This window comes from Ochotona curzoniae, unplaced genomic scaffold (assembly GCF_017591425.1).
Source record: "Ochotona curzoniae isolate NIBS_2020 unplaced genomic scaffold, NIBS_Ocur_1.0 contig_908, whole genome shotgun sequence".
Taxonomy (NCBI): domain Eukaryota; kingdom Metazoa; phylum Chordata; class Mammalia; order Lagomorpha; family Ochotonidae; genus Ochotona; species Ochotona curzoniae.
The window spans coordinates 17,796,748-18,945,852 of NW_024466607.1; the positions used below are offsets into that span (position 1 = coordinate 17,796,748).

Here is a 1,149,105-nt window from a genome sequence, read left to right on the forward strand (position 1 = left end):
CTTGGCTGACCACTTTTGGTGTGAAGGTATATGCAGTCACTTTCTCCCCTTAGCGTATTTTTGCTCCTGCTTAACACCTGTTGCCTGACGCATCCTTGAGTTCTGCACAGGACCAGCTGGCCTTGCCCAAGGAGCCCCTCTAAGGAACAAGTGTCAGACGTTTAGAAGACATTTGTGGAGACCCACTGCAGTCTCCCTAACCCCCCCCCACCCCATAGTTCAACGTCTATTCATAGTTCAAGGTTCTCCCATGAGTAAACGTTCCATGCCTTCGCGTGCATTTACCATGAGGCATGATCCCCCTGTGAGTGACCCATCAGCTGGACTCTTTCCTTCATCAGAGAATCGAGCCCCTCCTAACCTGGAGCAAGCCATTTCTTGCGTCCGTCACTGCTCCTCAGGAGCAGCCGGTTTTCCTTTTCGGTTCATCCCAGCGTGCCATCATGTTGAGGTCCTTCTTTCCTCCATGCGGACACAGCGATCTTTCCTCCGCCGTCTGACAGGTAGATTCTCTGCTCATTTGGTCCAGTTTCATTTTGTATTGGATGTGCTGATAATTCTCTATCCTTGTTTTTTATGGCGCTTTTTGTCCTTGGAAGATAAAATATGGCTTTAACTTGCCACTGCCATCACCATTTACTGTTGCTCCTCCTGTCAACATTTATTAAGTAACCCATCTGTTGCTCTTTGTTTTATGAAACCTACGTTTATGCCTGGCTTTCGGTTTTGGGTGATATCAGTTCTTTGAAACAGTTTCTCACATCTGGCACCCTCTGTTCCTCCTCACAGGTGGTCTTGTTTCAGAACATCACTCAATACACAACTAGTCTGGGTCTCCATGTGTGTCCTATAAGAACATAAAGGTGGGACCCAGCGCGATAGCATAGTGGCTAAAGTCTTTGCCTTGCACATGCCAGGATCCCATATGGTTGCTGGTTCTAACCCCGGCAGCCCTGTTTCCCATCCAGCTCCCTGCTTGTGGCCTGGGAAAGCAGTCAAGGACGGCCCAAAGCCTTGGGACCCTGCACCCATGTAGGAGACCCGGAAGAGGATCCTGGCTCCTGGCTTTGGATTGGCTCAGCTCTGGCCATTGTGGTTGCTTGGGGAGTGAACCATTGGACAGAAGATCTTCCTCTCTGTCTCTCCTCCTCTCTGTATATCTGCCTTTCCAATAGAAATAAATAAATATTAAGAAGAAGAAGAACATACAAGTGAGCCCAGCACTATAGCTTAGAGGCTAAAGTTCTCAGCTTGCCTTGCATGCGCCAGGATCTCATATGGGTTCCGGTTTGTATCCTGCCTGCTCCACTTCCCATCCAGCTCCCTGCTTGTGGCCTGGTAAGGCAGTGTAGGATGGCTCAAAGCCTTGAGTCCCTGCCACCCACGAGAGACTCGGATGAAGTTTCTGGCTCCTGGTTTGGACCTGGCCCAGCCTTGGGTAATGTGGCCATGTGGGTGAACCAGGGGATGGAAGATGCCCTGCACGGGTGCTACCTTTCAAATAAGTAAATCAATCTTAAAAATCAAACAAACAAAAACAGAAGTGTATTGTGATGGTCTGCCCATGTCTGTTGGGGACGTGTCCCCAGCCCCCTAGTAATTGCAAATAGCTGTTACACACTTCTCTCGAGGGTGGCAGGGACTCAAGTACTTGAACCATCGCCTGCTGTCTCCCAGGATCCTTAGCAGGGAGCTCGAGTAGAAGCAAAGCCACAGGGGTTTAAGCGGCATTTCTATGTGAGGTGTTGCAGCTTCACTCACGGAGCCACAGAAGCTGCCCCTGGCTCCTGACTTGAACTTCCTGCTAACATAAACCCTGGGAGACAGCAGTGACAGCTAAAGTAGCCGGGTTCCTGCCGTCACATTGGAGCCTGCATCGTTCAATTCAGTTCCCAGCTCCTGCTTTCCGTTTGGCCCAGCCCGGGCCACTGCAGGCATTTAGGGAGTGAACCAGCAGCTAGGAGCTCCCTGACCCTCTCGTCTTCAAATAAATAACTGTAAAACCACTGTGCTATATTACTGTTAATTATTAAAGAAAAATACTATATTTAAATGTTAGCAGTATTTCTAAATGGAAGAAATATAATTGGAAAAATGTTTCCATATTGCTGAAATGTAACAAACTTCACATATGCAAAATGTAATTTGACCCCCTATGATATGTGAAAACACTCTTGAAAGCATTACCACAATCTGGAAAAGAAAAAAATTATTTTTTTTGGAAAGTCAAATTTTACAGGGAAAAGGAGAGACAGAGGAAGATCTTCCATCTGCTAGTTCACTCCCCAAGTGGCCAAAACAGCCAGAGCTGGGCTGATCTGAAGCCAGGAGCTTCTTCTGGGTCTCCCACATGGGTACAGGGTCCCAAGGCTTTGTGCCAGTGCTTTCCCAGGCGACAAGCAGGGAGCTGGAAGGGAAGTGGAGCCCCAGCACTGAAACCAGTGCCCTAATGGGATCCCGGTGCAAGGCGAGGACTTTAGCCATTAGGCTACCACACCAGGCCCCCAAAAGATAAGTTTTCATAACATGCAAAAATTTACCTCTTTCAGTATATTCCTCTATGCCATTCCACCTCCAAGCAGCTACTGATATGCTGGGTGTTTTTTTTTAAATCAGTTTAAGTTAGTTTGCATTTTCTAAAATGCTTAGGAGTATTCCACTGTATAGATATAAATAATACATTTCTTTAAATGCTTGCTTATTCATGAGCATTTGAGCTGTTTCCCGTGTGGGGCTATGGAAACACATATGGCTTTCTCTCTTTTCTTTAAGAGGTGTATTTAATTTATTTAAAAGGTAGATGATGGGTCCAGCCCGAGAGTCTGTTAGCTAAAACTCCTTGCCTTGCATGCCTGGGATCCCATATGGGCGCCGGTTCGTATCCTGGCTGCCCCGCTTCCCATCCAGCTCCGTGCTTGTGGCCTGGGAAAGCAGTGGAAGATGGCCCAAAGTCTTGGGACCCTGCAGCCACGTGGGAGACCCGGAAGAAACTCTTGGCTCCTGGGTTCAGGATTGCTTGGGGAGTGAACCAGCAAACAGAAGATCTTTCTGTCTCTCCTTCTCTCTGTAAATCTGCCTTTCCAATAAATAAATTAATCTTTTTTTAAAAAAAAGAGGCAGAGTAATACATGTTTTCATTCCTCTTGGTTTATGTAATACATATTATGGATATATGATAAATTTTGTTAGAAGTCACAGTGCCAGCCTCCGATATGGCTGCCAGTTCAAGTTGTTGCATTGGTGATCCAACTCCTTGCTAATATGTCTGGGAAAGCAGTAGCAGATGGCTCGACTTCTTGGGCCCCTGCATCTACTTGGGAGACCCAGAGGAAGCTCCTGGCACCTGATCTCAGACAACCCCAGTTCTGGTCATTGCGGCCATTTGGGAGTAAATTGGTCAATGGAAGATCTATCTATCCCATTTCTCTGCTATAACTTTCAAATAACTATAAATACCTTTCAAATAACTATAAATAAATCTTTTTTTAAAATGTTGGCTTTTTTGCAGGGAGCCTGGCGCGATAGCCTTACCTTGTATGTGCAAGGATCCTGAATGGATCCTGGTTTGTGTCCCAGCAGCTCCACTTCCCTTCCAGCCCCCTGCCTGTGGCCTGGGAAAGCAGTCAAGGACAACTCAAAGCCTTGGGACCCTGCACCTGCGTGGGAGACCTAGAGGAAGTTCCTGACTCCTGGCTTCAGATCGGCGCAGCACTGGCCATTGCAGTCACTTGGGGAGTGAACCATCGGACGAAAGATCTTCCTCTCTGTCTCTCCTCTCTGTATATCCGCGTTTCCAATAAAAAATAATAAAAATGAATCTTTTAAAAAAAAAGTTTATTTATGATGCAAAGAGAAAGAGAGAGCACGCACACTCCCACCTGCTGGCTTGCTTCTCAAATGCCCATCAAGTCTGGGGCTGGGCCTGGACCAGGGCCAGGCAGGAACTGGATTCCACCCTGGGCCAGAGCCAGGCAGCAGCTGGGACTCCACCCAGGTCTTTCACGTGGCAGAAAAACTCAGGCATCTGCATCACCCCTGCAAGCTAGAGTCAGGGTGCAGGACAGGGGCTGAGCCAGGCACTCACCTGCGGATGTGCCTGTCTCACCACCAGGCTAAACAGCTGCTCTCCCTGCATTACACTTTGATGTAGAAGAATGCATGCACGCATTTCTCGTGTAACTTAAAACCAAAGAGCTAAGTTTAAAATAGTTTTCAAAAATGTTTATATATTTATGTATATATTTTTTAAAGTTTACTTTTATCAGAAAGACAGATTTACAGAAAAAAGGAGAGACAAAGATCACCTATCTGCTGGTTCACTCCCCAAGCCAGAGCCGAGCTGATCTGAAGCTAGGAGCCAGGAACTTTTTCTAGGTCTTCCATATGGCTGCAGGGTCCCAACACTTTGGACCATCCTCTACTGTTTTGCCAGGCCACAAACAGGGAGTTGGATGGGAAATGGAGCAGCTGGGACGTGAACCAGTGCCCATATGGGATCCTGGCGCTTGCCACTGAGCCATATTACCGGGCCTAAAAACATCTTTTTTTAAAAAACAAGTTTGTGAAAGCTTAAACAAGGAAGGAAGAAAAGAGAAAACATGAAGTGACTGGTAGAGAGACGGGGAGGCCTGCGTCTTTAACATGAATGCGTGGGTCCCTGCAGTCCCTGGACTGTGTAGAGGATCCTGCTCTCCCGGGGACGTGCTGTCAGGTGAGGACAGGGCTCAGGATGAGTGGTGTGGTGGGGCCCAGCTGCGTGGGCACCTCTGGACTCACAGTTCTTAGTACGCCAGCACTAATCCAGGCTGTGGGGAACAGTACAGCCGTGGTACAACTGGCCACCCCGCAGCCCTCGGCAGCTGTGTCCACCTGGACCAGCCTCCGCCGCACATCTCCCCTGTGAGCCACAGCTCAGCTTTGACCTGGGCTCCAGGGACACACCCTTTCCCTTCCATGCGCCCTGGGCAGAAGTGGGACAGCAGAGATCAGCTTTTGGGGTACAAGCCCCCCTGGTGTGTGGGCCATGATCCTGCCCAGGTTGGAGCCCTGGTCTGCCCTGGCCAGGGGGCACTTGGACGAAGGCAACTTCTCTGGGCTCCAGTTTACTCATCTGTGAGGACACGGATCCTCTGGGGGTACTGGTGGTGCCTCAGCCCCTGGGGAATGCCTGTTCAGGCCTGGATTACTGGGGCCGTTCAGGTCACTACCCCACTGCCCTGTTTCTTTTCTAGTGGCTTTTTTGTTTTAGAAAGATCCTGGGACACTTACACCAATGCAGGCAGCTGGCTTGGGCCTGAGTTCCAGCAAGGCAAGATTCACAGGGGTCTTTAGAGATCCTAGGGTACAGGGGGACTTATAGATGGCCTTGTAGCTCCCACTAAACTTGGTTAGCAGCCTGGCAGTGACCACACCGCTGCCGGCCAGCAACTCCATGGTCCCCCTACCCGCCCCACTCATCAGCACACCAGACCTTCAGAGGAAACACACAGAAGAGTTCTGCCCTCTAGTGGCCACTTGCAGCCAGGTCTCCCCTCAGGCATCAGCACACCAGACCTTCAGAGGAAACACACAGAAGAGTTCTGCCCTCTAGTGGCCACTTGCAGCCAGGTCTCCCCTCAGGCATCAGCACACCAGACCTTCAGAGGAAACACACAGGAGAGTTCTGCCCTCTAGTGGCCACTTGCAGCCAGGTCTCTCCTCAGGCATCCTGGACCATAGGGAGTCCTGCTTCCAGACATGAAGTCCTGTGAGTGGCCTGAGGCTGGTTTGTAGGGTCTCACCCCGCCAGAATGAGGCCTGACAAATGCCTGACATGAGGGCACTCATGGACAGTGATTGACACTGACACTACAGGAAAGTGCAGGGTGGAGAGGCCTGCCTCTGTGGTTGGTCCAGGACTGAGGTTGACAAGGAGGGCGTTCTGCCTCGGGGAGCTCTCATCTCTGCCCCCAGTGGAAGGAGGCAGGGGACATGGATTTCCTGGCACCCCACTGCTCCTTAGACTCAAGGGGAGCCTGGTGCGGCCCAGTCCCACTCCATGGGGGACTCGGCAGCTTCCACAGTGCTCAGAGCCCCAGGCCTCTGCCCCCCTCCCCAGACACACTTCCTATTTCCAATAAGCGCTAATTGGACGAGAGGGAGAACTTCCCTGGCAACGTGCAGGAGCTGTCAGGTGTGAGGCGGCCGGGGAGCCAGGGGCCAGGTGAGCCGGGCTCTAAGAGATGGGCCCCCAAGGTCCCTGACTCCCCGAGAGGGGATCAGATGAATGGGCCCCATCTGCTGGGCACCCCAGAGTGTCCCTCTAGAAGTTGAAAGGCCCAGGGCAGAAACTAGAGAGAGAGAATGACAAACATCCCCCCCAGCAGCCTGGGATTTAAGGACCCCACAACCTGGCCCTTTTTCATTATTTTTGCTCCCAGTACTTCCTAAGTCACACATTTATCTGTCTACCCATCCATCCACCTGTCCGTCCATCTAGCCACCATCTGTCCATTCACTTTTCACTCATTTATCTGTGCACTGGGCCCACAGAACCCCTGCAGTGATTGTCCTGTGGCACTGTAGATGGATGTGCCAAGCTTGTCTGGTCGGGAGCACAGAGACCAGCTGAGCAGCAAGGATTTTGTCCCAGGGTTCATGAGCATCGCGTGGTCAGGGTCAGAACAGGAAGAGGGGCAATTAGGGGTGGGAGAGGTTCCTGGTGTGTAACTTCTTCCCCATTGAGCACCTCTGCCCAGGTAGGCAGGGACCACTAGAAGCAGCCCTGCAGCTGTCCCCATTCTCAGAGGAGAGGAGAGTTCAGACAGGCAGCTTTGTCCGGCCCACTGTGCCTTGGGTTGGCACTATCCGGAGAGGCAGAGGGTTGATCTATTAACCCGAACTCAACAGACATCCCAGACCGCATCCACATCGTTGTTTACCTTAGACAGGGGGACAGCAGGAGAGGTGGGCTCCGAAGCTGAGCTCAGGGCCGAGGGTGGCCCCTAAGGATGAGGCAGCACTCAGCAAAGGGCTGGCTCTGGCACTCATCTCCCTGGGCCTTGCAGGGGGGCCTGGGCTGACCAGCCCCCTTCTCACTGTGCCCTGTGTCTCTGGCCTGAACTCTGAGCTGAGGCTGGGAAGGAGGCCCTCATCCCACATAGGTTCCCATTTTCGACTCCCCTCTCCCTTGGAGACCACCTGGACCTGGGCAATTTGGTGTTGCCATGACAACTACTTTTCCCCTCTCCTACTTATCCGACTGAATCAGAGTTGCAGATTAAATCCTGGTGAGTTATGTGCCTGGGGAGCATGCTGCCTTTTGAGATGTAGGCATCTCTCATCTCCCCTCTCCCTAGCTCACCCCTCATCTCTGAATGGCTGCAGCCTGGCAAGAGTGCCCCACCCCCTTTCCCATGGTCCTGGCCCAGTGGCGGGAAACATCCAGGACTGGGCTAGGCTGAAGCCAGGATCCTGGCACCACATTCGGATCTCCCCTATGGGTGGAAGGGGCCCCCTTTCCAGATCCATGAGCAGGGAACTGGACTGGAAATAGGGCACAGGCAGAGTTTGCACCAGTTACTCAGATACGGAACGCAGCATCCTGTGGAGCAGCAGCTTACTGTTGACCACAACATGCCATCCCTGTTTTTACTTTTACAAAAAGGCACAGCAGGTTAAGCCACCACATGTGATACCAGCACCCCATATTAGAGCACCAGTTTGCGTCCTGAATGTTCCATTTTCGATTTAGTTCCCCACTAATGGGAAAGCAGTGGAAGATGGTCCAAGTCTTGGGTCCTTGCTACCCACATCGAAGACCCAGATGGACTTCCAGGCTCCTGGCTCAGCCTGACCTAGATGCAGCAGAAAAGCAAGCCAGTGGATGGAAGATCGCTCTGCATCTGTGTCATTTTTCCTTTCATTAGGTGAACCAAGTCATTCTACCCTGCTCCCACCCAACGACAACTGATTGGGTCTGCTGGGTCTGGGGCTTACCTGACCCCATCACCTGGCTCACTGATGACCTTGACCTAGACATACAGTAGCTTATGAAAAGGACCCCTGTGGCTCCCTTACTCCAGCAGGAGTTTTACATTGGGAAGTCAAGAGGAGGGCTGCGGAGATCAGAGGCAGGCAGTGATGAGAAAGATGAGTTCATTAGCCCTGAGCCACACCTGCTGCACACCACCCTCAACACCTGCTGCACACCACCCTCAACACCTGCTGCACACCACCCTCAACTCCTGCTGCACACCACCCTCAACACCTGCTGGCTGACGGGGCCCCAGGGAGACGGAGAGCCACACATCCACCTCCCTCCCAACCCCGCACTCCAGGTTCAGCCAGGAGAAGACGGCCAGGAGCTGCACGGTGCCGGGGCCCAGCCAACCTCACGATAGGGCAGCCTCCCAGGCACCCCCTCCTCCTTCCAGCATCTTCTGCTGGGTACTCAGGGCCCTTGGCTCACTGGACATCCTGGGTACAACAGCCAGGGCCCTCCAACGTGTCCAGAGTCTCCAACATGTGAGGTGAAACATTTACAGAGCCCGACATGTATGCTGTCAAGAAGGGATGTTTAAGCAGCCGCAGGGCATCTGCCTACTCACACCCTCCTTGTATTTCAACAGTACCCGGTAATGGTTCTGACAAGCTGGATGGCGTGAAGTCACCAAAAGTGAGGGTTCCAGGGCCACACTTGCTCTGTCGCCAAGAAACTACTTACAAGAAAGGAAAGACTTTGTTCCCTACCTCTCGGAGCTCTAGCATCTTCTATTTGAGCCACATCTCCCCAGAAGAGCAAAGAGATCAGTTGACAAAGAGCCAATGGCATCTGAGGATGGGGCCATTGCAGCCAGTTCCTCTGCAGGATAATGAAGTGTTTAGAAGGTTTTCCTTCATTAGGTCTGTCAAGGTTGGTTGGACCACAGTCAAGAGCCTGTCTTCTCAGTTTCACTCCAGTATGCGCCACACACACACACACACACACACAGAGTTCTGGTGAAAACCGAATAGCCCCAGATGATGAAACTGATGATGTTGAAGAAACAGGGGACTGACCGATCCTGCACCTCAGTGAGCCTTCCTCCTTAAATTCTGAACACCATTTTTTGCCACCCTTGAAAGTTAATTAACAAATGAGATATTTACAACATTAGGGGTTAATGCATTCGGTTATAATAAACAATGTTAGTAAAACAAGTCATTTCTCATCTGTGTCTGACTGGCACAGAAATCTCCTTTTCAGAGTCAATACTTCAAGGCAAGCACTGGCAAGGCAGGTAGAAAGTCCTGGCAGGCAGGAAGCTTCCTAGGACACGGCAGGTGGCCCTCAGGTGGCCCTCAGCAGATCCCTGTCAACCACATGGGAGACCCGGACTGCAGTCCTGGTTCCTGGCTTCAGCCTGGCCTGGATCTGGCAGTTGTAAGTATTTAGAAAGTAGGCCAGGGGATGGGAACTTTGAGACAGCTCTGACAGTTAAAAATGGCGACAGTAAAGCTAGATCTTCTGAAACGTTTCTGGGACTTGCCCATAATCTTGGGTTCTTGGAGCACTCCAGGGATGTGAAAGTGCTTATCACAAGAAACCATCCCATTGCAAGATGAGATCCTGCTTTTCTTCTATAGTTCAAGCAGTAATCTGATCGCCCAAATTCGCTTCTGTACATGGAATTGGAAGGACCTGTTTGCCTGGTTTAGTTGTTTGCTACTAAACAGGATGTAGCTCTTACTGACTGGATTGTTTAGTGCGTATGATGCTTCAACTAACTGGGTTTCATGCCACTGCAGTTGTTGCGCTAGTTTGTATTGTGCCTGGTTGACTGAATGATTCACATCATGTGCCAGCGCTCTCCTAGTTGACTGGAAAATCGTTGTTTAAAACCTCCTGAACACAGCTAATCAGGGCTCTCCCCCTCTTCCATGTGCGATAGGGCAGAACAGTCCACTGCTTCCAAGAGTCCACCTCTGATTCATTTCTGGGATAGATTTGGTCAACTTGCAACATGCCTGTCTCTTTCTGCCTTTCATATAAAATAAAAACTTAGGTTTTGGTTATTTCCTGAACACTCACAGAAGACACACAGTGAACAAAAGTTTTAAGAGATTTATGTATTCATTTATTTGAAAGGCAGAGTGACAGAGAGGAAGGGAGAGATCCAAAGAGAGGTCTTCTATTTGCAGTTTCACTCCCCAAATGGAAACAATGGCCAGGGCTGGGTCAGGCCAAAATCAGGAGCCAGAACTCCAACATGACCTCACACAAGGATGATGGTGAGAACCCAAATGCTTGAGCTATCCTGGCTGCCTCCCAGGCAGGTCAGCAGCAAGCTGGGTTAGAAGCAGAGCAGTCCTGACTCCAACCAGTACTCAGAAATGAGCTGAGGACATCCAGGTAGAGCATGACTCGCTGTGCAGCGATGCTGGCTCCCAAAAGCAGTGTCCCCATTCAGTCACTCTAATTTGTTGTTTCGCTGCCCTCGAGAAGCTTCTAAGGAATGAACCCCTGATAGATTTAGGTCTCATCAAGTGTTTTTCCAAATTTGGTCTTTTGTAACAGACTCCATGTTTTGCTTCCAGAATTCTCCCTTGGCACCTACTGAGAACCTGGTGCATGTAGCATGTTGAGTCTGCGCACCCCAAGGCCCTCGAACCCCAGTTCCTGCTGGAGCCCCCCTCACTCGGGCCACTCTTCTGTCTCCGGCCTGGCATCCCCATATAGCAGTGTGGGAAGTCCCCTGCTCGGTTTCTTCCCTGGCTCCCACTCCAGGTCCACAAGACAGGGATCATGCTTGCCCTGGATGGCCCAAGTTTCTAGGTTGTGAGCCCACATGGGAGACCTAGAAGAAGCTCTTGGCTCCTGCCTCCTGATCAGCTCAGCTTCAGCCATCGTGGTCAGCTGGAGAGTGAACCAATGAATGTAAGATCTTTCTCTCCTTCTCTCTCTCTCCCTAAAATATTTATTTTTATTACAAAGTCATATATACAGAGAGGAAGATGTTTTGTCCAATGGTTCACTCCCCAAGTGGCCACAATGACTGGAGCTGAGCCAATCCGAAGCCAAGGAGCCTCTTCTAGGTCTCCCACGCAGGTACATGGTCCCAAAGCTTTGGGCCATTCTCGACTGCATTCCCAGGCCACAGGAAGGGAACTAGATGGGAAGAGGGGATGCTGGAATTAGAACCGGCGCCCATATGACATCCTGGCACATTCAAGATGAGGACTTTAGCTGCTACGCTATCGAGCCGGGTCCTCTCCTTCTCTCTTAAAGCTACCTTTCCAATAAAAATAAGTAAATCTTAGCAAAAAAAAAAACAGTCACAACAGAGGAACAGAGGGGTGGGTGGGTGGTTAAGATGCTGCTTAGGGGACTCAACATAATAGCCTAATGGCTAAAGTCCTCACCTTGCAAGCACTGGGATCCCATATGGGTACCGGGTCACATCCCAGCTCCACTTTCCTTCTAGCTACCTGCCTGTGGCCTGGGAAAGAAGTCAAGGATTACCCAAGGCCTTGGGACCCTGCACCCACGCAGGAGACCCAGAAGTTGTTCCTGGTTCCTAGCTTTGGATCATCTCACTCTAGTTGTTACAGTTACTTTGGGAGTGAAACAGCAGATGGAGGATCTCATTGTCTCTCCTTTTCTCTGTAAATCTGACTCCCCCTATCCCCCCCAAAAAAGATTATCGGGCCCAGCAATGAGAGCCTACTGGCTAAAGTCCTCACCTTACACACGCCAGAATCCTAGAATAAGGGTGCCAATTCTAATCTCAGTGGCCCCGCTTCCCATCCAGCATCTTGCTTGTGGCCTGGGAAAACAGTCAAGGATGGCCCAAAGCCTTAGGACCCTGCACCCACGTGGGAGACCTGGAAGAGGCTCCGGGTTCCTTGCTTTGGATTGACTCAGCTCCAGCCATTGCGGCTGCTTGGGGAGTGAATCAATGGATGAAAGATCTTCCTCTGTCTCTCCTCCTCTCTGTATATCTGACTTTCCAATGAAAAAATAATAAAAGAAATATTCTCTTAAAAAAATGAGTGTGGCACAGGTGTGACAGCCTTTGGGAACACTACTTTGGTAGGAAAAATGGCACTACAGGCAGTCACGCCTCACAGGAAAGAGGTGTGGCGAGGCTGAGCAAGGCCCCCAGGGACCCTCTCTGGACCCTCTCTGCCAGAAGTGGAATTTTACATGATAAAACCAAGTTTCTTTATAAAGCATAACAAGAGGGCAGATGGGGCCATATGGAAACAAGAGTACATGGAGATCCGAATCCAGTTCTGGGCACCTGCCTTTGACTTGAATGTTGAGGAGTGAATGAGTGGGGGTGGAAAATCTCTTTCTCTCTCTCTTCCTTTCAAACAGAATGAAAAAAATAAATTTAAAGAGGGAAAGGAAGGTTGGGGTTGGTTGTGAAATGGTAAGCAGCAGGGCAGAGCCGATGGCACCTGCAGGGCCACCAGGGGTCGCTGCTGCGTGAGCATCAGCAGCACCGCAAGGGACTCAAGTGATCAACACCCATGTGCGGTGGGAGAGCAGAAAGGCAGCAGTGTCGTTCTGCCCATCAGGAAAGGTTTCTCCCTGTCATAGGATGTGCCTTACAGAGTCGCCTCCATGGAGAAATGGCCTCCACATATTCCAAGTGGTACTTAACGGCAAAAGTGATTCCTCTCCACTCACATGCTTGAGTGGAGTGAGGCAGCCAGGCCCACAGCACCGGGAGCACCTTGAGGCAAAAGATGCAGCTCTAAGGGACCACGAGGGGCCTCGGCTAGGTCCAGCTGAGCTTTGAGCACGCATCCATGGGAAGAAAGCCGCAGGCTGCTGGTCTTCCTGTGCATGGACAGCAGGCCTGACCCTGCCCTCCAAAACCGTACCTGAGGCCATGTTTTGAGGAAAGCCTGTGAGTGCTCAGAGCATCCTGTGTTCAGCTGCTTCCTCTGCCCTCCACTTCCCTCCCCTGCCCGAGTTAAGGCAGAGCCTTCTCCCTTGAAACAGACAGAAACACCTTATAGGTGACTTCACCAACCTTGGTCAGCTGGTGGTCTTGGTCCTTGTTCCCTCAGTGCGGTTCCTGGCAAATGGGTTTAAATTTATGCATCTTTAAAACATTTATTTATTTTCATTTTATTTGAAAGTCAGTGAGGGAGGGAAGTGGGGAGGGAAGGTGAGATTTCCATCCACTGGTTTTCTCTTCAAATGCTCCCCACAGCCAGGCCTGGGCCAGGCTGAAGCCAGGAACCCAAAACTCAGCCAAGGGGTCGAGGTTCTTAAAGCACGACCTACCATCTCCCAGTGTGCGTACTGGCAGGAAGCTGGACTAGCAGCAGAGTCAGAACTTGAACCCAGGCATCCTGGGTGCCCAGGGTTGTATCGTAACCACTGCCAAATGCCTCCACTGGTTCACTCCCCAAGTAGCCACAAAGGCCAGAGCTGAGTTGAGCTGAGCTGAGCTGAAGCCAGGAGCCAGAAGTTTCTTCCTAGTCTCCCATCCGGCAGCAGGGTCACAAGGCTTTGGCCCATTCTTTACTACTTTCCCAGGTCACAAGCAGGGAGCTGGAAAGGAAGTGGAGCTGGAGGGGATATGAATCGGGACCCATATGGGAACCTGGGCATGCAAGGCAAGGACTTTAGCCACTAGGCTACTGCACCAGGCCTGGCGCAAGTGTTTTAATACACGACATGAGCTGTCATCACTGGATGTGAACACAGAAGATCTGGGGCCCCCAGGCCAGAGCACTGTTAGCTGTTGACACCCAAAGGCTAGTCTGTGCACAGCCTCAAAGGACACCAGGATCCAGCAGGGGTCCCCATCTCAGGGAAAAAAGAAAACACCGGCCCAGAGTGCTGCTGCCGAGCTCAGCAAGGCTGTGCTGCCCTTGTGTGGGAAACAGCGGCTCAGCAGACGCGGCCGGACTGGGAGTGCTGCTGAGTCTCGGTTTTCATTCCGAGGATGACAAGGGACATCTGCCTGGCTGCAGCTCCCTGAGTGCCCTGTGAGAAAGGGACAAAGCAGCTCCCTCGGAACGAGAGAGTTCTTCCATGTTCTGCTCTCAGGTGGGCAGAGCTGGAGTGTGGGGCCAGCATGCTCACAGCTCAACAATCCTAAGGGCCCACCCGAGACAAGGCATGGGCTGGCCTGGGCACATGTGGCCACGCCCAGTAATTCTCCCCCACTCCAGCAAGTGGTGATCTGAATAGTTCCCCATTAACCCTAACCCTAACTAGTTGACATTTCTCCTCTAAAAGGTCAGACTAGTGTTGTGGCAGTGCTGGTTAAGCTTCCTGCTGAGACTCTGGCAACTATAATGGAGACTGGTTCATGTCCTAGCTGCTCCACTTCCAATCCAGCTCCCTGCAGAAGTGCTTGGGAAAGCAGTGGAAGATGGCTCAAGCGTCTGATTCCCTGCATCCATGTGGAAGACTGGGAAGAAGGTCGCAGCTCCTGGCATTAGTGGAGCCTAGCCTTGGCCATTGTGACCATATGGAAAATGAGCCAGGCTGGAAGATAGGTCTCTCTGCCTTTCACATGAAAACAAGTAAGACTTGGAACTAGAGCACTGACTGGGGGCAGGGGGTGAGGAGCGAGGGGACCCAGCTCCAGCTGTGGGGACCCAGCTCCAGCTGTGGGGACCCAGCTCCAGCTGCAGCCACAGGTGGCTCCTGCTTCACAGAACAAGTGGAGCATGTCTGTGAGGGTTGCCACAGCCAGAGGGTTACTGACGCCCAATCCTGAAAGCAAGGCTTTGCAGCTTGCATTCCAGAAGGCTGTCATGGCCAAAGTAAATCCACAAGTGTACACCAAAGAGAAACGCTGGTGGAAACAACAGCATCTATTTTAAAGGACTCTGGGCTTCATGGGGACTCCTCACCCGTGTGTCCATCTGAAGCGACCACGTGGCTGCCGGCGGCTCGTGGATGTCTTGCTGAGGATCCGGGCAACTCTCACTCCCCTGCAGACCCACGCACTGCAGGACTGGTGACCACCAGACAGGTTCTGCCTGCAGACCCGCCCCGCAGCTGGCACTGCTGCCACAGGTGACCAGGCATCCTGGCAGTGGTGGTGGTGGGGTCAAGTCAATTTGTTAGCGAGTCTGGATGCTCCCAACTGAGTCCTAAGAAAGTGGATCAGCCTGGTCTCTGTGAGGAACGCTGTCCTGAGCGTCACAGCCAAGCAGAAGGCCCCCACAGCCACATGCGCCAGTCTGGCTGGCCAGCCCTGCTCGCAGCACAGGAACATCTGGGGAGAGAAGCCACTGTCACTGGCCAGGTTGTCCCAGCTCCTGGGTTAGACAGAAGGCGGGATAGCCACATGGTGCATCTTCCAGTGCTTTCTCCCTGGAGATTGGGAAGGGGACCTGAGGAGACACTCACCCAGGTGGTTCAGACAGAGCAGAGAGGAGACCCCTCTCTCTACGAGGGGGGTACAGCAATCAGTCCCCAGGAGGAAGTGGGGTGAGGGCTGCAGGGAATCTTACCTCTGACACACTAGTGATCCCCCCACTGAAGGCAAAGGCCCCAAGGAGGAGTGGCGACAGACGCAGGCCAGCCAGGGGCCGGTACGCGCTCCCGCGGTAGTAGCAGTGGATGAAGCCAAGGCTGTGTGTGATACGAATGCCCATGTTGAAGCAGTTAGCCAAGATGAAGCCCACGCTGCCACACCAACGGATCAGGAGGTAGGACAGAACCAGGAACGAGCAGGACAGGGCCAGCATGGTGAAATTGTACCTGGAGACAGGGAGGCAAGCAGAGCAGGGCAGTGGGCACCTCGTCCCACCATAACACCATGACATTTAAAAGAGAACATGGGGGCTGGTACAGTGGTATAGCACGCTAATCTCTTGCCTGTGCGACAGCATCCCATATGGGATACCTGTTCAAGTCACAACTGATTCATTTCCAATCCAGCTTCCTGCTAATGACCTGGGAAAGCAGTAGAGGATGGCCCAAGTCCTCAGCTCCTTGCACTCACGTGGGAGACCCAGAGGAAGCTCCTGGCTCCCAGCTTTGTACCAGTCCAGCTCTTGTCAGTGTGGCCATTTGGGAAGTTATAAACGATTCTAAACATTAATACAAGGGAAAGACTCCGTGCTCCCCGGACTCCAGGCTCTCCTGACCTCACACGCTACCTGGACAGCACAGAAGGTCACTCCTCTCTGTCCCACATCTGAGCAGAAGGGAGGAGAATGGGAAGCTCAAGCTGTTGACACGTGTGAGGGCGCACACGGTGTGGACCGTGTGTGACACTGGCGCTTGGTTAACAGTGGGTTAGGGTCACAGCAGCGGCCCATCAGACCCTTTTGCACAGGGGTGCTGCCTTGCCCTCTAAACCCTGTGGCTCAGGGCACTACTATATCTGTGTGACACGGAGATAAAGACTTCCTGCACTGCCAGCAGTGTGACAGGTGGCACACACAGTTATGGTCACACACAGAACGTGATTCATGCTGCCACTTCCTGCGCTCTACTGTCCCTTCAGAAGCCCCCACTCTCAGTGCAGCCTGTTCTACTGTACCACAACACCACACTTATTATGTTCTCATTTTTTAAAGTTTTTTTTATTTGAAAGTCATAAAGAATCTTTTATCTTTTGATTCACTCCCTAAGCACACACACACAACCAGTGCTGGAGCAGGCCGAAGCCAGTAGCCTGGAAACTACTGCAGGTCTCCCCCACAGGTGGCAGGGACCCAAGCAGTTGAGCCATCACCTGCTGCCTCCCAGGGGATGTGTTAGCAGGAAGCTGGAAGTGGAAGTGCAGCCTGGACAGGAATCAGGCCCTCCAATGTGGAATGCAGACATCCCAGGAGCAATTTAACTGCTGCACCAGATGCCCACACATTACCTAATATATTGTAAGGTATATTTTTAAATTATTCAATGCTAGAAGCACTTTTCTAATTAAAGCATTGCATTTTCAAGGTTAAATTTAAGCAGATCTTTCCACTCCTGAGGCCAAGGATGGACTCCAAGCAGTTCTACAGCTACAAACTTGACTAGCTGAGAGGAAAACCATGTCTAGACCACTGCTTATACTCTACAACCATGTGCTGAGACCCGCCAGAGGACTGAGAAATCAGTAGGTCACGACATGGCATTCCATCAAAGAAGCACCAGTGGGTCATGGGCCTTAGCAGGTGCCTCCTGTTCAGGGAAGCCTCACTCTGGGTGTGCCATCTCACTGTGCACCAGGTCACCAGAGCTGGTTGTAACTGTTACAGTGAAAGCCGGCCAAGGCCAGGTTCTCACCCACAGTTTTCGAATCAGAGCCATTTCTGTGTTGACAGATTGTTTGGCTCAAGTCTCTTAAAGTCCTAGATCTGCTTGTGAGAGGGAACCAGGACCAGGGACCCAAGAGAATATGGGCTGGATATGTGGTCCAGACGCTAGCCCTTAACCAGTGTGTGGCAAACAGAAGCTTCCACATAAGCCAGCGCAGAATGGGGCACAAAGAGGGGCTACTGCACACCCTGAGCTGCCCTTCACCATCCTGTCCCCAAGCCCAGGCCTCTGAAGGCCTGCAGGAACAATCAGGGTTACAGTGGCAGCATAAGGACTCCCCTGGGGCAACAGGATAACGAGGGCCAGTGCCCTAGGCGCCACACTCACACTCTCCCCTCTTTTCCCTGTCAGGCTTTCTCCTTCTCCTCAGCCTCTTCCTCTGCAGATGCCTGGAGAGATGACCTTGCTACCTTCTGGACTTCTGCTCTGTCCTGTGCCTGGCCCAGCAAACCTGAAGGACACAGCCCTTGTGGGCTGATACTTTTCCCTCTAGCAAGGGAAGCACAGAGCAGTTGCTGCCTCCCAGCCCTACCAGGCCAGGGATTGGGGAGGGGACTAATTTGTGTTGCTGTGACAGAGACCCAGGGCTGCACCACACCTGTGGTTTAAGTGCACCCTCTGAGAGAGCACCCTGCAGGTGCACACTCACAACCAGAAGAAGGAAGACCAATGAATCACCACCTCTAGGGTAAAGGACGTGGTGAGGGGTGCACCTTCTAGGGTACCCACCTGTCTACCTCCTCTTTGCTCATAGCTGCAAATGTGAAGCACTCGGTCACTCCATTGATGGCGAGCAGGAGAACGTAGACGCAATAGCAGCGCAGCAGAACAGGACCTGCAAGGAAACAACCCACAGAAACTCTCGAGCCCACGTGCAGGAGGCCCACATGCACGTTTGGCTTGGCTCTGTGCTCGGGAAATCCAAGACCTGGGTCATGAGACGTGGTGATGCTATTGGTGGGCAGACTGCAGGCTCTCAAGTCCATGTAACCAATTGTCTGGAAGGATTCCCAGTATTCCAGGACACTGGCTAACACAATCAGTCACAAATAAAAGGACAATTATGAATGAGTCTATGGCTTTATTATTGAACAACTGAAGACTTATCTGGCTTTCAGGCAAATGTGCTCACTTTTTAATCAGTATGAAGGGACTGCTGGCTTAAGCACAAACACATACTGGTACCCTGCATGTCAAGGGAATTTCAGTGAAACAGATCCTGAAACAAAACCAACAAACAAACCTAAACAACAACAAAGACCTTCAGGAGAAGCCTACTGCCCAGGACCAGCAGGAAACTATGGACACAACAGAGCCACAACTCTGCAGCAACTATCAGATCCTACAATGGCATTCTGTCCTAAAACGAAAGCATGCTGTTGTACAGCTAACAAGCGACTGTGGGAACATTTCCTAACGAGAGAATAGGAGCCTGGCAAATAAGACCATCCATCTCTCTGAAGGGGGCCATGGCTGAGATGGCTGAGTGAAATAAACACAGAGCCAACCAACATCTCAGCAATTCCAATCCTACACACGCAGCCAGCAGCAATGAAGCCCGTGCTCACAGAAGCACCTGTACAACGCTGCCATCTCCTCCACACACAGCAGCCAGACTGATGAGCAACAGAGGACACGATCAGCCCGTGGTGGGCAGCTCACAGTGACTGTTTCTCTCTACCCCTCTCCTCTCTTCCTTTCTTTCCCCCTCTTTCTTTCTTTTTAAAATTTCTTTATTTTTATCGGATGGGCAGATTTACAGAGAGAGGAAGAGAAAGATCTTCCATTTGCTAGTTCATTCCCTAAGTGGTCGTAGCAGCTGGAGCTGCACTAATCCGAGTCCAGGAGCCAGGAGTTTCTTCCAAGTTTCCCATGCGGGTGCAGGGTCCCAAGACTTTGGGCCATCCTCGACTGCTTTCCCAGGCCACAAGCAGGGAGTTGAATGGGAAGTGTAGCTGCTGAGACACGAACCGGTGTTCATCTGGGATCCTGGTGCATGCCAGGCAAGGATTTAGCCACTGAGCGCCAGGCCCTTGCACAGCGACTGCTTCTTAGCATGGAAAGAGAATAATACACAAAGGCAAAACCGCAGGCAGCACTCAGAGGCGCTACAGTGAGAGGGGCAGCCTGGCATGTTTCCACTGGTAGAGGCAGGCAGGTAGCACAGCAGGTCAAGTCATGGCTTGTGATACTGATATTCCACGCTGAAGCGCTGGCCCCTGTGGCAGGTACTGTTTCCAATCCACGCCCTGTTCTTGCACCTGGCAAGGAAGCTGTGATGTCCCGAGTTCTTGGGTCCCTGCCACTCGTGTGGTAGAGCTGGATGGGGCTCCTGGATGCTGGTTTCAGTCTGACTCAAGTCTGGCTGTTGTAGCCATTTGGGAAATGAAATCAGCAGTTGGAACATCTCTCTCTCCTTCTCTCCCTCCCCCCATCATTCTCTCTCTTTCTCTCTCTCATCTGACACATAGCCTTTCATAAAAATATGTAAGTTTTTAAAGTTAAAAACACAGGGTTAGAGTTGTGGGGGCAGATAAAGCCACCACCTGTGATCCTGGTATTTCATATGGGTGGCAGTGCAAGTCCTGGATGCTCTACTTTCAATCCAGCTTCCTGCTAATGTGCCTGGGAAAGTAGTGGAAGATGATCCAAGTCCTTGCAACCCCTATATCCGTATGGAAGACCAGAAGAAGCTCTGGACTCCTGGTTTCATTCTGGCCCAGTGCAGGCTGTGTGGCTATCTTGGGGACAAACCAGGAGATGAACAATCTCTCTCTCTCTCTTTTTCTCTCTCATGAGGAATTAAAATCATCTCTGTGGGTGCCAGTGATGTGGCACAGTGTGGTAAGCTGCCTCCTGTGATGCCAGCATTCCATACTGGAGTGCCAGTTTGAGTATTGGCTGCTCTACTTCTGATCCAGGTTCCTGCTAAGCCAGCTGGGAGGCAGCAAAGGAGGCCTGAAGTGCTTTGGCCCCTGACAACTGCACAGGAGACCAGAATGGAGTTTCTAGCTCCTGATTTCAGCCTGGCCCACACCTGGCTGTTGTAGCCATATGAGAAGTAAATCAACATATGGAAGATCTCTATCTTTCCCTGTTTCTCTGTCACTTTGCCTTACATATAAATAAAGCAAGACTCGGGCCCGACGCGATAGCACAGTGGTTAAGGTCCTCGCCTTGCATGCCCAGGATCCCATATGGGCGCCCGTTCTAATCCGAGCGGCTCCACTTCCCATCCAGGTCCCTGCCTGTGGCCTGGGAAAGCAGTCGAGGACGGCCCAAAGCCTTGGGACCCTGCACCCGCGCGGGAGGCCCGGAAGAGGCTCCTGGCTTCAGATCGGCATAGCATCAGCCGTTGTGCTCACTTGGGGAGTGAATCATCGGACGGAAGATCTTCCTCTCTGTCTCTCCTCTCTGTATATCCGCCTTTCTGATAAAAATAAAATAAATCTTTAAAATAAATAAATAAATAAATAAATAAATAAAGCAAGACTGAAAAACAAAAATGAAAACCTTCATCAAACACTGGAAATGAACTGCCAGCCTTCAGCCTGTCAGATGTTGAAGCAGGGGAAGCCTCCCAAGGCCTAGCAAGCACAGTCAGTCTCAGCAGCCTGGGCATCTGCTACAGCAAAGTGAGTCTCTTTTTCTCTTCTGAGAACCATGGGTCCCTGGATTAAACAGACCTCTCTCTTTGCTGAGGTCAGTTTCATTCACTGCCAATGGCTCTGGGCCATCCTCCAGGACTCTCACACACTCCACCAGGAAGGACACCCAGCAGCGACTGCTCCAAGTGGGACTAGGGAACCTGCTGCTGGGCGCCAAAGCCCCAGACCACACCCTGCTCATGCATCTGAACTCCAAGCAGGAGGAACAGCCCCAGCTACCACACAACCTTCCCAGCACTGACACAGATGTCAGGTGTGCACGCCCAAGTTCTGGAAGTTCATTACTCTCCCATTTCTGCTCAGATATTAGAACAAAGCCCGACAAAAGTCTCACACGCACCGGATCCTGAGCTGAGCATGCTGCCTCCGTAGATGTCCAGAGCCAGCTGAGAATAGGCAAAGCCAAAAACTGTGATGGTCAGGCCGGTCAGCAGAGCCAGCTTGAGCAGCGACTCCAAGACTGCAGCGGCCACAGCGATATCCTCCTGGGGTGGGGGAAGGAAGGAAGCTGGATGAATCACAGGCTGGGAAACTTTCACATCTGGCCTTCCTCCAGCCACTGCCCCATGCTTCCAGCTGCACTGGGGCATCAGCACTCTTCCAAACCCTGTGTTTGATTCAATAACAACTAATAATTGCAGGAAAGAAGATAATGCAGCTCCTTAGGAGGTGAGGGAGGGGGTTAGCTTTCAATCCATTTAGGATAAATTATTTTAAACATTACTTAGCAATTCTCATTTTGCCTCCTCAAATTTATTTTTTTTAAAGATTTATTTATTTTCATTAGAAAGGTAGATCTACAGACAGAGAGAAAAATCATCCATCTGGTTCATTCCCCAAATGGCTGCAACAGGTGGAGCTGAGCAGACCTGAAGCCAGGAGCCAGGAGCCTTATCTGGGTCTCCCATGAAGGTGCAGCATTCCAAGGCTTTGGGCCGTCCTCTGCTGCTTTCTCAGGCCACAAGCTGAGAGCTGGAGGGGAATTGGAACAGCCAGGACACAGACCAGTATCCATATAGGTTGCTGGCTCATAGAGGTGGAAGATTAGCCAGCTGAGCCATTGTGTTGGCCTTTATATTTATTCTTGTAAAAACAACAAAACATTTTTCCTTTTTAAAAGAAAATTGCAGAGAGCAAGAAAAAGTAGCCAGGCCAGGGTCAGGAGCCAGGAACTCAATCCAGGTCTCCCACAGAGGTAGCAGGCGCAATGTCTTGAGCCATCACCATCGCCTTTCAGATCAGCAGCAGGAAGCTGGAGACAGGAGCCAGAGTTGAGCACTGATCAACCACAAGGTCAGTCACCCTGCTGGAGCGCAGGGAATGTCATGTCTGCAGGAAGGTTAAACAACCGGTGTGGGGAGTGAAACCCAATGCCATTCTTCCTTCCCCATGCTCTAGGCTAGCCTTCCTTCGGGCTTAATGACCTTTTATTCTTGAGCATCGGAGGATGAGAAAAGCAACTTTATTCCCAGGCCGAGTGAAGAGGAGTTTGGCCTACTCATTGAGATGCTAGCTGGGTAGCTGGGACACCTGCATCCCATATCACAGTATCTGGGCTCCATTTCTAATCCTGGCTCCTGATTGTAGCTTCCTGCTAAACATGCATCCTAGGGGACACCAGTGATGGCTGAAGAAGTTGAGTCCCACAGGCCAACACAGAAGCATAACAGGTAAAGCCACCTCCTGTGATGAAGCATCCCATTTGGGAGCTGGTTTGAGCCCCAGCTGCTCCACTTTTGATCTAGCTCCCTGCTAAAAATGACCTGGGAAAGCAGCAGAGGATGACCCAGGTGTCGGGCCCCTGTATCCATGTGGGAGATTCAGAAACTCCTGGCTCCTACATTCAGATCAGCTCCAGCCACTGTAGCTATTTGGGGAATGAACCAGCAGATGGGAGATTTCTCTGCTCTCTATCTCTCTGTAATTCTGCCTTTCAAACAAATAAATAAGTAAAATATTTTGAAGAGTAAGGTCATAAAGACAAAGGGGTAAGATAAAAGAGGCAGCCACAGATGGGAGGAAGATGAAAGAAACGAGCTCTGGGTTCTACCATCATTGTGAATGTGATAGAAAAACGAACCTTAGCAGACTAAGAGTTGTCCGCCTTGAGAGGGAGAATTCTGATGAGGAATGGTGATACATGAACTAAGACTACCTGTTTCTGACGAGCAGCATCCTTTTCTCGCTCCAGCACCTTAGCAAAGAATATATAAAAACTCTCCTCTATTGGCTGGAAAATTAATCTGGCCACAAGGGAGCCAAGATTATTCACTATATCATAGACACCTGCAAAGCAAAAAGACAAACAACAATCATATATGTGCTTGTGCTTCTATTTAAATTTTTATGGCACCATCAAATTATTATCCAAATGTTTTATAAGTAAACTTTCCTGAAGTCTTTACTACAAATTCATGTATAGCTTTATGAAATAATAATAGAGAGATTCCACGCATTCTACCCAGTTTTGCTGAATAGTCAGATCTTACAACACTATGGTACAATATCATTACTGAGTTACTGATAACACAGTCAAGATACAAAATGCTCCTATTACCACCATTTTAAAGTTAAAATCATTAATGCAAATTTTTTTCTATTTATATTTCTGTTGAGATTACACTAAAAATAAATATAAAAAATAATGGAGAGATGCCTATGTAGCCCCCCCAACACACACACACACACACACACACACAGGCGACCCTAGTGACAGTGGTAGTAACTGCCCTTTTCTCCTCTCCATGGACTCCCCACCCCTCAGGGACTAGACTGCAGCAACAAGGCAGAGGGCAGGGGGTCTCAATGAAAACGTGCCATCCAGATCTCATTAGAGATGATGGGAAGAAGGGGAAGTCAGGCAGGGGATTGGACAGGGATGGGTGAGCTGGGATTTCTGCCTGGACTGTAACTCCAGCTCCTTCCTTGTCAAGCTGCACATGGCAACAGGAAGGAGGGGTCATCATGGTCACACAGAAGTTAAATTCCTGAAAATCTCAGAAGCCCTTATGCATACTACACTCCACCCAGACTCCACCGTGTTGGTAATTCAATTGGGGCACCAAGTCTGTCATGAAAGAGACTGACAATGTGGGAAGAGCCCTTCCTGTGCTCTGGAGCAAATGCAGGGAGCTTCTTGGGCCTCCTCCTCCGTTCCAGGCAACTCTGTCTCACTTGTGCTGGAGATCCCTCTATATGGAGGCCCCACTCAGGCATCAATGCAGGCTCACCTGCCTTTAAGTAAACCTGCTCCTGCTGTGAATTCTTACCTCTGTGTGGGCAACAACCCAGAATAAAGATTAAGAACATAGACCTGTAACAGGCCTGGGCAGCACCCTGTATATATTTTTAAAAGCACCCTGTAATTTGCATCAGGATCCATTTATTATTATAATATTCATTTACAAGTTTCTTAGTCATAAAACATTTTAAGCTACAGAAAAAAAGTAATAGGAACCATCTATTAATGGTATCCACTTATGACTAAAACATCTTACCCTGATCGCCAAAATTTAATACATTCAAAAATGTCATCACATATCTCTCACCTATAAACGGAAAAATAAAATAATTAGCATTTCCAATAAACAGTTAATCTCTCATTTCATCACCTATCAAATTTTCCCATTGGGCCCAACGTGATGGCTCAACGGCTAAATTCTCGCCATGTAACTTGCAGGATCCCATATGGGCACCAGTTCATGCCCCAGAGATGATCCACTTAGCATACAGCTCCCTGTTTGTAACCTGGAAAAGCAGCAGAGCATAGCCCAAAGCCTTGAGACCCTGCATCCGTGTAGGAGACCCAGAAGCAGCTCCTGGCTCCCGGCTTTGGATAAGCTCAGCTCCAGCCATTGTGGCTACTTGGGGAGTGAATCAGCGAATGGCAACGGATGGAAGAGCTTTCTGTCTCTCCTCTGTTAATCTGACTTTCCAATAAAAATAAATAAATAAGTCTTACAGTTGGACAAAACACAAAACAAACAAAAGAACACAAATTTTCCCTTTGACAAATACTCTCAAAGGAAAAAAAAACTAGATAGTCAGTTAAAGATGCGATTCCTATCCTACCAGTAATTTCAAATAATCTCAAAATGATAATGAGGGGTGGAGGGGAAAGGCTCAGCATGGTGGCACATCTGACTAACCCTCTGCCTGCTGGCTGGCATTCCATTTGGTCATAGGTACACGTGCTGGCTGCTTCACTTCCAATCAAGCTCTATGCTTACAGCCTGGGGAGGCAGTAGAGGACGGCTCAAGAACTTGGGACCCTGCACCCAAATGACAGACATGGAGGAGCTCTTGACTCCTAACTTGGGATCAGCTCAGCTCTGGTGGTTTGGCCATTTGGAGAGTAAACCAGTGGATGGAAGATCCTCTTTCTGTCTCTCCTTTTCTCTGTTAATCTGCTTTTTGTATATATATATATATATAAATAATTTAAAAATCAGCGTAAGAAATAGAGTAGTAGTACAGGGAGTTTACTAAAATACTGACAGTGAAAATGATTGTCCCACGTTTTAAGGAAGGTTAGATAATCTGAATATAAATAATCTGTGAGTTGAACTGTCCATCACCATAAGCACAGACTCAACAGGAAGCACTTCTTGAGGTGGAAAAGCGTTTCCTGAGGGTTTCTCTGTAAACCTGCCTTTCCAACAAAAATAAACAAATCTTTAAAAACAAAAATAAAATCTCTTTCTTGCAGACTCCATTTACTGAAAGCATAAAACTAAAGAAATGCTGCTTTCGCTCTCCTTATTTAAAAACAAACCATGGGGGCCCGGCGCGGTGGCGCAAGTGGTTAAAGGTCCTCGCCTTGCATGCCTGGGATCCCATATGGGCGCCGGTTCTAATCCCGGCAGCCCCGCTTCCCTTCCAGCTCCCTGCCTGTGGCCCGGGAAAGCAGTCGAGGACGGCCCAAAGCTTTGGGAACCTGCACCCGCGTGGGAGACCCGGAAGAGGCTCCTGGCTTCGGATCGGCATAGTATCGGCCCATTGTGCTCACTTGGGGAGTGAATCATCGGACGGAAGATCTTCCTCTCTGTCTCTCCTCTCTGTATATCCGCCTTTCCAATGAAAAAATAATAAAAATAAATCTTTAAAAAAAAAAAAAAAACATGGGCCCAGTACAGTGGCCTAGCAGCTAAAGTCCTCGCCTTGCACGCCCGGGATCCCATACGGGCGCCGGTTCTAATCCTGGCAGCTCCACTTCCCATCCAGCTCCCTGCTTGTGGTCTGGGAAAGCAATGGAGGACAGCCCAATGCTTTAGGACCCTGCACCTGTGTGGGAGACCCGGAAAGAAGTTCCGGGCTCCTGGCTTTGGATCGGCATAGCACCGGCTGTTGCAGTCAGTTGGGGAGTGAATCATCGGACGGAAGATCTTCATCTCTGTATATCTGACTTTGCAATAAAAAGAAAGAAATCTTAAAGAAAAAAAAATCAACAATACTAAGTAACAAAACCTCCATTTCTGGGTCCTTGTGTCCAGCCGTAGGCAGGTGGCAGGGATCCAGGTAATGGCAGTCCTGTGAGAACCCTGGCTTCTGTCGAGGTCTCCTGGCTGTCAGGGGAGTGTCTCACCTACCTTCCGTCAAGATCTGTTTCAAGAAGGACTGTTTGAAAAAGCTCCAAGTCAGTTTTGCCTCTTTCCAGTTCACAGAAGCCTGGAAGAGAAAACAAAACAAACACAAGATTCCAAGCATTTCCGGCCTGAGAACACAGTGCTGCAGGCCAGGCTAACTCGTTCTGATCCCTAAACCTCAGTGTGAATTTCCTCTCCCACCTAATTCCCCAGTTAATGCTAAGCACCAAGAAGCATCCAATAAAGAAATCTGGGGGAAAAATTGTCACTCAAAGTGGACACAGACCTGTATGGAGTTGTTCAATAGCTTGGGTGGAGACCTCTTCTCCTGGCCCACACTACACCCTGACCATACAGAGCTGACACCACAGCAGAGAGTACCAGCCATCACCACTAGAGGGCACTGTCAGCTTCAGGAAGATGTAACAGCACCTCACCCAGACTCCCTGCCACCGGGGCCCTTAGGAACCCAGGAGCCCAGGAGCACTTGCACTCTTTCCAAAGTGCAGCTGTCTGGAGTGAAGCCCTGGTAGGGAGGAAGCAGGCTGGGGAAGATACTGAGCTTGGTACATCATCCCCAGGGGGAGAATGGAATCACTGCTTGGGCACCGTGGACACTAGGCAAGCTCTTCCCGGAGGTTCTGCCCTCCCACAAGGCTTCCATTTCAATGGTATGTGGCTCAGAGGGGACGGCCACCCTGCTCACCATCTCTGGGCACAGAGCAGGAAGTCCAGGCAGAGATGGGGACTCCCAAAGGAAGCAGGTTCTGTGGAGGTTCACCACCTGGCTCAGAGCCATGTTCCGCACAGATCCATCACCCGGCATGGGCCACAGAGTTGCTGCTGTGCTGGCTGAACAGCCAGGAATCTCCAAGCCGCCGCCCCACCAGGCATCCCACAGCCTCACATGGAGCAGCTGCAGCTGGGACAGCAACAGGTGGCCCCAGGGAAGGTGTGTGGCCACTACATTTCAGTCTGAGTCACTCTTCCACTTCCCAGGTAGCCCCAGTCAGCTGCAGCCTAACCCCCCACACAGCGGAGCCGGGGCCACAGTCCTGTCCCCCGATCTTGTCACCTCCACCACCACACACAACACTGGCTTGTTCTCTCCCACATGCTCCAGCTGTGCCCGGTCTCCCATCCCTGCCCACCCTCCCACTGTCCTCACTGTGCCACCACTGCTCATGGAGCTATTCTGCTTTCAACTTTTTCTTCAGCCTACCTTCTCACACTAGGCCGGACTCAAAGGGAGATCCTTGACTTACTAGACCGTGAGCAGGACACTTAGCTCTGCCAAACCTTGGTTTTCCCATCTGTTAAATGGGATGAGAGGTCCTGCATCACAGCGCTGGTGGGAAGATATGGTCAGAGCAAACAAGGCACAGCCCTTCACCTCTAGCACTAATCCACAACCTTTCCAAGGACTTTCTGCCCCCATTAGTTAAGGCTGAACTCCGTGGCAGGGAGTCCGCCATCGCCTGCCAGGCTCACCTCCCATCTCAGCCTCCATTTACCTCCTGTTGGTTCTTCCTTCCCAACTGTAAAGCCAACACAACCCCCCAATCACGCCAGCTTTCCCAATCTCAACAGTCACTTTCTTCTTGCCCGCAGCTACCACCATGTGTATTTCACCTCTGCTCACCCATGTGTCCAGAACCAACTCAAAAGCAGCTTCCTCCACGAAGCCTGCCTTGATGCTCCTACACGTCAGTCATCTGTCCGTCCCCCATGCTTCTGCCTTGACAGCTGCCGACACACAGGCTGTGCTGCGAGCCAATTACCCACCCTGTGCCCCCATCACAGCGCAGGTGCTGGAGCAGGGGACTTCACTGAGAGCACCTGGCACCGTGCCGATTGTTTGATAAAGCTTAATACAAGCTTACAGCTTTAAACATCTCAATTTTACTTAAACATTACCAGACTTCTCAAATCACTTAGAAGTATATAAAAAAAAAAAAAGCCAGCCCATAAGGGCAGCCATTATTTGAGGAATCATTCATTTATCATAAGGCTTGATAAATGTATTTAAAGAACATGGAATTGTATAAGAACAGGAAGGGGAATTACATAATTTGGGTGGATGGATTCTGAATGTCCTTGTCAGACTGGTTTTGAACGAAGGAGCCCCAGGGCAGGAAGCTGCTTTGGGGCTCGATTTGGGCATGCTGCCAAGGCACACACTGCATTCAGATTTGCCTCACTTCCTCTCTCGCTTTTTAAATAATCAACTTGAATAATGAATTGTTCCACCTGAAACTTCCCAATCTTTGAATAAATCAATAACTACCAAGGGCCATAAGCCAATTTCTTCTGGAAGAAGGACAGAAATGAAGTTTAGAGGGAAATGGATCCACCATGAGCTGGGTGAGTTTGGTTTCCACATGTAACTCCTCTGAACCTCACAGTTCTCACCTAATAGCTACCAGGAGGACAGAGGGCAGGGACCCGCGGAGAGTGACAGGAGCAGGGCCTGGCCCAAGCATGCTCTCGCAGCGGAACGCAACAATCTCACTTGAGGGAAGGAGGCCCTGAGCCCTGTAAACAGCACTGGAGGCTTCAGCTCCATCCCTGTTGCCTCCCTATCCACCAGTCACCTTCCCTGTGTGTGTGAGGCCCACAGAGCCTCAGGCCTGGCAGCGGCAGTAGTAGGGACAGGGCTTCGGTCCCGGCAGTCAGAGCAAATCTCTGCAAAGCTCAGGCGTCTCTACATTCCAGGACTGAAGTCCCACATATTTTATCGCTCTCAAGCAGGCTCCAAAGAGAAATAAGGGTAAGTCCAGTGCATTCCTTAGCAAAACCAAGTGTACCACATCCTGCAAATGACAAGGAAGAGGGCATGAAAAGACACTCAGAAGGGAGCAGATGGCAAAGGCCCTGAGCTGAGGCAACATGTGCAACTCCAGCACCATGCATGCCAGCAGGGACCCCACAAGAGCCACGTGGGCAGACGCAGAGAACCAAGGAGAAAGCAAGTGCTTCCCCACTCCCCCATGTCAGCATCAAGAGCCCTCCTGGCTGCAGGGCAGAGTGGATTGTCTGGAATGCAGGCCGACAGCTAGATGGAGAAAACTATGGAGGGACCACTCCTGTTTCTTTAGACTCTCAGCTGCCTGTGCTAGAGATCAACAGTCAGCACACACAGCAGAAGGGAGAGCAGTGCAGCAGTCAGAGCCTGTGCTCTGCTGGCATCTGAGCTCACCCTCACCCACACCTGCAGACACAATGGCAGTGTTGGCCTCTCTGAGGTCGCTGCAAGCCCTGATGAAGGCAAGGAGAGCCTGGCACCCTGCGCAGGTGGCCAAAGCTCCAGGCAAGAAGAAGCCACCCTTACTCTAAACCAATTTGACTCTCAGGGACATGCTTGGCAGTGTCTGGGGGTGCTTCTGGGTGTCTGCTGGGCAATGGCTACCACGGGCATTTGGCAGGTAGGGATCAGGGATGTTGATCCTGCCCTCTCCTCCATGCACGGGACAGTCCCTGCAGCAACTGCCCAGTCCAACATGGGAATAGTGCCGACTTCCAGTGAGTATGGCGCATGGTAAAGAGTGCTATAAAAGCCAGACAGCCACCGTTACTGTCGTAACGACCTGCTGGTTCCAGTTCCTTTCTCTCAGCACGTGTTATTAAACATGAGACAAGTTGCATCACTTACTCTCGTTCTTGTAAGGCTGGGCAGCAGATCCGTTATTCTGGAGACAGGAAGAGCCTGCGGCTTGGAGGATCCCGGAGAACCCAGTAACTTTGTGAAATAAACCACATAGCAGAGCACCAGGACTGCAGTGTAGAAGAGCTGCAGAAAGGAAACAGGAGGGGGTTAAATTGAACCGCTTGATTCTATCCATGTAAATAAAATAAATGGGTCTATAAATGTGATCTCAAAGGTGAATTGAGGCATACAGCTGTCACAGTTAACCATGTTTTCTATTGGGCACAGTGTTCCAAACACATTCCTTCCCTGGAGGACATATGTTTTTCGGGACGGGCAGAAGAGATGGCAGCTAGCTCAGCAGGCACAGCAAAGTCAAGGTTGTCTTTGGCCAAAGGATGAGGCCTTCTCCACTGCACCCCTAACAGCACTCTCTGAAGGTCTAGGGGTCCCAACTCGCTGCCATCTAGGGCTGTACAGGTCCCACAAACCCCGGAAACCTGTGGCATTGTGATTACAAAGCAGAATTGAGCTCCTGGCTCGCTCCTCTCCCACCTAGGGCATGGGCAGGGCAAGGGCTACTACAGGAAGGAGGCCCACCCCTGCCTCCACCCATTGAGGACAAAAGAATGGCTCGTGGCCAGGAGCAGTGGAGAGCGTAATATTGGCAGGTGGGGGAGGAGTCTTCCAAAGAACCCCTTGCCACAAGCTCACATCCACTGTCTCTCCCTCCTGAGAACAGCAGCGCATGCTCGGGAGGGACTAGGACTTCCAACGACGCAGGCTGCTCCAGTGAAAGACACATGGCAAGCAAAGGGGAGCCTCTGTGAGCAGGTCAAGGCTCCCCTACCCCTCACTGCCAGCCGTGTCTGAGGACCAGACCCCCACCTACCAAACACCTTCTTTCATGCCTCAAGCATCACAACTACATGCATGACCCACCACTTTTTTATGTATGGAGGAGGGAAGAATGACATACAGAAAGTTCAAAGTTCTGTTTTAAAGTAGGCCATTTAGTGTAGCTATTAGTATAGTCACACTGTTAGGCAGCTATCACATCTATCTGATTCCTCATTATGTAGTTCCCGCCCACTCTCCCACTCTTGGGCAAACACTTATCCGTGCTCCCTCTGTGGACCTGCCTGTCTTGGACATCACATGTGGATGGAATGACGTGACTGTGGCCTTTCGTGTTTGATTTCTTGCACTTGATGTATTGTGTTCAAGGTTCACCCACTTGGTAGTACATGAACCAGCATTTCATTTTTATGGCTTAACAATACGCCATTGTAAGGATCTACCACAGTTTATTCATTCATCAATTCATGAACATTTGGGTTGTTTCTATCTGCTGAATACTGTGAATAGTGTTGCCATAGGGGTTGGTGTCACAATGCACCAGGCTGTCTGTGGCACTGACATTCGACACAGCTGTCATTTTGAATCCTGAGTGCTCCATTTCTGACCCAGCTCCCTGCTAATGTGCCTGGGAAAGCAGTAAAAGACGGCCCAAATGCTTGGGCCCCTGCACCCTTGTGGGAGACCTAGAAGATACTCTGAGCTTCAGAGTAGCCCGCTCCAGCTGTTACAGCCATCTGGGGAGTAAATCAGCAGATGGAACATCTCTCCCTGTCTCTCCTCTAACTCGGCCTTTAAAAACAAATGGAATCTTTAGGATACAATGCAGTATGTATTTCTACTTCCAGATCAAAGATGGATTCCCAATGAAACTGTTAACTCTATCTTGACAACAGGATGCAGGACTCTCCACCATTGTCTATGCCTGCAATGCTGAATTATATGACTGTTTATGAAGAACTTTACTATAGTAATAATACAGGGAACTCAGTGAGGGGAGGGGACATGGGGTGAAGGTAAGGGAAACCCCAAGGCCAATGGAACTATATCATAAAATAATAATAAATTTTTTTAAATATATGAAATCTTTGAAAAAGAGAAACACCTTTTTTAAAAAAAAAAAAGTTTTGCTATGAACATCTGTATACAAGTTTTGGGTGAACATGTTGTCAGTGCCCTACATATAACCAGGAGCTGGAAGACTGGGGGCTAGGGTATCCGTTTCATGCTTTGAAGAGGTGCTGTACCGTCTCCCACAGCTGCTGCACCATTTGACACTCCCACCTGCAAAGTAGGGGTGGGTTCCAGAAACAACAAGAAATTGCAAATTTGAAAGCAATGCGTCCACCCAATTTTCCCTAAACCTCAATCCTTCTCACTCAGATCCACCATGTAATCATTATAAAAAATAAAATTAAAAAAAAATTTTTTTAAAGTAGGGGGGTTCTAATTTCTCCACATACTCATCAACACTTGCTATATTCTAATTTATTTTCATACGACTGGTATAAAGAAGCATCGTGCTGTGGCTTAGATTTGCATTTTCCCAATGACTAATGATGCTATCTTTTCATGGGCTTACTTGCCCATTACTTTTTTTTTTTTCTTGTCTGTTTGTTTTGCAGTCAGAGAAGTTGTATTTGCAAAGTGACCAGCAGAACATGGCAAGAGGGAAGCGGAAAGCACCTCCCAGGAGCCAGCCGGGAGGTGGGGTGCCTCTTGAAAGGAGAGAGGGAGAGACACCTTGCCCATTAATTTGTTTATCTTGTTTGGAGATGTCCATTAAGACCTTTGCCCACTCTTTAACTGAGTGGTTTGTCTTTTTATTGATGACTTGTAAGAGTTCTCTATACACTCCGGAGAGGCCTTTTTAGCTGACACGCGATGCCATGTGACAAGGGGCCAGTTTAAGGAGGAGACCAGAAATGAGCTGGACAAACGAAAAGCCCAGTGTCCTGGGTGGGGCTCATCTGCTGTGATGAGGCGCTGCTGGCTCACACAGCTCTCACCCAGACACGCACAGGGAGGTCCTAGAGAGCAACTCGAGGACGTCTTAGAAGGAGGAAGTTAACGACTGGCCGTGCTGAACTATGACCTGTGACACGTCCCAGGTGACAGTTATGACAATCAGAAATCCAGGAAGGGTCAACCAACAGGACATCCCTGGGACCTGCCTATCCTGCGGGGGAGAGTGCATCAGAACAACAAATGATGAGAACTGTGGCTCCAGATTCAGATAGTTGCTCTGGAATACACAATTCTTTGCAAATTGTTTTTAGGAGGCAATCCTCAATCTTGTTCTATTATCTTTAAATCTAGCTCTGTATTCCACAAGAATATTTGTGATTTTTTACTCAGGACATGGGAATGAATTCCACATAAATCATTACTAAGATGCTTAATTTATGCTCCTCTACATTAATAAAAACTACAAACTAGAGTCAGGCATTTGGCACAGTGAATAAGTTGTCACTTGGGGGCCAGCATAACACATCAAGGCATCGTATGGGTGCTGGTCCAAGTCCCAGCTGCTCCACTTCTGATCCAGATCCTTGCTGATGCACCTGTGAAGGCAGCAGAGAACGGCCCAAATGCTCGGGTTCCTGCCATACACATGGGAGACACAGAAGTTTGTGGCTCCTGACTTGGCATGGCTCAGTCAGACTATGAGGCCACTTGGAGAGTACAAGAGCAGATGAAAGATTTCTCTCTCAATCTCTCAACCTCTGTCTGTCTTCCTTTCTTTCTTTGTAACACTTTCAAATAAATAAAATGGGCCCCTCCCAGTGTGGTGGTACATAAGGCTAATCCTCCGCCCTGTCGTACCAGCACCACACAGAGCACTGGTTTATGTCCTATGGCTCCACTTCTGACCCAGCTCTCTGCTTAGGGTCTGGGGAAGCAGTACAGGACGGACCAAGTCCTTGGAACCTTTTGCCAAACCCAAAGACACTCCTGGTTCCCAGCTTCAGGGCAGCCAAGTACTGGTTGTTGTGGCCATTTAGGCCATTTAATCAGTAGCTGAAAGATATATCTCTGTCTCTTCTTCTCCTTATATATCTCTGCCTTTCAAAATAAATAAATAGGGCCCGGCGCGGTGGCGCAAGTGGTTAAAGGTCCTCGCCTTGCACGCCCGGGATCCCATATGGGCGCCAGTTCTAATCCCGGCAGCCCTGCTTCCCTTCCAGCTCCCTGCCTGTGGCCTGGGAAAGCAGTCGAGGACGGCCCAAAGCTTTGGGAACCTGCACCCGCGTGGGAGACCCAGAAGAGGCTCCTGGCTTCAGATCGGCATAGTATCGACCTGTTGCGCTCACTTGGGGAGTGAATCATCGGACGGAAGATCTTCCTCTCTGTCTCTCCTCTCTGTACATCCGCCTTCCCAATAAAAAATAATAAAAATAAATATTTAAAATAAATAAATAAATAAATAAATCCAAAAAGGACTACGAGGAAAAAATTAAAAGCATGAGTTAAAAACAAAAGAGCTAGGTCCAGTGTGATAATCTAGTGGCTAAAGTCCTCGCCTTGCATGTGCCAGGATCCCATATGGGCGCCAATTCTAGTCCTATCTGTTCCACTTCCCATCTAGCTCCCTGCTTGTAGCCTGGGAAGACAATCGAGGACGGCCCAAAGCCTTGGGACCCTGCACCCATGTGGAAGACCCAGAAGAAGCTCCTGGCTCCTGGCTTCGAAATAGCTCAGCTTCAGCCACTGTGGCCACTTGGGGAGTAAACCAGTGGATGAAAGATCTTTCTCTGTGTATCTCCTTCTCTCTGTGTATTTGCCTTTCTGTTAAAAAAAAGGGGGGGGGCAATGCTATGGCATAGTAAGTTAAGCTTCCACCTGCGATATCAGCATCCCAATACGGGCACTGGTTGGAGCCCTGGCTGCTCCAGCGGATGGAAGATCTCTCTACTTTCTATGGAAATCTTTCAAATAAATTTTTAAATCATAAAACACACACACACACACACACACACACACTCCATCCATGTCCCTAGCGGGTGGCAGGAATCCAAATTCTGTCCTCCAGCTGTATTACTCCCCAGCAGCTACAGCTGAAGCTGTGTAGCTCAAACAAACCAGCGCTCTGATACAGCACTGGGCTGCCCACAGGGGGCTGGCATACCACGCCACAACACAACACTCAAAACAAGATTTCAAAAAGGGTGTCATCTGTGACAACGTTATCCCCATCTGAAGTGACTGAGTTTGTCAAGCCCAGCTCTGCCTGATTCCAGGTTCCTGTCAATGCACACTGGAGGCAGGAAGTGATGGCTCAAGTCCCTGCCACAGTGTGGCAGACCTAGATAGAGTTTCTGGCTCTTGACTTCAGCCTGTGAGGTCCTACTTGCTCAAGGCATTTGGGGGATGAACCATAGGATGTAAGAACAGGCTCTGTTTCCCTGCCTTTCAAACAAATAAATAAAAGTTTAAAACAAATACCAGGGAATTGGCTTTGTGGCAAAATGGACTGAGCCACCACAAATAACCCATTCCATACAGTTGCCAGTTGGAGTCCACTCCCAATCCACCTCCTTGCTTTTCACCTGGGAAAGAGTGGAGGGTGGCTCAGGTCCTTGGGCAGCTGTACCCATGTGGGAGACACCAATGGAAGGTGTCTCTCTCTCTGTCTCTCCTTCTCTGACTCTACCTTCCAAATAAATCTCTAAAAAATAGAATAAGTGGAATGAAGCCAAAATTGTTAAACACTGAAAATGTGCCTGCCATGACTTGATTCATATCCTATAAATTACGTGAGATTTCAATCTAACTTTGACACAGGCTTGGCAGAGGTTTCGTTCCCTTATTCTGCAAACAACTGATTAAAATCCAGAGGAAAAAAATATTATATAAGCAGTTCAATTCCTACCTCTCCCTCATCCAGTGTTTTTCTTCCCTACCCATGAGAGCGTCAGACTATCATGTCGGATGGGTTAGGTGATGGGCTGCCCTCAGAATGTGTAAGAGGAGTTCCTGATGTTTGATTGCGGGCAGAGGGCATGACCCCCTGCAGGTCCATGTGGACACCAGTGGCAAAAGTGTAGGGCAGGAGGGTCAGGGCAGCCAGAGGTGATGCAGTGGTAAGAACAGCCTTCCCCATGTGTGTGACTTGCGTGAACGTAAGCCACGCAAGGCCAGGAATTAAAAGACAACGCAGATGGAGAAAACGTAGGTTCAATAACCAAGGTCAAAGCCATGCTTCTTACCTGGGCCAGGGAGAAAATGTGCAGCCCCCAGTGTGGCAACCACAGCACGAGACAAGCTGTCAGGACGCTCTTGAGGATCACGGAGAGGCTCTCCGCCAGTACCTGCAAACGCACAGGGAAGGTGCACTTCACACACACCAGAACACAAAGCCACAACAAAATCCAGGGCAGTGCTTCTCCTGGCGGTGGGGCGGGGCACGTGCCTGAGCCCATATGCATGCGGTGCTAGACTCGTGGCTCACAGGAGGCTATTTCCAAGGGTTTTCACATATGCTCACTTGCACTTGTGTGTGTGTGCGTGTATGAAATCATTAGAAAAATCTGAAGTCCTTTACAGTTCCCTCAATGCTGATCTAAGCGCCTCAATTCCTTACCCACAGACCTGTTTTCTGCTGATGGTACGGCAGAGGTCAAAGGTGGCTTGGCCCATCTGGCAAATCCCAAGTGAATGAACTTAACTGATCACGCTCCCTACTTCCGAACAACTACTTAGATGCAAGTCTGGAAAAATCATCTTCTTTAAAAGCATTTTCTCAACACCACACTTGCCCTTTTCCTTTGCGATTTCCATTCACAGTAGCAGGGATGCTGACCTTGAGCTTAACAAACATATGTGCTTGGGCCAACACCCAGAAGGGCTCTCCCAGAAGCTCCACCACTGCCGAGAGAGCAAACAGCATCACTCCAGTTCCATAATGGGGGACGGCGTCAGGGTCGGGCACTTCAAGCAAACGCAGCCAGACCCAGCCCAGGAACAAGGACCAAAACACACCCAGAGGGACTCTGAAAGAGGGGAAAGAATGATGTTTAATACACTAAATTACAAAACAAAGTGATTATCAAAACACTGAACAAAAACAGTGAGCATGCGTCAACACCTTAGCTACATCCCCGTGACCCCAGTCACACTGCTCTGTGACCTTCTGTCATAAAGGATGAGGAAACAGAGGTGGACAGGCACAGGGTCAACTGGGCAAGGTCACAAAAAGCTTAGAGACAGAGCTGGACCCAGTCCTACTATCCAACTCCAAAGTCTGCGTTCAATTTTTAAGTATTACATTAATCTTTTATTTATTATTTGAAAGATATAGTTACAAAGGGAGGAGATAGAAAGAGACAGATATTGCGTCTGCTAGTTTAAATGGCCGCAACTTCCAGGGCCAGGCCAAGATGAAACTAAAAGCCTGGAGCTTCTCCTGGGTCTTCCATGTAGGTGTAGGAGCCGAAGCTCTTAGACTATCTCCTGCTGCTTTCCCAAGCACATTAGCAGGGAGCTAAATCAGAAGTGAAGCAGTTGGAACTCAAACCCGAGCCCATACGGGATGCCAGCATCGCAGGAGATGCCATGCCACAATGTCAGCTCCCGAAGTCCATGCTGTTATCTGCTGGTTTAGACTGACTTGATAAACAACATTCCCAGAAACAAAATGCCTGTTACCTGTGCTTGGGATCTGACTGGACGACTGCATATAGCCGGTTCCTGTACTCCAAATAACCGACAGTCCAGTACACATTATCATCTTGCACATGTACTGCCAGAGTACTTTTCATGGTTGAGCAGTGAACAGTCATTCCTCTAACAAGATGAAGGCCTACCAGCCCTCATGACAGTCATGCCCAAAAGGCACTCAGGAGTTAGTTACAAGAGGGCAGCATTGGGAAACAGCCTCAATCACTGGCCCTGCCTGCCTGCACCCAGCTGCTGAAAAGCCATTATACTGATGCATTTGGTCTTCAAGAATATTCTAAAAGGCTCTGAACTGAAATTGCTTCACAACATTGAAGAACAATGTAATGAATCCCCTAAGAAGCTTTCATGAGGATGGGCACTTGGCCAAGTGGTGAAGATGCCAACTGGGACACCCACAGCCCATCCTGGAACCCCTGGGTGTGCATCCTAGCTCTGCTCCCAATTCCAGTGGGAAGCAGCAGGTGATGGCCTAAGTAGTTGAGTCCCCGCCATCCTCAGGGGACAGCTGGAATGGGTTCTTGGTTTGCAGCTCTGACCTAGCTGAGAACTACTTATTGGGGGCATTTGGAAAATGAACCAGTGGAGGCGAGCGCTCGCGCTCTCTCTCTCTCTCTCTCTCTCTCTCTCTCTCTCTCTCTCTCTCACATGAACAAAAACATTCAGAAAATTTAAAAGCAACTAGGATCACATGGTTATTAAAGGCTCAGAAGATAACAGAGGGCAAAAAGATCAGGAATTCAGGCAGGGACACAGGCTGAGTAGGGCCCTGAGCGCTGACTGGGAACAGCAGAAAAACCTGCAAAGGGCCAGAGCTGGAAATCAGGCCTGGCACCTCCTTGCGGCTCCTGAATCTCAGACACACCTGGCCCTGGGAGGGCCACTATAAGGCTGACTCAGCACTAGGTGGCTGCTGCTGCTTTGTGATGACACTCACTGCACCTGCCTTCCGGAACCTCATCCCATGACAGAGGGTAACTCACGTTAGCCACAGGAGGTTGAGAGTCTGGCTCCAGTCCCGCTGCGCACTCCCACTCAGACATGCTCTGCGGAAGGCCTCTCTGGCCAGAAAGAGGATGGTTGAGTAAAGCAGTGTTAGCCTGTCAAGGAGAAGCAGATTGCTAGGGTCTCTAGTTTTTGGTGTTCCCCTGCTCCCCCAACCCCAACAGACACTTTCTGGAATTTTTCCAGCAATAAGAAGAAAAGGGCTTGCTCACAACACACTGGAGGTGAAGTGGAGGGTGGTAAGTTCCTCTAGGACCTCCATACCAGCATGATTCACGCAAATAAAAGAAGCAAGGATTCTTGAGTAAACGCCTGCAGGAAGGGACCTCTGGGGTAGAGACCACACAGCAGGTATGCACAGGCTGTGTGGCTAAGGGCAGAGGTGAAGTTCTGACCAAAACAGAGAAAAAAACAAGACAACACCAACCAGCAAGGGCACATCTCGGTCACTCTGAGAATAAAGACCTGACAGAGCCTGCAAGAGAAGAGCCAGGGCTGCACTGAGTAGAGGTTTTGGCCAGGCTAACAGCCATTACACAAACTGCTGTAGAACCAGATCGGCAAGGCTGGCCTGGGTCCCTCCTCAGGAGCTGCCCCTTAGGGTGCAGGAGCTTCAGGAAACCACAGCAAGGATGGCCCAGGGTGAAGTCTCCGAGGTCTGGGAGTTGTGCCTCTGCTCAACACTGTGAAGAAGAGACAGAACTATACCTTCAGTGGGGCACGGGCCACATCAAGGCTGTCAAAGCAGGGACCCGTCCACCTGGAGAGGCTGCCTGGGGAGGATCTGAGCACCTCAGAGGATTTGCATCCCAAGCTCCTTCTTGCTCTAGGATAGATATTAGGCAGAGCAGATAAGGTGCTGCTTGGAGGGCTTGGGTTGAAGTCCTGGCTTCACTTCCAATTCCAATTTGCTGCTAATGTGCACCTTGGGAGACAGCAGTGAGGCTCATGCAGTTGGGTCCCTGCCATGTGGGAGGGACTGAGTTTTTGCTTTCTGGTTTCAGCCCAACTCCGGCTGCTGCCGACATTCGGTGAGTGAACCAGTAGATGGGAGCTCTCTTTCCCTCCATCTCTGTTTAAGTCTTTAAAACAAATGGAAATAAATTTCTTACAAGTAACATTGCTCAAAGTGTGGCTCTGGCTTCAAAGTCACCATGGATCTTGTAAGACTGTAGGTTCCTGGGTCACTCCCTTGCTCTACCTTGTGCCACATTCTCCAAATAATTTCTTTGTCCATCACAGTCCTAGAACTGCCACCCAGCTCTGAGAACAAAGCCACGGGCATGCGCTAGGTAAGCAGCAGGCATGAAACGCTGTCTGGAACATACTGTCTTGTTTATCAGGATGTTAAGACACATCCCAAAGCAGAGCTATTCCAAGTCCTCACATCATTTCATACACTTTTGTGTCTTTTGTGAATATAAACTATGTGTGGGTGTCCCTTAGCAGCAAACAGGGAAGGAGAAGAAATCAATTGCGTCTCAAAGACAAAGCCGGGCAGCTATCCGTGGGCCTCCAGGAACAGATGACAGGGACTGAGCTCCCCGTCCCAGGCACTGCATCCCTGCGAGAACACCACTGAGGCGTGGAGGAAGGTGACAGCCCCGGCCCTGCAATCAAGCTGCACATCCTCACGACCGGCACAATTCCTGCTTTCTGCTGTCAGCACAGCAGGAATGCAGGCTGGAACCTGAGGCCGGGTGTGCAGGCAGCTACTCCCACTCTTCTCTCGCACTCTAAGAGCTGGCAGAGAAAAGTGCATCTGGAGGCTGCTGATGGAAAAAGTTCCATGGGTTGGTCAAAGGCACTGCCACCTGCTCATCCTCCCTCCCCTGCACACTCCTCCTCAGCTCACTGTCAAAACATTCCGCATCTGGGAGAGGTTCAGGCTTCTAAACTTCAGGGAGACACATGGTATCCAGACAGAAGACAACTGGGCTAAGCATGTGAGCTCTGGCTGGTGCCCAGGGGTGGGGTGAGGGGCAGCCTCCCTCACCTTACATTGACGATGCCAACAATTTCCTTGGATAGGAAACGAAGAATAAAGGCATTCAAGACAAAGGTGATCAGCCGGAACAACACCTATGGGAGGGAAAAACACACAGAAGTCAGTTGTATTGGGAACAATGAGGATGAGATGGCGGCACCTCCTAACACGACGTGACAGCACCCTGCAGCTTTGGCCAGACACTCTTTTCCAAGGTGCTCATGTGTTCTGCAGTGTCATCCCCCAGGGTCTCAGCACACCTGTGCAGCGGCCCAAGAACCTAGGAAGGTGCTCCGATGTCCCCCCGTTTTACCCAAGGACAGAGGGAAGCCCCCACAGATCGATTCAACATCTAGCAGTTTGGTGTGAAATACCTGAGGAACCAGCAAGCAAACTCTTGAATTCCAGCCTGCAGCCCAGACCCTCTGGCCTATTTGGAAAGGGTAACCACTTGGCGAGTGGGGGACTGGAAAGCCTCGCTGGCAGTCACGGTGCCATCTGATTATTCTTTTCTGCCTGATACTATCGAGACAACCTAAGAAAGATACTTCACCTTCCTGAACTCAGGTTTTCTTGATTAGGAAACAGGAAATATTCTAGGCAACCCTTTCCTCTCTCCAAAATGAAGTTGACATACTTTTCAAATAACAACCATAAGGCGAAATGGGAGGGTGGAGAGAGGGTCCAGCTACTGCTGTTTGAAAGGGACAATGTGAGTCTCCCAAACCTGTCAGTTCAAGAAAGCCACCAAACCAAAGAATTTCTCCCATGAGATGAAGAGACATAACACAGCTTCAATGAACGAGGGTTGCTGGACGGGGCTGCTGGGCAGAGTGCGACCCCACGCCCCATAGTGATTCTTGGCTATAGCCCAGCTGCAATGTACACTTCCTGTGGCAAATGCATTGAGGGCTACCAGCCGAGAGCTGCAAAGTACAACAATGGACTGCGGCAGTCTGAGAAGCGCTGGGGAAAGACAATGTCCAGAGAGCAAAGTGACACTATTCCACAAGTGGCCCAGAGCAGCAAGGTCTCCAAAGCCAAGGCAGAAGCGTGTCACCCTTTAAAAGAAAAAAGAAAAAAAAAAAAACAAGCACAAAGAAACAACAAAAAATTCATTCTTTTAATACATCTGCTGGCTTATTCCCCAAATGGCTACAATGGCCAGAGCTGGGCCAGGCTGAAGTCAGGAGCAAGAAGCTAGGAACTTCTCCTGGTTTCCCATATTGGTGCAGGGGCCCAAACATGTAGGCAATCTTGCTTTCCCAGGCTCATTAGCAAGCAGCCAGATTGGAAGTGCAGCAGCCAGGATCCAAAGCCCATTTTGGATTCCGGTGCTGCAGGTGGAGGCGTAACCTACAATGACACAGGACTAACTCCCTACCATGTCAATCTTTATGGGGTTAAAGGTGGTCTCTGGAGAAACTGATGAAAGCGCTATAGCTTTTCTCTAAAAACACACAGGTACACACATATACACACCAGATTTTGTTCACTGATGACCTGAAACCAACTCACACAGTCCTTACAGGAAAAAGCGCTCCCTTGAGTCTCAACTCATCCCTGACCTTTTAGACCAATCATTTTTATTTACTATTTTTTATTGAAAAAGCAGATCAGATTTACACAGAGAAGGGGAGACAGAGAAAGATCTTCCATCTGTTTATTCACTCCCCAAATGGCCACAACAGCCAGAGCTGAACTGATCTGAAGCCAGCAACCAGGAGCCTCTTCCGGGTCTCCCACACAGGTGTAGGGTACCAAGGCTCTGGGCCATCCTCAACTGCCTTCCCAGGCCGCAAGCAGGGAGCTGGATGGGACATAAACCAATACTCACATGGGATCCTGGTGCTTGCAAGGTAAGGATTTAGCCACTAAGCCATCACGCCAGGCCTTTAGACCCATCCTTTTCTTGTCATAAGCCTCTATTTCCTCCTTTGACAAATGAGGCTTTCTATCTCAAAGAATTAATCACAAGCATCCAATGAGATTGTAGAGGTTAAAGTATTTTGAAAAATACATACAGATGAAAGGCAAATTCAGAGTCAAGAAAACCCTCTAGACGGCCCAAAGCTTTGGGACCCTGCACCTGTGTGGAAGACCCGGAAGAGGCTCCTGGCTTCGGATTGGCATAGCATCGGCCGTTGCGCTCACTTGGGGAATGAATCATTGGATGGAAGATCTTCCTCTCTGTCTCTCCTCTCTCTCTGTATATCCGCCTTTCTAATAAAAATAAATCTTTAAAAAAAAAAAAAAGAAAACCCTCTAACTGTTGCAGAATAAAATGTTAACTGCAAAGTTACTGTAAGTAGTTACACTGTAATTTGTGAAACATTGAATCAAAACGCTCCAGAAACTGAAACATTACAGCTACTTTTTGAAAACCACATCCACGGCTATGGTGCAATAGCTGGGTCTGTAATTCATGTCAGCATCCTGTAGCAGCATGCTGGTTTGACTATCAGCTACTCTGCTTCTGATCTGGCTCCCTGCTGATGCTCTGGGAAAGCAGCAGGAGATGACCCAATCATGTGGGCCACGCCACGCAAGAGAGACCAGGGTGCAGGTGGGCCACGCCACGCAAGAGAGACCAGGGTGCAGGTGGGCCACGCCACGCAAGAGAGACCAGGGTGCAGGTGGGCCACGCCACGCAAGAGAGACCAGGGTGCAGGTGGGCCACGCCACACACACACCAGAGATGAGGGTGCAAGTGGGCCACGCCACACACAAGAGACCAGGGTGCAGGTGGGCCACGCCACACACAAGAGACCAGGGTGCAAGTGGGCCACGCCACACACACACCAGAGATGAGGGTGCAATTCCAGACCCCCTGGTTTTGGCCTGGCCCAGATCTAACTGTTACGGCCTAACTTATGAAGTGAACTGGGAATGGTAGACATCTCTCTCTCTGCCTTTCAAATAAACAAGAAAAATCTTAAACACACACACACACACACACACACACACACACAATTATGTTACCTTCAAAGTCACCACTGAGAAACCATGTCTCAGGCCTACATGGTTTAAATAAAGGTTTTAGCTAGTAATAGTCACATCACCCAGAAGCTGCTCCTCAAAGCAGCTCTTAGAGTAGCACTGTTTTAATTCTGTAAAGGATTTTACAAAAAACTTGTCATTATCTGGTTATTTGATCCTTCAACCACAAAATGTAGAGAAAGCAGAGCAGATTCAGTACAAAGCCAGTTGCCCAATGTCCTACAGCCAACAAATAACCCACCCGACTCACACACCAGCATGTTTTCTTCTACAACTCTTTTTTTTTACTGGGCTGATCAACATTGTGCATAGGGCCTGGTGCAGTAGCCTAGTGGTTAAAATACTTGCCTTGCATGCGCCAGGATCCCATATGGGTGCTGGTTCTAATCCCAGTGGCCCTGCTTCCCATCCAGCTCCCTGTTTGTGGCTTGGGAAAGCAGTCAAGGATGGCCCAAAGATTTGGGACCGTACACCCACATGGGAGACCCAGAAGAGGCTCCAGGTTTTTGGCTTTGGATTGGAATAGCTCCAGCCATTGTGGCTGCTTGCGGAGTAAATCAATGGATGAAAGCTCTTCCTCTCTGTATATCTAACTTTCCAATAAAAATAAAACAAATCAAGCCCAGCACGGTGGCCTAGTAACTAAAGTTCTTTCCTTGAGTGCGCTGGGATCCCATATGGGCGCCTGTTCTAATCCCAGCAGATCCACATCCCATCCTGCTCCCTGCTTGTGGCCTGGGAAAGCATTCAAGGACAGCCCTATGCCATGGGACTCTGCACCTGCGTGGGAGACCCGGAGGAGGTTCCTGACTCCTGGCTTCGAATTGGTGCAGCAGCTACGGCCATTGCAGTCACTTGGGGAGTGAATCATCAGATAGAGGATCTTCCTCTCCGTCTCTCCTCTTCTCTGTATATCTGACTTTGCAATAAAGAGAAATAAAATCTTTAAAAAAAAATAATAAAACAAATCGTTTTTTAAAAAATGTGCATACGGGCCCGGCGCGGTGGCGCAAGTGGTTAAGGGTCCTCGCCTTGCACGCCCGGGATCCCATATGGGCGCCGGTTCTAATCCCGGCAGCCCCGCTTCCCTTCCAGCTCCCTGCCTGTGGCCCGGGAAAGCAGTCGAAGACGGCCCAAAGCTTTGGGAACCTGCGCCCACGTGGGAGACCCGGAAGAAGCTCCTGGCTTTGGATTGGCATAGTATCGACCCGTTGAGCTCACTTGGGGAGTGAATCATTGGACGGAAGATCTTCCTCTCTGTCTCTCCTCTCTGTACATCCGCCTTTCCAATAAAAAAAAATAATAATAAAAATAAATCTTTAAAAAAAATGTGCATAAAGCACTGAACTCAAAAAGTTTTGAAATGAAAAAACAAACAAACAAACATGGGGAGGAGTGGTCATTGAGGTGCCGCAGGTTAAGGAGCACTTGCAATGCTGTTGTTCTATGATCAGAGCACCAGCTCCAGCCCCAGCCGCTCTACTTCCCATCCAGCTGCTCAGGAGCCTGGGAAAGCAGTAGTAGATGGCCTAAGTGCATGGCTCCCTGCCACTCATGTGGGAGATCCAGAGAAAGCCCCCATCGTCACAGGCATTTAGGGATGGAAGGAAGATCTTTCTGTCACTCTGCATTTTAAATAAAATCTTATAAAAGCCTGGGTAAACAAGGTTGGGTACAGAATGGCTCACACTCACTAAGCCGGAATCAGGCAGTCTTCTGTAGTAAGTGCTGGGAATGTGCCAGGCCCCGGACAGGAGTGGCCACATCTCATCTTCCTAATGACTGTGAGGTTGCATCAGGGTTCCCAAGGCAGATGACGAAACTGCCGTTCTGAGAAGTGGCTCTTTCTCCTCATCTACACGGGTCCCCAAGGCAAAGGGGAGGGAGAGGGTGGACTTGTGTGAAACAGGCCTGCACCCTATCTGACAGTAACAAACATCAAGGTCAGGAGGGTCAGAAAAGACACAGCCAACGTTGTGTGAAGCGTACACTAACAGCCAAGAACTCCGGCAAGCACATTTAACGGAATGGCTCCAGTCAGTCCTGGCCACAAGCCGATGAACTGCTATGACCACCACCATATATGCTCCAGGAAGAGTGGGGACGGCCTGCTGGTGCAGTCACTATGTGCAGTCACATAGGCAAGAATGTAAGTTCCCACCCAGGCATGCCTGGGCACACGTCCGTCCGTGTCCTCGACCGTGGGAAAGTGTCCCTCCAAACTCAACCGGAGTCGGAGTTCTGAAGTCCAGGGGTGGGACCCAGAGGAAATGAACCCTTTACCTTAAAAACACCAGATTTTCCAGCACGAAAATGTCACCCCTCTCTCACCCCCTGATCCCTTCCTGCTGCCCTGCGGGAAATAGGACGCCCAGTAGCAAAGCGGCTTGGCTGCAGGTCCCCAATTCCGGGCTTGGGCGCCTCCCACTTCCACCCCCATCTCCCACAAAGTCCCTCTCCACGGCGGGGTCAGCCCCAAGACGGGATCTCAAGGCGGCCCCGGGGTCTCCTCCCCGCGAACCTCGCCCGCCGTGAACGGTGGGCCGGCCGGGCAGCGTGTACCTGCAGGAGGAGACCGGAAGAGGCCAGCCGGGCCGCTTGGCCCAGCACCTCCTCACTGCCCATAGCCCCGGCGCCCCGGCTCAGGCACCGGGAAACACTTCCGACACCCAGCTTCGTCGCGAGAAGAGGGCGTCACGGAGCGACTCGCTTCCGGATTGGTGCGCTTGAGACCCGGGGGCGGGGCAGAACGTTTCGGCCCCGTAAATGGGACGTGTCAGTCAGTGCGCCTGCGCCGCACGGTGTTCTTTCTCACTTGTTGTGTTTCTCGGTATCCCAATGATCAATGAAACCAATGTTAACAGATGAATCTCCTCTGAGCTCACAGACCAAGAGACACTTAACTTCTCGGGACTTAATTTGCCAGAAACAGATAAACTCACCAGGGTCGTTCCCTAGGAGCCTTCCCTTTGGCTTTGGTTTTCAAAATCGTAGCTACAGCCTCTCTGAATCGGGCTTGGCACAAACTGGCCTCATTTCACAGACAGAACTGAAGGCCGAAAGTTAAACGCAGCGTTGTCACACATACCCATAGTTTTGTGGAATCTTCCCAAGGCACTGAAGGCCACTCCTGAGCAGATGTCCTCGCTGTGGAGGCTGCAGAATAAAATGACATGGCAGAGAAGGTCTTTGCTGGGTTTATTCTCCATTCTAGAGCCTGGAAACACTTCATTCCAGAAAATGAGGCAAGTGTTCCAAGGGATTGGGCAGAAGACACTGGATTTATTAGCCAAGAACGGCTGAAAAAAGAAAACAAATGAAAAAAGGATAACAAAGATTATTTCAAAGTTACTTTCCTTGTAAGATGGAGAAACGGAGGCAGAACAACAACAGAGAAATAACCAGTTGGCTGCCATCAGGTTACTTCATGTTATGCTTCTGTAAAAGGATTCGGATATTGGGAACTTGGGTATGATACTGATAGAATCTGGCCTGGGACATCTAGCCACTCTCTTTCTGTTGATAACAAGTAACCATTTAGTTTCCATTTGAGGACATGGAACATTCTCATGAGTGACTCATTGTGATTTTTAGTTTGGTCTGTTAGGACCCAGTGCCAGCCTCTCTGGGCTGAGGCATAGCTGGTAAAGCTGTGGTGCTGGCATCCCACACAGGAACTGGTTCATGTCCCTGCTGCTTCAGTTGTTGTCCAGCTCCCTGCCAATGGCTGGGATAAAGACAGGCCACCTGCTTGGGCTCCTGCCATCCATGTGAAACTCCTTGAAGAAGCCAACGGCTCCTGGTTTCAGCTTCGCTTAGCCCTGACTGTTTCAGCCACATAGGGAGTGAACCAAGAGATAGAAAATCAATGTCACTTTCTCCTTTTCAAATAAATAATACGTAAGTTTTTTTGAAAGGTTTTTTTTTTTACCTTTTGCCTCTCGTGAGGACAGGATGGGTCACCAGCAGTTCGGTGTCACCTGTGGAAATTCAGCCAGGGTTCCTGTTCTTGCCGAGTATGCTCAAACCAGCATGGTCTGATCTGGAAATACAACCTGACCACGTGCCGCCAGTATGCGAAGGATGTCGGCTCCATCAAGTAGGATTAAGTCATGTTCCTTAAATGGATGCTGCAAGAGATCAACGCTTTGGAAAATCACGATAGCTCTTTGTACATAAAGAGCTTCAATTTAAAAAGCTTTTTTCTTCAAACCTAGCCTGCTATAATGTTTAAGTACTATATGCCCTGCAGACTATGGGAAGCGTAGTCTTGTCATGCCTTCCAGGCCTTCCTGGAATCAGCCCAGTCCTACCCTCTTACCACCTTGCACACTTTGACCGACATTCCCTAGAACACTCCATATACCAGCCCTGGGGAGCCTTTGCTAGTCCTCAAGCAGACTTCTCATGGCCTTCACGCGGATGTATTTCGCTACAACAGCCTGAACACAGACCATGATAGTAAGTCCTAAAACTCCTTTTAGCCATTAGTGCAGTCTTCATTATAGTGAAACAATTAATGCCCGTGTCTATCCAATCAGCCTGCCTTACTTTGCTCCCCACAGTGCTGGCAGAGGACACTGCTACGGCTCCTCTAAACAGCTCCTGCTGCTGAGGGCTGACTGCAGGGCCCCAAGCCTTTCACCTACCACCACATCTTGCTGGGTGAAATGAGCTCTGGCTTAGTGTGGAGGCTCAGAAGCAGAGCTTTTGACTGTCAGGTGGACTTGGCCTTGAAGCCTCAGTCTGGCACTCAGTACCTGGGCCACCTAGGCATGTGTGTCTCTGGGTCGCTATAGGAATTTTCTGTGTCCTGTAAGGGCAGTCTGAAGGATGAGAGCAGAGGAGCTTAAAGAAAAGATGCTGACAAAAAAACAAAACAAAAAAAAAAAAACCTTGTTGAGAAGTAAGTTTACCACACAACAGGTGGTCTGAAAGAGCGAAGCCAGGTAAGGCAGTGGGGGCTCTTAGAGGGACAGAGAGGTGCTGCTCTGGAAGAGGGGAAGGGGTGTATACCCGAAATGGGGGGAGCACTGGAGGATCAAGCTATCAAGCTATTCAATGTAGGGTTGAGAAGCTTAAGGCCTTCACCTGAGCAGCCTGTCCACCACTCACCCAGATCATGGCTGGCAGGTGAGGTGAGTGCCTGCTGGCCTGGTCCTTGGCCATGCCACCCATTCTCCTCCACAGCTGTGCCTAGAGCAGAAGCAGTCCAGAGTGCCTCATGGACACACTTGTGAGCTGGGTAGACACTCCACCTGGATTGTGGGGTCTGGACACTGTCGGTATGGTGTAAAACAGTCTCTGATTTTGCTCTGGAACTGAAAGCCAGCAAGCAGGGGTTGAGTGGGTCCTTCTTGCCCTGAGCCACGCTGGGTGCTGTAGATGGCGAAGAAGGAGCTGTCAGGAAAATCCATTAGCGCTTCCTCTGACACCGACTCCTACTCCACATCTTGTGCTTGACTGGTGATTAACTCATTCATCTCCTCTGCAGCTGCAGGCCATGTCCCAGAGATGATGAAACGGAGGCATGTGGATTTAAGAGACTTGCTCCAGGGCCATGCAGTAACGGATTGGGCAAGTTACAACTTGAATTCAGGTCCTTTCTTGCTCCAACTGCTGAAACAGTAATGTTCCTGGTCCTCAAAAAACCTCTGATCGGGGCCTGCATTGTAGCACAGTATGTTAAGCCACTGCCTATAACACTGACATCTCATATAGGCACTGGTTAACATCCCAGCTATTCCACTTCCAATCTAGCTCCCAACTAATGCACCTGGGAAGCAACAGAAGATGACCCAAGTGCTCAGGCCCCTGCATTCACATGGGAGACCTGAATGGAGGTCCAAGCTCCTGACCAGTGTGGCTCAGCCCTGGACATTGCAACCATTTGGGAAGTGAGCCAGTGGAATCTGTTGCTGTCTTTACTGTTTAGTTTACATTTATTTATTTATTTGAAAGCCACAGTTACAGAGAAAGAGAGAGAGAGATCTCCCATCCATTAATTTTCCAGGCATATTAACAGCAAACTGGGTCAGAAATGGAGCAGCTGGAACACCAAGTGGTGCCAGCATCACAGGCGATAGTTTAACATGCTACTTCACAATACTGGCCCTTATCTCTACAAGAAACCTAAGAATCCCCAAATCTAAGTCACAGAGAACATGTGTGGCAGTGAGAGGGCAGCGATTGGGAAGGCCACTGTGGTTGAGTTGCCGTAGGCTCGGAGAGATCCCCTCTTCCTTGCTTTTTTTTTTTTTAAAGCAATACACAGAAAGAGAGGGACCTTCCACTTGCTGGTTTCCCAAAAGTCAGAAGGGCTGGGCCAGGCTAAAGCCAGGATCTTCTGAGTTTTTCACAGGGGTGGCAGAGGCCAAGTACATGGGCCATCTTGCACGTCTTCCCAGCTACCTTAGCAGAGGAGTGGATCAGAAGCACAGTAGCCAGGACATGAAGTGGCTCCCATACAGAATGTTGATATCACAAACAGCAGCTTAAAACGCTGGCCCACCTTCTTAAGTCTTGAGTCCATTAGAAATATCAGTTCAAACGAGGTGTTGTACACTCTGCAGGCTTCTCTCCAGGGATCTCAGCTCAGAGCTACCACCCTCTGGCTGGCTGGCTATTACCACTTTTCTTTGGCCTGCAAGCTAAGAAGGGGTTTTATACTGTGAAGTGGTTAAAAAATCAAAAGGATATTTTATGATAGGTGGAAATGATATGAAGTTCCAATGTCAGTACCCACAGTGTTTGCCATACCTACTTATTTATTTACATGTTGTCAATACCTACTTTCTTCTTTTTTTTTAAGTTTTTTTTTTTTTTTTTGTATGAAAGGCAGAGGTATATAGACAAAGAGGGACAAAGAGTTATATAGGGACAAAGAAAAAGAAGTCTTCCATCTACCATGACTGGGGCTGGGCCAACAGTCAGGAGCCAGGAACTCCATCCAGGGCTCCCACATAGGTAGTGGAGGCTCAGACACTTGGGCCATCCTCTGCTGCTTTCCCAGGAACATTAGCAGGAAGCTGGATTAGAAATAGAGCAGCTGGGACTGGAACCAGTGTCCATTTGGGTTGCCAGAATTGCACATAGTAGCTTAACTGGCTGCACCACAATGCCCACCCCAACAGCTACTTTATCACTACAAGAGAGAGTACTACTGTGGGGAAAGTTGACCCACAAAGCTGAAAATGTTACTAGCTGGCCTTTTGTAGGAACATTTTGCCAATCCCTGGTGACTACCACTGAGCCCAAGACTCTGTCATTTCAATAGTGGACGAATGAGTACATACATGTGCATTGGAATGAGTGAAAAATGAGGGACCAGGAAAAGAAGACAGATAAGAAGGGCTTTTTCCTGGGTTGGGGAGTTACCTAGTTTGGGGAGCCAGTGACCCTCTTGAGTGTATCAGGCTCTAATTGGTGCTCACGGAAGGACCTGTTTTCCCTTGACCTCCTTCTATGCCAAAGAAAGCTGATCTGAGCCACCTACTTCATTACAAAGCTGCAGGAAAGTGCCAGGGCAGGCATCAAGCCAGACAGACTTGCAGAGCAGCGGGGCAGGGTGCCAGGCAGCCCATTGGCTGGGAGGTGCCTAGGCACTGGACTTCAATCTGGCAGACTCGGAGAGCTGGGCATGGTCCCACACCCCAACCACTAGGCGGCGGGGCATCCTGCCAAAGACACATGCATGGGTGTTCCGGCAGCCTAGGGGCTTTCTAAGGAACCCCTCCACAGAGAAACAAGAAGGCGAGGCTGTGCCCTTCTCCAAGTCCCAGGGCATGGCAGAGGAGCTGACATTCTGCACTGGGGGTTTGACTGTAATAACCTCCACTGCAGAGGAGATAGACAACACCAGTATAGCCATTTTACGGATCAGGAAGCAGAGGCCTGGCCAGGGCAAGGGTCTTGCCTTAAGCATGGTAGTGCCAGCATTTGCACAATGGCTCTCGGTCCCTTACCAGGACCAAACCACAGTGTTGATTGTGCCAATTCCTGGGTCCCAACCTGTCAATGGTGTTTCTGATCAAGGAAGGCTGTGGAGGCCCAGGAATCTGGATTATCCAGCACCCTGTCAGGGCCAGCTCCAAGCAGGTGAAGCAGATCCTGAGGGCTGTCCCCAGACCTGCCCAGCCTTCAAGGTCCAGCAGGCAGCGAATTTGGAGTCAGGAAAGAGGTAAAGGACAACCCCAATCCTGAGATCTGCCCATGGGTTGGGGTGAACATCTTTAGGGCCAGTTTAGCCTGCCTCCTCGGCAATATAAGGTGGGGTAACAGCCTCAGCACACTCACAGCTGGCCTGCACCTGGCTCCCATGCCTGCGGCTTCCCACAAGCTTAGTGGGGGAAGGGACTGTCTCTGCGGCCTGGCTCTTGAGACCTAGAGCTACACACACAGAAAGGTCATGCTGTGGTGAAACCAAGCCACCCTGATTTTTCTTAAATCTGAAGAATACGGCTGAAGTCAGCCAAGGACCCCCAGCTTGAGCGTGTGCTCTATGCTGCCCAGCATGGAGAGTTTGGATGCACCTGCTCTGAAATGGGCCGGGTCCAAGCCAGGCATCACGGCATCCTTCCCTGGGTCATGACAGTCTATGAGTGGCAGCAGTCACAGCAATCCACACCAGCCTGCACCCATCTGACTTCTTGCACCGTGTGGCCACCATGCATGGACAATCAAGTCACACACAGTCATTCTCTTACTATGCGGTGGGAGCTGCTACAAGCTCTGCCGCCTCCAGGGCCAGCCCCTGCGGGTCTCTGAATCTGTTCCCTCATCTGTGATAAGAATGGGTTACATGGGCCCAGCGCTGTAGCTTAGTGGCTAAAGTCCTTGCCCTGCATTTGCCTGGATCCCATATGGACACCAGTTTGTGTCCCAGGAGTCCTGCTCCCCATCCAGCTCTCTGCTTTTGGCTTGGGAAAGCAATCAAGGATGGCCCAAAGCCTTGGGACCCTGCACCTACATGGGAGACCTGGAACAGGCTCTTGGCTCCTGATTTCGGACTGGCACAGCTCCGGCCATTGCAGCCACTTGGGGAGTGAATCATCGGATGGAAGATCTTCCTCTCTGTCTCTCCTCCTCTCTGTATATCTGACTTTCTAATAAAAATAAACAAATCTTTAAAAAAAAAAAAGAATGGGCTACAAAGAGTATTAAAGAAAGCTTTAAATGAGACAGTACACATCGCCAGACACAAGTGTGCCCCACCAATTGGAGCTGCCAGGGTCTTTGTCACCAGGTTTGCACCTGGTAAAAAATGGCTGATGTCATTCTCCCTGGGGCACCTCCCATGCCCACCACCACAGACATGCATTTAGCCTTCCTTCCTTTTTCTCCCTCCCTCCCTTCCTTCCTTCCTTCCTTCCCTGACTTCGTTCTTATTTCTGGCTAGACTCATTTACATATATGACTAATGCATAATTCTGTACCATAAAATCCATGCCTTTAAAGTTCAGTGTTGTGTATACTCCCAGAGCTGTGTGTGCAATATCACTAATTCTAGAACAATTTCATCATCCTCCATTCTCATCCATCAGTCATATCCCATTTCCCCTCCTCCCAGAGTTGAGCCAATCCAAAGCCAGGTGCTAGGAACTTCCTCCAGGTCTCCCACACGGGTGCAGGGTCCCAAGGCTTTGGGCCGTCCTCAACTGCTTTCCCCGGTCACAAGCAGGGAGCTAGATGGGGAGCATGGCCACTGGGGTATGAACCGATGCCCATATAGAATCCTTTAACTGCTAGGCTACCATGCTGGGCCCTCCTTCATCTTTGTTATTGCAGCCATTCTAGTGGGTATAGAGTGGTATCTCATTATGGTTTTGATCTGCATTTCCCTAATAATTAGTAATGTTGAACATTTTTTTCATATCTTTCAGAGACATGTCTATTTAAGCTCTTTCTAATTCTTTTGATTTTGGTCAGAATTATTTAAGTGACAACATTGGGGGACAGGAGGAGGGACACCAGCCTAGGATTCCACATAAATCCCAGATGCTCATCTTGTTTCACTCCCCAGGACTGGCAGACCAGATGGAACTCAAATTGCCAAGGTTCCACCTGTGCCAACCACACATGCCTCTGGGGCCTATCTGGGCTTTCAGTTTCCTTCTTTGTGGGATGGGAGAGTAATGGGCCAACCTCTCAAGGTGGTTATGAGATGAAATAAGAGGATGCATGCTAAGGGCTGTGCACAGACTGGGATAGAGCCAACGGTCACTACATAGAACACATTTTGGCTTAAAAAGAATTTTAGTGGCCAGCACCATGGCTCTGCAGGCTAATCTTCTACCTGCAGGTGCCAGCATCCCATATGGACACCAGTTCTAGTCCTGGCTTCTCCACTTTCCATCCCTGCTAATGTCCTGGGAAAACAGTGGAGAATGGCTCAAGTCCTTGGGACCCTGCACCCATGTGAGAAGCCTGAAAGGAAGTTCCAGGCTCCTGGCTTTGGATAGGAGCAGCTCTGGCCGTTGCGGGCACTTGGGGAGTGAATCATCGGATGGAAGATCTTCCTCTCTGTATATCTGACTTTGCAATAAAAATAAATAAATCTTTAAAAAAATAATTATTTGAAAACAGAGAGATAAGTGGAGAAAGAGAGTGCTTTCCCTGGGCCATCACCTGCTGCCTCCCAGGGTGCACAGCAGCAGGAAGCTGGAATTAATAGCTGGGTTGGAACTGAAGCTCAGACACTCTGCCATGGAATGTGGGTGTCCCATGCCGCCTGGACACCCACCTTCTCTTGTTCTATTGTGTCAGCAAAAAACTTGAGATGTGATTATCCTCCAAAAGCCCTGCGCTGTCAAAGACAGGTGTTGAGGACCCAGGGGGCAAATCTAAGTCAGATGGAAGATACAGAGGAGGAGGCCAAGGCTGCCTCTGCAGGGAGCAGCTGCCCTGAATTTATGGCTCCCCAGGGAGGATTTCACAAGCAGTGGCCGCTGCCAGATTCCCCAAGGCGACCCTCCTGTCTCTGTGGCTCTCAGGCCTACACCCCACTCATCTCAGCTCTGCCAGCCCATACCCCAGCAGCCAGCAGTCAGTTCACAGATCTGCAGTCCTCATGGCCAGGAGGAAATAGTTTCCAGATAGGGTGAAAATAGCGTATTTTCCAAACACGCTCTATCACGCCTGAGCAAAATAAATAGAACCAAAGGAGAAAGAAAACAGTGAGCAGCCATCAGACAAGGCGAGGCCTGGGCAAATCAGCAGGGACAGGTTACCTGCAGGCCAGGGCGAGGCCATGTGCCAGAAGACACATGGGGATGAGTGTGTGTGTGTGTGTGTGTCCAACTGAGTCGGTGGCTATATGGCTGCACAAGTGAGCCTGCACGCAGGACAGCAAATGGATGCATGGGGGTTTGCATCTGTATGAGGTGGGTAGGCATGACTGAGGCTCAGAGTGTGTATGCAGGTTGATCACATGAACAACGTGCAAATGAAAGTTTGTAAGCATGGTGTGAGTGTGAATGGCTGTGTATCAGTGTACAAATGCTCCTGTGAGTTAGCACAAACATGTGTGTGCCTATGTGAGCACAGACAAGCACACTGAGACACACACAAGCTCATGCCTATTCAGACCCACATTGAATGTGTATGTAGTTACACCTTCACGCACACACATACACTTGCTCATGTAGGTTTACACACACATTGGCTCACACACACTCCACTCACATATGCTTAGACTCACACACTGTGCATAATATGGTTCTGTGCATGCGTGCCCCTAGTCACATGCTAAGGCAGACAGCCCCGAGGGAAGGAGGAAATCTTGGGGCTTAGTCACCAGTGGCTCAGACAAGACAAGATATTTGAAAAAAAGTTGCCTGCTTATGTCATAGGGACTTCTTGCTCCCCACTGGCTGGTGGGGTTTTTTGGAACTGCAGCCCGGCAGGGGTCTCGCAGGGACTTTGAACCTTGAGACCTGATGGGGTCTTGAAGCTCATCTCCCCCAAGACCTTGTCATATAAACAGGGAGACAAAAGGCCTGAGTCATAGAGTAAGATATGGAACCGTGTTCTCTGCCCCACCCAGGCTGCCCCTGTGCCTGGTGCTTGTCACTCACTGGCCAAGATCAGGGGGCCTGGTAGGTGCTGGGCACCAAGCCAGGTTCTCAAACAGAGAGGAAACCCGTCACCAGAAGCATTCCCCCTCCCCATCTCCCAAAAGATGTAATTCAATAACAGAGTTGCTAACTCCAGGACCTAATAAGCACCGTGCGGTCAGGCAGGGTGATTGGATCCCAGGCCACCGGGGCTAGGGGGCCAGGGAGGGCCTCTGTGGGGTGATGACTGAGCCCCAGGTCAGATGCAGAGAGCCAGTGCCACACTGCAGCTGCTGGCCCAGGAACCCTGGAGGTGCAGGTGGATGGCTCAGCCACAGCCATACCCCATCCAATCCTGATGGAAAGTTGTCCTGCCCCTGGCCTGGGGCTACAGGAGTCCAAGCTGGGAAGCAAGTGAGCCTGAGGCTGTAGAGGCCCAGGAATCAGCACTGGAGTCCCTGCAGGCACCTTCAGCGCCTGCTCACAGCCGGAGGCGCCAGTCGTGGCCTCACCGAGACCACAGCAACTGTTACTGTTAAGTAACAGTGACCGCTGACATCCGTTAGGCACTGGCTTGTCTCAGGCCCATGCACTGCACATTTCTTCCCCTTAACATGCCCCAGGAAATGGGCATTGGTGTCACCCCCATTTCACAGATAAGAAATGTGAGGCCATGTTAAAGCCATTCCCACCCAGGCCTTTGTGAGCCCAAAGGTCCCCAAGCCTTAGAGCACCTGCTCCTCCCACCTGCCTGAGCCTCTCTGAGCTGGACTCTCCTGGCCACCTGGGCCCCTTGTGATCAGTGCCCCCCTTCTCTTGGAGCTCCTGCCCAGTCTGTCCCTGCTGAGCCCATGCCTCTATTTGCAAGGCCATCAGCAGCATCACTGTCCCCATGGCACCTGCTAAGCTGCAGGGCTACTGTGCAGTCATGTGTGTCTGCTGTCTTCGTGAGAATCCTTCAAGGTCATGCTCTGTAGCTCATCTTCCAGCTAAGAAGGGAAGGAAGTGGCTTGGTCACCCCACTGCAGGAGGGGACCAGGTAACCCGACCAGGAGCCTCCTCCGGAGAGTCCCAGGGTGCTGGCTTGGAGCTCAGCCTGCTTCATTTAAGCCTAACCCTCAGGAACTTCCTCATGCCACCAGCCTTGACATACTCCCAGTTCTGGTTCATGCCTCAGTGGTGCTCCAAGTGACAGAAAACCGCTGACCTTGGCAATCTCTCTCAAACACTGAGACCCTGACTGTGGAAATGGTGAATGCCAAGGATTTTCCATGTCTGCCAAATCCAGAGCTGGGAGAGAATCTGTGTTAAATAGCACAGCCTCATCTTAGTGTAGGGACACTGACAAGGAACTGGACCCTTTGCCTTGGTTTGCCTGTCCATAAAAGGGGTTCTCTAGGAACATCCCATATCAGAATTCCCAAGTTAGAATCGTGGCTCTACCTCTGATTCCAGCTTCCTGCTGTCATGTTCTTTGGGAGGCAGCAGATGAGGCATCAAGTCCTAGGTTCCCGTGCAAGACCTGGATCGAGGTCTGGGCTTCTGGTTTCAGATAGACCAAACCCTCATGGACATTTAAGCAATGAACCAGCAGATGGAAGATCTCTCTGGGTCTGTCTCTGTCTCTTTCAAATACATGAACATGAATAAATAAATAAAACCCCCTGAGGGCTGGTGCTGCTGTCTGGGTGATACAACAGTGATCTCAGCCCCCCCCGGGTTTCAAGGCAATCCTGGGTCCTTTGTTCTCTCGCTAAGCCCTGGGGATGGGGCGCAGCAGGCACCAGCTCTCATTCTGGGCCCTGGAGAGTCACTGGTGCAGTAGACTAACAGCAGGGGCCCAGGAAGCAGCTGGTGCTCCAGCAGCTGTGCCCTGAGAGCTGCAGGAAGAAAAGAGCATGTCCAGTGGGAGGAAGTTCTTGCTGCCAACAGCCGCTTGAGAGAACCAGTGAGAGAAAATCCACCAGGCTGCTGGCCTCCAGGGGCGGCCCCAGCAAACCACAGCCTCCCTCCTGCTGTCGCCTGGGGCTGGGAGGAGTTTCCTGCTGGTGCTGTTTTCTGGGCTGCTCTTCGGTTCCCTAAAGAACTCCTCCGCAGTTCCCTCTCTTAAACATGGATTCCCTCTGTTCAATTCTCAGCACTGGAAATACCTGCAATGGTTTATTTTTTCCCCTGTTGCAGCCCGAGGTGCAGAGGGATGAGGCTCATTCGGTTGCCTCAGTTCTCTCTCACTCTTTGCTATTCACCTCTCTCTCCCTCGCTATGTGCTGGGCTCTCTGCTAGCCTCTCTGGAGCGCCTTTGTAGAGATCTGGCCAAGAAGGCAGAGAACTTTCTGATTCAACTGTTACTAAAGTGTTGTTAACGGCTGGTTGGATCATCCACAAGTAGCTGGGTCCGTCTGCGGGTGGGGGAGGTCTGAGGCCACAGAGGAGACATAACCACAGCCGGAAACAATGCCTATGGTGCCCCTCTGCTTGTCTCCCTTCCCCTTTGCCCTGGTGTCCAGCCCAAGCCACACCGCACCACAAAGAAGCCTTCGAATAAGGTGGGGGTGGGGGACAGGGAGCCAACAAGCCCAGGAGGGGCACTTGCCCTTCCTGTGTCCTGGTGGCTTGCTCTGGAGGGTCCCTGGAGACCATTGCTATCCACAGTTCGTGGATCTGGAGCTCTTTGGGGAAGGATGTGATGTCCTATTGTGGTCCAAGCTCAGCTCTGGATCCCTGCTCCTCTGGTCTTGGAGGGGCTTGGAAGAAGTGGGCTCCTCGCCCATCCAAGTCCAGGCCGCAGCCCTCTCGAAGCCCCTGCGGCACCTGCTGCAAATCTCTTCCCACAGCCTGCTTCTCTCCCCCTGGGTTGCTGGCTCTGCCTTGGAATGGGAAGAGCCCAGAAGAAGAGCTCAAAGCTTGCCCAGCAACTTGGCCTGCCTGCCAGAGCCCTCCTCCTGGCCCAGTTAGGAGCTTGGCCGCTAATGCCCCAGGACTCCTCCCCCCAGGGGTGAGCTGCAGGGCACAAGATTTACCTGCCAGGAGCCTGGAGGTAAGAAAGTAAACACCATAAATCATCAGGAAGCCCTTGTAAATATTTTATGGCTGGGACGGTAAATAATGCAGCTCCCCGGCCACACCCAACCCAATTCAACTGCCCCACATTCAGTAGATCCGGGCCCTTGGTCTGGTTCTTTCTCCTGCCTAGTTCCTTAAACACACCCGTGGTCTAGTGCTAGGCACTTTCATCTGTAAGATCTTCACTGCCTATCCTCTGCTCAGGCCTGGAGTGTCTTTCCTGTACTTCTTCCATCAGGTGTCACCTCCTCCAGGAAGCCTTCTTTGATTGCCTGGTAGAAGGGGGAGGGGGAAGTGAGTTCAGGCTCCAGTGGTCCCCTGGGCTTCCCCATGCTGGGTCCTGCTCACCCTATGTGGTCATTTCCTAACCCTTACAATGGTGGGTATTGACTTGTCTGCTCCCCTCTATCAATTCCAAAAACAGAATCCTGTTCTTGGAGCTGGGGCAGAGCTTGGCAGACAGCAGGTGTTAGCTGTTAACATGCATTCCCCAGGCAAGTCCACCAGGCAAGGTTTCCTGCATGTATCATTTCCATCATTCCTATTTTACAGACAAGAAAACTGAGGCCTGAGGGGCAGTGTTGGCAATGACTTCAGCCTGTCCAGGCCCAGCACAGTAGCCTAGCGGCTAAGGTTCTCACCTTGCATGTGCCAGGATCCCCACCCATATGGCTGCAGGTTCTAGTCCTGGTGGCTCTGCTTCCCATCCAGTTCCCTACTTGTGGCCTGGGAAAACAGTCAAGGACAACCCAAAGGCTTGGGATCCTGCACCCATGTGGGAAATCCGGAAGAGGCTCCTGACTCCTGGCTTCAGATTGCCACAGCTCCGGCCATTACTGCCACTTAGGGAGTGAATTAGCAGATTAAAAATCTTCCTCTCTGTCTCTCCTCCTCTCTGTATATCTGACTTTCCAATACAAATTTTTTAAAAAATTAAAAATTGGGCCCGGCGCGGTGGCGCAAGTGGTTAAAGGTCCTCGCCTCGCACGCCCGGGATCCCATATGGGCGCCGGTTCTAATCCCGGCAGCCCCGCTTCCCTTCCAGCTCCCTGCCTGTGGCCTGGGAAAGCAGTCGAGGACAGCCCAAAGCTTTGGGAACCTGCACCCGCGTGGGAGACCCAGAAGAGGCTCCTGGCTTCGGATCGGCATAGTATCGGCCCGTTGCGCTCACTTGGGGAGTGAATCATCGGACGGAAGATCTTCCTCTCTGTCTCTCCTCTCTGTATATCCGCCTTTCCAATGAAAAAAAATAATAAAAATAAATCTTAAAAAAAAAAAAATTAAAAATTAAAAAAAAAAAATTTCACGCCTCAAGCGGCCTCAATGGCGAGAACGGTGCCAATCCAAAGCCAGGAGCCAAGGGCCTCTTCCAGGTCTTCCACATGGGTGCAGGATCCCAAGCCTTTGGGCTGTCCTTGACTGCTTTCCCAGGCCACAAGTAGGGAACTGGATGGGAAGTAAGGCTGCCAGGATTAGAACTGGCATCCATATGGGATCCCGGTGCATTTAATGTGAGGACTTTAGCCACTAGGCCACCATGCTGGACCCAATAAAAATAAATCTTAAAAACAAATGCTGAAAGAGTTACAGAAAGAGAGTAAGACAGATAAAGGAGCTCTTTCAACCTCTGATTGACTCCCCAAATGGCCGCAACGCCCAGCACTGGGCCATGTTGAAGCCAGGAACCGAGAGCTCCTTTTAGATCTCCTATGTTGGTGACAGAGGCCCGAGCACTTGGGCCATCTCTACTGCTTTTCCCAGGCATATTAGCAGAGAGCTAGATTGGAAGTAGAGCAGCCAGGGCACCAACTAGTACTTATATGGGATGCTGGCATAGCAAGCAGCTTCATTCTTTATGCCAGCCACAATTCCAATCCTAGCTAATGCTTTCTCAATAACCCCTTTTGGGAAGCTGCCTCTCCTACACGCCCCTTCCCCCTCTGCCCCCGACTAGCCCACCCTGCATTCCCAGATCTCTAACTCCTTGAGTGAGTGGCCCTCGGTGTTCAGGAAACCTTGCACCCCTCCGCTCAACCCCAATGCCCAGTGAGTGCCAATTCATACATTTGACTGACTAGATAAAGGAGGCTGGGCTGGGGGACTTGGGATTCCCAGCCTTGCAGAGCAGCCTCTAGATATGTGTCAGGGGAGAATCTTGGGCCCCTGCTGAAGTGTGATACCTCTGTCCAGCTGCCCTCCTTGTCCCCTCCATGTCCCCAGGAAGGCCAACACAGCCTCACAGGAACCTGAGCCCAGGTCGGGGGCAGGGAAGCGGACAGAGACAGACGATCCTGTCTGCCTGCGTCCTATCCTACGTCAGGTACCCAAAACAAGGACAAAGAAATGAGGGCACAGGCAGTGCACAGGATGGGGTGGTGCAGGGCACAGGACAAGGACATTTTTTGCATAGGGATCCAGGCCTGACCCTTGACCTCCATCCTAGCAGGAAGGGGGATACGGCAGAAGGGAGGTTTGTAAAGGATGGATATGTTAATCCCAGCCATCAGCTTCTAGGAGCTGTGTGGGAAAGGATTCTGAGCTGTGTTCTTACATAACTAGTACTGTCCCCTCTAAACACAGAGGTTGGCACCGCAGCCCACCTGGGCCGCTACCAACCCCTCCTTCCACCTGTTCTCAATAAAGATTTGGGGTCTGTTGCCTACTACTCACAAGCCAGTGTGATGTCACTTGGCATTACCATGTGCTATAGGGCTTAGAAATATGAACATGGGCTCCTGCCCCACCAGGATCCCATCAGCAAGGGTAGAAAGGCAGTTGGGCTGGGGATGGTACTGGAGGGAGAAGATGAGAGAATGACTCAAGTGAGAAGTCAGATGCCCATAAGAACTTCCTGGCACTGTGGACCGAGACCTTGAACCCAGGATAAGGGCAGTCACAGCCTGGTCCTCACTAATCACCAGGGACCACAAGTTTTCCAAGTCAAATTCCAGAGATAAATCTTGGCCAAGGCCCAGGCAGTGTGTCCTTGTGCTGCAGGGGGAGGAGCTTGTGCCGGCTATGGCCAAAACTCACGCATTCCCCGCTGGGGCCCAGGGTAGGGCAGAGGACAGAAGGGGGGTGCTGAGTGGAGACTCACGCAGGGCCCACAGTGGGAAAGAGGTGCCTTCTGGGCAGGCTCCTTGGCAGTTGGCACTGCCTGGTCCTTGTCCATCTCCCTCTCCTACCCCACCCCACAGGAGGCCACACTGCAGGTGTGTCTGGGGCTTCCTGGAGTTGGGGGAGAAAGTGCACATCCAGTCTCTCTCCAGTCAGCAGCCAGTGCCTCCATGCGCTTGTCTTGTTCCACCCACGCCAGCAACCAAGCCGATTCACTCTTGTTCCTGTGGCTTTAGGGACAAAGTCTGGCCAAGTGCTTGTGAATTCCAGCCTGGACTCTGGAGCAGACTGAACTTGGCCACTTTAAGACAACTGACTACTGATGTGTGTGTGTGATTTAGCCTCTCTGGGCCTCAGTTTCCCCTCCTCTAAAATGGAGTTAATGATGGTACTCCCTCTCCTCCCAGCGCTGTGAGAAACTTGCAATGCTACAGCCTAGGTGGGAAGGAGCACTTGACAGCTGGGTGACTGACTGCTCCCATTCTGCAGAGTTCCAGGGGGACCCCTGTGAAAACTTAAGAGCTATGGGGCCTGGGGACTTTGGATGCTGTGAACTCAGAGGCCTGGGGCAGAACCAGAAGGGCAGGGCTTGTCTCCGTGCAGTCCTGTGATCCTGGGACTGCTGCTGAGCTAGGTCAAGTTGCAGGCTGAGCTGGCCATTCTCGGCCACCAGAGTTACCTTTTAGCAGAGCCCTAGCCCCGGGTAGGGTTGGCCATTTTCAGGTTTTATTTTGATCCTCAGATGGTGCCTGGTGCCTGAGCAGCCTGACACCAGCCTTCTACTGCCAGACAGGAGCAAAACTGAGTCCTCTGGAGAGGAGAGCCTTCCAAACAGGCTGATCTCTGAATTCAGGGATCAGAGTTCAAGGCTGGGAGAGAAAGCTCTCCTTCTTCTCCTCCCCTCTGCCATCTGGGTCTTGGGCTGATGTAGAAAGAGGCTGGTACAACTTCCACTGGGGTGGTATGCAGAGAGGGGGCCTCCAGGGCAGCTCTGGAACCTGCATCATATTTGCCAGTACACACCTGACCCTACTCTTGCCTCTCCACTCAGCTACCCCATCCCAGGCCTTGCACACACAAGCAGGCACACATCTGTGCATTTTGCCACTGTTGCCCCTCAGCCACAGCCAGAGCTGGTGCCTTCCTCCCACTCCCACTCCCTGCCCAAAGCCCCTGTTCTGCTGCAGCAAGAAAGGTGGAGTCCCTAGGAGTCAGGCCCCAGGCAAGGTAGCATCCCTGGATGTATGGCTGGGTACTTAATAGTCACTCCCAGGCATCAGTACAGGCTGGACTGTGAAGGTACTTAACCATGGTGACTGCTCCCTGCGCTCTGGTGCATACCAGAGCAGGGCTGCCAGATGAGTGGATCCTGGACTGGATGCCAGGTCCTTCTAGTTTGACTGCTGACCTCCCCAGGCCTTGCTGAACAGAGACCCCCATGGCTGGGGAAGCCAGCAAACACGTTAGCCAATCTCTGGGCACAGACATGCCACCATGCAAAGCTGGTGTGTCCTGAACATCCACTGCCTGCTCCACTCTCACAGGCAGGGACCCAGTGTGTGGTGACTGTGAAGTGCGATCAGGAGAAGGATGGTACTCCAGAGTTGGCCCTGTAGCTAAGGAAGAGTGGACTTCAGACCCAGGGCTCCACTCTCACACTATAGGAACCCAGAGGCTGCTGGGCACAGAGTCTAGAATTGACAGCAGATGGCTCTTCAAGCCCTGTACACCCACAAGTCTACAGCTGCGTCTCGGCAGCCTTTCATTGAGGGCTGGGCTGCCTGAGCACACAGAGCGAAGGTCAGAGGCAGGGCCTGGCAGAGAAGTCTCCCTGGACTCTTACTCACGTGAGCCCTTTCTTGTGTGCAATGTCTGTGTTTCTGCAGTGGGCTGCAGTGAGCCACAGCCCCCTCCTGCGGAGAGACAAGCTAACAGGAAGAGGTGTGAGACTGTGGGTGTCCACTCTTGCATTGGGAACAGGCTTCACCTGGACTCTGGACCTTACCCTTTCAGTTTTGTGAGACCCAGGAAGCAAAATATGAAGACTGAGGTTCGTGTCCTCCTGAGTCACTCCGGCAGAAGATGCATAATGCTCTCTCTTTCTCCTGGTCCTCTGCCTCTGGACCTCTGTGCTTACTGTTCCTTCTGTTTCCTCTGCCCAAATTTCCCTTCTTCCCTTATCTTTCTTCCAGCTTCTATCTGGAAAACCCCTTTGCATTGGCATCACTTCCCGTTATGCTGAGCTCAGGCCCAGGTCTATGGGTGCCATCTATGGCCACCAAGAGTGTGGCCCTGAGGTCCCTGCCAGCAATAACTACTCGGGGGCTGGTGTCCCCATCCACAAGAATCAGCCTCACACGCAGGCTCGCCACCTTCCCGTGTTGGTCTGGAGCGCCTCCTCTGCCTTTGCACCTGCCAGCACTTCCTGGCCTGAGGCCCAGGGCACCCCTGTGATGGAGTCTCTCCTGTTACATCAGCCCCTGGCACAGGCCTGAGCACGCAGTGGGCACTCACCCAGTGATCGCAGGATACAAATGCAATGAATTCAGCTCTGGTCTTGGCTTCACTGGGGTCTGTGCTGGCAAGTCACTCTACTATCTCTTGGAACTTTAGTCCCCCTAGGTATACAGTTACACAGGGGAGAGTTAGAGTGGAGGTGAGGCATGCACAGGGTCTGGTGGAGGATGGGTGTGGATAGCTGGGAGAGTGTAGGAATCAGGTCCTGCTGCTTCTGCCTGCCCTACTCCCCTCTTGACCCCTGCACCAGAAACTTCCTTCAAGCACCACGAAGAGGAAGTCTTTTCATTGCTCACACCCAGGACATAGCACGAATTCTGGTCTATCCCGTAGATGAAGAGCATGAATACAACCAGTCCTTGCTCAAGACCATGCAGGTGGTTGTTGCAAGGAATGAAAGCCCAGGTTTGTCCACCTGCTCCTTCCTTAGACAGAGGATGCATGCAATGCAGTGGGGCGGGGTGGCAAAACAATGTCAAAGGCAGCTAGGACAGAGGGAAACTGGACTTTGGCCTGTATCAGAGGAGGGGACTCTAACAGCGGGGAGGTCAGGCACCTGTTTTCCTTTGCCTTCTCAGGGCCTGGGGACTGGCCTCCAGGGCCCCCTCTTCCTTTTTTGGATACCAGCAGGGTTCCCAGGCTGCAGGGCAGTCCAGCTCCTTGGGCCCTCTAAGCCTGGGCCACAGGAGTTGTTAGCAAGAGCACTACCCAGAACTGCCTGTCCTTACAGGTTGCAGGGCAGAGTGTGGGGCAAGTTCTGGAGTCCCCTGGGGCCACAGGGGCAGGTCTTCTCACAAGGAGCTCAGCCACTCTGCTGTGTGCCCTGGGGCCAGTTGCCTTCCCTCTCTGGCTTCAACTCTCTTATTAGTGGATGGGGCTATCCAGCAGCGGCCTGGGGAGGGGCTAGCCTGGTGCCTGGCTCAAGGAGCCCTTGGCAGGTGCCTGACTCTGTTTCAGGTTGGGATATTCCGGGACCTGAAGCTCTCCAAATAAAACCCCAGCTTTATGCTTCTACCTTGATAGGCGAGGCATGGTGTACCAAGCCAAGGGGCCCGCACGGACCAAGGCCTGGAGGTGAGAGACAGCAGGATACTCTCTAGCAGAAACCAAAACACGTTCTCTTCCTGAAGCCTCAACACTGGGAGGGGGAGGGGAGGCAGGGGCTATGTCCCACTGGGCCAGTGGTCTGTGTTCTGGGAGATCTGGGTCTGCTCCAGGGCCTGGGAGTGGGTGGTCCTTCACACTTTCTGGGAGTTACAGAGGCTGCGAGGAGGAAGAGCTGAGGGCGAGGTGGGAGGTAGCATCCTGTGCACAGGACATTGCAGATGGCACTGCCCCCACCCCCAGTAGCCAGGATGTTGGAAGTAGGGGACAATGGAGGAAACGGAAAGGTCAGAGAGGGAGACTGAGGCAACGAGGGGCTGAGGCTTGAGCAAGCTTCTCCAGTGACGTGTGGCCTAGCTGGGGTGGGAGATGGTTGCAGAGCCGGGGCAAGGGCAGAAAGCTGCCCAGTGCGGGTCCACGGGAACCAGCTGAGTGGCTAGCCCTCGTCCTCTTGCCCGTTGCAACCAGCCTCTGTCTGAGGGGAGATATTCATGTCTCCTTCCTTGTACCACGAGGCCACGCACCTTCACCTGGCATCCCCTACTATGGCTGGTTCTTGGCTATATTGCCCACCCCGTCAAGAGTCTGGTGCGGGGCGGGGGGGGTGGGGGGGGGCTTTTCTCTGGATTCAGAGGCTGGCTGAGTGTGGGTGATAAGGAAGGAAAGAGCTTGAAGAACAGGAAAGAAAGCTGAGTGTCTCAGTTGTCTGCTTCCTTCCAAACACCTCCCTCCCTCACACACACACACACACACACACACACAGGAGCACCAAGTCTGATCCACCAGGACCTCCCCTTCAGCCCCTGGAATCTGCACTCACACCCACTGTCCCCTCCCGCCAGGTCCCCTTTCAGCCTTCAAAGAAGTCCCCTGCAGCCTGAACACACAGGGTCACCCTCCCTCTCCAGTGGACACTCCTGCAGTACAGAGGAGTAAGGGTGAGAGAGGAGTTAGAGTGGGTAGTAGGCAGTTAGGGTATTCTGGGTCCCCGAGTAAAAGAGAATTTCCCCACCATGTCTTGGATTCATCAGAGTACGTCTCTTCCAAGGGACAGGGGTGCTATTAGCATATCAATTCCCCACCTGAAGTATGGCCACTACCTCTGGCCATTGTGGGAGGGCCTCAGGCTGATTTCTTTATCATTGAAAGGAGAGCAGGAAGAAGTAATACACATCTGCCTAAGGCCTGGAATGTCCTATGTGTGGCACCTCTGTGGCCTTTTGTCCCAAGGCCAGGTACCATGGAAACCAGGAATTTTCTTTGTTCATGGAGAAACATCTTTGAGGGAAACCTTTAAAAGGTGCATTCCCCACCATTGATACGGGTTCTTTTCTTCCTGCCACTATGGCAGAGCATTGGGGTCCTTTTCCTCCTGCCACTATGGCAGGGGGTGAGGGTCTTTTCTATCTCAAAACCCCCTCCCGTTGCTAGGACGGGAGTCTTCTCTTCTCAGCCTTTCTAATAAATCTTGCTTTAAAACTAAACTGTGTCCGCATGAAAATTCTTCTTTCCTGCGAGACAAGAATTTGAGGTTGCTGCCATACTCGGAGTCAAAAATCCTGCAACAAGGGCAGACATCAGCATGAACTTCCCAGGCATCCCGGCTGGGAACCTGACAGCAAGTTGAGAGTCTAGCTCATGTCCTTCATGAGGCTCCCAAGCAGGGTCCAGTTCTCCTCCACAGTTGGAGACCCCTGTGGTCCTGGACCTGGCACCACAAGTCCCAACCTCAGCCCCAGGGCCCACTCAGGGGAAGACAGACATAGTTAAATGTCAAAGCTGGGCCCGGCTTGGTGGTCTAGTGGCTAAAGTCCTTGCCTTGAATGCGCCGAAATCCCCTATGGGTGCCGGTTCTAATCCCAGCAGCTCCCCATCCAGTTCCCTGCTTTTGGCCTGGGAAAGCAGTTGAGGACGGCCCAAAGCCTTGGGACCCTGCACCCACATGGGAGACCTGGAGGAAGTTTCTGGCTTCAGATCAGCGCAGCACCGGCCATTGCAGCCACTTGGGGAGTGAATCATCGGATGGAAGATCTTCCTCTCTGTCTCTCCTCCTCTCTGTATATCTGACTTTGTAATAAAAATAAATAAATCTTAAAAAAAAAAAAATGTCAGAGCTAGCCCAAGTGTCACTTCCAGTTGGCTAGAAGGGAAGGGTAAAGAGCTCCAGTGAGCTTTAGCCCACCTAAAGGCTTCTCCAAGTTCTTGATCCAAATTCCATTCCTTATTCAGAAATTGCACCCAGCACTGCCCTGGCATAACTGCCCAGTCCCCTCAGGCCCTGAGGGTTTGGTTTGGGAACTGGCTGTGTTCCTGGCCCCATGGGCTCATCATTCCTCTAGCCCAGGCCTGCCCAGCCGCCTGGCTGCCTGCCTAGCAGCTGTGGCCACAGCCTGTGGCATGCGGGCGGCAGGTGGACAGTGCAGCGCAGCCCTCTGAGGAGACGCCCCTGCCTAGTGCGGGCTGCTGGGCACTGGGGGATGAGACTCATCTCTGCTGGGGAGCTCCTGGCCCTGGGGAGATATGACCAGAGCTTCCAGTGGTGGACACAGGGCTTTCCAGGTCTGACAGAGCAGCCCTGAGGGGTGCAGATCTGACAGATGAGGAAACCGAGGCTGACAGGATGCTGGTACAAGTGTATGTGAGGGGAGGAGTTCCCTAAGGAAAGCTGCCTCTGGCTGGGCAGGCAGGTGCCTTGCTTAAGTGTTGCTGGTCCAACTGGCCCAACCGCTTCCCCAGCATTGCCCACTGCCCCAGCTCACAGCTCTGCCCAGAACTGTTGGCAAACCCTGGGTGAAGTCTGGGTCAGGGGCCCAGGCTTCGTCTCTGCCCCGGTGCTGGGATTAGGGGGCTGGGCACGCCTCTGTGGACTACACAGACACCTCCATCAGGAGGCCCTCTCTGACGGTGCCTCAGAACAGTTTCCACCACGCGCTGACAGCGTGGGGTGGGGTGGGGGCCTAGCGGTTGTCTTGAATGGAAGTGGATTGCTTTCCACCGTCCTGTTCCAGCGTTCCGTGACTCTCCCTCCTCATCCGTGGCACCTCAGCCGTAGTCCTCACAGTCTTCTCAGAGACTTTCAAACAGGAGCCAAGCAGCACGACCCTCAGACCTTCACTACCAAAGACCTCGGGGTTGCCATCCAGGAAGTGGGCGTGCCAGGTCTTCCTGACTTTCGGACCCACTGGGAGAAGACGCCTCCGCGCGGCGGGGAAACGGGGAACCCGCCGGCCGCCAGGTGGCTGCGGGACCGGGAATAGAGCCTCGGCTTTTATAGCCGAGCTTGCGTCACGGGCCTGGACGGGCTCCGCCTCCGGCTCGCCCCGGCCTCCTGGGGGCCGAGCCCCGGGTGGCGTGGGTCCCAGGGCTGGGCTGGGCTGGGCCCGCAGGGGCGCGGCTGAGCGAACGGGTGTGGATGGGTGCAAGTGCACCACTCCTCCTCTCCCTCCCCTGCCTGAAAGGGCCGCCTTGAAATTCCAAGCATCTCCCGCATTTTGTTCTTCCACAGCCAAGGTAGGCTCGCTGAGCGGGCCTCTGAAGAGGGAAACCGAGGCAGCAGCTGCGAGGAGTTGAGAGCGGGCTAGTGAGACCCAGCTTCTCCATTCTCCGTGGGTGGGTGCCTGTGTCCAACTAGGGTGAAGCAGGGCGGATCAGTGCTGCGTGGGGGGGGGATGGGGCTCCCCAGGTCTCTGTGGGAGGGGGCAGCCATTTATACCAACACCGCCATATCCCATACCCCTCCACCCTCTTTTTGGAGCCCAGAGACATGGCCTCCTGAACTGGCAAGGGCTGGCCTTCCTTCCTCTTTCTGTCCCCAAGTCTAGCTCAAATCTCAATCAGCTTTGTGGAGGAAGGGACTTGGAGAAGACTGGTCCAGTAACACCAGTGGGGCTTGAATTTGGCTCTGGGACCTCAGGACCCTTGACCTCTTGCATCCTCCCTACCCACTCAGCAGGTGCCCACTGTCACCACAACCATTCCTAGGTGAGGGCATGGAGTCCAGATGTGGACCTGGCTCCTTCAGTCTCCTGGCCTGGCACTTCCCTGCTGCCCCTGAGCTGGCCCCTGTATCTCAGACTGAAATCCTTGTCAAGGACAGTCTTGGAGACCTGGGTATGTCCTACGACCCCTTCCCACCGCCCCCAACATGATCCTCTGGGGCGATGCTGTCCTCAATAGCTGTCCAGGTACATCACCCCCTGTGCTGACCTGTGCAATGTGTTCCTGAGCCACGAGCCCACTGTGACTTGGCCAGGCCAATGTTCTCTCGGATGACAGTCCTGGCAGCCAAAGCTTCAGCAATGAGGAGGACGGCAAGAGTGGCAGAAGCAGAACACAGGGCAGAAAATCCAAGACCAGGACCTTCTTGGCAGGGATTGAGGGCAGGACCCCATCCTACCTTCGGCTGGGTGGTCTCCAGGGACACAGAGTGGGGCAGGTCCTTTTCCAGGGTTGCTTGGCTGAGTCCTGGACTTCCCACCTGAGGGTCCGCTATGAGGTCCCGACCTTAGGACCAGACTTGCTCTTCTGTGACCCAACATTGGGCTGCGCACTACCCAGGGCCTGCCTGGACTCTTTCCATGGCTGTAAACCTGGGAAGAGGCGAAAAGGAAAGTGTCACTCCTGGGCAGCTGCCGCGAGCCCAGCCCTGCTTAGAGATTCATACTCGTGTCATAAGAGGCCATCGTGGGTTCTTTCAGGCCTTGGCCCAAGGACTATGCCTGGACTGCTGGCTAGCGTGGGCCGAGGCCTCTCCTGCTGGCCACTCCAGCTGAGGCTTCATGCGTCTCATCTCACTAACTCTTAGTCCCTGCTATCAGTCTGTCATCCAGGTGAGAGCTGTGGTCGCCTGCTCAGAGTCACACTGTTAGCATTGTGTCACAGCTGAGGTTGGCTCTCTGGGCCCTTCTGAAGTTGGTGCCAGCAGGTTATGGGGACCTAACCATATCCTGGCCCACCCAAGAGCAGCCCCGGGAAGCAAGGTAGCTCCAGCTAAGCTTAGCCTGGTCACCCAGAACTCCACACATCTGTCCTCCCTGGGAACCTGCCTCTAGAGGGACGTGCACTGGTATTGCTCCTCTGCCCTTGCCACAGCATGGCCAGCCCAGGTTTGACCTTCTTGCCCCTCTGTGAGTACCCTGCTCTTCCTCTTAGTGGCTTCAGAGGAAAAGACTGGCTGAGACCCTTGTATGCATGCAATGTGTGTGAACCTGAGAATCATAAAAACGCTTTCTGGAGTCTAATCTGAATCTTTCTTATTCCTGCAACTCTAGTTCTCTCTAAAGGGGTAATTCTTGACAGCAGGAAATGCTGGCTCCCACGAGGCATTGGCAATGACACTGACAACTTGTCAATGTCTGACAAGTTACAAAGGACACCACTCACTGGTACCTGGAGTGTTGCCAGACTTTCTCTGGTGCAGAGAACAACACCCACATCAAGGAGCCACCTGGCCCTGAGGTAAGAGAACCCCTAGCTAAGCGAGTGGACTGTGGAGCCAGCTGATTGCTGTCTGAGGCCGACCTCTGGCGTTTGCTGGCTGTGTACTGTCAGGCTGGCAGCCCCACCTCTCTCTGAGCCTCATTCTGAGCATCCCCCAAACTGGCACCTACAGCTGCCCCCACCCCTAGGAGTTTTGAGGCCTGCTCAGACTGACTGCCTGTGCCCAACACCCAGCCTGACCCATCAGTGGGAGTCATTATTCTTCATTTCCTTTTTCCCTGGAGAGCCACAGGGTGTGGGAACGTGGGTCTGGGCCGGTGCCTGGGCCTGGAGCTCCTGAGGGTCAGTCCTTGCCCCACAATCACTGGCACAGGGTAAGCCTATTGTTGATGTTGAGGGAGTGGCTCATGTTGGCCATTGTGGACCTGCAGGAGAATCTGGGAAAGAAATCTGATCCCAGGTGGGCAAAGGTTACTAGCTCACCTAGTGTACCTTTTCTTTGGGCCCAGCCCCAGGGAAGTCAGGGTAGGGGAGGTGAGGCAGGAGGGGTGGGATAGGACCAGGACACAGCACGGGACAGTGGACAGGAGCCCTCAGCTCAGAGGAGTACCAGAGATTGTTTGTGGACAAGCAGGGAACAACACAGCTAGAGGTATGAACTGGCTGTGCAATGGGACCAAGCATCTGACCTAGGGAGCAGCCTGCTCATGAGGGGAGCAGTGTGGCTAGATGGTCCAGCTTGGTGGGAAAAGCCCACCTCAGTGGGCTTGGGGGGCAGTCCATGGGGCTGGGCCTCTAGACATTGACCGTTTTCAAACTGGTTAGCAGGGTCTCCCTTCTCTGTGGTCGGAGGCGTCATGAGTGGGGTTTCAACAGAATTTTCTGTTCCATGTCTCTGCCGTGCTGTCTGTCTGGGAAATCTCACTGGGCAACTGGCTCCTCCTAACCCTGCAACCCACCAGGTCTGGCCTCTTCTATCCCACTCTCCTCCCCAGTCTTCAGCTTCCCCGTTTCTGGTCTCCCTGTTGTCGCTCCCTCTGCCCATCCAACCCCACAGGAGACCACTTGAGCTTGTCATCAGCACCTTTGCACTGTTCCTTGAGAAGACCCAAGTCCTTGGCATTGGCCCATCCTTTGCCTCCCCACAGAGACCAGGAACCTGGAACCCTCCTTCTTGCCTTCTGGGAAGTGACATTTCTGAGCCAGGGCCGCCAAGGACCCCAGTTGGCCTCGAAGCTTTGGGCTCAGAGGATACCTGTTGAGTGTATGAGCCAAGGAAAGAATGAGCTTTAACACACAACCCCAGCACCTCGTGTGAAAAGGAAGCTGTGGAAACTTTGGAAGAGTGGGAGACCCAAGTGGGGTGGGGTGGGGGAGCAGCTGCTAGGATCTCCTGACAGGCAGGGCAGGGCAGAGACTCACCCTGGAGTCCTCCCAGCTCCGTCTTTAGGGCTGGGCTGGGATGGCAGGCCTGGCGACATGTCCTTGTTGCAGCCAGCAGGAAGGGAAGGAGTCGAGCCAGGCCAGGCGGGCCAGCTGGCCAGTGGGGAGTCCCGAGTGTGGGCGTGTGGAACTGGGGAACCCCCCACCCCTGGCCGGCGCCTGCCTGCCTGCCTGCCTGTCCCGGGGCGTGGGGCGACCGCCCCGGGAGGGCCTCCGCGTCCTCACCCTGTGAAGGCTGTCGTGCGTGCTCACGGAGGGCTAGGGCACGCGGCCGCTGCGCAGCACAGCGAGGGCAACACTGCGGAGTGACCCGTGGGGCCCAGAAAGTTCTAAGGCTGGAGGCCCCCGGGTCTCCCGGGTGGGGCGTGGCCTCCGACGGGGTGGGGCCTCTGGGAGGGCGTGGACTTGGCGGGGCGGGGCCAGGCCGGCACCTGGGTGAGGTCGCCCCGCTCCGCCCCCTCGCACTTCCGTGTGCCTCGGCGCGGGTACGGGAGGCGGCGGCAGCTCCGATTCCCGGAGCGACCCTAGGCGTCGGTCCACGGAGCCCAGGCCCGGGGCCGCGCCTCGCCTGCCCGTGGTGGGTCCCGATCAGACCCCGTCCACGCGCGCCCGGGAGCCGCCACCCCTGGCCCCGCGCGACCCCCTGGCGCCTGCGGTGCTCCGGAGGTGAGTGAGAGTCGGGCCCGGCGCGGGATCCGGGCGGCTCCGGGGCGCACCGCCCCTCCCTGCCCTCCGCGCTTGGGGTTCCCGTTTCTCAAGCTCAGAAACTGAGCTGTGGCCGGCGGCGAAGGTCCCGCCGCGGACGGCGCCCGGCCTCCACCCTCAGGGCGTCGATCCAGTCCCCCCCGGTCAGCTCGGCCGCCCCCTCGATCCCGCCCCGCCGTCACCCATCCCCTCCTCGAGCGTTCCCGCCGCGGGGTCGAGGCCGGACCACCCGCCGGGCTTCCCCTCCCGCTCCTGGGGCCGGGGGGCCCGGCGCGACCCGCGCGGCGCCGCCTCCTGGCGCCGACACTTTTGCCTCAGTGTCTGTCTCCAGCGGGCTCCAGGCGGGGCGGCGTCCCTTCCCGCCACCCCATCCTTGTATCCGCCCCACCCCTTCGTCCCCTTGGAGCCCCGCTCTCCGGGTGGTCCCGGGCCTGGTGCGATCGGTCCCCCCTCCCCCTAACCCAGACGCCACTCCTTGGGGCCCCAGCCCGCTGGGGGAGGAGGTAGAGGGAGCGGTGGGGAGGTAAATGCGCGCCCGGCATTCAGCTGCCTCGCGGTGGCGAGAGGGGAGCCCTACGGAGCACCCCCCACCACTTGAACGCAGTCAGAAGGAACTGGGCCACTTGCCGCCCCTAGCCCGTGTGCCAGGACCCTGTCTCCTTAGCATGCGCCTGTGTCTGGGCGTGGGTGTGTGTTATGTATCTATCTCTTTGCGTGTTCTTTGTCACTGTGTGTGCATGGGTGTACCGTGGCTTGATGTGTCCCCTGCCTAGAGGGGTCCTGAGTTGCAATGCTCCATGCTCGCCTACTGGCCATGAGAGCCTTGGACAGGCTAGTGGTGGGAGTCCCTGGTGTCAGAGAGAGAGAGGTGTGTGTATATATGTTCACTTGTGGTTCTTCCGCTGTGCCCAGGCTGACCTGGTCACCCAGGGAGGGGACCAGTCCCTTGGGCTTCCACCTTCTTCCTGCCAGGGATGGAGCTGGGGTGTGGAGCACAGCCTGGCAGAGGGCCACAGTGGTTGTGGGCGTGATGTGGGGGTGTCTGGACCGTTGTACCTGGTGGCATTCTGGTGCAAGGCACACATGTGTGACAGGACTGCCGTGGGAGCGGATGGCTGGGAGGAGAGGTTGTGGGGGAGGCTTACGCTCTGGATGAAACTGGCAGCATGTGATCAGGGAGCCGCTGATTGCAGGGAACTGAGAGTGGCTGGGTGTGGGTACCAGCACCAGGGACTGAAGGGTGTGTGATGACGGTTTGGGAAGGGAAGGGATGTGAGCTTGGGGGAGGCCTGGAGAGTGTTGTATGTTTGTGTGTGTGTGTGTGTGTGTGCAGCCACACGTGCCAGCCTACCTCAGACAAGGTTTGGGGTTTGCTATGTTGTCCCCAAGAGCCCACAAAGGCCATGGCTCAGATCTTGCTCATAGTGTGCATTCAGAGCCAGAGGCCCAAGACAGGCCTCACCCCAGTTTAGATTCCTGTGCTGTGGAATGGCCAGAGTTGGAACAGCTACTGGTCCCATGCTGCATGCCCTCTCAGTCTTGGCCTGTGGGAGGTGTGTGGCGTTTGGTCTCCCCTGTGCTGGGAGCTGGGGCTCAGGAAAGCCCAGAAAGCGATTTCCTGCCTGCGCTGCCCCCTCTCATCTCCACTTGCAGGAGGGAGAATGGGTCAGCTGCTGGTCCCGTTCTATCCACACCTTGCCAGTCCCCAACCCAAGTCTGTACCAGTGGTGTAGGAGAGGGTGCTGGGAGGTGGTTTGGCGCTAGGCACTGACACCATTTAGCTGGCTCAGCTAATTAGAGTTTAAATTAAAATTAGAAGTAATTTAGGGCCCGGCATGATAGTGTAGTGGTTAAAGTTTTCACCTTGCACACGCTGGGATCCCATATGGTTGCTGGTTCTAATCCTGACAGCCCTGCTTGCCATCCAGCTCCCTGCCTGTGGCCTGGGAAAAGCAGTCGAGGACGGCCCAGGGCTTTGGGACCCTGCACCTACCTGGGAGACCCAGAGGAGCTCCTGGCTTCAGATTGGCTTGCTTCCGACCCTTGTGGTCACTTGGGAAGTGAACCATCAGACGGAAGATCTTCCTCTCTGTCTCTCCTCCTCTGTATATCCCCCTTTCCAATAAACACAAATAAATCTTAAAAAAAAAAAAAAAGCAATTTTAAAGCCCAGACAAAAAGGATAAAGCCTGAAGGCTCCTCTGCCCCAGGGGATGGTGATGGGGTCTCCCGCTGGGAAGGGGGGTTCCCTATGAAAAAGGGGGTCTTTGTGGAAGTCCAGCCTGGCCTGCAGACCCTCCCAGGAACCTTGCTACCTTTGCTATTTCTTCTTCCAAGATAGCATCTGGAGGCCTCAGGTATTTTTAGCTTTGTAATGGGCACAGTAACAGTGTGAGAACCACCCAAACCCATAGTTTATCTGAAAGGCAAAGAGAGAGAACAGGGAGATCTCCCATTTACTGTCTCCCAAGTGCCTGCAGCAGCCAGGGCTGTGCCAGTGTGGGTCACATAGAGCCCAGGAGCCCAGAACTCACTCATGGGTGGAACAGGGACCCCAGGACTTGAGTCCTCATCTGCTGCCTCCCAGGCCAAGCTTTTGCACGAAGCTGGATCAGAAGTAAAGGAGTGAGGACTCAAACCATGCACTCTGCTGTGGGAAGCCCATGGCCCCAGTGGTGACGTAATGCCTGTGCACATCCCTCCTCTGACGCTGTGAGTCCAACACAGGAGCTGGCATGCAGATCTGCTGGGGAGAAGGGTGCTAACAGTCTCCCCGGTTCAAAAGCAGGCTCAGAGGAATCGCCTCGGGCCACAATGTGGTAGTGCCTGATTGCGTGCCTCTTTGGACTCTGGAACCTGCAGGGCAACCTCCTTGAGACTGGAGGGCTAGGAACAACAGCCCTGGCTCTGCCTCTCTTAACCTCCTTGCCAACCTGGAACCATTCCCAGGGCAGGGATACAGCATCCCAGCCCCTAACCCAGAGTCATCATGTAGCTGACTGATGCCTGAGTAAAGTTCTGTCCTAGCACCCCATTTCACAGATGAGAAAAACAATCCAGCAAGCCCTGCGGTCTCAGAGCCAGGCCAGGCCAGGCCATGCTAGGACTGGCTGATGAGGAGAAGCTGTTTGATGGTGCTTGCTGATTCAGCCGTTTCCTCCTGTTCCTGCAGGTCTGAGGACATCTAGCCTGCCTCTCCTGGTGGTGGTATCTGTGTGGCAGTGGGAGCCAGGACTACCAGCCAGGTAGGACTGGGTCCTTTCCTACTGATGGGCAGGATACAGGGGTGGCCTCCCCTTCTACTGGGGGACTAGATAGGGGCAGGGACTGTGTGTGCAGTGTGTTTGATCTGGGTGTGAGGCCTGGGTGCCCTGCCTGGATGGGCCTTGCTGCCTGGTACCTGGGCTTGGCCTGGGGACACCTTTGGCCTCAGAGCTCAGAAGCCTGCCCCTACCCCAAGTAGTGTGGGGCAAGAAGTAGTGGCAGGTTCTGGGTGGGTTAGAGTGAAGCAATAGGGAGTCCAGGGCTCGGGGGCAGGATAGCTCTCTGCAGCCTCAAGCTCTGTTCCTCATTGCACAAAGAATCTAAGATGCACCCTGAGCTCCCCAGTGTGGACATTAGCTGGGAGTGGCAGCGGGGTTCTCTCCCATGCCCCACTTCCCCCTCTATGTCCCCAGCCTCCAGATTAAGGGGCCCTTAGGACATGCCCGGTTCCCTCAGAAAGCTGGAAGTCTGTCTCCCTTTGGGACCAGCCTGGTCTCTGCAACCCCTACTGCAAGGGAAATAACCCTGTGTGTTCCTCTCTGGGGCCAAGCTCTCCAGTGCCAAGGGCATTTGGAGTCTGGGGACTGACAGCAATGGGGCTGGGGTCCTCCCTCTCCCCGTCACTGTCCCCCCCACTCCCAGCTCTCCTGGGAATGGTGGAGAGTGGGAGTGAAGATCAGGAGCCTCTATTCTGGGGTGGGCATCAGGACGGAACATGGACAGGGACTTCACCATGTCTTCTGTTTATTCAGCTCCCTCTCAAACCTGCGTGCGGTGTAGGGGGACAAGTGCTGTGTGCCTCACTGTGTGGGGGTGGAAGCATACCTCATTCCCTAAGCAGTTGAGTTAGCCCCTTTGGCGCCGGCACACTTTCAGCTCTCCTACATTTAGCCCGCCTAGACCTGTGTGTGTTCACGCGGGGTGAAGGAAGCAGGCTTCACTGGCCACACTCCCCCAGATTGCAGGTGTCTGTACTCACGCTACATGGAGGGGGCATGCAGGTGCTCACTCGTAGGCAGCTACCCACGGGCATGCTCACGTGCACCCTGACGCTCACCCATGCACTCAAGTGCCCATACATTGCATGGCACCACTTTGAGCAGAACCCTGTATGGTCATGACCACAGTGGGCTCCAAGGAGACTGGTGGCAGCTGCCCTGCCCACCTGCTGTAGGCCCGCAGGCTGACCAGGGCTTGGCAAGGAGATGAGAGGCAGGGGTCATGAACGGGGGGGAGGGGCCCTATCAGCTGTGCCGTATGGGCAGCAATTCTGGCTGCTGCCACAGAGGAGGAAGTGGGCTATTAGTTCACAGGCTGGGGTACGCATCGGCTAGTGGGGGGAGGTCTTCTGTCCCTTACAGCACCGCTGGCTGGAAAGACTGGTTGTTGTGCTCTGGGGCCTGGGGAGCAGATGGGATTCTCTGGTTCTGGGACCATCTGTCCACTTGCCAAGGCCTGGGCCCCAGGGAGAGGCGTCCGTCCCAGGCGTTTCCGGAGGTTCACTTCCTTCACGCTGCCCAGGAAGTGGTTTCTGAGTGGGACTGACCAGCCCTCTCTCCCGGCCGGCCCCGCCCCTGCCTGGTCTGCCGAGGGCAGCAGCGTCTGGCCAGTGGCTTTGGCTGACCAGCAAGGCTTTGTTGGGGATTGTAGGAGAGGGACAGGCCAGAGCTCCGTGGCCCTCATAAACCTGGCTCTGAACTGGGTGGCCGTGGCCCCCTTGGGAGTGGTGGCGGCTCTAATGGCCCTTAGGGCTTTGGCAGCTCCGTGCCGCTGTAGGAACGAACACTGATGTTCAGTGCCTCAGTTTCTTAGTGTGACAAACGAGGTCATGATAAGCATCTGCCTTGATGAGGTGGTGCTAGAAGGAATGTCTCATACGTGCCAAGAGGCTGGCACTATGCCAAGCACAGTGTCATCCTGGAGCCAGGACAGCTGTGTGAGCATGGAGCACTCAGCACCCAGCTCAGGGCAGTTGTCCCAGAACTGGTGGTGAGCAGCACCCATGGTGCGCTGGCGTGGGCCTAGGGTCACAGCAGAGCCTGGCTGGACAGCCAGGTCCCTGATTGCTCATCCTCACTGGGCAGTGCCAGGGACTGGGGTGGGTTAACAGGGTTCCAAATTCTCTGAGGAAGATGTGCCAGCCTGGAGCAGCTGTGCCCACTCAGCAGCCCAGGTGGCTGCTGCTCTTCTCCTTCCTGCCCATTCAAAGGGAGAAAAACAGCCTGGGGATGAATGGATGTGGGAAAGGAGTTGTGGAGACTGCTGCCTGCTGCCCCTCTCTTGCCCCAGCCCCCTGCTGTGCCCTGGGTTTGGAGCATTGGCTGGGGCATGAGGGGGTGGATGGGAAGCCTTGCTGCCAGGCTGCCTACCCTTTGGACTACTGGAGTCAGTCTTTGGGCTGCAGGAGGGGGCAGGCATCCTTAACTGATAGAAAGGGGAGAGCACGGGAGCTAGAAACCAGCCTGACCCCATCCGTCTGCACATCTTTGACAGGTAGTATCTGGTGGCCAGGTCTACCTGTGCCAGGGCACTCGTGGAGGGTTGGGCTGAGCTTTGGGCTCGGCTGTTTGAGGTCAGGAGGCTGGGAGCCTGTGGCTCTTGAGGGGCAAGTGATGGTCGTGCAGTGGGCTGGGCCATGCAGGTGGGAGGGCTGTAGACCTGCCAGTGCTTGGAGTGTACCAGAGCATCCCGCAGACCCAGGAGCAGGTGTCAGGTACACTCCAGTTTGAATCTCCGCTTACTGTTTACTGTTTATGTATCCTTGAACCTGAGAGTGACTGCTCTGAGCCTCAGTTGCCTCATCTGTGAAATGGTCAGATCAGGGGACCTTCATGTGAGCCCTGAGGGATGGGAAGGAAGCACCATGTGGGGGCAGGGAGACAGAACAGCAAGTGCTGCAGATGGGAAGTGGGAAGGAACTTGGGCTTTCAGAGAACTGAAAGAGCTGGGGCAGGAGTGAGGGGAAGGCAGCTTCTGAGGAGGTCAGACAGGGCACGTAGCAGGGGCCTGGGTGATGGCGCCTGGTGTTTGCTTTATCATTGCCAGGGCCCTGGCTGGTGTCTGTGACATCAGGATGGGCAGAGGTGGAGAGGAGAGGCCCCAGGAGACCCAAGAGGTAGACAGTAATGGGATGTGGGCAGGAGTGACAGTAGTCGAGCATAGTCCTCTCTGGGGCACAGCACATGCAGGCCTCTGTGGGCTGCAGTGAGCAGCAGCTTGGAGGCTTCTAGAATCCTTCAGCAGGTGAGGTCAGGGAGCAGGTGGGGCCATGGAGTTCAAGAAGGAGGCCTGCCTCTCCTGAGCCCAAGGTGGCTGCTGCTGTCCCTCGAAGGTACTTGCCAAGGCTCCAGGAGGGCAGCCTTGTGGCGGCTGAGCCGCTGTTGTCACAACAGCCCCGGAAGTTTTGGATCATGTCCCTGGCCATGTTGGATAAACAGGCTCAGCAGAGCAGCCAGATCGGGTGTCTGAAGTGTGGGCCACGGTGCCCAGGAAGGGGAGCAGAAAGGTGTAGAGATCTCCATTGTCAAGCCAGAGGAGGCGGGGAGGGGACAGCGAAGGACATCCGCTTGGCCCTATGTGGAGGCCCTCAGAGCTGCCCAGCAGTGGGGGCCCCTGTTTGGGGGTATTGCAGGGGAGGGCCAGGCATGACGATCAGGGCCTCCTTGTGTTGTCACTGCCTTCAGGTGGTGCCCTGGGCTCAGCTAGGACATTCCCCACTTAGAGGACACCAGAGTGACTTGGCCAAGTGTGTCCATAAGCAGGGCTCCAAATATGAATGAGACCCATGCAGCGCCCCCGCCCCTCGCCGGCTCAAGCCCTGCCATGTCAGACCCTCTGTAGGAGGACACGGCACCTAAAATGGGCCCTGGAGCCCAGGTGGCCTTCCAGGATCTTCTTGCTGGCAGAGTTTGAGACAGTTGAACATCTCCTGCCATGCTGGGGTATGTACACTTGTCTGCCTGTGGTTGCTTCTGAAGCCACTGGGATTCAACCAGGGCTACCCCAGGGCAGCTCCACCCTCCCAGCCTGACACAGCCTGACCCAGCCCAATCACTTCCCAAACTGTGAAGGTGGATGACACCCTGTTAACCTGAGACTTGGGGGCGCAGCTTTCTGGTTGTAGGGACAGAAACACATGAAACTGTGTGCCCACCATGGACAATGCAGGAGCTGCAAGAGCCGTGGAGTGGGCTTGGGGGGCTATGGGAGGCTGCCAGAGGAGCTAGTCCCTCCTGCTAGTCCATGTCTCCTTTCCCCACCCCCACCTCTGCTGCACACCCTGGGTCTGCCCCCACTGACTGACTGGTTTCGGTTGGATCACTCGACCTCTCTGGTACTCTGCAGGGTGCAGCTGGACCACGTGCAGGTCATGTGTGCAATGTCCAGCTTGCCTGCCCCCACCTACTCAGGTCCCAGTCTTTCCCTCGTCCTTGCTGCACACAAGTCCTGGTCCTTGCCTTGCTTGGCTTCCTCTCAGGGTGTTACAGGCAGCTGGCTAGCAGGCAGAGGCCTGCCCATGATGTGCCTGACCGCCCACTCCCTTCTTTACACACTTTAGACTTTGCTCTGGCCCAGGGAGATTTTCTTGGCCTCTTTTTGTGAGGAGGCTTGCCTGGCTCCACCCAGCTGTCCTCCACCCCTCCTCCTCTCACCCTACCTTCTCATTATGCTCTGGAGGCTATGATACAAAAAGCTGGTTTAAGGGCTCTCTCGGTGCCAAACTCCAAGCAGGTGGAGTGGGAGAGCCTTACTGGCTGGTGTGTTTTTCTCTAGACCCGTGTGTGCAGTTTGGCCTGTGGCATCCTATGTGCACGTGGCTCCTGTGTGGTCGGGTGTGGTCTCCGTGGGATTGGATAACTTTCAACTGTGAGAACTGGTGAGCGGGGGTGTGGGTGTGTGTATGCAAACGGAGATATGTGTTTGTGTTTGTGTGTGTGTGTGTGTGTGCACGCACAGCTTCAATTGAACTCCTCCTGTGTCACTGTGTTTGGGCTGTTGGCATGCCCATGTGTGCACATGCATGTGGTTGTTCTTGGACAGGCCTGCATGCCTGCTTCCCAGCCTGGGATCCTCACAGGTGCTGGTTGCCATGAAGATCCTGGGAGGACCTGAAGCCCACCCAGTGGCTGAGCCTCAGGCTCCCACAGGGCCAGGACTGGCTGCTGAGGGACTCGGGGCTCTGGGCTGGGATGTCCCTGCCCATCCCTCAGGTTGAAGGCCCCCCACTCCTGCAATTGTCACATGTTGCTGGGACTGTCCCCAAGCAGGCTGGGGTGTCTCAGTTGCCATGGTGTTCACTGATTATGGGTGGGCCCACTGTGAACTGTTGCTGTGTGTGTTTTCCTGGGAGAAGAACCTCCCTTCTCCCTCCCTCTGCCAGCCATCAGCCTTCACTGGAATCCTAACTTGGTGGAACCTCTTTGCAAATGCGAAGGCAATAATCGTACTTGTATGAGTTAGACCCTGAGGGTCAGATGTGCAACAGGACAGATAAGGCTGGGCCACAGGCCAAGCTGCCCGCCAGCCAGCCCAGATGCCTCCGGCCAGGTAGCTGGCTGCCTGGAGAGTAGGCAAGCATCCCCCAGGGCTGGCCCTTTGAACTCCAGGAAGGATACTGAGAATCCAGGACCACATTGTGGTTAAGGACACAGTGCATGCAAAACCTTGGGGCTTGAAAGTGAGCCACAGATCAGTCAGAGGTGGAATGGGGACGGGAGGGAGAGAACAAGGCAGGGTCCGGCTGAGTGTCAGGCTCAGGTCTGCACTTTCTCCAAAGCCAGTGGGAACCAGGAGGAGTCCAGTTGAGGGAAGATCAGGGGGGATAATGAGAGCCAAGAAGGGATACTGGAAGAAACTGGGGAGGAGTCCCTGGGCATTAGTGGTCAGCGTAGAGTAAGGGCAGGGTCAAGGAGGAACAGGTGACAGGAGGGTCCTCTGCTTTCCTGGGCTTGTCCATGACCTTAACTGTAGGTCTAGTCCTTGTCGTTGGAGGCTGGGGCACAGCCCTGGGTTGGTGGGGGCTGGCCTTGAGTGGGGCCTGCTATCCCTGCCCCATCTGTACCTCCAAAGCTCTTTCTGGACTGGGACCCTTTTGCCACTCCAGTTCCCTTGACTGATTCCATCTGGGCAGACCACTGGGGACACCAGCCTCGCAGGGCCAGCCCAGCTGCCACCCACCCATCTCCCCCAGCCAAGGCCAGCCCTGCTTCCTCCTGCTGAGCATGTGCCTTCCTGTCTCTGTAGAGCCGCTTGTTTTCCGTTCCTTTGCTCATTACTAGCCCATTGGGCAGAGTCAGAAAGGTGAGCGATGGGCATGCCTGTTTATAAAGGCCCAGCCAGGAGACAGTTTGGCTTGTTGGGTTTTCTTTTGGCAACATTATTTATTTTAAGATTTATTTATTTTTATTGGAAAATCAGATATACAGAGAGGAGGAGAGACAGGAAGATTCTCTATCTGATGATTCACTCCCCAAGTGACTGCAATGGCTGGCGCTGTGCCTATCCGGAAGCCAGGATCCAGGAACTTCCTCCGGGTCTCCCACGTGGGTGCAGGGTCCCAAGTCTTTGGGCCATCCTTGACTGCTTTCCCAGGCCACAAGTAGGAAGCTGGGTGTGAAGTGGAGCTGCCAGGATTAGAACCGGTGCCCATGTGCAATTCCAGAGCGTCCAAGGCACGTTTAGCCACTAGTCCATCGTGCCAGGCCCAGCAACATTAAAGCACAAATCCTACATGGTGTCAACATACTAGAGAATGCATTACTGGGTATTACCCACCGTGGCGTAGCAAGTTAAGCCGCTTCTGGCAGCACGTGTATCCCAAGTCCCAGCTGTTCCACTTTCAATCCAGCTCCCTGTTAATGCTCCTGGAAAAGTAGCTGAGGATGCCAAGTCCTTGGGCTCCTGCTACTCACCTGGAAGTCTGGGATGGAGTTCCAGGCTCCTGTCTTTTGCCAGGACCAGCTGTGGCTTTTGCATGTGTTTTTTTGTTTTGCTTCTTTTCTCTCTGTCACTCTGCCTTTCAGATAAGTAAACAAATGAATCCATGCATACACACAATTTCTAGTAAAAAGAAAGGAAGGAAGAATATACATTCCTGTACCCCGTGGTAGGGGCCTCCCAGGCCACATGTCTCCCACCACGCCACAACGCGCGTGTGATGTGTGGAGCTCACGTTTGTGACGTCGGCCCCATATGCCTTGGAACTCTGGCCACAGAGTCATCCTGATCATCTTGGGAAGGCTAAGGACTGTCCAACAGCTTTGCAGTTGTCCCAGAGGTGGTGATCCACCCGCCCTGGCCTGGCCTGGCTGTTGCCATCCCTGGTTTCAGGGCCGAGGGCAGAGTGGGGAGCCAGGTCCATAGCGCTCATCCCTGGGCCTGCGAGCCAGCTCAACCCTGCCTTCTCCAGATCTTCAGGAAGGAAGATAGGAGTTTGGGGTTTCACTCTGCAGAAAGGTGGATGAGTGTGAGTCCTCAAGGTCAGGCCTGGGCCCAGCCAGGGTGAGGGGAAAGAGTGGATAGTGTCACGCAGGCTCCCTGTTTCCAGGTGACCTTACCCTCATTTTCTGCCTTCATGTGTGTGTCTGTGTGGGCTGCTCCTGGCTCGCTGATCCGTCTCCGTCTATTTGGAGGCGTCAAGCAGGCTAGGTGCAGCCTGCCATGTCCTGGCTGTGTGATCTTAAGCTGTTCACTTAACCTGCCTGGCCCTTGGGTTATTCATCAGTGAATCCTTCCTCCAGGACCTGTGTGGGCATCGAGCGAGCTCGGAAGAGAGAGGGCAGTCCTCCCCAGGAGAGAGGGAGCTGAGGCTCACCTCTGCACCCTTTGTGCTGTCTGCTTTCTGGGCGTCTCCAGAGGGCCAGGGAAGCAGGGAAGTGGAAGCTGAGAGCCCGCAGGCAGCTGGGAAGGGCCTGGCTGGTGTCAGCTGCCTCCAGAGAGCTGGTTCCCACGAAGCACCCCGTGGGGTCCGGCCCCTGCCACCCCAGGGCCCGGCAGAGCAGCTGTGAGTCTGAGGCTGAGACAGTGGCTCAACTTGGGAGCCCATGGGCCTGGGCCTATTTGCATGGAGGCTATAAATAGTGGGCACACCTTGGTCCCATGCTGCTGCCTCACCCCTGCTGTTGAAACTCTTCAAGGTAAGGGACCAGACCCTGACTCTGCTGTGCATGGAGCAGAGCAGTGGTCCAGAAAGGCTCATGAACTCTGTCACTCAGGGTCACACGGTGGTGGAAGCAGTTACTGACTTGTCATCTGTCTGCCCCCGGGAGTGGTCTAGGTCTGTGGGTGCAGTTGAAAACAGAGGCAGTGGGAGCAGCTGGCCAGGACCCATGACTTCAGTGTTAGCCCTAGGACACTGGACGGGGTGATATGACCAGGGTTACTGTCGGGTGGCATGTGGTAGCCCATGAAGGCCACGGATCTCCTGTCTTCATGGCACTGTGGCCTGGCTCTGCAGGTTTAAGGCTGGGGCCCGGGCCTGCTGTGGTTGTGGTTATGGTTTCCTTCCAGTGGCTTCTCACTGAGTAGCTGCTCTAAGTGTGGCCATGGAGGGCTGGGGGTGGGGTGGGGTGGGGGAGTTGTTGCTGGCAGGGCTGCATCCCGCCTTGCCAACCTGGGGATTCTCTCACCCAAGAGGCAGGCTCCACAGAAGCCCCACACCCTGCAGGCCCCTGGGGCTAGGACAGAGGGAGGCAGAGAAAGGAGGTGCACCAGAACTCCGACCTGAGCTTCCAAATATTCCTGGAGGCTTGGTTTGCCTCTATGAGAAGTGGGCTAGTAACCAGGGCTTCTTCTCAGGCTCCTGAGCAGGCTGCTCCCCATCTACAGGATGGGGAGACCAGAGTCGGTAGGCCTATGGCTATGTGCCCAAGCAGCCTGACCTCTGATCTTGCCACCTGGGCTGCCCTGGGCTCCACAGGACACTCACTTCTCTTTCACGCTCATCTCTCTTCTCACTGGGCACTCATGCCAGGTCCCCAGGGTACCAGTTGAGCTTCTAGGTTATCTGACCCAGAAGCACGAGACCTCGGGGCCAGTGTGTGCCAGCAGGGCCAGGCGAGGCAGTAGAGGGACCACGCGTCATCCTTACCTGACAACTGGGGCCCTCACCCAGACCCCAGTTGGAGGCCTGGCCCTGGCAGCCGCCCCTCAGTGCCCAGCACAGGCCTGCCACCCCTCAGGGCTCACAGGTGCACTCACTCATCCCTGCGTCTGCTCACTCTCACACATACCTGTCACACCAGCTGCATCCCACACACATAAACACACATTCCTCCCTATGCCAGCCCAAGCAGGAGCCCACGGCCAACACCCCCTCCCCGTTCACCAAGGGGTTATGGTAATGTGCAAGTAAGTGCCCTGGCTCCGGCACCCAGCACCTACCTGCTGGTTTCAGGATGAAAATTTTGGGCACTGGTCTCAGGCATGAGCTTATGTACCCTCTCTCTCTCACACCCACCCACTGGCAGCCAAGCCCAGGCAGGGGTCGTGACAGGGTCTGTAGTCCCCTCCTGGCTCCTCTTGGCTGCTCTGGCTGCTGGTCTCTGAGGGCCAGCTAGGTCCACTGAGCTGGGCAGGCTGAGGTCAGAGTTCCCCGTGAGCTCACCTGATCTGAGAGCTCCCAGCAGACCTGCCTGGCGCTCTTACTGCCTTGTGGAGGAGCCACCTCCAGGTCACTGTTAGGTGTGCACGCACACATGGGCAGTGTGTGGGTGCAAGTCAGCTTTGGCTATGGTGCTGGCTTGCGTTCAGGATGGACTGAGTCTGTGTGTGTGTGCCTATGTTCATGGGAGCTAGTGTCTGCAGGTGTCTGAGTGCACCGGATGTGTAGGCTTGTACACCTGAATGCTCTCCGCAGATGGCAACCCAAGAGGGCTCTCTGAGTCATGTCCCATCATGGTTTGGGGGACAACAAGGAGCCAGGGAGTGTGGGACCCAAGCAAAGCACACTGGGCCTTATGTTGGATCTTAAACTACAGTTTCACATTGGAAGAGTTGGTCTGGAAACAAATGACCTTCCTGGGAGGTGGGAAGCACTGGACTGGGTGGAGCTTGAATTCAGAAAGATTGGGTACGCTGGTGCAGGCAGAATCTGTCACTACCCCTTCTCCCACCCCTGGCCTTGCACAAAGTGGGTGCTAAGTCGGCGGATACCTGACCACCTGTTCTGATCTGACCTCGGAATTTCAATTTCCCCTTCTATGAAGTGGGTGTGCTCCTCCCAGCCTCACTTATCTGATCAGCAGCTGGTGTCATGTGGCTGCCCAGCTGAGTGTCTCAGCATCCCAGCTTCAGGGCCTCCAGGGCCCAGGTAGGGTTTGGAGAGGAGAGGAGAGGGTGCCCCTGGCCTGGGGTACACTGGCTTAGGGGGCAGCCTTCCAGGGCGTGTTGGCTGGCACGCAGCAGCAGGCCTGAGGTTGCATCCCCAGGCATTATCACCAGGGACATCAGACTTACATAAAGCTCCTTGATTTTCAGCTTGAGCCACAGGGACCAGTGCATTGTAGATTCCTTGGGGACCAATTCCAGTGGTGTGAGAGTCCTGGAGCTGTGGGCCCCTGAGGCACTCCCCGATTGTCCCCAGTGACCTGGGCTCATTCCTGTGCATGGGTGTGTGCATACAGGCCCTGCCATGGCGCCCTTCCTGCGTATCTCCTTCAATTCCTACGAGCTGGGCACCCTGGAGGGCGAAGGTGAGGAGAACCAGCCCTTCTGTGCTGTGAAGATGAAGGAGGCACTCAGTACAGGTAGGACAGGGGCCTGAGGAGGGCCTTGCCTTGTGCCCTGGGACCCCCGGGGGATCTTTTTCTCCCTTGTCCTCTCTGTGCCCCCCAACCCCAACTCGGGCCCAGGGGCCAGTGGCCACTTAGTCCCCTTTGGGCCTGAAACACTGGCAGGACCAAACCCTCTTTGGAGTGTGGGCCTCATGGAATGGCTTTGTGAATTGTTCCCCCAGCAATTTGCATGGCACACGTGTGCATCTGTACCAAGCCCTGGGATGGGCATTGAGGCCCTGCTCTCAGCTGGCTGACAGAGGAGCCCAACACTTCAATAGGCAGAAAAGCTCAGAGAAGGCATCATTTCAGCCTGGAGTCAGGGAGGACTTCCCAGAGGAAGCACACATTATTTCCTCTTGCTTCTGCCCTCATTTGGCAAATTCCTGCTCATCCCTCAGGTCTCGGCTGAGCTGCGCCCTCTTCCAGGAAGTCTGCCCTGACCATTAGGCTGAGGTAGATCACTGCACTGTGGGCAGGTAGTTCTAGAGCAGCTGTGATGTAGCGGTTACCTGGGGGATGAGTGTCTGTCAGAACCAGGGCTCCAGGTGCTGTGCACCTACGCTGAGTGAGGCTCTCCCTTCTGCTGCAGTCTGCACTGTCGGTGCTCCCCACTATGTCACTGTGTGGGAAAGGGGATGGTAACGTGGTTCCTGTGGCAAGAGCACAGGTCTCCAGGTGGACCTGGCAGTAGCTCTATGTCCCAGGGAGGGGAGAATAGCTGCAAGGGGGCCCCAGGGCAGACGAGGCAACAGATTCCACCTGAGCTGGAGGCTGGGGAGGTGCTGGGACAGGGATGGAGGGGCGGGGGCTCCAGCCTGTCGGTCCCTGGCAGAGCGCGGGAAGACACTAGTGCAGAAGAAGCCAACCATGTACCCAGAGTGGAAGTCGTCGTTTGACGCCCATATCTACGAGGGCCGCGTCATCCAGATCGTGCTCATGCGGGCGGCTGAAGAGCCCGTGTCTGAGGTGACGGTGGGCGTGTCGGTGCTGGCGGAACGCTGCAAGAAGAACAACGGCAAGGCTGAGTTCTGGGTGAGGGCTGTGGGCAACATGGGCGTGTGCGTGTGCGTATGTGTGTGTGTGCTCAGGCCTGGAGAGCGCCGCACAACTTCCCAGTCAGTGCAGCTCTGGCTGGAATCCGTGGAGGGTGAAGCTTCTGGAAGCCCCCTCCCTCAGAGTCATTGTCCCCTGAGTAAACAGCCACCAAAGCTGGTTGTAGAAGCTGACAGGGGCAACCGAGGACGACTCTATGCCCCAGTGCCAGACCACTTCCCTCCCAGAGCCGCCCATTGTCCCAGTTCTTTTTGGAATCTTAGCAAACATTCCGAGCCCAGGCAGGCCTCGGAGACAACCCGGTTATCTTGAAGGCTGAGGAGGTAGAGGGAAGAGGAAAGCTGATGGCCTGTCCCACTCACCTGCAACCGAGTGTGACTGCACGGCCTCAGGCAGCTGCGATGGGCGTTTGGCGGCCGCAGGACCCCAGAACCGGCAGAACCCGCTGGGATTACACTTGGGCCATGACAGCCAATGGTGTTTCCACTGGAAAAGGCCTGGTGACCTGCAGAGGCCCTAGGTCAGCTTCCAGCGGCGGGGGCAGGTGCCCGCCTGGGAGAGAGGCAGAGGGGGCCCTGGCTGTGTGCTCTGTGCGCCTCTTGTACACCTCGAGAAGTGGCCTGGGGGAGCTGAGAGGTTCCTTGTTTGGGCTCCACCCTGCAGACCATCTGGTCTCTGTGTGAGGAGCCCTGGGGCAGAGGGGAACTGTGGGTGCATTAAGGAGCAGGGGTCCACGTGGAGTCTCCCCACGTGTGCACGTGAACTTGGCTGCCTGCATTCTCGGATCCTTACTGGGGGCAGCAGGGGCAGGGGTGGGGGATTTCCCCTGTTGCTCAGCTCGTAGGCCATGTGTGAGCTGGACCCTTTCACTTCCCCTAAGGTAATAATACCCCCTGGGAGCAGGGTGGGGGTGGGGCTCAGGACTGGTGCCCCGCCCACACTGGGCAAGACAGACTGGGCAGCCAGGGTTCTGGGGCTCCCTCGGCCTCAGGGACCCACCATGGGGGCGGGTTCTGAGTCTACTTTGGCCCAGGCCCGCCCTCACTGACCTTCCTACTGTTCATCCCTGCTTCTGACAGCTGGACCTGCAGCCCCAGGCCAAGGTGTTGATGTCTGTGCAATATTTCCTGGAGGACGGGGGTGAGACCTGCTCCTTTGAGGTTGGGGCTGGGCACTGGAGGCTGGCTCACCTGCTGGGTTCAGAGACCAAAACCAGCTTTGGGGCTTTAGGGAAGCAGCCTCCCCGATCCCTGAGTGTATTCAGGGCCACCCTGGGGGGGACTGCAGGGCTGCTACCCCCGCCCTGGGATGTGCAGGTTCACCTCCCCCCCGCAACACTCCTTCCCCCAGACTGCAGACCATCTTTGCGTGGGGAGGACGAAGGCATGTTGTCGACCATCAACCGCCGTGGGGCCATCAAACAGGCCAAAATCCACTACATCAAGAACCATGAGTTCATCGCCACCTTCTTTAATCAGCCTACCTTCTGTTCTGTGTGCAAGGAGTTCGTCTGGTGAGGCCTGACTTTGCCCTCTGGGGCGGCACTGACCGGGATGCACCAGGGTCCCCTCTCCCCTTATACTCCCTGTCCGGGACTTGCCTTTCAGGGGTCTCAACAAGCAAGGCTACAAATGCAGGCGTAAGTGTCTCCACCTCCCTCTCTCAGCTCCAGCACCTGTGCACATGCAGTCAACATGTCCCCAGGTGTTGTTGGGCCAGCACCTCTGGGCAGGGGGTGTGTGTATGCACATGTCAGTGTAGGTGTGTACACAGATATGTGTGCATGTCTATATGTGAGTGTGTGCATATCAGTGTGTTTGCCTATGTCTGCATTTCTGTATGTGAATGCACAGGTCTGTGCAGGTGTGTGTGTGTGCAGATTGTGCAAGTCAGTCTGTGTAGACAGATCTATGGATGTCATGTGTTTGTAAACATCTGTGTATGCACATTTACATGTGAGTGTGGACGGGTCTGTGCATGTGTGTACACAGGTGCCTGTTTGACAAGTACCTGAATCTCTTGCCAGATGCGTGTTAGGCATATGACATGGGGCGTCCCACGAAGCGGTTAGACCTTTGCCAGCACTCTCGCTGGCTGGTGTGTGTGTGCAGCTGGGTGGTGTCTCACCACACACAGGTGGTTCTGCGGGCCGCTGCTTGAAGCCCAGCTCTGCCACATCCTCGCTGCAGGCCTTAGACAAGCTCACTCTGTCTTTCTGCGGTGCAATTTCCCTGTCCATAAACTAGGGCTGAAAGGGTTATTGTGAGGATCAAATGGGAATAAAATGTGGGTGCACAGTAAGCATTCAGTGTAAGGAATCCTGTCACGCATGGGTCGTCTGCATGGACAGGTGTCTCATGTTTGTGTGTCAGATGCTTGTCAGAGAGCTTATTAGCAGCTTGCTGTCCTGGAGTGCAAGAGATGGAATGGGGGCCCCTTTCTTTTTGTTTTCCTGACTGTGAAGCTTGCTCCACTGGGAGCTTCTGCCCACTGGGAGCTCGCAGCTTGGCCTGTCCTCCCTGGCCCGGCCTTCCCAGGCCCGTCCTGCGAGAGTTGGCGGGAGTAGAGAAAACTCAGGACTCTGGGCCCAAGGCCTCTGTCGGGTGAGGGTGTGGGCGGTTAGGGAGAACGGTGGCTTTGTGTAGAGGGCTGGCCTGGGCCAGTGGCGCCAGCTCACAGTCTCTGCCCCTCCTGGTACCTTCCCATCCCCCTCCCGTGCCCGGATCTCTGACTCTTAAAGAATGTAACGCTGCCATCCACAAGAAATGCATTGACAAGATCATCGGCCGGTGCACCGGCACAGCAGCCAACAGCCGGGATACCATAGTGAGCTGGGACCAGGGACTGAGCGGCCTGGCCGCCAGGGGCTCTCCCAGTGGGTGGGTGACGGGAGGTTCCTGGCTCTCCCACCTCTTCCCTGTGGGGCTCCACTTCTCTCGGTTTTCCTCCATCCTGTGTGTCCTTCTCTGGCTGGGGGTGCAGCTAGGGAGCAGGGGCTGGGCCGGCCGTGGCACGTGACCTCTGCCCGTGATGCTCCCTTCCTCCTCCTCCGAGTTCCAGAAAGAACGCTTCAACATCGACATGCCGCACCGATTCAAGGTTCACAACTACATGAGCCCCACCTTCTGCGACCACTGCGGCAGCCTGCTGTGGGGGATCGTGAAGCAGGGCATGAAGTGCGAAGGTGTGTGCCTGCCACCCTGGGCCACCTCTATTTGTGCAGACAACAGGGGTGGGGTTTCCTGTGTGCCCCTTGGTCTCCAGTGTAAATTGTGGGCAGGAGGCCGGAGGGGACGGGGAGGGGGATTAGAACCTGGAGAATCCCCGTGAGGAACAGGTCAATAGGAGGTGCCTAACTGGGGCCTCCTGGGCTCATCTAGATTGTTCCTGAATCTTCTGCTTTTCCTTGAAATCATGGAAGATTCAAAACACTGGTGATGGGTTCACATACACACACAGCACACTCTCCCTCCACATACCTCTAAGCCCTCCTGTCTCCTGCCCCCGTCACCTCCCTCCCACCCTTGCCCTTGCCACCCCTGCCCTTGCCCGAGCCCTTTCTCCCTCACCCCAGACTGCGGCATGAACGTGCACCACAAGTGCCAGGGGAAGGTGGCCAACCTCTGTGGCATCAACCAGAAGCTCTTGGCTGAGGCCTTGAACCAAGTCAGCCAGGTAGGCAGGTGCCATGGGACCCTGGACACAGGGCTAATCCAAGAATTTAGGAGCTGGGCTTATTTTCATAGGAAGTGTTACAGCAGCTGCTCTTGGTATAAGGGTGAACTAGGGGACCCCAGAGTTGAGTGTTGGGACAGTTTGAGCAAAAAAAAAAAAGGGGTGTGTGTATGTTTGGGAGTGCATATGCATTTGGGTAAGTAAATGTACCTGTGTGAGGTGTGCATGTATGGGGGGGTGAATATTGTACATGTGTGTATGAGTGTGTACACACGTGTGGAGTGTGTGCACATGTGTATGTTTGAATGCATACAGAGTGTATAGATGAGTATGAGCACATGTGTGATTGGATGCGGGTAGAGTTCAACATCTAAAATTGGCAGAGTAAATGAGAAATGACATTAACACAAATGCAAATTTACTGTAAGTGACTGGGAAAGTAGGCTTTGATAGCTAAAACTTGGATTTGTGATCAGACTACGAAGCCCTGCCAGTCTGCTAGAGGGAAGAGGTGGGGAGAGAGAACACTTGGCCTGGGGTCATGGGCTGTGCTCCTGTTGTCTCCCAGGGGTGCTGAGGGTGGGCTCAAGCTGGGGCTGTCCTTGCTGTCCCCCAGGAGTATTGAGGGTGGACTTACAGCTGGGGCTGCTGCTAGCACAGGAGTCCTGACTGTGGTGGCTGACCCAGTGCCTTGTCTCCCCTCTGCAGAAATCTACCCGGAGACAGGACTCAATGTCCACGGAGCCTGTGGGGATCTACCAGAGCTACGAGAAGAAAGGCGTCTCTGGGGATGATGCCCCAGGTGAAGCTGGGGCCCCTACCCCTGCTGATTCTTCTGTCCCCCACAAGAGCTCAGAACAGGGCCCATCCTCTCTCCCACTGCCCAGTGAGTCCTAGGAGGCACCACCAGTGGGGAGTGAGGCCCATGCCAGGGCTCCCTGCCCCCAAGGAAGGAGCTGGGTGGTGCAAGCTGAGATGTGAGTCTGAGATACCCTGTCTTGGCTAGACAACAGCGGGACTTATGGCAAGATCTGGGAAGACAGCCGCGCTTGCCACTTGGACAACTTCACCTTCCACAAGGTCCTGGGAAAGGGCAGCTTTGGGAAGGTAAGTGATGTGTCTGCGGCTCTGGGGTAGCTAAGGGACCCAGAGGCGGGCGCCTACTCCCCCACCCCACCCTCTGCCCTCACTGAGCTGCTTCCTGGCTGGGTGGCCGTGGCCTTTGCCCGGCCCGCCCTGCCCAGCGTTCCTGCCTGCACTAGGTGATGCTTGCGGAACTCAAGGGCAAAGGCAAGTTCTTTGCCGTCAAAGTCCTCAAGAAGGATGTGGTGTTGGTCGACGACGACGTGGAGTGCACCATGGTGGAGAAGCGGGTGCTGGCGCTCGCCTCTGAGAACCCCTTCCTCGCTCAGCTCTTCTGCACCTTCCAGACCAAGGTGCCCCGGCAGCCCTGTCTCTTCCAGCCCCACAGCCCAACCCCTCTCAGCCTGACCCTCTGCCCCTGCTCACTGGCCCCACCTGCCCACCCATTGCAGGAACACCTGTTCTTTGTGATGGAATTCCTCAACGGGGGAGATCTGATGTACCACATCCAGGATAAAGGGCGCTTCGAGCTGTACCGGGCCATGTACGCTGGGGCCCTGAGTGTGGGAGGAACCCTGGCCCAAGGGCCCTTGGCCACTCTGTCCCCACCCCTGGCCCTCCTTCCTGCTCCCTGAAGAAGCCAGTTCTGTGCTGAGCTGGGTTGGTATGGGGTCATCCAAGTGCCGTACTGTGCTATTCCCTGTGTGTGTGCCCCCAGCTGTGTACAAAGTGGCTTCCTTTGAGCGCTCCTTGGGTAGTTTTCTGCCTGGGCTTCCAGTCCTATGGTCCACAGAGCTGCTTGCAGTAATTCCTGCCCCACCCAAGGGGTGCGAGTGTGAGGCCCTGGGCAAAGACCCAACTGGCCCGCAGACCCTCCTGATGATGGTTGCCTTCCTGCAGGTTCTACGCAGCTGAGATCATCTGCGGACTGCAGTTCCTACACAAAAAAGGCATCATCTACAGGTGCAGACCCTGGGCTGGGGAGTGGCTCTTGCAACGGGGGAAGCAATGGCCCTGTCACAGTGTCTGAGATGTCCCGAGCAGGGTCCAGCCTAGCTGTGGATCTAGTGCTATTGGGGGATCTGTCTGTCCCTGAGTGTGTGCCTATCCCTCCCACGGCCTGCTAGGACTTCTCGGGGCCTCTCAGCTGAGGCTGGCCTAGCCCCAGGAACTGGGACTTGTTCCACTTGAGCCCACCAGTCCTTCGCTGAAGTGCCTTGGAAGTAAGGTCAGCTTCCACCAGAAGGGACCATTTCTGCAGGGTTACGTTTGGTAGATGATATGGGCCCAGGCTATGGTAGGATAAGATGCACCCACCAGCAAGATTAGGGCAAGAGGTGTAATCAAGTGAGTGCATAGCCACTCCTTGTGACCCAGAGTGGGTAAAGCATGTGTGTGCTGGACTCACCTGTGCCCAGGCTCCCCAGTAAGCCCAATAGAATGTATGTGCCCCACGTCCCCCCTATTCTGGTTCTCCTTCCCATGTGTATTAATCCACCTACTCAGGTACTGAATTCTGTGTGAATTAGTCTCTACCTTCCTGGAAATCAGACTGGTCTGGCACTGGATAGGGACCACGGCATCTTTGAGCCTCATTGTGGGTTTCCAGAAGGAGGATAGAGCGTGTTTGGCATTTAGCACATAGTAGGTGACTTGTAGGAAACATTATAAAGAGAGTGAGCAAGCGAGAGTTAAGAGTGCCCATATGTGGTTTCATCCAGTGGCTCACCCCCCAGAGGGCCTTTACAGCCAGGTCTGGGCCAGGCTGAAGCCAGAAGGCTGGAATTCCGTCTGGGTCTCCCATGTGAGTGCAGGGGCCAGATCTTGTGCCATCTTCCATGGCTTTCCCAAGCACATGAGCAGGAATGTGGGGGTGCCAGCATTGTAGGTGACATGGCTAAACTCGTTACCATACAGCACCAGTCCTGGAGCACCTGTTTTTAGCACCCTTTTGACCTTCCAAGCCCTCTTGTCTTTCTCATTCCCTTGTGTCCTAACAGAGAGTCCTAGACTCCCAGGGCCGAAGGCGCGCGCGTGGGTAGCAGGGTTAGGAGGGAAACTAGTCCCTGATGGAGCTCCTCCCCTTCTCCACTCCCCATAGAGACCTCAAGCTGGACAATGTGCTACTGGACCGAGAGGGCCACGTCAAGATCGCCGATTTTGGGATGTGCAAGGAGAACATGTTTGGGGAGAACCGGGCCAGCACCTTCTGCGGCACGCCTGACTACATTGCCCCCGAGGTGGGCAGACACCTTGCCCCTGCCTCTATGGGGTGGCCAGGGAAGGCTTCCCCAGGAAGCAGAGGCCTGGCTGGGCTCAGACTTGGGGAGGTAGGGGAAGAGGAGAGCTGCTGACCTACCACCCCTGCTCCAGATCCTACAGGGCCTAAAGTACACGTTCTCAGTAGACTGGTGGTCCTTTGGGGTCCTGCTCTATGAGATGCTCATTGGCCAGTCCCCTTTCCACGGGGATGATGAGGACGAGCTCTTCGAGTCTATCCGTGTGGATACTCCGCACTATCCCCGCTGGATCACCAAAGAGTCCAGAGACATCTTGGAGAAGGTAGGGTCCTGGGCCAGGCTGGGAACTGGAGCTGGCTGAACCTGAGCCAGGCTGGGGATGGGAGCTGCAAGAAAGTGAGAAGGCAGTGTCCTCCTGTCTAGGCCTGATGCCCTGGGGGCGTGGCCTTCCACCAGGTTCCCCTTCATCACCCTGGTGTGGTGACTAAGTGCCCAGGGTCAAGAGGTAGTCAGACTTGAGACTGAACCCTGCCCTGCCTTGGGAGTGGCTAAGGTCCTTTTTTAGTCATTAAAAAAAAAATCTATCAATTTGAAAGGAACAGTTGGAAACTTGGGGAGGAAACAGATACCTTGCACCTGCTAGTTCACTTCCCAAGTGGCCAGAACAGCTGAGAAGAGGCCAGACTGAAGCCCAGAGCGTGGAATTCCATGTAGATTTCCTGCTAGGGTGGCAGGGACCCCAAGGACTTGGCCTGTCATCTACTGCTACTTTCCCAGGCATATTAGCAAGGAGCTGGATTGGAAGTGAACCCACCAGTGCTCTCATAGGATGCCAGGCGGTGATTTATTTACCCCACTGCATTACGATGCTGGCCTCTCCCTAGCAGGTCACTTAACCTCCAGAAGCTGCCTCACAGAGTTGTTGGGAAGAAAACACATAGGGTATTCAGATCAATAGTTAATACTCAGTAAGTGACCTAGGCTGTACTAGTGGGGCCCACCACATCCCCACCCAGGGGTCATGGAGCAGCACAGACTAGGAAGGCTAACTCAGCTCCCGGCTTCCCTGGCGTGGGCTGCAGCGCTGGTCAGGGGCCACCTGGGCACCTGCTGGGGATTTGCCCAGGGTGCACTTCTGCCTGACCCCTGGATGCTAATCAGACACCTGCTGGGTTGCAGCTGTTTGAGAGGGACCCACTCAAGAGACTGGGAATGACAGGAAACATCAGAGCCCATCCCTTCTTCAAGACCATCAACTGGATCCTGCTGGAGAAGCGGAAGGTTGAGCCCCCCTTCAAGCCCAAAGTGGTAAGTGACCCCCCTACACACCCCATTCTGTCTTCTGGACTGGCACCAGTCTTCTCATGTCTGTCCCCGCTTTCCTTTCCCAGAAAGCCTCTTTCCCTGGTCTCCCCTAGAATGCCCAGTCACGACCTGTCTTCTGTTGGTCATTCAGCAAACACCAGAAACTGCATACAAATCTAGGCTTTTTCTTTCTTTTTTTTTTTTTTTAAAAAAGCATTTCTGTTCTTTTTTGAAAAGTAGAGTGACAGAGGGAGAGATCTTCCATCCACTGGTTCCCTCCACAAATGCTTGCAATAGCCAGGGCTAGCCCATGCTAAACTCAGGAGCCCAGAGCTCCATTTAAGTCCGCTGTGGGTAGCCATTTTCTGCTTTCCCTAGCATATTAGCCTGGAGCTGGAACAGAAGCAAAGCAAGTGGGACCCAAAACCATGGTTTCAATGAGGGCTGCTGGTGTCACACACATCCCTGGACCAGTGCGGTGTTTCAGCACACACCCTGCACACAGATTCCTCTTAGTGTAGATTCTCCAGTGATGGCGGGAGGTAGCGGGGACTGGACTGGGCATTAGAGCTAAGACCTCACTCTCTCCATCCTTCCTCACATCCATCTAGCCATCCAATATGCTTTCCTGTAAGTACTGGAAATGTGCATGAATGATCATCTGTGGTAGCTGACTTCATGAGGAGCGCTGTCACAGCTACACATGCCCAGTTGTACCAGGGCAGCCTGCAAGGCTCCCTCGGGGGACACAGGGAAGGACCGACAAGGGCCAAGGGGCAAGGCCTACAGAGGCCTGCTAGGAGGCATCAGGGTAGGCAGTGGTCCCCCAGGGCCCACAGTCTACAGAGGCCACTGAGGAAGCAGGTCAGGGCCACAGGGATCACAGCTGTTTCTCACCTCTTCTGCCGCTGGGACACACTGGGCCCACTGGGCTGCCCAGGTGTGTGTGTTTTGCTGCTAGAGAGCTTCTCCCCTTCTCTGGGTCTCAGACTTGGATATCTCCTAGGCTGGCCCTGCTGTGAGGCAGGCAGCAGTGGGGACAGCCCTGGACTTTTTGCTCCGTGCTGAGCACATAGGGCATGTGTGGTGACCCACAGCCCCTATAAGGACCCCAGCACCAGCAGCGGATATACCAGCAAGTCCCGGCTGCATGAGTCATTGGGTTTTCCAAAGAGGACAGAAACCTGAATCTTTATGTTGTTTTGCCAGTTTTAAAGTGTTAGCTGGGTGTTTGGGCTAGCAGTTCAAACACATTGGAGTGTGAGTCTCACCTGTGGGTCTGTGACTCTCGCTTGCTGCTAATGTAGATCCTATAAGGAAGCAAAGATGACCCAGGAAGCTGGGCCCCTGGCACAGTGAGCGAGCTGGACCACATCGCCTGTTGCCAGCATCAGCCCAGCCTGAGGCACCTGAGGACTGAGCCAGTGCATGCAAACTCTGTCGCTTTGTCTTTAAAGAATGATGTATTTATTTATTCATTCATTTGAAAGGCAGAGAGGGGGGTGGGGAGAGAAATCTTCCATCCATTGGCTCACGTCCCAAAGTAGCTAGAACTGAGGCTTCCCACATGGTTGGGCAGGGCCCTTGTGCTTGGGCCACCCTCCACTGCTTCCCCAGGCATATCAGCAAGGAGCTGGATGGGAAGTGGGGCAGCTGGGATTTGATCTGGAGCTCTGACAGTGGATTCTGGCATAGCAAGCGATGGCTTATCTTGCTACACCGTAAGTCTCTCAGATAAAAAAAAAAAGTGTTTGAAAATCTTGTCTCAGATTCCATTAAAGCCCAGTGCTGGCCAAACTAATGGCACTTGCTGAGCTTGACCCGAAGACCAGCAGCTGGGAGACTCAGCTCACAGTTGGACCTGGCATAGGCAGTCTGTTGACACAGTGGTGCGTGTATACCCCAAGGCAGCTGTCCCTGTGGAATGTCATGGCTGTCACCCTTCCTGTGATGTTTTCACACCTTTAAATACATGGAAACCAACCTCAGCATGTGGGCCAGCCTGGGCATAGAGGCCACTGCTGCCAGGCAGGCTCCAGAAATGCTCAGGTAATCTTGATGGGCCCCAGGTTCCCTCATCTCATTGGGCACACAATGCCCACCTCCACCTGCAGTGGGGCTTGCTCTGGCCCCTGGGACCCTTCTCAGGATGGGCAGGCCTGGCGAGCTGTAGGAGCCACTCACCCACCTGTGCCCACTGCCCACAGAAAAACCGGGGCGACTTCAGCAACTTTGACCAGGAGTTCCTGAACGAAAAGGCCCGCCTTTCCTTCAGTGACAAGACTCTCATTGACTCCATGGACCAGTCGCCATTTGCCGGCTTCTCCTTCGTGAACCCCAGATTGCAGCACCTCCTGGCATAGTGAGACTCTCAGACACACTTGTCCTCCCCACCTGAGGGACTGCTCCCTAGCCCCCAGCCCCACACAGGCTGACCGGACCTTCCCCTCCGTGCCTGTGTACCTGCCAGTTCCCCACCATGCTTACCCTGCCCCCTGAGGGCCCTGGCTCCTGGCTGGCGGGGCTGTCATGGTACTTCTGTGAACTTGTGTGAATTTGCTTTTCCTCTACACTCAGAGGGAAATTGTAAATCCTGTGTTTCATGACTTGAATGCAGTTATCTATTGAAAATATATGTTATATATATATACTTATATAGATGATAGGCTGTATATATTGCTCAGTGGAGAAAAGCGTGGGGGCTGCTAACGTGTTGATCTTTTGAAGTAGATATGTATGTGTGTGTATATATATATATATATGTGTGTGTGTGTGTGTGTGTGTGTATGTACACATGTGATCGCAAAAGACCAGGAAAGGAGCTGCCGCGGGACGGACCCCCGGGTTCTCCGTTCTGCCCATCTGAATAAACAATGCATGGTACTGACCTGGCTGTGGGGACGTGCATTTGTCCCAGGAAGCTGACGGTGGCTGCCCCTGCCCTGGGGGTCGGGAGGGAGCTGCAGGCCAGCCAGCCACAGACAGACAGACACAGCCCTGCCTGGGCCTTCATGCAAATGTGTCTGTATTTCTGGGTTTCCTGTAGCCCCAGGCGGCCCTGTTTGATAACAGGAAGAGCTGGGACCAGCCTCTGCTTGTTATTCTGAAGTGAGAGGGGGATTACAGAGAAGCCAAAGGCCTGGCCCCACCCCAGGGGCGTTGGGGTGGGGGTGGGCAGGACAGGGGACCACTCATCCTGTCTGGACTCAGGTGCTGGCCACGTCAGTCATTTAAAGATTTATTTCGTTTTTATTTGAAGGGCATATTTACAGAGAGAGGCGAGACAGCTTCCATCGGCTGATTCACTTTCTGAGATGGCCACAGTAGCCAGGGCCTGCCCAATCTGAAGCCTGGAGCTTTTTTCAGGCTTCCTTCATGGGTGCAGGGTCCCTAGCACTTGGGCTGTCCTCTGCTGCTTTCCCGGGTGAATAAACAGGGAACTGGATCAGAAGTAGAACATCTGGGATGCTAGTGTTGCAGCTGGAGGCTTAGCTTACTACGCCATGGCACCAGCCCCTTGACAATAATTCTCATTTGGCATGACCTCAGCCATAAAGTGGAGACAAGGCACAGAGGTAACCTGTGTGACTGCCACCTTGCTCCTTGCTCCTGCCCAGAGGAGGGTGAGTTCTGGTAACTGGTTCTCAGGAGCCCTTGCCTGCCTGAGGCAGGGAAGCTGGTGGGAGGGGAGAGAAGCAGAGACAGCCAACAGTGAGTACCCTGGACACGGGTGACAAGCCAGCACACCCTGCCCCAGGTGCAAGTAGAGAGCAGAGACTCCAAGACACAGCCTGAGCTTGAGCCAGCTCCACTCCCTTCACCTTCCAATACTTCTCCTCTGTCCTCCACCCCCACCCGGTTTTTCCTTCCACACCAGTCTGAGACAGAGGGACAGAGCCCACCCCCAACGCCTGTCAGCTAGCATCTGATTGGCAACCAGGCCTCCAACTTGCAGCAAGTTCATTTTTCTGGGCTGAGGTACAAATTTCCATTGCTGGAGAGGACGGAATGGGGTGGAGCCGGCGCTGGCCAGAAGAAGGGGCTGCAGGCATGGAGGCACCAGGCTCCCCCACCCCCAATCAGGAGAGGCCCCACGGTGCCTCCCCATCTCTGTCCTACTGTGTGAGTGGCCAACTGGGTGGGTCAGGGGGACACCCGGGAGCAGGGAAGCCCCCAGAGGTAATGCCCGCTCCTCAGGCCCTGGCTTGGGCTGACAGCTTGGCACGGGCTGCTCTGGTGACACAGGCTTCCAGATGAGCCTGGGGAGGCTGCATCCTTGGCCTGTGCCTGAGACCCCCACCCCCCACCCCACATGGCTATGGAGGAAACACTCTGCCTGGTGTTAGAGCTCAGAGGCAGAGCCTTGGCAGGGGCGCAGTTTCCCCAAGTTTGGAATGCAGCCAGGGGCGGGCACGGTGTTCAGCCGGAGTGGGGGAAGAGCAGGGGGAGAAGGTGGTGCTGTGGACAAGGAGTCTGCCATTGCTGCTTGGCTCTGCCCACCATACTCTGTGCTAAGCTCCTTTGTTAGGCCTCAGTGCCCCTGTCTGTTCAATGGGCCCATCCATCCCTGCTGCTCCTGGCCTGGGCCTTGTTTCTGAGCAGATGCTAGCACCCACTGGGCCCAGCTGAGCTCCAGGAAGAACGAGGGCCTGGAGCTGTGGGTTCCCTGTGTGGTATCCCCAAAGAGGCAGGCCACACAGTTCCAATGCCTTTCCCAGCCCATTAAGCATTGGCCAGGGCTGACCTGGTGGCCTCAGGAAATTCCTTGCATGGCAGGGCCCCAGCCACATGTTCACTGAAAGCCAGGAGCAGGCATGTTGCCTCCCCACTCTGCCCCACACCTACCAAGTGGATCCACAGGCAGCAGCCAGCTGGGCTGCCACTGCAGGGACCAGGAGGTACAATGCCCAGCTTGGGGCTGGGCAGAGGAAGCCAGCCACTGTTGCCAGAGGAGGGGCCTGAATTCTGAGCTGGAATGTTCTGGACTGCATAACCTCAGTGAGTGACGGAACCTCCTGGAGGCTTGGTTTCCTCTGTTGGAGAAATGGGGGTGATGGTGCTGCTGTTGCTGGTGACTTGGGATATCCCAGCGTACAGCACAGGCTCAGCACACAGCAGGTTCTTCCCCAGCAGCAGATACCGTAAGCCACACTCCCCACTCCTCTCTGAGGGGCGACACTTGCTCAGAACCTGGCCACTGCACACAGGACTCCCGAGGTCTGCTGGCTGGACTGGAGGTGGGCAGGTTGTCCCCCTGATCCAGGGATTCCCATAGGCAGAGCTTTCCAGGAGCCTTGCCCACAGACCTAAGAGGTGGCTCAGCATGCCCAGCACTGCCAGTTGGAGCTGCAAAACCTGGAAGTGTGGAAACTGCCTCAGAACCCAGAGGTCAGCAAAGACTGGGCTGATTCCACTCTGCCACCACCTGCTCACCTGGGGACACGCCCTTAGCCCTTGCCTAGGAACACACGCCAGGGCTGCACAGGTGAAAGATAACCAAGTTACTGTGTAGGTGGACACAGGGATGGGCAAATGGGCTGTCAAGTCCCTCTAGCCAGTAGCTCTGAAATTGAGAAAGCAACGTACCATGAAGACACAAAGCTACTACTACAAGTTCTGACAGACTGGTCTGGTCCTGGCTGAGACTACATGGAACTCAGTGCCCAGGCTACCCTGGCCCAGTGATCCAGTAATCACTGCCCGGGCTTGGGCATGGGCATCAGGATTTTGAAAGCATTTGCCCTAGGAGTTTTAACAAGAATGGCAAGACCTGGGGATCTGCGTTTTGTCAAGTACTTCCAGTGGATACAGGGAATGCTGTTGTGACAAGACCATGTCCTAAATGGCAAAGTCATCTGCCAGTTAGACCCAACCAGTGGGCAGGGAAGGTCCCCCAGCTCTGCCACACCAGACCACAAGTGGGAGATGAAGGTGCTGGCTGTGCTCCTGCGCCCTCTCGTGGCGTCTGACTTGCAAGCCCCATGGAGTGGGCAGAGAAGAGAGGTACCCTAACCCCCAGTCCAGCCAAGGGCAGAGGGTTTGATCCTGGGATGGTACTGAACTCCTCACCTATCTTGGCTTGCCAGTCCCTGGGGAAAATAAGCCAGCAAAGCCAAGCACAGAGGCTCCAAGTCACAGAGGACAGAGGGCAGGGTAGACAGTGGCCCTTGGCCCCAGCAGTGTTTTTTTTTTTTTTTTTTTTTTTTTTTAACGTGGGTTTCTGGGCTGCCCAGAAGCCAACTCCATCCTCTGCCATCATCCCAAGGTCACAGCCACATCTCCCCAACTTGTCCCTCATTTAGGAGTGGCACCAACTAGGAGGCCCCTGTCTTCACCAGCTGCTAACCACAGGAAGTAAAAGGGCAGCTATGGCAGCTGGGGTGAAGGGGGAGGGCAGAGGAGTTGACTGGGGCCTTCCTTCAGCTGGGGCCTCCTCCATCCTCTTCAAGCACCATGGGAGCCACGACTTGTGACTATGCCCAGCGGGCGGCAGCCGCCTGGTGCTGGGCTATTCCAGTTCCTGCTGGTCCTGCCCTGCCTCTCAGCACTTAATAGTTCCTTGGTGTGGGCCCAGCAGAGATGCACTTAGCTGAGCCTTCAGGGCCCTGGTGGTGGCAAAGACAGCCAGTTCTCAGAGCAGCAGGGGGTGGGGGTGCAGCATCAGCCAGACCCAGGTGGAAACAGTACTGTGAGATCGGGGTGCCCCTTCTGAGTGAGGCCAGTTGTCAGCAGCTGCTGGAGCCTCAGACTGGCAGGAAATTGAGATTTCAGCAGCATTCTCCCAGCCAGGCCTCGCCAGGGTCGGGGTAGAGGGCATGGAGAAGGTCCCCGTTTCCCTCTCTGTCCTTGCTGTGCAGTGCACTGGCTGGAGGCTTCTGCACACTGCCCACAGCTCAAGGAACGGAGACAGGGGTGCAGCTTGCCACTGATGCCATCTTGGGGTGATGGATAGGAGCAAGCAGGCTGTAACGGACTCCTCCGGCCCCAACTGCACAGCTTCCAGTTGCATGCTGGGAGATGGACAGGTGTTGCTCAGAGCATGAGCATCCCTGGCCCTCGGTGTGTATGGCTCCAGGAGCCCGTCTTGGTGATGCTCAGTGTCAAGGACCATATGGAACATGTTCTCTGTGTCACCTGCAGCAGATCCTCCGAGCAGCCTTGCTGGGCAGCAGACGCTACCCTTCCCAGTGTATCAATTAACTGGAAGTGTCCCCCAGGATTTCCTCCCCCTTCCTGTGCCGTCCTGCCCCTCATCCTGTGCCCAGCCTCCTGTGGTGGGCACAGGGTAGAGAGCAAGAAGGAACAAAGTGGCTGTCAGTGCTATGGCAGCCGCAGCAGCAGGTGACAGGCCCAGGGCCCTCAAGGATTGGGCTGGAACCCGGGTCTGGAATAAGACAACTGGTGCAGCCCTCCCACCAGAGAGAAGGGTTGGCCCAGTGCAATAACCTACTGGCTAAATCGTTGCCTTCCATCTGCCAGATTTCATATGGATGCTGGTTCGTGTCCTGGCTGCGCCACTTCCCATCCAGCTCCCTGCTTGTGGTATAGGAAAGCAGTCGAGGATGGCACAAAGCCTTGGGACCCTGCACCTGCATGGGTGACCCAAAAGAAGCTTCTAGCTCCTGGCTTCGGATCGGCTCAGGTTCAGCTGTTGCAACCACTTGGGGAATGAACCAGTGGACAGAAGATCTTCCTGTCTCTCTTTCTCTCAGTATATCTGCCTTTCCAATAAAAAAAATTAAAAACATTTTTAAAAATACACACACTTAGAAAGAAAAATGCCTGCTTCCATGCAGAAATGAATCTTGTTAACTTCATTGTTCTTAGAAGCTTCCTATTTTTTTTTAAGATTTATTTATTTTTATCGGAATGGCAGATATACAAAGAGGAGGAGAGAGATTAAGATATTCCATTTGATGGTTCACTCCCAAAACGGCCGGTGCTGCGCCGATCTGAAGCCAAGAGTTAGGAGCTTCTTCCAGGTTTCCCAAGTGGGTGCAGGGTCCCAAGGCTTTGGTCCTTCCTCAACTGCTTTCCCAGGTTACTAGCAGGGAGCTATACAGGAAGTGGGACTGCCGGGATTAGAACCGGCACCCATATGGGATCCTGGCGCATTCAAGGAGAGGATTTTTTAACCACTACACTATTGCGCCAGGCCCGGAAGCTTCCTTTGCAAACAACATATGTTTAAGAAAAAAAAAGTCTGTAAGATGTGGCTCCAGTCCACCTAGTGCAGCTCTGCCATCAAACGCTGCTATGTGTAACTGCCCATACCTATGCTGTGCGGGAGCAGGTGGGATGCCTGGAGTGGACAGTGTGGATGGCCAAACCTGGACCAAGACTCTTGTCCTTGCTCATCTGTAGCAGACCCCTTGCAGCACCTGCTTGAAATGGGTTTTCCTGAGGCCAAACCCCAGAGGGCTCTTAGAGCAGCCCCAAACCAGGAGGTGCTTCTGAAAGGAGGTTGGAGTCCTTCTTAACGTTCCCACGCCTTGATGCATGTTCAGCGCCCAACAATGCCATCCTCAGAGGATTGACGGCGTCCTGCGGGAAGCGGAGCACCATTTTCCAATTAGGGGTGTGGGGGAAGAGCAGAGATTGCAGCCATCTTGCGGGAGGCGGGACGGGGGGTTCCCACGGGCCGTGGGCTTTCGGCTGCCAGCCAGCTCCCCAGAGTGTGTCAGGTGGATGGGAACAGTGAGTAAGTCTCATGTGGTTTTAAATTACTTGAGAAGGGAAAAGAAATTTGAATGTCAAATGCACCAGCTCTTGGCACAGATGAAAATAAAAAAGCATGCAAAGGCAGTGATTACCACTGTGGGAAGATTCCACTGAAAGCTGCAGCAACAGAGAAAGCCCTAGGTGTCTGTCGAGCGGACCCTTCTCCTGCCCTGTCCGGCCTGCAGTCCACACTCACACCTCTCCTTGCCCAGCTACAGGATCTCAGACACAGGCCGCTGGGGGCGCTGCCGAGGGCTGGTGGTCTTGGGCTGGAGATGAGGAAAACTACAGAAGTGCATTTGGGGCTTCCACTCTAAGGTTGGGCTTGTGATGCATTCCCTGCCGAGCAGGTGGTGAGCATGGAGTGCAAGCCAGGGGCTCTGCAGCATGGTGGAAACCTGGTGCACACCAGGGACAGGCTATGGGCTTGTCAGGGAACCAGCGTGTCAGCACAGGTGGGAATGCTGTGCACCCAGGCTGGGCACGTCCTGTGCTGGGGTTGGCTGTTCCTGGAGGAGAGGGGACAGCTAATCCTGAGACCCGAGAACCGGGGAGGCCCTGCAGGCAGACTGGCAAAGCTTTTGCTTTCTTTTTTCTTTTCTTTCTTTATTAAGTGTTTAGCTCTCATTTTTTTTTAAGATTTTTTTTTATTGGAAAATCATATTTACAGAAAGAGAGATATAGAGAAAAAAAAATCTTCTGTCCACTGGTTCATTCCTCAAGTGGCTGCAATGGCCAAAGCTGAGTTAATCTGAAGCCAGGAGCCTCTTCCAGGTCTCCCACACAGGTGCAGGGTCCCAAGGCTTTGGGTCATCCTTGACTGCTCTCCCAGGCCACAAGCAGGGACCTGAGTGGAAAGTGGAGCAGCCACGACATGAACCAGCGAATGACTTTAGCCACTAGGCTACCATGCCAGGCCCAAAACTTTTGCTTTATATATATCATCTATTTGGAAGGCAGAAAGACAAAGTGCTGAACACAGAAAGGCCTTCCAAGGTCTAGTGCACTAGCTCAGCAGCTAAATCCTTGCCTTGCACGTACCGGGATCACTATAGGCACTGGTTTGTAAAAGTAGTAAAAAATAGCCCAAAGCCTAGGGACCTTGCACTTGTGTGGGAGACCTGGAGGAAGTTCCTGGCTCCTGGCTTCAGATCGGCTCAGCTCCAGTTCTTGCAGCCACTTGGGGAGTGGACCAGCAGATGGAAGATCTTTCTCTGTGTCTCTCCTCTTTGTAAACCTGCATTTCCAATTTAAAAAAATATATATTAGATTAGAACCAGTGCCCATATGGGATTCTAGTGTGTTCAAGGCGAGGATTTTAGCTGCTAGGCTATTGTGCTGGGTCCTAAAAAAAATCTTCTTTTTTAAGATTTATTTATTTTTATTGGAAAGGCAGATGTACAGAGAGGAGAGACAGAGAGGAAGATCTTCTGTCTGATGATTCACTTCCCAAGTGGCCACAACAGCCGGTGCTGTGCCGATCCGAAGCCAGGATCCAGGAACTTTCTTCTGGGTCTCCCACGCAGGTGAGGGTCCCAATGCTCTGGGCTGTCCTCAACTGCTTTCCCAGGCCACAAGCAGGGAGCTGGATGGGAAGTGAAGCTGCTGGGATTAGAACCAGCACCCCTATGGGATCCTGGCGCATTCAAGGCGAGGACCTTAATCATTATGCTATCACACCGGGCCCCTAAAAAATAAAATCTTTAAAAAAAAAGTCTTCAAATTGCTAGCTCACTCCTCCAACTGTCTGTAACGGCCGAGCCTGAGCCAGGCTGAAGCCAGGAGTCCAGAACTGCATCTGGGTTTCCTGTGTGGGTGACAGAGTTCCAAACAGTCATCCGCCTGCTGCTTCCCGGGGTGCCCGTGAACTGGGAGCTGAAGTCAGATGCGCAAGCAGACTTTGAACTCAGCCACTGAGATAGGGGAGGAGTGTCCCAAGCGATGACTTGCCTGCTGAGAGGTTACCGTGCCAGGCCTTCACGTGCATTCAATCCATGATGCAGATGAGGTAAGAAGGACGGATCAAGGTGAGGAGAAATGGTTCTATTGCCCTGGGCCCTTGGCAGTCATGAAGGCCCAATGATTTCACTGCGGGAGATTTTTAAAACTATTTATTTATTTGAAAGAGTTATAGAACCAAACGGAGAAAGATCTTCTACCTGCTGGTTCACCCTCCAAATGATCACCTCTGGCCTGGCCCAGTCCAAAACCAGCAAGCTAGAATTCCACCTGATTCTCCTACGGGGGTGGCAGCACTTGGGCCAGCCTGCAGACGCAGAGGAGAGAGTGAGAAGTCCTGCCCTGGCAGCAGCGGGTAGGAGGGGGCCTCTCACGTGGGGCGGGGGGCTGCAGAAAGGGGGTGCGGCTTGTAGTCTTCGTGTTGAGGGGAAGCATGCGCAGTGGCACGAGGCCTTTGGCTGTGAGCGGTCCCTCTCTTCCCCACCCCCACCCTCTCGCTGGAGTCTCCACCCCGGACTTGTCAGTGAGTAACACCTGCTCGTTTTCATCATCTTGCCAACTCACTGCCACCAGGTGACTTCCACCTTGTCAGACTCGCTCAAAAGCCCAGACTTTGGCTCTTTAGTTTCATGTCTGGGTTTTTCTTTTTGCGTAAAGCAGTCACCGGAAAGCAGGCCTCAGCTTCGGGCGAGGCCTGCACTGAGGCTTCTCACCAGGCCTGTCCTTGGCAGCATGGTGGTGGTGGCCCTACGCTACCCCCAGAGCAGCCTCCTCCCCAGCCCTCGCTTCCTGACTCTCACCTCACCAGCTGCCTCCACTGGTTCATTCCCCAGGTGGCCACTAGAGCTGGAGCTGAGCTGATCTGAAGCCAAGAGCTTCTTCTCGATCTCCCATGCAGGCGCAAGGTTCTAAGGTTTTGGGCTGTCATTGACTGCTTTCCCAGGCCACAGCAGGGAGCTGAAAGGGAAGTGGAGCAGCTGGTACACGAACCAGTGCCCATATGGGATCCCAGCACATGTAAGGCAAAGAGCCACTAGGCTACCACGCCAGGCCCTGTTCCACCTCTGATGCAGCACCGTTCCTGTGGCCTGGGAAAGCATCAGAGGAAGGCCCACAACCTCAGGCCCCTGCGCCCACCCATGTGGGAGACCCAGAAGAAGATCCAGGCTCCTGGCTTGGGATTGATTGGTCAAGCCCTGGCTGTTGCAGCCATTTGAGGGAGTGAACCAGCGGAGGGAAGATCTCGCATTCCCTTCCTCAAGTGTCCTTGCATGGACGCTGTGACATCTCTCGCCCCGTTAAGGGAGGAGCACAAGGAAGAAGCCAGCCTTGTGGTGTCTGTCCTGAGGCTCGAGGCAGGGCGGAGCACAGCTGAGTGGAGCACCTCTGTGGGGCTCCCAGCCGGAGCCCAAGGGCATCCTGAGGCCTTGGTCACCTGTGCTCTCAGTGCCTTCTGAAACTGGCAGGTAGACATTTGGCTAGAGGCAAAGACATCGTTGAGGCACCCCGTATTTCAGCGCCCGTGTTCAACTTCCAGCTCCTCCTCCCTTCCCCCTCCCCTCCCCCTCCTTTATTGAATTTGAAAGGCAGGGTTGCAGAGAGGGAGAATGTATCTTCCCTCCAGCACCCCAGATGCCTGGCTTGGAAAAGGACTGTGCCCTTTTCTGTCTCAAATTAAGCAAAACACCTCAGGCACTTAAGGAAAATCATTAAACTTCCTGGAGCTTGGCGGAGGCCGCAGGTGCTATTTTCAGTCTCTGTTCCAGAGGCTCAGGAATTTTTAAAAGTGTTGATGGTAGAACTGCTGGCTGGCTACCCAGGGGTCCCTTCCACGCATTACCTTGTACTTTGTCCTCTGTGCTTTTCTGTGAGATTGTGACCTTTGCTGTGGAAATGCGATCTTTAACAGTTGTTACAAGTGAAAAAGAATTCGGATGAGGCCTCGGGCTGGGACCTGCCAGAGGAGTCAGACTGAGAGCCCAGACTTGGAATGGTGGTTTGAAGGTGAGGGAGTCCCCTATAGCCCACTGCCCTAGGGGCTCCCGCCCTTCCCCTGCGCCGGCTGTGGAGGGAGTTCTCAGTTTTCTTTGGGAGGCTGGGCTCAGTGTCTGAATCCTCCTCACCTTGCACACCTCAGGATCCCATGTGAGTGCTGGTTTGTATTCTGGCTGCTATACTTTCCAGCTCCCTGCTTGTGACCTGGGAAAGCAGTGGAGGATGGCCCAAAGCCCTGGGACCCTGCACGCACGTGGGAGACCTGGAAGAAGCTCCTGACTCCTGGCTTTGGGTCGGCTCAGCTTTGGCCGTTGTGGCCATGTCCACATAGAGAGCCTGAGTTCTGCACTTGGCTTTCACTCCTAGCTGCAGCTTCCTGCTCATGCAGACCTCAGGAGGCAGCACTGATGCTCAAAGTCATTGGGTCCTGTCACTCACGTGGGAGACCTGGACTGGGTTCTTGGCTCCTGGTTTTAGTCTGGCTCAGATCTGGCCAGTGGATGGGACCTCTCTGTCTCTTTCTATCTCTCTAATTGCTTTCAAGTTCCAAATAAGTAATTTCTTTATAAAAAAAAAAATTATTTCTTTATTTTGAAAGAGTTAGGGAGAAAGAGAGAGGTCTTTCATCCACTTTTTTACTTCTCAGAGAACTGCCGTGACCAGGGCTGGGTCATGCCAGGAGCCAGGATCTTCTCCCAGGTCTCCTGTGTCGGTACAAGGACTCAAGTGCTTTTCCGTCTTCTGCTGCTTTCCTAGGCACATCAGCAGGGAGTTGGATCAGAAGTGAAGCAACCCGGATTTGAACTGGCATCCATATGAGACGCTGGTGATACAGGCTCTGCTTGTATACCACAATGGCAGCCCCTCAAATGAGTAACTTCAAATTTTGAGCCTGAGTGTCCGTACCATTTGTCATTTTATTCTTTGCTGAGTGGACAGCCCGTGGCACTGTGTAGCTCCCACTATTGAGCACTCCGCCACCATTCCTCTGCAGAAAGTTTTCATTTTGTCAGACTGAAACTCCGTGCACATCAGAGCTTCCCCCTCGCCGGCCCTCCCCCAGGCCTCAGCAGCCACTCTCCCCTGTCTCTGTGGATACTCTAGGCAGCCCATAGGAGTGCGTTCATGCAGTCTGTGTCCTTTCTTGGCCAGGTTGCTTCTTTCCACAGAGATGTCAAGTTTCTCCATGTTGGAGCATCTATCAGAATTTCCTGCCTTATACATGAAAAAAAAAAATCTATTCGAAAGGCAGAGTGACAGGGAGAGGGAGGGAAAGACAGAAATTTCTTATCTGCCTGTTCATTCCCCAGATAGCTACAACTGCCAGGGTTGGGCTGTGCCAAAGCCAGCAGTCCAGATTTCGATCTGGGATCTGGTAGCTTGATGGGGAGTGGAAGGGCCAGGACTCACGAGCTGCGCTCACAGGGGTTGCCAACATTCCCGGTGATGGCCTAACCTCCTACTTCACCATGCCGGCTCCTCCCTTATTTATTTATTTTTGCCCATAATCAAAACTTTATTGAAAAACCGATATCAAAATAGGGGATAACTTGTATACTTTATAAAATAAAACAAAATTGCATTATCTTAGTAGATTCATCAGAATCACTTATCATAAAGCTTTCTATGAGAAAACACACATCCAGGAATTTGCTTGGGTCACTCGTGTTCTTTTTTTCCAAAGGAACAGCCTTCTGTGGGCCAGGCCTTCCCTCTCATGGGCTGGACTGAACACCGTGGTGATCTTGTAGCAGCCTGGACACTTCACCTCCATAAAGAATTTGGACTCTGAACCAGCTGTTTCTTCCTTCTCCTCCAAGGAGGGGTATAGCAAATCTCCGGCCAGAGGCATGTCGGCGGCCCGCAAGCCTGGCATGCTGACTGGTTCCTACAGCTCCCCTCAGCAATCCCTTCTTTTTAAAAAATTTGTATTTGAAAGGCAGAGTTCGATCTATCTTCCATTCGCCGGTTCACTCCCCACATGGCCACAATGACCAGAGATTTGCTGGTCTCAAGCAAGAAGCTGGCTGCTTCTTCTGGGCCTCCCACATGGGCGCAGGGGCCCCAGGACTTAAGGCATCCTTTGCTCTTTCCCAGGCACATGATCAGGGAACTGGATCGGAGGTGGAATGGCCAGGACTTGAACCTGTGCCCATACAGGATACTGATGCCACAGGTGGTCTCTTCAGCCACTGCAGCACAGTGCAGGCCTCTTTAAAGGCAGGATCCCCCCGCCGTATGGACACAGCATACTTGTCAGTGCTGGACACTCGGCTGTGTCCAGGCTGAGTGCGGTGAGCAGCACTGCTGTGAACGAGGGTATGTAGGCTGTATCGGGATGAGTGAGCTGCTTGTTTTCCATGTAGTCCTACACGCGGAGCTGCTGGCTGCTGTGTTTAAACGTCTGCTGTGTTTGATGTCTGCTCCATGCCCAACGTCTGCTCTATGTTTAACGTCTGAGGAACCACATGCTGTTCCCACAGTAACCTCATCGTCTCACATCTGTGCATGCACACTTCCCAAATTTCCCCCACATCCTCATGCAGTTTTTTTTTTTTTTACTAGCCATTCTAACGGGTATGGGGTAATATCTTCTTGTGCTTTTTTCATGATTTATTTGTTTATTAGAGAGAAAGGGAGAAACAGAAATATCCCATCCATGAATACATTATCCTAATGACCACAATGACCAGAGCTGAGCCATTCTGAAGCCAGGAGCCAAAAGCCTCCTCTGGGTCTCTCATGTGGGTTCAGGATTCCGAGGCCTCTACTGCTTTCCCAGGCCATGAGCAGGGAGCTGGATGGGAAGTGGAGCATCTGGGAATTCACAGAATGGCCCCTTCTTGAGGTTTTTATTTGCATTTCACTAATATTAAGGAGGCTGAGCATAAAACCATGATGCTTTGTTAGGCCCACCCATCTGGCCTCCGGTCCAAGTCCTAGCTGTTCCCTATCTGATCCAGCTCCCTGCTAATGACCTGGGAGAGCAGTAGCAGAAGGCCCAATTACTTGGGACCCTGCAATCAAGATGGGAGGCCCAGAAGAAGCTTCTGGATTTGGCCTGACCCAGCCCTGGCCATTGTGACCACTCTCTCCCTCTTTTTAAAGATTTATTTATTTTTATTATAAAGGTGGATTTACAGGGAGGAGAGACAGAGAGAAAAATCTTCCATCTCGTGGTTCACTCCCCAAATGGCCACAATGGCCAGAGTTGAGCCAATCTGAAGGCGGGAACTGGGAGCTTCTTCCAGGTCTCCCATGCAGGTGCAGGGTTCCAAGGCTTTGGGCCATTCTGTACTGCTTTCCCAGGCCACAGCAGGGACCTGGGTGGGAAGTTGGAGCTGCCAGGTCACAAATGGGCACCCATATGGAATCCAGGCACTAACAAGGTGGAAGATTAGCTAATCGAGCCATCATGCCACGCCTATCTCCGTTCTTTCTTTCAAATACATTTTTTGTTTGTTTAATCTTTATAATTTGGAAGATCACTCATAGAAAATAATTCCAAGTTTTTTATCAATGTGCTTGCCAACAATTGCTCTTTTTCTAAGTATCCTAGTCTGTTGTTAAAAAAAATATATAAAAATAAATAAAAGATAACGGGGCAGGTATTTGTGGAGCAGTTAAGACCCCTCTTGGGTGCTTATAGCCCATGCCCGAGTGCCTGGGTGCAGGTCCTGACACTGCTTCTGACCCCAGCTCCCTGCCTCCAAGCATCCATGAGGCAGCAGGTGACCACAGAGACCTGGATGTAGTTTATTTCTCCTGGTTTCTGCCTAACCTAGCCCTGGCTCTTTGCAGGCATGGTGTCTGTGTGTGCGAAGCAGAGGAGGAAAGATCTCTGTCTTTCACATAAATGCACTTTTTTTAAAGTGGAGTTCAGTCTCAGAACTGGCACAGAAAGGCCGTGTGAGACCACAATCAGAAGTCAGCTCAGGGGACCCTCCTCAGAAATCCCATCAGCCAGCCTCCCCTGCGGCCCCTGTGGTCTCTTCCCAAGGAAAGCCGGCGCAAGTGCATCTTGGAGTCCAAGCCGGGTGGCTAGCACCCCCTGCTGGCTGCATGCCTGCATGCCTGTATGCAGGGCCCAGCTCCAAGGGACCTTGTCCCCCTGGTCCCTGGCTCTGGAGTGCCGGGGGTGGGGCAGGAGGTCTGGCCAGGTCCCTGCCAAGCAAAGGATCTTGTGGCTACCATATCTACTTCACGACCACACTGCCCAGATGCCACACCAATTCAGTCCAAACCCTTCCTTCCCAGGGCACCTGCCAGAGGGAGTAAAGAAGGCACTGGGAGCCTGAGTTCCCACCAGGCAGGGCTAGGAGGCAGGACAGCCTGCTGAAAGCGTTGTTTTTTCACCTCTGGCATGCACCTATGCATCTAGACCTTTGGTGGGTGCAGGAGGGAATACGGTTCCAGCTCTGCAGCCATGTCTCAGCCTTGATAAAGGGGACAGGTTTCTTCAGAGGAATGGGGGAATATTTGGAACTAATGATGATGAAGGTTGCATGACAATGTTACAAATACCACCGAGATGCCCTCTTTAGGCTGGTGCAGACCTGCTGAGCTGTCTAAGCCAGACCTGGCCCAGGATGCAGCATGCCTCTGGCTGCATCCTCCATGACCAAAGCCCAGAGGGAGCTGGCCAGCCGCTAGGGCTCCAGAGGGAAGGTCCTGGTGACTGGGCTTTCAGTGCATGCTGCACTGAGCTCATTCTGAACAGAAAAGGGGCTCCTGGGGGCCCCCACTTCAAGGTGTCCTTCCTGTTCCAGAAGTGGGTGCAGATGATGGGTCAGACGCCATCCCCTTTATCGTGTTTGGGCCAAATATTTGTCTGCCCAGGCTTCTGGCTCCTTTGCCAGCTGTGCAGACCTTAGAAAGGTCAGATAGGCCTGGGGAGGGGGGCAGCTGCCCCTTTTGTCCCTCTGCTTTGGAACAGCCAGTGTTTCCCATGTGCAGGGCCCATGGCTAACCAGGTAAGGCAAGCTCAGCCGGCCCTGCAGCCAACCTGCAGCAGGCCTGGGCCTGTGGCTCGAATGTTCCTTCACCTGCTTCTACAGAAGTCCCTGCATGTAGGCTGCTTTGCTGATGGGATGCGAGCTCCAGGCTGCTGTCACATCAGGTAAGGCCCTTCTGTACTGCTCCTCTTTGGGGGAAGCGGGGTGTAGAGGCTGCAAACACTGGAATCGGAGAACTGGGTTCCAGTTCCAGCTCTGACCCTGGCTCACTGGGCTGGGCCATGTGCAGAATGGGGACTGGACAGCAGGTTAAACTGCTGCCTGGGATACCCAGGTCCTGTGCTTAGGTGTGATTGGAGCTGCCTGCTCATGTGCCTGGCAGTCTAAGATGGCCTGTTTACCTGGGCCCCTGCCACCTGTGTGGGAGTTTCAGGAACCCGGCTGACCTAGCTCCAGCTGTTGCGAGCATTTGGGAGTGAACCAGTAGATGGAAAGTCTGTTTTCCTTTAAAGTGGAATCAATTCTACTGTGGTGAGGATTAAACATTTCCCACCTTCCCTTCCACCTCACTTCCCTCTGCTGCCCAACTCGCTAGCATCACAGTACCAGTGATGGCCACGAGGTGGCGGCTACCCAGGTTCACTCCTCGAGGTTGCTGCTTGCAGATCGTGGTGGATTGCTTTTTTTATTCAAGATTTATTTTTATCTACTTAAAAAGTAGAGTTACAGGGGGAGGAGGGAAGAGATAGAGGGGTCTTCTATTCACTGGTTCACTCCCTAAGTGACCACAACGGCCAGGCTGGTAACAGGTTCTTCTCCCGGATCTCCCATGTGGGCATAGGGGCTCAAGGATTTGGGCCATCCTCTGCTGCTTTCCCAGGCCACGAGCAGGGAGCCGGATTGGAAGTGGACCAGATTGGAAGTGGACCAGCTGACACGGGAACAGAAACCCAAATGGGACACAGTGCTGGTTCTTGGATTTCCTTTTTCTACTTTAACAATTTACTTTTTTTTTTTTAAAGATTTATTTTTATTATTTTTTTCATTGGAAAGGCGGATATACAGAGAGGAGAGACAGAGAGGAAGATCTTCCGTCCGATGATTCACTCCCCAAGTGAGCGCAACGGTAGATGCTATGCCGATCCAAAGCCAGGAGCCTCTTCCGGGTCTCCCACGCGGGTGCAGGTTCCCAAAGCTTTGGGCCGTCCTCGCCTGCTTTCCCAGGCCACAGGCAGGGAGCTGGAAGGGAAGCGGGGCTGCCGGGATTAGAACCGGCGCCCATATGGGATCCCGGGTGTGCAAGGCGAGGACCTTAACCACTGCGCCACCGCGCCGGGCCCTACGATTTACTTTTAATATTTTGGATCATATAAGAAAAGGCTTCAAAACTCCCAGCAAGACGCCCACCCCCTCTGCCACTGTAATTCCCAAGTGTGCCAGGCGGGTGGAGGGCTTGTGAACTCCCCTCCTCCTGGGCAGGGCTCTCAGGCCCCTCCAGCCTTCCAGGGCTCCCACAGCCCCAACCAGGGCTGGCAGGTGCAGGACAGATTTCGGCATCCTAAGATCTTCGGCTACCCGAGACCCACCTGCTCCCTCTGGAATTCTTGTGGAGCAATGCCCAATCTGACCCTGCAGTTAAGTGGGCAGCAGTTTGCTGGGTTTGACAGGCTTGTTCTGTCAGGTGGCCAGATCTCCAGATGGCCCTCTTCCTCCCCAAGGACTCCGAGGGGTTCCTGGTGGCCCCACTAGTGGCTAGGTGGCCTTCCAAGGGGGGTTGGGATTCTGGCTGAGCCCATGCAGCAGAGGGCAAACACACTGTGGTCACCTGGAGCTTGGGCGTCGCTCTGTTCCAGTGATGGCAGCGGCCTCTGGACCAGCTGTCAAATGCAGCAAGGCCTGGGACTCCACATTCTGAGAAGTGGCAGGGGACGGTGGTGGATGGCTGGAGGAGGCCCTCCTTTGCCCTGTCACCGCAGCTCCATGCGAACCACAGGTCTGCCCTTTGTATCTCTGCTGCTCCCAGGAGACTGACAGGTTGAGAGGGTATGGCAAGTGGCAGCCCCCAGCCCCCTCCCTCCCTTGGGCCTGGCTGGTTGAGTACGAGGTGGGGATGTGGGTCATTTGGGGCTGTGTTACGGGGTGGTTAAGGAAGATGCTGGGCCCAGGGGTGGAGACTCCCGAAGGGCAGTGGGTACCTAGTCCTGGTCCAGAATCAGCCCCAGCCTCACTCACACCCCACAGAACACCTCAGGGCCAACTCATTTTTTTCAAAACATATATTCCCACTGCTTTGGTACATCTTGGAGCACCTCCGTCAGAATGCCTCAGGAATGTGTAGGACCCCAACCCTGCCCTCTTCTAGGCCTTTGCCACAAGGCCCCGCACAGCTTGGGCGATGGCATCTTTGTCAATGCCAAACATCTTGAGCAGCTCGGCTGGCTTCCCACTCCTTGGCACCTGGGCAACAGCCAGGCGGGTGACAGTGATGCCAGGTTCGCCTACTACGGCAGCGGACACGGCCTCCCCTATGCCACCTGGGTGGAGGAAAGCAGACAGGAGTCAGATGAGCGTGGTCTCGGGGTGAGCAGAGGCTAAGCTGGCCACCACCTTTCTGTTGTGACCAGGACAGACACCACTCATCAAGCACAGCACTTGTGGCTATGTAGACACTCAGCATGGATTCTCCAGCTGGGTTCTTTAGAACAGCCCCAACCTTCTGCCATCTAAGCAGACAGGACAGGGCTCATCTTCCCGGGGCTTAGACACAGAAGGGAGATCTCGGATGCCCAAGCCCCTGTGTCCGCCTCTTCCTTACCTTCATAGTAGTGGTCCTCCACCGTAAGGATCCTGCCCTTGGTGGCACGGGCACTCTCCAGGATGAGCTTCTTGTCCAGTGGCTTGATGGTAAAAGGGTCCACTATGCGGATGGTGATTCTCTCTGTAGAGGACGGGACACGTTCTCAGAGATGTCCCCCCAGCCAAGAGCTCAGGCCTGGCCCCGACCCAGGCAGACTCAGCTGTGGCCACCAGAGAGCCTGCACTAACCCCTGCCCTCTGCCCACGGGGGAGCCGGTGTCCTCCAGCTCTCAGCACCCACTCACCCACCCACCTCCTCCAGTGACTTCCTCCTGGCCTGTGGGACCTCAAGCTAGCTGTGCGACTGGGGACTGTCCATTTTACAAAAGGGACCAGAGGACCCATGGATTTTGGTGTCTGAGGGTGGTTCAAGGACATGGAGGGTTGACTGTATTTTTACATACAGATGAGTAAACTGAGGCAGGGTGATAATAAATTAACCAGGGCCCAAGCTGAGCTGTGACTCTAGTTCCACTGGCAAGTGCCAGGTGGTGGCTCAAGTTCACATCACAGCCATTATGTCACATGGATCGTCTTGTTCTTGCACCCAGCCCGTGGCATCTCGGCCCCCTTCTCCTCACCTTTCTTGAGCACCTCGGCGGCGGCCAAGGCCTCGTGCAGGGTCACCCCAGCTCCGATCACGGTCACCTGGTCATCCTTGTTCCTCTGTACCACCTGGGGGTGCCACAGGGACCAGTGAGGTGGCTGGGAGTCTGAGAAGGGCAGGTCCAGGCCTGGGCCCGCAGAAGGGTCTCACTGGGGGTAGGAAAGGCACCGACCTTGGCCTGTCCGATCTGGAAGTCCTCGTTGTTATTGTAGATGATGGCATTCTCTGGGCGGCTGGTCCGGATGAAGCAGATGCCCTGCCAGGGGGAGGGACGGGCCGGAACCCAGAGATGACACGGGGCCAGCGCCTCTCTGGAGGAGCCGGCCCGCCTCCAGCCCAGGGCATCTAGTGGTCTCTGCCTCCTGGCTACTCCAGCAGGGAAGTGGACACGCTGTCCTCTGCAGCCTACACCTTGCTCCTCAAGGAAGCTGCCCACAGACACAGGGCAACTTCCCACAGGAGAAGCTTGCCATCTGCCAAGGTGCATTCCCCACCCCAGTGCACCTGTCGGGCAGGGCACCTGCTCTGACAGTGGGGCCATGGCAGTGTAGCTCCTGCTGGGGACCTTGGGACTAGGCTCATAGCTTTCCTGTCTCAAGTGGGGGCAAAGCAGACAGGTTTTACCCACCAGACTGGGAGAGGCAGCCAGAGCTCTCGGCAGAGAAGGAGTATGGTGGCAGCTAGTAATGCCTGCCATGGTACTGCAAGTATTCTACAAGCAAGGCCAGGAAATGGCCCTTGGTGGCATGGGGCCTGGGGGAGTGAGTGACCAGCTCTGTGCCTGCACCCCAGCCTCTCTCTGAACCCCCTGGATCAGAGCCAGCTGCCACCCAGAGGAAAAATAGCAGTGGGACCAACCTTCGTATTGGCTGCTAACTCCACCGCCTTCTCAGTAGCAACTGCATCGCTTGGGTAAAAGACGGTTGACATGGGGAGGGAACGGAACATGGCCAGGTCTTCCAGGGCCATCTGGGAGGGCCCGTCTTCCCCTAGGGTGTGGGAAAGTAGATGCTGAGTAGAACACCCCCTGGCATCCCAGCCTCACCTCCTGCAGGTGGGGGATCTTGACTGACTCACCGATGGACACGCCGCAGTGAGAGCCGCACAGGTTGATGTTGCTCTCAGAAATGGCTGCCATGCGGATCTGGTCGAAGGACCGCGTGAGGAAGGCAGCAAAGGTGCTGCAGAAGGGCACCGTCCTGTTGCGTGTGGCACAGCCCACTGCGACACTCACCTGGAGGCAGGCAGGGAGGGTAGAGTTAGCCAGCGCTGGGGCACAGCAGGTAAAGCTGTGGCCACTGGGATGCCGGGTTCTGGTCCTGGCTGCTCTGCTTCTAAATCCAGCTCCCCGCTAACACACCTGTGCTTGGGTACCCGCCACCCATGTGGGAAAACAGGATGGAGTTCCCGGCTCCGACCTGGCCCAGTCCTGGCTGTTACAGCCATTTGGGGGAGTGATCTAGCAGATGGGGGGCTCACGCACCTCTTCCCACCCATCCTCCCCCACAGCACAGTGAGGAGTCCTGTGCCCAGACGCATCCTCCGATGCTGTAGGTGCAGTCACCAGTCCCAAGCCAGCTGCCTTCCCTGCAGCTCTGGCACCTGCCAGCTGACATCCTTAGCCTCTGAGGACCTCCACAGCCTGCAGGTGTAGCCTGAATGTGCAGGAACATCAGGACATAGCAGTGCCCCTGCTTCACAATCTCAGCCACCAACAGGGCTGTGTCCCTGCACGTGCCAGGGTCCAGCATCACCTCACCTCCACGCTCCTCAGGATAAGCAGAAAGGGCCCAGGGCAAAACAGGGCTCAGCAGACCTGGGCTGCTAAATCCATCACCTCTCTGGACACAGGCAAGACCCCCAAAGCTGGCTACTCAAGGTCAAGGCTGGACCCACCTATTCTCGGAGTTCCCCTAGACTGACCTACAGCCAGCACCTGTCCAGTGGGACGGGAAGGCTTCAGCCCGTCCCCTGTCCCCCTCAGCTCTCAAGCCTGCAACTGTGGCTGGATCAGCACCCACCATGTTCTGCTCGGCAATGTAGCACTCGATGAAGCGGTCAGGATGCTCCTTTTTGAAGAGCTCTGAGAAGGTGGAATTCTTGGTATCACCATCCAGGGCGATGATGCGGTCACTGCCGTGGCCCAGCTTGGCCAGGGCCTGTCCATATGCCTTGCGGGTGGCTATCTGTGGGGAGGTGAGACATGGGGGTAGAACAGGGAAGACCAACACAATGTTAGCTCCCCCAAGGCAGCCAACCACTGGGAGTCCCTCAAGTCTCTGTCTTCGAGGTCAACTTGAGCTGCCAAGGGTGTCCCAACAACCCCAACTTCCCCAGGCCTAAGACAAGAGGCGGATGTGACTGTGGGCAAAGCCCCTTGGAGTCCCTGCCCACTCATCCTGATTCCTCCAACAGCAAGGCACAAAGCCAGCCCAGAGCCCTTACTTTGTCCCCAACTTTGTAGTTGGGTGGGGAGGGCATGCGGATGTTGCTGATGTCCACTGAGGGGGCGTCCTCCTGCGGGGGGGTCGCCAGGATCTTTTTCTTGCTCTGAATCTGGTTGTAGATTTCTTGGATGACCTGATCGGCCATGTTTTTGGGCAGTGGCTTTCCGTGCCAGGACTCCTTATCTTCTATCCCTGCAGGTGCCACAAGAGAGCCAGGGTGAGGTGGGACGCTGCAACAGGGCCAGGGAGCTGTGGCAGGCAGCCTGGGGACAGAAACAGCCAAGAGACTTCCCTTGGGGAGGGGAGAGGAGATCATCGGAGACATGCAAGGCCACTGCCAAGGTCAGGTTTCGCCCTTGGTGATCCCTGCCTGGTCTTACAGGAGCCCACAGTGGGTGGTAGGAAGGAAGGAACCCATTGTTGCCATGTCCCCCAGACTTGGCTGTCCCTGCAGCATGAACAAAGCCAAGGACAGGGCAGGCCTCCCTGGAGCTCAGCATCCCCCCCGGCCACCAGGAGCAGGAGGGGCTCAGAGGACACCTGAGCAGGGGATGGGGCGCTAGCATAACACATGGACCAAGTCTACCTAGGCAGGCAGTGGGCAGAGAAGCTGATCTAGGGACTGGAATTCAGCCCCACCTCCACCCAGGCCACTGAATTTTTTCTACCTCCACCTCTAGTCCCACTGTCCCATCTTTAACGTGGGCAAGGGCCTGCCCTCTGGAGTCTTCCCCTAGGTGCCAGGGAACATTTTGTAGGCCTGGTGCCTTCTTCCCAATGCTTGTAGGGCAGCACTCCAGGACAGGATGGTAGGGGTAGAATCTGGGCACCGTGGTGATTCCTCCCACAGGCACACCAGAGGCCAGATCAGAGGCCCCCAGAAGGCAGTCCTTCCTCTCTGGAGCCTGGGATCCATGTAGTCCCCACCGCTACCCATGGGCCTCGCACTCCACTTGCCTGTGATTCCGCGGCCCTTGAAGGTCTTGGCGATGATGGCCGTGGGCTGGTGCTTGGCCTGCCCGAAGGCCTTGCACAGCTCCTCCACGCTGTGTCCATCCACGATGATGGCATGCCAGCTGAGGGCAGAGAGGGGAGATGCAGACGGTGAGGGGCTGGCCAGGGCCAGTGCCCAAGTGTTTCCTCCCACAGCTGTGGCTTGAGCTGGCAAGCCCAGAACATTCCTGTTTTCAATTTGGGTCTTGTTTTGTTCTCACATTATTTTCCCTCCTTCTGTTTGCCTTCGAGCAATTTCTCCTTTTTCCAGAGTGAGTCAGCTCCCTTATTGCTTTTCATTCCTGATCTGCTCATTTCCTACTGGAGGCCGTCTCAGGCCCGGCGTGCCGGCGTGCCGGCGTGCCGGCTCCTGGCTCAGTACTGAGCATGCTCATGAAAACCTGTGCAAGCCACACGACCCCAGGGCCAGGAGCTACTCCTGCTCTTTTACTTACAGACAGGGCAACAGAGGTACTTCTGCAGCTATGAGCCACCCCCCTGGTACTTGGGGGAGCAGATACAAGCCCTATGTACCACATCCTTGCCCAGCAACCTTCTGCTTGTGGTCCCAGGCACATCCTCAACTACAAGGTCAGCCTTGTGGTAGGGAGGCCTGCAGAGCCTGGTGCCCCAGTCTGCCTTGCCTACAGCCTCCCTACCCCGGACCCCAAAGCCAATGCCAATGAGCCTGGAACCAGGGTTCCGTCAAAGCCCCAGCTGCACAGGCCAGGGATATGGAGGTGAGGGCTCCTCTGGCTGGCACCCACCCACTCACTCAGAAGAATCTGTCTGCTTGGTAGCACTGGACTTTCAAATCCATCTGGATACCCTCTGTCTCATTTTACTTCACAAGGAGGAGCCTGCTGTTCCTTCTCGCAGCCTGGCTGGCTGGATGAGATACTGGACGCTCTCCCTGGCTGCTGGGGTGAGCCCCAGCTCACTCATGTCCGAACACCACTCCCTCCCTGCTGGAGAACAAAGTGAGATAGCAGGCCCTTCGCAGCTGCACTTACGCAGCTCAAGAGATGTGCTTGGCTGCCCCTCACACCTCCAGCTCTGGCAGCTGCAAGCGTCCCCAGGGACTCTCAGTGCCCCTGTACATACCCAAAGGCCTCACAGCGCTTCTGGTAGACGTCCACCTGGTGCTGCAGTGGGGCAGGATCACTCTGGCCCAGGCGGTTGACATCAAGAATGGCGACGAGGTTGTCCAGCTTATAGAAGCTGGCGAAGGCCATGGCCTCCCACACGGAGCCTTCCGACAGCTCGCCATCTCCCAGCAGGCAATAGACGCGGTAGCTGCCAACAGAGGTGGGACATTGGGGGCTGCTCCCAGACCACGTGCTCTATGGGCAGGATCACATGTGGTCGTGCAGAGCAGGCACGGAAACAAGTTATTGGGCCAGAGGTTCCGCCCCCTGGCAAAGATGCTGCTTGGGACACCTCCATGCTATGTTAGAGGGCCACCTGCACAGCTTGGGAGGCAGCAAGTGATGGCTCAGTTAGGTCCCTGCATCCATGTGGGAGATCGGATGGAGCCCCTGGCTCCCTGGCCTTTATTTTGTCCCAGCCCTGACCGCCACAGCCAGGCAGGGAGTGGGGACCATCAGATGGAAGATCCATCTCTCTATCCCTCTCCCTTTCAAAGAGAAAAAGAAAATATTTAGTTGTTAAAACATAAAAAGCAAGAACGGCTCCCTCTCTGGGCCAGGATGAGGGTCCTGGCAGGGCTCGTGCTGAGTGCGCTGTGTGGAACCCGCTCCTCTAACTCAGCATACTCACTACCTTCCAAAATCTGTGGATCAAGACACAGGTTAGAGGGTCGAGGGTTTTGAGGACCATGATATAGGGCCCCATGGTGGCCTGGCCTGTCTGCTCCCTGCTATGCAGAGACACAAACAGCATGAGCTGGGGCAGGCCTTGGGGATCTACTTTTACCCTGCACAGCGTGCAGCTTTGTCCCCAGGGGATGAGGCTGGTGCCTGGTCAGACTCAGAGGTGGCGCAGCTGCCCTCCTGCTGCAGGCAAGGGCCTCCCACGGCTGCAGGATTAGCGGAGCAGGCCTGTGAGGCCTTCTTCTACCACTCTGGGTAGGCCCAGGCCGGACCAGCAGGGGGCCAGAGTCAGCATGACTCGGCACTTTTGCAGGCCTCCAGCAGGGGGCGGACTCCCGCACCCTCCACCTGGCCAGCTGGACAAGGCCAATTGGGGATCCCACGTTTCAACTATAGGAAGCAGGTAACTAACCAGCCCCCGAGAGGGGACTGAAGACTGAGACAATCAAAATAACTACCTTGAGGGGATGAGTCAAAGAAACTAATGGTGCCCATCCCCCCTAGACTTCTGGCTTGAGGCTAAGAGGGCAATCTCAGCACAGCTTCAGGTGGAGGCTGGACCAGGCTCGGGACAGGCCGGTGTCCTACGGTGCTGGGAGACACGGAAAGGGGGCCCAAGAAGGCTACACTAACCCTGTGCTGCACGCTGTCCGAGCTGTTGGATTTAGGGGCAGGCCCTACAAAATGCCCTTGGTGTGAACTAACCCGAGGGGAGGAGAGGAGCTTGAAGCAGAAGGTCAAGGTCGTTTGCATCCCTGCTATTTGGAAACCACCTCCGATGTCCAGCCACAGATGGCTGCTTTATAGCATACCCCAAGACAGAATGTGACACAACCCTGCAAACCAGCTCTGCGCACCCACGGCAGGAGAAAAGGGACATGGCAGGGTTTTTTTTGGTAAAAACAGAAGATCAAGTTACATATGTACCAGGACGGCACTACTTAACGTGTCTGTTTTTTTAATGATGATATGGAGGAAACACACAAACATATTAGATGCTAGCCACCTCGGCGTGTCTGGATGGGTCTGATAATCTTGACGCCTTGCCACCACCCCCACTCGAGGCAGTTTGAGGGCCCAAACCTCAGCCAACTTGGTCCCAAGCCACTGTGCTTCTGGGGAGAGAGCTAAACCCCTCTCCCTACACTAGGCTTGTTCCATTATGTTAGGGTCAGGCCGTGATCCTTGGCAGGGAATTATTTCAAGCAAGTGTAGAGAGCGATTTACTCACAGCTCTGACTCTGTGCCAAGTCCAACTGTCCCCAAGCACACAGCCCGTTCTGACCCCCTCCATCCTGGTGAATCACCTCTGGATGTAGTTTAGTCTGCCCCAAGGACTGCAAGTGACCCAGGCCTGGGGTGTCAGGAAGGGACCCCTGAGGTCTGTTGGAGGGAGACCCAGCTTGGGAACTGCTGCACACAGCAGGGGCTCCCCCAGAGCAGCCTCCAATACAGACCCCCAGTCTTCTGACAGTCCAGGCTGCGACCCTGCTCCTAAAGGGGGCGGGTGGGCTGACTGCTCCTTCCCGCCCCCCAAAGGGGCCTAGTAACTCCTGGGACTCCCCAGGGACCTTCACAGGGCAGCCTGGTCACTCTGAATATGGACTGCAAAATCCTCCCATTGACTAGGTCAAGCACCTTACCTAGTTTTCTTGTAAGAGGGGTGGTAACTGGACCTAAGCCACTGTGTCCCCAGCTCCCAGGGGACTTTATCAAACAGTAGAAGCCAGGGAGGGAGCACAGCCAGGGGGCCAGGAACCAGACTGCACTTGCCAACCTGTGCCCCAGACAGCAGGTGAGACCCCGGGTCACAGCACACAGCCACCCGGGAGCTCATACCTGCATGGGGTGGTGAACCCCCCTCTCCCCTGACCAGGCCACTCCCCAACCATTTCAGGTTCAACCTCCCCAGTATTTGCTCCTTATCCAACTGATAGCAGCTGGCACACAGGTTGCCAGAACCCATAACCCAACCCTTTCCCTCAGATAAAGACAAGTGGCTCAAGTCAGGGCCCCTGGTGCTGAACTGGGTCTGTGGGGTGGGGACGTAGGTCCAGGCCCTGGACTTGTAACTCACTCCATTCTGGACAGATTCCTCCTCTCTTCAATGGCTGGTCATGGCCCCAACCTCCACTGGTCCTTAGGACAATCCCCCTAATAACTACCACCATCACTCCCAGATACACATAGGCAAAGGAAAGTGCCCAGGTCAGAGGACCCTCCCAAAACTAAGCATGGGAGGGCAGGGAGTTGGGTAGGGTGGCCCTTACCTGGCTTTGTCGAAGTACTTGCCGGTGTAGGCCATGCCACACGCGGCCCCCAGGCCCTGGCCCAGGGAGCCAGTGGCCACGTCGGTGAAAGCCTGCTTCTGTTAGGACAGAGGGCCACGGTCACTCATAGGATGGTGAAATAGCAGTAAGGTCCCAACTGGGGCCACCCAGCCTTCTCAGCCATCCCTCCTCCCACCTAGGAGGGGGCTAAGTTCCTGTATGTGTAAGTGGACACCACCTCCCCAGGTGGCAGGGAGAACACACAATCCCCAAACACCCGCTGCCTTTGTCTTTAACACCCCTGTCCCCCTGAGGTCCTGCGAGGCCCAGGACCCCTGCTGGGCACACTCACCGGGACAGGATGCCCGTCCAGGTCAGAGCTGATCTTCCTCAAGTTCAGCAGCTCAGCCTCAGGCAGATAGCCGGCTTCCGCCCAGACGGCGTACAGGATGGGAGCTGCATGGCCCTGCGTAGGGACAGGGTCGGATACTTGGAGCTATTCCCACCACAGTGTGAGCCCCAGAGCCACACCAGCTGGAGGATCCATCCCAGGGAGGAAGCAAGCAAAGGCCACACCCCCCTTTCATTACTCCCCAGCCTCAAGTTTCCACAGCCAAGGCTGCCTGGGCACCGCAGACAGGCGCAGGGGGCACAGCTGGGTACAGCGTGGGCCAAAACCCCGGCAGGCAGCCGGCTGTCTTAATCCCTGGTCTCTGGCATGTGGTCTGTTTGGACAGACTTCTAAAGCACGGAGGGCTGCCGAGCCAGGCCCCGGGGACAGGTGGATTCCGGGGTTTTGTGGCTGGGATTCTGAGCTGCAGAAGCAGACCAGAGTCACCCCCCACCCCCACCCTGCAAAACCCAGCCGCAGGGAGGGAGCGAGGAGTGCTGGCACCATGCAGAAAGCCACAACGCTGTTACACCAGATGCAGCCTGCCTGCCAGCGCCCAAGCTGGACACTCGGCACTTCCATTGTCCCCTTCCTCATTCCTAGCATTCAGAGCCTTGCTTAAGTCCCTGGGCTCTGCAGAAGAGTGACTGGCTACTCCAGGCTCCCGTTCTTTAACAGCGGGGTCCAGCTGGGAGTAGGGCACTGAGGGACAGCCGGTACAGGCAAAGGGAGAAGTTCCTGGCCTCCTGACATGTGAGACAGGGTCAGGCGTGGACCGGTGGAGATGGAGTGGGGACAGGCGTCCTCTGAAAGCACTCGCTAATGATCCAGGGCCCGGGGAGGGGCAGAGGGAGTGGGGATGGACACCCAGCCACAGGCCACGGGCAGCCAGGGCTCTTACCTTGGAGAGCACGAAGCGGTCGTTGTGCGGGTTCCGAGGGTCTTGGGCCTTGTAGCGCATGGTGTGGAAGAAGAGCACAGCCATGATCTCTGCAGCGCTGCAGCATGATGTGGGGTGGCTGCGGCACGGAGAGAAGGCAAACACGGGTGTCACGGGCCTGCATGCCCGGCTCTGGGCCTGGGAGTGCATGAGCTGTGGAGGACCCCACAAGCCCAGCCCATCAGAAAAGCACTTGTTTTTGCTCAGGGGGATGGGGATGGCTGGGAATGGAAGGACATATAACTCAAGGAGACCACTGTGGATGGCTTAGGGACCAGGGCCTATCACACCTTCCCAGGGGCAGTACTGTGGCTGGGTGGAAGCTGGAAGGTGGCCAGGGACCCTGCCTTCCCAGCCCCCAGGGTGCTGGTCCTCTCTGAAGCTAGGGGCAAAAGAGCTGTGGTTCCTGGAGCTACCACAACCTCCCAGCAGCCCAGCAGCCTGCAAAACGGGGCTGCATGTTCTCCAATTGAATCTTCTGGCTGACCAGACTACTGGGTTTTGAAAGGTGGCATTCCCAGGGCAGGCTTCTATGCAGAATTCAGAAGGTAAAAAGCACACAGTTGGACCTTCTACAAAGTCTGCAATCAGGAAGAAACAAAAACCCTTCTGCCTGGACAGGCTAGAAGGGCTGGGGGTGACCAAAAGCAAGGTCCCGCCCTTCCATCCACAGAGCAGTGGGATCACGGGGTGCCCCCTTCCCACGTGAACAACTGAATGGCTACCAGGCAAAGGGTTCAACACCAGAAAGTGCAAGGATTGCATCATTAGAGAAGCCAGCCACATCAGGTCGCTTCAGAACCACTTGTGTCATCAGTCTCTAGTCCAGATGCAGGCGCGGTTCCTTGCAGGGTGGGACTGCAAGGCTCAGCTGGCCTGGAGACCCTGCGGTCCATGTGGTTGCAACACGACCCTAGGCTCAGGGCACACAGGGCCACCCAGCCTCCCCCGCGTGCAGCCCAGTCAGCTCAGCCCTCTGGCGCTGCTTGTCAAGGCTCTTTACACAACATGGCCAATGCCAAGCCCAAGGGTACATGCAGCATCTGGGCTCCACACCAGCCCCCTCCCACTGGGGTTAAGGGTGAGTCACTCCCAGCACAGACAGGTTAGTAGAGGAATCCAGCAAACTGTCCATGCTGGTTTAGTATCCACATTCCCCACACACTGTCCTCTGATACTTAACCATTTCTAGGAACTCCTGGCCAGGGGGAAAAGACACTACACCTGAAAAAGGGAGGAGGTGAGGACATGTCAACAGAGACCCTTTCCTGTGTGTGTGTATGGCGGGGGGGCCCTCCTGATCCTTCACCTGCTGAGACTTGGGCTCAGGAGTCTCCTGTTTAACCACAGCAGGCTGCTCCTCTGCCCCTCCCATGCCATAGGAGCCCCCCCTTTGCAGGCCAGAGTCGGGGAACATGTGGGTGACTACTGAGCCAGAGGATTGCTGGAGTCAACCCCACGACCCATCAGGGAGGGTCTCTGGGTGGGAAAGGGTGAAGCACACACAGCACTTTTGGCCAGTGGCTGACTTGAGCTCAGGCCCAGTGGGAGGAGCCTGGAGACAAGCACAAGGTGGGAAAGGAACTACAGCAGCTGATTTTTCCCTCCCCAGCCCAGACATTCTGCAGTCCCCAAGGTTGTAGCACTACCCTGAGCTGCACTCTTCAGTACACAGCTACAGCCTCAGAGGCTGAACTTTTCCTGTAACCCCAGCTCACCTGGGCGGGCACCTGCAGGAGGAGGCCCCACCCCAGGTGCTAGGTAAGACACACCTGTGGCTGCATGCAGCCGGGCTAGGGACGGGAGCCCTGGAAGAACTGACTGCAAGTCCTTCCCACACCTTTATGCCACACACACAAGCAGCTCTGCCTGTCCCCAAACCTTCCCCTTGGCTCGAAGAGACTATATACAAGCCCACTTGGTTCTGCTGGGGTGGCTAGGTAGCAGGGGCGCGCGTGCCCACTTGCTCACAGGCCAGGTGCAGGAGAGGACATTTCTGATGAAACTGGTGGGAGGCTAGCCTGAAAAGCAAAGCAGTATTTACATATCAGTTACCTAGTTGGGTGGGGCCAGCCCTCTCCCCTCCCAGGGCTATTATGGAAGTGATTTCAGACCCAGAAAGCCCTGCACCCAATCAGCAATATCCTAGAAATATTGTGGGAGAGGCGGAAGAGCAGAGGCCCACACCAACAGCCCTAAAACTCCAGCAGATGGGGCAGGGGCCGGCAGGTGTATCCGCTTCAGTTATTTCACTTTGCCAGTTTGCTCCTCTCAGTCTCCTGTTTTCTTACACAAAGAAGCCCAGCGTATCAGGGCCCATCCAATTGACCTCAGACATCCCAGTCTCCACCTTCTTCTGGGCGTTCCCCAGCCAGAAGGATCTCACCAATTCTGTTAGTGCTTACTCCACCTGCTCACAGCAAGATCCCTCACCCTTGGGCGGGGGAGCTCTTTCAAGAGATAATGAAGAAAAAGTCACATTCCTTGCAGAAACTAGTTCAAGTCCCACTGCTCCACTTCTGATCCAGCTCCCCACTACAGCCTGGGAAAACAGCAGGATGACCCAAATCCTTGAGCTCCTGGCTCCTGGCTCCTGGCCGTGGACCAGCCCAGCTCTAGCTCTTGTGGCCATCTGGGGAATCAACCAGCAACAGATAGATGGACGATATCTCTCTCTGTCCATGTAACTAACTTTTAAATAAATAGATTTTAAAAAGAGATCTTGGATATCAGCTTCCATCCACAAACGGTTCGCCCATCCCTGCAGACTTGACCTGAATCAAGCAGGGTTTCCAATGAGTGAACACACCTGGGAACTGTAATTGATCACAGCCTTACCGAGGCAACTCCCAAAGCTCAAAACTACAAAAAAAAGTGGGGCCAATGCATGCTATTGTGCAGTAGGCTAAGCTTCCACCTGCAGCGCTGGCATCCCACATAGGTGTTGATTTGTGTCCCTGCTGCAGCTCCATTTCTCATCCAGCTCCCTGCTACAGCCTGGGAAAGCAGCAGAGGATGGCCCAAGTAAGTGCTTGGGCCCCTGCACTCACGTGGGAAACCCAGATGGAATTGCTGGTTCCTGGTTTCAGCCTGGCCCAGCCCTGACTGTTGCAGTCTTTGAGGAGTGAACCGGAAAATGGAAGATCTGTCTTTTCCAAACTCCGTTATTCTAAATGGAACTTGGGGGCTAAATTCAGGTGGCAAAATATATTCTGAATAACCTGGAAAAAATAAATTTTAAAACAGGAATATTTCTAGGAAAAAGTAATTTACCAACTGATTATAACAACAAAACCAGAAAATTTGAGTAATATTTTAACCATGAGGCAACGCAAAAATAATGTGCTGAAGATGCACATTCCCAAAGACCCAGCAGCTGCACTCGTGGGTACCAAGTGGAACATTCATGAGCAAGCACCTAGGAAAGAAACAGGGCTGGCCCACTGCGTGGACAGCAGCAGGGTCTGGAGTCACCCCTGTGCCATGCAGGACAGCCTAGGCACCATGTGCACCTGTACCAGAAGACACGACAGAAGTGAGCCTACCTCAGGGTGACCTTGCCTCACAAAGCACCATGCTGAGGAACCCCACCGGGGAGCAGGGGGTCCACACCATATACAGATGTATGCAAGTGGGGATAATGGAAAAATAATGAAAAATTGAGGGGGCAGTTCTTTCTGGGAGAGGTGAGGAGAGACACCCAGGTGGAGCTCCTGGCTCCTGCCTGATCCAGGCGTGGCCACTGTGATCATCTGGGGAACAAACCGATTTTTTTCAAAATCCTACATTGTCTTCATTCTGGGGGTGGTTACCTACAGGGTCATTATTTTTTTCATTTGAAAGGCAGAGATTTGGCTCACTCTCCAAATGCCCACCCCAGCCAGGGCTGGGCTAAGCTAAAGCCATCTTGGGAATCAATCCAGATCTCCCACATGGATGGCAAGGATTCAAGGATGTGAGCTATCTTCTGCTGCCTTACAAGGTGTACATGAGCCAGAAGCTGGAAATGGAAGCTGAATCAGGATTGAAACCCAGGGACCCTCACCCAGGGAATGCAGGCGTGCCAAGACTGAGCCACCTAACGCCCGGAGCTGGCTGCTACCTGACAAAGACCCCTGGTGTCTGCCCGAACCTCAGGCTCCTCTCTGTAAAATAGAATGAGGCGTTGTGTACCTACAGTGTGTCGTGGTGTACAGGAGTTGGCACTGTGCTCAGGAAATGGGGCCTTGTGTTCCTGCCGGTAACTAGGTCTCACCAGGTTTTGTGCACAGGCCTGCAAGACCAGCCAGCAGCACAGTGAGGCCACGTGCAGCCCGGTGACCAGTCGGCTGCAACGCACCATCACACACCTTGGAAGAGCCAGATCTGACTCCTGCCACCCCTAAAAGCAACACATGTACATACGATTGGTAGTTCCAGGGAACTGGGGAGCTGGGGGAGAAGAGGGGAAAGCACTGGGTGCACATCGGGAAGATGAAATCTCTGCATTTGTTCAAGATGCACATGGCACCTCAGTAAGGTAGCGAAAGGTTTATTTTTCAAAGGAGGAAAAAAGTGCAAGTCAGGCTCAGTTCCCAGGTACCCGTCCTTCCCTCTCCCACTATACAGCCTTCAGCCTACAAGGGCCACTGACTCTGGGGCTAGATGCCCCCCAGTCCCACCAGGGGCCCTGTGCACCCCAACCACCCTTTATGCTGACATTGGGGCCAAGAATGAAGTCAAAGTCTGCCTAAGGGTTGGGCTCTGGGCAGGTCCTTGCCTCGAGGCATGCTCCAGGCATGCAGGGCAGATAACAATGGAAGGTTTTGTGGGCGCAGGCTGGCCTAAATCAGCTAAGTCCAGGGGTCAGAATTAGCCTGTGTCAGCCAGACCCTAACCCAGGGGCTGCACTGGGAATCCAGTGCTGGCCTCGGCCATGCCGAGTTCAGAGGTCACTCGGGCAGAGAACTGAGTCGGCTGCCCTCACATTGGGTTGAGCAACACTTTCCTAGCTGCTAATGCCACCATGCTGAGCCAACCCCACCACACTGGCTCTGGCCTGAGTCAGCCTAAGGAGGCCCTAGGGGAGAAAAAGACCTGGAGGGCCTTCTGAGCCCTCAGCCTAAACACTGGCTAATGCTGGGGTTGGGTGACAGGTCGCTGCCACTTCAGTGCATGTTGGACACCACAATGTGGTGCCAGTGACCGCAGAGGGTGGGGCCCAGCCACACTCCTGAAGGACCCGGTTTAAAAAAACATCACCTGTCCACAAACTTTTTTTTCAAGAGGTGAACGGGCAGAATCTGCTTAAAACAGGCAAAATGCCTTGATTCCTGGTGTCCTAACACATTCTTCCCTGCAGGGCTGGAGGTGGCCAGAGCCTTTGGAGGATGATGAGGGAGCAAGGATCGGGGACAGACCCTGTTGAAACTCAGACCACCACCTTCCTCTTGACAGCAGCCCTGACACAAGGCCTGGCCCAGGAACTGCAACGCAAGCCTGCCAGACATTGAAAACCGGGAAATCTCTGCCACCAGGCTGCCTGGTTTCACTTCTGAAAGCCTGGAACAGCAGGGCCCTGGCTATGCACTTTGCTCAGCACACAGTAGGAGATGACCCCAAGAGAAGCTGTGGTGGCTACTGCGGGCACAGCCACCGCCTCGACAAAGAGCCCTCTGTGAAGGCTCCGTTCCTCCACCTCGGGGCCCTCAGTGTAGACACAGAAGCCAGTGTCTGCACCTCCCAGAGCCAGGCGGGGCCCGCTGCACCCAGGGTGGCCTAAGCCACAGGCAGGAAGGCAGCACCTTCCCTACCCATGAAACCAACAACAGTCCAAGTCCTCCCTGGTACAGTATGAGGCAGCCTCAGTGTGTGACAGCGCCCAGGTCACCAAGTCCCTCAGCAAAGGCGAAATCCTGAGAGCACTGCTGTGGTAGCTGCCATAGCATCCCAGACTGGGATGGGGGCCTCGGGCGGAGTCTTCACCAGGGCTGGACTACGGGTGGTGGTGAGGGAGGAGGCGGGGCCCTGAGAGCACAAAGGCCCGCCTGGGGCTCAAACCTGCCTCGGTGGCTGTTAGCACACAGACTGCCTCTCCATTTCAAAATTCCTCTTGTGACATGGGTTGCACAGGCTCACTGCTACTTCCTTTTAAAATTGAACTTTCTCTAGTAGTCATCTCGATGCACACATATACAGAGTAATCACTGATGTTACAAACTCCCTCCCTTTTCTCCCTGCAAACTAATACTGGGAGCTCAGGAATGGCTACAATGTAGCTGTGGGCTTCACTCTCAAATGGTCGGATGTCAGGATGTCACAGAACTCCTCTTCGGGAGCTCCCTGCACTTTCTCCAAGTGCCTTTCCACAGGTGCACATCTCTCTGGTATCCCTGCACTCTCCAGCCTGTGCACCTGCTGGGCAAACCTGCTAACTCCAGCCCCAGTGACCAGCTTGTCCAAGGCCTATAGCACTCTGACCTCAGCTCTCACTCCAAAAACTGTGAATATTATGCAGCCCACCCCCACAGGCCTTTCTCAACAAAGAAAGATGTTGAGTCACTCAGTGACCTAGGAACTACCGGCAGGTCCTCTGCTGCCTTGCAAGGAGCCTGCATGGGTACCAGTAGTTAGCTGGGGAAGTGCTGACTCTCTTAGCTGGACCTGCAGATCCACTGGGTGCCAGGCTGGTGGGGAAGAGCAGGGGTACAAGGAGTAGGCAGGAGATACCCCGCACATCGGACAGGACCTGTATGAACCCACAGAGATAAAAGGTCCAAAGTGTGGGTGGAAGCAGGAAGGGCAACGGCTTCCAAGAGCTGTCCAAAAGGGTATCTTAAAGGCACAAGAGAGTGGGTGCGTGTCCACCTTGATGAACAAAAAGGATTCACTTCTTGGTTGTACGCTCCATAAAGCATTGGTCAGAAGCTGGAATCCTGTCTTTGTTCGGAACACACAAGCTGATGAGGAAGTCTGAGGAAATGGCCCCATACTGCCCGTTAGCCCGGCCTCCCACTAGCCCAAGGCTCCCAGCCCGCAGTCTCCATTTCACAAAGCATCTAAGTGACCATCCCTCCCCGGACCCCAAAAGGTATCTGCCTCAGACCAACTAAGAGTCAGAATGGGGGAGGGACAGTGCACCCAAGGTGGTGCGCCTAGACCTCCTCCTCCACTGGGTCCCCTCCTCCCTGTTCACCCAGGTTCCCAAGTCTTCTGTGCCTCCGGGCCCACTGTCTGGCTGAGCTTTGATCTTGGGGCCTCGCCTTCAACCCGGGTGCCAGGGTCCTGCCTCCACGTGCCGCCGCCCTTCCCCCATCCGCTTCCATGCGGCGCAGCAGCCCCTGCTCTTCCCACTTGGATCCCAATTCCAAGAGGGGTGAGGAGCTTGAGCAGTGACGCGGAGAGAGGAAACTTAAGGAGCAGACAGGCCTGGGTCTCGGAGCCCTCTGGCAAGGCCCTGGCTTCCAATCCAAAGGGCCGCGTGTGACCTTGGGCCACCGATTGCCTCCCCCAGCTGCAGCTTGTGCACAACATGGAGGGACCAATCGCCGGGACTGGGACTCACCCGCCCCAACGCAGCGGGGCAGCAGAGCCGACCGAGGCGCACGCTACACCAGGGCCAAGGCTGCTGAGCCTTGGAAGCCGGGGTAAGAGTGCGCGGCACCGGTAGCGGAAGGCCCGGGGCCACGGCGAAGAGCGCGCCCTCGGTTCTGACCGCGCCCCCGCCGGTGCCCGCGTGGTGGCCTCCGTGCTGCACGGCACGGAGCAACGCGCCGGCGCCCAGCCCGAGCCCCGCGCTCACCCCGAGCCCGCCGCGGTGGTGGCCTGGATGGAGCTGATGCGCAGGCGGTTGGCTGTGTCCTTCAGGGCCTGCAGCTTCTGCTGATCGGGTTTATGGTAGCCTTCCATGGCGAGGACGCGACGGCGCACGATAGCTGGAGAAGCGGCTCCCGAGGTGGCTGACTGCTGCCAAGGCCTCGCGCCCGCGCCGGCGCGCGTTAAGACTCCCGGGACCCGCCTACGGGGCGGAGCTCCGGATCACCCCAGGCCGCCAGCTGCACCCGCCCCGCCCCGCTCAACGGGGCCGGCTCCGGGGCTGCTGCTCTTGGAGCACAGGCCGAGGGGTGCACAGCTCCGAGCTCCGGGTTCTGGGCCCTAGGCTTGGCTGTTAACTGACAAATGGATGTCTATGTCTCTTGCTTCCCAACCCGGTCCTGGGCGGAACTGAGACCCGAGCCTTCACTGCTCCTCCCATACCGCAGCTGAAACTTGGCCAGAGCAATGGAGATCGCAGGCTGGCCTAGCAATTAAGCCGGCTGCGTGCCAGATGGGAGTGCCTGGGTTGGATTCTGGGTCCGGTGTCTTGGCTTCCGCTCCTGATAATGCAAACCCTGAGAGGTGGTGGTGATGACTGCGTGGGATATCCGGGTTGGCTTCCAGCTCCTGGAATGAGCCCTGGGAGACTTTGAGGGCGTTTTGGGGGGTAGTGTACAGTGAGTAGGAGCTTCTCTCGCGTTCTTTCTGCCTCTCAAATAAATAATAATAAAATCACAGTATTGGAAGTGCTGAGCTGTGCCTCTTATGGAATACCCCGGGGCCCTAGGGGACTGTCCAAGCGGCTGAGAATGCTAACGTAGCTGTGATGGTAAGACCAGCAGGTGTTTGGCTCCCAGATGTCCACTCAGACCCACATGTAACATAGCTCCCAGCTCCAGCTGGCCCTGCCCACAGAGGCTAGCCCTGTGACATCTGCTGGTTAGGAGTAGGGACTGCGGTTGGATTGGCCCCAAACTGTGCATGCCCTCCTCAGAGGGCTGGCAATGCTCTCTGACCTTGGGCTGCTCACTGGTAAAGGCCACCATTGCTTGAAATCAAAGTGCCACACCTTCCAACAGTATGTCCTGGGGGTATGCTTGTAATCAATTTTAAGCCTCTGTTTCCCCAACTGCCCCACCATGGCACTAGGGCTTTGGTAGTCATGGAGATAAAAACGTTCCCCACTGAGGGGTCTCATCTGGTACTCCGTGTTGGGTGGGTGGGGGCAGCTCATCCTGGGCTTCTTTCATCATGCTTCAGGAGCTGTGCATCATGTCTAAGGTCAGCTTTGGAACAGAATTCTAAGCAGGTTGCAGGCATTTCCCATTTCCCACCTCTCCCAGGTTCCAGGACATTTAGAAGATTTGGGTCTTCCCTGGCTTCCCACTGACTTCTCCCACCTGCTTCTGGCCTGCTGCACTCACCTCCCATCTCTCTTCCAGCCTGGCTCTCCCCATGGCTTAATTCCCAAAAGGTCTCACTCCACCCTTTGAATAAAGTTCAGGACCCGTCCCCCAACATGCACATACACACACACACACCTCTCCTGCCAGTTCCCTGTCCACATGCCCCATTACTGATTCATTCTAACCACACTGGCCTTCTTGCTTTCCTTAAGGAACAAACTCACTCCCACCAAGAGTTTTTTGTGCCTGCTGTTCCCTGAATCAGCCATGCCCTTCCTGCAGCTTCAGTGGCCATGGCGCCTGCCTCAGCCTCTGCAAGGTTCTCCTGTCCCCATTATCTCATGCCAGCAACAGGAGAGCCAAGATACCTCCTCTCCTCCCTGGTTCTCCCACTAGGAACAGTGTCACATACACAGTGGGATTCCTATAAATGCTTGTGCAATGAATGTTATGAATATGAAGGGCTGAGGCCGAGATCCCATGGCCGGCAGGTGCCAGAGCTGACCCAAGGAGAGAGGGCATGAGGGAGCCCCAGGGGAGGGAACCTGGCCACTCCAGCCCTCCACACTAGCCTTTCCAGGAGGTGAGACACAAAGGTGCTCTGTTGGCAGGTAGGAAGTGGTACAGGTGTCCTGCTACCAACATCAGGTGACAGCAAAAGCCACAGGGACTTTTAGAGAGCAGAACCATGTGCTGCAGCCCCAGCCATTTCCCAGGACCCATGCAGCAGCCAGACAAAGGGCACACTCAGTGGAGTTAGAGGAGTCAGTGTCAACCCCCTAGGAGTGTCTCCTCTCCCCACCCACCAAGAGGGATTGGAGGAAGAAATTGGGTGTAGGTGCAGAGAGGGCCAGCACACAGCCTCCTATTGTTAGTGGTGCATGACACAGGGGTGGCTTTTGGTCCCCAGGGCTATGGCTGCCTGGGGCAGAGTGGGTAGCTGCACAAGTGGGAGCTACACTTGGCAGGGAAGGGTGATAGAATTGCTCTATACCTGGAACTGGAGGGGGTCTTGTCCCCCAAGCTCTGGGGGCTGTGCTTGAATTGTGTGTGAGAAAGCCCAAGTCTGAGAAATAGCTCACTACACACACACACACACACACTGTTATACACCCATACTTCCACAACTCTCACACACCCTGGATCCCTCACATACTCACACCTGCTCACACACACGGAACCTCCTGCCACACACACACCCCTTCCTTGTGCTGTGCTAGACTGCATGGCACTGCTGACTTTAGTCAAGGCCTTTCCCCTTGGCTGAGGCTCAGGGCAGAGCCAAGGTCTGCTGCTTCTTGTGAGCCCTGGGGAAGTGGCCACATCCCCCGACACCACAGCCCAGGCCCTCCCAGCAAACCATTCCTTCTCCACCCTCACCCTGCTGTTGCATCTGGGAACTCTGTGCCTGGGAGAAGTCCCAAGGGAAGCTGCCGTGCAACCACATGTGCGATGGTACAGGCCAGGGGCGGGGGCTGGCCCAAGTGTGGGCATTTCACCACCTCACAATGAAGTCTGAATCTCTTGGACAGGGGCTTCTTCAAGGTATGTTGCTGTTGGGCAGAAATAGGAAGAACCCATAGGGAGGGACAACTTTTGAGGGGGTTCCCCAAAGACCAGCCATAAGTGGCTGGGTAGGCTGTAACAGCTGCTGGGAGCAGTCGTTGCACATGCAGATCCCCAGGCACCACATCTGGCCTGGTAAAGCCAAGGCTCTGGGTGGGACCTGGGTCTCTGACTGCTTGGGAGACCCCTGGGCGATTAGGTTGAGGAGGTTCTGCAAACTCTGCTGAGGAAAATACTAGGAAAACTGTTGGGGCTTTGGGTTCTGGAGCTGCAGGGTCCTGGGCTCCATGAGCTCATGGTGCAGAGATGCCCATGGTATCCTGTGAACACTGAGAGCAGGGTCTGGCACGATGGCTCAGTGGCTAAATCCTCATCTTGCATGCTCTAGGATCTTATATGGATTCTGACTTCTCATCCAGCATCCTGCTTGTGGCCTGAAAAAGCAGTTGAGGACTGCCCAAAGCCTTGGAACCCTGCCCCCAGATGGGAGAACTGGAAGAAGCTTCAGGCTTCTGACAGCTCAGCTCCAGCTGTTTTGGCCCCTTGGGGAGTGAACCAGAGGATGGAAAATTTTTCTCTTAGTATTTCCTTCTCTCTGTATATCTGCTTTTCCAATAGCAACAAATAAATCTTAAAAAAAAAAAAAGAATAAGAGTAGTGGACAGATAAGTAGAGGATGAGCCAAAACAAATAGATATGTGTGTGTGTGCACACACCCTGTGTGTGTGCATGTGTGTGTGCGCACACACATGCGTGTTTACCTTGGCCACCAGACAAGCTGCAAGGAGAGGCCTCACGTCTTGGGTGACTTGGGAGTGTGGAACTAAGCCTACTTCCCTTTCTGCTTTACTCCTTTTCTTCTGTGTTGGAATGAAATAGCATGGAACACAGTGGACTCTCATGATCAGAAGAAGAAAGAAAATTCCATCCTGCCAACAAGATGCTGAGGTGGGAGTGGGCCTTGCCCAGTCTGCTTTTCCTCTTCATTTCCCGTGATTATGTAAAGCTGTGCCTGGGTTTCATAAGCCCGCTGCGCCCTGGCTGTTTGTGGGTTAGGAGTGATGCCCCAGGCGGTGGGTGCTGCTGTCCTCACGCAATTCTGACAGAGCTGTCCAGATGTGCTTCTGCAAGCCTATCTGCACAGCAGGCAGCAATGAAGCATGAAGCCCTCACCCCCTCAGCAGCTGCTCTGAGTGACAGCACTGGGCATCGCTCTGACAGGGCGGCCTCTCCCCCTTCCACCCCATCTCCACACTGCTCTTGGGACATGCCTGGACCAGGCATTGTGAGTCCTAGGCCAGTAGAGGGCTGGCAGAGGAGTCAGCATGCACTCCATCTGGGTTCTCAGGACACTTTCTCTGACTCAGACCCGGAACTCTGGCCTGCAGCAGCTTAGGAAGAAGTCCAGGGGAGAGGCAAATGGCCCACCTGGTACCACCCAGTGCTTTGTAAGAAGACTTGCTTTGGACACTGGCAAAGACCTGTGGGTTGAGAAGTATTTTAACAATTAATATTCATGGCTTGCTTCTTTTTATTTATTCATTTGGGAGAAAGACTGGAAGTTCCCATTTGCTGGTTCATTCCAGCTGGGACCTGGAAACTTAATCCACATCCTTGCCCACCATGGGTAATATTGTGCCCAAATTTTGAGATCCCCAGAAATCACCAGGAATCTGAAGTTGATCCAAGTGCACAAGAATGGTTTATTCAAGCTTGGCATGACCGAACTTGGATTCTTGGTTGAGAGCAGGCAGCAGGCAGACCGACCAGCCAGCCGGCCAGGACCAACAACCCTTACTGGAGTATGGCCCCAAACAGCACATTCATAGGATTTTTACAATGGCAGCCCACAATAGCTTGGAAAGGGGAAATTCACAATAGCCTGCAAAGTGAGGGGAAATAGCACACATTCCCTACCTATCTTGGCTGGACAGCCCATGCCTCCAGCAACTAAGGTAAGCACCCACCCAACTACTTGGAGCCACCTGTGAGATAACCAAACATGGGTGGGCCTTGATTCATAAAAATTTGAATCACATAGGCTGTTTGGCCTGCAGGCTCACACAGTTTCTTCGAAGCAATGAGCCATGAACAAATGGTTAGGATTTTGATACTGAGGTTCACCTCTGCAAATGACTGCACTGGTCAGAGATGAGCCAGGCCAAAACCGGGAGCCAGGAACTCTAGCCAGGTCTTCCATATAAGTAGCCAGGACCTAGTACTTGGGCCATCTTCTGCTGCTTTCTCATGTGCATTACAAGGGAGCTGGGTTGCCAGGGGAACCAGCTGGAACTCCAGTCAGCACTCCAGTGTAGAATGTCAGCAATGCAGGTGGCTGTTTAACATGCTGTACCATGATACCAAGCCTGGTCCTTGCTCTTTTTTTTTTTTTTTTACTTTAAATTTCTGATTACAAAAGTAAAACACACTCATTTGTATAGCCTGAGAAAATTACAAAAGCTGTAAATTAAAATTATGTATAATTCCAGCTCAAGAGGACCCCTGTTTGATAAATGGTATTATTGTTACGAATAAGAACACCAAATGGGGACGGGAGAAATTGGGTATGGGGATTAAGATGCCACCTGGGTTGTCAGGGTGCCTGGCTTGTTGTCTCAGTTCCAATTCCAGCTTCCTGCTAATGCCCACCTAGGAAGCAGCAGGGATAACAAAGTGATGGCTCCCTGCACCCACATGGGAGACCAGGGTGGAGTTCTGGGGACTTACTCTTCAGGGTCCAGTTTCTTTTTCTCTTTAAAAAAAAAAAAAAAGCATTAAAGAAAGAAAAAGAAGGGCCCGGAGTGATGGCCTAGCAGCTAAAGTCCTCACCTTGAACCTGCCAGGATCCCATTTGGGCACCGGTTCCAATCTCAGCAGCTCCACCTCCACTTCCCATCCAGCTCCCTGCTTGTGGCCTGGGAAAGCAGTCAAGGATGGCCCAAAGCCTTGGGACTCTGCACCCACGTGGGAAATCTGGAGGAAGTTCCTGGATCCTGGCTTTGGATCGGCACAGCACTGGCCGTTGCGGCTCACTTGGGGAGTGAATCATCAGACAGAAGATCTTCCTTTCTGTCTCTCCTCCTCTCTGTATATCTGATTTTGCAATAAAAATTAAAATAAACCTTAAAAAAAAGAAAGAAAGAGAAGAGATAGAAACAGGAAGATAGGATCATTCATTAGCTAAATGCCTACAAAAACCAAAGTGGGGCCAGTCCCAAAGGAAAAGCCTGCAATTCAATGAAGGCGCCACGTGCTGCCTGCCCAGATGCACACAGCAGAGAGCTAGAATTGGGAGGAGGGTTGGGACTGAAACACAGGCACTCTGATAAGCATGTGGACATCCCAAGGGGCCTTCAACTGCTGTGTCAAATGCCCACCCCATCTGCATTTATTAAGCATCTCTTGGTAGTGGGAACTTGGACCACTTCCGGCTTGTTGCCACTGCATGTTAGCTAGCAGTTAAGATGAGGTTTGCAAAATCTCCCATCCTCCAGGACCAGAGTTCTAACGAGGAAGCCACTGGGTCAGAGGGTGAATGCCTTCCAGAGCCTGGATACCTATTTGGCAAAGAGTTTTCCAGAAAGTCTGGTTCTGCTGGCTCAGTCACTTGTGCCTCTGACTGGCAAGGTGCCATCATGGGCTGTGTCAGGAGAGCCAGAGCCGAGTGGATCTTGCGGGGTTGGGGAGTTCTTCTCCTCTCTGGGCATTGGCTTTTTTCACTTTTGTAAAATGAGGACATCATTGCAACCCACAGACTCAACTTCTCCCTCTGGGTCAGGCCCCATGCATGCATGCCCTGTGCCAGGGGCCTGTGAGACTTCTTTTTGTCTGGTAGGGAAAGAAAATCCAACTGAATTCAGAGGGCTGGAGGATTACTAGCCCTGGAAGATCCCAGGCTCTTCTGAGGAGTGCTACAGAAGTAAGCACCCATGGTGGATTCCCATGGCAACCAGCAAAGCCACAGGAGAAGCTGGTTCTGTCAGATACGTACAGATGTAGGGCCCGAGGCACTGGGTGAGAGCCCCAGGATGGGAGGCAGGGGTGAGGCCACCCTGGGGACAAGAGGGAAACACACAGAGGTTGCAGGCAGCTGGCTAACCCACCTGCGCGTGCCTTTCTTTCTTCTCTTCCTCATTGATTGCTCTTCTGCCCTCTTGAATCACTACTTGGGTGGACCTGTGGCACAGCAGTTAGACCGTGGCTTCGGAAGCCTACATCCCAAACTGGCATGCCTGGGGCTGAGTCCAGACTCCAGATTCCATTCCAGCTTTCTGCCAATGTACATGCACCGTCAAAACAAACAGTTGAAGTACTTGGGTTCCTGCCACCCTGTGGGAGACCCAGATTGGGCTTTGGGCTCCCAGTCTCAGTGTGGGACAGCTCTGGCTTTGGGGGCATTTGGGGAGTGAACCAGTAGATGTGAGATCTGTATCTACATTGCAAATAGAATAAACACATAAAGTAAAAAAAAAATTTTTAAAAATCACAGCTTTGGCACTAAGGTGATGGCATAGCAAGCTAATCCTTTGCCTGAGGCATCAGCATCCCATGTGGGCACCGGTTCATATCTCAGCTGCTCCACTTCTGGTCCAGCTCCCTGCTAATGGCCTGGGAAAGCAGAGGAGGTTGGCCTAAAGCCTGCTGCCACACGGAGACCCAGGAGAGGTTCCTGGCTCTCAGTTTTGGACCAGTCCAGCTCTGGCTGTTGTTGTCATTTGGGGAATGAACTAGTAGATGGAAGATCTATCTCTCTAACTCTGACTTCCAAGTAAAAATTTAATTTAAAAAATCACAGTTTTATTGAGATAATAAACATGCTATAACAGGGCCCAGTGGTGTGGCCTAGCGGCTAAAGTCCTCGCCTTGAACACATCGGGATCCCATATGGATGCCGGTTCTAATCCCAGCAGCTCCACTTCCCATCCAGCTCCCTGCTTGTGTCCTGGGAAAGCAGTCAAGGACGCCCCAAAGCTTTGGGACCCTGCACCCGCATGAGAGACCTGGAGGAAGTTCCTGGTTCCTGGCTTTGGATCAGCGTAGCACCGGCCATTGTGCTCACTTGGGGAGTGAATCATCGGATGGAAGATCTCTCTATCTCTCCTCCTAGGTATATATCTGACTTTCCAATAAAAATAATGAACCAAATCTTTTAAAAAAAATCGTGCTATAACAACTCAACCCTTAAAGTATAACTCAATTTTTTGGTATTGAGGAACAGAGGAAAAAAAGTATTTCCCCCCACTTTTTCTCTTACATCTGATAGAACACAGACTATGCCCAGGTCTCCTCGTCACCAAAATGTGTGGGCATCCATTCCCCAAGAAATCCTGCTGTGGAAGCAGCTGAGTATTTGGGGACACTCTCAGGTTCCCCAGGCTGAGGGCTCTGCCCTTAAGGGGTCTGGAGTGCCTCACAGACCTCAGGGTGCTATGCTGTCACTGGGGGTGGCCAGTTTGCCTGTCTTCTTTTTTTGTTGACAGATTAATTAATTCCAGCTCAGAGAGATGCATGTAAATCCCCAGAATCTGCAATCACTGGGAATTCTATCAGCACCACCTCCCCGCATGGGCATCAGAGCCAGGGAAGCCGGGACCAGGAGCCAATGTGGGCATCAGAGCCAGGCACTTAGCAGGAGGCTGGACCAGAAGCAGAGGCGGGACATGAATCAGGCAAGCTGATTTTGGATGTGTTCTGATGAGCAGCTTGACCTGAAATACCACAACGGCTGTTTCTCTAAGCAACATCTTGCACCAATTGACAGAAATATCTTCTCTATTTTTCAAGATCTATTTATTTATTTGAAAGGCACAGCTTTAAAGAGAGAGGTAAGGAGATAGAGAGAGACTGATCTTCTATGTACTGGTTCATTCCCCAAATGGCTACAACTGCTAGGATTGGGCTGGGATGAAGCCAGGAGGAGCCAGGAACTTCATCTGGGTCTCCCACATGGGTGCTGGGGTCCAAGCACATGGGCCATCCTCTCCTGCTTTCCCAGGACATTACCAGGGAGCTGGATTGTAAGTGAAGCCACTGGGACTTGAACTGGAGCCCCTGTGAAATTCTGGTGGCGCAGGCAGCAGCTTAATAAGCTGTGCTACAGCACTATCCTCTCCGTAAATATTTTGAATAATGTCATGTGCCTCCTGCCAGCCTTGTTTGGTGTTATTGCTGTGCATCCTGAACCTCTTGCCACATCCTTTTCTACCCAGGATGGATGTACAGAGGAAAGCCACTGCCAGCTCCCTACAGCTGGATGTTGGCTTCAGCTATGGCGTCGTAACAAGCCAGCCATGTGCTTCCACTCCAGCCGGCTCTGCGTTTCTGGAGGAGAGGGCTTTCTCTGGCTGCCCCTGCAGACAGGACCCTTCATGACATTGGCCAGCTCATCAACCCTCCAAGTCATCCCAGACAGCCGGGGGCTGGAGAGGCCCCAGCTCTGCTGAGAGGTGAGCACCTGCCAGGCTTAATTAACTGGTGCATCCAGGAAAGGTGCCTAGTCATTATAACTTGCAACTGGAGTAGCAGGGCCTGGCCCCACCTGGCACTGCCGCAGGCCAGGGTGCCTCCCTGGAGCAGAAAGCAGGGAGCCACCTCACAGCAGCCCAGGGGCACTGTGCCAGGTGGGGCTGGGTGAGGAAAGAGCAGCTAATCATTACGGGCATTTGTAGGGGGTTTGGATGGGCCTCACTTGGCCTAGCCTGCAGGACACAGGGCTGTGGGGTGGGACATAGTTTCACTTGCTTTCTGTTTTCTCATAGCTCCTGGGGTTCCCTGAGCAAGGCATGGGTGGGGCAGGTGGTTGTGTTATTCACTTGGAAAAGAAAGATTAAATTTTGCTTGGTTTTGTTCTGCAGGGGAGATTAAGTGGATTTTCTCCGGGGCTAGTTCTTGAATAAGAGAGTGAATGGCTCTTAGACTTGGACCTGATGGCTCAGAAGAGGGGGTCAAGAGGGACTACTTAACTGCTCTGGGCCTCCCAGGGCCAGCATGGGCAGGAAGCTGGCATGGGCAGCCAGAACCGGGCATGTGAGATCACTCACGGTCGCCCCCTTCAACACAAAGGCCTCTGGCTCCTTCTCTCCCCACTCCACCTTCTGAGCTAACAAGGGCACCCAGCCAGCCATCTTGCTCCAACTTAGCCTGGAGAAATTATTTACCCAGCGTGACCACGGATATAGGCAAGTATGGCTTTCCCCCTGTGGGACAGGGACACGGCTTTGCCACCATGGCCGTTGACCACTGTCCTACCACTGCCCCTCTGGTGCGGCACTGGATGTTTTGTGTGGCAAGATGATTCAGCCTCTGAGGTCATCACAGGCCAGCAGGGCCATGTGCTCATGGGGCACTAAGGTGGCAGATTAGGAAAGGCTGCTTTTGTTTATGTCCATCTACTTGAAAGGTGAAACATGGGTTGGGAGAGCAAGATTGGAGGGTGGAAAGGAGAAAGAGACCAAGAGATTGATTCCACCCATTGACCCGTTCCCCAAATGCCTGTAACAGTTGAGACCAGGCCAGGCAGGTGCCAGGAGCCCTGAACTCCATGCAGGTCTCCCTTGTGTGTGGCAATGATCCAAGAACTTGAGCCATCGTTTGCTGCCAAGATTCATAACACAAGTTGGACTGGAGGTGAAATAGCCGGGACTCAAACCAACTTTCTGACAAGAAATGTGAGCATCACAAGAAGCAGTGCCTACCCCAGAGGCCAGTTTTGAAATAATAAAATTCCACATGAGGGTAGGTGTGCCACCCAGCAATTTTAAGATGCTACACGCCTTATCAGAATTCCTGAGTTTGCTGCCCACACTGGCTTCTGATCCCAGCTCCCTGCCCATGTTATCCTAGGCGGTAACAGTGAAGCCGCGCACTGGTCAGTCTCTGCTCCCCACTTGGCAGATCTGGATTGAGTTCCTGGCTCCCAGCTGTGGCAAGACCCAGCCCTGGCTGCTCAGCTCTCCATCTCTGCCTCTCCGACACAGAACTGCACCATGGGAAGCCGGCACAGATGAGTGCAAACTGAAGCCATAAAAGCAATTCAAATCCAAAAAGCACTGAGCTGGAAAGCAGCTATGGCTGTGGAAGGGAGCCAGGCCTGGTTCACACCCATGCCCATCTCTTGGCCTGGGTGTCCCCTCTCGGCTTATGTCCTGGCAGAATTTTCCTACTTTTCTGATGGAGGGTTGAAGAGTGTGAGAGCTACTTGTGTGAGGGGGGAGCAAGAAGGGATTCAGCAGGGCAAACGGTGCCCTCAGCCTCAACCGCCTGGGCAGCTAGAGAAACGCTGTTGTCATTTGAAAAGGTTCTTCAAGACACCAACTTCCTCCTACGATGCCGGCATATTAGTGCCGATTTTTCTGAGTCCCAGCTGCTTTGCTTCTGTTCCAGCTCCCTGTTAACATGTCTGGGAAGACAGTGAAAGACCCGAAGGCCACTCCCTGGCACCATGGCAGGCATGGATAGAGTTCCAGGCTCTTGGATTTGATGTGGTTCAGCCAGTTGTGGCCAGTTGGGTGGGGGGTGGACAGGAGGTTGGAAGATTCCTATCATTTTTTTTTTTTTAAGATTCATTCATTTTTATTGGGAAGGCAGATTTACAGAGAGCAGAGACTGAGAAATAGTTTTTATTTGCTGGTTCACCCTTTAAAATGGCTGCAACGGCCCAAGCTGAGTTCATCCAAATTCAGGAGCCAGGAGTTTTTTGCAGGTATCCTGTGTGGGTGCAGCGTTCCAAGATTTTGGACTGTTTTCTTTCTTTCTTTTTTTTTTTTTCTGTTTTCAACTGCTTTCCGAGGCCACAAGCAGAGCTGGATGGGAAGTGGGGCAGCCGGGACATGAGCCCGTGCCCATATGGGATTCTGGCCTTTAGAGCTGGAGGATTAAGCCGATTGAGCCATGGTGCCAGGCCCTGTAGGTATTCTCATATTCTGCAGACCAGATCAAGGTGTAGTCCAACGTCTACCTCTACCGCTCTCTAGCTGGGTGAACCTGGGCTGTCTCAGGCAATTACTCAACAGCCCTTTCCCCATCTGTAAAATGGGGAAGCGACATGCATCTCCCAAGTGGTCACACAGGCATGCCTCATTCCACGGCACTCTGAGAGTGGCATGAGGAACCCCAGGACCCGGTAGAGTGCAGAATGTCCCGTGTGTGGTGTCAAGCACAGGGTGGGGCACAGCACAGCCCTCCGCGAGGCTCAGAGAGGGCTGTGTGGCAAATAGCCTGTGTGTGTTTCCCTCCACCTAGCCGCCCAGTCCTCTCTCTCTCATCCCCTGTGAGACATATCCTGGGGATGTGGGGGTGATTAAGGCTGCTGAACCACCAGCCATTGCAAGCCTATCCTTCACTTAGGAACTCCAAAGTCCTCCAGGAGCATTAATTAGTAACCACCTGGTACCAGGCTGGAGCCCAGTCAACTGTGTGCTGAGCAGGTAAGGCAGGGAGCAGCTGAAAGTTTATGTGTCTTGGGCCTGGGACAGCTCCTGTGCTTGAGGAGCAGCGAGATCTTCAATAAGGTGGGCACACATGTCAGCATAAAGAGTAAGGGTCTGGGCCCGGTGGCGTGGCTTAGCAGCTAAAGTCCTCGCCTTGAACGCATCGGGATCCCATATGGGTGCCGGTTCTAACCCCAGCAGCTTCACTTCCCACCCAGCTCCCTGTTTGTGGCCTACGAAAGCAGTCCAGGACACACCAAAGCTTTGGGACCCTGCACCCGCGTGAGAGACCTGGAGGAAGTTCCTGGCTGCTGGCTCTGGATAGGCACAGCACCGGCCGTTGTGCTCACTTGGGGAGTGAATCATTGGATAGAGGATCTTCCTCTCTATCTCTCCTACTCTGTATATATCTGACTTTGTAATAAAAATAAATAAATCTTAAAAAAAAAAAGAGAGAGAGTAAGGGTCCTGGGCGTGGCGCCGTGGCCTAATGGTTAAGGTCCTCGCCTTGAACGCGCCAGGGTCCCATATAGGCGCCAGTTCTAATCCAAGCGGCCCTGCTTCCCATCTAGTTCCCTGCTTGTGGCCTGGGAAAGCAGTCAAAGACACCCCAAAGCCTTGGGTCCCTGCACCTACGTGGAGACCTGGAAGAGGTTCCTGGTTTCAGGCTTCGGATCGGCACAGCACCGGCCGTTGTGGCCACTTAGCGAGTAAATCAATGAGTGGGAGATCTTTCTGTCTCTCCTCTCTGTATCTGACTTTGCCATAAAAATAAATAAATCTTAAAAAGTCTTTTGAGGAAGCATTTAAAAAATCTGTGAAAGTGCCCAAGCATTTACACATTTAAATTGAAACACTTCACTACTGTTACATTAATAATATTACACTATTAGGATTAAAAAAATTAAGGGCTAGAGTGCCCTTAAGTGCCATATGGGCACTTATTGTGTCCTGTTTGCTTTATTTTAAGTCCAGTTTCCAGCTTATGGGTTCGGAAGGTGGTGGAGGGCTTAAGTCCTTGGACCCCTGATCCATGTGGGAGATCTGGAAGAAGCTCCTGGCTCCTGGCTTTGGATCAGTTCAGCTTCAGCTATCGTAGCCATCTGAGTGAACCAGTGGATGAAGACCTCTGTCTCTCCACAAATCTACCTCTTTACAAATCTTCTATATTAAAAAATATTTTGGCCTGCCTGGTGCAGTAGCCTAGTGGTTAAAGTCCTTGCCTGGCACACCTGAGGTTCCATGTAGCCACTGGTTTGTGTCCTGGCTGCACCACTTCCCATTCAGATCCCTGCTTGTGGCTGAGGAAGACAGCTGAAGATGACCCAGGGAAAAAAAAAGAAAAAAAAAATGGCCCAGGGTCTTGGAATCCTGCACCTAAGTAGGAGACCTGGAAGCAGTTCCTGGTTCTGGATTGGTTCAGCTTCGGCTGTTGTGGCCACTTGGGGTGTAAATCAGAGGGGCAAGATCTTTCTCTGTATCTCCTTCTCTCTGTACATCTACCATTCTAATAAAAATAAAAATTTTAAAAGTTTTTATTAAAGATTTTATTTTTATCACATAGTCAGATATAGAGAGAGGAGGAGAGACAGAGAGGAAGATCTTCCATCTGATGATTCACTCCCCAAGTGAGTGCAACAGCCAGTGCTGAGCTGATCCGGAGCCAGGAACTTCCTCCAGGTCTGCTTTCCCAGGCCACAAGCAGGGAGCTGGATGGGAAGTGGAGCAGTTTGGACATGAACCAGTGCTCATAGGGGATCCTGGTGGATGCAAGGTGAGGACTCCAGCCACTAGGATATTGCACCAGAGTCCCACCTTTCTTTCCTTCTTTTAAAGGCAAAGTTACAGAGAGAGAGCTCTGAAAGAGAGCTGGGCTGTTTGGAAGCCAGGAATTTCAGCTGGCATGGTAAGAAGTCCCCCCTGCTTTAGGAAAACCACCATGAAATGACCAATGTGCTGTTTGCTTTCTGCTCCTGATTTCCTTAGCTCCCTTTTCTGTCTGTAAGGTCAACTTTATGTGTGGCTAACAGGTCACCCAGTCCATTCCATAGGAAGAAGTGTGTGGATTCCCCAATTGCAGACGAGGTCCCTTAAGATCTTCAAGCTAAGTTTGATTCTGTGCTCCTTCAGATGGACCTGGCAGTCACAGCTACAGTGGCTCTGGTGAGCCCTGATGGTGCAGGCTGGGAACAGGCAGCGCATGAATGTTCCTGGCTTCTGCTGGGCTCATTCCCTTGCCCCACCCCCTCTCGCCAGAGTGGGGTCTCTCCGGCAAAGTGCAGCAATTCATCCAGAAGCTCCCAACTCTAATTAAATAAAAACATGACTAAAATTTAGTAGGTGCTAAAACTTGGTTTTGAAATTTTATTAAAAAAATATATTTGCAAACATATAAAATTTAGGATGAAAAAATGCTCATTTTAAAACATGTAATAACTTAATCTTTGCAAACATACACAGATGGTATAAAACCCATACCATTAGAAATGCTAATGATGCAGTACTGTGCCCGCGGGACAGAAGCCGGGCTACAGTCCGGGACCTCACGGGCCCGCGCTCCAGGGAGCTCAATGTCGGGTGACAATGTAGATCGCGACAGCCACATGGCCAGAGCAGTGACACAGAATAAAAAACACAACGCACACTGTATAAACATGTTTCTTAAGGAATCGCACAGATGAAAGAGAAACAGGGTTTTGCATTTTCCCCACCTCAAGGTGAAAGATATTGCATCCTAGCATTTTCAATGAAGATGTCACATACAACTGAGAAACACCGCAGACGGGGCGTCCTCGGAGGCTGCTGAACAAAACAGGCCACGGAAAGCACTGGGCCATTCCAGGAGATGTTCTCCAGTACAGCTCATGTAATGAGCCCAGCGTAAGCTGCTTTACTTTGCTTTTATCTTAAACACTGGGCATGGCTGGTTCTATAAGGTACTCTGAACATAACTGAGGAAAATCAAAGCTGGAAGGAAAGAAACTTGTGCTCAGCGGGCAGTGTGTAGTGAGGATGTGGGACCGTGCGCCGTGTCCCCTCGCTGGCCCAGGACACACCCACGTGTGCCAGTGCCCCCGAGTTCCTCTCACAGTTCCAGCAGGATGGTGGAGTGTGTTTTTAAGCAGTTAGGCACCTTCAATTTCATGTTGCATTATTAGTAATTGGATGGCAGTTATGGCCTCTACTTACCAAAAAGAGAAAACTTCAAACTACATTCTTAGGGGGAGGGGAGTGATAAAGCTGCACGATTTAAGCAGTGGATTTAATGAGGGTGTGTAAATCCTATAAGAAAAAATGCAGGCCCGAAGAGGAGCAAATGTTTACATGCAAAACCTGGGCAGACACCACTAAACTTAAGCCAGTACGACCCCCTGACTTGGGTTCCGAGCAAGACTTCACTAGCTCCCAGTAGGAACTACCCTTAAGCTTTCAAGGCAAGCTGTGGTCAGTTCACAGGCAGACAGCAAAGATGTTTCTCTTGGCACCAGGAGTCACTTGAAAACTTAGGACTCAATCAACTTCTACACCTCAGCAACCCAGGGAGAGATGCGCGAGGAAGAGGCACTCTTAACAGGAACAAAGCTCTCTGGAGGCTGTCGCATCAGTTACAATGAAAAGAAGAGCAGCGCCACCCTCTGGCTGTACCTCGCACAGCTGTACTCCAAGCTCTGGGCTGGTGGATCCACCGTGGGTGGGGGCAGACCCAGGTGGACAGAGTGGTCTAGATGCAGGTCTCCCGGGGTTTTATCTGGCTGACCATTTCAACTGAGCCAAGGTTTCAGGAGACACTGTACAACCTAAGCTAGTATGAAGTGGTGGAGGGAATTTGAGGGGTGGGGGGTGGGCAAGGTGTGTGTGTGTGTGTCGGGGGAGTGGATAAGGCAACAGAATTGTGACTTTCAGGCCAAGGCCACCCAACTGCAAGTACCCAGGCTGGGACTGGCTCTCTAGGGACTAATGCTGGCCTGAACCTCCTGGCAATCACACTGTGAACTTTTAGTTTCCAAATCCTAAGTAAATACTTTGGATATACATAAATTTGGGAGCTAAAACAGGTTTACCTTTTACAAGTCTCCATGACTTGGGCACTTAAAAAAGTGTACTTTCACACTAAGGAAGCCTTATCATAGAATCTCTTCACTGTCTATCATATTCATTCTTAGGAGTACAGGGTGAAAATTAACAGCTCTGATTACAGACTTCTAACAGTATACATACTAGAAAGCATCACTTAAATGCAAGTGTTTATTGTAATAAGCATCCCTGGATGCGCCCACCAGGACTGCTCCTTGGGGTGCATCCAGTTCATCACAACTGTCACGGGCTCCGTGGATGCCATCTCCTGGGGTCAGCAACACACCGCATCTTTCCCCTACTACAGTTTCCTCCTTCCTGGGTGATGGACAAGCTACTTATTTTTGGTTGCAGAACCTACATACTATCTTTGAAGACAAATCATCTCTAGTGGAGTATGAGAATGTGGTAAGCTTCCCTGAATTCGGAACAATTCCCATGGAACTGGGCAGGCAGCAAGGGAGGACACTGGCCGGAGAAGCAGATATGCCGCCCAGGAAGCATGTTTATGTTAACAAAAGCCAATCCAACAAAACATTCTTTATGCTTAAAAAAAAAAAAAAAAAAAAACCAAACACCAAAAAAACCAAAAAACTATGCACAAACTAAAACAAGTAAGAAATTTCACAAGTAATTTTCTAAAATTTCAGATAGGAAAAAAATAATCTATGGATTTATGATTGGGTTACTATTAAAGCTTAATGACTGTTCCCGAGGAACTATCACATCTGTCAGCGTTATCCACAGCTAATCTTTTGTTAGCTGGTGGAGCTGATTGGGTTTTGACCCTATGATTAAATAGTGCTCAGAAAAGTAAGCAGTGCATCTTAACCGGTTAAATACTACAAAATGACCTGTATCATAGAAACGAAGACACTTTCATTTGAAGAATATCTTAAAATTACTATTGCTGAAATAAATCAAAATCTACATTAAAATATTACTAAACACCATTACATGCCATAAAAGAATAAATATAAATCATGGCAGAGCAATAGCAGCATAACAAAGCATCTTACATGTTTTCACACTGTGGGCTGGGAAAGCACTCTCAGCCGAGGGTCAAGTTCTCAGTCTCGCGCTTTCATCTCCATTTTCTGTAACAAAGTAAGGGCAGTGTGAATAACAGCTCCCTTTTCTGCATAGCTTCAAAACTATTCTTAGGACACGCCAGGAATGGAACCAGGATGGCTTTGTCGGATTGGTCCACTGGTCCTTTTGTCAAAAGTGTTAGGAAAATTATCAACAACGACTAGTTGTGTAGAGACAGAGAAGCAAAAACAAGGCTGTGCTTCACACAAACATTTCTGAAACCACTGGAGGGTTTTGCCTTACTGCAGGTGTCTGGTAGGAGTCAGAGGCACTGAGTGAAGCCCCTGCTCCACGGGTGTGGCGTGTCTGATCCCACACAGCCGCAGCCTGGCAGGCCCCGTTCAGAGGGCAGTGTGCTGTGGACGGGCTGCGGGGCAGGAGTCGGGACACTTAGACACCAGGCAGACATTTTTCTACTGTTAAGGCCCAAATGGGGCATTCATTCCTACGAAACAGACTCCACTTGAACAAGTATCTCCTAATCTGCCAGCTGAGACTCTGATCCTTAAAAATCAATGCTACTTTGCAGAGCTGACTGCTGCTCTGCTCAGAACTGGTGATCCGCCAACGGCGCCGGTTCCGGAGGAGAGAGACGGGGCTGGCCAAGCTCTGCTGCACGGCTGCTGATGGTGCCTCCTCACGTCCTCCAGGAAAGCAAGCCGCAATCAGACTCCTTACTTCACACAGTTGCTTACAGCTGATGAAAACAGTCACAGAACTTAATACAATGGTGGCTCTTTTTTTTTGTTTGTTTTTTTTTGCCAAAACAAAGGTCTGCTGGTGATGCTTCACAGTGAAGCCTCCATTATCACTGAGCACGTCCTTTGGAAAACATTCTGGAGAGATGAGTCTTTTTCTCATAGGCTCAATTTCAGGATTCTCAAAATTCCATGTTCTGTTGAGGACTTTCCAGGATGCAGCCTACTGGTTTGAGGTTGTCATTGCCTTCAGACTTATTCCGCTCTGGTCAAAGGGTGTGGTTGTCTTTGTTCTTGGTCAGAACCTGCAAGTAGACCTCATGAAGTGTACTGAGGAAGCTGGAATCATTCTGGAAGAGATGGTGAAGGTGAGAATGAGAATGTCACATGGAGCTCATCAGAACCTACTGCCTGGATACCAGTTTAAGAACAGAATTGCACAAAGAATTTGTTCAGCCAATTCCCAGATAATCCCCCCAACTGCAGGCACAGTCAATACTGAAGTTTACCTGGGTATCTCCTGTCAGGAGTCTGTGCTCGGGCAGAGGGAAACGTTACTCCCAGTTAGTTATTAAAGAATCTGTACCTTCCTTTATGAAAGAATAAAAGATAAAGAGTAAGTTGACACTTCCTGTACCTTGATCAGATGAATTAGTGTGTCCTGCAGCTGAGCCCTGCTGAGAATAATGGAAGGCTTCCTTGTGTTTTCTGCTGCTCCGACAGTGAGAGGAGAAGGGGAGCTGGCTTTCCTCTCAAGCTCTATGGACCTTGGAACCGTCTGCTGGAAAACACTTGGGGACAGCAGGACTGAAGATGCTGCCGTGGTTGTTGCAGTAACGAGTGGGGAGCCTGCAACCTGCAAGGGAAATGGTCATTTTACATCTAAGTACAGCAGCCAGGTTCAGAGGAGACACCTGCTAACAGGCAGGAGTAAGAGATGGGAGCAAGGGTAGAGTCAAGAGCGAACTCTTTTGGGTAAGGTAAACATTCAGAAGCACCTGAATATCTTGTTAGTGAAAGGATGCAAGAATGACCTTGAGTCATTCTGAGAAGCCAAGTCCCAGCACCACAGAAAGGGAGTATGAGTAACAATATAGCGAACACTTTAACAACAATACTTTAGCAAATAAGAAAATGTAAGTTTCTTCAGGGAGTGAAGGTGAGGAAATGCCTGGCAGAAGGCCTGAAGATAATGTGAGAAATGATCAGTTGATGACAATGTGAAATATTTTAATTGGGATAGTAGTCATCCAACTGATAACTACAAGGTGACAACACAAAATGTAAAAATCATAAAAATCTGTACTTTGTGTACATGTGTATGAATTTGAAAATAGAGTTAAGGGAAGCAGTTCCTTTTGTAATATTCAGTATTTGAGGGTACTTCAAAAAGTTTTTGTGTGGGGCCTGGTGTGATAGCCCGGTGGCAAAATCCTTGCCTTCTAAGTGCCAGGATCCCATACGGGTGCCAGCTGCTCCGCTTCCCATCCAGCTCCCTGCTTGTGGCATGGGAAAGCAGTTGAGGATGGCCCAAAGCCTTGGGACCCTGCACTTGCGGGGTGGGGAGACCCAGAAGAGGCTCCAGGCATTGTAGCCCCTTAGGGGAGTGAGCCAGCGAACAGAAGACCTCTGTATCTCCTTCTCTCCTGGCAAAACCTACCTTTCCAATAAAAATAAATCTAAAAAAACAGTTTGTGTGTGGGACCTGGCATGATGGCTTAATCACTAAGCCCTCACCTTGCAAGTGCCAAGATTCCATATAGTTGCCCATTTGTGTCCCGGCTCCTCAACTTCCAATCCAGCTCCCTGCTTGTGGCCTGGGAAAACTGTGGAGGATGGTGGAAAGCACTGGGACCCTTCACCCACACAGGAGACCTGGGAAAAGCGCCTGGCTTCAGTTTAGGCCGTTGCAGTCACTTTCACTTGGGGAGTGTCAAGTAAAGGGAAGATCATTTTGTCTCTCCATATATCTGATCTGATCTTTGCAATAAAAACAAATAAATCATAAAAAATGTATTACTTGGGCTGTCTACACCCACAACTGAGCGCCTGAATTCTCAGCTTCCTATTGTGTCTACCCTGGGAAGGGGCCGCTCAAGGATGTGGCTCTCTCCCAGCTCCACAGGAGGCCCAGAGTGAATTCCTGACTCTCAGTTCTGGCCTGGCCCGGTCCTGGCCATTGCAGGAATTTGGGGAATGAGCCAGTAGATGAGAGCTCTCTGCATGTATATTTACCATAGGGAAAAAAAAATAAACTAAAAACCAAAACTCCAAAATGTAAAACACAATTTGTCTTTTAGATGGGAATGTATGCTATGAAAAAAACAAGCTGTACAGACTTTAAAATTGCACCAAAATGAACTAATCCTTGAATCTCTTTTTTCTTGTTTTATATCTGAAAGACAAAATTCCTTAAAAATCAATCTGACCTCCACTTCCTAACAGAATATGTTAAAAACCAGTAACAACGCTCTCAATAACTCTCATATGTGATACAATCAATGGAGATTTTCTCTTTTTCCTATAAATTATGCCTTCATTCAAACAAAACTATTTCCTGATGACAGGTATACAGAGGGCACTCCTACTGGCTGGTTCACTAGATGGTCCCAAAGGCCAAACTTGGGCCAGGAACACAGCCATATGTTAGGGACTTCAGCCAGTCTCCCGTCAGTCACCTGAGCTGTCACTGGCCCCCAGAGCTGCACTGATAGGGAAGCTGGTGCTGGGAGCCACTTCGGGATCTCTCTAGGGACTTTGATGATGCGGGATGCAGTTATCTTAGCTACCAGGCTAACACCTGCTCCCGACCTTGGCACGGTTTTAAACATATAGCTTTTGGGAGCTGAACTACTTAGCTTATTAGCTGGTGTCAAACCAGACTGAGCGCTCAGATTGATCACTATGCAGCAGGAAGAACAAGCTACAGAAAAGACAGGTTAACGAGGCCCATTGGAGATGTCTCTAGTTTAAATTCTGAGGATGAAGGAACTGGAAAGCAGTGATGTCAAGGGTAGTAGACATGTAGCAGAGGCCAGGGAGGACACATGTGTGCAGCACGTGGAGGCTGTTATCAGGGCCATGGTACAGGAGAGGGCCAAGCAGGGTGGTGGCTCTGCCCTGTGACACCCCGGCTCCTCCAGGCTGACACCTTCTTGAGGGGAGAGTTCATCCCTGACTGGACCTGCCCTCTGTGCATGGTCAGGGGAGATACTGTACACAGAAGGCTGCACCAATGAACCCTGCTCTGCTTGGGAAGCAGCAGCCTGACTGAAACCCCAAAAAGTTTTCAGAGAGAAGGGGGCCTTACCGGGATGGCACTGGATAACACCTTCGCCTGGGCAAAGACTTCAGGATCCTGGTTTTGTTGCATAGACTGAAATGTTTTAAAAGAAAAGATGAACAGATATTGGCAAGTGTGAATGAAATGTCCTAATCACTGGTGAAAAATCTTGTTCAGCAGTAACCAATGGTTTAGCTATGAACAAAGCCCTGGATTTCCAAGGGAAAAAGAGGTGGACAGAAACAGTGATCATGCTACCAACGACTTGACAGTACAAGAGCTTCATGACAGCTCTCCCGCCCCGCGGCTGAAGGCGTGCAGGAGTCCCTAAGGAACACGTGGAAACCTGTATCACAGAGCTGGGAGCTGCGCAGGCATATTTTTGCTGCTGAGCCTGCAAAGATAAGAGATCTTGGCAACATGAAACTTGGTGATAAGGCTGTTTAAACTTGGACAGGTGACAAGGAACAGCTGTGACCAGAATCACCCATCCATATGCTCAACTCTTCATTGTTCACTGGACAGAGAGAACTGGTTGTAGAGTGAGGAAGACATGAGAACTCTATGAACCCTGCTCCGTAGGTTGGTTACTGCAGGGAAAAGGAAGCGTGTATCTAGGTAAGTATTCCCTGCCAAGGTAGGCTGAAGCAGGTGCTGTACTCAGGCTGCAGGGGCCAGTGATGAACTTCCGGATTTCCCACATTGGTGCAGGGGCCTAAGGACCTAGGCAATCGCCCACTGCTTTCCTAGGCAAGTAGCAGAGACCTGGGTTAAAAGTGTAGCAGCTATGACCTGACCTGGTGCTTATATGAGATGCTGGCATTTCAAGTGGCAGTTTGCCTGCTAATCTACAATGCCAGTTCCAGTCCCTTTGCTCCAAGTCCCTTAAAGACTTAAGGCTCTGGAAAAACAAAACAAAACAAAACACACACACACACAAAACTACAATCAACACCCTTAACAGTTTTTCTCAAGCTTTTTTTTCAGTTGATAGAGTCTCATTGTGGCTTTTTAAGATCACCAGGTGTCCTCCTCTCACTCTTAGGATTCTTTGAACACATTCTCCCCACTCTAGGGAAGACCTAGCTGCCACATCCCTCTAACAGAGGAAACTTCATACCTTCAGGTCTGGGATGTACTACAGAGGTGCACTTGAGAGTGTGGAGGGAGTTGGGAATGGGAGCTAAAAGTTCAGGATAATTTGGGGATCTGTGGCTATAAATTAAATAATTCCTGGAATTGTCAGGCAAAACCCAGACAGACAGAGGCTGGCACTGTGGTGCAGTGCACTTAGTCACCATTGAGGACTCCAGCATTTCACATCAAAGGGCTGGCTGGTGTCCTGGCTGCTCTGCTTCTGATTCGGCTCCCTGCAAACACGCCTGGGAAGGCAGCAGCAGATGACTCAAATGCTTGTGCCACTGCCCCCTACATGGGAGATCAGCATGGGGTTCCAGTCTCTTGGCTTTGACCTGGCTGTTGAGATCATCTATCATCTGAGAGAACCAATGGACAGAACAATTCTCTATCTCTCCCTCTATTGCTCTGCCTTTCAAACAAATAAATGGAAGCAAACAAAAATTAAGACAAAAACATTTACAATGGATACGCAGGCAACACAAACATGGTTATTCATCTGCTATCAGTGGCATAATTTTAGGAAATGAAACTGAACTGCAATATTACCTATCAATTATTTAGTTGTTCAACGGAGGACTTCTCCCTCCCTTTTCTCCTAGCCCTAATTTCCTTCAAAGGGATAATTCTATTAACTGTATCCTGCCTCACATCAGTTAAAGACCAGGGTCTTCACAGTTCGTTCCACCCAGATACCCACCCTGCCCACCCCAGCCCTTTGGCCAGTACCTGAAGGGGAGCAAGCACCATGTTGCTCAGGGAGGCTGAGGCTGCTGCTCTCGCTGCTGCTGTCTTCGAGGGGGGCTCTATGAAGCTTTCAGGTGTGGCCAGCTGGCCAGCTGCTGAGGACAGGCTGGGCGCCACTGCACCTTTCCCAAGTGGCTGTGTCTGTATTTGGTCATGCTGTGAGGTCAACCTGAGTTTCTGCAGAAGGTCAACGCTTGGGAGGGATGTGCCAGTTGGGTTCGGCACGCTCATTGGGGCCCTGAAAGGACTCTGGCTGGCAATCAGACAGGGGTGGCTCAGCTCGGGGACAGGCTGGTTCAATAGTGGAGACCTCTGTCTGGGTGTGGTTTTCACTGCCTGTATCATAGTGTTGTTCTGAGATAGGCTGGGGGGAATCTGGGCAGCAGGGGTGTCGGCAGGCAGAGTGGGGCTGAGAACGGGGCTCAACGGGATTGTGTAGTTGGGGGTATGCTTTTCACTGGAGTGTGAGATGGAGGCAGGGGTGATGAGCACCTGGGTAGGGACTTCAGGTTGGACTAAGCGGTGGGCAGCAGAATGGACACCCAGGTTTTCTGATGGAAGCCCCCCTCCTGATTGCTCGAAGGAGAACGGTAGGAAGGGGCTGGGTTCTTTCTGGGAGGTCTCTCCTGGCAGCTTCTCCACTTCTTCTGAATCCAGACCCATGACTGCTGGCTGTTCCTTTGGCAAAGAAGTTCCAAATAGCTCTTCCACTGTCAGATGTTTGTGGCCAGATGGAGCCGACTGAAAAACAAATCACACCACTCAGTACAGACATCTCAGGCATACCACTGTAAGCAATTTTTAAAAAATATTTATTTTATTTTTATTGGAAAGTCAGATATACAGAGAGGAGGAAAGACAGAGAGGAAGATCTTCTGTTCACTGATTCACTCTGAAAGTGGCTGCAATGGTTGGAGCTGCACCAATCTGAAGCCAGAACTTCCTTCAGGTCTCCCACACAGGCGCCAGGGTCCCAAGGCTTTGGGTCGTCCTTGACTGCTTTCCCAGGACACAAGCAGGGAGCTGGATGGGAAGTGGAGCTGTTGGGATTAGAACTAGTGCCTATGTGGGATTCCGGCATGGGCAAGGCGAGGATTTTAGCCACTTGGCTACCGTGTCAGTTCCTGTAACCAAAATTCTCTTCCAGCAACTGAAACAGCAGTAAGGAACAGGACAAATTGAAGAGAGATTATAGGTACTTTTGGCTTGTTCCCCACTCAGCTCCTCAAGTTGATGGAAGAAAATTTACATGCGTAATGAAACCCAAATTCTAGGCATCTGAGGACTTCAGAGGCCGACATCATGGGGTAGCAAGCTAAGCTTCCACCTGTAGCACTGGCATCTCATATGGGTGCTGGTTTGAGACCTGGCTGTTCCACTTCCAATTTAACTCCCTGGTAATGGCCTGGGAGAGCAGTGGAGGATGACTCAAATACTTCCGTCCCAGAACCCATACTGGAAACCCAGAAGAAGTTCCTGGCACTGTGGCCACTTATGGAGTGACCCAGTAGAGAGGAAGACCTCTCTCTCCTTGTCTTCAGCTCTGCCTTTTGAATAAATAAATAAATAAATAAATGTTGGGGGTGGAGGGGGTGGGGAGGAGAAAGCTACATGTTAAAAAAGAGCACTTTAAAAAGTTAATGGAAAAAGAAATTAAAAGATGATTTTGGGGCCCGGTCGCGTGGCCTAACAGCTAAAGTCCTCGCCTTGAACGCATCAGGATCCCATATGGGTGCCGGTTCTAATCCTGCAGCTCTACTTCCCATCCAGCTACCTGCTTGTGGCCTGGGAAAGCAGCTGAGGAGGGCCCAAAGACTTGGGACCCTGCACCCGCGTGGGAGACCTGGAAGAAGTTCCTGGATCCTGGCTTTGGATCGGCACAGCACCGGCTGCTATGGTCACTTGGGGAGTGAATCATTGGACGGAAGATCTTCCTCTCTGTTTTTCCTCCTCTCCACATATCTTTAAAAAAAAAAATGATTTTGGTGAAAAAAACCTTTGAAATCTGTATAGTCGCCGCCCCCCCATGCACTGCTATGAACTTCCTGAAGATCCCTAAATCCATGAATTTTTGATTGCTTTTGCACCAACATAAACATCTTCGTTCCATTCTCTGGGGATCTTTGAATGACCTTACTACACAGTGAATGCGGCTGACTGTCTCCTGTCAGTAACATATATACAGTGACTGAATACCAACTGAATGAATTGACCTTCCATTTACTAGCTTTTCTGAAGAGAGATTTATTTACTTTTTACTTGAAGGACAGTTACAAAGAGAGAAGGAGAGATATATTCCTCTGCTGATTCATTCCCCAAATGGCCACACTGGATGGAGCTGGGCCAGCCCAAAGCCAGGAACCAGGAGCTTTTCTGGGCCCCCCAAGTGGGGTCAGGTCTAAGGATTGGGCCATTTTCCACTGCTTTCCCAGACCATTAGCAGGGAGCTGGATCAGAAACGGAGCAGAAGAGACGTGAACTGCCTAACCTCGTATAACATGGCACCAGCCTCCTACTCACTGATCTCTATAATAAAATAGGTACTGCATCTGTGCCTGGGTCCAAATACCAGGTAACACAGTGGAGCAATTAACAGTTGAAAATTAAAAGGGGCCAGTCCTCCTTTCTTCCCCCCAATCACAGGACCCTTAAGAAAAAGCGAAGTATTTGAGACTGAAATTGCTAAATCTCCACACATCTTATTGAACCGGCTTATGACACTATCACACCCTCATGAAACATGCACTACTGCTTTCCACACAAGGCTCCTGCTCCCTCTGACAGCACAGCTGTGGTCACCTGTTTCTCAGGCCCAAATGGCCACAGGTGCCAGTTCCTGTGTTGGTCAGTGGAGTCAGGCAGCCAGAAGGAGCTCAAGTCCTGATGGCGCTTCTGCTTAGGAGACACATGTGAGCACTGAGAAACACAGGCAGCCTAGCTGAGGACATGTTTCCTGAAGCATGCGAGCTCCTTACAGACTGTTGGTACTGAAAAAATCAAGGCACTGAAACATGGCCATCAGGTATAGGCAGTGTGTAAGGCCCTAAAGGACACTGCCACTGAAGCACACGGTGACAGCACCAGCCAGTCACATGTCTATAGGAACACAAATCGATCTTTTCTTATAACAAATGCTTGTTTTCATTCTTTGGTAAGTAATGGCTAAGTTTACTGGAAACCAAGCATGTGCTGTGACTGTGGGGGAAGGTGGCAAGGGCACCCCTAGAGCAGAGCTGCGTTCCCAAAGGAGAGAAGGAGGCATCCAGAAGGGGGCTCAGGGTGAAGGGGGAGGTGAGCTGGCACAGAGAGCAGCAACTATGTGCTGCAAACCCTTCAGTAAGCCAGGGTCAGAGGGTTCACAGGAAGGGGGTGACAAAAAGACCATAACAGCTAGCCAGGATGCAGCGTGTCACACACACTGGGGGACCTGGACTTCAGCCGCAGGGCAGTGAGCACATGCTCAGGAGAGGCGGCATGAAGCTCTGCATTGCAGGGGATGCATTTTGGCAGCCACCTACATTACAGCATGGGGTGAGCTGGAGGAGAATTTGGACTAAGGCCCTAGAGGACTCCAGGTTGAGGGAAGGGAGAGAAAAGCAGAGGTCAGTTCAGTGCACATCTGAAGTCTCTGAGACATCTGGAACTGGAGGGACTGATTTGGAAGCTACTGGAATACAAAGTGGTAGGATATATTAAGAGAGCAAAAGGCATCAGGAGACTGCAGGGAGAAAGCTTCAGCACACACCAAGCATCAAGGGGCAGCAGCCAATACCATGTCTGACTGGCTGTGTAGCCTGTGGAGTTCCAGGTCCCTTGTGGAGCAGAGGGAGCTGGCAGAGGCTGACATACGTGCAGCCTCCCATCCCACAATGTCAGTATTCACATGACACAGGCAGCAAGCTCCTCCTGCAAGCTTGTACATTCTCACTCACCCTCATCCTGCCTTGCATCCTCCTGGACCTACATACACAGACAGCAGCACCACCTACACCTACAGATCCACCCAACAGGGCTCTCTCCCAGAGTCCTTCTAGAGGGCTGACGTTAGTTTGAGCAGAGTGGGAGCCCCTGCCAGCAGGCCTTCAGGGTAAGGGGTCGGGGTGAGGACCTCCTCTGTTAAGGAGGGATCATGTCAAACAACAGGGAAAGAGAAAGGAGGCTGGTTGTGAAGCTGCAGGGCACTCCTTCCAGCAGGGGCAACAGTAAGCCAGGGCCACGTACACTTGTGCTCTGCTTGCTGAGGGGTGCCAGGGACAGGTCAGAGAAGGCAGTGAATAAAAAGGCTGGTAGAGAAGCAGAGTCTCCTCCAGCTGCAAAATGTTCCACCAAGCCACTTTTACTTCACAAAACATTCAACAGAGGGAACTCTACTAAAATTCTAACATAGTGTTTGGAAGTGCAATGACAAGATGCCTTTGTGTAAGTGACAAAATTCTCAAATGGAGAATTCAGCCCCTTAATAATGCTGTGGAGTAAGAGTATAGGATTATCCTGTCACAACACTCCCTGGTTTTTGAGTATTTTTTCAGATTCAGAATCTTACTTCCAATATAAGATAGCACCAACATCTAATTATAAACTGTGGAAGGAAGGTATAAAAAATTCCTTCATATTTTTACCTTTGAAAAAAGTCACCCACCTCCCCCACCCAAAAAAAAGGAAATGCACAGCTTAGGGCCTGAAATCATATAACCTAGATTCAATTCTCAGCTTTCAATTGGGAAAGTTACATAATCTTTCTAGCTAGTTCCTCAACTGAAAATTGGGACAACTGCAGTTATCTGACAGAGTGGCTCTGAAAATCAAATTCTTAATATAATGTTTGGTGTCTAATACACATTCAATAACATGAAACTGGGTTATTATCATCATGTAAACACCATATGGTCTTTTAAAAAAGATTTATTTATTTTTATTGGAGATGCAGATTACATTTACAAAGAGGAGAGTCAAACTTAAGATCATCCATCCGCTGGTTCATTCACCATGCAGCGGCAACAGCCAAAGCCGACTGAACTGAAACCAGGAGCTAGGAGCTGCTTCCAGGTCTCCCATGTGGATCCAAGCGTTGGACCATCCTCAGTGCTTTCCCAGGCCACAGGCAGTGAGCTGGATGGGAAGTGGGCCAGCCAGGATACAAACTGGCACCCATATGGGATCCCAGTGCATGTAAGGCAAGGATTTTAGCCAGCCACAAGGGTACCATGCTAGGCCCCATGTTGGGATATTATAAAGACACCATTTTATTCATTCTTATGGAATATCCTATCTCCATAATGCAAAACAGCACCATCAAACGCTGGCACACCGAGGCTGTGTTAACAGAATCAGCCTAATGCAGGTTCATTAAGGCCCTAGCTATTTCAAACTTGTGGGGAATACTGCAAATCCACTCACAGAAGAGGCAATGAGTTCTCCCTTGGGACAGACTCTTGTCTGGGCCACATAATGGCCATCAGGTACACAGGTTTCATTTCCTATGCTGGACAGTGCTCTACTCACTTTGGATCTCTGGCATAAACGTCTGCTGACAGCACACAAATAATTCTTGATTTACCCATTAAAAAAAAAAAGCTGTATAAAATATACATAATACATTTACCATTTTAACTGTATTTAGCGTAAAATTCAGGGCTTGCACAATTGGCAAATCCTCCCATTCAAGTACTAGGATCTCACATGGGCACTGGTTCATGTGTTAGCAGCTCCACTTCCCTTCCAGCTCCCTGCTTGTGGTCTGGGAAAATAGCCAAGGATGGTCCAAAGCTTTGGACCCTGTGCCTGCGTGAGAAAGCTGGAAGAAGCTCCAACCACTGTGGCTACTTGGGGAGTGAAGCAGCAGATGGAAGATTTTTCTTTCTGAAAATCTGCATTTCAAAACAACTTAAAAAAAAACCACACTAAAATTCAGTGGCATTCAGTATGTATGTAACTTTAACTCTCACTATTATCTCTACAATTTTTTGAATTCATCCCTGTTAAAGAGTAACAGTACACTGTCCCCCATTAATCCCTGACAATTTCTCTATGTTGTTTCTATCAATTTCTTGACTTACCTATTCAAGATACTAGCCATCAGTCAATCACATAACCTGGTTTATTTCATTTGGCTTAATGTTTTCAAGGTTTAATCAACTAGGCTGTACCATGTGTGAGAATTTCCTTCTTTTATGACTGAATAATGTTCCATTACATATATATGGCATCTTGTTTACTTATCTCTTGATAGGCACCTGAATTGATTTTAGTTTTGTGGCTAGTGCAGTACTGCTATGAATATTGGTCTAAAAGCATTGTTTGAGTGTCTGTCTTCAATTCTTAAGTTCATGTAAAAATGGAAAATAAAGTAATTTGATGCAAAAGCATTCTGAAATTCAGTTTTTTTTTTCCCATTTTCCACAAGCTTTTATCTAAAAGCATAGAGACAGAGACAGCAACACAACCACTGCCAGTTCACTTCCCTCCCCAGAATCTTCCAACGGTGGGGGCTGGCCTGGGTCCAAAGCCAGAAGCCAAACATGCGAGCCGGTTTCCTCTGTAGGCGGCAGAACTTGGCCACTTATGCCATCACTGCTGCCTCTCAGGGTATACGTCAGCAGGAAGCTGGGACCTGAACACGGATACTCCCCTATGGGATGAGGGCATCCCAACTATGCTAGACCAAATGCCAACTTTCTAAAGACTCCTTTTACACCTAGGAGTGAACATATGCTTACAAACATATGGTAAGTTAAGCCTTTGCGTAACAGTTTCACAGTTTTTTTTTTTTTTGGTGGGAGAGAAGGCACTATGATATAGAACTGTGGAGTAGAGGCACTTTAACCACTAGCTAACTGCCCACCCCATGTTTGACTTTTTGTGAAACCACTAAAATTGCTTTTCCTGACAGTGGCCACATCATCTTACATTATAACCTACAGTCCAAGATGGTTTTGATGTTTCCAACATTCTCAACTTTGTTTTGCTGTTATTATACATGTGAGGTGTCTCTTTGTGGTGTGGACTTGCCTTTCCTTAATGAGTAATGTTGTTGAATGTTGCACGTTTATTGGCTATTTGCACATACTATTTAGAGAGGTATCTATCCAGGTCTTTTGCTCATTGTTAAATTGGGTTAATTCCTTTTTAATGTGTATTATTATTAGAACAAAATGGGTCAACATCACATCACAAATAAGTACTGGAAAACACTAGGGGCAAGGGTCAGTGTCATGGCACAGTGGATTAAACTAACACTGCACCACCAGCATCCCCTATCTGAGCGAAGGGAAAAGACACGGCTTGAGTAAGTAGGAGGTGCCTACAGGAGCAAAAGCATTGCCTCCCACCCAACTCCTGCATTTATCCCAGGAGTCTGAGTGAGCAGAACAAGCCCACCCTCCTCAGCTAACCATGCTTTCTGGTCTCTCCTTTAGAAACCTCTTTACACTTTTCTTCCATGAGGAAAAACTGGTCACATGCTGTAGCAGCTGAGCTTACGCACTCACAGATCTATCTCCCAACCCCCATACAGAAGGTGAACTTTTAATTCTTTCTTGATGTCTAAACGTGCTTGTAGTTTGGGTTTCTGGGTTCTGAGGATCTCACTGCCCATTCAGATCTAGCGCCAGTCAGGTAATTTCTCTGGGGAACGGACCATGCATGGTGCACAGAAAATTCTCCTCCAAGGTATCAGCTCTTACCCAGTTCCTCCCTCCTTTTGTCTCCTGGGATCCGTTTGCCCATGTCAGATTGACACACTATGAGGCAAGCATCACTGATTACAGGAAGCAAAACAAAAAGAAAAAAACAAGCTAGAGACAGTTCCAAAGGGATTCAGTAAGTGTGTTAAGAAACTGAAGTAGAATTTATTACTGAACAAGGCCTAGTGGCCTTATTTGTTGTTTGGCACTAGATGGCAGTCTCACTAAGCAAATGCACCATCTACAGATAGGCACCAATCACAGATTGCTACTGATTATGGCCAATCATGTGGCTTCTGACAATATTCAAATTTCAACACCTTACAGCATTTTGCTACTTCGGTCTTTAAAAATCGGCATTTATGGCCCGGCGCGGTGGCGCAAGTGGTTAAAGGTCCTCGCCTTGCACGCCCGGGATCCCATATGGGTGCAGGTTCTAATCCCGGCAGCCCCACTTCCCTTCCAGCTCCCTGCCTGTGGCCTGGGAAAGCAGTCGAGGACAGCCCAAAGCTTTGGGAAACTGCACCCGCGTGGGAGACCCGGAAGAGGCTCCTGGCTTCGGATCGGCATAGTATCGGCCCGTTGCGCTCACTTGGGGAGTGAATCATCGGACGGAAGACCTTCCTCTCTGTCTCTCCTCTCTGTATATCCGCCTTTCCAATGAAAAAATAATAAAAATAAATCTTTAAAAAAAAAAAAAAGTAAGAAAAATCGGCATTTAAAAAGGATGTGAAAAAAGAAATACTGACAATACTCTGTGGCTTAGGGACGCACCTCCCAGAGTGCCGGCTTGGAGTCTGCATCTGTGGGTCCATCACATCACTGAGTTTGCTGCTCAAAGGCAGAGCAGCTGTGGCTAGCCACACTCATCTTTCACCTTTCAAAGACAGTGCTTTAACATTTCCAATGTGCTTTTGAGTTACTTATTTTTATTGGAAGGGCAGAACTACAGAGAAAAAGAGAGAGAGAGGAAGATCCTCCATCTGCTGGTTCACTCCCTAAGTAGCAACAGCCAGAGCTGAGCCTAACCAAAGCCAGGAGCTTCTTCCGGGGTCTCTGATGTGGGTGCAGGGTCCCAAGGCTTTGGGCCATTCTCGACTGCTTTCCCAGGCCACAGGCAGAAAGCTGAAAGGGAAGTGGAACAGCCAGTACACAAACTGGTGCCCGTTTGGGATCTCAGCATATGCAAAGCGAGGATTTAGCCACTGAGCCACTGCCTGGGCCTGTGTTTTTTTCTCTTGGTCCATTTTTACCAGTGGGTCTCACTGAGTTAGACAGTGCAAGAATTTGCAACACCATGTTTACAAAAAGGAAGGGGAAGTGACTCATGATTCAGAACAGGTCATCAAAGCGGCCATGAACATTCCTGCCTGATAATCTGAACAGAATAAATTAATGAATTTTGTACACTTCTCTCTTTATTTACTTATTTGAAAGGCAGAGTGACAGGGAGAGGGAAAGACAGAGATATTTCACTTCCACCTGCTGGTTCACTCCGTGCATGAGCAAGGCTGAAGCCAGGAACTCCACCTAGGTCCCTTATTTGGGTCTCCCATATATAGGTGGCAGGGGCTCAAGGATTTGTACTATCAGTGCTGCCTCCTGAGGTGTGCACTAGCATGAAGATGGACTGGACATGGACTACCCAAGACTCAATCAGGCACACTGATAAGGAATGTGAGGGTCCTGACTGGCTTGACGGCTCAGTGGCTAAATCCTCACCTTGCATGTGCCAGGATCCCATATGGCTGCCAGTTCATGTCCTGGCTGCTCCACTTTTCATTCAGCTCCCTGCTTGAGACCTGGGAAAACAGTAGAGATGACTCAAAGCCTTGGGCCCCTGCACCTGTGTGGGAGACCTGGAGGAGGCTTTTCACTCCTGGTTTGGGATCAGCTCAGCTCTGGCTGTTGCATTTACTTGGGGGGTGAGCCGGTGGATGGAAGATCTTTCTGTCTCTTCTCTCTGTAGCTCTGCCTTTCAATTAAAAAAAAGTGGTGGTTTCAAGTGAAAACTATCTGCTGTGCAAAACGCAAAACACTCACCCTGCCAAAGAACACCATGACCTGACTTAGGTTTTATCAGAATTCCTCTGGCTGTTGGATTAACAGGTAAAGGAAGTGGCCTTCTGCAAGGGCAAAAGCTGAGAGACCATGCAGGAGGCTACTGTAAAATACAGATTGACAGTGATGTGGACCAGGAGGAATGGCCTGGGTAGTGACATCACAGTGTTGCACATGAGGTCTTTGACGGTAAATGACAAACACTGCAACAAAACCTTTAAAACAGTTTGCTGGTTACTTGGGACACAGCTGGGGTTGCTGCTGTACAAACCTTATCTTGTGACCCGGAGAGTGTCTCTTCCAGAGTCTCGGTGCTTCCCAGATTGGAGAGTTGAGGGCCTGGCGGCAATCCAGGGCTGGAGAAGTTGGAGTCACCCATCTGGTTCTTTAGGAATGTAAGATGAAAAGTACACCATGTGAAAAAAGTTTGCCATCTACTATTTGGTTTATAAGACAGCATCTAAGGTTATATGAAGAGTTACTTAAAAAAAAAAACTAAGAAATTCTCAAAATGTTTGCTTTGGACTGTCATGCAAGTAACTTACAGAATTTCTAGAAAGCTAGACACCTACTTTTAAACAACACTTTTAGTTACAACTGCTATTTTTATCACTGTTTTAAGGAGAAGCTAATGATATTATTTTATTAGATATTCTTATTTTATTTAAGTTAACATATGGTGAAGCTAACTGTTGTGGGGGTGTATAGCTCTCTTTGTGTGCCCACCACCACGATCAGTATACCACAATTCTATCAACCCAAAAGACTCCCTTGTGCTATCCCCGTGGTCACGTCCTTCCTCTCCTGCTGACAACCAGTGATCTGAACTGTCACTGTAGATCTGTTTTCAAAATATGTCATATCAATGACATTTTAAGTGGAAAGCTGACTTCTTCCATTTAGTATAATGCCCCCGAGATTCACCCATGCTATAACCTGACAATAACTCACTCCTTTTTAACTGCTGAGTAGCCTTCTACTATGTATCAGAGTCTCTTTATTCACCTAAAGAAGGACCTTTATAGGGCCAATGCAATGGCTCAACTGGCTAATGCTCTGCTTTCAAGCACAGGCATCCTCATATGGCGCTGGTCTGTGTCCCAGCTGTGCCACTTCCCATCCAGCTCTCTGCTAGTGGCCTGGGAAAGCAACCGAGAAGGTCTAAGTCACTGGGACCCTGCACCCATGTGGGGGACCTGGAGGAGGCTTCTGGCTCTTGGTTTTGAATCAGTTCAGTTTCAGCTGTTGCGATCATTTGGGGCGTGAGCCAGCAGATGGAAGATTTCTGTCTCTCCTCTCTATAAATCTGTCTTTTCAATAAAATAAATCTTGAAAGAAAGAAAAAAATGACACTTCTGTTTCAATTTTTTGGTGATGATGAATACATGGATGCAGAGGCTTAAGAATTTGGGCCATCCTCTACTGATTCCCAAGTGCATTAGCAGGTAACTGGATTAGAGGTGGAATAGCTGGGACTTGAATAAGTGTCCATATGGGATGCTGGCACTACACATTGTGGCATTACCTACTATACCACAATGTCAGCCTCTATCAACTCCATTTCAAGCAATTCATTTTGGGAAAAAAAATAATGTTACACATGAAGGTTCAGCTTCAAAGAATTCTCAATAAAACGGAAAGAATTAGAGAAATATCTAGGCTATCATTTACATAAAAAACAGACAGAAAAAATACGCAGTCATCAACATTACAGCTTCACAAATTTGACTGAATTAGCTGGAGAGACAGAGATTTGCCCTCAACCCCAGATTCACTCCTTCCAGGCTCACAATGGCTGGGGCTGAGCAAGGCTGCTACTGACAGCTGGGAACTCAATCCAGGTCGTCGTCATGGTGGCAGGGCTCAAGAACCTAAGCCATCTCCTGTTGTCTCCCAGTATCTGTATTAGCAGGAAGCTGGAATTGGGAGCAGATTGGGATACTCTAATTTGGAATGCAAATGGCTCCCAAGTAATGTCTTTATTATTTTTTTTAAGACTAATCATTATTTTTTAATTGGAATGGCAGATACACACAGAGAGGAGAGACATCTTTCTTTCTCTTTGTAAATCTTTCAAATAAAAACAATTATTCAAAACAAAAACAAACACAAACACAAACACAAAAACACCTTACTTCCTTCTTTGCTTTTGTGGCAATTTGCTTCTTAGTCTGAGAGGGAAGCCAGGTACTACCTGGAGTAACTGTCCAAGTGCCTGCAGCTGTGACACCAGATGTAACCTGGAGCCATCTGCAGCTCAGCATGATGGTGAAGGGCACTGGACATGGAAAGGCCTCTAAAACAGGAACAAAGAGGGCAGGGATTTGGCCTAGCAGTTAAGACAGCTGTATTCCACATGTGAGCATCTAGGTTCAGTGCCTGGCTACAGTTTGAATGCAACCTCCTTGCTAATGTCAGCCCAGGGAGACTGAGTGACACTCATGCCCTGGGTCCCTGCCGCCCCTGTGGATTGAGTTCCTGGATCCACAGCTTCCATCCTGTGCATCTGTGGTTATTGTGGGCACTCTCTCTCTCAAATAAATAAGGAAAAAAAAACCCCGAAAACCAAGCAAAACCAAACAAAAAACCCACAACAAACTAGAATGAGTTAACTATGCGGATAATTCAAATTTAACCAAGATTTATGAGAGATTTTGAGACACAAGTTAACCTTTAAATTTAGAAAATAATTCTTGAAATTTATGCTCATTCTGTTAAGAATTAATAAAATCTTTTCCCCACAGGGTTTGGTATTGTGGTGCAGCAGCCTAAGCTGCCACTTGTAACAGCTGATCCAGCTTTGCTTACGCAAATGAGAAGGCAGAAAAATGATGGCTCAAGTACTTGGGTCCCTGTCACCCACACAGGAGACCCAGGTAGAGTTGCAGGCCCCTTTCAAAGTTCCCGAATTTCAGATACTTGTATTGTTAAAAAGACAGTTACGTGAACCTTACCCCTAGTAGCTGAACAGATCTGGGAACAGTGTTGTGATTTTCCTTATTGTGGGAACCTCTCAGTTGTGAGTACTGCAAATCCCCAAGACAATGCAGGGGGATTTAGGTAACAGCGTTTCCTGAACTACCCTGACAAATACGAACATTCTTAAAGGCACACCTACTAATAACCCAGAAGCTAGTGTTACAGCAGGATGTTTTTGGGAAGCGTTCTTTTCTCACACTTTCTCTACCCCCCAGTGTGGAGCTGAGGATGAAACTGAAATGAAACGACTTAACCTAGTGTCAAATGAAGAATAATGTGATAAGTACAATTCTGCTGGAAAAAAAAACAAAACAAAATAACAGCAACAAAACAAACCAAAAATCCAGTATGGTAGCAGAAACCCCCTACCCCGTTAATGTTCTGGGAAAGCAGTGAAAGATGGCCCAGCTGACATTCACATAGGACATCCAGATGGAGCTCCAGGTTCCAGGCTTCAGGCTGGCCTGGCCCTGGCTGTTTCAGCCATCTGGGGAGTGAACCAGCAGATCAAAGATATCTCTTTCCCTATAACTCTTACTTTCAAATAAAACACCAAAATGCACAAGAGTCAGGAAACCAGCCTCCTGGTTGGGTAAAATTCCAAACAATGCATATAATACAGGTTGTGTACAGTTCTAATTACAAATCTTACATAAATGTACCTTTACTAAGGGGTACAAACTGTCAGGATACTTTTCAAGACCTACAGGAATATCCTAAGAGAGACTAAAGAGGAGCCACAAAGCCTCTCCAGAACTAACTGCTGGGCCAGTAACACATGTGTGTGTGTATATATACATACACACACATATATATATAGATTTATATATATATAAATCTTCCACAGACAGAGAAATCTTCCATCTGTTGGTTCACTCTCCAAATGCTGTGACAGCCAGAACTGGGTCAGTCCAAAACCAGGATCCAGAAGCTTCTTCTGGGTCTCCCATTTGTGTGCAAGAGCCCAGGGTCATGGGCCATTCTCCACTGTTTTCTCAACCCATTAGTAGGGAGCTGAATGGGAAGTGGAGCAGCTGAGACTAGAACTGGTGCCTGTATGGGATGTTAGCACTGCAGACAAAGGACTGGTTTGAAACAGCTCCATGCCAGGCCACTTGATTTCTGATCCAGCTTCTTATTTTGTGCCTGGGAAAGTGGCAGAAGGCTCCCGCACCCATGTGGGAGACCTGTACTGAGTTCCAGGTTTCTGGCTTCAGCATGGCCCAGACCTGGCTGTTGTGGTCATTCCGGGAAATAAACTAGAGGATGGAAAAATCTGTCTTTCCCTCTCCTTAGGTCTTCCCCAATAACTAAGTGTTAGAGAGGGAGGGAAGGAGGGAGGGAGGGGGAGAGAGAGAGAGAGAGAGAAAGGGAGGGAGAGAACTGCTATAGGTTAATTTCTACATTCCACATCAATTTTATGGTAGTAGAAGAACATTCTAAATTTTCCTGCCAAAAAAATACTCTGAGGTAAGCAAACCTTCTTCCTTACCTTTTAGGCTTAAAAAAATATTTTTTTGAACGAATTGTTTCTGCCGGTTGGAAGCAGCTTCCACAGCCCTTCTCCCTGTTCCGCCCTTTCCCAGTCAGAGTCTCACCCTCTCATACTCGTCCTTGGCTCTGCTCAGCATCTCCAGGATGTCGATGGGTCTGTGGTCACTGCAGCCATTGGCCTGGCTGGGACTTTGTTTATCCCGAGCAGCTTGTTGGGATCGCCGAGTCTCCTCTTCTACCACACTAGAGGAGGAGAGCTAGATTTCAGAAAAGCCCTATAGGTGCAATCTGACTTATGGTATCTCTTTTCCAAGGATTTGCTAATGGGGTCACAGGATGCCTATGTTCTTGCAACGTATCAACACAGACCTTTGGTGACCTCATTCCCAGAACATTATGATTCACTATTATTATGTCTTGTGCAAAACCAGTCAATCTAACTGGTAAAACACATTTAAAACTGGACAATGTCAAGGCCTCGGAATGGCAGCACTGTGGAATAACCCACAGCAGAAAGTCTGTACTGACCTTGGGGTAGCAAGGAGAGTCACCTCTAGAGATTGAGGTCTGAGTGAATCTTTGAAAGCTGATAACAGCATAATCACAGAAAAGGTTTCCATTTATCTTCTGTTCTAGCACGGCAATTAAAAAGTTTCTAAAAATTTTTTTTTTCTTTAAGGTTTGTTTAGGTTTCAGTCCCAACAGTAATGAACGGGCCTATCTGCCATGGGATTTTACAGGTACAGCTAAGTTTGGTAACTTAACCAACTGAGAAATTTCTGGACAATGGTGATAACAGGAAACAAAATCATTAGTAGTGAAGGGTTTATTTTCATGGAAGAATAACAGGAGGAGTTAGTTCCTGTTAGTTCATGGCTTTACAGCTGCCAGTTCAATAACTTGCACTTGTAGATTTCCCAAATTTTATCCGATCAGAGAATCTTCCTAAGGTAGAATTCCTGTTTGGGAAATGATGGTTTACAGTAATGTGTAGTTCCTTTATTTATATTGTCATAGCTCGTATTAAGATGGTCACATCTTATTAATATTAATAAAAAGATGTTTATTTAAAATAAACACAGAAGCAGGCTTCATGGTAGACTGAAAGAAAACTAGCCAAAAATCCACTTTCATAAAGGACTCTGTCACACAGCCATTTCCACCTATCTCTAGCCATACTGGTACTCAACTTTATCTAACCAAGGTGGGATTTGTGATTCTGGTTCAAAAGGAGAACACTGCTAATAATGACCACTGCTCACTTGGGAAACAGCTTAACTTAGAATGCTTACCTCCCCTACTTAGAGAAGCTGGAAGGAGTGGCAGGGCACTAACAGAAACGAGGCCTGAATGAGGCTGCCTCTAACCCAAAGTTTAAGAATAGCATCTCTGACTCTCTTTCTTCCTCTGAAATATCAGATGAAGCCCCCATGACTGTGAGGTCACGAATAAAGTGCACTCATGTGAGTTGTCCCCATTTTCTATAATCCACGTGGGTAAAAAGCCCAACACATTTTAAATCATTAAAACCAGTTTTTGACAGACTGAATTTCCTCTTTGTGACAGTCAGCATCTCTAATTTCCTGAGTTTTCAGCTTTGCCATGCACCACGCAGAATAAAATCTGGATAAATTTAGATAGAGCACAGGTCTAGAAGCTCACGTTCCTATATAGCTTCCCAACTTTTATAAATATCTTTTGGAATAAATCACTTTTTTTTTTAAACTTGGAAAATTTTCATTACAGAATGGCTGTCAAAAAGGTGATTGGAAGAACTCTGATAGAACAGGCACTGACAGACACATTCAGCTAGATGAACAGTATGCCAAAAGGACTTTTACCAGTATTTTTGGTGAGTAGAAGTGATTTTTTTGATTTACATAGCATCAGAGGCACATGTAAGGCAGATTTAGAGCAAAGAAAGATGGCTTTGTATCTCTGGTGACCAAAAGCCATCTACCACAGAGTCCATGGTAACACAAGGCCTTCTCCTCGGCCACTAGCAGGACAGACATTCAAAATCTCACCATCCATACCTCCACTGCACATTCTCTAGTCATTCTCCACACCTTCTCTGCTGCTTAAACAAACACTGAGGATTTAAGCAACGTTCCTCTTTTCTAAGAACCAAGAATGTTGTCTTACATCTCTGGCTTCCTGTTTCCACTTCCTCATCCTATTTGTAGTCCATCCTGCACCTTCAGCCAGGCCTTCAGTTTTCAGTTTCACTTATCACCTAGCATGCAGGGTACCACTCGGCCTGATGGGAATAATGGTAAACAGTGCCCTCTCGATAGGTGTTAACACTAAACCAGGCAGATGCTCTCACTCAAGCATCCTCACTCACAGAAGAAGTAGCTATACACGAACACATTCCAAAGTTTAGATGTTTAAGAAAAAAATTATTTTGCATTTCTGGGTATCTATGAATCAATAAATCTTAATTTTCTGAAGTAGCCACAGTAACCTGCTTGTGCCATCACTTTCAAAACAAAACAAAACAAAAAAGAGAGAAATAGTTTTGTTGAAAAAGTTTTATAATTTTTAGAGAAAAGATGTTCTAAAAATAAAGTAAGGCTCTAGGGAGCTAACACTTTTTCAAATATGACTGACATCGTTCCCTGTATGCTCACAGGGACCAATGTCCTCAGGGTGAACCCAGTAATAAACACGGGCTGCTGTGTGAGCTCCGCGCCAGGCAGACGATGGGCAGGAAGCTGACAGAGAAACATCCAAGAAGGACATGTTCGTTGTCCTGGATTATCACCACACTGTAGCTATGCCTGCTTTCTTTAAACACGCATAGTACCTGGAACTGAGGTTTGGGAGTTAATTACTCACTTACATCTTTGTAAGAATTAATATAAAATTAGAATGTTGCAACTGCAGAGGAAGCAGAAGCCAGCAGCAATGTTGCCCACCCTGCCCAGAGTGCTGTACCCCACAGTATCCTGGGCTCCCAGGGTACAGACTAGCCATTCAGTAATGTGGACACAAAGGGTGGTTTCTTCAACAAGCTAGTCTGAGAAAGCACCATGAGCTACTACCTGCAATGCTAACTCAATGAAAACTATTTTCCAAATTTCAAGATTCTGAACGAAGAATTCTGGAACACAATTCATTAGTGGAGTGGATGGAGCTGGTTAAAGTACGTGTCAAAAATGAGTACTGTTAAAGAAATTAGACATGGCCAGAAGTGGGAGTTCTGTCAGGCTATCTAATACAGACCTGCGTTACAATGAGATTTGCAGAGCTTAAACCAAAGCCATTGCAAATGGTAGTAACGTCTATGTGTGCATGTGTGCCAATGATACCCTCTGCAGCCAGGCAGCTGGGCAGCCTTAAACTACACGTTCAACAGAAAGTTCCCAGTTAAATGATGACTTGTCTGGAGGACTAGCTGCAACACAGCCCTCATAAATACTACAGAAGAAAATGTTAATGCCCCAGAAAAACACTAATTACATGAAAAGCAGGACATAAAATATTATCCAGTTTGTGGAAAAAACCATCACAAACGTCAGCCTAATGTACAGACAATATAGGGAAAGACTGGAAAGAAAGAGAAACTAAAATGCTAACACTGTGGGCAGTAGGATTATAGGTAGTTTTAGGTTTAAGCTTTTCTGTCTTTTTCAAATTGCTGGCATTAAAAAGGAACTTGAGGAAAATACATGAGTAGCATATTTGAATAACAAGAGAAGTGGGAAGGAGGGCCATTTGCCATCTCCTGGATACCCTCAGTTCAGTCTACAGAGTCAGAGAAATACTTACTCAGCCATGAGTTTTGCTATGCGGTGACAGTCATTCTTGTCATAAAACCAGATACTGTATATTGACACTTGAAAAACAAAGAAAAAAAAAGGTGAGAGAAAATGAGGATTCAACATTTGGGTATACATAATTAATATATAAATACTCTCAGCATGAAATGTTGCAGAATTTACCACCAGACTCACAAATAAAAACTTCCCCCTCAAAACACTGTTTAACAAAATCAGGATTCAGATGAAAACTGTAAGAAATACTTGGTTTTAGATGTTAATACAAGATTTCACAAAACCTTAATTAAGTTAAAGACGTATCATTATATATATACTACCAAGAAAGAAAAAAGGGGTTTGTACTGTGACACAGCAGGTCAGGCTCAACCTGTGATGTTGGCACTCCATATTCCAGTGTTTTGGGTCTTTGGTGCTCTGCCTCTGATGCAGCTCCCTGCAAACGTCCTGGGAAAGCAGGGGAAGATGGCTTAAGTTCTTGGGATGCCCTAGTTGTTGCTGCCATTTGGGGTGTGAACTAGCCAATGGAAGATCTTTTCTCTCTGTCTCTCCTTCTTCCTGTAAATCTTTCAACTATTAACGTTTTTGGTTTATTAAAGATTCGATGGCAAACCACAACTTACAAGTTCCTCTCTTAACAGAAATCAATTTGACTGAATTTTTCTGTTGTTATTGTGGACTGAATTAAAATATTCCTGAGGGTTGGTAGCTTGTCGTGGTGATTTAGACACTAGTTGGGATGTCTCATTCCATATCGGAACGCCTTCGTTCAAGCTGTGGCACCACTCTCAATTTAGCTTCAGGTTAACACAGATCCTGATAATCAACAGCACTGGCTCAAGTACTGAGTTTCTGCCATCAACATGGGAGACGTGGATTGAGCTTCCAGCTCAGGAGTTCTCAATTTCTCTCCCTTTTAAATAAAAATAAAAATAAAATAAAATAAAAACTTTTAAATTTTGATCTAATTTTTATCTAATTTTGGCTTCTAATGAGTGGAAATCATAGTTTTTTTCCCATTCTGTTTACCAAAGGGTTTCTCCGGCAGCGAAACCTCCAATCAACTGAAATCACCTTTAACCCTTGCGCCCCATGTCTGGCCAAGCATTCTGTAGTACATTAAGTCAGGCCCAGTTGATCTGCCTTTGAACATTCAGCCTGCTCTTAACAGTTTCCCTGTTTGGGATCCATTTTTATAGTGCCTCTTTGTTCACAGAATTTCAAAGTACTCGCAGTGCTTCAAACAGAATAAAACCCAATGAAAAGTAAGAATTTTTACCATGTTCTACTTAATCTAACACAACAAATTACCTTAGCTTTGATATCTCTGTGGAAGGAACACAGAAGCAGCCTTGTTACAGAGAAGATAATTAGGAGGCATTATCTACTGCAGGGTCCTGCTTAGGCTCTTAGTAGTTGAGGCCTGCACCAACATGGAGTCCATCACATCACTGCTTCAGAACGATTCCATATATGGCAATCACACGCAAGCACCTTTCTTTAAATATGCCTCTTCCAAACTTGTCCAAGGAAAACCCAACTATCAGAGTTCAAATCCAAAAGGTTTGTTTTCTCCTAATAAACTATACAGGAAATACGTGGCCACACAATTTTATAGTAAGGAGAACAAGTTCGTGATATGTAGTACACCAGGCTCATGGAAGAACAAAGTTTTCTCCTTAGCCCAGGCGATTAAATGTTTTCTCTGGGGATTCTAAATCAAACTCTTAGGAAAGAATTCATGTTGACAATCAAAGTAAGTCTAGCACAGCTGTCAATTCATTAGAACAAACCCTCAGTCATGTCTCTTCCTCCTCCTTTGTAGAAATACGTCATTTACAAGCAAGTTGCATACCTTCTACTTTTGTGCATTATCAAATAAACTGCCAAAAAAGAGCCAAGCACTTTCAAAGGCATGTTTGCTGAAGAAATAAAGATAAGGGAGCCATAATGATAGCTTAATGGGTAAAGGCTGGGAGTTACACTCGTTTCTGCCAGAAGCAGACCTGGAGAGGTTCAGACACGCATCCAAAAATCAGCTCTGCCTGCCAACATATCAGATGCTCAATGCATGCAGCTGGCAAGAGGGCCCAGGGCGCTGCCACTAAGAATGTCACTGTCACTCATGAGGAAAGGCAGACAAGTTCCCTAGATAGCCAAAACTGTGGACAACCTCGTCTCCAACTTAGAGCTGAATATTCTTCCCTCAAGAGAGAAACTCTAAGACCAGCATAAGTTGCTAGCAATTCACTTGCTGAAACATCCTGAAATAACTGTTCCTGATGATACCATGGAGGGTTTAAGCTGTTGGCAACACAGTACTATGCTGCTGCAAGAAACAACCTTGGAACTTAGTTTAATAAAAGGTTCTCTCAAAATGAACGCAGACCCATCACACGTGGCAACTGCTGACAAGTGTCCTCATTAAGTCATGCTGTGTGGATAAGCCCCTGGAAAGTGTGACAACCCTTCTGTGAACTGTGTCTCGATGCAGGTCGGAAGGCCCTTTTCTTATGAAAATATAAAAATAAACAAAACCCCAAAACAAAACAAAAAAACCGCTAATGACATAAATGAAGGGCATTTGGATTCCTTTAATGTTGAGAAATTTTAAAAAGCTAGAAGGCAGAGTTTTCTAGTTACCTGAAGAGCCGTATTAGAGAAATCAGCAACCTACTGTGATCTGATGCTAAACTTCTTCCACTTCCCTTGGTAAGTGGTAAGGGCCACATACAACATTCAGAGATCTTGGAGAATGTGTAAAATACCTTGAGCTCTCTAGAGATGCTGTGAAAAGTTAGAAAAACAGAGCTGGGAATCATTCTCCCACATATGCTATCGTTTTGACTCATTTATTATTTAGATCTGACCTACTTTCTGAAAGGACTGGAGGAGGCTGCAGATTTTCTAAGTAAGGGGCTGAGCAGAAACAGTTTGATGAAAAAAAATTATTAGGGAGAGCTGGTAATATACAATTTCTAGATTAGTGACAAAGATATACACCAGATACAAAAATAAACAAATGGACTTGGGGCCCGGTACAAGAACTCAGTGGCTAAATCCTCATCTTGCATGTGCCAGGAACCCAATATGGGCACTGGTTTGTGTCCTGGCTGCTCCACTTCCCATCCAGCTCCCTGCTTGTGGCCTGGGAAAGCAGTGGAGGACGGCCCAAAGCCTTGGGACCCTGCACCTGCAGTGTAGAACTAGAAGAAGCTCCTGAAAGTGGGCCAATGGACGGAAGATTTTTCTCTCTGTACCTTCTTCTCTGTAAATCTGCCTTTCCGATTAAAAAAAAAATGGACTTGGTTTATAACCAAGATTTGGAGTACTTAATACTTTCAAGCATATAAATACAGATTAAAGCCCACTCTGGTTGTACCAAAAAAGCAAATGATTCTGCCTTGAGATATCATTTCCTTTAAGACAGGAATATGATATCAGCATCAAAAGGTTTGGGAAGAGTGGGAAGAAGAGAGAGCCTCTGTGGTAGGGATTGCAAGGTGCAGAGCCAAAGAGCGGCTGACCTAGGAGTAGGCTGCACACCCACAGGGTGGTTGGTTTTGTGTTTGTTTGTTTGTTTTGTTTTAACTTACCAGAAATACTGTCTTCATAAACTCTTGTGATTTGGACACATGAAATGAGCACTGAACTTCTTTATAGAGCTTGGGAAAGTAAACTGATAGTATCACTATTGCATATCACTATTTTCTATAAAAGAATAACACGCCTCAAAATAAGTTTTGCCTTTGCTTAGGACTGACAGCCACCGGTGCCTCACATGCTCGCTGCTCCCTATTCCAGAGCTTCCAAGGTTTGTCCTATAAATTATGGGTATCCCAAAGGCTGGACACATCCCCCACAGCTCTCTGCTCGTCCTACATAAATATAACCAATTTTATATATCATAAGGGACAGATAGGCTGGGGAGATAGAGAGCATGTTCTTCAACCTCATGGAACTGAGTTCCTTTCTTCCCAGGCTTCCAAAAACCTACACTAAGGGCTTTGGGAAATAGGTTAGCTTACGGTTAAGAAAAAGGGAGCATGGAGAAAAGTGGGTGTTTGGCTGTGTAGTTAAGATGCTGCACCTTAAATAGTACCTGGGTTTGATACCTATCTGAGCTTCCTGCTAATGCAGACCCTGCTAGACAGTGTAGCTCAGATAACTAGCTGCCCATGCACGAGATCTGGATTGAGTTCCAGGCTTCCAACTTTGGCCTCCTTCCAGCTCCAGCTGCTGCAGGCATTTGGGAGCAAGCCAACAGATGGGGCCTGTCTCTCATCTCTGCCCTTCAAATAAATAAGTAAAATTCTGAGGAAGAAACTTTTTTCTCCTTTCACCAACTGCTACTCTCTCTTCATGGTTTTCTATGAATTTACTAAAGGATCGTCCAAATCACAGTTGTCAACACAAATAGCTACGAGGAACCTTAGGGTATGGTGGGATCCAGAGCTCGGGCTGACTAGTAGTACTTGTAGGAATGCCAGCGTGCCTCACAACAAAAAAGGGTAGGCAACTGCAGGCGTGTGTCTCTGTGTGTGTATAAAATATTCCATTTTTAAAATGCTGGCAGGAAATTTTTTTCTGTGTTTTCCTTTTACTAAAAAAAGAAAAGCTGAACATACCTGAAAGCGATGACTCAGTAGGCAGCACTCACCTGCCAGGCCACTCAAGGCTCCAAAGCCAAAGGCTCAGGCATAGGTTTAGTATCCCATCTACTCCACAGCGCCTTTGGTCTTCTCTGACCAATGACAATTCTGTATTTCAGTTTTTATAATCACACTGAACTTCGTCACTATGTAAGCAAGGTGGAAATCTATACACTACATGGTCAGTACACACTGCTGTCATTTAGGCATAAGTAACTGCACTTTTCCTTCCTGAGTTCTCAAAAGGAAAAACATTAAAACACTAAATAATTAATATGATAATCATGTAAGAGAGATGGCGTCTGTATGACTCACTTTAAAAAATCTTCGTAATTAAAAAGCACTACAATAGAGAAAAATGGCTTTTTATCTGACAACTCAACATTACAAGGATAGGGGGGCATTAGTTAATAAATCATAACAAAAAGAATCTGCTTGGAAAATTCTGCATTACTCTTGGACTCACCAAGTTCCCAACAAGGTACTTAGAAGAGGCTCTATGAGAATAGTGAGTACATGTTTTTCAAACCTCTGCCCCCCACACACGGTGTCACTGGGTCAGCCACAGGGTCTTTCGTCTCTGTCTTCATGGCATTTTCACCTTTCAGTCTCTAAGTGTGGCAATGGCAAGGCGCTCTGCTTATCTGGGTGGAGGAGGCCAGGCTATTGCAGCTGCCACAGATCCTTTCTCCTTCACTGATTACAGCAGCGCTGCTGCAGGTGGAGGAAGACTGCTGCCCTTCTCCGGGCTCAGGAAGAAGCATGGTGCTGAATCCACAGACCACAGCGAATGAGCCATGGGTCCTTTCTCACTGTTTATGAATTCCTCCTTCAGTTTGGAGACAGAACTCACATTTTGTGACTTGACAAATTATAAGCTTATCTTACAAGGCAATTTCTTGCGCTGTGCTTTATAAAGTCTGAAGATTTGTGCCAAATGCCAACAGCCACCTACCAGCTCCACTGCTGAGCCTTGCGCTGGAACTGAGAAAGGGCAAGCCGAGACCACAAAGGCACACACTACAGCACTTCTACTCAACTTTCCACGTGGCAGCTGCATTTTCAGCACTATGGAAATGAATCTCTCTACTTTTTCTAGTGATCTTATTTTAATTAAAAATGCTCTATGCCAAGAGACTGATGCCCGATATAAAGGAAAAGTTGTGAGTGAAGCAGAAATGAAGGGGGATTTCTCCCAGGCTTCAGGAGGTAAGTTCTTAAAAATTATTTAACTAGCAATAGTATCTTAATTTTCAACTGTACTTGTTAGGTAATTGCTGCTTTTCCTTAACAAAGTTTAAGAGCAACACACTAGACTAGCAGTTACATGGCATTAATGAAATGCTCTCTTCAGGAAACATCTGATTAGATTTACATACACAGCACTTTGAAAATGTTTCAAACACACCAAAAACTTGTTACTATTTAAAATGTCAAGATCTTACATACATACACTTTTTTTTAAACCTTTTTTGGGGGGAGCTCTTTGGAAAACTGAAAAGGCTTGTTTTTTTTTTTTCAAACTAACCAAAACTACTTTTGGGTTATAGAAAAACTTTCTAAAAATAGGAAAAATGGCACTTAGTGGGGAGATAACATAATACCGTAAGATATTGGGTCGAGGAAACACAAGAAGCTGTCCTTGTTAAAGGTGACTACCTTCCAGTTAAAGGATGCTAGGCTAACATGCCCATAAAGTAAAAATAACTGCTTTTCTGTTGGTTAAAACTGCCCCTGCACATTGGTTTAAGGACAGAATAAAATTAGGTCTGAGAAGACATCTAGACTAAACATTCCTTTAATGAAGACCTGAGTACTGTTACTGAAAATGACCACTAAAAAGCATGTAAATACTCTTGACAGTCCCTGGTAGATCAGATTTGCACTGTTATAAGCTTAACTGATAATTCTCAAGTTGCAGACCTTAAGTCATTAATTTTCACCACCAATCCACAGGGGTTTGTTTTAAGAATAAATACATCTAGCTCTGAGCTTAATGTAGCGATACATTTCATTAGGACTCTTGGTCTTTACCAGGAAGGTACATAATATAGTGCAAGCTCTGACACAGGAAGTTTTAACATGCTTAAATGACACAACAGAAGTGAAAGACACAAAAAGATTCAAAAGTGTACTACAGTTTCAACCTACACATAAAGCACCTGGCAAAGTGACGAATTACATATTCAATAAATATCAAAATTAAGGTGTGCACTGGAGTTAAGTGATAACACTAGTTAAAACAAAGTAAAGGCCAATACCGCAAGAGAAAAGCATTAAACGCTGGGACCATTGCCACAGAGCTGGGTGGTACCACAAATCTGTATCCTATCTCCACCAACCAGCTTATACTGGTTGTCCAGGATGGGCAATCTTTTCTCTGCCAAGGACCATTTGGGTATTGACAATAATATCGTTCATGGGCCATACAAAGTCATTAACTACCAATTTGCCTGCTACAGACTTAACTGAATTTTTGAATCCTGCCTGCGGTTGTCTTGGCCTGGCCAGATCAAATGATTCTGTGGGCCTTATACAATCTGCAGGTTCCATGTTCACCACTAAGGTAGACTGTCTAGCTGTGAGGAGAAAAACAAAAATCAAATAAAAACAAAACTGTTTGCTTTTACTTTTCTGTTGAGTCATATAATGAGTTTTAGATTTCTTAAAAATTGCTGAAAACTGACCTTAGTGAATATTCTTGGGATATTTTGTAATTAGGCGACATGTAAGGACAGCCATCCACAATCATGGCTCTAGGTTACCTACCACCTTCATTAGTAGAACCCTAGGCCCTGACTTTGAGACAAAGCAACTTCCAAATGAAACATTCCTTAGTGAGGTGCGGTGCTTCTAGCAGGTGTTTCTCACCTCCTGAACTGAACAATGGATAATAAGAACGTGATTTCTTTACTACGGAGGTGTGGCCTGTGGAGACAACAGCAGACCTGTGTCTCTTCAGAGGTTTGTTGGAGAACTGCCCTCATCCCATTATTGAACAGACTAGTACTTTCGGTGTGATGGGAGAGATGATTAAAGTATTAACCTAATTATGTTATTGTTTATGAGTTCATTCAGATCTATTTAAGTATTAAAATTGCTCCTACCTAAGTTTTAAATTTATAAGCAAAAAATTATGCATTGTAGTTTTTTGTTCCTAAAAGATCTCTTTCATCAGCTGCAATATCCAACTATAATATATATTTAATTTTTAATATTGCTTCCTGTGAATCTTACTCCTTTTATTATTGTTGTTGGATCAATCTCCTTACAAATGCTTCATGTTCTGTTGATCTGCTCCATTGTTCTATCGTATCTGCTACTTTCAGCAATGAAATTATACTTTTCCTACATTATTCAGATTTCCCTTTTGCTTAATTTCTGGTGCTGGGATGGCTTGCATGGGGTAATTTCTATAAAACTTGCAGTATGTACTTTTAAAATGTGGCTTCTCTAATTGCTGAAAGCATTGTTTAGATAACTTCGGTCAAGTTTGTTAACTGTATTGTTTATCCCAACTACATTAAACTGTATGCTTTACTTGTCAATTAATAAGGTAGTCTGTTAAAAATCTCCCACTATAATTGTGGATTCTTATAACATGCAATTTGTAATCCTGGCATATGCTATGCTATATACAGTGATTCAGATTGTTTTATCTTTTTGGAACTTTATGTGCTAATCTTTTTTTTTAATACAAAACAATGTTTTCCCTTATTGTCTACTGTATGTGAACATGACTTGACTTTAGTTGACAGCCTCCTGATAGATTTCATTCTATTCTTAACTTTTAACTTCTCCAGGATCTTGAGCTTTAAACCTTGCTTGAAGATTAGAAGTGAATTTCACATACTTACCCTACCAAGACTAGTCATTTCACTACTTCATATCATCGATGTTTACTTTTATTTCCTGTTCCGTGCTCACACACATATTCTTTCTTAAGGGTGCACTTATTCCTCCTATATTCAATTGTCTTCTTCCTGAACTATATTCTTTACAATTGCTATTAAATTTAAATTAATTGAAACCAAACAATCTAGCCTAATCAGAATGAAATACAATGGAAGCTCAGCTGTACTATGATCACTTCAAGTGCTCAAGAGCCATACATAGCTATTGGCTACTGCACTGGACAGTGCTGCCCTGGAAGAGCCTATAGCAACCATCTGCTGGAGACATCTCATTTCTGTTGAAACTTGAAAACTGTGTCCTCCAATTAATAAACTGTTGGTTAACTGCATTCTCCTCAGCACATGTTATGCCTGTCTTCCATACTAGGCAGCTGCAACCGAGGGATGGATGCAGTCAGTCCTATTGGGGCTCGTTTGTGAACACTCAGTTTCCAGCACCTTTTGGCTGCTTCTGCCTCTCTGCCTTGAAGTTTCACGGTCATGTGTCTGCATATACAATTACTTGAACTTTTTATGCTTGGGGCCTATTCTGTCTAGTTCTGAGATTTGTCTTATGAATTCTGGGAAGCTGTCAGAATCTCAATATTGCTTCTCTTAAAATACACATACATGCATGTATACACACACACATATGCTTTAGGTTGTTTATCTTAAAGGGAGAGAAACAGAAAGATTGATATTTATCTGCTTATTCACTCCACAAATGGCTGCAATGGCTAGAGTTGAGTAAGTCTGAAACTAGGAGCCAGGAGTTTCTTCTGGGTCTCCCATGTGGGTGCAGGGCCATCTTTTGTTGCTTTCCCAGAACAGCAACCGTGAACTGAGAGATGGAGTGGCTGGGATGGTCTTCACACACTTCTAGATTATCAGTTTTTGTGTTAGCTACTATTAACTGTTGAACCCAGGAAGACAGTTTATTTCAGTAATTACAATTTTACAAATAATCCTGTTATATGTTATGGCTTATTTTTCATTTACTGTGAATTACTTCCTTGTATATTTTGTCATTTTGGACCATGAGGCTTATATGTGATACTATTGGGCAATGCGAATTAATAATGTGTCTCACCATAAAAATTTTGCATTTGCTTCTGCCAAGTATCTTATTATTCACCAGTTGATGAGTAATTTCATATTAATTTCTCAGGCTGGGTAAGAAATTATACCATATAGATGATATAACTTACATCCCAAACGTGTAGGAGGGAAGGTCCATGGTTTCAGTGTTCAGGGACAATATTTTCCTTCTCAGATTGAAATTGATATGCTTGCTTGTTATCTTGGTAGGTTGGTGGCAATTATCTTTTCTAACTACCCGACATGCAGATCATCAGGGGACCTAACTGTGTGCTGGTATGTGTATCTCTGCTCTAACTCTCCTTGTGTGGAATGTTGTCTCCTGGTCCTCCCGTGCATTATAACAAATTCTTGTATGTAAGAGTGTTCCCACCTAAAGAACCTGGTAACAGCTGACAGCCAATGTCATTTCACATGTTTCCCATTTAGCTTTCAGATCTCATTTGGGTGCTGCCCCATGGAAATGTCCCCCCACTCTGTTTTTGGCTTTGTATTTAATATTTACTATTTTATAAAACATTTCTAACTGCTTATAGAAAGAAGAGTTTATGTCCAGATATTGCTAGACAGAGGTTGAATAATTTTCTTTGCTGGGTCTATTTCATAGAACTAGGAATTCATAGTTTCCAAGGAAAGTTTCATAATCTAGTTAGTAAAACAGGTTCCATTTACAATTAAGAACAGAAAGCCAGGAAATTAGTGCCAGTGTGACTTTATAAAGCAACATAATCATCTTTTAAAAATTTAATCATAGATAAGATGGGAGCCGTCACTAATGCTTCTTAAGGCATAAGCTACTGAATTGCTTTTATTAAGAATCTTTTTTTAAAAAATTTGTCCTTTGAAGGAGTTATCATTACAAATACACATACATATATGTTTAACTTAATCTAACTTACGCTATGTAGCAATATTCCCTATAATGCTTGAAAACAGTTATCTGTAAAGAGAGAAACCCTGGTTCATGCCTAAGGTTAGTCAGATCAGTGGCTTAAGTGATTTATCCAAGGTTACAGCCAATAAAATGGCAACAACTAGAATAGAATTCCTGAATAGAAGTCCCATGCCAAAAAGAGTGTTACCATGGCAAAGCCACCCCCAGGGATATATTCTGTAGCTTTCCTATCTAGAAACAGAAATTTCAAAAAAGAAATGACTAAACAGAAAGCATAAAAATATAACTCAAATTACTGTTCCATTCAGGTATAACAAAGGGTGGTTAGAACACAAGCTCACACTTGTGCACCTGTTTAATGGTAGCCACGAATACATAGGACTACATAAAAACAATGGGTCAAAGAAAACAGAAGTTCCTGCTTTGCACTAGCCACATTGCAGGCATGCAACAGTCACATGTGGTTGGTGGCACATGTGGACAGTGCTGGCACAGAACTTTCCAATCACAGCAATTCTACTAGATAGCAGATTAATGAAATAGGTATTTTATTGCTGTGGTAGAGTAGAACATTATTGGCTCTGAAGCCTGACAGACCTAGGTTTGTATTCTGCACCTATTATTTGTTACCTTGGTTACTCTTGAGCAAGTCCCTAAACCCGTGTTTCTTGTTTCCTCAAACTATAAGTTTGGATTTAGAAATAAAGTGCTGAGAACACCACCGCTGCTCAGTAACTCTAGAATGCACAATATTCCCACTCCTCACAGTTGCACAGTGGGGTCTGAAGGCTGCCAGAAAACCCTTACACAGAAGGAAGACACACTGCTTCCAAAAGATTAAAGACAAGAACCAAACCTAAGCCCTGGGTTAACATAAGCATTTTTTTATACCCTTACTGTTCACTAAAGAGTGGGGTGGGTGTATGGGGACTGTGTATAAGTAAAGACAAACTGAAAACAAATAAAAAGCAACCAGTTTAAAACTGGAAAAAGTTAAGTTCAATATTACGTTTATTCCAAAAATTTATTTGAATGAAAGAAGCAGGATATGAAGGTATAAGTTGAGTTTTAAGTAGGTCAGGTGTCTCGGTGTATGTCCCACAAGGGAATGACAGAAGAACAGCTATGGAATCAGGTATAATTACTTATACACATAATCAGATATTCACTAACTCTTTATTTAAAGAACAAGTCCCTAAACAACTCAACAGCTTGCTGACCTGACAAGACTATTTCCATTTTTAAGACTAGGCAGAGAGAACACAGAGGCCTTAACACACACTAACTCACTTCACACTGTCTTGTCACTTCTCCCTGAAGCAGGTATTTCTTTGAATACTTTCCCCAGTGGAATGGCCTGGTTATGTGAGTTTTCTGTTGAACAAAGAAACCCCTTGCTAAAGATCTAAAATGAAAAGCATGAGCTCTCCTTTTTTCCAACAATGTTCTAATTAATGTAATGAAGATTTCTAATGATTTGAGGTTATTTTACAATTTAGTCTTTGATATGATAGTGAGAGTAGTCATACAAAATATCAACATTTTACTACTGACCCAAGATTACATGAGATATCTGCTTGATTTTCACATATAACACATACTAATTATTGTGATTTAATATTTAATATAATAAAATACTAGTTTGTTTTCTTATAATTTGTCCTCATTTTTTCCACACATGGGAGTATTTCTAAATAACTGAAATTTTGATGAATTAGATTCTGATTAATTGTGGCTATGTTTTGTTAGGCTTTTATTTTTATAGGACCCTTAAATGATAATTAGACCCATGGATCTAAGATAGATTTCCCTATTATTTGAATAACCAAACCTTTGCTAATAATAATTAGGTAAAATTTTTTTAGGTAAGAAAAAACAGAGTTAAGTCACTTTCACTTAAACAACAAAAATTTTTGGATCTATGTTCTTTTGTAGAATTTCCCCTTCAATGCATATTCAGGACAAGAAAGCAGGTATCCAAATAACTCTGTTGCCATTCATTTAAATAAATCCATTTCAATTTACAGGTCCAGTATATTCAAACAGTTTAAAGTCTGGGAGACAACTCTACAGACAAACACTTTACTGAAAAGCTGAGAGATCCAATTTCACTTAGATACTTAAAAATAAGCTAGGGAAATAATTTGGGGTTTCCAACTCTAAAACAGGCTCTGCTATTTCTTACCCAGGGAATATTTTCTATTATTTTTCTCCCAGATTTTATTTATTTATTTGAAAGAGTAACAGAGAAGAAACAGAGAGAGCTTTCATCAACTGGTTCACATCCCTGATAGCTGATCTGGGGTGAGGCCAGGAACTTCTTTCTGGTCTTCTGCGTGGGGCAGGGGCTCAAGCACTTAGTCAATGCCAAGCAGACTGTCTTCAAAAACACATTATCTTCAATACTGATAACGAAATACTAGAACGAGTATGCTTTTCAGTACTGTTCTTTCTTGAAGGGGTCACTCTAGCTTTGCTGACTGTATTTAACCATTATCAGATCTGCAGGACACCCAAGAGGATCCTGGAGGCAGACAGAGTTACAACCTCAATTCCCTCAACTGTCTCGGAGTGTCAGCTGACTTGGTTCCTTGCCTACCCCACGTAGGTTATTGTACCATTAACATTACAGAACAGTTCTTGGCACAGCACTAGAAACCAGAGGGCACTCAACTGCAGAAGCAGACAGAAAAACACATTACTTCGTGGGAAGAATGCTCTGTCCCTCTGTTGCTTCCAAAATAAATCCTGTTGCTCATGGGCATTGGCAGTTAACAGTTCAGCGTCACAACAAAAAACAAAGGCACACATCAGAAACATAAAGCAATCAAACAGAATAGTTAACAAAGTTAACTTATCCACAAAACTGTGTTCAGTTTTACAGTTTAAATGGTTTGATTTTGTTCAACAGACTCACTTATAACCCTAAAACAAAACAGACCACATTTTGTATTGTGATTTGTAACTCCAAAACTAAAGTGCCGATAGAAATTAAGCTCACTTAACTGCAAACGTAAATATGTTAATACTTTAATAAAACACATATACTCACAGCTTGCATTTCTATACAAAAGAAATGGTTCATGGAGCTGAAATTCCAGATCTTTGTTCACTGGTTCAACTAGATTATGCATATTCAGTCGATTCACAATGGTGAAACCATGGTAAGGCGAAGCTGACCTTAGATTTAACAGAAGAAAAAAAGATCTGTAGTCACTATCTAATTTGCAGAAACGTTACCTATGACTTTCTTCTCATTTCAAAAAAAGAAGGAATTCCAATACATTACTCAGTATTATCAGTGCTTCACACTGTAAGCAAAGATTTATGCAGGCTCAAACCCTTCTGCCCAGAATTCAAGTGTTGGGACCTCACTCAGGCCAGCCCGGCCCTAAGTGACATGCTCTGCACACCCCTGACTTTCTATGCCCCGTTCCCAACCCTGCCACTCTCTCAGCAGGTGTGCTGTTACTGCAGAACCTGGGCTCAGACCACTGCCCCGGGGAACCAGGGAACACAGCGCTATCACACCCAGCAAGCTTCTGCTCAGATGCCTCATCAGTGAGGCCCACCTGCACTATGCTTTTAACTGCTCCAACTCAATACCCCAAGCTCTATCACCACTACTTCTTGTTGTCTTCCTCTCTACTAGAACTGCAAGCTTTATGCAAATGAAGTTTATCTTATTTCTCACAGATGTATTTGATAAATAATTGCTAAATGAAGTATCACGCATTTATGTTAATTATGGTACAGATTGATTACCTTCCTAATAATTTTCCTGCAACTACACAGGTCATCACATAGTTCTGAGTTAGATGGAAAATGTTTTGAATATTAGGCAAGAAGCATCCATGGTTACCCTATCAGGGGAATCCAATACATTGTCCTTTAGTCATTCCTTAGCCATATCTAACACCTCCCGTTTCCAGGCTGTTTCCCTGTGATGTACAGAGGCTGATAACACAACAGGACCCTGCTCCACAAATTAGTTAATGAGATTTTAATGCTGAAGTCCTGAGCTCCAAAGCACACAAATAAGGGACCTGGTCCTCAGCTCTGGGGTTTCAGAATCCAAATCCAAGCTTTTTTATTACAGAATCTCCTTGCAAAAAGATATTCTGACATTCTTGTATACCTGTCTGAGGTTCACAAAATGTTCTTGGATTTTCCCATTTCCTGGTTCTCCTCTGTCAGAACTAGTGCTATGCAAGTCTCCTCACACTGGATGGAGTCAAGCCACACCACTAGCTCCACACCTTCCCAATCAGTGGATCTGAAACGCCCCTCACAGTAAGCCAGTAAAGAACCCCCACTCTCCAAAACCACAGAGACCCCCTGCTCCAGTTAGTTAGGGTTTCTCAAGACTGATACTGCTAACACAATGTGAAGGGGGCTTAGGAGAAAGACCCATCCTTTTGGAATAAAAACAAGCCCAGGAAATAGAGTGCTATCAAAGTACATTTAAAAGAAAAAGATGAATGTGCTTAGAAGAGTATTAGGCAAATTATTTTAAATTATTATTGATGGAGAAAAGCATTCTTAAAACATATACTCATCTACCATATAAATAAATACAAGGAAGGAAGAGCCAAAGGTCAGTCACGGTGCCCTCTGATTGCTCCAGCTTTGGAAAGCCAGAGAAGGCAGCGCCCTGCCAGAGCCAACACAGGGACCAGGACAACCAGCTCTCCCCCCCATTACACACTCTCAGTTGCCCAACAAAGCAAAGTTACAGCTTGCAAACCAATCATATTTTAAGATAATTAATTCTAAGAAGTTGAAAATAAAAAATGTACAATTATGAATAATCATCCAGGCTTTCTAAAGCACTCTGAGACAAGCTAAAAATACATCTGACTGAAGATGCTATACATAATCCAGAACTTGTGGCAGGGCTGGAGTGGACCCAGTCACTAACGTTGTCCCTTAGTGGGGTGGTGGCCCGGCCTCTCACTCTCACCTCAGTGTCGTATGCACTTTGTGCATCACAGTTTATATTCCTTTCTCTTTAATATGAGGGCAGGAGGGGAGCATCTATTTTAGACTCACTCATTTGTAGAAAAATGTTTTGTGTTTGAAGAGGTTTTACCAGATTCTCTTTATTTTGATTCACAGTCTCCAAGAAGGGAAAGAACTTGGTTAGGACCTCACAGCTAAGGCCGTAGGAACAGAGAGAATGGCACCCCTTCCTAGGACATTGATCACCATATACTTAAAACATGTATTTTTAAAAAGGTCTTACCTTCGATACACAAATAAGGTCCCTTCTATATCAGTCTTCTCCTGTAACAGACAATAAATCAATTAGCATTCTCCCCATAATCCAATCCCAAAGAGTCCCTGTGGAGAAGAAATGCTTCAGATTTAAGAGCAACTTGTTTCATTTACTGTAAAATGACCCACTTCTGAATAGGTGACGTTAAGTCTCCCACTCACCACAAACTTCAGACACCACCTGGTCATATTTGCTTTCCATGCTACTGACACACAGATATACGCAGGGTTCCCTCCAGCTATGTGTCTCTATTGAGGCATTTTTCTTTTATAATTACTGAAAGAAAAGTATAGAACTGGTCTTCACTTTTTAGAGAGAATGCTTTGGGCAGATTTCTTAAAATTTCAAGTCAAAATCCTGTGGGCAGTAATTTCTTCACTTCTAAAGTTTACCAAAGTAAAAGTTAGGAAAAAAAGGGCAGGGGGGAGGAGAATTTCTTGTCACTAGAGTAATCTGACATTTTCTTTGGTAATATATTTTGTGGGGAAGAATTACAACCAACACAATTAGTCTAGTATTTTTTAGAACTATGTTAAAGATCCAGGGACTCTGAAATCACGCTATGCCTTAAATCACTATTATAGATCTCCCAATAATGTAAAATAATATAAAACAACTTTAAAGGGAAAAGGCTTTGATTAACAGTACCACTCAATCCTATCTTTCATTTGCTCTGACAGAATATGCTTAAAGTTTCCAAAAAGAACAATGTTGCAGTGTGTTGTTCACAAGATGTCTGGGTCTAAATATTGTAACACAATCAAGAAAATGTTAAAACTTTGTCAGCCATATCAAATCAAATTGCTTGGGATAATTTATACTTGCAAAAATACCAATTTCCTCCAGTAACGCCTTAAATATAATCATGAAAGTATTTCTTTCCTAAGAACTCAGAAACTTTTTGTTGCCTTTACAAAGTTTTTGGTGTAAGAAATTGACCAGTTATCTCACAGTAAAAGAAAATTTGTCCCCTCAATCCTAGAGGAGAAAATATTGATTATGCATTATGTGCCATGATTCAATAAATAAAAATAGCAGTTTCTTTTTCAATTCAGGTTATTATAATCTGTACTAGGGAATGGAAAAAAGTTTGTGGAAAATGAAAAGGTAAGTTTATTCTGGTGCAAAAATTCTGAAGTTCAAGTTTTTTTTTCCATAGCATGCATTTTCCATTAACTTTTTTGGAATCATGGAAATTCTTACCATTTGAACTAACTGTTCGTAAATGCCAAACAATTTTCACAAAATTACTGGTATAAAGAATCTATGCATCTTTATTGTAAAAGGCACAGGATGACAATCTTTCAGTTTCGTATCAAGGGTCCGTTCTTAAAGAAATGTCAACTCCAGGCAAGCTTTTACCAATCACTTTCTAGGGGATAAAGCGAGAGAGGAAAGAGAGAAACAGAAAGGAGCGACAACCAGGAAACCGTAACTTAACAACGAAAAAAGCGCTAGCAGGACTAACCAGACTTGCTGAACAGTCAGAAAGTAACTTTTCAGCTCCTCCTCTGGTGCCCAAAAAGTCACAAAGTATTAAGTTGCAAGAGGGTATTCAGAGTTGATACTATCATAGAAAGTCTCCAGGGGATCCAGCGAACAGAGCAGTCCTAACTGCCTCACAATCTTTCCCCAAACTCCGAAGACATCCCCTCTCTTCCAAGAAATGAAGCGAATTAGATTTCAAGCTTTAAATACAAATGACCTCCGCCAAGGGGGCTCGTGTGACTGCTGGGGTAGGGGTGGGAAGGGGACGGAGGAGGAGTGTTTATTTTTGCAGGTCATCCGTATTTCATCTATTTATCCATTTACCTATTAATCCTCTCCTCTGGAAACAAGCTTTCTGACCCCGCTGCTCTTTCAGCCCCCGGTGCATTGAAGAAGGCAGCTCGCCCACGTCCACAGACTCGACCCCAAGATCCTCGTCCGATTTTAGGAGGTGTTCCCTGGGACGTCTCAGGCCCCCTCCTCTAATCCCGGGCACTCCTCAGACCCCTGGACCCTTCGCCATTCCCCGACCTGGCCTCTAGCTTCGCTCCCCTCGCCCCCGTTCCCCCACACCAGGCAGCCCCTGTAAGAGGGGCAGCCAGGCGGGCGTCCTCCACGGTCACGCCTCACTCACCCACTGGTTAGCCTTGGGGCAGAAGGTGTACAGAGCGACCTGGCCCGTGAGGTCTGCGATGCTGGTGATGTAGGGGTCGTGTTGCTTTAGGGCCGCCAGACTCATCTCCTGCCCAGCTCTACTTAGAGACTCCATCTTGAATCCTGGAGCCTAGCCCCTTCGGTGGGGGCGGAGTCGCGGACCGGAAAGTGTTGCTGAGGAAGAGTTCCCCCAGCTGCGTCAGCCCTCTCCGCTTCCGCCAGTCTGAGGAGTCGGACGGCAGGTTGGCGAGGAGGTACAGCAGCCATTTGGCTCCGCCGCGCGCTCGCGGACCCGGGGTTCCGGCTCCGGCAGGCGGGGCGGCTTCCACAGGGGCTCGGCCGAGCTCGCGGCGCACACCCCGGGCTGCTCGTCTCCACAGGCCGCGGGAGCTGAGGGCTGCACGGCCCCGAGGGCCACAGAAAGCAAGCCCTGCTGTCCCCGCTGTGGAAAAGGCTGTGCGGGCGAGGGGCACCCATCCCCGCCACGACCCCATGGCCTTGGTGACACCTTGGTAGTTTCTGAAGAAAAAAAAAAAAAAGAACCCCGAAAACAGTTATAAGGAACTCTCTTGGGACTGGCTTTTCCTGTCAGTCTTTTTCCTCACCTGGATCCTGCGCAAATATTTGCAATCAGTCCTTGGAAGACTAGAAAGTAAAAAAGTAAAACTATAGGACTGGCTTTAGCCTCGCTTGTTAAAAAGCAAGTTTTTTAAAAAAATTATTTATTGATTGATTGATAGACACCCCAACAAAATTGAAATTTTTTGAAGGGAATTTTTTTCCCCCTCAGCAAGGTAACACTACGTATTTGTTTGTGATTTTACATCCCACCGTCTTTCCTTAGTAGGAAGAAAAATCTTTGGTTCTTTGTAGAACTGTGTTGATATCCTGTAGAAATACAGGTAAGAACCTAGCTTTCTCTGTGACTCTGGTCCTTTTCCTCCTTGTGGAAGAGGGACCCCTCAGGAGCTTCCAAGGTTAAGGTATTTTCTTGGTTCTGGGAGAGAGAGGATCTGCTCAGGAAACAGGGATAATGCTAGAGATGTTGCTTTTTGAAACCCAAAGGATAGAGCTGCTCACTCTGGCCAGGCTCTGCTCGCTCTGAGAAGGCTTCCTGCAGGAGGTGACGTTTGGGGGCTCCAGGGATGGGCAGGAGTTCTTCAGGGAAGAAAGGTAAGGGCTCTGGCTCATTTCACAGGGAGCACACCCTCTTTGGTGGGATGTTTCACCTGAGGCCTCGGGGGAGAATGCAGCTTTGGTTCCAAGTGTCACGCCCATCAGTCAGCCGGGGTCTGGTGTGTGGATCCAGGGACCCCTGCCCCCTCTGCCGACCCTGGGAGTCTTTTCTCCACACCAGGATTGTCCTGCCTCCTCCCTGTGACTGGAAGACAGGAGATTTATTTCCATCTGTCTGCCTTTCATTTATTACAAAAAAAGAAATCTGTACCCTATAGATATGTATTTTAAATAGCTACATATTCACTAGATACAAAATGCAAAAAGCATACCTGAAAATGAATTTAGAGTTATTAGTCGGCTGTTCCTTTTAACTGACCTTTTTTTTTTTTTATTATTATTGAACAAATCTAGACTCATGAAGCAAGTTTTCTTTGGGAAGGTGGGGGAAAGGTGTTTGTATTTAGAATAGAAAATTGCAGTGTGTGTTTGCATGCTCCAGACTTGTTAACATGGGCTCTTGTGCCCTACACAACTCTTTTTTTTTTTTTAAGATTTATTTTTATTTTTATGGAAAGGCGGATATACAGAGAGGAGAGACAGAGAGCAAGATCTTCTGTCTGATGATTCACTGCCCAGGCGGCCACAACGGCTGGAGCTGAGCCAATTCGAAGCCAAGAGCCTCTTCTAGGTCTCCCACACGGGTGTAGGGTCCCAAAGCTTTAGGCTGTCCTTGACTGCTTTCCCGGGCCACAGGCAGGGAGCTGGATGGGAAGGGGGGCTGCCAAGATTAGAACCGGCACCCATATGGGATCCCGGGCATGCAAGGTGAGGACCTTAACCACTGCGCCACTGCGCCACTGCACCACTGCACCACTGCGCCACTGCGCCACTGCGCCACTGCGCCGGGCCCCTATACAACTCTTAACTTACAGACAGTGTAAGTATTTTAGAATTGAAACTCATTTTTAAAGATAGGTTTGGCTTTTATTTGTGATTCTCTACTCAGGCAACATATTCCAACAAAATACAATGAATTCTGATGGGCCAAATGAAAGAGGTTGGCCTTGATAGGTAAAAACAGGGAACAGAACACAATTGGTGGTTTCAGAGTTTCATTCCTTATAGGGGTACAACAGAGGGATGCCCTTTTAAAACTTATTTTATTTATTTGAAAGACAGAAGTACAAAACGGAGGGAGAGAGAGATGTTGAGAGAGAGAGAGAAAGAAAGAGAACAATCTTCCATCTGTTGGAATACTCCAGAATGGCTACAATAGCTAGGAATGAGTCAGACCAAAGCCAGGAGCCGGGAGTGTCATCTGGGTCTTGCACAGGTATGCAGGAGTCAAGCAGCTGGGCCATCTTTGGCTGCTTTCCCAGGCACTAATGTGAATTGTAAGTGGAGAAGCTGGGACTTGAACTGGCATCCATATGGAATGCTGGCCACAGTTCCAGCCCCAGGGATTCCTTTCTTATGCTGACTTGGATAAATGAGACCTCTTCTGGTTGATTGCTGTCAGTCTCCTGTTTCTGGTAAACCAGCTGGGTTCAGAGATTGATTATATCACAAGTGACTCCATTCTGGCTTGGTCTGGTCTGCTAGGACCCAGAGCAGTAGGTTGCTTCCAAACCTCCTGCGAACTGTAACATGACCGCTGAGTCTTACCTCAGGCCTTCTGTGTTTGCTGTTCCCTTTTTTGTAACATGGTTTCCTCTGCTGGCCTTCAGATATCCTTAGGACTCAATTCCATACTTTCGTTGTAGCACCTGCAAGTTGCAATAATTTTCTTTTTCTTTTTAAGATTTATTTATTTATTTATTTATTATTTGAAAGAGGTTTACAGAGAGAAGGAGAGACATAGAAGGAAAGGTTTTCCATCCACAGATTCATTTCCCTAAATAGTCACAACAGCTGAAACTGTTGAAAGCCAGGAGGCAGGAACTTCCTCCAAGTCTCCCACATGGGTGCAGAGTTCCAAAGCTTTGGACCTTCCCCTGCTGCTTTCCCAGGCCATAAATAGGGAGCTGGAGAAGTGGAACAGCTGGGACATGAATGGGAACCGTATAGGATCCTGGCGCTTGAAGGTGGAGGGTTAGCTATTGTAGGCACAGCACTGGCCCCAGTGATTTAATTATCTTTGTCTGTCTTGTCAGTTCAGTTGTGAGCCGTATCTGTGTTCTTGACCATTGCATCCAGAACCTGGCACAGAGGTGAAGCTTGATAATGTATTTCTTGAATTAACAAAAATGTGATGGGACCAGTGTTGTGGAATGACAAGTAAAGCTGCTTCCTGCCATGCTGGCATACCATATAGGCACCAGTTCATGTTCCAACTGTTCTATTTCTGAATTAACTCTCTACTAATGGACTGGGAAAAGCATCAGAAGATGGTCCAAATGTTTGGGACCTTGCCATCTGTGGGAGACTCGGCTTCTGGCTTTGTTCTAGCCTACCTTGGCTGTTAAGGCCATCTGGGGAGTGAGCCAGTATGTGAAAGATCTCTCTAGCCCCAACTTTCAAATAAAAAGAAATAGATCTTTTTTATTTTAGCTTATTGCTTTTTAAAAAAGATTTATTTATTTTAATTGCAAAGTCAGATATACAGAGAGGAGGAGAGACAGAAAGGAAGATCTTCTCTCCGATAATTCACTCCCCAAATGACCACAATGGCTGGTGCTGCACCAATCCGAAGCCAGAAGCCAGGAGCCTCCTCTAGGTCTCCCACACGGGTGCACAGTCCCAAGGCCTTGGGCTGTCCTGGACTGCTTTCCCAGGCCACAAGCAGGGAACTGGATGGGAAGAGGAGCTGCTGGGATTAGGACCAGCGCCCACACAGGATCCTGGTGCATTTAAGATGAGGAGTTTAGCCACTAGGCCACCAGGCTGGGCCTAAATGCAATAGGTCTTTAGAAAAGAAACTTATTGTACTGTGTTTATCGCATAGATTTGGGAGAAGGGGTAGTGGTTTCAATCCTGCTTCTGAAAAAGTGTTTGTCGTAGGTAACAGACAAATAATAGTGCCTGATTTACTTGTATTAGTATATTTTTATTCTTAGGCTCTATGCCTCCTGAAGCAAATATTGTTTTTAAATATAGCTCAAAAATATATATGTTCTTTTTATATATCACAATATATAAAATATTTGTTTGAAAGGCAGAGTGATTAAGAATAAGAGATGTGGAGAGTCAGAGAGAAATCTTTCATCCACTGGTTCACTTTCTAAGTGCCTATAACTGCCAGGGCTGATCTAGGCCAAAGTCAGGAGCCAAGAATTGCATCTCAGTCTCCTGCATGCATAACAGGGCCCCAAGTACCTGGGCCATCTTTTGCTACCTGCCCAGGAGTATTAGTCGGGAGTTGGATCAGAAATGGAGCAGCCAGGACTCTAACTAGTATTCTGATATGGTTTGCTGGTGTCACAAGAGTGGTTTGACGTACTGTGCCACCATGCTGCCCCACCTTCCTGTTACTGAATGCAGTGTGGTGTTTCAAATAGCAGCAGCACAGCAGTGCCCTACATGTAGCAGTGCACTCACAGGGCACACTGCTTTCCATGGAACTCAAGTACTTCGTAGGTATCCGTAATTATAGTCCCTCCTGATGGGCACTGCTTGTGCTTCATGGTGACCAGTTTGTAAGTAGAGTCTAGAGGCCCGGGGCTTGCCTGTGGCAAAAGTAGTTAGCCTTCAGCTACCATCCTTTTGTTCTCGCACTGGGCAGATAACTTGGCTTCCTGTTCTAGGCTTTTTCGGATTGGGTGTAGTATTAGCACTTGAATCTGCTCCATGGAATGCCAGAAGAAGGCTGTGTGCCATCTATGGGCCCAGACTTTAAGCAGCAAGTTGCACTTGCAATGGTCCAGGCAGTGGTGAGGCTGTGAGCTGGGGTAGAACACAGGACAGAAAGAGCTTGGAGCCCAAGTTACCATGCAGAGAAGAGTGCCTGCCAAACAGCAGTATCCTTCCCAGCCTGTGACAGGAGTGAGAAGCAGACCCCATTGGTTTTGAGGGATTAAGTACTTTGTTAATCTTGGTGTAGCCCATCTCAGCTAATTACACTGCTTCCCATTGTCTAGAAAGTCAGCAATAAAACTTCAGTCTCCTGGAGCAGAATTAAAATTAGGCATATGATTTACCAGAACATTCTGCTTAGTGCTTTGACAATAAGTCAAGATTTTAAAAGAACTCCAGTCACAGCTCTGCATTTACAATCAGTCACAGGCACAAATTTGCAGAGTCACAGGGTGGCTGGAGACCAAAAATGTTCTTTGTCTATACCATTAGGCAATTGATTTTGTGATTGCATCATGAAGTCATCTGCTCAGCTCAAATGGGAGGTTGTCACTTAAAATGAACTTTTCCATGAGGCTTCCACAGATCCTTTCAGAGTTCCTATAGTTCTGCCCTGTTTTCCCATCATGCATATTAAAATTCAAGTATTGCCGAGGCCAGCACAAAGAAGAGTTTGGTGGGTGGCATCTGTCTGCTGTGTCTGCCCTGTACGCCAAGCTTCCACCTCGACTCGTTGGGGCCTGATGACACAACCGTGGGCTCTTCCTATGTGAGAATTCTTTCTGGCATCTTGCCTGTTGGTGATAGACTATTTTTAGTCTTATGTTATGGTTGTTCATTTACTAATAGTGACTTCCATGGCACAATTAATGTCATAATGACTTATGAATTTAATTTATTTAATAGTGAGGTTGTCCAGTAACTAACTGTGACTTAATGATAAGCTGTTAAGTTTCTGAATTCACACAGATATATCTATAGGAGTGAATTGTTTATCTTCACTCTAAACTGTCACTTTAAGGTAAAGCCACAGTGTTTCATACGTCAAGGGTCAACTTGATTTTTGAGTTTCAGTTGCATGTTTTCTTCTTCTCTTCTTCTTCTTTTTTAAAAGTTTATTTTTATTTGAGAAGCAGAATGACCTAGAGAGAGAGACAGAGACAAAAAAAATGTCCATTTTCTGGTTCATTCCTCAGGTGGTCACAAAGCCAGGCTGGGCCTGACTTATATCAGCAGCCTGGAGTTTCATCCTGGTCTCCTGTGCGGGTGGCAGAGGCCCAGTACTTGGGCCTTTCTTGCTGCTTTCCCAGGTACATTAGTAGGGTGCTGGAAGAGGAACAGCCAGGACTCCACCACCAGATCAGGCTCATGTGGGATGCTGGCAATGTAGACTGTGGCTTGCCCTAGTGGGTCATAACCCTGGCCCCTGACTTTCTTATTTACTAAGGATTTTGTTTATTTATTTATTTGGCTAGGTAACAGAGGGAGGAGAGGAGAGAGGAGGAGAACGAAGAGGAGGAGGAGGGGAGAGAGAGAATGAATCTTCCATCTGCTGGTTTATTTCCCAATATCCGCAGTGGCTAGAGCTGAGTGAATCTGGAACCAGGAGACTCTTCAGCGTCTCCTATCTGTTGCCCTAATCAGCTTACGTGCACACTAGTGGTTGTAATTGCTGGGTCAGTTCTGTCTCTAGCCTTGTCCTCTACTTAAACCAATGGGTGTTGCAGCCCATCCTGGTTCTACCCACCACACATTTGGCCGTGCAAACCAGTGGGAACTGCAGCATAGTTGGGGCGACCTGCAATAACCCCTACCGGGCTTGCCCCTGCCCTGATTCCCATGCTTGCCAGTACGTACAGCAGATTGGTCCAATCTGTTCCATGTCCCATTCAGCTCTCATGCATGTCAACGGGCATTGAAGCCTAGTTCAACCCAACCAGCCCCACTATCCAGCCCACACACATGCTGGTGGGTGCCACTCTCTGTCTAGCCATGTCTGTCCAGTCCTGGTTCTCATGCTCACCAATGGGAGTGTCAACCCACTCTTTCCTTACTGAGAGCCCATTCCCACTCATGGATCTTGCACTCTCCAGGTGGTTCTACAGTTTAACTTGACAGAATTTGCCCCCATGCTAGCCATGCCAGCTGATGCATGTATCAGTAGGAACAGCCAACCCAGCCTGGCTTTCTCCTGATCCAGTTCACATAAAGCCAACAAGTGTTGTACCCCTGCCAAGCCTAGTCTGCCCTCATCCCATCTCTCATGCTCTCCAGTGGGAGTAGTGGTATAGTAGGGGAGCCCTCCACAGAACCCTTACTGTGTTTACTCCCTACCCCCTGGGTCTCACATGTGCTGGTTGGGCACTGTGGCCTAGTCTGGCATGGCTTGCCTCACGTCGGCATTTGCCAGGGGTAGTGTAGCCTGGCCAGGTCCGGGCCACCAGTAATTCCAGCTCACACTGGTGGGGGCTACAGCCTAACCTAGTCCAGCCCAGGCAGCCCTTAGTCCTGGCCCTAATCTAAACTGGCTGGTACTGTGACCTAGACTGCCACACACACCATTCTGGCTCTTAGATTTGCTAGTGGGTGATATGAACTAGCTTAGCCTGGCTCTCCCCAGACCTGAGCTAAATGTATGTTGGTGGGTATAGTTACCTGGTCTGGTCTGGCCTGCTTCCTTTCTTGGTTCTTGCATTCAACTGCAGGGACTGTGTCCCAACAGAGGAGTTGACAAGCTGCTCCATCAGAACCTCTCCCAATGCCAGATCTTGTGCATACCTGTGGGTACATGGGCCAGCCCTACTTAGTCTACCTCCTATCTTACCAGGAACAATGGCCTTTCCTTACTGGCCCTTACCCTTTCTGGTTCTTACTGTTGAGTGCTACAGCCAAGCCAAGCCTTGTCCACATCCAGACACAGCTCACATATGGCTCAGCAGGGACAGCAACCTAGTCCAGTCCATCATACACCCATCTTGGTTCTCACAAGCTCCAGTGGGTTCTGGAGTCTAGCCCAGTCTTGTATACCCTTGACCCAGTCCACATCCATGCCAAAGGATACTGCAGCCATGTCCAGACGAAATCGCAGCCATCACTTTGGCTCTTGCACTCACCAGTGGGAATCACAACCCAGCCAAGGTGTCCCCTTAGCTTTCTAGCCAGGCTCGTTCCCAGTTGTAGATCTTGCGCATGCCAGTGGTTGCTCTGACTCAGCTTGGAATAGCTTCTCACCTGTCTTGGCCTTTGCCCTTGGATACTACAGCCTGGCCTGACCCAGCCAGCCCCTGGTCCCAACTCTCTCTGGTGGGTACTGAAACCTGGTCCTGATCAGTCTGCTTCCATCCCTGGCTTTTGCAAACTAGCAGGTGTGGTAGCCTAAGCTGGCATGACCTGCACTCCAGCCAGGTTTTTGCACTTGTCAGTGAGCTATGGTTTGCTTGGCCCTGCCCGGTCCACCCCCTTCTAAAACCAGCCCACATACTTGCCAATGGATAGAGCTACCTTGCCTAGCCTGCCCAACACCCAGGCCTGGACCACATGCTCGCCAGTGGGAGCTATGACCCAATGGGGGAGTTGCCAAATTTCCAAACTTGGCTCGCTCCCAGACCCAGATCTCACACATGCAGTAGCCAGGGTTCACAAGTCTGAAATGAGGATCCTGGAATGGAACCTGGGTCTCCCATGTGGGTTTTAGGGCCATCATCTGCTACCACCCACTGTGTGTGTTTGCTGGATCATTAAGTGGATCAGCAGGGACTTGAACAAGGCATCCGAAGCAGTGACTTAACCTCTTTGCCAAATACCTACCACTGTGTAGTGCCTAAGTTTGCATCTCAAACGTGTGGTTTACTAAGGGCAAAACTGAAATAGGTTCCATTGGAACTCTTTCTAATGTAAATCATTCGTGGTATGACTTATGGAGTAATAAACACAGTCTGGCGTCTGCACTACATTTCTGTTATTTTGGTAAGCTTACTTCCTTTATCCTGAGGGCTCAGGTATTAGAAAATACTGTTTTTCCCATTCATTTACGCTTCTAGCAATTAATGTTAAACAGGATGCATTAGAAATCTGAGTTACTGAAAGGCTATAATTTAATGGAGATGAACTGTCAGTGTGAAAAACCATTCACTCATTGGTATGTTGCCTGCAGCCTGAATCTAAGGAATATTACCTGTTCTGTCTTGGAGGAGATCTCAGTATGTATTATCTGAAGGGGAGGGCATAAATTATGCTTTGCCACCCAATCAACATTAACCTAAATGATAGTAGAGTCCCCAGCTTCTCTTGCACATTAAAATAGTTGCCCTTCCTGTGATAAAAGAGGCTGAACTAGGTCAGGAGTGGTCCTTTTTACTTTGTTTAAGAACAGGAGAAGGATTAAAAATGGATGAAGTACCGCCTAGAAACGATCTGTTACAGGCGGGTAATCAAATACGTGCGTGCCTGTGTCTTCCCAGACCGCTCCAGGCTGGTTCTCCTTCCCTCAGGGAGGGTCTTAGCGTGACCACTCTCTGCTGGCAAGGATGAGGATGGACGAGCCAAAAGGTTTCTCTACGCACCTCCAGAAGCTGAGGCTGTAAAAAGGTAATGTGGCCGAGTGAACCAAGTGGAGTCTCTGTTCTCCTGTTCTGTGTATTCATGATTTTGCTTCACTTTAAGCACTGAGAATTATGAGGAGTGAGATGAAAAGGATGTGGCATTAGCAATGCCATACAATGTCGATGTCTTTTTGGGGATAATTGTGCAAGAAACACAGGATGGGTATTTTTCTATGAACTTTTCCGGCACTAAAAGCTGCCAAAATTGTTTCTTCACTCAGCTCCACCTGATATCAAAAGGTTGTTTGTTGATGTTTCTTTAATCTTTCAGATCCTTCTCTGTCTTCTTTTCTGGAGAGGGTGTTTTAAAGCACATGTGCTTGGGTGATATTTAATGCTGGAACATACAGTGGGACTTTGGCAATTGATGCTATTTGGTTTTAAGGGTGTGGGGTGGAAATCAGGGCTGCTTATTTGTAAATGTTCCCAAATCGTGCATTCCACATGTATTAATTATTCTTCAAAGGATGTTTTTGTGTAGAGAAATTTTGTTTTCTCATTCAGTGACCCCCCTTTTCCTATCTTTTTCCATTGATGGCTTTTCATTCTTCAATAATGAAACAAGTGAGAATATACGGTCTCAAATTTTCCATTTCTTTGTTTTGAGCTAAGTTACCTTCTTGTCTAGTAAAGGTAACAGAAATAGGTTTACTCCATGAAATATGATCATATAGGTACCTTCTGTGTTCCTACATTTAAAGTCATCTACTGAAAACTGAGGCTTGGGAGGAAAGAAAGCCTATTCACAGTTTAAACTAGCAGAATGTGTGTGAACAAAATGCTTTAACTCTTTAGCCAGTGAAGCCCACAGGGTAAAGGACTGTCACCTACAGAACATAGCCAAGGTGTCTCTTAAAAGCCATATTACACTAAGGAAACAGATCCTTGTGTTTTTGAATCCCATTTGGTTTAAAATCATCACCAGATAGGTATGTATGGGACACAAAAAACTTCCTTAAAATTTACACCAAAAATAAGGAACAAATCTTTGAGGAGTCAGTACTTTTTCCTCCAAGAAACATTTAGGCAGTCCCGTGTGTGTGTGTGTGTGTGTGTGTGTGTGTGTGTGTGTGTGTGAAAGAGAGAGAGAGAGAGAGAAAGAGAGCCAGGTCTATTAGAAATTATTATGATTTTCTGGACAAGTTTTTTTGTAAATATAAATAAACAATAAAAGAGGTCAGAGTTACCACCACTAAGGAAGTAGGCAGTTCAGTTTTGTACAAAGTTTCTCCTTTCGTACTTAATCCAGGACAGAGGAAAGATGTTTATTCTTTCTTTCTTTATTTTTAAAGATTTATTCTATTTTTATTGAAAAGTCAGATATAGAGAGAGGAGGAGAGACAGAGAGGAAGATTTTCTCTCTGATGATTCACTCCTCAAATGACTGCAATGGCTGGAGCCAGCAGCCCAGATCCTCTTCCAGGTTTTCCACGCAGGTGCAGGGTCCCAAGGCTTTGGGCCATCCTCGACTGCTTTTCCAGGCCACAAGCAGGGAGCTGGATGGGAAGCAGGGCTGCCGGGATATGAACCAGTGCCCATATGGGATCCTGGCAAGTGCAAGGTGAAGACTTTAGCCACTAAGCTACTGTGCTAGGCCCTATTCTTTATTTTAAGGATTTATTTATTTTGAAAAGCAAAGAGGGAAGGAGATAGAGAGACTGAGAATCTTTTGTCTGCTGGTTCCTTCCCCAAATAGCAGCCAGGAACCTGGAACTCCATCCAGTTCTCTTGTGTGGATGGCAGGGACCCAGTTCCTTGAGCCATTCATGATTGCTTTCCCAGGCACATCGAGGGGGTGCTGGTTCAGAAGCAGAGCAACCGGGACTTGAGTTGGTGCTCTGATATGGGATATGAGTGTTGTGGGTGGCGGATTGACCTGCTCTACCATAACACCTGAATGGAAAGAGTGCTCCGATCCATGAAATGACAAGGCCTGCTTCCACAGAGATGGAGCCAGCCCTTCAAGTGTCTATCCTGTAGGCAGCCCTTAGGCTGTCAAAACCCATAAACAAGTGCTGATGTACCCAGGGGGCCTCAGTGGTGGGGGCGCATGTTTCACCTGAGCTACTCCCTTCCCTCAGCACCTACCACGGTAGAGGTTTCTATGTGGTATGGGAGATAGTTTTGTGAAGGTTTGTGCAAGGTCATGAAACTGTACAGAAAGGAGAAATAGGTAACCTGTCCTTAGATTTCTTGATAACATAGGAACTTCACTAACTCTGAGCTTTGTGGCTGGTGCCTGCCTTGCATCGAGTCTGGCTGCAGACCTGCCTGACTTCTTCCTGCTGGGCTGCTCACACTCATGGTACAGGATTGGCCTTCGGATTTGTGCCTGGCTTCCCCTCCTGGGCAGGTGGGATGCAGAATACAGGAAGCTCTGTCTGGGGGCTGGTGATCCATCCTGTGAACTGTCTGGGAGCCTTTCCTCTCCTCTCTGTTGTTTGTTTGCTTTTAAAGATTTGTCAGAACCCCAGTCGTAAAGAGAAATGCAGGTTCCATGGTGTGTCCACGGAGTGCATGTGTCAAAGCTGAGCCTCCTCAGAGGTTCAGACGGAACAGTGGACAGCATATCCAGGTGCATATGGAGGAAATGGTGGTCCATTGGAACCTGCAGAGGACACCTGGTACCACAACAGAAGATGGAGGACAGAACAAATGGATCAACCACCCCAGCCATGTGTAGGCAGTGAAAATCTGGGCAAACAGAGTCTTTAAGGTGAACTATGTCAGTCAGTGGATTCTGGAGAGATTTAATTGTTCTTGGAATGGCAAGATTGGCAGCAATTCAGAATTGTTGAACTATCAAAACCACTTGAGTAGTGCACTCGGAGCATGCCCCATGTCAGGTACCCTGGGATGGGGTGGGAGGCTGTGTGGGGCTTTTCCCTTTATGTTCCTCACCCCAGATAGAGAAAAAAAATGTGGAAACCATGGTCTTAATCACTTTCCTGTAGCTCTTATCCTTTGTGCCATAATCAACTATATAAATCTGTGCCCTAATCAACTATATAAATTATATATATTTATATAAACATATAATATATATAAAGGTTTGTTTGAAAGTCAGAATGAGAGAGAGTGGAAAGGCTGAGAGAGCAACAGTTCTTCTACCTGCTGGTTCACGCCTCAAATGGCCATAACAGCTGGGATTTATCCATACTGAAGCTAAGAGCCAGAGACTTCGATGTGGGTCTAACACCATGGATGGCAGTGGCCAAAGTACTAGGTTCATCATCCACTGTTTTCCAATGCACATTAGTAGGAAGCTGCATTGGAAACAGAGCAGCCAGGAATTGAACCTGTGCTTTGAAATGGGATGCCAGAGTTGTAGCTGATTAGCTTAACTCTTTGTGTCATGCTGCTCCCCCCCCCTTTTTTTCCCTATACCATTTCTCTGTTTATTTACTTTTTCCTAGACAATTAGGAATTAGGAAAGGAAGTGAACAGATGGAAAATTGGTAATATAAAGCAGAATTAATAAATATTTATTTATTTTATTGGAAAAGCACATTTACAGAGAGAAGGAGAGACAGATCTTCTGTCTACTGATTCATTCTCCAAGTGGCTGCAGTGGTCAGAGCTGAGCCAGTCCAAAGCCAGGAGGTGGCAGCTTCTTCTTGGTCTCCCACGTGGGTACAGGGTCCCAAGACTCTGGGCTATCCTCTACTCCTTTCTCAGGCCACAGCAGGAAGCTGTATGTAAAATGGAATATCTTGGGATATGAACTAGTGCCCATACGGGATCCTGGCACATGCAACGTGAAGACTTAGCCACCGAGCCATTGCCCTGTGTATAAAGCAGACCTTGGAGTCCAGTGCTAAATGTCCCAGGAAGGAGTGCTCAGAGCAGCTAAGAGAGAGCTCAAGGTTCCAACAGGCCCAGAAGAGAGGAGATGCTGAGGCCTGTTGTTCTTTATGCTTTTATTTTAGAGAAAATAATATGGAATCCTATGAGGTTTATGTTCTTGAGCAATTTTTCTTAGCACATTCTTAGAATATTTTTTCTCTCCATTTGTTATGATATGCTAAAGTAGCATCTCCCTGAAAGCTTGACACCCAATAACTGGGGCCAGAGTGATGGTGCAGGGGGTTAAGCTGCCAGCTATGTCACTAGTGTCCCATGTCAGGATGCCAGTTCAGTCCCAGCTATTCTATTTCTGATCTACATTCATGCGAATGCATCTTGGAGGTAGCAGACAATGGCCCAATTATTTGGGCCCCTGCCACCCAAGTGGGAGACTAGGCTTGAAATCCTGATTCCTGTCTTTGGCCTGGCTCAGACTTGGCTGTTGGAGCCATTTTGTGAGTAAATCAGTAGTTGGAAAAATCTCTTGTGTCTTCACAACCCACCCTCTGTGTGTTAGTGATTTTTTTTTTTTTAAGATTTATTTAGTTTTCTTGGAAAGTCAGATTTACAGAAAAGAAACACAGAAAGATTTTCATTTGCTGATTTACTTCCCAAGTGGCCACAATGGCTGGAGCTGAGCCAATCTGAAGCCAGGAGACTCTTCCAGGTCTTCCAGGTGGATGCAAGGTCCCAAGGCTTTGGGCCATCTTCGACAGCTTTCCCAGGTCAAAAGCAGGGAGCTGGATGGGAAATGGTGCCGCCAGGACTAGAACTGGCATCTAATTGGGATCCCAGTGCATGCAACGCAAGGATTTAGCCACTAGGCCATTGCACCGGGCTTGTCACTGTGTTTTTCAAGTCATTCAATTAATCAGTCTTCAACTTTGGTACTGCTATTAAGATAAAAAGACACCCAACATCAGAAAGTGACACAATCTTAGCTCCATCATGTAATGGCTGGCAACTTGGTGGGAGTCACTTAACTCACTATCTATTTTCTCCTCTGAAAAGTATGGGGCTAATGATACCTACTTCCCTGGCTCACAGATAGTGAGGCATTTGCCCACATGAAGGAAAGGCAGGTAAGTGACCATGGTGTGTTGCCTTACCTGTGTAAGCGCTCATTTGGCACCAAGGCTGTCTTCCCTCCTCATGGGCCGTAACTGCAGGATTTCTTTGCTGAGTAGAGGACGAGCAGCGTGGCGCTTGGCAGCTTGTGGAGAGTGCTGTAATTTTGCTGCCAGGCTTGTCTCTGAAATATTGACCAGGCTTCTTGGAACATCCAAACCTGGTCCTGCTGGTGGCCATCCAAAGATCCTTGTCTCTGGAAAATGGATGGCGGCACCTCAGTTCACACTTGCTGGTACCTTGCCACCCATGATCTTCGAAAACCCTAATGTACAGGTCAGCTGTCCAGAGAATGAAAGGACAGCAGAGTGTAGGGCTGGAAAGTGCTGAGTCCAGGCTAAGAAGTGAGGACATTTGTTAGCCAAGGACAAGTGCATATTGCTAGGTAATCAGAAGTTCCCCAGTGAACTAGTCCAGCATAGAATGCCAGCGATTTTTCTTATGTGTATTTTCCTGGGTGACCTGACAGCCTGTAATAGTGCGGTCATATGGGACCAACACCACTGGTGACACTTTTGTTCTCTCTCTCTCCTAGCAGACAGAGTCGGAAATGGCTGCCTGGACTCGATTAATTAAAACATTGACTGAGAAAGAGGCCCCTCTCAAGGGAGAGCCTGATTTTGGAGCTTGTTCTGAGCCTGGAAATCAGAGAACGGAGCTTGCATTATCACAGGTTCCCTAGCAAGCTGAATATGTCTCTTTAAAAGTTAAAGAGAATTTCCAAGTGAGTGAAGTACACACTTTTAAGTTTTGCTAGCGTATGCTCCAGGGTTCTGTTAAAATAGCAAGGGTGATAACAATGGTAGATTAAGTCAGCACCTGGGATGTCCTCATTTCAGCTGGGAGTACGTGGGTTCCACTCCTGCGTTCGGCCTGTCACTCCTGCTTCTGCCAAGGTGCACCGGGGGAGGCAGCGGTAGGGGCTCAAGTAATGAGACTCCTGCCATCAATGTGGGAGACCTGGGTGGAGTTCCCGGCCCCTGGCTGCCTGGGCGTTGTGGGCATTTGGGTAGAGAGTCAGTGTGTAAAAGAGATCTGTCTCTCTGCTTCTCCAATAAATAAAACACTTAAAAGAATAGTCATAGTTAATGACAAAATCTTTCTAGTTACGTCAGCAGATCCAAGCCAAGGATATATCTATATGTAACCCCCCATCCGAATCCCATCCTCCATGAAATCCTCTTTTCTGACCTCTGCAGCTAGCACTAAAAAAGAAGTATTTTCTTTCCTTCCTGTCCAGCGGGGTCACTACCTGGGAAGTCTCAGGGCCTCTGGTCTCAGCACTTGTGGAGAGAATGGTTGATTTTCATTCTTTGAGAGATGTGGATGGAGTAGGAAGAGGAAAGAGAAGATCTTAAAGGTGATAAAGTGACGGAATTGTTATTTCCCTGTTTTTCTTACCTTGTTGCTAAATGGTGAAAAAAAGGAACATGGAAAATATTTGAAAGTAGCTTTTAAATGCTGTCAGTGACTGGACTCTCCTGAAGAGTTGCCTTTGGAAACGACAGGTGGGGTAGTCACCTGGTGTAAAAGGAGATCAGGGCTGCTATGGTGTGATGCCTGCACCCTGTATGGATGCGGTTTCTGTCCTGGCAGTTGTGATTCGGGTCCAGCTCTCTGCGAACATGTCTGGGGAAGGAGTAGAAGATGGCTCAGATGCTTGAATCCCTACATCTGCCGAGGAGATCCATAGGAAGCTCCTGGCCTTGGCCTGGCCTGGCTTTGGCTGCTGGAGTCCTCTGGGGGAGTGAAACAACGGTTGGGAAGATTTCTGTAAGGGTGCCTTTCAAATAAATCATTTCTTTTTTGTTTTTATTCCACCCAAGGGGGTGCACCGTTCCTGGAGGTACAATATGCAGAGTAGATGGAATAAACTCCTATTCCAACTCCAGGCTGCAAAAACCCATTTCATATATTGTCTTCCAGTAGAGGACGTATCAGTTATTAAACTGATAAAAACAGAGAGTATACTTGATCTTAGCCAAAAGGCAGAGAAGGAAACTAAGGGCTATTTTACCCATTTGAAAGAAAAGCTGATACGATACTGTTACTTAATGATGGTGCTAAATGTAGACTCCAATTCCATGGACCTGAGACTTTATAAGAAAGTGGTATTGTTCAGAGCTGGCAGTGTGGTGCAGCCTGCAAATACAAACACCAGTGGAAGTATTGGCTATTCCCCTTCTGGTCCTGTTAACGTGTCTGAGAAGGCAGTGAACAGTGGCTACCAACAAGGGACACCAGGCAGGAGCTCTGGTCTCTTGGTTCTGGTGAGGCCCAGCAGCCCTGTCCTGACTGTTACAGCCATTTGGGGGCGTGAACCAGAAAATCTCTCTTTCTCTGTCTCTCCCTCTCTGAAACTATGCCTTCCTAATAAATACATTAATTAAAAAAGAACAAAGGTAATCATGTAAGATACCTAGACGTGAGAACCCAGGCCCCTTCATACCCACGCACCAAGTTTACACAAGCATGCCCATGAGTGGCCTGTGAGCTTAACCCAGTGTCATCAGCACCCTAGGCCACCTGACCAGCACCCTGCAGGGCTCCCCACCTCTGGGGCTTATGGACCTGGCACCTACCCACAGACGGGCCCAGGGATGGACTCCCTGTCCCCAGGGCTCTTGGACGTGGTCCCCACTGTGCAGTTGGGCCCAGAGACCCGGGCCAGGAACCAAGGCCTGAATTTTTATTTTATTTCATTTTCGGCCTCAGTAATGACTGAGCACCATGTTATCACTGAATAATCTAGGTCAATTCTTAATTTAAATATCTTTTTTTTTTGGTGAATAACATTTTTACTGGAAATCTTAATTCTGTTCTTTCTAAAAAGTTTGAAATTGACCCTATGCTAAGACATGCTGAAATAACCAGTCAGGCAGTGAAGATTTGGTGAGTGTTAAAAGTTGGAGCAAAGTCAGAATGCTCTATAGGGTGGGGGATAAGGTACAATGGAGTAAGCTGCTGCCTGGACCAGCTGCGTCCCTTATCTTGTTGGTTTGAGTTCAGCTCTCTGCTCGTGTGCTTGGGAAGACAGCAGAAGATGGTCCAAGTGTTTGTGTCCCTGACATCCAAATGAGAGGAGGAAGTGTTTGTTTATTGTAAAGGCAGATTGGCAGAGGGAGAAAGGGATGGAGAGAGAGAGATCTTGCATCTGCTGATTCAGTCCCCAGATGACCACAGTGGTCCACGCTGGGCTCGCCTGAAGCCAGAATCTAGGAGCTTTATCTGGCTCGCTCTGTTTGTGTCGATACATCTAGATACATCTAGAAACTGGAAACATCTAGTTTCAAGTGTTTGTGGCTTCCATCCTTTGTGGGAGGGAATGTCTACCTTTTAGAGAATGTGATGGAAGCTGCTCACCCATGTGTGTATGCACAAACACAAAATCCTACTTCTAATATCAGAGCATTCAATGAATTTCTAAAAAAAATAGATAAAAAGTAACTTATTTGTGCAGACATAATTCTCTGCCCCTATTGGAAGTCTTAGAACAAACATATAGCTATAAGATATATAATTTGATCATGTAGGATTTTAAATTCCAATCCAATGATTATGAAATTATTTCACAGAGACATTTTATTTAAAAAAAAAAAGACCCAAGCTATCGTGTCTTAGAGTACAGGATAATCCCAGTTAATTCACTTGAAAAACTCCCTCAGCACTCTCGCGCTGTGTGCAAGACCAGGGTGCTCTGCTTGGCTGCTGGGGGCTGTGGATGGGAAGTGTCGCCTGACCGCCACTGGGAGGCGCAGTGTTACAGCGAGTGACGGGAAAGCGGCGTCTGTGGTTACCCGGGTTACCTTCCACCTCCTAGGAGACAGCTCAGTTAATTTCCCTTTGGGTCAGTTTTGTTATCTGCAGAATAGAGATGTTCTTTCCTCAGCGTGTTCTGATAAGGCTAAAATGTAACCGACAGCAAAACGCTTTTTAAAGAGTGCACTCTGGCCATTAAAATAAATGCGTTGACAGATGCGGCCGAGATGTATGAGACTTCAAAAAGCGCTTGGAAAATCGGGTCTTTTCGTGCAGAGATTTCAGAATGTTTTTGCACAGAAATAAATTGTTTTTAACACATTTTTTTTAAAAAATGAATTTTAAAAAAATATCTTTGTATTAACCAAAAAGAGTAAAATGTGGGGGAACAGCCTATGTTTTTTTTTTTTTTTTTAATGAAAAACTAAAATTTTGGCGACAGGCTCGTTTTTCTGGTTTTTGTCTTGCGATATCAAGAGACAAGAATACAAACAGAGCTCCTGTGTGTGGGTTCACTCCTTCCGTCAGTGCCCATGGCAGCAGGGCCAGGTTGAAGCTGGGGGTCAAAGATGATTTGAGTTTCCCACACAGTGACGGTTTCCCAGTTGACTGAACAGTCACCACTGCCTGCTAGGGTCTGCATTCGCAGGAACTGCAGTGTGGAGCTGGAGCCAGGACTGAATGTCTTCACTACTGTCCAAATGCCCTCCTCGCCAGGGGGCAGTTAGCTCTCCATGCGTTTTCCAATACTTGGTCACTCAAGCTAGAGGCTTGGTCAGTTACTGGTTTGATTTGGGGAAGTGTGAGACTGGGGGGGGGCAATAAAATTTGTTTCTCTTTCTGAGATATTAGTAGTATCTTGTTGATGATCAATAGCCCGTGCATTAATTCCATAGTGCTTCCAAAGTGGTGCCATTCTAATGTTGCCATTTCCTTTTCATCTGTTGATGGGGAAACATTTCACTCTCCCAGTGACTGCAGTGGCTGAAGCTGGGCTGATCTGAAACCAGGAGACAGAAGCTTCCTGTTAGTCTCCCACATAGGTGCAGGTACCAAGGGCTTCAGCCATCCTTCCAGGCCATAAGCAGGAAGCTGGATCAGAAGTGGAGAAGCAGGTTCATGAACCAGTGCCCATATGGGACGCCACTCTGCAGGTGGAGGCTTAGTTCACTCTGCCCCGGCGCTAACCCCTATCATTTGCTATTTTTAAAAAAGATTTATTTATTTTTATTGGAAAGGCAGATTTACAGAGAGAAGGAGATGCAGAGAAAAAGATCTTGCATGTGCTGGTTCATTTCTCAAGTGACTGCAATGGCTGGAGCTGAGCTGATCTGAAGCCAGGAGCCAAGAGCTTCTTCCAGGACTCTCATGTGTATGCAGGTTCCCAAGGCTTCTGGGCCATCCTCCGTTGCTTTCTTAGACGATAGGCAGGTAGCTGGACGGGAAGTGGAGCAGTCGGAACATGAACGGGCGCCCATGTGAGATCCCAGGGCCTTCACCACTGAGCCGTCATGCCAGGCACAGCTCAGTGATTTTCTTCTTCCGTTTGCTCACAAAACTGTGTAGTCATAATTTTTTAAAAATATTTTGTTTGAAAGGCAGAGTGACAGAGAGAAAGAAATCTTCTGTTGGCTCTCTCCCCAGGTGGCTGCAACCATCGGGGCTGGGCCAGGCCGAAGCCAGGAGCCTTGTATTCCCCTGGGGTCTCCTACGTGAGTGCAGGATCTAAGCACTGGAGCATCTTGCACTGCCTTTTGGGCATGTTGTCAGGGAGCTGGGTCAGAGGTGGAGTAGCTGAGGGATTAGTGCTGTGGTCCAGCAGATAAGGCTGCCACCTGCGATACAGGCATTTCAAATCTGCCTGCTGCAGTTCCAATCTAGTTCCCTGCTAATGTTTTTGGAAAGTAGCTGACGATGGCTCAAGTGTTCAGGTCTCTGCCATCCAGATAGGAGACGTTGATGAAGCTCCTGGCTTTTGACTGGCTTAGCCTTGGCCATTGTAGCCATACGGGGAATGAATTACTGAATGGAAGATCTCTGTATCTGTCTCTCTCCATGTATAACTCCGACTTTAAAAACACATAAATAAATCTTTTAAAATTTGTTTATTTAAGATATGTTTATTTTATCAGAAATGCAGATTTATAGAGAGAAAGAGATACAGACAGAAAGATCTTCCATCTGCTGGTTCACTCCCCAAATGGCTGCAACAGCTGGAGCTGATCCGACCCAAAGCCAGGAGCCTGGAGCTTCTAGGTCTCCCCTGTTGGGAGTTCCAATGTCCCAAGGCCTTGGGCCATCTTCTGCTGCTTTCCCAGGCCACAAGCAGGGAGCTGGATGGGAAGTGGAGCAATTGGGACACGAACCGGTGCCTGTATGAGACCCCTATGCATGCAAGACGAGAATTTATTCCCTGAGCCATCACAATGGACTTTATTCACTCATTCATTCATTCATTCATTCAAAGAAGAGGAATAGCTAGTACAAGAGGACTCAACTAGTGCTCCGATTTAGGGTGGGATAACACTGCACCACAACGTGGGTCCCCCAAGAGCCATTTCTAATCTGAGAACATGTGCAGCACTTCGTAAATCAACCCCATATCCATCAGCAGTTACTCTCCATTTCTGTCCTCCCCACGCCCGCTACTGATGCTCATGCATGTACTGCCCAGCTCTGTGGACTGCTCCAGTATTCTACACAGGGAACCCTGTGTGTGAGTTCAGGGTACAAGCACTTGCTGTGACTGCCCTCCTCCTCTCTCTTGTGTTCTTCCTACTTTCCTGGGGACATTTTTCAGTCTTCTGAAAAGTTTGCATCGTATCTCCATGTCCTCTTCATTTTGGTGAGTTCCCAGACCTTGTCTCTGTTCTTCACCCTCTTGCCCCTAAAGCCCTCTCTAGTCTCCTGTGCGTGCACCATCAACTCCTGCATTTCTGTTCCTCACCAGGACTTCTCCTTTGAATGCAGAACTATCTGTGCATCGCAAAAACCATTATGTGCAAATGGAACTCCTGAGTCTCCACACCCTCCTGCTCTCCAGTTTGCTCCTGCCATATCCCTCCCCCGAGTTGCTCAGACTCAGAACTCAGTTTTTTCACTTCTCTATTTTCTTTACCCCCCACATTGCATCTGTTAGCAAATCCTTTTGGACCACTCCTTCAATAACCTGTCCAGAGTCCAGCTGCTGGTTTGTTTTCCCAGATATCCCCCTTGTCGAGGCCCCGTCATCTCCTGTTGGAAGAGTTGTAATTAACTCCTGCTTGCTGCCCCTGCTGCCACCTCTCTCCAATATGTCCTGAGCAGCTTGACAGGTCATCTGTCAGCCTAAATCAGACCACGTGTGTCTGCTGCCCAGTCGCTCAGTGCTTCTGCACGTTGTCCTGAGTGGTAGCCAGAGTCCTTCCAGTGTCCCTCACTTTATCACACCTGCTGCCTGCTACTCTCTACCTTAATGCCTCTGAGTCAGCCGCACTGGTTTCCTTGCTGTTATTCCTCATGCATACCCTGTGTCCTCCAGGCCTTTGCACTTGCTGTATTTTCTGCCTAGACAGTTCTTTCTCCAGAAAGTTCCCAGCCTCCTCTTTCAGTTCTGTGTTCTTATTACCTAACCAATCAGGCCCCTCTCAGCACCTTGTTTCCAAAAGAAGCAGGCACTCAGTCGCTTCCTCACATTCCCTGTGCTACTTTCTCTGCTGTAGCTTTTCCCACAGTGCCATCCAATATGCTTTCCTACATATGTATACTTGCAAATGTGTGCAACACATGTCTTCCTCGTGTGTCTTTGGGCATCTTCCCCACTCACTCAGGGCAGCTTCCTGAAATAGGAGCCTTATTTTGTCCTCTGCTGTATTCCCAGGGCCTAGAGTTGGGTGCATCTTAGGTTCAGTGTATGGCTTCTTACTGAGTCAATGAGCAAGATGTCTAACTACCCCAACAGAGGTGGCAGGAACAGAACTTTTTTTTTTTTTTTTAAAGATTTATTGTTATTGGAAAGGCAGATATACAGAGAGGAGGAGAGACAGGGAGATCTTCCCTCCACTGATTCACTCCCTAATCGGCTGTAATGGCTAGAGCTGTGCTGATCCGAAGCCAGGAGCCTGGAGCCTCTTCCAGGTCTCCCACATGGGTGCAGGGTCCCAAGGCTTTGGGGTATCCTTGACTGCTTTCCCAGGCCACAGGCAGGGAGCTGGATGGGAAGCAGGGCTGTTGGAATTAGAACTAGTGCCCATATGGGATCCTGGCAAGTGCAAGATGAGGACTTTAGCCACTAAGCTAATGCACCAGGCCCAGGAACTGAACTTTAAAGCATTGTTTTTGTTGTTTTCTGCTTGGTGTGATTTGGCAAGGTGTGCACACCTGTGAGATATGGTTTCGTCCTCACATATTTTGATCTCCCAACCATGTCTTTTTCAGCCTGGCTTAGAACCTTCTGTCCCTTGGGAAGATATGCTAAACAAGTTATGAAATGTGGTTTTGAGGGTTAGGAATTACTCTGAACAGCCAAATGTGCTAAAAGTGTTGTCACACAGATTAGCACACACCAATAGGCTGACATTGGCTGAAACGATCCTGCTTGCTACAAGTAGAAATGAAAAGGGACTTCAAAATGTAGTCCCAAGCAATCAAATTTACAGAATTGGAAGGACGGTTTTTTTATCCTCTTTTTCCTAGACCCCTCTTTGTGTTTCTTCTGTTCTCCCTCCATAGCTTGAAGTCTTCATTCAAGTCTTCATTCCTCTCTTCCTCCCTTTCTGTTCTTCTCCTTTCCTTCTTTCTTTTGTTCCCGAGATAGGATGCCAAGGGCCAGAGAAACAGGACAAATCTTCAGGGTTACACAATTAGTGGTAGAATTACAGCCGAAACTCAGGTTTCCCAATTCCTGTTATTTGACATTCGAGTGCTGCCCTCCCAGCATGCAAAGGAACAGGAACTGTCCAGTGAATTGTCCTGGAGAAGGCAACTGCTTAGCTTGAAAAGCTCGGTGCCACTGGACAAGAGTTTTGCCCAAGAGATGGGAAAATGAACATTTCTTAGCATTTGTGGCTTCTGGTTTGTCTCTTTAATCCTTTAGGTTTCTCCTTAGGTAGTTTATCCTGAGCTCAAACTGTCATTTGTTTATTTGCTTGTTTCTATTTTCTATGGATAAGAGGGGCAAAAAGGATCTCACAGAAAATTACGATGCTTAAAAGATGACTCAAAGTAATTTTAACATGTATTAAAATTAATAACAGATGACATTTGTTGAGTGCATTGTATGTGATAAATGCTACTTATACTTTGCATAAGTTATTACATTTAATCCTTGTAGTCTCGAAGGGAGGCACTGTTATCGCCGTGGTTCAGCGGCAAAAAAGGGAGGCTTGGAGACATTAGCTAACTGAGATTTTTTTCGGGGATAGATATAAATAAATAAGTAAATAAATCTTCAAAAATTATATGTATATATAATATTTTTAAAGATTTATTTATTTGGAAGAATGATGGAGGTGAGGCAAGAGTGAGAGAGTGAGTGAGAGAGAGGAGAGCGTGCCTTGCATCTATTGGTTCACCCTTAAAATGCCACAACAGCCAGGGCTGGGCCAGGCTGAAGCTGAGAGCCTGTACGTGTCTCCTATGTGGGTGGCAGAGGCTTGAGTAGTTGAGCTAACTTCCCAGGATGTATGTTAGCAGGAAGCTAGATTGGGAGCAGATTAGGTGGGAATTGAACCAGCACTCTGTTAGGAAGTGTGGATATCCTGTTGTGCTGTACCAGCTCCTTCATATATGATTCTTAAAAAAAGATGTATTTATCTTTATTGGAAAGTCAGATTTACGGAGAGAAGGAGAGACAGAGAGGAAGATCTTCCATCTAATGGTTCTCTCCCCAAATGGCTGCTGTGGCTGGAGCTGAGCCAATCTGAAGCCAGGAGCCAGGAGCTTCTTCTGGGTCTTCCACGCGGGTGCAGGGCCCCAAGGCTTTGGGCCGTCCTTGACTGCTTTCCCAGGCCAAAAGCAAGGAGCTGGATGGGAAATGGAGCAGCCAGGACACAAACTGGCACCCATTTGGGATCCTGGCTCATGTTAGGCTAGGACTTTAGCCGCTAGGCTATCATGCCAAGCCCATGTGTTTTTCTTAATATACACATTCCATGAACCTTTTGCAGAAGCTGTGTAGAAAATGCTAGGCTTATTTTATAAAACAGCCTTGTAATTCCTCAAAAATATTAAAGCCGCACTATAAACCAAGAATGTCATGTCCAGGTGTATCTTCAGTAGAATCAAAAACATTCACACAAGTACTCATGTCTGCCCACAGCAGCAGTATTATAATAATCAAAAGGAGGAGGAGCTGCTTTTGTGGTACAGTGGGTTAAGCCACTGCTTACGATATCAGCATCCCAAATTAGAGCCCTGGTTGGCGTAGCCCTGGTTGGAGTAGCATATAAGGTGATCTGCTTCAAATCCAGCCCTCTGCTTACAGGCCTGGGAAGGCAGCAGAAGACAGCTCAAACACTTGGATCCCTGCCACCAATGTGGGCGACTCAGATGGAAGGGAACCAGATGGGGTGAAGCAGCAGATGGAAGATCTCTCTCTTTCTTTCACTCTTTCAGTTAAAGAAATGAATTTTTTTGTTGTTGTTTTTAAAGGAGGAAATACTCAAGTGTCCATCAGCTGACGAATGGGTGAACGCACTGATATACATCCCTACAATGGGATATTATTCAGTCATGAAAAAATTCCGTAACATGTGTGAACCTTGAAAACAGGATGCTAAGTGAGAGAAGCCAGACAGAAAAAGATCGCATGATGTAGGACTCTATTTATAGGAACTATCCAGATCGGCAAATCGATGGGGAATTACACGATTGATCACCAGGAGGAGGTGAGCAGAGACGCTAGGGAAGGCTGTTAACAGGACAAGGGTTCTTTTTGGTGTGCTAGAAATATTATGCAATGAGTGGTGAAGGCTGTACAAACTCTATGAATATGCTACTGAATTATACATTTTAAAATGGTTGAAATGACGAATTTTTCTGTTATGTGAATTTTATATCAATCCAAAAGAACATTTTACAAGCTTTCAGTGATACATATATTTAAAATGTCTTGCTCAAATTAAGCTTCTGAGCTCTCTATTGCAAGTGAGGTTTGCTGCTTTTTCTCTTCTGTCGGGGTTCAGTTTTGAAGCGGCTCTGGGTCAGGCTCAGGATGTGTACTCCTTGCGTTGTATCTGATTGTTGCGTTGCAGCTCTTTTGCAACTAGTTTTGTAGTTTTACCTTCAGCAGGTAGGAAGCTTGGCCAGTACTAACCTTGGGTCTATATAATAGCCAAAAAGTCTGAGAAATTTAACTTAATAATCTAGCTGGAGGAATTAGACTTCTAGAGGCTAGGATTTGTGGTTACCTTGTTGGAGAGAGAGAAAGATAATTTGGAAGGCAGCCTATAGAGGTTTCTGCCGTGCTAAATATAAGCTAGCGTTGGGCCTGGATGCTGGTTATGATTGAGTTTGAACTGTGGAAATTCATGTAGTGATCTGCTTATAGGAATACACTGTTCTGTTTGCTATACTCTGAGATCAGGTTGGTAGTTCCATGCAACCTCCAGATCTTGGTATGATTAACTGAAGATCAGAGTTCTCTGATTTGACATGCATGGCAGATGACACTCAGCTATGATTGTCCCAGAAGCTTCTGTTTCCTTGGACAGAACCAGGTGCTCTCAGAGCTCTGCCATCAGGGTCCTGTCCATCTCACTGTCTTCTAACACTTGTCTCCAAGGGAAAAGTCATAGCTAAGCTGTGCCTCCTGTGAACCGGGGATGTTGGGATGTAAGCTGCCTGGATGAAGTGGTGCTCTGAGTCAAGAACACATGGTTGGGCAGATGTGTCTTGGTCCTTACTCTGTCACCTGTGTCAGACAACCAGAGGTTACCGTGTGCATCTTCTTTCTATACAGAGCCAGAAATGCCACTGTAGAGATACAGCACATTGATGCGGCTGGCTTTCTGACGGGCTTTGGCGCACAATACTGCATCTAGAGTAACTGAGGCCAGGAGTGGGTGTTTGGCACAGTGGCTGAGGTGCCACTCAGATAGCTCACATTCCATATTGTCCTGCCTAGTTCAGATCTTGGCTCTGCTTCCAATTCTGGCTTCGTGCTAATGTGCACCTGGAAGACAGCAGAAGATGGCTCAGGGACGTGGGTCCTTATCACTTATAGGGAAGACCTGGATTGAGTTCTGCCTCCTAGCTTCAGCCTGGTCCAGTCCTGGCTGTTTATGGGCATTTGGGGGAGTGAACTAGTGAACAGAAACTCCCTCTCTACCTCCGTCCTACTCTCCTTCTCTCAAATAAGATGAAAAATTAAAAAATAAGAATAATAAAATATTTGGTGTCAGGTATAGTTCAATGTTCGAAAGTTTTAGATACTCAGAAAATGACCCACTGCCTATAGTATGTGTTGTGTAAGACTACTAACAGCTCTTTGTCATCAAGCAACGGTGAGTCTTTTAACTAATGGGGAGATGACAACATGTAATTTCATGTCAGCTTAGATCAAGGCATGCTACCGAGACAGTTTGTGTCAAAATTGACAAAGACTTTTGATTCTTAGGGACTTTTGACCTGTTTCCTAGAGAACATGGGTCCATCTCAATTTTACCACTGAGCAAATGAGTCCATCTTTTCGACATGTATTTTGTGGACAGAGGTGCTGGTTGGGAAGGAAGGAATTTCACAATTAACCCAGGCTAAGGCTGTCAGTAAATGTAGGTGACCGAGTAGCAAGATGAAAGCGTTGAAGGGACGGTCACATCTGTGAAGCACACTGAGTTTTTGGATTCTACTTTCCCCTGCAGCACCTGCAAGGCTGCTGATGCTTGTTAGCGTTTTATTGATCACTGTAGCATGCTAGGGTCTTCCTGGAGCACTCAGCCATGACTAACTTTATAATGTGAAATTTCCAGAAACTAATATTTATTAAATTAAGATAATTATGGGGATGATAAATCTCACTTTGGCACATGTCTTGAAGAGATTAGAGTTGAATTCCCTAAATAAGAAGCAAAGAAAACCTTTCTTGGAAAACTGATTTGCTGTCATTGCAATTAACCATTCATGGAACATAAGTTCACTGTGGGAATGGCTCCTGAATGCTTCTATTCTGGAACACCTGTTGGGTTGAGGTTAGAGGAGAATAATGGACAGATTTCTTGTCACACTGGGAAGGCATGCCCTACAAGCCCAAGCCCAAATCTGGGTGTAAACTGATCAAAAGAAACAATAAAAAAGGGGCAGTTGTATATGGGACGAAGGTGATCTCCAAAGGGTGGATGTGGTTTATAAATGGATCCTACAGCTGGTGGTTGCGTTTTGTGCTGTAGTCATTTATGTGCACGTGTGATTATGTCACATTCTTAGAAATCTTATCTCCCTCTTGCTGCCATCACTGTCTTTTCACCATTACATTTCATTTTGGTTCATTCTTTTTGTGGTATTGTAGATGTTAGGGGAATAGAACCATGAAGACTTGGTCTGTACAGTTTACCATCTGTTGAGGCAGACAAGTAAGTTCAATAGTTGCATTCGGTGTAGTGGGCTAAGTCAACCCCTTTGTTGGAATAGTTGCATTAGGTGTAGTGGGCTAAGTCAAACCCCTTTGTTGGAATAGTTGCATTAGGTGTAGTGGGCCAAGTCAAACCCTTTGTTGGAATAGTTGTAGAGTGTGGTGGGGAGCACAGGAAGGGGCAGCTGAATTAGCCTTGTTAAAAAAGTGGGACTCAGGAAAGCGTCTTTATTAGAGATGCTGCTTTTGGCTTGGTTTTCTCTTGTTGCTTAACATTTCAAAAAATTTAAGTAAAATGCACAGATTGCAATATAGTTCAATGAATTTCTACAAATTTAAGCATCCATGTAAACACCACCTCCTCAAGATGCAAATTTTTCATTGCTATGGAAAGTCCCTTTGTGCTTCTTTCCAGTGAGTGCCTCACTCCCAGCCTCCACCAAAGAGGCAACCCAAATGAGCTGCCTTTGGACTCCAGGCCCATTGCTCTTGTTCTTGTAACACCAAATTTTGTACTCTCTATTGAAAATTTTTGCTTATTCAGAATTAACAACAGGTTAGTGGAGAATTCTGGAGTTCAAATACCCAACTCCTAGTCCAGATGGGGAAAATTTTTTTCTGCTTTGTTCTGAAGCATCCCTTAAACATCTCAGAATGGGCCGATTCTTATGCTTGGACGAATTAGTCTTCTTTCCACAAGGAGTGACTGATATAGTCAATGTATGGCTTTAAGAGGATCCCATATGGGTGCCCAGCGGCGTGGCCTAGCTGCTAAAAGTCCTCGCCTTGAACGCACCGGGATCCCATGTGGGCGCCAGTTCTAATCCCGGCAGCTCCACTTCCTACCTAGCTCCCTGCTTGTGGCCTGGGAAAGCAGTCCAGGACGGCCCAAGGCTTTGGGACCCTGCACCCGCGTGGGAGACCCCGGAAGAGCTCCTGGCTCCTGGCTTTGGATCGGCTCAACCATTGCAATCACTTGGGGAGTGAATCATCAGATGGAAGATATTTTTGTCTGTCTCTCCTCCTCTCTCTCTATATTTGACTTTGTAATAAAAATAAATAAATCCTTAAAAAAAAGAATTAGCGGGCCTGGCGCGGTGGCGCAAGTGGTTAAAGGTCCTCACCTTGCACACCCGGGATCCCATATGGGCGCCGGTTCTAATCCCGGCAGCCCCGCTTCCCTTCCAGCTCCCTGCCTGTGGCCTGGGAAAGCAGTCGAGGACAGCCCAAAGCTTTGGGAACCTGCACCCGCGTGGGAGACCCGGAAGAGGCTCCTGGCTTCGGATCGGCGTAGTGTCGGCCCGTTGCGCTCACTTGGGGAGTGAATCATCGGATGGAAGATCTTCCTCTCTGTCTCTCCTCTCTGTACATCCACCTTTCCAATAACAAAATAATAAAAATAAATCTTAAAAAAAAAAAGAATTAGCAATAGTTTCAAGATATGGTTCACATACCATGAAATTTACTTCTTGAAAAAATGTCATTTTCCTGTTTAAAAGATTTATTTCATTGATTTGAAAGGTAGAGTATAGAGAGGGAGGAACAGAGTGTTCTTGTACCCATTCGTTCAGTTTTCAAAGACTGCCGAGGCCAGGACTGGGCCAAGTCAAAGCAAGGCCATATGAGTGCAGGGGCCAAAGCAGTTGGGCCATTTTTTGATGTTTTCCCAAGCACATTAGCCAGGAGCTGGATCAGAAGTGGAGCAGCTGGGACTCAAACCAATATCCATATGAGATGTTGACATTACAGGTGGTGGCTTAACTGACTACACCATAACATTGCCTCTCATCTTGTGTGTGTTTTTAATGTGTTCTCAGATTGTACAGTCATCATAATGGAAGAAAAACTGTACTTATTAAACAGTTGCTTTCTATCTCTTCTGGATTTGCTAATCCTGGAAAGTGTACATAAATGGAGTCATATAATATAGGGTCTTTTGCAATTGGCTTCTTTACTTAACATGTGGTCTTCTCAGAAATATTCTTGTTGTAACATGTATGAGTACTTTATTTCTTTCTATTATTGAACCGTAACCCACAGTTTGCCTGTGATGTCTTTCACTGAGGACCTTTAACTTGTTTCCAGTCTTTAACTATTATGAATAAGCGATTCTGAACCTTTGTACATAAGTCAATTTATTATTTTGTTTCATTTTTTTACTTGTTGAGAGCCAAAGAGACAAAGAGATCTTGCTTCTGCTGATTCACTGCCTAAATGCTCACACAGCAAAGGCTGGGCCAAGGCAAAACCTGGAGCCTTGTACATCATCTGGATCTCCTAAGGGGATAGTATGGATCCCAGTACTTGCACCTGCTGCCTCCCAGGGTGCAATCAGCAGGAAGCCGCAGAGCTGGAACTCAAAATAAGGTTATTAAATATAGGATGCAGGTGTTCCAAGTAGTATCTTGACTGCTATGTCAATGGACAATTCCAATCTGTTATTTTGCATGGGAATGATTTCTCGTGTGAGGTTGTTGTAACAGGCTATCATGCTGGGTCCCATGGCTTGCAGTTTAAAAAAATATATATTTAATTTTGGTCCCAGAGCGATGGCTTAGCGGCTAACTCTTTGCCTTACAAATGCTGGGATCCCATGTGAGCACCAGTTCATGTCCTGGCTGCTCCACTTCCCATCTAGCTCCCTGCCTTGGCTCAGGAAAGCAAGTCGAGGACAGCCAAAAGCCTTGGGATGCTGCACCCACATAGGAGATCCAGAAGAAACTCCTGGCTTTAGATCAGTTTAGCTCCAGCCCATTGTGGCCACTTGGGGAACGAACCAGTGGATGGAAGACCTTTATCTCTCCTTCTCTCTGTAGATCTGCCTTTCCAATAAAAGCAAATAAATCTTTAAAATTTAACTGTTTTTATGCATTTGAAAGATAGAGGGACTTGAACAGATATCGATAGATGGAGAGAGAGAGAGAGAGAGAGAGAGAGAGAGAGAGATTTCTTCCCTTGGCGGGTGGCAGGAGCCTAAGCACTTGGGCCATCACTTGCTGCAATTAGAAGCAAAGGCAGACCAAACCCAGGCACTCGGATGCAGGATATGGACATCCCAAGCAGTGTTTTAGCCACTGAGCCAATGCCCACCCTGACAACTTGCTAATTAAAAAAAAAGATTTATTTTTACTTGAAAGGCAGATTTACAAAGAGGAGGAAAAACAGAGAGAGATCTTCCACTCACTGGTGCAGTCCCCAAATGGCTGAAGCAGGAGCTGAGCCGATCCAAAGCCCCAGAACTAGGAGTTTCCTGCAGGTCTCCCAGGTTCAGATGAGCACGGAGCTGGGTTAGAAGTGGAGCAGCTGGGGACATGAACTGACATTCATAGGAGGTGCTGCCACTGTAGACTGAGGATCAGCTGCCTAAGAGCCACCCCACAAGACCCTTAGCTTGATATTTTAGAGTTTAGATGGTTAAAGTGTTTTGAGGACAAAGTTCTGTTCTGTTCTGTTGGGAAGAAGTTGTTAAATTCACTTCTCCATATAATACAGTGATCTATCCTTTTATGCAAAAAACAGACAAGTGCCTAATTAAATAATGATGTTGACATCCAACAATTGATCAAATACTTCACTGAAGGCAGAATTTTCTGCTCCATGTTGGTGCTGGATGATGTCTGTGTTTGAAATGTCCTTTCATATTAATTCGTTATGTCATTGATCTCTTTCTTTGATTCCCACAAAAGACTCAGAAAATTTTTTCAGTAGTGAGGATTTCAAAAGCAGAAGCTGAAATGACACTGCAAAAGGAATTAAGTAAGACTCATTAGGTCTGTTGGAAAGAGTGTTGTTGGGTGCTGCTTCTTCTGACTGATTTGATTTTATTGTTTATTTGCTTTGGAAATGTGAAAGGGAGAAACATCAGTGTGAAAGAAACTTGTGGTTTTTAGGGCAAAGATGGTCTGCCTTCCTTTGAGATGCCTTAGTACAACACTGACCAGCTTATCTACCCTAATTTCTCTTCTTTTTTAAAAGGATTTTATTTATTTGAAGATTAGAATGACAGAGGTAGGTGGGGGATAGAGAAAGGAGAGAGGGAGAAAGAAGCAACCATCGCTTGGTTTGCTTCCTAAATGGTTACAGCAGAGCCTGGGTGAACCTGGTAGAAGTCAGGATCCTGGAGTTCCATTCAAGTTGCCCACATGGGTGGCAGGGATCAAGTACTGGACCATTACCTACTTATGTCCCATATACATTAGCAGAGAGTTGGATTGGAAGTGGAGCAGCCAGGACTTGAACCACTGCCCAAGTACAGGATGCAGGTTTTGTAGGTGGCAGCTTAACTTGTGGCCCGCCACACCAGCCCTGCCTATCTTACATTCTTCGAAGGAAACACTAAATTGAAGATTTGTGTATAAAATTACCTTGTTTTTCATACTTCAGTAAATGAACTTGAGTGAATAACCACTCTTTAAGCCTTAGAGTTTAATGCAGAATTTAAGGACATGTAGATAATGGAGGTAACCCAGAAAGAGGTACTGAATAAAATAACCCCCAGTTAATAGCAGTAACATATTAATATTGAGGATAAGAAAATCTGAATGAAATGTGGATTGCAGGAGCCTCTGCAGAGGACAAAGGGACAGAACCATAAACTATTTCTTGGAGTATTTTGAACTTCAGGAAGAAAGAATGTACCATGTGCAAATTGACCAGGTCATAGTCTAGAAACTTTCTTAGATTTTAAAGAAAAATCCAACTTTTAGGAATCAAGCTGGTGGAATAGGGTAAGGATATGTCCAAACATATGGAGAAACATTAGCCAGTGTGAAGCAGAGAGGGCACACTCCAGGAAGTAGGAGAGGACAGAAGGACAGCAGAGGGGCACCTGGAGACTGACAGACACAGGAAAGCAGCGGACACAATGGTGCAGTGTTACAGTGACCAATACCCCAGTGACATTCAGCAAGTGGTGATCTGAATTGCAGTGGCAGCTACAACTCCACCAGCAACAAGGTGGGAAGGGACATTCACAGGGAGCTCAGGAGGTGAATCCTTTCAAAGAACTGCTCATCCTGCTGGTCTGTTTGATTTGACCAGGAGCAGAGACAGAGTGGCAGGTCCCATTAAGGGCAGTGCAGAAACAGGGTGGATTTCACAGATCAGTCTGCCCCCTAGAGCTGAATTGGGCAACCATTTTGTCTAGAGACAAAGGCTATGGGGCAGGACTGCGCATGCATTGAGCTGGGATGAACTCATTTCTGGCTCAGTGAACTGCAACAACATGGGACCCTACAGGTTGCACCCAAGATAGGTCCTAGTAGTCCTAAGACCTGATGGCCAACAGATCAAGAACTCTGGTAGTGGCACATCAGGCTCCATTTTGTACAGTGTGGCAAAGGGTTTAACACTGCAGGGACAATAGTGCGCTGGGCTGGGAACGAACTCACTGAGCTCAGTGCATTGCATTGGTCCCACAGGAAAATAATACCAATTTTGGCATTCATATGGGTCAAAATAGGTTCATGCAGCCCTCAGACTTAACAGCCAACAGGTTCTGGAAAGATCAGCACCAACAACAGCCTAGCCTTATGGGACTCCTGGTGTCTCCCTAATCCTGGGAACTGCTCCAACCAGAAGGGGGAGAAGTTGTACAGACAATCACGCAGCCACAGCATGGAATCACAGGAAGAAGAGTGCTGAGCCAGGAGCTAGGGCTACAGAGACCATGGTGGTAGTCTAACATAAGAGCTTGTAGAACTAAGACTAGGTAAGGTTAAACAAGATTTTAATATATAAAGGTTAATGGTCTATTAACATAGATCTGACAAAGAAGACATGTTATAAAATGCAAAATGGAATATTATTTACCCATAAAATGGATGAAATCTTGTCATGGGCAACAATGTGGGTGAACTAGAGATTGTTAAGTTACTATTATGAGTTGAGGAAGAGTTGTCTTCCCAAAATTCATGTCTCTGTTTAAACTCCGGTGGGTTAATGTTGCGGCTGATGGACTAAGGAGGGAGACTTGATCTTATGGTGGCATGTAAGAAGTGGGTCTGGTGGGAGATCTTTCAGTCACTTGGGGGTGTGCCCTAGGTGGTGATTGTTATAAAGCTGATTGTTTGAGTTCAGGCTTGCTAGCTGCCCCCTTTCTGCTTCTTAGCTTCCATTTGATTGTTCCTCGGCACACACTATCACCAGTCTCCAGTCGCTGCCAAGCTGTGGAGCCTCCCAGGCTTGAACTATAACCTTCAAACTGCTAGCCGAAATAAACCTTTCCCATTCCAAGTTGCTGCTCTTGGGTATTTTAGTTAAAGTAACAAAAAGCAGATGAATACAGTTATGTAACTGAAGGAAGCCAGGCTCAGCAAGACAGCATAATCCTGCATGATATTGCTCGTATGTGGTCTTGTGGAAGCTGAAAGTAGAATGGCGGTTACCAGAGACTGGGGAAAGTAGGGAGAAAGGAGAGATAGGCAAAGGCTGAAAGTAACTACGCAGATACAGTTAGGATAACTATACATAATGACTGTATACTGCATGTTTTTCTAAAAAGATAATTCAAATAAATATAACACCAATCAAATAATATAATACCATATCATATTGTGTGTTATGATGTAATGATTTAAACTTACCTAATTTGGAAGTTGAGAGAGATACCGCATGACCTAACTATAGGTACTTTATGTAATCTGGACCCCTCCTTTTTTTTCTGGTGGCCTTTCACAGACTGTCCATCAAGGACAGTTCCTGTGTGCCCTTGAGGAACTTTCCCTTTTTAGTTTTCTCTTCCATGAGAAGGAGGAGTACTATGGATGGACACAGGAGACTTGCAGACCTCTCAGAGGAGCTCCTTGACTGTAAATTAGATTACTGCTCTGGAAGACACTGAGAAACCAGCACCCTGCAGATGCCTGTGGCTGCTGCTCCTTACCATTCTCCAAGTGAGTCTGTCCTTGGCATCACCCGGGCATGCCTACTGGGGACAGCCTGGGAAGAGCAGTGGCTACTGTTCCCTAGTTCTTCTTCTTTGACTTTGTGTTCTCCATAGATGCCCCCACCTCCACCACTACTTGCTGGGCCCTTCTGTAGAGCACGGGCAGCAGTCATCAGGTAGGGCTGCCATCCATGGCTTCTGTGGGGGCGGGATATACCTGCTGTCTGGGAGAAAGCAAGCAGGAAGACTTCTGTCATTTCTTTGAAATAGTTAGCTCTGCAGTCTTGGAATTGGGTGCAGTCATTTGAAATTCTGTTTGATTTTTACCTTGTGCATCTCTACTCCTACACAATCAGATCTCTGGGGCTTTCTGACTGTGTGCGGCAGATACCTTATTCCATCAAGATGGATTGTTTTTGATACTATCTTAATTTAACTTGTTTTCTGCTTTGTGAGACTCCTTAATGTCGCCTCTTACCTTTAAAGTTGAGTAACACATCAAAGCTGTCAATACAACTTTTATTAACAAACCAGACTGAGTTTAAGGTTTTATTTTGCATTTCATTTATTCCCTTCATATATGATAAAGTATATGCTAGGTCTCATTAAATTTTTTAAATATTCAGCAAAAAGTATGAAAAAAGGTATATGTATTTGAAAGGAAGAATGAGAGAGAGAGAGAGAGAGTTTGAAAGGAAGAATGAGAGAGAGAGAGAGAGAGAGAGAAAGACATCTTACATCTGCCAGTTCCTTCCCCAAATGCGTATGGCAGCTGGGTCTAGGCCAGGTCAAAGCCAGGAGCCTGGAATATCTCCACACCCTCTCCGCCACCACCATGAAGAACAGGAACTGAAGTACCTGGGAGGTTACCTGGTGCCTCCAAGGCGCAGATGGCAGGGCACCTGGGACTCAAACCAGGCACCTGGAAAAGGGATGCAGGCATTCCAAGTGGCAGTTTGACTCACTGTACCAAAACATCTACCCCCAGAATATGTCTGTGTGTGTGTGTGTATATATGTATATATATATGTGTGTGTGTATACATATATAATTCAATTAAATAAATTCAATCAAATTAAATTAAATAAATCTAAAAAGTAAGTAAATAAATTAATTACATTATATAGGGAATTTAAATGTCAACATTCTGAAAAACCAGAATTAAAAAAGCTGTTGGAAGGATTCTCAAAGCCCAGTTATGATGTTCTTCAATAGATGAAAGTTCAAATCATCTCTACTCTTTTCTTCCCTGTACTGGTTCTCTCCAGGTAGTCTCTCTGTTGTTGCTAGTGGCTTATTTTTAAAAAAGATTTATTTGTTTATTTCAAAGGCAGAGTTGGAGAAAGAGTGTAAGCATCCATCCATCCATTGGCTCACTCCCCAAATGGTCACAATGGCTGCAGCTAGGTCATGCTGAAGCCAGGAGCCAGGAGCCAGGAATCAGGAGCTTCCTGTAGGCCTTCCTAGATGAAGTAGGGTGGTCGAGGTACTTGGACCATTTTCTACTGCCTTCCTGGACAAATCCACAGGGAGGCAGACTGGAAGTGGAGCAAATGGGATTCAATCTAGTGCTCATATGGGATGTTGGCATTGCAGGTGGTAGCTCAATACACTATGCTATAATGCCAACCCCTACTATGTTTCTTATTACCATTGGTACCTATGAGACAGTTCAGGTTAGAGTCTTGTGGCTGACCATAGCTTGCATGATAACAAGCTGGGTGGTTATTTATGCCTCTTTCCCTTCCTAGTGAATGCAATTACAGGAACATGAATACATGTTCCTTGGGGGTTAAGCTGTCACATCCTAATATAAGAGTGCCTGGTACCAAGATCCAGCGATTCTGTTTCCAATCCAACTTTATGCTAATTAGCAACCTGGGAAGAGTAGATGATGGCTCAAGTACTTGGATCTCAGTCATCTACATGGTATATACTTGGATCTCTGCCATTTACATGGTATATCCAGATCTGGCTTCAGTTTGGCCCTACTCTAGCTGTTGCAGGCATTTGGAGAGTGAATCAATGGGTAGAAGTGCTGTCTCACTCTCTCTCTCTCTGTTGCTCTTTCAAATTAATGCAAGTAAGTAAATAGACATAAAAGGTGGTTATCAGAGGCTCCTGTCCTTGTCAGTGTTCATGTTGTGGGCATCAGCCATCCTCAGATCGCACTGCTCTGCCCCTGTCCTTCTTGGCTTTTTTTTTTTTTTGAGATTTTACATATTTTTACATAGAAAGAAAGAGAGAAAGAGAGATCTTTCATCTGCTGCTTCACTCCCCATATGTCCGCAATGGCTACCCGTGTGGGTGCAGGGTCCCAAGGCCTTGGGTCATCCTCTACTGCTTTCCCAGGCTGTAAACAGGGAGCTGGATTGGAAGTAAAGCAGTGGCCATCTTGGATGCCAGCACTTGCAGGCAGAGGATAAGCTTGTTGTGCCACTGCACTGGCCCTCACTTTTATCATTTTCCCACCCTGTCTTCTCATCAAGTTTCTGTTTACATCTTAGAAGAAATAAATTTTTTTTCTCCCCAGTTTTTTTTTTAAATCATGACTGAGTTTTCACTCTTGGCACCTAAATCAGTAACTTTTTTACAATATGTCTTAAAAATGTATTTGTTTGGAAAGGAGATTGAAGGAGGGGAGGGAGGAGGAGAACAAAAAGAAGGAAGGGGAGAAGGGGAAAAATGAGGAGAGAGAGAGAGAGACTAATTGAGTATCAGCAACAGACAGGATTTAGAACAAGTATCCAGGAAGTTAACTCAGGTTAACTGTCCCAAGGGAGTGGCAGGGACCTCTGCCTTGCAGTGTCCATCAGGGGAAGCTAGAATTGGAAGGCAGAGTGGAACTAGGCCTTAGGCACTCTGACGTGAGATGCACAGCATCTAATTGCTCTGCCAAACTCCTGCATCAATTTATTTTATGACATGCAAGTCCAAGGTTCTAGAGAGAATTGTACCATCACATGGCACCAGACAAAAATGATTATAGTCAGAAGTATTTTGGAATAGGGATGTTTATTTTTTTCTTTCTACCTATTAACATCTGGAAATTTGTTAAAATCATGTTAGAATTTTGCAACTAATGGAACCGATAGTGAATTTTTAAAAATTTTATTATTTTTTTTAAAGTTTATTTGAAAGGCAGAGTTACAAAGGTAAGAGACACAGAGGGGTCTTCCATTCACTCCAAATGACGGCAGTGGCCAGAGCCGTGCCAATCCAAAACCAGGAATTACTTCCTGATCGCCAGTGTGGATATAAGGGGCCCAAAGATTTGAGCCATTGCCTTCTGCTTTCCCAAACATGAGCAGGGAGCTAGATTGAACGTAGAGCGTCTGGAACACCAACTGGTGCCCTATGGGCTGCTAGCGCCTGCAGGAAAAGCTTTAGTCTACCATCCTGCTTTTTTCATTTCTAAAGCTAAATTCCATAGAAGGTCTTAGCAGTCTGAAAGACTGTATTGACATCATGCTTTTCAGTTGTGTTGAAATTATAGTTCACTAGAATTTTGATAAATTCAGATTTTCATGCATTAGATATTTAATTTTTCATGTAACCATATATTTAAGATTCTGCTAATTGTGAACCAAGAGGGAGTTCACGTACTTTTCCATGCTCTTCCCTTCTAAGACAACTAAACACCCTTTGAAGAATATTGAATAAACAATGATGAAAGGACTCTGAGAGTGAGAAAGTAGATGAGATTGGTAGGGAATCTGAGGACATTCAGAATGACAACATTAATTGCTTGGATCTTCTTTTTATCTCTCTTAAACCTTTGACCTGGGTGCCAGAGAGGCCTGAAATCTGGAATCCTCACAAGACGAAGACTTTTGAACCCAGGAAAGGCCTGTTCTCTCGCCACACAACCAGGAGCGTGGGGAGCCCAGCAGAGACCTAGTAGGAACTGCAATCCCTGCTTCACACCCCCACCCAGTAGGCAATCTAGTTTGTTGGCAACAGGGGCATCTGTGAAACTCTAGAAGCCCAAAGATTCTACCCCACACTAGGGCATCAACAGGCAGTCTTCTCTATCCACAGTGACAAGGTTGGAGAAACCCTGTGACTTTCTGCCCTCTCCTCAGTGGCATAAGAAGACCCATGCCTGGTGGATTTTGTTTTCTCCCCTACCCTAGCATGATCACTCAGCAACAGCAAGTGGCACACGGAAGCCCCTCCTGCCTCTGCAGATGGCAGCAGCAGGAACTGAGCAGGAACCCTGTTAGCATCACAAGGACCAGGCAGACCAGAATAGCAGTGCAAGGGCTCTCAGAATTCAACTGTCATTAGAAATAAATCACAAAGATTTAATAGATTGAAGTCTCCCCTGCCAACACAATAACTAAACTATCTAACGATAAAACATTATCATACCAAGAACCAGGAAACCCATAATTTGAATGAGAAAAGACAATTAAGTATGCCAATACAGAGATGAATCAGACAGTGGAATTCTTTGGCAAGATTTTGAAGTGACCGTCATAAAAAAATGCTTCAACAACCAAACACAAATTCTCTTCGGACAAAGGGGAAAAGCAGGAAATCTCACCAAAAAAAAAAAAAAAAAGCTATGAACAAGGAAAAAAAGGAAATTATAAAATTTAAAAATCCAATAATTGAAAGGAAAAACTTGCTGGATAGTAACAAGATGAATGTGGATAATTGAGGGTAGCATCAGTAAGCTTGAAGATGGATCAATAGCAATTATGCCATCTGAACAAAAGGAAGAAAATAGGCTGAAAAAACTTGAGCAGATCCTTAGAGAGCTAAGGGGCAATAACAAAAGAGTGAATATTTTCTTTTTCTGAGTTCTGTAGGGGTGTAGGAAGAGCGTTGAAAGAGCACTTGTAAGGATGTTTAAATGTGGCGAAAGACAAAACCTAAATATTCAAGAAGTCAGGGAATGCCAAATAGAGAACACACACACTCACACACACACACACACGCACACAAAATCTACACTAAGACACATTATTAGACTAGGCTAGGAACTAAGGAAATGAACAAGTTTATGGACAGCCCAAAGCCCCACTTCCTCTGCAGCCATGATGACAGCCCAAGGTGGCAGTGATGGAGATTAGACATGGAGGTGGCTCTGGATCTGAAAAGGATCCACTCCCTAGATTCTGTACTTGCAGGACCAGCGGGGGCAGCTTAGTGCTCTCCGTCAATGACAAGGCCAAGGTCACTTTTGGGCTGTGCCTGGTCACTGCTGAGCCTGTGGCCACTGGACCCTGGCAGCAGAGCACAGATTTGCCTACTGACTGAAGAAGAAGCATTTACTTAATGGAGGATGAAGATGAAGGTGCCATAGAAATAATTCTTGCCAGTCTTGCTTCTTGATATCAACATCATTAACCTCATCACATAGGTGTGCATTTGCTATCGCTGCCTCAACTGCCTCATGTTTCCCCACACTCCATCCTCTTCTTCACCCCGTCTTCTTCCTTTTCCTTCCTTGATTTTTTGTTTATTTTTATTGCAAAGTCAGATTTGTAGAGAGAAGGAGAGACAAAGTTCTTCTATCTGCTGGTTCATTCCCCAAATAGCCACAAGGGCTGGAACTGAGCCGATCAGAAGCCAGGAGTCAGAAGCTTCCTCTGGGTCTCCCATGCAATTGCAGGGTCCCAAGGCTTTGGACTGTCCTTGACTGCTTTCCCAGGCCACAAGCAGGGAACTTGAGGGGAAGTGGAGCAGCTGGGATATGAATTGGCACCATATGGGATCCCAGCACATGCAAGGTGAGGACTTGAGCCGTTAGGCTATTGCGCCGGGCCCTATATTACTTTTTAAAAAAAGACTTTTAAGATTTATTTTTATTTGAAAGGCAGAGTTACACAGAGCAAAGGCGAGACAGAGAGCTCTTCTACCCTTTAGTTTGATTCCCAACTGGCCACAATGGCTGGGGCTGAGCTGTCTGAAGCCAGGAACCAAGAGCTTCTTCCAGGTCTCACATGTGGGTTCAAGTGCCCAAGGACTTGAGCCATCCTCTGCTTCTTTTCCAGACCATAAGCAGGGAGCTGGATCAGAAGTGGAGTAATTTGGATTGCAACCAACATCCATATGGGATGACAACACTGCGTTTGGAGGCTTAGCCCATTATGCCACGCTGCTGGTCCCTGTTTAAACTGGATGGTCTTGAGTATGTTCTTTTAGCTTTCATTGATTGTGTTCTTCACCAACTTATCTTCATGCATGCATGATTTTCTTAATTTTCCACTGACCCTCAGTAAGCCTTTACAATTATTTATGATAAATAATAATTTTATTATATAAAATTATTTATGATATCCTGTAATTTCTTCCAATAGGGTATTTACAGTTCCTGGTTTTAATCCATCTATCACAGCTTTGATGAATATTGTTATATCAGGAATGTAGATGGTTTCTTGTACTACATTATGTCCAGATTAAGATAACCACTACCTCTGAGTATGTTTGTGGAACACTGGCAGATAACTTTAGTGTTTTGTTTTTGGAAGTGCACAGATTCTTTGCTGTGCTATACCACACGTGAATTTATCCTATGCTGGGTAGCATTGTCATGTAGTACCAGAGTTAATCTGTTCTTCCATGCCTTACATCCAGGTGTTTCTTAGTGCTTTTATGGATGTTGATTCTGTCACCTTTGTCCAGCAGAGAGCAGATTCATTGCGGTTGAGGACTTGCTTTGAATAGTGCCCGTTCTCCTTGATCAGCTTCTTCAAGTCTCCTGGGAGTGTGGCAGCAGCTTCTTGTGGGCTGCACCACAGCTCAGTCCCTGTCTTTAAATAATGAGCACAAGGTTTGAGAAAAAGAAAACGAGAACGTTTAATCTGTCCAACAGATGAGGAAGACAGTAGCAGATCATCAGCCTCAGGAACTGCTGTCTTGGCTGGTGAAGCTCGTCTTGGGCTTTCGAAGAGGCTGTAGCAGAGATTGTGCTGGAGACAGACGTGGGTCTGATAACAGAATGTCTTGAACATCAGCAGAGTTCCTTGCTTGATGGCTTGACTTTGTCATGGGGAAGGAATAGCAGCATGTTCTGTAAAAACTAAGCAGCTATAAAATGTCATTCCATTGGGATCTGAAAGAGGCCAAGGATTGAGCTAAGGCATTCCAGTGTTTCCTGAATCAGGATGAAACCCACCCATCCCATGGCCCGTACTCACTGTGCCCTTGATAAATCTTCTCCTTATGTTCTGTCACTATAAATCCAACCCCCCAGGGTACTTTGCAGCTTCAGCTGGCTCTCTTAAGGTCAGTTTCTGAAATTCGCAGCAAGCATTATTTATATGTTTGAACAGGCATTCTAGTTAGTCACAGGGTCAGTAGTCATCAGAATATGAAAAGGAGATATAAAATATATTTAGTCTTGTTACACTGGCAGACACATCCTCTCCAGCAGTTTTTGTGTTTTTCAATTCCATCCTGTCCTGAATCTATCTAACCAACCACCCCATTCCTTGCAATAAATGGCTTGATCTCACTGATCCCTGGGAATCCTTGCTAAAGTTTTGTATAGCCTTGTTGTGTTATATCTTTTCCATCTTAACCAAACACTTACCACATATTGGCTATGACTCTTATACTTGGAGATGCTACAACAAAAGCAATCCAAATTTATTTTTCTTTATTCATGATTTCAGGTAGATGATTTGTTCTTACCATGAATCTTAGCCATCTCAGCAGTTTTTCCCTTACCTTATTTAGTCAAGAAGGTTCATGTTTCCACTGAAGAGTAACATTTTGTAGCTTCTCTTTGTCATATCCATATCTCCAGCATCACTCCTCTTGCCCCATCATTGAGTTGAATAAGTGTTGCTTGAACACAAACATAGTGATGCTGCAACATCTCATCTGATGACCGAGACGGAGAAATAACCAATAAGTAGGTGGTGGATACGTGGGACAAAGGGATGACTCATATTCTGGGTGGGATAGAATAAGAAAGCATGAGATTTCATTACAACTCAGAATGATATACAATTTGAAATGTAAGAATTATTGATTTCTGCAATTTTTGCCTTTCATATCAGATCAGAGTTGGCAATGAGTAACTGAAATGGGTAAAACAAAACAAAACAAAAACCATTACAGGTGAGGAAGAATTACTATAGTTTCAGATTTTCAACTAGTATTATTTTCCTTCATCCTGAAGAATATCCCTTAATATTTCTCCTAAAGCAGATCTGTGGCATCAAATTCTCTGATTTTGTTTATTTGAAAATGTCTTCTTTAAATTCATGTGTTTTTTGGAGGAATGGTATTGTTAGATTTAGATGTATGGATTTTCAGGGTCATTTTCCTTCAGCTTACTAAAGATTTCATTCCGATTTCTTTTAGTTTCCGTTGTTTAAAATTAGAAGTGAGGCTGTCACTCTTTTCACTGTCATATGTACTGTTCTCAAGAGTTTCCCCTTTACGTTTACACAAACTTGTACCAATTGTGCACTTTTTTTTTTTAAAACTCCAGCTTGTGTTCAATGGTAGGTTGATTTTTTTCATTTAAATTTGGGAAAATTTTGGCCATTCCTTCTTTAAGGAATTTTTTGTTCTATTTTTATTCTCCCTCCAGGACCTCCTTTATGTATGTGAGACTGGTTGGTAATTGATAATTTTTGATTCTCAGTTCACTTTGCTTGAGTTTTAGCTTTTTTATTCTTTAAATTGGATTATTTCTGTTGATCTTTCTTTAGGTTTGTTAATTCTTTCATCTAAGCCATCCAGTGAAAATTTCACTTTTGTATCTTTTGTTTTTCAGTTTTTATACTTTCTGTGCGGATTGAAAAAAAAAAACTATTTCTAAGGAGGGAAGTGTTTTATGAGGCTCTGAGGGTGGTGGAGGAGAATTAGGTTGATGGGGTGAGCAAGCTGAGTGGTTGGTGGATGTGTCTCAGGAACCAGTAGCATTTGTAGCATGGCTGACCCCTTGACTGAAGAGGAGATTCCAGGATTCAAAGAAGCCTTTTCACTACTTGTCTAGGATGATGATGGAACTGTAGCAAGAAAGAATTTGGAAACTATATAATGCGATCTCTTGAGCGGAATCCCACAGAAGCATAGTCACAGGGCGTGGTTAACAAAATAGATGCTGATGATAATAGCACGATGGACTTCCCTGAATTTCTGACAATGATGACAAAAAAAAAATTGAAAGGTACAGAGCATGCTGAAGAAAATCAGAGAAGTGTTCCATGTGTTTGATATAGTTGGCAGTGTTTCTCACAGTACAGCAGAGCCTCACCATGTGATGACAACTCTGGGAGAGAAGCTAACAGATGCGGAGGTGGAAGAAGGGATCTGGGATATGGTCAGGTGAACTGCAAAGAGTTTGTACAAGTGATGACAGCAAAGTGAAGATATTGTGCAGAAGGTGTCCGATTTCATGTATAAAAATTACTTTCCTTTTCTTTGTAACTTATCAGTAAAAGGTTTCCTCTACTGTCAAAAATAAGCATGTGTAGTAATGAAGACTTCATCTCTCCATGTTTTCTGCCTTTAACTTCCTGTCATTAACGAAACCTTATTTTAGAAATTGATTCAGTAACATTTTCCATGTGACTTACTCCACATATATCTAAGTACATTTAATGGAGTTGGTCAAATGGGGGGCACCTGGGATATGTCCCCCCTTTTTAAAAATTATTTTTAAGTGGGTAAGACTACTATTTCCACATTTTTTTCATGTATCTAGGGTTAAGGGGGAGATACAGAGATAAGCCCACCCAGTCTCCCACCCATCCCAGGTCCCCGATGTTGGGCATGCTCCAAGGCTCTTGCTCAAGTGGTTTTGATATTCAACAGTTATGAATTGCTGCCAGTCTCGCCATTCCAAGCATGATGAGGTCGCTGAAGAATCCACTGATTGACATAATCCATCTTTTAGTCTCTGTTTGCCCAGTATTTTGCTGTCAACATATGGCTGAGGTAGTTGACTGACTTGTTCTGTCCTCTGTCTTTTCATGGTTAGCATTCTGAGTCCAGCATTTCGATTGGGGAGATCCCCAGAGAAACTTTGTCTGAGGTGTTCCCAGACCAGATTCTTGTGCATTCTTGAAGGTACAGGACCCTGTACAGTCCATCACCCCAATCAGCTGGTGGTTGCAATTGCTGGGTCGGTTCTATTTCCAGTGCTATCTTCCAGTGGAACCAATGAGTGTTGCAGTCCATCCTGATTCAGAAGTCCTGTATCAGAAATATTTTCTTTTATTGTTACTCCTTTTTAAACTTCGTTTAGCCTAAACTTAGTTTAGGTTTTACAGAAAACCTGCTTATGGGGCCAACTTTTTGCAAGTGTAGTAGTCTTGGACTGTGTCTTGGAAACTGTTGCTGTTTTATTATAGAAAGTTTGGATTCTGTTATCCTCATCAGAAGAGTGATATTTTTGTTCCAGCAGGCAGTTACATTACTGGATGGACCCTATGAATTTGTGCAGAATTTTACTTTTGCTTGTGGGATAGATCTGTGATGAGCACAAGTCTGTAGCCATCTCACGCCCGAGCCCTCTAAAATTGGCAGGATTCTCCAATGAAGTTTCATCTCCGTTTCAAGGCTATTGGGTGGCATTTTTCCTATTGTTGCTTTTGTATGTTTGCCATATGAAGTCTTTGTTTTTCAGGTGTGCTGCAGATATATCTTCTCAGCATATTACTTCATTCTCTTTATAATATCATGATGAATAAAACCTATTATTTTAATGTAGCAAACATTTTCATATTTTAAAAAATGTTGGGACTGTTCCTATCTTCTTTAGGGACTCTTTCCTTACCCTAAAGTCGTAAAAATAATTGATTCTAAAAATTCAAGTTTGCAGGCCCAGCGCCATAGCCTAGTGGCTAAAGTCCTTGCCTTGCATGCACTGGGATCCCATATGGGCACAGGTTCTGGTTCAGGTGGCAAACAACTATCAATATGAAAAGAAAATTAAGTTGGATTCCTACCTCATGCCAAGTGTGAAATCCAATTCCTGAGAGATTAAAGTCTTCACTGGGAAACACAAACTTAATTTTTAAAAAGATTTATTTTATTTTTTATTTCTATTGGAAAGTCAGATATACAGAGAGGAGGAGAGACAGATAAGATCTTCTGTCCACTGTTTCACTCCCCAAGTGGCCACAGCCAGAGCTGAGGCAATCTGAATCCAGGATCCAGGAGCCTCGTCCAGGTCTCCCACGTGGGCACAGGGCTCCAAGGCTTTGGCCATCCTCAACTGCTTTCCCAGGCCACAAGCAGGGAGTTGGATGGGAAGCGGGGCCACCCAGACTAGAAAAAGAAATTAAGCTTTTACCAGAAACAATTTGGGGTGACTATGATTTTTTTTTCCAGTTTACCTATGTAAAAGGTTATTTGGAGCCTAAAACTTGTTTTTCAATGTAAAATAGTGGAAGCAGATAACACTTGTTCAATTTTCTAGTAATTCCCCTTGTTTTCATCTATCTGACCTGTTAATTCTTGAGTTCCAAATGCTATGCAGTGTCCTCTTGTTGATTTTTTCTACTTCTAGGCAGTATCACAGTTCAAGATTGACTGTGAACTGCTCATCCTGGCCTCAACTGATTGACAAGTTACTTTGGTAGCTTGTAGGAGCATCCATATTTTTATTTTGTTCATTTATTATTATTATCAGGAAACAAAAAAATCAAAATCCATGAGATATAGTTTCTGCTGATCTTTGTTGGTGAGATATGTCTCCTGTAGGCAACAAATAGATGGGTTTTGTGTTTTTAATCCAGCCTAATAATCTATGACATTTGACTGATGGATTTAATCCATTTACATTCAGGGTTAATATAAATGGGTGGTAATTTGGTCCTGTTATTTTAACAATGGATTGTTCATTGATTTAGTGTTCTGTTGTTATTTTACTGGGATGTTGTTCACATTTGCCTTTGGTTTTGGTGGGCACTATTTCTGTTCTCTGTCAAGAATATGTTTAAGAATTCTTTGTAGGGCAGGTGTGGCAGAGACACATTTGAACTTTTTTTTTTTACTGTGGAAGAATTTTTATTTTTATTTTGTTTTTACTATTTATTTTATTTTGGTTATCTTTTTGTGTGGAGGAGATGTGTTCTTAACTTTAAAGGGAATGTCCTTGTGTGCTCCAGATCGTTGATCTTACAGATGTGGCAGGCCCTAAATGTGTGTTGGGTTTATTTCCCAGCCTCTGGAGTGCATGCTTGTTTTCCAAGTCCTTTATTACGTTAGCTATCTGTTGCTCATCTGCTCTGATGGACATAATGGTCATTTATGTAGAAAATTAGTAGGATGCTCTGTGGGTTTTTCAGCCACCTCAGATCTCTTCAGAGGAACAGTTAATACAGCTCTGGGACAAGGCTGTAAATGAATTCTCTCTTTTGTTGTTGTTGTTCTAAGACAGTGTGATCTGCTTCTAATCATCTTTTCTGGAAGAGACAGAAGAGTATATAGTTCCCAGATTCTACCACATAACTGAAGCCCTCTTAATCTGTTCTCCTGTAGGTAGCATATACTGAGCATAGCAAGTGCGACCGAGGTTGCTACTTGGTTGAATTTCAGTAGTCTACTCTCATTCTATGGAATCTATCTCATTTTAGTTTGTAAAAGCCAGTCTAGTGGATAAATGAAGACATGTCAGAGACCATTAACTCTCTGTCTTTTATATCAGAATGCATTAACTTTGATCATTCCCCCTAGATGCAGTTTTTTTTTTTCTAGTACCAGTAAGCCTTGATTTATTCATTGTTATTTTCCCAGGGAAAGGAAAAGAGGTGGGCAAGAGTCAGTATATGTGTTACAATGAGATTAGAAATTGGGAAAATACAGCAAAAATCACCCAGTACAGAAAAAGAAAATCAACCTTCAAATACACGGACCCAAGGAATGGGGTCACTCAAGCAGGAGGATTAGTCTACTGCAAGTTAGGAATGAGAAGACCTTGAAAGGATACAAGCTTTCCTACCTCCCTCCCTTCTCATAAATTCAAGATTTCACACAAAATTTCGATTTCTATCAGTAAACTTGGAGTTACATTTGTCCATCTCCCATCAATCTAATGGCCACTTTGACATAAGTTTCCTGCATCTGCACAGTAGTTCCTCAATGACTTGGAAATTCATGCATAGTTCCCTTCTCTTTCTACACAGAAGGTCCCCAGTAGTTTCTCTTCTTTAGGATACAAATTAAGTAGGCTTGATTCATCCAAAGACATCAGTGTCTTAAATTTTTGGCATGAGTCACACACAAATGACCTTGACTCAGGAGGTTGGGAACAAAGGATTTTCTTGAGGATCTTGGCGTGAATCCTTTAGGAGTGTAGAGATACCCCCAAGAATTATGTGTTGAAAGTGTAGGGCTTCCTTTTGTGAGTGGAGAAATGGAGAAGAGGGGAGAGTAGGCAACAGATTTTAAGGATACAAGATCCAAAATAGGGTAGGGGTGGGGGAAACACACATAAAAGTTTGGGATCCTTTGACATTTCAGATCCTTTGGCTTGGTGCAGGACCTTCTGTCAAACCCCCTTTGGCTACTTTTCTCTCAATAAAAAGAGAAATTTCAAATAATGCAACCCCAAAAGAACATGGAGAAAGACCAACACATTATATTTACACAAAATAGACCACCAACACATGGGCTCTGTGAATCCTACCAAGCTCAGTGTGGCAGCATGGCAGGGAGACAGGAACTTGGGATCAGCAGCACCCAATGTAGATGCAGTTCTGATTTGCATTTCCTGTGTTGGCTTACTTGGAACTAAAAACTTGCAGGAGGAACAGTTTCCCATGGTTTTGTGTTGGTCTTCCCACAATGATAGCTTTAACTCCATAGGCCAAGTTACTAATATGGCGGCTACACTGAATTGTCTTCCAGTCACATGTTTAGGGATCAGAAAATTGATTATTATGTGGGTTGCAGATACAGTTGATGTTCTGTCAGCATGAGCTGGACCAGATTTGTTTTTAATATTTTATTTATTTTTATTGGAAATTCAGTCACAGAGAGGAGAGACAGAAAGCAAGCTCCTTTGTCCTTCGGCTCACCCTCGCCCCCTCCAAGTGGCCCTAACAGCCATAGCTAAGTTGATCTGTAGCCAGGAGCCTTTCCAGTTCTCCCACGTGGGTGTAGAGTCCCAAAGTCCCTCTACTGCTTTCCCAGGTCACAGGCAGGGAGCTGGATGGGAAATAAAGCATCCAGGACACGAACCGACACCCACATGGGATCCTGAAACATGCAAGGCAAGGACCACAGTCACTAGGCTACCGCACTGGGCCCCAGAGTTCCAGTTTTATCTTAAGCCCATATGATCCATTGAGGTACCTTGGTGCTATTTTAGGTCTCTGGAAATTAATGTCAACTTGGACCCTGTGTGTACTTAGTCCCTTTTCTCAGTATGCAGTTGTATAAATAAATAATGGTAGATTGGAGGATGAATTTCAGTCAGAGTTAGCAAGTGCATGTACCCAGGTGTTACAAGATCCTTTCATGTCAGGGTATGCCTTTTGCTTCAGGAAGTCATTTGTGTATGAGAACTGGTTTAGGTTCAGCAACTGACTTATGGATCATGACATTTTATTTAGAACAGTGTCCTTTACCCATCCCCCCCATTACTCATTCCTGATTTTTTGTTTTGTTTTACAGTCTGTTGACTTCCTGCTGTCGTCTTTTATGAATCTCTCTGTGGCACAGGCTGGGTACTTCTTTACACCCCTCCAAACTTGTCACTCCCTATAGTAATTATAGCCACTTGTCCTCTGACAGTTAAGCATTGCCACTGGCCTTTTTTAGGTGGGGCAGGGTAAGATTCTGGTGGAGGGTTTTATTATCCTTGCCCTCATTACTCTATGAATTCAGTTCTGAAATGTCCTCTCTCTCATCAGCCCTGGTCTGCCAAGGACAGTCATCCTAGAACTTCTTAGTGATTCTTGCAAACTTTATTGCTTTGGTAAGTGCAGTATCTGCTGGTCTTTCTCAAGGAACACAGTTTTCTGGTGGATTTTCTGGCCTTCTAGGGTATATCCATTCTAGCATCCCACTTACACCCTTAAACTACTGAAGTTCCTTCTCCCATCATTTGCCAGGACAGTTCTTGTATTTCTACTTTACTTAGTGTGACCCGTTGCCTTTTCCATTCTTTTTACCTTGAATTCCATCTGGTATCTAGGGCCACACATCTCTGGGATCTTTGCCAGGCTATTAGATCATGAATCTCAAGAAAGTACTCCTACAGCAATCAACTTTCCATTCTGCAATCTGAGGTTGAGCCTCCTCAATCCAGACCTTGAGAAACTAGTCCTGCGTGTCCTCTCCTCACCTTTGGGGATGTGTGCTGTGGCGTCCTGCTGCTCCACTGAGGTGTGGTCATCTCCTTCCCCATCAGGCCACAGTCTGCTTTTCTCTCTTCCCTGTCAGCTCACTTAAACCTGAGAGGCATTTGGTCTTTAAGTTTACTGTTTTCTCTTCTGTAGCTGAATTATGCTGTGACTTAAGCCTTGTTGTTGGCCTAGGAAATAGGAGGAGGATGAAGTGAATCTGGGGGAAGGGACACATACTGTTTTCCTCGGGAAAAGCCTTTACATAATCTTTCAGCAGGGTCTAATGTGGGAGCGGGTGTCAGCCCCTCATTGTTAGAAGACAGCCTCTTGTGCATGCTTTGGAAGTTTGGGGGAAATACAGGGATTCAACTTTTTTGAGTTCCTCAACCCAGATATCTCCATCCCATGTGTAACTGTCCAGTTTTTTTTTTTTTCAAGCAGTTTTGTCTTTTCCTTGGTACAGCAAACATACCTCAGAAAGGAGATTCATCTTTGGAAGTCAGCTACTCTTAGTATTAAGTCCTGGGCCTAGCCCTTTTTCTGTCCTCCCATCACAGGTGATAAGAGCCTTCTTATATGTTGTGAAAGAAACCATCTGGCTTTCACACTCAGCTTTTAATTGATGATTAATTAGTCTGAGATTTCCATTATCCATTCCCACAGTTGTCAATTGTCTTCAGCATCATTTTGCCCATAGTTCTCCAATGCATGTTGTGTCACACCAGCCAATGTGTTTATTTCCACTGAGATGACATTCTAATTCACCACAGGTGAAGCTTTAAAGAATTTTCTGTTCTTTATGCTCCCTACCCCTGTGATGGAATCCTCATTGCTGGCAAGGTAATCCAATCTTGAACTCCTAGCTGAGTGTCTGCTTTCATGACTACTGGAACCAACTGAGTATTAATATGCAGGGGATTTATTAGAATTGCTATTGAGAAAAAAAAAAAACCCGTGGACTGTGTTGGGAGGTTGGTGCAGTAATTAAAGTGCCTGTGGGACACCTGCATACCATGTTGGAGTGCCTGGGTTTGAGTCTCAGTTCTGCTTCCAATTCCAATTCCAGCTTCCTGGGATAGGTGATGGCTGAAGTGATTGGGTTCCTGCCACTCAGTGGGGGAATCTGGATTGAGTTTCTTACTCCTGGCTTTGACTTGGGCCTGCCCTGATTGCTGTGGGCATTTGGAGAGTAAACTAGCAGGTGGGAAAACTGCCTCTCTGCCATAATAATAATAATGAGCCTGTGGGAGAGAAGAGGTTGACTTGTGGTGTAACGTTAATGGAGGTCTCTGCTGACTTCATAGTCCGAGATGGGATGATCTTTGGAGACTGTCCCAAAAGAGTTAAGCCTTTAGATACCTGTGCCAATTAGTCATATGAAATAATCTCTGTTATGGGGCTATGGCCTTGTAAAGCTACCTTGTAAGCCCGGTTGATTCCTGTGGGGACCAACAGTTGAGGGCTTTCTCTTTGCATCACTCCTGGTAGTTAAGGGCGATCCATTCCTGAATGGAGGTTAGGGTAGTGCAACAATATAGTCACTAGGTGTGATTTTTAAAAAACATCTTGAATATAACATCTTCTGACCTCACCTATCTTGGTTGATGATATAGATGTGATTATCTTATAGTAGACAATAAGAGTGAGCAATTGGCATGGCAGTTAAGTGACCACTTGGGACACCTGCATCTCCTATGCGGGTGCAGGCTTCGGCTTCCAGCTCTGTTTATAACCCAGATTCTTCCTAATGTGTATTCTGGAAAGCAACAGAATATGGGAATGGGCTTGCAGATTGAGGAGTGAATCAGTGATTGGGAAAGCTCTCTGTCTTTTTGGTTTTTGTCTCTCTACTTTTCAAATTAATCGATTAAAATTTTAAAAGGAGCAATGCGCGAACCTAAGGGCTAAAATTATCTAAGGGCTAAATTCTCTGAATTTTGGGTAAGCTAGTGAGAAAGTGAGAAAAGCAGGACTTGACATAGTGGTCTTGAGCTAATCACTTCATCTTGAACCTCTTTCCTTCTTTGTATAGTGAAATGACAACCCCTGCTAAGCTTACTTTTTGGTGTGTGTGTGTGTGTGTGTGTTTTAAAGCATTTCATTAATCATTAGACAATGTATTTGAAAGTAACATCTGTTTATAAAACTAAAGCCTAGCATTCTTTGCTGTGTATAGTAGATGCCTGTTAGCAAGTAACAGGTAGTGGAGGGATCCCCCCCTTTTCCAGGCAAGTTCCTGGCATGTAAAAAAATGGCATCTTGCTGAACATATATTCAAAGCGCTCATTCTTTGAAAGAGAAAGCGAGTGAGCAGTTTGAATTGATATTATTGATTCATAACTTAGGATACATGACTCATGGAGGAGCCTCCAGATGTGAGCAGGAGTAGGAATGAGACACATGAAACTTAAAAATTGGTTGCCCATCTCTGTCTCTCTCACCCATGCTTGCTTCCTTGGTCAGATGAGCTAGGATCAGTCGGTTACTGTTTGCCCTGGTTTTCTTGAAATCTTATGGCAACACAGGTTGCCCATCTTCTTAGTTATATCCCAAATCCCTGTGTTTTGTTCAAGCCTACTGAATTCCACAGAAATACAGAGTACCCCAGTGATCTTTAAGTCTCAGCACTCCTGGCAGTGTGTGCAAAGGAACTATGCAGGGTTTGACTGTTCATTGTCTATTCAATAGACATTGAGTGGATCAGGAAAACACAGTTTTGAAATTCTCCTCATTCATCATTTCTAGTGTTTTAGATGATAATCGGTTCACTCCACTCAATCACACCTCAACTCCTGCCAGGAGGAAATAATGACATCTATTTTGGGCAGAGTGGGTAATGATAAAAATTCTCTGCACCCTTAAAGCACCTTGTTCACAAAGCAATTCTCCTGTCTCAGAACTCAACTAAAATGTAGCCTGTGTTATTTTGAGTCAGATGAGAAGCAGACTCCAAGAGAGCCATGCAAGAAATTTCTTAGAGGAGCAAGCAAGTGAAAGAGAAGACCGTGGTGCAGTCTGATATCTATGAAATGAAGAGGGAAAAGAAGTAAGATTTTAATAAAAAAGAGTCTTGGGTGACAGCACAATCCCAAGAGTGTCCATTTGGCCACTGGGAAGTTCTCAAGTCAGTGCCATGTAGGGAGGGTGCTGTTTCTTGCTGGTATGAGCCTGCCTAGATACATCACAGTGCCTAATCATTGGCAGGGCCTGTCAGCGAGTTGTGTGTTTTATGGCAAATCTGAGCTGTCCATATCTTCCACTGTGCACCCTGGCAATGCACAAACCCAATTCTTTACATATGTTCGGGAGGCAGCTCATCTACATTTCCCAGCAACTTGTTTTTCTGAGAATGGTCTTAGAAAAGCTTAGTGGAATGTTCTGTGAGACCCATTGCTGCAGCTGGGTCAGGACCACAGCTGAGGTTTCTCCTTGACTTTTGCTTTTCCCCCCATCCTCACCCAGGTGAACAGGCATCAAGCCTAGTAGATAAGATGCCTGTGTCTTGCATCAGAGTGCTTGGGGTTTGTTTTTGCTTTTGGCTCCTGATTGCAGCTTCCCACCAATGCAGAATCTGGGAGTCAGTGGTGATGTCTCAAAGAGTTGGGTTGCTGCTGTCCACATAAGAGACCTAGATTGAATTCCTTGTTCCTGGCTTTGGCCTGGCTCAGCCCTACCTGTGGCAGGCATTTTGGGGGAGTGACCAGTGAATGAAAGCTTTCTTTGTCTCCCCTTGTCTCAAAGAAAAAAAAAATTCCATTGTGGATGACATCTTTGTCCTGGAATCCCAGGGGACTACATCGAGATTCTCCCACAGGGCTTGGCATAGATTCTACTATGCATCTTTCCCCTACTCATAGGCACAAAGACCTCCCCCACCCCCTTTGCCATAGAATTTTCTAGATTTCAGGTGGTAGGATGGCTCAGGTGTCTAGATATCCACACAATTTATTCTGTGCTCAAAAGTTCTCAAAAAGCTTGAGAATTTCATGTTCCCCACTAAATGACCACTTGAGTGAATGGCCCTAGATTGTTCAAAGAAGGAATAGGGAGTCATTAGGGTACACAGTCATTATGCTGTTGAGGATCTTAAGGACCTGACCACCTTACCTCTTTTAGGTAATGGGTTCCAAATCTCAAAATTGTCATGGGCCTGGGAACTGAGCAAGGAAAACTATTTCTTTTTAAATTTTGGCATAATCATCTTCAGCTTCCTTTGCCTCCATTTCTGCTTTGTTTCCCTCTTTTTGCTTGGAGATATTAAGTAGCACCCAAGATGGCTGTCCATCTATTTAGTCCCAGGAATGCCATGCTGTGTTCACCATCTCCAAGCTCTGCTAGTTGGCCCCTCCCTCCCTCCCCTGGCTCTCACTACTTCAAGCCCTCTTGTCTCCATGAATATAGATAGACAAGCCCAGCTGTGATGGCGTCTCCTGTCATGAGCTCTAGCCCGCAAAGCACACCTGCAACTCCTTTCTAAGGCCAGGTGTGTGGGAGTCCTCAGGCCCTGCTGCCTGCTGGAGAACTCTGCATCTTGCTGGAAAAAGCCTGTGTTAGGTGCCCCCTCCTGGGTCTACACATTGGTTGGGAGCAGCCATCGCAAAGCTGGCATGAATGTGGTGGCAGCTCCAGATGAACAGCAGCTGGTGTAGCAGTCAGCCATTCATGCTGCAGCAGGGGACACAAGAAGTGTGTTTTCATGGCTGTTATTCTAGGAGCAGTGAAGGTCCTTAGCTCATAGTATGCTAACAGGAAGGAAAAATTGTACCAAGGGCATTAGGCCTAGTTTCTGTTCATTTTCTAAATGATCCCTGAACAACTTTGCTTTCAAACACTTATTCTCCTACAAGTCCAAAATAAAAGTAATTCACAAACCATAAAAATTCACTTATTTAAAAGGCACGACTCAGTGGGTTTCAGTATACCCACGAAGTTGTGCAGCCATCACCATGATCTAATTTCAGAGCATTTTCAGATCGGGAAAGAAATCCTACACCCATTAACACTGACTCTTCACTTTTACCTCCTCATTCCTCTTTCCTATAATGAGTAGTTCCTCCTGCTCTCTATGGATTTGCCTATTCTGAATACTTAATGTAAATGGAATCATGCAGTCTGTGGGTTTTGTCTGTCTGGCTTCTCTGAGCAAAATATTTTCAAGGTACATCCATGTTATAGCACCTGTCAGTACTTTTTTCCTTTGCATGGCTGAATCATATTCCATTGCATGGGTAGACCACCTTTTGCTTATCAACAATCAAATTCATTGATATTTGAGTTTTTGTTATTTTCTGGGTATTAACAGTAGTCCCTCGTTTATCTTAGGGGAACATAGTCTAAGTCCTACAATCAATGCCTGAAATCCACAGGTATTGCCTAGCTTTTAAAAAAAAGTTTTTTTGTCCATAGATAGATACCTGTGATAAAGTTTACAAATCAGGTACAGTGAGATATCAGCACTAATAAAATATAATAATTAAAACAATGTGCACTAATACAATCATGCCATTGGTCTTTCTTTCACTGAAAAGAACAGATTATGCTGTATATCTTGGTAACCTCAGCACATGATTTGTTTTCTCTATGGCCTCTTTTTGCTCTGACTTGCTAGTGTCACTACTTTCTTTGGGACTATTCTTAGGTAAAGTAAATGTTACACAAATATAAGCACCGTGGTACTGAGTGCCCTTCAGTCTGATAACCAAGCTAACTTTGAAGCCAGATAGGTATACACGGACACACAGGACAAAGAAATGATTCGCATTTCCAGACTGTGCAGGGGAGGCACGAGGATTTGTCAGGGTACTCAGAATGGCATGCTGTCTAACATTTCTGGCTTATTTATTTTTGTAATTTTCCATTTAATATTTTTTGGGTCATGGTTGACCATGAGTATCTGAAAGTGCAGAAGGTAAAATCCTGGATCAGGAGGAATTGCCGTATGACCAGAGCTGCTCTGGACATTTGTGTACAGGCTTCTTCGTATGCTCGTGTGTATTTTCAGTGCTTTGAATGTATATGTGTAGATTGCTGGGTCATACGGTCGTTCTGTATTTAGCTGAGGAACTTCCAAGCTGTTTTCCAAAGCATGTATGCAACATTATTATTGGCATTTAGGAAGACACAGAAGTGGAGATGATCCTTCATTCCAAAGAATTCACAAACTACAGTGGATGGCAAGATGACATTATCATGTACATATTATAACTATACAAAGGCTAAGTTAAGAGTAGGTCTCACTTCTACTCTTCGAGAGGAAATGGTGGATGTACGTTACCTAGTTAGGGCTATACCCCTTGAAAGTTCTTCTTGTTTGTGTCCTTCCTTCCTTCCTTCCTCCCTCCGCATGGAATTTGGCACTGCAGGTGGCAGCTTAACACACATACACAGCACAGATTCTAAAATCTCAAGGTAGGAGGTGTGGCCACTGAAGATGAGGAGTTAAGAACAGCTCGAGATCCTGGAAGCCTGCCCTTTGGCAGGGGTGTTTTCTGCTCTCTTGTTTCCATCACACATTTTTTAAAAAGGACTCATTTATTTTTACTGGAAAGTCAGATATACAGAGAGGAGGAGAGACAGAGAGGAAGACCTTTGTCCACTGATTCACTTCCCAAGTGGCTGCATGGCTGGCATTCATCCTGGATTGTAACTAAGAAAGCAGGAGGAGAGGGCACGGAGGAGACCTTTTCTGTTTGTGCAAGAAGGAGCATGTTCTCTTTCTTCTTGATAATGGACTGGTTCCTTCCACTTGTTCAAATTCTCATCTTTTAGTATTAAAAAAAAAAAAAACCAAATTGCATGGTGAATCTGTCTTTATTTTCTCCATGACTAAACACTGCATTTTTCAGCACTTAACTAGTCATTGTTCTGAAAAAATTGGCTTCAGATCAGACCCTGTTTCCTAATGTGGCAGTGGCTTAGTTGGTAACACATTTTTTTTTTCCTCTCTGTGGACTCAAAACAGTAGCAGGCATGAAAAAAGGCACAAAAGATGGATGGGAAATAAAATTGTGCAATTGCCTTTTCCCAATGTGATCTGTCTGTTGAGTAACAGAAGAGCCAGGTCTTTGGAATCCTGATAACCAATAAGTTTTAATGAAACAGAAACTATATGGTCTCTGTGTGTTGAGGACCTAAGGTAAGGGGAGGTTGATACAATGGAATCTGGGAAAGCAAGTTGTAATTTTTTAAAATTTCTGGGAACAATGTCGCTACTACATCAGATCTAAATCCTTCTTCCTTCTTGGAAGAACTTGTTTCCCTCTTCTAAACTTCCCAGGCTCAGCCCACTTGCTAACCTGCAAGTGCAATGGCTTGGTTGATGGAAGTCCCCCAGAAGTCATTCCTCATCTGTAATATACTCCCTCAGCAACCCCTCCCTCAGATAGGTAATCAATACAAACAAATAAGTGATCCAAGGAAGGGCTTTAGCCTAGCGATAAAGATGCTGGCTAGGGTACACATTGGAGTGCCTGGGTTTAATAACTGGTTCCAGCTCCTGAGTCTCTCTCACTTTCTGCTCTTGTCGATCCTAGGAGGCATTGGACATAGCTCAAGTCATGGGGTTCCTGCCACCCATGTGATGAACTTGGGTTGTGTTCCTGACTCCCATCTTCAGCTCTGGTTATTGTAGGCATATAGGGAATATGCCAGCAGATGAAATATTTCTCTATTTTTCTGCTTCTCAGATAAATAAATAAAATTGAAAGAAAAAGATCTAATACTAGATAGGGTAAGCAGAATCCTTGACTACATGTGAGTTCTAAAGAGATCACTATTTAGGAATCAAGTGAAGCTACTTAGAGAATAATACAGTAACTAATCTTTTTTTTTTTAAAGATTTATTTATTTATTGGAAAGGCAGATATACAGAGAGGAGGAGAGACAGAGAGGAAGATCTTCTGTCCGATGATTCACTCCCCAAGTGAGCGCAATGGCCGATGCTATGCTGATCCAAAGCCAGGATCCAGGAACTTCTTCCGGGTCTCCCACACGGGTGCAGGGTCCCAAAGCTTTGGGCCATTCTCGACTGCCTTCCCAGGCCACAAGCAGGGAGTTGGGTGGGAAGTGGAGCTGCCGGGGTTAGAACCGGCGCCCATATGGGATCCCGGTGAGTTCAAGGCGAGGACTTGAGCCACTAGGCCACGGTGCCGGGCCCAATACAGTAAATAATCTTGGGGAAAATCTTTGTTCATTTTTTTCAGAAGGTCTGTAGTGTCGTCTTGGATGTTTATCTTTGAGGTGCATCAAGGTCTTCATCTCTGTCATGTTGTTTCTCCCAGGCAATAGCCAGCTATAGGGAAGGTACATCAGGTCAAAGCTACAGGCAGTGCGAATTCTTAAAAATAACTAGACTGCTCATGCTCCACCGTGTGTGTTCGTGCATGATCAGAACATTAAGACATTGTCATTCCCGTCCGCACTCCAGTGAGCATGCTTGGTTATTTGTATGATTCACTGGTCTTCCCAACTGTCCAAAATCAAGTTTCTGATTCTCAGTTTTGATTCAGAGTGTGATAAAGGGATTTCAGAATCATCTGATCAACTACCTCACTTTATATTTAGAGAAATCAAAGCTCAAAATGCATATGTGTAATATCCTATGATTGTAATACATTCATAGAATCAGAATTAGAATCTGAGCTTTTGAACTGACTCATTACAAATTCATTCCACCCAGTCTAGAACATCTCTCCTAGACCCTTCTAAGGCCAATGTTGGAATCTATCGTCTTCCCTGCTGGGGGACTGTCTGCACCAAAGAATAAGCTCTGGAGGCCCCCTGTTCTTGATTCTGTCTTGCACTGTGTCACCTGATCCATGGATGAAGCCAACACATGTTAGTGGGATGAAAGGTATGTTTTTTTTTTTAAGATTTATTATATATTTATTAGAAAGTCAGATATACAGAGAGGAAGAGAGACAGAGAGGAAGATCTTCCGTCTGTTGATTTACTCCCCAAGCAGCTGCAATGACTGGAGCTGAGCTGTTCTGAAGCCAGGAGTCTGGAGCCTCTTCCAGGTGCAGGGTCCCAAGGCTTTGGGCTGTCCTTGACTGCTTTGTCATGCCACAAGCAGGGAGCTGGATGGGAGGTGGGGCTGCTGGGACACAAACTGGTACCCATATGGGATCCCGGCCCGAGAGAGGCCACTGCACCGGCTCCTGAATGAAAGGTATTTTAAGCAGTAGTTTAAGTGTGTTTTTGCTTTTGCAGGAAACACATTTCTAGGAACTGTGTTTTGAAGTGAAGGTTAGTAAATAGTATGTGACATTTTTCTTGACTTATATTCAAAGAAGAAAGATGACACTCTTAGCTTTTGATAGAGGTAGTTTTTAGCTTATTATTATTACTATTATTTTACATTTTAAGCTTCTCCCCTACGAAGTGCGCTGAGCTCAGAGGCTTTGTAGAACAGTTCACAGTATATAAACTGATGTTATAATATAGTGAAGAATCTACTGTTTAAACTCACAGTGATTAACTTTTCATATGACGAAGGGCAGTTTACTGTGTTTCTTTCCTCAGTCCATTATACATCTATTTACCATTTCTGAATTTTGCATGTCGTATTTTCTGAAGGGGATGTCTACCTTATTCATGTCTGCATAATGGTAAAACAGGCACCAAAGTCATATTTAAAGTGGCTTGAGAATGAGGAAGAGGGAAGAAGTATAAGTGACTCCAGGAACAATTATTAGTGTAAAAGGTAAGCAAGTGAGAAGAGACCCAGTGGTAAACTGAGCTAGGTTGTCTGTAGCCTCAGTGCCAGAATAAGGAAGTGTTTTGGCTTTCTTCTCCTTTGGAGAATGTTTGGGAAGGAAGACATGTCTTTATTCATCTGCCCAGCACTGGTCTTCCTGGCCTAACTCCTTGTACCTGTTCCCCACATACATGGATAGCAAGCCACTCGCTATTCACAGAACACTCCCTGTCCTGTTGCCCTTGGGTTATCATCTACCCTGAAACCCTGTATTTACCATGAACTCCTTCTTCTTTCTCGAAATTTTTGTCAAGCATTTATTCACTTGTGTAGTAAATTATTTGAGCCTTACTATGTAACATGTGGTGAGTACATGACCTAAGAAACTAGTAATATGTAAACAAAATCTTCCCAAACAAAATTATGATTGAGGCTTGAAGAAATATACACATGATTGTTATTATTTACAGATATAATATTTACTATTATTGTTATTATTTAAATGTAAACATGGAACCAAGAGGGAATTTTCATGTAATGGGTCAAAGACCTGGCTAGATGACAGGCAAAGGGTAGGAGAGAATTGCATTGTGGTTCAAGTACTCAGCTTCGAAAATGGTTTCACCTACCATTTTCCTTCCTTCCTACCATCAACTAAGTTGGACACTTGTCCTGTGTCCTGTTATGGTCCCCCTGCCATATGCCACCTGTTAGTCTGAATCCTTTTTGCTATGAACTGACTGAATACAGACAGTAAGCTTTTTGAGCAGGAACTCTGACATGTTCACCTTATATTCCTGCAGATAATGCATGAGTTTTTGATGTGTGATAAAAGAAAGAATGAGCAAAAAAATACATGGACAGATGATATAATTGGTATCATTGGGAACGTTAACCTGGCAAGATGAATGTGGTGGTGGTGGGAGAAAGAGAGAAAGGAGTCAGGTGGCTTGTATGATAATTCAGGTTAAAAAAGGATGAGGCAGAACTAGTACAGATAGGAGTCATAAAAAAATGTCAGAGGAAATCTAGCTCCTAATTTTACAGATGCAGAGAAGTCTGAATGCTGAGTTTCTGAGCCAGTACGAACGGTGGCACCTTGAACGGAAACAGGGAAGTCAGTACAAAGAGCTGATTTGGGGTGGTTGTGATAAGGGAAAATAAGTGATTGCTGATGTATTTTTAGGATATCCCAGGATAGCAGAGCCATGTGTTTCTAACATTATTGGTTAGAGACAATTTTATGGTTCACGGTCCTGACTCCTGGAGATGTCTCAGAATGAACCTACTTAGCTTTGAATGACAACTCTGGCCTTTCTTCACCCCTATTGCTAATCCATGGGTTGTTTGAAAGACCATCCTTTCCCTGCTCTGTGTTGATCTCTGGGCTATTAGGGAAAATCAGCTGCCTTTTTTTGGTTTGTTTGTTTAACCCTTCAATTCAGGCAGAATCCTGTATTCCTAGGAAATTTATGTTCAGAGCTTAAATTAAGAGCTGCTTGACTTACAATGGGTTGTGGTCCAGCAAATACACTGTACGGTAAAAATATCATAATTCAGAGAAGCATTTAGCACTCCTGACCTACCAAACTTGTAGATGAACAATGCATGCTATCACAGAGTAGAAGTCTCTCCTGTCAGGAGACTTGGGGCTGCCTGGGAGCTACACTCACTGTGCAGCACTGTGCAGCACTGGGAGAGAGGGTCATCCTGCATTCTGCCTTCAAACAGAAAATACCCAAAGATTCAAAATCTAACTTTTGCTGAATGCTTATTGTGTTCGTACTATCGTTAGCAAAAAGTAACTATACATTGAGGAGCTAGCATGTGGGACAGCGGGTTAAGCCAGTGCTTGCAATGCTGGCAGCATCCCATGTTGGAAGGTAAGTTTGAGCCCTGGCTGCTCTAATTCAGATCTCTTCTAATGTGCCTGGGAAGGGAATAGAAGATGTCTCAAGCATTTGGGCCTTTGCCACTAATGTGGGAGACCTGTATGATATTCTAGGTTCCTGGCTTTGGCCTGGTCCAGCTTGGCTGTTGTGACCATTTGGAGAATGAACCAGCTGATGGAAGACCTCTCTCTCTCTTTGTTTCTCCCTCTCTCAGTCACTTTAGCCTTTTGAATATCTATATATCTACATGTAGATAGATATAGATATATAGATATTCAAATATATACAAATATATATTAAAAATATATATGTGTGTGTATTCTAATATATATACATTAGAAAAATTGTTAAGTTGAACCACTGTAAGTTGGGATTAAGCCTGTTCCCATGAGAGTTCCCTCGAAGGTCATGGCAGTGTCAACTATTTCAGGCCAGTCCTGCGACTAATATAACCTTCCCTCCATGCTCCCTGAGTCAGAGTGCACTGAGACTCAGCCTAAGTGCAATGCGTTGGTTACATGAAGCCACTGCCAGGCCAGCTGGTAAATAAAATATCTTGTCCTGTAGGGATCTCCTTACCATTAGCATTGAGACAAATAGCAACACTGAAGAATTGGTATTGGCAGTTTATTACAACTTCTGTCCTCATCATTTCTTACTTCACTTTCCGCACTTGGAGCCTCTTTCCAGTCTGATCCAGGCAGAGAGTGCCGCCTGACATCTGGATCACTCGAAAAGAGTGAGGTAATGGGAGCTCTAACATGAGAAGAAGCTCATGCACTTCCCTTCTTCGTGGCATTCCTATTTTAATAAAGGTCGGCTTTCCATAACATCTGACAATGCTGGCCAGCTCCACGGTCTAGTGGGATGGCGTCTGAATGCAGAAAGAGTCCTGGGACTGTTATTAGTAGAATTTTCTAAAAAAATATTTATTTTTATTGAAAAGGCAGATTTACAGAGAGAAGGAGAGACAGAAAGATCTTCCACCTGCTGGTTCACTCTCCAGTTGGCCACAATGGCTGCAGCTGAGCCAATCTGATGCCAGGAACCAGCAACCTTTTTCATGTCTCTTACATGGGTACAGGGCGCCAAGGCTTTGGGCTGTCCTTGACTGCTTTCCCAGGCCATAAGCAGAGAGCTGGATGGGAAGCAGGACAACTGGGATATGAACCGGCACCCATATGGGATTCTTGAGCATGCAAAGCAAGGATTTTAGCCACTAGGCTACCGTGCCGGGCCCTAAATACATTTTTAAACTCAGTTTCTCTCTCTGCTTCTTCTGGAATTCTTATATATCTTAAATTTGGCCTTTAATAGTGTCTCTTAATTCTTGAATATGTTTCTCAGTTTGATTCAGTTCCTCTTCCACCTTTTTGGTTGTTTCCCCCTTGTAACAGGAAATATCTTCCGATTCTGAGATTCCTTTTTCTGCCCATTCATTCTATTTTGTAGACTTTTCACTGAATTTTTAATTTGTTCCATCGTGTCCTTCATTTCTAATAATTCTGCTTGATTTTGTTTCAGTATTGCTATTGCCTGTGTGACATACTCCTTAAATTTTTGCATGTGCTGGTTGTTGATAAGAAACTTTTTAATAACTTTTTAAAATTCTGTATCCACCATTTTCTTGTTGTCTTCCTTGGTTAACTCTGAAGTTAGCAAAGGCTTTTGCTCCTTTGCAGGAAAGTCTTCAGGAAGATTCATTGAACCTCTGTCTCTTTTTTTGCTCTGGTCATTGTACTTCTGGTTAGCAGATTCTTCTCTTTGATGCAGGTTCCTAAGCTGTGTCACCAACAGGTCTACAGTTCGATTTTATTTATTGCATTTCATGCCTGTGGGCATTAGGCCTGAGGGACACACAGACCTATTTGGACTTGTAGGATGCATAAGTTTGTATAATTTTTCCTGTGGGATTACTGTAATGTACTGGGCTCAATGAGTTCGCTCCCAACTCAGTGCATGTGCAGCTCACTGTTGTTCCTCTAGTCTCACAGTCTTTGCCACATTGTACAAAATAGTACCTGGTATGCCACTAGTGGAGTTCTGGATTTGTTGGCTGTTCTGAAGGGTTATCCGGACCTATTTTGGGTGGAACCTGTAGGATGCTTTGTTAGTGTAATGTACTGAAGCAGAAATGAATTCACTCCCAGCTTAGTGCATGCACAGTCCTGTCCCACAGCCTTTGCCTCCCTACACAAAATGGCACTTGATGTGGCTCTGGTGAGGGTCTGGGCTGTGAATTCCACACTGTTCCTCCACCACCTGTTGGGGATATACGGCTCGGTCTCTGTTCCTGGTCAAATCAAACACAGCAGCTGGATGGGCAATTCTTTGCCTGGGTTCACCTCCTGAATTCCAGTGAACTCCTCTTTCCACCTGGCTGCTGGCGGAGCTCTGACCGCCAGTGGAGCTCCTATCACTGCTCACTGACGGCCACTGGGGTATCTGGTCACTACAACATCACACCATTGTCTTTCCAGTGTCCGTCAGTCTCTAGGTGCCCTCTGCCATCAGCCTGTCTTCTCTTATTTCTTGGAATGTGCCCTCGCTGCTTCACCCTGGCTAATGATTCTCCATCTGTTTAAATGTGCTCTTACCATATTCTGCCATCTTGATTCTTCTTATGTCATCCTTTTTATTTGAAATGCCCCTTTTAGTGTTCTGAAATGACATTCAGAGGTCAGTTATTCATACATATAATTAAAACCAATATGCTACCTGTGAGGGTTTGGATATTAATTTTTGTTGTATCCCCCCAAAAGTCTATACATTATGGCCTTGTTCCCAGGATGGCACTATTGGAAGCAGATGGAACTTTTAGTAGGTAGGAACTTGTGGGGAAGGTCCTTAAGTCATTGTGGGTATGTCTTCCAAAGGGAGTTCTCACGTAATCTCTCTTTTAAAAAAAGTAATAATAATAATAAAGATTTATTTGAGGGAAGGAGAGAGAAAGGGAGAGAAGCAATATAGATAGATAGTCAGAGAGATCTCATCCACTGGTTCACTCCCTTAATACCTGAAATAGCTTGACTAGATTTGAGGCTGAAAACCAAGAAATCAATCCAGATCTCCCAAGTGGATAGCAGGGAATCAACTGCTTGAGCCATCACCATTGGCTCGCATGGGGTAGGTCAGCAGGAAGCCGGGGTCAGGACTGAGTGCAGGTGTCACACTCAGACCTTCTGGCATGAGATGCATGTGTCTCCAGCAGTGTGTCAAATGTGTACTTGTTGTGTGACTTCTTAGTTTCCTACCAGAGAGTTATCACAAAAACCTGAGTTTGACTCACCAACTTTCTCTTGATTTTCTGACCTGTCACATGATCTTTCCTCTAACTCGATTGGCCATCTGCCCATACTATCCACTGCCTTCACTAGGGGCCCCACCAATGGGACATACCTGGTCTTAGGCTTTGAACTCCAAACTTTTTCTCTTTACAGTTATTTGCTTGAGGTACTTTATTTCAGTGAGGCAAACCTGGATAATATAGTGCCTTACCTGTAATACAGAAAGAAGTAAAAAGTATTTTGCATAAAGCAATATGTATTTCAATATGTAAATACGCAGATCTACTTATACCAGAAGGCTTGTTAAAATAGTCAAATGCTTACAGCTCTATGTAGAATCCTCATAAATGTGACAGCTACAAATGGCCAAACTATGAGTGTGTAATATTGACCTCCATTTGTCATTTTTATTGGCCATCAAGTACAACTAGTGGTGTTCCTGTCAGGGATGTGATTTTCCAGAATGGTGAACAATTTTTGGAAAAGTTCCAAATAAAATAAAGTATAATCTTCACTTCTTGGTTGCTTTCCTTTTTAAAAAAATCAGTATATTAACTGTGTAAAAGATTTTCATATGCTTATATATGAGGAGGTGTTTTGTTGTAGACTCAGTTTTTATTTTGTTTTGTTTTGTTTTTAACCCTATGTGTTTGAAAAGCCACAGGGGAAGTGAGCTCCTTCTGCCTATATGGGACTTTTCACCAACATAAGATGGTGAATAAACCTTCACTGCATAAATGCTTGGATCTCTCCAAATTATTGGAAGAATGAGAAAACATCCCCACCCCCCAAAGTTTCAGTTTTTAAAAAAAAATTATTTATTTATTGGAAAGTCAGATATACAGAGAGGAGGAGAGAGAGAGGAAGATCTTCCGTCCGATGATTCACTCCCCAAGTGAGCGCACTGGCTGGTGCTGTGCTGATCTGGAGCCAGGAGCCAGGAACTTCCTCTAGGTCCCCCACACGGGTGCAGGATCCCAAAGCATTGGGCTGTCCTCAATTGCTTTCCCAGGCCACAAGCAGGGAGCTGGGTGGTAAGTGGAGCTGCCTGGATTAGAACTGGTGCCCATATGGGATCCTGGTACATTCAAGGCGAGGACTTTTAGCAGCTAGGCCACACCACCAGGCCCGAGGCAATCCCCCATCTTCTTTTTTTTTTTTAAATTTGGAAAGTTAGAAATAAAGAGATCTCCCAACTCTGTCTGGGTTGCATACATGGTTGGTGCATATTGGCAGGAATCAGGAGTGGACTGAGACACTCTGAGGTAGCTCATGCCATATGTCTGTCCTTACTTCAACTTCTTAAGACTTTTTTTCTAGGTTTTCTTTCTATTTTCAGAAATATTTATGTGTGATTCTATCTTGGATCATCACACGAGACATGATTTATTACAGTGATTAGAATATGGAACAATTCCAGTTTTCAGTTTCACTTTTTCTTTCTGGGAGACACCCCTTCTGGAACCTTCTGTGATTCTCTTCTGTGCTGGATCCCTGTCTCTATGACTGCTGTGCAGCTGGGTTCCTAGGGCTTCTCTTTGCTACTACCCTGAGAAACTCTTTCAGTTCTCTCCTGTGAAGAATTCCCAGGTTCAGGTTCTTATGCTTTTTTTTTAACCTGTATAATATCACTGAAATGATTTTAAAACTCTTTTTATTAATATATGGAGAACTGATTTTATGTATTTCATAGATTCTGAGAAAATAACCATATTTCCCTATCTGCCTCTATCCCCCCTCTTTCCTTCTTTTTTTCTTTAATTTTTTGCAGTAACATACTTTCAGTTCACTTTATAAATGCAGGCTTAATGCCCACTAATAATTTGGAAGGTAAAGTTACAGAAGGAGGGAGAGAGACAGAGATCTCTCATCCACTGGTTTACTTCTAAAATGGACACAAAGGCTGGGCCTGGGCCAGGCTGACATCAGGAGCCTGGAACTCCTTTGGGTTTCCGACATGGGTACAAGACCCCAAGTATTTGGACCATCTTCTGCCACTTCCCAAGGTGTATTAGCAGGGTGCTGAATCAGAGCTGCAATAGCCTGGACTCTAATTGGTGTTAAATGATATGCTAGCATCACAGGCAGCAGCTCAACTGGCTGTAACTTGACACCAGCCCCTACCTTTTTCTCCTTCTTCTCCTCTTCACCTCCTCCCCCTCTCCTCCTTGTTCTTCTTCATCTCCTTCTCCTTTTTTTCCTTCTTTTTGTTTATTCACCTGTGTGGTGAAATACATTGTATAGTAACCTATGGAAAAGTACATAGGGGAAATAAATATTTAGGAACTGTGAAAGTTTAACAATTTTTTTTAAAGCTGTTTAGTTTTAACTTTTCTTTGGGTGCATAATTCTTGGTCAATAATAATTCTCATCACATCAGAATTCTGAAGGCTTCGGGTCTAGCTTCAACCTTGACTTGTGAGTCTGCTGTCATGCAGCTTGCAGTTCTTCATGGATAACCTCGGTGCTCTCCCTGGATGTTTTTAGGGTCTTTTATTTAGTGCTAGTTTTCTGAAAAAAAAAAAAAACTTGCTAAAGATTTATTTGAAAGAGTTACGGAGAGAAAGAACACATACACACACACACATCTTCCATCTGCAGTTTCAACCCTCAAGTGGCCCCAATGGCCAAGACTGGGCCAGGCTGAAACTAGGAGCCAGGAACTTCAACCAGATCTCACATGTGGGGATAGGAGTCCAATCACTTGAGCCATCCTCTGCTGCTTTTCTAGGCACATTAGCAGGGAGCTGAATCAGAAGTGGAGCAACTGGGACATGAATTGGTTCCCATATGGAATGCCAGCCTTGCAGACTTGCAGCTTAACCTGGTATACCACACAATCAGGCCTGCAAAAAAAAAAAAATTGTTTAAGGATTTATTTATGGGCCAGGTGTTGTGTTGTAACAAATTAAGCCACTGCCTGTGGTGCCAGTGTGAATGGCAGGTCCCGGGTGCTTGGACAGTCCTCCACTGTCCTCCCTGTCTAGCACACCAGCAGGCAGAAGAGCAGCCAGGACTCAACCTGGCACTCTGAAGTGGGATGCTGGCACTGGTAAGGGAGGACTTACCCTGTTGCACCACAGGGCCAGTCCCCGAATCTGAAACTGTGTGTCTGTTTGCCTGAATGAATTGTTTCTCAATCCCTGCAGTGGACACTTTGTGGAGCAGTGGATCATATCCTGTGGAAAAGTTACAAGTTGGGCAGTATTCCTTTGTTTTCTCTGTTTGTTATTTAGAAATGGATCTCCTGACTGGCTTTCTTTTCCTTTTCTTATAATTGTCTGTTTTTTGGTCCTTTTGGGGGCTTTGTTTCTACTTGTTAGATTTTCCTAGGTTGAAAATTTTCATACTTGTTAATTTTGAAGAGTTTTTGGTTGTTCTTGGTTTGTTGCTTTTAAACTTGTATGTAGTATCCTATTAATGTTTTGAAGATGGAATATCTTTATAGTTTCTCTGAGAATCATTATAATCCTTATTCTGTTCCTGGGTTGTATCTGTTTTATCTGAGGTATTTTTGGGGGTGTATGTGTGTGTTTACCATGTTTGATATGTTCCTCCTAATACTTTTCAAAACCTGACGGTCTTAGGCTATCTATTCATATCTAAGGATGAGATCTAAAGAGCTGTCTGGAAACCTCAAAACAGATTTAGAATCCTTGTTTTCTTCGCTGATACCTGTAGCATCTTATTCTAAAGTACCATCATCTCTTGTCTAGATACTGCAGCCATCTGCTAATAGGTCTCTCTGATGCCAAGGTTACCCTTTCTATTCTTAGCAAGATATAGTCTACATCTAGATAAAATTGTTGACTGATACTTATTAAAATATGTCATGGGGTATGTGTCTTAGTGGTTAGGATCCGTGTCCCATGTCAAAGTGTCTGTACTTGATGCCTGGCACTGGCTCCTAAATCCCAACTTCCTGACCATGCAGACATTGTGAGAAGGTGGCAATGACTTAGGACATTGATTTCCTGCCACCCATGTAGGACAACTGAAATAACTTTTGGCCACCTGACTTCAGCCCCTGGTCATTAATGGCATTCAAGGAGTGAACCAGTGGATGAAAGACCTCTGTATCTCTCTGCCTTTCAAATAATAATAATCATAAAAAAGTGTGTATGCACAGGTGTGTATTCTCACGCCTCCTCCAATAGCTTTCCATTTTATTCCACATAAAAACTAAAGTCCTTATAATGATGCTTTGGTTTCCCATGCAGTAACAAATTGTCACAAATTAGTGGCTTGAAACAACAGACATTTTACAGCTTTGAAGGTTCAAAAGTCCAGGCAAGATTCAGCTGTGTCCGCTGCTAAAGCTCTCACAAAGCAGCAGTTAAAGTCTTGGCCAGGATGAAGTTCTCATCAGGAGGCTGAACAAGGAAGCACCTGCTTTTTAACTGGTGTGACTGCTGGCAGCATCCAGTTCCTTGTGGTTGCAGGATTCATGGGAGCTTGCTGCTGTAAGCCAGCAAGGGGGGAGAGAAAGATTAGGGAGAGTGCTGGTGCTGGCAAGACAAAGCCGTATAATTTACAGTCATGGGTTCGACAGTCTATCATCTTTGCTGCACTATTTTTTGTTGTTATTGTTGTGAGAATCCAGTTGTCGTTTTACACTCAAGAGGAGAGCATTTCTTGCATTTCCTGATTCTCCTCAAATTCCTGAGGACGAATTAGCTTCTCTTTCACTGTAGCTTCAAATTTGACCTTTCTTTTTCTATTAGGTCGTTTATCTTCTCCCCATTCACATTTTGACTCTGTGTGCAGTTTCTGTTTCTTTTCTTGCCTTAATTGGAGAGAGTTTTTGAGAGTAAAGAAGACCTACTTGATACTGAAAATCCGAAGCAAAACTCGCTTTTAATATATTAAATTTATTTTTTTATTTTAAGGAATTTATTAATCTGTTAGAGTCTCTGGGTCACAGTAAATTTGGTAATTACTACAATATAGTTCTCATCAGTTCTTATGTCAGTGCGATATTAATATCAAGAGCACAATTTCCATGTGTAGCTCATAGATTCAATTCTAAGAATATTACAATACTTCCCTTCCTCTCTCTTTTTCTAGATCTCTTTTCCTTCTTTCTTTTTTTTTTAAAGATTTATTTTATTTTTATTGGAAAGGCGGATATACAGAGAGGAGATCTTCCGTCTGATGATTCACTCCCCAGGAGCCTCTTCCGGGTCTCTCATGTGGGTGCAGGGTCCCAAAGCTTTGGGCTGTCCTCAACTGCTATCCCGGGATTAGAACTGGTGCCCATATGGGATCCCAGGCGTGCAAGGCAAGGACTTTAACTACTGCGCCATCGTGCCGGGCCCCCTTCCTTCTTTCTTTTGCAACACTTTCATCATGTCTGACATCTCCTGGGAGTGCATGCTGGTGTCTAAAGCTAGTGTTGGCAAATGGCAAATCTTACCTGAGGAAGCTTTATTCTAACCTGTATTGGAGGTGAACATTCAGAAAAAGATTCCTGACAATTCAAGAGTTAAATGGAATGGGTTTTAGCATCTGCCTCCAATACTTTGGGTTATCCATTCCTTTTGGCTATTCTATGATGATGTCTCAAAGGGACAGTTAGAAACTTGGGTTAAAGTAATGTTTAATCATGTTTATCACATTTCTGACCATGTGATCAAAATGAGAGAGACTATAACAAAAAACCACATGATAGCCATGGGACTATTACACAAACATTAAAAGACAGTTTTGGAACCTTTGAAAAGGAAAAATGAAGTATCTATGTTCACAATAAATTCAATAATAAAAAATAATAAGCACATATGATAATTATTGAAAGAAAACTTTCATATGGAACAACTAAATCAGAGGTCTTTTAATTAATTTAAAATCTTTATATCAAACTCTTTTATATGAGGAACTGAAATTTAAAAAACAGAAAAGAAATACCTATATGTATCAGTTTTGCTACAGATACAATGTTTTTCAAACTTGATTTTAAACTTTTGGCAAAACAAATTGTTAAAGATTATATGCTACTGTAGTTTTAATGAACTGTGACTATTTAAAAATTTAGTGTATATGAATCAAGTTGAACGTCCTTCCACCTGATTATTATTTGTTACAACCCTTGCCTATACTCTTGTTGAACTACGATTTTTTTTTTTTACTTTTTGTTTTTTGAGATCTTTATTCAGTGGAGCATTAAATCACTGACTGTAAATTTAAAATATGGTGTCTTGGGCACAGCATGATAGCCTAGTGGCTTAAGTCCTCACCTTGCACCAGGATCCCATTATGGGCACTGGTTCTAATCCTGGCAGCCCTGTTTCTTACCCAGCTCCCTGCTTGTGGCCTGGGAAAACAGTTGAGGACAGCCCAAGGCTTTGGGACCCTGCACACACGTGGGAAACTGGGAAGAAGCTCCTGGCTCCTGGCTTCAGGTTGGCTCAGCTCCAGCCGTTGCTGCTGCTTGGGGAGTGAATCAGTGGACAGAAGATCCTTCTCTCTGTCTCTCCTTCTTTCTGTATATCTGACTGTCCAATAAAAATAAATCTTAAAAAAATATGGTATATCAAAGATAAAAAAATAATCAGAATTTAAGAAAACATTTTAAAAGTTTCTTAAAATACACATGATGCGTATTACCTTCAATGGAAAGCTCCAAATTATGCTAGTATAAGCTAGTATGAAAGAAGCCATTTGTTTCCTGTCCTAGGCCCCTATTTATCTTACAGGTACAAGTAACAGGAGTTAGACAGTTATTCCTCTTCAAGGAAACCCATTACCTCTCCCTCACATTGTCTGGTAAACTTAGACGCCTTTGCTTTCCAGCTTTCCAAAATAATCTTCGTATGTACTTTAAAAGGACAGCCTTTGCCGATAGTCTGCCAAGCTTTTAAAAAAAGAACTAATCCTGACCAAGTTTGGAAAAATGCAAAAGTGTTCGCTGCACATAGAGCAGCGGGTTCGTGTCACAGGAAAATCCTCAGCATGGAAGACACTTTTAGAATGTGCAGACGACAGTACTCTAGTATTAGTTGTTAATGCTGGAGAGTTTAATTTAGAGTGAAATTATCTGCTTAGCAAAGATATCAACATTTATACCTAAACACTTCACTATATAAAAATGGGTTTAGGAAATGTCATGGCTTAGGAAATAATCATCACAATTAACTTTGTAATTTTTTCTTCTTGAAAAGGCATTTGGGAGACAGGGAGGAAAGCAAAGAGGGGGAGGAGAAAAGAGAGCGGGGTATGGAGGGAGAGATACACTTCCATCTGTTGGTCTGTTCGAGAGAGACACTCTTTTCTGCTGGTCTACTCCCCAAAGCCCACAAAAACAGAGGTTGGGAAATAGTAGGGGAAAAAAGGATTGAAAACTCAATCCAGGTTCTCCATGTGGATGGCAGGGACCTAACCGCTTGATTACCTACTGCCTTCCTGGGTCTGCATTAACAGGAAGCTGGGATTAGGAGCCAGTTGGACTGGAAACCAGGTACTTCAGTATGGGACATAGCATCTAGTAGGTGACTTAACCATGAAGCCAAATGTCCACCCCACATTAAATTTTGTGCTTAGACTGCCTTTGTTTACATGATTCACAAAGTAGCTTTGTAAGTTCTAGGATAAGAATGAGTACCTGTTTTCCGTTCTCTTTTTGTTGTTTCTCTTCTTCCAGCCCCACTCATCTCCACTGGAAATAAGGTGTGTTTGCGTTTGCTCTTCCAGCTCTACAAGAAATCTTTAAATACAGGCTGACACTGACCGCACAGTTTAACATACTTCATCTGTCATACACACTGATTGAATATCTTATTGAGCAGGCCTTATGCTCAACACACAGATCTAAGGAGGTTAGGAATGGACAAAGGCTTTGAGGTGGTTGAGCAATCCTGTGTGTCATGTGGATGGAGAAGGAATGAAATCACCATGGGCAGCTGTCACAAGCAGTGGCGTCTGCTCTGGACATTTGGCTTTGGGAGGGAAGAAAAGGACTTTTCCTGGAGTTTATTATTACCAAAATGTATATATATACTTCAGGAGGCTGTGGGTATTGGAACCAAGCTTAGCAAGAAGACTTCTCTGCCCAAGAAAGTTGGAGGGAGTTAAAGCCTACAAATAGAGACAGGTGAACTTTCCCAGGTTTCTACAGAATGGGATGATTTGTTTGATAGAAACATTAGATTCAGATAGCCTAAAAATAAAAATGCTTATCAACCACAGATTGCAGGCTGGCATTCGGCCTAGTGGTTAGAATGTTCATGTCTCATATCAGTGCGTGGGTTCAATACCTACCTGTGACTTCTGGTTCCAGAATTCTGCTAAGGTGGACTGCCAGAGGCAGCAGCTGGTGGCTCAAGTAGTTGAGTCCTTGGCACTCCCCTGGGGACTTGGACTGTCACTCAGAACTTCCCAGCCTCTGGCTTTGGCCTGGCTCAGCCTTGCTTTTGTGGGCATTTGGGCAGTGAACCAGCAGAGGGGAATGTTCTCTCTTTTTCTGCTCAAATTAGATAAAGAAATTTTAAAACATAGGCTGAGATTCTCAACTTTTATATATTTGCCTTTGAGGATTTTTTGTTGAGGAAATTTTACTGATCAGAGTCAGTCAGTCATTTTAGCATTTCCATGTTCCATAACTTTCCATTCTCACACTTGTTTTTGGTGGGTTTGGCATTTCTTTGACGTTCTTGAGAGTTTGCAGAAGAGGTTGAAGTGGTTCTCACATGGCTTGAAGTGGGGAGTTCTGGGTGACAGTAGCATTTCTGAGGCTCCGTTGTGGAATCTTGTTCACTGGTTCTCAAATACAAAGCTAGTCATCTTAGAACCCCACTGTGATACTTTTGGTTGTGGAGATGAAGTCCGTTTTGACTTTGGCTGAGATTCTCACAAGGTAATTGAATCCCTGAAAGGCACTTTGCACTAAGCAAACAGAAGTTTGATACATGATGACTCCTTAACTGATAATTTTTTTGGGGGGGGGGGGAAGAGTGCTATCATGTTTTTAAACAATTATCCTATGTGTCAAGTAAAGCAGTGGTCTTTTGAATTACTTAAATGTATAGCTGCATGGGACCAAAAAGTTTGAGATAGAAGTGAAGAAACCCCACCCTCCCACATAATCCCCCCACCCCAACCTTATTAGAAAGAGAGAGAGAAAAAAGAGCACTGAAGTGCATTTCAAAACGCAGCCTAGTCCCATGTAGTAGCCATTGCCTTCCCTCACTCCTGGACCTTCCAGCCTCTGCACACGACCTATCCTTCCTTTGACACCAACAACATGGTGAGGCTGCAGTGGCTGCTTCATGCCAGATGCTATACCAGGTACTCAGTGAACAAAGCCTCGCCGGATATTACAAAGTAGAAGGGGAAACAGAGCCACGCATCACAAGAATAAACAGTTTATTGAGATTCTCCATTCATTTGAATATGAACTTGCAAAGCTTTATTTTCCCCCCAGTGACTGCTTTCAATCTTGCTCACCCAATTTCCCATCTCTTAGTGACTGTCTGGCAAATCCTTTAACTTTCCAGTCAATTTGAGTAGTTGAAAACACAGTCCAGGCAAGCTTAAAATTCAACCTGCCTTTAGATACAAGGCAAGCCATCCCACCCCCATTTATGTGCTGATCTTCTGTTCGCCCCATCTGGGGAGAGGTTCTTAAGGATTCTAGCTGTTCTCTTTTTTCTGGGAAAACCTATAAAAGGAACATTAGTGGGATTGTCACTGGCAGTGGCTGGCTTGCCTCAACTGCTTTTCACTACCAGAGTAAATGAATTATAGCTCAGAGATAAAAGTAGGAATAATAAAACAAGTTTTTTTGACATACATTCCAAGGAAATCACGGGCCAGTGAGAGAGCACATGGCACCCACCCTTCCTGATTTTGTACTATTATCATCTTGAAGGTGTAAGATGTGTGGGTGTGGGCTGGTGATGTGGCCGTGATCCTTGTGATTGGCATTTGTGAGTGACATCTGGGAGTTAGAAACATCAGGGCTGTCTCCACATGACGGTACTAGTCTTTCCTAGTTTAGCTGGACTCCTGTTTTATCAGGAAACTTTCACCACAAGTTAAATTGTACAGGGGGCAGTCTTGGGAGGGAGTCCTGCTGAGAGGGAGGGTCCTATGTCCCCTGCTGGGTCACTGGTGTCTGATTATTTGCAGCAGGTCTCAAGGTACAGCTGTGGCTCTATGCATGCTTTCTCTGTCTCTGCCTCTCTCTCACCTTTGGCCAGAGGATCGGTTGGCTGAATCCCTGCTCATTCCTGAGAGATCCAAGTTTGCTGGACTCACCCATTATTTTTTTTAAGATTTATTTATTTTTATGAAAGACAAGTTACAGATACACACACACACACACGCTTGTCTTCCATCTGCTGGTTCACTACCAAGACAGTTATAATAGCCAGGACTGAGCCAGACTGCAACCAGGAGCCTAGAACTTCATCTGTATAGCCCGGGGCCTAAGGACTTGGACCATCTTCCACTGCTTTTCCAGGTGCATTAACCAGGAGCTTGATCAGAAATAGAGTAGCCAGGGCTTGAACTGGTGTTCCTGTGGGACACGGGTGGAGACCTAATCTTCTAATCACAGTACTAGTGCTCTCATCCACACCTCTGGGTCACCTGCAGTCAGTTACATTCTTTCTTGTCTCCCTTGTGTAACTGCGTTCTCCTGGCTGTTGAACAAAACCCATAGACTGTCAGAGTGGTCCTTTGGAATGAGTGATCAGGGGGCAGAAGTATCTCAAAGTTTAAGGAACCTTGCGTACCGACTGAGAGAAGCATTATTCGTATATGAAAGGACACACTGAGGCAGAAGTAGTAAATAGAAGAAGCACACATTCTCCTGGTGAGTCACTGAATGTGGTAGTAACAGAGGAAACAACTGTTCACTCTTGGTCCCTACTTCTTGGGAACACAGCATAAAATGATGGTAACTGCTTTATGTGTTAACTGAGCATGGCAGCAGCCTGCAGTGGGGAACTTCATCCAGGTCTCTCCCACGGGTGGCAGGGGTTCAAGCACGTGAACCACTCTCTGCTGTTTTCCTAGGCATCTTAGCAGAGGCTGGAAGCCGAGCAGCCAGGACTTGAATTGGACCACCAATATGGAATGGCAGTGTGGCCAGCAGTGGCTTATCTGCCTCACCGCAGTGCTGGCCCAATGTATTTTTTCACTTCATTTTTTTCATGATCTTTTTGAAGACCCTTCCTTCATGAGAGGAAGACTTCATGCTATGCATGGGAAGAAAATGATATTCTAATCCAAAATGCTAGTGCTGTTTAAGTAGAGTGTATAGGGACACATTTACAGCAATTAACAGCTTGAACATTCAGTTTATAAGAAGGCCAGAGGGACAGTGATGGAGATGAGGTTTAGCTATTTTTGATACTTACATCTGGCTGGGCACCTAGGTCACAGAAGCATGATCAGAACTCAGCATCATTACAGAACATTTGTTGTGTTTTTCCAAATCTGCTTAATTTGTCAGACAGTATTTTTTTAGTGTTTTCTTTTTTATTTGAAAGGCAGGTTTTACAGAGAGAAAAGAAGAGACACAATGAGAGGTCTTCCATCTGCTGGTTGACTCCCCAAGTGGCCACAGTTGCCACAGTTGAGCTGATACAGAGCAAGGAGCCAAGAGCCTCTTCTGGGTCTCCCTTGTGGGTTACCAGGTCCCAAGGCTTTGGGCTATCCTCTGCTACTTTCCCAGTCCATGAACATGGATCTGGATGGAAAGTGGAACAGCCGGGACATGAACTGGCACCCACGTGGAATGCCAGTGCTAAGATCTGAGGATTAGCTTGCTATAATCATACCATTCTTCATGATTCATAGTGCTTTTTTTTTAAAGATTTATTTTATTTGTATTGGAAAGTCAGATATACATAGAGAAAGAGAGATAGAGAGGAAGATCTTCTGTCTGTTGATTCACTCCCCAAGTGGCTGCAATAAATAGAGCTAAGCCAATCCGAAGTGAGGAGCCAGGAGCCTTTTCCAGGTATCCCACATGGTTGCACGGTCCCAAAGGTTTGGGCTGTGCTCAACTACTTTCCCAGGCCACAAGCAGGGAGCTGGATGGGAAGCAGAGCTGCTGGGATTAGAACTGGCACCCAAATGGGATCTTGGCACGTGCAAGGCGAGGACTTTAGCAGCTAAGCTACCACGCCAAGCCCTAGTTCACTATTTTTAATGCACCTGTATATATATTTTCTTTATGTTGTGAGTATAAGTATGCATATTTAAAATATTTATTTATCTATATTTGTTTATTATTGGAAAGGCACATTTACAGAGAGAAAGATCTTCCATCCATTGATTTACTCCTCAAGTGGCTGTAATAGATGGAGCTTAGCTGATCCAAAACCAGGAGCCAGGAACCTACTCTTGGTCTCCCACATGGGTGCAGAGTCCCAAGGCTTTGGGCTGTTCTCTACTGCTTTCACAGGCCACAAACAGGGAGCTAGATGGGAAGTGGAGCAGCTGGGATATGAACTGGTGTCCGTTTGGGATCCCAGTTCATATAAGCCAAGGATTTAGCCACTGGACCATTGTGACAGGTCCAGGTTTATATATATATATTTTTTCCAACTTTCTGGCAAAGATATCTAGGGGTGTATTTTATTTTAGGGGCACCAAAAAATTTCTCTAGCTGGCATGTTCTCTGTTGGGTGAGTATGTTCTCTGTTAATGGCTCATAGTGAGAATTCCATTCATTAATGGTGTATTTTGGGCGGCCAGCCCCATGCACTGTAGACTAAGCTTCTACCTGCTGCACCAGAATGTCCTATGGGCACCAGTTTGTGTCCCTGTTGCTTCACTTTCAGTCCAGCTCCCTGCTTATGGCCTGAGAAAGAGGCAGAGGATGACTCAAGTCTGAGGCCCCTGCACCCACGTGGGAGACCTGGAAGAATCTCCTGACCTCTGACTTCTGATCAGCTCAGTTCTGGCTGTTGTGGCCATTTAGAGAGTAAATCAGTGGATGAGAGATTCTCTCTCCCTGTTTCTCCGTAACTCTTTAAAAAAAAAAGTTAAAAAAAAAAAAGAAAAAGGATGCCATACTTTTCTTCCGCTTAAGAAAAAAGTAAAAATACAAACTAGGAGAAAGATGAAACAAAGTCTTAAACACACGGTAAAGTGCAACAGCTCAGGCTAGAGTCTTTACTGAGAGAGGTGGGTACTGGCCAAAAGAAAAAATGATGGTGGTTTGGGCAAAGCAGGCTGGTGTGCTCAAGCTGAGCTTTTTGCCCAGGCTGTCCTCTGCCATCTGTGAGCCTGTGGGTTGTGGGGTTTAGTGGTGAGTATTCTTTTTGAGTTCCCAAATCATAATGCTCTCTGAATGATTTTGAGGTAAGTGGAATTATTGATTCCCCCTACCCCTAAAGGACTGTGCTTACTCTCTCTCTCTTGAAGGAACTGAACTTGTTCATCAAGTTTACATTTTCTCAAGTGTGTGAGAATTCTGTGTCCTTCTGGTATCCCTCCCTGTGTATTTCCATTCATTCTTTCAACTCTTTCTTACAGTCCATGTTTATCGAAATGAGTGTTGACTCGACATTTCATCAGTCAACAAACTAAAGCAAGATTTACCCTAGTGCTCATGAAAGCTGAATTAAGAGTTTTAAAGCAATTAAAATATTTTCAGAAATCTTGTGTTTAGGCTAAAGTCAACAGATATCTAAGCATCTGAATTCCCCCCCCTCATTCTACCTCCTAATAGCTATGTGAACTTGAGTGAGTTATTTTATTTTTTGTGAGGTGGGGAGTGTCCAGTTTCCTTATGGAACAAGAGAATGCTTTAATTACGGCTAATGCACCTGTGAGTGCTTGATAAACTTTAAGTAGTTGCATGACGGATGGTATTACTAATGTTGTGGTTTGAGTCTTGGTAAATATCACAACTCCTTTGGGAGTTTGGTCAAGTTTGTTCATGCTTTTGTTTGTTTGACTTTGCATCTGTTTTAGGCAGTTAAGGGCAACATTAGAATCATTGATGAACTAACTATTTTCTGGCCATATTATCCTCCTGAGAGCCAAATCCCAGGCTTCAAAGTCATTGCTGAGTCCACTCTCCTTGGCTTCTCCCTCCCAGAAACGGTGTGGATGTTTCTTCTGGCTTTTTTACTCCTCTCCCTTGAGACTTCTTAATTTAGAGAACTCATTTAATTTCCTATCTCCAGCTGGGAGTCATCTTCAGTTCTGTTTTTCCTCTAAGATCTGCAAACAGGCTGCTGCTGGCTCATTCCTGTTCTTTTCCAGTGGACTTCAAAAAGTCTGTGGTGAATGAGCATCATAAAAAAAAAGTGCATGGATTTCAAATGTATCTTTTCAAAAGATTTGTTTATTTTTATTACAAAGTCAGATTTACAGAGAGAAGAAAATATAGAAAGATCTTCCATCTACTGGTTTACTCCCCCAAATGGCTGCAAAGGCCAAAGCTGAGTTGATTCAAAGTCAGGAGCCATGAGCTTCTTTCAGGTCTCCCATGTAGGTGCAGGGTCCCAAGGTTTTGGGCTATCCTTGACTGCTCTCCCAGGCCACAAGCAGGGAGCTGGAAGGGAAGTGAAGCAGCTGGGACATGAATTGGTACCCATATAGGATCCTGATGCACGAAAGGAAAGGATTTAGTCATTAGGCTATGGCACCAGGCCCTGAAATGTGCCTTTACCTTAAAATAAGCTTACCTTCCCATTTTATTTTCCATGAACTTTTCAAAGTCTCTCCCGACAAGATCAGAATTGAACCTACTACTTGGCTTTCATTTTCTACTCTTTTTTCCCTCTGTTCTCTTTCTCTTATTTTTGTTTTCCCCCTGTTCCTCCTTTTCTCTGTTAGTCATTGTATAACCACCTCCACTTCCATAAAGAACTTCTTTGTTGGCAGGTAGAATCAATGGGCATTGGATACTGCAGTTCTTTGAAAGTGTGTTGTTTTCATCCTAATTCTTCTACTTCAGTTCAAGTATGTTTGAACATCTAGGAGTTACCTTTTCCCACTTGCTTGCATTTCAAACCCTGTCATTCTGTCTTGATCATGGAATTTGGCAACACACACAGAATTACAAAAATGTGTTTCTGACTGCTTCACAGAGATGAAGATGAAATGTAACATATGTTGTGACCTGCAAAGCACTATTTCTATGCCAGAGATGGTTTCCATTATGGTAGGGCTGGTTTTCTGGAGTTTGTTATTGACAGTGCTAGTGACAGGTGTTTGGGACTGGCTGGCTCAGGATACACGGGAAAAACAATGTGACGGTATTAAAGAGTGATAGAGTGGAACTGAGCTTCCCAAGGTTCAGAGCTGAGAGCCATGCTTGGGCAATAGGTCGCCTCTTTCAGCCCAAGGCAACAGGTCCATGCCCTCAGCAGAAGCTGCTTTTGTGCTCTGGTTTTGAGAGCTCACTGTCGTTTTCTCAATGCCAATAGCACTAGTTCTTCTTACTGCCCATCTTAATATATCAAGGTACTCTACTCTGTGTGTCTTCTGTATTTCCATGTTCTTTCTCTTTTATAAGATTGCAAGAATTCCAAGGTTTAGAGTCACCTATATAGGATGTTTCTTATCACATAGTGATGGCATGTGACAGTGGTTTAGACCAGGTAGGCAGTGGAAATATGTGTTATTTAGGCAAACTAGGCATGTTTGTGTCTGTTGTTGCTGTAAGTTAAAAAGAGATTCTTCTTCTCTATGTGTTTTGGAATTCTTTAAAAATTGCTGTTGTTAGCAAAAGAACAAATGAATATACATACTGAGTTAAATGGGATTCCCGGGCCCCACATCAGCATGCCTGGATTCAGTACCTTGGCTCCTGATGTCAGCTTCCTGTGAATGGAGACCCTGGAAGACAGCGGAGGTGGTTCAAGTAATTGGGTTCCTGTCATTCCTTTGGGAGACCTGGACTGAGTTTCTGGATCCAGGATCTTGCCCTAGATATCACAACTTTTTATGGGATAAGTTAAAGGATGGGAGCTCTCTCTTTCTTCACCTCTTTGCCTCTTAGTCATATGTATGGAGGATCCAGTCCTGATTCTGACATGGCCTGCCAGTTCATGGTAGTTTTATCAAGTTTTGGTTAACTCAGTTGTGAGTGTTCCAGCTATCAATTGTTACTTAACAAATCATTATAAAACAGTGACTTAAAATAGTAATAATCTTATACTACCTCTCAGCTTCTATGGATCAGAAAATGGGGCAGGATTTACTAGTTGTTTCTGTCATGGGGCACATGATGCAACTGAAAATAGGACCTTCTCCCCGCCCCACTCAAAGTCACATAGCATCGGTTCTTCCATGTTCCACTGGCTACCAGCTGTAGGCTTGCTCAAATTCAAGATGAAGGAACTTAGAACTTGCATTTTAATGAGAAGGGGATGCACACAACCACACATTTGAGAAGGAGAAAGAGACAGAGGAAGTAGGAGTTCTTATCCATTGTCTGCCCTACAAATGTCTAAATGGCTGCAACTGGGTCAGAGCCAAAGTTAATGTGCCTGAGAAGGCCACAGATAATGGTTCAAGTATTCTGGCACCCATGCAGGAAGCCTAAATGGAGTTTCAGGCACCTAGCTTTGGTCTGGCCCTGGCTGTTGCTGTCATTTGGGGAGTGATGCTCCAATGGATGGACGTTCTCTCTGTGTCTCTCTGTCTCTTTCTCTGTCAGCTTATTTTTCAAATAAATAAATACATCTTAAAAATAAAATGAATGTGAATGCATTTTGCCATGAGAGCCATGTCCTACAAGAAAAGCAGGAATAGGTGTTTGGTTTAGAGATTAGGACATCCATACCCCATATCAGAGTTCCTAGGTTTGATTCCTAACTTCATCTCCCAATTCCAGCATCCTGCCAGTGCAAACCCTGGGAGATGGTAGGTGATAGCTTAAATAGTTAGGGCCCTGCCACCCAAATGGGACCCCTGATTGAGTTTCCAGCTCTTGGTTCTGGCCTGGCACAGCTGCAGCATTTGGGCATATTTGGGGAATGAACCAGGGGATAGGATCTCCCTCTGTCTCTGCCTTCAAATAAATAAATTGAAAAAAAATTTTGTAAAGCAGCTATTCATTGCAGTGTGAGACTTCAAACTGCAGCTAATGATTTTGAAAATCATCCAACTCTTATGGCCTACCTCCATTTAATTGCCCATTTATCCTTCTAATACACTTTTTCATATGCTGAGTTTTCTTTTTCATTTTTTTTCTTTTAAGAATTATCCCCTCTATTTAAAACAGTCAGCATTTTTTTTTTTTTAACAATTTGCTATGCTGTGTATTTCATCTTGGAATTGTTTCCAATACTTGATATGTGAATTGCTAAAGATTTCCAGAGAGTTCCAAATTGTTTTGTGTTACACATTTTTGACAAATTTGATTTCATGAAAGTACATTATCATAACACTGACTTTGTATGTTGGCATTGCATATGTGTGTGTGCGTGTGTGAGAAAGTGTTGACAATTTTTCAGTAAATGTCCTTTCTGTATATCTGCATTTGTGAAGATAAAATTTATTGAACCCTTAGTTCTTTGGATGACTACATTTGTGGTGGAACAGAGTTTATTTTGTGGATCTTGTCACATGATTGCAGTTGTCTGTCCCGGTACTTCAGATAACCAAAGTTATAAAGCTGGGTACACATATACCAGCCATAGTGGTATATGCTTATTTGCTTCACTTTTAGATTTATTTCTTTATAAATACAATTTGCTCATAATTGTTATCCCAGTGTGACTCTTGTTAATACCTGTTATATACCATGTTTGTAAAAGATGTGTCTTTATGGCCTATTGTATTGCATTAAGTGCCTTATAAAGTGGTCTGTCATGTTTTTGCATGTTTCAGTCTGAAATTAATACTCTTTAAAATGTACATGAAAGTCTTTTAAATAATTGTTGAAAGCCTTTTTTAATTTGAAAGGCAGAGTGACAGAGAAAAAGGGAAAGAAAAACAGATAAATCTTCTGTGAGTTCACTTCCCATTGGGCTATGGCTGTGCCAGGCCAAAGCCAGGAGCCAGGAACTCCATGTGGGTCTCCCACGTGGGTGCAGGAGCCCAAGTCCTTGGACCATCTTCCACTGCCTTCGCAGGTACATTTGCAGGATGCAGGATTGGAAGTGGAGCAGCCAGGACCTGAACTGCTGCTTAGATATGGGATGCTGGCTGTACAGCCTTATGCCTGAGTCACAATGCTGGCTCCTTTTAAAGAACATTCCTACAGTTATTATTTCCATAATTATGTCTTTAAGAACTTGAACTTTTGGGAGTTTAAACTTTAGGGATTTTTAGATGTCCCGGGTTTTGACCTTCTAGAATTTCAAATTTCAGGATTGTGATCTTTGGCATTGTATTTTCTGGGAGAAGGCCCAAACCTTTGTGAAAACACCGGAACTTGTTTATTCATTCTTTCTGTTGATGGACATTTTGGTTGTATCTAAACGAGTATAAAGCCAATATGAATGTTTGTATATGAGGCTTTTTGTGGACAAAGATCTTTATTTCTATCGAGTAAACAAACATCTAGCACTGATCGCTGGGTCAAAAAAAATAGGTATATATATATTTTTATGAGAAACTGCCCAAACTTTTTCAAAGTGATTGCATCGTTCTATGCTTCTACTACTATTGTAAGGAAATCTTGGTCAGCCACATCCTTGTCAACTTTTGCTTTTTTTTTCTTAAAGATTTATTTATTTATTAGAAAGTCAGATATACAGAGAGGAGGAGAGACAGAGAGGTGATGATTCACTCCTTAATCCCTCTCAGTAATGCTTGTTAGTTCTCTATGCACAGGTCTTGTGCGTCTCATGAATAAATTATTATGTATCTCATGAGTTTTGATGCTATTTAAGTTAAATTTATTTTAAACTTTTTCTAAATGTCACTTGAATGTAAGAATGTAATTAAGCTGCGCATTTGTACCCTTTTACTTTATATATTAGCATATTAATTTTAGTAAGACTTAGTGGATTCCTTGAAATTTTCTGCATGTTGTGTGTAAACAGATAGCCTTTCTCCTTCCTTAGATTGCTTTTAGTCTTACCTTTCTTGTACTTGTTAGGTCCTCTAATGAAATATTGAAACAAGTGGTGAAAGCAGGTATCCTGGCTTTGCTCTTGCTTTTAGAGGGAAATCATCCAGTGTTTTACCATTAAGTATATCAGCTATTGACTTTTGTTTCTAAAAATGTTGATCTATTAATTTTTATTTCTTTGAGAAGCAAAGTGAAAGGAAGCAAGAAATGGCATGTGTGAGACAAAGCTTTGTAGGCTTTTCAAAGCTTCTCTATCTAGATGGGGAATGGGCTTTCTCTGTTGGTTTTCTGACAGGTTTAACAATGAGCAGATGTTACATTTTGTCCAATTCTTTCTCTGTATCACATTGTGAACTCACTCAGTCTGTTAACTTACTGGGTTATGTTGATTGGTTGTAAATGTGAAAGTCGTATTTTGGGTTAAGCATTTTTAGTGTTGATATATTATGCTTTTATATGTTTATGAATTCAGTTTTCTAAATCTGCATTAATAATATTTGTGAGTATGTTCATGAGGTTTGTTGGTGCACAATTTTCTTTTCTTGTAATATTTTCTGTTTCCATTATTGACATTATGTAGGCCTTATAATTACTTACAAAGTGTTCTCTACTTTTTAAGTTATTACAAAACTGACAGTAGTTCTTTTATAACTATTTGATTAGTTTCCCTAGTGAAATAGTCTTGACTTGCAGTTTTCTTTGTATGCAGGTTTTTGATAACACATTTAATTTTTCATGAATGCAGTGTATTAAATATTTCTGTTTGTCCTTGTATCAGTTTTAGTAACATTTCTTTTTGTAGAAATGTATTTCACTTGCTAATGTTTTTGCACAAAGGTATTTTATAATATTTGATTTTTGGCCTTTTAATATTCTGGACCTATCTCCTCTGTGATGATATTGGCAGGTGTGTGTGTGTGTGTGTGTGTGTGTGTGTGTGTTCACCTTAACGAGAAGTTTATTGATTTTATTGCACTTTTCAAAAACAAATGTTTGCATTTGTTATTTTTATATACTACTTTTCCATTTTGTTTATTCCTACTCTGTATTTATTACTCCCTTATTCCCACATATTTTAGGCTTAATTTTCTCTATCTCTGACTTTCTAAGGTAGAAACTTAGATAACTGATTTTAAACCTTCTCTCTTTTCTGATACAGGCAAATCATACAAAAAATAATATAAGAATTTCCCTCTAGGCACTGCTTTAGGAGCATCTAATAAAAAAAGATTACATTTTTTAAAATTTTTATTTTTCTTTTTTAATTTCTTCAAGTTCAGAACGTGTGTGTGCCATTTAACTTTTTAATATTTGGTATTTTTCTATCATTTTGTTATTTACATCTAATTTAATTATCCTATGGTCAGAAAACATGCTTTGTAAGATGTCAATCTTTTAAAAATTTGTGACTTATTTTATAGCCTAATACATAGTTTATATTGATGATCACTGCATGTGCTGCTAAAAACAACAGCTCCTCTGAGGTCGTTACGTTTCGTGTTCTGTAAACATCCATTACGTTAGAAGATTAATAGTGTTACTCAAATATACGATATTAGTTATGATTTTTAGCAATGTGATCATCTTGTCAATTTCTAAGAGGGGTATTAAAATCTCTATGATTATGGATTTGTTGATTTCTTCCTTTAACTCTTTCAGGTTTTGTTTCATGCATTTTCTAGCTATTTTTGGATACATGCTTGTAATTGCTATGTCTTTTTATGAAATGGTCCCTTTGTAATTATGAAAAATTTTTAAAGATTTATTTATTTATTTGTTATTGCAAAGTCAGATATACAGACAGGAGGAGACACAGAAAGGAAGATCTTCTATCTACTGATTCACTCCCCAGGTATCTGTAATGGCCATAGTTAAGCCAATCTGAAGCCAGGAGCCAGGAGCTTCTCTGGGTCTCCTGCATGGGTGCAGGGTCCCAAGGCTTTGGACCATCTTCAACTGCTTTTCCAGGCCACAAACAGGGAACTATTTGGGAAATGGGACCACTGGGACTAGAACCAGCACCTATATGAGATCCTGGCACGTGCAAGGAGAGGACTTTAGCCACTAGGCCACTGCGCTGGGTCCCATTATGAAATTTTTATTTGAAATGTTTGGAAAACTCCTTATCTTGAAGTCTCTCTCTCTCTCTCTTTTTAAAATTAAATATTTGTTTATTTGAAAGGCCAGACAACAAAAAATATGAGCATGAGAGACAGTAAGATCTGTCTGCTGGCTCACTGCCCAGATGCCAACAACAGCCATGTCTGGACCAGGCCAATGTCATAAGCAAGGAAATCTGTGTGGTTTCTCACATGGGTGGCAGAGGCTCACAAGTATTTGAGCCCAATTCTGCTGTCTTCCAGAGTTTGCATTAGCAAGTAGTTGGGTCTGAAGTGGAGACAGGTCTCCCTCCCAGGCAGCAGCTTAAGTGCCCCTACCCCAAACCCCCATTCCGCAACAATTGCCCCTTGAAGTCCATTCTGACTGATAATAACTCAGCATCCCAGGTTTCTTAGGATTAGTGTTTCTGTGATATTTCCTTTTCATATATATATATATACATATCTTTGTATTATGTGTTTCTTGTTCATGATGTATTTAGTCTAAAAATAACTGTCCCTTCAGATTATAGTATTTAGTGAATCTGCACTTAAAGTAATTATTGATATTATTGAATTTACATTTCTCATTTCACTTGTTTTCTACTTGTATGATAAAAATTTTGTGTTTGTTTATTGGGTCCTCTTTTCTTTCCCTTTATTCGGGGTTACTATAATTTTATTTTAACCCTTCTTAGTTTTATCTCTTGGCATATTTATAGTGGTTACTCTGGGAATTATACTATGTGTTTTAATATACTTCAATGCAGCTTAGAATATTGAGCTACTTCAAAATATGGGGACCATGCAAAGTTCCCATATTAAGGAATTTTAATGATCACTTTATTATTTTTTAATTTATTTTTAGCATTTTATGTCAATATGAATTTTGAACTCTACATTGTAGATTTATAATATTAGTTTTATGTGACCATTTTTAAATAAGGAAAGAAAAGAAAGACTATTCTATGCTTTATGTATATGTCTTTCATTTCTGGTATTCTTTACTCTCATAGATTCAATTTCTCCATCTAGTAGTTCAGTCTGAGGAATTAAATTTTGTATTTCTTTTAGTATGTTTGAAATTCCCTAAGTTTTCATGTATTTAACAATGACTGCATTGTAGCCAATGTGGGCCAGTGTAGTGGGCTGGCATAACACGATAAGTTGTTGCCTACAGTGTCGGCATCCCATATGAATTCCTGTTCAAATTCCAGCTACTCCAATTCCTACCTGTGCCCCTAGGAAATCAGTGGAGGATGGCAACATAGGATGGATCTTGGGCCCGTGTACTCCCAGGGGAGACCCAGATGAAGTTCCTGGCTCTTGGCTTCAGCCTGGTCCAAGCCTGTGGCCATTGTGGCCATCCATGGAATAAACCAGAAGATGGAAACTCATTCTCTCCCTTTCTCTCTCTCTCTCTCTCTCTCTCTCTCTCTCTCTCTCTCATGCCTTCCTCTCTGTCTCTGACACTCTGCCTTTCACAAAAAAACAAATCTCTTTAAAAAAATGACTTCCTTTTACCTTCCTCTTACAGTAATGAGAGATCTGAATTGAATGCTTTGTTTTTCCCACCATAAATACGTAATTCCATGATCTTTCAACCTCAGTGTTTTTCAAGCAGAAGTCATCGTCTGCTATTCATGTTGTTGCTCTTTAGTCTGTATGTAATGTGTTCCTTTCCCTTGGCAACTTTTGAAATTTTAATCTTCAGTTCTCAGTGGATTGTGCACAATATGTTTAGGTGTGTTTTTTCATTGCATCTTTTATTGCCTGCGTTTTTCTGAGCTTTTTGCATGCTTGTTTCCAGATTTGGGAAAATTTTAGCTGTTATTTTTTCACACATTATTTTTATTCCATTTTTCTCTGTTTGAGATCTTATGTTTGACTGCTTACTATTGAATTTCAATCCATTATTGCCTATTTTTCTTTAGTCTCTTTGATCTTGGTCTTAATAGATCACTATGCATCAATCTTCAGGTTCATGGAATTTTCCTTCCTTCATCTGTACTTTTTTTTCATTAAGCCCATAGACTGTACTGTTTTTACTTATGTTGCTATACTTTTTAATATTAGGATTTACATTTTTTCATAGTTTTGATTCATCTGCTGAGAGTTTTCATCCGGAATTTGTTGTGCAGAAATTTTTAAGTCATTGAATATATTTAAGGGAAAACTCTTGTCTACCAACTCCAACATCAGTATTATCTTTTTTTTTTTAAAGATTTAATTTTTATTATTTTTTTATTGGAAAGGCGGATATACAGAGAGGAAAAACAGAGAGGAAGATCTTCCGTCTGATGATTCACTCCCCAAGTGAGCGCAGCAGATGCTGTGCCGATCTGAAGCCTCTTCCGGGTCTCCCAAGTGGGTGCAGGGTCCCAAAGCTTTATGCTTTCCCGGGCCACAGACAGGGAGCTGGAAGGGAAGCGGGGCTGCCGGGATTAGAACCGACGCTCATATGGGATCCCAGCCGTGCAAGGCGAGGACCTTAACCACTTGCGCCACCGCACCAGGCCCAACATCAGTATTATCTTAAGACTGGCTTCTATTAATGCAGCCCTTCCTTTGACAACGCATCACATGTTTCTGCTCTTTGTGTCTAATAACTTGACTGTATGCAGGGTTTTGTGAATGATGAGTTGTAGGGACACAGGACTCAGTTATTTTTGTCTAAAAAGTGCTGAGTTTTGTCCTTTATATCAACATAAGCTGAACTAGAATAACAGACTTCCCTGAAGTGGACAGTGGCCAAAATCTCTACTGTGTTCTTTAGCTAGGATTTGCTGCCTGTATGGGGTTTCTTGAGATTTTCCTCATGAAATAATGGTAAAGTGTCAATGATTTGGGTAGATCTTATTCTCAGATATTTGGGATTATTCTCTTTATGGATACTGCCTTTATAGGATGTTCCTTGTAATTTTCCAATCTGTTTGCTAGACTACATTTTGTGCTGTAACACCCCAATATGGTAAGATGAAGTTTTTTCAATCTACACTGCACAGATAAGGGAGCCTGCTCAGGCAGTCACAAGTACCAACTTTCTTCGACTGTAGTTTCTGTCTTTCCAGGGTTAACTTCTTTATACAACCTATCTTGTTCTGGTCACTTACCAATGGTTTTTATAATTTTTTTTTATCATTAGAAAGGATGCTTTTCTAAGACACCAACCACACTACTATCAGACTGGGACTGTGCCACACTTTTTACAGTACCTGTTTTATTTGTTTGGGTGTATGCGTTTGGGAGGATTAGGTCAATTGATTTGCCTTCTGTAAGAATTTCTCTGGAAGCACTGAATGTTTCCTCTTCTCTACTAAGTTATTTACCTTGATTTGTGTATTATCTCGCTTCATGTATTGCAGTTTAGAGTGTCATTTATGGTTTTTTTTGCATATTATTATTAGGAAAATTTTGAGAAGCAAATGGGAGTAGAAATATCTTCACTCAGTCCTCTTGGAACAGGAAGGCAAGTCTTTTGAGTTATTCTTAAATGTCTGTTAGCTGTAAATTCGTGCTGCACCAGTATGGTGTCAATTTTGAATCCTCTCATCACCATGAATTTGTAGGAATTACATTAGCAAGATACACTTTGAAATTCAGATGCTTTAAATCTGCAGATCTCTATGAGAAAGACACTGATTCTGGCTGGTTATGGCTTCTTTTTTTCTGCCTTCTTTTTGGCATCCCCCGGGCCAGTTTTCTTACGTTATAGTATTCTCTGTGTCTTCTCAACAATGTACGATTCCTCTTGAAAGAATGACAAAGACCTTTCCACAGGCAAAGCTGAAAGCATGAGTACTTTCCCCAGTTTCAACCAAAGTAACATCTCCCTGCATTTCAGAGGAAAGTGGGGTGTGTGTGGCCTTGAGGTTGAGCAGGAAGATCTGTTAGTGCTCAAAGCTTTCTCCCGTCTCAGACCTTTCTGAGGAAAGAACTGTGAAGGAATCGTTTTATATATACAATGGTAGATACGACTTGCCTCTGGAAGATGCATCAAGTAATCTGGATTTCAGGCCACGTTGTGCATTATCTATCTTGGGATAACATTTGTAACGGTCCATTTCCCATCACCATAATGAAAGGCCTGAGGGGGCCACTTGACAAAGAAAAGAGGTTGATTGGCATTCACCATTCTGGAGGTGCAAGGTCTCTATGTTTCATCTGGTGATGACCTCCTTGCTGGCATGGCATTACCTGGCAGGAGACAGGGTGTGTGCATTTCTGCCTCTGTGTGTGTCTCATTCTGCTGAAAGACACAAGGAGTCAATCATGGGGCTCCACCCTAAAGACTGTATCACATCCTGAGGCCCCTCATCCAACAGAACAGGAGAGTTTCCATCTTCTCAGTACCTCATGTTGAGGATCACATTTCCACACATGTTGCCTCAGGGACATGCAGACATCTAAGCCATGGCAGTGTCTACAGCTTCTCCTTCTTCTCTATGGATCTGTGAGCTGCTCTGTGGCCAGCAGCCTAGAGTCATCTTCCTTTGCTTTGGAAGTGTTTGTATCTCTCTCTAAGGTCTCCAAAGATGAAAGTTGTGACACAGCTTCCATTTTTAATTGGCCTTTAGGGAGTGGGCATTTAATTTAACAGTTAAGATGCCCCCCTCCACCCCACCAATGCTATGTTTGGCTCAAGCTCCTGACTCAGGCAGATACCCAGAGTCAGTGGTAATTAATCAAGTAGTTAGGTAACTGTCGCCACCCCATTTGGAAGACCTGGATTGTGTTCCTGGTTCCCAGCTTTGGCCCTGGCCAAATACCTGTAGGTATTTAAGGAATGAACTGACAGATGGGAACCTCATCTGTCTGTCTTTATTTCTGTTTCTCTCTTTCTGCCTCTCTGTCTCTCACACAAAAAGAAATTAATTAGCTTGTAGGGCATAGTCTGTCCTTTATGCCCTGTCACAACAAAGGGATCTTTTTTCTACTGGGAATCATATTAAGAAGCAGGAATTGAAACTGTAGACTTGTCATGTTCAAAACAGCTTTTATCTACTGTTTCATCAGTGATCTTTGACAACCGATATCCAGTTCTGGCTTAAGCATTTACTAGTGGTACAACCTTGGCAAACTCACATCCCAGCATAATCAATCCCAGTTTATTCCTTTATATTCTGGAAGTGATAATATTTTCTCTGGCCTGTCTCTCTGAGGTTTACTGAGGCTTAAAGGGCAGTAACATGGAAATGAAAAAGTATTGTTAATAATATAAAACACATTATTAATATTATAAGACTTAGAAAAGCTTGTCCTGGAGGGGGATGGGTTCTGTGTTGCCTCCTGAGAGAGTAGAATTCTTGCCTTGGGCAGGAGAGGCTGGCACAGCACAGGCTGCAGGCTCTTCTGCCACTGCCATGTCACCCCTCCTATCATAACACTCAAGCTCCACAGGTAGAGACAGCAGTGACACCAAACAAGCCACCTCCTCTTGAGCTGCTGGGCCGCCTTGCTCTGTGATCTTGTCAGAGGGCTGACAATCAGCTCCCTGCTGCTTTCTCATCTTTTAAAATCCAATTAAATATCTCTGGACACAGCATGACAATCATCTGGGCTCCACACAGTGAAACAGCACCTGAGGTGGCATGAGAAAGCCAGCCGAGCAAAGAAAGACTCCTTTATCCTGGAAAGATAGTGCCCACAGATCCTTAAAGGATGACTCGCTGTGAGGTCTGGACCTATGGTTTCAGGAAGCAGTGGGCCAGCTCAGTTCTCCAGCTTCAAGGTCTCACAGGGCATAGAGCAAATCTACCCCGGCCCACATGTGCCCAGAAGCAAGCTGGTGGCTAAAGACTCAGCAATGGCTCAAGGTGTATATGAGAAATGGTTAGTTGGAATGCCAGATTCCAGCAGGGAGGGATCCTGTGAGGTTGGGACCAGACTATAGATGGGTGAAAAGATGAACTTATTCAATAGGCTCTTCCAAAGTCATACATGAGATGGTCGGGTTTGTTTTTTTGGGGAAGACAAGAGTACTCTGCTGTGCATTGGGTAGTCTGATTTGCAGGTTACAGTCTTCCCGTTTAGTGTTTCCTGGAGGCTTATCCAGCTCCATGAGTCACTCTGCGATCACACATGATGTGTATGATGGACTAGTGGCTCCCCTTACACACATAGGAAGCTAGTATGTCTGTAAGACCCCGAGCCTCAGAAATCTAGATTCTTGTCTTGAATTGGTACCCACCAATTGGGTATGTTCAGAACTATTTTTCTTCCCAGGGCATCTGCTTTCTTATCAGTAGAATAAGAGCACATGATTTTTGAAGCTCCTCTTCACATGAGCATTCTTTGGAACCATTCAGCTGTTGACAGGTGTACATTGTGCTGCAATTTACCCACATGTCCATGGGACCATTCTGTCGGACCAGCTTTCTGAGAATGTTATGAAGACCAAATAAGTGGCTTCCAGAAAGAAAACTCCAAGGCCTCTGACCTCATTTAGCCTTTACCAGGTAGACTGTCACTACATGGGGCATTTTATTGGAAAAGGAAAAATGTCTTTTCAGCAGTCAAAAGGTATGCCTATTTTCCATTTCTCAGTGCAGTTTTCTTTCTGCTGTCAGCTGAAGAGTTTATTATATCATGGGAGAAATTATTGCACTGGTTGTAGCTCTCAGAGAGTGTAGAACCATGGTGTGGTTAGGGAGGGCTACCCAGTAGATGATGCCCTGGACTGGATCCTGATGAAGGGGTGAGAGTTAAATATAGAAGGAAGAAGGTGGGACATTCCAAGAAACTAGGATGTGGAGCAGGCGGGATTCATGTGTTAGAGGTCCATAGCTGGGCTGGTGAGAGTGTGAAGCAGTGGGGCAGGAGGCAAGGACTTTAAACCCAGGCAGAATGTGAGGTTGTACTCAACACATTAGGACCTGGATATTAGAAATGTAGACTGGGAACCAAAATCTAGAGTGAGGCCAACCTCACTCTTCCAAGTTGGAACTTACATTACAAAAAAATTAACCAATGTGAAACATAGAGGGTCACACTACAGGAAATAGGAGAGGAAAGAACAACAGCAGAAGGCTATCTGGAGACGTGGGAAAGAAGCAGACACAACAGTGTGGTGCTGCAGTGACTAATATCCCGGAGTCATTCAGCGAGTGGCAATCCGAATCACACCTGCAGCCAGAACTCCACCAGCAATAAGGGGGATACAGAATTCAAAATGCTTGTTATAAAGCTTCTTATCAACAACAAGAAGCACGAAATGCAGGCCTTCAAGGAATCTAAGGAATATAGCACAATGGAAATGCATCAAATTAAAGCTGATATATCAGAAATGAAGAATACAGTAGAGCAAACTAAAAGTACAGTGGAGAGTCTCCAAAACAGAATGAAGGACGCAGAACAAAGAATCTCAGAATTGGAAAATATTTCCTGGTGAAGATATTCACCAGGGGGAAACAAACAAAACGCTGGAAACAGAGCTGGGTCAGGCCAAAAAAAGTATTTAAGAATTGAAAGACACTATTAAAAGGCTCAAAATAGGAATTATGAGAGTCCCAGAAGATGCAGAAAGAGAAGCTATAATTATAAATATATTTTATGAAATAATAAGGGAAAATTTCCCTATTTTGGAGAAAAAAATTGGGAAACAACATCCAGGAGGGGACCAGAACTCCCAACAGGGTTGACCAAAAGCGATCTTCACCATGACACATGATAATCAAGCTCTCTTCAATCAGACATAACGAAAAGATCCTTAAATATGCACATGAAAAAAAAAATCAGTTGACCTATAGAGGAATGCCAATTAAACTCACAGGAGACCTCTCACAGGAAACTCTACAGGCCAGAGGAGAATGGAGCAACATATTCCAGATTCTAAAAGCAGAAAATTGTTGGCCTAGGATAACATACCCAGCAAAATTTTCCTTTGTCTTTGAAAATGAGATAGAATTCTTTCACAATAAAGAAAAGCTAAAGGAATATGCCTCTTCCAAACCTGCCCTACCAAGGATACTTAAAGATGTTCTCTTGACAGAGAAAAGGAATAGGGCCACCGAAACCAAAGGCAAATGTGAAGAACATTCCAGTAAAATAACAACAGACCACTAAATCAATGAACAATCCATTGCTAAATGACAGGACCAAATTAACACCCATTTATATTAACCCTGAATGTGAATGGGTTAAATACATCAGAGAAATATCATAGATTAATAGACTGGATAAAAAAACAAAACCCATCTATTTGTTGCCTACAGGAGAAATATCTCACCGACAAAGATCAGCAGAAACTATTTCTCATTTATTTTGATCTCTTCAAAGCTCTTTCTCATTAAATTCTTTAATGACTTAGATCATACAGTAGCATCATTTTCTTCAAGAAGGTTCTTGATTTCCTTTTTCATTTTTTCATCAACACATTAGTCATTCAACAGCATGTTATTTAACTTTGTGGCGTTATAAATTTCTATTTTTTTCTTCCTGTTGTTGATTTTGTTTTGTGGCTTTTCATTTAGGGATGTGTAGTAATTGTGCAATGGAGACTGTCAATCCAGATGTCCAGATCAAAGATGGACTCCCATTGAAATTGTCAACTCTATCTTGACAATAGAATATTGGACTCTCTGCCATTGTCCATGCCCACAATGATGGACATATGACTGTGTGAAGAACTATATTATAGTAATAATAAAGGAGAACTCACTGAGGGAAGGAAAGGGACTTAGGGAGGGAGTAAGGGAAATCTCAGGGCCTATTGATCTGTCTCATATAATGATAATAATAAAAATATATACACACACACAAAAAGAAGAAAAATCTTCTGTCCACTGGCTCATTCCCCAAATGGCCGCAATGAGCTGATCTGAAGCTGGGAACCAGGAGCTTTTCCAAGGCTCTCATATGGTACAGGGGCTCAAAGGTTTGGGTCATCCTCCACTGTTTTCCTGGGCCACAACCATGGAGCTGAATCATGAAGTAGAACAGCTAGAACACAAACTGGAGGCCATCTGGGATGCCAGCCTGTTATACCAATGTATTGGTTCTTGAAACCTACAGTTTTAACAGGTTCCAGAGGTGAATTCTAACAGATGGAAGAATGCAGAGCCAGTGCTGTGATGCAGTGCATTAAGCTGTTGCCTGCAGTGCTTGCGTCCCACGTGGATACGGATTAGCACTCTGGTTGCCCCACTTCTGATTCAGCTCTCTGCTAATGGCTTGAGAAAGCAGTAGATGCCCTAAGTGTGTGAGTCCCTGCCTTCACATGGGAGATCTGACTGAAACGCATAGTTCCTTCCAGACTGGTCCAGCCCTGTGATCTCTTTCTCTCTTTCTGCCTCCCCTCTCTATAAAAAGAGTCTGTGAAGTGCTATAGTTGAGGACATTGGTTCTTGGTGACACTGAGGAGCAGGCCCGACAGAGCTCATGAATTAGAATTTTCTGCCATGGCGCTTGGGTGTTGGAGTTCTTAAGAAGGCCTAACCTGAAGCCAAGCTTGAATGTTCCTGTTTTCATGGTGGTCCAGCAAGGATGAAAATGTTGGCTCAAAGAATACCATGGTATTTAATTTAAAAAATTTAATAAAGATGAATCAGATAGCTTTATGAAGAATGTGAACAGGGAACCCAAAATTAATGGTGGTGACCCAAACATAAGAAAGGAAGAAGACAACGACCTTGCATTGTGTCATGATGGTTGAGAAGACGGTACAGCTAGAAGTTGCTGTGAGACACTGGTTTTGAGAGGATACCGAGAAGCTAGTTTGGTTTTAAGCATTACCTCTTACATTTGATGGTGACAATAATTGGCAAGCATGAAGGTCACCACATAGCACTAGAGTTTAGGTGAAAGGGAAGAAGTATGAGCTTGTAACTCATTATCACAGTGCTAGGAGCTGGAGTCACATAAATGGCACAAGATGATAAGTTTTATAGGATAAAGTTTGTGTTTTGCATACATTATGATCATGGACTTGGAGAGAATTTTAGAAAACTTCAGGCTGAACGTCTACGGCTGAACCCCATGTGGTGCTAGAGCAAGGAATGTCTTTTCTGCTTGGTCTCAGCAACACAGTACCTAGAGGCAGGGAAGGACAATGTCCTAGGCCACCTTGTAGAGCCTGTGGAGTTCATTACCAGGAGGACCTGGCCCGTGTGAAGTCATCCTGCCATCTCTGTGACTCATCCATACATTTGACTGTGATATTTTTGGAGCACAGTTACATGTAGCACAATCTCTTTTCCACGGTTGACAATGCTGCCCATCTGTAAAGCCATTAAGACCTTGTGTTCTGAAAGCAGGGAGGAGGTAAACAGTGGGAGAAGATTGGGAACCTGCCAGAACAATGGTCGCCTGGAGTGATACTGTGCCCCCAGGTCACAGAGCCCAGGTAGCCTTCTCTCAGTGGGAGTGTGTGAGTTGAGCACTAATGCACAGCTCATCTCCACAGCAGGTTTAAACCAGATTAAAATATGCTCTGAGATGAAAGAGGTAGGCTTGGAGTTGAAAATCCAAGATTTAAATCTAAGCTCTGCCACGTCTTAGCAATAGCTGTGCCCAAGTTTTTTTCAGTAAATGAGGAATTTTAGCTTCCTCGTGAGGCTGTAGTGAGTGTATGAATATTGCATGTAAGAATGCTTTGTGAACTACAAGGTGCAATTTAAATACAATACTTGTTTATAAAAGGAACACCAGAATGTCACACACATAAATAGATAAGGCAGAGGAGACCACATGGAATCAGAGGAGCCATTTTCAGCATGGTCTGGGAGGAGGTTTCTTCTCTCTTCTAGCATACCCCAAAGCCTTTCCAGGGTAATCATTCTTCCTCCACAGTCCTAGACTGCCCAGGCAGACCTTAAGGCTTTTCTGTACCTATAGTGTACTCCTGGCTACGCGTGCACACCTGGCCTTTGTCAAAGCTAGGAAGGAAGCACTGCTGTCCTCAGTGACATAAATGCCCTTGTGGAGTATTCTTACCAAAATGGCTGTTCACCTCCTGAGACAAGGTGAAAGTTCATATTCTCTCCTTTCCTTCCCTCTACCTGAGATAGAGAGGGCTTGTGACATTTCTGGAGATTCTGGTGTTTTCAAGGGGAGGATAAGGATTTAAGCCATAATACTAGAATTTTTGCTATAATGAACTGAGAAGAAAGTTTAGAGTTGAATTCTTTTTTATTTAAGATTTATTTTTATTATTTTTATTGGAAAGGCGGATATACAGAGAGGAGAGACAGACAGGAAGATGTTCCGTCCGAGATTCATTCCCCAAGTGAGCGCAATGGCCAATGCTATGCCAGGAGCCTCTTCCAGGTCTCCCACGCGGGTACAGGGTCCCAAAGCTTTGGGCCATCCTCAACTGCTTTTCCAGGCCACAGGCAGGGAGCTGGATGGGAAGCGGGGCTGCCGGGATTAGAACTGGCGCGCCGGGCCCTAGAGTTGAATTCTTGCAGCCATACTTGCTCTGTGTGAGAGAGAGAGAGAGGGAGAGAGAGTAAGTAATTCTCTGTTTTTGCTGATGTCATAAATCGTATGAACTACAATATAAGGACTACAGGATTCTGTGAGATGGACCCAACTCTATGATGTAGGGATTTTGTGAGAGTTAGCCACAGAAAAGAATAAGCTCTGGTTCTTATTAAGTGACGGTTACCATTGCAGCTCATGGGCATTAACCATTCTTTATGCCAGAAGGATTTGTTGAGTCCCATAGAAGGCTGTGTTGGAAAGAAACCTTTCAGCCAGTCATCCATGAGACACAGTGTCTTCAGACCTCAGCGTGTGTCAGCATCTCTTGGAGGGTTTCTTCAAACCCAGGGTGCTGGGCCCTACCACTTTCAGAGCCAGCAGGTACAGGAAGTGTTGGTGAATTTCACATCTGACAAGTTTAACACTGCTGCTGTGGTGACTACACTTGGAAAAGGAAAGGTCATCGCTTCGGATCCTCATGTACCTTGACCGTGTGAGGCGGCAGCAAGCTCTAAGCGGCTGCACTGCTCGTAAGGAGCAAAGCTGGGTTCTGTGCCGCTCCCTCTGGTTGCTCTTTTCCAATTCTGAATTGTACCCTTGCAGGGATCTAGGATACAGGTTATACACAGCCAAAATGAGAACCTCCCGTTTGGATTAATTATTCCTATTCTAATTTACGTTCAGTGGCTTAAATGAATTATTCTTACCTCTTCAAAGAATAATCCCATGTAAGAAGTGCAAACATAAATCAAAATTTTTAATAAGACTAAGAAAACCATGCAGTTTTTTCTTGTTCTTCGATCAGATGCCCTATTAAGTTAAAAAAAATGTGGCAAATTAATTTGTTATAAACATTTAGCACCACTAGAGAACCTCTATCTTCTACTTGTTCTTTTAGGAGTCTTTTGGTTGAATCACCTTCTCCGTGGTCACACTGCCTTCAGCTGTCTATCATGAGCTATGCTAATTGGGGAATTTTGGAGATTTACAAAGAAAGATTTGGAGGAGGTGGCAGAGGGAGGAGAAAAAGAAAGGTCATGGGCCAAGGATGGAGCTCAAGTAAGCAGAAAGGAAAAGGAAGCCAAAGAGAGTCCCTCCTGAAGGGCAGGAAGGTGGGACAGGCAGTGGGTGGAATGTGAACCAATGGGCGATGGCTCTGTCCATCTGTCTCTTTTTCTCACTCTGCCTCTCAAGTCAATTAACAAATAATAAAAATGTTTTTGAAAAGATGTTTATTTTTGTGCAATTTAAAATTTATTTATTTTTATTGGACTTATTTTGAAAGAGTGACCCAGAGAGAAAGCAGTGGGCCAGGCAGAAGCCAGGAGGTAGGAACTTCTAAATCTCTCATTGTGTGTGACAGGAACCCAAACACCTGTGCCATCCTCCTCTGCCCTTTTTAGGCCATCAGGAGAGAACTAGATGAAAAGTAGAGCAGGTAGGACCTGAACCAGGGTCTGTATAGGATAAAGGAGGTAGCTTTATCTGCTGTACCACTTACAAGCCTCAGAAGAACTGTGGAACTCTTGATATGGTTCCATTTCAGCCCCATGTATTCCTTGTATTTATTGAAATGGAACACTAATAAGCATTTTTTTCTGTTTTATAGATATGTTGACAATAATGCTTGTGTCTCCCTGCCATGGTGATTGTTTTACTCAATAGTGGTTGACTGAGATGTCTTCAGTGGATTATAAACCCGTCTTAAAAATAGCAATCTAAAAAAAAAAAAGAAACTGAGAAGTAGAACTTTCCATACTTATGAATGCAACACAGTGCCAATCCGGTTATTAGAACAAGACACAGTTCCTCCTTAGTGAGTTATCCCAGTTTCTGTAATGATTTTTCTGTAATGAAATGTTTTGGGATCCTGTAGTATTCCACTCCATTTGTGAAAGTTTCTCAAGTTGAAATCTTTAAAAAGTTTTATTTTTAAAAAAATGTGTATGTTCTCATAATCCTGAGAGTATAAAATCTGGCTTTTTTTGTTAACTCAAAATTTCAAACCCACAGTCCAACTGATAGCATCCACTTTTGGCCATATTATGATGCTGAAAGAAGTAACTGAATTTTCATATTGCATTTTTGCCAGACAGAAAAATAAATGTTTCTACATTGGCTAAGTAAGTACTCTCTGCTTTGTTAATCAAAGGGAATTATAGAAGTGTAGAGCAGATTTATGCTGCTTATTTCTAAGGGTATTAGTGTAAGATTGAGGAAATGAAGAGTTTTAATATTTTTATGACTTCTTATTTAATGCTCTACCAAAACATTGATTTAAAAGTTAAAAAGAAAAAAAAAAAAAGCTTATGTCAGCATGAAAGATTCGTGGCTTGACTTTCTTTTTTAGTACCCAGAAACATCAACCGGCCCATGTATACAATCGGTGCCAAGTCTGAGATGTCCTGGTGCCATTTAAACTTCAGTTTTGTTTTGTGAATTGAATATTTAAACAACCGCTCTGAAGCAACAAAAAGGAAACTATAATGTTTGAACTATAAAATTCCTGACATTTGTTGACTTTCTGGATCTCCCTAACAACTTCCTGTCCTTGTAAAGTTGCTCCTGTGGTTGATGGGGTGCAGGTTGGTGTTTTTCATTACCGTGTGTGACTATCCTAGCTTTCTTTCCAGGAGCTGGCTAATGCTTATCACCTGGGGGCAGGGTTGGGAGCTGCACAAGAGTGCCCAGCAAAGCCAACCCTGAGTGCACATGTGTGTGCTACCATGTGTGGGCATTCATGCTGGAAGTATGCCACCAGGCTGCACACAGGTGCATGTGTATAAATGTCTATTTCAGTATTACCTCTGTCCTACTCTATTTGCTTTGGAGGTTATCAGGATTTATGCTGAATCTTTTTCAAAAAAAATTATTTTATTCAAAAGGAAAAGTTGAAGAGAAAGATCTTTTATCTGCTGGTTCACTTCTCAACTGGCTGCAATGGCTGGAGCTGAGCTGAGCTGAAGCCAGGAGCCACGAGCTTCTTCTGGATCTTCCATGTGGGTTCAGGGGCCCCAGTACTTGGCCCATCCTCCACTGCTTCTCCCAGATTGTAGGCAGGGAGCTGGCTTGGATGTGGAATCAGTAGAACTCAGATTGGTGCTAATATAGGATGCCTGCACTTTATCCACAGGCTTAGCCTTTCGAAATTAAAACTAAGTAAAGCACAAAGATTTTATTTTGTTTTATTTTTTAAAAACAGCTCATGGTGTTTGATTGCTTTGGGACTGTATCTGCAGAATGAGGTTAACACAACAGAGTGACATTATAGGGGATTTTTATCTTTAATCAAGTAAGGGGTTAAGCTATAATGGCCAAACAAAGGAAGGCTAGATAGCTGCAGCACTATTTAAATTGTTCCTTCCTCCCTTGGTGAACCTCACAGAAAGTCTAGGATTTAAGTTGATATGTGCTAGAGGCTCTGCAATACTATTTTTAATCTTTGTAATAAGATAAGTGATAATATCCAGTTTTAAAGGTAAAGTATTGGAGACCCCAAGAGGGTAAACACCTTCCCTTAGTCACACAGCGACATAGCTAGTCGCTGGCAGGGCCAGAGTTGCAGCCCAGATCTGCCTGGCTATGAAGGATGGGCCCTCCAGGATACTGTATTAGCATATTATGAACCCTCACAACTAATGAGAAATTTTGGATTTGCTCATTTCCTTCAGACAGCAAGGATAATGGGGTGTTGACTGCACATATGAGATTCTGCCAGGATTTCCCAACTGCGGAAGTGGATATGATTGGGTGCATCAGAGGAGGGTTGGGTAAGATTTAAGGACTGGGTCAAGGGGATATGGGAATGAACCAGTTAAAGGTACTTGAACTACTTTGTCTGATGTGAAACATAAATCCTGCTCTTGAAGTGAACTGTTGTCTGATGCAGGATAAGGACCAGCTGGTCTCTACTTGCTATGAGGTCAAAGCAAGGAGAAAGGAGTTTATGCATAGCTGTGCAGGGTCTAAGTCAGTTCTAAGTGAGAAGCAGTGATGGGGCTGGGGAGGGAGGCCAGTTAACTCTCCTGAGAAAGGGATCTACTGGGAGCTGCTCCCTGCAGGGAAGTCTTCTTTTGCTCAGTCTTTAAATAAACACTGCCCCCTTGCAGTAACTACAGTTGAGAAATGGCAGCTTCTCCACTGACCCAGCAGAACTTTAGAGCCCTACGAATATCTCCACACTTTAATCTAGCCTGTCCACTGGGTTTAGAGCTGTTTTCATGAAGTGCGTTTGTGATACAATTTCTCTGCTTAGATAAGGCCCAGAGAAGCTGTTTTCAAAGTAGGGTCTACAGATTCCCAGTTGCAGCAAATAAAAATGCAGAAAACTTGCTTACGTGTGAACTTTGAAAGTTACAATTTAAAAAAAATGTATGCACATTCCATGCAATATGTGAGAATTCTGAATTTTATCTGGTAACCCTATCCACGGGGCCATAGATTGTTTTGTAGCAGCCCTCAGAGTTTTTTGCCTTTTCTGTTGTGTTGACATTTGCACTTATGGCATAAAACCAACTGCGTTTAGGACTGTTCATGTTTTTTACCAGTGACACCCAAGTGTGCTAGTGGCTATTGCATTATTGCCTACCAGCAGCTCACACTAAATCAGAACAAAACTATCCAGTGTTAAGAGTTAACTTGGTGAAGCAGTAAAAATTATGCATTTTTATTAAATATTTCTGGAGAGGTCTTTTTAATAATTTTAATGTTGGTGCAACAGCATAAAATGTTGTTGCTACGTGCCATGCCCATCTCTGTTGTGTGTTGCTTTGCATGGAAGCATCTTTTTTTTTCCTTGACCAGCTTTGGTTTTTCAGACCAAAGTCTTTAGCAAATATCTTCTTGAAAATGAATGTAGAGAACCAATTTCATCAAAGAAAAAAAAAACTAAGTATTTGTGCCAATGATAAAAATTTGATCTTTCAAGTGAAAATTAAGAATTCTGAAAAACTTCTGCTCCCGAGAGTTTGAGTTTGACAGCTTCCTGAGGCTCACAGACCTGCTGAGGAGATTGTGTTATCAAAGAATGTGCTTTTCTGCTATCGTACCAATGTGTTGACAGTTGTAAAGTCAGTGTGTCACTCAGTAAGCTGGTGTTTTCCTAATGGCCAGCGCATGATAAAAGATCCATTCAAACTGTAATACAGACATATTTTTTTGTTAATGTAATAGAGTATAAAAACATTTTACTGATATAGTTTCCAATTGCACATTTCAACTAACCATTGAGGATTGAATGTTTAAAGGTGTCAAAGTAAAGACTAACACAGTTACCTGAACAGTTTGCTAACACAGCTCTCTGTTTTCCAACGACACGCCTGTGAGCCTGGGCATTCTGCACACACCTCAGCTCAAACCTTCTTAGTACTACTGATGAAATGCAGAGGTCAACATGACAATCCAGCTTCTTTTAAGCTAGATCATAAAGAGATTTGTGAAAGTGTAGAAGGATGATGCCTTTTCATTTTGTTTTTTATTACAGCAGAGGCTCTTCAGGATCTACTGTAAGTGGTAGGAGTTTCAAAAGGAGACTTAAGAATAGGCCTGGGTGAGCTATGGATAGGTATTTGGCCATGAAAGCATTCCTTGGGATGCCTGCATCGCTTGTAAGAATGTCCTGGTTTAAGTACCAGCTCTGCTTTTGATCTCAGCTTCCCACTGATGCACATCCTGGGAGGCAGCGGCAGATGGCCAAGTTCCTGGATCCTTGCCAGGTGCGAGACATGGATAGAATTCCATGCCGCTGGCATCAGCCCAACTCAGCCATGACTGTGGCAGGCATTTGGGGCGTGACCCAGTGGCTGGAAGATTTGTCCCTGTTTCTGCCTTCCAAGTAAATAAAAATAAATGTAAACTTATAATTTAAAACAGGTTGGGTGAGCCAGACATTAGGAAATTTTCCACCATTCTGTTCGCTATCTTTGCAGCATCACTTGCCACAACTATCTCCTGAGAACCCTGGCATCCCAGTCTAGCCACCTGCCCCTGATTTCTGCAAAGTAGGGTATGTGGAATATATGCCATTCCACTCTTTGCAACACGTGTCCCCATCCCTTTACCCACCTGTTCTGGTGGTCAGTGACCCAGGGCTGCCCTGTTTAGCATCAAGGTTGGGGTCTGAGATCCTTATTTAGACCCATCTTCACAGGCTGTTTATGGAGTTCTACTTGCAGCCTTTAGGACCTGCTTGTTTGTCTTTAATTACAATTCCTGGCGTGTAAAGGATCCAAAATTTTCTCCCTTCTATATTTTTACCCTCGAAGGGCCAAGAGTGCTGCCATAAACCCTATTTTTTTTTTTTTTGTAAATATTAGTTGACAATTTCTAGTGATATTTGTGGGGTTTTATGGGCACATGCAAATTAATCAGAGTAGTGCCTGCTGTGAGCTTAATACTTGACAGTTAGGGGAGGGGCTGAGACGGATCCTTGCTTAAAGAGCAGCTGGAAGGGGACTCCTGGTAGGTACCACAATAAAGGACAGAGGACAGAACAAATTGATTAACTACCCCAGTCACGTGTTGGCAGTGAAAACCTGGGCAAACGGAGACTCTAAGGTGGACTATGTCAGCCAGTGGATTCTGGAGAGATTTCATCATGCTTGGAATGGTGAGACTGGCAGCAATTCAGAACTGTTGAACTATCAAAACTACTTGAGCAAGACCCTCAGAGCATGCCTCACATTGGGGACCCTGGGATGGTTGGGAGGCTGGGTGGGGCTTCTCCTTTTCTCTCTCTCTTTCTGCCAGACACAGGAAACAAAATTTGGAGATACATACACACACATATAGTATTGCTTGCTTGTGGTTTCAGATACTTTAAGTATGTGAATGTCTTATTTAAAGCAACATAAAGAGCCAAGTTTTTACACCTTTACTTATGTTATTGATGCAGTTTATTATTCTAGTAAGAGAACATATATGGACAAACAAGTTTTGCTATGATTTATTCATATTGAAAATAATTGTTTTTTCTTTTGTCTCTTTTCCATAAAATAAAAAGTTATTTTCTACCCAGAAAAAAAAAAAGAGCAGCTGGAAAGACAGGATTCGCAGACTAGATGCAATTGCACAAACCACGAGAAGGGATGTGCACAAACAGCCAGTTGCCTGTAGGCTTCAGGGGCATCTGTCAGAGAGACAGAGGTGTACATATATTCAGTCAGGGGTGGCAATCAGAGCAGACTTCTGGGAAGAGGTTGGGACTCCCAAAGAGACTTGTTAAATGGGAGGGTTTAGTTAGAGGTCAGCTGGGCTGGGATTTCAGGTCAGTGACTAAACAGGAGGCAAGGCAGAGTTAGAAATGAGCACAGCATGTTCACGGCCTAATGAGGAGGCTGCTGACCACAGTGAAGGTGAGTGGGGCGAAAGAGAAGGTTGGAGCCGAGACAGAGGAGCAGAGGTCAGATGTGGAAGGAAAGGTTTTGTTTTGTTGGTTTAGGGAATTGAGACGGTGATTTTTGAGCATCAGATGGATTCCTTACGCGAGGAAGAGTGGGGCTGCTAGTGCAAGGAGTCTGGGTGGCAAGATTCTGGACAAAGGTTATCAGCAAGGTGATCTTAGGGTCCCATGTAGAACACCCATTCAGGGCCTTCCCACCCAGATGGAGTTCTAGTCTCCTGGCTTCAGCCTGGTCCCCAGACCCAGCCCTTTATTATATATGCAGGGACTTTCACAGTTCATGGAAATGGGATTAAAATATGTCCATGTTGGTGCCAAAAATGTTTGAAATCCACAGTTTTTTCATAACAGGGATTTTTCTGTGAACTATTGTGTGACCCCTCATGCACGGGCATGGAGATCAGAACTGCACAATGGAGTGTTAATGACAGATTGGGATCTTAGCCTATGTGCTGATTGAGGTGAAATTTTATTCTAGCTGTTTCTCATGCCTTGTTGGCTCAGCCACAAAATTAATTGCGCGCAGTTGGGAACATATTATTTTAACTCCTGGGTGACTTGGTTTTGTCACTTGGATAATGAGGCTATCAAAGTTATCTGTATCACCGTTGGGGATTGTGGGCATACCATGATTTCATACATGTAAAGTATTTACATTTGATCCTCACACATCTAGGAAGCTATTTACTCTGAGTCGTCTAAATAAAAACAAATATAACATTATGAATATAAATACATATTTTAAAAATTTATTTATTTAAAAGGCAGAGTTAGAGGAGAGGGAGAAAGATATTTACCATCTATTGGTTGATTCCCTAAATGGTCAAAAGGTCTGGCTGTGGACCAGGCTGAACCCAGGAGTCTGGAATTCCATCTAGGCATGTAGGCATCCCACAGGGGTAGCAGTGGTTCACGTCGTTAGGCCATCTTTGGCTGCCTTGGCAGATGCAGGAGAAGGGAGCTGGACCAGAAGTGGAGCAGCTTGGAGTCGGTGGTGAACGTTAGTTAAGCTGCTGCCTGTGATGCAAAGCTGGTTGGAGTTCAGCTGCTCTGCTTCCCATCTAGCTTCCTGCTAATGTGCCTGGAAAAGAAGTAGAAAACGGGCCCCTGTACCCATGTGGGAGAGGCAGGTGAAGCTCCTGACTTTGGCCTGAACTAGCCCTGTGGCCATTTGGGGAGTGAACCATTGTTTGGAAACGCTCAATCTCCCCTCTTCCCCAGCACTTGTAACTCTGCCTTCCAAATAAATAAATTAAAAAAAAAAAAAAAGAAGTGGAACAGCTAAGACACAAACTGGCACTCTTGAGGGATGCAAGTGTTTCAGACAGTGGCCTAATCCTGCTGTGCCACAATACCAGATATGGGACGAAAGCAGCAAAGACAACAAAAATCTTGCTAGAGACACTGCAAAGATAGAATGTCAAAACTCCAACTTTGCAAACTCGTCTAGACTCTGGAGCATAAAACCCATGCCATAATCTAATCATGTCACTTGTTAGCTCGAAGGATCCAAATTTGTTCACTGGTTCTCAGAGCAGAGAAAATGGCAGTGGGAAGCTCAGCCACATGTCAGGGGTTGGGTCTCCTTTTCCAACCTTCCTCCTTCTGTGGTCCAGGTGACCTGTGTCTCAGCCACGCTGCACTCCAAAGATTTTCAAACACACCCAGCCTTGTATTTCAGTCTGTCATTTAGTCCCCCCAGAGCTTGTTCCATTGTTCTTGCCCCATTTCTGCCCTATAAATTAATCAACTGCTTTTGTTTTTAGATTTACTTATTTTCATTTGAACATTTTGCAGTCAGAGAAGGAAAGATAGAGAGATCTTCCACGTACTTGGTTCACTCCCCAAATGGCCACAACACCTGGAGCTGAGCCAAAGTCAGCAGCCATGAGGTTCCTCTGGGTCTCCTGTGGGTGCAGGGTGCCAAGGACCTGAGTCACCCTCCACTACTTTCTCAGACCATAAGCAGAGAGCTAGATCAGAAGTGGAGCAGTTAGGATTCAGACTGGCACACATATTGGATGCCAGTGCTTGCAGGAGGAGGATTAGCCTGATTTGCCACCATGCCAGCTCCAATCAACTGTTTTTTGATTAACAAAGTTTAAGAGCAGTTTTGGGTGCACATAGCAAGTTGTATAGTAAGTACACAGTTCCTAAGCACTCCTTCCTCTGATGGTTTCTCTTGTTATCCTTTTGCATAGAGTGATGCTGTTTCTATCCACCAGTGAACCAGTGTTGATGTGTGATAGCTAACTTCCTTCCATTCCTTGTCTATGTTGGGCGTTCACTTTTTGTGTTGTACAGGTCTATGGGTTTTGCCACCTGCAGTATCCTGTATCTATCACTATGGTACCAGACACAATGTACTGCCCTAAAATTGCCCCACATTCCAGCTGTTCAGCACTCCCCAGGGGGGGACTACCCATTAGATTTAAAGATATAGTAAAAATGCCTTCTTTTCTGGGAAAACTCAGATCCGTTCAGTTTCAGTGGAAGGTTTGCTGCGCCCCTTCACATGGCTCCGATATCCTGCACCGTATGGGAGATGCACGCCAGCTTCACAGACTCTTTTTAGCTGCTGCAGTTTGGAACTCAAGGCCAAGCCAGTGGCAGGGGTGGATTCTGTAGAACAGGGTTTTAGACTTGGAGACCTGAAAATGACTGTGCCCTTCTTGTTTCTTGGAGGGATGAGTTCTGGGAAGGGAACCATCTTACTTTCAGATTTTAGCTGGAGAACAGCCATAGGTGAGTGCCTGGGCCAACTTGATGCTGCTACTAAAGTCACGAGGTTATCTCCCTGTTTTCCCCTTTCCCCAAATGGAGCAAAACAAGGAGAGCTTGTCTCTTTCTCACGCCTCCAGGCCTTCATGCCAGTGTCAGGATCACCCCGCCCCTCTCTTCAGCAAAGTCTCCGTTGGGCTCCTCAATGACTCTTCCAGCGCGCCCCATCTCACCCCAACAATTAGGATGCACAGTGTGACTTTGGGCAAGTTCACCTTCCTATTGGCGCTTACTTTTTCCTACTCCCGCACTGAGCTTTTCTGCTCTAAAGACACTGTTCTGTTCAGGAGGAACTGGCAGGTAGGCACAAAAGCAAATAAACCAAGTCCTGGGAAATAACCAGGCAGATACCCTTCTCCAACAGCCAGAACAAAGCTGAAATGAAAAATATCAGTCATCCCGCAGATAACAATATTCTCTCTTGTAGACAGGAGCTGCCCTCCTCCACCACCCCGAAGGTGTCACAAAGCGAACCGCAGTGCTCAGCGTCCGCAGGGGAGCAGGCACACACCTCGGCGCTCCCGCGACCTTCCCTCTGAGCGACACCAGAGGGTCGCAGGGTCCTGGCGTTTACTTCCCTGCACCTGTCTCCAAACACACGTGGTGGGGGTTGGGGAGGAGGAGAGAGAGAGAAAACGAGCGAGCGAGATAGCGCTCCACCCCCACCCCGCTCTTAGTGCCCTCCCTAGTCGGCACCGGAGCGGGAAAGGAGGGAAAAGGGGGCGCTCTGGAAATCCGGTGGGAGCCAGAGGCAGCTACCTGGGGGGCAGAGAGCGCACCCCAGGGAGCAGGTCGTCCTGCAACCCCTCACCCACCGCAAAAAAAAAAAAAAAACCCACGAAAGGCCTGCGGGAGAGGAAGCTGCCCGGTTCCTTAGCCTCAAGGGACCCAGGCAGGGCCCCCGTAGGGTGCGCCTGGATACCGCAGCAACCATCGCCCGCGCGCACCTGTGCTCCCAGGGGGCGGGGCCTCCTCCAGGTGTGCCGAGAGCCCCGGCACCTCCGTACCCCACACCTCCAAGAAGCAGGGCGGGGAGGAGGAGCGGTTAATCCGCACGCGGCCTCCGCTGGAGGCACCGGCACCGCCCGCCTCTTCCCCGGGAAGCGGGCGTGCACACCCTGCGCGGCGCCGAGGGGGTTAAGGCCGCGAGCCGCGGCAGGAGCGCGCTTAACCCCTCGGCATCCGCGGGTCCTCGGGGCCTGTCGGCGCCGGCTGCGATCCCACGCGGCGGCCACCTGGAGCGCGCAGGGCCCAGGCCGCCGCGGGTGTCCGGGGCAGCGGCGCGGCCCGTGGGAGGCTCGGCGGGCGGGGCGCGCGGAGGACGGCGGCGGCGGGCGCGCAGCGTCGCCAGGGCGAAGCCGGCGTGCGGCACGGCGCGGCGGGCGCGGAGCGAGCGAGCGAGCGAGCGGGCGGGCGGGCGAGCGAGCGCCTCCGTCCCCGGATGTGAGCTGGGGCTGCCCACGGTCCCGAGCCAGCGGCGGCGCGGGCGGCGGGCACCGGGCACCGGGCACCGGGCACCGCGGCGGCGGCGGCGGGCGGCATGGGGGGCGCTCCGAGCGGCCCCGGCGGCCGGGCCGGCACCTCCAGGGCGCCCCTCCGCTAGAGGAGGGGGACCAAGCCAATTCTCCTTTGCAGCAAAAAAAAGAAAAGAAAAAAAAAGAAAAAAATAATAATTTATATATACATATAAATAAATAAAAATAAGAAAATTTTTAAAAGAAAAAAGATCATGTATATATTATTGAGATAATATATACATCTGATTTTATTTTTTTAAAAAAGTTTATTTTGCTCTTTTTTTTTTTTTGAAAAGGACGGAGCGTGGGTGGCAAGCGGTTTTTATAAATTATCCTTATTTTCTGTTATTTGTCCCCGGCGGCGCTCCCCCACCCCCTGCCTAAGCGAGAATCAGGGCAGGGACCGCGGCTCCTACCCATCTGGGAACCCCTTCACTGTTCCTCCCTGCATAGTGCCCTGCACACAGTAGGCGCTGAATAAATGTTCGTGGATGATGATGATGATGATGATGAAAAAAATGCAGCATCAACGGCAGCAGCAAGAGGACCACGCGAACGGTGAGCAGCCAGCACAGCCTGGGCGCCCGCGGCCAGATCCGGCCCTGGCCACAGTCCTCCGGCCACCCCCTCCCCGCCCCCACCCCCCACGGCTGCGCCTTGCCGGCTGGGTTGAGGGGGTTGGAAAGGATGCTCCCAGCTCGGAGCCATCCGCTGAGAGAGGGGAGATGCGGGGAGATGCGTGGCGGCCACCCTGGCTCTCCCCTTGAGGCCCTGAATGTCAGAGTTGATTCTGCATTTGTGGGGTGGGGGCGGCCGCGGAGCGTGTGGAGCCCTGTGCGGCTTCTCTGTCCCCTGGCACAACTTTCCTCTGAGGCTCGGGAAGGCAGGGAGCAGGGGAATGGGGCCGCTAGTCTGTGCCCAGAGCCCCCATTCCCAGTGTCTTCTGGCCTTCTCCTCCCCCACTCCCTCCGAGCCCTTTAGACCGGGTAAGAGGTCTTTGGTGGCATCCGGAAAATTCTAGGATTGCCGGGTTTTACCCTTCTAGCACCCCATTCCAGGCCCTGGCAGGGGGTGGAGGGAGGCCAGAGGCTCCCTGCAATCTGGAGGAAGGGTCCGGGAAGCAGTGCTTCTCCTGTCTCCCAGCTTTCAGCGCCCGCGGCACACCGGTAACCTAGCAATGCCCTGGGATTCGCCTCCACTGTGGGGCTCCCCTCCCTAGCCCTGGCCCGGCCACCACGTGCAATTTCTTTGCTGGCCACAGCTGGGTCGACCGAAGCTAGGACAGTACCTGGACAGCCCTCTTCCTTGAAGGTCGCCAATCCCCCCCCCCCTCCCCTACGGTTAGGTGGGTTGCAAGCGTTTCCGGGTGAGCGCACCCCAAGGGAACGGTCTGGCACCGCTCCTCCGGCCCAGATTGTCTTGCTGCCTGCCCATTTTGCTCCCTTCTCAGGCTTGCTGGGCAAGCAGACCGGTGCTTGCTCTGACTTCTTGCAGTAGCTGATTTTGCAAATCCTGGTGGGTCCCACCATCTCTGTGCCACCAAGCTCACTGTGACTTCTGCTTGGGTGAGGAGGTGGTGTGACCCAAGCCAAGAAGGTGCCGGTGGAGAGGTGCCAGGGTCTAAGCTGACCCCAAACCAGGGGGGGCTTCTCACTGGAAGACCCCCTTGGGGTTGTGCCATGCGTGCAACTGAAGCAGACTTCCGCTGAGCAGGTTCCTGCCTAGGCCTCTGGGCCCCAGGCACCTTCCAGCCTGTGTGTCCTAGGTGTGTAAGGGTGCCCGGCAGACTGCCTTCTGTGTCTCTCTGGGTGCTGGCTTGGCTGCTGCTGCTGCAATTTAAAATGCAAAAAAGCCCTAAAGATGTTTTCTGTTTCCGGAAGCCTGTGGAGGAAATGAGTCCCAAGCATCATGAATTTTCATTTGCAGGAAGTGTCAGTGCATCATCTAGATATTTGTTACAGACTTTTCGTACTGCCCGCGTGCTGGTGGATGTTTTTTTTTTTTTTTCCATGTTGGAAAAAAAAATTGCATTGTGGAAAGATGTTGGAGTAACACCCTGGAAATGATTAAGACTATTGAATTATTGGCATTGTCTTCCCCACACCCCCGCTTGATCATGATGGTGGTTATTTACAGAAAAGCTGTTCATCTCTTCACTCATGAGTGATAGATACATGGGTTTCCCAAGTCAGAAAAGGTGCGCAGTGAATGAGAGGGTGACCTACGAGACTCCTGGTGGAGAAGGGTATGGTGCAATAGGATTCCCATGTTCTTGACATGTGGGAGCACAGCGTGTGGACTCTCGCCACAGAGCAGAACCTGTGTTTCACCATGGAAATGCACTCCCCACCTCCCTGCGAGGCAACCTGGCCTCACCTCTCACACCGCAGTGTCTCTTTTTCAAATTTTTTTTTTCTTTTTTTCTCCTTCTCCCCAGAGGCAAACTATGCAAGAAGCAGCAGATTCCCTCTCTCTGGGGAAGGACCAACTTCTCAGCCGAACAGCTCCAAGCAAACTGTCCTGTCTTGGCAGGCTGCGATCGACGCTGCCCGGCAGGCCAAGGCTGCCCAGACCATGAGCACCTCCGCGCCCCCACCTGTCGGATCTCTCTCCCAAAGAAAACGTCAGCAATACGCCAAGAGCAAAAAACAGGGGAACTCGTCCAGCAGCCGACCTGCCCGTGCCCTTTTCTGTTTGTCACTCAATAACCCCATCCGGAGAGCCTGCATTAGTATAGTGGAATGGAAGTATCCTTTTTTTGGGGGGGGTGAGGAGGTGGGTACAGGGAGGATGAATCTTTCTTGTTTTCTCTTTTACCATCTGTTCTTTAAAAAGATTGGCTTTCGGAAATGACACAAAGCTCTAGCCTTGTGGGATTCGAGAGCCATAGTAGAAAGCTGTGTGTTAAGAGGGTTTCACTGTTTATACCTTCCTGGCGCTGCAGGTTGCAGGGAGTGGTATATTTAGCCTGCGTGTGTGTGTGTGTGTGTGTGTGTGTGTTTAGGGGTAGGGGAGGGGGTCATCACTTGAAGTTTCACAGTGATGGATTGTTAACACATAGAACCTAACCTTTGCTCATTGGGCCTAGGCGATCTGTTGGTTAGTTTCCAACCACTGGTGGTTATGTTTTGAACCTGTTGTGCTTGAAGATCTGCCGCTCTGTAAGACTTTGTTGGAAGTGAATTCGTTTTTTTGACCTCTAGCTGACTCTTCTCATTCTGGTGTTTTGAAATTTGCTTCTTCAACTCCCTCCCACCCACGGGGAGGTTGTTGCTTGTCTGCTACGTTTGGGGGGTCTGCTGATTCAGGGAGTCAGAAAGTGTGTATAGTTGTTTTAAAGGGAGTGCTTTTGATGGTCTTGTTTTGCTGTTAGATGCTGCATCTTCCTGGAATTTCCTTTTGACAGGTTCTACAACAGCACTTGAACACTAAGCTAGGAGGAAGGGAGCCAGTGGTGAGGGGAGAGGCATGGCTGTGTGTGACTTCCTCCTGAGGCTTTAGTGCTATGCTCTCCACGAAGGAATTTGCAGTTGTTGCCTTTATAAAGGGGGGAAAAAAATCCGGTCTGTGTCCTTGGCCTGGTGTTGCATTTCTGGGTGTCTCCTTCGTATTTTTCAAACTGAGGTCCAGCTGCTCCAGGACGGCTGTGGAGTCCTAGGTCTTGGGAACGTGCCATCCTCCTATGGGCTTCCCCTTTCCCCACCCCCCCGAGGCTGGTTCCCACCACTTCCACCTTCAGGAGAGGTTGACCGAACGCTTCTCCCTGGGCAGTGGCTCTCTAATGAGATGATTCATTGGCTTGGGTCAAATCAAGCATTGCTTTTCCCCAGAAGTGTGTGTAGGGGGCTGGCAGGAACCTTCAAGCAGTTCCCAGCCAGAGAAGGGAGTGTGACTGAGGGTGTCCTCCACCAGGCCAGGCCCTGTTTGGGAGAGTGGGACTGGGAGAGTGGGGTAGCCAGGCTGAAAGGGAAACTGACCAAGGGAACATGCAGTCAGACAGCTCTTGGCCTGCCCTGCGTCTAAGCTGGTTTTCTCATGCCCACGAGAGAGGAGCTAAAATCAGGTATCTGCCCAGAAGGAGTCTGGTGAGCGCTAGGCAGGCTTGGAGAGATGTTCATGTGTTGCAGTATTTTTTTTTTTTTTGAACAGATGCCGTCTCCCTCCAGTCAGTTAGGGTGTCTCTCCTCTGGCTGTGGTTGGGTTTTGTACAGTTTTCCCTGTAAGGTCTTCCCTGACCTGCAGACAGAACACTTGTGGCAGGCCTGGGAAGGTATTAGGTACATGGTGTGTGTGTCGGGGGAGCTAGGGGGCCTGGGTGCTGGGCACTGGCATTATCAGAGCCACAGCTGCTGCAGCTGTGGTTTGCCAGAGAGCTGCCCTGCTCCTGAGCCTGGCTTGGTATGACTCTGAGTAAGCAGAGACCTCTCGGTGGGGTCACTAGCTGCTTGTGGAATGAAGTGGGAGGCCCGTTGCCATTTCTCATCTGGCAGGGTAATTTGTACAGAGCAGTGGCTGTGTGCAGAGTGACTTCCTGGGTCGCTCTGCTGTTTGTACAGGGTCTGGGGATGGGGCTGCCGGTTAGTGAGAAGCCTGCTCCTAAACGGGATAGTCTGTAGAAAGCAGAGATTCTGTCCACCTTCTCCCCCTTCCACCTCCTATGTCAGTATCCTTTTATTTCAGAGAGCAGAGTTACTGCAGCTTTGCCTAGGCAGCCCCTGGCCTGCTAAGCAGAGGTGCCTTTCACCCTTTGGGAGATGAGGGGAGGGGTATATTATTCTTCTCAGAAGTTGCTGATAGCTTCAGATCTCGCTTTGTTGCCTTGTTGCTTTTCGTCTGGAAAGTCTTGTAGCAGGGAGATGATAACTTCTGGCGTGGGAAACTAAAACGGACCAGTAGGGGAAAAGGAAACATACATACACCTTATGTCTGGTCTCCCTAAGCAGTGTTAATATTGCTCAGATATGCAGGTTTACATTTAGATCCTGGCAGATTGAAAAAGAAGCATGATTTTGCTTGGGAGGGGAGAGAATATGTATGTTTCTGCCTAGAGCCACTTGGGGCAATTGACTTTGTGCATTTTAAATGGGACCTGCTGAGAGGGAAGGAGAGCAGGGAACTCTGAAGTCTTTTGAGTTGATTCCCTGGAGATAAGATTGTGTAATACTAGATGACTTAGGAGAATCCAGATGAGTCCAGCTAACTGGCTTAAAAAGTAAGCCCATCAAAGTTAGTACAGGCTTCGTGTTATTCTTGTCTTACTCCGGTGAGTTCCCTAAGCTCGCCCAGGGCTTGAGGGTTATAAAACTTCAGGTGTCTGCAGAGATGGGAGGCATGTTCCCCTCAGTAGTTTTTAGATTTCCTATATGGGTGTCAAAAGGAACAGAGAGCAGCCAGAAAATGTTAAGCCAGTGACCTTAAGCCCTGGAATTGGGGAGCATTCGGAAAGGCTGAAAAGGAGAAAGAGAGACACTGTTGTTTTGGCAGATGTGTTGGAGTTGATATCTTGGGTGCTGATGGTGTCTGCTGACATCAGCACATCTGAACCACTGGTCTGTTGAAGACCCATCTCAGTAATTCTTCCAGACAGACCTCCGAGATTGAGAACTGTTAAACCTGCTCTGAAAGTGTCTGGTGCTGATTGCTTATAGCTTTTTAATATGATTTGTTTAGAAATTGAACACAGTAACAGCACATTATACACTGAGCTCCGGTCCAGCTTGAATCTGAAATGGTCAGAGCCATTGGCTCTCAGCAGTAGGGGAGGTAGAGAAAGGCAGCTAGAGCCTGGCTTAGTCAACTCAGTGTCTAGGGTCACAGGTAGAATGGAGAAGGTTGCAGATAGAGCCAAGAGAAGGTGCTAGAGAGTTGACCTGCCCCAGTCCACATGGGAAATTTAGACTGACCCAGCCAAGAATAGCCCCTGAGAAAATGGCATTCCCACACGGGGGCGAGGATCTGTGGAAGAGATTTATTTTGCGATGACTTCTCTGGGTTTCTGACAGCTGAGAATGTAGCAAGGGTTTGTGACTTTCAAAACTACAAGCGGTAGAAACCTGTTTACACAGTGCCCTTGCTGGAGGGACGGTTTACTTACCCAGTGTGTTCAGCTGAAGTGTGAGAGTTACAGGATGCTTGCAAACCAAGAAAAGGACATGGAGAGGTCATCTGATCGCAGGATCTACCACGAGATGACCACTGACCGTACTTCCTGCTCTTGGTTGTGACAGTCAACTGAAAACAATATGTGTGTGTTATTTTCATTTCAGAAGTGATGTGATCGGGGTGTGATTGAGAGAGGTGGTTGCTGCTTGTATAAGAGATACAAACCTTAACAAAATCCTTCAGACCATTTGACATATTTATATTATTGGCTATTTTTGCCAATTGTGTGGCCTTAGCTATTTACATCCCATTCCCTGAAGATGATTCTAATTCAACAAATCATAACTTGGTAAGTGCCCTTGGAGTTCTTCCTCCTCTCCGTGAAATCTTAGCATTTGCTATGGGATGTAAGCCGGTGGCTGTCTTTCTGGCTGAGGTTGCCATTCCCTGGAGCTTTGCTGCAGAAGGTTCAACTTTGTGTCTGATCTGTATTCTCAAATTTTGTATTGAATGAAAGTGTTCAAAGCCATGAATTTTGTATAAATATATGTGGGACTTTTTAATGGGAGAAATTTGTAACAGATTTTAAAATAACTTTTCTTTCCACGTGAGCTTTTGCTGGCTTTTCCCCCTTTGGGGATGGCATGGATACTTGGGTCAATTTTTCTGAGAAGTAGAGAATTATCAGATTTTGTGCCTGAGCTATATTCAGTTTTGAAGGGCAGAGTACGATAAAACAAATTCATTTATATTAAATGTCCTGTGCAATTATGTGGTATAGTACTGAAGTGTCTATGCCAAATCCTAGGTTCTACCCTGATATAAAATGATTCTGTGATTAAATAAATTGGTATTATAATGGACTTTTAGAGCTTGTTGGTACACGTTCGTTTCATAGGACCTCGGGGGAAGCTGTGCAGTTAAAAAAAAAAAAACAGGTGTTTTTCTGTGTAGCTCAGCTCAGCTCTGATAGTCACTGGTCATGGATTCTTTAGACACTTTTATGTTTTCTCAGTGGAACACTTTTACCATCATGGAACGGGCATGCCGCAGAACTTCCTTTGGGAAAGGTCAAAGTTCCAGCTTTGAATGAATGGCACTTCAGAGGCTGAGGGGACCAGGAAGCTTGTGCCTCTTGGCTGCCCAGTGGTTGTGTGTTGGGGTCTGTGCTCATAGCCTTCTGTATTGCCGTTCACCTACCTAGCAGGTGCAGGACTGGTGTAAGGAATGATTTGACCTCTGAGAGTCTGTGGTTTTTCTTGGATGGTGCAGAAGGGATTTGGGGGTTTCTGGTGCTCACAAGGCTCCCTTCTCTGGCACAGGGGCCACGTTCCACCGGCAGGCATAGGAAGGCGCAGGGCTGGGGCACAGGAGGCTCTTGTGTTCCTCTCTGTCCTCCTGTCTTGGCTACTGCGTCTGGCTTTGGTTTCTCGGGTGGAAGCTGAATGTCCCTCCTGAGTGAGTATTGTGAAGGCAAACAGCCCAGGTTCCTCCTGGCGGGGCAGAGCCTGCTGACTTCTCAGTGGGTGCAGTTCTGTTCTTAGGGACATGGCTGAAGTGGTTGATAATGTGGAGGGGCTCACAAGCCATTTGAAATGCTGTAGCAGAGTTCAAGCATCATGTGATGTCTGTGTGCCTAAAGCTTTCTGTAGGTCTGACCTCTGGAGACTGTGGAGGCATTTTGGCTGTTGCCTCTGAAGACGCAATGGTGGGGGTAAGATCATCTGTAAACAGAAGTGTGCTTGCGGGTACCCAGGCAATGCTGGTGTCTGGAGCAGCTTTGGGTGTGTCATTAGGCACAGGATGGTTGAAAGTTGCATTTGAAGGGAGAAGAGGGTGGTGGAAAGCCACCCAGGTCGAGGAGTTAAGTCTTCACCATTGAGACTGCAGCTGGTGTTAGCCTTGTTACCAAATTTAACGGCGTGGATGGTGACCCAGTTTGTTGCTCAAGAGAACATGATTAAACAAACTTAGCAAATAAATACCTTTCAGAAGGGCAGATTAATTCAGATCAATGGAATAATTAATGTAGCTGTATGTGTAAGCCAATTAATATTCTGGCTTTTTTTTTTTCTCCTGGGGAAATTCAGGGCACTCATCTAAGTGCCGTCAGACCATTTGGACTTCTCAGCTAAGACACAAGGGAGTGAGGGACAGGAAATGGTTGAATCCCTCTTCTTTATCCTCTCATTCCCCCCACAATAGATCCACTTTCTTGGCAAGTGCGTCAGTTTGCCAGGCCTTTTTAAAAACTGTGTACATCCCTTTGACCTCTTTGCCGAGCCTGCTGAAACTCATAGCCCTCATGTTCACATCTTGATTGCACTTGGATGGTCACGTGGCTGGATGGGTTTGTACTCTGCCAGTCTCTAAATGGTCCCTCCCTGCTGTGGGAAGGGACTGGCCTTGTGGTTTGCACCCCCACCCCACCCCACAACCCTGCTGACTCGGAGCGAGGTCCCATGCCACGCCAGTCCTGCCACCAGGGAGCCTGCTTTTTTTTTTTTGTTTAATACATTTGACCCAATTTGTACCAAAGTGATTGCTCTATTTTTGGGATGGGTTTAGAGGCAGCTGAACGAAGCTTATTTCTCATCCATAGTAAATACCTTTCATTTCATGTGAATGGTAAAACATAGGCCAAGGCCGACTAGGGTGAAGGAGCCTTGTCTGTCAGGGAGCTGGGCATGGATTTGCCGGATTGCTTCCCGGGAATTGTGTCTGTTGGGTTCGAAGAGTGACGTCCAGGGTCAGTTGTACCTTTGCTGTGGTAATGAAATGACTCCTCTTGTGGTCCCCATGGGTTCAGCATGTGTCTGTTCTGGGCTGTGTGTGTAACTCAGCTGGCATTGGGGATTTGGAGACTGCCTTGGGGCCAGTATGTTTTCCCAGGGTTGGATTTTTTTTTTATTATTATTTTTAAAATATAAACAGTCTAAGTTTCTACGCAGCTTTCCTTTGTGGATTTTCAGGGATGCGTGGAGGCTGAAGCCATGGAAACCGTGCAGCTCGCTCAGTTCCCACAGTGATGTCCCCTCTGGTTTGCTCAGCAGCGGCACTGCCTCATGGCATTGTCCTCACCGACTTTGTTTTCTTCTTGGCCCTGTGGAGGGGTGCCCTCATGTCCTGGCATGGCGTTGCTTCGCTGTGACAGACATGCTCTGTCTTCTGTCCCAGCCCTTGTTTCTCACACATGCACACATACCCAGAACTTTCCCACCCCAGGTTACCTCCTGCAGGACTGCTGCCTCAGCTAGGACGTGGTTGGAGCTGGAGCCAGTGTTGCGATGTAACGGGTTAAGTCACCGCCTGCCATACTGGCATTGCCTACCGACACCATTTTGTGTCTGGGCTGCTCCCGGTTAATGCACCTGGAAAGCAGCAGAAGCTGGCCTGAGCTACACCCACATGGGAGGCCTGGAGGAGGCTCCTGGTTCCTAACTTCTGTCTGGTCTAGCTCCAGTCGTCTGGGGAGCAAATCTATACATGGAAGATCTCTCTCACCATTTCTCCCCTTCTCTCTGGAACTCTGCCTTTCAAATAAATAAAACAAATTTTTCTTTAAAAAACAGAATGGCCAGAGTAGCGGTCTGCACCTAACATGGCATCTCTTGTCCTCTGTAAGGTACTCGAGGGCCAGCCCCAGCCTTGGCTTGTACCCCTCTGTGTCTTTGTCCACAACAGGACCTGGATCCTACAAGGTGCTTAATAAATGCTCATGAAATTCAGCAGTAACAGCAGAAGTTACTAAGTCTTTGGCCCTTTTGTGGCTCTATTCCCATCTGGGTCCAGTGTTTTTGTGTTTGTAGCTTATTGACATTAAAGACAAAATCTTGCAGATTTTACGTCTCCCCTCTCTTTTCACCACTGTCAGGTGACATTTGCTGGAGAAGCAATCCCCGCTGACGAAGCTCTCCCCGGACAAAAGGCCAGGTGCAACTTGGTCCGGCGTGACCTTTTCGGTTTAACTCTCATGGCTCTGGTGCTCCACCTTTGCCCACTAACCACCTCTCCTCTCTTTGTCCACCAGCTGGCTCTGCCTCCCTTGCTTTCTCTTACTCCTTCCTACCCTTTATTCATCTGTCACTATGCTCACTTCTGCTCGCAGATAAACTTGACTTATGACCTTTCAAAGAGGCCTCTTGTAAACTGATCTGAAGGAGCAGCCTTACCTGAACCTCTCTTGGGGCATTCTGCATATAAAGTGCTCTGTTGTAGTTATTTACATGCACATTCTTAGCAAGCATCTTCAGAATGTCATTCCTGGTGAACTACTTTTGAGTCTAGCAATGCTTGACACAATGTACACAGTAGATGCTTAGTAAGTAAATGGGGATGACAGCCCAGCAGTTTTAGAAACACCTCACCCACTTTGTCCTCCCAGCCTTGGATAGGGGTCTTTGGTACCTCTGTGGACTTCTTGGAGGTCCTTGCCTGAGGGTGGGTGGCAAATTGTGCACCTGTGGCTGAAGAAGACCCCAGAGCCAAGCTTCACAGCTGAGGAGTCATGTATGTTTTGTGAGCTGGACTCAGGGTGCTAAGGCTGGTGGAGCCTGGGAAGTTCTTCTGGACTGTGGGGATTTGTCAGCAGGGCCGGGAATGCTGGGGGATGATCAGTGCCGTGGCCTAGATCCTTTGTACTGTGCTAACTGAGCTGGAAAAGCAGGGCTGTTGGATCTATGTGGATGTACAGTTTAGCATCTCTCCTGTTATGCAGAGTGGTATGAACAACAACTCCTGAAACCTGATTTTGTAACCCAGCTGGTTGGGTCTTGCCTGCAAGGTGGGTGTTGCAGCTGTCTGTGACTTCACTCTGTAGTGTTCATCTTGGATTGCATTTTCTCATTGCTGCATACCAAGTTCTCTCTATTCATGTGGGACAGATTGTGTACTGTCCTCTAGGTTCCACCTTCTCTGATCTTGCCTTCATTTCTCACCCCCACCTGCTTGCTTTCCCTACACTCCTGTCAGCAGCCCCTGCCCTTTACAGAGACTAGCCCCTTGCAGCCTTGGTTTGGAACTGTGTTAGGACAGGGCTGGGGGACCCATGGGCTTTGGAGCCCTATGGTTGATTAGCACAGTGAGTGTGGATGAAACTAGAGGTGGACCTGGGGTCTATTTCCATTTACAAGGTTGTGAATACACCTGTCTCTGTGCTGGGCTCCTAGTAGGTGCATTAGAAAATGCACATTGCTTGAGTGAATAAACAAATACACCATCATACAAGCAGTGTATTCTTAGAGATTATTAGTTAATTTTCAACAATTGGCTAATGATTAATGTTTGCCAGAGAGGCTGTTATTATCTAATACTATAAATCCCAGAAACAGCTGTTAGAGTTCACTTTTAATTTCAGGATTGTATCTTTCTTTCTTGGCAAATGCAACTTTTTTTGGGGGGGGGTTGGGTTCTAGAGCAGGAGAAATGAATTGCCAATAGCTATTGATACTTTTGAATCTGTAAGACAGGTAACTTTTTGTATATGGAGCAGGAGAGAGGAAACACAAGTACTTGTTGCTACTGTTTGAATCCATGGTATGAATCTGGGAATGGTTCTGTCTGGGTGGATGTTACATTCCATGTCAAGATTGGTGCAGGGATTGCTGTAACATGACAAGCAGATGGGTTTGAATAGTAGCACTTCACACAAAGTTGGTTTCCTAATAATAAAATGTGGACCAGTTTATGGGCTGTACAGATAACTGCATCTCTGCAAAGTTAATTATTTATTTGAGAGAGAGAGAGTGCAAGAGCACACTCCATCTGCTGGTTCGTTCCCTAGATGACCCAACAGTTGAAAGTAGGCTGGGTTGAAACTGGAAGCTGAGCTGGGAACCTAGATTACTTGAGCATTAACTGCTGTATCTCAAGATACACATAGGCAGGAAGTTGGAATCAGGACCTGATCCCAGGATTCAAACCCAGGTACTGTAATGTAGAAGGTGTCTTTTTAAAAAAGGATTTATTAATTTTTACTTCAAAGAGTTATACAGACACACACGCAGAGAGAGAGAGAGAGAGAGAGAGAGAATATCTTCCATCTATTGGATCATTCTCCAAACGGTCACAATGGCCGGAGCTGAGCCAGTCTGAAACTGGGAACCAGGAGCTTCTTCTGGGTCTCCCACGTGGATGTGGAAACCTAAACACTTGAGGGCAGGAGCCCAAGTACTTGGGGCATTTTCTGTTGCTTTCCAGGCATATGAGTAAGGTGGAACTTGAACCAGCACCCGTATGGAATGCTGGCACTGCAGATGAAGACTTTAACCACTGTACCACAGCTCCACCTGACCCCTAAATGACTGGTTAAGTGCTGGTCCTTTGAAGCTGTTATATAATTTTCCCAATTAAAAGTTTAGTTTGCTAGATCTTTTATTGAACAGGTATGTGTTGGATTGGGTATTGATGTTCTCTCAAAATCTAGGTTTTAGTGAATTCAGACTTGCTTCTATTCAGTTTCCTTCTGATGGAGTCCAACATGGTCTTCCCTCGTTGGGTTGATTGGTTAAGCAGTGAATCTCTGTGTAGTCACACTTGGTAGAGTGGTGACAGCTTAGATCTTTTTTTAAAGATTTATTTATTTTTATTGGAAAGGCAGATATACAGAGAGGAGGAGAGACAGAGAGGAAGATCTTCCGTCCAATGGTTCACTCCCCAAGTGAGCGCAATGCCTGGAGCTGAGCCAATCCAAAGCCAGGAGCCAGGAACTTCTTCCGGGTCTCCCACATGGGTGCAGGATCCCAAGGCTTTGGGCCGTTCTCTACTGCTTTCCCAGGCCACAGTCAGGGAGCTGGATGGAAAGTGGGGCTGCCGGGATTAGAACTGGTGCCCATATGGGATCCTGGCACACACAAGGCAAGGACTTTAACCACTACACTATTGTGCCGGGCCCGACAGCTTAGATCTTTTACCAAGTGGGACTCCCTTAGAATGAGGGATTTGGACATATGAGAGTGTTGGCCACATTCAAATGGCTTACCTGGGACAACAAAATATGTACTTATGTGTATGCATTCATTGAGTTAGCTGAAGAGTCCAGGAGGGAAATGGTGCAGCAGAGACAGCTAGGAAGTGGGAAGGGTTGCCATGTCCCTCCTCTTTAGGTTTCTGAATGACCTCCTGGAGGCCAGTTTTCTGGGCTGCCTTAAGTGTGATGTCCTCAGCTCATTTAGGATGGGAGGGACTTGTGGGGAAAATACATGCCCTTTTTTTTCTTTGCATTCCTTTCTTAATGTGTGTTCAAGTTTAGTATCTCAAAAATGAACACGTGAGAAGCAGGAATCCCGATAGGATGCTGTTGTGGGTAGTTTCCTTTCCTTTGCCTTAATTTTTCACTGTCTGCTCAATGTGAGAATTTCTTGGTAAGGAGTGGACAACTTGGACCACGGTGCCAACATTTCTACCTCATTAAATGTTGGTGGAGTTGGTATGGTTGCTGTGTAGTTAGCGAGCTGGAAGGGGTGATGGTGGGGTGTCCCTGGGCCTGTAGTGGCAGGGATGGGCATAGTTAGAAGGTGATCCAGGAATAGGTGAGCACAACCTCCCACTCTACTCCAGCTCCCAGGGGCACTCTTCCATTTCTAGTCACAGGATGTGGTTCCCGCATCCCCTCCACCCCTACCACCCTCCAGCTCTGCTCTGCCCATGGGGTGGGAGTCAGAGAAGTGCTGGAGGTGTCTTCCCTTTTTAGTTCAGGTGACATTGGTATTCTCCAGCTAGGGTTCTCGTGGGAAGTGTGTTTGCTGGGCAGCAAAACCAGATGGGTGGGCTGGAGGAGGCAGCCCTGAGAACAACTGAAGGTGGGGTTCAAAGAGAAACCATGATCAGTCAGCTGCTGCTTGCTTGGGGGTGTGGGGGGTGGGGTGGGGTGGGTTGCTGGTCAGGCTGGTGAGAGGGAGGGAGGGAAGGGGAAGAGAGAGAAAAAGAGAAAGACATCCACTGGGCAGACTGGAGTGAAGGATTTCCTCCTTCTCCAGAACCCAGAGCAGTTATTTCAGCTCATTTTTTCTTCCTCCCTGCTGGGTGAGTGGCAATTTTAGAAATCACAGGACATCTGTTGAAATTATTGAATGAGTGAACGTGAGGGTCGGACTGGGAGTGAATTAGGGGGCTGGCCAGAAGGGAGGGAAGGCAGGTGCAAGCTGCTCAGAGGGAGCTGGGTGAGGGGCTGTGGACCTGGGTGAGCCCTGGCTGGCCTGGGAAGGAGGGAGGAGATGGCTGCTTTTCAGCTTTGCTAGGGATGCAAGGAGGGTGTGTGTGTGTGTGTGTGTGTGTGTGTGGCAGAGGGGGAGGGCGGTGATCCTGCTGTTTGCCTCCACTTTCTCTGCCTCCTTTTCCTGTGTTGGGGGAGGGGAAGTCTAGCACAGATATTTTTTTAGGGCTGTAAGGATACTTGCTTATAAAAAAGGACATAGAGGCACCTGTGTTCATTAGATACCTACTGAGGCCTGCCATGCAGAGAGCAGCCCTGTCCCCTGGAAACCTTTTCTGTGCCGACTCAGCAACCTTTGCCATTGTTGTCTTTTCAGTAAGGAAAACCCATAATGTGGGATGAGGGGACCCAACTTGGCCTGTCATATTTGCATTTTGTAAAACATCATTCCAAATCTGCACAAATCATCCTAAGTTCATCCTTTTAAATGTGTAAAAGACTAGGGATAAAATAAACATTCCCTTTTTACTGACCATGCTAATTACTTTGGTTTGATTTTTCAGAATTATTTTACTCTTTGTGTGAGTATTATACAAAGAATCTTCAAGAAGTTCAAGGAAATTTACGTTGTGGAAAAATTATTCATGGGATTGTAAAAATGTTAAAGATTTATTTGAAAAGTAGTTACACAGAGAGGGGGAACCAGAGAGGGTGAGAGAGAGAGGCGGGGGGATATTCCATCTGCTTGTTCATGCCCCAAATGGCCACCCTTGGCTAGGGTTGGGCTACACTGAAGCCAGGAGCCTGGAATTCCATCTGGGTCTCCCATGTGGGTACAGGGATCCAAGTTCTTGGGTCGTCATCTGCTGCTTTATCAGGTACATTAGGAGAGAGCTGGATTGGAAGTGGAGCAACTGGGATTTAAACTGTTGCTCATATGGGATGTTGGTATTCACTTAACCTGCTGTACTATTTTTGTTACAAGATCAGATTATGGATGAATTTTATTTTCCATGAACTTTTTAAAGTTGGGTATGTTAACTGTTATGCAAATGTGGAATACTTGACCACCTCTTTTTTTCCACTTAATGTGTCCTGTGTATCTTTCTCTATTCATATATAGAGGTCTGACAGTTTTTGTTGCATAAATGTCCCATGGCTTAGTTGATTGTTGTCTTTTTGATGGACAAGAGCTGAGTCTGTGTTTTGGAATGGTTGCTTGTGTCGTTTTAGTTTAGGTTGGTTCTGCCTTTACGTTCCTGTTGGAGAATAAAAACACAAGCATACTTCAGAATGTTTGCACAAAATGGAATTGAGCAACAAATTAATTTTCAGGTTCCCATATTTATGCATTTTCCCCTGTGACATGCATTTTCACCCACTTTTTAAAGCCTTCTGTGTATCTAACCTGGTAGGTTCTAATGTCCCACATTCTGTAAATATGTAGTGATTTTGCTTTCATGCACAGTGAAATCTCATTATTGTTATGATGTTTACCTAGAGTTTACACCCCTCACCTTCCAGAAGCGCTGAGGTGGTTTATAAAATGACATTTGCTGAAAAATGGTGCAAGTGGGAATGGAAGCAGGGCAGGCTTGCCAGGATGCAGAAGGTGAATTGATGGGCAACACCTGGGCGCTCAGCTGCCTTTCAGGCTCTGAGCAGCTGTGTCAGAAGAGGCACATCTCAACTCCCGCAGTTTCCATCCCTTTGACAACAAAGGCAGGCAACCGCATGCATTCTGAGAGCCGCTTTCTAGGAACCTAGAGCGCGCCACAGTCCGCAGCATGGGTCCTGGTGTAAGGCACAGTGTCAGAGCACCGCGAGCCGTGTCAGTGCAGTGCTGTTCTGAGTCTGGAATGCCGCGGAGGCAGATGCGGCTGCTCTGGCCTTCTACAAAGGTTCACACACATCGTTGCAGCTGGGGCATGAACGAAAGCTCTTCCGTGTTCTCAGAGAACTTGGCTCTTTGATTATATAAATTAGCGCAGGACTAAAGCTGGGAAGATTAAAAGTGAATAGTGCAGCACAGACATGATTTAATCATTCATAATGTACATTTTGGAGCATTTATTACATGTAAATACAGTTCACTGAACACATTCACTCACTGTGCTGAATTGGTTTAAATCAGAATACAAAAAAGGATGGTGTGAATAAATGCAAGAGAGCCCGCCTGCCCTCCCAACTCTGCTTTTTTGGTTGTTTTAAGAGATGTGGCTTTGTTACTTTATTCACAAGAACTCTGAGGACATGACCGTTATTTTATTTTATTTTATTTTTTTTTTATTGTTGCTTACATTGTATTATGTAGTACAGTTTTATAGGCGCTGGGGATTCAAGATGTCTTGCCCAGGTAAGGACAAAACACTATTAGTACTTAAATGACTGCCTTTGAACTACATACAATTTTAATCAGTAAAATGCTCTTACACTACTTCATCCTGCTTTCATGATAATGCAAAAGTGACTTCTTTTTGGGTTTCCACACATTCGAATTAATTATATAAGTTAATGATGACTATCTAAAGCTCTTTTTTGGAGTTTTTTTTTTAATTGGGTGGGAATGAAATTAAAGCATCTAAAATTTTGAATTGGAATGTGAAGATGTGAAGACACCCAGCAAGAACTGAGTAGCTGAGAGGTGTTTTAGTAAATCTTTTGCCAGAAGGCCGCATGGCATGGTACTAGCTTGGTTAGAGCAGAGGAAGCTGTGCAGTCTCAGGCTGGCCACGGGAATAAGCTAATTGGAGCATTAACGCCAAGGAGGGTCTGACTGGTGCTGGCGAGTTCTGCATGGGTTTGGAAAAGACATCAGCCACCTTCTGGTGGGACTGCCTTTTACAGACCTGACAGGGTGGCTTGCCCAGGGATTGGACAGCAGAGAGAGGATCCAGTGGTGGACTTGGACCAGGGTGTTTGTCTTCCTTGTACCCACACCAGCGACAGCTATGCACTTGCATGGAAGCCAGGCACTTCCCACCTGACCGAGGGGACAGGCATACCACCCTCGCCCACTCCATAAAGCGTTTTGCTACAATCTAACCCTCTGAAATCATTTGCCCGCAGACCTTCTCATTGTTTTGTCATCAGGACAATGACCAGGAGCTGTGAGGGTGCAGGAGAGAGCTGTCTTCTGTTCTCTTGTGGGTTTTAACATTGTTTGTTTGATTTGAGAGACAGCTTCCATCTGTTGGTCCACTTCCCAGTGCCTGTGAACAGCTGAGACTGGGCCAGTGCCGAGGCCAGGAGCTGGGAACTAGAGACTCAATCCAGGTTGCCCTTGTGGGTGGCAGGAACCCAGTTACTTGTGTGTGCAATAGCAGAAAGCTGGAGCCAGGAGAAGGAGGTTGGCATTGAACCCACACAGTCTGACAAGGGATGTAAGGCGTCTTAGCCACCCAGCCAAATGCCTGCCTGGGTTCTCTTGTGGTTTTTCTACTCTGCTTTTTGTCCAGGGTTAATTGACTTCAGTGATGGCTTGTAGTTGATGTTGGCTGAGGTAGGTGAGCTTTCCATGTAAATATAAAGAGTTCATGAAAGATGCATATTGTGAGAACACCATGGAGTAGATCTAAGTTTTTTTTTTAACCCAAAACAAACTTATAATGGCACTTTGTTACAAACCTTTTGAGGTTTCTTGTATCGTCTTTAATTCTCGCTAACTCCTGCTCATGCACCTGGGAGGGAGATACAGTCAACCTCCTCATCTTACAGGTGAGCAGACAGGCTGCACGTGCTTTGGTTGCTTGCGGGAGGCTGCTTCTCGGTAATTGGCAGGAGCAGTAGTCACACCTGGGCTTCTGACGCAGCCGCTCACCCTCATCCACCAGGATATAAGGGGAGATCAAGGGAGGCAGGCTGATGGGCCTGAGCATGGAGCAGCGGACGGTGAAGGTCTTGGCGGAGCTGGCTGCAGAGCCTGGTGCCAGGACTCCTGGGTGGGCTTCAGTGCATGACTTGGGTGAGTACTTGGGGCTGAGAAGGCAGGACCCAGCCTGGCAGTTTTCCAGACCGCCTGCTTCCATACCCGTGGACAGTCCCAGGCCTGGGTGAGCATGGGTGCTACTGCTGAGACAGAATGAGACAAGGTCTCTGACTGTTTAGAAACCCTGCTGAACACCTTGGTAGTCATTTGAGTTAGAGGAGTTTGCGTGTCGGCATTTGGTAGATTGTATTGCACTTGTAAGTCTGGGAAGGTGACTTGGAGCGACCTTCAGGGTGTAGTGCTGAGTATTGGAAAGCGGCCCCAGGGTGGGGGTTCTGGAGTCAGACTGACCTGAGTTCAGTCTCCTCAGCTTTGGCATCCACCAATTGTATGATGGTACAAGCTGTGTTTTCCTTTCTGGTTTCTTCGCTGTTGGAAATGGGAGACTAAAGGGCTTGCCCAGGCCCTGACTCCTGGGAAAGGCTGTGCTGTGAGCCAGAGGTTAGATAGGCACTGAGCCCCGGCACAGCAGTCTGGGGAGGGGGTGCTACCAGCTTTCGCTTTATGAAAGAAGGAAGGCAGGTTTGGGAAGACTGGCTGGCTCACTCCTGGGCACCCAGGGAAGGGTGGCAGGGTGTCTGCAATTGTGCCCGTCTGGCCTGTCTGCTGGTTGGTGTTTGCTTTCCAGGCCATTTGTAAAGCAGGCATTGTCACCAGGCAGATGTGGCCCGTCTGTCCCACCGTGGCAGTCAGACGGCGTTGGGTGGATCTGATGGAGTGAATGAGAAGTTACCCTGTCAGGGCTGTGGGTGGCCTGTGCCCCATCTCTGATTAGACAAGAAAGGGTTGATGCCTTGGGGAACACTAAGGATCTGCCTCTGCTGCAGCTAGGAAGACCGAAGCCTGCTGTGCAGTGTGATCCAGAGTTACAAACCGAGTCTCGAAGCATGATGTTGTCTTCTATCTTCTTTCTAGCTAGGTCTTGGACCAGCTGTGTCTTGTTCTCTGCTTCGGCCAGGTGGGAGCCCCTGAAGGCGTCTTGATTGACATGCTGCTCAGGAGAGGAAAGAGGAACTGGGAAACAAAATGGTGGTGGTGGTGGGTGTGTGGGTGTGTGGGTGTGTGTGTGTTGGATTCTGGCCGGGGGAGGGGGGAGGGCTGTGAGCCTCGTTGGATGGGAGTAGTGAAAATAATGGCTGCACCTGTGTGGTCAGACCTGGCCTGCCAAGGACCCTGGGCGCTTGTATCCTGTTGTGTGATTTCCGTTCTCAGGGCAGCGCCGGGAGCATTGCTCACTTTCACAGCTGGGGTTTGGGGTTGGCCAGGGTTGTCCCAAGGATCAGGGGAATTAGGATGGGACGTTGGGTGCTTCCCTTGTGTAGTGCTTCTGGCATCATGGAGTCTCCCCTGTGCGTCAGCACAGGTGTGTTTGTGTGTGTGTGTGTGTGTGTGTGTGTGTGTGTGTGTGTGTGTGTGGTGGGTCTCTAGGTACTTAGCATTTATGGTCATACTCATGTCTGAATGGGAGGGTGTTTGCCTTCTTGTATTGAACTAAGGGGTCCCTTGCATTTCAGGCACCAGGCTAAGCCTGATGTATACCTATGTTCTTGCCTGTCTTTGCAAGCCCTGCTGCAGTCATTAAGATCCCCATTGCACAGATGCTTCATCAACTGACTCTGATGAGGGAATGCATCCTTCACAGCCAAACTCTCCACTGTTCCAGTGTGTGCCCAGCCCTGTAAAAGATGCTAAACTCAGTGGAGTGACATGGGCTTACATTCCTGCTCTGTAACTTCTCTTGTGTGTGACCCCTACTCTCTTCCCGGTGGAGCGTGTGTATGTGTAAAAGTGTTTTTACAGCTGACCAGGACATGTGCTTGAGGAAGGCATCACCCTTGTCCTAGGTGTTGAAAGAGGAGGAGGACTGGTGCCTCCCCTTCCTCCCAGTCCCCTTGTTCCAGTTCCACTCCTGTGTTCCTGCAATGCCAATGCCTGGGCCCTTCACGGAGGAGGAGTGACATTCACCAATGCAGCCACTGGCTTGGACTGAGGCTGTGGAAAGGAGACCGGGGATCGAGGGGCCCACAGAGCCCATCAGCCTTGGAGCAGCCTCGTGACTTAGAAAGGGGAGCTGTTCTCGTTGTAAGTCTCAGTTGTTCCTGGAGCTTCTTGGGACTTGGGCAGTTTGCTGTGACATGCGGATCACAAAATGCTTTACCTGATGTGGATGGGCTTGTGGTCCAGCTACCCTGCAGGTGAACTTGTGGTATATCCCAGTTCCTAGTGTTAACAGAGTATACTTAATACCACATTTTCATCCTATCCCAAAACCTGCATTTTGTGTGTGATGAAACCCTGAAATGATGGATGTGGTCTTAGCCTGAGGCTAGAGGGTCCTGGGCCTGGGTCTGTTTACCCCTCCCCCCTTTCCAACTCCCCTGCACTGTGGCTTCACAGGTGGTGCGGGGATGGGCTTGTGTGCTCTCTCTGGAACTCGGGTGGGCCAGGCTCTGGGACAGGTGAGGAGCTGCATGAGCAGCCTTGGCATCTGGGCTGTGGATTGGCGTGAGGCTTCCACAGGAAGGTGAACAGTTTATGGGCAGGGATGAGGCCTTGGCTTTGTTTATTCCCCCAGCCCCACCTTGCCTTGGGCATTGACTAGATGACTGACCTCACTGTGTCTGAAGTAGGCACCTGTGTATGCTGCAGATACCTTGATGGCCTTGCGAGCTGGGAACAGAATGCCTGAGGGAGGGTGGAAGGCTCCCTTGGGAGCCGCTGTGGTTGCTTCCGGGGAACGAAGCACAATGTGGTCATGCTGGTGCGTTGCACCCTGCCCCAGGGAGGCCAAACACTTCAAGAATTGCTCACAGAGCCCATAGCTGCATCTCATTTTGCTTTGCTTCTAGCTAAAATATGGGATGATTCAGTTTGCTCTCTGACATCTTTCACCAGGCGTTTCTTGAAACTCTCCAGTCTTAGGAAGAAGATGCAGCCTGTCTTCAAAGAGCCACATTTTCTGGTTGGCAGACAGCATCGTGGGGGGCGGGGGAGGTCTGCACGGCCTTCTGGGAATGTTCTGAGGAATGGTAGTGTTTCCTAAATCACCGATTCCGCTTCCCAAGCTTCCTGCTCGGACAGGAACACTATTTACATGACTCTAGTGTGTTTATTAAACACGGCAGCCTTACAGCTTTTTCAGGCACATATCCCTAAGTCTGCTGTTTCCTCTGGGATCTGCCTTTGTCCTTGTGCCAAGAATTCATCCACCTAGGCCATTCTGTCCCCTTGTTGGCCCCTGGAAGGAGGGGAGCAAGTCGCTTTCCTCCCGACCAACACCTTGTTTGTAAAAATCTTCCTTGTTCTCAAGGGACTCAGCTCTGGGGTCTTGTGGAGGCAAGAGTAAATACATCAGGTGAAGATGAAATTTGTGGAAAATGGAGTTAAAAGGTAAACTGATTCTTGTGCAAGAATTTTAGTAGTCTGTGCATGTGATTCTTTAGTAAAAGGGTTGAGTGATATTGTGGCTCAGTGGATTAAGTTACTCCTGTCTCCTTAAAGTGGAGACCTGGCTCTTCTGCTTCTGACTCAGCTTACAGCTACTGCTTCTGGGAAAGGAGCAGAAGATGCCTCAAGTGTTTGGGCCCCTGTTACTGGCTTGCGAGACCTGGTTGGAGTGTTAGGCTCCTGGCTTTGGTCTGGCTCAGCCCTGGTCATTTGGAACATGGACCAGCAGATGGGAGACCTTCATATCTTTGTCATTCTGCCTTCCAAATAAATGAAAACTGGAAAGGGAGAATTTGGTGGTAGAAAAAGCTTTATTTAAATGGAAAGTTAAAGAAAAACATGTGCTGTGAAAAAAAACCTGCATGGATCTAAAAAAATTTACATACCAGAGTAAGCATCTTAATTCTATTTTCCATGAACTTTCTGAAGCTCTTTTATGGATGCCTGACCCTTGCAAGAGCTCAGGGGTCCTTAGGAATTGACCTAATTATATCACTAGCAGCTGTTATTCAGTTAAGTTTATTAATAGAAGTAGACAGAGTTATCTCGGTTGCCATCGGAGAGCCATGGACTTAGAATTTGCAAGTTTCTGGATTTTATTGCCTCTTAATGTGCTTGAAAGAAACATTAATGTTTTAAATTCCAGAGACAAAGGGAGAGACAGTGAGCTCCCATCATCTGGTTCAATGGTTCAACTCCCCTTTGCCCTGCCAAATGCCTAAAACCATCAGGAATGGGTCAGGTGGAAGCCAGAAGCTCAGACTCAGTCCACAGCTCTCATACAGGTGTCAGGGACAAACCGCTTGACCTATTACCTTCCAGTGTGCACTGGAAGGTAGAAAGCTGGGATCAGGGGCCAGAGCCAGGGTAGAGCTCAGGCACTTTGGTGTGGGACATTGGTATCTTAACCAGTAGCCAGAGGCCTACCCCTAAAACTCATTCTTAAAATCCATTTTAATTTTAAGGCAGGGAAACAAGAGACACAGATGTTCCATCTGCTGGTTCACTTCCCCATGGCAGACAGGGATGGATAGATTTGATGCCAGGAGCCCAGAACTCCATTTGGAGCCAGTAGGTGGCAGGGACTCAAATACATCACCTGTTGCCTCCCAGGGTGTGCATTAGCAGGAAGCAGGAATTGCAAGTGGAGCCAGGGCTTGAATCCAGGCACTGCAATATGGATACAGTCATCTCAAGTAGCATCTTAACTCTGCCAGGTTCCTGCCCCTAAAATGGGTTTATGCAGCCAGGGAAGTTAGAAGTTAGCTGTAGCGGAAAGAACTCCCCCACTACTGTGTGTGAAGCCGTGCAAGACAAGCAAAGCTGCCTTAAAAAGGAATCTGAGTCATCAGAGGAGCATCTTGGATCTAACTTGGTGTTCTGTAGCTGGGCTCAGATGACCACTGGTCACGGCACCTGTTACTGGGACCTGGGGCAAAAGATGCATGGTCAGTTGGCCTCCACTCAGTAACAGGGATGATGGCATGTTCCTATTCTTAAGCAGCCTTATTGGGATGTAGTTCATGTACTATTCTACAGTTTTTCTTTGTATATTATGAAGTTGTACAACAAAATCAGCTTTGGAAGCAGGTATTTAACATAGTGATTAAAATGCCTGTGAGGTTGCCAGAGTGCCCAGCTGATGACCCAGCTCTGCTCCTGACTCTAGCTACTTGCTAGAACAAACCTGGGGAGTCGCTGGGGGGACTCAGACTTTAACCTGTGTTGAGATCCTTCTCCTGGCTTTGTGTGGCTTATTCCTGGCTACTGTGGGCATTTGGGAAGTAAAAAAGTAAACAAGAACTTTCTGTATCGATTTTTAAAAATAAAATAAGCCTTAGAATCACTACCCCGAAACACACCTACTACCCAGCAGTTGTCAGTGTGCTTTCCCATCCAACCATGAATCTGCTTTCTGCTGCTCTGGGTTTGACCGCTGTGGAGGTTTCATGCATGAGGGCTCTTGCGTCTGGCTTCAGTTAATGTCATCACAGATTCATCTCTGCCTGTGTGTGTGTCAGGATTTCTTTTTTTATGGCCAAATAATCTTGCTGTGGATGGGCCACCATTGTTTTCTGCCCATCAAGCGATTGGCAATGGGTGGGGTGGTGGTTGTTAGGAATACTGATGCTGTGAATGTCGGTGTATGAGTTTTTGTGTGCACGTCATGTTTTCCCTTCCCTAGGGTGAATGCACAGGAGGGAATCGCCAGGTCCCAAGGTAGCTTTAACATGTTGTGGAGCTGCCAGACGGTTTTTCCAAAGCAGCCCTGCCGTGTTCTGTTCCTTCAGCAATGGCTGAAAGTTCCATTTTCTCTATATCCTTACTAGTGCTTATTGTTGCCTTTTAATTTTTTAATTGGAGCTATCCTAAGTGGATGTGGTATGGTATCTCATTGAGTTTTGATTTGCAATTCCTTGATGACTCATGGTAGTGAACATCTTTTCATGTGCTTATTAGTCATTTGTAGATCTTTTTAGCGAAATGTCTATTCAGATCCTTTGCTCATTTGTAGTTTGCTTTTTTTTAAATTATTGAATTGTAGGAATTCTTTATATATTCTGGATGTCAGTCTATGGAATACATGATTTGTGAAAGTTTTTCCCTTTTTCTATGGGTTGTCTCTTCAATTCCTTTTTTTGTCTTTTAAAGGTTTATTTATTTTTCATTACAAAGTCAGATATACAGAGAGGAGGAGAGACCGAGAGGAAGGTCTTCCGCCCGGTGATTCACTCCCCAAGTGAGTGCAACGGCTGGTACTGCGCTGATCTGAAGCCGGGAACCAGGAACCTCCTCCGGGTCTCCCACGCGGGTGCACGGTCCCAAGACTTTGAGCTGTGCTCGACTGCTTTCCTAGGCCACAAGCAGGGAGCTGGATGGGAAGTGGGGCTGCCGGGATTAGAACCGGCGCCCATATGGGATCCAGGGGCATTCAAGGCGAGGACTTCAGCCGCTAGGCCATGCCACTGTGCCTTCTTCAATTCCTTTTTAAAAAGTTACTTGAAGGGCCATTGCTGTGGCTCAAAAGACTAGTCCAATACTTGCAAGAGCACCAGTATACCATATTGGTGCCAATTCATGTCCTGGCTGCTCCATTTCCCATCCAGCTCCCTGCTTGTGTCCTGAGAAAGCAACAGAGCTTGACCCAAAGCCTTGAGACCCTGTACCTGTGTGGGAGACCCAGAAGAAGTTCTTGGCTTTGGGTCTACTTAGCTGCAGCTATTGGCAACTGTTTGAGGAGGAAACCAGCAGATGGAAGATCTGTGTCTCCTCTTTAAAGCTGCATTTCCAATAAAAAAGAAATCTTTCTAAAATGTCAAGTAACCTTTTTTAAAGTTTAGGATTGTCACATAGTAAGTTTTTGTGGGGTGCAGTGCATAATTTCAGCTGCGAGGAAACAGAATGAGGATGTGTGACGGTTAACGGCCTAGTCTGTGTGGTCTCTTTAGTTCTTGATGAGATCCTTCAAGCAGGAGAGTCTTAAGTTGTTTTGGCTGTGTTGGACAGTGGCCTCCGAGGTGGGTACTACTTTGAGTAGGATGCTAAGCAGGGTGGGAGACTGGAGTCGGAACATCCTGTGGACTGTGGCAGTTACATGGTGGCGTGCAGGTCTCATCCTGCTGAGCACCGTTTGAGGGGCACCTTTATTTCAGGTGTCCAGAATCATTTCAGCCATCTGAACTTTTGATACTCAGGGCCCCAGGGTTTTGATCCTCAGGGTCCCAGTGTCTCCAAGACGTGCTTTATGTGCAAGGGTGTTTTAACATACACCTTAGCGTTGGGAGACCCTATGGTTATACCAAGTTGTAGTGTTCTCGGCCAGTAATAAACCTGGGAAATAGAGCAGGGAGAGGTTGAGCCAGGGCTGCAGCAAATTGGTGGTAGCAAAACTGAGGTCAGAATCCAGTTGCGCGTTCCCAGTGCCTTGTTGGGTGTCCTCATTTACACAGGACAGGGCACTTCAGACAAACCATCAACTTCTTGGAGATGTGCCGTAGGCTTAGGTAGTAATTTATATTGAAGCCGCATTAGGCACTTGGTCATGCCTCAAGCCCTCCCTTGCCGCTCTGATAATTAGAAAGTGTTAAGGAACCTTTCAATTAGGGCAGGAGCACCAGGGTTCTTGTTTCTTATCTGAAGGATCTATTTTCTGCAGTGAGCTCTGTCCTTGACTTTCAGGAAAGCACTGGGAAAGGCAGGCTTGTTTTTGAGAAGGTCAGCTGCCCCTGCCAGCATCCCGGCGCTTGAGGGCCAGGGTGGAGTGCCTGTGGCTACTCAGGGATTGGCACAGTGTCCGTGGAGAGAATATCCTTGCAATTTCTCATTTTAAGAAATTTTTTTTGATGGGTTTTTGAAGAATAAGGCTCCTTCTCCTTAGGTCCTGAAACTTGACCAGTTCTAATTTGTAAATGGTGACAGAAGAAGTGGGCTGATTTTTTTTTTTTTTCCTGTATTGTAGGGGGATCTACCCATGTTACCCTTGGTCGAACCTTTTAAGATCAGGAGAGCTTGACATCTGTGCCAAGCGCGTAAAGGTTACTTTTTCTCTGCTTTGGACAGGATACCCTGAGAAGGAGTCCCAGATCAGTGAAGGCATAAACCGGAATCGTGGAAGGAATTCCGTGCCATTGAACATAGAATATCTTGTTTAATAGTGGAAATCTCTGCTTTCTCCTCCAGAGGTTCTTTTTCATAGACAAGCGTAATGACTACTGTGCTAGCACACACAATTCCAAGATACATTTATGTACCAGTTTAGCAACAGAAGTGGAATTGACAAAAGATGTGCTGGAAAGTCTGAAATGGGCTGAAACCGCCCAGGCCCAGCTGCTGTGCTCTGTTAAGCGTCTGGGGACAGGGATCTCAGGGTGAGATGGTGGGGTCAGGACACCTGTGCACTTAGTTCCTGGAATCTCTTCAGGGGTTTGTCTGGATGGCTTGCTTTTTCGACCTCCACTGGGGTTGAAGTGTGTATGGTTGGAGCAGAGCAGGCTTTCCGGCGGAATTACTTGGATCACTGCCTTTGTTTTTTCATGTAGCCTGTGGATATCTGGCCTTTTCAGCCAAGGAAAATGGAGCCATGAATTTCAACCATGTATTAATTTGCTGCTTATTCTGATTTTTTTTTTTCAAAGCTTTGGGGAAGCCGTAAAGTGACACAGGGGTAGACTTGTAGGATCCTGCTGGGGAGAGGAGCTGTGCCTTCCACTTGTGTAGGCCACGGAGCAGCCTCCCTGTCTCCTGTGTGTACATATGTGTTGGGTGAGGCAGCAATGTCGGGAAGATCCATGTAGGATTCCTTTTGGAGAAGAAGTTTTGGACGCAGCTTCCTTTTGGAAAAGATTCATTTGAAAGGTAGAGAAACAGATCTTTCATCCACTGATTTACTCTCCAAATGGGTACTGTATTTGGGAGCTCAGAACTCTATCAGGGTCTCTCACATGGGTGACAGGGATCCATTATTTGGGCCAGCTGTTTTTTCCCACATGTTTTTAACTGGGTCAGAGGCAGAGCATCCAACAGTCCAACTGTCATCCAGTATGGGATGTTGGCATCTCAGTCAGCTGCTTAATGCTCTGCACCACAATATTGATCCTTGGCAATTTCAGTAGTCAGTGGAGAGGTGGGTCTGTGCCTCAGCTTCCCTTGAGTTGGCAAGGACTCTGGCCTGGATGTTGGTGGCTCTGCTCTTTTGTGGTTCCCAGGATTGAGCCACGGTGAAGCTGAGGTGCTGAGCTCGCTGTTGCTTCCACTTAACTCTTAGGAGCAGTAGTAGAAACCTGGTACATGAACAAGCACAGTTCCTTGTGAGTGATTTCTGAATATTACTGACATTGTGATAATCAGTGGTACTCTCATTTTCATCCTTTTTTTTAAGATTTATTTATTTTTTATTTATTTATTTATTTATTTATTTTATTGGAAAGGCGGATATACAGAGAGGAGAGACAGAGAGGAAGATCTTCCATCCAATGATTGACTCCCTAAGTGAGTGCAACGGCCAATGCTATGCTGATCCAAAGCCAGGAGACTCTTCCGGGTTTCCCACGCGGGTGCAGGGTCCCAAAGCTTTGGGCCGTCCTCGACTGCTTTCCCGGGCCACAGGCAGGGAGCTGGAAGGGAAACGGGGCTGCCGGGATAGAACCGGCGCCCATGTGGGATCCCGGGCGTGCAAGGCGAGGACCTTAACCACTTGTGCCACCGCGCCGGGCCTTTTATCCTCTTTTTAAATACAGAGAAAGGGCTAGGTCAGGCCATGAACTCACTCTTGTCTTCCAAGGAAAGGTAGATCCCAGGACAAAGAGTGGATTGTAGGGTGAGTAAAATTACGGCTTTGCAGTAGGGGAAGTGGGGAGTACAGTGGGAATTAGCTAGAACTAATGATTACATATCCATATGGGCATTGCAGGGTTTTGTTATTCTCTGCTTGCAGAGCAGGCTTTGCTCTGTATACCTGAAGGCGACCTATTTAATTGCTGTGGATCTGGAGTGTTTGGAATGTGCAGGGACCAGCACAAGTCCCTAAATGTTGAACAGGGAGGGGAAGTCGGATGTCTACATGGAGCTCGCAGTTCATTAGGGGCCAGATGTTCCTTAGTGACCTTGTAAGGGGCCTGGGCCTGCACCCAGCACAGGCTGGACTCAGTGGGAGAGGAATGTATTGACTCACATTATCTGGCTGGCCCAGAGATGAAGCTGGAGTCAGTGCAGGGGCTCTGGTGACATCATCCGGATCTGCTTTCTCTCTCCGCCTCCCAGCCCCACTTCCTGTGTATTGACTCCATTCTCAGACTTGACCTCCCTCATAACTGTAGGATGGCTGCCAACAGTTTCCAGGCCTGGATCTCTCCATATTCCTTCCAGCAAAAGAAAGCATGAGAATCTTTGCCCCAGCACTACCCGACAGTCTTATCTCATCCCATTGGCTCCCATGGGATCACATACACATCCTGAACCAGTCATGGGGCCTGGGACAAGGGATGCACTGAAATGAAACTCAGGTCATTGTGCTTCACCCCTGGACCAAGGAGAAGGCTTTTCTGCCCCAAGTCCCTGGGCTAAGAGTGGAGGAAAATTCCAAGATTGAAGAGTGTAGCCAGGCATGACCATTATCCTGGTAGGCTGAGTCTGACACACCGTAGAGTCAGAATTGATTTCGGGATTGCTGTAGGATCTCATTCTCACGGGTTTTCAGTCACGCTGGATTTTGATCTTAATTCTCATCTCCCTGAGAACATGGTTCTTGTTAGGATGGAGTGGAAAACAGGCGAGCTTTAGGACCTTGACTCTGATGGCAGGTGTCTTCACAGGGACTGGCTCTTTGAGGCTCAGGAATGAATAAAGTGCAATAGCCTCAGCACCCGTTGGCCATGCTACTTGGAGGTCAATACTGCTGTTTTTTTGGAGTTTTGCATAGCAGGGCAGAGAATGGAACAGACGGGGAAGAAGGACCCCAGCTTTCACTGTGTCTTCCTTGCTGAGCCTCCAGTTCTTCTCCCATAAATAGGAACCATCTCCCAGAGTGGTCATGAGAAGTGAAGTGGGTACAAGTGAAGCACAGGACTGGAACTTAGTAATCATGAGAGATGTCGGATGAGCAGGGTGTACTGCCATATGGGCTCTCGAAAGTAGGCCAACATCAGCATCCTATAGATCCAGCAGAAGCACCCACCCCCTCACTCTGCCGTGGGCCACCCCCAACACAGGGTTGGAGAATTGTGATTCCCTGAGGGTGGGAATGTTAGGAACTTCTGAAGCATCACAGCCAGTGCAGAGTATACAGCACCACTTAGTTGTTTGTTTAATATTGATTTATTTGAAAGACAAGGTGACAGAGAGGGAAGGACCAAGATCTATCATCCATCTTTTGGTTCACTGCCAAAATAGCTGCAATAGCCAGGCCTGGGCCAGGCCAAAGCCAGGAGCCTGGCACTCCATCCTGTTCTCACATAGGTGACAGGGGCCCAAGCACTTGAACTATCATTACCATTGCTTCACAGGTTATGAATTAGCAGGAACCTGGATCAGAAGCTGAGCAACTGAAACTGGCACTTGGATATAGGGTATCAGGATCACAAGAGGTGGCTCAACCTACTGGTCTGCAGTTCCTGCCCTGAGCACTTTGACTTTCTGGGACTCTTACCTTCATTCTAGGAGTCCTTAGAAAAGCCAGTGAAACAACAAAGCAGGAATTGTAATGCTTGATTCATAACTGAGGAGATTTGGAGCTTAGAGCAATCAAGTAGGGCAAGGTCTATGGCCAAAACTAGATAGCCCAAGTCCATTGAGGCATTCCACTGCTCCAATGTAGGCTTGCCTTTGTAGTATAGTTCCTTGAATTTGTCAGCTGTTGGCTATGGTTTCAGGTGGATTTGGCTGTACGGTTGCATCGGTTGGCTCGCTAAAACAAGAAGTGGAAAAATAAGATTGTTTTCTTGCTTCTATGTTTGTTCATTGGCTTGATCTATCAGGCTTTTATCTGCAGACCTTTCCTGCCATTAGAGCAAATTACCTCAATTTGGGTTGTGAAATAACATAAGTCAAGTTTACAACATTCAGAGTTAGAATCAGTCGCTTACCAATCAGAATGTGAAAAACCTACACAGCCAAGGGTAAGTCATTCATTTCTGTAGAGGTGAAGATTGCTTGGGGAAGCTGACTGCCGTGAAAGATGGCCAGGCCCTTGGGTGGTGGTTTGTTAGCGTGTGGCTCATTTCCTCCTCCTTAAAGTATTGTTCTGTACCCCTCCTTAAAGTATTGTTCATTGGTAGTGTTTAACAATTCTGGATGACAGTTGTGATAGCATTGCTTATATGAGAGAAAAATGAATTTGTGCAGCAGCTAGTGGACCATTGTTAGAATATTATGAATAGGATTGCACACACATTTGGGCTAGACCTGTGTTTTAAGACAGTGGAGTCATCAAAAGCACTATATGTATGTACCCACCAGTTGATGTGTAAATGATATGATCACTGACCAGCACGGTCCACATCACTTGGGGCTGGTTTGAGGGTACATGATGTTTAGTTGACCTGCACTTGAGGTTGAAACCTGATTATTGGGTTCCTAGTAAGAAGGGCACTTCAGAAACTTGGTAGAAAAATGAAAATTATGAAATAGGTTTCCTTTTTCTTACACCAAAACACACATGTGTGTAGTCTTTATGTAATGTGCATTTCCATGGCCTTTTTGGTGACCCCTTGTACAACAGGAATAGATACTCTGTGAGGACACATAAAACTAGACCTCTTGTCTGAGGGTCAACAGACCCATAGGAGGCTGAAGAGCAGGGTCATCACAAGGGCTTTGGAACATTGTGTGGAGCGCCTGCCATGTGCAGCTTGGTGAATTTCCACCACCACCCAGATGGAGACAGCATGGCCATCACCCCAGAGGGTCCCTTTGCTCCCTTGTCCTCTTCCAGTGCCCAGAGCCCTGCTGGGGAAATCATCATCTTGGCTTCTGCCAATGTCAGTTAAGGTTTATGTATTCTTGAGCCTCTTGATACAGGCAGTCATTCAGTTTGGCCTCTGTTGCTCCAGAAAATGCCAACAGCACAGGCTTTCTGCAGTCATGGTTGGGCGTGAGATGGTTGAGCGATACAGGAGGGTGGCATCCATTCTGAGCAAACTGATGCCCTGGAACTATCATGAAAAAGAGCAGTTGGGAGTCCAAGGCAAACAAACTCTGCTGAGAAAAGGGCTTCCCTGGAGTTGCAGGCTGCTGAGTCTGAATGTTTTGGTCTTGGGGTTGGGTTTTCCCTGCCTGCTCTCACATCATCCACACAGTCACAGGTTAGCCCTGGCTGCATGTGTCTGACATCATGTGTGGCAGGTGACATTGGAATGAGTGTACGCTTTACCTGCTGTTTGTGTCAGTGATCTCCTGATCATAGAATAATTCCCTTACAGACAATGTGATTGTCAAAGTCTTCACAGGAGGAGGTGGGTCTTTTTTTTTTCTTCTAACTTGTTTGTCTCATTTAAGTCACATCTCTTCTTGATATTTGTCATTTACTTTAAATAGTTTGAATAGGCCCCAAAGAACCTGTCTCCGTATTTTATCCAACTGAATTTTGAGAAGCTAGAGAATATCAGCTGTTTTTCAGTGTATTTTTAAATTATGTTAAATAAACACGAACCATTAAACAACTTCATTTCTTCCTTTCTAAAGGCCTTAAAAACCTTCTGAAATTGTTTTTGAAATATATCCACAATGTCCTAACAACTACAGGAGGACTTTTTTGAATTATAGAATATTTAAAGAGAATTATAGGTTTGCTACTTTTAATGTTGAAGTCCAGTGTTGTGTCTCTTATGATGAACACTACGTTCTGAGAAAGACTGAAATGGTAGTCTCATTTTCTTAAAGATTTATAGTGTCAGCTTTCACTCTTAGCACACTGGTCCATTTCTTATTTTACCCTACAGTGAGGAAGGGATCAGGGTTAATCCTCCCCATGTGGGTATTCAGTTGTTGAAGCAACATTTGTTGCAGACACTTTCCTCTGTCCACAGAATTGATTTGGCACCGCTGTTGACAATCAGTGTGTTGTCTAAACGATTCTGTTTCTAGATTGTGTTCCGTAGGTGGGTCCATTTTGATATCCTTTCTACTCTACCTTGATTGTGTATGCTTCAAGACCAGAAGAGTATACTGCTGCTCTAATTTTTGTCCCTGCCTCCCAAGATTGTTTTGGCTATTCTAGGTTTGCATTTCCATATTAATTTTAGAATCAACCTGTCCATTTCTAAACAATAACTTCCTGAGATTTTGATGAAGGTGTTTGGGCTATAGGTCACCCTTGGAGAAGGACAGATTAATCATATGGAATCTTTTTTTAAAGATTGATTTATTTTTATTAGAAAGTCAGATATACAGAGGAGGAGAGATGGAGAGGAAAATGGCCACAATGGCTGGAGCTTTATGAATCTGAAGCCAGGAGCTTCCTCTGGGTCTTCCACATGGGTGCAGGGTCTCAAGGCTTTGGGTCATCCTCGGTTGCTTTCCCGGGCCACAAGCAGGGAGCTAGATGGGAAGCAGGGCTACCAGGATTAGAACTGAAACCGATATGGGATCCTGGCGTGTGTAAGGGAAGGACTTGAGCCGTTAGGTTATGATGCTGGGCCCGGAATCTATTTTTTAATTGGTGACTAGAGTATAAGTCTATTTAGATCTCTAATTTTTCTATGCAATGTTATTAGTATAGAGTTCTTACACAAATAGTTAAAAAATCTTGTGGTTGTTTATTGATAGTTTGTAGAAATGTACTTAATTTGGGTATTATGTTGGCTTTAAATGAGTACATGTCATCTTGTCAGATCTACTTCTCAGTTCAGTAGTTGCTTGATCATTATTAGGATTATCTGTGAATGTAGTTATTTTATAAATATGTGGTTTAACTTTGTTCCTCCCAAAGTTTGGGGTGTGTGTGTGTGTGTGTGTGTGTGTGTGGTTTGTTTTGCATTGTACTGTTGGCTAGAATCTGTATTGAGATAGAAGTGGTCAGAGTGTGGACTTCCTTGAACTCACAAGGAAAGCTTCTATTTTTTCATTATTAAATTCATTGTTGATTGGAGGTTTTGCTCAGATAGCCTTCACTGGTTGGAGAAATTTCCTTCTATTTCTAGTTTTTGTTACGAACGGGTACTGAATTTTGTCAGTTGTCTTTTCTGCATGTATTGAGAATCATGTAGGTTTTCTCCATTTTTTTTTCTTATTGATGTGAACTGCCAACAATTTTTTTAGATGTTAAACTGGTGTTACATTCCCACAACAAACTGCAGTTGGCTGTAACATATTTTCATTTATATATGTGGTGGATTTGGTTTTCTAATGTTATTTTGACAGTTACATGTATGTTTTTAGGGATAGTGAACCTGTGAATCCATTTTTCTCCTTTTTTAGGAATGTGTCTAACGTGGGGATCAGGGCTGTGCTGAGGAGTAGTCTAGTTATGGATACTTTGTCATATGATGGTATTGTAGTTTTCTTTTGTTTCTTTTGAAAGGCAAGATTTTTAGAGGAGAGATAGAAGGTCTTCCATCTGCTGATTTATTCCTAAATCGCCACAATGGCCGGGGTTGAACTGATCCAAGGCTGGGAGCCGGGAGCTTCTTCTGGGTATTCCACAAGGGTGCAGAGACCCAAGGATTTGGGCTGTTGTCTGCTGCTTTCCCAGGCCATCAGCAAGGCACTGGATCGAAATGGAGCAGCCAGGACATGAACTGGCATCCATATGGGATGCTGGCGCCATGGGATGGAGGACGAGCTTGATGTATCACCATGCTGGTGCCTGAAGCTGTTAAGTGTAAAGAGTGATGGCTATTAGGTTAAGAGGCAAAATTGTTACAACTGTTGCTAAGTGTCTGTTTATTAACATGAGAAATCCAGGGAAGAGTAAATTTGTTAGGTGTACAGTAAAGCTGGAAAGGGGATGATGGCTTGGTGCAGCAGTTCAGATGCTACTGAGGATGACCACACCTATATAGGAGTGCTGGGGTTTGAATCCCAACTCCAGTTCCTCTCCCAGTTCCAAACTCCTGCTGAAGTATATCCTGGGAGTCAGCAAAGGCTCTTTAGTTGTGTCCCTGCCACCCACATGGGTGACTCAGATCCAGTTTCTGGCTCCTGGCCTTGGCCTAGCATACACCCAACTGATGCAGGTGTTTAGGGACTAAACCAACACATGGGAGATCTGTTGGTCTCTCAGTCTGTCAGTCCATTTCTCTTTCAAATATTACATACAAAAATTTAAAGAAACACACTAGAACATACTGTAAATTGCTTGAGCAAGCTGTTATATATACCCTCTATCAGCATTGTGTTTCTATATTATCTCAATGAATCGTGTGCCACTCATTTCTAATTTATTATACAGCAATCAGTTAAGATTTTACCGTTGTTTTAATACTTAGATTTAAAATTTTCCCTTTCTACCCTCTTGTCATGTTTCTCTCAAATAACAGCTTATATTGATAAGTCGGCTAGAATTCTACCCGTTAAGTTACATTGCATGAAGTTGGCTCAATAGCTTCCACATCAAATATTGCGTCACTGGAGTAGATGGTGTTCAGGTTGGCCACCACTGCTGTGGTTTCTGTTTTGGTGGGACTTCTGTTTCCATAGACTGATTGCAAAGCCAGACTGAGGGCAGAGATTCATCATGGAATGGAAGAACAGACAAGCCATCCCTTTGGAGTAGAGCTCGAGTCTTGAATCAGCACTAGGTGAGAAGGGCTTGCTTGGGGAGGAGGACTCTGTGTCAGCGCAGCGAGCGTGTCCAGGAGGGAGCACAGGGAAGGGCAGAGTCTGGGTGTGATGCTGAAGATGCTCAGGGTCAGCTGCACTCCTGTTCCTTGCGTCCAACTCGAAGCATCTCGCATGGTAGGAAAGGGTTTCTGCCCATCTTCCCAGGAATCCGGGGGATTGGCTGAGCATTGCGCCAAGCCTGGCAACTGTACGTGAGGTCACAGATTCCTGGGAGCATGTGGTGGCCTCAGAAGGGCAGGTTTTTTCTCTTCCTCCTGCTGTTGTCACTGCTTCTGCGGGTGGTGGGCATGGGCTTGTGCTGGATGGTGTCCTCTGAGGTGCCACATGGGCTTGTGCTGGATGGTGTCCTCTGAGGTGCCACAAGCTCTGTTCCTCTGTGGGAGTCATAGCACAAGGTCTTAGAGTGAGGCATTGTTGTATCAGATGTTCCCCAGCATGAAACACCACACCACTCCATATCCTCCTTACTCCTCTTCTTCCCTCCCGCCACCGTGTTGTTCCTTGAGGATTCACTTTCCTCTGTGTGTAGTTTCCTATAAAGGGTCTTTAAGAAGCTCCAGGAAAATGCATATTATAGAAATACTATGCATAGGTTCTAATTTTTTTGTGTGTGCCCAAGTAAGTATATCTTTGGATATTTTTTCATGAACTTCTCGAAGTACGTTTGTATACCTTTTTTTTTTTTTTTTTTTAAAGATTTATTTTTATTATTTTGTTATTGGAAAGGCGGATATACAGAGAGGAGAGACAGAGAGGAAGATCTTCCATCCGATGATTCACTCCCCAAGTGAGCGCAACGGGTCGATACTACGCCGATCCGAAGCCAGGAGCCTCTTCCGGGTCTCCCACGTGGGTGCAGGTTCCCAAAGACTTGGGCCGTCCTCGACTGCTTTCCCAGGCCACAAGCAGGGAGCTGGAAGGGAAGCGGGGCTGCCGGGACTAGAACCGGCGCCCATATGGGATCCCGGGCGTGCAAGGCGAGGACCTTTAACCACTTGCGCCACCGCGCCGGGCCCTACGTTTGTATACCTTAGAGGATGTTTTGCTTTGAATTATAATTGTGAAGTTCTAGTTTATCTCAGCAGATAGAATATAGAACTGATAAAATTTGGGCAGAATAGGACTTTTTTAACTTGGAGAAAGGGGTTAGAATTTTTAAATTTGGCAACTGAACTGTTTCTATAACTATACCATTATTCTGTAATGAGAATAAGCATCAGCATAGAATGAAAATAAAAGGAAGCAAATGGTTTGGGAGTTTGATTTCTGTGGCTTGACTCTCTGGATTAAAAAATATATATCGGGCCCAACGCGGTGGCGCAAGTGGTTAAAGGTCCTCGCCTTGCACGCCCGGGATCCCATATGGGCGCCGGTTCTAATCCCGGCAGCCCCGCTTCCCTTCCAGCTCCCTGCCTGTGGCCCGGGAAAGCAGTCGAGGACAGCCCAAAGCTTTGGGACCTTGCATCCGTGTGGGAGACCCAGAAGAGTCTCCTGGCTTCGGATTGGCATAGTATCGGCCCGTTGCGCTCACTTGGGGAGTGAATCATCGGACGGAAGATCTTCCTCTCTGTCTCTCCTCTCTGTACATCCGCCTTTCCAATGAAAAAAATAATAATAAAAATAAATCTTTAAAAAATATATATCTTTTATTGGAAAGGCAGATAGAGAAGAGAGAGAGAAAGCTCTTCCATCTGCTGGTGCACTCCCTAAGTGGCTCCAAAGGCTAGAGCTGAGCCAGTCTGAAGCCAGGAGCTTCTTCCTCTGAGTCTCCTGTGCAGGTGCAGCGTCCCAAGGTTTTGGGCTGTCCTTGACTGTTTTTCCCAGGCCACAAGAAGGGAGCTGGAAGGGAAGTGGAGTAGCTGGGATAGGAACCAGCACCCATATGGGATCGTGGCACGTTCAAGGCAAGGATTTTAGCTGCGAGGCTACCACACTGGGTCCCGCTCTCTGGGTTTTCTGATTCCTTATCCTTGGTTTCTGAGCCTCTGCATTCTCTTACTGCGATGTGACTTTTTTGCTGGTTTGGCTTTTTTTTTTCTCTTTCTCACTTTTTTTCTTCCTTTCTTTCCCTCTTTCCCTATTTCTCCCCTCTCTGTCCCTCCTCCCCCTTCCTTTCTCACTGTCAAAATCGGACCTTTTCAGAACCAGGTCCCAGATTTCTTGATCTTCCGTTTCTTTTGAAAAGAACAGAATGGTTGTTAGAATCTGAGGGCATGAATGTCTCATGCCCAGCACGTAGTGGGAACTGCAGATAGCCAGTAACAGGTGTCCACTTGTGCTGCATAAAGGGTCCCCTGGGAACCTGTACATCAAGGCCGTTGGCAGGTGCCCTCCCGAAGGATGCTGGCATGGCAGGGAGGTGACCTTCAGTGTTGACAGCTGAGGGGAAGCGTGTGCCCTCAGGTCCAGGTTTGTGTACTGAGTTGTGTGCAAAGGCACATTTCAGAATGTTTATCCACTTGCATGTATAGAAGGCTAGTTCCATCATAACAAAATCCATCCAAGTGATACCCAGCAAGCAGTTAGGGTGGAAGTTAGTAATTACCTCACTCTGTGTGGAGACCTGGGTGAGGAATTGAGGGAGAACAGATGTGGAGTGACACAGGAAGCATGCTGTGGTGGGTGACTCTTTGGATCCAGTTATTCTCATTTAGGGAGCAACCGCCCTGTCCTAGTTGCTGTCTCCAGCACTCCGTCACACTGCTTGGCTGACTGTTGCTGCTGGTACTGTTCAGGAGTAAATTGAGGTGCCAAGAGGGTATTGAAGTGGCTATGTGAAAACCTGGGGAGAAATATCAGCTGTATTTCTGAGGGTAGGGAAAGAGAGGAGATGGATGAAGATAAGACTAGTTAGTAGGCCTGGAATTTTGTCCTGTTTAATACAAGTTGGCTAGAGCTGTTTAATTAGCTTGTTCATGTATATTTGACTTTTTTCAAAACTACATTGATTGGATTCTGTATTTAGTCAGGTGGGGAAGGGACATGGAAGGAGCAGAGGTGCTGAGTGTGTCAAGCAGCTGCCTGTGATGCAGCCACTTCCCTGCTCTCCCCTGCCGGGTAACATTGTGCCTGATGGACCACAAGGTTGGGTTTGGGAGGTGAGCTCATCTGCTTTTTCTCTGGGACCATATCTCTAGTCAGGGGGCAGTTTTCATTCAGGTTGTGGTGGTTATAGTTGCATAACTCTCTAAGGAGGGTGATGGAGATTTTTTTTAAGAAAAAAAAATTTGAGATAAACAGGATTTCCATCTGCTGCCTGACTTCTCTAATGCCTACGGTGGCTGAGTCAAGACCAGGTTGAAGCCTGGAGCCAGGATCTTGATCTTGGTCTCCCTACATGGGTGGCAGGAACCCAGTGACTTGAGCCTGTTGTCTCCTAGGGTCTGTGTTAGCAGGAAAATGGAGTCTGGAGCCAGAGTTGGGGATTGATCAGGCCTTCTGGCATGGGAGGTGGGTATCCTAACACACCCGCCCCGAGGGTCAACAGTTAATGGAGAACTTGGCCTTTGCTCCCTGGCTCTTGCTTGCTCAGGCTTGTTTTGATGTTGTAGTGGTGCCCCCTTGGAGATTTGTGCGTTGTTCGTCTATCTGTTTCCCATCGTGTTTTCCTTTTCGTCTTGACTTCAAAGAAACAGAGCTGAATTTATTACTTGATTACAGCTGCTGGATAGGCCAAGGTTTTTTAAGTACTTTTTTTGAAAACTTTTTTTAATGTGAAGTTTCCTCCTGTTCTTATTTTTATCTTACTGTTTGTGTCCTTTATTGTCTGTTGGCCTCGATCATTTTGAGAAATAGGTCACGTCTACGTCTTATGATCACATTTGTGGGGAAGTGGCCACTAGATGAATGGAAAATAGATTGGGGTGACTTTAGTCAAGCAGTCTGGTATAGAGTTTTATATTTAAACACTTTTCTCATTACTCTCTAGCAAATGGTCTGTGCAGCTCCTTTTTCTGTCTTAAGCACAGTAAGTTTTCTTAAGCACAGTAAGTTTTCCTTGATTAAAATAGGTTTTCCTGATGTGCTAGAACCCTATGGGATAACCGCAGTGCCGACCTTGTGGGCAGACCTGAAACCCTATAAGCTGTGGGGACCACAGACATGTCTATGGCTGTGCCAGGTCTGGGACAACTTCCCCAGAGTTCTGAGCCTTGGCCTGTCATGCCATTGGGGCACCAGGGCCAATGTGGGTATGCAGCTGGTGGCCTATGTTCCTTGAACACATTGGAGTCAGACTTGGGAGAGCTGCAGGGTATCACTAACCCCTTTGTCCAGCCTGGCTTTTAGAAGTAGTTTTTATGTTCCTAACAATTAGTTGGCATTTGCAGTTTGCTGGGCACTGTATTTAGACACTTAATGGTGACAGCAGTGCCATTAATATGAGGGACTCATGTGGGCTGTACATCCCAAAGAAGTGGTGCTGAAGAAACCGTTAGTAGTTGACAAATGCAGCTGTATGGGGAAGGACAGAAGTCACTGTAGGAGACTTGGGTTATCTTGGGGGCCAGCTAGGAAGCATAGTTGCCTCCTCCCAGCTGTGCTCCTAAGGAGTGAGGGCCTTTGGGACAGCTCTTTGCAGAGCCCCATATATATGAGTTACAAAGATGGGGTGCCCTTGCATCATTCCCCAGTGATTTCTAGAAGTTTCCTGGGGGTGGCTCTGTGTCAGTAATCCTGCTTGCCCTTCTCCCCTTGCCTTTGTGGCTATTCCGTTTCTGTAATTCAACTGATTGCTTCTCTTTCCAAGTTGCTGGCTTAGGCTTTATCTTACCTAATTTTATCTCTCGCAGTCTTGTACATCCCGCGCATCATAAGTGCCTGTGCTCATTCTGTCCCTTCCACTTGGGCTGTGCGTCTTCCACATCCCCAGGGGGACAGGTCTGGATTTGCTTGCCCTCTGCATTGGATGGCCTGGGAGGGTGGTTGGTGGTGACCTCCCATCTCTGAAATCTTGTCCGCATGGACGCCTTTTGCTGCTTCTAGCTCTGCTTCTTTCCTGTCTCTGAGCCCACCCATCTCTTGGATCTGCGCCTCCCCTTTGGTCCTACCCTTGAGTCCACCCTTGCTTGCTTTTCTTACCTCCTGTCATATTTACACACTTACTGATTCTTTTTTACTCCAGGCATCTGTTCCTCCAAGCCATACACTGCAGTTGGTCTAAGTACATATGTAGCATGTTTATTTTAATATCAATATGCCTCTTCACATATGTATGTGTAGGAGACTTGGCTGGTAGCCTGGGTCTGATCATGATTTGCACCTGTCTGCTCGTGTGTATTTATTTCACACCTCATCTTGTCTGTCTCTGTCACTCTTTATCTCTCTACAGTATATGGGGGTTCTTCAAAAAGTTCATGGAAAAATGGAATTCAATGATGAGGTTTTTTTTGTTTTGGACGTTTTTGGGGATCTATGCATACTTTTGTTTAATTGGAAAGTCAGATATACAGAGAGGAGTAGAGACAGAATTTCTGTCCGCTGATTCACTCCCCAAGTAGCTGCAATGACTGGATCTGAGCTGATATGAAGCCAGGAGCTTTTTCTGTGTCTTCCACATGGGTGCGCGGTCCCAAAAATTTGGGCTGTGCTCTACTGCTTTCCCAGGCCACAAGCAGGGAGCTGGATGGAAAGTGGGGCTGGTGGGATTAGAACTGATGCCCATGTGGGATCCTGGCACGTGTAAGGTGAGGACTTTATACACAGCACCCAGCACGGTAGCAGCTAGTTTTTAATGACTTAGTTATTTTGAGAGATCAATACACACACACACACACAGAGAAATCTCCCGTTTATTGCCTCACTCTCCAAATGCCTATTGTGACAGAGCTATGCCAGGCCAAAGGCAGGAACCCAATGTGGGTTTTCCATGTGCATAACAGTGACCCAACTGCTTTCCAGGGTGTATATTAATGTATATTAGCTGGAAACTGGAATTGGGAGCCAGAGTTGGGACTTGAACCCAGGCACTCCTGTTTGGCTGCTATGTCAAAAGTCTGTCTTCTACCATGTATAGTTTCATAATACTCCATTTCCACAAATTTTATGAAGACTTCATGTGTACACGGAGTTAAGTCTTTTTTGCTGCAGAAAGCAACTTTGAGCTGTCCACAAAGTTTCTGAAGTGTCCTTGTGTCGCTGTCTCCCTAGCTTTCTCACTCAAATAGGCACCTTTCCTCCCGGTGACCCAGTTTTAGGCATACACAGACACCAGTCTGGGTGAGGCTCCTGATCCGGGAAGCAGCAGAAGAGTGCAGTTGCTAGCACACATGTCCTTCATACTGGCCCCAGTGATAGGGCAGCCCTTTTATGGTGTACACCTGCTGGCCAGCAGACAGACAGGAGCTCCCAGTGGGTCCCGAGTGATCCTTCTCATGGTGAGTGGGACGAAAGACCAGCCCATGCATGAGGCTGCTGGGGTGATGGGAAGCAGAGGGTCCAAATGTTGGAGTTGGTGACTTGGTACTTGTATTTTATTTCTGCTGTAAGGCAGATTGGCCCTTCTGTTTTGTGAGTGAGTACTGACCAGGGCACTTAGCCTCCTGTGGCACAGAGGCTTGGGTGCAGGGCAGGGGTGGGAGGGCTGCCGGCGACATTTCATCTCTGTTTTTCATGAGTGGAATGGGAACATGTTGTTTCTTTTGAGGTTGCAAAAAGCAAACAAGGCTCCTCTTCCTCCCAGACTAGAGAGAAGGACACTAATGACATGGAATCCTGTTTTATCAGCCATCAAAGTTAGATGAAAACTGGGACAGTTATAGAAGATCTTGATAAAAATCCTGGACCGTGGAGTTTGCCTTTTCTGGAAGAGAAATATTGCATTTTAGATGCAGATAGTGTAGTCGGATGGTGGTTTTTTTTTTTTTTTGACTGTTTACTGATTAGATGGAGAGAGAAAGCAAGTGTGTGTTTCCCATCTGTTCATTTAGCACTGCAGTGCATGCAACAGCTGGGGCTAGACCAGAGGTTGAGCCAGGAACTGCATCCAGGTCTTCCATAGTGCAGGAACCCAGTGCTGTGAGCCATCACTGCCTCCCGGGGTCCTCATCAGCAGGAATCTGGAGTCAGGAGCTGGGATGGGCATCCAAGTCAGGCATTTGGTATGGAACCTACGAGGTCAGCTGCCTGCCTCATCAAGATTTGTTTTTTAGGCCATGCAAAGGAAGTTTTCAGTTTCTGGTCTTGAGTTTTTAACACAAGCAGGAAAGGAAGCTTCCCAGAGTCAGTTTCTTGACTACCTAAGGAGAATGAAGATTCCTGCTCCATAGGTGGTAGTGAAAGCCTAGGGAGAGAACTGGCATTGGCACAGGAAATGCATGGTCAGTGAACAGCAGCAGCAGCTGAACCCTTTGATAGGCCCACTGCAGGCCTGGGTGCGTCTTGTGCTTGTGTTGATTGGTTTTGTTGTGTACCTGAAATACCATGAGGTGTGTGCGCCTCTGTAGACACTGGGCCTTAACTGTTCTCATGGAAATGCCTGAAGGTCTCAGGGAATCACAATGAGCTTAGAAGTTTTGAATTCCCTTCCTTCTTTACAAAGAAAATTTTTTAGAGGTTTAAGTCATGTAATTAACATCAGTGGAGGTTGACTGTCAGAGATTTTTCTTTTATTCCGGTCATTTGTTAGGCTGAACTTGGCGTGGGTTGAAGCAAACTCGTGTCGCCTTGACCATTCACTTAAAAAAAACCAAAAAAACAAAAATGGAGAACATAGATTGTATCTCTAATGAAATAATTGTGAGCAGCCCTGTGAGCATATGGTAGTGATTTCTCACAGAGCATTGTTGAAATGCCTGGGAACTACCAGGTTAAATGACATAAAAATGGACAGCGATCAATAAGTCCAGATGGTGTCTCCAGACTAGCGGGGCCAAGTGGCATGAGAAACTGTCAAGCACAGGGTCATCAGACAGTGGGCCGCAGGCAGAACTCCGCCTTTTGGCTATTTTTGTATGGCCTAAGATCCAGAGAATGGGATTGCGTATTTTTTGATATTTGAATAAAAGGCCAGAGAACACCAGTATGTCCAAGCATGTGTAGAGGGTATAAAAATTACATTTTAATGTCATGGCAGCACAGTTGCACCCATTCATGTGTCTAGAACCTGTGGCCCCTTTCCTACAGAGCTGGTAGAATCAAGCACTCTCCTGAAATAGTTATAGTGTAACTATGGTTGGACAAAGTTTGCAAACTGATCTAGGAAATTTTAGGCCTATGGCATGTTTTTGAAGCTCAGGTTTTCAGAACAAGAGACGGACCCAATTCAATATATATTTCATCTTACTGGAAATAGAGGGAAAGAATCGGTCTGTTCATTCCCCGGCGCCCACAGCGGGAACCAAACCTAGAAAACCTGGCTGGCAGTGACCTTGGAGTGCTTGAGCCATCATTGCCTGCCGCTTCTCAGGGTGTGTATTCCCTGGAAGCTGGAGTCAGAACTGGACCGTGCATACAGGCACGCTGATGTGGGAAGTGGCTGTCCCAAACGCCATACTAACTCCTGGGCCGTGAACTCACACTATACTTCAACTTTTAACTGTAGGAATAAAAAAAAAAATTGAGGGGGCTGATCCTCTGGTGTAGTGGGTAAAGCTGTTGCTTTCAGGGCCAGCATCCCATAGGAACATCAGTTTGAGTCCAAGCTGTTCCACTTCTGATCCAGTTCCCAGCTGATGGGTCTGGGAAAACAGCAGAGGATCATGCAAGGGGATAGACCCCTGCACCCATGTGGGAGATGGGCCTGACAATCCTAACTTCAGCCTATCCCACCCCCCACTACTGTGTCCATCTAGGGAATGAACCAACAGTTGGAAGACTGCTCCGTTTTTCTCTCACTCCCATTGCCTCTCTCTGTAACTCTGCTTCCCAAATAAATTTTCACAAAACAATAATTGAAAGGTTGAGTTACAAAGGGGATGGGGGAGAGGCAGATATTTCTTCCTTCTGTTGATTCACTCCCCAAAAGTCTGCAACAGTTGTACCAGGCCGAAGCCAGGATCCTGGAGCTTCTTCACGGCCTCTCATGGGGCTACAGGTGCCTGAACACTTGGGCCATCTTCTGCTTTCTCAGGTGCATTAGTACGGAGCTGGATGGGAAGTGGAGCAGGTAAGACTCAAATAGGCCATTCTGTGGGATGCCAGCATTGCAAGGAGTGGCTTAACACACTATGCCACAGCGCTAGCCCAAGGATTTTTTTTTTTTTTGTTACTGAAGGTTTCTTATTAATGAAGAAGGGCATCAGGAGAAAAATGATCTATAAACTCCATTTCTCATACCACCCTTTCTGGTATTTATTTTTGTTATAAAAATAGAAGTACACATTCTGGTTAGACACAAAACAAGATGAGGTGAAAATGATACCACGTGGAAACCGGTCTCCTGCATTTTCTTTAGAGCTTCTGTGCTCAGAGACGATGCTTAATATGCCAGGCTTGATACAGCCGGGAAGCGATCATACTTGATGGCTAATGTTGTAGAAACTATTTTTGCGGTTGTTCTAGAATATACCGTGTGTATTTTTTCTAAAAGCTTTTCAGTATGTCCTTGCTGCCCTTATGTGGGGGAGGACTCGGCTTCATCATGGCACAGCTCTGGCTGCTGTGGACATTTAAGGAATGAGCTGGTAGATGAAAGATTTCTTGCTCTCTGCCTCACTTCATTTCTTTCTCACTTTCCCTCTCTGTTTCAAATATAGAAATCGTCTTTCAAGAGACTTAACTTTCCTTAATAAAATGTTCAAGTTAGTTGTTTAACTGTTGGCATGAAAATGTTCAGTTTTGTACCTCACGAACACAGGCATCCATTACTCAGATCAGCCCTCAGCTTGAGCACAGTCTTGCTTCATTGGTGGAACCGTCTTGTTTTTCCAGACCACCAGTACATATGAACAAATACCAAAGATGCCTTAGTGTGAATTTGAGTACTGCGTGTTGCTTTCCTCTCACAGTTGTCTGGCATGGTTTGCAATTTCCATTTTTTTTTTGAGCAACAGAGAGCTCCCATCTGCAGGGTTAGGTGGGGGTGGGAACGTGGAGCCAGGAATGCAGTCCAGGCTTTCCACTTGTGTGGTGGGGACTCTGTTACCTGAGCCATGACTGCTTCCACCCAGGACATGAAGCTGGAACCGAGAGCTGGGGCGCGAAATCAAACCCAGGCACTTTAATGTGGAGTGTGGTTGTTAAAAGGCAAGTGTGTTACAGACACCTGCTTTACTACTCTATTTTTGTTGAAGAGTTATTTTATTAGAATCTTATGATACAGTTCTGTAGGTCCTGGGATTCCTCCAACCTGCTTCCTAAGTTCTCTTCCCCACTGAGTTCCCCCTTATCATTACGACAGCATAGTTTCTCATAAAGAGTTGTAAGTCCATCATTGCTGGCATGGACAATGGCAAAGAGTCCAGCAACCCATTGTCATGACACATCCAACAGTTTCACTGGGAGTCCATCCTCACTCTGGGAGTAGAGATGCACACTGCACCATATCCTCACTTCTGGACATGAGTCTCCACTTCAGTCACTATAAATCCTCCAAGTGAAGAGCCACAAAAGAAAATCAACAGGGAGAAAAAAATAGAAACTTATGCCATAAACTTAAATAACATGCTACTAGATGACTAATAAGTCAGTGAGAAATGAAAAAAAAAATCAAGAACTTTCTTGAAGAGAATGAGGCTATTGATTGATCTGAGAGTTGGTGAAGAATTTAGTGAGAAAAAGCAGTGTTTGGGAGAAATGAAACTAAAAAAATTCATGAGATGTAGTTTCTGCTGATCTGTTGGTTAGATGTGTTTCCTGTAGGCAACAAATAGATGGGTTTTGTTTTTCAATCCAGTCTATTAATCTATGATTTTGTGTTTAAACCATTTACTCAGGGTTAATATAAATAGTGTTCATTTGGTCCTTTTATTAATAGTGTCCTTTTATTAATCAGTTGTTCATTGATTTAGTCTTCTGTTGTTATACTGGGATGTTCTTCACATTTGCCTTTGGTCTCAGTAATAGAATGGATGAGGCAGAAGAAAGGATCTTAGAAGTGGAAGATATTTTTGGTCACAATGGGGAAACAAAGATCTGGAAGCATTGGTGGTATAGTGGTTAGCATAGCTGCCTTCCTTTGTCTTTGAAAATAAGATTCTTCCATAGTAAAGAAGAGTTAAAAGCATATGCCTCTTCCAGACTTGCCCTACAAATGATACTTAAAGATGTTCTCTTGACAGAGAAAAGGAATAGCCTTATGTGAGATTCATTTGAAGTGCAGAATGACAGAGGTAGACAGAGAGAGATAGAGCCTCTGTTCAATGCTGATTCACTCCCTGGAGTGCCATACTGGTGAAGTCTGGGCCAAGACTGAGAGCAGGGCTCCAAGCTCCTGGGCCATCTGCTGCTGTCTTAACCAGGCACTACAGCAGGGAGCTGGGTCAGAAGTGAAACAGCTGGGAATGGACTCAGTGCCCTGATTAGGCTCTTCACCATTGTAAAGCAAAGCCTAGGTGTCTCCCTGTTCCCCCAGTTGTCTCTTACATGTTAGTTTTTTTTAATTCTTTAATTTGGATAGTAGATGAGGTTTGTGTATTGTGACCTTGGTAGTTGTCTTGGAAGTCCATTTTTACCTGTGAGATTGCCTCTGTACCTCCTTTATTCTGCTTGCTGTTTGTCAGTGAAATCACGTTAGCTGTTGGGTAGAAACCTTATATCTCTATCCTCTGTAATATATTCTCCTGTCCTCTGAACATCCTGGGAACTGGTAGTTGAATCCAGAGTCTTGATCGCATGTTAGTTTTGGTTTTATTTGTTTTGTTAAGTTACTTCATAGGTGGCATTCAGTTCTTCCAATTGGAGGCACTTAATATCTGCTTCTGTGATTTGTTCAAAGTGTAGTCATCCACTGTAGATTGTAAACTAATAATACTAAATGTTTTCTCCATTAAAAAAATTTGTTTTTGGGCCCAGTGTGGTGGCCTAACAGCTAAAAGTCCTCGTCTTGAACGCACCAGGATCCCATGTGGGCGCCGGTTCTAATCCTGGCAACCCCACTTCCCATCCAGCAACTTGCTTGTGGCCTGGGAAAGCAGTCGAGCACAGCCCAAAGCCTTGGGACCCTGTATCTGCATGGGAGACTGAGGGGAGGCCCTGGGTTCCTGACTTTGGATTGGCACAGCTCTGGTCATTGCGACCGCTTGGGGAGTGAATCCTTGGATGTAATGTCTTTCTCTTTGTCTCTCTTCCTCTCTGTATATTTGCCTTTGCAATAAAAATAAGTAAATCTTAAATTTTTTTTCTAATATTGTTTACATAGTTGAAATGATGCAGAGGTCCATTCAGGGAGTCCCCCAAGAAAGTTTGCATAGGGTGACCTCAGAGTTGACTCTCAAGTGTACCAGCCAGTGCAGGAACAGGTTTGGTCTGTCACCTGCACCAGCCAGTGCACTAACAATAGATATCAGTTGTGTGGTCAGTTCTGCCCCAACACCGTCTCATGGGAACTGATAGGTGCTACAGCCCAGCCCTCCCACCACAGACTTGGTCCTTGTGCATATCAGTGGGTGCCATGGCCTAGTCAGGCACCTGCATCATCACATCCCTGCCTTTGAGTTTTATCATTTGTGAATACCTTTCTTAGCAATATAGAATATGCTTTTTTCTATTATGAGTTTTCATGAGCTCTGTTAGATCTGGCTGTTCTCAGTTTTGTGACATCCACCTAGGCTTTTGTTTTCATTGCAGTATGTTTTCATTGGTTGAATAGACCACGATTTAATTCATTTTATGATCGTCATATGAATTTGTGTTACTTCTGGTTTTGAGTTATGCAAGTGCAGCTGTCTTTTAGCGGTCTCCTGGTACACACATGCTTAAATTTTAAGGGTGTATACCACGTACAAGCAGGATTGTTACTTATGAGCTAAGTTAAGTCTTCTAAGAATTGTACCAACTGATCTCTATGCAGTAATAGATGAGCATTTATCTTACTTTATATCCTTCCAAACGCATGTAATTATCAGACATTTTTTTTCTTTTTGGCCTATTGGTTCTAGTGATACCCCATGGCAGTTTGAATTTAGTGCTGGACTAATTATTAGAGAGGCTAGGTGCTTCTTTTGTATGTCATCAGTTATTTTGGTTTCTTCTATGAAATTAATGTTCACATTTTGTTCCAACAAGTCTTACTGATTTTTTTCTTACTGGTTCATGTTCATTTTAGGTGTATTGAATATTGGTTCTTATGTGTGTTATAAATATCTACTTTGTATAGTGTCTTTTGGATAACATTAAGTTCTTTGTTTTATTTTAGGAAATATTCTACTTTATTTGGACACATGATATAGTAAAGATAGATTGTAATTGTATGAAGGTACTTCAAAAATTTTGTGAAAAATAGAATTCAAGCATCAACTTTTTGGCCTGGCATGGTAGCCTGGTGGCTGAATTCCTTGTCTTGCATGTGCTGGGATCCCATATGTATGCTGGTTCATGTCTTGGCTGCTCTAGATCCCTGCCTGTGGCCTGGGAAAGTGTTAGAGGGCGGCCCAAGCTTTGGGACCCTGCACCTGCATGGGAGACTTAGAAGAAGCTCCTGGTTCCTAGCTAGGGATCAGCTTAGCTGCAGCCATTGCTACTAGTTGGGGAGTGAATGAGCAGATCGAAGATCTTTCTGTTTTTCCTTATCTCTGTAAATCTGACTTTCTAATAAGATAAATCTTAAACAAAACAAAACACCTCTAAACACATCAGCTTTTGTGCATAGTTTTTCTTGTTCATTTTCCATGAACTTCTTGCTGACTGCTTATATGCATGACTGAAGTTTTTTGTACCAAAGTAAGCAAAAAGTTTTTTTGAAATTTTATTTTAAATGCAGAAGGAGTTGAGAGAGAGAGACTTTGTCCATTGCTTCACTCCCCAAATGCCTGCAGCAGCCAAGGTTGGGCCTGGCCAAAGAGGCCTGTGATGCCAGCATCCCACGTGAGTGCCCACTAGTGTCCTGGCTGCTCCATGACAACAGAAGGTGTCACATTGTTCTGCACTTCTATTTTTAGCTTAGTTTCTTTTTTAAAGATTTAATTTATCTTTATTGGACAGTTAGATATACAGAAAGGAGGAGAGACTGAGAGGAAGATCTGATTCACTCCCCAAGTGGCCACAATGGCTGGAGCTCCACCAATCTGAAGCCAGGAGCCCAAAGCCTCTTCTAGGTCTCCTACTCAGGCGCAGGGTCCCAAGACTTTGGGCTATCCTTAATTGCTTTCCCAGGCCACAAGCAGGGAGCTGGATTAGAACCAATGCCCATATGGGATTCCGGTGCATACAAGGCGAAGACTTTAGCAGTTAGGATACCGTGCCGGGTCCAACATGAAGCAAATTTTAGGCCTACGTGGTGTTATTGAATTATAATTAGTTTCGAAGGACCAGACATCTACCATTCTGTGTTTCAGAGTACTAGTTTGGAGCAGGTATCGCAGGGCAATGGATGTTCGTGCATGCCAGGGCACATTGGAAGGACAGGCAGGGTGTGCTGCATGGAGTCCTGCTGCATGGACAGCATGTGCGCGTGATTCTGACCTGTTGGCTAGAACTGACTCGTGCACAGGCTTTACACCAATGGGGCAGAGCCAGTCCCCAAAGAACAACTACTACCGGGGTCTGTGGCTGTGCAAGTACAGATTAGGGCAGCCTATGGATGCATAAGGTGGGTCCGTGGTTGTTGAGGGCTGGGAAGATTGCGTAGCAAGATGCACGGTTGTTTTCTGGGGTGATGAAAGTGTTCAGGAACCAACTGTGGTAATCATGCTTACTTGCAAGTACGTGAAGAACCATCGCATGCTACACTAAGTGGAAGAATTGGAGGGTGTATAGATCATGTTCCCATGCAAATATAAAAAAATAGAAAAGGAACACGGTTGTTCTTCCTCTGAATTCCTGTATTGCTTTAAAGAATGGATGACACATAGAATTCCCAGGGCTGGAGGAGATCTCATGAGACACATGTCAGTGAGGCTCCACATGATTTACTAGCAAGTAGGAAACTGGCATTTGTGATTGCCTCCTGCACTGCACCCAGTGCTGCTCATGTGTAGTTGAAAGAGAACAGTATCTGTAATTTTTGTTTCAGGTTGAAGGAAACCTAAGGCCAAAGCCGCTCTGCCCCCCTTAAATCAGCCCTCCTAATGCCTCGAACTCAAAGCGTTGTGACCATCAGGAAGCATTTAAATGCTGCCTCTCCTGGTCCCCACACTCCTATTTCTGTTGCCAGGCGAAAGGGTTACAGTACTTTGATGTTGGCAGTGAAGTTAGTATTTGTTACTCTGCAAATGTACAGGATTTAAGGTTCTGCCTATGGAGTGTGAGGCTATAGGATGCACTCAGGAATAAATGAGTCTTGCCTTCTTGCCTGTCCTGTGTAAGACACATGGATAGTATCCTTGGGACTCTAGCAGCCGGTGGAGACACAAGTGGGAATAACACTTCTTTCCCTGGTCACAGAATAATAACTATCCTTTATTGTGCTACGACTCTAAGCTTCAACAGTGTAAGGGAAAAAAAGCCTGTGTGACCATTCCTCTGTTTTGTTCTCAAAAATGAAGGGCTAGAGGCAAAAAACAGATTCAGAGGTTGGAACCCTTGCCCAAGGTCACATGGTTCACAGGTTGTGGATTCCTACCCACATCCACCCAGCATCACCACTTGAAACCAGGACTTGGAGGCCATAGAACTTGCTGTTTTTTAATCATACAAATAATGCAAATGAGAAGACAAGGGAATAGACAAGGACAGAGATGAAAGTTGACTGAAATGTTCCCACCCTGGCATGCCAATCTTGATTGTCCCCATCTATCTTCTTGGAGAGTGTGTTTTTATGCCTTTATAATTTTTCTAAAAGATTGTAACCCCGGGTTTCAAAGAAAATCAGAGCGACTTTTTCATCTACTAGTTCACTTCCTAACTGGCTTCAGCCAGACTGGGCCAGGCTGAAGTCAGGAGCTTCTTCCAGGTCTTGTATGTGAGAGTCTAAGCACTAGAGCCATCTCATGCTTTCCCAGGCATATTAATACAGAGCAGGATCGGAAATGGAGCAGCTAGGATTTGAACCAGCACCCAAATGGGATGACAGTACTGCAGGCAGCAGCTTAACCTGTTACACCACAATGCCAATCCCTGATTGTTGTGTCCATCCAACCTGTCCTTCAACCTCTCAGTGAAGTCTATGTCTAATTTTTATGTCCTCCAACCTGTCAGTGAAGGCCATGCCTATTTCATTAAAGGACCTTGAGATCCAGGACATGCAAATCATAGTCGGGGATGTTCTGTAGATGAGGGCTTGGAGTGTTGGGATGATGAAGGCCTGACCCTGAGAGGCTCATGCCTCTCATGAGAGGCTCAGGGAAGATCTTGTCCCAACTTGACCCCTCAGCCTCTTCCCTCCCCTGACCATGGAGGCTATCTGTCCTTTGAGACAACACAGAATCTCCGTGAAGGGGCAGTCTCTGCCGCCCCCGACAAAGGGCAGACCTCCTTTGATACAGTGTGGGGAAGGAATTTGGGATTCCATAGATGGACAGATTTGGGTGGCGGGGAAACAGGGCCTGGTTGGAGCCAGAGAGAAGCCTGCCTGGGACAGGTGGGGCTAGGACTGGCTGTCATTCAGCTTCAGACTGGAGATCTTCAAGGGAGAGGTCCTTGTAGTGGGAAAGGGTCATGGGACCCTTCTGTCCTAGGAGACCTTGGCAAGAGTGGAAGGGACTAAAGCCAGCCTGATAGAGTCACCCATGTGTCATGGTCATTTCTGGTCTGGGATGGAGAGATGGATGAGAGCTTCCTGTCTGGATTCACGACAAAAACAGAACTGTGTTGACAAATTGGGCTGCCCATCACATGCTTAGGGCATGCTGAGATGTCAAGGTTGGTGTCGTACAGGCAGGGGTCTGAGGAGAGGAAGGCATCTGGTTTAAAGCCTTAGGCCCTAGAGTTCTGCAGACTCAGCCCTTGGCCCAGCTGTGCCCTTTGCTAGCTGCTGTGACCTGGCTGATTGCCTGGTTCTTTGTTGGTAGAATGTGGGGCCCCTGATAGCATCTCCTGAGAAACCTGCTGGGTTGTTGATGGGGTGAGGCATACAGAGCAGTGAGTGCCATACCTGGTGCTGGTAAGGTTGAGCCTGTGTTTCCTGATTCCAGGGAAGGAAGAGGAGACAGGCACTGAGGTTGGAGACTCTTGTCAAAGAAAAGGTCTGTGCCTTGGTTTCTCCAACAGTGAGATGATGCACAGTTGCCACTGTGTCCATGACCATGACGGCATGATCTGGTGTCTTTAAGAAGTGGCTTCCCAAATCGGTGTGCTGCTTCCTTGGCTACCACCTGCAATGCAAATGGGTCAGTGACATTCCCGGCTACCTTCCTGAGTGAGGAGGCCACAGGAGGCTGAGGACTCACCCTCAGAAGACCCCAGGATGTGTGGGAGAGCAAGGGAAGAGAGCAGGTCTTCTTGAAAACAACTGGGTGGGATACACCAGCCACTCTAGCAGGTCTGTGCTTGTAGAGAAATGCAGTACAAAGTGGGTGTCGGGAGAAGCTGAGGCAGGAAGCCAACTCATGAGAGTTTCAGGCCAGGGCTGTCATGGCCCAAGAGTAATTTGTACCAAAATGGTTGTGGTGTTCTTCATTTATAGGTGGAAGCAGGGTAACTTGGTCCAGAGTAACCTGTGAAGACTGCCCTCGGAATTCTTGGTTTGATCCTCTAAAACCTGGCTTTGCTGGATGTTTGCCTCCAGCAATGGCAGTTGGGGCTCTGCTCAGGACTCAGCATGTGGCAGGGCTGGGGTGGGTACTGCTCAGGCAGTGGTGGGAGCGGGGGTGGGGTGGGGCGGTGGTCAAGTCTAGGGCTGCCATGTGCCCTCTGTATCTGCTTCTCTCACCCTCCGAGAACAGCAGTGACAGGAGCACGGCAAAGAGGCAGAGGTGGTGTGACTCAGAACCCCTGGGGCTGGAGGAGGATGCAAAAGGTATGACGTCTGTGAGGCCTGGCCCTGGGGGCCAGAGACCGCCCACCTCAGAGGAATGATGGAGTCACCAGGGGTCACATTGGACTTCCTGCCTCTGGGTGCTTCCTGAGTGGCTAGCTAGCTGCATGAGAGTGGTGGATGTTCCATGGCCATGGCAGCTGAGCTTGTCACTTCCATGTTATTACTGCTTAACCATGAAAGGTCAGGATTAGGAGGCTGTGTCCTAGAGCCAGTGCGGAGGTATGGGCCCTTGGGGGGTCGATGACTGGGTCTGGAGCCTAGTGATAGGACACAGCCTGCAGTGGCATCAGGACCCTCACCTTGGTAAGTGTGATTTAGGACCGAGGGCTCCCCAAACCAAGAGGCACTGTGTGTGTAGGTATTGAACAGTTAGAGCTGCAGTTCCTCTGCCCATGGTCTTGTATTTCAGTGTGGCTTTTGGCTTAGGTATCTGGTGAGCAACTGTCCACGCCTGGTACTTTGTTTACCCATTGCAATGCTAGGCAGAGGAGGGCTTAGCTGGGAGTGGGGCCAATGTGGGAGTGGAAGGTCCCATCCCTGAAGACTCCCTGCTGTGTTTGTGTGGGCATTTGGGCAGCCCTTATTTCTGCCCATTGTGCCCTACTGCATGTCATGCCTGTGGTTTTGAATGCTGTTTTGAGGTAGCAGGTGCAGCTCACCTGCATGGCTATGCTCAGGTGGTGGTTGTGTCAGACGCTACACAGCACATGGATAGCCAATGGCCTGAATCTCACCCTCAGTTTTGTGAATGGGAATTATAATTGTATACACACTGGGTTATATTAGAAAATGCAGAGGTTGCTTGGAGTGAGACATTCTGCAAACGCAAGAATGTTCTTCCCCTAAAGGACTTCTAAAATTATACTGTTGCAGCATGCATTGCTTTATTGCATGCCAGTATATCAGGAGGTCCTTATGCTCATTATGCTTACATAAAGGGGAGCTTCAGAAAGTTTGTGGAAAGTTTATATTATGAAAAATAGTTGCATATATTTCAAAAGTTTATCTTTTAACTCCATGTTTCTACTGGCTTTTAAAATGATTTAAGGACGAGTAATAGAGGGAGAGACCCAAGAATCTTTCAGCTACTAGTTTGCTACTCAAATGGCTACAGTGGTTGAGTCTGGGTTAGGCTGAGACTAGGAACCTGGAGCTCCATCTGAGCATCTCACGTGGGTGCAGGGCTAAGGACGCAGACCGTTTTCCACTGCCTTTTCCATACTCATATGCAGGGAGCTGAATCAGAGGTAGAGCAGCCAGAACCTGACCTGGCAGCCACATGGGATCCATTGACTGCTACACCATAGGACTAGCATTTGCCACTCTTTAATCTCATCAGTAATCTGGTCCACCAAAGAGATGTTTTTACAGGTGAGGCAAACCGAGGGTCGTAGATATTGAGTGACTTGCCCAGGATAATTTCCTGAAGCAGTGCCAAGCTCAGTCATGGAGTTGGGCCTAACCGATCTCAGCCCAGTGCTGTTGGCACTGTTGTGCTGAGTGCACAGTCCCGAGTCTCTTTGCTTGGGACCATTGGTGCTCACCTCCCTCTGCCCCCCATCATTTGTCTGTAGCTCTTGATAAAGCCAGGCCCTTCGTTGGGCCTTGGGGAATGTTAACAGGGTTCATCTGACTTTGGTTTGTTGGAGTCTCCTACCTAATAGGCAAGACTGATTTCAAAGAAGAAATCGGTGACCGTTGGTTCTGTTGGCTTTGTTGCATCCTCAAAACCTACTAGGAATGGCCCAGCAGGGACAGAGACCGGGGCCTTTCTTTTGGGCTTTGTCTTCCTGCGTCAGTTCTCAGAGTTCTGCCTGCTCCTCGTTGAAGCTGGGTGAGCTTGGCAGTGAGGTGCCAGGGTGGTACCTTTCTCAGGGACCAGGGATTTGAAGAAGAGATAAGAAAGTTTCTTCAAGGAGGCACCTTTTAAACTTTAAAGGTTATTTTAGAAGGTGGAGAAAGAGGCTTCATCCATTGGTTTTCACTCCCCATTTCCCACAACAACCAGGGTTGGGTCTGGAGCTGGGAGTTCATTGTAAGTCTCCCATGTGAGTGGCAGGAACCCAACCACACGAGTCATTGCCTGATGCCTTCCAGGAAGTGCATTAACTGGAACCTGAATCAGAACCTCAAACCCAGGCCTTCTGAGATGGGACACTGGTGTCCCAAGAAACATCTTAGCAGTTGTACCCAGTGCCCATTCCTAGGAGGTACCTGTTATACCAGCCTTTTTTTTTTTAAAGATTTATTTTAAAGGCAGAGTTAAACATACAGAGTTCTTCCATCTACTGTTTTGCTCTTCAAATGGTTGCAATGATCATAGCTGAGCCAGGCTGAAGCCAGGAGCGTCTTTCAGGGTCTCCCACCCACATTGCTAGCAGGGGCTCAAACACTTGGGCCACCTTCTGTCGCTTTCCCTAGGCCCAATGTTCACAGGAAGTTGGATCAGAAGTCGAGTACTTGGGACACAAACTGGCACCTCTATGGGATGTTGGTGTTGCACAGGTTGGCTTTACTCACAGCCCCGCGTGATGCTGGCCCCTGAACCAGTGCTTATGATGACAGTAGCTGCCTCTGTTGCTGACTGTTAGGACTCGGTGATGAGGCACTGCCAGCTCTAAGAACTCTTCTCTGTCTGGAATCTGAGTGTTGGTTTGTGCCGAGTACAGCTGGGAGCAGCAAGGCAATGGAGTCCTACCTGTTCCCTCTGACATCCTGCCCGCACCATAAGTTTGTCCCCAGGGTGTATTAAAAGGCTTTCCACTTCCCTGATGTTGAGCGATGGCCTCTGCAGTCTGAGCAACGGGGCCAGCTCCAGAAGAGAGGACTATTAGGCCAGGGTCTGGTGTCCCAGATTTCACAGCTGGGTGGGTTGGAGGGTGGGCTGAGCTCATTAAAGACCGAAAGTCGTTTTTGTTCCTTTCTATCAAGGGGTGGAGGTGATTTGCGAATTCCTCTGTGGTTTGGTTTCCCACTGTTGCCCTTGATGCTTTGGTTCTTTCTGTCTGTGTTTTAACTTTGCATCTTGCTCTTCTGCAAGGCCCTTGGCAGGATGGCTGGAGAGATGTATGTTCAGTATCCTAGGAGGGTGGGTCAGTGGGTGTGGCGCAGAATAACTGGAAAAGGAAACACACCTTGGCTGTGTGTCTTCATGGGCTTAAACCTTCCTGAGAGCTGCATTTCCTAGAGCAGAAAGCTGAGTTTTCTCCTTTGCAATCAATAAAGCTGCTTCTCTCTCTCTTTCTTCATATACAGTTTTTTTTTTCTAGTTCATTTTGGAAGAAAATTCTCCAAAACATAATCACATGTTAAACTACCTCGGGAAACAGTCGGCTTGGAACCTAACCTGATGTTTTCTCTTTTGGGCTGAGTCACTCTTAGGAATGTTGGGGATGCGGGGGTGGGGTGGGGAACAGCACCTTCAGTTCCTCTTGCTCACCCCCACCCCGCCCCACCCATTGTGGTTGGTCAGTGGCCATGTAATCTAGGACATGGCTGATTCTGGGTCTTTCCCATCTGTCACCCCTCATGCTTCTTAAATATTCAGGTGTTAACTTTAGCGGGTGCTTTCCTTCAGCCTGCTAATCTGTGTGTTTAGAAACAGAAGGGGTGTCTGAGCGATGCAGTGGGATCTTACCGCAGGCATGCAGCAGTGCTTTGTCCGAGCTTCCCTGCCTGACGCCCACCCCGCTCTGGGAGATGGCAGACTTGTCAGCCTCATCTTACAGAGATGGGTGCTGAATGCCGCCCATGTGGCCATGTGTTGTTCTTGCCTGAGTTCCAGGAAGTGAGTCCAGCAGGCATTCTTTGGGGGGCTTTTATAGTGCTTGTGAAGCATCATTAATTCAAAATAACTGGTGGTGGTAGGTGTTGAGCAGTAACGGCAGGAGAGTTTGAGTAATAGAATATCCGCAAATAGTTACTTACTGGGTGTCGTGCATCTTGGTGCTGTTATTTACTGAAAAGGACAGAAGCAGGACAGCAGTCTGCAGATTACAGCACAGCTGCCACCTTCTCTCTGCAGCCATGGGGTTGAGTTCGCAGGCCAGGGGGCAGCTCAGGAGAGGCACTGAGGGTTTGGTCCAGCACATCGTGGTGGCACATTTCTCCCTGATCTTTTATGTAGCCCAGTTGGCTGTGTGACATGACAGTCGGATGACAGTGAGATGGACATGGACATGCTAATGGAGGCCCTTGAGACCATGTGGATATTATGAGCCCTGCTCCAGGTGACCCCTCAGTCAACTTGGCCCAGTGTTGCTTCTACTAATGGTCCACTTGCTATTGGGCCCCAGGCCAGCAGGAGCTGGGATTTCTGTGAGTCTCACACGCCCCATTGTAAAACAAAGATGAGGAAACCTGATAGGCCTGCTGGCCAGGACGTTCTGTGAAGAGTCTGATACACCTTGCATCCTTGCTGCCAGAGATGCTGCTGCCTGTGCACTTACTCTGAAAGTGGCCGCAACAAGCAGCAGTGTTTCAGCCAAAATTCCTAATTACAGAGGCTTTTCTTGTAAGCCAATTCATTCTTTTTGGAATTTGCACTTGTCTTTGTCTTGAATTTCAAGGCCGTTTTCTTCATGCTTGCTACTGGCTTTTCAGGTTAATGTATCAAACATTTGTGATTTAAAAAAAATTAAGATGGATAAATCTCTCATGTATTGGTTCACTTATCCAGTGCCTGCAACAGCCAAATCTAGACCAAGTCAAAGGTAGTAACCAGCAACTCCAGCCACATGCGTCCTATATGAGTGGCAAGGGCTATGATGTTTGGCCCATCCTCTTCTTCCCAGGCATATGAGCAGGGAGCTGGATCAGAAATGAGTTCCATGTTAGAATGTGCACCCCAGTGTAGGATGCAGGCAGCCCAAGTGGCAGCTTGACCTACTGTGCTACAGTACCTTCCCTGGTAGATGTTCTGTTAATGGTGTTTGTGTACTATTTAATCTTGGCTTTTTAACTTTGTATGTAGGGAGACAGTCCTCTTCACTTTAAATAGCCAAAAGATTGGTTCATTCTCTTAGCAGTCTGCATATCTGCTATATAGGACAACAAGATGGGATGAAGAAGAGATTGCAGTTGGCTGTCAGCCACCTGGTGCCTGCTCAAACCTGTGCAGCTCCGCCTGGAGGGAGAGGTAGTGGATGTGACCTTGGCTGGCTCACCCCAGACGGAAAAGTGCCTTTGCTGTCTGTGCACTGGCCCCCTGCGGAGTCAGGGATGCCCTTCCAAGGCTGTTTGCCACAGCTGACCGGAGCAGTGAGGCTGGCTGGCCCTCAAGGTCACTGCCTGCATATGGGGAGAAGGGGGGGACTGTGATCCTGAACACTTGAGGTTCATGTGTAGTGCCTGCATCAGGCACTGCAGAGGTGGGGGCTTGGCCTTCTCTGAAGTCCAAGGGCAGTGTGTGATGGCCCTCAGGGACCCTGCAGCCATAGGGCATGGGTGAACGCCAGCCGTGACCCCTCCACGCCCAGGTCCCATCATGTTGCCCCTGGAGGCTGTGGGAGCCTCCTGTCTGCACTCTTTGACCTTGCATGAACCATCAGGCTCTCCCCTAACTGGGTCAGGCAGTCATGTGACCTGCTCATTGCCAGTTTCTCTTTCAAGTTGATGTTTTTTCCATAGATCCTCTTGAAGATGCTCCATCAATAGATGGTGTGGCTGTTTTGGTTGTTCCTTAGTTCTTGGAGATTGCTTGTGTTTAGGTCTTACGCGCAGTTGCTCACTCTTAGCTTTTACAGATTTCTTTATGTTTGTCTCTCTTCCTTTCTTTGTTTTCTCTCTCTCCCTCCCTCGTTCATTCTCTCCCGTGGTTTTCCTCAGACAAGGATTTTAAGAAAGAAATGAAGGGAGGGAGGGAGGGAGGAAGAAAGAGGAAAGGAGGAAGGAAGGAAAAGAGAAAGAAAGAGGGAGAAACAAAGAATTCAACCTGTCAGGGAGGGGGAGAGAGGAGGCCTGGGGAGAGGCGCATACTGTAGAGTTAGTATTGTTAAAGTGTTTAGAGATCTTTCCAGATATGGAGGGCTGATCACTTTGAGATAGATACAGTACAGGATAGAGACACAGACTCACAGAAACAAGTACACATGACGCAGATGAGAGATGGAAGGAGGGAGGGAGGGAGAGAAAGAATGAACTTCCATATATTGGGATGTGGTTGAAACTAAGTTGCGCGTTTTCTGTCTGAATCTCCTGCTTGGTCATCAGGGACTCGGCCACTTGAGCTTTGTCGTGGGCTGCTCTTCCCAGGATCTGCACTGGAAGGAAGTGGAAACTGGGAGCGGGGAGTTGGGGCTGCGGATAGCTGCGCCTGGACATTGCGCTGCAGATACAGGCTCCTTCCCCACCAAATGCTTGCTGCAAATGGGTACCTAATAAGAAAAAGAGGCACAGAAGTGTGTTCTGCATAAATGAGCAATTATATCTTTAACCTTAGGAATGGATGTCCCTAAACTTGTTTAGTCAGCTCCTCTCACCCTCAAAATAAATAAAATTACAGTGATGACATCATTCCTGTCTAAAATGTTTGAGGAGGTATCAACACAAAGTGATTAGGCCCTCATTGCTTGCCAGAGTTTCTTTACAGTTACATTTTTAGGGAGGATGCCTATGCCAAAAAGCATCTTAAACTGATGAACATACAGTCCTCTTCACTGACTGTGGTGGGGCTTTAATTAGATGACTGCTCCCATAGTGGGGGGGAAATACTTGGAGATTGGGCCCAAGCCCCATGGTTGCCAGATTTCAGTCCCAGGAGAAAGCCTTCCCCTTCAGTGCCATGCTGATGGGCGCTTACATAGCACAGGTGCAAGTGCTGTTCCTTGGCTGAGGGCATGCAGGGACTTAGCAGAGGTCAACCAGCCTTGGAGTTGAGCAAGGTGAAGGTCAGGTGGCTTGGTTCCCAGAGGAGCCATGATTCGAGCTCCTGTTGTCAGTACATCCCTCAGGACGTCTGGAGCCCTGGCCTTTGTTGCCCAGGTCAGGCGAACGTGAGCAGGCAGGGAGTGGAGGCTGAAGTCTGTGCCACTGTGTCACATGTTCACATGTGCCTTGTGGATTGCCAGCTTGCACTGTCTCACGCATCTCCTCATCCTCAGTACTCAGAAATGAACTGTGATTGAGGAGTCGGCTCATCACAGCTCCTGATGGCGCTCCCTGCTGGGAAGGGGAGATGCCATGGGTCAGTGTCAGTCCTGGTTTTCTCGTTTCCTGGAAGGGAAGGCCGGACTCCAGGCTGTCCCAGATCAGCTGGCCTCTTTTCCCCTGAGCCCCTTGGGTCTGTAGGTGAGGTGCTGCCTGTTCCCCTGTCTCCCTACAGTGAAGGATCTGGCAAGGCAGGCCCCTCTTGCCTGCTTCAGTGAGTAGGATCATCTTCCCAGATGCCCCTGCCCTGCTATGAAGAGGTTTTCTCCCCTCCTGGAGCTGGGTGGTGTTGGCTTTGTTCTGACCTGCACAGGTAGAGTGTGGTGGCCTTTTTTGGGGTGGCTAGGGCCCAGGCTGGAGTCCTGTTCCTGACCTGTTCCATCAGGGAGCAGATCTCACTCCCACAGGCATCTCAGTATCATGCCCTAGAGGATGGCAAACCCTGGGCTCTCTGGGCTCTACCAGTGTCCCCTTCCCCCTGCACTGTATGTTCATAGGAACTTTTAGGCTTTCCTTGCTTACAAGAGATTGATTTATTTGAAAGGCAGAGAATTACAGAGAGAGAGGGAGAGACAGTAAGGTCTTCTGTTGGTTCACTCCCCAAATGGTCACAACAGGCAGGGTTGTTACATGCCAAAACTGGAGCCAGGAACTCAGTCGGGATCTCTCCCATGGATCCCGATGGCACAGTAGCAGGAGGCTGGATCACAGGTGGAGCTGCTGGGACTGCAGCCAGCAATTTTATAGGCTGCTAGTGTGGTAGTTGGTGCTTTGATCTGCTGTGCCACAGTGCTGGCTCCTGCATTTTGAAGCCCATAGGCCTGCTTTCTCCATCTCCTCTGCCACTTGGCTTTGGAGTGAGGGACTCGAGATTTTGCCCACATCTCTTCATTTCTTGGAGTTGTCTCAGAGCAGTAGGGGCTAAGTCAGGAACTCTGCCCTTTACATCAAACTCTGATTCTCCTCCTGATAATTTCCTTTGCTTGTCTGCTTGTTCCTGCTGTTTTCCATCTTGAGGGGCGCGGGCAGGGAATCTTCTTAAACCTGCTGTGTTTATTTCACTTGGCTTGTTGTCGAAAAATAGCATGTTACCGCTTCACTCTTCAGTCCCAACTTAACTGCCACCAAGCACTTTAAAAGAATTGACTACTGTTGTGAGTTTTCCTGCTGAAACAGACTCGGTCAACTTTGGGAACTATGTTTTTATTCTTCAGTGTGTCCCCACTGTACCTGCACCTGCTCAGTGCTGGATAAACTCAAGACAGGAGGAAGGAGTGCTGGACCTATATGAGAGAGAACAGGTGCTTCCTAAGTTAGGTTTAACATACTTAGCCCCTGTAAAAAAAAAAAAACTCACTTGCCATTCAAGCTGCCTGCCACTTCTAGGCTACAACCTTAGCATAAGAAACGAAAGGAGGCAAACTTTGAAGTAACGCTGTTTTACATATTTCTATTTGTTAATTTGAAAGGCATCTCCCATCTACTTGAACACTACCCCACATGCCTACAAATGGCCTGTGCTGGGCCAGGCTTAAAGTCATGAGCTGAACTCGGTCCAGGAGTAGAGGGAACTCCATTACCTGACTCATCACTTGCTGTTTCCCAGTATACATGTCAGCAGGAAGCAAGGACTTGAACTCAGGAAATCCAATGAGATGCAGATGTTGCAAGTGGCATTTTAACCTCCGTATGCCAAACAGCTACCCTATGTCTTATTTTCATAGTCTAGTGGACACACTCATTCAGAATGCCTCACTATCAATCTGAACACTTCAGGGAAGTTTTTTTTTTAAATATTTATTTTTATTATTTTTTCATTGGAAAGGAGGATATACAGAGAGGAGAGACAGAGAGGAAGATCTTCCGTCCGATGATTCACTCCCCAAGTGAGCGCAACGGGCCGATACTATGCCGATCCGAAGCCAGAAGCCTCTTCTGGGTCTCCCACGCGGGTGCAGGGTCCCAAAGCTTTGGGCCATCCTTGACTGCTTTCCCAGGCCACAGGCAGGGAGCTGAAAGGGAAGCGGGGCTGCCGGGATTAGAACCGGTGCCCATATGGGATCCCGGGTGTGCAAGGCGAGGACCTTTAACCACTTGCGCCACCGCGTTGGGCGCCGGGTCCCATTCAGGGAAGTTTTTGAAGAATTCTCTGTGACTAACTGGACTGGGCCCATGGTCACCACCACCCTGGCGTGAGTCAAGTTAGAGAAAAATGTGATTGTACTGTTGTTGCAATAGGCCATCTGTGTGCTGCTGCACCTGGCTGCACAGACTCCTGGAGTGCAGTTGCTTCCTCTGTGTTTGGCTCCCCTTCAGCAAGGGCACAGGACACTAGTGGTTGTAGGGGGAATGAGACCAGTGGTCTTGTCCCCTTGGCTGCCACCACTATTGCATAGACATGGCAGTCTGCTCTCTTGAGTAAGAACATCTTCAGGCTGACTGCTCCTAGCAGAGATACCAGGGACTGCCCAGGCAGCTCTTTAAAACATAACAAGTTGTGTGTCATTGAGGAACTTTCAGAAGGAATACTTTGTAATTAAGAGAAGTCATTCTTTTCAAAATGTGTCAGAAGAATCATTTTCCTCCCAGTTGAAATACTGTAACAGCCTTTGGGCGGCAATGCATTGTAATTCTCCAGCATTGTAAGTCTCCCGGTGTCCAGCACTCATGGCACACACAGGTTCTCAGCTACTGAAACACTTGGCCCTGCATAGTCGGTGTGTTTGATTCCCTGGCAACCATCCTGTGTCCTGGATGAAAGGGTACAAATTAGGGCCATGAGCATCAAGTGCAGAGATTCTTCTGGAAACGGCTCAACCCATGCAGCAGGAGTGCTCTCCCTGTCTGGAGGCTTAGGTGAAGATGAAAATTGTGGTGCAAAACACAACTGTGCTTTGTACTTCAAAACTGGAATGTGCATTATCACTCCTGGGAGAAAAGATGATACAAGGTTCTTTAGAAGCAAGGGTCAGAAGTTGTGACCCCATGGATTAGTGACCCTAGGTCACTGATGCCAACAGTCACGTGCAGTTCCTGCAGGTCGTCCTGGATCTGAGCTCAGACCCCTCTACAAGATGGCAGGGGTATTTCCACTCTGCAGACCTTGCCATCAAGCAGCTTTCCTTGGAAGTCATAAATTTGAGAGGCCCTGTTCCTTATACCACCAACTTTTGTTTATTAAAATTATTTGAAAGGCAGAGAGAAGACTTCTGTCAGCTATTTTGCAGCCCCAATACCTATCACCTCTGAGGGTGGGCCAAGCAAAAGCTGGGAGTTAGGAACTCAGCATGGGTCTCCCATGTGGTAGAGACTCAACTGTTGAAACATTATCTGTGGCCACTTGGGAAGTATATTAGCAGGAAGCCAGATTGGAAATGAGTCAGAACTTGGACCAGTGCTGTTATGCGAGATGCAGGTGTCCCAAGACACTGTGTCACAGGACTGCGCCACATGCCATGGTCTTGTAGTCTGTGATGGGATGGCTGTTAGATTGAATATGCATGTAGTATTCCTTATTATGGGTCTTCTTAAATACACCTGGGGCCAGTGTAGTGGCCATGTGAATTAGCTGCTACCTGCAAGGTGGGCATTCCATATGATCATCATTTTGAGTACCAAATGCTTCACTTATGATCCAGCTCCCTGCTAATGCACTTGGCAAAGCAGCAGAAGATGGCCCAAGTATTTGAGCCCTTAACAGCCATATGGAAGACGTAGGTAAGTAAATCTCCTGGCATTAGTCTGGCTGAACTCTGGCCACTGCAGGTATTTGGGGGTGTGAATCAATGGATGGAAAAATCTCTCCCCTCTCCTACTCTTTCTACAGTTCTTTCATGTGAGTAAAATAAATCTTCTAAAAAAAAATACACACGTCTTCCCTCTGGCTTCTGGTTAATTTTTAGTTTCTTGAATAGTAGGAATTGGGTTTTCTTCCTTCTTTCACAACACAACTTGCATGACTTCTACTATGTGAGGCTAAAATACCTTGGTACCTTTTCTTGTATCTGTAGCCACTGGGAACCAGCATGGCCTCACCCACAGCTAGCTCTCAGGTAAATGGTTCCCAAAGCTGGGTAAAGAGTTAGGAGCCTGCCTGCTGTTGAGGTTGGTGACTGTTCAACTCATGAATGGGACAGGTTCCAGTGGGAAAGGCAGAAGACAAATTTCCTATCACTTGCATGTTTGAATCTCAAACAGCAATGTGCCTTTTAAAATCTATTCAGGGGGTGGATGTTTGGCTTCACATTATTTTTTAAGATTTATTTTAATTGGAAAGGCAGATTTACAGAGAATGAAATTCAGAGAGAAAGACCTTCTGTCTGCTGGTTCACTCCCCAAGTGGCTCTGCAACGGCTGGAGCTGAGCCGATCTGAAGCCAGGAGCTTTTTTAAGGTCGCCCACGTGGGTGTAGGATCTCAAGGCTTTGGGCCATCCTTTACTGCTTTCCCAGACCACAAGCTGGGAGCTGGATGGGAAGTGGGGCATCCAGGACAAAAACCATGCTTGTATGGGATCCTGGCACATGCAAGATGAGGATTTTAGCTACTGAGCCATCGTGCCTGGCCTCACATTATAAATGCTAGTTGAGATGCCTGCTTCCCATTTTGGAGTAGCTGGATTTGAATCCTGGCTCTGGCTCCTGACTCCAGCGTCTTGCTTTTATGGACTTTCAGAGGCAGCCATGGAGATGGAAGCAGCTGGTTTCTGCCACCCATGTGGGGGGACTCGGATTGCATTCCCAGGTCCTGACCCTCAGCTTTGGTCTGGCTCAGTCCTGGCCTTTGTCAGGAGTGTACTGGTGATTGGGAGGTCTCTGTCCTGTCTTGGAATGAGAGATATTTAAACTTTTATTTAACTGTTAATATTGTTGGTGAATACATAAAATTGTAAGAAACTTTAAAGAATATACTGACCTGCAATAAAGGTGCAAATTAGCACTCTATTGCAAGACCATGTTTGGTTGTAGCTGGTATCCTACTGCTTTGTGGTGTCTGTTGTCCAAGACTGCTGGGCACAAAGGTCAGCACTTGCAAACTGAGAAGGACCTCAGTGCAGTATTGGGAGGGAATCGGTGCTACGGTTTCATGAGTTTAGTTTCCCACAGTCCCTGAACACGTGTGCGTGAGTTACAGGGACTGGACCTGGTGTAGGAAAGGGCCTTGTGGAGTTGAGTGGGAAGGCAGTAGTGGATGGGGGAACTCCTGCCCTTGTTCCCATCGCGTTTCTGCCTGCTATTTTCACCTTTCTTGTGAGGCACTTCCCAGGGAGTAGAGAAATACATTGACAAAAGGGAAGTATGAAAAAGGGATTTAGGACTCCATACATCCAAAGCTCACAGCCCTCTCATTGAATGCAATATTGACTCATCTCTTTGTTTCCTTTTTCCTCATTCTCAGTGAGGTTTCTCATCCCACCTCTGGGGAGAGGAGGAATCTTGATTTTACGTTTGCCTCTCAGCAGACAGAGGGCCTGCCTGCTTTACCGGCCTGCACACATTCTGTTTTTCCTGGCTAAACCCCACAAAAATTAACCTTCGTTTATCTTAAAAACATTAACACCACAATGGTGTTGCTCATGTGTGTCTGTCTAGTTCTGTTAGCTTTTCCGTAGAGATACATTGTTGCAGCCACTGTCCAGATCAGGATGGAGAACAGTTTTTTCACTTCTGAAAACATATGCACCTGCCCCTTGGTACACATTGTCTCTCTTCACCCCTAATGCTTGGCGACTGTGACCTGTAGTGGCAGTTTTCTTTTGTAGAGTGCCGTGCAATCACTTGGCATGGCTTTTTTGAGATCCATTCACATCAATAGTGTGAGAGTCAATAGTCGGTTCCTTCTCAGATTTTTAGTAGGAGTAAGTTGCAGTAAGTTATCAGTATACTTACCTTTTATTTATCCATTCACCTGTTGGAGGGAAGTTGGGTTTCTTCCAGTTCTTGGGTGGCTATAAATAGAGCTTCTGTAAACATACAGGTTTTTATGTAAATATGAGTTGTTTCACTGTGTAAATATGCTGGGAGTGGAGGAGCCGGATCATAGGGTAAATGAACGCCACTGTGCCGTTTTGTGTTTCCACCACAAATGTGTGAGAATTCCAGTTGTATTGTGTCCTTGTTAACACTTAATACTGTCAACATTTCTTTATTTCTGGTGTTTCTAAAATTACATTTCCTAACTTTTGAGGGATAATATCTTGCTTAGGTTTTAATATTCATTTTCCTGATGGATGAGGAAATTGAACATTATTATATGCTTATTCACCACTTGTTTCTTTGAGGTGTGTGTTTCTGTGTTTAGCCAGTTTTCTTTGGCTCATTGCTATTGAGTAAGGGGAGCGTCTACATTTGGATCCAAGTGTTTTATTTAAAAAGTAGGTACATGTTTTGCAATGATTCTTTCAGCTTCATGTTTGTCTTCATTCTTAAGATCTTGCAAAGTAGGTGCTTTTCAACCTTATTAACTTATTTTTTGGCTTATACATTGCACTTTTGTTGCCGTATCTAAGAACTCTGCTCACACACAGACCATGGAGATTTTTTTTCTATTGTCTTTCCTCTAGAACTTTTGCAGTTTTGTATTAAAATCTGTGCTCCGTTTTGAGTTAACTTTTATTGAAAGGGTGATGGAATGTTGAAGTTGTGCATAGGGAAGTTCAGTTGCCCCGTCTGTTTTTGATGAAAAACATGTCTTTTCTCAGTTGAATTGTCTTCTTGCATTTGTTCGAGCCAAGAACAGTCAATTAGCTTTTGTTTCTGGACTCTTACAGTTAACTGATCAACCCATTTATCATTTTATTAGCACCACATTAAAAAAAATTATTGTAGCTTTATTAAGTCTTGAAACTGGGTCTTTCAGTCCTTCACCTTTTGTTTTTTGTAAGGTAGTTTTATCTGTTAGGGACAAGTCCCTTGACTTTGCTTAGAAATTTTGTATTGCAGCTTGCCAATTTCTGTGATAAAAGCTCGCTGTGATTTGGGTTGCATTAAAGATGATGATCTGAAGTGAATTGACATAAGCCAACTTTATTGCATTTTCCAATTCATGAACATGGTATGTTTCTCCATTTAGGCTATCTTTGATTTGTCTCATCAGATTGTCTGCTTACTAGGATATTTAGATTACTTATGGATAAAGATTGAGATTTATCGTTTTATTTGAATTATTCTGTTTCTTTCATTCCACAACTTTGACTTTCTTTTGAGTTATTTGAATACTTTTCAACATTTTATTTGAATTTATCCATTGTTCCTGCACATGAGGGAGGAGCAACATTCAGTCATTTTCCATTAAATATGATGTCATTTTCAGTAATGACTTTATTAGGTTGAGGAAGCTTTCTTCTGTTTGTGGTTTGACTGTTTTCATTAGAGGTTGTTGGACTTTATTAAATGAGTTCTCTACATCTATCAAGATGATCGTGTGTTTTGTCCTTCATTCAATTAACAGGACATATTACAGTAGGTTTCTTCTATTTTGCATTTTACAGTTTTGCAAGTATAGGGCTTCCTCCCTCTTTTCCTCTCCTCATTGTCCCCTCTGGTTTACAATATAGTCTTTCAGCTGTAGCCTTGACTGCAGCATTCTGCTCTTCATGTGAGTCATGATGTACAATAGGTTTCTTAAGAAGTAGCTTTATTCTTGGTACAAATTTCAACTTAGTCATACTCAAAACCTATGTACATTTATATTCTGAATTCAGTGTACTAATATTTTACTATTGATCTTTATCTGTTCATAAGATGTACTTTTTATAGTTGTGTTATCTTGTCTGGTTTTTATATCAGGGTAATACTACATCTTCCCATTCCTTCCTTTCCTACTTTATTTTTTAAGATTTATTTAATTTTTCAAATGTAGAGTTACACAGAGAGGGGGAAAAGAAGAGACCTTTCATCTGCTGACTTACTCTCCAAATAGCCAGGGCTGAACCATGCATGCTGAATCTAACTGCCTGGAGATCCAACTTGATCTCTTATGAGTGGCAGAGGCCCAGATACTCGGGCTATCCTCCACTGCCTTTGCAGGTGCTTTAGCAGGGAGCTGGATTGGAAATGGAGCAACCAGGACTCCAACTAACACCTGCATGGAGTGCTGGCATCACAGGCAGTGGCTTTACCTTCTGTGCCAGTCTTGTTCCCATTCTCTTCTGTTTTTTGTTTGTTTTGTTTGTTGGTAGACATATTTTGGGGAGATGTGAGTTTTCCCTTTTATATTTGGTAGAATTCACCTGGTGAGTCATGTGGTTATGGGCTTTTTTCTTTGTCGAGTACCCTGTGTTTGAATACTAGTATAATCTCTCATTCTAGGTCTTCATTGCTTTCTGTTTCTTCTTGAGTCAGTCTTAGTAGTCTTTTTTTTTAAACTTGTCTGCTTCCTTGAGGTTAGCTAATTTTCTTTTAGTGCCTCTTCATCAGTAGATTATCTAGAAATGAGTTTTCTTGGTTTTCGTTTCTCTGAGATTGTTTTTGTTGCTGGATACAGAATCCCAGAATGATGGTTCTTGCAGTGTGCTGTGTGTTCACTTTTGTGGCTTCCGTGGTTTCTTCTGAGAATAGATATCTATGGATATATAATATCCATAGATATTAACCCCTACAGATTTTTCCTTCGGGTTTTTTGTTTGTTTCTATTTAGTTTCAACTATTCGGTTGTGAGGTTTGTATGTGTGGTATTCTTCTTGGAGGTTGTCCTATATGGTTTGCTAAACTTTTGAAATTGCAAATTCAGATCTTTCGTTAAACTTGAGTTGCTTTCAGTCAGTATTTCTTCAGGTATTTTGCCTCTGGTATGCTTTTACTTCTTGGATATGAGAATACTTAAACGTTGAGTATTTTACTACCGGATCCTGAGGCTAATTTTGTCATCGTTTTCCTTTTGATGTTTGACCTTGGTGAGTCTCTATTCATCTAAATCCAAACTTACTGTTTCTTTGCTGACATTTACAATTTTTGTTACAAATCGAATTTGTTTTTTTTTTCTTCCCCTTTGGCTGAGATTGACTATCATTCCATTCAGCCTTACTGTTGGGGAAATGGTTATGAGAGGCACTTCAAATTATTTGATAATTCCTATGCTTTTGTTCCTATACTTTCGATGTCTTTTGTCTTTTGATTTGGAACTTTTCTGTTTTTCATAATCTGAGTAATTTTGTATTTTGGATATTATGCTGTTTTGGCTCTTGCTTATACTTTCTAGAGTTTCTTTTTTGCTTGTCAGGAGTGGGTGGGAAGGAGAGAGACAGATAAAATGAAAAAGAGAACATTCCTGTCTCTGGGTTCATTCCCCAAGTGCCTGCAGTAGCTTGGCATGGGGAACTCGGTCCAGGTCTTCTGTGTGGAAGGCAGGAACCCAATTAAGCCATCGTGGGCTGCCTCCTAGGGTCTGCATTAACAGGGAGCTGAAGGCAAGATCTGGAGTCTGGAATGGAACCCAGGTACTCTGATGTGGGGCACAGATGTCTTAATGGCGAGGCCAGATATCTGCCCTGTGGTGTTTTTTTTTTTTTTTTCTCCTGAAGCATGTAATTAAACTGGTTACAAATTCTGGCCTGGCTTTTGTAATCTGTGTCCCCAGAATAACTTATTTTCAAAACCTTTTTTGAAAAAGGTGCTTTTTGATTATGCTGTTCTATGTGTAAATAAGATTGGGCCATGATCTGTCCCCAGGGGAGACTCTCAAAACTATTGGAGTAGAGCCTCTGTGAGCAGCCCAGTATTGGTTTACCACGACTTAGCTTCTTTTCTCTGTTGTCTTCAACAGTTTGACAGCCTGAAGCCTCTTTTGCTGTTCTGCAGTTAGGAAGCTGTAGTACGCTGCTCCTGCATGTTGCCTTTTGTAACTGTGTCTGGAGCCAGTCGGCAGAAGGCCAGGGAGCAAAAGCATTGGGAATTGCCCCTATGGTGCTGAGACTGGAGCTCCTCTTGGGAGAATCATTCTTGGAGGTTTAGCTACTTGTTCAGCCTCTGCTGTTCCTTGATACTATAGGATGGGTTGGGTGGAAGAGATCAGAAAACAAAGCAAAGCAACATACCACCAACACAGGGGATTTCTCTGACTCAGAATGTCTCTCTTTTCCAGTTCACTTATTTAATTTTTGCTTCTCAGTTTTCACTTCTAGTTCTTCCTGTTCAGACATTTTGAAGACTTCTGGACTAGGAGATGGGAAATGCAGACTACACATGGGATTTGGTGATATCCCGTGTTTTGTTTATGACCCAGTCTGCCTATTAACAATTATCATAGTAATGGGGGCTCCGTTTCCTGTCCATGTTTTATATTTGTGTTTGAGAGAAATGTGACAGGCATTCTATCTCCAATTTTCAATGGGCGTGGACACCATTCTTTTTTTTTTTCTTATTTATTTGAAAGTCAGAGCATGAACCATTTGTTGGTTCATTCCTGAAATGGTCATAATGACCAGAGCTGGGTCAGGCTGAATCATCTGGGTCTATGTGGGTGCCGGGGACCAAGCACTTGGGCTGTCATCTGCTGCCTTCTCAGGCAAGTTAACAGGGAGCTGGATTAGAAGTGGAGGCGTAAGGACTTGAGTTGGTGTGCATATGGGATTCTGCCATCACAGGCATCACAGGCAGCAATTTAATTTGTACCATGGTGCTAACCACAACATCATTGTTCAGCAGTCAAGTCCTACACTGTGTGGAATTTACCAACCCTGGTTCCGTGAGATCCTAGGATGTGTTCTCATCACATATAGCACTGCGAGAGAATTCCAGGATAAGTTTATTTGGCCAGCATTGTGGCATAGTAAGTGCTGGCACTCCATAGGTGGTCACCTGTTTGAGTCTTAGCTGTTCTACGTCTAATCCAGCTCCCTGCTAGTGTGTCTGGGAAAAGCAAGAGAGGATGGTTTGTGGGCTTGGCACTCTGTCACCCGTGTAGGAAACCTAAATGAAGCTGCTTGTTCCTGTCTTCAGCTTGGCCCAGCCTAAGTGTTACAGCCGGGGAGTGAACCAGCAGATGGAAGATCTTTTATTCCTCCCTGCCTTACTCCCTCCCTTCTCTCTCCTCTCTTTTTCAAATACATAAGGAAATCTTTACAAACACAAAATAATAAAATACACTTACGTTTGATACAAGGGGCTGACAGGCCTTGTGCTGGACTAAGCGGTAAATGTTTTAGTCTGGTGGTCAGATGGTTGCAACTGCTTCATTCTGCTCTTGTGGGGGTAGAAGTCATACATAACTCATAAGGATGACGGTAAGGATCTTCCAGTAACACTTTAACGACTGACAGTGAAATGAAAACTTGTCATATTTTTATGTGTTGCAAATATTATTCTTTGTTTTTACTTTAGTGTTATAATTAAGATCAGGCCTGTGGGTGAAGGTTTGCTGAACTCTGATTTATGTGATTGTTGTCTACAATCTACAACCTTTCTTGGGTTATTTTACATTTGTTATCAAGAGGCCAAGTAGAAGCCCCAGAACTAAAAAGCTATAAAACCCATAAAAACCTATAACCCAGAGTAGGTTCTTAGTCATCTTGTTACCTCATACGCTGAGCCGAGTCTTTTGAAAGCATATTTTGTCTTAGCTCATCCCTTCATTGCTTTGTGAGGTAAACACTGCCATCCTTTTCTGAAAAGAAAAAAAAAAGACTTATTTGTAGTATTGATGTTGTGGCGCAGAGGGCTAAATGCTTGCTTGTGACTCTGACATCCTACGTGGATGCTGATTTGAGTCGTGGCTACTTCACTTCTGACCAACTCCCTGCTAATGTACATGAGAAAGCAGCAGAGGATGGCACAAGTATTTGGTCTCTTACCACCCACGTGGGCAGTGGATGACATTCCAGCTGCCTGGCTTTGAGCTGGCCTGACCCTGGCTTTTGCTACCATCTGGGGAGTGACGCAGCAGGTAGAAGATAACTTGCTTTTTCCCTCCCCCGCCCCAATTGCCTTTCAAATAATAAAGTCATATGCTGCCTACCCAGACACGTTAGCAGAGAGCTGAATCAGATGTGCTACAGCTGGGACTCAAATGAGCACTTCTGAGATGGGTGAAGGAGAAGGAACTTCCAAGCATATCCCAAGTTTTGACTGAACTGGGTTCTGTACCAAGACCTATCTAGTGCCTAAGCTGTTGCTCTTCAGTCTGGTGTAGTGCATCTGTCCCTGTCTGCTTGTTAGCATGTCCTTTTCAAAAGACTGTTGGTAACTGAGTAGGCCAGGGAAGGTCTGATGCTGCAGACCCCAGCGTTCTGGTCTGGACTGGTTCATGAATTATGTGGATCTGGTAAAGTCACTTCATTTCTGCGTCCTAGTCTCTCTGTAATAAGAAAAAGGGATTGGAGCAGCCAGTTTCTGTTACTGTCATTGTGTAGGTTCTGGCAGTGAACATGTTAGCCAGGGAAGGGAAATGGCCCACCTCCTTGTTAAAGCTTAGGAGCATTGTGGAGAACACGTTAATTTGGGGACCATTCAGGATGGCTGTGGGCTGAGAGCTCTGTGCAGCTGTAATGGAACATGGAGGAACAATGTGACTTCCCTTTTGATCTTGAGTTTTTCATGGTCTGCTCCTAGATTACACTTGGCTTGATTCGGTGTTAGTCACGGAAGTTAGTGCCATTTGCTTTGGACGCTTATCAGCGGAAGTCAGTGATATAAATGCTTATGGAATGACGGGTCCCTGTTTGAAATCCATCCTGCAGTGGCACAGCATCCGTTGAAGACTTTGTTACAGTGCGGAAGTGTTTTTTTTTTTTTTTTTTTTTTTTTTTTTTTAGGTTCATGCTAGAATCTTAATGCATTTCGCATCTCAGGTCTTGATGATATAGTTGATTTAATGTTCTCTCAAGACAATCGTTGAAAAAAACAAGAACTGAAGTTTGAAGGTTGCTTTGGGCTAGATACACTCTACTAGAAAATTTTATTTTCGTTGTTTGAAAGGCATAGAGACAGATCTTCTATCGGCTTATTGATTTCCCCAAATGCCCACAACCAGCACCAGGCCTGAGTTAGGCCTAAACCGGGAGCCAGGAACTCAGCCCAGGTTCCCCATGTGGGTAATGGATATCCAAGGACTTTAGCCATCACCTGCTCCCTCAGGTTACACATTAACAGGAACCTGGAATTGAAATGGGAGCCTGACTCCAGGACTGCCCTATGGGATGCAGGTTCCTTATTAGGTGACTTAACCCCTGTACCCAATGCTTGCTCCTGTGTGTGTGTCTTTGTATAAACTGGTCTTCTCATGTCTTTGTGGGTGAGAACCCACTCTCTACTTTAATGGAACTTACTGTTTGACAGCATGATCATCGAAACTCGTGTTGCTGTCCCTGAAGAGTGTTTAAAAATGTGTGTGGGGCATTTGGTATCATCATGTATGTTTGGGGACTGTATATGTGTGTGCACAAGGTGTTTTGTAGGACTGTGTTATTGTGAAATATTGGCTCCAAATTCTCATGGAACCCCTGTAAAAAATGCTGCAATGGGCAAATTAACAGTAATGACCAATAAACCTCACACTGAGCACTTACTGTAATCAGAGCTCTGGTTATACAGGGCTGTATTCTTTGACCCTGAGCTCTCAATCCTAAAATCTATAAAACTTGAATGAGATTCTTTATTAACTCGTTCCATGAATTGAAAAAAAAATTTTTAAGCTGAAGGATGTAGATTTTGTTTACCTAGTTGTGTTGAAGTGTTATTTACATATCATAACTTCAACTGTTTCAAGATTTGGAGATTTTTCTAGCAAATTTACTTTTTAAAATAACTATTAGCAACAACCCAGTTTTATAACATTTTTATTTTCCTTAAAATTCTGTCATGTCTTTGAATCTTTTGGTGTAAATTTTCAAGTGTTTCACTGAGGAAATATAAAGTATACAGTTGCTCTCATTCTTTCTGGAATATAATTCAGTCTCTGAAATGTGAAATTAAGAAAAAAACTTTCACATAAAACAAAGGCAGAGAGAGGGACAGAGAGGATGGGGGCGGGGGAGAGAGAGAGAAAGAAAGAGACATAAAGATGTTCTATCCTGCATCACTCCCTAAATACTTTCAATACCCCAACCTGGTCTAAGCTGAAAGCAGAAGCCTAGAACTGGATCCAGTTCTGTCATGTTGGTGGTAGGGACCCAAGTATTGGAGTTGTCCTCTGGGAAGCTGGAGTTACAAGTGGAGCTGGGACTCAAACCTTGGCATTCTAATATCGGATGTGGGCATCCCAGGTGACATTTGAATCTCTGAGCCTAATAACCTAAACATTTTTTAATCCCCAAACACACTTGGTCACAGAAATTTTAGGCAAGAAGGACTGTGTGAATAAAACCAGTTCCCCAAACAGTCCTGCGGTGGGCACTACAGCTGTCCATTATTTCACAGCAGAGGAAGCTGAGGTACAAAGAGACTAGGTATGTTCCGTAGGTAATTCAGTTACGTGAGCAGTGGAGCCACAATCAGAACTTGGATAGGGCCTCAATCACCTTACTTCAGTTCCTGCTCCATTTTTCCAAGGTTGAATGGAGTTCCACAAGGAAACTCAGAGGAAGTCTGGAAGAGAAAATTAAGAAAATACCATGCAGGCTGGGTCTGTAATAGCATTTGTCTGTTTGGACATGGAAGTGATCATCCTGAAAATTTTTTAGTTGATACTACTGAATGGCATTAAAAATTCCCAAGTTTTCATTTGAGACAGTCTGTGAACCCACACTGCCCTTTGAGATAATCATCTTGTATCTCACCCCTGTTGCTTCTGCTCAGCCCTGCTACTGCCACAGAAGGCACCATGGTGCAGAATTCCAGGGATCCAAATTCCTTCATTTTCTGGATAGTTTTACCATGCTTCTTAGTTCCTCAGTTACTTGTATTCAGTGTTGTATGTGTTTGTAGCAGATACAGAAGGCACTATATCGAGTGCATTGTTCTGTAACTTGAATGTTCCCCTCATTTTTACCTGTCATTCATTTGTTTTCATTGCTGTATAGTAGAATAAACCATAATATACAAAGTAATGTCAAAACGTTTCTGGAAATGAAACTAAAATGCAAACTTTGTATCTCAACATAAACTCAGTCAAGTTCCAGACACTTTTGTAAGCAGTTATACCAATCATTTAGTCTACTTCTAAAGAACTGAGGGGTCCTGAGAATTTAAGCATGTTAGTGTAGGGGTTTCTTTCTTTTTTTAATATTTCTAGGAACTGGGAGCAGACAGAGGGAGTGTACTCTGTTGGTTCATCCCCGAAATGACTGCTGTGGCTGGAGCAGAAGCTAGGAGCCAGAAATCCAATCCAGGTCTCCAGTGTTGGTGGTCGGAATCCACACCGTCCCATGAGCCATTGCTACAGCATGCTGGGGTTGCATTAACAGGAAATTGGAGTCAGTACCTGGATCCTGACATGGAGTCTAGGTACCCTGATACAGGATGCAGCTATCTTAACTAAACGAAGGCTAAGTGCCTATCCCAATGCAGTTCCTCTCTTTTTTCTCTTAACCAAAGAAAAATGGGCATACTTCTTACAGATTAGGACAAAAGGAACATAGAAAGGTCCAAATCAGGATTTTTAAAGATGGGTGCACAATGATTTACTATAAAATTTTTCACAAAGCTTTTGTCTGGGGAGAGGAGCATTGTGTGATTGAGGAGTCTGGTGAAGCTCTTCCAGCTCATCAGCAGATGGTATTGCTCTTTGGCCCCCCAAGAGAGTCAACAAGCGAAATAACCTTGAACGTCCCAAAAGAATGGTTGCCATGACCTTGGCCCTGGACTCGTCTGCTCTTGCTTTGAGAAGACGACATCCAGCTGTCTATAACCATTGCTTTGTGCTTTGTCTTCAGGCTTGGAACAGTAGGGACATGTTTCATCTCCAGTTACAATTCTTGAAAGAAATGCCTCAGGATCTTGATCCCATTATAAGTTCCAGTGTTGTCTGCAGCTGATGTGGGTATAGCAGTTTTAGCAACCACAGAGAAGAAAGTTTGAACTTTTTTTTTTTTTGAATCAGAATTCTATAAGCTGGCAGTAGGTGTATGATAGAAGTTGCTATTTTAGATGCTCACATTCTGGTCTGGACTGCCTCATTTGTGTGCCAGCTACTCCACTTCTGTCAAGCTTCCTGTTGATACACATTATGGGAATTAGCAGTGATTTCCAAACTGGTCACTGACATCCAGGTGGGAGACCTACATTGGCTTCTAACTTAGGCCTGTCCTCAGCCCCAGCTATTGAGGGCATTTAGGGAGTGAACCAGTAGATGGAAGATCTTTATTGATCTGTCTTTACCTTCCTTTCTCTACCTTCGCCTTTTTTTTTTTTACCTTCGCCTTTTAAATTGAAAAGAAATAAAAAGCATTTGGAGAATTATGCAGACAGAGGCAGTTGAAATGTCTGGTGCTGGCTACTGCTTTGTCTATGAATCATCAGTTCTTTTCTATTAGGGCACAAGCAAGATTGATTTTTGTATCTTTCCTCGTAAATTGATATGAATGGGTTGCTGCTGCAGGCTTCATCTCTAACATTGTGTGTGTCCTCTTAACACAAATGATCCATTTGTCAACTTCTGACTTCTTGGGGGAGCTTCCTCCCCATGCCACAAAAGCTCCATCTGAGCTGTGCCAAGATGTGTCAAGAGCCGGGAACTCCATCCAGATCTCCCACTTGGGCTGTGGCCGCTGCCTCCTGGGGTGCATGTTAGTGGGAAGCCAGAATGGAGAGTAGAGTTGGGACTTGAGCCCAGGCATTCCCATGAGAGATGGGAATATCCCAAGCTGTGGATTGGTCATTGCAACAAGCTAAACTAATGTTTTGTGGAACATCCATGGTTTTACTGCCTTTCCATTTAAGTCTCTTCATCAAATGTTTCTTTCTTTGATATGAACAGAATTCATGTTCTAAGGGGTTGTCTTGAAAATGGTGATTTCTTCTCAGTACCCCAAACTGCATCCTCTTCAGGCATATTATGATATGTTAGCATACCTTATTTTGGTGCAAAAACATTTTGAAATCTAGGATTTTTTAAAATAACACTTCTTTTTCATAAGTTTGTCTCCTCATACAATTACTGTTGGTGGATGTTTTATAACATTTCCTTAAAAACAGCAGCAGCAAATAAAACAAAACCAAACACCTCAGAAGTTGTTACCTCAGGTAGGTGTCTAAATGTCCGTTGGTGAACACGTGCAGAGGATTACGTAGGAGTGAACTTACAGGGTCATGGTGATGTGTATCTTCAGCTCTGCTGGCACTGTCCAGTTTTTTTTTTCTCCCAAAGGATCATAGAAATTCATAACCTGCAATTGATTTTTTTTTCTATCCTTGGTAACACTTCATACCAGAATATTATTAGGATTTTAATAAACACTTCCTTGGTAACAACTAAGATTGATCATCTTTTTATCTGGCCTTTTGTGAGCTAGCTGTATGGTGATTGTGCTCATTTTCATATTGGGTTCTCTTTTCCATAACTCACCATTGAGATGCTTTGTGTTCTTAATGCTAATCCTTTGTTGATTCTATGAGAGAAAAACTTGATTTCCTAACTTGTAGCCTATCATTTTCATTTCTTTGTAGTGACTTTTGATAAACAGAAGTTCTTAATTTTAATGTGATTGATAAACCATTCCCTTTTTTAAAGGGCTTTTCTTTAAGCAGCACTTAGAAAGTACTTATGTGTTGGATGCTGTTCTAAGCACTTCATAAATATTTACTGATTGCATGATCATAATAGCATTAGAGGCAAGTATTGTTATCCACATTTTTACATGACGAAACTGAGGAACAGAATGGTTCAGTGACCTGTCAAGGTCACCTAGCTGGTGAGGGCCAGGGTCAGGTCTTGAATGAGCAGTTTAGGAAATTGCTATGTATTTATTTACTGGGACCTGAGCAGTGGTGTAATAGGTTAATCCTCTGCCTGAGGTGCCAGCATCCATCATGGGCACTCATTCATATCTGGCTGCTCCTTTTTTTGGATCCAGTTTCCTTCTTGTGGTCTGGGGAAGCAATGGTGGATGGCCCAAGTCCCACACGAGAGACCTGGAGGAACCTCCTGGCTTTGGATCAGTTCAGCCCTGGCATTTCAGGGGAGGAGCAGAAGATGGAGTATCTCTCTCCCCATGTCTCTCCTTCATTGTGTAAATCGGCCTTTCAAGTAAAAGCAAATGTTAAAAAGAGATTTCTATATTTGAAAGAATGACAAGGAGAGACTGACAAATCTTCTGTTGCTGGTTCATGGCCGTGACAATCTGGTGACAGGGATTCAAGGCCATTATTCTGCAGTTGAGCTGCAGTGGAGGCAGAGCAGCCGAGACTTGGTCTTGTACTCCTGTAAGGGATGCTGGCGTCTTGGATGGTAGCTTCGCCTGCTGTATCACAACACTAGCCTCTAAACACTCTCTGAAAAGGAATTGTGTTCACAACATGACATTCACGCAGGTACACTTACATTGTACTCTGCAACTTCTTTTGGCAGTTAAGGTCCTCAGTTGTTTTCTAATAGATTTTTATGTTTGGTGTCAGACAGGGGTCCAGTTCTGTTTGTTTTTTCCATGTGGATTATCAGTTGTTCCAGTGTGACTACTTAAAGTCTAAATCATCCTTTTCGTAACATAAGCTTTACTGTTTTTTTAAAATCAAATTTCCTTATAGGACCAAGTCTGTCTCTGGGTTCTCTGTTTTCATTGGTAGATTTGTCTGTCTGCATGCGCACCATATGGTATTAATTGGTATGGTCTTATAGTAATTCTTTAACTAGTAAATCACGTCCTTTTATCTGGCTCTCCTTTATCAGGAGTGTCTTGGAAAGTTCCTTCTGTTTTGAAAGCAGAAGGGCAGGAGAATATTTTACTGTAAAAATATACACTGGTCTCTTGCAAAATTACTTGCCACCTTTATTACATTTGTTTGTTTGCTCAAAGTTGAGCAGACACAATTTCATTTGAATGGCTTGAGCTTTGTTTATCTGCAGAGCAAATATCTTAAATGCCTACCATGTAGAAGGCTCCGAGCCTTGCTAAATGGAGGGTAAAGACAACGGGGAAAAAACAGTTGGGTAGATGGTTACTCTGTTTTAAAAATCAGTTTCCTTGCTGTCCTACAGAACATGCTGAGTGACTTCCAAAGGCCTGTGGAAGCTTGTGAAGTATGACTCTAAGTCATGAAGCAAGATAGCACCTTACTGAACAAGTCAGACACCTCACCCAGTCTCAGAGTAGATGTCTGGCTTGGTACTTAATGCTCTCATGTTTGTTAGAGGAGCTGAACTGGAATGCTGAGAGTCTGCACTGGGAATACATCTGCCTTCCCTAAATACTGTGTCAGAGTAATTTTAACTAAAGCATACAGGGTTCCTGTTGGAGGCATACTCTATTTTCTCCTGGGACTTTTCTGTCTGTGGGAAGTAGCATGTGCACTATGGGGGGGCTTTGGGGGAGGAGACATTTCACGTACCATCACATTCCGTCTTGGCCCTGCCCAGCCTAGTTGGTTAAGAAGCAGAATGATAGGCTGCAGGAAGCTTTACAAACACTGCTTCCAGGACCCCATGGAGCACGTGGAGATCTTTCTACAACCCAGAGAAACAAGGGAGAGTGTGTCCTCAGTGTGCTGTCATTGTAGTACTCAGTACTCACTCGCTGCAGGCATGGTCCTGCTCCCTGCCCCTGCCAGGGGTGCATCTCCCCTGAGTGAGGTTGGGTTCTTTCCATAGCACCTGGCTCTGTTGCAGTGTTATCTCTTGGTCTGCTTCCTTAAACAGCCCTTTCAGTCCCATTGCCCGCGTTTTTCTCTCCCCCATACCTGCATGGCACCTACCATGTGGTCACTGTACGTTCTTCTCTTCTTGCCCCCAACACATACAAGGTCATCTCCTAGGCATCTAGGCCTCAGTTGCCCTGCCATGTCTTCAGTGCCCAGAATAGTGCCCAGTGCATGTGACACTGGGTAGCTGTTGAGTTCATGGTGCTACTTGCTGAAGAGTGGAGGGCAGAGAGCTCTCCCTTTGTGATAGATGCCACTGCCTCTGCTGAGCCCTTTCCAGCAGCAGCTCCACCATGCATATTGCTTTCATTAACTCAGTGCAGTGTGAGGCAAGGGTCTGTCTGTGTTTTCCCTTTGTGCTGTCCCTGCTGTCTGCAGGGTTAGTTCTGAGCCAGGCATGCTGTGTTGCTCACGGTAGTCTCTTCAGCTGTTGATTAACAAGGGACATGGGAAGCGGTAGTCTTCCCCAGGGGCAGAGTGGCAAATTAGCACTGGAATTTCATATGCAAGCTAATGGACTGAGGATCATTTCCATTCTGAATTTCTCTTTGTGCCTAAGTCTCAGTGCAAGAAAGTTCCATTGCTTATAAACTTGGTGGAAGAAGGGATGTGTTTTGCTCACTGCAGTGACTAGTGCCTAAGCTGGTGCCTGACGTGGTTTCTACACTCAGTATCTAGTAACAATTCATTACTGAAGCCAATTTGAAGTTATATGAAATGTATTCTTGTTAACAATCACCTACCTTGTGCATGCAGAATCTATTGGAATAATAAAAGAGCCTTGGTCACTCACCTGGCTTCCTGTTTCACCATTGGCCTCATGGGTCATCTCTGCAGTTACACACATGTCCATATCCGCTGCTCTGGCTGTGATGAGACAAGGCCAGTGGTGCTGTCATTTGTGATTCCTTCTGACTAAGCAGAACTTGGTATGGGCTAGTGTGGGGGGACCTGGCCTCGTGGCCCTGGGGCAGGGCACTGGACAGGGGACCAGGAGACCTGGCCTTGTGGCCCTGGGGCAGTTGCTGGATCTGCCGACCCTGATGCTCTATCTCGTGAGAGTCACGGGCATCACAGGATGTGCTGCTTCGCAAGATCCTGAACTGAATTAGCTGTCACCCTTCGCCATCGTGTGGGCCTGCAGCTGTGTAGCCAAGCCTGGTTGGAACATCATTCAGCTATGCTTGGTATTCTTTAAAACGACCACTGACCTTGAGTGAGAACCTAATACCACTGGCAGTGATTCTGTGTTTATGAATTCCATTCTCTTCTTGCTTTCCACACAGTGATTTCACCTACTCCTCTTTTGGTTTTGAGGGGGAAAAAAAAATCACTTGAAAGGCTGAGTTACAGAGACAGAGGGCAGAGGGAGAGAAAGAGAGAGAAATCTTCTATCTGCTGGTTTACTCCTTAAATGGCTGCAGTAGCCCAGGGCTCGGTCAGGTAAAAGCCAGGAGCCAGGAGCTCCACCAGGTCTCCCACATGGGTGGCAGAGCCTGAAGAACTTGGTCCTTCTGCTGCTGCTTTCCCAAGTACATTAGCAGGGAGTTTGATTGGAAGTGGAGCAGTGGGTGCATATATGTGCTGCCAACATCCCAGACAGTGACTTTAACATATTGTGCAGCAACTCTGACTCAAACCTCTCTCATTCTGAAGCCGCAGCACCTTCCCATCCCCACTGTCAGTGGGTGGGCCTTCCAAGTTTTGATGGAAATCATAGGAAGAGAATGTATATGAGTTCTACTACCACATCTGCACACTTGCCTGTACTTCTGCCCACAGGTGCGCTGCCTGTCATGGGGTCATGGATGAGTCACCCAACCTTCTGGCTTCCACCAGCATCTTGACTTGATGTCAGGCTGTGTCTAGGCTTGCCTAAGTCTGTGGCAGTGCAGTTTTCCGTGTGTCCTGCTATGTCAGTCCTTCCAAAACGATTCGTAACCGTGCCACCGTGATCTCTCCCATGTAGGTTTGAGACTTTTCATCAGTCCCTATTCAGCTGTCCACTGCTATCCATTTCTCATTCTTCTTTGTTTCTATTTTCATTTTTCATATTTTCAAGCCTTTGATGCCCACCACTCCTCCCACAATCCAGGTCTAAGATCACCGGTCATCCTCATGGCTGTCAATGCCATGGCCAATTTTCAGCTCTCACTGGACTTGTTTCCTCTGTTTTTGCCACATTCAGCACTCTCCCTCCTTGATGTGGTTTTTTTTTTTCTCTCCAGTCACATCACTTTGCTGGTCTGTACCACCTCCCCATCAGATCCCTACTTGTTTCCTCTTAATCTCCTTTTGTGGTTCCTGCTGAACTTCTTCTCATTGAGAGGAGCCCGGACTCAGTCCTCGGCCCTTTTGTTTCCATCAGCGCTCATTCCCTCTGTGGTCTCACTCAGCCTGGGGTTTGAAATCCATCTAGAAGCTATTATCTTGGGGAACTGCGGCCTCTCTGCTATACCCTGACTCACAGATGCTGCTTCTCGCCCTGTGAGTTCCCCAGAGCATGGGTCCCCACTGTGAGTTGTATATGTGATTGTGGGCTGGTGGTGTAATGTGTTTTTTGACGGGAATGCAGGCTCCCCAAGGTTACTGCTATATCCTCAATGCCTACTGGAGTGTCCGGCTCCTGAGAGGTCCTTCATAGCTTGTTGAATGAGCAAGTGGGTTGGGTCTCAACAAACAGTGAAGACTAATGGTAATACTTCGCTGTTCTCATGTTCTGTCTCAGTTCTCCATACTTTAGATAGTGGTCCAGCCCTTCCTTCACAGATGGATCCCTGCCTTGGAATTCTGAATAAATTCTGTTCGATGAAAATAGGCTTGTTTCTTGATGACCTGTTGAGTCTTGTGCAGCATCAACTATATTCTTCAGGACTGATTTTTGGAGGCTATTTAGGGTAGCAGGAAGATATCAGACTTTAGAGCCACATACCTCTGAGTTTAAATTCTTGCTCTGCCACCAAATAGCTTCAGAGCCTTAGTCAAAACATAGCAACGCTGGGCCTTACTTCTCTCATTTGTAATGTGAAATATTTGTTTCATGTGGCTGTTGGGAGAAATTGAATGCGGCACATGTGGAATGTGTTTGGCAAAATTCCTGTTTTGTAATAGGTGTTCAATATTGGTATCTTATGGTTCGTCTGTTGTTGTGTAGATATCTCCATGATTGCTTGCAATTAAAACCAGTTTGAAATGAAGAATTTGTAGTTTTTAAATGTTGGCAGTTGGTCTTTGGTCAAGAACATAATTGTTTAATATAACATTGTTCCTGTGGCAAAAATTAGATTTGATTTACATTTCAACTTACAGAGCCTTTTTCAGGAATTTATTCTGCTCCAAAGTTCATGGTCTGCCTTTCAGTAAAATTTACTTAACTAGAGTGCTTAGGAATGGAATGTTCTGGAGGAACTGAATCTCCTAATTAATGAGAAAGAATTCATTTTGTGTGAAAGGCTCTTTCTAAAATGGCTTTCTATATACACCAAGCCTAATTCCAAAATATTCAGAGGGCGCTCACTAAATACTTGATTCTTCTTCCAAAGTATACAGAGGACACTCAGTAAGTATCTGGTTACTTGTGTTTGATCTGGAGATAGACACCTATAGCCCTCTCACTTGCCTTGAGGTACAGCTGTAGAAAACACAGGCAAGGAAACAAGACACAAAGCCAATTGTAGGCTTAAAAAATATTGTAAAGGGAGCTCTTTGGCTTTGGACCCACGCATCAATAGGAGCCCCTCTTCCCCCGCCCTGATGATGACTGACGGGTTACACTCAGGGAAGAAGGGTTGCAGATAATTCTGGGTGAAGCATATTGAGATCATTCCTGCTAACATGCAAGTGTGTGCGTGCACCGCACCTGTACACATGTGGACTGGCACACACTGTTATGTAACGCAGGAGCAGACCATTAAGTGTAAGAAGCAGTCGAATACACATCACTCTGCAGTATGTGGTAAGTGCCAAGTGAGCAAGATAAATTTAAGTACTGTGATTTCAAAGGAGGAGCGATGAGCAAAGGCTAAAAATGGTCAGGGGAGGCTTCGCGGGAAAAGTGAGATGGGAGCTGGGCGTAGAAAGATGAATCACAACAGGCCTGTCCTGCAGTTGGTGAGGTTGGTCCAGTGAGTGGCTCTGTGGCCACTCAGTAGCCTCATCTGGGGTGACAGTCCTGTGATGCCTTGCCGTTATACCTACGTCATGTCCTTGTCTGCTGCGTGTGATTTTTGGTTGCTTCCTGGGGTTTTTGCTGATGTTGGGGGCTCTTAAATTAGGCAGTCAGGGAAGAGAGTTGAGGATCAAGTTTGCTGTGAGGAGGTGTTTGAATGGTGAGTTTTCAATGCATTTACCTCTTTGGAGATGAGGGCCAACTCTGGATTTCCCTCTGATCACGTGTTTTGATGTAATGGGTGGGTACAGAAGAGAAGGAAAAGGAGATTCATACTTTGGAGAGAGAGGAAGCTTGCCATCATCATAGCTGCTTTCCCCCAAATGCTTAGATGAGGCTGTGCAGTGGAGAGAATTGTCAGCTAATCAGTCCCTTGCACAGCACCCTGGGCTGTTGACCCAGAGTCCATTCTTAGTACACTGGGGCGTCCTAGCTGGGTGTGTGGCCAAGGGCCCACAGCCTCCCATGAGCCTTAGTGTTGGTTGTGAACTCCACCCTCTTGGTAGAAACACCGAGATAGAGATGGGAGAGCTGGAAGAGGAAGGGCTGCAGTTGACCTGCCATTGGGGTGACAGCCATGCTGAGCTCCCATGACTTGCAGCTGCAGATACGTGTTTAAATTAATCCCCAGCCCTCTACCACAAGACAACTTTGCCCCTCGATCCTGTGTCTTGGTGTGAAGCAAAGAGCTTTATTGCAGAGATGTCCCAAGAGAGCGGGAAGATCTATGACAATGGTCAGGAGGCTGTGCTGCTCTGGAGGGGTATATAGATCTCAGCTGGTGCTGAGGCTACATGGCTGTTGCTTTCTAAAGGGCAGGTGGAGCAGCTTCTTCCCAAGAGCTGCTTGGCATCATCATGGTCTCCAGAAGTGCCTGGCATATCAGCCTGGTTTTACAAATGGGAAAAGAGCCGCATATCCCAGAGATTGCTTTGCTTATGGTCTCCAAGCTCTTGTCTGTTTGTCTCTTGCCCTGTATGCTATCTCTCTACTATTGGCTCTGCCCCGGACAAATTAACCGCCTTAACTTGTGTATTTCATAGGCATCCCAAAATTGACATATCTAAATTGGACCCCAGCGCTCTATCCAGGCCTGGCTTCTTCCTCTCAACCCTGCTTGCCTACTCCCTGTCAGGTGACAGCCTACCTATTGGTATTCACACATCACCTGCTGAGAAGTTGCTGGTTATTCTCCTTCTCCTCATCCTGCCATCAGAATCATCTACCAATCCTGTGTTCTGATGCGTTGGGAACCTTGTTTCCTCTCTTGGTCTCTACTACCACCAGTGCCTGGATCCAGGCTTCCATCGGCATACACCTCCAGTGCTTCACACTGGCCAGGATGGCTTGGACGCTGTGTCAAATCTGTGCCTGCAGGAGCAGGGCCCTGCCTTCCTGGTGGGCGCACAAGGCTTCAGGTTCGGTGCCTCCTCCCACATCCCTGACAACCCCACTGTTTGCCCAGTATGCTTCCGCCGTATTGTCATTTCACTTCTGTTCAATACTTCTGTCCACAGAGCTTTCAAACATCTCTTTCATTTGAAGACTTCCTGTCTATTAGTTACCCTGGTTAGATGGGACTTGCTTAAATCTTTGGCTGAAAACATCTTCCTGTTATTTTGCTTCCTCTCTGATTTTACCCAACTTAGTTTCTTGGAAGAATTACTTATAATTATTGATCATAAATTTGATTATTCTCTGTCCTGCTGACTGTCAAGGGATGAGCTCTGTTTTGCTTACCCGTGTGAATCCCTCCTCGTCTCCGACTCTGGGGCCGTGCTTTCCTCCACTGCAGCCATGCGTGTCTCTGTGCTGTTCTTCAGACATGCCAGGCTTGCTCTGCCCCAGGGTCTTGCACTTGCTGGGCCTGCTCTTGTTCACCATGATATCTGCCTGGCTGACTGATTTTCTTTAGTTCTTCAAAGTCTTCAGGCCATCTCTGCCCCCTGACAGTTCATACTGCCCTTCCTGATTTTGTTTTACTTATCCGTGTCTTTCACATGACCCGTGTTCCTTGTTTTCTGTCCTGTCTCCCTAGCTAAGATGAAAGATCTGAGAGGACAGGGATCCTTAGCTGTTCTTTCCCTGCGATATGTCCAGTGAGCATTTCCAGGTACTTGGACACTCTATATTGGGATGAATGAATGATAGTGTGAACTGTGGTACCCACTGACAAGTGCATAGAGGGCACTCTTGATACCTCTTTTTAAGAGGGAGAGAGAGAGCTCTCATCACCCAGCTCTTGGGTTTGTTCCCTAGATACCATCAGTGGCTGTGATGAGGTCAGGGTATTTTTTATTTTGGAAAAATATGCACTATAGAGGAGTATACTCATTCCATTATTTTAGGCATTAACTACCTTCATGTGCTTGTGAAACCATTGCACTGTCTGCCCTTTCCTAAATGAAGGATTGAGTAAGCAAGCAGTGCGAATCTCAGAATTTGAGGCTCATTATTTGTGTGGCCTGTGTGCTCAGTGAGGCTCCCCAGCCAGGCACACTCATGTTCACATGGGCCCCATGTGCAAAAAGACCTTTTCTCTTCTACACCTGAAGAGGTGGGGTTGTGATGCACCCAACTCATAGGGTGATGTGGAAGGGAAGTGCTTTGAACCTCCCTCTTTGCGATCCTTCTTGGGGGACCTGTTTCCCCAGATGCTCTCATTAGCCCTTTCCAAGAGCATTCCAATCCTGGCAGGGAAGTCTTTATTTTTGGTTCTTAAATACATCCCGATTCCATTGAACAGAAAAAGTTAAGTGGGGGTCAAAACCATTGACTAAGAAATTCTCCCAGATGGAAGTGGGTGGGGTTGGTGCCTCAGATCCTTAACCCTTCTATACTGAATTCTGCACAAAAATCCACCCTCTGAATGCTACTGTTTCATGTGCTTCCCTCCAGCGGGGATTCCCAACTGACTGTTGTACCTCAGCAGGCAGGAGCACCCCTGTGTGCTCACTATGGTCTGTGCATGTGCTTCTTGCACCTGCTCCCACTCACACGCGCCAACACAGAGCATGCTCAGGCCTATCCATTGACTGTTTTTTTTTTGGCTTCCTCAATGGCATCGCAATGCTGGCCTTTGATCATGACCCCATTGAAGTGTACAAATGCACAGGACAGGGACAGCCAAGTGTTGGGGTTCTGCAGTTTTGTGCATGCCCCCAGGAAGTGCCTGATGTCTGTAGTGGGAGATAGTGAGAAGCAGTTGGGTACAAAGAAGTCATGATTGTGCAGTGTGGAGGTCTCCACACCTGACTTCGTAGCTGGAGATGAATTTACAGCTGTGGTGTGCACAGAAGGGCAAGCAAACCTGGGCTTAGGATCAGGATACAATGAAGGAGAGCTCACAAGGTGCCTGCCTGTAAAGGCTGTGGGTGTGGAGGTATTACTGTATGTGGGCAGGGAGGGGGAGTGGTGGGCTGTAGAAGCTGAGTGTGGGGCAGGGCTGGAATGAAGGGCAGCTTCATGTTCTGTCAGGGAAATGGGTGCTGGATTCAATTGGGATTATGTGCATTCTGCTGTCATGTCTAATCAGTCATCATTGGACTTGTTCTTGCTTGCACCAAACATGGGAGTGACTGCCAGGAAATTTTTCAGTCCCTGCAGGTGTGGCTATGGGGCATGGTCTTATGGGATCCAGGGTCAGTCCTCAATTGACAACTCGGGAAGAAGTCAGTGTTGTTTAAACTGGAAGAAAGCTCCTGGCTGCTGGCTTTAGAACAGTTTAGCTCCAGTGGTTGTGGCCACTTGGAATGAACCAGCAGATGGAAGATCTATCTTTCTATTGCTACTTCTCTCTGTGAATCTGACTTTGCAATAAAATTAAATAAATGTTTAAAAAATAAGAAAGGAAATGACTAAACACATGATAAAGTTTTTATTTTGGGTCAGAGCCTGGTTTGAGTTGGAAGGAAATCTGTGTTGCATGGGAACCTTCCCTCTCTCCCATGAACTTGACAAGGCCGACAATGACCATGGCCCTTGGTCGGGTCTTTGTTTCATTGGTTTTCCTGGACGTGGTGACTTGAGGCAGCATGCACAACCCACATGGGACATATCTTACTGCATCTCAGTTGGAATCTGTGGCTGTCTATCCTTGACAGTGAAGATGAAGATGACGTTGACGTTGTTCACGGTACCAAAAGAGCAGGAGGCTGTTTTGTGGGTTTGTTTGCCTTTCTGAAATAAGATGGAGAGCAGAGCGAGCTGTCTGGTGTGTATCCTCTGAAACTTTCAGTGTGTGTAGATGAGGGTTGGTCTGTGGAATGAGAGGATTCTCAATGAGATCTCTAGCCTGCAGAATCCCTGAAGGCTGTTCAGCCAGAGCATCGCTGCTCTCTGTAATGTTTTCCCGTAAGAACATGAGAATCTGTCTTCCATCAGACTAATGGTTTTTCCATCTAAGCTTGTGCTGTGGAGAGAATTAAGACTCTCGCTGTGTGGAGACCTGATGACCCGTCCAACCTCCACCTTAAAAACGTTGGCTGCTGTAGCTTCCCTTAATAGGTGCTTGTGGAGCCATGATTCTTACCGTTGTGGAATTTGTCCTCCTTGCTTCTACAGCGCTCTTTATTTTTGGCCTTAAGCCTCTGGTGGATGGTAGTGGCCAGTTCCTGAGCAGTGGCCAGGGTCGAGTCCATGTCACGAGGAAGAGGTGCAATGTCTCTTCCATCTGCTCTCCCTCCCTGGTGTATTTAGTCCAAATGGGCACTACTGATGAAAAATTGCACCATGCTGCACTTCTCCTAGACCTTCCTAAAGTACCTGTTGCCTGTGTGGTTCTTGATGACCCCCAGGTACATTAGGGAGCTGGAAGGGAAGTGGAACAGTCAAGATGTGAACTGACACTCCATCATAGGATGCCAGTGTTATAGGCATCAGCAGCTTAACTCACTCTGCCACAGAACTGGCTCCAGGTGCAGTTTCTTTATTCTGGTTCCAGATGTGCTTGTGGAAAGCATAGTTGTTCTGCCCTGAATTTGTTTTATCATTTTACTATGCCCTCGATCTGGCATGTTTTGAAAAGATCTAGCTAAAGCAGAGAGCATAGCAGGAAGTAACCTCATTGAATCTGTGTGTTACCAAATATGGATCATCCACTCTGTGCAGAATACACTAGGGAAAAAGGACAGGTCCTTTCCCCAGGGTCAGATGAACAGATGCAGAAGGGTGGGAATCCTTGGGGCGCTCAGGATAGAGGCAGAACCACATACTGGGAGAGTTGGAGGAGTGGCATTTAAGCCCTGTTTGAAGGAGGAATGTGGTCTTATAGCTGCCTGGAGCAAGACAGGGTGGAAGACGAGCATGGCCAAACAGAGGTGAGGCTGAGGGAGCTGATTCGCTCATGGCCTGCTGCTCTGCTTAGGATGGGCTCTGTGCCTGGACCTGCTTCTTGGTGTCGCAGAGGAAGAACTTCCTCAAAGATCCTTTTGTACCCCTTTTCCAGGGAGTGCCTCAAGGGTGAGTGTCCTACCCAACTGCCCCAGGCATCACACTGGGCTGAGGCTGTTGCTGTTTGCATTTGTGAGTGCTTGCTGAGCAAGGGGTCCTGGAGACTTTCCAGGGAATGATGGCGCCATCCAAGGTGCTGAGGGCCATGTCCACGTGGGAGGGGGAGGGAGAGGGCAGAGTGGGGTGGAGGGTGTAGAGCTGAATGCATTTGACGGCGTGTGGCCAGCTGTGACTGCTGGACTGCCCTGGCCGGGTGGAGAGCAGGAGCTGGAGCTGGCCTACAGTGTCAGCTTGGGGACTGTTCCCAGCTGCTCTTAGAGCCGGCCCCCAAGGAGCCTTCCTGTGGATAAGGCTGCTGTTCCAAATGGCAATGTAGAAAAGTTGTCTTAATATTTCTGCTCTCCAGAGTAAGTGAAAGCTGACATTGGCATGCTCATTCAATGAATGCAAAATAACCAGAAAAAACATTCCAAGGCATTCTGGAATCAAACAGATGGACTGAGCAGTCACGTTGAAAACAGCAAATCACAACTTGAACTTCAGTTAATCATAGTCACATTTCTCCTGTTTCATGGTGAAAGATGGTCCTCAGGCATGTTCTGTTTAAGTGGCTTTCACTTAGAAGATCTTACTTTTGTAGGACACTCTTTTTTTGTGAAATCGGTGCCCCAAAACGTTGTCCCTTAGGATTTGGTATTCTCTGCAAGGCTTCAGAATGGTGGTATTATTATTATTTTGGTGGTGGCAGCTCAAGAAAATCTTTCCTTAGTATAAAGAACAAAACTTCATTTATCTAGTTGATTTCATACTGTTCACATGAATCAGGCTGCCCAAGTTTAAGTAAGTACCCCATTAGCTGCTGACTGCCTTGTCTCAGCCTACAGGCCTTTGGGGTAGTGGAATGAGAGGAGTGGGTGGCTTTGGTTGGCCAGGCCTTCTCCCTTAGTGCTGTGCTCAGGTTTCCTGCCTAGTGCAGACACAGTCAGAGCACATTCGGTGCAAGGACACAAGGTCAAGGCCATGCTGGGCAGGCCCTCATGAGCTGTGCTGATGGCCAGAAGGAGCCAGGGGAGGCTTGGGAACAGGCACTGGGTAGAGGTGCAAGAACACCCTCCTGGTGTTGCCCTGCAGATGGTCGCTCGCTCTGGCCTTCTCTGCAGGAGTCATGTGATAATCCGGATGGGCCATGCTCTGCATACAGAAGTGATACCTGCTGCCCTTGTGGAGGAGCACATGATGCCATAAGCAGCAGCAGCCCCCTGAGAAGAACAGGTGAAAAGTCATCAGGTGTTCCCTTGCCTTATGTGTTTGCTCCTAGTGATTAAGATGCATTTGATTTCCTCTAGCTTGATGATACCTCCTATGCACACTTTTATCAAAACAGACTCCAGGTGGGTTCTAAGGACCACTGTGGCTTGCTCTAGCCCCCTGGGGCAGCTTGGCTGGACTCAGCACTGATAGCATCTCTCACCAGATGGAGCACTGCCTGTGGAGTGCTACACAGATGCTTAGCCAGCTCCTGTGTGTTTCCCATGGTGCCAAGGATCTGGCCTTACACCCAGGGTTGCATGTTTGTTGGGCAAATAACAGTATGGTGGAGTTAATCCCTTTCTCTTGTTTGTACAGTGTGGATTTCTGGGTGCAGGGGCAGCTTTACACTGATGTGTTCTTATAACTTCACCAGGTGTTCTTCGGCACTATGAGCGGTGAAAGCCCAGGCCATGTCCGTTTACTGAGCGTGAATCTTGCAGTGGTGGTTGGTGTGGGGGGCAGATGCTTACAGGCTATTTAATATGTATTACAGAGTATTAAATACAGTATATTTGTTGCATGAAATTGGAGCATAGCTGTCGTATGTGACTGAAGTTCATTTCTAACAGTTGGGTCACTTGTGTATTGATTCCAGTTTTTTGCTCAAGAGCTATACATGCACAGGCTTATATTGCCTCTGCACTCATTGAAAATATTTGTTGAAAATAGTCAGTGAAAGTTAAGTCTGTATGGAAGGAGTATAAACTGAACACTATTCCCTAGAGTACCACATAAAAACTATTTATATAACATTTACATTGTATTGGGTATCTTACCTTATTTCTATAACATTTACATCATATTGGGTGTCTTACCTAATTTAGAAATGGCAAGAACACAGGAGAATGTGCCACACAGATAGCAAGGGTTTACTGTGCGCATGCATTTCTGTGTATGTGTGTTTAATATACAGAGAGGTTCTTTGGCTTAGGATAGGATTATATCCCGGGAAGTCCATGCTAAGATGAGAATGCTGTGTGTGAACTGAAGCATTAATTTCATATACCACACCTACTGTGCATCCCAATTAAGCCGTACAGTACCTTGCAGTGTACAGGATTTCTCTCCTGAGTACGGACAGTCTGAGAGGTGCTGCTCTCAGAAGAGGGGAATATTTAATGCCAGCCCAGAAGACCCAAAGTCAATGTTGGGAAGTTTCATGGAATGTTTTTGTACCTTAGTGAAGGAATAAAGTCCTAAGCTAAGGGTTGGGCTGGACCGGCCGCATGGTGCTTGTTCAGGAGGGAGTGAAGTTAACAGTATGGCAGTGAGGAAAGGAAAGGGCACAGATGAGGAGGAAGAGAGCCCAGTTCCAGTCCAGGCATGGCCTCCTTGCTAGTCCTAAGGCCTTGTTGTGGGCTGGGTGTCCCAGCCATCATCCTCTGGAGGGCCTCAAGTTGCTGCTCTGCTTGGCTTGCGTGTGGCCTGTGTGGTTCACAAGAAGGGATAAGAAACATTGGCTGGAAGCCAAGGCTCAGTGCCTGTGGGAGACCCATCACAGAAATATCATGGGAACCTGGGACACTGCAGGAGAGGCTGCAAGGAACACACTTTGCTGCCTATCAGCCTGTAGATGGTTGGCTTTATTTTACTAAAGTAATCAGTGCATAAGAGGCATTATCATTGCAGCAAACATGAGAATAACAGGAGACAATATACAGCCACCCATAGGAGGTGGTCCACAATGCAGACTCTGTGAGATGTTTATCAATCTTTCTTGGACAGGTGCATAGGTGTGTCACACTGGACAGGCACTTACACACGTCCATGCACGATGTGATTTCCGTCACCTCAATATTGCTTTCATATTTCATTGTGTTTGGCCAGCTGGGGAGCCAATTCCGGAAGAGCCTTGTCATAGTTTATCTTGTCTGACTTCCTCAGGGCCCTGTCTTGTGTGAGATGGAGCAGATCCTTGCTAAATAAACTGAAATGCCTTCTAGAACCTCAGTGCTAGGAAGATGAATTCCAATACAGTGTTCTGAGTTAGAATTCAGTGTTCTTACCTCAAATACAAGAAAATAAGGATGGGTGTGTTCTCTTTTAACAAACAGGAAAATGCTATACACATACACACAGGAAAGCCAAGGCTTGTGGAGGGAAGCATGTTTCAGTTCTCTACCTTGGGAGGTATGGATCTGGAGTTTGCTGCTGCCCCCGGGCCACCTCTGTTGCTTGCTCCTGAGGCTGGGTCGGGTGTGCATGCCTGAAGGGCACTGGCTTGGCACATTTGCCCACCCATCTCCATCTGTGGGTGTGGCTCATACCTGGGACAGTGTGTGTGTGTTCCAGTGGCTGTCACTCATAGAGCCTCTGGGCAGTTGCCAGAACATTCTGTTCTTTCCCGTGTTGGTCCACGGGCTGAAGCCTGATCCTGGTGCCTGCCGATGGTGTTGGGTGCACAGGTCCTGCCCTGTACTTGGCATTCTGGTCTTGGTGGAGGTAGGTTCTCTTGGATTTTCAGCTGAACACCCTGCTACTTCTCCAGCCCTGCCTCGCCTTCTAAAGGCAGTGAGAGCGGATTCCCTTTTCTGTCTTCCAAGCCCACACCTCTGGCCCCTCTCCCATTAAAGCCAAGCAATCTCCTTGCTTACCAGAAAGCATTTTCAGTGGAAGAACCTCACTTGGGCTTTACCATGAACCGTTCAGCCTAGGTATAAACTCAGCCACCAATCAACGTTGTTGGGATTGAGTGAGGGAGGGGCTTATATAGAAAGTGTAAATCAATTTGTAAAGCATCTGGGGACCCAAGAGAATGTGGGAGAAGATTCTCTGGGCTTCTAGGACAGGCAGAGCTTTGAGCTGATTAGGATTTGAACATTTTGAAGGTTACAGGAGGAAGCACCCAAGAAAGGGAATGGTGTTGGTTGAGAAGGGGCAGGGTAAGCCCTTTGCTGGGAGCAGCCAAGCAAGGACCACTGGGGCAGGAAGCTCCAACAGCCACCATGGGGTTCTTCCCCCAGATGCCCACCTGTCCTGGCCTGCCTTTGGGATGGGGCTCTTGTCTGGGAGCAGGCTCCTGAGGAGCCTCACAGTGAGTTTCAGCTTCCTTAGGAACACCCTGAAGTTGACACATGTGTCTCTGTGTGTGTGCACACATACGCGTGCACTCTTTCCCCATCATTCTCAGTTCTCTCTCACCTCTGAAGGGACTCCTACCTTAATCTAGGAGGGCAAGGGCTGGCAGGTGGATTCATGTTAAAAGCCCCCAAATAATGTGTTTCTGTCAGGGATCATGTCACCCAGTTTGAAAGGCCTTCCTGTTCTCGGGCATTGATTGCTGGTTTCCTTAGACTGTACTTGTTCCCCAGTGGGCAGAAGGGCGTCTCTTCCCTACCTGGAGCTCAGCCTTGGAAACTCACAGGGTATGCTTGCCCAGGGCAGATGTTTGCTTTAGCATTGGATATTCATCGTCTCCTCATGGGCTGTCATGTGGCAGAGTGGGCGTCTTTGACCACTCTGCCATGTCCAGGGTCCTGATTCTGTCATCTCTCTGCCTTGACCTACCCGACTCTTCCTCTCTAAGCACAGGGACATGTCTTGACTTCTCCTGCCAGCAACCTGCCATGTGCCACCTGGGCCGCCTTTTTATAGGGCTTGCATCAATTCCATGATCTCAGGAACATGGCTGCCTCAAGACGGGTGTCGCCCTTTACCAGAAGCAGATGCTTGGAAACCTCATCTGACTCCTGCTTGACTTGAACAGTCCTGCCAGCAGCAGCCAGTGCTCGTCTTTGGCTGTGAAAGAACTTCATGTCTGCAGAGCCACCAGGTGTTGATCAGGAGCTTGGCTAGGTGGATGTAACATTGCCTGACGGAGGGCAGGGACATCGGCAGCTGCCTTGGCTTCATCTTGGCAATAGACATGCCAGGTGACTAGCCCTGCAGAAGACTTAAAGCTGACAGATTGGCAGGGTTATTTGCTTTTCCATTGGATTTGGTCTACTTTGTAATGTAGTAATGAAAGTCCAGAGGAGGAATTGGCCCCTCTGTGGTTTTTCAGGATCCAGTTTTGTTTTTCTTTTTAAGAAAAGTACAGCAAGAAGAGTTGGTTTTCAAAGGCAAGGGCATCAGTCTGCCTTGAAGAGCAAGCAGTTGTGGCCATAATGTTTGGAGGTGACCTGCCAGGCTGGGTGGGTCATGGTCCAGCTGGGAGCTGAACAGCCTGTGTCGTCATGCACACCCAGGCCTGCTCTCCAGGCAGTTCTTGCTCATGCAGGAGCTTATTGACAGCATGAACAGAGAGGGAGGCCCAGACAGGCACACACATCTCACCCTTGGTGAGCTTTCTGCTCAGGAGGCAGTCTACATCAACAGTCATGGTTAGTCTCCAGGTAACCCATACACATCACAAGCAGCTGGCAGAGGTGTGCCATGTGGAGCGGGAGTGAGGGGGTCAAGTGGCTGGCTGGATGCTCCTGCCTGGCCCTTCTAGGATGTCCCACTCTTTTCCTGTTACCAAGACCTGCAGAATCTTAATCACTCAGTTCCATCTTTAAAAAGGTAAGAATGTTAAAGATTGATTTGAGAGGCAGAGAGAAAGGAGTAGTGTCAGAGAGGTTGAAGGAGAGATTGAGAGAGAGCAGAAGCACTTTACATCCTTTAGTTCGCTTGCCATATGCCTGCAGCAGCCAGAGCTGGACCCAGGCTAAAGCCAGAATCCCAGAACTTTATCCAGGTCTCCCATGTGGGTGGCAGGGACTCAGTAGTTGGGCTGTCATCTGCTGCATTCCCAGGACATTATCAGGAAGCTGGTTTGTAAGTAGAACAGCCAGGACTCACATTGACGCTATTCTGATACAGGATATGGGCTTTTCAAGTGATGACTTCAAATGCGGTGCCTCAGTGTCAGCCCTCATCTGACTGCATTTGTAGCCCCTTTTCCTGCCCCCTTTGGCATTTACAGACCCTAAGACCTGAATCGGAAGGAAGACAGTCCTTGCTCCTAGGGGACACTTCTATTTGAGATTTTGTTCCCCAGCTTACTGGAAACCATTCCAAGGTCAAACCTGGTGTTCCTCACTGTGCTTGGGAGGTTAGAAGATTTGTCCGGCCCTTACATTGTTGCAGCTGGTGTCCCTGGATGTATTTGCTCAGAGTGTGTGTGTGTGTGTGTGTGTGTGTGTGTGTGTGTGTGTGTGTGAGAGAGAGAGAGAGAGAGAAAGAGAGAGAGGAGAGCAAGCTTGCCTGGCCTGTTTGCTGCTTTGCAGAGATGTCTCTATTAGCAGCTTGGGGTTTTGGTTTGGAAGTTTGGAGTGGTGGGAGGGCTGGGAAGTATCTGCAGAGAAAAGTGTGATGTCTCAATAGACAGATGTCCCCCAATTCTTTCTGCACTCAAAGCTTCCCTGCAGAATAAAAAACTTAATTCACGCCTTTGCTTTATGTCCAGTCCTTTTTTCTCTTAAAGAAAGGAATGTGTCAATTTGAGCTTCCTAATTCATTTTTAACATGGGTCAGAGCTGCCATCTTCACATGCCTTTGTCTAATCACACTTGGACTTCTGCGTCATAAATGAAGTTCAATGAATAGAGACAGGAAAGGGAGACACAGTGGCCGACTCCAGGGAGGCTGGAGCCCAGGCTGGCATTCCCCTGAGCCTGTAGCCGGGGCCAGATTGGCACATGGGGATCTGGGTGGAAGAGTGGGTGTGTGCATAGCCGTGTGTGCTTAGATTGGCTTCTCAGCAGATATGCCTGGCCTACTTGCAGTCCTAAAGCCAGGAGAGCTGTCATTGTCTTTAGAAACAAAGAAAAACCCACTGCTGAACAGACTCTGGGCTAAGGCCAGGTCTGGGTCTTGGAGCAAGTTGACCTATTTTCCCTCACAGCATCATCAAAGCCTGCTTTGTGATTCGACCCCCCCCCCCACTCGCTTTGATGGGTGTCACATGAACTGAGCACCTGATTCAAGCACGAGCATGAGTGGGGACCTTGTCCTTGTCTGGGGGAGCAGTTTGTTTCCCCTGGCCCTGGGACTGAGCCTCCCCCATGCCTGCCCTGCCAGAGGCAGCTTGCTAATGGCTGGTCTCTGCCCCAGGGAGCGATGCCTGGTAGGAAGGGACAGCTTTCTGGCCCCAGCATGCAGACTGTCCTGTGTACTTCCCGGTTTGACCTTGACAGCCTCCAGTGAGGGAGACACAGCCGGCAGTGTTCTCCTTCGCCTGCAAGGGAGGAAATTGAACCTTACACAGGCAGGCAGGCAGGCAGGCAGAGAAGCCAGGGTAAGGACCACAGGGACATGTTGGAGCACCTGCCTGGAGTCCCCACCTCCAGGAGCTGCTGCCATGTTCCACAGCCATTGTCACCTCCTTGTTTGGTTGAAGTAGTCCCAGCTTTGTATTGGGAATGACCCCAGCCCCTCACTGCGTGTAGAATCTGTATGTGAGGGGCTGTGGGAAGTGTCATCTCCTGAGCATGTTGGTGGTCCAACTGCCTGCCTTGTTGATGTGAGGGGCAGTATTTCAGTGTCTTTTAAGCTAGACAGTCTATGAGGCAGGTGTACTGGCCAGAGGATTTCATGTAAAGAAAAAGAAGGGAGGAATCTCCTCTTCTTCAGCCCTGACCATGTGTTGCTTGGGAAGACATACATGCCTTGATCCCAAGAGACCATTCCATCTCTCCCCAGTCCCTGTCTCCTCTCTTGGTTGTCTTCATTCTCTCCAAGGTCAGTGTCCCTCAGCCTGTTTGTGTGACAGCCTCAATGTCTTCAGGGAGAATAAAAAGTATACTAAAAAAACCCCAAAGCAAGGTTAATCCCCTTGTGCTTTGAAAACTTACTGCCGACAAAGGACTGGAGACACTGCTAGGATTATGAAACTAGCTGTAATAATAACCCTTGCTGTTAGTTTGTTTACAGAGAGCTTAAAAACTTTAGCTTATACTTCTGATATCTTACTTGTCCTTCCCAATAACTCTGCAGATTAGAAAGACTGATATTAAATATTTCCATCTTACAGATAATGAAATTAAGACCTAGACAAGTTAAGTTACTTGTCGAAAGTTATTGCCAGCCGGTGAAAGAGTGAACTGATCCTGGCCTTTTATTTTATAGCCAGACAAGCATTGTCTTTTAGTTCATGAAACTTCTGTATCTCTAGGGGAGACAAAGATATTTTAAAAAGTGCAAGCAAGCCAGTGTTGGGTATAGTGGTTAAGATGCTGGCCTAAGATGCCTGCATCTTGTATTAGACTGCTGCAGTTTGAGTCCTGCTCCTGATTAAAGTTTTCTGCTGATGGGTACCCTGGGAGGCAGCAGGTAATGGCTTAAGTAACTGGGTCCCTGTCACACATGTGGAAGAGCAGATTGAGGTTCTAGCTCCTAGTTCGGGCTGACCCGGTCATGATCGTTGTGGGCATTTGGGGAGTGAATCAGCAAGTAGAAGCTTTATCTCCCTCCTCCCTTTCAGGTGCCCCCTGTAGGTAGCTAAATGTTTAAAAGGAAACTTTTTTTAAAGATAAGCATGAGGACAGTTAAAGACACTAAAAGGAAGGAGTTAGGGTAAGCATCCTTGAGGCAGCGATGGCACCGGATGTCGACTTGGCTTTCACTGGGAGAGGGGAGACATGAGGTTTTTCAGGGTGTGGGATATTTAAAGGACTGGGTGGTGCTAATGTGACAGGGTAAGAGGGAGCAGGAGTTCCAGTATCACAGGGGCCTGGTAATCCATTGGACCTGGTCCTAACTGAGAAGGCACAAAAAGGTTTCAAGCAGAAGAGTCACACATGGTTTAGACCTATAGCATCAGCTTGGTAACTTATTGATTGGGGAGAGGTAAGAATAAAATTGGGGAGCTGGCCGCCATGGCTGTTGGAGTTGTCAGGAGGAGAGTTTAGCATTGTGGGCTATAGGTAATCATGGCAGGGAGGATAAAGAGTAGGGAGATTTGTGAATATTTAAGGATAGAAGGAGGAGGAGTTAAGGATTGTGAGGCTGTGGTACCAGAAGACAGGTAGAGAAGGTTGTATATGATTTGGCTTGAAGGGGTCAAAGGTCACTTTCTGGGTAGGAAGCCTTGGAGAAAGGGCCCTGTTGGGATAGAGGGCAGGGTCACTAATTCCACATCAAATATTTCTGCTGACTTTAAGGGTCCTGTACATCAGACAGGATTTGGAACTAGTCTCTAGACCTGAGGAGAGACCCAGACTGGGGTACAAATCTGATTCCTTGTTGCTAAGTCAATAACTAAAATAGTGAACCAGGCTGCCAGGTTCTGTGTTCTTCCATCCTTACCTCAATCCTTAGAGTAGGGAGAAGTGGGGATGTTTCTCAAGTCCTGGCTAGGGACCAGAGCTTAAACTGAAAGTATGCTGAGTGAGGGAACCCACAGATAAACCTGCTGCCATATTTCAGTGGTGTTGATCATGAATGGTAGGTTGGAGGAGTACTGGTTCATGGACTCCGCAGTGACACTGAAGGTTGTGCATACCCCACCAGAATGTTCTACTTGTATTTACCTGAGGACACACTCTTGGTGTACTTCACAGGAAGAAGTCTGAAGTGCAATCATAGTACTTTCCAGATTTAGATAAATGTTTTTGGATAAATGCCTAGAGGTGATTCTTCAGTTATATGTTACACACACCTTTTTATAAAAAAAATTAATTTTTATTGGAAAGTCACATATACAGACAGGACAAGAGACAGAGAGGAGAATCTTCAGTCTACTGATTCACTCCCCAAGTGGCTACAATGGCCGGAGCTGAGCCGATCTGAAGCCAGGAATCAGGAGCTTCTTCTGGGTCTACCTTGTGGATGCAGGGTCCCATGGTTTTGAGCCATCCTCGACTGCTTTCCCAGGCTACAAGCAGGAAGATGGATTGGAAGCGGGGCTGCCAGGATATGAACTGGTACCCACATGGGATCCTGGCATGTGCAAAGTGAGGACTTTAACCACTAGGCTGGCCTTGCTGTTACAAAGGCCAGTAGGTTGTGTGTGTGAAGGGAATCTGTACTTACTGAGACAGAGCTTTGTGGTGTGCTGCCTCCCAGGCAAACCCTCCAGGAACCCCCTGTGTTCTTGAAAATGCACTAAAGACTTGGGGGCAGCTCTTATTTCTTCACTGACTTACTATTGGTGCGTTCACTGAGTGCCACTGTATACCTCGGTGGCCTTCTCTCCCACTTGCTATCCCTGCAGCTGATTGCCACTGAGGACCGCTCTGCTTGTTTTGTGAAGTTGGAGGGAGTTAGAGAAGTCAGATGTTCCTCCTACCCAGGGAAGTAGAAAACACTCCTAACCAGAGACATCAAATTGGAGGGGTGTGGGAGGAGGTGACTAAGGACCCTATTTTTCTTGTCCCTGTATCCAGAGAACTTTGTGATGGGACATGGAACAGCAGGCCAGCTTCATTCTACTTAGGAACAACAGCAGCCTGTGTGTAGCTATCACATGAGCCATCAGTCACTAGAATGGATTCTGTCCTCTTTTGTAAGTGTGAAATATAGTAAAGCTATCTCAAGGCATGAAGATGGCATGACACTCATCCGGACCCTTTCTCTGCTGTTTAGTTTTGGGAGGGGAGCACTTTTGGTTTCTTCGCCACTCCAAGTGCGTTTCCACTCTGCGCAGATGAACTCAGTGCTGTGGCTCTACTTGCTTCTGACCCAAGACAGATGTGTGATTCTTTCGTTCTTCAGATAGGCAGGATTCTCCCTTGAAGAAATCTGTGTCTCCCCCTCCACCCCAGTTTAACTAAACCTTTGTTGAATATTTTATCAAATAAGCTCCGTGTCTTGTATTTCATTATTAATGTTGTTTATGAGGCCTTTTCTCATTAGCATAATTTTAAATGAACAGATGACTATAGGAGGAATGACATTTTAGGGACTGTGGCTAGTGAGGGAACAGCTGCACATCCTCGGCAATGTGTGTGCTCTCCACACCCTGTCCTGGTTCATCCATTAATTCACAATAGTCACTTTCTATTAGTGTGACTGTCCTAGGTTTGGCAGAACAGACCTCGCTTCAGACCTTCTGTTCCTCATGCCCCCCAAAATCCTGTTACGTTAGCAACCAAATGCCATCTCCCAGGCTCTCTCACAATCAGAAGCAGCTTAAAAGTCTTTTGTCAGTGTGAACATCCTGGTTTTTGGTTTTTTTTTTTTTTTTTTGTTCGCCAAGGTCATTCTAGTTTGGTTCACAGTGGTCAAACAGTTCCTGTTGTCTGAGATTCAGCAAATATTAGTGCAGGGCTGGGGCTTTGCACCAAGTTCCTTGCATTCATCCATGATCTCGCCTCTTATGGCGTGGGTCAATAACCACTGAGAGTCTGTTTGTGTCCTAGAACGCAATGACAGTCCCCACCTCTGGGTGTGATAGGATTACACGGGCAGGTGCAGGTGTGAAGCCTGCAGGGGCATTGAAGGCACAGAGCAGTGACCAGGAAATGCCGACTGCTGTTGCTGTAAGCTGTTCTGTTCCATCCCGGTGGGAAGAGGTTAGTGGGATTGTGGATGGTGGGGCATAAGGCTCTACTGCCTTGTACTTGATTTTTTTTCTTCTGCCTACGGGCTTCGACTACACATTGACAGGTGAAAATGCATATTTTTTGACCTTTGAGCCTCATGTGTAAAACTTTTGTTCCCATCCCCACACTGCCTGTTTCACTCTGACCCACACTTTCATCTCTGCCTCGTACTTTGTTGCCTTCCTGCTGTCCCTATCACATGCAACAAGCGAGTTCTTCTTGCATTTTCCCTTCATATACTGTCTATCTGCAGTACAATCTGTGCATTCCCCATGCACAGATCCAGTCCATGGCAGATTGAAAATATTAGGAAAAGAAATGCATGTCCCTGTTGCTGCTCCCTGGTGGTCTTCTGTGTTGTGAATAGCGCAGAGAGGATTGAAAGCCCATGGGGTCTGTGTAAACACTACATCTGATCTGACACAATGGCCTTGAGCGTTTGTGGTGTTACCCTTGGCAGGGAGTCGGGTGGGAGGTCCTGGAAACCATCAGTCGCAGACAGTGAGGGCTGACCATGTGGTCTTGAGCTCTTCACTGGAATCTGCATCCTGTCCACTCCATCCTTGGGGCCAGAAGTCGTTCCAGACTTCTCTGATGTGTCCCTCCTGCATGTGTCCTGTTGGGTCAGCTCCATGCCCTGTTGGTTTGTTCTGGTGTTGGTAATTTGCCTCATGGTTAGGCACATAAACTCCCAGAGCAAGGAGCAGGGTCTGTTTACAGCCTGGGAACTGCCTGTACTGAGAGTGCTCAGGTCTCCCCACGTTCAGGGGAAGCTTGTTGAAGGACATAACTGGCTGACCTTGTATGGTTGACGGACACGCAGATATCCAGTTGTGTCCTGGACGCTTGGCAGGTGCTGCTCTGCATGCTGGTCACCAACTTTTGGCAAAGTTGGCAGCAGGGTCTCTGTCCTCCCTGCTCCTTTCTTTTCTCTGCCTGCTTTTCTAGGAATACCTGTGTTGTTCACTCAGCAGTGCAGCAGGTATTCTTGAGCACCTGTGCTAGCCAGCACCTGCTTTGATGAAGCAGGTGCTAGCCTGAGTGCCAAGCAGTAGGAGTGAACCACACAGGTTATGCTCCGTGTGAAGAGTCAGAAGGTGATGAAATACATACACAGGAAGGAAGTGAGAAAAGGGCATGGTGCTGCTGTTGATACTGGGTGACAAGGGGCTGAGTGCCCAGGGGTCTGAATGCAGCAAGAAATGAAATCATCTTAGAGGTAGAAGGGAAAATAAGAGATGTGTCTGTGTTTTTGTGAGAAAATCTGAAAGAAGACACTTCTAAAACTTTGCTTTCTAGCATCAGAGACAGAGACCTTGTTCACTCCCCAGATGCCCTCAATAGCTGGAGATGGGATGGGGCCAAAGTTGGGAGCCAGGAACTCGATCCAAATCTGTCCCCAAGGATTCAGGATCCTAGTCACCTTAGATATCACTCCCAGGGTCTGCACGAACAGGAAACTGAACTCGAGAGCCAGAGTTGAAGCTTGAACCCAGGCACTCCTCTATAGTATGTGGGTGTCTTAATCGCTAGCTCTAACACCCATCCTAATGAGACATTTCTGATTTCAGTGAAGTGGGTGGGGGGAATGCAGGGAGCCGAAGCGTCTTCTTGGTGCCCCCACAGACTCCTTGGGTTTTCTTCTCAATTAGATGGGGAAGCACTGGAGGGCTCAAGGAGCAGAGGAATGCAGTCTCCTTTAGGCATGTCCACTCTGCTCACTCAGGAAACCAAGCCAAGGCATTCATGGGAGAAGGCAGCTTGCTTCTATTTCAGCGGCAGGACACTTGCATGGTGAGCTTTTGGGAAAGGCCTTTCATGGCCAAAGGGGGTTTCATACTTGCCCAGCAAGTTTTTATTGGGCTGCTGCTGTGCAGGGGGTGCTTGGAGGTGTCTGTTCTGTGCTGTAGCACCCCAGGGTTCCACCCTACTTCCTCTACCCCCTTGCCTTTGCCCAGTTTAGAGTAGGACTGGCAGTTATCAGAAGTGACTATAGCATGCAGATGAGTGACATATTCACACTCTTTCCACCATCCAGGAGCGAGAAAACAGGTGCAGATCAGGGAGGAACCTGGGCCAGGGTGCCTAGCAGTCGGTCACTGGAGCCAAGCTTTAAGGTCCCTGCTTTGAAACTTTTCTCTCTACTGAAGGGGAGATAAGGGTAAGATTTCAAAAATCTTACCATGAAGAGGCAGCTTCTGCTTCCTGTTGCTGCTGCTGCTTTCTCTTCCTCCTCCTTCTCTCTGCTCTTTTCTCTCTCTTCTCTCTTCTCTCTCTCTCTCTCTGTATTTAAACAAAGGTTCAGAGGGGAGGGATTCTCTACATCCCAATAATGTCTAGCACTGGCTCAGGTCAAAGCCAGAAGCCTGAGACTCTGATCTGAGTTTCCCAGATGGGTGACAGGGGCTCAGGTACTTGGGTCAACCTCTGCTGCTTTTCCAGGTGCATTAGCTGGGAGCTGGATTGGAAGTGGCATAGCCAGGAGTAGAACCTATGGTATGGCAGCATTGCAGGAGGCAGCATAATCCAGTGTGCCACAATGCCAGCCTCAAGACTCTGAGATAATTTGACAGTAGGAAAAATGGTGGTAGGGTGGAAATGTGGAACTATATCCTCCTCCTTTCAGCCGTCTCTGGCTTCTGAGTTTCTCCTGGGAATTGCTTGAGGAACAAATGGAAAGCAAAAGATACGTGGGTGTAAGTAGAATTAAATGACATCCTCAGAGGCCTCCCTCTCCCCCCTCTCCTAGCAGGTGCATGGGTGTGGTAAACGTGTGGGAAGATATCCTGCCCCTCCTCCTCAGATACCCCAGTGCTTCTAGAGCTGCCTAAGCATTTGCTGGTGATGACACTGCACTGAGGCTGTGGCTCCATGCCCAGCTGTGTGCTGCAGCCCTTTCTTCTGCAGGTTGTAAGAGCATGAGGAAAACCCTGCTGGAGTTCAGCATGAGTCCAGGAGAGGAAGGAGAGAGGGCGAGTTAGGCGCTCTCTTCACCCTTGTACTGTGAGACGAACTGTGCTCCCAGACCCTCAGACTGCCCCGGCTTTTCCTTTTTGAGCCCCCTTTCCTCCCCTACCTACACAGTGGATACAAGGAGGTGTTGTCTGCTGGCTCCAGGCTGAGGAGCGTGGCTTCATATGCCTCAGTGTCTGGGTCCCCAACAGCAGTGATGATCACACTGCAGCCAGCTTGGTCGGAGCTTGGGTCAAAAATGGGAACTTCTGAATCCATTCTTCAGGAAACTGAGGGTTTTCTTAGAATGTGTAAAAGAGGGAAAAGGTGAATAAGATGGATTCTTACAAGAGGGAAGAACAGAAATTAATTTTGGCATTGAAACAGCAAAGTCTGGGAACCCATGAGGAGGGCCGTACAGACTTGGGTGTGCACCTGTGTGTCTGTAAAGGCTGGGAGAATGAGGCTTTGATGAGGAGAAAGGTCCTCACCCTGTGAAGGCTGGTTCCTGGCCAGCACAAAACTTACAGATGGCTCTTGGATGTATTGTTGTGTCCCATTAAAGTACTTGGGGACATTGGGGATAGGGAGCAAGTCACTCAAATTCTCTGGGTCTGTTCATACCTGGGTCAGGACAGGAAGTGCATTTGCAGCTATACTTTTCCCTTAGTGACTCAGGTGGCATCTATAGCTGCTTACTGTGTACTTCCCTAGGTAGCAGTCCTGTGCTTTGGTGCTGGAGGTGTGTGGTGAGCGACTTTACCCAGAGGTTCCGTTCTGCTGGGGAGACGGACAGTCAAGTCAGTGAGCAGAAGGGAATTGCCGGGAGCTCCCGCCTTTGGAAGGAAGCAGTGTGGTGAGGTAGCAGCACCTGCTTGGGAGGTCAGCAAGGCTGTGGACAGCTCTGTGGGGGAGTTCTGCAGACACCAGACAGATGTAAAGGCTATGAGACTGGAAGGGGTGACTGTGGGGTGGATGACATTGCTGCCCATGCTGCCCTGGCACACAGAGGGGAGTGCCAGTCTCCTTGAGCTCTTGTTGCTTCTCTCACATCCTCATGCTGGTGAGACAGCTGCTGCTGTGGGCACTTGGGGCCCTTTCTTCTGGCTGGAGCGTGACAGGTCTCGGGAGAGCTGGAAATTGTCTCCTTGTCATTTCCACTCATGACCCTCCCCACAGCCTCCCCATTATGCACATTAGATCCTGAATTCTTGCATTGATCTGACTTCTACCAGGCAGGGCTAGACTCCCTCTCAGTCTTAGCATACTAGTGTTTTCCTGTGAATCCCCTTGCGAGGTTTTGCTTGGGATTTTTCTTCCCTGTTGTCTTAGCTGTGGTTGTTTATTGATGTGTAACTAATTGGTGATCCATTACGGTGACATACTAGTTCAACATAGCTGCTATCAGTAACTGTTTGGCAAGGGGTTTAATCTTTTGAGTTTTCAGCCATCTTCATAGTGGGGTTTAGGTAGGTGACAGCCAGCTCGTCTATTTATTACAAAGGCGGCGATTACCAGCAAACACTAGTGGGAATGGATTTGGAGTAAGTACGAAGAATGCTTCCATTTGGAAGACAAGGATGAATGTTAGAGGCCAAACTGAGTTAGAGAAAACATTGGCACCTTCTCCCTGACCCAGCTCAGCAGAGCCCACAAGTGCAGGCTGGGCTCTGCCTGTCTGTGCCATTCACCTGCTCAGCATTACACTGGCCTGGCCTGACTCAGTCCATCTAGGATGCAGTTAAAGCTATAATGAGTTGCAGGGTAAGAATGGTAAGCAAAACTCTAAAGAGTTCCTGTGGTACCTGCCTTGAAGGAGAATAGTGCAGGGTTCAGGAGGAAATGCACTGCTCGTGGGTGATGCAGGCTGTTTGACATGTACCCAGAGGCTCTGCAGACAGGCTGGTTGGGCAGGAGGGCATGCTGGGGTGTGCATGGTGGAATGTGTTATTAAATGGTGGCATCTGTTGTCCACAACCCCGGCTAGTGTCAGCAGTGCCCTTTGTGGTCTCCTGGGCTGTCTTTTCAGCTGCAGAATTCCATTGACATGAAAGAAAGGCAGCTGAGCCACTTGCTGGTTTCAGTAGCAAAAGAAAATGGAAGATGGGCTTTGGTATCTGTGGGCGTCAGCCGACATGAGAGAGGACTGTGCAACAGGGCCTGAGTACCTACTGTGTGTCTAGCTCCTCTCTATGTGGGCTGGATATTCTTCTGCCTTTTGAAGCTTATATTTTTTAAAAAATAATCTTTGTTTAAAGAATTAGAGGGAGAAACAGAATGAGCTTTCAACCACTGGTTCACTCCCAAGATGTCTGCAACCACTGAGGCCAGGACAGGCTGAATCCAGGTCTCAGGGTCTACCATAGGGGTGGCAGAGGCCCAGACACTTTGGGACCACATCTGTTGCTTCTCCCAGGCCATTAGCAGAGAGCTGAATCAAAGATGGAGCAGCCAGGACTTGAGCTGGTTCCCATGTGGGATTCTGGCATTGCTGGTGGCAGTTCTACCCACAGCCCACAATGTGGACCCCTTGAAACTTAAACCGGTCACATGTTGGAAATGAATGATTGCTATGCAAAAGATGAAAGCCAGAGGTGAGCGTTTGCCATAATTACTTGTTACTGCTATTGCTCTGGATTTTACAGATGGTTTTGCTTTGATCCCTTTCTCATCTCTCAAGGCTGGAGAGCTAGGGCCAGTGTGATGTTGGGGAGAGACCAGGCCAAGTAGTTTCAGGGGACTAGAGGAGGCTAGTGAGCAGGGCCTTAGCTTGCTCCCGTCGAGATGGAAGCCCACCCCTTAAGCTCAGAACTGGCCATTGTGTGTCTAACAGCACAACTGGGACCTTGACAGTGAGGCGTGACTGTAGAGTGTTCCATGACCAACAATGACGACTGTTTCTCTTTAGCATGGCACTTTTCTGGCAGTTTGCTATTTATAGCTTCCTGTCGTTCAGGAACACATGCACTTCTTTTTTCAGAGAGACATCTAGGTTTGTAGAGGGAAGCTCGGACATGTGCCTCTGGGAACTCTCTTGTGTGTCCATCAGGTAGTTTTCTTAATCAAATTCTGCTTTGGAAATGAAAGGTTCTGGCCAGTCAGGATAAGGCAAGTACATTTTCAGTCTCGCATGTGAGCAAATCATTATTAATTGCTGATATGCTTGCATGGTTTTCTGCAGTCTGACAGTAGGTCTTGGGAATTGTGTTCTCTTGACAGGGCCTTGAGGGAGAGTCCTGTCCTATGGGATTTGTTTGCACACTACCCATAACCTGTGGTGTCTGCCTTCTGCCTATACAAAACCAAAGAAGTCATGCTTCAGAAGTGTAACTCGGTCAACCCCCAGGGCTCACTCTCTGCAGAAAAAACTAAACTTTGGTGAAGGCTAGACCCCTGCTGACGGGAGAGGGACATGGCCAGGCTTGCTTGCAAGTGGAGTCCTGGCATGGCTCTGGAACTGTCCTGTCATCTTAGGGAGACCCTTCTGGACCATGGACAGTTGAGAGTTGAGACCATTTGACAGTTTTCTTGGGGTGCTAGTGGATTAGGAAATCCAGGAAGTAAATAAATGTGGGGTGACCAGCTGTAGATGTGTTTCCAGTATATGTCACACACATTTAAAATGAAACATGTCAGAAATATATAAGCACATATAACAATAAAACAATGGGGACTTTGGATGAGTTCCTTCAGCATGTACTCTCTTGAAACCAAGGAGCGTATTGCAAACATCTTTGACAGTGCTATGTGATCTTCTATGCCTGTTCTTATGGTCCTCATACTGTTGAATCAAAATGGGTATTATGTTTCATTTGTGCTGTGTTGGAAATGAGTGATTTCACTCCTGTAAACTGTGTTGTGTTGGGTATTGTGGGACAGAAAAATCACTACACACCCATAGTCACTTCTTTGGTTCTTAAATACACAGTTGAGGCAGTCAAGAATACAGAATTTTGTGGTCTTTGCTGTGAGTCATAAAATATTTGCTTTGCTTAGTTTCTGAATTTTTACAAGGGCTGAGGACTCTGAAATTTTGATATCTTAAGCAAATTGAATAAAGCCCGGATTTTCACATACAGTGCACCTGGGTTTGAGTCCTGGCTGCACCAGGACCAGCGATGAGGTGCTGGCAAGGAACTTCACATCTTCACTCTCCAATTTCCCTGCTTATACAGTGGACGTCATGTTATGTTGGGTGCTCGTTGATGATGTTAGTAAAACACCAGAACATGGATGAACTCAGTGAAGTTGACAGAAGCCTGGCCACTGCAGGCACAAGGAAACTCGCAGGCTTCCTGGTGCACCGTGATAGCGGTTGAGATGTCCATCTTCATCCTGAAAGCTTGCTTCAGACAGTGATGTGTTCAGGCAGACTCATCAGGCTGAACTTCCTCATGCTTATTCATAGCTGGATGGAGCAATCCATTTAGCTGCTTGGGAGTTACCCAGGCGTGGAATACAGTGGGTTCTCAGCCTTGACAAATTCTGCAACACTGAAGCACAGACAGGCACCTGGACTGGCTTGACAAAACGAAAAACCAAAGACCCTGGCTGTGGTCCTTAGGACAGCACTGGGGCAACACATGGGGAGTCCACTCGAAAGCCCAGTGGGAGTCCCAGCCATCCATCCATGTAGCCAGCGTCAAGTGTGGTTATTGTTATCTCACCCTGGGAGCTACTCGAAGCTTCTCTGAGCTCTTCTCTTTGGCTTTTTCCTTGGTCTGTGGGAATCAGTGTTTGCCAGTTCTGTTTCTGCTTCTCTGAACCCCAGGCCCAGAAGCATTTGCATGGTTCACTGCTCAGGAATTTTGGGGTAAAGATTTATTTATTCTGGAAATGCAGATTTACAGAGAGAAGGAGAGACAGAAAAATCTTCTATCTGCTGGTTTACTCACCAAGTGGCCACAATGGCCAGAGCTGGGCTGATCTGAAGCCAGGAGCCAGGAGCTTTCTTCCAGGCGTCCAACATGGGTGCAGGGTCCCAAGGCTTTGGGCCATCTTCTGCTTTTCCAAGACACAAGCAGGGAGCTGGATGGGAAGTGGAACAACTGGGCCCCATGAATTGGCACCTTTAAGGAACCCCAGCACTTGGCAGGATTTAGCCACTGGGCTACCACACCGGGTCCCACTGTCACAGGATTTTGTGTGTCACAGAGGGCTGTAGGACAAGAGGACTTGAGCTAAGTTCTGATACTGCAGATTTCAGAATATATAGTATCTCCTTTTATCAGTGTTTACAAGTGACAAGATAGGGCCAGGAGGAGAAACTGAGGCACCAAGAGTAATGTATCAAAAAACACACAGCTAGAAAAAGGCAGAGCTGGGGTTTGAGTTTTCAGACCTGGGATCAGAGCCTGGTTCTGTCATGGGTTCTCTTTTACCCCTAAGGACACTAGCATTGGATTTTGTTATGTGCGTGTGGGATTTATCATTCGTCGATCCCTTATACGACCGTTGTGTGGAAGGACACAGAGATAGAGATGTGGTTCCTATTCATGTGATAATAGCAGAAATCTCACGGAAAAATCTTGCACATGCTAGAATACTTCACCTGCTTGATATGCTTCTAACCCTAGGTTCTTGGAAGACTTTTGCCAGAATGATCAGAAGTAATGTGTGTCTGTGTGTCTAATACAAGCTGTGCACTATCCCCACCCCCAACCTCAGCTTTCCTTTAGTCTGTTCATTCTTTTTGGCCATTCCCTTTCATGTTGCATTATCATTGTAACTCCATGGGACTAAGTTTGAGGTAAGGCCAGAAACTATCTTAGGAACATACAGTGTATTGTTTCCCAGTTGAAGGGCATGCCCTCTTGCCACAAGTATGAAAATGGCATTCTGTTTCACCTTCTGGTGGCACTGTCCAGGACTGCCCTGCTCTGCTCCCTTGAGCATCAGTAGTATATGAAGAAGGTTTAATTTCTTCCTTTTCTTCATCCTTTCCATGGAGGCTTGATCAACTTTGTTTTCTGCCATATGTGTTAAGATTTTTAATTTTAAAACAGGAGATTACAGTTCAATGACACAGTAGGTTTCTCCACCTCTGTAAGCCTACCTGCTTTACCAGGATCTGTTCCTTTTTCCAGGGTCCAGGGACACCCTGTATTAGCAGGTGCATGGAAGGCAAGAGATTGAGTAAAACAAAAAGTGGGATTTTTCAATTAGCTGGGAAGCTTTTGAGCCAGGAGATTAGCTGTGTTAACTTCAGGCCTCCCTAGTATCCTGTTGGGTTAGAACTGGATTTTCCTTCTTGTGTAGGGGCAGCTTTAAATCATGTCATTTATGATAGCAGTCCTCGTGATGATGATGGTGGTGGCAGCAAGTACCCTGTAAGATGTGCTAAGCATTGTGGGAGGTGCTTCTCACACTTGGATCCTTTCAGTGATGCCTTGCCATGGTCCCTTGTGAGTGGACTGGGTCACACAGGAAACCCTATCTAGGGTCCCACAGCTAGATAGTAGAGGTGCTGGGGTTTAATTTATTACCTGAGACAAATAGGTCTGTTTTTTTCACCACTATACACTTGCGCATCCTTTTAAAGCTCAAGTAGATGTATGAATGCTTCAATACTTCACCACTCCTGGAGCACAGGTCTTTTGCTCCCCCATACAGTGTTAAATCATTTTTGGAATGAGGATTAGGTGTGAAAGAACACATCAGTCTCACTCACTTGAATGCTGTGCTTCATATATGGTCGGTGCAAATGATTTTGCCTTTGTAGCAGCAGATTTACTCTAGCCTGGAGTTTATGTCGAGATGGACAGCACGTTGACCCTGATGTGTTCTGGGTCTTACCTGTTAGAAAATAGTTTTGTGTCTAGTGGAAGCTCCCTTCCCATCTATCACTACTCCTTCCTTCCTTTCATTCTCTCCTGCCTCCCTCCTTTTGGCAGAACATCATACCTTTTACTCACAGACCAAGCTGGTGTGCCCGACCGATCCTGTTGGTTGTTTCTTGACTTGATGGTCCCTGCACTGTCGTCCATTTCTAGAGCACTCATCTGGTGCTGCAAATGATGCAGCTTTGTCAGGGTCTTTCCCCTGCTGATGTCCCTCTGAGGCCATGCAATACAGCACAGTTAAAGGAGTTGCATCAGCAAGGTCGCAGGGTCATGGAGGCTGGGCGGGTTGCTTGGGAGGTCTAGAGTTTCACATAGTGAAACTTCCCTTCATTCTGGTTTTGCTGGAGCTTTCTAAGACCTGCATCGACACAGGGAACAGATCTGCTTCATCCTTGAAGAATTGTTTGAAATACTGCAATGAACAGAGCCAGTCACCTGTGGAGTGGCTTGCCCTGAAAGTAGTACAGTGTGACTGGAAGCATAGGCTTAGAAGCCAGTCTGTTTAGGTGAACTGTGTAACCTTGAGTAAATTCTTTAACCTCTTTGTGCTTCTGATTCCTCATCTGTAAAATAGGGCATAGTAAGATCCATACCCCTTTTAGTTGTTCTGAGGATTAAATTACTTGCTTTTCTTGCAGCACTTTAGACTGGTTCCTGGGACTATTGACATACCATCTGATTTTTTTTTTTAAGCTAGGCGAGAGTGCTTTACAAATTGCAGAGTAGTATTTTATACTGTTAGTTACAAAAGGTGAGGACATTGAATAGTCTATCTAAAACTAGAGGTGACAATCTTACAGCAGTAAGATTGGCAACTTGGTGATGGAGAACCCGTGGACCTGATGAGTTCCGTGGAGCAATGATTCCCCGACTTTGCCATTCATAGCCTTTTCCACACTAAGCTGAATCAGAATTGTGGAACACATAGGACCCCAGATACAGATACTTCAGATGCAATGGATCTATGTTCTGGTGTTTGGAAACCTCTGACTTGAATTGTAATGGTGGTCTGTATTTAATGGAGCTGCGTGGGACGTATTAGGGGGATTTGACAGCAAATGTCTCCATTAAAAAATTTTTTTTCTAGTATGTAACTTGGAAAAGCCTCCCCCTCCCCCCACACACACTGCCCAGGAAGATCTGTCTGAAGAAAATTTTGACATCTAAAGACACCTAAAGCCTAGGGCTGGGAATCTGGTTCTGTTTCTTATCAAGGGCAGGTTTTGCTGACTAATAGCCTTGCCAGGGGGCACAGTGATAATGAAAACTCTTAACTGGGCAAATAGTGCGAAGTGAGGATAATTGCAATGGGAGTTGGAAGTTGCTAGGTCTTGGTTCCTGGTTTGTGTTGGATGCGTTGCATTTCCACCTCAAGATGAGAGGATGGTTAAGGATCACTGGCCAGCAGCCGGGAGACGGAACTTGGTGAAGATCTGGCCTAAACTCCCCAGGAGTGAGGAAGAACTTAGGGTCTGTGCAAAGTGAAGAGAAGGAAGGCACAAGTTTTTGTTGGACAAGGAGGAAGAACACAAATGGATGTTTTTTTTTAAAAGATTTATTTATTTTTATTAGAAAAGTAGATATACAAAGAGGAGAGACAGAGAGGAAGATCTTCCATCTGATGGTTTACTCCCCAAGTGGCTGCAATGGCCGGAGCTGAGCCAATCTTAGGACAGAAGCCAGGAGCTTCTTCTGGGTGTTCCATGTGGGTGCAGGATTCCAAGGCTTTGGGCTGTCCTTGACTGCTTTCCCAGGCCACAAGCAGGAAGCTGGATGGGAAGTGGGGCTGCCAGAATATGAACCGGTGCTCATATGGGATCCTGGCATGTTCAAGGTGAGGACTTTAGCCGCTAGGCCACCAAGCTGGGCCCATAGACAATGTTTTGAAAAAGCCCTTGAATTGCCTCCTTAGCCACCCCTACCCTGTGCTCTTGCCTTTGGCTAAAACATTTTTTTTAAAGCTGCTCAGCGAAAAGATCATTAAAATAAAAAATGTCAGCTAGTGGGGCGTTGCTGGCTGTTGCTCTAAAATGGAGATGAATACTCTTGCTTTACATGGCTGCCCTATATAGGTGGATGGCCTGGTCCATAGGAAAATGCTTTCCTATTCGTACAGGACCATTCATACCCAAGAGATCACTGCCTTGGGCACAGTATGCCCTTTGGGCCTGGTAGCATGGGACAGAGCCACTAATCCAAAGATCTAGGACAATCAGCACCTTTCTTTCACAGTCTTCCAAGTGTAAGTAGAGAGCTTTTTGACATTCATGTCACAGCCCCCCGATGGGTGCAATTGCTTGAAAATGTGAATGTTGCTCATTGGGAACTCCTGCCCTTGAGCCTTTGGTTATAGCCCATTGTCAGAGCCACCACTCTGTCCGCTTTTCTTTCACACCAGAGAGCTCACTGTTTGTGTATACTAGGGGTATGTATGGTATAGTGCAAAAGTATTAACCCTAAAGCCACTTGACTGAAAAAAAAATTCCAATAGGTGATTGACAGATGATGATACTCTGCCGTGAGTGATCCTTGGGACAGCCTCCTTCCAGACTGCAGCAGTTACTACACAGTGTGAGTCCCCCACAGGGGCACTCCCTGATGCATGTGACAAGGGGTAAAGTTAACAGGGAGACAGAGGCTATTTTCTCCTGCCTGATCATTCCAAGGACCTATCATGTGCTTACACAAATGACTCCCAGGTCCTAGGGAGCTGTTGCCGAAAAGCAGGTGCTCCAGCTAGTTGAAAAGTAAGTCTAATCAATCAGCACAGTACAAGAGAGGTAGCTGGCTATCAAAAATATGAGTGATGGCTGTAATTTCTGTGCAGAGCAGTTGACATCATGCAGTATTTCTGTAGGGATGATGAATTCTGATATGCTAGGCTGGTAGCAACCATCAGGGAAGCAGCCAGGAATACTACGGTGGCGTAGTGTGGATAATGGTGAATGTAGCAATCCCAGATTTTAAATGGAAGCTTAGCATATTACTTGAACTTCTCAAAATACCCTTTTAACAAATATGATCCTGTACGCTGTGTTAAGAGCTGTGAGCTGTTTTCCCAGGAGACCTGAGGAGCTGGAACCCTGGAGAAGATACTGTGCTTTCTTGTATGTCTGCTTCTCCCCAGAGCTGCCTCCCTTATCCTCTGAGCACGGCTCCAGGGAGATGGGACCCTTGGGCTTGCTTGTTTCTACTTTCACTCGGTTTCTTGGTGGATCTATGGGGCAGAGGCTGGGAGGCACCCACAGGACTGGTGTGGGAGACAGGGAAGCCATTAGCTGGGTCAGTAGGCAGGGCTTTTGGACCTGGTCGAGGGCCACAGTGCTGAGATCAGCGTTACCATCACATTGATTCCACTGACTTGAGATTTCCCAACCATCTCTTCCTTTTTATCTTTTAACCATCATAGTCACTTTTCACTTAGAGTGACACTGAGATCTAGAGAGGGTCACTGGAGCCCAGAGCGAAGAGGCCGCTGCACTGAGGCCAGCTTGCCCTGAGGGACAGAGGTGGTGTCAGTTACGATTAGCATGAGCAGCCGCTCTGGCTCCAGAGATGTGACCTCCAGTCCCAGCAAATGTGACAGCATGAATTATCTTCAATTATGGTGAACCACATGCAACTGCATTCTCACCCACACACCTTGGTGGGAGCTGGCTACTTGGAGAGTCATGACCACGGGAGAAAAAGACAGGAAAGAAGCCTTGTAAACAACAGGCGCCTGGAGTCTGACTCCCGAGCATGAGCCAGGACAGCGCCTGGGGACTTCCTGAGCCATCACCAGAGGTTATGTATGGTTCCAGGTCTGATTTGCATAGGTGCTTGAGAAAGGGATAATTCCCTGCCTAATAGAGATGTCATTTGGGTACAATATAATATATGCCTTTAACCATACAGATAGTTTTGAGATGAATACACCTCAGCCACCACCACCACCCTGATAGAGACACGGGACCTTTGTGTTGCCATCAGATTCCCTGGTGCCCTAAGTAGTCAGCCCCACCGCCAGTTCCTGACCCACGGCAAACACTGGTCTACTTTTTATCATGACAGGAGAGGTTGTCTTTCCTAGAGTGTCATACATCAACTGAGAGCATATGCTGTTGTCTGTATCCGAAGCGTGTTCTTTTTATTATAGGACAGTAACTGTTGTTTGGATAGACCACAATTTGTTCTGCTTCCTTCTGGATGAAGGAGTCCAATACAGGAAACATTGTTTGGGCTTGGGCCATTAGAAAGAACACTGTTCTGCATCCACTGGTATGTGCGTTGGCTGATGTAGGTGACAAACTGCCACTGACCCTGCACTGGCTGGTGCACATAGTCTAGTCTGAGGTTACCCCAGGAGAGCTTTCTTGGGGTATTCCATGACTAGATGGCTGGACTCAGACACCAGCCACAGGGAAAATCACAGGATGTGTAGTCCAACTTTACAGTGCATGTATCGGAATGGAACCTTCTCAGTCGCTGATGCCTGTGCAGTGGACAGCATGTCTAAATGCACACGGGAGACATGACTGCCAGCCCTTCTGGGTCAGCAGGGAGCTTTGCCTTGTCAAAGGATGGAAGGCAGAACAGGTTGAACAGTTCACCTGGTTGAGCTTTGCAGCATGTTCCTGGGTCTGTGGATGCACTAAGATAGACTTTGTCAGTAGACCTTGAAAAGATTTTCTCAACCCAGGTGCAACGAAATCAAGAACTTCTCAGAACTATCAAAACTATTCTGGAACACTCTTCGTCAGATTGGGTTCTCTAAAGTGTCCTCTAAGGACCAGAGAGAGAGAGAGAGAGAGAGAAAGTTGAAACGTCTGTTCCAACCACCTTTCTTCATATGACCCCCCCCACCCTAATCAGAAGCCCACATGGGCATGCATCCTTCTCAACTCTGTAAATAATATTAAAAATAAAATTTAAAAAGCTGCTACAAGTATTTATATACCAGTGTTTAGTGTGATGACTTTTCAGAAAAGTCACAAGGAATGGTGTGGCTGGGTGCTAGACAGGTAGGATTTTGACCTTGGTGGTCTGTGCCTGCTGGTGGTTCCCCTGAGAGTGTGGTCTGCTGCAGGGCCAAAGGGACTGTGTGAATGGTGTTCAATGCTCGGCGTTGTCTGACTTCAGTATAGGGAGGTGAGAGGCCAGTGTCGCTATATGGAACCTTAAGGTCCAAAGCACTGGGCATGAGAGCTAGGCAGAGACTGAGTGATTCTGGAAGACTGGGACCTGCCCCTGCGTAGCGCTTTGGGAAGCCATGAGCCAGGCAGTGCCCTCGGTTACTGTGAGAAGAGGCGAGGTACCACTGATAGCCAGTAAGGAAACTCAGATGAAACAGGTGAGGGTGACTGGATGTTGTTAGCAGGTTGAAGGTCCTGGAAGTGGCTTCTCCTCCATAGCCTCTGGATGAGGGCCTGGCTCGCAGTTCTAGGTTTGACTTGTAGCTCCTTGATGTGTTTTCAGGTCATTTTCTATATGTGAGATAAGAATTGAAATTGATTTTTTTTCCCCCTTAAACCAGAGTATCCAGTTGTTCATGCACTGTTTACTTTGTAAAGGTTTATTTTGAAAGGCAGAATGTCACAGGGAGAATGTGAGAGAGAGAGCATTCTTCCTTTGGTTTACTCCTTAAATGCCTGCAACAGCCAAAGGTGGACCAGGAGCCCGAAACTCCCTCTGGCTCTCCCATGGGAATAGCAGTAGCTCAAGTGTTTGGGCCATCCTCCGCTGTCCTTCCCAGGCACCTTAGCAGGAAGCTGGATTGGAAATGAAGCAGCCAGAAGTGAAACGGTTGCTGTAATGTGGGATGCTGGTGCTGCAGGTGGCTGGGTGGAGATGCTGCACCACAACACCAACCTTTGTCACACTGTTTGTAGAGAAGACTCCTCTTCAATGTGGCCTCTGTGTTAAATCAGCTGTATTTGGGTGAGCTTCTCTCTCAGCTTTGTATTTTCCATCAGTTTTGTCTGTCCAGCTTTAGGCTGGTACCCAACTGTCTAAGTAGCTTTGTTAGGTATATCTGAATGCCAGGTAGTATAAGTTCTCTTGCTTTACACCTTTGTGTGTGTGTGTGTGTATTTCCATCTAAATCTAAGAATCTGCTCATCAATTGCTACGATTTTGCATTTTGATTGGGATTGTGTTAAATCTATAGATCCATATAGGAAGAATTGACATCTTAATATTGAACCTTCTGATCTATGAATATGCATACAACTCATTATTTAGAGCTTATGTATTTGTTCTCAGTCACACCTTGTGGTTTTCCGTTTCAGATCCACATTTTGCTCATGGTAGCCCTAGGTATTTTGTGTTTATGGATACTGCTGCTACTGATATTTCATTTTCTGATTGTTCATTGCTAGTGTATAGAGAAGATTAATTTTGTGAATGGACTATGTGCTTTGTGGCTTAGTGAACCCTTACTGTTAGTCCCTCTTTTTTAGAAAAGATTTATTCTTATTAGGCAAATATACAGAGAGGAGGAGAGACAGAGACGAAGATCTTCCATCCAATGATTCACTCCGTAAGTGACCTCAACGACTGGAGTGATCTGAAGCCAGAAGCCAGGAGCTTCTTCCGGGTCTCCCACACAGGTGCAGGATCCTAAGGCTTTGGGCCGTCCTCTGCTGCTTTCCCAGGTCATAGAAAGGGAGCTGGATGGGAAGCAGAACTGCTTGGATACAAACCAGTGTCCATATGGGATCCTGGTGCATGCAGGGTGAGGACTTTAGTCACTAGGCTACCACACCAGGCCCTCGTCCCTCTTTTTTAGGGTACAGTATTGGGATTTTAGATTTTTATATCAAGCCGTCTGTGTAGACAAAGCTTTATTTCTTTTACAATCTGCATGCTTTTAATTTCTTCTTACAATTCAACAGTGCTCTACAAGTTTTAGGAAATGTTAAGAGTAACACTGGATTATGTGTTTTATGATCTTGGCAAACCATTAATGGTTTCACCATTAGGTATGGTTCTTACGGTAGGTTTGTTGTAGATGCCCTTTACCAGGCTAAAGAAATCTGTTTCTGTTTGTTGAGTGCTTTTACCATGAGTGGGGGTGGAATTCTGCCCTGTTTTCTGTGCCTGTTGGAATGTTCATAACTGTTTCAGTCCACTCATAGTGAATAAATGTAACTGATTTTCAGGTTGTAAAACAATCTTGCCTAAGTGGGAAAATCTTGACTTGATTAAGATGGTTTACCCTTTGTTAGGTTCATTGTTGAATGTAATTTGCTAGTGTTAAGTATTTTTAAGGATATTTTTATTTCAAAGTTAAACATTTATTTGAAAGTCAGAGAGGCACGCAGTAGAGAAAAATCTTTCCATCTGCTGGTTTGCTTGCCAAAGGACTATGAACTGGTGAGGACCAAGCGATAGCCAGGATCCTTGAACTCGATCCAGATCTCCGACACAGGTGCCAGGGACCCAACTATTTTGAGTCCCAGCTTGCTGCCTCTCGTGGTGCATGTATGTAGGAAGCTGGAATCCAAAGCGGAGCTGAGACCTAACCCAGGCTCTAAAAATGAGCATCCACTGTCGTGTCGGACCTGCTGCACCAAACACCAGAATGTTTGGGATTTTGTTTTTTTAATCTTTTGTACCTGAGGGATAATTGGTTGGTAGCTTGGTTCCTTAAGTCTAGTTTTGTTGGCTTTATAAAATTTGTTTGGAAAGTATGTCTTCCTGTGTTTTCTAGACTTTCAGAAGAGCGATATTATTTCTTTCTTGCATATTTTACTGAATTTGCCAGTGAAATGGTCTCTGAAGTTTTCTTTGTAGAAAGCTTTTAAATTAACAATTCAATTTATTAAGTGGATATAATACAATCTAGGTTTTTTTGTTTGTTTTAATTGGATGGGGAGGGAGGACAGCAGGAGACAGACGCTCCATCCACTGCTTTGCTGCATTAGCAGGAACTGGTCCAGGCGAAGCCAGAAGTCAGAACCTCCATCTTGGTTTCCCACCTGGGTGTCCCACCTGAGTATTTGAACCATCCTCCACTGCTTTTCTACACGCATTGGCAGGGAGCTGGATGAGAAACAGCAGCAGGGGTTCAGTCCAGTGCTCTGATGCGGGGTGCTTGCGTTACAGGCTACAGCTTGCCCTGTTGTGCCACATCAGCCTTTCTGTGTGACCTTTTCATGAAGCTTTGGAAGCTGCTCGGCTGGTTTTCTCTAAATCATTAAATTTACTGCCATGAATTTATTCGCAATATTTTCTTGCTAGGTTTTCAGAGTCTGTAGGTTCTGTAGTTCCATTTTCTTCCTTTGCTTCTGATAACAGTAATTTTTCTTTTTTTTTTTCTATTGATTTAATATAGCTGAAAATGTCTGTTTCATTAATGTTTAAAAACCCATTTTATTTTATTTCTCCCTCTGTACATTCTAATCTCATTTAATTTTACCCTTGTCTTTTGTTTTTCCTTTCTATTTTGGATGTAATTTGGTCATCTTTTCCGTGGCTGAGTTTACATAATTGGCTCTAAGATTCCTTTCTTTGCTAATATCAGAACATCAGCTATAAATTGCCCTCAAGGCACTGAGTTCACTCAGTTTGAGTCTTTAAATAAACATTAGAGAGACAGAAAGAGGGAGAGAGCACTCCCATCTTGTGGTTCACTCTCTAAATGCCTTTATCTCCTTTTTGCTAAGGCTAGGTACCAGGAATTCAGTGCAGGTTTTCTACCTGAGTGAGGGGACCCGCAGACTTAGCCACCACTTGCTGATTCTGGGGTCTGCCTCAGCAGTACAGTGGGATCAGGGGCAGAGCTAGGACTTGAACCCAGGAACTGTGATGCCATAACTAGTGGCCTAACTGCTACGCAAACATCCCCCACAACGTTCCCATTGTCTGATAGGGTTCATGCTATTTTCATTCAGTTGATAATACTATTTTTCTTTGACTTTAGAAAAAAGTCAGATATTTAGAAATTGGATTTAAAATTTCTGTGTTTTTTTTTCAAGTATTTTCTGTTTTTTAATTCTGCCTCCATCAGGAAATGTTCCTGGTATTCTTTCAAACTGTGTCGATTTATTGGTACTTGTTCCATGGCTCAGCATATCATCTTTGTGGGTACTCCATAGTAACTGGGAAATAATATTTATGGGGCTGCTGTTGGGTGGAATATTTTATAAATGCCAGGTTCTATAAATTTAGCCAAGTAGGTTGGTCGTGTTGTTCTTCTGTGTACATACTGACTTCCTTTCTGCGGTCACCTCACAGCAGGGACTGTAACATTTGGTTACACTGAGGAATGCACTACTGAGCCATTTCATCATTGTGCAAACACTTGCACAGAGGAAGGTAGCTACAGCATTGTCAGGCAGTGTAATCACTGGGGACGGCTGGCGTCTGTGTTTGGAGATGTTGCATGGCCCGTGGCTACTCCCTTCATTCAGCACTTACTGTTGAAGTTCTTAGCTACCATCAAGGAGATAATATTGAAGCTTTGCCATCAAAGCCATGGATACGTGGGGTTGTTTTATTGTCTTTATGAATGGACAGCTTTATTGTTCGTGTCTTTCTCCCTAGATATTCTTTGTTCTGGACTCTGTTGTACTTAATATTAACATAGCACTTACTCTCTGATAGCTGTCTTTTAATTGAAGCATTTGAATCATTTGCATTCTGGTTTTTTAGGTCTAATACTTAATACGTATTCCTTACGTTTTATCCTCTTTTCCTCTTGTGGTATCATTGAGTTATCCTTAGCACTCCATTGAATCTCCTCTCTGACCTCATCAGCTTTGAGTCTTCTGTATTTATTTACCATTTCTAGATCTCTTTCTTTGTAGATTCATGTTTCCTTTATAGGTTCATTGTCCCTTTGTAGCCATCTTCGTAAGTGTTTGCACGATGATGAGGGAACTTACCTTCCATGTTCTTATAAAGCATTTCTGCCGTCATTGAAACCTGTGGATTTTTGTTTGATAAAACTGTTTATCATTTCGAAAGACAGGTCCAGTGGCTAAAGATGTGAGAGTGGCCATTTCATTGGTAGCACTTTGGAAATCTCACTCCATTGTCTTCTGGTTTGCAAAGCTTCACTGAGAGTTCTTTGTTAGCCTTTATTTGAAAGGCAGAGTGACAGAGGGAGAAACAAATTTTCTATCCACTTGCTCACTCCTCAAATGGCTGCAGCTGCTGGTATGATGCCAGGCTAAAGCCTAGAGACTGAAACTGTATCCGGGACATCTATGTTATTGCAGGACCATATGTCTTCCTATGCTTTTGCAGGTCACTGGCAGGGAATTGGATCTGAAGTGGAGTAACTAGAACTCCACTTACTTGTCTAAATGGTAAGCTAGTGTAGTAGGTGGCTACTTAACCCCCTGTGCCAAAATGCTAAGTCCATGAATTTTTGGTGGTGGTTTTGAATTCTTGTACACAGAATGTTTTTTTTACTTGATTTTCCAGATAGTTCTCTTGTCAGTACATTATTTATTTATTTATTTTATTGAAAGGCAGATTTACAGAGAGAAAGATCTTCTATCCACTGATTCATTCCCCAAGTGGCCACAACAGCCAGACCTGAGGTGAGATGAAGCCAGGAGCGTCCTCCAGGTCTCCCACGCGGGTGCAGGGTCCCAAGGCTTTGGGCCGTCCTCGACTGCTTTTCCAGGGCACAAGCAGGGAGCTAGATGGGAAGTAAAACAACTGGGACACTAACCAGCACCTGTCTGGGCTCCCAGTACATGTGAGGATCTTAGCCACTGGGCTATTACATGGGACCATCCGTTTATTATTTAATTTTTTTTTTTTATTCATTTGAAAGACAGTTACAGATAAAGGAGGACAGACAGAATTTTCCAACTTCTGGTTCCTTTCCCAAATGGCCACAATAGTCAGGACTTGACCAGGCCGTTGCCAGGAACCTGGAGTTTCTTTGGGGTCTCCTGCATGGGTAGCAGGGGTCCAGGCATTTGGCCAATCTTCTGCTGCTTTCCCAGGTGCATTAGCAGGGAGCTTGATTGGAAACAGAGCAACCAGAAATTGAATTGACACCCATAGGGATGTTGGTTTCACACGTGGATGCTTAGCTTGCGATGCTACAATGCTGGCCTCTACTCTTATTTAATTATAGTGTTGGACTTCATTTGTTCTAGATTTATTGAGTTCTCAATTATGTGACTTTTAGTTGCCAGATTTGAAATGTTTTCAGCCATTTTTCTTTTTAGTTCCTTGCTCCAGAACTTCAATTCCATGTTCAGTTGTTGATGTCCAGAAGTCATTAAAACTTTTTTCACCTTTTCAAGAAAAAAATTCTTTAATTTTGCACAGTGCTTGAAGCTATATTAGTGTGTTCATTCATGTTCTGCAATAGTTAGTCTAGGAATTAGAAATCTTTCTGTAAAAGACCAGACCGTAAATTAGCATCTGTGCAGGTTACATAGTCCGTTATAGTTAAACAACTATTCTATTGAATCACAAAAGCACCCACAGACAAAATGCACCAAAAATACAGATGATTATATGGAAAGGTCTGCATTATAACTGGGGACCATGATTTGTTGCTAATTCCATCAGATTTTTTTTTTGTTTTATGCATCTTCATCTCTAGAAATTCTGTTCTTTTTTGAAAAATAATTACATTGACTTTCTACTATGTGTGTTTTTTTCTTTGAATGTTTGGACAGAGTTATGAAAGCTGACTTAAGTCTTGTGTGTTAATCCTATCATTTTTGGTCTATTTCTGTTCAATGATTTAAAAGAAAACTGCTTCTGGGTCCCGTTTTCCCTATTTTTATTTCAAATAGGTGTTTTAAATACTCTTGGGTTCTGAATTTTCTTTCTGAATGAGTTGGGCTTTGTCGTGACTGGCAGTTTGTGTCATTCAGAATGAGTCTTTCAAACTGTGGTCAAGTTTCCTTAAATGGATTTAGAGGAGCTTTTTGGGGGTGGGGAAGTCTCTTGCTGAGAGCCTTGGGAATTGACATCTCTGACTGTGGCTGTTGGGAAATCAAAGGGGTCCAAACCCTGGGTGAAGTGTGTGGCTCTGGGCTCACGGTCTCCAGGTAGTTTCTGCGTTGAGCCTGGGGTCTGACTCCTGATGTATGTGACTTGGTATCCTACAGAGATGGGAAGGCTTCCTTTTTTAGACTTCTAAGTTCTTGGTTCTTCAGTGTCTAGTTGCCCCAAACTCCCTCCATTCCAGTCTGTTTCCTCAATTTCCTATATGTATGTCTATCCTGAAAGCTAGGGCAGTCATAGAGTTCATGTGCTTTAAGAAAAGGATTTATTGTGTGCTGTGGAGTATATCAAAAGGTTTAGCATATTTTCCCCCAAGTTTTCTGGTTGTTGAAGGCAGCAGGAAAAAATTGCGTAAATTCTGTTCTGTTTTGCTGTGGCCAGAAGTAGAATTCAGTCACCACATTCGAAGGAAGTGCATAAATATGCTGACAAAAACAATTCTGCAGGATTAAAAAGCTAACATTGAGTTGGGTTTTTTTTTTTGTTAAATAAAGATTTATTATATTTATTTGAAAAGCAGAGTTAGAGGGAAAGAAATATTTTTTTAAAAAATAATTATTTATTTGAAAGACAGATCAGATTTATGGAGAGAAGGCAAGACAGAAAGATCTTCCATCTGCTGGTTCACTCCCCAGGTGGCTGCAACAGCCAGAGCTGAACCTACCTGAAACTAGGAGCCAGGAGCTTCTTCCAGGTGTCTCATGTGGGTGCAGGGTCCCAAAGCCTTGGGCCATCCTCTACTTCTTTCTCAGGCCACAAGCAGTTTGCTGGATGGGAAGTGGAGCAGTCAGGACACGAACTGGAGTCCATCTGGGATCCCTGTGCTTGCAGGGTGAAGACTTTGTCATTGAGTCGTCATGCCTGGCCCAGAGACTTGCATGTGTTGGTTCACTCCCCAAATGGCCACACTGGGCAGGACAGGGCCAGATGAAAGCCCAAGCTCCTTCTGGATCTCTCATACAGGTGCAGGGCCCTAAGCACTTGAACCATCCTCTGCTGCTTGCCCAGGTACATTAACTGGGACCTGGATGGGAAATGGAGCATTCAAGACCTGAACCGGTGTCCATGTAGGATGCTGGCATCACAGGTAGCTGCTTTACCCACCATACCACCATACAGGCCCAGAATTAGGCCACTAATAGAGTGCTTCTGTTCAGACACCATAGGAAATGTTGTTGTATTAATATGATGTGTCTAATCATTTTATTTTCCACGATATGGTTTTGTTGGTATAGGAATTCTCCCCTCCATTTCTCCTTCTTCCATCTCCATTCTCCCCACCACTATTGTTTCCCCTGAAATGATTCCAATAGCATAGTCCTTCAGCAGCAATATAAATCCAGCATTCTGCAATTTTCAAGTGTATCATGGCCCTGTTGGTATAACCAGTGTGTCTAATCTTAAGTGAGCTAATTTAAGGCTGTAAATTGTGTGAAATATAAAGTACCTAGCAATTAAGAGACAGAGCCTTTGGGATGTTTCTGTGCTTTGCTTGGGGTTCTGACAGTTTCACTCCATGTTCTTTTGTAACCACAGAGAACGTGGCTGTGTTCAGGGCTTCTCTCCTGCAGCGTGCTTTACTTGATTCTCCCTGTCTCTGTTCCTGCCTCCCAGGAGTGATGGTTGTCATGTGTCTAATAGAGTGAAGAGCCTGAGGGCTGAGGAGGAAACCAGACGTGTAAGTGCCAGAGCCACATCTGGCCCTGTGTTCCTTGGGACAAGATACTCGAGGCCCTGGCATCTGCTTTGTATTCTTTTTTGGTATAATTAACACAGTCATCCATGCTTGTGTGGGTATGGTTTCGCATTGAACAGGATGTGAGAGCTCCTTCGAAATCTTAATACATGCTGTGAGTGTGAGGTGTTTTTGAGGTCACTGAGTTTCCTCATTGAGATTCAGAAAACTCAACAGTTGAAATGGCTTCCAGCCTGCAAGTTCTCCTCCAAAGAGTTGTGCATGAAGCAGCCATCTTCTGCCTATACTGAGCACTGTGTCTCATGGACATTGCTCCATGCATTACACAGAAGTAAGGTTCTTGTGGATTCTCATTTGTCTTGTCATTAGACCACATTGTAATGTTAGAAGTCAAAGGGTTTTTGTTGGTTTTTTAAGGATTTTTTATTTGAAAGATAGAGTTCTATAGAGGAGAAAAGACAGAAAATCTTCTATCCATTGGTTCACTTCCCAAATGGCTGCAATGGCCAGGACTAGGCCAGGCCAAAGTCAGGAGGCCAGAGCTGCTTCTGGATCTCCCACGTGGGTGCCAGGGCCTAAGCACTTGGGATATCTTTTACCGTCTGGAGCTCAGCTGCTTCCCCAGCTGTATTAGCATGGAGCTGGATTGAAAATGTAACATCTGGGACTTGAATGCATGCCTATGTGGATGCCAGCCTCACAGCCAGTAGCTTTACGTGCTATGCTACAGTGCCAGCCCCAGCAGTCCATGTTCAGTATAAAATTATTTTTGGAGGATGGCTGACAACATGGAGACGGGGAGGGTGTTTTGTAGCATGATGTGACGCTGCCTGTGATGCCAGCATCACATGTGGGTCATCTGGGTTTGAGTGCCAGTTTCACTTCCCAATTTTTTGATAATGCACACCTTAGGAGACAGCAAGTGATGGCCCAAGAACTTGGGTCCTTATCACCCATGTGGGTGACCAGCTCTGCCCTGGTTGCTGTAGGTATTTGGAACAATGGACGATCTCTGTCTCTCCGTGTCTTTCAGATAAATAACAACGGAATTTGTGATGGATGTTCAGCCTAGTGGTTCAAACACCCATGTCCCTTCATGAAGTGCCTGTGTTCAGTTCTGGGCTCCAGCTTCTCACTCCAGCTTTTTGCTTATAGAGACCCTGGGAGGCAGCAATAATAGCTCAAGTAATTTGGTTCCTGCCACCGATTTGAGCAAGCTGGATTAGGTTTCTGGTTTCCTGGATTTGGTTCCAGCCCTGGCCATTGTGGTTGTTTGGGGGAGTGAATTAACACATGGAATCTCTCTGTGTCTCTTTCTATATATATGTGGATTTCCAATATAAAAAATGATGGAGAATGTGTAAGAAGGTTGCAGTAGATAAGGGGCCTGAGATGGAGCCCTCGAGGAAGATCCCCTTCTGGGCTGAGATCCAGATCTTGGTGCAGAGTGCTTGGCATAGTCCCCTGGATAGCAGAGATGTTGTCTTGGTGCCACGTCAGTGTCGTTGTGGTCATGTGCTAATGGAACTTCCTGGAAGCCTCCCCTCTGTAATTTCTCAGAAATCCTCTTTAGGACGCCAAGGAGAACAGTTGGATGGGAGATAGTTCACTGGAGGCACTGTGTTTCACGTTTGCCGAGGTATAGAGGGGGTGCTGGCCCTTGGGTACTGCTGTCCACTGGACCTGGCCCAGTGCAGGGTTGTGCTATCTTTTCAGAGTGGAGGCAAGGAGACACCATCTGGAGCTCGGGTGATCTACCCCTTAGCTCGCCCATGTGCAAAGGTGAAGAGCAAACCACAGTACCCACAACCCAGCAAGAAGACAGAAGCCTACCAGATGAAGAGGAGCCTGGTGCTCCACAGGGGCTTGTAGAGTGAGCTCCCTGCACACGAAACCTTCCTCCCTGCAGCACTCCCTGCTGGTGAAGTGCAGTATTGTGCTAGCTCACGAAAGAATAATATATATAAAGGGCCCAGGTCTATTTTCATAGAACAACTGTAAAGGGTACATTTGCTGTCATTGAGGGCTGGTTAAGTTCCTCCCTTGGCTACTCAGCTTCTACATATGCCTGTGTTGCACATTTGACCTCCTATGTACCAACTTCAGTATTTTAAGCCAATGAGATCTCTCTCACTTTACTTGGAAGTGGAGATAGCACAATTCTGGGAAGCCATTGGACTCTTGCAGTTGCTGTGTTAATTATTCCTCGAATTTACTCACAGTCCTATTGAATGTTCTAAACATTGAAATTGTGTGTGCTGCAAGTCAACAAAATTAATTTCTTTTTTAAACAAATATTTGTTTATTTTACTTGAAAATTAGAATGATAGAGACAGACAGAATTTTCATCCACTGCTTCATTCCCCAAATGGCTGCAATGGTCAGTGGTGGGCGAATTTGAAGCTGGGAGGCAGCAGTTTCTTCTGAGTCTCCCATAGGGGTACAGGGGCCCAAGGACTTGGACCAGCCTCCACTGCTTTTCCAGGCCACATGAGAGAGCTGGGTCAGAAGTGTGGCAGCCAGGACACGAACTTGGGCCCACTTGGGATGCTACTGCCGCAGGTAGAGGATTAGCTCAATATACCACCGATCCCGCTCCACAAAATTCATTTATAATAACTTGCATACAACATCACCTTTTCCTCTTCCCTTCCTATTTTATGAACACAGACAAGTAAAAACACGTAGAACAGGGCCCAGCATGATAGCCTAGTGGCTGAAGTCCTTGCCTTGCATGTGGCAAGATTCCATAGGGGCGCCAGTTTGTGTCCTGGCTTCTCTACTTCCTATCCAGCTTCCTGCTTGTGATCTGGGAAAGCAATTGAGAACATCCCAAAGCCTTGGGACCCTGTTCCCGCATGGGAAACTGGGAAGAAGCTCTTGGTTCGGGGTTGGCTCAGCTCTGGCCTTTGTGGCCACTTGGGGAGTGAGACAGTAGATGGAAGATCTTTCTGTCTTTCTTTCTGTGTATCTGCCTTTCCAATAATAAAATAAAAATTAAAAAAAAAAAAACATAGAACAGGAAAAACACAGGTGTATCCCCGTCTTCATCTGTCACCAGTCAGGGATTGACATGGTGGGTTTGTTTTCCCACTGCCCAGTTGGTTACAGTTCTTCACCCAGTAGAGTGACCCATGGTTCACGTGTCCCCATTGTCCTGCCTGGTTGTGGGTGCTGTGGTTTTTGTTCAGTTTTACCGTGGAACACAGGTGTATAAGAGATTTCCCAGAAACTAGATTGTACCTCATTGCCTCCCCCTGTAGTAGCAGCACAATTTTCCCTGCTGCTGATTGGATGAAATTGGCAGAGCCAATAGCTTTAACCAGCCCCCACCCCCAATTTTGCTGCCTACTATCTTGGCTAAATAGCATAAGGAGACTGAGGTATTTCAGTGGTCATTCCAAGTCTGAATTCTGTGTTACCAGTGCTGTGTATCCTGGTGGTAGTACCATGCGCCCTTGGGACTAAGATCTTAAGTCACCAACGTGGGAATTGGCTATCCCGGGAGCTGATTATTGGATACAGGAGGAGGAGGACCCTGCTTGCTTCTCCCCTTTGAACTCTAGGCCCTCGTGTTCTGGTTGTGGCAGAGGCTGACCCATAACCTGATTCAAGGGTTCTGTTACCTTCTGGAGGTGCCATTCAGGGTATCATGCTCCAGCTGACACTGTACCTCGAGTCTTAAAAAAGCTCTTCGGCCTTCCAGCGAAGCTAGCACCTTCCTGGTGACAGGGTGTAGACTGGTAGTTGCTGTGGCTCTGTTAGGACTAGCCTGTTGACTCTCATGCTAGTTGTCTAATCTGCTTTCTACCATGCTTTGCTCTCAAACGTTGGGTAAATCCTTTTCTGTCTCTGCACCTCTCTACTTTGGACTTCGATGAGCCTTGAGAAACCTCAGCTTTCTAACATGCTGATGGCCTGTGAGACCACTTGAGACCGGGAGCAGAGGGAAGCGTGGGACATGAGGCATTCCCACCATTATCAATGTCCTGTCCAGAGCTGAGGGGGGATGCCCGACTCTCCCCTATGGCTTCATCCCACTCATGTCCCAAGACCCTGAGGGTCAGCAGTTTTGGTTGTGGGTTGGTGGGTGGGCTGATGGTGAAGGGAGAATTCCAGACAAAGAGCTTGGAGCATTGTGAGCATGCCACTGTGTCTTGCTGTCCCTGTGTCTGCTCTTCTGTGGAGAGGAGCATGTGCAGTGTGTACCTTCTCCCCACTTGCAGCAGGAGCAGCTGCTCTGGAGTGGGCCTGTCTGCTCTTCCTCTTTCCTTTACCCCACTCTAGCCTAATGCTTCACTTGGCAGTTGCAGCAAGCGTGCGAGGAAATACATTGTGCTCTGCCTCCTTCTGTTTTTTCTCTTTGTGTCTTTAATTGAAGACCTAAAAATACTCAACTGTATCGTTGGTTATCCAATCAGTCATGCAAATAAGCACTGTGCCCAAGCCTATAGGAACTAGTGCAAGAGTTCTGCAGCTTGGAATTGGGCCAGGTGTGTGTGTGTGAGTGTGTGTGTTTCTCATGTGCTTTTTTGGGCTCGACGTCTGGGGTAAAGGGAGGAGGATGGGCTGGGTGTGTCTCCATGGAGAGAGGTGTTGGACATGAATTGGCATCTGCCTGGGGAGCTAAAGGCACAGACTCAGGTTGGTGTCAAGGGAGACTCGGAGGATGTGGTGTGACTGACTGTAGCTGGGACAGTTTGATTTTGCCTTGAACCTCCCTTCCTTCCTCTGAGTCTTCCACAGGACACCTGCCTAATATGCTGTCTCTCTTCCCTCCCTTCCCTCCCTCATCTCCCCCTCCCCTTTCTTCTCTCTTCCCCTCCTCTCTTCTCCCCTTTCCTCCCTCTCTGCCTTCCCCCTCCCCTCCTTCTAACCTCTCCTCTCATCTGCTCCCCTCCCCTCCACTCCCTTTTTCCTCTCCTCCCTACCCTTCTCTCTCCCCCTTCCTCCCGTCTGTCTGCTCTCCTCCCTTCTCTCCCCTCCCTTCCCCTTATCCAAATCATGTTCCTGTGATGCTCTCTGGACCATGCAGAATGACTTAGCTCTCAACATTCCCTGTCTGCCAGATCTGAGCACCTGTCTTCTCTGTGTGGGGGCTCATGCTTAGAGTGTGCTGTACACCGCTTCTCCACAGTGCAGCCCTCTGAGATCTGCGATTATGGTGTCGGGGGAGGGCAGTGGGGAAGTGGTAATAAAAGGTACTTGATTTGCGGGCTAAGAGCACAGGTTTGGGGTAATGGATATACCACTCCTTTTTGTTTTAAGATATTTAAAAAAGATTTTGGGGCCCAGCACAGTAGCCTAGTGGCTGAGGGCCTCACTTTGCATACACCAGGATACCATATGGGTGTTGATTCATGTCGCAGCTGCTCTATTTCCCATCCAGCTCCCTGTTTGTGGCCTGGGAAAGCAGTTGGGGACAGCCCAAAGCCTTGGAACCATGCACCTGCATGGAAGACCCAAAGAAGCTCCCTGGCTTGGGGTTGGCTCAGCTTCTGCCATTGCAGCCACTTGGGGAATAAAGCTACAGGTAGAAGATCTTTCTGCCTCTTCTCTCTGTAAATCTGACTTTCCAATAAAAGTGAGTAGATCTTTTTAAAAAATACTTTAATTTTTATTTGAAAGGCACAGAGAAAGATCTTACATCTGCTGGTTCACTCCCCAAATGGCCACAACAGCTGGAGCTAAGCAGCCAAAAAACTAGGAGCCAGGAGCTTCTTCTGGGTCTCCCATGTTGATGCAGGAGCTCAAGGTCTTGGTCTATCTTTCGGTGATTTCCCAGTCACCAGGGAGCTGGGTCAGAAGTGAAACTGCTGGGATGTGGACTGGCACTATATGGAATGGCAGCCCTGCAGGCAGAGGCTTAACCTGTACCATGGTGCTGACTTTCTCAAAGACACAAATTCCTCATCTTTAAAACCCTGGAAGTAAGATATAGGCATTTTAAAAGTTCATGTAAAATGGAAGTAAAATTTTTTTTGCTACTAAAAAAGCCCTGGGCCTGGCGCGGTGACGCAAGTGGTTAAGGTCCTCGCCTTGCATGCCCGGGATCCCATATGGGCACCGGTTCTAATCCCAGCAGCCCCTCTTCCCATCCAGCTCCCCGCTTGTGGCCTGGGAAAGCAGTCGAGGACGGCCAAAAGCCTTGGGACCCTGCACCCACGTGGGAGACCCGGAAGAAGCTCCTGGCTTTATATAGGCATAGCATCGGCCGTTGCACTCACTTGGGGAGTGAATCATCAGACGGAAGATCTTCCTCTCTGTCTCTCCTCTCTGTATATCTGCCTTTCCAATAAAAATAAAATAAATCTTTAAAAAAAAAAAAAAGCCCTGATGGTAATGGTTCAGTGGCTAAATTCCTGGCCTTCAACATGCCTGGATCCCATATGGGTGCCAGTTTGTGTCCTGGCTGCTCCATTTCCCATCCAGCTCCCTGCTTGTGGCCTGAGAAAGCGATTGAGAATGACCCAAAGCTTGGGACCCTGCACCCATATGGGAGACCCGGAAGAGGCTCCTGGCTTGGAATTGGCTTAGCTTTGGCCATTGTGGCCACCTGGGAAATGAACCAGCAGATGGAAGATCTTTCTGTCTCTCCTTCTCTCTGTGTATCTGCCTGTCCAGTAAACATAAATAAATCTTTAAAAATTCATTTAAAAATTCTTGTAGCACTTTCTTAATTTTCCTTTAGCATTTTTAAGTTATTTCCTGTTTCCCCCCCACACCTTCAGGTTTGGGGTTATTTTGACCATTAAATGACATGTTATCAGGACATGCTGAGCTTAACAGCTGCCTCATCCTCAGTGTTGAGTCAATGGCAGGTGTTAAAATAGCCACCATCCCACCTATGGTTCAGAGAGAGGAAGTGTGGGGCGTGCAGGTGGATATGCTTGGTTACAGGGTCACTGGCAATCTAACAAGGACCGGAGAAGGTCAGGGTTGACATCATGCTGGCCAGGGATCTTAGTACCCAGGGAACCATGCAGCCGTGGCGATCATGTGGGCACCCACTGGGGAGATGGTGGTGGGATGCAAGCATCTGGTTGCAGTTTGAACTTGCAGACTCCATGGAATCTCTGGGAGGAAAGTGTGCAACTGTTGTTGCCTTTTTGTCCCAGCCTTGAGGGCAGGGAAGGCACATGAGTAAGGTGCTCACTCATGGTTGAAGAAGGGATCAGGATGAAGCCCCAAGCCACAGCTCTGGCTGTGTCTGTGTCTGACCTGGATGTATAAACAGCTCCTCGTGCCCCTCGAGTCACAGGTGGGACCCGGAGAGGCCGCACCTGCAGGAACCCAGCACTCTGTGGTCTGCACTTCTCCCAAGTGCTGGACTCCAATGTTTCTGGCAGCTACACTCCCACCCGCCACAGCACACACCTTGACCTCGGTTGTGCTTTGGGAGAATGGAGTGGAGCAGTGAGGACATGCCGGGGCTGACAGAGCTGACAGGTACCAGGGTTGCCCAGGAGCTGGTAGCACTGCCGCTGGCATGTGCTGTCCTCAGATGGCCCCCCGCTGGCTGGGCTTTGAAGGAGCATTTGAGCTTGTGGACAGCCTGGCTTTGTGCTGATGCTAGAAAACGTCCCTGGCAGCCACATTTGCTGCTGTGGCTGCTGCTGCCTTGGTGGAGGCCAGAACATTCTGACAACAGGTTCCACATCTCACTGTCTCTTCTTTGCTCAGATACCTCCCATGTCTGGTGGGCTGTGGGGTGGATCGTGTGGCATTGGAGGCCCTTGAAAGGTGCTAAGCTCCCCTCGCGCCACACCAGCCTCAGCTGCTTTAGGCCCCAGTCCCATAGTGTCACTTGTCCAGAAAAGCTCAGAGAAGTTTCTGTCGTGGCTTCTCACCTGGGTGTGCTGGCTGGCTGATGTACAAACACCTCCTTGGTGGTGTACAGCATTGCTCCTCAGGCCTCTGCCAAGCCCTGCATACCTCACTGAGGTGTCAGCTTCCCCGAATCATCTCTTTAGTCAGAGTTAACTCTGAAGCCTGCCTAGTTTAAGCTGCAGCTCTTGGAACATATTCGCTTCCCTCTGCACTCCTGGCCTGTGGAAGATGGAATTCTCAAGGAGTTCAGCTGTGGATTTTTCCTATGGAAAAGACTGGGACTGGGATTCTGATCGCCCTTCCCTAGCCTTGCAGCCTCAGAGAATCCCTTCATCTCTTTGGCTGTGGCTGTACTCTGAGAAAAGGGGCTTCAGCTGTACGTCACAGGGTTTGTGAGATGACAAGCAGGCTACAGCTAGTGACCTCCTGGTGGTAGCTCCCGTTACTACCCTCTCCTTGGATTTGTCTGTTCCACAGCCAGATTAACCTCCACGCATAGACTCTAATGTCAGGGACCACACCAGTGCAGTAGCCACCACCTCACCACCCTGTGACTCCAGGGCCCTACATGGGCTGAATCCCAGTTCTTGGATTTTGAATTTTCTTGAGCTTTATCTCTCCCAGCCCTCAGAAAATTAATATTCAGGATGGGACAATGCCACAGACCTCTCCATTCTCTCCCCCTTTGCTTCCCCTGTGAAGATCACATTTGCAGGCTAATTCCTTGAACTAAGGAACAGGGGGAACCTCTGTGAAGCATTGGTAATTTGCTGGGATGGTAAGGGGCTGGGACTGCAGGCAGTGCTCCTAGATGGATAAATATTTGCCTGTGCTGGCCTCCGTGTTTTGTGGGGGCTGAACAGGGGTGGACATGATTGTCATCAGCCTCAGAATATGGGGACAAGCCCTCCCTTCCCAGTGGCACATCAAGGCTCCCTTTGCTTTGCTTGGTCTTCTTCCTGGCTCCTTTCTCCCTTCTTGGCATTTATAGTCTGGTTGTAGAGGCAGCAGAGAATGGTCTGGTGTAGGTGGCTGTACCTTGTTCTGTTAGCCTGGTGTGTGTGGAGGGCACTGGGCAGAAGATGGGACCTTTTCTCTCAGAGGTTGGTGAACTTACAGCCATGTACAGGGCACCTGCATCTTTATTGAACAAGTAGTTCTTGAGTTCTGCTGTGTGGAGGGCACTGTGGTACATGTCCTAGGCTGGCCAGCTGGACAGAAAAAGAATGGTGCAGACTTCTGGCCAGGGCATAGTTAAAAGGCAACTAAATAAGTAATCAAGACAATTACACATTATGGGAAGTGCTGTGAAGGCACTTTGTGAAACATAACAATACAAGAGGGCCCTAATAAACTCAGAATTGACTCAGATCAATCAGTCTTTAGCTAGCGGCCCTGGGAAGATTAGGAGCCTCCACTGTCTCTTTAGAAGCAGACAGGTTTGGCTCTGAGAGGAAGAGGCAGAGCCGGTGCTAAAGTTGAATTGCCAGTCTTACTGTAGGCAGTGCGTGTGAAGACGCCTGTTTGAGAAGAGTGAGATCTTTGATTCCAAGCTTGAAAACTCCATTCTGGTTCTTCTGTGAATTCCTCTGCTTTTCCTTTAAATCTCCAATTTTATTATGTGGGGATATTTCTTCCAAGTACAAGCTCTGAGTGCAGTCATTGATTTGTGTAAGAATTTGACTTGCGTCTTCCATTTGAGGTGGGGGAGTTTTGTTACCTGAGTAAATGTACCTGGATTTGCACAACAGAATCTGCTAGCAGTAGCTTTTGGAGGACTCTGGATTCTGCTGCTGTTAGAAAATGCTAGGGACTTTTTAACAACAGGTAAGGCCTAGGAGAGACTAAGAGAAGGCAAGGAGAGGTCAGAAGAGGTACAGGCTCCGAGGCCCCATGAAGAAACGTTCCCATGGTCCAAGGCCAGACATGACATGCCACAGGAATGTCCAGCAAGAAGCACTTCAGGGATGATGAAGGGAGCAGTGGCTGTGCATAGCACTTCCAACGCTCCTGTGAGACCCCATTTCCCTCTTGCAGCCCCTACCCTGCCTCGGTAAGTGGGCTTGGAAGAGAGCCATTTATTGTGAACAATAGCAAATCCAGCCTTGGGGTCTGCAGTGGACACCCATGAAATTCCCAGGGTGGCTTGGGCCTGGGCTGCAGCTCTCCCAGCCTCCTCTCTTCCTGACCCCTTCTAGAAGATGTCACTTTTGTCTATCAAAATGTCTGTCCCAGAACAGAACCAAGAACAGCTGCATGGAGGTCCCCTCTGTGTTTCAAGAGGCTAGGGCTTGACACCACCAGGGCACACTCCACAGAGGGGGCTGAGGCCAGGCTGATCAGAAATTCTCGGGAGAGGACCAGGGAGAAGGCAGAACTGTAACAGACCTAGACTTCTGTGAAGCAATTGAAGGGCTCAGGGTAAGACCGACTGTCCAAGGGCATGGTCAGCATAACCATGAAAGAATGATCTAGTCGACTTCTTCAGCGTTAAAATTCCCATGGCTCCCCAAGTGATGCTGTCGAGAAGCAGATGCAGCTGACCATCAGGTGGAAGAAAAGATGCATAAACCAGGTGTCTGCCGAAAAGAGGACATACAAAACATTCATACAACTCAGTAAATTGCATTAAAAATGGGTGTAAGATAGAACAGATTTCTAAATAATATACAAAGGGCCAAGAGGCCATTAAAAGAATTTTCAACATGATCATCACCGGAAAAAGCCAAGCAAAAACCATAATGAGAAGCCGTACGCAGCCACTGGAGTCACTAAATTGAAAAAGCTGATAATGCTGAATGTTGGAGAGGATGTGGAACAACTGGGAACTCTTAAAATGTTGTTTGTGGGGCAGCACTTTGGGAAAATGTTCTGGAAAAACCTCAGGCACTGACTTCAGAGGCCCATGACCCTGCAATTTTATTCGTAAGTATTTTATCCAAGAGAAATGAAAACACATGTCTGCAAAAAAAAAAAATTATACGCAAATCATGACAACTTTATTTAGAACAGGAACGAAACCCCTAGGATCATTGTATGGGTGATTCAGCAGGAACATAGGTAAATGGTGGCATGGTCATTGGTAGAGTGCTACTCAGCGGTGAAAGAAGGCCTGGGTCACGGGCATGGAGAACACAACCTTGTTCAGTGAAGGAAGGCTTTCATAAAAGTAAAACCCACTTGTCAAGCTTGCTGCATTGGACACTGAACATTGAGGCATTGCTCCGTGTACAAATTGTATTCTAAATAATCTATAAACGAATCTCAAACTCTAGTGATGCACTTTCTTAAGGGTGTAGGGGTGGAAGGCACAGAGATCTTCTCGTTGTTTTTGAAGTGTACCTAGGAGTATAATGGATGAAAGGATGGATTGAGGAATAATTAGACAAGTGGCGAGGCATGAATAGCAAAATCTTAGTTAAATCAAGGTGGTGAATATGTGGGTATCGTGGTAAACCCTTTTGACTTCTCTTCATATTTTGCATTAATTTTTTTCTTTTGAGGGACATAGTAGGTTAAACCCCTGGTTGCAGTGGTGGCACCCCATGTGGGCACTGGTTTCAGTCTGTTATTTCCCTTCTGATCCAGCTTCCTCTTAATGTGCTTGGGAAAGCAATGGAAGATGACCCCAGTACTTGTGCACTTGCACTCACATAGGTGACCTAGATAAAACTCCTGGCTTTGGCCTGCCGCAGCCCTGGCTGTTGTGGCCATTTGGGGAGCCTCTTCTTTTCTGTAGCTTTGACTTTGAAGTAAATTAATTTTTAAAATTTGAAAGAATTTCTTGAAAAGCAGCTCCACAGAAATAGACTGATTGTCCATCCACAGGTTCGCCCCCAAATTCCTGCTGTAGCCAGAACTAGGATGGGCCAAGACCAGAAGCCAGGAATCCATCCGGGTCTCCCATGTGTAGGGTAGGAATCCAAGTGCTTGAACCATCCTCTTGTACCTCCCGGAGTGTGCATTAGCAGGAAGCCTTACTGGAAGCAGAGGCTGGCCCTCTGCAATGGTCCCACGTGGTATCCTACCCACTGCTGCCACATGCCCGCCACTCCTTGTATGTGATCATGTTTGATTATTGTGGGAATGAATATGCCCAAAAGGGAGGCCACGAGTCAGTCAGGTGGATGGACGGTAACTGTGGTTGGTTTTTTACACAGCGTTCTTTTGCTTCTCTTCCACATTTCCTTAAGACTCACCAAACCACAGCCCATTCATCAACGCACAGCAGAGCCCTGCATGCATCACCTGCATGCCTTCGAAGTCACCTTCACAGTGAGGAGTCTCTCCTCCCGAGGCGAGTGTCCCGGAAGTGTGTCTCCATGGATGCCTGTGCTCTGTTTCCCTCCCGGCTGGTTCCTTGGAGGTGTTTGAGAATGATCTGCTCATTTGTAGAACAAAGAACCAGCAAGGAGAGATGGAGACAGGGTTGCAGAATAGACTGGAGAATGTGAAATACACTTGCTGACCAAAACATGCTCCTGAATCTTCAACAGGGATTTAAAAATGAACTAGGTTCTTCCCCTCCACCCCCACCCATCCTTCTACTGAGTATGTCACCTTTAATAGAACAGTTCTGGCTATCGTGTGCAAAAGCTGAAATGTTCTGTTTAACTTGCGGGACTAGAGACGGAAATGCCAGATCCATTGTTCCATGTAGCCATCTCGGGCCAGGCTCAGCCGGCTGGGAGGAAGTAGTGACCACCGTGGAGAATCGAGGCGTGAACTGAGGACATAGATTAGATCCACGCTCATTCCGCCTCTGTTTTCCGGGAATGAAGTCAGGGCTGCATCGTTTCCATTTTTGTATGCAGTGAACCTAGTTTTTGAACCAGTCTGTGCAGTAGTAAACACAGAAGTGGAAGATGGGAGATTCTGCGTGCTGGCTTATTACAGCTTGCACGATCATCTCGACCTCTCAGCAAGGCAAGCCAAGCGCTTCAGGCTGGTGAAGTCAGCTTTGGCTGTCCCCTGTGCTCTGTCCTGCCCTAACCTGCCCCTTAGCTACCCTCTGTGCCTGCCAGCCCGTGCCCACCTGCGAGGTGTGTTCCCTGGTGTGTGTGTGCCTCCTAAGAATGGGCACAGCACCTAGGAAGTACTCTAGCGGGTGCTCTGCTGTACCTCCGTGAGTCTAGGATGCTGTTGCCATGATTTGTGATTCTGTAATGCATCCCTTGGTCCTCAGGCTGTGACGTTGAAAGGGAGGAGGTAGCAGTAAACAGTATCAGTGGGGGACTGAATTCCTCAGGCGATGGATCCTGGGTTTGAACTCGTCCAAGTGTTATCTGGAGGCTTGTTTGCAGGTGGTCTAGGAAGAGTTTGCCTGTTACTGTGTGGAAAAACTCAGAGGAACTAAAAAGCATGCTGCCGGAAGACTGAATTGTACCACAGTGTAAGAATATAAGGCAGATGCTCACTGTGTTTCCTCTCCTCTCCTCCCTTCCTTCCTACCTTCCTTCCTTTCTAAAATTTATTAATTTTATTGGCAAGACAGATCTACAGAGAGGAGGAGAGACGGAGGGAAAGATCTTCTGCCTACTGTTTCACTCCCCAGGTAACTGCAGTGGGCAGACATGAGCCAATATGAACCTAGGAGCCAGGAGCTTCTTCCAGGTCTCCCACATGGGTTTGGAGTCCCAAGGCTTTGGGCCGTCCTCAGCAGCTTTCTCAGGCCATTGGCAGGGAGCTGAATGGCAAGTGGAGCAGCTGGAACATGCCCATGTGGTGCTCTTGCAGATAGTAGATTAGCCTGTTGAGTCACAGCGTCGGCCCCCTGACTGTGTTTCTGTAAAGGGACAGAGAGGGGCTTGCAGGAGAGTTAGACAGCATGTGTGTTAAGGGTTTCTGGTGTGCTTCCTCTCCTCCTGAGCTACCAGGGCTTCCAAGTCCCTGGCAAGAGCTGAATCTTGGCACACTCCAGTCTTCTTTCCCTGAGTATAGGGAATGGAAGAGGCAAAGACCAATCTTGGAGGTCCTGGCATTGATACTGTGCCCTGGCAGGGCCTCCAGAAGGTGGTACAGGTGGTTGGAGAGTGCTGGTCCTGTTGAGGGTGGCATAGACCTCAAGGTGTGCTGCCAGTCCCACACCAGGAAGAGCTAGGCAGGCAGAACGGGGTCACCAGAGGCATTCTCACTGTATCTCCTGCACCTGCTCCGTGGGTCAGCTGGGAACCTGCCTTGTACCTCCACTCCCCCGGGCTTCTTAGATCTCTGCTCTCCGCATGGCTCTTCCATTGTGTGATTGCTTGAGGGACAGGTGGCATGGTTCATTCTTCCTGGAAGATGTGCTGCTTCTTTGTCATTCCTTCTCTACCGTGTGTGTGTGGTGTTTACTAGCACAGCCAGCGTTACCTGACCAGGGCATCTGTCAGGTGCCCTGCTGTGTGAAGTGTATTCAAAAGAAATTTGCTGAGACTCCAAGGGAACTTTCAAAAATTTGTGGCAAAATGGAATTAAAGCATACATTTATTTTGGTACATAGAATTTTGGGGGGACCCAAGTATAATTATTTCAAGTAACATGTTGTCCATCTGTTATTTAACTTTTCATAGATGTCTTGTATGCATGGATCTGATAACGTTTTGCATCAAACAGAATATATTTAATCTCATGTTTCAAGAAGTTTTTGAAATACGTTTGTATTGAAATATACAACTAACAGGTTAGAAAGGAAGTTGTGTAACGAGATGCCTGGTTCCCTGATGAGATCTGGGTAGCTCAGTGACCATGTGGGCATGCAGAGGCCTCTGAGTATCCTAGACAGACAGAACTGGGGAATCTATGGAGGCCATGGTGCTCATCAAATAGAGAGTAAAAAACAAAGAAAAAAAAAAAAGAACATCAGTCAGAAGCTGTTTAGGCTGAACTGAGGCCCTCTGTCACTTCCTCATTTTTTTTTGAGTCAAACATAAGGTCAGATTAAAGTGTTATGATAGACAGGTGGTAGAGGTTTATGATGTTGTGCAGGTTCTTGTCCTGAGCCTGTTTTCCCCCCCTACCTTTTGCTGACTGAAGAATCATGAAGCGAATTCCCGCTTCCAAGCTCTGTAACAGGTTGTGCCTCCCTCTTGGCTTCCTTCCTGACACCGGGGTAGATCTCATGTCTGAAACACGACCGTTGTCACCTGAGACCCCTGCTCCCTGCCTTGGGTCTGCCTGCTCCATCTCTGTGGAAGTGGAGAAAAGAGAGCAGTAAAGGGACTAACACCTTGTCACCTACCTGGACCTGACTGAGGTTTTCTCCTGGTTGGTTTTTGCAGCTCCTCCAGCTAAAGCTGGCTGGAGGACAGTACCTTCTCCCTGACAGGCATCCAGCTGCTGATCCCTTGCGGTTTTGTGTGAGACTATGCTGGGCGGGGGGGCGGGGGGGGGAAGGTGCTCCCCATGTCACAGGTCCTGACAAGGACATGTGGCTTACTCTGCTTGCTCCTGCACAGCCTCTGATTGAGAGCATGACCTTGTATGGTGTCCAGGCCCTTTGGGTGATATCCCAGAAAGAGCTTAGGCCTTGCTGCCCTGTGGGGTCCACTTGGCTCAGAGGAAGTTCATGGGTCCTTGCCAGGCCCAAGGGCAATGTGATGATTGTCCTTGCTCAGGCATGTGGAGGGGGCAGTCCAGGCCTGAAGCCAGAGCAGAGTGCCCTGGGGACTGAGGTGCTTTGTCCTTGAACATGACCATCCTGAAGATTCTCTTGAGGCCTTGCTCCTTGCATCTGCAGTGACAGCATGCCTCTGGCTTCTCTCCCCCTCCCCCAGCTGACCATTCATTGCCCCCTGGTCCTCTTTGTCTCAGCCTTCCCTACAAATGACCCCAGGAGTAGATAGGAACTTAGTTGATGGGGACAACTGGGGAGATGCCCTGACCTGTTTGTTGCTTTCTTGGACCAGTGAGTATGTAGTGCTTGTCGTTTCTTGCAGGGAGTCCTATCAACTAAGAGACAGGAAGCATTCAGCTCCCCTTTAGCACAAAGCGGTGTCACAACTCACGCTGTGGTGCCTGAAGAGACACAGAAAGGCACAGGGGTCAAATGCGGGGTGTGCACCTTATTTTGGACTCTGTCTTGCTGTGCTCTTGGATGATGCTCCCATTCTGGGAAGATATCAGTTATCTGCCTTAAGGGATGATGGATGCAAAGCCTTACTTCAGGGGATGATCATTGTCTCCCTGAACTGTAAGCACAGGGTCAATCCGTACTGCTCCAAGCAGGCTCCATGCTGACATCATCACTGACGGCCAAAATTCCAGCATTCCCTCCCCAGCTCCAGAGGCTGGCTGCCACAGCACTGCAAGTGTTGTACAGGAACTATTATTTCAACCCATTTTCACAGTGGCTGTGGGGTTTTCTTTTAATAGGCTTTGTAGAAACATTGGTTAAATAAAAAGGAAAACCAAAAGCTGCTTTGGGAATGAGGAGGAATCAGGTCCTTGAAGCTCTGCTAAAAGAAATTCCCTCGAAGATTCATATTTTGTGCCTGCGTTTGAGAATGATAGTGTGTCCCTCCATGCAAAGTTGAGAGTCACTTGTCACTGTGCATGTGTTTTCCCAAGCCTCAATGGCCAACCTTAATGTTAACAGCTGTAAGTTTGTGGAACCTGTTGGTCGGAATGTTTGTGTTTGCAAAGATGTTGCTCATGGTCTACGTATATCCGAGTTTTAAAGCAATGATTTGATAGTATCTCTTTCGTCATCTTAGAAACAGGGCTAGATAATCACAAACTCTTTCTTTTTTCTGGAAGAGAAGTTAAAAGCATTTATCTCCTTGGCACCAAGCAGTCAGATTAAAGGCCAGCAAACTGTTTTCATAAAGAATTGTGGTAACTGCCCAACTCTATTGTAGCAGAAGCAATATGTGAGCAAACGTGAGTGGCTGTGTTGCAATAGAATCTTATTTATAAAAATGTAGCTGGCAAATCAGAGGCCATAATTTGCCAATACCTGGACTAATAAATACAGGTTTTGAATTGTCGCTATCTCATCCAGTCCGAGAAGGTAGCTTTGCACCTGTCCAGTTGCCCTTCACCAACTCAGACCACTTCCTGCTATCTGTAAATAGAATCTCAGGTTCAGTTGGTCTTGAGTCTTTTCTTACGAACGTTGACACATGATTGTGGCAATTGGTGTAGGCTGATGGGTTCATTCCCCAAATATCCACAGGGACAGAGCTGGAGCTGGGAGTGCAATCCAGGTTCTCTGTGGGGTAGCAGGTTCTCAACCACTTGGACCATCACCGTTGCCTCTCAGGATCTGCAGTGACAGGAATCTGGAGTCAGCCAAAGATAACACCATGTTGCTGTGAACCACGTAGGCCACATATCCACCACCCCTCTCCTCCCTTTTCACCCATCTTGCACAGAACAGATGCTCAGAAGTGATATATCCAACCTAGAATATAACACAGAAGGAAAGCGTTGTCTGTATCTGTGAAGTCATGGTTCAGTGTGGGGGTTAGCAGTCTGGTACTCAGGTGTGCTCCTGGGATGCTCTTACCAGTTGCGACTTTGTACCAGCAGCTGCTCTCCTCTCTTCCATGTGTGACACAGTACACGTCTTTCTTGCTCAAACTTTTTCCCCCGCTTGGTACTCCCCACCACTTGTTCAAAAGTTACCATAAGAGCAGTGAGGTACTTCTGTGAGTCCACATTGCGCTGCTGATTGATGACACATTTGCACTTCGTTGCCAGTTTCTAAGCTTATGTAGAGTCCCTTCAGTTGCCAGGCCCCAGAAGGAACTGAAGATAGGGTAAGGTAAACCATGACTTGTCTCATTGCAGCACCTATCCTGCTGTCTGACCTGGTCAGTGGACTAATCTAATTTGTCACTATAACCATCCTCTTCTGAATGCTCCAATTATATCTTTCCAAAATGTCAGTGCAGGGAAACTCATTGAAGAAGATAGAGACACATCTTAAGGATGATTTTTAACCTGGAGTATTTGCCTGGACATTGATTTGTTTGTTTCTTAATCTTTTTTGGAGCAGAGTTGCAGGCTGGTTTTTTGTTTTGCTTAAGGATTGTATCCCTGATAATCAGACCACCCACTTTCTTTCCTATGTGTCTGTCCTTCACAGGTGTGTTTCATTTTAAAATAGTTTTATCTTTAAAAATTTAAAGATGCCCAAGAAGAAAGCTGAGACCAATTCTAAAAGTTTATGGTTTTTGGCTCTTGAACTTGTCTCTCCATTATCTGATTTAACAGTAATAAAATATTTAACAACGGTCCTTATCCAGTGCTTATATAGGATTCAAGCTAGTTTTATAGAAGTAACAGCCTTTTTAAAAACTCATCATCTGAGACACTATTCCGTTAAGTTGGGGAGTCACAGTAACAAACCAAACAGACATAAACTTGAGCACAAATGCAACCAGCTGTGGGTATGTTGTACACCTGCACTATTGAGCAGAAATGAGCAGCTGTGCTAGAAATTTACTGAGTGGGGAAGAGTTTATTAGTGGGCTTAGGCATTAGTCATTATCTTTTACCCCCAAAGGAATGGGAAAGGCCAGAACTAGATTCAGGAGAATCTAAGTAAAAGAGCATTTAATGTCATAGGAAAAAGCTCAAGACTTGAGTTCCTACCCCCAATAACTATTGAGTATGATCCATTAGATAGGTTGTCTGTTGCGTGCCTGCTGTGCACTTCATACCACACAGTGTTTTCATGTATACCTGTCACTGATGAGAAAACCAAGGTGCAGAAGAGGGCAGGGCTTGTCCAAGGTTAGCTGGGCCAAGTGGACATGTCAAATCCAAGTAACGGGCTCAGTTTGCTGCCCAGCCTAAGATAGACTGTTGACCAGGAAGTATCCAGCTAGATTTCAGTTTCCCTTGGCTTGGAGTCCTGGAAGTCTGCTCGTTTAAAGCCAACTGCAGCCTGGCTAAGTGTAGGCCACACAGAGGTGCTGCTTCAGAACTTCTGGTTACTGAGTAATCAGGGTTAATTTTACCTCTCAGCTTTGTCTTGGTAATATCATAAGTCTGGGTTGTAAAAAAAAAAAAAAAAAAAGACACAAGATTGGATGTTACAATTGAACTATTTGTTCTGGATTTGGGTTTTTTTAAGTTTGGCATTTGCGCAGAATCACAAATCGTAGAAAGTAGTAATTTCCAGACATTTGAGGTCTGATTCACCCACATTACTGTAATTAAAGGAAAACCTGCATTTGTTTGCTCCATTTTATTCTAACTCACTAGGATGTTTTATAAATAATAAACCTAGAGATTTAGAAAATAGCATCTATTTAGCTGTTTAAGCTTTCATGGGCTCTTCATGTTCGTATGTCTCAAAGATAGCTTAATGCTATGGCTGTGCCTGAATACCAAATTAGTAGGGAGTGACTATGGAAAGTGAAGTATACAGACACACAAAGGCAGCTTTAAAATACAGAACAGTTTGATAATTTCCCCTAGAAGGCACATTTGTGAAGTGCAGAGCTCAAGTGTAATGATTCTGCTTGGTCACACAATGTTAAACGAATTTTGAATTGAAGCAGTTGAGATGAAGCTTGTTACCCTTCCCAGGACCAATCATTATCAAAATGATGATTGAGCAGTGATGATGAAACGATTAAAAGGCATCTGTCGGGGTGGGCGTTCAGTTCAGCCCTGAGGAAGTCTGATGGTACCTGGGTTCCGTACTTAGTGCTGGGCACCAACTCCAGCTTCTGGCTCATGCAGAGCCTGGGGGGCAGTAGGTGGTGGCTGAAGGAGTTGAGATCTTGTGACTTGCACAATGAGACCTGGATGGAGTTCCAAGTTCAAAGCTTCAGCCTGACCTAGCCTTGGCCTTTGTTGGCATTTGAGGGAGGGAACCTGTTAGAAGGGAGCTCTCACTGCTCTTCGTCTGTCTCGGATGAATGGAGACACCAAAAGGCACCTGCTTCTGCTTGAGTTAGAGTGGAAGTGGTTTCGAGCTCCAAACAGGACTTGTGTGGTTGTGATTCCCAGGTGCCTCCGTGGTGTTTCTGAGCCTTCAATGCTAGTCTTTGTTAAGGAGGTGGGTGTTTCTGGGAGGGACCGCTTGGTGTGTTCCCCAGGGCCTTGGCCTTGGGGGCCCAGTAAAGATGACTAGGTTGATCTCAACTTTCCAAAACCTTCCAGCTTTTGATTGGCAAGAGCTGCTCGTATGTCCCCGAGCTTGGAAAGACCCTTCTCTAGAACCGTCACAGCACAAGTGCCAGCAGTCAGGTTTGACACCTGCAAACCACACACCAGACCTGCCTCGCTGTCCATGAAGTTGGTGCCGTTGATCCCACTGAAAGGATGAAGAAGCCAGTGTTTCCCTGGGGCTACATGGCTGGTAAAGGGCAGAATCAGGGCTCATATGTGTTCGTCGTAACTGCACAGTTGAATGTCTCAGCACAGTCTCCAGAGAGCTGGGAAAGAATTGCTCTCAGGGAATGCAGACACACAAAGATGCTTTCAAAAATAGTGTCAGTCTTGGTAGAGCTGGCCTAGGCCATAGAGGTCCATTCACTCCCCTCATCTCACCTGTTGCTTGAGGGCTCAGAGGGCTTGCTGGCCTGGCAGCACCAGTGCCGTACCTGGCAGCTCATGCTGGTCGCCCCTCATCTTTGGTGAAGATGCATGACCCAGATCTTTAGCACATACGTGCTGCCCTGTACTCCTCCTCTTTCCTCTGTCACATGCTTCTCTGGGTCCAGGGTTCAGTAGGGTATCATTTCAGTTCCTGCCCTGGTTAGGGGTGTTTGTTCTTAATATTTGTTTGTTTGGAAGAGTGACAGATAGGGGAAGGAGGGAGAGAGGGGAAAGGAAAGGGGAAGAGACAGAAATGATCCTAGTTTGCTGGTTATTCCCCCCAATGCCTGTAATAGCTAGCATGCATTAGCAAAAAGCTGGATTAGAAGCAGAAGAGCAGGCACTCAAGCCAGTGGTATAATTTGGGATGCAGATATCTCAGGTGGGGGCTTAATCAGCTTTGCCACAATGCTGGTCTTTGGGTAGATGCGTTTTAATGAGCCATTTCCCTTCTGAACTTGAAGTGGATCAGGGCAGGTGAGTGTGTTGTCAGTTAGATCAAGTCTGTGGGGACCTTCTCCCATCCCTGTCTAGCTTGCAGATGGATGATGCATCTTTTCTTAAATGCAGGTGTGTGAGCTGGTGCTGTCCTTTCCCTCTGTGGGGTTCAGGGAGTTGTCTGCTGTTGGATGGCTGGGGTGCCTCCTGTTTGTCAGTTTGCTGAATGTTCTTCCTTGCCTCTCCTGCCAGCTGCCCTGGGTGCTCCATTGTAAGGACTTGCACACTTCATTTCTCTGCCAGCTGCCTTCTTGGTCTAGTCCTCTCCTTTCTCCCTTCCTCCAGGCAGGCCTAAGAGTAGGTGCGGTCCAAGAGATCCCAGCCTCTGGGTCACAGCAGACTCCTTGCCTGGCCAACCTCAGTCTGTCTCCGCACCTCATCTCTCCCTTTAGAAACCAGTCGCAGGAATTCACCTCCGATCTCATCACTCAGTCAGTGGGTTCTTTCTGATCAGTGGGTTTTCTTCCTGAGGGCTTGGCTCTGCTGGCCATGAGAGGCTCTGCCTTGTCACATACAGGTCCAGATTTGTGGCTTCCAGAGCAGTGTTTCTTGATGAATTTTTAAACCTTGGCACACTGATTGATATGGTTACTTTGACAGTGTCGCCTCCAAATATGTGTACACATTGTCAGAAATAGGAGTTGGATGAAAATACACACACACTTACTTCATTATTGTATTTCTTGTGCACTCTGATGTTTCCCAGTTTTCATTTTTTGAAAATTGATAGATACAAACTGCTAGATTGCTTTCATATGAATTTCAGTTAAACAGTCTTCTCCCTTCCATTATGGTATAAATTCCATGACGGTAGGCAAATGTTTTCTACTTCCAGTAATTGGTGCTCAATTCCTATTGTCAGCTGATTTTTTTTTCTCTCTATGTAAATGCTCTGGAGAGTGACTTTTTTTTTTCCCCCTACAGAGAAATAATTTCATTCAAGGAGCAGGGTGATTTGAGTCACTGCTCTGGTTTCTTTCTTTTATGTTAGCTGTTAAAAACCTGAGGCCTGCAGCTGCGGCTTGGGCCGGGCCCTGTTGCGGAAGCTGAGCTCTGCCCAAAGTCCCTTATACAAAACAGCCTGTGCAGAGTCTCCCATACACTTTCAGTCAACTCAGGATTACTTGTCACGTCTCCTACAAGGTCAGTGCTATGCAAATTGTTGTTCTGCTGTATTGGGTGGAGAATTAGGACAGGAGCACAAGGCATGATTCTGGTACACAGGCAGTGTTTTTTTTTTTTTTTTTTTTCTGGATAGTTCCAAACCACAGTGGAGGGAGTGTGGGTTTTAACCTTTGGATTCCCAGAGCCAACAGGGTGAGCAAAGCTGGATCTTCATGGAATGGCTCTGCATCATGGTCTTATTTCTGTTCCATCAAGAAGAGATACCAAAGGGGCGCTCCCTTCATGCTACTCCTGTAATCATCAATCCCGGAAGTCCTTTTCTACCTTTATGGATAATCACACTTTCTTGTTGTTGTTGTTGTTATTTTGTCTTTCTCAAGAGTTTTTCGGTGCTCAGAGATCACTGAGGATGTGAGGCGACGGTGTTCTTTGGCCACAAGAACCAGTAGAGATAGTCTGATTGAGCATGTCCAATTATTGTAAAATGGGCACAAAATTAGAAAGGGGAAGGCAGGTGGGTGTTCCTTGACAGTCCTCCCACCCAACAATGATGCTGTAACTGGCTAAAAGCCATGTCTCTCTGGACACTTCAACCAAGTCACAGGTCATATTTTGCACACAAGGCTGGCAGATATGCCTCCAGGTCACAGGTAGGTAGGCCATACGTCGCATATGACACATAAGCTTGAAGGTATGCCTCTGGTCACATTCACCACATGTGACTGGCAGGCTGTGCACATTTGATTTCTTAGATTTGCTTATCAAGGAAGTCCCAGCACAACTCTTCCAAGGAGGATTAAGAGACTGTGGTACAGTGTACCACTCTTGACTTCCACATAGGCTAAGTGGGCAGAGAGCTAGGGACAATCTCCCACATGTCTTTGAGGCAGAAGGACAGCTTCCATTTGCTGGCTCCCCAAATGCTTCAGTGGCCAGGTTTCAAGTCAGGCCAAAAGGGCCAGGAGCCATCTCCAACTGCCCCCTATGGTGCTAGCGTTGGGAGTGGAGCTGGTTCTCTGATAGGGGACCATGGGCATCTTAACCGGTAGGCCAAACATCCATCCTCCACCTTCTCCTTTTTAACAACTATGTAATGTTCTCTTGCTACCTACGTTCCTAGGGTTCTCTTTCCCCCCATTTCAAACTTCTGTCTTCTTGCTGCCATAGTTTTATTGCTGTTTCCTTTCAAAGAAGAGTAGAGATTATTAACCAGATTTCCAACTGTTTAACCAACTTGAGTCCTTGAGTCACTACTCCTGGAGCTGTCTAGTGCTGTGGGAGTGGAACTGGTTGGAAAAGGCTGTGTGGCTCTTCTGCCTGGGGATGGTAGCAAAGCCCTTTCTGTACCCTCTGGGAGCTGTCAAATGGGAGGTGAAAGTGAGATTTGACTGACAAGACCTGGTCATCTAGTCAGTGTAAGAGATGCCAATTCCTCAGGTGTACACCGGGGCTTCTGAGACTTGGTCCTGTGCAATCATTGTTCATTACATCCACAGGGCCTGGGTGGGCTGCTGCCTGGAATTCAAGCCTTTCAATTTTTTTTTTTAATTAAAGATTTATTTTTATTGGAAAGTTAGCTATACAGAGAGGAAGAGAGACAGAAAGGAAGATCTTTAATATGCTGATTCACTCCCCAAGAGGCTACAGTGCCTGGAGTGGAGCTGATCTGAAGCCAGGAGCTAAGAGCTTCTTTTGGGTCTCCCACATGGGTGCATACTCCCAAGGTTTTGGGCCATCCTCAGCTGCTTTTCCAGGCCACAACCAGGGAGCTGGAAGGGAAAGAAGGCCACAGGGACACAGACTGGTGCCCATATGGGATCCTGGTATGTGCAAGGCAAGGATTTAACTAGGCTACTGCGTCAGGTCCTCAATATGTCTTAGTGAATTGAATTCACTCTGGTCTTAAAGTAATGGTGAGTTCTGAGCATGGAGTCTTATCTTCCAAGTACATGATCAAACCCTGGATCTCGCTCACTGATTACTCCACCCTTAAAGGTTTATGAAACTTTGAGAAAGGGTCTTGTTATCACAACGCATTCGCAAGGCAAAAGGTACGAGCAATTCAGGTTGTTTTTTCCCAAAGTGGTTTCCATCATGACACGATGCTATCTGTTCCCCTCTGTCCTCAAGGTGTCTGATTGTTTTACCTTTGCAATGCAGAATCGCCTGAGGCCTGGAGGGGTGGATCCCCCTGTCCCTCATGCCTGTCATGGTTATCACAGCCTTATGGACATGCTCTAGCTGGATGGTCCAGGAAGGCATGGGGCAGACTTGGAAGCAGCAGCTCTATCTCGATCATCCGAGAGAGAGAGAGAGAGAGAGAGAGAGAGATGATTTGGACCTACAGGGTCAGGGTGAGTTGGGGTGCATTGTCTGTGTTAAGTTGGAGGATATTTAATGCTTGCTTTGTGCCAGATACTGTGCAGTGGTCCAGGCAGTTGCCTCACTGATACTTGAAGTAAGTGCATTTTGTTGTTCTCTTACTCTGGTGAAGAAACTGCAACAAGGAAAGGTCAAGTCCATTTTCCAAGTCCACACAGCTGCCATGTGGTGACCTAGGACCAGAACCCAGGCTCGTTATTTGCGCATCTGCAGGGGCAGTGCTACTTGGGCCAGGCAGCTGCTTCATAGCAGGAACTCAGCATCCTGCCTGCAGGACAGGTGTTCAGAGTACCTGTGACAGTGTGGTGGGTTCACCTCCATGGTGCCCCCTCAGGTGGTTTAGTTGAAGCTTGAGTTTCCTGGGTGCCTGTAACTTTCTCAGGAATCCTTGGAGTGGCTGAGATAATCTTGGTGTGACTCGGGTGGGTTAACCCAGAAACTCAGGTGAGGTTTGGCAGATGTGGGACTGGGGTAGAGTTGTGCTCTTTCCCTATTACGTGGAAGTAGACACATTGGAGTTGGTTCATGTTTTGTGAACTAACAGTTGCTGTAACTAAATTAGTGTTTGGCCATTGTCACATGACCTGAGCCCTGTAGATGCCCAAGGAGATCACGTGTGACCTTGACAGCTTGTTGTCACGTGTATCACCCTATTGTCATCACCCTCACCCGAGCTGAGGGAGTGGGAGGCAAAGGCCTGACGTGGTTGGGAAAGAAAATGTCCTAGAGACAACCTCGGGCCTCCGGGCAGCTCTGAGCCTCCAGAGTCTGCCTGCCACATGACTCCGTCCCCGGAACTGGCTAGAAACTTGAATTTGCTGCTCATAGCCATGCAGTAGTAGCCACGTGGCTGCCTGAGGTCACTCCGTGAAAAGCAGGGTGTGGAAGCATTTGCCAGTGCCCCCTGAATGTTCATGGCGACCTCAGGTGACCCGGCCGTCTGGAACAACAGCTGCACTGGGTTCCTGTGGCTCTCAGTCTAACGTCTTTGTGGGGGTCCAGCCCTACTGTGTCTGAGTTTGCATTTTTCAGATGTGACCTCTGAGTGAGATCACAGGTGTTTGCCTTTGTGTCCCTGGCTTGCTTCACTTGGAATGCAAATCTCTCCAGTCTGTTTGTACTGCTTTCATACTTTCTAAAGGTGGAAGTGTATCCCATTGTGTATGGTACACCACATTTTCTTTACCCGTTGGCCCTTTGATGAACACTTAGGCTGGCTCCATGTCTTGGCTGTTGTGGATAATTCTGCACAGAACACGAGAGTGCAGGTATCTCTAGGACATGCGGATTTCATTTCCTTTGTATATATTCCCACAAGTAGAATTGTAAAGTCACGTGGTAGTTCTAGTTTTAATTTTCTGAGGCCCTTCCATACTGTTCTTAATGACTGTACTGATTTTACAGTCCTACAAATGATGTGAAAGGGTTTTCTTTTTTTCTGCATCTTTACCAATGCTTATCTCTTTTTGATAATAGCCATTCTAACAGCTGTGAGGAAATGCCTTAGGGTGGTTTTAATTTATATCCCTTGGTGGTGAAAGATGTTGAACATTTGTCCACCTGCTTGTTGACTATTTGTAAAGCATCTTTGGAGAGATGTCCATTGAGATCCTTTGCCTATTTTAAATTTACTTTTTATTCGGTAGGCAGAGAGGGATAACTGTGCACTCCTTCTCTCTCCCTCCCTCCCTCCTCCCTTCTGTGTGTGTGTGTGTGTGTGTGTGTGTGAGAGAGAGAGAGAGAGAGAGGATCCATCTGCTGGTTCACTGTCCAGACCTCCATAGCAAGCTGAGCCAGGCTATAGCCAGGAGCCAGAAACTCGGTGTGTGCCTCCCATGTGGACGGTATGCACCCAACTGCTTTATCCATTACCCATTCCCTTCCCTGCATCTGCATTAGCAGGAAGCTGGAATCTGGAGCAAGAACCGGGAGTGAAACTGAGGCACTACAATGTGGAGCCCACTAGGCTAAAATGTCTGCTCTTCTTTCCCATTTAAAATTTAGGTGATTTGTTTTCTTGGTGTTGCATACTTCACATACTATGACTGTAGATTCTTTATTAGATGTAAGCTTTATAAATAGCTTCTCCCATCCGTAGATTGTCCCTTTACTGTTTTTTTTCCTTTGCTATGCAGAAGCTTTTTTGACGAAATCCCATTTGTCTGTTTTTACTTTGTCATTTTTTTTAGCTCATATCCAAAAAATCTTGGCCCAGATCATTGTCAAGGACTTTTTACCCTTATGTTATATTTGACCACTTTCATAGTTCCAGGTTTTAATGTTTAGAGTTTTATTTAAGTTGGTTTTTATGTATGGTATAGTCAAGGTCTACTTTCATTCTTTTGCATGCAGATATATACTTTTTCTAGCTTTCTCAATTGTGTGTTCTTCACACCTTTGTTGAAGATCAGTCGATGATAAGTGTGTGGATTTGTTTCTGTACTCTTGCTATTAAAGCAGAGATTGTTAAAAATTGTGAATTAAACCCATGAAGAAGTATGAGCAGCTATGAATACTGTGTGATCATGGGCTCTGATCTTTTCTAGGCCAGACAAGATATTGCTGAGAAAAAGTAACCAAAAAACAAAAATATCTTAGCTTGATGAAAAAGGGGGAATGAAAAGAACATTCTAGAAGGGAGAGAATAGGACATGGAATGGTTCCACTGTGGCCCAGGGCTCCTGCATCAATTTCTGAGGTGGGACAGTGGAAAAAATAAATATGGCCATGCTGGGTTTGTTGGTAGTGCATCCTGTGTCACAGGACTAGCTGTGTACTTGCTGTCTGAAGGGGTGGGGGAGACGGGTAGGGTTTACATATGCATGGACAAAGGCATGGCTGTGGGAAAGCAGTCAGCAGGCTGTTCTGTGACCGAGGGTGGTTAGTTATTGCAGACAGTTGTGAAGGTCAGAACACAAGTAGGGGACCACAGGTACAGATGGGAAGGCAGAACCCCAAGAGATGTTGGGATAAGCTGTTGTCCCAGCAGCTTGACCCTTTATTCTAGGCTGGCTCTAGAGAGGACTTACGGCAATTTAGGAAGATATATGCTCTGGTTTGGTTTGGTTACCCATGCTAGGATCACTGGTACAGTGTTAGAGTTGCAACGGTAGTAAGAGATGATGCCCTGCCAACTGCAGGATCCCTTTGCCTAACGGAAGAAAAGCAGAGAGAACGCCCAAGTGGACACCAACTATTACCATAAAAGATGCTGGCAGCTCCCATCCCCTGCTAGGTAATAGCTTATGTTTCTTCAGGTTTTGTGTAAGGTTGGTTCAGAGACTGTCCTATTGATGGAATTTCTCTATTTTAAGAAGATCAACTATGATTCAGAATAATATTTATATATTTGACAGATGGGGTGAAGGTGGTGGGTAGGGGAAGAGTGTGCCTCCATCCATTGGTTCACTCCCCACATACTTGAAATAGGCAGGGCTAGATGATGCTGAAACCAAAAGTGAGAACTTAGTTCAGGTCTCCCACATGGGTGTTTGTGACCCAAGTGTTAGAGCCATTATGTTCTGCCTTCAAGTGCGTGTATGCTAGCAGGAAGCTGTATGGGAAGCAGAGGGGCTGGGACTTGAACTCCAGGATAGGATGCAGGCCTCCCAAGCAGCAGTTTACCATGCTGCCTGCCCCTTACAATTAGATTTGAACTTTTGTTTCTCCAGTCAGTAGAGACTGGTCTCAGGGGCTTTGGTCTCTGGTAATGGCTTTCTAAACAGGAGTTGACAGGGCCTTGCCTACTCCAAACCAGTGAGAAAAGACCCCTGTTGCTGGGTAGCTGCTGGTCACAGCATGGCTCTGCCTGGCAAACAGACATGGATTGGGATGCAGGGATCACTCATGGATCATTTGTGGGCCTGGGGAGGGAGGGCCCTACCTGATTGCTCTGAGGAGTGACAGCTCATTTCATGTCCAGTTTTGGAAAATTCTGCTTACCCCCTCCTCAACTGCCTTCTTCTCCTTCTTTCCTGCCATTGTTTCTCCCTCAGGGCCCTATCCATCATGGCTACAGACCTCAGCATCTTCGTGTCATGTCACACCTGGCTCCTTCAGCCCCGTGCCCATTTTGGCCTGACCTGGTTAATAATCATGCTTTCTCATTGGTCCCCCCTTCACTGTACAAATGCAACACTCTTTCCGCAAATGAACAGCCTTTCTGTGAAGCAAATGATGGTTCTGTGTCCCTGATGGTCACTTTGCAGCACTAACAGAGTGCTTATCTTGAAGGCTGAGAAATCAGATAGGATCTTCTATTCCTTGGTGCATTCTCTAAATGCCTACAGCAATCAGTGCCGGGATGAGAAATCCCGGGCTGTATCTGTGCCTCCCTTGTGATGGCAGGGACTCCAGCGCTTGAGCCGTTACTGCTATTGCAGCCTCCTTGGGGGTGCCTTAGCAGGAAGCTGGATCAGAAGTGGAGCAGCCGGGACTCCAATATGAAACGCGGGTGTCCCAACTGGTGTTTTAACACACTGTGGCACCAGGCTCACCCCCATAACATTTTCTTTACACACTGCCTTTGTTTCACACAAGTGCTTCTTTTGTGGGAATCGTCCTAAATGGCAGGTTTAAGGACCCCAGGATGCTGGCTTTCAAGCTAGCATGTGTTTCACTCTCCTAGCCATGTAGTAGAATTGTGTATCAAAAAAGTCAGCCATGGGAAAGCAAGGTTAATTTTTTTTTTAATCAGGGACTGGTGCTATGACTCAATAGGCTAATCCTCCACCTTCAAGTGCCAGAATTCTGTACGAACTCCAACTTGTGTCCTGACTGCTCTACTTCCTATCCAAGTCCTGCTTGTGGCCTGGGAAAGCAGTGGAGGATGGTCGAAAGCCTTGGGACCCTGCACACCCACATGGGGGATTCAAAGGAGGCTCCTGGCTTTGCATCAGCTCAACTCTTGTGGTTGTAGCCATTTGGGAAGTGAACCAGCAAATGGCAGATCTCTGTCTCTCCTCCTCTGTGTAAATCTGCCTTTGTAATAAAAATAAATATATTTTTTAAAGTTTCTTAAAAACGATTCCATCCAATCACTGACTAAAGGTTTTTGGAAAAAGGACTCAGATTCTTTAAAAAAAAAAAATGCTGGGGAGGGAGGGCAGAGAAGGGGCTTAAAGAATACCTGGAACCATTTGGTTATGCTAATGACCACTGCATTCCTGTGGCCATCACTTGTGGAATAAAAGCCAGAGAGGAGAAGCAGGCCTTGTTTGCCTGCTCTGAAGTCAACACTCCCGACACCAGGATGGGGCTGCTATGAATATTGATGGCAGCAGAAGCTCTTCTTCCTGTCTGGCCTAGTAAATAAAGCAGAAAGGATAAAACGGGAAGAGAAATTGTAAAAACCAGTGTGCTGTTTTTAGATTACCTTGTTCTCTTAGAACTCGAAAACACACGGGCTAGGTACATTTGGGCCGGGCTGACTAAGGATCCAGGAGATTGGTTTGTTTAGAGATTTTTTTTTTTTTTGCTTGCAGTTAGAAATAGACTTGTTTCATCTTTGAGCCCCCAGGGTTAGTGTCACTGCCTCATGGAAGCCTTTCTGGATCTTCCCCTCTTAAAACAACCGCCCACCCACACCCCCAATAGCAGCGTTGGTTCCTGTTCTCAGAACTCATGCAGTTGAGCTGTGTGCCTCTCAAGGGATCATCTGCTTGGGGACCTGGCAGGGAATGGACCCACAGACAAGAGCATTCTGGTGGAACTGTGTGTGGTGCTACTACGGGGGTGTCTTGCAGGGCTCCCCAGCCCAGAGCTGGGGTCTTGAATGAGGACTGAAATGTGTGCGTGAGGTGAACAGTGCAAGATGAGTGTGACATGGCTGAAACGGGATGGGTTTGAGGAGGTGCATGACTGCAGAGGTTGGGAGTGGGGTCTTTTCCTCTGTAAACACTCCTGACCCTGGCTAACTCACACCTGGGTAGGATTTCTCAGGTGGTTTTGGAGGGTGCTCTGTGGCACCCAGGCAGCTGTGGAGAGCAGGCTTGGAAATGCCAGCTATCACCATAACCCTGAAACCTGGGAAGGAAGAACCAGGGAAGCAGATGAGGGGTAACCTCCAGGATGTTCAGCCACGGTTTGGTGGTTCCCCTGGAGGCTGAGAGGGAAGACATGGGTGGCAAGATGAGGGGAACGGCACTTGGGGCATTTAGCCCCAGAGGACAGCACTCTGGCAGCTGATGAACAAGAGCCGGGGGGGGGGGTGACCGATACAAAGTTTGTGTTCACATATAGGAGGGTGTTGGGGCTTCTGCGCACAGATACATTATCTGCTGGCCATCTTTCGGGGATTAAGGCCTGTAGGAGTTACCCTGAAATGACTGTTTTTAAGAAGTTGCTTAAATTTGCATCTGTAGAAACACATCTTTGAGGCAGGTGTTTGGCCTGTTGGATTAAGATGCCTGCATTCCACAGCGTAGTGCCTGGGTTTAACTCCTGGTGGCACTCCTGGTTCTAGCTTCTTGCTGGCACAGACCCTGGGAGACAGCAGTGATGGCTCAAGTATTAAGGTTCCTGCTGCCCATGTGGGAAACCTGATTGTGTCTTGCTTGCCAGCTTCAGCTTTGGGCATTTGTGGCTGGTGAACCAACAGATAAGAATGTTCTGTCTCTCTACCTGTCTGACACACAGATAAACAGGTCTGAGATAGTGGGCACTTAAGATACAACACAATCTCTTTCTCTCTCTCTCTCCTTCTCTGTTTTCTCTGAACGTAGGTCCTTTGGAAAGGCAGAGGAGAGGTGGGGTTGTCCTTTGGCCTTAATGAAGATGGAGGACTCGGGATTGCTCATCAGTTCTCTCTCCTGCTGGCGCGGGAGTTCTGCTGTTGCTTTTTAAAGATTTATTTTTATTGGAAAGGCAGATCAGATTTATGGAGAGAAGGAAACACAGAGAACAATCCTCACTCCACTGGCTCAGTGTCTAGAGCTGAGCCAATCCCAAGCCAGGAGCTACTTCCAGGTTTCCCACATAGGTATAGGGTCCCAAGGTTTTGGACCATCCTCCACTGCCTTCCTGGGCCATAAGCAGGGAACTGGATGGGAAGTGGAGTAGCCAGGATACTAACCAGCACCCATATGGGATCCCAGAGCATACAAGGCAAGGATTTAGCCATTGAGCCATGTGCTGGGCCCTGTGCTGTTTCTTTTTAAGGAAAAGGACCATGGTAGGGTATTTTCATAATCCTGGTCCCTGGCACGGTGACTGTCAGGTGGTGGAGGTACTCATGAATTCTTTACTAAGCCAAAATTCTTTTGCCCTTTTGCACAAAGCATCTTAGTAAAGTTCATGACTTCCATTTCCCTAAGAACCTCAGCAGCTTTCTGTGGATCTTGCAGCCAAAGCTTGAAGAGTTTGAGGTTGTTTCTTATTTAAATAACTTCTCACTAGGAAATGCCTCTTGGAAAGCTCATTTTGCACATGCGCCATCAGTCCATATTTCTGTTGAAACCAAAGCCCTGTAAAGGAAACATTTTATGGAAGAGCAGAGACCATGTGTGGACCTGCTGATTGATGGGTTTGCCACAGTGTAATGTGGTTGTGTGGCTTGGCACTGGAGAGGCTGTCCCAGTCATCAGCCCTCAGCTGGCACCACTGAGGTCTGTGCAATCAAAGGGAATGTCTACTAAGGTTGGTGGGAGCAAAGGCGCTGGAGGCTGAGCCCAGGCTTCCTGAGCAAGTGCAGAATGGCCGTAGGCAGGCAGTGTATCCTCTCAGTCCACTTTCTTGCTATATGGGCTGGGAAACCAGGGGTGGAGGAAGGGAGGAAATGTGCTTAAGGTCACCTTGTTGCTTACACTCTGACTTGGAGTTCAGTTGTAAATCCAAGAGCAAGAGAAGGTCCACATAGAACCCTCCTTGCTTCTGGCAGAAGACGTCCTATCTGAAACTTCCTTTGGAACCTTTCATGCATCTGACTTGGCAGTCTCAGGCAGAAATCATGCTGTGTGTAGCGAATGTGTGCAAATAACAAACACACTGGTATCCAAGGCGAACTCATTGCACACACCCATCAGGACAGGTGGCAAAATGCAATCATGGGATGAAAAGCATTTTACACATAGTTGCTTATGAGAAATTCAGTACTAGAATTAAACTGCCTTCCTGGCCCAGGTGCAGAGTAATTGTTTTATTTCTTACCATAAAATTGCTTAGAGAAAAAAAAAATGCTTGTGTCTCTGAGATGCTGATTCTAATTCCTGCTTTTCTTTTTTTTTTTCCTGGCATGTTTCTTTGTGTGTCTTCACAGGAAAAAGTAGAATATGCCTTCCTGATTATTTTTACAGTCGAGACATTTTTGAAGATTATAGCGTATGGATTACTGCTGCATCCTAATGCTTACGTTAGGAACGGATGGAATTTACTGGATTTTGTTATAGTAATAGTAGGGTAAGTCCCTCTCACTTTGGCTAAATGTGGATGTGGAATGCGGGAGGTCGGGCATAAAGAGAACACAACCTTTTGAAGGAAGATGGCTGCTCTTTGATGCCCAAGCCGTCCCAGGGTCTGTCTGGAGGTTTTTAAGAATGGTGATCTGGCATCAGCCTCTGGGGCAGAGAGTGTTGGAGAATCTCTCATTGTCGCTCCTCCCTCTCTTCAGTAGCATCCCCCAGAAGGGAGCTGAAGTTGTTCCTGGGGAAGTTGTTCACCTTACAGAGCCTTGGATCTCCACTGATAGAACAACGCAGCGGGAATGGCCAGAGCTTTTATACCTAACACCCTGCTAGTTTAAAAAAAAATGAATAAAGCCACCAGAGCAGTGAAGTACTCTGCTATCAAATATCATTTGAGCAAAGCTATTCATGTTTTCCCTCCTGACATGTGGGAGAATCTCTGGCAGAATATCTGGCAATGTACCATTCCACCTTAAGGAAGTTAGTCATGTATCTGGCACAAGATAAAATGCAGACATATAGGTCTTCTCTTGGAGTCTTGTTGCAAATAGAAGACATCAAAACTTAATATGAAAATTAAAATTAAAATGGGTAACCTGTATGTCTGAACTTGAAAATCTTGCCAGCAAGAGAAAAATGAACTAGTGTCAGAGCAGCACTGGGTTTGGACCAAATACCCACATAGGAAGATAAACCATATCCATCCTCCGAGTTTTACTTGCCCTAGCTGTAGAATGGATTGCTTCCAAAATAATATTTGTCTCCAGAAAGATTTTAAAGTAGCATCTCTGTTTTCATCTCCATGACTTGTGTCAACTGCCTTTTGTCCTTTACTGTCAAGTCGAGGTGATTTTCCTTCTGGTTATCCTTTTACTATGAATCTGTTGATTTTTTTTTTCATTGGAAACTAATTCTGCTGGCTGCTGAGAGATTTGTCCTTTGAATCCAGGAAGTTAATATGGGATCCAGAGCATCAACCCAGAGGAATTACTTTTCCAAAACCCACCACAGTACTTTGCATCTAACGCATCATTCCAAAGGTAGTACTCCTGAAAGGAATGAGTGGTGGGTTTGTGCTGTGTCTTCCTGTATTTGGTGGACTCAGTCAGAGAATAAGAAGGACTCTGATGGCTTTCTTCTGGAATAATTGTGCTGTATTTCTCCTAGCACCAGACTACAGGATCAGTTAGCTCTGTTTCTTGCATGCTTATATTGTGATCACCTTGACTTTCTGCCCAAGACATCTTTAGGCTCCCAGCAGGATGATAGGACATCATCTGAACCTGTGCTGAATAGAAGAGATAGCAATACGTTCAGGCAGGCCAAATGGCTGAAACTTGAGACACATGGGTGGGAAGGGGGGAACTTTTCTAGGGAAAGAGTTCCAGAAATTCACCTCAAGGTTCTCTTGGCTGAAGTCTAAGCTATATATGAGGGGAATGTGGTTCTTCAAGGTCAGAGAAGCTGTCAGAAAAATGGAATAACTAGAGGCCTGTAAAAGTCATACTAATTAGCGATCACCTAGGACTGGAAGATGTTGAGAAAGCCCTGATTAGACACCTAGACTATCCATAGAGACCCCAGAAGAGCCATTAGCGAGGGGGCTAAACTAGCCCTAGAGAGGGTCAGCTAAGTGTAGCCAATAGAGCCAAATCCTGGTCTGTCCAGCCTGCTACCTATTTTTATAAGTAAAGTCTTACTGTAATATATCTACACTCATTAACAGAACTGAGTTGAGTAATTTGGGAAATATTCTGAAAATGTCCCAACCCCTGCTCTAGAATAAATGATGTTTGGAAAAACACCTAAAATGGATCAAACTGATAGGCAAGTGAATGGTGGCCACCACCAACACAAAACTTAGAATACTTTAAAAGAAGACAATGCAAATCCTGATTTATAACAATGAAAATATCCAGGGTCTAGTCAGAAATTACTAGACACAGGAAGAAATGTGACTCAATCAAGAGGAAAGTTCATCAATGGAAATGGACCCAGAAATGACAAGAGGTGATTCCATCAACAGAGAAGGACTGCCCAAAACTTCAAAACTGGCATGTTTTAAAATTCAAGAGCAGATTTTAAAATGAGTCATTCATTTAAAATAAACATTTTTTAAATCCATCAGCTATAATTATGTTTATGGACTTGAACACATGACTGTAATGAGCAAAGAGTGGAGACTCTATAAAGAAACAACCATAAGTTCAACAATTGAAGCATCTGAAATGAAAATTGCCTTGGCTTAGCTTATTAGCAGGAGAAAATACTCACATAACCGGAATATACAAAAATAACACTGAGGAATAATAAGGATAAGAATGAGCACTACTTCTGTGACCTGTGAGGAAATATCTAGTGGAGTGGTCTAACTTGGAGCATTAGAAGGAGAGCAGTGGGGCCTGGAGTGATAGCTTAGTGGTTTAATCCTCATCTTGCATGCACCAGGATCCAGTATGAGCACTGGTTCATGTCCTGGCCACTCCACTCCCCATCCAGCTCCCGGTTTGTGGCTTGGGAAAGCAGTAGATGTCCCAAAGCCTTGGGACCCTGCACCTATGTGAGAGACCCAGAAGAAACTCCTGGTTCCTGACTTTGGATTGTCATGGCTTAGTTCCGACTGTTGTAGCCACTTGGAGAATGAACCAGTGGAGAGATCTTTCTCTCTGTACCCCCGTCTCTCTGCATATCTGCCTTTCCAATAAAAATAAATATATCCTTTAAAAAAGGCGTGGGAGATAACTCAGAAAAAAATATTTGAAGAAATGGTTTCCAGTTTTCCAAAAATGATAAAAAAATATAAATGTACAAATTCCTGAAGCCTAACAAGCCACATTAAGACACCCAAAATCATTAAAAGATGTTAAAAAAAAAGGGTAAAATATTTCCTAAAATGTTTTAAGAAGTTTAGGTGTATGAAATGTATTGATTTTTCAGGTTTTTTAAAGATTTAATTTACCTTTATGTGAAAGGCAGAGTTACAGAGAGAAGGAATGAGAGATTCTCTACCCACTGGTTCATTCTACAGGTGGCTGCAATGGCCAGAGTTGGATTATCCAAAGGCAGGAGGTTGTTCTGGTCTCCTGTGTGGGTACAGGGGCCCAAGGATTTGGGCGCTGCTCCTCTGCCTTTCCATGCTACTAGCAGGGAGATGAATAGAAAGTGAGCAGCTGGGACAGGAACTGGCACCCATACGGAATCCTGACTGTGCAGCTCGTAGCTTTACTTGCTATACCATAGTGCCAGTCCCAAGAGAAAATCTTGAGACAGAAAAAAAAAGATGGCTCAGACTCTACGTGTCCGTAATTATCCCAGAAGATAATAGCACATAGGGAAAATGTCAACCTAAACTTGTTCTTCATTGGAATATCTTTAAGACTAAAGTCAAAATGCCAACTTCCTTAGACAACCAAACTTAATGCGTGACTGACAGACCCGCACTGTCGTCAGGAAATTGATTGACCTGCCACCCAGGCTCCCCACATTTTGTGGTAGAATGTCTGGATTCGAGTCCCAGCTCTGTTCAGATTCCAGCTGTTACTGCACACTCTGCTGGACCACAGATTGAGTTCTGGGCTCCTGCCTTTGACCTGGCCCAGCCCCAACTGCTGTGGGTATTTTTTTGGAGACTGAACTACCAATCAGAAGATCTCTCTGGCTCTGTATGTCCAAAAAAGAAAAAAAGGTGGTAATAATTCTTCAGGCTGAGGGAAAGTGATATTCAGCTAGAAATACAGACTTACAGAACAGGAATGAAGGATGCAAGAACGAGCAAATGCACAGTTAAATTAAGACTTTCCCCCCTCATTTACAAAAATCCCTAAAGGTAACCGATTGTGTAAAGCAAAACTAATGACAGTATGCTGTGGAATTCATGTGAAATATTTTACGACATAGGGCAGGAATAGGAGAATAGTTATATATGCTTGTCCAGTGTTATATAGTAATTAGAATGATAAAATACTGTTTAAAAATAGATTGTGGTAAGTTGAAGGAAAGGTGTGTGTTATAAACCCCTACAGTGTGGATTAAAAAACTGATTTGTAGACCAAATCTAGTTTAAGCTTTTTTCCTCCACCTACATAAAATCTTTTATTTGCCCACCTGCTTTAACACGTAAATATTCTGAAAGGTACACTTTCCTTGTCTCAATGTTTTTGGTTTTGGTTAATGGTATTGTTGACTGATTGTGACCCTATGGCCTGCAAGTACTAAAAATATTTACTGTCACATTGCAGAAATGCACAGCAGAAACAATAGCCAACACCACAGACATTTCATTTGGTTCCACTTACGTAATTTTGGATGATACAGTGAAGAAAATTTGCTGATCGGTGGGTACCTAAATTGTTCTGTGCCAATCAGCTGAAACCAAGAGCAGGGCTTTCAGTAGAAATTGTTACCAAGTGGAATCCTGAAATGTTTCCTAGGATTAGAACAAGAGATAAAATGCAGCTTGATCAGTGAGATCCTGAAGACAAAACTCAAAGCAATGGCTACCAAGAAGTGCAAGCGGTCTAGTTACAGCAAAAGGAATTGGTCAAGAGTATAATAGCCACAGTTTCTCAGGTGCCCGAGGTGTTTTGCGTGCTGACTTTCCGAAGGGCCAAAGAAGGGTAGCATCTGGTTATTGGGCGAGTGTTCTGAGAAAGCCCAAACATTCGCAGGAAAATGCCTGGAAACTTTGCCAGAATCCTCTTTCCCCATCCTAACAACAATTCTGCTAATAAGGGCAGTTCAACATGAGTTTCTGTGAGAAATCACGGGCTGCCCATCTGGCCACCTAACTTGGCTCCTTCTGACTTTTTGTGTCTAAACTCAAGAACAAACGGGAACCTGATGTTTGTCACTTAGCAATGTAGGAAGACTTGGACGGACAAGGTTGAATTCCCAGGACCTCCAGTTCTGCAGGGATGGACTCAGTGACTGATATCACCGTCTTGGGGTGTGTCTTAAGCTGGAGAAGCTGAAATTGGGAAATAAAGCTTAATTTCTTTCCTTTAATTCTATTTCCCATAAACGCAAATTCTGAAATGTGCCTTTCTATAAAAGCAACCAATTCTTAGTGTCTATAAGAAGCCTATTTTAAATATAGGGCAAGTGTAACTAATCGTTAAGGGAATAGAAACATATAGAAAGAGAATGCAAAAGCTAGTCAATTTAAAATTAGACTGACAGTATTAAAATCCAGTAGACTTCAGAACAAGAAATATTTGGGTAGTGAGACAAATGTTATACTGACAAGAATCAGCGAAATACAAGAAGCAAGAACTGACAAGATAGGTAAATCTAATTATAGTTGTACCTTCTAATAGTGTGCTTAGAAACACTGTTAGGGTCTACGGCCATACCACCCTGAATGCGCCCGATCTCATCTGATCTCGGAAGCTAAGCGGGGTCAGGCCTGGTTAGTACTTGGATGGGAGAAATACTGCTAGAACATTAGGTATAATATCACAATGAGTATAGGGAATATGCCCTCAACCAACTTATTTTGTACTTTTTAAGAATTCTTCATCCACAATACATGTTTTTTCATGTACATGTGGGACATTCACTAGAATCTCAGTGAATTTGCAAGTATTAAAATGTCTTCTGAACAATTTGACAATGTTTCTAGATTTTAAAATGGGTTAAAATATATAAAAATGGGAAATTTCGTTTACTAGGCATGGGCAGTAGAAAATGCAATAAACACATCTATATCAGAAACTATGAAATATGAAGGTGTAAAGTTTGCTAAAATGATGAAACCTTGCTGAGAGATGAAAGAAGACCTGAATGGAGTTACATGCCTTGTTTACCAGTAGGAAGACTCAGCAGTGTTAGGGCCGTGGTCCTCATGATGAGCACGAGGGTGAACTCTCATGCATGATAAATCCCAACAGCATTTTGGTAAAGATGGACAAGTATAGTCTGATATATTTATATGGAATCCAAAGAGGCTGTGGACCAACCAGAGAAGCCTTAGAAAGGAAAGCTGGAACTTGATTTAATGCTTGCTGTAAAATTACAGGAGTCCATACAGTGTGGCAGTGGCATAGGGGCAAACATGAAGTTCAGTGACATTGCATGCAGAGTCTACAAGTAGATCTGTATGTATGTGATCAGTCAGCTTAAAGACATGTCAATAATTGAGTGGATTGAGGAAATTATTTTCAACAAACTATGCTGGGACAATGGTTTCTCTTCTGGCCCTGCACCTGCTATCTCTGCCCTTTCCCTCCCTGACTCAATATTACTTTCAACTGAATAATATATATATGTGTGTGTATATGTATATATATATAAAATCTAAAGAATTTGAGAAAATGTGGAAAAATAATCTTTATGATTTCAGGGTAGGGTAGGCAGAGGCTTCTCGAGACCTTAGAAGCCACTTAGCCACATTGGACTATATCAAAATGCATAACTTGAAGACAATGTGAAGAAAGTGAAAAGGCAAGACACGGATTTAGGAAACAGCCTCCATGGGATATAGATCCAACAAACTACTGGAATTTAGAGTACATAAAGAACTCCTTACTACCCAGTAGTGACGAATCAACCCAACAAATGGGCAGAGGACCAGGACAGATCTCAAGAGAAGACACGTGAAGAGTGAGCAAATACCTGGAAACATCTGTCTTGTTAGTAATTAGAAAAATGCACTCCAAAGCCATAGCAACAGCAGCACATGCCCAGTAGAGTTCCTCATTGAAAAAAGATGAACACCACAAAACATTAACCAGAACATGGAGCAACTAGAACTCTGATAAACCACATTGAAAAATGGCAAGTGGTATGATCACTTTGGAAAAATTAGTCATTTTCTTATGGTGTTGCACATACACTTACTGGCTGTATCACCAGTTCTCAGCATAAATATTTATTCAAGATAAAACACGTGTCAACAAAACTTTTTTTTCTGTACCGGGAAGAACTGGACACAACCCAGATAGCAATTCTTAGGTAAATGTATAAAATCATTTGTATGTTTGCATGAAGGAGTATTCAGCAATAAAAGTGAAATGAAAAACAGTTTGGGTGAATCTCAGAAATGTTACTGCAAGCAAAAGAATGTAAGAAAAAGAAACCCCTGAGATAATAGCCAGTTCATAGATAACGAAGGCTGAGCCTCTGGAATGGGACTGCAAAGGGGCTTGAGCGAGTAGCTTGAGACGTGGGAAAGAATTGTCTTGATTGTATTTTTTGATACTTTGGCTTATCTGTCAAAACTCCTCTTACTGTACACTTTATTTTTTCTGGTTTACTTATTTGAAGGGCAGTTCGAGCTTCCATCTGCTGGTCTACTTCCAAATGGTGACAATAGTTAGGACTGGGCCAAGCTGAAGCCAGGAGTTGGAAACTCTATCCGGGTCTTCCACATGAGTGTCGGGGGCCCAAGCACTTGGGAAAACTGCTGTTTCCCCAGGCGGATAACTGGGAAGCTGGATTGGAAGTAGAACAAACAGGATTCAAACCAGCACACATACAGGATGCTGGTGTCACAATAGGCAACTTATCCCACTGTGCCACAATGCAAGCCTCTTTAAATGGATGCATTTTGTTTTATAGAGTTATGTCTTTTTTAAAGTCATCTAGGAAGACAGTGTAAGGTAGAACTGAACTGGGATCATAGGTCTTTTTCTCAAATATGAAGAGCTCTAGAATAGCAGATCATTCTTTAAAACATATATGGGGTGGGTGATGCTACAATGGTTAAAACGTATCTTAGGATGTCCATGTCCCGTATTAGAGTGTGTGTTTTTGATTCCCGGCTTGGGTTCCTGGATCTGGCTTCCTGTTAATATACACCAGGGAAGGTAGCAGATACTGGGTCAAGTAGTTGGGTTCCTGCCACCCATGTAGGAGATCTGGCTTGAACTCTTGGCTCCCAGCTTTGGCTTTGCAGACATTTAATAAATCAGCAGATGGGAGGTTTCTTATCTCTGTCCATCTCTTTCTCACCTCTGCTTCTCTCTGTGCCTTTGAAATTAAAAGTAAAATAAATTTTTAAAAATAATATGCTAAATTGCAGCCCAAGAAAGATCAGAAGAAAAGTTTTCAAAAGGGAAAGAGTGGGATGACTCTTTCTTCCTTTAAATCAAATTCCGACTCGCTGAATTTTCCAACTGCAGTCTGCATCTCCATCCAATGGAGTCTTCCATTCCAATCCCCAGTGACCTATCACTTTTGTCAAGATTTCAGGGAACCGAGACCTTGAGAAAGTGATGGCTTCTCAAGGCAGCTATTGATAGTGCAACCATAGAGGGCTCGATGGGTCTACCGGCACTGAAGGGGTGGGCGCAGGCCAGTTTGGTCCCACCTTTGTGACTGGCCAGTCAGATCTGCTTGCAACATCCAGGTTTCTCACTCGAGCATCTGTGAAGGCCAGTGGGGTCCTGGTTCTGTTGCTTCTGATGCTTGTCTACTTGGCCAGTTTCTCTGGTTTTTTTGCATTGGGGTCAGCTTATCAGCATAACCCAGACTTCCACACTGCTTTTGCCTTCTGTGATGCTTCAAGCACCTGGTACAGAGTAACTTCCAAAAAAGTCCATGGACGGCATAATTTTAAAAAGTCAAATCTACACCTAATATTTTATAACATGTATTCCCAGAAAGTTTTGAAAGAACCCCCCTCTCCACCAACCCAAAAACTGTCACTGGGTGGGACAAAGCACCAGGAGTGAGAGTCTGAGGGTAAGAAGGAGAAGAGCAGGGGTCTTGATCTTTGTGGTTTTCGGATTTTGCAGAGAGGGAGCCCGATTTTTTTTTTTTTTTTGCCTGTGAAGGAGCAGGGATTTGCTAACCAGAGCTGGAGACACATACTTCAGTCCGACTCCTTCCCACCCTGTTTGATACGGGAGTGGCTGGCAGGCAGTGGTCCGGCACAGACTTTCCTGAAATGGGGCAGGGGACATCCTCCATGTGTTTTCAAGGACATTCCTAGGAACGGGACACTGAGACCATGAAGTGTGCGTTGCAAAACGCCCATCACTGAAAGGAATCTTAAGTCACCACCTGCATAAATTACTTTTCCAAACCCTTTGGGATGAAAATTCCTGTGGCTTTCACATTGCAGACGAGTTTGAGGTTTTCTTTCTTCCTTTCTCTTTGTTTTTGTGTTTAAGCTCTGAACTTGCTCTGGAGGAGAGACTTTGAACTTTGCCTTGCTGTAGGGTTTTCAGTAATTAGAAAAAAATATACGTATGCTAATGAGCAAGAGAGAACTGTCATGCTTGACCCATTTCCCCAGTCATAGCTGGGGAGAGCCCAGCATCAGACTTTGCGAAGATACAGGCCTGGTTTGTTTTTCCCTGCTGCCTGGGTTCATTGCTAATTGCTGTGCTATTATTAAAACACAGGGCTGGTCTGTAAATGGCCCAGAATGACACGCCAGTCCCTGATCAGGGCTGCAATCGGACCACCCTGTGTTTTATGGACCTGGTGTCTTGGCAGTCCAGAGGCCTGCCAATCGTGGCAGTTTCTGCTTTGGTTGCTAATTAAACTTTGCAAACCTTCCCTTTGTTGCTGGGCCAATCACTCCCACAATCTGATTGGCCAGAGTTGATGCTATGCGAAATGGGCAAATTTATATTTATTCTGAAAAATGAGCAACAATTCTGAAGAATAAATATTTATCCGAAAGAGCAAGAGTAACTGTCAAATGAGCAGATTGCATGAAAATAGCTCTTTCCGAAAAACCTTCCGAGAGTAGGAAAAAAAAAAATGCACTCAGGCTGCCAGACACAATATTATTCTCTCAAAAGAGAAGGTGCAATACCGATACCTTACTTCAGGTAACTCCTTTTGGTCTTCACTCAGTTGCTGAGCAACTGGGATTCGCATCTTTGTCTAAATAGCCCTCCAAGAGCCCAGCTGGGGGCATGTTGGGGGCCGCGTGGAAACCTCCATCTGTTCACATGTGGGGCTTTGAAGTTCCACATTGATGCATCCATCAGATAGTTTCTTAGCGTGAGCTCTGCATCAGGAATGGTTGTCGGGGCTAGGCTAGACCAAGGGAAGAGGTGAGTGGAACAGACCGAAATTCCCCATTCTTACAAACTGGTGTGCCAGGGCAAGGAGGTAGGCACATGCCTGGGTTCATGTGTTAGCTCTGCTTCTCCTTGTAGGACCTCAAGCAGGCTGTTGGCCCTTGAGGGTTTTTACGTATGTGTCAGTGGTGTTGTTTTTAAGATTATTTTTTTTTTGGAAAGTGTTAAAACAGGTCTCCCATCCACTGGTTTCACTCCTCAGATGACTGTAACAGCCAGGGATGGGGCAGGCTAAATCTGGGAGCCAAGAGATTTTTCTAGATCTCCCATGTGGGTGCAGGGGCCCAAATACTTAGGCCATTTTCTGATGCCTTTGCAGACCATTAGCAGGGAGTTGGATAGGAAGTAGAGCATCTGAGAGAATGAATTGTGTCCACATGGGGTGCCGGGAGGTGGCAATTCTTGTTACATAACATTATGTGAAGAGCAGTGAGGTGACCCATGAAGGACCCAGCAGTTACTGAGGGCTTAGCGGGGACCACCTGGGTCACTCTTGGTATCATTGGATCTCCAGTGAGTCCCTTTTGGGGTTGGTGCAAAAGCAGATGAGGTGGGTGCCCATCCCAGAGCCCCGCAGGTACTTGAGTCCTGTTTAGAAGCCACAGCATCCCACTCCACCACTAACCCTGCTTTTTTCTTTTTCTTTTTTTTTTTCCTTTGCATTGCTATTGTCCTCTCGAAACAGCAGCCACAGAATTAGTCCTTGTTCAAAACCCATTTGCACCCCCATCCTGCCTGTGCATCCCTGGGTGACAGACTCTAAGCTCCCTTTGTCTCTTTCAGGTTGTTTAGTGTAATTCTGGAACAATTAACCAAAGAAACAGAAGGCGGGAGCCACTCCAGCGGCAAGTCAGGGGGCTTTGATGTCAAAGCGCTCCGTGCCTTTCGAGTGCTACGACCTCTTCGACTCGTGTCAGGAGTGCCCAGTAAGCACCTCTGGTTTCCCCCGGGGGTGGGCTTATGCTGGCTTCTTCCTCTGGGTGGCCTCGGGCTCAGGAGACACACTATGGACAGGGGAGGAAGGCCCTCTCTGTCCCCTAGAATCCCTGGGATACCCTGGCATGGTCACATCTGCTGATGTTGTCTTCCTGAATGTGTCAAACAGAGACTGTGAAGCCAGGTGCCCAGAGAACTCGTCTTCCAGCCTCCTGGTTCCAGGCAGGTCTCTGTTGACGGCCACTGCCACCTGCCCACTCGTTTGAACGAGGGCAGCTCATGGAGAACAGTGTATCCAAGGGCTTTGCTGAGGCCTCTGTTCAAATTGGAGGAGGTGTGGTGGGACGGAGGCCAGAGGATGGTCCTTCCATGACCTCCTATACCATTAGGGGGAGAAGAGGCAAGAACTTCGACTTCCTTACCTGTGTGAGGAGGCGTGGTGGCACCTGCCACAGGGGTGATGCTGAGAACTATGGGAGATGCTGGAGCTGGGGCCCCTGACAGGATCTCTGGAACAGAGAAGGCACTCAGAGCGAGAGCAACTGCTTCACTACGCGCTGAGATGCCCAGCAGGAGCCCTGGTTTGTCTTGGGTTCCAGGTCAGTTGGAGCCTCACTGAGGTAGAACAGAAGCTCTACCGGTGCTGGGGCCGGGAGCCACCAGCCTCTTCTTCCTCCCTCAGGGGTGTGAGATCTGCATTATGGGCTCTGCCCCCAGTGGGGCTCCCTTGGAGTAGAAATCCTAGCACCTCACCCTAGCACTGGTGTCTCTGCTGGTGGCCTGCTCAGGCTGGAGCAGGGACAACACAGGGGCACAAGATGTGCCTGTTTTTTGTAGCTCATAAAGTCATCGGAAGAATAGTGGGTTTTTTTTTCACTCTCCAGAATTTGTTCATGAAATTTTATTAAACCTGTTGGCCCTCAGAATGCACCCAAAATCTTCTGGAAAAAGAGAGAAACCTACTTCCAAATCTAACATTTTAAAATGTAGGAAGTGGTGTTTTATGTGTACTTGTTTTTCCAGATGGTTCATTTATTTTCATTGAAGAAAGATGAGCACAAGTCAAAACCGCAGAGCCGTCTGGAAGCAATTGAGAAAAAGAGCAGTACCTTGGAAGTGACTGGCTCTGCTGAGTGTAACGTGATTAAGTGAGAAGTTCAGTGAGCAAACGTGTCCTTTCTGATTCAGTTGTTACAGCTTAATCTAATACTGAAGTAACCACAATAGGCTTTTTCCTCTCAAAGAGCAAATGATGGGACAGCCTACCCATGGTGTGTGCCGTGTGCCTGCATGTGAGCGAGCCAGCGTCTGGTCAGTGCAGACTCCTAGAGCGTGCACGGCATCACGTCGGCCCCCTCGGCTGGCGAGGGTTTCACAAAGCCCGACGAGTGCAATCTCTCAGATAGTCTTGAGATGCTAAAAAAATATATTTTTTAAACATTTTCTTCCAAAGCATTGCTGTTTAAAATTGGAGAGGTCTGTGTCTTGCTCATGCACAGCTCATCAGGGAAAGATGGGCGTGTTATGTGTGGACCTTTGTGCTGTCTTGCAAGCACTGTGGTGAGGGATGTTGGAACCTCTCATCAAACCCAAAGGGTCTTTTTCGGGGGTAGGGTCCAGGGAGAAGGGGATAGAATCTGGGACATGCAATTTCCAGTGGTAGTGTACAGCTGTGGTTTGGCCTGTTTGTTTGTTTTAAAGCAAAAACATAACTAAGAGTTGTCATGTCTGCTTAGCTAGAAATTGTATATTTCCATCAAAACAGAGTTCATATTGTTCTGTAAGACCTGATGTTATGCATATGCAACATGTACTCATTCAAATGTTTCAAGCGGTGGCAGCTCCAACATCTGAGGAGTTGGTGACTGCTCATTCATTAGAAACTGATGCTGACTGGAATCAGCGTCATCAACCCCATATCTTCCTTTTGATGAGCAAACCAGGCCTCATTAGGAACTCTGAGTTCTTCTGGGCATATCCAGGCAGGACCAGGCAGTCTTGCTCCTGGTCTGGTGTCCTTTTTCCCATATCCCCAGGGCCTCCCAGATGGACATCCCACGTGAACTATACACAGAGGTGTCCAAGTCCATATTCAGATGCATAGGAAATGCAGTACACATAGGACCACTCATGTGGCTCACCGCTGTGGAGTGCATGAGCGCTAACTGCAGGATGATGATATTGAATAGTGTAGCCAAGTACTAACACAACGATGATGACAAAGTAGTCCCAGGAGATTAGAGCTGGTGTTTTCATTTCCCATCCAGGGATTCCTCTTAGGAGGTTAAAACCCTGAAAATTATCCTGTGATCAATTTTTTTTCCCCAGAAAAAAAAAACATTTGGATATCTAAATATCTCAAGGTGGCAGCACCTAGGATGTGAAGTTGAAATGAAGATCTTGCAAAAACAGGGCTGGGACCTGAGTTGAGGTGCAGTCCCAAGCACTCCACTTCTTATCCAGCTTCCTGCTAATATGCCTGGAAAAGTATCAGAGGAGGGTCCAAGTATCTGGAGCCCTGCCACCTGTAGGGGAAGATCAAGATGGAGTTTCAGGTTTCTGGCTTCAGCATGTACCAGACTTGACTGTTGGAAAGTGAAATAGCAGATGGAAAAAATCTGTCTTTGCCCCTCTGTCACTATTGCCTTTGAAATACACAAATAAACCTTAAAGTAAAAAAAAAAAAGGTGTTCCTAGGTCTGAAATACTATCCCTCCCCCAGTGCTGCTTACTCTGACAAATTTGTTCTGATTTTAAACTCACATGTAAAAAATAAAAGTGCACACACAGAGCAAGAGACAGACTGAACACCTCCACCTGCTGATTCACTTCCAAAGCCTGCAATGTCTCAGGACAGAGGGAACCAGGAACTGACTAGGTGTCCCATGTAGATGATGGGAACTCAAAGCGCATCCCTGGGCCCATGTTGACAGCAAACTAGAGTAAGGAACCCCAGATGAGACTCAAACCCAGGCACTCTGACATGAAACCCAAGTGTCTTACCTGTTGTCTTAACCTCTACACCAATCATCTACCCGATTTATAATTTACTACTGAAGCATTTCAGCTTCTTATTAGGTTCTTCTTTTCTTAGAATACACCTAGGGGCGGGGAAAAGATGCCAGAGAAGGGACAGTTTGACAGATAGAGACACAGTAGGGAGGGGAATGGGAAAGAAAAGAATGAACAGCACTGAGTGAGAACACTGGAGTCTGGGTCCTGCTGTGGGCTCGTGCCTCTCGGCTTTCCTTAGTCGGCCTGTCCTCTTTCATCCCCTAACCCTAATCCTGAGAGTTGACCACTGCCCCCCTTAGCACCATCTTATTCCCCCTCCCTGGCAGCCTTCCCTACACTGTGGCCAAGAGGGTTCCGTTTCTCCTATCTCTCATCTGACAAGGCCACCCCTCAGCTGTAGGGCACCCACAGCTCCGTGGTGTGTGAAGGAGTCAAACGCAGCAGACTTCTCACTGCTTTCTCTTCTCCACCTGCCCCACCTGTATTCCTGGAGGGCTGCCTATGGATGTGCTTGTTTTTGTTGAGGGCACTTGGATGAACTTCATAACCTTGAACTACTTCTCTGCCTCTGTCGCCCACTGCTGTCTGGTTCATCTTTCTAAAGCAGCTGCCTCTTGTCAGTAGACTGTTGGCTGGCTCCATAACTCAAATTCCAAACCCAGGACCCCTTGTCTCTGGCCATTTGGCAAGACTCACATCCCAGGCCCATGCAGTGCACACTCACTCCTGTGCTCTTGGCCTTTTACTCTTGCTCCCAGCCTTGCCTAGGCAAACCTGCTTCATCCTCAGGCCCTGCCCTGGGGGAAGCTTTTCAAAGTCATCTTCTGTGCCACCTACAAAGCCAAGTCTTTCATCTTCCTTAAGTATTAACGGTTTGGTAATTGCTCTAGAGCATTTATGTGCTGCCATTGAGTCATCTAAAGCATTTAGTTCTGTCTTCTGGAATGCAGCCTCTTGGGGAGAAGGTGTTTTATGTGACACGTGTGTGTATTGTCCAAAGCACCAAGCCTTGATTTCCACGTGCAGAGGTTTTGCTGACTGGGTGAACAAAGGCACAAGTTGGTACCAACTATGCCATCCAGCAGTGCCGTCTCTAGGTCATAGTTTTTCCTTCTATCAAGTGAGGAAATTGGATTAGATGATCTCTCCAGTTCCTTTGAAGCCCATATCATATCCGAGATTGGTGTTAATTGAGCACTTTGAAATATCGTGGAGTTATACTGCCGGATGTCACCAGTAGAGCAGGTGTCTTGAGGAATTACATAGGTATTTATCACTGAAGTGTCTCCCCAGCTCACAAATTTATTTTTTCTCTTTCCTAGGTTTACAAGTTGTCCTGAACTCCATTATAAAAGCCATGGTTCCCCTCCTTCACATAGCCCTTTTGGTATTATTTGTAATCATAATCTATGCTATTATAGGATTGGAACTTTTTATTGGAAAAATGCACAAAACGTGTTTTTTTGCTGACTCAGGTGAGTAATGGAAATGATCACTAACCTAACTTTAAAGTTTGGGTTTTGTTTAAAAAAAAAAAAAAACTTACGTGATTTTGGGAAAATCTAAAACAAAATGAGTGGGTGGCAGGGATGTCAGATACACCAGTAAGCCTGCTGAGCATGTTCTTGGCATGAATTATGTTTAAAATAAATGAGAGTATAGAGTGTTTTCTTCCATCCTTCTGACCTGTGTCAGTATGTCCTAGCAAATAAGGGGAGGTTCTTCTGAAACTAGAATGTGAGGCAAACTGATAGCACTGTGTGAGGATAAGAAGTTACAGTGGGGGTGCAGATGGGTGAGGGAGCAGTGGGTCCTGACCAGGCATAGCAATAGACTCCATTGAGACTTTCAGTCTTGAAAGAGGAGTTGGAGGCGGCTTGGATGGGAGGTGGAATGTGTGGGCCCCAGCATGGACTCTTTCTTGGCTTCTGCCAGCTGGGATTTCCTGAACTCCCTCTGCTGAGTGCTGCACCCTACTTGCTCTTCCTGCAGATATTGTAGCCGAAGAGGACCCAGCCCCATGTGCGTTCTCAGGGAACGGACGCCAGTGCACAGCTAATGGCACGGAATGTAGGAGTGGCTGGGTTGGTCCCAACGGAGGTATCACCAACTTTGATAACTTTGCCTTTGCAATGCTCACCGTATTCCAGTGTATCACCATGGAGGGCTGGACGGACGTGCTGTACTGGGTAAGCAGCACCAAGGAGGGTGTGTGTGTAGCACTGTTAGCCAAGAAGAGCCCTCTAAGTCAGCTCTTAGGGAAAGGAAAGAAATTGGCCATCTTTTCACTTAGCCAGCCGCATTGTCCTGCTCCTCCAGGCCATGGTTTCAGTTCCCGAAGGCGCCTGCATGATGTTGGCTTCTGGCCTGTAGTCTCCTACTGCCCAGGGCTGCCTGGGGGTTAGGACCTAGTGTGCCTAGTAGTTCTTGTTGGAGGAAGTTCAGGAGTCCAGGGCTCTCCAGATTAAACCCTCAAAGAGCCAGGGAGTCATTCCCCAGGTTACAGGTTTCTGGGCTTCTCCCTGATAAAACTGATGTTTTGTACATTGGGGCAGGTTGGTAGAATCTGAAGATAACGAATGTAAGTTGGATACCTTTGGTGCTTCTCATAATGGGTCCTTAAATCCATTGCGAGATTTTTCCCCATTGTAATATTTTCTTTTATGTCTTTGGTATGACTGTAAATCACTCCTGCCAAATCCTGGGTTATCTTCCTTTAACTTAGGGTCCAAAGAACCCAGGTAGAGAAGGGATACCAAACTTCCAGACCTGTTAGGTCCCATCAAACCACTGTGGAACTGGTTGGACGCCTTCCTGGTGGGTGCCATCTGATTTTTGTCATTCCTGTCAGAGCCACAATGATTAGCCATGAATACAGTGTGGTACTATTTTTAACAGCCATTTCCCTAAGCAGATTTTTTAAAAAAGATTTATTTATTTATTCCAAAGTTAGAGTTACAGCGAGAGCAACATACCTTCCATCCAACCAGTTCACTCCCCAAATGGTTGTAACAGGTGAGGATGGGTCATGCCCCCAAGGCAGGAGTTTCTTCTAGGTCTCCCACCTCGGTGCAGGCCCCCAAACACTTGGGGCCATTTTGCACCACTTTTCTCAGGCCATTAACAGGCAGCTGGATTAGAAGTGCAGCAGCCAGATGTGAGTTTGCGTTCTACTGGGACGCCGGCATCACAGAGTGGCTTTACTTGCTATGCTCCAATGCTGCCATCCCCGCAAGCTGCTTCTGAAAATTCACAGAAGTTTAGAAATTATTTCCCATGGTACAAGATTTGCTGAGGGGAATTAGCTAGCATAGATTTTATTCCTAAAATTGAAAAAAAAAATAAGTCCCAGTGGAACTAATCAAGATTCCGATAATGAGTTGTTAAAAGGAAATTGGTAGTAAAGTACTTTGAATTGGCAACTTCTAGTTGGAAGACCTACAAATTAAGAAGTAGCTTTCATAGTTTCTAAATGTTAGACAGGTTAATGGGTGTCCTATTTCCATAACTTTAGAATGAAACCTATACTAGCTTTTTGCTTCTTTTAACCAGTGAGTCTTAAGTTTCCAGGGTTGTAGAAGATCCTCTTTGTTCAAGGTTAGCTGAGGAAGGTAGGTTTTTACCTCTAGCCCTCAAAGTGTGAGTCTAGTCAGGGGGATGAATAGTAAACATTGCCAAATGTTATATCTTGCTCTTCTTCTTTCCTTTCCTTTCCTGGCTGTTGTAGGAGTGTTTGTGAGTGTGTGAGTGTGTGTGAGATGGTGTGAGTGAATGCATGTCCATTATGTCCATGAGATAACGTGCTTCCATGCAGAGTAGGAAGATGGATTGTATTGGATGAGCCATGGCCATAGCCCTGCAAGGGGGTATCCAATCAAGTAAAAGGTGCATTTCCACTGTTGTCTTCACCACCTCTCCTGGTGAGGTTAGCTGAGGTTTTAATCCTGGTCTTCCTTAAAGTTTCTGGTAAATACTAAAAATACCATCCAGGTAACCCATGCTGTAGGCCTTCCCTCTCTTCCCCAAAGCATGTAGAAAACAGCACTTGATTTTTTTTTTTAATAAAAATAAGCATCTGTGATTTGTTTTCTCTCTACATTGTCCTGTGAATTTTCAGCTCCAGATCCAACCTGTCTTGGCTCATCATGGGGAGTCTGAGATGTTGTGTATATGCCCATTGAGTCTCATTCACAAAGGTTTTCCTATTGTCAAGCAGTGAGCACTCTGGGAGTGTTGTAATGAACAAGAGAAGCCACTCCATACCCAGAAATAAAGATTTCTGCTTGCTTTCTCGAGAAATTTTAAGTATCACTTAGGATGATAGAATTACCATCTTTGTTGTTAAAATGACAGTTCCATGTTTAATAATTTGACATTATAATTACATTCTTGATGAATTACCTGGAATCATTGTTCTGTTGGAGGAGCTTGTAATTCATAAACAGTATCCCGGTCTGCTTTCCTTTAGTTCTAGAAAGTCTGGGATCTTAAAGGAGTACATGGTAGAGAGAAGCCACCGGACATCTCCAGGGTCCTGCAGTGAGTAGTTGAGGTCCTCGATCTAGAACAGGGATCTGCAGGTTTCATTTCAGAGAATTTTTAGAAAGGAATTGACTGGACAGGTAGGAAGATAGGGAGTGTACCCATCCATTGATTCACTGTTCAAATGTCTGCCACAGCCAGGACACTCAGGCCAAAGCTGGGAGCTCCACCCAGTCAGCTTTCCTATGTGGGTGACAGGGACTCCATTCCTTGAATGGTCACCTCCCACCTTGTGGGGTGCCAGTTAGCAGAAACTTGTTGAGTCAAGGTCAGGGACTCACACCCAGGCACTCGGATATTAGATAAAGGCATCCCCAAAAGTGTCTTCACTGCTGAGCCCAATACCTACCCCATGCAGTTTTCTTGATAAAGGACCAAATGATAAACATATTTTCCCCCAGCCAGCCCTACAGCCCTGCAGCTGTAATTGTATGATGATGTGACTCTAGCCCAGAAACACCCCACCACTGTCAACAGTATCACCACCAACCCCAGACACCGTGTAAGATGTGTGTGGCTTTGTTCCCATTCTTTTTCATTTACGGACCCTGGAGTTTAGTTTTCATTCCTTTTTTTTTATTGTACCAGTAACCACTTACAAATATGAAAGCCACTTTTAGCATGAGGGCCATAGGAGAGCAGTCTAGATTTGGATATGGCCCTCCAGTGATAGTTATGGGGGCTTTGGTGTAGACTAGAACCCAGGACTGGGTCCTTGTGGCATCCTTTCCCTCGTCAGCAGTCGGCGCATCCCTAGAGAACACTAGGGGGCAGCTGAGCCATGTCTTCCAGAGTGTTCTCTAAGAGCTTAATCTCTGCAACGCATCAGGACTGCTTTTAATTACTTGTTGATTGTATTTATGAATTCATCACAGAGCTAAGCAGGAGCCAAGGAACCATGCCTCCTTGATCTTTTATGGGCCCTAGTCAGTTGGAAGCCACACAGCTGTGTCTTAGGACAGAACATCCCAGCCCACCACAGTGCCTGGCATAGAGCAGGTGTTCGGCAAGTTCGAGGGAGTTATCCTTCCAGAGGACCAAACCTGTTGCCTCATTCGTGTAGATGGGCCATGTTTGGACATATATTCTTATCCACAACTACGTAACATCTTGAGAGATATAAGAGATTAGATTTTACATATTGATTGCATGCCAATTTCCCAGTGCTTTAGGTGTTGGTGTGGTGGGGACGGAGTGCTCACAAAGAGACTGTTGCACATCTTGTCAGATTTATTTTCCAACAGTGAGAGCAAGCTCCTTCGTGTGGGGGTTCTCGAGAACCCTGGCAAAGGGATGGCAGGAGCTTGAGAAGGGAACTGCAGGTGGGTCCTCCATGCAGAAAGCCACATGATGAGCCATTTGGGTGGGTAGAGTGGAATCGTGAACATCTGGTGGAAAATGAAAATGATCCCACAGCCACTTCATAAAGTGAGCTCCATAAATGGAATTGATGTGCCACGGACTCATGTCTGTTGCCCGTGAAGGCAGTAGGCTGTGTAGCACAGGGATGGCACCTCAAGGCCAGGCCAGGCTGCTTGTCACTGACCCTCTGAAGACTTTAATTTCCTTGTCTACAAGTTGCAGCATTAGACTGCATGCTTTGACCTTCCCCTCGCCCCCCACTGGAAGGAATTTTTTTTCGAATTTGGTGACTTTTTTCTGAGTGTAGAAAATTAAAAATACTGGTGTCAGTGGAGAGCTGTCCATGTAAGTCACATATGGCCTCTTGCCTTAGCAATAAGCTCTCTTCTCAGTGCTGTACACACTTGTGCAGATACCTCTGTCCGAACCTCGCCAGCAGTGCTCAAGTCAGCTAACAGTCTTGTTCCTGTGAAATTCCTGTCTGGACCATCAACAGAGGGCTTGCCTTTCTGCTTTCTGAGTCCCTGAGCCACAACCAGTCTACCAAGTATGCAGCAGTTAGGAAAACAAACAAACAAAAAACATCAGTTGGCCTTTAATTTGAGACAAATATCCACTTACACCTTTAAATGAGGGAAAACTGAAGCTAAATGTGAATTATGTCTTGGGCACTAATTGGCATTAGCTCATGACTTGGATGTAAAAGTTTTTAAAGGCAAAGAGCTTCTGGTCACACTGGTTTCTCCATTGCTGAGATGAGGCACACCAAGTGAACTCTTCTCATGGGGACATTGTGGGGAGGAGCTTGGCAGTTCCCTCTATACATAAGAAAAGGTCAGAAATATATTTGACTTTGAAAAGGGACTTGGTTGTGAGAAGATTTCATGGGGAGAAAGACTGGTCTGTGAGGCCCGTGTCGTGTGTGTTATCTATCTCCTTGCCAGAGGTTGAGCCTACAGTGGCTTTGGCTGGACTCTGGCCTGTCCCTGCTTATCATTCCACATGATGCTTGCGGTTTGAGAAAACATGAATCTGTTGGACACTTACTCCCCAGAAATTAATTTGTTTTTTTTAATTTTTTTCTTTATTTTTGACAATCTTTACATAGTTAATTAGGGCACAAAGTTTCAAGGGCTACAGGAAAGTGGGTAAGACTATTATTTCCACATTTTTTTCCTGTATCTGGGGTAAAGGGGGAGATAAAGGGAGAAGCTCCACCTTGTCTCCCACCCATCCCAGGTCCCTGATGTGGGGCATGCTCGAGGGTCTTGCTCAATTTGACTTTTTTTTTTTTTAAGAAATCTTTCTCTTCCAAGTGAAACAGACAGCAGCTTGAGACCTGAAGGAAGGTTGGTGACACAGATGGCCCAGCCAGCTGACTTTCCACAGCTGAAGAAGAGGGACATTTTCTAAAAGGAGCCTGGGCCTTGCCCATCCTCCCTGCCATGTGCCCCTGAACCCCACTAGGGAAGTCTCAGGCCCCAGTGATCAGCTGAAGCCTAGCTTAGGACATTGCACCCAGCCAGCCTTCCACTGCTCCACACAGGGGTTTTTGAAACTAACTTTAGTGGTCTAGTTGCTTAGGAAGAATTACCCTCTGCCTTCCTGCTGAAATTAGTTTATCCAATTTAATTAGATCAACAATTGCAGCCATGGCCCTGGCTCATTCATTACTCTAATTGCCGGTGTAAGATGTACAGACTGATAGGAGTTATATTAAGCACATCAATTTTCATGTGGCCAAACAGGTGTTTCATAAGGGATTTAATGGCCTCTCCCTTAGACTCTGGCAACAGATGTTAGGTAATTTTTTTTAATATTCTTTTTTCCTATTTGGCTTTTGCATGAGGCAGACATTGAGAAATGCATCAGCTTCATTTTGTAAAGGTGAAACTTGGAGCCAGAAGAAGTGCAGGCAAATGCACCCTGACAAGGCTTAGCACCTGCAGGGTGAGAGATGGATCTGTCAGATTCTGGGTCTTCCAATGGAATCAGGTCTAGGATCATCCTTTCTATCCCCCGGCTGGTCCTTAACATCTCCTTCCTGGGAGAGGTGTTAGGCCATTTGAACCCTTGCTTACTTATACTGCTGGAACATTCCTCCAGCTGTGATCCCTAATGTGCTTGTTTGCTCCAGCATGGAAGCAGCCTACTCCCATTTCACCTCTGGGAAGGTCTGACAGAGGTCATGTCTAATTGTACAACTTGAGCTTTTGCTGGAAGCAGGGGTTCCTCTGGCCAACCCCTCTGTCATCTCTAATCCCAGAGCTGGGGCTGGTCTTCCATGGGGAGCTACCAAGATCACTGCCATGCTTAGGGGATAACAGCTTTTTTCCTCACCTGCACCAACCTCCTGACCCCTTTATTCAAAAGGCAGAGTTCCAGAGAGAGAGAGATTGATCTTCCATCCATATTCTGCTTTCCTAGGCATAGATAGAAGCAGAGCAACCAAAACTCAAACTGGTACTCTGATATGGGATGCCAGCATCGAAGGCAGCAGCCTTACCTGTTACACCATAGGGCTGCTCTGCACTGTCACAAATTTTAAAAGCAAGGCTGCACTAATGAACTTGGGCAGTGTAGAGAATAGATTCCAAGTAAGCATTCGTTTTAACTCCCACCAAGACTTATTCTGAAAAATTCACATAGCAAGGCAGTTTCCTGTGAGAAGGGGTCAACTCCTGGCTGATTTCCCTACCAGTGTCACAGTCAGCTGTTGGCCTGAGAGCATTGATGACTCTTCATGCAGGGTGTGTGTGGGTGTGGGTGTGCGGGTGTGGGTGTGGGTGTGTGTGCGCGTGCACATTGGCTGCTGTCAGTGTTAAATTAAACATATAGAATGCTGTCTCTCTCTAACATGACCCTCTCTCCTTACTAGATTCTCCTATTAACCTGCTCCTGTGAGACCATCTTATTTCTTGCAGATGAATGACGCTATGGGATTGGAATTGCCCTGGGTGTATTTTGTCAGTCTCGTCATCTTTGGGTCATTTTTCGTACTAAATCTTGTACTTGGTGTACTGAGCGGGTAAGCTGCACCTCTTTCATCTTGAAAGCAGAGTCCTGAGGCCAGCTGCCAAGACCACCCAGGCTGTGTAGCCAGGGTAGGGAGGAAGGGGTAGGTTGCCAATGTGTCCTCCAGGATCCTGGCTTTCCTGCTGAGGTGTTCCAGGTTGAGCTGTTTCCTGGAACCTCACCAGTCTTCAGGAGAGAAAGTGAGAAAATAATTCTTGACCAGGAATTAATTGGCATGGTTGCTTTGGATTTAATAATTTCCCATGGCTTTGCCTGTTTTACTGTCTTAAAATAAGATACATTTATAATGGCTTTATTGGCCTGGATCCAAAAATCATGCAGGCATATAGGTTTTTTAAAAAAAAGTAGCTAAAAGGAACTGGTCTGTGCCAACTTTTGGTAGGTCCTGTTTGTAAAGTTCAGCAGCCCAACTTGGTCTTAATTGAAGGAAGAGAGAGGAGATAGAAGGAGCCCAACCCAGTTCTTGTTGTGGCCCTGCTTCTTCTGCTCATTCAAAGCCCTAAGTGGTCTGGCAACTGCTCCTCTGGGCTCTGCTCATTGGTTAATGGATAACTGATGACTGATCTGCTTGCATTTACAGGTAAATGATGCGATAGGATGGGAATGGCCTTGGGTGTATTTTGTTAGTCTCATCATCCTTGGCTCATTTTTCGTGCTTAACCTGGTTCTTGGTGTCCTTAGTGGGTAAGCAGTTGGATCTGTGTTGCCCACTGTCCCCACTGCCACATGGCAGGCAGCTCTCTCTGTGTGTCTCCCAGCTGCTCTCCTACCCCCACCTCACTATAGCTTTTCTGCATGTCTTTGAATTCTGGTGGCCCCTCCGTGTGTTGCTTTTGGTTTGAACTGTGGTTTTTCTGCCTGTATCTGTGAGAGTCTGTGTTTTCTGATGCTTGCCAAGCACTACTCATTTCACAAAAGTGTGGCCCCAAAGCCAGCCACATTGCTTGTGGACTGGTCCAGGTGGATTCCATGGATCTGAGAGGCTTCTCAACCTTGATGTCTCCAGAAAGGGGCCCTGGTCTCTTGTGATTCTGTTTCTCTTCCCATGTACCCTGGCTCCTCTAGGTCACAGTCGAGGCATGATGCATACTTAGTTCAGGTTTCATTGTACAGGTGAGATGAGCATACATTGCCCATAAATACCCAATAGTTTTAAACCATTTGGATCTGCTGCTCTCACTGTGAGACTTGTTCCTCTAATTCAGGTTTAACGCTGCCTTGTGGAATCTGTCTTTAATGCAGAACGATGATCTGCCTTTGCGCGCACACCTCCTGGGCCCTCCTTGTGGTTTTCAACACTTGGAGGTCTGTTTACCTCCTGTCTCCTGTGCATTGAACAGGCTCAGCAGAGATGGACTCGGAGTGAGGATGCCATGTGGTATGGGACCTTGCCCCTGCCCATGATTGGCGAGGCCAGCCCAGAGCTCCTGTAGATGGCTTTGCTCCCTCAGCCTTCTTTAGATGCCCTGGAAAACAGTACAGTAGAGACAGGAGCTGGGGCCTACCCACACTCTCTTAGAAGGATGTCCAGCAGGTGGCCCATGCTGGGGGGTGCAGAGAGGAGCAGCACCAGAGGCCTAGAAGGTGCCCATGTGCTCCTCAGGAGCCTCTGGGACTGCACTGAGGCAGGCAGACCTGGGGATGTCATGCCGATTGCATCTCTGGGTGTTTCCATTCTCTTCACTTGCTCTCCTTAGGTCTCTGTGGGGCTGCAGCTCAAGGTGGGGCGTCAGGGGGAGGGGGCCATCTTCACATATATGGTAGAGTCAGGAAACACCATTTTTGTCCCTTCTTAAGCCTTGCTATGTATTTGCTTTCCCTGACTTGCCTGTGGTATTTCCCAAAAGTGCATGTTGAGAATCCTCATTGAATGTACTTGGTTTCACCCCATGGTCTCCCACTTGATGCCTTCATGTAGCTAAGTGGCCCAAAAAGCTGGCATCCTCCAGTGGGAAGATGGGGCTGGGACTATGCTGGAGGTTCTCAGCCTTGTGCCCTGCTCAGGCTTCTTCTGAAGATCCGGTGCTCCCCAAACCTCCCGTGCTTTTACTAAGAACTTGAGAACCCCCTTCCTGCCGAGAGACCCTCTGGGACTTTGGGTTAGGGTCAGGAGTGTGAGAGTGGCATTTATCCCTGGAGAAACCTCCCCAGGAGCTGCCCATACAAGGTTAGTAGCCTTTCTGTTGTGAATTCCTTGGCGCCCTGTGTCTCCTGAACCCGACTAAACTGACGGAGGCCATGGAAACCACTGATTTTAACAGTGCCAGTGACATGCCTTATCTTTGAGCCTTGCCAGGCAGGAACTGCTGTCCCGTCCCAGCAGGATGCAGTAAAGATGGGAGCCAAGTCTTGAAGGGCTCAAGAAAAGTATGAACTATGAGTCTGGGAGGAGGGACCCCCCCCCCCCCCCGCCACCACCACCCCCACCACCACACACACTGCCACTCCTCCCCGTGGTAATGATGGAGTTCAATATACAGCCTGCAGGAGGTACCCAAAGCTGGAGGATTAAAAACATTAAAATAAAAAAGGTACCCCTCCACCCCCAACCCCCCATTGGGTAGAACAGCTGTTTTACTGAAATGCATTTGAGGGAGAATAATACAGTTTTGAAAACCATTTCTGTGCGTCAAAACAAACCGAGATCCTGGCAAAGGAGAAGGTGAATGACATGTGAATTTTTCAGAGGCAACGCCAGGCTTTCTGGTGATGTTAACCATCAGTTCATGCTGTGCCCAGACTGCTAGACACTGCATGCCACCCACGCTGTACCTGGGAGGACACGTTGGTGACAGGGGCCAAGGGATGGCAAGATCAGGCTCTGCTGAGAAAAGCTCTCAGTCACAGGCTGGGTCTGTTTTCTGAGTCCTGTTGTGCACCCAATTCCAAATCAGAGGCCTGAGCACCTGGGTGGCTGATGCACAGGGAACAACCTGGGCTCAGATGGTGGCTGCGAGTTGGGGAGGCCAGCTGTGAGCAGTGCTCTGGACAAGGTTCCCAGGAGAAGATGAGGATGGCCCTAACTGGCCTTGCGGTTTGATGTTAAGTTGCCACTGAGGAAGTGGTTCCATGTGATGGGGAATTGGGAAGACTGTGGCTCTTGAAATTTGGTGAGCTCCTTGTCCCTTTGGGGGTTTTCCTCAGTAAGCAAGTAAGTGGGCATGTTGGTGTTGAGTTTCTATAGAACCCTTGCTGCAGTCTTGGGCACAGGGCTGACCCATGTTGGGCTGGGTCCCAAGGAGGAAGCCTCCCAAGAAGCGGCCTGGAATACCTCGGTTCTGTCCTGTCAGAGTGCTGTGTTCCCTCTGGGACTTGACTCGGACATCCTAAGATGTGGTCTCCTTGTATTACGACCAGGGGTGTTCCTGTCTGGTTTTCTCATGCAGAATGGCCCCAGCAGGGGTGGAGAACATCTGGGCCATATAAGGCCTGTGAAAGCATTTGGTCTGGCCTTGCTGGGGCAAGCACACGGGGATATCCAACGTTCGATAAATCTAGAGCAGACTGACTTGCAAGTTGATAATTTTCCTCTACTTCTGCTAGACCAGCTGATGAATGGGGTAGTGCTTTAAAAAATATATCCAAAATTCAACTCATTTCACATATCCTGATCTTAAATCCACCGGTCTTTCTCCTCAGCTGCTGTCACTTAAGTGAGGTAGCCACAGTCGTGTGGGCCTTCCAGGGTGTCCCAGGGAATGACTGAGAGGACTCGCCTTACAGGGACGTTAGTCTGTACTCTGCCCCCAGCAGGTAGCTGTGGAGGGGACACGCATTCTGTGTCGGCTATACTGTGCAGGTCCGTGTCAGCATCACCTTAGTGGTGGTCAGTTACACTTGACAGTTTTTCTGACAGAAGAGTGGCGTTTGGGTAACACAGTGATTCATCATGCCAGCCTCAGTTGGTAATTAAGCGTGAATCTTGGTTCTTGGGAACATATGTAGTTCCCAGAGCCTACTTGTCTGTGAAATGGGACTAGTAACAGTGCCAGCCTTATGCAGGCCAGTGAGGGTTCCATGAGCTAAAGCACAGAGCGTGCTTGGTTGTCATCACAGCTCAGTAAAGAGTATTTAAAATGGAATTTGATGTGAGGAAAGAGTCTAATCACCAAGTTCTTTTATACTAACAATTCATAATTGGCAAAAAAAAAAAAAAGCTTGTGCATTAGTGAAACATCACAGTTCCTTTTACATCTTTTATTATTGAAGACACACACACAAAGAAACAGGACAATGGTTACTAAAGGTGCTACCACGTATATTACCTTCTGAGCCTACTCTAAAGAACAGATTAAAACTTATAACTTGTCCCAGAGCCCAACGGTTTGATCTCACCGCCCTCTTGCAAAAAAAAAAAAAAAAGGAGATACATTTGTAGTCTTCATGTGTTGGTAGGTGATCGATGATCTTAATAAACCGGCTTCAGTGGTCAAAGTGGAATGTGAACCCAGCCCATGTCCATAAATCCACTCTCACACTCCCTCTGCTCAGTACTGAGTTGCAGTTTTCTGATGTACTGGGTTCCACTGTTACCAGGTCATAGAGATTTTTTTTAATCCTTCACCCAAGTTTGTGTTCGGTGATCTGTTTATCTTGACTGTAGAAGTGTTGGGAGTATATGGATGAAGGAAAGCGTTGTGGAGAAGTGGGGTGGTTTCAAGCCAATTTCATCTTTCTGAATCTTGCTTCCTGTGGCCCATCATGGGTCATGAAATACCAGAGGCTTGAACAAAGACTCAGGCATGGTTGCTTCTGTGAGGACCTTTGTGAAAACAAGGGTTTATGGTAGAGTGAGTTGGAAGGTGGTGTTGGCGGAACTGTAGACTGTGTCACACCAGAATATTACAGGTGACCAAGGTCAGATGTGTTGAGATCATCTAAATCGCCTGGTCCATTTGAGTTCACCCTGTAACAGCCAGGCAATTCCGGATTTCATTCTCTTGAATGTTGACTCAGGAAGCAAAACATAGCAGTGGGTGGTGGTTGTATCACTTGTGAATGTTCCCTAAATGGATACGTACCCCTTGGCAGTAGGCATTGTGATACATTTTTTATGATTGGGCTTATATTTTTCTTTGATTCAGTGCCTTACCAGCATCTCCAAGTAGAAAACAAGAGCATTTCCTCCTTGTATGTATGCCTCTGGTAGGTCTGGGTCTCACAAGAGTCATCAGACCACACAAAAAATCAAAGGTGGTTTGTTGAGAGAATGGGGTAAACCAGGTTACTAACTATAAGTATGTTACAGAATAAAACTGTTCTGAATTAATGAGTCAATTCCGTATCTCAGCCAACACAGAATGTTTGGCCAATTGCTGACAAGTCACAGAAGCCTAGTCTAAAATCAAAGGGACAGTAGAGAATACTTTCTGGATAGTTCTTAGGAAGTACAAGAAAGTTTCCTGTATGTAATTAATTTCAAGCTACTGGAATGCCAAAGACAGACACCCTTAGTGTCTGTTGCAGAGTACCAATATCTTCCCACAGTAAGCTGGATTTGTCCTGGGTTTGACTACACTAATATGTGAATGATGTAGCCACTCAGTGGGATGTTATGTTTTCTTGGACTGCAGTGTTGTGAATAGGGTAGAATGTTGAGGTCCAAGGAAGACCCAGGGTCACTAAGGTCTGGCTTTGGCAGAATAAGAAATCACACCCTGTTTGGTCTTGAATGTGACAGAATGCTAGATTTCCTGTGCCTTAAAAAGAACCAAGCCAGATGTTTCCATATACTTTTGAATACCAGACTTTGTTGTTGCAGAGTTAAAAGGCTATCTGAGGTGGCTGACAGCTGCATCCTGGTACTGGGGTACTGTGGCACCTGAGGCACATAGGCTGATAGCCACACCTGATATTAACGAGTGAGTGGTAACACCCCCACCCCCGCCGGCTCGCAGCTGCTGTTTCCATAGAAATGGCTGTCGGGATCAGTGGAAACGAGGTAAGTGAAAGTCTTCCCTGATCCTTGTTTCCATCACGCTCATGTCCGTTTCCTTGGCAACAGCAGTGGACAGGAGCCAGGCCCTGGCAGCACATTCATCTGAGCTCCCTCACTTGTCAGCTGTGGCTGTCGTCTGTTCCTGACCATGTGCTTTTTGATCGAAAGACCTCTGTGTGCCCAGGAGGTGCCATCAGCACCCACTGGTCCAGGGAGGGCTGTGGGCTAAGCACACTGCTCCAGTTCAGTGATGTGTAGGAGAGAGTGGGAGAGGGTATTCATCTTGCAAGCCTGGCTGTGGAGTCTGTTGATCCCAAATCCTAGGGGACGGGAATTAATTCATTTCAGTGCTTTCATGCACAGACCCAGCTCCTAATAGAGCTGTTGATACCTTAATAGTTGAAATTAAAGCCATAATTTTCCTGTGTTCCTTGTTCAATGGGGGGCATTAACAATTGCTATTACTTCTACAATGAAAAGTGTTTCTGAGCTTAGTTAATAATTCGGCTTTTCTGTTGGGAAACATGTTGATGATTGGTGGTGAGATGCTACCTGTGCCTGTGTGTGTCTCTGTGTTTAATATTCTTGGTTTTTTTTTTTAAAGATTTTGTTTTTGTTTGAAAGGCAGAGTTACAGAGAGAGGGGAGAAAGAGAAATCTTCCATCTTTTGGTTCACCCCTGAAATGACCACAATGACCAGAGCTGGGCTGGTCCAAACCCAGGAGCCTTCTCTGAGCCTCTCATATGGTGCAGGGACCCAAGGACCTGGGCCATCTCCATTGCTTTTTTAGGCCAGGGAATTGGATGGGAAGTGGGAAAACTGGGGCATGAACTGGAGTCCATATGGAACTGTGGTGCCACTGGCAGTGGCTTAGCCTGCTATGTCATGAGACCTGCCCCTTTTAATATTCCTTTACAAGTTGGCAAAGTTGCTTGTGGAAATCAGACATTGATATTATAGGGTAGTTCAATATACCAAGACTTGAATGGCTATAGAATTGAGAACTCTTTGAGCTTGACACAATGGCTCAGTTGGCTAATCTCTGCTTCCTCTATCCACTTCTACTTTGCATGCACTAGGATCCCATATAGGCACCAGTTTGTGTCCTGGCTGCTCCACTTTCCATCCAGCTCCTTTGAGCTTGTGTCCTGGGGAAGCAGTAAAGGATGACCCAAAGCCTTGGGATCCTGCAACTGCATGGGTGACCTAGAAGCTCCTGGCTCCTGGCTTCAGATCGGCTTAGCTTCAGCTGTTGCGGCCACTTGGGGGGGTGAACCAGTGGGTGAAAGATCTTTCTCTCTCTCTCTTTCCTTCTCTCTATAAATCTGACTTTCCAATAAAAATAAATAAATCTTTTAAAAGTCTGGAATTCTTCAGTAGTTGTTTTTTCTGGGTCCTTGTGTTTTGAGACAAAATGTCTTGAGTTTTGGCAGATGTGTATCCAAGACACAGTGTCTTTGTCCCCACACAGGACAACATTGACAGGTCCCACTGCAAAGGAGAGCTGCCACTGCTATCCCAGGGGGGAGGTCAGTGCCCACAGGGAGAGACACAGAATGAGTTGTTGCTTTTAACCCCTTAAACATGTTTTTTCTCTGAGAGAGTTGCTCTGAAAGAAAACAAAACTCCATGACCCAGAGCTACACCTCTGAGAATCAAATGAATGTGTAGATCCACAGTGTTGGGAGACTTGGATTGACATTTAGGCAGGGCCATGGAAATGTGAGGATTTCTCCCTCTGGAGGACTCACTGGATGTCTCTGCCGCTCACCTGGCTGGATAGTGACACATGGCCTAGAGGCAATGCTGGAGCTGACCACTAAGTACCTCTATATCATCTGATTGTGTTAGATAAAAACAGGTGAATAGAAAAGGGAAAATGTTTACTAGACGTATTTCTCCCCAAGAATGAATGACTTCCTCATTTACTCAGGGCCTGTTTCTGGAGTACTTACATAGTGGAAGAGGTGTTTGCCAGTTGCCTCACTAGGTGCTGGGGATTACAGTGGCAGGACAGTTCCTGGCGTCATGAAGCCTGTGTCTCACGGGGTAGACAATAGTGAGGATTAGAAACTTTTATAAACAGTTTTTGAAAAGCAGCTCTGAAAGAGTGTTGAATGATGACAGTGAATGTCTGTCTCGGGGGGGGGGCATGCGGAATATTCTGGAAGAAGAGAAGGATGGATGAATAATCCTCATAGTCTGCAAGATAGCAGATAAGGCTGGGATCAAAGCCCTATGATAGAAATGAATGAAGACTGGAAGGACTGAACAAAGCCACAAAGGCGGGAACCACAGAGCCAGATGGGAGAGCAAAAGAAGAGAGACCTGTCAGCAGAGCCCACGTTATAAAAGTCAGATTTGGTCATCAGCTCAAGGGTAAGGGAACTCTGATTAATTTAAATGTGTATTATTATTCCATGTTCCAATATCTTCAGCTGGCCTTAAAATGCTTCCAAAGATGAGACAAACTGTTGGCTCTCCATAGGGATGCAAGAATAGATGATACAGAGAAGGAATGGATGTGAATGATGGAGTCAATGTGATAGGCAGATGGATAATCATTGCATGTATATTATACATATACATTGGTTTTATAAAAGATTGAAATTTTTCTTAGTAAAATGTTGATAAAAGTCTGTGTATTCTTGTCATGGTGGCTGCAGTAGTATGAATGGACTGGAAGGATACAAAAATGGATGTACCGAGACCAGTTTCAGGCTGTGGTTATTGGTCTCCAGCTACCATATACTTTAAGCATTCTGGACTGGACTTCTAACCATCAATAACTAGAAAATATCTCTCACACACAGAGTAGTTTTTCTCAGAAAATAGAAGCAGGCAGGACAGGTTTCGGGTCCCTTGGAAAAGGGCAGCACACAAAGGAAGCCATATTTTATGCTGGCTTTCTGCCTGGAGGCACTTGGAGGATGGTGGCAGAGGATGGTCGTCTTCTGGGGAGGTCAAGAACAAAGCTGTTGAGATAGATGGGAAAAATAGGGAAGAGCTTTGGCAAGATATCTGCCGAGAAATGGGTTCAACAGTCTGCATTGGAAGTCACTTTCAAAAGCTGACCTAAACTACTTTTGTGTCAGGTGACAAAGGGCTAAAAGAAGAAAAAGTACAAATCCAAAAGTCCTGGGAGACACAGGGTTCTGATCAGCTACTGTGTACTGATCTTGATGAACCCTGGGTGTTCAACTGAGACTTCAGAGAAAGTAGACTTTGGGGCGAGGCTGTTTAGCACTAGAGTAAGGCTACTCAAGATCTCTTCTAAAAAGCTTAAAATTAACTCCAAAAGGATTGGGTCAAGTAAATGAAACAACTGCAAAAAACAAAATCAACACTTGTTCAAGGAAAGTCTGAAAATCCAGACATTGCGTGAATGTATTTGATGTGAAAAGAAACAGGAGAACCTAATCTTTCATCAAGATGTGGTACAGAGAACGACAGACACAAATCAGAAGGTGACAGAGATGTTGGGATTAGCGGCCAGAGACTTAGAAATCACTCCTGTAAATCTGTTTAAGACGTAAGAGGAACATACAGTAAAGGAGCAGTTAGTAAATCTCAGTAGAAAAATAGAAATAATACAGTACGGGGGGAGGGGAGGAGGAATCCGTGAAACCTTTGTGACCTGTAGGACGTAAGTAATTGACACATGTAAAATTGAGATTCCAAAGGAGAGATTTTGGAAGAAACAGGGTCTTTTGAGAAATAGTATCTGAACATATCACACATTTTATGAAAGCTATAAATTCGTAGCTCCAGGAAGCTTAATAAACCCCAAGCAGTATAAACATGAGTAGAATCACTCCTAAGAAACCAGATGAAAAACACATTACATGCAGCAGAATTTGCTATCTCTGTTGGCTTTTCAGAAATAGTGCAAGCCACAGGACAGGGGAAGAGCATCTTTAAAAAGTAAATGGAAGGCCCGGCGTGGTGGCCTAGTGGCTAAAATCTTCACCTTTGAACACTGCAGGATCTCATATGGGCACTGGTTCTAATCCTGGCAGCTCCGGTTCCCATCCAGCTCCCTGTTTGTGGCCTGGATATAGACACAAGGAGCACTAGATAAATCCGCAAGAACATCACTGTTCAGGGTCTCATCCCTACAATTGTGCAGCGCCATTTGCTGTGAGATGGTTCTCACAGAACTGACTTAAGATCTGGAATGAAATGGATGCAAAGGGACTTTGGAAATGGCAAGAGCTTTCTGAATTTGCGGGGTTGTCTCCTTCCAGAAGCTTGCTTCTCTGAGTCAGTCAGGCCTTCTTATTTGTAGTCTGAATGTTCACTCGCTAGCACTTCTCTCTGGGGCCCCGTATCTTTCTGGGACCTGAAGAGGCACTTGGAGTATTAACCTGGTTTCTTGAAGTCTAGCTGTCATGTGAGAATTTGGTTTGACTTCGGGGATAAAGCATTAATCACTCCAAACTCCTTCATTCCCTTGACATTCTGCCTTAAAATACATCTTGGTTTAAGCTGCCTGTTGACACCTTTGGGGACCCCAGGCATCTGGGACTTTGTAGCCTCTGGCGTCAGAAGGATTCTGACTCTGGGTAATGCCATGCCACGTGACCACAGGGATGCTGACCTCAAAGGCCCACTGCCCATCCTTGAGTCATCACCTGTCACCTGTCAGCCAGCTCATGAAGGCACGACAGGGAATTCCAGGGCGCTGTGTGAGTTCTACGCCCTCTCCCTCTCTGGCTGTGAGTCAAGCGTGTGTGTATGTGTGTGTGTGTGAGCATCAGCTCTGCCCTTGGAAGGCAGTGGAAGGTTGGCAGTCAGAGAGGGCTCCCCTGAGGAAGCCAAGCTCTGACTGGGCATGGAAGGATGGGCATGATTCATGGAAATGACAAATCAAGGAGGGCACATTGCAGCTGCAGCTGCCAGCAAGTGTAGGGGAGAGCAGGGCCTGGTCCCTGCCTGCCCCCCTCTTGCCCTTCAGAGCCAGCAAAGGTAACTTGAATGTCAGAGGAAGGTATAGTGGAAGGGTGGCTGCACAATTGGGAGCATCTGTTGGGTGAGGGAGATGGTTCCTGTAAGCTGTTGAAAGTATTGGAATCCATGGGCTGGTTACAAGTCAGAGTGGTGTAATCTGACATCCCTGGGACTGATGACCATGACAGTGCAACGAGGAGGTCCAGGCTGGGGTGCAGAGGTGAAAGTATAGACAGAGGTGATAGTTGAGGCTAGTCCTTCGCCATGAGGGTCACATGGCTGTGGACTTAGATGACCAAGTCCAATCTATGAAAGAGGTAAAAGGATGTTCCTTAGTTGCTCATCTCATTTTTAGTGTGGTGGCAAGGAGATGGCTGCCAGGCTCTGACCCTGGCACTTTGTTCCTAGTATTCCACTTGTCCATAGACATAGTGAAGCGAGCATTCTTCACTTCAGCTTTGCAGGTAAGGAAATCTGGATTCAGAGAGGTTCATCCACCTTCCTTCAGGGTTACATGACCAGCAGTAGCCAAGCTAGGGGTGAAATCTTGGTCCATCTGTCTCCAGAACCTGTTCTGCATTTCTCTTTAGTGGGTCACCTCTCTGTGTCTGGATCTGGGGGGGAGGAATCCAGCCACCCAGATCCCTTGCTGGACTAGAGTGTTGTGAACTGCTCTATTCTTCGGGCTGGGCCAGGCTGTTTGTCCAAGCAGAAACTGCTTCTACAAGTCCCACTCTAGGTCCAGTGGGCCAGTCGGCCTGTGAGGGTTGAGCTCTCTGAACTCAGGCCTCTCCCACAGTATGCCATCGCCTTCCCTCAGCTGTCAGAGTGCAGAGATACTCTTCCTGCCCACCCTGCCCTTCAGTGGCAGAGGGATCTCTGATCCCTCCCAGCGTGGCTCCCCAGCTGGCTTTTCTGGCTCATGTCTGGTAGGGGGTGGATAGCGTTTGGGGAGTGGCTGAATTGCCTTGGGAACAGGTGGGCTCAGTACCAGGTTCATCCTTGAGGCCCACTTTACTCTGATGCAGTTGCAGCTCCTGCCCCACAACAGCTTGAAGACCACTGCATGCAGCCACGTGTCCCTTCTGGACAGTCTAGCTGGACCCTTGACACCACACAGGCTTGTAGGCAGGATGCACCCTGGGGTCACTGGTGTCTTTCTTTGTACATGTTTATTTCCAACGGCTCCACCACCCTCCTGAGTCAGACTTCAGTTACATGTTTTCCTTCTTTGCTTCAAAGACCAGGACCTGATAAATCTTTCAGAATGTGTTTCTAATGGTATTTCCAACGGTAGTGGTGTCAGAAGCCTAACACAGAAAATCATAATATACCTTGAGTGTATCAATTGATTGATACATTGCATTCTGAGAAAGTGAGGTCAGACAAACTAGCTCATGTTTTTGAAGAACACTCTTTAAAAGATTTATTTCTTTTGGAAAGGCAGATTTACAGAGAAGGAGAGACAGAGAGAAATATCTTCTATCTACTGGTTCACTCCCCAAATGGCTGCAATGGCCAGAGCTGAGCTGATTTAAAGTCAGGAGCCAGGAGCTTCTTTTGGGTCTCCTACATGGGTGCAGGGTCCCAAGGCTTTGGATCATTCTCTATTGCTTTCCCAGACCACAAGCAGGGAGCTGGATGGGAAAGTGGAGCTGCTGGAACCTGAACTGGCACCCATTTGGTATCTCGGTGCTTGCAAAGCAAGGATTAATGAATTGAGCCATCATGCTGTGCCCTAAAGACTACTTCTTACAAGGTGTTTTATTTTTAAGATTTTATGGAGAGGCAAAGTTGGGGGAGAGGAGAGAGATCGATCTTTTATCTTCTGGCTCATTTCCAAAATGGCCACAATGATCCAGACTGGGCCGGATTGAAGGCAGAAGCTTCATCAAGGTTTGCCACATGGGTACAGAGGCCCTGAGACCCTGGCCATCCTCCACTGCTTTCCCAGGCACATTAGCAGGAAGCTGGATGGGAAGAATTGCAGTACAGACGTGAACTGATCTCTGTCTGGGTTGCTGGTGCTGCAGGTAACAGCTTAGCATGCTGTGCCACAGAGCCATTCCCTAAAACATGTTGTGTAAAGAAGCAAAAAGAGAGATTCTGTAACTTTCAGCCTATAACCTGCCTAGATTCCTGTCCTAAGGAGACATTTTCTGTCAGCCTCATTGGAATGTCTCTGGTTGCCATGGAAACCAACCCTTCAAAGAGCCAAGTTTCTCTGTCCTCAGTGAGCGAAACTGAAGAGTGTATTTCCCTTTAAGCTGCCCGGGATATAATTCATTCTGTGTGTATATATATTTGTTTATTAGACTTGTGCAGGATTCTGGCTTTGCTTGTTATTTTTCCTGAAAGGGCACTCACTAATGGGTATCGTTTTAGGGGGATGGAAAGTTGTGTGGGCACTCGTAGCCACACACATCCAGTGCAGAGACCCAGTATTAAGATCTTAGATCTGATCATTATTAATGCAGAACCTGTGGCCATTTAAGGATTTGTGTTTACTTGCCCATTTTGTGGCAGGCAGATGCTGACAGGGCTTTTGCTAAAGAAACAGTCTAGAAAGATGAGACAGACATCACCCGCCTGCCATAGAGCTTACAGACAGGTGTGTGACGGAGAATACTAAAGAACCAGCTACAGGGCAGAGAAATAAATTCTGCAGGAACAGGACTGATAACCCATGGGGACAGTGGGGAGAGCAAAAGAATTCAGGTGCTGACACGGCTGTGTGGGGTGCTATCTTGGAAGAGACATGGAGGTAGGGATAGGGTGGCGCCCAGTGGAGGGTCCTGGCTTTGATGACAGCGAGTGTGAGGATGGTTGGAGTATGTAGTTCCTGGAGGAAGAGGTCAGGAAGGAGCCAGGAGAGATGGAGGAAGGCCTGGCTTCCCTGCAGCTCTGTGCCTGCTGCCCCCTGCTCTGGCCCAGGTGGGCACATGTGTGCTGTGTCTGAGGTGTGGCCTGTGCAGATGGCTCCACTGCTAATTCCTAGTTTGTGTTGATGGCAGTTAGCTGAACCCAGTTATTACAAGCTGGGAAACATCTACACTGCAAAAGGTGCCTCTTCCCAGAAGATAGAAACTGGGTTCTATTTAAAGCACCTGCACCAGCTCTGCTGCCAGGGGAAGCATCACTCAAACTGGAGCTGACAAAGAGGTGGAAGGCAGGAAATCACAGCACAGAGTCACGGTGGGGTCCACGCTGGGAGTGAGTTCCCCAAGAGAGCTGTGGCGTGCATGGCTGATGGTCCATGCCTGGGCTTTCCGTCTTCTTCCAGGTGTCACCTGCATCAAAAGGACCTGCAGGTTCCTCTCCTGATGAGTGGACAGGGCCTCTCAGGAGCCACCCCTGAGGGCCATCACAAATCAGTGTATTCCCCTTCAGTGGGGACAGGATCCCCTGGGCCCACATCCCTCCTCCTGTGCTCACCTTCCTGACTCAGCCACAGAGCATTCTTTGGCTATCCAGCGGCTTTCTGGTTAAAAGATGGAGATTTACCCAGCATGGTAGCCTGGTGGATAAAGTCCTAGCTTTGCACATGCCGGGATCCCTTATGGGCACCAGTTTGTGTCCCAGCAGCCCTGCTTCCCATCCAGCTCCCTGCTTGTGGCATTGGAAAGCAGTCGAGGACAGCCTAAAGTCTTGGGACCCTGCACCCACATGGGAGACCCGGAAGAGGCTCAAGGCTCCTGGCTCCTGGCTTCAGATTGGCGCAGCTCTGGCCATTGCAGCCACTTGGGGAGTTAATCATCATATGGAAGATCTTCCTCTGTGTCTCTCCTCCTCTCTGTATATCTGATTTAACAATAAGAAAAAGTTAATAAATCTTTAAGAGAAAAGATGGAGATTTTGATGAACTTTGAATTACACCAGTGCCACCAATAAAGATTTATTCTTATTGGGGATATGTCTTATACCTGGTTTCCTTCAACAGAAATGGAACTTACAGTTTCAAAAAGCAATTACACTGCAGCATGAGCCTCTGTATTTTCATTTTGTCTCACTTTGTTCAGTCTCTGCAGGGAAAAAGATTCAGGTCTGAAGAAGGCAGGCCTCCAGGGGTCAGAGTTCATGGATACTTCTGTCTGCTTGCCCTCTTTTTGGCTCTGTGAAGGCTACTCCAATTGATTTCTGAGGCCCAGTGCTTGAGCTAGCTGTTGGAGTGTGTATGTGTGTGTGTTTACATATGAGTATGGGTGCTAACATGTTCCATTTGATCAAACTCTGCGTGAGTCTAGCTAAAACAAAATCACATCACAGCCCCTGGAATAAACCATATCTATAATCAGGATGATTTCCAGTGTCCTATGTATTTTCAAGGGATACTTTGCTGAATGCATAACTCCTGTGTACTTATGGGCATCACATTTAGGTCTGCACTGCCATTGCAGGCTCTGCACTCCAACCCCAACAGTGCTGGCAGAGCCAGGGCTTCTGGGGCTCACTGTGGCAGGGCTCACAAATCCTGTAGAATGCCAGGGCTAGGAGAGGGTGCCTGCAGGGCATGGTGCTGCCAACCAGAGGGGACATTATCAGGGCAGATGCCAGCCCTGTCTGTTACCAAGTTGGGCTGTGGAAGGAAATGGGACTGTGATGTGGAGCTGAGTGAGCCTTTGTGTCCTGTTTCTGTTCGTCTATGGTCCTTGCTGACAGGTGTGCTGCTGTGAATCTGCCTGTGGGCAGTGAGCTCAGGCTGGCTCACGGAGGGGATGCTCAGGGTGCAACTTGGTTGTCTTCCCAGTCGTACCATTGGCTGGACCTGTGGCGTGGACCAGGAACCTCACCTGAGGACCTCAGGCTTGGCTTTTGTGATGGGAGCGGGAACATGTTGTGGGGAATGGCCTCCACAGCCAGCTTCCCACTGCCCCTGCCATTTAGAAACCTCACCCTTGCCTAGGTGGTCCCCAGATCATGAGTACAAGTGAAGGCACTTGGAAAACCCTGCCGTTCCCTGTTGAACACTTAATAAATGGTTCCCAGGTGGTGGGGTGTCACCTGCCTGAGGAGGAAAGCCCACAGTGGCTGAGGTGATACAGATGTGCCAAGGCCAGGGACTGGCCTGGAAAGGACAGAGTGGGCAGTGACCATGGGAGAGGCATGACCGGGAGTCAGCCATGAAGAATTTCATGAGCGCTCTTCCAAACCAAAGTGCAAGAAGGTGGAAGGCCTCAGGACTGTACTGTTTTTTGTAAAGATATTCTTTTTTCTTTCAAGATTTGTTTACTTGAAAGGCAAAGTTAGAAGGAGAGACAGAGGTCTTCCATCTTCTGGTTCACTCCCCAGATGGTTGCAATAGCTGGCACTGGGCCAGTATAGAGCTGGGAACTGTTTCTGGGGTTTCCCATGTGGATGCATGGGTCCCAAGGACTTGGCCTATCTTCTGCTGGTTTTCTACATGAGTAGGGAGCTGGATCAGAAGTGGAGCAGCCAGGACTCAAAGCAGCACTGTGAAATGGGATGCTGGCGCCACAGGGAGAGGCTCAGCCTGAGATGCCTTGGCAGAAGTCCTCAGACTGTGTTATTTTTTGTACTACATTTTTACTGGTGTTAAATACGCATTGGAGCTTCACACTTGCACAGCACATTGTGTTTTTCAAAGCATAAATGTCTTTACCCCATTTGAAGCAGTGGAGCAGGTGCTAGGTGCTCTGCTTTGCAAGGCAGGAAACTGAAGCTCAGAAAAGGTAAGGGCCAGAGCTGGGATCAGAGCTGGGATCAGAGCCCGCGCATTTCAGCAGGGTCCCAGGGAGCACTTGGAACCATCTCACAGCCTCCACCTTACCTGTTGCCTTTCCTCCCCTTCCCCCTTATAAATCCCAGTTCTGTATGAATCAGTGTTACCTGGTGTTAAGTCTGAGGCTGTTCAGAGCTGCCTGAGACCCATTCAGAGGAGTTCTGCTGTGTGAAGTTTTTTTGGGTTGTTTTAAAATAATGTGCCATAAGCCAGAATATGATGGGATTTTTTTATTCTCAGGAATTTTGGTCATACTGAAGTTATACTTATGCTGGCATAACTATGTTCCAGCATCCAGAATACAGCTTAAGACAGGAGTCTTGTATTTCTAATGTAAAAGTGCAGAAGCTATGATATTAAAACAAAGCTTCCTTTTATAAGACCTGTTAGACCTCAAAGATAGCAGAGTAGCTCTTGCTATCTTTGTTTGTTTGCTTGCTTGCTTGTTTGTTTCCCAAAAAACGTGTAGCAGATAGAATGTGAACTCAGAAAGTCCTGTGTGTGTGTGTGATGAGCTACTTGGGCATGCTGAGCCCACGTCAACCCACAGGAGGATATGCTTGTGATGAGGGGCGGAATGGAAGGCCACTTGTGCACTGCAGGGGCATGAAGAGACCAGGTTCTGTCCTGTGTTTTCCCATGGTGACCGTGTGACGCTTGGAGACCCGCTGCTGTCGCTTGGGGATCTGATTCTGGGTGAAGTGTGTCTTGTTCAGATTTCAAAGTCATTCACTGACTTGACCAGGACTGAGTTAGGTGTCTCCCATGTCTCAGAAAGCTGAGCTTTTCTGGATACCCCAGCCCATTCTCAGGGTGCCCCTCAAGTGATCAGCAGGATGCTGCCCTGCAGGTGCCTTCTTGTCGGGGTCAGGAGTATGTGTTCCCCGGAGAGCACCGTCTTTGGGAACAAGAGCATGTGTCTGCCAGACGGTGATCTCTGCTTACTCTGTGCTCTTCCTTGCGCCACCTGCCTCCTTCCTTCCTTGCATCCCAGAGGGTCACGGAGCCAAGGGTGGGTTCAAGGGAACTGAAAGCTGTGACTATGGAGGAGTAGGATGCTCTTCTTGCGGCTAGGGCAGGTGGGACCTCAGGACTGCTTCTGATCACCTGCATGAAGTATTGGTGTTCCCCGTGTCTCCAGCATGTCCTGGAGTTGAGAGAGAAGGAGACTCAGTCTGAGAACAATGGTTGATTTGTTTCCTAGTTTATCACCTGCGTGAGTTCACAAGGCCTCCAAAAAGGAGATGCGTTGGTTTTGAACCAGCAGGCACGGGGCAGGGAAGACAGAGGCTACCACCTCAGAACCCTGGGGGCTGGCGTGAAAAGGCTGTCCTGCCTGGAGGCTCTCCTGCCTTCCTGGCAGCTTCACAGATGTGCTTATCAGCTCCCTAGCTTGCACCCCTTGGGTCCTGGAATAGTTCATGGATGGCAATGCGGATGGTTGCTGGTCAATAAACACTGGAAAATTGTCTGCCTTGTCCTCAGGCTTGCTTGAGCGTGCATGGGATATCCACATTAATACAGGATTGTCCCCTCCCTGGAAGGTACACAGCCAGCCCATAGGTGCCCATTTCTACCTCTGCCAAAGCCTCTACAAGGCAGGTATTCCTGTAAGTGGACAAAAAGTTGTGCCACCTCATCTGGGGAAGAGATCATGGCAAGAATCAAGGATTAAGAAAAAAAAAAAAAAGTAGTACCTCCCCAGTGCTTGGGTGGGTTCCTACCTAGACTTTGAGTGGGCCTGCCCTGACTGTGTACTGATCAGGCTAGGCCCATAGGCTTTGGGGCCAGGGCCGCTCCCTGCTCAGGGCCCTTGGCCAAGGGGCCAGCACACAATGTGAAAGCCAAGTTTTGTCTAAGGATGAAAGGAGCCTTCAGCTGGGTGATCTCTGGGAGCCTTGTGGGTACCTTCTACCTGACGGGTGGTGGAGTCTGAGAGCCACTGGGGCAGATGGGTCTCCTCTGAGTTGAGACCGCCCCCAGCAGGAGTGGCCAGGCTCCCGCACAGCAGCACCGGGTGTCCGTGGCCTCAGCTCCGTGGGTTCACCGTCTTCCTGAAGGGAGCACATTTCCTACAAGGTGATGCATGTGTGTTGCTGTGGCCTCTGCAGCTCTGCCTCCGTGGTCTCGCGTGGGAAGACACTGTCCTGTCTGCACACGTGTGTGGCTTTTGTTGCTGTGCTACCGCAGCTGTCTTCCATGCCCTGTGTCCTGCCGCTGGATGGCGTGCAGCAGGGTACTCGGCTCCTGATGTAGGTCCCCAGAGACACGCTGACCTGTGCCTGTGCTCTTGGCCTCCCTCAGAGAATTCTCCAAGGAGAGAGAGAAGGCGAAAGCACGGGGAGATTTCCAGAAGCTCCGGGAGAAGCAGCAGCTGGAAGAGGACCTCAAGGGCTACTTGGACTGGATCACCCAGGCCGAAGACATTGATCCTGAGAACGAAGAGGAAGGAGGAGACGAAGGCAAACGAAACAGTAGGTGCTCCCTGTCCCACTCCTGACGTGGCAGGCTCCAGCAAGAGGGCTGGGACCTAGGCTGGGACTGGCACAGCCTCGTCCCTACCACCTGGTCCCTTCCACCTGCACTTATACCTCGAGGGGACACAACCTGGCACACAAGCCTTGGGCTTCTGCCTGAGGTTTGGGGCTTGGACTTGGGACAGACAGGTCACTACCCCTATCAGCCTGTTCCCCTGGAGGAGGCAGACACGGGTCCATGTGCTAGGGCAGGGAAGAGACAGTGGTTGTCCACACTTCCTTGGGAACAGTGCTACTGGCTTGAGACTCTAGATGCAGAGGGCTTGTCACTATGAAGGACTTACTACTGCCTCCAGCCCGTGTGCCCCGGGGGCTGGTGGAGTGCAGATGCCATCCTGCTCAGGATGAGACCAAAACTTCAGCACCTGCGGATCCAAGCTGACTGTGTCCAACTTGGGGACTTGTCATTGGGTGATGAGACCTAAGAAGGGTGTGGGCACGACTGGAGCACAGCAGTTCTTGGGTACCGGGCCAATCTGAACCCCTGTGGTCTTTGCTGGACCCCTGCACCTGCAGTACAGCTAATGAGAGGCCGTCCAGGTACAGCATGAGAGTGCCTACCCAGCGCTTTGGATTTTCACTTGCAGCCAGCAGCTCTGATGCTGACCTGTGGCCATCTGCTCTTCCCCCACCGAGCCCAGGACACGGGATATTGTTTGTAAACCAGAGATACTGTTGTCCCTTTCCCCAGGCAGGGCACTGGATGTTTCCCCCCAAGAAGCTGAGTGTTTTCTTGGAAGCCGGTGGCTTTTGCACCTCTTAGTTGTCCTGCTTTGGTAAACAGACAAATTCCCACCCTAGTACTGCCAATGGCCATTGCGCTGGGGTTACTTTCCTGGCTTGTGATTGAGGCAGTGGTTTTTAGTAGATCTGGTTAGGGTCTTCTGGTGGTTCTAGGGGTTCACTATTTCCTGTGTCCTGCTGGGGTCTGGGAAGAGCCCGCCCTGGATCTTGGAACATCAGCATTCTGGTTTCTGCTGTGCACAGTGGCGTGTGACTCAAAAATGATTAACTGGCTTAATGGTTGAGCCAGAATAGCAAATATTTCTGTGCACCCGTGTTCTTGATCCAGTTCATTTTGCCAGGTGCCGGGGTTTCCTGTGGAGCAAGGCTTACAGTGCTTCTCGAGTCATCAGATTTTCAGAGGTTCAATGATTAAGGCTTTAAATAGAGACACAAATCCTATACCAAGGGAACCGTGTGCAGGTAGAACCAACTTTAGCAGAGAGCCCCAGATTTCCACCTGACAAGGATGCGAGGACCCTTGCTGCATGCAGACCTTGGCAGCCCGGTTGTAGTTGCCTTGGGCCTCCCATTCTGCTGCCAGCAAAAAACTACCAGGGAAGGTTTCAAGAGTGACAGACAGGCATAGGCTGATCCCATGTCAGGACTGGGGCCATCTCTGGGCACCTGACCAGCAGAGAGTGGAGCAGGGGTGTTGCTGGTAATAGAATCCTCCCGTGGCTGAGTGAGAACCACCACTTGTGTTCTTGACACACCACTCCTTGCTCCCACTCCTGATCTCATCCACGCTGGCCTAGCATGCTGATTAGACCATTTGCTCTTTTGAGCTGGGTCTTCCGTGTCGGTGGTACACATTCTCCAAGTGACAGTGTGAGTAGCAAGCCTTGTTGCTGGCTGAGCCTCAGCCTAGAGGAGCCAGCAGGAGCCCATGAGCCCACAAGAGGTGAGGGCCTGGAGTGCAGGGTTATTTTCGATCCACTGTCTCTGGAATTGGGTGCAGCTGAGTTTGAGGACTTGGAATTTGGACATCAGTGTCAGGCAAGTCACCCAACATCTCTGAGTCCCACTTGACTTTGTAGGGAAGGAGACAAAGATAGGCCTGCAAGGGGGGCATGGTAGGGATTAAGTGTGCCAGGTCTGGTAACAGTGTGCTCCACTGTTGTTATGAGGAAGATGGGGCCTTTTTCAGTCTCTCCTCAGTTGCCACCCAACCTTGGGCAGGGGACCCTTTTTGGGACCAATGCTCTGTACTTTTCTGTGCAGAAACTGTAAGCTCCTCCAGTGTTGATAAAAAAAAAAAAAGCTGAGGGTTCCTTCCCGCAGGTGAGCAGGCAGCATAGCTCTGGGATTCTTGAAGTCCATTTCAGGCTTGCAGCTTTCTGGCTGTTGGAGAACAGACCTCATGTCAGGGAGGACACCCTCATTTGCGCGGTGTTGCTTGCTGCATCTGCTGTGCCCAGCTCTGGCTGTCCGTCACAGTCCCTCAGGAGCCTGAGAGCTTCCTCATGCTGCCTTCCCTTCTCTGTGGCATTGATGACTTCTGGAGTAGAAGCCAAGGCTGGCTTACTCTGATTGAAAATTTTATGTTTGGGGCTGGCATTGTGGCATAGCAGGTAAAGCTGTTGCCTGTGGGTGCCACTTCATGTCCAGTGTGTTCCATGTCTGATCCAGCTCCCTGCTAATGGATTAAGAAAAGCAGCAGAAGATGGCCCAAGTACTTGTGTCCTTGACACCCACGTGGGGGGCCCTGATGAGCTCCTAGCTGTAGCCTGGCCAAGCCCCACCTTTTGTGGCCATCTGGGGAGTGAACCAGTGGATGTAAGCTCTTTTTTTCTGCCCCCTCTCGCTCTGCAATTCTGCCTTTCAAAAAAATAAGTAAATATTATAAAAGGCAATTTATTCTTTTAAAAAATGTATATAGTTAAAAGGCAGAGAGACAGGGATGGCCCATCACATGATGCCCTCTGCAAATGCCTTTAGCTGTCAGGGCTAGGAGACTCAACTGGGGTCTCTCTCATGAGTGGCAGGGCTGCAAGCACTTGAGCCAAGGCCTGTTGCCTCCCCAGTGTGTATTAGTAGGAAGCTAGAATTGGGAGTGGAGCCAGGTCTTGAACCCACGCACTCTGGTAAGGAATAAGGAGATCCTAAAGGGTGCCTTTAGCACTATGACAACTGCAATGCCCTCCCCGGATCTTTGGTGTAAAACTTCCTGGAGGTTTTGACATCAGGCTGGTGTTGGGAGCTCCCACGTCCTGAATGCTGCCAGAGGCTGACCAGCCTACTGTTCCCAGGCACCTGATGCAGAGGAGAGCGGAAGAGACGCAGGTCCTTAGCTGAGCTCTGATAGGGTAGTAGGTAGCTCTCACTTGGCATTTTCACAGCCTGTGTGTGGTATTAAAATTTGCTGTTCAGAAGCTGCTGCTACCCAGTTAGTGGAGCAGACCATATTCCCTTGGAAATCAGTTTCTGAGCATTTGGGGGGAATTTTCCAGGATAAATTTATTTAACTTTTTGCTGAGCTTCAAGTTTTCTTAAGAAACCCGGCCAAATCTCGAAGTGATTTTTTAGACGTATGCAGCTGCTTCTGAGCTAACAATGGAGTTTTTCTAAGCCTGTTAAAATCTGGGAGCCTAAAATTCTATTTTAAACTCTCCTCATTGTCAGTGATTAGTCTTTAAAAAATAGCATTAAGAATGAAACCATTTTTAAAGGGAGCTCACTCTTAAGGGGAAAAAAAAACCCCTGTTTAGAAAAGCAAGGCCATTTCATTGTGGGGAACCAAGAATGATCTAAGAGGGGGTCCTGGATGGCCAGAGAAAGGGAGGGGATGCCCGCAACCCAAGTTGAAGCACAGGAGTACTTCTGAGTCGGTCCTGCCTCCGGGGGGGTCCTCCTGCTCGCACTGGACCTCTGCTCACCCCAGGCCTCATGCACAGGACCACCCTAGCCCCCTCCCTTTTGCAGGTGCTGCATGGGCACCTGTGCCTGTGACACTGGCCACAGAGGTGGCCAAGCCGTGTGCCAGTGTAAGACATGGCACTTGTACAGTCCTGTTGCAGGTGACTGAGTATGAAAACTTGGGTTTAGGAACTGCTGTGAGGTCCCCTCAGGGCATGAGTTCAGACCTGACCCTGTTCAAGCTGTGGGGACAAGCAGCGGCAGCCTGAGAAGCCTGTGCAGACACAAATGTGTGACAGCAGCCCCCTGCTGGAGATGCCGCTGGGAAGGCAAGACTGCCCCCTGGGAAAGCTGACTGGGGTGGTGTGGGGAGTGGTCAACTCCGTGGGGGTAGGCATTTGGAAAGGCAGCCGTGCCTCCCCTCAGGCCTTCGAAGAACTGTTGGCTAGAGGAGGCAGGGGAACCTGTGCAGAGCCCAGATTGGCAGAGTTCATGGTGGTTCGTGTCTGTGTTTCCAGTGTTTTAATGACCAAAGGAACCCTGGCCCACTGTGACTTAAAAGCACCTACCGAAAAGAATCCTCTCCCCTCACCCCGGAATGGAGCCAGGCCTGACAGCCTGGGACCTCATCATTGTGGCCTTGCTTTGCACACAGGGATGTGTGATTTTTTTCCCATGGTCTTGCCATGAGAGACCCAGTGCAGATCTCTCACTCAGCTATGTGCTGCTGACACTTGCCCGTGTTTTGAAAACAAAGTTGCGACTGTTGGCTATGGATGGCCACTGTCGGGAAAACCCCGATGGTCTCCCCATTATAGTGAGCGTCAGAGTTAGGACTCTGCTCCCATGTGTATGGTGATCTGATGAACTGGGCAAGTGCCAGCAGTGCCTCTGCTTGCAGGCAAGGGGCTAAGACCAAGCCCAGTGTTGGACGGATGGACACACACACACACACACACACACAATCCTGACCAACGTCTGTCAGGGACCTGCATGGGTCAGACATGGCTGGGATGGCTGCGGGTACAGGAATCCCTCACTCCTCACATGACCCTGTGCAACTGGAATGTGAAAGATGAGGGCACTCAGACACGAAGGGGTGAAGTTGCTCTCTAAGATCATGTGACTGTCAAAGCTGGAATCTGAACCCCCATTCTGCACATTAAGCACCATGAATCACCCCCCAAATGCATGCTTCCACATATGCACGTTCTTACGGAGCAGGTTAGCGGTGTGCCATGTCAAGAGTGGGTGCTTGTTTTATTTTTGACGTTTATTTTTATGTAGTTGAAAGGCAGATAGAGACAGAGATCCTGTACAGTTCACTGTCCAAATGCCAGCCGTGACCAGGACAAGAACAGGAGCGGGGAATTCCACAGGGGTGGTACGTACCCGAGTCCTCGAGCCATCCCCTGTTGCCGACTGGGATGCTCGTTAGCAGGAAGCTGGAATAAGAAACACAGTGAGGACTTGAGCCCAGGCAATGTGGTGCAGGATGTGGCCATTTCGCAGCAGCATCTGCCCTGATGTACCAAAAGCCCACTCCAGGATGCCCGATTGAGAACTATATGTGCCCTCAGCCCCTGCCCACACCAGCATCCCTCTGCAGCCTTGCTGCCCTGCCATGCCCTTCCCTGGAACACATCACCTTGGCTCCAGAGACGAACTCCCATTCAGTGACCCTTGGAAGCACAGAGTTGAGGGGCCAGAGACCCTGAGCTAGTTTGTCCTCTGACACAGCACTCGAAAGAGAGCCGGGTCAGAAATGCCGATGGTGGTGGTTGATCATGCTTTGCCAGAGCTGCGCATGTAGCTTCTATGTTCTCATTTACGTTGTATACCAGGCTTATGAAGTACAGGTCCAATTATTCGTCTTACAGGGGAGAGAATTGTGGCTTAGGAAAGTTAGGTCATATCTTCCTTGGTTATCTGGTCAGAACATGGCACGGCAGGGGTGAGATGTGGACTGTCACAACCCACCTTTTTCATTCCCACTTGTCTCCTCCTTCCCCCAATGGTAGTGTCGCTTGGAAGCACACCTGCTCATCAGTATCCAAAGCCCCCAAGTCTCCTGAAAGCGCCCTTCTTAGATGGTAGGCCAAGCTGGAGAGACCTTTATCTAGAGTAGGCCCTCTGGTTTATTGAGAGCTGGTGCCCAAAGATGGTGTTGTGTGTCCAGACAACAGCAGGTGTCCCTCAGGAACTCTACGCTGCCTTGTCCCAAGCAGGTTAGGGTTTGCTATCCCAGCCTGGCAGTCGTGGGTGCTTTGGGAGGCCTGTAGCCCTCCTGCCTGCCTGGGGCCTCTTGTTTGCATTGCTGTTGCTGCCCTCTACTGTACAGTAACGAAATTGCCTGTATTCAACCTGAAGGGGTCACGGTGGCCGACCTGTTAAAAGAGGACAAGAAGAAAAGGAGGTTTTGCTGCTTCCGCCGACGCAGGGCTAAAGATCACGGTAACCTCCTGAGACTGTCCTTTCTCTGTGGAGGTCTCTCTCCCAGGATCTCCGCCACCCCTGCCGTGCATAGGCATTGTGTGGCATGCATGTGCCCGTGTGGAGTGTCTAAAACATACCTCGATTGGAGTGGCTTGATTTCCTTGCAGTGTGGTCTTGTCGTTTTCCTCTTTCTCCAAGACAAGAGGACCAAGATAGCATTGTGGTGTCTTATTTCCTTTGAACTGTATATTACAAAGAAGCTGCTGAACTGACATGGAGGTTTTGATTCAGCATGCGTATTCTTAGAATGGGAGATGAACTTGTTAAACACTTTCTCCCAAGTGATGTTTTTAATTTGAAGCTGTTGAGCAATTCTAGTAATGCTGTTGGATCGATATTTTTTTTTTTGTCCTCCAGGCTTCTTGGTCTTCCATTGTTTCTGACTGGTATGCCCAGGATCATGTTAAAGCTGATCATGGCAGCTTTTTGAGACTGAAGCTAAAAATAAAATTCTGGCATGCAGAGGTGTGGGGGCACTATACTTTGCAAGAAGGAATTGGACTTATGTGGGAAACAGTTAAGTTTCACAATGCATCCCTTATCAGAATCCTGGGCCAAGTCGTTGGGCCCATTCTTTACAAGCAGCTGGGCCAGCAGCTGCCCTGGTCACTTGTGTGTGTTGGCTATGCACCCGGGCATGGCCAGCCTCCTCCTGCCCCTGAGGTCAGCCCCAGCCAGGAAGCCCTGGAGCAAGAAGGCAACTTGCAGGCCGCAGAGCTCAGGGAGCAGAGGACACACCTTGCCTGGGCTGTGTTCTTGGAAGTGTCCTCTACCACCCGTGGGGATGCTGACTTGAGAGGCGAAGGCACATGTCCAGGAATAACCCACAGATGGCCTGGTTGAGGGTTCCTTAGGGTCCCAGCCTCTTGAGAAAGCCTGGAAGGGGGGGCAGGCATGGAGGCGTGGTAGGATGGAAGCCCCTCGCCTCTCAGAGACAGCACTTTGTGACCCCGGGAAGAGAAGGAACTGGCCTGCAACTGGGCAGCATCGGCGCCAAGGTGGGCTGCCTTCTCTAACTCTGGTGTTGGGAGGGTTGAGGAACATGGTGCTATGCCCACTGGGCTCTGTGATGACTGCTAAGCAGGAAATGAGGCCGGGGCCCCAGGAAAACATACCCGTGAGGACACGCTTAGAGAGGCAGCTCTGGGTAGAGTGTGCCTGTCCCCAGGAGGGAGGGGTTCACACCTTGAACCTTCCCTCCCAAGTGGAAATTTGAGCCCTGTGGCTTCTCTCCATTCTGGTGGTTTCTTCTACATGAGTTTTTTGAAGTTGCAGGGCGAGGAGGCAGCAGGTATTTTCAGGAAACTTGATTGTGAGGGTGGATGATTGTTTCTGGGACCCCAGGGAAGGAGGGGGAGGAGGGCTCTGATCCCATTGGGGATAATATGGCAAGAACCCTATGCCTGCTCTGGTCTGCCCTTGGTCCTGGTCACAGAGAAGCAGTTGCTGTTGTTGTCTGGGCCTGATTCTTGGCTTTAGACGTGGAAACCTTGGTCTGGCCTTGACCCACATTCCCCCCAAGAAGCGTCTGGCAGCTTTACAGCAGTGCAATCTGTGCCCGCCTCCCTGCCCCCCGCCCTTGCTGGCTGAGTGTGTCACCACCAGCATGTGCAGGTGCCCCCAGGGCATGTCTCAGGTCCTTTTGGATTTGGCACATGACTGTTCATGCTTGTCATGAAACCCGGATGAAAAGATGCTGGCCCATGGGAAGGGGGCCTGCCTCTGCTGCCGATGCCAATCAGTTGTCCAGAGCCTCTTCATCCCACCTCTTGCCTTCCCCTCCACACCGTTCCCTGTGGAGGCAGGGGAAGGCTCAGAAGTTTGAGGCTCCTGGGACACAGAGAGAACTGCAGTCTTGGATATGCAGGAAGCTCTGTCCTGGGAGAGCAGGATGGATGGGGGGTTTAGGCTCCCAGGGCATCCATGCCCCGAGTCTGCCACGGGGACAGGTCTGGCGAGGCTGGTGAGCCATGGGCACAGTTTAGCTTGTGGTCCCCTCGGGTTTGCCAGGAACTTGGGGAGCTGCTGCTTGTTATACTGCACTCTGGTCCTTGGGCTGCTGTGCCTCAGGTTGGGGCTTGGAGTCGGTCCTCCTGGGCAGGCTCTGGGAGTCTGGGTGGACCGTCGTGTAGGGCCTTCCTTGTCCCTTTGTCTTCCTGGGTTGCTGGGGGAAAGCAAGGGAACACCACTCACCCCTCACCCTTCTGCAGGTCCTAGGGGGTAAAACCATGCAGTGTGTGAGTGTTGAATGTTTTTGCAACTATAGCAGGCCAGAGGTAAATGGATCTTAGAGACAAAACTGTTCCATGGCTCATGTTACAGATCAGTCGCTCAGCACGGGGCCAGGACAGCTCCTGTTCCTGCATCACTTGATTATGTGGTCCACTCTTCCCTGACATCCATTCTAATGGCTTTGACCTCATTACCTCCGTCTCTGAAGGGAGCTGGTCTGAGATTCTGATATGCGTGTTGATGGTGGAGTGTCATTTTGAGACTTTGTGCTACACAAGTAGACTCGAGATTCATTTACTTTGTGTTTGAACATGTGCACATGTGTGCCATGTGTGTGTAGGTCTCTTGGTTTGCCTCTGAGCTCGCAAGCCAGGCAGGTGATATTGAGAAGTTCATCTGCAGAATGAAAGGTAACCAATGGGTGGGTGAAATGCTAGCTGTCGTGCTGGCCTGAGAAACTGTGCTTCTCAGTGGCCTATTTGATGCCGCGTTGCCCCTGCTGGCATCCGGACCCATGACAAGGTCTCGCAGAGGATCAGGGTGACCCACAGCCGCAGGGAGTGGCTCCAACAAGGCCTTGCAAACTCATGTCTGCAGTCTGGGTTGTGCTGAGCTGCTGCAGGGCACTGCTTCCTGGCCCACAAAGCACCCCGGACCCGTTCGCAGCACACCTACTCTCTAAGCCCGAGGGTGTGCCCTTGAGTGCTCCCCAGAGATGCCGGTTCCTGGAATAGAGGGCAAAACACGCCCTAGGCTTCTGCCGGCTTGCAAGCAGGCAAGTTACAGCACATATCAGCATCACGTTTCAGGTTACAGGCTTGTCCTGGTGCCTGGTTTAGCCCAAATGCACCGAAAGTAGTTCTTAACTTTGTAGAATAAAGCTGGAAATGGAAAGCAGCGACCCTCCCTCACCATAGGCTGTGTGTGACTTTCCATTTCCGTTAAATCATTGGAAAAAGGGAGCTTCAGGAATGCATCAGTAGCGAAAGCAGTGTAAGCCATGGCCTGAAGACCATAAAAGATCTCCAAGATTTAGTCTGTTCAGAAGTTGGTTCTGCTGGGAATACAGAGCAATATTCCAGTAGGATTAATACTGGAACCACAAGATAGCAAACTGTTCCGGGTGGCCATGATCTTGTAGGTTGTGGAGTGAGCACCACAGTTGTATGGGCAGGAAGCTGCAGTCGGAAGAGAGGTGAGATGTTGGTGGGGGTAAGAGGAGGGGAGCCAGGGTGGGCGGATGCTCTTCACGTGTGAATTCTGTCCTCCTTAGTAACTGTGATAACCACGCAGGATGATGGTTCACCCAGAGCTGACTCACAGTCATCTGTCTGGCCTCCTCAGGGAAGGGTGATGCTGTGTGGGAAAGAGGCTTTGACCATGAACCTGGTTGACTTTTGCATGGAACTGATGTGGAAAAGGGGACAGGAGAACTACAAGAGCATCTGTGATGTGTGAGTGTGGGGTGTGTGGTAGGTCAGGTGTGTCTGGGGGCCTGAGGATGTGGTAGGTGTGTGTGTGTGCGCAGTAGGTATAGTGTGTGTATGGTACGTGTATGTTTGGGTGTTGAGTATACAGTGTATGTGCATGTATATGTGAAGTATGTGGTGGGGGTGGGGCATGTTTGCGTGTGTGTGTGCGTGCGAGTGAATGGGTGTGTGCTATGTTAATGGAAGATGGCATTCAATGCATGATCAACTGTGGATTGTTGTGGTCTGATTCTATCTGCTTTTGTAAGTAGAGCAGTAGACAGGTGAGTCAGAGTGGTGTTGTTCCCCGACTTAAGAAGGAAGGAGGTTATGCCGCCAGAGCACCCGTGATAGTCTGAACCCCTGATTAACTCACCTGGCCTTCATTTCTGGAGCTTTTGACTGTGCGAACTGCTGCAGTTACCGCTCAGGCAACCTCAGGTGCTTGGCTGCCCTCAAAAGCACCAGGGATTAGGGGGGGTCCTGCCCGTCAAACCTTGTTTCTCATCCTCTAGGCTCTTGGAATCAGACTGCCTTTATCCCTGTCCCTGTCTGGAGCAGGTACAGCCATGGAGCCGCCCTGGGCACAGAGCAACTGATCTGCTTTTTCCCTTGGAGGCTGGGCTGGGGCTCAGAACCTCCCTTCAGGCCTTACTCGCTCCGTTTCTGCAAAGGGAGTTGGGGCATCCTTGCTGCCTGGGGCGATATGGACACAGCCCATATGGAGGACACTGTGGGCAGCACTGTACAGCAGGATCAAGGAGGGGGAGTCTGGATGATTCTGCCACACCTCGGTGTCCGGTGACCCTCTCAACCTGCGGTGGAATTGGTCATTGCTGACTCTGGGACCCTTTGCCCAACTCCCCCAGGGATCTCTGCTTAGTTCATGGAATTCTGTCAGAGTCTTTGCATGCCCCACCTCTGCTGCAGCTGAGTGCCCTGCACGCACCCGAGGCCATTGAGTGGAGAAGAGGAGGCGTCCTCATGCCATACGGTGCCTCCAAGGGGTCCCTGGGTCCCCAGATGTGGCAGGGTCATCTCATTTCCTCCATGTCTGCTCAGCGTCCTGCTGTGGAGAAGACCTATGGGGCCTAGAGATGTCGGGGGGCTGCACCATTGCAGCCCACTCTGCCCTCTGCTCACTGGTTGGTCAGAGCCTCTGTGGGTCTTTAAACAGGTGGTGGAAAGGATGCATTAGAAACAACACTGTGCATGGCCAAAAAAAAAATCACACCAGAATTAACTTTAGTTCCACTTTCCATGAATTTCTGTAGCACTCTCATCTGCTTCCTCGGTGCTCATGTGCCAGCTTACTTAGTAAGCACCTTCTGTTTACAAGTTCAGCACAACTGAAACATCCAGTAAATCCTCCAGGAATGAATGGAGTTGTCAGAAGGGACGGTGTGTGTCATACCGCCAGGCACTGCCCTCCGCATCCCGACAGCTCTGCTCCTCTGAGTTGTGCTGAAATGTGAGGAAGCGACACCTTTGCCCACGGTGGCTATCTAGTCCACCTGTGCCTGAGGTGCTGGGGGGGCGCCCTGAGACACAACCCAGAAATCGGGACCCAGGCACAATGACAGGCTTCTGTGGGGCTCCACAGCCTCTCCGCACGGGGAGCATCCAGAAGCGGGTGGTGTACCTGCTGGCTGCAGGTCCCAGGTGCACTCAGCAGCTTCCAGAAGCTGAGGCTGGCCATACACCACAAGTGCCTGGGCCTTCAGCCCTTCCTGAGGCTGGCCAAGCCCTCCCAGTCCCTCCGTGCTGCTTCTCAGAGCCCAACTCCCGGGGAAGCAGCACCACCAGTGTGGCTGAGGCCTCCCCTTCTACCCACAGCCAGCATGCCCACCAGCGAGACCGAGTCTGTGAACACAGAGAACGTCAGTGGCGAAGGCGAGACCCGGGGCTGCTGTGGAAATATCTGGTGAGTGTGGAGGCCATGAGAAGGGCACAGGGAGGAGGATACTCCAGGTTCAAGGGCAGGGGGCGGACCTGGGCGGGGTCTCCCTTAATGTTCAGCCCCACGGGGCTCCACATGGTTTCACGCACCTCTTCCTGCTGAGTGGTCCCTGCCAGGTGCTGCTGGGAAGGGCGTGTCAGGTGACCCGGCCTCCACTGTGTCTGTTAGGTGCTGGTGGAGAAGAAGAGGCGCAGCCACGGCGGGGCCCTCGGGGTGTCGGCGGTGGGGGTAAAGGCCTGTTCTCCTCTGAGTCGGGTTTGGCATCCATGCTTGGGGCAAAGAGCTTGAATGGCAGAACCACTCCCTAGAACGTTTAAAGTTTGCCTTCACTACGGGGCCTTCACCACTAGTGGCCCTGCCTTCCTCCACACTTCTTTCCTGGAGCCCTGCCCTATCCTCTTAATGGTGGAGGCTGCATCCCAGTGATACGCACAAGACCGTTCTACAGGATGTGGACTCCAGCATTGCACAGTGTGATGGAGCATTGCCTACTGGCCGGCAGCCCTGGGCCCGTGTTCTGCTGGTGTGCTTCCAGCTGGTGTCCTTTATGTCTCACCTCTTCCAAGTACAGACATAGTTGTGTTTGTTTACTTTGGATATTTGTTTGAAAGGCAAGCAAACAGAGATTGTCTTCCTGCCAGCTCACTCCTTCAAATGCCCACATAGTCAAGGCTAGGTTAGGCTGAATCCTGGAGCTCCTTCCAGGTCATGCACGTGAGTGGCAGTGATTCAGTGCTAGAGCCACCATCTGATGCCTCCCAGGAGTACATTAGCAGGAAGCTGGATCCTCAGGGGACTCAGACTGGTACTCCCATGCAAGATGCAGGCATCCCAAATGGTGGCTTAATCTGCTGCCGCACAATGGCCACCTCAGGAACAGTATTTTTAAAAGGCTTGATCTGTTTCTTGGCAGTTTCACAAAAATGACATACTGTGAGAACACCCAACAATGCGTGATGTGGCTTGGCCTCCACTGTCTTGCTGCATCCTCCCTGCAAGGTCGTGAAGTCAGCAAGGGATGGGCGTGCCTTCCTTAGTGTACAGAGGAGGCCACTGAGGCCCAGTGGGGTGTGCTGCTTTTGTGTCCTCACCCAGTGAGCGGCCAGCAGAGCCAGGACTCGCTTGGTGATGGTAGCAGCCACAGATTCTGCTGTTGTGATGCAGGGGTGTCTGAAGACAGGGGAGGCCCTGGCAGCTACAGTTTGGGTGGGTGGAAACAGAATTCCCTGGCATTACTGTCCACTGTGGGAGAAGGTTTCACCGAGTCCCCTCCTACCCAGGCCCTCGAGGGTGCTTGGCCTGCCCGGCTGGCACTGATAGCACCTTCCATTCTGCTCTGCCCTCACTCCGGGCAGCCTGCTGCTGCTGCATTTCTGGCACTGCTGCACGCAGGCTGCGTGCATGGCTTTCACCATAGCTCAGCTTGCCTTGGTGCCTTGGAGGGGAGTGGTCACCAAGCCATTCTGACAACATCTTAATGTTTTCTGTTGTCTTTCTTTCAGTCAAGCCATCTCAAAATCCAAACTCAGGTCAGTATGTTTCTTTTGTCTCTAGCCCTTGCACTGGTTTCTTGGATTCTGGCATAGTGTTGTGCTAGGCTTGTTTTATTACTCTGTGGGTTGCAACACTGAAGCTTAGCGTGAACCATTCCACAAAGCAGGACACGCCTCCCTGCGGGGAGCAGTCTCAGAGGTGCCAAAGATCCCCCCACTGCAAACCCAACTCCACACAACAGCCCACGTGTTTCATCTCCTAAGCAGTCCTTTTAATATTCTGTGACTGGTGTCTCCAGAATTTTTTTTTAATCTTAAAAGCTTTCCATAGAAGAGAGTTGGAAAAACCTTCTAGAGTACCCACGATACTGTTTCTGGATGCAGGTTACACATTCAGTTGGTAAAATATACCTGCAGCTGTTGCTATCTTTTGTAAACCTTTCTCTGAAAAGGCTGTTTTTCATTGAAAACCCTTTACACTCGAATGTCCAAACATCAACTGAAAAGAAAAGATGTAGAGTTAAATATGACACCTGAAACTGTAAAAGTTCTAGAATAAAATAGAAAGTTTTTTTAACCTTGACTTAGGCAGAGATAGAACAGCTCATGCACCGTTCATAGCAGGAAAGGTAGTTGATAAATTGGGGCTTCAGCAAAATTAAAACTCCTTCAAATGAGGCTGAAAAGATAAGACTCAGGGAAAAAAAAGACTCAGACTTGGAGAGAAATATTGGCAAATCATACTTCATAAAAGATTGGCATCTGGATATGTATAAAGAATGGTGTGAAATATAAGAGAACTCAGTTTTTAAAATGAGCAGAAGATTTGCATGGGCCAGTCACCAAATACATATGAATGATGGATGAGCACAGGGAGTGACCATCAGTGGTTAGAAAAATGAAAATGACCATCACAAGTGTGGATGGCATCCTTGTCATTAGCCCGAGTTGGAAATACCCCAGATGTTGGTCAGAAAACAAATGGGTAGGTGTGGTGTGGTTTTCCCATATGAAGGAATAGCACTTAGCAGTAAGCGTGTGTGGCCACATGGAAGGACCTTGCCAGTATCTGCTTGGTGGAAAAAGATAGTCTAAGGGCTGCACCTGGCAGGACTGACGGTCTGGATGGAGCGAGACATTCAGGACCAAAACAAATGAACAAACAAAAAGGTAGACTTGTCATTGTCAAGAACCAGGAGTGAGGAGCATGGGTTCATCTCAGAGGAGCTTCCCCGATGGATGGAAACTGTGTTCTGTGCTCACTTGAATGGAGTAAACCTTGCTGTGTGTAAGTTTGATCTCCAGCAACATAGACATAAGCACAGTGTACCTTCCTATTGCGACTCCCCGCAGCTGGAGAGTGTGCCGCAGTTGGTCCAGGCTTATGCCCTGCCTCGTGACGCTGCTGATGTAGCCATGCTGGTCTTGTGTCACAAGCTCCCAAGCATCCAGCGCTGAGCTCCTCTCCACCCCAGTCCGTTTGGCCATGACATCTGCTCCAGGTCCACAGCCTCTGCTCTGTCCCCATGGTCAGCATCTAACCCACATCTTTCCTTTTTTAAGGACTCCCCAACCTTTCCAAAGAGCAGTTGTGGCCCCTTTTACTTTTTAGTTTTGTTTTATCTATTTACTTATTCAAAAGGCAGACTTAGAGAGAGGGACAGAGGCACAAAAAGGTTTTCCATCCTTTGGTTCACCATCCTCCCTTCCCCAATGACTGTAATGGCTGAATTGAGCTTGGCAGAGTGGGGAACCCAGAACAGAGTGTGGTCAAGTTGAGGCTTTTTCAAGGTTGTATTTACACACCAGCATCATGTAGGTTGGGAGTTGTGTTTGTAGTCAGCATCATCAGAGTGCAAGCCCAGTTGTGTTTTGGCAACACCGAGGGGACCCCGGGGGCCCAGGGAGTAATGTGTGCTTCCCTCACAGCCGACGCTGGCGACGCTGGAACCGCTTCAGTCGCAGGAGGTGCAGGGCCGCCGTGAAGTCTGTCACGTTCTACTGGCTGGTGATTGTCCTGGTGTTCCTCAACACCTTGACCATCTCCTCTGAGCACTACAATCAACCGGACTGGTTGACACAGATCCAAGGTATGACCAGAGGCCGTCTCCTGGGGTTCAGTTCTGCCTGATGGGCATGCAAGGGCACATTGGGCCATTTCTGTCTAGCACTCGATCAGAAGGTTCTAGGGCCATCCAGTCCCAAGCCAGTGCTGAAGAATTGGGGTGCAGCAACTCCTGGGATTAACCAAGGCCATGCTTCTCATGTCATGTCCAGGAACCTTCTCCCTGTTCCCTGGTTGAAAGCCTTATTGGGGTTAGGGGCTCTGGAGCTTCAGCATTGCATGCCTCAGCAGCAGAGTACAAGAGAGCTGGCCTCAGCCTGCTGGGACTTGCATAAGTGTGAGCCCATAAGAATCCACCCTTACCTCAAGCCCGGTCTCCTTCCCCCTCTCCAGCCTGCATCATGGTATTTCCTCCTGTTAGAAATGGCATTGATGGGTGACAGCAGAGTATTGTAAGCATGAGCTGATGGATGTGTGTGTGTGTGTGTGAGAGAGAGAGAGAACGTGTGTGTTGTAAGTAAGGTCTTGTGTATTTACTGAAAGAAGACATACATGAATGTCAAAATCATGAAAATTGGTGGCTTTTGGGGGACAAGAATGTTTCAGAAGCCAAGGAATGGAAGCTGCCCTTCTCCATTTCATGTCTGAGGAAACTGAGGTCCAGCAGTTGAGGACTGACCACTCCAGGGTCATGCCTCTGGCTGGTCACAGAAGCCGAGTGTCCAGCAGAGACAGGCAAAGCCATCAGCAGCAATGCCCCATTGCTGACATGGGGACAGGAGCAGAAAGGGCCCTGGGGCTGCAGTGTGTGCAAAGCTTGGTGGGGAGGAGAGGACCAGGAATGTTCCCGGTGCTGAGATGCCCAGTTCGAGCACCCTTTGTCTTTGCAGATATTGCTAACAAGGTCCTCCTGGCGCTGTTCACCTGTGAGATGCTAGTGAAGATGTACAGCCTGGGCTTGCAAGCATATTTTGTGTCTCTCTTCAACCGGTTTGACTGCTTTGTGGTGTGTGGTGGGATTACGGAGACTATCTTAGTGGAGCTGGAGATCATGTCTCCCCTGGGCATCTCTGTGTTCCGTTGTGTGCGCCTCTTACGGATCTTCAAAGTGACCAGGTAAGCAAACCTGCATCCCACAGTAGGTGACCTCCATGCGGCAGGTGGCAACGATCGTGCTCCGAGTCGGTGGCCATCTGCTCTGTCCCACAGCTCCCTCTCCCTTGCAGGCACTGGACTTCCCTGAGCAACTTAGTGGCATCCTTGTTAAACTCCATGAAGTCCATCGCTTCACTGTTGCTTCTGCTTTTCCTCTTCATCATCATCTTCTCCTTGCTTGGGATGCAGCTGTTCGGTGGCAAGTTTAACTTTGACGAGACGCAGACCAAGCGGAGCACCTTCGACAACTTCCCCCAGGCACTCCTGACAGTGTTCCAGGTGTGTGCCCCCTTCTCTCTGTCCAGCAGGTGCACCCTGGGCAGGAGCAGTTGTGACTCCTGGAGATCTTGCCTGCTTGTTGCCGAGTAAGGCACAGAAGAGCCTGTTTTTAGGAATAACCTCTGTTCTTGTGTGTTCTGGATTGTTGCTTTGTTGGACATCCTCCCCCAGGTATCTGTGTGATGTGATGCAATATTGCTTTTTTAAAAGACCGGTAATGGTGTTGAAGAATAGGAAACCAAAAGCCTTGTTTGGTTTTGTGAGGTTTCTGGGCTGCTTTCTCACAGCAGGCGGGTTTATAATCCTGGGCAACAATAGACTGATGGAAGGAAGTGAGTTCAGAAGCCTGAGTGGTTAGGTGTGAAGTTGGAGGCATTCAGGTGATGAGGGATGAAGTGGCCTCCTTTTCCCATCTGTCCTCTTTACTGTGATGGTGATGGTTCCTGAGGACATGGCCTGAGAAGGGCAGGGACGACTCTGCCACTCTACCTTCCCCTGCTCCAAGCTGAAATCTCCCAGCTGCCCACCTGATCAATTCTGAGTGCAGTCGCTGCCTTGAACAGCCCCTGACAACTAAGCTAAAAGGGCTCACCTGTCCTTGCTGCCTCTCGTGTACTCCAAACTAGCCTGCAAGCCCTGATGAAGAGGCAGGGAGGTGACACGGGAAGGACAGTACACAGGTCATGGTGGCTGTTTTTCCATATCCAGGTTGGTGACCTCAGTCAGGTCATTTGCTCTTCCCTGAAGAAGCACAGGAACTGGTCTGTGAGGTTCTTTCTGACTTGGTTGCTGCTGCTGCTGCTTTGGGCCTGGTGTTACTTTTTGGAATTATTTTGAAATTTGGATCTCTGGTCAATCACTGTTTTTTCAGAGAAACCTGCCTCTCTTTTTGCTTTGGGATGCATGCAGCCCCTCACTTGCTGTTCTACAGAGTGACTGCCGTGCTGTTGGCCACGTGTTCTTAGATAAACATTCATTGTTAGGAAGCAGCCCACCTGTGGGCACATTCGCACAGCTGGCAGCTCATCCTCCAAGCTGCTGGGCATCCCTTGCTTTTGTCACGGACAATATCCCCCACAAGTCTTCCTGCTTGGTCCTTCCTTTTAAGGTGGTCCAGGGGTCCCATGATGGCTGTCACTAGTCCCTGACTGGGGAACATGTGGCTGTGAGCAGTCTTGTCTCCCAGAACTGGAGTTGAACACACATCTGGGGGAGACTGGTAAGACCCGTGCCCAGAAGCCGAGTGACGAGGGCAGGGGCGCTTGCCTGTCGTGCGCTGTGCCACCTCCGCCAGGGTGCTCTCAAAGTGCATTAGTTACCTTCCACCAGTGCCCGTGGCTGGTGAGTGGCTAGGCCTTAGCACTGCTGCTTGATGGGTACAAACAGTATCTCATTGTCCTCTGCTCAGTACTGAAGCTGAGTATCTTTTCGTATGACCAACAGCCTCTTATTCCTCTTCAGTGAATTATTTTATCTTTGAAAATCACTTGCTCATTTTTTTCTGTGTGATGGTGAGTCACAGAAGTTCGCTTTTTCAAAATATGTAATCCAGATAAGAGATAAAGGCTCTTCTTCCTCATGACCTCCCACTCCCCACCCCCCCTCCACGACCACCATCCCAACCAGATAGCTTGCTCAAAGATTTGTCAGTTGTTATCTGATTCTGCCTCATGGTAGATTAAATTCCCAAGCATCAATAGAAATGTTAAAATCTGAACTTGCACGTGGTTGAGTAGTCTCTGCTCTTCAGGTCGTTTGTAAACTTATGTGCAGCGGTTATAACTCTCCACTTGCAGAGCCGCAGATAAGAAACCTCCAATTCCACGGTTGAGTGTGCAGAATGCCATGTGGCAATTACCGAGAGTGAGATGAGCTGGCTGACACAGGGTCTCCAGGGTGTGTTGCTGCTTGGGAGAGAAAGAAAAACTCCTGCACCCTGCTATGCTTTGTGTCTGAAAAACCAGAGACGGCACTGACTGTGTTCTTTGGGTGGTGTGTGTGTGTCTGACCCACAGAGACCCTGGGGAGGGGATGAAAGCTGGCTGAGGGTGGGCTCCAAAGGTACATCCATCTCTCAGATCAAGTCCCTTTCTTTTCACTGGACTTGCTAACAGATCTGTTTGTGTCATTAAAAATGGTGTTTTGAAAATTCTCCGGGATGACAGATGGATCTGTTGAGTGCAAACTGGACTGCGCAAAGCAGCCCAAACCAGAGTTAAGCCGCCTCCAAAAACTCGGGGAGAGCAGCTGTGCACGGTGGACCCACCTGCCGGCCAGCTGGCTAATAGCGGCTCTGGCGTCTTAGATTCTGACAGGGGAAGACTGGAACGCCGTGATGTATGACGGCATCATGGCGTACGGCGGCCCGTCCTCCTCGGGAATGATCGTCTGCATCTACTTCATCATCCTTTTCATCTGCGGCAACTGTATCCTTCACGCCCGCCAGGGCTTTTGGGCCACTGTCTCCCGCTAAGGCCTCTCAAGTGACGGAGGTGTTGGTGGTGGTGGCGGCGGGAGGTGAATGCCCTTTCCCTCTTACTCAGTCTCTGCTTCACTTCCACATTGATGGGTGCCCTTTTTGTGTCAGTGAAGACTGCCAGGCTTGTGGGCAGGAATGCCAGCCAGCTGGTGAGATGTCACGTGTACGGGCACCTACGTGTGTGGCTCAGTATCTGCATCCCATGCAGGTGCCAGGGGACAGCTAAGGGCCCGGCCAGTTGGTCCTCCTTGTCTTGACCCTGTGTTTTCTTCAGACCCTCTGGGACCCCTGGCACAGGCCACCTTCAGTGGATTGGCCTGAATCTCGTTTTAGCGTGTGGACCTATGTTTCAGGGCATCAGATGTCCACTGTCTAGCTGCCATAGCGTGCTGTGCGACTCTTCACAGCCCGTTTCATTCCCTTTGCTTGTAAGAGATACTCTGTGTAGCCCTGGACATCTGAAAGAGCCCTCAGACCTTCCCAATTCTGCAGACTGATCGTATCTGTTTCTCTTCCATTCCTCCATACCTAGTGCATAACAGCCCATGAAGACCTCCTCAGTAAGTGCTAAGCTAGTGAGCAGTTTACCACCCCTTGGCCTTTTTGTTTTTCTTTTTTAAAAGATTTGTTTACTTGAAAGAGTTACAGAGAAGAAGAGACAGAGAGAGGTTCCATCTGCTGATTGACTTCCCAAGAGCCAGGTCTAGGCCAGGCCAAAATCAGTTGCTTCATCCGGGTCTCCCACTTGGATACGGGGGTCCAAGGACTTGAGCCACCCTCCGCTGTTTTCCCAGGCCATTAGCAGGAAGCTGGATTGGAAATGGAGCAGCCAAGTCTTGAACTGGCACCCGTACAGTTGTACACTGAGTTTTCTCAGCCACACCTGTCATTGCCTGAGATGCTTACAGAATTGTGTTCTGTCTCCCGCCACTAGAATCAACACTCCACTCTGTGTTTGCCTCTCATGTCCCCCAAGCCCACGGTGGGGGCTTGTCATAGATGCCCAGTAGATTTTTTTGATGTGACTTCCACAGCGTGTCACTGTTCCAGGGCATCTGGATAACACCTCTAAAGCAGGTGCTAGGCTTTTCTTCTGGACAGAAATCTTTGTATCCTTTCCTTCACCTGAAAGAGTGTGGTGGTGTTGCAAAGTTGGCCCGTCGAGAGAGGGCAATTCCATACAGTCTGTCTCAGCCCTAATTCCCATCTAAGCTTCATTCCGTGTTCAGTAGAGGGGAAGTGCTCATGTGGCCAGGGCTGCCCCAGGATACATTGCTTTCTCAAGCTCCCCACAGCTCCAGCTAAATAACAGGTTAGGCCATCAAAGGTCGTTAGAAAGCTGTGATGTACCTTACTCGTGTTCTGTCTCTTTAAAACCTTGAATAAAGTTAGTCGTAAAGATCTCAGCAACAGTACTTGGTTAGGTTGTGTTGGTTTATGTGGTCAGAACCCACCTGAGATTTCAGATATACAGGATATAGGGGCAGTGCCCCATGGCTCCTGTCCTAGTTTGTCCTAGACATGATTGGGTGCCAGAAATAGAGCTACATTCATTGTAGAAGAGGTATGGCAGCAGGTGGGGGTGCAGGGGAAGGAGAAGGGTGGGAAGTCTCAGAAATCTCCGTGATCACTAGTGTGTAAGAAAGGCAGCTTCTAACTTGGGAACCTGGTTCAGAGTACTTAACAGAGATTCCAGAAAACCACATATAAGACTACTCAAAGCATTCATGGAACATGCTTCTTATGAAACAAAGAAAACCCTATATGCATGGATCTCCAGCTGTTGCACCAAAGTAAACTTTAAAACTCCATTTTGTCCATAAGCTTTTGGAAAGTACCCTCGCAGGCATCATTATAGCAAGAGCTGGAAAAACCTGATACTTTAATCATCAAAATTTTTACTGTACACAGAAAGCAAGTTCAACTGAATAATGGAAAGATCCAGTTAGTGGTCTAAATTCCAGCCAGTGGTACTCTTCGGAAGACTTAGTATAGCCTGCTGGGTCAGGGAGTCAGTCACACTAGAATCAGTTGGTGTTTTTTGGGTGAAGGAATGAATGAACTGCCCACGGGCTCTGAATGCCATTTCACAGGAGAAGGCCTCAGGGCAGGCGTTTGGTCCCACCATGACGATGCCTGTTGGGATGCCCACGTCTCTGATCATGGAGGGCTGAGTTCTAGTCCCGGTTCCACTCCTGCGTCCTCTGGGAGTTAGTGGGTGGTAGTTCAAGGAGTTGGGTTCTTGCCATTCATGTGAGAGACCCAGGTGAAGTTCTAGCTCCTGCTTTGGCCTGACTCAACCACTGATCACATGGGCATTTAGAGAATGAGCCAGTGGATGGAAACTCTGTATCAAATAGATAAAAACATTTTGAAGAAGGAGGTAGCCTCATGCTGCCAAGTGCAGTGGGCTCATTCTCGGAGTGATGCACAGCCCTTGAAGGAATCCTGCCTTGGAAGCCCTCAGCTGGATAGATTTGCATTTTAAAAGAATAAAGCAGAGTACTTTTCAAATTATGTCACATTTATGTCACTTTATTCAGTAGGTCTCAGAGGTGTAGATGCACAGGTGTGAAGATCCACCCCCACAGATGGCAACACTTGCAGGTTTTCATAGGTTTCATTGAGTATTAACTTTATTTCTTCCCAGACTGTCTTCTGGAGGTTTCTAGTTTCATTAAGAAAAACAAAAATGAATTGGTGCAGAGGCATGAAGGCTAATCTTCCTCCTTCAATGTTGGCATCCCATATGAGTGTCAATTCTTGTTCTGGCTGCTCCACTTCCCATCCAGCTCCCTGCTTATGGCCTGGGAAAGCAGCAGAGGATGGCCTAAGTTCTCGGGCCCCTATACCCACATGCAAGTCATGAAAGAAGTTCCTGGTTCCTGGCTTCAGACTAGTCAAGCTCTGGCAATAGTGGCCATTTGGGGAGTGAACCAACGGATGGAAAATCTCTGACACTCTCTGTCTCTTTCTCTCTTTCTCTAATTCTAACTTTGAAGTGAGATTTATAAATCTCTTTAAAAAAAAAACATCTAATGAACAAATGAACGGCCCTATGATCCTCTGGTGTTGTCACATGAACCTAGCAGTAGGAACCGCTTGTCTCCCTGAATGCCGAGGGTGTGACATGGCCATTGGGACCAGGTGTGTCTGGAAGGTATTGTCTCTTGGAGTCAGCATTTGGTCTAGCAGATGCCCTCTGAGATACCCACATCTCTTACCCATGTGCCTGGGCCCCAGCTCTGCTGCCAATCCAGCTTCCCATTGCTGCATATCCTGGAAGGCAATAATGGTAGCTTAGGGATTTCAGTCTCTGCTGCCCAGGTGGGAACCTGAATTGAGTCCCAGCTGCTGGTGTCTGCCTGGCAGTACCATAACTGCCGTAGGCATCTGGGGAGGAAACCAGCAAATGGAAGATCTCTGACCATCTTGCTTTTTTCTGTCTTGCATTTTGATTGGAAGTCGATAAAAATTTTTTTTTAAAGAGATGTGTTATGCCCTTAAATATTTCAAAATAGACATTCTACTGAACGTCTTCTTGGCCATTGCTGTAGACAACTTGGCTGATGCCGAAAGTCTAAACACCGCTCAGAAAGAAGAAGCTGAGGAAAAAGAAAGGAAGAAGATTGCCAGGTAACCCCATTTCCAGCTGAGCTGCTGCCTGCTCAGGGACTGGGCACAGGAGGCCTGGCCAGCCCGATTAGATCCTGGTGCACCATGGATTCAGAATCCCAAGGACTGTCTTCAGACAGTCATGTGGCTGTTTTGTGACCTGTGTCACTGTTTTCTCTTCCATCCAGGAAAGAGAGCCTAGAAAATAAAAAGAACAACAAACCGGAAGTCAACCAGATAGCCAACAGTGAGAACAAGGTATGTCTTCCAAAACTCAGCTAACCCCGGTATTGAAAACAGTGGAGTGGGCAGCTCCAAAAATGTACTGTTTATGGTGGGAAAGGGCCTTGTGTGCCACACCTGTGAATTTTGGGGTAAATAGCGGGACACCCTGTGCACAGCTGACTTCTTGGGGTACTGGTCTTCAAACGGGCCGTTAGCTGATCGTGAAACCAGGCAGCTGGTGTGATACACACTAATTGGTTTGACACTTGTTTTTTTTCTTTCCTGGAATTGTGTGGTCAGATTCCACTGGGGTCAAGACTGTGTTGGCATCTCGAGTGCGTTTTAAAATCTGAAGTTGTGAGCAGGTGTCTCCTGCCAGGCTCCCCAGTGGCTTGGGTACACTCAGGGCCATATCTGTCGAACTCCATCTCACTGTTGACAGCTCTGCATGCTGCATTTCTCTGCTGGTTTGTTGAGTTGATACGTTGGGATTGATGAATGAGGAAAACTGCTTGTGTCCCTGTCTCCATGGCACTCACAGACCAGCGGAAAGACAGGTGTCTGAGTATGGTGGGCACTTGACCCATTTGACTACCCTGGCATAGGAACAGAGCCATGCATGGTTCCAAAGACCCACAGCTGGAGCAGAGCTACACCCATTGGCTTTGTCTGCCCTCTGGCCTTCTATCTCAAACAGAATCACTATCTCTCTCTCTTTAAGATTTATTTATTTTTATTGGAAATTCAGGTATACAGAGAGGAGGGGAGACAAAGAGAAAGATCTTCTGTCCAACGATTCACTCCCCAAGCAGCCACCATGGCCAGAGCTGTGCCAATCCGAAGCCAGGAGCTTCCTCCAGATCTCCCACATGAGTGCAGGGTCCCAAGGCTTTGGGCCATCCTTAACTGCTTTCCCAGGGAACAGAGAGCTAGATGAGAAGTAGGGCTGTCGGGATATGAACCAGCGGCCGTGTCAGATCCCAGCACACGCAAGGGGAGGACTTTAGCCACTAGGCTACCACACCAGGCCCAGAATCAACGTCTCTTCACCCCCCGCCCCCAACACACACACTCCCATGTGCTTTAAGGAGGAGTTCCACAGCCTGTACTGAACTTGGGGCTGACTGTGCCCTGTGCCCTGTCTGGAGTGTGCTTAGGTCAGAGCCTCCCTTCCTCCTGACTCCTCTGTCGTCCTAGGTCACCATTGATGACTACCGGGAAGAGGATGAAGACAAGGATCCCTACCCACCCTGTGATGTGCCAGGTATGCTGATAGAGGCCTGAGACAGGTCCTGAGCTCATGAGCCAGGTGGCTGTGCCACTGCCTGCGGTCATCTGACCCTGGGCCTGGCCCAGCTGAGGTCGCGCTGGGTGATTGAGGCCACTGAAGCCAAGAGCACATTTGCCTGTGAATCAGTTGGCTGCAGCCTGTGTGTGCCAACTTCCAGATGGAGAAGAGGAACATGTGGGTGGGTTGGACGGCCCATAAGAGCTAGCCCTTACCTGACGTGTTCACAGTTAACACTTGTCTTTGTGGTGATACAGGTGACAGCCTGGCAACTGGAGGCTGTGCCCTGTGTGACTGTGGGCTCTAAGGCTGAGTTAAGGATGTTATGTGGCATCTGGCCTGCTGCTGGGAGGATGCAGCGAGAATCTCACTGCTGCCACCTATTACCTGGTCACATCTGTTCCTGGGACAGACCTCATTGCTGCCATTAAGCAAGCTCCCGAGACAGCAAATGTCTCAGCACACCCTCTACCCTACCACACCCACACCTCCAACACCCATTACCCCTATATGCCCAAACACAACCCCCGTGTGCTCCCCACTTCCAACACCCCCACACACTCCCCATACCCATACCACTACCACCACACCTACCCACCCACCCGCACATGCTCCCCATCCCCATACTCCTTACACCCACACACACACAACCCCCACATACTCCCCACACCCCCCAACACCAACCACACATATCACATGCAGCCTGGATTCTGAAGGAGCAGGGTTGGGGAGGATTCTGGTTCAGTGAAAGCAGATAGTCTTTTTTTAAGCATAAGCCAAATTTTCTGGAGAGTTGGAGAACAGTAATTCAAATGCATATGTAATCACTGCTTCATGCCTGCAAAAAAAAAAAATGTGTTTCATTTATAGTAGGGGAAGAGGAAGAGGAGGAGGAAGAGGATGAACCTGAGGTTCCCGCAGGTCCCCGTCCTCGCAGAATCTCCGAGTTGAACATGAAGGAGAAAATTGCCCCCATCCCCGAAGGGAGCGCTTTCTTCATTCTCAGCAAGACCAACCCGTAAATACCACCTTCCTGGTCTCAGCGCGGTGTCCCTGCATGTGGTCTGAGGGGTGGGCTGGGCTCAGGGAAAGTGGCTCCCAGGAGCCCCCATGTCACTCCTGTTCCATTGTCAGCCTTGCCCTCGGCTCCTCTCTTGGGGAACTTTTCCTTTCTGAGAGAGTGAGGCCAGTCCTGGGAGGTGCCACGTTCTGACTGCCACAGCAGTGGCGATGGAGAAGTGTCATGCTCACTGGGATGTTGAGTTGACGCCCACGGCCCTGCTGTTATGGAGCTCGTTCCTCCTTACGACCCTTTGGCAATGAGTGGGTTCCCTGCCAGGCCGCACCGTGGGGTGAGGATTTTGTTACCAAGGATCTCCTTGGCAAACTTCATGCTGAGATCCCATTTAGTTGATGCTTTTTCCCAGTTGAATTTTATGGTGATCAAGTAATATTGCACTGTGGTATTTTATAGGTTGTAAGTATTCGTTTCAGCCCTGTGATACTCGGCTTAAAATAGCACTTCTCATGTTAAAATGATAAGGTGCAAAGCGGGAACGTGGCAGTGACTCACAAGTCCTGGAGGAGGAAGGAGCCTATTTACTAATGGGGATTCTAGGTTTTAAATCATCGGGGATTACGAGAAATGCCAGGGGCACATAAATGGCTACAGGGGAGTTTTAGACCTGCTGCCATGGTGCTTGGCTGTTGGGTGAGGGTGTGATGCACATCATGGAGCCTCGAAAGACTCAGGTAAGAGGCAAGGCACACCAAAGTTTTTTGAGATGCGAGGGTTTGATGCGAGCCTATCTGTGGTTGGGCATCCTTTAGAAGGATGTTAAGTGGATCCTGCCAACACCTGTAACTACCACGCATGTTTGGTCGCAAGGATGGTTGACTGTCCCCTAAAGCCATGGCCACCCTGACCCACATGTTGGAAGGTCTCCCCTGGACTCAGCAGCTCATAGCTTGTAGGACGTGCAGGGCCCTCAACAGCCAACAGTAAGTGGCCTTAGAGTGTCGTAAGGATATATATATAAACTTATCCATATTCTGTAGGTCCAAAGATATTTATATTCTGTAGTCTTGCATGGAAGTAAGGGCTGTAAGGTCCTAACTAACTCATGGCACAGCAAGGGCAGAGGGATAAGTAGAGCTGTGGTTGGAGCTCAGGCCTGAGCTGTCAGGCCCAGCTATCCGGCTTCCTGCCCCTGGCCGTAGCACATGATGAGAACTCAACCACATCATGCTATCCTTGCACATTAGCAAATGATGATGAAAATTTCACTTTGTTTTCTTTCTTTTTTTCTTTTCACAAGGGTTTTATTTATTTGAAAGACAGACACTAAGAGGATCCTCTGGTCACTTCCTAAACACTGGCAATAACCAGGACTGGGACCAGGACAAAGCCAGAAGCATATAATTCCATCTGGGCCGCCCACCTGGGTGGTGGAGCTCAAGGACTTGGGCCATTTTCCACTGCTTTCTCAGGCACATTGGCAAAAAAAACTGGGTAGGAAGTGGGGTACCAAGGATATGGATTGGAACCCATTTGGGATGCTGGCATCACACATCGGCAGCTTAATGCACTGTGCTATAATGCCCCTCACTTCCTTCTGAGAACTGCTTGTGGTGGGCAACTATCAAATGAAAACAACCTCTATGACAAAATCTCCATACAACAGAAGCAAACCTCTTCTGTTTGTGCTGCAGGCTGTGATTTTAATATAGCACATCCCCTCCCTCCTGCAGTACGAAGAGAGGCTCTATCTCATTTTTTTGTGTGTGTTAAAATGAAAACTTCAGATGCATTAAATTGCTTTTGAGGAATTGAATAGACTTACTAAATGTTTTTGTTTTCATCTGCTTAAAAGGTGGTAAGAGAGAGGCCTTACACCTACGGGTTTATTCCCCTGCATGCTTGCCTCAGCCAGGACTGTGCAAACCAAAGCCTTTCACTCTGTCTGGGTCTCCCATGCAGATGGCAGGGCCCAGGCATTTGACCCATTGTCTGCCTCCTGGAGTGTGTCAGTAGGAAGCTGGATGAGAATCAGACCAGGGCTTGAACTGGTGTGACACGCAGGCATCCCAAGCAGGCAGTTCAACAGCTATGCCGCAGTGCCTGCCCCAGCACATTAAGGAATTTAATTGAGCAAAGAAAGACGCAGGGCTTAGACAGCCCTCAACACCAGAGGAGGCTCAGGGTTCCACTTATCAATGTGGATGGGCAGCATTTATGGCAGGAAATACACACGAGACAGGGGAAAAGCCAGGCCTGCGATTCGCTGGGTGTTAGCCTTAACCTGGGCCTGATCTTGTCAGTGAGACATGCGGGGTCTGCTGGCGCTTGGCGGTCTCTCATAAGAGCATCCCAAGTTTGATATGGAGTCAACTCACCTGCTGAGTTAGGGTGTATTTCCTTACACGGACACTGTGACCACAGGCAGGCTCTGGCTACGTGCAGCACATCAGTGATGAGTGTAATGTTGCTCGGCTCTTGACGTCAGCTTCCTTTCTAAGACAGGGAAGATGAGCAACTGGGCTTGGCTTTGTAGTAGACACTTCAGACAGAGCTGGATTGAAAATCCATCCCTGGGCCTTAGCACAGCAGAAAAGGTTATTCCCTGTCCCAAAGGAACTGAGGTGTCAGTTTTCCCATCTGTAGTAGGGCAGTATGCCCACTTCTAAGGATGTCAGGCAGTAGGCTCTGTGCTATTCCCAGCCCAGAGTTACAGGGGTTGCCTGTTGGGGGAGGGGGTCACTCTGGTGTGCTGGATGGGGACCATGAAGGAGGGGAAGACCCTGCCTGATCTGTCACAGCAGCAGCCCCCACTCCTAAGGACCTCAGGGTGGACAGGTGCCGTTGGTAGCTGTGTCCATGCTTTGGCTTTCCCCCGCAGGATCCGTGTGGGCTGCCACAAACTCATCAACCACCACATCTTCACCAACCTCATCCTTGTCTTCATCATGTTGAGCAGCGCTGCCCTGGCTGCCGAGGACCCCATCCGTAGCCACTCCTTCCGGAACACGGTAAGGCTCCGGGGAGCAGGAGGGTTAGGGGCAGATGAGATGGCCATCCCAGGGGCCCAGGAGGCTGCAGTGGGAGCAGGTGTCTGGCACAGCTGGAAGTGCTTTGTTTGTAGCCTGCACGTGCCCGAGTACCTCTGCTTTGTCTACACTGGTCATTATGGACTCAGCCATCCTAGCTCTGACTCAAATCCTCTCCAGTAACCTCCAGTGTCGGGGAAGGACCCGATTGCCCTCTAGATTCTTTGCTGTTGACAGTTTGGCTCCCTTGCTGGTCAGAATCACCTTCACACCTAGTTAGAGAGTTGTCGCAAATGGAAGCGTAGAAGCAAGGAGAAAGTAAACTTGAAAGTGGGTGTGCCACACACCCCGGGCTCCTTGGAGTCCCGAGAGTTGACGGGTAAGATTGCTATCTTGGGTAGGTTTAACAACAAGCTGCCCAGCTGCAGTACAGTCACACATTGCTTTGTGACTCATTCTGAGAAAGACGTCCTCACACGAGCATCCAAGCGCACTGAGATAGCACCACGCAAAGTCATTCTTGGGGACCGCCGTGGCACCCGTGGGCTGCGATGGGCCCTGCCATGCTGGTGCCACCCACGACTGCACAAACGAGGGAGGCGCTGGGTGAAGAGGGGGAGCTGCCGTGGTGGATGGTGGTCATACTGAGGCAATTGAGGTTAACTGAGAGTCTCATTTTCTGCTGTTGACTAGCCTGATGGTCTTAAAGACCTCGTTCTCTGACTGCATCTGTGTTGGAAGAGGAACTTGAACCTGGATAAGTCTGTGCCCCAGCAGCCCCACCAATATGGCATTCCCATGGGAGGCCTGCTAGCTGCCAACTCTGCCACACATTTGTGGGCTCCCACCAAGATGCTTCCAGGGAGCCAGGACAGTCAGTGTGCGTCCAAGGCCTTGCCTGGTCCTTGCTCTTTTCCACACATAAAATTGTTAGAGGTTTGAGGATGAAAACAGGTGCGTGGGTCCATGTTCCCATGGATGTGTTGGGAGCGCCAAGGCTGCCTGCTGTTTTTCTCCATTTCTCTACATCTCTCAGGTTAATTAGCTGGAAGATGATGTACACTTCCTCCCATAGCGTGTGTTGGTGACACCTGGGGTCAGTCGGCCCCACGATGAGGTCTTTTGTTGGGGAGCTACAGGGCTGACTCTGGTTATTCACTGGCGATGAACACTTCTGTGTCCACAGGTTCCATCATCTGGGTGACAATGTGGGGGAGATGTCATGACTAAACAGTGGAAGCAGGAGTTACGAAGGAGTAGCAATGGGCAAAGGATTATTTGCTTTGCCACTTCATGTTCCTTAATACATATTTGAGGGCCTGGCATGGTAGCATAGCAGCTAAAGTTTTCACCTTGCACCACTGGGATCCCATACAGGTGTCGATTTTAATCCCAGCAGCCCTGCTTCCCATCCAGCTCCCTGCTTGTGGCCTGGGAAAGCAGGCAAGGACAGTACAAAGCCTTGAGACCCTGCACCCATGTGGAGACCCGGAAGAGGCTCCTGGCTCCTGGCTTCAGATTGGCTCAGCTCCAGCCATTATGTCCGCTTGGGGAGTGAATCATCAGATGGGAAGATCTTCCTCTCTGTCTCTCTTCCTCTCTGTATATCTGACTTTTCACCAAAAATAAAAATAAATCTTAAAAATATTTATATATGAAAAAGTTACAGAGAGAGATCCTCCCATCTGCTGGCTCACTTCCCAGATAGCAGCAACAACTGGGGCTGAGCCAGGTCAGAGCCGGGAGCTTCTTTCAGGTGCCACGGACCCAAACTCTTGGGCTGCTTTTCCCAGAGTGTTAAAAGGGAGCCGGATCGAAGCAGAGCAGTAGAGACACAAGGAGGCACCCACGTGGGATGCTGGTGTCGCAGGTGGTGGCTTTATGTGTCACATTAGGACGCTGGCCCTTTGTTCTTTATTTTTCATGTTAATTCCATCTTCATGAATCTGATTCCTTGTTGCTTTCCCCAGAAATGTTACTGTTCTTCGTTGGCAGATAAATGTACAATACCATTGCTTTAAAAAACGCTACAGTATTTTATTGTGTTTTGGCTGTAAGTGAATTTTTAGTGAAAAATTAAGGGAAATGGAATGAGGAACTTAAGGAATATAGATGAGCTCCTGAGCACCAGGGGCTGGGTCATAGGACCTGCATGTGCAGTGCCTTTCCTGGCCAGCAGGTGTCTTCCACATGAATGTCCCTCTGTGACCTGGCAGATAATAAGGGACTGTCCACTGACTGCCCAAGGACCACAGGCACACAGTAGTGTTCTAGCAAAGTTCATCTGTTTAGAAATGGAAACGAATCAGAGAATAAGTACCCTTGAAGGGAGAGCTTCCTCTGAGGGAGAGCTAGGCTTGCAACCGAGGTCCTCGCCTGGTTGTGACAGAGTACTGTGGCTGTCCCCTGAGGTTACTCCCATGCTGAAACCTCATGGCCAGCAGGGCTCCTTGCCCAACAGCAGCGCCTCCATCCTGCGCCTAGCGTTCAGCTCTGCTCGGCACAGCGGGCAGCCCTGGGTGGGCTCCACAGTCCCTCCCTTCATTTCCTTCAAAGCCCCAGAGATATCAGCAGCCAAGGCCATCTCAGCTGCTGATGGGATCTTAGTTGCCACTGTCTTAGAGGCTGAGGGTCTTGGTGAGCCATTCACAGTGCGCAGTCTTAGGAAGTGGTCAGGCTTCCTGCGAGGGTCCCACAGGTCTCATATCCTCAGTCCAGTGTCTCAGGACAAGAAGGTTCCCCACAAGGGACTGTCAGGAGTTTATTGAAGAATAGATGGTGTTTTCAGAAAGTCTTAGCTACATGGCGAAGACTGGAAATACATTGTAGTGTCTGTCTGTTCTTTGAGTTGGCACAAGCTATCAAGTGTGAGAGGCCGAGCATTAGGCAGGGGTAGGCCCGTCAGACAGCCTCTGCCCAGCAGCTCAGTCAGCCCAGAAAAACAGCTGGGGAAAGAGACTTCACTGTCTAATCCAACAGGCCAGAGTGCTAGGGACACATGCAAGTTAACAGTGCCCTGGGGTCACCGAGGTCTCTGTTTTTCCAGTGACCTGACACCCCGCTGGAGGGCCACATGCTTCATATGAATGAGAACTGTGCATAAGGTTAAAAAGGCAAAAAAATAATAATGTCTATAGGGCTGTCATCTCACTGGTTGCCACAAGTAACTTATGTTGCGCTCTGATGAGAAAAAGTTGATAGGCACCTGGAGAAGGGAGCCTCTGAGACCAGAGACCAAGAAGCCTCAGCAGTGAGTGGCTGGGGAGGCAAGGATGGCCAAGGCCTTGCCGCTGGGGCAACAGCTGTAGTTAGGCTGTGGTGGGTCTCAGTGAGCGTCTCTGCACCTGGCCTCTGGACAGCAGGGTCCCCCTGGGAAAGGGGGGCTCTGATGGCACGTGAGGGGCTGGCCCGTGGGTGAGTCATGGTCATGTCTACCCAGATGCTGTTGTCTCATTTCCACGTGTTGTCCCTTGCAGATACTGGGTTACTTTGACTATGCTTTCACAGCCATCTTTACTGTCGAAATCCTCCTCAAGGTAATGTCCTTTTCCTTGCTCGTGGCCTGCTGGAAACGGCCGTAGCCGTAACAGTTGCACCCGTGTGTTTGCCTTGCAGATGCTAGGTTACGCAGATTATGTCTTCACTGGTACTTTTGCATTTGAGATCATTTTGAAGGTAACAGGTTACCTGGCCGTGTGTTGAAGGACCTGCCCCTCCTGCGTGTGAGACACAGGAAAGCGGCGTGAAGTGCTTTTGATTTTGGATTTTTTTTTTTTTTAAACTTTGGTCTTCTGTGATAAAGCTCAATTCTTTTTTGAACCAAAAGCCTTTTTTTTTTTTTTCGGTTAACCATTCCAGCCTGTTTTTGCCGTTTTCTTTTAACCTGTATTTGCATGTAGGAGGTGCTTTGACTTTATGATGATGGTTGGAAATTATATTTTGTTCTTTAAAAAAAAAACTATTTCTGGAAAATGTCAGCTGGAAGCTTTTCCAGGTGTCCAAGTCAGAGGAAAAGTTCTTATGTTGTGGAAGGAAGGTCACCCTTCCTATTTTCCTGACTGCCTTATGCTTTCCATGTCCTAATACAGTGACATGCTGTTTTCTTGCAATGGTACTTGCAAGGCAACCTGAGTCCATTTGTGTTTCTGTTTGTTCTGTCCATTTTAATGGATGGGCTTACATTTATACAAATGAAAGGGACACCCTTCAGACAAGACTACTAAATGTAGTGCCCATGCATGAGCCCATGGCTGCCCTCATTGCGTGTACTGCCTGCAGCAGCCATGCCACAGAAAGCTCATTCTCGCGTGCCTGCAGATCTGGAGGCCCACAGCAGTGAACTACAAACTACAAGACCTGGGTCCCTGTGGCTCTGGGCAAGCGTGGCCTGTGAGAACCAACAGAGAAATGGTTCCCTGGCGGGGGATGAAAACTTGCAGCCTCCATTTTCTTTAAACTCCTTTGGGGTTTGTGTCACAGGAGAAATGTATTTTAGGTAGAACTTAAGCTCTTGATAACTATAAAATGAAACCTCAAATAACCTGATCAGTGGTTCTCTCTCCACCCACCCAAACTTTTTTCTCACCTTTTGTCATTATTCTTCAATCATGTAAAGCCAACCAACCCCCCCCCCCCCACCTGCTTAAAATAGCTCCTCTACTCCTGGGATTGTGCTCCCCTCCGGAAGCTGAGCAATATGGCAGATGCTGCTCTTGGAACTCAAGAGCCGAGCCGTGGTGGCTGCCTGGGGTTGGGGCCCCCTAGTAAGAGCCCGGGTGCAAAATTCAGGGTTGGGGTTGGAATGTCTACTTGCCACTGGCCTCTGCTACCACCTCAGCTTCTTGTCTTTCACTTGCTTTCTCCTCCAGCCTATAGGAGAGACGTGTCCTGATTAGCTCCATTTCCTGGGTAATTGAGGTTTTGTTTTACTGTCCCTGTTGTTTTTTATTTTTTTTTCCTAAGGAGGTAAATGAATATGTTTACTCTCTGGCTTCGGAGAAAATGAGATTCGGGGTTATTTAAAAAGGAAAAAAATGATTGTACTTTACAATGCGTGGAGATTTGCCTCAGTGACTTAAATCTCCCAAGTCATTCTTCATTTCGAAGAACGTTGTAGAACGAGCTAAGCCAAGGAGGATTCAGAAAGTGAGGACTTACCAGGAAGTTGCTGGCATCTGAAATGCCAGGTCCCGGGGTCCAAGGGGAGCCTGGGGAGGCTGGGCGATGAAACTTCGTGCAATTGCCGTTGTCATATAAGAAAAGGGTTGAGAAGTGGCAGGTCCCCAAGACTCAGGGTAATGTTTCCAACTCTGCCTCTCCTCCCCTGTACTTGTCTGAAATCCCCCCTGCACATTTTGTTTTTAATAAATCATGAAGTCTCTATCTTTTTGCCCTTTTTTTAATTTGGGAGGCTTCCTTATTCTCGTTCTGTCCTCAGTAGAAAGCACCCCGGAACACTTCACACGGGTGCTGCAGGTATGCAGGGTGTGGGGCAGGAAAGCCGTGAGACAGACCTAGGTGAGATCCATAGGCTCCTGGCCCATGCGAGGATCAGGGCCCACGTGAGAGCCCTTGAATGTTGAGGAACCAGAGGAGAAGTAGGGGACGCATGTGGATATGCACATGTGGATACGCAGTGCTGGCTCCCTTCTAAAGAGAGCCCTGTAAGCACTCCAGGCTTGTGCTGTTGCAAGGCATCCCTGCCAGGACTTGGGCTTCCTTGGCCCAAGAGGTCAGCTCAGCGCTCCCTGCCTAGCCGAGTCATTGGAATGCCAATTCCATGCTGACACAAACAGGCTTGGGGAGGGTGTCCTGAGACAGGCCCATTGGACGTGCCAGCCATGCACTGGCCGTTGAAGTCTGTCAGTGCTGTGGTGAAGTCTGCACTGCTCTCTAGGGAATCATGCTTGAAATAAGGTGCCCTTTTCCTGTTCCCATGGGAACCTGCTACTCACCTAATGCACACCTGTCACTTGGTGCTCACCACCTCGAGAGTTTGTGAAGAGGCCAACATTTCTTTTCCCCGGGGACGCAGTCACCCACCCTGGATTTTGCTTGCAGATGACAACATTTGGGGCTTTCCTGCACAAAGGGGCCTTCTGCAGGAATTACTTCAATCTGCTGGATATGCTGGTCGTTGGGGTGTCCCTGGTGTCATTTGGAATCCAGTAAGCATTTTCAGGGGAGATGGGGGAGGGCATGTGGAGAGAGAGAGAGAGAGAGAGTGTGTGTGCGTGTGTGTGTACGCATGCGCGCGCCTAAAACTTGTAGATGGCATGGTTATGGAAGAAATTATTGCAGAAACTGTAAAAGTTGACGTCACTCTAGTGAGATACTGTTTGATTGCCTAGGATTGCTCAGTTGGCTTCTGGGCTGTGAAGCCCTATGCATCTAGTTTTCTTTCTGTGCTGGCTGTTGAACTGGGTCCTTTCCTCTCTGTGCCATTTGCTTTTAGCAGACAGTGAGAGATGTGTAGATGGTGGGGGGGGGAGGCCAGTAGCTGCCCCAAGGCCTGGGCCCTCCTGTGCAGGAGAGGCTCAGAGCAGTGACCTTGCACGACCCCTTCTGCCTGGACAGTGCAGACTTCCCCAGATGTCCAAACGTGCAGCCACTGTGACCTCCTCTGACCTCTAGTACTCCAGCTTGGGGGAGAGCTGAGGCTGAAAGCCAAGGACCTAGGAGCTTTCCATAGCTTTTCGGGGTAACAACAGAGCCGCATGCTGTGTCTGCCTGCCACTTCCCTGCGATCTCTAGGGGACAGAGCCTCCCAGGGGGAACATCAGGTGGCCTTGCTGTCCCACTGGCCTCTGAGCTCCTGACTGTTCATACTCCTCTGTCATGCCTGTGTGCACATACCTGAAGCCAGCAGTCAGTGGAGAGGACCAAGGAATCCTGCCTGAGGGTGCCCTGAAGTTACAGCTCACAGGGAAACCTGTACCTTCCCAGCTCTGATACATTCCCCAGCTGCAGCTCTGGGCCACTTTGACCCCCAGCATGGCCCTGGTCACCCCTAAGCATCTGCGTGCTGCCTCCTCTCCCTTGGAGACTTTGTGGAGGCTACCCCATTGCCGTCTGTCTAACCCTTGCATCTCCTGTGAGACTTGTCAGGCTCTCACTGCTGCCTGGGAGGTCTTTCTAAGCTGCCTACCTCCACCCCTGCCACATTGCCCAAAACTTGCATCCAGAGTTCTGAAGCCCCAAAGCCAAGTTCAGCCTAGCATTCACACTGAATGAGAAGAGCAAAGCCAAAGGGTCGGCTGCGTGTGTGTAATGTGGGCTGCGGGGAGAAGATAGTCTGTAAGTCTGGGGCAGAGACCAGCAGGGCTCCAGGGGATTCTTGCAGGTTGTACACTGGTGTGAAAATGAAATGTATGAATGCATTCTGTCCACCCACAAGACACTCGACTTACTGTCTTACCTCACTTCCTCCTTAGGTCCAGCGCCATCTCCGTGGTGAAGATTCTAAGGGTCTTAAGGGTCCTGAGGCCACTCCGGGCGATCAACAGAGCAAAAGGACTTAAGGTTCTGATTTCCCCTCTTCCAAAGCTGGGCTGGTGCTGGGTGGGACTTGCTGTAGGCACAGATTCTTCTTGGCTAGGATGGCTTGGGTTATCTGCTTGCCAAGGGCTTGTGGTATTTATAAACAAGTTGTTTCCTTTGTGTTTGGTCATTGATGTTACTTTCTTTATGATCACGACCCATGGATTACTGTTCCATTGTTAGTAATAGTTTGCAGATTCCATAAAAAGCTGGAGAGTTTGATTCTTCCTTTAGTGGTTGGGATCCCTGTGGCCCAAGTGCCAGGCAGTTGCTATCCCCAAAGATTTTTTTTAATTGTTTTTGAGGATTTATTTATTTTTATTGGAAAGTCAGATATACAGAGAGGAAGATCTTCCTGTCTGATGATTCACTCCCCAAGTGAGTGCAATGGCCAGAGCTGAGCCAATACAAAGCCAAGAACCAGGAGATTCTTCCAGGTCTCCCACATGGGTGCAGGGTCCCAAGGCTTTGGGCCGTCCTCGACTGGTTTCCCAGGCCATAAGCAGGGAGCTGGATGGAAAGCGGGGCAGCCGGGATGGGATATGGGCCCATATGGGATCTCGACTTGTGCAAAGCGAGGACTTTAGCCACTAGGCTATTGTGCCAGGCCCCAAAGGTGGTTTTGTTGTTGTTGTTGTTGTTGCTTTTGTTGTTTTTACCCTGATACACTGTGGGGACCTTCCTATAGATGACTTGGAGAACGAATGACAAAAGGTACTGCAGAGTTGGAAAATCACATTAAAAACATAACTGTAGAAATTCGGGGCAGGTGCTGGCTCATCCCAGCGGCTACCATGACGTGCTTTCCCTGCTCTTCCACCCGCAGCACGTCGTCCAGTGCGTCTTTGTGGCCATCAGGACCATTGGCAACATCATGATCGTCACCACCCTCCTCCAGTTCATGTTTGCCTGCATCGGGGTCCAGTTGTTCAAGGTAGAAGGGAGCGCCTGCCTGTGTGAAGCCAGGTGTCTGTCTTGGAGAAGCCTGCTCTTGACCATCTGTCTGTTTTGTACCCAGGGAAAGTTCTATCGCTGCACAGATGAAGCCAAGAGTAACCCTGAAGAATGCAGGTGAGTGTCCTGAGAAGAGGGGGCAGTGTGTAAGAACAAGTCCACAACTTGAAGGACTCACTCACGTTAGCATCTCGCGGGAGTTTTCAGAATGAAGGAAGAGAGGCCTATGTGGGGACGGGGCAGGTGTTGAGCTGAGTGGTGAAGCAGCACGCATCCCTCATCAGAGTAACTGGGTTCAGTTCCAGCTCCCAACTCAGCATCCTGCCAAGGCAGGCTCTGGGTGGCAGCAATTGTGTCTCAAATGATTTGGCTCCTGGCTCCCACCCGGAGACCTGGCTCCCACCCGGAGACCTGGCTCCCACCTGGAGACCTGGCTGCTACCCAGAGACCTGGCTAGCGTTCCTGGGTCCCACCGGCGTTTGGGTAGTCAGCTAGCAGATAGGAGTTCTCTGTGTGTGGTTCTATTTTTTCTGCCTTTCAAATAAAAAGAAATGATGGACATGTAGAAGGAAGCGAGCACACTTAAAATTAGGATCACCAGGCTTGTTTGCTCTGCTTGGCAGGTAATGATTGTGTTTTGTTTGGTTTTCTTTGAATTGAGGTGAGAATCACATTGCAGAAGATTCACCATCTTAACTGTATAACTTGCTGGCATTCAATACAGTCATATTGTATAGTCAACAACACCTCCATTCATCTAGTTCCAAAACATCACGCTTTCATCACCCCGAGAGAGTGGATATTAATGGATTTTGATGCTTGTTGATGTTTCCATAAACTGGAGGAGGAAAACCCTTAGCTAGCAATTGTGAAGTGCCCCAGATTGCTCCCCTTGCAGCCAGTGGACAGTGTTCCCTCAGGTCAGCACCTGCAGCTCAGCTCGCTGCTGTCCTTGGACTGGCCACCCCGCCTAACTCATTTTTTAGTTTCCTTTCCCCTTGCTTCTGTTAGTCATCCATATGTTGGCTGGATTTCCATTCGCAGTGGCAGTAGAGAGACAAAGTAGGAGGCATTTGTGGTTTTTGTTCCAAGATGTCCAGGGACTGTGAAGGCAGGCCTGGGGGCCTCTAGCCAAGCTTTCAACTGGGCAGAACTCTGCATTCCTGTACCCTAGAGATGCAAATAAACTCTGGCTGCTGGTGCCATGTGTACTGATTCAGGGTTTTTTGTTTGTTTGTTTGTTTGTTTGTTTGTTTTGCTTTTTTAAGTGAAAGGTGTGGTCATAGAGCACCAAATGACCCAGACCTTGGCTGTGCAACTCGGAGGTGCTGACACAGGCTGCATGGAACATGCACCCCACAACCTAGCACAACAGCAGTGGTCCCTTCCCTCTCCCAAGCCTCTGCTTTCTTGTGTGTGAAATCAATATTTCAGATTCGATTCCATGTTTCCTGCCAGCAATGAAGTTCTACCAAAAATACTGTGGTGTACCAGGGCCAGGTGTTTGATGTAGCCTTTGAGATACCCCATTGGGTGGACTGCATGTTGGGGTCTTCTGGTGTTAAGCTGGCTGTTTCTGATCAGGCTTTCTGCTTACTCATACTCCATGACATAGCAGGTAATAGGCCCTAAGCACTCGGGTCCCTGCCACTTGTGGGAGACCCAGATTGATTTCCTTGCTTCTGGATTCCACCTAGCCCAGCTGGAGCTATTGCAGGCATTTTGGGGGATGAAGCATTGGATGGAAAAATGATCTGTCATCTATCTATCCACCCACCTACTTCTCCATGTCTCTCTGCCTTTCAAATCAAATTTAAAAATTTAAAAGAAATCCAGTATGCCAGAAAGTTTGGAACTTAGTGTGGAGAGATTAGGTTAAATCTGAAGCGGGGCTTGTGCCCAGGTCTGTGTCCCAGAGCTTATGGGAGTCTCTATTGTCGAAGCTTTGATTCTTTTTTTTCCCATGTACTTTGAGCCTATTGTATGTGAGAGATATTGAATAGTCAGTACTTCTTATTTGTTGGCTGATATGAGGGAGCTTTAGAAAATTCCTGGAAAATTGGATTAAAACATACTTTTGTTGTAGTTGTAAAAATTTTGAAATCCCCATGCATGTTTTTTTTTTCATAATGGGCATTTTTTGTGAACCTCAAAAAGGTGGATTTCAAAGCGTTTTATATCAAACTATGTTTATCTTTTTATTTTAAGACTACTTACTTGAGTGGCAGAGACAGGGATGAAGCTGGGTCAGAAAGTCCCTTTGTACTGTAGGGAAAGGAGATCGGCCTGCTGGCTTTGGACCCTGCATGGCACTAGTGGTTCATTGGTTGCTTGGTTCCAAGAGGAGACTTCAAAGACAGGGTAAAGCAGCACCGCCTGGCCCTGCCCAGCTGTGCAGTTCAGCTGGCAGCACAGTGGGAGCCCAACAGGCAGGGCTGGGGCCAGACACCCAGACAAGTGGTTCAGTGCTAACTCTACCTGTCTCACATGAAACTCAAACACAACTCAAACTTCTCTCCCTCCCCAGGGGCCTTTTCATTCTCTATAAGGACGGGGATGTCGACAGCCCCGTGGTCCGGGAGAGAGTCTGGCAGAACAGCGACTTCAACTTCGACAACGTCCTCTCCGCTATGATGGCGCTCTTCACGGTCTCCACATTCGAGGGGTGGCCTGCGTAAGTACAGGGCTCACACGCTCCCCAGGGAGCTCGGGCCCAAGGCCTCTGTGCTAGAGTGGTGGATGGCAGTCTATCTGTCTGCAATCAAGGTGACAAGTGCATAACATGAAATCTTCCATTTTAAGTGAACATTTGGTAGCACAGAAAAGTCAAGGAAACCCTCCGTGTCGGGGATGTTTATCAGTCACTTCTTGGCCCATAGAGGCTCTTCTTCCTGGTCATGGCAGGGTTTCCCTGCAGTGGCCTTCCAGTTGGACTCTGGGGTGCATAAAGCAGTATTTGGGTCCTGGGCAGCACCTCTGGATGAGACTGGACAGTCTTTTCTGTTCTTCCCTGAGAGCGTCTTGTTAGTGTCCCACACAGTCCACTGCCCTGGGACTTAGTACCAGGGTGTGACAAGCATAGTTGCAGCATTGTCTCAATACAGTTTCTCCCTCGACATGGAGAGAGGATGGTTAACAGGGTGCATGGGAGGAATAACACTCTAAAGGTCTAACACAGTAGGTTCTCTGTGGTTGACAACAATTAATGGCATCTTTCAGAACAGCTACTGGAGAGGCTTTTGCAGGTTTCCAGCACAAAGAAAGGACAAGCATTTAGCAGTTGCCCCGATCTGATTGCTACCCTGACACATTATACCTCTGTGTTAAAATTCATACTGCACCACATGTGTACATTTGTCATGGGTCACTTACAAAACTAGCTCCAATCTAGTAGGGGCACCAAGGAATCCAAGCAGGAAGGGAGAAGCTGTGTGTCCTAGAGCCACAGAAAGCCCAGGCCTGAAGAGTGGCTGTGGTTGGATGGGTTGTGTGTGATGGTCAGGAAGGCAGAATAAAGCAGAGTACAGGAGGCAGGGGCTCCCTGCCCTCCAAGGGGGGCCTAAGCGGGGCAGGACTCCCAGTCTCCAAGGCACTGACCATGGCACTGTCTGTTATATGCTGTGCAGTGGCAGCTCAGGGTGGCTACTGGGGTGAGAGAACAAACTTGGGACCTGGAAGAGCCAAACTCAGCTCCCGGCTCTACCACTGAGGTGTGTGACCTTGGGTGCTTGGCTCCTTGTCTGAGCATTGACCAAATGGGGTCAACCTTGGTGTCTGTCTTTCTAGAAGGTACATGAGGACCCCATGAGAGGATGCCCACAAATGGTGTATGCCCCACACTTGGGGGAAAGTGTTGACTCTGCATTAGAGTGGAGAGATCAACTGAACTTGCGTCTTCCTGGCATCTGTGTTCCAGTTCAGGGATCCTCCCTGCAGTTCCTTGGAACTGCAAGCAGGGTGCTTGCAGCTGGTCTTTGCCATGAACACACAACTTTCAGTTCCTGCAGTGACTTGTGGGCAGAGCACGAGTCTTCTGACTGGTTGACTGTGAAAGTCATTCCTCAGTGATGGTATGCCAGGTGCTGACTGGGTTTTGGAGTGGGCGCCTGTTGGGATGTGCGTTCCTTGGGAACAAGGCTTTAAAACTCTGGGGACATTGGGAAAGATAATGACTGGGCTGGCCTGGCATGTCCTCATGAGGTTTCTCTGCCCCCCTCCCCAGGTTGCTGTATAAAGCCATCGATTCCAATGGAGAGAACGTGGGCCCCGTCTACAACTACCGTGTAGAGATCTCCATCTTCTTCATCATCTACATCATCATTGTCGCCTTCTTCATGATGAACATCTTTGTGGGCTTTGTGATCGTGACATTTCAGGAGCAGGGAGAGAAAGAGTATAAGAACTGTGAGCTGGACAAAAATCAGGTTAAAGTCACACGCTGTTTGGGCTTCCATCCCTGTGCCAGGGCCGAGCATCTGCTCTTCTGCCTTCCTCCCCAGCTCCCGTGGGCCGCCCACCTCCCATCCATCCCTGCGGCTTGGGCCCCATTCAGAGCACACCCCAGATGCCCACACACACATCAGACTTTTGTAATAGTGAGGTCCACCCCTGGCCCACTGGTGAGGAAGATGGTGTGGTCTCATTCCCTAGAGACAGCTCAGTATCTTGGGTGACATGTGTCTGTCCCATTGCAGTTCTCATAGTCCCTGCTGAGAGAGCCTTTCATTCATGCTTGGGGCTGAGTTTCTTGACTTAGGTCAGGTGGGGTCATTCTTGACTGTGGGTGCTGCCGCCCTGTGCATTGTACAATGCCAAGCAGCCTCCCTTGACCCCTGGGTGCTTGGAGCACCCCCTTCTCCCAGTAAGGAATGACCCCAGCTCCTCCAGACCCTGCTGAATGTCCTCTGAGCATGGGGTGGAGTCCTGGAGAAGGGAGGGTTGCTCTTGATGTGTCACTGCTGACTTTAGGGGAGGTGCCCTGTCACCCCACAAGGACAAGGCAGTTAACTTTCAACTTGGGACTAGATTTGCAGTGCCCTTGTTCCTTCTCCATTGAGCCCCTCATTTCAAGCAATCTTGTAGACAGAGGGGCCTTGGGTTGTAGTTATGGTGGCCCCACTCTGTCTGGACCTGCTCTGTGACATGAGGTGTGTCCCGCTGCTCTCTGGGGTTTGCCCCCTTATCTGCATGGGAGGATTGAGGAGTAACTCTCAGGAGGTCCAGCTCAGCCCCAGTGTGGTGATGGTGAGGGCAAGATGCTGTCAGGGGAATTTCCCCTCATCTCTATCTTGAGCATCTCTGCTATGTTGATGCTGCAGTAAGCAAGAACCTTCTGGCCATCAGGCCTTGCAGAGAGGAAGTGGGTGGGACATGAGCAGGCATCCTGCACCTTGGAGGAGTGGGACAATGTACTGGTAGGGTTGTAGGGCTCGGCAGGAAGTCCTTGTAGACTCCACCTTGAGGCCCCCCAAAAGGCCAGGACCTGCTGTGTTCCTATGTCAGTCCTTGAGATCCCTGGAGCCCAGGCTTTGAGGTCAAAGTTGCACTGAAATCAGGGCCAGGGAGTCTATCAGCAGCCTGCATCCAAATCCAGGCAGCCTAGTAAGGCCTGAGCTGGATGCCCCCTCCTGGAGGCTGAGCTGGATGCCTGCCACCCACCCCACCCCCCACCAACCCCCATCTGGGCTGCAGGATCACTGAGCTTGCTGCAGGGGATGGAGCAAGTATCTGCTCCCAGAACAAGGGAACAAGGAGGTGCTCTAGCTGAACCTGAGCTGAATTTCCCCTTCCCAGACCGCCTCTGCTGACCACAGCTTGGGGATTCCGAGATGTGCCCAGTGTGCTCCCACATGGATATTTTTACAGTTCAGCCCTCCCAAGGGGTGTCTCCTCTGAGCCTTCTGAGCAGCCATAGCTGCCATGCCTGCCACCATGTGGCTTTCTCTCCTGGAGGGCAGCATGGGCAGGCAGGCTGCAGTCTCCGAGCCACTGGTCCTAGGGAAAGGCAGCAGTGTAGTCCATGCCAGGTCCCCCAAAGCTCTGCTCATTGGTACAAGGAAGCATCAAGCTGTTCCTAGGAAAAGAATTTAGGATACATTTTTGATGGTACAAAGCATTTGAAATCTATTTCCAGTTTATCTTTCATAATACGCATTTCATTTTTTTTGGAAGACCCCACATAAGCATGGATTTGAAAAAATTTGCCCCCAAAGCAGCGTATCTTTCAATTTCATGTTCCACACTCTTTATGAAGTTCCTATGTGTATGCTGCTGGAGCTCAGCAGAGATGGTTGAAAGCTCAGAAATGCAGGTTCCTTAATAAGCAGAGTGTGCGCTCCTCCAGCTCCCAAGGTTGCTAAGCTGACCACAGACAGTGCTGGGGGTCCCGCCCTTTCAATGATGCAGGGTGACACCCATGGCCCCTTCACTCCCGCTCCCTGGCGGTCATTTTTGCAGTGGCCCACATACCCTGTTTTGGGGGGTGCCTTGGGAACTCTCACCATTGTCTCTGTTCCAGGAAGTGCTCAGAGCCCCACTTTCCCTCCCCCACCCTCTTCTGCCGTTACAGCGTCAGTGCGTTGAATACGCCTTGAAAGCGCGTCCCTTGCGGAGATACATCCCCAAAAACCCCTACCAGTACAAGTTCTGGTACGTGGTGAACTCTTCGCCTTTCGAATACATGATGTTTGTCCTCATCATGCTCAACACACTCTGCTTGGCCATGCAGGTAAAGATGGAGACAGCCGCGGGGGTCAGGTCTGGGCATTGCGCACAGCCCCCAGTGCCCAGTGCTCACAAGAGCAGGGCTGTGATGTCTCTGATGCATGTGGGCTGTGGTGTGGCCAGCCTCCTGTTCTGGCTGGCAGTTGTCACGGTAGGATTCAAGGTCACTTTGTGTTAGAGACTGGCTGGACACAAGGCCCTAGGTGACACTGTGCTGGAACGTGAGCGAATGTGGTGTTTGACTCTGCTTCCTGGTTTACGAGGGACTTCTGGGGTCAGCCAGAAGCTAAAGAGATCAAAGCTAGGGGAACTTGATAGGCACGAGTTTCTGTCCCTGATTGTTATTCCCTGTGCACTGGGAGAAAGTTCCTGGGACTCCCTAAGCCTTTCTGTCCTGTTGGGTAGGATAGGAGAATGTCTGACACCCACATCAGCGATAGTCTACGTCAGGCAAGCCGGTCAAGCACTCGGTGTTGAAAAACAAAACCTGAACCACATGCCTGTTGTTGGAGGCTTTCAGTCCAGGGATGGAGAGTTTTCTGACTGGAAATGCAGATAGTTCTGCCTTCCAACTGGGCACAAGGATTTCAGTGCACTCTAACTGACCAAGTCAGATGACGGCGGTGGTGAGCTGTGGAAATGGTCACAAGTTGTGTTACCTGGTAGCTACTGTCCTAGGACAGAGAGTAAAGACCAAGATCCGGAAGTGCTCTCGGCTGTGACTTTAAACATGCCAAATCTTGTTGCTGTCTAGAAAACGGGACAAAAGATAGTGAGGGACCATGCTTCTGGGACTTTCCCTAATGTAAGAAATCTTCCTGGTGATAAGGACCGTGTAGGAAACAGCAGGTCTGGGTCACTCTCTGCTTAGAAGCTATCCCTAACCAAATCTACCTCTACTTGTAAACATCCTAGGGGTGTCTGCATTGTGTCTTGGCCTATGGCCAGACTCTAAGCCCTGCCAAAAGAAGGGAGTCCAGTCCCCTGGTCCTGAGCAGAGGACATTGATGCCTGTCCCCTCATCATTTGGTCATCCTCATCTTGTCACAGACCCCTGTGCTTGATGGGCGTTCTCCGTATGGCCTCTCAGTGTGGCACGGCTGTCAGGAGTGGGTGGGAGTCCCCAGCCAGGCGAGGGCACAGGGTCTTGGCCGAGGTGCTGAGCCCTGTGCTTCCCTCTGCCCTCCCCGCCGCCCACAGCACTACGAGCAGTCCAAAATGTTCAATGATGCCATGGACATTCTGAACATGGTCTTCACTGGGGTGTTCACCGTGGAGATGGTCCTGAAAGTCATCGCGTTCAAGCCCAAGGTGAGTTGCTGGCCTTATTCTCCAGAGGCTACTGTGGGTCCGTCAGCCCCAAAGAGGCCCCCCACTTCCTGCTCGAATTAGGCCAAGCAGTGCTAGCTGGGAATGTTGAAATTCAACCGGGGATTCTGTAGACACATAGAGAAAAAAAAAAAAAACAACTCTGCAAAAGCAAAACCTCAGGCGAATGATTCTTAGGAAAAAAAAAAAAAAAAAGAGGGAAGAGAGAATTGAGAATCTGTAGAATAGAGGATTCTGCAGCCAGGCTCCTGCCTCCAGCGCAGTGTGCCCTGCCATGTAAGGGAACCCTGCCTCGTGACTTGAGCCTTGAGGAAGGATTCAAACCTTGACTGCACAGAAGGAACTTGGCCCCAGTTGTGCTTTGATATTGGCTGGGGCTCCAGAGCTTCCCATTCGGCTTTAATGGCAAGGTCTGCTGCCAGCCATAGCAACTCTCCCAGCCAGCCCTTCTTATATTTCCCTTAGAAAAATTTCATTTTCCTTTGAGGTACAATATGACATGAAATATTTGAATCCAGCATGTTGTATTATCTTTGAGCCTGAGTGTAACTGCCGTCATGGCTGTTGACAGCTGTGGGGCAGACAAGAGTAAAGTTTGGTGTCGAAGAGCTCAGTTCTAGAACTGGACTGGATTCAGATCGCTTCTCTGCCACTTATTGTTTAGAAGGATGGCATAGCTAGCTGGTTTATGCCTCTGTTTCCTCATCCATAAAGTGAGGACGCTTTGGTGGTGCTTGTCAGGAGGCACTGTGAGAAGTAAAGAATTACTCGGTCAGCAGTACCTTGGTGGGTGCCCTGTACTGCCAGCATGACTACAAGGATTGCCACCACCACCATCAGACGTTGGCACTGCCTCAAGCTAAAGTCCCAAACTGAGGAGCCGAGCTGAGCTGAGCTGTGGTCTGTGGGACCCTCACTCTCTCATTCCTAACACTACCCATCACTCTTAGACACCATGGCAGAACCCAGGGCCCCAGCCACTGGTTCTCTGTTTGTTGGGTATCTGACAAAACTAATTTCAGTAAAACATGGGTTAAGAAATGGATGGTTCCCTGTACTCCATAGTTCCATAAGTGTCTAATTAAATTAATTTCTATGCGAACTTTATCAGATCTTTGTGGACCAAAAAGAAAGGACATTTGTAAGTGATTAATGGGGGCAATTGCAGTGGGGTCAAATTCGGCACCTTATGCATGGCCAGGTGTTGCCTACTGTGACTTGTCCATATCCACGTCCATCAGCATTCTCCCCTTTCCCCAAGCCATCCTAATTCCCTTTGGAATTTTGGTTTGCTTCCCTCCTGCCTCTCTCTCTACTTCTTTCAACAATATTTGTCAGGACTGGTGGAAAAGGTTACAAAGGCAGAACATGGCAAGCAACTTGAGAAATTTGCCCAGAAAACAGCTGGGCACCATTTTCCCAAGTGCCCTGTGCCCTGTCTTCCCTCGCCTGAGGCTCAAGCTCTGAGTCTGTTGAAGGCTTGGCCCGGCCTTAGGGAAGAGCACATTCACCCAGCATGTGTGACCGTGTGTGTGTGTGTGTGTGTGTCTGCATACCTGTGTGTTTGAGTATGTGTGTTCACATGCTAGGGTGTTGCAAGGGACTCACAGACCAACCAGTAAACCCATGCCTCAGTGGCTGGTTGCTCTCAGTTTGCCCAGTAACGCTCCAGAGCGAGAGGAGGGTTTGGTGGTGTGTGAGCAGACACCCAGGGGAAATGAGTAAACTGGTTAATAATCAGTACTGATACATCAGAGTCTTCAAATGGGTGATTTCCGCTAGAGATGGAACTGCTTTGTAGTTTAACTCAGCAAAGACATTTCTGTGGCATGAGATTACAACAGATGGTTTAAAAATCTTATCTTTTAAGCCCACTTTACATAGACTTTAAAAATATTGTTGTGTGTTTATCTGAGAAGCTGACAGAGAGACAGTTTCCATGCACTGATTCCCTCCCCCCAGGAAGCATAGTGACCAGGACTGGGCCATGGCTAGGAACTCAGTTCATGCCTCTTGGTGCATGTCAGGAGTCTAAGTACTTGAGTCGGCACGGTTGCCTCCCGGATTCTGCATGAGCAAAAGCTAGAGTCAGGTACCTGAGCTGAAAATCAAACCCACACAGTCTAACAACAGGATGTGGACAGGTGAATCACCAGGCCACTCACCAGCCCAGAGAATACTTGGAAAAGAGTAGCACAAGTTGCTTGTTTGCCCATAGGACATATGATTTGTTGTGAAGACACAAGTGCCTGGATGCACTGGAAAGAATCAACTCCCCAGAAAGCAAAGCTCTCAAAAATCCTTCCTGAACTCTCTTCGCTTTCTCCTCTTTGGTGTTCACAAGCCAAAATAATCCCTGACCATGTGAGAAGCAGGTCCCCAGGAGCTACAAGTGAGAAAAGCAGAGTGGAAAGAGGCAGAAGATCCAGAGCTGGGAACTTCCACAGTGGAGCAGCAGCGTCCTTGCTTGGGAAAGGTTGTCTGAGCACTGATCCAACCCGGAGGGTGGTGAGGAACCACAAAGTAGGAGAATCCAGGAACAGCAAACAGGATCCTAAATCTCCTGTATTCCTTCCCCAGGGGAAGACCTCCCCCCTTGTCCCCTCTGCATGGTGTGCTCAGCCTTGCATTGACCATGCCATCGTAGGGTCTTGAAGGGGGAGCTACCATTGACATAAGAGCCAGCTCTATTTTCTCCAGCCTCTTCCTCCTGCAAGAGCTTTCCCTTCGATTCTCTTATTCCAAAAAGGGAGATGGAGGAAGCAGGGCCTTTTCTGGCGTCTCCATCCAGCAGGTGCATGGTGTGTTATGCAGGTGGCAGAGCTTCATCTTTGGCTTGTTTGGAGGTGGGCTTGACCTTGGTTCTACCTTGAGGTTATCTAATGATTGCCTCTGGTCACTAGAGCCTGGAAGAGGGAAAGACAATCTGGGTTTTGGGAAAGAAATCAGGATTTCAGAGCTGTCCTCTACTGCTGCATGGAGCCAGTGCACAGTGGGCCCTGGGTCACCTGATCCAATCTGTCCCCCAGGGCAGGGCCTCTAACAAGAAGAGAGTGTCCTGAGAAAGTCCCAGAAGTCTTCCCAAAGTACGTTTCCCACCTCCCTGGCGTGGAAATGGATGCTGCCTTTAAGCTCTTTCGGCAATCACATTGATGCCAGCTGATTCATGGTTAAGGCTATAAAACATCTGCATGTCCTTACAATGCTACACTGGGATTCCAATGGGCCCCATCCACTTTTCCCCCTCAGTGGCCAGGCCTCCCCCACACTCCTTCCTTGTGAAATGCATCCTGCGTGCAGGGCTTCCATGTCCCTCTCTATCTCGGGCAGTCCCTCTCTCTGGTGCCTTCTAAGGTATCTCCCTGCCTCTGCCTATACCCTTGCCTTTGTCCAAACTCCTGATGGTACCAGCCACAGATTGATGGAGGCAGAAAAAAAAATACTTTTCTCAGTCTAATATTCAAAAATCCTGCATGAGGACCCGGCATGGTGGCCTAGTGGCTAAAATCCTCGCCTTGAACGCTCTGGGCGCCGATTCTAATCTTGGCAGCCCCATTTCCCATCCAGCTCCCTGTTTGTAGCCTGGGAAAGGAGTCAAGAACAGCTCAAACCCTTAGGACCCTGCACCCAAGAAGGAGACCTGGAGGAAGTTCCTGGCTCCTGGCTTCAGATTGGTGCAGATCTGGCCATTGCAGCCGCTTGGGGAGTGAGTCAACAGATGGAAGATTTTCCTTTCTGTCTCTCATCATGTATATCTGACTTTGCAATAAAAAATAAATCTTAAACGTTTTTATTTAAAAAGCAAATCCTGCATAAAATCCTGATCCAGTTACACTTCTGCCTCATTTCCTGCAACTCCTCCGTCCCCACCCCACCCTACTCCCAAAGGTACCCAGTCCATGGGCTCAGCAAGCCTGTCTGTCTGCCATATTACCTCTTTTGGGACAGCACAACCTGAGCCAGCCCTGCCCTAGCAGTGCATGTCTGAGATGCTCGGAGTGTGTTATCATTGTCACACCAGTCCCTGCCCATCCATCTGATCCCTGGTGAGCAGCTGCTCTGGATCATGGCTTGGCCTTCTGTCCACAGCGCCTCCTGTGAGACCTGCTACCTGGTGCTGATCCAGAAAGCTGATGGATGAGCAAAGCATAGGATGGAGGAACCCCTGGGTACAGCTGTTGGTATCAGATAAAGCTTGTTTTCTGTCAGGGGATTTTGGAGTAGAACAGAAAAGCTGAGGTGGGAAGAGAGAGGTGGACATGGTCCTTTAAAAGCCATTTGACCTTGGAAAGGTATATACTTGTTAGTTTCTGCGAAAAGTTGACACTTCCAGGTCATCACCTGGGACAGGCACTGCCCAGACAGCCCTGGCCAGAAGTTGTTATGTGACCGACTGTTGTGGTCAGTTGACAAGTCCTGGTGCTGTCTGTGGCTTCTTCAGACCTTTAGGGTAGAGAGAATCCTGGCAGCAAAAGGAACCTGACCTTGGATTGTGTTTTGTTGTTTCCCATTTGCAGCTATTCTGTAGACATTGCTTGTTTAGTCTAAGAAAAGTGAGGGCCAAGGTTCTGCCCACTGCTGGGCAGCAGACAGACATTAATAATCACAACAGGCTTCTTGGGAACTGGTGTTTGGCCCGCTGGTTAAGACACCTGTATTCCACATCAGTGTCTCTGGGTTTGAGTGCCTGCTCTGACTTTTAACTCCAATTTCCTGTGGTTGTAGATGCTCCAGTGTGGAGTAATGGCTCAGGTAATTGGGTCTCCACTATCCAGGTAGGAAGGCTGGAATTGAGCTCCTGGCTTCAGCCCTCCTAGCCCAGCCATTTTGGACATAGGAAATAAACTGTTGAGTGGGAGCTTACCTTCACAACTGAAAAATATTTTTTCTTCTATTATTTTCCATGGTAGACTTTTGTAAATATAGGGATTCCTCCATTCCCATTCTCCCCTCCAGACATTTTCTCCTGCATTATAATAGTACTATAGTCCCTTAGTAATAGTTACAAGTTTAACTTTTTGCTACTTAAGTGTATCATGACATGATATATATAGGCAAAGGTAGAAAATCTAGTATCGTACCGTAAAGGTATACTTGAATGTTTTATTGGGAGTCCGAGTAGAACTGCACACTGCAACATATCTTTACTTCCCTGTATGCTAGTCTTCATTGTAAAGTTCATCTATGAGAATATATGTATATACGGGCTACCTTTTATGTCTAATTATTTTGTAATTTGCATGAAGCCTGTCTTAAATCAGAACATATGGTATTTGTCCTTTTGGAACTGGCTTATTTCACTAAGCCCAATGGTCTCTAGTTGGAGCCATTTGGTTACAAATGGCAGGATTGCATTCTTCTTATGGTTCTGTAGTATTCCACAAAGTAGATGTACCACCGTTTCTTTATCTATTCATCTATTGACAGGCATCTGGGTTGTTGCGTGTTTTCACTGTTGTGGAGTGCAGGTTGCCTTCTCATATGCACCTTTCCTTTGATTTGGGTATGTATGCAGGAGTGGGATAGGTGGGTCATATATGATAGGTCGATTCTCAGTTGAAAAGACTGCATACTAACTTCCATACGGCTGTACCTGTCTATACTCTCACCAACAGATGAGTAGAGCGTCTCTCTCCCCACATCCTCTCCAGCAGTTGTTGGTGGTTGATTTCTGTATCTGGGTCATTCTCACTGGAGTTAGGTAGAACCTCAATGGTTTTTTATTTTAAAAATTAAAAACAAATTTGCTTGAAATTGTGGAGCACCTTGGCCCCAAAGCCCATATTACTCCAGTTCAGGGTTTTACATTTCCAGAGTCAGAAAAGTTTCTAAATAGTAGGGGTTAGTGCAGATGGAGCTGGACAGAAATGATCATAATTTGACTGCTGATTCCACTCAAGAGGCCCAGTAAAACCCGTCACTGTAAACCTGTCAGTGCTGGCCAGCTGGGAGAACAAGGAGAAGGGCCCACGTCCCGTCCTCTGGTGCTTTGGATGGGAAAGGGTGGTGACACTGAGTCATGCTCACTTGACAGAGATCTTTTTAAATAGAAGGCTACTGAGCAGGGAGCCTATGTGTAGGATGAGAAGGGGGGCTGGCATTTTCTGCCTCCCCTGGACTCCTGCCAGGGCCACCTGCTCAGAGCCACCTGCACCACCTCAAGCCTCCTGTCATCTGGATCAGGGATGTCATGAGAGTGAGGACGTGGGCACAGTTTTACGAGAGTGAGACATTTTCTGGAGAGCAAGTCATAGTTCCTAGCAGGTTCCAGGACCTAAAGGAAGGACAAAGTCCCTGTCTATCCACGCACATGGATTTATCCACTGCAGTGCCCCAGGCTTGCTTCTGGAGAGAATAGCATTATAGGCAGACTGGTAATGCAAATCACACAGACAAATCAGACACATCCACAGAGAGGAGATGAGAGAGGCTGTTCAGGAATAAAATCCCTAAGTAGGAAAGAATGACATCCCACATATACAGGGTGAGCTTAGCTTCAGCAGATCAGGAGAGAGGCAGAGTGTGTCATGGACAAACCGCAGTGTATGCTCCAAATAGCAGGAAAGAAGGCAGGATGCTTGGCTTTTCTGTTTCACTTTATTTTATTTGAAAGAGAGAATCCCGCATCTACTGATTACTTTCTTGTTCCTTTAAAGAGCCAGAGCTGGGCCAGGATGAAGCCAGGAGCCTGCGACTCAGTGGACGACAAGGGACCAAATACTTGAGCCAGCGTGTGTGTTAGCAGGAAGCTGGGTTAGAAGCAAAGAATAGGATATGGGCACCTGAAGCAGTATCTTATAACCGTCCTGCTCAGGACCAACCCCAGGGATGTTGGTTTTTTTCTGTATGTGACATATTCTGGAGGTTTTCCTGCTGCTCATGATCAGGACTTTGATGAAGGCATCCATTCATCCCTAGAAGACTCCAAAGCTGTCTTGAGCTTCAGAGTTACTGCTCAAATCCATGAAGAGAAGTTGAGGTCTGTGTAATCACCAGCGAGAGACTGCTTGCTGCCTCTTGGAAGTGATGCCAAGAGAACCTAGCATGTTTACAGTGGGAAAGACACCCTGTGCTTCTTAGAGGGGAGGGAAGGCCGAGGTGGTCAGAGAGCTGCAGTTGGTTGGGGAAATCATATTTGGGAGGAGACTCAGAAATGAGAGTGTCCTAGTTGGGTCTCCTATAAGTGCGACCAGAGGGATTCGCAGCAAACACGACAGACATCCCTACTCCAGTTATCGTGATGGTCGACACGTCCACGTTTCCTAGAGTGTCACCAGAGGCTGCTCCTCCTCAGCCTGGGGATGATCACAGGCTCTCAGGACCTGACAGTTCAAAGGACCTGCCATCCTGTGTTTCTTCAAGGAGCGCTCAAAGCACCCAGTTGTGTGCATGCTGGACTGCCCTTAGCGTCATTCAGCCCAGGCTGAAGTAGGTGGAAGATGGAGCTGTAGCCACGTGTCAGACTCTTAACTGCATGGAAGACTGTGGGCTGGATATGGGGGTGGGTAGCTGGAGGCAGAGAGCAAAACACATCTTCAATGTGAACCTGCAGGCAAAGAGAAGACCTGAGGCAAAGACCTGAGGCTCAGAGAAGACCCAGGACGGACTTGGCATCCATGCCAATGGAGTTCCAGGAATCGGGAGGACCAGGAAGGTTCCATCTGGTAGCTGATGTGGTTCTGACCTTGAAGGAGGAAGTGCATTGGGGTAGTTAGAGAATTGGAGTTACTGGGAAGCAAGGATCACAGAGGCATCTGGGGATAGTAGAGAATCTGGCTATGTTTTTGAAAGGTGGAGTGGAGTCCTCTTGGCCTGGAGGATGGCAAGGAAGGGAAGAGAGCCGAGTTGATTCAGGTGCAAGAGGGAACCAGTTTGGGGGTCCCTGAAGGCCAAGAGGAACCCTCAGTTATCTCCTCATCCTTCTGTACTCCTTATCCACATGAGGGTACTTTAGAAAGTTGGTGGAAAATTAACTTGCTCTTGATGCCGGAACAGTTTGGAATCCACACGTGATCTTTTCGTGGAACATGTTTCTCCTGAGCTGTTTGAAGACCCGTCCCCACCCAAGGACTTGCTTCAGATTCCCTGCACAGGGCTCCCCTGCACACTGCCATGCCTTTCTCCTGTAATCTGGAACCTCCTCATCTGTGTCAGCTGGGCTAGCCTGAGAGTGCACTGAAGGCAGGGAATGCTGTCGCCGTCCCGCTGTGGGGCACAGCCTTGTGATGCTGACTGGGCCGGTGAGGCTAGGCAGGGGTTGCTGGATGAAGGGGCGCAGGAGTAGGAGCAAGTACAGTGCCTCGTGATGGTGCCGTTTGAGTCCAAGAAGAGGGCAGGTGGGGAGAGCCTGATTCTCCATCAACCCGTGAAGCATAGGGTCCCCACCCTGCCCAGAGACCACCTCCTGTCTTACCGTGTGTGTGTGTGTGTGTGTGTGTGTGTGTGCACACGCGTGCGCATGTGTACAGGTGCACAGCCATGCCTCTGTATCCCTTCCCACCAGCACACAATATTGTTGACTTCCCTTGGCTTGGCCACTCCACCCAGTTACCCTGGGTGCTGTGAGGCCTTGGAGGAGTTTCTCACCCAACCTCCACACATGCTCAGTGTGATGTTTTCCTTCATCCATGCTCATGAACGTCTGCCCCCGCCTGCTCTGTCCAGGGCTATTTTAGTGACGCCTGGAACACGTTTGACTCCCTCATCGTCATTGGCAGCATTATAGACGTGGCCCTCAGCGAAGCAGATGTGAGTATGCAGCCGGCGCGGCCGCCCACCTGCCTGTGCCCCCTCTCCTCTCTCTCTGCACATTCTGTTCCTGCCCTGCCATGACGTCACCTGGACAAGTCACAGATTCCCCAACTGCACTTGATTGGAAACTAGGGTTTAGCTCACAGGAGCTGTTGGGAACGAAGCCTTTGAGGGTAGAGGTCATGGGAAACGCAAGTAGCCTTGAGGCTGACTGACCGCCACACAGCAGTCACCCCAGTAGACCGTGTGAACTAGGGGGGAATCTCATGTTATTTGCTGTGCCGGAGGTAGTACCCGAAGTGACGTGGCTATGACGTGTTTGTTGTACAGAGCAGTTCTCACATAGTCAATAGCATAATGCTGGAGTGTGGCCCTTTGATAACACTGTCCTCTTCTCTCTCCTCCTTGTGTTTCCTGTCCTCTGTGGCTTACCGAATGCTTGCCCTAACAGCACTATTTCACTGATGCATGGAACACTTTTGATGCCTTAATTGTTGTGGGTAGCGTCGTTGATATTGCTATAACTGAAGTAAATGTAAGTAGAAAACTTTGTGTCCTCTAACGTATTTTTGTTGAGTCTGACATAGAAGATGCTAGAAGTCCTACCCCATGAATCATAGACACATACTCGTTTTCCTAGACCCAAGCCAGTTTGTCTCCTCCCCTCCCCTGATCTCATCACTTTCCCCTTCCCTTTCTCCTGAAAAAAAAAAAAAGAAAAGAAAGAAAGAAAAAAAGGAAGGAGTGTGCAGCCTGGCCATTTTGGAACTGAAGCCATATCTGGAGAGATGTCAGTGACGTTCCAGGCTGGGCATTCCAGGTGTGGTCATGCTCAAGCACAGACTCTGTGACCGTAGATGGTCACCAGACAGCTTTGAGCTTCAGTTTTTCTGCCTGTCAAATGGACTTAAAAATGTGTGCTGTCATAACAACCGTGGTCCTGTGAAGGCACAGGAGGGAGACCCCCACTGCCACTTCCTGAGCATGAGGCCACAGCTGCTCATGTCCCCACCTGTACCCTGAGTTTGAGCACTGACCCTGGGGACCCAAGCTCACCTAAGACCAGTGCTGATGTGATGGGAGACTGCTCAGACCAAGTGCCAGGTTGTTCGTCAAGTCCCTTGGTGAGGGAACCAGTGTACAACAGAGTGAACGGGGCAGCAATCACCCCCCATCCCTCCCCAGATGCATGCTGAGGACTGCCTTCAACACTAAGAGAAAGGTGAGCAGCACCTCTGGCTGGGCTGCTTTGGTCTGACCTTAGCCTAGACCAGAAGTCCGGGGGCGCTGGTGTACGGGGCCGTGTCGTCCTGTTCTGACCCGGTTCCTCAGTGAGTCCCAGTGTTGTGTAGGGTGTGTGCCTTGCAAGGGGGTACAAACAGAGCAGGGAGAGCATCAGCTGGGCGGTGCTGGCCTCTACTGCAGCCCTCTGTGTCTGCCCCTCCAGGCTAACGGCTACAGAGCTAGGACTTGGCAGGTCAGTCTAGGTGCCCAAACAGCCTTTGTCAGAGGAGAGGGAGACCTCTTCATGCTCCCTCTTTGGGGCTAGGGCTCATTCTGACGTACAAGCAGTGGGACCGCCACAGCCAGCCAGGCAACCCCCAGACCTGGTAGTTCACAGCCCAAATCAGAACTGGGCCTTGGGCCGATGGGTCACCGGGGTGAGTACTCTTTACCCTCCTTGCCTCACAGATATGTCCTAGTGAGCAAATGATGTGAGTACCAGGGAAACTGCCTGAAAACCCCGGAGTGTGAGGGAGGGGCAAGAAGGTTATTAAGGCAGTTGAGAACTGCTGGTCATGTGTTGCTGAGTGACTTGAGCCTCTTCAAAGATCATGCTGCACCAAGATGCTGCAGCAGCATCTTACTAGATGTAAGTGCCCACACCTCCGAACCTCCCAGAGTGCAGGTTGGCAACAATTTCACTTTCTGTAAAGTGGTCCATAGGTGCACAGTGAAATGGCCACACAGCACTGTGTGAGTGCTGCTTGGCCAGAAAGCAGCCCAGCACCAATGGAACAGCAGAAGCATCCCAGCTGGGACTGCCATGGGCTGTGTGCCAAGCTTGTGGCCAAACACTGCCCGTTACTCATCACCCAGTGAGAAGGGCCACCCACCCTCTTTGAGGAATATTTGCTTCGGCGTTCTGGACCAGACCCTTGTGTAAGTCAGAGATGATCTAAGATAGAAGTGAAAACGCAGACAGCTGTGATCAGCAGGTTCCCCACCCCCCACCCGGGGGGGGGGCGGTGATAGGGAGTGTCAGTGCTGAGATGGGGCCAGGGTTTGTCACCAAGGAACCACCTAGCTTTGTCTTGACGACCCTGCTGCTGGCTGGTGGCTGTGGCCTGGGTGCTCTCAGGGACAGCACATGCCCAGCTTCCTGGCTGCTTCGCCTGTGCTGGAGCTGAGCCTGCCTCTCCCGTATGCCCTTGCCCTTGCATGAGGACGGGAGCAGCCCCATCTCAGATCTTTTGCTTGGGTCTGATGTCAGGGATCTGTGCAGGCGTGCACCCTCTCCCGACCATGCAGATGGAAATTCTCTTACTGTGTGTTTTAGGAGTGACTTTTTCCATAGTCAGCTGTAACCAAGATTTCCTCAGCCACAGCAGTGCCAGTTCCCCACCCTGGGCCAGTAAAATTACCCTCAAAGAGGGATCTCAGTGTTTTTCAGCTGGGCCATGACCCAGGAGAAGGTGCAAGATACCTCACTCCTCACCCCCAACATCTCCTGGCTTCTTGCATCATGTGTTTATTGAGTATCCACCATGGACAGGGCCTGGGCTAGACTCTAGGGAGACACAAAGATAAACAAGACTGACACCCTTAAGCTCTGACAGTATAAACATGTAAGGGGAGAATGCCTTCTTTCCGCACCCTTCACACACACGAGGGCCATGGTGCATGTCACATCCTTGATGGCTGTGTCCCCTGAGCTCCCGGATGAGCTGAGCATGCACACCCCCGGTCTCTTGGCTGGTTTCAGCTGCCGTCCACCCTCCCTTGTTGCAGTGTTGAACCTGCTGTGCTCTCTTCCAACTCTGCAGATATTTCTTTTCTGCTGCCTAATCAATTTTCATGTTGGTTTTGTTTTTAGAAAATTGTAGCGGCAAGTATACAATAAACCTTTATGCGGTGAAGGCACTGTCAGAGCAAAAGCGCTTCTCGAGACTGTATACTTGTTTTTGGCTTCCCCACCTTGGGTTTCCACTGAGTGTCATGGGACGTGCTAAGGATCATTCATGGACATCTAAACTGTTTCCCCCTTCCAGCCTTGGGAGTCACGCTGGGGCCCCCTCAGGCTGTCACACATGGCTCTGTGACTTTGCCACCATGATCTTCTGCAGTGAAGGACCCAGCCCAGATATGAGCACCCAATCTTGCATTTACATTTCCCGCAGAAACATTTCGGATGGTCCTTGGCATCGTCCTTGCATGCTCACCAAGTCTTCTGTACCCAGTGTCCCTTCCACCTCCCTCTCCCTGTTTGCTTGCCATTTGGTGGCTCTTCCTGGACTGTCAGAACCCTGTCAAGTTGCATGAGGATTGGGCAAAGACTGCCAGGCTCCCATTGGCCCCCTCTGTCATGCCTGCTTGGTCCTTTGGACAATGGAGTGATTCAGCCATGCGTGTCCTTGGGCTTGGACATGGCTGGTGCTGACATCAAGTCTGTTTGCATTGTCATTATAGCTCCGGAGATAAGCCACTAACATAGAGGCCACGCTGCCATGTTAGTGTTGGAGCATGTAGGATGTCAGTAGGGACCTCACTCCCACACACCCATGAATCGCCTCTGCCATGTCAGTTGACCCCGCCTGAGGCCTGGTGGCTGCCTTCTTGATCTATGGCCTGGTGGTTCACAGCTCCGTAAGCTCATATAAGGCTAAACGATGTGACCTCTCAGGGTTAGGAGGCCCTAGTATGGTCATCTCAAATCCTGAGATGCTGTTGGATTCTCTCTGTTGAGCGCTGAAGTACCAGCCCCTAGGGGCTGTCTCTAAAAGCTATCTAGGGAGCCAGTCATCCCCCTAGTCTCAGGTTCACTGCAAGTGTCCTGTGGGTGGTCCCTGAACCTGAACACAGTGTCAGCCCTCTCGTGGTCTGCCATGCCTCCCCTGCCCTCCTAAGGAAACTGGGGATGGACTTCACTGTCTGTGTCCAAGTCCCAAACCTTCACCAATTCCAAAAGAAGTCACTGCTGAGCTGAGACCACCTGGGCAGGCTTTTTGGCAGCCCCATCCTCTATAATATGCTTGACCATGCCTGCCCTGGCCTTGCCATCACATGAGTCAACCTGGGAGCACAGTCACACGCCAGACCACTATACAGGAACCCTGGAAGTGGGTCCTTGCTCAGGGTCAGCCCACAGACACCTGTAGTCTGGGCCAAGCCATCCTGGGGACCCCGCCAGTGTGTGAGATGTTCTGGCAAGTTGCACCCTCACCTTTTCCCGCCCCTGTGCTGCCATCCCACTCAGGCTCTAACCAAGTCCTCCCTGCCCACTGGCACGGAGGGAGAGGTGTGGGGAGGGCACAGGCCACACCAGAGTGCATGCGGCTTGGAGTGGTTTGCTGTCTGCTTTCTTGCATGTGGTGCTGCCCAGTCCCTCTGCAAAAGCTGCCTCCTCCTTTTCTAAAAGAACAAAAACAAGAGAACATGAATTCCACAGGCCATGACTTGTCATCCCCCAAAGAGATCCATAGAAAAGGAGACCTGCACTTTGAAAGTCAGTTTGGCTGCCAGCTCTCACGTGTTCTCAGAATGGAGGTCATGAGCAGACAGAGTGGAGCATGTGTGGGCCAGCACAAGGAGCTGGGGGCAGGTTGTGGCTGCAAGGACCACTGACTGTGGTTGCAGGTCCAGCACACACGTTCCGGGCATTCAGTGTTCTGCCTTGTCCAGCTCACTGTTGTGCTCTGGGAGCAGACAAGTGCATTCCCACATGTGCTCACCCCCTCACAGCAGGCCAGCTGTGTTAGCACAGTTCTTAGGGAATGAATTCCTTCATTTGCCAAAGTCTGGATTTTTTTTTTTTAAAGATTTATTTTTATTATTTTTTCATTGGAAAGGCGGATATACAGAGAGAGGAGAGACAGAGAGGAAGATCTTCCGTCCGATGATTCACTCCCCAAGTGAGCGCAAAGGGCCGATACTATGCCGATCCGAAGCCAGGAGCCTCTTCCGGGTCTCCCACGCGGGTGCAGGGTCCCAAAGCTTTGGGCCGTCCTCGACTGCCTTCCCAGGCCACAGGCAGGGAGCTGGAAGGGAAGCGGGGCTGCCGGGATTAGAACCGGCGCCCATATGGGATCCCGGGCGTGCTAGGCGAGGACCTTTAACCACTTGCGCCACCGCGCCGGGCCCTGGATTTTTTTTTTTTTTAAAGAAAAAGGAATAAAGTAAAGCTGACCCTCTAAGGAGATGTGAGATGATGGAAAAGGAAAACGAAAACTGTGACCTTCCCTAGGGAAGCCCCTTGCAGAGTTCCCATTCTGAGCATCCGGCAAAGCCTTCTCAGCTCTGAGTTCAGGCTGGCACACTTCTGAATTCTACTTATCCCTTGATGTGCCTGGGCCCCCTTGCTTTCCATGAATCTTACAGAATATTCTGTTGGAGCTCGTTTCTTGGTGAGAGTGAGGCTGCAGAGGCAAGTCCTCTGCCTTCCCTGTAGCTCCAGAGGGGGGAAGTACCCCAGGTGGCAGGAGCATCTGTGCAATAGCCCCAGAGCCATGTGGTCCACGCAGCTTCTCTGGGGTCCTCCCCACACTAACTTCACCCTCTTCATTCTCAGTAGACCGGATGCTGTGATGGAAGTTGTAGGGAAGAGGAACAGGGCCCATCCCACCCTGACTGGGGTCAGTTTTCTGATCCTGTGGAATATAGAGATGCCTCCCAGGGCTGGTCAGAGTTTGCCTACAAAATCTGTGCATTCTCTGTAGCACTTAGCACCCCACAAGTACAAGACCCCAGGCTGGTCACTCAGTGGAATGAAGGAGCTCCCTGGCCTCCCTGGGAAGGGAAGGACAGGACAGTACCAGCCATCACACAGTCTGCATCTGGGGGGCTCGCAGAACCTCCGACGAAACAAAGTGACCTGGTCCACCCCATCTCTTCCCAGGAGTGGGGCAGAGTAGGCCTGTCTCCTGTCTGAAGACAGTCAGCCTGGTGGGTAAGGCAGGGAAGGCTTGTGTAAAGAAACCAGCCTCCCCCTCCTCCCCGCCCTGACATCACTCCTCCATGGTCCATGGTTTGTGAACCACAGGTGGTTGCTCTGTTCCTTGGAGTTAGGGGACCAGAACAGGCAAAGAGAACCACCTAGTGTCCCCAGAAGAAGCAAAAACACACCCTGTACATCCATCATTAGGGCTGCCTGGGACCAGCATGTCCATGGATGCAAGTTAGAGAGCAGTGACATGTGCCTGACTTTGTCCATGGCAGTCAGCTCCAAGTGGAGCTGCTGGAGTTTGCTTATGGAAGGAGCAGGTGTCTTATCCAAAGCCATCAGCCATACTTTAAAAAAAAAAAAAAAAAAAAAAAACAAGGTGAAGCTATGTCCCTGAGCCCCTGCTCCCTTCCCAGGTCATTAATCCGTTTTCACTCTTTGATTTCTTAAAGCCAACTGAAAGTGAAAATGTCCCTGTCCCAACTGCTACACCTGGGGTAAGAACAGTGACTGAGTCCCCAGGGACTGGGCCTGTTCCTTGAGTTCATCTGGCTCCTTTGCCTCCTCCGTGACTGTCCTTCCCGAGCGGTGTCTGCAGTGGTTTGCCTTCATTGTCAGTGTCCAGCACCCGTGGCCAGCCCAGCCTACTCCTCTCCCACTGTAGCACACGTGGACTTGCATGTCTATGTGGACACAGTTCTCCACGCCCTGTGTTGTTAGCATGTCACTGTGTTTTTCCCATCGTGCTTTGTGAGATGAAGAGGCCCTAGGCACACACATCTCCAGTCCTTACTTCTGTCACCTTCACATCTGTTGCTGTTTTTTCTGAAAGTGTTGCATGTTCTACTTCCCGTTGGGTTTGATCTCTCCATGATAACCCTTCAGAACTCTGAAGAGAGCAATAGAATCTCCATCACCTTTTTCCGTCTTTTCCGAGTGATGCGATTGGTGAAGCTTCTCAGCAGGGGGGAAGGCATCCGGACATTGCTGTGGACATTCATTAAGTCCTTTCAGGTAAGAGCTGGCCCCTGGGGGTGGGGGTCACAGGTGGTTTGTGTGGCCCCCAGAGGTTGCAACTCTGTCTGCATGACAGGCAGTTGCAGACAACTCAGAGCCCTTTGCTTGCCTGGAGGAAATGGAAAGGCCCTGGAGTGAAGAGGTAGATCTGGGCCACATTTCTAAGACAGATAGAGGCAAGGCATCTCCGGGCCCTTCAGCCCTCCCTGGAACTCCAGCAGTCTCTCTCCCTGCTGCTGCAATCCCCACCTGCTGGTGGTTCTAGGCGGGAGTCAGAAACCCCTGTGCCAGGAATGGTGTGTTGTCACCACTCCCTGGGTCATTCAGTCCCAAGAGTTCAGGACATGGAGGCATAGCTCACATCTCCCTCATCACCTGTGAATCTTCAGGGTGCGGTAGCCTAGTTGTGATTTGTTCCCCAGCAAAGCCCACATCTCCTATCCGCCCAATGTCCTTGCACCCGATCTCCCAGCCCTCTGGCCAGAGTTCCTGTAAGAGGTGAGAGATGTAGATTGTGGTTAAAAGGTATACCCATGTAGGGAGTTGAATGTGCACACATCTTAAAAGGGGAGCCTTGCATTATCAGTTCTCTCTTACTTGACCATTTTTTTTTACTTTAAAAGTAACAGGTGGCCTTATGAACTAATGAAGCTGTCCAGGAATATAGAGAGAAAAGTTCAAATCTGCCTCTCTCCCGTGTCTAGGGAAAGTAGGGCTACTATTGCAGGAAGCATTTTTCTGTGGTGGGACTTGAGCAGATATCGAGGAAGAGGGAATTGAGCAGAAGAGGGGAGAGCTGACACTCGGGGCAGGTGGATCCCAAGCTGTGTGCTGAGGGGAGCAAAGTGGAGGCCAGTGGGGACAGCTCTGAACACAGCAGGGCAGAGGGGCCTTTGGGCCAGAGAGCAACCATGAAGTCCTCTACCTTGTCCTTGCTCAGAGTACCAAAGCTTGAGTATGAATGACTCCAGAAATGGATGAAATTCACATAGAGGTGGCATTCCTTCTCCTTTTAGAAAAAAATCGTTACATTTAATGTTTTATTTTCATTTTATCGGAAATTCAAAGAGACAATAGAAGACAGGTTTTTCTGGTTCTCTCCATCACATGTCTCAAATAACCCAGACTGTGCCAGGCTGACATAGCCTGGATCTTATGCAGGTCTTCCATGCAGGAGACAGGGACCCAGGTACTTGAGGCCTCTCCTGCTGCCCCTTGGGGTGTGTATAAGCTGGAAGCTGGAGTTGGAATCAGTGCTGAGCCTCAATACTAGGCACCCCAAAGGGCATCTTAACTGCCCTCCACACCCTATCCCTTTTGAAGAATTGCTTTACTTTGGTAAGAAAATCACATCACGGAATAGCAGGTGAACTGTAGCTGTTGAGAACTATAGCTACTAAATTGTAAGCATTTGGTGACCTGGGAAGAAAAGCCTGGATTTCTGCCCACGGGACTCTGCAGCAATACAGTGGTCAGAACTGTGCCACTGCACCAGGCCAGGCTCGAGGCGTGCATGTCAAGCAAGATGTTTTGCATTCTGCACCAACAGCTAGAATGTGGTTCTTGTCCTCCAACCCAGTAGTCCCACTCCCAAGACTTGATGCTGAGGAAATAGTCCAGCAGAAACCAGATTATTTTACATAAAGATCTCCTTATGCAATGTAATAACTCCCCTCCCTGCCCCGCCTTATGCCTTCCATATTTTGGAATGGTATCTTGAATGGCTTCAGCAATTTTCACTTTACAAAGGGCCACCACTGATGAATGTAAACATGATTTAAGAGGAATGGAGTTAAAAATGTGTGTAGCACATGGTGTTCCTGGACATGAGTATATACCCTGCTTGTAACAGTCACACTCTGTGTGCTGGTGCATGGTGTCCTGGGCTGGGGTCTGAAAAGTTCTTCGGCATTGTCAGGGTCATTTCAGTGTAACCCACAGAAATGAAGAATAGCAGGTGGCTCTTGTTAGTGTACAAAGGGACAGGATTTCCTGGGGTGCCGCCAAATCACAAACCTCAAAGATCAGCCTCAAGCAAAAGCTAATGGGAAACCTTTTACTTTGTCCTGAGAAGGGAAAGAGAGTTCAGGGAGGAGCAGCTCCCTGGAGGAGTAGCCTCCCTGAGAAGTCCTGGGCCAGGGCTTGGCTGGCCAGGCTGAGGGATACGTCCAGGGTGCAGAAGAGGAAGGCAGATGGTCCCTGCTGCCCATCTGTGTGAACACCCCACACCTTCACACCTTGCGTGTTCAGGACGTGACAGCAGTCTCCTCCATTAGTGCTCTGATGAGGAGGTCCTGAAGACCCAACACAGACTGCCTTCTTGCTGCACTCCTTGTTCCGTGTGTGTAGTGGCCTGGCCCTGCTGACTGCAGTGCTGCAAGCTGCACCCTCTTGGGTCAGCCTCTGGTAGACTCCCTGGAATTCTCAGTGCCTATGTTTCTGCCCTTTGCCTCAATTCTGCCTTCTTAGTTACATGCCCTCTCTTGCAGGCACTTCCATATGTCGCCCTCCTCATCGCCATGCTGTTCTTCATCTACGCAGTCATTGGCATGCAGGTAAGCGCCAGCCACCTTTCCCTGAGTGACCCTTGCAACTACAGGCCCCACATCTGTGACATGATGTCCCATGGCCATGTGAAATTAGAGTGGCAAAATGTGACCTCTCAGCCAGGTGGCTTGGCTGCTGTAGAGGTAAGAGATCCCCTGGCTGAGACAGGCCCTGAACGTGAGAAGTTCAAACACGCCATAAGTCACTGCCATGCATCTCCAGAGACTGGAGAAAGGCAAAGTGGTTGAGAAAGTTGATGTTAGCGATGGAAGAGGAAATGGCACAGGAAATGCGGCCATACTTGTATGTGTGGGTGTTGTGTTTTTGGCTTCTCCGAAGCTACTTGGTAATGCAAACTCTCTTGGCATTCTGGAAAGTTTCATGTTGTAACCAAGGGAGAGTCACACTTGAAGCATTTCCAGATACTATGGTTGAGGGCTCATCTTGGACCATTATGAACATTTTAAATTATTTTGAAGGTTTTCTTTGTCATTTGAATGATCTTCTAGCAATTGGTTTACTCTCCAAATGCTGGTAATGAGAATGCTGCAGTCAGAGCCAAGAGCCTAGAACTCTGTCTTTTGCATTGGGGTGGTAGAGACCCAAGTCCTTGAGCCATCGCCTGCTGCCTTCCAGCATGCGTTAGTCACAGGAAGTTCAAAAAGGAGGTGGCAGGACTCAACCAGGCACTCCATTTGGTATGTGGACATTCCAGTATGGGATGGAGGTATCCAGAGTGTCCACGTTCCCACAAAACACCTGTCCCAAAGTAGGTGAGCTTTGAAAAGCATTGGACCAGGCTCTTCCTCACTCCCAGCTTTAGGAGTTAAGAGACTTCAACCTGCTTCCCACTTCTCTTGGGGTTGGGCAAAGTGCTGAAAACTAATAGAAACCAAGTGGCTTGGGGATAAGGGTGCTGAGCTAAGGGAGTTGTTGGAGGACAGCCTGTGACTCTGGCCTCTTGTGGGTGGGTCCCTGCTGATTTTCTATTGCTACAGATGCCATCTTTCCAACAAGGGAGGGATGTGACTGAGAAAAATGTAAAGTTGATTGCCAGGACAGAGCAGTGCCCATGCCAGGGATTAGTTTTTGCCCTAAAGGCAAAGATACAGTTGCAGGTCTTCAGAATCTCTTACCAGGAGTTAGCAAGCAAGACTCATGTAATTGAGCAATATGTGATGCTATGTGTCGGTGGAGGGTCTTTAGTGATATAGGTTCTCTTAAGCACAAAGCCTCTCGGCCCTCTGGCAGCTGCAATGCGTGCCCCTGAGGTTTCCCCAGCAGGCAGCTGCCAGGCACCACCCTCTTGTAAATTAAACCTGAGTCTCATAAGGAAAATGATGGATTTGCCTATTCTTGCCCTACAGACGAAGCCCATTCTGTTCCCTGAAGTTTGTAAACCCCAACCCTCATCTCCAGCCCAGCCTTTCTACTTGTCCACCTGCTGCTCATCAACCCTAGGACACCTGTCCTGTGTACCCCTGCCCAAGGCATGCTTCACCCTCCTTATTGCCTAACTTTCACTCAGCCTTCATCTCTGGGCTTAAATGTCACCTACCCTACAAGCTTTTCCCAAACCCAGAACCCCAGCCTGGGATAGATGAGCCTGCTCCCCAAGGCCTATGTGCCTGGACCATCTCAGCATGCACAATGCAAGGGCTGGGAATGCTGCTGCTTGCCTGCTTCCCTTGGCATCTCTCCTCTGTCTGCTCCCAGGGTTTAACCTAGCATCTTCTTTGATTTGGTGAGTGTGCCAGGCACCCTGGGAAAGCCATAGTTGATGTTGACCAATGAGTGAGTTCTAAAGTCACACATGGAGGATGTGTAGACCAGCCACTGGGATAGCAGTTAGAAGGCCTTAGCCCTGTCTCTGAGTCTTGGGTTTGATTCCTGTCTCTATTGCCAGCTCCAGCTTCCTGTTGTTGCAGACCCTGAGAAGCAGCAGTGATGGCTCAACTAGTTGAATCTGTGTCTCCCAAATGGGAGACTCAAACTGAGATCCCAGCTCCTGGCTTTGGCCTCGCCCAGCCCTACCCAATGCAGGCATTTGGGCAGCGATTCATTTATTTGTCACTGTTTCCTTGCATCGTATTTACCTCTGGCTTTTTGGTATAACAAGACCTACTCTTATTTCTTGATAAACTCTCGGTCTAGATGTTTGGGAAGGTTGCCATGCGAGATAACAACCAGATCAACAGGAACAACAACTTCCAGACCTTTCCCCAGGCGGTGCTACTGCTCTTCAGGTGACTGACTTTGGGCTGTGTTTTTCGTATTCTTAGAGACCTGGCATTTTGGGCACAGGACTGTAGTGGGTAACTCAAACCACTCAGAGCACATCAGCCAGAGCTTCATCCGTTTAATAGCTGGCAGGGCTCCCACACTATCAGGAATACTGGGGGCATGTGTCTAAGCAGGGGATTGCGCAGTTAAACACTGCCAGGCAGGGAAGGCTTGAGCAGAACCATATGGAGGCCTTTGGTACAGCCAAGGAAAGATGTCCTGAGCGTCACAATTCCAATTTTTATGGGGTTTGTTTCAACCCCAGTTAACTTTGTAAATAGGCTACTTGATAATGAGGAAACTGTCTGGAAATCACAGAACTGATTTCTAATGACTCTAGAGATTAGATATAAGTCATTTGCGAATTAGGTTATTTCTAACTCTGCCTCCAACAAAATTAATCAGGGCTAGGCATTTAAAAAATTAACAGTGTGCACGCTTAAAACAGGAAAGAACAACATCTATTTATGCTGAAAGGACTGGCGTGTGTGCATCCAGAGACTGTGATGAATCCCAAGGCATTGGAACATAGCCTCCAGTTACTAAGTTGCTTTGAAATATAAGTAGGAATTGTAGATGTTTCCAGATTCAAAGTGGACTTTCTTCCAAATTACTTAGAGGTTGCTCTCATTAGGAATTTTTTCCCCAACGGTGTGAACCTTGTAAACTCCCAATTCAACTCCTGCCTTCTTCCCTTGGTCCACATAAGGTGTGCTACGGGCGAGGCCTGGCAGGAGATCATGCTGGCCTGCCTCCCGGGAAAGCTGTGTGACCCGGAGTCGGATTACAACCCCGGGGAGGAGTACACATGCGGCAGCAACTTTGCCATCGTCTACTTCATCAGTTTCTACATGCTGTGCGCTTTCCTGGTAAGTGACCTGCATGGCACTGGTGTGGCACATGGGGTGCAGGTCAGTGATGCTGGCCCTGGGCCTTCCCCAGGGAGTTGTTGGCATGGATGAGCCCTCTGGACTCCATGTTGCAGCTGAGACTTCATCAGGCCTGGGTCACTTCCATCTCCCTTGACAGTAGAGATTGAGTGTTTGCTAATAGGTTTGGAGTAATGACCAGCCTCCCCCCAGCTTCCTAGGGCAGCTGAGACCTTTCTAAAAATATCAAAGGCACCACATACACGTGGCTTTGAGTGACTCCAGAGTGACTTGTTTGGTAGCAATGAAATTATAAACCGGTGATGTGTGTCACAAGGCCAGCTAGCAGAACCACCTGCCCACCCCTGGGAGTAGATCAGAATTGCCCTGAAGTCTAGAAGCCTTGCCTTTCCTTACACATCCTTAGAAGGAGAAGTTTTCCAACCTTCCTGGTGGTGAGAGTTCAGCTGTGTCATGAACATTCAAGGGAAGTTCAGAGCATTTGTGGGACTGAAAGATAGCATAAAACAGTGAAGTCTGTGCCTCATTTGGTCCACAATGTGCATTTCCCGTGAACTTGTCAGAGGCCCCTCATTCATGTACTGGGAAGTGTGTGTGGATGCTGAACCCCATCTGCCCACATGCACCTGAAAATCCCTCCCTTCTGATTTGCTCTTGCAGATCATTAATCTGTTCGTGGCTGTCATCATGGACAACTTTGACTATCTGACCCGAGACTGGTCCATTCTGGGGCCTCACCACTTAGACGAATTCAAAAGAATATGGTCTGAATACGACCCTGAAGCAAAGTAGGTGGAAGTGGTTCCACGTAGCTATGTGGGCGGTTTGGGGAAATATTACTGTAGTCTTTCTGGAAGGTGGGGTGGACTGAAAGCCCAAAGCCCTACCCCCACCCCACCCCCGACCTCACACTGCTCTTTGCTTGCAGGGGCAGGATCAAGCACCTTGACGTGGTCACCCTACTCCGCCGTATCCAGCCCCCTCTGGGGTTTGGGAAGTTGTGCCCACACCGTGTGGCGTGCAAGGTGAGCATGCCATGCTGGCCCAGCTGGCAGTCCCTCTTAAGCCCTCTCTACTCCATTCCTATTGTTTTTCATGCCACACTCTGACACCATTTCCACCCCTCCGGAGACCTATTTTCCTTCACAGAGCTTGCAGTGAACCCCCTTAGTTACAATATGGCAGCAGCAAGGGATTTCCCCTTTGCATGGAGAAAGTTGGGATGTGCCCGCTGAAACCCCTTAGAGAAATGTATCTGCAGGTCATTGGCTCCCCAACTCCACGTGTACCCAAGGGGATCCTGGCATCACACATTGTAAGTACTCCAAGGCGCTGGGCCGGCTGTGGACAGAAACTGGGACCACAGAGCAGTGTAGTGTCTAGGATGTAGTTGAGATTCCCACAGAAATGCCTCTGCCAAACCCAGACTCTTTGCCTTGAAAATTCAGGGCCCCAGGGTTGTCGCCGCTGCTCAGGCTGGGTTCCAGATGCAGACACAAAGAGTGAGCCACAGACGTGAACTTCTATCCTCACATTTCCCAGCACCAACTTCCCTGCTGCTTCCCAAGGACCCGGTGGATTCCAGATCTTGGATAGTGTCCTGCATTTGAATTTCCATAGTTTCTCTTTTTGAGATTTAATTATTTATTATTGGAAAGGCAGATTTACAGAGAGAATGAGAAATAAACAGGTCTTTCACTCCCCAAGTGGCCGCAATGACCAGAGTTGGGCCAATCTGAAGCCAGAAGCTTCTTCTGGGTCTCCCACATGGGTGCACGGTCTCAAGACTTTGGGCTGTTTCTGCTGTTTTCCCAGGCCAGAAGCAGGGAGCTGGAAGGAAGTGGTACAGCCAGGACACAAACCAGTGCCCAGATGGTTGCAAGGCGAGGATTTAGCCACTAGGCTATCACACCATGTCCACTCTTTCTTTTATTATTATTATTATTATTATTATTATTATTATTATTATTTGAAAGGCAGAGTAACAGAGAAAGATATAAAGACCTTCCATCTGCTGGTTTTCTCCTAAATTAATGCAGCAGCCAGAACTGGGCCAGGCTAAAGCCCAGAGCCGTAAGCTCCACCTGCGTTTCCCATGAGGATGCAGGGGCCCCAAGGACTTGGGCTGTCTTCTGTGCGGGAGCTTTGAGACCCTACTCTGCTTCTAATGCAACTTCCTACAGATGCACACTTTGGGAGGCAGCAGGTGGTGGCTTCAGTGCTTGGGTCCGTGCCACCTTGTGGAAGACCCAAAAGGAGTTCCAGGGTCCAGACTCTGTTCTGCCCTTGCTCTAGTTACTATAGGAGTAAACTAGTCTTGTCCTTTCAGTTAAATAAATAAATAAAACTTGAAGAAAAATCAACCCAGAGTAAAGATCTGACCCAAAAACACAGGAAGAGCTGGTTAGTGAGAAAGGAGGAAGCTTGCCTGAACAGGGAGGCTTAGCTGCTTAAACCAGCAAAATGCTTCTCCCCAGTATCACTGTGGGTGTTTCATAATCTGAACTTCGATCTTTGTCATCCCAGAGGCCCCTTCCCCAAATGGTTCTCCAGAAAAACAGACCATTAGGATGATGTAGGCACAAGTGTGTGGGGGCCCTTGACAGGTTCATGGAGGAGCTGGCACTGTGGCTCGGGATTGAACAGCCAGCTGTGTGACATTCCATGCGAATGCTGATTCAATTCCAGGCTGCTCCACTTCTGATCCAGCTCTCTGCTAATGCAACTGGGAAAGTAGTGGAAAATGACCCAAATCCTTAATCCCCTGTCACCTGTAAAAGATCTGGATGAAGGTTCTGGCTCCTGGCTTTGGGCTGGCCACTGAGGCCATTTAGAAAATGAGCCAGTGGATGGAAGACATCCCATCTTTCCCTCCCTTCTTGTCTAATTCTTCCTTTCAAATAATCTTCTTCCAAAAAATTCATGAAAATTTTACACTGTCTCTTAATTCCACTTTTCCATTAATTTTATGACACCCCATGCATGTACGTGTGTGTGTGTGTGTGCATGCACACCTCGAAGGGTGTGTGGACAATGAAGTTGAAAGATAAGTTTGTGTGGATACAAAATGTATCTGAACCCATGTGTAGCATTTCCATAATACACCTTTTCCATGTACTTTTTTTTTGGTGAGTCGTCCTATGCATGGCCGCAAGATGGCTTCCTGTAAAAATAAGCTCATCTTTTAATTCCGTTTTCCTCACACTCCCTGAAATTGCCACATGTCTTTCATATATAATTCATGTGTGCACAAAAACGTATGCAAACAAATTTTCCACACACACACACACACCTTTACAGGAACACACAGTCTTACGAGGAGGTTGCAGTTGCACAGTCAGACCCCCCAGGGGAGCTGATGCAGATCAGACTCCATCCAAAGACATGAGAAGACTGAGATTACAGCTCAGGCATGCAGGTGGGGCTGGAGAACCTTCTGGTTTTTTCTGTGCCCTCAACAACTACATGAAGCCCCCTTGCTCTGGGATGGGACAACTTCTGTACTCAGTGCCACCATTCAAATGCTGACTCCATCCAGACATACCCAAGATCTTGTCGAATCAGACATCCCGGTGTGTGGTGACCCAGTCAAGTTAACACCCAAAGCCATTTCATCACCTAGGGGCTTCCCGCTGGCTGTTGGCTGGAACAGATGAATGATCTGCAGAGATCAGGTGTGCATCACATGCGTTCCCCTGAGAAGCTTTTCTGTCTTCTGTCTGCAGAGACTGGTGGCCATGAACATGCCCCTCAACAGCGACGGCACAGTCATGTTTAATGCAACCTTGTTTGCTCTGGTCCGTACAGCTCTCAAGATCAAGACTGAAGGTGAGTGTCCCCGGAAGCAGATGACTGGCAGGAGATGAAGGAGACGTGTTTGCCCATCTAGGCCTCCTCTTAGGGAAGGAGCGTCCCTGGGGAAAGGTGTACAACGAGGCTGGTCTGAGCTAGTGCTTGCCACCCACCGTGCTGTGCAGCTCTGTCGCTCAGACTTTCCATGATGCTTCACTTTGTCTTAACGCCTTTGCTTCCCATACAGCAGGAAAAGTAGGTAGGGCATCAGGGCAGGGACAGAACAGTCACAAATGAATTTCTGTCAACTGGCACTTACTAATTGACCATCAGTGAGAGGTTTTTGCTATTCTGGGCTGTAGTTTTCTCTGTGCACAGACCTAACCATACCCAGGAGGGCAGCTGCTGAGGGTGAAACAAGGGTGTGGCTGTCTACAGAAGCCACTCTGTACCACCCAGGACCACCCCAGCACCTGGAAAACACCTGTGGGGTAAACATCTGCCCAGCCAAGAGCCGAAGCAGAGTGGGGTTCATGGTCACACACCGTACCCCTGGCTAAGCCTGGTCTAGCAGGCACTGCGGTGGTTCACCTCCTGGGTGCAGTGCGGGTGAAGAGTGACCAGGACATGAGGAGGCAGAGACCTCCAAAGGAACTGAGGCTGAGGATCACAGTGGACTACAGGGAGGACGAGGCAATGGAAGAAGAGATACCTGCTGGGTCAGGGCACAAGTGTCGTCTGGCAAGCTCCAAGGCTCAGTGGGGACTCTTCCCAGCCACGCTAGCTCACACATGCTCCTCGTGGCCTGCTTGCCTGTTGCTGGCTCCAGGAGGGCAACACCAAGGCTTGCTGAGAGCAGGGTGAGGAGATGAGCATGAGTCCGTGTGGTGCAGGACCGAGGTCATGTAGCGGGGCCATGTACATGCATGGAGCTGAGAATGTATTTGGGGGAGGTTTGCATTGGATCTTCAGGGATGTGGGAAGGATTGGGGACCATCCTGCAGAAGGAAGAGGCAGCCTAGTGGGCTGAGAGCAGCCACAGGCAGCAGAACTTGACCTAGGGGAGGGTACATGGGGTACTAGCCAGCAGGCCTTGAGTTGTAGGGTGAAACTGGCCTGGTGGAGTGATCTCCCCACAAACCAGCCTGGAAGGGCCTGATGCTAAGCTGCTGCTGAGTGTAATGAAGGAGTCTTTGAGCCTGGCAGCAGGGGCAGAGGTAATGTATTAATCCAGGTTGGGCCAGCCCACACAGCATGGCCAAGGCAGGGAGATGCAGCCGGGGAACTTCAAGATACAGGCTCAATTTTCCTCTTGTGCATTTTGGGATTCAGGGAACCTGGAGCAAGCCAATGAAGAACTCCGAGCTGTGATCAAAAAAATCTGGAAGAAAACCAGCATGAAACTGCTCGACCAAGTCGTCCCTCCAGCTGGTGGTCAGTGTAATCAATTTCCCAAGTAGCTTTTGGTCAGAAGCACATGTCCAGAAAGTCCGGAGGGTGTTGGCAGAACATGTCGCGTGCCAATTAGAACCCCGAGGCCCGCACCTTACCAGGTGTCCTTGGTTGCTCCGTGGGGTCATATGAAGTGAGGACCATTCCAGAACAATAGAGGAGGCTTCTGTGGGGAGGAAATTGGCACAGCAGGAGCGGGGCTTGTCTTCCTGGTGGAGGAATGACAGGAGCTGGATAAGGCTCCATACAAAAAAGCTTCTGCTGTCTTTGCCCCAAGTGAAATATTCCTCACCGGTTTCCGAGTTACCCTTCAACTTCACAGTTGAAAGCTTTTCATGAAACACAGCTTTTCAAGAGATGGCATTTTTGAAATGATCGTAACGAGGCCGGATTCCCTACTGTCATGACCAAAAGAAATGTCCCTTGAATCAGAACTTAGAGACAGAACTAACAGGCATGCTCATTTCCTTTTGTTACTGATCACAAATTAACCAACTAAAAACTTTTTTGAGCCTTTATATATATATAAAACATCTCTATATTATATATATATATATACACACACACACAGTTTTTCCATTTTGATTTAATTGCACACGGACTTAGAAGGCGAGGTGGTTGCTTTCCGACTGTCTCATTCTCGGTTTTGAAGGTGCAAGATCTGTTCACTCGGTGCCACCCTGGGGCTTGGGCACGTGGTAAACACGCAACGTGTTCTATAACAGTGTGTGCCCTGTAGCTTTCCGGGATGCTGTGACTCAGGTCTGGAGGCAGACTCTAGAACCCAGGGCGGGATGGTGGCTGTGGCCCTTCCCTCACAGCATCCCCCCGGCAACCAGAGACAGCACGCTGGCCGCCTGAGTGCCGCCTTCTCAGCGCAAGGCCAGGGGACCGTGAGCTTTCCTCCCTAGCCAGCATGGCCACCAGTCTAAAACTGGGGAAAGCTGACCCACAAGGAAATGGTCAAAAGAAAGCCCAAGAGAGCTGCCCGCCCGAGAGAACTGATGCTGCACTTTTAAAACACTCTTTGCTGGTCGTTCTTTTTCTTTCAGCTGCACATCCAAGTGCTCGCATGGCTTAGGGGAACTGCTTGGTTTAAAAACAGATAAACAAAAAACTGTTATAACGATGTGCTTGAGCTTTTCCTGCAGCCTCCCTTCCTCTCTCAACTCCCAGTCTTTGAGAATATTCTGAAGCAATTCTGTTTTAGGGTGGTGGCATGGAATCAGAGTTATCTCTTGCCAGCCGGATTCCCCTACACTGTTTCTGAAAATTCAGATGCATGCTGCAGAATAGCGGACTATGCCTGTCCTCGGGGACCTTCCCCACCTGTGCTGGGTGAACTTTACTCCCCTCTGGCCAATCCCATAGCTCCTTCACACCACCCCTTACCCTGCCCCATCTCACCCTGCAGAGATGCCCACCCCAAGGAGACATTCCATAGTCCTGGGAAACTTCATCTCCTTTTTTCTCCTTGTCTACATGCTCTTCCTATCAAAAGAGTCAGCTTGGAGCTCTTGGTGGATTTATGATAAAGACAATGTAGTCCTCTGCTTCCTTGGTCCAGTCACTGGACCCCCACTTTCTTAAAATGCCTTGGAACTTAGGATGATACATTAACCTCTGCTCCAAGGGTAGTGTGAGGCCTTGAGAACCTTGCCAATGAGGGAATGGGGCTTTAACAGGCGATGGAGAGTTCTGGAAGCTCCAGGCTGTTAGGTATGCTGTGTCTGGGTTTATACGGTGTGTCTATGCTTTGTCTAGAGTTGACTCTCTGGCATGGCACCATTACCCCCAGAGACCCAGAGGCAGTAACTCTTGGGCCCTGGCAGACAGGCTCTGGGCTGCTTCCTGGGTACGAGTGAGGTACCTTCAGTCACCATTCATCTCTGTTTTTCTTCTTTCATCTTCCCCTGGAGCAGTGGCTCTCAACCTTCCCACACTGTCACACACTTAGCAGGTGATTGTATGCAGACGCCTCCTCTTGGAACAAAGGCTAATGATGTCCCTGTGTCAAAGGAGGCCAGCACTGGCCCTGGCCGCCTGGGCCCAGCAGCTGGGGATGCTCAGGGAACCTTTCCTAACCCTGGTACAGAGTAGAGCTCTGCTGGTGTGGCATAAGACCCCGTGGTAGGCATGATCTTGGTAATGAGGTGGTAGGAACTTCTGTAGTGTACCCATGGAAAGTATCATTCTGTATGTGCTCTTGGGCCAACCGGGAACCTGGGGCTGACAGCTCAGAGCAGGCCCAGGCTCTCCCTTGCACACTTGAGCCATGCCACTGTCATTCTCTGGATCCTTTCTTGTTCCTTTTGGAGGGTTTATCTCCTTGCTGCCTCTGGGTCCTGGTCCTTGGCTTTGAGATGCACCCTGAGCTGACTCCATCGCTTCATCTCCAGTCCTGAGCTTCAGTGGCCTAGCCCATCCACTCCTCTTCTGGCTTCTCTGCCTAGCTGGAGCGTGGGCTGTTCTTGCTGAAGTCAGGTTTCTTCAGTGGAGACCATGAAGCCGTGGACTGCTGCCCCACATGGCCCTAGAGGAGCCTGCCCCGGCCATGGTGAGGCCTGCACCTGCTGGGGGGATCCTGTTGTGGGCTGTCTTCTACAGCCAGGGCCAGTGCCTTTTCTGAGGGTCCTCAGTCAAGAACAGGGATGCTGGAGGACAGTAACTGGCCATGATATGGCAGGCAGAGCACCCCAGTGAGCTTCCCAGACATACCAGCCAGATAGCCAGCAGTCCATGTGGGCAGTCCAGGAAAAGGCTAGACTGGTGCTTTGGGGACCGGTGACTCCAATGAAGCAAGTGGCCTGTGTGACTGTAGCTGGTCCGTTTTAGGGGAGCTGAGTTGGAGAAAGAGAGAATCCCAAACACAGGAGGCGCTGGTCCTGGGTTGAAATCCAGGCTCAGCAGCCCTGAGCAAATCTCGCCATCTGTCCAGATGAAGGGACAGCATGCGTGGAATTCCTGACCCAGGACTTGGCACCTGGAGGTGCCCACTAGCAGGGGCTGGCTGGTCCCTGTATTCTAAAAGTCCGTAGGGCTCGAGGCCCAGAGGCTGGGGAGCAGAGTGAGGGCTAAGCTGCCCTGACCCTCGTGGTCCCTGCCTTCCTCTTGCTTTCCTGGCTGATGGACACTGCATCAGCAGACCCTCTAGCATGAGACTGCTGGAGCATGACAGCTCTACATTGCACACAAAGCCTGAGGTTGACAGTGGCAGCCCCTCCACAGCTCCAGGTTTGTGTGTGGAAGAAACATCCTTCTTAAGGGGACGGCAGCCTTCCCTCCTGCTGCTCATGAGGAAGTACAGAAAGGACTCCCCTGTGGTCTCTAGATGGAGAATAGTGCAGCATGTGGGCAGTACCTCCCATGTGGGCAGCAGATGAAGCTTTGCTGGGACGCAGTTAGTGGATGTGGTGGGAACCAGAGTCCCCCCTGTGCATCGCATTCTGGGATCCACTTACGTGGATGCCGCTGTCAGCAAGTTGCAAGATAAAAGATGAGTCTGTTGGCTGGTAGTCATCTTGGGGGATGGACCAGGCCAAAGGGTGTGCATCTTACTGTGTCTGCTCTCACGTTTCCATTACAGTGCATCAGAGGGACACATTTCTTAAACATGAGAACATGAGCCCAGGTGTGGCCCCTTGCTCCAGACCAGTTCTTGGCTCCTGCAAAAGGACAGCCTGGCCGAAGGTTAGGTGTTGGGAAACCTAAGAACCAGGAGCTCTTCCTCCTCCCTGCTGTCCCTGAGAAGTCATGGCCAGAGGGAACCTGCCTCCCCCCTCCAAGCCACCCCTCTTCCCCAGGCAGGAATCCCCGTGGGGTCAGCTGCTCATGTTACCTAAACTTTCCACTCAGGAGACCTCAGTACATTGCAGATCTGGTAGCAGGCCCCCTGGGGGAGACCAGAGGAGGACCCCCATCTGCAGTTTCCCTCGAGACAGCCAGAGCCGCTCTTCTGCCTCATGCATCCCCTCTAAAGTCGTCAGCAGAGTTCTGATTCCCCGACACATGTTGGAGGCCACTTCTGAACACAGCCAAAGGGAAGTGCAGCCCAGCGGAGAGGTTAGTCGGGGCTGTGGCTGCAGCCCAGAGAACCAGCAGTTCTGGGTGACAAGCCCAGAAATGTTCCCCAGAGTTTCTTGGCAGAGGATGGGGAGCACATGGCGGCCTGGATTTGCAGTCACTTTCCTGAACCTTCCTCTCTGTTGGAGCTTTAACGTCACCTTCCCTCGTCTCTCTCTTCACCCACGGGGATTTGGATGTTTAATTATTCTCAACATTGATGGTAATTACACATGCAAATCCCCCAGCCTAGGGGCGGGAACATGGCCCATGAAGCCTTTTTTTGTTGTTGTTTTTGTTTTTGTTTTTTTGGTTTCATGATTTTTGTTTTCACTCAATAACCAAGACGGCATTCCATGGTTTTACTAATTAACGCTGCTCGATGAGACTCATGACGGATGTATTAGTTTCTGCACCTTCTGAGTATCAATTCATCTAACGGACTCAACTGTGAGCCTTGACTGCTTCGCAAAGCCTTGCTTTTTTTTTTTCCGCTAGATGGAGTCTCCTGTGTTGTAGGCTGAGAGCTCGGTGCCTTCTGCACCATCCCGCCCCACCCCTGCCCCAAGCCAGAAGCCAGTTGTTGAGGCTCTTGGTCCAAATGTGCTGATCCGGGAGAGCTGTGTCTGGTCTCTCCGTTTAGATGATGAGGTAACCGTGGGGAAGTTCTATGCCACTTTCCTGATACAGGACTACTTTAGGAAATTCAAGAAACGGAAAGAACAAGGCCTGGTGGGAAAGCACCCTGCGAAGAACACCACCATCGCCCTGCAGGTGAATTGTCCCTTTCTCGCGTTTGCTCCTCCCACTAACGATGTTCCAAGCTTATTTGAAATACTAGAGAGAGCTGGTTATGCGGGGTGAGCAGTCCCACAAGGATTTTGTTTAAACTGAGATACTGCACACTCCCCCCAAAATGTGGACTGGCCAGTTCTGGGGTCCCAAGGTAAGTGCTCCCCACAATGACCTTGCCTCCTCCATGGGGCCCTGTACCCGCTGCCAGCCAGGCCCATATGGCAAGGGCCTGCATCGCTCCCCACCCTCCACTTCGGGGAAATTGTGGTGAGGGAAGAGCGAGCCCAGCCCTCGCACCCCACCACCCTCCCCCCACAGTCTTCTCCAAAGGCAGTGTGCCCCGAGCAAGCCCACCTGCCCCAGAGTCCTGGGTCCAGAGTCCTAGCTGCCCAGGGAACAGCTTTCCATCTGAACGCAAGTGCTTTGTTTTGTTTCTGTTTGTTTCTTACCCCATGGCTTGTTAGTTTTTTGGTTCGTTTCCGTGACATCATCACTTCCTAGTGTGTGCTGTGTGCTTGCCGTGTGTATGTGTGTGTGTGTCCACGCAGTATGTCTACGTGTTGTCTCCTGGTGGCCACGAGGCTGGCTCTCCCTTCCACCCAGGCTGGCTTCTGGTCTTCCTGCCCTCCTGCAGTCCAGGCCCTGCCCAGGCCGCTAGCGTGTGGATGTCACCTTTCAGGAGCCCCTGGTAGCAGCAGGGGCTGTACACAGAAGGGAAGTGGAATCCTCAGTGAGCCCAGAACTCTGGGCTGCAAACCAGGTGCACAGAGGAGTGAAAGGAATGAGTGTCAAGGGAGACCTATGGGAAGAGGATGAGGAGGGATGCAGTTAGTGGGAGTGGGGAAGGGTGCTGATCAGGGAGGGCAGTGGTGTGGCAGCTGTGATGCCCATTGTGCGGAAGATAAGCAATCGTCTCATCTATTGGGTCTGATAAAATGACCTTGGTGTCCCTGTGTCACTGTGTGTCCTAACGTTGGCTTTGTGGGTGTCCGTCAAGTTCAGCATGCAGCAGCGCTTGGCCGCTGTTTCATGTTGAATGTCGTGGCAATTGTGGAAGCAAAGGCTTGTCTGTGATCTCACTGGGAGAGTGAACATGAATGAGCAAATGAGGGGTGTGGGATGCATGTGTGCCAGGGGTCTTCATAAAGTTGGTGGAAACATGTTATCAGATGAAAAAAAAAAAAAAACACCTGCATGGATTTGGAAATCTTCTGCACCATAAGGAACTGCCCTTGAAATTCTGTTTTCCACAGACTCTGTGTTGTCCCCCTTGTGTAGTCACCTGCAGATTCACGGGACTCCGTCTGCTCTGTCAGGACAACCACAGGGGCGAGGGGTGAAGAGGAGGGCAGGTGGCAGGGAGCCGGGGCTCAGGCAGCTCGTTGCCATCCCGTGCTGCAGGGCTGGCAAGCTGAGCTCTTCCACCTCCTGCCTGCCAGTGTGGTCTGCACACTTGGGCTTCCTCCTGGCTTGCAGTTCACCATGAGCCTTAGAAGAAACAAACCGAAAAGACACACCTTGGCACGTTTGAACAGGGCTCTGACCCATGTGGGCGGGGTGGGTGCGGCCTCCTGGTGTGGCTTGGAGTGGGAACAGTTCATGTGTTCCATGGCGCTCTCTGCTCACTGTCCTCCAAGTCTGGACAGTGAGGTCAGGGCCGCCGGGGCAAGTGTGCTCTTTAATTGGGACTGGCTTTGTAACTCACAGAGATCTGTTGGGCTCTGGGCTTGGAGGAAAGTGTGTATGCCAACCACTCGGGTGGAAGGCTGTCCCTTTGCTGAACCGACTCCCTACCCCAACTCCGCCTCAGGGTTCTGTCTGTATTGGGTGCTTTGGTACTTGTTCTGTGGCTGGATGCTACTCGGATCTTTTCAAAAGTGCAAGAACAACATGTGGCTAAGTAGTGAGTGACCCGTTTCCTGTATGGGGAATGTTAAGTCTTAATTGGAACATTCAGATGGTGCTAACATTACATATAGGCGGTGGCTTAAAAGAGTATTCCACTGTGTTATCATCATGTTGAGGTTTTTTTTTTTTTTTTTTTTTTGTACTCTCATTGACACTCATTTCATTGTTTATAGAAAAGATTTCATTTCCTTGTTGAACTTGAGATGTTTCTAGTTAGATGTTTCAACACACCACACACGAGTTGGGTGGTTGAGACCTTGTCTGTGATCCACGTGGCGTACCCAGCCTAGATGATGACTTCATGTTCGTCATCTTGAGACAGATGAATTGTGAAGCAAACAGTCAGAATGGAGAAAGAAGCACCCAGCTCCTTGAGGGATCATTCTAAATGGCAGTAGAAATGACTCAAAATGCTCCTTGCCGCCTTCTAATGAGCACCAGGAGGCTTCGCTTTCTGTAGGAAGCAAAATACTGCACGCCGATGTAGCGGTTAGGGAAATGGGGCCACATGGCAGCGGGAGGAAGGTGCTGACTGTGGGACAAGGAGAAGGTCCCTGAAGGGCCTGGCTGGTTGAGATGGGGAGCAGGGGGGCAGTGACTAGCTTCTTCCCTTGGCAGGGTTCCACCCAGCTCACGGACGGACGGCTGGTAGGGAAGTACAGTGTGGCCAGCGCGGTGTGAGCAGGAGTGGCAGCGGAGGCTGGTGCGTGCTTGTGCTGCGTCGAGTGCAGTCTGTCTGAGCGACTTGCAGGACTGGCCCCGGGGTTCTCTGCTCCCCTGTTGCACGCACACACGTGCACCATGGCTTTGGACCTCCCTTCCCCCATAGGCTCCATCTGATCTCCTACCGTGCCGTTCTGACGAGCTGTGCTGTTGCCTTCCCTGTGCAGGGGAGCGTGGGGTGAGGTTCGGCTCCCTGCCCGCTCGGGCCTCTGTGATCTGAATGAGTGTGCGGTTTCCATTCATCCTCATCCTTAAACCCGGCCTTCCCTCCAGCCCCTCTGCCGAGGGAGCTGGAGCGAAGCTGCGTCAGGCCTTTTTGAGTTTACTCCTGCTCCCCTCTCACATACCATCTTCACTTTGGTTTGGACCAGGCATTTGCTCTTCATCCATTGTTGCTACATCTCGGGGACCCGCACGGTACCACAAGGGGTACACGGGGATAGGAATTTGGCCACGCACCCTTGCCAGCAACCAGCAGGGCACACCTAGGCTCCCATGAGGGTGCCTTTGCCATCAGAACTCCTGGGCAGGTTAGAGAACTGCATTTGGCCCAGTGTCTCATGGACAGGAAACAGAGTCCCAAATGGGAAGCATTTGGTTCATTTCTCCCGCTTCCAGCCTTCAAGAATGTCCTTGATTCCAGTGGGCTCTGAAAAGCTGCCTCCTCCCTGACTCCTCAGATGGGAGTCAGCCCATCTCAATGACAGGAGAATTCCAGAGGGGTAGCATCTTGGTTTTGTAAAGCTGCTGGGAGGCTGGGTTTCACCATTATTCCTTCCCTACAAAGAATTAAGCTGTGAGGTTGAGCCATTTTAAAGCTGGTATCACAGCCATCTGACAGGCCTGTGCAGGTGGCCCATGGGAACAAGTGGGTGGGATACAGGAAGAAGTCTGCTGGCCCTTAGACCCCCACGGTCCCCTGCAGCAGCCTTCGGAAAGGGTCCCAAAATGTAAATACAGGCAAGCGGGACCCTCTGGAAGAGAGACCAATGTCAGCGTCGTCCCTAAAGACGGCGCCAGGCGCTCTTTGGAAAGCCACACAGGGGCTCTCGTCTCTTCCTCTCCGCATCCCTCACCCTACTTTTTTTTAATTTACACTTAAGAGGAGTACCCCCTGCTAACTGATGCAATTTCACTGGCTGATTCGTTTGTTTCAGATGCTTGAACGGATGCTTTAGAATTTTCGGCCCAAGCTACGGCACCAAGCTGGTTAGTCCGAAGGCGCTTGTGGCTCAGGCCTTGAGAGGGCAGTCTCCAGATGGCTTCTAGCCGCTGAAAGAGCCTTGCGGGAGAAATGCAGAAAACAAACCCAAGGCCCCAGGGAGGCCCCTTCCCAGCCAAGCACTGCTCCGGAAGGCGGAAGCGGGCCCGTGGCCGCCTCTGTGCCGCAGATGCTGCTCGCTCGCAGAAGGGAGTACCCGAGGCCGACCAGTTTTCCCTTCCGAGCAGAGACTCAGAGAAAGGGAAAGAGAGGAGAGTGAGAGAGAGAGAGAGCCATGGAAGGGGGAAGCTGCCCCGCAGAGAAGTGAAATGAACACAACCTCCTGATGCTGGCCAGTAGAAAAAAAATGAATAATAATCACACAGATTGAATACTAAAAGATGAAGCAGATGTGCCCGAGATGGGGCTGCTGACTTTGGTCCAAAGTCCTGCCTCCCTAGTTGGCCCGGACTCCCAGGGACCGGTCCAAGGACCCCTTGGCACTGAGCTGACCGCCAAACCAGTACGTCACGACCTCCTGACCACCCTGGGCCTGCTCGCTGCGGTAACCAGGCCAGTGGGCAGTGGCCAGCGGACAGGCCAGGAAGCTCAGACGCACCCATTGAAATTAACACATACACCCGCATGCCAGAACCAGCCCAGGCGACACCTCAGGTTCCATTTTAACGCGCCCACGGGGAACCCCACCACATACTCCTAAACCTCCTCATCTAACATTGTCCGCCCGCACTCGTGCTCAGAGCCAGACTTGGGGATGCCTCTTTGGAAGCAGTGTGGGAGTCAGGGGAACCTGGATTCTAGTCCTGACTCCAGCGTTCACTTGCTGTGTTGACCTTGGGCAAGACACTTAACCGCTCCGTGCCTCAGTTTCCCCATCTGTAAAATGGGGGTAAATCATGTTGACCTACCTCACAGGGCTGTTGTGAGGAATCGCTAAGTGATTGTAAAGCACTTTGAACGTATCACTGCTTATTATTAAGACTACACCAATAATAATATCATATGCCTGTTTACTACTGGAACTTTAAGCTATTCTGGTTTCCTTTGTTTTCTCTGTTCTGTTCTGTACTGTATCCTCTGAGGGAGAGACTTCTCCCCTCTCTTAAGATGCTGAGGGAAGTAGCCCTCTGCAGGTTGCATGTTGCTGTCTTAGAAACAGCAGGGGCTCGCCCCGCGGAGTGGGTGGCAGCAGCATCTGATGTGTCATATCTCCAGTGACACTCAGTCCAGGGCACGCCAGAGGGCCCTTGTGGGGCTTGAAAATTGCTCTCCAAGAAATACGCTTTTCTTGGAGAAGCCCTGGGGGAAAGTCACAAAGATGGGAGTATGTGTGTGTGCAGGAAAGAAGGGCTTCGGGAGCCTGGAAGCTGTGTGTGCGTGTGTATGGGCGTTGAGGAGAAAGTCACATGTGCTGAGGTGGCCCTGCTTCTGAACGTAGGGATTCTTGGGAGCCCACCCCGGGGAACAGGAGTTCTGGTGGCCAGGCGGAGGAGGACAGGGAGGAGGAGCTGGATCCTTGGCTCTATACCAGGAGGTCTGACCAGAAAGTACTTGGGGCAACCTCTCGACCTCATATGGGGATGGGCCCAGCTCGCAACTCTGCTCCCGTGGGTGCACCTGTAGTCAGCCTGGGATATGCAGTGGGGTGCCTGGAGTTCTGGGAGTTCGGGTCCACCAGGGCTTTAGGGCACATCCCGCATGGCTGTGCCACCATGAGAATGCTGAAGCCTGGCTCTGCCCAGTTTGTGCCATAGTTGCCTCTAGCCCCTTTCTGGTGTCCACCTCTGTCAGCAGCCCAGGCCCTGTCCAAGGCTCCCCTGTGATCCAGCAGCTGGAGGGGCCTCAGGGATGCTGCCCTGGTTTAAACACCCACTTCTGCTCTGAGGAAACCGTGTCTGAGAAGTTTGAGTGATAAGTAATTGTCAAGAATGTGATGCATCCTTCTTTTTTTTTTTTAAGATTTATTTATTTTTATTGGAAAGTCAGATATACAGAGAGGAGGAGACAGAGAGGAAGATCTTTCATCTGTTCATTCACTCCCCAAGCTGCCCCAATGATCAGAGCCAATCCATAGCCAGGATCCTGGAGCCTCTTTCGGGTCTCCCATATGGGTGCAGGGTCCCAAGGCTTTGGGCCATCCTTGACTGCTTTCCAGGCTGCAAGCAGAGAGCTGGATGGTGGGAAGCAGGAATGCTAGGATTAGAACCGGTGGCCATATGGGATCCCAGCACTTGCAAGGTCAGGACTTTAGCCATTAGGTTACCGCGCTGGGCCCATAATGCATCCTTTTTAAAGCTGGCCGGTCTGGTGAGGAGCCAGTCCACACCAGGCTGACCCCAGGGCTGGATGAATACAAGGCTGTGCCCACTCCTGTCCACTCTGTCTCTGAGGACCCCTGTGACCAGCAGTGTCCCAGGTCTAAGCCCGCATACTCATAAGCCCCTGCATAAAATGACCCAGGTAACCCAGCTGGGTAGTATTTACAGGCCTTTCTGCCTGTGCCCTCTAAATAAGGGACAATGGGGAAAATGTGACTTGCCAGGTAGAACATAGGGCTGGTGGCAAGCAAAGCAGGTTGGACCAACCTTGGCTGCTCCCTCCTGAATGCACAAAGGGAGCCCGGCTCCGTGGCACTTGGGTTCTGGTCCAGCAGCAGAGGCCTCTGTCACTTCTGTTCATGGCAGGAAAGTGTAGCGTGCGGTGTCCAGGAAGGTGTGAGAGGGTACATACCTGTGGTACTTAGCGTCATCAAACATACCCGGCACACTGGCTACCCAACACCAGAATCCACATTGCTAAACCCAGAAGCTCCTGGACACAAGTGATGATGCAGGTCATCCTAGAGAAGCAAAGGTGAGATGGGGTGTCAGGCTGTTCTCAGCCTGCACTGTGCTGCATTCAGATAGGCCTACCCACTTAACAAAAACTACACAGGATTATCAAGTCCTGCATGCTTAGCTCTTCCATCTGGAGACTAGCAGTGGTGTTCAGAAGTGTTGGAGCAGACAGGGAGCTGTTAAGCAGGAGTGAGAGGGTCTCGGTGACTGTGACATGCCAAGACCCCAGGAGCTCTGATGCATGGAAGCCCAGTTCTCTACATGAGGGAGTGTGCTACGGCTTCCCACTGGTTTCAGGATGGGTAGGTCCCTAGAGGGATGCATTTGCTTTGGCACCTGTTACCCTAAGAGAACAGGAGGGCTCGTCACTCGAAGACGATTCTTCCAATCATGCTTTCACCCACCAGTGAGGGACTTTTCTCCCCAAAGTAGAAGAATGGTCAGTAGGACCACAGGTGTCCTAAGCTGGGTGCCGAGGCTGGCCCTTGAGCGAGGACAAGGCTGCGTGGTGGAGGATGAATCATTCTTCCAGTTCACAAAGATTCCTGTCCTCAGGACTCTACTCTTTAAAAAAAAAAAAAATCATTGGAGAAGCTTGCATACTAATACTTAATTAAAAATTAAAATTAAGACATTTCTAAAACAAGAATATGCAAGCACAAAGACTCCAGGGTGATGACATGACTGTGCATCACGTGGCCTTGAACAACCTCACTGTGGTCATGTGAGAGAAGGACGGAGTTCAAGGCAAAGGACGGCCTGGTCTGGTACGTTTCACAGTGGCCTTGCGGAGCCCTGTGCAGGTGGCTTGCAATGCTCTGAGGTCTCAGCACACATGGCCTCGCTTAGCGAGGGGTGAGTCTCGAATCTTCCTTACAGGCAGAGGGTAGCAGAGGTTGCTGGAACCTTCTAATGAACTCCCTTGTTAGAGAGGTGCCTGCCCAGTGGCAAAACCCTGCTCCCCAGGTCACCCCTGGCACCCAGGGCTGCCTGTGCTCCATACATCCAGTCATGTTGGGACTGAACCCCATGGTGTAGCCTCCTCTCACTGTACAGATCTGGAGGAAGGATGGTCTAAGCACCCAATAGGAAGCGTGTTTTAAAAACCTCCTCCCTCCAAAGTGTACTTAACAGAGGATGGGTTTCGGGGACACCTGGTGATCAGCTCTCTCCTTTGTGCTGAGGGAGGGACATGCTCCATGAAGTTAGTGGACTGAACGGGAGCCTTGCTGAGATGGCACCCCACTGTTACGGTCATAGGCAAATGTGGGATATGAGCCAGACTCGGTTCCAGAACGGGGCACGGGGGAAGCATTGCTTTCTCACCGCTGGTGTGGCATCACAGGCAGGCCTTGACTGCCCTTGGCCCATGGCATTAACCCCACGGGAACACTCTAGGTTCTCCTTTGCTCCCTGGGGTTCTAGTGGTGTACAAGCAGGTGAGCTCAGAGAGTGAGGCAGGAAGGTGTCATCACGACACAGGTTGTGACTCGAAGCCCCTGCTGGGCCCGAACTTGACAAAACATGCTTCTCTGTTACCAGGAGACGTGCCCTCCTTCCTCCTGATTCTGGTGTTGGTAACCGAGAATCCAGGTGCCACGAAAAGAGATAGCTGGGCAACGTGGAAGCCGGCTTAGCTGGCTTCATTTGACCAAGTGGCATAGGCCACTGCAGCATACACGGCAGAGTGCCATGTGCTTGTGTGCCCGCTGCCTTTTCATTGAGAGCTGGAGTCACCAGAATGACTAATGGGGTGCGGTGCCTATGACTCGGACATGAGGGCTGTTCTCAGGGCCACACAAAGGCCACACCGTGACATTTTCCCTGGAAGAAGGCAGTGACAGCATGGATGGGTGTTGCCCGTGTGTGTGCATGTGTGTGTGCACACGCGGAGGAGGCAGATGAGTGGGTTTATTCTGTAAAGAATGTAATTCCCAATTTGTTCTTCAAACGGAGCTGCCCTGCAGTCACCCTCCCTGCCACCACCCCTACTCATCCAGTGGGAGCTGGCGCCCGCCAGGAGGTGAAGCAGAGCTTGCCATTAGCAAGCTGCCTGCATGTGTGTGTGTGTGTGCAGGGCCAGCCTGGGCCTGCCTGTGACGGGAGCCAGCTCTGCCAGACACGACTCCTCCTCGGGCGGCAAGGCTGCCAGCCTGGCATTCTTACAGCCTGAGATGAGCTGCCCGGCCCAGTCCCCACTGGAGACCTGCCTCTCCCTGCTCCATTGCTACAGCGTAGGTGCTCATGTGGCTCTCCGGGGTGTGTGTGTCTGACTGTGCTCTGAGAGCTGGCTGCTGTGTGTGCTGGGGTTGGCTGAGGGAAACGGGTGTCCGAAGCATCTCAGGTATTCCGGATAGGACAAAGTGGGCAAGAGCAGGGGAGCTAAACGAATGTCTGTATTAGCAGTCAAAGTGTAGGGAATTTTTTTTTTTTTTGCAGTTGCTTCAGAAATGTTTAGATTCTAGAGTTTGTTGTATTTTTCTTTCCTTATTGTTTTTTTTTTTTGGATTACATATGCAGTAGAACAAGTATCTATAAAACTCCAATTAAATGGTGTCTAAAATTTAAAGCAGCAGACTACAGGCAAAGCGCCAACATGTCTTTTTAAAAAATATATATTTATGATAACATCTAGCTTTTTAAAAACAACCAGAAACTAGGCTTGATTCTGTTTAATGTTTTATAAGATTGGACATCTTAAAACAAGTTGTTAATGTTCCTATTTTATAGCCATCCTGTGCTTATTGAAAACCATAATTCTACTTGGATGGCAGTGGAACAACTGTATTGGCTCCCAGTCTGTGGGTTTTAAGTGCTCATGAGCAGATTTCAAATGAAAATGCTGTTTTGCCACTGGAGGTAGATGCAGATCTGAAATGTGAAAGAATGGGTGGTTTTACTGATTGTGAAGTGTTTCTTTCAAAATAAGTCTTTTCTAGCGCTGTGAAAAACCAGTAGGTTTTTTCAAAGATGTAAGATAAGTGTTTTCTGTAGTGGGCTGTTATTTTTTTTGTTTTGTGTTTTTTCGGGGTGGGGGGAATTGGAACTTGTGCCTCTGGGATTTTTTGGAGCAGCCTAAGCAACTTTGAACTTGAAATGTGTGCTAGAAAAATTCCATGACCATGTTTCATGATCTGTAATCAATTCAGGGTGCTGTGCTTACGCTTTGTGTTGTGTTGGGGGCCATCTGTTGCCCTCACTGTCTTAGGAACACCCAAGGCTCCCCCACCCCCATCACACGTGACACAGGAAAAGGCCATGCCAGTCTGCAGACAAGGTGTGCCTTTTCCTGTGCGGAGCAAGTGGAATGCAACTACAATCTCTAAGCCCCTTGCTCCCGTGTTCTGGGAAGAGCGGCCAGCCCGTTCTCTCCCCCACGGGTGCCTCCTTAAGAAACACATCGTCCTGATGCGTCCGTGGAGGTGGCACCTCCGGCTGCCTCTGCCGCTGACCCTCTCCGCGATTTACGTTGCACACATATTCTCTGTCCTGTCTGTCGCGCCGTCCCCTCAACAGAGCCCTAACCCCGTGCACCATGAAAGATGCGCTGCAGCCTGTTTCTGTTGTTGTCATGCAATGACGTTACCTGTATTTCAGTGAAATGTCAACCCATCAAACAGAGGATGATGTTGCAAATGACCCAAATAAATAGTTTTCTATTTCTTTTACTCAGACTTAGTTCAGTGGGTTTCATGGTAGGGACCAGGACTGTCTGTTGCAGGAACCCAGAAGCAGTCCTGACTGCCATGCCTTGGAATGCTGGTGGCCATGCAGCATGCCCCTGGACGCGTGGATGTTAGTGTGTTCTGCAGGAGCTGTGGATGGCGGTGGGGAACTCAGACGTAGGTTCTTGTTCCCAAGCCATTGCTGTGGAACCAGAGCCACCTCCCCAGCAGGTGGAGGGGCAGACAGTGGGGCCCTTGCTTAGTTTGCCCATCCGTGGATGATGGAGCCCTGGGAAGATGTTGCGCCCAGCAGCCGCAGGCCAGGCAGCACAGTGCATCCGCACCTTCCTTCCCACACGCACAGCTCTGCCGGCACCAGAGGGGTTGTTCTGTTTCCCCGGAGTGGCCAAGTGGGTCCCCCCAGAACCAAATGACTTGGGAATCCTGGGAGAGGAGACGTGTGTGTGTGTGTGTGTGTGAGAGAGAGAGAGAAAGAAAGAGAAAGAAAGAGCAAGCGAGAGTAGCGCTCAAAGGGACCAGAGTGAGGAGTGGCTTTGCTCACTACACCAGGAACCCTTGTGCTTTTGGCCTGGAACATGTCTGTCTGTCCCTATGAACCACAGCATCTGTAACCTTAAGGCCAGGACTCTTGGCACTGCCTTCACCCCCACAGTGTGTGAATGGAAAAGGCCTGTGGCGGTCCACTCTCAAAGGGTCACACTCCATGGCTCTACCATTTTTTTTTTCTTTAAGATTTATTTATTCTTATTGAAAGGTAGAACTACAAAGAGAAGCAGAGACAGAGAAATATTCTCTGTCCACTGGTTCACTCCCCAAGTGACCACAATGACCGGAGCAAAGCCAATCCACAGCCAGGAGCCCCCCTCCACGTCTCCCATGTGGTGCAGTGTCCCAAGGCTTTGGGTCATCCTCTGCTGCTTTCCCAGGCCACAAGCAGGGAGATGAATGGGAAGTGAAGCAGCCGGACATGAACCAGTGCCCATATGGGATCCCAGTGTACACAAGGTGAGGACTTTAACCACTAGGCTACTGCTCTGGGCTCTAGTCTACCCGTTTTAGTAGAGTTATCTCATAGACTGGGGCTAAGACCAACAATGCCACTGTTATAAGGATCTCTGGGGAAGCTCCTGTAAGAGCCTCTATTTTTTTTTTTTCAGATTCATTTTTACTTCTATATGAAAAGCAGGGTTACAGTGAGAAAGGCGTTTCATCTGCTCAGTTTACTCCCTAAATAGACACAGTGGCCAGGGCTGGGCCAGGCTGAAGCCAGGAGCTTATTTGAAGGTCTTCATATGGGGAAAGAGATCCAAGCACTTGGGCTGTGTTTCGCTGCTTTCCCGGGCAAGGAGCTGAATCAGCAGGACAGCATTGAGACACAAACTGATGCCTGTTTAGTGGATGCCAGCATTGCAGGTAGAAACTTGCTATGCCCAAGTGCCAGCCCGGGGAGTCTAGATTAACTCTACCAAGCCTGGTATAGCTAAAGACTGATACTAATCACTTATTTTTACTTGAAAAGCAGAGATACAGATGCTTGCCCAAATACCCCTTCACGCCCCACATGTCTGCAGCAGCTCCTGACTGTGGCTGCAGCCAGGATCCGATCTGGGTCTCCCACGTGGGTGGGGGGTGCTCGGGAACTGGAGCCATTGCCTGCTGTCTCCCAGGAGTCACACTGTAGGAAGCTAGAAGTGGCACTGGAACTTGAGCAGGGCGCTCCAGTGACACCTGAACCACCGTGTCAAGTGCCCACCCCCAGAGGCCCATTTGGAGAATGCCCATACTGGGAGAGGACCAACCCTACTGGCTCTGGCACAGCTTTCCTCTCTTCCAGGTGTATGTCCAGGGCATAGTCACATGTTTTGTCCCTATCTTTGCCACAACTACCACCCCATGTAGATACCATCCCATGTAGAATACTGTGGAGGAAGGACCCCACCCCAGCCCAGTCCTGCTTGGTAACCTGCCCTGAGCTGGGAGCATTAACTGTAGTAGAGCCGCCTACCCACAGCTGAGCCCCTGCTGCAAGGTTCTGGATGGCTGCAGAGTCACAGCAAGCCTTCTGGGGATTGAAGAGAGACGATGAGAGAGTGAGCGTGTGTGTGTGTGTGTGTGTGTGTGTGTTGGAATAAAGTAGTTCCACGGTCCCTATTCAGGTTGGTGTGTGTTTTCTCACAACTGGAGACAACACCCTCCCTCATTAGCATATCAGAACTTTTTTCCCCAATAAGGGCAGTGGCCATGTCCCAACAGAGTGGGGACTGGATCTGGGAAGGTTGGACTTGGGGAGCAGGTAGTGTGCATGTGTGATGTCCCAAACTATCACCCCAGTGGAGAGGCATGTCCCATGCCCCTTCCAGGGGACAGGGAGCCAGTCTGTTTAATGCACACTCTCTGTCAGCAAGTTGTCAGCCTTCATACAGCGTACCTCGGATGGCCAGGTCTGTGTGCGTTTCTGTCCATCCTGTCCCAGTCTGAGCATGCTGGTGGCTGCAGTGTGTGTGTGACTTGCTTGTCCATGGCTTCAGAGCAGAGCCAGTGGTCCTGACAGCTGCTCGGTGTGCTTGTTGCCCTGACATATGCCTCTGGCCTTCCCTCCCTGCACATGGCAGGGGAGTGCCTGCCACCTGCCCACAACAGCTGTGCCCTCTCCTTATCCCATTTGTGGCTCTGGGAGAGGACTCCCTGTAGGTGACCTTTCCGAAGCTCATCCTTCAAGACGGAGGCGAGCGCTTGTGGCCATGGCAGGCCCTGGCACTGGGGGCCAGACAACATCGCCTGCAACTGGGGATGTCTACAGAGAAGGTCACTTGCCAGCTTCCAGCATACTGACTACACTCGGCCATGCTTGGGTGGCCTTCTGTTACAGACAGCCTTTGGAGAAGTCTTTCCCTCCCCGCCCACCCCTCTGGTGCAAAGCCACGCCCCAAGGTGGGATGCAGACTCCACAAGTTGTCTCACCACGTGTTCTGCCATTTTCCTTGATGTAGGCGGGATTAAGGACACTGCACGACATTGGACCAGAAATCCGGCGTGCAATATCGTGTGACCTGCAGGATGATGAGCCCGAGGGAATGAAGGGAGAAGATGATGATGATGATGTGTTCAAAGTAATTATCCTGCACCTTGCTACCCACAGTCACCTGGAAGGAGTGGGGCAGAACTGGAGTTTTGGACAACGAATGGTCTACAGAAGTCTAGAAAACATACACCAGCTGCTAGGGTCTAGGGGGCTTTCAGACCACTTCCTTCCCACCCCTCCTCACCAGCACCCCTTCTAGGGCCATGCCAACTCCTTCCCTGAGCCTGCCGCCCTGCTCCCCCTCTTCCCTGCAGTGTCACCCCCAAGGGGTTCGGTGGCAGCCATTGGCCACCATGGAGGGGGGGGATTCTGGATCCTGCCAGAAGCTGTCCATGTCACCCTCCTTCTCACCTGGAACAGCTCTTACCTGCCAGTACCTGCCCCCTACTCCAGCCCAGAGAGGGTGCCTCCTGGCCAACCACGGGGTAGCCCAGCAACCCAGCTTGGGCGTGAGTCACTTTAACCAGAGCGGCAGCTGAGAGCTTACTCCCAGCTCCAAAACTGGTGGGTGGGGCGGGGCGGGGCAGGGGAGGGAAGCCACACAGTCCTAGCTGACGGGCTGGTTGAAACCCTCAGATGGCAGGGATCGTACAGAGCTTACTCAGTTTGTTGTTTGTGTAGAGAAATGAGCTGACAGAGCTGGCCTGTGTTACATGCCTGTTACGTTACCTGGTGTTGTCTCCCGTTATTTTGCAGAGAAATGGTGCCCTGCTTGGAAACCATGTCAATCATGTTAATAGTGATAGGAGAGAGTCCCTTCAACAGACCAATACCACCCACCGTCCCCTGCATGTCCAAAGGCCTTCAGTTCCACCTGCAAGGGATACTGAGAAACCGCTGTTTCCTCCAGCAGGAAATTCGGTGTGTCATAACCATCATAGCCATAATTCCATAGGAAAGCAAGTTCCCACCTCAACCAATGCCAATCTCAACAATGCCAATATGTCCAAAGCTGCCCATGGAAAGCGACCCAGCATTGGGGACCTTGAGCTTGTGTCTGAAAATGGGCACCATTCTTTTCACAAGCATGACCGGGAGCCTCCCAGAAGGTCCAGCATTAAAAGGTAAACTTGGCAACGCATTTGCCCATGGAAATGTCGTGTCTGCCCTGGGTCTTGACACATGGAGGAGACTTCCTTTAGGCATTTGCATCCATCCAGACCTGAGAGTGCCACCAAACCCGTGGCCAGTCCAGGACCTAAAGGAAAGGGGGCCACTTGCTATCCTATAGGGTGCCCATTGGAGCAGCAAGCTCACCCATGCCAGGTGCAGCAGTGAGCCCTGGCACAGGGGTTGGCGAATGTTTTCCTGGAGAGGATCGCAAAGCCTTCTCTGCTGTGGCTGCCGTAACCCATCAGGGTGAGACTGTGTCCATAAAACTTCATTTGTGGGCACTGAAATTTAATCTGCCTGTTTTGATGTGATGAAAAGACCTTCCCCTTTTTCCAGTTCTTCATGAACAGGTGGCAACCTGTATTTGGCCCAGGAGCCATCAGGTGCTGACCCCTGCCCGGGAGGTAGCATGCTGTCTACATTTCTCACTCTGCTGGGGATGTTTCTAATTGTGTCTTCTTTCTCTGCTGTGCCTTTCCTGGATAGGACCCGCTATTATGAAACTTACATTAGGTACGTGCTGGTTGCCTAGATTTTACCATTGAACACGGTGCTGCTAATTTGACCGGCTGGCTTCTCTCACTGCCAAGGAAAGAGAAAGATTTCTCTGACACTTGCAGATTGAGCACATAGAGGGCTGCTCCTTTGTAAGCAAAGGGGTGTTCAGAATCGTATGCACACGGGATCTCACTGTCCAGTGGTAGCCACCTGTCAGGCTAAGCCCGGAGGCCTGCCCTTACAGCCCTCACTCCAGGGGCCCAGGCCTGGAGAACTGAGCAAGTGTGGCCACTCTTGAGGAAGGAGGATCGGGCATTTCATGAGAATCATCTCCACTATCTTCTAAGACAGAAGGCCAGGTCTTGTGGCTTATCTTGCTTCTGTAGCTCTTGACACACCTGCAAGTACATCCTGTCCCACCTGCTAAGGGTCTTCAAAAGCCCCAGGAGAGTTTGCTGTCGGGTGTAGTGCTTAAGATGCCAGTTGGGAGCACCTGGATTGGAGTCCCAGCTATGTTTTCAAAATCTGGCTCCCTGCTAGGGCTCACCCTGCTATGGGTTCCCTACCACCCACCTGGAAGTCTCTGATTGAATTGCTGGCTCCTGGGTTCAGTCTGCCAGTGTTGAACCAGTGCCCTCCTGCTGGAGGCAGGTGCATATAAGGAGAAGCCAAGACCCTCTCCCCCCCCCCCCCGCAGCCCTGTACCCAGAGACCTGACTGCAGGAACTGTTGTCTGCTGCCACCTGCCCAGGCTCTCAGACACAACCCCAACACCTCCTAACTGCAGGTCCAGCTCTGGAGATGAGCAGCTCCCGACCATCTGCCGGGAGGACCTGGAGATAGATGGCTACTTCCGAGACTCCCGCTGCCTAGGGGAGCAGGACTGTGTCAGCAGTGAGGAGTACTACGAGGATGACAGCTCCCCCACAGGGAGCAGGTGAGAGGTTTGGGCTCTCTCCCCTGCCCTGTCCCCTGCCTGCTTTGCAGGCCAGGAGCACCTGCAGCTTCTCTTGGGATTCCTCTGGACAACTCCAGGAAGGGTGGGGGTGGGGAGTGTGGGCACAGTGCATCCAGGGCCAATGGCATCAGAGTAGCTACTGACCCAGACAGGTGGACCCAACTTCCACCAGAGACCATCTACCCATGAGCCAGCTGGGAGGCTGCCCTGGGACAGTCATAGCCTGCCCATCAGCCCTCACAGCCTCCATCCCAAGCCCTCCATGTTGGTGCTCGTTCTCCAGCCACATAACACAAGAACCAGGAATGGACAGTGGGTGGGGAGTTTGCAAGGACTTGCTAACTGGACACCCCGTTTTTTACCCCATCCACTAGGCACAGCTATGGCTACTACAACAGGTACCCTGGCAGCACCTGGGACTTTGAGAGGCCCCGTGGCTACCATCACCCCCAGGGCTTCCTGGACGAAGAGGACACACCAGTTTGTTATGATTCCCGAAGGTCTCCGAGGAGACGCCTGCTCCCTCCCACCCCAACTTGTGAGGCCGTTTTCTGTTCTGGATGTATGCAGTGGGACATGGCTTTCCTTGCTTTCCCCTCCCTATTCCACAGGCCCAAACTTGCATCACTTGTACATCGCACACATCTGTCCAGTTGGGCAGCAGTGGGCAGCTTGTGGCCCTAAGGTCACCTGTGCGTGGCCATATGTGTGTGTGCTCGGTGGTGCCTGGGACATGTCCCAGGAAGGTGAGGGAGGGCATCCCTGTGCTTCAGCTGCCATCCACTTGGTCATGCTGTACCACTGGGGGACGGTTGGCTCAGTGCAGAGCTGGGCTGACTCTGTGGGCACCCAGGAATCAGTGTCGTCTTTGTCCCCTGTTGGCCACCTTCTTGTGTGTTTAAAATATATTTTTATTGGAAAGTCAGATATACAGAGAGGAGGGGAGAGAGAGGAAGATCTTCCACCTGATGATTCACTCCCCAAGTGGCTGCAATGGCCGGAGCTGTGCTGATCCGAAGCCAGGAGCCCGGAGCTTCTTCTGGGTTTCCCACTTGGGTGCAGGGTCCCAAGTCTTTGGGTTTTCTTTGACTGCTTTCCCATGGCATAAGCAGGGAGCTGGATGGTGGGAAGCGGGGCTGCCAAGGTTAGAACCGGTGCCCATATTAGAACTGGATCCCAGTTAGGCTACTGTGCTGGGCCTGTTGGCAGCCTTCTGTCACTGCCTTATTCTGTTGCCTTGACCAAGCCCTGCCAGAGTCCTGTGCTCACTGGGCAGGTTTGGAGGTTGCCTGCAGGATGGGGGATTTGGCCCAGGGCTGGGAGCCTGCTGCAGTGAGTGGCTGCCTTGTTGGGCTGGCCTGGGAGCTCCAGCTGGGTAAAGCAACTCCAGCAGCCCCACCAGCTCCTGGCTTTGCACATTGATCTGGGGCGGATGGGGCATTTGACCATGGCCCCTAGATCAGGCATTTCTGAGGAATGGAGTGTTTTTGAGCAGTGACTGCAGGCACAGCTAAGACACTGTGGCGGCCAGGCTTGCCAACTGTAGATACAGCATAGCATGGTATGTGGTTAGGCGGTGCCCAAGGGTATGTGCCTCCCTCAGACTATCCTGGCCTACTGGAGAGCAGAGGGGCCCATTTCTGTGGTTAATATTTAATTGCTCAGCCCCAAACACAGCTGCTGAATGGGGCCATTCCATTAATCATGAATACCAGATGAAGCCTCAGCAGGTGCTCCAGTGGAACAGGCTTTGCTGTGTCCTTGGCCTCTGCCTGGGGTGGGGCTAGAGCTGGGAGCAGGTGAATGTCCCAGCTTGGGAGGGGACCTTGGCCAGCAGAGGCAGCTCCCCAACCTCCCCCACTTGGTTGATTTCTGGGGGAGTCAGCATCTTTGTCTATCAGCTCAGACAGACCCTTACAGAGAGACGCTTGAACTCGTCTGTGTGTATACACCTGTCCTGGGATCACTTCCTGTCACAGAGATGACTGCTCAGGGCTCAGGAGGGGGTGGGGACATAAAGACCTATTTCAGAGACAGGAGGGCCCTGGCTCGAGTGAGTGGGACCCTTTTCCTGCTGAGCCCTGGGGCCTCACACACCTCACCTGTGCACACAGGCAGTCCGTCCTCTGTGGCCCCTGGGGAGGGGCTGCTGAAGGCAGCAGCCTGAGCCCTGGGTCGACAGCTTTGTGACATGGTCCTGGAGTGTCAGGCCCCAGAGCCCAGCACTGGCTCCATCTGGTCGGTCTCTGTTGGATCTTCCCAGGGTACCTGGGGAAGCCTCTCAACATTGGCCCTGATCTTCCAATAAGGAAGCCACCAGCCTGCAGAGCTAGGCTGGGAGATGCCCAAGTTAAGCACAGGAGCTACTGACATGCTTGGCTGTGCCTTGCTAACTGCAGACCTGCCCCACCCCCTGCCCCTGGGTGGAGTTCTGCCAGGAGGCAGCCTCCAGCTGGCGGTTAAAACCCCAGAGTTCAGCTTGCCTCTCAGGCCTGGTACCCTGCGAAGCCAACAGCAGTGGGTCGTCTGGCTGGCATCACACCCCAGGGAGACAGCTGCTAGCAGGCCAACCCTGGTCTTCAAGACAGCAGGATTCTTGGTACCTAGGTGGTCTATGTAGTGGACAGGCTGAGTCTACCAGTAAAGGCTCATGCCAACCAGGGCAGGTGGAGCCTTAAACCAGAGGTTGACACTTGGGACAGCTCCCAGATGAGAATGTGGCATCAGGAAGTGTCAGTGGGATTCTAGAAAGATCCAGTGCTGAGTTCACCATCAAACATGGGGTCAGGGCTTTTGCCCTCGAATAGCTGCACTCTAGGCTACCTCAGCCCCTTTTCGCAAGACCAGGTGGGCATAAGAAAGTCAGAAACTTGTGCTGATTTTTTAAAAAATGACTATTTCCTTGAAAGGTAGCGTAAGAAAGGCAGAGGAAAAGAGAGATCTTCCATCCACAAGTTCATTCTTCAAACAGGCCAAAGCTCAGGAGCCAGGAGCTTCTTACTGGTCTCCCACATGGGTGACAGGGGCTCAAGAACTTGAGTCGTTCTCTGCTGCTTTCCCAGGTGCATTTGCAGGGAGCTGGATCAGAAGTGGAGGAACCAGGAATCGAACTAGCACTCCTATAGGATGCTGGTGTCACAGGCAGTGGCTTTATCCACCATGCCAGAGTGCTGGCTCCTGTAAACTGCACTTCTGAAAACCATCCTTCCATGGGGGCTACTTCCTGCCTTCTGCTCCCCTGACCCCCTGCCGAAGCTCAGCCACCTCAGCACCCTAATCCCTTCTCTCACTGCCCTTGGAGTTCCCTGCCTCTGGGAGCCGCGTCCCCGCTGCCCTGACTTCACCACTCTGCTCTGACTCCTCAGCCCACCGCAGATCCTCCTTCAACTTCGAGTGCCTGCGCCGGCAGAGCAGCCAGGAGGAGATACCCCTGTCACCTGCCCTGCCACACCGCACCGCCCTGCCTCTGCACCTGATGCAGCAGCAGGTGAGTCAGCCACTGGCCACGCCCCCAGCCCTGGCATGCTCCCTTCCCCCACAGCTGCCCCATGACAGTCCTGCTGGAGCCTGTATGGCGAGTGCATAGAACTCACATCGGGTCCCAGGGCCAACTTGCACAGCCCACCTCTTCCCCGAGGGGCAGCCTGTGGTCCCCTACAAGGCTGGGGCCAGCCTGAACCCCACGGGCAGGACCATTCATTCTGCTGCAGCCCCTGCCCCTCACTTGCTTGGAGAGAGGGGTGTCATGAAGATAGGATTGTGAGGCCTCCCCGGCGTTAGGAAGGAGGCCAGCTAGCCAGGAGAGAGCTCAGAACCCGCAGCCACTCCTAGGGCTTTGCCCCTGAAGGCCAAGCACATGGTCCTTTTTCTTCCTGAAAATGCCCCATCGGCCATGTGGTCCAGCTCTGTTCCTGTGGGGGCAGCCGAGGGACAGACTGAAGTAAAGAGGACACCTGGTTGGATGCAGGTTGAGCCCCGGCTCTCGTCAGGGACCCTGCCTGATCCCCTCTACTCTGCCAGCTCTTTGCTCTCCTGCCATCACTAGGGATGCTAAGCTCCATTTCTGTCCCTTATCACTGGGGAAAATGTTTTTGTGAGGTCTGTCAGCAGGTACCATGAGCCACTCAGGCCCCGGGAGGACTCCCCAGGGCACCTGCCCCACGCTGACCAGGCCAAGACTGCCTCCCTCAGGTGGCCACGTTTCCTAGTTGACAGTGCACCTGTGCTGTCGACCAGTGGAGCCTCAGCGTCCCCTCCCCACTCCACCACCAGCTGCAGGGCAGGCACCCCAAGGTAGGCGTGCCACAGTGGAACTAGCTGATTCCCAGCGTGTGGAAGCAGTATGCTGCCTTTTAGAGGGGTTGCAGCAGGGCAGCGAGAGCCGCCCATGTTCACAGGGGCTCCGCAGGCTCCCTGGAACCCCGAGGGAACAGAATGGGACATCCACAGCACAGCCAGGTCTTTGTACCTTAGGCCCCGTCACTCTGGGAGCCCCACAGCAGGTGCACTCGGGCCTTCTGGGGAGCACACGCCTGCCAGGGAAGCCCCAACACGTGGCCGCCCTCCCTCAGAGCCTCAGGTCTCCCCCTTCCTGTTCCTCTTTCCCCCCTCGCCCTCCAGATCATGGCAGTCGCAGGCCTCGACTCGAATAAAGCCCAGAAGTACTCGCCGAGTCACTCAACCCGGTCATGGGCCACGCCTCCAGCGACACCTCCATCCCGGGACTGGACGCCATGCTACACGCCCCTGATCCAGGTGGAGCGGTCCGAGTCCCTGGAGCAGGTCAACGGCAGCCTGCCATCCCTGCACCGCAGCTCCTGGTACACGGATGAGCCCGAGATCTCCTATCGGACGTTCACGCCAGCCAGCCTGACCGTCCCCGGCAGCTTCCGCAACAAGAACAGTGACAAGCAGAGGAGCGCCGACAGCCTGGTGGAGGCGGTGAGTGTGGTGACCTCGGGCAGCCAGGCAGCCTTGGTCCAGCCCGGCGGCATCCACGGGAGCAGACCTGGGCGGCCTGCGCTGCCTTCTACCTGCTGTGCTGCAGGTGGGCTGCACCAGGCTGTCTCTGGGACCCTTGGCAGCCTGAGTCAGGGCACAGCTGGCCGAGTTCCCCCCACTCCAGGAGACCCTTCACCAGGCCCAGTGCCCAAGTGGACCCCTTGTACCACCACATGGCTTAAAATACGTTTCTCTCCCATGCAGGTTCTGATATCTGAGGGCTTGGGACGCTATGCGAGGGACCCAAAGTTTGTGTCAGCGACAAAACACGAAATCGCCGACGCCTGTGACCTGACAATCGACGAGATGGAGAGCGCGGCCAGCACCCTGCTCGGCGGGAACACATGTCCCCGAGCCAATGGGGGCATGGGGCCCATCCCCCATCGGCAGGACTACGAGCTCCAGGACTTCGGTCCCGGCTACAGCGACGAAGAGCCGGACCCCGGGCGTGAGGAGGAGGACCTGGCAGATGAGATGATCTGCATCACCACCTTGTAGCCCCTCCCCCCTTGCCACCACCCAGGTTGGGTGGGCAGACTGGCTCCAGCCTCGGGTGGGGCGCAGGAGGGCCAGGGAACAAGTGCCTCACAGTCAGCAGCGCCCAGGCCCACGCCGGGAGTGAACGTCCCCGTGGACTTGCGTGCAAGTGACGTCACGCCTCGAGGAAGCCATACCCGGTGGGAATGGGCGGTGGGCGGCAGGGTGAGGTGGTGCCCTCACCTGCCCGGTCCCCGCTGGCAGCAGGCCCGGCCCGCCCACGAGGATGGGCGAAGGTCATGGTAGCCCCGGGGGGAGGTGGAAGGTGCTGGCCACCACCACACCTGTGTCCTTACCTCAGCCGCGGTCCAGCATATCAGACCCCCACGGGGTCCCCACATATCTTATCCCTCGGCCCTTTCCCCGCCCTACGCACTCCCTGCTGGGCTGGCGTGATGGCGTCGAATCTCCCACCCTCCCCGCCAGCATCCTCACCAGGTGGCGGGCGAGTGGCAGTGTGGGGCTGCCCAGGCGAGGTTTTCTGCCGTGTGAAAGGCAACGTTAACTGGAACAGCGCACCTGCAACCAGGTAAACCCAGACACCGCCGTTTGTCTACAAGTCCAGATCCGCTGTACAGGACCTGTAACATACCCCCGTTTGTATTTGTAAAAGAGATGGTCTATATTTTGTAATTACTGTACCGTATTTGAACCACAGCAATATCCATGGGTCCCGACCACTGTCATTCCCCACTGGACACCTTAGCAAATCACTCGTTTTTACTCGGCCTATCCAGAAGTAGGAAAAATAGAGCCAGTTCCCGTTTATTCAGTGAAAACCCTTGGGGTGTCCAATTTTGAGTTCCAGAGAACTTGACATTACAGAAATTTTTTTTTTCCTAAACTATTTTGAGTCACTGTATAAACCTGTCTTTACACAAGATGAGTCACCAGCTGCTGGCTTGCGAGCTTTCCTTGGGGCGAAGGGCCCGTGTGGGTTTGACACTGACCCTTCCCTGTCCCCGAGGGAAGGACAGAGTGGGCACAGCCAGGCTTGTGGTTTATCTGCTGAGAGGGACGGACTGGTCCGTGGGGTTCTGTGCGTCTGGTGCAGGTGTGGGTGCCCACGGCGGGCCTGCTCTCACCCTGACGAGTGCTGGGGGCAGAACCAGAGGCTACTATGGTGGTCTTGAGGGTCAGGACGTGGGGTCTGTGTGGATCACGTGCTGCTGCTCTGCCCGGTGCGGGCAGGACCGTGTGTCCCTGAAGGCTGGCACGTGCCGGCTGTCTGTCCGGATGCAAACCCGCCTCTGGGGGGGTCACTCCGCCTGTCCAGGCTTCCTTGTCTATCCGTAGAAATCGCCGTCGAGCGGCCTGGCTGGGGCCTCCCTGCTCTTATCAGACAGGTACAGATCTTGGTTCAGAATTTTTCAGTAGTGCGTAGACAACCTGTTAGGTTTTTGTGGGGTTCTTTCTGGTTTTTGTTTTGTAAATAACAGCACTTTGTTACAAAAACCTTACAAACCTCTTCTTAAAGACATTCTTACTCCAGATCTAGGCAAAAACACATCAAGGTTTATAAATGACTCTTTCCTGACATAAATCCTTCTTTTTTTTAATTAAAATGCAAAACGTCCTTCAGAACTCAACGGTGTAATCATGTCATTCTCTCTGGGAGCTGTCTGTGCACAGAGCTGGTGCTGGGGGACCCAGGCTGACTGTACCCCGGCCGCAGAGCGCCAGCTCTCCTCAAGGGCTAAACCGCTGTCAACATTACCTTGGACTCCACGTCTCGCTATGGCACTGGCCTCCACCAGGTTCGCCTCTGCGTCCCGGGGCTGGTTTCCAAAGCCAGCAACTGACAAACTGGCATTTGTTAGCAGGCCATGCCACCAGTCCATATCTGTCTGCTCTAAGCCTGGTTCAACCTCTCGTCAATGATTAAATTTTTCTTTGTAAGAAAAGTCTGAGCTTGTAGAGCATTGTTTTGTTCTCAGGTTTTTTGCTTTTCCTGTGTGCTCACCCCTTTTGTTTCAGGCCAAGCTCTGAGAGCAAATAGCTCTCCCCCACCTGGACAAAGTGAGGCTTCCACGTCCACAGGAGCAGGAGTGCGTGCAGGGTTTCGGTCACCAGTGGAGACAGCGCCTGTGTTTCAGCAGCAGCAACAGGAACCTTCATCCCTGTTTGGGCGGGACCCAGAACTCCCTCAACAAAGCAGTGTCCTGGCCCACTGCACTTCTGCGAGAATGGGCCGCTCCTGATGCCCACCCCCAGCTCCACAGGTCATGGGCTCCAAAGATCCTCTCTACCAGGTCAGGGGACAGGGCCCAAGGGAAGGGGGCTGTGGGTGGGACGTGCAGTCACTGCCACACTGGGGCTGAGGAGGGTGTGAGCTGCAGAGAATCAGAATGCATGGACAGCACTGTGAAGGGTGGTGGCCAGGGCCTGGTCCCCGGGACACCCACTTCTGGTCATGCTGGCAGCCACTCCTGATGCCACCAGCTTCCCGTTGGTGCACGGGGCAGAGCCGCCCAGGACCCTGCTTCCTTCCTCCTGTGCTCTTCCAACCACAAGGCGTGTTCTTCCTCTTTTTAGCCATTGCAGGAAGGCTCTGGGCCAAGCCGTCCCCCCGACCCCCGCTCCCCATGAGGCAGATGCTGGCAGGGGCTCCGTGCACCCCACCCATGTTGTGGCTGGTCCTCCCTGCCCTGGCCCCAATGAGTACCTTTCTCCTGGGTGCTGCTATTGTCATGTGCTCCCCAAGTTCATCCTGCAGCCTTGGCCTGGGCGGGCTCTTACGAGAGGCACCTGTTGTACCCTGGAGCTCTCCTCCTTGCTAGGCCGCCAGCAGCAGCTTGGCTTGCTCTCCATCCGCTGTGCTGCCAGGGGGAGAGGCCAGCACTGTCCTGGCTGCTGAAACCACTTGAGGGTGTGGCTGACATCCTGGGCTCGCTGGAGCCCACCCTGGCAGTGGGGAGGGGCTGGAATGCGAGTGACTATCTTGGCTACCCACCTAACAAAGCCGCTGACCAAAGCAGCCATTGTCACGGAGGCTGATACATCAGGGAAGTGAAGGGCTGTGGCCTGCCACTTGTGCACCCGTAGCCCAGGAGGACCAGTGGAGGAACAGCCCTCCTCCCCCCGCCCAGGACACCTGGCACCTGCCCTCTTTGGCAGAAGGGAGTGGTAGAGTTGGCCTGGGGGGCTCCAGCGCCCGGAGGATGGCTGTGGAGCAGGTGGGAGGCCCTGTCTCTTGGCAGATTTAGTTTCCTTTCTTGAGCTGGTTCTCAGGATAGATAATAAGCAGCTTGCAGGTGAGATTAAAGTTTAACCACTTAATGTAACCAGGGAGGGGCGCCTGGCTTTGTTTCCTTCCACCTCGCTGCGGGAAATCTGAGGTGGTCTTGTGAACCCCTCAAAGCACCCTGACCCCCACAGAGGGGGCGGGACTCCTGTGCCGTCCCCCTTTCTCCTTACTTGGGGGCACAGAGCAGATTCCTATGCAGTGGTGGTTCTTCTCCCTGCCATCCATGGCTTCAGATCAAAACCAGTCTGCTACACAGCCAGTTTCCGTTCCCTCGGCAGAGCTGCCTGGGAACGGCATCGCCACAGGAAGCTAAGTCGCCCGTCACCTTATTGGGCTGAAAGGGGTGTAAGAAGCACTGCTGCCAACTGCCCCTGCCGCCCCCAGCACCAGTCTCCACAGCTGCCAGTCCCTTCACTTCAGCGTTCCTACAGGATCAGGGGGGCATGGCTGCCCTCCTTGGCCTCCCCAATCGGTCATGGCTGGCTGGCTAGAGTATCGGCATTAACCCTCCCTTGTCTGCGGCCAGCTAACCCCAGGGCTGGCTGCTCAGACAGGAAGCAGTGACCTGGTGCAGAATACATGCTGTTTCCTGCTCATGGGAGAACCTCGTGAAATGCTAACCCATGAGCCCACTGGCAGAGCAGCTGCCGTGCCATTCCTGAACGAGCACACCAGATCCCTGAGTGGGGATGCATCACAGAGCAGAGCCTAGGAGAGGTGAGGCAGTGATGTCCCAAGTGGCAAGGAAAAGTTGAAGCAGAGGCCAGCTACACCCAGGTGATTCCTTCAGCACTCCCGGCCTCAGCTGAAGCCAGCAGCTTGACACACAGGATGTCCCTTCAGAGGGGTGCCAGGGCAGCAGGGGCAGTGCTTCTGGGCAGAGCTCCCACCCTCAGGAGGGAGGCCCAGAAGGGACCACTTTGTTCGAGGCCTCAGGACCCAGGAGAAAGCCACGTGGCTACAAGACAAGGGCATGGCAAGAGCGAGTCCTCCACCACTGCTGGCCTGGCCACTGCCTCTCTGCTGTCCCTCCAAGGGACAATGCTGTGGAAAAGGAACTCGACCCACCTACTGGTCCTCGGGCTCACGTCCAAATTGCTGTCCAGTGTGCAGCTGCTGGCTTGAGGTGGGCTGTGCTGGCCTCCTGGGGCTCCCCTAGGCAGTTCCAGGCAGCAGCTCAGCGCTGGGCAGCCAGGGTCTTGGGGGCGTACACTGGGACGCCCTCGTCACAGAGCGCAGGCCGCCCCCGGATGATGTCAGCCGCCTTCTCAGCGATCATGATGGTTGGGGCGTTGAGGTTGCCGCTGACCACACTGGGCATGATGGAGGCGTCAACGACACGGAGGTTCTCCACTCCGAGGACCCTGGTCTGTGGATCGACCACAGCAGTGGGGTCGGAGGGCTGGCCCATCTTACAGCTGCACGATGGGTGGTAGGCGCTGTCGGCTTTGGCCCGCACAAAGGCATCGATCTCTTGATCCGACTGAATGTGGCTTCCAGGCTGTAGCTCCTCTCCCCGAAAAGGAGCGAGGGCTTCCTGGGCAAAGATCTCTCTGGTTAACTTCACACACAGGCGGAAATCCTTGATGTCAGTCTCTGTGTAGGACAAAATGGGTAAGGCTCAGCCAGCTGGCCCGCAGCCACAGGAGCCTGTTCCCTGCCCACCAACGGAGGCTGGTGCTGCAACCCCCTAGAGGCAGCAGCTGCTCACCAGACTCAGCTTGTCCAAGAGATCTGGATTTCAGTCTGACTCTCAAGTGAGAGAGGGAATAAGCTCACCATCCCACCTGCCCCCTATGCCCCATCCCATGGCACAGCTGCGAGCGATGTGCAGGGCTCGGGTTTGCTGCATGCAAAGCAGATGAGCCCAGCTAGGGTACCTACTGCTGCCTGGTGCCCAGGGGTGGGCAGGGAGCATGCTGTGGGTAGTGTCCACGGGCTCCTGGCTCCTACTGGGAAAGCCAGTCCTGGGGCTGCCACTGCCACTCCGTGGGCCCACACACCTGGTAGACTACAGAATTAAAATGAGTTTTATTTTGGTGCAACTTTTTTTGGAAATCCATGAAGTTTTTCCATTGTATCCACATATTATGATTTTTAAAAAATCCTTTTGCATCAAAATAAACTCAGAGCCTTCATGCCACTTCTTCGAGAGCTGTGTGACTTTGTGGCCCAGAGTGACAGGGCAGGGAAGGCAGAGGACAGCGGGGCCCTGGCTTCCTGACACCCCGATTCAGGGGTGTGAGGGCAGGAAGATGGCCTCTGAGTTACCTGTGGACAGGTAGTTGGGCTGGATCACAGGGTGGTCCTCAGGGTTGGTGCTCCTCAGCTTGAGCCAGCCCACGCTTGTGCCCCTCATGGTTCCCACATGCACCTAGGAGGACCAGAGCAGCAGGGCCAGGCCGTCAGCGACCCCTGCCAACCACAGCGCAGGACCTGGGAGAGGCCCCCAGCCCCTTCTCCAGCCCCTTCCCCAGCGTAGGTGAGATCAGACGTGACGTGGCAAGCAGTTCCAGGGCAAGGCGGGGCTGCTGGTCTCATCTTGGCCACCCACCACGTGCGCGCTGCAGTGCTGTCACACTGTGTTCAGATCACCCCCGCCACCTCCTGGCCCCACTCAGGCACACCGAGCGCCCGAGAACCTCAGTGTCAGACAGGAGGCATCCCCAGGCTGGGACTCCACCTGCTCACCTGGTAAGCCTCCTGCTGCGTAGGGACCCGCCCGTGGTCAATCACCTGAGATGGCAGGAAATGGAACTGGATGTCTGGGTGGGGGATCCCAGGCTGGCTGCGAATGAAGCCACCTGTTTCCAGGTGGGCTGTGGCTCCATCCCCTAGCGGTGGCGAGAGAACAAGCTGGAAGAGCTGGTAAGGACCCTACAGATGGCCACCACCTCCTCCTTCCTGGGCAGCTCCCTCTGTCTTCCTGACTGCTAAGTGGGCCTCCAGACCCCAATCTGACAGATGCCCGCACCTGCCTCCTCTTCCCCGGCGGGGGCTCACCTGGCAATGCTACATGTATCAACTACATGCAGGGCTCAGTGCTCACCCAGTGCCAGCTCCACTGGCTCTCCACACCAACTAGGGCAGCACACAGCAGTTGTATGTGCAAGAAAACGGATGCCGTTTCTGCAGCCTGGTACCCCAGTCTCCCCTCATGCACATCCCCTCCTAGCTTCCCAAAGGCATCTCTCGGGCCCGGCACAATAGCATAGTGGTTAAGGTCCTCCCCTTACACACCTGGGATCCCATATGGTTGCCCGTTCTAATCCCAGCAGCCCTGCTTCCCATCCAGCTCCCTGCTTATGACCTGGGAAAGCAGTCGAGGACGCCAAAGCCTTGAGACCCTGCACCCACATGGGAGACCCAGAAGAAGCTCCTGGCTTCAGATTGGCTCAGCTCTAGCTGTTGCGGCCTCTTGGGGAGTGAATCATCGGAACATCTTCCTCTCTGTCTCTTCTCTCTATATATCTGTCTTTCCAATAAAAATAAAAAAATCTTTTAAAAAGGCATCTCTCTGGGCCACCCCCATGCAGGGCAGAGGAGAAGCAGGCCCTAACCAAGGAACCCCCATCCCACCCCACCTCGGGGCAGACCTGGACTAAGCTTCCTGGTACAGGCTGTCACTTCCAGGGAGTTACAGTTTAGCTGCATGCCCAGCACCTTGTGGCCAGAGCCTCTGCCTGCCCAGCTCCGTGCGACCCTGTGTGCCCACCTGAAAACTTCCAGAGCCACTGCAGACCGATGCGGGCCTTGCGCAGGGGCTTCTGTGCGGAGTGCAGCGTGATGGGGCGGGTGCACGCTTGCTGGACGTAGATCTCCAGGTGGTCCTGCAGGTTCTGGCCCACCCCTGAGGCCGGGAGAGCAGAGGAGGGTAGCTAGGCGTCACCAGGGACTCCTCAGGACCCCACTCCCTCCCCACCTGGGGCCACTGACTTCCTGCTCAGCCCCAGGCTAAGCACAGAGGTCTCTTCCTGCATTCCTGGCTAAGTCCGGCTCTCACTCAGCTGCTGCGAGGGCCACCAACCTGGCCACCTGCCCTTGGGCAGCTGCACAGGTGCCCTTGGCCAGCCCTGCTAAGCAGCTTCTCCTGTGAAGGTGTGGGCTCACTCCCAGGAGGAACCACACAGCCTTCCCCACAACTCCTGGCACAGGGGAGGTGGCCATGGACCCTACACCAGCTCATCCAAGCCCCTAGGGCGTGCCAGGTGGATACTTCAACAGACTACACCTGAGGAAGCCTGGTGTAGACAGAGCCCACCCACTGTGAACAGGGGGTGCAGGACCTGGAGTGTGAGGGCAGCCCCTACAACTCGGCTCAGGCCTCAGCCCCTAGCTCATGCTCCCCATCCAGGAGCTGGCCGCCTCCCAGCCCAAGGCAGCCTTGCTCACAGCTGCCCTAGCGACACGCTGACCTGGCAGCAGGCGACTACAGGGTGCTGTCCTCCAGGTGGGAGCCCCAGGAACATGGTAGCCGACCCCCAGCACCTGCCCACCCAGCCATGGGGAAAGAGGGTACAAAAGGGAGGGAGCTCACCGGGCAGGTGGCACACCACGGGGATGCCCAGCTTCCGGAGGTCATCGGCGGGCCCCACGCCAGACAGCAGCAGTAGCTGCGGGGAGTTGATGGCGCCTCCACTCAGAATCACCTCCTTGCTGGCACGAGCCTGGCAGAGAAGCAGCCAGGTCACGCGAGGACCATAGAATGGGTGTGGATAGGAGTGTGTGGTGTGCACAGTGTGGGCGGGGTAAGCTGGCCTGCCGCTAGGTGAAAGGGTTGAAACCTTCAGGCCTGCACCCCAAGACCTGAGGGGCAGGGACTCACATGGCATCCTAGCAGGCAGCAATCCTGGGGGCTGCCTCCCGTGGTGGCCCCAGGCCCCCGCTGCTCCCTTCCTGCCACAGGGAGGAGGTGGGACTTCCGCCACCCTGACACACACGCCCTCCTGCCCTTTACTCACCACACGGCTCTGGCCCTTGGAGACATATTCCACGCCCACCGCACGGGTCCCTTCAAACAGCACCCGCCTCACCAGCGTCCGGGCCTCGGCCTGCAGGTTGGGGCGGCTGAGGGTCGGGTGCAGGTAGGCGCAGGCTGCGCTCCAGCGCTTGCCTGCAGGATACAGCACAGGGGTTGGGTTGCTTTACCGTCCCTCCTCCACCCCTGTTCTTCCCAGCACCAAGGGAACAGAAGCCCCTCCTGCCCCGGGCTGCCCATGGCCACCTGCACGGCCAGAGGGCTGAGAGCACTCAAGCTGGGGGCCAGCAGCTCTGGGTGCACCCTGGCCTCTCCTGGTCTCTCCACGGAGAAACGGAGGTGGGGTCAAGGGCGCCGCTGGCTGCCTCGGACTCCACACCTGCAGCCAATGCTGGGCTTGGGCAGCTAACCCCTCACCGCCTGCAAGGCGGGAGCCAGGTACACCTGCCCCAGGCATTCCCATCCTAAGACCTCTCCCCGGACCTGTATGGGTTGCGTGTTGGGGGACAGAACGGGGGTGGGACATGACTCCTCCCTTGGACTGCCATGGGTGAGGACACACACACACACCACACCCCTGTTTCCCACCTTCGTGGATGGTCATGTCCATCCAGCCAAAGCCTTCCTGCTGGAAGCCGTTCATGTCCTCGGTGAAAGGGTAGCCGGCCTGCTGCGCGGCCTGCAGGAAGGCCTGGTGCAGCGGATGGTTGGTCTTGCCCCGCGACACGTGCAGCGGGCCCTCGCCGCCACGGTACCTGTCACTGCCCAGCTCGTGCGCCTGCGCCTTGCGGAAATAGGGCAGGCAGTGCGCGTAGTCCCAGCCCTGTGCGCCCTGGCGCTGCCAGCGGTCGTAGTCGGCGGCGTGCCCGCGCACATACACCATGGCGTTGAGGGACGATGAGCCGCCCCACACGCGTCCGCGCGGCCAGTACAACACGCGGCCGTCCAGGCCGGGCTGCGGCTCCGTGTGGTAGCACCAGTTGTACTTGTCGTCGCACAGGTTGGCCACCAGCGCCGCGGGCATGTGGATCTTCCAGGACAGCCGCTTGCTGCCAGCCCACACGTCCTTGGGCCCGGCCTCCAGCAGCAGCACGCTCTCGGCGGGGTCCTCGCTGAGCCGCGCTGCCAGCACACAGCCCGCCGAGCCCGCGCCCACCACCACGTAACTGAACTCTTCTGTGGTGCCCAGGGCGCGGCGACCCTGAAGCCAGCCTGGCGCGCCCACACCCAGGGCTCTGGCCAGGCCTTGGCGCGCAAGCCTACAGCTTCGCGGCACCCACCACATGCTGCTGGCCCAAGTCCTCTCGGATCCACGAATCAGCTGCAGGGTCCTGAAAGAGGAAAGGGGGCTTGAGCAATTCTGGAATCTGCATGCACGTTCAGTGATCAGTGCAGGGCTGGGCTGGCCACACCCCAAGTGCAGCGAGGGACCCAGCTCTCCACAGCCTCTGCCCTGGGGGAACTGGGCACCGGGGACATGCAGCAACTTTGGGAGCAGTGATGGCAATAGGGTAGTCCTCTCCTTCTGCTTGGGGGTCCCCGGAAAGGTTTACCCGTGGCACATGTGAGTGCACCCAGAGGCCAGCAGCAGGGTGGACAACCGGGCTTGCCCTCTGGGCGCCAGGCATTGCTCTTCTCAAACATCACATACAGAAAAGGCGCCGGCTGCCTGAGGCCAGGGAAGAGGAGGAGGCCTGACCAAACAACTGCTGGTAGTACCAGATGACGGAACGCCCTGGTGTGCAGGAGTCGGGGCTGCACTAGAGGGCTTTCCAGAATAAGGGCCAGGACCAGGGTCCTCGGAGCAGACGCTGGAGTTGGCATGGGGCCATGGCGCAGCGCCAGAGGGGCCCCAATGCGCTCCAGTGCTCAGGCACAGGAGCCTGAGCACTGCTACACAAGCTACTGCTAAAATGGATAAAGTTCCACCCACGGAGCTCAGGCACCCATGGCCGGCCCGAGAACCCCCGAGACAACGCTGAGGAATCCCTCCACGCCCTGCATGTGCCCCGCACCAAAGAACATGGCCAGCCCCGCACTGGAGGCAGGTGACAATGGTTAGACTAGTCTGCCAGCCCCGCTCCGCAGGCACAGGCGGGAGGGGTGGCAGGGCCTCCTGCAGGCTGAGCCAGATGCAGCAGCACCAAGAAGAGCCCTCCACAACCACAGGCCCCACGCGAGCAGCCCAAAGCAGCGGTCACGACAACCTCCTCGCTAGACCAATGCAACACCATATTGCAGAACTGGGCAGCATGAAAGGAAGGTCTACCTCCATCTCTACTGCCCTTCTACATGGGATCCAGCATGAATACAAAATCGGAAGTCATGCAATAAAGCAAGAGTAGCCGTCACTGTGCACAATGGATTGAACTACCAGTTCAAGTGCTGGCTGTTCCGCCTTCCCATCTAGCTCCCTGCTAATGCACTGGGGCCGGCAGCAGAGGATGGGCCCAGTGCTGGGAGAGGCAGATGGAGCTCCAGGCCCGTGGCTTCAGAGTGCCCCAACTCTGGGCATTTGAGCAGTGAATCAGCAAGAGGGAAGAGTTGTCTGTCTCCCCGTCATCCACAATTCAAATAAAATCTCATCCCCCCAACACAAATGATTCCTTATCAATTACCAAACGGTAGCCAACAGAACCAGACCAGAGGACCTATCCAGATGTTGGAACCATCATAACAAAGATGCTGATATTGGTGCAAAGAGAAAGGAATCCTCCAGGTTATGGATAACCGCATTTCCACGGACTTCCAAAGACCCTTGTACGCATGGACTTCTAAAGTGAGAGAGGGGGTAACCCAGGCGGAGTGGGTTCTCCCTTTGTTCCCAGAAGGGCGGTGCTGAAGAAGCCATCATCATCACTAACCCTCCACAGCAGAGAGCTCGAAGCCCGCACAGACTCAATGGAACATTCCACATGACACAGTCAGAGGAAAGCATCCCTGTTCTTGACGATTCCTTCTGGGAGATGTCAGAAGAGGCGTGTTTCCTCACGCAGGGAGGCCAGCAACACCCTCCTCTCACAGCACACAAAACTAAGAAAACTAGAGACCAGTCTCTCCCGTGTGTATCCTTCAGCCATATACAGATGACAGATGCACACATGTGCACACAGCTAGCATTTTCCGGGAGCGAGCCAGCCAGTGGACTGTCTCTTTCCCTTGCTCCCTCTCCCCAAAACATTTTTTTTAACTTATATAACCACAAACAAGTGGGATCTATCCTGGGTATACAAAACGGGCTCAGCCTTCAACATCAGTGAATATCCATCAGACAGCTACAAGAAAAACCAATCATAAAAGGCCTTTGACAAAACCCAACATCCATTCATGATAAAAGAAGAAATTTCTCAGCAAACTAGCAATAGAGGGGAACATCCTCCCACATGGATGCGACCCCCGGCCACTCCTTGCCAGCACGCTGCAAGTGCGAGCTGAGGCACTGAGAAGGGGACCAAAGGTAGACAGGCGGGAAAAGGGGAAATCAGTCTGCTTGCAGATGACCAATACAGAAAATCTGCAAGACAAGATAAAAAAATAGTAATAGTCCTGGAGCTCAGGCAGTGACAGCAGGCTACGGGGTGAAAAGTTAATAAAGTCACTCACTCACCTACAAACCAGCAACAAGCTGAACTTGAACAAACACAAAGCATCATTTACACCAACACCTCAAACGAAATAATACGGTATATTCCTAATAACAAATATGTGCAAGAGCTACGAAACCGTGTGAGAGATGAAAGGTTCAATATTGTCAGGACGTCAGTTCTTGGCAACACAATCCCCATTAAAAACCAAAACAACAACAACAACAACAAAACCCTGAAGTTATTCTGTGGGAATATTGACCAACAGTTAGAAAGCTGATGTCTGGGCCCGGGGCCATGGTCAAGCGGCTAAAGTCCTCGCCTTTAACACACCAGGATCCCATAAGGGCACCGGTTCTAATCCCGGCTGCTCCACCTCCCATCCAGCTCCCTGTTTGTGGCCTGGGAAAGCAGTCGAGAACAGCCCAAAGCCTTGGGACCCTGCACCTGTGTGGGAGACCTGGAGGAAGTTCCTGGCTCCTGGCTTCAGATCAGCGTAGCACTGGCCATTGCGGTCACTTGGGGAGTGAATCATCAGAGAGAAGGAAGACCTTTCTCTCTGCCTCACCTCCTCTCTGTATATCTGACTTTCCAATAAAAATAAATAATTTTTTTTTTAAAAAGAAAGAAAGTAAGTTAGTTGATGTTCAGGGGTGAAAAACCAAGAATAACCAACACAACACTAAAAGAGAAAAACAAAGCCAGAGGATTGGTGCTAGGTGACCCCAAGGCTTCTTACAGAGCAACAGTAAGTAAATTAGTGGGGAACTGGTGATGGAACAAACACATCCATGCAACAGAACCACAGAGCTGTCCCCGACTGTCCCTGACAGAACAACAGCGTCTTCCACAGAGGGAGCCACAACATCCGGGTCTCCACGGGCCACAGGAAAGCAACGCAGGAGCTGATGTTACACAACGCTTGAAGCCACCACCTGGGATGCTGACCTCCCACGCTGAGTGCTGGGACGGCCCCAGCCACTCTGCTGGCCCAGCTCCCTGCCAAGGAACCTGGGAAAGCTGTGGGAGGTGACCTGAGGGCTGAGGCCCCCGCCACTCACGTGGGAGACCCAGATGAACTTCCTGTCTTCTGGTGTCATCCTGGCCCAGACCTGGCTTTGTGCACAACTGACGAGTGATTCAACGAATGAAGATCTTTCCCTAGCTCTACTTTCCAAACAAATAAATCTGCCTAAAACAGACACAGACCTTGTATCCTTGTAAAAAAAAAAAAAAAAATCATTCAAAATGTATCATAGGGTGCCAGCACAGTGGTATAGCAAGTTAGTTTTGCACCTGTGGTGCTGCCATCCCATATGGGTGCCAGGTCAATTCCTGGCTGCCCCACTTCTGATCTAGCTCCCTGCTTATGGCCTGAGAAAGAAGTGGAGGATGCTTCAAGGCCTTGGGCCCCTACATCCTTGTGAGAACCCCCAGAAGAAACTCCAGGTTTCCAGCTTTGGAACAAGGATGCTCCTAATGTTACAGCCATCTGGGGAGAGATTTCTCTCCTCCTGCTTCCCTCTCTCTCTGTATAATTCTGACCTTCAATAAATTAAACCATTTTTTAAAAAATTATCACAGACCTAAATATAAAGCATAGAACTAGAAAATGACAGGACAAACTCCAAACCTTGAGGTTGAGGACTTTTTTTTTTTTTCAACATTTATTTTACTCACTTAAAAGACAGAGTTACAGAGAGACACAGAGAGAGACAGCTTCCACCTGCTGGCTCACTGTGCAAATGGCCTCAGCAGCGATGGTGGACCAGGTCAAGGCCAGGAGCCAAGAACTCCATCCGGGTCTCGCATGTGGGTGCAGGGACCATCCACTGCTGCTGTCCCAGGAGCATCAGCAGGGAGCTGGCTCAGAACTGGAGCAGCTGGGAACCGGGAAGCCCATATCCCAGGAAGAGGCTCGCACTCTGCCACAACCCCAGGCCGATGGTGACTTTTTAAATACAGCACCCCAGGAAAGATCCAGGATACCAGAAGCAACCATGAACCCTGCTGAGAGTTTAGAAAGGTAAGCCAGGACCTAGAGAAAAGATCTGCAAAAGACATGATCTGCTAGAAACCGTGAGCTCAGATGCGTCCACCCCGGTGTCCTGAAAACTCCTAACAGCTGTCTGAAAGGCCCAAGGCCGCGCCGAGGAAGATGGGTAGATGGCAAACGGGCACCGGAAGAGGGGCCCCACATCCTGCATCGCACGTGACTGTAAGGGGCAACAGGGAGAGACCCCGACCCCAAAACACTCACCGCAGCCAGCGCTGCAGAGGGGACAGGGCAGCAGTGTCACCCACTGCTCGGGGGGTGCAATGATGCAGCCACTGATGGACAGGGGCGTATATTTTTTTTGGTCAAGAGTTTTTTCTTGAAAGTTATTATTTTTACTTGAAATAATTACAAAGAGGGTAGAAGTGACAGAGACATCTTCCATCTGCTGGTTCACTCCTTAGGTGACCTCAGTGACTGGAGCTGGGCAGGTCTGAAACCAGGAGCCAGGGGCTTCCTCCAGGTCTCCTACATTAAGTTCAGGGTCCCAAGGCTCTGGGCCATCCTTGACTGCTTTCCCAGGCCACAAGCAGGGAGCTGGATGGGAAGTGGGGCTGCCAGGACATAAAGTGACACCCACATGGGATGCTGGTACTGCAGACACCTCGGCGCTGGTTCCTGGGTTTGTAATTTCTAACAAAATCTAAACACGCTCTTCTCATACCATCCACCCTGGAATTTACCCAGAGGTGCTGTCAAAGCCACATCCACACCAAAATCAGCACCACGCAGACCTGGGACGCACGCATGCCCAGCACCTTTCAGGAGCTGAGGCCGAGGAGAAGCACAGCGAGGCGCAGACCACTCTTGAGGGCCGAGAGGAACAGGTCCAGGGCCGTGCAAGGACCACACAGCTGAGAGAGAAGCCATCCGAGAGGACGACATGGGGTCGGAGAGCTTTCCAACAGGCAATCCCAGCATGCAGCACACACCACAAGCCCCAGATGCTGCAGTCACAACCGGAGAGACGGAAGATCAGACGGTAAGAACCGAGGACTCCCAAGAATCCGTTTCAGTATGTGTAGAATCACCACACAGATCAACGCAGAAATCGAAGCCTTAGAAGTAGCATACAGCAGGCGAACACAACAGAAGAGTCAAGCCAGCGACGGAAGACAGCCAGCCTTTCCTGAGGTTCACGGACACCGCTCCGGGGCGGACTGTGCGACAGGTCACAGTGAAGCCAGAAACCAGCGAACACAAGGAAAACTGGAAAACGTCAGCCTACGTGGTGCGGGGGTGGACCTGCACAGCACACTGCAGGGAGCACCTGGGAGCGGTGCCCAGGTCCAGGGGGCAGCCGAGGATGGCTGCAGGATCTGGGTCCTGCTTGTCTGGAGACCACGCGGGTGGGGGATTCTGGGCACCTGGCTCTCCCCTGTGCAGCCCCCTCCCTCTTGCTATGAGCCTGTGGTTCTGTGTTTCTGTCTTTCAAGTAAATAAATCTTTTGAAAAGGATAACCTCTGTTCAGATAACCAACTGGCCAAGGGAGAAAACACAAGGAAAGTCAGGAGAGGCCTGAGGACAAAGGAAGATAACACACCACACTGAGGCCAGGCAGGCAAAACCATGCTGAGTAACAGGGCCCAGCGCTGTAGCCTAATGGCTAAAGTCCTTGCCTTGCAGACATGGGGATCCCAAATGGGTGCTGGTTCGTGTCCCAGCAGCCCCTCGTCCCATCCGGCTCCCTGCCTGTGGCCTGGGAAAGCAGTGGAGAATGGCCCAGAGCCTTGGGACCCTGCACTCACACAGGAGACCTGGAAGAAGCTCCTGGCTTCAGACTCGCTCAGCTATGCCGTTGTGGCCTCTAGGGGAGTGAACCAGCGGATCTTTGTCTCTCCTCCTTTCTGTAAATCTGCCTTTCCAATACAAAAGAAATAAATCTTAACCAAAAAAAAAAGGAGGGAAAGTAACATCTATCAATGCAGCAAAGTCGAGGGGTGGGGCTCCAACAGGGACTAAGCTGCCTGCCTCCCACTCCGGAGTGCCTGGCCCTGGATCCTGACCCCGGACCTCGGAACGCACACCCTGCGAGGCAGCACTGATGGCTCCAGAATTGGGTTCCTGCCACCTGCCTGGAGACCAGGATGAAGCTGCCAGCATCAACCAGTGCCAACGGGGCATCTGGGGAGCGAACCCGTGTGTGAGAGTTCTCGGTCTCTCTCATTGACTTGTTAAGAAGAGAAGGATCTCGAGTAAGATTTTTAGATCTTAAAGAAACAAACAAGAAAGAAAAAAAAAAAAAGGGCAAGTGAAACCAAAACCTAACAAAAGGAAAGAAACGGTAAAGATCAAAGCAGAGATAAATTATTAAAAAAAAAAATCAGTGAACCTCAAAAGCAACTCTTCAAAATCAACAAAGATGGATGAATCTTTTAGCAAAACTAAACAAAAAGGAATTAAAAAAAAAACAGATTATTAAATTCAGACATAACCGTGGGGATATAGTGAATGATTGTTCAAAAAGAGAGAGACTAGGGAGGGTGCTGTGGCATATCAAGCTAAGCCTCTAGCTGCAATACTGCAATCCCATAGAGGCACCAGTTTGAGTGCCAGCTGTCAAAGTCCTAATCCAGCTCTCTGCTAAGGAGAGCAACAGAGGATGGCCCAAGTCCTTGCGCCTCTGCACCCTCATGGGAGACCTTGAAGAACTTCCAAGCTCCTGGCTTAGGTCTGGCCCAGTGTAGGCCATGTCAACTATTCGGGGAGTGAACCAGCGCATGGAAGATTGTCTCTTTGACCCTGCTTTTAAGAGAAACAAATCTTCAAACAAACAAACAAGATTAAAGATTATAAGAGTACTATAAAATTCAATGAAAACCAGAAGAAAATCTAGATGAAATGGACAAATTCTCAAATACACAATCTACTAAAATCAAATCATAAAGAATCAGAAAATCTGAACAAACCAGATCAAACAGCTTCATTGATTACTGACACCTGGCAGTTAAAGAAGTAATATCAGTCCTTCTCAGATCCTACTAAAAAAGTTCACTCTGAATAATACCCAGATATCAAAGATACTACCAAGACAAGAAAACTATAATATCCCTTCTGACACAAAGTCTTCCACGGAAATCTAGCAAACTGAATTCAGCAGCAGCATCTTAACAGGATCATACTCTAGGACCATGTAGAATTGATGGCTGGCCAGCAGAGAGAATTCAACCAATGAAAACCAATTAATACAATAAACACCATTAATGGGATCAGAGACTAGGCCACATGATCTACTCAACTGATGCAAAAGCAAGCAAGCCGCTGACAAATCCAACCAATCACACGCACGCCACAGGCACAATCTTTCATTACAACAAAACTCAGGACTCACTGATTCTAAACCGTCACAGGCTGAAAGCCGCCCTGCCCTCCGCCGCGGATCAGAAACAAAAAAAAACCTAAGTTGCTCAACTTTCACCTTCCTTTGCAACCCCGCGCTGGAAGCTCGACCCAGACCCGGCCAGGACGTGAGACGCCAACGGCCTGTGCTCACAGGTGACACCATCTGACATGCTGAAAACCCTCAAGATGCCACAACGAAACCACCCCAAACCAGAGCTTCTAAGCAAATTCAGCAGAGCCGCAAGGAAACGTGTTGCAGCTTTAATACACTAACAATGAACAATGTGAAAAGGAAATTAAAGAGACAGTTCTAACTGGGATATCATCAAACAGAATACTGAGGAATGAATTTCACCAAGGAGTCAAAAGATTCATACACTGAAAATTACAAAACGCTTCAAGAAATTAAACACAACATAAAGTAACAAGAAAGATACCTCATGCCTTAACATCGCTAATGTGTCAACACAGAAGAAATAATCATTTTTGTAATCCTTCAAATAGAAAAAAAGCTAGAAGGAAAATCAACCTAGAAGACCCATACTTCCCTTTTTTAAAGTTTTGTTTATTTTTCATTAAAAAGCAGAATTCCAGAGAGACAGAGATGTTTTATCCCCTGGTTCACTCCCCACATGCTGTGACAGCTGGAACTAGGCTGCTCAGAACACAGGAGCCTCTCCTGGGTCTCCCATTTGGGTGCCAGGGCCCAGGGACTTGGGGCAGCGTCCACTGCTCTCCCAGGCCATACACAGTGAGCAGGACTGAAAACGAAACCACTGGGATTTGAACCACCTGATGCTCTGGATGGAAGTCTAGCACACCACACCACAGTGCCAGCCTTCTGGTTTTAAAACATACTACAAAGCAACAGTGACCAAAACAGTATGTTAGTGGGAAAAGAACAGATACATAGATCAATGGGGGAAAAAAAAAAGAGCTCACAAACTCTCCTAGCCAGGAATGCCAAGACCCCTGATCATTGAGGGGACAGGCTTCAGCAGACGGTGCTGGGGAAACAGCATGTCCACGACCCAAAGTTCAGAGTGCACCATGCACAAAGATAAAATCACAACAGACCGAGTGCTGACATGCGAGACCTGCAGAACTTCTGGGTGGAAACAAGAAAGGGTTTTGGCGATGCTTACTTGAATGGAGCATGTGAGTTAAGGTAATAGCAACAATAAACTAAGTAAGGGGTATCATATCAAAACTAAAAAGGCGCACAGACACTTCACATGAGTGAACTAAACCTCAGAACAAGAGAAAATATGCACAGTTGATGTACCTGAGATCAGCATTCGGGGTGTACCAAGAACCCCTACAACTCACCAATAAAAACAGCCCAGATAGAAAATACTCGAAGGAATGAAACTGACATTTTTTTCCAAAGATGACATACAGCATCTTGGGCCAGCGAGTACCCAAAAAAGGATGCTCTATGTTGCCAGCCAACAGGAGAATCCAGTCAAAACCACAATGAGGTGCTACTCCCCACCCACTGGAGGTGTGCACCATTGAGACAAAACCAGAAAATGATCAACACAGCAAACGTTTGGGCTGGCACTGTGGCATGACAGGGTAAACCCTGACTGCAGCAGCAACATCCCCCAAATGGTGCCAGTTCAAGTCCCAGCTGCCCAACTTCTAATCCAGCTCCCTGCTCACACGCCAGGGAACGCAGCAGAGGATGATGCGAGCACTTGGGACCCTCCACGAGCGAGACCTGGAAGAAGCTCCTGACCTCTGACTTCTGTCTGCTCTGTCTGGCCCGAGCCACTGCTTCCCCCTCGGGAGTGAAGGAGTGAACAGAAGATCTGTCTCCCTCCTTCTCTCTAGGTGACTCTGCCTTTCAAACAAACAAATCTTAACACAGGAAGGAAACAAAAGAACAAGTGTTGAGCAGCCTTCAGGGAAGTCAGAGCCTTTGTGAGCGGCTGTGGGAGCCTAGAACGCTGTGGCCACCGTGCAAAGGAGGCGGGCAGTTTCTCAGGATGTTACATGTGAGTGACAAAAGTGGCCAAATGGAGGTGCCCAGTGTCATCCTCCTCCTCCACAAACAAGACCCAGACAAGCCAATGGACACTACGCCAGGAGGTGATGCCAGGGGAGCCTGTCCACCTTGCGGAAGAAGGCTGCGGCTGGACACTGGCACCACGTTACAGCAAAGGGTGAACAGGAGGGTGTGTGCCGGGGCCACCCACCTCAGGCATGGCGCCTCCAGGAGCAGGGGGCCACAGGCTCCTCGGGCGTTAGGGGAGCTGCCTGGAGCTGTCCCCACCTGTGATCCCAGAACCCAGGAAGCATCAAGACCCTGCCTAGACAGCACTGCGTCATGGTAATGACCACACACACGAGCCGGGCTCACGTGTTTATGTCCACTCTCAGCTGTGCAACCATGGGGAAGGGGAGGCCAGGCGGTAGGGCAGTGTGTGACACAATGTCCCTGCAGTAAGGAGGACTTGGTGAGCTGGAAGCAAAGACGGAGAGGCTCTGCTTGTAGAACCAACCTTCCAAGGAAAAGCACCTTCCAAGGCCGCGCCTCCAACTCCCAGACCCAGAGACCGCCTCCCTGGGGACAGGCCTTGTGGCTCCGCCAATTAAACCTCTATGACACCAGCATCCCATCTGGGCACCCATTGCAGTCCCGGCTGCTGCACTTCCAGTCCCGCCCTCTCCTAAGGCACCTGGGGAAGCAGCGCAGGGCTTGTGTCTGCACTGTCCCCATCAGTGATTCCTGGCTTTGGCCTGGCCTACACCTGGCTCTTGCAGCCATTGAAGCAGTACCTGAACAGATTCTCTCTATAACTCTACCTTTTACATAAATTTAAAAAAATCTTAAAGCAGAAGAAGGAGAAGGAAAGAAACAGGAAGAAATGAATTGAGAATGAGAGAATTTTCATCTGCTGGTTTATTCCCCTAATGGCTGCAAGAGCCAAGGCTGAGCCAGGTAGAAGCCAGGAGCCAGAACTTCTTCTGGATTTGACACGTGGGTACAGAGACCTGAGGACTTGGACCCTCTTCTGCTACTTTCCCAGGAGCCACCAGCAGGGAGCCGGACCGGAAACTGCACTCGAATGGGAAGTTGGATCACACAGGCAGCTTAACTACTGCAGAACGCCAGCCCCTTAAATAAATCATTAAACGAAAAACTTCTCACTAGGCCACCCTCCCAGATGCAATAATTAGATCTAGTCTCTATTCTTAATTCCTCAGCAATTAATATCGTAATGGAAATAATACCAGCTCTGCGGGAGACCTGGGCCTTTCATTCACCAACGCAAGGCGGGCAGGGCGGGGCCACATCTGACACGTGTGGTGTCCTTGGGTCTGCTTGCTGCCCCCTGTAGCACCTTCGTGAGTCCTGGAACTAGGGACCTGTCCTCTGTGCAGACTACCTGAGCCCCCCATGGCGGGGAAGGGGAGGGCTCCATCAATGCCAGGAGCCAGTGGGGAACCATGCACTCTCCACCCCAGGCGGTCACGGCCAAGCTTCAGGTCCTGTAGGCACACCTGTCAGGGTCACCTGCGGCTTCTTTCCTTCCCAGGGGAGTCTGCACCTGAGGTGTATTTAGGAGTGGGGTCACTGCTGCAGGGTCGGGGGGACTCACCCCTTCAGGACCCCCTCCCAGAGCCATGCTAGAGCCTCCCAAGGGACTAGGCAAAGGGGTTGGGGGAGGAGGGAGTGTGCAGGCTGGTCCCTAAGGAATAGGACCCTCCCGACAGAACCGCCTCCTGCCTACTGGGCTGCCTTGGGGAGTAGGCTACACAGCAGGGCAGGCCCCAGTGGGGACAGGGATCTGGGGCCAGCTCCAGCAGCTGGCAAAGGCAGAAGCAGCTGAGAGGCCAAGGGGCAGGAGGGAGGGCAGGTCCCAAAAGCCACCGGAAAACTGGCGGCCCGGCAGCCCAGGGCCCAAGTAGCTCTCCCAACCACAGTGTCTCTGCCAGGGCCAGGCATGCAAGCAGGCACTCAGGGAGAGGCCTGGCAGGGAGGGGATGACGTGTGAGAGTGCCCTGTCCATTCTAGGAGAGGAGGCAGGGCAGAGACTGCAGCAGAGGGCAGCACTCCCTCTCCACAGGGGGAGCCTGAACCAGGGACGCCGGTGAGGGTCAGGCTCCTTCATCCAGCCCCAGGGCCCTCCCCGCGCCATCTCAGCTGCATCTCATCGCGCTTCTGGGCTCATCCATCAGTTCCCAGGAACCGCAGGAGCCGAAGGGACACACCTAGGGATAGCACTGTGAGAATCGAGGGGGGAGGTGGGGAAAGGCCACACATGTCATGCTAAACTGAGGTAAAAACCAGTCACAACAGAGTGAGGCCCAAGGAAGGCTATAGACGAGAAGAGAGGGGAGCCCTGCTCACCATCCCCCTCGGTTCCTGTGGGACGGGAGAACCAGCCCACCCCATGGATGTTGGAGGGTGCTAAGAAATCATTGCTGGAGGCCCAAGCAGTGGCATAGCACAGTAAGGTCACCTCCTGCAGTGCCGGCACCCCAAGGGGCTCAGGTTTCAGTCCCAGCTAATCCACTTCCCATCCAGCTCCCTGCTAATGTGCCTGAGAAAGCAGTAGAAGACAGGCCAAAGCCCTTAGGAGACACAGAAGCAGCTCGTGATTCCTGGCTTGAGGCTGCACGGCCCTGCCAACTGCAGCTCTTTGGGGAGTGAACAGCAGATGAAAGAATTTTTTTTTTAAAGATTTATTTATCTTTACTGGAAAGACAGATATACAGAGAGGAGAGACAGAGAGGAAGATCTTCTGTCCACTGGTTCACTCCCTAAGTGGCTGAAACATCTGGAGCTGCGCCAATCCGAAGCCAGGAGCCTCTTCTGGGTCTTCCATGCAGCTGCAGGGTCCAAAGGCCCCCTGGTGCATGCCAAGCAAGAATTTTAGCCACTAGGCTACCACATTGGGCCCAGAGGGAAGATCTTTCTAATTCTCTTCCTCCCTTTCTGACTTTGTCTCTTCCTGTCACTCCGCTTTTTAAATAAACAAGTCACTTTAGAAAAAGATAGTTTCAGGCCCGGCTCGATGACACAGTGGTGAAGGTCCTCGCCTTGCACGCCCAGGATCCCATATGGGCGCCGGTTCTATCCCGGAAGCTCCACTTCCCTTCCAGCTCCCTGCCTGTGGCCTGGGAAAGCAGTCGAGGACAGCCCAAAGCTTTGGGAACCTGCACCCGCGTGGGAGACCAGAAGAGGCTCCTGGCTTCGGACCGGCATAGCATTGGCCGTTGCGCTCACTTGGGGAGTGAATCATCGGACGGAAGATCTTCCTCTCTGTCTCTCCTCTCTGTATATTTGCCTTTCCAATAAAAAAATAATAAAAATAAATCTTAAAAAAAAAAAGAAAAAGATAGTGTCTATGGCCATACCACCCCGAACGCACCCGATCTTGTCTGATCTCTGAAGATAAGCAGGGTCAGGCCTGGTTAGTGCTTGGATGGGAGAAAAAGATAGGAAGGAAGAAAGGAGGGAAGGAAAGAACGGACTGAAATTTGTCCCTTGGTGTGTGGGGTGACCAGGCAGTCTGAAACACATACTAAAAAAAGCAGCAGAAACAACGGCCTCTGGGGTTTGAAGCAACATGACCCCTGGGGCTGGTGGCAGAGGTGACACCGTGGGAACCGTGGGACTGGCACGTGGAGCTCTCAGGAATCCGTTTCTGGCCGACTCTGCGCATGGTGCAGTTTGCACAACAGGGAGGAGCTCTGTCAGTGCTGAGCGGCAATGTCAGATGTGCCCGAAGCACGCGAGGGAAGAGCCTGGCCGAGCCTCGGAGACACATGGGCCCCGGGAGCTTGGGCTCTTGTGCAAAGCCTGTGACCAGCTTCCTCTTTCCAGCTACACTTTGTACAAATTTTTATTAACAGCAGCCAACATTGTGGGTGAGTTAATCTACTGCTTAAAGCGCTGGCATCCCGGACGGTTGCTGCTCTGAGTCCCAGCTGCTCCACTTCCCATCCAGCTCCCTGCTAACGTGCCTGGGAAAGCAGCAGAGGGCCCAAGTCCTCTGACCCCTGCACCTGCGTGCTCCCAGCTCATGTCTGGCCCAGCTCTAGGTACTACGGCCACTTGGGGAATGAACCAGAAGATAAAGATCTCTGTCTGTCCTTTCTCTGTAACTTTGTCTTTCAAATACATACATGAATCCTTAAAAAAAATTCTTTTTAATTAATGTTCATTTTATTTGAAAAGCAGTAAAACAGGGCGATCTTTCATCCAGGTGCTGGTTCATGCCCCTAAGTGTGTCCAACAGCCAGGGCTGGGCCAGGCAGAAGCCAGAGCTCCACCTGGGTCTCCCGCAGGGGAGGCGGGGACCCAAGCACTTGGGCCACACCTGCTGCCTCGGAGAAGGTGCACTAGCAGGGAGCTCAACTGGAAGTGGAAGCAGGACTTGAACCAGGCACTCGCCTGTGGGACACAGGCATTTGAAGCGATGTGTTTTTTTTGTTTGTTTTGTTTTTAAATTTGTTTTTATTATTTTTTTATTGGAAAGGCGGATATACAGAGAGGAGAGACAGAGAGGAAGATCTTCTGTCCGATGATTCACTCCCCAAGTGAGCGCAACGGCCGATGCTATGCCGGTCCGAAGCCAGGAGCCTCTTCTGGGTCTCCCACGCAGGTGCAGGGTCCCTAAGCTTTGGGCCGTCCTCGACTGCTTTCCCGGGCCACAGGCAGGGAGCTGGATGGGAAGTGGAGCTTCCGGGATAGAACCGGCGCCCATATGGGATCCTGGGCGTGCAAGGTGAGGACCTTAACCACCACGCCACCGCGCTGGGCCCCGAAGTGATGTTGTAACCATGCACCGAAAGCCTGCCCCTCCAGGACATTTTCAGACAGTTTTCAAAATCTCCAGCTACCCAACAATCAGCGCACACCCGGACGTGACAGGACACAGTGCAGCCTGCGACCAGAGCCGGTTCACGCACTATCTGATCGTCTGTACGAGATAAGCGCAAAATCGAAAGTCAGAGCGTGGCAATTTCCACAGCAGTTTAGCGCAGTGACCTTCTGAAAATAAGATAACAGGCTTACAGTTTACCTTTAAAAAAAAAAAAGTTTTGAAACAGTATGAGGGGAACTTCTAGCAGCAGTTCATGGAAACGAGCATCACAAAAAAAAATCTACAGATTTCAAAAAGTTTTCACAGCCACATAAACATCTTTTGCTTCCATTTTCCATGAACTTTCTGAAGCACCTTTGTATTTTAAAATATATATAGTTCTAGGGCCTGGCACGGTGGCCTAGCGGCTAAGGTCCTTACCTTGAATGTGCCAGGATTCCATATGGGTGCCGGTTCTAATCCCGGCAGCCCCACTTCCCATCCAGCTTTCCGCTTGTGGCCTGGGAAAGCAGTCGAGGACGGCCCGGGGCCTTGGGACCCTGCACCAGTGTGGGGGGACTTGCAGGGGGATCCTGGCTCCTGGTTTTGGATCGGCACAGCACTGGCCATTGCGGTCACTTGGGGAGTGAATCGTTGGACAGAGGATCTTCCTGTCTGCCCTCCTCTCTGTATATCTGACTTACCAAAAACACGAAGGAACTCTTCTATCTGCAGGTTGACTCCCCAAATACCCAGAGCAGCCCGGGTGAAACCAGTGGCCTCACACTCCACCCAGGTCTCCCAGGTGGGCAGCAGAGCCCCCAAGGCCTTGGGCCATCACCTGCTGCCTCGCAGGTGCTTTGGCGGGACCCACGACAGCAGGGGAGCTGCCAGGACGCAGCATTGATGAGGGATGCCAGGGTTGCGAGCCACACAGCCCCTAGCGTTCACGTCCTACCAGAGACCCTGAGCAAAGCCTCCCCTCCCCCTGCTTGCTGTGCAGGCTCCAGTATGTTCTATAAACACGACAGGGGCAGCAGCAGGAACACTGCAAAGCCGTCATGACTCTTTTTAAAAAGTTATTTGACAAAGAGAGAGAGAAGCAGAGAGAGAGAGAGAGATGGACAGAGTGCTCCATCCTGCCTCAGTCCCTGAGGCCGAAGCCAGGAATCAGCAAAGAGCCTGGTGAAGTGCAGGGACTCAGGTGTTGGAGCCATCGCCCCTGCTTCCCAGGGTCTGCGTGAGCAGCCAGGAGCTGGAGGGAAACTCAGAGAGGGGCTGCGGCGGCTGGGATGAGCACCCGCCCCAGGCCGCTAACGTCCAGGTCCACAGCCACTGGCCTGGCCCGCACCAGAATGGGCAGGGTCACCTGGGCCCAGGCCACAGCCCCAGGCCATCATTCCCAGGCTCCACACTGTTCCCTGTGGACTTCCAGCCGGCTGAGCAGCACACGGCCTTGAGAACACAGATCAAGCTGCTTTACAAAGGAAGAAAAAAAAAAAAAGACTGCTTCTTTTTCCCCACAGGAAATGATTCTCTCCCTAAAGAAAAATCCCAGAAATCAATCTGGCACTCGGGGATGGTGTAAGAAAGCCACCCACCCCTGCCCCCGGCCATTTCAAGAGTGTGCCCCTTGGAAATGGCATTGCTGTTCTCACTACAATACGCAAACAACAACAAACAACACAAGTGCTGCTATACTGATTTGTAGAACCACCTCCCACTCACACGCAACCCCCCATGTTGTACTGGGGACCCATATTCTAGCTGTACTACTCTAGCACTGGATCGTGCTGGGGGTCAACTGCCCTGGGTTGTAGTCTCCACATCTCTGGGCCTTGGTTTACTCATCTGCAGAATGGGAATGGGGCCACCCATCTCACCGATCACAAGGGCGGAAGGAAGTAAACAGCTGAGAACACGGGCCCACGAATTCAAAGAGGAAGAGCTAACCAGCACTGGGCGCATCCACAAGAGCCGAGCTCCACTCTCCTCACTCAACCCCATGACTCGGTGTTCATTGTAACGGCATTCTCTGTTACCAATATTCATTCAAATAGTATTAAATTCATAACCATAATACTAAGGTATCTCCAGCCTTGTCCATGAGCCCAGCATGCATGGTGGTAATGGCTTTTGCTCCTGAAATCTCAGGTGACCTCTGTGGACCCCCGCCCCCTCCGCCAAGCACCGTGAGGACATGGCAGCACCCTGGCCTTCTGTGATGTCCCAGTGTGATGACCCAGGTAACTGGGACCAGACACCACCCACCAACAGGACACACGGGACTGACCTGTGGGTCTGTGGGGGGGAACGTTTGGTGGTCTGCCTCTCCCATGGAAGCAAAGGAAATGCATGTAGCCCTGCTGGGTAAAGGGGTGGCTTTGGGGACTGTAGTTCGGAGCACAAGTTCATATTTTGAGTCTCCCAAGCCCAGCAGGCTGCTGGGGCAAAACACAGGGCTCAGGCTGGCAGGCATCGAAGCCAGCACACCCTCATCTGCTCCTCTCCTGGCTCCCGCTGCCCCCAGCAGCCTGGGAGGCAGCCCAACCCTTGCCAAGAAACAAAGAGTTCACTGTCCGCCAGCAAGGGCCTTGATTAATATTTGCAAGAGAATCAGCCAGAAAATTCCACCTGTGTGGGTGGAGGTTGGACATAGGACAAGTCAACAACCCCCACGGCCTTGGGCTCTCTTGGGGATGACACAGGCAGAGAGGCAAAGGTCTCCGGGATGGGCCTTCCCCTGGGGTCCCAGGAAATGCCTCTTCCGGGGTCACAGAGGTCACAAGGGCATCTCTGTCCTGCCCTGGCAGCTCTGAGCCCCATGATTTGCTTTGCTAGGTCTCACTGCTGCTGCCCCGTCTCCCTTGCTGGAGACACAGAGCCAAGGTCTGCACCCAGCCTCACCCCAGGCCAGCGGACGGCAAGCCACAGAGCCGAGCAGTCTGCAAGCAGCAGCACCAAGCCCACCCAGGGGTCTGCAAGCAGCTGCCTTCCGGGCTCTGTAGGGGGCCTCTGCCTTCACCCCCACCCGTGGATGAAGAAGAGGTAGACCAACCAACTCTCCTGGGTTGCCAGGCTTAGGACACACTGGCCTTGGAGGAATGTCAGCTTGCATTACTTCATTCATTCACTGTATTTGACACAGCAACCGAGCAGCGGTTAGCAAGAGGGTACCAAGCTGGTGGGCGGAGACAGACCAGTCCCCTCCAGCAGGTAGCCCATCAAGACCAGCTCAGAGAGGGCTGCTGCAGGGCCCTCCATGCCTCTTCTTCTACCCCTCTTGCAGTTCTGGCCACAGAGCCCCCAGGAGACCAGGGCAGTGTCATCACTGGCCTCCAGGCAGTGCCGGTAGGGGTTAAGGAGGTGGCCACTCAGGTTGTGCAAGGCTGGGGTCCCTCTGTGGGACTCCACATCTGTACGGTACCCCTCTTCCAACTCAGGGCGTAGCATCCTCCACTCCCTCCCCGCCCATTCTGCCTGTCTCCTGGGCCCACCAGTTCCCACCTGGAGAAAGACCCTCAGCCCCTCCCCATCTTCAACAGGAGCACCTCCCAGCCTACTCCCCACTCCCTAGTCCATCCCCATGCGCTCTCCTCCTCCTTCCCCACCACTGGGCCTTCCTGCAGCAATTCCTCCCAGCCGGCCCACACCTGCAGAAAGCTCTCCTCCCTGACCTCCCACTTTGCAAGCCAGGTTCCACATCCCTGGCTATCCAAAGCCCTGATACTCAGTAGCTCCAGTCTCCTGCCCAAGAGCCTGGCCAGCGGCAGGACCTGGCACTCACCGAGCAGACACACGTGGTGACCCACAGCCTCCTCGTGGATCTCAGCCACCCAGGGGCCTTCCTAGAGCTGCCAAGTGGTCAGCGCCCAAAGCCTCAGGCTGGGCGGCAGGGAACAAAGTCCAGGGAGGCAGTGCCCAGGGGTGTGTGCTGCCCCTCTTTGTTCCTCACTAAGCTCATCCTCTGTTGGTGTCGTTCACCTTTGCACTCAGGACCTGGCACCCAGCAAGCTGGTGCTGCGGCCACTGCAGGCCCAGAGTCTCACAGAGGCCACGTGTGGGGTCCCCCAACCCCCGGGCCGCCCGGCACAGGTGAGGCTCAAACCAGCTGAGCTGCCTCTTCTTGGTCAGAAGCCACAGCACCTGTACTACCAGGTAATTCCAGAGCTCGCCTCCCCCAACACACACACTCTGCTACACTTGGCAAACTGGTCCTAGTCCATGCACACAGCAGGGTCTCAGCTAAGAGCTGCCTATAGGTACAGCTGGCATCCCATATGGGTAGTGATTCAAATCCTGGTTGCTAGCGCCCCATACGTGGTAGCCTAGTGACTGAAGCCCTCACCTTGCACGCACCTGGATCCCATGTGAGTGCCAGTTCTAATCCCGGCTAATCCAGCTCCTTGCGAATGGACCGAGAAACCAGTGGAGGATGACTCAAGTCCTTGGGTCCCTGTATCCATGTGGGAGACCCAGGAGAAGCTCCTGGCTTCCAACAGGCCCAGTGAACCAGTCAGTGGAAGGAACCCCTCGCGCTCTCTCCCCTCTGTAACTCTGCCTTTCAAATAAATCTTTTTCAAATACTAATAAATTAATTAATACAAGCAGCTGCCCGCCTCAACCTCACCAGCTGACCGTAAGTTCCAAATCTATGTCTGGGTCTCTGTCTTCTGACTTGCAGTCATCCACCTCCGGAAGCCTCGGAGTTCCCAGCACCGGGACTTCTTCCCTCAGACACATCTCTCTCAAAGGACAGACTCCGCGCCACCCACCCAAGGGCTCCTGCGGGGACAGAGACTCGGGGAGAGGGGGAGTGAGACCGGACTCACTGAACGCAGGCACCAGGGTGATCGGACCCGCCGGCGGGAGCCTCCTCTTAGGCCCAAAGTGACCGTGGCCCGGCGAAGTGGGGCCTTCTGCCACACCAACGTCGTCTAACAAAGTTACTGCCAAGAGCCAGCCTTCCCTGCCTTCCCCCACCCCCAGCCCCCAAAACTCTTCCAGGCTTCAGCAGCACTTTGTATTTCCGGTGGGCCTCCAGCCACTAAGCAAACCCAACGACCCACCTACCCTCGCCGCGTCCCGCCCGGCCCACCCGACCATCTAAATCCCGAGTTCCGGGGCGCCTCGCCCCTACTCACCCTCTGCAGAGCACGGCCCGAAAGTGGGGTCGCCCGGCTTCGCTGTAACTGACCGCCAGAGCCCCGCGCGCTCCCTGCGTCCGGAAGGGGCGAGGGCGCAGCGAGGCGGGGCGGAGCGAGGGCGCGAGCGGCGCACCTGGCTAGCAGCGCGCACCTGTGCGCAGGACCCGCGGTGCGCGGCGGCGGCTGCTCTGGCGCTGTCCTACCCGGGGAACCAGGCTGCTCGCCCCCGGCCCGGCCCTCTGAACCTTACGGGGGAGGGCGATGCGAGCTTTCCCCGACCGACCAGCCCACTGCCCCGGCGGCGGCGGGGCGGGAGCGGCTGTGCTGGAGGCGGAGCCCGGGAGTGGGAGGTAGCTGGGGGAGCGGCCCGGGACGCAGGAATAAGAGCGCGGCCAGCGCCTGGCACGAGAGACTCCGCGCGGTGGCAGGAGGTGGTCGGGCAATGTCACTTGTGCTGCTGGGCCTGGCCGCACTGTGCAGGAATGTCTTGCTTGGAGAGCCGGTAAGCCCCCAATCTCAGGCACCCTCGTGGAAGGGGGCATCCCAGGACCACCATATAGCCTGATCCTCTTGGGTGGAGGATCAGACCTAGTGTTCGATGCCTGCCAGGGCTGTTGACACAGGCATCCCAAGATGCCCAAATGGCACGTGAGGGTTGATGCTTTCCCGGCAGCATGCCACTGAGCGGGCAAGGTTAGGGATGAGTGGTTGATGGTGTGGCCAAGGGTCTCATCTCCAAAGCACCTTGGCATGTCCCACCTCCATCGGGGAAGACTTCATTCTTTTCCCCCAGGGCCGATAGTTTGCCAGGTTCCCAGGGCTTGCCTGACTTCACCCCCAAGGGTGTGTCAGTGGCTCTGCGGCCAGAACTCAGCTCCTACGCTGGGTCCTTGCTGGCTTTCAATGTCATGTCTCATGAGCTCACTCGGAAAACAGATGAGCGATAGATGATTTTGTCCAAATTCAACTACTCGAACCTTTACAGGTAGTCTTGCTGCATTCCTTACAAATTGCTAAGGGCCTAGGTTTTGGGGTGGGAAGCTGGTGGGCTTTTTGATGTTGGCTGGGGATGAAGACCAAGACATACTTCACTTTGGTGGCGAGCAGCAAGTCCCAGCAACAAGACTCCACCTGCTAAGAATTTCTTACTGAGAAGAGACCTGAGTAAGTTACCTTGCAGGGGTCTGACAGCAGCCTCAGCTGCGGGTGATCCCTGGGTGTGTCTGGAGCAGGGTCCTTTGAAAAAGAGAACCTGAGGTCGTGGCCTTCTGCATAGCTTCAGTGAGCTGGAGTTAAAACATCCAGGAGAGGACTATCCCCAAGAGCCCGGGGAAGGCTGCATTTATGGCTTGCTTTCTGGCAGTTGGTCCTTAACCTACTCTGGATCCAGACAAGGTGACGTTAAGTCCTTGCATGTACATGGGCTCAGAATCACCCCCTGCAGGGATGGGCATGTACTAGGAGACAGTGGAGACCCAGCTCTGCCCTTGGAAGGAGACAGTGGGCCGACTGGAGGCTCTGCTCTGCAGGTGGCTAAGCCTCTATCCCTCCTGGCTCAGGGTCAAGCAGCTTAGCTTTTTCCAGGCTGCATAACGGAACAGGCTCCTCTGTTCTCTGAAAGTTCATCACTTCTAGGTGTGCCTCTAAGGAAAAGGATGGTATTTTGAAGGTTTTGTGGTTAGCTGGCCCCAGTGTGACGCTTGGTCCCTTTCTCTCCCACAGACTATCCAGTGTGGCTCTGAAAACGGTAGGTGTGTGACAGGGAAAAGGACTTCGGGGCTTCTGCATGCAGAGAGTGGTGGCCTGTTGAGGGGTCTGAGTCCTGGGCACCCCACTGCCCTGGGAACTGATATGGATGAAGGTCCCTCCTCTGCCCGAGGCTGACCTCTGGTGGAGGTTCTGGTGGGCTGGCCTCCTGGCCGCAGGGTGGGACTCACCAGGTGGGGCCCAGAGCAATGCCAGTGGCTCTGCAGAGGGTGTCAGAGCACCGGCAGGGAGGTCCCTGAGAGTAGGCACCAGGAAGCAGATGTTCCAGAGAAGAGGGGGGTTGTTTGAGATAGCAGCATTTGAATAATGTGGTTAGTGGGCGAGCAAGAGGACGGGTACCAGCCAAAGCCTGGGGCGGTGGGGAAGAAAGGGGGCGGGGTGGGACCAGCTGGCAAGAGTCCAGGCCCTGAAAAGCGGAACTGACTCCAAAGATCATTTCAAAACACCAGACTGATGTTGACATGCAGACCCAGGCCCCTGGAGTGAGGCGACCTCCAGCTTCCCCCAGGACTCTGTAGCTTGGGGTCAGGGCGGGTGGGCAGTGTTTCTCTCCCTGCCAACAGGGGATGGGCCAGTGGGCCTCCAGACAGTGCTGGGAAGGGGAGTGTCATGCCAGTCTTGCCTCTCTCCAGGGCCATCTCCAGAGTGGCTGGTCCAACATACCCTGACCCCGGGGGATTTGAGGGACCTCTGGGTAGAACCTGTTAAAACCAGGGTCGCGACGGACTACTCGGTTTTGATGAACATCAGTTGGGTTCTCCGGGCAGATGGTAAGTTTGGGCCAAGATGCCCCACTAAACCACAAACCCACAGATGGTGTGACCCATTAGCTGCTCACCTGGGCCCATCCAAGGAGAACACAGACATGCAGGCACCTTGAAAGCTTCCTAGGAGAATGTCTACAGGTGAGCTATTCGTAACAGCCAAAAGTCTGAATATCAGAGGAGGGCATCCAGTGGAGCCACGCGAGTGAACGCTCTGCAGATAGACCGTGTGGGTGTCACAGACCCGAGTTCACACACATACTGCTCTGTGCACTACCAGTCACACACATTGTGAGATCGCTCTCACACAGTCAAGGCAAGATGGGTGGGAAGTCAAGAGAGAGCTTGGGGTGGGTGAGCAGGACAAGGCACGAGGCCCCAGGGGCTACACCCTGACCTTACTGCTCACACACACCTGCACACTCAGCAGGTGTACCAAGTGCTTTGTGGTGTGTGTTCTCTTTCTGTGGAAGAGGTGACGTCAGGGATGACCCCCCTCAGTGTAGGAAAAGTACTGGCTGATCTAGGGAACTTTAACACTTGAGAAAACGGCATCGTGAAAATCTTGTCATTTCTAGTCTCCTAAGTTCAGTTCACTTCTGTGTGGGCAAAGCTTTGTGTGTGCCAGACATGAGCAATGAACTGGCTATAGCCTCCCCATGGGGTTCTCCTGGGGCTCACCCCTGTAGGGGTGTTAGGGGACAGCCATGGGCACAGCGCTGGCTGAATCTCAGGAGGGAACTGTGCTCTATCAGAATGCCCTGGCCAGGGAGGTGGAGTGGGGCAGAGGGGACCTGGAGCACCACCCTGCCTACACCCTGGGTAAGGTGATACCTTGCACCTGGCACAGGGCGATCTCTTTGCTGTTGTAGGCTGTCCTGTTTTTAAAGGTTGAGAGTGGGCAAAATAGCCATCCAGGGAGAAGGATTGCAATGGCATGGTGATGACACTCTTGGGGGTGGAGATGAGGGATCCTTATGGGGTCCCCTGAGGTGGACCTGCTTCTCTTAAAGTCAGGATCAAGGGGCAGATGCCGTGTGCAGCGTGTGAGTCTGCTGCTTGGGATACTCACGGCCCCTACTGGAGTGTCCAGGAGAAGTGCGGGTTCCCCTTCAGACCTCGGCTTTCTGCTAATGGGCATGCTTCAAGCAGCTCGGTTCCTGCCGTCGGCTGGGAGACCTGGAGGAGGATTCTGGCTCCTGGCTTTGGCCTGGCCCCATCCCAGCTGTTGTGGACATTTGGGAGGGGAACCAGTGAATCTTTTTTCTCTCAAATAAGTAAACAGATGGAAGAGACCCAGAGCAGTGCTGGACTCGGTCATCTTTTCAGGTGCCCCGGGAGGCCCAGTCTGACCTGCGAGGAGGAAGCAGTGTGGGCCTTGGGATTTGAATTCCTATCTGCTGCTTCTGAGAGAGCCCAGTGAGCTTAGGCAAATCTCCTGGAGGCTGCGTCAGTCTCCCTCCCACACCTGGGCACGGGGTGGAGGCAGCTTTGGGTGCTGTTGTGAATGTGGGCTGATGGAGATGCAGCCGGACATCTCCCACGTGCTGAAGATACCACCACTCTCACCTCTCTTGGCAGCCAGCATCCGTGTGTTGAAGGCCACCAAGATCTGCGTGGCAGGCAAGGGCAGCCTCCAGTCTTACAGCTGTGTGCGGTGCAATTACACTGAGGCCTTCCAGAGTCAGACCAGACCCTCGGGGGGTAAGGTAAGCAGTTGGGGGCACATGCCTAAGTGTCTCTGTGTGCAGGAAGTGGGGCTGGTATGCTGAGCGGCCACGAGGGCCGAGCTTGCTGTGGTATGCCCGGTATGGGGACACTGCTCTGCTCTGTGTCATGGCCAAGTCAGCTCCTCTGGTCCATTTCTCCATCAGCAGTAAGGGGAGCTGAACTGAAACTGCATTGTAGCTCAAAACTGTTACACTAACCTGGCTCAGTGAGTGACCCGGGCAGATGGCACACGGGGCCCACTCCCTAGGCGGACCCTGACCATGGAGATGGGCTTCAGGGGAGGAAAGTTGAGCTTGCACCTGAAGGGGGCGCTGTGCTGAAGCAGGGATCCCCACTTTGCTTGCCAGTGGGCGTTCTCCTATGTAGGCTTCCCTGTGGAGCTGAATACACTCTACTTCATCGGGGCCCATAACATCCCCAATGCAAATCCGAATGACGACGGCCCTGCTCTCTCCGTGAACTTCACCTCCCCAGGTAGGCTTGCACCTGCTTCTGCTTCAGACCCTCTCCTGCGTCTGGATCACTTCACCGCTTTGCTCCAGGGGTGACCCATGGTTTGCACCTGCTGGCAAAGGGGTGGAACAGTCACACCTGTCTCTCAAATGTAAAAATCCTGCATTTCCAGGCTGCCTAGACCACATCATGAAATATAAAGAGAAGTGCATCCAGGCAGGTGAGTGAATATGTTTGCTTTTTTGTTTGAAGCTCAGCCCCGTCCCCCTTTTTATGGTGGTGTTAGCTGGGGCCTAATTCGGGGAGTACGGATTCCAGCTGCTCAGAAGACGACTTGACGTGCCCAGGGCTCCAGGGCCCCAGCCGGTGAGTCCAGCGGCCAGAGCAGGGAAGGACTGACTCCGGGAGGTTCACGTGGTGGGGGCAGTGGTCCCAGGGAATGTTACTGACCTGTTGGCCAAAACTCACCCTTGGAGTAGCACCCAGACCCTTCCTGATTGGATGTGAGTCCAGGGAGCCCTTCCACTTGCTCAGGCACCTGCACCCCTGACCCCCAGCCCTGGGGACCTGGAAGCCATTCAAGCCAGGACCTCAGCCCTGCCTCCCACTGGTGTCCACCACGGGGCTTTGCCTCTGGCGTGCTGCACTGCTACACTATCAGAAGCTACTCCCTACTCCTGGGGTATTTTTTCCTTTTAACTGTTAGGTGGAGAGAGACAGACCTAGAGATAGTGGGGGATCTTCCACTCACAGATTCACTCCTCAAAAAGCCAGGAGCGGAGCAGGCCACGTTCAGGAGCACTGAACTCAATCCAGGTCTTTCCCGTGGGTCACAGGGACCCAAGTACCTGCTGCCTCCTGGAAGGCGTGAGCAGGAAAGTGGAAGGGGCAACAGAGCCAACTCCCAAGCCCACCGATTCTAAGAAGGGATCTGGGTGTTCAAAGCCATGGCTTAAACCACCGCCCAAACAGCCACTGTACATCAATTTTTTAAAAACATTTATTTTTATCGGAAAAGCAGATTTACAGAGAGGAGAGACAAAAATCTTCCATACATTGGTTCACTCCCCAAGTGGCCACCATGGCTGGAGCTGAGCCAATACAGTCCAGGGACTTCCTCCAGGTATCCCATGCAGGACGCCTTTGGCCATCCTCTTCTGCTTTTCCTGGTCATAAGCAGGGAGCTGTATGGAAATTGGGCAGCCAGGACACAAATAGGTGCCTATATGGGATCCTGACACTTATAAAGGGAGGATTATCGAATTGAGTCCTCACCCTGGACCCCTGAACGTTAGTTTTTAGTAAGATCCTTTGGGTGGACAACGTCATATGACAAGCTAAGCCACCACGTGAGATGCCTGCATCAGTGGGTGCAGGATTGGCTCCATCTGCACTTCTGACCCAGCTTCCTGCTGATGTACCTGGGACGCAGCAGTGATGGGTCAGGTCCTTGCATCTCTGCCTCCCACACAGGAGAGTCAGATGCAGTTCTGGGCTCCTGGCTTTTAGCTGGGCCCAGCTTGGGCTACGTGGGCATTTGGGAAATTAACCAGAGGATATAAGCTCTCTCTCTCTTTCTGCCTTCCAAGTAAATAAAGTACTATTTCATTGAAAAAAGAAAAAAAAAAAAGGCAGCAGCAGTGGCCCCTTTAGGGTAGTAAACCCTTGGGCCCAGCGTGGTAGCCTAGCAGCTAAAGTTCTCGCCTTGCATGCGCTGGGGTCTCATATGGGCACCAGTTCTAATCCTGACCACCACACTTCCCAACCAGCTCCCTGCTTGTGGCCTGGGAAAGAATGGAAGATGGCCCAAAGCTTTGGGACCCTGCACATGTGCGGGATACCCAGAGGTGGCTCCTGGTTCCTGGCTTCGGATCAGCACAGCTATGGCCATTGTGGCCTCTTGGGCAATAAAACAACAGAAGATCTTCCTCTCTGTATATGTGCCTTCCTAATAAAAAATAAATCTTAAGTGTCTCTACCCCAGAAGGCCCTCGTGTGAGGCCTGTCAGAAAGAACCAACCTGGAACACTACTCCTCCTCTTGACCCTCCCATGGAGCAATCTCAGGGTCCTGATGTCAGTCCTGGACTTCAGCTCCTAACCTGGCCTCCAGGGACCTCCGCATGGGGGAAGTTGACACACATTGTTCTGGCTCCCATTCCTCTCATTTCCCCAGTCCTATCTGCAAGTCACATCCACAAAACCACCACACTCTGCCTTTTCCTGATGGAAGCCACCCTGCCGGGGAATCCTGTAAGCTGCTAGGCGTTGCCGGCTTGCTCCCATCCCATGGAGCAGACCCAGGGGCCTGATGGATGGTCCTCCTGTACCGAGTCCTCCCCTCGGTTTGTCTTGGTGAGGCTCTCACAGGGTCGTAGACAATGGGAGGGGCATGTGGTCTATCCGGGGCCCTCTTTCTGCACTCACAGGAAGCCTGTGGGATCCCAGCATCACTGCCTGCAGGAAGGATGAGAAAACCGTGGAGGTGAACTTCACCACATGCAACTCCACACATGGCAGCAAGTACAGGGTCCTCATCCAACAGGACACGGTGATCGGGTCCTCCACGGTGACGGAGGTACTCACCCTCTTGGGCCTCAAGTCCTGCCCGCAGTCCCCTCTGGGGCGCTACACAGGCTCTTTTGAGGGCGCATAGGGCCTGTCTGTTGTCCAGCTGTACTGGGGCTACTTTGATTTGGCAGATTACAAACGAGTCCCTGTGGGCACCCCAGGCTATGCCACCGGCTATACAGGCTATAACCAGCTGAAGGGAGCCGTTGCACAAGCAGGAAGTGGGACCCTGAGTCCCACCCGCCTGTGGGGTGCCAGGCTGGTGAGGGCAGGGTAGGCTTCTTTACCTCCTCTCACTCCTACTGCCTGTCTCACCCGCCTGCACCAGGGCAGACAGACACGAACATCTGTTGAGATCCCAGTGAGTAAGGAAAGCGACGGAGCTGTGGTTCAGGTAAAGTGGTGTGAGGGGCTGCGGGGAAGGGAGAGACCCAGGGAGACTCCCTCTGCCCCCCTGGTTCAGGGAGAGGCCTTTGAAGGAAACAGCGCTTTCTCCTGCCTGGGGCGCTCCTCTAGCCTCCCAGGGAACTGGTCACTGCTCTCCACATACTCACAAGGCTGAGTGACAGGAGAGACACAGATCTTCCATCTGCTGGTTCCCTCCTCCAACACCTGCAACAGCCAGGGCTGGGCCAGCCTGAAGCCAGGAGCCTAGAACTCCATCCAAGTTTCCCACATGTGTGGCAGCAACCCAATTTTGAATCATTAACTCTTGCTTCCCAAGCACATTTGCAGGGAGCTGGATATGAAGCAGAGCAGTTCTGGCTCAGAACCCTGGGCAGCAGAAGCAGTTTGGGTCTTGTGTCACTGGTTTGTATTTGGGGACTGGGTCCCAGCAGTGTGACCAGAGAAGTGTCCGTGGCAGTGCCCATGGTGGAGGTAGGACTGGAAGGGATGCTTCCATGGGAAGTGGGAAAAACGCTGAGCCACTGCCCCTGCTCTGAGCGTCCTGTCTCCCTGCAGCTGGTCCCGTACTTCCGTACCTGTGGCACCGACTGCATCCGACGCAAAGGAACTGTGGGGCGCTGTCTGCAGCCAGACGTCCCCAATAGTAAGTGCCTGAGAGGCCCAGGACCCGGAAGGCCTGGCACCACTGCCCTCCCTAGTCACTGGGTGGCCGCTAAAGGGTGGGTATGTGTCGGGGGCGGGGGTGTATGCTCAGCTGTGGTGCAAAGAGGACAGTGCTATCCCTGAGAGTCTGTGACCCAGGAAGCCACTCCTGGTCCATTCCCAAGCAGGACAGAGCAGGACAAAGACCAGAGTGCTACCGGCATCCTAGCACCACAGGGCTGGGCTGTGCAAGGAGGGGACTGGGCACCTAAGGGAACAGGCACCTGCCATTCCTGCACCCGTCAGTCTCAGCCACCCCAATCATGCTGAGACTGTGTCCTGGTGCGACCACACAACCACCACTTAGGTGCCAGGTTAGTAAGAGTGGCCCAGAAGACAGGCCTCACCGGTGCCGGAGCAGCACTTTCTGCCTCTTAATGACACAGTAGTCAGTCACTCCTGGATGAACAAATAAGAGAATTCCAGAACTGGCCCAGGTGTGGGGCCCAGAGTTGGACGCTTATTCTTAGAACTCAGCTGCATGACCTGAAGCCACTCCGTGTGCTGACAGCCCCCATCCTCCCTGGTCCTGTGACCACTCCTGTGTCAGCTGCAGACTGGCCTTCAACGTGCGTGCTCTGTGTGGGAAAGCTCACGTAGCCAGAGCGGCGCTAACTGCTCCAAGAACAAATGCTCAGGTGGGAACTCTGGGGACCATGGTGGAAGTGCCAGGAAGCCAGAGAGATTTCAGAGGACTGTTCCCGCCTGCCAGGGCCCCGTGGCCCTTTCGAGAACCAATTCAAAATCTGGGAGAAATGCACACATCGGCAGGCACCTGGAGAGCTTGGTTCTAACTCCTCAAAGCACTGAGGGCAGCAACACTAATTTTCTAGTAGGAAACCCGTGTGGTTGTGTGTTGCCAAAGGTGATGAAGCCCTGTTTCCTGCAGATGGAAGTGTGCTGGAAGGCTGGCTGCCTCTGCTCCTCGTGCTGCTGCTGGCGGCTGTGTGGGTGCTGGTGGCTGGGGTCTACCTACGGTGGACACGTGGTAAGGGCTGGAAGGGTCCCCTGACGAGCTGTCACATTTGAGCAGGGACATTTCCTGATAAAGACAGCATCAGCTTGTCAAGCCGGGTCTAGTGCAAAGTGGCCCCCTAGTGGCCACTGTGGGAATACGCTGGCTGCATAGCAGAGGTTGACGACACATTGCATTTTACCTGTGGTAGACACCCAGGGCTAGTTCCTACTCTTTAGAAACCATCAACTCTTCTAAGGCGTTAAGAGCAGCGTCCACTTGAAGTCATCACTCCCCAGATCTTTGCCAAGTCTCCAATGCCGAGCTGTCTGGGTGCAGAAATCAGGGTATTATTTATATAGATCCACAGCTAGACGTAGGCTTATTAAAACACACACACAAAACCCAAACCACTTCTGTTTCTCTTTTCCATGAAGAAAAGGAAATATACCCATGTTTTTTCAAAGCTAAGAAAGCCACAAGAGACTTTCTCTGCAGGAGTAACTCTTAGGGGAAGCTGTCAGACCTACACTTGTTGGAGGAGTTTGAGTTTCCATGTAGATCCCTGTGGGAGGCAGGACTGGAGTTCCAGGACTGGAATGGGGCACTGCTTACTGTTACTGCACCCCCTGCAGGCAGAAGGTAGTACAGCAGCTACGGGGCCGAGCCCAGTGATGCCACGTGTCTGTTTGCACGGAAAGCACCCGGGGGACCTTAAAGCCCAGCAGTTTCTACCCACATATCTGCTGGGACCAAGCCTCACCGACAGGAGTGACTGTAGGGATAGATGTTTAGACTGTGTTTCCGGCCTCAGCATGCTGAGGGTGGGCACCCGGCAGTGTGGTCAGTGCTGTTGGTCCCCAGGGGCGACTTTGGCTGGGGAGGCTGCAAACTGGTTGGTGCTGGCAAGTTAACAGGTGCTTTTCTGCTCATCCCGACCCCCGAGCAGGCAGGAAGTCAGTGGCTGCACCTCCAGGCACCAGGCCGCTGCCCCTCCTTAAGGTGCTGGTGGTTCACCCGCCGGAAGTGTGTTTCCATCACACAGTCTGTAGCTTCGTCGAGTTTCTCCAGAACCACTGCAGGAGCGAGGTCATCCACGAGAAGTGGCAGCAGAAGAGAGTGGCAGAGGCAGGCCCCGTGCAGTGGCTCGCCACCCAGAAACAAGCCGCCGATAGGGTCATCTTCCTGCTATCCAATGAGGTCAGCGCCCAGTGTGACAGCACCTGCTCCTGGGGTCAGGGCGGCCGGCGGGAGAGCTCGCAGGACCTGTTTCCTCTCGCCTTTAATCTCTTCTGCAGCGACCTCGGGAGCCGGGCTCTCGCACACAAGTACGTGGTGGTCTACTTTGGAGACCCTCATGTGGCAGATGGTTACAGTGCTCTCAGCATCTGCCCCAGGTTCCACCTCATGAAGGATGCGGCTGCTTTGCGTGCAGAACTCCTCCGCGTACAGTGGCAGGTGCCAGTAGGGAACAGGTCTGGAGCCCGTCCCAAGAGCTGCACCCGCCTGTAGCTCACTCAGGAGAAACAGAAATGATTGAACCTCCTGCCCGGGCCCAACGCAGTAGCCTAAGCAGATAAAGTACCTGCCTTGAACGCACCAGGATCCCATATGGGCACTGGTTCTAATCCCAGCAGCCCCATTTCTCATCCAGCTCCCTGCTTGTGGTCTGGGAAAGCCAGAGAAGACGGCCCAAAGCCTTGGGACCTGCACCTATGTGGGAGACCTGGAAGAAGTTCCTGGCTTCAGATTGGCTCAGCTCCAGCCATTGTGGTCACTTGGGGAGTGAATAATTGGACAAAAGATCTTCCTCTCTGTCTCTCCTCCTCTGTGTATCTCTGACTTTGCAACAAAATAAAAATAAATGAATCTTAAAAAAACAAACAAACAAAAAAAAAAACCTCCTCATCCCCACCAGCTCCAGCGACAGAAGCAGCTCTGATGAGTTTCCTCACACTAGTTATACCTGCTTCATGGTAGTAACAGAGGAGTCCAGACTGACCAATAAAACCTACCAATATTACCACATACTGTAGTGCTAACGAGAGAACTATAACTATAATTGTAAGGGAAAAAAAATCAATCCTTTTCTCAAAAATCAAGCATAATTCTAACTGGACATGGCATGGTGATACAGCACGTTACGCCGTCACCCGCAGCAGCATCCCACGTCCCACTTTTGATCCACTTCCTGCTAATGCGTCAGAGAGCAAGCAGATGGCCCGGGGACCTGGGTCCCTGCCGCCCCCATGGGAACCCATATGGACTTCAGACTCTGGCTCGGCCTGGCCCAGCCCAGCTCAATCTGCTGCAGCCATCTGGAGAGTGAAGCACTTAATGGAAGAGATCTGTAACTTTCAAATAAATGCATAAATAAATAAATCCTTAAAAACAGTTCCTAACAGCATCTTATCACAGCTGTGTTCTAGAAGGCTCACCGCATGCGGTGCGATGAGGACCTGCTCTAGCCTGGCGGTGTCGGATGGGACGTGTAAGATACACGTGTGTGCACATCTCCCCGAGAGTCTCGTCGCTGCATCCTAGGGATAAACACCCGATCTACTCACTGCGGGCAGTCTGACAGCGGGTGCTTAGTGAGGGCTGAGGCGGTGTGTCTGGGGTGGCCAGGCGCACTTCCTGTCCCGGTCAGCTCTCCTGGCGCTCCCTTGCAGACACAGCTTGCCATCAGAAGCTGGACCAGAAGCCAGCTTCCTCTGGGGAGCTACCACACACATCCTGGATCTGCATGCTGCGGCCAACACTGTGTTGTGCCCAGCAGTCAGCACTGTGCATGTTTATTGTGTGGAGAAAACAAGAGCACATACAACTTCCAAGCTGAGGCACACTTCCCAACACACAAGTGGAAACGACTTTCCTCTCCGACGACTCTTGGTGCCTCACCTCCTTGGCGGTCACAAAGGTCGCTGCTGTTTACGCCAGCATTCCTCCCTGTCCTCGCGTACCCATGTTCCACTCCTCTGTCTCTTCTCCCACCCTACTTCTGTCATCTCCCCCATCTCAGTCTAAGTAAGGTGCTGGAGGCAGCAGGTGGGAGCCTCAGAGGGCGCTAGGGGCTAGAGCCACGGGTGATCAGCTGTGTTCTGTGTTCTGTTTCACGATGCACACAGCTTAGGCCAGCTGACCACAGAACATCAGCTCCACGGTAACGGGCCTGCAGGTAGAAAGAAGCTGGGGGCAGGGTGGCAAAGACAGCAGCTCCAGCAGCCACTGTCCGTGTAATGCAAGCAGTCAACTCTGCATGAGACCCGAGTCACTATTTGGCTTTGGAAAAAAAACCAAGACTTCACTTCCAGCTTCTGTATTGTTTTGGTCAATAACAGTTTTCATGTCATTAACCTATCCCATGTCTGGTAGCAAAAGCCAGCCCCAGGCTTGAATCTCTGTGACTGGAAACCTAGCCCTGAAGGGTCCCAATCCCTTGCAATACAACAAAAACAGAAAAACCAGACTCTTCTCCTGTTTAGAATTCTGAGGGCTCACGTCACGCTAGCTCAGGCGACAGAGCCTCCAGCTGTTCTGCTGGGCAGAGGGGAGGGGGCCTGCCCAGTCCTCAGGGCACGGCCGTGTCCTGCTGCCTGCGGCTGCCATGCTTGCAGCTCCGCTGGCAGGAGGGGCTGGCCTGCATCAGGGGCTTGTCCAGCAGCACAGGCTCCTGTGAGGGCAGGAGGCTTCTCCTGAGGAATACATTCCTATTCATTCTGAAACACCGACTTCAGAAACAGCTTATGATTGCAGACCAACGACTGTGTCGTTGCTGTGAAGTTGAGCATCTCAGTCAATAAATTAGAGTCCCCACCTTCCGTGAGAGTCCTTCACACTGAGGGCCTCGTCTCCGGCCTTGGCCAGGGCCGATGCCATCCCATGTCACCACACAAACGCAGCCCGCTCTCGCAGCATGCGGACTCCGAAGCGCTGCCACTCCCGCTGATAGACCCACAGCTCCTGCGTGGTGTCCAGACAGGCCAGCACTGCGCCCCCTTTCCAGGCAATCAGCCGGGGGTCCAGGTCCTGGAAGAGTGGGGGCATTTCAGCAGGAGTACCATGTTAAACACCTACACATGTGCTTTCATTTGGGAGCTGAGAAACCCCACCTGAGTAACACCCCATAAACCAGGCTTTCCACCTGCACTAAACGCAGCTGATCTGTCAGAGTAAGAGCACCATTCTGTTTCAACTGACAAGAGAATGCTCGCTCGCTCTACTCTCACGAGTGCAGGCACTTCTGTTCACTGGCCGCACAGGCAGGCACACACACACACACAAAGGAACCATCTGAAGTCTGGGTGCACTGGGTTAACACCTCTCTCTCTTCCCTGTGATTAAAATAAGGACACATTCTGGAACGGTCAGTGAAATGTCTCCTAAAACCCTCAGCTTATGTTTCCGAGATCATTTGAGCCAAAAGATCTCAACAGGCTGTCAGGGCGTGAGCAGGCCCTGCTTGTCCTGTCCCGCCTAGTCCCCTTACAGAGGCAGCAGGCAGGCATGCTGGTTTGGCAGGAATGGGAGGGACAGACCAGGAGCCCAGTCTCCTGACCAAACCTGCTCCAAGCCAGCAAAACTGTGCCTCCCAGACCACTGTGTCCACATAGACAGGCGACTTGACAACGTGGAACAAGCGATGCTGGCTCCGTGTGCATGCACTCCATGGGAAAACGTACCTTAGGCCTTGTGATCACGTCCACATTTTCAATGATGCGCCTGAAGGAAGGTGGCATCTTGTTGAGAATCCTGTGCTGCAGGAATTCTTGAGCTTTATGGAACATCAGGCCACCTCCCACAACCAGGATGGAGCTGTACATCTTCTTCTTGGTGTCGTCGGATGCTGGAAAGAGAACGACACCCCTTCCATCCGTGCTGCCTCCCCACGCCCAGTTCTACTCCAGGCCAAACCGCTGTCCTCTCGTTTGCACAACTGCATGAGGCTTTGCAAAGTCCCCACAAGCAGTCCCAACACCCAGCCGGGAACTTCAAGGAACACAGCATCAGGGTGCTGTCCCCCACCCCTCCCCAAACTCCTCACCCCGTGGCTTACAGCACAAGGACCATGATCTTTCAAGGGGACCCAAAATGTCTAGTTGGAGTGGTTCTCACTAGCCATCCCAGGTTTCCCCTCTCCTGGAATGCCACCATCTGTGACTGCTGAGCCCCTGCTCCATCCCTGAGGTCTTCCTCAAGGGGCCTCCCGGCCTCCGAGGCACACTTACAGCAGCAGTCTATGCTGTGCAGGATGGCTTTGTCGAGCCCCAAGGCCTTCCCTTCAAACAGCGAGACAGCCGTCTTCCTGGACATCAGTGCTGTGAGGGCCTCCTCGGAGTCATTGCCGGCCATCAGGCAGTCTCCCTGGGAGGAGCCCAAGTCCACCTCCTGGGAGTGAAGCCTCTCCGGAAGCTCAGAGGCCGGCCCACGAAGATCCCCTTCAAATCCGATGGGTTTGGAGGCAGACTTGCGGTCAGCAGTAGCTTTCGCTGACTTGAAATCAAGCAGAGGACAGTGAGCATGCTGGGGAGGATGCTGGCGAGATCCCACCCTCCACACCTCGTTCTACCACTACAGAGCAGAAGCCGCCACAGCACAGCAAACGCCTAAACCACTCCCAGGGAGGCCTGGCACCAGGGTGGGCAGCAGGCATCCTTACCATCTCTGGTTGGGTTAAGTGGAAACATGCCAAGGGACAGATTCCCTACCCTTACACTGAGCTGTTAAGAACATGCTACGGAATCCTCATCTTTAACTCCTCTCTCTCTGCCTCACACCTGTCTCTGGCCGGCAGCCTTTGTCTACCTCTGTCATGACACACAGGAGCTGCGTTTGTGCCGTGGGTGCCACACCGCCTGCTACAACAGCTAGCTCCGAAGAAAGGAATTCAGATCTGTGCTCATGCCACACATACGTCACACTGTAATTACAAAACAGCTGAGATCTTACAGAAAGTCCTAGCACGTACTCACAGGCTGAAAACAAGTCATTTATCACCTAAAAGGAAAGCGCCTCCATTCACCTGGGCGTGAGGTGGTATTCAGAAAGCTGGATTGCTGCCTCCCTAAGATGAAATCTGTCACCCAGATTTGGCTTCAGAACAGCTCTACACACAGGGCCAGGCAGAAGAGTGCAGTGCCGGCGGCGATCTGCTCACTTAGGGCAAACCTCTCCCACAAGGCCCGGTGCTGCTGCGAACCTGTTCTTGCTTGCTCTGCGTGGCCAGCAGGTAGTGTTCGTCATGAGGGTCCTCAGGGTCGCCCTGGGACCTGTGCTGCAAGGTCGTCATCTTCTGTCCAACGATTCCAAACGTCGCCGGGTAAAACAAAGCCATCGGTGCCTGCACAGGGAACAGTCATCAGCAAGGCGCTCCTCCAGCAAACACGCCCACTGAGTCACGTCCCGCCAACACCCAGGGGGCCGCCGGGAGCCTCGGAGTCACAGTGGGCAACGCTCAGCTCTGGGAGGGGCACCCTCCTCCACCGCTTCAGGACGCAAAGGACCCGAACACTCTTCAGTACCCCACTAAAGGGGTAATGTGGCAGCCCGCGAGCAAAGTCTGTCTCTGTAATTCCCTAAGAAGGTTGCCACTCTGCAACAAACCTCACAGAGTGGCCGATGGGGACAGTCCCCGCTTTGTCCTCACTACTCCCGCAGCAGGGCCACCTGCTGGTTTAGCGGCTTTGACCGTGTAAGGCATCCAGCCAGTGCGCATTCTCGTGGTCAGACTCTTCCACAACGGCCTTTTTCCGCCCCCTGGGAATGACCTGTGCCTTACCTGGAGCTTCTCGTCTCCTAACCGAAACTGGTAAAGCAGAGCAGGAGAATCCGGATGTCGGATCTGGAACTCGTGGTCCTGAAGTCCCGAGATGTCCTGATGGCGGGCATGACGACACCATCAATGGGTCAGTAACAACCACCACGGGCTCTCATTCCTCTGAGAGGCCCCTGCACTGGGGACCACTCTCCCACAACCTACCAGAAGGAGGGCTCAGGTGTGCTCTGATTCCCAACTTAACATGCATGAACAGAAAGTGATCTGAACTGACGAGCAAATTCCCTCAATAACTGGGAAAGTTACAGTTATCAGTTCTCGAAATACAAATACACATACAGTATCTGAAAAATAGTGCAAAACCATAGAAGTGGTACTGTGCACACTGCATCGACTAGCTGTGGGGAAGGCGTGTGAGGCGAGGTTGGGATGCCCCCATCCGGCCTGCTCCCACTCCAGCTTCCTGCTAACGAGTACCCCAGGAGGCAGCAGTGATGACTCCAAGTAAGTGGGCCACTGCCTGCACTGCAGAGAACCTAAACTGAATCCTCCGCTCCTGGCCTCAGCCCTGGCCCAGCCCTTGCTGCTACAGGCACCTGGAGGGTGAACCCGTGGATGGGGCTCCGTCTCTCAAATAAATGAAAAGAGAAACAAAGTCATGTCCCCTGGTGCCTGCGACACACCCGCTGCCTGGACCCATTCAGAGCCCCAGCCTGAGGCCCATCGGCGGGGGTCGAAAGGATGTCACCGTGTTCAGTGTCTCACTTTCCTTTTCTGTTGCTGCCGGCTTTCCTTTTCTGAGTTTTGTTCATTTCAGTGTCACACTTTTGCTATCTTTCATGCTTTATGTTTTTTTTTGCAGAACCGTGCAGCATGCAGTCGCACATACCTGATCTAAGTGGCAAAAGGTCTCCTTGAGGTGCTGCAGGAGGAGGCAGTCCATCTTATTGGTCAGCTGGCACTCTCTGTAAGGGAAGCCGGCCCGCTGCATGAGCCAGTAGAAACAGCGCGACACGTCAGAGCCTCCATACGCCAGGCAGAGTCTAGGGCGGAGAGTGGAGGATGTGCAGATTAGCTGTCAGCCAAGAAGGTACAGGGAGACCCCACACCCCACAAGGCCTGGGGAAACACAGCAGGTTTTCAGAAATGCCAGTCCTAGGATGCACGAGGGCAGGGAAGCGGGCACACACCCAGACCCCATGGCTGGGCTCCGGCTGGCAGTCACACTGTCACCAGCACACACACTAGGAGATCAGTGTAGCACCAAGCCCACACGTAGGAGATCTGAGTCTAGAATTTTCTTCACATTTTGGAAGTCCCTGCAACGACATACTCTGAGCAATGTGCGAGTCAAAACTCAGTGAGAATACATTTTAACGGGGGGACATGCAGCAGCTTAACGTTTCTTACAAACTACTCGGGTCCTCTTTCAAGCCTGCCTCCATGGCCTCTATGTCCTTAACTCAGGGGCCACGGAGGAGCCATCTCAGCAAAGAACCCAAGTGAGACCTCCTCCATGTGCCCCCCGGTGCCAGGCTTGCCTGAGGGAAGGTGAGCAGTGGCCTCGTGACCTCGTGTCTTAGTGAAGTCACTGCCCACTCAGTGAGCTCCAGTGCCAAGATAAGCAGACACTGCAGACCCTGAGGACACTGTGGACACAAGACAGCCAGAGAATGCAGATCTCAACAGTCTATTTCCTCGCACACGCCTCGCCTCAGCTCTGCAGAGAGCAAGTGAGTGACCGGGTGAGTCTCCCTCCTCAAGCACGAGGAAAGACACCCTCAAAGCACAGCCCGCATTTGTGCTTCCTCTGTGGGAAAGCATGTGACACTGCCCGGGATTTTCGGGAGGTGCTGGCGTGAACTTGCACGACAAAGCTACGGTGTGAAGGGTGCATCATCTGCTTTCAGCTTTGCTGAGGTCTGCACCTCCACCACCTTGCTGCATCACGATGCAGATGCTGAACACGCCCTTCCTTCTGAGTCATCTCTGACTCCTGAGGACGCACAGCTTGAGCAGGCTTGGAGGAGCAGGAGTGGGAAGGGCCGTGGTTCGTACCGAGTGTTGCGATGGGACACCCCGTCCTCCACACAGCACACACTTGTCTTCTGGTCCCCAACATCTACGATACATGTGCTGCTTAAGCCACTCCCAAAGGTGGCACACACTGACTCCTGATGAACCACAATCCCTGAAAAACAGAGGGCAGTCAGCTGTGGAACAAGAAAGACCTCACCAAGCAGTGCTGACCCTCTTGGAGCTAGCATTTACACAGCAATGTACCAGAAGGACTTGGCCAGTGACAATTAGTTCAGTTAGAGCAGGTGCCTCTGGAACAGCAGACATACCTGAAAACCCCATCTTCATCAGTATCATATTCACCAATTCTTTCACATGTTGCTTATTGTAGATATCGGGAATTAACAAAATACAACGATAATACTGAAACAGGGAAAAAATGGCAAAGGGTTAGCACTCCAAGTCTGATCATGTCAAACTTTGTCATACTCGATCTATTTATTTACCTGAAAGGCAAAGTAACACAGAGGAGGGCAGACAGAGGGACAGACTGTCCACCTCCTGGCTCAATCCTCCACAAGCCACGTCAGAGCCAGCCAGCTCCGATCTCAACCAGAGGCTCACAGAACGCTGGGTCAGCCGAGGGCATCCAGGGCCTGAACCAGCACTCTGATACGGGATGCTGGCATCGCAAGTAGGGGCTTAACCCGCACACTACAGCCAGTGTCTAACCACACTTGTCTTTACTTGAGAGGGAGAGAAACAAAGAGAAAGAGAGAAAGCGCCTCCACCTTCCGGTTCATTTCCCTAATGCTTACAACAGGAAAAGTGAGTCAGGCTGAGCCAGGAGCCTGGAACTCCATTCGGTGTCTCACGTGGGAGGCAGGAACCCAAGGACCTAAGCCATCAGCTGCTGCCTTCACAGGACGCGCAGCAGTAGGAAGCAGGATTCAGAGTGGAGCGAACGGGACCCGGACACTCTGCACATCCAGCCGCACCCGTGTCCTTACAGAGGACTCCTGGGAAGGTAAGCGGTGATGCTCAGAGGCCCAGGGTAGGAGCCCACATCTCTCCGCTGCCCTTGTGATCGACAAGGAAGCAGAAAATGCAGAAACTGTTTCCCCTTGGAAGCATCTGCAAGTTGTAAAATAAAAATATGAGACGACTGACAGGTCTGTGTAAAGCCCAGAGAAAAGGCAAGAGCAAGAACAAGCTTGCTGACCTCAAACCAGGAGACAAAGAAACAGTAAGTTATCTCCTTAGAACTGTACTAGGATGGGCCCAGCGTGGTAGCCTAGTGGCTAAGGTCCTTGCCTTGCATGTGCTGGGATCCCATATGGGCACTGGTCCTAATCCCAGCAGCCCTGCTTCCCATCCAGCTTCCTGCTCGTGGCCTGGGAAAGCAGTCGAGGACAGCCCAAAGCCTTGGGACCCTGTACCCGCATGAGAAACTGGGAGGGGGGCTCCAGGCTCCTGGCTTCAGATCAGCACAGCTCTGGCAGTTGCAACTGCTTGGGGAGGGAATCAACGGATGGAAGATCTTCCTGTTTGTATATCTGATATTCCAATTAAAAAACAAAAAGTACTGTACTAGGAATTACATGAAATCTGTTCTTTGTATATTAATAAAGATTAAAAGACCCAGTACAAAGAACACCAGGAACAAGTTCAGTGAAGACAGCCCCAAACCTGGAGTCCCAGAGCTTCTGGAACACTGCGTTATAAACCACTCCGTGATGCCTTTTGGTGCCAACCAAGAATCTCTAGGAAAAAACAAGTAACTAAGATTTTTAGCTCACCTTTAAATCTTTCAGCGGGATTTCCAAGTATTTCTGAATTGCGTGCGACCATATGACTTCGATATCTGCCAGGACAGCTGTGAGGGAGCCCCCGGGGCCGGGGTGGATGTTGAGCTGCCCTCGCCGGATGGGCCAGTGAATGTTGTAGCAGTCCAGCGGGTTGACGTACAAGGCCTGGAAAGAGCAGCGGAGCATGAGCACAGAACTCGTCTCCAGGGGCTCCCTGGATTTCCAACACTCCAAGGCCAGCAACGGTCACTGCCCCGGCTGCCTGTTCGGAAGGCTCAGAGGGCAACTCCTGTCTGGTCCTCAGAGCAGAACCACAGCATTCTGGGAAACCACCAGCCGTGTGTGTGTGTGTGTGTGTGTGCGCGTGTGTGTGTGTGTGTGCGCGCGCGCGTGTGTGTGTGTGTGTGTGTCACTACATAAGAGAAGTTTAGTAAGGTTGTGTGTTTGTCTCCTATTCTTCTGATTCCCGGAAAGAGGTTTCCTACCTCCTCTCCCACCAAATACTCAGGGTGATGAGACGTATTTGTCCACTTGTTTCCAGAACAGTGATCTAAAATCGCAGGTCGCATCTGCTTATTGTAGGAGCGTGCCTGAAAAGAAAGAAAACTGTGAACTTAGCATACACAAGGAAAAGGAAGAGAGAGGTAGAAGAGTTCCCCTTTCTTCTCTCTCCCAGACATCAAGAACAATGGCAAATTTTAACCTTAAAGCCAAGAAATTTAGCAATATACTGCCTGGCCACAAAAGGATTCTCTTGTCTTCTTCCACAATATTTAAAAAAAAAAAAAAAAAAAAAAAAACCAGGGTCCAGTGTGGTAGCCTAGCGGCTACAGTCCTCTCCTTGTACCTGCCGGGATCCCATAGGGCCGCTGGTTCTAATCCCGGTAGCCCCGCTTCCCATCCAGCTTCCTGCTTGTGGCCTGAAAAAGCAACTGAAGATGGCCCAAAGTTTTGGGACCCTGCACCTGCGTTGAAGACCTGGAAGAGGCTCCTATCTCCAGGATTTGGATCGGCTAAGTTCCAGCCATTGTGGCCGCTTGGGGAGTGAATCATCGGACGGAAGATCATCTTCCTTGACTTTCCTCCTCTCTATATATCTGACTTTCCAATAAAAATAAATAAATCTTAAAAAGCAAACAAACAAAAAACACTATTTGGGGTCAGCATGGTGGTACGGCAGACTACCCCTTCACCTGCAGTGGCAACATCCTACATTGGCGCCAGTTCATGTCTCGGCTGCTCCATTCTGGTCCAGCTTCCTGCTTGCGGGAAAACAGCAGAAATGGCCCAAAACCTTGGGACACTGTACCTGTGTAGGAGACCTGGAGGAGGCTCACGGTTTCCAGCTACAGATCGGCCCAACTGTGGCTGTTACAGCTATTTTGGGAGTGAACCAGTGGATGGCAGATACATCTATCCCTCTCTCTAACTCTCTCAAGTAAAACAAATATATCTTTTTATTTTTGAAGATGTGGCTCTCAAATTTAAATTTTAAAAGTTTATTTTACATTTTAGAGACAGAGAGACAGGGAGAGAACCAAAGAGCGAGTTCTTCTTCCCACTGGCTCACTCCCTGATGGTGCCTTCAGCCAAGGCTGCGCCTGCTGAGCCAGGAGCCAGGAGCCAGGAGCTTCTGCCAAGTCTGACTCGTGGGTAACAGAGAACCAAGCACTTGGGCCATCTTCCACTACTTTCCCGAGTACATTAGCAGTGAACTAGCTCAGAAGCAGAGCAGCTGGATTCAAACTACTACTCAGATGGGATACTAGTGCAACAGGCAACAACTTAACCCTCTGTGCCACAACGCTGGCCACCACAGACTTCATTCTTTTTCTTTTCTTTAAAGATTTATTTATTTGAAAATCTGAGTGACAGAAATCTTCCATTCACTGGTTTACCTCCCAAGTGCAAGCAACAGCCCAGGACTGGATTAAACTGAAGTCAGGAGCCAGGAACTCCATCTGGGTCTCCCACAGGGTGGCAGGAAGCAAGGTGTGGAGCCATCATCTGCTGCCGTCCAGGCCTTTTAGTAGCAAACTGGGTAAGAAACTAAGGCAGGACTCAAATCTAGGTACTCTAATAAGAGATGTGAAGTCCCAGGGAGCAGTTTTACTTGCTGAACCACAACAACCAACCCAACAATTTAATTCTCCTTCCTCACCCTCCATCTCTAGGCTGTGATTCACTGTCTTCTGCTTAAATGTGAATACAAGTGTGTGTATAAGACAAACTCATCATCTCTGCCTCGGTTTATTAAAGAACTCAGTAACTACACAGCTTCCCACCAAGATTCTGAAATGAGACACTCAGGCCGCCTTGAGAACAACATCTGGTAAATTCTTTGGCTTGCCCAAGCACCTGTGACACGGCTTCAGGCATCCTCTAAGTGGTTATGGGTTTTTGTTTCTTCCACATGAAGAAATCCCACACCGCATTTGTGTAACAATGCAGGAAGAACACATGAATGTTAGTGGCTGTAACCACACAGGGGATGAAATACATAGAAGAAAAAGTTAACCGAACCTGTTCAGGGGACACCGGGATCCGCCTGGTACCATTGGACATTTTTTTAGACCATATTGCTTGATCCACCATCTTAAGGCCATTCTGTCTTTGTTCATTACTTTCAGGTTTCTGGATGGGAAAATGAAAGATCAACAATGAGAAGAAATTAGTAAAAAAGAAAGCAATATGACAAACCCATACCCAAGTGAGTCCACCATTAGGGAACATTCCACTATCAATAAGCAGCACCTCCTTAACCTGCCATTTGCAGAAATCTTAGTCAAAAAGGACCCCTTGTCATAAACCACGCTATTTGTAAAGATCCATAACTTCACATGACCCGTGATAAAATTTTCCAAGGCATTCATCAAAACACACTTTATCCAATCTTTACAAAGTATTACAGAGACTCTTCTGTAAACTTCAATAATTCACATGTTGACAATGTAACAATGTCACATCCCTGCAAACAGTGTTTTGATTAATCAGCGATTGCATTATTGCAATAATCTCACCACTGATACCATTCAGAGCATATTCACAAGTACTTTTACAGAAATGTCATTTTCTTTCAGCTTTTACTTCCTCAAATTTGCTCCCTCAAGGGAGAAATCTGAAACACTTCTGATGGACTATTTCGAAGTCATTCTAACCAAGAATAATCAACCTGTATTGGAAGTACAAAACAGGTAACTACCGGAAACATCTCTAACTGAAAACACAAAGTCAAAAGTAGGTTATTGTGCGGTTCACAGAGTTAAGATCTAACGCACACACACAACTTCCTGATAACAACCATTTGCAAACAGGATAAAGATGTATTTTTTGCCTTGAAATTATAGTTAGATACAAGCAATTCAACTTACTAACAGATTAAAAACATAAACTAAATTTATAGTTATACGCAAGAGAAAATGTGTTTCAGATCCAAACAGCCAATATGTCTGGTGATGGGCAGATCGCCCCATGATGAGCTGCCTCCCCATGACAGATCACCTTCACCAACACTCCCCTCACCCCGATGGCTTCAAACACAGCGGGCTTATAGTTGTTAGAAAAAAAAAAATCTGTACCATCTGAACTCACTAGTTCAGCTGAAAAGCTAGACTTGGGACTCTGAGTAAAGTTATTTTCAAACACAATGAAGTTAGGAGGATGCAGGCCCCAGCTGCCCGGCACACCGAGTGCCCGCACCCTCCCGCGACCTCCCCTCCAGCCTGCCAGCCCTGACCTACATTGAGTCCCTCCCGGAGGAGCCAGTTGTCCCTGTAGAGCGGCTGTCCCTGCTGCTTGTGTCTTCGGGCGATAACATGGGGAACGCTGGCAGGCAGCGTGTCCGTGGCCCGGCCAATCCTTAAAGTCGTCGAACCTGGGTGTATGACAACAATGAAGTTGCTCTGGATTTGCTGCAAATATAAAACATAAAATAGTCAACGCACAGGGAGCAAGTGAAGTAGAGCATCCTAACACAGTACACGGCAAAGTTACTCCCCTGCAACAGCTATCAGACTCAAAGGTATCCAAAGGTATTGAAACTCATTCTGGATCTCCCATGTGCCTTCCATCTGACACACAGCTCAACTGGTATCTGTTTAAATGCACAAAACCAGATATTTGCCTTCCGGAATAAAACCAAGATAATCCAGTGTAAATTCACATATACTTATTGAGCATTGACAAGCCAGGTGATCGGGACAAAGTCCCTGCTATTGGACAATTTTCTGTTTACCAAGGAAGACAGTCAAACAAGAGATAAGGGAGAGGAAAGGATACTAATGTCCCAGATTCTGCAAATAGAAACCAACTTAAAAGACAGCTGTTAGAAGGTCAGAAAACTGAAACCCCGGAGAGAGAGCACACGAGCTAGCAGCTCCAGTGACTCCTGAGGCTGACCAGCCAGACTGGCCAGGGGGCCAGAGACAAGACGGTCACATCATGCCGCGGCAGGTGCCACGTCATGTCACAGCAGTTTGGCTACTCTGGAATGGTGCACACTGTGGCTTTCCATGCCAACCGCTGCAAACTGTGCTCCTGAGCCCTCAGAGCTCTACAACACTCTGCCGTGCTGCTTCTGTGCTGCCTGCCTGATCCAGCCAGAGCACGGAGTTCTAACTCTGCCAGTCAGAAATCTGCGCTGCATGTCACAACCCCCTCGTGGGAGATGAACGGCTAAAGAGGAGGCACAAAGCCGGGACAGCGGGGAGACGCATGACGACAGGTGCAACTTGCACCTGACTGCTCTAACTCCGTGAGCCGCTGGAGGGAAGCTTTCCTGCATCAGCGCCAAGAACACCCAGAGTTTCCACCAGAAGCAGGGGAAGGGCCTCTGGCACCGCCTTTCCCAAGGGCCCCCCTGCAAGCAGCACGATTCAGCCCTAATTCACAGCCCCTATGCTAGCCACCCTGTCCCAGAGACAGCTGCGAAATCTTGTGTAAACAGAGAGGTTCCCAGCAGCCCCTCACCCCCACACAGCCCAGCGTCAGGAGCACTTCCGCCAGGTCAGTCTCTTTAATGCGTTCCACCCAGACTCCTGTGACTTGGGGCTGTGCTGCCTTTGCAGCCTTCACACAAATGACCTCGCTCTGCCCGCAGTGTCTCGCTGCTGTCATCTAGGTTCCCCGCTCTCAGGACAGGGTCATTCTTGTTACTGCCTACCCGCCCAGCGAGAAGGGACCACTCCTCTGGTATTCAAGCTCTAACCCAGCAGCAGGCAGACACCTGGCAAGGTGTCCCCACAGGGTACTGCCCAAGCTTTTCTGAGCTCTGGCAGACCTTCACCCAACAGATGGGTACACAGATGACGCCGCTCCCCTCTAGAAGGGCTACGGCACACAGAGCAGCTTGGTGGGAACCATGATCTCCAAAAGCATCTAACACTCTCAGGGCCAACGCTGTGGTGCAACTCGTTAAACTTCCGCCTACAGCATCAACATCCCAAACCGGATCGAACCCCAGCTGTTCCAGTTCTGATCCAGCTCCCTACTAATGGCCTGGGGAAGCAGCAGAGGATGGCCCAAATCCCTGGGCACCCACGTGGCAGACCCTGGCTTCTTGTTTCAGACCTAGCCTGCTCTGGACATTGTGGCTATTTGGGAAGTAAATCGGTGAATGGAAGATCTCTCTCTCTCTCTGTCCTCTCTGTAAAATTGACCTTTTAAATAAAAGTAAATCTCTTTTAAAAAAAGTATTGAGATACGAGTGTGGCAAGGTAGAGGATTAGCCAGTTGAGCTATCATGCCAGCCCCCCCCCAAAAAAGTATTGAGCAAAGACAAACACTGTTGCCACAGAAGCTAAGAAAAAAACTGACCAACTGAGATTAAGCAAATGGTTCCACCTGGTTATGGCCCAGGCTCCCGACGGACAAAGCGGGTTAGGAACTTGGACCACCGGGCTCCTTGCTGGGGACGGAGTGAGTTCCTCACACAGCGCTGCCAGCACTCGGGAGCACCAGCTCTTCACACCTAAGCCTTCCACGTTTGCCTACTGCTTTCCCAAAGGGCCAGTTGTTGGCTTCCTGAACTCTTGCCACCTGGCCCTGCAAGCCCCCCCAGGCTTCTTCCTCAATTCCAGACACCTGGGCCAGCCGCCGTGCCTCCAACACTCCACGTCCTCTCTCCAGCCCAGTTTCTCCCATGCTCTCCTCCCTCCCTGCTACTGGCCGCAGTGCCCCTCTGGCGGAGTCCACCACCCGGCCCACGCAGCAGCAGCGACCTCGAGCCAGGTACTGGACTGGGCACTCTACCGCTGCCCTCCAGGCCGGCTAGGAGCCTCAGCCCACTCCAAGGCCAGGCAGCTGGCTCAGAGCTGCGGGACACGGGCAGCTGACAACTCCCATGACCGCCTGAGCCACATTTTCCAAGGGAGATCCAAGCTCCCTAAACACCCGCGAGAGTGCATCTATTCCTACGGTCGTCTGCCTGCCGCCGGGTTACTGCAAATGTTCTTCCCGGTCGGTTTAAATCGAATCTCGGCTGTTACGCACGAAATAAGCGACCTCTGCTCTCTGAGACGTCCACGACAAAAAGGAAAAGTTCCACTCTTCCTCAGCCACCCCTGAGCATCCCTCGGCTGCCTGAGGGCGGGCCGGGCTCGCAGCTCCCTCTGCGGCCACCGAAACCTCCAGCAGCAGCCCCGGGTCCGGAGCCCAGAGGCCGGGAGGAGCTCACAGATCCGGCCGCAGGGCCACGACCACCCCACCCCACGCGACCCCGCCGCGGCCCGCAAGCCGAGGACCCACACCAAGGCGCGGGGACCCCAACCCAGACCCGGAACCCCACCTCCTGCAGCGACTCGGGCACCAGCGCCGGCACGATGGGCCGCTTCACGCCGCGCTGCTCCTTCTCCTTCTCCCCGCCTTTCTCCTTCCCGTTCTCCGCGTCGCCCTTCTCGGCCTGGGTCATGGTGGTCGCCGACGCAGAACTACTCTCTCAACTCTGTGCCGCCACAGCCGCGACAGCTTGGGCGGAAGAGCCATTGCGCAGGCGCAGCCTTGCGACCGTCAGCCCACAACCAAGATGGCCGCCGCGGAGTCGGCGCAGAGACTTCTGGGAAGCGGCAAGGGCGGGGCGGTGCTGCTGTGATTGGTCGGGACTGGAGGACCGCAGCGACTGGTGGACAGCGTCTTCTTGCAGACCCTTGGGGCTGGGACTCATAGCAAGCCTGAGGCTCCGCCGGCCGCGCTGTCCTGCCTCTGACGCTGGGGTGCTTGGGCCGACTTCGTGCAGTCTCTAGGCTGGCCCGGTCCTGACGAGGAAACGCCTATTGGGTGTCTATTCTCGGATGTGCAAGCTCCAAGCTGTCCCAGAATGGGATTCTTGCATCCCCCTCCCCCAGGAAATGTCATTTTGCTGATTCGGTTGTTGAGGTTACACATCCAATCAGCAGCGGCAAATCCTGCCGTGTCACCCACGTCCTCATCCCTACTGCCCCCTGACCCTCCATGCCTAGCTTCCTGAAGGGGACTAAGTTATCTCAGCTCTGGTAGATGGCGAGCAAACATTTTTTTCTTTTAAAATTAGGTACTGCTGAGGGAAGAGCTCTTTTCAAAGAGCAGGAAATCCCCGTTTTTACAAACAAGGAAACTGGGATAACATAATTTACTCTAGGAAGAGCTGCTGGGTAGCAAACACTGAACACGTTACCCCAGGCGATGCTGGGCGAAGCAGGAGCCTGCCGGTCAGGTTCTGATGGGGACAGCTAAAGGTGAAATGCTGGGGGTTACATGCCATGTGGGTGTGTGGCCCATTGTGTTGGGTGTGGCTCTATCAACACTGATAATTCTCTTTGATAAAGAATCATGGGGAATGTATCTTAAAAGGGGACTGGTACGATGGTGCAGTGGTGAGCTAATCTTTTGTCTGTGGTGCCAGTATCCCACGTGGGCTGGTGTAAGCCCTGTCTGTGTTAATTCCTGTCCAGCTGTCTTCTAATGGCTGGGCACCACAGCAGAGGATGGCCTGAGCGCTCCCATGTGGGATACCAGGAAGAAGCTCCTGGCTCCTGGCTCTGGATCAGCTCAGCTCCAACCACTGCAGCCATATGGGGAGTGAACCAGTAGATGGAAGATCTCTTTCTCACCTTCCCCTCCTGTTACTCAAGTGAAAAAATAAAATCTTTTTAAAAAGCTAAATCAAGAGCACAAATAATACATGCGTACTACTGAATAAATGCAATTTATTTACAAATGAAAATAACTTAACAATGAGCAGTATTTCAGACATCCAAAAAGGGGACACTGACAGCACTAGGACTCAGCCTTTTCTGTTCAGGTTCTGAGGTGGTGGTGGTGTGTGTGTGTGTGTGTGTGTGTGTGTTTTAAATATATAAAGATGAGGAGTCAGTCTTCCAACCTAAAAATATTCACTTATTAAAACTATAGTAAGACTTTAATAAACTATACAAAAAGATGAGACAAACAGAGTTTATGGAACCGCAGCTCAGCCAGGCTAGATCCCTGGAGGGGGAGTTCCCAGCCTGACGTCATTGGTCTGTGAGGTCACAGGGCGGTTCGGGTGGGGGTGCACACATCCATCCAGGCTGCCGGCTCGGCCAGCTCCGTCTCCAGATGGTCTCCTTCTGCCGTGGATGTGCACACCCAGTCGTCTGCTTCTTAGAGCAGACGTTTACCTGGAAGAAAAGCATCGTGGACATGCGTCAGTGGCTTGCATCCATGGGGGAAAAAAAAAAAAACAAAACAAGACCCAGTATCTGGCATGTTACAAAACTTTCTTTCCAAAGGCCTTTGGATATCAAGGCCGGTAAATTCTTCCAAGGTTCTGATATAAATGTCGTCCCAAATAAGCAGTAATTACGAGCTGCTGGGTAACTTCTAAGGAAGGCTCCCCCCCATTCCTCCCCCCCCCCCCCGCTGGACACTGGCAGGGCTTGTTACCTTCCTCATCCACCGCCCATGGGGGGAGGACTGGGACCGCGCAGATGATTGATCCGGCCCATTCTGCGTGGAGGGTTTCCTGGCGGCCTGCAGGAAGAAAAAAGTTACTGTGCTGTGTGGCACGTGACCACTCTGAAGGCTTCTGCTGTCCATACTCACATTAGCGCCTCCCTTTTCAACATCTATGAGACCCTAAGGTGTGACTTAAAAACAGGAACTACTGCTTAAAGTCAGCAGTCAAGGCTGATACCCTCAGGAGCCAAGCCCGTGATGCACAGGAAGGAAGTGTGTTGCACAGGGAGCATGACTGGTTAGTAGCTCCCACCGGCATCCAGCTGAGAGGCCACCCCAGCTGACCTGGCAGGCGGCAATACAAGGTGGAACCCTGCTGCCCATTGTCCTCATTGTTCCATCAGCACACGGTAAAAATTCTAGTTCTGAGTGCTGCCCACTGGACTGGACTTAATGGGCTTTTCTCGAAGGATATTTTATGTCTATTTTAGCTTTGCCACATCAACTCAATTTTGAAATTAGAAGAAACGTGACCTTTCATTTAGTCATGCATTATTTTTTTTTTGGGGGGGGAGGGAAATAGAATTTAAACTTGTAATTTCCACCAACGTAACCGCATCTAAAAATGCCTCGTGTGGTTACAATCTTCGAAGGGCTAAAAGCAACTAAGTCAACAGAAAAGACTGTACCCTCTTCCATCATCGTATCTGGAGTCGGACGAACTTCCGTAGCCTCTTCTTTTTTTCACATCTTGCTGAAGCAAAGTTTTGAAACTGAAACATGGGGTGGAAGACAAGAAGCACCACTTTTAATTACTACCATCACAATATACCTAATGTACTTCCGTTGACTTAAAGATCAGGGCATTTGAGAACACCAGGATACTTACAACAAAACCACAAACTCTGCTATTCCCCAGAAGAAATCTGTTATCAGAGATAATCTCCATGGGGACTGACTCCGGCTGTCCAGCACTTGTCCTGCAGACAAGAATAAAGCAGTTTCAGTGAGTGCCACGAACCTCTGGCCCAAGTAGGCTAGCTGGAATTACTCAGGTGTGTGCTGTCCCAAACACAAGCAGGAGTTTAACTCCAGCGGGAGTGACGGCACTCTGTTCAAATATTCCCCCTTTATATTGGTCAAAATAAAAAATATATATATATAACAAAAATTTACCATTTTAATCTCTTGGATTTTATATGGAAAACAGTTATGGGGCAGGGGGGAGAGCAGAAGGAATTCCCATTCCCTGCTTCACTCTGCAAATGGCTTCAACAGCTAACACTGGGCCATACCAAGGGAGCTTCCTCCAGTTTTTCCACACGTGTGGCAGGGGCCCAAGATCTGGGCTGTCCTCCGCTGCCTTCCCAGGCACACTAACAGGCAGCTGGATCAAAAGTGGAGCAGCATAAAATAAAAAAAAATTTTCAAAAGTGCAGCAGCTGGGACTTAGAACAGCAGGCCTGTGTTGACAACTTTACATGCAACACCACAACATTAGTCCATTTTAGTCATTTTTTGAAAAAAGATTTATGTTTATTGGAAAGACAAATTTATAGAGAGGAGAGAGAGAAAGGGCTTCTATCCGCTGGTTCACTCCCCAAACAGCCACAATGGCCGGGGCTGAGCCAAAGCCAGATTACTCCAGGTCTCCCACATGGGTACAGGGTCTCAAGGGTTTGGGACATCCTCCACTGCTCTCCCAGGTCATAAACAGGGAAATGGATGGGAAGTGGAGCAGCTGGGACACGAACCAGTGCCCATACGGAACGCCAGTGCCTGCAGTGGAAGGATTAGCCAATTGAGCCATCAAACCGGGTCCATTAGTGATGTTTTGTGGTAATCAGTACATCCCACTGTTGTCCAACCATCGCCATCATCTACGTAACTTTATCAGCATCTCCAGATAAAATCGTGTACCCATTAAACTGCTTCCCTGCCACCTGCTCCCAGCCCCTGGCAAACTGCTGCTCTATGGGTTCTGACCATTCCAGGAACCTCACGTAATACCCTTTGTGAACAGAGTGTTTCACTTAGTGTAATGTCTTCAAGGTCCAGCCACCCTGTGTTAACCAGCCTGTGTTAACATGCTCTGTATGTGCATAATGCCGCCCAAAATGTGCATATTGAAACATCTTGAGGAAACAAGATGTGGGCGTGGAAAGGAAAGCTCAGGATACACTTTCCTAAATGTGCTCAGATTTATTTTATTCACTTCCATTGGAAAGGCAGATTTGACAGAAAGATCCTGTCTGCTGGTTCACTCCCCAAGTGGCTGCAATAGCCAAAGCTGAGCTGATCCAATCCGAAGCCAGGAGCTTCCTCCAGGTCTCCCATACAGATACAGGGTTCCAAAACTTTGGGATGCCCTCTACCGCTTTCCCAGGCCACAAGCAGGGAGCTGGAAGGGAAGTGGAACAGCTGGGACATGAACTGGTGCCCACATGGGATCCTGGCTCATCCAAGGTGAGGATTTAGCCACTAGGCCATCACATCGAGCCCTAAGAATATTTCTTTTTAACTGAATAATTTCTTGAATGTAAAAAGATTAGACTCTTACAAGTCTTTAGAATGAGTTATTTTAATCAACTTGAGTGTGTGTGTAAATTGAAGAGTCTGCACGCTCTCTGAGGAAGGGTGTGTTCATGACAATGACCACTGCTTTCTGTCACAGCACGTACTTTGCTTCCAACAGCAGACTCAAGAGTTTGGGAGTTTTCTTTTCTCTCTCTCTCTCTTTCACTCTTTCTTAAGCAAAACGATCTATTTTTTCCAACTGCTTGAGATAACATAAAATGCACATGAAGTGGAAATTTAGGACTCTAGTTTCAGCCTTGCAAATCAAGAGGTCAGACTTGCAAATTAAGAGGGGAAGAACAGCTGTGGGCCACCTCTCCTCTCCAAGTGGAGCTGGCAGCTTCGCCCCACCCATCTGGGTTCACTTCTCTGGACCGGCTGACTCTCAGCTCTGACTGGCTCCCACCTGGATCTCAGCTCTCAGCGGTGAATCCAAAGAGTACCAGGACCACACACAGGACAGGCAGGCAGTGAGGGGCAGGCTTGGTTCCGGAGCTCTAAGCTCGGCTTCCTTGCTGATGCCACATCCTAGGGCTAGTCCTGCACTATGGTCAGGGACGAAGTCATCTCACAGTAAGAGAACTATTTTGTTCCCAGGAGCCTTTTTTTTTTTTCTGCCAAGCACCATGTGAATACGTATAACATCACTTGCAGGCTGTAGAAAATGACCAACTTTATACATCAGCCTGCTATAGGGCTGCTCCTGGTCAAGTGCCACCTGCAGCTGCCATCGCAGGGTGGAACCAAATGATTTTACCGGCCTTAAACAGACCGTGAGCGGGATGTTCCCCGCCCTTGGTAAACATCAGATGGCCCTTAGAAAAAAAAAGAAAGATCGCTTCAATCAGAGTCCATCACCTCTTCCTCTGCTTTTGTCATTCTGCACCCCCTTCACCCTCACCTCCGCAGCGGGAGATGCTTCAGTTCCCTCCCCAACCCCCAGCCATAAAAGTGAGATTCCAAGTCCTCACAGGATACCTACGACGCTCAAATAAAACGGGAGGCTGCTCCCTGTCATTACCAAGACGAGAAAACCTGTGTCCGCGACTTGAGAAGACGCCTGGAAGCCTCCCTTCCGTGCCCATCTACCTGCTTGTTTGATTTTTCCCGGTGAGCGACGAGGGGATTTTATTCTGCTGATTCGAGAAGCACCTGCTGAGCTGACACCCGAGGAACTTCACCTGCGTGAGCCGAGACAGTCCCACCCTGGGCCCCTTCCTTCCTGCCCCTTTCTCCGTGCAATCTAACAAGTTCGACTCCGTTCTTTCCGACACGTCACAGAAAGCGTCCGTGCAGCTCTTGACAACGACACCGCCGCCTGCGTCAAGCCCACCTGGGTTCGAACCCCGACTCCGCCACGAACTACCCCGACGACGCCAAGCCTGCTAATGAATCCCTGTGAGCCTCCCTCCGGACAGCGCGGCCACCAGCAAGGGGCCAGCGCCGCAGCGTACCCGTGTGGGCATCGCTGGCCACCGACCCGCCCCACGACCACGAGCTGAGGCAGCTCGCCATCACCCGGGCGAGGCCGGCGGGATTCCGCTCAAGCTGAACGGCCACGCCGACTCCGCATCACCGGCCGCCCGGCGATCAGCCCGCGGCAGCCGGAGGCAGCGCACGCAGGCCACCGAAGCCCGGGAGGGCGCTTTGCTCTCAGCTCCCTCCGACTCACCGTTCGAGATGTAGACCATCTTGTCTTGGGGGGGTGGAGGTCCTCGCTGGCGGAGCTGCTGGGCAGCCGGCCCCTCTCGGCTTCCGTGCCACCCTCCTGGCCACGCCCTGCCAACGTGACAGGCCAGGATGGGACTCCGTGATGACGCAGCAGGGAGGTGGGCACAGCCTATTGGCTGCCGCTTAGACACACCCCCAACGGGCGTTTTCGACTCGTCACTGAAGCTGCTTCCAGGAAGAGGGCGCCCCCTGGGTACGGGCAACCGGATGTGACGCCACGGCTTCGCCCACGAGCCTGAGGAATGGGAGGACGGGTGGGTGTGAAGTGGCTTGGAGGGTCTTTGGCAGGGATGGGTGGCGCGGAATTATCCAGACGTTTCGATGCATGAGGGTGTGGAGTATTGTGGGATTTGGCAGGAGGGAGGCGCTCGGAGGTGGTGACTATTTCCAGGAACTTTGTTGTGCCACCCAGACCATTCTTTTCAACAAGTATTTCTGCTCAGGGGTTCCACCTGGCGTTCTTACTGATTCTTAGGAGGCGACTGTGAAAAGTACAACTGGAGACCTGCTTCTGGTTGATCACTGAAGCCTGTCAGCACTGGGGTGGGCGTTCACTACAGGAACCGTGTAGCCTGGATGTTACAGTAGTCACGCATATCACCCACGCTGCGCCGTGGCAACTGACAACACTGTTATCTTAGTTGTATGGACATCCCGTAGTTTCTCATGTCCAGAATTCTACAACTGCTCTTAGCTGATCTCTTACACATCTGACTCCTTGTTCCAATATCCTACTTGGCAGTTTATCCCCATGACTGTTTTCTTCATAGCGTTTATCATGCTGTGATATGATTTTATTTCATCATGTTCTTACCTTCCTCAGAAGATCTTAAGGGTCAGGAACCCTGTCCGCCTTACTCCTTTAAATTTTTAAAAACTATTTCTCTTAAGTTACTGTTGTTGCAGGGTTTTTTGGACCCCAAATACAGCAGCAGCCTCAACTCTTGTCTCGCAGGAATTTTCTTGCAGACACAGTTTAGTTTGTAAAGTATGATTTATTTAGGAAATTAAAAATTCCTGCCTTAGTGACAGGAGGGGGCTTCAAGGGAGGAGGAAGAAAAACCCTAGAGCTCCTGCCATAGTGGCAGGAGAAAGAAGAAGCACCGGAAGAAATGATGGAAAGGGTGTCTTTTATGCACCTTGTCTGGGAGAGGGTTTACGTGACTCACCCTCAAGGGCAGAAATAATTTTTACTGCCTTGCCCCCAAACAAAAGGTGAGGCCAGTAGCTTCCTTCCTCCATCCTGAAGATAAACTGAGGTGGGGTCATTCCTTTGACAGCGACCCAGGTGGGCCAGTCTGCTAGCTAAGGGACAGGGATTCAGATGTTTAGGGAGCCCTGTTCTTTTGCAGTGTAAAAGATAGTTTTGGGCCCGGCGCGGTGGCGCAGTGGTTAAGATCCTCGCCTTGCACGCCCAGATCCCATATGGGCGCCGGTTCTAATCCCGGCAGCCCCGCTTCCCTTCCAGCTCCCTGCCTGTGGCCTGGGAAAGCAGTCGAGGACAGCCCAAGGCTTTGGGACCCTGCACCCACGTGGGAGACCCGGAAGAGGCTCCTGGCTTCGGATCAGCATAGCATCGGCCGTTGCGCTCACTTGGGGAGTGAATCATCGGATGGAAGATCTTCCTCTCTGTATATCCGCCTTTCCAATAAAAAAAAATAATAAAAAAATTTTTCTAAAAAAAGATAGTTTTACCAGAGGAGCACAATTAACATCTTAAAGGTAACTTCACCAGGGACCAGAAACACCTTAACTGCTTGCTGCCCTTATCCTGTCTGACTCCTCAGACGACAATAGAAAGTAAGGTCTTCTTAAACACTCTTGGGACATGTCAGCAATCAGACCTTTGCCATAACCTTGTGTTCTTGGGAAGTGAAGTGAAAGTGCTTATCTCATTCCAGGATGGGATCTTGGTTTTCTTTTACTCCTCAGGCAGTAAGCAATAATCTGATTAACTCAAATTGTTTTCTGTAAACAGAATTGGAAGGTCCTGTTTGCCTGGTTCTGCAGTTGGCTGCTAGGTGAGATTGAGACCACCCAGGCCTGCTGAGGTCTTGGTGGGCGGCACCAGCATTGCCCACCCATTTTCTAACTAATTAAGAGACCACCAATGGGAAATATCTTACCTGTAGATTCCCCGCCCAACAAGGAGGGGTCAGGGAATGCTCACAATCCCAAGACCCTTCCTCAAACCTTTGGTCTCGCTCTCTCCCTCCCCTTTCGAGAGGCGCCCCACCTCCTGGCTTTCTCTCCGGAGGTGCTTCCGCATTCCCTCCCCCTTCCCTGTTCACCTGGTCCCTTCGCAAATGAACTTTTCTGTCTGCAACAGATTCCCGGCTTCTTATTTCTATACTAAGCTGAGGAAAGAACCCACAGGGCATTTCTGGTAACAGGATGCAATTCTTACTGATTGAATATTTTAAGTGCCTTAAACTGGGTGTCTGTTCAATGCCATTGCAATTGATCAGATCATTTGTGTTGTGTATTGATGTAAGCTTGATTCATTGAATGATTGGCATCATGTACCAGTGCTCGCTTAGTTGATTGGAGGATCACTGCTTAGGAATCCCTGAACGCGGCTGATCAGGGTTGCTCTCCTCCGTGTGTGCAGTGCCGGCTGGTGAATAACGATTCCTGACCTTCTAAGAGTCTGCCTCTGACTCATTTTTTGGGATATATTTGGTCAATTCACAATGGAGCGGAAGAGACACAGAGAGCTCTTCCATCTGCTGGTTCATACCTCACACGGTGGCCACAGCCAGAGCTGGGCTGATCTGAGCCTGGGAACCAGGGCCTTCTTCATGTCTCCTACCTGGGTACAGGGGTCTAAGGGCTCTGGCTAACCTCCACTGCTTTCCCAGGCCATTAGTGGAGAGCTGGGTGAGATATGGATCAGTCAGAACCAGTACCTATCTAGGATGCTGGAGCCAGTGTCCTGCCCCATCTGCTGGTTCCCTTCCCACATGCTCACAACAGCCAGGCAGAAACTAGGAGCCTGGAGCTCAACCCATGTCTCTCACGTGAGTGGCAGAGACCCATGCACTTGAATCATTTGCTGCCTGCCTCCACCACCTGAATCACCAGGAAGCTGAATTAGAATGGAAGGAAGTAGGACTCAGGCCAGACACTGATATGGGATTTGAGAATTCCAAACTGAATTTTTAAGCTGAGCACTGAACAACTGTTCCCTTTAATGTTTCAAGAACATTTTTCTCATTTTGTCTTTTTTTAAATTTGTGCTCATTTGTATGAATGACTTAAGTGCATTTATTTGACTAAATCAGCTTTTAAATGAGATTCTAAGCACTGCTTTGCTTTTTACTTTTGAATTCTGTTATTTATGTATAAATTTTCTGTGGCAACTGCTGTTTTCCTAGTATAGTCAAACACATTATTACTTATAGACAGAAAGAGTAGTTGTAAGCAATAAACTAAAATGTGTGAGTGTATAAAGAAGCATTTATTTTGCCAATAAAGCTCCACTTTTAATCTTTGTACAAACAGATGGAAAAGCTCTGACTCTGATTTGATACCCCCTGTTCTTTTTTTTTTTTTAATTTTCTATTTTTTTTTTTATTAGAAAGGCAAGATTTACAGAGAGAAAGATCTTCCATCTATTGATTCACTCCCCAAATGGTTTCAATGGCCAGAGCTGAGCTGATCCAAAGCCAGGAGTCAGGAGTTTCTTCTGGGTCCCCTGCATGAGTTCAGAGTCCCAAAGCTTTGGGCTATCCTTTACTGCTTTCCCAGGCCACAAGTGGGGAATTGGATGGGAGTTAGGGCAGCCAGGACATGAACTGGTGTCCATATAGGATGCTGTGCTTGTAGGCAGAGGATTAGCCAATTCAGCCAATGCACTGGTCCCCACCCCCTGTTCTTTTAATTGGAGTTTTACCAGAAAGAAAATAGGTTTGTTTGTAACTAGCTCACCAGCAAGTTGCTGGACCACAAGGGGAGCAGCAAGGATTCAAACCCACATTTAGATATGGCATGGAGTAATAAATAGCGGCTTAACCTGATGTGCCATAGCACTAGCCCACTGGGAGAGCCTGATGTTAACATTCAGGGGAGGAATTGTTAACTAGACTTGACAAGAATATTAAGGAAAATGCTGGAACCTTACCTAGGTACCTGAGAGAGAGGCTTTTTTGTTGTTGCTGCTTTTGTTTTGTTTTTGCTAATAATTAAGCATTCAGACTTTTTCTGTTTTCAGTACAACAATAGCAATTTGGTTAATGTTACTCAAGGTTAAATATGGGTCCCAACCTCCAAAAATCAGTGGTTTACTTCTTTTGCAATGACTATCTCCTTTATTCTTGATGGGAAGCATAAGGCGGAAATTTTGAAAATGGAATCTGGCAACTGATGAAGTGTTGTCTGATATTACTTTTTTCATCCCTTTGAGTGTATTTTTATCTACTCCTTAGTGGCGTGCCGTCTTTCACATTCAGACAGATTTTACAAGAATGTTGGGGACCATATGTGCAGAAAAGTGGAGGAGCCAGTGGAGGTGGCGCTAACCACCTAGAGGATTGACCAGTCAGGTCTCTTATTCTTGGGTTCTGTTCAGCCAGCTGGCAGGGAAGGGGAGCGGGTGCAGAGGATGCCAACAGGCCTGGCACACAAAACAGACAGCCGTGGCTCAAGCCTCCTGCCTCAGCAGTGGTGGCAGCATAAACACTTCATACTGGGACTTACTTGGCTTACCCAGTACTTGAGTTAGGAGCTCAGCTTTGAGACTGTGCCCACATGGGAGAAAGCCACCTAGAATAGGACTCTAGTCATTTCAACTGAGCCACTGTTTTAGGAAATGTGAAACTCTGAAGGAAATCTGCTGAATTGCATTCTCCATCATAGCCTTGAAAATGTCACATCGTTAACCCAGCTTTCCCAGTTTTAGCAATCTAAAGTAATGATGAGAGATGTTCCAACAAATTGGTATGCAAGCAGTGTTCTTGAGAATTTAAAAATTGAGGCCATGTAGTCCCAGCACGATAGCTCAGTGACTAACTCTTCATGGTGCAAACACCAGGATCCTACACGGGTACTATATGGTCCTGGCTGCTCCCCTTCCCATCCAGCTCCATGCTTATGGTCTTGGAAGGATGTCGAAGATGCCCAAAGCTTTAGGGTCCTGCACCTGCACAGGAGAACCTAAAGAAGCTCCTGGCTTTGGATTGGCTCAACTCTGGCCACAGCAGCCATTTGGGGAGTGAACCACTAGATGAAAGATCTTTATCTCTGTCTTTCCTTCTCTCTGTAAGTCTGATCTCTCTTTCCAATAAAAAAAAAATAAATCAAGAAAATGTTTTTGAAGCCATGTAACTGTGTAACAATGGGAGCTTGGCTACATTTGGGATGGTAAGAGTGTACTGTGCATTAAAACAGCAAGTGCTCTGACTTGCCACCTGCAATAAACAAGCATTTTTGATAGTTATAAATAAGCACCAATACCTTTTAGAATGTTATATTCGTTAGAAATTGAGGTTTCATTTCTAGTTTTAATGGTTTGATATATTTTTTTTTCTTCCACAGCCGGTAGAAAATTAGCAAGAGATTTCATTGGGTGGTTGTTAACTGTGGGAGCACATTTTAAAGGCAGGCTTAATTCATAAGGTTATTTTTATTTCTCTCTATACTGTGGACACTCCAGTCAGGTGAGGTTAGTCAAATTGGTGTTTTGTTTTCCCTGAAATATGAGTATTCCAGTAAGAACCACGGAAACAGTCTCCAATTCCTTGCTGGTTAGTTTATGAAAGTTCTAATTACAGTGAAAGTTGCTGATTACAGTGAAACCTTTTTTTTTTAAGATTTATTTATTTTTATTGGTAAGTCCAATATACAGAGAGAAGGAGAGACAGAGAGGAAGTGTTTCCGTCCATTGATTCACTATGGCCACAATGGCCAGAGCTGAGCTGATCTGAAGCCAGGAGCTTCTTCTGGGTCTCCCACATGGGTGTAGGATCCTAAAGCTTTGGGCCATCCTCGACTGCTTTCCCGGGCCTCAGGCAGGGAGCTGGAAGGGAAGTGGGGTTGCTGGGACATGAACCAGCACTCAAACGGGATTCCTGTGCATGCAAGGCGAGGGCTTTAGCCACTAGACTACCGTGCCAGGCCCACAGTGAAGTCTTTTGCAGTTGGATTTTGTGAAACATCTACTGGGGAGGCTAGTAAATAAACAATCTTCATTTCAAACATATGCTTTTTCATAGTCCTATTGCACCCCCCCCTTTGTTTTAGTATAAATGAGAATGTGAATCTTTATCAGTGTTTAGCTCTTTGGGGCAGCAGGCTCATGGTAACTGCACATTAGAGTCATCTTACTGTATTTAACTGCTGGAAAGATGACCCACGAATCCAGAAATCCATGGAATTTGATAGGATACCAAAAACCTGAAGCAAATTCTCAGAAACAGGTAAATGCTGTTTGCTTTGTGCATATTTGAGCTAAGCTATCTTCTCTTTTAGGTGATATAAAAAGTTCATCAAGGGCATACGACCCTACTCCTAGCGAAACAAGTCCGGGTCAATAGCAGTGCTTTTTGCCTTTGTCCTGGAAGGCACGCTGCGGAATTCAGTTCCATGCCGAAAAGAAGCTATTTCTACTAATTCTGCATCTGGCAATAATGCAGGTGCCTCCAGTCTAGAGCACTCAAGGCTGCAGAGCCCCCCCCCGTTTTGTGTCTGAGGCTCCACAAGGGTCAGGGACTTGGGGAAGGCCGCCAGGCACGGTGCCCACCAAGTATGCTTGGGAGTATACACTGCAAGCAACTTATTTGCTTTAATTCTCATTCCCAGAGAAGTGGCATTTCCGCTTGAGGAACGAAGAGGCCGTTTTTGAAATCTAAGACCAGGGAAGGAAATGAGTTCCTTTCATCTTGTCAGTGATGCGATGTCTGCCTGGGTTGTTCAGATATGGACCAGGGCCGCCGGGTGTTCTTCCTGTCCTTCTGCGTGAGCTATCAATTTCAGGAGAGAGCTTCAGAGAGAGTTCTGAGTACCACTTTTCGCTCAGATCTCAAAAGTCCATTCAAGTATGCAATTACATTCACTGTCATCTGACTGTCTTGGCTGGGCTCTTAGGGCCCACGAGCCTGGGCAATAACACATAATCGCAAGAGCTAACGTTTATTTGGTACTTCCTCTGTACCAGGTACTGCGTGAAGCACTTTCCCCCAGGGAACCAGCAAGACTGTGAGGAATCATTTTCTTCTCCTCTCTCACCACTCCTACATGTTGCTCAGTGGGTTGCCACACTCCTAGATGAAAACAGGGGCAAGTCCTGCAGCATCCCTGGTTCCTCCCAGGTCACTTGAACAAGCAGAATATCCAGTGCTGATCATCAAACTCCCCATCTCAATTTATTTATATTTTGAAAGATGTATTTATTTTTATTGGAAAGGCAGGTATACAGAGAGGAGGTGACACAGAGAGAAATATCTTCCGTCTGATGATTCACTCCCTTAGCGGCCACAATGGCTGGAGCTGAGCCAATCCAAAGCCAGGAGCCAGGAGCATCTTCCAGATCTCCCACGCGGGTGCAGGGTCCCAAGGCTTTGGGCTCTCCTTGACTGCTTTTCCAGGCCACGGGCAGGGAGCTGGATGGGAAGCCGGGTTGCCAGGATTAGAACCAGCGCCCATATGGGATCTTGGCGCATTCAAGGTAAGGACACTAATTTCTAGGCTATTGTGCCAGGCCCCCCATCTCAATTTAGATGAAGGCTTTTCTCTTCCCCAGCCTATGTCTGCTGCATAAAGACAGGAAGTAGGGCCCGGCACAGTGGTCTAGTGTCTAAAGTCCTCACCTTGCATCCCCTGGGATCCCACATAGGCTCTAGTTCATGTCCTGGCAGCTCCACTTCCCATCCAGTTCTCTGCTTGTTACCTGGGAAAGCAGTAGAGGATGGCCTAAGGCCTCAAGACCCTGCACCTGCATGAGACCCATATGGGAGGCTCCTGGCTTTGGATTGGCTGAGCTTTGGCCATTGCCGCCACTTGGGGAGTGAACCAGTGAATGGAAGTTCTTTCTGTATCTCCTTCTCTATGTAAGTCTAACTTTGCAAAAAAATTAAATCAATATATATTTTTTAAAAGGTGGGTCTGGCGCAGTAGCCTAGTGGCTAAAGTCCTCCCCCTTAAAGTAAGCCACAGCATATACTGCTTAAACTCAAGCTACTTTCTGATTATAATTCATTGTCAGCAAGCCTTTGTAGCGTAGTAAGGCAAGAGTGGCCCACCTGGGTACCTGCAAGGGCCAAGTTAAAGGGGCCTGCAGACTGGGGGCAGATGGAGCCTGCCTTCCTTTTCTCAAGGAGACAGAACCTTTAGCTCCAGCCAGTTCTACCCAGGTGACAAGGGGATTCAGTATAGTCAGAAATTCTGATGGTTTCAAGATAAAAATATAATATGGGTAAGTATCAGAAATGTCCCTTATTTTTGAGGGTGGATGACTAATCCATATTTTTGCAAAACGTGGTACTGGGCAAACCTACCTGCCGAGGGTCTGCACACAGCCTGAGTCTCCTGTTTGCAATCTTTGCTTTAATATACACGTCTTGGAAATGATTAAATTCCTCATGGGCCTGGGCTTGAAGAAACAACATTTTTAAAAAGCAATGTTTTTTATTATGGGAAATTGCAAACATTGAAGCAGTGATTTGTATAGCATGCTCTTTGTGTACATGAGCTAGTTTAAAGGATGATTCACTTCCAGCCTGGTTTGTTCTATGCACTAGTCCCCATTTCCTAATCCTGGACGCCAAATAACTTCAGCTGTAAATACTTTGGTATGCATTGCTAAAAGATAAGGATTCGTTAAAACTGCATAATTAAAATTCCGTTCCCCCCATAACATAAAATTAGCAATAATTCACTAGTAGCATTCCATATCCATGTCTCCAAATCCTCATTCGAGTATTTTTCTGCATAGTTTTTGTTTTTTCAAATCAGGGTTTAGATAAATTTCAGTTCATCAATATGTCTTGAAAAACCTCGTTTAATGTATGGATGAACATAGCATCCATACATTAGTGTCCTAGTGACTGAGAAAACACTGGAGCCAGCACTTGGTCTGGGAATGGAGATGCCTTCACCACATAGGAGTACAATAGGCTGCACTCCTGCTCTGATTCCTGGTTCCAGCTTCCTGCTAATGCAGACCAGTGAGGGTCTTGGTGACAGCTCGAGTAAGTCGGCTTCTGCCATCTATGTTGGAGACGTGGCTTTAGTCTTTGTCCATTCTTAACCATTGTGGGTATTTGGGTTATGAGACAATGGGTGGCAACGCTCTCTATATATTTGTGTCAGCTTGCCTCCCAAATAAATTAATGTTAAGACATTGAGAGAGGCTCCAGTGTGATAGCCTAGTGGCTAAAGCCTTCGCCTTGAACACGCTGGGATCCCACATGGATGCAGGTTCATGTCCCAGCAGCCTCACTTCCCATCCAGCTCCCTGCTTGTGGCCTGAAAAAGCAGTCAAGGATGGTCCAAACCCTTGGGACTCTGCACTCACATGGGAGACCCAAAAGAAGCTCCTGGCTCCTGACTTTGGATTGGCTCAGCTCCGGCCACTGCAGCCACTTAAGGAGTGATTCAGTAGATGGAAGATCTTCCTCTCTGTCTCTCCTTTCCTCTGTATAACTGATTTTCTAATAAAAACAAATAGATCTTTTTTTTAAAAATTGAAGGGCAGTTGGTTCAACAAGTTAAGCTGCTGCTTGAGGTGTTGGAATGCTGGTTTAAGTCCTGTCACCTCTCAGCTTTCTGCCAAGGTATCCTAGGAGGCAGTGGGTGACAGCTCACCCAGCTGGGTCGCTGTCACCCTTGCGGGAGGTACGAATGATGCTTCCAGCTGCTGGCTTCGGTCTGGCTCAGCCTCAGCAGTCACGGGCATTTGGCGAGTGAACCAGTGGAAGGGAGCTCTCTGTCCCTTTACCTCTCTCTGCCTCTCAAACAAATAAATTCAAACAACTCTCAAATACTAAAAAAAAAAATACAAATGTTTAAAAGGCAAAGATGTTAAATATCACCACTTGTATTCAATGTTGTACTAGAAGGTTTAACTAGAGCAGGAAAAATAAATAACAACACCACCAACAAAACCACCCAGAATGGAAAGGTAAGAAGTAAAACCACTTCTAGTCTCAATCTTACACACAAAAACTCTAAGGAATACATACACAGATGCAGAATCTACTTGCAAATCATATATGTAATAAGGACATAACATCTAGTTTATAAAAAAAAAACTCAACAATAAAGGCAAGTAATCAATGTAAAAGGAGAAATGATCTTCACAGCAGATGCGACATGGACAGTAATGATCAGGGAACTGCAAATCAAAGCAACAATCAGACATCTCATCCCACATGGTAAGAAGCAATAATAATAATAATAATAACAGGCAGTAACTGAGTGCTGGTTACGGGGAAGAGAATTTGAAACCCTATTCATTGTTGATGGCAATGTGGGACAGCGCAGTCACTCTGGAAAGCAGTTTTGCAGTTTCTCCACCATTTTAGCATCGACTTATCATAGGACCAAGAAATTCCACTTCTAAGTATGTACTGATGTAAAACCATGCCTATTAAAAAACTTGCTCATGAAGGCTTATAGCTACAGTGTTATTCATAATAGCCCCTAAAATAGAAACATCCAGAACATCCATCACCTGGCAAATGTATAAGCATTGTGGTACAGCTCTACAACAGACTATTTTGTGGACCAAAAAAGAAATGAAATATTGACACATGGTTGAATCTTGGAAATATGATACTAACAAGTCAGCCACAAAAAGCCACAACTTGTTTGCATATATTTATACCACATCTAGAAGAAACAAATCCACATTGTGACTGTCATAGATGCTGACAGACTGGGAGAAGGGAGTATGAGGAGTGTCCCCAAAGGGGACAGTGAGAACGTTCCAGAATCTAACTGAGGCGATGGCGGCACCACCTGGGGAATATAATAACTTTTAAAGGGAAATATTATGCTCATCTAAATAAAATGATATACTACAGACATGATTACAAAAGAATCTGGGACTGGCATTGTGGCATAGCATGCTAAGTTGCTGCCTGAGCTGCTGGGATCCCATGTGGGCACGAATTTGAATCCTGGTGGCTCCACTTCCCTTCCAGCTCACTGTTCATGTGTCTGGGAAAGCAGCAGAGGAAGTCTCAAGTGCTTGGGCCCCTGTACCAAATGGGAGACTTTGGAAGCAAACCAGCAGATGAAAGATCTCTCTTTTTTTTGCCTCTTACTGTGTAAATCTTTCAAACCCTTTTTTTTTGTGTGAGTTAGCAATCACACATTAATATTTACTAGTTGTGTGACATTGGATGAATGATTCAACCTCTTTAGGTTTCTCAAAAACAAAACAACAACAAAAAAAAGATGAAAAATCTTTTTTGCACGACAGAGATTCTTCTTTGCAGACGAATGGCTTTTGGTTGCACGCATGACTTCAAGAGAAGTCAGATGTACTAAACCTAGACATCAGTTTTACCTGGGGGAGGCTGGTAGTCCCTCCCAATATTATCTAGCTTTTCATTTTAGACCAGAATGCAGAGTGGGGGGTGGGCTGCTGTCAGTTGTTGTTTATGTAAATTTATGTCACCACTAATTTATGTAAATGCCAGGACCACACATCAGGGTGATGAATGAGCTTGATTTTATCACTGTGATGCAAACATGCAAAACAAGGGTTCTAAGGCAAAAATGCAAAAACACTTTTGATTTATTTATTTTTATTGGAAAGGCAGATATACAGAAAGGAGAGAGATGGAGAGGAACATCTTCCTTCTGATGGTTCCTTCCCCAAGTGACTGCAACGGCCAGAGCTGAGTCAATTCGAAGCCAAAAGCCAGGAGCCAGGAGGTTCTTTGGGATTTCCCACCTGGGTGCAGGGTCCCAAGGCTTTGGGCCGTTCTCGACTATTTTCCCAGGCCACAAGAGGGAGCTGGATGGGAAGTGGAGCTGCCGGCATTAGAACTGGCACCCTTATGGGAAACCATGGCGTGAGCAAGGCGAGGACTTCAACCACTACACTATTGCGCCGGGCCCCTGCAAGACACGTTTTTAAAAAAATATGAAAAAGTATCTGTGTAACCTGACGCTATTTCATGAGACAATATGGAGGACAGCGGAGAGCCAGGAAGAAAGGTAGAGAGTGGAAGGAGAAGGGAGGGCTCGCGTCCACAGTGTGTGCTAGCCCCAGGTGACTGAGATTACCTGAGCCGCAGGGAGGTGGGCGGGGACTAGGGGAGGGGCCGGGAGAGACCGGGGAGTGCGATTGGCAGGAGAGGCGCCAGGTTACTTCTGATTGGTGGATAACCAGAACGGCGTGAATTTGAGGAGCCGTGAGGAACTGGAAGCAGGAAATGTCGCAGGGTCCATGATAAGAAGTTCGAGTCACTCCTCACTCCTCCCTTTTGTTATATATTAAGGCAAAGCGGCATTGTTCTCCATGGCTTCTCCGGGCTGCGTTGGGCGCAGTGTACTCTCTGGGCGGTGGTTGCAACCTGGTGGGAGGAATGGGAGACCGAGGACACTCCTACAGATTGGTTAGGAAAAAAAAAATTTACATTTGAGTGGATGACACAGGAATGGAGGGAGCGGCTAGTTACTAAAAGTCCTTTTGAAAAGACTTGAGTTCTTCCAGAAGCTCGTTGGACTATGGGGTCTCTGAGGGTCCGTCTTGAGCTCGGGGTGCCTCTGTGGTGGCGGATGGAACATCTCGGCAGGCTGTTGACCTTCTGTGCAGACTCCGCATTCCAGCCATTCTTGGATGGAGTGGCCCTTCGGCTTTGGGAACTGGGGTCACCTCTTCTCAGCCCCCACATCCCTGCCTTTTGGTGTGTGGTATTAGTGAGGAGGCTTAGGCATGAAAAATTGGCTAAGATTGTCTAGTGAGACCTTGAGAAATAAACCGGATATGAAAAGAAGCAACACGGCAACATGTATGGTTGTGGGAAAGAGAAACGCTTGCTTCCGGACCTGCTGTCTCTCAGATAGGAGACCGGATGTGAAGCCCAGGCCGAGCGCAGACCCCCCGCACTCTGACAGGAAGGCGTGCTGAGCTGCTGCAGCCCACGCCGGCCCCAAAGCTGACCAAGTCTAAATGAAGCCGAAGAAGGTTCCAGAAATGTTAGTATTTCTATCTTAATCACTGTCGTCACGCGTCTTTTTTCCCCATGGAGTTGTAATTCGACGAAATGAGGCAATAAACATCCGCATTTACCTCAGCTCTTTCCGTGACTGAGAATGAGGCGCTTTCATGTTTCCAGCTGTAAAGGAAGCTTACTTTTGATGTTGGGCTCCTGTGGCTTCATCAAAGGATTCCGCCGCACCACGGGGGCAGAAAGCCAGCCCCTCGGGGCCCAGCACGCACAGTTCCTGGTGGCTGGATGTGGCTACAAGGAAAACTTCCCTCTTTGAAAGAAAATGGGTGTCATTTGGCCTTTCTGGATATCCAAAGGCCACCGCAGGTAAAACACCGCCTGCGGAGTGGCCCGCTGAATTTAACCCTCCAGGGGCTGTCGTGGGGGTTAGGAAGCCCCCCAGCCTGGTGGACTCTCTCTCCACTGTTTGCCTCCGACTGTGGCCCCTCTGTCACTTCTTGCTGCAGAGCGCGGTGAGATCTCAGGGCGCACGTGGCGAGCTGGGGCGCCGAGCTCGCGGGTTCCTTGATGAAATGGAGCCCCTGAAATCTTGGGCTGCACCTCGATTTTCCGCAGCCTCTCCTCCCAAAATCCCACAGATACTCCGAGCCTTTGTGGGTGTGGGAGCAGGTGGATTTATCAAATTCTTGTCCCTGCACGTAAGGTTTGTCCTCAAAGCCGTGGAGAGATCTGCTTAGGGAGAACTTGAAGTAGCCGAGCAACCGAGCATCCGCCAGGGTACTGACTCTGACATGGACTCAGTCCTCCATGAGGTGTGCGCGTGCAGGGCGAGCTCCGCTTCACGTGCAGGTGAGTGACTGGAGGGACACGGGTCTCTCTTGAGACTAGGAGCCAGGTGGGTGGCCTTCCCATTTTATCCTGTAGACTTCAGTTGGTTTGCTTGTTTGTCGTAAAGGTTAAAATCCACGCAGATAAAAATGTCAACCTTGGACTAAAGTGAAAACAAATGTCCAAAGCATGTAGATACTTCACACTAAATGTTCTGGAAGGATTTTGGAATATGATGATTGGCAACATAATTTTCTTGACTTCCTAGAGTCTCATGTGGTACTCTGAAAAATGTGTCCCCACCACTTGTAAGAAAGCAGTAGTCTGGAACTATTGAGCTGGTGCTGGAGGTGACGCACTGTATTCTGTGTGCTACAATGCCTTTATCCTTTTTTTTTTTTTTAGTTTTACTTATTTGTTTATATTGGAAAGTCAGATATACAGAGAGAAGGAAAGACAGAGAGGAAAATCTTCCGTCTGCTGCTCCACTCCCCAGGTGAGCGCAACCAGAGTTGAACTGATCTGAAGCCAGGTGCTTCTTCTGGGTCTGCCACACGGGTGCAGGGTCCCAAGGCTTGGGGCCATCCTCAACTGCTTTCCCAGGCCACAAGCAGGGAGCTGGATGGGAAGTGGAGCAGCTGGGATTAGAACCGGTGCCCATATGGGATCTCGGTGTGTTCAAGGCGAGGATTTGAGCTGCTAGGCCACGCCGGGTCCTTTCTTGATTTCTTAGGTTGAAATCTTTGATGTGTAGATCTTTATTCTTTTCTAATGTAAGCGTTTAAAGTTATAGATTTGTAAAGTTATGATAAAAGGTATTTAAAGTTCTAGATTTAGCTGCATCTCTTAAACTATTTAATTTCAATATTTGAGTGTTTTAAAAGATCCCACCACATTATTGATATCTAATTTTGGGATTACAGACTATTATCATTTCTATTCTTGTAAATTATTTGAGATTTACTCTCTGGTCCTTCCTATGTACTGTCTTTGTGCATTTATAAAGAACATGTATTCTGTAAATGTTGGGTTTATTGTTACATAAGTATCAATTGGTCAAAATGATAGTATTAGATTTTTTTTTAAGCTTTTACTGATATTTTTTTGGTCCAGAAGTTCTATTAGTTGTAAATGATAACTGGATGTGTTTTAAAACTCTACTTCTAAATGCATCCATGTCTATGGTTGTCAACCTGATTTTAGTGTTAGGAAACATCACTTTTTTCTATGGTAAATTTTTCTCATAGGTGCTTTTTCTGATTTTAATATAGCTAGTGAATTTTTAAAAACAACTTATTTTTATTGGAACATCAGATATACAGAGAGGAGGAGAGACAGAGAGGAAGATCTTCCATCCGATGATTCACTCCCCAAGTGAGCACAATGGCCAGAGCTGAGCCGGTCTAAAGCCAGGAGCTTCTTTAGGGTCTCCCACAAAGGTGCAGGGTCTCAAGGTCTTGGGCTGACCTCAACTGCTTTCCCAGGCCACAAGCAGGGAGCTGGATGGGAAGTGGAGCTGTTGGAACACAAATTGGTGCCCATATGGGATCCTGGCGTGTCCAAGATGAGGACTTTAGCCACCAGGCTATCACACCAGGCCCTAGTGTATTGTTTTTATACTTCATGCAGCATGGGATATCTTTTTCCATTTGCACACTTTGAGCCTAGCTGTGTTTTTGTATTGAAAGTGCTTGTCACTTAGGGTGGAACAGTAAGTGTGTGTGATCCATTCTGATGGTGTTTGTCCAGCAGAACTTTCTACAGTGTGTCTGTGTGGTGTTGGGGCTGGAGGCACGGGGGTTGACGGGGACTGCTGTCAGCCACATGAGGTTACAACGTGGCTGATGCCACTGAAGCACTGATGTTTTACTTAATAGTGATTGCTTTCTTTTCTTTCTTTCTTTTTTTTTTTTTTTTTTTACTAAGATTGATTGATTTATTGGAAAAGCAGATTTATAGAGAGACAGAGAAAAAGATCTTCTGTCTACTGGTTTGCTCTCCAAATGGCTGCAGAGGCTAGAGTTGAACTGATCTGAAGTCACGAGCCAGAAACTGCTTTTGGGTCTCCCAATGGGTACAGAGTCCCAAGGGCTTGGCCACCATTCACTGTTTTCTCAGGCCACATGCAGAGAACTGAATTGGAAGTGGAGCAGCTGGGATAGGAACCATTGCCCATATAAGATGTTGGCAACACAGGGTGGAGGATTAGCCCGTTGAACCATGGTGCTGCCCCGTTCTTTCTCTTTCTGAAACTTTAATTTTGCTTGTTTGACCTTCTTATAATTATTTGAAGTCTTTTAAAAAATATTTATTTTTTATTTGAAGGACAGAGTTACAGAAAGAAGGAGAGACAGAAAGATTGTCCACCTGCTGGTTCAGTCCCCAGATGGCTACAATAACCAAAACAGCTCTTTTTGATCTCCCATGTGGATTCAGGGGCCTCTGTTGCTTCCACAGGCAGTAAGCAGGGAGTTAGATTGGAAGTGGAGCAGCAGGGACACAAACCAGTGCCCATTTGGGATGTTGGCACCTGAAGACAGAGGATTAACATGTTGAGCCACTTCACCAGTCCCAGGACTTTTATTTATTTATTTATTTTTATTATTTTTTTTAAAGATTTATTTATTTATTGGAAAGTCAGATACACAGAGAGGAGGAGAAACAGAGAGGAAGATCTTCCGTCCGATGATTCACTCCCCAAGTGAGCACGACAGCCGGTGCTACACTGATCTGAAGCCAAGAGCCAGGAACTTCACGGGGGTTCAGGGTCCCAAAGCTTTGGGCCATGCTCGACTGCTTTCCCAGGCCACAAGCAGGGAGTTGGATGGGAAGTGGAGCTGCCGGGATTAGAACCGGTGCCCATATGGGATCCCGGTGTGTGCAAGGCGAGGACTTTAGCCGCTAGGCCACCAATTCGGGTCCTTGATTGGTTATTTGTTTTGATTATTGCGTTTTCATTTTTAGATTTCTCTTTAACTCTTTTGACTGCTTTAGTTTTTCTGCTGAGATTCTCCATCATTTCTTTGATTTGCAGCATATTTCATTTTATTTCATTTTTATTTTGTTACAATAGCTGCTTTAGCAACTTTGCTCTAACCAGTGCTGTGACATGGCAGGTGAAGCCACAGCTGCAAATCAAAGATTTCTCCCCCTCCTCCTCTCTCTCTTTATCTCTCTTTCTGCCCCTCATCTGTCTCTTCTCTTCTCTCTCTTTCTCTCCTTAGTCCCCCATCCCATTGCCTTCCCCTCCCTGTCTGTCCTTCTCTACTTAAAACTCTTTCAAATAAATCTTTAAAAAAACAAACAAGCTTTGTCTGTTGAATCCACTATCTGAGCTATATCAGATACGGTCCCCTCAAGCTACAGGCACAGCTGGACTCAGCTCTTCACCATGGGTTCATCTCAAATCTCTTCCATTTGTATTCATTGTGAGGCCCAGGAGAAACGGGCAGCGGGCAGCACGTCCATCAGAGACAAAGAGGAACAAGCTGAAGCTTGTAATTACTTTTCAAGCCTCTGATTGCGTGAAGGCTGCCAGCATTTCATTTCGTTGAAGTTACGGGGTTAATTTCAGCTTCAGTGGTTGAGAAGTATATCCACTCTCATGGAGGCTGTGAGTAGGGAGATAGCCAGTGAATAGTTTTGAAAATCTATCACCCGGGAGTATGGCTTTGTTTAACAGAGATAGAGAGACAGATAGCTATGCATTGCCCTGTTCTCGATAACCAAAGGTTTGAGAGAAACTTTTGACTGTCTTTAAGGGCTGGATGACAAGTGACTTACTGGGCAGAATATCTGATTCTAGAAACAACCAGCTATCCTTTATTAACATGCCTTTTCTATCATGCCGATAAAACAGACATCAGTCAGTCTCTCTGTGGAAGCTGTTAGCCTGCCCAAGTGCCAGCCTGACTCACAGAAACCAAGACACGATCAGTCCAACTTCCTTCAGTCCTAGTGGAGTACCTCGCTCTGCTCATGGTCCAAGTCGGATTGCTACCTGCACTTCAGACCTCAGTGTGTGGCATATGGATGAAAAGGGAAGATCAGGATCCAGATGTTAGCATCTGACACTCTCAGTTCAGATTCCCTAGGGGCAATGGAGAAGCATATAAAGAAGTCATATTGCTGCATGGTGGTGGTAGGGACTTGACTGGAAATATGAAGTGATGCCTGAGTATGAAGGTGGGTGATCCAATTTCACAGAGAAGCCTTACACGGCTGGAACTTCTAGTCTCATCCTAGGGTCCAGGGAGGACAGAGAAGCTAGAGATGGAGCTTCAGTAACCAATGACCAATCGCTTAGTCAATCATGCCTATGGCATGGAGCGTCGATAAAACCCTGAAGTGACAAGGGTTTGGAGAACTTACAGACTGGCGAAAACATCCAGTGTGGGAAAGGAGCTCCTGGGCTTGGGACCCTTGTGAATCTCACTTTGTATACCTCTTCCTCAGGCTGTTCCTTGGTATCCATTGCAATATACTAGTAATAGTCAGGTAAACACAGTCCTACATTCCGGGACTCACCCTAGCCAGGTTAGCAAACCTGGGGAGAAGGTTGTGGAAACCCCTTGAACTTACAGCCAGTTAGTGAGAAGTATCAGTGACAACCTTGGACTTGACAACAGGCACATAACATGGAAGAAGTGTTGTCAGAGGGGACTCTTCCCTTGTGGTATCTGATGCTAACTTCAGTGCACAGCCTCCCGGTGGAGCTGAGTGGCAGGACAGGCATCTGGCACTGGAAAGTTGAAGACTCTGCCTCTGGTGTGGGAGATGTTGTCAGTCCAGACAGTTGTGGGGACAAAATAATATCTTGGCTTCCTGCTCCCTTTCCTCCTGTTTCAGTTCCTGCCTCTCTCTCCTGGGCCCTACCCTTTGTCCTGCTAGCCATGCGTGTTTCATTTCTACCTGTGTCCAGGTCTCAGTGGGTTGGTGGGACTGCACAAGGAGCTCCAGGGGTCGCCTAGATCAACCCGCTCAACCCTTCTAGACTCACAGACACTTGGCCTCATCTTCAGTTCACCTTCCTTCCTCAGGATGTGAGCAAGGCTCAAAGTGCTACCCATGTCGAGGCCTTTTGCATTTCGTGTGTATCCTGAAGGATGCAGGCGGTTTTCAAGTGCTGGAAGAATGAACTAAACAGATGGCAGATGTCTGAACATTGGCACAGCTGAGGAAGGACACATGTGAGGAGAAGCCTTTTGAGCTTTCCTTGTATCCAATTAGGCTGCTTCCTAGTTGCGCATTCTTTCAAGTTAAAGGAAAATGTGTAACGTGGAGACCAGTGTGGTGGTGTAGCAGTGTAAGCCACCCTGTATGGTTACTGGTTCTGGTCCTGTCTGCTCCACTTCCAATCCAGCTCCCTGTTAATGAACCTTGGAAAGCAGCAGAAGATAGTTCAAGTACTTGGACCCTTGCCATCAACTTGGGAGACCTGGATGGAGTTCCTGGTTCCTGGCCTCAGTTTATTCTAGCCCTGCCCATTACATCCATTTGGGAAGTGAAGCAGTCAATGGAAGATCTCTCTCACTCTCTCGCTCTAGTTCTACCTTAAAAAGAAAATGTATACAAGGAAAAATATGCATAAATTCCAAAAACTTTTTTCACTAAAATACTTATTTTGTAATTCCATTTTTCCATGAATTTTCTGACTTGCACTCCAATACCCCAGTGGACAGCCATTGCCAACCAATGCTTCTTGCTTTAAGCATTTTGGGCTTTTCCCAGGCCTGAAATAGACATTATCTTTGCAGGGGTGGAAGGTGTTCTGAACAGAACAGGACGGTTTAAATGGTCACCTTTCTGTCATATTTTTAAAAGGACACAAGGATATACTTACTATCAGCATTGGCAGGGGCATGAAGGAATGTTTGAATCAACACTGGTATCCCCACCCCATGGCAGGTGCGGTTTTATTAACTTTCATCCGAAGTTTCTTTCCCCTGTCCCACTTGGGTGCGCTATTCCTTTCTCCCTGTAGGTGTCGCCACACTACCTAGTACTAAAGGAAAATGATTTATATATCAAGGGTGAAAAGCCTTCCAGCTTTGGAGAAATGGTTGCTTTGAGGTTAGCTGCAAATTGGGCCTAATCAGTTTAGGGAAATCAGATAGGGAAATCTCCTTTAATCAGGCCAAATAGTAAATTCCCTCAGTCATTCACTGTCTTAAAATCCTATTAGCTCTGGCAACCCAGGCAAAGAGGAGCCTTAACTCTGTGAAAATCTGGCGGGATTCAGTCCACCGATGACCCTGCGGGGCTGAGTGGATCTCACCCCTGGAGATAGTCTCGGTGGAGAGGTTGGATAATGGCTGGATCCCTTTATTGTGGAGCTGAGCCCTTGGGGGCCGTACAGGGATTAGACATGGGCTGCCTCATCCCAGGCTCCTTAACAGCCTTCCTCCTCCCTGGGTCTCTGCTGTGATCTCTTCTGCACAGGCCACGATAAGATGTCAGAGACGAGGAAGGCGAGAAAGTGGCGGCCTCTGCAACATCTCGTTCCCAGCACCCTGCTCATTCACCACATGCTATCCCCCTGGGCAGACCCAGCCTGTGTGTGTGTGTGTGTAGTGTGAACTTGGTTTCCAACCTCATTCAGCATGTCAGGATGAGTGGTGGAGAGCAGAAGTGCAGTGGGTCTGTCGTGTCTCACAGGGGAGGGATGGACGCTCACCTCTAGCCCTCCCTGTGTTCACTCAGTAGTCATCCTTTGTGTTCTGTGGCACAGACGAGCTGCTTCTGGCATTTGGCTTTCTTTTTGGTGCAAGGATTAAGGTTTCCTTTGCGCTAGCTCACTGGAAATGGTTGTGAAAGTGTCCCAGGAGGGGCTGGGGCGTGCGTGCAGCTGCTTAAGCTGCTGTTTGCAATGCCTGCATCCTACATCTAAGTGCTGATTTGGGTCCCGGCTGCTGCGTTTCCAATCCAACTCCCTGCTAATGCACCTGGAGAGGTAGCAGACTCCCGTGGGAGATCCAGGTTCAAGACTTTGGCCTGGATTGGCCCTTGGTCATTGGGAACATTTGGGGAATGAGCTAGTGAATGGATTATCTCTCTATGTCTCTCTCTGTGGCCACTCTGGGACTCCTCAGACTGAATTCAGAAGAAAAGAATGGGGCCAGTGCGGTGGCATGCAAGGAGCTGGACTGTAAAGTAGAGCAGCCAGGACCTGAACTAGCACTCTGTTAGGGGTACTGATGTCACTGGTAGTGGCTTGACCGTCCTGTGCCACGGCACCGGCCCCACTCGTTCCTTCTAAAGTCTGAGGAGACCCATAGTTGCTAAATTCAGATGTGCATAACCTGGAAAGTGACACTTCCATGGTTATCCGCATATCCGTAGCTGGTGCCTGGGTCACACCGCAGAGTGTAAAGTAAGCTGAAAGCAGCATTTCATTCATACATACACGGTGCACTCCAATTTGGAAACTTTCTGTCATGGCCAATCACTGGCAAATATCCTCTTGGTGAAAATTACAGCTTGAAAGTGTGCGTTTCTGTTGAAAGTTACCTTCTCGTCAGCATCAGCCTTTCTGATCAGGTGGTTAAGCAGCTGGGAATTTAGAAACGCCTCAATCAAACAATCCAGGCACATGTCAGTCAGAGTGATGAGCATTATACATATTAAAATCTGGAAGGGAAGAAGGTTGGTTGTATCTACGCAGTGAGGTTTTTTTTTTTTTTTAAGTGGAACAGCTGGGACTTGAACTGATGCTCCTATTGACTGTCATGCCTCAAGCAGTGACTGTACCGGCTACACCGCAGTGCCAGCCCCAGCTGTGCATACTCTATAGCACAGCAATTCCACTGCTAGGGTGTTAGTTGATCTACCCTCAAAGACAAAACATGTCTGTGGACTGAGTGATTCATTGGCACCCTGTTTGTAACAACAAAAGACTGGTGGCAAGTGAAAGGTCCAGCGGAGGGCAGACTGCACCAGGGAACCCTGGGGATTCACCCAGGCAGTGAGGAAGCACTCAAGCTGCTAACACAGAATGGTCTGCAGATGCTGGGGTCCCATGAACAGAGCAAGCACAGAAGTGTGAAAAGAATAGGTGACTGGAAGCTTTGTGTGTGTCTCTGTTGGCCTTTGCCTGGGAGACCTCTGTAAAGGTACCCGAGAAAGGAACAGCACTGCTTGCCTGCAGGGCAAGAGACCACCAGGGGCAGCCACGGAGACACGTTCAGGGTGCCTTGTCCACCTTTTGATTTCTGAAGCACGTGAATCACTACTCATTCCAATAATAACAAATAGATCCCCTTACTGATAAAACCAGCCCACTTAACATGTATGACGACCACGGGAACAATCTCAAATGAGGGATTCTCTCGGCATAGGCCACCCTTGGCTAATTCGCAGTGTTATTACAGCCTTACACCAGGAGCAGCTCACTGTTGATGAGGCAGCATAATTTAGTGCCAGGGTTTAGATTTTGCTTCTACTACTTATTACCTCGGTGACCTACAGAAAATTTACTTAACCTCTGTGTGCCTTAGTTCTTTTCCTCTCCTTTAATTTATTTGAAAGAGAGAGAGAGACTCGCAGCATCTGATTCATTCTTCAGATGCCCCCAGCAGCCTGGGCTGTGGCAGGAGAAAAGCTGGGAGTTAAGAACTCAACTAACGGGCCCGGCAAGATGGCGCAAGTGGTTAAGGTCCTCACCTTGCACGCCCGGGATCCCATATGGGCGCCGGTTCTGTCCCGGAGGCCCCACTTCCCTTCCAGCTCCCTGCTTGTGGCCCGGGAGAGCAGTCGAGGACGGACCAAAGCTTTGGGACCCTGCACCTGCGTGGGAGACCCAGAAGAGGCTCCTGGCTTCGGATTGACATAGCATCAGCCGTTGTGCTCACTTGGGGAGTGAATCATCGGATGGAAGATCTTCCTCTCTGTCTCTCCTCTCTGTATATCCGCCTTTCCAATAAAAAAATAATAAAAATAAATCTTTAAAAAAAAAGAACTCAACTAACATGTTCCACGTAGATAATAGCAACCCAAGCACCTGAGCCATCACTGCTGCCTCCTGGTGTCTACAGGTAGCTGGAGTCAAGAGTTGGAACTGGGTATTGCACCCACACATGAGCCCTGGGCATCTCTGAATGATGTCTTAGCTGCTGGGCCAGACACCTGCCTCCTTGAGTTCCCCTTTTCGTAAATATGCTAAATCCTACTTCAAAGGGTTCCTCCAAAAACTGGATGAATTAGTACCTGCCTCAGTCTGTCATTGTTGCTGCTATCAGAAAACATCCGAGGCTGGGTACTTTACAGAGATACTGATTCTGATCACAGTTCTTCTGGTGCCTCAGAACCATGACGGGGGCAGCACTTGCTTGACTCTGGTGAGGGCTCTCTGGCTGCATCACAAGTTGGCGGATGGCATCACCCTGGGGGGGTGTGCGAGATGGAGAAGCCAGGAAGGGGCCTGGCTTCTTCTCTCTACAACCACCCATTCTCAACAAGTTCACACCTTATTAGAACGGTGTAAGTCCATGCATGGTGCGGAGCCTTCAAGAGCTTAACCACTTCCCAGTAGGCTCTGCCTCCTGAAGCTTCCTTAGCCTCAACACTGCCACTTTGGAGGCCCTAGCCTCCAGCACAGGAACTCCTTGGGGAAAAACCATAGGGAAACTGGAAGTGCCTGTTACATGTCCCCTGAAATGTTTCAGAGAAAACAGGGTGGGTGTTTGGTGCAGCCACTAAGTTATCCCGTGGAAGCCTGCATCCCTTTTGGAGTTCCTAGCTCAAGTTCTGGCTGCTCTGTTTCTGGTCTAGTTGCTTGCTGCTGTGTGTCCTCAGGGGCAACAGGTATGTGGGCCCCTGCCATCTTTGTGGGTGACTCAGATGGAACTCTAGGCTCTTGGCTTTGGCCTGCCCCTGACCTGGCTGTGGTCTCAGCACTTGGAGAGTGAGCCAGTGAGTGGAAGATCTCTGTCTGAATCTCTGCGTGCCAAATAAAGTGAAACTATGTAACTGGAGACCCTTATGCTAAGTGAAATAAGCCAGTTTCAAAGGACAGACATAGTATGTTTTCCCTGATTTGTAGTAATGAATATACAGAGCACACACAACAACATAATGGACATTTTGAGATTTGATTATTGCTTATAGCCTTGTCTCTACTCTTGGGGGACAGTGATTTGTAATTTTTTTTTCCTACTTACTACTTGTTGAGTTTTTATTTAGTAGAGTGGTAAGCTTGTGATCATCAAGTAAACTGAAAGAATGTCATTGTAAACAGTGACACAAAAATGAGAATGGGAGGGAGGGACGGGAGCAAGTACTATGCTCTTAAAATTGCTGAAGTGAAATATGTGAAATCTGTTCACTTTACGTTTCAACAGTTAAAAAAAAAAAACTCCAAAAATCAATAAAAACAAGAAGAGAATTAGAACTAGTGTTTTAGTGGTAAAGATCTCTGCATCCCTTATCAGAAAGCCTGGGTTCGAATCTTGGTTCTGGCTCCTGATGCCAGCCTCCCTCCTCACCCCGGGGCCAGTGGTGAGGACTCAAGGTTCTTGGCACCCACATGGGAGGCCTGGATTGGGGTTTCTGGCTCCTGACTCTGGTTCTGATCCAGCTCCAGCCATTGAAGGCATTTAGGGAATAAACCAACAGGGGAGAACTATGCCTTTCAAATACACGGAAAGCCAGAACTCCAAAAACTACCACTTTCTGGTGTTGATTGTGTAGGAAGTGGGTTATTGTGCAATGTCTGGTGAGAGAATGTGAGTGTAGTCTTTGATTCATCGGGGGTACCTGGCACCAGTCACCTCCCCAGCCATGCTTCACTGGGCTCCCAGGGGTTTTGTGGGTGCTCTCCCTCTGAGCAGACTGCAAAATAATTTTCTGCCAGACACAAGTGCGTCCTTCACACTTAGTCTGTAGGTGGCCCCTTTGAGCTGTCTTAGATCTACTCGGGGAGCTTAGAAAATGAAGAATCAGTTTGGCTCTATTATTTTCATGTCAGTTTCTTGGGTTTATCTAAATAAACATTTCCATATTCTTTCTTGTCCACATTTTACACGGATTAAATTGTTGCAATGGAAATGCGCCATGCTGTGAAATGCAAAATATGTGGCTGTGACTACAGGCATAAATGGACGAGAAAGGTGTAAGGCAATTGTATGAACAATTCTCAGGAAAAAAGAAACAAAACTGGAAACAATCAACATATTTAGGATGGTAGGGATTGTGCCAAGTACTTTTCAACCTTTGTCTTAAACCACTTGGTACAGGTTACACTTATGGAATCGGAGGCCTCCAGGACATGAAGTAGAAAATAGCAGAGAGAAGATTAATGTGCAAAGGTGGTCCAAGTTTTGAACATCTATTGTCTTCTCTAAGGCAAATCATTATAAAACAGAATTCATAACCCTTAAGCAGAAATGGCTAATTGATTTTAGGATACAGTTTTCTCAGGGAGGTGCTGTTTGCTCAGTTTCGGGAGGTGCTAAGGTCTCTATCTGCATGGCCTTTCAACAATTCCTACATCGATCCTGTGAATCAGGCCTGTCCTCACTCTTCAGGGAGAAGAGCAACACACAGAGGAGTTAGATAACTTGCCCAAGATCTCATACCACGTGGAGAGGGTCGAAGGCATTTAAACCCTTGTCTGCCTACTGCCATCATGTTCAGATCTGTGTCTCTGCAAGAACTCCACCCTCCCTTTAATCACCCTGTTTGGACACAAGTTCAAGGGGAGTTCTATGCAAGGCCCTTGAAACTGGTGTCGTAGGGTCTGTTCTTCCTAGTTGATACCCGTGCAAATCAAAAATTAAAAACAGGCCTTCACACTGAGAGACAGGAAGTCTCTCCATATCTAGAGTCAGCCTGCCTTTTCTTGTGATGAAATAATTTCCGTTGGAATATCCCTTTGTGGGAGTGGCCATTTATCTTACTCACTGGGCTGCCTGGGTTCAGTACCTGCTGCAGGCTCCTGACTCCAGCTTCCTGCTCAAGCAAACCCTCGGAGGCAGTCATTGTAATGACTCATGCAGCAGGAGACCTGGACAGAGCTCCTGGTTTGGAGCTTCAGCCTGACTTAGCTCTCAAAAGAGAATCAGTGAATGGGAGCTCCTTTGAGTCTGTGTGCGTCTTTCTACCTCTCAAAGTAAATAAAACAAATAAGGATTTATCCCGTAACCACGCAGTCCTTTGTAGTCCAGCTGAGAAGTGGAGAAGCAGAACGTCCTGCAAGTTGAGTTCTTGGCTAAGGTTGGCCATTTGCTGCTGGCTTCGAGTTTCATATCCATAGGAAGAAAGTAGGCCTGAAATCAGCAGGCCGGACTTGGCCTTTGGCAAAAGGTAGACCCCTTCTCCACGCGCACTAAGCCCAGTGCAGAGATTCAAAGCGAGGCAGATACTGACTTCACAAACAAGAAACCGGAGATGCTAAAAGATTTGTTTCCTCCAAGGTCCCACCGCCAGGAAATGGCAGCGCCAGGATTCAAAGCCAGGTCAGCTGGGCTTAAGAACTTGAATCTTCCCCACTTAACTCAGCTGCCTGATGCTAACAAAATTACCCATTCTTGTGGTGTTCTGAGAGAGAGAGAGAGAGAGAGAGAGAGAGAGAGAGAGAGAGAGAGAGAGAGGAGAGACAGGCTACCCCATGCAAATGCATTCTCCTGCTCAAACCCCCATTGGCTCCTACTCCTTGAGCTGTTCAGTCATATTGTTCTTTTGGTAACAGACTCTGCTAATGCTCTTTGTTTTTAACATAAAACGCTAACTTCTCTCTTGCAGCAGTCTCCACATGAAGCAGGCAGTGACGGGTGGGTGCTGGAAGGCCACGGGGACAGTGTGGGCTTGCTGCTAAAGATACCTACGTGATAGGGCCTCTAAATGACCCCCAAACAACCCAATCCAATTCAGCAAAGCGAGAAAAACAAAGGATTTTCTTGGCTGTGTTTTGTAGCTTCCATTAGCTTAACTGTCATCAAGAACAGTGCTGAGTCAGGACCTGAATGATCATTCTCTCCGCTTGGGTTCTTGCCTCTGGCTCCCTGCCATTCTCTGCGTGCTCCAAGGCATGAAGACAGGACTCTGTCTCATCTATCTTCCAGACAGGTGATAGGGATAGACTAATTTTTTTTTTTTTTTTTTTTTTTTTGTAATGGGCAGCAAGATAGCATCTGGGAGAGGAGAAGGCATTCAAGTCCTAGCCCCAGTCTTGGTGGACTGTGTGTCCTTGGGTGAATGATTTGATTTCTTCCTCTGTCAAATTCAGATTCAGAGCCTACCTCCCTGGTAGGACCCTTGTCAGGGTGAAATGAGACAGGCACTCAGGTTTCCACACACTGGCCCACACTAAACTGGGGTGAGCTTGGGCTGCTGTGTTCCGTAGTGGCCACGTGGGACGGCCCGGAGAACTCTGGGTCTTATTACTTTCTGGTCTCTGGAGTCTCGTTCTTAAATGCCCACAATTATTTGTGGAAAGAGGTCTGTCCTCCCTTTCCCCACCCAGCCAGGAGTTTGGTCCAAAGAGGCAGGGTAGAAGTCCTTTTTTCAGGGATGCAGCAACATCTATGGGTTGTTCAATTCCCTTCTTTTCCACCAAGCCTCTGTAAATCTTATTGGGGGAGATATACCTTCCATCTGTTGGTCCATTTCCCAAATGGCTGCAATGACCTGGGCTGACCTAGGTCAAAACCTGGAGCTAAGAACTCAGTGCAAGTTTCCAAATGGATGATGGGGCCCAAGCATTTGTTCTACCCCCTGCTGCTTTCCCAGGTGTGTTCGCAGGGAGTTGGATATGAAGCATCTGATGTTGCAAATGTCCCTTTCAATACTGTTTTTGCTACAGCTCATGGGCATCGATATTTTTATTTTTATTGTTATTTCTTCAGCATCACGTGGGTCATGCAGTAGCATCATTTTCTTTAAAAAATATAAATGCCACTCAAATTTTGAATGCAATGACTTTTTAAAAAAGATGTATTGATTTTTATTGGAATGTCAGATCTACAGAGAGTAAGAGAGATAGAGACAAAGATCTTCTGTCCTCTGATTCACTTCCCAAGTGGCTGCAATAGCCGGAGCTGAGCGGATCCAAAGCCAGGAACTTCTTCCGGGTCTCCCACATGGGCTTGAGGCCCCAAGGCCTTGGGCCATCCTCCACTGCTTTCCTAGGCCACAAGCAGGTTGCTGGATGGGAAGTGGGATGGCCAGGGCACGAACTGTTGCCCACATGTGATCCCGGCACATGCAAAGTGAAAACTTTGAAAGATTTATTTTTATTATTTTTTTATTGGAAAGGCGGATATACAGAGAGGAGAGACAGAGAGGAAGATCTTCCATCTGATGATTCACTCCCTAAGTGAGCGCAACGGCCGATACTATGCCGATCCGAAGCCAGGAGCCTCTTCTGGGTCTCCCACGCAGGTGCAGGGTCCCAAAGCTTTGGGCCGTCCTCGACTGCTCTCCCGGGCCACAGGCAGGGAGCTGGAAGGGAAGTGGGGCCTCCGGGATAGAACCGGCGCCCATATGGGATCCCGGGCGTGCAAGGCGAGGACCTTAACCACTGCGCCACCGCGCCAGGCCCAAGGTGAAAACTTTAGCCACTAGACCATCACACCAGACCCAGTAGCATCATTTTGTGCAAGAAGGTTTTTGATTTTCTTTTTCATCACTTTAGCAACACATTGGTCATTCTGTAGCTTCATGTGGTTTAGCTTCATGTTGATGTGAATTTTCTATTTTTCTCCCTGTTGTGCACTGTGTTTTCTGGCTCCGTATTTAAGGGGATGTATAAGAGAAGTGTAGTGGAGACTGACATGTCCGGATGTGGAGACATAGTGTAGTATGCATCTCTGCATTGAGACCAAAGATGGACTCTGGGTGAAACTGTTGACTATATCCTTACAGTAGATTGCTCTACCCTCTGATATTGTCCAAGCCTTCAACATTGGGAAACACTTCACTAGCAGAATGATGGACTTATGACTGTTCAGGGAGAACTATCCATTATAGTACTAGAAGGGAAATCAGTAGGGGAGAGGAGACACAGAGATGGGAAAGGGAAATCCCAGAGCCTATGGAATTGTACCATAAAACAATAATAATAATTTTAAAAAGTGGAGCGGCTAGGACTGGAACCAGCATCTCCATGGGATGTCAGCAAAGTGGGTTAAGCCACCACCTTCTGTGCAATACCACTGGTTCTGTAAATGTTGCAATTAAAGCATGGAGAGGCTTTTGAAACTCAGAGCCTTTATTTGCCATATCCTATTTCACACTGGTCCCCTACCCTAGGGACTCGGCTTAATTTTGTGGAGAACATTAAGTAATTCAATATTTTTGCTTGCCTGGCTGATATCTGTACATGTTGACTCTCTTAGAGTCTGTGAGCTCCTCAGGCTTTAGCACAAAGTGCGGTTCTGTCTGACACCTGCTGAAAGGCAGTCTGTCTGAGCAAGGAACATCACGCTCCGACTTGTTCAGTGTGATTGGTAAGGCCCTTAATGGGATTTTTGTACACAAAAGATGTTTGTTCAGAATTTACTTTGATTTTTAAATGTCTTTGATTTATTAAAGTTAGAATTTAAAAAAAGACCTTGTGTTTTCTTACGGTTTTAAATTTAGATTACAAATCTTATTATTTTGTTTATAAGCCCGGCCAGTTATAGCAGTCACTTTTAAGGAGCTTTGGATTAATGTTTGGTTCTATCGGCAAACTTGGTTAAATTCCATTTAAATGGCTTTTATAAATGTAATATGTTCAATTTCCATCTAAGTACTATAATGGTCCAACTTAACAAAACCTTTTGGATACTTCAATAACCCTTTATAAATCTAATACATTAAACTTACAAATAGGGTAAACCTTTAGTTCTTCTGAATTAGTCAGTTCTGTAATAAGCCTATTAAGATCTGGACTTAAAAATCACAAGTCTAAGTCAATTACACATTTAAAATTAGAATCGCAAAGATGACCTCTTACTTCCTTAGACTATATGCCCTCGAGCAGTTTCAGTACATAAAACACCAAACATTCAGAGTCCTTAGCCTGTAAATATTCAGACGACAGATTTTTAGATTGTTATTTATGTATTTAATTTTAGATCATTCCAGAGGTAAGGAATAATAATGTATAAATATAAAAAACCCACAGATCTCTACTGTCTATATACCGTGACATCCTGAACTGCCTTCCTTCTCTTCCACGTGTTTGGTTTCCAGTCAACTTACTATACACCCATGAAGTTTTTGACACCAACTGTTGCCCTGATCTGAGCTGAAGTTACTGCCCTGTAAGGGTTCCCATTTTCTTCATCTATAAAAAGTGAATGAAAAAAGCTTAGATGATTGCCATTTAGCCATAAAATTCTTTTGTTAAAAAGGTCTGTTTATTTGAAAGGCAGATTTACAGAGAGGAGAGACAGAGAGAAAAATCTTCCATCCACTCACTGGTTTGCTCCCCAAATGGTTGCAATGGCTAGAGCTGAGCCAATCTGAAGCCAGGAGCCTCTTCCTGGTCTCCCACATGGGTGCAGGTCCCAAGGACTTGAGCTATCCTGTGCTGTTTTCCCAGGGAGCTGGGTGGTAAGTGGAGCAGCTGAGACATAAACTAACAACCATATGGATGCTGGTACCTCATGGAGGTGAATTAGCCTATAAAGCCATGGCACCAGGCCCCTAGCCATAAAATTTTCAATCCACATTTTTCCACTAGTATGAGCTTCTGCTCAGACTAAGAGGAGTAAGTCAATTAACTAAAAAACAGAACACCTAGCGCTCAGGGAAAGTCACTGAATCATGGAGCATGTTCACCACTGCATGCACTGTCTGAAGTTCACTCCTGGTATCATTTGTTACCTCAAGTCACTCTGATGGTATACAACCTTTCTGACCTTGGTGTACAAGCAGCCATGGAGAGAGAGAGAGAGAGAGAGCGAATCTTTCATCTGCTTGTTCACCTCCCAGAGGGTCGCAATGGCCAGCAGCAGCAGGCCAGGTAAAAGAAAGGAATCAGCATGTTTGTCCGAGTCTCTTACACGAGTGGCAAAGGACCAAACACTTGGGCCATCCTATGCTGCTTTTTCTGGGCCATTAGCAGGGGGTTGGGTCAAAAGTGTCACAAATCTACTCCCATGGGGAAGGCTGGCATTGCAAGGTGGTACTTTACTTGCTATACCACAATGCCACCTCCTGTCAGTCTTACTTATAAAATGTTACCTCATTCTGGTTTTAATTTGCATTTCACTTATGACTGCTAATGTTGAACACTTTTTCTATATCTGCTAAGATGTTGCTATAGTTTTTGGCATTAGTAGACGTTTGAATGTTAACTCAACCTTGTATTCTTGGGATAAATCCTATATGATCATATTGTGTAATCTTTTTGCAGCATTTTTTGGGATTCAGTTTGTTACTATTTTTTAGTATTTCTATATCTATATTCATAGATTAGGGAGGTTGGCTTGGAGTTTTCCTTCCTTGCGTTGTCTTTTTCTGGCTTTGATTTTATAGGATGATATCAGCCTGCTAGCATAAGTTCAGAAGTGTTCCATGCTTCTTTATTTCTAAAAGTTGCGCTGTATTGCTATGATTTATTCTTTTAATAATTGATAAAATTCACCAGTGAAATAATCTGACCCAGTGATTTTCTTTATGTGAAGATTTTTGATGATCAGTGCTGGCTCCAGGGCATGGTTGGCTGAGCCCACTCCTGTGGCGCTAGCATCCCATATGGACACTGGTTTGAGTCCAGACTACTCCACTTCTGATCCAGCTCCCTACTAATAGCCTGGAAAAGCAGTGGAAGACAGCTCAAGGTGTTGGGCCCCTGCACCCATGTGGGAGACTAGGAGGGGGTTCCTGGCTCCCCACTTTGGGTCAGTGTAGCTACAGCCACTGGGGAGTGAACCAACAGGTAGAATTCCCTTTCTCTCTTTTTCTCTCCCTTTTCAAATATGTAATTATTATTATTTTTTAATTAAAAGAGATGTTAGCCAAAATGAGCTTTAATCAGGGTGCAAGAAACACTTTTCTTCTTTATTTAAAAATATACACAGGTCCTTCAAAAAGTTCATGAATACATGCTATCAGCATGTAAAGCAGGTATTCAACGAATTTAAATAATGTAATACAGAGGAATAATGCATTTCATTAATCAAATGAAAGCTGATATATCAGAAACGTAGAATACATTGGAACAAATTAAAAGTACAGTGTAGAGCCTCCAAAATAGAATGAGGGAGGCAGAAGAAAGAATCTCAGTATTGAAAGATATTTCCTGTCACCAGGGGGAAACAAATAAAAAGCTGGAAGCAGACCTGGGTTGAGCTAAAAACAAGTATTCAAGAATTGAAAGGCGCTATAAAAAGGCCAAATATAAGAGTCATGGGACTTCCAGAAGGTGTAGAAAGAAAAGCTGGGTTTACAAATGTGTTTCATGAAATAAAAAGAGAAAATTTCCCTAATATGGAGAAAGAATTGGAAAAACAATGTCCAGGAGGGGACCAGAACTCCCAACAGGGTTGACCAAAAGCAATCTTCACCACGACACACGATTATCAAGCTCTCTTCAGTTGAACATAAAGAAAAGATTCTTAATTGTGCACGTGAAAAAAAATCGACTGACATATAAAGGAATGCCAATTAAACTCACAGGAGATCTCTCACAGGAAACTCTACAGGCAAGAAGAGAATGGAGCAACATATTCCAGATTCTAAACGCACAAAATTGTTGACCCAGGATAACATACCTATCAAAACTTTCCTTTGTCTTTGAAAATGAAATAAAATTCTTCCACGGTAAAGAAAAGTTAAAAGAATATGCCTCTTCCAAACCTGGCCTACAAATGATACTTCAAGATGTTCTCTTGACAGAGAAGAGAAATAGTGCCCACCAAAACCAAAGGCAAATGTGAAGAACATCCCAGAAAAATGACAACAGAAGACTAAATCAATGAACAACCCATTACTAAAAAGACAGGACCAAATGGCCACCCATTCTTATTAACCCTGAGTATAAATGGCTTAAACACATCAATCAAATGTCAGATAGTAGACTGGATTAAAAAACAAAACCCATCTATTTGTTGCCACAGGAAATACATCTCACCGACAAAGAACAGTGGAAACTATATCTCATGGATTTTGATGTTTTCTTTATTTTAGTTTCAACTCTTCAAAACACTTCAAAATCACTTCACTGATCAGATCATACAGTAGCATCATTTTTTTCAAGAAGGCTTTTTATTTTCTTTTTCATTTCTTTAGTGACACATTAGTTATTCAGTAGTATGTTATTTAACTTAATGGCATTGTAAATTTCTGTTTTTCTTCCAGTTGTTTATTTTGTATTGTGGCTTTTCATTTAAGGGAATATATAGTAACTGTGTAATGGAGACTGTCATGCCCAGATGTGAGGATACAATGTGCTATGCATCTCTACTTCCAGACCAAAGATGGACTGCCGATGAAACGGTTTACCATATCTTGACAATAGGATGCTGGACCATCTGCCATTGTCCATGCCCACAATGATGGACATACGACTGTGTATGAAGAACAATACTATAGTAATAATATATGGGAATTTAGTGAGGGAGAGGGAATTGGGGAGGGGATATGGGAAATCCTAGGGCCTATGGAACTGTATCATAGAATGATAATAAAAAAGAAGTAAAATTAAAACAAAATTTTCAAAGGATTGAAAGATAAAGATTAAAAAAAGACTATGGGGCCCGGCGTGATAATGTAGTGGTTAAAGTCCTCGCCTTGCACGCCCAGAATCCCATATGGGCGCCGGTTCTAATCCTGGCGGCCCTGCTTTCCATCCAGCTCCCTGCTTGTGGCCTGGGAAAAGCAGTTGAGGACGGCCCACAGCTTTGGGACTCTGCACCCACGTGGGAGACCCAGAAGAGCTCCTTGCTCCTGGCTTCAGATCAGTTCAGCTCTGGCCATTGCGGCCACGTGGGAAGTGAACCATCGAATGGAAAATCTTCCTCTCTGTCTCTCCGCCTCTCTGTATATCTGTCTTTCAATAGAAATAAGTAAATCTTTAAAAAAAAAAAAGACTGCGAAGATTTTTTTGTTCATCTTGACTTATTCACACCATTGCTCAATTCTCTGAAAATTTGTGTTAGGATGAAAACCCTCTAATAGTATTTGTTCAATTACCAATTGCATATTTTTGTTTCAAAAGTCTTTACATAATTTTTGGATACATAACATATATTTGTAGTTTGTTGATTTAATCATTTATTGGCAAGTCAGAGTTACACAGTAAGGAGAGACAGAGATCTTTTACCTGCTGCTTTACTCCCCGGATAGCTGCAGCAGTCAGGCCTGGGGGGCCTCACAGTAGAAGCCAGTAGCTAGGAACTTCTTCTAAGTCCTCCACATGGGTAGAAGGGACCAGTGCTTGGGCTGCCCTCTGCTTTTCCCAGGTCAGTAGCCAGTAGCTGTATCAGAAGTGGAGCAGCCAGGACAAGAATTGGTATCCATCTAGGAAACCAACATCACAGGAGGTGGCTTTCCCCACCATGCCACAATACTGGCCCTGTTTTTATTATTTTTAAATGAGGCAAGTTTTGGCACATTAAACTTATTTCAAGATATGACATTAGGCCATGTTTCTGTACGCGTTCTCTTGAGTAGATCTAATGGACTTCCACATTTTTAAAATGCTTTTATAATAGCTTCCTAATTACAAATGATGCCTTTTAAATGTGTTTCCTTCTCAGAAAGAGAGTGGCTCCTACTTGCAGGGTGAGTAAATTGTGCTTGTTTCTTAATGTTTTTGCGTCACCAGCTTATAAGAAGCGAAAGGTTGAGCAACACAAACAGCTATTTGGGCTGTAGAAATGGTGAAAGCCAGACAGTGTGTGCCAGATTTATTTAAGGATTTAATTTAATAATTGAGGGTACTATGTACTTGGGAAAAAATTGCCCTTCAGTGGAGAAGCATTTGCATCTTTGAAACATTTTTGTTTCACTTGGGACCAGGAATTCCCTGCATGTGGCGATGCAGGATCCTGTTTGCAGTATCATCAACTTCGGATGTGTTAGTATTTGTTCTGTGCTTGTAACAGGGAAACGTGGCAGCATGCGTGGCCCCCATGCAGCTCTTTATTCCCTCTCTCTTACATTCCTCCCTTCTCCTTGCCCTCCTCCCCCCATATCCATGAAGGGCATTGTCAATCACACACCCAGTGTTTTTTCATTGAGCGTGGGTAAGACCTCAGCATCTCTTTAAACACTGATCTCTGTATAGCTGCTTCCAGGCAACTGTTTACAGACAAGAAAGCCTGTCAGTCTAGGATTCAATATATTGATAATCTGCCTAGCCAGCTCAGGCAATTCAGCTTCTAAATCAATTGGTTCAATATTCAAAAATCAGGGGTCTGGGCCCAGCAAGATGGCGCAGACAGCGGCTAAATCCTTTCCTTGCATATGCTGGGATCCTATAAGGGCACCGGTTTGGATCCAGGCTGCTCCACTTCCATTTGGATCCCTGCTTGTGGCCTGGGAAAGCAATGGAGGATGTTCTAAAGCCTTGGGACCCTGCACCTGTGTGCGAGACCCGGAAGGAGCTCTTGACTTTGGATTGGTTCATCTCTGGCTGTGGCATCCATTTGGGGAGTGAACCAGCAGATGCAAGATCTTTCTGTATCTCCTTCTCTCTGTAAAGCTGCCTTTCCAATAAAAATAAATAATAAGTGTAAAAAACTTAGTGATCATTGCATGGTCAGTAAGTTAAACCACTGCTTGCAATGTCAACCTTCCATATTAGAGTGCCAGTTTGAATTCTGCGCTTCTGTTTTTGATCCAGCTCCCAGCTAATATGCTTGGGGAAGCATCAAAAGATGACCCAAGTGCTTGGGATCCCGACACCTATGTGAGAGACCCAGATGGAATTCCTGGCTGTTAATTTCTGCCTGACCCAAACCTGACTACTGCAGCCATTTGTGAAGTGAACCAGTGGATGGAAGATTCTTTCTCTTCTCTCTCTCACTCTTTCATTTCCTCGCTGTCACTTTGCCTTTCAAATAAATAATATATCCTTAAAATAAATTTTAAAAACCTTTTTAAAAATTAGCCAAAATGTATTTGGAGATAATGTAAATTTACAAATAGTTCATTTTTAGCAAGGATTGCTGCTTTCCAAACTATTGCTGCAGTGTAACATTGGTAAAACTTAAACAACTAACTCTTTCATTAGAAACAGTGTACAAAGGGTATTCCAGACTGACAATTTATATAATAGCTGACACTTGGACAGGATCATATCAGCCATGTGTGAAACTGCCCCAAACATCTCTTTCTTTAGAAACACACTGCTCGGGCCTGGCGCGGTGGCGCAAGTGGTTAAGGTCGTCACCTTGCACGCCCGGGATCCCATATGGGCGCCGGTTCTAATCCCGGCAGCCCCGCTTCCCTTCCAGCTCCCTGCCTGTGGCCCAGGAAAGCATTTGAGGACTGCCTAAAGCCTTGGGACCCTGCACCCGCGTGGGAGACCCGGAAGAGGCTCCTGGCTTCGGATAGGCATAGCATCGGCTGTTGTGCTCACTTGGGGAGTGAATCATCGGACGGAAGATCTTCCTCTCTGTCTCTCCTCTCTGTATATCCGCCTTTACAATGAAAAAAAAAAAAAATCTAAAAAAAAAAAAAGAAACACACTGCTCGCTCACTGACCTTCATTCTTTTTAGTTCTCCCAGCCTACGGTTTAGTTGTTTTCCACCCCATGAAAATTCATCACCATATCCCAGCACTGTGGCAGACGGAGAGATCTCTGGCCCGGCATCACTTTGGAGGTCTTTCCTGCCTGCCCTTTCTTGCTGAGTAGTTTTACCACTTGTGAGAAAGGGTAACAACTACATCAGAGGCTCATCATGTTTACTAGCCACAAACCCCCAAATACCCCAGACCTGACCCTAGCAGGGTGGTCAGAACAGGGACACTGGGAGCCACAGATAGTCACCTCCTTACCCTGTACTGCTGCCCAGAGCTGTCAAAAACCATCAATCCATCCCCAGGACTGGACACACTGGGATCCTGGGCCCTGCCTTTCTGTCTCTTCTCTGTTTCCCTGGATAGGCTCCGGTCCCCCAGCACATCCATCCTGACTTCTTTCTTTTGGTGACAGTTTTCACTGTAACAGTGCTGCAGATGAGGAAGAGACAGGAAAAGAAACAGAGGGTCAAGAAGGGGTTCTATTTTTACAATATTTTTACAATATTTTTAAAGATTTATTTTATTTTTATTGGAAAGGCATATCCACAGAGAGAAAGATCCTTTGCCTGCTGGTTCATGCCCCAAGTGGCCAAAATGGCCAGAGATGAGCTGATCTGAAGCCAGGAGTCAGGAGCTTCTTTTAGGCCTCCTACATGGGTGCATTGTGCCAAGGCTTTGGGCCAACCTCCACTGCCCTCCAAGGCTACAAGCAGGGAGCTGGAAGGGAAGTGAAGCAGCCAGGATATGAACCAGGATGTGGAGTCCTGGCAGATGCAAGTCAGCCAGTGTACTATCACACTGGTCTAAAGGGGTTTTATTTTTAGAAATGCTCTCTCCAATCAGTAGGACCTGTCCTTGTCACCTTGGGACTCCACCCCCAAATCTAGCCACCCCAGTGTTGGCTCCCAGTGAGGCCTCCAGCTGACCTAAGTGTGAAGGTGCATGACTTGGAGTTTGTGATCTCGATCCAAGGGGCAAGTAATGCAAGGTTCAATGTCTGAGTCCCTCTAAGGTGAGGTCAGCATAAGGCCTCCTCAGAGACCTCAAGACAGCTGTATTTGTATTCAGGCAGTGTAGATCACGAATGACCGACTGATACATTCTCTTTCATTTTGAAAGCAAGTGTTTACCAAATTCCTAACAACAGGGCTTTTGGTCTAAAGTGTCTCTTAATCTTGGATTTGATCACAAGTGGCTCCCTGCTCACCAAGGGTTGCATACAGCAGTAGCTCATGATTAGGAACGCCTCATTTGCATATGAAATAAACAGCACACTTGATTGGCCCGTTGAACATTTAGGGTTGAGCCAATAAAAGGAGATAGGTGGATTTGAGCAGAGATTTGGGTTATAATGAAATATTTTCTTGAGTCCAAGCAGCAGTTTCGTGACCTTAAGGCCAGTCCTGGGGGAATGAAATAAGGGCAAAATTTCCATTCTTTTGCTGATACCACTGCTGTAGCAGACTTGTTCTGAAAATTAGGTGCCATGAAGATCATGCTAGCATTCAATGAAAATTGATTAGATTCCCACTATGGGTGTACCACTGTACCCAGAGCATGATTGTTAGGTGCTTCTAATGGCTGTTAGGAATGTAGCAAAGAAGATAAAAGCTTATGGGGCTGGCGTTGTGGCACAGTGAATGAAGCTTGTTAGCAACACCAACCCCAGGATATGTTGTTTTCATACCAGTTGCTTACTGACTCATTTTTTTTTGGGATCACCAGGGCAGGAGAAGAGAGCATGGGAGAGTAGAGCAATAGCAATTAGATGCTTCTGTGAATGGAATGTAGCAGAGGGGATGTGTGTACTTCCGGGCTCAATGGAGGAAGGCTAGTCACTGGGCCAGGTTCAAGTTCAAGGGAATAAAATGCCATCCTCCCAAGAATCTGCAAGAGAAAGGTGCTCGGATGCTGATGAGAAGAATGTCTGGCTCTCTGCTTCCACCTGGCAACCAAGGACACTTTTCTCTCTTCTTTGATTAGTAAATTGGAAAAGAAAGAAAGAAAGAAAAGAATGAACGATGTTTTCATTGCTATGACAGTGGATCAGATCAACATGGCAAATGCCTCCGGATGATGGAAATGATTGTGCCACAACTATCAAAAGGAACTGGTGGAGAACAGCCGTGTGAACTGGTTCAACACTTTAAGGGAAGACACATCTGCTACTTCTACTTTGAGAACTTGTATGTTATGGTTCACAGAATCACAGTCCTGGAAACAAATTTCACCTCCTAACCCCCAGAACCTACACTGGATTACAAGCAAAGTGTAATTAGGGACACAGATCCTAACAGCTGACCTTCAAGTGGTGAGATGATCCTGGCTTACCTGGATGGGCCTAAGGTCATCAGTGTGGAGCTTCAAGCTAGAAGAAGGAGCTGGAAGGAAAGTCAGAACCAAGGGCAGCCGCAGGAGGAAGAGTCAGCGGACATTGGCTGGCTTTGGAGGTGGGGAAGGAGCCACAGCCAAGGAGTGCAGGAAGCTTCTAGAAAGGGTCTCTCCTTACGATTTCCAGAAGGGACACAGACTGGCTGACATCGTGATGTAGCCCCTTGACACTCATGTGGGACTTCCAGAGAGGTAGTATAATAAGCTTGTGTAGTTTTAAGACACCGGTTTGTGGTTATTTGTTATAACAGCTACAGGAAGCTAGTACACATCCCAGGATTCCTCTCAGAGAAGGGTTAGAGCAGATGGGCATTGCCTGGGAACTATAGGATTGAATTTTTTCTTGTCGAGATTCTTCCACAAATCCTGAAAAGTCCCTACAGGAAGGAAAGAAAAATGGAAAGGCACGTTTTGGGGGAAAACGCTAAAGATGCATTTCTTCTGTCCTACTCCTAAGGAGGCTTGTCAAACTGTTAGGAACTCACGCAAAATAAGGGAAGAAGAGGAACAGGACATGCTCCAAATTTGTGAGAATTTCACTTGGCATTAGGAAAACTACTTTTTTTTTTTTGGCTAAAATTCAGCAAGTATTCAGAGAAGTGACAGATGAATGGATTTTAGAACAAATAAGAGCTGGGGTTGAAATGTTAGAGAATGGCTTTGTGTGTGAGCTTTTCTTCGGGTCGGGCAAACAATTAGAATTGTGAATGATGTGCACGATCTTCTGCTTGAGTCCAGGGTGAACAGCAAGGTATTAGCTTCCATACAACAGCCTCTCCACCCCCTCACTCCTTGGCACAGCTCGGCCACAGCTTCCCTACCACTGAGGATCAAGCAGCAGGTTTGCTGTGTGCTGGGTGGACCCTCAATCCCCCTGCCTTCCTCAGCGGGAATTCATCCCTCTCAGTTCCTAGAACTTCTCACTGTCCCCACCCCAACCCCGAGACTAGGCCTATGCTTCTCCTTTCTCTGGGAAAACATTATCTTTTTGGTTATTTATTTATTTATTTTTCATTTTGTTTTAAAAGGCAGAGAGAAACAAAAACAAAGAGATCTTCTATCAGCTGCTTCCCTCCCGAAATGCCTGCAGCAAATAGTCTGGAGGCTGAATGCCATCCAGGACTCTCCCATGGGTGGCAGAGATCCACATCCTTGAGCCATTGCCAACACCCAGGGTGTGCATTAGCAGGAAACTGGATAGGAAGTGGAGCTAAGACTCAATGTCTGCCACTCTGATATAGGATGTAGGCGTCCCAAGTGGGGCCTCAGCTGCTGTACCACATGCCCATCCTGGAAAGACTCTCTTCACTGTTTCTATTACGCTGAACTATGCCATTCTATTTTTTAGGTCATAACCCAGACATGAGCCCTCCAGGGAGTGGCTGCAGCCCCTCCCTGTTCACATGGTGCCCCTGCTGGCCAGCAGGTGGGTTTCTGAGCAGGGTGATTCAAATCCCCCCAATTCTTTCCAGAAGGTCTGAGAACCCTTTGTCCTCAGCTGAAGCAGAAGGGGAATGAGTGGCTGCCTTAACTTGGAGCCACTCCATGTCCCTGCCACTTCCATTACACCAGAACATACATGGTGCCACCCAGTTGCTAGAGACAGATGTTGTCTGGTGACAATGTCTTAGCAGAGAGAGCAGGATGTAAATTTTGGTGGACACAAACTCCTTAAGCAGTCTGATACTCAACTAGACCCCAAGCTCTCTATGAAGAGTAGACCCGATGGTGTTCCAGACGCCTAACTACATTGTCCACTGTCATATTCCTTTTGCCAGTATCAGGCGTGGCATACATACTCCATACAGAGGATGCCCAATGAAAAGCAGCCAGTGCTTGACTTGGGCCAAGAGTGGGTCCCAAAGGCAGATTGTGTTCTTGAAGCACCTTTGCCACACCACGCAATAGGAGCTGGAAGAGGGAGACAGAAGGCTTCTGCCACTGGACAAGCCCCTCCAAGGCATCAGCTCCCACCACAGCCAGTGGTAGTCATTGTGAGAAGAGAGGTTCCATCACAGCAGGTGCCTGTCGAGGCCCAAACCTCCTCTTGGGGAATAGAGCATGAGAAAATGCATGTTAACAGCATGTTCTGGGGCCAAGAGGAAAATCGTGTAGTTGCAAGTTCCGGCCTTGCAGTCCCTCAGCTCATGTGCACCTGCTGCTGAGTCCAAGGAAGTGGCTGGGGAATATGTCTTTTCTCTGCTTCTGTATCAGCTATGACTGTGAAGTGCTTCTGCACAAGTGGCTTTTTTGTGTGCGGTTGTTGGTGTGAGCATGGAATAGAAGAAAGCAATCACCCATCAGATTGTCTGCATAGAAAAGAGGCGATGAATAGGCATGATGTGCCATTGACTTATGAAATTGGAGAAATATAATTCACTATCTCAAGCAGAGTGGTTCTATTCAGAAACTCCTTAGGTAAGGAGGCAATGCCTGGTCTTGCAAAACTGGGGCCTTCTGCTTTACCACATGAAGCCCTAAAGAGACCAAGACAGACACAAATGATGACACTCAAACACTCCACCCCGACTGCCCTATATCTGGAAAAACACTGCTATTTATCTGCTCCCCACAACACTTTTTTTTTAATTGATTTGCTTTTATTGGGAAGGTAGGTTTACACAGAGGCGAGACAAAGATTTTTCCATCCACTGGTTCACTCCCAAATAGTCACAATGGCCAGAGCTGAGCAGATCCAAAGCTAGAAGCCAGGAACTTCGTCCAGGTTTCCCAGGTGGGTACAAGGTCCCCTGGCTTTGAGCCATCCTCCACTACTTTCCTAGGCTACAAGCAAGGAGTTGGATGGGAAGTGGAGCAGCTGGAAAATGAACCAGCACCCATATGAGATCCTGGTACTTGCAATATAAGGATTTAGCCAATTGAGCCACTGAGCTGGGTCCCCGAAAGCATTTTTCACAAGCTCCAGGACCCCAGGGCTGGCTCAGGCCAAAGGCTCAGTGCTCATCACTGTCCTCTATCTTCTACCATGTCTGTCTTTGGTGGCACAGCAGAAAAGGGCAGTCAGGCAGTCCTGGGCAGCCCCCAGACAATGTAGGGCTCTGTGTGGTCTTGCTCATTTCCCCTGGACTTTGTGGGGAAAGACAAGCTTTCTACTATCCAGTGGTCCCTCGAGCCTTGGACATTGAATGCCAAACAAATGGGAGCTGGGTCACAATCTCCTGGTGAAGTGGTCATGCCCTAGGCAGTGGAGTTGGTGTCTGTGGAAGAGCAGGGACAAAGCCAAAGAGTCTATTGGGTTCCTGTTCCAAAAGCCAGCCCTTTGGAGCTGGTTCTGTGAACTCTCAGCGTTCACCGATGTAATCTCTTTCATTTATTATTTATTATTTTTCATGATACAGTATAACAAGCTCAGGGAGTTCCTCTTCCCCATTCCCCCTCCTCGCTGATCAGAATCTCACTGTCTTTCCCTAGCCCTTGGCTCTGCAGACCTTCATAGGCACATGTAACTCTGAACCTGACATGCGTTCTGGATTTTTTTTTGGCTCCAGAAGGACCCAGGCTATCCCATGCATTCTCTGAATCCGTCCTCTGAGCAGTGGACTCCCTGACTATACACATGCTATGTCTGAGTGGTCTGCATCAGACACGAAGTCTTGTAGATGATTTAGCTCACTTACTCTTCACATGTCTTCTGTACTTGAGACCTTAATGGGACTCAAGTGACTCAGGACGATATCCAGGCATGGCGAAGGGGAACTGCTGCCACTCCACAGCTCCTGGTCCTGAATCTGAGCTCTTAGCCTGCTCCTTCCACTCATTTGCATGAAATATGTTGGTTCTTCTGAAATCACAGGTCTGTTTTGAAGTCTCTAGACTTTCCCTCCACCATTATTAGAAATGTAAGCGAAGGAAGTCAGCATTTATAAGCCTTGCGGTAAGATGGCCACAGCCCACACGGAGGACCTGTGTTTGATTTTTGCCTTTGACACTGATGCCAACTTTCTGCAGATGCACACCCTGGAAGGTAGCAGGTGGTTACCTAAGTGATTGTGTTCCTAACACTTATGTGGAAGATCCACACTGAGCTCCTTTCTCTAGGCTTTGGGCGATCTGGCCCAGCTCTAATGGTTGTGGACATTGGGAAGTGGGCTAGCAGATGGAAGCTTTCCATCTCTCTACCTTGCAAGTACATAAATTCATAAATTCTTTTCTTAAATATAGACAATAATGATGTTTATAAAATAAGGAGTAAAGACTCCTATACCCCAGCCTCAACCAGTAATCCCTCACCAGAGGTACCACTGGTCATGGCTTCAGTGTGTCCTTCCCACTCTTTGCAACACTGCCGAGCACACCCATGTGTACTTGCAGCACTGGAATCCCTTTTGTAAAACGGAGTGGAATAGTTGGCGGTGGCCTTGGTGGGGCAAATATTTTGCAAGGAAGTTCATTCTATGAGCCAGATTGTTCCCTGTGTTCCCGAGACCTCCCTGGGCTTACCTCAGCTGCAGCGGCCTCTCCCGCTGGCCTTCTCCAGAGACCCCAGCTGAGCCTTCTGCTCTGTGAGATTGGCGGTGCTCAGCACTGTGAAGATGGGAGAACCAATACATTAATTCCATTCAACACCCTAGGGTGGCTAATTAGCATATTCAGAGCCGTTCTCTGAGCCAACCCCTCAGCCCGCTTAATCAGCATAAGAAGATTGGAAGTAATTTTCAACGGGTGAAATCAGCAGCCACATACTCAGCTGGGTTCAGTGCTAAATGAAGATACGGGATCCCTGGTTCCAAAAGCAGGACACAGTACTCTTTAGGAGAAGCCAGCACAATGCTTTTCCCTTTCTTCCACTGTCACCCTCTGCACCTGCTACAGTGCTCTGCTGTCCTGTTACTTGTCATTCAGTGCCACATTCCCTCAACCCTAGGTTGAGACCTATGGGAGACTGTAGGCGTTCCCAGGCTCCCTAGTGGAAGGGAGGGGTCCTGTCTAGTGACACAGCTTGCTCCCAAGGCCCATAGCTTGCCAGGTTCCCTTCCTGCCAGCACTGGCCAAATGCATAGGATCTAGCTGGAGGCAGAAATGTGGAGACAGCATCTCTTCTTCCTGTAGATCCATCTCCCAGCCTGCAGTAGATCAGTGGGTGGGTGGGCAGCCCTGAGAGTATTGCAACCTCTGCACTGGCATGAGTTGGATCCCTGGATGAGACACTGTGACACTGCCAATTTGGGGTCCAGGTGTCCTACTCAGCAATACCACAGGATACTAGTGTCAACATCAACAATTCCCACACCCTTACTGCGGACCCAAGTTGAAGCAAAGGGTGACAGTGGAAAGGAGGTGGATGCCATGTGGAGTCCAAGATCCTGGGGGTAGGGGTGAGGGAGCAGAAAAGCTAAGAATCTACCTGGTAGGCAACAGGAGCCTGGCCTGTGGGCTCCAAACCCTTGCATGCATTCCATTGTGTCTTTAAATTTTACCTGCAAAATTAGTGTAGAAGATAAAATTATGAATTATAAAAAAATGTACTAACCTAGTACGAAATGTAGAGAGAAAGATTTTATATACTAATTTATTCCCCAAAGGACTGCAGCATCCAAGGCTGGACCAGGATGATGCTGGGAGCTAGAGGTCAATGCAGGTGTCAGGGACCTCACTCCTTCATGCATCACTCCTGGTTCCCAGGGTATATGTAAGCAGCAAAACAGAGTCAGGATTGGAGCACATAGAGAAGAGCTCACACTTAGGGCTTAGTGATTTTTCTGTCACCATGTTGAAATCCTTCTTTGTTTTGGGGTGGGGATTTGGTATCATGGTTAAGAGATGCCTCTTAGAACACTCACATCAGTTATCAGAGCACCTGGGTTCAAGTTCCTAGCTCCACCTTGGAATCTAGCTATTGCTGTGTGATAACTATGTAAGCAGGTGCTAACTTGTCTCGTTTAGGGAATAACAACTTAGATTAAAGAGTCTCCCAAGTTCAGCATAGATACTATATATATATATATATATATTTTTTTTTTTTTCTTTTTTTACCTCCTTCTGATCCTTGGTTGGTGAATCTACAGATTTGAAAAAACACAGGTCTAGGACCTGGCACGGTAGCCTAGCGGCTGGAGTCCTTGCTTTGCATGCCCTGGGATCCCATATGGTGCTGGTTCATGTTCTGGTTGTCCCATTTCCCACCCAGCTCCCTGCTTGTGACCTGGGAGGGCAGTGGAGGATGGCCAAAGCCTTGGGAACCCATTGTGGCCACTTAGGAGTGAACGGGCAGATGGAGGATTTTTCTCTTTGTCTCCCCTTCTCTCTGTAGATATAACTTTCCAATAAAAACAAATAAACCTTAAAAAAAAAAAAAGACAGGCCTAGCATCCGTGGGCATGGAGAGCCACCTGTGGTTTAGTATCTCTTTGCTTATGCATTTATGGTTGTAATGCCTTTTGCCTTGTCCTGAAGGTAGTGGCATTGGCCGTACCCATGGTCTCCTTGGGCTCAGCAGGGCATCAAGTACCTTCTGGGGTGAAATAACTGGGTTAGAGACTCGTTGGAGGAGGAGAAACAGATTTCACAAATCTCACTAAAGACCAACCCATTGCTCACGGCTTTGAGGCAGCACAGCCAAACTTGTACCACTAGACTGTAATAAAATTGTAGCATATACAGTTGCATGAGGCTGGTAATGCACTGCTTGGTCCGTGAGTGGTGAATGTTTTGGCTCCATTACACTTGCCATTATCATTGTGGAGCGTACTCCTTGTTTTCAAAGAAGTTGACTTTGTTTTAAAAAACCTTTCAGCAGCCTATCCCACATCAGGTCGGCCCCTCTCTTGATCGCATCAGGTGGCCATGTGGAGTGACAGATTTAGATTCAGACTGTGGTATTGGTATGATGACAAACCTCTCCCATGATCCATTTCTCAGAGTCCCTATCCTTAAGCAACTGCATTTTGAATAATAAGAAGTCTCAAAAAGCTCACGGAAAATATGTGTTATAATAAACTGTGCATGACTTCAAAATTTCTTTGCATCCAAATGAATGCATCTTTTTAGTTTCACTCTCTGTCAACTTTTTGAAGTTTACTTCCACAGGTAAGAAAGTTCCAAGGAGAAAATCTGTTTCTCCCCAGGGCTTTTCAGCCTTCCTTCCATGGGGTTTTCTCTGGCTCCTCAACATGAAATATACTGGTGATATGCTTTGTGGGGAAAAAAAATATGTAAGTGTCAAGTTTACACAAAAATTATATTGGGAATTTATTTTAAAAAATTTAACAGCATTTCTTTAAACAGAAAGGTTCCCTGGAGGCCTTTTAAATAATTTGATTTACAAACACTGAACTTGCACAGGACCTTTCAGGAAAATGCTCTGTGTAGACGGGAGGTGGGTGGGTTTTGATGACATGCACAGTGTGTGCAATCCTCACGTGCATTTTTTGTGATTGTGTCTGTCCTACTGGGCGTGTGATGATCACTTGTTTTCATGATTCCTGTTCTCACTGTCATGTGAATCACTTACTTGCAGGGGGCGCATCTTAATCATCTTTGTGTCTACGCTACCCAACAGGGTCGTTGACAACTGGACTCCCGTCTTGCTTCTTCCTATCCTGAGTGCCCACTCTAAGGATACCATGGAGGGCAATCTGACAGCATTTGTTTCCTCTTTGGAAGTAGTGTAGGGTTGTTCTTTTTTAAAATATTTTTATTTATTTAAGAGGCAGAATCAGGCATCACCCACCTGCTAGTTAACTCCCCAGACGTTCACAGCAGCGACACTGGACTGGGGCTGGAGCTGGGAGTTACCGATACTCCAGGTTTCCTGTATGGGAGAAAGGGACACCACTAATGAGCTATCACTGCTGCTCCCTGGGTCGACATTAATGGGAAACTTGTGTTGGGAATCAGAGCTGGAAATCAAGGCCGAGCACTGTGATGTGGAATCTGGGTGTCTTAATTGCTAGGTCAGACACCTAATCCTAATAAATATTCCTGTAGTTGTACAAACTCTTTCTTGGTATAGCTTACGAAAACATTTATTTTTGAAGCATTAATTTGGTTCTTTCTTGTTCTTTTGGAAATCAGACAGAGATCTTCCTTCTGCTGGTTTAGTCTCCAAATCATTATAACAGTCAGAGCTAGACCAATCTGAAGCCAGGAGCCAGGAGCTTCTTCTGAGTCTCCCATTTAGGTGTAGGGACCCAAGTAATTGGGTCATCCTCCACAGCTTTCCCAGGTACATTAACAAGAAACTGGATCAGAAGTGGAACAGCAAGGACTTGAACCAGTACCATAGACACAGTTTTACTTGCTATGCCCTAGTGTTACCCCAGAATCCAACGCTTGAGCCAGTATTGTACATCAGCAAGAAGTTGAGTAGAAAGTGGAGCCAGAACTTGGCTCCAGATGCTCTGACATGGGATGCTGGCAGCTAAGCCTCAGCCCAGCCATTATAACAGATGCTTTCCCCATGTAGTTATTGAACGTTCCTGACCACAAACCATCTGTAGGTATGAACTCGATCTCACCGAGGGACTCATTCATTGCATAGCTGCCATCAATGTACTAGCACAAGATAGTAGCCTTGATTACCACAAGCTAGACAGATGGAGTCTCTGTGAAGCTTATACGTGAGGGGCAGGGCAGAGACAGAAGCAATGGCCAGTTGTGTGGTATGTGTTAGGGCAGCATGGAACCCAGTGGGGAGCAGATGCTGGCCAGGCCATTGGGGTGGGAAAGAAGCTTGTATGTAGAAGATTCAGCCAAGCCAGAGTGTGGAGAGCAAGTCCCAGGGAGCATAGAGGGCAGCTGGGGTTAGGTGGCTGCCATGCCTTGTGTTTTGGAAGAGACTCGATGGCAGGCAGGGAATGGGAAAACTGTGCTTGGGGACCAGGGGAAGGCTTCAATGTACTTGGGACCAGCTGAGGGCTGTTGACCAGGAATCTGTTGGTGGGAGCATCCTCTGTGATTGATCATGGGCTGTATTTGGCTTTCACTAGCTGAAGTTGGACGAAGGGATCAAGATTGTGAAAGTTGGGACTGGTGCTGAGGCACAGCATGCTAAGATGCAACCTGTGATGCTAGCACTCCATCTCAAAGTGTGGATTCAGGTTCCAGCTGCTCCACTTCAGAGCCAGCTCCCTACGAATATGCCTGGGAAAACAGCAAACAATGATTTGGAAACCTGGATGGAGTTCTAGACTCCTGACTTCGGACTAGCCGAGCCCTGGCCATTGCCGCCGTTTGGAGAGTGAACCAGTGAGCGTCTTTCTATTGTTCCCTCTAACTGTGTCACTTTGCCTTTCAAATAAATAAAATCCTAAATCAATTAGGAGAGCTGACCATCATTCATCAAGTCCTGGTGAGTTACTGTTTGGCTTCCTAGGATTGCTTCTAGAGATAATGGTCTGACTTCCTACACCTATAGCCTGTAGCAGGCTGTCTGCCCGGTCAGATCGCTGCTGCCAATGAAGGCAGAGCTTCAGCTTGGTAAGGTCTAGCCATTGTCTGTTCATATAGTTCATCTCTCGTTATCATCAAGGAGCACTACTCACAGTGGTTGGCATCTAAATTAGAGTTGCAAATAAGAGCAAACCCTTTCATTAATGTATAGTAAATCCCCTCAAATTATCCATAATGACACGGTTACCCAATTAAATTAGCTTGAACAGACTGAACTACCTTTATCAATGTATTGGACATGCCTTTTCCCCAGCACATCAAATGCCTATCCAGGAAGACTTACATTCTTAGCACACAACAGCTTTCTAACATTGAATGATTTCTTGTAAACATAATAAATCAAAATTTTTTCAACCATTCTAAAAACGTTTACCAGCCTGAACAAGTTGTGCTGTATCTCTGCAAATGTGAAAAAACCCCAAATTTCAAATAAATCACATAGATTCACTAATATGCTCTATTAACCACCTCATTTAAATTTTTAAAAATTTAGTGTCGCGCTATCTGAGAGACAGCCAACCAATAAGATGAACTGAGATCAATCTATTGGTTTATTCTCCAAAAGCCTGCAAGAGCTAGGGTTGGGCCAGGCAGAAGCCAGGAGCCGGCATTTTAGCTGGATCTCCCAAGTGGGTGACAGCAGCCCAAGACTTGAGTGATCCCTGTAACCTCCCAGGGAGCCAGTTACCCAGAAGCTTTATCAGAATCGGAGGAACAGAGATTTGAACCTGCCACGTCATGTGTGACGCAGGATGTCAAGTGGCCTCCTAACTTGGTGTCCCTTCCAGAGCCCGGCTTTCCTTCATATAAACACACACCAAAAGTCTCTGTCCTGTTAGCTCCATACCACACTCACCCATAACAAGGGAAGGTTAAGGTGTACAGAGGTGCAAGGCTTCTTTGATGAACTAGGACTCCCTGCCAAGGAACATGCAGGGCTGCACAGGCACTTCCACGCCCAGATTAGATAGTCTCCCGAGCTCTTTCACATTCTTGCATTGTCTGATTTTAGGATTCTGTGAACCCAGATAAACCCTCTTTGGCATTTTAAATCACCTTATCTCTTCCAAAGAAACCCGGATAAAAATGGTACTGCTTGCTTTGTTGCTGTGTTCTTTCTTTTCCCTTTGAATTATCCTCTCCATCTCTTTACAGTCCCTCAGGGCAAGGGCTGGCTCTTTCTGTGCATGGCATTTGTTCCAGTGGCTAGAATGCAATTGGATGCTTAACAAGGCCTAATTCTAATAATGTGGATTATGCTATAATGCCATCTGGATACCTTGATAAGCTTAGCAGAGACCCATAATATTAAAAAAAAAAAAAAAACTTGTCCATAAAAATAGATGGCCAATGCTTCAGGAAAAAAACAGGCTGACTCGTGCTCTATGTTACAATACAGGTTGATTAGATATCCCCCAGGAGTTATCTCTAAGAATCTGTACCTCCCCGTATATGTTCAATAATATTTGAAGTTGTCAAAATTAATCACTACGGGCCCGGCGCGGTGGCGCAAGTGGTTAAAGGTCCTCGCTTTGCACGCCCGGGATCCCATATGGGCTCCGGTTCTAATCCCGGCAGCCCCACTTCCCTTCCAGCTCCCTGCCTGTGGCCTGGGAAAGCAGTCGAGGACGGCCCAAGGCTTTGGGAACCTGCACGCGCATGGGAGACCCGGAAGAGGCTCCTGGCTTTGGATCGGCATAGTATCGACCCGTTGCGCGCACTTGGGGAGTGAATCATCGGACGGAAGATCTTCCTCTCTGTCTCTCCTCTCTGTATATCCGCCTTTCCAATAAAAAAATAATAAAAATAAATCTTTAAAAAAAAAACAAAATTAATCACTGGGCCTATTGTTCTGAAAACTCTTTATTTAAGATAGTAGCCCAATGTTCAAGGTTGGTTTTGTGTAAGCTACCTGGAACCCTGATGGGAAGATTTGGTTTGAACAGTGACATTTTCTAGTTGGCTGAGGAATTCTCCTTCAAAGTATTTTTTTCCTTTTTTTTTTTTTTTAAGCCAGTACCTTTTTTAAAAGAGCATCCTGAAGCATGCTGTATCCTTAACTTCTTTTTATCTGATTTAGATGAAGGGCAGAGAGGCAGAAAGTTCTCATCTACTGATTCACTACCCAAATGAGCCCTAATTGCCCAGGCTGTGCCAGCCCATGCCAGAAGTGGGAACTGAGGCTAGGCGGCAGGGGAGCAGCCACTTCAGCCATGCTGTTGTCTCCTAGCAGGTACATCAACAGGAAGCTGGAAACAGAAGTCAGGCAAAAACTCAAACTCATATCCCCAAAAGTGCCTTTTTTTTTTTTGCTTCCTTTTTTTTAATTAAATGATTTATTTTGAAAGAGTTGCAGAGAGCAGGGAGGAAAAAAAGAGAGAGAGGGCCCTTGCATCCACAGATTACCACAACAACCAAGAGCCAAAAGCATCATCTGGGTCTCCCACATGGGTGTCAGTGGCCCAAGCACCAGGGCCATATTCCACTGGTTTTCTAAGAGCATTAGTTGAATCAAAAGTGAGGTCAGCACCACAGGAGGACGCCTGGCCCACTAAGCCACAGTGCCAGCTCCATAAGATTGTCTTGCTGCACCTGTCGTTAGCATGCTAGTGCTGCTATTACTTTTCTCTTTCTGGTTCTGTTGATTGACTTCATGCTACAGCAGATAAGGATTTAACCCTTGCTGTTTGCTACCCTATCCCACATGCCTATTTCCCATCCTCCAGGATAATTTATCATCATTTTAGTTAAATGAATATTCAGTGTATACATTGTCATGGTTCCATATGCTATTCAGGGCTCAACCATGTAGAAAACTGTAATTACTTTGCTTTTCCTGCACATTTTTTATTTTTTTCCCCTCAATAATTGCTTTGTTTGTTTGTTTTAAAATTTGCTTTAGTTTCTTGTGTGCTTAATTCTGATTCAACCCATTGTCTACATCAGCATTTCTTAAATGATCTGTGATGAATGACTAATTTTAAAAAATCCTCATCTGTTCACAGATGATACTTCTATCAAATATAATAAAAAATACATTTCTAGAACAGGCAATTTATGGATGACACCAAGGCAACTGACCACGCTTTGTGTAGCATGGTTCAGATTTCTTATGAAATGTTAATTTGGTTTTATGTACCATGACAGGCAGAGAGAGAGAGAGGTCTTCTTTAGGCTGGTTTACTCCCCAAGTGCCCATAAGAGCTAGCCTGGAGCCTGGAGTTCCATCCAGGTCTCCCTGGTGCTTGGCAGGGGACAAGCTCTCCAACCATCACCTGTTGCCCTCAGGATCCGAAGCAGAGTAGCTGAGACTGAAACCAAGCCCTTTGATAGGAAATGTGGGCATCCAAGTGGCGTTTCATCTACTCTGTCACAATACCTGCTCCCAAGTTGCCATGAAAAGCAAAGTTATTTAAGAGGTAGAACAGACCAGAGAGTATCTGTCTACTGCTTCATGTCCTAAGTGCTCACAGCAGCTGGGGATGGGACGAGCTAAAGGTGGGAGCTGGGAATTCTATCGGGATTTCCCATGGGGATAGCAGAGACCCAAGTCCTTATCCATCACCTGCTGCCTCCCAGGATGTGCATCAGCAGGAAGCTGGAGTCAGAAGTGGGTCCAGGACTCGAACCAGGCACTCCCATAGGGGCCACGGGATTCCAAGCTGCTAGACCAGACACCTAAGACTCGTTTGCATACATTTAAACACATTGGCTGTACTGTCAGTGTCTCCTTGCAGGAGGCTCTTTGGCACACCCTGACCTGCCACCATGGAAATCCAAGCAGGGCTGTTTCTGGGTCAGAATTCTTGTTACTGTTAGCCTTGGGCCTTTCTTTTTCTTCCCTCTTATTTTATTCCTGAAACATCTATCTACCTTATTCCTGTCTTGCTCTCCACTGGTTCACTTCCTGAATGGCTGCAATGGCCAGAGGTGATCTGACCCAAAACCTGGAGCTGGAGTTTCTTTCAGGTCTCCCACTTGGGTGCAGAGGCCAAAGAACTTGGGTTAGCCTCCACTGCCTTGCTAGGGCATAGGCATAGAGCTGGAAGTGGAGCAGCTGGGACTCAAACTGGTATATGTATGGTATGCTGGTGCTTCAGGTGAAGAATCAGCCTGATAAATCAATCACACTGCCCACACACACCGAGTTACTTTTTTTTTTTTCTTTAGTAGAACATATCCTTTGGTAACTTTCTAGGAAAGGATATGTGGAAAACAAAGTTTTGGATGCATTGGTTATTAAAATGTGAAAATATTTATTTTATAAAAAATATTTCTTGTTTTTTTGAAATACAGAGTTTACAGTGAGAGAGGGAGAGATAGAGCTTCCAGTCATGGATTCATTCCTCAACTGACTACAGTAGCCAGGGCTGGACCAGACCAAAACCAAGAGTCAGGAGTGTCATCCAAGTCTCCCATGTGGGTTCAGGGACCCACGCACTTGGGCCATTCTCTGCTGATTTTTCAGGCACCTTAGCAGGGAACTGGGTTGGAGTAGAGCAGCCAGGACTTGAACCAGTGTCTCTACAGGATGTTAGTGTTGCAAGCAGCAGTTTAAGCGGCCACAGAGCCAGTTCATATTTTGTGTTCTTGATTGCTTTCTTGGGTTCTGTATAGAGTTCTTTTTCCTTGAGACCGTCTAGGTTCTCGAATTTCCATCTGGAACCTGTGATTCCTGGCAGCTCAGCATGTCTTCCTTTGTGTCCAGGATTCTATATTTCACATAATGTGGATCTATGTCCAGTCAAGTCAGTATGTTGGGCACTTGGTGAGCCTTTTTACTTCTCAACATTGTTTTTGAGCAATTTCTTTCAATCTCCTTTCTCTCTTTGTTTTCTCTTCCTGGAAGTACTGTTACTTGGGTGATGGTTCTGACTTGGTCTTTCCCATGAGGATTTTCCATACAATGCATTTGTCCCCCTGCTGTCCTTGCAGGGACCTCAGCATCCACCGTTCTCTATCTGGCTAATTAACCTGCCCTCTGGCTACCAACTTCAGGTGTTCTCATTACCGGTCCCATGCTCTCTAACCCGGCGGGGGAGGAGGGGTTACCTTTTAACAGTTCGTTCTTGTGGGGTTTAGGAGGGAACAAAATCAAATAGGTGTGTCAGTCTACCATCTTCATGGTTTCTAGGTTGCCAGTTGTCCCCTCTCTCCCACCAGATCACTGAATAGTTGAGGATGGGAGCAGCTGTCAGATCCCGAGGGCTTTGACTCTGATCCCAGGGATATCCCTTACCAGCTGTGGGATCCTAGACACCTCTCATCATATCTTTAAACTTCAGTTCCTTCATCTGTCTCACGGGGAGAATAATACTTAGCCCACGGGGATTGTGGTGAGGCCTGGAGAGTCATGTACTCAGCACAGCACTGCAGTGCCCTGTGGGGTCACTGTCGCTGCTCCCACTACTGGGGATACGCCCTTGTGGCCTTCCTGCTCTCCAACCTGTGTCATCTGACCCCAGTGCATTGCTATGCAAATCAGACCCACTCTTCCAACATGTACTGGAGAAGACCTATTGCATGGATTTTGTGGCACAAACTGAGGCTGCTCTGAGGGATTGTTCTTAGTTGTTGTTCCCAAAGCAGTCAAGGGACTGTCTCCAAAGTGCTGCTCTCATCCCAGAGTCTTGGTGATGAAGGCTCATGCTCTCCTCCTGGAGTCTCCCAAGTCTAGGTGGTAAAGGCCCACGCCTTCGCCAGGCCTCATAGAGCCTCTCTGCCTCGTGCCTCATGTCCCCAGGCTGGGCTCCCTCAGGCCGAGCTCTTGCAGATCCCAGGCTCTCAGTTCTCTTCTGCCAGCCCTGTGGAACTTGGCGCCCAGCCAGCTCTAAGCATATCTGGAAGCATTTTCTGACCTGCCATATTCCAACCCCTGTTTCGCAGGCCCTGCACTGGGTCAGTACCTCTTCCCTGACTCTACAACCAGTGTGCCCACTGCTTAAGGCCACTGAAGCTGTTTACTCATCTTTTCCATACCCCAATTCATAATTGCTCTGTGGACAGAGAACCTGTGACCTTCTCATTGTCTAAGCTTAGAATTCGACATGGTGCCTACGACTTCTTCGGTGAGATAATATTGGTAGAGTGAACACTGGAATGAAAGCATCAATTAATATTTTGGTTGGTATATACTTAATGAGTAAGATTCTCGAATTGGGGAACTTAGCAAAATGGTCTTCTTTAGAAACCTTCAGAGTTCAAAGCTTCCTCCTACACTACAAGACTGGGTTGGCACTGTTGGGGTCGGAGAGTTCTGAGGGAGATGTTGTAGATGATCTGGTCCCTTTCTTCTTGCTGACCACCTGCCCAGTGGAGCCAACATAAGAGCAATCACCTTGTTCCAACATCCCAAACAGACAAAAGAATCTTTACAGATTCTCTCATCAACTCAACAGCAGTTTTTCAGTCTCATCCCTGGGTGCTCATTGCCGTCCTAAAATACCTTATCTGCATGATGCTTCTAGAACAATTAAAACAGGGTGGGGCTTTTCCCATCTGGTGAGAGAACAGCTTGAAAGATCTCACACAAAGACACGCCAATGTGCGCTTTGATTCAGGTGAAGACAGACACTCCAGCTCAGCCTGCAGTAGATTCTGTGGGCCCCAACTCTGGAATCTGGATTAACGGCAGGAGGGTGCTCTCGAACCAGTTCATGATCACTTTTGGAAAACGTTAGGGCCAAATAAAACACCAGACTTCATGTTCAAGCTGTACTCCCAGCAGACACTTATTTAATGAACTCTTTTCCACTTGCAGATGGAGGTTGAAGTTGCTCTAAATGTCAACCTGCATCTTTAGACTTAAATATGACGCACTGAGCCTCGTGAAGGGTTTCCCAACATGGGGGTTCAGCTGCCAGTCCCATGTCTTCCTTCCTCTCTTGGCCTGAATGATGCTGAAGCAGCCAAGATAGAAATTCTCCATTCAGAGGAAGTGACTGAGGCAGTGAAGAACCAGGGTGTCTTAGTAGGGCTCTAGTTTCCAGTGGAAAAAAACAACAAAAACTCATCTAGATTTTAGGTGAGAACTGGTTGTATTCATGGTTATAGTTAGTGGATTGGGTACTCTTGGATAGAAGTCTTTTTTTAAAAAAAAATTCTATATGTTTTCTTCATCTCTCAATATGCATTCAGGTTTTATTGAAAGAAGGCTAAGATCCACGCATAGCAGTCTTTGAGGAAGGTCAAAGCAAACTGACAAAGCACGATCAAAATTGCAGCACTGACATTGAGAACCAAGTGATGATGTTAAGTAGCCTCATTCCTATTAAATGAAATAAAAAAGCCATTATATGCATATGAGCCCAAAGCAAAATTGATCAGAAGAGTTAATCACCCTCATCAAGTCACATTTCTCCAAGTGCCCTTTGGGTGCAAGTTGTCATGCTCTTAGGCACTAGCAGTTCATCTTGTCAAGGGCAACAGACTCAGTAAGGGGCAGTCCTGGTTTCTGGCTGGGGAGCAGGAGGAGGAGGAAACAGGAGAGCCCTCCTGGGCCATGTGGTTTCCAGAAGACATCACTGGTTCCACGGACTCCAGCCCGTTTGGATCCACAGATGTAATAAACAATCATTTCATTACAAAAGGGTTTTTGTTCTCCTTGGTGGAGATGTGGATCTCTTTGTATCCCCAGTAAATGGGAGTGAGCTGTTCAGTGTTTCAGCCATGTGCTGTGGTGAAACTGAGTTGATGGTTCAAGGCTCCTTGGCCCTAGGAAATGCATGAGGGAGAGCTAATGTTGGCAGCCCAGCGTGTTCGTTCCATGCACTGACACCCCAGGGAGAAACCAGTGGATCATGGATCTTGCCCTTTCTGAGATCACCAAAGTCCCAGATGTGTCCTGATGTGGCTTTGCTTTTGCTCACTGTTTATAAATTGGAGCTAAGGAAGCATTGGAAATGCAGGTTGTTTTGTAGTTGCTGTTTCCACCTGCAACTGGCCTGAATTAGACAAGGCACTTAGTGTCTCTGAATTTTTCTTCTCTTTGCAAAATGGAGATGAGTATGCTTACTTCACTGGGTTGCTGTAGGCCTCATGTCACCTGGCCGGTCCCAAGCACAAAGTATAAGCCCTTCCAGGGCAGTGCTGGGAGTGGGGGTAGTAGGAATCATCAAAAATGAAATATTTATTTATTTAAATCTTTATTTCTTCATAAATCAAAGAGACAGGAGAGTGAGCTCCTATCTGCTAATTCACGCACTTTACCTTTGCCCCCTCCCCCCAGTTCTTGCTACGGCCAAGACTGGGCCAGGTTGAAATCTGGAGCTAGGAAGTCAACCCAGGATTGACTTCCAAATTACTGGAGTCATCACCCCTACTTCCCAGGATGTGTACTGTAAGAAGTTGGAGCTAGGAGCCAGAGCCAGGTATCAAACTTAGGTACTCCAATGTGGGACATGAGTGTCTTCAGCAACAGGCCAGATGCCTTCCCCAAGTTACTGACAGCTCTGACGGGTCAAATCAGAAAAACTGAATCACAGAGCATGGGTATTTTCCATCACACACATGGATGAATGGTTAAATGGTAACTGAGGTTGTGTTCTCATTTGGGAAGAACTTTTTTGAACAGAATGCCAACGAAGAGCCAGGTGTTTGAAAAATGTGGCTGTGTTAAGTTAAATGAGCCTTTTTTGGACTCCAGATGGAAGCATAAAGCTGTCTGAAACCCCAACAGTCTTTTCTTGTTGGTTTTCACATGACTGAAAAACGATTTGACCATTGCACAGAGTGGCTGCGGAGGGGTGCTGGCTGCCAGCTTGACTGCTGCTATTTGGAAAAAAAGAAGAGATGTCAGAGTCAAAATGCATAGCCCTTGAAAACGGGAGGCTTGTGATAGAAGCCTCTGAAGAGGCCTTTAATTGTGGCATTGCTAGGTGACGGCTAATTACATTCCTCTTGGACAGCTCCCTTCCACGGAGCCTCACGTATCAGGAAATCCAATTCCCTCGTGAGAGAGCTGAAAGATATCTACCAAGTCTAAAGAGACCTACAGAAAGCTTTTCAACATGTCTGCATGTCTGTGCCATTTCTCTGCTCCACGGGGCAAATGGTTCGTACCCCCATCCCATGCCCCTTAAATCTGCTTCCAGTGCCTGTTTTTTGGGGAGGAGTGAGTTCTGCCAAAGTCTCAGGGGTATTGATCATGAGCCGTTTAATCAAGCACAGCTTTAGACCTGGAAATGTGGCCTCTCAGCATCTGGAAGCATCTCTCTCAGGCATCTTCCTTTGCTAGAAACATTTCAGCCACTGAAAGAGGAAGGGCCATTGTGTTTAACCCTTTGGGTCCTTCAAGAAATAATTTTGACAAGTTGAGCTCTCCTTCATTTTGGGGTGTCCCAACACTGCAAGACTGAGAACACCTCCTGGGAGTCCACATTTGTCCCTGTAGGGCCTCCTGTGCCACGTGGCAGTACTGCCTGAGTACAAAATGTCCCTTTGGAAATTCTCTGTTCAACCAAAAGCAAACAGGCTCTCCAGTAGTACTTTCTAGCACACATCACAGGCACAATACCTATTAAAATCAATCATTTGTATAGAAAAGACATACAGAAAAGCCATGCAGTCCAGCCACTCATAGCTGACAGGGGTTACATTTCAGCATCTGACTCTGCAGCCATTTTTTTTTTCAATATGGGAATATCAATTTTCATTTATGAAAGCATGAGATTAAACAGTGCTTAGTTGTAAAACTTACCTTGATCAAATATCAATATATTGTGAATAGCCTTTAGTATAATACTTAAGTGAGCTGTGTAGATTTAACAAGTAGATGCCTCATAATTTATTTAACCAGTTGTCCATTGCTTTTTTTTTGCATATTATTCTAACAAAGGGTTAGCTAGAATTAGGTTTCACTTTATTCCTGGAAGTCTCCAAAGAAGAGTGATTTAAACATATGGGTGTTTATTTGTCTTCAGCATAAAGTAGTTCAGAGTGGGTAGTGCAGGACTGCAGGGACTCAGATTTCTACTTTTTTTTTTTAAAGATTTATTTACTTTTATAGGAAAAGTCAGATATACAGAGAGAAGCAGAGAGAGAGAGAGAAAGATCTTCTGTCTGCTATGTTACTCCCTAACGGTCGGAGCTGAGCCAATCTGAAGCCAGGAAACAGGAACTTTTTCTGGGTCTTCCACGTGGGTGCAGGATCCCAAGGCTTTGGGTCATCCTCTACTGTTTTCCCAGGCCACAAGCAGGGAGCTGGATGGGAAGCTGAACCACTGGGACATGAACCAGTTCCTGCATAGGATCCTGGTGCGCCCAAGGCTATTGTGCCAGGCCCAGATTTCTATCTATTTTAACCCTTGTTTTTCTGGATATATTTTTAAACTTTTAGTATAGTCAAAATATAATGAGGGTCTTAAAAAGTTTGTGGGAAAATAGCACTGAAAGATAAGTTTACTCTGGTGCAAAACATTTGAAAATTTATGCATAATTTTTCATAATACATAATTTTCATGAACCTTTTGAAGATTCCCTCACATCATAGAGCTGTCCCAGCTATTCCTGCTCCCACACCTTGGTCCTGATGCTAGCTAGCCTTTCTCTCTCTCTCCCTCTTTGTTTATTTTGTTCACTTGAAAATCAGAATCAGAGGGTGAGAGGTCTTCTACCTGCTGGTTCGCTCCCCAAATGCAATCAAAAGCCAGGGTTGGACCAGGTCAAAGCCAGGAGCCAGAAGCTTCTTCCACATCTCCCACTTAGATACTGGAGTACTGCTTGGACCATCCTCTGCTGCTTTCCCAAACATATCAGCAGGGAGCTGGATTGGAAGTGGAGCCACTGGGACTTGAACTTGTCCCCCCTATGGGATGGCTTTACCTGTACACCACAATGCTATCCCCAAAGCTAGTCTTTTATAAAAAATATTTGAGGAATAGAAACAGAGAGGGAGGGAGGGAGAGAGAGAATGAGAGAGAGAGAAAGAGGAAGTGGTGTTAGTTCATTCCCCAAATATCCATTAGGGTCAGGGCAGGACCAGGCCAAAAATAGAAGCCAGGAATTGAGTTGGGGTATCCTACATGCATGGCAGAGACCCCAGAACTTGAATCACTTCTTGTGCCTGGGGTATGCATCAGCAGGAATTGGGAGTGAAGCTGGGACTCAAAAACAGACACTCCAATTCAGGTTGTGTGCATTTTCATTTTGTTTAAAAGACAGAAAGATGCTTCATGTACAAGTTCATTTTCCAAACACCTGCAACAGCCAGAGCTGGGCCAAGCCAAAGCCAGAAGCCAGGCACCCCCTCCTGGTCTCTCACTTAGGGCCCTCCAGCCATCAGCATCATTGCTTCCCAGGTTAGGCCACAACAGGAGCCTGGACCTGAAGCCAGGCAGCTGGGACTGGAACTGGCACTTGGATTTGGAATGCCAACACCGCAGGTGGTGGCTTTACCCATGGCTCACAATGCCTTCCCTGAGCACTTTGATTTACCGAGGACTCTTTATCTTTATTCTCTCATTAGAGTATCTGAGAAGCCTCTGAAGCAGCAGATGGGTTCAGATCTCTTGGCCGTCAGAGCATGTGGGTGTCCTGGGGGAGGGGAAGGTGAGGAATTTCCTTTTGTGCTTTCTGTGGATCTGGAGAAACTGAGGCCCAGGGAGGCTTCTATAAAGCAGTACAGTGAGCCACAGTGCTGACCCCAGGGATGCTGCTCCTGGCCCCCAAGCCCCAAGTCCTTCAGAGTTGATGAGCTGAGACAGTTTGAGTTGCTCACGTTGGAGCGCCAGAGGTCAAGTCCATCATTAGCTGCAGCCTTCAGAAGAGCCATTTCACATCCAATGGGAGCGATGTTGTCAGACCAAGAGGAGCATGATGATTCTCATTTGTCGTGTGCTTCCTTCTCTTGTGAAAGGTGAGCTGACTTTTTCAAGCTGCAAGCTGGCACATTTCATTCTGTGCTATTTCTGAGGTCTTGGCAGCAGAGTCGATGCTCCAGCCCAGATCTTCTGAGAACTCCCAAGAATCTGGTTCAGGGTGTTCCTGTGAAGGAAGGTTTTGACAAACAGCCACCAACTCTGGGTGATATGGAAGCCTGGTGAGCAGCTCGCATGCTGACGTCCACATCCGCTTCCAGGCCAGCAACCCAAATCCTCGGGACAAGTCCTTATGGGGCCCTTGTTGCTGCTCTGGATGTCAGAGCGGCTGCTGGTGGTTCGCCATGCAGCCGCCAGGCCTCCCCAGCTGTGGGAAGCAATTGCTTGCAGATAGCAATTAGCACTTGCTCATCTGGGCCTGGCAGGGTCCACAGGTTTATAAGCAAAATAGCTTTAATAATTTCATCTCTGGAACTCACTGACCTCAAGCTTTTGTTTACTCTCTGAGAGGTTCAGATATTGCACATTTGTGTGATTAGTGGGTAGGTTTGGGAAAGAGCAATTTGACCTACAAATTTATCAGTAAATTTAGAAGGAATAAAAATTAGTCTGCCTCCTTCAGTCTATTGCATGGTCAGACAGTGGAGTTACTTCAGCCCAAGCCCCCTGCTGTGGTCTGATGGTTTCTGTCCTCTCAAATCCACAGGTTGATTACCTCATCATCAGTGTGATAGTATTTTCTTAAGATTTGTTTTATTCATTTGAAAGACAGGGTGACAGAGAAGAGCGAGGGATACAAGTTTGAGATATAAGAATCATCTATCCTCTAGTTCACTCCCCAAATGCCTCCAACGGCCGAGATCAGACAAGGCTGAAGCCAGGAGCCTGGAACTCTAAGTCTCCATGTGGGTGGCAGTGGCCCAAGCACTTGGGCTGTCTTCCATTGCTTTCCCATGTGTATTAGCAGGGAGCTGGATGGGATAGAAGAGCAATCTTGCACTCTGATATGGGATGTTGGCATTATAGTCGTGGCTTAGCCTGCAGGTGAAGCCTCTGGGAGTTGATCAGATCCTGTGAATGGGGCCTTTGAGATGGGATTGATGTCGTTATAAAGAGGCCCCAGAGAGCTGCATGCCTCTTCTTCTATGGGTGGGCACAGCGAAAAAATACCATGGGTGAACCTGAACATGGGCTCACTCCAGCATCACATCCCTTGGTCTTGTGGCCTAGCACACCCCGGCCCCTAGAAGTACAGGAGATGTCTTTTCATTGTGTGTCTAGCACCCAGTCTGTGGTACTATTTGTAGTATGCCACATGGGTGAGGACACACCTCCCATCCCACCCAGTCTTTCTTGAAATCCTGTAGTTCACATTCACTCTACATCTCAGAGAGAGGCCACCTGCAGCATTATTTCCTGTGTCCTTTCCAAGAACCTTGTGTCATAGCTATAGCTGTGAACTGAGGACCCAAAGACCCAGGGCAGGCCTGGAGTTAGGATTCCCACAGTTCAGCCAGTGTCCCATGAGTCAGTGGGGGCAGTGGCCAGCCTGTGTCTTCCTATAGGAGTTCATGTACTTTGGAGAGGAGAAAGACTTGCTCTAAGAAGCAGTCATGTACTTGAGAAGAAATGAGGACAGAGGAACAGTATGCTGTATGTTTCAATGAAGAGTCAGTCTTTCCCACCGCACCCGCCACCTCCTGTCAGACCCTGGACTTCGGTGGAGTCCTGGAAGAGGGTGGTCAGCAATCGGTTTCATCAGGAATGTAACTGGGTGTGGTACAAGTAGTGTCATTCCTGCTGTGCCAGGGCCCAGCACAGCACATAGCAGTGAAGATGCCAGGGAGCCTATCTCTGCCTTGGTACCCTGAGGGATGTATCACCTGGCAGTGCCTGAAGCCAGCAGCACTCCTGTAAAGGGTGTCAGGGCTAGCGGTGAGCCCAGCCTTCATTTGACATCAACCAGGCATCTGAGTAGAACAAAACAAAAAGGCCCCCTGTGAGTGTGTATGATTTGAGTGTGTTGGTTAGCACGGACTTTTGGAAATGCTCTTCCTCTCTTGACTTGGGGAAGAGCAACCAAGATGTATAGGGAACAAGGGTGGAAGTCTCTTTGAAAATCCACCCACTGGGTCCAGTACCGTGGCTCAGTTGGCTAAATCCTCACCTTGCAAGCACCAAGATCCCATATGGGCACCGGTTTGTATCCTGACTATTCCACTTCCCTTCGAGTTCCTGGCCTGGAAAAGCAGCAGAGGATGGTCCAAGTCCTTGGGACCTTACACCCCTATAGGAGTACTGGAGGAAGCCTCTGACTCCTGGCTTTGGATTGACTCAGCTCCAGCAGTTATGACACGTGGGAAGTGAACCAACAGACGAAGATCTTTCTGCCTCTCCTCTCTGTAAACCTGACTTTCCAACAAAAATAAATGCATCTTTACAAATGGGAAGAAGAAGAAAAAGAAAATTCACCCACTGTCATCTTTGAAATCTGAAACCCTTAAGCCCTGCTCTGCCCTGCCCAGGGCTCTCTACTTCAGCCTCAACAAATAACCAGTCTGCTTTTCTTGCCACGCATGGTTCCTCACACCATTGCCTCTGGCTGGTTGCTGTTGTACTGAGGGTTCACTTTTTCTGTTCCGGTTGCACTAACTCTAGTTCCTCACAACAGAATCTACTAGCCCTGGTGTGCTCTGGCCATCAGAAGTATTTGGTATGGTTTTTCTCTCTCCTTTTCTTTCTTTTTTGAAGATTTATCTTTATTTGAAATGTAGCTTTCTTTGGAGGGAAGACACACACACAGAGAGAGAGAGAGAGAGAGAGAGAGATCTAGCTTCTATCCACTGGTTCACTTCTCAAGTGGCCGTAAGCGCTGGAGCTGAGCCAATTTGAAGCCAGAGAGCTAGGAGATTCTTCCAGGTCCCTCATGTGGATACACATGACCCAATAAAAGCAGCCATCCTCTGCTGCCTTTCCAGTCCCTAAGCAGGGAGCTGGATCAGAAGTGCGGCAACCAGGACTAGAACCAGTGTCCATATGGGATGCCGGCTTCGTAGGCGAAGGATTAGTTTGCTAAGCCACTGCCCCGTCCCCACATTCCAAGGTCTTAAAACAAATCCTTGCCACTCAGGATAGAAAGATGTGGGAACAGCTTTGCAAAGTATTTCATGAGAAAACCTTCTTTCCACTGTTGGTTAAAATCTTTAATTCCTGCAGCCCCAGCAAGAGTCTCCACTTCAGACACTGGCTTTCCTCCTTTCTGCCACATCCATTTACAAGCTTCTCTTCCTAACCCCTGAGCATTTCTCTTTCCAGACCCGAATTCCAGGAAGCAATCTAACACTCTCTTTCTAAAGGTTTTCCTTAGGAAATATCCAACAGTTACTTCTGTTTGTTTAAACTTGAAAAAAAATCAATGATTTAGCATTGCAAATTCAGTTAAAATTTACTTTGCAGTAATGTTGTAGGCTAATATTGCTGGAGTTGGGAAGCAGAAAGCAAATGAGGCAGCAAGACAAGATCATTGAGCCAACGATAGAACCAGGGCTCTGATTAGTGAAGCACAATTACACGGAATAAATGCAATATCGATTTGTGTGTGTGTGTGTGTGTGAGAAAAAAAACAGCCACTGGGGGAGGGGGAAATAGAATATTTTATAGCTTCCATTTTATTTCTGTTTTCAAAATATTTTCAGGTTTCCTGGACTCTATTAATTATTTATTGAATAAAAAAAAAGAGGAAGAAAATACTACTCTGATTTAGTTGATGCTGTGTACAATGTCTCTGGTATTTCTGCTTTGGAAGCCCAGCGGTTCTGTGCCGGGTCTGCTGATTGGCCATCACTCACCTGCTGCTAGGGTCTCACAGGAATGTGTGTTGGCATCTTTGCTTCCTTGCTAGATACTGGATTGACTGACAGGAGATGCATCCTTGCACATGCTCTGTCAACAGTGAATTTCCCAGGGGCCTGAGTAGGTGGCTTTCTTATTTTAAGAATATGAATTTAAAAGCCAAGTTTTAAAATCATTTTCTAATGAGTTTTTTTTTTTTTTTGTTACCTAGAATGTGTGTTTTGGTAACACAGAGCTGGCACATGCATACTCCATTTATATCTTTAATCATTTGTAGGAGGCAGATATGGATGTGCGAACTGGAGAACAATTTTTGTGGTTAATTATGTTTGTTTATGGTTCCCAGGGCGCATGTAAAAATAAAAGAGAGCCATACACACAACGCCCTTGAAAGCATTGGGATTCTTCCCACTGGGTCCTTGTGGGAGGGCGGTAGATGGGACCCCCACCAGCAAGGAGTTGAACGTAACAGTCCCCAGGGGTTGGGAAGCTTGACTCTAAGGGGGCAGGTTTGGTAACATGGACCTGCTGTCTGGTGCTCTAACTCCCCTAGGAGTGTGGGAGATGGAACTGTGGCCATTGGCACACCGCAGTCACTTTCTGCTGTTCTTCCAGAAAGGAGCCCTCAAGGCAATGAGGATGTGGTCCTCATTACGGCATAAGTCCACTTGAAGCTGAGGAGTCTCTCTGGAAATCTTGCTTTGTGTGCAAGCTCATAGGATTTTGAATGTTTCGTGGGCACTTTGTGGGAGACCACTGTTGGGGACAGAGGCTTCGTTTTTTGTGGAGTTGGACTTTCTGTTGTGTCAGTTTTGTAGTGGGGCAGGCAGTGGAGTAGAGGTCAGGTTCACCGGCCTGGCGCCAGACCAACTTTGGATTGGGGTTCCAATATGCTAGCTGTGCCCAGGCTACTTTACTGAGAAAAGGCTGCCAATTAAATTCCAAAGTTGCTCCTTTCCCTGGTTGCTCCGCCAAGATTGTGAATCAGTTAGCATTGCTGCCCCTTTATTCTCTGCCTTTCTCTCGTGCTCTCTGTTCCTTGAATGAGATAGCTCTGAATGACCAAGCACATTTTTGAAATCTGGCTCTGTGACAGTAAATATGCTGTTCTAATTGCGGTTTTTAAAAATATTTTATAATAGCAGAGACAGAGAAGAGGGAAAGATATCTAACCACCGATTCGCTGTTCATGATGCCCATAATAGCCAGGGGCTGGGCCAGGCTGAAACCAGGAGCCCAGACTCAATCCAGGTCTCCCAAGTGTGTGAGCCATCTCCTGTTGCCTGCCAAGGTACACCTGTGCAGGGAGCTAGAACTGAAGGAGAGGAACTGGGATTTGAACCAGGCATTCTGAAATGGAATGTAGGCATCCTGACTGAGAGTTTAACCACTGCTGCACCCAATGCTACCCCTCCCTCCGTTTGACACAGAATCAATGAAGCAGGACACGTGTCCTAACTCGCTGTAGGGAGGATATCTTTTGGCAGCATGCAGGTTCATGAGCACTGTCAGCTCGTTGATGTTGATTCAAGGTTAGACACTGAAAATGCCTGAATTCTGACAGCTCAGCTATGAAAGCCACTGAGAGAGCTTTCCCCAGAATCTAGCACAGCCTTGAGGATTGACCCATCATCCGGGATGAATCATGAAGAAGCTAAAAATAATAAAAACAAAGTTTGATCAACTACATTACAGGAAAGAAGTTATTTTTCTATTCTCTTGATAGGAAAAAAAAAATTAGCCAACAAATGTAAGAAAAAGAAGTAGCGTATCAGTCAGATTTTAAAAATCAACTGCTTTTTTGATTTCCTGATTTTGTGATAAATTTGTAATTTATTGCAAGTCCTACACTCATTCTAAATAATTATTTAACAGGGGCCAGTATTTGGCACAGCAGTTAAAATACTACTTAGGGTGCCCCCACCCCATGCCAGTGTGCTTGATGAAGTCCCTGCTGCTCTGTTGCCAGACCAGCTTCTTGCTAGTGTTCAACTGGAAGGAAGCAGGTTGCAACTCAAGGCGCTGGCTCCCTCCCACCTGGATGGGAGCTTCAGATGGAGTTTGAACCTGTGGGTTTTGACCAGGCCCAACACCAGCTGTTGCAGGCATTTGTTGAGTAAGCTGGTACATGGAAGATCTCTGTTTCTATACCTTTCAAAAAAAAAGTTTCTGATTAAAACAATATTCACATACATACCTAAGTTTACATTTGTCATTTTATGGTCTTAGAGTAGACATCCTCAAATTATGGAAGCATCAGGTCCCACAAAATTGTACCATAGCAATGGGACCCTTCAGATATGTGACAAATGGGCATGGTGAGCTCTCCTTCACAGGGACTTTCATCCCTTTATCCACCGAATAAGGATAACCTGAATGCTGAGGCACACTGCAGAAGATTCCCTGAAGAAGTGTACTTTCTGGATTATTCTAGTTATGGTTGGACTCTGCTCATTACAGAATCTCTGTGTGCCTACTCCTAAAAGCATTGCTGGCTCCTTACCATTTTCAATCGCAACAAATAAAGTTCACTTGTTTTGAGAACTATGTGCTTGGACTAGTACATTGTGGTGCAACAAGTTAAGCCACCTCCAACAGCAACATCCCCAGCATTTGTTCCAGTACTAGCTGCTCTGCTTTCAATCCAGCTCCTTGCTAATGTGTCCTGGAAGATGTCCCAAATCCTTGGGCCCTTGTCACTCATATGGGGGACCTGGCAAGCTCCTGGCTGTGGCCTGGCCCAGCCCTAGCTCCGATGGCTATTTGGAGAGAGAAGCAGCAGCAGATGGAAGAGCTTCCTTTCTTTCTGTCACCCGGTCACTCTGCTTTACAGACGAGCAAGTCTTTTTTTTTTTTTTTAACTTATTTATTTATTTATTTATTTTAAGGAATAAAATGACACCCTCCCTATTAGATACCTGATAGTCTCCATAATGTTGCAAACCTAGAGCTGGAAACCAATGATTCTGTTTGTTCTGACACTGCGGCAGGCAGAGGTTGGCACTCACCATGTATAATTTGGCTTCCCAAAAGGTCAATAACAGAGGCAGAGCAGCTCAGCAGGAAGCTCAGTGGAACGTCTGCAAGAGGCGTGTGTGTGTGTGTATGAGTGTGTGTGTGAGAGAGAGAGAGATAGAGTGAGTGAGGTAGGGTGGCTCTCATTTTTCCCAGCCCTGAGAACCTCAAGTAGCAGAGACTTGGGAACAACCAGGACACAGAGAGTGCTCACTTCCCCACAGGCTTGCCTATCCTTGTAGAGTTTTCTGGGGTAACCTATCATTTTGGAAATAGTCTGTTCTGCACTAATAGCTTCCCAAAGCAGAACTTTCTAAAGCTGGAGCCAAGTGAGGAAAGGAGGTCGCACACACGGTTCGGAAGATCAGGGCGGTTGGTGGCTTCACTTGGACCCTTTGAGTCCAAGCATCTGCTGAAATTTATTTATAGGTTTACAGAAAGGGTCTCAGTTAGGCGACAGCGGAAGCCCAGTGTTCTGGCTTTGGTCCAGTTTTAGAAAGCTGAAATGTTTGACTCTTTTTGTTTTATTTTAGGAGTGCGCTGTACTGGTGAAATCAAATGAGGAAGCACTGAATTGTAAGTCCAAGGCTATTTTTTAATTTTTATGATCTTTTCTCGAGTGTGGGTGAGCTAGTGGGAGGTTTGATAATCATTTGGTCGTTTAGAGACATGGATGTGGTTTTCAAGATTCCAGATCGAGAGAATCCACATTGTACGCTGTGAATCTTTTCGACCTCTATGGACCTCTCTGAGACTGAGTTCTCTGTGGCTTTTCCTGAACATCCCTACATGTAGATTTTCATGCCCTTCAGGGCAGGAGCTATACCTGCCTGACCTAAAGTCAGCATGATGCCTGAATGTACAATGATTGAATGAGTGAGGACCATGCAACTTAGCAATGTTTCCAATATGGAAAAGGCCTCCTTTACCAATCAATTCCTTTTTTCAAAAAACAAATTTTGGTTTTTGATTATTTGAAAGGCAGAGTTACAGCAAGGAAGGGGGAGGAAGAGAGAAAGAGAAAGATCTTCCATCTGCTGATTTATTTCTTAGATAGTTGTAATGACTAGGACTAGGTCTAGTGGAAACCAAGAGCCAGGAGCTTCTTCTAGATCTCCTACTTGGATGTCAGGATCCCAAGCACTTGAGCCATCCTCCACTGCCATCTCAGGTCTTTAGCAAGGAGCTGGATCAGAAGTAGAGCAGCTGGGATGCGAGCATTGAAGGCAGTAGCTTTGACTACTGTGCCGTAATGCAGCCTCCAAAATGAATTCTTTAAGGTATATTAAGGAAGATTCTGTAAGATATGTGCTGTGCTTTGAGAATGAAACCTTCCTGTGCCAGAGTGACTGCAGCGCAATGCCAAATGCATTTACACTAGCGGGAAACACTGAAATGTGCACCAAAATAGCTGATCTGCCTGCCAAGACACAGTGAGCTTAGCCCTTGGGGTTGAAATCAGAGTCTGAACTTGAGTCCATTCCTGGGGTTGGAAATTCAATACCACAGGATGGGCACATTATCAAACCAACAAGTTTATTTTGGCTCACGATTCTGGTCCAAGGTGGAGGGGTCACACTGGATGGTAGCCCTCCTGTTGGCAGAGTCCCACAGTGGCATAGAATATCACATGACAAAGAGACAGAGAGTACATGGGAGACCCAACCCAACTGGCTTTTAGAGCAGGCCCACTCAGGAAATCACCCAATCTGCTCATCACATGATTGATTGACTCATTCATAAACAGAGTCACAATCCCCTCTTACAGACTCCTTCTCGTCCCATCTCTTAATAACTCCTAATGGGGAATGAAATCTCAACATGAGTTTTGGAGGGGACAAACCGCAGCATATGTGCACTGGCTGAGTGGTCTTAACTAAGTGACCTCTGAGTTTTTGTTTCTATATCATAGGAATGATAATGAGGAAAATGACTGCTGAAGTGACTGCAGAGATCAGAGGAGATAATATTTGATACAAAGTAAATGCTCAGTAAAAATTTCTCCCATTCTCCATCCTCTTTTGCCTTCTTTCCTCTTGCCAGCTAGCCTGGCATATTGCAATATTTCCTGCTGCTTTCCACAGCCAACCTCCAGGAAGCCCAGGGAAGGTGGGGACAGTGTAGACCCCTGTTCAATCCCACCTGGCAGTAGCGGTCTTGCATGGCCTTTGACTGTTGGGGGAGAAAACACAAAATGCTTCTAGAGTCGGCACTTACATTTTGCTCATTTAATTAATGATCACCCTCCTCCCCCACTTACCCTTGCCCACAGTTGAGTTTCATCTGCATCCCAAGTCCTCTGGGATCACTCTGTGCTTCTCTTCCCTCTTGGCATAAAAGCCCATTTAAAAACAAAATTATTTCTTTTTTATTGGAAAGACACATTTACAGAGAGGAGAGACAAAGATCTTCCATCTGCTGGTTCATTCTCCAAATGGCTGTGATGACCAGAACTGAGCCAATCTGAAGGCAGGAGCTTCCTCCAGGACTCCCATGCGGGTGCAGGGTCCCAAGACTTTGGATCATCCTCTACTGCTTTCCCATACCACAAGCAGGGAGCTGGATGGGAGTGGAGCAGCTGGGACATGAACCTGAGCCCATTTGGGATCCTGACACTTGCAGGCAGAGGATTAGCCAGTTGAGCCATTGAGCCAGTCCTTCACAAACTCACTCTCATGTTCCTGTTTGGAGGTTTTGTGAGTGAGGAGTTGACAGTGAAGACAGTTTCCTTGGGCCTGAGGCCTTGAAAGGAGTGATGTTTAAAAAAGCTGTTAGTGATCTACAGAAGCCAACCAAAACTCGTGCTGCCCCCAGAGATCCCATGCTGGGCTGCAGCAGCCCTGTCTCCTGACTCTTTCATCAGATCCAAGGTCAAGCTCGCCCATGCTGGTGGCAGCTCAATTTTGCTCATTTGGTACATTATTTATGTAATCCGCGGGCTGTGAGGGTGTGTGGACAGAGATGATTCAGAGATGGAAATGGCTGGAAACAGATTGCAGGAGCCCAGCTCCTCCTACTAGGGTGTTTCCCACCCCCTCCCTTAGCTGCCTTCTGTGCCACTCCCTGCAGGTCCCGCCCAAGCTGTTCAGGCATCCTACACCCCTGGGCCTCTGCAGGCAGCTGGGGTGGGGGGGAGATGGGCAGGGCGGGAGGGCACGCTGCTCCGTTAGAGACCTCAAGGTTGCAAAGTGTCTGAGAACACATCCCCTCCTTGGATGTAACGCTCATAGGAGAAAAAAAAACCCCACACCCATGAAATAGCATAAGGAATTCTAAAAAAGTTATGATGACTACTTCAAGGTTCATTTTCTGAAATATCAAAAAAAAATTTTTTTTAAAGAAAAGTTTCTGGGGTTTATGTTGTTACCCTGTTTTTCTGGGCCAGGTCTGGCACCTGGGCTGCGTTAGCCTGGGGATTAGGTAGCCCTGCCAAGTGACCAACGGGCATGTGGCTCCTTCATGGGAACTCTGCTCAGCTTTGTAAGAGTTTGTCCCCACCTGGAGTGCCAGCTGTGGGGTTGGGCAGGTGTGGCTAGGAGACTCACCTGTTCTGGTTTTTGGTTACCTATCTGAAAACCATACCATGCAAGTGTGATGTGCTCTGATCTCACAGCTCATGTCCCAGTGCTGACAACCAGGCAAATCTGCTTCTCCTCTCTCCTCTCTCCTCTCTCCTCTCTCTCTTTCTTTCTTTTTTTCACATCTTTCTAAAGATATATATGTTTGAAAAACAGGGAGAAAGAGATAGAGATCTTTCATCTTTTGGTTTATTCTCCAAATGGCCATGACACTTGGGACTGGACTAGGCAAAAGAAAGAAAGAGAATCAGAGAAACCTCCCACCCATTGGTTCATGCTGGGAACTTAACCTTTCTCTCTGTCCCCACATGGATGGCAAGAACCCAAGTATCTAGCCATCACTTGCTGCCTTCCAGGGTCTGCACTAGCAGGAAGTAGGACCGTAACACTGCAATTCAGACATTCCCTTAATGCAACATAGATGTCCTAAGCAATAGCTTAGCCTCAGAGCTGATCACTCACCCCAGTTTTTAAAATATGTTCTGATCAGCATGTAATGCATGTACTTTTTATGGGGTTACTCTATAATATTTCAACATGTGGATGCATTATAAAAAGATTAACTCAAGCAATGATCATTTCCATTTGCTTGTCCACCAGCTCCTGTCTTTTCCAGTTCCTGTCAAGTTCTTTGGGTCTAGACTGAGTTTCCTTGAGCCTCCTCTGGGGGCTAGCTGACCGTTGGCTTAGGATAACCTAGGCTGGAGTGGAGAGTTTCTGCTCTCTGCTGTGCTGCCTGTCCCCTGTCTTCTAACAGGCTGCCCCCCTCTGCCTCCCAGGGAGCATTCTCACACAGTGGCAATCAAGAGTGAGAATAGGCACAGCCACAGAAGGCTCTGCTTACAACATTTCTGCCAACATCCCATTGGCCAAAGTCAGTCGCATGACCAAACCCAGGGTCTGGGTGGAAAGACATGTTGCATGGCAAAGAGCTCAGACAAGCATGGGGTCCAGGTGACCTTTGGAAAGACCACTCACCTCAGCCCTACTCATCAAGCCCAGGTGGGGATCCAAGGAGAGATCTGTGAAGCTCAGCCAGGGCGTCCTGGGCAAGGGTAAATGCATTTCTCTCGATCTGGATTCTCCGTGAGCATATTCTTCAGAGAAACAGAAGCAGCAGATTGTATTTCTGCACAGAGATGTGATGCAAGGAATTGTGTTTGTGGTGTAGGGATTTAGTAGGTCCAAAATCCAATGGAGTTTGGCCTCCCAGGAGATCCAGGGGAGAGTCTTAGTTGAAGTCCAAAGATAGTTCACTGGTGGAGCTCCTTCTTACTTGGGGAAGTCAGTCTTGGTTCTCTCAATATTTTTATGTGATTGCAGGATGCCCACTCACTTAGATGGGACAATGTGATTTATTCTGCAAGCATGCATTTTGTTATTGATCTTATCCCCAAACACCTTCACATAAACATCCAGAATAATGTTTGACCCCATACAAGAGTATAGTTACCATGGACCCCACCAACTTGATGCAGAAAACAAACCATTGCAGGTCTAAAATTCGTTGCTAACTCGACATTCGTTGAGGGCCTACTGTGTTGCTGTCAGTATACTTACTGGATCGTGGCGGTCACTGCAAGTATTTACATTTGTCTAAGGAGGTCATTAAGGAAGACAGGGAAAACACTGTGCACAGTGCTATCTGTGATATATGCCTCCTTTTCAATTTTTGAAATGCACAGTTGACAGGGTGGAGAGGGAGAGAGATGGACAGATAGACATACCTTCCAGTCACTGGTTCACTTCCCAAATAACTGAGACGGTTGGGGTTGATCCAGGCCAAAGCCAGGAGTCTGGAACTCCCTCTGGCTTTCCCACGTGGGTGGCAGGAACCCATGTGCTTGGGCCATCCATCTCCTGCTGCCTTCCCAGGAAGCTTATCAGGAATCTGAACTGGAGGCGGAGTGGCTGGAGCTGAAACTGACACTCTGATGTGTGGCAAGCAGCACTGTCACCTCCTGGGCCAGCACGCTGGCCCATTCCCGAGCAGTACACATCCTAAACATATTTTTCATGTCTAATGTCTCATTTAACACCCACAGCAAACCTGTGGGTGGGCACTGGTATCCTTGTTTTTCAGCTGTGGAGAATGAGGCTGGAAGATCTGAAGTGAGCTTGTCACTAGCAAGTGCCAAGATTGGGTTCACATGCACTCGTCCCGAGCCCAGACTTCTGGCAGCTGCACTGTGTCACTCCTGGCCTGGGGCTGTGAGCTCTCGTGGATGGCAGAGCAGTGGAGCTGGAGCTGGGCTTGCAAGGTGGCTCCTCACAAGTTGGGAAAGGCCACTCCACTCTCTTGTCCAGATCCTGTTGCTGGCCAGCGTGCTTTGTCATTGTCTGAGCCTGGGGAAGGTGGGTGGTAAGCACACCACCACCATGGTCACAGAGTCTGAAAGGCCATCTTGGGAAGCAGCCCTGTCAACGTCCTCCTCTTGAAAGGGACAAATGAATATGCGTCTGCGTGTAGGTTGGGAGGGGGTGGGTTGGAGCTCTTTCCAGCGAAGCCACCTCTCATCTGTTCTGTTCAGAGGCGTGCTCCGGGTGAGTGTGTGTACAGACATACATATGTAATATTTTCAGACTTTCGCGTGCTTCCAAACTGCTTGCAGATGGAGGTATGTGCGAACGGGTGTGGGGGAAGTGCGCTCCCCATGGAGGGATTGCTCCTATGTGTGTTTATAGCAAGTTGTCTGCAAAGGGGCTGCTCATTGCCACTGTCAGCTAGGGGCTGAATGTGGCAGTGCACACATTAGCCATCCACCTGGTACACAGAGGGGGCCAAAAAAGCCTGACCTGGCACAGAGCTAAAAACCTGGGCAGGCAGGGGAAGGAGGGGTGCTTTATGTAAGTGGTTTTTAGACAGAAGGAGGCTTCGATTTAATTGCATAAAAGGCAGTCTCTCTTGAGTGGAGAAGCAGGTCCTTTCCAAATCTGTGTTAGGCAAATCTTTGCTGAGTTTCCAGAGGTCCCTGGGTTTTTATCGTTGCCCACGGATGTGTGGAGTTCTAGCAGGTCCATTTGCATTCTCAATCTTACTCCCACTCGAGGCCACTCCACCCCACCTCAAGAGTGTCAAGCCAACCTATAGCAGAGACAGTGGTTTTGAGAAAGGGGCAGGAGGATGTTTATTATTCTGGAATACCGGGAAGATGCAATAAAACACGTTTGGGGTAGTTGTTTTCCCTTGCGCCTCAATGGATAGGCCAACTTTAGGGAGTATTTTGAACTCTGAATTTTGGCCATGTTGGAGTTCACCTTGGGGAGAGCCAGTTTTGGTTCCAGCATCATAATTTTTATGGCCCCTGCTGGAACCATGGCTAGTGACTGGGGTCTCAGAGACCTAGAGGAAGAGGAGGCTGACTTTCTGTGTGGGCATTGGGTTAAAGATCTTGGGTGTTATAAGAAAAACCCGAGCTTGGATCATCTGGTTCCAATACAGCTATAATCAAGGTTAATTTTTTTTAATATCCTCTGTTTATATCTCAGTCACAAATAACACCTGATCTTCTTCAACAGGAAGCTGCTTTTGTGTGAGCTCATTGCTCTGTAGGATGAGTCCCCCCCTCCCCCCCCCGCCCACCCCAACCCCCCAAGAAGGGACAAAGGGGTTTGCTGTACTCTATAAGGAAATACTCAGTGCAAGCTAGTTCTGTGCTGGGCAGGAGGAAATTCACCTGCAGTGTAGGTTTTTGTAAGCACCACGCCGACTTTGTTCACCTTTGTACAGCTGTTGTCCTTTCCTGAGAGCACTCAGCAAACATTTGTTAGCTGGATAATGGCTCTATTGAGCCCGGCCAGAATGGAGGCAGCCTCATCCAGAGTAACCCTTGCAGACTGTGACAACACAGGCTACGAAATGTGGTTCTTATGCAGGTTGCTGGGAACAAGTAGGTCAGGGAACAAGCAGGGACATGGGACTTCTTCAGCCATCATCATTGGTTCTTCCATGCTGAGAGGCATAGAAATCTGAAGACTGAAAGATCATCTCTGGCTGGCCCAGGGCTGTCCTCCTCGGTCTATTTCTTCCTAGGAACTTGTATCTTCCCCCATGAAGCAACACTATTTTTGTTGTTTTTTCATCTCTGTGCTTTCACATGTGTTGTTACCTTTGCCTGCCACCCCTCCAAGTCACCTGATAGAAACTTTGCTCCCCATAGTCCCAGATCTCTGCTTATATGTGAGTCGTGTGAGGTGGAGGAGCTGGGCTCATGGGCTCGGGAATCTGCTTAAATGGATTTCCTTCCTGGATGGCCACTGTGTATGTGGCATCTCGACAGGCAGCCTGAGTCACTTCACAATTCCGGACCTTGAATTTTCATCTGGAAAGTGGTCATGACATGAATAGGACTCAGATCAAAGGACTGGCGAACGGGTTGAGCCGCTATATATAGACAAAAGACACAGACAGCCGGTCTGTGCATCCGTGCTAAGCTTCCCTCTTCTTTACCCCTGTTGAAATTTCTTCTTCATCTTCCCACAGCAACCTGCTCTTCTTGCCTCTTTGCCCATTCAGCACCGTAAGTGGCCCACTCCCTCACTCAGCGGCGCTCAGGGGCTCTCCAGTAACTACCCCAGTTACAGTCAAGCCTCCAAGCAGGCTTTGAGGTTATTTTGCAAGCCAGCTGACAATGATACCATACCAGGAGTCTTCAGAAGTTAGTGGAAAATGAGTTTCCTGAAAAATACTGTATGGATTTCAAAACGCTTTACACCAAAACAAATGTACATTTCAATTCCATTTCCCCTCCCACCAACTTTATGAAATCCCTGCACATTTTTCCCATGACTTCCTGCTCCACATCTGAGGTTATGACCCTAAACAGGTACTCTGTGTTGATTCCTAAAACAGGTCTCCATTCTCTTACCTCATCCCTCAGGCCATTTTTGGTGGAGGACTGACCTTCCCTGACCTCTGTCTGCTTTGACTCCCATGCAAGGCAGAGGGAGAGGTCTGCATTCCAGGCAGGGTCTCCCTCGCTCTGCAGGCTTCCCCAACTCTTGGCTTGGTTCTGGAGGTCAGATTCTGCACTCCATCGAGAGGCAGCACGCTCCTCGGATCACGTTCCAAGACACATTTGTGCATTGCAGCAGACTGAAACCCATCTGCTTTTAAGCTTATAAAAGGTTAATGTTCCATCATCACCCGGAGTGTCCTACTTTGCTCTCCTCCTTGGGACATGGGTTTTATTGCACTGCTTTGGGTGGCTTTCAAGGGCCTACATCGGTCATCTTGAGGGATTTTAATTGAGCCAACATGGAGGAGGCTGCTTATACTCTCAAGAGGGTCACTGCATCTTATTGTCCCTGAGAACGTATGACTTTTTAAATCATTATTTAATGATTCATATGAGGTGGAAGATGCTCCTTGTGGAATGGTAGGAGAGAAATCAGAATGCAACATTGCATTTATAATAGAATTATAATGATGTAGAAATCATGTAGGTCAGCCCAAGAACAGGCCATAAGGCTAGTGAAAACAGATGTGGGGGCGAAATGAGATTATCAACAACTCTTTTTTTTTTCTTCTTGTTGAGTTAATGTTGCTGCTATTATGTCAAATAGAAACATCAATGAATAATATTAGTAGTTCTTGTTTTGATATCTGAGTAAGATAACACACTTGCTTACTCTAAGCTGCTGATCTCTACCATGTCTCAATGAATCTTCCCAGCATGCCTGTGAGGTGTGAGTGTAGAGGTGAGAGGTCCAATCACAGGACCTTCCACAGCAGCTGCTTCCCCTTCCAGCCCATTTTTTCAACCATTGACACTCTTTCATGGAAATATAATCAAACCATTTTTCATTGATCATTACCATGAAGGGCCTTCAAAAAGTTCATGGAAACACTATATTGTGAAAAAATGCCATACGTGGTTGCTCTCATCGCTCATACTCAATTGGATATATTTTCATTCTATTTTCCCAAGGACTTCTTGAAAGCACCCTGTTGCAAGAGTAAGCAAAATTGAAACATACTGATAGAAGAACATGTTTTCTATGGAAAGTGGCCCATCAGGTCAAAACGCAATGCTCCCAGCCCCGGGGGAGATCCATTATTAAGCTTTTCAAGTCCTCCTGGGCAATTTCTCCACTTTGGCCTTAGCCTTGAGGCTACAGCCCAGAAAGTTCCTGACATTGCTATTGGGTGACAAAATCCCCATTCTTGAAATCTGAGATAACAGTGGCTGAGGAAATGGTGCTTTGAATGGGATGAAGTGACTCAGCTGGGCAGAATTAGCTCAAACAAAGGGCAATGACATTGTGGTTTCTCTCATTCTCATACTTCTGTTGCCCACCCCAGGTTCTTTGGCTCCCTTGCAAAGGAAATTGACAAAAGGTCAGAGGACAGCCCAAGCAAGGTTTATTGGGGGCTTATGATTGAACAGAAGAGAGACAGCAGAGTGGAAAGAGGTTCCACCCACTGGCTCTCAAAAAGGACATAGCACCTTAATATCCCACCGTGGTATACCACCCTGGTATTTTACCCTGATTTATCACCACCCTGGCCTGGTATTCTGCACAGATGCTCTTAGTTGTGTGTGTGTGCGTGTGTGTGTGTGTGTGTGTGTGTTTGCACACAAGACTCAAAAGGGCAATGTTACTCACTACAGTCTCTCCAAGAGGATCACACTGGTCACCATCAGGCCATTCTGGGCATGTATGCAAGTTGGGCACATGGCAGTAAGGGATCTTTTGCAGCTAAGATTTGGGTGCTATTTGCTCCTGATTGGGTCAGAACTAGAGATGAGTATATGCCAGGTTGGGCAGGCTTATTTTCATGAACCCTAATACCATCCTAACTCACTTCAAAACTTTAGAGAGCAGGTAGATTGCAGCAACACTTGGAAATCTTTTCTAACTAAAGAGTTAAGCTTCAAAGCAATGAATGCATATCTGAAAGTGAAGACTGAATATCACTTCATCATAAAAATGCTACACAACTATAAAGGAGTTAGGTTAGGTGGTACTCAGGTTTGTGGTTTTCTGATGTTAGTATTACCTAGAGATAATCCAGACATTGCTAATGTTTTCACCTAATTAAAATATTCAAAACTACCATAGAGTTTAGGTTAAAAAGAAGTTCTGTATCAGTTTATTAAGAGTGATTATAATCTTCTTTAGGCATTTTGGTGTTTTTCATATTGACTTCATGAAGCAGCCATGCAGTGAAAATAAGCTGCTAGATTTATCTTTTGTCATTCATTTATGCATTTACTTATTCTTCTGGTAAATATTTATTGAAAGGTGTCACGGGAAATCATTCGTTGTGCATTTATTATAAAATCATAATCAAGGGTATTGTCTATCAGGTACATCACTGTTGTATGAGTCAAGCCCATGTAAAAAATTTCTTTTAGAACTAATTTCCAGGTAAACACTGTCTTCTTGAATTACACCAAGCATTTTTTCTTTCTGTTAGGGATAAACCCAATGGTATATTTTTGTAGGAACTTAGCTTAACCTGAGAATAACTTTAATGTCAAGAGCCTAGACCCCAGCTACAAAGGGGGCTAAGTGGAAAAAAACCCAAGTAGATCCATTGATGAGCTCCGTTAGTGGAGATGAGTGGAACAGGGTCTTGTTTTCATGCAAGAAAGAATTCAGACATGAGACAGAAGGTCAGCAAGGTGACAAGGTCAAACGAGAAGAACATCCATCAAAACAGAGTCTCTCTGGATGGAATTTGAAAAGGCCTGGTTTACATTCAGTTCTGGGATTTCTAACGGAATCAGGTCCAGTTCTTCCTGCCATTTCTCCTTCCCCTCCCTCTTCTTCTGAACAAAGGATTGGCTGAGTGTGAATGCAGTAAGAGCCCTCCCAGTGTTTTACTACCCACCTGTGTGCTGAGCAGAGGCACGCCCTCTATGGGGAACAGCTATGACTACCTGCAAGGCTGGTGGGGTAAAGGCAGGACATTGATGTTGGGTTGCTTCTCAGGTGGCTTCCAAAGCTGTTAGAATCTTTTCTGAAGAAACTGTAGCATTCCTTAGCTCCCTCCACACCTGACACACAGGCTAATGTCTACTTGCCTCCCTATCAGTTTCAACCATGTAACCCCAGGATACTCCTTACTGGCTCTTTCTCCTGTCAGTTTTTGGAATTTTGCTACAACCACAGTGTAACTTCCACCTCCCTATCTGACCTTCCCAGCAACTCCCGACATCCACTGTTCTCTGGATGTTCCATGACATTCGGTTTGTTACTCTTGAGTTGCTCAACTAATGGGAAACTAGGAGAAGAAATAAATGGAGCCAAATGTTTGATGGCAGCGCCTGCTGCCACCGGCTAGTTACTGTGCTTGAGATTGGATATTAATAATAACCCTACTTTCTATTTCCTTCATGTTTCTGAGCCCATCCTTCAATGGGTAGGTAGCCTCAGATGGGCATATCTCCCATATTCCTGATAATAGTCAATTATCACTACATTACCCCTGTTGCCTTGGCTCTCATCGAGTTCACAGATTCTCCTAATGTATTGATAGATGCTCCTTGTGATTGATAGATTTATTTCTTTTTTCTTTAATGGCTCAAATTTTCTGAATTATAACCTTGGTATGTACCTACTCCTTTGACCACCCATCACAGTTTGTAGGGGACATGTTTAGAGCTAGATAGTGGAGGTCGTGGCACAACACTGAACGAAATAAATGCCTGAATAATACATATAAAATGATAAAATTCTTACTAGGTGACTTTTAGCTCAGTTTTTGAAAGTAGAAAAATACATCTTATCTGTGAGCCATGGGCTTGGTAAGGATAGTGACAACAGGACTCTAACTGAAGACAGAGTACTTCCCGTGATGGCCATTAGGAAACATGAGAAAATCCTCCAGGGATCCTGCCTCCTGTCCCTGGAACAGCAAGATTCACTACTGCAATATGTACAAGGCAGCCAGCCTCAAAACTGTCTTCCACATCTCCAACTTTCCCATCAGTCATCTTGGAATAGTAAAGGAATGCTTTATTGTTTTTACATGGAAACATTAATTGTGGAAATATCTGAAAGATATATTGTACTCACAAAACCATCCCTATGTCTAATAGCCAGCTGCAGGGACATGTTGTGTCTGCCGCCTGGATGTCTGTATTGATGTAGTGATGTGTGTATTCCGTCATCCATCTATCCATCCTTTCCAGTGTGTGGTCCCCAGGATACCAGTCTATGGTTAAAGAAGTTTAGAAAATGGGTTACCATCACCTCCTCTGAGGATTCATGGTGTATGTTAGCATGTTGAAAGATTTGAGAAATCTGATAACAAAGAAGCTCATTTCACTGTGATTAATATGGACTTTTTCCAGTATCCTTGAGCATAGAGTCTTTATTTTCTTTAATTTAAGAAACTAATGCAGTGTTCCATGGAGGAACAATAATGAGGAATACAGGATATTTTTTCTTCTTCTATTTTGGTATAATTCCATAGGCTCTACAATTTCCCCTCCGCTAGTTCCCTTCCTCCAACTTATTTCTCCCATATTATTATAATAGTATAGTACTTTATAAGCAGTCACAAATCCATCACTTTGTTCTGACATTGCTGGTACAGACAATGTCAGAGAGTCCAACTAGTGGATATATTGTCAATATATATCCAATAGTACACGGGGAGTCCATCTTTGATTTAGAAGTAGCGATCCATGCTGCATTGTATCTTTACAGCTGGATATGATAGTCTCAATTATGCAGTTATTATACATTCCCTTAAATGAGAAATCATGAAACAAAATCAACAACAGTAATAAAGATAAAAGATTTACAGCACCATGGAGTTAAGTAACATACTACTAAATAACTAATGTGTTGATGAAGAAATGAAAAAGAAAACAAAAGCTTCTTGGAGAAAATGATGCTAGTATGTGATCTATGAGTCAGCGAAGAATCTAATAAGAAAAAAGAAACTATTTTTGAAGAAATGAAAATAAAAACAACATCAAAACCCATGGGTTGCAACAAAAGCAGTATTGAAAGGGTTATTGATCTTATAATTTGCATTAAGGTTGCCTTATATCAGAGAAAACATACAGTATTTGTCCTTTTGTGATTGATTCATTTTACTGAGTGGTCTGTAGTTGGGACCATTTGGTTGCAAATTGAATAATTTCATTCTTTTTAATGGCTGAGTAGTGTTTCACAGAGTAGATGTACCACAGTTTCTTTAACCACTCCTCTGTGGCTGGGTATGTGGGTTGTTTCCATGTCTTTGCTCTTGTAGATTGCACTGCTGTAAATATAGGATTACAGATTCCTTTCTCATCGAAGTTTTCATTTCCTTTGGATATATTCCTAGGAGTGGGATAGCTGGGTCATATGGCAGGACGCAAGACCTGTACCTTATACAAAAATCAGCTCTAAGTGGATTAAGGACCTAAATCTTCACCCAGAAACTATCAAACTATTAGAGGAAAACATTAGAAGCACTTTCCAAGATATAGGAATGGGGAAAGACTTCTTGGAAAAGACACGAAAAAGCAGTCAAAACCAAAATGAACAAATGAGACTACATCAAACTAAAAAGCTTCTGTACAACAAAGGAAACGATTAGTAAAGCAAAGAAGCAACCAACAGAATGGGTGAAAACCGTCGCACACTACACAAGTAATAGGGAAGTAATATCCAGTACCTACAAAGAGCTTTAGACACCCAGGGATAGAAAGCAAAACAAAACCAAAAACTGTGAAGAAATGGGCAAAGGTAATGAACAGATAGTTTTCAAAAGAATGGCTAACAGACATATGAAAAGATGCTCAGGCTCCCTAACCAGGGAGATACAAATGTAAACTACATTGAAGTTCCACCTAACTCCAGTGAAACTGGCCTACATTCAGAACTCTACTAATAACACCTGCTGGCGTGGATATTGGGAGAAAAGTACCCTTCTTCCCTGATGATGGGAGTGTATATTAGTACAACCACTATGGAAATCAGTATGGACTGCTCAGAGAACTGCAAATAAACCTGCCACATGACGCAGAATACTAGACTTTAAGCCCTAAGTTACATTAGTTTGCATGGTACTACATGGCTTGAGTCGCTCTTATGGCATAAATATCTCTTCATGTCAGTTCTCCTTAAACATGAATTTTAATGGTTACGGTGTCCCATGGCTTGTGGAACCAACACCCTATTGCTGAGAATTTTGATTTTCCCAGGTTTTGTCTCATAATGGACATTATTATGGTTCACTAAGACATTGTCTGTGAGTCAAGAATATTCTGGAAAGAGAGAAAGGACCAATAGTAGAAGCCGAAGGCTAGAAAGGAGAGGCAATTAGCCCTATGAATCATTGTGGTTTGAGAGATTTGTTTATTTATTTGAAAGGTAAATGGCAGAGATAAAGGAGAAACAGAGAGATTTTCCATCCTCTTATTCACTCCCCTAATGCCTGAAACAGCCAGGGCTGTGACACAGCAAGCCCAGAAGTCAGAAGTTCCAGCTGAGTCTCTCACGTGGGCAAACAGGATTCCAAGCACTTGAGAGCCAGCAGTTGCTTTTCTTCTAGGCTCAATAGCAGGAATTTTCAGAAGTAGAGCAGCCAGGAGTTGAATAGGCCCTTTGGATTCCAGGGTTACAAGCAATGACTCAACTCCTTGCATTACAGTGCTTGCTCCAGTAAAATTTTTTTTTAAATGTATCTGTGTGTAAGATGAAATTCTGACCTGGTTTCTGGTTGTTTTGTTCATTACATTTTTTTGTATATGATTTAAACTATCTTCTGGTTATGGCAAGAGAGCCCAATAGTATTTCTTTAAATATAAATGTTAAGTAAAAAGTTAGGGGAAACAGTAGATGTTAACTATAATTTTACATAAATAAAGGAATGACAGATGTTAAGATAGGACAAAGAAAATCATGACATAATTCCCAAGTGATTGAAATCTGGGGAAAAGTGAGTAAAACCACGTCCTACTGACCACTGCCTGGTGTGAGCTCCTGTTCGTCCCTTCGCATCGGTCTTGTTAGTGACTCTGCTTTGGATCCTCAGCCTTTTCTTTCTTTTTTCATTCCCTCTTTTTTTTTTTTAAAGATTTATTTATTTTATTGGAAAGGCAAAATTACAGAGAGAAGGAGACACAGAGAGAAAGAACTTCTGTCTGCTGGTCCATGCGCCAAATAACCGCAACAGCCAGAGTTGAGCCGATCTGAAGCCAGGAGCCAGGAGCTTCTTTGTGCGCTCCCAGGCAGGTGCAGGGTCCCAAGACTTTGGGCTGTCCTCTGCTGCTTTCTCAGGCCAAGCAGGGAGCTGGATGGGAAGTGGAACAGCTTGCAAAAGATGAAGTTATAGCCACTGAGACATCATATCAGGTCCTTTCATTCCCTCTGTTTAAAGCTTTATTGCTCCTAGGTGTGTGCCAAGAGCGCATGGACATGGGCCACTTGCACTGCCTTACCCAGAGCTGGATTGAAAGGAGCTGAGACCCCAATGCCCTGGTGTGGGATCCCGGTGTCACAGCAGTGGCTTAACTTTGTCTTTTTTTCTTAGTTCTCACTGCCTGAGGAGGCAAGGAGCACTTCATTTATGTTAGAGACATTTAGCTTGGTCATGACAGGTGGGTGAGCTTTTGCTTCTCTAAATACGGAGAGGGAGAAATGCTATATTTGCCGAGAGTGGGGGTACCGCTCCAGGAGGTTGCCTCCACTCACCCCCCATGCAGGCTGCAGGTCACAGCAAGCCTTCCTTATATCCTCTAAGGGGAGTTGCTTACCCTGGGAAGAAATAATACTTGGAATCAATAAACAGAAACGGACTCATTGCAGACCAGTTTGGGCAATGATGCTATTTGAGAATTGGAGACATATTTCTCCCTTCCCCTCTGGTGGCTGGGAAAGCAAATTGCCCTAGCTGAGACCAGCAAGCAACAGCTATAAAAGCTAAAGGCCGTGCACGAGAGTGAAGAGAGATGGCAGCTCTGGGAGTGGGGAGAGAGAGAACCGCAAGTGGAGCGGAGCAAAGAATTGTTCGCAGAAGCCTGCAAGGCACAGGTGGGATTCTGGTCACAAGCAAGTGGGAGACCACAGGGGAGAAGCGGGCAGCCTTTCTTTATGAGAGAATGGCTGAAATCAAGTTTTGAATGCAGTTCTGGTAAAATGAGAAACACTCAGGTGGCCCTTCGTGTCTGGAAGGAGAGCACAAGTATATCCTGGAGGACTACCAGGCTTTGCTGCACGTGTCTCTCCAAGTTCCCCCCGGCAAGGAGGCACTGGAACAAAGGGAGGGAAAGACATGCTTTCAGGCTCACATCCCTAGAGTTTGGATGCCCTGTTCTGTGCTTAGTTTTTGTTTGTTTGCTTGTTTCCTATAGAAGTCTCCCGGGACTAGGCTTTCCACTAAGAAAGGAACTGAAGGAGAGATGTCCTTTTGGTAGTGACAAGTGTTGTAGGCCACTGCTGGTATGAAGCATGTAGATAGCAGCTGCTATTAGAAGATGAGGAGGCCTGAGGGACTCCAGAGGAGATTGGGGTGAATCTTTTTTTTTTTTTTTTAAGATTTATTTATTTTTATTGGAAGGCAGATATACAGAGAGAGTGAGAGACAGAAAGATCTTCCTTCTGCTGGTTCACTTCCCAAGTGGCTGCAATGGCCAGAGCTGAGCCAATCCGAAGCTAGGAGTGCCTTCTTGGTCTCCCACATGGATGCAGGGTCCCAAGGCTTTGGGTTGTCCTCCACTGCTTTCCCAGGCTGCAAGCAGGGAGCTGGATGGGAAGTGGGGCAGCCAGGACTTGAACCAGTGTCTGTGTGGGATCCCAGAAGATGCTAGGCAAGGATTGAGCAACTAGGCTATTGTGCCAGGCTCAAGCTTATTTCTAATTTGAATGCATCCCCTGTCCAAGTCACACCCCCCCCATATGACTAACCTCAGCGAAACCACACCAGTCCAGACTCAAGCTCCCCAACGGAAGACACTGGGGTACCTGGCCTAAAGCAAGTGTGTCTGCTCCAGCTCCTGACAATGTTCTTAGGGCCTCGCAAGCACCCCCACATAAAGTTTCTAGAACTATCACTACCAGGTGACTATTATTTGAGTATGTGGATTGTGTACAACTACTTTTGGGCCCTGCATAAACAGCTACTTGAATCTTGCAGAGTCTGGCTGACAGGGTGCCTGATTTGGTGTCAAGACATGGGGATTCAGTGTGGGCTGGAAACTGAGCTTGTTTCCTGAGAAACACACTCATCTGAGTGAAGGGCACAGGATGCTGTCATCAGTATAACTCAGTCCCAGTGGGCTGTAATGGGAGGCTTCACCTGGGGGAGTCAGAACAAGGTAGGGTTGACTTCAGGTAGAGTTGGGGAAAGCATGTCAAGATAACACGTGGCCAGGATGTTCATGTTGATTTTAACCTCATAATAGTGTAGGGCCCCACAGTCCCAGCGGGAGGTATGGCTCCTCCTGACACATAGTGTTAGCTCAAGTTGTAAATGGATGAATGAGTAGACCGCTGTCTCCAGTGAAGAAATGGGAACACAGGAGAAATATTACCTGCCTGAGGTTAAAGGGCTCAGAAGTGGAATCTATATCTGAGAACCTTCTTCTTATTCCAACACACACAGCTTTCACCAGAGGGTGTAATAGAAAGTGCTAGAAACCCCAGACAGCTGAAAGGAATATAATAACCAGTCAGTGTGTTGCTCTCTGTATCAGGAGAGAAGGAAATTGACCTGGATTTGCTTAACATGGCAACCTCAGCTTGGAATCCAATGCAATATGCAAATGTGGGACATCTGATTTTGAAGTTACTAACAAGGTAATGGTACCAAGATGGGGTTTCTGAAGAAGGCACCAGTCCTTGCTCATAGGAGTCAGGCAAGTTCATGATATCCAGTGAGTGCAAATTTATAATATTCACGTTGAATAGCAAAAAAAAGGAAAATGCTGGTTGCCTATCTCCATTCTCCCATGTCTCAGTGGGTATCTGTGGTGGTGCAATGTAGTCTTTAAAAAAAAATACTCTTTTCAACTTATGTTATTTGGAGAGTTGCTTTAAAAGCAGCGAATGGAGTCCATCTGCCATATGGGTAAGTGAACTTTTTAAGTAGGTATTTTGCCTCCATGCAGCTCCAGGAGCTGTTGTCATAGTAACGTTTCCCACCCACCCCCACCTTGAGTTGCAGAATGAACAGTCCATGAAACCAGTGGCAATGTAGGTCACGAGTGAAAAGGGGTTTGGTGGCTTTGCTCAGAGCCAGTTTGGTATAGCTGGAATCTCAATGCTGTGGTTCTGGAGGGGTTCGCATTCCTCAGATGGAACATTCTGTGCTAGAACTGAGTTCCAAACCTAACTGTAGAGAAGGGAGAGGGGAAGCAGAAGGTATGAAAACTGTGAGCAGAATCTGGCCGGAGCCCAGATTAAGCCCATTAGGACTTGGATCACAGGTATAAAAAAGATTTAAAATAATGTACTTGTGGTAGCTGATCATGCATTATATTATTTTATAAATTTGTTATTAAAAAGATATACAGATATTACTGTCAATATTCTACCAAATCCCCTGTCCTGATCATTGAAGTTCATCTCGTTGTTATATTACCGTCACTTTCTTCTGCATTTACATCCATAGCTATAAACAGACATGCAATGCAGCTTACAGAATGAAAGCTGCATTTTCTGTGGATTTGATTACTGCAACATAAAATATTTCCTAAACATTTGAAGCCGATTAGAATGTCCAGAGCTCAGGATGGCCTATCCCAGGTAGCAGCATGGGGAGGTGGAGGTGGGGCCCTGGGATATGGGAGCAGTTACACCCTCTGCCTTCCAGAATCTGTTCCAAGTCGGTTTGCGAAGGCCCCTGTCAATTGTGCATGTAATTGCTGGCTACAGGAGACAGCGGCCTTGTAAGCAGCCTGGGATTGTGCTCACTCATCCATTGTGAGACACACGTTGACATAGCTCCTTCTCTGTACCAAGTGCTGTGCAGACTCATGGCTGGCTTCACCATGGGCAGCCTCTAGGCTTGCCCAGGGCCCCATGCTCAGGAAGAGGCTGGCATGATTTAATGCCCCACTATTGCCATCTTGAAGCTCTTGATGCCCCACGTTTCCATTTGCACTGGGTTCTATACTGTTTGGCAAAGCCAGGCCAAGTCCCTGTCCTCCTGAAGCCAATGGTACCATAGGCAGTTTTGACCCAAATCAGACTTAAATGACAACTGTGATCTCTGCGCTGTAGGGTCTTATATGAAGAGAGGAGGTGCACCGTCACTTTACCACTTCAGGGCATGAACTGTCTATATTTTGAACAACAGAGGTACATTGAAATCATAACAAAGGGGTTTGAGTTGGTGTGACTGCAAGTGACCAATGTGGAAGGTCCATGCAAGCTTCTGAGAGAGGATGCTGAGTCTTATCCCTTGAGGTGATGGAGATTAGGAAGCCCTTGGCCTGTCTGGGCAGGTGCACTAGAGCCAAAATACTGTCTCTCTTGTTCCCTCTGAATTTTTCTTATTACTTTTTACTTATATATAATTTCAGACTTACAGAAAGGTCAAAAGAATTCTATAAAATATTTCCATATGCTTTCACCCAGGTTCCTCAAGTGTGGCTTTGTACCATCATATCCTATCTGTTCACCCATCTATAGCTGTCTGTCTTTCCGTCCATCTACCCATCCAATTAGCCACCTGTCTCTCTGTTGAACCTGCCAGCCATTCTTGCATCCATCCAGTGAACCATCTTTTAGTTACAAATATAGGACAAAGTCTCTTAACTGGTGTCATAGACTCAATATCTGGCCCCTCCCTCCAATCTGTATTTCGAGATTCGAATCTCCAAGGTGTAAATACCAGGAGGTTCCCAAGAGGTAATCAGATCATGAGAATGGAGCCCTCATGAGTGGGATCAGACTTGGGAGAGCTCACTTCCTCTCTGTTCTCTGTTCCACCAGGACACCACATGACCAACAGCAAACCAAGAAGAGGAGCCTTACATGAACCTGACCAGGCTGGCTCCCTGACCTCAGGCTTTCCAGTCTCTGGAACTATGACAAATACAGTTCTGCTGTTTAACCCATTTGATGGCACTTTTTGTTACAGAACCCAAACTAAAATGGCCATTAAACATTTAGCAGTCTGCTTCCTAAAAATAAGATCAATTTCTTATATAATTCATATTTCCTTATCATTTTTCTATCTAATTCAGGAAATCAGCATTTATGTGATATTGCTTTCTTTTGTATTTTGTTTACTTATTTAAAAGGTAGAAAGAGGGAGAAAGACAGGTAGATAGATGGAGAGCTCCTGTTCACTGATTCATTCAAATGCCTACAGTGGTTGCTGCTGAGTGGTGCTTAAAGCTGACAGCCAAGAACTCAATTCAGGCCTCCCCTACTAGTGGTGGGGACCTTTCCAGAGGAGATCTATTGCCTCCAGCAAGAAGCCAGAATCAGGAGCCAGAGCTGGAAAGAAAAGACAGGCACGCCAAACCAGAATCTGACAATCCTCCCTGGCAAGTTAACTGCTTGCCCTACAATTTTATTTTCTAGTCTACAAATCTTAACAGTATCTCACTCATTATTACAGTGGTGGTTTTTGTCATAAAAGAAATACTGTGTAATAGGCTACATTGATTTGTCTATTTAGTCTCTTTTAATTTGCGACAGTTGTTAATCATTGCTTCCTGTAACATTGTAACATTGATTTTTTTTTTTAGGCCTGCAGATAAGGTACTCTTAAATGATCAGCCTTAGGGGCCAGCATTGTAACATAGCACATAAAGCCACTGATTTCCATACCAGAATTCCATTAGTGCACCAGTTCAATTCCCAGCTGCTCTACTTCCCATCCAAATCCCTCCTAAAGGCTTGGGAAAGCAGCATAAGATGATTCAAATGCTTGAATAGCCATGAAGGATATCTGAATGAAGATCCTGGCTCCTGACTTTGGTGTGGTCCAGAGCTGGAAGCGGCAGCCATCTGGCAGTGAGCCAGTGGATGGAAGATCTTTAGCTGTAAATTTCAAATAAATTAATAGTTTTTAAAATCAGGTGTGTGGAAGTATAATTAGAATGCAGCCAAGTTTGCCTTTTAAGAAAAAGATTTATTCATTTTTATTGAAAAGGCAGATATAAAGAGAGGAGGAGAGACAGAGAGGAAAATCTTCCATCCTCTGATTCACTCCCTGAGCGACAGCAGTGGCCGGAGCTGAGCAGATCCTAAGCCGGAAACCAGTAGTCTGTTCCGGATCTTCCACATGGATACAGGGTCCCAAAGTTTTGAGTCACTCTCAACTGCTTTCCCAGGACACAAGCAGGGGGCTGGATGAGAAGCTGGGATGCCAGGAGTAGAACCGGCACCCCTATGAGATCCCGGTACGTGCAAGGTAAGGACTTTAGCTGCTGGGCCTCATGTTTGCCATTTTTAAGTGCACGGTTGTCAGGCCAGTATACTCCAGGACATTCTTCCCTTGGGACCTGTCTGATGATGTCTCTGTGTGATTATATGCTTTTGTTTAGCAGAAACACTTCCACAGGGCTTAAGTGTGCTATTGCATTGTCTGCTACTGTGGCTGTTGTTCCTTTGTCAATCACAGGCACCTTGCGGAGACGGATTTGGAGAATGGGTATTCTATGATTCCTTCCAAGTGCCAGAGTTTTCATCCATGATGATTTTCTGAGAGGTGTCCAAGTGGCAATTTTCTAATTCCATATTTTTTTTTTACATGTATTGTCCTGCAACTGTGAAGAAAACAACATCTGGGGCTGGCCATTGTGGCACAGGGGGAGTTAAGCTGCCACTTGTGATGTTGACATCTGTATGAGTGTTGGTTCGAGTCCCAGCTGCTCCACTTCTGATCCAGCTCTTTGCCAATGCACCTGGGAAAGCAATGAAAGGTGACCCAAGAACTTGGGCCCTTGGGAAATTGCTATGTGGGAGACCAGGAAGGAGTTGTCGGTTCCTGTTTTGATCTAGCCTAGCCCCAGATGTTGCTGTATCTGGGGAGTGAGCCAGTGCTTGAAAGAGTCTCCCTCTTCTCTGTCACTCCCTCTGTGAGTTACTTGTCAAATATATTTTCTTAAGAACACTTCTTCCCTAATGAATTAATTGCTTGTAAGCACATTGACTGTTAGGTTATTCAGTGAATTATATGCTTAGTACCTGTATTTATATTGGGGTTCAGAGGCTCTTACCTTGGTCCCTTGAAACCAGGTCACATTTTGACATGTCCCCGTCATTCTCTGAGGACTTCCTTATTTCCTAGTATGACAAGTTGTTCTAAATTCATCTTGTACTTTCTTTGTTCAAGTCCTAGAGTCAACATTTCTTTAAAAAATAAAGGAAAAAGTTCCTAGGGTAGAAGCAGCAGTGGGGACCGTGGAAGCAGCATTTCTTCCAGGGTGCATGCCTACTTGCTCTTCTTCCTTAGTTGAATTCAAAGCTACTTATCAGTAAACGTTAAAACATCATACAACAAGATGTATGAAATTAGAATCTCCAAAGGGGAAAAAATTATAAAAAAAAAAAGGAAAAACACAGGCGTGGCAGCCACGAAAGCTGATGGCTGTGCTTAGGCAAACTTGCACATCAGCATTTTCTGGCACCAAGTTAGAGAAGGAATGGTCCAGGGAAAAGACTCCCAGGACCAACTTCCAGAGCCCACCCTAGTGTGCTCTGACCACCCCAGCAGGGTGGAACGCACTGCTTCAGGGGCCAGGCTCGCAGGCACTTTGGAGCTGTGGTCCAGCCACGAGTTGGACTGAGCCACAGTCAGGGAGAGCCAGGCTGGGAATTTTGTTTTGTGAAAGTGCTTTAGGATATGTTCTATCTGAGACTGCACCATCATAATCATAAGGGATTGCTACTTCAGCATTGCACAGTTTTTTTCATTTATTTGCACAGTGATTTTTTTTTTTTTAAAAAAAGAACATTTAGTTTCTCTGTTGCTTATTTGAGAGGGCAAGTGCTCTCATCTGTCGATTTACTACCCCAGTCCTCAGGGCAGCAGTGGCGGAAGTCAGGAGGCAGGAACTCTATTCAGGTGACAGGGCCACAAATATGTGTTCCATCACCACTGCCTTCCAGGGTCTGCATTAGCAGAAAGCTGCCCCTTGGGGATGCCCAGGAGAAGTGCAGCAACCAGGCCCAGGGAGGCAACGACCTCTGGGATCCCGACCCTCACACAGGGTCCCAAAGCTGAGGAGGCAAAGCAGATCACACACCCAAGATGCTGTTGTAATCGAGAGATAACAGACAGATGCCCCTTCCCTTCCCCACCCCCAGGAGTGCTTCCTAAGGGAGCGCCAGATGTGCAGGTGGGCCTTGTGGGAAGTGCAGTGAGCAGTCACCTGCCTGGCTGGATTCTGTGCCAAGCATCATCTCGTGAAAGCAAGCGTTGAGTGAAGTGTGCGATGGGGGCGCTATGGTTTATGACCAGGCATTGCACAGTTCTTTCTCTTCTTGCTTCCTGCACAGGTGTTTGCAGTGGTCCTGTTGTGTTCCTGGCAGTGCAGCAGATCCTAGGGGAGCAAAAGCACATTCCATTTCTGTCTAGTGCTTGATGAAAAAGACACTAATCAGATTAATCCAAAATTGGACATTAAGGTTGAGCCTCCCTAATCTGAAAAAGCTGAAAGCTGAGGTTCACTAACGCTGACTGAGTGACAGCATGACACCACAAGAGGAAAATTTCACGCCTGATCTCAAGTGGCAGATCACAGTCAAAATGCATTAAAATGTCCTATCAAATTACTTTTAGGCTGTATATACAGACAGCTGTGAAACCAGTGGATTTCATTTTTAGATTTGTATTTCATTCTCAAGGCTTTTTATTATTTATGTGAAAATATTCCAACCTCCAAAAAATACCCAAAACTTAAACCACAGTTTCAAGTATTTAGAAAGACTCATTGTGAATTGCTAACACCTCTGTAAGGACTATCATGAAAGTGTCTTTGGGCTTGTGGGGTTTTGAGGAAGAGATAGTTAAACTGAAAACAGAGAGAAGAGTCAGGGTCAACACAGGGGTGCATTCCCTCTGGAACATTCTGGCAACATTCCTGGCAAAGGGCGCATCAAAATGGGGGCAGGCCCAGGGAGCTACAGGCTAGAAAGCAGGGGAGTCGGGGAAGAGGGAGACAGGCCATGTAGACACACAATGAGATCAGAGAAGTGGGCAGGTCCATGGTGGAAGTCTGGGAAGGAGAGACATGAATTTAGGGGAGAGTGAGGAAGCTGGTCTGGCCACAAGGGAGAGGTAAAGGTGGGAGACTAACCCAATCAGGTCTGAGAGGTAAAGGGGAAGATGGGAGGCAAGCTGAGCACAAAATCATGGCAGGCCTGGAAGACAGATAAAAATTAGAATAGTGTCTCCACATGCCTGATGCCCTGGTGGACCAAGCCTGGACTGATAGAAGACAGAGTGGAGAGAAAGCAGGGTCAGGACTTGCTCTGAGCTGGAAATAGCCAAGGACAGACATTCTACCACCTAGGCTATAGAACTTTCTGGGGCTTGAAGAGGTATGTTCAGGGATGCATGGGGCAGCAACGATTGCTATAAAAAAAATCTGGGAGTACCATGAGTACCCATCAACAGGGGGAAGAAAGAAAAAATGCGGGACACAGGTGCACCCTACCACATGTGCAGCAGTGGAGGAGCTGCCAGACCTCTGCGCGCGGACAGGAAAGCTCTCTAAGACCTGTGGCTGGGAGCAGATGGGGTGCATGGGGACACGTCAAGATGGCGTCATTGCTGCTGATTCCACAGCAAAAAGAGCATTCTTCAGAGAAGCACAGCCTCCTGCCCTGTGTAAGTGCACACAGGGCCAAGGGGTCTTCCCAAGTTCACAAGAAAGCTGAGGATGGATTGCAAACATCTCATAAGTTATCATGCAATTGTCCATGAACTTTGCAAAATACCTTTCTGTAGTACTCAAATGTCCAGAAAAATGTGTGGAAGCCTTCAGAACAAACCGAGGATAATCCACAGTTACCAACACATCAGCAATGTGTGGTACCAGAGCAGTTGTTTTCCATGGGAGCTGAAAATGGCTTGGGCACTGAACTTCTCTCTGGATGTGGAGTTCTTAGCGCATTGAGTGAGAACTTCCACTTTGTCTATAATATCTTCATTTCATTATGGGAACTTTCCAACATACACAAAAATAGGACACTATAATAAATCCCAAAGTACTGTCACCCACACACTTCCCTCCTCCTGGATTATTTTTAAGTGCATCCCACACACTGTACTCCATTCATAAATATTTCAGTAAGTTTCTCTAGCAGATAAGGACCCCTCAAGAAAAGCATAACCACCTCTCATGATCACACTGAAGAACATTCATAGCAATTCCTTAGTATCATCAGATGTCCAGTCAATGTTCACAGTTCTGTCTTGGGGCTACAGTTGGTTCATTCATTGCCATCAGAGGGTACTTTGGTCTTTCTGTGTGTTTTTGCCAGTATGTCTCTGGGAAACATTGCTGGAAATGACTTTTTTGGGATGGAAGATAAGGCACAGTAGTGTGTTGCCACATACTCAGTTCTCCTTCATGGGGTTGTAGCATTTTGCATTCCCACAGGCAACGAGCGACTATGTCCATTTTCCCCACAGCCTTACCATAGGACTGTATTGTCAAACTTTGGGATTTTTTTTTTTTAACAATTTGTTGGCTAAAAAGGAGTTTCTCATTGTGACTTTCTTTAAAAGTTTATGAAGAGAGAGAGTGGGCTTAAGGAGAATGCTTAGTCTGTATGATTTAAACAAAAATAATATTTGTCAACTACTGGTCAGCATATGTTATTAGGCTTAATCCCCAAAGCCACCTCCAAAGGAGGTAGTATCATATCATCTCCTAAAAGGAGCAGCAAGCACGGGAGAATGAAGAAGCATGTTTAGGGAAAAACTGCCAGGAAGTAGAGACCAGGTGGTTTGTGTTTACAAGCCTTGCTTCTGGGCTGCTCTGTTAACAGAACCCGCCTCCCACTCCCCTCCAGACAGCACAAACGCAGAGGGCGGGCATCACCTAGATGCTTTCCTTCTTTCCTACCTGCAGCCAATTTTCAGACCTTCTGGCAATGGCAGCAGCTGCCACAGGGACTTGGAGGGCAGAAGGAGGGACTTCATAGGCTGTTAACACCTTGACAGTAATGTGTGGTACCCGGGAGGATTCAGGTGAGGTGTCTGCAGCCTTAACAGCCCCAAGAAACAAGGTTCTGTGGAACTGTACCTGCCAGTGGCTCTGGTGAGTAAATCAGAATCCCTATTTTTGTAATATGAGGAAAAAAAACCCATGTTTTTCTTTTTAAAACATTTATGTAATTATTTGAAAAAGAGAGTTACAGGAAGAGAGAGCGCGAGAGAGATTTCATCTGCTGGTTCATTCTCCACATAGCCACAACAGCTAAGGCTGGAGCTGGCCAAAGGCAGGAGGAGCCAGGAGCTTCATCTGGCTCTCCTACATGGATGAAGGGGTCCACGTACTTGGAGCATCCTCTACTGCTTTTCTAGGTATATTTGCATGGAGTTGGAGCAACAGTGGAGCAGCCAGGACTCGATCTGACATTTATAGGATGCTGACACCATAGGCAGTGGCTCTGTGCCACAACGCTGGCCCCTTCCTCTTTACATTTTTAAGAAGAAATTAAAATAACAGGCAATAATGGTCCTTGGTAAAGAGGAACCAATTCAGAGTGATGAATCTTTAAAATCCTGGCTTCTACATGTATGTCCTAACCATTCACCTTTTGATGCTGGAAATACTGCTGCGTGTGTTTTATGACCTACAGAAATGATCTGGTTTCAACCTTTCAACATTACTCTAATACACATGGCAACTCTCATTCCAGTCATTCCCAGAAGGAGAGAACTGAGTCACTAACCATATCAGGAACTGAGACCCCATGACTCCCAAAGCAAGAGACCTGGACCAAGACAGTTGCTGAGTTAGTCCCTCTAGGGACTGCTAGCCACGAGCCTCCACAAAATAGATTTGGTCAAACTTGAATATGAGATGGGAAAAAAAGTCCCTTATGTGGGGCAGGTGCTGTGGTGTAAGAAGTGAAATTGCCTCTTGGGGTGACGACATTCCCTGTTGGAGCCTGGTTTGAGATCTCTAGTCTGCTCTTCTGATCCAGCTTCCTGCTAATGCATTGGAGAGGCAGTAAGATCATGGCTCAAGTGCTTGGGTTCCTGCCACCCATGTGGGAAACCTGTTTGGAGTTCCTGGCTTGTGGCTTTGGCCTGGTCTAACCTTGGTGGGCATTTCAGCAGTGAACCAATACATGGAAGATCTCTATTCACTTTTCCCGCATTCTGCATCTCCACTAAGTAAATGCATCTTACTCTTTCAAGGCCATTACTTGCTTCCCTTGGCACCTTGAGGGGAAGAATCCAATGTGCCCATCCTCTTTTCCATTCTTCCATACTGGACTGATCATGGTGGCTGCCGGGGGGATCCACGCTCAGGGCTGGCCCTCAAGGCATTGGCAGGGAGGTGGGGTGTTGGAGGCATGTGATTGGGTGACTTAAAATGGAAGAAGGTCACACATCAGACTCTGTGCTGTCAGCACAAATATGTGCACACCCAACCCCAGATCCAATAGTGTTAAACTTGGGGCTTTGCATCTTAAGAGGTACGACTGTAACTTTATAGCCGTATGACCCAGGACCAATCACATTCCCTCCTTAAAGCTCAGGTGCCCAATGGTACTTCTGTTAGGGAAGATTATGAAGATGAAATAACATGAAAATGAAAGGGCCAGGTGATGTGTTTCCTGTGGTGACTGGCACAGTAGGACTGGTTCAGTAAGCCTCATGAAGTACCCAAAGTGAAACATTTTAGAAGTTCTGGCATTAATTATTGCAAGGTCCTTAGGTGGAGGGGTGATGTGCCTGGCTGTGCTCAAAAACAGGGTGAACCCTAGATTTCAGCCTTTGGGTTTTTGGATCAGTCTAGCCCTGGGTGCTACAAACACACCTGGGCTATTTTTTTTTTTTTAATTGAAAAGGCAGGTATACAGAGAGAAGGAGACACAGAGAGAAATTGCATCTGCTGATTCACCCCCTAAGTGGCTGCAATAGCTGGAGCTGAGCCAATCTGAGGCCAGGAGCCCGGAACCTCTTTAGGGTTGCTTATGAGGGCACAAAGTTCCAAGGCTTTGAGCCATCCTCTACTGTTTTCCCAGGCCACAAGCAGAGAGATGGATAGGAAGCAGAGCAGCTGGGACATGAGTTGGCACCCAGATGGGATCCCAGCATGTGCAAGGCAAGAACCTAAGCCACTAGGCTATTGCCCTGGCTCCCACTTGGGTTTTTTTATGCAGTTTGCTGCATTTCCTTTCCACAGGGGAAATGCAGTTTCCTTTCCAGTTCAGCCTTCAATACATAAACCCTATAGAAAACAAAGAACTGCTGTGGTACTTTTGTCTTTGAAATGCGTTTTGAATCCTTTATTTTTCTGTCCTAGATACAATTTTGGTGTTTTGTCTGTCCCCCCCACTTTCAGTCAAGCAAATGCCTGCAAAAATTTAGCTCCTGGTCGCAGAGAGAGATCAGTGTATATCAGAGAAACTTTGCTCCTTCTGTAACCCTCCTCTGTGACAAAAATCTCCATTACTACCACCACCACCTCCCACCCTGGAACCTCAAAACCCTGGCTCTTCCTTTTCCATGAGCTCTGGGAGGAAGAGCTGGAGAGTTACTTCAAAATCTCTCCCCTCCCCCCCAGGAGGAGCTCAATAATTCTTAAGATCCAAATTTAGAAGCTTGTATGGAGAGCCCAGAGAAGTCAGTAGTAAGACAACCCAACCTTCTGACTCCCCCCCCCCAAGCAATCTAATAAAGCGATTGCACAGTCATTTTCCAAGGTCAATTTTCAATGTTTAATAGTTTTAATGAGCTGTTTAAAAGTCTCCTCAACTTGTGCGCTTTGAAGCTTGCACATGTTTAGGAATAGGGAGGAGAGGAAAGGACGAAGACAGGGGGACTAAGGGTAGAGAGGAGAGCTGGGCACAGATGAGGGACCAAGTACTAGCTCCTCTCTAGGGATGGTCATGGGATCAAGCTCCAATCTGAGAGATCAGTCTGTGTGTTGACCTACATGCAGGGCTCATGTCTTCCCCATCAAGCCTGGGACGTGGCAAGGAGGTAGGGAGAATTCGATAATGAGGCATGATAAAAACCAGTGGGAACAATGAGAAAGGAGCTTTCCAGTGCTTCATAAATAAGTGCACTTGTGGAAGGGGCAGGAAAGAGAAGAGAAACAAGGCAGCAGATCGGAGTGGGGGTGATGCTCTGTGCGCAACTGGGGCCTGTGTGTCAGGGACCTGATGGTAAGATGCCCCATCGTAACTGTGGTCATGTGAACCACACCCAGTGCCCTCTGCACAGTCACTCGGTCCCAGGATCTGTGCTGCGTGTGCTGTAGATTTTCACTTGTTTGATTTTTACAAGGCTTGCTGAGGTAGTTTCTCTGGCTGGTCCCATGATGAATACAGAGAAGTGAGGAGAAGCCATTGGTCCAGCATCACCTGGGTGATAAAACTGATTCATGCTTAGATAATCTGATTCATAATTATAGCCACAAATATTCAGGGATTTTTGTCTTTTTAAAAATTAATTAATTAATTAATTAATTTACAAGTAGGGAGAGAGATAGAAGGACAGGCCTCCATCCATTGGTTCACTCTTCAAATGGCCACAAGAACCAGCCAGGCCAAAGCCAGGATCCAGGAACTCCATCATGCCTCATTTCCACATGAGTGAAAGGGACCTAAGTGTTTGGGCCATCATCTGTTGCTTTCCTAGGTGCATTAGCAGGAAGCTGGGTCAGCACAGAGACTCAAACACACTCTAGTTTAGGATGCTAAGTGGTACCTTTACCTGGTGCACCACAAGGCCAGCCCCACCATAGATATTTATAGACAACCAGAAAGAATACAGGAGAACCCAGTTATCTAAGTAAAGAAGAGAAGAAAGGGCCAGGGCTGTCTAGCAAGTTAAGCCACTGACTACAGCAGTGGTTCAAGGTCAGGCTACTCCACTTATCCTTTTCCCTGATAATGTGCCTGGGAAAGCAGTGGAAGGTGGTTCAAGTCTTTGGGCCCCTGTACCCACGTGGGAGACTTGGAAGAAGTTCCTGGTTCCTGGCTTTGGACTCGCCCAACCCCTGTCATTGCAGCAACATGGGGAGTGAACCAGTGGATGGAAGACCTCTATCTTTCCCATTCTATGTGTAACTCTACCCTTCATTACTAAGAAAATGTAAGAAAAAAAGCTTATAGCAAAATTACACCCACTTGAGCATGTTAGTGTGTGGCAGAGACAAAGGGCTGTCTGCCAGAAGCCATTCTTTGTCCATAGATGCAAAGTTACTGCTAGGTATGGCTGCCCGGCTGGATGGCCTTTCTCAGCCTCCTGGCAGCGAGGTGAGAACAGGCTTGTGCTGCATAGGGTCCCTTTGTTCCAGTAGCTTCCCTAACAGTGATAGTGCGTTCCTTCCAGAGTCCTTCTCTGGGAGTATTTGCATACTCAGACATTCCATATCATAGTCCTGCTTCAAGTCCTAATACTTTGTGTTTGATCCCAAGTCCCTCCTAATGCACCTGGGACCCCTGTCACCCAGCTCTTGCAGTCTTTTGCAGAGTGAACCAGCATTTGCAAGACCTTTCTCCATCTCTCTTTCTCTTTGTCACTCTGCCTTCCAAATAAATAACTGTTTTGGGGGAAAAAACTCAGTATCAAATGACAAACCACCAGTCAGTCCCTCTTTTTTGGTAGGAGATAACCTGCACTCAACAGGCAGGGTTCAGTTGCCACAGTAATGTCCACTGTGTTGGAGGACAGGTTGTGGGTGGTGCAGCCATTTCTCCCGCTCTGCCAATTCTTGTGTGAGGATGTGCAGGCTTCTTCATTGGGTGCTTTCCATCTATGCTTCATTTCAGAGCTGAAGACACTGTGGCACACAGAGCAGCTGGGTTTCTGGGCTCCGCACCTGGTCAAGGACATACACATGCCCAGTCAAGGTGGACCCTGGGAAAAAGTGAAGACTGGAGCTTGCACTCCCTTCCTTTGACACTAAGACCAGCATATTTTTAAAGGCATTTTTTTTAAACATTTTTAAGAATACTTCATCTTTTATAACATTGTCAGCTTTATTTCTATTTGAGAGGCAGAGAAACCGAGACAGAGAGAGGACACTGCTATTTCTGGTTCACTCTCCTTATGCATACAACAGCCAAGTCTGGACCTGCTGGAGTCAGGAGTCAAAACCTGCTCTGGATCTTCCATATTGGTGACAGGGACCTAACTTCTTGAGCCTCCCAGGGTATTCATTAACAGGAAATGGGGATTGGGAGTGGAAGAACTGGGATTTGAACCCAGGTACTCTGATGTGGAATGCTGGCATCCCAAGGAGCATCTTAAATGCCATACTAAATATGCATCTCGATTCTTATGCTTTTTCCTTATGTTTTCAAAAGTAGAATGTGTTCTTTTGCATATGCTATTTCAACAAAGCAGTCAGAGCGAGCCTTTTAAAACTTGTCAGAAGACAAATAAATCATTTTTTTTAATGGGTAAGGCTTTGAATAGGCATTTCTCTAAAGAAGCTATCCAAATGGCTAATAAGCACATGAAAAGATGCTTCACACCGTGAATCATTAGAGAAATGCAAATCAAAACCTTAATGAGATACCACTCCACACCCACTAGGTTGACTATTATACAAAAGACCGGCAAGCATTTGAGGAGAACATGTTGAAGTGGAGCCTTTCCTCACTGCTGGGGCTAGTGTGGAATGGTGCGGCTGCCTTGGGAAGCAATTTGATAGTCCCTCCAAATGACCTGAGATGCACATCAATGCTAAGTCATATGTGCAAACGATCGTAGCAGTGTCCTTCCTAATAGCGGAAAAGCGGGAACAACCCTAATACCCACCTCCTAGTGAAGACGCAGTATATCCACACAAGGGAATACTATTTCACAATGAAAAGGACACATGGAAAGATGAGTGGACCGTGAATATGTTGGGCTCAGGGAGAGAAACCCAGACACTTAGGACTTTATATTGTAGGACTCCAATGATGGGAAATGTCCTGCATGCAGACAGCAGATGGCAGCCGGGGCTGAGGGTGGGAGAATAGGGGAGGGTTGCTAATAGGAGGAGGTGGATGCTTGATGGGGAAAAGAATGAAAAGCTCTAAAATTGGATTTTTTTAAAAAAATGGAAGGACTCTGTTAGTGCTCAGAACCTAAAAACGTAGCTTTGGAGTGGGCATCGCAGCTGGCATTGAAGAGGCCTGTGTCCCACACTGGAGTGCATGTGTTTGGCTGCTGGCTTGGGCTTCTGACTCTAGGTTCCTGCTGATGCAAGTCCTGGGAGGTAACAAACGATGGACTCAAGTACGCCCATTCCTGAAACCTTTGTGGGAAACCTGGACTGAGTTCCCAGCTTCCCGACTTCAGCCCAGCCCAGCCCTGGGAGGGGCACGCATTTGGGAAGTGAACCCAAATGAGAGTACACAGGAGCTTACTCACTTGCTCCTGCTCTCTCCTTATCAAACAAACACATAAATGAATTTTAAAGTAGAAGTTAAGGAGTTCCCCTAATTTCTCCAGCATAAGACCCACATCCTCATGATATCAAGAAGACCCTGGGTTACCCTGGCCTCAGTTCTGCCTTGTGAACTTGGCACATGCTCTGCTGGATAAGTCTCCTTCCCCATGCACGTTATGTCTATCTGGTCACCTTGTCACAGGGCCTTCCTGGCCACTGTATTTAAAATCACAATCCCAGTCTTACCTGAATTTCCTAACTGCTTTTCCCTTTATTGCTTTACCTACAGTCCCCTTTATCTACCATAAGACTTCTCATTTAGTATATGAATTGTCTGGCTCCTTGTATTAGAATCTCCACACATTGGGGGTAAACGTTGTGATGCACTGGGGCTGCTACCACTTCAGTAACCCACATATGGAGTCCTGCTTCTGCTTCCTATTCAGTTTTCTGTGAATGTACCTGGGGTCAGCACATGACAGCACAAGTACCTGGGTTCCTGCCAGCCCCATGAGAGACCCAAATAAGAGTTTCTGGCTGCTAGCTTTAGCATGGCTGAGCACGTGTCCAGCATGGGTCCAGCCCCAGCCATTGCAGCCATTTGGGGAGTTCAACAGTGAGCAGAAACTTCTCTCTGTGTCTCTCTCTTTCATTGTACCTTTCAAATAAACAAATAAGTTAATCTTTTAAAAAATAGAATACAATCCCATGAGATCCAAAATTTTCTGCTTTACTTACCATAGTGGAAGCCCACCACCCAGAACAGTGCCTGACATTTAATAGGTACTCAACAAATACCCATGGGATGAACACTGCTGATTGCTCCCAGCTCCCATCCTCCTCATGCACCTGCTTTGGTAAAAACTGCACAGCCCATATCCTCACTTTTCTAGTTAACAGGGAGCTTTCTGGTAAGTTTTCTTCCTGGATGCAAAGAAAGCATCCTTGTAGGAGGGAAACTTTCCATGTCCTGTCGGAATCCACACCCCCTTTCCCCGTTGGAATGATGTGTGAGGGTATCTCAGCAGCTCTTTTTTCCCCTTTTCATTTGTAACATGAAAGTTTGGGTTGGATGACATCATAGGCAGCTTGGCCTCGGTTGCACTCAGGCTTCCTGGGGATCCAAGCCCCTTTGCCAGTGCTTTTTCACTTAGTCTGCACTGATTTACTGAGCACTTACTTTCACCAGAATCAGACGTGACCAGTTCCAATCAGTGCTGAATCCAGGACCCAGAGGCTGATGCAACGAGGAAAGGTTGGCTCTGACATGGGGAAGAAGAGTGGGATTTTAGGGAGTGGCTTCAAGGAGGGCAGGGGAGCTGGGGGGGGTCCACACAATCGCAGAGGCAGATGGAGACCTTTTCTGTTCAGGCTCTCACGGCTTTGATTGCAGACATTGGATGTAGCTCACCTCCACCAGGAGCTGTCTTGCTGGCAGCAATATGCACCTCTGTATCTGGTGGGGGAAATGCCGTAGGGTGCTTTCATTCCCCGTGCTTTTTGCATAATGTCAATGCAATTAATCATGTCTATGGTATTTTATAGTCTAGTATTTTTTCATTTTTAACAGTCTTATTAAATTCATTGAGATTTTGTAAGTAGTTATTTTAGAATTTTCCTTTGTACCCCCACTGATGTAGTGCTGAAAACTCGTGATAAATATGTCTCAAGGTGGCTACTGCTGTTTCCAAAATCATTGTTCAAGTCTGTTCAAGTGAAAAGTATTATTGTGCTACAACAACTTAAATTAGCCATAGAAGAAGCCGGAAGAGTGTATTCTTTCTTCTTAAAGACTACTTGATGCTTTCAAGAGTGAGCACGGCCATTCTTGGATGGGCTGGGGAAGGGCCACCGGGGAGGACTGCAGGGTCATTGGTCAGTACCTGCTTCTAGAACAGTGTTCCGCCTGGAGTTTCAGTTATACCTTTTCCTGTTGGTTGGACGGAAGCCCACTTCCTGCTCCATTGTGCTGAGCTCATTCGAATGGTGCCAGAATTAGGTTAGGAGCATGTTCTATTTGCCAGTTTACAAATTCCCTGTTAGTAACATCAGAGAAAAAGTTGCCTGAAAAAATATTTTTGAAACTATAAATAAGCAAAGAAATGCAAATGAAGGCAAGAGTAAGACATGGTTTTTCTCCAACTGAGTGGTCAAAGCTTATATCAATGATGAATAGTCCAGGCTGTCAGTGGAGCTGACGGAAGTTTGCACTGGTCCAGTCTCTCTGGGAAGTAATTGAACAGTCAGTAGCCAGAACAAACCATTTGAGTAACTTTTCCTATCTCTTTTTGAAAGTGAGTTTTATACAACCTTTGAACCAGAAGCCTATCTCTGGTTGGGGCGGTGTGTGTGTGTGGGGGGGGGGAGCTTCTTAAGGAAGTACAGATCTTAAGCAAAGAAATGAGGATTTTCATTCATTTTATTATATTTGCAAGAAAGAGATATTTCTAAAAAGAAACTGTTTAACACATTTCTTCTTTCCACATTCTCTTACATGTAACTTTCTCCATTTATTCTTCAAAGTGAGCCTTGTAGGAAATGCCCTCCTGGCTCCATTGAGAACAGCGTGGGGACCGACCCAAAGGGGCTGGTTCTGGATCAATCTGCCTGGGTCCCAGGCTAAGTGCCCCAATTTTTTAAGAGTCATTTATTTTATTGAAAAGTAAGATTTACAGAAAGGAGCGACAGAGAGAAAGATCCTCTCCCCGCTGTTTCACTCCCAAAGTGGCCACAGCAGCCGGAGACAAGCTGATCTAAACCCAGGAGCCAGGAACTTCCTCTGGGTCCCCCATGCAGGTGCAAGGTCCCAAGACTTTGGGTCATTCTCCACTGCCCTCCCAGGCCGCAAGCAAGGAGCAGGATGGGATGTGGAGCAACCAAGACATGAACCGGTGTCCATAAGGGATCCTGGTGTGTACAATGTGAAGACTTTTTCCACTAGGCTACCGCACTGGGCCTCAGTGCCCAAGTCTTAAGGTTCCAACTGTGACTGCCTGACTGCCCTGGATTTGGATCAGTTCAGCTCTGGTCATTGCAGCTGTTCTGGGGAGTGAATCAGCGGACCGAGTATCTTTCTATTTCTCCTTCTTTCTGTCAATTTGATCTACCTTTCCAATAAGAACAGATAAATTGTTTTAAAAACAAAAACAGAAACTCTCACACTACAGAAATAAAGAGACAAGGGGAACTGGAAGATGGCTCAATCACAGATTCTAGTGTCTTGGAAGTAGAGACCAAATGATGAAACTGACATGGCTCTACAGCCTTTCAGATATTTCTATTGACTTTTTACATTTCTGTTAACCCTACAAATAGAAATAAACTAATACAATATCAAGTTTCCTTTTACTCATTTAACATATATTTATCTACATGAAATGTGAAGAGTTAAATTAACTTGCCTAAGGTTAACATTTCATTAGCAGAACCAGAACTAAACCTTGGCCTCTCCGCTCTCCAGAGAATTTGGCCAGGCAAGTGTTCAAAAAAAGACAGTGGATTTTTTTTTTCTTTTCTTTTCTTTTTTTTTTTTTTTTTGTGGGATGGTAGTAAGTGAAGTGATGGATTTACGGTGATGGTGATTGCTGTTAACAGTGATGGTGGTGTTGTGGAGGTAGGTACAATGATGGCGTCAGTAGTAGTTGTAGTGATGGTGTTGGAGATGATGATTGTATCTGTGATGACAGCAGTGGTTGTCAAAGTTATGATGTTGATGATGATGTGAGGGCAGTAATGGGATTGTTGATGAGCTGACAAGTTGGTGTGTTTGAGTGATAATATTGGTGTTAGTGATGAGAACAGTGGGGTAATCATGGTATCAGTGATGGTGATAAGAGAAATGACAGGGTCAATGTGACTGTGTGGTTCAGATGTTAATGGTCAAATGGTGTTGCTGTCCCAGTATTGACAGCGGTAGGTGTGGCAGTAATGGGTTGTTTATGGCAGTAGTGGTTGCACAGAGAAAGTTGGTGGTGACGGCAATTGTGACACTGGTAGAGAGTTGTTGAAGGTGATGATGGCAACAATGTGGAAGGATATTGGTGGATGCTAAAGATGAAACTGATCATGGTGGTTAAGATCAAAAATCAGATTTTAGGAAATGTGACAGCAGTTATTCTTCTGGTTATCTTCCGGATCTTTTGTTCCTCATGTTCTAGGTACCACAGATACCACCTTTCATCTAGGAATTTTCTTCCGTTTGGGTCTTATTATATCAAGCATAAAAATATATATATTAGGATAGCAGGCCATATATCTTTGCTTTACTTTATAAATCAAGAGTGTATTCTATTGTTATGGAACAAATGCCTGCATCCTATAAAAGTGCAGGGTTTTTTTGAGTGAGGCTCATCTGTCTCCAGGAGTTCTTTTCAGCTTGCATTTTGTTGTACATGACCTAGCAAGCTGCAGCTACAGGACTCCCGGGCTAGAGAGACTGATAGCTGCCATGATAATGACCTGTGGGATGTGTGACCTCCCTTCACTGTTCTATCCTCAGCACATTGAACTCCTGGGGGAGGAATCTGGCCCTCTCCTGCTGGCAATAAGAGCCAAAAAGTTTCTAGCCAAATGGATACCATGTTGGGGTATTTTTGGAGACACTGTTATCATTGTCAGACCAACTGTTAGTATTGTGTTTGCATTTAATCTCTGGTTGCTGTCGTACTTTTTTTTTTTTTTCAGAACTGTGTGGGTGAGAACATTGATGGCATGCGGATCACATTTCCAGGCTGCCGTGGGGCCAGGAGGAGAGCTAGTAAACTGGATGGAAGAATAATGAGCCCAAGAGATGCTGAGAGTCTGGGAAGCCAGGTCAAGTCTAGCAACTGGAGCATAACAGAGACAAGAGCCAAGTCTAGCTCTGAAATGCAGACAAGGTACACAAGGACAGCAGGTAAGGGGCTCAGCCAAAGTCTGGGATTTATAGTAAATGGCAATGTCCAAGTGGGAGAAATTTGGGGTGCATGAGAATGATAAGGAAACATCTCGGTTCTGGGAGTTTTAGCTACAGGGCAGTAGGCTTGGGGTTGTAGGGGTTTCTTTTTGTTTTTGTTTATCACTATACCTTATTGAAGGAGGGAAGGATGACTGGGCTGAACTGGGCTGAACTGGGCTGAACTGGGGACTTGGAATGTCATATAAATCATACCCTGGGGTGCTGAGATTCTACAGCTTTGTGGAGTTTTCATTGGTCAAGACAAACTATTACAACCCACAGAACATTCCACTCTCACAGAGCAAGATGTGTGTAAGTAGGTCACTCCAGGTGAGCTGCGGTGGCTTAATGATATCACACACAACTCCAGCTCTATCCAGAGCATTTCTGCATCCCTGTCATCCACAAATCTGCCACCTCATGTTACCAACGTAGTGACCCAGAGCTCTGTACTAGTCAGCATTTTGTTGGAGTCAGGCTAACTGTATAAGGAAAAGTGGTTTACTCTGGCTCATATTTCTGGGGTTAAACTCCAAGGGCCTCATCTGGTAATGGTCTTCTTACAGGCAGAGTCCTGGGGTGGCATGTAATACCACAAGGCAAAGGACAAGGAGTGGGTTTTATCTATGTCTCCCTGAGAAAGTCATTGAGGTTTGATGATGGGGCTCCAGCCTAGTGAAATATCCCAATCTAATCCCTTCCCAAGGGCCCCTTCACCGTTCAATACCATAACTGGATTGGATTTCTACTCTTATTAGGCAATTAGTACTCTATTAACATAAGACATTGGAGTTTAAACTCCTGCCACACAGTGCTTAAACCATAACAAGTGCCATGCATCACCCGTATCAACCACGTTCAAGGCAAAGAGACAGGGAGCTCTGCTCAAACAAAAACTTTTCCAGGAAATTTTTTCCAAAAATTTCTTAGCAAGCTTCTCTTTGTATCTCAGTGGCCAGATCGTGTCAACTGGTCATTCCTTGGCTCTTCATTTCTTAAGATTAACTGGGCTTTATCCCTGGGGTTAAAGTATGAATCTTATCCAGCTCGAACTCTATACACTCTAGCTCATTCTGCATGCTGTGAAACTGAGGCGTCAGGTGCATTTGCTGGCGGCTCCATCACCTGTAGTTCTGGGTGAGCTCTGGGACCTCTGGCTGCCTGTCAGAGCTCTCGCTGCTAGGTTAGGAAAGTCTCAAGGCTCAAGGAGACAGGACTGAGCAGAAATGAGTCTACTGCTCGCAACTTGGACGAACATGAGGACTCTTGCCGTCTTGAGGTCAGATTGCTGGGCGGCTGGCCACCACTTCCAATGCCTTCTCTTGGCCAGCCTCATAGAGATACAGACAGACCTGCTTCTGAGAAAGGCCGCCCATATCCGGCATTGATGAAATTCAGGTTAGATCCAGGTGTGACGGGAACTGAAACGAGGCAGCAATGAGGTATGTGTGTTGATCTATTTTGGGGTGCAAATCACCAAGTTTTGGGCCTGTGAGAGGGTGGTAAACTCATGCAGGAAATGTTCCCTTTTATGTTTCCTCCCAACACCCCTGCCCAGTAAACCCTGAATTACAGCCCATCAGACAGAAGGCACCTCTTTCCTTGTAGAAACACCACAATGTCCCTTCTAAAAGCAGAAGCCAGAGTGTCAGACTAACTCAAGGCAGAGAATAAATCTGTGTTCTTTTTCAATTTTGCCTTTCCACGTTTCAAGTACACTTTTATGGGTCAAGTTAAAGAAAACAGAAGAAGAAGGGAAAAAGAAGAAATTCCTACCAAAATGCTAGTACTAGAATCAGAAAACCATAATGTCATTAAGACTGTGGCTTGAGAAAATGAGGACCTCTCCTGACAAATTTTACAACATTTATGATGAGCTTTTATGTGGCTTGAGGAACAAATATACCCACGTTTTGCAATCAGAAAGCCCTGTGCCCAGAGCTTAATGCAAGGCTGAGGGCACAGACTAAAGTGAATGAACCATGCAACAGGCAAGCTTCAATGAGTTAAAGGGAGGCATCATGCTTAGAAAGATGTCTGGAGAGGCTAGCACCGTGGGATAGTATGCTAAGCCTCTGCCTGTGGTGCCAGCATCCCATATGGGTAACAGTTTGAGTCCTGGCTGCTCTACTTCCAATCCAACTCCCTGCTGATGTGCCCGGGAAAGCAGCAAAAGATGTCCCAAGTTCATGGGCCCCTTCATCCACATGGATGTCCCAGAAGAAACTCTCAGCAACTGGTTTTGGACTAGCCCCATTCCGGGTGTTGCAGCCACCTGAAGAGTGAACCGGTGGATGGAAGGTATCCCTTGCTCTTTCTCTCTGAAAAATCTGCCTTTCAAATAAAAACAAATAGATCTTAAAACAAGAAGAATGTCTGAATGGGGAAGAGTGCCTGCAGCTCTGGGATGGCTTATTGGGAGTGTTTGGGAGCCAAGCTAGACTATTGGTCTGGCTTTACTGGGGTTGGTCAAGGCCTTGACTTGGTGAACATCTGAATTTTAAAGGGCATAGAGGCTTGGGAGCAGATGGCTTATTTAAAGGTTTAGGCATCGTGTTTAGAATCTCAGGAGTGAGGGTTAGGACATTTCTTATTCAGATGGCATAAAACTCATAATGTACATAGCGTACTCCTCCCTTTTCCCCCTCTTCCAAGTCCACGTAAAGGAGGGAAGCAGACTCCCTTCCCCTAACTCCTCCCCGCCCCCAGCACCCTGCTGGCCCTGAATCACTGTTTGTCTAACCAGAGTGGAGGCAGCAAGCAGTTCTGGCTGGATATTAGATGTGGGCTGTGTCTGCCTTTGTATCAGAGATCGGCCAGGTGGCCATAAATCTGTTTCCTCTTCCTAGACACACAGCTAAATTGTATTTCCCAGCCCGCTTGCATCTGCGTGTGGCCATGTGGCTAAGTTCTCACCAGTGAATGAAAGGACAGATTGATGTGTCATTCTGAGGCCAAGGCAGCTGAGAGCAGTTATGCTTTGTCCAGCTCACACACGGCCCCTTCCACAACAACTTTCAAGCCTGTGGGATGGGGACAGCAGCATTCCCAAGGTGGAAGAGGTCTGAATGCCTGAGTCAGTGCTGGTGGAGGGCTGCCAAGGGAGCTGTCCAACCAGAACAGCTCGGCATTTGACTTTGTGAGTGAAAAATGCAACCTATTGGGAAAGCCAGGGAACTTTGAGATTGTTTGTTATAGCAGCACAGGTTAATTGCCCTAACTAACACAATCACACAGTGGCCAGTTCCCATTCCAGGGCATAGCTGAGTGACTCATCAGAGAATTGCATCCTACTCGCTCACCCTGCAATGTAGCACTTTGTTCAGATGTGTGCATTTCAGCCAAACAGAACCTTTTGGGGGAAAGCTCTTTTCTACTGGACTTGAAGCTACAATGAGGAGTACAGGTGCTGAGAGCCATTGCATGAGAGCCAGCCTCAGAGTGTCCTGAGAAGAAAGCAGGACCTGGGGGCAGAGGAAGTGAGGATGGGATGGTCTGCTGGCACTGTGCAAAGCCCTGGCGTTCAATCCTACCTGAAGCCAGACCTACCCCAAGATATTTCAGCCAACAGACCCTCTTTCAATTAAGCTGTTTGTAAACTGATTTTTTTTCACCATTTGATCACTGAAAGATTAGTCTTGTGTGTGCAAGGAAGATGGGGAAGGATTAAATAAAAATAAGAGCAGCTATAGGGTCTATGACATGCTAAGTGTCACAGATTCCTGTTACAGCCCTTAATTCTCTGTTTTCTAAAGTCATCCATCTTCATTCCCCCACTAGCAGAACAAGTGAATGATTGTACAGCCACAACAGCCAGCGTCAGACACAGCCACAATATGAGAGAGCAGGTGGTGACAGGTCTTAGGGTTCCAACATCACCTGAGCCACAGCTACGTGGTGTCTTCCATACAAAATGTGATGTGTGAGAACAAGTGATTATAGCTCTAATTTACATAATAAGTACGTATCACAATACAGGATGTACAAATCAATGCCTGTAAATTATTTGACAGGTTTCTTTTGCAATCAGCAGTGGTCTAGTTTGAATTCTTCCTGAGTGCTGAGGTCCAATTTTCATTGCAGGAATGGCTGTGTCACTATAGTTAAGCTTGGTTTGGAATCTTTAGTAATTGTGAAAGAAGGAAAAAACTCTTCCTAAGGCAGAAAATAATACGTATGTTGAAGTCTTGAGTTTCCCTTGGTCCATATAAATTTGTATCTTGTTGGAAATGATAACTAACCTGATTCTACTCTAATTTGTTGAATAAATGTATTGAATTATCACACTGTGAGATTTAAACAATGAACTGGTATCCTTCTTTACTCAATTTCAGAATGAATGTGTGAATCACAGAGTCGCATCATCTAGGACTCAAATTGGTTGAGCAGTAAGAGAGTAACAAAGCCATAAAAGTGAAAAGTCCAGAAGACGAGCCGTCAGTTCAGTATTAATACAGATGCTGAGCTGGGGTTCTTTAAGATGATTTCTTCCAATTGATTTTGTTCTTGGAACAGCACTTACACCTGCAGCTGGGTATCATACAGAGAGCTGGGTTGACCAGATGCTCTGTGGCAATCATTGTAGCTAAAGGTTGCCCTGATGGGGGTTGAGGGTTCAACCTCCTTTAAGTTTTAGAGCTTTCTACTCTAGCAGTGCCATTTTAGCAGGTGATTTCTCACATTCTCATTCAGAGACTCAGGTTTCTTCTGTCTTTTGCCTCAGCTGAAGGGACCCAAATACTTCACTTTCACAGAGGGATAGAAAAAACATGGAACATAGATGGAAAGAGGTTTTTGTGACTCAGGCCTCCAACTAATGATGCTCTTCACATCTGCTCACTTTGTATGGAGCAGGACTCCATTGGGAGGCTGAACTTTAATTGCAAGGGAACTGAGAAATGTCATGGAGCTGAGTACACAGGACAAGGAGCAGCAACGAAGGCAAGACGGAGGCAAGAAGAAAAATTCCATTCACCTACAGCAGTTGTTGGCCAAGAACATTGTTATTAAAATCAATATGTTGTGGCAAAAGTAATGAGAAGAGCTATAGATTCCACTGCACAAATGCATTCATTATTGTTACATATAGAAAACTTTGAACAACTGATCTGTATGGAAATGATACACACAAATGACGCATAGTTCAATTTAATAGCAATCTGATGTGAAATCTAGGAGATGGGGAAGTTAGAAACATATTAAGAACACCTTCTGTGTTAATTTTTATTTATTTGTTTTATTTGAAAGGAAGAGAGGAGAGACAGAGAGAGAAGAGAGAACCCCCATCAGCCAGTTCACTTCCCACAAGCTTACAGTCGCTGGGGCCAAGGCAGCCAAAGTCAGGAGCCGAGAACACAGCCCAGGTCTTCATGTGTGCGGCAGGAACATAACTACATGAGCCGACACCTGTTATTCCCAGTGTGTACATGGGCAGAAACCTGGAACCAGGAGTAGGGCTAGGCTTGAACTCAAGCACTCAGATAAAATAGCCAGACACTATCTTAACCTGGGACTTTTTATCTTTGTAGTGACTTTGTTGAGGTCTAAGTTACATATGATAAAATGCTAACATTTTAAGTATCTACACTTAACAACTGTGTTAAACTTTTGGTGGAGAAAATAATATAAGGAAATAGATTTACAGTACCACTATATGGAGAGGAATGTTGAGGAAACATCTGGGAACTTGTATGGAAACAACTTCTCTTTCTTTGGGCTAATTAACAGTGAAGAAGGGATTTTTGTGCCAATCAGATGATTGCTTCAGCTTCAGCTTGCCTAACCAGAATGGAAGTGACTTCAGTCTTTGAATAGCAATGGTAGTTGTAGGTTCTAGAATGAAGATAAGGAGCAGTTGTCCTCTAAGCCAAGTGTGCGGCGATAAAGAGGTTGGGCTTTGGCATGAAGTAAATCTAGATTTAATTCTGTCCTGTTTAGCCTTTCTTGACCATTTTGAGCCTCTCTTTTCTCTTCTGCAATGTGGAACTCATAATAGCATACTAACAGGATTAGCATGAAGATTAAGAGATAATGCATAAAATGCTTATCCCAGTGACCAGCACATAGCAGTGCTCCATACACACTAGCTGCTGTAATTATCACACATTAGAAAAATAATCATTTGAGCTCAGCATGGTAGCCTCACTGTGCATGTCCTCGCTGCTCAAAGACTCCTGAAGAAATAATGCTCAACTTGACTTCTGCATCTTTTTTATTCAACATCCCATTATTTTATTTTTTAAAAGATATTCTGAATTCCCCGTGGAAGCAAGAACCATAGTAACAAGCTTTCAGCTTCATTCTGCTTCTGAGATGATCATTAATGGAGTTATTGTGATACTTTTTTTTTTTTACAAGACAGCCTTAAGCTGTAACTACAAATGCCTTTTCAAAATCTCCTGATGTGTGTGTGTGTGTGCGCGCGTGCACACACGCAGCTGAACTCTTGTGTCTTTGTTTTAAGATGTTTTTGATGAATGGATGATGTTGTCTTTAGTTGTTCCAAGCCATGCTGGGCACATTAGAATCCACCCAGTGGCTTTCATCAAGTGGAACACGAGAAGGGGAAATCCGGAAAAAGAGATACTGTGCACTGGCTCCCTGAGACTCGGGTGCACCTGCTAAGGGGGTAGTATCAGGGAAACCTACAAAGTCAGCCTCTGATTATAAAGGTTCTTCCTTAAGGAGAAAAGGAAAAAAAAAAACAACAAGCAAATGCCCAACAAAAAAGCACATTTACTTCAAAGAACTCCTGTCTGATTGAGTGGAGAAAGAGTAGCCTCATCACTTTGATCCTTACACGGAGAAAAACAACATGAAAAGCAAAGCAAAACCAAGGCTCACAATGTGGGCTTTTGTTGTGAGCGTCATTAGGGTGTTTATCGGCTGCTGTGTGCGCGCGCGCGCGCGCACACACACACACACACACACGAGCTCCGGAGCGTGCAGTGGAGTCTGCTCTTGAAAGGCTTTTCCAGCCTCCTCCTGCCAGGCCGGGCGGCAGGCGACTCTAGGCACTGCTCCTTTTCCAAGGCAGACAGCAGGGACTGTAAGTGTCCAATGTCTTTGACACCTGGTGAGTTCAGGTTTTAGAAATGCGCTTGGATTTTTTTAAAAGGTGGCTTTGGTTTGTTTACCCTTAGTAAATAGCACCGGTTCTTCCTTTTTTTTTTTTTTTCTTTTCTCCTCTTGTAAGAGAAAAGCTGCTGAAAAGGCTTTTTGCACATCAGCATCTTCAAAACAGCGTTGTGATGAGTTACATGCCAACAAATCAGGATTCAATGTATTTCATTTTCCCTTTAAAATACAGAGCACAAGGGACTTAAGGGCGGGTGAAAGATTCACAAAGTTGCCTTTCACATTGAGGGGCCCGGAGGGCAGTCAGGACACTCAGGACATGGACTCACCCCTCCTCCTGGAACAGAATGCTCAACTTTGGCAAGTGATCTGTCAAAGTTTGATAAACACATCACATTAGTCTGTCACAGAGACACTGAGTCAATAAAAGGTTCAGCTGGGTGGCGCTGTGACGGCTTGCGACCAGGAAGCCAACGATACCGTGTAACAGGACACTGGCTCCAAAGAAAGATGGTGTGACTTGGGGAAACGCATAAGAGCTCTGCTCCAGTGTTTTTATCAGAGCATTCTCTCTTTTTTTTTTACGTTTAAAAAGTCTTTATTTTGTTTTATGATATAGCTCCATAGGCTCTGGGGTTGCCCATGCCCTTCCCAAGGTTCCCCCTGCCATTGATTTCCCCTCTAGTTTTACAGTGGAAGTCCTTCATGTACAGTCACAAGTCCATCATGCTGTTATTGAAGTGTTTCCCCACAATGTAGGCATGGACATTGTCAGAGAGTCTACCATCTTACTGTCAGTTCCAATCCTTTCACTGGGAGTCCTTCTTTGGTCTGTATGCATAGAGACATACAGTACTTTATCTCCGTATCTGAACGTCTCAGTTCCCTCTACACTTTCATTGTATATCCCCTAAAATATAGACCCAGAAAAGCACAGTCCAAACCAGGGTGAAAATAATAAACTTTCATCACCATGAAGTTAACAAACATGCTACAGAAGTAAAAATGCATCCCAAGTGTGTTGATAACGGGAATTGAAAACCTTGCAGAAACAGATGCTAGTGCATGACCCTTGTGGGGCTGCAGGAATCACAATTAAAAACCAGACCTTCATTACTCATGATACATAGCAAAACAGTGTTGAAATGGACATTTAAAATTCTTAAATACCACATCTTCTGAGTTTTATTCTTTTTCTTTTTAAAAAAAGCTTTATTTATTTCTATTGGAAAGACAGACATACAGAAAGAAGGAGAGACAGAGGGAAAGATCTTCTATCCACTGATTTCACTCCCCAAGTGGCAGCAATGGCTGGAGCTGAGCCAATCCAAAACTAGGAGTCCAGAGCCTCTTCTGGCCCTGAGACATGCAGGGCCCCAAAGTCTCCCTTTCCTTCTGTACCATCAGTAGAGGCGGGGTTATGAGATTTAACTAACAGCTCCAAAACAGAACTGGCTTACCCAATGACAGATGCATTTCTCCAGAGCTGGTTGAGAGGGGACCTCTACCGCTTGTGACTCGAAGCTGGCAGCCATTTGGCCTTTACATGCCCTCCCCAGTGAGCCTCTCAGGGAAGAGGGTGCGATGACTCAGACCTTAGCTGTCTTACACTTCAGCTTCTTACAAACACACTACTGGCCATGGACAGCTGCATAGCCATCCTACTCCAGAGGAGATGGGGCAGTGCCGTCCTGCCATGTGTCCACAAGGGAAGAACAGCTGTGGTCATGGGCAGCCCACCATTGCCCCCTTCCTTTCTCATCCATCACTGTTTACAGAGCAGGCTCACAGCAGGAGCCACTGCCTCTGATGTCTGTCTTGGGTTGTCTTCCCGTCTGTGTCTCCCAAAATGTCCTCACCATCTTGGAGAGTAAACAAAAATATGAGGGAATATTGGACAAAAATTGCAAATTTTATGCTTAAAGGTAATTAATAAAAGTGAAACCATCTTACTATTTTAAAAAGGCTTAGCAGAAGTGACTTGGCTAGCTGTAAAGTTAGGCTTTGGAATTTGGATCTTGGGCTCAATATTAATAAGCAAGCAGGACATTCAAATCTTTTAGGGGTACATCGTCTTTCAGGGGTACGTAATAATGATTACTTTTCTGCTAACTGCGGTTACTAGAGGAAAAACCTCCTTGAGTATCATGCATTCTCACTGTATTTTATTTTTAAGTGGCAGTGGGGCTCAAGGATAATTATACATCTTGTTAGAATTTAAATAAGGCATGTGAGCGAAAATATCATTTAATTTGCCTCTCAGAAATCAGTTCTCGGCCACAATGTTGGAATCTGCCATTAAAACTACCTCATGCTATGATAATTAAATATTATGTTTTCCAAAGATGCTAAATGGTATCTCTCTTGAGGGTCTCAAAGTTTGCAAGTGTCTCTATTTCACAGAAGGAAACCTTAAAATGAGCAAGAGTAACTGTTTTATGAACTTAGAATTTAAGACGACAATTGGACATGTTCATGCTTTCAAGGTGTCTTATACGGTTATATGACTAATGATAAACACCTAACTGCCTGGAAGTGTTTCTGTTTCACCAGCAGACTGTGTGATATATGCTCTGCTTTTGTTTTCTTTGGGCTCTTTTATGTTTTCAATGTAAAAGTTACTTCTTTTGTGATTGCTAACATAACTATAGAAAGAAAACACCGTGATTGCTTTTGATGTCTCCTTATAGAAGCAAAGCATTCTCACTGAAGGAAAATCAGAGGTACCTAAAGAAGCAAACCAAATTCAGCAAAACAGAATTAAAAGGGCCTAGTAATAATCTCATTACCTAAGAGCAATCATGTAAAATCGTAGCCTTCTTTGGCAGGCTTTAAGAGTGTGTATGTGTGTGTGTGTGTGTGTGTGTGTGTGGTGTGTGCGCCCGCGCATAGCACTGCTGTTATATCATGTAGAAGGTATTTTATTTTCCACATTTTTCATGTAACATTAGGCATTTTGGATGTGGTAAAAAAAATGTATCAGGTGCTGTTCTATAAACTTTTTCTTGAAATTATACAACTTCCTCCCACACTCCAGAACACTGTTGTGATTGGAATAAAAGCCACAGAAATCCTTGCTCACCAGGATGCCTCAAGGGGCACGCTTTTGGAAGCAAGTGCTCATCTGAAGTTCTGACTCAAGCAATCAGAAAGTTCTTGTCCGTGTTGTAAGAAGGGGTAATCCTAGCTTGAGGTTGATCCAGTGGCGCAACAAAATGATCAAGGGCCGCTTTGCATGTCCACTCTTGGCTACCCGCCCAACTGTCTTCATGCTGTGACTGACAAGCAGAGCTTAGATGACTGGGCTTTCGTTCATATCCCTAGAGGGTGAGAGGAAGGCCTCACTGCTGTAGGTAGAGGGAAAGGTCTGCCATCCTCTGGAAGTCTGATTGGTTTAAGTTGCTTTCTACCTTTGCACCACTAGCAGGTGTTATCACTCAGGGCATAAGTTGTGATCTGAGATAACTGACTTTGATGTTCTGGAACTCATGCCTGGAGCTGAGGGTGTAGCCATTTTCTTCAGCATCACATAGCTGTATGGGGGAGGGTTGAATATCTACAAAACATAGGATGCTATTAGGAAAAGTCTAGATGGATGCCAAAGGCAGTCGACATCATGCAGCAACTGGACTCCTTACCCTGCCCGTTCGATCCATGTCTCCACTCTCACCCTGCACCAAGATTCCCCATCTCTTTCTTGATTTCTGTTTTTTCTTTTTTTCTTCAAGGATGCATTTGCAAGAGTTAGAGATAGAGCATGCACGAGAGAAATATGAAGCTTGCATCTGCTGATTTACTTCTCAGATGGCTGCAATGGCGAGTGCCTGGTCAAGTTGAAACCCAAGAACCAGGCACTTCTTCCAAGTCTCCCATGTGGGTGATGGGGGCCCAAATATTTGGGCCATCTCCCACAGCTTTTTACAGGCCATTAGCAGAGAGCTGGGTCAGAAGTGGAGCAGCTGGGATCTGACCAGCTCCCATATGGGATGCTAGCATCATAGGCAGTGGCTTCAAGCACTGTGCCACAATGCTGGACCCCTGATTCCTGTTTCTTCTCTACCTCAGGCTCCTTGCTCATGCTGTTTCCTGTTCCTAGAGTGTTCTTGTTTCCTTTCTCTTTCCCCCTCTTTCTAAGAAAATCTGTGAGGCAGAGATAAAGTGACAGAAAGAGAAAGAGCTCCCATCTCTTAGGAGTTCCCCAAATGCCTGTGGTGGCTGGGCTTGTACCAGGCCACAGCCAGGAGCTAGGAATTCAACATCTCCCACTTGGGCAACAGGAATCCAGTCACTTGAGCCATGGCTGCTGCCTGCCTGGGTCTACATTAGCAAGAGGCTGCGATCCAGAGCTGGCGTATAGCTTGGAACACAGGCGCTCCAGCCTGGGGCCTCCTTCAGAACATCATAACTGCTAGGCCAAGCACCTGTCTGTCTTTCCTTCGCTAACTTCTATTCATCCTCCAAGTGTCACCTCAGCTTCCAGTTCCCTTGACGAGATCAAATCCTTATTCCTCTCTTTTGTAGAACTTGTGAGTGTCCAGCCTTTATTTGGGGGTGACTTTTTTGACTAGTGTTTGGTCTTTTCCTGGCTGTCTCTAGAATCCCTTGAGGCAGAGATGACCTCACTACTTGACCCTCCCAGGCCCAACAAGTTAAGATCTATGTAAAAAAACAACAAAACAAAACAAACAAACAAAACCCACAAGGGATTGAGGCTAATTGTAAACAGCCATCAGTATATAAAGATGAAATTAATTGCTCAAAAGCTCAGTCATTTATCCTTTATCCTTTTTTTTTTCTTTTTCAATAATTTGCTTATGGTGCCAGACGATTTGAGCACCAGTTTGAGTCTTGGCTGCTCTACTTCCCATCTAGCTCCCTGCTAATGTGCCTCGGAAAGTAGCAGAGGGTGGACTAATTTTTAGGTTTTTGCATGGAGACAGAAGAAATTCCTGGCTCCTAGCTTCAAACGGCCTCAGCTCTGGCTGTTGTGGCCATTTGGGGAGTGAACCAGTACATGAAAGCATGAAAGGCCTTTCTCTCTCTTTCTCTCACTCACTCTGCCTTTCAAACAAATAAATAAATCTTTACAAAACAAAATTTTAGAAAGAATCACATTATGGGGTAAGAGAAAATGTATTTCACAGCTGACAACTAGGGTGTAGAGCAGAGGAGGGCAGGATATGATAGGTTGCAATTGTATCTATGTGGTTAAATAAGGACTTGCCACTCCAGTTGTAGCAAATCACACAGGATCATTTATGGGAGCAAAAGGCAGCCTGGTGTCCCCTTTGCTTTTGCTACTTTGTTGACTGAGAAAGGGAAAGCTCCCTTTTATTATGTATATAAAAAAGATGCAGATGATGTTGAGAAATGAAAACGCAGTCAAGCTGTGTAGCTTCTCACAGGTATTATGTTTGTATTTCATGTGCTGAAAAAATATAGATGATCTATTAAGAAACAAAGGAATATATATATATTTAACATGTTTATTTGAGAGGTATAGACATATACACAGAGAGAGAGAGAAAAAAAAAAGAGAGAGAGAAGAGAGAGAGTGTGCTCCCATATGCAGATGTACCCCCGTATGGCTGGAATGACTGGGACTGGGCTGAAACCAGATCAGGAGCTGGGAACTCAATCCTGATTTCCCACATGGTGACTGAGAGAATGACTGGAACATTGGCCCGCAGGACTGATGAGGCTCTGCCGTTGTAGACCCGGCACCGCCTTAAATAACACCTTGCCCTAGGCCTCTGTCTCCTGAAGGCGCACTTGTGCACGCTTCTCAGCCTTGAGGTCTAAACTGTGTTCTGCACCAATCTGCTATACTTCGTGTCCCTATTCACCAATCTACTACCACCTCACAAGGCCAATCCACCATCCCTAAAGCCTCAATGTTATGAAAAGTGCACTTCCTTTATTCTCCTCCCTCCCTTCTCTTCTTCCACCCTCATGTACTCTCTCTCCTCTCTGTCTCCCACCTCTGTCTGTCTTTCCTTCTCCCTCTTCTCTCCACCGTCACCTCTCTCACTCGAATAAAGTTCCCCTGTGTGACTCGCTGTGTCTGGCATCTTGGGTTTGTGGCAAAAATTCCCAACAGTGACAGACACCCACATTCCTTGAGTTGTGATGGCCTCCTTCTAGGATCTATACTGGCAAGAAACTGCAAGCAGAAATCAGAGCTGGGACTTGAACTCAGGCCCTCCGGTGCAGGACACTGGCAACTTCACTGCTAGTATTTGCATTTCATTTAAATTTTTAATTATTTATTTACTGAATTTGGAAACAGAGAAATATACAGAGAGAAGGCAAGCTGCTGTTACCTGGTCCACTCCCTAAACTTCTATGGTGGCTAGGTCTGGGCAAGGTGGACACTAGGAAGGGGAAATAGTCAGGGAGCCACTTCCTTGAGTCCTCACTACTGCCCCCCAGTGGTGGATCGGCAGGAGCAGTAGCCAGGAGTCAGAGCTGCAAATTGAACCCAGGTACTCCCATGTGGAATGAGGGTCTTAATTGCTGGGTTAGACGCCTGCTTCTGATTTTTTGCATTTCATTTTTAAAAGCTGATATATTTGTTTATCTGAGAGGTGGGAGGGATAGGGAGAAAGAATTTATTAACTGGTGTACTCCCTAAATGCTCACAATAATGGGAACTGAGCCAGGAACCCAGTCCAGCTCTCCCAACTGCTTAAGTCTCTTCCAGGATGTGCAGTGGCAGCTGCGATCAGGAACAAGGCCCAAACCCAGGTACTCTGATACGGAACTCTGCCATCTCAGCCCGTGTCTTAAGCCCTAGGCCAAACGCCTGCCCTGAGTGTTTATATTTTAAACCCTCAGTATATCAAAGATTCATTGAGGAATATTAGTCACTGCTTAGAGTGTTATCTATTAATGTGGTAAAATTTCCCTAGATTTCAACAGAATTGATATCCAACTTCTCTTTAATATGAATACTAATGGTATTTGTCATGATCAGGGAAATATATAGGCAAATCTATCTTGCACAGAAAAACCATTGGTTGGTATTTTCCTATATGCTTAAACCTAGAGATATCGATCGGAAACACTCTATTATGTCAATGTCTGCCTGCCATCTTATTGTTCAGGCATACCAGATCCAGCCTCAAACTGGAAATTTTATTTTGCCCCTTCTTGCACTCAGGAGTCATGCCTGGATGACCATCTCATCCGCACAAATGTCGGCATAAATCCAGACTCCAGGTTATGTCCTCCAGACAGATTCCCAGAAATAGAATTACTCGGAGCTTCACTTTTAATGTCCAGCTTCAAAAGCCTTCTGTGAATTCAATATTCTAAAAGTGTGCTGGCTTACGGCCGTTCTAAAATTGGAGAAGACTGGGCAGAGGAAGTGACGTGTCCAGCTTGAAGCATTGCCCTGGTTCCCTGGTGAGACCCACAGAGGGGCACTTTGCAGATGGACCTGGGATGTGAGTACAGAAGTTCAGATCGTCAGAGAGGTGACGGCTGGGTATGTAAAGGCCTGGGGAAGTGTCTTGCCTGGATCCGGTGGATGAGAACCCCCAAGGGAAACCCAGGTGAAATCTATGTCAGCGGCTCACTTTTAAATATTGAATTTGGGATGTGATCAATCAGCAAGCCACAAGAGAGGAAGTATAAATAAAACATGTCTCTTGCAAAGAGGGCAAACTGCAATTTGCCAAGTGCACGGTAATTGCTTCTGGTTAATTATCTCAGTGGTGGGCTGGGAGCACCAGAGGAACGTTTCATCCACACTGTGGGTGACAATAATGCCATTCCTTGGACAATCCTGGTTTCAGTGCTAAGACAGTGAGCAAGGGCTCACTCATCCCCTTGGATGCTAAGAGATGGATGGTAACTTAAAATAGTGCTACATTTTGGGGTGTCCATTTTTTGCCACCTTATAATTACTTACAATAATTATGGCAGCATGATTATTAATAATCATGACTAATAATTACAATAATACTGAGTGCAGTAGTTGGCTAAGCTTTCATGCATTAGCTCATCAGATGCCCACCCACACCTCTTAGGAGAGAGAATTATTTTCCTAATTTTCAGATCCAGGAACCAAAGCTTAGCTGAGGAAGAAGTCACACAGCTGATGTTGAATCCCAGTAATGCTCCTTACCACTGCAGAGCTTGTGGGCGCCCCACCGAGGTCTCCTTGGGACCCCTCTTTCATTATAATGCAATGATATCCAACCGTCTCACCGTTGATAGAGTTGTTGCTGATAGCTCGCACCTGACTTCTTTGGAAGCCTTTCCCTTCAGAGTCTAGGGTCTCTTTCTCCTGAGCTCTGTCCTGGAGCAAAGCTCAACTCAGAATTAGCAGGTACAGAAGTTCCAAAGGTGGATGCTGGCTCAAGTTCTGTGAGTCCTTGTTCCCCCTGCAGGATCAGGTTAGGGCTAGACTTTACATAAGCTACCTCCTTGCTTCATGTCTTTTTCCCTTCTGCCCTGAGTTTTCCCTTGAGGTCACTCTCGTGATAGGCCAAGTCAGCTCTGATGTGTTGACAGACCCACTGAGTGGATCCCTTCCCCACCGCCATCCCACCTTGCCTTGTCTGTCCAGCTTTTGGAAAGTTCCTTCCACCTCAAAACCCCTATGTCCCTTTTCTTCCCAATAAGAGAATTAGATTGGATGCTGCCAGGTCCTCCTTGAGTCCTGGAAGCCTCCAAGGTTTCCTCTTTCTAAAATCTGATTCTGGATAGTTTTATTGGTTGTGCCAAAAGAGAGACATTTGACTTGGCTGTTTGCTCCTGGTAGAAGTTCCCAGAGAGAAAGAATGTATTTCTCTCCCAGGCCCCATCCTTACTCTAAAGGATTCCTGAGGACACTGGAGTCCATTATGGTTCTGTGTATGTCACTCTGTGAGTTAAATCTGAAATAAATATCTTTAGGTGTAAGTTAGAATAAGACACAGTTCCCCAACTCAGGCAGATGGTAAACCCGACATCCATGGCACTCTTAGAGCTGAATCTGATTATAGAATCCAGGACATGGAACCAGAAGGAAGTCCTTAGGCCATCGGAGGCGTGCCCTTGGAATGAAGTTCTCCCCAGAGGCTTGGCTATCAAAGCCAGGCTGGGCCTCACCTCTCAGCTTTCTGGCTATCTCTGTGACCCTTCCCACACCACTGCAGGCCACCATCCTCCCATGAGAGGACAGACTAATGGGGCTGCAGGAGCATGGACGATGGGTGTCCAACACCATCAGTCAAAACAAACCTCCTTCTGTGCTAAGTAGCATGTCTTAGGCATCTTGCAGTGATGGCAAGCAGACTAACACACCAAGTGTAGGCAATAAGGGCAGCTTCTTTCAGGGTAGGAAGGTGATTGCTTAGGGGTCTAGTATTCCATGCCTAGAAGGTATCCAATGAACACAGCAAATAGATCTTAAAAATTGTCTGTGTACAGGTGACTAACAACAAGGACAAGAGTGGATTTAATACAATTCACTCAGACTGGAGTGGGCTAAACAGGTAATGACAGAGGAGGTGGGAGAGTGGAATTATTTCAGATAGAAGGAATGGCAGGTCATTCATGTAACAGGAAGGAAGAGTGCATCGTGTCCACATGCCAGAGCTGGTACCCTAGAGTGGGGGTGACAGAATCCTGTCTTTCCAAATGCAGGCACTAGCCAAGGCAGAGACAAGGTAAAGAATTGTGATGTTTCAAAGAAAACGGAGAAGTTCTGAAAATAGTCTCAAGGGGTGGGAAAATAAATGTGATTTGGGAAATCTCCAGGCAGAGCTGAGATCCAGTGTTAAACTCAGAGTTAAAGTGAGACCTATAGACGTGATGCGTTTCCTTCCAGCCGAATCCAGCTGCACAGGTTCAGCATCAGCAGGGTGGGTACAAGTAAGATTGGGATTTTGCTAAAACAATTCATTTTAAAAAGGAGAAAGACATAGGAAGCTGGAGAGAGAATGAAGTGTGGTGCTAGGTAGAAAGCTGGCGAGAGTTAGTGTGGTGCTAGGCTGGGCTGTCCAACCAGACAAGATAGAAGGGGGGTGGAGAACGCTGGCAAGGCAGTGTGGACAGCACACAGGGACACCTGTGGGACAGAAGAATGTGTGCTCCTTGATCAAGTGACCTGGAGTCACAGAAAGTGATGTCCCAGAAGTAGGGCAGAGAAAGCAGAAGTGTCAAAGTGGGGCTGGTATTGGAAATGACAAGGCCAGCAGTGTGCTGAGGGAATGGCAGCTGAGATGGGGAGGAGGGAAAGACCACAGAGGTCAGGACACTGTGCTAGGCCATGAGGTGGTCATCTAAGGAGGTCACCAAGAATGAGTGAGAGAGCAGAGGTGGAAGTGGATTAAGTCAAGGCATGGGGGTACTCAAATTTCAACAGTCAAGTCACTGTCCTCTAAACACGGGTGTGGGAAGGACAGGCAAGGGGCTGAGGGCCTCCCAGGAACTGGGACTTTGGGGAAGGGAGGAAATGTGGTCTAGGGGTGGTGGAGGAAGAAAAGTGGACACCTGCCAGATCCCCTCCCCTTTGGGAAGGAAGTGTGCCCACCTGGGGGACCTGTAGATTTCAGAGGCAGCTGTGCTCTGTGCTAGTGCTCCCTGAGCCTGGGGGGTTGAGGGGCCATTTGGTCATTTGGCAAGCTGTGGAAGAAACAGAAGAGCTTGGCTTGGCAGCCAGCTGAAAGTCCCATGTGCCTCTGTCCTGCAGAGGTTGGAAAGGACATGATGAAGTTTCACAGGCTGCTTGCAGCTCAGCTTCCAAAGGTGACCCAACCCCAAGCACGTTCACACACTCAGGTGACACTGGGAGGTGGAGATGTGGAGGAGCCGTGTGTTCACGGGTTCTGTTGATGTCACTCACATGGGAGACAGGGTGAGTTCCGGAGCTCTGTGTGTGGGCTGTTGGGAAGAGGCACTGTTACCACTCATATTGTGTATTAAGAGAGACTGCAGCTGCCAGGCACCTGTGTGGGTGTAGTCCAGGGTCAGAGCCAGTAAGGCTGTCCAGCTGCTGGTAGTCCTGAAGACTTCCTAACCATGGTAGTGCCTGGATGGGTATGGGGCCAACAATGAGAATGGAAGTTTCTAGAAAAAGTAACAGTTTTTTGGATGATCCTATTTGCTATCCTAGAAAAACTAGATTCATTTTCCTGAGTTCTCTAGCCCATCTGATCTATTACAGGATAAGTAGCTTAATTTTGTAAATGATCTATTTCCTTTAAATAAACCCCATCTGTTTAAACTTGTTGGGCCATGTTCTATTTTCCTTCTTTGTTTTTTTCTTGCAATTTATTTTTTCTCCTTTTTAAAATTATTATTATCATCTTTTTATGATACAATTCCATAGGCCCTGGGATTTCTCTTAACCCCTCCCCAAGTCCCCCTACTGAATTCTGCTGTATTATTACTATAGTACAATTCTTCATAAACAGTCATATGTCCATCATTGCAGGTATGGACAATGACAGAGAGTCAAGCATCCTATTGTCAAAATATAGTTAATAATTTCATTGGGAGTCCATCTTTGTTTGGAAGTAGCAATGCATAATGCATTGTATCCTCACATCTGGATATGATAGCCTCCATTACACAGTTACTATGCATCCCCTTAAATGAAAAGCCACAATACAAAATCAACAAGAAGAAAAAAGGAAGTTAAAAACACCATGAAGTTAAATGCCATGTTACTGAATGACTAATGTGTTGCTGAAGCAATGAAGAAGAAAATGAAGAATCTTAAAGAAAAGGATGCTACTGTGTGATCTGAGACAATGAAGAATTGAATGAGGAAGAAAAAGTTTTGAAGAGTCGAAATTAAAAAAAAAACATCAAAAATAAAAATTCATCAGTTATAGTTTCCACTGATCTTTGTTGGTGAGATGTCTCCTGTAGGAAACAATTAGATGGGTTTTGTTTTTTAATCCAGTCTACAAATCTATGATGTTTGGTTGATGAGTTTAAGCCATTTACATTTAGGGTTAATATGAATGGGTGGTCGTTTGGTCCTGTCGTTTTAGCAAAGGGTTGTTCATTGAGATATGCAATCACCAGCTTCCCTGAATTGATGCGAACTCCACTACTACAAGAGTCACGCTGGCGCAGATGGACCTCAATGGGTCCAAAAGTCTTCCTTGGCTACATTTTTATACCATGCTGTCCCCCTCTGCACCCAGGAGGCTCTTTAGCCTCATCATTGTAACATGCATTGTAGGGGGGCATCAAGGCATCAGTAACCAGCACTCTTAGTCTTGGCAGCCAAGTCAGTGGCTTGATGGCCTCTGGGACACAGCGAAGCATTCCTTACTCCCGTGTTTTTGTCTCTACTTCTCTATCTTGGTGCCTTGATGAAGAGGTCCTGTGCTAGTCTGGGTTCTTCTATAAACATGCAATGAGATGAAAATCAATGTGCAGAGGTTTTTTATTAGAGGAAGCACCAATGAGAGAAATAGGCAAGGAAATGCAGGAAGCATCAGACCACAACACCAGTGCAATTCCCGAGAGGGAGAGGGAAGGAAGATTGAGTGGATAAAGACTCATGTGAAAGTCCCCACACCCCAGCAGGTCAGCTGGAGTCCCAGCTACCCCATGGAATGGAATGCAGTACTTGCTGCACGGGGTCACTGGCAGAGTAGCCTTGGCTCAAGCCCAGATGGATTTCCTTGGTCCTTTAACTCCCTGTTCTTGAACATCTGTCAGGCCCCTGGACATCGAGCTGCTTGCAGGCCCTGCCTCATCTCCTGTTGCAATTTCAGAGCTCAGCACAGGCCTGGCTCACACAAGCATCAATCAGTGTTTGTGGCAAGAACCAGCAATTCTGCTGTGGCAGCCCATAATATTTTAAAGCAGCCTCCATTACAGGAGAGTATGCCCTGGTCTTCCTTCTTCCTAGATATGAATGGGATGGCTACGGGTGGGCTCAGTGAGCTTGTCAGCATGTCCTGAGTATGTGTATGGGGTTGGGAAATACCTTTCATGTGTAAACTGCCCCCATGCCTTCTCAGCGTGTCCCCCTCCACGGTGTGAGCCACATCCCCTTACAAAAGCTCCCTTGCCAATGTCGCTGCCAAAGCTACAACTGGAAATCAAAGAGCATTTTTTTTTTCATAAAAAAAGCCCTGTAGATCCCTTTTTTCTGCAAATTCATTGCAGTCATTTTGAGACTGTTAGTGACATTTAAACCCTCCTCGAAATTCCCTTGCTAGGGGGAAGGCTGTTCTTGCAGCACAGTTTCAAACAGTAAAATCCCTTTACATTTCACCTGTGACCTTTTCCTTCTTATAATGTCAACAATGCAGAAAACAAATGTTTGAAGTTTCTGAGACATAGTTTGGTGCTTGGGTGACCCACATCCTTGCTGTGATGCACATTCATTATTCAGGGAGTGTCTTTGGACTCCCTCCCCCCCTTTTTTATAAGGTTAATTTGCATAAGCACGTCTCTTTTGTACTTCATGCTATCTGAGCATGACATACACTAACGTTTAAGAACTAATCCTTTCACATTGTGGTAATATTAAGACGGATTTCTGAAGCATCCCGACACACCGCTCTTTCTCGGTGAAGCGTAGAATGATGAGTGGCTAGTGTGCGAAAAACAAGGTACTAGAGAATAAAGCGAGGTTTGCATCGACACAGAGAGGCAATAGATGCCCCTTGGCAATCTTCTTTGAAAATCGCACTTAAGATTATTTGTTTGTGAGGCAGAGAAACAGACCAAAAAAAAAAAAAGTGGAGAGTTCCCACCTGCTGTTTCATCCTCCAAGCACAATGTCCAGGCCTGGGCAGGGGCAAAGCAAGGAACCAGAAACTTAATTCAAGTTTCCCTTGTGAGTGGTAGGGGCGCAGTGTCTTCAGCTATTCCTGCTGCCTCCCAGGATCTGCTTTAGAAAGAATGTGGAGTCAGGAGCTGGAGCTGGGTATCAGACTCAGGTACACCTGAAACCCTGAGTTTCTGAAATCGCCTGTCAGAGAAACTGACAAGAGGTCAACTGCAACCCAGAGGAGGTTTGCTGAGGGCTTATGCTCAGGCACAGGGAGCCAAAGGAAGAGTGTCTGCTAACCGGCTGCTCCGAGGGAGACCAACATCCTCCTTGGCATACAACATTGTTTTTTTGCACCCAGCTAAATGTTCTGTGCAGGCATACTTGTTTCTCTTGCACATGAAACACTCAAAATGGCACTTCCACTTCCCTCCTCCCCCCCAGGAAAGTCATACTTTGGGTGCCCTGGGTTACAGGTAGTAATGCAGCTTTGGTGGCTAGGGTCAGATGCTCCTTGCTTCTGGCTGGTTAGGAGCTGAGTGGTCAGTCTGGAGTTGGAGCTGAATCCATGGTCAGGTCTAGAGGAATCCTTATGGGTTACAGGTGATTTCATGGGCATCTTAACCACCAGCCTAAGCACCTGCCCGCCCCCAGTCCCATCTGAGAACCTTTATCTGCCTTATCTCATGGAATCCTCACAGCAGCCCTGCCCACTAGAGGTTTCCACTCCCGTTTTGATAGACAAATAAAATGACACTTGGATGAATGGGATGAATATGTCTGAATGAACGAATTTGTCCTTGAGTTTGTTATGAAATACTCCTTTGTAAAGAAACAGAAATATCATTTTTCCCAATTACAATCTTTTCATCTTGACAAAATTCTCATTTTAAGTCAATCAAAGAAACAAACTCATAATTCTATTACCAAGAAATAACCACTGCATTCACACACACACACACACACACAACCTTCTGATTTAATTCACTTTATAAAACATTATGTCACATCTCTCCATGTCAACAAGAGAACTTCACATGTTTGCTTTGAGGGAAGAATGTTCCATTAAGGATGAGCCAAAATTAATGGAACTGATTTTTTGTGTTTATACATGAGAGTGATCCCAATCTTGTGCCAGGAATGAACATTCTTACAGTTAAAACATCAAATATCCCAAGCTACTTCCTTTGAACAAATTCTTAAAAGTGGAATTTCTGGTCAAATGGAACACATGTTTTTAAAGCTCCATGCCCCAAGTCGCATTTAATTTCAGGTTATTTACTCTCCCCAGTAATGACTGTTTTGTTGTTCTCCGATGAGTGGAGAGATGTAGAGTTGCACAAATGTTGTATGAGGAGTCATGTGAGTGTCTCCTGTCCCCAACCCAGATACACATCCTGAGAAGAAAGCCTTTCTCCTCGACATGGGTCTGCCCAGGCAGCAGGGGCTGTGTTTGGGCCCTCAGGCCCTACGTTTGGAGAGGACAGGAATCTTGAGTCTCATGTATTAGATCTCTTCTTCTCCATTTCAGGCCAGGGTCCTCTACATGATTGTGATGCCAGCTTATTGACACAGCATAGAAATGGAGGGAAACACCAAATTGTAGGTCAAGAAAGAATTGGGAGCTCCAAACTTTCTCGATGACTGCAGGGCCATTCTCCCCCATCACAGTCTCACACCTTTTAAAGAGATCTCAGGATGATACTGTCGGTATTGGTAGAAAAAAAAATCTAGTTTATTCTTGCCACCATCGCTGTTCTCTTTCCTTCCTCATTAAAATGTAATGTTTCTCTCTCAACCGTGATGCTCTTCCTTAATTGGTAGATACTCTGTTAATTGAACCATATACGAAGATGCTGGAAAGATTCTGTGTGAGAAACAAAGCCCCTTCACCATGAGCAGCACTCCTGGAGTCTCTGGAGAATTCAGAACCAGAACTCCTCATTCACTGGACAACTACCCACTGAAGGCCAGCTGTGGGATACTCTGGGCTGGGCCAGGGCTTAAGTCATGTAAGCCCATTGCTGATGGCCCTCTAAGGAACCCAGCCATCCTGCAGCTGCATGGTGAAATGAGGAATCCAAGAGCTTAGAGTCATGGGGACACGGGTTCTATTCTGGTTTGGATGTTGCTAATCTATCATTTCTCCTTACGGAATCTCGGTTTTCTCATCTGTGAAATGAGATGGTAATGGTCCCAAATTCATCAAGGCAATACATGCGAAGTGCATAATACTGTGTTTGATGCAAAGCAGATTCTCAACAAGACTTAATTCTGTAACCATTATCATCCATAACATGATGAGAATGGTATTCACACAGAGCGGCTAGAAAGATTAAAGTGTCCTAGACAGTTCTCATAAAATGTTCATTTCAGAGCCAGTTCCTTGTTAGAAGTATCATTCTCAACAGGGGAGCAATGTGGAAGAGCAGGAAAAATGTGAGGCGTAAAGGAGTGGAAGAATGTTCCAAACAGATTTTTTAGATATTGATGTTCCCTCTCTGCCGCCACTTTTTTTTTTTTTTTTTTTTTTAAGATTTTGACTTTTAAAAGCAGGCTCTTCTTCCTGAAGAATCTCCAGGAAACAGGCAACAGGGAAGAAACTGCTATTGGAGAGCAGAGAATACTCACCATTACTTTAGAAATGATAGGGCACTTCACCTGGAAAACAGGAGAGGGACAGAGGCTCCTGGGGGGTGAGTGATAAAAGGACCCCAGATCCGAGGGTCCAAGGAGACTGTCACCCATAGGCACGTGGGGTCAGAGTCCGGCAATGAATGGACAGGAACTATCCATGCATGGCACCCAGCTTTAAGTTTTCCCTCAGTCCTATGCTCATTCCAAATTTAGTAAAGGTCTGACATTAAATTGGTGCCACGTGGCTAAGCTCCTGAAGGAGCTAGCAACTTTATTTCTGAGTAGGAACTTGGAGCAAGACAGGACAGGAGTTTATGGTTTTTTGTTTTTTTTTTTTCTCTCTAAAGATTGATTTCTTTTAAAGGCGGAGGAGTGGGAGAGGAACTGAGAACTGTGTTCACTGGTTCACTGTCTAAATGCTCACAGCAGCCAGCGCTGGCCAAAGCCAAAATCAGACACCTAGAATTCCATTCACGTCTGCCCCATGGATGACAGGGACCCATATATGTGAACCATTTTCTGCTACTCTCAGGCATCTTAGCATGAAGCTGGATTGAAAGCACTGCAGCCAGGACATAAACCTGTATTCTGATATGGAATGTGGGCATTGCAAGCAGTGGATTAATGTGCTACACCATGCACTCAGCTTGTATTTTTGACATCTTGAGGATGTTTTTGAACTATGTGATGATGAGATAAGCCCTTTTAGTTGAGTATTAAAACAAAGGATGATGGTCCCAGAGGTAGAGAAGCTCAAAAAAAAAATTTTTTTTTTCAAACAAAACTTCAGGATGAGTTTCTGAGAAAGTCTTCTGAAATCCAAGTTACTTTAAAAAAGCAAAATGCAACATATGCATGGGGGTATAGAGAGTGAGGGACGCCAACTCTGTGTGTGCACATACCGAGACGAATGGTAACTTCTGCCACAATCCAGAGATGAACTTTGATGACTCAAAAGGACTATGCGTATCTTGGCCTTGGATATGGTTTTCAAAATGCTTTTCTAATCTCAGAGGGACCAATTTGGCACATGGGGCACAAAACATTCCCCATGTGTCACTTAAAGTCTTGGCATTGTAATCAGTGGAATTCAGTGATGAATTAGAATACCCCCTTTGGGTATAAATTATCTGACAATTAAAGCACAAACTGGAAAATCCTAATTTTTTTCAGTTGGTTATGTAAATGTCCACTAAGCTCTGCCTAAATTTTGGCTATCCTGGAATGAGTAGATTTAAGATTCAAGAAGCAAGAGTATTCTGATTTTATTTGTTTTTGTTGTTTTATGAATAGTGATCTGCCTGGCTGGTTTTTCCCCCTTTTGTTTGGCACTCCAAGGAATTATTAAAAGTATATTTTATGAAAAAAGGGGGGAATGAACATGAAAGAATATTAGGTAGACAGAAATCTCATCAATTCCATGACCTTCAAGTCAAGAAAAAAAATAGCAGGGGGCTGGCACAATGCTCAGTAGCTATATCCTCATCTTGTATGTGCCAGGATCCTATACAGGCATTGGTTCCTGTCCTGACTGTTCCAGTTCCCATTCAGCTCCCTGCTTGTGCCTGGGAAAGCAGTTGGGGATGACCCAAAGCTTTGGGACCCTTGGGAGACCTGGAAGAATCTTCTGGTTTCAGATTAGCTCAGTTCCAACTGTTGCAGTCACTTGGGGAGTGATCCAGTGCATGGAAGATATTTCTTTCATTCCTTCTCTCTGTAAATCTACTTTTTCAATGAAAGTAAATAAATCTGAAAGAAGAAAAAGGAAGGAGGAAGAAGGAAGGAAGGAGAGGAGAAAGGAAGAAACAAAGAGGAAGAAAGAAGGAAAGAAAGAAAAGAAAAGAAAATGAAAGAAAGAAAAGAAAGAGAAGAAAGGAAGAGAGAGGAAGAAACAGGAATGCCATTTAGTTAAAAGGGAGAAAAATAGAATTGTACATAGATTGTGATGATCACACAGAATCAGCCTGTTTTCTTACTAGTCTGTTTTCTTACTAGTGCTTAGCATTGGGCCTAGCCTGTGAAAGATACTCCTTAAGCACCGGGGAGGTAAAACCTCTATTCCTTACAGTCTGAAAGTTATGGATGTTAATGTATTTTTCAACCTTAGATTGTCAGTTCTCTTTTTCTTGCTTCTGATATCTTGCTATTTCTTTATTAATATTACATTTAAGTCTTAGTCAAATCATGAAGGCAAAACTATAGAAAAGTGCAGCTAGGAATATATACAGTTTTTTTTTTTTCTAATAAGTAGGTCTTAGAAGAATGAGAAGTTTTCTTCAAGGGGAAGATTGGAGAGTGAATAAAGACGGTGCTGAGAATCACAGCCTTGGGCAGCCACCCCATTGTTTTCTCTATGGTGTTAACCTATCATTATGGCTTTTCTTATTTCTTACTCAAGAGAGGGGAATATACATCGTCATTGTGACTTTAGATGACAATGATCTGCAAAGGATTTAAACCCAAGGCCCCGGAAAATAAGAAAATCAGCACTAGAAAATGTAAGCAAAGAAGGCTTTCGTAATACAAAAATTTCTATGCTGCCAACATCAGCATGGGCAGATGCATTCCTCCACAAAGTGTAGTACCATAGGTAGCAGCTAGTACCCACATTTACTAGCTTGCTGTAAACCCTAACAGTGTCTGGACCTCTACCAGAGTCCCTTGAGTGAAATATAATCTTGGATGCACCCTTCCTGAAACTGCAACTGCATGCATGCAAGTGACCTGCAAAGGGTAACGATGAACATTGACTGCTAGTTAGCTGCTGAGCTCACTAAATTGAGTCTTGACTAAAAGTTCTGATAACCCAGTGAGAAAATTGTATAACATGGCAAGAACATTTCAAGTCCCACAGACCAGAACTCTGGACCTGATTCTACAGCTCACTAAGGAGGTCGGGGGAGATTTGGACAAGTTCATTCATCTCCAGCATCCCCAATTTCCCTGACCCATGAGAAGAATTTATTTTTCATTTAAGATTGCTTATTTTTATTTGAAAGGCAGATTTTACAAAAAGAAGAGAAAGAAAAATGTTCCATCCTCTGCTTCACTCCCCAAATAGCACAACAGCCGGAGCTGAGCTGAGCTAATCTGAAGCCAGGAGTCAGGAGCTTCTTCTGGGTCTCTCACGTGGGTACAAGATCCCAAGGACTTGGGCCATCCACTGCTGCGTTCCCTGGCCTGTACTATCAAGCCTGTAGATTATAACAAAGTCATAGATATAACAAAGCACAAGGAAGAGAATCCAGACTTAATTAAGAGATGGCTGGTAGTGTAGACCCTAGCATCCCAGAAGGACCAATTCTTACTAGGTATCTATTACGTCAGTCAGCCCAACCACAAATCAGTTAAACACATGGTCTTGTTGCCCTAAATCCTCTTAACCTCACTGATAGATCTGAAGAACCTAGATGTTTTCTGCTTTTGTAATTTCTGCCTTACTTGCTTGCTGGGAATTGTGTGAACTCCAGGCCTGACAGTCTATGTGACCCCTGGCAGGTCACATAGGCAGAGCACTCCTCAGGAAGGAGACGGCTGGTGTGCTTGTTAAATAAGTTGTTCACTGCCCTGTAGCCCAGCAGTTTGTACTTTTTGAAAGTTGCTTGCTTTAAACACACCAATAGAAGTCTGCCAACTTGCTCTTTGTAAAAGTTAACGAATAAACTGACCAATCATGACTGTATAATTATGTGGAATTGGCCTGAAATGTTAAAATCCCTGTGCTGTTGAACCTCAGCCCTCTTTTTTTCCCCCACTTCTCCTTTTGCCCCTTCTGCTGCAGGTCAACAGGGCTGGGGTGGTGGCTGGGGGCCTAGTCTGAATAAACCACCTTTAGGCCTTTGCATCAACTTATAACTTATGACTGCTGAAGATGTTCTGGGGATCGCAAAATCTGGGTACAACAGATCCAGTTAGGTATCCTTGTGGAATTGTCACAGCTCACACAGAAAATTGGTTGGGATACTGAATGGTGATGGAGTCAACATGAGTTTGGCTTAGGCCAAAACTGGCTGTTTTTCCCTCCAAGGTGTGACAAGCAGATAAGATAATATTTAGGTTACTCCAAGTCAAGTCAAGGCCCAGCATACTTGTAAATTTGGTAAGATCTTCTGAAAACCTTCCTGATTTTCATTTGTACTGCTTTAAGCAATGTGTGCTGTAATTGTGTGGAAAGCCTTCACCCAGATTTCTTGGCAAACTAACCTTAGTTGTGTCCAGATGGTAGTAGGTTTCATTGTGAACAGTTCCAGCCCTATTGTCCTCTGGTACACAGGGATGGCTTGGGCTGGAGGGTGGAGGCTGAACACCAGTAGGAGGTTGAAATGATTAGGGCCTGAGAGGGAGGGAGAAGACCCACTCCTGAGAGACAGGGTGATTCTGGTGCTGAGACAATCTGAGCTTCATGTGCCTAGGCCCTGGGTGACAGAAAACCACTCAAAGAGTAGGTCATTCGCCATATCTGTCTATTCTTTGTATCTTGTGTTTCTAGGAGTGTTTAGGCATGAAATCCTGGATGTAAGACATTTCTGATCATCTTTGTTGTCTCCCATAGACGAGATCAAGTTGAAGGTTCAAGTAACTAACAGGGATCTCCTTGCCCCAGCTTATACTGGGGCCAAACAGTGTTGCAAAGGAAGATAAGCTTTTCCTTGTTCAGAGCATGCATTCTAAAGGTTTCCCATTTTTTAAGGAGGCAACCCGGGGTGAGTCCTTGGGGTTGATGGAGAGTTACCCCTACTTGAAAAAAACCTCTTCATGATCTGGGGAGAAAAAAAAGAAGATAGCCTACTGTGAAGAGGTGAGCGTGGGGGTTGGTCAGGAGAGAATTGAGGTCTCAGGTTTCATGTTTTAGCAGGGCAGCAGCCTGCTTGAGGCTGCAGTGCTGATTTTCTATGACCCTTAAAGTAATCCCAGGAATTATCTACTGAACGTAGGAAAGAGGGTCCTTTTTCCAGAAGGACTTTTGAATTGAGTATTTCTTAGAACAGCTGTTAGTCATGACCCAGGACCACATCCAGACTCCTCCTTAGGAGTGCCACCATGGACAATGACAACACTATATCAAATGGCCAAGAAAACAGAATCCCAAAGTAAATGAGGAATTATCGGGGAGTAGTGAGGAAGTATCGGGGTCACTCAGGTACTGGAGTTAGCAATGTGAGGCCATATGCTAAAGCGGTTGCCACAGTGGAGGAGTCGGAAGATGACAGCTTTTCTGCTGTAAGTTGCCAGATGCTGACTGCGTGGGAACCAAACACTCCTTGATAAAGGTGACAAACTGTGCAGTGGAGCAAGCATCTGGGCGGCACAAGAAAGCTGGCAGTTCACAAGGCAAAGCGGGTCAGGCAATATGGCTTGACAGCCACAGAAACAAGGAGCTCCTCCCAGCAGTGCTTGGCTTGGGAGCTTGTCTCACCTACCAATCCCTTTCAGGAAGGACTCCTAGGTGTTCCACTCACAGCCTGCCCACCCGCGGCAGCCAGTTGGAGGGAGCAGGCACAGTGGGATTGAGAGGGGTCAGCCCACACTCAGTGGGAACAAGCAAGTCTAGGTTCTGAGAGCGGGGGGCAAACCTGATGGATTTAAGCCAAGCGGTGCAGGTTCATCGCGTTTTTTTTGGCCAGGGCTGGATGGAAGGGAAGCGGCAGTATGAGAGGGGTACTGGCTCCTGCACCTACCCGAGGGTTGGTTGGGGTAAGCTACTCAGTCCTTCCATGCAAGGTCTGGGCTGGTGGCAGCTGGTCTCTTTGTCCCCGCGCAGCCTGGGGGCTCAGCTAAGAGCCACACAGTCCCGGAGGGGCCCTGCCACCGCTGAGTGTCTGCTTTAAAGATGGTTGAGAAAGTTGGTTTATTAGAAACAGGGCCTTGAGGGGATTCCCAGGGCCATTAGGAAGTTCAAATACCGCCTGGGGCACAATGCAGAGACTTCCACGGGTGGACTTCCCCACGGGTGAGTGGGAGATGCCCTTCTTCCCAGATGCCCGCTTTGGCCATGCGGGTCCGGCGTGGTGTCCCCCAAGAAGCGCCCTCGCTGGTGGCTTCCCTGACCGCCATTCCGTGTGTTTTGGATGGGACTTCAGAGGTGGGGCGTCGAATTCCTTCAGGGAAGGCCGCAGCCAAGTACAGCCGGCTGTTGGGAGAAGAAACTGAGGAATCGTGAGTGGAGTGGGTTAGGGGTGGGGGAGTCCCAAGGACTTCATGGTTTACTGAAAGCTACCCAGTTTGAACCTTCCCTCCACTGTTTGTCTCTCTCTAAATGCCTGCAGCCGCTGGAGCTGGGAACTCAGCCCAGGTCTTGCATGGGGGTCGGCAGAGACCCACTCCTTGAGATGTTATCCCTGGCTCCCAGGATGTACGCCAGCAGGAAGCTGGAGTCAGGAGTTGGAGCGAGGCTGGACTCCAGACACCCCACCTGTGAGCGGAAGGCATCTGAGCCATTTAAACATCTGGCTCTACCGCATTTTTAAATGAGGGGAAATTTAATATGGTTAGCTTTCACTGAGTCTGTTGAAAATAAAAAGCGTATTATTAAGGTCTAGTTTGAAAAAAGAGCAAATTATCACATAGATAAGAAACTCTGGAGAGGTTATGAATATTACCTGTTTATGCTTGATTAAATGTGACTCACAGCTAGGAGGTGATGCATGTTTATAATTTTGTTGTGACTGCTCAATAACATATGTAATATTGTCATCAGCAAAATGTACAAAGATATGATTTAGAGAAAGGATTATGTTCAGAAAATGTATGTGCTCTATTAAGGGTAAATTCAATGCTTTTAAAAATTCTGATTTTTATCCCGCAGCTGGCTACGTTTGACCCTCATGTTTGTTTAATCTTTCTTAAAAATCAGATTCGAGCAAGTTATTAGAGAAATGTCAAAGACAATCCCTAAATGAGTCTTTCCGCTTGAGGAACATGAACATTTGCGATCAAATTAATTCGGTGACATCTTTATCTTCCACTAAAATCATTTTACAGGTGTCCTTAAGGCAATAGTACTTTGTGGAAGTGATAGAAATATATTAACCATATGTAGGTTCTGAAAAGATCACTTCATAAAGGTCAATTGGAAATAAAAAATGTTCCAACTTGTGGCCGTTTTAGAGTGGCCACCTCTAGCAGTACTTCAGCCACTGGCCTTGTCATCACCCTGGATGTATGTTTAGCTCATTCGGTTGCCTGTGGGGTGCTAGCTTTTCTAGGCACTTGGGGTTCCTCAGCCGATAAGAGGGATGAAAATCTTTGACTCCAAAAGACCTGTAGTCTTTCAGGGACTCTAATGGGAACAGTAAACCGTTAACATTAGAAAATGTAAATTGCTGTCTTATATCGCATCCATATGGAACAGGCAAAGTGGTACTGTTAAATGTCATTCTTTTCTTCAAACTCTTTCCCCCAGGAAAACATGAAGGACTTGAACTAACAGAAGACTTGAGTGCATAGCACCAAGGCCGATATGTAGGGACATTCAATAAATATTTGAATACATAGTTAGTGAGATTTTATGGCCCTGGCTATGATCTAAGTCCTAGTGCAGAATTCCATAGTCTTAGATAGGATTTAGAGTTTGGTGGGAGAGAGTGCTATTAAAATGAATAAACACATTCTTGACAATAAAGTCGATAATCTAGTTAGATAAACTCATGTATATTCTTTTTTTTTTTAAAGATTTATTTTTATTATTTTTTCATTGGAAAGGCGGATATACAGAGAGGAGATACAGAGAGGAAGATCTTCCATCCGACGATTCACTCCCCAAGTGAGCCGCAACGGGTCGATACTATGCCGATCCGAAGCCAGGAGCCTCTTCCGGGTCTCCCACGCGGGTGCAGGGTCCCAAAGCTTTGGGCCGTCCTCAACTGCCTTCCCAGGCCACAGGCAGGGAGCTGGAAGGGAAGCGGGGCTGCCGGGATTAGAACCGGCGCCCACATGGGATCCCGGGCGTGCAAGGCGAGGACTTAACCACTTGTGCCACCGCGCCGGGCCCAAACTCATATATATTCTAATCATATTTGTTTTCCTTCATTGTTGAGGGCCTGGTTGATGCCAGGCAAAACTATAGCCCAACTGTTGATCTTTATCCCTAGCAAAGTGATTTAGCACTGTTGTCATGCATTCCGCTTATGTGTGTTATGAACGGCGGATTAGCAGCCTATGCTATGCAGTGGGCTTTATGAGGATACTTAACTTGTACCTGTATCTTTTTTTAAAAAAAAAATTATTTATTTTTTTATTGGAAAGTCAGATATACAGAGAGGAGGAGAGACAGAGAGGAAGATCTTCCGTCCGATGATTCACTCCCCAAGTGACCACAATGGCCAGTGCTGAGCCAATCCAAAGCCGGGAACCTCTTCCAGGTCTCCCACGCAGGTACAGGGTCCCAAGGCTCTGGGCCATCCTCAACTGCTTTCCCAGGCCACAAGCAGGGAGCTGGATGGGAAGTGGAGCTGTTGGGATTAGAACTGGCGCCCATGTGGGATCCCAGCACATTCAAGGCGAGGACTTTAGCTGCTAGGTCATTGTGCCAGGCCCTTGTACCTGTATCTTACACAGGATTGATGTGTTTTTGGTTCTCCATGCATTTGCACAAAGATCAATGATGCTTCCATTTCAGATGAACGAATTCACTCTTCCTGTTTGGTGGATATGAAAAGACAGCAAGAGGAAGGATGAATAACTTTCCCAGGATCTCTCAGCCAGTGAAGTGCATGAGCAGGGACAGGGTAGGGAGCTTGAAGTAGACTCACTTTCCAGTACTTTGGGGTTCTGGTATGTGGAGGGAATGGCGAGTGGCACACAGGAATAGGTATGGCTCTTTTAGGTGTTTTTCACCAGAGGGCAAAATAGGGGAATCGTTGGCCATCCTCCACCAAGGGGGCTGCTTAGGTCTCTTGTGAAGTTCTAAAAGGAGTTTTAGGAATCTCAGGCCAGGGAACCCTTCCATCCAGCAGGAAGCAGGGAGGGCCCCACTTAGAGAACCGAATGTCGGCCCGAATGTTGATTGGCCTCCCAGTCCCTTCCTGAGATGCTCACCTGGTCTTTATCTTCATTGCTTCTTTTGGTTTAACTTTGCTTCAATATTCACCTCCCCTTGTGTGTTCTGCTCAAAACAAAAGATCTTGCATGGCTAGGAGAAACTACCTCCTCCTGCTTCACTCTCATCTGGAACGATTCTGAGATGCTACTGAACACAGCCCAGGCATTTGTTTGAATGTGTCTGTGGAGGGCACACTCCCCCACACGTGAATGTGTTGGCTAGTGGGTTAGTTATCTATTGCTGCATAATGAATTTTCTCCAGTTTGGTGGTTTATTTTTAAAACAGTCTTTATCATCTCTAATTTTGTCAGATAAAAAGTTACAAATTACCCTACGTTTGTCAGAAGTGCCCAAAGAAAATAAAGCATGTCTTGGAGCAGCCCTGTACTTTACAAAGTCCCATCTGTACCTGATGACTTCACAGGTGACCTCAGCGTTCTGCTGAGGAAGGCTGCCTAAGAGAGTCTTCTCTGTTTAGTACCAGATTGGTTCCCTAGCCTGATACCTAGGAAATCTCCTTGGCCTATTGCCGGGTGGGCTTCCCAGTCTGAGGGCACTGAGCAGTAAAACATTGGCAGGAATTTTACCAAATTCATACTCAGCAAGCCTTTCGTTCAAGAGAAGAGGGAAATGGAGAAAGGAAGGAAGAGTGGCAGAAGGAACAAGGCCCCAGTCTGAATATAGACTGTGTGCTCAGTTTTCAACTCTTTCCAGAGCTGCCTGCCTGACCTGCCAGGCATATTGTTTCCGTCAAACCATGTCACCTTGCTGTCCCCAGTCTGAATGACTGGACACTCTTAGCTGCTGTCTGGAGAAGTACCCATCCTTTGTGACAGATGTCCTACGCCATTAAACCCTGCTGCCTTGCTCGCTGCTCCTCTCTGCTCACACCTTAATTCTTACACAAAGACAAGAACTATCCGGCTCATCTCTGCTGTCAGTTTGTGTAGACCAGGAGTCCAGGCACAGCTCAGCTGAGGGCTTTGCTTTGGAGTCTCCTAGGCTGCAGGGAAGGTTTTGGCTGTGGCTGAAGTCATCCCAGAGTTTGACTTGAAAGAATCTACTTCCCAAATTCATGCAGGTGGGTGGATGAATGTCATGTCCTGAGGGCTGTTGAGTCTCAGCTGCTCACTGTCTGGGGGCTGCAGGACACCCATAGCTCTTGCAACATGGGCCTCTCCACAGGGCAGCTGCAAATGTGACAGCTTGCTTTGTCAGAGCAAGCAAGGGACAAACTAAGGGAAGGTGGTGGGAAGTGAGTGAGACAGAAAGATCTCCTCATTATTATTCTGCTTCTAAAGTTCCCACCACAACTGGGAATGGTCCAGGCTAAAACCAGGACCTGGGAACCACTCCAGGTTTCCCATATGGATATGAAGGACCCAAGCAGTTGAGGCATCACTTGATGAATCTCAGAGTTGGCATTACATGACGTTCAAATCAAAAGCAGAGCCAGGATTCCATTGTAAGCTTTCTGATATGGGACTTTCACTGCACACCTATAATCCCTGAAGTTAGAGTCTTTTGTAAACTACTCTTAGAAGGAGCATCCTTTCAGTTTTTTCCCACAGTGTGTCCAATGCCTTAAGAAGTCACTAGGTTTTGGCCTGGCATGGTAGCTCAGTGGCTAAATTCTCGCCTTGCATGAGCCAGGATCCCATATGGGTGCCAGTTTGTGTCCTTGAATCTCTGCTTCCCTTCCAGCTCCCTGATTGTGGCCTGGGAAAGAAGTCAAAAACAGCCCAAAGCCTTGGGACCCTGCACCCATGTGGGAGACCTGAAAGAAGCTCCTGGCTTCAGATCGGTTCAGCTCCAGCCGTTATGGCCACTCGGGGAGTGAAGCAGCAGACAGAAGATCTTTCTTTCTGTCTCTCCTCCTCTCTGTAAATATGACTTTCCAATAAAAACAAATCTTAAAAAAAGAAAAAGAAGTCACTGAGCCCAACTCCCATCCAAGGAGTGGAGATTGCAGCTGAGTCTGAAGACCAGGAAGAGGGGACCACCACAGCCCATGAGAAGGTTGTTTGCTGCAGTTTAGTTGGTTCTTCCCTTCATTCTACATGGGACCTTGCATGTGCTGGGATAGAGATGGTCTTTCTCAATGCCTAATGCCACGCTAGTTTCTCTCATGTATGCACGGCAACATTTTGTGATACATAAGGGCATTTCCATCCTCCAGGGAAAGCCCATTAATTAATTTTCATTTTCATAGAAAATCCTCTTCCTGACTTAAAAATGCCTCTCCGATTCACTCTGAATCATAGCTTAGACATTTAATGAAGGAATAAATAGCAAAACTATATACATGACAACTGAGTACCTAAGGAGAAAAATCTTTTTAAATCAATAAAATGATGTAGGTTGATTCACCTAACCAAATTATGGTTATTACATTAACTCTCCAGTCGAAATTCCAAATCCTCATTCTATTTGCTGAGATAAATTTGTTTAACATGAAGCCCTGACGTCCTTTAAAATAATTATGCCTCTAAATGAAAGTTTAATTTTTAATCGTTTGCTTTGCTAAAATAGAAGCAAATGAGAGGATAATATGACAGTTTAAAGGATTTGCAGTAGATTCCCCATTGCTGGAGGAGGCACGCGTTTTTCCTGAGTGCTGCTGGCAGGTGGAGGAATCGGAAACCCAGTGTTAGAGCTCCTTGCTCACAAAGTCTGTTTATTCTGTGGAGGTAGAAAGAGACAGATTTTGAAGCCTGCAGAGGTGAAGTGGGGCATCACCACCTGACCCATGGCTGGCATTTTGGGGGGTTGAGGTCTTCCTTCTAACATCCAGGTCTTCTCCTGGATTTCCAGACTCAGGGTCCCGCAAAGCAAATCCTGTTATGATAATAAGCTGATTCCCTGCAAAACAGACTAAAAACAATTTTCATTTTCGAGGAGTTGGATGTGAGTGTGTATTTGCCAATAATGAAGTCTGTACCATAGCAAGAGGCAGGCCCCTTTGTTTCAGCTATTGGCTGAGTACTGTGATTTGTGGCGTGTTTGCTTTTTAAATCACTTTCCAGCCATTGAACATAACATCTGCCCAGTTCCATTAGGAATATGAACTCGTCTAAGAGGTATCTTTCATCAAAATCATCAAATGATGAGTTTAAAACAAAAGCACCACTTTTAATTAATAACTGTCTCATTCAGAGAAGGGGAATGTCTGGCCTGCAGGCTATCTGAGACCCATGGCATTGTTTGGTCTGTCTCTGCCAAGACAACTGCAGGCAGGACTCAGATTCCAATAAATCTCTAACAGCCTAATTTTCAAGTTGCTGATTTTGTGTGGCCCTTGAATGATATTATGAGTATCCAAACAGACCTTGCTTAAAAATGGCTCCACGGGGCCCAGCACAGTGCTGTACCTAGCACAGGTCAAGCCACCTGTGATGCTAGCATCCCACATGTCTCCTAGTTCATATCCCGGGTGTTCCACTTATGATCCAGTTCCTGGTTAATGGTCTGGGAGAAGCAGCAAAAGATGTCCCAAGTGATTGGGCCCCTGCACTCGTGTGGGAGACCTGGATGAAGCTTCTGGCTTTGGTCTGGCACAACCCTGGCCTTTGTATTAATTAAGGAATGAACCAGTGAATGGAAAGTCTCTTTCTCTCTCTCCCTCACCCCAGCACTCATAACTCAACTTTTGAAAACAACTATTTTAAAAAGTATTCCCTACTGCTACTCTAGATGATAGATCTTATTAACACGTTTTCTGTTCGTTGCAAGAGAAAGAGAGAGAGATCCTACCTGCTGTTCCATCTGCCATATGCCTGCAGTAGCTGGCGTCGACCAGGTTGGGCCACAGCCGGGGCCTGAGGACTGTTTCCATGTGAATGGTAGGGATCCCACTACTTGACCCATCACCTTTGCCTCCAAGGTCTACAACCGCAGGAAGCTACAGTCAGGTGCTAGAGCCAGGCATCAAACCAAGTTACTCAGATGTGGTGTCATGGCAGGTGTTGTAACCACTAGACTAAGCATACTTCCTTGCAGTTCACTTGTAAACTTAAGGCATCATACACATTTCCAGTATTTCATTATGTCCTTAATAATTTAAAATGAATATCTGCATAATAGTCTCTATTGAAGGAAAGCTACAATTTACCCAGTCATTTTCATTATGAATATTTAGAGGATAAATATTATAACTATTATAAATAATTGATTTCTATAAAGTGTATTTTTATGGCATAATTTTTAAAATGCTGTGGAGTGTAAAGTTCTTCCAAATAGGGTCACAGGCTGCACATTTGATCTTTTCTAACATATCAAATTGTCCTCTTAGTTGTATTCACTTAATATCAGTTTTATTTGCCAGCAATGGGAATTCTCACTTTTTTTTTTCTACTGGAATGGTTTAGAAACAGAGTTGCATTTTGATACCATTACATCATTCTTTTTTCTTTATTGATTACATTGTATTATGAGACATAGTTCTATAGGTACTGGGATTCCCCCCATTCCTCCCCTAACCCTTCCTCTATGGTGGATTCCTCCACCTTGTTGTGTAACCACAGTTCAAGTTCAGTTGAGATTCCTTCATTGTAAGCATATACCATGCATAGAGTCCAGCATCCTGTTGCCAGATAAGTTCATCTGCTTCTTGGGGAGACCTTCTCTGGTCTGAAGGTAGGGCCAAAAGAGTAAAATCCCGATCAATTAAAAGCCCGATCAGCAATAATATATAACGTTATGGAATTAATTGACATAGTGTTGAGTAAACAATATGTTAAAATTACATGTAGGTTCTTAACAACATCCTGTGACTATTTCAATGACATTTTCACAATTGAGGTGCAAAACAGTTTTAGGAGGGGAGTGCAGAGAAATCTTTCATACCTTGGTGGGGAGTACTTGTTCTTTGTGTTCTACCTGGTAAGGTATGTGTGAATCCATGCTGACCAACCTTTCCTTGTTGTTCTCTGCTTATCTATTCCAATTTGTGTGTATATGTGTGTGTGTCTGTGTTTGAGGGGTGCTCTGGAGCGACCCTGATGGTCACTGCAGAGGGTGGGGACCCAGAGTTGGAACTATGTAAGGACCAGAGAAAGCTCCTCTCCCTTGTCCCAAAGGAAGTTTACTGCATTACATCATTCTTTGTCAGTAGACAAATGGATGTTATTTTTAGGTCTTCTGTGCTCTGTTGGGACAGAATATGATGATACTTCTTTAGATTCTGATTCTTTAGATTTGTCATTTACTCTTTAAAATTCTGTTCATTGAATTTGAGAAAGAGAGAGATAACTATCTACTGGTTCACTCCTCAAATGTTGCTGCAGCTGGGCCTGGGCCAGGCTGAAGCTGGAGCCTCCTAAGGTGTGTGGTGGCAGGCAGCCCAGGCACTACAGTTTGACAGGTTTGTTTTGAGCTGAGATGTCCTCCGAAGCAGAGGGGGACAGGTCACAGCTGGTACCAAGGGCAGTTACAGCGTCACTCCCCTTGTTGGTCTTTGCTTTTGTTCTTCAATTAACCTAGAAACCTCATTCCTTGTGCTCCCATTTTAATGACTGTGGTAGGTAGAATTCTGAAAATCATTTCCAGGAGTGATACAGTTTTAGGCAGCTAGTTTAGGGTCATGAGTTTGGAAGCCACACTTCCCCTTCCTGTATCAAAGAATGCATACCCATCGTCACCTGGGACCACTCTGGGGAGGGGCTCGCTCTCTCACTCTGCTGTCTAGTCGCATGTTTCATAGCTTGGGCTCTGGACCTCTTGCTTTCCATAGAGAGACTCTGAGAGAGGCAGCCCCTGATCATGGTCCGAGTGTGTCTGCATTCCTCACCCTCTGTTCACTGCTTGGGTGAGTCAGTGAAGATGCAAACGCTAAGATGTTTTGTATCTCCAATTTGTGTACTTTCAGGAGTTGCAGCAGAGGTGAGTCCTAGCATTAACGGAATGTGGGCAGACAAGCCAGGAAAAGGTGGAATATCTGACAGTTTTGTAAGTGTGTCCTGGTTGTTTGCTGTGCGTCTCTTGGGATGATTTATGTTGCTGGGGAAGCTGGAACATAGATCTTCAGTTTAATGGACAGATTTCACAGTAATCACATTTCTTCATCTCGGGGTTTCGATCATTTGCTAATTTCTCTTATCACCAGATGAATGGTTGCCTAGTAACTGCAGCTAGTATCAGGAAGTTGCAACTCCAAGCGTGCTGGTGGTTCCTAGAGTGTAGCAGGTGCTGCTGTCACCAACGTTGGCTAATAGACTCTTTCATACATCCTGCACTTGTGTCCGACATGATCTCTTTCACCATCCATAACAGAAATCCATGCCTTCAACCTCAGAACCCATTGTAATGACCTATCACTTCCAGGGAGTGTGTCTTGCTGTGTGGCCCCATAGACTTGAAAATGGGTTTGTCAAGAGTGGGTCTGACCTGCATTTTGTTTTCCGGTAGCAGAAGGGGAAGTCATAAATTTGAGGCACAAGGACAAACCACTGCTGGCTTGAAGATGGAGGAGGCTACCTGCCAAGGAATGTGGATGGTTTTGTGGAGCTGGAGCAGACCCAGTTCCTGGCAGTAAGGAAACAGTGGTCTCAGACCCACAGCTGCAAGGTGCCACACTCAGCCAACAACCACAGTGACCTTGAACACAGCTTCTCTGGATTTCCAGATAAGGACCTGATTGGCCAGCACTGGGATCTGGGCCTGGAAAGATCTTATTTAGGAACTCAGTTGAGCAATACCCTGCTTCCTGACCTACGGAACAGGGAAACGAATATGGGTGTTGTTTCAGGCTGTTACATTTGCAGTGATTCGTTGTAGCAGTAATAGAAAACTAACATGACGCAGTAATGTGGCATACCCTCTCCCTCCTGCCCTCCTGCACCAACACTTCCCTCTCATCCACCCTCCCCACTGCTCTCTCCATCCCTACCAGTGGCCCACATGGGTCTGCAGTCCCCAGTTCCTCTCCTCTGGAATGAACGTTAAAAACAATTAAGGAATATATAAAAATCAATTTTATGACAAACAAGTCATAATGTAGAAATGAAATGTATGCTCCTTTTGTGAGTCAAAGAAGAAATAATAAAGCATGAGTATTAAGTTTTTCCTAAAAACAAAACAAACCAAAAAAACCCCAATACAATGATATGGGATAATTGTCATAAATGGTAAACATTGTTTTTAACTATTTTGCTAAATTTGGGAAAATTTATGTGTACCATGTTGAGAGTGAACCACTGAATGGAAGATCATTTTTCTCTCTTTCTGGAAGTCTGCCTTTCCAATAAAAATAAATAAATCTTTCAAAAAATATTGGTGACCATTGCAAAACACTTAGGAAAGATTGCATAAACAATACTCACTAAAAAGAAAAGCACAATAGAATTAGATGGTTGTCACAACATAAAGACCAGAAAAAAATTTAAAACTCCAGAAAATTTTACATTCTTCCTTCAAGTTAAAGAATATTAAACTAGAACTTGGTCATGATGCTTAAAGAAGATAGCTCATATGGTAATGCGAATGCCAACATGCCACCTGCCTTAGATGCCCAAAGCAGAAGCTAAGGTCTGTATTTAAAAGCATTGCCTTGGGCCTGGTGTGGTAGCCTCATGACTAAGGTCCTTGACTTGAACATGCTGGGATCCCATATGAGTGCTGGTTCATGTCCCAGAGGCTCTGATTCCAATCCAGCTCCCTGCTTGTAGCCTGGGAAAGCAGTTGAGCATTGCCCAAAGCCTTGGAATCTTATGCCCATAGGGGAGACCAAGAAGAAGCTCTGGGCTCCTGGCTTCAGATCAGCTCAGCTGTACCCATTGCGGCCATTTGGGGTGTCAATCAGCAGATGGAAGATCTTCCTCTCTGTCTCTCCTTCTCTCTGTACATCTGCCTTTCCAATAAAAATAAAATAAATCTTTGAAAAAAAAAGAAGGAGAAAAACATTGCTCTTACCATGCTGGGTGATTCCGTGTATTTGCTTATTATTTTATAAAGGCTGTGTTTCTATTATAATAATAGATCTATGTACACACACAATAATTAAGTAGGTTATAAACCAAATCATAAAATATAAATTCACCTTGTTGAACATATTCCTAGAAAAAAATGTGATTGCATTTCAATAGTGTACCTTTGTATATTTCCTGCAATATGAGTGCATTTTTGAAAGGGGGAAGCAAAAGAAAATTAAAATGTTAATAACAATGACAAAAGAATAACTCCAAGCTATTCTTCAAAGTCAGTATCCAAAGCGTTTCTTCTCTACAGTTTGTCTTGATTTCCACGGCATATCATAAATTGCTTGTGAGTATCCGCATTGCTCTTTTATTTGCACTTCTAGTTTTGCCCTTAATTAGCTCTGTTATTTAGCCTCGTTATCAGGATCTTTTCCACTCGCTTGAGAGCAGAGACCTTGACTTAGGAATATCCTCTTCCGTAATATCATGCACACAGTTCCCACCATTTAGCAGGTTACTCATCCAATGAGTATGTGAGTGAAGAATGTTCTGGTGTGGTCACAAACACATGAGAGCCTTAAAAAAAAAAATGAATGTTTTTAAGAAAGCTCTCTCTAGTGCTTTTTGGTAAGCTGTTTTCAATTCCTACTCTAGTCTATGTGATCCAGAGCATGTGTTTCTGCATCTTACATAATCAGAAAGCAAAAGCCGAGGATCCTGTCCCTGAGCTGAGACTTTCTGGGCAAAATCAGCGCAGTTTTCTGACAAACTGAAGGCAACCCCAGCACTGGGTGTGCAGGCGCCACAAAGCTGTTGGTTGGGCTCTGGAAGAGTCTGTGCATCGCACGTTCTCTTGATATTCTCTTAATCTGCATCGAGACTACCTGTGTGAGAGCCTTCTTGCGTGTGTAAGGGAGCATTCGGGGAGCACTTGCCAGTTCGTGTCTCTTGCAAGCAGACAGCTATGTCCTGCATTTGTTGCTGTAATTGCTGAAAACAGAGTGGTCTATTAAAAAGTAATGGTTGCTGCCTGATGGATTTGCTTCTTGCAACATTAGTGTCATGGTGATGGACTGGCAGAATCTCCAAAGTGGAGAGCATGTTTCCACAAGTATTTTGTAGAAGCATAAATTCAGTTGCAAACGTTGCTCATTTTACTTTTTTCTTATTTATTACCCTTTGATATTTGCCATGCATCTCATGTGTCCCCTCACAGCAAAGCTCTGATGAGTGTTTCTGGGAAGGCCAAAGGAGCCTTGGTGCTCTCTTAGCCAGTGTTTGTGTGTTGTCCTTCCGCTTTGAGTGGCTTGCAGGAGAGGAGAAGAGGACAAGATAAGTACTGCAAGTCGGAACCAGGATCCTCACCAGGGTATGGAAGTGCTGAGAGAGAACTTGTTTTGTCTGTGTTGTGATGCTTTGAAAAAAATACCTGCTTTTGTTACCTATTTCACTGGAATGAGGAAGTTACCTTCTGACATCTGGAAGAACCAAATTGTGAAATGCATGATTTCTCCTACTAAGGCAAGATTCCATAGCCAACGTAGCTGAACTGTTTGTGGGTTTCTCCAGGGACTGGGGCCCAGACATTCTTTCCATTAAGTCCAGCGTGTTAAGGACTTTGAGAAATGTATAGTTGGAGACAGAGGTTTTTCTGCATGAGAAAGGAGATACAGTAGGAAGCTTGCCCCATTGGCCAACAAACCTGATGGACTCAGGGCCCTGAGGAATTGGCTACTGGTGGGAGAAGGGTCAAAGAATATCAAGAAATACTTGGGCCCTAGGCATTTCAGTGGAAAGAGAGCACACACTCTTGTTTGTGGAGTTGTGACTTCCCTTAGCCCCAACGTTAAGGGTGCTCCTCCATGGGTTCTGCTCCCTAGGCTCTGTCCCTCTTTTCTGCTGGTAGCTGAATCAGATTTTCTGTAGGGGAATGCTAGTTCACCATTCTGAAGATTTAAGTTTGGATGGAATTGACTTCACCTCTGACCACAGGGCTGTGTATATGATCCAGGCCTGGCAAGAAACACTTCTTCTTTTCTAGATCCCAGAAATCAATAGCTGACCACAAATGCTCAATTTTCACATGTTGGATGACTTAAGATTTCTTCCTTTTATAATGGAAGAAATTCTTAGTTGTGTCTTATAAAAATCTACCTATACTTACTTATGCTTAATATTTTCTATTTGTTATTTGTTACTGCCCCATGCTTGAGAATCTGCAAAGCAGTAGATTTAAAAAAATAATAAATTTATTTGAAAGGCAGAATTACAGAGAAGGAAAGAGAGGTAAGGAAGGGAGGAAGGAAAGGAGGGAGAGACAGAAAGGGGAGAAAGTGAAGGAACCCAAGTACTTGAACCATCTTCTGCTGCTTTCTGGGGTGCATTTTAGCAGGGAGCTGGATCAGAAGTGGAACAGTCAGAACTTGAGTGGTCTGGTAGTCATTTGGTAAGGCAATGGGCTAGAGTGGGGCTAGAACCACAGTACTGTTTCTTACACAGTAGAATTAATCCACACAAGATAGTGCAGCTGGAAAGGTTAGCAAGCTGGAAGAAATATTCATTGCTGAACTCTCAAGAGAAATGTGATGGCAAGATATTTTTTTTGGTTGGCGATTCTCAGAGAAGTCTTGCAAGTACTGAAACTTGCAAAATGGAGTCCAGTGGATTGCGTCAGCCAGATCTGGTCAGCTGTAAGCATCATTAACTTGAAATGTTTTCTCTCTCTGTTGCCTTTAATAAAAATGGGCTTCCTGAAAGGGAAAGTGTTATTCTTTCACATTCCATCTGGTTCTGGGGGTGTTAAAGCTACCTGGAGTCAGGCTTCCTGCATGCTACATGACACTTGTATTTCTCCAGGCCTGAAGGATAATTGTGATGGCCCTTCCATGTTGAGAGATTCCAAAGGCAAGTAGCTTTATTCCTAAACCCAGGGCCTTGGAAACCCAAGCTAAGGAGATGTGTTTCAGTAACGCATGTGTGCGTTTTATGGCGTTGTTTATCATCTTCCTACCTGTCCCTTGTCACCTGCACAGCGTTGACTTGGTTGCTAAGGTTTTTTTTTTTTTTTTTTTAAGGTTTATTTATTTATTGGAAAGTCAGATACACAGAGAGGAGGAGAGACAGAGAGGAAGATCTTCCGTCCGATGATTCACTCCCCAAGTGAGTGCAACGGCCAGTGCTGTGCCAATCCGAAGCCAGGATCCAGGAAGTTCTTCCAGGTATCCCACACAGGTGCAGGGTCCCAAAGCCTTGGGCTGTCCTCAACTGCTTTCCCAGGCCACAGGCAGGGAGCTGGATGGGAAGTGGAGCAGCTGGGATTAGAACCGACACTCATATGAGATCCTGGAGTGTTCGAGGCAAGAACTTTAGCTGCTAGGCTACTGCACCAGGACAATGTACTTGTTAAATCTAGGTAATGATTACACAAAGTTCAAAAAACACATCTTTATTTTATAATAAAAACACTTTTTAAAAAAGACAAATAAATTACTAGTAGATTCCTTTAAACATCTATTTTGAGGAACCAGTATGAGCGCCACCTCTGATACAAACTGAAAAAAGAAAAATCCACCTCTAGATATAAATTAGGTAAATTTAAATGAACTTAAAAAAAAACGTACTCTGGTATTGGAATATAAAATTATGCAGCATTTATATGTAAAAAGTTCATGAAGCTCTCTTAATTCATCCATGTTCTGTGGGTGGGGATAAATGAATAATAAAAGCACTGCCAGTTAAGGAATAAAATTTGACTCATAAATTGAACTTCATGAAAATTATTTAAAGTACTTGTAAGTATAATAGGTTCACCAGAAATAGTACTAATTTGCATCATAGCATTTCCTATAAATGAACAGAAAGTGATAAATGCTTATTCTGGAGAACAGAGATTTCAGTTAGAAAAAAGATGTCCCATGATTTCTTCCCATGTTATTGATATGTTAGTACATTTCTATACAGTCATTCTGGAACAGAGCTATGTGGTTCTTTTAAAAGTCCTCGCCTTGAACGCACTGGGATCCCATATGAATGCTGGCTCTAATCCCGGCAGCCCCACTTGCCACCCAGCTCCCTGCTCTTTCCTGGGAAAGCAGTTGAGGATGGCCCAAAGCCTTGGGACCCTGTACCCATGTGGGAGACCCGGAAGAAGTTCTTGGCTCCTGGCTTCGGATTGGCTCAGCTCTGGCTGTTATGACCAGATCTTTGGATGGAAGATCTTTCTCTCTCTCTCTCTTCCTCTCTATATATATGACTTTGCGATAAAAGTAAATAAATCCTTTTAAAAAAAAAGTAAAAATAAGATTAACTGTGTCAACAGTGTGGTATAGTAGGCCAAGCTTCTGCCTGTGGCACTGGCATCCCATATTGTCTTTTTTTTTTTTTTTTAAGATATTTATTTAGTTAGTTTGAGAGCTAGAGTTACAGAGAACGAGAGAGACAGACAGAAAAGGAGATTTTTTTTTCCATCCACTGGTTCACTCCCCAAATGACCAAAACAACCAGAGCTGGGCCAATCTTCAGCCAGGAACCAGGAGCTTCCCCTGGCTCTCCGACGTGGGTTCCCTTTGCTGCCTTCCCAGTCAGTAAACAGGAGCAGGATTGGAAGTGGAACAGTTCCCATACGGGATGTTGGCATTCCAGCAGAGGCTTAGCCACCCCCAGCGGGATGCTGGCCCTGTGGTTGTCTTTTGTTGCTCTTTTCCTTCTTTTCTCCCTCTCTCTGATTTCCCATTCTCCCATTAGATATCAAAAACAAAACCCAGATGCAGGAAAAATATCTACACCTATTTGTGATGAGACCACTCCGCTCCCAGAGAAAATTTATTTTTACTTTGGTAATCTCAGATATTTTTAGAATGAGTTTTTTTTTTTTTAACAATTCATATGTATAAGGGTGATTAGCCCTTTGAGAGATGAATTGGAAATATTTTCCCCACTCTGCCAGTTGTCATTTTAAAGTGTTTCGGAACTTTGTTATTGTAATGGATCACATTTGTGAAGACTTTTATCTGAAAAAGTTATAAATAGTTATAATACAATAAGTCAGTTGTCACAAAGCAAGGTAGTCTTTCAGCGTTTCTTGAAAACAACATTGTTGGGCATAGATATTGTGAAGAGAAATATAATAACTACAATTTCTTAAAAATTGAGGCATAGTTTATATGCAGGAAAATGCACACGTCTCCCAGCGTTCAGACTTTTGCATTTTGGCAATATTGTTCACCTGTGCGAACACCATTAAAACATTTGGAGCATTTGTATCACCTCGGAAATGGCCCTTTTCGTGACTTACCTGAGCCCCTCCCAACTCGGCAAGCATACATCAGTTTTTGAAGACTTCAGACAATCTGAAATCATTGCAGTATATACTCTTCTGTATCCAGCTTCTTCTGCTTAATCATGTTATTTCTTGCATGTATTCATGGTTCATTTCTGGTGCTGAGTAGCACTGAATCATATGAATAAACCACTGTTTATCCAGACAATGGGACTCCCTGCCATTCTCTGTCCTTCTGTCCTCCATGTAGCATCCCCATCTTTTGCCCCCTTGGGCAGTCTTTACTTGTATTTTTCAGTCTTCAAGCTATATCTGCCTTTGCACTTTGAGGACAATGGAGACCATGATTCTTGTGGCATATCTGTTACTGCTTCATGATTGCTGTGAGAAGGGAAGAGTGGCTGACTTGATAAAGCCATCGTGTTCAGGCCAGAAGGTGTACATTAGCAGGAAGCTGAGATTAAGAACAGAGCCAGAACTTGAACACAACTGGCACCTTTACTACTGGCCCAAACATCTGTCTCTAAACATTTGTCTTTAAATATTATAGAGGGCCCGGCGCGGTGGCGCAAGTGGTTAAAGGTCCTCACCTTGCACGCCCGGGATCCCATATGGGCACCAGTTCTAATCCCGGCAGCCCCGCTTCCCTTCCAGCTCCCTGCCTGTGGCCTGGGAAAGCAGTCTAGGACAGCCCAAAGCTTTGGGAACCTGCACCCGCGTGGGATACCTGGAAGAGGCTCCTGGCTTCGGATCGGCATAGTATCGGCCCGTTGCGCCCACTTGGGGAGTGAATCATCGGACGGAAGACCTTCCTCTCTGTCTCTCCTCTCTGTATATCCGCCTTTCCAATGAAAAAATAATAAAAATAAATCTTTAAAAAAAATATTATAGAAAAGTAGCCACAGTTGTTTAATCACTTAAATTCAAATTTTCTGTGGGGTCAACTCCAACCAACCGATGTAATAGGAAATGTGTAGATGAGAATCATGACAATGAAATGGTCATAAAGTGTGAGGACACCTCTCTGCCCAGGCCTTCCAGATGAGCTGAGGACCAAGGGGGTCCCCATTTCACTGTGGGAAGGTATGTGTTTTCTTACTGCCAGAAGCAGTGTTTCTTTTTTAAAAGATTTATTTTATTTTTATTGTAAAGGCAGATTTACAAAGAGGAAAGGCAGAGAGAAAAGATCTTCTGTCCACTGGTTCACTCCCCAAGTGATCTCAATGGCTGCTGCCGGGCCGATCTGAAGCCAGAAGCAAGGTATTCCTTCCTGGTCTCCCATTCAGAAGCCATCCTCTACTGCCCTCCCAGGCCACAAGCGGGTAGCTGGATGGGAAGTGGAGCAGCCAGTATACAAACTAGCACTCATAAGAAATCCCAGGCATGGAAGGCAAAGATTTAGCCACTAGACTATTGCGCTGTGCCCAGTGTTTTGTTTTGTTTCCTTTAAGATTTACTTTATTTATTTGAAAGGCAGAGTTACAATGAGATAGTGTGGGAGGTGAGGGGAGAGAAAGTCCATATATTTTCTGCGTATGTCATATACTTTCAGCCATCTCTAGATGACTTGTAATACTTAATATATGAAAATGTTGTGTAAAAGCTTGCTATGTTGTCTAGAAAATAGTGACCAGGACACTGAGTATGTGCTAGGTAAGGATAGTCACAACCAACACAGACCTAACTTAATGGCGCTCAAACAAGATGCAAGGTGAATGATGTTTAGACCCAAGGACCAGTGATGCAGGGAGAGCAGGGATGTGAGGGGGCAGCCAAGGCTGCACAGGGCTTGCCTACACATAGCTTTGTTCATGCGGAATCAGTGTGGTGCTCAGTCAGTGTATGGCTAATTCAAGTTTTGCTTTTCAGAAATTTCTGGGATTTGGGGGGAGAGGAGGGAATATTTTTGGTCTGCAAGCTGACTGTAACTGTGCATGTGGCAGGCTGACTGTGTATGACATATGTACACATGTGAGCGGACTTTTCTGCAGGGAGCTGAATGGAGTGAGAAAGAGCCACCGGCAGTTGGGAGGAAGAATGATTCCTGACAGAGGGCACAGCACACCCACAGGTCCGGGCAAGCAGGGAGGAAGCTCCAAGGAGGTAGATGCTGGGCAGTCTGCGTTTGCATTAAAAGCAGCAGCCATAGGAGGACTTTGAGTGTGAAGTCAGGTTCTTCCTTTTTAAAAGATGGTTCTGGAATTGTGAGAAGAAAAAAAATGTATTGGAAAAAGGAGCAAGAAGGGCAGACCCACTGAGCATCAGCAGAGGGTGTTTAGATATGAAATGGCAGAGTCCTAGGCCAGTGGTAGTGGTGAGGATGGAGGGGCTGGCTCTGTGTGTGTGTGTGTGTGTGTGTGTTGGAAGGTAGGGAGAAGCTGGGCTTCAGCTAAGGGTCCAGTGGCCAAAGCAGGGGCATCAGTTTCAGAATGTCCCAGGGACCTCCCCTTCCATCATATCACCCAGTTGGGACCCGTGGAGTCAGAGCTTCCGGGGGTTTGAGAGTTAGTTTTGTAGAGAATCGAGAATGTCCTTCTCTAACATCTGCTGCATTCACTGCAGCTCACTGACTGAACAAGAGCTATGCAGCGTCTTTATTCTTGTCCTTTAAGTAATACACATGGCTCAGAAATGAAAGTGACTTCAAATCTGTGCTTTGTGAAATGTCACTCTCACTTTCATTCCTATTTCTTCTGTTCCCCTTATTCTTTTAACAGGTAATAACTATTAGTTTTTGTGGCAAAGAAATATTTATTTATTTGAAAGGCAGAGTTAGAAAGAGAGACTCTTCCAGCTGCTGGTTCATTCCCCCATAACCACAATAGCCAGGATCCTGGAACTTCATCTGTGTCTCCCATGTGGGTGGCAGAGGTCCAAGAACTTGGGGCATCTCTCACTGCCTTTCCAAGCGTATGTGGCAGGAAGGTGGATGAGAAATGGGGCAGAGCTGGGACTTGAACCAGGACTTGACAGGCCTGTGTCACAGGCTGCAGCTGAACCCTTTGCCAAGATGGGTGATGGAAGTGTGTGTGTGTGTGTGTGTGTGTGTGTGTGTGTGTGTGTGTGTGTGTGTGTGTGTTAACAGTTATTTAAAAGAGATTTATGGGGAGAAGTAGAAACACAGAGAAAGAATCTGAGAGTTAGCTTGCTATGCCACCGTGCTGGCTCCAGACCCCCTAGATATTTGTATGTGTGTATCTTCCATCGTTTTTTCAGCAAATGCAAATACAAATTTTTATTTCGCCTCTTTCTTACACAAAGGTAGCATATCACAAACATATCTTGCTGTTAAAGATTTTTAATACAGCCTATGGATGTTTTCACACTCATGTGGAGGTAGTTTCTTTTCTCAAAAAGCAGCTGCATGGGGGCTAGGGCTATGGTTTAGGCCACTGCCCCCAGTGCTGGCATCCCGTATGGGCACAGGTCAGAGTCCTGGCTGCTCAACTTCCAGCTCTCTGCTACACTACCTGGGAAAGCATCAGAAGATGGCCCAAGGGTTTGGGCCATATACCCATGTGGGAGACTGGGAAGAAGCTTGTGGCCCTTGACTTTTGCTTAACCCAGGTCCTGTTGTACTGCCATTTGGAGAGCGAACCAGGGCATGGAAGATACTTTTTTTTTTTTCCTCTGTAGCTCTCCCTTTCAAATAAATACAATAAATCTTTATAAAATAACAAAATCCAAAGTAGCTGCATAGTATTCCACTGCCCTTCACTAGTTGGGGTGTTCCCCAGCTAGTGCATAGGCATGGCATTTACAAACTGTAAGGTAAACTGCCAGAATGCTAAGTGTTGGGTCAACAGTGGAAGCGAGGGTGGCATTTGGCACTGTGGTCAAGATGTCAGTTGACAAGCCTACATCCTACATCAGAGGGCCCAAGCTTGAACCGTGGCTCCCCCGCTCTGATGCCAGCTGCCAGCTGCCCTGTGAGGCGGTGGTCCTAGCACACATGATGGGCTCCCTGCCGCCCTCCCTGTGGCCCTGGACGGAGTTCCTGGCCCCAGCTTTGGCCTGGCCCAGTCCTGACTGTTGCAGACATTTCAGTGGGTGAGAATTCTGTTTCATTCTCTGCCTTTCAGACAGAAAATATAATGATACTAACAACATTTAAAATGAAGGCATTTCCCCTCTTGTTCCTTCAAGCATCAACAGCCCTTTAACCGTGTAGACACAATGTCTCTGGTACCTTCCAGCTAAGAACTTCTGATACCATGTCAGACTCAAAGTCAGAATTTTTAAAAAAATAAAATAAATAAGCCAACAAGATACCTTATCTGTTAATATCAAGAAGAAATAAAATGAATTTATAAGAAAATATTATATTCATGTGAAATGCTCATGCAAGATTAACTACAAAGATTTGGTAAAGTTGTTTGGTACTAAGCCCTCTCTGCAGCTGTGATGGTCACAGCTCACACACAGACACGAGGGTGCTGTGTTGTTAACTCAGGACCCCTGAGCATGGATGCCACCCAAGAAGTAATTTTCCAGAATGGAAAAACAAAAAGCCTCTACACCCGACCAAACAAGATTCTCTTGTAAGATTCTGAACAAACAGAAAACAACCTTCCCTTTATTTTCACAGTCCTTTCAGGTCTGGAAAATCCAGCACGCATTAAAATCTAGCACAAGCTCCCTTGTATTTATATTATTAAAATGCAGGCAAGTTTTAGATTCAGACAGTAATGTGACCCTTCTCCTGCCCCTCCTATCTGTTCTCTCTCACACACACTGAATGACCAGTGAGATACTTCCAATACCTGTGTGACCAGGACACTTTCTCTTTGTGTGCGAGCCTCCAGTGTGTACCCGGCAAGTGCTGGCAGGCCCAAAGTCCTCATGCTAGAGTCCAGCTCTACGCAATGCCCCAGGGCTGTACCCACACCACCTGTGCCAACTACTGCTCTGGGTCTATCCGGAATCCATCCCATATACCAGGACCATGAGATCTTCCACTCAATGGTTCACTCTCCCCAAATGGCTGCAATGGCCAGAGTTTGGCTGGGCGAAAGCCAGGAGCCAGGAGCTTCATCCGATTCTCCCATGTGGGTTCAGGAGTCCAAGTGGTTGGCCCATCCTCTGCTGCTTTCCCCAGGTGCATGGGGGGGGGGGAAGGGGGGAGCTGGACAGAAGTGGAGCATCCAGGATCGAAACAGTGCCCATGTTGGATGCTGGTCTCATGGATGAATATTTTTGTAAGACATTGTCCTGTCTCATCATCTTCCATGATTGCCCAAATGCCACGAGCAACTCCCTGTTGCTGTAGGACAAAGCACAGCATCTTTAGGCAGAGGGACGGTGAGCAGGTCTGCCCTTGAGTGTTTCAGCTGGCTGAACTCAGCACTGCTGCTAAATTGGGGGTTGAAATAAACACTTCTGAGTATGTTTATGCACTCCACTTCCTGGTGCTTCATTTAGCTTGTTTTAAGTAACGAGACCCTCCTCTAGGCTGCTGGGTGTCTTTGGACAAGTGGCTTAGCCCTCCTGGGGCTGCCTGTAGCTACAAGTGTACAAGTGGATGCCCTAGGGCTCGCTTGCTGCACTTAGTTTTGTGACTCAAAACAGACAGTGCCGTTTCTGTAAATGGGGGTAAAACTTTCACATTTGGGTAAAACTTTGAGTTCTTATTCTTGTCAATTTAATTCTTATTGAGAGAGTAGGAATGCTTAGTAGGATCCATTTTAAGTGTGACATGCATAGGGTTCTGCTTTAGATGGTTGGTCTTGTGTGTGACAGACATAAACAGTGGCAATGTAACGCCCACACCCCCACACGTGCCCAAATGTGACTTCCTCCCTACTCAGAAACTGATCCAGAGATCACCCGCTTCGAGCGGAAAGTGAAAGGACTTCATCACAGAAAATCTTTAGAACCAGCAGTTCAACCCGCCCTCAAATTCAGCTCCACAGCCATGCAGGTTGCTTAAATATGTCTGAGCTCTGCCTATATTGTCTGGCTGTCCAAGTTGCCCATCAGTTAACAGGCGTAACAATAGCAAGGAGGTCGCAGGGTCTTTCCCACCATACACACTACCGTGGATCCCTTGTCAAAGTGTATAATTATGCATTTATCACCATGGCTTTTGCAGGTCAAGCCTGTCTCCCTTCTGGTGTATAAACTCTGTGAGGGAAGGTGGTCTGGTTTGTCCTACCCTGGATGCCCAGCACATCCAAGTGGGCCCACTGCCTAGTAAATGTCCTACAGTGATGGGCAGGGTGAATGAGTGAAGTGCTGTTAGCACATACCTCGCTAGTAAGGGCCATGCATGCATTTAAAAAGCAAGCTCTTGTGTGCTGGAAGGAAAATTAATTCCCCCCCCCCCGCTCCCCATTCCCAACCCCCCCTTGAGCATCAAAGCCATCGGGGACCAGCTGCCCTGGGGTCAGGCTGCACTTGGCTTGGTTTGGGAAGAACTGGCATGCTTCCATAGGCGGGAGGTGTGCACAGAAGCGGAGAATTCATTATAACCGGTTAGTCATCCGTGGAAATTGTAGACACTGCCCGTGGGCGGGGCGCACCTGGCACCCCACCCCGAGGCACGGGGACTGTTCCCTTCACTGCTCGCATAGCTGGCAGCGCAGCTGGCCGGAGCCCATTAAGTCCGGGGGGTGCAGGCGGTTGGAGAAAGCGCCCTTCTCCCCTGTAACCAACTCTGAGACCTAGCTCAGCATTCAAGAGGGAAACTTTTCTAGGGGCTGCAGGGGGTTGAGCAGGCCTGGTTCCCAGCCCGGCAGAAGCCTGGGGGGCGGCGGCTTCTCCGCAAGCCGAGAGCGCTGAGAATCCGGGCAGTGACCCGGTAGCGCGCAGCTCCGGGCAACTCGGGCAGCGGCGACAGGAGCGCGCAGCTCGCCGCGCGGTCACCCGAGTTGCGCTCGGCCAGGCGACGATGACTCAGCCCGGCTCGGGTCGGTCTTCACCGTCAGCCGGCGCGAGGGCTCCGCAAAGTTCCCAGTCGCACCTCAGACCTCGAGCGGGGGTTCGGCGAAGGGGCTCCGACAAAGCCAGGTCCCGGAGTGGGGGTAGCAGCGGCGTGGAGGCCGCGGGGGAGCCTGGTTCTCCCATCGCCCAGGGATTTCCCCCGGCTTCCCTTCCCCTGGCCGCTTCCTCGGGCAGCAGGGATGCGGCCCCCAGCCCGCTGGGGACCAGAGAGAGGAGCAGGTGACCACGGGCTAGGAGGCGCCTTTATCCCGAAATGAAGGGGGTGCCCGCCGCGCTGTGTGGATTCGGCGCCGCATTCGCTCCTTCTCCCAGTCCCGACACTGACTGCAGCCACTCGCCGCAGCCGTGAGGAGCCGGGGCCGCAGCCGGTCAGAGCGAGAGCTGCTCGGGTACCCCCAGCCCGGGGTGCAGCGCACCGGGGTCGGCTGCGCTGAGGAGGTTGGGGGGGTGTTCGTGCGCCCGCGCGGCGGCGCCTCCGCGCCTTCTCCAGTCGGGCCGCAGAGCTGTTGTGGGCGGCTTGGCAGCAGTGCCCTCGCCGGAGCCCCGCGCCCGTGTCCCCGGTCGGTTCCCACCCGGCTCCTCCCGGCGAGCGGCCCGCCTCAGTTCCTTCCTCAGACTTCTGCTTCTTCCCCGCTTCCACACCTTCCAGAAAACTGTGGCCGGGGTGGGGTGTGGGGGGGTGTGGGTGTGTGTGTGTGGGGGTGTCGCGCCAACTCCGGGTTCCGTAGTCCATGACCCCAGCACCCTCTTTCCCCCGACCCGGCCCTCGGCGCGGCTCGGAGCGGCCTCACCGGCGGCAAAGTGAGAGCGCACGCGGGGCCCTCGACCGCCTCGTGCGTCCTCGCTCTCCCCCTCCCCTCCCCGGCCCGGGGCGCGAGGGCTCGAGGCTCCCGTGGCTCCCGTGGCTCCCGTGGCCAGTCCGCGAGTCGCGCCCGCGGCGGACTGCGGAGTTGTAAAGAACTCGCGGCCGCAGTGGGCCGGGCGGGGCCGGACGCGCTCTGCCGCGGCCAAGGACACTGGAGTTTGCGAGTCCCCGCCCGCGCGGCGCCTCCCGCTTCGCTGCCGCGCGGCCCGCCGGACTCCCCGGGGCCGCCGAGGCGGGGCCGGCGGCCGCCACGGCGAGAGGCGCGTCCTCCGCCCTCCTTCCTTCGGCGCCCGCCTCCTCCCCGCCACCTCTCCTCCTCCCGCCTCCTCTCCGCCCGCCTCCCCTCCGCCCCCCACCCCCTCACGCTCTCCGCTCCTTTTTTTTTTTTTTTTTGCTCCCCAAGTGAGCCCGGCGCGCGAGAGGCAGGCGGGGCGGCGCGGAGCGGAGCCGGCAGCCCGGCGCGCTCGCCCACCGCCCGCTCCGCGGAGCTCCCGGCCGCCGCTCTGGTCGCCGCCGCCGCCGCCACCGGCGCGTCGGAGGGAGCCTAGCATGGCCGGGCCGGGCTGGCCGAGCCGCGCGTCCCGGGGGGCCTCGGCGCTCCTCACCGCCGCGCTTCTCTACGCCGCGCTGGGGGACGTGGTGCGCTCGGAGCAGCAGATCCCGCTCTCCGTGTAAGTGCTGGCTCCCGTGCCGCCTCGGGGAGGGGACACGGCTACCCGCGACCCGCTGTGCTCAACTTTGGGCGCCTGCAGGTGCGGCTGGGCAGGACCTGCCGCGGGCGCCTGCCTCGCCTCGCGCACCTGCCTGCCGGTCCGGCGCGGGGCGGAGAGGCCGGGATGGCATCCTATCACCCCGACTCTCGGGTTGGCGAGAGCGACCTGCAGAGGCTCTAACCTCAAGTGACAGCTCCAACTTCGAAGCCTGTTTACCGGATCTAACTTCCACGGGCCGTTTCTTGTCCCTCACTTGGCGATTTATTTATTTTATTGTGGGGGGGAGAAGTGGGGGTTGGTGGCGGACAGGGCATGGAAGAGGATGGAGAGGATGTTCCCGCTGGTATTAGCCGGGTGCTGCTTGTTTGGGTGGTCGAATCCCCCAGGCATTTCTTCAAATGCACCGCAGCGGGTCCTGGAGAGCGTGGAGGTGTGTGTGTTGTGGGGGGTGAGGGGTGGACTTGGCGCGGTGAACTCCATGACCCCCCGCGGGCCCCTTCCCGCACCGTGCTCTGCAGTTTGGAGCTGGCCGTTTGCGGCGAGGCGCTCTTCTTCTTTTTTTTTTTTTTTTCTTTCCTTTTTCTCTTTTTCTTTCACATTATTTCTCCCTGCTCCTTCGAGCCACAGCCCGGGTATGTGTGTGTGTGCCAGTGCGCGCGTGTTGGCTGTGACACGGCGGCGGTTGCATTTCTATCTCTGCCCTTTCTTCCCTGTTAGGGTGAAGCTGTGGGCCTCCGCTTTCGGTGGGGAGATAAAATCGATCGCTGCCAAGTACTCGGGCTCGCAGCTCCTGCAAAAGGTAAGGTTTCCGTGGTGGCGGAGGAAGCACAGAAAATGGAGGAGGCAGGTTGAGTTTTGCAAACAAACGTGAGCCGGCAGCATCACCAGTTATGTCAGAGGAGTCTCTGATCCCTGGGTTCCTTGGCATTGTACTGTGCAGCGGCTTCTCCCTACCAACCGGTTATTTTTAGATGACACTTGATTCTAAACACAAAGAAAAGCAGGCTACTCACTTGCACCGTCCTGGCTGAGGCTCCTCTCGCACTGCCCGAATGGCTGTTGCAGTATAAGGGCAGAGGTACCCCCCCACACACACACACCCCTTTTCAGAAAATGCCAACCCCATCCAAGGAGGGGCAGAGTCAGTGTGTGTGTGTGTGTGTGACCAGTCCTTCCACCTTGCCTGGGGCAAGGGGGTGGCGGTGGGGTCCAATGAATGGGAGAAGGATGCTGCCCTGTTATTTGTCATCCCTGCAGTTGTACAATCCCATTATTCCCCAATCATCTAGACTCAGAGCTGGGATGCATTACATCATTACAGATAAGGAGAATGAATGTGGTTATCTTTCCACTCAGCTGCACTGCCGGGTAATAACCTAGGAGAGCAGTCCACAAACTTAAGAAATTGGTCTCCGTCCATATAATTCTGGAGAGTAATGAGAATGGAGAATTGATTATTAGGCTTTTATCAGAAGCTACATCAATTTTAATTCAAACAGGCAGCATTATGCTTAAAATTACATGGTGGGATCTTCCCTCCAAGAAATAGAGGCAAGGCTTTGGCTGAGGAGGAGGGACAAGAGGGGGTTAAGAGCATTTCGACTTAGCGCATCGCGGACCACAGCCATCCAAACACTGTCTTGACGATAGCAAATACAATTGGTCTCTAGGGGATAATTCTCTGAAAGTGGGTATAAACGGCTTAAATTGTTAACTTTTAAGCGTTTTTAAATGTGGCTTTTTTTGGGGCCGATGTACCATATGTGTTATGCATGCTGCCTGCTAACCAAGAACCTGTTTTATTTATGGCACTCCATTTCAGAGAGTAGCATTTTGGGGGATATTATATGAAACAGTTTGTCACAATGAAATCTAAATATCATAACAGAGTATCAGCCCACCGGGAGATGGCAAAGTTATTCTAGCTTAAAAATTGCCAATAGCCACATTCCGGGGAGCCACCTGAAAGAGCCCCCCTGTTTGGCAAGGAGTTCCTTGAGTGGTAGGTGGTTGATAACTAAGATGCCTTTGTGGAAGCTGATGATGGACTGACCTTTAACCCGCCTCCGAGGTAATGAAAATTAACAGCTTCCTGACCCCCGTTCTTTCCCTCTGGACCAGTCTGGACTCAGTTTTGGCATCTTGCCTGCCTGTGTGTGTACCGTGGCATTGTCTGTGTATCTACCTTACGCTTTTAAAGAAGGGAGCGTTTTGTGTAACTTTAAGGAGATCTTTCTCATCTGCATGTTGGTAACAACTCTGGGAAGGATCCGCTCAGAACCCGTGAATACTTTGTGGGTTGTGCTTGCATGTCTTGTATCTCACATTTGGTAGGAGCCCACAAAATAGATTCTTCTTTTCTGGAAAGTTCACGCATGCACACATACACTTGCACGACATGTACTGCATAAAACCCCATCACCCTTGTTATTGGCTACTCTATAGGAGCAAATTGGAAAGAGCTAGAAAGCTGCTCTGAGCCCCCAGTTAGCATCCTTTCTGATACCAGATTCCCAAGCCTTGCTTGGCTTTTGTCATGTCTGCAGCCTGACAATTGTGTAATTATTTCCAGCTGTTTATGGCTTTGTTATCCTTTCTTGCTGCAGCCTGGCATCTTTGTGATCTGAATGTGAGGGCAAGGCAAGGTGTGGTCTGGCTCTGGGTCACAGGGTGGGAATTCGTGGCAGCCCTGGGACACCAGTGGTCAGCTCCAGGGGTCTTTGAATAGCCCCGTGGCTTTGGGTGGCTTGCCTAGGGCTCCCATAAATGACAAGAAGGGGCGTGCTAGACCACTTGGGGAGCATTATTGCAGGTATCTGGTGGCCTTCTTGGCCCATTGCCTCCCGAGGTGACTGTGTTTGTGAAGCAAAGGATGTTGGCTTAGGGAGAGAGTTTCCTGTGTGAATGGGAGATCTGAGGTATTAGGAGTGGGGTGACATACTGTCCTGTGGACATGCAAGGAGTTGTTTGCTTTTCTTTTGCAGCTTATTTCCAAGCTTCTGGCTATTTGTGTGAGAAATTACTTCTGTAAGTCAAAACTCTGTGCACTTGCCTATTTTGCTACATTGTTAACAATTAAGACGCTCCAAAGTAAGAAAACTCAATTGGAAAACATGTTAACACTGCATTAAAAGGACTCAAAGGGAACAATACCTGTGTTGCTTAATGGACTGTAATTGCATTTTCAAGACATAGCAATTTAAACCTGGTTTTCAGTTATGTAAAGGATATTGTATGCCCACTTATAATTTCATGCAGTTTCTTTGATTGCCACATCATCTTGTAAATCAGTGTAGTATGTTCATTTTTAGTCAGTTTTGCAGCAAGGCATAAACTTTACGAAGTCGTGATTGTGAAAATAAGTTAAATGATAATTGGCCATCTCTTTGGAGGTGTTTGGAGACTGGCACAACCGCCATCCGAGGAACGTGTTTTTATCAGGTGCTATAACTATAACTGGAAGTAGCACCATTGTTTCTGACTTCATCAATATAAACATGAGGCATTTCATGAGGATCTCATTGCCACCTTAGAAAGGCACGGATTTCAGTTGCTTCTTTCATTTGATCCCTTACTTTAGTTTAGGATAAATGCTTTAAGCATTTGATATGGGACTTTCCTTGTTTTTTCTTGCTTTTGTCTTTGTTGAGGACAGGGATAGCAGCCTATTCGTTGCTTATGGAGAGGACCTTTTCAGTTTTCTTGAATGCAGGAAGGCATGCATGGCTTTGCGAACTCTGTGTTTTTGGCGTGAAAAGGAAGAGCATGATTTACGTGTTGCTGGAGTTGAGGGGTAGGGAAGATTTTTGCCCTTGTTAGAGGGTTCCACCCATGGAGGGGAACTGCCTGTGCTGCCCTGTGTCTGCTTGCTGCCTTCCTTAGCTGGCAGATTTTGTAGAATTTCAGTTCGCTTTGACTTTTAATGAGCTTTGCTGTGTGACACACGCCTGCTAGCATGGAGCTGTTACCCTGTTAATTCTCTTTTCCTGCGAGTAATGCCCTTTGTTTGGGTTCTTTTTGGGGAAACAGTTTCATTGCCTCTGCATCTTAGGAGTTAGAGAGTAGCATTGTCAGAGGCCCGGGAGGCTGGGCTGTTAAACTTCATGAGCTCCACACCTGTGACAGTCACAATAAAAGGTATTAAACTGACATGATTCTCACTTCATCCTTCTTGGGGAGGATCGCTAGGTGCTGAGTTTTTTCATTATATTTAGATTTGCACTTAGAGAATGACTGTTCATGGGAAGGAAGGGCTCCAGTTACTTTCTCCCACAAATTGTGGTGATAACTGCACAGCGAAATCACAGGTCACACATGCCCCGCCGTTAGCAGCAGGGAAGAGCCCCCACTGGCCTCGGAGGCTTCCCGCAGCACTCAGGGGGTGCAGGCTTCCTGGAATGCACAGGCAGGTTTCTGGGCGATCAGCTGTTTATTGAGAGGGCAGCTTTCATGCAGAACACTCAGTGTCTCTTTCTATAGGTCAGAGTCAGCAAAGTAAAAGGTTGGTTCCTTAAGCCATTTTTATAATTATGACTTTTCATCAATGTGGAAATCAATAGACTTCTACATAACTGAAAAGGAGCGTTCACCTCTCTGAAGTGGGCAGTGGTGTGTGCTGCCCGTGGGAAGCTTGGCACCACAGAGGGAAGGGAGCTGCTAGCATGCCACACATTTTGGTTGAATAAGCTTGGTCTCTTGCCACCCCGAAGGAGAGATGCCTCCAGCCCTGCGCTAATTTATAGCGTCGCTTCAGGTGACTGGAATTCTTCCCAGAGTCTGGACTTTTCTAGAATGATGGTTTTCGAGCCTTGCAGGGTGGGTTGTTGGCCTTGTTAGCTCACCAGGATGGGTGCTGAGCAGGGAGCACCATCGCGGGTTGGGTTCCTGTATTTGGTGTCCAGTTGGGACTTGCATATTCACACTCGGTCATTTGCTTCATTTTTTTTATAAGTTTTGTTTTTTAAAGATTTATTTTTATTATTTTTTTCTTATGTTTTATTGGAAAGGCGGATATACAGAGAGGAGAGACAGAGAGGAAGATCTTCCGTCCGATGATTCATTCCCCAAGTGAGCACAACGGCCAATACTATGCCGATCCGAAGCCAGGAGACTCTTCCAGGTCTCCCACGCGGGTGCAGGGTCCCAAAGCTTTGGGCTGTCCTCGACTGCTTTCCCAGGCCACAAGCAGGGAGCTGGATAGGAAGCAGGGCCACCCGGATCAGAACCGGTGTCCACATGGGATCCCGGGCGTGCAAGGCGAGGACCCTAACCACTGCGCCACCGCGCCGGGCCCATTTGCTTCATTTTTATCTGAACTTCTCCCCCTCCGCCCTCTCCTCCTCGTCTCCTCCCCTGCCCCCTTTTTTTTTTCTTTCTTCAAATTTATTTTCTTCCAGCTGTGGTTGACTTTCTCTCATGGGGAATCGCAGCAGGCTGTGTTGCTCAGTAGATGCCTGGGTGCCGTCCGTAATGAAGGGAAATGGAAATGGTGGGATGCTTTTCTTATTGGGGGGGCGTTGGATTTTCATTCTATCATATTTCTTTTAAATTTTTGACTGACACATTAACATTTTTTCATTTTTATGGCGATCAGGTGATGTTTTTATGTGCCGGTATGCTCTGCTGTGTCTAACCTGGGTAAACATACCCTTCTCTTTAAGGATTTAACACTTTTTGGTAAAAAGTCACTCACACTCCTTCTTCTAGGTTTTGCGTTATTTTTTTTTTTTTTTAAGAAGTGAAATATACAGAATGTTGTCATTATTTCCAGTCCCGGCTCTAGAATGGGAGACCAGCATGTCTTATTATTCCCGGACTAGAACTTAGTGCCCGTTAATCAGCCTTTTCCCTTGTAGTTATGACTTTTATAATCTGTTAATATGGGGATTTCGCTCTGGTTTTAACTGATTAGTTCTAATACCAGTTTGATTTTAGGCAGACGTGTGAATAGCGAAGCAGCTAATAATTAATTCTCAGACTTAGCAGGCATGGGGGAACGCAGTTAAAGTTTCCAGTGTTGGATGATGATGTCACCGTGGATTAGGATGAACAGAAGTAGAGGCAGTGGGAAAGTTTATCCCCGGTACTTGTAGCTCTCCCAGGGGTTTCAGCTCCCCCTGCCAGTTTGAGGCACATCCTCACAGAAATGCAGGTGTGGGATTTTACCCTTCCTCAGGTGTGACTGCTTTCTCAGTCGGTCCTTCGTGCTCCCACTTGACACTGATGAGGGAGCCTCTTCACATGCTGGGCTGCCTAGAAGCCTGCCTTCTCACGCTGAGTCTTTTGTCCAGATTTACCATAAGGGATGCCACCAAGCGGATCCTTAATTCACCCAGGCACACATCCAGCTAGTGGCAAATCAGACTTTCTCCAAGGGTCCCCCACCTTCTGTAGCTACTGTGCTTGTCCGTTATGACGACTTCCTGGGTTGAGACCCAGTGCACCTGCTCCACAGAGACATCTAGCTACTTGTGTGTTTGCCGGGGCACTAGGATGGGACTTACAGATTGACTCTGACCGGGTCCATGAAGAGCAAATAGCTATTCTAAAATGCCATGAATTAACATGTGAGATTCTCCCTGATGCCCCATTAATGGAAGTTTTTCACAAAGACATCTGGCTCTATGTTTTATAGTGAATATTTTACATTTTGCCAAAGGATAGGACAAGCTCCTAGGATTGGGTTTCTGGCAAAACAGAATCTTGGTAAATCTTCCTGAGTCTGTTCAGCAAGGCTAAGCCACTCTGTCAAGGGAAGAGCCAGAAGCAGTGGCACCGAGGAGGATGCTGGATTTTTTGGGAATTTCCCTGGGGATTCTGTGGGCTACAGCCTCTCCCTGGGACAGGGGAGAGGGTGACTGTTTCTGGATGTAAAGTTGGACTCAAAGGCCCAGTGAGAAACAGCCTGCTGGCCCGTGCGGCCTCTTCGCTAGGTGTACTGGGCCTTGACACAGAGGGTAGGCCCATGGCAGCCTGTCTGTTTTTTAGAAGACATATTTTACAAGTATGACTTTGGGGCAGGTCTAGTGTGTTTTTAATAGACAACTAACAGTTTCCTTTTGCTTTGAACACTCAGGCGCTTGTTCCAGGGCTGTTTAAATCAGGTGCTACATTTCATCAGGTATGTTAAAATTTGTCCATTGAACAGCTTCTCCATTAGCGCAAATCAAGGTGATGAACTTGTGAGTGTGACATTCAGGGCTGTGTCTGCAAGGAGTGTGTTCTCTTGACAAGGAATGGAATATTTATCTCAGCTCCATGGTTGGAAAGCAATGCCCTCCCAAGGTTAAAAGAGCTGATGTCCAGGTAAATGATCCGGACAGACAAATTGGGCAAGGCCGTCTGTGCTATTGGCTCCCAGAACTGACCTCTGATTCTCCATTGTAGGTGAAGCTACCCACAGTAGGTGCTTGCGGCTTGCATGCATCATGACCTTTATGTATGTTAAGTTTGGGTATGTGCTTCCACCACTACAAAGGGATGCTGCTCTTCACAAAGAGTTCCAGATTCTGTTTGCTGGCAGGGAAGACTGGTTCTGTCCTCCTGGGTTGCTGGAGAGGTTGGCTTGAAAGAGTGTGTCAGCACAGGAGGACAGGACAAAGTGACCCACCCTACCAGCCCAAATTGGTTCAGCGCCTGGGATGTTGTTGGCAGCTGGAATGGGAGGACTGTGAGACTGGGACCAGCTATGTCATTTGTAGGGGCTATTGTAACACGTGGAACCCCTTGGTAAAAAACTGAGGCAGTCAGCTTGATGACAGCAGGGGGCCTACGATCACATACAGGAGTCCTAGGGCTCCCCTTGAGTTGGCTTTTTGTTTTGCCTACTGGGTCCTTCCATCCTCAGCCGCGTTGCTCACCTGTGTGCTATCTTCAGGGAAACGTGAAGTAGTAACAGGTGGAGAGCTCAGCGCCCTGCCCTCTGGAGAGGGGGTCATCTTTGGAGATGCTGTTTCATTTAAGGAAAGGTTACCTTCTCAGGATCTCTGCTCAGCTCTTCAGTATGCATTTGCTCAGTGGCCTGGGGCAAATTAATTTGAGAATACAAACAGGTAACATTCAGTACAGCCAGGAACTACCATTCGCCCCATTTCACATACTGAAAAACTGAGACTAGCTGGAGTGAAGTGGCATCCCCAAAGCGACTGAGATGGACTTCTGGAACGAGTCTGCTTGCCTGCCGCAATGCTGCATTCCCTCATCTTTGTGTGATCTTGTTTGACCTCAGTTCCTGTTTGGAAAAGAAAAAACACATCGAAAGTAAGTAAATACCTGCATTTCCCCCACTGCAGGGGTGTTTGGGTGGATTACATGAGATCACATCTGGGAAAAGACTAAAGAAACAAAGCCTGGGACGACCGACTTGAGGTTAGAAGCACTTAGATTTGAGTCCCGGATTTGCTGTTTATCGTAGCAGGGTCACCTTGGAGTTGAACATTTCTGAACCTGCACCTTTCAATGGGAGTAGAGGCTGGTTCTGTTTTTGTTTTTGTTTTTTTTTTTTTTGAAATAAAATATGCAAAGCACTCAGCACAGTATCTTGCCTATCAAAGGCCCCCCTGGCCAGTGAGGGGCTGTGGTCATTGCTGGTTGCATTATGCAGATACCAGCCTTCAGATGCCCCTCCTGAGCAGCGTGGGGGCCTGGCTCCCTGTGTGACTGTGGAGGCAGTGGCTGAGCCAGCCTGTGCATGGGTAGATGTGGGCCAGGTGTTGGCAGCTGAACCCTATCTAGTATCTGATAAAGATCCTTAGAGCAGGAGGAGGCTGCAACAGCCAGGGCAGCTCCAGGATGTGCACCCTTCTGGGGAGATCAATTCCCTCATTCCCATGGGCTGTGGGGGCACCTGCCCAGAGGAATCTGTCAGCCGAGGAACTGGTTTGCCTTCCTTCATCCTGGCTATCCCTGCTGTATGGGCAGTGGCATTGGCCGGGTCTGCCCTTCAGCCCAAGTGAAGCCTGCAAGTCGCAGAAGAGTCCGTGGCCCCACGTGTGTGCCCTGCTTGGAAACACACTCTGAAATCACTGCCAACACTCCTGAGTCCTGATACCCTGTGGAGCTATGCGCCAGGCACTTCAACCTGCTAGACCTCTCCAAACAGGGGTGGCAGCAAGGGGTTGGAGGCAGAGAGCAGCTGGAGGTCAAACAGGGGGTTTCTCCTGGGTGTGGTGGTCGTCCTGCAGTGCCCGCTGACCACCTGCCAGGAGGAGCAGTGCTTTGTAGGGGCTGCCTCTGTCAGGAAACCTCTGAGGGGCTGAAGGGCACCGCATGTCCCTTGGCATTCCTTGTTGGCCCTGCCTGTCTCTCCAGATCTTCCTTGGCAGGCTCTGTTAAGTTTGGCTATAAACCTTTGCAGTCCTGTGCTGATCTTCATTTAAAGCAATTTTATTTAAAGATTATTTATTTGAACAGGAGATTTAGTGAAAGAGAGAGAGGTATCATCCTTCTCCTGGTTCATTCTCCAGATCGTTGCAGTGGTCCAGGCTGGACAAGGCTGCAGCAGGAGCTCTGAGCTCTATTCTGGTCTTCCATATGGGTACAGGGACCCAAGCACTTGGGCCACTTTCTCCTGCTTTTCCAGGTGCGTTCGCAGGGAGCCGGATTAGAAGCACAATGTCTGTGACTCAAGCAGGTGCCCCTAAATGAAATGCCATTGCAGATGGTAGCCTTGCCAGCTGTGCCACAATGCTAGCCCTATGCGGATCCCCTTAAAGATGTAGAATGATCCAAGCTCTTCACCCCTCCATGTGTCAGCCTTACGTTGAGGGGGTGGAGTTTTGCTGTAGCAGTTGCCCTTGGTGCTGAAAATAAGAAGACCTAGTAGTCTGTATGCAGGGCTACCAGGAGGGATGCGAAAGGATAAGGTGGGTTAAGATGTTTCTGTCCACATCCTTTTTCCCCCCTGACGCATTGTACTCCGGTGCAGTTTGAAGGCCCACCCTCTTGTTATTGCAAGGACCAGCCATAGAGTCTGCTGGGCTCCTAGCTTCTAGTATGGCCCTGTGTCTATCATGAGAGGTTCCTGGGGGGCCCTGGTTGGCAGGGGACAGATGGTGTCAGGTGGTGGTGAGAACAGCCTTAAGCTTGGAAATGGAGCGGCCAGGGAAGATGTGACCTTGTGAAGTCCCTGCCGGAGGTCAGTGTGGCTGTAGCAGGAGGAACGGGCTTTTCTGTAAAAGCCAGAGAGCAGTAACACTTCTGGTTTCCCCCCAAAAGTCAAACCCCTCTTGCTTGCTCTGCTGTCTCACGTGTGGTGATTGTGTGTGTTGCACACTCTAGGATTCAGTTTCCTGAGAATTTGGGGTTGAAATGGAGAGGAAGAAGCCATTGGTCTGGGGAATTCCCTCGTCTAGGCCCTCCAGTGGTGTAGACTTGACCCTGCATTTCCTCCTTAATTTCTGACAGCTGCTGTATCCTGGCTCGCAGGAGGGAACCTAGCATGTGGGTAAAGAAGGATCTAGAACTCCACTGCAGTGAGCCAGGCACAGCTGAAAAGAGACTTTTTCAAAAAGAACACTGGCTTTGGGGTGGAGTCTTGCTTGACCAGTCACCAGCCTGTCCTGGATAGACCCTGGTTTGCCCCCTGCCAACATGGAACAGATAACAAAAGCACCTGCGTCAGGAAGCGTTGGGCGGATTAGGTGAGAGAACACGATGCAGAGCAGTGTTGGCATGTGGGAAGGCTTCGTTCTCTGGCCACTCTCATTCAAACTACCCTGCTTCATTATTAATCAAGAGCAAGAGAGAGGCTCTGGAAACTTTGGTCTCTTTGATCTTATGATGAATGCATAAAATTAAGGCAACGTATGTTGTGCACATTTAATGTGACCAGGGGCACAGTGACATACAAAAGCATTTATTATGTCTCCAGGGAGGTAGTTTTTTTTTTCCCTTTCTTTTGCATATTTTTGTTCTAATCTGTCTCTTGCACAGTACAGGTGGGCAGTGATGGATTCAAGTTTGCTTTTGCTGTCACCGGGGACAGTGATTTGCAAAGTAAGGGGAAAGTTGGAAATGCAAGGCAGGCCTGCTGCTCTTTGTACCTTACCGTCCGTGTTGCTTTTTGAGGCAGAGGTGGAAAAATATTGTCAAAAGAACAGTAGAAGTGGGAGGCAGTCACCCCATTGGATATAGGTAGTTTTTGTCCACAAGTCGGAACAAATGGCTTGACACTCTCACCCTCCTAGTGGTTTCCATTGTTAGTGAAATATTTAACACGATAGTGTCGCATCGCATACAGACAGCCCCACTGGACACACTTTACCCTACTGGCATAAGTGGCAGTCATTCTGCTTCTAGGAAGGTCATGTTGACGATGGGATGCTTATCAGATGGCTACTGTTACTTGATTCTGCAATAATTTGCACACTGACTCAGATGGCACACTTCAAGTGGATCACCACCACGCAGCCCGTAAAAGGTATTCATATACGTGTTGAGTGTCTGTGTGTTATACACAAGAACTGTTTCTCTTCATTAAGAAATACTGGCATGGCAACTGATCAGAAGATCCCCAGGTCTTTGGCCAAGTTCAAGTATTTCTGAACATCTGGAATCACCTGTTTACCCTGAAATCAGATGTTAGCTTTTCAGGAGAGGGCTCACAGCTTAAGAATCTTCTGAAGAAATCCAATGATTCATGCTCCCTTGAAGAGAGATTTCAGAGTTTTACAGAGCCCTAGGTGGATTTTCTACTTAATAACAAGCTTTTTAAGTTTTTGCTGGAAACAGATATCCTATAAATGTTGGGCAATATCTGTGCATAGAAAGAAACCAGAAGACTGACTTTTAAAAGAGCCTCAATCCACCAGCAACTGTTGACTGGTCTTAGAACCCGGGGAGTTCCTCTCTGAGTGTCCATGTTCCCATCTGTCAACTGAGCACAATTTACGATGGCTGGGAAGGTAGGCAGGGAATCTTCGGAAGGAAGTGTTTAGTGTTATACCCTGGGGATGCTTCCAGGGGACAGTTAAGGTGTGGTTGTCCTCTACTGAGCCCTGGGAGGACTTCTCAGGCAGGACCAGAAGCTGCCACATCAGTACTGATGCACAGGCCCTGTTTGTCCTGGGGCCCTGTGCTCTATTTATAATCTATCTTTTAATTCCTCACAACTGCCCTGAGGCCAGTGTTATTATCATCTGTTTCAGAGATACAGACCTGGAGAGTGTAACTTTGCCCAAGGCTACACAGGCAAAGGCCGACTTTGATCCCTGCTGGTATGATTGGCAGGTTGGGTGCCTGGAGTGAGGTGGGGTGACATCTCAGCAGTTGGGGTGTTTCTGGGGACTGGCTGCTTTCCCCAAGGGAATCCTTAAGCCTGTTGCATATGTGCGTTGTCATTTGCTTTCATAATTTCACAGGGGTAAGGGCTGCAGCCAGGGGAGCTCTCCAGCTTCCTGGTTCTTCCTTTAGTTACCCTGGGCTGATCCTGCCAATCTCTTGATTTCACATTTGATTCCTCAAGGAGTCTTTTCTGGGATTCTCAATGGAGTTGGCCAAATTTTTTGGTGTGTTCCTTATTGAAGTAATGAGAGGAAGAACCTGCTTGGGCCTTGGAAAAATTGGCTTTGGAAGGCCCAGCTTGAACCTTCTTAGCTTCCTGTTGAGGCTTCATCTGTTTTACCTGTAGCATGCGGTCTTGATGGGGATTTGGGTGTGGAGACATGGAACCGTCTAAGCACGGAACTGGACACTCAGGCAGTGCCCCAGCCACGGTTAGCTCCTTGCTTTGCATCTTTGTCTTACCTGGCTGTTGATCTGTGCTTGCTAGCTTATGTTTCCCCTCAGTGAAGGCACAGTTGTATTTTTCTGCACAACTGACAGCTGGCTTGAAGGCTACAGCCCTCAGCCTTTTGACTCACTGGGATGCCTCTGGCTGGTCTGGGTTTGTGTGATATCCCTAGAACCCCTTATCTCTTTTCTGGTGGCTGAGGGGGAGGGGCTGAAAGGAGGTTGGGAAGCCAAACTTGATATTCCCCCTGGGTGGGCTTGGTTTTTCTGATAGCATGGGCACTGAGCAGACTGAGGTGGCTTCAGGGCTCTTTGAGGCAGCTGTGACTGTACAAGTAAACACAGGCAGGGATGGCCACCCCAGCCTTTTCCTCATACCCTCAAGCTGTGCTGCCAATAAGAATGCCCTTGAGCACTAGTGCATCACCTGTTCCCTTGTGGCCCTTTCTCCCTGCCAGCCCAGAGTTTTATGAGCCCTTGTATCAGGCCAGGCTGCTGCGCCAAGAGTGTGGGGGGGGGGGGTCACTTGCAGCTCCAGCTCTGAAGTCCTGCAGGCAGAGCCCTCTCTCCCCACCCTGGCAGTTCCTGCTGCCCCATCCAGATGCCCCAGAAAGCACCCCACTACCCATCTTAGTCTCAGCACCCTGAAAACACAGCCGAGACCCGCCCAGGAGCATCCGGTGCCTCTGCAGCACCGGCCACGGCCAAGCAGCTGCCACAGGAGCCCGCAGTGTCGGGCGGGTGCGTGAGGAGCACCAGGCGAGACTGATGGGGCCGCCGCAGCCGCCACCATCAACCTGGGGGAGGCGACTCGGCAAAGGCAATTAGGAAGCTGCTGCAGCTAATTCCATAAAGCGCCTGCACACCACATTTCTGGGGATGTTAGGGAGAAATGGGACATGTAATTTCCATCCTCTTCACCTTCACATGGGGGTGAACTTCACCTGGCCACCTCTGAGGCCCTGCCGGCATTAAGACACGTGTGTGTGTGTGTGTGTGTGTGTGTGTGTGTGTGTGTGTGTGTGTGTGTGTGTGTGTGTGTGTGTGTGTGTAGGCAAGGGGGGAAAGCATTGCAGGCTTTCCTTTTGGGTGTTGCTTGGCTGGTTGTTTGTTTATGTTTTTGGGACCAGATCCCTGTGCATTGCAGGCTGTGAGAGCTGCATCTCCTCTTCTTGCTGCAGCACGCACCTGCAGCATCCATGGAATGCTCCTGGGGTGACCTCCTGGCTTGGAGAGGTGTGGGCTGTCTCCCTTGCAGGAGAAAAGCCTTGTGAGAAGCCACAGAGTGCTTTGGGGGTCATTTTTCTTTGTATATACATCCTTCAGGTGCATTGGTATGTCCCCTTCCCCAGGCCCAGTCTTTGGATGTGCTGAGAGCCTGCCCCAGGCACAGCCCCTGGGAGATGAGTGAAGCAGCTGGTTGGGGAGTAGGAATTCAATGATCCGGGTTTAATGCGGTGGTTTTTCCAAAAAAAAATACTTGGTTTCAGCCTCTGCTTCCCCAACAGTTTTGTGTTTGAGGTTCCTTTCTGGATCAGGCTTCTTCCCTGGATGCTGTGCTCCCTGCCCCCACCCGCTCAGGACCTCTGTGCAGCTCTGCAGTAAGCAGGACCAGATGCCCACCTCCCACCTTCCAGGGGCAGAGCTGGGGAGCCTGGGCAGATGGGAGTGGCCCTCAGGGCTGGGCCCCAGGACACACAGGAGTGGGGCAGGTCCTTGCTGGGACTGCTGAAGAAAGTGAGGCTTCCTCACCCCATAGTGGTGACAGGGGGAGGCAGCCTGTGCACCCCATGCCTTCCGGGTCTCCTCCTTGCCACTCCCTTACAGACCTGCTCTTATGTCTCCAACCCCTGTGCACCTCTGTCACATTTCAGCCCGTCTCACTTAGAATGACTCCCAAAGCACCTCTCTTTCTGACAGCCAGGATGTCTTGCCTCAGTTGTGTCATCAGGGGACAGTCCCCTTAGGAACCTCGTCTGTGTTAGTGAAGCAAGTCCAGGACAGAGCAGGCAGTCGATGCTGACCACCCTGCTGAAACTGGACTGCTCCAGCCTATTCCTTTCCCACCATGGGTTGCAAACAGTGGAATGTCTTGGCTTAGAAAAGTCTTCAGCTGTCTGAACAGACTTTAGGAGCATACACTTGCTCTTGGCCACATGTTAAAGATCTTTTCTTCTTTCATCTTGTCTTTCCTTCAACTTCAGCAAACACCCATTGAATACCCAATGAGGCATGCGACGTCGCATTGGGCACCTTAGCCCCTTTGCTGCTGTGACCACCTTGCATGTCCTGCAGCAGCTGTCATCCCCCAGTCGCGGCTGGTGCCATTGTGCCTCTGCCCGTGCCATCCTCCCGCTGCCTCCTGCTGACCCCACTGCCCTTGTCTCACTGCTGAGGCATGCTTCTACTGGGTGTCAGACTGCAGCGTGCAGCAGTGTCTTCTGGGAAGCTTGTTACAATGCAGTCCTCCAAGGCCCCACCCCAAGAGATTCTGACTCTGTAAGCTTGGCTCAAGGCCTGGGAATCTGCAACTAACAATCATCTCAGGTGATTGGCATTGGTGATCCACAGACTGCACTTTGAGAATTGAGTTCACATCTTGCCTCTGGGAAGGTTGCAGTTTTCCTCTGCAGAACCCTGCTCCCTCCCACTCTCCTTCCCTCGCCCTCTGGTCTGTGTGGAGTTGGCCCGCTGTGGTTTGCCCACTGTGCAGAGAGTCCATGTTACCGTGAGCTAGAGACTGTGGATACTCCATCCGAGGGACCCAGGGCCAGCCTTCCGCAGTGTGGATGGCATGAGGGGAGAAATGAAGGCCCCAGGACAAGTCAGAAGGTGCCCAGGTACACCTGGGATTGTTGCAGTCATTTATTCAGAAACCACTGAGCACAGCTGAGACAGCCACGCTCTGATTTGTGAGACGGACAGAGACTTGTTGACTTGTCACCCATGGTTTTTCTGCTTGCCAAGTGGGTTACTGGGACCTGTGGTTACCGGGTCTTTAAGAGAAAATTGGTAAACAGTGGAATGGCCATTGCTGTGCATAAAAGGCTGCTGCTCCGAAGCTCTCCAGGACAAGAATGGCTCCCTCAGGGACTTGTTCGGTATAAAGCTGCATCAACCCCCCACTCCCCCAGCCCCCCAGTCAGTGTCTTTCAGACTCCTTTGACCGTGGCCCTGGGTGAGAGAAGCATGCCTCCCTGCAGCTCATCACACACACTGTCACGGGTGACACGCTGGCCTCGTGACGCCTTGCAGACTGCTGGAGTTCCAACTGTGGGATCTGTCCACTTCTGCTCTGCTGTGTTTTATTTTTACACTCGTCTACTACTCTACTCTGGAATTCCATTCTATTCTGCTTACTTCAGAGGGCTGGCTGTGACTAATAAATTGATTTCACAACCTAATAAATGTGTTAGAAAAACAGTGCTTTGAATGTTTCCAGGGTAAATTATAGACTAGTTCAGTTTTATTCTGGGAAGTGCAGCATTGATCTTTGAGACAAAAGCCAGGTCTCCCCCAGTGATGGCGATAGGTGCTGAAAACTCACGCTTAGCCAGCCAGAGCGGTACATTTCCTGGGGAAACTTCATTGCAGCTTCCCAGCAATCCGTGGGGACAGCGCCGGTCCCTGTGGGAGACTTACCCAGGCCCATGTAGCTAACAGCGGGCAGCTTTGGTTCTTGTGAACGTGAAGCCCTTGCTCTGCCTGTGCCTGTGTTGGCCTCTCGCTGTGGTCAGTTGGTTCCAGATGTTCCTACTGGGCTATGCAACATGGAAAGCCCGTTAGAGGCAGCCTGCTGAGAGTGACATGATGAGCAGCTGTGGGGAAGAGAATGTGAGAGAAGGAAAAGGACAGGTGGAAAGGGAAGCCTTGGGAAGCTAGGGTGTACGGTCTGAAGAATGCCTGTTGTCATCCAGGGACTGACAGAGCTTGCCTCTGTATTATTGGGTCTGTCAACTCCTCGGAGCACCTGTTGCAGGTGGGGCTTGTGATCGATGCTGCAGGACAATGGCTTGTTGCATTTCCTTCTGTGACCTGGGGTCAGCCTTCTCAGGCCTGGATGCATGGCCTGACTGTTGGTACGCTGAGACCCAGGAGATACCTCCTGAGGTTTGGTGAATGAGTGAGTGTGGGTGGGAATCATAGGCATCCGGAGGGATGTGGTCCATCTTCATGTTACATTTGACATCTCCTGGCTAGTAATGGAAGGAAAGGGATTGCATCTCCAGGTACAAATGAGAGTTGTGTTGATCTTCACTTGCTTTTTGCTTTCTGAAGATTAACTTTGCTACCCTTCTTTGTCTTTTTCTAAAGTTAGCTTCTCGCCACCTGAATCCAAGTGTCCCAAATCTGGTTGCCTTCTCTCTCAATGGTTTGGGTCACAAAGCTGGAAGAGCCAGGCCCTGGTAGGAGATCTGAGCTTAAGGCCCTGAGCAGCTCCTGGCTCTCCATGGACCTGCCCCCACAGTGCTGCTTAGAGGTCCTTGGGTGCCATGAGTGGGTATCACTTATTATCAACCTGGTCACTGTGAAATGGGTGCCACTGAGTCTGGTTCTTGTTTGTTTCTAAAAAAGATTTATCCACTTATAAAGGCTGGGTGACAGGGAGAGGGAACTTCTACCTGCTGGTTCACTTCCCAAATGGCCAGAACAGCTGGGGCTGGTCTAAGAGCCAGGACTGCGTGTACCATATGGGTCTCCCATGTGGGTAGAAAGAACTCAAGAAGACTTAAGAACTTGAGCCATCACCTGCTTGAGCCATCACCAGGCACATTAAAAGGAAGCTGGATTGGGAACAGAGGAACAGAGAAATTTGCCGTCGGGCGTGGGATTTGGGTATTTCAAGTGATGGCTTAACCCACAGTGCTGGCCTCTCACTCTCTCTTCACTTTGCACCAGCAGGCTCATATGTACCCACACCTGTTGCCCTGCTCCTGCCTGCCCCAGGGCCTCTGTTGGAGCAGAGGAAGGTGTGGAGATGGCCCCGGTGACCAAAAGACAGGGATAGCACACAAGGATAGCCTGTGGACTGCGAGGCCCACCCAGCCCAACGGTCAGGAGAAGGAAGTCACTGTGCTGTTGGGGCAAGTTGGGATGGTATCTCCTTGTGGTACCTCCTCAGACTCTCAGAGCTGTGCTGAGCAGTGGAGTCATCTGTGAATGTAAAAGGCAAAAGTAAAAGGAACTAAAAAAAATGTGACAAATGATGAAGTCCTGTGATATTTTAGATGGTGAGTAAATGGGTGCTTATGCAACCTGGTGTATTCATTTCCTCTGGGCCCTGTCTCTTCCATGTTGTCTTAAAAACATACCTCGCTGGATGATGCTAATTGCTCTAACCTGCAAAATGAAAAAAAAAAAAAAAATAAAGCCTGCATTGATTTCAGCAAGTGTGTGGTGCTTGCTGCCTGAGCTGGAACCAAAGACTTGGAGGGGAGACTGAAACTTCACCTGAGTGGCTCAGGAGACAGGCAGGTGCATCCATCCCAGGGACGCTGGCTGCTCAGGCTGCACCTAGGTGGCAGAGCTGAAGGCGGAGGAACATGGGACCGGAGCCAGCCCTGGGTTTGTGGCCTGGCTCCTCGGGGGACATTGTGTGGTCCTCGGCAGTCTCTCAGCTCCTTGATTCTCCATTTTCCTCTTCTTGACTGACCTCTATCCCTTTGGATTGCTGGCCATGAATATAAAGTGTTTCACAGCATCCAGCAGCTGTAGAAATTCAGTGATGAGCAGCAGCCAGGACTGCAACTGTGTGAGTCATCTCCCACTGTGTGAGGTCGCTGGTGCTGCCCCCAGAGAGCTTCATCCCCTCCTCAGGGTGCTGGCTCACTCCTCAGTTGCTCTGTTTCTGTCTCTTAGAATTCTGTCAGTTAGAATCACTATCAGGGAGTGAGTGTAGAGAAAAAGTGAACTTTCCAGACTGAGAGAGGTCCGAGGGTCATGGCTGGTGAGGGCTTACCGACACTTCTTATTAGAGTTCCCTGAACTCTCAGGAAAAATAGTACTGGATTCCCTGTGGGCCACAGGCAAAAGGCACACGTGTGCACATGCCTGTGCCTCCTGAGAAGATGTGTCCAGGATGTCCCTCGTGGTGGTTTAGAACCTCACTCCCTGGTTGGTGCTCTGGTGAAGTGGTCACCTTCTCCCTCTGAAGAGGAGCTGCCCACAGGCTGAGTCCTTCTGGGATGCTGACATGGCTCATAGCCTACGTGCCTTCCCTGGACATGGTTAGGGACTCTGGCCCGTTGTGCTTGCCCTCCGTTTGCATTAGGCACGAGGTCTCACTGCTTTTCCTCTTTCTCAAACCTTGTTTTGTGGGCATGGTTGGGGGTAGCTTCAATTCTTTTTAAAAAGGTCCTTGGATGCAGCCTTGACTAGTGCAGTACAAATTTGAGAGATGGTGGCTATTAAGACTTTGCTTCTTGGGTAGCAGCTTTTACTCCTGAATGTCAAAATGCATCAATAACACATTCTTTCTCTATTTCTCCATTCCGTACACAGGGAAGAGGTGCAGGGGCGGGATGTCTCCAGACTGAGCTGGGATGACTGGACCACAGCTGGTCCCTTGCAGAAGCATGAGGAAGCAGTCTGAACTTGAGTGCATTTGTTCATTCATTCATTTGTCAGTCACCAAACATATCTACATCTCGTTTCCTTGCCCCAGACGTTGTACCGACTCTATGGGTTAAGGACAAGTAGCCCAAGGAGTGGCCTGCGCCCTCATCAAGGTTACTGTGATTTTTCAGAGCCAGACATGCAAGTTGCCTGGCTCTGCCATGAGGGAATGCTGACTGGATGTGATATGGGAACCTGCTCTGGTCTGGGGTGAGAAGACGCTTTCCCAAGACCTTCGTCTTTAGCTGAGTCCTAAGGGATGGCAGCAGCAGATGTGGCAGGGGGCTGGGGGCCCTGGGTTCTTCATGCGGCTTCCTGACTCGCCTTGACCCAGCCTCACCTGAACCATGCTCCGTCCCCTCCAGCAAGCTCCCAGTTCTGGAAACTCATCCTGTGCTCTCTTCTACTCTTCTGCCACCCCACCTCCACTCTCGTTGAATTCTCAGCCTCCCAGGGGCTCTGGGTTTGGCTCTAGTTCCTGCTGCCTTTGGGAAATGGTTCCCAATCTTGGGCAATTGAGCTGTTGAAGCTTCACTGTTCTTCTGGTTGACCTTGGTGCCAAATCATGTTGGCACTTTTGTCCTTAGCCTTGCCCTAAACTATCCCACAAGCTTTTTGAGACCCCATTGTCTTCTCTACCTTCCTTTTCTGGTGGGTCCCTAGGGCTAAGCATCATGGTGGTGGTGAGGATATTCGTGGTTAGCACATTACTGGTTGAACATTTGCCGTAAGACAGACAACGTTCAAAATGTCAAATATGGATTAACCTAACCATGCTGTAAGAAAGCTACTCCATTAAGGCCCTGTGGCTAACCCAAGAAGAAAATGCAGCATCCAGTGTGCTGATTCACTTTCTTCAGACCAATTGACCAAGGACTGACAGAGTCAGGCTGTTTGGTCCCAAATTGGAGCTGTGTCCACCACACCATGCAGAGTCCTCACACAGCTTGTGTTGGCAGACGTGACCACATGTGAATGTGTGTTAGTGACCAAGGAGGTTGCTCCTCTCCCAGAGCATGTATGATTGTATGAAACAGCACCCCATGATGAAGGAGTGACTGGCTGACGCTGTCCTCCATGGGCCCCGGGATCTGGCACAGGCTGGAGGTACTGGGGTTGACCAGGATGGTCCACACCGGCAGCTCTGTAGGCTCTGGCCTGATGCTTTTCTTCCTAGGATGGAGGAAGCCCCCAGGCCAGTCCAAGTTCTCAAGTAGGTAACTTCCTCTTGACAGAGTCACTGTGAGGCCACGCTGGCTTCAAAAGTGGCAGAGAGAGCAGAATTTCTCTGGGTTCACACAGATGAGGAGCTGGATTGTCACTGGGGAGAAGGAACAACTGTGCTAAACTTGCAGCTCTTTAAATGAACAAGTGTTGTGTATTCATTATGGACAAATGTGGAAAGAGTGGTGACAAATACAGGCTCTTAACATTCTAGCGTATTTCATTCTTTTGTCCTTTGCGTATGTCTGGGCATATATGTCTGTTTACTTGACAGAAATGGGATTATATTGTATAGCTGTTTTATAATGGGAAGGCCTTTGAATCAGTACATTCAGTCTTTAAAGAGTAGCTTCAGGTACGGTGGAAGTCACTTAATTCTTTCTGAAGCTGACATTGTGGTACAGTGGGTAAAGCTGCTGTGTGCATCATCCCATTTGAGTGCCAATTTGTATCCTGGTTGCTCCATTTGCAATTCAACATTCCTGGGAAAGCAGCAGGGGATGGCTCAGGTACATGGATCCACATGTGAGACCTGGAACAAGTTCTGGCTCCTAGCTTTGGCCCGGCCCAGCCCTGATCACTCCCCAGCCTTTTGGGGCGTGGTTCTGCCAATGAAAAACCTCTTTTTCTGTGTCTCCCTCTGACACTGTAACTTTGCTTTTCAAGTAAATAAATATTTTAAAAAATGATTTTTTCAGTGAAAATAGAAATCCTCTTCTTTAAAAATAAAATGGAAAGTAGTGAGGTAGAGGAAGTATAGAAAATTCTTGCTAATCTTACGATGCAAAAATATACAAATGAAAGTTACACAGCATTTCTTATAGATTGTGTGAAGTTAGAATCACTGTCAAGATAGTTATTTTGACCACCCCTTCAACTCTATCATTTTCTTTTTATTCTTTATGTTCTTTCTATCTCCAGATACTCTTTGAAGTGATGGTTTTCTGGCTGTAGTGTATTTTCCCCAGGGGTGTCATAGCACCTATGGCCCCTTTTCCCCAGCGTGGAAGGCAGATTGTTCCTCTCTTACTTCCCTAATGCTTTAGTGAACATCTTTTTTGAAAAGATTTAATTATTTTGAAAGAGTTACAAGAGGGAAGGAGAGACACACATAGATCTTCCACCTGCTGGTTTACTTCCTAAGTGGCTGCCACAGCAAGGGCTGAGCCAGGCTGATACCAGGAGCTTCTGCCTGGTCTCCATGGGTGGCAGAGACCCAAACACTTGAACTATCTTGTGCTGAGAAGCCAGGTGCAGTACTAGAAACTGGAACAGAAGTGCAGCAGCCGGGGCACACAGCATCACCTTTTATCGAATGCCAGCGTCTCAGATAGAGGCTTTACCTGCACCACCACAGCCTTGACCCCGGGTGAACATTTCTGTCTCTGGTGAGCCATCCCTGATTGTGCCTTTCAGAGTTGAGTGGTCCTTAGAAGGTGGGCTGCTGTACCAGGGATGTAAAGGTGGAGCTTCATCTGGACCCTGTCTTCTTGCCACCCTGTGTGGGCCGCCTGTACCTGTGCCTGTGAGTCTCTGCTTCCCTGTGGCTTTTTGTCTGGCTCAGCCTTGCTTGGAGACCCTATCAGCATGGCAGTACTGAGTAGATTTACTCTTCTTTTTGTGTGGGAGGCAGTAAGCATGGGATCTGCAGCCAGACCCCAGAGCCAGACAGACCTGGGTTCAAATCTTGGCCTGGTTGCTTACAAGCTATGTGGAGTTGAGCAGGTTGCTCCATTTCCCTGAGCTTTGGTTTGCCCAAGGCAGACTAAAACCCTCTGACTGTTGTGACTAGGATTAAATGACCTGTGTGCAGTATGTATCCTGGACTCTAGCACCCAGTACTCAGTAATGACAGATTCTGTCCGTCCAGCTTTCATGTAGTCCAACTTTTAGGCTTTCAGAGCATGGGAATTTGAAAATTAGAAAATTAGAACTGTGATCATTCATGGCAATAGCACTTCAGAAGATCCTAGAGGTTATGGTCTGTTTTAGCCACTCTTGGTGTGGTTGAGGGAGAGGCCTCAGGGTGTCAGGCAGCACCCTGAATAACTGCGTTTCAGATTGCCAGAAGATACCAGATAAGACTGGCTTTACAGAGAAATCTGTGATCTGTCTACACGTTGCCAGAGATAGCAAGCTGCCACCTGAAGCTCCCAGTGCTGTCATTTTGCAGTCCAGAGGTGGGGAAATGGTAGTGGTAGGCATGAACGGTGATTAACAAGGAGTAAGTTGTCAGTGACGTGTGATGCCTAAACTCAAATGGGGGGTGCCTGCAGGTGTGGACTTGTGGTATGCAGTGTCAGGGGCCAAGGCATCATGGGTGACAGTGAAAGCACCCTGGGTGCCAGGCTGGACCCTGTTTAATTCAGGCATAGAAAACAGGGGCTCCAGGCTCAGGTGGGTTGCCTTTAGGGCAGAGCTACCTTCAGCCATCAGTCATCACAGAAACGTGTAAGAAAGAAGGGATATTGGTTACCTTGTGGATGCCTGCACCGGGGGTCTTGGGCAGGAGACTTGGGGCTCTGGGTTCAAGCAGAGATCTCTCCAAGTGGGACCTGCGTGGGCCCGTATCGGCACTGGACATCTCTTTGCTCAGCAGGGTGCTGCCTGACCTGACGTGACCACCTGGGGTCAGTAAGTGAGAGAGACTGGCAGGCGACTCTTCAGTGGCCCGCGCCCCTGCCAGCGTTCAGTTCTAGAAGATGCTCTGCCTTTCTCTTTGGCGGTGTTATGTCCTTGATCTCCACCTCCAGTTTTTTTGGAGGGGTGTTGGAGTTTCTCCCATGAGCCTCCATGTCTCTGAACGTCTCTTCCGGCCTCACTGTGCAGCATGGAGAGTGACTCCATCAATCCTTCTTTTCACATGTTCATCTTCAGCTTGCTCTGTTCTATTCAGTCATTCAGTTAATTTGTACACATGTTAAAATGTACACACATATATACACATGCATAGAGAATGGAAGAGACAAAGATCTTCCATCTGCTGGCTCACTCCCCACAAAGTCCCAAGCGTCTTGGGCCATCTCCAGTTGCTTTCCTAGATGCATAAGTCACAAGTGGAGCAGCCAAGAAGTAAACTGGTGCTCATATGGGATGCTGGTGTTGGAAGCAGATGGCTTAACTTACTGTGGCAAAGCACATGTCCCCTGTTCCTGTCATATTATTTATTTCGGGATTGTCACTCATTTCTACTTGAACTGTCCTGGCTTTCCCTGATCCTTAGCTCAGGATCGGATGGGCCTGTTTCCTGACACCCACAGTTGTGCAGCCTGACTCCCATCCTTGGCCCACACTTATCCCAGGTGTAGCTGTGCCATGGGTTTGTTTCGCTTCTTTCTCATCTGTGTTCTCCACCTTATCAGAACGGTCCTTGTCCTCTAATTCCTGTGCGTAGGACACTGAGAGATCATGGGGATGAAGGAAGGCCTTCCTAGAAGGATGCTTCTGGTTTTCCTGATCCCAGGGATGCAGGAGACTCAGCAGCAGGTGAGCAGTTAGGTCTGCCCAGTCCTGCCTGCTGGTCCACGTGGGCCAGTGGCAGGCAGTGGTGCCCATGTCCAAGATTTCTCCTTCTTTGTGGGGTAAGGAGAGAGGCTAGAGACTGTGGCGATTGGTGTATGTCTTCATTCCAGGGCCCACTGTGAGAGCACAGGGCAAACAGGCGTGCCTCTTTTTATGAGTAACAGCACTTCGCGCGTGAGCAGGGCCCTTAGAAATGACCATGGAATGTGAATATCTTTGGACAAGCTGCTGAACCCCTGAGCCTTGCTTCTCTTATTTCAGGCAAGGAAAAGCTGATTGCACCCACCAGGAAGAAGGAGGATACTGTGAGGATGAGGGGTGAGGTGGTGTTTTGGATGCTGCCCTGGGGAGTGAAGGCTTCAAACTCTGCAGCCCTGCTGTCTCTTGGGGACTAATGGCCACTTGGGTCCATGGAAGCAGCCCCGGGATCCCAGGACAAACTCAGCACCCTGACCTTTCCTGTGAGCTGGACATGGTTCAGTGCTCCTGAGGGTGAAACCAGACAGCGACAACCCTGTGTATGCGGGAGCAAAACCTTTGAGTCCTAATCCCCGTCTGTACCTCCTGGTGGCCCGCCAGGCTGGTTGGGATGACTGGTCTCCTTCCTTGCTGAGGTTCTGTTATGTAAATCCCTTCTCAGAAGAAGCAGCCTCCAGGGGAGGCAGTACTCCTTTCTCCCGCTGAGGACAAATTGCGGATCCTGTTGTTAGCTCAGTGGGAGCCCTCTTGGAGTCTCTGGGAAGCCAGAGCCCCATTTTCTCAGCAGAGAAATTTTGATGAGTGTTGAGGAGGCCAGACCAGGGGGGCTGCAGTTTGTGTATCTCCTCCTACCCAAGCCTCCCCAACACCCTGCCTTCCAGCAGGGGCCGCTGTCACCATCAGGCAGTGATTGCAAGTATCTTCTGCAGGACCCCGGCTCTGCCGAATTTACCTCCTCTCACTGGGGCCTCCTGCTTCTGATCTAGACATGCTCCATGTCTTACATGCTGGGAAACTGAGGCGCAAGCAGTGAAGTGGCTTGCCTGAGGTCTGGCAGTCACTGAGTGACTCCTGGAGGGCCTAAGGGTGCAGGGGAGGGAAAAAGTAGCTTATTTAGTGTTGACCTGAAGTGTAAGGAGTTTGAGGGAGAGTTGTTACAGCAGCACGCAAGGTCCCACAATTGCTCACCACAGTGTGGAAGGTCCAAGAGACTTCTCGTGCCATCTTCCCAGGCACCATGGGGAGCAGGCATGGTTCTTCCATTGCTGAGACAGGGTCTGGTGCTCAGAGGCTAGGCCAGCACGTAGGGTCTGAACTTAGTTCTGTCCAATTCCAAGGGGCCCGATGCAGCCCCTTGTTGTGCTGTGCTGAGTCACCACCCAGTACCTGCCCCCCAACTGGAGGACCCTGGGTTCCCCAAACCCAGCTCTAGAGTGAAAGAAGTCGGAGTGATCTTGTATCCAGATTGTGTTTAGAGATGAGTGTGGCGGGAGCTCTTACTCTGTGCCCCGCTTCTCCTGCTGGGACAGCAAATGCACACCTTGCTCCCCCACATGATACAGCAGGGATGGGGGCAGTAGGGCCCCTGGGGTCACCCAGGTGTCCGTGATGGCATCTGGCTGAGCTTGCCTGGGAGCTTTGGGATTCCATCCCTCAGAGGCTGCCCAGCTGTCCCAGCAGAGGAAGCCTTTAAGGTCTGCTGTTCCTGTCTCTTATCCCTGGTCCTGACAGCTCACCACGTGGCTGTGCTGTTGTGCCTGAAGCCTGAATGTGCTCGAGGGATGTGGGGACATGTTCCACCCACGTGGTCTCGGAGCTGCCTGAGCCCAGGGAGTTTCTCAGGGCAAGACCCCCCGGGCTTCTCTGGGGAAATCGGTATCACATTGCCCTGCCTGCACCTGGCTGGCTCCTCACCCCACTTCCTTCCTGCGATTGCTGCTGTTAGTCACAGGGTGGCAGCAAGAGTCAGATGCGGAGGCTGCAGCTTGGTTACCATAGCTGTGGACAGAGCCAGGCTGGACACTGCAGCCCCTCCTGGAACCGGCGATGGCCTGTCCCCGCCAAGGCCTTGGCTGAAGCTTGCTGTCTCGGGTGGCCTTGTCTGCACTGCAGATTCGGGAGAGAGGGAGCGTTTTCCCTTTGGGTGAATACTGCTAATTGTACCCTTTGCTTTCTAATTAACCTGTTTTGCATCCAAACTCAGACCTTTCCTAAGTAATGCACAGCTGCCAGGAAAAAAAAGGAAGAGCCAGGGGTGAGGATAGGACCTGTGAGTGCCCCGGGAGCTGCCTACCTCAGTGTGCTTTCTGTACAGTGGGAAGAAGGGGAGCATCCGTATCACGAGGCTGTTGGGAAGGAGTAAGGCCATCATTGGTGGAAGAAACTAGATCTGATTCTTTAAACGCCAATGTTGAGAGTCCGTGGAATTAGCAGATGGAAGGCATTTGGGGCCTGGCACAGTGATTCAGTGGCTAAATCCTCGCCTTGCACATGCACCAGAATCCCATATGGTGCTGGATCATGTCCTGGCTGCTCCACTTCCTATGCTGCTCCCTGCTTATGGGAAAGCAGCAGAGGATGCTTCAAAGCTTTGCAGTCCTGCACTTGTGTGAGACACCTAGAAGAAGCTCCTGGCTACAGATGGGCTCAGCTCTGGCCATTGTGGCCGCTTGGGGCAGTGAACCAGTGGAAGATCTTTGTCTCCTTTTCTCTCTGTACTTGCCTTTCCAATAAAAATAAATAAATCTTTTTTTTTTTAAAGAGAACTTTGGAGGATTTCCTCCTAATCTCTGGTATACCCAACAGAGCCCTTCCTTCCTCCACCTGTTTTGCTCTCATCCACAGCGTTCTCCACAGCGTTCCCCACAGACCCTGTGCCCAGACCATCTGGGTTGGATTGTGACTCTGCTGTGCCCTGGACAGCTTTGGTAACTTGTACTTCCTTATCTATGAAGTGGGGAAAATGGAGGCTCTTTGAGGAAGCCTTGCTATGTTAATACAGGTTGAAGATTGCTTATCTGAAATGCTTGGGGAATGGATCCACTGCCTGTATGGAATATTGGTGCCACAGGTAGAGGCTTAGCTTGCAATGCCATGGTGCCAGATCCTTGATTGATCTTTTTAAGACTAGAAGAATTTTTATCCAAGTGTGAAAATGCACACACCCAAGTATAGTTGAATGACTCAGTGCTATTTTTTTCCCCCATGAATGGGTGGCCAGCACAGCCACTTTTGTGTCAAAAACTCTAGGGAACAAAGCAGGGTGCCCCATGAGGTAGCTGTGTGTGAGTTGGACTCACCAGGTGACGTTTGTGATGAAGGTGGAAATTGAGGTCTTGGAAGGGTTTGATCACACTGTCTTTGTTGATGAGTTCGTGATATTTTATAAATGAGCCCCAGATCTGCTGAGACCCCAGGTTTCTTCTGGTGGAGAAGGAAGACAGTTCCTCTTCATTAAGGTCCTATGGGACAGGAGATATCAGGACACAGAAGCACTCAGTGACTTTGTGACTTTGGGCAGGTGTTGTCTGAGTGTCTGTGAAATGTCTGTGAAAGAGGACAACATTCCGGGGAGCATGGGATTGCATACAGAAGACCTGACCCCAGCACTCAATAGAACAGCAAATGCTCCTCAGCCTTCTCTGGGATCCCCTGCTTGAAGACAGAGAGGAGGTGGGAGAAGCAGAAATGCACAGATAATTATTTTGTAGTTAGAGTAAACCTCCTCTCTGAGACGCGAGTGGCCTCCAGGTTTGTGGAACTTTGGAGTCACTCAAATCTAATGTTTTGGCCCATGCTGATCAGGCATCTGCCATTGGTCAGGTGCTGAGCTCATGTTGTTATTTAGGGATCACAAACAAGACAAAAGTGGCCTGGAATGGGTTTAGTTTGGAGGGGACAGGCACTGGATGATGCTGAAGAAGCAGAGTGACTAATGAAGAGAACTGTAAAGCAGCTCTAGTCCGTCCAAGGAACTTTTTAAAACATGACCCACAGTAGGAACTGTATTTACCTGGCAAACTGTTGTGCGCGCATGTGTGTGTGTGTGCAGCAGTTTTGGGTCCTTATGTGCATTGTTCTGATCTGTACATATGTGTGTATTATAGTTTGTTTTTATTTATTTGAGACTTGGCAGGGGAGGGAAGGTCACTTTCATCTGTTGGTTTGCTGCCTAGTGCTGTAACAGGTGGGGCTGAGCTAAGCTGAAGCCAGGAACCAGTCCATGAATTCCAGCCAGGTCTCCCATAGAGTTGACAGGGACTCAGATACTTGAGCCACCATCTCAGGGTTCTCATTCAGAAGAAGCTGGATTGGAAGTGGCGGCAGGACTCAGTTCTAGGCACTCTGATAAGGGCTGTGGATATCTTGAATGATGACAGTCCACTGTGTCCCAAGGCTTGCTCCTGCACTGGTATTTTTAATCTATATGAATACACTGGAAATTTGTACCCACTCCATCACTTTTGTTGCCTCTTTTTGGGTTGCCACTTGGCAATCTGGAAAACTTCTAGATAATACTTCACCTGTTCTGCTGAGGTCTGACTGGTGCACTTGTCTTGGTAGTGAATTGCAGTTAATTCAGAGTCTTTTGTGGATGGCATGGGCCTGCAGCCAGGGAGGAGTTGGAAGGTCTGTCGTGTGGTTGACCATAATCACATGCCCAGTGCTAGACCGAAGCCTGACTTGTAAGCTTGAGTATTTCTTGGTCAATGATTGCTAGGGAGCATGTGTTTGTAGATATGCCCTGGCATCTACGAGAGTTGATGAACAAAATGACTCTGTCAGTCCAGAGCCCTAGTGTAAATGCTGTTTCCCAATCAATTAATTATTTTCACATTTTGTTAAGTCTCTACTAAATACCATTTTTGTTTAACAAATGTTTATTTATTTGAAAGTTGGAGTTACAGAAAAGAGAGACAGACACCACAGAGGGGAGGGAATGAGGGAATTGAGAGAAGGAAGGAAGGAGAGAGAGAGAAAGAGATCTGCCACTGGCTCAATCCCCAAATGGTTGTAACAGCTAGAGCTGGGCCAGGTCAAAGCTAGGAACCCAGAACTCGGTCTGGGTTGCCCTTCTGGGTCTCAGGAACCCAAGTACTCCGGCTGTCTTCTGCAGGCTTCCCAGACCCTCCACAGGGAGCTGAATTGAAAGAGTTGAAACTCAAGTCAACATTTTCAGGGGGGGATGTTGACATTGCATGCCTGTTTTAAAAAACATGCTGTTTTGAAAAAAAGAGTAGAAAAGCTTTAGAATTGTGCAGGGTGCTAGTCCAAGTGTGCAAATATAACCACTTCTTTAAAAAATAACAACAGGGCTAACATTGTAGCCTTGCAGATACAGCCACTGTCTGCAGTGTTGGCAAATCATACAGTGCCTCTTTGAGTCTGAGTTATTCAATTTCCAATCCAGATCTCCTGGTCATGCCTGGGAAAAGCATGGACGATGGCTGAATACTCGGGCCTCTGACACCCATGTGAGAGACCCGGCTGAAGCTCCTGGCTCATGACTTCAGGCCTGCCTACTGTGGGTATCTGGGGAAATGAACCATTAGGTGGAAGATCATCTTCTCTTTCTCTGTAATTCTTTAAAATATTTTTTAAAAAAATGTCAATAAGCAATTTAGGGAGTTTTTGTTATTACCCCCAAATTTACAAGTAAGAATCCAGGTTCATGGAGGTTAAGTAATATGCCCAAGAAGCAAGCAATGGAATCATCTTTGAATCTGAAACTTTTCGGCTTGGAAAGTTGTATTCTTAAAAATTAATGAATGAATTTATTTGGAATGTACAGAGGGACATATCTGTCTTGCCTTCCGGCTCACTCCTCAAATGCCTGTGACATCCGGAGGTAAGACAGGCCCAGGGAGGTCCATGCAGGTCTCGGTGTGGGTGGTATGAACCCCATCTCTTTGGGCCATCATCACTGCCTCCCAGCAGCTGTATGAGCAGGAAGCTGTGCTTGTGAGCAGAGCTGGGAAGCAAATATAGACATTGCAGTACAGGACATGGGCCTCCTAGACAGTGTTGTCACTGCTGCCTGCCCCAGGAGCTTGTATTTTTAAATTGTGCAATTTGGTAGCATAAATGTGAAATTAGCATGGTCTGTAGTCCTGAATGATGGTTGGCTCCCAGCCTGTGGCCACGGTGTGCCTGTGTAACTTCTTTCCGTTCAGGAAGCCTGTCCTGAGGGTGGCTGTCACTGTCCGCTATTTGCTCTTCTGGGCACATTTACCCATCTGTCTTGGAGAGGAGCCTGGCCGTATGAGGTCCCATCGGAGTCCTTTGCTATTACATGTGTGAGGTCGCACAGCATGCTGTGAGACCTGGGACTGTGTTGCAGATGTACGCCTCACTCCTGTGAACAAAAGCTTCTTCCGTCCTCATGGCCAGTCCTTCCATAGGGGGACACCTCGTGCTTGCCAGCAACTTGGCTTGACCTTCATGGTGTTTCCTGACATCCACTATGTTTCTGTGGATTAATTGACTTTATTATTTTAAGCTTAAATAAAACTATTTAAAAGGAAACTTCATATCAGTGCTAAAAATAAATAAACCAATGTCACCTGCCATTGTGGAAGCAGCTACTTTGAAAACAAAACCACAGTGATCAATTTTATGTGGTTACTTTTGTCTACTGAAGGCTTTGCTGGAGGCCTTGGTCTTTTATTTGTGTATTTTTAAAAATGTGTGTGCTTTTTATTTATTTGAAAAACAGGGGTTAGAGAAATCTTCCATCTGCTAGGTTACTCTCCAGTTATACACAACATCTGGGAGTGGGCCAGGCAGAAGCCAGAGGCCTGGGTTTCCCATGTTGGTGTCAGGGATACATCCAACTGAGCCATCACCTGCTGTCCATCTGGGTACATCTTCGCAGGAACCTGGAAGGAGAAGCAGAGCTGAGCTTTTTTCTCGGGCGCTCTAGTACAGGATACAGATGTGGAGTGATTTGGAGAAGTGCTTTTATCTGTCAGGGTGTGACAGACCAGGCTGGGGTACCAAAAGCAGCTTTGGAATCTTATGGCTTAACCCAGTGCTTTTACCGGCAGCTTCTGCAAAGCTGGCCCAGGCAGAGCTGACCTCCAAGGCAGTGTGCATGACCATGGTAGCTGCAGGCTGTCTGGAAGCTGCAGAAGGGTGTGTGTGTGTGTTTGTGTGTGTGTGTGTTTGTGTGTGTGTGTGTGTGTGTGTGTGTGTGTGTGTGTGTGTGTGTTTAGGGGAAGGGGGGAGGGAGGTGGGAGAGCGGTGTTTTTTGTGGCTCTGCCTGCTTTGCCTCTCAAGAGCATCTAACTTTTGTTCACATCTATTGGCCTGAACCAATTATGTGAGAGACTTTACATGAGATTAGCCCAGCCGAGCCCCTCCTTACCTCCAGATGCATCAAAACCATGTGAGATAGGAAACAACAACAACAACAAAAACAAGCATCCTTGGGCCTGGCGCAGTAGTCTAACAGCTAAAGTCCTCACCTTGTATGCCTAGGATCCCATATGGGTGCTGGCCCTAATCCTGGTAGTTGTGCTTCTCATCCAGCTCCCTGCTTGTGGCCTGAGAGGGCAGTCAAGGACAGCCCCAAGCCTTGGGACCTTGCACCCATGTGGTAGACCTGCATGAAGCCCCAGGCTCCTGGCTTTAGATCAGCGCAGCTCTGACCATTGCAGCCACTTATGGAGTGAATCAGCAGATAGATCTTCCTCTCTGCATATTTGATTTTCCAGTGAAACTAAAATAAATCTTTACAAAAATACGAGCATCCTTGTTTGAACTGCTAGAGGCTGGAGTGACTTACACAGCAGCAGATAGTGAAGGCATTCGCTGTATGAATCTGCTTGAACTACTGTGGCCTAAGCAACTAAGGGTTTATTTTCTCATAGCCCTGGAGGCCACAAGTCCAGCATGAAGGGTGCTCTTGGAGTTTTCCTGGAGACGGCTCTCTTCCTGACCTGCTTGTTGTGCTCTCCATGGCCTCCCCTCTGTTGGCAGGTATAGAGAAAGCAGCACTGGGTCTCTTCCGCTTGTCAGAACCCCAGCATAAAAGTCTGTAGCCTCATTGCTGTGACCTTATTGAACATTCATTACCCCAAATACCATCATACTGGGGGCTGTGGGCAAGGTAGAGAGGGATAGCACAGAGCCTGTAGTACTCAGCAGCATCATTCAGTTCTTTGCAAATCAGCAGAGGTCTTCCCCACCCCAGCCCCCCAGCACTGAGCTTGAGAGGTGTCCTCTCGAAGTGAGGGGATGACATGGCTCAACGCAGATGTGATTTTGTGGGAGCGGAAAGGAAGGAGGGAGTTCTGTGTGTCAGGACCATTGAGATGCTCCTTGGTGAGCACCTGCCTTGTCATCACAGCCTTTGGATGTTCTACAGGGAGGAGAGAGAATTAACAGAGAATTTTAAGAGCAGCTGCCATTTTAGAAGGAAATGGCCACCCGAGGTGGGAAACACAGCTCCTTCCTGGTGTTGGAATAACTGGAGATTTTCAGTCCTGTACTGTCCCTCCTCTCTACTTGGCTCCCCTAGTCTGGCTGCTCAATGCTTGGTGATTCTCTGACAGCGGTTTGAGGAATACTAGGAGCCTCCCGACATAGTGTTTCTTCTGCCTTTTGTTTGGTTTCTCTAGAGAATGTGTTCTCTGGCAACAGCTGTGGGTTGCCTGGGATGCAATGCAACCAGATCTGCAGACCTGTGAATGTAGCTCCTTGTGTGAGCTATTGTATATCAGATGCCTCCTCTGGAAATTTTGTTCCGGACTGCCTTGAAAATGATTTTGTTATTGATTCTGTCTTTGAACAATACACTAGAGCTCCTCACTTGTGGGGAAGAAAGGAGTACTTCTGGGAACTTGCAGGATAGTATGCAGGGGTGGGAGGGGAGAAGCGAGCCGTTTCCCGTGTCTAGGCCACTCTAACAGAACCCTGTTGTGCTTCCTCTCTGTGCTATAAACCAACTCCCCGCCTCCTCCTTCCCTCCCCCCCCCCCACTTTCCCTTTTAGCATAAAACCTCATTTTGGGATGGACAAGAGTAGCATCTATGCTAAACGGCCTTGGTGGGCTCAGATAGCTCCCCTTGGTCCTCCATGTTTGGTGCTATGGCCAGATTCCCAAGTGACACCAACCACTGTTTCTGAGTAGTTTGTAGTGGTGAAGACAGAGCACCTTTTCTGAGCAGTGTCCTTCCCCTGTTCGGCCAGCAAGTACTGCTTGAACTTAGGTTTCTGGGTGCTCTCTGTCAGACCCTCCCTTTTGCATAGGTGCCAATCAAGTAGACTGTGTCTTTGCCCCCTGATGGCTGTCAGGGGTGTTCACATATATTGCTTTTGTCCTAATTCTTGGCATCTTAAGTCATACTTTCTTTCCTGTTGAAGTCATCTAGGGCCATCTGGGATATATTGTGTTTAGTATTATCAAAGTCATATTCCGTGTAGTTGAAATGTATCTGGTAGTAGAGAAGGTGGTGGTATGGGGCAGTGTAAGTCAAGAAGGACAGATATGGACTTGGCGTGATGGCTCAGTGGCTGAATCTTGCCCTTGCAAGCACCCGGATCCTCTACGGGCATCAGTTCATGTCCCGGCTACTCCACTTCCCAGCCAGCTCCCTGCTTGTGTCCTGGGAAAACAGTGGAGGATGGCCCAAAGCCTTGGGATTCTGCACTCAATTGGCAGACCTGAAAGAAGTTCCTGGCTCCTGGCTTTGGATTGGCTCATCTCTGACTGCTGCCACCATTTGGAGAGTGAACCAGTGATGGGTTTTCTCTCCATCTTTTCTTAAATCTGATCTGCTTTTCCAATTAAAAAAAAAAAACGAAAACAAATGAAATTAATCTCTCGTTTCTTGTGTGCTGGGTGGGTAAAGGGTCTGGAGACAAATGGGGCTGACTTCAAAGTCCCATGGCCTTGTTGCCCTTAGTGGTTGATTCTGTGTGTTATCATCTAGCAACTGGTTTCGAAGTGTTATAACATTTAAAATATCTTCTTTGTCTAATGAAACCTACCTGTTTTGAAAAACAATACCTACACACACGAAATTGCTCTTTTCCCTGGAGAGGACTCAGGCTTATGTAATTTGGGGGAAGAAGCACTTTATGAGAAGGAACACGAAATTATGAGCAGGAAAGAAATCACAACACGTTATTTATGTAACGTTATTTATATAACAGATACACCGCAAACATGACAAAATGGAGAACGTAGCCTAGCATTACTATTTTAAAAATGGCTTTAATGAACCTCCTGATGCACGATGCCATCCTGTTGGGTTCTGACGGTGTTTGCATGAATGCTTGTGGATCTGCTGCTCACACCGCCATTTTTCAACATCGCTTTCTGTGAATAGAAGAGAAAGATGACTCACTGTCTTCTGGCAGGGGTTTCCCACAGGCCTCACACGGTAGGATATTTTGGGAACTTCAGAATTCCGATGAGCAGAATCACTGGGACCCTGGCATTGGTGCTTTGTGGGAGCACCGGCTAAGATGCACGGCTCTGGTGTGGGGTGATGGAAGGTGGATGTGTAGCGTGGGCGACTTAGAGACATTCCGTTCGTCTTTTCGGTACTGGTTTTGTCACATACATTTTTAGGCTTCTTGTCAAGTCGTGAAGAACTCCTATCACATTTCTGCCGGCCGTGAGTTGTGAGGCTGGCGGGGCATTTTAAGTTTTCTGTGCAGTAACTAATCCTAGGTGTGCCTTTGAAGATGTTGATTAGTTCATTTGTAATTGGGGTCCTCAGCATTCAAGTTTCTTTAAAATGAGTTTTTCTGCTATTCTTCATGGAGGTCAGGATTTTGTATGAAAGGATTAAGAAATGCAATGGTTTGAGTACATGGGATCGGGGAAGCCACTTCACCAAAGGAGGAGAATGAGAAGTGAAGCCTGCAGGGGATTCCACTAGAAAACTGCTGCAGGACAGAAGTTATCAGTACCTATCCTTCAGATGCACACGGAAATCTCAGCTCACCGTTGTCACTCAGCACTGAAGAATAAAAGGAGTAGGTGCCCTGCTTTACCAAACCTTGTGGTGCTCCCTGAAGGCACACAGGGGACAAAGGGGAGACACCCGTGCTTTACTGTGTCTTCAGCTGCCCCCTCTGCACCACCTGCTTTTGTGCATAGACTTCAGAGAACTCCCTCCAGGTTCTCCCAGGCCAGCCACTTCCAGGCTCTGGAGCATCCAGCAAGCTTGTTTCCTTTTCTCTGACTCAGAGTCATCCACTGAGTGCCATGAAGTGTACAGAGCATTTGGCCTGGGGCGTAGGGCTTGGTGAGGGCTCAAGGAACAAAACTCACCATCTGTCGCTGCTGCTTCTGCCTTTCCTTGTGGTGGAACAGAATCAAAGAAGCCAAAGACCCAGGTTTTAGTCCCAGCTCTGCCTCTCTATCTTTCTTTTTAAGATTTATTTTTTTTAATTTGAAATTCAGAGTTAGAGAGAAAGGGTGAATAGGGGCAGGGGAGAGAGAGATCTTCCATCTGCTGGTTCACTTCCCAAATGGCCATAATGGTCAGGGGAAGGCCAGGATGAAACCAGCACCCAGGAGCATCATCTGGGTCTCCCAGGTGATAGCAGGCACCCGGACATGTTTGCCATCTTCCATTGTCTTTCTAGGAGCCTTAGCAAGGAGCTGCACTGAAAGTGGAGCAACAGGCCTGGCATGGTAACTTAATGGCTAAAGTCTTTGCCTTGAACATGCTGAATTCCATATGGGCACCGGTTTGAGTCCTGGCAGCCCCGCTTCCCATCCAACTCCCTGCTTGTGGCCTGGAAAAGCAGTGGAGGACGGCTCAAAGCCTTGGGACCCTGTGCCTGTGTGGGAGACCCTGAAGAGGCTCTAGGCTCCTGGCTTTGGATCAGCTCAGCGCTGGCTGTTGTGGCCACTTGGGGAGGGAATCAGCAGATAGAAGGTCCTCCTTGCTGTCTCTCCTCTTTTCTGTATATCTGACTTTCCAATAATAAAAAAATCTTAACAAAAAGAAAAAAGGAAAGTGGAGCAACTAGGACAGCACTGGGTGACCCTTTGGGATGCTGGTGTTGCACATGGCTGCTATACCACATGGCTGGCCTCCATCTCTCCCTTTGGATTTATTTTATTTAAAAGGCAGAGTTACAGCGGCAGAGGGAGCGACAGAAATCTGTTCATTCCCCAGATTCCTGAAGAGTTGGGGCTGGAGCAGATTAAAGCCAGGATCCAGAAGCTTCATCCACGTGTCTCATCTGGATGCAAGGTTCCAAGCATTCAGGCCGTCTTCCACTGCTTTCCCAGGTGCATTAGCCCAGAGCTGGATCACAAGTAGAGCAGCCAGGGTTTGACCTTGTGCCCACGTAGGATACTGGCAACACTGGTGATGATGGCTCTATACTACAGTGCCAGCCCCAACTCTGTCTCTTCATGGGATTTAGTTGAGCTCAGCTTCTCAGAACCTCATGAGGGAGTACATCTTTTAGCCAGGACATTAGTGGAATCTGGGGAGGAGCTTAGTGGAACATCTATGCTACACATTACTCCTGCCTCAACCTGTGATGACCCCAGCTGTACCTCTCATCAAGAGTTTGCAGATATGCAGTATTTCCTTTGGTTTGTTGGTCACACTGGCACAGAGGCACTCACTCTCACCTTTGCTCCTACGACGGCATCCTGCCTTACTGAGGGAGTCGATGTGCAGCAGTCAGATGAGGTTAGGTCATCTAGGCCCCCTATCCAGAAGCATCTGGGCCACATATTGAGGAAGATGATGATAGGGGTTTCCAGCATGCGCAGAAACAGAGCTGATTCTGTGTGGTGCTCAGGATCCCTCTGTGTCCCCAGTCACCCTGTTGGCATCTATCTTTGAAGATGGTGGGGAGGTGGCAGAGGCAGGTGCATGGGGCGTGCTGCTGAGAGAGGAGCCCTGGCATGGAACGACAGTGGCCAAGCTGCTGAGGTCCACTTTGCCCTGTTCACAAGGGGGGCTTTGTCTAAAGTTGGGGACATGACTGTATGCATCTGCAGTAGCTGGCTCCTTGTTTCCTCAGACAGCCTTGATGTTTCCAAGACAGTGTCCAGGGTTGCAAGCCTGCCCCTTGCTGGATGGGTTTTTCCTCATTGATGCTTTGAGGTCCCGAGGACCACTGGCAACCCAAGTTCTCCAGGTCCCTCTGCTCATTTATTCTCCTGAGGTCGACAGCTCTAAATTATAATGCCCCTTGCTGAAGACCATTAATCTGTAGTAAGCAACATACTGCAAGTGATTAGCTACTCCTTGAAATGCCATGAATAGAGAAGAAAATTACCCTTCTGTCCCAAGTCCCTTATTAATTGGGCACATTGTAGAAGATATACCAGGTATCATTAGTTTCAGAATGTGGGGTCCTTGTTGTCCCTATTGGTTCTTATTTTAGCTCTAGATGTTTAGATGTTCATCTAATTCTGTAATTTCTGTTTTGTCATTTGAGGAAGGTTTCCCTTCCTTTCCCAAAGCTTCCATCTCAGGTGCTCTGTGGTGTTCTGTTAGCAGCAAGTGAATTTTGCAGTTTGTTGAATTTTCAGATAATCTCACAGACCTTTGGGAGTATTTTTAAATGAGTCTTTTGGTGGCTTCCTGGGATAGTATTCTGTGTGTCTCTTTAGTGTACAGAAATGAAAGTTGCTGACTTAAATGGTCTGAAAAATTATGTCATCTTTAGTTACATTTGACTAATGATAGATTTTAGGACTTTTTTTTTTTCCTATCAAAGATATCCTGATGAAAGATAATATTTTAAGCACAGATTTTTTTTTAATGGGCTGTAGAATGTGGATTAAGGTTTTCTTATATATCTAGCAACATTATTGTAGAGAAGAAGATTCTGATTCTGTGTTCAAGGCTTGGGTTCTCTCTCACTCCCTGCACGCTGTGTGCACTTGTTCTGCTGCCTTGCACTCACTTCTCTCTTCTCTGTATTCTACTCAGTTGTTCCACTCAGCCCCGGGAGAGCTGTACTCCCCCACTTGATTACAGGCCTAGCTCTGGGTACAGATGTCCCTGAGCCAGGCATGTGTTGGACCCATTGTTCTCCGCAAAGCCTTGTTGGGTGACCATTCCCTATCCCTCGGTACTTGGGTGGTTGTGAGGCTGTGTATGGCTTCTCCTCTTATCCACCCCAATCCCCCAGAAACAGGAAGTCTTCATAAACACTCATGGGCTGAGTGAGTTGGTCACTTAGCTAGCCCGTATTAGTATTATTTCACATTTGCATCATAGCGGTTGGATTGTGTTTTGTTCATTCACAATAAATATCCTTTGGATTTTGCTCCTGATTGGGGTGCTCGTGTGGGGATGTCGAATAAGGTAGGGAGGTTTGAGGTGGACGTTGCTTGCAGTTTTAAATGGCGAGAGCACCAAGGGCTGGGGTACCCCTCACCCCTGACGCTGGACATGGAGGATGCTCTGACTTAGGATGCTTGGCTTAATTTCATTTACAGTCCAAATGAGGTGGCACCATCTTCTCGGCACTCCTGCCTGTGTGGTTTTGGCTGGCCCCTGAGCCAGTGCCCAGCTCTACTTCCACAGCAGGATTATTGACTCTGGAGTTTGCCTATGCAAATGAATTCACAGATTAATGCAAATGAGGGAGGACAGGAAGGCCTCTTGAAGTGGTCTGGGCCAGCGTTTCTTGGAGCTCAGCACAGCGGAGCAGACTTGCTAGGCCTTCTCGGCTTTAATCTTCTGAGCCAGGAAAGCTCAGGTTGTAAGTGCTACGTCCCAAGGGTTCAATTCTGAACTCTCACTGTCCTGCCAGTAAGATCTTCTGTGCACTGGCCTGGAAAATTCCCCTTGCTGCTGTGTTTTATCCCTCCTGCTTTCAGAATGCATTACCTGGTGCCCATGACAGAGCCTGGGGACATCTGGAAGATAAACTGTGCCACCAGAAACGACAGGGGCTAGGTTACTGCTCTGCTGTTTATAGTAAGAGCATCGCCACCAGGGTTTTTAGTCTTAAACCTGTAAAACTGAGAAACAAAGCAAACAGAAATGCAGTTGTGCAAATCTCATGAAAATGTCAAGCTGATTCATCGTCTGGTCCTGAACCTGTGAGAGTCGGGGGACAGTGGCCACCGTGGGCTGTTTTCAGGAGTGTGTGGATGACAGGCCTTTAGAACTCATCCAGCTCAAGTGAAAGCTTATTTTTTATGTGCAGAGCTTTCTCCCAGAGTCCAAAGGCTGAGTGTCACTCCCACCTTGTCTTGGTGTGTGGAAAGGGCTGCAGAGCCCAGTTCCATTTGGCGGAGTCCGCTGTATCTGCATCGACATCTCCCTATTTCTGATCCTGTTCCATGCATTGTTCTTGTGGCTTGTTAATGCAGGTTTACTGTGTGCTGAGCACTTCCTCTCATGGAGCTTACTGTCTGAGGGAGAAACAAGATGAACTGTTGAATGAACACATTTAAAAAATTAAGTGGTGCTAAATACAATGAAGAAAGTCAGAACCTTGTAAGTGTTGTGTTTGCCTGATGGAGGTGGTGATGGGGGAGTTGGGCAACATTGTGTATTCAGGGTGGGGACAAACTTCCTCTCTCTGGGGATGAGGCATTTCAGCCAAGATCTGAGCAATCGGAATGGATTTTTCCAAGATAAGAGAGTGTGGCATGGGCCAGTCCAGTGGCAGGTATGACCGTGGCTCGGCTGAGAGACCCAGCGAGAAGAGGACCAGGGCAGTTCGCTAAGATCCAGTTAGCCTCCTGTAGAGGCTTCCACATCAAATACAATAGCAGAAGCCCCTTTCTGGTATGAGACTGTGAGGAAGATTTCAAAACACATGTAAACATGAGACAGGATATAAGGTAAAATTATTCCTCCTGTAGACAAGTCTTAGTGGCCAGATTTTGGGTCACTTGGAGGCACAGTTTAGACTTGGAAAACACTGCAGCTGCAAACTTCTGTATTGATCATTTTGAGTGAGGCCAAGAAACCCTCACTGCCTTCCTCTGTGTATTTTAGTTCAGCAATATCAGCCAAGGACAGATCAGTGAGTAAACCTATATTCTATTGGAATCAATTTTGTTCCGTAAAAGCTTTTTATATGAAGTTTGGCAAGTGTACAGTTTAAAGCCTCTATTCAGGAAACTAAATTTTCATCAAACTGGAACTCCACTGGAAAGATGAATAGATTTTTATTATTTGCCATGTCAATAGATTCCAGTCTTTTTCTAGGTTTTATCAGGTGTTTTAAGCTATAAAAATAAATTATTGAAGGGACAATTTTTATTAAAAAAAACACAGATGGAATGATCAGAGACTTTGTGTGTTTGATGGAGAAACCCCAGGCAGGAGAACCCAGACCATGGGGATGAGGTAGGGTTGGAAGGGCGTGTAGAACACGTAACTCCTGTGAAGTGGAGAGTCTTCCCTTTTAGGCACTTCTTTGCAGCTTTCTCTCGCTTGCATTTTAAAGATGCAAATCATTTGTCCAGATCAACTGGCTCCTGAGTGGGGCTCCTGAAGAGGCTTGTCCATGTTCTGTAGCTGTGTCGGGGTACATGGTTCCATGTTTGTGAGGCGGCTCCTACCGCTTGGCTGGGCTGTAGGGTGTTGATGAGCTACTGAGAGAGGGACGCAAGCAGCTAAGTGATGCCAAGGCGGATACTCCAGGGGACCTCCTGGCGGGCACTGCACTTTGTGGTCGCAGTTTCCTGGATGGCGGATTAACCCACAGTGGTGGCCTAGCCTGCTCCGGGATGTGTCACTCTCCTAGAAGGCCAGATTGTATATGACCCCCAGATTCCAGAATTGAAATACCTTCTGTCTGAAACCGTGTAAGAAATGGTCATCTAACATGAAGGTGATTTCAGGAAACTCTGATGTCCCTTGGAAACATGAGTGATTGGGTCTGGTAGGGCTTGGAAATGATTTACAGGATTAAAACATGCTGGTCACGGGATGGCTCGGGGAGTAGCATTGTTTTCTCAGGTTCAGCATGTGCAGCCAGAGGTGGGGATGGTCCTTGGTGGAGCAGGGGTCATATTGCTTCCCTAAATGTCTTCCTGTAGAGCTATACACTCGTATGCGCGCGCGCGCGCGCGCGCGCACACACACACACACACACACACACACACGTCTGCTGATTCAGTCCCTGGATGACCACAGTGACAGCTGGAGCGGGCCTGGTCTGGAACCAGGAGCACAGAGCAGCGAAGTCTCTGTAACCATTGCCCATAGGGGCTGTGAGCGTTGCAGGCTGGCCTACCCTAGAACATTTTTCTCTTGACTTTGGGATTATTCAAGGCTGACAACCTGGGTCTCTTGTCTCCCCCCGTGTGTCTGTCCACTCCTCCTCCTGTCTTTCTGTAGATTTTTCTGTTTCCTGTTGTCTTTAGCGTCTGCTTATCTAGTACTCCTGACTGTCTTTGGATGCCATCCTCCCCTTGGCCAGAGAGCTAACATGATCATGGTGTGTGTTTCCTGACCCCTGGCTGTCTCTTCACACCGGCCCTGCGAAGGCTCTCTTACACCCTTCAACGGCTCCTCATTGCCAGCTTTCGTTTGCACAGCTGTGCCGTCCTCAGCTCTGTTGGCCCAGCAGCTCTGCCCTTCCAGGGCCTCTCCTGCAACAGCTGCTGCCTACATGCTTCCCTTCCAAGCTTGCCACACTGCTCGCCCTCCCTAGACTGCCATGTAAATGCATGCGGAAAGGTGTTCATTTGGTTTGGCAGGAAGCATGTTGATATTGGGCCCGGGTGGTTGTTTTCTGTTGTGCCTGTGAAATGTAGCCTTTGGCAAGTACTGGTCACTGTGCACAGTGCTGCTTCCTGCTCCCAGCGCTGCTCCCAGCTACTTCACAGTGGCACAGTGGGGGTATTCCCCTTCCTCCTTGCACACAGCAGAGTGTGCTCACCCTTAGCAGCCTGGTCACTGGCTGGGGTGAAATGAACACAGTTGGGGAAGGTTTTTGGAGCCATCTGGTATAACACAGTAGAATCCCAGTTCTAGAAGAAAAGAATGTGAATTAGGGGGAAATAGCCAAGTGTTGATGTGTGGCCACATTTGATAGCAATGGCAATCTCAGGGGCTCACCCTGGTAGTGTCGAATGAGTAGGGGGAGGCGTGGGCTTCTTTAAAATGTCTCTCTAGTTTCTATTCCATTAGTGTGCATGCTTTGCACTCTCCTATTGAGCTTGTTCCCTCTGGCAAGTGGTTTCGAAGAGGAATGATCAAGTCTGACCCCTGCTCTCCAGTTCCAAAAACCAGCTCCAATTTGGCTGCTTCCCTGACGGTCTCTCAGAGGGTCCTGAGAGTCGGGCGTTGGAGTGGAGGTTGTGCTAGTTTGTCCAGGTCTGTCCAGCTTTTAATCCTGGAGGTCCTGGTCACCCTGGGACTAGTCGATGTACTGTACAGGTTCATCCTAGAGCAGTGGGTACAGCTCCCTGGTTACAGTGCTTTAGGGCTGGAAATGAAGGCTGCTTTTCTACTCTGAGAGAGGCAAGAAACACATTAGGCAGAGAGTAGGCCTGGGAAGCGAGTGGAGAAAGCTGGTTAATTTGTTTAACCAGGATTTCTCTTACTTATTTGACCTTGGAACTCTTTTTGTGCTTTATATCCTGTGAGCCTCTTTGTCTTTTCCCCTCTTTGTCCTTTGGGAGGAAGAAAAAATTGCATCGTTCTCTGTCCTAAAGTGCACATTATTACCTTCTATTGTGAATCTTCTCCATGATTGGGGCAACAATTAGTATTAAAATAGCCCATCACACGAAAATGTAATAATAATGTAATTTGGGGATTAAAAGGTTTTTCAGAAGGGTTGCTAATGTGTTACAGAGGGTCGTGAGTTATCATGAGGCTATTTTTTGTTCTGGTTGGCACACGTACTCGGCCAAGCAAGCTGCTCACCTCTTTCTGCAAGTGCGTGGTTTTTTTTTTTTTTTTTAACCAAAGGCTGAACCAAGTTGTTATGGAAACGGAAACAGTCTCCCTGTCTGGGAGCAGCGCTGGGCTAATAATTAGAGAGCACGGCTGAGCAAACTTTGGTGGAAATGATTAATCTTTACAAAGCACAGGTAAGCCTCAAAGACTGAACAAGTATCGTTGGGCCTCTGCCCTTTCCAATCCCAGAAAATTTTAATATGGAAAAAGGCAAGAAGTCTCGAGCTTTATGTTCTTCTTTACTTTGAAAAGGCATCCTTTCCTATTATGCCAATTGATAAACATGTAGAAACATCGATGGGATCTCGGAGAGTGTGGTTTGTCAATTCAGCGAGCTTTGTAAAATGCAGGTTCCCGGAGCTCCTCTCCAGACCTACCAGGTCAGAGCACCTGGGGGAGGGCTTTGGAATGTCAGTCTTTAGCAAGCTGTCCGGATGAGTCTGATGCTAGCCCACAGGAGCTGGCCCTTAGCCTACACTGCGTGTTCTGTATAGGGCTAAGTAGTAAGTAGCTTGGGCTTGGCAACTTTTGGTTGTCAGTGTGAAAGCAGCTGAGGTGATATGTAAGGGAATATGCGTGCCTGTGTTCTCATACAACTTTCTGTACAAACATAGGCAGGGCAGGGATGTTTCTGTACAAACATAGGCAGTGCAGGGATGACCCTCAGCCTATAGTTAGCTGGGACCTGCTCTGGGCTGTGCTGAGCACTGCCATGTTAACAGGACTTCTACTTTCAAAGGTATTTGTGTTAAAAGTCAACCACTCATCCTGCATCTGCATCTGTCCCACCTGGAAAGAGGTTAAAAGGGACCACATCCTTGCCAGCAGTTGGGGCATGAGTCCATGGCAGACCACCCTCCTGGGAGCCACAGTTGCTGAGATAAGATTAAGTGGGGTGGGTCTCCTTGCCACTCATCTTCCTGGTAGAAACGGTAATGCCTAATTTGGGGGCTGTGACAAAAGTAAAATGATGAGCTTGAATCCTTTTTTTTAAGATTTATTTTTTTATTTGAAGGGCAGAATTACAGAGAGGAGGAGAGGCAGAGAGAGAGCACACACACCAAGTACACAAGTAAGCAATATCTTCCATCTGTTGGTTCACTCCTGAAATGGCTACAGGGGTGGAGCTGAGCTGATCTAATGCCAGGAGCCAGGAGCTTCTTCTGGGTCTCCCACATGGAGACCCAAAGACCTAAAGACTTGAGCCATCCTTCACTGCTTTCCCAGGCCAATGCAAGGAGCTGGATCAGTAGTGAACCATCTGGAACTAGACTAGGTACCCGTATAGAGTACCAATACCATTGGCAGAAGCTTAGCCTACTGTATCACAACATAGTCCCCACTTAATCTTTGTTTAAGATGGTGTTTATTTGGTGGTGAGAGCACTGTTTTTTCTTTTCCTTGCCAAGTTTGCACCATGTTTCCTGGCCTTTGAAGTCAGGTAGACCCACTCCTATCCTTCACACTCTTATCCCAACCTAATTGGTGCCTGTTCCCTGGCTTCTTAGGGTGTGTTTGGCTTAGAGGGTAAGATGTCCATTCCTGTATTGGGGTTCCTGAGGTTGCTTTCTAGCTCTTCTGTTGACCCCCAACTTGCTGTTAATGTAGGCCCTGCAAGGCAGCAGGTAGTTGGGTCACTGCCCCCACATCCCACCGCTGGATTGAGTTCCTGGCTCCAGCTCTGGCCTTTGCTCAGTCCTGGCCATTGAGGGCATATGGGGGGTGAATCAGCAGGTAGGAACTCTTTCTGTCTCTCAAATAAATTGATAAATAATTGAAAACTAAAAAAGGAAACTCTTCTTTGGGAATTCAAAGAAGTCAGCCAATTGAGTTTCTCAGGTTTTCAAATGCCACCATGATACAGTGTGTGATGCATTCCTTGTAACAAGTTTGCTGTTTATTTTCTTAAAGGTTTATTTATTGGAAAGACAACATTACGGGGAGAGAGATAAGAGGGAGAAAGAGAGAGAAAGATAAGGGAGAGAGAGAGAGAGAAATGGAAATTTTAATTTCACCGATTCACTCTCCAAATAGCTGTAGTGACTGGGGCTGGGCCAGGCTGGAGCCAGGAGGCAGCATCTTTATTTAGGTCTCCCATGTGTGTGACAAGGGCCCAAACACTTGGGCCATGCTCTACTGTTTTTCCAGGTCAGGAGCTGGATTGGAAATGAAGCAGCTGGGACGAGTACTAGCTCCTATATGGGGTGCTGGCATGGCAGGTAGCCTTCTTCACTATGCTACAATTCTGGCCCCTTGTGATTGTTTTTAAGATGTATTTGAATGGAAGGGGGTCTTATCAAAGTGTTCCAGTAAGCATCAGAGAACAGACTCCTGCATGTTTGGTGGGAGTAAAGCAGATGCTGGGTTTATTGGTGCTAGCTGTGTACCTCCAACCTGATCATGAGCTTTGCTGTTTTCCTTGTTTCAACATTGTGTTTTCCCAAATGGTTTGCTTGGTTTCAAATGTTCTTTTTATGTGTGAAGGGAGATGTAGTTCCCCTGGACCGCAGGCACACATGCCCCGATAAATGCTATCTTTGCAATGTATTCTTGTTCACATCCTTGATGCTTTTCTTTTTTGTGTCATGACAATTCCTTGTTATTATCTTATTTTCTGATTTCTTTTGAAGTGATAATGATGGTGGCCAATTTGTGCATTTTATAACGTTTTAATTCATCTGTGCTTCTACTGTAGTGCATGCTGAGTTCTTTTTGCTTCAGCCTTAAAATCCGTTTTCCGCATGGCTCCAATCTGTGTGTTGTGATACCATTAACTCATGGAGCATTGTCATCTCTGTCATCAAATATCATCTTTTGGCATTTTCATTTTTTTAAAGATGTATTTGAAAACTGAAGTTGCAAAGAGAGAGGGAATGAGAGAAAGGGATCCTCCATCTCTAGTTCACTCCTTGGATCCTCAAAACATGCAGGGCTGAGCCAGGAGCCAGGAACTTCGTCTGTGGTTCCCACATGGGTACTGGGGCCCAAGCATTTGAACTGTCTTCTGCTGCTTTCCAAAAGAGAGAAAGATCTTCCATCTGCTGGTTCACTCTGCAAGTGGCCTCCACAGCCAGAGTCGAGCCGATCAAAGCCAGGAGCCAAAAGCTTCTGGGTCTCCCACATGGATGAAGGATCCCAAAGACTTGGGCCGGTCTCTACTGATTTCCCAGGCCGCAAGCAGGGAGCTGTAAGGGAAGTGGAGCAGCCGGGATATAAGCCGGTACCTGTGTAGGATCCTGGGGAATGCAGGGCAAGGATTTAGCCACTGAGCCATTGCGTTGGCCCCATATGCTTGCTTGCTTTTTTTTTTTTAAGTTTATTTTAAGGCATAGCAACAAAGATGGAGATGTAGAAGGAGAGAGCGAGCAAGAGAAATGGAGATCTTCACATTGCTGGTTACTCTCCGTGTGTTTGCCACAGCTGGGGCTGAGTCAGGCTGAAGGAGGAGCCTGGAACTCCATTTGGATCTGCCCCATGTGTGGCAGGCTCCACAGTAGTAGGCCCCACCTACTGCCTCCCAGCCGTCTGATACAGGGATAAACCCACTCCATCATAACACGCAACCCTGCAATGCTTCTCTGAGGTTTCTGTCTCTCTGACCCTTATTTCTACTGTATTTTCACTTGTCATCCAGATAACATTTTTCCAATGCTTTATGTGGGTGGTGTGGCTGCTTTCATTCACGTCCATGCATGTGGGCTTGACCTGATTCTGTCAACTTTTGCCTTCTGTGGTTGGGGCGGAGGGGTGTGTGGTGGTATCTCAGATGACCTAGGGAGGGCTTGGGAAGCCTGGAGGCCAGAGTCAGAAAAAGCCTCTGACTCCCTGGCTGGATGACCTGGAGCCAAAGGTCCCTACTAGCCCATGCAGGGATGAGGGGCCTTCGGGAGAGGGTCTTGCCTCCAGTGTGTGAGGTATGAGTACCACCTGACTTGGTGTAGGTCCCACAAATGTTAGCTGTGACCCCTGACACCACAAGAGGTAGGTCAGTCCTTTCAGTCTGTTCCCCAAGGTGAATTCCTGCCCTAAAATGCCACCGCCCTCCATCCACGTCCGCATCGTCACCATGGCCTTGAACGTGCCAGTTCTCAGGAGCTCCAGCTATTTTTGACCTGAAGTGCTGGGATTCGTTACCATGTCACCTGACACATTCAGGTTCTTTCTTGCTGACTTGCTATTTTGGGTGTTGGGCCAACTCCAGCACGGTTTCACAAGAACAATCTGGCAGGACGACCTTCAGTTTCCTCAGTCTCACACGGAGCAGCAGAATCAGTGGGTGTGAGCAGCGCAACTCAGGAGCAGGGGACCATCTCTGCTGCAGTCATGCTTCCTGGGGGCTTTCTCTACAGACCTGTTAGCTTTGCAGCATTGCTGGTTTTAGAGCCTGGTTCTCTTCCCACACTTGATCTTTCCATTGCAGAGCTGCTGTGGAGTTTGGAGTTTAGGAGATGTCTTTATTTGCCTTAGTGAAAATCATCCTGTGTGGGGATGAGGCTATTGCAGAAGTTGATGAAGGGCCTGAGACAAAGGCTGTGCGATGATTGTAGAACATTCCACTCAAGGCCCTTGTGATTGCTGCCGACACAATGTTTTCTTAATTGGACCAGTCTCCTGTGAAGCTGGATTCCTCCTCCTTTTGTCCCTTATGTTTATCTGCAACCCTAAAGAAAATGTTGCTGCCTCTCTGCCTCATGAGCAACACACACCCTCACATTCCAGCTCTGGGAAATTGGTGGCAAATTAGAGGAGGAGAGCTTTTTTTTTTTTTTTTTTTTTAAAAAAAGGGATTACCTCATTTAAAAATATTACCTTATTTCCACTGATCTGTCATCTGTTTCCATGGAAATAGAATGAGAGGAGGCTTTCTGACGATCCTTTTCAAGGCTAGCTCTTGATTTCCTCTCCAGTTTCCATAGAGATGGAAGAGCAGAGGGTGGAAGACAGGCGGCAGTCTTCACTGTAGTGAGCTGGGTGCTGCCCCGTGGACTGAGGTCTAAACCCTTGTGTGGAGGTCACTGTGCAGCCCCGTGTGGTCAGGAACCTGTGGCCATAGCTAGGTTGGCCAGCAGTTCTGGAGCCTACACCCCAGGGATGCCTTTCCACATGTCCATCTTCCTGACCCAGTCGCAGGTACAGCTTCCGCCCTCTGGGCCTCATTTTTGTTTGCCAGGCTGTCGGGATAGTCTGGTGGTGATGGCCCGGTAGTGTCTGTGTCTCCTGAGGTTGGCAGTAAGAGAGGAGCTGGTGTCTGTGTCAGGAGCTCAGTGCACACTGTGGGTGATGCTTCGAGGAGCGCCTTCAGTATGCAGGCACATAAACACAAAGGCAATGTTGAGTGGCAAGGTCTCTCTTTGCATGGTGCTGCGCAGTTTCTGAGAGCTGTCTTGGTTGCTCACCTCGGGATTATGCAACGGGCATTAGGCCTCTGGTTAAATGCAATCGGTCTGACTCTTTAACCGAACGGTTGGTCAGAAGCCGACTAATTGATGCCATTAGTAGAAATAATTTGTCAAAGTCAAAAAAAAAATCCAACAATAATAAGTGATGTGCTTTGAAGAAAATGGTTTTAAAAGAAAGATGAGATGGGGTGTTTGGGATGTTCCTCTTAAGAGTTCACATCTATGGGTCCCCTGTGACAGCAGAGTCAGGGTCTGGGACCCTCATGCTCCGGGCTGCCTGGTGTGAGGCGCTGGTTTCTAGCATGTGGAGGGCCTGCAAAGTGAAGGTGCTGCTGGCTCATTCGTGCAGTCAGCACGTTTCTGGAGAATTCAGTCCCAGCACGGATGTCGTTCAGAGGCTGGGGGTTCCCATAAACGGCCTGTGCCCTGTGCTGAAGGGGATGGAGCTTGCAGCGACCAGAAGCACTACCTTGAGAGGTGGCCAGCGCACCTGCTGGCTGTTTTCACAGGTGCAGCACTGTTTTGATTGTGAAAGAAGAAAAAAGGGAGTGTGGAAGGGGTGCCCACACTTGGGTCTTCTACAGGCAGCTTGGAATGTGGTGCCTGTGAGTCATGGTCACGTGGATGGATCTGATGGGCTGGGCCTTCGGGCGGAATGGGCCGCCTGTGCGGGAGGCCTGCTGCTGTGCGGGCTCAGGTGCGCTTTGTGCATTCCCCCCACCCCCCATGTGGGTTGATGGCCGGTTACTCAGGCTGCTCGCCTCCGGTATTCTGCAGCAGCAGTTATGCCTACACCCTAACGGTGATGGCAGAAGGACACATTGGAGGGATTTTGCTGGGAGCTCCTGATACTGAGTAGATGTTTGTGTCCCCCTTCCCCAGTCCCTGGGTTGCAGCCCCACTCTGCCCAGTGCAGGTGGGGCCTTTGAGCAGTGGTTAGGTCGTGAAGATAGAACCTTCGAGGAGGGAATAGTGCCCTTTGAAGAAGAGAGGACATTTCTGAGGGCACCACTACGAGGTGACTGCAGGCCAGCAAGTGAGTCCTTGCTAAGAGAAGGGGCTGGAACCTTCATGTTGGACTCGAGACCCTCAAACTATGAGCAGTCAGTGTTTGATGCTGAAGCCATCTACTCTGTATCTTGTATTTTGTCACAGTGGCAGGAACTAAGACATCCCCCTGAGTTCTAAAGCTCAGCCTGTGGTATGCCTTCTGTTATGGCCAGCCTCCCTGCTCCCTGCCCCCCTCCCCTGTCCTGCCCTCTCCTCCACTTCCCTTCCTCTCCCCTCCTTTCCGCTTCCACTTCCACTTTTTATGTGCTTTTATGTACTTTTATTTGAAAGGTAGGTTTACAGAGAGAGAGAGAGATCTTCCATCTGCTGGGTTACTACTCCCCAGATGGTCACTATAGCCAATCCTAGGCCAGGAGCCAGGAACTTTTCCAGGTCTCCTGTGTGGGTGCAGGGCTCCAAGGCTTTGGACCATCCTCAGCTGCTTTCCCAAGTCACAGACAGGGAGCCGGAAGGAAAGTGGAGTAGCTGGGACGTGAACCGGCTTCCATAGGGGATGCCAGCACTGCAGGCAGAGGATTAATATGCTCTGCTATCACTCCGGTTTCTATTTTATGTCTTAATTAATGGTTTCTTTTCCCTTTTTGATTAAACCTTTCTTGGAGGAGGAGAAGAATTTCCAGAAATGCAGATGTAACACAATGAACGACTTTAGTTTGACATGGTGATGAAAGCTTTCCAAGAGTTCGCAAATGAGCAGACTGTGTGAGGCCCTCAGCCCAGCAGGTCGGGCCCTGGCACAGACCCATTTGCTGTGCACTTGCTTTGTGCCAGATGTGATACCATGCATGTGACCTTGCTGAGTCCTCACGACAGGCCAAGGACGCAGCGCACCCAGAGTGGGAACGCAGGAGTAAATCCATGTTACCACTGCCATCCTGACTGCCACCTGGGCCTCTTCCAGCCCCGTTGTTGATACCAGCTATGCTTGTAGTGTAGTTTCTGCCTTGTCTTCCTTAGAGAATCAAGTCAGTATTGCTTTCCTCTTCACAGGCTTTCAAGAATCGTGCCTGCCTCTTGCCCTGGCAGGCCTGACTGCTCCCCTGCTCATGTTCTGGGATGTGCTTGGCCAGTGAAACCCAAGAGTGGGGTGTTTTGCATACACAAAGCCTGTACTTTTTTTCCAGCTGTCCATGCTGGGAGGCCCTTAAGGGCAACAACTGCATTTTCTACTCTGTGTCCCGTGGACACTAAGGATGGCTGTATCTTCTACTTCACATCCAGTCGGTGTGTGAGAAATGATGGAAGAAGAAAGTTAACCTCATAACTGGTGCAGTAGGCATCTGTGTGAGCTGGCGGATCCCCTGGTGGTGGGCCCTGGAGTGACAGATATCCAGGGCTCCCCGGAGTCCCTGTCTACCACCACACGCAGCAGGAACCTTGCTTCTTTGCTGGACTGGTGGATGCTCTAGCCTGAGTGGATACAGCAGAACAGCTGACACTTACAATATTCACCCTTCACTTACTATGAAAAAGAGTTTGACTGTAAGGTCGTTAATCAAGCTGTCACATAGAACATGAAGGCCTTATTTATTATATAAGGAGGTCCTTTATAAAGAAATTGAGCTATGGTGACGAATAGATATTGGACACCAATTATGTTGCTGCTATTAATCAAGATTTTTTACTCATGTTTAGCAGTAACAGTGACCGTGAGAGATTACAAAAGTAAATAAAGCTCCTCAAAGGTGAATTATACCCTCCAGTGATTAACTTCCCATTAAGAACATTGGCTACTTACCAACTAAACCTTTAAAAACTTTTTGTAACAATTCTATATGTAGACAAGAGGTATAAGCAAGGTACACAGTAGGTGACACTGTTAATTATTTTCCATTTAATTCCAATTTTTGGGGTTTATAATGTTTATACTTATTACAATCTGCCCTCCTTAGACCTCTAGTAAGTAACTTATGGAGTCCTTTGTGTGATCTCAGAGGGCCACTTGAGCTTGCTCCGTTGTCAAACCTGGTTGGGGCAGAGTTGGGACTGGGACTCATCACTGATACTTTAGCTAGCTTTTGGAAGTACTTTTCCATAAACTGTCTCATTTACTTTTGAAACAATTCCATGCACTGACCCATGTCACACCTGTATCTTACTGAAGCAGTGGCCATTGTCCTGTGTTGGGGCTTATTTGCTTTTTCCATGGTTTTCTTGTGATAAAGACCCCTAATGGTGCAGTTGTAAGGGAGAAATGAAATCTGATGTCCTACATACGGTATTAAACTCTAAAACCATATTTTTAAGAGGTTTATATTAATTTGAAAAGCTGAGTTAGCATGAGGGAAAAACAAAGTGAGAAAGGTCTTCCGTTTACTGGTTCATTTTCCAGATGGCTGTGACAGCCAGGGAAGGAGCCAGGAGCTTTGTGTAGGTCTCCCATGTAGGTAGCAGAGACCCAAGCGCTTGGGCCATCTTCTTTGCCTTCCCACGAGCTAGATTGGCCACGGAGCAGCTGGGATATGAACTGGTGCCCCATCGGAGTGCAGCATTGTAAGCTCAATCCGCTATTGTCACAACACTGTAACCCTATTTCTGATGAATTCCAACATATAACTAAATTTGGGGATTGAATTTGATCCCTTTGATGTTATTGTAGGCTTGAGTTGTTGATTAATATGCCTTTCTAGAAATACATTTACAGACAATAATATTTGTAATAATATTTGTGTTAGGTTATAGATTGTTCCACAGTGGAGGTTATGAAGTGATTTTAATGCAAATGTCTGTGTTTTGGTGCCAGTATTGGTGAACGATGAGGCTGTTGAAGTAAGCCACTTAGCAGTACAACCTTGTCCGGCACTCGCTGGGAGAGCTCATCAGCATTCAGTAACCCTGTCCAAATGGAAAAGTCTATTTGCTTTAAATGTGATTTTACTTGATTGCTATTTTTATTTTGAAAATCCAATTTTAGTTTTTTGTCTCACATAATAATGAGTTTTGTGATAAATATTGTCACCATTTATTTTAAGTGTAATAAATGGCTTTTCGCGATGGGATGGTGTAATAAATGAAATCGGATGCTGGGAGTCCACTTAACATGGGCATAAACAAGTGCCTTCCTTCTGTGCAGAGTGCAAGAGGAGGTTTATGGCATTTTGTAGACTTTCGCCAGCTTTCTTTGAAAATCTAGGGAATCGCTTTATTTTGATGTCTGGTATCTCTTCTGTGGACAGAGGCTCAAGTCCCTATTGAGTTTTCCTGCTTGGTGTGATTTGGCTGGCTCAACGGGTCACGTGGCAGTGAGTGTTGGTAGGTTTTTCCTTAGCTCTGGGTGAGTCCTATCTACCTGCTGTGAAGGTTTTTGGGAAAGTGGGTCCTTGGCAATCCCTTTCTCACCACAGGTTTTCTTTGGGATCTCAGAAGCTGCTTATCATGGCATGGGATGGAAAATAAATCTAGGAAGTGCTGGATTGCTCAAGTGACAATTTGAAATAACCATCTGAGCAGTGAATAGAAGCTGAGGCACAAATTCAGTTAACAAGGAACTAATCTGTCAGGCATTGGGTGGAAAGCCTACTTCCGAGTTTATTTCACAGTGCATTATGACAACATTTCTTTAAATCACAATTCATCTCCATTTAAAAGATATAATCTACATATTCTCTAGGAAAATAATCAGAGACAAAGCATGGCTCTACCATGCTTTTTTCTCTCTCAAGTTCATTTCGTCCCCTCATAAGAATATTTTTCAGACTGTGAAATGTCTACTAGAAGCCCTCCCTGCTCCCACACAACTGGAATAAAAAGCTTAGCAGCTCCCAGCAGATGAAAAAGTAGAATTGATTTTGGGAAAATCAAGACTTAAACAGTTTGTTTTCTAGCTATTCAGAACTTGTAGAGAAAGAAACGCATGGGGACCCTGCAATTCCACAGTAGTTGGCATTCACTTCTGGGTCCTTGTGTGGAGTGTTAGTGTTGAGCCATACGGGCCAGCTAGAGCCTGTCCAGGTTGAAGAGGTCACGTGGCAGCCAGCGGTAAGGACACATAGACACAGGAGCTGTTGGCAGGGCATCTTTCACTTCTCTGAAACTTCTCCTGGAAACCCATGGATTTTTTTTTTCTCCTTAACTCCAAGTATTTTCTGTTTGTAGGTTTACATTAGCTTGAGTTTAGAGGCCATGAAATAGCCAGCATTTAGCTGGGCCTCTGGCACTGACTGATGGGAACAATTCCTTTGCCCTGGACTGACTGCCTCTCTCTTTAGGGTATGTGGAGTTGCCTTGACTGTGGTCACTTGCCTTTTCCGGGACATCTGTCTCTAAGCGTTTGTGTTGATGTTCAGTTGTGCACATGTGGCTGTCATGAGCTCACAAACATGACGTGTCTGTCTCTTTGAGGGCAGGAAACAAGTGTTCTCTAGCTGCCCTGCCCTCAAGGCATGCCCAGGCTTGGTCAGGCTTTCGCTGGGTGATGAAGTGGGTCCAGTCCACATCCTAGGATTGTTCTCTCAGTGCCAGGTTCTAGAGGCAGAAGGGAGGTCTGGGAAGCCTAGAGGTCTTGACTCCGATTTTGAGTTTGAGCTGTGTGCCTAGTGCCGCAGGCCCCGCACTCACAGTTTTCCCGCACCCTCAGGGCTGGTTCCTGAGTGCAAGGAGTCATTTCCTGAGGAGAGGAAGATGGCAGTTCACAGGAATTGTAACGGTGCCGGGTGAGATTGAATCCGTTTTGGGAGATGAGCTTCTTCATGGCTTACATTTCTCATTTTCCCTTTGATTCAGAGTAGCCAATATGGCTGAACACAGAGGGAGGTTATCCAGATTGTGGCAGGACCCTACAGCATGGGTGACTGTCTGCCAGCAGCATTGTGAGGCCAGTGAGGAGGAAGATTTCTGAGTCATCCATGACTGAGGCCAGGCAGGAAAGCCCAAGACACAGAGAAGGATCTGTCTTTGTGCTGCTGGTGTAAGATGCTTGGCTGTTGCTGTGTTTACGCGTTAAAGGCTCTGATGAGTCCTGTTTAATTTCACCCTTGCATGTCACAGACTTTCCTGGCATCTCCAATTTTACCTTGCTTGCAGCAAGCTTAGAGAGAGGGGGCTTTGACTGGCTATAGGTCACCAACATAACATCTGATGTGAGAACTCCAGACCCAATCTTTTACAACTAGAATCAAAACCCCTTTTGTTCATTGTATCTGCACTTACTGGACTCTGTGGAAATACCCTCAGTTATTGCATGAACCAGAGACATGGTTGCAGCCTAATAAAGCTTTATTTAAAGAACAACCAGTGGCAAGTTACATTTAGCCGATGGGTTGTCTCTTGCCAAGTCTGCCTTAGCTGCCGGGGTTGCTGAGCAGGTTCTGAGGATTCTGTGCTGTTCTCTTAGGCTTCAGTGCAGTTATCCAGTTGTTTTTTTTTTTTAAGATTCAATTAAAAATGATTTGAAAGGCAAAGTGTGGGGGGTGGGGAAGAGAGAAAGAGAGAATCTTTATGCTCGATGCGGTAACTCCTGCCCAACCTGCCAGATGTGACTCAAGGCTCCACTCCTCCCGCAGTCTCCTAGGTTTCCTGGGGCAGCTGGTGACTGCTCACCTGTCCTCCCACAGCTCTCGGTGACGTCCTCTGTCTTAGCCCTAAACAACTGAGCTGTCGTCACGTGTTGCCCTCCCTGTCCCAGCTGGAGCTCTGGGGAGCGGGGACCTTATTCTTAGAGTGGAAACACTCGAAGCCCTGGGGACAGGACTGAATGTGGACAAATAGCCACTCACTGTGATGAGCAAGGAATGTGATGCTGGGGTCATTTGGTACAATGTTGTGTAGTACATAAAGCATACGGAAATGCTCTTTCCAAATACTAATTCCAAATATCCCCAAAGACATGGGTTATTTGGATTCATCTGAGAATGAATTCCATATCCACTCAAGATTTATGCTTTTCAGGTAAAGAAAGGGACAACAAGGCTATGATGCTCTGTGGTAAGTTATGCATGTGGGACAGAAAAGCCATGTAAAAGTGGTAATTTAGGGGGCAATGGGGAGATATTTGAAAGATCTGAAAGCATATTTTTTGTCCCTCTTTCGCTGTGTAAGAAAAATTAAATAATATAGTCCTTTTTCTCTTTTCACCCTGGCCTTTAAAATATTTTCCTGGCAATTCCTCTTCATATTACATGACGGCTGTAATTACATCTCTAGTTTTAAGATAATAGAACTGCATTTTTAATGTGCTCTCTGCTGTATCTAGATTTATGATATCTCTCGTTTTGTACGCCTTCTGAACAAAATAGAACTGAGCTGATATTAAAATAAAGTAGGTGAATTAAAAGGGAATGAGCCTTTAAAATCGCAGATCCTACCCACATGCTCACCCACGGCTGGCCTCTCCCTCTCCGAGGACAACCCAGGCCCCACTCCATCCATTCTGAGGTGAGGTCCTGCTGACCCCTGAGTGTGGCCATCAGCCTGCCTGGGCCTCATGAGAGGGAAGGTGAGGCCAGCCCAAAGCTGTGAGGGCTGAACTACATTCAGTCAGGAAAGATGCCGTGTGACCTTTCTTGCATCTATTTCTGAGAATTAGATACTCTCTTTGCAGTCTGGCCCCTTCTGCAGCTCTCCCTAGGTGCACTGCAGGGTGTAGTGAGTTTCTGGCAGAGAGAGAAGAGAGAGAGAGAGCTCTCTTGATGCCTTGATGCCACTGATGATGAATGGTGTGGGGCGGGTGACCTTGGAAAGTCACTTGACTTCTCGGCCTTCAGCCTCCAGTTGACTCCATCTGTGTGCGGCATGATTGATTGGCCTCCAGGGTTACCTTAGATGTTAACAAAGAAAACTGCATGCACTCAGTAGAATTTTAAATACTACCATGTGAGCCTCCTACTCTGATCTTACAGGAACTGGGTAGACGACTAATAGATTTAGAAAACTTGACAATCAAAATAGTTGAACGCCACACTTGTGTTTTGAATTTTGTTAGGACTCAGCTGCAATCCTTAAGGAGCTCATATCTGAGTGAATAGAGTGGGCACAAACCCAGAACTGCAGTGGGGTGTGGAGGAAGGTCTTACTAGTTGTCTGGATTGAAGCCCAGGCACTCACAGGTGCTTCCCAAGTGAGGTCGCAATTGACCAGGGTGTTTCAGAGTGGCCACGTGTTCATGTTGCAGGCAGGCATGTTCCAGCCGTCCTACAGAGTTGAACTCCCAAGTGACTGCCAGGTCCACAGACAAAATCCAGCCATTCAGTTGCAACCGTCTGTCCATGCAGTGTGTATACATAAAACTCATTGCATAGATTATTATTATTTTTAAGATTTATTTATTTTTATTGAAAAGGCAGATATACAGAGAAGAGAAGAGACAGAGAGGAAGATTTTCTGTCCATTGATTCACTCCCCAGGTGGCTGCAACGGCTGGAGCTGAGCTAATCCAAAGCTGGGAGCCAGGAGCTCTTCCGGGTCTCCCACATGGGTGCAGGGTCCCAAGGGTTTGGGCCATCCTTGACTGCTTTCCCAGGCCACAAGCAGGGAGCTGGATGGGAAGCAGGGCCGCTGAGATTAGAACTGGCACCCATATGGGGATCCCGGCGCATGCAAGGCGAGGACTTTAACCACTATGCTATCTCGCTGGGCTCCATTGCATAGATTATTAAACATAGATAATAGCTGTGCTTTTTATGTCTTTTCTGTTGTTACACTTGTTTTTATCAAGCTTGGAAAGATAAACTAAGAAAACTGAAGAAGTAGGAGAGGCTGGGCAGGGCTTACCCCAAAGACAAAGTGCCACTAAGTGAGCAGGAACAATTTAGCACCATGGACAGCAACACACAGCTTGCCCAGCTGCAGGGCCTATTAAATATATTGATGGTGTATGGGTGTTGAATGTGGTAGCTTGGAATTTTCAACAGAGCATCCTGTTCACTGTGCCCCTATGACTGTGCCCAAGCAACATTTGTTGGACCGTGACGGGTTTTGGTACAGTACCCTCTGACTGGCAGCTTAGAGCATCAGAATTCACATTTTCCTGTGACAGCCCATTTGGAGCTGGTATCAAGCCCAAGCGTTTTCCTGCATCTCAAGCAGGGAGGCAGCCTTGACTGCTGGGTTTCTTGCAGACAGTTGGTTCAGGTGATCGTTTTTCTCTCAATTTTTTATGTATAGGTAGTTTCTCTGTCTTCTCTAGGTCACAGGTAACGAGCCTTTTCTGTTAGACTTATGAATCCCAAATAGCCAGAATGGCTTTGTTGTTGTTGTGTTGCTTTGTTTTTAAAAAATCATTAGAGTAACATTAGTGGGAATACTGCTTGCCAAATTCTATAGAATGTGAGTGTCTCTCATTTGTTATTTGGCAGGCCACCCTGATATCATTTGCAGTGTTTGGCCCTCAGCAACTCAGGATAATGGATGGAGCCTTTGAATGACTTTGATAACTTGATGGAATTTTCTCCATCTTTGCTATAACACATTTAGCCTTAGTTAGAGGTGAGGCTGTGCGTGGCAGCAGAGCCTGGGGGAGGACTCTGCAGATCATACTAGAAGTGTTAGCTAAAGTAACCCTTATTCTGATAAGATTGAAAACTCAGGTTTTTTAAAGGAATTCTTGAATCAAAATTCAAGTCCCACCTGATTAAGGTGTTGATTGAAAAGTCACTGTATATGGAATTGGTTTCCTATGGTGAGCCTCTGGGGAGTCTTGTTTGTGTCTATGGTCATATATAGTAGGGTTAAGAAATAACATGCCAGGAACTGGTGTTACAGTGCATTGGAAAAAGTCATTTCCTGTGATGCTGGCATCTCATATGGGAGAACTTTCAAAACCCAGCCTCTCCATTTCTGATCTAGCTCCTTGTTCCTGTGCCTGGGAAAGCAGCAGAGGATGGCCCTGCTCTTATATGGGAAACCAAGAAAAAGCTCCGGGCTCCTGGCTCTGGCCTTTTCCAGCCCTAGCTGTTGGCATCCATTTGGGCAGATGGAAAATCTCTCTCTCTGTAGCTCTACCTTTCAAATAAATAAATCTTTTTTTTTTTTAAAATAGCTTTCTATCATCAGATCACTGATTTGGTGCATGGTGTCTAGTTTTAAGAGGTATTTGGGAAAAATGTGTGTGTGTGTGTGTGTGTGAGTGACTATTTTAGAGCAAATGTGCTTGTCTGCATGGTGGGTCACTGCCAGGTGTAGCCCAGTCCGAGCCAGCTTCCTGAATGTGTGGATTTCACAGTCACACAGGGTGCCACTTTTGGACAGGCCTGCATTTGGATTCATGTCCTTATGTTATCAGCTCGAGTTTCTTGATAACTGCCCTCCTATTTTCATTTTCAACTTTGTTGTGCAAATTATGTAACCATTCCTGGGCATAATCTAGTATGTGAGGAGAAGAACAACCTGAGTACAGGCCCCCTGTAGAGACTGGAGGGGGAGCTCTGTCTGGCTCCATGGAGGTACACTGAATTTTAATAGATATTCTATCCACTAATTATGATTGCATAACTGCCCTTTGTGTTGGTAGCTTTTACTGGAAGGCAAGTTGGGGACAGACTTAAGGCCAAACACAGAGGCTTGCCGTTCTCCAAGGAGTCTTATTTATCTTGTCGCTCCCCTGCCCCCAGACTAACCTTTGAGATCCAGGGCTCAGTATGTGACAAAGAGGGGTCATGGCTTTGCCACATGCCACAGGATGAATGCTCTGCAGGAGTTGGAGCAGACTGGCAGGCCAGGTCTCTCTGGCGTAGGATTGATACCTTGCTGAGGTGAGAGGTGCCTCTTGTCTAGCATCAAGAGGAAAGTGTCTGGGGCTGATAATTTAGAGATCCCTGCTGGGAGCCCCTTCCTATCTAAAAGGGCATAGGGATAAAGCTGGATTAGCCACAGGCCTGATCTCAGCCATCAGGAGCCTCAGGCAGACCTGTCTTCCCCATTTGTTGCAGTCCAGCCCTCCGTGCCTTCACCTACAACTATTTAGAAAAGGATTTAAAAACAATTTCTGTGTGTGTCATGGAAGTGGATGAATATATATATTTTTCTATGTTTTAGTGGTCACAACTCCTTGTTAGTGCTGTTTGTCTAGATGTCTTGTTTGTTTGGATTCCTGCAAACAAGTGGCAGAAACTGAATAGCTTGTTTCTCACAGTTCTGGGGCCTGGAAAGTCTGAGACCAAGGCACTGGCAGGCTAGGTGCCTGGTAGGGGCACCTTGCTGTGCCCTCACACAGTGGAAGGGGCCAGCTAGTTCTCTGGGTGCTTTTCATAAAGGCACTGATCCCATTCATTCATGATCCAGCAGCCTTTCACAGGCTTTTTCTCCTAATGCCATCCCCGGGGGAAGGGTGAGGGTCTTCCCTGGGATGTGGAGATGCCGACATTCAGACAATAGCCCTAGGATTCTTCACAGGAGGCAAGGTTATTACAAAGTGATTGTAGCAGGTGGAGTGAGGTCTGAGGAAGTGCAGGTGTTTTTCATACCTTGTTCCTGTGTAAAGGGCAGAGAGCTGGTGGCAGTGTGTTAGGACCTACCTATGTTGGGGTGACATGCCTGATGTTTGTGCTGCTCCCAGCACACACACCCCTTTCCTTCTCAGAATTTAAACGTTTAAAACTTCACGCCACAATGGTCTAACTCCAGCTTCAATCTCTGAATGTGTCAGGATCAGAGTGTCTGTGGAATCCTATGAATGTGCACCTTCAAGTATACCTGCCCATGCTTTCCATCTCCTTTACACCACTGGCAGTAAGTCGTCATGAGTCCAGGGAAAGCTCATCTCTTTCTTCTAACTCCCCTTGTAAAATTATAAGTACAAGAAATTGGATATGTTTTCCTTCCATGGGTTGTACCTTCTGAGAGGATAAGGCCCACAGTGTGGGGTCTGTAGGGCTGGACCCCAGTCCTGACCCAGCAGCGTGGCAGCCATGTGATCTTGGATGGGAACCTAACCTCTTTGAACGTCCGTTTTCTCTTCTGTCCAATGGGGCTCTGTGTCTGGACTTTGAAGGAAAACCATGCCATCATAGTACCAGCGATCAAGGGGATCGTATCAGATCCTGGCATCCTAGTGGTGAGTGCTTGATCAGTGTTGGTGGAGGCTGTCAAAGACATGACATTTATTGGATTGCATGTGTGTGTGTTTTCTTTATTTATTTGTAAAGCGGAGAGAAAGAGAGACGGAGAGAGAGAATCTCTCACCCACTCGTTTACCCCCCAAATGCCTGCATCAGGTCAAACTCAGGAGCTGGAAACTCATCTAATAGTCCCCCTTGTGCAGGGAACGTGAGCCGTCTTCACTGCTTCTCAGGGTTTGTGTTAGCGGGAAGCTGGAATTGGAATGAGGAACTGAGACTAGAACCCAGGCACTTTGGTGTGAATTCCAGATTTCCCTAGTGATGTGTTAACTGTTTGGCAGATTTGTGTGTTGAGTTGATCACAGTGAATTTGCCCAGAGAAAGCTTTTAAGAACACAGATGGGGCTAAAACACAGTCCTGCTCTGGGGAAGTAGGCATGAACCTTGACTCTTGGGCACGGCAGCTTTTTCTGTGTGCTTAAAAGAGAAACAGGGCTCGTGCAGGCTTCATCAAGCAGAGGCAATTTCTGGGACAAACTGTCATCTTCAGAGTGTTTTGCAATGGGAGATTACAGCACATTAATGATTTTAAAATGAGCATTTGTCTGCCTTCTGGCCATATTTAATATCCCAGTGCCTTTTTTTTTTAAAAAAAAAAAAAACATACCATCAACATCATCATCATCATCATCATAGTCCATTTAGTGTTTTCAGTTTTATAACCACGCTGAGCAGTCCAGACCGTGAAAATGGATTTTTATTGTCTGGTATCTAGGGACTGCCTGGGAAAGAGATGGGTTGTCCTTTGTCTGTGTCCCAACATTCAACTGGGTGCACAGAACCTAGTGACAGACTCTCTGTGTCTTCTGTATGTATCTGGTGGTGGTGGTGGTACATCTGACAGCCCCTGTGGGACAGTCGGGCAGTTGGGTGCCAGGGAGAGCTAGGTTTGTGTGTCAGGACTGTGCCATCAGGACATCTTACAGTATTCCACCAGATCTCTGCTTCCTGACATTTGGGGAATGGGAGATAATGGCACCAACCTCCCAGAGCCTGTGTGAGAATGAAGACTTTGAGCCCACAGGTAGAATTGGCAGGGCGCAAAGGGCAGTGGGAATGTTAGAAGCTGCTGTTATTGATATTACACACAAACACCTAATGTGCTGTGCCTGCCCAGAACTCAGTGAGGGATTTGTGTGGGGGATAAATAAATCCTTTTTGGGCTCCCTGCCTGCCACCTCCAGCTTCTAGCCCATAAGTGCCCTGTCTGAGAGTTTTCTTTGTATCATCGATGGTGATAAAACCTGAGAGGCAGAGTTTTTTTTTTAAGATTATTAATCACTCAGCAATGCCAAGTGAGTCAAGAGTTTGTGGCCCTTCATCCTCCTACTTCCAGAAAGTTCTTTTAAGAAATGCTTAAGGGTGGAGGGTAAGGCTTTTCTTCTTAATACAATTGATGTGTTTTGATAAGACTTTGTCAACATGGTGAGTTTATGCTAGAGGGCAAATGCTTGCTGCTGCCCTTGGTGGTTTTATTTCCTTTTGCAAACAGGCCTTTGACACTTGGCTTTTCTCCATGCAGCATGTGGGTGCCAGCAACTGAGGCAAGAGGGCATGCCTTATTATCCTTTGGTAAAATGCCGACTGCCTTAGCAGTATCCAGAGTCTCCTGGAGGGTTTAACAAGTGGAGACCTACAGGAGCAGTGGGAATTCCATCAAGAACACTTGCTTTTTGAGCCTTCCTCTGTGTAATGGGCAAGCCTTCCCCTGTGTGGTGCAGAGCATGTACCAGTAGCATGAGGGAGTGACAATTTCCCTCCTGCTTCCCCCCACCCCCCGCCAGAGGGTGTGTGTGTGTGTGTGTGTGTGTGTGTGTGTGTGTGTACAGTGCTTTCTATAGTTGATTACTCTCTGGGGATGACTAATGCTGCCCTTCAGGTTATTCAGTCTGACAGCAGGTGCAGCTAAAGGCACACTGGTGGAGGTGCAGCTGGTGTGAGGGAAATGGGCATTCGACTGAACAGCGGTTGTGCAGCTGAAGGGTGATCCTCGCTCAGTGAGAGCCAAATTGTCACAGGAGACTTATGATGGGGGCAATGAGAGAACAGTGGTAGTCCCAGCAGACTGCTTAGACACCCTTTCAAAACCTTTCCCCTGTGGCTGGGGTGTGGAGGCCATTCAGGTATGTTGATTCAGTACACAGACTCTGCTCCCAAGGAAGGAATGTCTGCATGGAAGGTGTGAGCTTTGAGTGATGAAATGATGCTCCCAGCAGCCACCTGAGTCAGACCTTGGCTTTTGAGTCCAGGTGGGAGAGCCCTGCAGCCATGGTCCTTGCCATCCAGAGCTGTGGGACAGTGGAGGCTATTCCACGCACCCAGAAGCAGAGTCTCACTGTGGCCATGTCCTCAGTGAGACACCAGGCTGAAAGGCTTTTTCTCACGTCCCTAGTTTGGCCAGCACCTTTCCTGAGGTCCAGTTTTCTGGAATTAACAAGGCCATGACAGTGGTATTTAGATGACCCAGATAGCAGACATTTGCCACACACTTGTTTAGAATGTTGTCCAGCGTTACTTCACTTAGTCCTCCCAGCAGCCCTGTGAAGTTGGAACCGATAATTTCCATTTTCCAGATGAAGGAACAGAGAGTCACTTGTCTGACAACTTGGAGCCAGTGCCATCTAGGGTAACTGCTGATGATTCAGAGGCTGTGCCAATCTCAGGAATGGATCCTCTCCTCCCATAAACTGGATGAGCTTGCTGTAGGAGACAGGGTCTCCTTCAAGACTAAAAGAAAGCTCCATGGCCTGAGAGGCCTGGATTGCACTTTGGTCCCCCCACTTAGGGACCCTGTGTCTCTGTGCCTTGGTTTCCTCAGCTATAAAACAAGAATAGATGTCAACCTCTTGCAGTGGCGGGTTGGGGTGGGGGTTGGCGCTAAAAGCTCAATCCCTGGTCTGCAGCTGGCTCCCAGGATGTGGGCACTGTCATTGAATTCACAATTGAGACACAGGGACATGGCCCTGGGGCCGTTTCCCTATTACCGAAGTCAGAAATGGGGGCCCTGGATCACTTTGCCACTTCTCTCCCATCTCCCCTTCTTTCTAGGACTTTCTCTGCACTCTGCGTCCTGGTGTCCCTTCTTCTTTTGCTTGCCACATAGGTCTTCAGTCTGTCTGTATCATGCCCTCTGCCTGGCCTCCCAGTCCCTGGTTGCATTTCTTTTGATTCACTTCTCATGTGGCTACCAGGTTGCTGACCTGGTCTCTTCTGTGCTAAAAAGTCCTAAATGGTATCCCATCACAGCCAGTTGCTTTCATACTTCAGAAGGCATCAGAATCATTTGGGGGAAGTTGCCTTATATTGAAAATTCCAGGGTTCTATCCCACAGAGGTCTGGACTCAGGTATGACTTAGGTCCAGAATCAGCTGCCAGGCCCTTGTCCCAGGGCATTATGATGCATGTGATTTGGGGTAAGTTCAAGTTTCTCAACAGGTCTCGCCAGTCTGTCTACTTCTTGCCTCTCTGTTAGACCAGTGACTGTCCCATGCTCACCAACTCCTAACTGTGCTTCCACCTTCCACCCAGTGTTTTTTTCTTGTTTGTTTGTTAAGATACAGCTCCCAAGGAGACGGATGGGGAGATGCAGAGGTAGCATCATACCATTTGGTATTCATTACAGGCTGATATGTGCTGATGGAAGCACTCTCGTTACCAACTGTTAAGGCAGTGACTCCTTGGAGCTGTGAGGTGGATAAGGTGTGGGTCCACCTCTAGAGATATGGAAAGTGGGGGCATGGAGATGGAGAAACTTGCCAAGCTCCTGTGGCTAGTGAGCAGGTGGTCCAGGTCTTGTGGGAATAGTTGCCCATGGACTTCAGTGATGCTGGCTCATGTTGTGGCATGATTGGCAGATGCTACTGTGTCATTCACTGTGCAGGGATCAGGGATACTAGGCATCTTTCCATTTGTAGCTCAGCCCTACTCAGCCCTGCCAAGATCCTTGTGGATGGTGGATCTGCAGCTGGTGGACAGTCCTGCCAGTAGAAAACTGGCTCATAATTATTTGAGCTAGTATCTCATTTAATATATTTAGGTTCATGGTTTTCATAAGCACTGATTATTTTCAGGAGCAACACTGCCATCAATCATTGGGTCCTTCAGTGTTTTGGAAGAGTCAACATTGTTGGGGATCGCCTTCCTGGCCCTTAGAGGCCGTGTAGTTGCTGAAGTTTTACGATTCTATGCAGTGGTTGCACCTGTTTCACGCTACCTTTGGTGAGGCTGTGCCTCAATATTTTTCTGTGAAATTCATATTGTTTCCCTATCAGCCATTTGTATTCAGTTCTCTGTTATAATGTTTTGTTAATATTTGAGTTTTGTTTCAAAAATAATCAGAGCGGTTCTTTTTGGAGCAGGACTGTGGCTTAGTTATTAAGCCCCCAGCTAAACTAGGGCACCTGTTTCTTCAATGGTAGATGTATGCCTGAATCCTAATTCTGCTTTGAATTCTAGCTTCCAGCCAGTGCACACCCCAGAAGACAGAGTTGGTAGCTCAGGGAGTTGCATTCCTGGCTCCAGATGTTTGCAAACCTTTATGGAGTGAACGAGCAGAGGTGAACTCTGTCTCTGTTTGTCTGTGTTCCTAACAAATAGGTAACAGTTTTAAAAGGTGGTCTCATAAGGTGAAGAACCACATGGGACAACATCAGTCCTCTCCAGGGGCAGGAAGGTAGTGAGTTCTTGGGATGCATAGACTGGTGGATCTTGCCAGGCAAATAGTGGAGGGAAAACGTGAGTCTGTATGCCTTTGCCAGACCCCAGCTTGCCTCCTGCCCACACATCAGAGCCCTCCCCATCCCTGCCCCTCCATGAGATGTTAATTTGTTGCTACGAAAATTATCTTGTCACTGACACGGAATCTGAAAGAATCAGCTCTTCTTAGAAAGTGGTTCCTATGGTATCTGTGGGGCTTTGTCAGTTGGCAAGCTATGAATATGTATGTCTCAGGAAAAATTCCTCATTTCAATTGCATTTTCTGTAATTTCTCACTTAATTTCACATCGAAAGTGATGACATTTCCACCCTTTGCCTGGGTGCACGTCTTTGGAGATGTCAGTTTGAGCACATGTACTCAGAGGGCACTGGAATTTACTGAATTCTGACCACAGACACTCCCGCTGCCCTCCAGTTGCTTCTGTATGAAATAACGCCCGTGCTGATGCATTATCGATGGAAGATAAATGCCATGTATGATTATGGTAAATTAGACCTTTTGCATTATTTATGAGATCTAATGTAAACCCTGTTACACCCTCCCCCATTGGTGTTGACATAAAAGTTGTAATAGGACTGATTGGTAAACAGTTTTAAAGTGTGTCACACAGAGGACCAAGTCTTGGAAGGCAGTTCTAGTCTAGGCTTCCCCTCTGGTAGAAGAGCAGAATTGTAGCAGGTGGGTAGGGTGGGTCTGAGTGCCGCCCTTGAGAAACGGAAGCAGAAGGTGGTGGGCGTGTGTTCATTCCAGCCCGAGGCCACTGGTCCCCCAAGCAGCTGCAGGATGGGGTTGCTGGGTACACGGGTATGACTTGCCCTACTTCAGAGTAGATTCACTTCAGGGCATTTTGGTTTTCCACATCAAAGCTTTCCAGAGGGACAGGCAGTTGGACTCAGGGTGAAAACACCAATTAAGAGACTCTGTTGGGCCCGGCGGCGTGGCCTAGCGGCTTAAGTCCTCGCCTTGAACGCCCGGGATCCCATATGGGCACCGGTTCTAATCCTGGCAGCCCCACTTCCCATCCAGCTCTCTGCTTGTGGCCTGGGAAAGCAGTCGAGGACGGCCCAAAGCTTTGGGACCCTGCATCCGTGTGGGAGACCTGGAAGAAGTTCCTGGCTCCTGGCTTTGGATCGGCATAGCACCAGCCGTTGCACTCACTTGGGGAGTAAAACATCGGACGGAAGATCTTCCTCTCTGTCTCTCCTCCTCTCTGTATATCTGACTTTCCAATAAATAAATAAATCTTAAAAAAAAAAAAAAGAGAGAGACTCTGTTCCCATCTCCGGTCTGGGGGTTGAATTTGAAGCTCAATCTCCTGACTCCAACTTCCTGTTCATGCTAGGCCTTTACAAGGCAGTAAGTGATAGGTTCAGGAGATTGGGTTCCCGCTACCCATGTGGGAGACGTGAACTGAACTTCTGGCTCCTTCTGACCACACCTTACACTGGTGGTTACAGCCATCCATGTGGGGAGTGAGCTAGTAGATTAGAATTGTTATCCAAAAGTAAGTATGTGTGTGTGTGTGTGCACGCGCGCACACATTTAAAAGAGAGAGGAGAGAGAGATTCCATCTGCTGTTCCCTTACCAAATGTCTGAAATAGCTGTGGCTGGACCAGGCCATGGCCAGGATCCAGGAGTTATACCTGGGTGATGGTGCCCACATATTTGGACCATCATCTGCTGCATTCACAAATGTTAGCAGGAAGCTGGACTGGAAGTGGAGTAGCTGGATCCTGAGCATGCCAAGCAGCAGCTTAGCCTGATACGCGACAGGCCTGCCCAGAAGAGTGCTTTGATTGTGAGTTTCTCTAGGAAGGCCCTGCCAGAGCTCCTTCCCTGTGTGGTGTGTATCTCTGCCTTTGGGCAACACATCAGGATCACATCCTGTATTCTTATAGCACAGCTCCCTCAGGACACAAGCCGTGGCTGTGCTGTGTGCTGGCCGTCATGGAGGGCAGAACCCTTCCCATATTTCTTTCTGCAGTTCTTGGCTGTCTGCACGCTCTTTAATGGGCTGGAAATCCCTGTTCCATGCATAACCTGAAGTTTGGTGTGTCTAGCCTGTGAGTATTAGCAATTCACCTGGGAACTGTATACTTTTTTTTTTTTAAAAAAAAAGATTTATTTTATTTTTATTGGACAGTCAGATACACAGAGAGAAGAGACAGAGAGGAAGATCTTCCGTCTGATGATTCACTTTCCAAGTGATGGCAATGGCTGATGCTGCACCAATCCAAAGCCAGGAACCTCCTCCAGGTCTCCCACGTGGGTGCAGGAACCCAAGGCTTTAGGTCATCCTCCACCACCCCACCCCCCTCCAGGCCACAAGCTGAGCCTCTGGGACTAGAACCTTTGCCCATATGCGATCCCGACACGTTCAAGTTGAGGACTTTAGCCACTGGGCCACTGCGCCAGGCCCGGACTATATGCTCTTAAGGGTGGAAAATTTTTACCCGTTGGTGGGTAAGGTGAGCCTGTGCACACCAGCGAGATGCCTGTGACAGCAGGTGGAACAGCAGGAGTGAAGGTCCCAGGGAGGGGAGTCTGAAGCCACCTGGCTGCCTTTGACCAAGTTCTTTGATTTTGACCTCAGGGATCTAAAAGGGCTGCTGCTGTCCCCAGCAGGAGAGCAGTCCCTGCTTCCTTGTTGCTTATCTTTGTCATAGCCCCAGACCCTGGTATCTTTACTAATCTGAGGACAAGAACTTGACTGACTCCTTTCTGCTAGCCTTTCCAAGTGTATCATCACATTCCTTAGACCCTTTCTTGGAGCCCAGTGGAAGGGCAGAGACCCCGCTTTGCGGTGGCCCAGGATCCTTCTATTAAGCAGCCAAAGGCCCCTGGCCGGGCACTCCACAGAGCACTGGCAGCCTCAGCACTCAGTGGGTCTCTGTTGGTTAATTTATACCGCTTGCTGACTTTTTATGCTTCAGTTCCAGTACGTTTGAACAATGAAATTAAACTGGCCCATTTCTAGCACACTAGACAGCTTTGTTCTCCGGCTTTGGCACCCAGCCGCACGTAGAACTGTTGAAAAAGAAGATGCACAGCTTGGGAGCGCCCTGGAATTCAAGGTTTCCTGTCTGTCAGCTCAGGTCTGGGCAGCCTGCCGCCTGCCTGCTCTGTCAGGTTGACAGGGTGCCTGCTGGCATCGTCTGCAGCCCCAGGCTTTGGCCAGGTCCCCTGCAGCCAGACCCCGAGGCCTATGCCTGCTCATTGATGCTACCCTCTACTACCTTTGTTCTTCAGGCATTTTCTTGGCCTAAGTACTGGCTGTGGCCAGGAGCTCCTGCCGTCCTTGATCCCGGGCAGTTGGCTTCAGGTCGAATATGTTGCAATACTCCTGTTTCTCTCCCTGTGGTCTTTTCTGACCCCTTCCATCTCAGCCCCTTCCTTCTGGCTGCCCTTTGTCTTTTCTTCATTTCGGTCCTCACAAGGTTGGCCATTTTAGTGTCTTATCTTGGTGTATGATATTTTACAAAATATCTTTCTTTTGGAATTACAGATGTTTCTAGTGCAAAAAGGAGGTCCGATCTTTACCAAGCATTGATCAGTCTGGATTCATGCTATGTCTTCCAGGCTGCCTGCAGCCTGTTTTGGAGCAGTTCTTAGGGGTCACGTCGTCGTCTTCTCTCATTATTTTAGTGTCCAGTTTTGAGAGGGAAGGGCTCCTTTTGGCTTTTCTTTTGGCGGGGGGGGAGGGGGGTTAAAACATCTTCAGAGAGAACATCACAGAGCTTGGCTCTGCAGAGGCTCTTAGTGGTCCTTCGAAGCTGCGTTCCTGCTGTGGGTGTTCGGCCAGCAGTTAAGAGGCCTGTGTCCCAGTTCAGATGTAGCTGGGTTTGATCCCTGGCTGCAGCGTATGGTGATTCCGGCTTCCTCCTAATGTGTACTTTTGGAGGCAGTTTTGATGTTCTAGTGCCTGGGTACCTGGCGCCCACCCAGGAATGAGTACCTGACTCCTGGCTTTGGCTTGGCTCAGGCTGCTGTGGTGAGTGTTTAAGAAGTGAAGTGGTGCATGGGATATTTCTCCCTCCTTCCCTTTCTCTTCCTCTCAAATTAAAAACAAAACAACAAAAAACCCACAGTATGTCTTATAGTAACACAAGTTGACTGAAATGACATAGTTTTCCAAATACACTCATTTTTTTAAAAAGTAAGTACAAAGGTGATTTAATGTCATTGTCATCTTACAAGACAGCTAGAGCTCTCTCTCTCTCTCTTTTTAAAAGATGTATTATATTTATTTGAAAGGCAGGGTTACCAGAGAGAGAGAGAGTTAGAGAAATAGAAAGACCTCCGTCTGCTGGTTCACTTTCCACATGATTGAATCTGTTGGAGCTGGGCCCAGCAACACCAGGAAGTTCTTTGAGGTCTCCCACATGGATGCCAGGGCCCAAGCGTGGAGAGCATCCTCTGATGCCTTCCCAGGCACAGCAGCAGGGAGCCAGATCAGAAAGACTGCAGCCAGCACTGGAAGCAGTGCCCACGTGGGATGCCACCACTGCAGCTGTCACATCAGCCAGCTGCACCTCAGCCCTAGCTCCTCAAATACACTCGATTTCATGGCAAGAGATATTGGTGTTGTACTGATGATATTAATTTGAGGTAAAGATGGTGAGTCATGTAAATACAGTGTTTATGGGGCCAACAGAAACCTATGACCTGAAGCTCATTGGCTTCTGTTGTACAAATGAATCCCTTGTTTGTTTACATGGTAGGGGTAAAAAGAATTTTTTTTTTTGCAAACTCTGGAAGTCTGATATTTTACGTCAAGCTGGCAATGGACAGACTGGCATGCAGATTTATTCAGATACATGCACATGGAATTTGTGCGAAGTACAAACCTGGAAGAAAAGGCAAATGGTTAAGGCTTCATCACCCTCCTTATAGGAGAAGGGGGAGTGGGATTGATAAAAGAATATTAGAGAAGAAACAGATGATTTAAAGAAAAGATGTTAGCTCTGGACAGAGTTCTTCTGGGCTCTGGATGAGGTTTGCTAAGGCAACTCGAGTGGAGATTAGTCTGTGTGTGTAAGAAGGATCTCAGAAAGTGAGAAGTTTTGAAGAAAATTAATGCATGTGCAATGGAACCAGGAAGCAAGTCCTGAAAGTAGCACCCAGCCTCTGGTCTGTCTCCCCTCACCTGAAGTGCCCTTGCCTGTGTCTCATCGAAAGGATTCACTAACCTCAGGGAGTGGTGAATCTGTTCCAACCAGGTTACAATCACTGGCCTGAGAGAGTTCTGGGCTCCTCCAGTAGATGGTCAGTATTTGCTGGAGGGTTTTGTTCAGGGCAAGTCAAGATCTGAAACTCCACCACCTGTGCTTCTCCAGGAGAGGGAGGAGGAGGAGATCCACACTCTTTCCGTAAAAACACACCACGGTCTGAATGTAGACCGGCTCCCAGTTCTTTACTGAGATGCTTGCCTGGCCTGTTAGCTGTTGGAGTCTGTCTCTTCACTTTTTCAGCTAACCTACAGTCACCTTCTCCTGTGCTGGTTCATCAACCACTTTGTCCCAGATAGAACAAGTTCTGGGGGTCAAATCAGTGGTGACAGTGTCAGCTTCAGTTGTTAAGCTTAATCTTCCAGGGTCTCTTGCCATTAGGTAGCTGGGGAACTTGGTATGAAGCCCTTCCTGTGCTTTACTTGAACTAGAGGGTGGGACACAGGTGTGTGGGTAGAAGAAAACACAGGATCCTTGGGTAGGAGGTAGATTCAACATTTTGGTGTATCATTTTCTGACTGCCAAGGACATATCCATTCAGCTTTCAGGGTTGAGTAGATTGAATAGAGATCAATCTGTTTTCAAAGCTAAAACCATCTTTTACATTAACTTTTTAAATGTTTAAGTTAAGGTGAGAGAGAGATCTTTTATTTGCTGATTAACTCCCCAGAAAGCTGTAATGCCCATGGCTGGGCCATGTAAAAATCAGGAACCAGGAACTTCATCTGGGTCTTTGACATGGGTGCCAGGGGTCCTGACACCAGGCCATCATCTGTTGCTTTCCTAGGCATGTTAGCAGGAACCTGGTTTGGAGGTGGAATAGCCAGAACATTTGCCTGTGCCCAATAGGCTGCTTTATCTATTATGCCTTAATGCCAGTCCCAAAGATCAAACCATTTGCTATCTAGTCCTATATGGGAAAATGTTTGCTGTACGTGGTATGCAATATGTAGGATGGAGCAAATGTCAGGACCGTGGCACACGTAGAGCAGGAGTTGGAAAATTCCAATCAGATCCATCCTCTTGCTATGTGGCTGATGGATCTGGGATTCAGAGAAGGGAGGAAGTTGGCCAAGGTCGCCCAGCCCATGGATGGGCTGGTGTGGGAAGTACATTCCACAGCCCAATTCTCCCAGTCTCCATCCCTTCCCAGCCATAATACCGTGCCCCAGGCTTCATGCCAACATTTGTAGGTCTTTTTGATTGGGTTTGATCTCACATTGGATAGATGATCCAGAGCAGAAATAATTTGTAGCATTCAGCAATTATATATACAGTGCTTTAGTTTAAATTTCTGTTGCCCTGGGCCCTTAACTGATTACAGTGATGGAAAGAAAGATAATTCAAAAAATGAAGGTGGTGGTTGTGAAGTTGAGTAATTTACTGCCAAGTAAAAGCGAATGAAAGGATTTCCTAAAGGAATGCTGAGCTGCTTTGCCTTGGTGATTTCAATTCTATCTCCTGCTTTTCTGGTTGATTTCCAGCTGGGAGAAAGCATCAAGGTAAAATAAAATGCAAATGATCTCTTGTGTATGCTTGTGGTTTTCTTATTTTAGTCTCATCCCTGCCGAGGTTGTCAGAGCAGGAGGTCAGTGCTGTAGAGCTGACTATTCTAGAGCATCTTGCTTCACAGCTTTTGATTATTCAGGATGGAATAGTCCTTGGAGTATGTTGTTCCACAGACCTAATACTGAGTTCCCGCATTTTCCCATATTTTAGGCATAACTGGAGACCCTAGGATGACACTGAGTGGCCATCCCATATCCCTGGGTACTGTTTTGATTAGGTTGCTGGGAGCGACCATCTCCCCACTTCCTGCACATGCAGGAACATCAGAAAGGAAGATTGGAAGCAGCTGTCTCATTTACGTTTCTCCATTCCTTCATGCTTCTATTTCCTGCCCACCCCACCTCCCACTGGTGGTTTATGTGAGCATGCACCTATATAAACATCACCAAAAATAAAGTATTATGAATAAAAAAACCCATTTTTGAGGTAAAAATGTTTACTTATAGTAAAAGATTATTGCTGTATTTTGCAAAAGGGACAACTTGTTAAATGAGCCTATGGCTCACTTGGAACTATTTGTTTTTATTTTCATTTCTTCAGATAATTTTTTTTCTTATTCTTCAGTGATATATAGATCATACAGTAGCATTGTTTTCTTCAAGAAGGTTTTTGTTTTTAAGATTTATTTATTTTGTTGCAAAGTCAGATATACAGAGAGGAGGAGAGACAGCTAGGAAGATCTTCCATCTGATGACTCATTCCCCAAGCAGCCACAGTGGTTAGAGCTGCACCAATCCGAAGCCAGGAGCTCGGAGTCTTTCCAGGTGTCCCATGGGGGTGCCAGGGTCCCAAGACTTTAGGCCGTCCTTGACTGCTTTCCCAGGCCACAAGCAGGAAGCTGGATGGGAAGCAGGACTGCCGGGATTAGTACTGGTGCCTATGTGAGGACTTTAGCCGCTAGGCCACAGGACCAGGCCCCGAGAAGGGTTTTGATTTTCATTTCTTCTGCATCACATTGGTCATTTAGTAGCATGTTATTTAACTTCACGTTGTTGCAAATTTTCTGTTTTTTTTTCTCTCTGTTGCTGATTTTGTTTTATGGCTTTTCATTTGAGTGAATGTGTAGTAGCTGTGTAATAGAGACTATCATATCCAGATGTGAGGATACAATGCGGTATGCATCTCTACTTCCAGATCAAAGATGAAACTGTTCAATGCATCTTGACAATAGAATGCTGGATTCTCTTCTGTTGTCCATACCTACAATGTCAGAATATTCTTAAATAGCAGATGATGGACTTACTGCTATTTATGAAGGACTGTACCATTGTAATAACATAGGGGAAATCTTGGGGGGAGTGGACTTGGGGATGGGTGAGGGGAAATCTCAAAGCCTATGGAATTGTATCATAAAATAGTAAAATAAAATTTAAAAAGAGAAGAATGACAGAGGAAAAAAAAACTGTACTGTTTGTTCCGGGAGCCACTGGACCCACGTGTGTACGGAGAACTTGAAATGCGGCTGGTGGGAATTGGGATACTCTGTACGTGTGAGATTAACAATAGGTTTTGTTGCAACAAAAACAATACACACTATCATAATATAAAAGTGTCCACTGCATGTGTGATGATCTTGTAGATATGCTAGATTAAATAATTAATTGGAACTCATCTTGCTGTTTTTTGACTTGATAAAATAGTTTCAGAAAAATGCAAAATCACACATGGAATTAATGTGGACTTTACCTCTAGGAAGGATTGAACATGTGATCAGAATAGTTAAGGGTGTTTTTGTGATTGCAGTGATGGTGGGGAAGCCTGACTTTTACTGACTAGAGAAGAGTGTTGCCGTACTGTTGGAACCCACAGTGATAAAGGCACGCAGCACCTCCTGGGGAAAGGAAGGAAGCGTTTGGCTTAGGCCCCAACTCCAAGTGTCTCTGCTCAGAAACTGTAAAGGTGCCCTTGAATCACTTTTATGGAAAGACAGGATTATTAAGTTAATCATCTTCCACCGGTTATTTTGTAAAAAAAAAGAATTGCAACTGAGTTTGAGCTTTATTTTTTTTTCAAATTAAATCCAGACAAATCAAGAAAATAAATAGAAGAAATGAAGCTATTGAAAAGAGCTAGAGCATTTGATCTCAGAATAAAAGTGGTAGAATAAGTTGTAAAACCTCGAATTGACAACCAAGAAGTCATATTTTCTTCCTTAAAAGACATGTGATAAAATTAAAAGTTGAAAGTCAAATATGAAAACAGGGAATTTGTTTCAGCAGTTTTTGAGCCCTTGAAATGCTCAGAAAATGACATTGAATGTGTGCCAGAACCCTGTGAATTCCAATGCATTGGTTCTTGCTAGTCTTTTAAGTTCATTAATAGAGTTTCAGGGCTTGGAAAAATTAAACTCTAGGGTACCCAGTTCAGTTTGAATTTCAGGTAAACAACAAATAATTTTTATGTAACAATTTGTTAAACAAGAATTGGGACATACATTTGCTAAAACAACAACAACAACAACAAACAACAAAAAAAGCCCTGAATATTTACTTGAATTTCAAGTCTAGTTGAGCGTTCTGTGTTCTGTCTTGCAACCTTGTCTGGGAATCCCAACCCTCAGTATAGAGACAGAGAAGGAAGCAGTAGGGGGTTGAACAGTCACTTGGCTGCACGTGGTAAAGGGAAGAGTCTGTATCTGACTGACCCACTGGCAGGCTCTCAACCAAGTGCCCCCACTTGGAGCCTGGCAACTCACTGCTGGCTGCTGGAATCTGGAGTCCTTGTTGGCACAGCCTGTCCAGGGTTCTATTAGATTATCTGGCTTTCTCATGCCTCAGTGAATGGGCTAGAGGAATCCAGCCCTTAGTCTCAGGGGCCCTGTCTTCTTCATGCCGTTTTCAAAAGGGCATGCACTTTCCCACAATGCCATCTTGTACATTAAGCCACTGATGTGCAAGAGGGAAGCTAAAACAACCAGAAGAAAGGAGTTCTAGAGAAATGGAGGCAGGAGAGAAAACACTTAGAAAACCTACAACATTTTCAAAGCTAAAGACATTGTTGCAGGTAAAAAATAAGAGCAGAAAGCTTTGAAAAAGAATATGGAGAATAAGAAGAAGCACTTGGAAATGGAAAATTTTAATGCTTTGGCAGATACAATTAAGGGCATTCCTTAATAAGTAGAATAAAACATAATAGCAACGACATGGAATCAGGCAAGAAAAGATTGGGAAGACTGGAACTTGATGTAGCTAGTATGAAAAGGTAGTGAGGAGGGAGCTGCCATAACATCCAAGACAGGTTTCCTGAGCAGACAGAATCTCAGGATGGAAAGTGCTCACCAAGCATGTGTGGGATGGGGAATCCATTCCTAGACACGTAGTACCTAGATTGCCAGGGATAGAAAACAGATCTTCAGCTTCACAAGGAAAGAATGAGGTATTGGATTGGCATCCGAGTTTTGACAGCACATTTGCAGTTAGCAGAAAAGCTGGGAGTGTCCAAGGTGGATTTCCATAGTCTGCTGGACAACTCTTAGTGAGGAGCAGAGGTAGAGTAATGAGCCCATACTCCTCCTCCTCTGTCTTCCCAATAGGTCACTGGATCTGAGCTGCAGCTCATCTAGTGTAGGGCCCGAGCACTCCAGCTGGCAAGCATCTCTGTTCTCTGTAGAGCAAGAACAAGAGGGGACCAATGTGAGGTGTGTAGGAAGAAGGAACTAGAGTTGGTGGATCATATTTTTATATGCTATTTATGGGCTTTTGATAGGTTTAGTTCCTAAGAATCAGTGACAGGAACATAAGTGGCAAATGAAAATCTCAGGTAGTCTTGGAGGAGGAAAAACAAATTGTACAAGAGAGGACATACACACGTATCGAGGCAGCTCCCTGGGCTTAGCAACGAGGAATGTGCTCACATTCAGTATTTACATTATTGAGCGCTGAGTTACAACTCTTGCCAGATAGTTGGAAGGAACTGGGAGTCATAGTGAGAGCTAAATAACTGTTTCCTGCAACAAGTTGCCAGTTGATAATATCTGTAATTGATATTGATATTGATATTGTTCTTGATATTTAACAACAGGGTGATAAAGACCAGAGTAAGTAGGTAAAATAGTTACAAGTGATTGCCTCTGGCTGGAATTGATGGCCATGGTGTGGGAGGTCGGGGAACAAAAAGGAAGCTAAGAGGGGTTGGGGTGCAAGATGGACTGTTTTGTTGAAAAGTAAATATTGTTATATTGGGGTTGCCGGATCGAATAAAACCTGTTCCATAACTGTGGACTTTCAGATAAACTGTGAATATTTTTAAAGTAAAAGTGTACCCATGCAATATTTAAGGTGTGTTTATGTTAAAATATACTTAATTTTGTTGTCAATTGAAAATTCAGATATAACTAGGCACCCTGTTTTCTTGGTTGCTGCATCTGGCAAACCTGTATTATGTGTACGAATGCCTTTGACAAGAGTTAAATCTGTAATTATTTGTGCATAGAAAGATTTGACAGTGATGTACCTCTGGGGTGTGTGTCATGGGAAAGGGGTAAGTCTCAGTTTCTCCTTTGCTGCTTCTATATTTGATTCATTTTACTGCAGGCCTATGTCCTGGACCCTCTGCACAGCACCAGTCCTGAATAGAGTGTGCAATGGCCAAGGCCCCTTCTGCAAACCCTGGGAACACATCCCTCTGGGTGCTGGGAGGTGGGGTCTCAGAGACTTAACCCAGCTGAGCTCGAGGTTCTTAAGAGGTCATCACCAAGAAGGTGCATACTATCTTGGGACCATATTTAGAAGAGGACCAGAGAGTCTGTATCGCAAGAAGCAGGTCTCATTATCCCCTGTCACTTCCAAGCTGCCAAGGTTCTGCCACCTACCCTTTCTGTCAAGCGGAAGCTGTGTGATTGCCCAGCAGTGGGAGAACCATATGAAACTGGAAAGCAGTATTGTACTGGACAATGCTAGCTGTGAGTTGGCCCTCCCACCTCACGGTCCTGTTCCTTTGCTGGCAACTGGAGATCTTGCTGTAGACGGAAGCCCTGGCTGGAGTGGGATCTCTTGGGATCCTAGAGAACTTTCCACAGAACTTTTAAGTAATGGAAATAGAGGTCAAGAGTAATTATTCTGTATCTGTTCTGTACTGAGCGAGGCAGAAAGGAGTTCACCCATTAAATTACATTTTCAGTGTTCTGTTCTGATGCATGCTCCTTTACAACTTTATTAAAAGAAAGCATAATGTGAAAGGCTTTTAGTTCTGATGGAAGAAAGACAGGAGCCTCCGCCAGCGATGGTAGAATCTCTCATCTCACCGTCTGCTCTAAGAACAAAGGATTTTTTTTTGTTTTATAACCTGGACTGGAGCAGTTCCCTTGGATTATATTAATGGAACATAACCTTGATAGACTTCTCCAGAGGATCTCTTCAAGTGTGTTCACTTTTTCTCAACACCTTTGATCTTAAACTTTTTATTATTTGGCTATGTAAATTTTCTGTGCTCCTTTGGTCTCTATTAAGTCATCAAATATGTAAGTGGTTTGTTTTTAAAAAAATCAAAAACCTCTTTAGAGATGAGTGCTACACATGTGTATCCTTTCCTCTATGGGGGTTTTGTCTAGATTCAGTCAGCTTAACTGAGCATCTGCTGGATAACCTGGAGTGTCCTACACTCTTAGGGTCCCTCAGGGAACAGAAGACCCATGCCTTGGTGAGCCCTAGTATTCCCCTGGGGAGAGGTAGACAGCAGCAATGAGCCCAGTGAAGAACAGCAATTAAAACTTTGTTAAATGTCACGATTGATGGACTGGTTCTATGGTACAGTGGGTTAAGCCACTGCTTGGGACATTAGCATCCTATATTTGGATTACTAATTTTAGTCCCTGCAGCTCAACTTCCTTCCCATGGGACTGTTGGGGGGAAAAATGTACATGCCCAAAGATGGTGTCAGGTAGTCAGCCTTCAATTTGCCATGAAGTAGGGCTAGGATGTTGACAAATGACTTGGAAAGTGTTGGGACAGTGTCCTGTAAACCTAACAGTTGTTTCACAAGAAATAAGGCTGTCTAGTATAGGTCTTTGTGGGGAAGTTAGCAAAGAGGGTGTACATAGCAAAGGTGTGTATCTGAGGAATAAGAATTTGGGACTTGTGCAGACTGCATGTCCTTGATTGTCAGATGTGGACCCGGTGTTAGGTAGATGAGTATGTGGAAAGTCTCTGAACACAGTGTCTGATGTCCTGGGCATGGGGCATCCTGGGGTGCACAGAGACTCACATGAGGGCCTGAACAGTGCTCCAGGAAGCTCCAGGAAGGAGTGACTGTCCTGGGACTCCTGCTCTGCATTGTTCCCATCCTGTGCCCTCACCCCTTGAGGCTGCCCTTCCATCCTGTGCTGAGACTGTGAATGAGGCAGTGGTGCACGGACGGCCCTGAATCCAGGTTGGTTCCTGGTGGTGACTGCTGGGTGCATCTTGCAAAGGCGAGCTGGACACGGATGGTGGGAGGGCTATGTCAACAGAATTGGACACATGATGGCAGAGGATGCATCAACTATGTTTTTAAATTACATGTTAAATGTGTTGGACAGGCAGACGGGCTGACAAGGCCTCCATCTGCTGTTTTATTCCTTAGATGTCCACAGTAGCTGAAGGGCTGAATCTGGAGCTGGGAACCAGGAACACAAACCAGGTTCCCATGAGTGGTGGGAATCCTGCTTGAGCTGTCACCACTGCTTCTTCCAGAGTGTGCATCAGCCAGCAGCTAGGAGTGAAGCCAGGACTTGAACCCAGTCACTCTAATGTGTAGGTGCTGCCAGTTTTGACTCTGACAATCTGATAGGTGCAGAGGGAGGCAGCTTTTGATGAAGAAAGGTTTCCAGGTCTCTGTGTCTTCTAGGCTGGCAGCTTCTTTGAGTTCTGCATCCCTCCAGAAGAGTAGTTTGTAGGTGTCCTGGACCCTGACCCTGAACTACCCACTAACTTGAACATCTGTATTGTTCCTGGACTCTGTATTCCTGAACATCTGTATGTGAAATTCACTTAGAACTATGTACAACCCTTTCTTCCTATAGTCCTTATGTTCTTTTAAAATTTTTAATGTTTTATTTATTTTTGTTTGAGAGGCAGGTTTACAGAGAGAAGGAAAGACAGAGAGATGTTTTACTTACCAGTTCACTCCCCAAATGACCAGGAACCAGGGACTTTTTCTGGGTCACTCTCATGGGTGCAGAGACCCAGGGACTTGGGCCATCCTCTGCTGTCTTCCCAGGCCACAAACAGGGAGCTGTATGGAAGTGGAGCAGCTAGGACACAAACTGGTACTCATATGGGATCTCAGCACCAATGCCAGAGGCTCAGCGTACTGTGTCACAATACTGGCCCCAGTCTCTTCATTCTGAAGTGTAATGATTCAGTGGTTTGAATTTCCTCTGTGTTAGTGTCTTTGCCAAAGTAGGTAGTCACCTATGAATTAGTGCCTAATTAATAAAAGGGAAACTGTTCGTGATGTTTACAGATTATTTTGTGACATGTGCATATATAGTAAAAATTTATTTGAAAAATCTGAGTTAAAGAGAGACGGGAGACAAATCTTGCCCCCACATACACACACATTGAGAGAGAGAATCTTCCATTCATTGGTTTTATTCTTTAATTGTCTGCAATGGCCAGGTCTTCAGGGCTGAGCAAGTAACTTCCTCTAGGTGTCCCACTTGGGTGGAGGGACCCAAACACTTGGGCCATCTTTTATTACTTTTCCAAGGTAATTAGGTAATTAGTGGCGGAGGAGGGGTTTGGCTTGGAAGTGGAGCAGTTGAGATGTGAGCTGAGCTTGTATGGGAGGTAACAGTGCAATTAGCAGCTTTACCTGCTGTACCACCACAATGCTAGCCCTGTAAAACATTTATTTATAAAATGTAATTTATTTTATTCTTTTCCTAGATTTTACATTTTAGGTGTTAGACTTATTTTGAAAAATGAAGGCAAGTGCACACTGAACAAAATCACAATTGAAATCAGGTGAGCTTATTTAAGTGCTAGGATTTCAGGGAATGCTACAGAAATCTTCACTTACCATTCTGTTGTCAAAAAATCTCCCAAGTGCTATTGTTAAATAAGAATATTTGTTATTTGAGAGACAGAGAGCTCCCACCCACCGATTTAATCCCCAGATAGGTGGAAGTGCAGGGGCTGTGCCAGGCTGAAAGTAAGAGCTGGGAATTCAGTCTGGGTTGGCTACATGAATGTCAGGGACCCAGCTACTTGAGTCATCACCGCTGCCTGCATTCAGGGTCTGCATTGGCAGGAAGCTGGAATCAGAACTCAGAGCCAAACATTCCAGTGTGGGATATGCATGTCCTGACTGGGAGCTTAACCTCTTGTCCACTGTGCCAAACACCTTGCCCCTTGCAACTGTACTTTTTCAGCTAAGGGAGTGGAAATAAAATCTCAGTAATCTTCAGGAGGATCTTTTAGCTTAGGGATTAGGAGGTCTGTCCTGGGAGAGTGGTGACTGGAAGGGAGAGTTCCACCCCCACTTCTCTAGTCTCACCCTCTTCCTGTGTGATGGGACTGCTGAGCATCCCTGCCTTATGGGATAGCCCAGGAGGATGAAGGATGTGGTGCTGGGCTGGAGTCAGTGCAGCACCTGCGTGTGGTCAGGACTCTCGTTTCCTCTCCTGGCACATCCGCCCTTCTGTTTGTGACTTGTCATTTACAGCCTTTAACTTGTGTGTGTGGTGTGAGCTCATGAGTTGATGGTCCAAGATTAGGATATCATCTGCTTGCCAGTTGTTCACTGTGAAATCCCTGGAGATCCCATGTCTTGGTGCTTGGGGACAGCCATTGTTGGAATGAGGCCCTTGGAGAATCGTGTGTTGACCCCTGAAGGCTTGAGACACCTTTGGCAGGAAGGAAGTTAAAGTGTGGTAATTCTCCTGCTCCAGATGACACTAGCTGAATTCATTGGCTTACTAGACCCATCACTTACCATTCCTCAGATGTCCACCGTTTGTATTTCTTTGATGAAAAGAATTTTCAAGTACTACTCCATGAACATTTTCCAGAGCTTTCTCTTGACCAGCAAACAGGCAGAGGACCTTTAAATGAACTATTATATCATGGCCACAGAGAGACCAGCAGAGGCCCCACCTCCCTGCTCTCTATGGGGAATCATTTGAGGCCCAAGGGCAGGGCCTGGTTAATGCACAGTGGGCTATGATAAAGGAACACTGTAGCAGTGACCCCCATGAGGGATGAGCCGGTGCTTCTAGCTGCAAGTTGATAAGCAGAGTCACACATGGTGTTAAAACCGAAGGGGGTCCAGGTGGTGCTCCTGTTTTATTGATTTAATATCTTTTTTTAAAACAGATGTCACAAGGTGTTGATGTAACATGCCAGGGTGTGAAAAGGCAGTTCTAGCAGAGCTGGGAAACAGCAGCTCTGAGATAATACTAAAGTACTGTCATCTCTGACAGAGAGAGACCTGGTCACGGTGGCTGGCCTTTAGTACTCTGGCAAAGGCTGCAGGACCCAGACCCTTTGTCCTTGGGCTGGAATCCTTCCAACAAGTGTGATGGGGCTAAGATTGTCCTAAAGTAGACCCTGTACAGGGTTGAGCATCCCCTAAATTAAAAACAAAAAAACCCAAAAGACTAACAACCCCCAAACCTATGAAATCTGAAATGTTCCCAAATTGGAAAGTTTGGCACCACAAATGGAAAATTCCACACTCTGAAACTTCACTGTACCAGTTGCTAAAGAGATCGTTTGAAATGACCTTCAGGCCATATGTATTAAGTGTATTTGAAACAAACTTTGCATTTTAACTGGAGTTTTAGTCCCACAGTATTTCTTTATCTGTGTTAAATGTCCCAGAATCCCCCCTCCCCCAAATCTCAAATACAACATGGTTTTGGCCCCAGGTGTGTTCTACATCAGGGAGCTCACTTGGTCCACTAGAGGAAGGCTGCTCAAATGTAACCTTCTCCAGGCATCAGTCAGCTGACATGTGGCTGTGACCTTACCCTGTGCAGGCCTCATGCTGTGTCTGCCCTCATCTCTCTCAGCTGGTGCCAGTTCCTCCAAACAGCAGCTCACGGACCCCTGAGTAAGGTTCTGCCCGCACCTCATCTCGGTTCACATATTCCTTTTCCTGCCCAGTGCTGGAATGACACAGCTGACTCTGTGATTTATACTGCACAGCCTGATGTTTGGCTGGATATACGTGTATATCTTGTGGAATGATTAAGTCACTTTCATTAACATGTCTGTTACTTGCTTTTTGGCAGTGACAAAATTTTAAGAACTACTTTAGTTGAAAATTTCAAAGATACAGGATAGTGTTGTTTGCTGTGAAGTGAATCTTCAGAATTTATCCTCACTGAAATGTTGATCTCTTCTGAGCAGTTTATAAGAAAACTCTTCCGCCCACTTAAGATAGATGTATGCATGGGGTGGACTTGGCTTTTTGATTTTGGAAGCCAATAAGTATCCTGTCTTATTTCCGGCATTTGAATGAGTGGAGCAGGTGGGGGTAGGAAAATCCTTTATTTTGTCATCTGTCGTTCTGCCATGTCTTTAACAAGGGAGTTTCATGGGTGATTTCCAAGCTCTCCAATGAAGAAAGCCACCAGTGCTTCTCACCCCTTCTGCGTGCCTGGAGCCGACCAGCCCTCTCCTACTGTTCTTTATTTGGTATTTAATATGCTGTTGCAGATGACACTTGTGCCGGTGGGCTGTGGGACTCCAGAGCCTGTGATCTTTGCCAGACTGCGATTTGGCACTCGTTGTCCAGCCTTCCCCATGTTGCCCTCGTATGTGTGTTTTAACTACCCCAAATGAGAGAGCACAGGTATTTGTCTTTCTGTGTCTGGCTTTCAGCGTCATTTAGATAATCCTCTCAAGTTCCATCTGCTCTGCTGCAAATGTCAGAGTTTCATTCTTTTCATGGCTGAATGATATTCCATTATTCATGCAAGCCACAGCCTCTAGCCTTTCATCCATGGGTGGGCACTTAGTTTCGTGCCATGGTGATTGTGGGTACTGTCTTTTGAAAATGATTTCTTTAGATAAAGCATTGTAATAGTCTCCAGTTTTATTTTCATAACAGAATGGTGTCATAGAAATTTGCATTCAAGTCCTGACATGGTTGAATGGGGTATGATTTTATTGAGGGAAGTAACTTCACATTTTTCACTTTGTCACCTATATAGCAGGAAGTATACCTGCATTGCAGTAAGAATTAAATGGCGGTCTAAATCACCTAGTTGAGGATACCACCAAATGGTGCTGAAAGATAGAATACATTTTTAAAAAAATTATTTGTTTTTATTGGTAACACAAATATACAGAGAGAAGGAGGGACAGAGAGAAAGATCTTCCATCTGCTGGTTTACTCCCCAAGTGACCACAACAGGCTGGATGGCGCTGAACTGATCCGAAGCCAGGAGCCAGGAGCTTCTTCTGGGTCTCCCACGTGAGTGCAGGATCCGAAGGATTTGGGGCATCCTCGACTGACTGCTTTCCCAGGCCACAGGGAAGGAGCTAAAAGGGAAGGGAAGTGGAACAACTAGGACATGAACTGGTGCCCATATGGGATCCTGGCGCATGCAAGGTGCTGGGCCCTGGAATACTGATGCTGGCTGGACATCTGATAAGGACATTGGCTTTGTCTCAGACACAGAGATCGTGTCTAGCAATCATCTCTTTAGCAATTCTGTAGAGTTTCTGGCCTTTTATTTTGAGTTCTTTTATTTCACACGTGGTCTTCAGACCCTTGAAGTCAGAAGCCTGAGAACAAAGACCTGTGACCTATTTTATCTGTGGCTTTGTTCTGTCTCCCTCCATTGCTCCCAGTAGGCTCCTGTTCTGTCTGCCCGGATCCTCACTGTGATGACTGTGCAGCATGCTCACTGTCTCCACTGGAAGCTGACAGTGGAGCAGCGCCTGGGCAGCATTACCACCAGTGTTGTCAGGCATTGGACACAGCAGAGATGTGTGGAGACAGTGACCTGCTAACTTGTCTTCTCTCCATCAGATTCTCACACTTTGCCTTCTTTCTGGAGGTTACCTGCCCCTGAGAATTTGTGTGTCTCAGACACCTCCAGGGCTTTGTGTGACTTCCACAGTGTCACAGCTACTGTTGTCCAGGGTTGAAACATTAGAAACAAGTGTTAGACTTCTGTTCCAAAGAAAATTTCAGCTTTTTAATTTGCATCAGATAGTCAGACACATGCACTCATGCACACACATGCACCCTCTTTATTTTTTTTTAAAGATTTATTCTATTTTTATTGGAAAGGCAGATCAGATTTATGGAGAGAAGGAGAGACTGAGAGAAAGATCGATCTGCTGGTTCATTCCCCAAATGACCACAATGGCGGCAGATGAACCAATCGGAAGACAGAAGCTTCTTTGGGATCTCCCACAGGGGTGCAGGGCCCCAAAGCTTTGGACTGTCCTCCATTGCATTTCCAGGCCACAGGCAGGGAGCAGGAAGGGAAGTGGAGTACCTAGGACATAAATTGGTGCCCATATAAAATGCTGGTTCTTGGAGGTGGAGGATTAGCCAATTGAGGCATTGCACCTCCCCACAGGCATTTCTTAAACTAGCAACGCTATGGGCTTCCATGCTGGGGAGAGGAGAGTGGCTTTTTCATTAGGATGTTTTATGCCATGACAAGTGATTCTGCTCTCTCTGATCTTTGTAAAGCCTGAAGGCTTGGTGATGTCCATGTAGAATTTAAAAGCTTCTGTTTTGCTTGCATGGCAGCGGTTATAAAAATGATGTTTATCCTCCTGTGTACCATTTGCCTTGGCAAGCTTGTTGTATAATGTACCAAATTTACTCTTCTGGGGCCCATTTTATTATATCTTATTCAGAGCACTCTTTTCAGTAGGGAAATTTTAATCATATGAATGCCTGCCAATGACAAAGGGCTCCTTTCCCTTTTCCTTTTGTGACTTATTGTCATTTGTTTTGTCCATTTAAACATGTTTTTAAATAGCCAAAGGTCAAATAAGGATCAGTCATGGCAAATATAAAATGTTAATCAAAGTTTTTGAAGTTGTAAGAAAGAGAGAAGAGCTCAAAATTATGGAGCTGATTATAAGTTGGCTTAATTTTTTTTAAACTTGCGATTTAAGTATTCTAAAGCTATTACTATTCCTGGTCTGAAAATCACACATACATTTAAAAGTCAGTAGAGCTTGTTATAGGGAAATTAGGCCAGATTTCAGCTTTGTCTTTGGTGTTGCCAGTGGAGTACTTCCTAAGGCTGCTTTGCACTTCTGAAAAGATGTAGACCTGAGAGTCTCTGGAATTTTCTCTCCTGATTCACCTGATTCAGCTCCCCCAAGACATGTCTTCAATATCAGAAGAATTATTGAAAGTAATACATGTTTAAATGGGTACGTTTTGGGGATGAATAATTTCTGTAAGGACATCCCACTTTGCTAGATAATTTGGAGGAGCATAGATACGATTGATGGCTAAAAGGCTCATCCTAGCATGTTCTCAGCCAGTTAGGCACGAGGGATTCCATAAGCAAGCCCTGGTGGAGTCTGCAGGAGAAGGGTTGCCAGCAATGAGCTGTGTTAAGCGTATTGTACTTAGAGCTCAGGAAGTGTGATACATTTGTGTGAGAGATTGTTCACACCACACATCACCTCCGCTGTCTCAGAAGAGTCCTATCCTGCCAAGGCATCTAGCTTTGACATTTATCTCTCAGCAAGACTTTATATAGGTAGATGTAGTCAGTGGTTCTGCCAAGAGAGGAATTATAAATGCTAATTCATTCAGTTGAGCAGTACACATTTCTTCTACTACCTAATAGGGTGAAAATTCATCGTGATTAATTAAATATTCTAAAATTTCCAAGATTCTTTTTTTTCACTCATTGCATTGGTGAAATCTGCTGCCAACAGATATCCAGCTCTGTTAAACATGATAGATGTTGATGGGGACACATGGTGAATTGAATGGACTCCATTGCTGGGTTCTGCCTGAGTGTGTTGGTCACAGGCTGTGATCTACAAGGGAGGAAAAAAAAAGCCCTCTGCCAACATGTAAATCAGAGCTCAGTGACTAGTGGTTTCACACGATATCATTAGGATGTCTCCACATTGAGAGGTTATGGGGACTGTTCAGTGGCCAAGGCTACAGTTTCTATAAAGTAGGGGTCTTAGATGTCATAGTTGCAGATATCTAAATGCTTTTAGGGATTTTTGGTTGGTAAAATTCAGTGCCAACCCATGGGTAGAAAAAAGATGTGAATCAGTAGGTTGAAAGACTACCTTTATGAGCATCCACTGGAGAAGCAAGCCCTATCCACTGGTTCACACCCTGTCCACTGGATCTTCCATCCACTGGTTCACACCCCAAGTAGCCACAATGGTCCAAGCTGAGCTGATCTGAAGCTAGGAGTTTCTTCCAGGTCTCCCATGCAGGTGCAGGGTCCTAAGGCTTTGGGCTGTCCTCGACTGCTTTCCCAGGCCACAAGCAGGGAGCTGGATGGGAAGTGGAGCAGCTGGGACATGAATTGGCACCCATATGGGATCCTGTTGGATGCAATGCAGGGATTTAGCTACTGAGCCTTTGCATTGGGTCCTAGTTCTAGTATTTAGTAAAGTACCTTGCATGCATTAAATGATTCTATAGTCAGAAGGATTGGTTGAATGAATGAATGGTCAATTGCATTGTTTTCATAGACATTCTAGTGATGCTTGGTCTTGTTAAAGCAAAGGTCATAGGCTTTGTGATTGAGGAGACATGTTTGTCATGGTGTATTCTAATTTTCCTAGAAATACTGTGAGGTAAGTGTCTAAGCCCTAAAGGAAATATTGCATGTCATGACTTGCATGGAAATTTTGTTTCTCAGTTTTGGCTGAGCACTCCCTGAACCTTGCTTTCATTTTGAGTGTACTCTCTAGCTCTGCCATACTTCCTACTCCTTTCTCATCAGCTGAGGTTTTTCTCTTTGTGTTCTTTGCAAGTCTGTTACTAGTACTAGCTAGCTCGTTCCTTGAACTGCAGATGTAGGGCTCATGCATATTTTGATTAATGATAGTGCAGGAACCTATAACCATCCACGCTACACCCTTCACATTTCATCCTTGGGGTCAAAACCATGTTGCAATTCCTTCTTCTAGTCTTTGCATAATCTTACTCGAGGTAGTTGCTGTATGTGCAAGGTAAATCTAACTTATTTTCCTAAGAAGTTGTTCATTAGGCGGAGGAGACATGTATCTATATATCTACATCTTTATATCTCTAACTGTATCTATATCTATACCTATAGTCTTTCTGGAAAATGCCCTGATAGTGCTAGAAAGGCAAATGCAGTGTGTGAAGGAGAGAGTGTTGTGGTCAGATACATTCAAGAAAGTCCCTCTATAAGGAGGCATTGATTAGAGATGGGTATCCTTCCTCATTCACCTCACTTTACTTCCTAGCATTTACCACCGTCCAGTATTTTCCTACTCTTGTGCCATGCTTCACCTCAACCCAGGGGGATCATTTCAGTAAGAACAGGGGTTTGGTGTGTTGTGTTAGCATTCATTCCTGTATCTGTAGGGTCTGGATCAAATCAACGATAGTAAGAGACATTAATTTGGGGCCACTCAACAGTTATTTATAGAATATGGATTTTATCCAAGATATTGTCATTTGGACAGAGATGAACACTCCACAAAGGCATGCCAAAGGTATGGCAACATAGGAGAATAGCACATTCATTCTTTGGTGGCAGACTTTTTAGAGCACTGGGGAAATGAGCCATCTGGACATAGCAGACTGGTGGACAGTCTGATTCAAGAAGACATCCGTAAGCTGAAAGAGAAAGTGGCATGCTTCGATGTGGAGGCTTCAAGCTCTGTGATCACCACAGCTTGTTTTCAGTTTTCTTGTAGGGCTGATTAGACACAACTTGATTCTCTTTAGAAGACAGGTTGAAGTGAACTATTGGTAGAAAGAAAACTAAGCAAATTTTTATGAACATTGATAAAACTGCCTTCTGTTGCTGATCTTGGTTTCGAATACCATTTTCTAATAAAAGAAACAGTGCCTACTTGGAGAAATGATGATCCTAGGACTGGGAGAAGAAATTTGTAAGGCGATCCTGAGCCTTGCAGTGTCATAAAATAAAGAAGGACTGAATAAACCAATAAATGATGAGTGAATGCTGCAACAATAAAAACAAAATGGTGAGTGAATGCCACAGCGATATGGGAGTTGACTGAAAATGGCCAGAGCACAAAATAAGAGAGCATGAGATTATAACCCAAAGTATCAGATATCCATGGTTTGTCTAAATGAGCAGAGAGTGGGTATTTGGAAGGTAAAAATTCTTCCATATAGAAGAATTCCAAGTAAGTGATGTGGTTATTCCACTGTCAGTGAGAGGAACATGACCCTCATGCCTCAAGTGTCGACTGCACATAGGGACTTTCCACCAAAGAATACAGAATGGAAAGGAAAGGAAAAAACAGAACTTTCCAGTGGAGAAACTGACAACCAGTTGCCTAGTCGGGTGATCAGAGTTACCTTTGGTCTTGCTAAGTCATGAGAACGATTTGTATTCTTGATGAGATAGGAATAGAGCTTGATCTCCGAGCTCTTTTCCCCCCAATCCCATGGTGGCAGTCTAATCATGAGACAAGTATTGTAGACCTGTTCTTGTAGGATGAATAAGCTATGAAACAGCTGACCACTTCCTCTTGGAACACTACTCAAGGCCAAGGAAGTGCAGTAGTTACTGTCACAGCCAAGAGATGTCTGCAGAGAGTTGACATATGCCAAGTAAATGTCCTGTGTTGTCCTAGAGGAGATTAAGGAACAGAAAAACGTGATTAGGTAAAAATGGAGGCAGTGTGTGGACTTTGATCAGTAATAATTTGTCAGTATGGGTTCATTAGCTGTGACAAACCTCCTAAACTACTTAGTTATCTCTGTGCTTAGTAGTTATTCTGTAAATTTTGAACTGTCATGAGATAAAAAGTTGATTAAAAATATCTCCTAATGGGCCTGGTGCCATGACCTAGTGGCTAAAGTCCTCGCCTTGAACACAACGGGATCCCATATGGGCACTGGTTCATATCCCAGCAGCTCCACTTCCCATCCAGCTCCCTGCTTGGTAGCCTGGGAAAGCAGTCGAGGACAGCCCAAAGCCTTAGGACCCTGCACCTGCGTGGGAGACCCAGAAGAGATTTCTGGTTCCCGGCTTCGGATTGGTGCAGTATTGGCAGTTGCGCTCACTTGGGGAGTGAATCATTGGATGGACGATCTTCCTCGCTGTCTGTTCTCCTCTCTGTATATCTGACTTTGTGAATCAATCAATAAATAAATCTTTAAAAAAATATATCTCCTGACCTATACTCTTTATTATTGTTCCTCTTCAAGGGGCAATAGGAAGCTTAGTCAACATACCACTGAATGTTCCATGGATGATGGCTGAGAATGGTTCCATGTGAGAGGAAAGAGTGTATATAGCCTGAATGTCATCACTGGATGCTCAGCCAATGGAGTCACCCTGTCTTGGACTGTGAGCCTCCAGAACCATGGACCCAAATACATTTTGCTCCTGATAAGGTTATCTTCTCTCAAGTCTACATTAGAGTAGTTAAACAGACTGTTTTTGAGAGCTTTGCTCTCTCCGATGTGCGTTGTGAATCTCTAAGAATATGTGGCGTAAACAGCTCAACCTGAAACTCCCAGGACACCTGCCTGTTCTCAGAGCAGCCAGATGCTGAGGCCTTAGTGTGTTGAGATGCAGACTGGGAACATACTCTTTCCTACAAGTTTCCAATTTCTTTGGACTCACACTTGCCTTTCTTTTTCCAAAATTGTGCGAAACATAATTTACATGTTATTAAATTTTTTCTTCATATCATTCCTCCTCACCCTTCAGTATATATTTGTCATTTTAAAAATAACATAGTTGAGTCTCCGTGGAACTTTGGGTTTTATTTGAGTCACATAATCCCCTGTATTGGCATTGAGTTATTAGTGAGTTGTCAATCACCTGGGCATATTAAGGAGGCAGAAGCAAATTGCTGCTGAACCTAGAGGTAGAGCAAATCACCTCAAATAATTATGCAAAAGAATCCAATTTGAGTCCTATAATTGCTTTCTTATGGCAGTCCCACTATTTGGACTTCTTTTAATGGAAAGAACTCCAAAGATTAATGCACTTTCTACAATGGTTTTCCTTTTTTCATAAAGGTGGCGAGGAAATAGTTTCTTGCCATCAGTCTTTATAGTATGAGTTTTTCTATGTGATAGCATCAGGTAGAAGAGTGAATACAGTTAAGCAAATGTTGTGCTTTTCCTGAGACAAGGGAAAATAACAAAAGATCACAGCCAGCGTGAGTCTGAATTGTGGGAAAAGGAATTTGCGAGATCAGCCGGCAGGACCTCTGCAAGTGGGGTGGTTGCCTTCCCAGTCCCCTCTAAGGGCTCCCAAGGAGGACCGACTTGGACTTCGCCCCATGACTCAATCAACGGCCTTTCCTCTATGGTTCAAGGAACTTAATTTGCTCATGCCTCTTAGAAGTGTGGTTCAGCAAAAAACATAAGCTATAGCACTAATAATCTCATTTGAGGTCTTTAGATAGGGTTGAATATTGTATTTATCAGTGACATGTAAACTAGCAGATGTGTTTATTGTGAAATGTGAATGTACTGTGGATGTGGTACTCTGAAACTCATATTCAGTCATTTTATTCCTAATGCTTATCAAAATAGTTATTTAATATGCACAAACAACTGAGTGGTATTATGGCTAACATATAGGACACGAGGCAGTATTAGATGGTAAGTATTGAGTCAGCCAAATCCAAGCTCTGTTGTGGCTCTCGGATTGGAGCGTGTTCAAGGTTGTTCAAGGCTGTGGGAGAGCGAGAATAGTAAGGAATTAGATTTTTGAGATTCTTGGCTTTTAACCTTACAAGGAAAAATGCTGTCACTATATTGGTTGAAGGTGGATATAAGTCAGTAAATATTTGTCGGAGAGTCATCATCTGAAAGGAAGGGTATAGAGCAGTGAAGCTAACTCTTCCACCTTTCACAACATGGAGAGGAGAAAGAGGCTCAGAGGTGAAGCTTAATGCCAGTGCAAGAGTCAGAATATATTGATGCAATTTTAGAAACTGCATTTAAGATGCATTCTATGTCTCTTTTGATCCCTGTTGTTGACTGAGGGGTTGATGTAGACCTAAAGTACTAGGTCAGAAAAAGGAAGGCCACCGTATGCTAAAGAGGTTTGGGAAGGATGGATGTGGTCCTACAGGTGACCACAACTCAAAACCATAACTTTACTTCCAGGGAATCAGACGGTGTAAGTCTTACCCAAAGACTTATTCAACGTCTTATTATTGTGGGTAAGTAATGCGGCCTGAGGTCAACCTGTATAGAATGTTGGATAAGTTATTTAAGTCTCAAATTCTGTTTATATTCATCACTAAATTAGGTATAGCTAACCTATGATTATGATAACTACCAACTTAGCTGCTACAAGAGTGAAGTCAGTTGTAGACTTAAAATAAAACCAGGTGCCTGCATTGTGCTATAGCAGGTTAGACTGCTGCTGGTGATGTCAGTATTGGAAAACGGAGTGCTCGTTCTGGTCCCAGATGCACAGCTGTGGATCTGGCTTCCTGCTAATAAACCTGGGAAACGGCTCAAGTGCTTGGGCCCCCAACACTCATGTGGGAAACCTGAGTGGAAATCCTGGCTTCTGCCTGGGATATACCTGACTGTAATAACCTTTGGCAGAATTAGCCAGCTGATGGAAAATCTCTTTATCACTCTTGTGTCTCTCCACCTTTATTGCCCTGTCTTTCAAAATAAAGCAACTTCATACTGTCCTAGGCACTCAGTCATGTCTCCTCAGCTGCTATCATATTCATTGTATTATTGTAACACCTATAGAATCTTCTGTGGAACCAGAAATAAAGTTCACAGGATAGCGGATAGAACCATGTAGTTAGAATACAAAGCACCTTTTGGCATTTATGTCACCGCATAAACGGGTGGCCCAAGCTTCTCTATAAGAAATAATTTAGAATACTCAACCCATTAGGATGGAGAAAAGAATGGACTGGTGATGATGTTCCTATTGAGTAGATTTTTTTCTGTTCCTTTAAGTGAAAATAATAAACTGAGACAGGGGCCACAAAAGGGGTAGCAGATCCTGTTGGCTGGTTGTTGAGGTCAGAAACTCAGCAGTTTGGGTTAAGAGATCAGCGATGATAAGCAAGTCTGTTTTGTTTGAACCGACCCAAGAGAACAGTAATTACCAGATGTAATAACGCTTGTCAGAGACAGTTACTGAAAACCTCAGCCACTTCAGCATAATCAGGACGACAGAAGTCGCGGGATGATTTTCCTAGTGAGCAGCACCCTCTCGGAATGCTAATCAGGTGAAGCCCACAGAGTGGGCAGGAGGGCCCAGGGAGCATCTCCTTCCAGTGTGTGCCGAAGCGAAGGGACCTGGAGGTGGAAGCGTCTGACACCCTTGTTTTAGAAGTTCCAGTGAGCTTCTCTAAGGGGAGTCCAGGACCCTCATTCTTCTCATCTGCTGGTTTTGTAATGAGATGCTTGAAGAGACCACAGCCAAGTGAAGACTTACCTCCTTAGGAGCGCTGGCAGTGTTGTTCCCCTTGGCACTGTTGTGGGCAAGGGAAGAAATGCTGTACAACTCAATGCCAGCGGATCAAAGTAGGCTGTCATCCTGGAGAGGAAAAGCAGCTACCTGAGAATGAAGCTTGGCATCTGTTGTTTTGTTCACATTTGTTCTCCTTGAATCCAGGGCTCATCGGCCCAGTCCTAAGTTGCACCCTTAGCTTCACTCTATGCTTTTGGTTTTATTTGCTGCCAAATACAGTGTCCCTAAGAAACATCTGAACATCTGTCTGGAAAATCTCTATGTGACCTATGTGTGGCTGTTGTCTAACCGCGACAAAGGTCTTCCTGTCTGTCAGGTGCTCTAATCGCTGCACGTGGTACTAGTAGCACACAGGGGAAGACAGAGATTTGACTGTTGTCTCGAGCGCCTATGTGCAAGGCGAGAAGAACTAGTGCAGCAAGGCCATCAAGCTTGCAAATAAGGGAGACAAGATTTAAACACAGACCTGTGGTGCCACAGTTCCCAGTGTTAAAAAAATTTTTTTTTTATTCAGTACAGTGGCTTTGGGGTAGCTTTGAGATGAAGACATGGTCTACAGACCAGGATTTTAGCCCATGGAGCCTTTTTGAGACCAGTCTGGGCATTTTCAACTAACAGCACACAGGACCGTTGTCAGCTGCTTGGCAGCCTGTGAGCTCATGTTGTTGAGTGGAGACGGCAGGTGGAAGGAGTGGATTTGGGACTGAGCACACCCAGGACATGCTGAGGGCAGAGGGCAGAGCTGTCCCTGGGAGGCAGTGATTATTTGGGCTCTGCACATCCCCAGTGTCAGATGCTGCATGTTTTGGTGATAATTGCTGGCAAGTTGTCAACACTTGGTTCCCAAGTGACCTTGAGCCTGTGAGTTCATCTTTCTCAGCTTCAGTAGTTCGATCTATACATTGTGATGATGACGAGAATACCTATGAAGCATGGTCACTGTGAGGGTTAAAACAAAATATATGCCAGTTTTTATCGGTAGTTGACAAATTGAGTGGTGGGGATTGTGGCTTTTGTTTTGTTGTTGCAGGGAGGAGCTTTTGAAAATAACTGATCTGGGCACCTTTGACTACATATCAACATAAGGAAATGTCTTGTAGAGAACACTTCTCAATGGCAGAGATGCCAGAGGGGAGTCACAGCTAGCAGCAGCAGTCAACCAGAAGCCCCCTTTTCACATCAGGGGCTTCAAAATGGCCTTTGTCATCTCCTTTTTCTCCACATCTCAAGTCCTCTGCAAATTCCTCTTCATCCTGTATCCTTGCAGAGTCCTGGAAAACCAAGGCTGCTGAGAGCTTGGATTTCCTACTCAGAAAGACAAGGGTTGGTGTGGGAAACCTGAGACTAAAGGCAGCACTAAATGCTTGGCAAGTATCAGCTGATGCCAGAAGAACTGACCTCAGAGGCCCAGCATGGTAGCCTAGTGGCTAGGATCCTTGCCTTACATGCTCCGGGATCCCATATGGCTTGTATCCTGGCTGCCTCACTTCTTTCCAATTCCCTGCTTGTGGCCTAAGAAAGCAGTAGAGGATGGCTCAAAGCCTTGGAATCCTGCATCTGCATGGGAGGTCCAGAGGAAGCACCTGGTTCCTGGCTTTGGATTAGCTCAGTTTGTGGCCACGTGGGGAAGTGAACCAGTGTATAGAAGACCTTTCTCTCCTCTCCATAAAAATCTGACTTTCCAATAAAAATAAAGAAGTCTTAAAAAGAATTGGCGTCATGGAGTGTGTAGCCCTGTGTATCTTTCTGTTCTCTATTCTGTGAATTCACATGTTCCAGTTATCTTCACCTCTCTCTCTCTCTCTCTCTCTCTCTCTCTCTCTCTTCTTTTTACTTGTCACTACTTCCCTGATTTTAAAGTGAAGTTGCTGACTCTACACAGCTCAGAAACCATATGTAGAGCTAGGACAAGGATGTGACAGTGGACTAGAGCCTCAGACTCCCTGAGCCTCGTTTTTCTTGGTTCTCACTGGGTCATAACACCTGCCCTTCTACCCTCACTGAGTAAGAAAACCAGGGGTAGGATGCATCTGGAGGCCCTTTCCAAGTGATACAAGGTTGGTTTTGGACTTCTGCTCTGTGGTCGAGATGCAGGTACCATCCTTGGCAGGTGCAGATGTCATGCTTCTGTCTGAGAGGCTGGTGATGGCACCTTTTATCTCCAGCCTGTGATACCCTTCAGTTCTTCCCCAGAGGTGATGCTGTTTCCAGGAACGGCAGAGGAAAAGCAAAGAGTCCAAACACTCATTTGCTGGGGGCCTCGAAGCAAAGCCCTTCCTATTAGGCTTTGATAGAAATAGTCCCTGGCTCCAGATGAGTAAAAACTAATGTGGGCAGGGGCTGGGAGCAGCAGCTGACATTGAGGTGATCTTGAAAGAAAACATTTCCCCAAGACTTTAAAGGCATTAGTTGAACCAGACTTGGATTCGTACAAACTGTCAACCATGAAACACAGTGTGTATTTGTTGTTATTAAATCAAACTGTCGAATGCCTTATTGGATTTAAAAATCATGTCATTCATGCTGAAGACTTGCTGGCAGTGAGTTCCCTGAGGCAGGGGCCAGGGTCTCTAGTGGCCCCAGGGTCTGGGATAATGTCCTGGGTCTAGTAAGGGCTCAGTAAATGCGTGTTGACTGATTGGCTGAAAGAAAAAAAAATGGCATGAATTGAATATGCCAACGATTTTCAAAAGCAGATGTGTGCATCTAGCATCTATTGCTGTGTGTGTGCCATAATTGAGTCCACCTGTAGCAGGAGGCAGAGATGATCGGTATACTCTTTGAATGGTATCTGTGAGCTGTATTGAATATATTAAAATAAAAAATTAAAAAAAAAGAGGCGCCAAAGAAACGTCCGTTTGTGGATGAATTTATAAGCAAACTGTGTTATAGACACATAATAGTATTCAGCCTTTGAAATAGAATGAGATTCTGAATTGCTGCCAACATAGATGAACCTTTAAGGCATTATGCTGAGTGAACCAGTCTATCTCCTCCCCCCTTCTCTCTTTGTTACAGAGTTTAAGTCAGCTAACAATTTGAAAGACTTTAGTTCTGTTGTAAGCCGTGATGCATTTGAAGTCCTGTGTTTCAGGTGCTGTCTCTGCCTAGTTCTGTTCACATGTGAGAGTCTGATAGATGAGATAGAGGTATGTCTGTTCCTGTCCCTCCTAAAATCCTTATGTTCTTTGTTTCCATTGAGAGTCTGGTATTAACAGACTGCTACCCCTTTGTGGAGGCTGAAACAAGAATTTAGAAAGATTTAGGTGACGCTAGGATAGTTTAGAGTGTGTTGGGTGGATCATAGCAAGAATAATCTTCTGTCCTGATTGGGCACAGTGTCATCTCAGGCCACTTAACTGACCTCAGTTGTAAACTCACTTCCTTTCCCCCCGAACGGTGTCTTCTTTGGATAGTATTACATGGCTGTAGCCAACAAGAAGCTGGCTTGGAAAGGAATACAGGTTTCTGCGGCATTTTTTTTTTTTAAATTGAAAGGCAGACATAACACACATAGGATAGAGGGAGAGTGTGTGCATAAGAGAGTACACTTTCATCTTGTGTTCCACTCTACAAGTGGCCACAGTGGCTGGGTTGGATCGGGCTGAAGCCAACAGCTAGGAGCTGCATCCAGGCCTCCTACATAGATACAGAGACCCCAAGCGCGTGAGCCATCTTCTGCTGCTTTCCCTGGTGCATCAGGAGGAAGCTGGATTGAATGAGGAGCAGCTGGGGCTTGGTGCAGGTACCTACATGGGATGCTGGCACTGCAGAGAGAGAGAGTGTGCTCCAGTGAGCAGGGTTGGGGGTGGGGAGCAGGAAGTAAGAATGCTCCTTTCCTGAGGAACTCCCAGCCTGGAAGCATCAGAGGTACCTTATGCTGATCAGAGAAAACAGCTGAGTCGGCAGCTGGTTTACAGTTATAGGCCAGGGTCTCTGACTGTAGGCCAAACCTGGCCCACCACCCAATGTCCAGTGTCACCCAGGGTGTGCTGGACAACCTCTCACTCCATGGGTGAAGGAATGACTGCATTTGAACTAGGGCGTGGGTCTCTTCATGGCCCTATGTAGAATGCAAATTGTTACTTGGTGTCCTACAGGGTTAAAGCAACAGCATCTATTTGGAAGGGCTGCTTTGGGGTAGATGGAATGATCTCACTCATTCCCTCACCAGTGCCGTGAATGAACGCTGATTTTGGAAAACGGACTCGTCGAAACGCCGCCTCTATCCCTTGTCTAGTCTCCAAATGGAAATGCAACCCAAGAAGAGGCACTTTCTAGTGTATGTGCGGGCATGATTACTATGGTGAACACGATTCTGTTATGGTTAGCTGATAATTCTGGACAGGCAACCTTTCTCAGTGAAACTGATTGCATTGGGAGGTTGTTTATTTGTATTTGTACCCTTTTTCCTGCCAATGAGAGCATTCAGTTCAGTGTAGGCAGAGATATCTCCTTGCCCCTCGTCTTCAAATTGCTTTTTTGTTTCTTTGCAGTTTGACAATCCAGGTGGGCTTTCCCAGACACCAGAGTGTGGCTTGCTCATTTTGTTTGTGTTTGATACCTCCTTTAAAATCTGCAGCTTCCTCTTCCCCTTTTGTTCCCTTAAAAATGTGTGAAACATTCAAGCTTCCCTCAGATGCTTTGCACTAACTCATCGTGGCGTTTGCCTGAACCCCTTGCAATCCCTGCGCCCTGGCAACCGCAGCTCAGAGGCTTGTCCGGTGGGGTTGGATCCGTGGCTGGAGCTCAGGCAGTGGTGATGTGCGCTGTCATCGGGAGACACTCTTCCTCTGTGTGTCCTTGGCAGCCGTTGGGAGCCGGTGTGTTGCTCCGTTAACTCACTGGGGTTGCAGAGCAACAGTACTCTAAATGTAACAGTCGTTTTTCATTCATTAGCTGGAATCTTTCATAAAAACATCTTTTCCTTTTTTTTTAAGATTTTTAATTTTTAGTTGGAAAGTCAGACTTACAGAGAGAAGGAGAGGCAGAGAGAAAGATCTTCCATTCCGATGGTTCACTCCCCTAGCGGCCTTAACGACCAGAGCAGAGCCAATCCAAAGCCAGGAGCCAGGAGCTGTTTCAGGTCTCCCATGTGGATGCAGGGTCCCTAGGCTTTGGGCCGTCCTCAACTGCTTTCCCAGGCCACAAGCAGGGAGCTGGATGGGAAGCGGAGCTGCTGGGATTAGAACCGGCACTCACATGGGATCCTTGTGTGTTCAAGGCAAGGACCTTAACTGCTATGCTATCATGCTGGGTCCACAAAATTGGTTTCTAAAGACACGGAGAAGATAAGATTATATAGGCATAATCATTTGCTTGAATTATTATTAAATCTCAGAAAAAATATTGTCACCCTAAATATGGTGACTCAAAATACTTAAACATTTGTTTGTGCATTTGCTTTTCTTATTCTCAGGTTAAAAAGGCTAGTTGTGGTGTGTGTGTATTTTGAGAGCAGGTAGCCATCACATATGACAATCACCCTTGTAATGCTCCTTTGCTTTAACTGGTTGCTCAGCACCATTTCCGCCCTCTGCTTTTTAGCTAATTCTCTATTCTTCACCAATGGCTCTGCCTGCTTACCATGATCTGTTCCCTGTGTTCTTGAAAGTAATTCAGAATATGCTGCTCATATTTGTCTTTGCTTGAGTATCTCAGGTTGCTTTGTTTTCTTTTTGCCAAAATTGTTCCCTTTTTAAAGTCAGTGTGCAAAGAAATGAAGTCTGATCATAGTATGTGTATTTTTTCCTTTATAAAGAGCTTGTTATTTTTGACCAGATGTCCAGAGAAGTTTTTCTTTTTGCTTAAGACTTGGCAGTCAGAGCAGACACAGGAGTCGAACAAGAGCCAGCACATTCCAGCAAGCAACCTTCCCATTGTTCTACGCTGCAGGAAAACAACAGAAGGGGGAGCTCTGAAGTCAGGAAAGCTGCTGTGCACCAGGCTCCCTTCTACAAGTTTAGGAAAATTAAATTACATAAAAACAAGCCACAGAAAGGTTGGAGGTGAGAGCCCACGCGAAGATAAAATCCAATGGTAAGAAATGTGGCCACGTCACTACATGTAACACAGCAGAAAGAACTCCCTCCAAACAGAGTAAAACTACAGTCATCTAAATGAACAAAAAAAATGTATTAAAGTGCTGCAAGATAGCAGAGGACATCATAAGCCAAAACAGAAAAAACATCTTGGAAATAAGGTGGCAGAAGTGAAGAAAGCATTAGAAAGAAAGGAAAAACATCATAGAAATAAAGATTAAATCAGATGTTCTATGAGAACAGATACATTCAGCAGACAGTGTTTTGTAGGGAATGGTAAGTGAAAATCAGGAACATTTGAAATATCAAAGTTGAAAAATGATGGGATAGAATGTTGCAGATAGGCAAAGGGGAACTAACACTAGACTGATAGGAGCACTGAGCTGAGCACAAGGCTAAGAACAAAGTGAACACAAGATCTGTAACCCAAGAAACATTGAGAATAGTGACTCACAATGACCTGTATATCTAAGATGTTTTGTAGTGTTGGTTCATTTGATCACCAGTTGTATCTGCCCCTGGCTAGAGCAGCATCTGATCCATTGTAGGTGCCTTTAAAAAAATGATTATTTATTTATTTATTTATTTATTTATTTATCTATTTATATTGGAAATGCAGATGTACAAAGAGAAGGAGAGACAAAGATCTTCCATCTGCTAGTTCACTCCCCAATGACCTCAATGGCTGGAGTTGAACAGATCCAAAGTCAGAAGCCAGGAGTTTCCTTCGTATCTCTCACTGGGTACAGGTCCCAAGGCTTTGGGCCATCCTTGACTGCGTTCCTAGGCTACAAGCAGGGCTCTGGATGGGAAGTGGAGCAGCTACGAAACATGGGCTCTGGTGTCTGTATGCCAGGAATGTTCACGCAGGGAAAAGACCATGAGATGAGAAGGTATGAAGTCAACTTTTAGAGTCAGGCAAGGAGGACTCAGCCTGCTGATACTTTGGTCTTAGACTTGCAGCCTTCAGTACTGTTTGAAAGCCACTCAGGCCGTCTGTGATCCTGTGTTATGGCAACCCTACCCAGCAAATACAGGTGTTCAGGTTTGGATCATCCTATCAGGTCAAGAATCGTGGCCAGCTGAGGTGCTTGCTGAAGGCAGCAGGCTGGTGGAAGAAGGGTTGTTATGGTTAGATGCTGTGAGCATGCGTGTGGTCATGGAGGTGGGCATCATATCATGGTGGCCACAGGTGTTCCTGATTTTGTTAGGGATGCTGTGCATGTGTTTTCTTTCCTCCATTACCCTATCGTGGAATAGCAAATGTATTGACTTCCCTTCATTGTGTTTAGGTGTTTTTAACTTTACAGCTTGGTAGTGAAGCTGTGGGATGTCAAGGAGGAGGGTAAACTTCATCTAAAGACTGTTTTCTCTTCTGAGGACAGGATTTGTACAGAAGATAATTGTATCCTATTAGGTGGAAGTATGATTTTATTATTGCTTGATTGCTTTATTTGCTTGTTTATTTATCCATGAGTGACAGATTTGTGGGCCCACTCTTCAAATGCCCACAACAGCTCTCAGTTGGGGCTGAAGCTGGGCACCATAAACTCAATCCAGGCCTTCCATATGGGTAGCAGGGCTTTTTCCGTGTGAACTTCTCATTGTTGCCTCCCAGGGGCTGCATCAGCAGGAAGCTCAAGTCAGAAGCAGAAGTCCTTATGGGACCAAGATACTCTGAAAATTGGGCAGTGGCTGTTAGTTGCAAAGCCAGATGTCCATCCATCACATTGCTTCTGTAGGTGGGTTAGGCAGGGCCAGATCAAGTTGGGCTGTGGAGATGTCTGTCCACAGGAGCAGCTCTGTGGATCCTACTCAGTGCTTTCAGAAAGGGAACTGGGTGAATTTGGGGAGCAGCAGGAAAGTGGAAGTGCAGTGGAGGGGCTTCTGGAAGAGATCAAAGTGTGATGGGTTAGGGCCACTTAGCGGAGGCAAGAGAAGCACAATCCACCCCATCACAGGGCAGGGTCTCCAGTTCTTTAAAAAATCAGTACCTTTGCATTTTGAAGTTAGAGGTGGATAAATGTGTTTGCACGTTGTGGTTTGAGGGTCATTTGTGTGTGTTCCCTGAAAATTCTTCTGCTGGAAGCTCAGAGTAAGGATATTGAAAAGTGGTGGGGGTCTACTGGAGAGAGATCACAGGAGGGGTGCCATCTTTGGGAGGTGCTAATCTAGTTCTCACGGGACCAGGTAAGTTGGAGCAGGTTGCTGAGAAGAACAGGGTCATGCTATGTGCTTGGCTGCTTCTACACATGGCAGCCTCTCTTTCCACTTCTCTGTCATGTTGCAGAGAAGCCTGGGCACTCTTGCCAGATGCCGGCACAAGGCAGTTTGGACTTCCAGATACCAGATCTGCCTCATCTGCCTCAGCCAAACTGCTCTTTATAACGTGTCCAACCTAACACATTCTTTTTTTTTTAATTTAAAGATTTTTTTAAATTAGAAAGTCAGATATACAGAGAGGAGGAGACAGAAAGGAAGATCTTCCATCCGATGATTCACTCCCCAAGTGACTGCAACAGCTGATGCTGTGCCAATCCAAAGCCAGGAGCCAGGAACTTCCTCCAGGTCTCCCAGGCAGGTGCAGGGTTCCAATGCTTTGGGCCATCCTCCACTGCATTACCATGCCACAAACAGGGAGCTGGATGGGAAGTGGAGCTGTTGGGATTAGAACCTGCATCCATATGGGATCCTGGCACTTTCAAGGCGAGGACTTTTACCACTATGCTATCATGCCGGGCCAAGTCTAACACATTCTTAAATAATACCACAAAATGGGCTGTGATATTGAGCAAACCATTTAAACTTTACAAGGTAGAATATTTAGAGTGGAATAAGATGTCAGATCGAGGATTCCTTGTAGATCCACCATTACTGCAATTGCTGCTATTTGTTAAATTCTGCAAACTCTGACATTGTTGTGAGCAAGAATGAGAGGAAATTTCAGACATTAAACTATTTCTGTCTAAAAGGATTCTGAAGGAGCCAGTGTTGGGGCTAAAGTTAAGTCACCAGCTGCCATGCCAGCATCTCACAGTGACACTGGTTCGAGTCTCAGCCATTCTGCTTCCATTCCAGCTCCCTGTTGATAGACCTGGGAAAGCCACGGAGGATGGGCTCAGTGATTGGGTCTGTGAACCCATTAAGGAGACTTGGGATAGATTTCCAGGTTTTTGGTTTTGGCCTGAGCCAGCCCTGTGCATCATAGCCATTTTGGGGGAGTGAACCAGCAGATAGAAGATGAATTTCTCAATCTCTATCTCTGTCTGTCTCTCTGCCTCTGTGTGTATGTTTCTCTGTTTGCAGCTGCCTTTCAAATAAATACAACCTTTTTTTTTTTTTTAAGAAAAAGGATTTATTTACATAATTGGAGAGGCAGATATAAAGAGAGAAGGAGGTTCGGAGAGAAAGATCTTCCATCCACTGGCTCACTCCCCAAGTGGCCACAATGGTCAGAGCTGAGATTTTTATGCAGGGGAACATCTATTGCATGATCCCTGTCCTCCAGGAGCCTGAGGGTCCCGTGGTCCGGAGTGGAGGTTGGGAAGTCTGGGTGTGGCAGGGGAGAGGAGCCCACAGGAGGATAAAGCCCATGGGAAACAGTTCTTCCCTTCCCCTCCTCTTGTTTCTTACCTGAAATTCTTTCCTGGCTGTGCAACCTGCCCAAGTTGTCAGAGACTTTGTCAATCTTTTAAGGTCAGGCTTTGATTTAATGTTCTCACCAAAGCATTGTGTGCACATCCTGTTTATATGCGGTTCTGAAATTGGATCTTTCATATTAAAAATGCACAGCTGTTCCAGGTTTGACCACTTCTCTCAGGCCCCGATGATCATAGCATATTGGTGGCTGTATGATGCTGGGAGACATGAGAGCAGCTCTGCGTTCCGAAGATATTCCTTTGCTTAGCTCAGTGAACATGGGGTTGTTCACTTCTGTTGAGAGTAAGAGGTTCTATGTGAGTCCCTTCATTCCTACTGAACATTTTGAACTGGAGGAAGAATTTTGAGAGGGTGCACATTTTGGAATCCTCCATGGATGGTGAAACTGGGATAACTTTGATTTCCGATCCTGACTTTTGATGCAGTTACCAAAGATCTTGTTTCAAGCAGGATACCTCCGCATGCCCTCACAGCAGGACACGGGGTTGTATAAGGAATGGGCTCAGAAATAACAGTTTTCCCTTGAGGTTGCCCATGGAGACCCATGGGACATGCTGCACTGTTTCATGGCTGGTTTCAGTGTGGGAGATCTCTCCTGGATCTCTGCCTGCTTAGTCGATGTGGCAGGTCATAGGCACATGGGACACCATATCCTGGGAAAATCCCCTGACGGTGGTTTTGGCTCGCCTAGAACTCAACCTGACCTTATCACTGGCTATACAGGCAAGAGCAGTGGGCTGCACCCCAGTTTCTCTGTCCTTGGATGGGCAGTGATGGACTTCCTTGATAAAGCAACTATGAGAAGTCGAATGTAACCCACAGCTTACCTGCCAGTCACAGGTGGTGAATGTGACCTGAGGCATAGCTTCCAGCCAGTGACTCTTGGTCTTACCTCCCTGTGACTTGACCCACAGCTTCCAGCCATGTGTGTTGAACATGACCTGTGACTTGGTTGGAGGGTCCAGAGAGATAGACATGCCTTCTAGCCAGTTTTGGCGTCACTGGGTGGGAGGACTCTTGGGGAATGTCCTTCTGCCTTCCCCTTTCCTAGTCAATATAAGTTTGTGCTCATGATACAATGAATGGACATGTTCCATCAGTCTGTCTCCAGTGGTTCTTGTGGATGAAGAATACGGTCGCCTCATCCCTTCTGCTTTTGGGAGCCTGCTGGCGCAAAAACCGCCAAGACTTGGGATTGTAAGAGTTGTGTCTGATACCTGTTGAGTCATGTTCCTTTTCTAGATGGCCACCTGAGGTGAAGTGATTCACCGCTCTGCCCTTCCGTCTCCCCTGGCTAGCCTGGGAACCAAGGAGAAGTCAGTGAGCTTCTGATACACTGCCATTGCTGTGTGGAACTCTGAAGGAGTGTGATGATGGATCCGCTAAAGACTCTGTCCATCATTTCTTTGCTGTCACCTGTGAATGCCTATGTATGTTGATGAAAGGGACCTGGGCAAATTGCCTGACTTTGCTGATCTTCAGCTTCCCCGTGTGAGACCATACTGTGTGAGATGTTCACACCACCACGTGCATAAGATGTTGTGCAGATTAACTGCTAAGTGTTAAAAATAACGCTAAGCATGTGTTAAGAGCTGTGTAAAAAGTTAGTTGCTATCAGGATTATTGTTGTTGTTACTATTATTACTGACTTATTTGCATCAAAGAAAAAAATCTCTCTTGTTGAAAATTTATAGGGATAAGCAAGAAAGAGGGAAGAAGATGCTGTACGCAGCAATGTGTGCTTTAAGGGATTTGCTGCAGTTTCTGGCATGAATGCAGCCATTATCTGCAGTGTGGAGGTTTTCTCCGAGGAATCCATCAAGAGCATCCGTAGGGCACCTCGCTGCTCTCCAGCCCAGCTCAGAGGTGCTGCCAAATGCAGATAAATGTGAGGGATCGTCTCAGTTGACTTCTTTCTGCCTTCTTCGTCTTGCTATCAGGAAAATTAATATTTGGTTGTTGCAGAAAGGCAAACATGTGTAACTTTGCCCATGTGGGATGGCTCTTTGATTTCCATTGCACACATTTTCCTGGCAGATTAAAAACTGTCTCAACTCGATTTTCTCCCTTAAAGATGGAATCCTGTTTGATTTAATGGTAATATTTATAGAGCTAAGGAGAGTTAAGATTCATTCTGGCGTTAAAACCTTCTAAGCCTTTCAATAAATATATTGCTGTTATCTTGAAACTCTCCAAACTCAACTCGGAGTTCACTCAGGCATCTTACAGAGCTTTACTATCTAAGCAGAGGACAACTAGAGAGTCTACAAATCCTTAATCATGTTGTGGCCACTCTTCCTGCTTGGAAATCAGAGAACAAAACGGAGCACCAGGACTGGCACTGGCAGGTATCCAAATGAATATTCACCAACTTACTGTTTGAAATAATGCCCCTGTGATGGAAGAGTTTGTTTAGCAAGAGTTTGGCGTTTTATCCTCATCATCTGCTTGGGATGATTAAAATAACCTTGTAACTGGTCTTTTTTAGTTTGTTTGTTGGCAATCGTTGGGCTACCTTTTCTGAAATGTGGTTCCTCCCATTAGCTCACTTCTATACTGAGAAGCTCCATGTGATTCTCTCATGGTCTGAAACAAAAATGCAGTCTTTGGAGCTTTGTGTTCCAGGCCTCTCCCTGGCTGTTGCCCTTTCTACCCTGATGGTCTCTGCTGCAATCCTTTGTCCTGGTGCAGCCTGTTTCTGCTTCCAGGCATTCCTTAGGCTGTATGCTCTACTCTCAAATCTCTTCTCTGCATCTGCTGTCAGGTTGCCTGGCCATCTCTCAAGTCACCCAAACACCTTGCTGTCTTTTCAGACCAAATTATCCTCAGAATTAATCATTTTACACTTCCTTGAGATATAAATAGATGTATTAAGGCACAGGGAAGTTGAGTAATTTACTTTAAGTTGCATATACATCCTTCCCATGTCAGAGTTGTGTTGGGCAATGAAATGACAAAAAGAATGAAAAATCCGGGCATGGCGTCGTAACCTAATGGCTAATGTCCTCGCCTTGCATGTGCCGGGATCCCGTATGGGTGCCGGTTTGTGTCCCAGCTGCTTCACTTGCCATCCAGCTCATTGCTTGTGACCCAGGAAAGCAGTTGAGGACTGCCCAGAGCCTTGGGACCCTGCACCTGCATGGGAGACGTGGAGGATGCTGGCTTTGAATTGGATTGGATCAACTTGGCTCCAGCCATTGAGGCCACTTAGGGAATCAGTCAGCGGATGGAAGATCTTTCTCTCTTTCTCTCCTTCTCTATGTAAATCTGCCTTTCCAATAAATAAGTATTTCAAAATAATAAGAAAAAGCATAGTTGGAAATAAGGTGATGAATAGGTTTTGTGAGGATCTACTATGAGACTTTATCTTGAGGGAGCCCGTGCTATGGCTCAATGGGCTAGGCAATAGCTTGTAGCACCAGGATCCCATAATGGTGCTGGTTTGAGTCCCAGCTGTTCCATTTTCTAGTCCAGCCCACTGCTAATGCACCAAGGGCTTGGGCACGTGTACTCATGTGGGAGACCCAAAATACATTCCTGGCTCCTAACTTAAGCCTGGTCAAGCTCTAGTTGTTGTGGCCATTTGGAGATCGAGCCAACAGATGAAAAATCTTCCTCTCTCTTTGTTTCTGTCTCTCTGTGGCTATGCCTTTCAAATAAATACATTTTAAAAAGTAATACAGATTTTACCTTGGTAGAGGGTATGTATATGGTATTAGGTATTTAGGTTAGGTTTTAGGATTTTAGGGTTCAAAGAAGGAGAGCTGGTAACTAATTAAAGTGAGAAGAGTTTAAAGTGAGCAGAACTGGAAGTGGGGAGGGGGACATACTGGGGAGGGAGACATAGAGAGTGGATGTAGAGCCTGGGGGTATGCAGAAAGCCTCTTTAGTGAGGTTCACGGTGCATTGTCTTAGCAGTTTGGAATGTCCCCAAGGTGCAGGGCTTTACAGAGCAACAAGCGTTTTGCCAGCTTTTAAATGAACTGTTTGCACTTGGTTTCATCAACACTGCAGGCAGGTTCAGGCCCAGTATTCCAGCACATGGGGTCTTGGAAAGACAAGCTCAGATCGGCAGCAGCTGCTTTGTTGGGCCTAAAATCTGCCTGCTGGGGACATGGGTGTTGTGATCAAAAGAGCTGTGTCAGATCCTGCCTGGATGGAATGTGGGATGAAGAAGTCCTCAAGATGGAGTGTCTTCCCTATGCTGATGGTAGGAAAACCTCTGTGGTTTTTCTGTCGTAAAAGGGAGTTGCCTTGGAAATGGCAGAGCCTGATTCTAAGTCGATAGGCATTTGAATGAGGGAAGAAGGTGTGCTTATTAGCCTTATGTGCCTTTGTGGACTTTCCAAAGTTCTGCTACTCCTGAGACAGTCCTCGTTTTTCGGTCTGAGCTTGACAAACAGTCCTTATAAGAAACCTTTACAGGAACAGCGTTGTGCTGGTTGTTATTGATGCCATCAGCATTTGAATTTTCTTGCAGGACCTTATAAGGGCAGCCATTGCCAAAGGAACTATGTTCTTCCTAGGGCGATTTCCTATCCAGCAATTCTGAAGGAGAACAAAAAATAACGAGCTTCTCTGATTAATGAGGAAAATGAAATTATTTATGGTAGTTTCCCCGCATTTTTTTGCTCTATGTTTTTGGCCAGTGCTGGCACTTTATAAATCTGTTTGGCCTTTCCTTTATCCACTTGGCCTGCCTTTCAGGCTACAGTGAGCAGGGTTACTGACAACCATTGAAGCTGAAATGCAGATTCAATGAGTAATTATTCAGAACTTTCCAGAATATTAGCTGTTTCAGTTGTGGTGGTGACTAGTGATGGAATAGTCCATTAGACGTTTCTGTTCCCAGCAACTCTTGAGAATTGATTCCAATCTGCAGCAGCCAACCGCTTTGATCAATACCGTAATTACTCTTATTGATGGATTGTTTTACAATGGTAGCCATCAAGGCAGTCCGTCAGCTCAGGAGGCACCCAAACTGTCCCCTGCAAGCTGTAATGTACCGCAAATATCTGATTCAAATCAACTGACTATTGAGGCCAGGATGACAAGCGTGAAATTAATTGTTCCACTTCATGTAAGACCTGCATTCTTCTTTTGAGAGAGTAATTGGTTGTCGCATGTAGCGTGAGTGCTGGGGGAGCTTTGCTTCTCTGCAATGTTTATGGACATTCTCCCCACCCCCCAGCTATTTTTTGCCCTTACTCTTTGAGGTGTCAGCAGCGTTGTACACTGCTATTCCTGCTGTGGCTGTTTTTCAGTAGGTCTCGTCTTGATAGAATATTTTTCTTCTAGAAAGGTCAATTGCAGCCTTGAATGAACTTCTTATCCGAAAGCGTTATCTGGAGAAGCCAGCAGTAAAGCAAGAAGATCTCAAGTTGTTCTGACGAATGTAAAAGGAATAACGGGCCAGTAGTAGTAGGCTCACTGTGTTCTTCTGTGGTTGTAGAAAGCTGGAAAAGTGATACCAAAGTTGGGTCGTGCAGTAGGTTAAGCCATTCCTGGTACACCCGGATTCCATAATGAAGTTCCTGTTATTGAGTCCTGCCTTGCTTGATATCCTGTTAATGCTTACTTTGGAAGGCAGCAAATGGTGGCTCCAGGACAGCGGTCACTGCCACCCAGTTGGGAGACCTGAAGTTGGTGAGCCAGTGTCAGGAAGAGAACTCTTGCAGGCGTATTTTCTCCTTCTTCTCTCTGCCACACCACCTTTCAAATAAGATCAATTAAAAAGTATGGTCATCTTGCTGAGAATCTTCTGGATAAGTTGTGTTTGGAATCTTGTTGGTGAGGAAACACCAAACTGATACAATCTGGGTAGGACGTCAAAAGGAAAACAGGAAATTAGACTATGGGGAGGATCCCAACAATTCACTGGTCATTCAGTGCTCATTTGCAAATAGGCCCTTAAGTTGGATAAAGTGATCTCAGTAGAACATGATAGAAGAATAATAGAATAATTGTGTTAGAAATTGGTACATCAGTTCATAGCTAGTAAGGAAGTTTAAACACAGGAGCATCAAGGCACAGTGCATTTCATGGCCTCCAGGGCTTTCTCAACCTGGCTTATATAAATAATCCGATTGCAGGTGGAGATTTCCTAGATTAGCACATTAGTATTTGTACATATGCTCATACTTTTTTTTTTTCAAGATTTCTTTCTTTGTTTTTTTTAAAGATTTATTTTTTTTTATTGGAAAGTCAGATATACAGAGAGGAGAGACAGAGAGGAAGATCTTCTATCCGATGATTCACTCCCCAAGTGAGCAAAATGGCCGATGCTATGTTGATCCGAGGCCAGCATCCAAGAACTTCTTCCGGGTATCGCACACGGGTGCAGGGTCCCAAAGCTTTGGGCCGTCCTCAACTGCTTTCCCAGGCCACAAGCAGGGAGCTGGATGGGAAGTAGAGCTGCCGGGACAGGAACCGGTGTCCATATGGGATCCCAGCGCGTTCAAGGTGAGAACTTTAGCCACTAGGCCATGCCACAGGGCCCAAGATTTCTTTATTTTTATTACAATGTCAGATATACAGAGAGGAGGAGAGACAGAGAGGAAGATTTTCCATCCGATGATTCACTCCCCAAGTGAGCGCAACGGGTCGATGCTATACTGATCTGAGGCCAGGATCCAAGGACTTCTTCCAGGTATCCCACACGGGTGCAGGGTCCCAAGGCCTTGGGTCGTCCTTGACTGCTTTCCCAGGCTACAGGCAGGGAGCTGGATGGGAAGTGGAGCTGTTGGGATATGAACCGGCGCCCATATGGGATCCCGTTGTGTTCAAGGCGTAGCCTCTAGGCCACGCCGCCGGGCCCATATGCTCATACTTTCTAATTTCATAGTTCTTTATTACAGCATTTCCCAGTTGGAACCAATGAGAATTGATGGTGGGGAAGGGAGTTCTGTGTGCAATTCACAACATCTCCTATATATAAGCAGTGTTTAGGCCTTGAGGCCACTCCAGTAAACGGAAGCCCACACTCATGAGCTTGCCTTCTCTTGGGCTGCTTGCTGGAACAGACAGTGATGCTAGGGATGTGGCAGCTGGGAAAGGGCTGATGCGTCCTCGGACAGTGGAGTAGTAATGCCAAGAAAGAGGCGGCAAGGTGGTTCTGTCTCCAGCGGGCTCCTGGGCCTGAAGCCACCTGCTCCACTATCCTCGGTGTGTCTCTGAGGTGTTCTGGTAGTACTTTTCTACTGCCAAGTCCGAGGAGAGTTGATGCAGTCAGCATGTGGGGCAGGTGACGGAGCCAATAGAAAGTACGCCGCTGAGAATGGTGGGGATGCTTCAGAGGTAAGTGCATCCATTTCTGCTCAGTCATGTAAGTGTCTGAAAGTATTGATTGAACATTTTCATGACACCTGAAAGGATCAGGAGTGATGAATAATAAATACCTGATGATAGCCAAATTCTGAGGACTGTAGGGCCCCAGACGGTGGAGAGGAGAATTCCGCCTTGCTCACTTGTGCATGATCAGATTCGGCAAGTATCCCCAGGGACTCGTGCCTCTGCCCCACTGGCCCAGGCGGCTAAAAGGTGAGCCTGGTGCTCATGCGTTTCTCCTCCCCCTTTTCCCTCTCCTGTTTATCACTCCCATTTTACAAGCTGCATCCCACTTGTGGCCAGCAGCCCAGGACTAGTCAGGAGCATCTCCGGTCCCCTACCACACAGAGTGACTTGGGGTACCCCCGTCAGAGACTTCCCTTGAATTCCCCGTAGGAGCTGGTGGGAATGCCCAGGTGGCTGAGCTGGTGGAATGAAAGTCTGCGTCATGGCACATGCTGGCACAGTTAGCTGGCCACTGGACTGTCCTACTATTGGAAGTGGATCACGCAGAGCGAGTGGTAAGGGAGAAACAAATGCAGCAAATGCAGCTGTGATCTGTAATTGTGTTCTTTTTTTTAGATTGCCTGTTGTATTGGTCAGGTTCGTGCTACTAAAATAAAATACTTGAGGCAATCCAACCTAAAACAGGTTTGTTTTGGGTCATGTTTTTTGGAAACTCATGTCCTGCAATCAGGTGACTATATTGATGTGACCTCTTCAGAGTTCTTGGTGAGACAAAGAACTGCGAGTGCACCAGTCTGTGTGTCCCTTACACTCTCACCAAGATGCCATCGTGGCACACACCCACCAAGATGTCATCCTGGAGCTCTGTTGTAGCGACCCAATCCAGTCAAGCCACTTCTCAAAGCCTCCTCTTTCAAGCACCTCAATTGGATTAAGTTTCTGCCGCATCTTGGTGCCATGAAAATGGGACTTTGGGGTTTAATCTCCTATACCAATTTAAGGGAAGGAACCATATGTAAACAAAACCATGGCAGTTGCTTAAACAAGTGCACACATTTCATAGAGGCCAAGCTGAACACCCTCTACAAATAAAATCTTGAAATATGCATTCATTTTGTGCAGTGACTCTAGTAAGGTTTCATTTCTTCTTATGAAAAATAGGTAGAAGGAGCTTCACTGCACACAGAATTGAAGAGAACTTTTTGGGGAGAGGGGGACTTGCTGAGCCCAAACCTGGTCAGATCTCCTGTGAGACCTGGGCTATGGAGGTACTCAGTAACTTTTCTGATGATAGCATCACAACTGTGTATCCTAAAGGCATTCAGTGAAGGAAACCTGCAAAATTGAAAGTGCATTTAGTTGGAACCGAAGCCTGCCCATGCATTTGTGTAGCTGTGGAATAGGGGCCTCTGAGAAGAGAGACTCAGTCGCAGCTGCGGAGGCGGAGCCCTGCACCGCAGCCACTCAGCTTTTGCAGCGCTCAGGAATTTTCGGTCGTGTCTGTGGAGCAGCTGCTCTGCTAGGATTTAGTCATAACGCAAGCAAAGGAGTCTTGAATAAATGTTTTCTTCCTCTTCTTGGGAATCTGGGATCTTTAGCCTTGATGTCTTCTAAGAATCGAAACAAAAATGTTTGTAGATGTGGAGTCAGCTATTTTCTTAGCTCCTTGGACCATGTTTTCTATGGAATAGGAGGTAACAGATTAATGTGCTTTTTAAATATGTTGAAAATGTTTACCTTGATTTCCATGATATGGTTTTGTAGGTAAAAGTATTTCCCCTCCACTTCCACTTTCTGTCATCCCATTTTTCCCTCCTCCAATGTTTTCCCTCATAATAATAGTATAGTCTTGGAGCAACAGTCACAAGTCCAGCATTCTGTATTAAATGTATCATGACATTGCACGTATAGGCAATGGTAAAAATCTAGTATCACACTGTCAAGGTATATTTAATAGTTTCATCGGGAGCCCTCCTTTTATTTGGGAGTAGAGATGCATACTGCAATATCTCCTCACTTCCCAGTATGTCATCTGCAAGAATATATGTATATACACGCTTACCTACGTATCTATTTGTTTTGTACTTTGCTTGAATGTTGCCTTATACTAGAGAGAATATATACTATTTGTCTGCTTTCTAAATATAAACTGTATTTGTGGTACCAGGCAGAGATGACATTCCTGGGAGTCTCTCATATTCATCTCTTTTTTGCCCTGTGGGACCCCCTTGAGACGGAGTGTGAAGAACTCCCCTGGATTATAGTGGTGCTCAGTGTTCTCCCCAGGATGCCACAAAGCTGAGGCCGTGCTGGCCTTCTGCCCGGCTCCTTGCAGCGCAGGATTTTGACTCTCACATTTCCTCTACCTTGACCGTGTCCTCTTGCACTTCTTCACATACCTGGCTCATCACGCGGGCATTAGCGTGTGTGTTCCCTTGGTGTAGAGTTTACCCCAGCCAGGCAGTCTGGAGTCCTTTGCCCACCACTCCATTGCGCTAGATTCTGGCTTGTTTTCTCCATGGCAGTTTCATCTGAACCCTAGACTCGTTGTTTACTTGTTCTTTTTCTCTTCACCAGAATCTAAACATCACAGGAGTGAGGGCCAAGTCTTATTCCTCATTGCGTCACTGGTGCTTCTGTCCCAGCTTATTTTTTAAGTGTTCAGTTATTTTAAGCAGAATGGATGGTGAAGACACTGTTCTCCTGAGGAATGACTTTTGTCAAGTATTCTAAGCAGTTTGTTTCTGCTCTCTTTAGCTTATCCATCATGAAAGGAGAGGTATAATGGGATATTTAGGTTAAACTAACGCTTTGCTTTTCATTTTAAACTAAAAGGTATATATGTATTTGAAAGACAGGAATAGGCAGAGGGAGAAAGAGAGACAAGAGGGAGAGAGGAAAGATTTTCCATCCAACGGTTCACTCCATAAATGACCATGATGGCTGAACCTGGGCCAGGTTAAAACCAGGAACTAGGAACTCGTCTATTAAACCCAGGAGCCTGGAACTGCATATGTGTCTTTCACATGACTGGCAGGCACTCAGGTCTGTGAGCCATCTTCTGCCATCTCTCCAGGTCCATTACGGGGCTGCATTGTAGTCGAGAAGCTGGGACTTAAACAGATCCTCTCATACGAGATGCCAGTGCCACAAGTGGTGGTTTTTATCTTCTGCATCATGGTGCCAGTCCCTGGTTTTCATTTAATTTGTACAAAACCCTTAGGAACCACTAACACTCCAACTTGTTTTCTTCCTGCATCTGGAGTTCAGTTTCATTTTGGACACTCAGATTCCTTTCTGGCATTTGCTATCATGGGGAGTAGCTGCATGTATGACTATAAATTTACTGTGAATTTCCTCTGCCAAACCCTCAAGCCTTGTCCTAGAACTACTTTATTTATCATTGAATATGCTCCCAGGCTGGCTGTTTGTCCCACAGTGGGTGCTCCAGGTCTTGGGCTAATGGTGAGGGTGGGAAAAGTTCCTGGTCAAACCCCTTATTCTGTTTGATCTGGACATGGGATTTTACAACCACATCATCTCCGTGTCTACACGAATATGTGCTTCTTCAAGGCTGAGAAATATTAGCATGTCCTGTTCACATGTTCTTTCAAGGGGTTGAAAGAGATGTAAAGTCTTTCTCACGTTTAGTACAAACCACTGAAGTTGAGAACTGGGATCTTGTATGCTTGGTGATACTGAGTCTTACATTTGACCCCAGGCTGCCCTAGATATATGAAGAATAGTAATGATAGGGTCCAAATATGTAAATATATTGTGGGACATGACATGCTGGAGGGTTTGAAGTTAGAGCAATTGGAAAATGGAGACTGCCTGGCTCCCATTCTTCTACCAAAAGTATTGCAGAGACCTTTCTATTGGGCTTATCCCTGACCCATCCCCATTGGACGGTAAAGGCAAGGGGCTCTGTACTCTGCCTGACTCTCGCCAGGGAAACTGGTGGGCTGTGAATATGGTTGAGAGTATGAGGCTGGGGAGAAGGAACAGAAGTTTCTGGGTTTTTTTCTTGCTGCTCTCTAACAAATTCTTCTATATTTCACTTTCACATATTCCGAGAACCCGTGACAGGCTGCATAATTGCTGGACCGACATAAATCTATAGCAGCGATGGGTAGATTTTGCTGACGTGTCTGCCACGACTGTGGGACTCAGTAGACCATGTCTGCATATCGTATCACCATCTCAGCTTGTGATGGGACTGAGGAAGCAAAGCTATTTATTGCATATCCAAGGTCATGTTGTGAGGTGGGGGAGAGAATTTCCCCAAAGTGGGGAAAAGAGGAAAGGTGAAAGAACCCGTTTCTCCCCAAGGCTGACCCCTGATGGGGAAGCTTATAGTGGGAGGTGGGCGTTTATTCCTCTGCACCACCACCACCTGTCCTGAGGGTTTGCAAAGTAAATCATTACATTATTTAGGCTTTCAAAAGAGATATGGAGAAATGAAAGACGTAACCAAATTGTTTAAAGGATCTGGGGAGCTTTTTTTTTTTTTTCTTAATTGATCTCCTCTGTGTATAGATACTGGACACTCACTGTGGCCCTGCATTGCTGTGGGAGGTGGGCACAGTGCTCACCAGAAGGTGGGCTGGTATCGTGCCATCTTGTCAGCAGAACATATGCTCTGGCCAAAAAAAAAAAAAGCCACTTTCCAAGAACAGGAGCTTCTTGCTTTACACTGTGGCCACGTTTCAATAAATCCATCGTAAGGTGCAAATGAATTGAACCCACCACACACTGTGGCTTAGCCAGGGGGCCCTGTACTGTCCCAAGGATGCAGCTCGCTGGGCCCTGTGGCTCAGAGCTGCTGCCCTGCATTTCAGGAGTGGACCATCCCTGTATCTTTCCCTGTTCTGGGATCAGATAAGCATTTAGACTTGAAATGTGGTTTCTACCATATGTGTAGGATCTTACACCACTGTGAAGTTGTGAATTCATTGTCTGCCCCCTGCAAGTTTGGGATCACTTGTAATCACAGTTCTCTCCTGAAGAAGCAACAGGGAACCTCCCTCCCAGAACTGGAAACCAACACAATTTTTCTTTTCTTTCTTTTTTTTTTCTTTGTTATTTTCCTATTTTTATTTTTTGGCATACATTTGAAGCCATTGTGTTTTTTTTTTCATTGTAATTTGAGTAGAAATTCAGGAATTCACACACTTTTCACTGTGATGGATAAAACTCGAGTTCCTTTGGGCTCCTTCATCCAAAATGAACATTTGCTGTGACTGTGCAGAATATTCCCATGCGTGTGTTGTACGTGTGAATGTGTGCGCCTGTCAAAAGCTCATACTATGGCTCTAATGCAAACTCAATGCATGCCGTGCATGTGTCATTGTACAACCTTCTTATTTTATTCTGTAGCATATTTCTACTTAGCTCATGTTGGCAACCTGTAAACACAGTGGGCTAATTTTAATTACTAGATGTTGTGCCTTTGCATAATTCTCCTCAGAGACTTGCCTGCTGTCCTGGTATAGTAAAAACAATGGAAATAGTTTACACGTATTGAGTGCTTAATGTTAGCCAGATGTTGTTTTGAGTCTCTCACATAGATTGTCTCATTTAGTCATGACGACATCTGGGTTGGCAAGTGCTATTTTTGTCACCACTTGCCATTTGAGGGGATCTGAGGAGGTACAGGCATTTGTCCAAGATCACAGTCAGGAAGAGATGCGAGATTTACAGCAGGTAATATAGTGCCAGAGTCGAAGATTGGTTGTTTCTCTTGGTTGCTGCAATTTCTAGAACTTGAGGTGCTACCATCCATCTCCAAAATAGTGTTCACAGAATCATAGCTGATTCCCCAAGGGACCGAGTGAGTGAGTTTGTGCATTTGTTGAGTTGATGATTCAGCAGCTACCTGCGACATGCCTTCCAAAGGCCACGTTCCCCAGCAGTGCTGTGATGAGGTGCACACACAGTCCGGCTTCCTTAAGTAGGACGGTCTTGAGTTCTCAGCACACGTATGGAGTGAATGCCTGTATGGTCTCTGTACCCAGTTGACCCAGAATCCTGTCCCCTTGGCGTGGGCAGGTGTTCATCCTGTGTTCTGCTTTTGTTTTATTGCCTGCAAAATGTGTTCAAGTGTATTTTTCTCTTGGGTTCCCTGGTTTGCTTAGAGGAGAATACACCACCTGCCTTCTGTGTTAATGTTTGTAAAAGCAGGAGGAAGCCACCCAGCGCATGTCCTGAATCCCCCAATGTTTTATCCCCACTTGGGGCCCAGCCACAATATGGAAGATTTGTTATTCATCCAGCACAATTGTAATTAGCATAATGAGCTCTGGTGCCCACCCAGATGTGGTGGGTGGTGTCCTTGGCTGATTGCAGAGATTGCAGCCCAGCATACTGGGAGACTGCTCTCACTTCCTATCCTCGTGTCACTTCTATGGGCTGATTTTACTGCTCTTGTTAAAATGTGGCGTGATGGAAAGGTTCTCATATCTTTAATGTGTCTTGTGTAATGATGAAGATAATCACAGTGTCTGTGTGTGTGTGTTTCTTTGAAAATTAGGAGGAGCAGTTAAGGACAAAAGGAAATGGCCTTTGGGCTCTTACTTGCCAGTTATCCTGAGGCTCAGATGAAGGACTTGTACTCATCTTCTTTCCTCATTTGGACCTAAAATAATCTTCCCGCTTAGGACTTGGAAAGAGTAATGTCTTTTTTTTCCCCCTAAGATTAATTTATTTTTATTAGAAAGGCAGATTTACAGAGTGAAAGTTTTTCTGTCCACTGTGACACTCCCCAAGTGGCTGCAATGCCTAGGATTAAGCCAGTTCGAAACCAGGACCCAGGAGTTTCTTCCAGGTTTCCCACATGGGTAGAGGGTCCCATGGCTTTATGCCATCCTCTCTTGCTTTCCCAGGCCATGAGCAGGAGGCTGGATGGGAAGTGGAGTCGCCAGGACACAAACCAGTGCTTGTATGGGATCCCAGTAGTTGCAAGGCCATCATGCCAGACCTGAAAAGTTTAATGTCTCATCCTTTTTTGTTGTTGTTGTTGTTCTGTTTTTCTGGCTGTCAACAGTAGAGTGGAAAGAGGAGTCCATAGGTGTTGTTGACCACAATTCTTACCCTGTATTTGAGTTTGTGTTTGGCTCATTGTAATTTGTAGCTTTATCCCAGCAAGTGAGAGGTATGTGGCTGTAATGCATGTACTTATTTTGGGAATACTTGGGCCAGTTAAATGGTGGCCTTTTAGTCAGTCCAATCTGAAACTACTAAGCTTTCTTTCATTGCTAAAGACCATATTTTAAGAGATATGTCATTTTTAAGCAACATCTTATTTTGCTGTGCATATGAAAGAAAAATGGAAAAATATATTTAAGACAGATTTTTTTTCCACCTCTTGGGTTAACACCACTTGTACTTGGAGAAGTTTTAAGTTTCCAACTGACCTAAAGTCTTTTGACATTCAACTTTAGTATGTTCTTAAAAAAAAAAAAAAAGGCAGTTTCTTGCTTTAAAGAGAGAGGAAAATTTGAAGACTGAGAAAACACTGGAAACCTTTCTTGGATATCCAGAAGCTCTCAGGGAAAGCATTTAATGAATGAAGGACACAGGAGTTAGAATAATATGGGTCAATTTTTCTTTATATATAATCACGTTTAAGAATGGTGGGAAAAGTTCTTAGGTTTACAGAATTGGTACTTAAATCAGTGACTTTGAAATTTTTGGTTGTTGCCAAATCAGAAAGTGGCCTGGTTTTGCTCAAGTCTTATAGAAGTGGGAAGTCCTTTGGCCATCGTCGCCATGTGTAGAATAAATACAAGAGATGCTGGAACCTGAGATCTTGGTGGCGTTTCTTAGAATTGGAATTGGGTAGAGTGCTGACTACTGTTGATAGTGATAACTAGCCCCAAATTCTCAAAGGTGTAGATTTTCTCAATTCTCATGTTTTAAAAATTGGAGTTCATTGTTGCCTGGGAGGAACAAGAATTTGGCTGGAAGCCCAGCACAGTAGCCTAGCAGCTAAAGTTCTTGCCTTGTACACACCAAGATCCCGTATGGGCACCAGTTCTAATCCTGGCAGCCCTGCCTCCCATCTAGCTCTATCTAACTTTACCTAGAGTGCGTCTCCATGAAATTGGGATATCATCACCATGTTAGAGATGAGAAGCTGTGCGGAAAGAATAGCACTTTTCTTGGGCCACTCAGCTAGTGACTTGCAAGTGTGAGACTTTGTACTCAAGCCATTATGTAAATTGGCTTAGGAAGCAAAGTGCTTGAGAGCCACCATAACCTTGAAGGCAGTGGTTCTGAAATCTTTATGGTATAAGAAGCTTCCGGGGCCAAGCATAATAACTTAGTGGCTAAATTCTTTCCTAATACACCTGGGATACCTTATGGGTGCCAGTTCCTGTCCCAGCTGCTCCATTTCCCATCCAGCTCCCTGCCTGTGGCCTGGGAAAGCAGAAGAGTACGGCCCAAAGCCTTGGGACCCTGTGCTTGTATGTGACTCCTGGCTTCTAGTCAGCTCAGCTGTGGTCATTTTGACCACTTGTGGAGTAAACCCAGTGAATGGAAGATCTTTCTCTCTGTATCTCCTTTCCTTAAATCTGTCTTCCTAATAAAAAAATAATTTTTTTAAAGCTTCCAGTGGCATGTCAGTGATCTTAGGCCTCTCTGATTATTTTTTGGACCGAGAGGACCTAGTGTGAGAATGGAGTTCCTGAGGCTTGGTTTCACCCTTCACCTTTATGATGGATTGATTCCATGCTCTGCCCAACAGAAAAACAAAGTGGCGATCAGGGCCAGCAGACCACATTTGGGAGCCCGAATGTCAGGGATCAGTGCAGGTGCAGGTAAGAGAGGCTCTGACTGACTCTGAGCACCACACGTGAGCCTCCTGGGGCCCTGCATTCTTGCAGTTCTGTGGATGTCAGACAAGAGAAAGCAGTGCTGAGTCTGTGTATGGAGTCTCCCTCTTGGATACCATGATGGGTTATTTCTCCAACTCTTCAGTCTTTTGCATCATTTCTCTTCTTTGTGAATTCTGTCTTCTCTCATCCCTTTATGGTTCACCTTCCTTCTGAGTTATGATAAGGAGTAAGATCAAGGAGAGAGCACCTGCCATGTGCCCAAGGCTCAACACTGTGGTCTCTACCCTGGGGGTGCAAGTCACCACTGCGTGCAAGGAAGAGAGTGCCAGAAGGACATACGTTCATACCACAGCACTTGCCACTGCCCCTGCTGGCCAGGGAGCACGTGAGGCAGGGCAGAGTGGCAGGTGCTGTGGAGTGACGGCAGCTGGATGTGTTCCCTGAGCAGTTGTAGGCATAGAATAGTATTACTTTATCTTGTGCGTTTGAATGGAAGGCACTTAAAACCCCCTAAAAGGACCTGAGTACAAGATCTCTCTTACATTGTCATTATTCAGTAATACGGGTTGGAGCTCCCTAACCCAAAGTTCTTGGGACTACAAATATTTCAGATTGCAGTTTTTCAGATCTGGGAATGTTAGCAAATAATTTTACTTGACTGAGAAGCCCTCATCCAAGAATCCAAACTCTAAAATATCTCAGTCTCCTTGAGTGTCTCTTTGTCAGTGCTCATCAGGTTTCTGATCTGGGAGCAGCTTTGGAGCTTGGATTTTGGGCTAGGGAAGTTCAACCTGTAGTAATGTGGTGGTGATAGCGGTAGTAATGATGGTGAGAGCTGTCAGAGTTTTGCAGCTGCTCTGAGAGCCGAGCATGGACAGCCAAGATACCTTTTGATTCACATGGTGTGACTCCTGCCCCTTCCTGAAATGGCCTTGTTGCGCTCACATGTTCTCTTCAACTGTCAAACCAGGAAGGTTGGAGCAGATTTATCCATATGCTAAAACTGCGTGAGAAGGAGTTCCTTACCTCTGTTTTGTTTATCAGAGATTCTGGAGACTTTTGTTTTAGTAAGCCGTTACTTCAGTAGAAAACAGAAACACTGTGTAGTGAAGTTTCGGGGGATTTCCCATCTGCCTCATCCATTCATTTTTCTTGAGTCTACCGTGCAACAGGTTTCCATTTTGGTACCACAACAGGAAGTGTCCAGTCTTCATACTCAGCCACTGTCTCTTGAGCCACCCATGGGAAGTGACTGAATCTGCTGACTAGCTTTGCATACCTGCGTAATTGTTGACCAGAGATTAAGAGCAACACTCCTAAGTTCACAGAGCAGAAGTCTCCGGGGTTCCCTGCTTGTTTAGTCAGAGGCCTGAAATCCAGGGGTTATCCCGGATAATAACTTTTATCTGGAGTTCTGGGGAAGAATCTTGGCCCACACTCACCAAGGTGTTTGGCTGAATTCCCTTTCTGCCAGCCATAGCAGTGAGTCCTTGGTAGGGAGTGTCTCTCAGCTCCTCAAGGCTGCCCTCTTGCATTGTCACATAGGAGTGGAAAAATGGAAGGAAAAGATGACTCTGTCTTGGTGCAAGACATTTTAAAATCCACACACAGGGGTCTTCAGAAAGTTCTTGAGAACGTATGTTCGGAAGAGACTGTGTGTGGCTTTACATTTTCCATGCATCAAATAAACCTATATTTGCATTTTCTCTTCTCTGCACATTATTTTTTAAGCACACTCCTCTCCAGATAACCTGTGACCTTCAAAGTCAACAGGAGCCCACTAAGGGAGTCTCAGGCTTCAGCTCTCTGAAATGAGTTCCAGAAAGTCCTCTGCTCTTAGGAGAATTCTGTTGTTTTAGGGACTGTTCGTATGTGAAATCAGGAATAACAGGCCACCAAGAGATACTGAAGAGAGGCAGCAGGGCTGCACTCATTTGCATTTTTAGAAGTGATTATTTCTAAGTGACAGCTGGTGGTAACAGAATGACAGTGAGCTGGAACTGAGAGGTGAAGGTTCAACCTCTGATGGCGGGACCGCAAGTCTGGGGGAGTGCTTTCTGGGCTTTGATTTCACCACCTATGAAATAAGACTGCTGGGTCAGCTTGCTTTTCTTTTTTCTCCTTACTTGCCCCACTGCCCATGTGCTCTCATTTAGCTTTGCCCTAGAAGACGTGACTGATCAGCCACCCCCTCTTCCCTGCTGAGCCTGGACGTATTCCTTTAATCCTTTGTGACAAGGACCTCCACGAAGCCACCACCATTCCCCTATAGTTGGCATTGGAGATGAAACCTGTATGTCGTCCTGGTACCAGGAGGTCCTATTTCATCCTAATATGCTACCATTCTCTGAAATGAGAAATTAACATCTCTTCTGGGCCAGATGGCTGGCAGTCAGAGAGGAGCCAGTTGGCCTGTGCTTGGCTTGTCATACAGTGGGTTCAGTGTCCAAGCACAAATTGAGGTGTGCAGGAAAAGTTGGTGTCTTTCCCTTTGATTGAACTTAATGTCTGGTTTGAACTCTTCCTCTGCCAGACTGTTGAAGTGAAACCCCAGGGTGTTTGTGGTGCTGCCCCTGACTCTCCTTGCAATTACGTCCAAGATCCAGGGAAGTACATGGGTCTAAGACTCAGCTGGATAGGGGCTGTGGTACTTCACTGTCACTGGTGTGAAGTTGTTTTTGGCAAGACTTCCTTGTTCTCATTTTTACTTCCTTCAGGAAGCACTAGATTGTCCTGAGCTAGAGTTTCCCTGTGCAGATTCTCTTGTAGCACTTGAGTTACTTCCTTGTTCAGGCCATTTTCTCCAGTGGTTGGTTGATTCTCCAGGTCATCTTTTATCGGGGCACTGATCAAGCAGTTAGCTCTCTCTCTCTCTTGCTTTGCCACAAAGCTTCTAGTCCTGCAAGCAGGGATGGGAGGCCTGGTACGTGATTTGGTGGCTCTTAAGTAAACATGTCTGGAGGGGACATGTGCCCTTTTTACATGCACAGGCCAGAGTTGGACACAGGGCCACACTCCTCTAGGAGGAAGCTAGAACACGTGTGTGGTGAGTGACACTAGGAAGTTTCCATTGCTACAATTGCTGTTGACTCAGTTTGAGTCACTTCTGTGGCCTGCTTGAAAGCCTTGGGCAGTGTGGCCAGGACCCTGCCCTTCTTGGGGTCCTCTCAGACAGAAGAGGGGTTGCATCTGTTCTTTCTGTGCATCTCTGGACTTGGGGAAGCTGTTGGGCTATCTGTGGTTCTTCAGCCCACCTGTTTTGCTTTGTATGTCTTTTCTTTTCTCTTAGTCCATTTATGCTGTTGTGAACAAAACATCCGAGACCGGTCATTTATAAAGTTCACAACTTTACTTCTTGTCGTGTTTATTTCTCACTATTCCTGGAGGTTTGAGAGCCCGAGGTCAAGGCAGTGGTATTAGTGTTTGGTGAGGGTGGTTCCTGCTTCCTTGTTGACGTGGCTGCCTGCTGCGGTGAAAGGCAGAAGAGCAAGGGAGCGTTCCCTTCAACCTGGTGCTGGTTTCTTCTGTGTGCTGATCCCTTCCTTGAAAGGGAGGCTCTCATGACTTTGTTGCTTGGCAGAGACCATCCCTCAAGCTTGGGGGAGTAAGTTTCAACATGGATTTGGAGGGGACATATGAATCTGTCACAGGGATATGCATGGAAACTTCTGATACTGCTTTGGTCCAAGTACTCTCTGTTTTTGGTTCCCCTGACCCTATCTTGAGAGGTTTTGATTCTTTCCTCATTCTCTGAGCCTTTCCAGGAGGGTTGGGGAAGACTAGCCAAACCTTCTGACGGACTCTTCTTAGGACCAGCCTGAGTCTGGCTCTTTGGTTTTCCCTGAGAACTCCCTGGTACCCCAGGCCAGGTAGACTGACCATCGCCCTCAGGGAGCCTGGGGAGCAGGGTGAGTGGAAGATGCTGTTTATCCACGCTGAATCAGATCTCCCCAGGCTTTGTTTGCTCCCTGAGCCCTCTGCTGGGGAAAGTTTAAAGCCAAGTCTCTGGGCCTCCTGGGTCTTTTTTTTTTTTTTTTAAGATTTTATTATTTTTAGTGGGAAGTGAGATATACAGAGAGGAGGAGAGACAGAGAGAAAGATTTTCTATCCTATGATTCACTCCCCAAGTGGCCGCAATGGCTGGAGCTGAGCCAATCTGAAGCCAGGATCCTGGAGCTTTTTCCGTGTCTCCCACACGGGTGCAGGGTCCCAAAGCTTTGGGCTTTGTGGCATCTTGGTTCTTTCTGGAGTCCCACTCTGGGCCAGGAGGGCTGTTTTCAGCCATTCCTCCTGGAGAATAGCTTAAAACTCCTTGGCTCATTCTGTGCTTTCAGCTCTTACCCTGGCCTGCTTGTGGTGAAGAGGACACTTAAAACAAAAAAGCAGATTTTTGTGGTTCCATATGCCCGAAACAAGGATGTGGTTTGGGGAGGAAACTTGCTGTGGAATTGGTGAGGTCTCAGGCTGGTTCTTTCCTCTCATCCAGCTGTGCTTACTGACTGGAAAGAGGGTTTGTATTCATTTTATGGTTCCTGGCTACTGGGACGTTCTCCCAGTTCAACTCGTAGGAAGCTGGGACAGTCGTCTCTCCTCATCACTCTTCCCATGTCTGCTTCACACTCCTGCACACAGACACACATGGGCACGTTTCTGCCCTCTGATCCTGGTCTGGTTTCCTTGCTTTACTTCCCGTTGTAACCCACTAACCTTACAGAGAAGCCATTTTCTGAGCATTCTGTATTCCTGAGTTTGGAGATGTTGGTGCTAGGTAGCCAGCTTTTTCTAGGTGCAGTTTACACCAGACACAAGTCTCAGGCACTGTCTGATGTCTAGGCAGTCTTTTTTTTTTTTTTTTTTTTTTAAGATTTATTTATCTTCATTGGAAAGGCAGTTTTACAGAGAGAAGAAACAAAGATCTTCCATCTGCTGGCTCACTCCCCCCAAATATTCATAATGACTGGCGCTGAGCCAATCTGAAGCCGAAACTGGGAGCCTTCTCCTGGTCTTCCGTGTGGGTACAGGGACCTGAGGACCATCCTCTGCTGTTTTCTCAGGTCATAAGCAGGGAGCTGAATGGGAAGTGGAGGAGCCTGGACATAAACAGGCGGCTGTATGGGATACCAATGCTGGCAGGAAGAGGATTAGTCAGTTGAGCCGTTGTGTGGGCTCCTGTGCTTGGCCCTGTCCACTCTTACAGGGCGGACAGCATGAACGATCCAGGAAGAAGGATGGGAGGACCTCCTGACTGGGAGGGAGTTCATGTACAGACTGATTTCCAAGCTGAGGGTTTTTCCTCCTTTCTCGCAGCTGGCTTCAGTTGGGTCAGTTACAAGGTATGTCTCATATCCAGGGATTTTAAGCTCTTCCTGCCTAGGTGAACTCTGTTTCACAGCACCTAAAAGTTGCATTGAGCTGAGGTGTCTTTGTCTCCAGGGAAACTGGTGTTTTTAGTTTCTGTTGTCATAGAGACCTGGTAAGTGTGAGGCCAGGGTTGGAGATCCTCAAGCTGGGTTGCATTACGTTGCTAGGTGACACAGATCCAGCCCTGTGAGAAGTTTGAGAGGAGTTTATCGATAGCATTAATCTCAGAGCCCCGGTATCTCATAGCGTCTACTACATTCTGTCTTCATTTGTGTTATTTAGTCTACTGAGTGTACTTTTCTTATGACTTGAAGTCTAAACCTACCCCACTGTTTGCCTTAAATGAGCGCCTTATATAAAACAGTATGCATGTAGAAGACCAGCTATGATAAGATAGATCCATACTTATATAGTAATAGGATGATTTCTGTCTAATCAGAGAATGTGGACAGCAAAAGCCTGTAACATTGTCTTCTGACCATTGCCATGTTGCTACTGCCGCTACTTCTGATTCTTCCTCTACTTCTGATTCTTCCTCTTCTACAACTCGGTTGGACTTTTTTTTAAAGATTTATTTATTTTTATTGGAAAGGCAGATATACAGAGAGAAAGATCTTCTGTCTACTGGTTCACTCCCCAAGTGACTGCAATGGCAGGAGCTGCGCTGATCCAAAGCCAGAAACCAGGAGCCTTTTCTGTGTTTCCTTTGTGAGTGCAGAGTCCCAAAGCTTTGGGCCGTCCTCGACTGCTTTCCCAGGCCACAAGCAGGGAGCTGGATGGGAAGTGGAGCTGCCGGGATTAGAACCGGCGCCCATGCGGGATCCCGGAAGATGCAAGGCAAGGATTTTAGCCACTATGCCACTGTGCCAGGCCCAACTTGGATGTCTTTGCTAGTGTGGTGTCCCTTTACTTAAAGACCCTCTTCCTGCATAAGCCTCCCAGACACCCCCCTGGACACTTAACCCTGCTAATTGAAGCAGTGATGGTATCTTGGTACTGCCTGCATATTGGTGTCTAGCCTAAGAGCATGTGCCCTGGATCGATGTGTTAATCGCCTTTTGCTGAGTAGCAACAGAAATGCAAATGGCTTTGAGTTGCAGAAGTGCATTACGTCACAGCTTCTGTGGGTCAGGAATCAGAGTCAGCTGAGACCCCCCTGTTCAGGATGTCTTCCAGGCTGCAGGCATGGGGTCAGCAGCCTGCAGTGTCCTGGGGAAGGACCTGCCTGAAGATGAGCTCATGTGACGCTGGGCTGTAAGCCTTACTGGCATGATAACTCCATCAGCTCTTTGTAGGGTGGCCGCTGTCTAGCACTGCTTCCAGCCCGGTAGCCTGGCGTCCACCTGTGTGAGTCAGTGAGAGCAAGAAAGAAGCACAAACGATCTTAGGTGTAGCATCACTTCATTTATATCATATTCTCTTCATTACAAAGAGGGGGAAGGGCATTACATCAAGACATGGACCCTGGGAGTCAGGGACCACATCTGCCTTAGGAACTGCCTACCACAGAGAAGCTTTGTTTTAAAATATGTATTTGTTTGAAAAGCAGAGAGCTGGGATTGGGCCAGGTTGAAGCCAGGAGCCCAGAACTCAGTTGGGTCTCCCATGTTGAACAAATTGTTTTCAGCCTTCCAGGGTGTATGGAAGCTTAAGTTGTAGGCAGATCCTGAACTTGAACTTGGAATGTGGGTATTCCCAGCAGCCTCTTAAACTGCTATGCCAAATGTCCTCTACTAGATAAGCTTTTGTATGACACTCTTCCCTTTGCTGCAGTAGCAGGCAGATGTCTTGAGCAGAACCTTGCTCATCTTTGCCATTCCCCCATCACGGTTTAGTCAGATATTATATTCTTGCACTTGGCCAAATCTGACATTTTCCTGGACATCCTGAAATGTGAGGATGGTCCAACTGCCACATGTGCCGCTCAGCCCCCTGTTCTCCCCAGAGGTGCTTCTTCCTCTGCCCCTCATTGGGGAGTCCTTGGCTGACCTCTGGCTGTAGCAAGAGCAATAGAACTCACATTGGGGCTCACGATGAGAACAAAGGGCAAAGCCGTAAGATAGTCCCTGTGGATTGTGCAGCAGGCCCGGGTGCCTTGAGTCGTGGAGAGGCAAGATTGGGACAGGAGGAGAGATAGAAGCCATGCTGCAGCCTTGGGTATGACAGAAAGATGGAAAGAGCTGATATCGATGTTTTCCTCCATGTGTTGCTGTCAGATGAAGGTCAAGATTTGGAGTAGTTGGTTTTCTTGTCTACCCAACTAGTATGGCTTTCAGCCTTTCTGGAGGTGATTGACCACACACATCATTTAACGCATAATGAGATCATTTGCATAGATTAGGAGTTGACCAACGGTGGCCGGGAGCCCCATCCATCCTGCCCACCTGTGCCTGTACAGCTCCAGTTTTCAGATTTGAGACATGAAGGTGTTCAGATGCTGGGCTCTAAGCCTTGGCACAGAGAGGTACATGACAATGTGCAGGTGCACCTGCCAGGCCTCAGGCTGTGCTCTGAAAGGCCAGGTTCTGAGGAGGCATCCATACACTACCCTACTTGATGGTGCTGCTGCCGCTTTAAAATGCTTGTGCCTTTCTTACCTTATAAAAGCCCCCTAACATCCAGCTTCTGGCTGTAGAGCTGACAAGAGTCAAATTAGCATTCTTTAACATCCTTGATGCTGTGCAATCTAATTCTCTGCTGTCAGTGGACTTGTTTCCCCATTCCCCAAAGCTGTGCTTCTCCTTTGAGAGGCTGCAGCGATGAAGAGATCGACTGTGTCACTTTGATGACTCATTTTATTCCCAGTTACCTGAGTGCAATGCACAAACCCGAGCCAGAGTGAGGTAGGGATTCTTAACAAATGGAACCATGAATGATTACAAGGATACCTCCTGGCCAGCCAGAGTTGGAACATGAGCCGGGTGCACGAGGGTGGCCCAAACGGGCTGGCCCCACAGTGACTCACACCCCAGTGGAGGTGAGTAACTTGCCCAGGGAACGGAGGCTTTATGAAATATTGGAATCCTGACAAGCCCTGCTTTGTCTGGCATTGTGCCCTGCCCAGAGATGACCTTGTCTATGCTGAGTCTGCACTTGCTTGCACTTTGCAAGTGTGATTTTGGCATAGAGGCCCTGTGTGCCTGTGGCGTGGGAATGGTGTTCAAGAACTTCCAGCACTTTCTCTGTCTCTACCACTGGAGAGAATTATGTGAGGTGAGCTGCCCTTACTGCCACAGGTGTGAGTGCCTGAGCAGGACCCTGCTGGAGTCTCAGCAACTTGAAATTTGAATCTTGACCTCTCTTGTGTGGGGCTGATCTGAAAATAGGAGCTGAGGACCCTGGCTTAGGCACTCATGCTTTGAGCAGCTGCCTTGGCAGCAAGAAGCTGAGCTCAGGGAAGACCTGAGGTGCTGGTTTTGTGATCCAGCCTTTGGTGTGTTTTTATTACATGAAATAGAAGGTTCTTTCATGGTAGAGGCCAGCCAAGGCCAACTACACCTATAGAACATTTTAAGAGTGACTTTTTAATAACGGGATGTGGGGCCTTCAGAAAGCTATAGAAAAGGTACATTATGAAAAAAACAGTGCATGCATTTAAAAACTCCTCTTTGTGAAATATTTATTTTTATCTGAAAGGGCAAGTTGCAAAAAGAATGGGAGGGGGAGGGGAGAGAGAGAAATGGATTGAGAAATTTTCTAGAGATTTTGTATTTCCTTGTTCATACTTCAAATGGCTACAACAGCCAGAGCTGGGCCAGTCTGAAGCCAGGAGCCACTGATCCGAGATCATGGAACGTTCTCTGCAGATTCTTCCTGGGAATAAATGCGCTGTCATTTGGTACTAAGTGAAGCTGCAGGTAAGGAGCTTAGACCCTGTGTGAGTGCAGTGTGTTAGGCAGTGAGCCGGGTCCAAATCAGCAGCGTTCTCACACAGGGAAGAATGCGTCTTCAGTCCCAGTGGATCTACGTGACTGTTTGCCAGGGGAGCTATGCGTTAATATGGTCAGCAAACAGGTTTGCTTAGCCGTGCTAAGTCACTCATTGTGCTATTTCTCTCAGCTTAATATGAAAATAAAGGGGTTTGCCTGGTTAGGTGAGCTTAGAAAATGAAAGCAGGACTAACTGAGGCAGTGGGGACACCAGATAATTTATGATGTGTAGAAAGCATGTCATAGACTCACATACATAGTGCAGCTCAAATTGGCCAAAATATTTGTCCAGTGTACAGAAGAGCAGCAAAGAACTTTACCCAAGAATTAAGTTTGCTTATTTGGGGGATGGTAGGGGAAGGGAGATATTATGAACTGTAGGTATTATTACTTGATTTTCTACTTTGAAGGTACGTGATTTAAAAAAAAAATTAGCTTTGTAATAAACTAATACAGATTTTGGAATTGAATGGATCTGAGACCACTTCATAAATTCCTGGAAGATGGAATGAAAGCATTTTGGTACAAAAATTTGTGCAATACAGACATATGAGGGATATTCAGAAAGTTTGTAGAAAATGCATGTAATGCAAATTTCAAGCTGCATGGATTTTATTTACATTTTGAGACACCAAAATAATTTTTTTTGCTCCATTTTTCTGTGAACAGAAGTGCCCTCATAAATGCACTTTATTCCTTTTTGTAACAGTGGGTTGTGATGCTAATACTCCTTGTAAGAGTAGCCATTAGTTCAGGAACCAGCCAGTGGGTGTGAGGAGCAGCCGTGACCATGTGAAAACACTGGAGTAGCCTTGGCAGAGGTCTGTGCTTAAACACCTTTCCAGGGCATGGCCACAGTGCCTCTGCAGCTGAGGAATAAAAGCTTGGGTATCTTCGTGTTAATATCATGTATGTTTCTAGATATCTGAAAGGATCTAGGGGAAGAAGTGACTTACAGAGAGATGGAAGGATGCTGCTGTCCTCTTAGCTCTGAAGTCACCGGTCTTTGTGCTGGACTCGGGGAAGGCAGTGGTCATCTTCAGCTTCATGTGCTTGCAGTGTAATCAGCTGCAAGCTGATCTACATACATTACAAATTCAGAGAAGTAGCAGTGTGAGAGTGAAAGTACATTGCTTTCTCTAGGAATTGACCCTCTGCAAAGAGCATAAACTTTGTTTTGTCTTTTTTTTTTTTTTGGTCATCAAATACAGTTATTATTAGTTGGATTCACATTTTGTCATGGTGGTTAGCATTGTTTGTGCTTATAAAGTCTGCTGTTAATTAGGAAGTACAAACAATATGTCCACTTTGGAAGGTAAATGTACCCCTCCTCCCTTTTTTAAACGGAAGATTGCTTTATGTGGAAGACAGAATTGCAGAGAAAGAAGGAGGGATAATGATCTTCCATCCACTGGTTCAATGGCTTGGATGACCCGGGCTGGGCCAGGAAAAAGCCAAGAACCAGGAGTTTGCTCCAGGTCTCCCACGTGGGTGCACAGGGCCACCAAAGGACCATCTTCTGCTGTTTCCCAGGGACATTGGAAGGGAGCTGAATCAGAAGTGGAGCAGCTGGGGGGCTTGAACTAGTATCTACCTAGAATGGTGGCATTGTGCATAGAGGCTGAAACTTCTTTACCACAATGCCAGCTCTGGCCAATGTACCTCTGGATGAAACACCGTGGCACTACCTTTTATTTTGGAGATATATATCTTCCAAGATAAATATGTGTGTGTGTATACATATTATATATAAAATTACAGACATTGAGAGGGATTAATTTGGGTTTAGCTTGCATGACTTGGAAACTTGGTCATAATTCCAGTGTATAGTGATGATGAGGAATCTTGTCCGAGGAGGATTCAGAGGGATTGCGGGGCTGTGTAATGAAGATGCTGAGTCTTTGTTCTGATCCCTGCTGATCGGCTCTGCAGGCTCAGAATCCTTCTGCTCCACAGGAAGGTCTAGTCCTTAAGATCTGCCGATACCCTACTTGTTAACTCATGCTGCTACATCATGTTTCTGGTTACAGAATACAATATGCCTATTGGGTTTCTGAACTCTTGCATCCAAATATGAAACTTGAGAACGCGATACTTACAGGGCAGGGTTCTGAGTTTAGGTACTTAACAATCAGTGCAGATCCCATTCTTGAGGGTGTGTTAGCACCAAGGGAAGGCACTTGCTCTCTGTAGTGGCTTACTGTGTAAAGCTGTCTTTGATTATGTGGAGTGATGTTGTGGGGATTTGATCTAATCAGTGTTATCAGGAAACGAGTGTCTCCTCTGCCAGTGATCCCACAAGTCACTGTGTCAGTGTGTCCCTGGGGAGTCGCACTCCCTTTGTTTACTGTGAAAACAGATCGTGACAGTGTCATTTTGGGACTTCTGACAACAGAGGGGCTTCTGTGTGTAGATATATTCTTCGAGGAAGGAACTGCTGATTTAAATTTTGCAAAAAAAAATTATTTGAAAGGTAGAAAGAGGAGAGGAAGAAGAAGAGGAAGGGAGGGAGGGAGAGAAAGAGAGAGAATCCTTTTTATCTGCCAGTTTACTCCCCAAATTCCAACAGTAGCAGTGGCTGGGCTGAGCTGGAAGGCAGGAGTGTAAAACTCCATTCAGGTTTCTAATGTGGGTGGCAAGAACCCAGGAACTTGAGCTGTTACATGCTGCCTCCTGCAGTGTGAATGCTGAGGAGGCTGCAATCGGGGGCAAGGGGAACCGGGACCTGAAGCCAGGCACCCTGCACTGGGATGTGGGCACCTTGACTGCTTTGCCCGTCGTCCAGCCCGCTGACCTTTGTGTATGTTTCTATGTACTACCGCTCAGAGGAATGTACACTTCATATTAGATAGTTTCTCTTTGAGAACGTGTCTTAGGTGTGGATTTTAGAATTTTTTGCACTGAAGTAAATTTGTTTTAATTCAATTTTCTATGCACTTTTTAAAGTATCCTCATATTTACAAATATACCTGTTAGTGGAAACCTCTTCTTTTTTCATTTTAAATTGTTAAAACTGTTACTAAGTTTTGTAGCAATGTTAATGTGAGTTCAACGAATATCGTAGTTACACCTCATGCTAATGTTTGAGGAATTTGAGTAAAGGGTGTATAGGACATCTCCATTCTTTTCTTTAAGCCTAGAATTGTCTAAAAACTGAATCCACTAAAGGGCAATTTTATGGAAATGTCTTAGGATTCTGAGGCTGGTTTCTAATGTATCCCAGACAGTAAGCAGCTGTCTTGATGAAGAGCTTCAGCTTGGGTACAGAGTGTTGAGGACGGATCTGATGTTTTGCAGTGTTGCCTCCGTAGCTTCACTTCTGGATGAAAGTCATCATCAGTGATGTTCCTCCAATCAGAACCGCAGGGGAATGCCCATGGCAGTGTTACGTAGAAAGAATGTGGACCCCTGAGTCCCTCTGTGCCTGGGAGTGCCCCCCAGAATGATGATGATGGTACCCAGTACGTTTGACATTAGTCATGTTCTTGATGTGTCAGAAGCAGCATTGCATAAAGGCATATGCAAGTACAACATGTACTTACAATGGGAGAAGAACCTCTTGGTAGTGTATGTGAATAACATGTGCTCACGGACAGGAGATTAGCGAACTCTGTGGCAGCCTGCATGCCAAATCCAGGTTGTTTTCTACTAGTTGTGGGTTTTGAGTGATCCTCATTTGTATGTTACTAATGTCAATTTTCTACTTTATCTACCAGGCATTTACATTACTTATTAATTAAAATACACAGACACAGGCGCGCGTGCTTGCACACACACACCCCCACACACACACAGCAAGTGCCCCTTACCCCTATTACCACATAAGCTTTAGAAGCAGTTACTGGAAAGAATGTTTAGCCTACTGGTTAAGAATGCTTAAGTTTGGGCCTGGCACAGTAGCCTAGTGGCTAAAGTCCTCACCTTGCATGCATGTGTTATGATCCCATATGGTTGCTGGTTGGTATCCCAGCAGCGTTGCTTTCCATCTAGCTCCCTGCTTGTGGTCCAGGAAAGCAGTTGACAACAACCCAAAGCCTTGGGACCCTGCATTCATGTGGGAGGCTCAGATGAAACTCCTGGCTCCTTTCTTTGGATCAGCTCAGCCCCAGCTGTTGTGGCCACTTGGGGAGTGATCGGCTGGAAGATCTTCTCACTCTGTCTCTCCTCCTCTCTGTATCTGCCTTTCCAATAAAAATAAATAAATCTTAAAAAAAAGAGGATGCCTACATTTAGATAATTCTCAGCTCTTACTTCTAATTCCAGCTTTCCCAGCAGAGCAGATCCTGGAGAGAGGGACAATGGCTCAAGAAATTGAGTGCCTGCCTCTCAAGTGGGAGTCCCAGATGGAGATCCTGGCTCCTGGCTTTGGACCTCAAAGGGCTGAGGTTGTTGCAGGTGTGTTTAGAAGCGAACAGAGGATGGAAACTCTGTCTCTCAGGCAAATTAAAACTAAAATAAGCAGTCACACTTATAATCCACTATAAGGATTCATAGTCTTCTCAAACAGGTAATTTTAGCAGCATCAATCACCTGCCACATATAAACATGGTTAGGTTTTGTCCCTTAAAAAATAATCTATAAGATTACTTTTTTTCTATTTACTTGTTTATACGAAATTCTTACTTTTAAATTGGAGAGCTCCTCCTGTGTGCTGGTCCTGGAGCAGGGGCTGAGTGGTGGAGTCCATTGCTCCTGGGGGTGAGAATGCCAGATAGATTCATCATAATGCCTAGGGAAGAAGCATTTATATGCATTAATTTGTTCACTCAGCTATTAAGTTCCTGTTATGTGCAAAATGCTGTGCTAGAAATCGTGGAGCAGAGATAGCATGTAAGTCATTAATGGAAGGCATGATTACTGACTGGATTTTGTTGTTGTTGTTTTGTTTTTAAAGTGTGAGTTATGTGGAGAACTGAGAAGTAATCCCTCACCTATGTAGTGAATTGATTTCCCATACGTGTGTCCAGACCGTTCGGTGAGGGAAAAAATTGTGTTTTTGGCAAATGGTATGGGAACTTCAGGACCACATATAAAAGTGAACTCCCAGGCTGGCATGCTAGATCAGAGACCTCAGGCTTGGAGACAGAAAGGCTGGGAGGACATTGTAAGGTGTCTGGGGCATTGGGGTAGAGAGGTCGGGGTGAGTTGGACTTGGCTGTTGGACCTGTTGGAAGTCAACAGATTTCAGCGCAGTCTAGGGAACAGAAATAACCAGACCTTTCCTGGAAGGTCTCTTTGGCCCTCTGCCTCTCCAGGCACCTTGACGCACGGTTTCGTTGGAAGGTTCTGTTAGACATGTTGCTTTCTCATTTCTCACCTTCGGCTGCTGTCGCATACGCCTCTGCCTGTGGGGGAGGGACTCTTACTAATAAGATGAATAGGCTCGGCCATGGGGAAATGTGCATTTCCCAGGATAACATTTGTCTTTATTTTAAGTCATCAAAACAGCATTTAAGCGAGAACAGGGACTCATGCATGCTTTTATTCCCCAAGTTTTGCAGTCACTCACTTCATCCTCTAATAACGGCATGTGTGCACGATATGACGGAGAGGCCACGGGGCTGCAGAGCAGTCATTAGCTTTCTCGCAGAAATGGAAAGAGAGGCTGCCATTTGAATAATGATCCCTGGCTGTTTTCTTTGTACACAGGCCATTTCCTTAATTAGGGTTCAAGCTTCATTTCTCTTGTTTTTTAACTAAAAAGCCAATGGAGAGCGAGAGAAAGACAAATTATATCGTGGGGGAAGGAGAGAAATGTGTTCTATGCAAAGCTAGAAGTCGATGAGAGAAAGTGAAGGTTAGCCGATGACCTGTTGTTCGGGCCCCCTTCGACAGAGCTGGCCTCCAGTCTGGGATGGCTTCAGCATCTTTGGAGGTCCCGTGGACCTGTCCAGACACCTCAGGGAGAGCCTGCTCTGCTTCTTGCCTAGAGTTGTTGGTCCAGGCCCCAGAATTTCTCTCTTGGGTCACCTTTTCTTTCACTTTACCTTGAAATGACCTTGGCAGCTAGTTGCTAAGCCTGCATGTTTAGGCTGGGTTAGAATTTTGCCCTGCTGGGTGCCAGGTCTATGGCATTCCCAACAGCCCCAGGCTGGATTTTTGGTAAAATGAAGGTGATAACAGCAGCCACTTCATAGGGCAGTTGTGGGACAGTGCCGGCCAACAGGGTGCGTTGTGTTCAGGGTTCTGTGTGGAGGAGCCGGAGTACGTGGACATGGCTGTTTCATAATCTAGTCACTGTTAGGGAAAGCAAATGGGCATGCTGGAGCCATAAATCACTGAGAACACAGACAACCTCATTTATTTCCCTCCACCCCTCAGAAGGTTGCATTTGCTCAACTCTTGTTTTTAATTTCTGAGTTCTTTGAGTGTGCTGAATATGGTCAGAAAAAACTTTGCCGTTAGACCAAGGCTGTGCTTCCTCACCTCTTCCACTTTGGCACAAGAGGTGTTTTGCGGCTTAGTGTTGACTGTTTAAACAGCAGTCATAACAACAGTTGTTGTGCCATTGTGTAGTTTACCAGACCTACCAGGGCAGGAGTCTCCCTCTCACCTCCGTCTCCAACTTCCCGCACACGCAGGGGATGTGGAATAAACCCGCAGCTGCTCTCCTTCTCAGTCTTAACTCAAGGTCTGTGGACCAACAGCATGAGTTTGTCCCAGGGATTTTGTTAGACATGCTGCCTCTCCAGCCCTCTCTATGCTAGAATCAGAATCCCATTTTAACCCCTCCAAACATTCAGGTGCACGTTAAAATGTGCTGTGATCCTTGATTTCTGATTGTCATTGGGAAGACAGATCCTTATGCTAAAGAGGAGATAGTGGGGAACGGAGCACGCTCCCTTTCCCGGGAGAAGAGGATCGGACCCTTCCTACAGCCAGAGCCCTCCAACTGGAAGTTGAGGGGTGAGTGGGGGTTGGCCATAAGGAAGCAAGAGCTTCTGAAGGAAAAGCAGGGTGTTCAAACCAGGCACTGGTGCGTTTGGGGTTTCCTTGTTAATGTGGGGCATGGGTTGGATCTGCGAAAACATTTCTGAACAGTGTGGAAGTGCTTTGTTTTTGAAACTCAGATATGTGAAATGTGGATTTATAGACAGATGAGAGGAGCTCTATGATGACATAGTTTGTTGAACTTTCCAGTTAATTCCAATAAGAAGGAAAGACCATGGGGGGGGGGGGCAGGGTGAATGGAAAGTTTCCATCTGGATCTGGAGTTGGTTCCGCCTCTTGTGGGGGGAGGGGTCACCATCATAGAGTTACACTGCCACTTGAGGTTCTAGCATCCCCCTGTTGGAACACAGTTTGAGTCCTAGCTATTTCAATCCAGTTCCTACTATTGTACCTGGGAAGATAGCAGTTCTTGGACCACTGCCATCCTTGTGAGAAACCAGGTGGAGTTCCTGCTTGCTGAGTTCAGTCTACCTCCATCCTGGCTGTGGAAACCATTTATGGAATGAACTAGTGGATGAAATCACTCCCTTTCTCTGTCTCTCCCTTTCTGTCACTTTCACTTTGCCTTGAAAATAAATAGAGGCAAATGTTGTGACATGCAGAGTGAAAGCCTCTGCCTGAGATGCTGGTATCCCAACTGGGTGTGGAATTTGAGTCCTGGCTGCTCCACTTCTGTTCCAGCTACCTGCTAAAGCACCCGGGAAAGCAGAGGATGGCCCAAGTGCCTGGGCCCCTACACGTACCACACAAGGGGTTAGTTTTTAGATGAAGTTAAGTTCTGACGCGCAGCTAGTTCCTGCAACCAAGTCCTCTTTTACCTTAAGCAAAAAATACCAGATGTGACAAGGTCCTTAGCAGGTCCTTTATTCCAGCACGGTAGGAATAGGAGCAGGGGTGGAGAGGGAGACGTCTCCTTCTTGAAGAAGGGGGCTACAGGGGGCAAGATGGAGGAGGATGGAGGAGAATGAGGAGAATGGGGAAAGGGCAAGGGGGCACACGTGGAGGCTCATTTATACAACCCAGGTGAATCTAGAAGGTGTGTGGGGGGATAGGGGATTGACAGGGAGGGGCTGCAGGTGGGCCCCAGGGATTGGTAACCCAGATTATCACAGGTGATTGCTAAGTGGGTGGGGATTAGGGAAAGGAGCCACCAGAGAACCGAGGGGGAGATTCTCAGATAAGATGCCATGAGGTTACATCTCATTGGTGGATAAGCAGAATGGTGTGAATTTTGCAAGCTCTGAAAAGAAAAAAGTGGCACCCAGTCCAGGATGGCAGGGTCTCAGCCTCTGGAATGATATTCGAAGCACTCCTGAGAGACCTGGAGAACTTCCTGGCTCGTGACTCTGTGGCCAACTGAGGAGTGAACCAGCAGGTGGAAGATCTCTGTCTGTCTCTCTTTGTAACTCTGCATTTCAAGTAAATAAATCTTTGAGAAAAAAAAAAGCCTAGATAAATTAATCTTAAGATCAAACAAATTTTGTCTGAAGAAGCAACTTGGGGCCGTTTGTAGCCTCTGGTGTCTTCACTATGTCGGGACTTCTCATACTTCCTTGGCTTGTTGGGAAAAGTTGGTTTAAAGTGAAAGTCACTCAGTTCGTCCTTCTTGAACCTCATGTACGTGGTTTCATTTTTTTTTTTTTTTGTCTGAGGCATAACAGAGGGCTGGACAAGCGCTCAGGGCCAGGCCCCACATGGCTGGTCCAGGGCGGTGCTCCATCTCACCTCCCAAGAGAGCTGACCTCTTCCATTTACAAAGGAGGATGTTTGCTCAAGGTGCTTCTTCCACTGGTGCACACATCAGGTTTCTGAAGGTAATTTCCACTTTAGATGTTTGGTTAATTTGCTTTTTTTTTTCTTTTGCATTCCCTCCACCCCCCTCCCTTAACCTTTTGTAGCTCACCCTTGTGTTTAATGAAAGATGAATGGATTAAAGGAAGCCTGGTGATAGCCAGGAAGTGGAACAGCTGAAGAAGGCATTCAGTTAATGGGACTACTGAGCAGACAAATGAATGCAAGGAAATGCAGATAAATGCAGGCTTCCTTTATTAAACACAATTCACCTTGAATTTAGAAAAGAGGATTTTTTTCTTCCAGGAAGGGATTAGTGACAAGATTTGAAAAGCATCCCCCAGGGAAAAAAGGATTAACAGAGGGAGACATTATAGAATAAAATAGAAGTGAATTAACAAATCGATTTTCTGTAAGGGTTAGAAGACACTAGATTTATTTGGAAGATAAATATTTGGTAATTGAAACCTGTAGGTGTTTTGTTGCTGGGTTTTGTACTGGGAAGCTCATGAGCAGCTCTCAAGCAGGGGGCAGATCCTGTATAATGACAGGCACACCTTCTCTCCCAGCACTGTCTGGTTTATATCAAGGAGTTTTCCTTCTAATCATAGAGGCAAGTTTAGAACTCCAAGAGTAAGCAGAAACCAGGAGGCATGCTAATATCTCCAAGCAAAGGGGCAGTTCTTCAGGGGGACCACTGTATTTGAATTTCGATCATTTTATCTTTCGCTTCCTGCAGCTCCCTGGAATCCAAGGCAGCATTTTCTGTGGGTTTCAGTGTCCTGGGACTGACTCCTCCTGGGTGTTGACAGCACGGCAGGGCAGTTGACCTGATGGAGTTTTTTTTTTTTTTTTTTTTTAAAGATTTATTTTTATTATTTTTTCATTGGAAAGGCAGATATACAGAGAGGAGAGACAGAGAGGAAGATCTTCCGTCCGATGATTCACTCCCCAAGTGAGCGCAACGGGCCGATACTATGCCGATCCGAAGCCAGGAGCCTCTTCCGGGTCTCCCACGCGGGTGCAGGTTCCCAAAGCTTTGGGCCGTCCTCGACTGCTTTCCCAGGCCACAGGCAGGGAGCTGGATAAGAAGCGGGGCTGCCGGGATTAGAACCGGCGCCCATATGGGATCCCGGGCGTGCAAGGTGAGGACCTTTAACCACTTGCGCCACCGCGCCGGGCCCGACCTGATGGAGTTTTGATAGGATGTGATGCCCTGTCACCGGGTGATGTGGCTTGGTGCAGAACTGCCACAGGCAATCCCTGCTACGCAGAACCCGCTGAAGCGACCCTCCTCTAGATTTCGTCTCCGACCCTTCCAGGGGGTGTTGGGTTGTATTCTTTGACTCATCAATTTACAGAGTCTTATTGATCTGATGACCGTCTATAGCATCTTTGCCTTCAGGTCAGAGTCGGTGGTGGTTAGCTCCTGAAGCAATGTTAATCCCTCCCAGGGTTGATTCCTATTCATGCCTCTTCTTCTTTCCTGCCATTGGTTTGAAAAATGGATATTGGCTTTTGCCTGTGCTGCTTTCTGAGCAAAAGTCTGACCAATAATATCATTGTCCTTATTCTTATTTTTGACGGTCCATTCACTGAATTGATCTCTTTAAGTTATTTATGTTCAGAGATAGGACAAAGAAGAAAATGTATCTTAGGAGCCACATCTAATCATTTTAATAGGAAATGGCTTAAATTTGTTAGAGTTGGCAAAGGTGTTGGATTTATCAGGGTTTTTCAAATTAAACTTGGTTGTTTTGCCCATTGAAATACAGTCCTTAATTTTCTGTGCTTATTTTCCCTATTTCTGGAATCTAACCCACTTCACTCTGTGAAGTACCACATGCACACGTGCGTATGTGGAAACACACACACACTTGTTCCAGATTTCTTTGGTCGGGGCGGGCTGGGGGTGGAGGAGGCGTAGTGGATGATCCCCTTGGAGGTATGTTGCTTTTGGATCAGCTTGTGTTTGGAAAGAATGAGTCATGGGACTCGAGCAGACATATGTCTCCCACCTGACCATTGTTGAAGATGGCGTTTGTAGATTTGATGGATGCTACGGAGTGTGAGCTGCAAGGGAACAAAAGACGAGACTGCTCTGAAAGTGAACCGCAAAAGCCTGCGAAACAGGCAGGCAACCTGAGGCCCCTCTCAGCTCCAGTTGTCACTTTTTTTGGTTTCCCAGTCTAGCATCTCGTAGTTAGTATTGTTGTGTACAGTTCAGATCTGTTGCTTACTTTCATACCAAAGCAGGGTGCTTGATCAACACTTCCTCTCACTGGCTAAAATTTTTCAGTCAAAGCTTCTCACTTTGGAGTTTCTCTGCTGAGAACAATTCTGGCATCTGTCAGGTGCAGTACAATTGATGCGTGGCCTCCGGGAATGGTAAGTCTGTATGCGAGCTGAGGATGGGAGATGGGGGCGTGGTCTGTGGAGGTCCAGAGTCTGCTTCAGCAACATCTTTTGTTTGTGGAAAGGACTTTGCAGCATGCCATGTTTGGAAGGGGAGTGGCTTTCAGCGGAATACATGTCTTGAAACTTCCCCGAGCTTCCATGGAAAAATCCCAAAGGTTTAATGGATCCCTTTCTAATTATGTATTTTAATTTCTTGAGAGAGAGAGAGAGAGAGAGAGAGAAAGAGCAAACATGAGTGCAAGCTCTCATCTACTGGTTTACTTCCTAGATGCCCAACAGCTAGGGCTAGGCCAGGTTGAAACTAGAAGTTGGACCCGGCGGCGTGGCCTAGTGGCTAAAATCCTCGCCTTGAACGTGCCGGGATCCCATATGGGCGCTGGTTCTAATCCCGGCAGCTCCACTTCCCATGCAGCTCCCTGCTTGTGGCCTGGGAAAGCAGTCGAGGACGGCCCAATGCTTTGGGACCCTGCATCCGTGTGTGGAAGACCTGCACAGTACCTGCCGTTGCAGTCACTTGGGGAGTGAATCATTGGACAGAAGATCTTCCTCTCTATCTCTCCTCCTCTCTGTATTTCTGACTTTGTAATTAAAAAAAAAAGAAGAAATTAGAAGTTGAAGTCTGAATTCCAGTCTCGCCTATGGGTAATTGCGACCCAAGGACTTGAGTCATCACCTTATTATTATTAGGCAGCTGGATTCAGTAGAGCCAGCACACCTGCCCAGGTACTCTGCTGAGGCCTGAGGTGTCCCAGCCTTGCTGACACCAGGTGTCACTATGCCAAGCACCTGATCTGACAGTCCTTGGCCTCTAGTCCAGTTAGGGCATCTGTAAAGAGCATACCTGATGCTGAGCCTGTGTGGTTTCCAGAGATGCCTGCATTCTAATTGGCTGTGTGTAATTTTTTTTTTTAAAGATTTATTTTTATTATTTTGTTATTGGAAAGGCGGATGTACAGAGAGGAGAGACAGAGAGGAAGATCTTCCATCCGATGATTCACTCCCCAAGTGAGCGCAACGGGTCGATACTATGCCGATCCGAAGCCAGGAGCCTCTTCCAGGTCTCCCACGCGGGTGCAGGTTCCCAAAGCTTTGGGCCGTCCTCGACTGCTTTCCCAGGCCACAAGCAGGGAGCTGGAAGGGAAGCGGGGCTGCCGGGATTAGAACCGGCGCCCATATGGGATCCCGGGCGTGCAAGGCGAGGACCTTTAACCACTTGCGCCACCGCGCCGGGCCCGGCTGTGTGTAATTTTGAACACTCACAGCAAGATGGCCTTTCAGAAACGATGTCTGCATCCTGGTGAATGGACTCGTGTCTTGGCCATCTGACCTGGTGGCTGACCTCCAGAAACTCACCGTCTTTGTCTGCTCCTCCATCACCCCAGTCCCTAGTCCATCCTTTGCACATGGAGGTGACTGTTTCTGCTGTGTTCCTGGGGCCCTTTTCCTCTCCTTCCCTCCTCTTGTCTCTTCCTTGTCCTCCTTCCCTCATCATTGTGGGGGATAGTGTTGGTTTCATGCTGCCTGTCCTCCACAGTCCTAACACAAGGCCTGCCTTTCTTGTCACCTGCCAGCGTCTCCTCTTTCATCTTCCGCTCTGTGCTGGTATAACAGCAGGTCTCCATCTCCCTTGTTGGAATCACAGTACTTGGCCTGTGTAATGCCACACGTGTTCTATGCTTTCATTTGGTTAGTGTCATCGCAGTGAAAGAAGCTGCTGTGGGTAAAGAGGATTTGGTTTGTGCCTCGTGGAGGAGAACCCTCACTAAACACACTGTGTAGCACATGGCAGGTATTTGGTTAAATATTTGGTGAGAGAGCAACGACTTGGCTCAGTCTGTGGTCTTTCCCCATAGTATCCAGTCCTTGATTTTCTTTTACGTGTACATGATCTCCTATTGGATGTTGCTTTGTTAGTTTATGTCACAGGAAGGAATTTGTCCTGAAGAATTTTCTGTTCTCATGAACTACTCTTTGCATGAAATCTCTCCTCGGACCCCTGAATGCCTGCTTTGGGGGACAGGTGTGTATACCTGTGCGCTGCGCTGCCAGAGGCTGCCCTCCCTGTACTGTGTGGCCCCTCGTGTGTTTCAGAGCCTGCCACCCACACCCAGTGTCCTGACACTTCAAGGCTCAGTCCTCTCACCTGTCAGGAATACCGTTTTGTTTCCAGAGCTGTCATGAGCAGGCGATGATGTGTGAACACAGCAGGAGACCCAGCTCTGAGGACAAGCTCGGCTGTTATTAGCTGTGATCATGATTGATTGGGTGATTGACTTGTGCTCATCTCTGATTTCTGGCTCCTGACACCCCCCACCCACCTCTCACCCCTACCCATTGGTTCTCACCACAAGAATACTTCTGAAAGGACAGTTTCCTCCAAGGAGAATTAGCCTAATAACACGCTAATCTGTGGAGGTTCCTGGGATATGCCGTGTGCCCACAAGTGGCTATGAAGCAAACCTGGCCAGCCCTGCTGGGGTACCAGTGACTACCTTAGAGAACATGCAGCCCTGGGGTTTGATGATGGGCAGTAGTGGTGGATAAAGCAGACAGCAGATGGACAGCATTCCCCCAGAGCCACCAAGGGAAACACAAGCTCCAGGTTTGTAGGGAACAGGAACAAAAGAGAAGTCCAGAAGGGTGTGTACAGTAAAGAGAGAGCTTGCATAGGCCATGATGTATGAAGACTTCTGGGGAAGGCCTGGGGATCTCAAAACCCTGAGAAAACCAAGCAGCAGGTGGAGCAAAGCATGACTTTAAGCGTTTTACATACACAGACCACTTAGAACAGTTTCATGTTTGTAACATGAAGAGATAGAAGCAGAGGCATCCTCTCCAAGGACCCACAGAGTTAGTGGCAGAGTTGGGATTTCTACCCAGGCTGTCTGGGTTCTCAGCCCTTGTGCAGGGTGCAAATCCTACACCTTGCCACCTTCTTGCTCTGAAGATGTTTCAGGGCAGTGCAAGTCTTGGTCAGCCGCTGTCTCTGTTGTGAAGACAGATACTTCAGGGAGACAGGGAGCAGTCAAGAAGAGATGCTTTCTGTCCATCTGTGCTGCCCAGATATGGGGCTGCAAGGGCCTTTCCTGGTAAGAGTCCAAGGACCGCCGTTCAAGAGCCAAGAGGTTCAGGACTGGGAGTGTGCTGGGGATTTGGATCACATTTATTTGGTACTGCAAGTGACACTCCAGCTGGGTTTCCTCGAGTACCTGCACTGCTGGCGTGTGTGGCTGGATGCATCTTGGTCCAGGAGCTGCCCTCTGCTGTGTACGACATGTAGGCATCCCTCACCTCCAGCTGCTGGAGTCTGTGGCAGCTCTTCCCCATCCTGTCTGCCTGCAGACAGACATCCAAGGTCCTGCCTAGGATGGTTCCTGGCTGAGAAATGCAGCTCTGAGAGTACCTGCTCTCTTCCTTGTTACCGCTTGGACTACAGGGGGCTCAGGATCCTGGTGTGAGAACCCGTTGGTGGAGTGTGTTCTGAAGCCAGGGCCAAATTGTGTGTGAGCTTCAGGGGGAACCCCTTGTAAATCATACTGGCATTCATAGGATGAGCTCACTTTGATTGTAAGAGAACAAATACATTTGTAATATCTTATCAAAGCAAACAGAATACATCTCTAAGGATATAAGTTTTGAGAAAGTAGGGATAAGGGTTTTGTGTCCCCATTATTTTTCTGTTTGTTCACATTTGCATCTGATTATTTTCCTGATTGCAAGCACTTGTTGCTTTTATGGTAAGGAAGAAGTCTTCTTGTACCTTAAATTTTGTAGGATTATTACTAGAAGTGGCCAAAAGTGAGCTCTGGACCCAGCCTGCCTGGATTTGAATACTATCAACCTTTGTATTTTCTCCACATTAAGCTTAACTTCCCCTGTTTCAAAAGCAATAACATCACAGGCATGTTTTGAAGACTGAAAAAAGCCATCCAAAATTCTGCCTCCACACCCCTCAGAATTTTGTCCTTCCCAGCATCTTTTGCTTTGTGACTTACATGGCTTTAATTAGACATTGTGATGTTGTGTAGCATGCACCTTACCTGAGTATTATTTCCTGAGCAGATTTGTGTGCTAGCACAGTGCTAGCTGAGGTATTTTTGGACACAGTAATGTAGTGGCTGCGGACAAAGGCCAGGCTTGTTCGATGTGTTGTTTAATTCATGTCTCAATCATAAACCTGAGTTTGCCACCCTCGTCTTTTCTTTGCTCAGTTGATTGTACTTTCATATTAGTGATTACTAAATTTCCTTTAACTTGATACTTTATAGTTTCAATCACACAAGCAGCACTTGAATGTGTGATCTTTGTGAAGAATTCTAATATTCAGTGGTTTACAGAAAACATAATTACAGGCCCATAAATGCTTTTTTGTGATTCTGGCCTGAGATAAAATTGTTTCCAGTTTGGTTATATGCTTTCCTGATTCAATTGAGAAATTGTCCTAGTATGACAGAACCCCCAGAGAAGCACAAATGCTATGGTGTGTACTTCCACAGGAATGGAACTGTCTGGAGCCTTGAACTCATCCAGGTCTGTCACCCAGATGGGGAAAACTCACTTACTTGAGCCTTCACCACCACCACCTCCTGGTGTTGTGATCTAGGTTTGGGTCAAATACTTATTTCCTAGCTTCTTGCCTCTTACTTAAAAAGCATTTTAAGCACAGGCACTGACATGGCTTAATCAAGTTAAGGTTTCTTCAGGAAACCCTACCTACAACAGTGTATGCATGCAACAACTTAGCGTTCGGAAAGATGGGGAATACCTCGTGTGCTTCACATGGAGATGGAGTACCAGGAGCACGCGTCTGGGCTATGTTATGGCTGGATGGAGGCAGATGCTAGCATGGTCAGGTCAGATGAACTCAGGAATGGCCACGTGGAGGTAGAGAATTCTGGAACTGGCAGGTGAAGGTGAAGTCAGGAACAGGCCAATGTAGATGAATTCGTGAACCAGCAGGTGGATGGAGATGGATTCTGACAGCTGCTGATGAGTCTCAGTGGCACAGATGAAGAGTGTTAACACAGATCGCAATTCTCACGGTTCAGGTCCCGGTAGTGGCCGAAGGCCCAAAGGCCCTAAGGCTGCACGGCCAAGTGCCCGGGGGAAACCAACCAGCCACAGTACCAAATGTTAGTTATTCTAACCACCATAGACATACCCCTATCTTGAGAGTCATGTATGTACTTTCTTAACCGTGGCCCAGGCTGGCTGCATCCACTGGGAGCCTAACACCTGAGATCCCAGCAGTACCTGTTTGGAGGGCTGCTGTGCAGACGCCTAGGCATGCCTCCCACACTGCCTGCCACGTCACTGGCTTGAGAGAGGGGAGCTCACATGAAGAAGGATAAGGAGGCAGATGTCTAGAAATACTTTGTACTTGAGTTCTGGAGAGTTCTAAGAGATGAGCTTGGTGGGAGAGCTCAGATAAAGGCACAGATTTCTGACTTCTCGGAACAAAGGAAAGTATGAATTACCATGGTGCTGCCCAGCGTGAAGGTTGGAGGGAGACAAGAAGTGGCTGATAGCCTAGGGTGGAAGAGAAGGTGTGCTGTGTGTCAGACTCCACACTGGCTCAGTTCTCTCACTTAATGTGGCCAGTCTGCCCTCTGGAGGCCTTCGAGCTGGTAGATTCTGAAATGGATCATTTCATCTTGCATGATTTAGATATTGATATGCTAACTTTACCAAAGTATGTCAGGGAATCACTTTGGCGATGCCTGCATTTCTAGAGGGATTCAGATGATGGTATTTTGCACCTCAGTGGAGAGGAGGCTTGCATGTTGTTGCTGTGCATAGTATTTCCAGTTGTAGCATTACCTCCTTTAAGCTCAAGAGAATCTCTGGGAAAATGTAAGGCAAGGGAGATATTTGCATGAAAGTGACTGATGCCCTATAACCTTTTTCTTGCCTATGATGTTAGCCTATGTGTAAATCCCCAACCTTAGTACAGCATGAGATGGGAGAGTTGGTTATCTTCTCTTGCATTCCACAGGAGAGAAGGCAAGCTGATGACTCATCCACTGTTATCTGTCCTTCAGGATTCTTCGTGACCCTCAGTGAAAAGCTAGGATCCAGCTCTGCCATCCACCCAAGTCTCTGTGTGCAGTTTGGAGCTGATGGAGTTAAAGGTCCATTTACTTGCAGGGTGCTAACACTCATTCCAGCTTTGGGCTCTGTAACTACAGAAACCATTTGAGCAGTTGCAAATAGTATTAGCTCTAAGCTGGTTACGGGTCCTGCAGACTCATTCATTGATTGTCTTCGATTTCCAGGACATCTGGGATACAGAATTAAGAAGACTTTAGTTAAGCCAATTAACTTTTGTAGGGCCTGGGCAACTAAATATCGTGCAGAATGTCGTTGATGTTATTCAAATAGCAGTTTTATTTGAACTGGGATTAAGGAAATCAGATACAAGGTATAAGAATTGTTTATAAGGCATTTCTTTCTATATCCCAGTGTCTTGGCCTTTAACACTGAAGTCTGACCATCATTATGCATACAAGTATTTGGGCCACATTATCATTTCAGTAGATTGTGACTTGATTGTGCCAGCTCTCAAGTATCCATCTTGCAGATTGCTCCCAGCCGAGGAGTAACCAGATCCTTCACAGCTTCACTGAGCTGTGGCTGACCAATTTCTTTACTGACATGTCCAGATTGAAGAGCAAGACCTCTGTGCAGTAAGAAGGTCTGGGTTCAAATGGGAGAATCCATTTGCTCCCATTGCTTTTGCGTTGTCTTAACCTAGAGGTGGTTCATTCAGGGTCTGCCAGTGGAGTGGACATGGAGCTGAATATCACTTCCGGTTATGGAATGTAGATGCATGCTTATCTTTCCTGTGTGTTTTCCTGCTTTTTGGGGCTGAACGCAAAAAACCCCAAGGCCCAAGAGGAGAGGAGAGCCACACGGGGGAGCAGTAGGTCCCTGAGTCAATGTGTGGAAGGCTCTCTGATGATAAAGACCCCGTTTGTGGGTTGGTTACATGGACAAGAAATAAACCTCTATTGCGTAAAGCCACTGAGGTGGTGTGTGTGTGTGTGTGTACACAATAGCCATTGTACTGTTAACTAGTAAGCAACTTGCAAGTGCTGTTGTAACCTTGAGTGAGTTGCCTGAGTGCTCTACACTGTGAAACAGGACAATTGCCATTTGCCTGACAGGAAGTGAGTGCTCAGTAACTGCGGGCAGCTGTCATTCATCATAAATTATTGCCGCTTCCTCTGATCTGCAGGAGCTGGAAAGATGAATTATTTTCATCTGGAACATCAGAAAAATGTGTTTGGGAAAAGTAGACTACAGAAGTCAGTCTGTATTGAGTAGTGCAGGCTTTGAAAAGAACATTTTCTTATTTGCATTTCAAGTGTAGTTGGATTTGTTGATGTACATAAAAGACACTCAAAGATGTGTGCAAGGAGACTTTTCTTCTCATACACTCACGGACCTGGACTTGCTGCTTGGACTGGTGGGGGTGGTGAGGGAATAGCTGTAGCATACCGAGTCTCCTTTCAGATCAAGAAAATACCCAGAGAATCAGTGTTGTAGAAGGACTGAGACCATTGGATTTTGCTCAGTGGACAGATGAATTCGGCAGATTTAAACCCTGTACATATATGCTACCACCACAGCTGGTCAACTAGCTTGCTTCTGACTTAATTTCCCTTATGTGAAACAGAAATGTCACACAGGCTTACCATCTCAGACCTCAAATGTATCAGTGGTTACTTATCGACTACGTGAAGCAGTAAAAGCGTATGACTTGTCAAGATCAAGAGAAAAGAGTGTTAGCAGTAAAACGGAAAGAGGAGAAATGATCATTTTTTTTTAAGATTTATTGGGCCAGGCTCAATAGCCTAGTGGCTAAAGTCCTTGCCTTGAATGTGCCGGGATCCTATATAGGCACTGGTTCTAATCCTGGTGGCCCCACTTTATTTATTTTTGTTGGCAAATTAGATTTACAGAGAGAAGGAGAGACAGAAAAAAAAAAGTTTTTCCTTCTGCTGATTCACTCCCTAAGTGTCCACAGTGATCAGAGCTGCGCAGATCCAAATCCAGTAGCCCGGAGCTTCTTCCAGATCTTCCATGCAGGTGCAGAGTCCCAAGGCTTTGGGCCATCTTCCACTGCTTTCCCGGAGAGCTGAAAGGGAAATGGAGCAGCCAGGGACTTGACTTCAGCCAGTAGGCTACTGTGGCGGGCCCAGAAATTATTTTAATACAGGATTTGGTCAGAGGACGGTCGTGGAAATGTGTCAGAAGGCACCTGTGACAGAGCTGCCTGCCCAGGAGCAGTCCTCTGGATCCTGGTGACTCAGCAGGGCATTGTGGACAGCCAGCCAGGGGCTAACAGTACCAGAAGACTCCTTTGGAAGTCACTGGAGACACACACCTTTTCCCCTCTTGCTGGATGGTCTTAAAAACATGCTAAGAGACTCTGCCACCTTCCACTGTCCTCGCCGCTGCTGCTTGTCCTGCAGAACAGGTGCTGCCTCTGTGTGTTGCTCTGAATTCACCTTCGCTCCAGAAGTGTAGAACCTGGAGCCAGATGGGGGCAGGGGAGGGTCCTCCCTCTGTGTTGGTTGCTCTTGGGGTGGTGTTTCATTCTTCTGTCCTTCCCCTCTCTCTGTCATCCCTAAGCAGGGCCTCTTACTCTGATGCAAAGTGTCTCTCTTGTTCTAGTGGCCTTGACAGAGAACAATTACATCCCTCAATAATTTTCCCCAGACTTAAAGAAGAGCACAGCGTTAGCAGTTTGGGTGTATTTTGACCTCGGGGATACTTGACTGGCATACCTGTGTGTAACAGCATTGTTTGCCCTGTTTAGTGATTTCCATTTACAAGTAGGGAAATGCTCTTCTTCTGAGCGCTGTGAAGTCGGCTGGTTTTGTTGCTGTTGCGGTGAGAAGAACTGCTCCTCATGTCTGCTTAGAGCATTTGGAAGTATATTTACTTGGAAACATAATTGCTCTGAAGTGTTGTGTGTTGAAGTGACACTTCTGCACGCAATAATTGAGTTGAGAGGAATGCTAAGTACATTTATGTCATAATAAGAAAATGATGCTGCCTATAAGGAGGTTCCCCAAATTGTAGATGATTGGTTTCTGTTGCAGCAGCTTGAGTAACAGATCAGAAAGCTGTCATATCCTCCCCCACCCCGCCATTCAGGCTCTGGCACCCAATTTCTCCTAGCGAGGGGCCCTTGCCAAAGAGCTGCTGCTGGAGAACCCTGAGAATCTTTTGAGTAGATCTGAAAAATGCCACTACAGAGTCGTAGTTTGGACTAGATGGTCTGTTTTCATAAATTGTCTATCATTTAGTTGGTAGAGGGAGAGAGGAAAAGACCAAGCTTCTAGCCACTGGTTCGCTCCTCAAATGTGTGCCATGACCCTGGGCTATATGGACAGAAGCCGGAGAAGCCAAGAACTCCTGCTCTCCTACACGAGTGGCAGAAACTAACACCCCTGTCTCCTGGAGTGTGCACTGACAGGAGGCAGGACCCAGAGCCGGGTCTTGATCTCTAGAGTCTGGTATGGGAAGTGGCATCCTAATCACTACGTTAAATGCCCATCCTGGTCTCCTGAGAGTTCGACTCCTAACTGAGAATTTTTTTCCTGTTGTTGAGGCAAGAAAATAACCTCTTTCAAAACTGTGGGAATAAATATTGGGGTTTATGATGACCTCTGCTGACTTACCACTGTCATGGTTTGAGTACTTGATTTTGTGTCCAACATTCTGGTGGATTTTTTTTTTACACATTTCACCTCATTTGATCCTCCCAGGAGGAGTGTATCATCCACTTGGTATCATCCACTTCACCAAAGCAAAGGAGTATAGTGGAGGTTGGCACTTTGCCACACAGCGGGAAAGTTGTGTCAGTAGTCCTTGAAATTGGTACATCAGCCTGGGGAGTCCCCGATCATAGATGGCCTACCAAGTACACATTGGTGGTGCCTCTGACTTGTTGATCATTAACTCTAAGTGAATTTGGAGCTACTTTCTGGCTCCAGATTAGTAACATTGAAATAGAACTGATACCGTTTCTTTCCCACCCAGCCCATCATGCTCAGCTGTCTTCACTAGGAATAACATAGAGCAGACGGAGTCACTGCCTCTCTGCAGCATTCTTCCTTGGAGAAGGACAGCTCATAATCCTTTTCTAGAGACCACCCTTTCCTTTCCCTCCCATTGTCCCCCCATCCATGAAGCAACACACCTGCAGTATAGACAGATGTCCCCTCTGGAGGAGACACGCAGAACAGCTGGGTGGAATGGGGAGGAGTTAGATGATGATGGTTCATGCAGCTCCACCCCAGCTTCTTTATTACTTAAAAAAAAAAGCCAGAAATAAGGCCACCTTGGAAGCCATGTGCATTTGCCAGCATGCTCTCCCACTCCACCGTAGCCTGGCATGTGGTGGGTGCTCTGTATCTATTGGATGGACAAAAACAGCAGCACTTTCAGTGTAAGGTTTTTTGTTGGTGATGAGATCCTTACTTACACAATTGGTTTAGTGAATTCATTTCTTGCACTGTGAGTGTTTGAGAGCTCAGCAGACTGAAACAAAGAACGTTGAACATTAAGAGAAACAAAACATCTTCTGCTCTTACTTGGAAACCCACCTGGTGGGTGGGTAGGGTGCGGCACCTGCACTGACTATAGATTGCTTTGCTGGCTTGTCAGGGGATCTGGGTCATGGGACAGTAGAAAAAGTGCTGGAATTTTGGGAGAGGGCTGAAGAAGCCCTGAGGCCATGGGCTTGGAGGCAGACTCCCCAGATTTGCTTTTTGGGACAGAAAGATCTTCACTTTGCCATTTCATCCCCTGAACCTTCTGTCAACTCTCATGCAGTGATTCAGTTATGCCAATGGGGAGCTGTAATTTCTGTTTTGATGAGACAGTTCAGCTAAGAAACTGTGTTCAAATGCTAATGATACTTCCTGCACCCATTGTCTGCAGGAGGCTTGTCCCCTGGAGACAAGTGCACCCAGGGCTGCTCTTCCTTGCTTGGTTTTAGCTCGAATTAATTGTGATTGAACAGAAGTCACTTGACTTGAGCCCCCCTCTCTGGAGGCTGTTCCAAGTGACTCACTTGTAGATATGCAGTTATCATATAGGGAAGAAAAAATGACCCAAATGTATGAACAGCATTAAGAGTTCTGACAGTGAAGTAGTGCTTTTCTCTTTGTGGTGTTTGTGGGAAATGATCTGGCAAAATAGATGCTGCAGAAATAATGCATTTCTGTGTCTCCCTTCTCAAATGATAAATGTCCGTGGCGCTTCACAGGATTTCTTGCCAAGTGCTGATTCCACTAACTGAAGAAACGGAAGCATCGGATGCTCCCTTGTGACGAGGGGGAATGCTAAGTTTCTCGGGCTTGTCTGCCTTTTGTGTCAGGGATGCCAAGCGGGGAACCCGTGGTGAGGCTGCCAAGGCCACAGGCTGCCTTGCTGGGGCGTAACTACGGACTGCATCAAGCTGGGAGCCTGCAGAAGGGAGAGCCTCTGCCTTCTTAGGCTCCTTGCTGGAATCTGTTACCTTAAGAACCTCAGTTCTGGCAGTGCAGAAAATGAAAACAATAACTGATTGGAATCCTTGGCAGCAGGAATGACAAGAGAATGAATCAAGGAGGTACTGGGATTTGGAGTGGCACCGATCTGCGGTTCTTCAGTCCCCTCAGTGAGACCACAGGCACCTTGCAGGCTGATGTCCTTGTTCTTGGTCTGAAGGACGACATCAATGTCTTCCTTGGAGTGACCCAGTCTGCCTGCCAGAACCATGACTGCTTCTGACTGTTGGACTTTTTGGAGGCTTAATGGAGGATGCTCTTCTGGCCTATGTTGTGGCTGTCTCCCAAATCCTGGCCACTCCAGCCTCTGACCTTCTTGTCTCCATCCACGTTGGCCATGTTCCTTTTTATTTGAAACAGTGAAGTTTTTCAGAAGCAAGTGTCTGTTCTCTGATAACTCCCTACCCTTAAGCCCTCCAGCAACTTTAGTTGTTGCCTTTCCCCTAATCTCCATCCTCTACCCAAATCAGGGGGAGATCTAGTCCCTTAACCCTTAGCATATCACTCCTGTGTTCACATCACTGGCCTGCCTCAGCTGTCACCCAAGTGCCCTTCTTGGCCATTCTTGCTCCAGAGGAGTGGATCAGCAGGCGGTTCCTTGAGTCCTGGCAGTTGCATGTGTATGGACCTTCCCATGTAATGCCCCTTCTGCCAGGTCTGTCTATCACCTATTGCCTCTGCTATTGCACCTCCCACCTAAGAGGGCCCAGCAGGATGGAAGTCCCTCTCTGCTTTGGTCAGCCCCAGTATGGTCATGTTGTATTTTTGCTGGCTTACCCATCAGGATGTTATGACCATTAGATTTCAGGCTTCCTTAAACGTGGCTTACTGTCTTGATGTTCAGAAGCTTGCATGGCAGAGCAGAGGCACAGATTGCAGTGTTGAGAATAAGAAAAAAGGGGCATGCTCGAGACAGCATTCGGGGGCAGAGTGACCGGAATCTGTCATCTGGTACTACAGCCTCATCGTAGGTCTTCCTTTTGAGTGTTTACAGGGACTTCCTAATACTCTACTGGCTCCTTTGCCCATGTGAAGCATGACTGCTTTTACATGAAACCAGAGCCCTTCATAATACAGTCATGATGTGAAACCGAAGTCCTTTATAATACAGCAATGCTTGAAGCTTTAGGAGAGAAAAAGCCCTATTGGGTGGAGCCCTATTTGTTTGCTCTCCTTCTCCTGGCCTAAAGGTGCCTTGGAGAAGGAAAGCTGCTTTGTAGCTTACAGATAGCCTTGGAGAGAGTCCTGCTGAAAGCTCCAGGCTGCCTCCTGTGTGGGTCTGTCACTCTTCAGATGTTTTTATTATCCAGAGCTGTGTTTGCTCTTAGGGGGCCAGGCTTCAGACTCTCTCAAAGGCTGCGTCAAGGGGTAGAGTCAGTGTGTGGGACATCTAGGGTATCCTGGGGTGGCTTTGGTCCTCTTGGTGTGTAGCTCTGTGAACAGCTGCCACCCTTGTTAGCAGATACTGTCTATGGTTTTTGTTTGCTTGACTGTGGAATCTCAGCCACTGTTGGCCATAAAACCCATGGGACAGGTGTTTTGATGATAGGGACGTGGGCCCTCCGAAACAAGTGTGTGAAATAATGAAACCACTACGCTCCAACTCCTGCTCACCAAGTTCTAGAAGTCTGGTGAGTTTTTTTAAAGCCCTCTCATACTCCCAGGCCCCAACTGTTCCTTTGCCTCAGCTCCCCACCTGCAACGTGGGGGATCCAGTCTGCCTCTCAGGGTAGTTTAAGGATTAGACAGATTAATATGTTAAATACTCCCACAGACATGCTGGGCCTGTGATACACAAAGGGCTGGTTTTATTGACTTCTGTAGACTTTGCTAATGAAAACTGTGACTGAGCTGCAGAGATTCTCATGGGGACCAAGTTTTCCTAATCTGTTTATTAGTGCCCGAATTCTATTGCATATGCAACTACAACTTTCACATTTTTAGATTTCAGAAGTAGTGTGATTGTCTTAAAAATTAGGAATCCATGTAGTTTGAAGAACCAACAGAAATACTGATTATAATTACACAAATGCTGTGGGTGACACCTGGAGAGCCTATTAAAAGCTCATGGGAAGAATGGGGTGAAAAGATGTGTGTTTTAGCACTGGACAGTTCTAATATGTGTTTGTTTCTATAGTATGTATTTTCCCATCAGCTTTTGGGAGTTCCCTTGATTCCTTTCTTGCAGGATGTGTGTGTGTGCTGATTAGTGATTCATGTATATATTTGAAAAATTTGGGAAGGGAGGGGAGGAAAGAGAGAGAGAGACTTCTACTGGTTTACTCCTCAGATGCCTGCAACAGTGGGACTGAGTTGTGTCAAAGCTGTGACCTTTGAACCTAGTCACTCCCAAATTGGATGTTGATGTCCCAAGCAGTGTTCTTTTAACAGCTTAAATACTCTTGTCCACATTAGTGATTTCAAGCCACTATGCCATAACATTTGCATGTTGCTACATTCTTTGGCATGCTTTGGAATGGACCTGTGGCCATGTTGCATTCACTTGTGCTGTTGTAGCTCAGTCTTTCCCATTGCTGGTAGTCATGTTGTTTAGTTTCTTGCTGTAGGTGTCTTGAACAGTTGAGCTGCTAAGGACTTTTGATTAATGACCTTCATTGTGTTGTTTCTCTGTTCTTCAAAACCTTTTGACGACCAAGTGAAATGCTTTCTGGTAAAAGTAAGGTATTTTGTGGTGCAGATCTGATTCTACCAGACATTATTGCAGTTGGCAAAAGCAGAGAGATTTTGGTTCTGGGAGTGAGAAAGCAGCGCACCCTGGGCCCATTTGCCGAGAGGCCCTGCAGGCAGGTGCCCTGAGGAATTGAAGCGAGGATAGGGAGGAGCAGGAAACAGTTAAGATGGTCCAAGAGTTGGACCCCCTTCCTTGGCAGAGAGCCCCACGGTCAGTGGCTTAGCTGTCTTGCATGTACACGGCTGGCCCAGTGGCCCAGGGGACTGATGCCATTCCATAATTCCTGTGACTCCTTTTCACAGAGCAGATTCCGAAGAGAATATGTGGGAAGACAGTACTGAAAACTTGCTGGAAGATCTGAATTAAAAGAATTAATTCCCTCCTAGAGGTCAGTCGGGCAAGCAATACATTTAAGTAGCAGGTGTGGCCAGAAAGCTGGGGCCTGATATAAAAGCCAGAACATTCAGGGAGCGAATGGCGAATTGCTTTGTCTTAATCTAGATCTGCTTGAAATGCAGGATTACTGAAGACAGAGATTGACTTCACTGACTGTCCACATTACGTGGCCATGAGTTGTTTTCTTTCTTTCTTTTGAGATTTGTTTTATTTTTATTGGAAAGTCAGATATATAGTGAGGAAGAGAGACAAAGGGAGATCTTCCATCTGATGATTCACCCCCGCCCCGCCCAAGTGGCTGCAATGGCCAGAGCTGAGCAGATCCTAAACCAGGAGCCAGGAATCTCTTCCGGGTTTCCCACGTGGGTGCAGGGTCTCAAGGCTTTGGACTGTCCTCGACTGCTTTCCCAGACCACAGGCAGGAAGCTGGATGGGAAGCAGGGATGCTGGGATATGAATCAGTGCCCATGTGGGATCCTGGCACACGCAAGGTGAGGACTTCAGCCACTGGGCTACTACACCAGGTCTTGAGTTGTTTTCTTTTACTCCTCCAACATTGTATTTGTGGTGGTGAATCAACCTTGGGTATAATCTGGCCTCTGTTCTTGGCATTTGGAGCACATCTGGCAGACAGCACAGACCCTCTTCCTCCCACCCCGCAACATATCACCCACTCTTGACCCCAGATTTTTGGCTCCAAAGATATTGGCTTGCATTGCCCCTCAGGTAATTTCCAGCAGTTGTCACTGAAGATGTATTTAGGTGCCAGAGGACGTTATTAGCTTGAGCCAGGATTGGGCTGGTCTGGGTCCTACATTCTGACCAATCCATTCAACTTCCTATGGGCTGGGAAAGTTATATTTACTACTCCATGGGACAATGTGGCTACTTTCTCCCTTGCATCTTCCTTACATTGTAAAATTGGAATTGATCTGTAGCAGGCTTGTTCCAGAGTGTCTGCAGTGAACTAGTATGCAGACTGTGGGTTCTTACCTCCAGTGTTCTATAAGCTACCACGCCCCGAGAGATGAGACTGTGTTCCCTGGGGTTGGGGTGAGGATTGGGCTACCAGGGCAGCCTTGCTTGGGAGGACATATAGCTAGAAAAAAGAACAATGTGTTTCCAATTGAGATGCCAAGAGCATAGTCCTCCAGACAAACCTAGAGGATTCTGATGGGAGGTGTAGGGCCGTGAAACTGCAGCTCATGGTCTACTACCATGAACTTTGGGTATGCTGTGATGCTCAGAATATCTGATAAATAATGCGTCATATATCTGTCTTGATTCAAATCATGCTTGGGAAATGTCTTCTGAGAGCTTGCAGATCCTTGACTTCATGCTCACGTGAGAGTGTCAGTCTAAGGGTCCCTTCAACGTCCCCTTGCTCTGCTAGTGTCCAGTGGTGGGCCTTGGGTTCTCTGGCTTTCCCTACATCCTGGTACCTGTGAGAAGGGACCTTGCCGTGCATGGAGTGTGGGGCCAGGGCTCAGCTTTAGCCCTGGCTGTAGAGCTTTCCTCGTGGTTTTAGGACCCCAGAATTTCTCTCTGTATGTGTATTCCTTTCCTTGCAATCCTTCTTTCTGGCCTCAAATCATTATATTCTTTCAGAATGTCCACTGTGATTGTCTCAAAGGAGATCTGAGCTGGAAAGGAAGGAATTTGTGTGCAATGCGCACACACACACACACACACACACACACACACCCTCCCTGGGGCGAGGAAAAACAGAACTGATTTGCAATTCTGAAGGTAAAACCAGGGAAAAAAGGGTACATTTTTGTCACACACACTACCCTGCCACTCCTAAGTTATTTATGTTTTTTTTTTTTCTACTTCACAAATGATCCACCACCCCCACCAAAAAAAGACTCCTCTGGTCTTTAGAGCCAGGAGCTAAGGAATCCCTTGCTGGTCTTATGTAGGAACTGGGGGTGAAAGGCCACTTGTTCAGTTTTCCCAGAAGTGAGATTAATCAAGTGACTACTTGTGCTTTTTGTTCCCAGCCTTTGATAACTTTATAACATAGAACACATTCCCACTCCTAAAACTGTTGCGCGCCCCAATCGTTAACATATGCCTTGTTAGAGTTATAAGCCTGTTTGGACTATCCTAAAATTTGCCAAGTTCAACAAAAATCATGCTTCAATACTATAAGCTGCTAAATATAAAAATGAAAATAGACACGAGACAGCTGAATAATACCCTATAGCCATTTTAAGGTGTATAGCAGCCGGTTGTGTATAAGCTAAACTTGAAATGTCAATGAAGTAGTCACAGGATGAGGTTAAGAACTTGCATTTTTCTAACGTATTGATCACTCAATATCATTCCCATTAACTCCATAATGTTGTAAATTGTTGTTGATGTTGTGTTGTGGCTTTTCATTGGAGGGGATGATATTCTGCCAGTTCTACTGTCAGACCAGAGATGGTCTCCCAATGAAACTGTTGAACTTATCTGGACAATAAGATGACGGACTCTGTGCATGGTACATGCACACAATGAAGGAATCATGACTGAATATGAATTGTACTGCTACAACAGTGTGGAGGAATCCACCATGGAGGAGGGCATGGGGAGGGGTTAGGGGAATCCCAGAGCCTATGAAACTGTGTCACAAAATGAAAACGAAACAAACACATTCATGGTCGCAGGTACTTAGGACTCTACTTTGCAAAGTACTATTTGCAAGCATTTGTTTCCAGTAGGAATCTAATTAAGTCTTCAGATAAACTAACTTTTTATTTTGAGGATCCCCTTTATACTGTAATATATATCAAAGCTCAAAGTCCCCCATGCCCGTCCCAAGAGTGTCCCTGGGTTGTATATAGGTATGAGTTGTATATGTTGATATTTGCAACTTTAGAGATTAAAACCAATACGTTGAAAAGGTAACTAATTTAAAAGATAAAAACTCATTGCATACTGAAATTTTAAAATCACCAAAAAAAAAAACTGAGTGTTTCTTTTTTCCTTTAGGATCACTTTGCTATTTGACCCAACAGAGGACACAAAATTTCTCATTTTGTGTTCAATATGTTGTGATTTGTTCGACTCTATTATGGAGGTCTGGCTTCACAGAACTGTGCTCTTGGGATAAAGGAGAAATTGAGGAACCCTGAGTCTCTGGGACCCCACAGGAATTTTTGGAGAGCATGTTGAGAATTCTCTTACTTGAGAATTTTCATGTGGGTCAAATCAGTTCCATGTAGATTCACCGATTAAAAAGAATTTGATTGGCTGAAGGTTTTTCTCTTTTCTGGGTGCTGGTTAAACTTCCAAGAGCCAAGCCGTTTTGCACATTTTCTTTCTATGCTTGGTTCGACGGTTTTGAAATGTAATTCAATATCCCCCTTCCCACTCCCTGCAGTCCACCAGAAACATCTTACACTTTTATTTGTACTTCTTCCTTGTTGGTTGGTAGACTTGCCTGGAAATGACAGTGTTGCTTGGCCGTGTGTGCCTCTAACACTCTAACGCGGCCATTCTTTCTTACAGAAATACAAGGAGTATGAGAAAGATGTGGCCATAGAGGAGATCGACGGGCTGCAGCTGGTGAAGAAGCTTGCCAAGAACATGGAAGAGATGTTTCACAAGAAGTCAGAGGCCGTGCGGGTGAGTGCCCAGGGGACACCGAGGCGGCCTCGGTGGGGCTGGCGTGGATGGACCCGACTCACACGAGGCAGCTGGCCGTTTTGTAGATGCTTTTCATTCTCCAGTCTGGTTAATAAAAACAGGTTGACGACTGCCCTAGATGCTTCCTTAGAATCGAGTGCCTGCAGCAGAGGTGCCACTAATTGTTGATGGCTCTCGTGGCTCAACCTCTGATTGTGTGATGCACTCACAGATTGCCAAAAATCACACAAAGACACGTGGCAGATTAATTCTAAATGATTACAAAAACAAAAACGTCCACGTGGCTCATCAAAATGTGGACTGGAAAGAGTTCAGTGGGGTTGATCGTGTCTGGAGAAACTGCAAATTTATCCTTATCTTTACTGGAACATGACTGGGATGATAATCCTGAACCCATGATAGATCCCTGAAATTCTGTAAAATCAGCCGGATGGCTGCAATTGCCGTGTTTGATTTCCAAGATGGATGCCACTTTTATTCCTTCTCGTCTGTTTAACAGCATGTCTTACATTTAGGGCTTGTGAATGCCGTGGTACCCCTCCTTAATGCTGTATGAGCACAGGCTTATGGGACCTACTTGCCGTCTGAACAGAGCCTGGCCCATAAATCATGCTCAGTGAATGGAAGCTGTTGCCGAGGCTATGGTTTTGCATTCTATGAGATGAGATGTCTTGGTGGAAACTCTGAAGTACCTTGGATGATAAAATGCACCTCTGGCCACTACAAAAAAAAGGTGATGCCCTGGCAGCCAGTCCTGGAAGCTGCATGGCGCTGTTGGTGTGTGCGCATGCCTCGACGTTCCTGGACGTGTGCATGGCTGGATAGCTTCTTCAGAGTGTCACATTTCTGTTTACAAAATGAATACTGCTTCAGAGGAGCCTTTAGAATATATTGAAAACCAGCAAGCAGAGAGAAAAAAATTAATTAAAATAAGAAGCAAAAAAAAAAAAAACTGGTCACCTAAAAGTTCTTCTACCTGACAAGAAACCATGGCGTGTGTTCTCAGCTGTTTCTTCCCTTCAGATCTTCTTCTGGCTTTCTTATTGCAGTGCTCAGGGGCATTGTTCCGTTTTTAAGTTTGTCATCGCGTCACCTCTTCACTTTTTATGCATGGCTTCCCTTCAGTGTGCACATTTTTCTGGTGTCACTGTGTTTTGTGGTTTTCTTAAATGGCTCTATAACCTTGCAGTCTAAGAGGGTGGCATAATTGATTGAATTGTTCTTATATATTTGGATGTTTAGGTTGTTTCCAGGCTTTGATATGCATAATGTAGTAGAGTCTTCTTATTTATTAATAATAGATCAACCGCTGAGCACCTACTGCAGGGACTGCTTTAAGGTTTTTATATCTGAAGGGTCTTCAGAAAGTACCCCAAAAAAGCTGTGTGTGGATTTCAGGATTTTTTTTATAGCTTATCTATTTTTATTTGAAAAGCCAAAGGCGGGCTGGTCTGAAGCCAGGATCCTGGAGCTCCCTCAGGGTCTCCACCATGAGTGCAGAGGCCCAAGGACATGAGCCATTTCTTTTTGCTTCTCCAGGCCATCGGCAGGGAGCTGGATGGGAAGTGGAGCAGCTGGGATTCCAATCAACTAGAACCTGTATGGGATGCTGGCCCTGTAGGTGGAAGTTTAGCCTAGTATGTCATGGCACCTGCCCCTCAGAATTTCTTTTTTTTTCTTTTTTTGCCCCAAGTTCATACTAACTTTTAATTACATTTTCCACAAATGTTTTCAAGGACATTTGTACTTGCTTACCCTAGTGATAGCCTCCTGATGGAGGTTGCACTACCATGCCTGTTTTACTCATGGGAAGACTGAGAGGAGGAAGGGCAGCCCTTTCTCCCAGCTCCTACGGGAGTGAGGTGGACTTGTGGGTCCCATGTGTGCCTTCTTCACCATCTCCAGACCCTCAACATTCAGGGTGTACCTTGCTATTCCCTTGTGTGAACCCCAAATCTGAAAGAGGTTTTTGGGGCCCTGAATCAGTCTGTTAGGCTTATTAGGTATCGGCACCAGAATCAGCTCCTATTGTCTTTTAGGAGGTGAACAGACAGGCTTGGCAGGATGATCATTGTCCCAAATCACACAGGAAGGGCTCAGCAGAGCTTGCTTTTGCAGCCAGGTGGTCAGCATTGAAGGCCTTTGTGTCTGTGTCAAGAGCTTATCAGAGTCCATTTCAAGTAGTAAGCAATCAGTAAACATTTGCCATTACTGTTGGTTCAGGAGACTCCCTGTGTGTGTATGTTACTTAACTTTTTTTTTTTTAAGATTTATTATTTTTGTGGAAAGGCAGATACAGAGAGAGGAGAGACAGAAAGATCTTCTGTCTGCTGCTTCACTCCCCACTTGGTTGCAGTGGCTGGAGCTGAGCCATTCTGATGCCATGAGCTAGGAGCTTCTTCTGGGTCTTCCCTGTGAGTGCAGAGTCTTAAGGTTTTAGGCCATCCTCTACTGCTTTTCCAGGCCACAAGCAAAGAGTTGGATGGAAAGTAGAGCAGTGCCCATGTGGAATCTCAGTGGATATAAGGCAAGGACTCTAGCCAGTAGGTTGCCACATTGGGCCTGTTAATTTTTAAAATCATATTTGTTGAGTGACAAAGAGGCAAAGAGCTCTTATTCACAGATTGTCTCCCCAGATGCCTTCAGCAGCTCCGATTGGACGAGTCTGAAGCCGAGAGCTGCCATGTAGATCTTTGATATAGTTAGCCAGGACCCAACTACCTGAGTTTTCCTTCACTGCGTTCAGGGTCTACATTGGCAGGAAGCTGGAGGCAGAGCCAGAGCTGGGAGTTGAACTTGGGAACTTCTGTTACGCAGGTGCCTTCAGCATGAGGTTAACTCCCATTCTCTACCCCAGTCTTTGGAGAAGCTTTGTGCAGCATGCCACAATTTTGTCTGGAGACTGAGGTATGCCTTGCTCCTTCCGGGCAGGAAAGGTGCTGCTTGCCTGTGGGATGTGTGAGTGCTTGAAGAGCAGAGACTGTTCCTGGGGTTGAAAGTGGAGTCCTTGTTTACAGCATCCCTGGTAGACTGGGACATGTGCACATCTCTTTCCCATGCCACCTACTAGTCAGGGAGCATTTTAGATTTGGCTTCTTGGCTTTATTGCTGGTATGTCTTGGGGCCTGGGACCCAAGCAGGTTGAGTTAGCTCAGTGGTCATGGTGCCTGCCTTGTACCTTCCTGGCACCCAGTGCTCTTCTGCGTGAATGTTCCATTGGTGGAGACTCGAAAACATGCATATGAAAAACCTGGCTTACAAATAACAGTGGTGATTCAAATTTCCATTGATGTGCTTAAACTATTTATGAGACTGTCCATAGCAGTTTAGGAGACTGCAGTAACAATACTGTTCTCCTGTGAGGATGAGTTTGCTTGGTGCCAGGAAGGGAGAAAAAAAAAAACCATGGGGTAGCACAGTGGCCTAGCTGTTTTCTGGCTGTTAAACAATGTCAATCTTTTTCTGACTCTTCTGGCTTGATTTCATCATTTTCTCTCATCACTCTTCTCGGGGATTAGTTGAATCAGAGTGATTTTATCATAGTCCTCTCCTATTTGAATTACTCTCCACTGTGCAATTATCTTATCACAGAGAGTCCTATTTTTGTCTGAAGTAAATGTGAACCCTAAAGTGGCCTGCCCATTACATAACCTCTGTCATCCTGTTGGTAATGGGCTATATGTAACTTTTTTTGTGGCGGAGGGAGGAGAAGGGGTGATTAGGAAATTATAAATAACCTTTGCTGTAATAATTGCTGTGAACATAATGGTGCCATCATTACAGTGCCATTTCTTCACTAATATTTTTTGGCACCTTTTGATGCCCTCGGTGGCTTCAGTAATTCTTTCAACCCTGCTCAGGGGCAAGCTCTCTAAGTACCCTGATGGGTAGTATTGCTGCTTGCTTCTCTGTACAGACAGCCCATGGTACCATCTCCCATCTTCTTTGTTCAGAAATGTGCATGCTGTCAAATCCTCCAGTCTCGTTCCAGAGCCGTCGATAAATGTGTTACGTGTTTATGAGTGGACAAAAATGCTAGCAATCTATTCAAAGTTCGTTAAAATTTCAAGGAACATATTTTCCAGGTTGGTGTTTTAAAGAATGAAATCCATCTGTCCTCTTCCCACTGTAGCCTCCCCTGGGGCCACCCCTAAGTGGCACCTGGAGCTGTTTGTCAGTGTCACAAGCCCGGACTCATCTGGGATATGGATGGAAAGCAAATCTGACCAAGTTTCGTTCGATCTGTAGTTGCCCAGCATTGAAAATACACTGATCTGAGGGAGTGCGGAAGCAAAGAAGCTGCTTTCTGTGGTCTGGGTGCTGAGGACAGACTGCCTCCAGCCTGTCCTTTGCCTTTCAGATCTGAGTGCCACCAGGGCAGCACAGCCTGCCCGTCAGCGGAAACAGGACTTGCAGCTCTTAGGGATTGAGAGCAGGCACAGTCCAGTACATCGCCGGAGGAGTGTTGTGACTCACCCGTGCAGGTCTCTGCTGATGGGCTAGACCGATGGAATAGATTGTACCCAGCTGGGAGTAAGTCACGATTGCGTGATTGTGGTATGGTCCCGCCTTGGCCTACCTGAACAAGGTAGATGGAGCAGAAAAAGACAAGGACTGGAGAACTGGTCACTTGAGAAGAATCTTCCCCAGAGTGGTTTCCTAACGGTACTTTGTTTGTGGTGGCATCTGCCTTGGCATTGTGTGGCACTGCCTTGGTGGCCCAGATGTGGGCATTCAGAATTTCTCCGAGCTCTTTCTCCTGTCAGCTGCAAACACTGACCAGTGGGACTTCCAATGTCAGAGAGAGAGAGAGAGAGAGAGAGAGAGAGAGGAAGAGGAGACTAGGGGAGCAAGGCAGGCTAGCATTCTTTTGGTAGCCTGTCAAGCAAAGCAGGTAAATATTTTGTTTGCTCTTTAGAATCATTTTCCCCAAAACTGAATTATGAAAGACTGACCTTCAGCAGGAACTGGGTTCAGCAGGGACTGGGAAGACAGAAAGAGGAAGTAGCAGTTGAACTCACCGGGTGAGCCCTCTGAGTCTTCTCGCCATGGAGAAGATACTTAATAAATTTCAAAAACACTCTGGAGCTCTTCCCTGTAAATAAACTTAATCCTGTCTCACTTATTTTCTGATTTACAATGATAAAATGATAAATCGGGCACTTGAAAATAGAGCGTTCTTGCTTAAACATGAGTGCTCCTACTTCTTGGGGAACGCTAAAAAGAAGCGAGATTTTATATTAAGTTTCTTCCCCCTTCCTGTAGCTACCTGCTGTTCATTGTGGAACTGATTCCCATTATAGCTGCGCTGTGGAAAGTAATTGCTGTTGTACAGTAATTCAATTTCAGTGCATTCACGCATCAGTTCACCAGTAAGGGTTTATCTGGAGAAACCTGGGACCTGAAAGCTTTTTATCGAGAAATTCCACACGCAGCAAGACGGTTTTCCTAGGTAACGAATATCGGTATTTGCATTTAATAAACATTTACCTTCTCAGAAAAATGGATTTTTCTTCTCCCCCGTCGCAGAAGAGATTTACGCCAGTCTTCCCAAAGGCTGGAGGGGACGATGAAAGAGGCTCTCTCCCTGTTTTCTAACTGTTCCCACGTATGTGTAGCTATAAAGCACATCTATGGCTTTATGTAAATGTTTGCCCCGAGGTGTGAAGAGTAGTGTGCACCCAAGGAAGGCCTGTTCTCCACCCGAACCATGTGCCGCAGCAGGGATTAGCGCCTGTAGGGACCAGACAGGCATTCTGCCTTAAACACTCGTCCGTATCAGCAGGCATGGGGAAAACTGTTGAGGAGGTGTGATTTCAAAAGATTATCCATTAGGTTGGAAATGAAATCGATGGTTTTGTTTATAAATTTGTAAATTAAGGAAGCGTTCTCGAAGCGGAAGTGATTTGCTCTTTATAAGTACACAATGTGCTATGGAAAGTTTTTAGGGTCAGAATATAGCTATTACTGTGCAGTTACCTTTGGTTTTCAGGCAGTAGGGGAGTATATGTGCATAGAGATTTTTTTTTCTGCTTTATTTCTGTTTATGATAACATCTAAATGCTTTAATGCATCTTCCTTAAGAGAGGAATAAACTTGTTTCAGAAAAAAGACTTGGTTTCTGGGGTAAGTGTTTGGGTTTGCTGTTAAGCCGATGGTTGAAGTCTGCATCCCATGTAAGAGTTCCAGGGCTTGCACCTGGTTTCAGCTTCTTGCATGCACCCTGAGAGGCAGCAGGGAATGGCTTAAATAGTTGGCTCCCTCCGGCTGGGCGGGAGACCAGGATTGATTGGATGCTGGCTTTAGCATGGTGCATTCCGGGCTATTGTGGGCACATGTTGGGTGAAATAGCTCTATTTGGCTGTCAGATAAACAAGCAAAAAATTTGAAAATAGAGCTTTAGAGCTTCTTGTTGTGAATGCCAGGTGAAGACAGGGCAACTTAATTTTTACACAAATGATTCTGGTGGCTTTTTTTTTTTTCAAACTGGTTTGCAAAATCCAGGAATTGTTGGCTGTTCACATTCTTGGATTCTAAATCTAAGGAAACTGGAGCTTCTTCCTGGTCTCCCACGTGGATACAAAGCCCAAGGCTTTGCGCCATCCTCTACTGTTTTCCCAGTCCACAAGCAGGGAGCTGGATGGGAAGCAAGGCTGTCAGGATTAGAACCCGTGTCCATATGAGGTCTTGGGCATGCAAGGTGAGGACTTTAGCCACTAGGTTACTGCACTGGGGCCCTGAGAGGTAAATAATTTCTACAAAGAACTCCGAAAAATCTCTTTCTTCCTTCTGTTGCCAGCATTTCTTTCTTTCCTTCCTCTCTCTGCCCTTTTCTCTTTGTTTTCCTTCCTCAGCTTAACACAGGAGGTTATTCATTAAACAACATTAACAGTTGTATTTCTACAAATGGGAAAGCTGTGTGGTTGGCGGTTGCATTTGGAGAGTCGGTGGAGGTGGAAAGCAGCCTTCAGAGGGTGGTCCACGGCCTTCCCTGGTCTTCCTCCCCGTACAAACCCATGATGCCTGCCAGAGCTGAGCTGGGGCCATGGGTTTGCCAGACATAGATAGCTCAGCATACACTCACCAAGTGGCGCAAACTGGTGATGCAATGAGCAGGTGTAGGAGGGTGAATTTGTGGGTGATGCTCCCTGGGACATCCCAGGGGAGAATTCTGGAGCTGTGCTGAGAATGCGTATGGCTTTTTTTTTTTAGCCTCGGTGCTTCCTCATCTTGGGAATGGTTGGTCAGGACACCTGTCTCGGACCCATCCTGCTCTCGGTGACTGCTGCAGCATCCTGCCTTTTTTTTTTTTTTTTTAAGATTTATTTGTTTTTATTGGAAAGGTAGATTTGTGGAGAAGAGCGCTAGTGAAAGATTTTCATTTGCTGGTTCACTCTCCAGGTGGCCCCAATGGCTGAAGCTAGCTGACCTAAAGCAAGGAGCCAGGAGCTTCTTCCAGGTCTCCCATATGGATGCAGGGTCCCAAGGCTCTGAGCCAACCCTCACTGCTTTCCCAGGCCACGAGCAGGGAGGTGGAAGGGAAGCAGAGCAGCTGGGACATGAACCAGCACTCATATGGGATCCCAGTACTTGCAAAAGCAAAGGGTTAACCAGTTGAGCCATGGCACTGGGCCCATGCCTACCTTGTATAAAATGGTGCTGAGGCCTTTGGCACTGTGTTGGAGCTGGTAATGCTGCCACCTGTGATTCTCTGATCCTGCATGAATGCTGCTCTACTTTCCAGCCAGCTCCCTGTTTATGCACCTGGAAAAGCAGCAGAGGTTGGCCACAGTGTTTGGGCCCCTGCACCTATGTGGGAGACCTGGAAGAAGGTACTGACTCCTGGCTGCTGGTGGGCTTAGCTCTTTTGGGACATGAACTAGGGTAGAAGAGTGCGCTCTCTCTTTTTCTTTCTCGTCTTTTCCACTCTTCCTTTCAAATAAATTAGTACATCTTTTTTTTTTAAGTGTTGAAAGTTATACTTTCTCTGTCTACCTCAGTGCGTGTTATGGGAGTTCTCCCTGGGATCCCAGTGCCACGAGAACAGGGACCATGATGGCTGTTTTCCCGTAGGCCTCCCCGGGGCCCAGGCCAGGCACTCAGTGAGGCATTGGATGGTTGAACTCGCCACACTGAGCATGTCCTTGTCATAGGGATAAGCATGTTTTGCTCATCTCAGGACACAGGGCTGAGTCAGATTCCAAGTATTTTATGTGTGTTTGTGTCGATCGTGTTCTTACCCAGTGTTGCATGTCTCCTCTATTCCATAAGCTGAATTTGGGTTTGATTTCTGTTTTGCAATGAGAAGGAAAAAGAAAACACACACACACACACACACACACACACACACACACACACACCTATCTACAGCACATGTGCATTCCTTTTACATCCTAAGCAAAATGTCACTTAAAATCCTAGTACCTGTATTTGTGACCCATTTTTATTGTCCATTTATAACATCCAGTGCTGAAAGATCCTGTGTGGCTTTGGTTAAGACTGTGTGGACCGTGCAGCTCAGAGTCCCTTGCGAAGTGCCAGGTAGATCGCTGCCATTCTCCTAAGCGGTAACGTTGCCCCCTCATGAATCCCACCCAGAGACGACAGTTGGAACTGCAGTCTGCCTTGCCCACTGTGACAGAGGAACCAGGGGTCTGCCCGCAGGACCCTGCGTCGGGCTTCAAATGCGTGGGCAGTGGGCGAGCCCGACGCTGCAGCTGCATCGCACCAAGGGCAGCTCTTTGTTAGGATTTTCCCATCCTCTTTGGCGGCCTTGCAACACGCGAGGCCGCGTGGAGAAGAATGGCACTTAATTTATAGCAGAGTGAGGTGAACGAAACCTTAACAGGTTTGTGGGTGGGAGGAAGTGATGTGTCACCATCCATTGATCCAAATGACAGAATAGATGCATAATAATAATAACAATGATAAATGAGCACTGGCTATAATTGTACAGATTAGCGGAGACAAATTAAAGGTTTACAGAAACACTTGAATGCATATTTAATATGTTTAACTGGGAATGTGTTGGTGGCATCCGTTGGGTTTTTATTATTATTATTATTATTTGCTCTTTACTCAGTATCCCATATGAGGATGAGGAGCAGCTGGTCCTGCAGAAACAGTGAGATTATTTATGTTTTCTCAATTAGGTTAGAAGGGGGAAATGAAAAGGTAGTTAAGAATTCATTGGTGTTTCATTTACACTGCATTCAGCGGAAAAATGACAGCCCTTGCGGGTAATCAGTGTCTTTGTCAGAAATCAGCTGGGATGTTGTTGATTACACGTCCCAGGCTTCCTGGCTGCTCCAACAGACAACACGTCATGCTGTGGGCTACCGGAGCCTCAAATGTGGCTTTTTTCCACCCCTTCCCTCATGCTTTATAATTAATTCTTATGTGTTGTCCGGGGAGAGTATTCAGATCCTTGAGAATCCACTTGGAGAGCTGTCCCATGCTGTCCCAGGGGCTTGGGAGCCAGCAGGTGGGTTTGTGGAGTGGTGCCTTGCCTGCACCATGTGAAATCAGGGTGGGTATCGCCAAGCAGCTGCCTGGTCTGGGCCACCTTTTGGAATTGCTTGCAGACAACCCCTCATCAGCTACCAAGGAGGCCTCACTGGGCTAACAGCTGGTGTCCCTGTGAAAACTGGGGGCCAGGTACAGATCCTGGGCTCAGTACTTCTGCCTAGAATGGAATGGTCAGGTACCAGCTACAGACAAGCCGTGGAAGTGCTCAACCCTGGGCAGCACAGGCTCTGGGCAGTTCTTCGCCCAGCTGCCTGGTGGCCTCTGTTAGGAATGTCTGAAGAGGACTTTTGCAAAGAGCTCCCCCAGCCCTTTACCTTGCCATGCTGGGAATTGGTCTTTGCAATCCTGCACTTGTATTCCATCTGGGGAGATTCCAGTTGGCCTCTGAGGCCACATGTGGTTGAGATTTTATTCTGGTAAAGAATGTTTAGCCTTCGCTCAGCACAATGAACAGAGTGGGAATGGAGACCATTCTCCCATAGCCTTGTATGTTCACACATGTGTGCATTTATGCACCTGCCTGTCATGGTGGGACAGCACTTCGTACTCAAACGAGTTTCTCCTTAGAAAGGGTGGGAGAATAACCGACTGTACCAAAACTACAATTCTTGGTCACAGATTTTCTTTAAAAAAGATTTATTCATTTTTATTGGAAAGTCCGATATACAGAGAGAAGGAGAGACAGCAAGGAATTTCTTCCATCTGCTGTTTCACTCCCAAGTGGCTGCAATGCCCAGAGACGAGCTGTTCCCGAAGCCAGGAGCTTCTTCCAGGTCTCCCACATGAGTGCAGAGTCCCAAGGCTTTGGGCCATCCTCGGCTGCTTTCCCAAGCCACAAGCAGGGAGCTGGATGGGAAGCAGAGTTGCCAGAATTAGAACTGGCACCATATGAGATCCTGGACATGCAAGGCGAGGACTTTAGCTGCCAGGCTACCAAGCTGAGCCCAGTCACAGATATTTTTACTTGGTTGAATTTTCCTTGTTTGGAGTTTAAGGGGAAAGAAATGGAACCACCTACAATATTAAGAAACTATACAAAATATGTAAATTTAAAGTTTGCACAGTGGACAGTCTGCTGTGTTCTTTCAGATTCCCCGCAGTCATTCCTGTTGTTACTCTGAGCACAGAGTCCTGATTTTACAACTCCTGCACTGGTGCCCTCCTGTAGGGCCTGTAGCTGAGCTTCTGAGTGTGGGAAGTTTAAAAGCCCTGAGGTAGGGTTCTTGCAGCAGCAGTGAGAGTTACCTGAAGGCATTATCATGGCTGTCATCTTCATTGTAAACAGCAGCATCATCGTAATCAGCGCCATCCTCCTCTTCCTCTTCTTTATCCCATCATCCATTGGCCAAGCTTTATGTATAGTACCTCATTTAAAGTTATAGTGTAAAGATTTATTTATTTGAAAGGCAGAATTATAGAAAGGGAGAGGCCACTGTGGTCAGGGCTGGGCCAGGCTGGAGCTACTTCTGGGTCTCCCACTTGGATGCAGGACCCCAAGCACTTGGGACATTCCCTGATGCTTTCCCAGGTACATTAGCAGGGACCTGGATCAGAAGTGATACAGCCAGGACTTGAACTCGTAAACCATATGGGATGCTGGCGCTGCAGACAGTGTGTTAGCCTGCCATACCACAGTGTCAGCCTCATGTGGAAAGACTGTGCATGGGACTTGGGAAAGCATAAGTTTTTGAATCACCAGATGAGACCATTTCTGATCTTCTTCACCTGTAGCATTTTAGCTTTGGTTTTCGGTTCTTACCCATGAATGGCCCTATTTGTTCAGGTAAATGTATTTCCCTCATCTCCAAGAAGATCAAATCCATGGAAATAATTCTCCATTTGGTCTCACTGTTGGTATCAAGAAGCAAAAATCAGAGAGGTGCTCTTTGTCCCTCATCCCTCCACCAGTTCCCAGCACGTACTCAACAATCTACTGGAATGATAAATGGGGCTGTATCTCTCATGTGGAGAATGGGATGAAAAATGCTGAAAGTGGTTGCATTTGAATATGTGGCACTTATCTCTCTGTGCAGACCCTGGTTAGAAAAAAAAAAAACAATCCATCAAACTTCGTTCTAGCAAAAAGAACATTAAGCCTTCATCTACAACAGCATAAAGAGCTCACCGTGGCAGCCACAGGACAATAAAGGAGTTATGTCAGCAGAATTAACAGGAAGAAATTAGCCCCCATGTATCCTTCCTTTTTATCACAGCATGGTACATTTACATATTTTGAAATTTCACATTTGCATAGTCAATGATTTTAAATTAGATCCTCACAGCTCCTCTCTGATGTTTGTCATGTGTGTAACTTGTCTTAATAACGTAGTTGTTAGCATTTAGGAAGCAGTTATCAAATCATTGCCCCAACCCCGGCGACACAGCCTTGCTGCCCCTCAGAGGGCTTTTGGAAGTTTGCCAGAGATGTCATTCACATCCCCATGGCACACAGGGACCCAGAGTTACCCAGTGGCTTTGAAGCAGGCCGGGCTGCATGCAGCCAGTTCAGGCTGAGTTATCTGGCGACCACCACCACTGGGACTTGGATGGGCGTGTGAGGCTTTGAAATACTGCCTTTCGTGAAGGAGCTGGTAGGCACATTTCTTGAGAATTCCTGTCATTTTGAGGAAGATGAAACAAAAGCTTGGGAGGAAAGGTGTAATTGATTTGTGATTTGTCTTTTTTTTTTTTTCCTCATGTTTCTAAGGTCAGTGCATGAGTGGGCAGGTGCTCACTGCACCTTTCCTGTCTGGGCTTGACCATCTCCCTTGCTCTGTGATCTGTGGTGTGTGCATGGTGCCAGCCTTGGTCTCAGTGGTGGCTGCTGTTAACCAGGTTCATCTGCCCCCAGGTAGAGCAGCCAGCTCCTCCCCACATGGAGTGTTGAAGGCCACTAGGGGAGACAAGGGACGAGCGCTGAGTTAGGAGTTCGAGGAATGGGAGAAGTGCTTATGGTTGTGGGGTCATAAATCTTCCTTGCTTTGTGAGGGTGGGTTGGTATTCCACGTTGGGGTCTTCGGACCATGTGGAAGATGGAACAGTTGCTAGTAGCACTCAAAAGATGCTATGTTGTCAGGGGCTGGATCAGAGGACCTGTGTCTCCTGAGAGTTCCAGGAGACTTGGGTCACTGGTGGACTCGGGCTGCCTCAGGACCTTCTGCTGACAGGGTCCACTGATGGATGATTTCCAGACAGACAGGTCCTGAGGGCCAGAAGCAGCTGTCTGAGGGCTCTCTTGTCCCTCTGGCTACCCCTGCTTGAGTAGGGGGAGGAAAAGCTGTGTATGAAAGCCTGTAGCTAAGGAAACAAGACTGAATGCTTGGGGCCGTGGCCCAGGGGCTCAGCTGAGCTTAGGATGGTGTGCAATGAGGATGATCATCAAGTCAGCACTGAATGGCTTGCAGTCCACGGATTACATCCGTGGAGTAGCCCAGGGAGCACACCGCTTTAGTTGCCTGGCAGGAAGAGGGGTATGTATTTTCCTAGGTATTGGAACAAACATAGCTTCCCTTCCAATTTACACCAGTTATGCAAGCTGGTTTAAAGATATGCAGCAAGCAAAGGGGAGGGGAGGAAACCAGTTTGAGCATGGCTTTGCAGGTCACCTGGGGACTCTTCAGCACTCCATTGATAGGGAAAGTCCTTGGACGCATGTGCTGCATGTAATCATGAGGAGTGGTGAACTAGGATCCATAACAACAACCTGTGTGAATCCTAGGAGACAATCTGTAGGAGATAGATTAAGATTTATAGCATAATAGCAACTATGTAAATTAAAAGTTCATAAAAACAACCGTGCATTTTGCCTGACCACACTCACGGTTAAGGGTGTCCACCAAATCGATTAATTAGAGTGCATGTTCATGGAGGAGGCAAGGAAGAGTGAGGATCAAGGCCGAAGGGGAAAATAGAGATCAAAAAGAAGGCCTTGTTTGCAACTGGGATAAGATGCCAGCCTTCCTCGTATACACAGACACCCAGATATACAGAGAAACCAGAAAGGCAGAGCAAGTTGGGCACTGAGAAGGTAGCCCCAGCACTGACACCACGGAGGAAAGCTTGGCAGGCCCATACATCAGAGCTCCCAGCCATTGCGTCCTTTGCTGCACCTTTTCTTTTAAGGGTTCCTGTAACACCCTGATTGCCACCTTTGTTTCTTAGTTTTCTTCATGTTAGTTGAAAGCTTAGTGATTCCACAACAGCTGAAGATTCTGCTGGGCAAACTCGGTGGGCCCTTTCCAGGTAAGGGTAAGTAAGATTATTAGAGAAGAATCTTCTGCCTCTCCTGACACTTGATTTTGTGCCTCTAAAATTCCATGTAAGGGGCAACATTGTGGCCCTTCTGGGTAAGGCTACAGAATGCAATGCCAGCATCTCATGGGGTGCCTGCTGCTCTATTTCCTATTCAGCTGCCTGGTAATGCCCCGGGAGGCCTGGAAGAAGCTCCTGGCTCCTGATCCTGGTCCAGCCCTGACTTTTGCAGCATCTGGAAAGTAAGACATCAGATGCGAGATCTCTCTATATTTTCCTCCATATGCAACTTTGAGTTTCAAATATCAATATATTAAATGTCCCGTGTCATGTCTCTTCCTTTGTGTTATCCTCGAGTGTTACAACATACCAACTCCACTCCCTTTAATGAGCCAAACAGCCTCATTCTTAATAGCTTTCTTAATGCTTCCTCTTATAATGAATGATTATATAACATTGGACTTCCACATGCATGTCTTCAAGGTGATTTACTGGGAAGATATTTTCTCCATGGTGGAGAACTAAGTGACTCTTGGGCTACATTATGGTTCCTTCCTCTGTTCACAAAGAAAGATCAAGCCCTGGATTCCTTCTTGTGTATCCAGTCATGGTTGGCTGCTCACACACAGAAACTGTGGGTGCCTTTAGCGAGTGGCTGCTCTGGCCTGCTGCTGTAAGCAGGGCTATGTGTGTGCTGCCTGGGACAGATAGCACCTGTAAATTGCAATCACAGTGGAGCACGATGGGAGAAGTAAACAGTTCTGAAACTGTGCTATGAATTGTCATCCAGTGATGATTCTGTTTTATTATGGAGGTTAAATTACAGCAATCACCGGTGCACAGAGGCGCTGCAGCCAGAAAACATTTGGGAACAATGTTTTTCTCCTATGGCATGGGTGAGGGGCATGCAGGCATAAAACACCATTACTTGTGGACTGTGAGCCAGAAAGGAAAAGGTGAGAGGCAGGCAGAGACATTTTCTTTTATGAACCAGGCAGGTTCTGAACATGTTGCTGTTGCCACAGAAAAGATAATGCATTTGGCTTTAGACGACCTCCAGAGAGAGAGAGAGAGAAACAGGTTCCCCAGGATGCAATCTCAGTAACGGCTGCTGGATTCTTTGTCAAAGAAGGTGGGATTTTTGGGTCCCCTGGGTTCAGGTTCAAGTCTGGGCTTTGCATCTTGACAGTTGTGTGATTAACAGAAGGTTATTTCTCTCTCAGAGCCCCAGGAATGCCTGCTGTGCAATGGGGGTGATGACAGCCCCCTACTCACAGGGGTCCACGGAGTAAGGGAATTATGAGCTGCGTCCTAGTTCTTGACCTGCACTGGGTGCTCATTGTTGTCCTGTTCAGCAGGACAGGACAGCTGTGAGCATCTTCACCCCCAGTATCCCAGCATCCCTGTAGCCATGCTGTTTGCATTAGTTTTGCGCATTTTTTAGAATTTGTACATAGCAGCAACTGGTTTTAGCTCAGGAAATTCGATTTGGTCTTGAAGAGAGGATCTTGCTCTTCATGATGCTATTGCATTTACAGTGGACTCAAGGTCAGTGCGCTATCCCAGTTCCTCCTGCCTTCTCCCAGACCCTTACCTGCTGAGTTCACACCTGGCCCTTGCTCTGGTTCTGGAATGTGCAAGCCTGCCCTCTCTTTGGTGTCCTGGCGTAGAATGTTCTCCCTTGGTGGAACCCTCAGGCTTCACCTTGGGTTTCTCTTCTTGAATTAGCCTTCTTTGGTCATCTTGCTTAGGATAGAATCCCCTCACAACCCACCCCAAAATATCACTTTCATGTCTGCAGTCAGCCCACACTTCCACCTTTGCCATGCCAGTTTCTCTCCTGTGGCGTCGTGTCTGCCGTTTCCTCATGGAACTCATCGGTAGCTAAAACCACCTTTTAGTGCTCTGACTTTTGTTTTCCTGTTCCACTAGAGTTTGATCCCCATGAGGGGAATTGTGTATCTTTTTTTTTTTTAAGATTTGCTTTGCTTATTTGAATCTCAGAGTTATAGACAGGGAGGGGGAGGGAGAGAGGAAGGGAGGGAGAAAAAGAGAAACAGAAACACAGAGAGAGAGAGAGAGAGAGAGAGAGAGAGAGAGAGCGAGAGAGAGAAGGAATCTTCCTCTGTTGCTTCACTCTCCAAATGGCTGTAACAGCTGGGGCCAGACCAGGCTGTAGCAGGAGGTAGGAATTTCTTCTGGTTCTGCCAAATGAATGTAGGTGATCAAGTACTTGGGCTATCTTTTGCTTTCCCAGGTGCATCAGTGGGGAGCTGGATGGAAAGTGGAACAGCCAGAATTTGAGCTTGACACCTGTTTGGGATACTGATGCTGTAGGTAGCAGCTTAACTTTCTGCTCCATAGTATCAACCCTACACTGTGTGTCTTACCCACTTTGGGCAACTTCTGCTGTTACGGACACACAGGAATGTGTCACGGAATGCACAAGTGATCAAGTGTTTATTGGATATGCCCAGTTCTGATCAGAATATTTTACTTGCAAAAATATTGGAAACTTGAGTAATTTAAATATCTTCTCATTAATTAATAGCCTTTAAAGTATTAAAGCAACTAACAGTGTTCTATGGGAGTTGTAAAGTGCACTCCAGTGATTAAAATTAAAACCACTAATGACACTGCCAGCACCTGTTAATTACAGGGTGGAAATCAATATGAGATTTAATTGTCAAACCCTAATTTCCTTGTGGCTTTAAAGAGTGTAATTTGCGATGACCTGTAAATATTTATTGAATGATTAATTATAAATTTTGCATGCATTTAAAATTACATCAAAGGGTTGTTTTTTGAAGGAAGATTTCTCCCAAGTGGATGAGTCAGGATGTTTATCTCGCTTTCAGGGTGGCACATGAAAATATTCAACTATTCAGAAAACTTGGGAAAAACTCTTTTTATCATAAACACCTATGTACCCAGCACTCATTTCTATCATTGATATTAAATGCATTCACGTTGTCACCCATCTGTCCGTCTGTCTGTCCCTTGAGCCATCGTTTCTGTTTCTCTTGCTTGATGCATTTCAAAGCAAAGAACAGATATGTAGAGAATACTTTTTTAAAAAATAATCTATTTGTTCTTGAGGGAAAAAAAAGATGATGGTCAAAAACTGGTTGGTCTAGAAATCCAATACATTTGAAAAGAAAGAAGTATAAAATAAGACCAGAAGCATACTTCAAGATTTTTGAAGAGTAGAAGGGCGCTTGGATGTTTTCCTGCTGAGTCTGTCGTCTTCTGGCTGCAGCTTATTGATCCATTCTTCAGGTGAAGGACTCTTCAGTTGTGTATAGAGTGGGTGGATAAGTGGGCTTACCCTAACTGAAGTGAGTTATGCTTTTTCAGACAGTTGATGCTGGTGCCTGCACCCTGCACCCACCTGCATACACCACAGGCGGTATTCACATTTGATCTTCCAAGGAGATCTGTCCTTTTCTGACTACCCTTTCTGGCCACGTCCACTAGGTGCAGACGGGGCAGGTCTCAGGCGTGGACATGAAGCATGGTGTAGTCAGGACACCTTGCCCCTTTCCACAGCGAGCACCTTAATGGCTCATTCTTGAGCTGCTCTGGTCTCTTGCCTGAGCTGACCACAATTGTTCTTTACTCACTGTTGTCCACATTCATCCCTTTGAACCTTTGTACCTGCTGCTTCCTGTCTGCTTTTCCTGCCCAGAGGCACAATTCCTTGCACTGTGCTTCATTCTAGTTTCTGTTCAAATATCAGTTTTCAGTTAGACTTTTCATGGAGAGAAACACCTTTGGATTGTCTGCCATATGAGCTAACACATTCCCCATGCCATGTGGCATCTTTGAATTAGGTGTTCACACCGTACTGTTCTAGATATCCCCAGGAGAGACTTCTCTTGTTCTAGCTGCTTCTAGGTTTTTCCTCTTAGTTCTCCAAGTTGCCAAGAGCCCAGATTTCACTGCTGGTAGTGATAGGGAAGCCTGCCTGATGAGCGGTAGGGTTCATCTGTTCGCAACCCGGCAGCATGGAGACTCATCCTGAGGTTATGCCTGGAGATGGTGAGACTCAGAGAAAAATTCAGAGTCACCCCAGCATTGTGTGACCAGGGGTGCATGGGAAAGAGGTGTCAGGAAGATGAGGACACGCGGCTGCAAGTACCTGCCTGAGAACAGGAGTTTGGCAGTGGCGCCGGTGACTTGATTCGCTTCTCCAGCACTCGCAGCCCTGGGAGGCTGCCCAGGTTGGATAGTGATCAGCACCAGGAAATGAAAGCCTTCGCTCTCATCGATCTACTTTCCTTGTGTTAGATAAAAAATCAGCACACACTTCCACAGTGTGTGTTCCCTCTGACCTTCAAGCTAAAGTGTGGTGTTTTTGTATTGTTGGTGTTTTTTTTCTTTTTTCAACTCTAAATGCCTAGCTTAGTCAATAATAAGTCAATATTTATTGAACTAATAGCATAATTGATGACATTGTTAAGTGTTTCCAGTGGCTAGGTATGATTGTAATCCTGTTACACGTATACCCATATTTAATCTCTACAACAACATTAAGGGGGTAGAGCTTACTGTGTCTCCAGCTTGTAGAAGAGAAAACTGACTTACAAGGCTATTCAGTTACATGCCAAGGATCACACAGCTGGCATGTGGGTCAACTTGGACTTGGGCCCATCAGTATCTATGCAGCTTTTATTTTAATAATACATACGATCAACATAGAAGGAGTATAACATTACTGTGTCACCTAACCGTTCAGTGAGAATGCTTACAGTGGAACCTCACAGGGTTTTCTCTGCCTGGCCGTTGGCTGAACCATGCTTATGTATAAATTATAGGATTAGAAGATGGGCGAACTAGTTCTGGGCTCACAGACACTTCTAGTCTTGAGTGAGTGATGCCAATGGACACACGAAGCTGACCTATGTGCGACTGAATATGACTGCAGACACGTCCAATCCTGCTGCCAGGCATGAGAGGTGGAGGATGATGCTGATCTGGGAGTCAGGAGAGGCTCTGAGGAGAGTTGGTGGGGGTGCTGCCTGGGAAGGTCCTGAGAGTAGAGGTGGAGAACGGGGTGTGGGTGATTCAGGGAACAGTGTGACTGGTAACTTGGGGACAGGATGTCTTCCTGTATGAAGCTGAATCATCAGAAATTGGAACTTCGTGTTCATTCCAAACCTGTAAATTAAATGACAAATCACGGGTAAGTGCAGCACTGAGCAAATGGCTGGCCAGGGTGAACTTTGGAAACATGGCTTATTTCCCGGGCATCCATAAAGACCTCGACTAAGGTGGCTGATAGGTATTGATTTGAGGTGACATGTGTAGGTGGGTGACGTGCTGTGGACAGACCTAGATGGGTATTTATATGAGCCAGATGGGACCAGAGCCACCCAGACCAGCCATTCTCTGCTGTAGGGCCTTAGCAGGCAGCCTTCTTTGAGCAGGGAGCACAAAGGGTCCAGCAACTAGGGGAAGCCCCTTGTGTGGTTGCAGAGCCCGCCTGTCTGGGTCAAGCCCCGTGTTTCCCGTCTCAGATCCTCCTCAAGTGAAACAGGTTACCATTGCTGGCTGCTCAGGGTTGTGCCTCCTGGAGGACAGGGAGAAGCTGAAACACACTGGTAGAGTTAAGTCCTTCCAGACCATCAGCAGGTTGAGGACTCCTGGAAGAGATTGTTCAAGCAGATTTCCAGGCTCTACCTTAGAGAGTGGATTCTGTAAACCTGAAGTGGGGAAAGACCGCTAGAATTTGAACCTTCCCTCCTTGTCCCAGAGGCCATGGAGTCTCATTGTGAAAAGACGTGACCCTGAGTCATCATTTCTAGAGAATACAGAGAACGCTCTTTAAGGGTGCAGGGAGACAATACTGGAATATTTCCATCAAAGTAGTGATTTTGGTGTGCGTTCTCATTGCATATAATAGAGTATTTGGGAGATGGAGAGAAATATCTTCTATATGCATGTCACTCCCCAAATGGCCACATCAGCTACAGCTGAGCTGATCCAAACCCAGAAGCTTCTTCCAGGTCTGCCACGTAGGCACAGGAGCCCACGGATTCAGGCCATCTTTTGCTGCCTTCCCGGCTAAAGACAGAGTTGGATCAGAAGTGGAGCAGCTGAGATACAGACCAGCATTCATGTGGGATACCAGTGCTGGAGGATGGAGAATTATCATATTGAGCTGTAGTGCCAGCCCTACCTAGTTTTGTTTTTCCCCCTCCCCAGAAACTTGAAGATCTAATGCGTGCAAGGATTTCACATTTTTTGACAGGAAAATCAACTTGTTTTTCAATTCCATTTTCCAAGACCTTTTGCAGCTTCCTTGCTTCATGTATCATTCACTATTAGCAACCAATAAGTGTTACTATTAAGGGGGATGGATTGCCTCTCTCTCCCCTCTCCCACGGCTGCTCTGTGAACACCCTGGAGTCACAGCAGAGAGTGCTCCATTACTTGGTATCTGGGCCTCTGGTTTGATGACAAGCTCTCAGAACGGGAACACTTGTCCATTGTCTTTATGCAGTTCCAGGTCTCTGTCCCACCACAGTACCTGGTCCCCATAATCCTTGGCTATGGAAAGAGGGAGAGGGAAGAAGGAAGGACTGTCTCCTGCCTTTTATCATGGTTCCTGGCATGCTGGGAACCCTAAAGAGCGAAAAGTGAGAACTGAGAGGCTGCTTGGAATTCACGTGCCTGCTTCAGGAATCTTCTTTTATGAGAAACCAGTTTTTTTTTTTTTTTTTCTAACGGTAGAGCTTAATGCCTGCTTTAAAGAAAAAATAACAGTCAAGGTGAAGAGAAACATTCTGTTGACTGTTTCTGTTAGTTCCATTTAAATAAGGCCGAAGGCCTGGGAAGCAGGGACAGGTGACGACTGTGTTATACAGACTCGTTTCACTGATGGGAAACTGAGGCTTCCCAAGTGTTCACTTTCATCTCTCAAAGCACCCAATGTTGGGGGTCTTTACTCTCCTAACAAATTCCTGGGAGAGCTGATACTTGGCATTCTTTGCTGCTTGTTTTCTACCAGATTTGATAGGTGTCTTGTGATAAACAGCCTACCCACTTCTCATGCATGAAACACCAGAATCTGGGAAGACGCGAAGAGATGCGATGTGCGGTGCCAAGATTTTGAGTGTCTTGTCTGGGCTGACTGTTGTTCTCATGGGTTTTGAAGATCTGTTTGTCTTGGTAACTCCATAGATATGGTAAGGTCACTCATGGTTCCTCCCTGCCCTCCCCTAGGTGGAACAGGTGCTGTTTCACCTGAGACCTCCTGTGCATTCACAAATGGCCTTAGTGGCCTTGCATTGCAGATAGATTTGGGGGCCCTGAAGACAGGATCCTCCTGCATGACCAAGCACAATGTAGGTATTCAATGAACATTTAGTCAATGAAGCTTATCAAACCAATTCTAAATACGACAGCCACCACTTCACATTTATTTGATTCTTCTCTTTGTGAAAGCAAAGAAGTTAATGTTTCTTAAAGGAGAACTCCTAGACTAGTCTGTGTTTAGATATTGGGGCGATGAGTCAGTTACAACTCAAGGTTTGATCAGGAACCCCAAGGTGTCAGCCAGGAGTTGAACCTCTGCATCTTCTTTGTAATCCGTTTCCCTAACCAGACTCCTTTGTTGTCATGTGATTGGGTTCAGTGTTAATTATTTTTCTTTTTGGAAAGCCTTAATCGTCCTGTTGTATTTGGGCGAGGAGGATTGGATGTGTGGATGTGCACATTTCAGATTTTAAATGCATGTTCTGGAATTTGAATAATGTATGCACATCCTCTATATACTTTCAATAATCTCTGAGTTACTTGTAATACCTAATATGGTGCAAATGTTCTGTGAGCAGTTGTAATGTGGTGTTGACTAGGGAATTGTGATAAAAAGACTAACGTTCAGTATGAATGCAGTTTCTGTCATTTGAATATGTATTTTTTTTTTAAATCTGCAGTTGGTTAAATTCATGAATTCACAAGGTCAACTTTATTGATGTGTTTTTGGCAATTTTCTGTTCGATTTTATTGCCTGGTATTATGGCTGAGAGAGGCGTGACCTGTGATTGGTTGAAACATTTTAACTAAGATAAAATATTTTCTTAGTGGCTAGAATCTTTGCATTTAAGTCATAATGGATTATTTTCTGGTAGTTTTGTTGCTGATGCTCTGATATCTACACTGTTGTTTTACTTGGAAAATGCTTGGTGCTGGGAACTCCCAGGGCCACCTCTTTCTTTTTCTTTGGAGATTCAGGGTGCATTATCAGAAGCCTCTTGTTCTTAGAAGAAATGCCGCTATTTCTTTGCCCATAACTCAGGTTTTCCTCAATCTGGGGAATATTGCAAATGGCACTCACTTTGTTTGCTCATTTTTCTTTTCTTTCATGAACAGAGGCCTGTGTTAGAAACACACTTGATTGTCTGATGTTTTTCTCAGCAGCGTCCTCAGAAAGAAGTGAATGTTCTATTGACTTTGTCCTAGAGAGGGAGACAGAAAATGAGTTGGGAGAGGTAGGGAAGATGGAGAGACTGGGGTGTGGAGTTTCTGAGCCGTTCTTGCTGATTGCAGCTCTCAACTGCACCATCGTGCTGCAAGACACTGGAAGACACAGGAAGCAAGGCAAGGGGCCCCACACCCTCCCAAACCCTAGGTTGAATCTCGTCCCGCGTGGCCGCCTGTAGCCATTCGTTCTGAACATTGCGTTTTCTCATTAGGAATCTCACATTAGGAGATGTCCCTAAGAGACAGCTCTTTTCAGGAATTCCAAAGCAAAGACTTCACGGAGCCCATCAGCGGCACCAGCCCATCTGTCCTTCCTGCTCGGCACATCCTCTAATGGCTCCCCTGACTGTGGTCCAAGCTGTTTCTTTCTTATCTTCTTGGAGCATTGCTGTATTTATTTCGTGATGCTGCTTTGCTTTTTGTCTGTCTGACTTTTCGTTATTCACTTCCTTATCTATAAAATCACCAGTGAGCTGTGAGCTGTGCTGCTGCTTTGTAATGAGGTTTAAGCTGCTTCTGTCCACAAAGCGTCCTGAGAATTCTCACCGCCCAGAAGTCCATGATGTACTCCCAAGATGACAGCTCAGATCTGGACTTCCTTAGGTGTTGCCCTGTCCAGTCATGACTCTTTTTTTATTGTTTAAGATTTATTTATTTATCAGAGTCACAGAGATGGACAAGCAGACACACACAGAGAAATAGAGATCTTCCTTCTGCTGGATTACTTCCTAGATGGCTACAACAGTCATGGCTGTGCAAAGCTGAAACCAGGAGCCAGCAGTTTTATCCGTGTCTCCCAAATGACTGTCAGGAGCCCCAGTACTTGAGCCATCTTCCACTGCTTTTCCCAGGCTGTTAGCAGGGAGCTGGATTGGAAGTGGAGCAACTAGGACATGAATTGATGCCTGTACATCATGCCAACACTGCAAGTGGTACCTTTACTTGCTCTGCCACATTGCCATTCTCTACAACTATGCTATCTTATTATAAACTCCAAATGAGTTTTAAATTGTGCATTGTAGCTTTAGATACTGTTATTTGTTTAAATAGATATTTGAGTAGTATTTTCTTGATTGGGAAAGATCACATTTTCATTTGTTATTAGTCATCAATCCTTTAGGGTCCAGTGCAATTGCTTAATGACTGGATTCTCACCTTGTATGTGCCAGCATCCCATATGGTGCTGGTTTGTGTCTTGGCTGCTCCACTTCCCATTCAGCTCCCTACTGTGGCCTGGGAGAGGCAGTGGAGCATGGTCCAAAGTGTTGGAAACCTGCACCTACGTGGGAGAGATAGAGGAGGCTCCTGGTTCCTGCTTCAGGTCAGCTCAGGACCAGTGATTGTGGCCACTTGTGGAGTGAACCAGCAGATGGAGGATCTTTCTGTCTTTCTCTCTGTAGATCTGTGTTTCCAATAAAAATAAATAATTCTTAAAAAAATAAACCTGACCTTTATTAAACATCTATTTAGCATTCTATTCCAGAATCCAAGAGAGAGAGAGAAGTCAAGAAGATAGGCATGGCCGTTTTTCTCTGTGAACCGAAGGTCTGGTGATCATGGGACCGTGAGAGTCCCACTTAGGACTTCAAGGTTCCTGTTCACAGGACGCACTGCAGAGGTGTGGGCTGTTTCAGGTTCTTCCAAACGAAGTAAAAAATAGTGCACACTTTCCCTTTGGGGGCATGCTTTATGGGTTCAGTCAGCAATGTCTAGAAAGCTTCTAGCTGATTAGTCCAATCTCAGTACTGACCACGTTGTGTCGTCTTGCTCACGTGTTGGGAAGATGTGCAGGAGTGAGCCTTCTAGACACTTGATGACTCCACCTCGTACAGTGTGAATTTGGGAGTGGTGGGAAGGGAAGGACATATCTGTCTACCCAAGTGGCTTTATGATTTACTATGCCTTCTCTGGCCCTGTTTTACTACTTTTAGCTTCCTTTTTGGGTATATGTACACAGTAAGGATATATATGGGCTATTTATTTCTGGGTCATCCATTTCCGCACTGCTTTGGTCTTGTTGAATCTGACATTTTCTCTCTTTTCTTGTTAGATGGTCACTGTTGCCTGCCTGTAACCATTTTTTGTTGTTCTTGTGCTGTTTGTAAATGTGTCATGACTCAGGAAAGCACTTGAAGAAGATTGTTAGGAGGCAGAAGATTGTGTGTGTGTGTGTGTGTGTGTGTGTTCATTAGTTCCCTGCTCAGGAGTCTTTGTATCATACTTACCTTGTCAGCTTTCTCTCCTTGTTTGAAGACTAGTAATCCAGGGTGGTTGCAGAGTGATGATTTTAAAGAGTGATTCCTCTCAGTGGTGTGTTACGAGGTAAGACGCTCTTTGAGCAAGCAGGCTGCTCACTTCTTCAGACTTGCTGCCCGCACCACGCGTGTCACCCTCTGCTGAGACTTTTCCCAAAGTCTCTGTCATGGCTTCTCTGCCCACATTTACGACCATGCCCCGCTGCCAGGTACCTGTATAATGCACATCCCAGTTACATCAATCTTTGCTCCGGTTTGTCTTGGCTTCTCCATGCTTTACCATTGAATGTGGATACCTCATCATGGCACTCGAAGTTGTCTACATGGGGAATCCGAGCTGCTCTGCTGGTTCATCCTAACCCATATTGGATCCTCCCTCTCTAGAGTCCAGCTCCCCGTATGCTACACTTCTCTCAGAGCCTGGACCTAAACCTTCAACCTGGTCCTCAAGACCCTTGATGATCTTCCCTGCATATTTTGTTTTTGTAGGCTCCTTGTACTTGACCCTGTGGGAATTCAGACAAGAGGTCAGAACATTACAGGAGCATCTGATGTCTATTTCTGGCTCCCCTCTTCTGTGTTTGTATACCCGATAAGCAGCTTTGTTTCTGTAAGTTTCCACGAATCCTTTATGAAATGGAGTTGGTAGTTGCATTTAACTTCATTAGATTGTGGTGAGAACAGAGTGCTGGGGTCCAGTACAACTGAAGGCAGAGATGGTTGTTTAATAGCAGTACCACCATTGCTTTTATAAGATATTCAATAAATACCTATTAATGTGATTTGAAGCTGAAAAGATGGGCATCATGTGACAAATACTGGCATCAGCTTGGGGGACGTTAGTTGTACTTCAGGGGTTCATCAGCAAATGGTCCACAGGGTATGTGAAAGTCCTCTACACAAAACCAGCGGCCACTAAGGCTTTGCAAGGCTCCTGTCTGGATCAGGTAGTTGCTGGCTCCTCAGGCTGCAGGGGGGAACAGTGCTGTGAGGAATGGAACTCCTGCAGCTTGGAGTTCTGAGTAGGTCCCCTGCCTGTGACAGTGAGTAGGAAGGCAGTAGGAGATGCAGCTGTTTGAAACAGGTACTTTTAGGAGTTTCCAGATCTGCCATAGTGCTGCTATGCTACAGCTACTACACAGTAAGAGGCTAAGCAGGGAAACAGAATGTGTAGCTCTGGAGAAACAGCACAAGAGGGGTGGGTGGGGCTTTGTGATCTCAGGGAAAGGTTGATGTTTCCTGGTGGTCCCTGACCACCAACAGGGAATGGAGTCTCTGAGGCTGACTGACATAGGCTTAATTCTTACCTCAGCCTGTGCACTCTCCCCCCAGCTGTGTGGTCCTAGTCCAGGTACTTAATTATGCAGACACCAAGAGTGGTATTTGTAAAAGCCCCTAGCCTCCTCTCCCATTTCCCACGTTTTTCTGATCCTCATTGGCTTTTGGGAACCACAGATCTAAAACAAAAGTAGAATAGAGGGCAGCGTGCGGGGCTCATCCAGCACAGCGCACCTCCCTCTGTGTCTTCTCCAGCCGTGCCGGAGCCTGGAGTCGTACATGAAAACCCCAGCCTCAGCTCCGGCTCTGGATCCTGAAATGACCTTGTGGAGACATTCCTCTTCTCTCTCTCTCTCTGCAGGCTGCAGGGTGGAGGTGGCAGGGCGGGGGTGGGTGAGGAGAGGCCGCAGCCTTGACCCAGCCTCCTCCCTGCAGACCTGGGCTTCTTGCCATCCTGTCCTCGTTTGGAAGTTGCTCTGGGGGATGTGGGGTGTGTGTGGGAGGGAGTCTCAGGGAAGGTCCCCAGGGTAGTGCTTGGTCCTGGCTTAAGGAGAACTGTTATGCCATCTAGGAGGTCTTCCTGCCAGGACTGCTTTTTGCCTGTTTGCTCAGGATTCCCATTACCACTAATTGCCTTCTTTGTGTAACTTTGGCTGTTATGTTCCTTCCCCTTTGGTGTTTACTCTGTCACATATTTAAGGGCAGTTATCATGTCCTTTTAGCCAAGCTATACACCATCAATGTCTTTTCATCTTTGCACATAAATCTCAGCCCTCCAGCCCCTCAACACCTACCCGTGTGTGCTGTGCAGTGTTTGCTTTGGATCGGATCTTGGAAACAGAGGAATTTTTCTCCTTGGAATTACTGGCATCGGTGTGCACTTTATAAGGCTGCCACACACTCACAGAGGGAATTAAGGAGACATGATCTCGTTTACTATTGTTTTAAGTACAGCCCAGGGCCTTTTAGCCCCCTGATGATATCTCTTTTAAATTGAATTTGAGGCATGGGCAAAAGTCAACAATGACTAGTGTTTCCATCATTTTAAAGCTTATTAAGTCTGAAGGATTTCTTTTAAAAGCCTAAAACAAAACAAAAAAATGTATAATAAAAAATGACAAACTGTGCTGTGGTGAGCTGCAAGTTCAATGGGTTTCAGTGGTTTCTACCCCTGGGCTCCCCCACAGTGCTTGAATCTCTTTATTGTGTATTCCAGGTTTTCTGTGACTGCTTTGACTTCTTAGCAAAACCCAATTTAACTAATGCAACATCAATTTAAAGTAAAGGATAAAGCTATTTAAATATTGAGTTTAATTGTACTTGTCATTTTGCTCCGTGACTGGAGTGTGAGATCTAAGACCTTGCCTGCTTGGACTACTTGATTGTGCTGTGGGCTTCCAGCATTCATGGACACACAGCCTTTACATAAAAGTCAGTTGGTGTAGCATCTGCTCACAACAACAAAAATAAAAGTTAGCTGCAGAGTCTGGGAGGAAAGTGCCTGTGTTAGACTCATTGAGTGTTAGCATAGCACTTCTTCAGCAAAATGTATTACAGAGGACTTCTCAGTGCTGGGCATACCTCTGGTCACTGCATTGGAAATGCTATTCTCAATGGTGTGTGTGTTTGCGTGTCTGTGCACATGAAAATGGTAGTAAGTGAGCTTCAGAGACTGAAACTAGCACAATATGAGAGAATGGATGGTCTCTTTCAAGTAGGGATGAAGATCCATTTCTCTAGAAAAATGACCCCTTTGATTCTGGGAGCTGAATGATGGGAAGGGTGAGGTTGAGGAGGTGAAAATACGGCTTATGCTTCGAGTACAACTGGAAGCCATTCAGGTGTTTCAAACCATATAAGATGGGTTTCCTGTTCTTAACAGTCTGGCTGTAGAGTGGAGACGAGACTGCTGGTGTGAGAGTGTGGGTAGTGGCCAACAGGGGGTGCTGTTGTGTTCATCAGTGAAGAGGTCTCAGAATGGGGTCCCCATAGGCAGGGTATCATGAGTTGCTGGTGAGTTGCTTGTGAGGGAGTGGGATTGGAGAGTTGAGGAAGAGACCCAAATGACACATCCTAAACTGCTTTGCAGACTACAGTTGTGCCTTGGGCACGTGAACTTCAGTCCCCGGGTAGGTAGAGATGTATATATTTTTAAAAATGTTTTTGTTTCTATGAGGCTTAAGCGCAGGGAAGGAGCCAGGAAGAGATGGAGGATGATTGTTAAGTCAAGTTCTCAGGAAGAACTTACAGGTAAGGAAGAGAGGAGAAAAGCCTGTGGACTAGTGGACAATATAGCTTTTCTACCTTATCCCCTCAGGACAGAAACACCATTGTGCTTAGGATACTTCCAAAAGTTCACGGAAAAATGCATGTAAAATTACAATCTTATTATAGTGCGAAAGTGAAATCCCTACAGAGTTTTTTCATGATACATATTTTTCCAAATATGAAAAAAAGTTACAATCAAGATTTCGTTTTTTACTTCTTGCTTTTCTCCATTTTATGCTTTTCATTCCATTTGTTCCATGAACTTGTGGAAATACATTCATATAATCAATGTCTTTGTTGTCCAGTTCTTGTTGACCGCTCTGAACGCTGGGGCCAGTGACCATGAAGCTGCTAAGTTCTGGGTTCAGAGAGTATTTTCAGGTGCACAGGTCAGGTTAGTATCAGCTGCATCCTGGTTTAATCTAACAAGTTGCAGAAACACCTGTACAGTCATGAAGGGTAACTTACATTGAAATCTTAGTAGCTCTTTACAAGGCCAAGGTGAACATTGTATTATTTTTTAAAATATATTTATTTTCATTGAAAAGACAGTTTTACAGAGAGAAGGAGAATCAGAGATCTTACATCTGCTGGTTCACTCCCAAAAGGGCTACAATGGCTGAAGTAGAGCCCATCCAAAGCCAGGAGGCAGGTCTTCTTCTTGGTCTCCCACACGGGTATAGGGTCCCAAGGCTTTGGGCCATCCTCTACTGTTTTCCCAGGCCACTAGTAGGGAGCTGGATGGGAAGTTTAACACCTGGGATTTGAATCAACACCCATATGGGGTGTCAGTGCTTGAAGACTGAGAATCAGCCAATTGAGCTATTGCACTAGCCCCAACACTGTAGTAAGAGAATTATTTATCAATTTGAAAGGCAGAGCAGCAGAGGGAGGAGAGAAGGGCAGGGATCTTCCTTGCACTGGTCCACTCCATTAAGTGACCACAACAACCAGATGTGGACTAGGCCAATGCCAGAAGACCAGAACTGCATCCAGTTTCCCATTTGACTTTCAGGGACCCAAGCACTTGGCCTATAGTTTGCTTCCTTCCCATGCTCATATGGATTGAATGTGGAGCAGCCAGGACTTGCACCAGCATTCTGATACCTCTTGTGCCAAAACACCGACCCCTCGTGTGAGTTTTTTGTCTTCCCTAAAGACAACTCATGGAAGGAAAGGGAGCTAAGCTCATGGGGTGACATTTTTCAAAACCACTGTAGTTATTCCTTTTATTCATCTTTGCAGCATGGGCTGCTCTTCTGTCATTTTTGTGTTGCATATGCATTTCCAACTGCCTGTTAGCTTCAAGTTTCCTCTCTGCTGAGAACTTGTGCCAACAAAGACTTGGGTCACTGCAAAGACACTGCTGATTCAGTTTTTGTGCCTAATGAATCTTCATTGGCATTGAGGTCTAACCTTGACACAGTGTGGTGAGCTGTGTCTTGGCAGCCACTTGCAGGGACTACATTCCTGTCACTGTGAAACCCTTTGTAAATAATATTTCTTGGCCCGCAGATGCCACTTGCATGGAAGAGCCAACTCGTTGTCTGAAATGATGAGGGGTAGATGTGGCAATGGGCTTAAGTACAATATAAGCGATGTGAAGGGCTATTGCATGAGTTCTGTCATTGCAGTTTATTGAAACTGAGGTGTAGATCTCTTTAATGTCTGTAACAGTGTAGTCCTTTAAAAAATTTGCATTCCTATATCATTCTTGCCTTTCAGAACACCTGCAGAGATGATAAACATTCCTCATTGAGAAATCTCCAGAGCTTTTTTTTTTTGCCTGAGCTCCAGGGTCATTTTTTCCCCTGGGTTTTCTGGCAGGACAAATTCTTCCAGAAGACTTTGCAAAAACACTGTTGGTAAGAAGTGTAGGGGTTTTGTTTTGCCATCCTAGAAATGTGTATTGGACCTCCTCCTGTGGTGTCCCTGTGATTTGGAGTGCACTGTGAAAGGTGATCGCTCTCAGAGCTTGCAGGTTAAGTTGATGCCTGCATTGCAGGCATCCCTATGGGTGCAGGTTGCAGTCCTGGCTGCTTCACTTCTGATCTAGCTCCCTACTAAGGGGCCTGTGACAACAGCATGGGTGGCGCAAGATCTTACAGTCATGCATCCAAGAGACCCAGAAGGATCTTCTGGCTCCTTGATTTCGTCTGGCTCAGCCCTTGCCGTTGTGGCCATTTGAGGAGCAAACCTGCAGATGGCTGATCTTTCTCTGTAATTCCCGCAGATAAATACAATTAATTTTCTATTATAATGAGTTGCATACTGTTGGCTCATTCCTTATCCTTGATTTGTCGTCATGTGGTGTCACCTCGAGTGCGGATAGCCTGACCTGTGTCACACTGTGAGCTCTGAGTGCTGGAACTCCATAGCCATTCAACACTCTATTTTCAGGACCAGTATGTTGTTCAGGGACTAGCGGGAGTTAAAGAATATTTAAAAATTCAAAGTATGGAATAAATAAGTCACTATTATATGGATTCCAGTATGTTGAATATCAAATCTTGCCCCCTTGGAACACAACCGGTGCATTTCTCAATAGCAGGTGATGACTTTCAGGTTTTTCATTAAGAATCACAGCGCTATAACATCAAATTTTGACACAGAAGTGGAGCAACAGAACTGTTGTTGGTTGTGGTTGTGGTGGTGGTGTTGAGGATGCAAAATTGTGCGGTCACTTTGAAAGACAGATGGACCATTTCTTATCAGACTCTCCATAGTCCAACTCTATCATGTGTGATCCAGCAGTGGTGCTGTTTGGTGAGTGAATGGGTAGGCTGTTGCACCTGCATAGGATGGTGTGTTATTCAGTGACTAAGGTGAAAGAACTGCTGCAGTAAGTGAAAGAACCATTCTGGAAGGGCTGCAAGCTGATTCTAGCCATACTTTTCTGGAGACTATGGGTCTATGGAAGCAACAGGGAGAAGTCTGGGGAGAGGACGGATGGATTGGTAGAGGGGATTTTTAAGGCTAAGGAACTATTAAGTAAGATACTGTGATAGTGGGTTCATGTACCCGTGCAATGATTGTCAAAATCTAGAGACTGTAGGACTTGAGGAGTTAGTCCTCAGGTAGACTGTGAAATTCAGTTAATAATAGCTCGGGACATCCACTGTAACATGCAAGTGTGGGCCACATTGATACAAGATGTTACCAACAGAGGAAAAATTGTGGGGGTGGTTGAGGAGCATGAGTTGGTATGCAAGAGGTCTCAGTTCTTTCCTGTCAATATTCTTGTAAACTTAAAATTGCTGTAAAAATCCTTTCTTTTTTCTTTAAAGTAATATGCCTTGGAACTACAGCTCCATACAAGGGGCAGTGAAGAGGGGACTGATCTTGCTTTCTTAGCTTGGATTTATAAAAAAAAAATATATTATTTATCTCTCAGTCTAGAATTGAGTGATTTCCTTGGGAGGCAGAATGTGTGGTTTTGTTGAAGGAGGGGGTACTTCCTCCCTCTGACTACCAGGACGACTTTGGCAGGACCAGTCAGCGTTCAAGGGGGTCTGTCAGGCAGGCCGCTGCAGGTCCCCATGCCTCGGTTCTGTCCTCTCTAAAATTAGGGTGATGCTGCCTTAAGGTGCTTTATAGGCAGAGCCTTGCATAAAAAGTAGCTTGTGGCCCTCCCAACAATCTTCTGAAACAGGCAGCATCTACAGTGGAGGAGCCAGGGACAGTGGCTCCCTGCTGGATCCTGGCGCCTTCTCTGAAGAATGGCTGTGGTGTTCTCTCCAGCCTTGGTGTTGGGTTATGTTAATTTACCTAACTAATAGGTTAATTCCTCTTCTGGTACTTGGTACATGGAATTGGCTATGAACCAGGAACACTCAACCAGAACCAAGCTATTGGCTGCTATTGAATTAATGACAATCTAAAGATAGAGGGAGGACACTGGGAAACAAATGAGACAATCCCTCTTCAATTTATGCTTGGTATTCACTGGACTGGTTCTTGGATCTATCTCTTTCTCTGATATTTCCCTTTATTGCCTCCCATAAACACTTCTCAAAACTTTCTATTCAGTCATCTTTTTAGGCTTGTCCCAGAGGTCCCCAATAAATAATATGGAATGAGGCAGTACATTTACAATGTTCTTAATGTGTACATTTGTGTACGAGATTGCCTATTATTATACTGAGTGTGTTGGAGAAACTAATGGGGAATAGATTCAGAATCTGTCATCACAGTAGGTCCATCCGCGGACATGATTTCAAATGGGAAGTAAAGCTTTCCGTGAGATCCTATTGCTCATTTGATCAGGCAAACACTAAATCAAACCATATGGCATGACTGAGTTGTTTTTCCAAATATTCTCTGAGTGCAAAGGCCTAAGAGATGAAATTTATGGGAGTGGCTACTGAAAGGTGGACCTGGCCCCAGCAGTGCATATTTGTCAGGCTCAGGTGGCTGCCAAAGCACATGCTGAAGCTGAGAGAGAGAGAGAGAGAGTGAGAGAGAGAGAGAGAGAGAGAGAGAGAGAGAAATTGCCAGCCCGTCGGCTTGTGGTGTGCGGGTTGAGGGAATGTGGCAGCAGGTGCGCTGTGGTGAATCTGGGATCTCCGTGTAGCTCACGGCTGGATTATACAGGATAATTTATGTCATGCTAAGAATCGTGTCGTGTGGGAAGCATTTCCCAAGGTGTTTCTCCTGGAACACGAGTTCCCGCTGGTACTTGGGAAATCAAAGGTCCTTGATCAAGCACAGATGAGAAGTGAAACGCTCATTACTGTGCATTCCCTAGATATCCTGCAGTGAAGAAATGTCCTGTATCTTCTTGGGCCTGACATTTCCCAAACAACAGTATTTGGAAATAGTATATTAAAAAAATAGAAATCACCCATGAAATTCTACCATTTGCAACCAAGTGATCCCAACTAGAGACCATTATGCCCAGTTCAACAAACCAATCCAAAAAGGAAAAATATCATATATTCTCTCTGATATAAGGCAAGCTTCATGCATAATACAAGAACAGTAGATATATACTTTAGCGTGTATATATCTGTATTTGTCTACAGGAACTGTATAATGGAGGCAAGTATATTGTGAAGTAGAGACTCATTGCAGAATACATCCCTACTCCGAAATAAAATAGGGACTCCCAATGAAACAGTTAAATATATCTTGACAATAGGATGCTGGACTTTCTATCATTGTCTATAATGCCATGATAAACTTAAATAACTGAATGATGAACTTATGACTCTTAAAATTTGTATAAATTTTATTTTTGATAATTTTTACATATTTGATTAGGATGTGAAGGGTCAAAGGCTAGAGGAAACTGGGTGAAACTGTTGTATTAACATTCTCTTTTTTCCTTCCTGTATCAGGTGGGGGGATAAAGGGAAAAGCCACACCCAGCCTCCCCGCCATCCCAGGGTCCCCAGTGTGGGGCATGCTCCAAGGGTCCTGCTCAAGTTGTTTTGATAGTTCAACAATTCTGTATTGCTGCCAATCACGGCATCCTAGGCACAATGAAATCTCTCCAGACTCCACTAGCTGACATAATCCACCTTAGAATTTCCGTTTGCCCAGGAAATTCTGCCAACTCTTGGCTGGGGTAGTTGATCAATTTGTTCTGTCCTTCGTCCTCTATTATGGTACCAGGTGTCCTCTGCAGGTTCCAGTGTACTGTCATATCCTCCACATGCATCTGTCCACTAGATATGCTGTCTACTGCTCCGTCTGAGCCACTGAGGAAGCCCAGCTCTGACACATGCATTCCACTGTCAGATGGTGCAACCTATAATTTTCTCCATGGTTGGAGTTTTCAGTTCAGCAGTTCAGTTGTGGGGATTCCCAAAGAAATTTCATCTGAGGTGATCCCAGACCTGATTTCTTGTGTGTGCATGCCAATACGGGGTCTAGTACAATCTGTCGCCCAAAATCAGCCTACACGCATACTATTAATTGCAATTGCTGGGTCATTTGTGTCCAGCATTGTCTTCTACACAAGCTAATGGATGTTGTAGTCCAGTCCGATCCTGCCCACTGCACACTCGGCCCCCACACAAACCAGTGGGAGTTGTATCCTAGTTCGAGCGACCTGCAATAACCCCCACTAGGTCCACCCCCTACCCTGGTTCCCATGCCTGCCAGTATGTACAGCAGACTGGTCCAGTCTGTCCCACATCCCATTCAGCTCTCATACACGTCAATTGGCATTGAAGCCCAGTTCAGCTCAACCAGTCTCCCTATCTAGCCCACACATGTGCCAGTGGGTGCCACTCTCTAGCCATGCCTGTTCCAGTCCTGGTTCTCATGCTCACCAGTCAGAGTAGCAACCCAAAAAGGAGGTGCCCATTGTTTCCCTAATGGTATCACTCCCACTCCTGGATCTTGCATTCTGCAGGTGGTACTGCAGTTTAGCTGGACAGATTTTCCCCCCATTGCCAGTATCTGCTTGCTGATGCCACAGCAAAGCTCTACCAATATTCACCCCTTTTGGCTTATGCATGTACCAGTAGGTACAGTCTGCCCAGTCTGGCTTTTCTCTGATCCAGTTTACATGCAGACCAATAGATATGGTAGCCCTATTTGGCCTGATCTGTCTCTAGTCCCTAGGAACAGCCACCGATAAGACCACTGTATGTGAGAAATGAATCCTGAAGGATATCCAATGACAGGCCCACTGTGCTTGCAGGTAAGCGAGGGGACTGAGACCTGGTAGTTTGGAGAGGAGAGACCTGAAGATCTTTATGGGTCAGACTGATGCACCAGCCCACATGGGAGTCCTGGGTTGGGGTTGTTAGCATGGAACATGGCTGACCACCACACGCCAGTAAACATGCAAGCTATGGCTGTGGCCTGTCTGGCAGGTCTAGATCCCAGTACCTGACAATGAGTGTCAGATCAGGGAATGGGTCACGTTAGACAGGGCCATGATACCAGCCAGCATGTGAAAGAACCCAGGTTCTGGGGTGGATTCTGTGGGCCCAACCCTGTGGAACTACAAGTTACTAGACTACTGTGTTGGGCCCAGGAATGTTTATGAAGTAGACTTTTGGGCACTACTCCAGGCCAAGAGCATTCTGTCAGGAGAAGACTATGCTGTGACCTTTGTTGTAGAGATTGGTAACAGGTGGACAGTGGAGTGGTAGTAGTGGAGAGCATAGGTCTGGGTGTGCTGTTAAAGGCATCAGTGGTGGGGGTGAGCACTGATTTGTGAAGCTGGTGCTTAGGATGTCTGTGTCCCATATGCAAGTGCGTAGTTTGACCTTCAGCTTCTCCACTTCTGACACAGCTTCCTGATCATGGGTACCCTGGAAGGCATGAGCTGGTGGCTCACATGTTTGGGTCCCTTCTACCAGTGTGGGAGAACTGATTTGAGTCCTACTCTGCTGGCTACATTGCTGACCCAGCCCTGGCTGTTGTAGGTCATTGAGAATACAATCAGTGGATGTCAGATCTGTTTCTCTGGCGTTTATGTAAATCAATGAATTAAAAAGTAAAAGAAATGTTATTTAAAGAAGGATCAAGGCTGTGGCAATAAATGTTCAGAACCTGAGGTATATTTTCAGAAATCCATATCAGGAGCCAGCAGCGTACAGCCTGCGGACCACATCTGGCCAACACCGTGTACAGCTTTGTACGTCGGGTTTATTGGGCCTCGGCCACACCCTTCCCTTTTATAGGTTGTCTTTAGACAGAAACATCAGAATGGGTAGTTTCAAAGGCACCAGGTACCCCACAAAGCCAAACGTGTGCATCATCTGGTCTTCTCTAGGAACTCTGCTTGACCCTGATCCAGGTAGCTAATTGGATTGACTTTGATCAGGCCAGGGTAAGAAAATTAAATTATCCGTGTTTCTCAGTTCCAGCTTCTTCAAACAGATGAATGAAAGCATATAGACTCAAACAAAATCCCAAATATCAAATTCTAGGAATTGGCCCCAACTTGAAGAGACAGAGACTGTGTTATTACCTTGTGTTTCACCCCTGATTGGCTCTTTCCCATCCCGTGGCAAGACTTGGGCTGCAGGGGTGGCTGCTGGGTGGCCAGTTTGGTCCTCAGACTTTTGAGCCCTGTAAGCTATCAATCATTACCCTTGGCACTGTCCCGGGCATTGTCAACCCGTGCGGAGTCCAGCTGCGACTCCTGGTTCCTCTGAGCCTGGTTTCTTTCACACATTGTTGATACTGGCTGATACTCTTTGCTCTTTCCCTCAGAGAGTACCTTTCTGCACATAATTCTTGGGATACATATATTTATACACGATTTATAATGTAAAATCTTGTGAGGATAAAGTATGTGGTTCTCTTGTAAGGGAGAGTGGAGCCACAGGACGGATTTATGTGATCCATTCATGACCTAGGCTGCCTCATGCCCAGCATGTGTTTTGTTTATTTTTTACACTTCATATAGTTTTCCAAAAATTTGAAAATATGTTGTTTCAGTGATGTTGATAATGTTCTAGAATCTAAGAAAGTCATTTATTTCTTTAAAAAGCAACCTATAACAATCACTAGTAGTGGTCACTTGATTTGTGGTAGTGAGTATTGGAAAGAAATCTGTATTTTCAGATGGCTGTGCATGAAAGATTAAGAATTAATTTTTCCTCACTGTGAAACATGCCAAGGAAAAGGTTCACCATCTGATCGTGGTTGTGAATATTTGCCTTTCTGCAGAGTTCAGTAGCAGTGAAGAGTTCCATGGCTTATGAAATAGATGGTTGTAAATGAAGTGTGGACATGGATGTGAAAGCTGTGGAATGAGTAGAAAACACGTGCACCTTCCCCAGGTTCTGATGGCCACATCCAGTCAAGCAGAGCATTGCATAGCCTCCCTTCCCTGGTGTGAGTGGTCTGGATTTCAGTTTTCATTACCAAAGGCACTAAGAACAATTTAGGTGCACTTGAACTCCCAAAATGTTGCTTTGTGAATGCCCATTTTAGTTTTTTCCAATAAGGTATCCAGTTTACTGTTTACCCAGAGAGCTGCAATTGACAACAAACAACATGCATGGTGTTTGAAAAAAAAAAAAAAAAAAAAGAGGTGGGGAGGTTGTCTGACAGCCTAGTGGCTAACTCCTTGCCTTGCACTTGCTTGGATCCCATATGGCCAGGTTTGTGTCCCGGCTGCTCTGCTTCCAATCCAACTCCCTGCTTGTGGCCTGGGAAAGCAGTAGCGGATGGCCCAAAGCCATGGGACCCTGAACCTGTGTGGGAGACCAGGAGAAGTTTCCGGCTCCTAGCTTTGGATTGGCTCAGCTCCTGTTGTTGTAGCCAGTGGGGGAGTGAACCAGCAAATGGAAGATCTTTCTGTCTCTGCTTCTCTCTGTAAATCTGCCTTTCCAATAAAAAAAAAAATCCACATAAATCTTTAAAAATTGGTATTTTTGAAACTGTATGAAGCTAAATAAGGCTTTATAATATTTATAAAATTGAAAATACTTGCAATTATTATGGCATGAAATATACTGTAGTTTTATGTTTTATGAAATTATGAGACCCTAGTGGATTAGAATACACATATACAACAGAGCAAATAGAAAAAGAACCAAACACCATTCTTTCATCATTACAGCCTGAGGAGTCTGGATGTGGAGCCCGTGTGGTCAATGATGCCGCGATCCTGTAGGCCCTGGTACCCTGCTGAGCAGAGTATATAGGTCCAGCTTGGGGACTGTGGTCACAATGGCCTTGTGGGTTATAAATACAAAGCCTTTGGCAACTTTTTTCTGGCCATCTGACTCTGTTTCATTTTTCCTTACTAGGCCAAGCTCGGACTCATCCCAACCAAGGAAATTGGGCACTGTCTTTTTTTTTTTTTGGAAGATTTATTTTTCTTATTTTTTTTCATTGGAAAGGCGGATATACAGAGAGGAGAGACAGAGAGGAAGATCTTCCGTCCGATGATTCACTCCCCAAGTGAGCGCAACGGTCGATGCTATGCCGACCCGAAGCCAGGAGCCTCTTCTGGGTCTCCCACACAGGTGCAGGGTCCCAAAGCTTTGGGCTGTCCTCGACTGCTTTCCCGGGCCACAGGCGGGGAACTGGAAGGGAAGCAGGGCTGCCGGGATTAGAACCGGCGCCCATATGGGATCCCGGGGCGTGCAAGGCGAGGACCTTAACCACTTGCGCCACTGCACCGGGCCCTGGGCACTGTCTTAATCTGGATATTCAGAAACTGTCATTGGGCATTGCTGTGTCACTGTTGTTAGAACTTCATAGCACAGCTCTCTTCCTGGGTTGCCAAGCGACCTAGGTTGATTCATAAAATCCTCTTTTGATTCTGTTGGTGACAGGTAACCAGAACCCACGGGAATCAGCACTGGTGGGGATGAGGAACAGGGGTGTGGGTGGTCGTGGACCTAGGAAGGGACAGGCTCTAGGAAGCTGCCTTCAGGCCCTGAGCTCTGCTGTGCTGTCTGCTGGCGTCCTTCTCCTCTCAGCACCTTCAGATCCCTTGGCACCATCTCACTGCCGACACCAGCTGCCGCCCCTCTGCCATAGTCGCGTGCCCTTCCTTCAGTTATGCCCCAGGGACCATCTCCAGCCTTCCAGGCCGGCAGAGGCAAATGCCTGAGCTTCCTTCCCAAGTCAGACATCTGTTCTTGAGATCACGACTGATAAAGACGATTTGGAGTTGTGGCTCACCAGATGGGTTTTCTGCTTGCCTTACAGGGAGGGGCCATGTGGGTGGAGACTCTCCAGAATGTCTGTGAAACTAACCCAAGAGGACACATTCGCGTGCTCTACAAGAAGGGGCTATTGATTAGTCAGGACCTTCTGTACGCTTTCTACATCAGTCATTGCCTAAAACTCGGCCCCGTTTTCACTAGCAGCAAATATCAAAACAGCAGGGACATGGAATTATATCTTTCTGAAAATATCTCCCCCTTCAGAATACAAAGACCTTGAGGAACATCTAATTATTCATTTGATAGCTTGAGAAATGTTTTGAAGCCCTTAAGAATGTCTGTGGAAATTTCCTCTTCCTGCCACGGGTCAAATTGTTTAAATGATGGACTGCGATTTCGTATTAAACTGTGATAATAGTATCTCATTTGCTGCTACTTAAGTTATTTCTTTTCCTCATAACACATGTAGGTCAAGTTACTTCTTCAGTCCAAAAAAACCATGAATAAGAAAGGATGGTAAATGCAAGAAAGCCAGTGATGCAACGAAATTACACTTTTTTAAAAAAAAAAGATTTATTTATTTTTATTGGAAAGGCAGATATACAGAGAGGAGACAGAGAGGAAGGTTTTCTCAGAGAGGAAATCCAATGGTTCACTTCCCAAGTGAGCGCAGTGGCTGGAGCAGAGCCAATCCAAAGCCAGGAGCCAGGAGCTCTTCCGGGTCTGCCACGCGAGTGCAGGGTCCCAAGGCTTTGGGCCGTCCTCAACTGCTTTCCCTGGCCACAAGCCGGGAGCTGGATGGGAAGCAGGGCCACTGGGACTAGAACCGGCGCCCATATGAGATCCCAGCGTGTGCAAGGCGAGGACTTTAACCACTATGCTATCATGCCGGGCCCTAATTTACACTTTTAAAGTAACCACCATTGAATTTCCCAATATTGATTACTTTCCACTTGAAGGTGGTGACCCTCTTTAGCTATTTATGGCAAAATAGATCATCATTCACAGACTGCCCTTGTTCTCAGCTAAACATCAGTGCAATGAAGCAGAAAGATATGAATGAAAAGTGGCATTTCTGAGTTGAGTGACTAACCACTAAGTAAGTAATCATATTTAGCTTTCTTGGACATTGTATTTGACTAATAACATATGGAGTACCTCTTGTTGGAGAGGCTCTCATGTCTTCATGTGTACCATCTTGTGGGTTCCCATTTCATTTCCTCTAGGAGGTTGAATAAAAATTTTACATTATTTCTTCTGGATAGGAGAGAAATGGAAAAAATGAGTTGGGCTGGCAGTAGTCAGTGTGATCTGTGACCTGGAATTGGAATGCAAGTCCTGGGTTTCTGGAGCCTGGCTGGTTCATTCAGCCTTCCCCTTCTGCTTATATCTTGCATAGTCTTGGCTGACTCTCAAGCAGCTTCTGGCCTGAAAATGTATCCCTCTGTCACCTGGACAGTCACGAAAGATCTGGCCTTCAGAGGGCTTCTAGGCCAGGCATGAGAATGTGTTCACGGGTCTGCAATCCAGTACATGAAGAGGATGAAAGGGCATGATGGATAAACAGGTAAAGAAATTCCTTCTCTGCTGTCTCCATGCCCTGCTGTGTGGCAGTGGTTGTACAGACCCCAGTGGATAAAACAGGCTGCCATCCCTCAACTCAGCCCTTTAGCAGAGAGATGGGCCAGGGAGAAATGGACAGAGCATTCCATGTCACACAGACACTGATGTAACATCCTGCATCCTCTCCTAAACGTAGGTATATAGCTGTGGACAAGCCCAAGGTTCCCAGGGTCTGCCTAGCAGCTAGTATTTGCCTTACGATGCACATGAAGCACGTCTTTCGGCTCAACATGGATTTGTCAGATGTTGTAATGCGAGGGGTCTAGGATTCCCGATCAAAGAGGCATCCATCTGCCTTGGAGTGTTCGGCAAAGGTTTCATAGCATGGCGGATACTTGTTGAGGGTGTTGAAGGAAGAGTAGAAGCTTGCCAGGCAGGGCTGAGATGACTCTAGCCAGAGGTCCCACATGCAGAAGAGGCACACCTGCCTGGTGGAATTTGGATAATGTGACAAGTGTGCGGTGTCCTTTTCTTACTACCGCACATTTGATCTAGAAAACCTGCTTGAAGTAAAAGAGGAGTTGGGTTTTTCCTTTGGAGAATTAATAAGCCTAAGGCGAAAAAGTGTTTTGCCTGAAACTTGGAAAGCCAATGTAAAAATACATTTTCCCCCTGTTCAGAAAATGGTTAAGCCCATTAGGATGCAGAGATTAGGGGCTTCAGTTGGATTCACAGGAGTTGTGCCAGCTCCACATATGTACTAGATTATTCTTTTTTTCTTGAAATGATGTAGGCACTTAGCCCAAGAAGTGGAGTAAGGTTTCTTTATGCAACTGGAAAAAAAAACCAAAAAAAAAAAAAAATAAAACAGAGGGCGAGCTTTCAGAAGGGTCTGTGCATTTCACCCTGGAAACCATTAGCTTAAACACTTTGTAGACATGGTTCCTGGATTCTGGAATCAGTTTTCCCTGATTTCCCTCCCTTTTCTCTCTTTCCCCAGATGCCTCTTGATGAGAAAAAGGCAGCCATGTGCTTAACTGCATGTGTGTCCGCACGGTCCCAAATTATGGTACACTTAGAGTTAAGCTTTTTAGAAGAGGCTATGCTGCTCACAAAGAGAATAACAATCTCAGAAGGGAGGGATGCACATATTCAAAACAGAGAACCCAGAGAGCACAGGAGACAAAGCAAATGTATTTTGCCAGCAAATGTTGTGGCAGGAATCCAGGCACCTGCCAGGTGGAAGTTGTTAGCAGTGATAAAACGGTTATTGACTTAGAATTCATCCATCCTCGCCTACTCACATTTGATATACTGCCAAGTCTAATTCTCTTAGTACCAACCTACCTCTTCCAGTAATTTTCCAGGCTAACAGCTGTCCAGTCATGTTGTGTCCAGTTGTTTTTGTCTTTTGTTTCCAGGAGTAACCAGTATTTCTGTGCACCCTGTTTTGTTCAGTAGGCTCTCTCACTTGATTCTCTACTGGCTCAACCATTCTGGAAGGTGGCTTAGATCATGAGAAGGCCTGCCACTCCTGTGGATGGCAGCTCTGATGTCACAGCTCTTGAGGTGACTTGGGGGGTACTCTGTGGCTCCTGTCTTGTCTAAATGGCTCCCAACCCCAGTTGGCTACCTCACAAGTCCGGCATTTAGATCAGGAAACTGAGGGGTCCAGTTCTAATCCTGGCAGCCACAGTTTAAATAGAACATGGGGGTCCTGGTGAGTGCAACCCATCACAGAGTGGTGAAAATAGCATTGGGGGGATTAAGGCAAGAGAGAAGCACAGGTTTGCAGGGGCTAGAAAGGGCCCTGATCATGGACTGTGCTCGTGTATCCTAGTATGAGGAGATGTCAAACAGTTTGTGAAAATTGAATTGAGAGATAATTTTATTTTGGTGTCCCCAAATGGTTAAATCTATGTGAACTTTTACCATCACTGCCATTTTCATTAACTGTTTTTTGAAGCCCTTTCTGAATTTTAAATAAAATGTATTTATTTATTTGAAAGTCAGAATTACAAAGGGGAATGGACAGAGAGAGAAGCTTGCATGCACTGGTATACTCCCTAGATGGCTACAAAGGCCAGGGTTGGGCCAGGTCAGAGCTACGAGGTAGGAGCTTTTCCAAGATCTCATACGTGGGTGTAGAAGGTCAAGTGCTTGGGCCATCTTCTGCAGCTTATCCTAGACAAGAAGCAGGTGGTTGGAAGTGGAGAGGTGTGATGTGAACTGGCCCCCATAGGAGAAGCTGTTTCCACAGCAGACAGCTTTACTTGCTGCACTGCGGTGATGCTAGCCGCTTCAAGACCTTTCATATATCTAAATATCATTTTCTGTACCCAAATAAACTCAAGTTGTAATTGTGTTTTTCTGTGAAGTTTTAAAAGATCTTTTTCATTCTAGTTTTCTTAGGGAGCTCTTTTTAAAACCTGCTCAACTTGCCTTGCCCTGCAAGTGGATGTTAGTGGGATCAGAATCTTGCCTTAGCTTCAGATTTCCCCAGTTTCCTGGGTTATATATATTTTTCTGTCCCCTTTAGACTTTTGATTCCTCCCTTAAAAATAAGGTCTGAATTCCTGACCTTGCAAAATACTGTGTACACTCTGCCTGACACTTGCTCATCCTTATTTCCAGGAGTGGTCTGCACTTTGAGTCACTATTTACTGTTTGTCTATTGCTCATAAGGTTCATTAGCAGCGTGGCATCCATGATTGGTGTTTTTCATGAAGCCGTGTGCATGTTAAAAACTGGGACTCATTGAAGAGCATCCGTTGGGGGTGTTTTGTCCTAACGAAGTGCTGGTGAGTGCAGACCAAGATTCATCAGATAAAATACAGACACAAATTGGTATCCATGTTGGGGCTTGTTTTCTTAGTCACTGTTTCCATGCTTACTAACTTTGAGTTGTGCATCACATGCGTCATAGCAGATAACAGTTAATTGGTTTTTGGTATTTATCTTCTGTACTGTTCTGTGTGGCCTTCAAGGGGTGGGATTGTAACTTATTAGTCTATGCTTAACAAATAACGGTTGAACTTGCGGGAGAGAGAGAAGAAAAAAACGAACCCTTGTGAGTTCTTCTCGTTCAAATAAACTTTAATTTTTAGCGTATAAACAGCCTATGTTTGATACCAGAGTGTTTGTCTTACAGTAAGATAATATTTGAGATTGAGGTTCCCTTGCAACCTATTTTTCTTACTATATAATGTGTCTACTTGCAATCCTCCCCAGTGCAACTTAATTTGCACAAGACATGGGTGTGTGTAACACTCTAATGACCTAGCTAGGCTAGGTCATTAGGTGGGTTATCAGTTGGTGCCTGACGAGGTATCCCAGAGGCTAAACCCTCACCTTACACGTACCAGGATCCCATATGGGTGCTGGTTCATGTCCCACCTATTTCACTTCCCATCCAGCTCCCTGCTTGTGGCCTGGGAAAGCAATCTAGGACAGGCCAAAGCCTTGGGACCCTGCACCCATGTGGGAGATATGAAAGAGGCTCTGGGTTCCTATCTTTGGATCGGCTCAGCTCCGGCCGTTGTGGCCACCTGGGAGATCTTTTATTCTATCTCTCCTTCACTTGTAGATCTGTGTTTCTAGTAAAAATAAATGCATCTTTTTACTAGGACTTAGCTCATTGTCCAGGCTTGTAGGGTGTCAGTGATGTGCACACCTGCCCCTGCAGCTGGAGGTGGGATCCAGGACGCAGACAAGGTCAGGCTTGGTGTTCTTGCTGTCCTGCCCATTGTTTAGCTGCCATTGCTGGGTAACCTTTCTGCCACAGCCCTGAACTGCTTTTCCTTTAGTGTTTCTTTTCAATAAAGTAGGCTGAAATTCAACTCTCCTCTCAAACCTTCCTTACTTTTCTCTCTGGACTGGGGTGCCTCCTTTCCCCAAGAATACATTGGCCTTTATCACCCAGGGCGTCTGCCTTTGTTCCTCTGAACCTGCCTGGGTCATAGTCATTGGAAAGTTAATTCAAATTCTTTCTCCCCTGGAAATCCCCCACCTCCCTGGCCTTAACTAGTAGGCTTCTTGAACTCTTACTCCACTAACTACCTGAATCCTTTATGTAAAATCTGGTAAATAATGTTAGGTCATGTTATTAAACATTGCTGTGTGTGACTGTTGCATTCATAGGGTGCAGAGACTGTGTAAATATTTTGCAGCTTCTTTCAATATCTGGCTGTGTTCCTTCCACACCATTTAATAAATGGACCCGGTACTGTAGCCTAGTGGCTGAAGTCCTCACCTTATACACTCAAGGATCCCATAAGAATGCTGATTCTAATCCTGGGGGCCCCGCTTCCCATCCAGCTCCCTGCTTGTGGCTTGGGAAAGCAGTGGAAGACGGCCCAAAGCTTTGGGGACCCTGCACCCATGTGGGAGACCCAGAAAAGTCTCTGGGCTCCTGGCTTCGGATCAGGTGCAGCTTCAGCCGTTGCGGCCACTTGGGGAGTGAATCAGCAGATAAAAGATCTTTCTCTCTCTTTTCCTCTCTGTATATCTGACTTTTCAATAAGAATAAAATAGATTGTAAAAATAAATAAATATTTGTTGACTAATCAGGATATAGATTTGTCTTGGCACATGAGCAATGGGAAACTTTTTTGGAATGATGTGGACTATGCATAAGCAGTAGTGAATGGTTACAAGCCTTCTAAAATTGCAGATCTATGGTATTTTCCTCCATTTGGTGTCTATTTATTCAAGAAGTGATTAAAAATTTTTAGTTAGCTGTATTTGTATTTTAGCTTCAGATTGACCTAGAATTCTGTTAGATGCCAGCTGAGTTTCTAATTCTTACACTCCAGTTGAATCTTTGTAATCTAACAAAGTTCTAAAGATTGTTTCCATACATTTACTTTTTGTCTTGGAAATATTTATTTTGTGTTTCTTGTTACAGTTTTTGCGAATGACATTAATTCAGCGACTTAATTAGAAATAAGTTATTGTGCTTAAGGCATATAAATAATTTTGTTTTTAAATAAATAAGCCTTGAAAGGAAATGTAAACCTCTCTACTGGCTTGTCCCACCTCAGCTAAGGGCAGATGGGAACTGTCCCTTTGGTGGTGGTGGTCAGCAGTTACAGGGTCCACATTCTGTGAAGGGACATTAATTGGGGTCATTTTACCCACTGAGGGATTCCACACAAAAATATGTTTTTAATGCTACTCCAGTGTACTAAAAATACGTGTTTTGGGCACCAGTGATATAAATCACTTACTTAAAGTGGTTCTAGTGTGTTGAGAGCTGTGTTTCCATTCCTGTAATCATTTGTGGGATATTTCCTTCATTCCAAAACCAAGTACTCTGGAGCCATCATCCCTCAATTTCATTAACACCTCTATCCCCACCCCCAGGCCCAGTTATTCACTAATCCACTTTCTTTTTCAATGGATTTCTCTTTTTAGTACATTTCATGTAAGTAAAATCATAATAAAATCTTTTTTTTCTTGGTGACTGATTCTTTCACAGAACATGATGTTTTTAAGATCTGTCCATGTAGGCTTGTATCAGCACTTCATATACTTTAAGTGTCAAATGATATTCCATCATGGCTAGGCCACATTGTGTTTATACTCTGGTCAGTTGAAAGACATTTGGGTTGCTTCCATTTCACATTATTCTAAAAATGTGTGTAGGTGGTCAGTGTAGACACAGGTTTCCATTTTTCTTGGGTTTATACCCAAGGTGTCTTTATTTGAAAACAAGTACATTAGCTCATATGTCTGATTTTCTTCCATTGATATTTTCATAACAACAAAATGACTGAGGTATCATTTACAAACAATACAATTGATCCACCCTGAGAGTACAAATCAGCGGCTTTAGCATTTTCTCTGAGTGTCTTGAAGTGATGCATTATGTCAGGCTTGTGTGTGTGCTCTCATATTTCCGGTTCTCATCATTCCAGAAGTTTCTCTCTTCCCATTGCCGTTTCTTTGACATATCCTTTCTCGATTTTTGTGATTTATGAGCCTCAGCGGTTGCTGAGCCAAGGTGCTGAAAAGAGTTGGTCAACAAAGTCAAAATTGAGAAACTTCTGCACCCATTTTTTGTGTGTGTGTGTGTGTGATTGGTAGTTGTCTTTGCTTGTGGGGGCAGCTCAAGCAGCTGCTGTTACCCAGGACTCTGTGGTCCTGCCTCTCTGGAGGGCACACATCTTGGCCTTGCAGGTCTTCCTAGCAGGCTAATGAGAGTGTCCTAAGTTCCCTCCTTGACTTCACCTCCCACTCGGCGGTGCCTTGCACCACACAGTGTCCACTTCTCATCTGTGCGTTGGGCATGCAGTGGCCCCTGAGGCCTGATTGGAAAATTTCACTACCCAAGGTTGTGTAGTGTGCCTGGCACCAAGCAGGGCCTTGGCCGTGTTCTTTCCCACCATTTCCATATTCCCAGGACTCTTTTAATTTGTTCAGAATCATTCCACTTGTTTGAAATGACAAAAGGAAATTTAAAAGCCGCTGTAGTTCAAGTACAACCTCTGTATTAGACTTTGTGGAACTGCTAATAGGGCTTAGTGTTTCACTGTGTCTGTTGCACAGTAGAAGAAGGAATGTGGGCAGCAGACAGGTGGCCATGGCATATTGTGTTTCTGGTTTCCCGTGGAGCCGCATTGGAAGGTTGCAGGAGTCCAAGCTATCTGGAGAGGGAGAAAAGATAGGGCTCAGTGCGAGCAATGGATCATGGATGCCAGGAGCACACACTGGTTTGCAAAGGAAGCACTGTTGGAAACCAGATCTTAAATTTGGGGTATCAGTTTACTTTTTATAAAATAGGTTTAGTCCTCTTTCCTTACCTTTGTTTTTTCTAAGTCATAGGAAAAAACCTCCAATTTTTTTTTACCACTGGCATTCATTCAAATACCTGCTTATTTCTTTGTCATGTTGAAGTAAAATTATAATTAAGGGTTGACAAAAGAGAAAGCATTGAAGAAGACAGAATAAAGCATAGAAATAACTTTCCATAAAAATTCAAACCTTATATTTTTAATTTCAGTTCATTACTTAGGCATTAAAAAACGGGGAGTTGGCTTAGCCTTTAAGCCAGCTTTCTTGTCTGTGGAAATTTGAAAATGCTAAGTGTGATTCCAAAGGGTGAAAATGTCATTTCTCAGATACGAGTGGAACACAGGAGTTGTACAAGGGAAAAAAATAACAAGAAGCGGGTCTACCACACGTGCACCTGGCTCCCTGCAGACACAGTGTGCATGGGTGCCCGATCGCTGAGGGCCAGCGTTTACTTGCCGTCCCCTCAGGATTTTAGCTCTGTCGTGAGGGAGGAAGGTTTGATTGTCTCAGGATGTTGAAGTTACATTTGTGATATTCATTGAAACAAGAGCCTTGTGCCAGATGTTTGGGAGCCAAGAGCATGTGAACGGTCTTATTTGTCACTGTTCCTTCTTGAGGGCATTTGAAGTAAGCTCCCCTGTAAGTGTGGTTGACTTTGCCTAGTCTTAGAACTAAGAGTCCTTCACAAATCCAGAGAGATGTACAACATTTTTTTGGGTGGTGGTTTTGGGAAGACACCGGGGATGTTATGCAATGATGAAATGAAAAGGTTTTGTTGAAAACATTGGAGTGCTTTAAGTATTTACATTGAAGAAACTGCTGCTTTCTATAGAGAATGTACAATAGAGCTGGGCTTTTTTCAGGAAACAGAGGATGCAGTAAAAAACAAAATTGCCATGGGTCATGGACTGTGTGGTATTGGCATTGGGTGTGGCAATACCTCCAGCACCAACGGGATCGCAAGCAAAGGCTAGGCTTTTAAGAACCGTTGAATTGGTGGCCTGAACCCAATGGCTATCTTTTATAAAATCTGTGTTTTTTTGCGAGCTAACAGAGATGGGGATGGGCTCTGGAGAGGCAGAAGTGGAGGCAGGATGGGAAGAGGGGGAACTGAGAGAAGCACTACACTTCCATGTACTAATTCACTGTCCAGATACACACAATGGCAGGGACTGGGTTGGGCTGGGAAGGAAGCCGTTAAGTGAGAACACCATCCGGGTCTCCCCTGTGGTCTCCAGGAACCTGCTTGTTTGTCACTGCTGCCTGCTAGGGTCTGCATTATCAAGTGGCTGGAGTCAAGAGCTGGTATCAAACCCGGGCACTCCAGTAAGGAATGCAGCCCTCTTATTCAGTTTCCTCACTGCAAGGCCAAAGGCTTCTCCCCTACAGTCCACCCAATGGCTTTCTGACTCCTTGGAAGGAGCCTGGATTTCTGGGACAGTTATTACTACAGCTTTTTATGGTCTGAGCATACTTTTATTGTAAAGTTTTCCTTCACTCTGCTTTCCCTTGCAATATGAAACCAAATTCATACAACCTCTTCTTCCCTTACCCTCTAACTCCCTCTCTCTACTTGGAATCAAATCAATTAGTCTATCTGTTCTCTGCCCCTCACCCCTGTCTCCATTTCTTTCTCTTCTTCTCTGTCTCAGTTTCTTTAGTTGAAAGGCAGTGACGTAATAGAGAGCGAGAGATTTCACAACTTCTGGTTCATTTCCGAAGTGACTACAGCAGCTGGGGCTGGGCTAGCCTATTCCAGGTACCCCATCTGGATCTCCCATGTGTGTAGCAGGGTCTAAGCACTTGGACTAGCTTCTGCTATCTCCGTGGTACATTTGCAGGGAGCTGGATCCGAATCAGAGCAGAGCAGCTTTGAACCAGGATTTCCATGTGGGATGCCAGCATCGCAAGCACTGGCTCTATTAGCTGCACTATAGCATGGATCCCTGCTTTAATCTTTGTCTCAAGTTGATCCCTGTGTAATTTTTTTTAGCACTATAACCGGATTAATTTTATAGATAAATTATACCCTCTGGGACCTCCTGAGATGCATAGGCTAAATGTTCCTTAGCCTGGATTATTCCCTTGCTCACTGGGACACACATAACCCAATTGTACCCTTCTCCATCTCCACTCCAGACCTGCAGCTCTGCAGACAGCTAGGCTGCCTCCCCAAGGCCTGTGTGCTTTCCCTGTCACTTCCCTTGGCCTCTGCCTGGTGTCCGCACTTCCTTTAACCAGGCTCACGAAGCATTCTGCATGGCCAGTCACCACCCGAGCACCTTGCCCTGGTGGCCGTATCTGCCCCTGCTCTGGGTTCCCGCAGCACTGCTCCTTGTCTGCCCTTTGGTTTCCCTGTGTGTGACCTGGGATGGCATCAGAGCTTTATCAGTTGAGTAACTGTGAGGATTAGCTTCATCCATTGACTCAAGCACTTGAAACAGTTCAGATAGAAAGAATGAAACTCAGTTCTTTTTTTTTTTTCTTAGAGATTTATTTTTTATTGCAAAATCAGATACACAGAGAGGAGGAGAAACAGAGAGGAAGATCTTCCATCCATTGATTCACTCCCCAAGCAGCTGCAATAGCCGGAGCTGAGCTGTTCTGAAGCCCTGAACCTTTTCTTGGTCTCCCATATGAGTGCAGGGTCCCAATGCTTTGGGCCATCCTCCACTGCTTTCCTAGGCCACAAGAAGGGAGCTAGATGGGCAGCAGGACTGCCGGGATTAGAACCGGTGCCCATATGTGATCCTGGCATGTGTAAGGCAAGGATTTTAGCTGCTAAGCTACTGTGCCGGGCAGGCTGAAACTCAGTTTTTGTGGTCCACCTTTGATAGCACAAGTCATATTGCCCTGTAGGTCACTTTTTCTCCCAACTGAGGAATGAACATGCTCTTGCCTTTGTAGTTAAGCCCTTGGCACGAGTCTTCTCACGTCATTAATCATTATTGTCATCGTCTTCAGCAGTAATGGAAGCTAACATAAATGGGCCTTTGCCATGTGCCAAGAACTGTGGCCCGGAGTATTTATTGTGAAGTGGTTGGAGCCAGAATTCCTCTTCAAGATGGTCTGCTCTCTGGACCAACCCTCTATTATGTTCCCTACCAAAATAAAGTTGTTTGGTCAACATTTGAATGGTTGGCTTGACGGGAAGAATGAGAAAGACTGACTTTTGCCCTGGACCAAATATCTGTACAGCTGTATCTCCAGAAAGGCCAAGTGGACATGAACAATTGTTTCTGCGCTGTTCCATTTTCAAGGAGAAAGGAAATTTCCTTTGGCCATGCTTGGGGCCTAGGGGGGTCTATGAGCAGCCTGCCGATCACCATCCTGTCCAGTATTTCACAGGTGCCATCTGTCAAAGAAACTCGCTTTGGCAAACAGCTTACTATCTGTGTCAGCACCATTCCGAGGACATCAGTCAAACTTTTCAGTAAAGACCTCTGCCTCATTCCATTTTCAGCCACCCCAGTCACAGACTTCTTTCAGCTGAAGCTGAAAAGAGTACTGGGTTTGAAACACCTGCGTTCGAGCAGCAGGCGTGCGGCCCTGTGTGTTTCTTCTCTGGCAGCAGAACAAACTTCCACATAACCTCCATGTAACTGTGAACTTGGGGAGTTATTCCAAGTCCTCCTCATCTGAGAGCCAACCGTGGGAGGCACAGTCTGTGAAGATTTCTTGTTCCAATCAAGCTGTTCTATGCTGAAAAATCTTGTCTCCTCCCCTGCCCCATCTTAATAACATCTTACACTTGTGTGGAATCCTTCACGAACTGTTTCATGCGTACGTTCTCATTGCATTCACGCACTGAGGTGCAGATGGTTTTTACTTCAGCTCATTAAAGAAGAAAACCAAGACAGAGAAATTGAGATGTTTTTTTCTCTAGTGTCAAGCAGCTAGTGAGTAGGAAGACTTGGTTCTGATTCTGTGGCAACCCAGAGCTTCTTGGAGGCCTGAGTAAATCATCCATCTCTGGGTGTTTCACTTGGTTCTTGATGACTTTCCAGTCACATAATAATTTTCCACACAATGCTTGTGAAGCTGCATTGAACAGAAGTGACGGCGGTGTGAGCCCACAACCAGAGTGTGCACTCTTTGCAGAACATACTAGCGCCTTGCTGTCTCGGCTGTGACTTGCCTTGGAGAGATCGTAATGAAGGGCCGGAGTAGCACGTTGGCAGAGTCCTCAAGGATGAAACAGATTTTTTTCATTGCAGAAAATGAAGGTTCATCCTTCCAGTGACTTAATACCATGGTTCTGCCCACCGCACACATTTTAGACTGTACCATCTGAAAATTCATGACAGTTCATCGCCCACAAAGGAAATAGTTCAGTGACCTCAGAACTGAAGGGTCCTTGAAGGGACTTCACATCTTGTGGTTAAATAGCCATGATTTTGATAATCAACTCGAAGACATTCCCAGGAGACACATAGGCAGAAGACCTTTCTTTAATGCAGCATCATTTGAAAAAATTACTTGGACTGAAATGTAAGATTGGCCCTCTTCTCCTACCCTCACTCCTCAGCTGCCTTAGCCCTGGGGAAACCTTTAGGTGAAGTTTGGCTGCTTCCAACCTCTGAAGTTTTGCAAAGGTTGCACAATCTTAGATGGTGACTGCGATGGCTTTGGTTTGGAAATTGGTCATCTGTGTTGATAGCAAGTATTCATTTAATCAGCCTTAAACTGATAACAGGTGTCTCCTGTGGAAGCAAAGATAATTTGTTATTGATTGTGATTGTGTCCTCTGATGTAAACTCCACGTTTGTTTTGTCTTATAAAACCTCGTTTGAGAAAACGGAGGAATTCAGGAGCAGGAAGCGCCCCCTGTATGCACAGGATGTGTTTGCCCCATGGCTCTGTTACCTACTTTCTCTAGGAACCTTGTAGATTAGCTTTCATTATCCACTTTGAAATGTTTGCTGTTTTTAAAAGCAGAAGCAATCTCTATACCCATCAGGCGGGAGGGCATTTTATAAAAAAAAAAAAATGTGTATTTGTGTGTGACAAAGCTTATTTCTATGACAGGCACAAAGAAATAATAAAAGCTCCTTTAGAGGTGTTTTTCTCTACGGAAATGGTCATCTTGAGGGCGATTTGTATGTGCCATCGCTATTGGAATTGGAAAGTAAAAACATTTGTGTCAGTGAGGTTTGCGGAGTATTATGAAGCACTCAGCTATGACTCTAACAACGGAGGCAGTGTTGAAGGATCAAGGGAGAGATTCTTGGCTTTCGTCCCATCGAATGGTGTCTACTGCTTCGGCTTACTCCTGTCCTGTTGACCCTGGGAACATTCATGAATCATCTCTCTAGGTCTCAGAGTGCCATAGCTGTTTGTAGAACCTTTCTCTAATTGCTGTTGCCAGACCCGTTGGTGTGAATGGTGCCTGTTGGTGACACGTGGCTTTCAGCATGTTTCTGCCCCAGTAGAGTTCAGTTTCCCTGCCATTTCTTTTGGGGAGCTGCCTTGGCTTCCTGGCAGCATTGGTTGTCCTAATGTTTGCCTTGTGTCTGTTTCCTATCTTTTTGTAAACCAGCTCATGTTGTTTCTTGGTACCAGCTCCATACTGTGAGCAATATTCATCTAATTGCTACAGCTGCAAAGGCAGCAAAGATTGGTCTACACTCACACAGAGCACTTAAATCTCTTTTTTGGAGAGCAGAAGGGAAGGGATTCCAACACCAAAAGGAATGAAAATGCAAATTTTTGCATCGTCATTTCTTTAGTACTATCGTTCTTAAGTGGATGATTCCTGATCCTTGCTGCAAGGAACAAATCAGTCTCACGTGGTTTGGCCTTCTGAATACACCTTTTGATGCACTCTCTCCTCTTAACGAGGGGACTAAGTGAGTTTGAAACCTGTGACTTAGGGAAGACTCAGATCTCCCGTGTTTGGCTCTTTGTAGGCTAGTGCCCAACTCCGGCTTTGCTAGGATAGCGTTAGCCTGGGGTAATTGCTGATGGACACCAAACTGCAAGCCTTAAAATAAAAGCCATCAGGTGTAGAGTGAGGGAAGGATGAGCTGTGCACACTGGGCACTGTTGTGATAGTCACTGGTTGTTTTCCTAGTCATTTAACTCTTACTGATTAGAAGGGAGAGTCATGTGACTTCCAGTGTTAATGACGGTTCACCAAGCTACTCCATGTGAATCATCAGTATAGCCCAAATCCATGCTTATGATTACAGATTTTCTTTAGTTACTCCAGTTGAACTTATTTGAGGAATAGTGATGCTTTCAATCCAGATAAAAAAAAAAGTGACAGAAAAGACTCTGGTATGAGTATCAAATATATTGCAAAATATTCAATGAAAGCCACCAAACATAGAAAGTACTTTGCAATCTTTGTCAAATTTAAACATCCCATTATAACAGCTTTTACAAGCCAAAGCTTTTTAGCTTTAACAGGAGAAAGAACTTTTTACTTTGGTATCCCATATGGTTTTTATATTACTGCTTTACTTTAAGGATTTTTGTCCATAATTGTCTCCTTCCTTCCCATTTTAGAGATTCTTAAAAAATTTTTTTTTTCTCATTTGTACACAAAGCGCTTGTTCTGATCAAATCAGTAGGAGCCCAGTAGTAAGTTATTTTGGTTGTGTGATCTTGTTTTCCATTGCCGTCCCCACTGCTCACCGCACTTTTTTTCTACCCTTGTTAAAGCAAAACCGTCAGAAAAATAAGTAAATAAATAAAAAGAACAAAAAAATCATTTTCTTCTGATTCGATTTTTTTTTTTACTCTGATCTGTTGTCTGATTTTCTTTCCCCTTTGTGAAGCGTGACGGAAAGTTCAAACTCCGCAATGTTTTTGACCCTAGTCTTGATTGAAGTGTTGAGGAGGAGGCTGTGGAAGTCTGGGTTCTGTAGTGGCGTGTGAATGTGAACGAGAGCTGTTGTAAGCAGTAAGATGTGATCTTAAGTGAAATGCTTTCATATCCCTGCTGTATTCTTGGTGGCTTTACTTTTGCCATAGCTACAGATAATATCCATGGTCCACGCCTTCTAACAGTTCTTAATTTTTTAAAAAAAATCTTTTTTGTTTCCTACAAACAGCAGAATTACATAAAATTTAAAAAAAAAAGTCAGTGAGATGTGTGTCAGCTCAGGAATGACAAGCTCTTAGTGTGTAGGTGTTTTGTTCACAGTCCAGTGTGTGTGTTCCAATAGATTGGCATAATTTATTGATCAAGGGAATGTTTGTGCATTCAAGAAGAGAGGCATGTGCAGAGAGCTGTTCTTCCCTCCTAGTTCAAAGCTCGGTTCTGAGAATTGGAGTCTTCAAAGCTGTTTTCATTTTCAGTGTTCAATTTTAATTAAAAACCACATTTACAATTCTATACAATCCCATCTGCGGATCCAAAAAGAGAATTCACACAAGAGAAGATTAACTTCTTATTATTAAAAATACACTGCCTTTCTGATAGATATAATAGAGTAACATATAATAGAGTAACATTTTCCCTGGACTCACTGGTGGTTTCTTACATAATAAGTAAAATATGGCTAAATTTAATGGATTTCTCACACTTGCAACTGATAATCCAGCTTATTTTATAAATATATTTTATTTGACTTAGGTGTTAAGGATATTTGTCCAGAAAAGAGATATAACAGGCTATTATTTTCTGTGGCGAGCATCAGCATTTGAATTTGAATGGTCCTGACTTTGTTAGGGGATGATTCTGTTCATTTTTCTTTTGTTAACAAAAGGAACTTCTGTTCCCAGGATTCGGATTTAGGCAAATTTATGGCACATGTTTTTCCTCTTGAGGACCGTTTCTTTTAAATCGTTCACTTTTATGCATACTTCAGAGGAAAGGTCAGCCAGTCTTTGTTCTCCCCACAAAGGGCACAGTTCTTGACGTGCTGTTCTTCAGGACCACGTGCAGCACGGCTGGGCCTGTTCTGCTGGGCTCGCCCTGTGTTACCCCAGGAAAGGGAAGCTGAGTGTCCCTGGCTTGGAGGGCAGGTTGGGTGAGCTCTGTGGTTGGCTCTGTGAAGGAGCCTCAGCTTTCCAAGAGCCCCGTCTCAAATGACTAAGTATGGGACAATAGTTCTATGGTGAATTTCTTCCCTGGAGGGTTTTTTCCCCCCCTTAATCTTGGTAGCCAGAGTGATGGGAACTTATTTTCCTTTAAACAAGAAATATGTCAGGTAAAATCAAAATGCAAAAGCAGTCATGCAACAAATTTAAGTTGTAACTGAACACATAATCTGGCCTAATGGGTCAGATCATCATGTACTTGCTGTGCTCAGTATAGGAAGCTGTTCTGAGGAGTTAGTATGATATTGAATTATGTCCAGTATTTACTTTCTGGGACCCTATGACTTGTATTGGGGTGTTTATGACCAAAATGCATTTCAGGTTGTATGGGGGATATGATATACACACCCAGACAGACAGACATACACCTGTGTGAAATTATATATAATATGTTCATTCTATGTTGTTGCATGATGTGTATAGCTTGATTATTATTTCCATAATTTTCTATATATTGGCTCTTTTGTATTTTGTTGCCTACCTCTTCTCTGTCATATCTCCCCTTCTTCCACCCCCATGTTATCTGCTTTGGTCATCACAAAGTTTTATTGTGTTCATTTTCGTTGATCATTTTGATATTTCATCAACATTTTTACTCTGGATTCTCAGTGTGGAAGACACTAATAGATACACGTTTATGTTTTTAAATGAATAATTGCTCACAATGCTTGACTTGTTTGGGTAATGGAAGTGTTTAGACATGTACAATGTTTATGTATATTCTATGAAACTCAATATGGGACTTCATGAGCGATATATAGGAATTCTAAGTCTTTGGGCTGAGTGGAATGGCTCAATGGTTAAATACTCACCTTGCAATCACCAAGATCACATATGGGCCCCGGTTCATGTCCTGCCTGTTCTGTTTCTCACCCAGCCCCTGCTGTGGCCTGAGAAAGCAGTGTTTATAGGAAGAATGATCATTCAGTGATGAAGGCAGAAGTGAGATCTTAGCAACGATGGAGTTATTTTCAGTTTCTTGGGAGCTGCAACACACTGCATGTACTCTGACAGAGCGTATCACATTTGGACAAGGAAGGAATGAACCCTTCCTTTCCTGTTGGAGAAATGGGATCCAAGCCACAGTTCTTACACTTGGTGTTGCTTTCTGTCTTTTCAGCGTCTTGTGGAGGCTGCAGAAGAGGCGCATCTGAAGCACGAGTTTGATGCAGACCTCCAGGTAACGGATTACAGTTGGAGTTGAAGTGGTTTGTGTTGTTTCCTGCTAAAAGAGAAATATTAGGAACATCAAGCTGCAGTGATGGTGAGAGAAGGGCTTTTGAGAGGATGATGCAGAGGTGCTGCCGTAAATAGGCCTGCTTCATGAAAGGGCTCAGAAGGGATCCCCAATCCTTGCCTGCCAAATCCTGTTGAGAACTTGTATGTAACCACTAAGCCTTCCCTTAACAGGGGTTGGGCGAAGCATTACATCTCACAGCTGACAGTCATCCTGAGAACTCTCGAAGGCCAATGGATACGGTAGAACATGGCCGCAGCTTACGTCTGGGGCAGCTGTTTAAAATGCATGTGACAGAGTAAGGTTATAACGGCTCTAACTTTGACTTGTTTGTTAATTCTACAAGTCGATTTACTCACTGACTTGAAATTTGGACGTCCCCTTTATCAATGTCCTACAGTAAGTCTCCTATCAGATCATGGTGCACCTGTGTCTGGTTGAATAGCATTCTAGGGTGCATGTTTTGAAAGCCTGGTAAGTGGCAGTAAGAGAACTGAATAATGCTTGGGAGTTTCTCTGGATTTCTTCTGAAGCAGCTTTTATTTAAGATGTCATTTTGAGCTCTGTGGCTTTTCCTCACTGCTAGGAAAACAAAGGAACAAAGCTTAATCTCTTTGCACTTTGATAGAGCATACCTCCTTTAGTGGCATGTGGTCACAATTAGGAAGGACTGCTTTTTGGGGGTGTGTTTTCATTTATATGGAAAACACAAAGGCATACATAAATCTTGAAGTACACACACACACACGTAAACTGGCAATAGCAAAGACAGCCTTAGCTCGAGTCTCTCCCTTTGTGCACCTCTTGTCATCACTCCTATATATGTGCACTTTGTGGGTAAAAGAATGCACATTCAAATTGGGTACTTGAGGAAAGCTTAATAGAAGAAGTGTTTACACGTGTGTGGTTATGGTTTGGAGAAATAATTACCTGGTGGCAGCATATCCAGAGCTAGCCATTCTTCTGGCCTGAAGAAGCAAAAACAAGGAACAGTTTCCAAAACCTAGGGAGAGTAGCTGCGTGGTAAGTGTGCTTGATGGGGGGCGGCGGGCCATCTCCCATGTTGAACTGCAAAACTGGAATCTGAGAGGATAGCTCCGTATTACACATTTAGCTGTTGGTGATAAACTTTTATGAAAAAATGAAAAATTATATATATGATGGAATTGTATAGTCTTCATTGCTTCAGGCAAGACTCCTCAATGATGGTAAGTAAAAATTTGTTGAGGAACAGGACACCTGCGTTCCCACTGTGTCTACTCCCAGATTGCTTGGTCTGAACTAAGGGAGAGATAGCAACTTTGCTATGGGGAAAGCGTGCAAGCACCACCTTCATCTTTTAATCACAGTTAGCCCTCAAGAAGTTTGGCAGAGTGACAGGAAGTGTCTCCAGAAAGGCAGAGCAGTACGTAAGAGCACAACATATCTCACATAGAATCCTTATCCAAAATGTGTAACTTGAGTCAAGTCATGATGAAGCAAACTGTGTAGATTGGATGACATTCTGCAGAAAAACTGTCTAGTCTGTTCAAATTATCAAGGTCAAAAAAAAAAAAGATTGAGGACTGGTTTCAAATGATAAGAGGTTAAGGACTCAAAGCAAGCAAATGCAGTGTGCAGTACTAATTGGGTCTTGGAAAAATAAAGATTTGATTGCACAATATACATTAGAAAATAATACTGCATTAACGTTGCATTGTTGAACTTCATTTTGACCTCCATATTGTAATTATGTTAGAGAATCTCCTTTTTCTTGTTCTTGTCTGGACTAAGCACTTGGATCTATTGGTTCAGGAGTGAGGAGTAACTCTTCGGGAGTGAGGGGTTATTGGGAGTCAGGATTATTTTGGGATATCTGGTATTTATATCTACTGTTCTTTTTACCTTGAGTTCAGTTCTCTGCCAAGCATTGGTGGGCCGAGTCTTGGGGGGAAAATGACGTAATTAACTTTGGGTGATTATTGATCCCTGCACAGTGAACAAAAGTCACGTGCTATAGTTCAATTCATGTGAACATGCTCCTTTAGTCCAAAGGAAGCTTTTGTTAGATTCCTGAAGTACTTGGACTTCCTGTCATTGAAGCTTTACAGTAAAATTGGATGTTGCATGGCCAACTCCCCTTGTGAAACGCAGTGCTGTGAACCTGTAGGCAGCGCTGGCATCTTTTTTTTTTTTTAAAGACTTATTTATTTATTGGAAAGTCAGATATACAGACAGGAGGAGAGACAGAGAGGAAGATCTTCCATCCGATGATTCACTCCCCAAGTGAGCATAACGTCCGATGCTATGCCGATCCAAAGCCAGGATCCAGGAACTTCTTCCGGGTCTCCCACACAGGTGCACGGTCCCAAAGCTTTGGGCTGTCCTCGACTGCTTTCCCAGGCCACAAGCAGGGAGCTGGATGGGAAGCGGAGCTGCCGGGGTTTGAACCGGCGCCCATATAGGATCCTGGCACGTTCAAGGCAAGGACTTTAACCGCTAGGCCACACAGTTGGGCCTGCTGGCAACTTTTTTAAAAGGTAGATGAAGAAGAAGCCCATCTCTTGGTTTTGTTTTCCCGAGAAGGAAGAGAAGATGGATTTTCTTCCCAAGGTCCTTGTTGTGTACATGAACAATAAACAAATCAGGGTATTGCTGAGTGCGGTCTGAATGCAAGGGTAGATGTAATCACGATTGCAGCGGGTCGCGCAGGGGCCAGATCTCAGGTGTTGGTCAGTGAAATCTCTGGGTGAGAATGAGCCGTGTGTGCTCTGGTGGAAAACTCTGAAAGGGAGGCCTTTGATGAAAGGGGCGTGCTTAGAGGAATCCATCGCCACTTAGATGAAGGCTTTGAAGTTGCCAGGCATCTTGCTCTGAAGCGCGAGTCTGTTAGCAGCTTGGGTGCCAGCCCCGTTGCTGTTCTGTGGGTAGCAGGGCTGTGCACAGGCTCTGAGTTGATTGTCATGATGGTCCATTAGAGCTGATCAGTTGTTAATGTGGCTTTCGCTGACCTCTTGACAACCCTGCAAGAGGATTATTTTTATCAAGGGAAAAAAAATAACAATACATGACAATACAGACTCATCCCTGGTCCCGGTGAGATAATGCCCAAATTAGCTCAGGAAGAGCAGAGAGAGCGGGGTGTCCATTTCCTTGCTGGGATGTTTCTTAAACCATTTAGCTTCCAGTTCTGTAGATTTTAGCCTCCCTCCTTGGTCCCAGAAGAGAAGAGAGGTGAGGTACTTGTCCGTTCTCTCATTGCAGACTCGACCTTTGGCATTGTTGTGGCTTTCCATGCAGTCAAAGGGAAGAATTTGTTTTCATTGGTACACCTATCAAAGGTTTCCCCCCCTCCCGCAAAAGAAAGTTATACCTCCTTTACTGTGGGGGGCGGTTTATTGTCTATTTAACTTCCTTTCACAGTCCCTCCCGAGGTTTAGCTGGTGCCCTGTGGGCTGATACCCTAGACATCTGTAGTCACCTCCCTGAGGCCCTTCAATGTGACATTACATTGTTAACACATGGAGCAGGAGGCAGCATGCAGCACATTAACAACACAGCGTCCTCTGCCGAGACCAGCTCTGGTCTGCACTGGCAGCAGGACTTAAGCATGGATGTTTCTGTGTCCGTTTGAGCCTCTGGCATTGCTCCTTTCCAGGGCCTGTGGGTTCCACACTGGCATGGCCCTTTGGTTTACTTCTTCTTGCCTTGATAACCCTCTTAGTGTTCAGTCATAATTATGTGTGTTTGTCAAAATTGCTTCTGTCCTCTTTAAACTTTTATGTGGTGGTTATTAACATACGCTTTTCTTGAAAGCTTGGTAATTACAATGAAAACACAGTTTAAAAAGCAACTTGTGCTTTCCCGATCACATTTTATTATCTTAATATCTCACCCTTATTATTTTGATGGCAAAATCCAGGTTGGCCGTAGGAGGAATGGGAGATTGTGGCTTAGGATACTGTAGCAATTTAATCCTTGGAAAGCTAAGTCTACACATCTTGTAGTGTTACTCTGAGACTGCCTTCCCCAGTCTTCCTTTTTGGATTTTTTTTTTCATCCACTGGCAGCAAAGGAGATGAAAAAAACTACTTTTGACAGTTTACTAAAAACCTGCTTATCTTTGAACCACAAACATATTTTCTTTGAAAGCTGTCTCAAATAAGTGCCAATTGCACAGAGCTGGTACATGATGAAAAAAAAAATATCGTGGTTTTGAATTGTGTCTCCTGCAGAAGCTTTTCCTTTACACAGTTTTCTATAATAATTTCTCTTAGTTGTTTTGTAAATAAAGGCAAAAAAAAGAGCCCGATGACATTCAGAGGGCTCACAAGTATCAGAGTGGAGAGGACCTGCTGTGTGTGTGTGCAGGTACTGTCCCTTCCTAAGGGATGTCACATTACAAGAGCCTGTCTCGCAGACACAGCACCTGATGGCCAAGTGAGGGTGAGGAGGAACAGACTGGACGAGAAAGCTCTGCCACTCCTGCAGCAGCTTGCCCCGCCTCCCCAGCACTGCAGAGGCAGCAGGCAGCTGCTCCTGTAGCAAGAGACCCAGGAAAGGGAAGGGCAGGAGGCTGAGAAGCCCCGGTGCTTACGTGCTTGCTGTGTAACTGCCGACCCTGTCCATGGGCAAAGGCAAACCCCTGGAGGACAGGAGTTGAGCATAGCAGGGCAGAGCTGTCCCGGCCCCAAGATCCTTTTCCTGCTGGAAAGCCACGTTTCTGCTCTGCAGAAAAACCCTGATGAACCAGGGCCTGCAGAGGGAGAGTTGAGTGGAAATGGTCAGTTCTTGCCTTTTCCACTTGGGGCAGGACAGGGGGTGAGGTGTCTTGTCCTGTGTTCCTGTCCAGCCCTGAGTGGTTCCTTCCATGCTGACCTGGTGAGGTGTTGAGCCCTGGAGATATTGAGCAAGAAAAAAAAAAAAAACAGGCTTCAAGAATTAGAAATGGAGTTTTCATAGCAGTAGCTAGTTGGCTTTTGCACAGTCAATAGAAATGGTAGGGAGCCCATTTGCAGGTAAAATAAGTGGAAAGAGAAAGAAATGCCACGCTTTCTGTACTGAAATAAGCCCTCCCCCCTTATCAAATCTGATGAAAGCGTACCCATTTTGTTGCTGTTGCTCTCGTTACAAGCTGAATAGGGGGCCATAGTTAGTCTTCCACGTGTTGATGTCTAGCGTTAAGTGTTTCTTAGGACTTGGCACATGTCCTTCGTTACAAAACTAGTATGCGAAGTCTCCAGATAATCTTTGTGGTGTAAGCTTTTTGAAATTGAAGTCATTTCTCAATTGATAAATGCTTACCTTCGGCAAAGACACAATGTAATTTTTTTATTCATTTGTCTAGATGTTACGGTCTATAATAAGGTCAGTGTTTGAGTTTTGTGGGTCAGCTGTTTGGTGTTCACATGTTATGCTCATGGGCATGATTCACAGCCATGTTCAGAAGGCAGGAAGAGGCAGTTGGTGGATCCTCGGCTGGATCCAGCGGAGTTAGCTTGTTCTTAGGGGTCTGAATATTTATAGTAGTTCCCATCAGAACTGGACTCTTTACACACTTGCCGTGGTGTCTTTGCTCATCTGTGAAGGAGGAACATGTCATCTTTAGGTGGTGGTTAATATCTCGTCTAGTTCTCAGTTGCTGTGTTCCATTCAACCAGTGACCTTCTGTGCACCAGGCGCTTGGTAAGGGTGTGGCTGTGAACCACACGTCTAGAAGCTGGCTGGGCAGTCACGGGACTAACCACGTAACAAGAGAGATGAAAAGACATGCAATGTAAAAAAAAGTGAAGCTAAGTGAATTTCATTGTGCTAAGTGATGTGAAAGGGAAGTAGAGCAATCAGAGGCCGGACAAGGAGACACCATTGAGGCTGGAAGCTTAGAGGACCGTGGAGGAAAGACCATGAATCTGGGTGGAGAGGAGACCAGAAGTGTCCCAAATTCAGAAAGGCATTAAGTATAAAATTATGAAGTTGGTATTTTTCATATAATAGTCATTTTTACTTCTGAACTATAAGCAAACAAGTACTGCCTCAAACATACTACTTTTTCCCAAAAACCGCATACAGTAATCAGAGCAAGTTTAATAAGGAAGTCTCTCTGCCTTTATCTTCACACACACACACACACACACACACAACCTGTAATCTGTCATTGATGTTTAACCAGTCAAGCTTCCTTCCCATCAGTTGTTCTGTTTCTTGTTCCCAGCTTATAAAACCCACTGTTCTGGGCCCTGCCAGGTAGCCTGATGGTTGAAGTCCTCACCTTGAACATACTGGGATCCCTTATGAGCACCAGTTCTAATCCTGGCAACCCTGCTTCCCATCCAGCTTGTGGCCTGGGAAAACAGTCGAGGATGGCCCAGAGCCTTGGGCCCCTGCACCTGCATGGGAGACCCAGAAAAGGCTCCAGGCTTTTGGCTTTGGATAGGCAGAGCTCTGGCCATTGTGGCTGCTTGGAGTGAATCATCGGATGGAAGATCTTCCTCTCTGTCTCTGCTCTCGTATATCTGCCTTGCCAATAAAAATAAATGAATCTTAAAAAAAAACCACTGTTCTGCCATTACCCAACAGGTGCTCTTGTCTTGTTGCAGATCCGAGTCTGCATCAGTTGACGACTCTCAAGTAAAAGATAATGAGGTCTGCAATTACATTGGTTTTAATTTTGTTTGTCTGTGCTGGCACTTTGTTTTTGCCCCTTTGTTGGTGCTTAGCACTGTCTATCCTATTCTTGCCTATTCTACCATTTTCTCAGAACATGTTCTAACCTGTTCTAGTGAAGGGACTCCCGCAAGCTGTGAGGTGACCCTAATCATCATGCAAGCGTGTCAGTGAATGGCTGCACTGTATGGCAAGGAGCCAAGCAGCTGAACCACACCATGTCTCAGGGAGAGAGCAGAAGAGTGTTCTGAAGCATTTATTCATGCATTTGTTGTTTCAACAGATCCTCATTGAACACCTGTTGTATCCCAGACGTTGAGCCACATGACACAGAACACAAACTTTCAGTCTTTATTGACACAAAATGGTACAAACTGTTGCTTAATTACAGCTGCAATGAATGCTGCATTTATTTATTTACTTATGTAGAACGTACATGCAGTGCAATGCACAGATCTTGAACCCTGGAGTTTGAGTTGATGCGGAGTTTGCTCCTGTCTCCTCTGTATCCAGCTCATTTCTTCCCCCTTCCCTGGCTGCTCTCTGGATTTCTGAACACGGGTGCTGTCGGCCTTTACAAGAGGTGAAGTCGCATAGAAACGGTCCGTGCTCTTAGGAGTATGGCTTCTTTCCAACAAGCACTGTGAGACCCATCCGCCATGCTGCAGCCACTTTCTATTGTGGGGTATAAATATTGGATACTGTGAATTTCTGGCTAAATAGGGCATCCACAGCATTTTGCTCTTTCCCGTTTTACTATAAACTTTGAAACATTTTCTAATTTTCTCTACAAAAGCCCCTTTAGCCTGTGATGTTAAAAGTTTCCAAGTGCGACTTCGGGTTAGATTATCTCTCCCTTTTGTTCAGGTGGATTTTGGTTCATGTATTCTGAAGCTCTGTCGCTCGGGATTACATCTTTAAGATTTTCCGTCTTCCAGGTGAACTTGTCACAATGTCATTACTGTTTGCACTGTTTTAAATGTAGCATGCCACCTTTTCATACAGTATATCTTTTTTTTAAAAGATTTATTTTTATTGGAAAGGCAGATATACAGAGAGGAGAGACAGATCTTCCGTCCCATGATGCAGTCCCCATATGAGCACAACGGCCAGAGCTGCGCGGATCTGAAGCCAGGAGCCAGGAGCTCTTCCGGGTCTCCCATGCAGGTGCAGGGTCCCAAGGCTTTGGGCCATCCTCGACTGCTTTCCCAGGCCACAAGCAGGGAGCTGGATGGGAAGTGGAGCTGCTAGGATTAGAACAGATGCCCATATGGGATCCCAGTGCATGCAAGGCGAGGAGTTTAAGTACTATGCTATCGTGCTGGGCCCTCACACAGTATATCCTGCGTGTGCACACACACACACACCCTGCACTTTCACTTTGAATCTGTGTCCTTATATTTAAACAGCAATCCTGGTAGACTATCATTTGGTCTTGCTGCTTTTCCTGTTTGACAACATCTGCCTTTTAATTGGGCGATTTAGCTCATTTATGCCTCATATGATTATCATTATAACTGGGTTTATCCTGTTACTTGTTTTCATTCTGTTATTTTTTTTTAATTTTCTATTTCCTACCGTATTTGTGGCTAATCAAATATGTTTAGTGTACTATTTCATTTATCTTGGCTTTTCACCCACGTAGTAGTTTCTGTAGGGATTATACTAAACAGAATGCACACACGACTAGGGTGTACGGTAGCACAGTTCACTTAGCATGTGAAATACATCCTCCCCTAAGACAGCAGAACCTTACAGCAGTACGATGCTGCCTACTGTCACTGTGAGTGTTATCAGTATATGTTACTACTCTATGTGTTACAAATTCCATGGTAAAATACACGGTTTGCTTGGTTTGGCTTTCAGCCGTTGTCTTCTCAAGAAATGTAAGGAATGAAAGTGATTCTTAGATATCTAGCGTTCCTAGCACTCTTCGTTCTTTCCTATTCCTGTGAGTTTTCGTGTGTTGCTCATCAGCCTCAAGAAGCTTGGATTGCATGTTTTTGTGTTTTTTTTGTCTTGCGAGTCTAATGGCAGCAGCTACTTTGGGCTATTTTTTCTTAATATGGCAATGTCTTTGGTATTTTGATTGATCACACAGAATCTAAAAATTATTTTGGGTAATATAGAGATTTTGATTTATTAATGCTTATAGAATGTGCCTTTAGTTCCAGGATTTTCATAACATTCTTCTTTTAAAAGTAGTTTGTGTGTCTGTTGATATCCTCCTCTGAGTCAGTGCTTTTAAGTCTTTGAACCTATCTGTAGTAACTGTTTCAAATTCATATTCTCACGATATATCATTGGGTACTTTTTTTTAAATATATATATATATTTTTTTATTTACTCCGCACATGGCTACACTGCACTGGTCAGGGCTGGGCCAGGCAAAGCAACAAATCAAGAGCAAGAAGTTCAAGTCCATGTGTACGGCAGGGCCAAGCACTGGGGCCATTTTCACCCAAGCCATTGTTAGGGAACTGGATCAAACATGGAGCATCTAGGACAGCAACTAGTGCCGCTGTGAGATGGCTGGCATTGCAGGTGACGGCTCAAAGTGATCTACCACGATGTTAGCCCCTTGGGACTTTTCTTCCCTCTCCTTCTTTCCTTTCTGCACTTTGTAAATCACATTATTCTGACTTCATTTTATTTTTTGTGTGCTGGGCATTGCATTGCATATTTGACTGGGTTTTGTAAATTTTCTTAGTGTGACTCAGTAGAATTGTAGCCATGAAGTAGGTATTCTGAAAATACCAAGTCTGGTAAATTTAGGAAACGGTTGGTAAAGAAAAGACTCAAAGGATGATGGACCACACCTTTCAGTGCAGCGTCTGGCAGTTTGGTCGTCTGCCTTCTCAGACAGTGTTACAACACCAAGTACCATGCAGGTTTCTTGGTTCTGCAGGAACTACACGAAGCCATCTTCCAGCTGAAAGAAAGAGAATGCTTTCATTCTGCTGTACAACCTTGACATATAAACATAGTTTCTCAAAATCTCATAATTGCAGGGCCCGTCACGGCCTTGAATGCACAAAGAGCTCATATGAGCATCAGTTCTAATTCTGGATGCCCTGCTTCCCATTCAGCTCCCTGATTGTGGCCTGGGAAAGCAGTTGAGGACAGCCCAAAGCCTTGGGACCCTGCGCTGACATGGGAGACCCAGAAGAGGGTCCAGGTTCCTGCCTTTGTATCGGTGCAGCTCTGGCCGTTGTGCTCACTTGGGGAGTGAATCGTCAGATGGAAGATCTTCCTCTCTGTCTCTCCTCCTCTCTGTATGTCTGACTTTCCAATAAAGAAATTACAAAAAAACCTCGTAATAGCTACAATTCTGTGAGTACCATCCTGTATTATAAAAGGTATTAATATGAGCAAGCTCAAAGACAGAAAGTGCACTTGGAAGCAGTGGCAATTGATTTGCTTTTATTTAAACATTTTTTAAAGATTCATTTTTATTGGAAAGTCAGATTTATAGAGTGAAAGAGACAAAGATCTGTCTGTGGAGGGGAGGTAAAACAGCCAGGATACGAGCCGGCACCCATATGGGATCCCGGGCATGCGTTACCCTGTATTTGTGCAGTATTTTTATGCTGGCAACTTTCATCTTTGTGGCTCGTGTCTTCAAAGCGCTTGCTCTGTTCCTCTCTAATCTCGTTGGTAACGCGCCACCTCGTGAGGCTCCCTTGTGTCTTCCCAATTGTCATAATTTTTCCTGTCACAGCATTCTTTGTGTGCTGTCCTGGCTGTGCATGCCTTCATTTCTGGGTAGTAACAATTACGAGAGTCTCGAGCATTGCTTTAGACAGGACTCCCTGTCCCACCAAAGCCATTGGTTCCTTCACGGTCCCTCTAACTCTCGCATTTTCCCGGTTGTGCCTTTTGAAAGCCTGGGGATATTTATTTTCAATTAATGTTTGTTCCAAGAGCATTTGTTTTAAATAATGTGTTTGAAACACAGTAATCCATAGCTGATTTAAACTTCATTTGCGTTTCAAACATGAGCCAGTTTGTCAAGGGTTTGTCTTGGGGCCTTCTGGACTGCCCTGGTGTGTTTGTAATGGTGGTAGAGAAACGCTGTGTGATTCTGTGTGTCATTGTTCAGAGTCCCACAGTGCATTTCCAGAAACCTCAGTGTCAGTCATGATGTTGGCTGGCTGCGGAGGTCCCTGGCAGACCTGAGAGATTACCTTGGACTCTTTCTCTAGCAAATTCTTTGTCAGTTGCAAGAACTCCCTTGGGTTGCAGATTGTTCACCAAGGTCTATGGATTTGCCAGCTGCTGTTGAATTTTTAAAGTGAATCATGAGTCAGTCTGGTGGCAGTCTAGGAAGTGGGCAGCTCAGATGTTTTCCAATCTGCTAAAGCCTGCTAATAAAACATGTGCTCAGGGTATGCACCAATGGATTAATTCTCATCGTTTCTATATTTATGTTAGTTTATAATGTTGAGTTTTTTCAGATTTGTTTTATTTGGAAGAGTTACAAAGAAAGGATAAATATGGTCCATCTGCTGGTTCACTCCCCAAGTGGCAGCATAAGCCAGCGCCGGGCCAGGCTGAAAGCAGGAGTCTTGAGCCAGGAGCTTCTTCTGGATCTCCTATGTGGGTGCAGGGACCCAAGAGCTCGGGACATCTTTCACTGCTTTCCCTGGCATATCAGCTGAGATCTTGATGAGAAGTATAGAGCAATCAGGGCTGGCACCAGCACCCATGTGGTGGCAGCTTTACCAGCCCTGTGACGTTTCACTTCTCTTTACAGTCAAAAGTAGGTATTATTATCTTTTTGATGTGGGATGAAACTAGAGTTTCGAGAGATTGAGGGAGTAGCCTGAGGTTACCCGAGTGGATGGAGGAATCAGAATTTAGTCACATCTCTCTGGCTCCAAATACCAAGAAAGCTATGTCATCTCACAGAGCCCCAGTTTGTCATGTTGACCTTAACGTTCAAGGGATGAAACTTATACCTACTTGCACATTTAGGATGAAAATACCTTGGGTTACTTCACTGTTCTATCAAAAACACAATTCAAAAAGAAAGTTTCTAGGATGGTAAATTCTGGCCCAGAAATGTATGAAGTCTTGAAAGTCTTTTTTAAAAAAATTTATTTATTTTTATTGGAAAGTCATATTTACAGAGAGGAGAGACAGAAAGGTCTTCCATCCACTGGTTCACTCCTTAAGTAGCCAGAATGAGCTGACCCAAAGCCAGGAGCCTCTTCTAGGTCTCTCACACGGGTGCAAGTTCACAAGGCTTTGGGCCATGCTCTACTGCTTTCCCAAGCCACAGTAAGGAGCTGGAAGGGAAGCAGACCAGCTGGGACACAAACTGGTGCCCATATTGGATCCCACACATGCAAGACGAGGACTTTAGCCACTAGGCTACTGAGCTGGGTCCTTTAAAAATCTCTTAATAGAATATCATAGGACAATAAAAAGTGCTGAAAATTTTTACCCTGGTGTTATTAGGAGTGTGGACCTAGCAACCCCTCACTTGGCAGCGGAGTTTGCTCTCTACAGAGCAGCCAGTGTGATCTTAGCAAACGCAAGTGTAGATAGATGACTTTCTGCTTACACTTGTGCTTTGCTCACAGAAGGAAACCTGTAGCCTGGCTACAGTGATGTGGATTAGCGGCGCCTCCTCCAGCCTCTTAGGGGAGATCGCTTGTGGTCTTCACTCTCATTCTCCTCCATTCTTGGAGCCCCCCAGGAGCATTTTTCAGTTCACTTTGTTTCCTCCAGTAAGATGGCGGCTCTGTGCCAATCAGCCCGTGTCAGCCAAGAGGACATCCTCAGCTGATGGTGAGAACTAGCTACCATCCTCCGTGGTGATAGACGTATTCAATCCACAGCCGACTGGTCAGCAGCAGTCATGAAGCAGGAAGTAACTCCTGAGGTTATCATCTGTCCATTCTGCTTAGAAAACCCCTCTTCTTTCTAACCAGAAATGTTGATGGCTTACTTAGAGGAGATTCAGTTATTGGAATATTAAACATGTTTTCATATACTCGGAGCAGCCTTTTAGAGGAAACCCCTAGTTATTACTTGTAATCAATTAATGAATTTGCTAGTTTTCTTCCTCCAGATGATACTTGTTGCTTAATACGCAGTTGCAAATATTTGTATTGATTAATTATGAGCAAGGGAATTGATTAATTAGGTTGCATATTAAGCATTGATGTGCATATACTGAAGACACTTCTGAAGTTGGTCAGGAAAGACAGATTTCAAAGGGAAACTTGCTCCTGCCACCCAGCACCCACTGCTCGGCAAGTTCCCCACTCACCTTTTGAGCTGCCCTCCTCAGAGCTGCAGGTGCTGCCTGTGGCTGGCAGGGACAGCTTCTGAAAACATGGGTCCCAGCGTGGGGACTCGGCTTCTCTGCATGAGTGTATCTAAGCAGAAATGTGTTCGTTCTAAGGTCTTGTCTGTGTCTGCGAATGTATACTAACCGTGTCATCCTTTAGCTATTTTTAGATTAAAAAAAATGTTTATTGGAAAGTCAGATATACAGAGAGGAGGAGAGACGAAGGAAGATCCTCTGTCTGCTGATTCACTCCCCAAGTGGCCGCAACAGCCAGAACTGAATTATTCTGAAGCTAGGAGCCTGGAGCTTCTTCAGAAGCTTCTTCAGAAGCTTCTTCACATGGATGCAGAGTCCTAAAGTTTTGGGCCGACCTCCACTGCTTTCCCGGGCCACAAGCAGGGAACTGGAAGGGAAGCAGGGCCGCCCACTACTGTTTTACTCCAGTACTGTCTGGCTCTTGGCTGGGGCCAAAGCGAAAGACTGGGGATCCAGTGTGGCTGTCCTGGGTGGGTGGCAGGAAGCCCATGACTTGAGCCATTCGTCGCACATTGGCGGGAAGCTGGAGTTAGGAGAGGAGCCGGGAATGAAGTTGAAGCTCTCTGGTGCTAAGCCTGTGTGTCTTTGTCAGTCTGTTATTTGGTATTTAAAGAGGGTTCTCCTGTGTGCTGGTGTTGAAGTGCAGCAGCCTGAGTTACAGAGTTACACTTGAAATGGTGGTATTTTGTTTCGGTTCATGTCCCAGCTGCTGTACTCCCAGGGCAACTCCCCGCTGCTAAGCCTGTAGGAGCTGCAGATGATGGCACAAGGGCTTGGATACCTGTCATCCTGGGTGTGGGAGACCAGAATGGGGTTCCTGCTTCTGACTTCAGCCTCGCCCTCACTTAACTGTTACAGCCACTGGACTAGCAGCATTTCTCTTCTGTCTCTTTCTCTCCATTGCTCTGCCTTTCAAACAAACAAGGAAACATTTTTTTTTTTTTAACAAGAGGACTTTTATTTCTTGGTGATTTTCAGAAGTTTGGAACTGAAACGACTTGCTTTACTCCAAACCTTGCTTTGTGTTAGTTTAAGACCTTGCAAACTGATTGGAACGTTCACTTGGCCTCATTTGGAAATGATTATGTTTGTTCTTGTGACTACTCAGAATTTATCCTTTCTCCAAGGTTTCAGGTGGTTGAAAACAGGCAGCCGCCAAGAGGACATTTCCTTTCTAGAGTTTAATTCTTTTGTCATATCTCTGTGCTTGAGATTGGCTGAAGAGGGGGAGATGAAGGAGGAGAGCGAGGTGGGGAGGCTGCAGACTTAGATTCACGGCAGCATTTTCTGCAGCGCAGGTCACGGACAGCAGGATGCTGCACGTGGCCTTCTGTCTTCGTTAAATGGATCTCTGATTCCGTGCTGATGAAGGAGGTTCATTCTGCCCAGTTGTGTTTGCGGATGAACTGCCTGGGTCATGCAGATAGACTCCTTGCTGAGGGGATGTCTCCTTCAGGTGGAGGGACACGGGTCTGAATCCTGACTTTTCTTCCTTACTAGCAGTGGGATGAGAGCCAAGTTCTTGGCCTCCCACAGTCTTGCTGCGTTTGCCTGCTGTGTGAGGAGGATGATGTCAACCTGAGTGTGGCCTGCCCTGGGCTCATTGACCCACTTGAAGTGGGGTGGAGAAGGCGGTGCTGGCCCATTGCCATCGTTATTTTAATAAACACCTTTGAAAGACAAGGGAGTAAAAAAGGGGGAAGATTAAGCATCCGTGAGGAAGAGAGTTCATAGCAGTGTCTGCCAGAGAGAAAAAGTGGTGCTAGCAAAATTGGGAGTCATTTCCATAGTGGGACAGCTTCCAGGTTGGAGCCTGGGCCTTTGCAGACCTCTTTGGAACCCCAGTGGGCACAGGACTTGTCCATGTACCAAGTGCCCGTGGCTGTCCCTGTGCTGGCCTGGGTTCCTGTGGCAGATGGAGGGCTCTGTGAAGCAGCCAGAGAGGTGGAGCAGTTTCCTGCCAGAACCAGTCAGTTTGGCAGCTTTCTGCTTTGTTTTCAACAGGTTCTTTTACATATCAGAAGGGAAATGCAAACTAGAGCCCCTATCTTTGGATTCCTTTCCCAACATCCTTCATAGCTTTATAGGCAATGTCACACAGAGATCTTCAGCTTTCTGCCCTCCCCATTGGGTGTCAGCCATTTATGCCATTCTATTCTTTTCTGTGGCTCTGTGTGCCAAGTTTTTCCAGGACCTTCTGAATTAAAAGTGACATTTCACTGTAGGGCACATGGCCTGCGAACCAGCTCATGCATTTAGATTTCCAGGATTACCTGCCTGATCTTGGAAACGGGGTCATGTGGTGGGGAGTCAGGGGTTTTATTCATTCTGTTCTCTAAGCCCCATGGGAACTGTCCAGTAAAGTCAGCAAAGCGCTCTCTAGTGTTCACTCATCTATATGGGACCTTCCAGATTTCATTGGAAAATCCCTAACCCAGCTACAGGTTTGGACCACAAAGCTTGGTCACATCCCTAATCTGGCCGAAGGAGTTAGAGCATCTTGACTCAAGACTCCAAGATGCGCTTCTGAGTTAGTGGTTTGAGGGCCGTGACCACTGAATTTCATCACAGTGCCAATCTCCGTTGGAGGGCTGAGTGCCATTACTGCCTTCATTTCATGGGCGATAAAACTGACACTCAGAGAAGTTAGATAAATCACCCAAAGTCACACAGTTGGAAGTAGCAGACTGGGGATCTGAAATGAACTGCTTTTTATTCATGAACAGTGCTGAAGCGGTGGGCTTGCCAGAAAGCAGCCTTTGCTCGTGAGTCTGGGCCAGGTCTTTCTGTGCGTTGGTGTTGATGAGTGATGGAGTTAGAAAACAGACACAAAAAGATGTAAAAGTGCTGGCTGAAATCAGCTGAGCAGGTGAGTGGTGGCCCGTCGGCTTGTGCTGTTGGGTGGCTGTGGTATCCGATGCCATTGTTACTGCCTTGCCCAACATTATCTCTGGCCAAATGATGGAGCCGTGAACTTGTCGCTGGCTTGTGGGAACCGGTCCGCAAGGACTGCCCACCGAGGACTCTGGGTACTTCTGACCGTAGGAAAAAGCCATTCTGTAGCTGCTGCCGTTGCTTGTTAGTCGTTTTTCCTGAATTCACTTGCAGAGGGAAGGTTCTAGAATGCTTCTCCAACGTCTCCTCATAGCAGTGTCAGCAACATTCGAGCTGAATGCAGTCAGGCAGAACCACCAGGCTCTTTTTTTGTTCCTTGGCACTTTTTTTTTTTCCTATTACCTTGAGATTTAATAGACTGAAATGTGTTTGAGGGGGTGGGTGGGGAGTGTTGGGGATCATCGGCTGGAGTGTGTTCTGTATTTGAATCTACCTCTAGATTTCAAGGTTTTACCTGGCCTCTGGCGGCGGGGAAGGGAGGCACTTGTGAGCTAACTTGTCATTTTGGAATTACTGACGCTCGTGGGTTAGAAGGCTGGGCACGTGGCGATCAGGATTTAAAGCATCCATTGAGAAGCAGATAGTCAACCCCGAGCAGTGTGCTGCCTTGGGGCTTCCCATTTGGGGATGGCAAGATATTTGAGGGAGGAGATGTGAGACATTCATGGAAGGAGTGTGAGCTGGGTCCTCCGTGTGTCTCCACCAGGAGGGGATCGTTCTGCCTTTTAAGAGCCTGTGAGTTCCCTCTAAGTTTTGTGCATTGCCGTTGTGTTTATAATTCACTTAGAGTTTAAACACACACACACACACACACACACACACACACACACACACACACACGGAGACCTGCCCATTATTGCACATGTCAGGAGCGGGCATGCTTTTAATTTATTCATTGCTTCTAATTGTCATGCACGCACACCATGGTTCACTGGCTAGAGAGAGAGAGAGTAGGTCCTGCTTGTGTTGAGCAGTTAATTGAACCTGGTAACTATGATTGTCAGCAGGTCCCTGGGGTTGTGCTGGTTCCTGTGCTTGGTCCCTCCTGGGCGTCCGCCATAGCTCTGGTGCTAGGACACTGGCGATTTTCTCACTGTAGCAGCAATAGCAAACTGGAATTGCCTTCCTGCAAATCCCCATGGCGGTGACGCCAAGAACCCTTTCCGCGTTTATAGCAGTCTCTGATGCCAGAGGAAAATGTTTCTAATTCTGAAATGTCAAATTTTTTTTTCCTTTTTTTAGCAAAGACAGTAACCAAGAAAAGGTGTCTGGGCTATAAAAAGAAATCTTGGGTATCCTCATTTTTTCATCTGCTGATAAGTAGCAGTGGAAAAATGGACAAACCATGGGCACAGTGCCAACAGTTGGAGTATAATTATCTGGACAAAGATGCCCCATATCACCCGTGATCAGGGAAATATAAAAACTGTGAGATGCTATTGTTACCAGTCAGCGGACAAAGTAATGGTAACGGTGATGATGATGGTGATAGCTAATGGCAGGGAGGGCCTGGGGACAGGGCAGTTCACTGGTACAGCCGCACCGCTGGGCAGTCTCATGAACATTTGCAAACCTGAGAATGTGCAGATCCTGTGACCCGCCGAGTCCACAGTGTGTGGCCTACCCACAGAAACGGCAGCTCCCATGCAGCAGGGTGCGGTGCTGTTTGATTAAGCAGCAGTCCATGCACACTTCCCTTTGTGGAGAGGACTGGAGTGACCAGGGCACACGCACAGAGGATCCCAGGCAGGGGGCAGAAGGGATGTAGCAAGTCTTCAGATAATGGCAAGGACAATGCCCAGAACAGGTTGTTAACTTCAGAAAGCAGAAGTAGGATGACGGGTAGGACGCGAGAGGATTCAGTTAAAAAGGGAAACGATGCTGTGTATCTTCTCTGAGTCTGTGACGACAGAGGGGCATGGCTGGCGGTGGCCTGAGGTTGAAAGCGCAACAATGGAAATGCAGGCTTTGTCTGGGATACTTAGGATCTTATAAGGAAACTACTTGGAGCTGTGTAAATTGACTCAAGACAGAATTAAGATGGCAGGGTGGGGTCGGGGGCGGGGCTGGGTTGTGGCACAGCAGGTTGAGCTGCTGCACGTGGTATCAGCATTCCTTTACCCGAGTGCCAGCTGGAGCTCCAGCTGCTCTGCCTCTGAGCCAGCTCCCTGCTAACATGCCTGGGAAAGCAGTGGATTGCACCCATGTCCTGGGGTCCATGCCACTCGTGTGCGCAGTCCACACAGAGCCCTTACAACCTCCCTTTTCGTGTTCTCGTTCAGCCTTGGGCTGCAGATATCTTGTGGATGTGAGAACATCTTCACACCCAGTGGAGCTCCTGGCAGAGAGCTGGAGTGCTTACCTGCATGCTGGAGTTGGTGTTGCACTTGGTGGTCATGTGAGTGGTGTGCTGTTGGCTGAGGGCCACCTGCCGTATAGGGACAGGTGCCTCCCAGCCTCTGATTCCAGCAGGTGCACTCGGCGCTCAGGCCCTGGTGTTAAGTACGCCTCCCTTGCCCTTCTGGTCCCCTGGTGTGTGTGGCAGCAGCCCATGGCTTTCTCCTTTTGCCCTGTCTGTTTCCTGCGGTTGTGGTTGGAGCAGCTGCCCAGGCTATTCTCCTGTGACCATCTGGACATTTCTACACATTGTTATCCTTTGGCACTGGGCCATGTAGATTATTTAGTCGGTCTAGGATAGAGTGGCCCCGAGGTCACAGTCCCTGTCCTGGGCTGTGAGGACATCTCTGAAGCACCTGTGCCCTGCAGGAGAGACGGAGGGCTGTGTGTTGGGATGACAAAGACGTTGCTGTGCTTCAAAGAAGGCTAGGGAATCTCGGCGTGCCTTTGCCCTGAGGGCAGCAACCGGCTCCTCCTGGCGTGCCTGGGCTTCCGTTTGGCGATCACAGTTCTCTGGAAGGGAAGGCCTTGCTGTGTGGCGGCCGCAGCCCACGAGGCTTTCATCTGCCCCACGGCTGATTCTGTTCTGCGTTTCAGCTGGGTGCCAACTTACAGATGGAGCCAGGACCCAGTGTGGGCATTGTGCTCTGGAGACGGAGCGGTGGCTGGCAGACGGCGTCCTCCACGTCCCCAGCAGCTTCTGATCTCCATGCTTGTAGCACTTGTCCTCTGCTCACATCCCTGTAACCTCTGTATTCCATACATCTGGAGCCACAGCTCCCTGCATCTCTGCATCCTTGCATCCTGTCAGCCTGGTTCCCAGAGGGAGCCCTGGAGGTATAGGAAGAGGGGAGAGAAAGGACCCACAGCTGTTTCTTTTCTGTCTTGGCTAATGAGGGAAGGTGGATTTAGAAATCAGAAGGATCTAATTTCAAAGCCCAGGTGGCCATTGACTAGCTGGGCGGCTCTCAGGCCCGTTCCTTAACCCCCTGCAGGATGGACTCTGAAGCCCCAGGCTTGGTGCTGCCGAAACACCTTCCCAGTGTGTCCTTACCGCCACTCTTTGTCTGGAATTTTCCTCTCCCCACCCCAGACCTGCAGTTCTACCCAACCTGAAGGGCTCTGAGGGTGCCAATAGTGGCCAGGGCACTGTGGATCCCCTTAACCTTCATTTGCGCTCCTTGGGGACCTGCAGTATTTGTCTTTGCTTTAGTGCAGTAATGCAGCGCTCCAAGACCCCAAATCAGGCCTGGAGGGGGGTGCAGTTCCCTGTCCTCTGACATCGCACTTGTTAGCCAGCAGGGAGCAAAGCCTCCCGCAGCCCAGCCCCATGGATGCTCTTACCACTTTTCCCCAGGCTTGATTGGAAGGCAGGCAGATGGGCATCAGAGCTGTTAAAATCAGCTTATTCCTGGCCCTGAAACGTTGACCCTGCAGGTGCATGGGACATGACTGAGAGGAGAATTGGTCCTCTTGGCTGGGACAGTGACCCACGTCTATTATGGCTTGTTGAGCTCAGTTGTTGACGTCTTCCCTCTTGCGTGCAAGAGAAGGGGTGAAGGGCACCCATGTTTTATAGATGCGCTGGTTGGAGAAAAATGATAGTTTGCTTTGCAGTCTAAACACCAAAGATGTTCACAGAGTTTTACTCTAGGCATCCCACTCTTAATGAGAACATATTTATTTTTTCAAGAATGCCATAACATAACTTTTATAGCTTCAGACTGCTTTTGGGGCTCATCAGCTTTTCTGTCTTTGTTGTAAGCTACCCTTGATGGGCCTGCCATAATATTTGCCTTTCCACTCCTTTCCATGCACTGGGGGTATTTTGGAATCAATTACACGAGGCTTTTGTTTCTCGCATGGAAGGTCCCACCAATTCTTTCTTTAAATATTTTGAATAATGAAAATAATTTCTTCTGTGACATTAATTATGAGGCACCTCCCTGCTAGGCTCTTCCTCCCCAATGCTGGTAATGATAGCATTTCAGCATTCCTGACTGGCTCTGTCATTAAGCCATCATAGATACCAGCCCCCAGGAGTGTGCGGAAGGGGAAGCGGTGGAGGAGGGACGGTGCACACTGCGCGCCCAAATAGATGCTGTGTCTGTTCCCTGGGAACGGCTGAATTCGTCAACTGTCACATCTGAATGCTTAATAGTTCTCTTTATGTGAAAATGCATTCTTTGATTGATATATATATATATATATTTTAATTTTCCATGATAATTTGTAACTGCGGTTGGCACAATCGCGTCCTTTGATTTCGCTCCATTCGGCGACATCAGAAAATCCTTTCTAGATGCAGGTATGCCTTGCCGTGGTGGTTCCTGGGAAGATGTCGGCTCACTCTGGCTCAGCTTCCTGACTCCCTGTGTGGTCCTCCTTCCCTCCCTCTCTCCTCCTTCCCTTGCCATCTCTGCTCCCTCCTGTGCCCTTTCTTTGTTCAGGGTGTGTTCTCAGAAGTCACACCGGAACCTGTTTTCTGTAGAGGTGGGCTTTGCTCCACCCAGGATGATGCTTTTTGGCTCTGAAGTTCTAGAAAGTCCTTGCAGGTCTACATGACCAATACCTGTTGACACATAACATTTCTCATAAAAGAGAATTTTCAAGAGATGCCGCCAGAGTGCTCTTTGGGCATGAGCAATGCCGTGGGTGTGTTTGTTGCCTCCTGGGGTCTGCCACCCAGAAGAATAACCACTGGCTGCCAACGTTCTTGCAGATTTGCCCCGTGTTTGGCATCGTGTGTGGTGTGGGCCCCATGTGGGGAGCCGGGATCATGCCGGAGGGAAGTTATGGCTGATTATCTCTGGGCAGCTGCTGCAAGCCAGGACAATCCTGGGACAATCTTGCCCAGTATTGGCTGGATACGATAGGGGACACCCAGGTGACCTGGGCACTGGTGTGCCGTCATGCAGCCTGGGGGTGTTTGCTGATCCTGACAGCCCTAACTGTAGGGTTCTGTTGCCTGCCAGCACGGAGCTTCTGATCTACCAGCCCACACTCCAGGCAGCCGGCCTGTACTTCATCAGTCACCGTGGCTCTGGGAGGAGAGTCCTGCAGGACACAGGGGAAGGTCAACAGGCCAGGCACTTCCCCTCGGTGTGGGGACACCTGCTACCCCTGGCTTTCCCGATTACTCCTTCCGCCTACTCCTGGCCGGCATTGTGAGGCACGGGTGAAGGTGGGCTTGTTTTACATGAGATCCACAGGAAAGTGAAGAGCCGTTCCCAACGCTTCTCCCCCACTGGACTTTCCCGGCAGCAGGAGGCCACCAGCTGTTTCCCCTGTGTCTAACCAAAAACATGTCCCGCGGGGAGGAGGGGGCATATGTCAAATCATTTCAAAAAACGTCTGAAACATAATGCACTTGACAGGGGTGAAATAGCATTGGCCATAGTCACGTAATTACGACCTCAGTGTTTACCGCGAAGCCCTTTCTTGTTCCACCCAAAGCAAAGCAGTCTGAGCAGCCACGCGGTGTGGTGTGTCCCTGGGACTCCGCAGTCAGACTGGCCCGTGCTCTTGGCAGTTGCGATCCTGGCCAGGTTGACTAGGCAGCTTAACAGTTTCTTCCATATTCATATATTCTGACTAAGACAGGCTGGTTGAACTAAAGTGAATGAAGGTCACCTATTTTTCCTTCAAACAATCAATGTTAAGATAAGGTGAGGCAGCTCTGGTGTTGGAAACCAATCCCAGCTGAACCAAACCTGCCACCATAACGTCGCCAGCCACTAGATGGCGCTGATGATTCACACCAGTGCAGTTGTGAGCCCATTTATGGATGTTAAAACCAGAGTTGGAAATCTGGAACTTCCCGTGTGAGTTGAGTGTGTATGTGTGTGCGTGCGTGTGTGCTTTGGCAGTTTGAGTTCTTTCTTTGGGATCATCCAAATGGGACTCTTCCTCATCTTCTGTTTTTTTTTTTTTTTTTTTTTAATTCAGCAACAAGTGGAGGACAGTGGGTGACAAAGGCTTGGTTAAACCCTGTGCCTCTTTGTGTGTGGTGCTCTTTGCCTGCCCATCTCCCCACTTATTTTTTTTAATTATGAAAGCCCTCAGAAGTATTTCCTTGATGAAGTTGGCTCTTCTCTATTAACATAAAGTATCTAGTTACTGGAGACTTTCTACATCCAGTGGAGCCAAAGTTTCCGCTTACAGATTCAGGCATGATCTGCGTTGACAAAGGGAAGAGAAAGTATGTCTTTGGTTCAGGGATTTGCTCTTGACCATAGGAGAGATGAGCTGGCTGTGGATGTGGGTGGGGTGGGACCCTCGGGCAGCTCATGCTGGAGGGAGAGGGTCTCCTCCTGCGTGGGGGCTCTGAAGCCCGCCCTCGCCACGCTGCCGGGCAGCAGCATTGGAGGCGGAATGAGTGACAGCTGCAATACATTTCCAATCCTAATGAGCTGCATTTTTTCCCCTCCAGAGCATTGCTAATATGGGATGGGATCCTCAAAGTTAAAAATGGAATGTTAAAACGGACTAAGGTTAGCTTTAATCAACTAAAAAAATTCATAAAACTAATTTTCAGAAAAGCATGAGACCCATGGAACATTCTCTTATACGTATAATAATGGCAAGCACCCCCCACCACTGCTCCCTACTCTTGGTTTTTTTGTTTTGTTTTGGTTATAGGGGAGTCTCGTAGTTTTCAAACAGGAAACCGCTAGGTTCGGGGGTAGTGAGGGCCAGGTGGAGGGGTTTTGTGGGAGAGGTTTTGTTTTCTCTCTTTGTCCAACTGGGGAAGCTGGTCTAGACCCCACGTTTCCCAGAGATGCTGTGGTCTGGAAGAGTTGCCCTGAGTTGCCTGGTGGCAGCTGAGACTGGCCGATCGCTTGGGCATTCCAGCCTGCTGTTCCTGTCTGGACAGCCCGGCAGGAAACGGGAGTGCCTCTTGGCCAGACCATCCCCTACTCCCACGTGTGTGCCCTTGGCACCCAGCAACAGGAAGTCCCCCCAGATTGTGAGGGATGTGTTTTTCTGTGAACTCTTCTGGAATTTCAGAATAGCCTCTCTCCTGCACAGAATTTTCAGGCTGTCTTCTGTGGATTTCGTTGTGTTGTGGAAAAACACCATCTGTATAATAAGCACAGCGGGATCCGAAGAGGGGTTAGACTTCCCAGTCACTGGCAAAAAAAGAAAAAAGTTCTCAGTGCTTTGACTGTAATGAATGAGCATATCAGGGAATGGGTGACTCGGGAAGGTGTACCTGACTGTGCTGTGAATGGAGATTGGACGAAAAGAAACCCCCAATGTGTAGTCTCGGAACACCGCACGCTTCCCGAGGTCCCCACAGGACAAATTACTCATGTTGAATGCCTGCTCTATTCTTGCCGCATAGCAACTTCCTCTGTAAATCGTGGGAAAATGTGAAAACGTTTCCAGCCCCCAAGCTTGTACTTGTGGATTTGTTACTATTTGCTAGGTGTCTCCTTCCAAACAAATGATTCTCCATAGATTTACCAAAATCTTACTGCTGTTTACTTTTCATCATAAAAAGTGCCCATGTTTTCCCTGTCCTTCAGGCAGGTGTTGGGAGGGTGGGCCTGGGTCAGCCTTGGTTGAGTTGTTCCACTCTTGCATAACTCCTCGTGTGGACGTGGAGCCTCCCGGGGTGGGTGGGGGCGTCTGCTGGCACTTATAATTTATGACCGTTTGTCTCCTGAGCAGACATTTGAAATTTATACCATCAAGTAACCACATTTCGTAACTTTGGCTGAAACCTCTAGCTCAACATATACAGAGGTTGGCTTGGTCCTAGCCGTGGTTGAGCCTCCCGAGGGCATTTGCTGTGAACCCCCAAACCTTGGGGACCCCCGAATTTGTTCCAGACCAGAAAGGACTTCAGCAAGATCAGCACTTTCAATCTTAGAGCCTGTCTTGGGAGCAATTCTCTACATTTATTTGGTTAGTACTCTTCTTGCAAAAAATTTGCTTGACAACAGATTTCTATTTTTGGTAGTAATTAAATATTTTTCAAATCTGCAATTAAAAAGGTAGCTTTATCCATGTAGCTATGTCAAAATGGTAGTTTGTCAAAATTGGAATTGATGCAACGTATTGGCCAAGTTGGCTGTGTAAACCTAATGACCATCCATAGGTGTTCCTTAGAAAGAGGACAATTGTAAGATCTCCAAGGGCTTGAATGTATTCATTAATGTGGAAAGCTCAGCTGTACATTTTCAAGTAGAGCAAGATGGAATTAGTGCAAAATGCTCTACTGTGGTGGCCCCATGTTTATGTATATCCTGGGAGGCAGAAAATGACTCAAGTACCTGGGTCCTGGTCACCCGTGTGGGAGCCCAGGTGGAGATCTCAGATCCTGGCTCTAACCTGGCCCAGCCCCAGCTTTGCAGGTATCTGGGAATGATCCAGCAGACGAAAGGTTTTTGTGTGTATCGGTCTTTCTCTTCTTCTGAAACAAATAATAAATAAACAAAAACAATGTCAAATGTCATGAGTTTATTTTGGTGAAAAAAAGTATTTTTATATGGTACATAGAAAATGTTTTATGAAAAAACTATGCATGGTTTTCAAAAATTATGTACCAAAATCCTCAAAATCCCTTTTCCTTTCAAATCTATCTTGCCTGAACATTTTGGAATGTTCCTTGCACATTTAAAAGCCTATCGATTACTGGGTTAGTAGGATCATAGTTATTTTAAAATCTTTTCAATACTTTTCTTTGAAAGGCACAGAGAATGAGAAGAGAGGTCTCCCACCCACTGGTTCACTGTACGGTTCCGATAGCCTGGGCTGGTCCAGGCCGAAGTCAGGACTTCAGAGCTCCTCTCTGTCACCCACATGGGTAACAAGAACCGAGCACTTGGGCATCTTCCCCTCTTACAGGTGCGTTTCAAGGCACTGGGTGGGAAGCAGAGCAACCAGGACTCAACGCCACGCTTCAAGGGAATGCTGGTGTTTCAGATACCAGCTGAAACCACTGCCGTGGGTGACCCTGCTACTCCCAAATGTTTGATCCTCTTCTAATTTCTATGATGAAACTATAGTTTTATCATAAGTACTTGGGAGACTCTTCCCTGTTTGAGGTTTAATGGAGGTATCTTTTTTTCCCCACCTCCCCACCCCTTTAAAAAACAATTTCCTAGCTCACTGTGTGTCTTCAGATAATGTTTCAAAGTACATAGCAAAAAAGTGCACCTGTATTTCAGTAATGAAACGAGTTCTAAGATACCGTGCCATATTCTGATATTTGCAATTCCTTTTAAAGGAGGAAGTGATAAGACGTGTCTTTCCTTGTCCGTGAGTTGTCCATGAGAAGCCAAGCTCTGAGATCCTGCTCTCTGATGTCTTCAGGGCCAACACCCATCCTGGGGTGTGTCTCTCCATGCAGACATGGTTCAGAGTCTATTAAGGTGTCATTGAAATGGTGCAGATGGATTAGGAATGCAAACCTCCCAGCCACTGCTACTCGCATATGCATTTGTCTTTTAAAAACCATATCAGGCATTCCTTTTAATAACTGCCTGGATTCAATTTATTTTAATTAAAATACGAAATGAGGGAGGAGTGTGGGCTGACACTTGTGGAAGTTGCTCCAGTGATAGGGCCTGCATTGTGTCTTGTCAACTCCAAACTTCATCTGTGTTGAAGTGGAGACCCAGGATTACTGCGGCTTTCTGGATGTCATGATCTCTCGTCATGCTTCTTGCTTGGGCCAAAGGAGTGAGGTAGTGGAGTTGTTATTCTCATAATCAGCAGGTTTAAATTCGGATAGGTTCACACATTTCAGTTAGAATATTGTGGAGCAAATGTTTTCATTCCAACCAAAAAAAGTGGACATGAGCCCAGTTGTGAAATAACAGAATGACCCTCTGTTGAGCTTAATTTGACTCTGGCTATTAGGAGGAGCCCTGGAGACGGTCGCTGGGGCCATGGCTATGGTTTAGTATGGCGAAGGAAGCCCTGGTGTTTCTGTGCTTGCTCCGTGCTTCTCTCTCTGCCTGGGAGAGGAGGAGCAACATCTGCTGTTGCCTTTGTTGTTGTAGCTGCAGGGACTGGAGTTGCTACAGCCAAGTAGACTGCAGGTCAATATGGAGTGTCTGAGCCACTCCATATTGCAAGGGTGGAGCCTGGCATTCTTCAAGTGTGTCGGTCAGGAGTTGGTTTTCTTTGGACCAAATCGCCTTGTAGTTTTCACTAAATTAACGATTTGAACGGGACAGAGTAGCACCTGCATCTACTCCCTGTGGGAAGCGTGAGAGCACTGCGAGTATTTGCAATGCCAGCAAAGATGGAGTTGCCCCTGACACCCAGGCCCTCACTCTTGGAGCTGTAACTCTCCAGGCACCAATAACTAGTGAGCGTAGGAAGACTTTGCCAGGTGGAAGAAAGAAGACAGATGGCCGAAGGGCCCCTGGGCGTGAGCAACAACACGGCTGGGGCCACCCTGGGTTTGCTCATTGCTTTGCATACATCGTTAGCATAACATTCCAGGAATCTCTCACCAAGATTTCCAGCTGGCCCAGACTGCAAGAAAAGCCTTCCCCCAGAAGACCAAGAGAAGGGTAGTCCAGCAGCGGCAGCAGCAAGACCATTTTGGCTGTATTAATCCTCGCCCAGCCAAGTACCAGTAAGAGAACCCCACTTTCCAGTACCCTGTGGTTTCCCCAGGACCAACCACTAGTTTTCTACCTCCAGGCTCCCCACAGCAGAACCAGACAGCAGTGATTAGATTCCTCTGCCCGTGTAGGAGCCCAGCAGGGAGCTGGGCTTGCACAGCCTGCCTGAGTGAGCAGGTGGCATTCAGTTTTCCTGCCAGGTGATGTTTGTGTGGCTAAGTAGGGAAACCAGATCTTCCATCTCCTGCTTGGTAGAAGCACAGTCTGCTTTGTTCCCTGCCAGGGTGCTATCAGCGGGGACCAGAAGGCTACATCCAATCGCTGCTTGATATCAACTGACAGAACAAGGGAATTAAAATTGGGGTTGTAAGCACCCTACTTTTTCTTCTCCTAGTGGGGAGCTGGGCCTCCATACCTATCCAGCAGTCATGAGCCTAGATGAGTTGTTGTCAAGCAGAACTAGTTGGCACTTTGCTTTTGCAAGCGCCAGGATTACATATGGGCATCTGTCCATGTCCTGGCTGTTTCACTTCCCTTCTAGCTTCTTGCCCATAGCCTGGGAAAGCAGTGGAGGATGGGCCAAAGCCCTGGGAAACTACACCCCATGTGGGAGATCCGGAAGAAGCTCCTTGCTCCTGTCTTCAGATCGGCTCAGTTCTCGCCATTGCTGGAGCTGAGGTCATGGAGTGACCTTGTCTCTAGGGTAACCAGTGTTTTTAGGTCCTGTTGTCACAGAGACCTGGTCATCTCCAGGTCATCGTTGGGAATCCCTGCAGTGGGGTTACCCGAGGTGTTGTCCCTGTGAAGTGTGGGAGTGGACCTGCATCCATCAGTGACCTCATAGCGATGGCATGTGTCTTGGGTTGCAGGAGTGGCTCACTCGCCACTCTCCAGCTCAGTGTGTGTAGGACTCTATGGGAGGGAAGCCAGGGCCTCTCCCCAGCACCAGTGACGTGGAGTAGCACTGTAGACGACTCTTCTCCTCTCTCTGTTGGGTTGGTGCCCATTGGGTTCTGCTATTGCAAGCAGTAGAAGTAGCTCCCATGCCATTTCTGACTTTATAGTCCTTGCTTCTCCAGGGGCTGTGGAATCTGAACAAGACTGGTCTTAGACCCCCAAGCAGAGCCAACAAGGTGATATGAGTTAGCACCCCACTTTTCACTTGGAAGATGATATCAGCAGGGCCCAAGAGAGCTGAACTTCTATGCTATCTAAATGCATGAGAGCAGTGTGAGTTCGTGCCCCACTTTGGCTGAGCTAGTGTAGACTGGGTCCAGCAGGGGGTTGGCACACATGCCCACTTGGCCTTCTAGCTGCTGTATGGCACAGAGGAAGCCTGTTAAATAAAAAGGTTAAATGTGATCCAGAGTCTCAATACCCTGTCCAGAGTGTCAAGGATATGATTAAAACAAAATCCCCCATCATACCAAGAACTTAGAAAAGTTATGTCTTCAATGAGAAACGATAATCAACATATGTCAAGAATGAATGCAGTGTTAAAATCATCTAACCAAGATTTATAAGAAGCACTTTAGTAGGAAGCAATTACAGATTTGCTGATAATGAAAAGTAAAAAATGTTATCCAACAAACAATGAAGTAAAGATTTTAGAGCCAAAATATAATCCAGGTGCATACTGGAGCTATCAAGAGTGAAGATGACAGAGAACAGGATTATTGAACTTGAAACCAGATTGTATAAAATTTACATGTCTGAAGAACTGAGAAACAGAATAATAAAAGCAAAAGCAAACCCAACCCAAAGCAAACTTAGGGAATTTGTGGACAGTAACAAAATATCATAGATATTATCAGAGATTGAGGAAAGACTGGGGAGGTATTCAAAGAAACAATGCCTGAATGTTACTAAGTTTGATGAAAGATATCCACCTACAGCTTCAAGAAACTAGATAATCCCAGTTCAGAGAAGCCCAAAAGCTCCATGCGGGAGCACATCAAAATTAAATTGCCTAAAATCAAAGAAAATCTTCAAATTTTGCAGCCAAAGTGATTCATTCACTGAGGGGTGCCTCTAGAAGTGACTGCTCAGTTCTCATCTGGAACTGTGAGGGCCAGAGGACACAGTTCAGAAAGAACTGTGTGTTACCATCATGTCCAGATGTGGAGACAGAGGGTAGTATGTCTTTCTGTATGCAGACCAAGGATGGACTCCCAGTCAAACAGTGGAAAATATCCTGACAGTAGGATGCTGAACTCTTCGACATTATCCACACCCACAATATGTAGTGGATCAGTGGATGGACTTAGGACTGTTCATGAAAGACCACCCTTTGTAGTACTAGAAGGGAAATCAGTAGGGGAGGAGGAGACTTGGAGAGGGGGACGGGAAATCCCAGATCCTATGGAATTGTATCATAAAACAATAATTAATAAAAAAATTTTTTTTAAATTGTCCATTGCTGGAAGAACATCTTTCCAGAATCAGAAAATAAGGCCATTCTCAGGCTAATTAAAGTCTTTCTGTTGCTCTCTGAGCTATCCTTAATAAATGAGTAATGGAAATCTGCGAAAAAAGTCTGTAATAGGGTTGGAACATCAGAAGAGACTGAGAAGGGTGGGAAATAGGGATGAATTTCTTCTCATTGGTTTTGTAAATGATGTTTGATGGTTGGGGTCAAAATTACAAAACCAACTAGAGCGTTGCTCAGTGGCTACAGAATGAACAGATACTTAACAGGTAGAGAAGGTAAAGGGATCTGCATGAGGCTCCCGCATGTCTATCCTGGTAGACTGCGGTGAATTGCGCATTTGTATTGTGATACCTGCAACCACCGCTCTTCCAAAGGGGCAGTTGTCCTTGTTAGCATTGTGCGAAGTCTGGTGAGGGTAAAATGTAGTGCTGAATGGAGAGGACCACACATAAGTGATTACATACGTAAGATGGTATTCCACTATTGTGTCTTTGTTTTTACAGAGATTCCTCATGACTGCTATATTAGGTCTGAATGCACAACTGCATTTTTCTGTTCCTTGAGAGTCTTCTGAAGACGTATCCCTGATGTTAAGCCACTGCAGAGGATATGCAATGGATATTTGCTAGAGGATCTCAGCATTTATGCGTTTGCATTTTTTAGTTTCTCTAATCAGAGTAACTTCTCCCGAGTATTTCCTCCTGTATTGCTTCTTTGGTGTTTTTGCAAACCATCTGTTAAGTCAGATGGTTGCCCATCCCATATGGCAGGGGACAGCTTTCCTGGAAGTGCAAGCTGTAAGCGAATCTGCAGATAGCTTCCTGCAGCTGGACACTGTTTAGCAAATTTCCAATCACTCCCTTTGTACCCGAGAGGTATTCAAGAAATCATTTCATTGTCCCCAAGGATACCTGACTGCTCGCTAGTCTGTTTTCGTTCAGGAACACCTAGAGCTACTAAGAAAACTCATTTCCTGCTATCCCCCTTCCTTATCTGTCTTGATTCTTTGTTGCGTGCATGAGCGTGAGTGAAGTCTTGCACCCCTCTGATCCAACTAAGATGATTAGTTAGGAACCTACATGAGTGGTCACCAGAGATGGCCACACCATAGTCAGCTGGCAAAGACGATGTTAGTGGACAGACGGAAAGGATGCTTGACAATCCAGTGGCTGAGTAGACGGATGGCACCCTGGCAGATAGTAGTGCAATGTTGTGTGTAGGGTCCGTGGAAGATACCTTCAAGGAGAATTTTAGAGACAGAATTGTGCAAAAAAGACTTCTCTAGAGAATGGTTTGTTCACTTGATGGGGAGGGTTACAGATTGGGGGAAGTGTCACCCTTTTGGCACGCTAATACTCTTCACCCAGGAGATGTGTTGGCGTCTCTGTGAATCTCTAGCTTCCTTGGGTTACTTCCTAAATGTGAAATAATTCACTTAACAGCTAATGTGTGAAATCATTATAAAATACTCTTTTAACAGTGACATAGTTTGGTAGCTGGTACGAAGGGGTTTCCGTTACAAATTTGTATTTCGCCAAATGCCTTTGGATGGATGTTTTACTTTTATCAGTCCCCAGAGAAGAGCCACAGACTTAGAAATAATGATCAGTTCTGAAATTCTTCCTGAAAAAAATATTGCTCTGGGAAATCAAGATGACCTCTCATTGCAGATTTGTAGAGCAACTCCCTGGGAGACAGAAAAGCTCTCCTCAAAATCAAAGTATAATTAACGCACATTTCTTTGTTTAAGGGGAAGAATGAATCATTATTAAAAGCATTTAAGGTGACCTGTCTTTTGTAGCAAGGGCATTTAGACACCTAAATTATGATAAAGGGGGGTTGGTATTTGTTAGCTATTATCATTCCAAATTTGCATAAGAGTAATCATAATAGTGAGAGGCATTAAGTGCATTAATTATCCATTAAAGGGGTAATTTAACAATCATTAAGGGAGGCACTAATTGGTGATCATTTTTTACAAGTGATATACTTGATCTAAGCTTTATATAACACCAGAAAGATTAATCTGCCTTTTTAATTTTGATAGAATATACACTTTGTTTCCCTATCCTGGTAGCTCCTGGTAATGACTACTGGAAAGTGTGAGCAGTTACGCATCTTATGACCATTTTCTCACTTAGCATAAGATGGGAGAGGACTTCAAAAATCCTTACAAATATGGAATTAAAAGATAAATTTACTATGGTGCAAAACAGTTTGAAATCTGTACAAAGTTTTTTATTGTAGAATACATTTCTGTTAACTTTTTGAAAGCTTATGTATGCCAGATTTTCAGATTTTTTTTATTCAGAATGAATTGCTTTAATTTCATTGTCCGTGAACTAAAAAAAAAAAAATCGCTGAGAGGCAGAGAGCGAGCGAGGGAGCTGCATTCTGTTTGTTAGTTCTTTTCCCAGAGTTGGACTGGGCTGGAGTGGGAGCTGCACCAGGTCACACCAGGTCTCCTGTATGGCTGGCAGGAACCCAGTCGCTCGGAGCATCACCACTGCCTTCCTGGGTCAGTGTGAGCAGAGGGGCTAGTCCTCCAAGCCAGGCACTGTGGGATCCCGGATGCAGGCCTCCTAAGCAGCATTTTAACCTCTAGTCAAACACCCACACTTCCAAGAACGTTATGAAATGTCTTTCTCTGTAGGAATACCAGTGCCTAATGCACCGGCCACACCTTGCCATGGCGTGGATCTTTCTGATATTCTGATGCTTACTTGTCCACACCTCCTGCTCGCATTCTGGCGTGTCGGATCTGGCTCAGCCAACTCCCTCTTCACTCTCCTGTGGATCATCCCGGTTCCCAGGAGGATGGACTTGTGCTCTTAACCTTGTCTGAGCTCTGCACTTGACCTGTGCTCCTGTTTGCTGCTCTTAGTTTAGTAATGTGTTCAGTCCAGACAGACGCAGGGTGAGCATTCTGAAGTTCAGGGTCACACCCACCTTGAGGGATTAGTGTGAAAGCCACCCCCCTCAGCCCCCCCCCCCCAGTGGGGGCTGGTGGTGGTGTAAGGGGGTGTAAGCAGTGGCAGGGCTTTTTTTTTTTTTTGAGACTAAGATGAAGCCGTAGCTTCTCCACAAAGTTCGCTTGCTAACTGCCACTTTCCTGGCTTCAAATGCTTTTTGTTCCTGTGCCCACCAATTAGTAAATATGTGTTCTGTATGGTGCACTGGCCCTCCCCAACTCCTTAGGGGGAGCCCTGGTGCCTTTTCTGTTTTTAGTCCATTGTATTCAAAGCTCAGGAAAGCTTCTTCATTGTTAGATAACTTGATCAAATTAAATTCACAATCATTTGTGAGCATCTTTCGTGTGCCAGATATCATTGATTGAAGATTATCCTTGACCCAACAAAGACCCTTGGGGCAAATAAATGATGAAGGATGATGTATTTGAGTGACATGGTAATGACACAGAAACTTTGACTTTCAAGTCACTAATTATGCGTGGTTTTATGTTGGCTCGTGAACAAAGACAGCCGCAGAACTGTTCCTCTGCTCCGACATGTTTCGGGTATTGATATGGACACCACTGAGGGGCCTGTGATGGACTCTGTAAGGGCATTCGCGGTGCCTGCTTTGACGCCTTCTTACTTGCCTTCTGCTTCTGAAGTCTTCATCTTCCTTCGCATCTCTGCATTGCCCCTGTGGCCCGTGGCACATTCCCAGAGGATCCTGGAGAAGTTTGGTCCTATCACTTACAGGTGTAGGAGTCAGCTTTCCTTATTCCGGCGTGGAACATCGGCACAATGTCTGGGGATGCAGCAGCCATTCTACAGTGAAGAGGAAAAGTTGAGGTTGGTGGACTAGAAATTTGAGAGAAGCCAATGTTCTCCAGCAGTTGTACCTGCCCTTACCTCCCCACTTCTGTACACCGTTATCCATGAGGAGAGCAAAGCTCTTAATTGCTTTGGGTCTTGTGGTGTGGCATTTTAGCCTCTTGCTTACTCCATCAATGGATTGATGGTTATACAGCAGCATCAGTTCACCTAAACATGAATAAGGATCCACGCTGCTTATTTCATGAGCCTGACAAGTGTCTGCTTCTGGTTTAGCTCTGGGCTGGTTCGTTTGAGGCACAGTCCCCTCTGTCTTTCCACACTCTGTGAGCTGCTACAGAGATGGACAAAGGAGAAAAGAATTGAGGACCTTCGGTGGATTATGGAGCCCTCCCATCCTCTGGTAGCTCTTTGGGAATGTCCGTGTAATCCACATTTCTCTTTACCTGCTTGTGTGGAACAGTGCTTGTAAGTACCTGCCTCCCAGAAGCGGCTGAATGGACATCCTGGCAGAAGGTAGATGCTGAGTGAATGTTCATGAGAATGATAGCGGAAGAAAACCAGCCGAGGTACAGACTCTTGAATCTGAGTCTATAGTGTCATTAGTGAAGCAAAGTGAGAGGGTGTGGAGAAGGGGCAGCTTTGCGTGCCACAGGTCGCCTTTGGGGAATTGAGGCTAACCCAGAATTCTTTCATCCTGCCAGCTACTGCCCTTTCTCCATAGTTGTATGGTTTTGCCCTATGAAGAATATGTGTCCGTGTGTGCTGGGGAGGCCAGTGTACAGGCACAGTCAGGCAGGTGCAGTTCACTACAGGCAGAGCCGTAGGTTGGCGATCACTGGCTTGCAAAATCGTGATTGGTAGGCTGCAGTTTCTGTATGTTAGAACCCCATATCAGATGGTTCCAGTGTTGGGCTGTTCATTTTTTTTTTCAGGCTGCTTCTCCAGGAGGTGCATGGAAGGTGGTGATGCTTGCTTGCCTTGACCTGCCATGTCTGCCCAGGATTGGCCTGGAGGAGCAGGGACAGATCCTTGGCAGGATAGCCTGGTCTCCCACTCAGCTGTCTGCAGACGTGCCAGTGGGTGCGTGGCCTCATTTCCCTTACTGGGTCGACTTCACAGTGCTGAGCTTCCCTCCTGGTTGTTCCTTGCCATGCCTTGTCTCTAATGTAGGCCATGAGAAAAGACTGGTAAGGAGAAGCATTTCTCCAGTTTCTTCCTTTGATTGGGGTCATGGGTCACAGATGACAGTGACCACACAAGTGAATTTGCTGTATAGAATTCGCATGTAAATCATACTGCTTCTTGGGCTGTGGTGGGAAGAGCAGGATGAAGATTTGGTTGTTTTCTGTGATTCTGTTTGCCTCTGGATGGCCCTGACTGTGTAGTTGAACGTTTGCAGTAGATGTGGTTGTGTCAGACTCATCCCAGGGTGCAAAGGGCAGACCAGAGCTGCCCTTGGAGGAAGGCAGTGGATGGGATGCTATGTTGCTTCTCCTGTCCTTTCAGTGCCTCCCAGTGAGTTCCTTGGTTGAAGATACATTAACCCGAGTTTCTCCTAACGAGGGCCCGTTACACTGATTTGTAGCACTTGTAGGGCTTGGTTCTGAGTGTAGTGTCCTGGGTGATTTTTGAGGTTCTCACAATGGCTTTGGTTCCTTCTTTCTTGTGTCTTCTCCTCCAGTGTTCATGTTGATTCGTGAGGGTTCCCTGTGTGATTATGAAGTATTTCCTTTTGATTTAAGTCTCCACAATTGCGGTCTTCTGCTTACGGCCCAAGCGTTGGCCAACTCCATGGACCTTTACTTAAACTGACCTATTCCTTATACACTTCTCTGTCTCATGTGTCCTTGGACAGTCACCTCCTGGTCTGTTTTAGTGAATTTACAGTTTTATAAGAGTCTTCCCGTGCGGTGCCCTCCATGCCTCCTGACTGCACTGTTGCCCATCTTGCTTTCGTGAGCTACCCCAGATCGGCATCAGCATGCTCACCTGTTCAGATTCTCTGTGTCCTCAGTGGGGTCAGATCTATAGATTAGGGAAGGCCTGTGGCTTTCCCAAGGCCCTGTAGGTGGTGAGCAGCAGGGAGATAATGGACAGCCAGGTGTCTGGGCCCAAGATCAACCCTTCCATCATATGTTGTGGCCTTTACTTCAAGAAATGGCAATGAGTAATAAAACAAAAAGATCATAACCCAGCTGCTGAATTGAACAGCAGGGATGGTCCGGTCCTTTTAAGCAACAGAAACTCAACACAAAGGAACATAACCACAAGGGAATTGAGGAGAAGGTGAAAGGGGAAATCTGGCTTCTGTCAAGGATAAACTCAGATGATGTCACTGCAACACCTGGATGCTGAATCCCTGTCTCCAAAAGTGATGGATGCTCACGTCTTGCCCTTTCTGTGTGTGAGCTTCTTTCCTTTCTGCAAGGGGCTCTGCCTCTTTCTGAGCATATTGATAGCAGTTCTAGCGATCAAACTCTTCAAGGATGATATTTACTGTATCTGGAAATAAAAAAACATCAGGTTGGTTCACACCTCAAATGCCTGCAATGACCCGAGGCTCGGCCAAACTAATGCCAGGAGCTGGAAGCTCACTTTGTGTGTCCTACATGGAGACGGCTGACCAATTACCTGCTGCCTCCCAGTTGGTGTGCTAGCCAGGAGATGGAATGGGGAGTAGAATCACCACTTGAACCCAGGGACCCTGATCTGGGATGCAGGTATGCTAAGCAGCGCCATTACTGCCTTGGTGGTAGTATTTTTCTTATTTTTAAAAAAGACTTATTTTTATTGGAAAGGCAACTCAAATTTATGGAGAGAAGGAAAGACAAAAAGACTTTCCACCTATTGGTTTACTCCCCAAATGGCCAAAACAACCAGAGCTGAGCTGAGCTGAAGCCAGGAGCTTCTTCCAGGTCTCACACAAGGATGCAAGGTCCCAAGGCTTTGGCCCATCTTACTGCTTTCTATGCTATAGGCAGAGTTAGAAGGGAAGAGAAACAGCCAGGACAAGAACCAGTACTCATATTAGAGCCCAGTGCTTGCAAAGGGTTCAGCCATTTGCTGATTCCCTGTGATGGTATTTAAAGAAGCATCGTGCCAGCATTGTCTGAGCCCTCTCAGACCTCAGCCTAATCTGCACTTTCCCATCATGCCCATAGTCCCAGGGACACTTGCAGCCCCTGATTGCACTTTGGGCTCTCCCAGCAGAGATGAGGCAGGTGGCAGGCAGGGCCCTTCGTGGCTCTGGTCTCTTGGATAAGGCCTCTTGTACTTTCCAAAGTCTTTAGGCAGTAGCTGGGAGGAGAGCACTGACATGTCCGTGGCGCACACAGGAGGCACTGTTGTCAGCCTACCAGGCCATCCTTGTTTTGTGAATGTTGTGAACCAGACCTCCCATGCGAGCTCAGTTTGATGTGATCCATGCTATGCAACTTCAGGGAGTGCTGATCTGTTCTCGTTCCCCAGAGATGAAAACCACTACTGCATGAGTGGCAGCTGCAGGTTTTTGCCTTTCTTAAAAAAATCATCTCTAGGAAAGAAAATATGAGGAATTGTATTGTGATAGGGGAAAGTATTAAAAGTGAAGTACTTGCCCAGAAGATTAGCATTGGGAAAACACGAAGAGAAGAACAAAGAGACCTTGGAGGAGCCAGCTGCGTAGGAGCTTGCCAGGAGTCTCAAGGCTATTCCAGGGCTGGTTCAAGCCTAAGAACCTCAAATGGCTGCAGAGAGGAAATTTCCAGAAAATGCACTATTTCCAGTGTTTTGTTTTTGTGTCAGTCAAATGTACTGTATACAGGGATTGTAGGCCAGACCACAGAAGGGGTCTCATGTGGCACGGAGGGGCCTCTGTGGCCTGGGAGGCATACCGAGCTTGGCTTGTTTAGATTCTTGTTGGCCTTGCATGATGACCGCATGATGCTCATCGGCTGCTCTTATTGACGTGTTGACGAGACACTGTTCGCTTCTCATTAAACCACAGCTAGATGCCAGGGCAAATATATAGGCCAAAGAGCCTGGCTTTCCCTGTTCTTTAGGATGCCTAAGCAATTCTGAACAAAAGCTTTGATGATCGTTGGTCATTTCTGCAATGGCACATAGTATTGTAAACCAAGCTTTGGTTCTTCTAAATGACATTTATGGTCATTCTGGGATAGTTCATTCTGCTGTTGGCCTTGGGTCTTGCTAATGGTTTCAACTCCTTCAGTAATATAGCTGGGAGATATTTCCAGAAAGGTCATCTTGAATTTTACAGTAGAAAAAGCCTTGCTCAATGCTCATCTTAGGTTTGACTTTTTTTTTTTTAAAGATGTATCCATTTTTATTGCAAAGTCAGGTATACAGAGAGGAAGATCTTCTGTCCAATGTTTTACTCCCCAAGTGGCCACAATGGCTGGAGCTGAGCTGATCCAATGTCAGGAGCCAGGAGCTTCTTCTGGGTCTCCCACATGGGTGCAGAGTCCCAAGACTTTGGGCCATCCTCTAATGCTTTCCTAAGCCACAAGCAGGGAGCTGGAAGGAGAGTGGAACAGCTGGGATACAACCGACACCCATCTGGGATCACAACATATGCAAGCCAAGGACTAGTTACTGGATACCATGCTGGGCCCATTCGGTATGCTTTTTTTTCCCTCACCCATTTACTTATTTCTATTCATTTGAAAGACAGAGGAAGAAAGAGAGAGAGATTGATTGATTGATGGACTGACTTTTCATCCGCTGGTTCATCCCCCAAATGTCTGCAACAACCAATGTTGGGTTGACCCGATGACAGTAGCCTGGAATTCAGTCTAAGTCTCTGTGTTGATGGCAGGGAGCCAAGTGCTGGGCTCTGCACCTGATACTTCCCAGAGTGCACATGAATGAGAAGCTATATAGGTAACCGTGTAGTCGGGATTCAAACCTGACACTCCAAAACGAGACTCAGGTGTCCTAAGCAGCACTCTGACCCTGTGCCCGTGCTTCTCCATTGTATGCTAAGTCAGTCTATTCATCATAATCGTAACTGGCCACTGACTGGCTAAGGAAAGCTGTGTGAATCTTGATCTTTAGTGATTTCTTGGGGATTCTGTAACAAAATATCGCAAATTGGTTAGCTTTCAATCATAGGACCTTACCACCTCACAGTCTTGAGAGAGAGAAGTCACATTCAGAAATACCGAGGAGTGGTATATCCACATATCCTTTGAGAAGATATAATTCAGCTCATCATGGTACTACCAGTTCCCCCAAACTCATGTGCTGTGCTTTCCTTATGTAAAATTCATTCTACCCCATCTTGGCATTCCCCTAACCTGAATTATCATCAAGTCTGAGCCCCACCCCCTAATTTCATCTAAATGCAGTCAACTTAAAAGAGAATTTCATTTTCTAAATCACATAGTAAGGAATGCATTAACTTCAGGGAATGGTGAATTCTCCATCCTTGGACCTGAAAATGAAATGTCTGCTTCCAAAACCCAATTGTGAGGGGTAGGTGCTGTGGTCTCTTGGATTAAGCTGCTGCTTGGTGATTCGAGTATCATGTAGTAGAGTGCCTGTTAGAGTCCTGGCCGCCTTGCTTCTGATTCAGCTTCTCGGCAACGCTCCTGGGAAAGTCTTCAAAGATGTCTCAAGTTCTGGTCTCCTTGCCTCCTACATGGGAGATACCCACATGGAGTCCCAGGCTCCTGGCTCCAGCCTGGCTCTGCCCCAGCCATCGTGGGCATTCACAGAAGGAATCTTCATTGTGAATTTCTGTAGCTTCTTTCTACCAGGGTGGGAACTAAAACTGCTAAGTGGAGCATGACACGAATGAAAACCAAACCATGCATACGCCCTCAGGTTTGGAAAGAAAGGACTGAATTGATAGAAAATTCATGGGCACAGATCACTCACTGGTAAGCAGAATCATGGGGCTTCCTTAGATGGATTCCCTGGTGTTGTGTGAACAAGTCCAGAGTTTGGGTGCTTTGCTTCTGCCCAGATAATCTGTGTTGCCTCTTCAAAGCATTCCTGTAGCTTAAATAATGGATTGAAGCAACGGGATAGTTTTCTTTAACATTCTAGTTCTCTTGTCGTGAGTACGTATGTGTATGCACACTAGAGAAAATGCCTAACTTTTGCTTCATGATTCATTTGAATATGGAAGATTTTTCTAGATTCCTGTGTTATTTCATCATGGTTAGTTATAACATGTGTTCAGTACACATTTTAAAGAAATTCTGGATATGTTGTAGTGCCCTGTACCACTGCCGATAACAAAACTTGTGAAGTCAAACAGGGTTAAATACAGAATAAGAGTGTACTGGTTGTGCAGGAAAAGGAATAGTCCAGAATTCCCACTGGCTCTGAGGCCCAGCTGGGCAGGATAGTGCCTCAAACCGTGCTGTCTGCATGATCTTGCTCTTTGTCTCTCAGTTCCACTTTGCAGTGGAGACCTGATTCTCGCAGTTTATCTTCCACAGAGTGGCAAGATTAAACCACGGGCTGAGGTTTAATCAGTAGCACACGAGGGTGATCCTTCCCTCATAACTTCTGTGGGTTGGGCTCATGATGGCATGTCTAGGATCTTGAATCTGACCTTGAACCAATCACTGTGGCTGAGAAACCATTGTGCTTTGTTTGTCTAGACATGGGCCAAGGGCATGTAAACCTTGTGGGTTGAGGTGGCAGAAGCAGACCTCCAAGGAGCATCAAGAAGTGTTGCTAAACGAGGAATGGGCACTGGGCAGGCAGATCTCTCATGTCTGCATGGTGCTTGTACACTCAGTGGGGTAGCTTCTTTCTTACCATGACAGTTCTATTTTCTTCTATCCTTGTCAGCCTGAATGGAAGCCAAAAGTTCCATCACCAAGAGATGTAGCTGTATCTATGAAAGAAGAAGAGAAAGGGTGAGCAAGGACCTATACAAACTTTTGAACGCACCTGCTATTTGGAGTTGTTTGAGGGATTTTTAAAAAATTTTTTTTGCTCGACTGTGATTAGATTGAAATACTACCAAATAGCAGTAATTTGCTGGATTGGTACTGAAATGATACTTGATCCTAATTTTGCCAAGCTTATTATACTAATAAAAACTAACAATAAGGGATTGGCTTTATGGTGCAGTTGGTTAAATCACTGCTTGGCAGGCTGGCATGCCCTATTAGAGTGTTCAAGTTCTGACTGCTCTGTTTTCAGTGCAGCTCCTTACTAATTCATCCAGGGAAAGCAGCAAATGATGGACCAAGGCCTTGTGCTCCTGCCACCTACATAGCAGACCTGGATGGAGTTCCTGGTTCCTGTCTTTAGCCTGGCCCAGCTCCAGCCCTTACAACAATACAGGAGTGAACCAGTATATGGAAGAATGCTCTCTTTCTCGTTCTTTTGCTCTCTTGCACTGTTGCTCTCACTGTCAATCCACCTTTCAGATATGCAACAATAATAGCTAGCATTTAGTTAGAATGAAAACCAGGACTTTGCCTGTATTACTGAAAGTTTCATACCAAAGCAATGATAGCAGAAATCAGGTTGGTGGATTCCAGATGTGAGGGACCGGGCTGAGGACGAACAGAGGCCTTCTGGGGCGCAGGGAACATTCAGTATAATGAGTATAGTGGTGGCTACAAAAGTAAATCTCTGTCAAAACCCATCAGATTGCACACTCAAAACTAGTGGATTTGTGTCCATTGTACTTTATTGCAGTTGAATCCCCTAAGAACAAATTGGAAAAGAAGCACTTTGTAGAGATGTGTTTTGCTGGTGAGGAGGCCAAGGACTTCAGCAGAAGATGCTGCTGCTTGCCAGCCCAGGATCCTTATATAGGAGAAGGAAAGCTCACTCTTGTTTTATGTTCTTAGAGGGAACCTGTGCTGGATCATGAACATATCCAGGGGTGTACCCTTACAAAGCAATGCACATCTAGAAGCTTTTTTCTGTTGTTGCCTATCAAATTTACAGCAGCTTTAACAGTCCCAGTTTATTGTCTTAAAGTTTTATAGGACAGAAATCTGGGTAAGCTTGGCTGCATTTTCTGCTCTGGTCTCTCAAGGCTCGTGTCAAGGTATGGACTGAGCTGGGCTGTTTTCCAAAGGCTCTGTGGAGGAGTGTGCTCCCAGCTCATTCCATTGTAGGCATATTTCTGTTCCAGGTGGTGGTGGGAATAAGGTCCCTTCTGCCTTGCTGGCTGACTTTGGCCCTCACATGTGGCTCTCTTTACCCTCCGAGCTATCAATATGAGAGCCAATCCTTGTGCCTCACCTCTCTCTGATTTCCTGTTCTTTCCCCAGTTGGAGGAGACACTGCATCTTAGGGGGTCACCTAAGGTAAGGCATTTGGCACAGTTTTAGCTGCCGCTTGGGATACACGCATCGCCTGTCCAGGTGGTTGGGTTTGAGTCCTGGCACTGCTCTTCAATGTAGTCCTCCACAAATGTGCTCCCTGGGAAGTAACAGATGTTGGCTCAAGTGCTTGGGGTCCTGCCACCCAAGTAGGAGACCCACACTGAGTTCCTAGCTCTTGGCAGCCTGACCCAGCTCCTGCTGTTGACAGCCATTAAGGGTATCAACCTGTGGAGGGGAGATCTGGATCGTCTCTCAAAGAAATAGCTGACCTCTTTAAATCTAGCTAACAGCCTTGCCCAAATCTCCGTGTTTTAAAATCAACTGAAATTCCAGTTGAAGCTGTAATTCCATTGGCAGTGTCTGATGGAATAATCAAGGGGTCACAGTCTTGGTTGTAGCCATCTTTGGTCATTGGAATTTGGATCAGCATGCTGGCTACCACATACATTTTAAAATTTTTGTATTCAAGGGCCTGGCACAGTAGCCTAGCTGTTAAAGTCCTTGCCTTGAAGTGCCAGGATCCCATATGTGCACCTGTTTTTGTTCTGGCTGCTCCATTTTCCACCCAGCTCCCTGCTTGTGGCCTGGGAAAGCCTTCGAGGATGGCCCAAAGCCTTGGGACCCTGCATTTGTGTGGGAGACCTGGAGAAAGTTCCTGGCTCCTGACTTCTGTTTGGCTCAGCTCCCTCCATTGTGGCCACTTGGGGAATGAACCAATGGATGGAAGATCTTTCTTGCTGTCTCTCCTCCTGTCTGTATATCTGACTTCCCAATAGAAATAAATAAAATCTTTTAAAATTTTGTATTAAATCAAGGAGAGAATTGTAAGAAAAGTTATTAGTCTCAAATTCATTGTACTTTATACTACTCTTAATTTTAAGAATCCTTCTGTGAGATAACACTATTACGCTGCTTTTACCACCGTTGTTATAAAGAAAACCACACACTAACAGAAAATAGAAAAACAAAGCAGTAATTTTGCTGATGTTCTTACTTATACATTTTGGGGAGGAGTGGAAATTTGCTGGTCTGAACCCAGTTTTTCCCCTGAAGGCTGGCATTGTTTGTGGCATTGCCAGTGTTACCCATGGAGAGTATTTATTTTGGCAGAGGAGAGGGGAGGTCTGAGCAACACCATTCCTTTTTTTTTTTCTTTTAAAAAAAGCTGATTTCTCTCCCTGACCGCCCAAAATATTTACTTGTTCATTTGAAAGGCAGAGTTACAAAAAGAGTGAGTGAGTGAGAGAGAGAGAGAGAGCTTCCATCCACTGATTTGCTGCCCAGATGGCCATAATGGCTAGAGCAATGGTCAGGAGCCAGGAGTTTCTTCTGGGTCTCCCATGTGGGTGCAAGGAACCAAGCACTTAGACCATCCTCCACTGCTTTCCCAGGTGCATTAGCAGGCAGCTGGATTGAAAGTAGAGCAGCTGGGTGTTCATGTTGGTGCCTCAAGCAGCAGCTTTACGTGCTGTGCCACAGTGGTGGCTTCAGAAAAATGATTCACCATGTGGAAAAATTTGAAAGAAGAGGGTTAGTGTGATTGGTATATATTAGTTGTAAAAAACAACTCACCTCATTCTAATGTTGTGATTTTTGAAGCCGTGTTGATTTTTATTGTCCAATTGTTTGTAATTTTAAGTATAGCTAGGAAAGTGGGTTGGGAGAATTGGTTGGGATGTTGTATGCTGTTGAAAACTTTGCTTCGCCATCCTGTGGTGTTGTCTTTGGATTGTGAAGATGTCATCTAAAATGAATAATTCTGACAGTTCTGATGGGCTCTGCTGGACTTGGGCCTGCAACCTTGGTGCTGGACACACCATGCAGTTCTTACAAATGAAAATTGTCTTTGCACTTAAAAGCAAATATTTTTTCCTATGTCAACTTTGATGAGAGAACAAAGGCAGATTTTCTTCATATCAAATAGCGATAGGGACTCTGGCTGGCAAAAGGATGCAGGAAAATAAATTTCAAGCAAAGCTCTAAATGGTGCTTGCATGGTGGTGGTGGTGGGGTGCTTACAAAACCTGAACTGGCATGCTGCACCTGTTGTGTGGGATGCCCTTCACAGCCCACATGTACTCCCTTTTGTGATGGGAACTGCGAATGTGATGCATGAACTGGGAAGGGTATTGGAGATGCATCGTGTGTGGCTGCCAAAACTCTTAGGATTATGATAGGGGAGAAGGAGGGAGGAAAGGAGAGCTTGAAGCTCAGTGGTTGGCAGTAATAGTTCTGGGGTCAGCTGTTTTTTGTTTTAAGACTTAGCTTGAATGAACTTGAGCAAACTGTCCTATCTTTCTGAGCTTTCTTTCCTTATCTGAATGATAATACTTTGTCTGTTTTTTGGATGATTATATGTAGTGAAGCACGAAGTACCTGGCTTACAGATACTTAATAAAGCATTCTCTTTAGTGGAAGAAGGAGGCTTATGCAAAAGGATGAATGGTGGCAGGATTTGGTGCAGCAGTTAAGGTCCTGCTTGGGATGCCTGTATTCCAGTATCAAAGTCCTTGGGTTCTAGTCCTGGCTCTTCTTCAAACTGAAATTCCTGCTAATGTGTGTCCTGAGAGGTCATAGACAAAGACTCAAGTACTGTAGTCCCTACAACCCCATGTGGGAACCTGGGAATGCGGTCCAGGTGTCTCGCCTTGGCATGACCCAACCCAGGTTGTTGCAGACATTTGGGGAAGTTAACCAGTAGATGGAGTATGTCTTTGCCCATCTCTGCCTGCCCCCCTCTCTCCCTGTCTCAGAGAGAGAGAGAAAGAGCGAGAGTGAGCGAGAGAGAGCATTCCTGTCTGCCTTTCTGTCTTCAATATGTTTTAAAGGAATAGGAGAGAAAGAGAAGAAAGGGAGGGGAAATGAGTCTACTGGATGGGCAGAGGAGGATCATCTAAGTCACTAAGATTCAGTGTGGTTAGGTGAGCAATGGACGTTCTGGTTGAAGTGTTCCATTGCTCTGGTGAGCCAGCCTCACTGCTGGGATGAACACACCCATTGCATCTACCCCTTTGCGATGGTGGGCTTTTGCACACTTTATAGCTTCATGAGGCTGGCCAAAAGGTTTCCAGATTGCATTTAGTTTATTTACAATGTTAGCACAGTCTGGGATATCATTTCATAGCCACTGGTATTTTTATTTGCAAATTTAATCTGTACCATGGATGTTGGCATCCAGCTTTTCATTCTGGCTGAGCACAGACTCCTGGTAATGAAATATTACCTTGTGCTCTGAACTAGGAAAGGAAGAAAGAAGCAATGTAGAGGATGGAGATTGGTCTGCTGATGCTGAGACCATTGGCTGGGGCTGTCACAAGCTTTGCTTGTGCATTCTCTACCACCACAGCTGCCCCCTTAGTGAGCTGCAGAGGAAGGCATGTGTCCTCCTGCATGTTGTACAGAGCCCTGATTTCATTTGGGTCAGAAAATCTCCAAGGCTTGCTAGTGATCAGCTTTGTGGAGAACAAAATAATTGAATTGCCTCCCTGGTCACAATTGTAAATGGCATGGAAAGTGAGCAGGGGAAAACAGGAAAGGGCTATTTTACTTTGTTTTGCTTTGAGCTTTTGGTGCTCTGAATTCCATCCATGTAGAACAAATGAAGAAATTTCGCCTTCACAGAGCTAGCCAGCTTGCTTGGGAGGTCCCCTCAGTCTCCTGGGCTCTTCTTGGGACCATAGGGCTGCTGAAGGCTCCTGTCGCGTCAAGCTTAGCTTGTACTATATTCTAGATTCTCTCTAGTTCAACTCTACTTTCATATCAAACTGAAGAAAAAGAGGATTTTTAATTCATATACTCTGTGCTTAAATTTATTTTGCACTGTCCACTTGTTCAAAGAAGCTGTACTTTTGTCCAATTTTAAGACAGTTTCATAAGTTTAAATTTTTTAATATCTTAAGTTTTTTTTTTCAAAACCTTTTTGGATCTTAAAGATCTAAATGGGTGGTAAGATAGGAATATGGCTCCATCTTTCAACTTTAGTTACAACAAAGCAGTAGTTTTCCCAGATTTCCTTTTTTGGGGAAAGAAAAGGGAGACTTGGGGTTGTTGGGGATGGGTCAGCAGAGATACACCGAGGGCCTGTCCCACATTGACACCTTGGGCATCTTTGTTGACCAGTAGATACTATCAAGATACATTGGGGGCCCAGCACAATGGCTCAGTGCCTGAATCCTCACCTTGTAAGTGCTGGAATCCCACAGGGGCACTGGTTTGTATGCTGGCTGCCCCACTTCCCATCCAGTTCCCTGCTTGTGGCCTGGGAAAGCAGTAGAGGATGGCCCAAAGCCTTGGGACCCTGCCATCCTTATGAGAGAGCCGGAAGAAGCTTCTGGCTGCTGGCTTCAGATTGTCTTAGCTCAGGCTGTTGGGGCCATTTGGGGAGTGAATCAACAAGTGGCAGATCTTTCTCTGTGTCTCTCTTCTATGTAAATGCAATCTGCTTTCCAATATTAATAATAGTAATAAAGATAACATGGAGTTTCCATGAATGATTCCACCAGTTAATACTCAGAGTCATAGCTCACATGTAAAATGATGAGAAATAGGTAACAATGTGAAAGAACTATCCTATATTTTTTAGGATGGGGAAACTGAAGCATGTCATGGATTAGTAACTCAACCAAGACCTTCACCATAGTATGCAGCCTAGCTAAGATTTGCAGCCATATGACCGGCCCCAGGCCTTATGTGTTTGTCCATCTGTCCAGTGGCCTCCAGTTTCACCATGTTTTTGACTGAATTTCCGTCCCTCACTCCCCCTAGCCACTCCTGTTACTATGTTCCCTCTTCTGAGAACAGCTGGGTCCTGTATCCATGGACACAAACCCATCATCTGGGCTGCAGCCTTGATTTGACACCCACTTGTCCCCCACGATATCCTGGCAGTTTACATTTCTAGTCTTTGCTTCTCCTCTTTCTGTCTGTTGCTGTGTCCATCATCTTCTCCTGCCTGGATTTCTGCCTCAGTTCCCTAGGTTGTCTTCCTGCTTCTAACTATCTCTCCTCCAGTCTGATCTTCATGTAGCTCCCAAGATCTGTGCATGTCAGATTTGACTGTCTGCGATTGGAACTCCTCCCTGGATCTTCCTTGAGTGGTTAAAGCAGATTTCCTGCAGAGGGCCCTGTGTGTGTGTGTGTGTGTGTGTGTGTGTGTGTGTGTGTGTGTGTGTGTGTAGCGTGTAGTAGGGAGTGTGTGTGTAGTAGGTTGTGTGTGTATGCAGTGTATAGTGTGAGTGTAGTGTGTGTGTGAGATCACTAACCAGCTGGTACAGAGACTGGAGCGGGATCATACGGACTGTGACCCATCAGTCCCTCGGATAACCTCGGGGAGAAAGTCTCAATCAAGTATTGGTAGGTCTTCAGGGTCTTTTTAATACTTACTCGTCTCTGTTTATAAAGTTATTTATCTGAGAGAGGCATAAAGAGAGACATAGAGGGTAGAGTGGATGAGCTTCCTTCAAGTGATCATTCTCAAATGCTTGCAATGGCCAGAACCAGGAGCTGGAAACTTAATCCAGGACTCCCACATCGATGGTGGGAGCCATCACTGCTGCCCCCCAGGATCTGCATTAGCAGGAGGCTGGTGCCAGGAACTGGAACCAGGTCCTGCAGTGTAGAGGTGAGCATCTTTCCTGCTAGGCCAGATGCCTGCTCTCTTGTCTGTACTTCAGAAAGGCACAACAAGCACCTGTGGTTACATGACATTGGATAACACTGGTTGTTTTGATTTTATTGCGCTGTTACAATTTCATTCTACTTTGTGGCTCACAATGCTATTCCTCTTACTAGGAATATATTTGAGTTTTTAAATAAAGGAACTACTCAGAGAGTAGAGCAGATGATGTGGTGTCATGGCACACGAGGTAAGTTTGGAATCCTTAATTAGGCTTTCCCGAAATCTGACCATTGGCTGAGTTTCCTCAATGACTGCATATTTTAAATTGCTTCTTGAAAATGAACAAGTGCTGAGCTGTGCAGTGACTGCTACCCTTGCCTGTTTTCGTTCTTGAAGAATCAGAACCCAGCAGGAGAGATGGCTTAATGCAAGTCCATGTGTCCTGCAGCCCCAGAGCTGTCCTCCCAGGCGCTGTTTTACTAAACAGCTTCATTGAAAGAAGAGATTGTCTGAATCATGTTATTAAACATGTGGCCACACAGTTGAAAGCAGAGGGTGGAGTGGTATACTTAAAGATCTTAGACAAACGTATACTCCGAGGGCAGCTGTTTGTCAAGCTTTTTTCTTTACAATCAGACATCTGCAGAAGCTGGGAAAACCAATTCTGCCTATTAGCAGGCTGTCTTGTCCTTTGGTGGTTAATTCTGCGGGTTAAATGCATAAAAATTTCCTCTCTCCATGGTTAGGCAGGTGAAGAGAATCCCAGGAAAGTGCTTCCATCCACACTGCACATGTTCTCTCAAGTCAAGACCATAATAGGACTTAACACTTCCTCCTAAACCCTCATCTTACAATGCAAGTGCTCACCCCAGAACAGTTGCACATGTTTCTTTGGCATTTTCCTCTTGCCTCTTTCTGGGGGTTGTGAATAGAGCATGCCTGTGCTGGGATCACTGCTTGCTGGTTCAGAGCTGTTCACAGTCACAACCCTTGAACCTGCCCCACTCGGTCCAGAGTTTCTCCACTCAGATCACCTCATGATTCTTTCCCAGCTGGCTTCTGTTGCGTTGCCTTGGCCCACCACCAGTGCAGCTGCAGCTCTCAGTACCAGATTAGTAGTAATGGTGACTGAGTGAAGGTCCTATGATTTTAAAAAGTCATAAAAGGAAGGAGGTCATTGTAAGAGTCTGAAGCATACAAGGCCTTTTACATCTGAAGTTTGAACTTTTGGGCGATTTGGTGACCATGGCTGGCCAACATGGGCTACCTTGTGATTTCCAGGAACACTGCCACTTTTATCCCATTTGTTGGGACACATGGAATTGCATGTCTATGTGCCAGTGTTGTGGTGGGTGCTAAGAAGCACCTGCAAAGCATTGGAACAGACTCCGGAGTCTGACAAGTGTGGTTGCTTAGAGGGATCCCCAAGGGCAGATGATGGAAGTCTCTAGGGAAATTGAGTTTCGGGGACCTGAAGACACGTTCAGGTAAAAAAAAAATATATCTGTAGAAGAAAAGCTAAACTGTCTGATTCATGGGCGTGGGAGTATTCCCCTTAGGGGTCCCTTTGTCCCAGGATACCTGCTGTTCTGTGTGCGGGTTGGTCTCTGTCGGGCAGGTGGTGGGAAGCCTGGAGATCCTCTCCTTCTGATGCTGACGGATGGCACTTCTGTTGCTCTGTTCGGGAAGCAAAACTAGGAGGTCAGGTGTATAACTGTCCTCTGGCTAGGCTGCCCTTGGATAATGCAGCAGAAAAGGCAGTTGATGAGGAACCACACAAGTATTTTGTCTTCCAGTGCTTTCGGGCACTCAGCGGCTTTAAGCCTTTGCTCCCCTCTGATGTTCCATTTGTGCAGCTCAAGTGGAGTTGTGTTTTCGGTGTGTTCCTGGGACGCCTGCAGGATTTCTTGGGAACTCTCAGCAGATGGATGTTGTGTGATCTCCGTGACCGCTCTCTGGACACCCTGTGGCTAACATTCTACAATGGTCCTGGAATCTGGGCCAGCTTTTCAGTGACCTGGCTTCCAGGGCTCTTCCCAGAGAGATCAAAGACTTCAAAAAACAGCCTGCGTGTGCAGAACGATTCTGCTCAGTTCTTCCATTGCTGTTTGTTGTTGCAAGCCCAGTCTTCATGCCTTTTTCCCCCCCCCAAAATTGGCCATGGCTTTCATTCTCTAGAGCAGCTGAAAAGCTAATAGATAGTCTATTCCACCCCGTCTACTTGTAACTCTATCGCTAGATGAGTGCTTCTGAATTCCATTTGCTCAGCCCGTGTGAAGTGAATAAATTTGAATTAATGCCTAGCTGTCTGAGGTGGGGAGGCTTATGCTTTGCAGGGGTTAGTGATGTCTGTGTTAGCTTACATAAATGGATGTTGATGAGTACAAACGTATTCATGCCATGTTCCCATATTGGCTCTATTAGTGCATACACAATTTTCATTAAGGGCTGCTAAAATATGCATTTGGGATTTCTGAAAGGAGTTTCTCCTTTTGAGCAGTCAGATATTTATAAATTCCTTTGGGTTGCATTAGCAGATAAAGATATTTTCCCTTTTCAAGGTAACACTTGGAAGAAATATGCAAGTGTGTATGTAATGCCTCAAATCCTGACAAATTGCAGCTGTTGTATCTGATAGCCCTAATAGTGTTTCTTCCCACAATAATTAGAGCAAAATTGACATGTCATAAATGAGGCTCATCCTCCAGACGGAGTTGTCATTTGGGATGGGTAGAGAGTAGATGAGAAGTACGTGGCTTTTTTTCTATGTTGAAAATTTAGTTATTGTGTTTTAATCTAAATCATTATGGATGGAACTGTGGTGAATAAACTCACGAATGTTAATGGCTAGATCTGCTGGTTACATAACACTTAATTGTGCTGTCCTTTAGTATATATGCTTTCATAGGTGTTGATGGTTCCACAATTGGAGCTTTTAAGCAAATGAAAGACTCTGAACCAAGTGCAACGTCTTTATTCCAAGGGAGCTGGCCAATTGGAATGAGAAGTAAGGTGTTTTAAGCCAATCTAAGGAAGCATTTTTATTAAAGACCAATATCCACACTTTATATGTTTATTTTCAGTTTTCCTTGATTTGAGAAAATGAAGACAGGAGTTTGAAGCATTTGTTGCTTTTCCACATGGCCAGCTCAGAGCCAGCCTGCTTTAGTCAGGATAGAGCTGAGAGCATACCATCAAGGGGGTTAACACATAGAAGCTTTTTCTTATTTAGTGCCTTCTCCCAAGAGTCACAGAAATCTCGGGGGGTTGGTTGAGGTAGGGGTAGAGGGGAGTTCCTCTGAAGTGGGGGACTCAGCAGCCACATACGATCCATCCTAGCCTTGCATTCTGGGAAATGTAGTTTCTGGAATTGCTACAAGAGGAAGAGACCCTCTGGGGAACCTTCCTCAGGTCCTCAATGTAGGAAGTAACACACGTGTCTTACAACCCATTGGCTGAGCTAGACCTATGCTAACTGTAAGGGAGGCTTGGAAATGTGGGCAGGTGTGTGGGATACCCTGTGAGCACTGCTGTTCCCGCCACCTGGAACATCGCAGGGTCCTGGCAAGCACTGCCTGAGTGAGTGAGGGAAGGGAACCAGGGGCCTGGCAGGCACTACCTGAGAGAAGAGTGGACCAGGGGCCTGGCAGGCACTGCCTGAGAGAGGAGTAGTGGACCAGGGGCCTGGCAGGCACTGCCTGGGAGAGGAGTAGTGGACCAGGGGCCTGGCAGGCACTACCTGAGAGAGGAGTAGTGGACCAGGGGCCTGGCAGGCACTACCTGAGAGAGGAGTAGTGGACCAGGGGCCTGGCAGGCACTGCCTGAGAGAGGAGTAGTGGACCAGGGGCCTGGCAGGCACTGCCTGAGAGAGGAGTGGACCAGGGGCCTGGCAGGCACTGCCTGGGAGAGGAGTGGACCAGGGCTCTGGCAGGCACTGCTTGGGAGAGGAGTGGACCAGGGGCCTGGCAGGCACTGCCTGGGAGAGGAGTGGACCAGGGGCCTGGCAGGCACTGCCTGGGAGAGGAGTGGACCAGGGGCCTGGCAGGCACTGCCTGGGAGAGGAGTGGACCAGGGGCCTGGCAGGCACTGCCTGAGAGAGGAGTGGACCAGGGGCCTGGCAGGCACTGCCTGAGAGAGGAGTGGACCAGGGCTCTGGCAGGCACTGCTTGGGAGAGTGGATCCTTTTGAAGAGCTCAACACTCAGAGCCTGCTGTTGCTCTTTTAGATTGATAGAGGACATACTGAAAGTGCCCGTCAGAGTGTCAGCCTTACAGGGCTTCTTTGTGCTTGCACCATTGACATAGCTATGAGAGCTGGGCATCGATTTAAGTCTCAGTGCCCCATCATGTTTGTCTCTGCTCCTGCAAGGTCCTGAGATGCGGGAACTGAAACTTTTCATTTTTTGTGTGTGTCTGGAAGGCTCCTAAAGCAGATCTCATCTTGCAGTTTATTAGGTGGAGTGTTTCTGTGCCTTCACAGGGTGCAAGAGGAACAGGCCTTGTTAAGGTTATCCAGAAGGTTAACCTCTGTTGACATGACAACATTGAAGTCGTTTTCTGTTGCCGCAGCGCGATGCCTCCATCTGTATTGTCAGCACTCAGCACTGTATCCATTCTCTCCTGAGCATTATCTCAAATGAGGTGTCAAGGCTCTAAATGGATGCACCTTCTGATATTATTTTTTATTTTGATGTTTAATTTTTTCGTACCCCGTGTATTTGTTGTCATGTGAATTGAAAACAATAGCCACAAAAGGAAGTAGGGGAGGCTGAGAAATACATCTATCTCAAACTCCTCTGCCTTATTCCTGAGAAGTTGTTGCGAAATCCATAAGGCATATCATCATATTGCAGTTTCTCATTTTTGTTTTCTTGACTCATGACATAGCATTTCTTTTAAGTTATTATGATTCAGATAATAGTTAAGTCACTCAGACATACCCCAAGCCCCCCCCGTGACTACAAGACAAGGTATCATTTAGGTGCGTTGTAATAGATGACTGCTGTTCTTTAATGTGTTATTAACATTGCGGTTCTGCAAAAGCGGTCCAGCCCGACTGGCACGGAGGCACCCCTGCAGGTGTTCCCATCAGTTCAAGCACAGAAGCTGTCACCTCTGAGCTGTAGCATGTTAGGACAGTCACTTAGCCATGCTGAGCTGGAGTTTTCTTGAGGAATGAGAGGGATAGCAAGGTTTCAGGGACATCTTAAGAGTAATAAAGCATTAGAGTACCTTGGCATATCACCTTCAATGCAAGTGTAAATATCATTGACTTTTTTTAGTTGACACTGAAATGACTGTTGAAAATGAAATGGTATTTTTCTAGATTTTTCAGAATATATCTAGAGAAGCTTATGTTTTCGGTCTGTTCCATTCTTCCTTGTCTACCCTCTCTATCTTGTGTGCCCCATTGGAAATCCAGCACTATGCTCTAAGTACGCAAATGGTAATGATAGTAGTTCTTACCTGTCTTGACGCAGAGAGGCAAATGTGTGTTTTAGCCCCTAGGGAGTGATGGAAAAGGCATTGGTGGAGATGGGTTACCTTGGTAACCAGAGATGGATGTCTTGTCCTTTGTGGTGTGTGTGCTGTGGCCTTAGTTGTCTCCTTTGCTAATTAGCATCCTGTGAGAAATGCAGGAATAAATCACCGGAGCAACTGGATCCTTGCAGCATTAAGTGCTGGAACATTCTAAATTGCAATAATAATCATGATAATGAGACCACATATTCCATGTCTATCTTTTAATTGCTTCTTAACTCTTCTAAGTGGGAATAGCCAAGTTATTACGAGTAGAAACTAGGGGTTGATTTATTTCTTATTTAAATTGGGTTTACAGGGAAACTTTTTTTAGCCTATTGGGAATTGTGAGTTCCTTTGAAGAAGAACTTGGGTCATTTAAATACAGTTGTTAGGTAATTTAAATAATCTGCTGCACCGTACAGTCAGTGGGTTATCAGCAGGCAGAGTATCATACTCTACTCCCAGGTGCCCTGTGAAGTCTAGCTCTTTGTCATTTTTCCGTTCAATTGTAGACTTAGAGGTTTTAAGGTTTTCACATAGAGCAAGAAGTTGTACTTATTGCATACTGAAGGAGCTCACTGTTTTCTGAGTTGGACCCAGATGGTTTTAGAATATGAGTCATTGTAGCAATCAGCTTTAGTTCCTAGTGAGAACTTCATACACGGTATGTTAGCTCTGAAAGTCCTTATAGGATCCAGTACGATGCCTCAGTGACTAAATCCTTGCCTTGCATATTCCAGGATCCCATATGGACACTGCTTTGCATCCCATTTCCTATCCAGCCCCCTACTGGGGCCTGGGGAAGCAGTAGAGGTTGGTCCTAAAGCCTTGGGACCTGAGTCCTTGTGGGATGCCTAGAAGAAGGTTTTGGTGCTTGGTTTTGGATCAGCTCAGCTCCAGCTGCTGTGTCTGTTTTGGGAGTGAACCCAGCGAAGATCTTTCTCTCTCTGTAAAGTCCTTGTTTAAAAAATCCTTAAAAAATAGGATAACTGACACAGCCTAGAGCCCCTTCTAAAAAGCCCTTCAAGAGGGTGTACCCCATGAACCAGGTTGGTACAGCTACATTTCCTCCCTGCCTATTCTAACCCCAACTTTTTCATAGTATTTGAGAGAACATTCTGTTCGTTCTGTTTATTATTATTTTTTTAAATTGAATTTATTTTTCTTGCAAAGACAAATTTCCAGAGAGAAGGAGAGGCGGAGAGAAAGGTCTTCCATTCACTTGTTCAATCCTCAAATGACTGCAGTGGCCATGGCTGAGCTAATCCAAAGGCAGAAGTTTCTTCTGGGTTGCCCATGTGGATGCAGAGTCCTAAGGAATTGGGCCATCCTCCACTGCTTTCCCAGGCCACAGGTAATTAGCTGGATGGAAAGTGGAGCACCTAGGACGTGAACCAGGACCCATGCGGAATGCCAGCACTTGCAGGTGGAGGATTAGCTTGTTGAGCCCTGGTGCCAGCCACTGTTATTTCATTTTTCTAAGGAAACTTTGACACTTAGAGGGTTCTAAATGAGTTAGTATAATGTTCATACCTAGAAATTTCCTGGAATAGATTATTTAAATACCAGGTTTTAGGATGAGAGAAAATGACATTACTGAGCTGTCACCACATGTTTCACCATCTTTGGAGGGTACACGGCTAAAGAGCAGGAACCATGACCTCCTGCACAAGCACTGCAAAGGAGCTGTTTGCTTGATTTGTTTGAAACTGATGTTCTTACTAATTCTGTTTTTAATCAACTAGGCATCACCCCAGAACAGGGATGTCAGGGGGAAATAAGGGAAAGAGAAGAAAATGACAAAACATTAAGAACCCACTGCAGTCACGCTGAGAGGGTTTGGTGCATTTTCTCCCTGAGTGGTTCTCAGAAAGATCCAGAGAAGCAGGTCCCCCTTGCCACTTCACAGGAGAAATTGAGTCAGATGGATGTTCAGGTGCCATTAGGAAGCAGATGTGGTTTCATCCCTGTGTGTCAGGCTCCCAAGACCTTGCACTCAGGCCAGACCAAGCGCTTTTTTTTTTCCCTCACGGAGGGAATACAGGGTGCTGGTCAGGCAGAAGGAGGCACTGGGTGAGAACCAGGAGGGCCACCCAAACTCTAGCCATAGGAGGAAATGGGGAGGCTCCTGCTGGCTGACAGTGAAACACAAAAGTGTTTCCCTCAGCGGAACAGACAAGAGCCCTGGGTCCATGCGTTTGTTCCCTCTGTCTGACAGAAGGCCTGCAGGTGCCTGGCTGAGTGCCAGAGATGTGGACGTGACAGGGGCCCTGATGGCTCAGGCCAGAAATCCAAGGTTGCCTGGGAGTCCCTAGGAGTCCTTAGGGCAGAAGAGCCCACTCATTTCCTCAGCTGGGGGAGGAGCTCGGGAGTTGGGGAGAGAGTTGGTCGGAGAGCAGGAAGGAGTGGGAGATCTGTGAGCCTTGCAGATGGAGCAGGGCCCATCGCTGCACATGCCTTGTGTTGGGTTCTTACCGTCTTCCCTGTGCTGGAGGGTGTGACAGGGTTGTCATGCAGCTGTGAAGGAAGTGCTAGCTACTTGATTTTATAGGTAAGGAATCTGGGGCACACAGTGTCCTACATGTATATCCTGTAATCTCTTGCTTTCATTTACTCTTCAATTCTTCCTGTCAATGGGTCATTTGACTGAGGTCTGTTGGAAGAGTGGTTGATGGAGGAATGGATGGATAGATATAGTCTGTCCATCCTTTCTCTTTCTCTGTAGAACCTCAGCCAACACAGCCACTTCACTGAGTGAGCACTGTGTTTACTGCTGACCGTGTGTTCTGGATCTAACTTCCTATCTGGATTTCACAAGTAGTTGAAGTTGGCCTCAGGTCAGTGGCGAATAAGGGTGGAGAGAAGCACGAGCCCACCCCACAGGGAGTTCAGTCGTTTGGATTCACAACAGGCACACCTAGGAAACAATTATAGAGTTTCAAGGCAGAATTTCATTTCCAGGCCACACTGTGTGGAGCTGGTGCTTTCTGCCCATGAAGGGGCCCATGGTGGCAGAGTAGAGTGGTTACAAGAGTCTTGAGAATTCCTACTGTAGCTTAAAATATTTGCTGTTTGGCCCTCCACAGAGTAAGCTGACCCATGCACTATTGAACCACTCCAATCCAAGTCTGCTGCTGGTTCTGTGGACACTAGATTGGCCACTTTGTCATGTGCCACATTTTATGCACTGGATTATTGCTCTCTGTACCACCATCGCTGTTCGGAGGATCACAGACATACTATGAAATGATGCACTTACTGTGACCCCAGGGGTACCACAGCCTCAAACACAGCAGTGACTTGTCCCAGGTAGACCTATGCTCCAGGCGATGGTGCAGAGCCACCAAGCCTCGTCGTCACACCAAGGCATGCCAGGGACTGAGAGCTGAGTCTTGTTTATACCGAATCAACTTTTTCAAAATCAATACGGACAAATGGATCTGAGGAGGAGAAGCTGCATCCGTGGGCACCTGTGATAAGTGAGGCGTGCCACGGAGCTCAGCTGTGCTCGTGTTTCCACCCCGACTTCGTTTTGATGCTGGGCTGTAAAGCTTATTTAATTAAATGGCAGTTTAACAGCTGCCTCCAGAGAGCCTGTGCTGGAGCCTCTCCTTCTGCATTCTCTCTCCTTCTGTTTTGTTCATTTCGCTGCTAATGATATGAAACAACGGCGCTGAAGGCTTGGGTCTTGGAATTGCTGATGGTTTCTGAAGTGCTGAGGCCTGTGGGAGATTAAGACTTCCCTCGATAAGATGCGGGCTGGGGAAGATGCGCTGTGGATGGGCGGTGGGTGAGCCTGCCTCCCCCATGGCATCGTGTGGGCCACGGGCTGCTCAAGCCCCGTCTGCCTGGTTGATGTTTCCAGGGAAGAGTGTGGTTGCTTTTGTCCCTGGGGGCTAGACACGGTAAACCAGGCTTCACGAAACGGCTTGAAGAAAGGCTTTCGGAGATGGGATTTACTGAGTCCTGCTCCCATAAAAATCTTTCGGAAATGTCTTTTGTGACTTGAATTTTTTTAATTCATAAAATCAAATTTATAGAGACATAAATTTCTATGCAGTAAAATGTACAAGGTCTTCAGCCTGTGATTCGGTGAGTGCTAACAGATGGGTATGTGTTAGCATTCCTGGCCCTCTAGGTCTCCCATGGACCGTCCCGGGGGCATCCCCTGGCTGCCAGCAGTAGGAAGCAACGATTTTGCCTGTTCTAGAACTTCATATAAAGAGAGTGCAACATATGGACTCTTTCTCTGGCTTCTTTTCCTCTGAATGCATGTGAACTTCCTTCAGAGTTTGAGTGGATCAGCAATTTGCTTCTGATAGGAACCCCTGCATGAAGATACCACAGATTCATTTGTCTTTTTCTGGTAATGGGCATTTACGTCTAGTTTTTGGATATTGTGAATGGCGCTTTCATGAACATTCACTCAAATGGTTTCATGGGCATAGATTTTCATTTCCCTTGGATGAACACCTAAAGTTGAATTTGCTGGATTTTATTTTGCATAGAAACTAGTGTATTTCAGAAAGTTCATGACAAATTGGAATTATTAAAGGATAAGTTTACGTTGGGGTAAAAAATTTTTTTGAAGCCTATGTATACAACATATGTTCAGAAAGTTCCAGGAACATGTAGTTTATATTATGTGGATCTCAAATGTTTTGGACCAAAATGAACTGTATTAATTCTGTTTTATTCAGAATTTCCTAAGTTATCCACTTGCTTTCTTCATCATGAGGAAGAACTTTTTTTAAGAAACCTTTTTAACTTTTTCTGATTTCCTTGGAGCTTTTATGATAGCTCAAAATTGAATTTTTTATTTTATTTTTTTATTGTAAAGTCAGATATACAGGGAGGAGGAAAGACAGAGAAAGATCTTCCATTCGATGATTCACTCCCCAAGTGGCTGCAATGTGTGGAGCTGCGCTGATCTGAAGGCAGGAGCCCAGAGCCTCTTCTGGGTGTCCCAGAAGGGTATTGGGTCCCAAGGCTTTGGGCCATCCCTGACCCCTTTCCTAGGTCACAAACAGGGAGCTGGATGGGAAGCTGGGCTGCCAGGATTAGAACCAGCAACCATTTGGAATCCCGGCACATGCAAGGCAAGGACTTTAACTGTTAGGCTATCATGCCAGGCCCCAAATTGAATTATTTAAAATGGTTTTCTGAATCTATTTGATCACATGATTTTTCTTTGTTCTATTGAAGTATTTAATTACTTTGGCTTAGTTTTCAAACATTAAACGGACATTGAAATTCCGAGATAAATATAATTGGTTATGATATAGGATCTTTTTCATTACAGGGAGACTTGATTGGATATTTTGACATTTTTATGTTTCAATTCAAGAGGAATATTGTATATATTGTATTTTTTAAAGTTACAGTTAGGTATTAGTGTTAGAGTTATGCCATTGTTTTTAATGAAATTACGAGATATTTTTCTCTTTAATTTCTTGGAGACTCGGTATAAGATTATTTGTATTTTTCTCATATGCTTCATTTTTCAGTTAAAGCATCTAAACCTAGAGTTGCACAATTCTAGGTGGTTTTATTTTACCTGTGCCCTTTAAGTATTTCATTCCCCTCTTCCATATTTTCTGCAAAGAGTTTTGATGATTTTGATGTACTTCTTCCCTTACTGCTCCGTAGATGATGTCTCCTCCTTGCTTTCCTGACTACTTTCAACACTTTCTCTGATTTTCTGCAATTTGTGTGTGATAGGGATTGGCGCAGTTTTGCAATCATTTTTCTGCTTGAAAAACTCTGAGCTGTTGAGTTGCATGGGTCTGTGTTTGTTGTTAACTGTTGGAAAGGCTCGTTATTTCTTCAGCTTCTCTCTTCCTCTCCCATTCTCTCTCCACCCCCCTCTGCTCCTCTGCTTTTCATAGTCCCATTACACCTGTTACTTCTTGTATGATTTTCTCATAGTTTATGCATATCATGTTCTTACTTTTTTTCACATAACTTTTTTGTTTGGAAAGTTTCTATTGACCTGTCATTCCTGCTCTTGAGTTATTTCCCCCGTCGTGTTGGAACTCCTGATCAATCATCAAAGACATTCTTTGTTTCTGTAAGAGTATTTTTGGTCTCTGACATTTTGTATGGGATCTTTAGACTATCCAGCTCTCTGCTTATATTACTTATCTGTCCTTTCATGTTTTCTATTACTATTAACATTTTAGCCATAACTATTTATAACGCCTGATCTCTTAATTCTAACCACCCCTGCTGTTGGCCACCTAGCAGTATTCCACAGTAGGTATGAACACAGACTCTGAGATAGATTGCCTGTGTTTGAATTCTATCTCTGCTGTTCAGCTGTGGGATCCTAGGTGGCTGCATACATTCTCTATCCCTCTGTTTCCCTGTTTGTGAAGTGGGAAGATTCATTAAGTGAACTGGGCAAAATTGTCAAGGGAGGTGAACGAGCGTTCACATGAACAACAATCAGCATAGGTTTTAGCACACAGTCACTGGGCTGTGTGTTTTAATGGATGATGATGACGACGATACAGCCGCTGCTGAGAGGGGCCAGCAGGCTCACATCCGATGTCTCCCTGCCCTGTTCTCTGTGTTTGGGAGGCTGCTCTAGACACCGTCTGACGTCCTTTCTCTCTGCATTCTCAGGGAGACTGTCACTGTGGCAGGAGGCTCTCCCCAGCTCCACAGATGCAACCACAGCCTTTGGTTGCTGCTGCTCCCTGCCCTGCTTCACTCTGTTAACATAGAGGGATGATGAGCTGATGTATTATGTGAAGATAGCATCAAAAGTTTTTGGAAAATGTAGTTCTTAAAAATGTAATGATTCCATGTTACAATTCCATAAGCTCTGGGATTTCCATTCTCCCCTCCTCAAATCTCCATTTCCCCACGAATTTCCTTCATGTCATTACAATAGTATATTCCTTCATTTTTAAAAAACTGTTTGTGTGCAATTTTTTTAAGATTTATTTTTATTATTTTTTCATTGGAAAGGCAGATGTACAGAGAGGAGAGACAGAGAGGAAGATCTTCCGTCCGATGATTCACTCCCCAAGTGAGCGCAACAGGCCGATACTATGCCGATCCAAAGCCAGGAGCCTCTTCCGGGTCTCCCACGCGGGTGCAGGGTCCCAAAGCTTTGGGCCGTCCTCAACTGCTTTCCCAGGCCACAGGCAGGGAGCTGGAAGGGAAGCGGGGCTGCCGGGATTAGAACCGGCGCCCATATGGGATCCAGGGCGTGCAAGGCGAGGACCTTTAACCACTTGCGCCACCGCGCTGGGCCCTGTGTGCAATTTTTTTAATCCTTGCATAAATGGATTCTTTAGAAAGTTTGTAGAAAGTGCATGTTAGGAAAAATCAAGGCATACATTTGACATACATTAGCTTGTCCTTTAATTCTATTTCCCAGGAACTGTTAGAATGTGTCTCATATATTTTCCTGTTATTTGTATTGGCTTTTGACATATTTCAGCTTGGATATTAGGCTACAAAGGATATATTTCCAAAATTTCAAGAATTAAGATGCATTTGGGGAATTTTCTTCATATTCAAAGAAGAAAGTACTAAATGGCCCTCTAAATTTGTGATGTTTTTAAATGGATATTTCATGATGTTGGTGAACATTTCTGTGGTGTGATCCCTCTTGTACAGGCAACCATGAATGGCAGTAGAATTAAAGGGGCTAGAGAGCAGATCAGGGTCTACAAGCAAAGAGTATGGATCAAACTGTGTGTGTATGTCTGTTCCCGTTCACAGCCCTGTCCCCTATGCTGCATGTAACATGCTGTCTCACTTTTCTCTTTCAGTATGAATACTTCAATGCTGTGCTGATAAACGAGAGGGACAAAGATGGAAATTTTCTGGAGCTGGGGAAGGAGTTCATCTTAGCCCCAAATGACCATTTTAATAATTTGCCTGTGAACATCAGTCTGAGTGATGTCCAAGTGCCAACAAACATGTACAATAAAGGTAAGACCCTGCTGGTGCCCCCTGTGGAGGGTGAAGGGCAGGGCTCGGGTGGGTTTGAATACCAGTGGGTTTTGAAAAATACAGTCACATGGTGTGCGTGTCAGGCATCACCTGTGCTCCCTGGAGAGTCTGGGCTTGCTCTCTTCCCAGCTGGTGTTTTCATTGAGCTTCCTTACATGCAAACCTTTACTGTGAAGAGCTGGGCAACAAGTAGGAGGTGTTCTGATACACAGGGAGTCACAGACACCATGACAATCAAGGGGTAGGACTGTGTTCCAAAATCACTTTGCTGTCTGTGGAAGAGAGAAGACTGGATTTAACTGACAGCCTCAAGTTGACTGATGCTTTATGTACCCTTTCTTTTCCCTCCATTCCCTGCAAGGAAGCTTATGAGTTTGAAGGCTTCTCAGTTGGCCATGGAATCCATTGTTGGTCTTTTCTTAGAGTGCTAAGCAATGGGAGCCTTAGCAGAGCTTCCCTTTAAGCTCCTCAAATCCAGTTTTCCTGCAGGCACTAGAGTCTTGTCCCTAAAATTTCCATGTGCCCGTGCAAGATAGGATTGCACTGGCCAAAGTTACCCAATGAGTTCTGATTAGACCTCAAATTTGAACTTTTTCTGGCAGTGACCCTGGCCATGTCACTTCATCTCTTTAGATCTTAGCTTCCTCATTTCTGTGATGTGAATAATACAGTTGTTTCTATATCTTGATGTGGCTGTGGAGACTGAGATGATGTTTATCAAGGCAAGTGTTTGACATCTTTATCCTCACCATTATTTTGCTGTTTTATCATATGTAATAGCTTCTAAGCAAAGAGCTGTCTGCCTGGTGGGGGCGAGGGGAGGGGTAGAAATAAACCAGAAAGTAATGACCTTTTCAAAGTAAAACCTCTGCCCCATTATCTGTCATCGGGGATCAAGGTGTCAGGAACTGTTTGTCCCAGTGTGTGTTTTCAGAGTCATTTGATGGTATGTGGGAAAGCAAGAGTGGGGATCTCAGTGCTGCACTTCCCCTTATAGGCTGTGTGCTCCTAAGCAAGTCACCAAGCCCTCCAAGATCCAGTGTCACCATTATAAAGTGGGATAAGGATCCTGCTTCCCTCCAAGGGTTACTGAGAAGCCCTTCACATGGCATGAGCTTACACAAAGTGCTCAGGACATGTGAGCAGTTGTCTTGAAATAACACAAGTGTCCGTTGTGTCTCTAGCTTCCTGTTGAAGGAGTTTGGTCCGTAAGCAGCTTCCAACTCACTGTCTCTGAAGCTTTACTCTCATACCTATTCTTTGTTTGCAGGATGCCTAATGCCTCCTTTGTTGGCTTACCTGTTATCCATCCTTTAATTGCCCTGACAGTTATTGAGGGTCAGCATCTCATTCAAGGGGCTTACAGTTGGAGAACAGACAGATGATGAGATCATTAGAATACTTGATTGCATGTAAGGGCCACAGGTATGGGAAGTCATGGGCCACTGGTCACCTATGAAGGTGGCTGGGGCATACACTATTTTCTGTCCTTTGTCCATTATTTTTAAAAAAGCACTGATCATCTCAACTACTCTCAGGGGACTCTGGGAGCATGCCCAGTGCTGTGACCTGATCTTGGCTTTGAACTCTTCCTTAAGACACACATGGAACTGAGCCCTTGACTGGCTGAGCTCAGCTTCATCTGGTAGCGCCGAGCCCTCCAGGATGGTTTTGTCAGTGGACCAGGACCAAATGACGCTGATACTTTTTGGGATTTGTGACTGGAAGACAGCCACATTGAATGTCTTTTCAACAGAAGATGAAAAATTAACATGATCTTTTAAAGTGTGACAGCTGCTTCAACGTTGCTTGAGCCATTAGTGCCATTATCAAGATTTAACTGCACCTTGAGTCTTAAAGGCATAATTATACCTTTGGATGGCATCATCATGTAAGGTACCCACAGCACCATTGGTCAAGCAGGCTGTAGACTCAGGCTTGTGAGGTTTGCTAAACAGAATCCTGCTAGCCAGTGGTTGGGACCATGGGATGTAGATAGTGATTTCTAAAGTCATCCTCAGATGGCTCTGAGGGATCTGTTACCCCAACTTTCAGACTCAAGTGTTGTCCAGCCAGGCTACAGGTCATGGACTGAAATAACCAAGGCATGGTGTCTTGTCTTAGCCAGCCAATGAGTAGCTGCTCAAGGGGGTAGAAAGGGGATTTCAGGAAAATTCCTGTCTCTGTCTAATTCAAACCAGCCCCATAGTCGTCGTCATCGTCTTTTTTTTCTATTCAGCTTGTGGAAATACATTTCACTTTTAGAAAGGCCCCCAGCTCCGATCTAGTTATTGATGACATGTACTCAGAACACATGCTCAGAGCTTGGACCCTGGATCTGAGTTTCCTCGTTTGGAAATCCTACCTCCAACCAAGGAAGCCAACCCAGGATCGTTCTCCCCTTGCAGCTTGCTCGAGCCCCATGTGAACCTTCCTGCATGGGTTGATACTTGCTCTGGAACTGTTCTGCACCCTATCCTGGATGACACTGGTCTGTGAGCGCTGCCTGGCCTCTGCTCTTGGCTCTACCTCCCTAACTGGGCCTTGCCCAATGAGCTGAAGAGTCATTGCCTCCATCTGTGGCTGTGGTGTCTTTGTCTTAGACCTGGAAGAGACTCCATTTTCAGTTTGTAGCCTGTGAACAAGCCCTTCTCCTGGAGTTGCTGTGGGCTAAGCCCAATGAGGGCAAGAGCCCCAGCATGGTGCCTGGCACTTGGTGGATGTTCAGTACAGGCTTGATACAAGGTGGGGGATGATGAATGAAGTTTGCCATTTTTAAAAGGTCTGTCTGCAGAGAAAATGACCTCATATCCTTCCTTGTACTCCCGGGGTTGAAGAGTGCACCAGGGTAATGAAGTGGCTCTGCTGAAATGGGCCAGGGGCTCTGTGCACAGTAGCACAAAGTCTAGATTCTCCTTTCATGCCCTCCACTTCACCATCAGGGTTCCCAGTTGACCTGGGGCTGGGCTACAGAGCCCTGCTGTGTTGGCAAAGTCCAGGCTCTGGAAGGGGAAGTGGAGAAAGAAGGCCATAACCGCCACCACAAGGCCTGAGCCATCAGTCACCTCTTCCACTCCTATAGGCCCTTCAGAAAGTCCAGGCTAAAAGAGCAGCTGTCCGTGAGGTGAGCGGGTGCGCTGCCCAGATGGGTGGTATGCCTGCTGCTCTGGGATGGGCGGGGTCGCTGGGCTTGAGTTTCTCAGACGTCTCAGCTGGTTATTGCAAGGTTGGGTTTGATAAAACACAAAATGCATTTTGTCAAGCACTTTTCCCCTTAATTACATGTGTATATTTTAAGGGAAATTCAACCCATATGTTTCTGATTCGTTTATACGGAAATCATTAAAATGTTGTTTTCCAAGAGTCGTTTGATGTGTGAGAAGGCTCACGATCCTTTGAAAAATTTTAAATTTATTGCTTCCTTTTTGTTTCTTTTCGCTTTGTACAGGTGTGTGTATGTGTGTGTGTAGAGAGAGAAGGGATTCTAAGAGACTGAGAGAATGAGAGAGCATGCATATCTATAACATATTAGGAAGCAAGAGTTGCTGACCCCATGTCAAAAACAAATCCAACTCTTAATGGTTTGTTGTCTTGCTAGGATTCTGAAGTGAAGTATTTGAAGTAGGCCTGAGTCTTAACTGAATGCAATGATGATAGGGCCCTATGTTGCTGATGGAAGTAAAGATTACAAGAATTAGATCAACACACACTGTTTCAGCCCTAACACCAGGGCCCTCTGGTGGCCTTTTGGCACCTGCAGTCCTCACCATGCCCAGTGGACACTCATGGGCTATTGCTAGGGCTTTCAGAAGACCCTGATCCATCACCATCTTAACAGCAGGACTGATGTGTTTGGCAGGACTCACGAGCGCTGATACTACTGGAGGGACTCCACAGTTGTTCGCCAGAAGTGATCATAGTATATCTGTCCTGGCTTGTTAATTGTGTTGTTATATCACAGAATAACTCTGGCTTCAATACTATATCCAGGTTTAAAGTCACTGGATAAGTGGTTTGGCAACTACTTTGTTCTACAGAGTTTGTGTGTGAACAGATGCATACAAACAGGTTTGCCTAGATGTGTTTGCACATATACAAAAGTTTGCGTTTGTGTATTCTAAGTGGTGTTAGTAGAGAGTGTCAGGTGGTCCTCTATGAGCCCCCTCAACCTTGTCCTAGGCTTATGCTTAGCATTGAGTCCAGGATGCATAGATGGGTGAATGGGGGATGGATGAATGGATGGATGAATGGATGGATAATTGGTTGGTCAGGTTACTTATCAAGAATCGTGCCCTGTCATGAGCACTTTAACTGCTTTGTCTCACTGACAATAGTCCTGTGTATTTTAGGTGCAGGTAAGGACCAGCATTCTCCTCGGCAGAGGTTATGCAGCCTCTGTTCTAGGGTCATGTGCAGGGATGTTACAAATTTGCTGCCAATTGATTTGTCTTAAAGTGCATAAGAGGAAAAGGCTCATGCCTCCTGCTTAAGGCTGTCTGAGAACACCATCAGTGTCCCCCCGTCCTTGGTTTCCCCTGACCACTGCCCTGCGTTACTTCTACTGCCTCTGTCGTGGCCTATTGCGGGGTTCTTTTCAGAGCTCTCAGGACAAGCCTAATGTACATCGCAGTCCTGTGAGCTCCAGAGGATGGGCAGTGAGCGTGTGATGGCTGAGTCTGGCAGGAATGAAGAGGTGTCCTGAGCAAGAAACCAGGCAAGATGCCGCACCTCGCACCAGGCACACAGGAGCTGCCTCCCACAAACCTACGAGCTTGTGGGCTCCCCATGCCCCTTGCCCTTTCACCTTTTCCCACCACCCCAAGCAAAGACTCCTGGTCTCCCCGCACTCTGTAGGATAAAGCACAAACATGCCCATGTGTGGACTCTGGTTTACTGCCTTTTTTGTGGTTACCACTTTCACATCTTCCTAGTCAGGCCAAGTTCTAGGACTGCAGACTCTGAACAGCCTCTGCTTGGGTTTGACTACCATCCGAGGACCCTGTCCTCTCTCCTGCCGTCCTGGCCAGGCCTGGCCCTGCTGATGGCTTAGCTCTCTAATTGCTGGGGTTTGCCCTCTGGCCCTAGAACCATCCTCAGCCTCTCTTCCTGTCCTCCTGGGTAGCAGTTTCTTTTTTACTTTGTTCTCTCTCCTTGGACCTGCAGGCGGGGCCGGTGGGGGGGGTGGGCGGAGGCGTTGCTCAATTTTCTAACAAGGTTTTCACGCATTAGGGGAAAGGAGTGTATTTCCTGTTCATTCATTCTGTTAATTCTATTTTTATTTGTTTATTGTTACTTATTTGGGAAGCAAAGTTAACAGTCTTCCGTTTACTGTTTCACTCCCTAAGTACCAAGCAGCTTGGGCTGAACCAGGCTAAAACTGCCCAGACTCAGCCTAGGCCTCCCATGTGGATGGCAGAGGTACAAGCTCAAACTCCTGTGTGGATTGCAGGGGCACAAACTCAGCCTAGGTCTCCCGTGTGGATAGCAGGGGTACAAACTTGGGCCATCACCTGTTGCCTTCCGTGGTGTGCAGCTGTAAGAAGCTAGAATCAAGCACTGAGCTGGGACTCAAATCCACGTCTTCCTTGCCATGGTTTAGCCACTTTGTCAAATGCCATTTTCTCTGTATTTAGATTTTAGTTTTTTGTCTGTTTTAGGAGACAGTAATTTTAGATGTTTGCCTACTGAAACAATATGTCCAGGATCATTTCATTGGTATTTTTAAGATCTCTCTCTCTCTCTCTCTCACTCACTTGCTGGCTCTCTCTTTTTTTTCCCAAAGGCATAGCACATAAGGTTGGGTCCTTGACATTGGGTAGCAGCTGAGCCTGGGCTTAGAAAAATTCTCACAGGAAGGGCCAGGACAGGGAAAGACAATGGATGGGCAGGAACCGTTGCTGATAACACTTGACTCCACCCTGGTTTCCTCTGCCATTTGTAAAATGCTAGAGCAGTAGTAAAGAGTTGGATTTGGCAGGTGCTTTCCTTTTTTAAAAGCTAAGTTACAGAGAATGCTCTAGATGTTGTCCTAGGACAACATCCCTTTTAGGTACTTGCTTGCTGGGCTCTGTTTCACCTGCAAGATAGAGAGGTGGGTGGAACCACCTTCCATGCTACAGAAATGACAGCAGTGAGTTTTGTAGCCAGAGGTGAAGGTCAAGCACGCCCCAGGGAGGAAAATAGCTTAGGAAATACTGTGCCTGGGTTGACTGCACTGTCCACTTGTGCCACAGGTCCCCCTGAAGGAGGAAGGGACTGCTTGGCTGAAGAAACACAAGCTATGGAGACCATGTGGGCAGTGCCCTGTTGTGGAGCAAGGCTGAGGAGTAGTATACCTTAGCTGTGTTGCTTGAAGCTGATTCGGCTCCACAGATGACTCAGACATGTGCCTGCTAATCTCCATAATGGGTGCTCTTGTATCACCTGTGTCAGGGCAGCATCTACAGTGTGGCTGCTCTGTTGGCTGTCAGTGTTGCTGTCAGAAGGGTGATATGGAGCCCACAATGGCCTGGCCCTGGGAGTTGCTACAACCGTGATCCCGGTAGCTTTCTTGATCTTTCCTGAGCCTTGGAAACCCTCTCATCACTACACTAGTTCGTCAAGAAACTGAATGAACTGGAAGTCATGTGGAGTCATGTTTGCAGGAGGCAGAGAGAGCTGCAATGAGCAGCTCCTTCAGGTAGCCCAGTCCCAGGGCTTGCACCTGCCTTCCCCTCACTCAGAGAGCCCGCTCTGTGTCCACGTCCCACTGCTTAGGCTGTGTGGCTGTCAAGAACCTTGGTGTTATTTTCAGTCACATCCCCACAGGCAGTCTTGGTTTTGCTTTTGTCTGGGACGCCAGATCCTGGGCTGTTTGGCAGTACCTGATTTTGGTGACCATCTCAGATCTCTCTTGCTTTCATCATCCCCCAACTCTAGACTCATGGAAACCCCCTTCTCAGTTTAGGGATTTATGGGGTGCTTCTTATGGGCCAGGCACCATAGGATTTAACACAGTGAAACCCTGCTCCCCATTGAGGGTCGTCAAAGCCATTGTTTTCCCCCCATCTTACGGCAGAGAAAGTGGAGGTTCAGGGACTTGGTAAGGATTGCTGGCCTAGGAGAGTAAGTGAGTCAACATGTGAACCTGACGCTTTCATTTTAGACCTCCGCGGGGAGGCCGCCTTTCTGTGCTGTGTCCCGTATGTCACCATACCCTCCACCCCTTGGTTGTGTGTGAGTGTTCCGCCGGCTGTGTCATGCCTGTTTACATGCACTTTTCATACATACAGCAGATGGAAGTCTCTCTTTTTTTTTTTGGCAAATTGTGCTATTTTCTTCTCAGCATGTGAAAATCCATCATAAATGAAAACTGGCCCTATTTTGCATAAATACTTCCAATCCCATCCTTTTATCGAAATACCGTTGCAGTAGAAAGTTTTTTAAAAAATGTAAAGCAAAATCTACATCAGCGTACCAAATGAGTCCCAAGTGCTCGCTCATTGGAGATATTTCTATTGGAGACGATTCCACATCTGATCCTGCAAACCTGCCGACTCCAACCCGTACAAGACACGTGAGGACAGTGGTAAGGATTCACAAACCAAAACACCAGGAAGCTCCGTGTGGTGTGGTTGGGCAGTGAGTCCTTCCACTGGGGTGACTAAAGTGGTGTTTGCAGAGTGGGGTGCTTGTGGAGTGCTGCTAGTGGGTCCAACTCTGCCCTGACATGCAACGGGCAGGAGAGGAGAGGGCTCCCACGGAGGAAGCAGGCGGGAAGTCACCTCATAGTGAACCCTCTCTTGCTTCTCCTTTAGCATACAGGGAGAGAAGGAGTTGAGACGCAGCCAGGGTATGTCCTGGACAGGGATGGACTAGGGCAGGGCTGGTCCTGGTCAGAACACACTTTCTTGAGCAGATGAACTCAGCTCCTGTTTGAAAGAAGGGTTGGGAATCATGCAGCCTTCCTGCTGTACCAGTTTCCACCACAGAGAAAGCTGTTCATTATTTCAGTCCTCCTGGAACCTATTGATGGAAGTCTTCCTTGTTCACAAAACAGCCGTTAACTTCTCAGAAGGCATAGGTGTTGCTGGAGCCAGGGGACTCTGCTAAGTTTGTCCTTAGCAGCAGAGGGTCTCAGAGGTGCACCAGTGAGTGTTGAAGAGGCAGGAAGAAAATGCATCATAAAGTGATTGTGTATGTATGCACACACATGCCTTTGTGCAAGGGCATGCATGTGTGTGCATAAGGGATTTAAGCCATTGTCTCTGTAGTACATTTCTGGAAGGAATTGACATTGCTCTCTTTTCTCTTTTTATCCTTTTTAGTTCGAATGTTTTATCGTGAACATGTGTTGCTTTTTCAGTGATTAGAAAGTAAAGACAAAAGAATTTGATTTACAAAGCTTCCCATTCACAAGAGGTTTTCCAGGGCTGCATCCCTCTGGTACAAGGAACAGGCACTCCCTGCACATTGTGACTTCCCAGTTGGGAGTTCTCTCTGCTTTGTGGACAAGGTGGCTGGCTGCGGTTTTGTTGAAGGCAGGATCATCATCGAGTAAGCTGTTGTTGGTGGGATCAGCGTGGAGGCTGCCTTAGCAGGAGACTACAGCCTGTGTCTTTGGTGGGGGCAGTAGTTATTTTAAGATGAATTTTGTTGACACAGGAGAAGAGATGTGGCTCCTCTTGCAATGACTGTCCACACCAATAATGTGCTGATAGCTATGATAGGTGGGGGTTGGCCTTGCCTCAAATAGAAAGGACATTCTGCCCTAATAAGAAAAATAGCTTATGGCTTCCAAGAATCCTACCAGAAACCAGACATAGAAGTGAGGTTTTTCTAGTCCCCCGAGCAGCCCTGCCACTGTGCCAGGTGATACAGATTCCTGAAACATCTGTCCCTGGGCCTCAGTGGACCTTCAGGAGAAGAGGGAGGCCTGTGACCTAGACGCTGGGCTAATGTGGCTGAGGAAGAGCACCAGCCTTCCCCATCTGCTGTGTTTCACGGACTTGGGCTGTGTCTGCAGCCTGGACTGCTCTGGGAACATGTGTTCCAGGTACATGAGCCACATGCTCCACAGAGGCCATCAGCGCTCCTGGACAGCAGCACAGAAAGGCCTGGAACAAGCAGTGTCCACTCTGCTCTGTGGAGGACCACCAGTCACGCAAAATAACCTGCAGAAGTCCATGCTTGCGTATGGAGGGAGCTTCTCTAGTATAAGGGATGTGGTGACCCTCCCTTTCTCAGGACACATATGCGCTGCCCATTTTGGGGAGGTAGGTGAGAGAGAGAGAGAGAGAGAACACACCTCTATTTCCTAGTGTGTCTGAGAAGCCCTGCTATAAATGCCTCCGTGGAGAAGTGTCCACTGGAGCCTGGGTTTGTCTTCCCCAGGCCTGCACCTGTGGGCCACCCCAGGCCCAGCTGTGAGAGCCTGGCCTTGTCTGCACTCAAGGCCAGGCTCCTCTCAGGCTGAGCCGCCTGGGTGCAGGTTTTTATGGCTGATGTTTTCAATCAGTCCAGAATTGCTCTCTGCTTATCCTGACACATTTCCTTCTGGAAGCTTAGACTCCTTTTCCCCTGTAGCTTGCCTTGAGGAGTTCTCTGGAGAAGACACGGCGAGAAGTCATTTCACCTGCCAAGATAGGAAATATCTTTTGGCACTTTTCAACCTTCTTTTCTCCCGCCTCCCAAGTTTGAGTTAATAAAAAAAAAAAAAAAAAAACGAAAGCAGAGAAAATTGGAGTTTTGCTGGTGGATGTTTACTTCCCAGAAAAGCCATCTTCCTCCTTTAAGTGTAGATTCTGCATAAAGTATTTGAGAATGGCATTTATTAATGAATGTTGGCAATTTATAAGTACATTATCACTCAGGCAAACAAACAAACAAACAAACAAACAAAAAAAAAACAACCCTTGGGGGAATGGGAACAGAAATTCAAGAGGCTCCCAGCATCTGGGGGGCTCAGAGTAGCACTGGCACCAGAAAGGCAGGGTGACTGCCTGTGCAGAGGGGCCTCTGCCTGCCAGCCCTCGCCAGGTGACAGATACCCTTTGGGGGAAAATGAAATGCCACCACATGTGAAATCCTCATGTTGTAAAGACTGGTCATTTCACGCTCACCGATTTTACAGCCAAGCTCTCCCTTTCTAAGATCAGAGGTCAGTCTCCTGGGGTTAAGAACACTGGCTCTTTCCAAGATTGGAGTCATAACCACAAGGAAGCAGGGTTCACAGTGATGGACTTGGAACATCTTGCAGCCCAGGTGCAGTCTTGTGGACAGACCAGCTGTCCTCACATCTCACAGTCCCTCACTGTGGGGCCAAAGCCTGGAGAGCAGCAGGGCCACCCTGGAGTGGACTAGGGGTGAAGTCAGACCTTGGCATGTGTAAGAGAGTCTGTTGAGCCCTACCTCCACCCCCTGCAGATAATGCACCAGGGGAGATAACATGCTTTTCCAATTCTAAGCAGTCCCTTTTCCTAATAAATAGCTTAGTCCTAGGAGGCACACAGTACACTTTCAGGCTCTGCCAGACAGAGTCTTATCTTCCATTTCCAGGCCTATGCTGTGTGTTTCTGAATAATGAATGGCCAAGTTAGGGGGAATTGTTTCAGAGATACTCTGTCTCTGGAGGGAGGTCGGTTTTATTAACACAAGTGACAGAAATCTCAGTCAAATGTCCTGTTGACAAAGGATGGAGACCCAGGTCAGATTTTAAATGGGTAGGGATGATTGGCCTTGTGGATCAGTACAGCCGTGTGCCAGCAAGCCTCTAGTTCTAGGATGGTGCCAGCCAAGAAGGGAAGCAGAGATTGGATGTATCTATTAGGTCTTAACATGCCAGAGTTAAAACATGGTTTCAGTGTCCTTCTCCATGGATACTTACTTGGGAGAACTGAAGTTGACTACATGTGTAACAGTTGACATTTCACACGTTAGTTGGTGCAATTCTTCCAAAACTTTCACACAGTGTGACACACTGGGGTTTCAAAGAAGTAGCAGCCCAGTCAGAGGCACAGGGCCTGGCCATCTCTTATCCTGAGAGCCAGGGCATCAGTATCTTGGCTCACTGGTGAGAGGCAGGCTTAAGGTATCATCCTGCAAGCCAGTAAGGCTATGTCCTCCCACTGCTGACTTCACTGTGTATGTTCTAGGACCGAGGACTGCTCGGGTCCTGGCCAGCATCACAAAGAAGTCACTTTTTGCACTGTGGACAGGCAACCTGCAGAGACCGGATACCACGTGGTGAGACAGTGGTGCACATCTCAGTCTGCTTCCTGCTCCACATCACTCGTAGAGAGCTGCTTTTAGAGAGTTTTTTAGAGAGTTTTTAATGCCTGTATTGAGACATCATTCACATAGCATACAATCGGCCTGTGTAACATGTTCAACCCAGTGGTTTTTTGGTGTAGTGACAGACTTGTGAAACCAACAACACAGTTTTAGAACATTTGTCATCGCCTCTAAAGAGACCCAGTGTCCCTTAGTTGCCCTCCTCTGCTCCCCCAGCCCTAGGCAACCACTGAGTTCTCTGTCTCTATAGATTCACTACCTCTGCATATTTTATATAAATGTAATAATCTGATATGAAGTTCTTTTGTGACTTATTTAACTTAGTTTAATGTTGTAGCATAAGTCTGGATTCATTCCGGTCATATTCCATTGTATGTGTATTCTACTTTTTATTTATGTGTTCGTTTGTTGATGGATGCTTGGGTTGCTTCCACCGTTTGACTATTATGAATAGTGCTGCTAAGCACATTTAGGTTTTTGTGTGGAAATATGTTTTCATTCTCTCGGGGATATAACTAAGTATGGAATTGCTGTTATCATACTGCAAGTCTACAGTTAACCGTTTGTGGAACTGCCCAAGTGGTGGCAGCATTTTCCATTCCCACTGGTTGTGTAGTAAGGGTCTTTTCCTGTCCCTGGTGACTCTTGATTGATTTTTGTCAGAACTGTGAGACGTGCTCGCTCATTGTGGTTTTGATTTACACTTTCCTGTTGAACAGTGATTTCAAGTATATTTTAGGGCGGCTATTGGCCAGTTGTATCTGCCCATTGAACAATAAATGTCCATTGATTCCTTTGTCCACCATTAGATTATTCATCCTTTGATTATTCAATTGTAGTAGTTCTTTCGCATACTCCTTATATAAATCCCTTATAAGATACAGAATTTGTGAATATGTTCTGTCATTGTATGAATTGTCTTTTTCACTTTTTTGGTGGAGCCTTTTGAAACACAGAAGGCTTTACTTTTTTACTTATTCAAAAGGCAAAGTTACAGAAGCAGGGAGTAAAAGGGGAGTAAAGGAGATTAAAACCAGCCAGTGGTTTACTCCCCAAATAGCAGCAACAAAACTAAGGCCAGGCCAGAACAAGGAGCCTGCAACTCCGACATGGATGGCAAGGACCCAGGTCCTTGGACCATCTGTTGTTTTTCCAGGTGTCTTAGCAAGGATTTGGATCAGAAGTGCAACAACAAGGACTGGAATTGGCACTCATATGGGATGCCAGTGTGGTAAACTTAGCCCACTACATACAACAGCAGCTCCCACAAAATTTTGATGAAGTCCAATTTATCTTTTAACTATGTAGCTCATATTTTTGACATAGTGTTTAGTAGTAATCTGTGGTTAAATCCAAGTGCTCTGTTCTCTGGCAAGAGTTTTTTTTTTTTTTTTAAGATTATAAAGTTATTTGGAAGACAAAATAGGAATGAGGGGGAGACAAAAAGAGAAAGAGATCTTTCATTTGCCGAGTTATGCTTACATGGCTGTAGCCGCCAGGTCCGGGCCAAGCTGAAGCCTGGTACCCACTGCTCCATCGTGGGTGATGGGTCCAAGTATTCGCACCATCTTCTGCTGCCTTCCCAGGGAGCTGCTTCAGAAGCAGAGCAGCCAAACTCCAACTGTCACTCAGACATGGCATCATGGCTTCACAGGCAGTGGCTTAGCTTGCTGCCTCGCAACATTTTAAGACCATTAAAGTTCTAGCTCCTACATTGAGTGTGTACATTGAGCTCCTACGCTGAGTATTACAAGGGGAGAATCCAGCTGAATTCTGCCTGTAACTGTCCCGTTGTCCCAGCATTGTTTGTTGAATGAGCTGTCCTTTCTTTCCCCCCGACACTCTTGTTGAAGTCAGAGACATACGACTTCTTGTTGTTCTTGGCCTTGGCAGTCTAATTTGACTTGTCTGTATTTGTGGTCATCGTTATTGTTGCTTGACATTAAGCTTTGAAGCAGCAGTGTGAGTCTTCTAACTTTGTCCTTACATTTTGAATGTTTTAGATACTGACTTCTTTGCGATTCTCTGTTTTAGAATCAAGTTTTAGACTCGTCCTAGGTATTGCTGCAGGGATCATCTGAGATTCAAAAAGAGATTGCCTCTAAGCTGTAGGCTGTTTTGGAAAGAATTGCTGTCTTCACAAGGTTAAGCTAATGTCAAATTTGTGAACATGAAATATTTTTCCATGTAGTTGGTTATTTGACTTTCTTGAATGTTGTTTTATGGTTACAGTGTATAGGTTCTGCATTTCTTAAATTTTTTCTAACATGTTTATTAGCTTAATGTTACTGTAAATTATTTTCCTACTTTTGCCTTTAGACTGTTTATTACAAATGTACTGAAATACAATTGACTTTTATAAATTGATCGTGTATTTCTGTCTTCCAAAGGTTTTTTTTTTTTTTTTTTTAGTTTTAATAGCTTTCTGAGTAGATTCCTTTCTTTTTCTTTCTTTTTAAAAGATTTATTTATTTTTATTGGAAAGTCAGATTTACAGAGGGGGGAGGAGAGACAGAGAGGAAGACCTTCTGTCCAATGATTCACTCCCCAAATGGCTATGATGGCTACAGCTGAGTCGATCCGAAGCCAGGAGCCGGGGGCTTTCTCTGGGTCTCCCACATGGGTGCAGGATCCCAGCAGTTTGAACCATGCTCCACTGCTTTCCCAGGCCACAGCGGGGAGCCAGAGATGAAGTGGAGCAGCTGGGACACGAAGCAACACCCATATGGAATCCATTTATGGATTGAACCATTGAGCCATTGTGCTGGGCCCTCTTGTGATGGTTTTGACTGATCTTACTTTCATAGTATTATTGGTCTAACAGAATATGTATATTTATCTTTGAATAGCTATTTCATTTGCCTTTTAATTGGGTTTTTATCCTCAGTTTTTTTTTTTTGTTATTTGTTTTGTTCCTTCCATCCTTTACCCCCTGGCAATTTTATTTCACATGTGTTCATAAAGTTAACGGTATCCCATTCATTTCAGGCTTTGTCCATTTTCCTACATTCTTGGTGAGCAAAATATCTGTCAGTCTATTTTTAAATTTGCTAACTTTTTCCTCTAGTTTGAATGTGCCATAGTTCCTGCTATAGAATGTTTTACTTTAATTTTTGTATTCTAAAATGCAGAATTTCCATTTTTAAATAACCTGTCTCATTTTCATAGTCTATTTGTTGTTGTCATAATATCATTGTTTATTTGATTATGATTCCCATTCTTTGAACATATTTATAATATGAGCTTTGAAGTCTTATCTGTTGGAACAAAGAACAGCTTCTGTTGTATATTTTTTCTTTGTGTATATGTCATATTTCCTGTCTTTATACAGTAATTTTTTTTGTTGAAAACTGGACATTTTGGATATTGAATTATAGCACTTGTTCTGGTTTTCCCTTCTGAAACTTTGCTTCTTACTTTCTTTTTAGTGACTAAATTCCTTTCATAAAGTCTCATCTACCCGCTCTCTCTGCCACCTGCTCAGCCCCTGGTGAAGCGTCCGTGTTTTCTTTTGTGCTTCAGAGGGTAGAGGCCTTGATTGAGTTCACAGCTACCACGGGATGAAGTCCTTCCCTGGTCTGTTGCCTGGCCATGCCACATCAACCATTAGGTTCCAACAATTGCTAAGTTTTTTAATTGTTCCATGACTTAAATGGCTCTATAGGCTGATTTCATCAAATTCTGGAAAATTGTCAGATTTCCCAAGGTCATTGTTTGGCATTTACCTTTCTCCTAGTTGTCTTTTCCTTTGGTTGTTCCCAGTAAGATTGTCAGCCCTCACCTTTTTTTTAAGGCTGCAACTTCTCTACATGCAGTTGCACTGAAGATAGTTTTTTGAAGAGACTTCAGGCTCTGTATTTTGTGATTTCCATCCTCTTATCCTGCCTTGAGCAGAACCTCTGAAGCACAGTTTTGGAGTAGTTGATGAGCCAGTAGAGCACTTCTCTGGGTCATAGGAGTCGAGTGCTTAGCTTGCCGGAAGGGAGATGACAGCATCTCTTAGAGCGGATGCTTCGTCTTTCAAGTCTGGGCAATGACAATAGAGATCCTAGTCTTTCCAGCATGACCTGTCTTAGGCAGGGGCTCTGTACTAGGAGTGCAGGCTCTGTGGATGTAGGGGCCTCTCCCTTGTCAGCTTTACCTGCCAAGAAAGTGACCTCAGTAACAGGCAGCTGCTGCAGCATGGAAAATGCTGATACTCTGGTCCTCATGCAAAAGTGGCCTGCTACTGTGAGTGAACACGAAAGAGCAGAGCAGGCCCTGTATCCTTGGCTGTACCAGTCCAGAGTGGAATTGGTACCTTTTTGAACTTGGGAAAGAGAGGGAATAATCCCATTCAATACCATTCTTCTGCTATTCTTACCATGTCTTGGTAGATTTTTCTTAAGTATTTCTTCATTTTTGATATGCCCTCTGAACTTTTTCTAAAAATATTAAATCATGCGTTTTTCACATTCTTGGTGTTTTCCTGTGGAGATCTTTAGAACACCTGATGTTATCATGATGGACCTGGACCTTCTCATGGAACTTCTTGAACATCGAGTTGCCCATCCTTCCCCTGGAGGATCTGGGGACAGGGTTTGGAAAAAAATCCAAGCGTATGTGTATATGTCCAAGGTTAGGGTCACTACTGTATTGGAATCAGAGTACAGTCTTTGGATCTGAGCTGCAGTCCTGATGGTTAACATTTTGCAATACTGGGCACAAGACCATTTGTCAATCAAGAAATTGAGGAGAAGGCCTCCTCCAAAAGGTTATTGTGATGATTTAAGGAGTTAATAAGTAAAGCACATAAGAAAAAAAATACAGTGATATTTAGCAGTGCACTCTATGTTCATAATAGAGCAACGATGGTAATGAGGGTGTTGTCTTTAGATGCTGGCTATTTTTCAATTTAAACTACAAATTGGGTATTCAGGTAAAAGCCCAACAAAAATGCCAGTCTCCTATTTATCCTGACATAGGTTTTCCTTTATGATTAAAATACAGAAATCTCACTGATTCCTTTCTATCTGTGCCCACGTGAGGTGGTTATTGAATTGCAGGTTGGGGGCACAGTTTCCATGCCCAGTACTTATGAACCTTCTCCAGCTCTTCCTGGGCAGAGATGTGTGTGATTACCAAGCAGATATCTGCTAATGGGCTGACATCCCTGTCCCCCTGTAATTACTCCTTTAATGTGCAAATGCAGGAGGCTCAGAGCTCTAATGAGGAATGTGAACCATGAAAAAGGCTTTCTCTTCCAGCACAGCTCAGGGTTGTACTGAAAGGGCCCAGCGTGGGGGCAGTGGGTGTGATCACTGTGACTGTGATGAAGGGCGGCTGTCCAGCCTGTGTCTGCAGCATCAGGCCCGGGTTCAGCAAGCTGGGGAGGGCGCACACCCCTTCAGCCCTGTGGTTTTATTGGACAAAAGGAGTGTGTTGGAAGGAAGATGTGGGAACCAGGATAATGCTGGAGCACGGTCCCCTGAAATGTCATCAGAGCCACTGGGAGTCAGTCACTCCCGGTGTCCCGTGGCTGTTTTCCTGTTCACACCCATTTAAAAATGTGAGTGTGTTCTTTTATAGTAATGTGGCATTCCCAGTAGTGGTCTTTTGCCACCTTTTCTTGGCATTTCCAAGTAGTAGCAGGGAGAGACAGTTGTGGATATAGACAGGCTTCGGGTAGGTTCTGCATCTGTCACCTTGGACAAAGTCATTGTGGCTCCCTGATCGGGGCTTGTGGGACAGGGGATGGGGACAGGAGGCACAATGCTCCAGTTGCTGAGAGCCTGGCTTTAGAGACCCTGGAATCTTGTTGTGATGCTTGAGCTCACTGTCTAATAAGATGGGTGGCCTGGGAAATCCTTCCCACCTGTCTGACCATTTCCTTTCCTTGAGTATGGGGATGGAGTCCCTCCATATTGTGTGAGCATTCAGGTTGTGGTGGAGAGGACCATAAACCCAATGGGTTCGCAGGTAGACTTCTCTGAGAGTGCCCCTGCAACTTGTTCTGCAGTGTTGGTCTTCAGATTTGGTAAAATGTGAGTTTAAGGAAGAGAAAAAGGGAGACATCATTTGTGTAAATGATTATCTTATTTTCATAACCCTTGTTTTTGTTTTTTATTACCCGCTTGGGATATTAAATGGTGTTTTAGTTGTTGCTGCCTTTCTTTGGATATTTCAGGCATCAAGCAGCCATGCAGACTTTCAGAGGGGTATTTTCTGTCAGATTGCATAGGGGGTGGACTGTTGGACAGAGCATGTATGTTGGAAGTGAAGGGAGCAGGCTGCCAGGGTGAGGACGTAGATTCTGAGCAGCCAGCCAAGAAGGGTTAATAGTGTCCAGATCCAAGCCCCAGGGACGAGAAGATCCCAGGCTGATGGGGTTCCGCGGGGAGGCTTGGTGTCCATAGCTGTGTCCCCGCTGAGAACCTTTCTGATCACACAGGTAAGGTGAGTGGCCCATCCGTGCTACCTTCCATGCCTGCCTCTGTGCTAAACTACCTGTTGGCACTTCTTGTGCTGCTGTGCTGCCCGCCCTGCAGAAGGAGCGCCTCTGGCATGGCATGGGATGGTTGCTCCACAGTGCTGAGTTGAAGGATGCAGAAGGTTTTGAAAAGGCTGACACACTGTGGGATTAAGTTGGGAGGACATCCCAAAATGGAGCATTTTTACCTTGTCCTGAAGGGCACAGAGCCACTCAGTGTATAGAACAAGCCAGAAATATCCCCAGACATTCTTTTTTCTTTGTTTTTATAAGATTTATTTTATTGGGAAGACAGATTTACAGAGAGAAGGAGAAGCAGAGAGACAGATTTTCCGTCTGCTGGTTCACTTCCCAAATGGCTGCAATGGCCTGAGCTGAGCCAATCCAAAGCCAGGAGCCAGGAACTTCTAAGGTTTCCCGTGTGTGTGCATGATCCTAAGAGTTTGGGCCATACTCTACTGCTCTCCCAGGCCACAAGCAGGGCACTGGATGGGAAGTGGAGCAGCCAGGACACAACCAGCACCCACATGGGATCATGGTGCATTAAAAACGAGGAGTTAGCCACCTGAGCCATCGTGCTGGGACTTCCAGCAACATTCTTCACGTTTATTACTCCCACCTGAGAATAGCTCAGTCTTGGCTTCCAGTGTCTTCAATGTAGAATGGAAAATTGAACTCAACTAGTGCAATATTTGCATTTCGGAAGTACTTCCTATATGCCAGACACTGGACCAAGTGTGTTAATTGTGTCCTCCTGTTTATTTGCCACAGCAACTCCCTGAAGATCAGCTGTGTTTTCTTCCCATTGTATAAGTGAAAAAGAGAGCTCAGAGATGTTATGTCAGTTGCTGAGAGTCACACAGCCCATCTGTGAGATCCTTTGTAGAAGTCTGTACTGTGTTTGCTGAGCTGAGAAAAGCATGGATGTGTCTTGCTGTGGTCATTCCCATGACACACTCCGCAGCACCACCAGGACTGGCCCAGCTCCTTTCCTTTGGCTGGAGGATGGGATAGGCCATAGGGTGTCTTCCTCCTGCACTGCAGTCCTGAGGAGACGAATCTCCTTTTGATTTAAACAACAGAGTTCAGGGCAGCGAGACTAAAGCTCTTTAAGAACTTACAGAAAGGTAGGCTGACATCCACCATGGCTCTCAGCGTGATGTTCAGGGATGGGTTGCAGTGTTAGTGGCCGTGACGTGGAAACTGTGCTGTGGCTGATCCTTATACCCACGTGTCCTGCTTTAGGAAGTGGAGTTGTACACGCCTGCAGGTTGGGGTTGAGCTGCTCTGCACACTCGCCGGGGGTGAACTCAGGCGCAGATCCCAGGGTTTCAGAATTATGGATGCTCTTGGCCCAACTGCCTCTCAAATGAAGTTGATAGGGATGTATGATGGAAAGATATTCAGAGCTCCCTTTATGAGGCAAATTGAAAAGACCTACTTAATCAAAAAACTGGCCGCGGTTCATCACGTTTCAATCTCATTTTGAGCTGCCTCTGTACCCTCCAAAGATTTTTTTTTCTCCATGCAAGCACAACTTCTGATTACTGGCTGCACTTCTTGACTTGCAGGGGGTGTATTCATCCCTGAGCTTGCCGGGGAAAGCCTGACATTCTGGGGAGGGTGGCATCTGCTGTGTGTGGCGCAGGATATGCAGGAAGAGCCAAATGAGCTGTGCTTCTTCAGCACCCAGGGTGGAACATTCCTGCTCAGAGTCACCAGGATGGGCTGAGAACCTGGAGTGGCCTCGGTGGAGCCCTTGACTGAGGTAGAGGAGGGACATTTGGAGGTTTGCAGCATTTGCAACCTCAGGAAAGAGATTTGATCCCCTCATTGGCTCTGGTATCATTTGCTAGCTCTGTCAGTTTTCTTGCCCAGAGTTGATCACAGTGCCTGGAAGGCACAGAGCTCCAGCAGTGCCTTTTCCCACTCTAACCTTGGGCTGGCAGCCAGCCCTTTCTCTCCCTGCAGTATCCTCCCTGTCCCTCTGACCTCATTTTCCACCAGCTGCCATCAAGTTTGCCGCAGTCCAGTGTGGCCTTCTGCCTGCCACTTGCAGTTGCCTGTCCATTTTTCTTCTCCAGGACCTCTGCACACTTCGCCTGTCACCTCTTAGGTCCCCAGCCATCATGTCTCCTGTTGGTGCAAATTGCATCTACTTTCAAAGCCACTGGCTTTAACCTTGGCTCTGCCACATTTCCTGAAGCATCTCAGACATGGTTGACCTTCTTCTAGTTCTTGCAGAACTTGGTGGTAGAATCAAGCAACCCAGGGTTTGCTGACTTCTTGCATGATTCTGACTGTGTTGGCCCCTAACTAGATCATGCTGTGTGGAAGCTGTCATGGGATAACTCAGAGGGGATACTGTATGTATACAACTGGATATACCAGGCTTGAAACCTTGTGGCTGTGGCATAGTTAGGGAGGGAAGTGTGTGTGGCTTGCCCTTATGTGATTTGCAGTGGATAAGTGTGCATGTGTGTGAGAGAGAGTGGGGGGGGGAAGCATGCAAGTGTTAGAGCAAGTGGGATGGAGTTCAAAAGGGGAAAATCTAGCAAGAAAGTGTTCCACAGTTCTTTGTGCTATTTTTTATTCTTGCAACCTCTCTCTAGGTTTGAGAATGTTTCCAAATAAAACATTTTTTTTAAATTTTAATAAAAACACACTGCTTATACCCTGTGCACATCCTAAACCTTCTCTTCACACAGGACATGCACCAGCTCTCTCTGGGGAGTGTCGTCCCTGCGTCCTCTCCTGGTCAGCCTGTCCGGTGACCTTGCTGTTCTAAGCTGTGTTTTGGTCACTTGGCTGGCTCTGATCCGCTCCTAGCCAACTGCTCTTGTCCTGTTCTCTGATTGCTGTCTTCTCCACGTCTGCACGTGAGGGTGGGCAGTCTGTAACACAGGAATCGTAGCCTTGACCTTGTAGTAGAAAAACAGCCCACTTCCTACCCTCTCAGAACCTCTCTCTCCTAGCTCTCCCTGCTCTCAGCTCACTCTGATCTCACTGTTCCCCAACCCTGGATGCGCATGCCTCTGGCTTTGTGGGACTTTCTGCTCTTCTCCCACCCCCCACTTCATTTGTTTGAATGTTACCCATTCAGGGATGCTTTTTTCTGAACTTTTTTTTTTTTTTGTAGAAAATGATCTCTGCCTTCGTTATGCTCTGCTCTCTTCTGACTTCAGTTTTCAGGGTAGACGCTGCCAGCGAACCACCCCAACACCAGTGACGCTCAGTCGCTATCAGGTTGATCCCTGTAAACTCTGTGGGAGAGAGGGTGGGCTGTTTTCTGTGTTCTCAAAGCCTGGCACGGGGGTCACACATGGTGTTATCTGGGAAAGTGGTAGGCATACAAGTCCTAGACCCTCCCCAGATTCAATCAGGTATGCTGGAGGTGGAGCCCAGCTGTCTATGGTTTACAAGTCATCCAGCTGATTCTTACAGGTTATGAAATGTGAGAATCACTTGTTTAAAATATTGCTTAGGCCTGGTGCAGTAGCCTAGCAGCTGAAGTCCTCACCTTGCACATACTGGGAACCCATATGGGTGCCAATTCTAATCCCAGTGGCCCTGCTTCCTATCCAGCTCCCTGCTTGTGGCCTGGGAAAGCAGTCAAGCGCAGCCCAAAGCCTTGGGACACTGCTTCCACATGGGGACCTGGAAAAAGCTTCTGGCTCTTGGCTTTGGATCAGCTCAGCTCTGGCCGTTACTATTGCTTGGGGAGTGAAGCAGCAGATGTTAGATTTTCTTTCTGTCTTTCTCTCTGTAAACAGGACTTTCCAATAAAAATAAACCTTTAATAAAATATTTCAGTGCATAAGTATACCCTAAGAAATCTTTTAACAACTAAGCAAATATTGGATGCCTTTCTGTACCATAGTATCCACTGCACTACCTTCTTAATTCAAAATCTTCAAATTCTATAAAGTCATATATCTTTCACCAGAAGGTCCATGTTTCAGTTTTGAACTTTGTAAGGATTTAAGGTTAACAAGTGAGTTCTGTTTTCACGCTTGTGGTTCGTGCCACCTTCTTTGCTCTCCGTGAGTCCTGAGCTCTCATATCCCTCCCTGCCTGCATATTTCTGATCACGACTGGTGTCAGTGAAACAGTGTGGTGGCTTTAAGTTTGGGGTCGTTACGGAAGTCTTGCTGTATGCTACTGAGTGTCCACTGGAAGATTCTGATGGCAGGTTGCTCTGAGCTGATGAGCTGACACCTGCTGGGGTCTGTATCGGGCTGGCCAGAAGGAGGAGCTTCGAGGAAGATGGGTCATCTGCTGAGATGCTGAAAAATGTCTGGTGTGGCCAGAGCCTCTGCTGGCCAGTTTGTCAATGTCAGCCCTGAACTCATTCTTGCCTGGGGAACAGATGATGTGGCTACCAGGTAACGGCTCCAGATCAAAGGGTCTGAAAGGTTGTTTCTGGCAAGATTAGGAATTTTAGCTATGAGAAGATCTGCAGGAGATTTCATCACTATAGTGCTGTTTGGACCTGACTGTAGTTTTATACAATAATATGGACTTTCCACATGAATCTCTCTATATATAGCAGGTAAAAAAAAAAAAAGTCTCCGGAAGCATCCAGTGTTCAACTTTGACCTCTAATCCTCTGGTGCAGAGCCAGTGAAAAACTGCTGAGTCATTATTGGTGTGTAGACCAAGTGGGTCCTTCTGTGAACAGGGTCAAAGGAGAGAGACTGCACAGTGGGGGCGTCGGTGCCGAGAGGACCGTCCTGGATCTTTGGGTTATAGATTGCATTTCCTCTCTACTCTCTCCCCCTTTGTTTGGATTTTCTACTTGCGAACTTTTTTGTTTGTTTTGAAAGAAACCTTGTAAAATTTGCTTAGAGTATTGCAGTCAGGTTGGGTTGTTTTCCGTTTGTTTTTGAACTGATACGCAGAGAGGGAGTGGGACAGTTTCAAGGACAGGAGTAACACCCCGTGAGGGGCTCGATGCTGACCTGGTAGAAACCTCTCCAGAAATCAGCTGTGCCAGCAGACCTGCGATGAACAAGTGTGTCCTCCACAAGGCAACAGGATGTCCTGATGTCACTCTTATTTTCAGGGCTACGGCTCCGTGGGCCAGTTTTGGGCAGGTAGCCAGTATATTGGCTAGTCCTGGGCTGTGGTCTGTAGACACCAAAAACGCAGTATACCATGTGCTAGGGCAGAGGGCCTGGCTGAGAACAGGGAAAATGAGCTTGTGAGGCATTTGGAAAAGGAGCTTTTCTTTGTTTCTTTTTCTCTCATTCTCTTTTCTTTCCTGTGATAGAACTCTATTTTATTATAAGAAGCCAAACGAGAGAGACAGGGAGAAAGAGCGAGCGAGCTCCCACAGACAGACACATAGAGCAGAGAGGTTGATGTGTTGACCGTCACAGAGTGAAGAGGCCCTGTGCTGGCCGAATGAATGATTAGGGTTAAAGCTCTGGCTCCCAGTGCAGAGACACATTATATTATGGTAAAGGGGTGGGCCCAGGTACTGGAGGGTGTGGTTCCATCCTTGCACTTTTCCCTTCCTGAGTCATACGGACTTGAAGGCAGTGCTCCCCTCTCCCCCTAACCTTTTATTAGATGGGGGTGTTACTGGCACCACCTTGTGGGGCTCCCTTACATAACAAACTTTTTTAGACGCATACTGTGAGCTGTGCACTTGCAGAGTAGTAGCAGCACCCAGGTTATGTCCAAGGGCGTGACTGTAGCCTTTACACTGTGAGTGCCTGGCGAATGCGAGGGCCTGTGCTGGGTGAGCATTCTGCTCACTGAGTGGCTTTTGATGTTCGGGTCGCAGTAGAACTAAGACAAGGTAAACTATATATTTTATAGGACTCCGCATGTCCACCTCTATTCACACAAATCACCATCAAGTTGGGCTTTGAACTCTGGTGGTTGTCTGACACATGGTTGCTGATCCCTGTGGCTAGGCAGCACCTTTGCAGGCTGTGAAGACAGCACTGGGGAAGACTAGAGTTGCTGACTTCAGCAGTGAGACCCAGGCTGGGCCCTGGCTCTGAGTGTGCTGGCCCTGGGCCTCTGAGTGTGCTGGCCCTGGGCCTCTGAGTGTGCTGGGCCCGGGCCTCTGAGTGTGCTGGCCCTGGCCCTCTGAGTGTGCTGGGCCCGGGCCTCTGAGTGTGCTGGCCCTGGGCCTCTGAGTGTGCTGGGCCCAGGCCTCTGAGTGTGCTGGGCCCGGGTCTCTGAGTGTGTTGGTCCCGGGCCTCTGAGTGTGCTGGGCCCAGGCCTCTGAGTGTGCTGGGCCCGGGCCTCTGAGTGTGCTGGCCCTGGGCCTCTGAGTGTGCTGGCCCTGGGCCTCTGAGCATATTGGCGCTGGCTTCCCTGTTGACTATTCTCTTCCTCTTCAGTAGAGACCCTCATGTTCCCTCGGGGACCTGTGGCCATGTCTCTGGTCATGGACTCCTTTTTCTCTATCATGTCTGCTCAGGCATGCCTTGTGTGGCTAGGTCATGTGGCCACTCATTTCTACCCAGGGGGTAGAGCCTGGGAGTCTCTGACATGTTAAGAATTTATTTTGGACAAGCCACATTACTGCCCTGACCCTTTCCTATTGCCTAATGACTGGCAGAAGCTGAACTGTCAGCTGCTGTGGGCTTAGAGCCGTGTCTGGTGTAGTCGGTGATGTGGACACCAAGCCTATTGACTGGTAGATGGAGTACCACCATGCTAGACAGCACTCCCATGACACTTTGTTTTGTTTCTCAGTCCCTTTCCCTCTCCTTGCTTCAACTCTGCTTCCAGGAGCTTCTGTTCATCAGTGACAGGAGCTGCAGTAGTACGTGCTCTCATTGTTCAGGGAAGAAAGTGCCAGCCCCTCCACTGCTTTGCCCTGGCCATCTTGGCTGTATCTCTTCTGTTACAACACAAAGGGATTCAGGGCAGCAGGGAGAGAGGATGCCAGGTCTGAGTAATCACAGGTGCTCCCTCAGAGGAAGATGAGCCAGGGTTTGGGGCAGGGCAGGGTGGGGCGGAGAGGGCAGGGCAGGGCAGGGTGGGGCGGGGAGCAATCATCCCACATCCCTTTACTCTCCGCCCCCTTGGCTCTCTTACAAAGCTGCACAGGATTCTTGGAGTGCTCCAGGTGCCTGTGTGCAAAGCACCCCCCACCCATGTGTGTGTGATCCCTGGGACACCTCTTTCAAGGATATGGGACTGATAAGGTCTATAGTCTGTAGGGAGGGTTCCCAGTAAGTTCATGACCATTGCATGTTTAGAAAAACTATGCATGGTTTTCTCAAAATACTTTAAAGTAAGCTCTTCTTTGATTTTATTTTCCATTATCCTTAAAGCGCCTTCATTCATATATATATATGAACACACACACACACACACATATATATATATATATAAATCTATATCTAGTTTTAAACTTTTGGAAATGTAGCCCCAGTAGTTTAGTTGTGTGGGTCACTGGGCTTTCCTGTTGGTCCTGCTCCTTAACTGTGTGATTTTGACCAAGCTACTCAGAAGCTTCGTTTTGCCATCAATAAAAAAGGGATTATGTTTATTCCCCAAGACATTGAGTTGTTTTGGTTACATATATTCCTTTTTGTAGAAGCCTTAGAGAGCTTGTGATATGTGCAGAGGGCTTAACACCTTGACTGTTAATTTTTCTGGTACCTTGGAATTCCGTGATCTTGGGCAAGTTACTTAAGCCCTTGGTGGCCTCAGTTTCCTTGTTTGAAAATGTGTAGAGTCGGACCTCACATGGCAGAGGATTCTCTGAGCCGCCTAATGAAAAGTGTTCATCCAGGCACATGGAACATGCCACACGCATGGCCAGTGTTGGTGTTTTGGGGGAGGGAGAATTTGATTTTGGAACTGTGTGCAGTTTGAGAATTGGCGAGTGCACCCTCATGCTCTGGCTCATTCCTGGTGTCCTGAATGATCAGACTTAAGACTGAGCTTTAAGCCAGAAGCTGGGAAACCAGTCCAGGTATACCACTTGAGCCATCACTGCTGCCTTCCAATGTCTGACAGAAGCACGGGGTCAGGGCGCAGAACTGGAGTATTGAACACAGACTCTCCGATATGGGATATAGATGTCTTTGTGGGAATCTTAACGGGATAAGTGCCTGCTCCTCCTAATTATTTCTTATGCAAATCAGTTAGTGAACTGAGATGGTGAAGATACCATAAGAATGCAGAGCCATCAATATAGCTTATATTTTGTATTTTAAGAGGTTGTGTCTGAGTGTAAAACCTGTTTCTTTGGCTTCTTGGGTGTTTGTGCAGTGTGTAACCCATTTCCCTCTGAAGATCTACATCTCTTTTCTTTCCTCTGTTTTGCGATCTACAGCTCTTTTCTTTCCTCTGTTTTGCCATCCCTGTTCAAAGACATCTCAATACAAATTACAGAAAACACACACAACATTACTTACATGGGTTAAAGATGTGTCTGTGTGTGTTTTGAATGATCATCTATCTTCTCAAAGCTCTGTCTCTTGAAGTTGGTAATTGAAGGCTGGGACAGGCAGTTTACAAGAGTGTGGGTTTCGGGGGTGAGGGGACGCCCTCCTGCTTGATGAAGGCCACGTGTGAACAGAGGGCTGCATCAGATACTAAACAAGTGACATGTGTCTTAGAGTGTTCTCCAGGCCAGCAGAATTGTGACTGGCGTCTCAGGATCCTGCACCTGCAGTGTTAGAAGACAGGGTCCACTGTCCAGTCCATCCAGCGACTGCCAAAGAGGCTGACTTGGCAGGCCTTTGGCTGGGAGTGCAGCGATCACCCAGTTTGCATTTGTCTCTGGATGAGCTGCTGTTTCTCTCCTCATGATATTGTGTGAAGGACAAAGCCCAGCCTACACGCTCAGCTCCTTTTCTAATCAAGTGGTAGCCAGGCTATTGAACATGATGATTGTCCCAGTCGTCCTTGTCACTTGGTCTGTGAGGCAGAGCGAGAATCTCGGCAGCTCTTGGAAATACCGGATCTCATACAGGGATGTTGGATGCAGAGGCAGTGTCCAGCCCATGATGCCTCTCTCTGGATCCAGGCCTTCTTTCTGGGCTGGCAGACTGATTACTGGCAGTGGGGTGAACTGTCAAGCTGCTGCTGCTGAGTTGCTTTGGTAATCAAAGCCCCACATGTATAAAACTCAACAGCCTTTGCAGTTACCTTTCTTGAAATACCATGGCTTTTGAGTCTGCTGCCCTTTTCAGGAATTAAATGATCGATTCACCTGCTCCTGCTGCCTCACATTAGCATAATGGGGGGAATTATCTCACAGGACTCATAAGGTAGTCAGTGGGTTGACTAATGTTCTCCAGGTCTACTCAAAGACTGTCACTGTCAATGTTATCATTCATCCACGTGGCTTAGCTGAGAGACGCTTAGTTTGCACTCTCCTGGAGGCTGACATCTGGGTGCCAGCACTGTGGCATTCTGGTTCTCTTTTGCAGGTGTAAGGGCAGTTAGCATCCTACTGTTGCCTCAGATGGCAGACAGGAGAGAGATAGTAGGTGTCTTTTTTTCTATAAGGAAATCCTGTTACTCCCAACATGCCCCACCTCCAAACACAGTCACTTTGAGTTTCAACACAGAAATTTGGGAGAATACAGACTTTCATAGCAGTGCCCTTACTTGGAAAAAAATTCCTTTGCAATGGTAACTACCTAAGGGCTTTGAGATATGGCCATGTTGGATCCAGGTTGGGCCCTCAGCCTCCCCATGGTGGTCCTTCCAAGAAAAGGGAGTTACACAGAGGGTGGACATGCTGTGGTGGAAGCAGAGATAGGAGTGTTGCACTTACAGGCCAAGGAAGACCAGTGTTTGTCGGCAACCACAGGAAGCTGCAAGAAGGGCATGGAATGGTTCCTGCCGAAGCGTGTTAAAGGAACCAGCCCTGCTCATACCTCGATTTCAGGCTTCTGGCTTCTAGAACTGGAGCGAATATATTTCTTATTCTCTTTAAACCACCCCCTGGTAATAATTTGTTATGACAACACTAGGAACTAATACTCTAGATTTAACTCTGTAAAATAGCCAAGGGTTTTCTGAGTCCTGTTGGTTTCTCAAGTTACCATCAAACAAGGCCCCATTGCAGATCTAGAGAACATGAAGATCATGGGAGACAAGTAATGACGGAGAAATTAAGTCTGAATTGAAGGTGACGGGACAAGTTGTGTCGCGTGTGATTCTGGATGGGTTCCAGGCCCAGAGAGAACATACTGATGTGGCCTTTGATGAAATTTTAAAAACATCTGCAGATTTCATAATGGCATCATCTGAGTGTTAATATTGTAGTTTTGTTCTTGGGAACTAAGGAAGTTGTTGGTTTGCTATAATGGTTTGTAGAGAATTTGAGTGAAGGATATATGGGAGTTTGAAAAAGTATTCTATGTTTATTTGAAAGGTAGACTTACAAAGAGAGGAGAGATGGAGAGAGGAAAGAATGAGAGAAAAAATCTTCCATCTAGCGGTTGACTCCCCAGATGGCCACAACGGGCAAAGCTGGGAATATGTAATGCCAGGAACCGGGGTGTCTACCGGATCTGTATGTGGGATTTTAAAAAATATATTTTTTTTCCTGAGGTCAAATTATTTCATGATGAAAACATGAAGTTGTGGTTTTATTGGTTTATAGGAGAAAAATGGGAAGGAAAGAAGCTTGGGAGAGTTCTTCTGTATGTATCAACATTGGTGAGCTGGTTTGTGTGTCTGTTTTTGCTGTGAAAATACAGGTGTTATCTTTCAGGTCACCAGTGATTTGCTCCTTGTACAAGTGAGGAAGTTGCATTTTTTTTTTTAAGATGATCTCTTAACAGTGTGACAAGTCTCATTCGCAGTAACAGATCCCAGTGTTCCTTGCCCTTCCCTTGGCAGCGGATGCTGTGCTACGGTGATGGATCTGAGAACTAGGCTCGAGGCTTGCTAAAGGGACCAGTGAAGGTGTGAGGGAGTTTGCCAAACACATTGTCTTTCATAGACAGAGAGGGGAGGGATCAGTTTTACATTAGAAGGTTGATTGTTGTTCTCTCGGTTACATGATGATAGCTTTTGGTTTCTTTTTAATCTTTTTTTTTTTAAGACGGGATATTTTTATTAATTGAATTATCCTTGGGAAAGAATAAAGCTCTTTCTAGAGGTGATTTTCACTTCCTGACCTTTCAAAGAGCTATCAGTTTCATTGGAGATCAAAAGCCCCAAGTGAAAAGCTATTGCCAAATACATTTGTTATCGTGCTTTTCCTCCACCCGGACAAGGAACTTGGCTGTTGCTGAAGGCTGCCACTGTGACAGCGTGGCCTGCGTCTTGGTGGTGTGGTCACTCTAAAGTACCCAAGTGAGGAACAGTCCTTCAAGATTTCTCTTTAAAAAAAAAAAAGGTCTGTGCATTTTATCAAAAGGTTGTGCTTGTGTTTCTCTTTGGTTTTAGGATTCGCAGTTGTACATCCTTAATATATTCATCCCAAGATGCCTTTGTGCATCTGTTATATATTTCCATATTGTTTTTGCTAATAGTTTTGGAGAGATTTTAAACATTTGGACTTTTTTTCTCTCTTACTTTAAAGGCAATGTCTGGAGAAAGTTAAGGACCCAAAAAGTTATTAATTTTTTTGTACTTTTCATTTTACCATACGTAGTTGATTGCTTTCAAGACAAAAGGGCTGGTTTTCTCTCCTTTTCTTCTTAAACAGATTTGGTGCTCATCAAGGGGCTTGGGGCAACCCTCTGGTATGAATTTTTACTGATCCCATATGCTAATTAACTATGCCCTTATCTGTTGTAATTCAATTGTAAGAGATAGGATCTCCATGGTGAATGCATAATCTGTTTTAGAGAAAAGATATGGGACAACTGAATATGAAGTTAAGTATCTATTTCAAGTGACATTTTAGCTCTTCAGGAGTTTTACCTTTTATGATGGGCTGTTCTTTTGGAAACAGACTTTCTTATTCTTCTTGAGATCCGCAGGTCTCATGGTGACTATGCCTTTTTTTTTTTTTACTTTTAACCTTTGCTCTGTTATCATGGGATGTCCTTCTGTTGGAACATCCCATGACTAACATATATTTCAGTGCTTATGAAAGTTCATTCTATTCTGATAATGTAAATGCCATCCAAATGGCAGCAGTATTAAACTTTCATGTCCACTAATTCACACGCAAAATAAAACCAGGCTGTTGAGAAATCATCAGGCAGACCGAAGGGTAAAATCAAAGACGATAAAATTTAAAACAAAAAAAAAAACCCTGACTTGAATGCTAGTTGTACAGATGGCTTGTCTCAAGTGCATTTAATTGTTCTCAAATATGGTAGAACTCCAAAATAGTCCTAAAAGTTTGGTTCACTTATACTGTATTTCTGGCAATCTGGGTTACAAATGAGTCAAATGAATTACAGAAACTAACATCAGGATAGCAAACTATTAACTTCTGTATTGTTAGAAGATTTGACTCTACAAATAGGAAAATAACATTTGGGTAATGCAGTCTTTTTGTTTTTTCAAAAGTTTATTTGCTTGTTTGTTTATTTGCAAGGCAGAGTGGCAGAGGAAGAGGTAAAGACACAGAGATCTTCCACCTGCCAGTTGAGGACTGAGTGCCTGTAAGGGCCCAAGCTGGATCAGACCTAAGCTGGGATCCAGGCACTCCCTTCAGGTCCTCATGTGGGAGACTGGGATTCAAGCACTTATACCATTATCTGCTGCTTCTCAGGCACATAGCAGGGAAGCAGATGGGGTAGTGGAGTAGCCAGGACTTGAACAGGCACTCCCATGTGGAATACAAGCTTGACAGAGTACATCTCTGACCTACTCGGAATTTTAAGAAGCCTTGGAAAGCATGTTCATATTTAAACATTGCCATCCACAATCTGTAAGTAGCTCTGTGCTTGAAGATTTTTGGAGCTTAACTCCCATTCCTGAAGGCCTGCATTGTTCATACTCATTTTTGTAGCAGCTGGCTTCTTCCTTTTCGGGGGTGGATCCTGTTAAATATGTATGGCCTGCTTAGTTTTATTTTAGTTTCAATACATTGTTTCTTCTCTTTCTTTGTTATTTGTAGGATATAATCTGCCAGACTTGTAGCAATAGTTCCTATGAAGCATTTATTTTTGAAGTCTTTGATTTTTTTTTTTTCATCCTGAGAGATGTTTTGCATTAAACTTTCCTTACTAGTGGTTGATAGATTTTCTTCTATTTGCTAGGCAGTTTTAGAATGCCAAAACAATTCCCTGTGCACAAGTATAGTATCAAAATGTTTCACCTGAGGAAAAATTCTGTCAAATTTTAACTCTTCAACTGAATTAGTGACTTTGTGGAGTCCTTAGGTTACCTGAGTTTCATCATCTCTGAAACCCAAAGGTTTCATCCCCTTCCCAGCAGGAACATCCTAAAGTTCTTTGAAGAACTCATTTTCGTAACAGTTGGTCTTGAATTCAAATCCAAGGTTTGATAGGTTTAAGCTGATCAACATGTCCCATGGCCTTCCTGTGATTAAACACTTGAGGGCTGTGTGTAGAGTGGTCAAAATCGATAGAAATTTCAGAGACGTCTGAAGACCCCTCATTCTGTCTGTGAGTAGGATATGAACATGTTTGTGGTCCCATAACAGGAAAGGATGGACATTCTGGAGCAAGGGCTGCAATGTGAGAGAGGAAGGTTTTGAGGATGAAGCCAATCCTTTAGGATGCCAAATAGAGAGAAACCCAGTGACGAAACCTTTCTGAATCAATCCACTCTTAGTCAAATTTACTATTTTTTTTTTTTAAATTTGAGGGACACTATTTTTAAAGATGTTTTGAGTAGAGCTTTTTGTTGCTTAAATTTAAAATATTCCCAGTTTGAAGAAGTAGAGAGTGTGTTGTCATTAGTGATAGAAACTTTCCTAAGTAGCTTCTTTTTAAATAACTCTGTAGGTTATTTATTGTCTGTTTCTTCTCTCATCAGGAAATCACTTTAGCTGGGGTACAGAGCGTGCTGAGCACATAAAAGGCCTTGGCCTTACCAGTGAAGGTTGGCCAAGTATTAAAAGTGCAATTATATTTTTGAATCCTATTTGATTGTATAATCAACTTTATAATATGAAGTTTCAAAAAACCAACCATAATCAGTCATTTCGGTTCCTCACAGAATGAGGTGGGTCATCGTGTTCAACTTGGTTTGCATTGAGTAGGCCCAATATATTGCCAGTTTTTTCTGTTGGTACTTAACAACAAGACCAAAAAGTCATCCAGTTTGGATGCTAAATTCTGTGGTCGTTGTTAGCTTTGATTGCCACAAACCGACGAAAGCCAGGCACAGCAAGTCGCACGAGAGGTCTTTACTTCAGCAAGTGAGGTGGCCTTAGAAGAAGGGACAGAGAGATAGGCAGTGGGAAAACTGATGTGACACAGATCAGAGAATGAGCCTGAAGAACTGCTCCCTGGTGGGAGACAGCCTAGGACCGCTTCCAAAGGGCAGGTGATCCATGTGAGAAACATGGGCACCCAGGGTGTACAGCACTTTTATACATCTTAGGTGAGGGGCATGGGGGCAGTTCCTCAGTTCGTGCAGTTGCTTTTGCTCAGCCCAACAGCCATCCTGGCTTCGAACAATGTAATTAAGCGTATATCCTTTGCTTTATTTCACGAGCCATTACTACGGCAAGAGAAAGAGAACTTTAAGCTTCTGTTCTTGACACTTAGGGGTAAGGAGTTAGTACACACAAGCTACAGAAAGTCCGTAAATGGAGTCGTCCCATTTCATTTAATTTGGCTCGACCACTGTTGTTCAGTAAGCCAAGGAATTAGTTGATAGAAGAATTTGCAGGGTGGATGTGATCTAGTGGAAAGACAGCTGGAGTTCTTATTGATAGTTCTTGGCCAACATTAATAAGCACTGGCATGGTTCCTAGTGTGTATAGTATTTTTTTGGAAGCAGTTTAAATTTCCAGTGGTAGACTTTAGGAAGTTTACAACCTATAGATATTTACATGAAATTGGACATCCAGAGCAAATCGTTCTAGTCTTGTGAACCCGCTAGCTTGGCACTGTGCACATCAAAGCCACCTCCGCTCAGAACACTCTGCTTCCTGGAGTCTGTGAGTGGTGGATCTTTCCAGAAATTTATAGGCAGAGGATATCGCTCCCTTCCTGGAATGTCTTTCCAAACTCTTCCCAGGGTTAACTTCTGATTCCTGCTTACACTGCCCTGCAGGGCTATAGTCAGAGGCACATGTTGAAAGTTTGGATGTTAGGGACTTGAATGGCTTCAACGGTTTGCCAGTTTCAGAGCTGGAAGGTATAGAAGACGCAGGAGCACGTGTATGTTATTAAAGATGAAAGTCCATTTTGTTTGTACAATAGTGTATTTCTATGTTCCCTGCCACTCTGCATACTAATGGAATGCCATGAGGGCTCCGCCGTGGTGTTGCCCTGTGGGAGGAGTTAGTGGTGCCAGAGCTTAGAGCCATCAGAGTCACATTTATTCTCCCAACCCCTGGCATGTTTGGGCCACAGTCTTGATTTCCTCAATATCCGCACAATACCTGTGTTTCTTTCATCCTTTTATTGAAATTGATTCACTCTTTTTAGTGGCCCAAATAAAAATTTAGTCTCATTTGGATCAATAAATTCTTGGTAACCATGAGTCAAGCATGTTGGGGGAAAATGTCCTTAAGATTACGAAATGTAGAATTCCTAATGTGTTTAAAAGTTACTGTATGTTCTCCTTGGCATCACCTGGGCCAGGTTGTGGTGTTGGAGGGGTGAGGACAGGGCATACACCCCTTTTCCTTCCATGGCTCAAGTAGGAAGCGATCAAGATTTCTTTGGCTATGTATTCCCCAGCCCTCTGGCATCAGCCTTGCATTAGACAAGAAGTGATCTTTTCACGTGAGTTTATAAGCAAATGAAATCTAAAATCATTCCATGACTTGATGTGGTCTATCTTGACCACAAGTCCAGACCATTTATTGTGGACACTTCTTCCTTCTTCACCTCCATCTTCCAGTGGCACAATCCAGCAGGTGTGTCTCCAGGGAGAAAATTACATCTGCGCTGCTAGCCCCACTCCCAACTGTGATTTTTGCCGCCGTGTTGCCAGCGGAGTGTGGGCAGGACTTAGGGCTGAGCACAGCATGCTGATCGCCTCCTGTTCTCCTCACATCTCCTCACACAGGTGCCTTGTGTTGGAACGTGTCCTTCAGTTGACCCTGAGAGTCACCTTTCACCTCCTTTACTTGTCTTCCTCACCCACATAACAGATTTTTTAGGTCGGTGTCCCTGTGACAGATGTTATAAAGCAGTACAGAACATGAATCCTAAATTATACTTCAACAAAGCTGTTTAAACCAAGCAAGGGAAATGAATTCCTTTCCCTTGTCCCCGCATGCCCCACCCAGGCGGCCCACTGCTAAAGCGAGATTTAGAGCTCTACCTTATCTTTCCAATGTAAACTTCCTTTTGGAGCCAACAGAATCAGGCCTTCGCCTCTGGGTGTTGAAAACAAAGGGTAAACTTCAACTTGGCCCCATTTCCTTCACTAATGTGATTCACTCATCTTCCTGCCCATGAAGTTGGTGCTGTGATGGCTCAGACATACCCATTCCCTCCTGTGGCTTCTCATGCCTGCTCCTGTCCCCAAGCCTGCTGGCCTGCTTTCCCTTGTCCAACCTGCAGCTCTGTTTTCTCACCAGCAGGATCCCTGACAGTACCTTAATTGCTACATGCATTTATGCAGTTCCCTGGCAATTATATTTCAGCCCCTGTCAGGATACCTGCTAGCCTCGAGGCTGCGTTTATATTAAATATCAATAAAAAGCTGATAACATCAGCCCAGATGTCAAGCTCACAAAATCATTTTACTGGGATCCGGGTCTGTCTGGAGGGTGGAAGGAAGGCATGTTTACATTTCCCTCCATCTTTCAAGAAGGTGGAAAAGAGAGGAACCTTTCTGAGACGGGCTCTGCTTCGCTTTGGCTTCTCTCCTTGGGGTGGCTTGTCATTTGTTCCAACATCAGTTCTTTCCAGAGTTCTTTCTGTGGGCGTCCATTCCTGCGCACAGTGTAGGTTGAAACTTCAAATATCATGTGCACGGTGCCTGTGGACTGAATGAGAGGAGCTGGGACAGAGGTCCAGCACGCAGTGTTCCAAGTTCCACCGCATCTTCCACGTGGAAGCTGGCCCAAGGCAGGAAAGAGTTCTAACTTAGCTGGTGCAGGAGTGCCACATGCAGAGCTCAAAAGCTGCACCAACATATGTTGAATACACACTCTGTGGACACTGCTAGCTTCTCTCCACCACCGCAGGGCAAGCACAACCATCCTGTCCTCCTGATTGTAGTGCCCTGTAACCATGCCCCTTTGCCCCTCCCACCTGCCCTTTATGGATTACTCTCCCCCACTAAACACCTTCCAGGGACTTCCCAGCCCTTGAGATCTCTAGACAGATTGTGGACAAGGACAAGGACCTGTCTGCAAGGCCCTGCTTGATGCCTCTCCCCCTCCATCCCACCTCCGTCTTGTCCTTACTCCCAGCATACTTGGCATTTAAAGTGATTTTGATTCTGCCCAAAGCACTCTGTATCCTCTATCCTGTACCAGCCTGCCCCTGCCCACACCTAAAAAATTGCCTGTTCATTCTGAAAATTCTGCTTGTCACTTCTGGACTGTAGCTTTATACAGGAACGCTAGCATGTGCCGGGCATACAATAGATATTCACAATAGGTATTTATTATTATTGTTTTATTCTGATGATCTTTACATAGTTGAGTAGGGTGCAAAGGGTTAAGGGTTACAGGAAAATGGGTAAGACCATTGTGCTCACATTCTCTTTATTTCTTTCTGTATCTGGAGAAAGGGGGAAGATAAAGAGAGAAGCCCTACCCAGCCTCCCGACCATTCCAGGGTCCCTGACATGGGGCATGCCTCGAGGGTCCTGCTCATGCAGTTTTGATAGTTCAACAGTTCTGAATTGCTGCCAGTCTAGCCATTCTAAGCATGATGAAATCTTTCTAGAATCCTCTGGCAAACATAGTCCAATTTAGAGTCTCCGTTTACCCAGATTTTCACTGCCAACATATGGCTGGGGTACGTGATAGATTTGTTCTGTCCTCCGCCCTCTGTTATGGTACCAGGTGTCCTGTGCAGGTTCTGCTGTACTTCCATATCCTCCACATGCACCTGGATATGCTGTCCCCTGCTCTGTCTGAGCCACTGAGGAGGCTCAGCTTTGACACATGCACTCCATGATCAGACCATGGAACCTGCACTTCTCTTTGTGGTTGGGATTCTGAGTCGAGCAGTTCACTTGGGGGAATCCCTAAAGAAATGTCATCTGTGGTGATCCCAGACCTGATTCTTGTGTGTGCTTGTCAGTACAGGGTCCTGCACAGTCTGTTGCCCCAGTCAACTTATGCATATGCTGGTGGTTGCAGTTACTGGGTCAATTCTGTTTCCATCTCTATCTTCTAAATGAACCAATGGGTGTTGGAGTCCAGCCCGATCCTGTCCACCTCACACTTGGCCCTCACATAAACCACTGGGAGCTGTAGCCTAATCGGAGCAACCTACAGAAACCCCCACCAGGCCTGCCCCTTGCCCTGGTTGCCATGCATGCCAATATGTATGGCAGACTAGTCCAGTCTGTTCCACATCCCGTTCAGCTCTCATAAGTGAGAGTGGACATTGAAGCCTAGTTCAACCCAACCAGCCTTACTATCCAGCCCACACACATGCCGGTGGATACCACTCTGTCTAGCCATGCCTGCCCCAGTTCTGGTTCTCATGCTCACCAGTGAGAGTGGCAACCCAAGAGGGAGGTGCCCACTATTTCCTACTGGGCCCACTCCCACTCCCCCGTCATGCACTCTCCAGGTGGTTCTGCAGTTTAACTTGACAGAATTTGCCCCCCTACCAGCATCTGCCAGCTGATGTTGCGGCGAAGCCCAGCCAACCTACATCCATTCTGTCTTATGCTTGCACCAGTAGAATAGTCAACCCAACCTGGCTTTTCCCTGATCCAGCTCACATGAGACCAACAGATGTTGTAGCTCTGCCCTGTCTGGTCTGCCAGGCACACAGTAGGTAATCAGTGAAACTTTCTTTTCTGAGTGAATGCATTCATGCATATTATATCCGGTATAGGTGCTAAGGTAATTTCAGGGTTTGGCATAATGTGGCATCATTTATGTCCTTTAAATGATTTATCCAATAGTAGGAAGAGATTACTATAGCTAAAAAAAATCACAAGGCGAGCAAAGGAAAGCCTGGGGGCAGATAGACCAAGGGTTGGATGTGGATGTGTATGTTGGCAAGAGTGTAGACTTGGGACCAATTCTGGAGCACATGGCTTGGAGTCTTAGACAAAGGTTTTTGTCTGAGCTGAGCTGATTGAGTAGGAACTAGTGATGCTTCTGGGGCAGGACAGGCATTCAGATTGGGGGATGAAGTCCAGATTTTTAAGTCTCAGATATCAGGGAACCACTGTGTGTCCTACTCAACTGCCATTGTTCTAGTACTTGCTGGTGGGAGAAAAGCGGACCCCTATACCTATTCCATTTCCAAAGCTCAGGAAGGAGGTGGGCTCCAGCTCCTCAGTTTGTTGCTAGTGCTTTCAAGGGCAGCTTAGAGAATGGGGGAATGTCATATATGAAGTGAGGTGTTATAATAAGTTAATGAATGTCAGCAGAGTAGCCTTTTATTGAATGCCTTTTTTGAAGTGGTGGTCCCTTGAGCTGTACTTATCATTACTCTAGAGCATTTTAGCTGAGATCTGATGCCTTTTTTTTTAGATGCCCTTTCTGTAAGCTGACCCCACACCCAAACGCTAATGGTGATGAACTAGCCTCAGTAAACTCTGGCACAAAAAAAAAATCTGAGGTGGATGCTCTCAGAAAGGATGCTTTACTTTATGTAGTTCTTGGAAATGCCTTGTCTTCGTCCAAATGGTCCTTTTCAGCTCACACACTTGTCATGGACCCCAGCAAGCCAAGCTGAAGGTTCCTTCTCCAAGTATCGCCCACCTCATTGGGCTGTTAACAGCTGAAACACACAGTGTGCTCTGAGCCATGTGCTGCCTGGTCTCTTTGTCCCCCCCCCCCAACCCCCCCCGTTACCCTATTTCATGCTCACTGTCTGGTAGACAGAATTTGTGTTTGAGGCCTGAGTTTAAGTCCTCCATTATCCAGCAGGTTGTACAAGAAACCAACATTACTCACCCGTGCCTTGGACAATGAATTTCACTGCTTTGTAGATTGTGTTCTTGTCTGTACAGTAGGACTGGGAGGAGTAGTTTGTATCTAAAAAGCATCATGTACCAGGTGTGCCAGTTCCTATTGCAGCTGCCACTGCCACCACCACCAGCAGTAGCATCAGCATCACTACTACTTGATTTCTATCATGGAATTTTCTTCTTAATATCTCTGATAAATAATTACAGGTAATTTGTTTAAGAAAATATGGAAGGTGCAGTAGCTTAGTGGCTAAATCCTAACCTTGCATGCACCAGGATCCTATACAGGTGCTGGTTCATGTCCCAAGTGCTCCACATACAATCCAGCTCCCTGCTTGTGGCCTGGGAAAGCAGCAGAGGACGGCCCAAAGCCTTGGGATGCTGCACCCACCTGAGAGTCCCAGAAGAAGCTCCTGGTTTTGGATTGGCTAGCTCTCTAGCCATTGTGGCTACTTGAGGAGTGAACCGGTGGATGGAAGATTTTTCTTTCTGTATCTTCTTCTCTCCATATATCTGCTTTTCCTACAAAACTAATATTAAAATATGGAAGAAGAAATTCAAGTGCATTCACAATATTTCCGAAGTATTTAGGGAAAAGAACTCTGATGTTGGTATATTTAGGGGAAAAAATGTGATCAGTGGTGTGAAATCTTAATGTGGAATTATTATTTTTTTAATTTTTAAATTATATTTTTGACAATCTTTACATAGTTAATTAGGGTAAAAAGGTTCAAGTGCTGTAGGGAAGTGGGTAAGACTATTATTTCCATATTGTTTCCTTCATGTATCTGAGGTGAAGGGGGATATTGAGGGAGAAGCCCCACCCAGTTTCCCACCCACCCCAAGTCCCGAATGTGGGGCATGCTCCGAGGTTCTTGCTCAAGTGGTTTTGATACTTTACCGTTTGTGAATTGCTGCCAGTCTCACCACTCCAAGCACGATGAGGTCGTTGAAGAATCCACTGATTGATATAGTCCCTCATAGAGTCTCCATTTGTCCAGTATTTCGCTGCCAACAAATAGCTGAGGTGGTTGATTGACTTGTTCTGTCTTCTGTCTTTTCTTGGTTAGGGTTCTGAGTCAGGCATTTCGACTGGGGAGATCCCCAAAGAAACTTTGTCTGAGGTGTTCCCAGACCGGACTCCTGTGTGTTCTAGCAAGCACAGGGCCCAGCACAGTCCATCTCCCTGATCAGCTGGTGGTTGTAATTGCTGGGTTGGTTCTGTTTTCAGCCCCAACTTCCACTAGGACCACTGGGTGTTGCAGTCCAGCCTGGTTCTGCCCTGCACATACTCAACCCTCACATAAACCAGTGGGAGCTGCAGCCTAGTCAGAGTGACCCGCAATAACTGGATGTGAGGGCGATCTGGCTGCAACATCTGTCACCCCATTGATCGCCAGGGTTGATTCGGCTGATCTGGCTGGCTGGGCGGGTGTCCCCTTCCTCCCTCACCGCTCCATGTGCGTCCCTCCAGAAACTGCGCGCTCAGGTGAAGACGACCATCCCCGCTAGAGGAGGACTGGTCTTCGGTCAAGGGTATACATAGCTGCGCTCCCCTGCTAGAACCTCCAAACAAGCTCTCAATGTGGAATTAACCCTGAAGCTTAGCGTACTGAAGCTTCAAGCCAAGAGGGTTGAGAGTATTCTTTCAGATTTGCCAGCACACTCGCTTCCCAACTCCACCCAGAAAGCTTCAGCATTGAACCAGAAACCCCCCTTGTCCCTCTGGTCTCAGGATTGCCTGCCAGGAATTGCTTCCAGCTTTGTAAAAAGCAACCTTCATTTAACAACTGACTTATTACTAAGCTTAGAGAAAGGATGAATGTTTGGCAAATAAACCCATTTTATAATTCAGCACACATTAAATAGTATTTTCCAGTAGATGTAAGTGCTTGATAATTAGCATCAAAAGTATTCATTATTTAATCTGTAATCTACTTAGAATGAATGGGGGAAATATCATTTACTTGCTGAAATAGGAGACATGAAATCATGTGGCGCTGAGGAAAATCCCTGCGTGGGCTCAGTCCCCTGGTTCCCAGTATCATTAGACTGTGGCTGGTGTCATTTTGTATCCCGGAGGTGCACTGCATTCCAGATCCTCAAGAAAGCTAGGATCCTTCCTCTAGCCCTGCTCAAGGCAGAAAATCGCTCCCTTCCAAGGGCCAGCCTTTCTACCCGTAGAGTCAGAGCAGGGTGCCCTACCTTAGAACAATTATTTTGGGGTTAACAATGGTTTGTCTGCAATTCTGAATCCTTGGTATGGAGCAATATTTTGTGGTAGGAAATGTATGGTTAAATGATCACAGATATGCTGATTTTCTGAAGAATGAATGGTAGTGAAAAGTCAATTGTGTATCAGATGACTTGGAGTTCTAGAGAGGACTTGCAAGCACTGAGGCATCCATGAATATGTTGATTGCTCATCCTGGGAAGACGAAGTAGGCTGCACTTGCTACAGATTTCAGGGGAAGACATCTGATGGAATCATGAATCGAGGTGAGATGGGACCTTGCAGGAGGGGAGCTCAGATGATGTCTGTTAGAGAGTGTATGCTTGGGTATGGAGCTTCACTGGTCTGCTGAAATCCCACCCACCCTGCAGCCTCACTGCAGCCTCACTGGTTCCTGGTAGACCAGTTTCCTCCTCACTTTCTGAATTTGCCTTTCCTCCATTCCCTCAAAGCTCCCTCTAGCCTCTGAGTGGTCTCTCCTTTCTCCCCATACACAGGATGTCTGCAGTCTATCCCATTGCACTTTCTTCATCATCCCTGTCTGGGTGTAAAATCCTCCTGTATTTGTCCATTGTTTCCTGCTCAAACTGAGATGTCCGCTTTCTGGTCCAGTTCCCCATTGAATATTTCATAGTTGATGCCCATACATATGCATGGAAGGAACAAAGGAATGAAATAGCACAGTGCCTTGCCCTGATGCCTGAAGAAAGGAAAGAACTTCAGTAAGGCTCCACTGATTGTGCTAAGCATGGTGAGGAGTTGCCAGTGGTGGGTGTGGGTGCACAGTAGTCCTGGGATGAGTGATGTGGCCTGGTGATACTTAGGTTCCTCTCAGAGCTGAGAGTGCCATGGGCCATGTCCCAGCAGCCACTTGTCTTTTGAAAACAGAAACACTAGAGCTTGCGAAAGTCAAGGCACCAGCCGAAGGCCTTCAAGTACCAAGTGCCCATGAGAATTCAGATTTGGATTCTGACTCTGAAGCCTGAATTCCAGATTGTTTTGGCTATACTGTGAAGCTGTTTCCAGTAACATTTGATGCAGAGATCAGAGGTTAAAATGGGGGACTGTTCTTAGTTCTCCTCATTAATAATTTATTTTCAATGAATGGAGCAACCACCAATATTTCTAAAGCATTTTGCATGTTCCAGTGGTTATGCTGGTGCTTGACGAAAGTTGATTGTCTCTGGTGTGACTCAGGAGGATGAGGTACATCTAAGTTCTGACTTCCAGGACTTAGGGGTGGGATTTGTTTGGAAATAAGGTCTTTGCAGATGTAATGAATGGAGGGATCTTGAGATGAGGTCCTCCTGAATTTTGGGTGGACCGTACTTGTGTTTTTTTGAGAAACAGCAAAGGGTGGTTTAACACAGAGGCACACGAGGGGGTGAAGGCAGAGACTAAGATTAACGAGTGTGTAAGTCAAGGTGATGGTTGAAATGACATGATGAGAGGCTACCTTTTCCAAAGATGTGGAATGAAAATGGATTGGTGAGAGAATGTATTGGGTCAGCAAGTAGAGAGAATGTTGGCTGCATGTAACACAGAGAGACCCCGTGAGCAGGGTGTGAACCGTAGGGTGAAGCACTCAGCGGGACAGTCATTGGCTAGACATAAAAGATGCGAATCACAAAAGTGATTTGTTACTGGGCTATCTGATATACTGTAAGGACAGATGAGGGCTGTGTAAGACACTCTTGAGATACCAATTGCAAATTTATCATCCAGGTTGTGTGGGATTTTTACTCTCCAAACATCTGCTAGTAGTCTGCTTTATTAAAAGCTGAACATCTGATAATTCTTGACTAGTAACAGAGGGAATTTTTTAAAAAATTATTTATCTCAGAAATAGAAACTAGTGCCCAGCTACTCTGTGCCCAGCGCAGCTGGGGTTGAAGCTGTGAATTTGGAAGCAGGAGCCCAGTTATCTGAGTCGCACTGCTGCTTCCTGGAGTCTCTACTGCTGGCAAGCGTGAATCAGGAGCAGAGCGGGGTGTCAAGGCTGAGGACACTGATGCGGCAGGCACATGTCTTTACGTAACAGCATCTTAATGGCAAGATCAAGTGCCCACCTCAAAGTAATTTAATGTCTCAGGATGCACAGAAGGCCAAATTGTTTCTATCCCTGGATTTCACTATGACCAATATGAATAGCAAGTTAACGTGGATCAGGGAATAGGACCATGTTGTGTCATGGTTCATTTTATTGAATAGAGAGGCTGGACATTGACACAAACACCAGTTAAGGTAGATGAGTTCAATCTATTTTAGTGCATTATAGGTACAGACTGCTGACAGGAATCATTAAAACACCGGGCAGACATGGAAATCTAAATTACTCCCATAAAGGAGAAAACCTTTGTAGGTCTCTAATCATCCTTCACTAGGTAAAAGTCCTGTACTCCTACTTCTACTTTTTTTTTTAAGTTTTTTTTTCTTTTTTTTTAATTGCAAAGTCAGATACATAGAGAGGAGGAGAGACAGAGAGGAAGATCTTCCGACCAATGATTTACTCTCCAAGTGACCGCAATGGCTGTAGCTGAGCTGATCCAAAGCCAGGAGTCAGGAGCTTCTTCTGGGTCACCCATGTGGGTGCAGGGTCCCAAGGCTTTTCATTTGAGCAGTCCAAAGGGTCGACTGCTTTCCCATGTTACAGGCAGGGAACTGGATGGGAAGTGGGGCTACTGAAATTAGAACTGGTGCCCATATGGGATCCCAGCGTGTTTAAAGTGAGGACGTTAGCTACTAGGCCACCATACCAGGCTCTGTGCTTCTACTTTAAGAAGAAATGCACAAACCATGAAAAAGTGGGACTATTACAGAGGATCATTTTTTAAAGATTCATTTTTATTGGAAAGGCAGATACACACACACACACACACACACACACACACACACACACACACACAGGCGGGGGAGAAAGTGAGGAGAGAGAAATACCTTCACCCTTTGGTTCACTCCCAAGTGGCCACAATGGCCAGAGCTGAGTTGATCTGAATCCTGGAGCAAGGAGCTTCTTTCAGATATACAATGTGGGTAGTAGGGCCCCAAGGCTTTGGGCTCTCCTCAACTGCTTTCCCAGGCCACAAGCAGGGAGCCGGAGGGAAAGTGGAGCAGCCAGGATATGAACTGGCGCCCATATGGGATGCTGGTGCCTGCAAGGCAAGAACTTTATCCACAGGTTCTACAGAGGATCATTTAAGGATCCATGTGTGAAGTTGAATAGTGGTTCCCCAACATATGTCCAGGTTCTGACCTCCAAGACTGGGAGTGGGCTGTTCTGGCTGTTTGCTGATGTTATGAATGGAGGGATCTTGAGATGACCTCATCCTGAATTTGGATAGACCTTACTTCCTGTGTTTTTTGAGAGACAGCACAGGGTGACTTGACACAGAGGGTGACAACAGTTAATGTGTCCATAAGCCAAGGACTGCCAGGAGGTTCCTGAGAGCACCCAGGAGGCAGGGAGGTCCCCTCCAGAGCCTCCAGAGGAAACACACATAGCACCTTGAGTTTGAATGCCTTGCCTTCACCAGCTGTGTGAGAGGGAGTGTCTGTGTATGGAAGCTGCACAGTCTGTGGTGTGCTGTTGCAGCAGTACAGGAAGCTGAGACAGGAGCAGGAGGCCCTCAGAAGACTCCAGGCAGGAGTAGAAACCCAAAGCATAGATGCATCTGACTCGTAAAATAACGTAAATGGAGCAATGGGAGTTTCAAAACAGATTTTGAAATAAAACACGAAGCAAGTGGGACACTTACTACTTGGGGAGGCTGTCATTTTTGCAGATAACCTCACAGAAAGCTAATTTCTTCAGCTGCCAGACATGGAGCATCAGGTTGGAGAGCTGATCCATTCACTTAGTGCCGCCCTGCCCCTTCCTGGGGACAGAGGGATGAAGGACAGGATGGGCGGCATGGACTGACCCTTGGGTGACTTCACTTTTACCCTCTCTCACTTTGTTTTTAACCTTCATACTTGGATGAATGCTGCATGTGATTCTCCTGTCTCAAATGACTGTGGCCATGCCATTCTGGATTTCCCTCCTATGAAAATTGCTTTCTAGGCAAGCCTGTGAAAACGATACAGGGTGGTTATTTTACAAATCAGGGGATGTGTTCTTTCAAACGTTTCATCAAGTGGGTGTATGGAACAAAGCCCCCATTTCTAACAAGGTTTTATGTAGGTACATGATTTCAGTGATTCTGCTTTTCTTGTTGGCCATATCCTCAGAACATTGCTGCCGCCTTTTCTTAAAGAGGTATTTATTCAGAGGATTATTTGATATCTAAACGTAATAGGTGGAGGTATCCTCAGTTGCCCCCTCTGTAGTTCTGAGGGTTCTCTCAGTTCCAGGGGAGCCATCCTTAGGCTTACAACACTGTGTGGAGGGGTGGGCAACATTTCCTACCCATGTAATTGGACCAGCACCACATAGCCACATGTGCCATGAAGAAAAGAAATGAACTAACTGAAAACTGTTTAACATCTAAACTGGTTGAAACAGTGAGCGAATTGAATGGAAGTTTTTGCTTCTAATTGTAGAAAGTTTTTAAGTGACATAATTGAGGTCATTGGTGCAGGCAAGAGTCATGGGTCTTTGGTGTCATTATTGCTTTTGCATTTCGGTGGGATAATTTAAGTGGCTTTTTTGTAGCTTGGAGTGAGTCACAATAATTACTATCAGGCTTGGACAGGAACATGAAAGGGCTTCATTTTCCAGGATTGGAAGGACAAAATCTCTTGCAGAATTACGTGGTGGTAAAAGGTTGAATTGGTCGTTTTTGTTCTCCCAGGCTATGATGTGGTTTATTGTAGCTTACAAGAGATGCAGCATTTACTCTTGAGATGGAAGTCAGAATTCTGGATGTGCAAGACATCTGAAAGAATACAGCAGATTGGAGATGAGACCTGAGGCTAGAGTGATATGTACCATTTTATGGGCTGAGCCTCAGAGCACCCCAGGTTGTATCATGAGTTCAGCCTGACTGTAGATGGAAGAGTGGTTGTAGAGGCTGAGTAGGGTGCCCGGGGAGCCACGAGTGAGTCCTCGTCCGTGAACATGATTGATTGCTGTGAGACATTTCTTGCATGAAGCTGGTTCGTGGGTTTACTGTGCAGCTTGAGGCCTGTAGTGACCCCTCTATCCCCCTTCCTTCTGCCGTGTGGAACCGAGGAATGAGGACACCACTGTGGAACTGCTGGGATCCAGATTCCCATACTCACGCATTAGAGGGTACTGGACGCTAGGTCAGAATGCCTTTTGATCTTAACTGCTGTCTTCCTGTGTGCGTCACCTTGCCAGCAGCCTACAGTGAGAGGTGTTTCTATAGCCGTTTTACAAGTAAGGCTGCTTAGCTGGTGGGCACTTGAACCCTTGTACTGCAGTTTCCACTCCCACCTGAGAGAGGATGACCACGGAGCCTTCCCTGGGGGGCTGCTGTTTGAGAGGCTGGAGGTTAGGCTGTGCCTCCGCCCTTGTGGGGTCGGTGGGCATTCCCCTGCTCTTCTTGTGACACTGGCATGCTCAGGGAGGTGTGCATCTCACACTTATGCTGCTAAGGGAGGACACTGAGCTCTCCTCAGGGGACAGAATGGGTGAATATCCCATCAATTTGAGCAAGCTCTTCAAAGAGTAAGTAAAACCAAAAGTGCCCTGTTGCAGAGTTGGCGATCCCTCGTGCTTCAGCCAGTATGGGAGGAATACAAGGGCGAAAGGGGCTTCCGGAAGTTCCTGGGGAATGAAACTCAAAGATAAGTTGATTTTCGTACTGAAAATATTTTCAAATGTATGGCTGTAAGAAGCCTTCAAATCATTGATAGAAGTACATATTATGAAAACCATATGCATTGATTTAAAACTTTTGTGCAGCAAAATAATTTGTGTATTTCCTTATTATAGTTGTAAAATAAATATTTTTTAAGTTTTAGCTGATTCAATATAGCTCACAGACAACAAAGTCAAAAATGATGATTCTCTCTTCCTGTCTCCCTTTCTTCCTTTTTTCTCCTTCCTTCCTCCCAATCTTCTACTCCTTCTTATTTATTTATTTAGGCTTTTAAATATATTTTTAGGGCCTGGCATGATAGCCTAGTGGCTAAAGTCCTCACCTTGCATGTGCCAGGATCCCATATGGGTGCTGGTTTGTATCCCTGCTGTTCCACTTCCCTTCCAGTTCCCTGCTTGTGGCCTAGAGAAGCAGTAGAGATTGGCCCAGAGTCTTGGCATCCTGACCATCCGTGGGAGACCTGGAAGAAGCTCCTGGCTTAAGCTCTACTTGTTGTAGCCACTTGGGGAATGAACCAGCAGATTTATGATCTTTCTCTGTTTCTCTTTCTCTCTGTACATCTGACTTTCCAGTAAAAATAAATAAATATTTTTTTAAATATATTTTTAATTTGCATTGCAGTCAAGGACTTAATACTCTACTAAGCAAAAAGTCTAACAAATAAAAAGTGAAAATACCCTAGTTTAGTGGGAATATAGGCAAGGACAATTCAACAATCAAATTGAAGATAACTATTGAACCCTTGAACCCATAGAGAGTAATCATAGTTGGTTAACACTATAGTCATATAACATTCTTAACCATTGGTTAGACAAAGTATAAACACACTAACAGTTTTACTTGAGAGGCAGAGATGAAGAGAGGTGCAGAGAGATGGAGAGAACTGGCAGATGCCGTACAAGAACACTCCCATGTGCTGCCTAACTCCCCAAATGTCCTGTAATTCTGGGACAGATTCAGGTCTAAGCCAGGAGCTAGAGCCTCAATCCCAGGCCCCCAAGTGAGCACAGGAGTTACGGGAGCTGTCTTTACCGCCTCTCAGGGTCTGATGTTAAGGGAGCTGACGGCAGCAGCCAGAGCTGGTTATGAATTGGTTTCAATTTGGGTTGTGGCTGTTCTAACTTGGTATCTTAACTGTCATGCCTTTGTGTTTTAATCTTGGAACTTGGGGCAAGGAGAAAAGGAATTTAGTTCATGGGCTTGTAGTACAGAAGAGTAAATGATTTGTATCTGGAGAACAATCTTTGTTTCATCCCTTCTACTCCAGCTCCCTTCATTCATCCATCCATCCATGAAAATTTTGACGTTCCTGATGTGTGCTCATCAAAAGGGTGTAAAGAGAGGCCAATAAGAGGTGGTCTCTGACCAAATGGAAGAACAAACATGGAGAGCTTTTAAAATATATGCTTAGTTAGAGGTTTCTAAGTTATTGATCTTTTAAAGAAGACAACTTTAAGCTGGGAGAGAAAGTTTTGCGAGGTTGAAAGTTGCAAATAAAGGCACCTGGAGCCTGCTAGATGGCTTGAAAGGCTCAGGCATCTGGGGAGCCCAGAAGGTCAGCATTTCATGAGCCATCATTTTCTTCAGAGCCTCGTGCAAGATGGGTTTCTGATATGCCTGCCCAACCAGATGGGGTGCTGGGGGATTCTGTTTCACTTTAATTCCTAACACCTTTCTCTCCGTCCTTTCCAGACCCTGCAATCGTCAATGGGGTTTACTGGTCTGAATCCCTCAACAAAGTTTTTGTGGATAACTTTGACCGTGATCCATCACTCATATGGCAGTACTTTGGAAGCGCCAAAGGTTTTTTTAGGCAGTATCCAGGTGAGTATTCTCTTGTGCTGACAATTATGACTTAGATGGATGATCCTGGAGAAATTTTTGTAGGGTCCAAGGTTACATTTTCTCCCCCTCACCTTAGAAGGAGGTGGAAGGTGAAGTTAAAATCTGTTAGGGTGTGGAGCCAAAATGGAAAAGCAGTTTCTGTGTGCTTACTCATGGTCCACACACAGACACACAAGGCATCGATCACAAATCCGCTCTTAGACTTCACATTGCTTCAGTATCTTTCACGATACTGTGGCTGGTATGGCTTCCACTCACAATGAGGAATGAGCGTACATAATCCTTCTGGCCAAGAAGGACTCTTACTATTGGTACTATTATTATTGGGGTTGAAAGAGTAAGTCATACTCAGACAGAGATAAATTCTAACTAAAATGTGAAAGAAATTAAAGTTTGTCCCAAAAGCCAGAGCTGAGTCACCTTGGAGGACAAGGTTTCAAATGGCTGAAGCGCTTCTACCAACAGGAACCTCTCTACCGAGGTCAGCACCCTGAAGGAAGTGCCTTTGTCAGTTTGTCCTTGAAGCCTATGGAGCAGGTGTTACTTCTGGGGTCTTCCCAGGCTTAGGCTTTGCAATAAGATTTTAATGCTAGTTTGGTTTGAATTTTAATTAAAAAGGGAAGTTTTAATTTTGCTTATAAGTTGTGAAAACAGGGCTTGGGGCTGCAATTGCGCCAACATTGCAGCTGTAGAAATTAACAAGCTCAACCTAAAAGAAGGGAAAAACACCCTGTACCATCTTGGAGCAATTAAGTGGAGCCTTTTATGTTTTCATTAAGTAAGACTAGGCACCTGATGTCTTCCTGCTCTGAGGCACGAAGACTGCCAGCCTCCGCCTTGGAGGAGCTGCTGGCCCCAAGCACAGCATCTGTCCCCGATACTTGCCTACCGGGATGTCTGTTCCACCAGACTATTCCACATTTCCCAAGAGCCATGTTCAGCAAGTCACATGCACTTCCTCCTGGAGCTCACAGAAATGTAAACAATAAGCATTCTATTAAAGATAACATTATTATAAACAGCAGACTATTAAAACTTCAGCATCACCCCTATTACATGCTGCCTTGATAGACTCAACAGAGAACAAATCTGACGCAGCTGTTCCTGGGCTGGAGGCGTGGCAGGGAAGCAGGCTTGCCTTGGAAGCCACTGGATACCTTAGCATCTGCTCATGAGGGTATGCATGCGGATGGAACAGATCAGCAGAAAGCCGCTGTTGCCTCTAACAAGTCGCTAAGCTCTGCTCACAGGAGCGTTGGGTAAATCAGGGGAATCTTCCTAAATGGTTGCTGGTAGTTAATTTAGGCACAGGCTTTTCTTGAGTTGGAACAATTGGCTCACATAATTCTGATGTGTCAGATAATTTTGTTATGCCATTTGGGGTAGGATTTTGAGTTCATAAAATGCCTGCATCCTTTCTTGTGTTATTCAAAATATCAGTCACAGTCCTCAGAAAATATTTCATTGTTCTGATAAATATCTTTTGGTGCCTCAAATCTACTTGTTTCTAAACACAGAGTATACCTCTTGCCTCTTGGCAATAACATAATCAGAAGAATGACAGTGAGCTTATTTTCTTCTTTCTTTGCTTGATAGTCCTCATTTCTAGAACTGTCTTTTTATTTTTAAAGAGGTGGGATAGTATAATTCCGTAAGTGTGCATGGTGACAGAAACTGAATCAGTGAGCCATTTACACTGCCTCCCAGGTTCTATATTAGCAGAAATCTGGCCTGTGGAGATGGAGCTGAGAACTGAACCCAAGCACTCCAGTGGGGGACTTGGGTGTCTTAACCAGCATCTTAACCACGAAACCAAACTCTAAAACCAAATTTGACTTCAGGTCAATTCATGTTAGAAGCCAAAATTTATGGTAGATCAGATATTTTCGATGTAAAGTTGTACTAGAAGGTATGCATTTAAAATTCAGATTATGGGCCAAGTACAAAATATTTTTGGAGAAAGGAATTAAGCAGAACCTATTTGGTTAGTGATAGCACAATCTCTTCTACTTTTTGATTTTCCTTTCTTTCCATGTCTTTCTGGAAGAGAAATCCTGTGTTGTAATGGAAGAGTTAGTTCAAGTGGTAGATTGTGGAGATGGATTGAATGTCATTGGCAGTGCTATGGATGATGTATGGAAAACATTTTTGCACAAAAGAGAGAAGAGAAGCAGTGAGCAAGACACCCTTTGTTGAGACAGAGATAAAAGGGGAGCCCAGAGCCAAGGTGAATAAGAGATGTTTTTGGGCTTTTATTTTCATTTTGGAATCTTTCTGTATTATTAGACAGTCTCAAACCTTGTTTCTGTGTGGCATTATGTTGACAGCACATGGCTTTTGCCTTTGACAACCTCATGTCAGGCTCTGCTCTGTTTACCTTATTTTCATTTTCATGTGCTAAAAGAGTAAAGTTATATGTGTCTTAAATGAAGTTAATTTCCCTCCAAATTTTGTTCATCATACCCCTGAGAGAGAGATTGCTCTTGGGTACTGGTGTATTGCACCATCCTCTCAAAGTTACTCAAAGCTACCATTTGAATCTGCAGTATAGATTTTGGCAATATTTTGTGCTCTGCTTGGAGATCTATGTGTATGTCCTAAAGACTTAAAGCTGAAGAAGTTAGTAGTCTGCTGCTGATCACAAAGCATAGATGCCCAAGAGGGAAAGCTGAGTGGCAGGTGTCTCTACTGTTGAATGCAATGAAAATGTTTATTTATTTATAATCATATGGAAGGAAAAGACACAGAGAGGGAAATCTATGCATTAGTTTATTCCCCAAATGCCTCCCCATGGCCCCAGATCTCCCAAATGCCACGAGGCTTGGGGCAGGCTGAAGCCAGGAACTGGAACTCCTTCTGGGTCTTCCATGGTGACAGGGAGCCAAGAACTTGACCTATCACGTCTTCTCTCCCAGAATGCCCATTAGCAAGAGGCTAAACAGAGGTGGCACTGGAAGCTAGATACTCTGATAAGCAAGGGATGCATGCATTTAAAGTAGTGTCTTAACCACTGTAGCTTGTGCTTGTTCCAGAATTGTACTTTCTGTCTTGAATTTGATACCCTCTATCTACCCTGAGTGGGATTCCAAAAGAGATTTGGTGCTTCCAGGAATTGTGTGGTTCAAAGGGCAGTTAAAGTGGCAGTTCCTTGGACCCTAGCGGTCAGAAATGTGTCAAGTATTCTGTTTCTGTTCCTGAGATTTGAAGTAATTTAAGAATTTTCAAAATTTCTGTGATTTTGTTAGATACTAGAGTTTCAGCATGTCCTAGAGGAGATGCTGTTACCTGGGATTGTGTTTTTAAAAACATTTTCTTGTGAGATTTTTGGCAGAGGAAGGACTCAGTGGTCAGGTTGGTTTGGTGGTTCTTGCTTGGATATCCCTGTTATGGGTGGTCAAGATGCATTTGGATGCATTGAAGGCTTTCAGGTGTTCCACAACCTAGACAGCTCCTGTTAGCATCTTGTGGAATATATGTATGGAAATGCTGGCTGAGGGCAGGGCTGATGGCATGGGAGTGGAGAGGACAGGACTTAATCTAAACACCCCAGCTGTATTTTAAGATTTTAGCATGAATGTTGGGTTTGATCAAATGTTGAATTAGCTCAAATGTTGGGTATGACTTCGGCGTTTGCACTAATGTAACATCAGATATTCCCCATCCATGCTGTCTCTCTGCTTCCCCACCATCTATCTCTTGATTAGGTGTTAGGACTCTTAAAGCTGGACCCCCTTTTTGTCTCTGCTGTCAGCTGGCAGTATGCTTGCCCCCATGAAGACAGTCGGCATGCGCAGGTAGAAGGCTCTGGCTAGAGTCATTCTATTTCATCCACTTTCTCACTGAAATCATATCCGTCATTGGTTTTCTCAATAGGCGAATTTTGCATCACCTTTCCCCCAAACCATCATTTCAGCTGCCCCTGGAGGAGGTTACAGGCCAATATGCATGGCACCCATCTCTTATCCAAAGGAGATCGTTCACATTGAGTTAATCCCTTCCAGTGGCTGCTTGACTTCACTGTGGGAGTGGTCAAAGAATAGGCGCATTTGCTACTGTCTGTGATGACTGAGCTAACCGGTAACAGTTGTCCTAGGTGAAGCTATGGTCTAAGTACGCTCACTCTTATTTAGTTCCAGAAATATCCCTTTTGGACTGACATTGTGATGTCACACCTTAAGCTGCTACTTACAATGCCAGCTTCCCCAATTGGAGTGCTGTCTGGACTCTGATCCAGCATCCAGCTGATGCACCTGGAAGGCAGTTAGATGGCCTAACTGCTTAGGCCCCTGACATTCATGTAGGAGACCCAGATGGAATTCTTAGCTCCTGGGTTCAGCTTGGCCCAGAACTTCCCATTGTGGTCATTTGCAAGTGAATGAATGGATGGAAGATCTCTCTGTGGTTCCTTGTCTGTCATTCTACTTTGATAAAATAAAATATAATAAATTAGAATTAAAAAAAAAATTGGTTGCACGCCAACCAATCTTTTGTGGAGTTATCAAATGGAATGTTGCCTAACCCCATTAGGTTGTAAATTCATTGGGTGTCAAGACTGTGACATCCTAATGGTACGTGGCTTTATATAAAGAAATATGTTAGGGTATTTAAAAAAATAAATTACATTCTTGCCCCTTGGTGTATAATATTGTGTCAGTTATATTTAATGTTTATTACCTACTGACCTTCAATTGGCAGCAGCTCCATGGTCTATGTTCTTAGGGGGAACATTTAAAGTTATTCACAGATGTGTGTAGGTGGAAAGAGAAGATATAGACGGATGAAGTAAAATCTAGCTTTGTATTGCACAATATCTACTCCAGGTTATTTGTGTGATAATTTGGGAATTTTTTTATGTACATGCCGTGCTAAGTTCAGGGTGGTCCAGAAAGTCAGTCATTTTTAATTAGAAAGAAGACTCTTAACATTGCTTCTCTGGTCGGGATTTTCTCTTGTGAAAGTGATCTTTGTTGTTTTTTCTTTACTTTTTTTGTCTGCAAAGTCTGTTTCAGCTCCCCCATTCTTGAGTAGCAGCGATAGGTGGAACCTGATATTCTATCTTATTTTTAAGTAGCAGAAGTCTTTCTTTTCAAAAGAAACTTTATTCTTGAAAACTTA

The 1,149,105-nt window shown here is 47.4% G+C and overlaps 10 protein-coding genes and 3 pseudogenes across 26 annotated transcripts in view; 6 read left to right on the forward strand and 7 right to left on the reverse strand.

Annotated features, from left to right (window-relative positions):
- Positions 1–14,542: 14,542 nt before the first annotated feature.
- Positions 14,543–46,347, reverse strand: RFT1 (RFT1 homolog). Its single transcript, XM_040994622.1, has 13 exons — positions 46,247–46,347; positions 40,694–40,779; positions 38,676–38,792; positions 36,818–37,007; positions 36,225–36,326; positions 30,163–30,300; positions 26,514–26,592; positions 24,423–24,473; positions 23,081–23,211; positions 21,266–21,410; positions 17,987–18,092; positions 15,454–15,703; positions 14,543–15,215 (listed from the first exon to the last, which is right to left on the reverse strand). The coding sequence occupies exons 1-13, from the start codon at positions 46,307–46,309 to the stop codon at positions 15,048–15,050; spliced, it is 1,626 nt and encodes a 541-aa protein (XP_040850556.1). The 5' UTR covers positions 46,310–46,347; the 3' UTR covers positions 14,543–15,047.
- A 1,291-nt stretch (positions 46,348–47,638) lies between these two features.
- Positions 47,639–47,787, forward strand: LOC121165777 (annotated as a pseudogene).
- Positions 47,788–72,891: 25,104 nt separating this feature from the next.
- PRKCD (protein kinase C delta) lies at positions 72,892–99,407 on the forward strand. 5 transcript variants are annotated; one of them, XM_040994624.1, is made up of 19 exons: positions 72,999–73,086; positions 76,298–76,370; positions 87,012–87,134; positions 87,997–88,196; positions 89,297–89,357; positions 89,568–89,730; positions 89,825–89,856; positions 90,958–91,043; positions 91,272–91,401; positions 91,792–91,892; positions 92,601–92,778; positions 92,899–92,999; positions 93,155–93,328; positions 93,428–93,519; positions 93,876–93,938; positions 95,077–95,215; positions 95,349–95,537; positions 96,395–96,523; positions 98,728–99,407. In XM_040994624.1, the coding sequence occupies exons 3-19, from the start codon at positions 87,020–87,022 to the stop codon at positions 98,881–98,883; spliced, it is 2,109 nt and encodes a 702-aa protein (XP_040850558.1). In that variant the 5' UTR covers positions 72,999–73,086; positions 76,298–76,370; positions 87,012–87,019; the 3' UTR covers positions 98,884–99,407. The 5 variants fall into 5 exon arrangements, with proteins under 5 accessions (XP_040850561.1, XP_040850562.1, XP_040850558.1 ...); XM_040994626.1 differs by having other exon boundaries at positions 92,601–92,694; XM_040994625.1 differs by having other exon boundaries at positions 91,278–91,401.
- Positions 99,408–116,489: 17,082 nt separating this feature from the next.
- TKT (transketolase) lies at positions 116,490–134,450 on the reverse strand. 5 transcript variants are annotated; one of them, XM_040994630.1, is made up of 15 exons: positions 134,267–134,449; positions 126,448–126,565; positions 125,508–125,621; positions 125,156–125,253; positions 122,494–122,517; positions 122,158–122,349; positions 121,018–121,136; positions 120,059–120,252; positions 119,635–119,799; positions 118,691–118,847; positions 118,472–118,602; positions 117,786–117,869; positions 117,588–117,681; positions 116,966–117,088; positions 116,490–116,684 (listed from the first exon to the last, which is right to left on the reverse strand). In XM_040994630.1, the coding sequence occupies exons 1-15, from the start codon at positions 134,371–134,373 to the stop codon at positions 116,509–116,511; spliced, it is 1,896 nt and encodes a 631-aa protein (XP_040850564.1). In that variant the 5' UTR covers positions 134,374–134,449; the 3' UTR covers positions 116,490–116,508. The 5 variants fall into 5 exon arrangements, with proteins under 5 accessions (XP_040850564.1, XP_040850566.1, XP_040850563.1 ...); XM_040994632.1 differs by lacking the exons at positions 122,494–122,517; positions 125,508–125,621 and adding an exon at positions 131,186–131,211 and having other exon boundaries at positions 134,278–134,450; XM_040994629.1 differs by lacking the exon at positions 122,494–122,517.
- Positions 134,451–148,502: 14,052 nt separating this feature from the next.
- DCP1A (decapping mRNA 1A) lies at positions 148,503–193,873 on the reverse strand. Of its 2 annotated transcripts, XM_040994640.1 has the most exons (10): positions 193,648–193,873; positions 191,493–191,533; positions 189,300–189,427; positions 175,702–175,768; positions 172,032–172,170; positions 167,726–167,839; positions 157,694–158,452; positions 155,855–155,920; positions 153,182–153,400; positions 148,503–152,894 (listed from the first exon to the last, which is right to left on the reverse strand). In XM_040994640.1, the coding sequence occupies exons 1-10, from the start codon at positions 193,780–193,782 to the stop codon at positions 152,814–152,816; spliced, it is 1,749 nt and encodes a 582-aa protein (XP_040850574.1). In that variant the 5' UTR covers positions 193,783–193,873; the 3' UTR covers positions 148,503–152,813. The 2 variants fall into 2 exon arrangements, with proteins under 2 accessions (XP_040850574.1, XP_040850575.1); XM_040994641.1 differs by lacking the exon at positions 167,726–167,839 and having other exon boundaries at positions 193,648–193,792.
- CACNA1D (calcium voltage-gated channel subunit alpha1 D) lies at positions 181,438–600,789 on the forward strand. 5 transcript variants are annotated; one of them, XM_040994634.1, is made up of 49 exons: positions 303,250–303,316; positions 305,196–305,505; positions 309,104–309,209; positions 460,081–460,220; positions 471,046–471,188; positions 475,536–475,688; positions 476,206–476,402; positions 483,734–483,837; positions 502,087–502,256; positions 513,995–514,082; positions 514,287–514,346; positions 515,621–515,647; positions 517,541–517,701; positions 518,567–518,792; positions 518,903–519,110; positions 521,416–521,536; positions 525,111–525,225; positions 525,393–525,462; positions 526,627–526,693; positions 527,588–527,735; positions 530,617–530,746; positions 534,241–534,300; positions 536,825–536,931; positions 538,198–538,285; positions 539,130–539,237; positions 539,322–539,374; positions 541,785–541,931; positions 543,480–543,681; positions 545,826–545,984; positions 547,181–547,291; positions 555,974–556,057; positions 562,673–562,717; positions 563,106–563,234; positions 565,727–565,792; positions 567,939–568,030; positions 568,777–568,936; positions 569,618–569,745; positions 569,886–569,982; positions 572,683–572,785; positions 574,082–574,183; positions 578,907–579,037; positions 592,425–592,544; positions 593,213–593,580; positions 594,116–594,142; positions 594,915–595,064; positions 595,460–595,623; positions 598,451–598,572; positions 599,706–600,026; positions 600,291–600,789. In XM_040994634.1, exons 1-49 carry the CDS (start codon positions 303,250–303,252, stop codon positions 600,582–600,584), a joined length of 6,549 nt encoding a protein of 2,182 aa, XP_040850568.1. In that variant the 3' UTR covers positions 600,585–600,789. The 5 variants fall into 5 exon arrangements, with proteins under 5 accessions (XP_040850569.1, XP_040850568.1, XP_040850571.1 ...); XM_040994637.1 differs by lacking the exons at positions 483,734–483,837; positions 514,287–514,346 and adding an exon at positions 483,042–483,145; XM_040994635.1 differs by lacking the exons at positions 303,250–303,316; positions 514,287–514,346; positions 562,673–562,717 and adding an exon at positions 181,438–181,570.
- On the reverse strand, positions 210,038–210,214 carry LOC121166177 (annotated as a pseudogene).
- Positions 237,305–237,744, forward strand: LOC121165783 (annotated as a pseudogene).
- A 588-nt stretch (positions 600,790–601,377) lies between the features above and the next one.
- Positions 601,378–629,966, reverse strand: CHDH (choline dehydrogenase). The gene is made up of 8 exons (XM_040994642.1): positions 629,797–629,966; positions 609,437–610,179; positions 608,832–608,983; positions 608,408–608,537; positions 607,586–607,720; positions 606,562–606,704; positions 606,142–606,244; positions 601,378–605,466 (listed from the first exon to the last, which is right to left on the reverse strand). Exons 2-8 carry the CDS (start codon positions 610,131–610,133, stop codon positions 605,048–605,050), a joined length of 1,779 nt encoding a protein of 592 aa, XP_040850576.1. The 5' UTR covers positions 610,134–610,179; positions 629,797–629,966; the 3' UTR covers positions 601,378–605,047.
- A 247-nt stretch (positions 629,967–630,213) lies between these two features.
- Positions 630,214–640,728, forward strand: IL17RB (interleukin 17 receptor B). 2 transcript variants are annotated; one of them, XM_040994644.1, is made up of 11 exons: positions 630,214–630,301; positions 631,522–631,546; positions 632,199–632,336; positions 633,912–634,039; positions 634,409–634,535; positions 634,687–634,734; positions 636,943–637,092; positions 637,405–637,478; positions 638,048–638,135; positions 639,084–639,182; positions 640,099–640,728. In XM_040994644.1, the coding sequence occupies exons 1-11, from the start codon at positions 630,242–630,244 to the stop codon at positions 640,659–640,661; spliced, it is 1,500 nt and encodes a 499-aa protein (XP_040850578.1). In that variant the 5' UTR covers positions 630,214–630,241; the 3' UTR covers positions 640,662–640,728. The 2 variants fall into 2 exon arrangements, with proteins under 2 accessions (XP_040850578.1, XP_040850577.1); XM_040994643.1 differs by having other exon boundaries at positions 636,943–637,091; positions 637,413–637,478; positions 640,096–640,728.
- Positions 640,729–641,929: 1,201 nt separating this feature from the next.
- ACTR8 (actin related protein 8) lies at positions 641,930–656,789 on the reverse strand. The gene is made up of 13 exons (XM_040994645.1): positions 656,536–656,789; positions 653,492–653,662; positions 652,275–652,385; positions 650,237–650,341; positions 649,743–649,916; positions 648,273–648,366; positions 647,983–648,115; positions 646,814–646,967; positions 645,928–646,023; positions 645,349–645,489; positions 644,378–644,642; positions 643,832–643,995; positions 641,930–643,178 (listed from the first exon to the last, which is right to left on the reverse strand). Exons 1-13 carry the CDS (start codon positions 656,656–656,658, stop codon positions 643,035–643,037), a joined length of 1,875 nt encoding a protein of 624 aa, XP_040850579.1. The 5' UTR covers positions 656,659–656,789; the 3' UTR covers positions 641,930–643,034.
- Positions 656,790–657,911: 1,122 nt separating this feature from the next.
- SELENOK (selenoprotein K) lies at positions 657,912–663,015 on the reverse strand. Of its 3 annotated transcripts, none has more exons than XR_005885311.1 (5): positions 662,328–662,620; positions 659,551–659,641; positions 659,351–659,434; positions 658,650–658,736; positions 657,912–658,384 (listed from the first exon to the last, which is right to left on the reverse strand). XR_005885311.1 is itself a non-coding variant. In XM_040994646.1 (5 exons), exons 1-5 carry the CDS (start codon positions 662,927–662,929, stop codon positions 658,381–658,383), a joined length of 285 nt encoding a protein of 94 aa, XP_040850580.1. In that variant the 5' UTR covers positions 662,930–663,015; the 3' UTR covers positions 657,912–658,380. The 3 variants fall into 3 exon arrangements, 2 of the variants coding, with proteins under 2 accessions (XP_040850580.1, XP_040850581.1); XM_040994646.1 differs by lacking the exon at positions 662,328–662,620 and adding an exon at positions 662,911–663,015; XM_040994647.1 differs by lacking the exons at positions 657,912–658,384; positions 662,328–662,620 and adding an exon at positions 662,911–663,015 and having other exon boundaries at positions 658,646–658,736.
- A 159,111-nt stretch (positions 663,016–822,126) lies between these two features.
- Positions 822,127–1,149,105, forward strand: part of CACNA2D3 (calcium voltage-gated channel auxiliary subunit alpha2delta 3) — a 696,258-nt gene continuing 369,279 nt past the window's right edge. Inside the window, exons 1-6 of the mRNA XM_040994648.1 lie at positions 822,127–822,248; positions 823,008–823,089; positions 979,292–979,408; positions 1,035,616–1,035,675; positions 1,096,040–1,096,202; positions 1,143,838–1,143,969. Of these exons, the coding sequence (XP_040850582.1) occupies positions 822,127–822,248; positions 823,008–823,089; positions 979,292–979,408; positions 1,035,616–1,035,675; positions 1,096,040–1,096,202; positions 1,143,838–1,143,969 (676 nt within the window). The remainder of the gene's footprint in view (positions 822,249–823,007; positions 823,090–979,291; positions 979,409–1,035,615; positions 1,035,676–1,096,039; positions 1,096,203–1,143,837; positions 1,143,970–1,149,105) is intronic.

Bases quoted from the DNA above. Each gene is read 5' to 3' on its own strand.
- RFT1 (XM_040994622.1), bottom strand. From the start codon at position 46,309: ATGGGCAGTGAGGAGGTGCTGGGCCAAGCGGCCCGGCTGGCCTCTTCC. The intron at 24,474-26,513 runs GTAGGTGAGACA...TTCCGTTTATAG, and splicing joins GAAACAGATCTTGACGGAAG to GTGAGAGATATGTGATGACA. The intron at 15,704-17,986 runs GTGGGTACCCTA...CCCTGTCTCCAG, and splicing joins AGCAAAGAGGAGGTAGACAG to GTACAATTTCACCATGCTGG.
- PRKCD (XM_040994627.1), top strand. From the start codon at position 87,020: ATGGCGCCCTTCCTGCGTATCTCCTTCAATTCCTACGAGCTGGGCACC. The intron at 89,358-89,567 runs GTGAGACCTGCT...TCCTTCCCCCAG, and splicing joins ATATTTCCTGGAGGACGGGG to ACTGCAGACCATCTTTGCGT. The intron at 95,216-95,348 runs GTGGGCAGACAC...CCCCTGCTCCAG, and splicing joins CTGACTACATTGCCCCCGAG to ATCCTACAGGGCCTAAAGTA.
- TKT (XM_040994630.1), bottom strand. From the start codon at position 134,373: ATGGAAGGCTACCATAAACCCGATCAGCAGAAGCTGCAGGCCCTGAAG. The intron at 126,566-134,266 runs GTGAGCGCGGGG...TCCGTGCCGCAG, and splicing joins ACCACCGCGGCGGGCTCGGG to CCACCCCACATCATGCTGCA. The intron at 117,870-118,471 runs GTTGGTCCCACT...TCCCCCTGGCAG, and splicing joins AGTTAGCAGCCAATACGAAG to GGCATCTGCTTCATCCGGAC.
- DCP1A (XM_040994640.1), bottom strand. From the start codon at position 193,782: ATGGAGTCTCTAAGTAGAGCTGGGCAGGAGATGAGTCTGGCGGCCCTA. The intron at 191,534-193,647 runs GTGAGTGAGGCG...TGTCTGTTACAG, and splicing joins GCCCCAAGGCTAACCAGTGG to GAGAAGACTGATATAGAAGG. The intron at 167,840-172,031 runs GTGAGACTCTGA...ACATTCCTAAAG, and splicing joins CCAAGGACGAGTATGAGAGG to AACCAGATGGGTGACTCCAA.
- CACNA1D (XM_040994634.1), top strand. From the start codon at position 303,250: ATGATGATGATGATGATGATGAAAAAAATGCAGCATCAACGGCAGCAG. The intron at 483,838-502,086 runs GTAAGCAGTTGG...GGCCTCCCTCAG, and splicing joins GTTCTTGGTGTCCTTAGTGG to AGAATTCTCCAAGGAGAGAG. The intron at 568,031-568,776 runs GTGACTGACTTT...GGTCCACATAAG, and splicing joins GCGGTGCTACTGCTCTTCAG to GTGTGCTACGGGCGAGGCCT.
- CHDH (XM_040994642.1), bottom strand. From the start codon at position 610,133: ATGTGGTGGGTGCCGCGAAGCTGTAGGCTTGCGCGCCAAGGCCTGGCC. The intron at 608,984-609,436 runs GTGGGAAACAGG...TGTATCCTGCAG, and splicing joins GGACATGACCATCCACGAAG to GCAAGCGCTGGAGCGCAGCC. The intron at 605,467-606,141 runs GTAACTCAGAGG...TGTCCTACACAG, and splicing joins GCCCAACTACCTGTCCACAG to AGACTGACATCAAGGATTTC.
- IL17RB (XM_040994644.1), top strand. From the start codon at position 630,242: ATGTCACTTGTGCTGCTGGGCCTGGCCGCACTGTGCAGGAATGTCTTG. The intron at 634,735-636,942 runs GTGAGTGAATAT...CTGCACTCACAG, and splicing joins AGAGAAGTGCATCCAGGCAG to GAAGCCTGTGGGATCCCAGC. The intron at 639,183-640,098 runs GTAAGGGCTGGA...ACCCCCGAGCAG, and splicing joins CTACCTACGGTGGACACGTG to GCAGGAAGTCAGTGGCTGCA.
- ACTR8 (XM_040994645.1), bottom strand. From the start codon at position 656,658: ATGACCCAGGCCGAGAAGGGCGACGCGGAGAACGGGAAGGAGAAAGGC. The intron at 653,663-656,535 runs GTGGGGTTCCGG...TTATATTTGCAG, and splicing joins TGCCCGAGTCGCTGCAGGAG to CAAATCCAGAGCAACTTCAT. The intron at 652,386-653,491 runs GTAGGTCAGGGC...TTTCCCATCCAG, and splicing joins TCCTCCGGGAGGGACTCAAT to AAACCTGAAAGTAATGAACA.